Consider the following 1153433-nt stretch of genomic DNA (forward strand, 5'->3'; position numbering starts at 1 on the left):
TGGCTCGAAGTTTCCCCCTACTGGAGGTATCTTCATGAGTAGGTGTCTCTACTCGATCTCCTCTCATCTTCCCTTGTTGTGGCTCCTCCACAACCTCCTGAAGCTGCTGCGCCAATCGTGGCTCCTCCATAATCATCTGATACTTCTTTTGGCTCCGCATGTTGAAAGGTAACATACCTTCCCTCTTAACCACCAAGCCTCCATCAATTGCCTCACTGCTCAAGGCTTTTCATGCATCTTGAACCTCAAGAGCATACAGTTTCTTGACCCATGAACCCTCCTCATGACAACGAAAGCATCGCACTTTCAATTTGTCAACCTTCTTCCAACCACTGGAAGAATTGGATTCAGAAAGAGAACCCTTCTCCTTCCCCTTCTTCACCTTACTCGCTAAGGCACAGTTCTCCTCATCCTGCATGGATGAAGAACCGTCTCTAGTGCTCCATCTAATCTCCTCCTGCACAAGATCCGACCAAAGTCTCTCCCATCCTGGCAGTTTCTCCCTTCCATTCACCGAGTCCTGGTAGCTATGCCAACTCTTAGGAAGGTCAAGGAGTGCTAGACTCACCATCCTCATCCGACTGTCACCCCTCCCAACTCATCCCGACATTAGGTGAACTTCGTGAGATACTGGGGCATACTGTCTCCATTCTCACACTTAATGTTTCTGAGTTTTATCTCTTTCTTTAGAATTAAATTCAAATTCCACCAACTCAAAAACTCAACCACTTCCGATCTAGAATTCATGAGAACAAAGTATTTCTTGTACAGAGATTGACTGTCTGGGCATTCATCGGATATCTCACCTTCCAAAAGAAGGATGAATCTAGAGGCTACTTGGCCCGATTACAGACTCTGCCTGAAGAAATAAAATGTAAACACTTTTTGAATAATAGATCCAATGATCAATCCTCGCTTGATATCCTGTAAAAATCTCTTCTACAAATCAAGCAGCTCCGATACCATGTAGAAATTTTGAATAATATGATACATATTCACAGAGATTATCTTGATTATACACTTATAAGCGGAACATGCATAATACATAACATCCTCTACGTTGATCATCAATTTACAGAAGCAGAAACATTCACAGGCGTACATAGAAGCATCAATCACACATATCAACACAGTATTTTCTCGGGGAAAGCATCTCGCTAAAAACCCCAACTATCTATATATTATATTGATTGAGAACATGTAAAAAACATAGTACAATACTCCTCACAAGTACTCAGTACTATCTCCACCTGTTACACACAATACAGCTCAGATCTAATCTCCAAATCTCCCCCACTGCTTTGCCTGCCTCCAATGCACAATCCTGCAAGAAAATGAATAAGAATGGTTTACCAAACTCATATTTAACCTCCAAAGAATCACTCACATTGGGAAAGATGTGAGCAGAGGCTATAATACTTGGTATTGGCCAATTCATTGGCATACTCAATCCCTTTGATTGTGCAAATCATCATGCACAACTATAGTCACAACTGATAGCAATCTGATCCTCTAACACCTATCCCTGTTGAACTGAACATGCACTGACATGCAACTAAGTTAACTAATGTATTCTATAGTTGCATTATGAGTTAATAATTAGTTTTAAAAATCATCATTAGTCTATTTGTAGTTAGACTAATTACAACTAGTTTAACCAAGTCAAACTGAACACAACTCCATCAACTCTACAATCAACTCCACCAAACTTAAAGTGATTGAGTTCTAACTGAAGTCATGCATGCAACAACTCAATTGACCCACAAAGAAAGCGTAATTCCTTCTGACAACTGCATGTGCCACATATGTAGCTCAAACTGAAGTGCTCCAAGAGAATAAGATCAAGTTTATAGTCCAAATATTATTATGAGACAATAATATTTGACTTTTCTATTTTTGACAGCCAGTCTAAAAATAGACTTTGATCACTCCTTCTGTGATTACTCCTGTTGTGGTCACTCCTGCTGTGATCATCCCTGTTGTGGTCACTCCTGCTGTGATCATCCCTGCTGTGGTCACTCCTGTTGTGATCATCCCTGCGGGGATCCAAAAATAGAACTTGAGCCATAATTTGCCTGCGGGCCCACTTAGTGAAGGCGACTCTTTTCACTAAGCTCCATCATCTTGTTGCATTCTCAACAAGAATTTCTTGTTGCACACTTTTCAACATATATCCATAGATCAACTCATATTTTTCTCCTCTGATTCATATGTTACTAGAAGTGTCCCTCTTGTGGGGGGAAACCCTACAGTCATATCAGCATGTCGGAGTTGGATTGTTGAAAGATTCTTCACTTATGGGGACCTCTTCACTCCCTCCTCCTCTTCTTCTAGAAAAATTATCTTTGGTAGCCTATATCAACATGATATCATCTTCTACTATCGTGGACGATTCATGGATTGTACCAAACAAAACTGACATCCAAATTTTTGGAGACCAAATGCTGCTAAGCCCCATTGAGCTAGATTACAAAGCCATTTATTCAGCTTATGCGGTTTCCTCTTTTTATTTTATTAACTGGGTAGACATATCATTGGAATATGGTACATCTTCTAATCCTTTCTCACGTGTATTCCCTACCAATAAAAGCATCATGGAAATCATGATGTCGAACGGTGCACAATGGGACAAATATTTCCATCGTTCCTCCTTACCTGATTCCTTTGAGGATAGTCTTAGTGATGTATACTCATCCAATTCTATCAATCTTTTTACAAATTTTGTGTCTATTCATGAGGTTGATTTGGAAAAGAACCTTTCGAATATCAAAGAGATGATACCTCTTGACATTTCCATCAAGCTGGGTGTTTTCGAAAATCTACAAATTGGAGCATCTAGTTCTCCATCCGAGATCAAGACTTATCGAGCCCTTTTTCGTAACTTCTGACATGTCTTTTCCTGGAACTACAAGGAGATGCTAAGTATTGAACCAAATATAGTTGTACATGAAATTAAGATATATCCTAATGCCAAACCAGTCTAGAAGCGCCTCCATATAGTCCATCACAAGAAGGCTATTGGTATTAAGGTTGAAGTTGAAAAGCTTCTTCGAGTTGGTTTCATATACTCCATTTCTTTAACTAATTTGGTGTTGAATGTAGTTCCTGTCATGAAGAAACAAGGCACCATTTGAGTGTGTGTCAATTATCGGGATGTGAATCATGCATGTTCAAAGGACAATTATCCCTGCTCATTTATTGATTAGATTGCTGATGACTTTGTTGGCTACGAAATTTATTCATTCATGGATGGATTTTTGGGCTATAATCAAGTCAACATTCTCCAGGTGGACCAACCTAAAAATGCTTTTATTTGTCTGTGGGGAACTTTCACCTATAGGAAACTCTCATTCGATTTAGAGAATTCTAGGGTCACATTTCAACATGCCATGGACTATGCTTTTCATGATATCAAACACATTGTTAAACCATATTTGGATGACCTCCACGCTCACTCAAAACATCAAACTGATCACCCAATGCATCTTCGGTGTATTTTCCTTCGTTGTAGACATTATAATATTTGCCTTAACCCACACAAATGTGTGTTTGTGTCAGTTCTATTTGAATCTTAGGTTTCAATCATATTTAAACAAGGAATTCATATTGATTCATTGAAAACATGCAATTGTCAATTTTACTACACCTTATTCACTAGTTAAGCTTCAATGACTTCAAGGGAAAGATAACTTCCTACGAAGATTCATCCCTAATTACGTTGAATTAACCAAAGGATTCACTCACTTGCTGAAAAAATGGGTTCCCTTCCATTAGGATGACACAACTCAGAAAGTGTTTGATGCCCTGAAAGATGTATTGGTTCAGGCATCTCTTCTATATCCCCCTGACTATCAGTGCGATTACTTCATGTACCTTTTATCTTCCATTTCTACTATAGAAATGGTATTGGTCCAAGAAGATGATTTAGGGACTGAACATCCCATTTACTATCTAATTTGGAATCTTAATGATACTGAAATTTGTTATTCCCATGTACAAAATTTGGCTTTAGAATCCGTTCAAGTCATCCAAATATTTCGCCATTACATCTTACTTCGAAATACTATGGCCGTTTCATATTGCAACCCTATGACATAGATTTTTTCACGTAATTTTCTGGGGGGCAAGTACTTGAAATGGATTTTCATCTTACAATAATTTGACCTAGAGTTCATCAAATACAAGTCGAATAAATCCCTAAACTTCACGGAACTGATGTGCAATCTCCCTTCCGCTGATTCAGGATCTACATCTGAAGATTCTATTCCCAACGAGTCATTGTTTTTTATCTCGTCATCTGACCCATGGTATGGAGATTTCCTTATTTATCTCCAAACCTATACTTTCTAGTCTAATACCTCTCACCTGGAGTAGCGATGTATTCGTTACCAAGCTTGAAATTACATCATTATCGATGACACTCTTTAACTTCATGGTCGATACGATCTTACGAAGGTGCCTCACACTTGAGGAGGCTGTGAAAGTATTAAATGAATGGCACTCAGGGGCATATGGAAGACATTTATCTAGTTATGCTACTACCCACTTTTTTTTACGTGATGGTTACTTCTGGCCTAGCACCTTTCGAGATTTCATCCTTGTTGTCTAGAAGTTTCATGCATGCCAGATATATGATCATAAGACCCATGCTCCACCTACTATGTTGCATCCCATTATCACTGTTGGTCCCTTTGCGAAATGGGGTATCAAATTCATGACAACTGAGGGGCATGGTTATATTAATGTCGTTGTTGACTACTTTACTAAGTGGGCCAAGGAAATTCCTACATTTAACAACACCGACAAAATGACTGCATACTTATTTTTCAACCATGTCATCGCATGGTTTGGTTTCCATAAGCAATAGTTACAGATCATGGAAAACATTTTTGGAATCATATGATGAACTAATTAACTGCTAAGCTGGGACTTTCCCAAGAAATTTCCACTCCCTACTATCCTCAAGCTAATGGATAGGTTGAGGCCATTAATAGATTTCTTAAGATGATGCTTCAATGCATGCTACCGGTCCACAAATCATATTGGCATTTGCTCATTTACACTACTTTGTGGGCATATCAAACCTTAGTTAGGATGACTATCAGTTTCACACCCTTTCAGTTGGTGTATGGTTTGGAAGCTATCCTCCCAATTGAATGCAAATTACATCATTGAAACTAGCTATCAAACTTCTTCCTGCCACTTCTGTAGAGAAGAAGTGTCTTTTACATATGACTCATTTAGATGAAACCAAAAGCGATGATGCTATAGCTAACAAATCTCATAAAAGACGCATCAAGGCACAGTATGACAAGAGTGTCAAGCCTCGTGTCTTCTTGGAAGGAGACTTTGTCTTATTATATGACCAAGAGTCTGATAATTTAGGTTCGAGGAGGTTTCAACCCATGTGGTTAGGTCCATACATTTTCAAGCAAGTCCTTGCAAAAGGGGCCTATGAGTTAGTAGATCTTGATGGAGTTCCCTTGGCGCAGCCTAGAAATGAGTTGTACCTCAAAAAATACTATGATTGATCTCAAGCGTAGTTTTCAATGTGAACATACTATATATAGGAATATTGATTGTGTTTGTAGTGTCTTTTTATAGTTTTACATGGTTTCTGTTTATTCCCTTTTACGCTTGGTTTGTAGATGTCGATATCTCTTGAAACTTTCATCGGTTATGCTAATAGTGCTAGTCATAGTACTCAGAACTTATATTTCGCAGCATGGGCTATCTTTTCTCCAAATGGAAAGTTAGTGACTCTGCAATGGATTTGTATTGGTCTACCAACAACATCACTGAGTATAGCGTAATGGTCGAGCTACTATCTGATGCTATTGCACATGCTATCCATTGTTTAGTTGTCAGAAATGACTCACAACTCGTATAAATACTACAACTTTCTGGTATTTATTTAGTTATAAGTCCAACCAGCTTACGCATGGTTTTAGGAGTACACCTTCTAGAAATACATTTCAATTTCATACAATATGAACACATTTCTAGGAATCTAAACACATTGACAGATGTCGTAGCTAATCATGTTTTAGATAGACATTTTCAATGAATGTAATTAGTTTTGAATTCACATCACATTGTATTTAAATTCAATAGAAACCCAAAAACACTGAATATATATATATATATATATATATATATATATATATATATATATATATATATATATATATATATATATATATATATATATATATATATATATATATATATATATATATATATAAGTTTGGTTTTACAAAAAATTGTGCCCAGGACACATGTGGCATACATTTTTGGTATAAAAAACTACATGCAAGGATCTAAGTAGACATAATCAATGGTGCTCATGATAGAATGGCACTACATGAGCCATCTTGTGCAGTAGTTGACTGATACAACTAGGCACTTCTATGGTGCATCACTCAAGTCACAATGGAAGTTGGTTGATCGCGGTATCATCAATTCCACGTGTCAACTCTTCAATGTGGCGCTCTACCTCTGATAGGACCTCTGCTACATCTAGATCCCATAGTTGGTTCTACTGCCTCCTCCTATTGTTGTTCCTCTTCACGATGGAGATATGAAGCACCAATAGGTTGAACTAGTCCCACATCTACATGAAACATCAATAGTTTAGTCTCGAAAACATCAAAAAACATGAAACAAATTGTAAAACTTTCAAAACTTGAAAGGTCGAAATTTCTTACCTGTAGCACCTCACTCCTCACCCTCAAGAACCAGGATCTTACGGTCATCACAAAAATCCATTCTTATGTAAGGATAGTCATTGATCATGATAAATTTCCTGTGCAACCATCTGAAGAATGCTTGTGAGAAGCTAATCACCGACGTCCCTACATGTTGGGACATGTGATCTATCCACCTCCTCATCTGTGGCACCCTTAGATCGATATGCTCGAGTATGATATGTTGAGGCTGAAGTAATGGAACTCGTTCTAATGCAAAGGAAACTAAGATCGCACAGTATCCAAAGTTCTTTAGTTTTCCCTCTTTTTCTTTATTTAGTTGTTATTTCATGTTGACAATAACTCCCTCGCTCCAATCGAAGAGTGTTGGCTCTAGAAACTCCAACCCTTGTTGCATATATGATCTTCTTTCCACATGAAATGTGGAGCTACCTACCAATATTGCAATAATGAATAGGATCATTCACAAAGGTAACCGGGTCACATATTTTACACTGATATTTTTTTCCTTTGTTCGCTGGGCTCAAGGTCTACAATAGGTGGCGATATAATATTTCACTGTCTCCCCACCACTTCTCCCACCTAGGAGAGATATTGGGGTGCCCCTCATGGACAGTCCTGTCAGAAAGTAGATATCCTATACCTTTATCTTGAGTATGTGTTCCCCAAACTGAATGCTTTTGCCTAAACATCCCATGAATGAATAAGGTATTTCAACAACTCCATTTGTTGCCTCATACTAGGAAGCCAAAAGAATTTTATCAATCCACATTCCTTTAGTGCCTGGATGGTAGTAGGATCACTTTTTGCATTTAAATCATGTTCCTCGCGTTCTTTTTCTCTCCATATGAAAGCCATTTTGCGTTGATGAACCCCTGAAACATCAACAAGAGATTCATTAGGATCCCTATCATGCAAAAAACTTGTCAAATTTGGAGGGAAAACTGATAAAAAACTTTAGATTTGCTCCCAACACACCCCAAAAGAGAAAAATAGAGTGTTGCACCTCTTCTTGCAGTACATGACTGCCTAGGTGAAACACACTTTTCGACCCTCTAGGCCTTTGTTTGTCCTAGAGCAAAATTTTTCAACCCTAGGGCTCTCAAAAACTCAGAAATTTTGCTTGAAATCACATAATGGAACCACTGAAAGAAAGAGAAAGGTTTTAGATCCTACCTGGAAGTGACAATAACCAAAATCATCTACTGGATTAGATGCAATCAACTGCAGAAGATCGAGGGAAAAATTACTCAGAACTCTCACTGTTAGAGGTAAATGTGAAATGGTAAAAATGAACAGTCATTTTTTAGTATATATAGTCATATTTCTCATTATTTTATTCATATTTAATGTTTTTACCTAGTAATGATTCATTTTTAATATGAAACAGGTATGTTTAATCTTTTTTGTGTTGTTTTGAGAAAATCGACAACTGTTAACATATTTTGTTTTGCTTTACACAGGTGATTTTGACTGAAAAGTATACTTTTATCTCTTTTTTAGGCCCTTTAAACCTACAAAAAAGGAACCCCTTAGAGTCCTCTTTCATCTCTTTTCAGACTTGTAAAACACAAAAAAATTGTTGAGCACTTATCTTTTGAAACTCGTAAAGGTAAATGAAAAGATGTATACTCAGTATAAGTTTAACCATTTTCTGAATTGAGAGACTATTTACGAAAAGAAATACCTTAGTCGAACATGGCTAAGAGGTTCTCTTAGGTATTGTTTTCTACCTTTTTAGACCTAAGGGACTACCTACGAAAAGGGACATCGGAGTTCTCTCTTTCGCCTCTTTTTCCAACTCTCTAAACATGAAAAAGAAGTCTAGTTTTACCTTCGTTGGACTAATTAAAACATAAAACATGACTAGGCCGAACCACTCCTTCTCAAGGCTCATTAAATATACTTGTAGGGATTCATCCGAAGGATGGAATTACAAATAATATGTTATCCTCCTCAATCTTGTTAATAAATAAACAGGTACTGACCACTAGGGTTGGGGAAACTGGGAAAGCAGGATACTCCATTTATCAATGGCAACGAGTCTCTCTTGAACACAACACTCTTCCACTTCATCTCCATGGATTTTGGGTTAGGTAATGTTCTTGTCTTTAAGTTCATCATACCTTCACAGAACCTCCATTTCATTTTTGGGTCAATGCTTCCAACTCCATTTCAGTTTCTCTGATGTGTTTAAGAGAAGTCATGCAGTTGATATCTGTTACAATACTCTTAAGCCCTCATTTCATGTTTGCCTTTCCTAATCCAGTTCCATATCAACATCATTCTTATCATTTTGTCTCAATCATGATACCCATTTCATGTCATTGATGGGGGATACATCAAGGCCCTCCTTCGACATGTCACTTCCTGTCGACATCAACACATTATCTTGGAAGTTGAATTAGAAATGACACATCAGTACCTTGGTGCTTGCATACATCAATGACAAGTATCTTTAGTCTCAACAACATGTTTACATCATTGGCCTTTGACCAAAATATTTTATGTGATGTTTGACATCAACTCATTTATTCATGCCATACCGAATGTACTTGAGTACCTTGAGAGACATTAACATCATCGGTGGTTTCACTTGCATGTGTTAATGGATTACATCATTTTCTAGTAATGAAATGGTGTCTACCATATTCGACTTCAACTCATTGATTCACATGGTTAGACTCGTAGATTGGTTAGTCATGTGGACGAGATAGAAGACCCAAGATCTAGCATCTGCCATCCGAGCTGTGATTTTAGGATTATATAGAGATCATTATGTATGATGGCTATGATCATATTGATAGTCATCCAGTCATGGGTCCACCATCAGTCATCAATGGACATGTCTTTTGATCATTAACATGTTTTGTGTTCTTATGTGTTCAGTATGGGTATGCTTCCTTCAGCAAAAGGATGTCATGATGTAAATGTTTTGCAACATAAGATGAATCTCGTTGGTTGTTCTTGATCCCGACTTGTTACAAGGTAAATCATTCAGTCATCAGTCATCATCTATGAATTTGCGCTTTAGGGGGCACTTTTTTATAGGATATTTTGTCACATCTTATCAATCAGCCTCCTAATCAGATCATTCATATCCTATTCCCCCTTTACACCATCATTGCACAAATCCCTACACATGACTATCTCATTTCCCACAATTTTTTCCCTAAATTGCATCATGTGAGCTAGTTTTAGAACCTAAGTTTCTCCATTGTGGCTTTCATTGATCACCCATAGGATTCTCTCCTTGCACATGCATTGGTTATAGAAATTCGAAAAAAAAGAGATAGAATCATGAAGCCTCCATTTCCATAAGCTTCCAAGATCTGTTGTAACCATTTACCTCAGATAAAACTTTCGAATCCTATCCTATTTTACCTTGGAGTTTCCATCCCTTATCCTTAGATCTCATCCTCCCATCAGGAGTGGATATCAATCCCAAGATTGGTAAAAGGATAAGAAATCCAACTTACCTCACTCCTCTATATATTTACAGCCTTCCATATGCAAGGGGTTGGATTTTGGAGAGTTATTCTACCCTTATGGTTTTGTTGTGAGATTTATCCTTTCATGCATTTAGGGTCATCTGAGGTACACTTTGTGACAAAGGAAGGACACGTCAACGACTTGGAGGATCTCTTCTACAAGATCGACACCTATTTATGGTTATAACTCACTCCACTTATATCAATACAAAAAGTTCTTTTGTTTTCCTATGTGTGATGTCATTATTTCATATATTTCAATACCATGTTGATTTGTTGAATAAAGTAGATAGATGATGCTACATATATCTCATAGTTTCTTGTCTTGTGTGTTCTGGTTGTGCAGGTTCTAATTTTGGTAGCTGGATCTAGGATTGGAGCATTCAAGCCAAAGGAGCAAAACATACGACAAATTCCAAGTAGGTTTCTTCCCCTCATCTGCTTAATTTAAGGATAACATTGGGTCCTTTGTCATTCTGTTGCTCTAATTTATTCACCAAATCTAGGGGAGAAATTAATGTCTACAGTCATAAATACCACGTAGCAATTTTGGTGAATACCTCTATGTACTATTAAATAGTTTGTCTTTGCACTTGACAACGCTACAACCAAAAATAAAATTGATTAGAGAGATACTCTAGATGGTAAAATCATTGTAGTAATGTCTAATAGATGGCGTATGAGATGGTAATGCATTTATGAGTTATAGATTAGTGGTCATAAAGTTCAATGTATATTTCCATAAAAGATAAATGGGTTTGCCACCATGCTATGGTGATATCCTCTAATTGATTTCCAACAAGTGTTATTCTTGAGTCATTGTTGGGCATGTTTTGAAATATGTCATCAAACTATAGATCTATGAATCAAATAGTTCTTCATGCATCTGGCTATTATAAATTTAGGTGGTTTAATTCTTGTTTTAAGTTGAAAAATTGAAGGAGATTTCCTAGGTTATTGATGGAGTGCTTTAGTAAGTGCATTGAAGATCTATTGGGTGATAGTATTAAGGTTGGAGTCTTCTTCGTTAAAGAGATCCATATGTGGTGCCATATGGACTAGAGTGAGTAGCAAGAGAGAGCATTGTAGATAGATTTCACTATTGAAAATCAAGGGCATGATGCTTAGACTAAAGAATTCTTGCAAAGAGATGTAGGGTAGGAGGGAAAACTCAAAAACCCATAGAATGTTTAATGAATTAAGGATAGGAAGTTAGAGTTGTTGGAATTGAGAATAATTTATTGAGTAAGGAGAATGGATATTCAATAAGGAAAAACATGTAGATCATTGTTGGGGTGTAGTAATGATCTTGAGGAACTCAAATATTAGGGAGTTTTGGGGTGAAGGGTAAAGCTTGAGGAACCAAAAACTATATAGTCATTGGGGTGTAGCACAAACCTTCAATAATCCAACTAATTGAGATAAAAATATTGTTGGGGTGTACAGGGGACCTTGAGTAACCCAAATAGTATATATTTTTATTTTTTAAGTAGAAGATATGGACCAAGTACAAATACTTTTATTTATTTTTACACTACAAACTTGGACCACCTAATTTGATACCAAATAATATGGAACAGTGAAGATTATAATGTGAAAAAGATGAAAAACATTAAAAATTTACTCAAAAAATAGTCTGTAGAATTAATGCTAATTAGTGATTTAAAGGAGAAATTCACAGGTAATACAAGAAAAACCCCAAGAATATGTGATATATCATAATTTATTAGTTTGTATTGATGAGTCGCAAACATTTTATAAATTAACATAGTTCAAGTTTTTATTGCTTGAGAAGGTTAAAAAAACCTAATCTAATGATGCACACAACTCAAAACTAGAAAGAAGCACTATTTAAATGCACATGCATACAACACAAAACTAAAAAAGTATAATTTCTAACAAACTACTAACTAACAACATCCAACTCAATGTTGGGATGCTCAAAAATCTAGGGAAACTAAAATTGATGTGGGGCATTACACCCTCCTTGACTAGGTTGGATGTGTTTCCTTTTAGAAGTTCATAGAGAAGATAATCCAAGTTCATTTGAGAGTGCAATGGAAATGTTCAGTCTCTATAATACTAGTGTAACCCCCTTATTTTTATTGATAGTGTAGTTGTTATTGTTATTGTTGTTCCCATGTAGCCCCCATATTGTTATTGTTGTGTCCCATAGAAGCCCACTATTGTTATTTTTGTGCCCTTACTTTATTATTGTTATGTAGGCTCTGATTAAATTGTAACCCTTTAGACTCCTATATATAACAAGGAGGTATTATCATTTGTATCATCCAAGAATTGTTTATTTATGTGATTTAAAGGAATTTTCTCCCTTAAAGAGGCCAATTTTTAAGTCGTTGATCTACGTTGTCTTCTATTTTGTGATATGGTTGCATAAAATTTGGTATCAAAGCTTTGGATTCTAGGTTCCATTGCTTCAAATAGAACATCTTGGAATTTTCGTTATAACCTTTTTTCTATGAAGTTTCAAATGCTGAAATTTCAACCACGTGGAGACCAAATTGCGATGAACACCCTGTAAAATTTCAGATATTGGTTTCCTATAGGTCCTAAGATAAGGTCCTAATAAGCTATGGTTTTTGCATGATCCAGAATTTAGTCTCAAACAGGTGACCTTGGGAAAATCATAATAACTTTCTCTACACGCATCATGTTTGAATTTTGTAAAAAGATACTGAAATTTCACAAAATGTAGTTTTTCATGTATCATTTTTATGGCCAAAGGTTGAAACAATAATATGTAGAATTCCTCATAGGTTAGCTATATTGAACCAATCCATAATTAGGTTATCGTGGGAGATTGGGAATAACTTTATCTTGAAGAATCCAATTTTGGTCTGACTTGTGGCATTGGAAGGAAGTCTCATAGGTCTACGACGGGATGAAATTTCAGATCTTTGAGAGCTAAAATTACAGATATACAACAGTTTCAATTGTAGAAATTTTGAATAATAAACACTTATTCACAGAGATTATCCTGATTATACACTATTGTGGAATACATGCATAAACATAACCTCCTCTACGTTGATCATCAATTTAGCAGCATTAAAAACAATGAAACATCAATCGCATGCACACATTAACACAGTATGTAACCCGGGGAAAGTATACAGCTGAAAACCCCATACTATCTGTATATTATAATGATTGAGAACATGTAACAATACATAGTGCAATACTCCTCACAAGTACTCAGTACTATCTCCACCTGTTCACACAAAACAGCTCAGATCTGATCTCCAAATCTCCTTCGCTGCTTGCCTGCCTCCACTGCAAAATACCTGCTGAGAATGAATGAGAATGGTTGAACCAAACTCGTTTTTACCTTGGAGAAAGTAACCCATACTGGAAATCACGTGAGCACAGGCTATATTACTGGGCATTCTCATGGGCATACTCAATACATTTCTTGTGCAAAGTCTCATGCACAACTATAGTCACAACTGATAGCAATCTCAACCTCTAACACCTGTCCCTGTTGAACTGTACATGCACTGAGTTAACTGATGTATTCTTCAGTTGCATTATGAGTTAATAATTAGTGAATTAATTAATAAATAATTCACACAACTCATCACTTAGTCTATTGATCAATTAGACTAAATACAACTAGTTCAACTAAGTCAAACTGAACACAACTCCATTAACTGCTCATCCAACTCCACAGAACTCAACCACATGAGTTCTAACTGATGTCCTGCATGCAATAGCTCAACTGACTCATAAAGAAAGCGTATTTCCTTCTGACAGTTGCATGTGCCACATCTGTAGCTCAAACTGAAGTGCTCCAAGAGGATAAGATAAATTTTATAGTCTAAATATTATTATGAGACAATAATATTTGACTTTTCTATTTTTGACTAGCAGTCTAAAAATAGACTCTGATCACTCCTGCTGTGATCCAAAAATAGACTTTGCGCCATAATTTGCCTGCGGGCCCACTTAGTGAAGGCGACTCCTTTCCACTAAGCTCCATCATCTTGTTGCATTCTCAACAAGCATTTCTTGTTACACACTTTTCAACACTCCCTCTCAACAAGAAAGGCTTCCTCTCAAACCCGATCCTATAACTCTGGAATGTTCTTCATGCAACACATATGCCCGGTCCACTTTGCTCCAACAACACTTGGAACAAAAACACTCCCAACTGACCACTCTGTTGGGTTAGGAACATACTCTGATGCTAAAGCTCTACCTACTACTGAAAAGTACTCCCTCTCTGACATCTGCGCTACTGCAACATCTCCATGCATCTCGCACCATTGCACACCTCTCTGTGCCACCTAGCACTATACAAAACACTTGTGCCTCTCGCATTGCTGCAGCCTGCATGCTATGCGTTGTCCTGGGATTCCCTACACTGTCGCTCTCTCTGCCGCTCCATCCGCATCTATCTCTACCCAAACAGTCAATTCCTGGTACTCCACATCAGGCTCTTGTAGCAAGGTCTCATCCAAGAGGTTGGGTACCTCAAGGATCCTACCCCTCCTCCTTGGGACGATCAATCCACATCACCCCACCTCCTACCTGGAGGTATGGCTGCATGTGATCCCTCTGCCCACCCGGCTCAAAGTTTCCCCCTATTTGAGGTCTCTGCATGAGTAGATGTCTCTACTCGATCTCCTTTCAACTTCCCTTGTTGTGGCTGCTCCACAACCTCCTGAAGCTGCTGCACCAATCGTGGCTCCTCCACAATCATCTGAGACTTCTTATGGCTCTGCATGTTGAGAGGTAATGTACGCTCCCTCTCAACCACCAAGTCTCCATCAGTTGCCTCGCTGCTCAAGGCTTTGCATGCATCTTGAACCTCAAGAGCATACAGGTTCTTGACCCGTGAACCAATCTGCTTCACCTGTCTAGTGATGATGTGTCTATGGAAAACCTTTCCCTTACTGAAGACTACATCATAACCTCTGTCTTCCAGCATCGCGATCGACACCAAGTTTCTCTTCAGTCCTGGTACATACTTGACATCGGTCAAGGTAAGGTGAGCTCCATGCTCCCTCTAAAAAATAACTGTGCCTACACTTGAGACACTATACTTCTCATCATTACCCATCCCTATGAGTATTTGGAGATCTTTCTCCTCCAAATTACTGAACAAACTTTTGTCACCGGTCATGTGGAAAGAAGCTCCACTGTCAAGAAACCAACCACTTCCCACCATGGATGAAACCATGCATGCGAAGAGTGTGAAGTCCAACTCAAACTGTGAAGCAAGTGAGGCTGCCTCACCTTCAGATCCTTCCCCAGATCCCTTCTTGGACTTCTTCTTTGGGAAATTAGTAGCATAATGGCCCAACTCATGACAACGAAAGCATTGTACCTTCGACTTGTCAACCTTCTTCCCATCATTGGAAGAACTGGATTCGGAAAGAGAAACCTTCCCCTTCCCCTTATTCACCTTACTCGCTAAGGTACAGTTATCCTCATCATGCATAGATGAAGAACTGTCTCTAGTGCACCGTCTAATCTCCTCTTTCACAAGATCCGACCAAAGTCTCTCCCATCCTGGCAATTTCTCCCTTCCATTCACCGAGTCCTGGTAGTTATGTCAACTCTTAGGAAGGCCAAGGAGTGCTAGACTCACCATATCCTCATCCTCAACAGTTACCCCCACACTTCCCAGCTCATCCCGGCATTGGGTGAACTTCGTGAGATACTGGGGCATACTGTCTCCATTCTCACACTTGATGTTTCTGAGTTTATCCTTGAGCACCAACTTCCTCTGGTCGCTCTTTCTTTGGAATAATTCTGTCAACGTTTTCCACATCAAATATGGAGAAGCCTTTCCACGGAGGCTGGACACAATGTGATCCCTCACGCCCTCCAATAGAATCCTTTGACACTTTGCTATCTTCTTTTGCCAATCCCCTACTTGAGCAGCATCAGTAGGTTTTGGGACATCCGCATCTATGAACTCCTTCAACCCATTATCATCTAACACCGCCTCCATCATGTCCTTCCATGCAATATAGTTCGAGTTGCCCTCAAGGGCATACTCCAATCGCAATCCATTGAAAGACATTTTAACTTTGACACTAAGAAAACACTGCTGCAAATTCGAATTCCACCAGCTCAAAAAACTCAACCGCTTTTGATCTAAAATTCGTGAGAACAAAGTATTTCTCGTACAGAGATCAACTGTATGGGCATTCACCGGATATCACACCTTCCAAAAGAAGGATGAATCCAGAGGCTACCTGGCCCGATTACAGACTCTGCCTAAAGAAATAGAATGTAAACACTTCCTGAATAGTAGATCTGATGATCAATCATCGCTTTGATATCTTGTAGAACTTTTTCTACAAATAAACCAGCTCCGATACCATGTAGAAATTTTGAATAATATGACACTTATTCAATAGAGATTATCTCGATTATACATTATTGTGGAAAACATGCATAATACATAACCTCCTCTACGTTGATCATCAATTTACAGAAGCAGAAACAATAACATGCGCACATAGAAGCATCAATCACACATATCAACACAGTATTTTCCCGGGGAAAGCATCTCGCTAAAAAACCCCAAACTATCTGTATATTATAATGATTGAGAACATGTAATAATACATAGTATAATAATCCTCACAAGTACTCAGTACTATCTCCACCTGTTACACACAAAACAGCTCATATCTGATCTCCAAATCTCCTCCGCTACTTGCTTGCCTCCACTGCACAATACCTACTGAGAATGAATGAGAATGGCTGAACCAAACTCGTTTTGACCTTGGAGAAAGTCACCCACACTGGAAATCACGTGAGCACAGGCTATATTACTGGGCATTCTCATGGTCATACTCAATACATTGCTTGTGCAAAGTCTCATGCACAACTATAGTCACAACTGATAGCAATCTCAACCTCTAACACCTCTCCCTGCTGAACTGTACATGCACTGAGTTAACTGATGTATTATTCAATTGCATTATGAGTTAATAATTAGTGAATTAATTAATAAATAATTCACACAACTCATCACTTATTATATTGATCAGTTAGACTAAATACAACTAGTTCAACTAAGTCAAACTGAACACAACTCCATTAACTGCTCATCCAACTCCACAGAACTCAACCACATGAGTTCTAACTGATGTCTTGCATGCAATAGCTCAACTGACTCATAAAGAAAGCATATTTCCCTCTGACAGCTGCATGTGCCACATCTGTAGCTCAAATTTAAGTGCTCCAAGAGGATAAGATAAAGTTTATAGTCTAAATATTATTATGAGACAATAATATTTGACTTTTCTACTTTTGACTAGCAGTCTAAAAATAAACTCCGATCACTCCTGCTGTGATCCAAAAATAGACTTTGCACCATAATTTTCCTGCGGGCCCACTTAGTGAAGGTGACTCCTTTCCACTAAGCTCCATCATCTTGTTGCATTCTCAACAAGAATTTCTTGTTGCACACTTTTCAACATCAATATCTATCTCCAAAAAAAAAAGAAAAAAAGTGTGTATATATTTTTTAATTTGCATAAATTTTGTTTGAAAAATAAGTTTGAAGTGATTTAAAGGGCATAGAGAAGCATAGATAACATTATTTCATTCCAATATGCCTCGAAACAAAAATTAAAATAAACACACCCAGTAATAAACCAGAAAGCTATAATATGACGCATGAAGAAGAGGAAGAAATGCAACATGATATATCAAAGTTTTAGGACCAAGTACAACAAATTTCACTCTCACAAAGAGAAACAAAAAATGAGTTGGAAGTGATGATTGTTAAGATGGATTGTTTAGATAAAAAATAAAAGGAGACATGGATGGTTTAAAAGGGGATACAGAAGGTTTAAAAGAAAACATGGAAGGTTTGAAAGAAGGCTTAACAAAGTTGCTGCAATAAAATATTTCTAGTGGTGACAAGGTAATCCATGAAAATCATGATGAGGACAAAAATAACATGAATTATGATTTTAGAGACTCCAATGTTGGGTTTAAGACCCACTACTTTCCAAAGATAGATATGAGTAAGTTTGATGACAAGGATCCAGTAACATGGATGTTAATAATGGAGCAATATTTTGATCTACAAGATGTGAAACACACACAAAAGGTACAAATTGCATATTTATATTTAGAACCCAATCATTTTGTATGGTATTGATGGATCTGTTCTCATAAACCACTTGTCATTTGGTCAATTTTTATGGAGGAATTGATAGCATACAAAGAGCAACACCTTCTTTAGCTAATTGATAAATCTCAAACAAAAGGATTCAATGGCAGAGCACATTGAGGACTTCCAAAAATTGAATATCGGGGTAATTGATATTCCAGAGGAGCATAAGATTGATGTCTTTATAAGGAATTTAAAGGATAACATCCAAAATGGGGTTTTCCTTTGGGAACCTTATGAATTAGAGAAGACATTCAGGGTGGCAAGAAAATTTGAAAGAAAAATTATGGCAACAAGAAAGTATACTACTCACAACTATAAAGATGGAAGTATTGCTTCTCCTAGCCTTCCATAACCTACAAGGCTGACAACACAACATTTGGAGGAAAAAAAATCAAAATGGCTTTGTTACAGTTGTGATAGATTTTGGAATTATGGCTAATGTGTTGTCCTTGATGGCAACGTACTTGATAAAGATGTACTTGATGACAAGAATGTGATAATATGGTGATTATGGAACTCATGTAGATCGGTACAAATGATATAGAGGATATGGACAGAGAAATGATAGTTTAGTAAAATTTGAGAAAGTATACGTAATTCCTGTAAATAAGGGTCTTGTGAATAAAAATCATGTACAAAATCCGAACCATGGAAATTTGAATACAAGGTGTCATTACCATGGTATTAGCCCATAGTAATTGGAGTGGCAGTGTTCATTTGATCCCACCAAAAAATACTAACAACATTAACATAGGATTTACCTAAGGTATTGGCTAAGGAAAAATATATATAAAGAGATGGAGATCAAGGGGTTGAGTGTGCAAGTAAATGGTTTATTTATATGAATATGATCTAAAACAGGTGTGCACCAAAGAGAAAGGAGAAGACTCAGATATGAAAGATTTGAAGACATGTTGAAATATATGATTGTTCAATTTGCTTGTTTAATGATAGATTTGTTGTTATAAGTGATGTTGTGATCTAAATGTGCTTTTAGTAATCTGATGATTTAATAGTAAGGCATGTGTAGTATTTGTTTTGTTTGCAGTGAAGGATTGATTAAGTGATTTAAGATTTGTATGCTAATTTTCTTCTAAATTATCATGTAAATATGCAGATCTATTTCTGGGTAGTCGTGTATATATTTAGCGATGTATTTTTCAGTATGTTAAGATTTGTATGCATGTGTTCCACATCATAGGTGCATATAATTCTAGTCTTATTAATTATAAGTGCATATATATTTTGAATTAGATATGGTCAGGGTTTGTAGTGTTTCTTGATGATAACTATTGATGACGCTTATTTTATTTTTTGTTGTCTGTCAATGATGTATTGATCTGTATCTCATAGTTTTGTTTGGGTTTATTGTTATATTTATCAGTTATGGTGTTTGGGTATGGTTCAATGAACTATGATTGGTTCAGTACTTGATTCAATGGGTGATTCAGAGTTACAGTGATTATGTTTGCAAAAATTCAATGTTCAGTAATATGATATTTTTACGCAAGTTTTATGCAGAGGAAGTGTGTATCTACATAGGTTCTATTAAGAATAGTCACATACATATTTTGAAGTTTAGTTGTTCTGGTTGGGATCTATATTAAATTGTTGGATGCTTCATAGGTTCAGTTAATTTACAGATATTCAATGATTCAGAATTGTCTTTCAGTATTTCTTTTTGGATATTAGTTTGGGCTTAATTGTTTATGTGGATCCAGTATGAAAATTTGATGAAAATGGGCCTACAGGTTGTTTGATTATTTTTTGACAGGTGGATCCACTCTGAAACATTCTAAAAAGTGGTCCACAAGGTGATGAGGGTAGCGATCTTCAGTGAGGGGGTAGGAGCTTCCTTATGGTAGTAGCCGATAAATGACAATAGGGGGTTGTATCTCCCTTCCATTGGGTGATGGAGAATGAGTGGAGGTTGTAGCCTCCTACATTTCTATGCCTTTGTATTGGTAAGAGTTTGCACCGATACTGAATGTAATGAATATTTTATAATAAGAAATAAGACAAAGACAACAATAGGAATGGTTTTCTCCCACATTGGGTCTCCACCTAAAATACTGGTGTTTTATGTCTGTCACTCATGTGCTATGACTTATCTATTCTTTCCTGCATAATGGATAGTTAATGAATTAATAATGCAATGGTTAAATTAAATTATTAATGAATGTTATGAAAAATTAAGTAAACAAGATATAAATTGTTCACGTTCACTAAAGTTGTGTACATACGTTGGTTACATGAAGAAAAATAGCTTACAAAATTTTGAATAAGAAATTGAAAGTTTGAAGGGAATTAAAATACTAATTAACCTCCTTCCCCCACTAGTATTTTTCCTAAAAATTGAAATCAGAGTAGGTCCTTCAAAAGAAGCTTGATCGCTTAAAGGGAGATCTATTAGTATGAGAAGTCAACAGGGAGTATCTTCTATCATGCCACCTTTTTTAATGGAACTCACTTTGTATTTTGGAAAATTAGAATGAGAGCATATTTGCAGGCACTAGGAGTTGATGTATGGGAAATTGTTGAAGGTGGATATCAATACCCAGCCTCCATTCTGACATATGATGCAAGGAAGAAACAATATGAAATCAATGAAAAGGCTCTAAATACTATCTTGGGAAGTTTTATAGAATTTGAGTTTGTGAAATGCATGCAACTAAACACCACAAAGGAAATATGGGACAAGCCTGTCCAAAGCTATGAAGGTGACACTAAGGTAAAAATTGTTTAAATTCAAACATATAGAATTCAATATGAGACTCTTAGGATGCTTGGTAATGAAAGCATTGCAAGCTTCTTCCTTAGAGTAGATGAGATTGCTAACTCAATGAAAAATCTGGGTGATGAAATAAAGGATACTAAAGTTTTTGAAAATATTTTGAGATCACGTCTAACCCTAAATCTTGATTCCAAAGTCTTCACCATTGAAGAAATGTAGGATTTGAAGAATACCACTATTGAACAACTCCATGGGATCTTAACAGCTTTTGAGATGACAAAATAGGGTACATCAGGTACTAGAGAAATAGTATTCAAATCCACAAACAAATGGAAAGAAAAGGAAGAGCCTAAGGAAACATGTTACATTTTAGATGAAGAAGAAGAGAATTTTGTGAAGAAGTTCCAAGTAGGATATGCCAGGTTCAAAGCTAAGATTTATTTTAAATGTTTTTCATGTGGAAGAGTAGGTCATTATGTCACTAAGTGTCCTTATAAAGAAAATCATGAAAACAATGTTTCAAAGAAGAATGTTAAAAGAGGTTTTACTAGCAATAAATTTTTTTATGCTCATGAAGATAGTGAAAATTCTTCCAATAATGAGGATGATAAATCAGATCAAGATTTTCAATTACTTATGGCTTTCGAAGAACAATGTGTAGATCAGTCTGATGATGATGAATTTATGGATACTCTACAAGTCAGTATGTATAAAGAAAACAATGTTGAAGAAATGACTAAGTTGAAGTCTAGAAGAGGCTAAATTATTAGAAGAAACTTTGAAGAAACAAGTCCAAGAAAGTGAGAAGCGCTTTGAAACCTTAAAACTTGAAATTGTGGGTCCAATTAAGGAGCTTGAGAAAACCAAAGCTCTAAATTTTAGATTTGATAAAGGATCTAAAACTTTAGAAGAGAGAAATAAAGTGCAATGTTATCCAATAAACAAGACAAGTATTGGCTACAATCCAAATCGAAATGGTGAAACGTCAGAATCAATGAAATCTTCTAAAACAGGTACAAAAAGCTATGTCAATGTAGTAAAAGGAAGAAATCACTAGACTAAAAAAAATAATGAAGGATAAAATTATTCCTAGGCAAAACAAAAATTCCAAGAACAAAGGGAAATCTACTCAAGAATATATTATACTTCCAGGTATTCTTACTTCAATGATCAATGCTTCACTTGTCACAACTTTGGTCACAAAGAAATTCAATGTGTTGCTTATAAAACAATTATGACTAGAGAAGAAAGAAAACAATAGAATGCAATCAAGACAAAGAAACATCCTTATAATGCTTTCTCACCTCTTAAAAATGATGTTGAATGTTCTATTTGCAATAACTTTGGTCATGAAGAAACTGAATGTAGAAGCAGGGTGAATTCATCCTATTAACATGAATGGAATACCCCTCAAGGTATGGAAAAAGAAAATCACTACTTCTGAAAATTGTGATCTAGAACTGTATGCAGGAGATCAGGAGAATCTATAGTACATTGATAGCAAGTGTTCGAAGCATATGAAATGTGACATAGATAAGTTTGTTTCGTTTAATGAAATTAAGAAAGAAGCTAATGTGAATTTTGGTAATAACTCACTTGCCACCATTAAAGGAAAATGATATGTTTTTTTAAATGAAAAGGTCAAGGCTAAGAATGTATTATTTGTTGATGGGCTAAGACATAACTTGTTAATTGTTAGTCAAATGTGTGATTAGGGGCATGAAGTTATTTTCAAGTCAAAGAATTTTGTGGTAAGAAATTTAGATATAGGTAAGATCATAATCAAAGGAACTAGAACTCCAGATAATGTCTATATATCCTAGGAGGCAAAGAACACTATTTTTTGAGAAAATTTGAAGAAAGTTAGCTTTGGCACAAGAGATTGAAACACCTCTATTTTTCTCAACTATACAAATCAAGCAAGATGGGAGCAGTTCGTGACTTGCCCAAAATTTCTCCACCTGAAAATAGCATTTGCAAATCATGTCAATTTGGTAAGAAATCCAAAGTTTAGTTTAAAGCTAAAGAAGGTACTTCAAGTAAACCCCTTGAACTTGTTCACATTGATTTATGTGGACCTATGAGAAAGAAGTCTCCTCGTGGTGAACAATACTTCATGTTATTAATTGATGAATTTATAAGAATGTGTTGGGTTAGTTTACTAAAGTATAAAGATGAGGAATTTGAAAAGTTTAAAATATTCAAGTTTTTGGTAGAAAATGAATTAGATTTAAAAATCAAATGTCTTAGATCTGATAGAGGAGGAGATTTTATATTAGATGAATTTTTCAATTTTTGTGAACAACATGGCATTGAAAGAAAATTTTCCATAGCTAAAACTCCTCTACAAAATGGAGTGGAAAAATAATGAAAAAAACAATTCAACAATTGCCATGGGCCATGCTTGATGAATCAGGAACACCCAACACCTTTTGGGGAGAAGCAATACATACAACCGTGGATATAATTAAGAAAGCTCATGTTCGAGTAAACAGTGACAAAAATCCATATGAACTCTAGTATGGTAAGCCTACAATTTTCAAACACTTTAGAATCTTTGGAAATGAATGTTTCATAAATAAAAATGATGATAAGCTTGGAAAAATTGAATCTATAGATGATGAAGGAAAGCACAAGTAGATGATGAACATCTTCTTACTAAAATCCAAGAAGTTGTAGGAGAAGAAGAAAGAGAAGCATCAAAAGAAGGAAATGAAAATACAGGTTTGACATAAGAGACCCCATCAAAGTATGTTCAAAAAAATCATCCCGAATCTCAAATTCTAGGTGATAAGGAAGTAGGAATAAAAAATAGAAGAAATTTTGTTGTATCATCTAGTCACTTAGCTTTATTATCCACAATTGAACCTCAAAATGTGAATCAAGCAAGAAATGATGAATGTTGGATTAAGGCAATGCATGAAGAACTTGATCAAATAGAAAAGAACCATACATGGGAACTGGTACCAAGGCCTCATAATAAAAATGTAATTGGGACAAAATGGGTGTTTAAGAATAAACTAAATGAAAATGGAGAAGTAATTTGAAACAAAGCAAGACTTGTATGCAAAGTCTATGCTCAACAGGAAGGGATAGACTTTGAAGAGATGTTTTCACCTGTAGCTAGACTTGAAGCCATAAGAATGTTTCTCTCTTTTTCCAGCTTTTGTAACTTTAAAGTATATCAAATGGATGTTAAATTTTCATTTTTAAATGGGGACTTAGAATAACTTTATATTGAAAAACCTGAAGGATTCTTACTTGGAAATGATAAAAATATCGTTTGCAAACTGAAGAAGGCATTATATGGGTTAAAAAAGGCTCCTCGTGCATGCTATTATCATCTTGACATGTATCTTCAGCAACAAGGGTTCAAAAAAGGATTTGTAGACAACAATTTATATATCAAATATGAAAAGGACAAACTTTTGGTGGTAATGGTTTATATTGAGGACATTATAATCAAAATTAATATTGAATCTATGAGTCAAGATGATGAGCCTCATAAATGGGTAATTATATGGGCTCATTTTACCTCCTAACCTAGTCAAATCAACCATTCTCTTAGCTTATTGTATGGTTTTTTTTATTATATTTATGTTTATAGGGTGAGTTGAGTTAGTTATTATGCCATGTGGCCTAACATGTATTTAATGCAGATTATTGATGGATTTCGAGGTCAAAGTCAAGGATCTAGTGGTCAAACTGCAGCAATAAATTGAATTAGACAAAGGAGAGGACTTATAGGAGGGAATCCCCCTCATTTATTGCTCCTCACTTTGAATTCCCCTTCATTCAGCTTGGAGTACAAGCAGCGGAATCATGCACTAGAAGGCGGCTGAGCAAGTGGAAGATGATTGATAGTTATCTCAAGTATTGGGAGCCAAGCCTCCTTGATTTTAAGGAAGCTATTAGTAGCTTTAGATGTATAAGTAGAGAGGCCTAGGGCCTCACTAGGGTTGACTTTTTTTCTTGTGTAAACTCTGCTCAAATTTCGAGCTTACTATTTTAGGACAATTTTATGTAATCTTGCTATTTTTTTATCATGAAGATGGAATCCTTTTTGAGCTAGCACTGGGTTACCTCAGAGGGCTAAATCTCTTGGGTTAGGGCCCAATCCAAGCAGACAAGATTCTCTTTACTTGTACTTGTATGCTTTACTTTAGTTTGTACATTAGTTTGATGTTAGATGTATTTCTCTTATGGTTAAGAATAGGTTGCTTTTGATGATTTAGTAGCTTGCTTCCATTTGTGCTTTCTGTAGCAGGTTAAGCAATGATAAGAGAAGATTCAAAAGGCTAGCAACAGTGCCTTGGCCTCTCTTCCTTCCTCTGAGACCATGATTTGAGGCAAAGACTCTCTTTCTGCCCCAAAAACACAGATTTTCCTCATTCCTAGGACTTCTAGTATTTGCAGGTCTCTAGTAGATTGATAGTCCAGTTTTGCTTTGCTTTAGATCTTCGTTATCATGTTCACTTCCTGATTTGCAATAGCCCTTTTGTATGCTTTCCTTTCTTACAACATTTCCTAGCATTTCCTTCTATACATCATAGTTTAGGCCATTTTAATGCAAAACTCTGTTTTTTCCTAAGATGCACTCATTTCATTGGTTGCTTGATTTTCTTTGTTGACTATCAGTTTCTATGCAGTATATCTCCTCCAGTAGTAGGCCAGCTTACCAGCAATCACACCCTCCATTTGATCCATGCCCTATAGGTCTCCCAAACCTCACCTCAATTCTTCCCTAGTTTCCTTCATTTTTCATAAAACTTCTTCCTCTCTCCTTGAGCAAACCCAATCATCTTTCTCTCTCCTGGTGATTCATGGTAGACCTTAGGCACCCTAACACCTCATTCCAACCTTCATCCACCTTTTCCACCCACTCTCACACCCTCAAAACAGCGAAAATTTCTCTCGGCCTCCTCTTGTAGGCCTCTTGTAGTTTCCCTGTTTTCCTCCTGTAGTTTTCTTGTGTCCTCCTATAGTTTTTCCTGTAGGCTTTCTTTTGAAGGTCGAGTGTGGAAAAAGCCTCTAGAAGGCCACCTAAGACCTCCTAGGACCCATCCACACCATCCTACATCCTCCCAAGCTCCAAAACCACCCTCTAATGCCACCTGTTCACTGCCACACTCACACAAAATAAATTAGATGCATGTTAAATTCACATAAAAACACATAAAAATCCAAAAATATGTTTTTTGCTTATTTACTTCCAAAAATAGCATGGTTAGATGTTGTTTACTTCCTTGAGTAGGTAATGGCATTTCTTTCATGGTTTTCATAGTGTTTTTGGCAAAAGTAGAATTAGCTTGTTAATTAGGGTTTACTAGGTTTTGCTTTACATTCCAATCTTTCTCCTTTCTGCAGTTAGAATAGCATCTATAGAGTAATCTTTCTTTCCTTTCATCACACATAGAAATTCTTCTGAAATCTATAGAAGCTAGCTTGAGCTCCTAGTGATTTCGCGCCAGCTAACCAAGTGACAACCTGCAGTGAGAACTAGTACTTCTGCATATAGCACCGACGCTTCCAAGTTTATTACGAACTACCGGGTTGATAAAAGTAAAGTTGGTAGCACAGGAGTTGCAACATTCTTGCTGCAATACTGGCGCTCACCACTTTTTTGCGTCGTTGCTGGGGAAGCGTCAAAGTATTCTATGATTACTGCTTTCTTTTATTTACTATTGTAACATTCTGCTAATAGTTTATCTCGGCAAAAGTAGACTAATCATTTCTTTTCTTTCAGTTCTGCATTTCCTTGCTTTCCTTTTCAATTCTGCAAATTTCCATTCAGCAAGTTCATTTCAACTAGTTGCAATTTGTTTTGTTCAATCACAATTTCAGTTTGAATAGGTACTTTCAATGTGGGGAAAAAGAAACAAAAAACCAACCAAAAATATTTCCTTTCATGCCTCGTAGGAGTAGAGATAACTTAGAAAAAATTTGCCCAACACCCCCACTACTTCACATAGCCGAATTTCTCTCTTCTTTAGTGGCTACAATTAAGAAAAACCCTTAGGTGAACATCCAGACATATTTGAAGAACCTATAGAGGAAGAAGAAGAAGAAAACATTCATTTGGAGCCAATGGTTGAAAACAGAAATGCTAGGGGAAATGGAAAGAGAATAGAGGGTACCTTCCCCATTCGAGAGACCAATGGGGACACCAAAATGGACTTTTTGGGGCCTATCAACCCTCCTTCAAAGTAGAAGTAGTATATCATTTTGTACACCGATTACCTGACAAAGTGGGTGGAGACAAAAACAATCAAAGCAGTGACAGAGAAAAAAGTAGCTGAGTTTATGAGGGAAAACATATTCTACAAGTTTGGGTATCTGAGAGAGTTGGTCACAGACCAAGGTAGTAAGTTCACTTCCAACCTGATTGAAGACTTGCTCACACATCATAATATCAAGCACAGGACTTCCACCCCTTATCATCCACAAGCAAATGGGCAAGTGGATGTCACTAGCAGAGCATTGGAAGGGATCCTAACTAAGGTAGTGAGCAGCAGCAGAAAATACTGGCGGACATATTAGTTGAGGCCACTTGGCCCTACAACACAACATGGAAGACCACCACCAGGTTCACACCCTATGAACTGGTGTATGGAAAGAAGGATTTGCTGCCAATAGAGTTTGAATTCAATACCCTAAGGATGGCAGCTCAGCTGGACCTAGACCTTAGCCATGCACAGAAGCAGAGATTACTTTAGCTCAATGGATTGGATGAATACAGATTGCAAGCCCTTCTCCATACAGAGGTAGTTCAGCTTCAGAGAAAGATATGGCATGACAGAAATCTCAGGGAAAATCAATTCCAAGAGGGAGATTGGGGACTACTCTGTGATTCAAGATACAAGGATTTCAAAGGCAAGCTGAGGACAAGATGGCTGAGACCTTACACTGTGGAGAAATGCAATGACAATGGTTCAGTTTTGATCAGAACCATTGATGATGAAGCCATCCCCATGCTTGTCTATTATATACCTAGGGGGGATAATATGGGGTACAAAGGGAGGTACCCAAGGGAATATTGTAATAATGGGATGGCCCATAGTAATAAATAAGGTGGTTAACCCGTATCATGTAAGGGACCACAAGTAGTTAGTAATAATGTAATGGGCCCATGGTATTAGTTCGATGGTATGAGGGAACCATAGTAATGACCCATGGTATTGTATGTATGAGGCCTATATAGAGGCTAGAGACTCTACATGGAGAGATGTCCAGGAATATTGTATGAACAGGCATATTGCTTGTGGAGTGTTCTCCTTCCTTAAGGAGTGAATGTATGGTGTTGCCCTACCTTAAGGGTTTGATTAATAAAGTGAATCATTTCGATCTATTTCTATCTTATTATTTCTGGGTATATTTGTATTATCTTATATTTTTGGATCAGTTCTATAACAAGTGGTATGAGAGCACTTTCTTGGGCAAAAGTGGAGAATTTTTTTAATTTTTTGCAGGAAATTTCTGGGGTGGCGAGTTTGCAGATCAGATCTGTACATTTTGGGGGAAAATATGCAAAATTTAATTGCAGATCTGTATTCTTTGTGAAAAAATACCCGATTTTAAAAAAAATATCGGCTGAATCGGAATCTGGATGAAGGAGATATAGCTGATCTAAAAATCAGTGGTGTTGCAGACATTTTTTCGAGGCAGCGAGTTTTGCGGTGCAGATATATACATTTTAGGGAAAAATATGAAAAATATAATTGCAGATCTGGATTCTTTGTGAAAAAATATTTGATTTCAAAAAAAAATCAGGTGAATCGGAGTCCAGATGAAGGAGATATCACTGATCTAAAAATCAGTGGTGTTACAAATATTTTTTCAGGGCAGTGAGTTTGCGGTGCAAATCTGTACATTTTGGGGGAAAATCTACAAAATCTAATTACAGATCTAGATTCTTTGTGAAAAATGTCCAATTTAAAAATAAATAAAAACCAATCGAATCGGAGTCCAGATGAGGGAGATATCGCTAATTTAAAATCAGCTCTTTTTTTAGAATTTTTGGTGACGACGGGAGAGTTGCAGCGCAAATCTGAAATTCCAGTGCCTAGATCAGGATTTCTATCACATGGGTAGATGTAGAATGGTTGTTCCATTTCCAAAAATAGGTCATAATAGAGATTCTGAGCAATATTGACGGAATTGTGGCCATTTAAAATTTTCACCAAGTAAGCGATTTGTTTAAAAAAAAAAAACCCTCTTCATGGCTTATAACAGTAAGTTTTTTAAAGGAAAATATGATTGGTCTTCTATTGAAAATTTTATAGCATATCATAAGTTGGACCGTCTAGGGTGTTGGAAGGACAAAATAGGGTCTTATTTGAAAAATGAGGCCTATATATGGTGGCAATCACTTGACAGTGAGTCTCTAAAGTTATGTAGTGCTGATGAAATAGAAGAACTACTTTTGGACGAATGGTCTCATTCTAGAAAGGAGGAAACTAGAAAACCTAGCAAAGATTTTATTTTTACAGGAAAGAAGGAAACCAAGAAACCTAAAGGGTTATTTTCTGGTCGTATCTCCTTATTACAGGTTCATGAATTGATTCAGAAGGAGAAGATTGTTGTGTCTATAAATCCTAGCTGCAAGCATAATTTTATCAATGTTAATTTGTCAAAAAAATTGCAAGTTCCAGCCAAACACATTGAAAACAAATAGGTTGATGATGAAGATGTTCAATTTTATAAGGATTTGAAGCTTTCTATGGATAAGTATGTGTTGCATGGTGATTTTTATACTTCAGATATGGATAACATGGATGTTGTTTTGGGATACCCTTGGATGGAATCAATGGGTACTATCAATATTAATGTGCAGAAGAAATTCCTGAAGCTCTGGTATAAAAAGAAGAAAATTACATTACAGGATATTTCCATTAATAAATAGGTAGAGTCCAAGGAGGCTGAAGCAGAAGATGTTCTAGGGACTAACATATCAGATGATGAGCCAATGATGATCGACAATCAAACACAAACAGAGGCTGAAGCAGAAAAGGTTATAGGTGTTGATACATCAGATGAGGGCTCAGTGGTTGAAGTAATATTGGAAGATAAGACACCACAGCAGGCACCACAACATGCACCAAATAACAGTCAGGCTCCAGTAAGGGGTGAATTAAAGAAAAAGACACCGTATGTTAAAACTTCAACATATCATCACCCCGCAAGACAACAACCAACAAGATGGCAACCAATTAGCCACAAGAACAACAACCCCTGTAGGACAGATAGAGAAGAGCAAAGATCCACCTACTACACATCAACACAGAAGAGCTGCCATGGTCAACTTCCATCTCAAGCGAGCAAGACACCAGCAAGATCGAGGGTTCACCTTTCTCTTGGATGGCTAGATGCACGTGCATGGTACCAGTGGACTACTCTTTTGAGTAGATCTTATTATTTGTGTTCTACCCATGTTTCGGGGACGAAACATGCTAAGGGAGGTGGAATGTTATATACCTAGGGGGGATAATATGGGGTGCAAAGGGAGGTACCCAAGGGAATAATGTAATAATGGGATGGGTCATAGTAATAAATAAGGTGGTTAACCCGTATCATGTAAGGGACCACAAGTAGTTAGTAATAATGTAATGGGCCCATGGTATTAGTTCGATGGTATGAGGGAACCATGGTAATGACCCATGGTATTGTATGTATGAGGCCTATATAGAGGCTAGAGACTCCACATGGAGAGATGTCAAGGAATATTGTATGAACAGGCATATGGCTTGTGGAGTGTTCTCCTTCCTTAAGGAGTGAATGTATGGTGTTGCCCTACCTTAAGGGTTTGATTAATAAAGTGAATCATTTCTATCTATTTCTATCTTATTATTTCTGGGTATATTTGTATTATTTTATATTTTTGGATCATATCTATAACAAGATGTTAAGGTCCCACCCTAACCACCTTATTTATGTAGTAGGATCGAGTCATAGTTATAGTTAAGTAAAGAGTCAATAAAGCCCATATTAATAATTGTAAGTGGTTAATCCACATTTAATGACGGGACCACAGTTAGTTGCAAATGGGCCATGGTCTTAGATAGATGGTATTAATAAGAACCATGGTATTGCTCCATGGTATTGCATGTATGAGTCATATATAAAGGATAGAGACTCCCTGCGAGGAGAATCGTGTCTTAATTTGTAATCGAGCTCTGCTCTATTGGAGGTTGCCCCCTCGAAGAGGCAAGTGAACATTGTTTTATGAATAATAAAATACTTGTTGTTATTTCTAAATGTTCTATGTTCTAGGCATATTTTTGTGCATATTCGGTATTCTTGTATCATCTTGCAGGTTAAGAGCATAACAAGTGGTATTAGAGCGCTTTCCAGGGCCGATGGGATCTCCATTTTTTAGCAAAAAAAAATTTGGCTACAGATGTGTTCCGGAGTCTTTAAACCACGGGATTTGTCGTTGAGCGCATAAACCTGTGGATTTGGGGAGGCATGCACACAGGAAATACAAGAGGTGGTCACGCTTGTTGGACTCCCTTGTAACCCCTATGGGTACCCCTTCGAGTAGTAGCGTATTAGACAGAACCGCACATGGACTATCTTCCAAGTACCCTCTAGGTATATCGGAAGCCCCCTAGCTCCCTTGAAACCTTGCTATAGATAAACTTGCAGCCGTCTTGCTGCTACAGTACACCAAAAATAGCACTCGGAGAGATTACTCACCCATACGATAGGGTAGTTGGGTTGTACGGCTAAGGGTATGGTTGATCCTCCTTGGTTAGTGCCCTGAAAAATTGGGCCGTGTACTACTGTCAGACCCTTATGTATATTGCGATCTGTAGCACCTGACACTCCTCAAGACCATAGTTCCCTTTTCTATCTGTGGATCATGCATAATCTCTGCCAGATCAAATCTCGCAAGTGGGTTTTTGCAGCAACAGAAACAATCAGTCCCACAGTTCAGATTTATCATAACAGCCATTCAGATCTATTAGATCCATCAAATCCGCAGTAGCAATCTGTTCTGTCGTTCAAATCTATTCGATCAGCCATTCAGATCTCTCAGATCCACCAGATCCGCCATCTAGATCTGAGTAATTGTGTGGGTTCCTATACCGGGGCGTGATTTTCGCAGGACTTTTGGCAGCATTGACATTTTGGGGATTCGGCTACTGCAGTATTCCTAAGCAAGGAGTAAAACTCTAAGATCCCCCAGGGTACTTATTGGTGACTTAGCCCATAAGAATCAGGACGACGAGCTGAGCAAGGTGGTACCATTCCATTGTTAGTGCCAAAAAAAAAATGGGCAGTCCCAAAGCTCAAGTACATCGGGTCGGTGCATGGTAGAAACTAGAGCTCAAGCTATGGCCAATGAGAAGATCGACAAACTTGAAACATCCTTGAAAGACATCCAAGACCAGCTGGCAAAAATAACTACAACACTCTCTATGGGCAAGATGGAAACCCGCGAGGAAGCATATATTGGCAATGAACACAATGAATGTGAGTCTAACCACTCTCTTCACCTCTGGGGCACCCACCAACAATCCCGTTTGTGACCACCCAAGCTAGATATGCATAAATTTGATGGCTCTCACCTGGCAGCATGGATAGCACAAATGGAGCAATATTTCAATCTGAATTACATCTTGCATAATGCCACTCAGCTTATGGTGGGGAGCATGTACTTGGACAATGAAAGATGGCAATCGCATCAAAATTGCTATGGAAGGCCCTTCACTTGGGACACATTAAAAAAAGCTCTTATGGATCACTTTGACCATGACTCTGCTTTTTTGGATCGTCTCACTAAGATCAGATAGACTAGAACAGTGGATGACTATATTACAGCCTTTAAAGCCTTAGCTTTCTGCACTTTAGGTCTACAAGATGAGTTCTACATGGAATGTTTTATCAGTGGTCTTAAAGAGGCCAGACAAGCTCACAACCGACTGCATCACCCTCCCACATGGTTGGAGGCTTGCAAGGTAGCTCATGAAGTTGAACGTGTGCTAGCGGCCCAGTCCAATCGCCCAAATTTCACCGCCAAGGGTCGCCCCCCACAGGCTCACAGCACTACCCAAACACTTAAGGTTCAAAAGGTGTCACCTGCAGAAATGGCAGAAAGAAGAAAGCAGGGATTATGTTACTACTGTGATGAAAAATACTCCCCAGGTCATAAATGCAAGGAGCCCAAATTTTTTCAAATTGATGCTACTAATCATAGCTCATCGGAGGAAGCCCCACCACTTGAGGAACCCGAGGAGGAAGAAGAGGACAACCAGAAGGACAATGTCCCTGAAGAACCAGTTATTTTGCTGCATGCTTTGGCAGGGATTTCTTCGCCTCAAACTCTCAAAATCAGAGGTTTTATTAAGCATCGCCCAATACTAGTCTTGATTGATAGTGGAAGTACACATAATTTTATCCATCAAAGAGTTGTGAAAGCAGTGCATTGTTTTGTACGAGCAATTTCTAACTTCCAAGTCCAAATTGCGGATGGGGGAACCATGAAATGTGATGGCCACTGTGAAAATGCCAAACTTCAAATGGGGGATTATCATTTAAAGACCCACATGTTTGCTATACACATGGGAGGGTGCGACATTGTCCTTGGTGCTTAATGGCTTCGCACACTTGGCCCAATCACAATGGATTTCTAGGAGTTATATATGAGCTTTAAGCAGAACAACCACACACATACCCTCTGTGGACTCCAAGCAGGAGCTCCCTCTATCATCAGCTCACATAGGATGGAAAAATTGTTAAAAAAGGTCCATCATGGTGTTATAGCTCAATTTAATGCCTTCCAGGCCTTCGAACCCAATTCTCTTCCGATTCATCCTGAGATGCAACAGATTTTAAATAACCATCTTCCAGTCTTTGACAAGCCTCATGAGCTTCCACCCTCGAGAGGGGAACATGATCATAGAATCACGTTGGTCACAGGGGACCAACCACCAAATGTGCGCCCATATAGATATCTGTTCACCCAAAAGAATGAAATAGAAAAAATAATTAAGGAACTTTTGGAAGCAGGTGTCATTCGTCCCAGCATTAGTCCTTATTCATCACCGGTGGTCATGGTGCTCAAGAAAGATGGGGAATGGCGTATATGTCCAGACTTTAGGGCCCTCAATAAGTTGACAGTGAAAGATAAATTTCCAATCTCGATTGTTGATGATTTGCTGGATGAACTAAATGGGGCTAAATTCTTCACCAAGCTTGATCTTCGCTCAAGCTACCACCAAATTCGCATGGAAGAAGTCGACATTCCAAAGACTGCTTTCAGAACTCATGAAGGCCATTATGAGTTCCTGGTCATGCCATTCGGTCTTTGTAATGCCCCATCTACTTTTCAGAGCCTTATGAACCACCTTCTCAAACCATATCTCAGAAAATTTGTCCTTGTTTTCTTCGATGACATCCTCATCTACAGTCGCACTTGGGCCGCACATCTTCAGCATGTAGATCTGCTCTTGCAACTACTCCGCGAGCATAAATTATTTGTTAAGATTTCCAAATGTTCTTTTGGCTTGGAAGAATTTGAGTATTTGGGCCACATTATGGGGTGTGAAGTTGTCAGGGTGGACCCCAAAAAGATCCAGGCACTGCAAGATTGGCCTCAACCTAAGACCTTGAAGAGCCTGAGAGGATTTTTGGGTTTCACAGGCTACTATCGCAAAGGTCGCATTGCCAAGCCCCTCACTCAAATCCTCAAGAAAAATTCATTCCTCTAGAATGATGAAGCACAACAGGCCTTTACAGCTCTCAAAAATTCCATGTGTTCCACTCCAGTCTTAGCACTACCCGACTTCACCAAATCTTTTGTCATTGAATGTGATGCTTCGGGTACGGGTATTGGGGCAGTCTTAATGCAGGAAGGTCGACCCTTGGCCTTCACAAGCCAACAACTAAGTGGGAAGAATCTGGGACAATCTACCTATGAGAAGGAGATGATGGCCATCTTACATGCAGTAGATACCTGGTGACCTTACTTATTGGGGCGACGTTTCCAAATCCGCACAGACCATCAAAGTCTTAAATATTTTTTGGAGCAACGCCTATCCTCACCACAACAAAATAAATGGCTCACCAAAATGCTGGGATATGATTATGAGATCATTTACAAGAAAGGGCGCGAAAATATTGTAGCGGATGCATTATCTTGCCAATTTGAGGAGGAAAGTACCCTGCTCGCAATTTCCCTTCCCATTCCAGAATGGATTGAAGAGGCTCACAGGGAATGGTTTTCACATCCCTGGCTCTCCCAACTCATTACTCAATTGCAGGTGGATCTAAATTCCACCAAGGGCTACTCGTGGCAGGATGATATTCTTCGCTACAAGGACAGAGTCGTAATATCACCAACATCCACCCTCAAAAGCCGCATTTGGCGGAGTTGCACTCGTCCCCCACTACAGGACATTCAGGCTTTCAGAAGACGTATGCTCGCACTAGAAGATCATTGTTTTGGACAGGCATGAAAAAGGACATTCTTACTTTTGTAGCGGAATGTGATGTCTGTCAGCGCCACAAAGGGGAGACAGTTAAAGCACTAGGCACATTACAACCATTTCCCATCCCGGCATCAATATGGACGGAGGTTTCTATGGATTTCATTACAGGTCTTCCAAAGTCAGGAAACAAGTCAGTCATCATGGTGGTTGTGGACTGACTTTCTAAGTATGCTCATTTTTGCGCCCTACTCCACCCTTTTACACTGACTTTGGTCGCTAAATCTTTCATGGATCAGATCTTCAAATTGCATGGCATGCCCACTTCTATTATGTCTGATCGTGACCCGATCTTCACCAGTAATTTTTGGCAGGAACTCTTCAAGCTACAAGGTACCCAACTAAAACTCAGTACTTCCTATCATCCACAAACGGATGGTCAAACTGAAGCAGTCAACAAATGTCTGTAAACCTACCTTAGGTGTTTCACTTCAGAAAAGCAACATCTTTGGGTACAGTGGTTACCTCTAGCTGAATGGTGGTATAACACCAACTATCATGCCACCACCAAAGTGACTCCCTATGAAGAAGTTTATGGTCAACTCCCTCCTTCCCCTACTTCTTATATCAAGGGGTGATCAAAGGTACAAGCAGTGGATCAACTCCTATAGAACCACACAACCATGCTCGCCCATCCTAGAGAATCTTCATCAAGCTCAAAACCGCATGAAGCAACAGGTAGATCAGCATTGCTCATAACGCCAATTTCAAGAAGGGGATCAGGTATTTTTGAGGCTGCACCATATAAGCAAACATCACTCAAAGACAAGGGTTATCAGAAACTATCTCCAAAATTCTACGGACCGTATCAAGTACTTTAGCGCATTGGAGAAGTGGATTACAAGCTAGCTTTGCCACCCACTGCAAAAATTCATCCAGTTTTCCATGTCTCATGCCTCAAGAAAGTGATTGGGAACAACTGTAGAATTCAAACCAGTCTACCTGAATTAGATGAAGAAGGGTCAATCTGAATCCAACCTGAATAGTTCCTAGACACATGAGAACGACATCTGTGTGGCCACATGATCAAGGAAGTCCTCGTCAAGTGGAAAGAAACCTCTCCAAAAGATGCAACCTGGGAACCAGCCACTATTCTTCAGCAGTTTCCGCAGCTTTAGCCTTGAGGACAAGGCTATTCTTATGGGGGAGGGCATGTTAGGGTCCCACCCTAACCCCCTTATTTATGTAGTAGGATCGAGTCATAGTTATAGTTAAGTAAAGATTCAATAAAGCCCATATTAATAATTGTAAGTGGTTAACCCACATTTAATGACGGGACCATAGTTAGTTGCAAATGGGCCATGGTATTAGATAGATGGTATTAATAAGAACCATGGTATTGCTCCATGTATCGCATGTGTGAGTCATATATAAAGGATAGAGACTCCCTGCGAGGAGCATCGTGTCTTATTTTGTAATCGAGATTTGCTCTATTGGAGGTTACTCCCTCGAAGAGGCAAGTGAACATTGCTTTCTGAATAATAAAATACATGCTGTTATTTCTCACTGTTCTATGTTATGGGTATATTTCTGCGCATATTTGGTATTCTTGGCAAAAATTTGAAATGGCCACAATTCTGTCAATATTGCTTAGAATATCTATTATGACCTGTTTTCGGAAATGGAACAACCATTCTGCATCTGCCCATGTGATAGAAATCTTGATCCAGGCACTAGAATTTCAGATCTACGTTGCAACTCTCCTGTCGTCACCAAAAATTCTGAAAAAAAAAAAAAAAAAAAAAAGAGCTGATCTTAAATCAGAAATATCTCCCTCATACGGACTCCGATTCGACTGATTTTTTTTTGAATCGGGTATTTTTTCACGAAGAATCTAGATCTGCAATTAAATTTTGTAGATTTTGCCCCAAAACGTACAGATCTACGCCGCAAACTCGCTGCCCTGCAAAAATATCTGCAACACCACTGATTTTTAGATCAGCGATATCTCCTTCATCTGGACTCCGATTCAGCTGATCTTTTTTTAAAATTGGGTATTTTTTCACAAAGAATCCAGATCTGTAATTAGATTTTTTAGATTTTTCCCTGAAATGTACATATATGCATCGCAAACTCGCTGCCCTAAAAAAATATCTGGAACACCACGGATTTTTAGATCAGTGATATCTCCTTCATCCGGATTCCAATTCGGCCGATTTTTTTTTTGAAATCGGGTATTTTTTCACAAAGAATATAGATATGCAATTAAATTTTGTAGATTTTGCCCCAAAATGTACAGATATGATCTACAAACTCGTTGTCCCATAAAGTTCCTGCAAAAAAATAAAAAAATTCTCCACTTTTGCCCAAGAAAGTGCTCTGATACCACTTGTTATAACTCTGATACCACTTGTTATAGATCTAATCTGAAAATATATGAAAACATAACAATATACCCAATAACTATAGATAACACCAGAAATAACAAGATCTGAATATAGATAAATGCTTCTTTATTAATCTCAAACCCTTAAGGTAGGGCAACACCATATATTCACTCAAGGAAGGAGAACACTCCACAAGCCATACGCCTGTTCATACAATAATCCTTGACATATCTCAATGTGGAGTCTCTAGCCTCTATATAGGCCTCTTACATACAATACCATGGGTCATTACCATGGTTCCCTCAATACCATCTATCTAATACCATGGGCCCATTACATTATTACTAACTATTTGTGGTCCCTTACATGATACGGGTTAACCACCTTATTTATTACTATGGCACATCCCATTATTACATTATTCCCTTGGGTACTTCCCTTTGTACCCCATATTATCCCCCCTAGGTATATAACATTGTCAATGGACATCGGTTGAAAGTCTACAAGAAACCCCTCTCCAAGCGAGAGTTTATTGAAGATTTGAAAAAAACAGTGATGGTAGTGAAGCATGTATTAGCTTCCACTTCACCCACTCACTGAAGAAAAAAGAGAAAAAGTAAGGACTCAAGTGAAAACCTCCCTGAGGCATTTGAGTCCCATCATTGGGTTCAAAACCTCTTCTGAGGCGGCCCGGTGATGTCAAAAAAAAAGGGAAAAGAATAATATCCCTGGGTGAAAACCTCCCTTGGAGGCACCTAGGGCAGGCAATTAAGGTGAAAAGCTTTCTGAGGTGCCCTAGTTGTTTTCAAAAAATAAAAATTATTTTTTTATTGCATTGCAGGTTTGCAAGAGGACTACAGGGAGCAGAAGAAGGTGCCAGGGGGACCCTGACATTCGTACCAACATCCATCTCATCTTCTCCACACCTTCCTCCATAATTTTTGGCATCTCTTTCACCCCACTGTACCTCTTCTTCCAAAACTGTGTTTTCTACAGGAGGCTCTGTTTTTTCTACATGAGGCTCCTGTAGGAATTATAGAGAGCCAAAAGTGTCTACAGGAGGCAGTTTGAGGGACAAGAAAAGCTTCATGAGGAACCTATAATCCCTCTTACCATATTCAAACCTCCTTTCCATCATTTCCAAGCTTGCATTACACTCCAAGCATCATTATTAGAATTTTTTCCCCTTTCTAAGAAAAAACATAGAAAAATAGTTTTTCAGTTTTGAAAAAAAAACAAGAATAAAAGGAGGAAAAGGCACCATTAACTTTACCCGAAGCTTTCCTACTATCCCTCCATCATTCATCTCCACCTCTGGCATCATTCTCAAGCTCCAAGCATAGGGAAATAGCTGAAGTTTCAAGGGGAGAAGCAACTACAGGAGCTCCTGTAGAAATTCCTGTAGCAGCTGATCCCATAGAAGTCTAGTACTAGCAGCAAGGGACAACACATCTGAAGGTTGAAAAGGCACATGTAGCTCAGCTCTAGCAAAAGGAGAACCTACAAAAACACACAACAACACATCAGCAAGTAGAGACAGCATGCATGAGGGAAAATGAAGGCATGCAGCAGAGAAAGCGATAGCACCACATAGTCAATGGCAGCAAATACCCTTGGATTGCAGGTAAGTACCTAAGTCACTCTTCTATCTACATTTGTGTAATTAGGAATCATACGAAGGAAACAAGATGGTTGATATCGAAAGAGGGAAAGGTGGCCAGTTAACTTGGCCACCTTCATTTAGTTGGCTCCACTTAACTGAGATATCACCCACATGTGTGCACAGTCAACTCAAACAAAAGATGCGAAGGACAAGTAGTGGTAGGAAGAGTTAACTCTGATGCAGTAATGAGGGGATGATTACGAGAGAGTTCATGATGACCAAGCAGGTGGGGACCAACGGTCCTAATCCAGGCAACGTACACCTTGCTAGCGCAGCACTCATAACTGAAAACAGCCATAAAAGGTAATGAGCACTCCTCCCCGCGCATTCTCACCACCTTTTCTTTAGTTTCTCCTCATAAATCAGACACACAACAGTCTTCTTATGCCCCCATAGCCTCATATACACCATCCTCCATTGATTTCCTCCATATTTTTGCTCTCGGCACCTTCTACAGGAGCACCTACAGGAAATCTACAAGAGGGACAATGGGCTTCTACAAGAGGGGTAGTGAGTCATTTTGAAGGGAGGAAACATGATTTTTGGCATGAATTTCAGTCTAAAGAGGTGGGGTTCAAGAATTCCCTCTGTTGAATATCAAAATGTGAAAGAGTTGGTCTCAAATTGAAAATAAAATGAGTCTTTAAGAGGTTAGAAATAAATAAAAAAAATCTTCTTCTTTTTTAAACACAGTCCCCTCTATTTTTCTATTTCACTCAAAATTCTTTGTCTCCACCTCCATATCTAGTTTTTCAAAAGAAGTATAGGTAGTATGACAGGAGGGTTATGAGAAAAGAGCCCACTAACTCTACTAGACTCCATGCACATCCTCAAGTGGTGGAAATATTTACAAGGGAAAATTGGATGAATTTATTTGAGAAGTTTAGAGGGTTTGATGATGAAATTTCCCATGAATTCACTCTCTCTGGTCCCTCACACAAGAACTCATGCTACCGTAACCATTACAGGCCTCTCCATTGAAATAACCTCTGAATTCATCAATAGGGTCACTACCCTTCCTCTTGGGCTGCCTTGGAGTAAAGATGAGAAAATAATTGGCCAAGCTGCCAAGAGGAAATTTTTCCAAGATAATGAAACCCCTGTTGAAGACAAAAATGGAATTAAGAGGGCCAGTGTACCATATCCCTGGGATGAGGTTAGCTACCAAGTGATAAAATACATTTCTTGTGAGGGGAGGTACAACATTTTTTATGGATATCATTCCAGAATCCTCCAAGAATTGAGATATGGCATGGATACCCCAGCACATCAAAAGCTTAGTATCCCTTACTTTCTCCTTCAGTCCCTCATTGACTCCAGCACCAAGGTACAAGAAGGGAATTCACAACAGCTAGCTCACCATGGCCTAATCAAGATCCTAGTAGAAGAAGCCTTCCATACCCTTACAATCCCTATAGCATGGGAAGTTTTCATAAATATGACAGTTGAGGATGACATGAAAGCATTAACCTATGATGTCAGTCCTACTATCAATGAGGGAGAACATCAAGGAGGAGAAGATGAAGCTAGTGGTGACATAGCAAAGCAAGAGAAGAAGGAGGAAAGAAAAGAAATAGAGGAGGGGAGAGTTGAAGAGACAGAATAGGAGGTAGAAAAAGAGACAGGGTAGGAGGAGGAAAAAGAAACAAAAGAGGGATGAAAGGAGGCAAAGAGGGCAGAGCAAAGAGAAGAGTCCCCTGAAACTTTGGAAAGAGAAGCAGCAGCTACCCTCACTGCCCTTAGTACACCAATCAAGCAAAAGTAGAAGAGGAAAAGAAAAACCTCCATGTATTTCAGGGCAAGGAAGACTACCAGAATTAAAACAGTCAAACCTTAGCCCTCATCAAAGACTCCCATTAACTTTGAAGACTCACCATCTACCAAGGTGAAAGAATCTCCTTACAAGACACCCATAACCTATGAAAGGAGGACTACAAGATCTTCTAGATGGAAGGGAAAGGCAATTCTACAGGACCCCAAACCAGGCCTATAGGAGGCTAAAACAGTCCTACATGAGACACTATCCAAACTATAGGAGACACAAAAACTTGAGGAAAAGATAGAAGGACAGGTAGAGGTGAAATAGGAAGCACAAGAGCTATAAGAACCTGACCCCCAGCCTAATCTTGACTCCTATTACAGACTACTTGAGGGAGGCAAGATAATCCCACAAAAATTTGCAATTCCACTGTTTTTCAAATTAGAAAAATAGAGAGTGAGAATGCATAGGTGGATGTAGATAGCCAAGTCCAAAGGAGTTGAGGATATTGGCCACATGGAAGACAAACTCAGGGAAATGTGCAGGGAATTGAGTGCTCTCAGAGATAGAGAAGCCATTACAAGAAGCCACCTTGAGAATGAGAATGAATTACTAAGGAGGCAGCTACAGGAGAAAGAGACTCATTTGTCATACATGGCCAGCTTATCCATAGAAGCATTACAGTGTAGAACAACAACCAAATATTTTAGCCTCTATCTGAAGGATCAATGGCTTCAATTCCAAATAACAAGTTTGGCACAAAGAGGCATAATGCCTTTCCAAGACTACAGGTAGTTCATGGATTTGTGTGACCAAAGCACCTCCGAGGACAGAGCAAAGATGGCAGAGTTCTATCTACACAACATGGCCCTCACAGACCTGAATGTGTGGGACCCCAATGCCAAGCTAGGGGATCTGCAATTAATGGCTATGGTGTCATGGATGAACCATGAAGAATTGAGGGCAGAAGAAATGAAAATATTGTTAATAAAAGAGAAGAATGAACCATTGATGATAAGATCTGAGCCATCAGATCCTATGGCACTCATCATCACACACAACTTGCTTGCTAATGACCCTCATACTACCCCTAAATATCTAGCCAATCAGGAACAAGCCATTACACACTTTGAAGATATGCTTAGGCTACTTGGGGATGACTGTGTGCATGCATGCATGAGAATATGGAACACCCTACCCCACAACATGCAGATCAAAGAATACCATTCCCCCGTGAGGCTGAAGGAGGCATTGAAAAGAGTGCCAATGTACAAGCGCTCCATGCAAAGGCTGAAGGTCAACTAGATTGGCCTCAAACTGAGTCCTCCACTCATATTAGGCATGTCGGAAGGCAGAAGAGAAGGAGAAATGGAAGGACATAGATAGAAAGGCAGAATTTTATGGAGAACATGATCAGACCACATCAGAATCCTGGAATGCTAGGGAGGCCACCAAGGCCATGAAAGACCAAGAGATTGACTAGGTTGCTCAGAGGATGAGCAACACCTTCAGTAGGGGGGCGATGATGAGCCTCATAAATGGGTAATTATATGGGCTCATTTAACGTCCTAACCTAGTCAAATCAATCATTCTCTTAGCTTATTGTATAATTTTCTAATTATATTTATGCTTACAGGGTGAGTTGAGTTAGTTATTATGCCATGTGGTCTAACATGTATTTAATGCAGATTATTGATGGATTTTGAGGTCAAATTCAAGGATCTAGTGGTCAAACTGCAGCAATAACTTGAAGTAGACAGAGGAGAGGACTTATAGGAGGGAATAACCCTCATTTATTGCTCCTCACATCGAATTCCCCTTCATTCATCTCGAAGTACAAGCAACCGAATCATGCACTAGAAGGCAGCCGAGCAAGTGGAAGATGATTGATAGTTATCTCGATTTTTGGAAGCCAAGCCTCCCTGATTTTAAGGAAGTTGTTGGTAGCTTCAGATGTATAAGTAGAGAGGCCTAGGGCCTCACTAGGGTCGACTTTTTTTCTTGTGTAAACTTTGCTCAAATTTCGAGCTTACTATTTTATGACAGTTTTATGTAATCTTGCTATTTTTTTATAATGAAGATGGAATCCTTTTTGAGCTAGCACTTAGTTACCTCAGAGGGATGAAGCTCTTGGGTTAGGGTCCAATCCAAGTAGCCAAGCTTCTCTTTACTTGTATTTGTATGCTTTATTTCAGTTTGTACATTAGTTGTTGTTAGATGTATTTCTCTTATGGTTAAGAATAGGTTTCTTTTGATGATTTAATAACTTGCTTCCATTTGTGCTTTCTGTAGTAGGTTAAGCAATTATAAGAGAATATTAAAAAGGCTAGCAACAGTTCCTTGGCCTCTCTTCCTCCCTCTGGGACCATGATTTTAGGCAAAGACTCTCTTGCTACCCTAAAAACACAAATTTTCCTCATTCCTAGGACTTCTAGTGTTTGCAGCTCTCTAGTAGGTTGATATTCCAATTTTGCTTTGCTTTAGATATTCTTTATCATGTTCACTTCCTAATTTTTAATAGTCCTTTTGCATGCTTTCCTTTATTACAACATTTCCCAGCATTTCCTTCTATACATCATAGTTTAGGCCATTTTAATGCAAAACTCTGTTTTTCCTAGGATGCACTCATTTCATTGGTTGCTTGATTTTCTTGGTTGACTGTCAGTTTCTATGCAGAAGATCTCTTCCAGTAGTAGGCTAGCTTACCAGCAATCACACCCTCCATCTGATCCATGCCCTATAGGTCTCCCAAACCTCACCTCAATTCTGCCCTAGTTTCCTTCATTTTTCATAGAACTTCTTCCTCTCTCCTTGAGCAAACCCAATCATCTTTCTCTCTCCTGGTGATTCATGGTAGAACTTAGGCACCCTAACACCTCATTCCAACCTTCATCCACCTTTTCCACCCACTCTCACACCCTCAAAACAACAAAAATTTCTCTTGGCCTTCTCCTGTAGGCCTCCTGTAGTTTACCTGTTTTCCCCCTGTAGTTTTCCTGTGTCCTCCTATAGTTTTTCCTGTAGGCTTTATTTTGAAGGCCGAGTGTGGAAAAAGCCTCCAAAAGGCCACCTAAGAGATCCTAGGACCCATCCACACTATCCTACATCCTCCCAAGCCCCAAAACCGCCCTCTAACGCCACTTGTTCGTTGCCACACTCACACACAATAAATTAGATGCATGTTAAATTCACATAAAAACATATAAAAATCCAAAAATAAGTTTTTTGCTTATTTAATTCCAGAAATAGCATGGTTAGATGTTGTTTACTTCCTTGAGTAGGTAATGGCATTTCTTTCATGGTTTTCATAGTGTTTTTGGCAAAAGTAGATTTAGCTTGTTAATTAGTGTTTACTAGGTTTTGCTTTGCATTCTAGCCTTTCTCCTTTCTGCAGTTAGAATAGCATCTGTAGAGTAATATTTCTTTCATTTCATCACACATAGAGCTTCTTTTGAAATCTATAGAAGTTGTCTTGAGCTCTTAGTGATCTCGCGCCAAATTACCAAGTGACAGCCTGTAGTGAGAACTAGTACTTGTGCATATAGCACCAACGCTTCCAAGTTTGTTACGAACTGCCGTGTTGATAAAAGTAAAGTTGGTAGCCCAGGAGTTGCATCATTCTTGCTAAAATATTGGCACTCACCACAAGGATTTACTTCAGCTATGCAACAATAATTTGAAATGTCATTACTTGGTGAGCTCACATATTTTCTTGGTCTTCAAGTTCATCAAACTAAAGATGGTATCTTTCTTTCTCAAACCAAGTATCTCAAGCAGATTATGAAGAAGTATGGAATGGAAGACTATAAAAATGTATCCACGCCAATGACAACATGATGCAATCTCAGTAAAAATGACAATTCTCCTTTATTTAATGAACCCAAATACAAATCTATGATCAACAACTTGTTACAATACCAAACATTATGCATGTTGTTGGGATATTTGGACGATTCCAAGAAAATACCAAAGAAACCCATCTCAAAGTAGTCAAGAGAATCTTTGAGTATCTTCAAGGCACTCAAGATTTTTGTCTATGGTATCCCAAAACCACAGATTTTACATTTCATGCTTACATAGTTACAGACTGGGCAGGTAAAGTTGATGAACACAAAAGTACTAGTGGAGAATAATTCTATTTGGGACCTCACTTAGTTTCTTGATTCAGTAAGAAACAAAGTTCTATTGCCTTATTGACTGTTGAAGCAGAATATGTTGTTGTTTCCTCTTGTTGTACTCAACTTCTATGGATGATTCAAACATTATAGGACATTCAAGTCACTTATCCTCAACTTATACCTATTCTCTATGACAATACTAGTGCCATAAGTATCTCTAAGAATCCTTTCATGCACTCAAAAACTAAGCACATCCCAATTAAATACCATTTCCTTAGAGATAAAGTTCTTGAGAAAAAGTTCAAGTTGGAATATGTTCCCTCAAAGGAACAAGTTTCAGATATATTTACCAAGCCTCTTCCATGTGATTCCTTTGAATATATCAGACAAAAATTAGGAATGATTCCTACATCTTCACTCTGCTAATTTTTCTAACAGGTATGTCTTGTTCAAGGGGAGATGCGGTTGTAAACATTAGCAATTTACTTTTTGTATGCGGATCTGATCAAAGACAATCACATGTATATGCGGGTTTTGATCTAGGCAGTCAAATATGATTCTGAACAATGAAAAATAAGTGACACTCATTCAAGGGGAGCTTCTCATATGCTTCCATTAGTTTATTTTTTTTGCATTCTGGTTTTGGAATTAATTTGTTATAGTCTATTAATGATGCTTATGAATGATTTTGGTTCATAAGGTTATAATATTGTAACTTTTTTTTGATGAAATGGCTCTTTGGTGAATTTGTTGGTTGATGAGATGGATATGACCAGATGTGATTGGCACTAGTTTAGGGGGATAATCTCTATGCTTCTATGGTCCATGATAGATATTGTTTTGCATTATGATTTCTAGAGCATTCCTTCTTGTGTAATGGGTTTATGATGAGTACATATCATTGTTTCTATATGATTGTTATTGTTCTTACTATTAAAGATACTTATGATGTTGTCATTATGTCAAAATACTTGAGTCACTTATGTTGCAGTTACATTATTAATTTATGATACCTCTTGATACACTTGATGGAGAAGTTGATGTTGCATTGCTTTATCTTACACAACTTCTTGATGACGAGGATGTTCATGCTTATCTATTGTTGCTATCATATGTTTATATTGCAGATTCCTATATGATGCATGGTGGTTGATGATGAGTATCATGGTCTTGCTTGAGGTTCTTGTTTTTTGTTATAAGTGTCATATATGTCTCTTGATGTAAAGGTCATGAAAAGACCCATGTTGTAAATCATTGTAAAATTCAGTCATGTATGGGCTATTGGGATCAAGTCATGTCATGTATGTAATCCCATTTTGGGACATTGATGTAAAATTTGGGTCCAATATGTAAACCCAATATGTTGGGTGATTGATGTAATCATGGGAGCATAGAGTCATTGGTGATAGGAAAGGTCATATTTGTTTGAGTCATAAAGACTTGTACTTTTATTTGAATATCTTTATAAAGTCCAGCATATGCTCAAGGAAGCATGGTTAATATGCAGATTACAAATTTCATATCAACATATCAGACTTACAATATTGAGCACTACAAGGGAAATACTTCATTCAACCTCGTTAAGCCCTCTTCCTTTGACATCAAAGGGGGAGAGAAGCTTGGTGTTTGGAGAAAGTGATTGGAAAGAAGACTTGTTGATTGCTTGTGTGTTTGCAGTTGGTGTCCAAACACCAAAGTGGTTTCCATCAAGTCCAAAGGGGGAGATTATTGGCATTATGGATAATGTGCTATCCTTGATGGAAGCCTTCTTGACAAAGACGTACTTGATGACAAAAATGTGATAATATGGTGATTATGGAACTCATGCAGATTGGTAAAGATGATACAGAGGATATGTACAAAGAAATTTCAATTTAATGAAGTTTGAGAGAGTGTACATGGTTCCTATAAAGAAGGGTCACGTACATACACAGGTCTTGTAAATAAAAATCACATACAAAATACAAACCATGGACATATGGATACCAAGGGTCATTACCATGGTATTGGCCCATAGTAATTGGAGTGGCAATGTTCATTTGATCCCATCAACAAATACTAATGACATTACCAAAGGATTTACCTAAGGTATTGGCTAAGGAAAAAGATATATAAAGAGATGGAGATCAAGGTGTTGAGTGTGCAAGTAAATGATTTATTTATACGGATCTGATTGGCTAAGGAAAAAAGATGTATAAAGAGATAAAGATCAAGGTGTTGAGTGTGCAAGTAAATGGTTTATTTATATGGATATGATCTGAAACTGGTGTGCACCAGAGAGAAAGGAGAAGACTCAGATATGAAATATCTGAAGACATGTTGAAATATATGATTGTTTGATTTGCTTGTTTAATGATATATTTGTTGTTATAAGTGATGTTGTGATTTGAATGTGCTTTCAGTAATCTGATGATTTGACAGTAAGGTATGCATAGTATGTGTTTTGTTTATAGTGAAGGATTGATTCAGTGATTTAAGATTTGTACTCTAGTTCTATTTTGAATTATTGCATACATAAATGGATTTGTTTCTGGGTAGTCGCATATATATTCAACGATGTATTTTTCAGTATGTTGAGATTTGTACATGGGTGTTCCACATCATAAGCACGTATATACACTAGTCTTCTTAATTATAAGCATGTATATATTTTGAATCAGATATGGTCAGGGTTTGTAGTGTTGCTTGATGATAACTATTGATGATGTTTATTCTATTTGTTGTTGTATGTCAATGATGTCTTAATCTGTATCTGGAAGTGTTTTTTGGGTTGATTGCTATATTGATCAGTTATGATGTTTGGGTATGGTTCAATGATATGTGATTGGTTCAATACTTGATTCAGTGGGTGATTTAATGTTACAGTGATTTTGTTAGCCAAAAGATTTAGTGTTTAGTAATCTGAGATCTCTACATAGGTTTTATGCAGAGGAAGTGCGTATATACACAAGTTCTATTAAGCAGAGGCACGCATATATTCTAAAGTTTAGTTGTTATGGTTTGGATTTGTATTCAATAGTTGGATGCTTCAGAGATTCAGTTGATATACATATATTAAGTGATTCAGAATTGTATTTCAGTATTTCAATTTGAATATTTGTTTCGATTTAATTGTTTGTGTGGATATAGTATGAAAATTTGATGAAAAGAGGCTTATAGGTTGTTTGATGATTGTTTGATAGGTGGATCTAGACTAAAACATTCTGAAAAGTGGTCAAAAAGGTGTTGAGGGTTGCAGCCTTTAGTGAGGGTGTATGAGCTTCCTTCCGATAGGAGCCGATAAATGAGACTAAGGGGTTGTAGATCCAGTGGGTGTTGGAGAATGAGTGGAGGTTGTAGCCTCTTGCAGGTGGGTTCCTGCATGATGGTAAGAGTCTACACCAGTACTAAATGTAATGAATATTTTATAATAAGAAATAAGACATAGACATCGACAATCGTGGTTTTCTCCCACATTGGGTTTCCACCTAAAATCCTGGTGTTCTATGTGTGTTTCTCATGTGTTGTTGTAGGATTTAACCCTGTACAGAAATTACCTACATATGAATTCTAAAAAATAGAAAATAAACAATGTGAGATCATAACACATAAAACACAGAGATTTTCCCCTGGATCCCAAAACCGGGACTACCAGCTTGATTTTTCATTATGTTCCTTTCAATGTTACAATGCATATTTATACATGCCGAAGCATCCAATACCATAGACCGAAAACCATCGCGTCCAAAAAACATGTGCGAAAATCATGCACAAAACCATAGGTGGGTCCGCCCAACCTAACATAGGGTCCAAAACCAAAATTTTTCCCTTCAACCCCCCTGATGACTACATGGAAAAAATATAACACAACCCAATAGTTGTTACTTATCTATTCTTTACTGCATATTGAATGGTTAATGAATTAATAATGCAATGGTTAAATTAACTTACTGATGAATTTTATGACAAATTAAGTAAACTGGATATACATTGTTTACATTCATTGAAGTCGCATACATATGTTGGTTGCATGAAGAACAGTAGCATACATAATTTTGAATAAGAAATTGAAAGTTTGAAGGGAATAAAAATACTGATTCACCCCTCACCCCCCTCTCAATATTTTTCCTAATGATAGAAAATATACTAAAGGTCATAGGTGTGCTAAGAAGAAATTATTTTACATAGATTGTGAAGAGGAGGAAGAAAAGGAAAAAGAAACATCAAAAGAAGAGGATATACACCAGGAGCCAACCCCATAGAAAGAAGAAATGAATGCGACCATATCTTGTAATGCATTGGCAGGAATTACCACTCCTCAAACTCTCAAGATAGAAGGATATATCAATAATAAAAAGGTAATAATGTTGATTGATTTAGTACCCATAATTTATTCATTGTAAGATAGCCAAGGAATTGAATTACTTCTTATATTCAACATGAGAGTGCCAAGTGATGGTTGCAAATGGAGGAACTATAAATTTATCTGGAAAGTGCCATAATATCAAGTTAAATATGGTGTAATATGTATTTAATAGTCCAATGCTTTCCATTCTAATGGATGGTGATGATTTTTTACTAGGATTCTAATGGTTACAATTTTTGGGGATGATAGCTTTTAATTTTCAAGAACTTTTCTTGAATTTTTTTTTTGGGAAGGAAATTAAATTGAATTAAGGGGTATCACAGGGAAAATACGGAATATAATAAGCTCTAATGGCATGACAAAACTTTTGAACAAATAATAATGGGGAAGAATTGCACAATTATGCTCACTAGGGGTTCAAACTTCGAAATCGTTTATTTCTCCAAATCTCCAAAATGTTTTGGACAATCATTCTAAGGTATTTGAGACTCCCAAAGGCCTACCACCTATTCATGATTATGATCATTATATTCACTTGATTCTAGGAATTGTTCCTCCAAACATCAGGCCTTACATGTATCCTTATTCCCAAAAGACTGAAATTGAACGTATGGTTGCAGAAATTCCAGAGGCCGATATAGTTCAACCTAGTCAAAGTTCTTTCTCTACTCCAGTATTATTGGTGCACAAAAAGGATGGATCATGATGTATGTGTCTGGATTATAGGGAGCTTAAAAATCTCACTATTAAAGATAAATTTCCCATTCCTGTCATTGATGAATTTTTGGATGAATTACATGGATCAATTCACTTCACCAAGTTGGATCATCATTCAGGATATCATCAAATTAGAATGAAGATTGAACACATTCCAAAAACAACATTTAGAACTCATTAAGGTCATTATGAATTTTTGGTCATGGATTTTAGCCTTACTAATACACCTTCCACATTCCAAAATTTGATGAATTCTATTTTAAAACCCTTCCTTAGAAAATTTGTGTTAGTATTTTTTGATGATATACTAATCTACAACAAATCTTGGAAGGATCATGTTCAACATGTTGATAGGGTGCTCAAACTATTGGAGGTCAAACAATTATATGAAAAAATCTCTAAATGTTTCTTCAAAGTATAGTAGGTGGAATATTTGGGTCATATTGTATCTCATGAGGGTGTTAAGGTAGACCCTAACAAAATTAAAGCCATTAAGGAATGGAAAATCCCCAAAACACTAAATCATCTTGGAGGATTTCTCGGGTTGACAGGGTATTATCGCAATTTTATCAAGAATTATGGGAGAATAGCAGAACCTCTAACAACATTACTGAATACGTATGCATTTTGTTGGACCCTAGAAGCATCTAGGGCCTTTAAAAATCTTAAAGCGGCAATGTGCCAAGCATTGGTCTTAGCTACACATGACTTCACAAAAACCTTTATTGTGGAATGTGATGCCTCAGGAAATGGAATTGGTGCTATTTTAATGCAAGAAGGAAGAACCATTTCTTTTGAAATTCATCCAATCAAGGGAAATTATTTACCTAAACCTATCTATTATAAGGAAATGTTTGCAATACTACATGCACTAAAGTAATGGTGACCTTACCTAATGGGAAGAAATTTCAAGGTAAAAAAATATCATCATAGTCTCAAATACTTTTTGGAACAAATATTGTCTTCAGAAGAGCAGAAAAAATGGGTCACAAAGATGTTGGGTTATGACTTTGAAATCAAATACAAAAAAGGGAAGAAAAATGTTGTTGCAAATGCACTCTCAAGAAAGGATGGGGATGTGGAAGCATTGCTTTGTGCCATTTCTATTATCCAACCTGACTGGATAAATAAAGCAATGGATGAATGGAAGAACGATGAAGAGGTGTGGACACTCATTTAAAAGTTGTAGCAAGATCCCAGTACATCTAATACATTTATTTGGAAAAATTATTCATTATGGTACAAATATCACTTATATCTCTGTAATAATTCCAAAATCAAACAAAAGATTCTTTTGGAATTGCACACCTCCCCCTTAGGAGGGAACTCGGGATTTTTAAAAACTGTCCACAGGGCCAAGAAGGAATTTTTTGGGGATAGACTTAAATCTGATATTCATAAGTTTTTGGTAGAATGTTTTGTTTGCCAACAAAATAAAGTTGAGACAATTAAGACCCTAAGTTTTTTACAACTTTTATCCATTCCAAGTTAGCATTGGGAGGAGATTTGAATAGATTTTATCACAGGTTTACCCAAGTATGAAGGAAATAGTGTCATCATGGTGGTAGTTGATATATTTAGCAAGTATGCCCACTTTTGTGCATTATCTCATCCTTTTAAATTCAGTACAATCGTAATTTCATTTATGGAAACAATTCGAAAGCTACATGGAAACCAAAAGAGTATTGTAAGTGACAGAGATCCCATTTTCACTAGAAATTTTTGGATGGAATTATTTTCTTGTCTTGGTACTAGCTCATCATATCATCCTCAATTTGACAGTAAAACTAAGATAGTGAAAAAATGTTTGGAAGGATAGATTTATTTCTTTATATCTTATAAACAAGCACAATGGGTCAAATGGTTACCTCTAGTTGAATGGTGGTATAACACTTCCTTCCATACTGCAACAAAAATGACCCCATTTATGGAACTTTATGGATATCATCCACCATCCATCACATCATCTTTAAGAGAAAATTATAAGGTTAAAGAAGTGGAATATCACATCAAGCATCAAAAACAAATTCTCCAACTCTTAAAGGATAACCTCACTCTGGCACAGAATCAAATGGAACAACAGGGAGATCAACATCTCATTGAAAGAAGTTTTGATGTAGGAAACTGGGTATTTTTATGGCTACAACCATACAAACAAATGTACCTCAAGCAAGATAAGAAGGATAATAAATTATTACTCAAGTAAAATGGTCCTTACAAGGTGTTGCAAAAGATTGGTACTATGGCATACAAATTGGAGCTACCTTCATCTTCCTAAGTCCACCTAGTTTTCCATGTTTCACGCTTAAAGAAGGTTATCGGTGACAAGCTCCCAATTCAAATAGTATTTCCAGAACTTGAAGAAGAAGGAAAAATCATATTGGAATCTAAAGCAGTCATGGAAACAAGAAGTTGACAGCTATGGAATCGATCAATTTTAGAGTATCTCATTAAGATGAAGAACTTACCCGCTAAATATTCCACATGGGAGGATGAGAATTTTATATAGAAGCATCCATAACTACTCAAATGTTGAGGAAAACACTTTTTTGAAGGATATGGGCATGCTAGGTCGCTATAATACTAGTGTATCCCCCTTATTGTTATTGTTAGTGTAGCCCCTACTGTTATTGGTGTGCCCATGTAGACCCCATATTGCTATTGTTGTTCCCCATAGACACCCACTATTGTTATTGTTGTTCCCTTACATTATTATTATTATGTAGGCTCTGATTATATTGTAACCCCTTAGACACCTATTTATAACAAGGAGGTCTTATCATTTGTATCATCCAAAAATTGTTCCTTTATGTGATTTAAAGGAGGTTTCCCCCTCAAAGAGGCTAATTTTGAAGTCATTGATATATCTTTTCTTATGTTTTGTGATCTGGTTGCATAACAGGCAACATGAGAAGAGTATTTAAAAGTACAAGTTTAGACATAACTATGGTAGGATAGATCACAAATTCTATGTTAGGGATATAAAGTGGTTCTATCTAAGTGAATAACTCTGACAAGTGGTAATGAAGAAATTGAATCCTTTGAGATATGGACCTTTCAAGACCATTAATTAAGTCAATCACAATGATTTTAAACTAAATCTACTTCTTCTTATAGGAGAATATATTTAGTGATTAATGTGGAGCGTTTGGTATTGTTTGAACCATCTTTGTTGGATAGGGAAAATGAAGAACAATTTTGGCCAAGAATGGAATATTTTACATTGAATGAACATTTCTTTTTTATTAATCGTAAAGGGGTTGTATTAAAATATAAATACATCACATACAAAAATAGTTATTTTTATTGGATTGCCATAGGGGAAACTAGAATAATAAAATAACAATAAAGTTTTTTTCATAGAATACTTCTCTATACTTTAAAATAAAATTATCTAGATAATATAACATCTTTTTATCAGCGATCATATTAACATAAATAAGAACATGCATATATAAGTTAGTAGCTTGGTTGTTGATAAAAAAGCTGCAAAAACGTAATGGTAAATCATCCTATTTAGACATGGGGTCCATTTGGATGGTGGCTAAATGATCCTTCTCATCTTTTGAAGTTGAGAACTGTAAGCTAGCTATCTTCTTCGCCATGATGAAGAGTCATCTAGTGAGTATGTTTGTCTTGGTGAGTTCATCTACATTGTTTCCTAATGTATCTTAGTGCATTCCACTAATACTTTCCACATAAATTTTTTAACTACTAGTAAATATCAATGGTCTACATGTAGTGGGTATTCCAAATTATGGTGCTTATGGTGTTTGGAACCCTTCATATTAGCATATTTTATGAACTCTTGTTCCGACCAAACCTCTCTTTTGGGTTCTTGAATTTAAGCATGGATTGTAGAAGGGACAAAGCAAACGAAGATGGTAGAGGACCATTTTGCTTCACACTAGGATCTAAAGTTGGTCTCTGAATTCCATCTTCCTCCACAACGGGTATAAATATGGCTTAATTGTAATGCCCTACTTGATCCTATTATTCTATTTTTTATTAGTGTTTAATTAACTTGAAAATATTGAATTATAATTATTAAGTAATGATGGTATATATTTATACTTGTGAATTTGTAATTTTATTTTAATGATATGATTTTTTTTATTATTTGTTATTATTTAATTATTAATCAATTCCCAAGGTTTTCCAAGTTGTCTTCTCCAATTTATTTCTGAATTAAATATCAATATTTCAATTTCCAAGGTTTTCCAAGTTGTCTTCTCCAATTTATTTTTGAATTAAATATTAATATTTCAGTTTCCAAGGATTTCCATGTTATCTTATCCAATTTATTTCTAAATTAAATATCATTATTTCAGTTCCCAAGGTTTTCCAAGTTGTCTTCTCCAATTTATTTCCAAATTAAATATTAATATTTTCATTCCCAAGGTGTCTTTCAAATTTATTTTTGGGTAATAAAAGGAAAGTGAAGGTCATTAAATTAAAAGTATGGGGGGTATTCATGGAATTAATGGTAGGTGGTTGAGGTGGATGAGAGGAAGAGACATAAAGGGAAGGAGGATGAGAGGAGAAGGGGGGATCCTTGTTCTTTATTTTGGCATTGGAGGATTTTATTTTTGGAGGAGGAATGTGGAGAAGGAGAAGGGAGAGAATGAAGAGAAAAATAGAGAGCTCAAACTTGGATCTATTAGAGAGTGTTAGTTTTAACATGGTCCACACTATAGCTGGTTGGACTTGGGCTCATAGGGCTAGGGAACCTGTGGAGGTTCCCTAGGCTAGGAAGTCATTCCTAGTTGGCTAGGAGGTAAATTCAGTTGGGTAGGCCAGCAGGAGCTGTTGAGAAATGACAAAAAGAAATTCCAGTTTAATTTGTCCTTGAATTAAACTATGAATTAAAATCGAATTATTTTCTCATAGCAACTTGTAAATATTTAATCAAGTTTACTTAACTTAATTAGCTTAGGAATTTAGAGTTGGAAGCCTTTGTGTAGTCATGTATATGTTATCCCTAAATTTTATGGGTCCAAGATGAGTTTATTTGAGTGGTAATTAGATTAACTCAATTTACAAAGTTTTGGTCAGTTAGATTAGTTCTAAGTGTTTATGGAACTAATAGAGGAATAATTGTCAATTGATGCATTGGTGCATCCACAAGTGTTACTCCCGTTAACTGAAGATTCCCTCATGAGAAAATCATGGATGTCAGTTGAGAGAAAGATCCAATTGAGACTAGAGTCCTGGGACAATGTACTATTAGTTGTATGATTTAATGAGTTGTAAATATCATGCATGCAATTAGAGAAGAAGCTATGTTTGGATTGTGCAGTTTTGGAAGCATGAATTCCCTTTAAATACGGGATATTCCTCCTAAGAATTACACAAGGAAATAGGGGCTTGGCAGGCAGTGGAAATTGGCTAATAGCGAGCTTGTGAGGTAGAGAGTTAAGCATACTTGTGTGGAATTGTTCTTGTGAGAACAAGCTTTGTATCTTCACTCATATTTTTTATTTAATGTAATACAGATAGGCAAGGTTTTTAGCAGTGATTTTCCTCAGGAAAACTTATTGTGTTATGTGCCATTGATTTGTCTTCTTCTTGTTCATATTGTTTTGATCGATCTATTGGCTTCTGCTGGTTGAAAGTAGAAATATATTCTTGTCCTATGCTTTAGTAAATTGCATGAGCTTGTGATCTACAGGAAAATTCTACGTGGTATTAGAGATGAATTCAATATACTAGAGGAGATTTTGAAGCTTTGAGTTTTGGGTTACAGGTGAAATTCGAATTTGCAATACACACTTCGGGATCGAAAGATGGCATTCTACCGTTTACGTCTTGAGTATTCCTTGAAATGAATTTCGAATTATATAGCCTGAAGGGATATCATGGAGGTTATGTTGCAGCATAATGGCTTGAAGGAATTTTTTGATCAAGACATTCCTAAGCCAACAACATCAGATGCACAAAATCTGGCCGAATGGAAGAAGATTGTGGCGAAGGCGACACGGATAATCCTTGAGGGAGTTCAAGACCATATCATCTCGAGTCTCCATGGATAGGAAACTTCGTATGATATGTGGAAAGCATTAACGAACTTGTATCAGAACAATAGTGACCAAAGGAAATTGGCACTGAAGGACAAACTACAAAAAATCAAAATGGAGAAAGGCGAGACTATTCAAAAATACTTGACCAAGTTCACTCAATGTCGTGATGAACTTGGAAGTGTTGGAATCAAAGTTGTCAAGGATGAAATGGTGATTGTTTCTCTTCTGGGACTCCTGAAGAGTTGGCATAGCTATCAAGATTCTATGAATGGTTGGGAGAAGTTGCAAGATTCGGAATGACTGTGGTCGGATTTGATGCAGGAGGAGATTAGGAGGAACACCATGGATGGCTCTTCATTAAAGACTAATGATGAAGAGAATCGTGCCTTAGAGATTAAGGCAAAGAAGTGGAAAGGGAAAGATTCCCATTCCAAATTAGATTCTTGTCATGGAGGCAACAAGAAAGACATGATGAAAGTGAAATTATTTCATTGTCATGAGCTGGGCCATTTTGCTACAAATTGTTGACTCAAGAAGTCCAAGAAGAGGTCCTTAGGAGGCGTGGTGGCTGAGTGGCAAGTGAGGCTTTGGCCTCTTAATTCGAATTGGACTTTTCCCTCATTCCATGCATGGTGTCATCAATAATGGGAAGTGTATGGTACTTAGACAATGGAGCTTAATTCCACATGACTGGCGACAAGGAGTTATTCAGTGACCTAGAGGAGAAAGATCTCCAGATGCATATTGAGATGGGTGATGATGGGAGGTATATTGCTATTGAATTAGGCACGGTTACTTTTCAGAGGGAGCATGGGGCTCCACTCACCTTGAAGAATTTCATGTATGTGCCTAGGCTAAAGAAGAACTTGGTATTTGTTGCCATCCTTGAGGATAGAGGCTATGATGTGATCTTCTTGAAAGGAAAGACATTCCTTCGACACATAGCCACTGGTCAAGTAAAGAAGATAGGGATTTAGATGAAGAATCTCTATAAGCTAGAAGTATAGGATTGTGCTAATTTGAGAACAAAGCAGAGATGGTGTAGAGCTGAGACATTGGCAACTTGTGCCATAGGTGATTGGGCCACTTGCATCATGGGGCTTTGAAGATCATGCAACAGATCTCTGTCGGTTTACCCAAAGGTACAATAGAGCAAGTTGATACATGCAAGGGGTGTACTTTGGGTAAATACACAAAGTCTTCCTTTCACAACAGAGATAGTCAAGCAGAGGCTATCTAGAGTGATTCCATTCAGATGTGTGTGGACCATTCTTGACAGCATCAATGGCCAAACAAAGGCATTGTGTTATATTTGTTGATGATTTTTATCGAAAAGGTTGGATATTTTTCATGCAGAAAAAGGATCAAACTTTCACAAAGTTTTGTGGGTTTAAAGCATTGGTGGAGAAAGAGTTGGGAAAGAAGGTTAAATATCTACAAAGTGATAATGGTGGTGAGTATGTCTCAAATGAGTTTAAGAACTTATGTGCAGCAAAAGGGATCAAACAGGAGTTGACAACACCCCATAACTCTCAGTAGAATGGATTTTCTGAGAGGAAGAACATAAGCATAGTAGGGACAGCAAGGGAAATGTTGCATGATTAGGGCCTATCGCTACACTTGTGGGATGAGGCATGCAACACAACAGTTTATTTGCAAAACTGTAGCTTGCATTGGATACTTTCAATGAAGACACTAGAGGAGGCTTATTCTGGTAAGAGGCCAGATGTTGGTCACTTCAGGATTTTTGGGTCATCGGTATATTTTCATGTGACCAAAGATGCACAAAAGAAGCTTGAGCTGATAATAGAGTTGGGGATATTTGTAGGGTACACTGATACACCTCGCAACTATCAAGTGTACTTGTCGACTAGCAAGATGACAATGGTTCGCAAGGATGTCAAATTCGATGAGGAGAAGGCCCTACGAGTTTCCCTTGAGAGGGAGCTTTAGCTACATGTAGTCGAGGAGCTTTTAGCTCCTAAGGTTGAGGAGCCTTAGACTGATGTGGAGAAGCCACATGCAAAGGATCCAGGAGTGGAGACATCCACTTAGGCAGAGTCTTCCAGAGATAGCAGAAAGTGCACCAGAAAGAAAATAGATCGTTGTCAGTTGCTAGAGAGAATGTTGGAGAAACCACATCGTAGTGTAGACATAGGAGGTCACCTAACATGTACACTGGATACATGGCTCTTATGAGCGGATGTGTTGTGACAGAGCCATATTCCTTTGAGGAATCAGTGCAACAGTGGATTTGGGTTGATGCCATGGTGGAGGAGTATGACTCCATAGTTCATAACAGTGTTTGGGATATGGTCCCGAGACTGGAGGATAAGTCCGTAGTGACATCCCCTTCACTTTACAAGGTAAAGCAAGCTACAGATGGTAGTGTGGAGAAGCATAAGGATAAATTTGTGCCCCATGGCTTTTCACAGGTAGAGGGGATGGACTATGATGAGACCTTTGCTCCTATTGCAAGGTACTCGTTGATCAGATCTATATTTGCATTATCAGTGCAGATGGGGTGGAAGAGACATCAGATGCATGTAAAGAAAACCTTCCTTAATGGCACGATTGAGGAAGAGGTGCACATAGAGCAGCCTGAAGGTTTTGAAACATTCAACCATGAGTCATATGTATGCCAGCACAAGAGAGCGTTGTATGGGCTGAAGCAAACACCTCATATTTGGTACACTAGGATAGACAGCTACTTCACCGGGTTGGGCTTCATGGAAAGTGAAGCAGATGCGAACCTGTACCACATAGTGGTGGAAGTTAAACTGTTGATCATTTTACTTTATGTTGATGATCTCATACTGACAGGTGATGATAGTTTATCAAAAGAGTTTGAGATGAAGGACTTGGGGCTCATGCATTACTTTCTGGGCATGGAAGTATGGCAGGGTGATGGGGAGTTGTTCGTGTCTCAAGGCAAGTATTCTAACGAGATACTTAGGAGATTCAACATGGAGATCTACAAGCCTATGGAGACTCCTCTAGTTGGTAACTAGAGGAAGGAGGATGCTACTTTAGGAGAGGTAGTGGAAGCTAATGTTTATAGATGGCTTGTGGGTTCACTCATGTACTTGGTGAACACACGATCGAATTTACGCTATGTAGTTAACCAGCTAAGTCAAGCGATGGTTAGGCCTACCAAGCTATATTGGAAGGCGGCAAAGCATGTATTAAGATTGTTAATGTCAGTCTTTGAAGCCTTCCACCAGTGATCAAACATGCTCTTACAAAGTGGTCTTAGGGTGTCAAAGTCAAATTTTGTCATTTCAGTGAGGCTTCAAGTAAAATTTGGTCACTAGGCATTAGGTCTAGGATTTGTTTTCACTCCTTTCAAAGTTTTCCAAGTGTCGGTCCATGTCACCATTCGGCTGAGTGTACCATCATTCAAAAAAAAAATTATCATCATTTCAGGTTCCAATGGGTCATTTTACACCTTTTTCGTGCTTCAGTTGTACTTGGGTAAGGCTCATTTCCCTCTCCTACAGTTTTGAAGGTAATTTTTCTTAGATCATCAAATCATCAACGAAACTTGTATCTTTGATGCTCATACACCTTCCCATATCCTTAATATACCTGCTTAAGAATTTCCCATCACTGATATCCCTCAAATTCATCATTTTCCCACAAACCCTAGCTTATTGCTACAATTTAACAATTTTCTAGACTAGGCTTGTGTTTTTCCATTTTGGACCCCTTCCCCTCACTCAATATTTGAAATTCCACTTTCCCCTACTTCCTAACATCCCTCCCTATTCTAAAAAAATTTCTCAAGAATTTAGAAGTCCCTTATCCCCTTCATTTCCCTTCATTTCTACAAATTCCATGTTCCACATATCGGGATAGGTTTTATTAAAATGATGTTTCTGAGAATTAGAAGATGCATTTGACAAAAGTGAGAGAGGTTTTTGTCCATAATTAACCCAAGAAGAAAAACCTCTTTCATTTTTTACACACGTTTCATGCTTTGGGAAAAACATCGAAAACATCATTTGCCTCAGGAGGGTTGTTGCACCTATGGAGTGACCTTGGTAAAATAAAATTTTCTCCTCGGTGGAATGACCAAATGACTTGCTTGATGAGTCAAATGATATGTAGACACAAATATATTTCCAATGAACTATCATGAGCTCAATTTGGAGTTGAGGAATACATTCAAAAGTTGAATGCAACAACACTCTGCATTTAGGTAGCCTCAGTTTGCACATTTTGACCAGTCTTGGGATATTGGACTTTTGATAGGGAAAATGAACTCCAAATTGAAAAATACAAAATGTTCTGGAAAGTATACTTGCCAATATTTCCAACGCGCTATCACATGCCCAATTTGGACACTGGGAAGGCCTTCAAAAGTGGTCTACAAGAAGGTGCTGCGCATCAGAGGCCGACGCTATGCACCTGGCAGACTTCCTCAGTGTTAATTTGAATGGGCACTGCACACCTGGGAGGCACTACGCACCTGAGTGAGGTGCTACACACCTGGAAGACAAGCTCAAAATCATTCCAAATCACCCAAATTTGCCTCAAAACTTCCAAATTACCTCTTTGCAAGGTGGTTCACGAACACTGTGGTCAGCGAGTGGTCACTACGTCCATGGAAAAATCTGGGCTAATCACCCCTCAGCCTACTAGCAAGACCTAACCCCAAGGGCTTCGAGTAGAATAGACCCTGTGACCTCCCGATGGCGAGGCACGGTTTTTGACCAATTGGGCTAACCCTTGGGGCTACAGCTCACTCATTCATTATTGTCCTATCTCATCCATTTGTTGTTCCCTAAACCCCATTCCCTCATATAAAATTTTCTAAACATCATTCACTCATATATTTTCACCAATTCCCAAACCCTATACATACACCCCAAACGCTACTCACTCCCTAAATCCCATTCACTCTCACCTACTTACCTATAAAATCTCTTCATACTCATCTTACATTCATTCACCCTATCTCTTCATTCACCACAAGAGAATACAACTATAAAAACAATGGAGAGAGAGTGTGAATATGAGCTTGAAGAAGACACCCTTAGTGACAGTTCCAGGGAGGGGAAAACATATAGCATAGGAAGCCTCATAAAGGAGGAAGACATATCAGAGAGGAGCCTAACAGTTTTAGGGAGCTGCAAGCCTACCCATTTGCCATTTCTTGTTTTAAACACCAATCATGTTTTGGTTTTTGTGAAATGGTAGAAAGGGTTAAATTTCATCATGAGTTGGCAAGATTGTTTGTGACACATTTGGACAACAATGAAGTAAACCTTGCTGGAATCACATTCACCTTATCACCAGCTGTTATCTCAGAGGCTACAGGTATTCCAGATGTGGGTGAAAAATGGAACAAAGGTCAGGATATTGACAGGGAGTACTATGAGCCTTACATCAAGGCTAGATACCAAGACAAACTCAAGAGAGTATTCCCCTTCAAGTTTTTGGAGGATAGGTTTGCTCCATTGATGAAAATCATCATCAAGTACTTTACTTGTGAAGGTAGGTTCTCCTGATTGTATGCCTACCACATTAGATTGCTGATGCATTTCACTAGGGTGAGAATGATGAATATCCCCTACTTCATGTTCAGAAACATTGAGAAGATGGCACTTATTGTAAAGAAGAAACCATATCCCTAGCAGTTGACTAGCATTTACCACTACTCCTTGATTAAAATCATTGTTCTACATTAGCTGAACCTTCTTAACATGCCATGGGAGACTTTCATTTCTCATGAGATGTTCAAAGGCCCTCAAGTCTTTTCATCAGTGCCTCATGAAGAAGGTGGACCTTCAGGACATGAAAAGGTCAAAGAGACTGAAACTGTTGGAGTGCCAATGTTTGTGACATATGAGAGGGGCACTAGGAAACTTCTTGCAACTGCCAGGTGAGTATTATCTCCACAAGGTGTGGAAGGGCTCTCGCCTTCATCATCAGGCTACAGGCAAATGCTACCTCCATAAGGAGTGGAAGGGGCTTTGCCTTCTTCTTATGAGCAGCAAAGCAAGAGCACAGGTAAAGGAAAGAAAAAGATGCATAAGAAGGATCTTAATGATGAGCAACAAAGAGATTTTGACCTTGTTGATCATGAGGAGACACAAGGAGTTGATGTCATTGATTTGGAAACTCAAGGTCCAAAGATTACCAAAGACATGATCATCCAGGAGCAAGAGGCTAAGATACAAGCCTTTCAAATAATTTAGAGAGGTCTAAGTGGATCATCAACTATTTAGAGCAAGAAAACAAACAATTGAGTGAAAAGCAAGTCCTCATGGAGCTATAAATGATAAAAGAAGGCAGGGAAAATATCAAGGAGGCCAATGTTCCATTAACCCCTATTGAGCAAGGAATTGAGAATGATAGGAAAACATGGCTTGAGAAGGTCAACATACACCTTGAGGGGTTGATTGAGAAGGCCAACAGAGACAAGAAGATGCTTCCCCACATGGCCTACCACTACATGAACCAGAACAAAATATGCAACATAAGGATGAGGAAGCTTAAAGCAAGGTTGAGGAAGGCCTTAAAGAGCAAAAAGGAGCAAGACAATTTGAAAATATTGGTTGAAGCCTCACTAGCCCATCAAAGCAACTAATGGTGGTGCCTTGTGCCAAATCTGGGCAAGTTTTGACAAATTTTTGTCATTTTCAATTTTTGAAATTTTGTAACACAGAAATTTGCCCTAGGTGCATAGCGCCACCGGTGCTACGCTTTTCACTGGAGGACTTTTTGAAGAAATGGCTTACATATCTGGATTCAACATGATGATAACATAAAACCTAGAAAATATCACCAATTTTGGAGCAAAACTTGGTCACCAAAAGGTCAAAAAATATTCAAAAAATGACATCTCTGCCTCTTTTTGGACACACAGAAGCAGCCTTCAGAGACTTCACTTTTTAGGGGGAAATTGGCATCCAAATGAAAAAATTCAAGATATTCCAGAAACTAGACAGGAAGATCTTTCCAATGAGCTATCTTGGGCTCAATTGGGCTAAGGGGAAGGCCTCCAAAAGTGGCTATGAAGTGGTCGTACGCACCTGGTCAGTGGCGCTGCACATAGAGCCAATTTGCCTAAAAATCCAGTTTTCACCTTCTTTCAGTGAAAGTTGATTTTTTCTCTCTTCATGGATGAATTTATGATTGTAATTAATGCCATGATATGTAAATGTAATTTTGAAATGACCTTAGAGGGTAGATTCATCATTTTGAGGTGGTTTGGGGGTCAATGAATTAGTTTCCATGCTTATAGAGGAAAGTTGTTCCATTGCCTATGTTCTTGTTCCTTGTTTGGAAATGGTTATAATAGTTCCTTATCCCTTGTATTCGACCCCTGATGGCTAGCATAGGTGGTTTGATGTCTATATTATGTATTTTTAAGTCATTATCAAAGGTTGGACTCTCTTGGATGCTCTGAGCTACATTGTACATCTCTACAGCAGTTTGGCAAGGAAATAAACTAGGATTTGCAACTATTTTTATGGGATTCTTGTGGTAATGTGTTTTTGCATAGTCTCTCCTTCTGTTATTAGTTTTTCTCATGTGTCATGTGTGCCAAAATCTAATTCATTCTTCTGAACTAAATGAAATCAAGATAGATAGGTAGCATACATTGGTTACAGTGCTCTGCCTTGGGAATCCATTTAGTTTTTGATGTTTTCTACAGTTTGAAGAGGATACATGATCTCTGCATACCCTCCTCAGCTCCTCATCAGTCCTAGACCTGCCATCTCACTCGATTACAAGTGCTAAAACACTTACCTAACTCGCCCCATGGAACACCCTACATCCTGACTTCATTTCCCATACCTAAAGCTGCCTGCTCCATTTGATCCAGCAACAAAACCATCAAAATCAACCAAAAAACCCTAGAGCTACTATATCTAGCCTAAAATCCATATTTGATTCAGTCATCTCAACTAAGATTAACAAGGAGAGAGCCCTCTCTCAACCTAGTAGGGCTAGCTACCAGGTTAAGCGTGGTTTGTGGTTACCCTAGAATTGCCTCCTTTCAACCTGAGGTCAATCTAGGCTCTAACAGAGATATCTCATGGGAACTTCTCAATATCGATTGTGGTACAGAAGAATAGAGGGAGTGAAGCTTCAAGGCTTCACCGATGCAGATTAGGCAGGGAATCCATCTAACAAGAAGAGCACATCAGGAGGGATCTTCAGTATTGGGTCAACGACAATTTTTTGGTACATTAGGAAACAAAGATCAGTTGCACTCAGTTTGGAAGATGCAGAGTACATGGCTGCTCGTTAGGCAACATTTGAGGCCATATGGATGAGGAAGGTCCTGGTTGTTTTTTTGGGTTAGCAGATGGATCCAATTGTGATTTACTACGATAATCAGAGTTGTATCAAACTCTCTGAAAATCCAATTTTTCATGATAGGTCCAAGAAAATTGACATCTAATATCATCATCTCAAAGATTGTATATTGAGATGGATCATGTTGTTAGAGTACATTCCCACGGAGGAGAAAGATGATGACATTTTGACAAAGGCATTGTCAAGATGTAAATTCGATTTTCATAGAGATAGGATCGTGGTAGAAAATAATCCCTTTCTTGTTGATAGGGAGCGTTGAGAAATGGCAACAATAAATTCCAGTTTAATTTGTCCTTGAATTAAACTGTGCATTAAATTCGAATTCTATTCTCACGGAAACTTGTAAATAGTTAATTAAGTTTAATTAACTTAATTAGCTTAGGAATTTCCAGTTGGAAGTATTTCTATAGTCATGTATATGTTTTCCCTAAATTTTAGGGGTCCGGGATGAGTTTATTTTAGTTGTAATTAGATTAACTCAGTTTAGTGAGTTGCAATTAGTTAAATTAGTTCTAACTGTTTGTGGAACTAATAGAGGACTAACAGTCAATTGGTGCACTCGTTCATCCACGAGTGTTACTCCACTTAACTAAAGATTCCCTCATGAGAAAATCATGCATGCCAGTTCAGAGAAAGACCCAGTTGAGACTAGAGTGCAAGGACAATGTACTATCAATTGTATGATTTACTGATTTGTAAATATCATGCATGCGATTGGAGAAGGACCTATGTTTGGATTGTACAATTTTGGAAGCATGAATTCCCTTTAAAAACGGGTTATTCCTCCTAGGAATTATGCAAGGAAATAGGGGCCTGGCAGGTAGTGGAAATTGGCTAAGTGTTGGCTAGTAGCAGGCTTGTGAGGTAGAGAGTTAAGCATACTTGTGTGGAATTGTTCTTGTGAGAACAATATTTGTATCCTCACTCATATTTCTGATTTAATGCAATAGATATACGCGAGGTTTTTAGCAGTGGCTTTCCTTAGGAAAACTTATTGTTTTATGTGCCATTGATTTGTCTTCTTCTTGTTCATATTGTTTTCATCGATCTACTGGCTTCCGCTGGTTGAAAGTAGAAGTAGATTCTTGTCCTATGCTTTAGTAAATTTCATGAGCTTGCGAATCTACAAGAAAATTCTACAAGAGAATCCCAACATAGTCAGTAGTATCCCAACCAAGCCACTGGAACATGTATTTTTTCATTTGTGGTTTTATTTATGTAAATTGTTGCAAATGAAATTTCTTACATGTTTAACAAGTTGTAAATCAAATTTTACTTCGATGTTATTATCAAATAAATGTTGGGATATAAAAATGTTATTTTCCTTCTTGTTGTGATTAAATTAAGTGATAAATTTGGTTTTATTAGAAGGTCTTTGTTAGGTCTCACAAAGCCCAAATTCAAAATTTGAGGCCTAAAACCCACCAACCCGTTGCAAAATAATATTAAAAAAACATATTAATGATTAAAAAATAATAATAAAAACAATGTCAAATAATATATATTATAAAAAAATTGAAATAATTTTCTCTTTTTCAAAAAATAGAGGATGTGAGAGTTTCAAATATAAACATATTCTGTAATAATATGAGGCCATACAATTTTTTTTGAATGGCATAAAATGTATGAAATGCTCGATCAAGGTCCCAGATGTTTGAACAACCCAATATTATGCAATTGGTTGTTGCTACTGACTTGTATGGAGGTTTTTCAAGGCAAAAATTCTCCAGTTGGAAATAAACCGCATCCAATGTAGAAAACCCACCCTTAGAACAAGCCCGTAAAAGTGTATTTAAAGACGAGAAAGACTTCAGGTGCTTGATTGGGTGTTAAAGACTTCAGGTCCCCGCACCGGTGCTTGTAGGTGAATCTTTGAAAATGATATGAGCGTTATTTTGGAGAGTTGTTTGAAAGCATATTTTTTATCTGTTAGTGCTTTGAAGCAAGCCATCATTCTTGAAATCAAAATTATTTGGTCATTGTAGCGATTTCCTTCTAAATAATGCTAATTTTCCATTAAACATTGCACCATTTCCCTATCACAACTCTGCTGAGACTGAATCACCCTTGAAATTTCAACTTTTCTATATTGTTATGTAGAATTTACGACTACGGACATAAGTATCTTCCCTAGACCATGTGGACTGGTCTAGAACAAAAAAAAGAAAACAATATAAAGTTCCCCTTGTTAGAAATTGGATGAACCAACTCTCCCCATGTGTTTCATGACATGGACTAACGTCCTTTCATGGATCCTTATCTTTGGTGATGCGATTGTTGAATAACACTTGCAGGTTTCGGTCTAACGACAATAATGCTTTCAAACAAGTGGTATTTGAGCATAGGTCATGAGTTCGATACACACCCGACTCACGTTTGTGGGGAGATTGTTGAACGTTGGATAAACCAATGCTCCCTGTCAGTTTCGCAGCATGGACTAACCTCCTCTCATGGATCCTTATCTCTAGCAATGTGATGGTTGACTAACACATGTGGGTTTTGAATCTGTTGCAAGATTTTCTCTCCTCTTAGCTTGTAAGCTCCAATCATAGCTCTGACTGCTATAATTAGAACTTGCACATACAATCAACACAAGCCAAATATCTAACATTTATGTAGCATTATCCAATTACTCCACTCAATGGATCAAAAAAACATTGAATTATATGAATGTAAACATAACATAACACATATAGGAGAACAATATACTCTTTATATTAATATGAATAGGAGAGAGTTTACAACCAAGAATAGAAGTTGATCTAGAGATCTCCCCAAGTTGACTTCTCCTTCATTATCATAAAGCACACCTCAATGTCACCCTAATACATGAAGATGATGACTCTCTTAGATTCAAGGCAGCATCATGAGGGTATGATTAGTCTCCAAAATCCAACCCTGATGTCGTAGATGATTGTAAATTTATAGGAGAGTGTGGTAGTTTATGAATTCTTATCCATTTACCAATCTAGGCTTGAGATCCACTCTCGATGGGAGGATGAGCTCAAGGGATAAGAGGTGAATCTCTAAGCTAGGTTTAGATAGGATTCAAAGTTCTTATCCAAGGTAAATGGTTAAAACATTTCCTAGAAACTTATGGAAGATGTAGCTTCAAAATTATTTTTAGTTTTTCAGAATTTCTAGAATCATTGCACCCCCAACAAGGGAAAACATGTTGTTGATTAGCACAGGTGCAGAACTAAGCAACCTATTGTTGAACACGGGTCCCTAAAGGGCCAAGGATATTTGGGACTTAAAAGCACTAATTTGAGGCAAAATATCCTAGAAACTCAAATATTTGGAAGAGTCATACTTAGGGCTTTGTATATGGATGATGACAAGGTGTTCATGGATGTTGATTGATCCATTTTGTAGGTTTATTGACCAGATGTGAAAAAATCGCCTATTACAGATTCCCCCCTAAAGTGCAAAGTCAAAAACTATAGCTGATGAGTGAACTTCTTTACCATGTGACAAGTTTAGATCAAGAGAAATCGGTTGAGACCATAATTTGTTACAACACATTCCATCACGATATCTTTGCTGAGGGAGGCATACCCATACTTAGCGCATAAGCTAACATTACATGTACAATGATCAAGAAGTTGTTCATAGATGACAAAATTGGGATGCATGATTGGATGACTATATGTATGATCATAGATATCATTATTCATAATCTTGCATTAATCCTGAAACCACAACCTAGATGGATGGAACTAGATCTGGGGTCTTCTATCTCATTCACTTGATCGTGTAATGTATGAGTCTAACCATATGAATAAAAGAGCTGGATTCGAACATGGAAGACACCATCTGATTACCGACCAATGATGTAATTTGTTAACAAATGCAAGAGAAACCATCGATGATGTTAATGGATCTCAAGGCACAACAATACAATATGTATGGTGTGAATGAATGAGTTGAAGTCGAACACCACAAAGAATCTGTTGGTCGAAGGCCAATGATGTAAACCTGTCGCCAAGAGCGAGGAACATTTCCATTGATGTATGCAATCCCCAAGGTACTAAATAAAAATTTTCTATGATAACTTCCTAGATAATGAGCTGGTGTCAACAGGAAGTGACCCATCATAGGAGGGCCTTGATGTATCCCTATCAATGAAATGAAACAGGTATCATGATTTGAGATAGAATGATGCTGATGTGGAAATGGTTCAAGAACAACAAACATAAAATGAAGGTTTAAGAGCATTTTAGAAGATATCAACTAAATGACTTCACTTGAACATATTGGCGACACTGAATGGTGTTGGCGACATTGGTCCAAAACCAAAAATGGAGGCTTTGATATGGTGTGATGAACAAAAACAATCAAATTTCCCAACCCATCAGCCACATAGATGAAGTGGAAGAGTGTCATTTTCAAGAGCAACTCGCTGCTATTAATAGGTAGAGTACCATGTTTTCCCAATTTCCCCAAACATTTATGGCCAATACCTCTTTATTTTTTTAACAATATTGAGGAGGATAATGCAGGCTTAATCTATAAGTTCATCCTTCGGATGAATCCATTTGAGTATTTTTAACGAACCTTGAGAAAGAGTGGTTCAGTCCCTTCATGTTCAATGATTCCATCATTGTTTGATTCTTTTACGAGTCCAACGAATGTGAAACTCAACTCCTTTTTCACGTTTACAGAGTTTGAAAAAGAGGAAAAAAATAAAACTATAAAGGTTCCTTTTTGTAGATAGTCTCTTGAGCCTTAAAAGGCGGAAAAAATAAAAAGGAGAACCTCTTAGCCATGTTCGACTAAGGTATTCCTTTTTTGTAGATAGACTAACTCAGTCTAGAAAAGGGTTAGACTTATACTAAGTAGACGTCTTTTGATTTACTTTAACAAGTTTGAAAAGACAAGTGCTCGATAATATTTTCATATTTTGGGAGTCTAAAAAGAGTTGAAAGATGATGACTCCTCATATAGGAAGAAGAAGAATAAAGGGTAGCAACTGGTTTTGGTCATGGTGGAACTACTCAAAACACGCAAAGGTCAAGAGGATGGCTAATAAGACCACTTATCACACCAGTTCCTCAGGAGAGGATAAAACAACCAAGTGAAAATGTATGATCAACCAAGAAGATGGTGACGATGGAATGAGAAAACCAAGGCTCATTTGGAAAAAAAATGGCAATCACGGAGAGGTAGGATGAAAATGGTTTCATTTTTACACAAGCTTGAAACATGTGGAAACTATGTTTGAGAATATTTGAAGATAGTTTCATTTTTTCACAAGCTTGAAACAAGAGAAAAATTGTGCTTGAGAGTGGTTTATTTTTTACACAAGCTTGAAATAGAGAAAAATTATGCTTGAAATAAGTTTTCATTCCCCCCATCATAATGCCTTAATTCTAGGCACATGCCCCCCAAGCTTCATTTCATTCACCTAGGTAGACACCAGGTTACTAATAGGCGGATGGAATGAAGGTTCATTTACGAGATCAAGTGAAAGACTCGACTGGGAATTTACAATATCTAATCAAAGACTCAAATGGGAAGGGGATCTGTTTCATTTTTTTAGCAAGCTTGACACATGAAAAGAACTATGTTCATGGGACCTTGTTTCATTTTTTAAGGAGCTTGACATAAGAAAAAGAACTCTACTCCAAAGCTTTTATCATGACCTCTATGAGGTCATGGCCTCCAAGTGGTTCTTATTAGATGGGAGAAAAACACTTTGGAAAGTATCAAAGAATCCAATGGATAGATCAGACTCCATTGTCCCCAGTAAATGATGCACTACATCACTTACTAGATTATCAGTAGATGCGGGAATGGAACAGGTTTCCACATACTTAATTTCTGGTGGGAGATATACCTCTTTCATATAAGGACAATTTAGGGATGTTGATTGATTTGGATTTAGATTAGGACCAATGAATGAAAGCTAGTCAATGGTCATGATTCTTCCTTCATGTGGGAAAAACATCACATGAAAGAGTGAAGAGATAATATCTCACATGACACAAACATAGTCACGCCCAAGGAGTAAACTAAAATCCAAAGGACCTTCGACTACCATCACATTGATATAGACAATCTGTCCTCCCAAAGTAATAGGAAACTAAGGAAGGATCCCTAACAGTTGACTAGTTTCTCTGTTAAAAGCCAAAATATTTTGGGTGATGGACAGAAGCTGCAAAGAACCTAAATATTGCCAAGTAGTTGAAGATATAATACTAATAGATGTTCCTTCATCTATAACCGTGCCAGGTATGAGCACATTAAAATCTTGTACTATGATTTGGAAGGGCACGAAAGGAGGGAGATGATATCCTATCAGATGACTCCAATAAAAGGAAGTGACCATACTACTTGGAGGGGTGTCATGGAATGAGAGAATTGGGCCCTTGTGCAATGGAAATGAGAGGATTGCTCCCTTTTTCTATGGGAACAAAAGAATTTTCCCCTTATCACATTGGAATGGGAGGATGCCCCCCCAGTTCATTGGAACCTAAATAAACGAGAAGAACCTGAGCAGTATGAGACTCACTCTCTACATGAAAGGTACGATCAAATGAAGGGGGAAATGAGTCAACTGTGTTATCTACCAAGGGTTGTTCAGGAACAAACTCATGGGATTCACATTCAGAGAGAGTGAGATTGACTGGATTTGGATTCTGATCAATCACTTCATCAATTAGTGGAGGATTAGGGGAAAGCTTCTAGTCATTAGGGGAGTTTTGAGGTATAGAATGGGCCTCCTAAGGAAATTATAAAAAAATAGTGGAAATAATAAAATAAGATTTGATTACATCATCAAATTTTAGACGGAAAAAAGAAAAACAATATTTTTTAAATTTGTATTTTTGACATACCTCCCTATGGATTTACTCAAATTTCTAGCAAAAACACTCATTTGATGCATAATTTGATTCCTCATCCAAGGAGTACCCATGTTACATACTTTTGATGGACCCCGCTACACGAAAAATGAGAAATACATTAAAAACATGATTGCAATCACGTTTTTTCATGTATTTATCACTTTTCATGTAGAAGGGTCCTTCGAAAGTATGCAACATGGGTACTCCTTGGATGAGGAATTAAATTTGGCATCCAATGAGTACTCCATCTCAAAATTTGAGTAAAACCTTGGGGAGATAAGTTGAAAATACGAGTTGAAAATGTAGTTTTATTATTTTATTATTTTTTTATATTTTTACTTTTTTACTCCAAAAATGGTGAATCATCCCCCATGGTTGACATCATCATCTTGAATCCTATTGGTTATTATAAATTTTATTTTTATTTTATTATTTTTTAATATTTTTACTTTTTTACTCCAAATATGGTGAATCATCACCCATGGTTGACACCATCATCTTGAATCTTATTGGTTATTAGAAATTTTATTTTGGTTGTACATTTTTCTCAGAAGGCCCATTTTAGACCTCAAAATTCCTCTAATGAGCCATTCAAATGTTGCGGTTGAGAAATAGTAACGTTTTCCAACACTTTTGAGGCTTCATCCACATAAGGACAAAGGTTAATATGATGATTCCCTTCAAATAAAATATAAGGAAACTTAACTTTACCCTTCTTTCCATGAACCTTATGATCACTAGTCGATGGTTTGTCACCTACGTGATCTCCAAAAGCTAACGACAAAGGCCAATGTGAGTTGGTGGACCACACTTCAAAGACCTTATGAACACTAGGTCAATCTCTAAGGAAGTGATCACCCTTACATAACTTGCAAGGGAATTTAACTTTGTGGGGCTGATTGGAAGGTTCCTTTATACTAGTTGCATGGGTAGCAATGGTTTCTTGGCTACCCCCTACTTATTTTGATTCTTCTTCTTTATCCCTGTCTTCTTCTTCTTAGCTTCCTTGTTACTAGAATCAAGACTTCCACTAGGTGAGGAAGAAGAAAGGGATGAATAAAAAACATGTGAAGAAGGAAAAGGGTTAACTTTAGGATCAAATTGAAGTTGATATTGTTTAGGTGGAGGAGAACTTGGTTGAGAAGCAATTTGGGCATTTAGAACCATAGGGGTAGAAAACAACCAAACTGGAAAACCAATGGTAACTATGGGAAGGGACAACATTGCACACCAATATTTCCAAAAGAAGGAAAAGGACCAGGATTCCTGTAAGAGGGGTTTCCTTGATTGGTAGACTCAACAACTTTTGCCATTACTCTCAACCTAAGATCTACTAAGGATTTTTTCCACAATAAGGATGTTATTCCGTAGTCAATTAATTGATTTAAAAAATTAACAACAAAAATAAATTAAAAAGGGGTAGCTAGGAAAAAGGGTTTACCAAGCAACTGTGAACTACAATACACTACCTTGGAGAGCCAAAGATTTATGTATGGGTAGGAAATATCCATGAATGTTGTGTTTGGTGTATCACAGTATATAAGGTGGCCGAGTCAATTACCTAAGGTGATGATAACAACATATGGTGGACTTCCAAAATATACTCGACGGTACGTGGATGTGAAATCCATATTAGCGTTGCCTAATGTATAACCGTATGATGAGAGAGTTCCCATATACTTTTCATCTGTGGAGCACCATCCAATATACCTGGAGGTACATGGATAATGGTCATATACACTTCCATATGTGGAACGGGATATCACCCCCTAAATGAAACACTGGTAAACAACAACAAATCCTATGTTTATAGACGCTAGAACATGTCTCTAGCCTAGACCTCTAGATGTTTGTGTTAATGTTTCAAATTCTCCTTTTATTGATTTAATAAATTTTTGAATTTATCTTGAAATATGTTTCGATTTCAAGGCTCAACACTCAATTCCACCTGAACACACCTATGGTGCAACTAATATGACAAAAAAATAAAATTATTTTCCTTTTAACAATGAAAGGCCTAACTAAGTAGGGGAAGGATAAACCAATCAACAATGTAACAAATAAGTGATGCAACAATCAATGTCCTCAACTTCACTATTCTAATCAAAATTAAAGCCTATATGTAATGCAAATAATTGTTTTTCTTTTCTTTTCTCTTAATCTTCAAATCCAACGAAAACTAAGATGGAAGAAGATTATTGATAAAAGAAATCACACATAATATGACTATAATATAAATTTCTCTGATCCAATCAACAATTAAGAAAAATGTTTACAAAGACCTAATTGATAAGAAAAATAGAAAATCAAAGAAATTCTTACCAAAGGCTAATAAATCAAAATGCAAACATTAAGATGCATTTTAAGAGACATTAACAGACTTATAAAACTCAAGAAAACATGTTAGAGCAAAGAAGATTAGAGAGCAAGGCCAAGGAATGCAAAAAATTTGCATCCTACAAGATCAATGCAAGCACAACACAAGAGAAGGTGTGTTGCATTGCAATCAATGCAGGTTTAGCATAGGATAAGGTGCACTACAAAGCAGGTTGGAATTTATGTAGGGCGAACTAGGGCAATCTAGCTCAAAACAGAGAGATGTGCTAGGGCATTTTCGGTAAAAACACGACACAAGAAACCCAACCAAGCTCAAACATATGTTTTCTTAAGATCATTCAATCTCTGGGTGAGTGAATAAAGATGAATTTAAGAGGTGAAAAAGTTGCCAAGGTCAAGGAAAACACTAAGGGAAGAATTGTTCCCTAGTATGTTCCCCAATTTGTTATGCGGAATTTACAACTGCAGAAAAAAGTATCTTCCCTAGACCAAGTGGACTGGTCTAAAACAACATAAAGCAAAGAATATAAAGTTCCCCTTAGAGAAATTGGAGAATGGAAAGAGGCTTACTTTGAATATATCACAAACTCTTCTTTCCTCTTGGCTTGTAAGCTCCAATTGTAGCTCTAATTGCTATAACTAAAACCTGCACATACAATCAACACAATCCAAAGATCTATTACATCTAAGTAGCATTATCCAATTACTGTATTCAATGGATTAGCAAAGCATTGAAATATATGAATGTAAACATAACATAACACATATAGGAGAACAATATACTCTTTGTATTAATATGAGCAGGATAGATATTACAACCAAGAATATAAGTCAATATTGTAGATATCTCCCCAAGTTGTCTTCTCCTTCCTTGTCACAAAGCACACCTCAATGTTACCCTAATGATGAAGATGATGACTCTCTTAGATTCAAGGCAGCAACATGAGGGTATGATTAGTCTTGAAAAGCCAACTCTGATATTGTAGATGGCTGTAAATTTATAGGAGAGTGTGGTGGTCTAGGAATTCTTATCCATTTACCAATCTAGACTTGAGATCCACTCTTGATGGGAGGATGAGCTCAAGGGATAAGAGGTGAAATCTCCAAGGTAGGATCAGAGATGTTTCAAAGTTCTTATCCAAAGTAAATGGTTGAAAGAAATCCTGGAAGCTTCTGGAAGAGGAAGTTGTATAACTCTTTTTAATTTTTTTGAATTTCTAGAATCAGCACACCCCCAACATGGGACCACCTTTTGCTGATTAGCGCTGGTGCGAAACTAAGAACCTGTTGCTGAACTCAGGTCCCTAAAGGGCCAAGGTGCACTGGGCCTTAAAAGCACTAATTTGAGGTAGTCAGACCCAGAAACTTGTTGGAAATAATACTGAGAGGGGTGGTGAATCAGTATTTACAAATCAATAACTTTTTCATTTCCATAATCATATTTATATTTATATATGCTACTTCAGTGAAGGGAACTCGAGTGTGCACGCAACTATTATTAAGGCAACCAGCGTATATCCAGTGAACTTATGATTCAGTTAATTCATCACATGTCGATCTTTAATCAGTGCATCAGTTCTTTATTAAACATTAAATAGTAACCATGTGCAGTAATAACAGAATAAACCATCACACATAAGAAACACACATGAACACCAAGATTTAAGGTGGAAACCTAATGTGGGTGAAAACCACCTGCTTCTATCATCTCTGTCTTCTTTTAATAATAATAAAATCTGTTAACAATCTTGTACTGGTGCAGACTCATACCAGTATGCAAACACCCACGTGCAAAAGGCTACAACCTTCTCTCGTTCTCTAGCTTCTTCTGGAAGGGAGCTACAACCCCCTAGTTATTGTACTAGCCGATATGTTTACTAGTACGTAGGCTCCGACCTACAGAAGGCTACAACCTTCTGTTGTTCTCCAGCTGCTACTGGAAGGGAGCTCCAACTCCCTGATCAAATCACCAGCCACTACTGACAGGAAGCTTCAACTTCCTCACTAAAGGCTCCAACCTTCAGTATCCTTCAAGGACCACATTTCATAAATTTTCACACTAGATACTCCTGGTACACAATACTACAATATGAAGGCCACATTTCATCAAATTTTCATACTGGACCCATTAGTAACATTGAAGCTCAAAATCAATCACCACTGCAATACAACCATCAAATACATCTGCATCAACCAATCACTGAAACCCAATCAATCTCTGATATAACTGAAACCCAATCATCAATCTCTGATATAATCATAACTGAATCAATCAATCACTGAAACCTCTAGCATACTGAATCAAACAATCACTGAAACCTCTGACATACTGAATCATACAATCACTGAAACCTCTAACATACTGAATCAAACAATCACCGAACCTCTGACACAACTGAATCAACCATTCATTCAAACTTAATCAAATTCAACCAAACAACTGGAACAGACAGATCACTGTAACCAGTACATAGATCTGAACCCAGATCACTACATCAACAACCAGAACTAACTGTAACTTCAAAAGGCATGTGTCAGAATGTATACGCTCCTTCAATGAATCCAACCTGCATTTATATGCTACTTCCTTTAGCCCAACTTGCGTATATCTCTAAAGATATTGAATCATAAAACCTATGAACCATAAATTGTACCAATCAGTGACATTTTGAAGATTTATTGTCATATTATAGAGTTCTAAACAGATAGTAACAAGGATCACCCTTCCTTCTTAATCAATCAATCAATCAAACTCAAATTCCTTATACATTCGGTTCTACTTTCAGATCTAAGAAGACATCATTGACAAACGGTAGTAATATAGCAGCAAAACAACATTATTAATCTGATAGATCAGTCATCCCTAGACATCAAGATTTTATTTTGCATATGCTACTTGGAAGAGCCGAACCAATGTGTATACGTGCTTTTATCAAAGCCAACCAGCGTACAGATCTGCAAATATTAACTCATAACTTTGCAGTTATTCCAGACTTCAGTCATACCTAGATCACAACATTTACAGAATAAAACATGTGTCGGTATTCAAATCTAGACTATCCATGATCAAACCACATAATGATAATTCATTTTAGGTCTTATGATCTCAATCCATCACCCATCATCAACCACATAGGTGCATCCTTAGTTCAGATCAAGTAAAGCATCAGAAACACATAACCTGCATATTTGATCTAACACTTCATAATATATTCAATACTTGAACACCTTGGTCTAATGATCTTCTCCTCCTTATATAGTTTTAGTCATTTCTCAATACCTTGGACCAAAACCTCTTAGGACCAATACCTCGGACCAAATACCTCGGACCAAATACCTCGGACCAAATACCTTGGATCAATACCTTGGACCAAAATACCTTGGACTAAATACCTCGGACCAAAACCTTGGTTTTCCAACATGTACATCATTTTCCTCCTATGAAAGTGTGTGTATACATATACACTCCTTTTGTTCTGTTAACTTGCGTGTATACACTGCTTGGACAAGGTGAACCAGCGTATACAACTTAACATACCTGAAAATGTCCCTTTTCTTCAACTTTTTGATTTTGATTTGTAGTCCTTTTTTCCTTCATCCTATTCTTTTGTACCATTACATTTTTCCCTCTGAATAGACCTGTTATAATGTGATTTTCCATAGTACATTACTTCTGAACTGATTCCTTTGAACTACACTACATTTTGTCACATCTATAAACACAACTTCCATGCATTCTGTCACATCTGATATCTCTCCTGTAGATTCATCTAGTTCTTCCTGAGTTTCCATTTTACATTACTTCAAAATGTACAGTGACTAGATGAATCTAATTTCAGTTCTTCCTAAGTTTGTTCTATCTGTATATTGAGCTATGCCACATATTTTTGTCTGTACTTCCTTCTTCTTCCATAACTTGGAGTGTGATGAAGTTTTCTCCTTTTGGTATGCTGGCCAAAATTTTCTCCTGCATTCTTTTGATATATGCCCAAACTTGTTACAAGCATAACATCTTATATTTTTCATATTCCCTCTATAGCAGTCAATGGCTTTGTGATCAAATATATTGCAAGAAAAACAATGTCCCTTGAAGTACCTAGAAGATGATGATGTTTCTGTGTGATGGTTATTAGCTTGAACCATTCTACTTTTGCATCTTGCTGCAACATGTCCAAAATTATGACATATAAAACATTCAACATTATTCATCAGAGGAAAGAACCGATTATCACTTCCATAGTTAGGAGTAAATGATTTTCTTTGAAGACTTTCTTTCCTTGGTTGTTGATGGGGTTGACCTCTTATCTCCTTGTTGAGCATTTCAGATTTTGCACTAGAGTTCTTTGCTTTAGTTTGTGAGCTAGATTCTCCTTTAACAATTTCATGAAAACCAAGACCATATTTGATGGTAGGAGACCTTTGACTACTAAGAATATCATCCAAAATCTTAGTACTATCTTGAAATCGTAAAAGTTTATCCTTTTCTTCTAATTTACCTTTTAGGATATTTACCTCAACCTGATATTGCTCTTCCTTTTCAAGATACTGCTTCTTCATGATTTCTTCAGCTTTTCTTCCTTCTTCCACTTGTTGCCTTAATTCGAGAACTTCGTTTTCTTGTTCTTCAAATGCTTGGAGTAGTTCTTCATTCTGCTTATTTGAATTTTTGAGATCTTATTTTAGAGAAATGACCATAGCTTCAAGACCTTCACAATAGCTGGTTCTTTCTATAAGTTCCTTGGTTTTTGTGACCTTTTCATTCACTTTATTTCTCAATGATGTCACTTCATCCTGCAGCCTTTGACTTTGATCTTCCTTTTCTTTATACAGCTTCTTTATTTTGTTTTCTTCCTCCAACTGGTCTTTCAACCTGGTAACTTCTTCTTTGTAGGCACATTCCCTTTTTATCAATTAGATATTTTTGATCTCTAATTTTGTCTGTGAGATTTTTAAATTCTGCCTCTATTTGATATCTTTCTTTTTCACCCATAAGAGCAAATTCAGTTGTTTTGTTGTCACTTTCATTATCTTCAAATGAACAGAGAAATGTATCACCAGAGGACAACAAATTCATACCTGATAGTTCTTTTGCTTGTTCATCTTCATTCTGAGTTGATTTTGAATATGAAGAGTTGCTTCTACATAAATGCCAATCATCTCTCCCACTGTCATATTTCCTTTGAGATATCTTCTTCTTTTGAGGTGCTTTCTTCTTTAGCTTATTTCCCATTGTTACTACGGATCTCCTTCAAGTGATCAAGCTTCTGCCAAAGGACCCTCCATGATACCAATTGTTGGAAATAATACTAAGAGAGGGGGTGAATCAGTATTTACAAATCAATAACTTTTTCACTTCCATAGTCATATTTATATACACTACTTCAGTGAAGGGAACTTGTGTGTGCACGAAACTGTTATTAAGGAAACCAGTGTATATCCAGTGAACTTATGATTCAGTTAATTCATCACATGTTGATCTTTAATTAGTGCATCAGTTCTTTATTAAACATTAAATAGTAACCATGTGCAGTAATAACAGAATAAACCATCACACATAAGCAACACACATGAACACCAAGATTTAAGGTGGAAACCCAATGTGGGTGAAAACCACCTACTGCTATCGTCTCTGTCTTCTTTTAATAATAAGAAAATTTGTTTACAATCTTGTATTGGTGTAGACTCATACCAGTATGCAAGCACCCACCTGCAGAAGGCTACAACCTTCTCTCATTCTCCAACTTCTTCTGGAAGGGAGCTACAACCCCCTAGTTCTTGTACTAGCCGATATGTTTACTAGTATGTAGGCTCTGACCTACAAAAGGCTACAACCTTCTGTTGTTCTCCAGCTGCTACTGGAAGGGAGCTCCAACCCCCTGATCAAATCACCAGCCACTACTAGCAGGAAGCTTCGACTTCCTCACTAAAGACTCCAACCCTCAATATCCTCTAGGGACCATGTTTCATAAATTTTCACACTGGATACTCCTGGTACACAATACTATAATATGAAGGCCACGTTTCATCAAATTTTTAGTAACATTGAAGCTCAAAATCAATCACCACTGCAATACAACCATCAAATACATCTACATCAACCAATCACTGAAACCCAATCAATCTCTGATATAACTGAAACCCAATCATCAATCTTTGATATAATCATAACTGAATCAATCAATCACTGAAACCTCTAGCATACTGAATCAAACAATCACTGAAACCTCTGACATACTGAATCATACAATCACTAAAACCTCTGACATACTGAATCAAACAATCACCAAACCTCTGACACAACTGAATCAACCATTCATTCAAACTTAATCAAATTCAACCAAACAACTGGAACAAACAGATCACTGTAACTAGTACATAGATTTGAACCCATATCACTGCATCAAAAACCAAAACTAACTGTAACTTCAAAAGGCATGTGTCAGAATGTATACACTCCTTCAATGAATCCAACTTGTGTTTATACGCTACTTCCTTTAGCCCAACCTACATATATCTCTAAAGATATTGAATCATAAAACCTCTGAACCACAAACTGTACCAATCAGTGACATTTTGAAGATCTATTGTCATATTACAGAGTTCTAAATAGATAGTAACAAGGATCACCCTTCCTTCTCAATCAATCAATCAATCAGACTCAATTTCCTTATACATTCAGTTCTACTTTCAGATCTAAGAAGACATCATTGACAAACAGTAGTAATACAACAACAAAACAGCAGTATTGATCTAATAGATCAGTCATCCCTGAACATCAAGCTTTTCTTTTGCATACGCTACTTGGAAGAGCCGAACCAATGTGTATACGTGCTTTTGTCAAAGCCAACCAGTGTACAGATCTGCAAATAAATACTCATAACTTTGCAATTATTCCAGACTTCAGTCATACCCAGATCATAACATTTACAGAATAAAACATGTGTCAGTATTCAGATCTAGACTATCCATGATCAAACCACATAATGATAATTCATTTTAGGTCTTATGATCCCGATCCATCATCCATCATCAACCACATAGGTGCATCCTTAGTTCAGATCAAGTAAAGCATCAAAAACCCATAACCTGCATATTTGATCTAACACTTCATAAGATATTCAATACTTGCACAGCTTGGCCTAATGATCTTCTCCTCCTTATATAGTTTTAGGCCTTTCTCAATACCTTGGACCAAAACCACTTAGGACCAATACCTTGGACCAAATACCTAGGGTCAATACGTCGTACCAAATACCTTGGATCAATACCTTGGAGCAAAATACCTTGGACTAAATACCTTGGACCAAATACCTTGGACGAAAACCTTGGTTTTCCAACATGTATGTGCTTTTCCTCCTGTGAAAGTGCATGTATACGTATACACTCCTTTTTTTCTGTTAACCCATGTGTATACGCTGCTTGGACAAGGTGAACCAACGTATACAACCTAACATACCTGAAAATGTCCTTTTTCTTCAACTTCTTGATTTTGAATTGTAGTCCTTTGTTCCTTCATCCTATTCTTTTGTACCTTTACTTTGTTCCCTCTGAATAGACCTGTTATAATGTGATTTTCCACTATACATTACTTCTAAACTGATTCCTTTGAACTACCCTGCATTTTGTCACATCTGTAAACACAAATTCCATGCATTCTATCACATCTGATATCTCTCTTGTAGAGTCATCTAGTTACCATATACAAGTGAGTTGTTTTGCTACAAGTGGGTTGCCATCAAGTACAACACATGTATCATAATGCTAACAAAACTCAAAGATTTGGGAGAGTCATGTGTATCGCTTTGTATAGGGATGATGGCAAGGTGTTTACAAATGTTGATTGATACAGTTTGCAGGCCTATTGACCAGATGCGACAAAATGGCCTATAACACGTATCAATTGAGTTTCCCGACAGTGATCGAAGAAATCGATACATTATACCCATGTTCGATAATTTATTGATATGTAGAGGACTATAAAGGCTTTGAGAATAATATCTTTGTTTTGAATTAGCACTACATTTATGATCTGGTAGACCTCTATTTACCACTTCATAGAAATGGAATTTAAGAAGTTCCAATTCTGATAAGACTTGGCTATACTTTGTTCGATATTGTTCGAATTTCGCTGGATCAGGTATTATGTCCAAAATAAAATGAAGCCATACTTTGTTATCCTTAATCATATGCAATATTTAGCTCCATTGTGCTAATTTTACTTTGACTGTAAAATCAAGCTTCAAAACCAAGATTTGACCATCCTCTTTGTTTATATATATATATGTGTGTGTGTGTGTGTGTGAGAACCAAAAAAGACATATATTGAAAAAAAAACATGTTAGGAGGTTAAATAGAAAATTAAAATTAATAGAATTCCTAAAACGACAATGTTTCATTTTCGTACTGTTAATTATGGAAAAAATATTGAGATAACATGGGATTTAACATTCCTTATAATGTCTCTAGGCATGGCTTGTCTCTCTGACATGGTTACCAGGTTTGGTTGGACCCCAAGCCTTTTGGACTGGTGGAATAGGTGTGAACTCAACTTCTTAACCAATGCAAGAAAGAAAAGTCATTTTTTATGTAGTTTGCTGATTGGGGTTTTGCATTGTTTGTCCGTAAAACCCTACATTCACACAACTAGTTATGGAAATTGTCAAATTTCCATGAGTATATGTTACAACACTAAATATAATGGAAACACTTTGTTGACTCCATGTATCTATAATTCTATCTTACATTTAAAATTCAACAAAATTTTGTGCAATTCTTGAATGGAATTCAAGATACTCCTCATACTATTAATTCAAAGCCAGGGAGATCAATGTATATTCTATTACCATCATTGAATATGTTTTCTTGTGTAACAAAATGGTCTCTCTTCCTTTTATTTATTTATAGAATATGGTCATTCACTTCTCTCCTGTAAAATTTTTGAATTTATATCAAAGTATACCATTGCACGAAATGATATTGCATTCTAAGATTGCATTCTAAAATAGATAGATACAACGAATTCACGATGTGATATTACATTATAAAATAGATAGATACAACATAGACTTTGAAAATATTTTTATTTTATTAAATTCAATATTAGTATGAAAATCTGATTTATTTAAAATTCAAAATAAAATATATTTAAATTTTAAATAACCAAAATATATAGAAATACTAGATTGCAACTATTTAAATAATTATTTGAAAATATTTTTATTTTATTAAATTCAATATTAGTATGAAAAACTGATTTATTTAAAATTCAAAATAAAATATATTTAAATTTTAAATAACTAAATTATATAGAAATATGAGATTGCAACCATTTAAATAATAATACCTACAAAACACTATTTAAAATTTAAATTTTTTTCAAAAAAGTGTTAGTTAAAAGTTGCTCAACAAATTGATATAATAGGGAGGCTTTTTAGGCTACCCTATGAACATAAGCTAACTTAAAAGTAAAAAATATAAAACACTTCTGGATTCTATACACAGAAACTGCTAGATTCATCGTGAAAACCTTTATTATAGACTACATTAGTTTATAAATTAGTATAAGAGAACCCTAATTCTAAAGAAACAATACTAGGTGCGGCTCAATGAGGAAACCATAGATTCTCACATGCACCAAACACATGAAACAAGTCTCCATAAGCTAAGTAACATGGAAGTAATTTTGAAAATAGAGGCTACCAAAATGGATAGAAATTTTGATGCCATCCATATTATTTTTGAAAATAGAGGCTACCAAAATGGATAGAATGGGCAGACTCAACGTGTTTATTACGTTGGAAAATTAGGAGAAACAAATATGGTAATAAATATAATTGTTTTAGTGAGATTTTTTGAAAAGTTTTTTGGGTTTTTCTGATTTAATTTTTCTAAAATTTGACAGAAATGTTTAAATAGCAATTTTAATGGGTAACCCTTGCACAATTGAAGTGTTAGTAATAAATATAGTGTCGTTTTTGGTGAGATTTTTTGAAAGTTTTTTTGGGGGTTTTTCAGGTCTAATTTCTCTAAAATTTGACAGGAATTTATTTAAATGACAATTTTAATGGGTAACCCCTGCACAATTAAAGTGTTATAGAAAATTTTCAGGGTGCTGAATCTATATATACAGTGAAAAAACCAGTTTAAATAACACAAATCAAAATTTACCTCAAAATTTTCTACCAAATTCTAACACCAAAAAAATCCAAAAATCACACTAAAAACAACTCTATAAATATATCTTCAACGTTTTATTTGACAAAGATTATTCATAAAATTGAAATAATAACACTAACTTTTATATTGAAAATGATAACCAACCATAGTTGAAACGGTGAGCATCAAGTAGGTTACATAATATCACAATACACAATAAACAACTTTAAAAGCCACACAAACAATTTTAACTATGTGACAGATTAATGTTTTTATTTAATATTTATTAATAATTTAAAATTATATTAGTTGAAGTATTATTACTTGGTTGTGTTTATAATTCAGATGTATTAACGTTTGATAAATCGATAGTATTGTAATTTTATTGAATATAGTAAATTAAATTTTGATTTTTATATAAATTTGGAAATCATATATATTAAGCATTATAAATGAACATATTTATATGAATAAATATTTAGTTATAGAAGGTAGGTTAAATAAACTATATAAAATGTATATTTGGAAAAGTAATTTAGAATCATGAAATGTATTAGTGTCAGTAAAAATCAATCCATGTTTTATTTCGATCTAAAAAAATGAATTGAAATGGCTTTTTGAATTATATTCAATCTTGTCTTTAGATTTTGACATATATAGTTGCTTATTGTGTATATATATATATATATTTTTAATAAAAATCCACTATATAAATAAATAGTATTTTTTTTAAGAATATTATTCATATTAGTACTTAATCTAAATATTTGAGTATATTAAATTATTTTATTAAATAAATTGAATAATAATCAATCTATTTTATAATAATAATTAATGTTATTAAAGAGAGTAATTTGGTGTTAAGAAAGCATAACGTGATTCATAGGTGCACTAGTAACCTAGCTAGTATTAAGAGAAAATTTGTAGGTTATGTAGAGCTCACACATGAGAGGATTTAGTAGATTCTTTGGGATTTACTCAGTATCAATAACACTCGTTTACGAACATAGTAAAAATAAACTTATACCTATCATTTTATATATGAGTGTGAGTCGACTAAAGAGCAACAAGTCTTAAGTTGTGTTAATAAGTCTTTTGTGTCATACAGATATTCGAACAATTTAAAATGGTAAAGATGCAGGGAAATCAAGGTTGAAGAGGATCATCACAAGGACCTCCTACATAAATCATTTCCATCACCAGAATTGGCTCTCATCTTGCATTTCTTAGAGGCAATTAATGAGACTTTTAGAGGGCACCAAACTATTGTGGTGGAATTAGAGCACCCTCCATCATGGTTGTGAAATCTTGATGGATCGAGGGACTTAGATAGATGAACTACAACTGAGGAAATTACGAGGGAGTTCTAAAAGATTAAGCTCCCAGAGTTTGCTGGAGGTCATGCCAGTGAACGAGCAGAGGCCTGGTTAGAGGGAATGAGAAGGTGCTTCACACTAAGAGAATATACTTCCAATTCAAAAGCTAAAATAACGATATCCCAACTTAGAGATAGTGCCCTAAACTGGTGGGGTAACTTAGAGCAACAACTACACCTCACTCATAACATAGTTACCTGGGAGTTATTTGAGGAAAGATTTAGGAAAAAATACCTACCAACATATTATGAAGAACAACACGTAGGAGCCTTAAATACATTGGTATAGGGAAACCACGTGGTAGAGAAATATGAGATTATATTCATGGAATTGTTCAAGTATGTCTTCTACCTGGATACTGATTAATGCTAAGTGGACCATTTCATTTATGTATTAAACCCTAATATTAGGGCAATGGTGCAAATGTGAAAGCCATCCTCAATTGCAGAAGTTGTTGAACATGCTCCCTATGTTGAAGAGCACTTAGACTTAAGGTGGAAACACAACCATTTTTCCACAACAACCAAGCTTTACAGGGAAGGCCCCTCATACCTTCTCCAAGGGAGGAAGTTTGAGGCCACCGCCATATGGAAACAAGGTTGTACCAAGAGAACCAATAGTAGGGATTTCAATCAATGTCAATGCAGCTTCACTGACAGCTTCAAGGACTCATGCAAATCATGGTCAAACATGAGGAGCCACAAGCAAGGGAAAAGGTCTCAGGGGAAGGAGCTCTTTCCAAAGACTCCAAAACATTATGTTCATAGTTTACCACACATCACTTGTTGGGGATGCGAGGGACGTCATTACCAACGTGACTGTCCTAAGTTAGAATTTGGTAAAAACCATAAAGAAGGAAAAACACCAATGGGGGGAGTAAGCAACCACCATTATATCTGTACAATAGTTGATAACCAACAAGTTGAACACCAATCTGCCATGGTAGAAACCTCGGGTATGATAAACCATGTAAAAGTTAAAATTTTGTTTGTTTCTGGTGCTACAGATAGTTTCATTTCACTAGTTTCATTAGAAAAATGTGGGTTGACAGCGTATGAGCATGGTGACTTTAAAGAAGTCCAATGGATTCTGGGATAAAACAAGCAGTAAGACATAGTGTTGACTAATGCCAAGTGAACCTCAGGGTGTGTACAACTAAGTTGAAGACATACATCATAACACTGGGGACGTACAATGTAATCATTGGAGTGGACTGGGTAGAAGCTCATTGAGCATTGGTAGATTGTTTCAAAAATAAGGTGATTTGTTTAGATGATGAAGGTAGGTCAATTGAGATTTGTGGTATTAGGAGAGGAGTGTCCCTACGATTCATCTCCACGATGAAGGTAAAACACTATCTTTGGAAAGGTTGTAAATTATATGTGGCCAAGTTTGTAAGTGACCAGAAAGGACCCTCCCTAAATCAACACCCAGTTTTGTCAAAATTCAAGGATGTTTTCCCTAAAGAATTGCCTCGATTATTGCCTGTGAGAGAGATCGATTTCACAATCAACCTAAAAAATGGTGCATAACTAATACCCAAGAGACCCTATAGATGACAACTCCATAACTTTATGAGTTGCAGATGCAGTTAAAAGAGCTTTTAGACTTGGGATTTTATTAGACCTAGTATTTCACCTTGGGGTGCACCAGTGATTTTCATCAAGAAGAAGGATGGTTCCTTAAGGCTATGCATAGATTATAGGGACTTGAATCAAGCCACAATAAAGAATAAATACTCGATACCTAGAAAAAATGACCTATTTAACCAAATGGAGTAATGGTTTTCTCAAAGATCGATCTATGATCTGGATACCACCAATTATGATTAAGGAAGGTGACATCCCAAAAAATGCATTTCAAACTCGATTTGGGCACTATGAGTTTGTAGTTGTACCATTTGGTTTGACCAATGCACCAGTAGTATTCCTGATTCTCATGAATGGTGTGTTTAGGAAGTATTTGGACCAAATTGTGCAAGCCTTTCTGGACGATATTCATGTGTATTCAAAGAATGAAAAGAAGAAAGAAGAGCACCTAATGTTTGTATTGACTTGCTTAAGGGAAACTGAGTTGTGTGGAAAATTGTCAAATGTTCCTTCTTTAAGAAGAAAATTCATTATCTTGGGCACACCATTTCAGGAGAAGGGATTTTGGTTCACTGAGAAAAGTTAAAGGCCATAATGGATTGGCTAATATTGAAAAATGCTCATGAGGTGCATAGCTTCATGTGGCTAGCAGGTTATTGTCACAAATTTATGAAAGGGTTTTCAAAGATCGCAAAACCCATCATTGCATTACATTGAAAGGGAGTCAGGTATGAATGGACATATGAATGTGACACTAAATTCATCAAACTTAAGAGATTACTAACTAGTGCATCGATCCTTATAGTGCTTGAAATGGAAAAGGACTTCATTGTTTGCATAAATAATTCAAAGCAAGGATTGGGAGTAGTGTTGATGCAAGAAGGCGGAGTAATAACTTATGTATCCAAAAAGTTGAAGAAACATGAAGATTTATATTCTACCCATGACTTAGAGTTAGTAGCAGTGATTCTAGTTTTGAAATTATGGAGACACTACCTCATCAAGAGAAGCTTTGAGTTAAGAATTGATCATCGGAGCCTGAAGCACCTCGTTACTCAGAATGCTAGACAGAGGAAATGAAGTGAATTCATGAGTGAGTATGATTTTGGGATCTCATACATTAATGGAAAGGAGAATGTGGTGGCCAATGCACTAAGAAAGAGTCCACAAACCTTCTCCCTAGTACCCTTGAGGGTCAATTTGAGGGAACGTGTGTTGGAGAAACTCTTTGAAGATAGTTGGTATCTAACGGTTATATTTGCACTCCAGAGTGGGAAGTATTTAGAACCAAAGTTTGAGGGTTTTGTCCTTGAACCAGATGGACTATTGAGATTTCAAGGGAGAATGTACATCCCTAAGGAAGGGGGTATAAGAAGAACCATCCTCAAAGAGTTACATAGAGCACTCTATTGTGCACATCCTTGAGTGAAGAAGATGTATGCAGACATGAATAAACTCTTCTTTTGGGTAGGCATGAAGCAAGACATAGTCTAGTTTGTCACCAAATGTATTGAATGTCAAAAAGTGAAGGTTAATCATTGCCATCCAACAAGACTCCTACATTCACATGACATCCCTATGTCTAAATGGGAGGTCATTTTTATGGATTTTGTTGTGGGTTTTCCACTCACTTCACAGAGGCACAATGTTATATTGGTTATAGTTGATAAATTGACTAAAAGTGCCCACTTCATCCCAGTAAGAGACGCTTACGATGTTACTAATGTGGCACAAAATTGTATAAGCAAAGTTATTCGGCCACATGGGTTACCCGCAAAGATTATTTCTGATAGAGACTCTTGGCTTACATCTAGGTTTTGGACAATTTTTCAATCAACATTGGGGACTCAATTGAACCTGAGCACTACATATCATCTAGAAATAGACGGGGATAATGAAAAAGTAAACCAGGTTACGGAAGACATGTTCAGAATGTTTGTCATGGATAATTAGACTCAGTGGGAAAGGTACTTACCATTGGTAGAGTTTGCCTATAATAACAGTTACCGTGCAGGAGGCTATTAAGTTGGGAAAAGTTGGAGGACTAAGTATTAGTTGAGCCAGAGTTGGTTCAAGAAATGGAGGAACATGTAAGACAATTTTGACGAAGGTTAAAGGAAGCACAAGATAGACATAAGAGTTATGTTGATGTACATAGGACTAATTGAATTTATGAAGTAGGAGACCAAATTTGTATTCGTATATGACCCAACAAGTTACAAAAGCACCATTCGGTTTGGGAAAGGGATAAATTTGTCACCTTGGTTTATAGGACCTTTTAGAATCAAGGAGAAGATTAGACCAGTTTCCTATCGTCTTATACTGTCTCCCCATTTGCATAAAACTAATGATGTTTTTCATGTCTCTATTCTACAACATTATGTTTTTGATGAATCTCACAAACTGGATTGGAGGGAATTGTAAGTCTTAGATGTGGGAAATGTAAGAGTCAAACCATCACACATATTGGACAGCGGGGTTTGAGAGCTCATACATCACATGGTGGACTAGGTTAAGGTCTAGTGGGACAAGCATAACCCAGGATCTGCTACCTAATAGGATGTAGAGACTATACGTCATGACTACCCCTCAAATATTGAATATCTGTGATGCCCATTTTGACTTAGATAACTACCTATGCTAAGACTCTACTTTTAGTTTCATGTTGTTTTATTTATGAACGTTATGTAATATTGATGCATTTTAGTTGGACAAATGAAATTACTTATATAAACATTTGATGGATTATGTATTGTTGATTAAAAGAAGTATTTGATGTATGACTTATTGAAGTTGTGATTTATCTAATGTAATATTTACATCCACTATGCAGATATGAATTACAAAATTGACACGTGGATACTAGACATGATGAGATGATGATTAAGATCACTTACATATATATATTTTGTTGTTATGTATATGCATGGATGAGAACTAACCTGTAAATTGGAAATAACTATATGATAACCAAAATCTACATTTATAATTGGGGAATGTTTAGACATCCAATGAGGAATGGTATGATGTACATTGTTATATTACATTTTGTATCAAATATGCACTATTATGAAATGGGTAAAGTGTAAATGGTAGGTGACATGACTACATGACTGAATTATTGATGACACGTATCCAACTAACGTCGTAGTGTGGTCCATATTAGGGCATTGACCCTTAGTTTTGAGAAGGGGTGGAGGCATTTCCCACTGTGTAACCTCCAAGCTTGGAATCGTGGGAGGGCAATGATGGACACACTCCCATAGACATGTGATGATGATTTCCAGTTTTTTGTTGGATAGCTTAGGTTGATATAGTCAACGCTTTCGCCATATTGGTTCTATTAGTGGTTAGATCAGTATAGTCGATGCCATAGTATATTGCAACAAGAAATGGATAAGATGGAAGAGGAAGTAGGTTAGGGAGGATGAGGCTATAGGTTAATTGGAGATGATGGGAAGTGGTCTCCTTGCTTGACGTACTTAATTTGACTAATATATCTCTCTTTATTTTGTTATGCCTTATTGTCAAACTGCTTTCAAACTTCTCATATCATTTTCACTCTAACTTCAGGACGCAATTTTCAGAATAAGCGTGTATGTAATACCCTCCTTGATCCTAGATCCTATTATGCTAATTTTGATTAGTGTTTAATTAAAATATTGACTTAAAATTATTAAGTAATATTTGTATATATCTATACTTGTGAATCTATAATTTTATTTTACTGATATGAATTTTTTATTATTTAATTATTTTTTGCGAATTCTCTCTAATTTATTTTTGTATTAAATATCAATATTTGAATTCTCAAGGTTTGCCAAGTTGTCTTCTCCAATTTATTTATGAATTAAATATCAATATTTCAATTTCCAATGTTTTCCAAGTTGTATTCTCCAATTTATTTATGAATTAAATATTAATATTTCCATTCCCAAGGTTCTTCCCAATATTATTTTTGGATAAAATATTGAAAGGAAAATCAATCATTAAATTAAAAGAATGGGGGTATTCATGACATTAATGGGGGGTGGTTGAGTTGGATGAAAAGAATAGACGTAAAGGGAGAGAGGGATCCATGTTTTTTATTTTTATTTTGGCAAAGATTTTATTTGGGAAGGAGGAGAAGGGAGTGAATGTAGAGAAAATGAGAGCTCAAACTTGGATTATTGAAGAGTGTTGGTTTTAACTTGGACACACTACAACTGGTTGGACTTGGGCTCAGAGTGCTGGGGAATTGTTCTCTGGGCTAGGAAATCAGTTGGGTAGCCCAACATCCCAACCAAACCAGGAACATGCATTCTTCCATTTGTTGTTTTATTTATATAAAAGAATAAAGTTTACATGATCTTGTAAATCAATTTTATTTTTTTTATGTTATTATCAAATAACTAGTCATTATGGAGAAAATCCAAATGTTAGTTGGAGACACAAGAAAAATGATACTAAATCCCAGTGAATGGAAGAGAAGCTTGTCAAGGGGAGATGATAAAGCATTGAACCTAAGAGAGAAGGGTACCGAGAGTTTTTAAACAAGGCAGACTGAGATCAAAGGAGTGGGCAAACCTCAGGAGGGAGGAACAAAATCCAAACAAAGCACAAAGAGCTTACCCAACCAAATCCAAAAAAAAAGGGAAACAAGGAGAGGCTCAAAAAATCAAGGCTACATAGAGTCGAGACTTCAAAACAAAAATAGAAACTATATAACCTGACAACCCATAAAAGAAGGCAAGGACTTCTAAAATAACACAAAGAAATAAAAAGATGATTCACAAGGGATGAAACAATAGATGAGTTTGAACCTGTTTACCACCATCTTTAATTATAGATACTCAAGTATTTTCTATATTGGAAACCTCCTAAGATAAGTGCTCCAATCAAGTGCAAACCCATAAAAAAATTCAACTACCAATAAAAATACTCCAAGTAAGATTATAACTTACATTGATGATGGGGTGACCTCTTGTTGTACCATTTCCACACAATACCGTGAGTGTACCATTTCCACACAATACCGTGAGGGGAGTATAGACTCTCTACCACCTATAGAATCACCCCTGCATTAAACTCATCACATAATACTATGAAACCTCACCATTCCATATTTCCCTTCCATTACAATATAGACTATCTCAAAAAACCATCCTCCCCACTTACCATTGCACATCTAACACTAATCAATTTCCATCATGAAAACCCACAATGGGGGTGCATCAAATGCAGATTAAACCTCCCCATTTACCATTGCACATCTAACACTAATCAATTTCCATCATGAAAACCCACAATGGGGGTGCATCAAATGCACATTAAGAATAAGTTAAGAAAACTTACAAGGGATTGCATCACATGCACATTAAGAATAAGTTAAGAAAACTTACAATGGGATTGCATCACATGCACATTAAGAATAGGAGGAAGCACTTTAAGAGGAAGTTTTGGGTGACTTGCATGAGACAATAATGTGTGCATCAAATGCACATCTAACGCTAATCAATTTCCATCATGAAAACCCACAATGGGGGTGCATCAAATGCACATTAAGAATAAGTTAAGAAAGCTTACAATGGGATTGCATCACATGCACATTAAGAATAGGAGGAAGCACTTTAAGAGGAAGTCTTGGGTGACTTGCATGAAACAATAATGTGTGCATCAAATGCACATTAAGAATAGGAGGAAGCACTTTATAGAGGAAGTCTTGGGTGACTTGCATGAGACAATAATGCTTTTGGAGATTGACCTCATGGGATAATTTGAAGGAGAGCATACCAGTGTAAGTGAAACTTTCATGGGATAATTTGAAGGAGAGCATACCAGTGTAAGTGAAACTTGTTTACAAATAGGAGAAACTTGTTTACAAATAGGTAAACTTGTTTACAAATAGGAGAAACTTGTTTACAAATAGGTTTTCTTACCGGATAATTCGAAGGAAAGCTGAGTAGTATAAGAGAAACATGTTTACAAATAGGATTCCTCATCTTCATGGTTTCCTCATCTTCTTTTCAGAACTTTTGGGGACCAAAAGCTTCCTAAATAATGTTGTATTTGAATAATGTTGTATTCTTAATTATTTTATTTTAGGGACCCGAAACTTCCTAAATAATATTGTATAAATAATATTGTATTTGAATAATGTTGTATTTGAATGTATTCTTAAATAGGTATAACCCTTAATTTTGTGCTTTAAAAACTCACAAAATTGGCTGAAAAAAGCTCCACGTTAAAAAAAACTCCATGGAATTCGAAAGAGTTGAAAAAAACTCCATGGAATTCGAAAGAGATTCAGTAAAAACATTAGATTCACCAAAAACAAGTATAAGAAAAAATTGATATATATATATATACGAATGAAGACATTTGTCTCGCAAAATCATAAGATATTAAAAATTGGATGAAAGTCATCCAAAGTGAATGAAAGAAAAGACATTAGTTGTTTATTTCCGCCACAAAGATAAGGAAAAGAATTTGGAGAAGTTAAGCTTGTTTCCCGGTGCATAGAGGTTAGGGGTAGGTGGATGAGATATATAATGCATAGAGGTCAAAGTTATGTGGATGAGAGAACGGGTATTATATGCAACGCTCCAACAAATCACTTTATCCTCCATAAACACCAAGGCATGTGGAGAAACTTTAAGGCAGGTGGAGAAAAGGACCTGCTAAAAGCATAGAGGTTAGGGGTAGGTGGATGAGATATATAATGCATAGAGGTTGAAGGTATGTGGATGAGAGAACGGGTATATGCAATGCTCCAACAAATCACTTTATCCTCCATAAACACCAAGGCATGTGGAGAAAAGGACCTGCTAAAATTCAAATAGTTAAAAGAGACCCTCCACCCACAATAAGAAGATAATAAGATTCTTCACCCAGATATTTTATATTTTAGTTCATAAAGAAAGAATAGACTTTTTTGATCCTACTAAGGAAGATGAAAAAACCCTTCACCCACAATACCAGAGAAAGAAAAAGAAGGTAAAAGCCTACTGGGTTGACTACATGACTGCCTAGAATGTCGGCATGTAGACTCTCTTTCACAATTACAACACGCAACCTGGCAGTCAAGGCAAAGTCCAAAATTGCTTGGACTCTGTACAACTCCAACTACTGTTCGTCATTCTTGGATTGATCTTATAACATTCTCAATTTCTTTCTTTTTTTCCAATAAAAGAAAATAAGGAGGAGTTCTGATTAAATGAATCTATAACTAAATGATACAGAATGATACAGGAAACTGCCATTCTGATGAAATCTATATATATATATATATTAATACAGTGTCTAAACATATCTAATATAGTCTCTAAACTAAATGATACACAGGAAACTGCCATGAAATCTAGATCTCTATTAATATAGTGTATAAATAGAGTTCACTTAACGTACCAGAGTCTAAAGTTGACTATAAATATAAATAGAGGACAACTAACTAATGTTATAAATACATTAGGGAAGATCCAGGACAATTTGTAACTACCATTGAATCTATGTGTGATTTGGAATTTAACAGTATGCTCCATTAATAAAATATTAACTAGCATGATTCTTATTAAAAAGTTATCTAACATGATTGAATCATTATAAAGTTATCAAACAAGATTCTTAACAGAATTTATAATTAATAAAAGCTATAAAACATGATGCTTAACAGAATTTATAATTAATAAAAATTAATAAACATGATTCTGATCATGAATTTATTAATAAAATCAGAATCATGAATTTATTAATAAAATTGAGCTAAATGTCTTCTTGTATTCTGGAATGCAAATATTATAACCTATAATGACCACCAAGCAATTCAAAAAATGTAAAACAACTGATATTATAACAGCATGTCAGGCAAATTATGGAACCAACTGAAACAACGCTTTGGATTTAACGCAAAGTTGAACTAACTGAAACAATGCTTTGGATTTAAAACAAAGTTTTCGTGTCAAATAAAGATAGGCAATAGTAAAGACACATTCCAAAGTTCCATGCCATAAACATTGGTAAAGACACATTCCAAAGTTCCATGCCATAAACATTAGTAGATCAACTCAAAATCTTTATACAAGACTCGCTGATCAATAATCTTTTTAAAAATATTAGATGAAATGCATGAAGATTTAGACAGCACTGCAATTAGTAGGGACTTTGAATACAGAATGAGAACCCTTTCTTTGTTCTTCATGGATGCATTGCATCACACTCCCAGCAAAGTAAAAATGCACAAACTAACTAACACCGAGTTTTGTCATGAATTGAGAAGATAAATAATAGAGTTCAGTAGTAACTCCCTACGTTTCCTATGATCAGGACATCCTGACCAGAAGTTCTATCCAATTAAAAAGAAACTAAATTCTTCCCAACCTTCATGTGTAAGTCTACAGCAAGCAGCTCTCATTGTACGAACTTCAGGACCATTAACATTTTGGAGTATTGAAAGCTGCATAAGCCCATGATCCAGAAATTCATGGCAATGATAAGGTTGCAATGTATATCTAATCTAAGCTGGAGCATATCTCCAGCCCATTTAAGATGTGGTGCTAATTTGCTACTATGCCTCCATAATTTTGGCAAGTGGCCTGGCAGAAGTGAAGTTTCAGAAAAGAAGCCAGCATTACACTGGTATCGTGATGCAAAACCCTAAAAAACCCATAAAAGACAATAATATTACAAAGCACATACGAACTCCCCACTGCTATCGACGTCAAGGTCTCCATCGTTTTCCAGATCCATGTCATCCAATTCGAAGCTATCTCCAAAGTATTGGCCTATTCCTGACCCTGGTGCAGGGATCCTAGCTTCTGCAATAATTCTCATAATCTCGTCAATACTTTGAGTAGGCTGGTCAGGATCGTCAGACTCATTGCTAATAGTATCAGCTGCATCTACTAAATCTGCAGGTAGGTTCTTTAAAAACCATTCATGATTCCGAATTTCAGGAATAGTAATTCGCTGTTGTGGAAACAATCACAACAACAAACATTGCAACACAATTAGCATGGAGGCATTTTAAAGCAGAGAAATATAAAATCAGTGTTGTGAAAGCCTGCAAAACAGGGGTATGTGCTAAACAGGAAAGTCAACCTTGTCAGGGTCTGCAACAAAAATCCTTGATAGGAGGTGACGGCATTCTGCAGAGACGTGGACATAATCTGGGATTGTATACTGCACCCCCAAAATTCGCTGCAGTTCGAATAGAAAACACATTTAAATTCACAGTTACAACAACTTCAAGTATTAGATCTGATTCGCAGAAGCACAAGATCCATCTTAAACCCCAAGATCTATTACAGGTACAGGGAGAAAAAAACTCAAGGTACAACCCTCAATCTTACCCCAATAGTTTTTTTAAAATTCCTGGGATCGTCCGGGTCTTCAAACGGATATGCTCCCACTAACATAACGTAAAGTGTTACACCACAGGACCACACATCCGCAATCTAACAAACCAAAATACCAGGAAAACAACAGTCAGGAGACCAGTAGGCAAGCATTTTCTGAATCTTCCCCCATTCAAACAACAACAGATTCTGAGTTAAAAAACTGCATATTGATTATCTTCCATTGTTCTTTTTCATAATTTTCCAGAAAGTCAATCTCAAAGTAAAATTCAACATAAAAGGAGCCTGATCCCTTGCCTTGCCATCGTATTCTTTTTTGGACAAAATCTCAGGGGCTATGTACGCAGGCGTTCCCACGGTGGATTTCGGCTGAGAATGAAGCAAAGCAGACTGCAAGAAAAAGGCCAGCAATTGTAAAAGAATTTGACTGGACAGAGGAAACTGATAATAAAATTAACAGTTAATATTTCTTTCAATGGCAAAGGGTAGTTTTTTTTGCCCTAATTTTCCGTGCCAATCAGTAACGTCAAGCTGTCAAGAAAATCACCTTGGAATAGCCAAAATCACAGATCTTGAGGCGAGGGGCAGGGCTCCCATCCAGAAGAGTATTTTCCAGTTTCAGATCTCGGTGACAAATTTGCTGCATATAAGCATTCCATCCCCAAACACCAATCAGACATGTAAAACCATTTAGCATAGGCTGCGTGTCATTAACGTGCAGGGCAATATATTGACTTACCATAGAATGACAATAGCTCACCCCAGATATAAGCTGTTGGAAGAAGAAACGTGCCTGCAATACACAAACCCAGATTCAGCAATTGAAAATCCAATAACAAATTCTATTCCATATTCCATATTTCTACTGTACTTCTTATTAATAGTGCTGTACTTTTATTACTCGTATTCAAGAAACCCCTGGGTCCTTTCCCACCGCGCCCGGCCGCGGAGTTTGCACATGGTACCCAGCGCCAGTGAGACAAAACAGTGAATTAGGGGAATTATGGCGCCTGATCTAATAGGACCAGGCAAACCAGTGTAATTACGGGAGTGTAATTATGGCGCCTGACCGAATAGACCCAAGTACAATAAATCAATTTAGACACACAACATAGGCAGCTAGCCTGGGATCGACCTAAAGACCCCTATTGGGTGAAGCTCAAAACATTCAACCAATCAAGCCCACTGGGCTAAAACTTATCATCAGAACATTTATTTCTATTGGTTACATAGCCAAGGATCGTGATTTGATCTAGTGTCAATTGTTAAAATTTGTGAACACACAACAGATAAAGAGCTCTGCAAGAACCTCGTCTTCACTAAAGCGGCCGGCGTTACATATCCGTTCAAAGAGCTCACCCCCTGCTGCATATTCCATCACAATTGCCAGATGGGTCGGCGTTAATATGACCTGCAAACACAAACGCAATCTCAACATACTCCAGATTGCAGAAATCGGCATTCCTCCAATTGCATCAAATGTTTTAACACAAAATATGCACAACCCCAAACTGAATTTCTTACCTCTTTGAAGCGAACAATGTTTGGATGTTTCAGAGAACGATGGTTGATGATTTCTCTCTGCACATTTTCGTCAATCTGCAAGCAAGATAAAACGAGTTGAGTCAAATTGAAAAGCAAGAACAATTAAGGACTGCTGGGGAATGGGGAACAATGGGATATTTATAAAAATGGATGCAATCTTAACTAGCCCAGGTCCAATTCTCAGCGCATTCATGGACAAAAAAGAATTGAGTGGGCCTTAAAGAAAAGGTTAAGGTTCAGTGGAGATGTTAATTATACCTTCTCCCCCCTCTCGATGTATTTGACAGCAACAAGTTCTTTGGTCTGTTTATCGCGCATCAACCTGGCCACACCAAAGTTACCTGAACCAATATCCTTGACGAGCTCATACCGATCGTTATCGTGCATAATTGGCAGGTCCATGGATGAACCTCCTCTATCCATTTCTCTCCGACTGATTGACTTACTCTGCCAATTTATACCAACCTTAACGTTGGGCTAGATCATATTGTAAACTAGCATTCTATCATACGGGTCCGCCTCCGCCTGCCTTCCTTCTTCCACATCCCAATTCTCAGAGTCCCATTCTTTGCTGCATCTGATCCTCCTCCCCCTCTTCCTTCTTTAATCCCCAAGTTTCCAGGCCAGGCGGCGTGTCCCATTCCCAGAGATATGGAGAAGGCAAGGAAGGCCTTGCATATACGTGGCAGGTGGGTGAGTGATTTGTATAACTAACGAGACAGATGGACACACCCGGATCGTTGCTAGAGAAGCTCGCCCTTTGCCCCTTTGCAGCAACCCAACTAAAGACATTACACATTATACAAATACGTTAGGGATAGTATACAAATACGTTAAGGATAGCTTGCTTCATAATTTATTGTTTCACAACTCTAATAATAACATTGCACCGCTAAAAAAACCCAAAGCCTGGAGACCAAAACGGACCCTTTTCCTTAATGACCGTTTTGGACTTTCTTGCTAGCCAGGGATTGCAATCACAGTCAGTTATGATAGAATGTGTTACAACATCATAACAATGGGGACAGTTATGGCTCAGATACGACAACATCGAGACTTGTTCTTGAATCGACAACATATATTTGATCGAGACACAGGAACACGTGTATGCTTCCAGTTCCGTGAGCTCTGGACGGAGCACAGCACATACACAGAGTTGTTGAAATTCACCGCTCAGGGTTTAACAGAAATACAAATTTTTCAGTTTGAAGGGCTAATGGGTGGAAATGGATTGGATTTAGGATATAATGATACGGCCTTTGGGCATCCCAAAAACCAGTTTCACTGTTTGTTCTGCTTGAATAAATGTTCCAGGTCCTTATCTTGTCACGTTCACTGTTATTGGACCATAACACCTCATCCTGCTAACTGATGACGATAATCTTTTGGGGATGTGTCCTGTTTCCACCTGCATCCACGAGTCCCAATCTGGAGGTTTAAATCACGAGAAGATTCAGCGCTCTCAGGATTGAAGGACCAATGCTCTTAAATGCGCCCCCCTCGGCCAACTACTTGCTCTTTTCAGCCGAAGTTGGTATACCAAAGTGGTAACATATGTCGCTGTCTCCCTTTACCAAAATATTTACAGAAGTAGTGGCCACATATGCTACTGCCCTCCTTACCAAAATGTTCAAAAGTAAGTGGTAAATGCCCTGAGCCACCTGCTAGCACTCACACCACAATGTAAACATGTAGATCATGAGAAACCGGCCTGATCTAGAAAAGTCCTTTCATTTTTGATAAATAAACAACTCTATATATGTCTCCCTGTGAACGTGAGTGATGGAGAGATGCTCGAAAGATTCTTGTAGTTGCCTTATCCTCTTCCCCAGATTTGATTGTAAATGCAGATTGTTTAACAAAGTCATCTTATTATAAGATTTTCTAACAATTTTTGATGGGTTACATTACATATAATGATATATGTAAGGTATATATAATTTGAGTGGGTCTAATGGTTAAAAAAACTTATTTCTTTTTAAAAAATTACATGTAAAATATATATAATTTGAATGGGTCTAATGGTTAAGAAAACTTATTTCTTTTTAAAAAAATTACAGGTTAAAAAATTAGAAAAATAATAAAATATATATAATTTGAGTGGGTCTAATAATTAAGAAAACTTATTTCTTTTTAAAAAATTACGAGTTAAAATTTAACAACCGTGCCAAAATGAAACCAACAACTTCATAAAAATATTTTAACCATATACTTTATTACCCACTTATATACACCCAAAGTAAATCCAACTTCATAAAAAAATGCTTTAACCATTACTTTATTGCCCACTTATTTACACGCAGGGTAAGTCCAACAACTTCATAAAAAGCGCTTTAACCATAGACTTCATTGTCCACTTATTTATACGTAAGAAACTATATTTATTTATATAAAAAGCGCTTTAACCATATACTTAATTGTCCACTTATTTATAAGTAAGAAACTATATTTATGTTATAAATATTAATTGATAAATTATTTTTTTATAAATAAAGTTTAACTATGTTATATTTCTTATGTCTTATTATAATCTTGAATGAAATCATTATTTTTTATCACTTACAATGCATTTTTGTATGTATTTAAAATACTTAATTTATAAAATTTTAATAATTCAAATTTATTATTTAAATAATTTTTAATAAATAAATAAAAAGAAAAAAAAAAGCTAATTAATAAAAATTCAATAATTAAAAATAAACTAATTAATAATAAATTCCAAAATATTAAAGAAATTCATAATATTAATTAATGAAGATGAATGACTTATAAATTTGCACTTACGTTATGGTGTTTTTTTTTACTCATTTTGTCATGATATTAGAGTTTATAAAATATTAAAGAAATTCATAATATTAATTAATGAAGATGAATGACTTATAAATTTGCACTTACTTTATGGTGTTTTTTTTTACTCATTTTGTCATGATATTAGAGTTTATCACTTGAGAGATTTTACTAGAAAGGAATTTAGCTCTTTCCATAAGCCATTACATATTTTTCTTAAGTTAAATGATGTTTTATATGGGTAGAAATATATATCATTTTATGCACAAGCATAATTACATATATAATATATAATAGCAAGTCTATATATTAGATTTTCACTAGATCAACATTGTAGCGATAATGAATTTGAAACGACTCTTAGTTTTTCTTGTTCTCCTCAAACCTATATCCTTGTTCCTTTTATAGTAGATGAGGAAATATAGAGAAAGATACTAAGATGGTTTAGGCAAAAGAAATAGGTGCCTCATTTCCTAGGTCACATTTGATAAAAAAGCACTTATCCTTATAAAGAAAGACAACTATTTACTAAGACACAATTATATTCACATTCATGAGATATCTTGCCATCATATTTGAAAAACTTTGTATTATTGTATGTAAAGAAAATAAAAAAATAATAATCACTTTTTTCCATTATTAATAAATTAAATAAATAATAAATTCCAAAATCATTTATAAAATATATATAGTTAATAAAAAATAAATAACTATCAATCTTACCCACTCCTTTTTAAATACCATTTCAAACTTATATAATATATTTATACGCATCTCATATACATTGTATAATGACAACCATTTGAAACATGATCACTCCCCTAGGATATTTTTAAATTATATAATATATTTATATGCATCTCATATACATTTTATAATGACTAACAATTTGAAACATTGTACCACTCCCCTAAGATATTTTTAAGTTTGAAGATCCATTAAAGCGATGGATTGCACTTACTCCAAATCAATACTTATCTCTTTATAATAATTAATGTTTAATTCTTTATCATATTCACTTTGAATTTCAATTTCATGTATTGAAATTAACACTTTGCGCTTAATTCTTTATTATAATTAATGTTTACTTTCTTTTATGAGATATCAATTTCGTTAGACCAAGTCTTACAATTTCTCTTTGTTTTATCTCCTCATATTGTTTTTGCTAAATCTTAATAATTTCAATATATATTTCACTTTGGCATATTGTCGGTGTTTTTATCATAGTTTCCCAGGATGACTTTGTTCGTATGGCTTAGGGATTTGGGTTTTGGAATATAATATTATTTATTTAGGTTTGGAATTAATCTTGGATTTTTTTTTGTATTTTAAATTATATAGTGTATATTTCGGAGAGTCAATATATTTTAGTGGGTAGATTTTTACAGTTCATAATTTGATGATGACGTTGAAGATTTTTGGACAATTGTGTGTTCTTAATGAGATTTTTTATGTTTAGGGTGAACACTTCGTCTATATTTAGGGATATAAAGCTTAATTAATGATACAAAGAGTGTTGGACCATGAATAAACAGGGCTAGAACATGATTATCAGAGATGGGATATAGTCGTTAGAGATAGAGAAAATGGTTTAAATGTTAATATACAATTATTTTATTTTAATTTAATGTATTATTAAATATTTAATATTAATTAATAAATAAATAACAAATTCTATATTATGATATTCGTCAATTGATATTCTTGTTACAAAGAGTATAATTTTTTTTTAACAGGTTTGGTTATGTTATATTCATTCGAAAAAAGAGAGAGGCTAGCGCCTTGGTACAATGCTTTTAACCAGATCAGGAGGGGGATTGGAGCAAAACTCCTTGATCTGTGTTTTCCTCCTTTTACATGAGATTGAAAAACACTTGTTTTACCTACTACATTTAACTTGTAGATTCTAACATATTGTTGCAACAAAATTATGCATTTATTGTTCATTGTTCACTATGATGAGAAACAAAACATTAGAGAGAAAAACAATCATTTTGATTGGGAACAAATTCTCATGGGGTATGGGGCGAAGCTGGGTCTGTCTACTCCTTCTACTCTTGATTGATGGATTTTTCCTCCTTTTGTGGATGTACGTTGCTTCATTCATTGGAGGTTGAATTCTCAAAAAAAAAAAAATCGACCATGTCTCGCATAGAGTGCAGGGCTTGTTCGATATGGGAGAAACGCTGAAAGATATTGTTAAGAAAATTTCTGAGGGTCATGCATTGATAATATAAGAACACCATTTCTGAGGAGCAACACCCCTTCCACTGATTTTGCAGAGCTTTAACCTGTTCCAGTTCTTCTTTGAGGGAGTTACAATGGGGACAACCATGAATCAAAGCCATTGGGCGAAGGGAGGAGAGGGAAGAGGGGTGAACTGAGATTTCTGGAGATTTTGATGGCGCTAAGTGCAATGGGGTTGCAGAGTAAGAAGGAAGAGCACAACACTGCTACTGAAAAAAGTACCATAACTATGCAAGAAGGGATGCACAAAGAGAGCACAGAGATAAGAAGCCCCAACAAGTGGAGAGAACGTAGAAGAAGATAAGGAAAGAGACTTAGAGGGAGGTTGCGTGCTAGAGGAGAGAATGGGGCTTGGAGGGGAGCAATGAGGAGAATTTATGGAAGGGAGAGAGCAGGACATAGTCACGAGAACTCTATGAAGAGTCAAGTGAAAAATTGTGATCTGAGTAAATTGCAAAGGAGAAGATTTCGAAGATACTCCTATCCGCTTGGAAATTGGAGCTTTGACCGATAAGGATATGTTGAGGGTTTCTGAAGGGTTTGTCGCCAAAGTGGGAAGGACAATTTTTGGAAATGATTATGACTTGAGTCCTTTCTTGCATGTGATCAAGTAAGAAATCAGGGAATATACTTGATAAAAATCTCCTCGTTGATCTTGGCCTCTCCTTGGGGTCTGCAACATGCATTGTTTGCCAATTCGTCCACCCTGCCATTATTTTCTCTGAAGACGTGATAATAGGAGACCTCTCCCAAATTCCTCATTTGATGTTGAATTTGGGAGACTATTTTCCCAAGGTCAGCATTTTTGGGAATCAAATTTTTGACCATTTGATGAATGAGGATGGTTGAATCTCCAATCACTATCAGATTTTTGAAATTGCACTCACAAAGGATCTGAGCACCCAAAAGGAAGCCATAGGCCTCATCCCTGTTGTTAGATTCAATACCTAACCCCCACTCGAATGACACTGATTTTGATCCCATATGATTGATAATGAAACCACCAATGCCAGCTCGATCGAGATTTGATTTAGAGGCACCATCAAAGAAGAGGCAGGTCCACCTAAGAGATTTTAGCCAATCCATGAAAGTATGATATTTCAGACACACCTTCCAATTAACTGAATTGAGAAGATTTCTCATGGGTAGACAGACAATGTGGGGTGATCTATCCAAGACGAAGTTGAACCAATGTCTCTCTTCATTTTGTAATAACTTGATATCTATTTTATTATTATCTTTGGAGAAAATGGTTTCCATGGAAAGACTCCAAGTTTTGGCCAAGAATTTCCTGGTTTCAGGATTTTTGTTTTGAAATATATATTTGTTCCTTGCTAACCAGAGTTGCCAACATAAAAAATCTGGGAGGATAGTCCAAAATCATTTGAGCATGATTTTGCTTTTGAAGGAATAAGGATAATTGGGTTTCCAATTGACAAAGAATTCAGATATGCTAAGAGTGGAATTTACTTGGACTTGGAGAGGACTTACCAAGGCTTGCCAACATTTATTTGAGAATTCTTATGAAATGAATAGATGATAAATGGTTTCCTCAACTTTAAAACAAAAAGGGCAGATTGAAGGGCCATGGATGCCTTGTTTTCTAAGATTGTCAGCTGTGAGAATATTCCCCTTGAGCATTGTCCATATGAAGACTTTGATTTTGGGGAGACTTTCAGATTTCCAAACAATTTTCCAAAGGGGCCATATGGGTTATTGTTCAAGACCATCTTGGAGTTTTCCATATCTAGATTTGACTGAATAGTCTCTTCCAGTTGGGTTCCATTTGAAACTGTCTTGTTACCTGAAACGAATAGGGGTCACTCCCTTGAGATGGTGGAGGAGGAGGTTCATTTGATGGAGAAGCTAAGGGTGGACTAGATGAAGATTCCATCCTTCCCATGTATTGTCATGTTAATTCCAAGATGATATTTGATCCAATTTTAAAATGCCTTTATTTTGAAGCCAAAACTTGAGATGTTGAATGTCCTGTAAGGAAGAGAGAGAAGGCTTACCCATAATGCTATATGTCTAGATGTTTATTTCTTGTCCTCCCCTAGGGATTCTAGAAGTATTGGATTGTATAAGGGGCAAAGCTTTTTTGCATAGCTTCCAAATTTACGAACATCGTCTATTACGAATCTGGGATGTGAGAAGTTGATGTCATGATTCACTGATGCATTTATGTTCTAAAACTTGCTTCCATCATGAATCTTATCCACTTATTAGCCTCCATATGAGTTTTTCTCCCAAAGCTAAGTTCATCAAACATGGATGCCAGATGGATATTCCTCCTTTTTCATAAGGAGTTTTTGCTTGGTTCCATCTTACTAAGCTAAATTTTTTGTCTCTATTTTACCTCTTTACTAAAGGAACTTCCTTATGATTAGCTCAATTTTATTTTGGATCCCAACTGGAGCTTGCACAATTGTGTATTGGTATAAGGGGAGGACATAGAGAATAAAATTAATCAAATTTATCCTCCTAGCCAAATTAAGCCATTACATTCCCTAGTGCTGCATTTTCCTATTCATTTTGTCTATAACTTTTGTCCATACCTCAACCTTCATAGGACGTTTTGAAATTGGCATTCCATAATTCTTGAAAGGCGACCAATTTGATTTGAGAGGAATGCCAATGATTTGAGAAATGCACTGAAGGGTTCTGGAAGGGGTGTTCTATCCAAATATGTTGCTCTTTGAATTGTTGAGAAGTCCTCCCGAGGCCTCCAAAAATTGATCCAGGGTGGATTTAAATCTTCTGGCAACAATACAAGAGGTGCCACCAATGAATAAAGTATCATTGACGAATTGGGAATGATTCATGCTTTTTATTCCTCTGCTATATTAAATCCCAGTGATGAGCCAAATTTTCTTTTTGTGTTCAATATTTCTACTGATAGATTCAACCATTATTATGTAGAGGAAGGGAGAAATGGGGTAGCCTTGCCTAAGGCCCCTGGATCTTTGAATTTTTTTTCTTGGTCTTCCATTGATTAAAGGGGCAACCCAAGGCTTATGAATACATACTTTTATGAGGTTGTTGACGGTGTTGGAAATCCATCAACCAGGGGGGTCTACCTGATGTGAAGTCCCAATTAGACCTCACACTGTTTATAATAGGAGCCCCATCCAGAGTACCGACCCAGTTGCCATGTATTCTTATATATTTTCCTTGGCTCTAAATGTCAGCAAGAGAGAGGAACACGTGTGTGCCTTCAAAAAGCAAGTAAGTGTGCATGGTGAGCGTTTGGTTGTAGGTGTGTCAAGGTTCTTCTACTGTGGAGGGAAAAGAAAGTGAGCCTATAAGAGAGAGGTAATAGTACAACTCTGGTAGAAACTCACATAATCAATAAATATTCATCTAACATCCAGCGGAATAGTCCACAAATATGCGACGAGATTTGCAACCATTACGACACATTCCTAATGTGATAAGCACTAAAATAACTAAAATAGTTCAACTAATTTAGTACATGTGAAAACAAACATGAATCATAAACATTCACAAAACAATCTTACAAACATTCATAATCCATGCATGAAGAACGTGCTTACCATCAGGCTTCATATATTAATTAAAAGTCCCAAGACACATGTATACATCGAACACCACTAGCTCCAATAGTGGAGCGTTGGAGCTACCACTTGCTCCTCAAAAGAACTAGCTTGTCTCTCTAATGCCTTACGTGGTGATCCAAGGTGAAAAGTCCTTTTATCATACAATGAGGGTGTATATATAACCAATGGGGTGATGCTTCACCTCCCTTGTGACTCTTTGACTACCCTCATGACTGTTTGACTTCCTATGTCTTTTCAACTATTGATGACTCTTCATCTTTTGTACATGTACTTTGGACTTCCACTTTACAATATATTTTCAAAATTGTGTAATCCACAAGAATGATGTGGCATATGATGACTCATGACATGACATTGTTGACATGGAATTCTTGATGACATGGCAATGCCAAGCCATTATTATTGCTCCTTGATATGTGCCTTCTTGGGAATGCTCTTCTCTCCACCTCTGTTATGCTCTTAACCTGCAGAGTAATACCCAAACACAGAATATGCGAAGAAAATATACCCAGAACATAGAATATGCGAAGAAAAGATACCCAGAACACAGAATAGCAATGATTTTATTATTCAGAGAGAAATGTTCACAGGCCTCTTCGAGGGGGCAACCTCCAATAGAGCAGAGCTCGATTACAAAAACAAGACACGATACTCCTCGCAGGGAGTCTCTATCCTTTATATATGACTCATACATGCAATACCACGGGCCAATACCGTGGGTTTTATTAATACCATCTATCTAATACTACCGCCCATTTGCAACTAACTGTGGTCCCGTCATTACTTGCGGGTTAACCACTTACAAATATTAATATGGGCTTTATTGACTCTTGACTATGACGTGATCCCATGGCATAAATAAGGGGGTTAGGGTGGGACCCTAACATGCCCTCCCCCTTAAGACTAGCCTTGTCCTCAAGGCTGAAGCTGCGGAAACTGCTGAAGAATAGTGGCTGGTTCCAAAGTTGCATCTTCCGGAGAGGTGTCTTTCCATTTGACGAGGACCTCCTTAATCATGCGGCCACGTAGGTGCTTGTCTCGTGTGTCTAGAACCTGTTCGGGTTGAAGCCAGATTGACCCTTCTTCGTCTAATTCAGGTAGACTGGTTTGAACTCGGAAATTGTTCCCAATCACTTTCTTGAGGCACGATACATGGAAAACTGGATGGATTTTTGCCGTAGGGGGCAAGGCCAACTTGTAAGCCACTTCTCCAATGTGCTGAAGTACTTGGTATGGTCCATAGAATTTTGGAGCGAGCTTTTGACAACCCTTATCTTTGAGTGATGTTTGCTTATATGGTTGCAGCCTCAAAAAGACCTGATCCCCTTCTTGAAATTGGTGCTCTGAGCGATGTTGGTTGGCCTATTGCTTCATGCGGTTCTGAGCTTGATGAAGATTCTCGCGAAGATGGGCGAGCATGGTTGCGTGGTGTTGTAGGAGTTGATCCACTGCTTGTACTTTGGAGCATCCCTTGAGATAAGAGGTAGGGGAAGGCGGAAGTTGACCATAGACTGCTTCATAGGGAGTCATTTTGGTGGTGGCATGATAGTTGGTGTTATACCACCATTCAGCCAGAGGTAAGCCCTATGCCCAAAGGTGTTGCTTTTCTGAAGTAAAACACCTAAGGTAGGTTTCTAGACATTTGTTGACGGCTTCGGTTTGACCATCTGTTTGCGGATGATATGAAGTACTGAGTTTGAGTTGAGTGCCTTGTATTCTGAAGAGTTCCTGCCAAAAATTGCTAGTGAAGATCGGGTCGCGGTCGGACACAATAGAAGTGGGCATGCCATGTAATTTGAAGATCTGATCCATGAAAGTTTGAGCAACCAAGGTTGGTGTAAACGGGTGGGGTAGGGCACAAAAATGAGCATACTTCGACAGTCGGTCCACAACCACCATGATGACTGACTTGTTCCCTGACTTTGGAAGACATGTAATGAAATCCATAGAAACCTCCGTCCAAATTGAGGCCGGAATGGGTAATGGTTGTAAGGTGCCTGGTGTGTTGACAGTTTCCCCTTTGTGGCGTTGACAGACATCACATTCGGCTACGAAAGTAAGGACATCCTTTTTCATGCCTGGCCAAAAGAATGATCTTCTGGTGCGAGCATACGTCTTTTGAAAGCCCGAATGTCCTGCAATGGGAGATGAGTGCAATTCTGCCAAAAGGCGACTTTTGAGGGTAGATGTTGGCGATATTACGACTCTGTCCTTGTAGCGAAGAATATCATTCTGCCACAAGTAGCCCTTGCTGGAATGAGGATCTACCTGCAATTGAGAAATGAGTTGGGAGAGCCCTGTGTGTGAAAACCATTCCCTGCGAGCCTCTTCAATCCAGTCTGGAATGGGAAGGGAAATTGCGAGCATAGTACTTTCCTCCTTAAATTGGCGTGATAATGCATCTGCGACACTGTTGTCTTTCCCTTTCTTGTAAATGATCTCATAATCATATCCCAGCATTTTGGCTAACCATTTATTTTGTTGTGGGGAGGATAGGTGTTGCTCCAAAAAATATTTAAGACTGTGATGATCTGTGTGGATTTGGAAACGTTGCCCCAATAAGTAAGGTCGCCAGGTCTCTACTGCATGTAAGATGGCCATCATCTCCTTCTCGTAGGTAGATTGACCTAGATTCCTCCCACTAAGATGTTGGCTTGTGAAGGCCAATGGTTGCCCTTCCTGCATTAAGACCGCCCCAATATCTGTACCCAAAGCATCACATTCAATGACAAAGGATTTGGTGAAGTCAGGTAGTGCTAAGACTAGAGTGGTACACATGGCGTTTTTGAGAGCGGTAAATGCCTGTTGTGCTTCCTCGGTCCAGAAGAAGGAATTTTTCTTTAGGAGTTGAGTGAGGGGCTTCGCTATGTGGCCATAGTTGTGGACAAATTTACGATAATAGCCTGTGAGACCCAAAAATCCTCTCAAGCTCTTCAAAGTCTTAGGTTGAGGCCATTCTTGCATTGCCTGGATCTTTTTGGGGTCCACCTTGACACCTTCACGCCCCACAATGTGGCCCAAATACTCAACTTCTTCCATGCCAAACGAACACTTAGACATCTTGACAAATAATTTGTGCTTGCGGAGCAGTTGCAAGAGTAGATCTACATGCTGAAGATGTGCCGCCCAAGTGCCACTATAGATGAGAATGTCATCGAAGAAGACAAGGACACATTTTCTGAGATATGGTTTGAGGATGTGATTCATAAGACTCTGAAAAATAGAAGGGGCATTACAGAGACCAAATGGCATGACCAGGAACTCATAATGGCCTTCATGAGTTTTGAAAGCCGTCTTGGGAATGTCGACTTCCTTCATGCGAATTTGGTGGTAGCCGGAGCGAAGATCCAACTTAGTGAAGAATTGAGCCCCATTGAGTTCGTCCAGCAAATCGTCAACCAACGGAATGGGAAATTTATCTTTGATGGTCAACTTGTTGAGGGCCCTGAAGTCGGGACACATCCGCCACTCCACATCTTTCTTGAGGACCATGACCACTGGGGATGAATAAGGACTAATGCTGGGACGAATGACACCTGCTTCCAACAATTCCTTGATGATTTTTTCTATTTCATTCTTTTGAGTGAACGGATATCTGTATGGCCGCACATTTGGGGGTTGGGCCCCTGGAACCAAGGTGATGCTATGATCATGTTCCCCTCGCGAGGGTGGAAGCTCATGAGGCTTGTCAAAGACCGTCCAATGGGTGTTTAAAATCTGCTGCATCTCAGGATGAATTGGCAGAGACTTGGTTTCGACTACTTGGATGGCATTAAATTGAGCTACAACTCCATGATGGCCCTTTTTTAACAATTTTTCCATCCGATGCGAGCTGATGACAGAGGGGGCTCCCGCCTGGAGGCCACGGAGGGTATGTGTGGAGTTGTTCTGCTTAAAACTCATATATAACTCCTGGAAATCCATTGTGATTGGCCTAAGGGTGCGGAGCCATTCAGCGCCTAGGACAATGTCGCATCCCCCCATGTGTATGGCAAACATGTGGGTTTTCAACTGATAATCCCCCATTCGAAGTTTGACATTTTCACAGCGGCCTTCACATTTCATTGTGCCCCCATTTGCAATTTGGACTTGGAAGTTAGAAACTGCCCGTACAAAACAATGCGCTGCTTCGGCGATTTTTTGATGGATGAAATTATGGGTACTGCCACTATCAATCAAGACTATTACTGGGCGATGTTTAAGAAAACCCCTGATTTTGAGAGTTTGAGGGGAAGAGATTCCTGCCAACGCATTGAGCGAAATAACTGGTTCGTCAGATACAATCTCCTTTTGGTTGTCTTCTTCGATCGCCTCCGGTTCCTCAAGAGGTGGATCTTCCTCGGTGGAGCTGTAGTCAGTGGCATCTATTTGAAAAAACTTGGGCTCCTTGCATTTATGACCAGGGGAATATTTTTCATCACAGTAGTAACATAGTCCTTGCTTCCTTCTTTCGGCCATTTCCTGAGGTGACACCTTTTGGACCTTAAGTGTCTGAGTCGTGTTGTGAGCTTGTGGGGGACGACCTTTAGTGGGGAAATTGGGGCGACTGTATTGGGCTGTTATGGCACGTTCCACCTTACGGGCTACCTGGCAAGCCTCCGTCCATGTGGGAGGGTGGTGGAGTAGAACTTGAGCTTTGATGGCTTCTTTAAGACCACTGATAAAACATTCCGTGTAGAACTCATCTGAGAGATGCTGAGTGTGGAAGGCTAAGGCTTCAAAAGCGGTGATATATTCATCCACTGTACCCGTCTGTCGGAGCTTAGTGAGACGGCCCAAAAAGGAGTCTCCCTGTTCAAAGCGATCTTGAAGAGCTTTGGCAAATTGTTCCCAACTCGGAAAAGGTCCATGGCGACGTTGATGCCATTCCGCCCATTGCCATCATTCATTGTCCAAGTACATGGTCCCCACTCCAAGCTTAGTCCAATCATCTTGGAGACGATTCAATTTGAAATACTGGTTCATTTGTGCTAGCCATGCAGACGGGTGAGAACCGTCAAATTTCCACATATCCAACTTGGGAGGTCGCTGACTGGGTGGTGAATGGGTGTGCTAGAGGTGAGGAGAGTGGCTAGACTCACCCTCATGGTGTTCATGGTCATTATATGGTTCCTCGAGGGCTGGCTCCTTGCCCTTATCGAGTGCTTGCCGTACCAGGCTAGTTTGTCCGTTAAGCGTAGTTTTGAGCTCGTTCATATCTGTTTCAAGTTTTTCTAGCCTTTCATTGGCCATTGCTTGAGCTCTAGTTTCTACCATACACCAACTTGATGAAAAATTGGGACTGCCAAATTTTTTTTTCTAATAAATTGAATGGTACCACTGTGCTCAGCTCGTCGTCCTGATGCTGATGGGCTAGATCACAAATAAGCGCTTTGGAAGATCTCAGAATTTTTTTTTTTTTTTTTTTTGGAAAACACCTAATGGTGTTTTACTCCTTCCTGATCAATACTGCAGTCGCCAAATCCTCAAAATGTCAATGCCGCCAAAAGTCCTGCGAAAATTATATCCAGGTACAGGAAGCCTTCCCAACTACTCCGATCTGGTGGATCTGAGAGATCTGAATGGTGGAACAACTACTGCTGCTGATCTGATGGAGCTGCGGGATTGATGTCTGCTGCTGCGGCACTTGCTAATCTGGAATAGATGATGTGTGATCCCCCGATAGAAAGGGAACTATGGTCTTGAGGAGTGTCAGGTGCTATAGATCGCAATATACATAAGGGTCTGACAGTAGTACTCGGCCCAATGTTGTAGGGCTCTAACTAAGGAGGATCGACCGTACCCTTAGCCGTACAACCCGACTACCCTATCGTACGGGCGAGTAATCTCTCCGAGTGCTGTTCTCGGTGTACTGTAGCAACAAGACGGCCGAAGGTTTATCTATGGCGAGGTTTCAAGGGAGCTAAGGGGCTTCCTATATACCCAGAGGGTACGTGGAAGACAGTCCGTGCGCGGTTCTGTCTAATGCGCTACTACTCGAAGGGGTACCCACAGGGGTTACAAGGGAGTCCAACAGACGTGACCACCTCTTGTATTTCCTGCATGCATGCCTCCCCAAATCCGCAGGTTTATGCGCTCAACGACAGATCCCGTGGTTTAAAGACGTCGGAACACGTCTCTAGCCAAAAAAAAATTCACTAAAAATTGGAGATCCCACCGAGCCCTGGAAAGTGCTCTGATACCACTTGTTATGCTCTTAACCTGCAGAGTAATACCCAAACACAGAATATGCGAAGAAAATATACCCAAAACATAGAATATGCGAAGAAAAGATACCCAGAACACAGAATAGTAATGATTTTATTATTCAGAGAGAAATGTTCACAGGCCTCTTCGAGGGGGCAACCTCCAATAGAGCAGAGCTTGATTACAAAAACAAGACACGATACTCCTCGCAGGGAGTCTCTATCCTTTATATATGACTCATACATGCAATACCACGGGCCAATACCGTGGGTTTTATTAATACCATCTATCTAATACTACCGCCCATTTGCAACTAACTGTGGTCCCGTCATTAATTGCGGGTTAACCACTTACAAATATTAATATGGGCTTTATTGACTCTTGACTATGACATGATCCCATGACATAAATAAGGGGGTTAGGGTGGGACCCTAACAACCTCCATATGGCTTAGAGGTAAGGAGTCTTTAGTGATATTAGGTCTTGAGTTGCGGTCGCAAAATGGTGTCCTTTTTCTTTCTCTTGATTGATCAGCTTGCATAATCAACTATAAATATGTCTTCCAACATGTTTCCCCTCTCCATATCCTTCTTCATCATCCTGTCATGGTATGATAGAGTACCTGCATCTACAATTCCCTCATGACGATATGAAATCAATTCGATAAACCCTTATTCTAAGATGATGCATGTTGATCCTCTGACTGGGATGGAACTAGGTGGCAGGATCAGGGAGAGGCTCAGTGACTGTGCAATTGTGTAGCTCAGACAGTTAGGGGTGAAACTTGAGCCTTAAGAGTGTGCAAATGCACAGTTCAGGCTGGGCTGAGCAAGTAGATTACATAATTTTGGAGCTCAGTGAGCTAGGCTGAAGGGTTGAGCACTATTTCTACCCATTGCACAGTTCTAGAAGGTAGAGTAGGTCGGGTGATTGCACAATTTCGCAACTCAAGAGATCAAGGGCTAGGCTTGAGGTCAAATACTACACAATGCGCAGTTGAGGCTAGGATGGAGGGTTGAACTACATAATTTTGGACGCCAAGGTCTGGGATTGAGCACTAAAACTACGTAGTGCGTAGTCCTGGAAGGATAGAATTGCGCATTGTGCAGTGTCAAAAAGCAGGGTTGCAGCTAGAGGGTTGAGACTACGCATTGCACAGTGTCAAGAGTCAGGGTTGTAGCTAGAGGATTGAGACTGTGAAGTGCGTAATTCAGGAGGGCCAAATGAGGCTAAGTTGCTTGGTTGGAGAGCTTTCATAATTTAACTAAGTGTGGGATCGATGAAGCTGATGTGAACAATGATAAGACTAAGCTGTGATCACACCCTTAGAGCACTTGACGACATAACAACATAGATCATCTAAGACACACGAACAACATACTTCCCTCAATGCGACAACTTTGCGATGACTTACGACAAGTGCGACACTAAAGATACACTTTGTGAAGACTGTGATGACACACATGAAACAATGATTACAACTTTGGAAATGAGTGCAACCAATGTTTACATGGTAAGATCAAATCATTTACACAAAGGTAACCACTTGAAACCACCAAAACAAGCTCATATTCGTTGTGTGAGACTTAACATGCAAAAAACAATAATTTTCTTTTCTTGCAAAAGGGACCAAACACTTAGAGAAAACACATACAATGGATTTCAATGTTTTCGAAAACAATATGAAAGACCAAGTTAGGCTCCGAAATTTGGTGCAGGCGAAAATTTTGGAGGGTGTTGTAGCAATGACAACACTTAGCGACACACTAGTAAAATCCCAACTTCTCTGTCTTGGTTGACCCTTTTGTGCAGGGTCTCAGTTCTTCAGGGATTATTGATTCATCATGCAGATTAATTTGGCTTCCCCCCTTACCTCGTGAATAAAAATGGTCCCATTTGTGCCTTCTTGGTTGAACACAATCATAAGATTCAACAATATCGCAATGCTTTGAATTGGAAAGGGTAGTGTAGTTTGCGGGCTTTAGATTTTTAGAGCATAGTTTTTTATCTCTATTGTTGCTCTGTTGCCAACAGGCCTAGACAATACCCCGACAAAGTCACTGCAGGAGCACAAATGTTTATCCGCTTCCAATGAGCCTTGACAGTACCCCGACAGAGTTCCTTGCTTCACCTCTCTATGCAGGAAGTCTTTCTCTTCTTTCACCTTTATTTATACATTTAAAGAGGATTGTGCATAGGCACTTATTCATTTTATGGGCAGAAGAGGGATCCCAACTTATTGAGAGCATAAGAGATTGTTCCTTCAGAGAAGCATATAGAGACATTTGATTTAGGTTTTCTCGTTTGAGTTTTTCCCCTTCTCCTCCTCTATTGATTACATAAGCGTGAAAACACCGAAACATAAGGAACCGAGTATGGGCATAAGGTTCACAAGTATCATTGTTCAACACAAGGATCATATTTTCCTTCTAAACATCATTGACCAAAAGTTGTAACCAAGACAAGGAAGAAGGACAGAGAGTTAGCCAAATGTTGCAGTGTCACAAAGTCCTTTTCTATTTTGCCACATTCCCTTTTGAGCCAACAGAGCATCTTCATGCAAGGTGTCACAAAACGAAAGAAAAGGAAACGCACGACTAGGAAAGAAAACCAGAAGACAAAACACGAGGAGGATAAACCAAAACATGATGTGATACCAAAATTATAAAACACAAAACAAACTACTAAAATGCATCTAGACCTACTCCTAACCTAACTAGCTAGCAATTCGAGGTCACATGTAATGAAATTTCCAATGAAGCCATCATAGTTGCTTCCGACCTACATTCACAAAGATATAAGAAATTAAAACATATACAAAATACTGTGCCACAGAAAATATAAGAGTTTGAATAACTTGCACAACAAATAGAAGGTATTTCCTGATACCAGAGATATATGTCATAACCACTACTTCTAACCAGTTCATAGTCCTACCTTTTCGATGACCATTATAAGAAGATAAACCATGAGAGCTTCTTGTGAATGCACCTTCATTTGTGTTATTCTTCATAGCAAGCATGAGAAAAGACTAAAACTTTCTATTAGCCAAAGGGTTTGTCAAGAAAGATACTTCTAGGAAATTATAGATTGGATCATGAAATTCGAAACAATCCTATTGAAAAGCCCACAATCCTTGAAAAGATGAATTTTCAATTAGAAGCACAGGGTCCGGATGAGAATCTTGTGAGAGATAATTGATCTAATCATATTCAGTCGGCGTATCAATATAGTGAGGACTTGACATGACCATTAGCGAAGGCTGAAGTATCCTCAACCATGAATATCAGAGGGTGTAAAACAACTGTCATTGGATGTGTTGATGGGAAAATGGTAAGTTGAATGAAAGTCATCAGACACAGAATCATTATTAGATGGATTGATTGAAGCATCAAATTCCTAGTTAGTAATTAACCAAGATAAATCAATTTGAACAACTCGACGAGTGTTGTTAAGAATAAAACCAACTTCCTCGCATGCCAAATGTGACAAACCATTTTGTAACTAGTGAAAAATTGCATAAGCATCAAAATCATAGAAATAATTGAAAAGGAATGCTATTATAGAAAATATATGAAACTAGTTTGGATGTACTTGGTGAAAAAGAGGATCTTGATTCAAAATATAGCTCAAGCGCTTTCCAATGCTCAAGAGGATTTTTGGTTTCGTGAAGACATTCACAAGAAAAACTAGGAGTTGATTATTCACCATAACACTCAACAGATATGGAATTTTCGGCCAAAGGTGATCTCCAAATTGATCAGATTTGCGATTCCACACATTTATGAAAGGTATACACTCCAAACCTGAATTCAATACAAGAGATTTGCATGAGGATGAATTTAATACAACAGTATGATCAAAAACCTAATCTCGATAAATAGGAAAATTGTAACAAGGAATTCCAAAATCCATCAAGAATGAGTTTGCATCCAGTGAAACAATACGAATGAAAGAATTGTGCGAGAAAATCCAGATTTGACATGGTTCAGGAATTTTACCAGGATTGCGAGAACCTGACATAACCATCAATGAGAGTTGAAGTGCCTCGACTTCCTGACAAGTTCTGAAACTTTGGAAAGACATATAAGAACATTTTATAAACTGACTCATATCACAAATTGCATGTTGAAAATTGTTATTGATTAAGTTAACAAGATTACTATTATGTAGATGGAAACTATCTACATCATTGATTTGATCAGATTTTCCAACTTCAACTAATAGATTAGTCAAGTCATGATATTCCTCTGATCGCAAATATGAGGATGTATGAATTGAAAAAGTCTCGTGATCACACTGATTCAAGGAGTTTCCCCCATACAAAAGAAGAGATGATAAGGGATGGAATGGATGCTTTATAGTTTCATCGCTTTCTTCTTCTTCATGGATATTATCACTATCCTCTGTCATTTCAAGATTCAACTCACGAGATAAAAAACTTGAAGTGCATTAAGAATCTCTATCGCAAGTTGATGCATTGTAAAGAGTAGAGTGAAAAGGAGGAATTTTCTTAGTTGATTAATTATCTTAAAAACATTCTGGTAATCATACCTGTTGAATGATTTATGAATCTCCTTCACACGCTAGTCGAATGAATGGATAGAAGTAGCAGGTAATGTATGGCATCATCAATTAACGTGACCTTCAAAATGTGAGGGTGAGTAATATAGCCATGAAATCCTTGTAATTCACCCTTGCCATCAAACTTAAATTGGGATAGGTTATGGAAAACTTTGGCAAGGATGGTAACATTAAGCTCTTTAGAAAAACATTACGGGATTATGATTTGGGGAAGAGCCATTTTGACTAAGAGATTCAAAGTAGGCTCAACGAGCACAACTTGTCATCTGTCCCTCCATCTAGTGCCATTTGTTGATGGTGTTGGAAATCCGTCAACCAAGGTGGTCTCCCCAATGTGAAGTCCCAATTAGACCTCACACCATTTAGAATAGGAGCCCCATACGGAGTAGCGAACTGGTTACCATGTATTCTTATAGATTTTCCTTGGCTCTAACTGTCAGCAAGAGAGAGGAACATGTGTGTGCCTTTGAAAGCTAAGTGTGCCTAGTGAGCGTTCGGTTGTAGGTGTGTCAAGGTTCTTGTGCTGCGGAGGGAAAAGAAAGTGAGCCTCTAAGAGAGAGAGGTAATAGTACCACTCTGGTAGAAACACACATAATCAAGATATATCCATCTAAAATCCAACAGAATAGCCCACAAAGATGTGACGGGATTTGCAACCATTATATCACATTCCCAATGTGATAAGCACTAAAATAACCGAAATAGTTCAACAACTTTAGTACAGGTGAAAGCAAACACGAATCATAAAATTTCACAAAATAGTATTACAAACATTCATAATCCATGCATGAAGAACGTCTTGGCCATCAGGCTTCATATATTAAGTAAAAGTCCCAAGACACATGTATACATCAAAAACCACTAGCTCTAATAGTGGAGCGTTGGAGCCACCACTTGCTCCTTAAAAGAACTAGCTTGCCTCTCTAATGCCTTGTGGGAGGAGCCAAGGTGAAAAGTCCTTTTCTCATACAATGAGGGTGTATATATAACCAATGGGGTGATGCTTCACTTCCCTTGTGACTCTTTGACTACCCTCATGACTGTTTGAATTCCTATGACTGTTCGATTGTTCATGACTCTTCATCCTGTACATTTCCTTTGGAGTTCCACTTTATAATACATTTTTGAATAAAAAATTGCATAATCTACAAGAATGATGTGGCATATGATGGCTCATGACATGACACTGCTGACATGGACTTCTTGATGACATGGTAATGTCAATCCATTCTTGTTGCTCCTTGCTATGTGTCTTCCTAGGACTTCTCTTTTGTCCACCTCCATATGGCTTAGAGGTAAGGAGTCTTTAGTGATATTAGGTCTTGAGTTGCAGTCGCAAATTGGTGTCCTTTTTCTTTCTCTTGATTAATAATCTTACATAATCAACTACAAATATGTCTTCCAGCATGTTTCCCTTCTCCATCTCCTTCTTCATCATCCTGTTATGGTATGATAAAGCACTTGCATCTACAATTCACTCATGGCAAGACGACATCAGTATGATAAAACCCTAGTCTAAGATGTTGCATGTTGATCCACTAACTAAGTCAGAACCAAGTGGCAGGTTGAGGGAGAGGCTAAGTGATTGCGCAATTGCGTAGCTTAGGTAGTCAGGGGTGAATATTGAGCCTTGAGACTGTGAAATGTGTAGTTCATGATGGTCTGAGCAAGTAGATTGTGCAGTTTTGGAGATTAGTGGGGCAAGTTGAAGGGTTGAGCATAGCTTCTTCCCACTGTGCACTTATGGAAGGCAAAGAAAGCTAGGTGATTATGAAATTTCACAGCTCAGGAGCTCAAGGGTTGGGCTTGAGGTCAGAGACTGCGTAATGTGTAGTTGAGGCTAGGTTGGAGGGCTGAATTGTGTAGTTTTAGAGGCCAAGGTATAGGCTTGAGCACTAAAAATACGTAGTGTGCAATCCTGGAAGGAAGGAACTGTGCATTGCGCAGTGTCAAGAGGCAGGGTTGTAGCTAGAGGGCTGAGAAAATGCAATGCACGGTTCAAGAGGGCCGAATGAGGCTAAGTTGCTTGGACAGAGAGATTTTGTAATTTGACTAAGTGTGGGATCCATGTAGATGATGTGAACAATGATAAGAATTGAATGCGATGACACACTTAGAACACTTGACGACACAACAACATAGATCATCGAAGACACATGAACAACATACTTCCCTCAGTGCAACAACTTTTTGATGACTTACGATAAGTGTGACACGAAAGATACACTCTGCGGCGACTGTGACGACACTTATGTGACATTTCTTTCAACTTTGGAAATGAGTGTGATGGATGTTTACATGGTGAGATCAATTGATTTACACAAAGGTAACCCCTTGAAACCACCAAAACAAGCTCATATACATTGTGCGACACTTAACATGTGAAAAGATGACATTTTTCTTTCTTGTAAAAGGGACCAAACACTCAGAGAAAACACATACAATGGATTTCAATGTTTGCGACGACAATATGCAAGACAAAGGGAGGTTCCAAAATTTGGTGCAGGGAAAACTTTTGGAGGGTGTTATAGTAGCGACAACAGAGGTTTATGAAATCTCTGGAAAAGCCTAATTTGTGAAGGACATCAAGAAGGAAAGATTATCTAACTCTATCAAAAGCATTAACCAAGTCTAACTTCAAGATGAATCCTTGCTCATTTTTGGAAAGGCTAGAGTGGATAGATTCTTAGACTAATAGAATATTATCAACAATTTTCCTATTAGAGACAAAGTTACCTTGATTTTTAGAAATTAGCTAGGGGAGGATAATTTTGAGATGACTAGATAGAATATTAGTTATGATTTTGTAGGAGGAGTTGCACAAGGATATGGATCTAAAGAGATTAAAGAAGGTTGGCCTATATTATTTTGAGATTAGAGCAAGAAAGGTTGAATTTTATTACCTCCTATTTTGGGCTTTCGATGAACCCAATGAATTATTTTAAGAAGGTATTTTTTGATGACCTTCTAGAACAAGCGATAGAAACTGATGGAGAAACCATTTGGCCATGGTGCTTTGTCTAGGTGGAGATTCCAAATTGTGATTTTCAGTTCCTCTTCCTCTACTGCTTTTGTTAGAGTTGCATTTGCCTCATCAAAAACCATATTTGGAGCATGTCTTAAGAAATCTTCATAACTTTTAGGTTCTTCCTCTATTGATAGTAATCTTTTAAAGTGTTGATACGACTCCTCTTTGATTTCTTCCTGCCCTTTAATTTCTACATTCCCTTCTCCCTTTATCACCTCTATGTGATTCTAAATTCTTCGCATTTTAGTTAGATTGTGGAAGAAGGCTATATTGTTATCACCTACCTGAATCCATAAATTCCTGGATTTAATTCTCCATCTTTCCTCTTCTTTCCTATTAGTTTGATAAATTTCCCAATAGAGTTCCTTTTCTTTGGATTGCAGTTCTTTGGTGTCTTCTCCAGTTTCCAACTTTGCCTGGACTTGATCCAACTCTCTTTGAAGTTCAATTTTCTTTTGCTTTGGCTCTTTGTAATGAGTTATAGCCCATCTTTGAGAGCTTTCCTAGACATCTTGAGCTTGGTTTCCCATATATACCCTAGTGATCCATTGATATTAGATTTCCATGTAGAATGCACTAGTTTCCTGACTTCATCGATGGTGGACCACAAGGGGTTGAAACAAAAGGGGAGAGGTCCCATATTTATGGACTCTCCGAGGATTAGAGAAATAGGTTTATGATTAGATGTCGCTAATGAGAGGATTATTGATGAGAACTGGATCAGATCCTGAAATAAGTCTAGTGTGGATTAGGAAGCGATCGAGTCTTTCCTTTATGTTTCTTGGACCTATTCTTCTGTTTCTCTAGGTGAATTTACTGTTCTTTGGGATGACATCCATTAAATTATGTTCCTATATAACTCTTTTGAGCTTGTCTCTGTTTGAATCAGGTAGGAAAGCACCTCCTCAATTTTCCCCCGCATTTATAACCAAGTTGAAGTCCCCTCCAACTATTATACTTTGATTTTCTTCTGCTTGTAATTGGTTTGCTAGGGAATGCAAACACGTTGTTGAGAAATGACAACAAGAAATTCTAGTTTAATTTGTCCTTGAATTAAATTGTGAATTGAAATCAAATTCTATTCTCATAGCAACTTGTAAATAGTTAATTAAGTTTAATTTACTTAATTAGCGTAGGAATTTCGAGTTGGAAGTCTTTATGTAGTCATGTATATGTTCTCCCTAAATTTTAGGGGTCCAAGATGAGTTTATTTCAGTTGTAATTAGATAACTCAGTTTGACTGAGTTATGGTAAGTTAAACTAGTTCTAACCATTTGTGGAACTAGTAGAGGATTAGTAAGGAGTTGGTGCACTAGTGCATCCTCAATGCTACTCCAGCTAACTGAAGATTCCCTCATGAGAAAATCATGCATGTCAGTTTAGAGAAAGACCCAGTCGAGACTAGAGTGCAGGGACAATGTATTATCAGTAGTAGAATGATCCGAGTTGTACAGATCACGCATGTAATCAGAAGAGTACCTAAATTTGGATTGCACAGTTATGGAAGAAGGAATTCCCAATTAAATATGGGCTATTCCTCACAGGAATTGCGAAAGGAAATAGGGGCTCAGCAGGTATCAAAAATTGGTTAAGTGTTGGTCAGTGTGTGCTTGTGAGACAAAGAGTTGATCATACTTGTGTGGAATTGTTCTTGTGAGAACAAGCTTTGTATTATCACTTAGATTTATGATTAATGAAATAGATAGTTGGGGTTTCTGAGCAGTGGATTTCCCCAAAGAAGCAATTGTGTCATTGATGTTCTTCCTCTTGTTGATTATTATTTTCATCAATCTATTGGTTTCCGCTGTTTAAAGAGTAGAGTAGATTCTTGTCTTATGTTTTAGTACATTACATGAGCTGTGAATCTAAATGAAAATTTACATGGTATCGGAATTGAAGACGGTATACTAGAGGATATTTCAAAGTTTTGAGTTTTGGGTTACAAGTGAAATTTGAATTTGCAATACATACTTCAGGATCAGCAGATGGCATTCCATTACAGGACTTTTGAGGTCTAAAATGGGCCACCTAAGAAAAATGTACAACCAAAATAAAATTTATAAGAACCAATAGGATTCAAGATGATGATGTCAACCATGGGGATGATTCACCATTTTTGGAGTCAAAAAGTAAAAAGATTAAAAAATAATAAAATAATAAAACTATTTTTTCAACTCGTATTTTGAACTTATCTCCCTATTGTTTTACTCAAATTTCAAGCGGGAGTACTTGTTGGATGAAAAATCTAATTCCTCATCCAAAGAGTACCCATGTTGCATACTTTCGATGGACCTTGCTCCACGAAAAATGAGAAATACATGAAAAACGTGATTGTAATCACGCTTTTTCATGTATTTTTCATTTTTTGTGTAGCAGGGTCCATCGAAAGTATGAAACATGGGTACTCCTTGGATGAGGAATCAAATTCTACATCCAATGAGTGTTCCCGCTCGAAATTTGAGTAAACCCATAGGGAGATAAGTTGAAAATATGAGTTGAAAAAGTAGTTTTTTCTTTTTTCCCTTTAAAATTTGATGATGTAATCTAATCTTATTTTATTATTTCCACTATTATTTTATAATTTCCTTAGGAGGCCCATTTTAGACCTCAAAATTCCCCTAATGTACAGTTTGTGGCTTGAGTATGCCTTGGAAAGCAACTAGAATTATATAGCCTAGAAGGACATAATGGAGGCTTTGCTGGAGGATAATGGCTTCAATTAATTCGTTGATCAAGAGATTCCTAAGCCATCATCATTAGATGCACAGAATCTGGCTGAATGGAAGAAGTGTGTGGCAAAGGCGAGGCAGATAATCCTTGAAGGAGTTCGAGACCACATTGTCTCGAGTCTCCATGGGAAGGAAACTCCATATGCTATGTGGAAAGCATTGACAGACCTATTCTAGAACAACAGTGACCATAGGAAGTTGGAAATGAAAGAAAAACTCTAAAAAATCAAGATGGAGAAAGGCGAGAGTATTCAAAAATACTTGACCAAGTTCACTCACTGTTGTGATGAGCTTGGAAGTGTTGGAATAACCATTGCCAAGGATGATATGGTGAGGCTAGCTCTCCTAGGCCTTCCCAAGAGTTGGAATAACTATCAGGACTCTATCAATGGGAGGGAGAAGCTTCCAGATTGGGAACGACTATGGTCAAATTTAATGTAGGAGGAGATCAGAAGGAACACCAGAGATGGTTCCTCATCAAAGACTGATGGTGACAAAAATTGTTCCTCAGCGAGTAAGGCAAGTAAAGGGAAAGGGAAGGCATCCCATTCCAAATTAGATTCTTGACACGAAGGTAAGAAGAAAGACATGCCAAAAGTGAAGTGCTTTCATTGTCATGAGCCGGGCCATTTTGCTACAAATTGTTCACTCAAGAGGTCCAAGAAGAAGTCCTTGAGAGGAGTGGCGGGTGAGGCTTTCGCCTCTCAATTCAAATTGGACTTTAATCTCATTACATGCATGGTATCATTAATGATAGGTAGTGTATGGTACCTTGAAATTGGAGCTTCATTCCGCATGACTAGTGACAAGGAGTTGTTCAGTGACCTAGAGAAGAAAGATCTCCATATGCATATTGAGATGGGTGACGATGGGAGGTATAGTACTACTATATTGGGCATGATTACTTTTCAAAGGGAGTAGGGTTCTCTTCTCACCCTTAGAGATGTTATGTATGTGCCCGGGTTGAAGAAGAACTTAGTATCATTCACCATGCTTGAGGATAGATGCTATGATATGATTTTCTTGAAAGGAAAGGCGTTCCTTCGACACATAGCCATGGGTCAAGTAAAGAAGATAGGGATTTGAGTTAAGAATCTCTATAAGATGGAGGTAGAAGATTGTGTTGCTTTGAGCACGAAAGTAGAGAAGGTTCAAAGCCAAGATGTTGGTGAGTTGTGGCATAGGCGATTGGGCCGCTTGCATCATGGGGCTTTGAAATCATATAATAGATATCGACTAGTCTTCCCAAAGGTATGCTAGAGAAAGTTGATACATGCAAGGGGTGTACTTTGGGAAAATACACCAAAGCTTCCTTTCACAAAAGAGACAGTCGAGCAGAGGTGATTCTAGAGAAAGTCCATTCAGATGTGTGTGGACCATTCTTGACAGTATCCACGGCCAAACACAAATATTATGTTATATTTGTTGACGAATTTTCTCGTAAATGCTAGATATTTTTCATGCAGAAGAAGGATCAAACTTTCAAAATTTTTTGTGAATTTAAAGCATTGGTCAAGAAAGATTCTAGCAAGAAGGTTAAAGCTCTGAGGAATGATAACGATGGCGAGTATGTCTCAAATGAGTTTAATAACTTATTTATAGTAGAAGGGATTAAATGGGAGTTGATGACACCCCATAACCCACAGTAGAATGGGGTGGCCAAGAGGAAGAACAAAATCATTGTAGGGGCAACACATGAGATGTTGCATGATCAGGGTTGTTACTCAGTATTTTGTCACGCCTCCACTTCGACGTGACATACCGTGAAGTGCCCGAAACATGATCATTATACAATATACTCATCAATGTATACAGTTCAGATCCCTCCTTTAACTTTGCTTGGAAAATGTCTGGATCTTTCCCTAAAGAAATAGCTCTTAAAACCCTAAAATGAGGGTCATCGCTCTTATGAAGCTCAAAACCGTGATGGTCTCCTATTGCACCATGTTTGACCCGCAATGGCATCGCTTTATTCCCTTCCATACCCGTGATAATCCCAAAAGGGCAATTTTCCAAAAGAGGATGAGAAGCTTCGTGATCTAGAAGCTTCCAGAGCAGCGAGCTGGAGGTGGTTTCGCATAGATGAGGTCGAATCCTCCTAACTTGACCTCTTTGTCTTATCCCTATGAGCTACCTCCTTGAGATGTGGGCCTAATCCTATCTTTGGAGAAGTCCTAACTCCCTCTCCCAGCCTATAAATTCCTCCTCTCCCATTCCCAAATGGTTGGTCTATGTCCATTTGCACCCCTATGCTGAGCTTGTGCTTAGAGGCTATTCATTAGACTTGGAGAAGGAGTGTTTGGAGAGTTTCTTGGCTTGGACTTGGATTACCACTCAAGGAGAGCCTTTCAACATCAAGGCTATGGTTGTAAGCTTCCCTTTATTCTTTAAATAATATACAACTGCTGGTTCATCTTCCCAAAATATATATGTTCATGTATGTATTAGCTTGGCATTCCTTTATCAGCTAAGTAGGCTATTGTTGGGTTTGCTATTGGTTTTGGCATGCTCTATTGTCTCTTGATCACTTGTGCAGGTACATAAGCACTGAAAGGAGTAGGAACAAGTCTGTGACATAAGCAGTTCGAGGATATCAACAAAGGAAATCGAAATAGCATCAGAGCGAGGTAGGTCATCTCTCTCATTCTACTTTTCAATTATAATCTAGGAAGATGTCTAGTTGATTGTCACTTCAGTTTCTAGACCCACTCATTGGGCTAGAGGGATCATCTCTGTCTGCAGAGAGGATTAACCTTGTCAACAAAATGGTAACTCCATTGGGGAGCCTATGACCCTTTCCTTCCATTCCTTTGCCTTGTCTTTTGAAGAGTTTGATCAACCATTCATTTTTAGACTTCATTGTTTGACTGTAGTCAGTGTCACTTTCTAATAGATGTGTGAAGGTTGTTAAGTGGAGCTGTTCTTGAAGGTTTTGAGTTTCTTTTTTGTTTTCCTCGACCATCGTAGGTTTGACCCTGTAAGTCGTGATGACATCGTGGTTTTTTTATTACAGTAGCGATGATCGCTACTTTCCTCTTAATATGTGCGATGATTGCATAAAATTAAGAAATTTAGGGTTTTCCTTCTTATTTTCAGTTTTGTTTGCCTTCTCCCAGTGATTTACCAGTGTGATCTTCATTGAATCTATTATTTTTTGATTACAATTGTATTTTAACTTGGTTTGAATGTGCTTGAAATGTGATTAGCCTTTTAGGGTTTCTAGGTCTTCTAGGTCAACCTTTGCCCACTTGTTGGTCTTCCCATCAAAGATAAGAGATCAATAGCCCGTGTTAAAGAGTTTTTGTGTGTTCAGACATACTTTGCAGATCACTTTTTGGTTCTTGTATCTTAAGCTGTCTTCGTTAGTAGATCTTGTGAAAGTCATTTAAGCTCTCTTTGACAAACAATAGATTACAAATTGATTGTCTCATTGGAATCAAAAGGAAGTGTTTGCTTTGAATTTTGTGTTTCAAAAAGTGAAAGTGAAAGTGTTATTATTTTCATAGTTTTCAAAGCATTTTGAGTTGCATTCAAATCATTGATGTGAAATAGATTTTCATATTTGTTGGCTTGCTTGCATTCTCTTTTACTTTTGCACTAGATTACGTTAGTTGCATTTTGAAAAAGAGAAAAAATCATCATTATATCTTAAGGAAATTTTGCTTTAAGGTTTGTTTTGGCTTTGCATTTCATATGAAAGATTAGATTTCATATTTTTCATTCAGCGTTTGGAGATTGTCATGGATGCACTTTTTCATTTGGTTTGATGCATGATTTGAGTGATCTTCTTCCCTACATAGATAGCTTTCATCAAATTGAAGGATTTCATTTCATCATCTAGTTTGCATTTTAGGAACAGGTAACATCGTTAAGGCCTTGAAATTGAAACATAATTACAAGATCAAATTTAAAATATATCAATTAATATAAGGAACATTTGAAACACTAACGTTCCTATTTAGTGGTCTAGGTTAGAGACGTGTCCTGGTGTCTTTAAAACTTAGTAGCTGTTGTTCACTTCGGCATTAGACAACGCTAGCATGGACTTGTGCTCCCCGTACTGTCACGTATATAAAGGGAGAACCTCATAGGTTGCAAACCTTTATCCATAGGAAGCCGAGTCTGTCGCCCTGTAAACGTGATACACTGAACACAACATTCAGGGAGATTTCCTGCACGTACGTCAAGTGTTGGCATTTTGGCACAGGTGTGGCGCTATGGCACAGGTGTTGTCCTTGATGGCAACTCTCTTTGGTGACAGATCTCAGTTCAGGTGCTCAGAATGAAGGAAATCTTGTATACGCAGGTACACCTTGCAGAAGACGCGTATACACGCGGGTTATACGTTCCGAAGTCGCGTATGCGTATACACGCACTTTTATGCACATAAAAGCGCGTACATGGTGGGAAACTTACTTTTGGTCCGTGGTTGTTAGTCCTTGGAATTTGAACCCATGGTTGTGGACCATTGTATCTCGTCAGAAGAGTTGACCCCAGGTTTTGGGCCCTTGGTATTGTTTATTATGGTTTTGGCCCGTGGTATTGTGCAAGGCCTATAACTATAAAAGAGGAAGGAGATCATGTGGCAAGGTATCATCTGATTTATTGAATATCTGATATGGTGCTAGATCTAGAATAGGTGTGATCAGGTTATGGTGCAGATCTAGATCTGAATAAAGGAGGAACCTGAGCGCAAGAAGGATAAGGACTATTGATGGATCTAAATCTCAAGGCTTGAACAATTGGTATCTCTGTATGATTTTGATCTGTTATATGTGGCGCACTCTTGATCTATAAATCTGGGCTAACTAATGTCTGAATACTTAAAAGAATAAATTATCCTTTATAGATCTGTACGCAGGTTCAGTGAATTGAAGGTGCGTATACACACGTTTTCTGTGAATGAAATATGCGTATACGCAGGTTTGTTGTGATACAGAAGCGTATACTCGCAGGTTGATGAACAGTGAAGTAGCGTATATATCTTGATTTATGTTGTAGCTGCTTCTGTTTTATTACTGCAGTGCTCTGGGTTCAGAATTAGTGTTTGATTACAGTTACTGTGTTCTGGGTTCAGTGGTAAGAGAAGTGCTTATTTGTTTCAGCTTTTGATTGGTGAAAAGGAGTTTGGGTTATGCAGAAATTCTTGATGTTTGATTGATGTTACTTGTGGATCCAGTCTGAAAATTTATGAAACGAGGTCCCTGAAAGCAAAGAGAAGGTTGCAGCCTTCTGCAGGTAGGAGCCTGCGTACTAGTATCTCAAGCTAGTACAAGAACTAAGGGGGTTGGAGCTCCCTTCCAGGAAAGCTGGAAAACGAGAGAGAGATATAGCTCTCTGCAGGTTGCAGCCTGCGTACTGGTAAAGTCTTCTCCAGTAAAAGACATTGTAAGAGAAGTTTCTAATTAAAAAGAAGATAGAGACGAATTGCAGCAGGGGGTTTTCACCCACATTGGGTTTCCTCCTTATATCTTGTGTTCTTGTGCGTGACTGTCTTCTGCTCTGTTTCACTGTTTCTGATATTGTTTATGTGCATTTGAATCACAGATTAATAACTGACATTTGAAAGATAATTCAAATTATAAGTCTGCTTGATATACGCGGGTTTCTTTATCTGTAGTTGTGTATATACGCGGTTTTTATTAACTGAAGTAGTGTATATCTTCTATAAAAGGAAATGAAATATTTGGCTTGATAATACTGATTCACCCCTCCTCTCAGTATTATTTCCAACAATTGGTATCAGAGCAGGTCCTTCTGAAACAGCTTGATCGCTTGAAGGAAGATCATTCATCATGAGCAACTACGAGAGGGAAGCATCAATCAGGCCACCAATTTTTGATGGGACAAACTTCAATTATTGGAAGGTAAGAGTTACTGCCTATCTTCAATCTCTTGGTACAGAAGTTTGGGATATCATAGATACAGGCTACACTTTTCCTTCAGCTACTCCTACAGATCCGGCCGAGAAGAAGAAATATGAAACAAATGCTAAAGCAGTCAATACTCTACTGGGATGCTTATCTCAAATAGAATTCGTGAAGGTTATGCAATATAAATCCGCAAAATAAATATGGGACAAGATTGTCTTGTGCTACGAAGGAGATGAACAGGTAAAGCGTGTTAAACTTCAAACCCTCAGGATTCAGTATGAGAATCTCAGAATGTATAATGATGAAAGTGTGGCTAACTATTTCCTTCAAGTAGACGAGATTGTTAATTGCATGAAAAACTTGGGTGAAGAAATAAAAGAGGCTATTGTGGTTGAAAAAGTTCTAAGATCATTGTCCCCCAAGTTTGAATCTAAAGTGTCTACAATAGAAGAAAAGGAAAATCTACGAACTCTTACTATGTCTCAGCTACAGGGAATTCTAACTGCTTATGAAATGAGAAAAGGAGGTCCATCAGACAGGAGAGAAGCTGCTTTCAAGGCTTCAGGCAAAGGAGACTACTATGAAGCAAGTCACGTGCCAGAAGAAGAAGAAGAATCAAATTTTGTCAGAAATCTTCAACGGGGTACTGGAAGGTTCAGAGGTAAGTTACCTTTTAAATGTTTTTCTTGTGGAAGAGTAGGTCATTATGCTGCAAAATGTCCTCATAAGGATAAGATTGACAAAGGAAAGGAACCTGCTAGATGGAACAAGAAACAGAATAAGAAAAGCTACTATACTCATGAAGACAGTGATGGTCTATCAAATAGTGATGAAGATGAACGAGGTAATGACTATAAACTTTTAATGGCATTTGAAGATGATGATTACATGGATGCTATAGATGTGGATAGCTTTTATGAAGAGATTTCTAGACTCAAGACATTTATAGAAGAAAAGAATGTGATCATTGATACTCTACAATTTCAAATTGATGAAAAAGAAAAATTTCTTGAAAAGCTAGAATGTGAAATTGTTGGCCTTAGAAAAGAAATTGAGAAAACAAAGGCTATTAATCTTAAGTTTGTCAAAGGATCTGAAACTCTGGATGAGATCATCAATATACAGTGTTCTCCACTAAACAAGACAGGTCTGGGGTATAATGGAGAAACATCTCAAGCATCCACCTCAAGGAATTATCTTGATGCAGCAAGAAGGAATGAGCAAAAGCACAAGGACTATCAGGTAAACCAGGGGCAATCCGTCTTAAGGAACAAAAGCTACAACCAGCCACAGGTAAAATCTTCTCAATTTGCTTCAAGAATGGATGACAATAGAAATTACAATCATTTGGCCGGTAGATTTGATAATCGCAGAAGTTTCTTCAATGAATAATGTTTCTCTTGCCATAATTTTGGTCACAAAGCAGCTCAATGTGTTGCATATAAAACAATCATGACTAGAGAAGCTCAAAAACAAAGAAGTATGACTGGGATTACAAACAGGACCTATAACAAATTTTCGGCTCTTGAAAATGAAGTTGAATGTTCTATTTGCAATAACTTTGGTCATGAAGATTCTGAATGCAGGAGCAGGTTTCAGCAGACAAAGGAACAAGCCTCAAGCACCAGAACATGGAGAATAAAGGAACCACAAACAGAAAGATGTGGGATAGCATTTTATGTAGAGGGACAAGAAAATCTATGGTACATTGACAGTGGATGTTCTAAGCATATGACAGGTGATAAAGAAAAACTTGAATCATATTCTGCTTTAGAAAAGGGAAAGAAAGTTTCCTTTGGAAATGATACTCCTGCAGCTATAAAAGGAAAAGGCACTGCTCATTTAAAGGAAAAGGTCAAAGCTGGAAATGTTTTGTATGTTGATGGATTGAAGCACAATATTCTGAGTGTCAACCAGATGTGTGATCAAGGAACCGAGGTAATATTTAGATCAAATGGATGTCATGTTCATGATCTTAATACAGGTGAAACAGTAATCAAAGGTAGAAGAACTCCAAATAATCTATACATATTTGAAGAAGGACAACAACAATGCTATTTGAGGAAGGATGATGAACACTGGTTATGGCACCGGAGGTTGGGGCATCTAAGCTTTTCACAAATAAGGAAAGCATGCAAATATCAGGCAGTTCGTGGTCTTCCAGATATCAAAATTCCAGACAACACCATATGCAAATCTTGTCAGTTTGGAAAGCAAACCAGAACTAACTTCCCAGAGAAGGAAGGATCAGCTAGCATGCCTCTTGAGCTAGTCCATACAGATGTATGTGGTCCATTTAGGAAAAGGACACCTTGAGGAGAAGAATACTTGATATTATTCATTGACGATTTCTCCAAGTTTGTTTGGTTAGGACTTATGAAGCACAAAGACGAAGCATTCGAAAAATTCAAATCCTTCAAAGCCTTGGTTGAAAATGAATCAGGTTACAAAATTAAGTGCCTCAGGTCTGACAGAGGTGGGGAGTTTACCTCAAATGAATTTTTCGATTTTTGTGAAGAACATGGAATAAGAAGGGAATTCTCTACAGCTAGGACTCCTCATCAAAATGGAGTGGTGGAAAGAATGAACAGAACAGTCCAACAAATGGCTCGTGCTATGCTTGATGAGTCTGGAACTCCCGCAACTTTCTAGGGTGAAGCTGCATATGCTGCGGTTGTTATTCTTAACAAAACAAATGTCTGAGTGAACAGCACTCAAACTCCTCATGAGCTCTAGTATGGTGAGACTCCTTCGGTAAAGCATTTCAAAATTTTTGGGAGCAAATTCTATATTAAGAATACTGATGAGCAGCTTGGCAAACTTGAACCTAGAACAGATGAAGGCATTCTTCTTGGTTATTCTACTTTCAGCAAAGCATATAAGTGTTACAATAAAAGACTTGGAATAATTGTTGACAGTATTTATGTAGTGGTTGATGAAAAAGGATACATCCCCAGGCATGTAAATCATGAAAATATCGATGAGGATGAAGACTACTCTCCAAGTCAGGCAGATGATGAAGAAGAACCCCAAGAGGCACCAGAGGAACAGATAAGGATAGAATAGAAGACTCCATCTAGATATGTTCAAAAGAATCATCCAGAATCTCAAATTTTGGGGCAGAAAGAGGCAGGTATACAAACAAGAAGAACAATAGCAGAAGCTTCAAGCTATTTGGCATTGCTCTCTTCCACTGAGCCGCAAAATGTAAAAGAAGCATGCAAAGATGAGTGTTGGGTTAAGGCAATGGATGAAGAGATTGAGCAGATCGAAAAGAACAACACTTGGGAGTTGGTTCCTAGACCAAAAGACAAGAATGTCATAGGAACAAAATGGATTTTCAAGAACAAGTTGAATGAAAATGGGGAAGTTATTAGAAACAAGGCCAGGCTTGTTTGCAAAGGGTATGCTCAATAGGAAGGAATAGATTTTGAAGAAACTTTTGCTCCTGTTGCTAGACTTGAGGCCATCAGAATGTTCCTAGCCCTCTCTAGCTTTCAAAAATTCAAAGTATTTCAAATGGACGTGAAGTCAGCCTTTTTGAATGGAGACTTAGAAGAAGAAGTGTACATTGAGCAACCAGATGGATTTATCCTTGGAAATGATCCAAATCTTGTATGCAGACTTAAAAAGGCTCTCTATGGGCTTAAACAAGCTCCAAGGGCTTGGTACTATCGGTTGGACAAATACCTTCATCAACAAGGTTTTTCAAAAGGATCAGCAGATAGCAATCTATATATAAAAATTGAAAATAACAAATTGCTAATACTTGTTGTGTATGTAGATGATATTATCTTTGGGAGCAATGAAGAAGCTATGAGTCAAAGCTTTGCCTTGGTGATGCAGAAAGAATTCGAAATGTCATTACTTGGAGAATTGACATATTTTCTTGGATTGCAAATCCAACAAAATGAAGGCGGTATTTTCTTGTCTCAAACCAAGTACCTCAAGCAGATCATTAAGAAGTATGGCATGGAAGATTCGAAACCAGTATGTACCCTCATGGTTACAGGATGCAGCCTTAGTGCAAATGATGAATCAGCAGCAGTGCATCAACCAACCTATAGATCCATGATTGGGAGTTTGCTTTATTTGACAGGTACCCGGCCAGATATTATGCATGCAGTGGGAATAGTTGGAAGGTTTCAAGCAAATCCAAAAGAAACTCATCTTTAGGCAGTGAAGAGAATCTTCAAGTACCTTCAGGGAACTCAAAACTATGGCTTATGGTATCCTAGAGAGACAGATCTCACTCTTCATGCTTACACAGATGCAGATTGGGCCGGAAGCGTGGATGACAGGAAGAGCACAAGTGGCGGTGCATTCTTTATGGGTTCCAGATTAGTATCTTGGTTCAGCAAGAAACAGAGTTCGATTGCTTTATCTACAGCTGAAGCGGAATATGTGGCTGCTGCATCTTGTTGCACACAACTCCTTTGGATGATGCAAACCTTGCAGGATTTTCAAATCACTTGTACTCCACCTGTCTCTATCTTATGTGATAATACAAGTGCAATAAGCATTTCAAAGAACCCAGTCATGCATTCAAAGACCAAACACATACCGATCAAGTATCACTTTCTCCGGGAACAAGTGTTGGAACAAAAGGTCAAATTGGAGTATGTTCCTTCTAAGGAACAAGTTGCTGATATTCTCACCAAACCACTGCCCAGGGAAACTTTTGAATATCTCAGACAGAAGCTGGGAGTAGTTGATGCTTCATCCTGCTGTTGAAGCTTGTCTGTTTCAAAGAAAAGTTTGTGTACGCGTGTTGGTTGAGGGGAATCCGCGTACATACGCCGATTTATGCAGGTGCAGTCGCGTATATGGAGTTCTGGAGAAAATCAGCAAGGGCAGACTCTGTTTGGAGAGAGTCTGAGATGAGTCTGTCAGATACCATCAGGCACAGGTTCAGGGGGAGCAGTTAATCTTCTAATAATGCATTGTTGGCATTACCTTAGAAGTTCTTGGTTCTAGTACTCAAGCTGTTTTGGTTCAGGTGGATCAGCTGCAGAAAGGAGATCAGAAGGAGAACATGATTGCTGATATCTACCGTGATTGTCAGCGATGCTGATTATTGTTAATGGTGATTTGCATAGTCCTGATATTTCATCTCTATGTCATGTATATATTTTTCTTATCAAGGTCATGTAACGACCTATTTTGGTTTCCCCACTATGCCTGGGATGATTGATGTGATAGGTTGTCATATGTAAATTTCCATATGATCCCCACTTGGTTGGGTGATGGTTGTATGTATTGAGTCTTTCGGTAGGAAGGTCTTTTATGATGTATAAGTCATGGTTCTTCTTGAAGAACATCTTCTTGCCTATAGTGAGGGGGAGCATGTTCAACACAGTAGAGCAGAGATATCAGCATGTACTCAGGGGGAGCATAGCCCTTTGCCCTTGATGACAAAGGGGGAGAATGACTTTGAGGATCTTGGGGTTGCCATCAAGTCCAAAGGGGGAGATTGTTGGCATTTTGGCACAGGTGTGGCACTATGGCACAGGTGTTGTCCTTGATGGCAACTCTCTTTGGTGACAGATCTCAGTTCAGGTGCTCAGAATGAAGGAAATCTTGTATACGCAGGTACACCTTGCAGAAGACGCGTATACACGCGGGTTATACGTTTCGAAGTCACGTATGCGTATACACGCACTTTTATGCACATAAAAGCGCGTACATGGTGGGAAACTTACTTTTGGTCTGTGGTTGTTAGTCCTTGGAATTTGAACCCATGGTTGTGGACCATTGTATCTCGTCAGAAGAGTTGACCCTAGGTTTTGGGCCCTTGGTATTGTTTATTATGGTTTTGGCCCGTGGTATTGTGCAAGGCCTATAACTATAAAAGAGGAAGGAGATCATGTGGCAAGGTATCATCTGATTTATTGAATATCTGATATGGTGCTAGATCTGGAATAGGTGTGATCAGGTTATGGTGCAGATCTAGATCTGAATAAAGGAGGAACCTGAGCGCAAGAAGGATAAGGACTATTGATGGATCTAAATCTCAAGGCTTGAACAATTGGTATCTCTGTATGATTTTGATCTGTTATATGTGGCGCACTCTTGATCTATAAATCTGGGCTAACTAATGTCTGAATACTTAAAAGAATAAATTATCCTTTATAGATCTGTACGCAGGTTCAGTGAATTGAAGGTGCGTATACACGCGTTTTCTGTGAATGAAATACGCGTATACGCAGGTTTGTTGTGATACAGAAGCGTATACTCGCAGGTTGATGAACAATGAAGTAGCGTATATATCTTGATTTATGTTCTAGCTGCTTCTGTTTTATTGTTGCAGTGCTCTGGGTTCAGAATTAGTGTTTGATTACAGTTACTGTGTTCTGGGTTCAGTGGTCAGAGAAGTGCTTATTTATTTCAGCTTTCGATTGGTGAAAAGGAGTTTGGGTTATGCAGAAATTATTCATGTTTGATTGATGTTACTTGTGGATCCAGTCTGAAAATTTATGAAATGAGGTCCTTGAAAGCAAAGAGAAGGTTGCAGCCTTCTGCAGGTAGGAGCCTGCGTACTAGTATCTCAAGCTAGTACAAGAACTAAGGGGGTTGGAGCTCCCTTCCAGGAAAGCTGGAAAACGAGAGAGAGCTATAGCTCTCTGCAGGTTGCAGCCTGCGTACTGGTAAAGTCTGCTCCAGTACAAGACATTGTAAGAGAAGTTTCTAATTAAAAAGAAGATAGAGACGAATTGCAGCAGGGGGTTTTCACCCACATTGGGTTTCCTCCTTATATCTTGTGTTCTTGTGTGTGACTGTCTTCTGCTCTGTTTCACTGTTTCTGATACTGTTTATGTGCATCTGAATCACAGATTAATAACTGACATCTGAAAGATAATTCAAATTATAAGTCTGCTTGATATACGTGGGTTTCTTTATCTGTAGTTGCGTATATACGCGGTTTTTATTAACTGAAGTAGCGTATATCTTCTAGAAAAGGAAAGGAAATATTTGGCTTGATAATACTGATTCACCCCCCCTCTCAGTATTATTTCCAACATCAAGTCCTTGGTAAATTTATTTGCTAAGGTGTCTATTGCATTTCACGGTTACTTGGTACTCCTTTAACCTAGATTCACCTAAGTAGTCATTTCGATCTTTTCTGACTCATTAAATTTTAAAATATCATTGAGCAACTTGTCCTTTCAAGTTTGCTAAATCATCGAAAGCGACTAGAGTCACCTTTTTTCCCTTTTCTCGACTCTTAAAAGATGGAAAGGCAAAGTTTTTGTTTCTAAAAATAACTTACCATGATAAACATGCCGAACCCAAGTAGTTTCTTCTTGGACCAATATTGAGTAATTCCCTGTTAATTTCAAGATTGTTAAAAGCCCTAAACAAATCTCCTTTCTTTTTTTGATGTTGAGAGGAAGTCATTGTGGCTAAACCAATGAGTTCATCTCATAGTTCCCCTTCATTGTCTGAAACTGAAGGGTCTTCCCAAGGATTTCACTCAGAACTTCCTCAGTCACTTGAGGATCAAGGTTTTGAACTTGGTATCATTCCAAGTATCCAACCTTTGTCTTCTCATCTGCCTCCATGAGATTCCTGGTCACCTCAAGAATCTGATCCAGATTCCTCTGATAATCCTATTCAGACCCTTGAGAGTCTGCAGACTCTTGAGAGTCCGTAGAGGCTTGTTGTATATTCGTCGAATCCATTATTCGATTTTGTTGTGATATCTCCTTAGTGCCCTGACAGTCCGTACGATCGACCTGGTATTCCTGTAGAGTTATCTCCTTGTACATCTCAGGTTCCTTGTCACTAATCGTTTCCATCTATGGAGTCAGAAGGTGAAATCCCAGTCTCTTCTCTATGTCATTTGGAAGTTTCCTCTACCCACACTCCTTACATCGATGATGAACAAGGGTATGAATTTCCTCCAGAAGGCTTTCCTTATACAAGAAGAGTTCCTTCTCTCACCTATCCTGAAACTAGTGGACCCATGTTGCCACATGGTTATACCACTTTAGCTCAGTTAGTCTCGGGTACTCCTAGTGTCTCGTCATTGTATCAAAAACCTATTTGGTCTTCCAATGTTATGCTTACATCAGTTCCGTTCATTCTAAACACGACCTCTCGAACTACTGTACAAACTACAGTCACTTCATTTCATGTTCAACCTACCATTTTGTCACAACCTATTTCATCATTTCAATTTCCCTTTCGGTTCAGCCGACTATCTCAGGTCAGGTCTCGGTAAGTTCTTCTACCCCTCCATCAAGTGAAAAAAATGTACCACTGCCTGGGGGGCAAGATCTGAATATTCCTCTTATGTCAGGAGAAACCAATGTGAGTGGATTACAAACTCACATGGTTGGAGTTAATCAACCTTATTATGGTGCTATTCCTAACCCTGCTGGTCCATCCAGGTCAGGTAACATCCAATATTAGTAACCTTATATGGCTCAGGTCCCACTCCAACCGGCTTATGTCCCATATGGTTCACAAGCCTTGGTTAATCCGCCTTACATTCCTCAATCTAGACCTTATGTCCAGCTTGGTCAATCCGCTATTCCTGGTGGATATGGCTAGATCCAATTTGTGAACTATCAATACCCTCAGGGCATAACCCAAGGAACTATCCAGCTACCCTTGCAGCAACAAGGAAAACCTTTGCAGCAGTAAGGGAAACCTTCGCAACAACAAGGGCAAGCATTGCAGCAACAAGGGCAGCTGTCACAGTAGCAAGGGAAACCTTTTTTGCAGTCACAACAACCTTTGTAGGTGCAAACTAAGTTTGTTCAAAAGTCTTCCCAACCTTTGTCCTCACAAGGCCAACCTTTGCAGCAGCAAAGTCAACCTTTACAACAGCAAAGTCAATCTTTACAGCAGCAAAGTCAGACTTTGCAGCAACAAGGTCAGCCTTGGTAGCAACAAGCTTTATATGCATATCAACAAGGTCATCCTTTGCAAGGCCAAGGTCAACCCTTGCATCAACAGGTTCAATCTCCTTACGTCCAGGGTCAACAGTTTCAACAACCTTATAACTCTTATGCCGCATACAATGCTTATCAACTACCTATGGTAGGGCAGTATCAAGCCTACCCTAGACCGAATCCACCTTACGGGTAAGGTAACCCTTAGTGGGGACAAAATTAGGTTCCATATGGACAAAATCCTCCACTGTGGGGGAAATCCTTACCAACAAGGATGGACTCCGCAGTTTGGGTCTCCTCAAAGGCCCTATATGCCATTTAACATGCAATTTCCTTTCTTGGCTACGTTGGAGCTGCTCGATGTCTCGAGGCTCATGAATGATCCCATTCTTCATTCGCCTTACTGGCCTCCAGTTCCAACGAAAATTCCAAGTGATTGCCCCAAATTCGAGGGAAAAGAGAAGGAGGATACACAAGCCCACGTGATGACATATCACCTTTGGTGCTCCTCCAATTTGTATTGCGATGATTCTATCTGTCTTCGACTCTTTCAGAGAACTCTCATAGGTGCTGCCGCTAAATGGTACATCGAATTTCTGTAAGGTACCTACGGTGACTTTAATTCTCTCGCTATGGTTTTCCTCACTCATTTCCAATTTCCGGTTTGATATGAAATGGGCACTCATTTGCTTACATCCCTTAAGCAAGACAGACGACCCACATTTCCGATCATATCCATGAATGGAGATGTCGGCATCGCCTCATCAAGTTTGATATTTTTGATGAGTTGTTGACAGTATGGTTCACAAAATAATTTGTTAGCAATATTATTAAGGACATAGCTATGGGTGGATGTGTTATTGAAGAGCAAGCTATCGCCCATGCCCAATACTTAGACTTGGTCTCTTCGCAATCTGGCACATTGTACGAGATGTTACCTGATGCTCTGAGACCATCATTGGATCTGATAGCATCAAAGTCTTCAGATACACCACCTGTTGATGGTGTAATTAGTTCTGTGTCTCAAACTTCCGTGAAAGATTCTTCGAAGCAGAAATCCATCTCAAACACTAGTTCCAACAATCACTCCAAACATTCATCTAGTCCTGTTAAAACCTCTGAGGTACATGTTGTCCAGTCTACCACAGTAGATAAGGCCTCTAAGGGTAAAAAGAAGGGCAAAGGTAATGCCAAATCCGATGCCCCAAAATAGGACCCTCCTAAATCATATGTTGATGATGCTTCTAGAAGAAAGCCGAAATATCCTTGCCTCATCTATGAGGAGGATCATTACACTAAGGATTATCCCTGATGATATGAAGTTAGCCGCTTGCTAAAAGGGACTCTGGTTGTCTTAAAAGAACTCTTTCCATCACAACAGACATAGTTGGTAGACCAACCACAGTCCTCTACTTTCTCAGGTTCTCAAGTGTTCATGATGTAAGGTTCATCACATACCTTGATCGTTACTCGAACTAAGGACTATCAGTCCACGCCTAAGTAGACAATGGAGAAAGAATCTACCGATATTCCTTCTACTTCTACTCTGTCTAGTTCTGGTCCACTCCATATCGAGCGCCCTAACAGTGAGTTTGTCATCTGACCACCTCCCAAAGGTGTTCTTCAGAAGTCATATTTCAATTCGAATGCTAGAGTTGCGCAACATTACAATATTGTTGAGGATTTAGCTCAGGCACCTTCAGCGATGTCTACCTTGGAGGTTCTCCAATCCTGTCCAACGCAGCGGAAGTCACTGTTGTCTACTATAGGTGCTATTGATCCTTCTGATTCGAGTCTGATTACTTTTGATCTAGAAAATCATGTGCCTCGTCTTCCTCATTAGATTGCATTTATGATACAGGTCCTTATCAAAGGAAAGACGATTCATCGAATAGTTATGGATGAAGGTGCCTCTACCTGCATCATGTTAGTTTCATGTTGGAAAGCCATTGGCTCTCCTTCTCTTAACCAATCTTTGAACACCTTGGAAGCCTTTGACACCAGAGGTTCATGTTGATACGGTATTCTCACGAACTTGCCAATTACATTAGAAGGAAAGAATTTTGAATTAGAAGTAGAGGTTGTAGATGCAAATCTCAACTACAACCTTCTTCTCGGGCGAAGCTGGACCCATGCCATGTTTTTTGTGGTGTCTTCTTTGTTTTGCGTACTTCGTTTTCCTCATGAAGGAAACATTGTCATGGTTAATCAATTGTCCTTATTTTCTTCTGGTTCATTGAATGACAAAGTTCCTTACGTGGGGAATACTGAGATTCCTTACGAGAGTGTGGGGGTGGTTCTCTTCAAAGACTTTTCCTTAATGGGTACTTTTACTCTCCCACCTCCGAATGTTCATTCAGTCAATATGATCTCGGACTCTACGGATTGTTGGATTATCCCTACCACAAATCAAATTGATTCATTTGGAAATGCTATGCCTTTAAGTCCATTGGAGATAAATTATCAAGAAATTGTCTTGGCTTCAATGGCCGCTTCATAAAGTCATATTGTTTTCAGTATGAACCTGGACACTTACATGCCATCTCCCTGGCTTGGTTATTTGGATTATTTGGATCCTTTGAACGAGACATTCCCCACTAATGAGAGTATCGTTGAGGTCATGTCTCTGGATGAAACTCCATGGAATGGTCTACATCATCGTTCTTCTTTTCTTCCTAGCCTCGATGAGATGCCTTCCTGTCTTGAAGCGCTTGTTTTTCATTATCCTACACCTCCATTTCAAACACCTGTCCTGGTACATGAAGTCTTGTCAGAGGTAATATGGGGAACATCACTGCTACAATGCCTCTTTACATTTCCATTAAACCTGGAATTGTCGAGAACATTCATATTGGGGTTTCTTGTTCTCCAGATGAGATCAGGATTTATACTCAGCTTTTTAAAGAATTCTAAGAAGTTTTCACTTGGTCATACAAGGAAATTCCTAGTATCGATCCAACCATAGTGGTGCATGAGATTCCAACTTATCCTGGTTCTTAGCCTATTCGACAATGACTTCACCATGTGCACCCTTGAAAGGTTGTTGCTATCAAAACAGAAGTAGAGAAGCTTTTGAAAGCGGGTTTCATTTATCCTATTCCATTGACAGATTGGGTATCCAATATTGTCCCCGTTGCAAAGAAGCAGGGCACTATACGCTTTTGTGTTGATTACCGTGATATCAATCGCACGTGTCCTAAATACAATTATCCTACTCCCTTTAGCGACCAAATCATCGACGAATCCGCTGGAAGTGAGATTTTTTGTTCATGGATGGTTTTTATGGCTATGACTAGATTAACATTTCACCCGTCGATCAACATAAAAAAACCTTTATCTGTCCCTAGGGTACTTTCACTTATAAAAAGCTTCCTTTAGGTTTGAAGAATGATGGAGCTACCTTCCAACAGGAAATGTCTTATGCATTTCATGACATTCAACACATTTTTCAGCCATACCTCAATGACTTACCAGCTCATTCTGCTAAGTGTCGTGACCATCCAGATCACTTAAGATCCATATTTTTATGATGTCGGCATTACAATATCTGTCTCAATCCACACAAGTGTGTGTTTTGCATTGAGTCTGGCCGGCTCTTGGGTTTTGTGGTGTCTCGTGAAGGTATCAGAATTGATCCTTTGAAAGTTGAGGCCATTGTCAATTTACCCCCCCCCCACATCATTACTACAATTGCAGAGCCTGCAGGGAAAGGCTAATTTTCTTCATCGATTTGTCCCTAATTACGCCGAACTTGCCAAGGGTTTTACTCGCTTACTTAAGAAGGGGATCCCTTTTATTTGGGATGAAGTTGCCCAGAAATCCTTCGATGCTTTAAAGAACAAGATTATTAGTGCCCCTTTACTGCATTCCCCTGATTATCGCTGCGATTACTTCCTGTATTTGGCTGCAAATAATACCGCTATTGCTATAGTGTTAGTTTAGGACAACAACGATGACAACGAGCACATGGTTTATTATTTGAGCTAGACTATTCTTGACATTGAGTCTCGATGTGCTCATGTTGAGAAGCTTGCCTTGGTGGCAGTTCATGCCATCCAAAGATTTCAACACTATATCCTTTTACGGAAAACCACTATAATTTATGATTGCAACCCCATGACATATATACTGACTTGTCAGATACTAGGGGGAGAATACTCCAAATGAATCGTTATCTTGCAGGAGTTTGATTTGGAATTTACTATTGCCAAATCAAAGAAATCACTCATCTTTGTTGAGTTGATCTGTGCTCTTCCATCTGCAAGCACTCCATCTGATTTTACTGAGCAGATACTAGATGAAACTCTGTTTCTGACCAGGTACTCTTGACCCATGGTATGGAGACATTATTGTTTATCTCCAAACCTAGACTTTTTGATCTGAGTTGTCCCGATCTAACTTACGAAACATTCGGCATCAGTCCCAACCCTATCGGATCCTCGGTGATACATTGTATTGGGTCGGTGTGGACTCTATTCTTTGCAGGTGTCTTGCCCTAGAAGAGGCTGAGCAGGTCTTAAATGATTGCCACTCTGGTGCCTGTGGTGGTCATATGTCTGGATATGCCACTGCTTAGAAAATCCTCCGTGCCGGTTATTTTTGGCCTTCTATCTTCAAAGATTGCATTTTAGCTGTCCAAAAATGTGATGGATGCCAGATTTTGAACCGTAAGTAGCGCGCCCCACCCGCACCCCTACACCCAGTAATTATCGTTGGCCCTTTTGCTCAATGGAGCATTGATTTCATGACATGTAACCGTCGCTCGACCGAGGGTACATGGTTATATAATCGTCACTATCAACTATTTTATTAAATGGGCTGAGGCGATGCCTACAATGATGACGATATTACTGCTACTCCCATTCCTTTTAACCACATCATAGCATGCTTTCATGTTCTGTAAGCTATTTTGACTGACCATGGATCACATTTTCAACAGCACATGTTGGTAGAGCTGAGTGCTCAGTTGGGCCTTCAACATGATAGTTCAACTCCTTATTATCCGTAGGGCAATGGACGGATTGAAGCAGTTAATAAAGTTTTGATTACTGTGCTTCAACGTACCATTGGGAAGCACAAAAATATTTGCATTTAATGCTATTCTCAATTCTCTGGGCTTACAGAACTTTTGTAAAGACAACCACTGGATTCACTCCATTCTAGTTGGTGTATGGTTTATAAGCAACTCTTCCAATCAAATGCGAATCCCTTTGCTTAAACTAGATATCGAACTCCTTCCGAATACCTTGCCTGAAGAATAGTGGCTAATGTGTCTTGAGAGGCTTGACGAGTCTCGTCACATTGCTGCGATGGTCATCGAAGCTCAAAAGAATCGAGTCAAAGCTCCTTTTGACCAAACCATTTCTCCTCGCACTTTTGTAGAAGGCAACTTGGTCCTTCTTTACGATCAAGCCAATGATAAATTGGGAGCAGTAAAGTTCAAACCCATGTGGAATGGGCCGTATATCATTAAGCATGTCTTACAAAAAGGTGCCTATGAGCTATATGACAATGAGAGAAATGCATTGTCACAACCCCGTAATGGGTTGTCTCTCAAGAAGTATTATGCATGAAATTCGTGTAATAAATTTTGTACATTACTGTGTTAATTCATTAGTGTGTGTTTTCATTTTTGGTTTCTTTATTTGCTTTGTAGACATGTGTTTTTCTACTTACCCTGTGTTCCACTCAGTTTGCAGATGTCGTCAAACCATTACATTGGGTTTGCTGATGGTGCTTGTCATAGCACACAGAGTATGTCTTCCGCAGCATGGGTACCCTATGACCCTAATGGCGAGCTGATTAACTTACAAGGTATCTGCCTTGGTAGAACAACCAATAATATTGCTGAATATAGTGCACTTATTGAACTCTTGTCAGAAGCAGTTGCTCTTGGCATTAGGGATTTAGTTGTCAAGTTGGTTTTGCAGCTCATTGTGTTACAATTAAACAATCATTACTCAGTGAGAAATCCACAAATAGTGTGTATGTACATGTTATATTTCTGGAAAGAAATTTTGATTTCATTACATATCAACATATTCCACGTAATTTAAATACATTAACTAATGCATTAGAAAATTTTGTTCTTGATAGGAATTTACGTCATTTATAAAACTGAATCATGTTATGAACACATAAGTAGGAAATAAAACATGCATATATATATATATATATATATATATATATATATATATATATATATATATATATATATATATATATATCGCGTCTCCCGTAGTGTTTACATCAAAATATCAAAAAATAGAGTGTTCTAAGACACTTGGCTGTCAAAGCCTACAAAATGTGTAAAATATCTAGATAAATTATCAGCCTACATGGTGCTCATGATAGCATGAGACCACTCTGATCACTCAGCCTAGCAGCCGACACAATCTCACAGAGACTCCCACTGTGTGTCTCTGCCAACGCAGTGGAACATCATCAATAGTGGCATACTCTGGGACTCCACAAGTTATTACCTCCAGATTATGCTCCATCCCAGTTAAAGGGTCTACCCCTTCCTTATAGTCTACACCCACTACCTGATGTGCAACTTGTCGTGCTATTGGTGACATGCCTGGTGGTCTCTCTAGTCCCACATCTGCACATTTATCACAAGTTGAGTCTCAGTTTACACTTTTATAAAAAATCATAAAACTTGAAAAAATCCAAAAAACAAGTTTTTACCTGCATTGGTCCACTGTTCTCCTAGTGGTAGAGGCAGATCTGGATCCCACCTGAAATCTGTGCTAGCATAAGCGTAATTGTCCACCATGAGTAGTTGGCATTCTAGCCAAATGAAAAATTGTGGCAGGTAATGCATGCACTGACTTGTTCCTCCTTGAGGCATTAGTTGTGTAGAAATTTTGAATAATATAACACTTATTCACAGAGATTATCCTGATTATACACTATTGCGGAATGCATGCATAATACATAACCTCCTCTACTATTGATCATCAATTTGCAGTATTCAGAAACAATCACATGCGCACATTGAAGCATCAATCACACATATCAACACAGTATATCACGGGGAAAGCATACAGCTGAAAACCCCCAACTATCTGTATATTATCTGAATCAATCACAGGTTCAAATCTTCTCCACTGCTTGCTTGCCTCCACTGCGCAATCCTACATGAGAATGGCTGATCCAAACTCGTATTTTCCGTAGCTGAACCACACAATCCTCATTGGCAATACTCAATCCATTGTTTGTGCAAATATCATGCACAACTATGGTCACAACTGATAGCTGTCTTGCCCTTTCACTCACCTCTAACACCTGTCTCCACTGAACTATCCATGCACTGAGTTAACTGATGTATTCTTTAGTTGCTTTATGAGTCAATAATTACTGAATTAATTAATAATTAATTCACATCACTCATCACTAGTTTATTCTGCAGTTAGACTAAATACAACTAGTTCAACCAAGTCAAACTGAACACAACTCCATCAACTCCTCAATCAACTCCACCAAACTTAATCACTTGAGTTCTAATTGAAGTCCATCATGCAATAGCTCAAATGACCCATAAGAAACGCGTATTTCCTTCTGGAAGCTGCATGTGCCACATCCGTAGCTCGAACTGAAGTGCTCCAAGAGGATAAGATAATGTTTATAGTCCAAATATTATTATGAGCTAATAATATTCGACTGTTCTATTTTTAGCCTGGCAGTCTAAAAATAGATTCCGACCATATGTCTAAAAATATAAGTCCATCTATTTTTACCAACATGACAAATCATCCACAAATAGCATCCTGCAACTCATAGACCATGATCCATATGTCTAAAAACAGACATAGTCTAAAAATAGACTTTGCGCCAAAAATAGCCTGCGGGCCCACTTAGTGAAGGCGACTCCTTTCCACTAAGCTCCATCATCTTGTTGCATTTTCAACACTTCCTGTCAACAAGATATGGATTATCTGCAACCCCTATCCTGCAACTCTGGAATGTTCTGCATGCAACACATTTGCCCGATCCACTTTCTCCAACAACACTTGGAACAAAAACACTCCCAACTCACCACTCTGTTGGGCTAGGACATACTCTGATGCTGAAGCTATACCTACTACTGACAAGTGCTCCCTCTCTGACATCTGCGCTACTGCAACATCTCCATGCATCTTGCACCATTGCACATCTCTCTGTGCCACCTAGCACTGTGCAAAACACTTGTGCCTCTCGCATTGTTGCAGCCTGCTAGCTATGCGTTGTCCTGGGATTCCCTACACTATCGCTCTCTCTGCCGCTCCATCCGCATCTGTCTCTACCTAATCAACCAGTTCCTGCTACTCCACATCGGGGCTCCCGTAGCAAGGTCTCATCTAAGAGGTTGGGTACCTCAAGGATCCTGCCCCTCCTCCTTGGGACGATCACTCTATATCGCCCCACCTCCTACCTGGAGGTATGGCTGCATGAGATCCCTCTACCCACCTGGCTCGAAGTTTCTCCCTATTAGAGGTCTCTGCATGAGTAGATGTCTCTACTCGATCTCCTCTCAGCTTCCCTTGTTGTGGCTGCTCCACAACCTCCTGAAGCTGCTGCACCAATCGTGGCTCCTCCACAATCGTCTGAGACTTCTTCTGGCTCTGCATGTTGAGAGGTAATATACACTCCCTCTCAACCACCAAGTCTCCATCAGTTGCCTCGCTGCTCAAGGCTTTGCATGCATCTTGAACCTCAATAGCATACAGGTTCTTGACCCGTGAACCAATCTGCTTCACTTGTCTAGTGATGATGTGTCTAAGGAAAACCTTTCCCTTACTGAAAACAACATCATATCCCTTGTCTTCTAACATCGCCACAGAGATAAGATTCTTCTTCAATCCTGGAACATGCATCACTTCCTTCAATACGAAGGGTTTACCAGACTCCCTCTCAAAGGAAATGGTACTGATACCAGTCGCACTATATCTACCATCATCGTCCATCTCGATGTGCACTCCAAGATCTTTCTCATCCAGATCAGAAAACAAATCTCGATCTCCTGTCATGTGAAAAGACGTACCACTGTCCAAGAACCATACCAATCCCATCACACTTGATACCAAGCATGCAATCAACAAAAAATCTAGCTCAAACTGCGAGGCTAAGGCCTCTCCCGCTGCAGATTCAGCAACTTGCTTATTTTTCTTCTTCTGCGGACAATTTGTGGCATAATGTCCGTGCTGGTGACAGTGAAATCATTTCACCTTGGACATGTCCTGCTTCTTGCCTTTCGCACTGGAATGAGAAGCTTTCTCGTTCTTCCCCTTCTTTGCTTTGGCAGCCAAAGCACAATTTTCTTCATCAGATTCCTTTGATGAAGATCCGTCCCTGGTATTCCGCCTGATCTCCTCTTGCACAAGATCCGACCAAAGTCTCTCCCATCTTGGCAATTTATCCCGACCATTGATAGAGTCCTGATAGGAATGCCAAATCTTTGGAAGACCAAGGAGAGCCAAGCTCACCAAGTCCTCATCATCGACAGTCACCCCCACACTTCCTAGCTCATCCCGGCATTGGGTGAACTTCGTGAGATACTTGGGCATACTGTCTCCATTCTCACACTTAATGTTTCTGAGTTTATCCTTGAGCGCCAACTTCCTTTGGTTGCTCTTGCTTTGGAATAAATCTGTCAACGCTTTCCACATCAAGTATGGAGAAGCCTTTCCATGTAGGCTGGATACAATGTGATCCTTCACGCCCTCCAACAGAATCCTTCGACACTTTGCTGTCTTCTTTTGCCAAGCCTCAACTTGAGCAGCATTAGTAGGCTTTGGGACCTCAGCCTCTATGAACTCCTTCAGCCCATTGTCATCTAACACTGCCTCCATCCTGTCTTTCCATGCAATATAATTTGAGCTGCCTTCAAAGGCATACTCCAATCGCAATCCGTTGAAAGACATTTCAACTTTGACACCAAGAAAACACTGCTGCAAATTCGAATTCCACCAGCTCAAAACTCAACCGCTTCTGATCTAAAATTCGTGAGAACAAAGTATTTCTCATACAGAGATTGACTATATGGGATTTTACCAGATATCTCACCTTCCAAAAGAAGGATGAATCCAGAGGCTACCTGGCCCGATTACAGACTCTACCTGAAGAAATAAAATGTAATCACTTTCTGAATAATAGATCTGATGATCAACTCTGCTTTGATACCATTTAGAAATTTTGAATAATATAACACTTATTCACAGAGATTATCCTGATTATAGACTATTGCGGAATGCATGCATAATACATAACCTCCTCTACTATTGATCATCAATTTGCAGTATTCAGAAACAATCACATGCGCACATTGAAGCATCAATCACACATATCAACACAATATATCACGGGGAAAGCATACAGCTGAAAAACCCCAACTATCTATATATTATATTGATTGAGAACATGTAACAATACATAGTACAATACTCCTCGCAAGTACTCAGTACTATCTCCACCTGTTACACACAAACTAGCTTAGATTTGAATCAATCACAGGTTCAAATCTTCTCCACTGCTTGCCTGCCTCCACTGCGCAATCCTGCATGAGAATGGATGAGAATGGCTGATCCAAACTCGTATTTTCCTTGGCTGAACCACACAATCCTCATTGGCAATACTCAATCCGTTGATTGTGCAAATCTCATGCACAACTATAGTCACAACTGATAGTTGTCTTTCCCTTTCACTCACCTCTAACACCTGTCTCCACTGAATTGTCCATGCATTGAGTTAACTGATGTATTCTTTAGTTGCTTTATGAGTTAATAATTAGTGAATTAATTAACAATTAATTCACATCACTCATCACTAGTGTATTCTGCAGTTAGACTAAATACAACTAGTTCAACCAAGTCAAACTGAACACAACTCCATCAACTCCTCAATCAACTCCACCAAACTCAATCACTTGAGTTCTAACTGAAGTCCATCATGCAATAGCTCAACTGACCCATAAGAAAAGCATGTTTCCTTCTGGCAGCTGCATATGCCACATCCGTAGCTTGAACTGAAGTGCTCCAAGAGGATAAGATAATGTTTATATTCCAAATATTATTATGAGCTAATAATATTCGACTGTTCTATTTTTAGCCTGGCAGTCTAAAAATAGATTCCGCCCATATGTATAAAAATAGAAGTCCATCTATTTTTACCAACATGACCAATCATCCACAAATAACATCTTGCAACTCATAGACCATGATCCATATGTCTAAAAATAGACATAGTCTAAAAATAGACTTTGCGCCAAAAATAGCGTGCGGGCCCACTTAGTGAAGGAGACTCCTTTCCACTAAGCTCCATCATCTTGTTGCATTTTCAACAAGTTGAATCCATCTCACTAGTCTTAGATGTCGGGGGGCAGGATCTGGTACCTTTGCCCACTGGTACCAGAATTGGGGCACTCTATCCAAATAGAAGGTCACAAGTATAGAACCGAACCCAAATTTCTTAAGGTGTCCATGCTTCCCCTTGGTAAGTTGTCGTTTCATGTTTTCCAAAAGGCATCCACACCAATTGAATATGGTGGGGGTCAAACATGAAATAACGTATTGGAACTAGGATTTTGAAGCCTCATGCGAGGCTTTCGTGTTGGATACACGTGCCATAGTGAACAAAATTGTTCTCAAGACGAGGTTGTTGGTGATTGTCGCTATCTTCACCTTACCTCCATTGGTTATTTCGGCACCTGGACAATACCTCTAGACTAAACCCCTTGTACTCTCACCTCCTTGGTGAGATCCAAAGAGTTGGACTGCTTCCCCTCGTCGGGACAATCCTGTGATGAAGTAGATATCCATCTCTTCTAGTTCTAATTCCTGGCCTTTTATGATGAAGATATCTCGATCTACATCCCAGAGACTAATTAGATAGGGCAGCAATTCCATCTGAGCCCTTAACCCTGTGGTCCTAAAGAATTTTAGCAGCCCACAATTCCTCAGAGCGTTTATGCATTCAGGATCTTGAGCTGCTTGAAAGTCTTCGGCCTCATGGCCTCTTTCTTTCCACTCCAAGACCATATTCTCCTGCAAAACAACATTTAACACTTATTAATGCCTTTTTCATGGATCAAAAACATCAATTTTTGCTTAAAAGAGAGTTTTATTTCTCAAAAAACTGCCCTTGGCACCATCGCGCTTGTTTTTACAAACAGTGCGATGGCATCGTGTGAGCCTTTAGGCTCAAGTGCAACCATCACGGGTTCGATGACCATACCCACGATGGTCGCTGACGCCCTAAATTTTTGAAATCCTCCTTTCTAGCATAAAAATCACCGTTTAAAATGCATAAAAAAGTGATAAAATGCAAGAGCAAGGATGAGGCTCTTACCTGTCGCAGACAGTTCGTGAAACGGTACCCTGGATCTCCCACAATAGCCACTGGAAAATCAAGAGAATTAGGGCACAAAATGCACTTTCAAAGCTCACTTTGATAAAATGGTAAAAAATAAAATTACTTTTGACTATTTATAAGTCTTGAAAGCCATTTTTGTTGATATTCTCGTAATATTTTAATATTTTCTCTTGATATCAGTGATGGGTGTGTTTCTTGTGCAGTTACAGGTGCTTTCAATGTGAACAGTGATCATTATTGACCGATTCTCGCGAGTTTTATTTTATCTCTTTTTCAGACTCATTAAATAAACGAAAAAGGAACCCCCCAGAGTCATCTTTGAGCTCTTTTTTGACTCTCGAAAACTGAAAAGATTGTTAAGTACTTGTCGTTTTGAACTCGTTAAAGTAAATGAATCGACGTCACCTCAGTATACGTTTACCCCTTTTTCGGGCTGAGATTGACTATTTACGAAAAAGGTACACCTTGGTCGACATGGTCAAGAGGTTCCCTCGGATATTGTTTTCTACCTTTCAAGGGACAAATTATGAAAAGGGACATGATGGAGTTTTATTTTCTATTTTTTTTCAAACTCTCTAAATATTAAAAAGATACCGAGTTATTCTTATGTCAAGCTCGTTAAAAATTTATGACAAAAGACTCATCGCCATGATGAGACCGAGCTTCTCCTTCCTAGGGCTCGTAAAACTTACTAGGATGGATTCATTCGAAGAATGAACTTACATGACAAGCATATGCTATCCCATTCAAGCTTGTGATAAAATAATTGGGGTATTCGCTAGAAATAGTGGGGGAAATTTGAAGATGAGACATCCTTTGTATAGGAAGCATGTCGCTCTTGAACATGACACTCTTTTGCTCTCGTGTCGGGTTTGGGATATCCTCACTCAGTCACTTGTCCTCTCGGGTTTGGGTGATCCATTTTTCCTCTCATTTGACTATTCCATTCTATCATCATGACCTTTAGTCCTATGTCGAGTCAGATGCTTCCACACTCTGGAGTCATGTCGCCAATATGTTCAAGAGAAGTCCAATTTGCAGTTATTTACCTATACATTGTTTGAGTCATTGCTACAGTCCTGAATATTATTCCACTTTATTCCTTGTTTTGTGTCAATGATGGGGGATTCATCATTGCCCTCCTTCGATGGGTCACTTCCTATCGACTTCAGCTCATTATCCAGGAAGATGACTTAGGAACTCCCTTTCAGTACCTTAGAGCTGGCATGCCCTAATGGCCAGTTCTTTGCATCCGACGACAAGTCTTCATTATTGGCTTTCGATTGGGTGATTCCACGAGTGTTTGACCTCAACTTCATTATCACATTCACAGATTGTATTGTTTTACCTTGAAATCCATTGTCATTATTGGTGGTTTCTCTCGTGCTTGTTAATGGTCCACATCATTGGCCGGTAATCAGGTGGTTTTCTAGCATGTTTGACTTCAACACATTTATTCACATGTTAGGATTCGTACATTGATCAGGTCGAGATGGAGCGCAAGACCCTGAGTCTTGTCTGTTATGACTCAAGCTGCATGGAGTTATATGTTATTCATGATTGTACACATGTTTCTACTATACAGATGGTTGTGACCATACCGTGAGACTTTATATTTATGATGATCCTCATTATCTGGATGGTTGCACCCATACCATGGATCTTTTCATATAGTCTTCATCATCTGGATGGCTGCATCCATGCCATGGATTCATGTCTTCATCTCAGATATTCATATGTATATACATCCTTGATTTGCAGGTCTCCTAACAGTGTGTGTCATCTTCCTTGCCAAAAGCTCGTAAAGCATCTCAACCATCACTCCTCATTCTGCCTTCATGCTTTAGGGGGCATCTATTACACAATATTTTGTCACGCCTCCTGCACTTCCCTATGACATACCCTGAAGTGCCCGAAACATGATCATTATATAGTATACTCATCCATGTATACAGTTTAGATCCCTCCTTTAACTTTGCTTGGAAAATGTCTGGAGCTTTCCCTGAAGAAATAGCTCTTAAAACCCTAAAATGAGGGTCATCGCTCTTATGAAGCTCAAAACTGCAATGGTTGCCTGTTGCACCATGTTTGACCCGCAATGGCATCACTCTATTCCCTTTCATACCCGCGATGATCCCAAAAAGGTAATTTTCCCAAAGAGGATGAGAAGCTTCGTGATCTAGAAGCTTCTAGAGTGGCGAGCTAGAGGTGGTTTCGCATAGATGAGGTTGAATCCTCCTAACTTGACCTCTTTGTCTTATCCCTATGAGCTACCTCTTTGAGATGTGGGCCTAATTCTATATTTGGAGAAGTCCTAACTCCCTCTCCCAGCCTATAAATTCCTCCTCTCCCACTCCCAAATGGTTGGTCTATGTCCATTTGCACCCCTATGCTGAGATTGTGCTTAGAGGCTATTCATTAGACTTAGAGAAGGAGTGTTTGGAGAGTTTCTTGGCTTGGAATTGGTTTACCACTCAAGGAGAGCCTTTCAACATCAAGGCTATGGTTGTAAGCTTCCCTTTATTATTTAAATAATATACAACCACTGTTTCATCTTCCCAAAATATATATGTTCATGTATGTATTAGCTTGGCATTCCTTGATCAATGAAGTAGGTTATTGTTGGAGTTTCTATTGGTTTTGGCATGATTTGTTGTCCCTTGATCACTTGTGCAGGTACATAAGCACTGAAAGGAGTATGAACAAGTCCATGACACAAGCGGGTCAAGGATATCAACAAAGGAAATCGAAATAGCACCAGAGTGAGGTAGGTCATCTCTCTCGTTCTACTTTTCAATTATAATCTAGGAAGATGTCAAGTTGATTGTCACTTCAGTTGCTCGACCCACTCATTGGGCTAGAGGGATCGTCTTTCTCTACAGAGAAGATTAACCTTGTCAACAAGGGCCTACCACTATACTTGTGGGTTGAGGCATGCAACACATCGGTTTATTTGTTGAACCGTAGCCCACATCGGATTCTTGGTATGAAGAAACCAGAGGAGGCTTATTCCAATAAGAGACCAGATGTTGGTGACTTCAGGATTTTTGGGTCATCGGTACATTTCCATGTGACCAAATATGCACGGAAGAATATTGAGCCGACAACAAAGTTGGGGATATTTGTGGGGTACACTGATACACCTCACAACTATCAGGTGTACTTGCTGACTACCAGGATGAGAGTGGTTCACAGGGATGTCAGATTTGATGAGGAGAAGGCCATGCAAGTTTCCCTTGAGAGGGAGCTTGAGCTACTTGCAGTTGAGGAGATTTTAGCTCCTAAGGTTGATGAGCCTCAGATTGATATGGAGAAACCACATGGAGATGATCCGAGAGTGGAGACATCCACCCAGGAAGAGTTTTCTAGAGATGGGAGAAAGAGCACCAGAGAGGCTGGCATGTTATTGCATGATGTATGGGAGAATGTGGGAGCACCCACATCTCAACGCAAGCAGAGGAGGTCACCTGAGAGGTACACTAGATACATGCCTCTTATGAGCGGATGTGTCTAGACAGATATCTTCCTTTGAGGAAGTAGTGCAACAACCAGTTTGGGTTGATGCCATGGTGGAGGAGTATGACTCCATAGTTCACAACAATGTTTAGGATATGGTCTCGAGACCAGAGGAAAAGTTAGTGGTGAACTCCTGATGGATTTAAAAGGAAAAGAAAGATGAAGATGGTAGTGTGGAGAAGCATAAGTCTAGGTTTGTGGCCCATGGATTTTCACAGGGAGAGGGGATTGAATATGATGAGACCTTTGCTCTTGTTGGAAGGTACTCATCGATCAGATCTTTATTGGCACTATCAGTGCAAATGGGTTGGTAGATACATTAGATGGATGTAAAGACAATATTCCTTAATAGAATGATTTAGGAAGAGGTGTACATTGATCAGGTGCTCAAAAAATAGATCAAAATTAAAACTTGTTCGATTGGTTTGGAACCTAGACGATCGCGTAGTGCTCGTCATCCTGAATCCAACACAACTAGTTTCACGCGAAACAAACTCGGTATGCTCCCAAAAATATGTTATGTTTGCTTTCCCAAATAGGCGAATTTTTGCAAAATGTGACAGCCCAGTCAACATTTTGTAGTGCTGATGTGTTTCTGACTTTGCAGGTGTATGTGGCAGTTTGACTGGTCAAAATACCTTGGCGAATCATGTCATGCAAAGTGGCACATTCTAATTGGATATTTTTCAGCGGTTTTGATTGGTTGGAGTGATGGCCAACCATAGGTTGACACGTGGCCTAGCCGGAGGCTGCCATGTGGCAACCTGGGAAGCCACCAAAATTTTGGGTTGAGTCTGGGCGGAGGCAGCGGGGGTCGAACCCATGATCTCCCAACATAATTACAAAGTCTCCTCCAATACACCATGTAGTTGTTTCTTAACCTTAATGTTCATAGGTTACATTTGAGTTATACACGCATGTCATTTGGGGGTAGGGCTAGCCCTTGGTCATACTAATACAATACGACCACCGGTGGAGAGTAGTGCGGGGGCAGGCAATTGGCCTTAGCCCTGGGCACATAGCCCCCCATGTGCCCATATTTTTTGGAAAAAAGGGACATTTAATGCGTCTGACAAATTCACCCAATTTTCGGCAAAATTGTCGCTCCGTCAGCACGTTTTGGGGAAAATTTGTAGGATGGTGCTGAATTTTGGGGAATTTGCGGTAGCAGAAGATTTGGAAAGGCCATAACTTCTTCAATTTTTGACTAAATCAGGAGTAGAAAGAGGTTGCAAAGGAATTTTTGGGCATTATGGAGCCATTGGAATAGGTTTCAAAGCTTTCTGAGCATTGTAAACTGATGTATTCACATTTTTTAGCATAATAGAGAGGGCCAAGCCATTGGAAGCTGGACCAAGGAGACGTAGCCCAGGAGGGGTGAAATCCTTCATCATGTGGTTGTTGTGATACTATTTATGATGATGTTTATGTTTGTTATATGTTGTTGTTCAGTCATTTGTTTATGTTAATTTGCACATAAAAATTACATAAAAACACTCAAAAACCCATGTTTAAACTTGCAAATAATTTCATAAATCCTCAAGCATATTTAATATAATCTGAAAAGGAATTTTAGCACAGAAAAACTAATTTTCTCAATCAGATCAAGTTTGGTATCAAAGCTCTTGGTTTTATTTGTGAAAGAAGGATTTAACTGTTTGCAAGTGAATGTCATGCTTACAAGGTTAAAACTCAAGAGAGGAGAAGGGAAGCTGGTTGAAAGCCCTGAAGTTGGGTCAAAGGGAAGGAGGGAAAGGTTTCCACAATCTCCATCAGCAACTTGAGACTCTAGTGAGTATGTCTCATGAAGGAGAGCGTACAATGACAGAGGATGAGAAGGTATTTAGGAATGCTTTCTTTGATACGACTGAGATGGTGAAGGTCCTCTATGAAGAGAGGAATACCAAATTGCAAGGTGAAAGCTCTGAACCTCCCAAAGGAGAAGGTTCTTCAGGAGGAGGTAATGGAAATGGAGGTAAACCGCCACCCTCTCCACCATCTTCTTCATCTTCTTCTTCACAAGAATCTTCACCCTCTTCCATTAACACAACCCTTACTCATACTCATCAACATACCTCAAAAGGAACTGGTAAATCGCCCTTATTAAAACTTGATGTTAAATTTTAATTGCCCATGTATAATGGTGAAGTGAATGCAAAGAAGCTTGACAATTGGGTTCGTCAGTTGGAGGTCTATTACAAAATTCAAAACCTTCAAGAGGGTGACATAAATATTCAATTAGCTTCCTTGAGGATGGAGGGTGCAACAGTAGTATGGTGGGAATCAAAGACACAAGAAGAGAGAAAAAACAAGTTAAGATCTCAATTTCTTGGTCTGATTTCATTGCTGCAGTTACAAGACAATTCTACCCTCTAGATTATATGCAGAAAGCCATCATGAATTAGCAGAATTTTAGACAACTTAAAGGTCAAAATGTGCAATATTACACCCAAGAATTCATAAAAATGTCTCTAATGTTAGGTGTAGACTTGCAATCACAAGACACGTTGTTGAAGTACATAGGGGGTTTACACAGTTTACACAGTTACCTTAGGCATACTATCCTTATGTTTAATCCCAATAATTTAGATGAGGTGTGTGTGCAAGCCACTCATCTTGAGGCAAGAGGGAAAAACACTCCAGAAGAGGTTAGTAGAAAGACATTTAAGGGTAAAGGAAAATAAAATGGTTTCAAAGGGAAGGGAAAGAAAAATGCATCCATTAAAAAGGAATGAGAGAAATTAACATGCAAGCATTGTTCCAAAAAGGGTCACGATGAAGGTAATTGTTGGAATCTTCATCCCGAGATGAAACCAAAGAAATTAAACAACAAGGGAAAACAAAAGACAACTGCAACCACTCAACATGATTTGGGTGATGAAACTAAAATTACAGCCATGGGTATGAATGGAAAAGAATCCATTGCTAGCACTACCACTCCAAATTAACACAATGAAACTCCAAATGAAAAGAAGAGGATAAAACCTTTTCACATAAGGGTGATCTCAAAACATAGCAAAATTGATAAAATTTTCGACAGTGGCTCTCAAGCCAATCTTATCTCTGAAAACATTGTCAAAAGTTTAAATTTGGAAACCATTCCACATCATAAACCATATCCACTTGGATGAGTGTGTGACAATGCACAATTGCATGTAACTAGAAAGTGTAAATTGAAATTCGCCATTACTGCAAATTTCATAGATGAAGTGGAGCTTGATGTTGTACCATTAGACATATGTGGTATAGTTTTGGGCAACCCATATCTCTACGACAAAAAATCTATCTTCCATAGACATGAAACAAATGCCATTTGTTCAAAGATGGAGTAGAATATATTGTGAGAGCTCATAGCAAGAAACTAAATCTTTCACTTGTTAATGTGGGGCAGATGAAAATACTAGTGAATTCAAGCAAGAATTTTGTGCTTCTAATGATAAAACCCAAGAATGATGTTGATAATGAAGCTTTTCAAGGTTGTGATTCAAGATTGAAATATGAATTGATTGATGTTGTTAACCAATATGATGATATTTTTCAGGAACCAAAAGGATTGCCTCCCAAGAGAGGAATCCAACATGAGATATAGTTGCAACATGATAGTCCTCTTCCTAACATTGACATGTACAAGATGTCAATGATGGAAAGTGTAGAAATGAAAAATCAAATTCAAGAGTTGTTGGATAAAGGGATCATCAAGCCATCTTCTTCGCCATGTGGTTCACATATTGTTTTGGTGCCAAATAAGGATGGAACATGGCGCATGTGTGTGGAATTGTGTGCATTGAACAAGATTACAGTAAAGAAGTATTACCCACTGCCTAGAATATATTATTTACTTGATCAATTGAAAGATACAAAGTATTTTACTAAGTTGGACTTAAGGAGTGGCTACCATCAAAATGGAATTGTCGAAGGAAACATTTGGAAGACAACATTCAAAACAAAACAAGGTTTGTTTGAATAGCTAGTTATGCCTTTTGGTTTATGTAATGCTCCTGCTACCTTCATGTGTGTGATGAATGATGTGTTGAGGCCATTTATGAATTAGTTTGTTATAGGCTACTTAGATGACATCTTAATTTTTAGTAAATCTCGTGATGAACATGTCATGCATGTGAGAAAAGCACTTGATGTCTTAAAGAAAGAACAATTGTATCTAAAGATGTCAAAGTGTGAGTTTGGAAAAATTTCTTTAGTTTACTTGGGTCATATTGTTGGAGGAGGTGAGTTGAAAATAGATCTCTCCAAGGTTGATGTCATTTTGAATTAGCCAAGGCCCAAGACAGTTACTGAGGTAAGAAGTTTTTTGGGAGTAGCCCAATATTGGAGGAAATTCATTGCTAAATTTTCTTCTATAGAAGCTCCTTTGCATGCATTGACAAGTGTGAAAATGGTTTTTTTAGTGGGGAGGCAAACAACAAAAGGCCTTTGATGCATTGAAGGAAAAGATCAGTTCAGCTCCAGTACTTGCACTTCCAGACTTGAGACAACCATTTGAGATCCAGACTGATGCTAGTGACTACACCATGGGTGCAGTCCTCATGCAACATGGTAAGCCTATTTGTTTTCATTCAGAAAATTTCAATGGTGCAATGATTAATTATCCTACATATGACAAGGAATTGTATGCATTGGTGCAAAGTGTGAAAAAGTGGAAACACTACTTGATGGGTAAGGAAACAATCATTCACACTGATCATCAGCCATTGCAATACTTGCAATCTCAATCTAAGTTGCAGCAATCAAGGCACTTCCGATGGATGGGTTTTATTCAACAATTCCACTTGGTAATAAGGTATAAGAAAGGTATGTACAATAAAGTTGATGATATTCTTTCTAGGCCTATTATTAGTGAAACTACTTTACTCAATAATAATTCTATTTTGCATGAAATTTATATTGAGAAATATGCATTAGACAATGACTTTCAAGATGTTTATGCAAGCTTGAGTCAAGGTAACCAAGTAGAGGAATTGGATTATCATTTGCATGATAACTTGTTGTACCATCTTGGCAAGCTTTGTATTCCACAAGGAGAAAGAGTCAACATCATAGGAGAGGCACATACTTCTTTGATTGATGGTCATTTCGGTGTAAGTAAGATGGTGTCACATCTACAGAGGTATTTTTATTGGCCTCACATGCTTGAAAGTGTGTCACGTTTTATTAAAGGATGTTCATTATGTGCAGTCAGTAAGCTTAGCAATAGGAAGTTAGGATTGTACACACCACTTCCGGTTCCTTCACGACTGTGGGAGAGTGTTTCTATGGATTTTGTAGGAGGTCTTCCATTATCAAAAATAGGTCATGATTATTTGTATGTAGTTGTGGATAGGTTCAACAAAATGTGTATTTTGATGCCATGCAAAAAGAAAATTACAGTTGAACAAACTACTCAGTTATTCTTTCAAAATGTATGGGTGCATTTTGGATTTCCCACATCCATTGTTAGTGATCGATATTATCACTTTGTTGGGAATTTTTGGTCAAGCTTGCGGGGATTCATGGACACCAAATTAAAAAAGAATACAACATTTCATCCACAAACAGATGGTAAAACAAAGGTGGTGAACAAGACAGTGATACATCTTCTTCGTGGGTATTTTAGCAAGCATCCTAAGTTGTGGGATGAACATTTGTGCTATATTCAACATGCTTAAAACCGGGCCAAGCACTCTTGAACTCAAACATCGCCATTTGAAAGCATGTTTGGGATACTTGCCTAAGTATCCTTTGGATTTCATTTTTGGAAAAGATGTTGCTATTGATGGTTATAGTGACATAGACAAAGTAAGAAGGTTTGTTAAAAAAAACCCAGTTGGTACACCAAAGAGTTCAAGAACAACTTGAAAAGAGCCAAGGCAATTACAAAGCAAGGCATGACAAGCTTCATGTATATCACAAGTTCCAAGTCAATTTTGAAGTTTGGCTTCACATTAACAAAGAGAAGCTCCAAGGAGAAGGTAAAAAGCTAAAACCAATTAGATATGGTCCATTCAGAATTTTGAAAAAAATTGGTAACAATGCCTTCAGGTTGGATTCGCCTTCATATATGAAAATTTATGTTGTTGTTAGTGTTGAGAACTTAAGGTTGTATGAGCCTCCTTTGATTGAAGATCAAGGAGAAAATGTTCAAATTCCTTCCATAGAGAATTTTTCTCCTGAATACCTTGATGAACTATAGCAAGACACCATACTTGACAGAAGAACAAGGTCTTCAAAATGAGGGAATGTGGATTACCTTCGAGTGGGGCTCAAGGGAACAAATCCTTCAAAGGCCAAATGGATCGAGATTGGAAAGGTGAGGGATCTGTAACCTCACTTGCTGGAAAACTGAAAGTGATCTTTTGGGGTCCAAAAGGCTTCCGGTGGAGAGGAATGATCAGGTGCTTAAAAAATAGCTCAAAATTCAAAGTTGTCAGATCGATGTGGAACTTGGACGACCGCGTAGTGCTCATAATCCTAAATCTAGCACAACTCATTTCGCGTGAAGCAGACTCAATATGCTCCCAGAAACATGTTATGTTCTCTTTCCCAAATAGGGGAATTTTTGCAAAATGTGACAGCCCAATCAATAGTCTGCACTGATGATGTGGCGCTGACTGTGTAGGTGTATGTGGTAGGTTGATTGGTCAAAATACCTCGGCGAATCAGGTCGTGCCTAGTGGCACATTCTCATTGGATCATTTTCAGCGGTTTTGATTGGTTGGAGTGATGACCAACCACAGGCTGACACGTGGTAGCCGAGAGGCCACAAAAAATTTGGGTTAAGTCCGGGCAAAGGCAGTGGGGGTCCAACCCGTGACCTCCCAACACTATTCCAAAGTCTTCACCAATACACCACACAATTGTTTCTTAACCTTAATGTTCATCAGTTACATTTGAATTATACATGTGTGTCGTTTGGGGGTAGGGCCAACCCACTGGGGCCGACCCTTGGTCACACCAATACAATACGACCACTGGCAGAGAGTAGTGCAGGGGCCCGACTGACGAGGGCGGGCCGTTGGCCTTAGCCCTGGGCACGTGGCCCCCCACGTGCCCATATTTTTCGAAAATAAAATGTTAAAGAACATTTAACGCATTCGACAAATTCGCCCTATTTTCGGCGAAATTGTCGTTCCGTTAGCACTTTTTGGGGCAAATTTGAATGATGGTGCCAGATTTTGGGGAATTTGCGGTGCGATTAGCAAAAGATTGGGAAATTCCACAACTTCTTCAAGTTTTGACCAAATCAGTAGCAGAAAAAGGCTACACGGGCATTTTTTGGCATTCTGGAGCCATTGGAATAGGTTTCATATCTTTCTAAGCATTGTAAACTGATGTATTCACATTTTTTAGCATAATAGAGAGGGCTAAGCCATTAGAAGCTGGACCAAGGAGACGTAGCCCAGGAGGGGTGAAATCCTTCATCATGTAATATTGTGATGCTATTTATGGTGATGTTTATGTCTGTTATATGTTGTTGCTCATTCATTTGTTTATGTTAATTTTCACATAAAAATTACCCAAAAACACTCAAAAACCCATGTTTAAACTTGCAAATAATTGCATAAATCCTCAAGCATATTTAATATAATCTGAAAAGGAATTTTAGAACAACAAAACTATTTTTTTCAATCAGATCAAGTACATAGAGCAACCTGAAGGTTTTGAAACTTTCGACTGTGAGTCGCATGTGTGTCAGCTTAAGAGGACATTGTATGGGCTGAAGCAAGCACCCCGTGCCTGGTACACTAGGATTGATAGCTACTTCACTGGGTTGGGCTTCACCAAGAGTGAAGCCGATGAAAACCTGTACCACATAGTGGTGGAAGGTAAATTTTTGATCATTGTGTTATATGTCGGCGATTTCATTTTGACAGGTGATGGTCAGCTGATCAAGTCTTGCTAGGAGGACCTTGCAAGAGAGTTTGAGATGAAGGACATGGGGCTAATGCATTACTTTCTGAGCATGGAAGTATAGCATGGTGATGGGGAACTATTTGTGTCTCAGGGAAAGTATGCCAAAGAGATACTTAGGAGGTTCTGCATGGAGAGAGACAAACCCATGGAGACTCCTTTAGCAGGGAATTGGAGGAAGGAGGATCCTACTTCAGGGGAAGTAGTGGAAGCTACTCTTTATAGGAAGCTTATGGGTTCACTCATGTATTTTGTGAATAAGTGACTGAATATGTGCTATGCAGTTAACCAGCTTAGTCAAGCAATGGTTAGGCCTACCAAGCTTTATTGGAAGGTGACAAAGCATGTGTTGAGATACCCTAAGGGCACTACTCAGTATGGATTGTGGTATAGATAGACAGAGGGAGTGAAGCTTCAAAGCTTCACCAATGCAGATTGGGCAGCAAGTCCATCTAACATGAAGAGCACATCAGGAGGGATATTCAGCATTGAGTCAACGACAGTTTCTTGGTATAGCAGGAACAAAGATAGGTTGCACTCAGTTCGGCAGAGGAAAATGGCTACAAGTCAGGTAGCATGTGAGGCCCTCTGGATGACAAAGATTTTAGTTGGTTTTTTTTGTCAGCAGATGGATCCAACTGTGATTTACTTCGATAATCAAAGTTGTATCCAACTCTTTGAAAATCCATTTTTTCATGATCGGTCCAAGCATATTGATATCTGATATCATCACCTTCGAGATTGTGTATTGAGGTGTATTATGTTGTTTGAGTACGTTCCCACGGAGGAGTAAGATGTTGACATTTTGAGAAAGGAATTGTCAAGATGTAAATTCGAGTTTCATAGAGACACGATCGAGGTAGCTAATAATCCCTTTCTTGTTGATCGGGAGTGTTGAGCAATGACAACAAGAAATTCCAGTTTAATTTGTCCTTAAATTAAACTGTGACTTAAAATCAAATTCTATTCTCATAGCAACTTGTAAATAGTTAATTAAGTTTGACTTAATTAGCTTAGGAATTTCAAGTTGGAAGTCTTTCTATAGTCATGTATTAGTTCTCCCAAACTTTTAGGGGTCCAAGATGAGTTTATTTGAGTTGTAATTAGATGACTCATTTTGACTGAGTTATGGTCGATTAAACTAGTTCTAACTATTTGTGCAACTAGTAGAGGATTAGTAGTGAGTTGGTGCATTGGTGCATCCTCAGTGCTACTCTAGCTAACCGAAGATTCCTTCATGAGCAAGTCATGCATGTTAGTTCAAGGAAAGACCCAGTTGAGACTAGAGTGCAGGTACAATGTACTATCAGTTGTAGAATGATACGAGTTGTACAGATCATGCATGCAACCAAAAGAGGACCTAGATTTGGATTGCATAATTATGGAAGATTGAATTATCAATTAAATATGGGTTATTCCTCACAGGAATTGCGCAAGGAAATAGGGGCTCAACATGCAACAAAAATTGGCTAAGTGTTGGTTGGTGCAGACTTGTGAAGCAGAGAGTTGATCATACTTGTACGGAATTGTTCTTGTGAGAACAAGCTTTGTATTATCACTTAGATTTTTTATTAATGCAATAGATAGTCAAGGTTTTGAGTAATGGCTTTACCAGAGGAACGATTGTGTTATGTGTCATTGATTTTCTTCCTCTTGCTGATTATTGTTTTCATCAATCTATTGGTTTCCTTCATTTAAAGAGTAGAGTAGATTCTTGTCTTGTGTTTTAGTACATTACATAAGCTGTAAATCTAAACATAGTTACTAATCAAACGGAAACTATTACCTCAAAACGGGTACTCGAGGTGATTTTTTTTTTTTTTCAAGAGTAAATTTTCAATATTTTTTTAAAAATAACAGTGAAAAACAATAAAATCCATTTTGTTTGGTGCAAAAAACACCTTGAAATCTAAAAGTGTTGATGCTAGAATAACGTTTTTTTTTTTTTTTCAAGGGTACATTTTCAACATGTTTTTAGTAATGACGTTAAAAAAAAAATATTGTGACTATGAAAAACTTTAAATTTCCAATGATTTTCAAGCATGACATTAATGATAAAATATCACATCTTTGAAAACCCTTAAAATTCCAACGATTTTTAAGCATGACATTAAATTTAAAATATCACTTCTTTGAAAAACAATCTTAAATTTTCAAAATATTTTCAATCATGACATTATGGAAAAAATTTATGACTAAAAAAACTTTAAAAGTGAACACCTGAATGAAAGAGTTATTATACCAAGAATAATTTTTTTTAAATGCTAAACGTATGGCAATTTTGAAATCTTAGCCTAAGACAACTTGATACATTGTAAAAAAAATTTAAAAATCAACTATGAAATTGACACACAGTGTAGGTGAGCTCAACCCATTGTAATGAAAACTTAAAGACCTACCATGAAATTAACACATTGTGGGGCAGACTCTATTCATTATAACAAAAAATTTAAAATCAACTATCAAATTGCACATTATGGGATCAGGTTGCTAAACTAGCATTGACACATACCCTAAAATATCTATATATATATATATATATATATATATATATATATATATAAGAAAACAAAAATTCAAATATTGAAAAAAAAAACACAAAAAATCAAAAGAAAACAAAAATTCAAATATTGAAAAAAAATAAAAATAATAAGTAATAAAACATGACAAAAAAATCTAATATAAAAAATATATAGTAATAATTTAAAAAAAAAAATTAACAAAAAATTAACCATACTATGTAAAATTAAAAAAGAAAAAAAGAAGAAGAGTAAAATAAAATAAAAAATAAAAAATAAAAAATAAAAAATAAAAAATAAAAAATAAAAAAACAACATTAAAAAAATTAAAACTTAAAAAAAAAATCCCCGGCAACCTCTAGGCCCAACTAGTTAGGGGTGAAAAGGGGACGATTCATGACAAAAAATATTAAATTTCATAAAATATATTAAAAAATAATAATAATAAAAAACAAAAAAAACCATAAAAATGTAAAAACAAAAACCAAAATTAGCTTGTAAAAATGAAAAATTTAAATAAAAAATAAATAAATATAAAAAAGAATATATATATATATATATATATATATATATATATATATATATATATATATATGAGAAAAAAGAAATAAAAATTAAAAAAGACAGTTTTTGAGTTAAAAAAAAATTTAAAAAAATAAAATTAAATAATTATCAAAAAATAAATTTAAATAAAAAAATAAAAATAAAAATAAAAATAAAAGACAAAAAGATTCAAAACAATTAAAAAAATAAATTTAAAATTAAAATTAAAACCATCCACATATAAAATCCTTGAAAATATCTCTCTCATCTAAATAACATATTTACTATTAGTCAGTCCACTGGGTCTTGGATAGACACTGATTGGGTGCATGGTTAAGGAACTCCTAGATGTTAAGCCATTGGTTCAATTCCCCACTCTATTGAGGTGTTATTCTTGTACATGACCACCCTATTCGGGTGTTATTCTTGGACATGATCATGATGTAACGTCACCAATGTAAAACTTACAAAAAAAGAAAAAAAAAAAAAACGTATTTAATATCTGTTACTTTCCACCATAATATCAGCAACTCTTTGCATACAAAATGGATAGGAATAAGATGTAAATAAATGTATTTGTTGATTGTTACTTTCCACCATTATTTATTTTTTTCTCATCACTTATGTAGGAGTAGAACTATACATATGTAGGTATAGAATGACCTTTTTCATAACATTTTTTCTGGTTAATTTTAATCAAAATTGGACAACAATTTTTAGAAACTAGAGTTTAAGTTATTTAATCTATAGAATTCAAGTGCCCGATTTTTTTCAGGGTGTTGAATTCATTTATGCATTCAAAAGTGTATTTGAAACAACAAAAAATCACAATCTTGCTTGAAATTGTATTCTCTGTAAAAAGATTATTTCTTCTATAAGTTAGACTATGCCTAAATGTGTAAACTTACTAGTGGTTACTACTCACCAAAATTTATGCAAGTCAGTGTGCTCGAGCAGACAATTAATTTACCCACTTCACATTTCATGCCAAAGCAAGACTATAAGATTTTATTTGCCTATTGATTTATCCACTTTACACCTGCCAAATCAAGACTATAAGATTTTATTTGCCTATTGATCACTATAAATTTAGCATTAATCGATATAAAACATAAATTTTTTTATGAATTTTTAGAAAACATAAATTCTAACTCGAGTGGTAAAAACTAAGTTATTGGATAACACTTATTTTATTATGAGATAAAAATTATTAAAAAAATGTAGTAGTTGTTATTATTACCTCTAAATGTTTTATTTTATTTATTATGATGGGAAGGGGAAAAATATTTTTGCTTATAATGAAGTTTTTAAATAATGAAAATCGTGACTATAGCAAGACACGATTTCAAGTCCATATACTCCATACATTGTTTCAAGTCTAACGGGAATCATCAGCGTCGTGAAAATAATGATAAGAGGAGAAAAGTTTATAGTATTCCCTGAAGGTAACACTCTTAAGAATGAATGAATATGTTCTTCGTGTATTTAATGATAGAAGGAGCAAAGTTTATAGTATTCCCTAAACGTAACTCTCTTAAGAATGAGTATGCAATTTTGACATAGTATAATAATTTTAATTGAGTTGTTATTTATAATTAACATAGAAGTAATGTTGTAGTGGTGTAAATGTTTATTTGTAAACATTTATATGTTGGCTTAATTAAAAAATAATAAAAAGTATAATATGGAAGAGATGTTGTATTGTCTACATTTAAATATTGGCTCAATTAATAATAAAAGGTTAAAAATAATAAAATTCAATTTGTTATATTGTATTTTTGTTTTTATTAATAAAATTACTAATAATTTTTTAGATAAAAAAAAATCATAATATATATATATATATATATATATATATCACATTGAAATAGATAACATATAAGTAGTAGCTATAAATTAAAGATCCATTTTACACATAAAAGCTTGATATTTACAATAAAACTTACAATATAAAAAGATTCTTAACCATGGTATTCACCCCCACTTTATCATGGATATTCTTAACTTGCAAATAAGCTTTGTTACAATACCATGAGCCAATACCATGTCTTATCAATACCACATGCCAAAAAACCATAGCTCATTTCATAATCAAAATGGTAACTATAATATTATAGTCTATACATTGTTTTAAGTCTAATGGTAATCATCAGTGGCGTGAAAACAATGATTGAAAGAGCAAAGTTTATAGTATTCCCTAAAGGTAACTCTCTTAAGAATGAGTATGCAATTTTGACTTAGTATAATAATTTTAATTGAGTCGCTCTCTATAATTAACATATAGGTAATGTTGTAGTAGTGTAAATGTTTATTTGTAAACATTTACATGTTGGCCCAATTAAAAAATAATAAAAGGTTAAAGGTAATATATAGTTTAATATGGAAGAGATGTTGTAGTGTCCACATTTAAATGTTGGCTCATTTAATAATAAAAGGTTAAAAGTAATAAAAACAGTAAAATTCAATTTGTTATATTCTATTTTTGTTTTTATTAATAAAATTACTAATAATCTTTTAGATAAAAGAAAATCATAATACATATATCACATTGAAATATTTAACATATAAATAGTAGCTATAAATTAAAGATCCATTTTACACATAAAAACTTGATATTTACAATAAAACTTACAATATAACAAGATTCTTAACCATGATATTCACCCCCACTTTACCATGGATTTTATTAACTTGCAAATAGGCCTTGTTACAATACCATGGGCCAATACCATGGCTTATCAATACCACACGCCCAAATACCATAGCTCATTTCATAATCAAAATATTTTATAACTATTTTATTTTAATTTCATTTTATAACTTTATTTTAATTAAAACTAATACCACATGCCCAAAAACCATAACTCATTTCACAATCAAAATATTTTATAAAATTTTTATTTTAATTTATTTTTTAACATTTTTTTAATTAAATTTGTAAGTGAAATTTGTTTTTTCCCCAAAAATGAAATATCTAGGTAAATCATCCCAAGGAATCACTTCCAACCAACCAAGTTATTAGTAGATCCTATGAATAAGAATCACACAACCATATCACAAAGCCATAAAACCATATGTACAACAAATTAACTCACAAAAATTAAACTGGCGGAAAAGGCAGAGAGCCATCATGTGGTCTCTCATGCTCATGTAATTCTCTCTTTTCTTCAAATAATTTAATAATACATTTAAATACATGAGCAAGTGGTCTTAAGATAGTGCGTCTATCTTAGACTCACTTGGTTGAGACATTTTCTCAACTTACACACTAATTTAGGAGAGCTAGTTGGAGAGAATCTCTCATCCAAACTAGAATCCTTGGTTTGAGGAATTCTCATGATTTTATTTATTTAATTTAATAATTGGATTTATTATTGATTTTTAAGAGAGTGAGGCTAACATTCCCCCCCCAATGATAAATCCAAAATGAACAAGGAACCATCTTCCAAGTTCTCAAGTTGATCCTCAAAAACATTTTCCTGAAAAACCGCCAAAGCTGGATGTTGAAAAAACTCAAATATGAAGAGAACATGAATCAATTGCATGTCTGATTCATCTCTGAATGTCGCTTGACAACTCCATCATGTGCCAAACCACAAAAGGATCCAACTGTCGTTTTCTTGAAAACAACATCCGGTGTCCACTTACACAATTTGATGAACGCCCACTAGCGTATTTGTTGATGATGATTGCCCACTGGCTGATGAAGATGCCCACTGGCTACTTCACTAATGTTGTTGAGACTTTCAGTCTGACAACCACTTGTCAATTTCATTGACATTTCCCCCCCTTTGTCAGTTGAAAGGAGAGGCAATCTTCTCCAAATTATATCTGAACTCCCCCTATAGGTGTAGGCGTTTTTCACTGGTGTACTCTCCCGTTCAACTGCACGAGAGTACCATCTTCATTTGACTGTTGGCTGCAATATGTGTGAGTGAATTCGATTTTAAAACTTGTACAATCTTCTGGCTGTGGATGACCATTCCCAGGGATCAATCCATGAATAATTTATCTTCAATCTAGTAGGTTGGTCTTGTTTGCAACATTTTTCTGATGAATGGTTCTGCTTGCCACAATGGTGACAAGGATGGAGATCAAAACACTGATCTTCCATATGGCCGGTTCTTTGACAATGAGAACATGTCGATTTGTCTGCAACTTCAGTTTGTGTGCATTGACGTTGGTCTACAAGTTGTTGAGAACTTGCTGAGGTGATTTGTTCAAGTAATCCAGCATTGACGAACTGAATGGGCTTTGAATAATCAAGGATATGTAAGTTGTCGTTATCTTTGATGTATCCTAAGCCGCGTGAATTTCGATTACTTTGAATTTCTTCCCATAGCTTGATGATGGGTTTGGAAGAAGATTGAACTAGAACAACTTCAACAGTTGAAGCTGGTTGGACGAATGAAGTCGAATGATCAGCTGTCTCTAGATTTCTTAAAGACTTGGAAGCAACACGCTTCTCTTGCAACTCATTTCTCTATAGTTGCGACTCCAGTTGAAGGAACTTAATCATTTCATGTGCATGTTGAATATGCACTTGAATGTCCGCAAGAGTGGTTTTGCTGATGTTCACCATGTCGCTAGTTGATGATAAAATCAAATTGTTAAGAATTTGGGACAGTTGAATGTGTGTTGTCATGTTGTCTTGCTTACTTTGAAGTCAGGCTCGCTTGTCGTAGAAGTCGTGCTTGAAAAAATCTCTCACTTGATTCGATCACTGAAATGACACACTTGCTTGTACTGGTTGTTGATTACTGATTCTTTTAAACACTTGCTTGCTTTCACGCTCACTTGATGCTTGTAAGATTTTCACTTGCTTGAACTCACACTCTTGATTGATCAAAAGAAGGGTGTCAAATACTATCGAAAATGCACCCAAGAGAAATGCTTACAATGATTTGAATGACCCAGTTAAAAACAATGGATTCATTGGGTTTGATTGATTTCTTATCAATTCAAAGCTCGGGTGTCGATTTCAACCGAGAATCCACCCTTACAATTCAACTCAATTTGTCTTTGATTACAATCCAACTCACAAATGATGATTTGCAAGTTACAGTTTTGTATTGAGCTTATTAAGAAAATGGTGCAAGTGCAATTGCCAAAAAATTGTTATTGAATTGCGGCAAAAAATGTTGATGTAGATGACAACTTGATTGGATGCTGATGCAGAAATTTCTTGACTTGAAATGCTTGATTTTGTTGTGTCCTTAACTTGATTTCGTGAATTAGCTGTTGTGAAATGTTGTTGCAGAATATTACTTTTATCAAGTCGATAATGTGATTAAGAGTTCTTATAATTAAGCTTGCTTATGTGCATGTAGTTGTTTAAGCATAATACAAAGAGATAATTTGAACACAAGTCATGCACATGCAACATGCACAACCAGTCACTACACAAGGTGTACCTAAGATTCCCTTATTCAATTTCGGGCGGATCTAGGACAGAAGCACCACAAAAATTATGATTTTATTAATTACTGTAGTACATCATTCTTCAATGTCACAACTTTTTCGTGGAAACTTCTCAATGAGAATGTCACACTTGCAAACTTTAGAAGCAAATTGTCCTCAAAAACTGCTTGCACTGACTCAATCGCTCTCAAAATCTCCCTCAAAGTAAAATATTACTTTGGATTACAAAAAAGACTTTCTCTCAAACAAATTCACTTATCACTCCAAATACAAAAAATCATTTCACCTTATTACTCCAAAAAAGAAATTTACATTTATCACTCCTCACCTTATATCTCCACATCTTATTTCTCCATTAAAGAAATTTCATTGAATCTTCCATGACTCCAAACATAAAATTTATACTCCTTATCTCTCCAAAAAGCACTTTAACTAATATATGCCCACTTAAAACTTTAAAATCTGTAGGAGAAATTGGAATTCTGAAAATTACCAGTTTGAGTGCACAATTTTCGATTTCTCTATCCAAGATCCATGTACCAGAGAGATCTATGTATCAAAGAAGATGCCCAAGAAATCGAAATATAGCCATAAAAGTCAAAGTATAAAACCAAGGCTTATGCCACTAGCATACGTTTCAATCTCTTGTGATGAGAAAAATAAACCCATGTCCGACATGCACCTAGAAGCTTCGAAGCTCAAGGCTATAGGTCGATTTGCTCTACAACTGGACTGTAGAATTGTACATCGGTTCTTGAGGCACATCACTAGTAAAAACACAAAATGGGAGCCAATAGTGTTGGCTCACCAAGTTTCCACTGTGCTACGCTAGCTCACGTTGGAATTTGTCATCACACCTGGCTTCAGAAAATGTTCTTCTAAAAAATCTGTGGCAGGTTTCACACGAACCTCTCCACGAAGACCATGCACATTGCATATGAAAAGGTACTTGTTCACATGTGAAATTCTGAAGTGTAATAAGAAAGAAATTTGAAAGTGAAAGAGAAGAATGTATGGGCAATCAAACTCCCCATGAGAATTGGGAGCAGCACCTTTCAACTCATTCCGTGGACTTCACACCAGATATTCTGAGAATTTACAGGGTTTTTTCTCATCTAATTTGTTCCTGCATCTCTTGGGCGCTTCTATAGAAAAAAGGTATCACAAGTAATGTGGAAGCAGAGATGAGAGATTGAAATGGCAATGGACAACGAAGAGCTTGAGTTCTCTGATGAAACCTTTCCTAATTATGACCATGCTACCAACTTTCCCATGATTTCATCCTTCAATTCAACGCTGGTCCCTTCTCGGCATGGATGTTCTTCCTGTAAATACAAGTGGGATTTCAAATGCATACAACAATAGTTTTACACAGTAAAACACGTAAAACCTACTGATTACTGAAGACTAAAGGCAAAGGAGAAAACTCAAATTCACATGATAGAACGCACAGGAAAGCCCATGTTCTCGCAAGTTTGATTACGCTCTTGTCTTCTTCCGCGTTGGTCGCCTTTTGAGACTCAACTTTGAATCTAAGAAATGGGCTATCTGATTTTCAAGTAACTGCCCTGCCCAATTGGATCTCTGGTGGGTAGATACATATAGATGCAACGAACACTTTTGCCAGCCCTTTGAGAATTTTGAAGCGTGAGGGGTCGATGTTTTTAAACGAAAGCGCCGACGGCCAGATCAAATGCTTGATGTTCCCTGTGAAGCAGACACCCTCCAACGAAGGCGATTATCACACACTGCAACTACAAAAGCGAGAATATCGGCTGATTGAAAAATCCTTAATATGACGGCCTTCCGTTCCTTCCTCAAAGCTTGAATTGCACCCAGACAACGAAAATCTGCAACAGTTCAAAGTATTTACACTCTTTACACGCCATGGATCCATTATCGATGGCTGGCGAGTTAGCTTGGCTTATTAAGGATAACTTACCTTGTAAACATCTTTTTCTATTAGCAGAAGAGACATTTATCAATTTCCTTGAACCATCATTCTGTTTAGAGGATATTTTGGAGCTTGCACCTATGGTGTCCTACCATCGCACGCTCCTCCACCAGCTTGCTGATATTTTGGGTTTAATGCATGAATCTGTTGGAGAAGGGGATGATCGTCATCTCATTTTAGAATGATGTCAGGATTCATCTATACCTCCCATCTTGGTGAGTGATATCTTGAAGTGGTAATATGGAGAAACTCAAAGTCCACAAGCTACTTGTTAATTACATAAGTGGAAGATGACATTACAAGACTTGCAGCATAAGGAGAGAACTGACCAATTGCCTTCCATATCATTTCAAGAGAGGGAAGCTGCTTACTTGGCTGCACGGGAACAAATTTTTTCTCCTAGCTCATCTGAAGAAATTGACGAGCCAAAGGAGCAGGTAGTGCCAAGACCTAGAACTGTACCGGTAGTTGCTCGCAGGATGATTGCTCATGCTTTGGGAAAGAGGATCTTGGTAGATTCATCTTCTGAGAAGTCTGATGTGGTTAAAAATACTGAGTTTCAATGTGTAGATGAGAATATGACAAATAAATGCTTGAATCATGCATCATCACAAATACAAGGAGTAGCACCACAGCCTGTAAAAGATAGTTGTGAACAGACACTTGCTACGGCTACTAAAAGAATGATGGAAAAATACTTGAACATAGATGCTTTATGCACAGATATGTTAGGGAGCTTGAGGTATGTGGGGTACAACATCCCAATTTAGCCCTCTGAAGAAAAGATGCAATTTAATGTTGCAAGTCGACGCCAATCTCTTTCCCAACTCCTTTGTAGCAGGTTGCAGCACCAAAAACACATTGGCCGATGTCAACTTACGTTGGTTTGTTTACGGGTTCACAAGCAACAATTGCACTATTTTTTGCTCCTGAGCGTTGCGCCCATCCGACATAAGAAGCACACAACGCCAAGCTACACCGATTCTGTTGAATAAAATAGACCACAACCTGATATACACAACTCCATTCGATAGCCTTCAAGATGTCGGTCGATCCAAATCACGCAGCTACTCATGCAATTGCCGAATGATGGCGAATCTCGACCAGTCCTCAAGAAATAAGAAAATAAACAGATCTGAACCTTGTGGCTCTGATACCACATGAAGAAGAATCACACAGCCATATCACAAAGCCATAAAACCATATGTACAACAAATTAACTCACAAAAATTAAACTGGCGGAAAAGGTAGAGAGCCATCATGTGGTCTCTCATACTCATGTAATTCTCTCTTTTCTTCAAATAATTTAATAATACATTTAAATACATGAGCAAGTGGTCTTAAGATAGTGCGTCTATCTTAGACTCACTTGGTTGAGACATTTTCTCAACTTACACATTAAGTTAGCAGAGCTAGTTGGAGAGAATCTCTCATCCAAACTAGAATCCTTGGTTTGAGGAATTCTCATGATTTTATTTATTTAATTTAATAATTGGATTTATTATTGATTTTTAAGAGAGTGAGGCTAACATCCTAACCCTAATGGTGTCGAAGATAATTGATCTTATGACCTCCCATTGGCAAGGTGCTTTTAGCAATGAGAACTTGACCAATTGAGCTAAACGTTAAGGCTTAAAAACAAAAATGTTATAATTAATTTTGATATATATCTAAACCCTCAACCCTTAATACTACTAAAAATATTATTTCTCGTCGATTCATTAATTTTAAATGACATGGTGTATATCTCAGTGGATGAATATATTATTAGTCTCTCCCAAGGCATGACTCTAGTAATCAATTTGCCTCTTTACCATTGTTAGTTTAACATTGATCATTGCAACTTATAATGTCTAAATTTTACCTATTGACCACTATTAGTTTAACATTGGTCATTGTAACTTATAATGTCTAAATTTGGATTTTTTTTTTTTTCAATATTATTTATAAAACTAATTTTCAAACATTTGATTGGACCATAACTTGAAGATGTTATTGCAGCCTTTGCACAATAAAATGAGATGTGGATAACTTCCTGACATGTTTTATGCCATAATTTATGAATGTGGTTGTAATATTCATACATGATTTTAGATATTTGTGTAGTGATTTTTCAATTATTAACTTTTGCAAAAATAAAATCCATGATGTAAATAAATATACTTACCAATTGCTACTTTCCACCATTCCTGCCAAAGAAAGACGATAAAGTTATATTTTCCTATTGATTTATCCACTTTACATATCAATTTATTAGTTCCCACCAAATCAAGACTATAGGATTCTATTTGCCTATTGATGACCATTAATCTAACATTGATCTATTTAGGGAATAATGTTTTATACAATTTTTTGAAAAACACAAGTTATAACTTGATTGGTAGGGACTAAGCTATTGTAGCACTTGTTAGAGTGGAGATACTAAGTTGTTGTAGCATTTGTTTTATTATGAGTTAAGGAAAATAAAGAAATTGGGATCACCGGGGAAAAGATATTTATGTTTATAAAGAAGTTTTTAAATAATGAAAATGGTGATTATAATATGATACTCTATACATTGTTTTAAGTCTAATAATTAGCGGTGTGAAAACAAAGATAGAAAGAGTAAAGTTTATAGTATTCCCTAAAGGTAACTCTCTTAAGAACAATTATACAATTTTGACTTAGTATAATTATTTCAATTTTATGTTAATAGAAATAACCCATACATTTCAATCGCTTCATTATTTCTCACCTATACATTTCCTTTTTTACTCACACCCCTATATATACAAATATTTCATTATAATACCATGGAACCAATACCATGAGTTGTGAATACCATGGAAACTAACAACTTTGACTTGATTTGGTCCCACTTGAGACCAAATAGAAGTTTGAGTGAATGTTTTTTACATTTTTTCCCTTTCTTTCTACAATCCCTTTCCCAAGATGCATTACTCCAGCAAAGGTTCTACAAAGTTCTTGTTTATCCCTTGGTAAAGTCTTCCTTAACATATAAGTTGGATTTTCTATAGTGTGTATTTTCTCCAATTGTAGTAGCCCATCATTTAGCACTTCACGATCCAATGATATCGAACATCAATGCACTTTGTATTAGAATGATATGCTGGTTTTTTCGCTAAATGAATAGAACTTTGACTATCACAATGCAACAAAAAATATTTACCTTTTTTTATTCCCAACTCTCCTAAAAATCATTGCATCCACAACATCTCTTTGCAAGCTTATGTGGCAGCCATGTATTTTTCCTCTGTTGTGGAGAGGACCACTAATTTTTGCAGTTTAGACATCCAGCATATTGTTGCTGCTGCAAAAGTGCATAAATAACCAGTGGTTTAATTTCTAAAATCCACATCTCCAACCATGTTTGCATCTGTGTAACTTTCAAGAACAACATTGTTATTACCAAAACATAAACAATAATTACTAGTACCCTTGAGATACATCAAAATCCACTTTATTGCTTGCCAATGTTATTTGTTTGGATTTGCAAGGAACTTGCTCACTACTCCCACTGAATGTGAAATATCTGGACGAGTACATACCATGTCATACATCAAGCTACCAACGACTGAAGCATAAGGGATTTTACTCATTTACTCCTTCTTCTTGTCATCATAAGGGCACAAATCAACACTAATTTTGAAGTGTGATGCTAGGGGTGTACCAACTGGTTTGGCATCCTTCATATTGAACTTGTATAACACCTTTTCAATATATTTTTCTTCTGACAACCACAACTTTTTATTCTTTCTATCACGTATAATCCTCATGCACAATATTTGTTGTGCTGGACCTAGATCTTTCATTGCAAATTTATTGCTCAAGTCCTTCTTCAACTTATTAATCATGTTCTTATCATGTCCAACAACTAGCATATCATCCACATACAATAGTAGTATAATATACCTTTCTTTGTCATACCTCTTGATGTAGACACAATGATCAACCTATAGTCTTTTGAAGCCATGCTCCAACACTAATGAATCAAATTTATTAAGCCATTGGCAAGGTGCCTATTTCAGCCCATAAAAGCTCTTTTTCAATCTACAAACAAGATCTTCTTTACCTTTTACCTTGAATCCTTCCGGTTGTTCCATATAAATTTCTTCCTTCAATTCTCCATGGAGAAAATCTATCTTCACATCTAATTGCTCACATTCTAAGTCTAATGTAGTAGCAAGACCAATAATAACTATTATGGAAGACATTTCAACAATAGGGGAAAAAATTATGTAAAGTCAATACCTTCTTTTTGTGCAAATCCCTTCACCACTAGCCTTGCTTTGTATCTTTCCTTCTTCTCCTCACCCTCATGTTTAATCCTGTATACCCATTTGTTTTGTAGGGCATTTCTTCCTTTTGGAAGCTTCACTAGCTCCCAAGTTTTATTTTTCAACAAAGAGGCCATTTCTTCCTCCATTGCTTTCCTCCACTTTTCGCTACTTTCCACTTCACAAGCTTCCTAAAAACAATTAGGCTCACCTTCATCAGTTCTCAACATATAATCTGACGATGGATAATTTTGTTTTTTTTAATTGTTGTTTTTTTTTTAATTGTTTTTATTTTTTTAATTGTTTTGAATTTTGTTTTTAATGTTTTTTTATTTTATTTTGTTTTTTAATTTTTTTAATTTTATTTTTTTAATGTTATTTATTTATTTTTATAATTTTTATTTAAAAAAAATATTCTTAAATTTTTATTTTATTTTATTTTTCATTTTTTATTATGTTTATTTAAATTATTTAATTTAAATATTATTATTTTTTTAATTAAATATTTTTTTGTTAATTTTGTTTTTATTTTAATTTTTTTTGTGGTAATTATTTTAAGATTTTTTTTTTTTTTTTTTGTAATGAGGTGTTTTATTATTATTATTATTTTTTTAACTTAAAAAAATGTTTTTAGATTTTTTTTTGGTGGATCAATTTGTTTTTCTTTAAATTTTATATTGTTTTTGAAAAAAAATCATTTATTTATTTATTTTTTGTTTTTTTCATTAATTTTTTATTCAATTTTTTTTATTTTTATTTTTATTTTTATGTTTCTTATTTTTGTTATGTTTTTTATTTTATGTTTATATATTTTTATGTTTTATTACTAACATGTTTTTATTATTTTTATTTTTGTCATGCTTTATGTTTTATTTTTATGTTTTATGTTTTTTTTTTACATTTTATAGTTTTTTGTTTTTGTTTTATAATTTTTTTGTATTTGAATTTTTTTGTCATTTTTTTATTATTTTTTTATTGTTTATTACTAACGTGAAAATCACCAACATTTAAAAAAAATTATCCACACTTAATTCATTAGAAAATTTAAAGTGTAAAAACTAAGCCCTCTAAACAAAAAGGGTTGATGTTCATCAACCCTTTTCAAAATCAAGATGAAAATCACTAACAAAAAAAAATGTTCACACTTGATACATAAAAAAATTTAAAGTGTCAAAAATAAGCCCTCTAAAAAATTGTGTTGATGCTGCATCAACACTTTTCAAAATCATCATGAAAGTCACTAACATTGAAAAAATGGTCATACTTGATACATAACAAAATTTAATGTGCCAAAAATATGCTAAAAAAAAAGTGTATTCTCACATCACCACTTTTCAAAATTGGGTGATTTTTTGCTACTTCAAAAAATGGGTACCAGTTCACTTTCTCGTTTGATCGACAACTATGTTTCTATAGGAAAATCTACACACATTTCCTTGTCTATGTAGTGAGTTAAGGTGTAGAGATTGAAAATAATAATTTGGTTTCTTGTGTTTTTGTTTTTGGTTTCTATTTTGACCTAATTAGATCCCATGCTGTTTGGTTCCACATAGTACAAATTCCTCCTGAAGCTCCTCTTGCACCTATTTCTACACGTTCGATTTTTTTTTTGTTGGATTATTGAGACCATTTCTTCCTCAGTTAACTTGGTCCCCTGAAGTAGAAGGAAGTCAGGGCTTTTAGATTTAATGATATCTTTCACTGCATTTACTTTAGATAAGTTCCCAATATTTCTAAAATTCTAGGAGACCATATTAATTATTTACTATGAGATGGGGCAGAAGATCCCTTGCCTCTCCTTGTTTGAGTTTGCATGTCTTTGATTCCTACCCCTCTATCTATGTAGGTGTCCATTGGTTGTTGAGTGCCAATTTCCATGTCTTTTTGTGATGCTTCGTCTTGAATTTCCTATTTTATTTGCTTCCATATTTTTTGGGATTCTTTGGAGGGGAAAGCGATTCTTTGGATTTATTTCTGGTTAGGATCCTTTCAAAGGAAGGGGCCTGGGGGTTCAATGGAGGGAAACGAGAAGTTAGGAGAGGGAGAGGAAGAATGGGGAGGGGAGGAGTAGGGGGAGTGAGAGAGGGGTATGAGCGGGTAGGATCAGAGATTATTTACTCCATCACACCTTCTTTACAAGCAAGAGGTGGTTCAGAGTTAGGGGGGCCAAGGAAGAAAAAGGGTTAGAGTAAGGGGGGAGGGGAGCTCCAGAAGGCTGAGAGAGAGAGGAGGGAGAGGGAAAAACTGAAGGATATGGACTAGAATGAGAGGATGTTTCTGGTTTTGATGATTTGTTCCCTGATTTTTTACGTCTTTATGTTTCCCATTAGGTTTCTTGAGTTTCAGCTGGCTACCATGGTACTCATTTTGATCATTTATTTATAAAATGTCCATATTCATGTCATACCTTGCATTTGAAAGGTATTTGTTTGTAGTCCAGTTATTGGATGTGAGCCTAGTTATCTACCTTTATCTTGACTGCCTATGGTAGTCCCTTTCCTAGGTCGACTTCCACACATATTCAAGCAAGGGTGTGGAGGTTTTCTCTTGGATCACTTCTGTTTATATATTTCCTGAATGCATTTCCTATTGCTCTTACTAAGTCATCTCCCCAACAATGAAGGGGGAGATGTGGGAGACAAACCCAAACCATGACAACATTGGGAACATCAAGTTTAGGATTGAAATCTGGTGTCCATCTATTCAGGTATAGGCTTCTTGTATCCATGAAATAAGGCCCATTTCTGAAGATCAAGTCACAATATTCCTTGGATTCAAAGTAGAAGGTAAAGTATCCCCTGCCATAGAAGAAGATCGAGATTTGGCCTTAAGTTTTAGCAGACCAGTTTCTTTCCACTCATTTCTAATTATTTTTGAAGAAGTCCAGAGGCTTATAAAGTTATCAACCAGGCCACGTTTTGCAAGAGAAGGAGCTACTTTACGAAGCATAGCTGGAGGCAAATCAGTTTCAGTGATTTCATCTATCTTCTTGACAAACTTAGAGATGGAAGGTCGATCGCGGGGAGCCCCGAGTGAGGAGATGAGGCCGGAGAAAGCTAGGGTAGTGACATCAGAAGTGTCCGCAGGAGAAGGGTGGACCTCCTCTAGATTAGACTCTAGAGGGGCCATCGGGGAAGAACGAAACTAGGTCACAGAGAGCTTAGAGGGAGGGTGCGACGCAACAACTAGGTTCATGTTTTGTAGGTCACATTTTTTCTTATCAGGAGAAAAATACCTTAATTAATTTGTATAATTTTATTTTGGAATCGAGAATATAAATTAATATTATTTTGATAGTGGATTGGAGTAAATTACGACCAAAATATGGGGAGAAATATATAGAATAATCAGGTTGAATTAGAAGATTATAATTAATTATAGATAGATTAATACCATTTAAGATTGCTAATGGAATAGGGGACGAAAATTATAAAAATATTATAGATTAGAATAGAATAAGGGAAGAAAAATATATAATAAGGTTAAATTTGATAAATTATAATAAATTAGAGTTAGATTGATATATTCAAGATTTGGTCAAATCGATTTGCCCCCGGACCACTATTAGTTTTAGCATTAATCATTGCAACTTATAATGTCTAACTTTGGAAAATAAATATTTATTTTTTAATATTATTAAAAAAATTATTTTTCAAACATTTGATTGTACTATAACTCGAATATCTTATTGTGGCCTTTGCAAAATATAATAACATGCTGATCACTTCCTCACATATTTTACTCCATAATTTATGAATATGTTTGTAATATTCATGCATGATTTTATATACTTTTGTAGTGATTTTTCGTTATTAAGCTTTGCAAGAAAACCATCCAAATATAAAATCTTTTCCTCACATATTTTACGCCATAATTTATGAATATGCTTGTAATATTCATGCATGATTTTAGATATTTTTGTTGTGATTTTTCATTATTAATCTTTGCAAGAAAACCATCCAAATATAAAATCCTTGAAAATATCTCTCTCAACGAAATAACATATTTGCTATTAGTTAGTCCACTGGGTGCATGGTTAAGGAACTCCTAGATGTTAAGCCATTGGTTCAATTCCCCACTATATTGAGGTGTTATTCTTGTACATGACCACCCAATTTCTATGTTATTCTTGGACATGATCATGATGTAACCTCACCAATGTCAAACTTACAAAAAAAGAAGAAAAAAATGTATTTAATATCCATTACTTTCCATGATAATTGCAACAAGTCTTTGCAAACAAAATGGATAGGAATAAGATGTAAATAAATGTATTTGTCATTTGTTACTCTCCACCATTATTTATTTTTTTCTCATCACTTATGTAGTAGTAGAACTATACATATGTAGGTATAGAATGACCTTTTTCATAATATTTTTTCTGGTTAATTTTAATCAAAATCGGACAACGATTTTTAGAAACTAGAGTTTAAGTTATGTAATCTATAGAATTCAAGTGTCCGTTTTTTCAGGGTGTTGAATCCATTTATGCATTCAAAAGTGTATTTTAAACAACAAAAAATCACAATCTTGCTTGAAATTGTATTCTCAGTAAAAAAATTATTTCATCTATAAGTTAGACTACACCTAAATGTGTAAACTTACTAGTGGTTACTACCCACCAAAATTTATGCAAGTCCTTGTGCTTGAGCATGCAATTAATTTACCCACTTCACATTTCATGCCAAAGCAAGACTATAAGATTCTATTTTCTTATCGATTTATCCACTTTACACCTGCCAAATCAAGACTATAAGATTTTATTTTCCTATTGATCACTAATAATTTAGCGTTGACCAATATAAGGCATAATTTTATATGAATTTTTAGAAAAGATAAATTCTAGCTTGAGTGGTAAAAACTAAGTTATTGGATAACACTTATTTTATTATGAGATGAAGATTATTAAAAAAAATGTAGTAGTTGTTATTATTACGTCTAAATGTTTTATTTTATTTATTATGATTAGAAGGGGAAAAAATATTTGTGTTTATAAAGAAGTTTTTAAATAATGAAAATGGTGACTATAATATTATACTCTATACATTGTTTTATGTCTAATGGGAATGATAGGAGGAGCAAAGTTTATAGTATTCCCTAAAGGTAACTCTCTAAAGGTAACTCTCTTAAGAATGAGTGTGCCATTTTGACGTAGTATAATAATTTTTATTTTATTTTTAATTGAGTTGTTATCTATAATTAACATAGAGGTAATGTTGTAGTGGTGTAAATATTTATTTGTAAACATTTACATGTTGGCTTAATTAAAAAATAATAAAAAATTAAAAGTAATATAAAGTCTAATATGGAAGAGATGTTGTATTGTCCACATTTAAATGACGGCTCAATTAATAATAAAAGGTTAAAAGTAATACAAATAATAAAATTCAATTTGTTACATTGTATTTTTGTTTTTATTAATAAAATTACTAATTTTTTAGATAAAAGAAAATCATAATGTATATATCACATTGAAATATATAACATATAAATAGTAGCTATAAATTAAAGATCCATTTTACACATAAAAACTTAATATTTACATTAAAACTTACAATATAAAAAGATTCTTAACCATGGTATTCACCCCCACTTTACCATGGATATTATTAATTTGCACATAGGCTTTGTTACAATACCATGAGCCAATACGATGTCTTATCAATACCACATGCCCAAAAACAATAGCTTATTTCATAATCAAAATGGTGACTATAATATTATACTCTATACATTGTTTTAAGTCTAATGGGAATCATCAGTGTCGTGGAAACAATGATTGAAAGAACAAAGTTTATAGTATTCCCTAAAGGTAACTCTCTTAAGAATGAGTATGCAATTTTGACTTAGTATAATAATTTTAATTGAGTCGCTCTCTATAATTAACATAGAGGTAATGTTGTAGTGGTGTAAATGTTTATTTTTAAACATTTACACGTTGGCCCAATTAAAAAATAATAAAAGGTTAAAAGTAATAAAAATAATAAAATACAATTTGTTATATTGTATTTTTGTTTTTATTAATAAAATTACTAATAATTTTTTAGATAAAAATATTTAACATATAAATAGTATTCATGTTTTTTCAGAATCAACATTTCGAACCAACCTCTGTGGTTCATCATCTGGATTAGATCGATGAATGAATAAGTCAGAACTCAATAGGGTTAATAAATAAAGGTTAGTGTTGGGAAGGGAAAACAATCATAATATTCATGTTTTTTCATAATCGACGTTCCAAACCAACCTCTGTGGTTCATCATCGGGATTAGATCCATGAATGAATAAGTCAGAAGTCAATAGGGTTAATAAATAAAGGTTAAGGTCGGGAAGGGAAAACAACTCGCAGGTTTGATGATGATATAATTCATGTTATAATTGATTTAAATTTATGTTTTAATTTGTTAATGATTTTAGTTTTTAGTTTTAATTTAATATGCAGTTTCCTTTAAAGATTATTAATTAATTATTATTATTATTATTATTTTTTTTTCTATATTAAGACTAACCTACGTACCCACGGGAGATTTGAACCGGTGACCTATTGCAAGGAGTGCCTTAACAGCGCACCCATTCACCGTCAATCCAAACCCCCGTGGGCTATTATTATTATTATTATTATTTTTCCTTCAATAATTAATTAATTTTTATTGTTAATTATATGATTAAAATGAATGTTGGTGATTTAAATACAATAAGTTGTATGAAAATTATCTTTATTTAATTAGTAGAAGTTTGTCTAAAATAATCCAAAAAGGCAGTGACCCGGACACAACTAATTAGTAGAAGTTTGTCTAAAATCAACCTTTTTCAGTTTTAAATATGATATATATGAGCAGACTTGTGGTGTAGCCATGGGATCACCTCTATCTCCCATCATTGCTAATCTGTTTATGGAACATTTTGAAACCAAAGCCATTGAGTCTTCCCCATTAAAACCTAAACTTTGGAAAATATTTATTGATGATACTTATATCATTTGGCCTCATGGAAAGGAGAAATTAGACATTTTCTTGAAGCACCTTAACAGTCAATCTAACTCTATCAAATTTACAATGGAAGTCGAAGACAATGGCACCCTTCCCTTTCTTGACATCCTAATCTAGAGAAACCAAGATGGTTCTATATCTCACTAGGCCCATAGTAAGAAAACCCACACAGAGCATTACCTTCATTCCAACCCTCACCATCATCCTGCTCAGAAATTGGGGGTTCTCAACACTCTTGCTACTAGGGCTATTCACATTTCTGATCATGATCATTTTGAACAAGAAAAGAAACATCTTATGGATGTTTTTGAAAAGAATGGATATAGAAGACACCAAGGAATGAAAGCTTTCAAGAAGGCTGAGAATCCTAAAAACAAACAACCTATGGATGATTGTGCCGGTAAGGTCCACCTCCCCTACATATTAGGCACCACTGATAAAATTTCTTATATTTTAAAGAAAAATAACATAAAAATCTCCTTCAAAGCCATGAACACCATCAGCAGATGCCTAAAATCAGTAAAAGATCCTGTTGATCCTAAATTCCACAAAGGGGTTTATTTGGTTCCTTGTTCTTGTGAGAAAACCTACATTGGAGAGACTGGTCGATCAATCTCAACAAGGATTCAAGAGCATGCTGCTGACATTAAGCATAACCGCTCCAAAACCTCAGCTTTGGCTGAGCACTCAAGTAAAACCAATCATCATATTTGTATTGAAAACTCTAGTGTTGTGGCCAAAATTGATCATTATCACCATAGGAAATTCAGAGAAGCTATCGAAATAGGTAAAAACCCTAACAACCTTAACCACGATGATGGTTGGAAAATTAGTGATAATTGGATTCCCACTCTAACCTCTGATTCCACCTTCTCCTAGATGTACCCTACCCTCTTTTCGCTTGTTTTAGCCTCCATAATCTTCCTTTTAGTAACCCTTCCCTATACTCAGTCAAACATTTTAACATAAAACCAATATCAAAAATAAATAATTTTTAATTCCCATTAAGAAAAACAAAAAATATAACTAAAATTGTAGTTAATTTAAATGTCAATTACAATCTTAATATAAATAAATAAAAAATATGCCAATTAGCCAATAATAATTTATAACAATATATTAAAGCTTATAAGCATTAATTTTAGAATCCTCAATTTGAAATAAAAATTCTATTTAATTTAAATCATTATAATCATTTTGAAATTAATAATAAAAATTAATTTATGATGCATAATAATAAATTAGTTTATAATTATCATTAAACATTAGATATTAATTATTATACATTTTAATCATTCCATTATAATTAAATAAAGATAATTTTCATACAACTTATTGTATTTAAATCACCAACATTCATTTTAATCATATAACTAATAATAAAAATTAATTAACTATAAGAAAAAAAATTAATAATAATAATAATAATAATAATAATAATAATAATAATAATAAATTAATTAATAATCTTTAAAGGAAAGTGCATATTAAATTTAAATTAAAACTAAAAACTAAAAACTAAAATAATTAACAAATTAAAACATAAATATAAATCAATTATAACATGAATTATATCATCATCAAACCTATCACTTGTTTTCCCTTCCCAACCCTAACCTTTATTTATTAACCCTATTAAGTTCTGACTTATTCATTCATGGATCTAATCTGATGATGAACCAGAGAGGTTGGTTCGAAACGTCAATTCCCAAAAAACATGAATGTGATGACTCCAGAAGATAACACCACACAAAATTCGGATCACAGAAGCCTCAAAATCAATAATATAAATAGTAGCTATAAATTAAATATCCATTTTACACATAAAAACTTGATATTTACAATAAAACATACAATATAACAAGATTTTTAACTATGGAGTTCACCCCCACTTTACCATGGATATTATTAACTTGCAAATAGGGTTTGTTACAATACCATGGGCCAATACCTTGGCTTATCAATACCACATGCCCAAACACCATAGGTCATTTCGTAATCAAAATATTTTATTTTAATTTAATTTTATAACTTTTTTTTTAATTAAATCTAATACCACATGCCCAAAAACCATAACTCATTTCACTATCAAATTTTTTATAGATTTTTTATTTTAATTTATTTTTTAACACTTTTTTAATTACATTCACCCCCACTTTACCATGGATATTATTAACTTGAAAATAGGGTTTGTTACAATACCATGGGCCAATACCATAGCTTATCAATACCACACGCCCAAACACCATAGGTCATTTCGTAATCAAAATATTTTATAAATATTTTATTTTAATTTAATTTTATAACTTTTGTTTTTAATTAAATCTAATACCACATGCCCAAAAACCATAACTCATTTCACAATCAAAATTTTTTATAAATTTTTTATTTTAATTTATTTTTTAACACTTTTTTAATTACATCTATAAGTGAAATTTGTTTTTTTTTTTCCAAAAAGGAAATATCTAGGTCAATCATCCCAAGGAATCACTTCCAACCAACCAAGTTATTAGTAGATCCTAACCTTAATGGTGTCGAAGATAATTGATCTTATGACCACCCATTGGCAAGGTGCTTCTAGCAATGATAACTTAACCAATTGAGCTAAACCTTAAGGCTTAAAAGAAAAAATGTTATAATTAATTTTGAGATATATCTAAACCCTCGACCCTTGATACTACTAAAAATATTTTTTCTCATGGATTCATTAATTTTAAATGACATGGCATATATCTGGGTGGATCAATATATTATTAGTCTCTACCAAGGCATGACTCTAGTAATCAATTTGCCTCTTGACCACTATTAGTTTAACATTGATCATTTCAACTTATAATGTCTAAATTTTACCTATTGACCACTATTAGTTTAACATTGGTCATTGTAACTTATAATGTCTAAATTTGGAAAATATTTATTTTTTTCAATATTATTTATAAAACTAATTTTCAAACATTTGATTGGACCATAACTTGAAGATCTCATTGCAGCCTTTGCACAATATAATGACCCGTGGATAACTTCCTAACATGTTTTATGCCATAATTTATGAATATGGTTGTAGTATTCATGCATGATTTTAGATATTTGTGTAGTGATTTTTCAATTATTAAATTTTGCAAAAATAAAATCCATGATGTAAATAATATACTTACCAATTGCTACTTTCCATCATTCCTGCCAAAGCAAGACTATAAGGTTCTATTTTCCTATTGATTTATCCACTTTACATCTCAATTTATTAGTTCCCACAAAAGCAAGACTATAGGATTCTATCTGCCTATTGATGACCATTAATCTAACATTGACCTATTTAGGGCATAATTTTTTATCCAATTTTCTGGAAAGCATAAGTTCTAACTTGATTGGTAGGGACTAAGCTGTTGTAGCACTTGTTAGAGTGGAGATACTAAGTTGTTGTAGCATTTGTTTTATTATGAGTTAAGGAAATAAAGAAATTGGGATCACGGGGAAAAGATATTTATGTTTATAAAGAAGTTTTTAAATAATGAAAATGGTGACTATAATATGATACTCTATACATTGTTTTAAGTCTAATAATCAGCGGTGTGAAAACAATGATAGAAAGAGTAAAGTTTATAGTATTCCCTAAAGGTAACTCTCTTAAGAATAATTATACAATTTTTTTTTTTTTTGTAAGCTGAGGTGGTACTCTTTCTATTACTGGATAGAAAATAAAACATTACATAGTATCAAAAACATTGTAAACCCGCCCACATGGGGAAACCGAGTATTTAATCCATCTATAGTTTTTAATGGCCGACCAAAAATAAAAGGCCCAAAGTCTGATAATCCTAGCCAAATAAACAAGGCAGTCTTGAGATCTTCTAATACTACTAGTCTGCAAGAAATATACTTCTCTATCTAAAACATGCAAAAAACTGTAACTGGTAAGACTATGAGCTTTCCTGAACATATCTCTTGTCAAACATTGTCCATTGCTGGTTGCTGACTTGCTCCTCTCTCTGCATCTTGGTGGTCTCCCTTCAGCAGCTGATGAATTTCGTCCAATTTCTCCTCTTGCCTCTCCAGGGCAATGCGGATGAAACTCAATTCTCTGCGCATATCAGGGCCACCCTGCGCAATCTCGACCATCTCCTTAGCAACTTGCTCTAGAGCCTTTGCCAGCAGCCTCTTCATAACCCAGTATATGTGCAGAGATTGTTTAAACAAGGACATTCTTCCCCTGGTGTGGCCTGGATCATGCAGCAGGAACTCCCAATCCTCCATTTCTTCATCAGATTGGTCTTGGAGAGACTCATCCTCCAGGTGTTGCATGATTCTTCTAACTTCAGAATTGGTGTTTCGCTGATAGGCCCTTTCTGCCCGACGAACTCTGTGATTCACCGTCCTTCTTGTCTTTTTGACAGGTTTCACGTCCTGCCTGGAATTCTCTCCTTCCTCATGCATCTTCCTGCTCTGCCCCCGACCCCTTTTCCTGTCCGAATCCGCACCGCTGTCAAGGCCCCTCTCTCGTCTTCTCATGCCATAATGACGAACCTTCACCTCCTGCGGAGCAGGGTGGTCATCTTCCATCTGTTGATACTCCTCGCCTGCTAGTTCGTCCTGAGAAAAAGACCGCTCGTTCCCCTTGCCTCGGGGCATCTCCTCCTCGGACTCGTCCTCAATCTCCCAGATCTCAGTTGGTTGATCTTTGTTCATAATTTCCTTACCTTTCCGACTCTTATTCCTAACAGTTGAATTATGCTGCTCCTCTGTCGCCCTGGTTCTCAGCCGGGTTTCCATGTTACCAACGGATCTGTCGCAGGGAATTCTCTGGTGCCAGGTAAACTTTATCGTATAATGCTGTCTCTCAGCGGTGATGTCCGCACTTCTCCAAATTAGGAAACAGCTAAATGACTGCTCTTCCTTCCCCGTTTGGGTATATATCAGATTTCTGCCCTCATCGTACGCCTTTGGATCAAATTTCCTTTGCCGCCGATTGCTTTCTGGGGTGACGTCTCCTTTGGCCATCATTCCTTGATTAATATCCGTTGTCGAGAGATCTGATAGACCGCTCCACCCTCCTCTCCGATCGCGAGCATTTATTGCTTCACATTGGGGGTGATCCTATGCCGTTCTCCACGCACGCCGCCAATGTACTGCCCTGTACCCTGTGATCATAACGCTTCTCTGTCCAGACTGACCTATGTTCATTACGCGGGACCTCCACGCCCTCTCATTTATCCAGCTCATTGATCCTCGCATTCTCGCTCGTAGCTTGATCATGGTCTTCATTAATGATTTTTGCCAGGTCCTCCCATTCCCTGCTCCCGCACACCGCTCTCCATTGATTGTCCACCGTGCTACCACGACCTCTACATCCCCAATTCGTCATGAAATCGGCTGCGCGATTCCCCTTCCTTCTGACGTGCTTTATTATTTTATATTCGATTCTTTTCAATAGATCCGTGATTTCCTGGACAATTCCAGCCGTACGCCAGCTGCTTGTGATCTTCTCCCAGTCTCATCCATTACTGAGCTTCTTCAGCATTTCAACCGCAATCTGTGAGTCCCCAACAATTTCTAAATTGGTAATCCCTGGTGAATTGCCCAAAACTCAGCCTCGTTGTTCGTCATTTCCCCACCCCAATCTGCGTAAATCCACCTTACCTGCTTGTTACTATCCCGGAAAATGCCTCCAAAACCAGCTTCGCCCGGGTTCCCTTTCGAGGCCCCGTCGAAGTTTAATTTGATGAAGTTTTCTCTGGGATAGCTAAATTTATCGGGGCTTTGGGTCCGCACATCATGTCGGGAGTTCTGCTTATGATGGACCATCTCGAACTTTAGATTTAAATTGTTCAGGATTCCCTCCTCAAACTGGTTTGCCTTCCAATCCTCCCCATCCCACTTTTCAACCAGGATTGTTTCCCTCATTAACTTGACTGCTCGTCCCCAAATTATTTCCGGATCCTTTAATTTATTCTGGAACACTCTGCGATTCCTCTCCTTCCATATCATCCAAAGCACGAACCCTGAGATGAGATTCCACGCTCTTCTGACCACTTTACACTGAAAACCTTCTTTATTCCATTGAAAAACCATTTCGTTGAATTCACTGGGGGCTATCTCGGATTTTCCGAATATTCGTTTAGTGTTCATCCACAGATTCTTTGCGAAAGAGAAATTAATCAGTAGGTGATTTCTGGTCTCCACTTCAGTGTTACATAGACAGCACCTCGATGGGCCACTGAAGCCTTTTTTTTGAATTCGGTCCCAGGTTAAAATCTTATTCTTAGTTGCAAGCCATATGAATATGGAGACTTTCGGCCACCAGTTACTTCCCCATATAATTTTCCAGTCTAAATTCTCCTCACCTCTGGTTTGGGTATCAGTTAGGTAGTATGCCTCTTTGGTGGTGAAAGAACCTTTCATGGAATTCCCCCACCTGAGGATATCCTTTCCAGTGCGTGCTCTAATTTTCCTGGACTCTACCTCTTTCATGTAGGCTTCTTGTTGGTCTTGGCTGAGCTCCTTGTCCCACTTGGTCAGATCAGTCCATTTTCTCCAGATTCCATCCAGATCATTAGCTTTCCAATAGTCTCTGACACATTTTCGATCTCCTTCTATTCTATCCTGAATCTGTTGTAGCCTCTGAATTCTACTCATTCTTTCTTTTTGCTGCCACTTATCATCCCAGAAATTGGTTTCTTCTCCACCTCGAATCTCCCAGAATGTATGCTTCTCAACCAAATCTCTGTTTTGACGGGCTAGGTCCCAAATTGCTGATCCTTTGGGAGTTTCTCTCTGTCTTAAAATCTCAACTGTGGAGTCAGGCATATTGTATTTGGTTTTCCATATGGCTTTCCACAGATCGTTGCCCTCCCTTAGCCAGCGCCACCAGAGCTTTGCTCCTAACACTTTGTTGAGTTTTTCAGGGTCCCTCAAACCCAATCCCCCTTTTTCTTTTCTCTCTGTTAAATGATTCCAAGAAACTAGGGCCCATTTTTTCTGCTGGTTTGTCCCTCCCCAGATAAAATTTCTTATGATCTCTCTAATCTTTGCACAGACTCCTAAAGGGGCCGCCATTATCGACAAGGGGTAAATGGGGATAGCTTGGAGGACTGATTTTGCCAGAACCACCCTTCCTGCTATGTTTAATACTCGAAAGGCCCAGTTTGCTACTTTGTTTCTCAGCTTATCTAGGACTCCTTGCCAGTTTTTCATCTTTTTGGAAGTAAAGTCCAATAAATTTCCCAAGTATTTCGTAGGCAGCTCTCCTCTCTTAAAGCCCAACAATCTTATAAGGTGAGTTTTGACCTGTTCCACTGTATTAAATATGAATATACATGATTTATCTCTATTAATTTCCAGACCAGAAGCCTCAGCAAATAAATCCAAAATTCTTTTAAGATGTCTTACTTCCTTGACAGTTGGTTCCCCGAATAACATGATATCATCAACAAATTGCTGATGAGTTAAGGGAAAATTATTTCCCCAGAGCTGTAAACCTTTGATTCTGTTCGCTGCTCGTTCTTTTTTAATAAATCGACCCAGACCTTCGGCTGCTAGAATGAAAAGAAACGGAGATAATGGATCTCCCTGTCTAATTCCTCTAGACGCATTAAAGGTTTTCGAGGGAGTTCCATTAACAAGAATGGAGAAATTTGGTGAAGAAATCAAGCTATGAATCCACTTAATCCACCTCCTATTGAAGCCAAAACTTTCCAGGACTTCTTCCAAATAGTTCCAGTTAAGTTTGTCATAGGCCTTCGACAAGTCTAATTTGATCATCATACCCTTTTGCTTTTTTATCTTTAGAGAGTGAATAACTAATTGAGTTAGAACCAGGCCATCTAGGATTTTGCTACCTTCAACAAAACCCATTTGTTCAGCAGATATTAACTTATCCAGAAGGGGTTTTAATCTCTTGGCCAACAGGGATGTTATAATCTTGTAAATAACATTACACAGAGCTATGGGTCTAAAACCATTAGCATCTTCTAAACTATCTCCCTTAGGAATCAAAGCATAGAAAGTAGAGTTAATGGCAGGCCATACCTTTTGGTTCATCCTAGATTCTTCTATCAGATCAAGGATCTCTTTTCCCAGAAAGTGCCAACTCGCCTGGTAGAAATCAACTGTGAAACCATTCGGGCCCAGAGCAGTACCTTTCTTCATTGATTTTACAGTTTCCTCTATCTCTTCTAAGTTAACAGCTCTCATCAGCGCCTTATTTTGGTCTTCTGTAACTAAACGAGGAATGGCCGAACATATTTCCTTTATTGCTCCCGTTCTATCAGTTTGAGGTTCTGTTAGGATTCCTTTATGATGATCCACCAGGACTTGCTCAATCTCAGCTTGCTCCACCACTCTATCCCCATTCTTATCTTTGATGGATAGAATCCTATTTCTTTGTCTGTGTTTGATCATAGCCTGATGAAAGAATTTTGTGTTCCTTTCCCCCTCCCTTAACCACTTTATTCTTGATTTTTGCCGCCATAGAACTTCTTCCTGCTTTCGTCTTTCTTCTAGTTTTCCAAGAATTACCCCTTCTTCTCTAATGCTCTCCTCTGTTCGGCCTTCCATTATCATCTTTTGTTGAAGTGATTCCATTTCCCCCTCTAGTTTTTGTTTGTCTTCCATAATGTTACCAAATTCTTCCTTGTTCCATTTCTTAATTCTCCCTTTCAGCTCCTTCAGTTTCAATTGGAACGTATGCATTTTTCCTTTTCCCTGCACTGTACTCTGCGTCCACCATTCTTCCACTTTCTTTATGAATCCTGGGTCCCTTAACCAGAAGGCTTCAAATCTGAATGGTCTTTTTCCACGATTTCTTTTAATATCCACCTCTAGTCTAATAGGCCAATGATCAGATCCAAGGGATGGTATGATCTTTGCTTCGACGAAAACATCCTTATTCATAATAGCTTCTGATACTAGGAAGCGATCAAATCTTGATGCTATTTGGTTCTTGCCTCCCCTCCTGTTGTTCCAGGTGCATATCCCATTAATAGTCTGGATGTCTACTAATCTTAAATCTTCTATCATTTCATTGAACATATCCATGAAGTGGTCTAACTTCCTTATCCCTCCTTTTTTTCTTCTAGGGATCTGATTAAATTAAAATCGCCTCCTATGATCCAAGCAGCCTCTGGATATATTCTGCGGATTATTTTCATGTTATTTATAAAACTTTCTTTTTCCCCTGGGGAAGGAGGGCCATAAACCCCTGAAATAACAACCTTTTCCTTTGTTCCTACTATCCTACCCATGCCAGTAAGGATTCTATTCATGCTGGTCCAGCTTTCTAGAATGATATCATTTGGATTCCACAAAATTGCAATACCTCCCGCAGAGCCAATAGCATCTTGCCCCATAACTTCGTATTGCAGTTTATTTTTGTCAATTATTCCTTCCAGCTGTTGTACTGTAATTTTTGTCTCCTGTAAAATCATAATACTAGGCTTCTCTTTTTTCAATTTCTCTTTCATATATCTCTGTTTACCCTTACTGTTCAAACCCCTAATATTCCAACTGATAACAATCATTTAAAACTTTTGGTAGGAGGGGAAGAATACCTCTGACAGAGGTATCACTTTACCTGAGTTTATCAACGTTTCTCCCACAGTCTGAATAGTTTCGCTCATCGTTTTCCGACCTCTTTTCCTACTATTTTTTCCAGAGCCGTCCATTCCCACCTGTCCATTCCCCTGTTCATTTCCTATAATTATCTGCTTGTCCATGTTCTCCCCTTTTTTTTCCTTGTACTTCTGAAATGCTTCCTTATACAGTTGTTTCTGCTTCTCAGGTATGAATCTACTATCTAGATATTTCCATTCCTGAATTAGCTGTTTCATGATTCTCTCCTCCTCCACCTCACTTTCTACCTGGTTTTCCACTTCCATCTGGGATTGCATTGTTGCATTTTCTGCCTTTCCTTCCGTCCGTTCTTCAATAGTTTTCCCTAAATTTGCATCTTTTCCTTTGTTTTCACTTACAATTTCCATTGGTGTGTTTCCAGGGTCTTCATCGTCCTCCAAATTTACTTCGTAGTCCTCGTTCTCGTTCTGTAGAATTTGAAACTTGTTTTGACTTGTTGTATGGATGGGTTTTTCTTGTGACTGGGATTTGGGTCCCTCCTTGCTCTGTTTCTTTCTCCTTGTGACCTGTTGAAAACCCCTGTCTGCCTCCTCCATTTTTTCTGAATTTTTCTGATATTCCTCTTGACTTCTTTTTGACTCCTCCTCCTTATTCAGAGGGCATTGCCGATATAGATGACCATATTCATGGCATTTGCGGCACCTAAATGGAATATGTTCATAATCTATTAGCTGTTTCCAGATTTCATCATGATATTCCAGCTCGATATTCTCCGGGAGGGGTTCTGCTAAATTCATGTAGACACAGATCCTTGCATATGAAGTATACTTGCCTCGTTTTGTAGCTTTTGCAATTTTAACAAAACCCCCGATTGAGTTCCCAATTCCTTCTAAAATTTCGGGGTCCCAGAATTCTTCTGGGAGCCCGAACAGTCTAACCCAGATTAGGCGTCCAGCATTTTTCCTTTTCTGGGTTGTATCTTTCTTCCTAGTATTTCATGAACAGGCTTGCATTGTTCATGAAGTACGGTCCTTCTTTGAAAACCCTATCATTGTCCTCCAGATTCGTGAAGATAGCTGTAAAAAACCCTTTTGCTCCAAATTTCAGATCTATATGGCCTTTTGGTCTCCACCTCTGATCAATCCATCTGTATAGCTCCTTCTCAGATGGCCAGTAGCCTATGAATTTACATATCAGGGCATGGTCCTTCATGTAACAGTTGTATTCCTCAAGTTTGTTGCAGGGAATGACATATCTAGGTTGTTTTTGTGCCCTTGGTAGGCATTTTCCTCCCATCCTTTTCTGCCATAGGTTACCCATCACTGGGGCATAGTTTTCCTTCTGGTTATGCTGCATTCCGCTTGCACTGGTCTCCCCTGCTACCACATTTTTAAAGGAGGGGATCTCTCCCCTCCCTCTTGGGTTTTCCATTTTCCCCTCAGCTCTTGACTCTAATTATTTACCCTCACTTCGCTGTTGAAGACTGGTTTCCTGAGATGCGGGTATTGCGAAATTCCTTTTCCCGATCTGTCCTCTTCGGCTTCCTTCGTCCTCTCTCCCGCGTTATTCGCCTGTCAACCCCGTCTGCTGCGCCGTCTGCAAACCCTAGCAACGCGCACCCTCATCCCCCCAGAATAATTATACAATTTTGACTTAGTATAATAATTTCAATTTTCTATTAATAGAAATAACCCATACATTTCACTCGCTTCATTATTTCTAACCTATACATTTCCTTTTTTACTCGCACCCCTATATATACAAATATTTCATTATAATACCATGGACCCAATACCATGAGTTGTGAATACCATGGGCACTAACAACTTTGACTTGATTTGGTCCCACTTGAGACCAAATAGAAGCTTGATGATCCAAAATGAATTCAGCATAGTCTCCAAATCAAAAGTCTTCAAATACAGGTGAAAGTGGAATAATGTTGAAATGCTCGTGAATATGAAGCCAATGGTGCAGACCGCATGCAAATTCGAGTTCGGATAAGGAAATGGGAGCCAATTAAATATTAGGCCGAAAAGTCAATGCCTACGTCAATAGGACAGATGGCAACCTGGGAAAGGTTCATAGGGTCTTGGTGATGTCAACGCAGAAGATGATGTGGTAGTCAATGATTGGTTCATACCACAGGCGATGGGGATCATCGAACAAGTGCGGCGATTGTCCGATCAAAGGAGATCGACGCATATCGCGTCGAAACATGCAAGCATGTTATCTTGGAAAACAGACGTGATATAATTATGCAAAAGGATCTAAACTCTTTGAGTTACGATAGGAGGGAAGTAAATGGTTTATCACATGCCCTCAAGGCAAGAAGCAGTTTTAGACCAAGAGCACACGATTCCACTCAACACTTGACACGTAGCATCCATAAAATCAATTTATTGTGTGCCTTTGGAGAATTATTGAACATGCTAGTTGGAGCGCGAGACCGTGCGATAGCCGTTGGATCCCACAGGACAGATCAATGGTGTAGGTTGTCTGTATCAGTTGATGAGCAGGATGCGATATCTGTCAGATGGTTTTTTCTCGAGATTAATGCCAGGGAAAGGCCGGATGGTCAGGGTCCACCCGCGCCCGCCGGTCCTTTCGTTTATAGCCTATTTCTATAATAAATGTATTGTTCCACGTTTATTACAATTTGTAACTAAAATGTGTTATATAAACACCATAACACAGAAATGTTGATAGGGGAGGTATTGTGAACTGTTTCAGGGGGTCTGGAGGTTAGGGTGACAAGTACGGTCGTGTGTATGCTCATTTCGACTTGAAGTTTCAAGCAGAACATAGTGGTGAGTTCCATTTTTGTGTTTGAGACTCTGTTTTTGAGCTCACACCTATAACAACCATTTTGAAGACATAATAAAGAGGTCAGGACTGGAATATAGGACTAGGAGACATAGCCGGGAAGTCTGGTGAAATCCTTTATCATTTTTTGCTGTGTTTATGTGTTTTAATTATGTTTTCTAATTGTTTAAGTGTCCGTGTTATTCACAATCTTTTCGATCCATTGCACTAAGTAACATAGGCAAATTCACACATAGTCTATAATACCTTTATCAATTTTAGATCAAGTGGTATCAAAGCTCAAGGTTTTTAAGGCTTGACAAGTTTATGTGGAGATTTGAATGCTGACTAGGTTAAGGCTCAGATGAGGTGAAGGAGAACTTGTTGAGGTGAATCCAGAGATTAGAAGGGTCTTTTCATGAAGAAGGATGGAAGATGAAGCTCCACTTGGGTTAGAATCCCAGTTTTTGGATAGCTTCATGATGATACGTGCCATGGTGGAAGAGATGTATCATGAGTTTAGAAAGGGTAGAGGTGAAGGCACTTCATCACCTAGACCAGACAAAGGAGCAGAGGAACCTTTTCTTTTTGTCCCTCCAGAGAAAGATGATAAAGAAGATAAAGGAAAAGGAGGAAAGAAACCTCCACCATCTCCTCCATCATCACCATCATCACCATTATCGCCATCATCATCGTCTTCTTCTCAAAAAACTAGTTCTTATAAGAAGAATAAAAAGAAAACCTCTTTGATCAAATTAGATGTAAAATTTGATTTGCCAATTTATGATGGAGAACTTAATGCAGAAAAACTTGATAATTGGATAAGGAAAATTGATGTATATTGCAGGGTGCAAAAAGTCAATTCAGAAAGGAAGAAGATCTAGCTGGCTAGCCTTCGTCGTGGAGGAACTGCATTTGTGTGGTGGGAAGGCAAGACACAAGCAAATATTCAAAAACATGGTAAAATCATTTCAACTTGGAATGAATTTGTTTCTGCCATTAAAAAGCAATTATATCCTTTGGCTTATATGCAGCAAGCAATGATGAGTTGGCAAACACTACGTCAATTGAAGGGTCAAAATGTACAGAGTTATACTCAGGAATTTCGAAAAAGAGCTTTAACATTAGGCATATCATTGGACTCACCGGAGATTGTTAAAATATATAGGTGGTCTTCATAGTTATTTGAAGCATACTATAGTTATGTTTAATCCCACTAGCTTAGATGATGTGTCAGTTCAAGCAACTCATCTAGAGGCTAGAGGTAAAAATGTAAACCCAGATGTTGGGAAATCATCCAAATCTATTGAGAACAAGAATAAAGGAAAGAAGAAACTGAAATGGAAGGAGAGGAAAACAAACACTGTAAAGAAGGATAAACCTTCATGCACTCATTGTAAGAAGGAAGGACATGATGAGGCACACTGCTGGTCTTTGCATCTAGAATTGAAGCCTAAGAAGTTTAGGGGTAAAGAGAGAAAGAATGTTGTTGCTATATAAAAGGACTTGGGGTCAGACTCAGGTGACGAAACAACAGTTACAACCATAAGTATAAAAGGTAAAGATTCTGAAGCATCTACAAGTAATTCTTCACATTCTGTTGATAATGAAAGTAATGAGAGGAAAAGAAATGAGCTATTTCATATTAGAGTCATTTCCAAGCACACTAAAATTGATACTTTATTTGATAGTGGGTCACAAGTAAATTTGATTTCTGAAACAATTGTAAAGAAGTTGGGTCTAGAAACAAAACCTCATAAGAAGCCATATCCATTAGGTTGGGTGTGTGATAAAACAAAGCTACAAGTTACGAGACAATGTAAACTTCGGTTTGCTATTGGGTCAACATTTGTAGATGAGGTTGAGTTAGATATAGTCCCATTGGACATATGTGGAATTGTTTTAGGGAGTCCATACTTGTACGATAGAAAGGCTATCTTCTATCGAGCTGAAAATAAGTATCAACTCACTAAGGATGGAATTGAGTATATTGTAAGGGCTCATAAAATTAAAGATAACTTCTCTCTCATAAACTCAGGATAGATGAAAAGAATAGTAAATTCAAGTAAGAAATTTTTACTAATGATTGTAAAGGCAAAGGATCTTGATAAATCTGATGCATTCCAAGGCTGTAATCCTAAACAGAAAGAAGATGTAGTTAAAGTTGTTTCCGATTATGATATTCTGTTTCAGGAGCCTAAGGGGCTTCCACCCAAGAGAGAGATAGCACATGATATTTATTTGCAGCAAGGTGCTCCACTACCTAACATTGGAATGTATAGGTTATCATCTCTAGAGAATGCAGAGATAAAGAAACAGGTACATCAGTTGCTCGATAAAGGGTTTATTAGACCAAGCACATCACCGTGTGGATCACCGATTGTGTTGGTGCGAAAGAAAGACGATTCATGGAGAATGTGCATTGATTTTAGAGCATTAAATAAAATTATGTTCAAGAATCGTTATCCTCTTCCTCGTATTGATGATTTATTATATCAATTAAAAGATGCACTTTACTTCTCTAAATTAGACTTGCGAAGTAGCTACCATCAGACCAGAGTTGCACAATAGGATATATGGAAAACTGTTTTCAAGACGAAGCAAGGAATTTATGAATGGTTGGTTATGCCTTTTGGCTTAACTAACGCTCCTGCTACATTTATGCGAGTCATGAATGATGTATTTAGACCATTTATTGATGATTTTGTAATAGTGTATTTAGATGATATTCTTGTTTTTAGTAGGACATGGGATGAACATGTAAAGCATGTAAAGCAGATTTTAGACGTTTTAAAAAGAGAAAATCTCTATGTGAAACTGTCAAAATGTGAATATGGCAGAACATCTTTGAATTATTTGGGTTATATTGTAGGAGGTGGTGAATTTTAGATAGATCCCTCTAAGGCTGAAGTCGTTATAAACTGGCCTAAACCCAATACTGCTATAGAAGTTAGAAGTTTCTTAGGGGTAGTGCAATATGAGAGAAAGTTTATTGCTAACTTTTCGTTGATTGCAGCTCCTTTAAATGCTTTTACAAGTGTGAAACAGGTGTTTTAGTGGGGAGGAAAACAACAAAAAGCCTTTGAAACCTTGAAAGAAAGGATCAGTACAACACCAATACTAACACTGCCAGATCTTCAACATCCATTTGAGATTGAGATAGATGCACGTGACTATGCCATGGGGGCTGTGTTGATGCAGCAAAGGAAGCCTATATGCTTTCATTCTAAGACATTTACATTAGCAGTAGTTAACTATCCTACATATGATAAAGAATTGTATGCATTAGTTCAAAGTGTTAAAAAGTGGAAACATTACATAATGGGTAAAGAAACAATCATACATACAGATCATCAACCACTTCAATATTTACACTCACAAACTAAACTACAACAATCAAGACATTACAGGTGGATGGGTTTTCTACAACAATTTCATCTTGCTATCAGATATAAGAAGGGAATACATAATAAGGTTGCAGACATGTTTTCAAGACCAATTATAAATGCATTCACAATACTTAAGCATAATTCAGTAATTCATGAAAGTTACATTGAATAATATGCTTAAGACATAGATTTTAAGGATGTATATGCAACTTTAAATCATGGAAAGTAGGTAGAAGAATTGGATTATTACATTAAGGACAAACTCTTATATCATTTGGGAAAGTTATGCATTCCACAAACTGAAAGAGTTAACATAATTCGAGAAGCACATACTTCTCTTATATCAGGTCATTTTGGTGTAAGTAAAACAGTTGCACAATTGCAAAGGTTCTATTATTGGCCACAAATGAATGAGATAGTTTCTAGATATATTATAGGATGTACTTTGTGTGCTATAAGCAAGCCAAGTAATAGAAAATTAGGCTTGTATACTCCACTTCGAATTCCTTCTCGTCCTTGGGAAAGTGTTTCCATGGATTTTGTTGGGGGATTTCCAAAGTCTAGAAAATGTCATGATTATTTGTATGTAGTTGTGGATAGGTTTAGTAAAATGTGTATTTTGATACCATGTAATAAACAGGTCACAGCTGAACAAACTACAAAGTTGTTCTTTCAAAATGTATGGGTTCATTTTGGGTTACCCACTTCTATTGTATCTGATCGAGATTCTCGATTTGTTGGGAAATTTTGGTCAAGTCTATGGGAGTTAATGGACACAAAGTTGAAAAAGAGCAAAAAATTTCATCCACAAACAGATGGTCAGACAGAAGTGGTCAACAGGATAGTGATACAGTTGCTTCGAGGATATTGTAGCAAGCATCCCAAACTTTGGGATGAGCATTTGAGTTATGTGCAGCATGCTTACAACCATGCCACATATTCTTCTACTCAGAGGTCTCCTTTTGAGACTTGTTTTGGTTTTATACCAAAGTATCCCTTGGATTTTGTCTTTGGTAAAGACATAGCAGTTGATGGACACAGTGATGTGGACAAAGCAACCAAGTTCATTGAACAAATCCAGGAAATTCACCAGGCAGTACAAGAACAACTGGAAAGAAGTCAAGCCAAGTATAAGGCACGAAATGAAAAGCATTGAGTTGAGCATAGTTTTCAAGTTGGTGATCAAGTTTGGTTGTACATTAGCAAAGAAAGACTGCAAGGGGAAGGTAAAAAGTTGAAGCCAATTAGATATGGTCCTTCCAAAATACTTGATAAAATTGGTGAAAATGCTTTTCGCCTAGATCTACCAGCTTATATGAAAATCTATTCAGCCGTTAATGTTGAAAAATTGAGCTTCTATGAACCTTCATTGATTGAAGATCCCAAAGAGCAAGGTCAACTACCTTCCATTGAGGATCTGTTGCCCGAGTATCTCAATGAGTTACAGGAGGACATAGTTCTTGATAAGAGGATAAGAACTTTGCGACGAGGGAATGTTGAGTATCTTCGAGTTGGACTCAAAGGTACAAATCTAAGTAAAGCACGATGGATAGAGATTGGAAAAGTGAAGGAACTTTATCCTCACTTACTCGATAGCTAAAACCAACTTTTGGTGGACCAAAAGCTTCCAGTGGGGAGGAGTGATCCAAAATGAATTCAGCATAGCCTCAAGATCAAAAGTCTTCAAATACAAGTGAAAGTGGAATAATGTTGAAATGCTCGTGAATATGAAGCCAATGGTGCAAACCACATGCAAATTTGAGTTCGGATAAGGAAATGGGAGCCAATTAAAGATTAGGCTCAAAAGTCAATGCCTACGTCATCAGGACAGGTGGAAACTCGGGAAAGAGTCATAGGGTCTTGGTGATGTCAGCATAGAAGATGATGTGGCAGTTAATGATTAGTTCATACCACAGGCAATGGGGATTAACGTACAAGTGCGGCGATTGTCCAATCAAAGGAGATCGACGCATATCGCGTCGAAACATGAAATCATGTTATCTTGGAAAACGGATGTGATATAATTATGCAAAAGGAGCTAAACTCTTTGAGTTCTGATAGGAGGGCGATAAATGGTTTATCGCGTGCCCTCAAGGCAGGAAGTGGTTTTAGACCAAGAGCATGCAATTCCACTTAGCGCTCGACACGTAGCATCCTGAAAACCACTTTATCGCATGCCTTCGAAGAATTAGTGAACGTGATAGTTGGAGCGTGAAACCACGTGACAGTCATCGGATCCCACAGGACAGATCAACGGTGCAGATTATCTGGATTAGTTGATAAGCAGGACGCGATAGCTATCAGATGGTTTGTTCTCGAGATCAGTGTCGGGGAAAGGCCAGACAGTCGGGGTCCACTCGCACCCGCCAGTCCTTTCGTTTATAGCCTATTTCTATTATAAACGTATTGTTCCATGTTTATTCCAATTTGTAAGTAAAACATGTTATATAAACACCATAACATAGAAAAGTTGATAGGGGAGGTATTTTGAACAGTTCTAAGGGGTCTGGAGGTCAAGGTGACTAGTACGGTCGTGTGTATGCTCATTTCGACTTGAAGTTTCGAGTGGAACATAGTGATGAGTTCCATTTTTGTGTTTGAGACTCTGTTTTTGAGCTCACACCTGTAACAACCATTTTGAAGACATAATAAAGAAGTCAACACTGGAAGCTAGGACCAGGAGACGTAGCCAGGACATCTGGTGAACTCATTTATCAATTTTGGCTATGTTGATGTGTTTTAATTGTGTTTTCTAATTGTTTAAGTCTCTGCGTTATTCATAATCTTTTCGATCCATTGCAGTAAGTAACATAGACAACTTCACACATAGTCTGTAATATCCTTATCAATTTCAGATCACTTGAGTGAATGTTTTTTACATTGTTTTCCTTTCTTTATACAATCCCTTTCCCAAGATGCATTACTCCAGCAAAGGTTCTACAAATTTCTTGTTTATCCCTTGGTAAAGTCTTCCTTAACATATCAGTTGGATTTTCTATAGTGTGTATTTTCTCCAATTGTAGTAGCCCATCATTTAACACTACATGATCCAATGATATCGAACATCAATGTGCTTTGTATTAGAATGATATTCTGGGTTTTTTGCTAAATGAATAGAACTTTGACTATCACAATGCAACAAAAAATATTTACCTTTTTTTATTCCCAACTCTCATAAAAATCGTTGCATCCACAACCTCTCTTTGTAAGCTTATGTGGCAGCCAGTATTTTGACTCTGTTGTGGAGAGGGCCAATACTTTTTGCAATTTAGACATCTAGGATATTGTTGCTCCTGCAAAAGTGCATAAATAACCACTGGTTTACTTTCTAATATGCACATCTCCAACCATGTTTGCATCCGTGTAACTTTCAAGAACAACATTTTTATTACCAAAACATAAACAATAATTACTAGTACCCTTGAGATACGTCAAAATCCACTTTATTGCTTGCCAATGTTATTTGTTTGGATTTGCAAGGAACCTGCTTACTACTCCAACTGAATGTGAAATATCTGGACGAGTACATACCATGTCATACATCAAGCTACCAATGACTGATGCATAAGGGATTTTACTCATTTACTCCTTCTTGTCATCATAAGGGCACAAATAAACACTAAGTTTGAAGTGTGATGCTAGGGTTGTACCAGCTGGTTTGGCATCCTTCATATTGAACTTGTATAACAACTCTTCAATATATTTTTCTTGTGACAACCAAAATTTTTTGTTCTTTCTATCACGTATAATCCTCATGCACAATATTTGTTGTGCTGGACCTAGATCCTTCATTGAAAATTTATTGCTCAATTCCTTCTTCAACTTATTAATCATGTTCTTATCATGTCCAACAACTAGCATATCATCCACATATAATAGTAGTATAATATACCTTTCTTTGTCATAACTTTTGATGTAGACACAATGATCAACCTATAGTCTTTTGAAGCCATGCTCCAACATTAATGAATCGAATTTATATTACCATCGGCAAGGTTCCTATTTCAGCCCATAAAGGCTCTTTTTCAATCTACAAACAAGATCTTATTTAGCTTTTACCTTGAATCCTTCCGGTTGTTCCATATAAATTTCTTCCTTCAATTCTCCATGAAGAAAATCTATCTTCACATCTAATTGCTCACATTCCAAGTCTAATGCAGCAGCAAGACCAATAATAACTCTTATGGAAGACATTTCAACAACAGGTGAAAAAAATAATGTAAAGTCAATACCTTCTTTTTCTACACATGCCTTCACCACTAGCCTTGCTTTGTATATTTCCTTCTTCTCCTCACCCTCATGTTTAATCATGTATACCCATTTGTTTTGTAAGGCATTTCTTCCTTTTGGAAGCTTCAGTGGCTCCCAAGTTTTATTTTTCAACAAAGAGGCCATTTATTCCTCCATTGCTTTCTTCCACTTTTGCTAATTTCCACTTCACAAGCTTCCTGAAAACAATTAGGCTCACCTTCATGAGTTATCAAAATATAATCTGAAGATGGATACTTTCATTTTTTTTTTTTAATTGTTTTTTTTTGTTTAAATTGTTTTGAATTTGTTTTTAATGTTTTTTTTTTTTTTTTTTTTTTTTAATTATGCTTTTTAAATTTCTTTTTATAATTTATTTATTTTTTTTGTTATTTTTTTTAATGTTAGTTCTTTACTTTTATAATTTTGATTTAAAAAAATTATTCTTATTTTTTTTTTTAATTTTTTTTATTTAAATTATTTAATTTAAATATTCTTTATTTATTTATTTATTTTTTATTTATTTATTTATTTTTTTTTTTTTTTTTCAGAATTTATTATTATTATTATTTTAACTTAAAAAATGTTTTTAATTTTTTTTGTTGGATCAATTTGTTTTTCTTTAAGTTTTATATTTTTTTTGAAAAAAATTAATTTATTTATTTACATTTTGATTTTTGTTTTTTCATTCAATTTCTTTTATTTTTACGAGTTAAGTTTGGTTTTTTTTACATTTTTGTAGTTTTTTTTGTCATGTTTTATTTATTTATTTATGTTTTATTTATTTATTTTTTATTTTATTTATTTTATTTTTTTTGTCATGTGTTTTTATTTTTATTTTTATGTTTCTTATTTTTTGTTATGTTTTTTTTACTTAGTTTTATATATTTTTATGTTTTATTACTAATATGTTTTTATTATTTTTATTTTTACCAAGCTGTATGTTTTATTTTTATGTTTTATGTCTTTTTTACATTTTTATAGGTTTTTTTTTTTGTTTTTTAATATATTTTTTGTATTTGATTTTTTTTGTCATTTTCTTTATTATTTTTTATTACTAACATGAAAATCACCAACATTTAAAAAAAATGATCCACACTTAATTCATTAGAAAATTTAAAGTGTAAAAACTAAGCCCTCTAAACAAAAAGGGTTGATGTTCATCAAACCTTTTCAAAATCAAAAGAAAAATCATTAACAAAAAAAATGTTCACACTTGATACATAAAAAAATTTAAAAGTGTCAAAAATAATCCCTCTAAAAAAATGTGTTGATGCTGCATCAACACTTTTCAAAATCAACATGAAAATCACTAACATTTAAAAAAATGTGTTGATGATGCATCAACACTTTTCAAAATCAACATGAGAATCACTAAGATAAGATTAAAAAAAAGAAGAAGAAGAAGAAGAAGAAGAAGAAGTTCATACTTGATACCTAACAAAATTTAAAGTGCCAAAAATATGCTAAAAAAAAGTGTATTCTCGCATGACCACTTTTCAAAATCGGGTGATTTTTTGCTACCTCAAAAAAACGAGTACTAGTTCACTTTCTCATTTGATCGGTAACTATGTTTCTACAAGAAAATCTACACACATTTCCTTGTCTCTGTAGTGAGTTAAGGTGTAGAGGTTGGAAATAATAATTTGGTTTCCTGTGTTTTTATTTTTGGTTTCTATTTTGACCTAATTAGATCCCATGTTGTTTGGTTCCACATAGTACAAATTCCTCCTGAAGCTCCTCTTGCACCTATTTCTACACGCTGGTTTTTTTTGGATTATTGAGACCATTTCTTCCTCGGTTAACTTGGTCTCCTGAAGTAGAAGGAAGTCAGGGCTTTTAGATTTAATGAGATCTTTCACTGCATTTACTTTAGAGAAGTTCCCAATACCTTTCAAATTCCAGGAGACCATATTAATTATTTACTATGAGATGGGGCGGAAGATGCCTTGCCTCTCCTTGTTTGAGTTTGCATGTCTTTGATTCCTACTCCTCTATCTATGTAGGTGTACATTGGTTGTTGAGTGCCCATTTCCATGTCTTTTTGTGATGCTTCGTCTTGAATTTCCCTATTTGATTTGCTTCCATATTTTCTGGTATTCTTTGGAGGGGCAAGCAACTCTTTGGATTTATTTCTGGTTAGGATCCTTTCAAAGGAAGGGGCCTGGAGGCTCAATGGAGGGAAAGGAGAAGTTAGGAGAGGGGGAGGAAGAATGGGGAGAGGAGGAGTAGGGGGAGTGAGAGAGGGGTATGAGGGGGTAGGATTAGAGATGATTTACTCCATCACACCTTCTTCACAAGCGAGAGGTGGGTCAGAGTCAGGGGGCTAAGGAAGAAAAAGGGTTAGAGTGAGGGGGGAAGGGAGCTCCAGAAGGATAAGAGAAAAAGGAGGGAGAGGGAAAAACTGAAGGATATGGACTAGAATGAGAGGATGCTTATGGTTTTGATGATTTGTTCCCTGATTTTTTACGTCTTTATGTTTCCCATTAGGTTTCTTGAGTTTCAGCTGGCTCCTATGGTACTCATTTTGATCATCTATTTGTAAAATGGCCATATTCATGTCATACTTTGCATTTGAAAGGGATTTGTTTGTAGTTCATTTGTTGGATTTGAGCCCATTTATCTACCTTTATCTTCACTGCCTATGGTAGTCCCTTTCCTAGGTCGATTTCCACACATATTCAGGCACATGCATGCAGGTTTTCTCTTGGCTCGCTTTTGTTTATATATTTTCTGAATGCATTTCCTATTGCTCTTACTGAGTCATCTCCCCAACAATGAAGGGGGAGATGTGGGATACAAACCCAAACCATGACAACATTGGGAACATCAAGTTTAGGATTGAAATTTGGTGTCCATCTAGTCAGGTATAGGCTTCTTGTATCCATGAAATAAGGCCCATTTCTGAAGATCAAGTCATGATCTTCCTTGGATTCAAAGTAGAAGGTAAAGTATCCCCTGCCATAGAAGAAGATCGAGATTTGTCCTTGAGTTTTTGCAGCCCAGTTTCTTTCCACCCATTTCTGATTTTTTTTGGAGAAGTCCAAAGGCCTATAAAGTTATCAACCAAGCCATGTTCTGCAAGAGAAGGAACAACTTTGCGAGGCATAGCCGGAGGCAAATCAATTTCATGTCATACCATGTTTAAGTTATTTAATCTATAGAATTCAAGTGTCCAGTTTTTTCAGGGTGTTGAATGTGTAAACTTACTAGTGGTTACTACCCGCCAAAATTTATGCAAGTCCTTATGCTCGAGCATGCAATTAATTTAACCACTTCAAATTTCATGCCAAAGGAAGACTATAAGATTCTATTTGCCTATCGATTTATCCACTCTACACCTCCGAAATCAAGATTATAAGATTTATTTTCCTATTGATCACTATTAATTTAGCGTTGACCATTATAAAGCATAATTTTTTATGAATTTAAAAAACAACATAAATTCTAACTCGAGTGGTAAAAACTAAGTTATTGGATAAAACTTATTTTATTATGAGATGAAGATTATTAAAAAAGATGTAGTAGTTGTTATTATTACGTCTAAATGTTTTATTTTATTTATTATGATTAGAAGGGGAAAACTATTTGTGTTTATAAAGAAGTTTTTAAATAATGAAAATGGTGACTATAATATTATACTCTATACATTGTTTTAAGCCTAATGGGAATCATCAGCTTCGTGAAAATAATGATAGGAGGAGCAAAGTTTATAGTATTCCCTAATGGTAACTCTCTTAAGAATGGGTATGCAATTTTGATATAGTATAATAAATTTAATTTTAATTGAGTTGTTATCTATAATTAATATAGAAGTAATGTTGTAGTGATGCAAATGTTTATTTGTAAACATTTACATGTTGGCTTGATTAAAAAATAATAAAAGGTTAAAAGTAATATAAAGTCTAATATGGAAGAGATGTTGTATTGTCCACATTTAAATGTTGGCCCAATTAATAATAAAAGGTTAGAAGTAATAAAAATAATATATATATATATATATTTTTTTTTTATATTGTATTTTTGTTTTTATTAATAAAATTACTAATAATTTTTTAGATAAAAGAAAATCATAATATATATATCACATTGAAATATATAACATATAAATAGTAGCTATAAATTAAAGATCCATTTTACACATAAAAACTTGATATTTACAATAAAACTTACAATATAAAAAGATTCTTAACCATGGTATTCAACCCCAATTTACCATGGATATTCTTAACTTGCAAATAGGCTTTGTTACAATACCGTGAGCCAATACCATGTATTATCAATACCACATTCCCAAAAACCATAGTTCATTTCATAATCAAAATGGTGACTATAATATTATACTCTATACATTGTTTAAAGTCTAATGGAATCATCAGTGGAGTGAAAACAATGATTGAAAGAACAAAGTTTATAGTATTCCCTAAAGGTAACTCTCTTAAGAATGAGTATTCAATTTTGACTTAGTATAATAATTTTAATTGAGTGGCTCTCTATAATTAACATAGAGGTAATGTTGTATTGGTGTAAATGTTTATTTGTAAACATTTACATGTTGGCCCAATTAAAAAATAATAAAAGGTTGAAAGTAATATATAGTTCAATATGGAAGAGATGTTGTAGTGTCCACATTTAAATGTTGGCTCAATTAATAATAAAAGGTTAAAAGTAATAAAAATAATAAAAGTTAATTTGTTATATTGTATTTTTTGTTTTTATTAATAAAATTACTAATAATTTTTTAGATAAAAGAAAATCATAATATATATATCACATTGAAATATTTAACATATAAATAGTAGCTATAAATTAAAGATCCATTTTACACATAAAAGCTTGATAATTTACAATAAAACTTACAATATAACAAGATTTTTAACCATGGTATTCACCCCCACTTTACCATGGATATTATTAACTTGCAAATAGGCTTTGTTACAATACCATGGGCCAATACCATGGCTTATCAATACCACACGCCCAAATAAAATAGCTCATTTCATAATCAAAATATTTTATAAATATTTTATTTTAATTTAATATTATAACTTTTTTTTAAATTAAATCTAATAACACATGCCCAAAACCCATAACTCATTTCAAAATCAAAATATTTTATAAAATTTTTATTTTAATTTATTTTTTAACACTTTTTTAATTAAATCTATAAGTGAAAATATCTAGGTAAATCATCCCAGGGAATCACTTCCAACCAACCAAGTTATTAGTAGATCCTAACCCTAATGGTGTCAAAGATAATTGATCTTATGACCTCCCATTGACAAGGTGCTTCTAGCAATGAGAACTTGACCAATTGAGCTAAACCTTAAGGCTTAAAAACAAAAATGTTATAATTAATTTTGAGATATATCTAAACCCTCAACCCTTAATACTACTAAAAATATTATTTCTCGTGGATTCATTAATTTTAAATGACATGGTGCATATCTGGCTCGATCAATATATTATTAGTCTCTGCGAAGGCATGACTCAATATATTATTAGTCTCTGCCAAGGCATGACTCTAGTAATCAATTTTCCTCTACTATTAGTTTAACATTGATCATTGCAACTTATAATGTCTAAATTTTACCTATTGACCACTATTAGTTTAACGTTGGTCATTGTAACTTATAATGTCTAATTTTGGAAAATATTTATTTCTTTCAATATTATTTATAAAACTAATTTTCAAATATTTGATTGGACCATAACTTGAAGATCTTATTGCAGCCTTTTCACAATATAATGACATGTGGATAACTTCCTCGCATGTTTTATACCATAATTTATGAATATGGTTGTAATATTCATGAATGATTTTAGATATTTGTGTAGTGATTTTTCAATTATTAACTTTTGCAAAAATAAAATCCATGATGTAAATAAATATACTTACGAATTGCTACTTTCCACCATTCCTGCCAAAGCAAGACTATAAAGTTCTATTTTCTTATTGATTTATCCACTTTGCATCTCAATTTATTAGTTCCCACCAAAGCAAGACTATAAGATTCTATCTGCCTATTGACGACCATTAATCTAACATTGACCTATTTAGGGCATAATTTTTTATTCAATTTTTAAAGCATAAGTTCTAACTTGATTGGTAGGGACTAAGCTGTTGTAGCACTTGTTAGAGTGGAGATACTAAGTTGTTGTAGCATTTGTTTTATTATGAGTTAAGGAAAATAAAGAAATTGGGATCACTAGGGAAAAGATATTTATGTTTATAAAGAAGTTTTTAAATAATGAAAATGGTGACTATAATATGATACTCTATACATTGTTTTAAGTCTAATAATCAGTGGTGTGAAAAGAATGATAGAAAGAGTAAAGTTTATAGTATTTCCTAAAGGTAACTCTTTTAAGAATATTTATACAATTTTGACTTAGTATAATAATTTCAATTTTCTATTAATAGAAATAGCCCATACATTTCACTCGCTTCATTATTTCTAACCTATACATTTCCTTTTTTACTCACACACCTATATATACAAATATTTCATTATAATACCATGGATTGAATACCATGAATTGTGAATATGATGGGCACTAACAACTTTGACTTGATTTGGTCCCATCTGAGACCAAATAGAAGCTTGAGTGAATGTTTTTTACATTGTTTTCCTTTCTTTCTACAATCCCTTTCCCAAGATGCATTACTTGGGCAAATGTTCTACAAATTTCTTGTTTACCCAGTGATAAAGTCTTCCTTAACATATTAGTTGGATTTTCTATAGTGTGTATTTTCTCCAATTGTAGTAGCTCATCATTTAACACTTCACGATTCAATGATATCGAACATCAATGTGCTTTGTATTAGAATGATATGCTGGGTTTTTCGCTAAATGAATAGAACTTTGACTATCACAATGCAACAAAAAATATTTACCTTTTTCTATTCCCAACTCTCCTAAAAATCGTTGCATCCACAACCTCTCTTTGCAAGCTTATGTGGCAGCCATGTATTTTGCCTCTGTTGTGGAGAGGGCCACTACTTTTTGCAATTCAGACATCCAAGATATTGTTGCTACTGCAAAAGTGCTTAAATAACCAGTGGTTTACTTTCTAATATCCACATCTCCAACCATGTTTGCATTTGTGTAACTTTCAAGAACAACCTTGTTATTACCAAAACATAAACAATAATTACTAGTACCCTTGAGATACATCAAAATCCATTTTATTGCTTGCTAATGTTATTTGTTTGGATTTGCAAGGAACCTGCTCACTACTCCCACTGAATGTGAAATATATGGATGAGTACATACCATGTCATGATCCAAAATACAAAATTCATAGTTCACAAAGTTAGGATAGAATATTTAATTAAATATTGGAGACACTTAGAAATAGAATATTGTTGTAAAAGATATGACATCTAGAATAATGTCGTATCTTAGGCTCCAATTTAGGAGTAGAGTTAGTAGATTGGTTAGAATTGCATTTATTGTAAATGGACACTTGTTAATTTAATAAGTAGTCCATAACTAGAATAGGTTAGGAAATTAAGCTTATATATAGCTCATTCTCCTGATTGCAAGAGTGTTGGAGTGTGTGTGTAAACTCTTGCAAAATTATTATGTAATTTCTTTTCTGATTAATAAAATTGTGTGTCTGAGGACACTTCTGCCATTATTGTGGTATTAGAGCTTCAATAATGCAGCTGATGTGAGGAGGAGATTCCAGCTCTACAAGTTTTTGGAAAACTCCATTGAATTGATCAATAGATGATTGGTATGGAAATTGTCCAGTTTTTGTTCAAAAGAAAAGAAATTTTATTATTTTATTGATTTTAGATTTTTAAATCTAAAAAATCAATTTTTGTATTATTATCAAAAATTGTTGTGTGTCTTGAATTTCTATTATCGAAATGTGTTGTATCTCTATGTAATTTTTGCACAAATTTTGCTCCAGGGAGGGTTTCCATAAAAGGGGCCAGTTGCGAGAAGGAAACCAGTCAGCATCGTTTCTGCAGTGGGAGGAGGAAAAGAAAACCCTGTTGAGAGGTGTGTATTTGAAGCTGCGTAATGGTATTGCATGATTAACGAGCAGGCGTTGCTACTGTAAGAGAAACATGGAATAGCCATGGCATGCTCATGCGAGGCTTCCAGAAGGCAATGAGAGGCTGAAGCAATCGAAACCCCTTTGAAAATCGAAAACTGTTTTTAGCAATGACAATCACTATTTCAGACCTGCATTGGACATAAATTACATTGCCTCAGGATTGCAGATGTGGGTACCTTAAGAAACGACTGGATGTGATGGGTGAGTGGTGTTCTTGGTTTATTTTTATGCTTGTTTAAGTATATGCATGTGGATTCTGAAGGAACAATCAGGCAGTCTAGAGCGGTGTGAACCAGATCCGATTTAGGTTCAAAAGTGGGATTTGAACCCACGAACGACAGAAATTATCCATCACAACCGTTCTAGTGAAAGCAGGGTGCGAGATCTTCCCCTCCAAATTCAGATCGAAACCAAACGTAGCATTCGCAGGGTTTAAGCAGAGATCTTCTCCGACTTGCTCAAATCCACGGGGGTCATAAGGACCTACGAGGAAGCCGTGTATAGCGGGTTGACTGTGTTCACCCCAAAGGAAACCACCTTTAAATATTTGCAGAGCCAGCCAGCATGCAGCGTGAAGGCCATTGTGAAAACCAACGACCCATGTGGAAGTTGCCAGCCTGAAAGTCGATCGGAGGAAAATGAATGAATGTGTTAACTGTTTGTTTTGCTGTGTGTACTCACTGGTTTTTGGTGCTATGTGCTTTCACATTTCAAAAAGGAGATACACATTGGATTTATAATTACGTGTGATTTTTCACATTTAAAAAGAAAAATGAAGAAAGGGAGATAAGCATTACCTCCATTCACTTTTTAATTCACGTTTAAGAGTTTCATAAAGTTCTTTTAAATGAATGAGTTTAAAAGAAATTAAAAAGGAATTAATGTTAATGGAGAGATAAGGATTTTTTAATTATTTGTAATTTGTAATTTGGAGAGGTAAGGAATTTTCTATTATTTGTAAAATAATATTTTTGGAGAAATAAGGTGTGAAGGGTTATTTGTAAATGTTTCGGGCAGTAATTTTATGTTTGGAGTTATAAAGAGATTTTATCTCTAATTTTTTATTTGGAGAGATAAGTGTGACATTGTAACATAAAGTAATTTTTTACTTCGAGGGGGGTGGGAGGTTAAAGTACATTTTTCATAAAAAATTTGCAAGGGATTGTAAATCAGTCAAATTTTGAAAGATTTCATTGTAAAACTCTTAAGAGAAATTGACTAGAGCCAAGCGCAAAGCTCAGTCATTTTTGTCCTTCAACTACTATAGGAGGGTCAAGGCCAAGCCCCGATAGAACGTTTTTGCACGGTGTGTTTCGTGTGACGTCTTTCTCATCTTTTTCTTGTGTTTGATTCTTTTTGGTGCAAAGCTTCAAAACTACAATGTCAAAGTTAATTAATTTGTTCTCAGATTCTGATAAGCTTGAAGGGGTAAAATCATACAAAACATGGAAACGTCTCATTGAAAGCACTCTAATATATAATGAATTGTGGCAAGACATATGTGATGGAGACATTAAGCCTAATAAACCCACAGTTGTAGCTTCACTTGTAAAATGGGAAGTTAAAAATGTCAAGGCACTAGCTCTTATAAAGTCTTCAATTAATGATGAGATGTATATTCATATTGAAAATGCCTCAGATGCATGGTCTGCTTTGTGTACTTTCAAAGATCTATTTGATACACAACCTGAATCAAAAAAGGTTGATCTACAACTTAAGTTGCTTCAACAAAAACTAATTGAAGGAGGATATGTCCTTGAGTATATCTCCAAGCTTAAAAATATTAAGCAAGAAATAGTAAAAGCCGAATTTCCACCAGTAGATGACAATTTCATGACCACAATTCTAATTGCTAGATTTCTTTCTTCTTACACACATTTTTTGGAAACTCTACAAGTGACCGGAAAGTTAGATAAATTAAAGTTTGATGAGCTAAGTGAGATGTTAGCTCAACACGACAAAAAATTTGGGAAGAAGAAACAAGGGGAAGATGTCTTCTTCATAGAGGCCAACACAAGTAAATCATCAACTAACAATTCTAGAGGAAGAGGACATTTCAATCAACATCCAGCAGAACATAGTGGACAAGGTCATGGAAGAAGCCAAAATAGAGGAAACTTTCAAGGAAGAGGAAACAATCAAGGCAGAGGAAACTTGCAAAGGAGAGGCAAATTTCAAGGCAAAGGAAACAACCAAGGAAGAGGGCCAACTCAAAACAGAGGTCAAAGCAGAGGCATAGGATAGTATCAAGGAAGAGGCAGAGATTTGAATCAAATTGTCTGCATAAGATATAACAAAGTGGGCCTTTTTGCAGAATATTGTAGAACTTCCATTGATAAAATTCCAAAGTTCCATCAAAACACAACTCAATTTGCCACTGATCAAGATAATGATGGTTCAGAATATGTCTTCACATCAAGTTAAAGATCAGAATTAGCTGCATTGGTTCCATCTTTTTTCAAAGTGATTATGAAGATGCATGGATTTTAGATACAGGAGAAACTCAACACATGAATTTTCGACAAGACTTCTTTTGGAACTTCCAACCATGCCACCTTAGTTCAATCTTTCTTGCTGATGATACAAAACATACTCCTTATGGAAAAGGTGTCGTTAAAGTTTATCTTCCTGACATTGGAGAAAGATTGATTTCAAATGTATGGTATGTACCCACCTTTAAAAATATTTTGTTGTCTTTAGTCTCGATCCAACAAGCTGGACATCAGGTGGTTTTGGAGGATGGCCTAGTTAAAATTAATTCAATCAAATAGAACATGAAAACAGTGATGACAGGATATGAAGATGGAAAACTGTTACAAATGAAAGGAATAGTTATTCCAAGGAATTCTGACTTTGCAGGGGCAGCCAACACAAACATTTTACCTATCAGACTATGGCATGTGAGATATGGACATCTAAACTTTGACAGTCTCTCTCAACTGCAAAAACAAGGAATGGTTAAGGGACTTCCTTCCTTCAAGAAATAAAATGCAAAATGTGAAGCTTGCATTTATGGAAAACAAAGTTGAGAACCTTTCCCGACAAGATCATGGCAAGCAAACATGCATTTGCAATTAGTACACAGTGCCATTTGTGGACCCTTGCAAGCCTCTCTAGGAGGTTGCAAATATTTCTTACTCTTTGTTGATGATTTCAACAGAATGACATGGGTTTAATTCTTGAAGCATAAGTTAGAGGCATATGAAAAGTTTAAAACTTTTTGTCAACTTGTTGAAAATGAAGTCAAGGAAACGATTGGCACTCTTAGAACTGAAAATGGAGGAGAATTCACTTCAAATGAATTTCAAAGTTATTGCAGAGACAATGGGATCAAATGACATCTTACAAATGTCTACACTCCACAACAAAATGGAGTAGTAGAAAGAATGAATCGCATTTTGTTAGGAATGGCGAGATCTATGTTAACTTTTAAAAAGTTAAGCCCTATTTATTGGGCAGAAGTAATCCATACCGTTGTTTACTTAAGGAACAGGTCTCCCACTGCTTCTTTGGATGGAATCACACCTTATGAAGCATGGTTTGGTTTCACACCTAAAGTTAAACACCTTAGAGTTTTTGGTTCCATATGTTATACCTTAGTTCCAAAAAAAAAATGAACTAAGCTTGATTCACGTAGTTTGAAATGCACAATGATTGGATATTCAGATGAGAAGAAAGGGTACAGGCTTCTGTCAAATGGGAAATTTGTTGTTAGCAGAGATGTAATTTTTGATGAAACTAAGAGTAAGAGTGCTGAAGAAATAGAATATCTTCTTCAAAAATTGGAAACAAAAGGAGATAAAAGGAAAGGAAACATTCAAAGTCAACCAAATTCACAAAATTGGTATGAACTTGATTTTCCTTCCTCTGAAGATGATTCATCCGGTCCATCTACTTCACCAACACAGTTTGGGTCTTCTGGCAGTTCATAAGAATCTCCTAGTAGCAGTAGTACTTCTGACAATGATTCTCTGCCCCTAGAATCTGCAGTTGATCAACATACCTCCGTTTACATTAATCCTCTTTATAATGACGGTGACTTTTCAGAATCCCAAACAAGTGAACATCAATTGCCAAAATGGGTTGTTCAAACTACCAACGACTGAAGCATAAGGGATTTTACTCATTTACTCCTTCTTGTCATCATAAGGGCACAAATCAACACTAAGTTTGAAGTGTGATGCTAGGGGTGTACCAACTGGTTTGGCATCCTTCATATTGAACTTGTATAACACCTTTTCAATATATTTTTCTTGTGACAACCACAACTTTTTGTTCTTTCTATCATGTATAATCCTCATGCCCAATATTTGTTATGCTGGACCTAGATCTTTCATTGCAAATTTATTGCTCAAGTCCTTCTTCAACATATTAATCATGTTCTTATCATGTTCAACAACTAGCATATCATCCACATACATTAGTAGTATAATATACCTTTCTTTGTTATACCTCTTGATGTAGACACAATGATGAACCTATAGTTTTTTGAAGCCATGCTCCAACATTAATGAATCAAATTTATTATACCATTGGCAAGGTGCCTATTTCAACCCATAAAGGCTATTTTTCAATCTACAAACAAGATCTTCTTTACCTTTTACCTTGAATCCTTCTGGTTGTTCCATATAAATTTCTTCCTTCAATTCTCCATGAAGAAAATCTATCTTCACATCTAATTGCTCACATTCCAAGTCTAATGCAGCAGCAAGACCAATAATAACTCTTATGGAAGACATTTCAACAAAAGGTGAAAAAAATTATGTAAAGGCAATACCTTCTTTTTGTGCAAATCCCTTCACCACTAGCCTTGCTTTGTATCTTTCCTTCTTCTCCTCACCCTCATGTTTAATCCTATATACCCATTTGTTTTGTAAGGCATTTCTTCCTTTTGGAAGCTTGACTAGTTCCCAAGTTTTATTTTTCATTAGTTATCAAAATATAATCTGAGGATGGATACTTTTGTTTTTTTTAATTGTTTTGAAAGAAAAATTATTTATTTATTTTTTTAATGTTATTTCTTTATTTTTATAATTTTGATTAAAAAAATATATATTAAATTTTTATTTTATTTTATTTTTAATTTTGTTTATTTAAATTATTTATTTTAATTTATTTTCTTATTTTTTATTTATTTATTTTTTTTTTTTTGGTAATTATTTTAAGATTTTTTTTTGTAATGAGGTCTTTTTATTATTATTTTTTTTTAACTTAAAAAAATATTTTTAGATTTTTTTTTGTGGATCAATTTGTTTTTCTTTAAATTTTTTATATATATTTTTTAAAAACCCATTTATTTATTTATTTTTTGATATTAGTTTATTTATTTATTTTTTTTCATTAAATTTTTATTCAATTTTTTAATTTTTACGAGTTAATTTTGGTTTTTTTTTTACATTTTTGAGGTTTTTAATTTATTTTTTCCTTTTTCTTTATATATTTTTTTGTATTTGATTTTTTTTGTGGTGTTTTTTTATTTTTATTTTTTTTTATTTTTGTGTTTTGTTACTAACATGTTTTATGTTTTATGATTTTTTTTTGTCATGTTTTTTTTATTTTTATTTATATTTTTATGTTTCTTATTTTTGTTATGTTTATTTATTTATATTTTTATGTTTTTTTTTACATTTTTATAGGTTTTTTGTTTTTTATATACTTTTTGTGTGTTTTTTTTTTTTTTTTTTTTACTAACATGAAAATTAAAAAGGGTTGATATTCATCATCCATTCTCAAAATCAAAATGAAAATCACTAACAAAAAAAAATGTTCACACTTGATACATAAAAAAAATTAAAGTGTCAAAAATAAGCCCTCTAAAAAAATGTGTTGATGTTGCATCAACACTTTTCAAAATCATCATGAAAATCACTAACATTTAAAAAAATGTGTTGATGCTGCATCAACACTTTTCAAAATCAACATGAAAATCACGAACATCGAAAAAAAAATGTTCATACTTGATAAATAACAAAATTCAAAGTGCCAAAAATATGCTAAATAAAAAGGTGTATTCTGGCATCACCACTTTTCAAAATTGGGTGATTTTTTGCTACCTCAAAAAAACGGGTGCCAATTCACTTTCTCATTTGATCAGTAACTATGTTTCTATAGGAAAATCTACACACATTTCCTTTTCTCTATAGTGAGTTAAGGTGTAGAGATTGAAAATAATAACTTGGTTTCCTGTGTTTTTATTTTTGGTTTCTATTTTGACCTAATTAGATCCCATGTTGTTTGGTTCCACATGGTACAAATTCCTCCTAAAGCTCCTCTTGCACCTATTTCTACACCTTCGATTTTTTTTATTATTATTGAGACCATTTCTTCCTCGGTTAACTTGGTCTCTTGAAGTAGAAGGAAGTCAGGGCTTTAAGATTTAATGAGATCTTTCACTGCATTTACTTTAGAGAAGTTCCCAATACCTCTCAAATTCCAAGAGACCATACTCATTATTTATTATGAGATGGGGTGGAAGAGCCCTTGCCTCTCCTTATCTGAGTTTGCATGTCTCTGATTCCTACTCCTCTATCTATGTAAGTGTCCATTGGTTGTTGAGTGCCCATTTCCATGTCTTTTTGTGATGCTTCATCTTGAAGTTCCCTATTTGATTTTCTTCCATATTTTTTGGGATTCTTTGGAGCGGAAAGCAATTCTTTGGATTTATTTCTGGTTAGGATCCTTTGAAAGGAAGGGGCTTGGGGGCTCAATGGAGGGAAAGGAGAAGTTAGGAGAGGGGGAGGAAGAATGGGGAGGGGGAGGAAGAATGGGGAGTGAGAGAGGGGTATGAGGGGGTAGGATCAAAGATGATTTACTCCATCACACCTTCACAAGCGAGAGGTGGGTCAGAGTCAGGGGGGCTAAGGAAGAAAAATGGTTAAAGTGAGGGGGGAGGCGAGCTCCAGAAGGCTGAGAGAAAGAGGAGGGAGAGGGAAAAAATGAAGGATATGGACTAGAATGAGAGGATTCTTCTAGTTTTGATGATTTGTTCCCTGATATTTTACGTCCTTATGTTTCCCATTAGGTTTCTTGAGTTTCAGCTGGCTCCTATGGTACTCGTTTTGATCATCTAATTGTAAAATGGCCATATTCATGTCATACCTTGCATTTGAAAGGGATTTGTTTGTAGTCCAGTTGTTGGATGTGAGCCCAGTTATCTACCTTTATCTTCACTGCCTATGGTAGTCCCTTTCCTAAGTCGACTTCCACACATATTCAAGCACAGGCGTGCAGGTTTTCTCTTGGCTCGCTTCTCTTTATATATATTTTTGAATGCATTTCCTATTGATCTTACCGAGTCATCTCCCCAACAATGAAGGGGGAGATGTGGGAGACAAACCCAAACCATGACAACATTGGGAACATCAAGTTTAGGGTTGAAATCTGGTGTCCATCTATTCAGGTATAAGCTTCTTGTATCCATGAAATAGGGCCCATTTCTGAAGATCAAGTCACAATCTTCCTTGGATTCAAAGTAGAAGGTAAAGTATCCCCTGCCATAGAAGAAGATCAATATTTGGCCTTGAGTGTTCGCAACCCAGTTTCTTTCCACCCATTTCTGATTTTCTTTTGGAGAAGTCCAAAGGCCTATAAAGTTATCAACCAAGCCACGTTTTGCAAGAGAAGGAGCGACTTTGCGAGGCATAGCTGGAGGCAAATCGATTTCAGGGATTTGGAAGGTCAATCACGGGGAGCCTCGAGTGAGGAGATGAGGCTGGAGAAAGCTAGGGTAGCGACCTCAGGAGGGTCCACAGGAGAAGGGTGAACCCCCTCTGGATTAGACTCCAGAGGGGTCATCGGGGAAGAACGTGCAAAGAGAAACTAGGTCACATCAAGCTCAAAGGGAGGGTGCGACGCAACAACTAGGTTCATGTTTTGTAGGTCACATTTTTTCTTATCATGAGAAAAATATCTTAATTAATTTATATAATTTTATTTTGGAATCAAGAATATAAACTAATATTATTTTCATAGTGGATTGGAGTAAATTACACCCAGAATATGGGGAGAAATATATAGAATATTCAGGTTGAATTAGAAGATTATAATTAATTATAGATAGATTAATACCATTTAAGATTGCTAATGGAATAGGGAAAAAAATTATAAAATTATTATATATTAGAATAGAATAAGGGAAGAAAAATATATAATAAGGTTAAATTTAATAAATTATAATAAATTAGAGTTAGATTGATATATTCAAGATTTGGTCAAATCGATTTGCCTTCGGACCACTATTAGTTTTAGCATTAATCGTTGCAACTTATAATGTCTAACTTTGGAAAATAAATGTTTTTTTTTTTTTTTTTTTTTTTTTTTTTTTAACAAAGTCGTTTACTCGTATATTATAAAACCAACAATCCAGTGTTCTAGTACAAAAGGGGAAAGCTCTGAGAGCTGAGGTTCAAAAGTGGGTGCGCAGACCCATAATCCTCAAAGCTTCTCTTGATTAAACACAAAATTAGAAACAAACGGCTATATTGCCTGACAAAAGAGCCTCCTAGCCAACTAAATTTACAATGCATAAGATATCAAGGGGAGTGCTGGGTGACAGAGTCATCCGGGAGCTGTTCCCTCCTGCTTGCTCTAGTTGAGGCTTCAGCCTGCTGGCTTTCAGTGAGGGAGCGAAGGTGGTCTATGGCAGCTTCCATATGAATGCAACGGTCCTTTAAAATTATTTTTCAAACATTTGATTGGACTATAACTTAAAAATCTTATTGTAGCCTTTGCAAAATATAATAACATGCTGATCACTTCCTCACATATTTTACGCCATAATTTATGAATATGTTTGTAATATTCGTGCATGATTTTAGATATTTTTGTAGTGATTTTTCATTATTAAGCTTTGTAAGAAAACTATCCAAATATAAAATCTTTGAAAATATCTCTCTCAACTAAATAACATATTTACTATTAGTTAGCTAAATAACATATTTACTATTAGTTAGTCCACTGGGTCTTGGATAGACACTGATTGGGTGCATGGTTAAGGAACTCATAGATGTTAAGCCACCGGTTCAATTCCCCACTCTATTGAGGCATTATTCTTGTACATGACTACCCTATTCGGGTGTTATTCTTGGACATGATCATGATGTAACCTCACCAATTTCAAACTTACAAAAAAAAAGAAAAGAAAAAGCATGGTTAAGGAACTCATATATGTTAAGCCACTGGTTCAATTCCCCACTCTATTGAGGCATTATTCTTGTACATGACCACCCTATTCGGGTGTTATTCTTGGACATGATCATGATGTAACCTCACCAATGTCAAACTTAAATATATATATATATATATATATATATATATATATATATATATAATATCGATTACTTTCCACCATAATTTCAACAAGTCTTTGCGTACAAAATGGATCGGAATAAGATGTAAATAAATGTATTTGTCAATTGTTACTTTCCACCATTATTTTTTTCTTCTCATCACTTATGTAGGAGTAGAACTATACATATGTAGGTATAGAATGACCTTTTTCATAACATTTTTTTTTAGTTAATTTTAATCAAAATGGGACAACGATTTTTAGAAACTAGAGTTTAAATTATTTAATCTATAGAATTCAAGTGCTAATTTTTTAGGGTGTTGAACCCATTTATGCATTCAAAATTGTATTTTAAACAACAAAAAATCACAATCTTGCTTGAAATTGCATTCTCGGTAAAAAGATTATTTCGTCTATAAGTTAGACTACACCTAAATGTATAAACTTACTAGTGGTTACTACCCGCCAAAATTCATGCAAGTCCTTGTGCTCAAGCATGCAATTAATTTACCCACTTCACATTTCATGCCAAAGCAAGACTATAATATTCTATTTGACTATTGATTTATCCACTCTACACCTGCCAAATCAGGACTATAAGATTTTATTTGCTATTGATGGCTATTAATTTAGCGTTAACCAATATAGGGCACAATTTTTTATGAATTTTTAGAAAACATAAATTCTTAGTAGAGTGGTAAAAACTAAGTTATTGGATAACACTTATTTTATTATGAGATGAAGATTATTAAACAAAATTGTAGTAGTTGTTATTATTACGTGTAAATGTTTTATTTATGTCCAAATGTTTTATTTTATTTATTATGATCAGAAGGGGAAAAAATATTTGTGTTTATAAAGAAGTTTTTAAATAATGACAATGGTGACTATAGTATTATACTCTATCAGCGTCGTGAAAATAATGATAGGAGGAGCAAAGTTTATAGTATTCCCTAAAGGTAACTCTCTTAAGAATGAGTATGTTCTTCGTGAAAATAATGATAGGAGGAGCAAAGTTTATAGTATTCCCTAAAGATAACTCTCTTAAGAATGAGTATGCAATTTTGACATAGTATAATAAATTTAATTTTAATTTTAAGTGAATTTTTATTTACAATTAATATAGAAGTAATGTTGTAATGGTGCAAATGTTTATTTGTAAACATTTACATGTGGTTTGATTAAAAAATAATAAAAAGTTAAAAGTAATATAAAGTTTAATATGGAAGAGATGTTGTATTGTTTACATTTAAATGTTGATTCAATTAATAATAAAATGTTAAAAATAATAAAATTCAATTTGTTATATTGTATTTTTGTTTTTATTAATAAAATTACTAATAATATTTTAGATAAAAGAAAATCATTATATATATATATATATATATATATATATATATATATATATATATAGGGTAGGAGAAGGTTGGGAGGAGAGGTACCATGCTGGTGTGGCTCTGCATGAACAGCCATGAAACCCTTCTGACGGGGTTTGCAGGCCGGCCCACGGCCCTGTAAACCCCCACACCTGTACTCATCTCCCGGTTTTTTTATTGGCCCACGAGCCGGTACTCTGGTCCCCCGCGTCCCGTGACTCCCCCTCCCTTTTTACCCTGGCTCCTCCCGCGTTTTCGCACTTTCACCTTGGTTTTTTCTCCCCCTAAGTTTACTGCCCTCCCTGCATCGGAACGGAGCCCCCCCACAGCTCGGCCGACAGCTCGAAGGCGTCGTTTTCACTGCCAAAGGAGAACGTGACCCGCAGCAAGATCTTCTACAGGCTCAGCCCAAAACGGTTATCCCCGCTGTCGGTGCCGACGCTATACGGTTACCTGGTTTCGAGGAATACTCTCTCGGGCGGTTACCTGTATTTCGAGGAGGGCACCTTGCAGCTGTCGACATGGACTCAGAGGAAGTAGATTATTCGGAGTCCCCGCTGGCGGAAAGCTCCATCTGGCGCTCCACGTTTACTTCATCAGGGGGTTTGCACAGCGGGAATTTATCTGCTAGTTTTGAGCATCTGTCGCCCACTATCGACCCGTCGCTCCCCACCTCTCTTTACCCTGGCGAGCCCTCCTCCTGGAACTCCTTCGCGGTCCCCTCGCCGGCTTCACTGGGTTTCCTGGCGGACTGTTTACACTCCTCCCCGGTTGGTGCTTCCCCCCAAGCGCCGGTTATTCCCTCCCATCCCCTTCCCCCGGTAACCTCTTTGGAGCTCCCTTCCCTCTCGGCAGCAAACCCTCCCATCTCGATTTCAAACCCTCCCTCGGGCCCCTCCACACCCTCTGGTAGTTACCACGCGGTCCCTCCCCTCCCTGAAGCCATCCCCTCTTTAGGGACTAACCCCCTTCCCCCTCCCCCTGTTCCCCCCCTGTGGGCTCTCAGGCCACTGTTAACCCGGGCCGCATGTCCTCCCGCCCTGCCAAGAAGCAGCGTTGTTTCAAATCCACTGCGGAGGACGTCTTCCTGCGGCTGGAAGAGGATATTCAGTGGGGAGACGCCATGGATCTGGCGGACTGTGTCCTTGTGGGACGGATTAGAGGCAGACACGCAACGGCTGCAAAAATCAAGCAATGGGCGACCGAGATTTGGGGGCAATACCTTGCGGAGATCCCATCGGTACAGACGTTCGTGCGAGGATGGTTTGCGCTCAGATTTGCAAGGGCGGACCACACGAGCTGGGTTCTTTCCTCATTCTGGCATTTTGAGAAAGCCCCGGTCCTCCTCAAACGGTGGACGCCCCTCTTCGACCCGGAGACGGAGCTTTTGGGCATTGGACCAGTTTGGGTTAGACTTCCGGGCTTGCCCTTGCAGTACTGGTCGGAAGATATTTTCAAAAGAATTGGGAATGCCCTCGGCACTTTCATGGAAACAGATAAATCCTACATCTCGACGGGCTCTATGGCTTTTGCAAGGATCCTAGTACATATGGATACCAGAGGGGGAGTGCCTGAACATATCACTATTCAATGGAAAGCCACTTCTAGGAAGCAGAAGCTGGATTATGAGGGCATACCCTACAGATGCAGAAGGTGTCACCAGGTGGGACATCTATATAAGGACTGCCCCCTCCTCCAGAAGACTCAGCAGACAGCTACAGGCCAGGACTTACCCTCCTCTGAGGGGATGCCAGACCCTCCGGCTGCAATGGCACCGAGAACGGATCATATCATCACCTCGGATACGGTGGAAGCGCCCTCTGCACCTCGCCGCAGGAAGCAAGCATCAAACGCGCCCCGGCCTCCATCTCCTCCTCTGACGCGCTCAAAAGTTGCAAAGGGAGTGGTCTTCTCCTCGGGTATGTCCACTTCTTCGTCTGCCTCTATTTCACATTTTGCATCATTGAGTTTATCTTCCGCTGGCATCCCCCCCCTATCAGGCTCCCCCCTCCCTCATCCCCGTCTGCCCTGGACCTGGTAAAGGTGGCCTGCTCATCCCTCCCCCCTCTCGGCTCGCTATATGTATCTTGCCCCATCCCTAGACCTACAGGCCCACCATCATTATCCACTGTCCCCTCTTTCCCCCACCCCTCTTTTCCCTCGCCGTCCCCCTCTGTAAACTCGTCCCCGAGATACCCTACCCGTTCGACCACAAAGCTAAAAGTCACGGACTCCATTGGGATGCCGGTGGAATCCCATCTCCTTTCGCCCAAGCAGGGGCGTGGTCGACCCTCCTCAAAGTCGATAGCACAAAAACAAACGGAGGAAGACATCCTCCTTGGCAAGCAGCAAACTCTTCCCAGGGCCCTTAGAGCACAAGATACCCTCCCCCACCCCCCTCCATGATAATTTTGTCCTTCAACTGTAGAGGGTTGGCCAGCCCGGATAAAAAAGCGGCCCTGAAGCGACTCTTACTCTCAAACCCTGTGGACATTATCTTTTTACAAGAAACTTTATGCAAAGCGGACACAGCATCCTCCATTCTTGGCTTATGGTTGCCTGGGTGGACCTTTACAGCCATTGATGTATCTGGCCGCTCAGGAGGCATTGCTATGGGATTCAAGAACAACTCTATTTTGCTAAAAAACATCTGGGGTGGAGGGGGTTTTCTGGGGGCAGATATATACTCGAGAGATTTGGAGGAAAATCTCAAAATTATAAATGTTTATGGCCCCTGTCTAAACAGAGAGCTATTCTGGCAAAAGCTCCTAGGTTCCCCACTCCTCCAAGCTGAGAATATTATTTTGGGAGGAGATTTAAATTTCTCAATAGGTTTCTCCGAATCTTGGGGACATCTGGCTCAAATTGACCCCCTCTCTGATTTCTTTGGGCAACTGCTTGAAGATCGTCATTGGATTGATCTCCCTTCTGCAAAACTCCAATACACTTGGAAGAACAATAGAACTGGGGACCAAAGCCTAGCGAGAAGGCTGGATCGATTCATCATGAAGGAAGGGCTCTGTTCCCAATATCCTAGATCTCGTCAATGGGTGGGAAGTGGAGGGATCTCGGACCATAGGCCCATTTTCCTGGAATTAGAAGCAAGACAACGAGCCCAAAATGCCCCTTTCAAATTCAATGCAACTTGGCTCCGGGATCCTTCTTACATAAAATTGATAACGGATTTCTGGAAAACACATCCGATCTCAGAGAATATGGACCCAGCCAAAGGTTTGGTTAGAAACCTCTCAGAAATCAAAGGAAAATCAAGAGAATGGGCGAAATCAAAGAGAAAACAGGATGATCAGACTATATCTCTGGCGGAACAAGCAATTGAGGCTCTTGAAGCAAATTCAGATGGAACTTATATATCCCCTGATCAGAAGTCCTTGTATGAAGACCTAATCAAAAGGAGAACCCAGATTCTCAGAGACAGGGAGGACTCCTGGAGACTAAGAAGCAGAGCCATATGGCTCAAGGAGGGGGATGAGAACTCTAAATTTTTCCACCGTTTTGCAAATGGGCGAAAGGCGATCAACACTATTTGGGAGTTGCAAGATGAACAAGGACATCAGGTCAGCAGCCCAGGGGAACTTGCTTATCTTGCCTCTTCACACTTTAAGAATATATACAAAGCTCCAGGTCAAGCAAATCTCTTAGAAATAATGAGGGTTGCAGAACTTTTCCCGAGATTTGTGGATGAGGATGAGGCGGAGGAGCTAACTAAAGATATCTCCTTGGAGGAACTGGAAGCCACTATCAAATGCTTCCAAAAGGACAAGAGCCCGGGTTCTTTTCAGCTTTTTTTGAGCTATTAGGAAATGACATTCTCAAAGCCATTAACCACTGCTGCCTCAATGGATCTATCCCCTCTAGCATCAAAGCCACCTTCATTGCACTCATCCCCAAATCTGATAAGCCAGTATCTTTTAATGATTTCAGGCCTATCTCGCTCTGCAACTGTCTCTATAAGATTTTGGCCAAAATCCTAGCAAACAGGATCAAGCCCATCCTATCGGCCAACATATCCTCTGAACAATTTGCTTTCCTCCATAAGCGCCAGATCCATGAAGCTATTGGTACTGCACAAGAACTTCTTCACTCTATGAAAAGCAAAAATCTGAAAGGAATGATCCTCAAGGTGGACCTCTCAAAAGCTTTTGATAGGGTAAATCTGCTATACATCAGAATGCTCCTCACTCACCTGGGTTTCCCTTTCCTCTTCATCAAAAGAATCATGAGCTGCATCTCCGATGTACCTTTCAGTGTCCTCCTTAATGGATCCCCCACCCCTTTTTTCACTGCCGAAAGGGGTCTCCGGCAAGGCTGTCCACTATCACCCCTCCTATTTTTACTCATCATGGAAGGGCTAAGTAGATTGATTGCAGCTGAACACAGAAGAGGACGAATAAGAGGAATCAAAATCACGGACAACTGTTTCCTTACACATCTACTCTTTGTGGATGATGTTCTGATCTTCTTAAATGGAAGTATGGCTGATTCATCGGCCTTACATCAGGTTTTTGATCTCTTTCAGAAAGCAACTGGAATGGTAATAAATGTACAAAAATCTACCCTTACAGCGATTAGTTGCTCCCCACAAGAAGTCATCTACACAAAAAATCGCTTTCCCTTTCAGATTCACCCTATGGAGGAAGGGCTGAAGTATCTGGGCTTCAGGGTAAAACATGGAGGTTACAGAATTGCAGATTGGATTTGGTTAATCTCTAAAGTGGAGAAAAGGATCAATGTCTGGTATAACAGATACCTCACAAGGGCAGGCAGACTCACTCTAATTAAAGCTGTGCTGGAAGCAACGCCGGTGTACTGGATGTCCCTGGCGTGGATACCAAGAGGGATCTTATCTAGGCTACAAAAAATTTGCTGCAGATTCTTATGGAAGGGATCAAAACAAGGGAATCTCTTTGCCTGGGTTAAATGGGACACCATAGCTAGACCAAAAAAATGGGGAGGATGGGGAATTAAGAGATTAGATTTATTTGCAAATGCTCTAGCTGCAAAATTGGGATGGCAACTCCTCACATCAAATAGTCTCTGGCAGAAAGTAGTTATGGAAAAATATATTGCTCCGGAAAGCATCTTCAGCTGGATTCGGAGGGAACATAGGGGAAGTGGTAGTCACTCCATCATTTGGAAAGCAGTCCTAAATTCTCTTCCCCTAATTCGGGAGGGACTGACATGGAGAATTAAACAGGGGAACTCTGTCCGCATCGGCGTCGACCCCTGGATTGGTTGTGGAAACATGCAAAGACTATCAGAGCAGCTCCTAACACACCTAAGGGATCAAGGCGCCACGCTTATTGCTCACATTGCAGACCAAGGAAATTCCAGTTTTCTCCATCAGGCCTGGAGGACTTCACAAGATCTCCACATTCCGGAACAATGGAGACAAGAATGGGAATCATTCACTGAGGCTCTCTCACAAGCTCACATCAGAATATCGGAGGGAGAAGATGAGATAGTCTGGGCCCTAGCTAAAACTGGTACATACTCCCCAAAGGAGGGTTACATGCAGCTTATGCAAAATCACCAGCCAGACAACTCTCAGCAATGGTGGAAAACAATTTGGCATCTAAAAGCAGCCCCCAGAACGCGGCTTCTCATGTGGGCTATTCTCTCCAACAAGATTCCTACTGGGGCAAACTTGAAAAAAAGATCCTTCCATGGACCCTTCTGGTGCCATCTTTGCAGAAGTAATGAGGAAGATACGGAACACCTTTTCCTTACCTGTCCGGCAATACAAGAACTATGGTCACTTCTCTCTTCACGTTCCCCTTCCCTCCACCAATGGCATGGCCAAACTATCATTGAGGCATGGAAAAACTGGCTGGAACAGCACTCTGGAAAAGACAAGAACATTCCTCTCCTCATGTGTTGGTCTATCTGGATTGCAAGGAACCGAGCAATTTTCGACCAAAAGATTCCCCACTGGCCTGTCACCATTGCCCACATTATTGCAGACCTTGCTCTCATTCCTGATGATCCTCCATCAGCTCCCCCTCGGTCCATTACCCCAGAACTCATAGACAAATCTTTCCCCTGGGCATATTTTGATGGCTCAGCCCAAGAGGAAGGCTGTGGGGGGGGAGGCCTCCTTTATCTGCGAGAAAATCACTCTTTCTCGCTCCAAATTCCCCTGGGAAGAGGCACTAATAATTTTGCTGAGCTCACCACTGCAAAACACCTTATATCTTTTGCACTTGAGAAGGGCTGTACAAAATTACAACTGTTTGGAGATTCAATGATTGTATGCAATTGGCTCACCAGAAAATCATCTTGCACTGCTTTCTCTTTGAGACACATCCTGGATGAGGCACTCAGACTAACAGATGCTTTTGAAAAATTTGACTGTCGCCATATATACAGGGAGCGCAACACTCGGGCGGACTACCTATCCAAGCAAGCAGCGCAGAGGCAAGAAGAGGACTGGTTAATACAAGAAGATCTGGATGGCACCTACTTTCAGCACTATCACAGACCCTTTGATGACTATCAGGCTCAAAGGGATGCTCACATCTGAAAGGGGTCCCAACATGCACAGTTTACTGGTTTTTTGTTTACATGTTTTTATATATATTTCTGTTTTATAAGACTAGTATGGACTATGGTGGTAAAACACAGCTATTTTTTGTTTATTTTGGGCAGCAAGCTACAGCTGCACAGTGATGACCGAAACAATGGAAATCTTATGTAAATCTTCTCTGCTGGTTTATTTTTTGGATATATACCTCTCCAAACTCCCTGCGTGGACAAACAGTTTGGTGAGAGGAGTGACTACTGTCTAGTTTATCTGTTTTTTAGTTGTCTGGAACAATGAACAGTCTTTGTTAGAAGTTTTTTGAGAGGCAAACAGCCTCAGTATGCATATGCTCAGCATCTACAGAATGTAATTTCTTTTGATTAATAGAAATTACGACTTTTTCTACGGGAATATATATATATATATATATATATATATATATATATATATATATATATACATATATCATTAAAATATATAACATATAAATAGTAGCTATAAATTAAAGATCCATTTTACACATAAAAACTTGATATTTACAATAAAACTTACAATATAAAAATATTCTTAACCATGGTATTCAACTCCAATTTACTATGGATATTCTTAACTTGCAAATAGACTTTGTTACAATACCATGAGCCAATACCATGTCTTATCAATACCACATTCCCAAAAGCCATAGCTCATTTCATAATCAAAATGGTGACTATAATATTATACTCTATACATTGTTTTAAGTCTAATGGGAATCATCGGTGGAGTGAAAACAATGATTGAAATAACAAAGTTTAAAGTATTCCCTAAAGGTAACTCTCTTAAGAATGAGTATTCAATTTTGACTTAGTATAATAATTTTAATTGAGTGGCTCTCTATAATTAACATAGAGGTAATGTTGTAGTGGTGTAAATGTTTATTTGTAAACATTTACATGTTGGCCCAATTAAAAAATAATAAAAGGTTGAAAGTAATATATAGTTCAATATGGAAGAGATGTTGTAGTGTCCACATTCAAATGTTGGCTCAATTAATAATAAAAGGTTAAAAGTAATAAAAATAATAAAATTTAATTTGTTATATTGTATTTTTGTTTTTATTAATAAAATTACTAATAATTTTTTAGATAAAAGAAAATCATAATATATATATCACATTGAAATATTTAACATATAAATAGTAGCTATAAATTAAAGATCCATTTTACACATAAAAACTTGATATTTACAATAAAACTTACAATATAACAAGATTTTTAACCATGGTATTCACCCCCACTTTACCATGGATATTATTAACTTGCAAATAGGCTTTGTTACAATACCATGGGCCCATACCATGGCTTATCAATACCACACGCCCAAATACCATAGCTCATTTCATAATCAAAATATTTTATTTTAACTTAAATTTATAACTTTTTTTAATTAAATCTAATACCACATGCCCAAAAACAATAAGCATTTCACAATCAAAATATTTTATAAATTTTTTATTTTAATTTATTTTTTAACTCTTTTTTAATTAAATCTATAAGAGAAATTTGTTTTTTTTCCCAAAAAGGAAATATCTAGGTAAATCATCCCAAGGAATCACTTCCAACCAACCAAGTTATTAGTAGATCCTAATCCTAATGGTGTCAAAGATAATTGATCTTATGACCTCCCATTGGTAAGGTGCTTTTAGCAATGAGAACTTGACCAACTGAGCTAAACTTTAAGGCTTAAAAACAAAAATGTTATAATTAATTTTGAGATATATCTAAACCCTCAACCCTTAATACTAATAGAAATATTATTTCTCGTTGATTCATTAATTTTAAATGACATGGTGTATATCTCGCTGGCTCAATATATTATTAGTCTCTCCCAAGGCATGACTCTAGTAATCAATTTGCCACTACTATTAGTTTAACATTGATCATTGCAAATTATAATATCTAAATTCTACGTATTTACCACTATTAGTTTAACATTGGTCATTGTAACTTATAATGTCTAAATTTGGATTTTTTTTTTTTTTCAATATTATTTATAAAACTAATTTTCAAACATTTGATTAGACCATAACTTGAAGATCTTATTGCAGCCTTTTCACATTATAATGACACGTGGATAACTTCCTCACATGTTTTATACCATAATTTATGAATATGGTTGTAATATCCATGCATGATTTTAGATATTTCTGTAGTGATTTTTCAATTATTAACTTTTGCAAAAATAAAATCCATGATGTAATTAATACTTACCAATTGCTACTTTCCACCATTTCTGCCAAAGAAAGACTATAAAGTTCTATTTTCCTATTGATTTATTCACTTTACATCTCAATTTATTAGTTCCCACCAAAGCAAGACTATAGGACCATTAATCTAACATTGGCCTATTTAGGACATAATTTTTTATACAATTTTTCGGAAAGCATAAGTTCTAACTTGGTTGGTAGGGACTAAGCTATTGTAGCACTTGTTAGAGTGGAGATACTAAGTTGTTGTAGCATTTGTTTTATTATGAGTTAATGAAAATAAAGAAATTGGGATCATTGGGGAAAAGATATTTATGTTTATAAAGAAGTTTTTAAATAATGAAAATGGTGGCTATAATATGATACTTTATACATTGTTTTAAGTCTAATAATCAGCCGTGTGAAAACAATGATAGAAAGAGTAAAGTTTCTAGTATTCCCTACAGGTAACTCTCTTAACAATATTTATACAATTTTGAATTAGTATAATAATTTCAATTTTATGTTAATAGAAATAACCCAAACATTTGCGTCATTATTCCTAACTTATACATTTCCTTTTTTATTCACACCCCTATATATACAAATATTTCATTATAATACCATGGACCTAATACCATGAGTTGTGAATACCATGGGCCCTAACAACTTTGACTTGATTTGGTCCCACTTGAGACCAAATAGAAGCTTGAGTGAATGTTTTTTACATTGTTTTCCTTTCTTTCTACAATCCCTTTCCCAAGATGCACTACTCCAGCAAAGGTTCTACAAAGTTATTCTTTATCCCTTGATAAAGTCTTCCTTAACATATCAGTTGGATTTTCTATAGTGTGTATTTACTCCAATTATAGTAGCCCATAATTTAACACTTCACTATCGAATGATATCGAACATCAATGTGCTTTGTATTAGAAAAATATGTTGGGTTTTTCACTAAATGAATAGAAATTTGACTATCACAATGCAACAAAAAATATTTACCTTTTTTTATTCCCAACTCTCCTAAAAATCGTTGCATCCACAACCTCCTTTGACTATCACAATGCAACAAAAAATATTTACCTTTTTTTATTCCCAACTCTCCTAAAAATCATTGCATCCACAACCTCTCTTTGCAAGCTTATGTGGCAGCCATGTATTTTGCCTCTGTTGTGGAGAGGGCCACTACTTTTTGCAATTTAGACATCCAGGATATTGTTGCTGCTGCAAAAGTGAATTAATAACCAGTGGTTTACTTTCTAATATCCATGTATTTTGCCTATGTTGTGGAGAGGGCCACTACTTTTTGCAATTTAGACATCCGGGATATTGTTTCTCCTCCGAAAGTGCATAAATAAACAGTGGTTTACTTTCTAATATCCACATATCCAACCATGTTTGCATCTGTGTAACTTTCAAGAACAAAATTTTTATTACCAAAACATAAACAATAATTACTAGTACCCTTGAGATACATCAAAATCCACTTTATTGCTTGCCAATGTTATTTGTTTGGATTTGCAAAGAACCTGCTCACTACTCCCAATGAATGTGAAATATCTGGATGAGTACATACCATGTCATACATCAAGCTACCAACGACTCAAGCATAAGGGATTTTACTCATTTACTCCTTATTCTTGTCATCATAAGGGCACAAATCAACACTAAGTTTGAAGTGTGATGCTAGGGGTGTACCAACTGGTTTTGCATAGTTCATATTGAACTTGTATAACACCTTTTCAATGTATTTTTCTTGTGACAACCAAAACCTTTTGTTCTTTCTATCACGTATAATCCTCATGCACAATATTTGTTGTGATGGACCTAGATCTTTCATTGCAAATTTATTGCTAAAGTCCTTCTTCAACTTATTAATCATGTTCTTATCATGTCCAACAACTAGCATATAATCCACATACAATAGTAGTATAATATACCTTTCTTTTTCATACCTCTTGATGTAGACACAATGATCATCCTCTAGTCTTTTGAAGCCATGCTCCAACATAAATGAATCAAATTTATTATACCATTGGCAAGGTGCCTATTTCAGCCCATAAAGGCTCTTTTTCAATCTGCAAACAAGGTCTTCTTTACCTTTTACCTTGAATCCTTCTAGTTGTTCCATATAAATTTCTTCCTTCAATTCTCCATGAAGAAAATCTATCTTCACATCTAATTGCTCACATTCCAAGTCTAATCCATCAACAATATCAATAATAACTCTTATGGAAGACATTTTGACAACAGGTGAAAAAAATTATGTAAAGTCAATACCTTCTTTTTGTGCAAATCCCTTCACCACTAGCCTTGCTTTGTATCTTTCCTTCTTATCCTCACCCTCATGTTTAATCCTGTATACCCATTTGTTTTGTAGGGCATTTATTCCTTTTGGAAGCTTCACTAGCTCCCAAGTTTTATTTTTCAACAAAGAGTCCATTTCTTCCTCCATTGCTTTCTTCCACTTTTCGCTACTTTCCACTTCACAAGCTTCCTAAAAACAATTAGGCTCACCTTCATCAGTTAGCAAAATATAATCTGAGGATGGATACTTTTGTGACTGCTTTTGAGGCCTAGTAGACCTACAAACCAACTGTGGTGGTGTGTTTTCCACTTGAATCTCTTGTAATGGTTGCAACAAGTTTTCTTCTAATTCTGATTTTCCATCTTATTCTTTAGCTTGTTGCTTAGGTTCTTCTAATGGTGGGATATATTCTTGTTTTTCTATAAACCAGTCAACAATTTTCTTGACCTTTATTTCACCTGCAAGCCTTTTATACATCTCAGATTCATTAAACATTACATCCCTGCTTCTAAATTTTTTGTGATTAATTGGATCCCATAGATGGTAACCAAAATCACCATCCACATATCCCAGAAAAATGCACTTCCTTGATTTATCATCTAATTTGATTCTAAGCTCTTTGGGAATATGCATAAATGCTTCACATAAAAAAAAATAGTTGAGAATAATTTACCTTTTTACTGGTCCAAACTTCAAGAATACCACCATCTAGGACTGTAGAAGGTGAGCGATTGATGAGGTGACAAGATTTCCTTACTGCTTCATCCCAAAAATGATTTTTTAATCCGGAATTTGACAACATATTGCGCACCTTCTCCATAATAGTGTGGTTCATCCTTTCTACAATACCATTTTGTTGTGGAGTACTAGGAACATTCTTCTCATGTTTAATGCCAAAATTATCACAATAATTCTTGAATGCATTGGAGCAATACTCCCTTGAGAAATTTATTAGTTTCCCTTTCAACAACAACATGAAATTTATGTAATATCTCAAACACCTCACCTTTACTTTTCATAGGGTAAGCCCAAACCTTCCTAGACGCATCATCTATGAATGTAACAAAATATGAAGATCCTCCTAAGGAATTAATATTCAACAGTCGAAACACATAAGAATGTATAAATTCTAATAAATTTATTTTCCTTTCATGAACACCTTTCATAAAAGAAACCCTTCTTTTCTTACCACAAATACAATGTTCACAAAGATAAATTTCATAGGATTTCAAACCTGGAATTAGATTTTTATCAACAAAAACTTTTAGCCCCTTTTCACTTATGTGGCCAAAGCGCTTATGCCATAATTGCACTGAGTTTTCTTCTTTTGCAACAACAAGTGTATCTGATATCTCTATTGTTTCCTTTAGTGTATACAAGGTTCTTGTCTTGGATCCTTTAACCAACACCAATGACCCTTTAATAATTTTCGAGCCACATTTCCCAAAGATTGTGGATCAGCCTTCATCATCCAATAGTCCCATAGAGATCAAACTCATACGCATCTCTAGGAGTGGCCTAACCTGTTTCAGAAAGATACCTTTTCCATCCTTTGTCTTGATTAAGACATCTCCCATTCCAACAATATTAAAAAAATGATTATTTCCTAAATGTACTTTACCATGATCAACTTCTTCATATGTAACAAAATAATTTTTACATGGGGTCACATGGTGAGATGCTCTAGATTCAAGTAACCAATCAATGCTACTACTAGAAATATATAAACATGCTTCTTCTACTGAAATAGTTAATAAAAAATCACTTTTAGAAGCTACAACAATAGTCTCACCTTTCTTTGTGTTGATAGATTTTTTATTTGTGTTGATTGATTTTTGTTTCCTTCGCTCCTTCTTCCAAAACCAACAATCCTTTCTCTTGTGTCCTCCTCTTCCACAATGAAAACAAGTGAGCCTTCTCATTCTTGATTTCAATCTTCCTCTTGATTTTGAATGCCCCTATCTACCACGTTCAATTTTCCTTCCACGATTAGCTAAGACTAGAGCTTATCCTCAGTGGTTTTCCGAAATTTATTTGGGACACAACTCCTCATTCATTAAACTTCTATTGACATAATCTAACATCAGGGTCCCTGTAGGTTTTGAAATGCTAATAGATACCATCGAATTCTCCCAGCTATATGGCATAGAGCACAATAATAAGATGGATCTAATCTTGTCATCAAAATAATTTTGATAGAGGCAAGATTACTTGTTATTATATTCAGCTCATTCAAATGCTCCGCCACTAAAGCACATTCCTTCATCTTGAGATTGTACAACTTATTCATCAAGAAGACTTTGTTCAATACCGTGTTCTTCTCATATAAATCATGCAACTTTTTTCCACAACCCTTATGTTGTCTTTTATTGAGTAACATTAAAATATACATTCTTTGCCAAGTAGTGACAAATTGTGGTGATGGTCATTCTATTCATCTTATTCCATTATTCTTTTGTCATTGATGAGGGCTTCTTCTCTCAGTATGTCCTGTTGTTAATAAAAGACAACAGGAAATTTATTTAACCTAAAAATAATTTTTTTCATGCACTAAAAGAAGAAATAACCCAAAAAATTTACTCAAAGACACAACACCAGATTTACGTGGAAACCCCCACTTTGGGGCAAAACCATGGGGAAAGGATTTAATAGATTTTTATTATTAGAATGAAAAACTTTATACATTTCACTCACTTAATTCTTTTTCACCCATACATTTCCTCTGATACTCACATCCCTATATATACAAATATTGCATTATAATACCATGAGCCCAATACCATGGGTTGTGAATACCATGGGCACTAACAAATTTGACTTAATTTGGTCTCACTCTGGCAATGTTGTAGTAGTGCATAAACAAAGGAACACCAAAGTTTCTGGAGGCAACTAGGGTTATATCAGTTCGAGCATTCTTGTTTATGCAATGTTGTTTGCATGATGTTATGGGACTAGTGGTGGTGGAAGTTCTTGGGTGCTTGATCTTTCAGGGTGGCATTCTGAACGTGCCATCCCTTACCCTCCAAGTTGCGATGAGATGCAAGACGACACCGGTGTAGTTGTAAATGTCATTGAGGAGCTTCAATGTGAACAAGTGTGGGATCCATGCTTGAGGTGGGGACCTCCTTCTACTAATGGTGTTTTAGTCGCCTGGTTGGATTGGTAGTGGCAGAGTAAGGATGGAAGAACATATAAATTGGGGTATGCTTCGAGCACTTGTATTCTAGTAAGTTTCATATATCCTTAATTAAGGATGGATCTTGTATGTTTTTTTCATTGGAGTGTTCAATATTTTGTCTGGTTTGTTAAATTGCAATGGTTATCCACATGAGAACATGTTGATAAGCAAAACATAGTTATTTTTGTGTTTTTCTCTATGGGCACAAATTTTATTGTCAATGTTGGGTTCTAGGGAGTGCTTTGGTTGTGGAAGTTGGTCGTCTTTACTTAATTTGTATTTTGGGGTTGTGTGGGCTTCTATAGGAAAGGAAATTGGCATTCGGTCATGGGTAGCAATTTACAAGGCATCAAACCTTATTTATGTGTGCATGGTATTAGGTGTATTGGGGTTAGGGATGTTGTGGTGACTCAGGGTGCATTAGGGGTGGTATATTTTGGAATATTGGTGCAATTAAAACTATTTTGGCTCCATGTTATGACAACATGGATGAGTCAATTGGGGCATAGAACCACGGGGCCGTAGGGCAGTTCATCCTAGAGATAATTGTTTCATGGGGGAAGAGGTAGATCCACAACTTGTGCATTCTCCTGGAAGAATTGAGCTGCCTCCCCCTTTGATTCTTTGGATGTACACCTTCAATAGAATCCATTTCTCTTGGAATAAATTTCCCGAGACAGGCATGAGGATAGGAATGAGGTCATTGGATTTATGAATGACCTTCAACAAAATCAATGGTGTATGATGGATGGGTTGGCTTCTCTTCATTGCAGACAAAAAATGATTCATAAAATATTAGAGCGATTAGAAGGAAGATTAGAGCATATGGAAGGTCATGTCCATTATGATTTATACCCTCCTCCGTCACTAGGTAATGGAAAGGGAAACCCAGCTTCGACTGCCCTTCCAGATAAGAGATTAAAATTGGTTGCTTCTAGGTTCTTGGGATTTTTTGGTCTTTTTGGCTATACGGATGTGGTTCCCTTGTTCGCTGTGTTTGTTTGTCATGTGCTTTTGCTTTTAACTTTTGGCCAACAAGTTTGGTAGGAATAAGGCCAATATTTTTTTGATATGGAGGCCCCCATGATGTATCATTGATCCGAGCTAATAGAAAATGTTGATTTACAAAAAAAAAATATAATTAATAAGCACACAAAAAAATTATACTTACAATAAACTTATGATATAACAAGATTCTTAACAATGGATATTCACCCCCACTTTATCATGGATATTATTAACTTGCAAATAGACTTTGTTACACTACCATGGGCCACTACCATGGTTTATCAGTACCACATGCCCAAAAAGCATAACTCATTTCACAATCAAAGTATTTTATAAATATTTTATTTTGATTTAATTTTATAACATTTTTTTAATTAAATCTAAAAGCAAAATGTTATAATTAATTTTGAGATATATCTAAACTCTCAACTATTAATACTACTAGAAATATTATTTCTCATCATTATGTTACTCCCAAGGAATTGAACTTAGCTGGAAGATATAACAACCATACTACTCAAACACCCAAGATAACCCAAATTGACATATTCCATAAAAGTTAAATCAAGGTTCTAATAAAATTAAAAATGAGAATATATATATATATATATATGGGAAATCTATACAATATAAATAATATTATTAAGAACCAACATAGATCCATCATAAATAAGAATTTACTAAGAGTTGAGACAAATCAAATCTCTCGAGGTGCAAACCTTTTCTCAAGTTCTATATTCAAAAAATAGTTTGCATTTTGAGTGATTTGATTCCTCTAGATGCTTGATAAATCTCAAGTTAAAATGGATCTATACGGATTATAAGTGAACAACTTAAAACAAAACTATTAAATTGTAGTATAAGAAAGTGAAAGCAAATCAAGATAAATTTTAATTAAATTTAATTATATAAAGTTATTACTAAGTTAACGAATTTGTATTTACATTTCAACAAGCAAGTTAGTTTACCATTTTTAATATTATCTCTAAACCCCATTTTAAATATTATCTCTAAATCCCTCGTCTGCAATTTATTTTATATACTCATTTGCATATTTCTTAGTATTAGAAGTGTTCCACAGGGATGCATCTCCCAGGGTGGGGGACGCGCCCTGACACTCCCCCATGCTCTAGGGAAGGGGACATTCCTAGGAAACCTTTCCCCCACATCCCCTTTTTGGGGAAACTCCCCGGGGACGTTTTTCTGGCCATGAAACGCGACACATTTGCAAGGGGGACGGGGGACGCAAGAGGGCATGGGGAGATGCAAGGGGGACGGGGGATGCAAGAGGGCATGGGGAGATGCAAGGGGGATGGGGGATATTAGGGGACACATATGTGTCCCTTGTTTTTTTATCTAATAATTTTTATAAAACATTAAAAAAATACAAATTTAAATATATGAAAAAAAAATAAACTATATTAAAACTTAAAACTGATTAAAACTTAATTTTTTTTAAAGTAAATAAATAAATTAAATTATATTAAAATTTAAATCTTCAAAAATAAAATAAAAGCAATAACAAAAATAAAAAACTTAAAGTATATTAAAACTTAAGACTTAGTATTTATTAATATTATTTAGTACTTTTTGAAAAATTTACTAGTATTTCATTGCTCAGTGCTTTCTATGTTTACTTTTAGTTTAGTATTCTATGGCTATTTTAGACTTCAACATAATGTCAATGTCATTGTCATATGATGAATTTACTTTTTATAATTTCAATTGTCAAATGATAAATTTATTAATTTAATTTAGATGTGCCTTGCATCATGCCAAATGATGAATTTAGAAGGAACATTGCATAATGTCAAAAGATGGATTCAATTTAGTAATTTACTTTTAGATTTACAATGCAAAAATGTCAAATGATAATTCATAAATGATAATAGTCTAATAAGTAATGATGATCATATTTAGTCTTCAGATGTACATTTCATAATTATTAAGATTTTCTATTTAGTTATTGACATATTTTTGGGATTTTATCTTTTTTATATTAAAATTTTAATAATTTATAACTTTATAATTTTTATGACTATGACGTCCCCCGTTTCCCCGAAAAATACCTAAATTTTGGGGTTACTTATATACACCCCCCTTGTGCATATCCCCACTCCCCCGGGTTTCCCTGTCCCGGAAACTCAGTGGAACATTGAGTATTAGTCCTCGAACTTATATGTAAACTTTTCTAGTGTATGACCAATGTATAAATGTACATGGGATTGTAGGTCATCCTAAAATATAAAGTTTACAAAATAATCATTAAATTACTACTGTAATCATTTTTATCTATTATTCCGTTTTCATCTAAACTACAATACACCAAAATTTTAATATGATAAATTTATGGCGTAGTTATAATTTATAGACGAAATGACTTTTCCACCAAAATCGACAATATAATCTCAATCAAGATTGTGTTTTTTTGTTATTTAAAATACATTTTTGAATGTATAGATGGATTCAACACCTTAAAAAACCTCGAGGCAATCGAATTCTACATATTAAACAAGCCATTTTGTCTATAAGTTAAACTAAGCCTATATTTAGTATTATACTAGCAAAGTGTTAAAAACCAAATATCTCAAAAGTAATGGCATTGTCACCATTACATGACATTAAGCTTTCACATTTCATTATGTTTTCTTTTATTATTATTTGAAAAACAATTAATTCCATGTTTTTTGAGAGTAAGTAAATCTCTTCAATATTGTTTTGGGATTATCCACAAAAATCCACCCATGGCGAGGTGAACTTATCTTTCATGTAGAAATGACTTCGAGGGAGAAGGCATGTCAATCTCCATGGGACTGGAATCCAGGTGAGGAGGATAATAGTAACTCCTCCCTGCCACACAAGTTACACCTACTTGACAAGTGTAGACTTATTTTAAAAACGAATTTAAATAAATAACATTTTATTTTTTTATTGGAATTAAATAATATATTTTTTTATAAGACTACAATATTTTGTCATTAAAATTGTATTTTTAAATGTAAAAATGAATTTAATGCCTAATTTAATAATTTAAAACAATAAATTTCCTATTTTTTTACCAAATTTTGAGTAAAATTAATCAAGAAATCTATTTAAAAAAAAAACCAAAAAAATCAATTATTTAAACTATGCTTCATTTTAATATAAATAATATTATAAACATTTATAGGTTATTTAAACATAGAAAATAAGACACACAAACAACATAATATTCTCCTTTTCAGAGAGTGGAAAACCTATCATAACTCACTTGTTAAACTAAGAGCGGGACAACCATCATTGGCTCATATCGCTAAACATAGGTTGACTCATCATTGTTATTCAAGTAAAATCACACCACCTGGAATTGGTCCGTAAAGGGGTAGACTTTCACTCCTACTAGATGCCTTTGGGTCTTGGGTCATTAACCTATTTCAAAACCCAACTAATATGTGCAAGCAAGTAATGATATTGTACACACATAACAAAGTGTTTAAAATTGTGAGTGGTTGTGAGTGTTTCAATTCAATTTCTCTACATAGGTGATATGTATATAAAATTTTATGGTGATTCTACTTTGAAAAGAGTGTAAGAGTCATAATGCTTATATTAATTTAAATAATAGTAAAGTTTGAGTGAGAGTAATGTTTTAGAACATGTACTTCTTCATAGAAGGTCCGAAATTGAAATCTAAAAAAAGGTAAAATATATACATTTTTATAAACTTTTAGAATCAAAATTGTTACATAAAGGCAGATCCCTAACCTGAAACATAAATTAATAATAATAATAATAATAATTATTATTATTATAAAATAAATATATCTTGAAATATCATATTGAAATATTTATTATAACATTATCGCAATTAAATTTAAATATTTATTATATTTTAATTTTAATTAATTTGGAAAGTAATATGAGTGTAAATTAAAAATGTTTAGCTACTAAAAAAATATTAAAAACATATGTAAATAATGTATTCTAAAGTTTTCATACTCATGGATAATTTATGTTTCGATGTTGATTGAGTCATGGTCTAAACAGGTGAGATTTTTCCATTATTGGTCCAACTTTGATTCTTTCTTTTTTAACGAGAACTGAGAATAATTTTGCATTAAAGAAGGTCTGAGCATAAAACTTAGATGTAGTACATGGAAAAATTATTTAGAGAGACTATTTTTGAGAGCTACTATTTCTGTCTTCACCCAATCTCTACTTTATGAGTACATCATATTTAGACATTTTGTGCTATTGGTCAATTTATATCGCACATAGGAGCACAAAAAATGATCAAACAAAACAAAAAATTACAATTCATCTAGGAGATTATATCTAGTTATGTGACGAGTGATCCTTTGAAGCACTTTTGACTTCAAATTTTTCCTTCACTTCAATCTTCATGTTGTAGATGCAGGATTGATAAAATTGCATTTCTTCCATATTGGTGGAGATTTCCTGATGGACTCCGTTGAGATAGATTTTGTTGGTGTTTCCCCATGAGGAAATAACTTGCTAAGAAGTAGCTTAGTGATAGTTGAAGACAATAAGCAGAGAGAACACATATTTTGATATTCCAAACTATCTTGACCCTGTGGGCGTTTTTGGTGAGGTTTAGTAGAGGCATTGTGGAGATCATCTTTCTGTTGGGAAGTAAACCAAGGAACAACAATAAGATCTCTAGAGATCCGTATTGACTCTAGATCCAAAATACCTTGGGAGAGACGTAACTAGGACTAGTTGAGAGGGAAAAAACACTGGAGAGAGACACCATATGTGTAGAGGTCCCAAATAGAAGCAGAGTAAACTACCTAGGGGAAGATAGGTTGTTAAATGGAGATCCAAAACATATTAAGAGGAAATAATAACCATAATTAATAGCTAAAAATGCAAGAGGGCCCAGGGGCAGTTAAAAGATATATACAAGCAAAGAAAAGAAGAGTCAACCAAGTTCGAGGGGGAGGATTACCTCTATAGCGATCGATCTGAGATGAATACCACAGGCCATGAATTTCCACAGACCATGAATTGCATCGAGAATATTGTCACAACTGCGTAGCTTGGAGGAAAGTGGTTTTAGAGGTTGGATTTATAGTCCATATTGTGCTTCCATGAAATAAATTCTTCCCTCGACATCCACTCAAAGCCATCGAAGTCATCAATACCTTTCCTTGCACCCAAAATGATGAATACAATGTTCTATGCTAGAGCGTGCCATCCCACTTCCTTTGTTTATCCAAGAATTTTCCCCTAATTGGAATCAGCCCTGATGTCATCATTACCATCACTCTCTTACCCATCATAATTGAGAATGTGTAAATGAATTCACAAGAAATTCCACTTCCCCTAATTTGTGTTTTCCACCTGCACCTCAGGTTGAAGGTTTTGGGAGATGATGCATGCAAGATGAGGCACATGTACACCTCAAGGAGAGATTTGTGGATTCTAAGGAGGGGTCCCTCCATTATAATCCTTTTTGAAATATTAAAATCGTGCTAAGGACAATTCATATGAATCGTTAGGGAAGAAGGGCCATTCGGGTCTAACCTTGACAAATTAATTCTCCTTTGGGGAGAGTAGAGCCAAGATTAGCCATTTCATCTACAACCAAATTATTCATCCTTAGGACATGGTAGCATTGATTTCTAGGGATGAGAGTAAATTGAAGATCCATTTGATGATCTAAGCTAGCTTGAGATCATTAGGGATTATTCTATTTAAAATTATGAATCTCCAATAAAGGCGATCTCTTGAACTTTTAATTTCACTACTTGTTTTATACCATGATAGAGAGCATAATTTTCAATGACGTTGTTTGTCACCTCTCCCAATGCCCAAATGAAATTTAATTCCTGATTATTCTTAGGGCGAATGATCACCCCCACCCTGTTGTTTCCCTTGGGTTTCCTTTTGCAGGTCCGTCAAAAAATAAAATGTATTTCTTGTGTTGAGAGATCCATGTTTTGAATTCCTCTCCTGTGCTTCTAATTTTCCAAATCACTTTGGGATTTTGACAAACTATGGGAAAGCATGAGATATTGAAGGAGTTGACCCAATAATTATTGGGAGTCTAAGTTTGAATCCTCATCCTTTATTTCTTTGGCCCAAAAGATTTCCCCTATAAGACTGATCTGAATATGTAAACTTGAATATTTTTAACAATTTGAAAGTGAAAATTATATGTGTTTTGGGTAGAGGATAAATTTACTAAACACATAAAGCAAGTTAATTTAACCATAATTTACAGCCAAACAGAGACAAAATAAGCATATCTGAAATACATAACACAAAACATGATAAAGGAGTTCACCCCTCTCATAGGCTACATCTCCTGGTCCAGTTTCCAATGCAGGGCCTCTTTCATTAAGTGCTCAAAGTGTGTTTACATGCTTTTACATTGCTCAAACAGAAAAACTGATGTCTCTAATGGATTCAACACTATCAAAAACCCCCATCTGGGTTCTTTTTGCACCTCATTTGACCAAAAATTGAGTAAGTTATGCTTGTTACAAGTTTTTCCCAAATTCTATGGCTAGTCATCCTACAATTCGACCCAAATCTGGCTTGAGTGCCCCAAACCAAGAACCAATGCGCAAATCTAGCCTATAATCCTGCTCAATAGGTTAAATTGTAGGACCGTAATTCGGCCTTTAAGCACCTAGGTCTGAAACATTAGGGTCACATGGCACATATAACCACATAGGGGGCCAAGATTCTAGGGCCTAACTGCACCCCTGTGATAAGGCTGCACTCCTAGTCACATTGGTTCCCAGTGACTTGGGGTTAGCCCCCTTATCCACATGCGCTCCCGGTTTTATGGCCTGTCATGTGGCCTTGGGGCTGGCCCCCTCCTCTTTTCCACCTTTAGTTTTTGTTCGTTGGCTCCAACGGTAATGTCTTGGGTGCAGTGGTCATGGGTCGGGTTAAGGCCTAGCCCCTTAGACCCTTCGCCTGTGATCCCATGGATGTTGGGGTGGCCAGGGGCTAGGGCTTAGCTCGACCTACCCCCTATATGCGCGCTGCCATAAACTTTAAATAGAATCACTTAGCCATAGTTAATAAACAATACTTGTGTCGCATTGTTGTGGCCCTGCTGTTGTGTGTTGTCAGGTCACGGTTTCGACCCCCGTGTTTGCTCGACCTCCAATTTTTTTTTTAAACCAACCTCTGGAGGCCACATGGCAACCCCTAATTGGCCCATGTGGTCCTCCACTATTGGCTCCCTTCACCTAGTCAGCAACAATATAATAATAAAAATTCGAGCCTTGGAGAAATTAGAAAAGTTTCTGAACATTATAAATTTGATTTTTTTTACCAATATGGTGAGGCCACGTGGCAGCTTGCCACTGGCCCAAATTTTCTAGTCACCTGTCCTTTTTGCCAAATTTTACCTGTTTAGAAATTCGATCAGAACACGATATCAGGAGCATACGATATCAGTTTTGAGTGAAACGAATTGTGTTGGATTCAGATCACCGAGATCTATCCATTCATTCAAGTTTCTAGATTTTTTGCACACTTTGAATTTTGAATACTAAATGGATCCCTTGGATCACTCCTCCCCATTAGAAGATTTTGTACCTCTAAATCTCATTTTCAGACAGCAGTTAGATGAGGGTACAGTTCCCTCACCCTTCCCACCTCAACCCATTTGGTTTTGTTTGTTTTTTTCACTTTGATCTCTTCATGAATGTGCTTCACTTTTCCTGATTTTGGAGTCCTTGTCTTGTTGTTAAAGTTGACATCTTGCTGCAATTTCCGAAGATTTTCAGAAAAGAAAATTGTGCTTTAAGGAATCTGAACATTCCCTCCTTGGTCGTCAATCAATGGAAACTTAAAAAATTTCAAGTTCCTTTCACCTTGAACACTATAGTCATAACGATGCTTGGCATGTCTAGCCTTGTTTTTGGCTCAACTCTTCACCAAATGTGATCGCCATCGCCATGCACTGTCCCTCTTCAAAGCCAAAACATTATGAAACCCAAAAAAAGATGTTTTGGTACCAATGTAATCTTTTTCAAATAGCCTTTTCATTTACTTTTTGACCTCTACATGCTTTAACACTGGCATGTTGTTCACACCAATGCTCAATAATGATGCATCCTATTGCAATTGCATTTCATTTTGTTTACCTCTTTTAGGAGGAAACTTGTTAGACTCCTGAAACATCTTATCACATGAATTAGAAACCTCAATAAAATTAGATTTCAAACTTGATTCATATCCTTGAAAGGCTTTAGGTTCCTCAACATCTTTGTGCTTGAACATTAACAATGCAAAATTTTGACTAGCATTAACAATTCTCTTCATTTGTCCAACATTCACAAGAGATAAACTCAATTTCTTGTTATGCGCTCTAACAATGTACTCAATCCCATTCTTGAACAAATGATATTTGTTCTCATGGCAATGAAAAATAACTCTCCTATCATAAAGATATGGACTTCCCAAAATAATACCACATATATCAAGCGAAACTACATCAAGTTCAACCTCATCAAGAAAGTTTGCAGTGATTGCAAATCTAAGTATGCATTTCTTTGGCACTTGCAATTTTGCATTCTCACATACCCAACCTAAAGGATATCATTTAGGATGAGGATTTGTTTCCAAATTCAATTTCTTGACAATGTCTTCATAAATGAGGTTTGCTTGTGAACCACTATCAAACCATGTATCTATTTTGGTATGTTTTGAAATGACTCTAATGTGGAAAATCTCTATTCTTGTTTTTTCATATTGAGTATCAATGAGACAATTTGAAAAACTAGTACTTGCAATGTCCTTACCTTTCAAACCCATGGTTGTGATCTTTGTTTCATCCCTGGAATCAGAACCTAAATCTTGTTGTGTAGTTGCAACAATCTTGTCTTTCTCCTTGTTATTAAACTTTTTGGGTCTCATTTCAGGATGAAGTTTCCAATAGTGGTCTTCATCATGGCCTTCTTTAGAACAATGTTTACATGTGATATTTTCTTCTTATTTCTTAATTGTAACATTTTTCTTATCCTTGCCTTTGAATTTCCCTTTTCCTTTTTCTCCATAATTGAATGACTTCTCACTAGTTTCTTCATAAACATTTTTCCATCTTGCCTCTAAATGAGTTGTTTGTAAACAAACTTCATCTAGTTTTGTAGAGTTAAACATGAAAATGGTATGTCTCAAGTAATTATGAAATCCTCCATTGTATTTGAACAAAGTATATTGAGAGGAAAAATCTATACCCAAAATCAAAGATATTTTCCTAAATTCTTGAGTATAAGATTGCACATTTTTCCCTTTATCTTTCCTAAAGTTTTACCAATCCATGATAGCTTTCTGCATATAATCTAATGGATAAAACTGCCTTCTTATTGCAACAAAAAAATCTTCCAAGAGGATACAACCTTACAATGTTTCTTCATGTCCTCTTGAGTTTTGTGTTCCCACCAAATAAGTGCTACACCTTCCAATCTAAGAGAAGCAAGCTGAATCTTGGCTTCATCATCCTTGATTCTTTGTATCCTGCAATACACTTCAATCTGACGAATCCAATTATCTAATTTCTCAGCATCTACCTCCCCATTATACATAGGAAATTCAAACTTAATATCAAGCTTTAGCAAAGGAGTTTTACCATGTCCTTTTGGAGAATTTGGAGGTGTTTTTGTTGTTGTGAAAGGGTAGAAAAAGTAGAAGAAGATGAGGATGAAGATGAGGATGAGGATGATGGAGGTGAAGGTGGTGGTTTGTCACCATTTCCTCCATTCCATTTTGGAGGTTTGTCTCCTTTTCCTCCATATTCTTTTGGAGGTTTTGAGATCTCTCCTTACAACCTTGCATTTCTCTCTTCGTAAAGAACCTTTACCATTTTAGACATCTCAAAGAATGATTTTCTAAAATTTATTTTATCTTAAAACATCCCTTCAGGACCTTCTTCATGTGCCATGACTATTTAATCTTGAGGTGTGTTTGTTCTTCTTGAAACAAGTTGAGATTTTGGCTCCACAAGTTATCCTTCTCCTCTTTTAAGCTTGAACCTTGTAAGCATTGGAAAAACACTTGTAAACAACTCAAACCTTCACAATAACCTTTTTCTCTATTATCAAAATGATCTGAATATGTAAAATTGAAGATTTTTAACAATTTGCAAGTGAAAATTACATGTGTTTTGGGTAGAGGACCAATTTACTAAACAAATAAAACAAGTGAATTTAACCATAATGTACAAAGAAACATAAACAAAATAAGCATATCTGAAACACAATATAAAAAGTGATAAAGGAGTTCACCCCTCTCCTGGGCTACATCTCCTGGTCCAACTTCCAATGCAGGGCCTCTTCCATTAAGTGCTAAAAACCGTGCTTACAAGCTTTTATATTGCTCAAACAGAAAAAATGATGTCTCCAATGGTTTCAGCAGTATCAAAACCCCTATTTGGGTTTTTTCTGCACCTGATTTAGCCCAAAATTGAGTAAGTTATGTCTGTTACAAGTTTTTCCCAAATTCTATGGCTAGTCATCCTACAATTCGACCCAAATCTGGCTTGAACGCCCCAAACCTGGAACCAGCGTGCAAATATAGCCTACAATCCCACTTAATGGGTGAAATTGTAGGACTGTTAATTCGGCCATTAAGCCCCCAGTTCTGAAAAATTAGGGTCTCATGACACATATAACTACATAGTGGGCCAAGATTCTAGGGCCTAACTATGCCATTTGTTTAACCCCTCTGATAAGGCTGCAGTCCTCGTTACATTGTTTCATGGTGACCTAAGGATGGACCCCTTATTCGCATGCACTACCAGTTCGATGGCTTGTCATGTGGCCTTGGGGCTGACCCCCTTGGGTTGGCCCCCTCCTCTTTTCCTCCTTTGGTCTTGTGCGCTGGCTCCAACGGAAATGTCTCGGGTGCAGTGGTCATGGGTCGGGCTAAGGCCTAGCCCTTGGCCCCTCTGTCTTTGGTCCCGTTGGTGAAGGGTGGTGATTTGGAATTTATCCAGGATAAAGAATGGAAGGTATTACAGACTCATGTGCATGGAGGTGCCTATGTTACTTATGCAACGGATCAATAATATTGCTAGAATACATAGACACTAAGGCAATCAGAGAAAACATAACAGTCAAACATGTAAACAAAAACAAGATAATAAGGAGTTCACCCAAAGATCCTGGGCTACGTCTCCTGGTCCAGCCTTTCAGTGGTGGCCTATCTATTATGTTTTCAAGCAGAGTTTTTACAGCAGTGAGCTCAATTCGAGTCTCACTAACATAATGAAGTTAGTAGGAATGGAGTGCACAGACTCTCCTTACTGAACTCGACCTATGAGGGTCATGGTAGTATGACAGGCCTATGCTGAGGAGCTTTCTTGAATCTCTCAAGCCTTAAATGGAGTACACAGACTCTTTGACTCTCTCTGGCTCTGTTTGGCTCGATGTTGCCTTCAGGTCAGCTCGGCTTCTACTCTCTATTCTTTGCTATTGGCTTTCTGTGTCTCTGTGTGTTGGCCACCCTCTCTCTCTCTCATTATTTTTTCTTCTTCTATCAGTTCATGGCTTTAAAGCCAGTCTGCTCTTTGATTGCTCGTTTCCGCTTCCCGGCCTTCTGATTTCCTTTCCTCTGTCCGTTCGAATTCCTTTTCTCTGCGTCATCATCACTGGGTAACGCCTTGCAGGGAGGTGGCCACCTAGTTGCTAACCAACTGGGTGTCAGATTCCTTGAATCATACTCGAATGGTTGTTAAATCTGTTTGCTTCAAGATTGCTCGTGAACATGAATTGTTTGCCAACTCATCATCCACGCCGAACGTAAAATCCCTGTCATCTTGCTTTTTGACCTGCCAAATCTGATTGTTCATCAGGACATATATCCGTTGTTGATCTGGACACCCCAAATCCTACGGTCGTCCTTCATATTGTTGGCTAGTTGAATTGTTTATGGATTAAACATTCAAGTACCACATTAATTGTCAACCTAGGAAAGTCTTTTTATTACAAAGGCTACCGCGTACTGTATGTACTTACTCCTAAAAGCATTAAAAAGTTGTAGTATACATAATCCTTACGCTAAGTTATCACTGTACTATTAAAATGAAAGTAATTAATTAAGATTACAAATCTGAAAAGTGAAATGATGGATGCTCTGTTGGCAGAGGATCAGGACCCTATCCTCCAGGTGAGGACGTTCAACACCTGCCTCTGTAATCAGGTTGCTAACACACACTGCATTCAAATTCACCGGTGAAATATCCTTGCACAACTTCAAACAATGAATGAAAAAGAGTACTAGCAAAGCGGAAATACCAGAGGTAATGCTACAGAATCCAAACAGAGTACCAGCAAAAAGAAACTATCACACACTTACACACTTTAACAGAAAAGTAAATGGGTGAATCTTGTGAGGAAGGTGGGCCTAGTCCCTCTCACAATATTCCCCAGAACACGAAGATGAGATTAAATGCTCAGAACGATTCTTTATTCATCTGCCAAAAATTCAAGTACAATAAAGTTCAGTCTTGCTGATGTCTCTCCAAAAGGCTCTTACCAATTACACATTAACCCCTTTCTAATGTAGATGTCTCCTCTTTATAGAGGAGACATCTATTACAATAGATCATTACAGTTCATTCAATTAACTCATTTGATCAAAAATAAAAGTTACAGATCGCTGTTACAACAGTATAACAACATATTCTTTCTTAATTTCTGGCTGTTACACAGCTGGTAACTGTCTTCGACCATCTTCTTGGGATCTTCACATTCCTTGCCGTTTCCCCATGCTGTCCTGATTTAAGCAGTGGTAACTGTGTTCTACCCGCTTTAGATAGCTGTAGATCGTGCCGCGTTAGCATTCTTCAGATAGTAGCCGGTTGTTATTTCCAGCTGTTTGCAAAATAGCCTGCTTTAGATGGTTGCTGTTGCTGACTGTAGCAACTGCGTAGTTGCTGCTTCTGGTGTTGCAGCAACTGCGTAGTTGCTGTTTCTGGTGTTGCAGCAACTATGTAGTTGTTGTTTCTGGTGTCACAACAACTATAACTTATAATTCCTGCAGGCTTAAGACAATTACTTGACAATTTAATGAGCTTTTCCAAGATAAATATAAAGATACTCACGAATATGCAATGAACAATTAAACATATAGACATGCGGAAAGTTACTTCATACCTTGGGTGATTAAGTCATCATGTACTCAAAGCTCACAACTTATGACTGAAAAGGGTAACATTAAGGCAAAAATATGAGGTCAAAATAGGTCAATTCTGAGTCCTAACATCCCCCCCAACTGAAGATATTGCATGTCCCCATGCAATGCCTACTCTGAGTCTGAGTCGGAGTACTGGGATGAAAAATGTAGATTACTGAGACAACAGTTATAAGCAGTGGCATCAAACTTCTTTCTGAATCCACAGGTAGTCTGTATCTGCCTCCATGCTGCTGTTTCTTCCCTGCTGGACAATCCAAATTGTCCTTTATATTGTTCACCAGACAGCCATAAAAGTGGAAATCTAAATCTGTAACCTATCAAATTCTCAGCACAGTGCTGCATGCAATTAACATAATGAGATACCCTTGAGAGTGCCACCTGCAGATTAGGTGGATTATAAGGGTGGTATTCCTGCCTCTCCTTGGGGCAGTTTTCCCAAAACAGTTTGTTTGCTTTGACAGCCAAGGATGCCTTGGTCTTTACATAATGTTGACAGTCTTTCAGGACCATTGTTTGCAGTTTCTTAACATGGTCTTTCATTTCAGGATCACTTACCATGCTCAGGTGTTGTGCAATAAAGGTGGCTGCGTTCTGCGGTTCAGCTCTAATCCACAGAAGACAATTCTGTTCATTATGCTGAGCTGAAACAAAGGCGTTCTGCCATGTAAGTTGATTAGCTAAAAAGGAGATAAAGGCTCTCAGCTATATGTCGCCGACTACAGGTATCATATTCATATTTCTTTCCTCGGACATGGCTTCATTATGGAGATAGAGCTCGCATAACAAATGTTGATCGTTTTTAGGTGCCTCTGCAAAAGTTTGCATAAACTGTTCTGACGTGACTACCTGATGAGGTCTACCTTCTTTGACAACCTTTATCTGCAAAAATGTGAGTCTTTCCCTTAGAAATGTTGCATAATTAAAAGAAGGTTTCCTTGTGGCAAGTAATCTTTGAAACAATTCAAACATCTGGGTTAATATGGCTTTTAGTTCTTTGATCTCCTTGTACTAGGTTCTGCACTGTTCCAGTGCTTCCCAGTTCTTGTATGCGTGACTAAACCAGATCCCTTTTTGCTGCTCGAATGCCTTGCCTTGCGACTGCTCATATTCCCTCCACCACTGTCCCTTCAATGTTTCAAATCTGTCTGTTTCTGTGCATACATCAGTAACGGAGGGAAGCTCTGTCTGTGTAAAGGCATCCACAAGGATAACCTGCTCTGTGGGAATAGTCTGGGATGATCCAACATCCTTTTCTTCATTTCTGGTTAGTGTCTCCTCTTCCTGTTGTGTTGATTCATTTTATTCCATGGTGATTTGGGTGGCTTGGGGTGAGTCTGTGCCTTCTTCTTCTTCTTCTTTTTCCTGATTTTCTTCTTCTTTTTCTACTTCCTTAGCAATTTGAATAGAGCTGGGTGAGTCTGATTTTTCTTCGTTTTCTCCTGAAACTATTTCCTTTTCCTCCATAACAGTTTGGGTAGGCCGGGGTGAGTCCATACCTTTTTCCTAATTTTCTTGTGCAACTACTTCTTCCATAGTAACTTGGGTAGGCCAGGGTGAGTCTGTGTTTTCTTCTGCATTTCCTGATTCTTGTGCAACAACTTCTTCCATAGTATCTTGGGTAGGCCGGGGTGAGTCTGTGTTCTCCTCTTTCTCATTCCTTATTTCTTCTTGTATAATTTCTGGGGAACTTGCTGGTTCTTGTGTGTCAGCAAGCCCTTTTGCTTGTTCCCGCGCTATCTCTGGAGAACTTACTGGTTCTTGTGTAGCAGTAAGTTCTTCTATTCGTACCTGTGCAGTTTTTGGGGAACTTACTGGTTCTTGTGTGTCAGTAAGTCCTTCAGTTTGGTCCTGCATCTTCTCTGAAGAGCCTGTTGGTTCTTGTGTGACAACAGGTTCTTCTGTCTGCACTTCTTATGGAGTACCTGTTGGTTCTTGTGTGACAACATGTTCCTTTATTTCCACAGAAGATTGCTGCATTTCCGTCTGTATAATAGCAGGCTCTTTCGTTTCATCAACAACATCAGACGCTTTCTTCATTGGCTCTGCCACTACTTTATATCCTGCCTGAGTGTATATTTCACCATAATTGGTGCACACATATTCATTATCCTTACTTTTTTCTGCTGTAGATGCCACTCGTGCTAAAACATGCAGGCTGAATTCCTTCTGATATGCTTCCTTAACCCTTATTATTTCCTCCTGATAGTCCTGAATCTGAGATTTCAGGAATTCAATTTCTTCCTGTAGGGCAGGTATGGTAGGCTGGTCCTGCGGAGCAGTAGATTCCAATGGGGGTAGAGGTTGTGTTTCATCATTCTGATCAGTATTCCCCACAGGTGGTTCTTGTGTGTCACCTACGGTAGTGGCTGTTTCTTGTGTTGCAGCCACTTGGTCACTATTATCTTGGGTGTCGGCAGCTGGTTCTTGTGTGTCAGCTGCCTTAAAATATGATGTCACGAAGCTATGAATGCTCTGCATCTCTGCTTCCGAGGGTGAAGGAGAGGAGTTTTGAGGACTGGTGGGAGTACGGATCTTTATAGTGATGGGCGATGAACTGGGGGAATTGGGAGATTTAGCTGCTACCGATGACCGAGTTCTTCTTTTTGATAGGGAAGCAGGGAATTCAGGCGTTTTTATCTTTAGGCTAGCTTTCTTTAGGATGAGGGCAGTAGCCGGAGTAGCAGGTGCCTTAGCTGAAACCTTGGTTCTCCTTCTTTTCGATGGGGTTTTCTTTTCCTGCTGCCTTTTTCTTTTAAGCAGGGTAATGGGGATATTGTCATCGGAGTCATCAGTGGAAATACCCAGTATGGGAATGGAAGGATTGATTCCTTTGGGAGACGGGGTTGTCCTAGTGGCCTTCTCAGCATCTTGCAGGGGTGTTTGCTGGATTTGTTTAGGAATGTGCTCTGCTTGCTGAGGGTTTTACAGAGGGGTTTGTTCGGGCATATCCTCCATTTTCTGAGGAAGTTCTTCATCTTGCTGAGGTATGTCCTCAACTTGGTGGAGAATTTCCTCTTCGTGGTGAGGAATTTCATGTTCCGGCTGTGGAATTTGTGCCTCCTGATGGGGATTAATGGGGGGTGGAGGGTTATTTAGAGGGAAGGCTCTATTAATCAGCAATTGGGCTAAGCGGTGGTGTTTTAAGGAAACTAGAGGATGCTTAGCTTTCACAGCATATTGTGACATATTTTGGAGACAACCCAATAGATAATATGGCATGTTTATTAACTGACCATTTCTTAGATGATTTAACAGGACAAAGTCGTGCTGGTAAATTACCTGGTAGCGACCTTCGCACGTCAGATATTGCTTGACAAATTCAGCGACTTTCAGCCACGGTTGAGGTAACGACCGAAGTGCTACGCCTCTGCCTTTGGTCTCTACGTGCTCGCCTGGTCGGAGAAAATCCTGCTGCGCATTAAGAATCAGGTGCTTTCAGCTGAACCACCGTGTGCCATTAGCTGGTAGCTCGGTAACCTCGGCTATGATTTCCTCTGTGACTGGAACTTGAATTCCCTAGACGACCGAGAATCCTTCTGTTAAATTGCATGCGAATTCAAGGACTTTCTGCTCGTCAAAGTCCGGAAGTCTCCGTAAGTATTTTATCGAACCCGCTTGTAAGAAAATTTGATAAATCTCCGGAAAGAGTTCAAGGACTGCTGTCGAGCCAGGCTCGTGAGTAATGAGGGTTCCTCCCATAGCTGTTGCTTCAGTAACTTTCAGAGTTCAGAGCCGAGCTTCCAATTTCAGTTCAGAGTAGAACGTCGCAAATGGTAACATGCCGTGATAGGGTGCTTTTGCATATTACCGGGAGAATTGAGGGTGGCGGTAGTTGGCGTGGTATGTCATTATGAGAGTTGCTTTGGTAATCCCCCCCTACGTGTCAACGATATGATTGGAAATACAATGATTTGATAGTCATATCAACTTCTCCGCATTATCTATAATTTAATGTCCATACATAATCATGCGTACCTTCATATTTTACCTTTTTGATTGCTGCGTCAAAAAGTCTTGTCTTGTCTTGTGCTGGATCATAATGATTACCGCGGATCTACAAGCATGGGAATACCGGTAATGATAATGACGGGAAGTGATGGTAGGGTGCTGTAATCATCACAAGGGGTGGTATATTTTATCAAAATTATTTCCTTGGGGATGAAGTGGTAAGACTGGCGTTTTCGTACATGAAGTAATCTGCTGGGAAAGATATTCCGTGATTGGGAAGTGATAATGTAGCACCGGGATTGGTGTTGCAGCCACGGAAAATTGCTGATGTGGCAACAAGGAATGATGTGAGACGTTTGTAAGAACGGGAATTGTGTGGGAGCAATAGGAATGGTGTTACAGCAACGGGAGTGGTGTTGCAGCAACAAGAAAATGGTGTTGCAGCAACGGGAGTGGTGTTGCAGCAACAGGAAAATGGTGTTGCAGCAACAGGAAATGATATTGCGGTAACAGGGAATGGTGTTGCAGCAACGGAAGTGGTGTTGCAGCAACGGGGAAATGGTGTTGCAGCAACGGGGAAATAGTGTTGCAGCAACAGGAGTTCCGAGTCCACAAAATAATTCCTTTGAAACTTTTGTTCTCAGCTACTTCCCAGGTCAAAATCTGCAAAATACTGAAATGTAATATCGCAATCCTTGGCATGATTTATTAGTTTCTAAAAAAAGAATATCTAACCTAAAAAAATTACATAAATAATAGAAACTCAAGTGCTTTGAGGGACAGCAAGTTCCCCTGGAAAAGAATACTGTTTTTTGCCATGCAAGTGGCTTTAATATCCTCTTTGGAAACCGGCCGCTGATATAACCGAAGTCGGTAGCCATTCACTAACAGTGGTGTTCTGCTTCCATCAATTGTTAAAAGTCTAACTGTTCCATTTGGGAAAACAGTATCCACTTCGTACGACCCTAACCATTTTGTTCTCAGCTTCCCCTGAAAATTCTCGAAACGTGAATCATAAAGTAAAGCCCAGTTACCTTTCTGGAACTGTTTTTGCTTGATGGTTCTGTCATGCCATCTGCTTCTTTGTTGCTGTATCATGGTTGTTTGATGGACGACATCCAGTCTTTTCTCATCCAATTCTTGTAACTGCTGCAACCTGGTTATCTGTGCATCAGTTAAATCAAGGTTAAGAGCTAAGGCAGTTCTTAAGGTTTTAATCTCAAACTCTACAGGAAAAATAACATTCTTTCCAAAAACTAATTCATAGGGTGAAAAGCCTGTTGTATTTCTCCAAGTGGTTCTATAGGCCCAAAGAGCCTTGGGCAACCGCTGAAACCAATCCCTTCTATTCCCCTTTATCGTTTTTGTTAAGATACCTTCTATGACCTTGTTGGTACTTTCCACCTGCCCATTTGCTTGGGGGTGGTATGGTGTGGTCATCTTATGCTTGATATGATATTTTTGGAGCGTACCTTTGAAGCCATGAGAATTGAAAGGAGGTGCTCCATCAGTGACTAATTCTCTGGGTAGTCCAAATCTAACAAAGATTTCTTCAAATAAGAATGTTAGTATTGCTTCTTCATTAGCTTTAATGAGTGCTTTGGCCTCTACCCATTTAGTCATGTAATCTGTGCATACTAAAATATAAACTCTTTGATTAGATGGAGGATTAATGGGACCTACGAAATCTAATGCCAATTTCTCAAAGGGTTCAAGAGTTACCTGGGGATTGAGTGGCATTTCATCCCTATGGTTGGGCTGGCCCATTCTTTGACAGCTGTCACAAGCCTTCACATATTTTCTAACATTTTTAAAAAGTGATGGCCAGTAATAACCCATTCTAAGTACCTTGTGAGCTGTTCTTTTATCTGCAAAATGTCCTCCACAAGGACCATCGTGACAAGCTTTCAGTATATCATAAATCTCGTCTTCCCCAACGCATCTCCGGATTTCTTGATCTATTCCTGTGTGGAACAGGCACCCGCTTATCCAGCTGTACCTAGCACTTTGTTGGATGATCTTCCTTCTTTCCCTGTGTGATAGGTGTGATGGTAATTTTCCTGCAAATAGATAATTGACAATGTCTGCATACCAAGGTGAGTGAGCAGAGACTGCAAATAAATACTCATCAGGAAAAGAATCATCTACTGGAGCATTTTCATCAGTTTTTAAACGAGAAAGGAAATCAACAACTACATTTTCTTTACCTGGCCTATCTACAATTGTGATGTCAAATTCCTGCAATAAAAATAGCCATCTGGTGACTCGGGCATTTGTAACTGATTTATTCATTAAATACTTAATGGCCGAGTGATCAGTATGCACAAAGGTAGTGTAGCCAGTAATATAGTGTCTAAATTTGTTAATAGCATAAATAACTGCCAGAAATTCCTTCTCGGTAACTGTCTAATTTAGCTCAGCTGGTGTCATGTTGTTGCTGATAAAATAGATGGCATATGGGAGACTGTTTTCTTCCTGACCCAGGACAGCTCCAATTGCTGTGTCTGAGGCATCATAGGAGATATGAAAGGGTAATGCCCAATCAGGTCCTCTCAAAATAGGAGCTGCAGACAACTGATGCTTAAGTTTATTGAATGCATTTTCACAATCATCAGTCCACTTAAATTCAACATTTTTCATTAACAACACAAATAGAGGAGAAGCTATTTTGGAAAAATACTTAATGAATCTTCTATAATATCCGGCATGTCCGAGAAAGCTTCTTACATCAGTTTGTGTTTTTGGGATAGGGAGGTTCTGAATTACCTATATTTTAGCTGGATCGACTTGAATCCCTAAAAATGAAACAAAGTGACCCAACACAATACCTTGATTCATCATCATATGGCACTTTTCAGTGCTTAAAGCAAGGTGTGCTTCTATACACCACTTAAGTACTTTTTCAAGATTTTGCAGTGCATCCTCAAAGGTCACTCCGTAGGGAGTAAAGTCATCCATAAAAATTTCCAATGAATCATTTAACATATCAGAAAAGATACCTATTACCGCTCTTTGAAATGTTGCTGGAGCGTTACACAACCCAAATGGAAGTATTCTATAAGCAAAGGTTCCCCATGGGTTAGTAAATGTGGTTTTGTCCTGGTCCTGGGGTGCAATCTTGATCTGATTATATCCACTAAACCCATCCAAGAATGAAAAGAATTTCTTTCCTGCTAAATTATCCAATACCTGATCGATAAATGGTAAAGGGAAATGGTCTTTTTGGGTGGCTTTATTCAATGCTCTGTAATCCAAACATACTCTCCATTTCCCATTTTTCTTTGGTACAATTACAAGTGGGGAAACCCACTCAGTGTCAGATATGGGGTATATAAATCCTGCATTTAAGAGTTTTTGAAGTTCCTCCTTGACAATTTCTCTAAGGTTGGGGTTCATTCTTCGCTGGGATTGACAGACTGGCCGGGATCCCTCCTTAATATAAATACGGTGAGTGCATAGTTCAGGGGAGATCCCTTTCATGTCTGTGTAGTCCCATGCAAATGCCTCTTTATTTTCTTGGAGTAACTTTATTAATTTCTGTTTTTCATTATCAGTCAAATCAGGATTTATATTTAATGTTTTACCAGGTTCAATTTCGATTGTTGTACTTTTGGAAGGGCTGCCTACTGCTGTCTGAAATAAGTTTTCATCTTTCATGTTCTGCTGGGATTCAGATTCTAAGGTTGTAGTGAAGTGATTATATGTTTCAGGGCTGACCGAAGAGGGTTCAGAAATAAAGCTGCTGATTAGTTCATCTTCGGTGGAGTCCTTAAAATTCAAAGCTTGTCCAATAGTTAATATAGGTTGGGTCTCCTCATCCTCATAATCTACCCATACAAAATTGTCACTATTAATCATGGGCGTGGCATGAGGATAGAGGGTAAGCTGTTTAGTTTCCTGTCCATTAGAGATGGTCATTGATCCAGATCGACAGCTGATGAAAGCATCTGCTGTAGCCAACCAAGTTCTCCCTAGAATCAACGGATGACCCCCCAACTTTGTTTTAGTTTGTAATACCACAAAGTCAACCGGGTAATTCCAGGATTCTACAGAGATTATAAGGTCTTCAATGACCCCTTCAAGTTTAATCGTAGAACGGTCAGCTAACTCTAAGATAGTTGGAGTTTCCCTGATAAAGTTTTTTAGCTGAAGCAATTGTGCTATTTCGAGTGTCATAATATTTATTGCGGCTCCTAAATCTACTAGGACTTTAGAGATAAAGGTTTTACCGACCCAGACTGTTACTGTAGGGTGACCAGGGTCACCATACTTCACAGGATAATCTTTTTCAGTCATTAAGGCAGTTAATTCCCCCATCACATGAACTATGAGGGGATCTTTAACCTTCCTTCCAGGTTTTTTTATACAAATGTCTCTAATAGTTCTAGCATAAATAGGAACATCCCTTAATGCTTGAAATAATGGGATTTTAACATAAAAGTTATGTAGCTCTCCTAGAAGGTTAAAGGTAGGTTGTTCAGGTGTTTTAGTGAGAGCCAGCCGTTTAGGGAATGGCGGATCTATTGTTTGATCATTATTGTTAGGTGTTGATTCTGCTGTTTCAGCATTATTGTTAGTTGGTTTCTCTTTTTTAGCTTCTTCTTTGTCGGAGTCAGTAATATCGTCTATAATGGGTTCAACAATTCTCCCTGAGCGAAGGTGAATATCATTACATTACAGGGGAGAGACAGGCTGATTTTGAATGTCAATAACTTGGAGGGCTTTATTATTATTTGGATTGGGGTTAGGTTGTACAGGCAGCTGTGGTCTCATTGCCTGGTTATTCGGAGGAGTATTAGATGGTAAGGAAAGAGACTGTTGTTGTTGAGGAAATGGTATCTGTTGGGCTGCCCAGTTTGGATTCCATTGATTAAAATACGGTTGCTGGGGAGCCCAAGGATTCCATATAGTAGGATCAGGAAAAGGAAGATTTGGTTGCTGCATAAGTGGAAAATTCATCGTATTAAAGGGTGGGTACTGCATTTGGTTCATGGGTGGGTAGTTTGTTTGAAAAGGAGAGTTATTATTCCAACGATTGAATGCTGTGTTAGAGCTCATACCTTGTCTTTGTGGCCATTGCCTCCTTTGTGTCATCAGGTACACTGCTTCAGCCTCTTCTTCGGTTGACTGCAGTGCTACTTTGATTCCAGGCAGAGAGGGGCATTACTGTGTTTCATGGTCCTTCTCGCAGATTGTGCAGATAGGTATCTTATCCAGTGGGCATTCTCTGAGTGGATGTTTTTCTCTGCATTTGGAACAGAAAATTGCCAGAGCAGCTTCTGCTTCTGCATGTTTCTTCTTAACCTGCAAAGCATCAATTTGTGAAGCAAAAGAACTTAGCATCTCAGTTTTAAATTCTTCCAATAAGTTACCTATTTCAGCTCTTGTTTCTCCTCCACTGGCTGACTTCTGAACTCTTGAATACACATGACCTCTGCTTTTTGTTCTGCCTGCTGCTCCCCTTGAACATCTCATGCAGAGATTGATAATTTCATCAAAGGTTTCTTTGGAAATGTCCCCTTTTCCAAGCATGTTCAACATGTCCAGGCAGTCATCTCTTACCCCTTTCAGCAATATGGTCTTCAAAATATCTTTACTCATATTAGGATGATCAGACCGCTGCAGATTATACTGTAATCTTTCCACGAAATCTTCCAAATTCTCGTCCTCTTTCTGAATCATTTTAAACAATTCTTCCTTCCTTTCTCTTGTCCGGCAGTAGTCTTGATATTTGGCCAGAAATCCCTCTTTCATCTGGTCCCAGGTGGTGATCGCCTGAGCTCCCAAGCTCATAAACCACCTCAATGCATTCCCTTTTAGTGTTGCTGGAAACAATTTTAGCTTCTGATTAGGACTTATATAATCATAACTTCTACATAGTATGTCGAATTCAAAGAGGAATTCATCCGGGTCTTCAGAGGATAACCCATGAAAGTTGGGTAATGCCGAGAGTGGAATGTTTTTCATGGGGGTGGTTCCTCTCGGGAGCTCCCCAATAGGGAATTCCAGGGTAGAGAGCGAGTTCTCCCCTCTTCCTTCTGTTCTGTTATCCTCCATTGGTCTTCTTCCTGAATCGCTTGCTTTATCTTCTGTGTCTTCTATTTCTTCAGGTTCTTCTACCAGTTCCTCAATGTATTCTGGTACTTCCAGCTTCCTTTCAGATCCTATTACCTCTTCCGTCTGTCGATCTGTTTGTGAGGAGTATTGGATCTGAGGTCTCTGGGAACTCGTCCTCTGTGATGTTTCGGCCTTTGAGATGATTTCGTTGATATAAGTCTTTCTTCCTCCTTTGCCGCCTGTGAAATTAGGTTTCTTGCGTCCTCTCATGCATCTGTTATTCTCAGAAAGAAATCATTAATGCTTTTAGAAATCTCTAGTTTCCTTCCCCGGCAACGGCGCCAAAATGTTGGCTAGTTGAATTGTTTATGGATTAAACATTCAAGTACCACATTAATTGTCAACCTGGGAAAGTCTTTTTATTACAAAGGCTACCGCGTACTGTATGTACTTACTCCTAAAAGCATTAAAAAGTTGTAGAATACATAATCCTTACGCTAAGTTATCACTGTACTATTAAAATGAAAGTAATTAATTAAGATTACAAATCTGAAAAGCGAAATGATGGATGCTCTGTTGGCAGAGGATCGGGACCCTATCCTCCAGGTGAGGACGTTTAGCACCTGCCTCTATAATCAGGTTGCTAACACACACTACATTCAAATTCACCGGTGAAATATCCTTGCACAACTTCAAACAATGAATGAAATAGAGTACTAGCAAAGCGGAAATACCAGAGGTAATGCTACAGAATCCAAACAGAGTACCAGCGAAAAGAAACTATCACACACTTACACACTTTAACAGAAAAGTAAATGGGTGAATCTTGTGAGGAAGGTGGGCCCAATCCCTCTCACAAGATTCCCCAGAACACGAAGATGAGATTAAATGCTCAGAACGATTCTTTATTCATCTGCCAAAAATTCAAGTACAATAAAGTTCAGTATTGCTGATGTCTCTCCAAAAGGCTCTTACCGATTACACATTAACCCCTTTCTAATGTAGATGTCTCCTCTTTATATAGGAGACATCTATTACAATAGATCGTTACAGTTCATTCAGTTAACTCATTTGATCAAAAATAAAAGTTACAGATCGATGTTACAACAGTATAACAACATATTCTTTCTTAAGTTCTGGATGTTACACAGCTGGTAACAGTCTTCGACCATCTTCTTGGGATCTTCACATTCCTTGCCGTTTCCCCATGCTATCCTGATTTAAGCAGTGGTAACTGTGTTCTACCCGCTTTAGATAGATGTAGATCGTGCCGCGTCAGCGTTCTTCAGATAGTAGCCGGTTGTTATTTCCAGCTGTTTGCAAAATAGCCTGCTTTAGATGGTTGCTGTTGCTGACTGTAGCAACTGCGTAGTTGTTGCTTCTGGTCTTGCAGCAACTGCGTAGTTGCTGTTTCTGGTGTTGCAGCAACTGTGTAGTTGCTGTTTCAGGTGTCACAGTAACTATAACTTATAATTCCTGCAGGCTTAAGACAATTACTTGACAATTTAATCAGCTTTTCCAAGATAAATATAAAGATACTCACGAATATGCAATGAACAATTAAACATATAGACATGCGGAAAGTTACTTCATACCTTGGTTGATTAAGTCATCATGTACTCAAAGCTTACAACTTATGACTGAAAAGGGTAACATTAAGGCAAAAATATGAGGTCAAAATAGGTCAATTCTGAGTCCTAACACATATCAGGCAGACAAGTCACACGATGTTTACCCATCCGATGCGGGCAGTTTTCTCTCTCTTCCGCTCGACGCGCGTCACTCGATGTGTGGCATCGGGTGGGACTTAGTCAAAACTGCTTACTGCCTCAAAGCCTTCCGATATCCTGCCGTTTTTAGGGAATCCGTGCTACGAAACCGAAAAAATTACTTTTACGAGTTTCATAGTATTTTCGGGTCCGAGCATTCCGGGGATTTCCTTCACTAAGGGGGACGCCCTAGCACTAATCGTGTATCAAAATCCACCTATGTTTCTCGATCTGGCCTCCAGTTTTGCCAGTTTCGTGCCATTGCACTTTACCATGGGCCAACGATTTGCGCGCTCGACTAAGGGTCCTTGTTGCTCTGCTTTGGCCACAACTGCAATTGTTATGAGGATTCCTTCTGATAGCTTCAATATTTTCTAGGACTTGAATATTTTAGCATAATTGGAACAGTCGTGAAAAATTGGAGAGTTTTAGGATCCAATTTGGATCACGGCCTTCCCACTGAAAAAGCTTTTAGACCACCAAAAGTTGGTTTTCTTTCAAGCATCAATCAAGTGAGGGTATTGCTTCCTCGCTTGCTCAATTTCTATCCATTTCGCACTACTTGGCTTTGAACCTTTGAGTCTGATCCTGAGGTACTCAATGTCACCTCTGTGTGTAGTTCTTACCTTCCTGTCCAGAACTGCATCTTCCTGCAACTCATTAAGATATTCAGGTAATAGATCATCAATAGAAGGCAATTGAATTTTCTCTTCAGGATCTTCAATTAATGAAGGTTCAAATAGTCTCAATCTATCTGCATTAACAACTGAGTAGATGTGCATGTAAGCTAGTAGATCAAGGTGAAAATCATTCTCACCAATTTTCTCAAGTATCTTGAAAGGTCCATACTTTATTAGATTCAGATTCTTACCTTCACCTTGCATCCTGTCTTTGCTGATATACAACCAGACTTGGTCACCAACTTGGAAACTATGCTCCATTTGATGCTTGTCATGCCTTGCCTTGTACTTGGCTTGGCTCTTTTCCAGCTGTTCCTGTACTGCCTGGTGAATCTCTTGGATTTGTTCAATGAACTTGGTTGCTTTGTCCACATCACTATGTCCATCAACTGCTATGTCTTTACCAAAGACAAAATCCAAGGGAGACCTTGGTGTGAAACCAAAACAGGTCTCGAAAGGAGATCTCTGTGTAGAAGAATGTTTAGCTCGGTTGTAAGCATGCTGCACATAGCATAAATGTTCATCCCAAAGTTTGGGATGCTTGCTGCAATAGCCTCTGAGCAACTGGATCACTGTCCTATTGACCACTTCTGTTTGGCCATCTGTTTGTGGATGAAAATCTGTGCTTTTCTTCAGCCTGGTGTCCATCAATTCCCACAAGCTTGACCAAAATTTCCCAACAAATCGGGTATCTCGATCAGATATTATGGAAGTGGGTAATCCAAAATGAACCCATACATGCTGAAAGAACAACTTTGTAGTTTGTTCAGCTATAATTTGTTTGTTACAAGGTATTAAAATACACATTTTGCTAAACCTATCCACAACAACATATAAATAGTCATGACCTTTCCTATATTTAGGCAATCCTCCAACAAAGTCCATGGAAACACTTTCCCAAGGATGAGAAGCAACTGGTAGTGGAGTGCACAAGCCTAGTTTTCTATTGCTAGGCTTGTTTTTAGCACACATGGTACACCCTCTTACATATCTAGAAACTCTCTCATTCATTTTCGGCCAATAACAAAATCTTTGCAGCTGTGCAACCATTTTACTTACACCAAAGTGACTTGATATTAGAGAAGTGTGTGATTCTTGAATTATCTTTACTCTTTCAGTTTGTGGAATGCATAGCTTCCCACAATGATTCAAGAGTTGGTCCTGAATACGATAATCCAATTCTTCTACTCGTTTGCCTTGACTTAAAGTTGCATATACATCTTTCAAATCTATATCTTGAGCATATTATTCAATGTACCTCTCATGCAATACTGAATTATGCTTAAGTATAGTAGATGCATTTATAATTGGTCTAGATAACATATCTGCAACTTTATTGTGTATGCATTTTTTATATTTGATGACTAAATGAAACTATTGTATAAAACCCATCCATTTGTAGTGTCTTGTTTGCTGCAACTTAGTTTGGGAGTGTAGATATTGAAGTGGTTGATGATCAGTATGTAGAACTGTCTCTTTTCCCATTAAGTAATGTTTCCACTTTTTCACACTCTGTACTAATGCATACAATTCTTTATCATATGTAGGATAGTTAACTACTGCAGAATTAAATGTCTCAGAAAGATAACATATGGGTTTACCATGCTGCAACAACACTACTCCCATGGCATAGTCACTGGCATCTGTTTCAATCTCAAATGTTCTTTGAAGATCGGGCAGTGCTAGTACTGGTGTTGTACTAATATTTTCTTTCAAGGTGTCAAAGGCCTTCTGTTGTTTGTCTCCCCACTGAAACACCTTATTCAATCATGTTAAAGCATGTAAGGGAGATGCAATTAAGGAAAAGTTAGAAATAAAATTTCTCCAATATTGTGCTGCTCCTAAGACGCTTCTAACCTCTGTAGCAGATTTGGGTTTAGGCCAGTTTACAGTGACTGCAACCTTAGAGGGATCTATCTTCAATTCACCACCCCCTACTATATGTCCCAAATAATTCAAAGATGTTTTGCCAAATTCACATTTTGAGAATTTAACATAAAGTTTTTCTCTTTTCAAAACATCTAGTGTCTGCTTAACATGCTTTAAATGTTCTTCCCACGTTTTTCTAAATATAAGAATTTCATCCAGATATACAATAACAAAATCATCAAGAAAAGGTCTGAGTACATCATTCATTACTCTCATGAAAGTAGCAGGAGCATTAGTTAAGCCAAAAGGCATAACCAACCACTCATACAATCCCTGCTTTGTTTTGAAAGTAGTCTTCCATGCATCTTGTTCTGCAACTCTGACCTGATGATAGCCACTATGCAAGTCTAACTTGGAAAAATAAACAACTTCCTTTAACTGATCTAATAGATCATCTATGCGAGGAAGGGGATAACGATTTTTTATCATTATCTTATTCAGTGCTCGATAATCAATGCACATTCTCCACGAGCCATCTTTCTTTTTCACCAAAACGATTGGAGACCCACATGGTGATGTGCTAGGTTTGATGAACCCCTTCTCGAGCAACTCCTGTACCTGCCTCTTGATTTCTGCATTCTCTAAAGCAGACAACCTTTTATACCTGTGGCTGTGATTGTTGCTTCATCTCCTGAGTCTGACCCCAAATATTTTTGAATAGCTGCAACAATCTTCTTCTTCTTTCCCTCAAACTTCTTAGGTTTCAGCTCCAGATGCAGAATCCAGCAGTGCTCATCATCATGCCCATCCTTCTTATAGTGAGTGCATGAGGACTTGCTCTTCTGTATAGTGTTTGTCTTCCTCTCTTTCCATTTTTGTTTTCTTTTCTCCTTATTTTTGCTTGCAGTGGGTTGGGATGATCCCCCAACTTCTGGGTTCCCATTCTTACCTCTAGCTTCTAGATGCATAGCCTAAACGGATACCTCATCTATACTAGTGGGATTAAACATGAGGATAGTGTGCCTCATGTACCTATGTAGACCACCTATGTACTTCAACAGAGTCTCAGGTGAGTCTAAAGAGATTCCTAGAATCAAAGCTCTTTTCCTAAATTCTTGAGTGTAACCTTGTACACTTTTCCCTTTTAGTTGTCGAAGAGTTTGCCAGCTCATCATGGCTTGCTGCATGTAGGCTAGTGGATAGAATTTCTTTTTAATTGCAGAAACAAATTCACTCCAGACAGAAAGAATCTTACCATGTTTCTTCATGTCAGCTTGTGTCCTGCCTTCCCACCATACCAAGGCAGTGCCTCCAAGGCGTAGGCTGGCCAATTGAATCTTACTCTTGTCTGAGTCAATGCTCTGCACTCTACAATAAACATCAATCTGTCTGATCCAATTATCCAGCTTCTCTTCATTCAACTCTCCATCATATATTGGTAAATCAAATTTAACATCCTATTTAATCAAAGATGTCTTCTTTTTATGTTCAGGGCTATTAGGAGGCATGAGGAATTTTTCTTCTTTCCCTTTGCCTTTGGAGTGGTCATGGAGGAGAGATTCTTATATTCCTTTGTCTTGTTTGGAGCTTGATGCATCTTCATCTCTATATTTCTTATAGTCCCTATACATTTCCTCCACCATGGATTTCAGGGTCTTAAAACTATCCATGAACTGGGGGTCTGATTCCAAGGGATTTTCTTTTGACATTTTCCTCTTAGAATAGACTCTTCCAATTTCCGGGTTAGTTTCAGCCAATTCTCCTTCTCTTAATTTAAGCTTTGATCTAGTTAGCATTCAACAACAAAATCCAGCACAAGCTTGTCTAACCTTAATAACTCTATGCTCTAATACCACTTGATCTGGAATTTATCCAGGATAACGAATGGAAGGTATTACAGACTTATGTGCATGGAGGTGCCTATGTTACTTATGCAACAGATTGATAAGATTTCTAGAATATGTTAGCACTTGAAATTTCACCTCAGGCTGAAAAGGCAAATCTCAAAGCTACATCAAACCATTCAGCCTCGTAGCTAGCCCTACGGGGCAGGAGAAGGCTCTCTCTGGTCAATCTCGGTAGATCTTCAATGGGATGAGATGACCAACATGGTAACACTAATATTAGGCTAGTAAACTGATTTGAAGGTTGATTTGGGGGTTTTTGGGGTTTTTTGGTGGCAAATTGAGGAACTGCAATTTAGGGTGCGGGGATTGGACACAGTTTCTGCAGGGGGGTCTTTGGGGCAAGGTAGGAAGCTGTATTGATGTCTTTAGCTGAAATGGATGATTAAGAAGAAAGATGAGAGGGATAAAGAGAGAAAACAATGGGTTTGAATTCTCTTTAGACAGCAGAAAACATAGAAATTAAACAAATTTAAAAGCAGAGCATGGCTAGCATGAATTCTAACTTTATCACTTCATTTGTTTAATATGCAACAATATAGAAAGGAAATGAATCACATAAAAAAGCTTACAATGACATGAAGAAACACACCATCAACACATGAGTCCACAAGAATCCCAAAGATGACTGCAAAACCCTGGTCTTCCTTAGCCAAAAATTGCAGAGATACAAGTGAAATATACAATGATAGCTCCTCCCTCAAGAGTCCAACCATGAAAATGAGCAAAAGAGTGCATAATATAGATGATCTAACCTCTTTCCCCACCTCTAGGGGTCGAGCTCCCTTTCCTAGGAGCTGTTTCAACTACTTCTAAACTGAGCACTAGATAATAGGCAATCATAACAACTTGCCTCTATAAGCTAGGAAACCTATCCATACATTAAATATTTACCATTTACATTCAAGAAACTTCTAGAAGTGTTAAAGAAGAGTAAAAGTGTCTTTGAGTCATGATAGTTACATAAAAATCCATCATCTAGAACCCCAAAAAGTCAAACTAGGTGAAAACAGTGATTTTCTGGCCGAACTGGTAAAATCTGGCACAAATTCCTCAACGGGTCGCGCGCACTTTTTCAACGGGTTGCGCAATTTGGAGCTCTTTTTGGAGGCCTTCTTAGTGTCAGAATGAGGTGAAGGATAGCTCGTTGGAAAGGTATCTGAGTCTAATTTCCAACCCAACCGGAATTTTTGGATTTGGAGGTCATTTGCCCAGCCAAAAGTCAATTCTCCCAAGACTACTTCTGCAGCTCAAAAAAGGGGTAGAAAGTCAAAATTTGGTTGTATTTTGACCTTTTGGAGGCCCAAAACTCAATGAAAACTCAAGTCCATCCATAGGCATGTGTAACTTTCCATGAAAAATCCAAAAATGTTGAGTTTTTTCAAAACAGAGCTACGATGACAAAGGGTCTCACCGGAGGTGAGACCCGTTGAGAAGCCAAAACCTGTAAATTTCCCAAAAATACCAAAATTACCCAAAATTCTCCAAAATTTTTGGGATTTGTGCTATAGATGATGCTAGTTAGTGCCATGATCCTTGAGGGATGCCTCAGCCAAGATACGGAGTGGATTTGGCCTTTTTCTCCGTTTTAGTGCCTCGGTCAACCTCCTTTGGAACATTTTCATTTTTGCCTTGCAAACATGCATCCTCGCCCAATAGTGATTCTTCATGTTCCTTAGCAGCTTTTTCTCTTGGTTGGCCTTAGCCAACAGCCTCTCCAAGTGGGCATTCTCCTGAATGAGCAATGACTCCCGGTCAGTAGGCAATGGATCACCGGGCCTCCTACGGTTCAGGACTCGGTCACTACGAATCCTCCAAAGCTCATCAAGCGCTTTCTCCTCCTCCAGCTGTGTGTTCCGCTGCTCTAGATAGGTGATGGTCCATTGGGCACCCTCAAGTCTCCGTTGCAAAAAATTATTCTCGGCCCTGAGCTGCTGAATGATCTCCTTTGCCTCTTGGCTAGGAGAACTGACCTCGAGATCAATCACCGAATCCTCATGGACCATGGGCTCTTTGCCCCTCTGAAATACCTGTGCTGGTGAAGAAAGCGAGGCCCCTTCCACCTGGTGTGGAGATAACACTCGCTGATCTGAAGATGAAGGCGAGACCCCTTCCACCTGTTGTGGAGATAGTACTCGCCTAGTTGCTGCAAATAAGGCCCTTGGGCCTTTCTGATAGGTGACCAAAGGAGTGGAGCTGACATGTCGGGTGATGGGAGCATCGGGCTGCTAAGATGGTCCTCCCTCCTCATGAATGACCTCCTGATGTGGCTGAGGTGGCATTGTGAAAAACTCACGGGAGATGAAATCCTCCCATGAGATGCCCTGCTGAGTCAACTGATGAGAGACTATGAGCTAGATCAAACCATAGTGACAAAGGCTCCTGAACTGCTGGGCCGAGGTCTTCCTCTGCAACATGGGCACATCCTCTGAATGTTATGAAGAAGGAAGACCGGGAGGTTCATCATCCTCACCCGGGTGAAATGCATCAACAGGCGAATGTGATATGAATACACCTGTGAAAATCTTCCCTCACATGTAAAATAATGCATGATAAGTCTCATGAGGGGAGCATACTCGCTCCAGAGAAATCTGAATGGGAAAACACCCGTCAATAGTCTCACAAATGATGGCCGGACATAAGGCTCAAAGTGAACAAAATCAAGTAACCTGCGCTTAGGCCACACCTCACCCACATTCGGTATCCCTGTAGCCTCTGAAATCACCTCAGGTGTCAATATGAAGTTCACCCCTGCAAGAGTGACATGTCCATCATGGAGGTGTAAGACAAACAAGCGGGCCAACTCTCTATGATGTTGAATCTGAGAAATGCTCTCACAAAACTAATAGCATGACATGTACCGGAAACAATTCACTGCCAAAGGACAAGCCTGTAATTCTGCCAAAGAAGTAGGCTCCTCTCGCTTATGATGACCTCCCTTACCCCCTCTATGAGGCCTCCTCTGTTCCTCAATCTCTGTAGATGATGAATGGTCATCATTTTGCTCATAAGTTTCAGTATCTGACATGGTTTTGGAGCAAAGTGGACAAACTGAAGGACAAATTGAACTGCTGCCTCTGCCTGCAAAAGTACTGAACTCTATGCTGTTTCAAGGGGAAAAAACATGAGGGGAATGTTAGGGGGGGGAACTTCTTAACAAGGAATGGGAATATATGAAAATAACAGGGAATTTCAAGGGAAACTTTACAAATTGTCATGCATATAGGAACACATTAATCATTGGGAAATCATTTGCAAAGAACATCTCATATGGGACAAAAACATGTATGATAGTGAACATGGAAGGGGCATACATGTATCAATAGGGACATAGGGACACCATACACCAAATTTACTTGTAGGAGTTCATGTGTGTCATAAGGCAGATTTTGTTTTAAGGAGTACATGTACATTGTTTTAACATAGAGGGAAGGTTTTCATGTACAAGGGGATATCAAGGGTATGTAGGGGTTATGTACATGACTCTAAATATACAACAACATTTATTTTCACATGACTCTTTTCTTTATTTGCAAATGTATCTTTTCTTTTTGTTCTATTCTTGCATGTGTATGGTAGAGGGAATTAGGGTTTTGTGTGCTTGGGAGAGGGGTAGGGTTTATAGTTTAGGGATGGGGAAAAAGTCTACATTTTATGTACAAATAATATGGGATAGAGATGAAAGCATGACTGTGAATGAAAGAGGAAAGAGGGAAGGGACCAAATGGGACAAAAACACTTGAAACAGTCACAAAACCCTAGCATTTTACAAACATTAACAAGCAGCCATATAAGTCTTTTCATTAGCTTGATGTGAGGTTAGAAACATAGCATACAAGCTTATTTTCACCACCAATATCAACAACCATGCATTAAGAGCCTACCTCGACCGATTGAGCAAAGTTGAAGGGAGTTTGAGGATTTTGTGTGAAGTTTGATTGCAGACAGCTGAACGGGTCACGCAGGCTCCCCAACGGGTCGCGCCCGTGTTGAATTTACACTGCAGGAAGGGTCTGGACGGGTCGCGCACCGCCCAACAGGTCGCGCACGGGCTTGGACGGGTCGCGCACCGCCCAACAGGTCACGCACGGGCTTGGACGGGTCGCGCCCCTGCAAACTGCCCGAAATCATTGTAATTTCACCTCTTTCGCCTATCACTCTCTCACAATCTCTCTTGCAAACTTGAAATGCACAATGAGAGTGTTTAGAGGGAAAATGACCTTTTATAATCTTCATTTGAAAAAATTTCATCCACAAAGCCACTTTATAAAGTCTATTTTGACACTTTTTTAAAACACTGATTTTCTTGGTTTCCTTTATCCTGAAGTTGACTTTTTGAGTGCTTTGACCTGATTCTTTTTGCAGGTAGATCATCTGAAGGACTGTGGCAAGGGGACCAGGGTTGTTGCTGCCTTTTGAAGACTTTTTGAAAATTTATTTCTTTTTACAAAAATTTATCATGAATTTGGCTTTAAAAACAGAGTTTTTAAATCCAAGTTTAAAAATGAACTGTACATAATGAGAATATCAAAGAAACATGTTTACCATCCTCCCTCTGGCTTGCTGGTCACTCAAGGACTTTCAGAGACATGACCTTGCAAAGACAAATGACCAAAACCCTAGACCTAGAATTTTGACATTAAGACACATCAAGACAAGCTTGAAAAACTCAATGACTGATATGACCTGATCCAGCAAAGCCAAGAGGGGTATGAATAGACCAGCTCCTCCATCAGGGTTATGGCCTGCCTAACGGGATGCAAACTTTGACACTGATGAGACACCTACTAATGCAAATGCAAAGAGCTTTGATCACTGATGGAGGGCTTCCAAGACCGACACTAATAGAATACATAGACACTGAGGCAGTCAAAGAAAACATAACAGTCAAACATTTAAACAAAAACAAGTTTAATAAGGAGTTCACCCAATGCTCCTGGGCCACGTCTCCTGGTCCAGCCTTTTAGTGGTGGCCTCTCTACTATGTTTTCAAGCAGATTTTTTACAACAGTGAGCTCGATTCAAGTCTCACTAATAGAATGAAGTCAGTAGGAATGGAGTGCATAGACTCTCCTTACTGAACTCGACCTCTGAGGGTCACAGTGGTATCACAGGCCTATGCCGAGGAGCTTTCTTGAACCTCTCAAGCCTTCAATGGAGTACACAGACTCTCTGACTCTCTCTGGCTCTATTTGGCTCGATGTTTCCTTCAGGTCAGCTCGGCTTCTACTCTCTATTCTCTACTATTGGCTTTCTGCGTCTCTGTGTGTTCCCCCCCTCTCTCTCGTTCTTTTTTTGCTTCTGTTGGTTCATGGCTTTAAAGCCAGTCTTCTCTTTGACTTCTTATTTCCGCTTCCCGGCCTTCTGATTTCCTTTCCTCTATCCGTTCGAATTCCTCTGCTTTGCGATCATCACTGGGTAACACCTTGTAGGGAGGTGGCCACCTGGTTGCTAACGAACTGGGTGTCAAATTCCTTGAATCATACTCGAATGGTCGGTAAATATATTTGCTTCAAGATCACCCATGAGCACAAATCATTTGCCAACTCATTATCCACGCCGGCCGTCAAATCCTTGTCATCTTACTTTCCAACCTGTCAAATCTGGTCGGTCATAAGGACGTATCTCTGCCATCAATCTGGACCCCCCAGATCTTACAGTCGTCCTTCATATCGGGCGGACAAGTCGCATGACGTTTACTCGTCCGATGCGGGCGGTTTTCTCTCTCTTCCATCGGACGCGTGTCACTCGATGTGTGGCATTAGGCGGGACTCAGTCAAAATTTCTTACCGCCTCGAAGCCTTCCGATATTTTGCCGGTTTTGGGGAATCCGTGCTAGGGAACCGAAACAATTACTTTTCCAAGTTTCATAGCGTTTTTGGGTCCGAGCGTTCCGGGGCTTTCCTTCACTGAGGGGGACGCCCTGTGATACGCGATTAGCACTAATCGCATATCAGAATCCACCTCTTTTTCTCGATATGGCCTCCAGTTTTTCCAGTTTCGTGCCATTGCGCTTTACCATGGGCCAATGGTCTGTGCGCTCGACCGAGGGTCCTCGTTGCTTCGCTCTGGCCACAACTGCAATTGTTATGAGGAGTACTTTTGATAGCTTTGATATTTTCTAGGACTTGAATCTTTTAGCATAATTGGAAAAATCATGAAAACTTAGAGTTTTAGGATCCAATTTGGATCAAGTGGCTAGGGGATAGGGTTGAGCTCAGCCACCGGGGATAGGGTTGAGCTCAGCCACCTCCCCCATATGTGTGTTGCAAAAAACTTTAAATAGAACCGCTTTGCCATAGTTAATAAGAAATACTTGTGGCGCACTAGTGCTGGCCTGTTGTGATGTGTTGCCAGGTCATGAGTTTGACCCTCGTTTTTGCTCGACCTCCAAACAAATTTCTAAACCAACCTCTGGAGGCCACGTGGCCCTCCACTATTGACTCCCTTCACCCAGTCAACAACAATATAATAAAAAATAATCAAGCCTTGGAGAAATTAGAAAAAAATATGAACATTATAAATTTGTTTTTTTTTTACCAATCTGGTGAGGCCATGTGGCAGCCTGCCACTGGCCCAAATTGTCCAGTCACCAATGCTTTTTTTCCAAATTTTACCTATTTAGCAATTCGATTAGAACACGATATTGGGAGCATACGATATTGGTTTTGAGTGAAATGAATTGCATTGGATTCAAATCACCGAGATATATCCAGTCATTTAGGTTTTGAGCTCTGTCGCACATTTTGAATTTTGAGCACTAAATTGATCTCCTGGATCAAAGACTGACTGCCTTTGTTGCTACTTTGGTGCTGTTTTCCTCTTTGTTTTTAAAGATAATTTTATTTCTGGCTAACCACAATTTCTAGCACACAACTTTTGTAAAGGCTCCCCATATCCTTTTCATTCTATTCTTCCTATTAAAGGATCCAATGTAGCACTTGGACCATGTCCCTACTAGATCCGAAATATTTTTGGGAAAATTAATGTGGTTCCTAAGAGAGTTTAAGACTAGAACTTGAGTTTCCTTGGAAAAGGGGCATTCGAGGAAAATGTGATCAATAGTCTCCTGGTTAATTTTGCATAAGACACACCATGAAGGTCCCTGGATTCCACACTTTAAAAGTCCTTATGTAGTCAAATTTTCTTATGAGCTAGAGTCCAACAAAAGGTGTTGATCTTAGGGAGGAAACCAAGATTCCATATTTTCCCTCGCATCCTTTAAGAGGTTGATGCTTGTCTAAGAGTTAGGAGGTGTTCATACCCTCTTTTAACCATGTAGGGTATGCATCCCCAACCATGCAAATATACCTCCTCAAGCGAGGATGAAGCATGTCCTAATAGAAGAAATTCCATCTCTCTGCTTGCTTTGGTCAACATTTCTAGGATATAACTGCAGTCCTAGGAATCTCATGTGCCATTTTCCATCCAAGTAGATATTTCCTCTAAAGTGATTTTGTTATGAGAAGAGAGCCACCCTATAATATCCTGCAAGGAAGGAATTAGGTCCATTGGGTTCCTCCCCATGATGCTTCCATATCAAAGGGTAATTTTCTTTCCATTTCCAATATCCAAGTTAATTTAGATTTGACCAAAGGAGTAGATGCTTCTAAAATTCTCCAAATATGAGAGTTTCCCCTATTTAGGAGAGGTTGGAGAATACAAGAGTGTCTTTCTCCAAAAAAATATTTACATTGTAGGACCTATTTCCACCAATATTGATTTCTAGTTGTTAAGCAGAAAACAAATTTAGCTCCCATAACAATCTTCGTAATAGTGGGGTCTCTTATTCCCAATACTCCCAAATTTTTGGGAAGGCGAATCATATTCCAATTAATTAGATGATTTTTTTTGGAATTTGTTTTGCCACTTTTCCAAAGAAATTTCTTGATTTCATGAGCCATTCGTTGCTTCATAGACATGGGAGCTAAAAGCATAAAGAACTAATAGAGAGGGATAGTTGAGAGGACAAATTTTATCAATGTTATATTTCCCGTTGGGTTCAACTAGTGAGCTCCCAACTTCTCATATTTAGATTTAAATTTCTTAATCATATTGTTCCATGAAGAATTAGGAGAAGGTTTTAAACAAATAGGTATCCTTAAGTATTTGAAATTAGTCCAAGAATATTTTCCTGAGATGCCGAGGATATGGAGGATCCACCCTTTCAAACTTCTGTTAATATTCCAAATGTATAAGTAGAATTCTCCTTCATTGATTCTTCCCACCTGGGATTGCCATAAATTCATCTAATACAAGTCTAAATCTTCGCGTTATAATGCAAGCTCCTCACCCTAATAGGATGGTATCAGCAAAAAACTAGGAATGATCAATACTTCAAATTCCCTCTATAAATCAAATTCCAAGAAGATAGTTAGAGAGGAAATCATATTCCATGCATCTACTTAATGAATCTGCCATCAAAATTAAAATAACAGGTGAATCCTTGCCTCGATTCTCAAGAGGCATGAAAGAAACTAGTAGAGCTGCCATTAACCAAGGGGGAAATCCAAGGAGAGGAAATGCAGGCTTTTACCCATTTTAAAAAATATTCTACAAATCCCATTCTCTTGAGAACTGAGAATAAGAAAGAGTGTCTTACTTTGTCAAAGGCATTGGCTAGATATAGTTTGATTGTCATTCCTTTTTCCCCTGTGGACTTGCTAGAGTGAATTGCTTCTTGAACTAGAACAATATTATTCATAATTTCCCTTTGCTTTATGAATCCTTGATTTCATGAGATGAATTTAGGAAGAAAGGTTTGCAGTCTTTGTGCCATAATTTTAGTGATTATTTTATATGAAAAATTACACAAGGAAATTGGAAAAAATATTTCAAGCAAACAAGGATTTACCTCTTTTGGAACCAACATTGGGAAGGATGATTTAAGAGCTCACCCCATTCTTCTTGAATTTTGGACGAATAAGACCATCATGCATAAATCAAATTTGATCACCTACCAAATTTTTTGAAAAAATGAGCTAGTTAACCCATCAGGTCCTGGAGCCTTGTCTAGATCAAAGGACCAAATAGATTCTCAAATTGCTTCCTCGAATATAGCTTTTACAAGATGATTTTTTATCTCTCAAGTGACTAGATGAGGGATGTAGTCTAAGAATTTTGATTCCCTGTGTGATGACACCTCTCCTTCTTCCTTCTATAGGTTTTGAAAGAATAGTAATGCCTCTTATTTTATTTTAGTGGGGTATGAGATGATGTTTCCATTCAATTGAACTTGATTGACCCTATTTTTGTGTTCCTTCCATTTTGTCTATTTATGAGAAAAAATTGTGTTATTGTCCCCTAATTTTAACTAGAGGCTTCTTTATTTGAGTCTCCAAGTGTCTTCTTCTTTTCTTACTTTCTTTTGCATGTCTTCATATCTTTCTTTTTCTTTGAGAATCAAATCCAATGTCATTAGGAGTTCTTCAATTTGTTGAAGAGTCTCTTCTAATTGAGATTAAAGGAGATGAGCTCAAGTTGATTTGGTTTTTAATCGAACTTGGGCCCATTTCTTTATTTCCTCTTTTAAACGTTTTATTTTTTTCTCCCATATGTATATGGATGATCCTGCAATCCATATAGACCAAGCTAGCTAAATCTTTGAAATTTGCCTCATCCACCCATAACGGGTTATATAAAAAAGGAATGGGCCCTTGTTTTGGTAGCCATTCAATGGTCAAATTGACTGGGAAATGATCCAAGCCACCCCAAGCTAGATGGGTGGTGGATAAAGTTAACTACTGATCAATAAAAACACTGCCAACCAGAAATTAATCTAGCTTGGTTGCTGTGAACCCTGACCCGATTCGCTTGTTGCTCCAAATATCCTTAGATAGTTTAGTTTTTACATCAAAGAGATCTAACTCAGAAATAAGATCCTCCATATTTTCCTGGAATTGGTCTCTGACTAAGCTTCCTCCTTTCTTCTCCCATTGGTGGATAGTGACATTAAATTCCCCCTTTACTATAAAACTAGAATTCTAGAGATGATCTTTCTTTTCTAGGAGGGATACCCAACATTCAACTTTAGCTTGATAGTTATTGGGTATTTATATATTGAAAATGTTGCATATTTTCCTAGATCGAACCTACATGAGCTTGGTATTATCCAATGTTGAAATTTCTCTTCAGAGAGAAGGTGAAAGAACGTATAAGACCATATAGATCATAGCCCCCCAAAATCTCCCCTAGATCCAGAGGCTATAGCACTAGAATTCCTCCATGACCTTCAACACATAAGGAGTGTTTCTTGCTAGTATATTTATGATCTCTTGTTGAATTTTTTCGCTACCCATCCCCTTGCAATTCTAGGAAATTATATTCATTATTTCTTGCTATTTTTGGTACCTCCATTAAGGGAGGTGCTCACTGGGCTATTTTTCTTCCAATTTTTAGGTAATTTGTATGATGGATTATTTATTACTCCCTAAGTATCCTTTTCCTTTTCCCTTTCATCTTGTTCTTGTTGTACTTCCCTATTTGATTTTATTCCTACTTTCCTAGTTGACTTGGTTCTCACCACCTCTCTATCTACTTCTATTTTTTATTTTGTTCTTAGCTGAGATGATGCTTTCTTGGGGATCCATCCTTGCCTTTGTAGATTCATATCCCACTTCATCCTTTGGTTCTTGTGCTTCGTCATGATTTGGATTTCTAGGTCGTCTTCAAGCTCAAGAATTCCTTCTATGTCCATATTTTCATCTATTTCCTAATGTTTAATTTTTTAAGCTTTTTCTTGTGGGTGGAGAGATTCACCCTTTGCATCTTCAATTCCAAGGATCACAAATGGGTTATCAAAATGTGGATTTTGTTCCTTTTCTGCACCCTTTTTTGCCACATTAGGAGTTTTATTGTGTGGGAGAGTTGGGTTGGGGGGGGGGGGGTCTTCGAGCCTCTTTCCCTTGAACTCTATGAGGGTTATGGCGTGGATGATTTTTCCTCCTTCTCCGAGTCTTCCATTTCTAGTCTTCTTCTTGACGAGAGGCCATTTCTTCCTTGAGAAATTTCCTAACAAAATGCCCATATTCATGGACAAACCAACATTTGAAGGGGATTTGATCATAATTGACAGGCTAAATGAAAAACCAACCACCTAAAGAGAGATGAAAAACTTCAGGAAATCCTTTTTCAAGATCAAATTCAACACATATTCTAGCACAATCTTACATTGATTCTCTTAACTTGGCTCTGTTAATGTATTTTCTTAGGGAATTTCCAATATATGGTAGGGTTTATTCATCCCAACAATGGAGAGGAAGGTGAGGAAAATTTACCAAAACATGAACAACTGATGGTACATAATTTTCAGGGTTGAAATCCAAGTCCCATCTATCTAGATAGAGACCCTTATCTCCCATGAAAAAAGGTCCATTCCTAAATATGAGATCTCTATTTTCCTTTGGCTCAAATAAAAATGTATAAAATCCTTTCCACGAAAAATATTTTCAGTATGTCCTTTAACAAGTGACTTCCAATTTATGTCTACCCATTAGCAGAGATTTCTTGGGGATGGCCAAATCCCCATGAACTAGCCCACCAGTCCTCTTTCAACCAAACTGATATTTGAGGCTCTCAATTTTGTAGGGTTGACTTGGAACTTTGGGGTGTTCTCCAACTTATTCACAAATTTGTCTTTTTTGTTTTGTTTCCTTTCATAGTCGATTACACAAGATATCTAAACACAACATCTCCAAGGGAAGGTTTATGATTGGGGGAAGAAGAAGGTGGAAGGCCATAGCTTCCCCCATAAGCGGAGGTCGTAGGGAAAACCATATTAGAAGCACGGGGGTCAATCAAGGGTCGTAGGTGGTCACAATGTAACTTAATTTTTCCTTATCCAACTTTGATTCTTGATTATGGTATAGTGATCTAAATTTTTTACTAATTAAGTCTCCATGATGCTATTGACATTTTAGTAATTAAGCCCCAACTCTAACAAAAAGATAAAGGTGTTACACTGAAAACATTCATGTTTTTTTGGTATACCATTTATTAATATTCAAGAGATCATTTTTGTTGGACGCTAGAGGAGTTTGCATATCCTTTTTGGTTATCTTCATTACAGTATATTTCACAAATACTTTTCATTTTTTCTAGAGTAAGATTAGAACATTTACATTATTTTCAAAAGGATTGGGATACACATAGTTTTTTCTATTGGTATGTAATTTTGGAAATCAAACCAATAAAATAAACTCAAAATTTTTTATGGTATCCCCAATCGGGGTGCATACGAGACTCTCGACGCAATCAATGTGTTTAATGGGAGGTGCCTCAAAAGAGAAACCCACCACCCTCCACATGTGTGGCATGGCTAGCAGGGTCGCTTTAGGCAGATGGGAGATTAATAAGAATGTGGGTGGTGGTAGGAGGCGAGATCAATCTTGGTGTGAGGCATTGGGAGAGTGCATGAAGAGGTTGGAAACTTTGATTTTGAATGGAGATTGCAGCTGTGGACAAAGGAAGGACCAGGTGTGAGCTCGACCAGGCATAGCATTGGTAAATTGGCTCATATCACCCGCGAGCATCCACCACCACAGAACATCATGAAGGAAGTTGAACAAAATGGTCCATACGGTGGCTCGAACTCGTAACCCAACCCCGCATGGCCGTAGCTGAAAAAGTAAGGGTAGATAAGAGGAAGGGAAACCTAGCAACCTAGGGGACAAGCCGAGAGGTTGTAAACCATCTGTGAGCATCATCAATTAAGTTTCATATGCCTATCATGAGGGCATAGATGAAGAAATTCGAAAGTTGATAGAGGAGTGGGAGGCAGACTTGAACTATCAGGCAGGATCCATGGAGATTGAAGGAGACGACTGGAGGGTCTTAGTGCCTAACCTAGGGCATACCCGAGGCCGAGTGACCCAATTCAAACACACGTTGTTCCTCTACTGGTCAATGAAAGGAATTATGGGAAAGGCCCTGGAACAAATTGCTTTGAATATGTTCGGCACAATGAAAACATTCTCAGATTACAAAAGGACTTCCAGAAGCTACTGTTTCAAATGCAGAAGGAGGACGGGCGCCTCTAGCGCATTAAAAAACATTTTCCTTGCATTATAGCATCGAAAAAACTCCCAGGATCGACTACAAAATACCCGATTCTAGTTGAATTTGCCTCAGCTGAGGAAGCAGAATAGTGAAATTGATGTCTCTCTTTTTTGTAGATTTTGATACGGATATCTTTTACTTTTACTTGTAATTACAATTATGCTAGTAGGCAAGTAGATAGCAGGATATACATGAACATACAATCATATATGGCTTGGGTAGAAAAACTCAAAATGTATCGTTTTTGGATGGCATACCATGTCATTAGGTGGCCAACAAACTTGGTTTCCCACAAGGAAATTTGAGGCCACCTAACAAATTTCAGAATTGGTTGTAACTTGTTGATAAAATAAATAGAAAAAGGAGGTACTACCAAGATTAAAAAAAATGGTAAATGTTTTTCTCTATTTGAGAGTCTGATAAACAGAAACTGAAACTATTCCTAACATAAAAAGTAAATACTACGTTCAAAATCATAATAATAACATTAAAGTAGAATGTTGCTACATAGTTTTGGCTTGGTTGGGCTTCATCCTACAAGGGTGTTAAATGATGAAAATTCCAGGTTTTTCTGGTTCTTGGTAAGAAGTGTTACCTTTTTGTTGAGTTTGTTAACCTTTTGAAGTAGCTCTGCCATGCATATGATTAACTCTTTTTGTGTGTCTGCCCTGTCAGTGAGGACTTTTCCCATTAAGGTTTTTATGTGCTAGTAAATATTTACTATTTTCATGTAGGACGTGATCTTGTCCCTAATGGAGTTCCCAACATCATGAATCCACTTTATGTTTTCATGTTCTATGTTCCGCATAGGAAAAATATTTCAGATTACGTGACCTATTCTTTCACATATGAAATGACACTTTACATAATTGTAGGGATTATGTTTTTGTAACATTCCATGGATGCCCTAGCAATTACTTGGGCCCATATATGGTGGATTTATAATGGACTCAATATAGGAGGGAGAGACTAGATCACCCTTGTCTTTCAATGCATTTAGGTGTTGATGATCAACATCTAACCATGGTAAAGGTGGAAGAACAGAGGGATGGTGATCCAAATTTATGAAGGAACTAAATGAAATACAAATTTAAACAAGAACACAAAGATATAGCAAAACATAAATTCAATTAATAAATAGAAGGTGCTAAAAACTATTTACATACATAAGAGAAATAAACTAGCTCTAAGAAGACATTTTATGGCTACATGCCTTCTGAAATGAGTTACAATGAGGCTCTCAAGCTTTGTATAATCAAGAAATAATGGAAAACCCTAACATCCAAAAACCTAACCCTAGGAGATGAAGCACCAAAATTTTGTGGGCCCTGATGGGGCTAGTTCAAACATCAACTTCCCAGGGTCATAACTTTGGCATACGATCTCCATTTGGCATGCACGATATCCCATTAGAAATTTCTATCCAAGGAAAACAATTTTCGACTACAAACATAGGCCAGATGCATTTTCTATATATACTAATATTAATTTATTGATTTTAATTGTATAGTATCACCGCCCTAGGGAAATTTCTCGATGAGGAATAGGTTGTTGTAGTACAAGCACCTGTTCGATAACATGGAGTGATTCATATTGAGGATCAAGCTAATTATCCGATGGAAGAAGATAATGATGTTGATAACATAGTTGAAGAAGATGGGACAAATAGATTGATCCAGAAGACATTTAATAATGTTGGAGTGGATGATGATGACAACCAGTATGATGAACGTGCTTTTTATTTACCTATACTTGAGATGACAACTGCCTGTACTTGAGATGGAAATTAAACCTCTTTATGAAGGCTCAAAAACATCTCTTCTCTCTACTCTATTGTTTTTTATCAACTTAAAGGTGGTGAATGGTTTGTCAAACACATGTGTGACACAAATCCTAAGGTATGTAATACATTTTGTGACATTTAGTACTATATACATGATAAAACAATTATTATTTTTGTTTTTTTTAATTTTAGTATATTAATCTTCATCATTTCATTAATGTAACATTTAGATGCAATATGTAAGATTAATATTGTTTAGTACATTAACCAATAGTATTTTTTTTTATGTTGTATATTATTAGGTGAATTTTTGTTACCATTGTTGAATGTTTTACCGTGTACGTACCGAGATTTACATGTCAGTATGAAAGATATTGGAATGAAGTATCAAGTTATTCATGCATCCGCTAATGATGATATTCTCTATTATAAAGAACATGTGTTGAAAGACGAATGCCCAAAATGTAATGAGAGTAGATATCAAATAGATAAAGTAACACAAAAGGCATCTCGCAAGGTTCTTCGTTTTATTCCCATAATTCCACATCTATGACAATTATTCAGGTAAAAAAGTGTAGCAAAACTTATGGATTGCCATACAAGGAATATAAGTGAAAACAATGTTCTTCGAATGCCTGCAGATGGATCTACATTTAGGAATATTGAGGAAATGTGAGCAAAGTTTAAAAGAGAACCTCGTCATCTTAGGCTTTCATTAGTAGTTTACGGTGTCAATCCATTTATAGAGGCCATATCTACTTGCTCGGTGTGGATCGTTTTTGTTATCAACAATAAAACTCCTATGTGGAAGTCAATAAGTAGGTAGCATATAATGTTGACAATGATTGTTCCAGGTATTAATTTGTTTAGAATAATTTTTTAAGCACAATAACATCTCATTTGTCTTGTTTGTTTCATAATTATGTCCTATATTTTTTTGTTAATTTACTCATATATTTTCAATTATGCCATAATTATGTCTTATAAGAAAATTATTTACTCATATATGTAGTAATTAGGTATTGTATGTTCAATCAATTAGGTAAATTTCAGGTCAAAGATATGAAGTTATATATCGAGCCTCTTCTCGATGAGTTAGTGGAGTTATGGAATGGTGTCACTATGTATGATATTTGTAGATCAATAGTTGCACAAATGGAATTTGAATTCCATGCAATTCTTGTATGAACAATTCATGATGCCCCAGGACTAACACATTTATGTGGTATGTTATAATGTTACCCTGCACTTTAATAATGTTTAATTTTAGGAAGTTCATTTCAATTATGTTTTTTAAATAGTTCGACCTTCATTGTACATACTTAAAATAATTGATATAAAAATTATTCCATCTCTTTCAGGTCTTCAAACAAAAGGTAAATTTGCTTGTCTATATTGTGGTCCTAATATTAAATCTCGTTGTTCAAGAAGATTATGAAAGGAGGTGTTTGATGATTAAAAACATATTTTCAATGGGAAAGAAGAGACTTGAGTAGGACCATGGAGAATGACACCTCATGCATGGAAGTTGAAATATAATAGAGTCTCTTAAGGTATGGATATAATTTTCTATGTATCAATATACATTATTGTTTGGATCATTTTATATTTTTTTATGGAATTTTATTCACTGTATTAATTGAAAGGTTATATTGTTGTTTAATATCTTTATCTATGGTTAATGTGGTAGATCGTGACATAATTAATAATAGGGCACTTCCACGGGGAATGAAAATTTATCCTGATTAATTCAATAGACTCCCCTACTATGATAACCTAGAAATTTTTCATTTGTTTGATACAATGCACATCGAGAAGAATGTAATAGAGACCTTATGGTGAATCTTAGATAGAAGGAGAGATAAAGAAAAAAAATTCAAGATTTGTAAAGATGTTAAGGAGGCCGACCATGCATTGCAAAGTGTGATTCATTGAAATATGGAGACAACCAAAAGATAAGCATCCTTCCATGGTTATTGACTGGGCAACAAAGCAAGCATGTTAAAGAGGTTATTGAAAAAAATATATTTCCAAATGGATTTTCTTCAAAAATAAAGAATATCCTAACAAAGAAAGGTGAATTATGTGGGGTAAAAACTCATGATTGGCATATGTTCATTAAGGTAATTATTTTGGTGTATATATATTTTATACATTGGTGAAATATCTTGTTAATTACTGTTTTTTTCTACTAATTTGGGAAAATATAATGATCGATGATTATTTTTGGTACAGTATGTTCTACCTTTATAACTTGTCTGAAAACAATGTCAAACAAGTTATATATGATCTTGAAAATACATGAGGTAAGTGGAGATTTATGTGCAAAGCGTAATTCTTTCAATAAGTTGTTGTGTCATATATTTTTCACTGCATGTGTTTTTCTTTTCATCGTGTACTATATTATTATTTTTTGTTGAAAAATGTGATTTTCTTGCTTCATTTGTAGATGGTTTTCATCTAAAGAAATCAATAAAGAAGATATAAAGTATTGGAGAAAACAAATTCCTCATCTAATGTGTGAAATGAAAAAGTATCTACCTCCAACATTTTTCAATGCATAAGAACACTACCTCATACACCAAGTCAAGGAGATTGAAAAGTGTGGACCTGTACACACAAGATCAATGTGGATGGTTGATAATAACTTGAAATCATTGAAGGCTTTAGTCAAACAAAGAGCACGTCCTGAGGGTTCTATGGTAGAGGAATATATGGTATATTAAACCATGGCTTATATTCATCAATATAGTGATGAAATAAGAAAAAGTATTAATGTATTGGATCACATTTTGGATGTCAACTCCGTGGACAATTTTGAAGGGGAGCACCTATTGGGGAAAGTTAGAATGACCAAAGTGAGATGTAGGTAAATAGTGGAGATTTATAGCACATTTGACTCTTTTTTTATGTATATCGTACTTAATTATCTTTTAGTCTTCTTGCATTATCCATTATTATGAAGTTATAGCATGGTAACTAATTATATGTATGTGAATTGTTTTATTTTCATACAATTGGTCGAGAGTGGGATGCAATACATTTATACATTGTGAAAAATAAAGATTGAATGAAGGTATGGATTGAATGATGCAAATATGCTAATAATGGTAGGTTACCATGGTATGGTGTGTTTTCATTGGTAAAGAAGCTCAACGTAGTGGATATAAAAATCTTACACCGAGGGAAATTGATTTAGCATCTGGTTTAAAAGATTATCAAGCAAGCATATTCACCCATACTAAGTTTTTTTACAATTATATTGATGTATATGGCTTGTTTTTTTCTTAATTTTCAAATTTTGCAAGTATAAATATGAATGTTTATCAATTTCCAATGCATTTTTTATTTGTTTGATGTATTGTAGTTGAAATGCCACAACAAAATGTGGTGAAATGGTTGCAAATTTCACATCAAAAGGTTAGAGAAAAGATGAATTATGACATTGGGATAACTACAGTATTTCAAGTTATTAGTGTTTCCTCCAGAGGTGACAAACATCCAGAACTCTCTGAGAATCAATATTATGGGTATCTGCATGATATACTTGAGTGTGACTTTAAATCCTTCAAAATAGTTTTGTTTGATGACGAATGGTTTAGGCTACGAATCCATGAACATGACCCTAATAGAACTATTATTGAGCATGCTAACGATTTACCATGGTTGATACAAGGAATCTTGAGCTAGGACTTGAGCGATATGTTCTCCCAAGACAACGTGAACAGGGATTTTACGTAGGCGTTCCAGGTAAAGTGGGTTGGTCATATGTTGTTAGATATGATCCCAGAGGAAGGGCCATAAAGTATAATGTGGCAGAAGAAGATGATGTAGAGGAGAAGGGGGTTCATGCAGTGTCAAATGAAGATGTCAAAGAAGTTCAAGGTATATATTTTAATCGAGACAATGTTAATTTGTATTAACTATATGATATTAACATTGCGTCGAATGAAGAAATTGAAGAAGTTGAACCAAATGGAGAAGAGCATGTTCTAGATGATGATATAGATGACAATGTTGATGCTGATATGGTGAATCCTTTGTACATGAGTTCTAAAATGGATGATACATATGATGAGATGGATGAGGAAGAAGATTAATGATATCAAAATGTTGAAAATTACAATGTATGTATTTATGTTTTTAGTTGGTTTGTCCTCTTTCATTCACCTTAAATTTTTATTTTCCTAGTTTTTATATTTGAATATTATTGTGTTTATTTCATACATATTGTAGTAGATAGATTGGGTATGGGGAATTGAGAGTGACTTGGGGTGGGGGGAATATGAGCTTCCACCTTCACGTGGTTTTCCTTGTTAAGTACAGAATGTATTATTCTTGAAATGAAGAGAATCTCATTTACATTTACACCATAATTTCTAATTGTCACTTTAATGGTTCGTTAAGAAGACGTATCAAATGAGTTGGGAAACGGGTGAACGAGGCGATACAACGATCGAAAAGACATGTGAATTAAGGTCGGCCCATGATTTCCCATGAATTTAGTTCCCACTAGGGTGTCTCATAATGATTTTTAGAAAATTGACTAAATTAATGTTTTGGTGTTAAAAGTTGGTTTACAATTGATTGATTATACAACATGGACTAACAAATGATAATATTTTGTTTTCATTGATGAGCTAGTTATTTGTGTTGACTTATTTTCACAGAAGCGCGAATGCTCGTGCCCTGGACAAAGATATTATGCCTTGTGGTTGTTAGACTCTAGTTTATTTTATTTTGAACTCATAGCCCACACCCTAGATGAAGATATTATGCCTTGTGGTTATTAGACTCTAGATTATTTTATTTTGAACTCATAATATGCTTATTATGTGTATTCAAAGTGCTTTGATGTAAGTTCTATGATAATTTTTTTTGGTGGGTTGATATGTGTATGTGCAACTCACTATGAAAATAAGATTTTTGAGTTTTTATAGTTTTTACTATTACTTATGGTGATTGTCTGGAAGGATTTCCCTTTTCTAGTGTTAAAGCTACACACATATTGTTAATAATAATTAAAGGAATATTTAATGTCAAAATATAATAGAGAGAAAATAGTTTAACTTATGTCCACATTTGTGTAATTAGGGCTCTCAAAAGCTAGATTACTCCATAACTTAAATCATACTTGTTTTCCTTTTAATTTGATTAGTTTATTTCTTAATCATTTAAAATTGTTCATATTACATATTTAATACAAAATAAGAAGGGGTCAAGTGATAAAGAGGTGCAACATTTAATCATTGACCTCATGTGTATCAATTGAAGATGATATTTACAATGTTCCTTATATCTTAGTGAGGTAAGGCATGCATGGACCTAGTCAAAGTCAGCCAATCCTTTGGTTAGGTGAGTTTATCCTCTAGGTTGTGACATGGAATTGATTAAACCAATGATCCATAGTTGTGTTGGCATGGAAAATCATGGGTACTTATCTTGTCAATTGTGTTGGCACCACATGGATTGAATATTGGAGCTACATTAATGTTACATTAGAGATGTAAAAGTGAATGTTATAACATAAAAAATAACTTTTGCAAAAGAAAATTTTTGTAGTGTAGAGACGAGTATCAAAACCTCACTTAATGTAAAGAACTAATATGCCCTAATACTCTTGGAGAGTTTTTAGTCTTATGGTGCTCATGTATTGAATTTTGGCGTATTTTTAATCAATGGTTCACGTGATGTAGTGGCCTACTTAAGAATTAGAGGATTATATGGTCATGGTTGAACTTAAACTATAACCAGGTCAAAAAAAATGTATGGTTGACAATTTTTCATCATTCTATAGAAGTGACAATGGAAATATTTGAAGGAACTTATATAATTATGTAGCGTTGACTCTTAATGGTGAGAAAAACATATTATGGTTGCACTATATAGATTCCATGCCACTGCCATAGGAATTCTTGACCTAAAATACATCAAAAATGTTTAATGGTCCTACATTACATAATACCTCATCTAGATTGGGATACTTGCATACTAAAGTTTCCATTTTTTTGTCACATGCATGCCTAATATTTTTGGGGTTGCTTATGAAAAAAATTGAGAATGATACTATACAAGAAACACATAAGCCTCATCAAATATTTGTTCCAAGAGTTCTAGTTTTTTTACCTCAAAAGGTTTTTTTATACGTGTATATGTTTTAGAAGAAAAATACAATATCCCATTTTTTTCTCCTTGAAAAAATTGTAATTAAATTTGTATTAAATTAGGCATGGGTATTTTGATTTTTTTGTTACATTGACCACCATGAGGTGGACATACTATGGTGTTATGAACATTGAAAATAGTTTTACTTTTGCAATTAATAAAATGATGATGACCAAGACCAAGAAACATGAGTACCTATAGGGGCTATGATACCACAAAGGGGGAAAGGTAAGGGGGTCTAAGGAATTTATTTATTATTCTTCCTATCTAAACTACATTATCATGTTTGTCTTATTATAGCTATTAGTAGTGGAGAAAAGCAATTCTAGAGTTAGGTAATCACTCATATACTTTATCAAGGTGTCTCCTTGTTGTAGACGCCCCAACAACCACCCTCTTTTTTCTTAAGTATTTCCAACACCTAAGAGAAAAGAAGGGTCCCCATCAATGCGAAGGCTTATTCTTATTCCCTCAACACCTTCTCTTGATTTATGAATTTCATATACCATTTTTTTCCTCTTGCAAAAACTTAGACAAAGTTTAATGAGGTCTTTTAGAATTTCCCTTGTAGTGCAATACAACATTAAGAAGTTATATTCTTTTGTGATGAAACACTTTGAAGTTCCTTTCCTATGTGATATAGAACTAGGAAGTTCCTATTTAGTGGGATACAACAATCATGATTCCATTGACCTAGTGATGAACCAAACTCTAAATTTTCCATTGCATGTATTGTGTTGAAATTGATTATCTTAATGATATGTATCACTATGAAAGCCAACATCTTGTGACATATTGTTGGGACCTCGAACTTCCAATGACATGTCTCCAAGATATCAAACTCTCATGTGATATGTCCCTCATGAATAGGAAACCCTTTGTAGTGTCACACCACTAACAATTTTCTTTGTCATGTATCACTACCTAAAGGAATTTTGAAAACAACATGTTTCAAGGCATTTATTGCCTCCAAAATCATGCCACTCGCTCCAAAATATCTATAAAATGGAATTTAAGATTAAATTAAATTAAATTAAGATTGAGATTAGATTAATATTAAATTATATTAAGATTAGATTAATATTAAGTTGGATTAAGATTAAGATTTAGATTTAGATTATATTAAATTTAATATTGTATAAATAAATAATAAATTAAAAATTAAAAACAAAATAGGAAAAAAAAAACTAAAATCTCAATGCCTTATTAAACAAAAGCATGGCTTGACCTATTCTTTCAATGCTAGCTCCTAAGTCGTGTGCCTTCGCCATCAATCCTTGCCTCAACCATCGACCTTATTCTGTGTACCTTTGGCATTGATCCCTACATATTCCTTTAACTCTAGCCCATGTCCCCCTCCACCATCGATCCTTACCTCCTCCATTGACCCTATTCCTTTAACCATAGAATTTTGGATTGACATCGCGAGAATGAGCCCACAGATCCTCTCCTTACCTACCTTATTGATCAAGTAAATGTCCGTAGGTGGATTGATAGTGTAAGGATCTCTTTGGTATAGAGAAAGCATATCACTTGAGGAAAAGCAGAGAAAAAGGACAAAGCTGATAAAGTCAACCCATGAATAACTAGTTGTAGAGAAACCCCACTAACACATCCAAGGAGAAACAACAATAATGTATTTTGTAATTTTAAATTGCCCCATTCTTTTCTAAATTTCCCCACTGTTAGATGCAAATAAAATGGCACAAAATATGTGAGTTGAAAACCGTAGCAGCCTATAAAATTTTAATGGAAAAATAGTGTTAAAATCATCCTTGAATCATAAGGTGGTTACTACAAAAATTAGGAGTTATCCCTTGAAAAATAAACAAACAAAATCAAAACCCCAAAGGGCTTGTGACCTCCCAAAATCAAGCTTGTTGTATTACTACAAAAAGAGTTAGATTAATCACAAATTGAGCTCTAGAAACCCTCACACAATCCAAGAGAAATTTGCAAAATGAATTTATGCCAAAATTATTGTTTGAAACCCTCTTCAAATTAGTGAGAGGAGGGGTTTCTATGGCCTCGACTACCTCATGCAAAACCCCATGAAAAGCTTGAACAAAATTTTCCAAATTTTTTAAATGGATTTGGTGTATAAAACTCCTCGACCTATAAGTATAACGAGTTAGCTCATCCAGAAATTTAAAAAAAAAAATGATTTTGAAGATAGAAATGAACTTTAAAACCCTCTCGACTTCCTAGAAAAAAAATTGATTCTAGGTTAGGCCCAAAATCCAAACAAAATATTAGATGGGCCTCAAAATAATTTCATTCTAGAACAAAAGTTGATACTTCAAATCCTATCTATTTGTAAGAAGGAGGAAATGGTTAGAAAGGAATTTGATTTTCTTAAATATGGCTTAGATCCACCTGCAACAAATAAATTAGGCGATAGAATTTGAAATCCTAGTCTTTCCTCTTCAAATATGTAAAGAGAAACAAAAGATATGATGACCCATGTTGTTCCACAATTTTTTAAGGGTGAGAAGGTTTTAACGTTGAGATAAAAACATGCCCCCCATGATACTATCATGCCAAATGTTGATATGCTCATTATTTCTTAGAAATAAAGTTAGTTAATATTAAGGAGGAGGGAAACAAACATTCATAATCCTCTAGACTTGTGAACCTTTTCCAACTTATATGACCTAATCAAGGCAATGACATCACACTCCTATATTCTTCCTATGAATGACTTGATTCCACCAATCATACATTTTTTAGATAAGCTACCAAAACAAATTATATTCAATTTCTAGCTAAGGGATTCTACCATGATGATATACATGAAAGTTGATAAGGGCCAACTGTTATAGGACAAATTGACCTCCTAATCAACTCAGAGGTGAAAGACAAGATGACTGAAGCAATGACCACAATTGCAGGCCCAGAATCCACACTAACGCTCTCTATACACTGACAACCTACTTTATAAAGCTTGTTACCAAGCATAAAGGAGCGTTAGTCACCCTGCTAACTCATGTTGTTAGACCAGGGGGAGCGTTAGTGAACTTAAGTGATGTTCAGAAGGTCATGCCAACGAATCTGCTCATAAATATGTAGATATTAAATCCCTAAATTTTTGCAAGAAAAGCAAGGAACCTAAAAAAACCAAGATATTTGGAGAAATTCCATTCTAAGAATGAAGGCAAATGGGAAAAAGCTTGTAAACAGGGCAGGTTCATGGTTTTCACCCTAATGAACTCTAGATGGAGCTTGGTAGCCCTAATTCGATTGCTACATAAGCAACGAGAGGGCCATTGCAAAAGGGTCAGAGCATTTGGAAGGATAGCCCATAGAGCTGTTGTGAACTGTCATATTCTTGAAGGAGCTAGCTGAAAGAAGGGGAGAGAGAGAGGAAGAAGGGGTAAGGAAGGCTAATACAATAGATTGTTGTAATCACTCTTCCATTCTGAATATAGAACTGCAGTTGTGTTCCCTACTCCAAAGTGTCAGTGATATTGTTCATTTATTTGTTCATTCTGATGCTTGTCGAGTTGAGTAGTTAAGTTATACATTAATACATGTTTGTTATGGATTCTTACATTAGTTTTCAGAATTGTATGTTGTGATTGGTTTGCTTTGTCCTTTGTGCAAGAATTGTCTTGGAGCCGGCTTAGAAGGAGTTCTTCTTGCTGCACGAAGATCCCTAAGCGAATCTAGAAGGAACCAAAGGTAATCCTCTTTCCGTACCCTGTCAATTTATGTTTTATAGATGAACATGTTTGTAACTAGTAGCTTTTGCAGATAATCTTACAGTCTGTTGAAGGTCCCAGGAAGACCTTTGAGGGTAGTTTTCATCCCGTGCATTTTACCCCATAGCAGAATTGGCGACTCCGCTAGGGACTATACATATAGTTCCCGATTACCCCGACTCCTCTCAGATCTTCTCTTTCTTCTAAGAGCTTCCCACTTCTTCAAATCCTTTTCTGATCCACCATCTATTTTGTTGCATCCTAAAAAGTTGCATTCTCCTAAGAAACTGATCCTAAATACCCTTTGTTTGAGCTATTTCCCTCACTAACGCAGCTTGCTAGTCTACACAGGGCTCTATAAAGCTCTCTGACTGTGCATAGGGAGCGTTAGTGGCCAAACTAACTCTCTGTTTACAAAGAGACAGAGCATTATTTACCCATTTCCTACTTTTCCAGAAGATTCTATGGACCAAAAGGGGGGGGGAACTTGTCTTAGGGGCTAAAGTAAGATCTGCAACAGTATCATGTTAACAAATGTGGTGTCTTGAAAATTTATTTTTAAGAAAATGTTTTAGTTTTTCTCTCTTAAAATACATTTTTTTTTGTAAGAAAGGTTGATAAATTGTATTGTTCCTTCTATCGAAATAGTTGTAGGCTGCTTCATTTGGTTTTCAGTAGTTGTTAGGGAATATTGAGAAAATAAACTTTCGGTTATGCAAGTGTTGAATGGCTTTAGATGCACTAACAAATCCATGAATATGTGAAAAGATACATGTGTAGAATAAGACTTGTTTGCATAAGAAATTGAAAAAAAAATTCAGAGCATTGTTCTGCATAGTTCATTGAGTCGAGAGTCTCACCATATTCATACGTCAACACCCCTACTGAAGAAAAATAAGCAAGTACACTAAAATTTACATTAAAATCAATCAGTTACTCTTTTTTGAGCAAATCAGCATTAACTAGATTAGGACCTTGGGATAAGCATGTGAGTGAACTACCCAAGGTTGAAAATCAAAACTAGTGTCGTTAATGAGTGAAAAATCCTTCTACACTCATATTACCAAGACCACTCCACTAACAACGGAGCGAAATACAAGACAACGTCGGACTGTAATTGCAGGTAGCCCGCCTTCTCTTACAACTCCTTTGGGCATTCTGTGTATTAGGGGTCCCTTCGGGGATTTCAAAACTGAGTCGGGGACTCAGGTATCCTACCCACACAGCATGCTATCTAAGAATATGTCCCCCCTGGTAATGTATGTGATTTGAGGTATCTCTAGTGGCCAAACCTTCTAGGTACTTACACAAGATGACTGGGATGGGCTGGTACCTCAAACGGACGGATCTACTTTGTCTTCAGTTTTTGGGAGGGTGCTCGTCTTCATGAGAGTACTTGGCCCCTAAATCTGAGGTTTGGGTGAAGCTCAAAAGTAACTATAACTGTACATTTGGCCATCCTTATCTGTTATTCACTGAGAGACTGGGTTTCATCTCCAGTAATCGGTGCTTATCAGATGAGGTAATTTCCCTCTATTTGCTGATTGAAATATTTAGTGTATTTTTTCTTTTTAGGTACCTGAGTGCTATTATTTTCAAGACTTTAAAGAATATCACATTAAAATATATTTGATAAAACTTAACAGTCATTGTGGCTACATCCGACCCTCATCTTCATTCCAAACGATTGTTAGGACTTCCTCCACTCATTGTGGAGGATTTGGTGAGTTCCACTGACTCAAATTCATCATCTTCGAGGAATCAGTCTCCTAAATCGCACACGGGATCTGTGTGGATGATCGATGATTCCGTTTTTCCAGAGGTTTTCTTCATGGAAGGATTTCTTCCTCATTTTAACACTCCGCTTACAAATCCGTCGGATCTTATCGTTGCTCTCGTGGTACTTGTACTTCCTTCTTCAGTAGGTGGAACTTTCCCATATATTCAGTCGACATCTCAAGCGTTGTGGAATTATAGAGACACTATTGGTCCTCTACCACTTCCCCAGTCGATCGTCATCACAACACCGGTAATGTGGAATCCTGCTATCCCATTTGTCCTAGGTATTGCAACTCACATAACACCCTCTATAAGTGGAACCCAACAAATGCTAGGTTCCACTCCTATGGTGCCACAAAGCATACCTTCGACTAGTGCCACATATATTGCTCCATATAACACTCAATGTGGCACTATGGGTGCAATTCCAGTTTACCAACAACAAGGTCAACCACCAATGTATAGTTCCAACCCCCAGATTCATATTTCTAGGGCGGTTCCCAATATGCACATGTCGACAGGGAATGTCACAGTTCCCCTACCATTCTCAGGCATGCATGGATAGTCACTGATTGACATGAGTGTTCCCTCTGTCAATCAAAGCCATATGGTTAGTACTGTGTTGGTTGGAAATCCACAAGAGATACCCACCCAATCCATGGGGGCACCCTACTCACAAACTCAAATGAGTCAAGGGGGCACCGCTTATACTGGGGACAACTTCATACCCCAGTATCAAAATCCTCATGGAAGTCCACTCTACAACACTGTACCACAAAGCAACTACTACACCATGCATCCCATGTACACCATGGGGAACCAAATGATGGGAGGAGCACAAATCTCCTCGGGTCATCCATCATCACCATGGGCCGAGTCGAGGGCACCCAAATATTTTCCTTTTTTGGCAACATTGGATATTCACGAATTATACAAGTTGACAAACGATTGTTATAGACATTTTTGGGCCCTACAACCCCAAGCATGAAATTTCCATAAACCAAGGGCTCCTAAGTCCCTAAAAGTGTTGTTCTAACCCCTAAAGGAACAAGGTCAACAGATTACAGCTTCTCCCAGAAGTTCTCCATGAGAAACTGCTCAGAATTGGTCAAAACAGGATCACTGTAGTTGCTCCACTGGCTAAGTGCATTGCATCTCACCCAAATACACTGTGAGGGTGCGTTTCATTTCAAAAGTCCCTTCTGTGGGGTGCGATGGGCGAGAAATGACAAATGGGAGTGTCATTCCGCGAGGTGGAGAGGCAATGGAAGCTTCCAGAATCTTCTCCTGTGACACTTGCCTCACTGAATTCGACCAAGGATGAGTAAGAGGCCATCAGTCTCCAAGTGGAAGCAAGAACTATCAGAGAGAAGACACTAATCAAATCACAAGCTGACTCATCCCCCTTACAGATATCTATATATGGATCCTTCATCCCAGAGATCCAGAGGCTGAAATTTTGCATATTGTAAGGAATTGATGTTGGTTTCTTGAGACAAACATTAGATTATTGGGTGATCTAAGATTTGTTTGAGGTGAAGAGGGGCTTCTTTGTTGGGAGGTTGATGCTGGGTCAGAACAACTGGTTGTAACTCCTCTTGGCTCTTTTCTTGTTTATCAATAAAAGTTATTTGAGTTTTCCTCCATGCTTTTGTGTCATTGATGCTTGCTACATTTGTATGGTCAATTTACATCTGATCCTAGATTGTTTATGATTATAGATCCACGTCTTTGTATAGTTCTATTCTTCTGTGAGCTTACAGGTACTTTGTGAAGCTGGGCATGCAAGGGAGCAGGTAGCTGAGGACTATCAAAGAAGAGAGGGATCAAATCGGGAGATTAGCGCAAGACAGAGGTTGGTCTTTTTGTTCCTCTCTATCTATAATTCATAAAGGAAAAACAAAAGTAGCTTTTCTCTGTTTGTTTCTAAAGCAGCTGTCACACCTTAGTGGGATAGAGCAGTTCTATATAGACACTTTTCCCTATAACAAAATGGCGACTCCTCTGGGGAACTAATTAGTTTGTTTTTTTATCATTCTTTGTTGTTTGTTTCATAAACTTACAATTAGCATTCGAACTGCATTTGCCATAACAAATGTAAAGTAGATAACTGCTACTTCAATCCATCTACTGGATCTGTTTATGATTTAAACAACTGATTCACAAACTATCTGATTGCCCTTGTGATAGCTCTTAGATCCTCCTTAGATCTACCCCTGATTGTTGCATTACTGATTTCTTTTTGCTCAGCCAAAACCCAAGAACTGAACTGCAAATTGTGACCCGGAACCCGAACAGAGTCTCGTTTCTGGCCCAGCGCAGGTACTGTTCAGAGATTCTGAATTTCAGCGCACTTCCCGAGTGGACAGGCTGCGCTGCATTTCAGATTCTCTGTGTTACAGGTGCGCTTATCAGACTAGCTCTGTGCAGTTGTGGCTTCTGTGGTTCATTCTTTCCAGTTCTATTCCTGAATTTTGCTACCTGTGATTAGTATATGTCTGTTTGAAACCCCTTTTCCTTGCCATTATTCCACCTCCTTTGTACAAAAGAACTGTAGATGTTTTTGTGTGTTTGTTGAGTCATTTACAATTCTCCTTTGCAAAAGTAACGTAATCGTACTGTCGTCCTTTGATTTGAAACTGTCGCAAGTGTCGATTTCAATCGTAGGAAAGAGTTTGATTGTTGTTGATGGTTGATTATCCTGTTACTATTGCTTTTGGTCTGAATTTGTAATTTTCTAGTGTCGAGAACAAGTATTCAGTTCAAAATCGTAAAGTGTTGTGATCGTCTCCATTTTTTGATTTCGAAAAGAAACTTGTTGATATTTGTCGCTTGAAAAGAAATTCAGATTTGTGCATCAACTTTCTTTTTAGCATTCATATACTAAGAAAGTCGAAAACAAATACATGCATGTGCATTTGCATATAGACAGTCTGATTGGCTTGATTTCGGAAAGTGCATTTAGAGTGTGCTCTTTGCTCTTTGTGAAAATATTTTGTCTTTCTTTTCCCTAGTAGCTAGGATTTTCATTGCATAAAGGAGATAAAAAGTTCGTTTATCATCTTAGATTGCATTTTAGGAATTACATCTACATTTCGTTGTGAACCCGAAAAGCAAACTTCATAAACAAGATCAACTTAAAATAAATTCAATGAATCTAACAACGCTTTGGAACTTAACGTACAACATTTAGAAGTCTAGGCTAGAGACGTATTCCGGTGTCGTAAAGCCTGGTAACTGTTGTTCTCACTAATGGTTGGGTGATTCCTCCACTTTGAGACGATAAGTACCATTATGGACTTGTGCTCCCACGTACCGTCGAGTATATTTTGGGAGACCCCAATAGGCTTAATCCTTTATCCATAGGAAGCCGTGTCTGCCGCCCTATCGATCGCAATGCACTGAACACAGCATTCGGGAAGATTGACTGCCGTACCGTAAAAATTATTCTGCAGTTTTGCGATTGGTTTGGTAATCCCTCTACCTAGATTTCCAGAGCAGTCCCTTTCGTTCCTTTTCAGACTCCTTAACGGAAAAGGTACATCTGAGCACTTGTCACTTCAGGCTCATTAAAAATCGAAGGAGACTAGAGTCATCTTTTGTTTTTTCTCAACTCTTAAAAATTGAAAAAAAAAGTTGTGTCAAAGCGTCTAAAATTTATTTTAAATGGAATATTCATTACCCTTTCCTACGTTGATCTTGGGTTGAGAAAATGGAATCCACCAACCAAGGAATTCCCCTTGGAGGAAATCCTAGTCCCTTCTCCTCTTGGGGAGATGTTGGTGCACCCCATATGGCCACATTGTCGCTTCCAGGACTGACAATTGGTTTACCTGTATGGCTCTTCTCAACCTCTATCGTTTCGAACACCACAATTCCTGAACAATCGAATCAGCAACTAGACGAGTCCAGAGTTACCCACCAACCTTCTACTTCCTCTAATTCTTCCTCTCCTCCTTCATCTTCGCTTGATGGGGCTAGTAAAGCCAAAAGTCAAGTACCTAAGGAGAACAAGGAAAAGAAGAAGAAGGAGCCAAAAGTGAATAGGGGCAAACGAGTGTCGTTTAGCGAAAACCCACACACTGCACTAACCAGGCCTAAATCGCCATGTGTCATTTGCAAAGGAGACCACTATCACAGAGATTGTCCTTGCATCCCTTAGATCTTAAGGGACTGGTCTCCTCGTTTGCACAACCCGGTGTCGTCAACCTTTGATGATCATGTTGAAAACACACCGTCAACTAGTGAAAGTGAAGCCCCAGGACAAAAAGGAAAATATAGATTTCCTTGTAAACTGTGCGAAGGCGATCATTCCGTCCATCGTTGTCCCTTCTTAGACGAATCTAAAAGAGTTTTGGATGATCGTCTGGTTTCACCGTTACGACTTCCTCCTGGATATAAAAAACTCTTGTCGAGTCTGTCACTAGTTGAAAATCTGGCTGGCCCACTCAGGAGGTCGGCCGAAGCATCTACCATTGAAGATAAACCATCTGAATCCATATGTTATAGACATTTTTGTGCCTAGCAGCATGGAGCATGAAATGTCAATAATCTGAGGGATCCAAAGTCCCTAAACATGTTGTTCTTACCCTTAGAGGAACAAGGTCTGCAAACCACAACACTGAAAATCAGTTCTCCACCTGAAAACACTTAGAAACAGGCTATTTCTGGATCATGTCAGCTGCTCCACTGAGCATCTGCGCTGAATGTCAACTGCTCCTCCTTGTACCTGCGCTGAAGGTCAAAACTGATGAAGGCTACCTACGCTGGGTGAGATTGGCCAAGTGGCACAGTCATTCTGCAAGGTGTCAACTGCCCAGGAAGCTTCCAAACTGACACTCGGGTCAAGGAATTCGCCTAGTGATGAGTAAGAGGGTCTTGATCTCCAAGTGGAAGCAAGATTCTCCAAGTGGACTCAAGAACTGAAGATTAACTAAAGTGGGAGAGGACACAAGTCAGCTTCAGGCCAGTCTCAAGATGACTCATCCTTTCTCCAAAACCCTATATATAGAGCTCTCTCATGAGGTCTAAGGAGGCTGGAATTTTGTGCAAGTAAGGAAGTGCTGTTGGTTTGTGTATAGAGCTATTGGGTGTTTTGCTTGAAGGAGGTGAAGAGGAGATTTATTTCAGCTGGGAGGTGTTGCTGGATTGGGCCCATTGTGGTTGTAACTCTCTCAGAACTTTACTTCTATTATCAATAAAGTATTTGAGGTTCTTCTATATGCATGTGTATTTATGATGAATAGATGCTTGTATATTTGATTTATGCTAATCCTATAATCGATTATGGATGTATGATTCTTGTAGTTTCCTTTTCTTGTGCTTTTACAGGATCTGTGTGTAGCTGGGCCGGTGAAAGGACAAGGAGTTAGGAGCAAGCGGCAAGGAGTGAACACTGGATCGACTATTAGCGCAAGATAACGGTTAGTAGATCATCCTTTTCTTCCCTCTCTCATCTCATAAAGAAGAAACTTTGAATAGCTTTGCATTCAGTTGTTGCTGGAGTACTATCACCTTCAGAGTGGGATAAAGGCATTCTGCATTAGATACTTTTCCCCCCAACAAATTGGCGACTCCACTGGGGATCGTATCTTGTTGGTTTGTTGTGTTTCCTGCTATTCATTTCATAAATAGAGGGAGTACCGAATCGAACTGTGTTTGAATCTATCAAACACAAAGTAGAGGGCAGCTACTCTAGCTCAGTTTTCTGGGCAATTTTATGGTTTGAAGAGCTGATCCACAAGAACTCTATTAAGATCTTAGTGATAGCTTTTCATCCTCCTTTACATCCCTTAGTGTGTCCTTGACTGATAACTTCTGATTTAAGCAAAAACTGTGAATTTTTGAGCAATCTGTGACCCGGAAACCAAGACGGACGAAAGTCTCGTTCTTCATTGCAGGTTGTACAAAGGCAGTCTGCATTTCAGCGCAGTTCCCGAAGGGGCTACCTGCGCTGAAGGTCAAACAGGCAATGTTACATCTGCGCTGGACCAGTCTTGGCTTGAGTTACTGAGGTTTCCTGCTGTGTCTTGCCTTGTTTTCACTGTTGTTTTTGCTGTTTGTTGCCAGTCAGTAGGCCTATCTGAAACCATCTTCCTTTGTCATTATTCCGCCTCAGTTGTATAAAGAAAATGTGTTTTTTCTTTTGTATTTCTTGTGTCATTTACAGTTTCCCATAACGAAAGTGAACCAGTCTTGCATTGATCTCTTATATCTAGACCTGTGATTAAGTGTCGCTCTGATCTTAAGAGTTAGTTTATTTGTTGTTCATAGCTGATTGTGTTTGTCGCTTTCGTTATATGGTTTGAATTTATTTATTTCTATGTGTCAAAACAAGTGAATCGTAAGGTGTCTTTTGATTTTGGACAAACTTGTTTGCTTTCGCTTGAAATTGAATTCAAAGTTATACAACAGCTTTCTTTTTGTACTTCATCAACATTAAGAAAGAGAAAAGAAATACTTGCATTGTGCATGTGCATTATGACAGTTTGCATGTTGATTTAGGAAAGTGCATTAGTGTGTGCTCTATGATCTGTGTGAAAAGGTGTTATCTTCCTTCTCCCTCAGTAGTTAAGGTTTTCAAAGTTGAAAGATTGAAAAGCTTGCTTATCATCTTAGATTGCATTCAGGAGTGTTTCTATACATCTCGTGGTGATCCATAAAGGCAAACTGCTAAACAAGATCAACCTTAAAATAAATTGAATTTACATAACAACGCATTGAAACATAACAAAACATCTAGAGGTCTAAGCTAGAGACGTGTTCCGGCGTCGTTAAACGTGATATCTTAGCGTTGAGTGGTTGGGTGATTCCTCCACGGTGAAGCGATAAGTATCAATACGAACTTGTGCTCCCACGTACCGTCGCGTATATATTGGGAGACCCCTATAGGATCAAAGCCTTTATCCATAGGAAACCGTGTCGGCCGCCCTACTGATCGCAATGCAGTGAACACAACATTCACGAAGATCGACCACTCGTACCGTAAAACGTATTATGTGGTTTTGCGAAAGGTTTGGCACACCCTCTACCTAGAACTCCAGAGCAGTTTCTTTTGGCCTTTTTCAAACTCTATAACTGAAAAAGTCCAACCGAGCATTTGTCACTTCAGGCTAGAGTCATCTTTAGCTTTTTCTCGACTCTTAAAAAGTGAAAAAGCAAGTTGTGTCTAAGCGTCGTTATAAAATTTATTTTAAACGGAACATAATCACCTCCTATTCCCGCATTGATCTTTAAGTTGAGAACATGGAACGCCCCAACCAAGGAACTCCACATGATGGAAGTCCTAGTCCATTCTCCTCTTGGGGAGAAGTTGGTGTGCCCCACATGGCCACACTGTCGCTGCCAGGACTGACAATTGGCCTGCCTGTTTGGCTATTCTCAACTAGTGTAGTTCAGAACACCATGGTTCCTGAGCAGTCGAGTCAATAGTTAGATGAGTCTAGAGCATCCCACCAGCCTTCTACTTCCTCTAACCCTTCCTCCGATCCTTCGTCTTCAAAAGGTAAAGCTGGCAAAAGCCAAGCTCCCACGGAGAAGAAGGAAAAGAAGAAGAAATAAAAGAAGAAGAAGGAGCCTAAGGTGACTGGGGGCAAGCAAAAGACATCTAACAAAAACCCACACACAGCATAGACCGGGCCTAAATCGCCATGTGTCATATGTAGAGGAGACCATTTCCATAGAGATTGTCCCTGTATTCCCCGGATACTAAGGGACTGGTCCCCTCGTCTGCACAATTCGGGAGCTTCAACCTCTGATAGCCATGTTGATTGCTTACCGTCAACCAGCGAAAGTGAAGGTTCAAGACAAAGAGGGGGAGCAAAATCCCCCTGCAGACTGTGTGAAGGCGGTCACGGCATCCATCGTTGTCCCTTCTTAGATGAATCGAAGAGAGTTTTGGAAGATCGTCCAGTTTCTCCGGTGTACTTCCTCCTGGATACAAAAAACTCGTGCCAAGTCCTTCGTTGGTTGAAACTACAGCTGGCCCGCTCAAGTGGTCAGCTGAAGCGCCAGTCATTGAAAATGAACCTACTGAATCCAGACCAGACGAAAGTCTAAAGGTCGATACGGCAGTTGACCCGGTTCTTCCTTCAGAGGTTTCATCCTCAAATGACACCGTCACTGAAGATTCATCTTCTAATGACACCCTCACGGAAGAGAATAAGGATGACACCATCCAGATTATTTTCATCAACACAGATTCTGATGAGCATCAGGGCAATGCGCCCATTCCTTTATCGCAGGAAGGAACATCATCAGGATCATATCCGGCCATGTATTCGGTCCCACCACCAAGCAACCTGGTTGTGTCCTTTGATTGGAACCAACTGGGCAGACCCCGGTTACCAGCCAGTATACCATTCATAATCATAGTCCAAATTTATAGGATGGTGATGGCTGGAACTATCATTGATGAAGGGGAATCTGTGAGTATCCTTTCCTCTATTGCTTGGAAAGCACTGGGTTCCCCGGCGCTTTTGCCTGAGATAAGAAATCTCTCGGGCTTTGATAAAGGAACCAGTCGACCGTTAGGGATCCTCCCCAATGTGCCTATTACGTTGAAAGGGAAGACAGTTCAAATGAACATGATGGTCGTTCAAGGACCCTTGGATTATAACCTACTCCTTGTACGTGACTATATATATTGCATGGAAGCTATAGTCTCCTCACTCTTTAGAGTAATGTGTTTTCCACACGAAGGAAGGGTGGTCAAGCTCGTAGACCAACTTTCATTTCCGGGATCACGCATCGCAAATAGTCAAATACCAATCCTCAATGGTCTATTTACTCAAGAAATGTCTCCACCTCCAGTCCTCCTTCCTGATGAATGCGAGTGATTCGGAAAGATGGGACTGGAACCCAGGGGGCATGCATCCTGGTCTGCTTCGGGCAGAGGAAACCTTGGGTATAAGGTAGGATTTCCGCGAAAAAGTATGACTAGTCCGTACCCCGTCCGTGGATGGAAGAGGGGTTGTTCTAGAACAAGACTCTTTTGTTAAAGTTATGTGTTTGATGATTTTTAGTCATTCACCTTTGTCTAAACAGGTAGGCTACCAAGGAAAGAGATTCTATTGCGGCAGCAAATGGTAACCATCTTTGGGTAAAAGGCAAGCCTCACCCATTAAAACTAATGTTTTAGAGGATAAGTAGGGACAGCCTCCAAAGAAAGGGATCCCTTTGCTGCAACAAGTAGTAACCATCTTTGAGTAACCTAATGATAGACACCGCCGAAGAAAGAGTTTCATTTGCGGCAGCAAATAAAACCATTTTTTGGATAACCTGAAAGAGGCAAGCCTGACCCATCAAAACGGATGTTTTGAAGGATAAGTAGGGGCAGCCTTGAAATTGTACCTTATACCTGGGGGCATGCAAACCTTTTGGAGTGTAAGCTAAGAGCGGTCATTGATCGTTTCCTAACTTACATAAAGAAAGGATGAGAAGGAGCATAGCTTTGGTAAGGGGCAAGTTCTATAAAAAATGGGATCTTTCAGGAGACATTCTTATCTTATGACTGGTATATCGAGCAGTTTTAGAATAAAGTTCATGCTCGTTAAAAAATAAACGCAAGATCTGAGCAGTTTTAACGCGGTCTTCATGCTCGTTAAAAAATAAATAAAAGCAGTGAGCAATGTTTCCTCCAGAGTTTAAGCTCATTTTTATCTAAAAAAAGAACCTATTCTGGTAAATAACCATTGTGATTGTAAATTTATTAGCCATGAAAGCCTTGGCTGTGTTTGCACCCGCCACCTCCATTCCATTTGGCCGATCGTTCACCCCCATATGATTGTTTACCCATTTTGAGGAACAGCTGTGAAGAGTGATTTCACTTAGCCATCCTTGTGACACTGCCGTGATTGGAAAATTCCAACCTGTACCTGGAATCTGCTGCTATCCCTGTTTATCACTCGTTCCTCAAAAGACGAGTCTTCTTTGAGCTCTTTTCATCTGACTCGTAAAATATGAAAAGTTTGCCGAGTTTTGGCCTTCCAGCTCGTTAAAAGGACCGGAAGAGCTATCCCTCCTCTAGATTTTAATCTTTTTGGACCTGAGGGATTATTGCACAAAAAGGTCGAGCGCTTGTTTTATTCAGCTCGTTAAAGTTATCAAAAATTCATCCCTTTTGTATTGTTTTATACTTTTTCGGACTTAAGGGATTAGATGACGAAAAAGGAATTTTGGAGTTAGCTTTCTGTACCTTTTCAGACTCTCTAAAAATGAAAAGGACCGAGTTATCTTTGTCGCTAGACTCGTTAAAATGATTAAATAGCGACAAACTTGTCTTTAGACGAGAACGAGTTTCCCTATCGCTAGGCTCGTTAAAACATAGTGATGGGCTTGCCCGAAGGGCAGGTTATAGAACAAGCATATGTTATCCTCCTCAAGCTTGACAAAAATAAAGAGGTACTGGTCAGAAATGACTGGGGAAAAATTGGGAGAACCTCAAAGCTTTGATGGTAGCAAGTCGCTCTTGAACATGACACTTTGTCCTCCGTACCACATCGGGTTGGGTTGTTTCATTCACCGGTCTCATCACCATGGTCCTCGCCAAACCATCCGTATTTGGGGTAATGCTACCGATCCATCACATTAGTGTCATTATATGTTCAAGAGATGTGTTCAGAAAGAGTCAACCGTGTCCCATCCACTGCCATACATTATCCTTCATCCACCCATGATCGCCACCCTGAATCATATCTCATAGTTTGTTTTCACCTCCACTAAAGTCATTAGCTCCGTTCTGTGTCACTGATGTGGGATTCATTAAGGCCCTCCTTTGACGGATCGCTTCTTGTCGACTTCAGCTCATTATCCAAGAAGTTGATCTAGGAACACCCCCCCAGTACTTTGAAGCTTGCATGCCTCAATGGCAAGTTTCTCACTTCCGGCGACAGGTATACATCAATGACCTTCGACCAGAAGATTTTGCGTGGTGTTCGACGCCAAGTCCTTTATTCACACCACGTGAATTGTACTGTAGTACCTTGAGGGTCATTATCATTATTGGTGACTCCTCTCGCACTTGTTAACGGTTTACATTATTGACCGGTAATCAAGCGATGTCTTTCCATGTTCGACTTCAACGCAATTCTCACATGGATCGACTTGTACTTAGAGTGAAGATCGAACGAGATTGAAGACCCCGGATCTAGTTTCATCCATCCGAGCTGCGATATATATTCAGGAAATATAAAGACATTTGATATGTTCATTATTACAGCAGATGATCATCCTACTCAAAGGATGATAATTTCAGCAGAGAATTATCAGTCTATCATCAGACGGTCGTCTATTATATGTACCAAAATGAATTTATAAAGCTGAGCATGGGGATGCCTGCCTCAGCTAGATCAGGAAAGCAGAATGAAAAATAATGTATTGTATTGTATTTTATTGCAGGGCACCTCTCAGCTGATTGAATGAACTTCGGATCCTACTAATAAAGCATTTCACCCGATAAACGACCTCATACTTTAGGGGGAAACTGTTATAGAAATTTTTGTGCCTAGTAGCATGGAGCATGAAATGTCAATAATCTGAGGGATCCAAAGTCCCTAAACATGTTGTTCTTACCCTTAGAGGAACAAGGTCTGCAAACCACAACACTGAAAATCAGTTCTCCACCTGAAAACACTCAGAAACAGGCTATTTCTGGATCATGTCAGCTGCTCCACTGAGCATCTGCGCTGAATGTCAACTGCTCCTCCTTGTACCTGCGCTGAAGGTCAAAACTGATGAAGGCTACCTGCGCTGGGCGACATTGGCCAAGTGGCACAGTCATTCTGCAAGGTGTCAACTGCCCAGGAAGCTTCCAAACTGACACTTGGGTCAAGGAATTCACCTAGTGATGAGTAAGAGGGTCTTGATCTCCAAGTGGAAGCAAGATTCTCCAAGTGGACTCAAGAACTAAAGATTAACTAAAGTGGGAGAGGACACAAGTCAGCTTCAGGCTAGTCTCAAGATGACTCATCCTTTCTCCAAAACCCTATATATAGAGCTCTCTCATGAGGTCTAAGGAGGCTGGAATTTTGTGCAAGTAAGGAAGTGCTGTTGGTTTGTGTATAGAGCTATTGGGTGTTTTGCTTGAAGGAGGTGAAGAGGAGATTTCTTTCAGCTGGGAGGTGTTGCTGGATTGGGCCCATTGTGGTTGTAACTCTCTCAGAACTTTACTTCTATTATCAATAAAGTATTTGAGGTTCTTCTATATGCATGTGTCTTTATGATGAATATATGCTTGTATATTTGATTTATGCTAATCCTATAATCGATTATGGATGTATGCTTCTTGTAGTTTCCTTTTCTTGTGCTTTTACAGGATCTGTGTGTAGCTGGGCCGGTGAAAGGACAAGGAGTTAGGAGCAAGCGGCAAGGAATGAAGACTGGATCGACTATTAACGCAAGATAACGGTTAGTAGATCATCCTTTTCTTCCCTCTCTCATCTCATAAAGAAGAAACTTTGAATAGCTTTGCATTCAGTTGTTGCTGGAGTACTATCACCTTCAGAGTGGGATAGAGGCATTCTGCATTAGATACTTTTCCCCCCAACACCATACAAGATGAAAGTCAAAAGGTCGAGGTGGCAGTTGACCCGGTCTTGCCTTCAGAGGTTCCATCTTCAGATGATACAGTCACTGAAGAGAACAAGGATGACACCGTCCAAATTCTTTTCATAAGCATAGACTCCAACGAACATGGGGGCAATTTACCCGTTCCTTTACCGCAGGAAGGAAGTTCGTCAGAGTCGTACCCGACCGTCTATTCGGTCCCACCTCCAAGCAACCTAGTTGTCTCCTTCGACTGGAATCAACTAGGCAGACCTCGTTTACCAGCTACTGTACCATTCTAAATTATTGTTCAAATATATAGAATGGTTATGGTTGGTACCATCATAGATGAGGGGGCTTCTGTGAGTATCCTTTCCTCAACTGCTTGGAAAGCGCTTGGTTCGCCATCGCTTTTGCCTGAGATGAGAAATCTAACAAGCTTTGATAAAGGAACCAGTCGACCGTTAGGGATCCTTCCCAATGTGCCCATAACATTGAGAGGGAAAACCGTTCACATGAATGTAATGGTAGTTCAAGGACCCCTGGATTACAATCTACTCCTTGGACGAGACTATATTTATTGCATGGGAGAAATTGTCTCCTCAATCTTTAGAGTAATGTGTTTTCCGCACGAAGGAAGAGTGGTCAAGCTCGTAGACCAGATTTCATTTCCCAGATCATACAAAGCAAATAGTCATATACCATCCCTGAATGGTCTTTTCACGCAAAGAAATGTCTTAATCTCCAGTCCGTCCACCCGATGAGCGCGAGTGATTCAGAGGGACATGACTGAAACCCAGGGGGCATGCACCCTAGTCTACTTCGGCAGGAAAACTTCGGGTATAGGGTAGGTTTCCACGAGAGTATATGACCTCCGTACTCCCATCCGTGATTGGAAGAGGGAGTTGGACTGGAATAAGATCCTCTTGTCAAAGTTATGTGAGTTTGCGGGCATAGCCGCTCACCTTTGTTTATCTCGGTAGACATCGCCAAAGAAGTGTTTTGTTTACACCGTAAATAGAACAATCTTTGGTAACCTGTAAGAGGTAGGCCTCTCTCGTAAAACAAATGTTTTAATAGAATAAAGAAGAGGTAACCTCGAAACTTTGTTTTATACCTAGGTGCATGCAAACCTTTTGGAGTGCAAGCAAAGTGTGATCATTTATCTGTTTTTTGGATTGGTCGTTTCCTAACTTGCATAAAGAAAGGATACAGTGGGGCAAAACTCTAAAAATTGCCATTTTATATGAAACATTCTTATCACACGACTGGATTAATCGATCAGTTTTAGCACATAGTTCAAGCTCGTTAAAAAATAAACATAAGACATGAGCAAATGTTTCCTCCCGCATTTAAGATCGTTAAAAAATGAACTATGCCCCAGTAAATAACTATCATGAATGTAGTACTTCAGCCATTAAATCCTTGGTCGTGTTTTCACCGTCACCTCCACTTTGTCATTGGCCGATCATTCACCCCCATTTGATTGTTTACCCATTTTGAGGAATAGCTGCGAAGAGTGATCTCACTAGCCATCCTTGTGACACTGCCGTGATTGGAAAATTCCAAACCTTACCTGGAATCAGTTGCTACCCATATTATCACTCGCTCCTCAAAAGATGAGTCTCCTTTAAGATCTTTTCAACTGACTCGTAAAATATGAAAAGATTGCCGCGCCATTGGCCTCTCAAGCTCATTAGACAGGAAGTGTTATCCCTCCTCTAGATTTTAATCTTTTTGGACCTGAGGGATTATTACACAAAAAGATCGAGCGCTTGTTTTGTTCGGCTCGTTAAAAGTATCGAAAATTCATCCCTTCTGTATTGTTTTATACTTTTTCGGACTTAAGGGATTAGATAACGAAAAAGGAATTTTGGAGTTACCTTTACGTTCCTTTTCAGACTCTCTAAAATTGAAAATGACCGAGTTATCTTTGTCGTTAAACTCGTTAAAAAGATTAATAGCGACAAACTTTTCTATAGATAGAACGAGTTTCACTATCGCTAGACTCGTTAAAACATAGCGATGGGTTTGCCCGAAGGGAAAATTATAGAACAAGCATATGTTATCCTCCTCAAGCTTGACAAAAATAAAGAGGTACTAGTCAGCAATGCCTGGGGAAAATTGGGAAGAAAACTTGAATAAACTTTGTTGGTAGCAAGTCGCTCTTGAACATGACACTTCCACTCCGTGTCCGAGTCGGGTTGGGTTGTTACATTCACCGGTCACATCACCATGGTCACATCATACCATCCACATTTTCAGTTAATGCTACCAATCCATCACATCAGTGTCGCCGATATGTTCAAGAGAAGTCATTCAGAGAATTCACCTGTGTCTCACCCACTACCATACATTATTCTCCATTCTTTCATGGTCGCCACCCTGAACCTTATATCACCAGATCGTTTTCACCTCCATTAAAATAATTTGCTCCGTTCCGTGTCATTGATGTGGGATTCATTAAGGCCCTCCTGTGACGGATCACTTCTTGTCGACATCAGCTCATTATCCAAGAAGTTGATCTAGGAACACCCCATTGAGTACTTTGAAGCTTGCATGCCTCAATGGCAAGTTTCTCACTTCCGGCGATAGGTTTACATCAATGGCATTCGACCGAAAGATTTTGCGTGGTGTTCGATGCCAAGTCCTTTATTCACACCACGTGAATTGTACTGTAGTACCTTGAGGGTCATTATCATTATCGGTGATTCCTCTCGCGCTTGTTAATAGTTTACATCATTGACTGGTAATCAAGCGATGTCTTTCCATGTTCGACTCCAGAACATTTCTCACATGGATTGACTTGTACTCCGAGTGAAGATCGAACGAGATTGAAGACCCCAGATCTAGTTTCATCCATCCGGGCTGTGATATATATTCAGGGAAATAAAAACATTAAATGTACATCATTGCTACACAGATAATAATCCACTCAAAAGGATGATGGCTCTATCAGAATCATCAGTCTACACTCAGACGATTGTCTGTCCTATGTACATGAAAATGAATTTACAAAGCTGAGCATGGGAATGCCCGCCTAAGCTAGATCATGAAAATAGTGTGAAGATAATGTATTGTATTGTATCTTATTACAGGTCTCCTCCCAGCATTGAAAGAACTTCGGATCCTCATAATAAAGCATTTCACCCGACATCAAAAGATTAATGGCCTCATACATTAGGGGGCAACTGTTATAGACATTTTTGGGCCCTACAACCCCAAGCATGAAATGTCCATAAACCAAGGGATCCTAAGTCCCTAAAAGTGTTGTTCTAACCCCTAAAGGAACAAGGTCAACAGATTACAGCTTCTCCCAGAAGTTCTCCATGAGAAACTGCTCAGAATTGGTCAAAACAGGATCATTGCAGCTGCTCCACTAGCTAAGTGCGTTGCATCTCACCCAAATACACTGTGAGGGTGCGTTTCATTTCAAAAGTCCCTTCTGTGGGGTGTGATGGGTGAGAAATGACAAATGGCAGTGTCATTCCGCGAGGTGGAGAGGCAATGGAAGCTTCCAGAATCTTCTCCTGTGACACTTGCCTCACTGAATTCGACCAAGGATGAGTAAGAGGCCATCAGTCTCCAAGTGGAAGCAAGAACTATCAGAGAGAAGACACTAATCAAATCACAAGCTGACTCATCCCCCTTACAGATATCTATATATGGATCCCTCATCCCAGAGATCCAGAGGCTGGAATTTTGCATATTGTAAGGAATTGTTGTTGGTTTCTTGAGACAAACATCAGATTATTGGGTGATCTAAGCTTTGTTTGAGGTGAAGAGGGGCTTATTTGCTGGGAGGTTGATGCTGGGTCAGAACAACTAGTTGTAACTCCTCTTGGCTCTTTTCTTGTTTATCAATAAAAGTTATTTGAGTTTTCCTCCATGCTTTTGTGTCATTGATGCTTGCTACATTTGTATGGTCAATTTACATCTGATTCTAGATTGTTTATGATTATAGATCCATGTCTTTGTATAGTGCTATGCTTCTATGAGCTTACAGGTACTTTGTGAAGTTGGGTGTGCAAGGGAGCAGGTAGCTGAGGACTATCAAAGAAGAGAGGGATCAAATCGGGAGATTAGCGCAAGGCAGAGGTTGTTCTTTCTGTTCCTCTCTATCTATAATTCATAAAGGATAAACGAAAGTAGCTTTTCTCTATTTGTTTCTAAGGAAGATGTCACACCTTAGTGGGATAGAGCAGTTCTATATAGACACTTTTCCCTGTAACAACGACCCCATCTACCACAACTTACAATGGCTGTTGATCCCGCATAAAATACTGACGAACATTCCTAAGTTCGACGGAAAACAAGGGTAGGATCCGGGCACTCATGTGACCACCTACCATCTCTGGTATGTTTCTAACTCCATGGTGGATGATAGTGTCTGGTTATGTCTTTTTCCTTGCACCCTCACTGGCAATGCTGCCAAGTGGTAAATTGAGTTACCACGTGCATCAGTGAATACCTTTGACGCTTTAGCGATGGAGTTCCTAAAGCACTTTCAGTTACCTATCAGCTATGAGACAAGGACAAAGCTCCTTACTTCGTTTCATCAGGATACCACCACCCACATCTCCGATCATATCCATGAATGGAGACGTAGGTGGAGGTTAGTCAAAGCTCCCACCCCTGATTTTCTCTTAACGAACTGGTTCTGTAAGTCGTTACTCCCACAAATTGCTAGAGATCTCGCTCTAGGTGGTGCGGTCACAGAAGACTAATCCATACGTCATGCCCAACACTTAGATCTGTTTTATTCATAGTCTGGCACTCTCTATGACGTCATCACCTATCCTCCCGGTAACCCCAATCCTCCCACCACTCATCACCCTGGAGCGCACGCCGTCGGGATCATTGGCGCAACCTCCGAGGTTGCTGTAAAATAACTCAGTGGTTTCGTCGCCAAGTTGGCAGTGGACCCCTCTACCAAAGTGACTGCTCTTGCTGCCACTGCAGTTAACTCTGTGCAGTCTACACAAAAATCCAATGGCAAGAACAAGAATAATAAGAAAAAGAGCACTCCTTTTGACGAGCAGTCATTTAAGCAGCCCAACCTGAAACAGAAGGCCACTATGCCTACTGATGCGGAAAAGGATAAAGGGACCAACTATTTGTGAAAACTTTGTCTTGAAGAACATGTAACCTAGCGTTGTCCGCGTCTTCAAGAATGTATGGATTACCTTGCCAAGAAAGATTCTGGTAAGGCATCTGCTGTCCTTAGAAATCCTTTTCCTACTCAACATCAGCAAAATCTCGTTGCCAACCAACCGCAACCCACATCAGGGGGCAGCGACGGTTCACAACATCCTTAAGCTGGTGAAGGAAGTTCTATCATTTAAACATTTGAAATGGTAGAACTAGCTACAAGAGCCAAATCTCACGCAGCTCTTGTCGCTCCGGCAGCAGAACCATCCACAGGTCAAAACCCATCGCCGCCCAAAAATCTGCATATCGAAAGGCTGGTTGAGGACTTTGTAATTCGACCCACCAAGGGGGCACTTCGACGCACAACACACAACACATCTGCACATGCCACCCAACACTACAACATCATAGAGGATTTGGCACAAGCGCCGTCGGCCATGTCGGCACTCGAAGTATTACAAACATGCCCCAACCAAAGGAAATATTTTCTTTTAGCTATCAGGGATATTGACCCTACAGATTCCATGCTTGCTATTTTTGACATGGACAAGTGTAAAACTCCCCTTTTCCACCAGCTTGCATTTCAGGTGCATATCACCTCGAAAGGTAAAAGTATACACCGAACTGTCATCAACGAAGGTGCTTCAACCTACATCATGTCGACTTTATGTTGGCTCACCCTGGGTTCCCCAACCCTATCCCTACCGTCGAACTCCCTTAAAGCTTTCGACGGCCACACCTTTGTCCCAAAATGATACTTAGCTAGTTTTCCCATCACTTTGGCTAGGAAAACAGTAAAGGTGGACGTAGAAGTCGTAGACAAGAAACTTGACTATAATCTATTGCTGGGTCGCAGTTGGACATATGCCATGATGGTTGTCGTATCCACTATCTTTCGTATCATCCTTTTTCCATTGGATGGAAAGGTAATTACAGTGGATCAACTGTCTTTCTACACCCCTGATTATTCACCATTACCAAGTGGCTATGTACCCCTAGTAGGAGGTGTAACTGACAGTTTTGTCAGTATAGGTACCGGTCTGTTGAAGGTTTCCTCCCTGATGGGTTGTTTTCCTCTTCAGACGCCACAGATTCCACAATCGCTCAACATGCTTTCATCAATTCCTCATGAATTGACCGATCCCTGGATCCCAAGGGCGACTTCAGACCTTGACACATTCAAAGACCAGATGTTGCTATCACCAGCTGAATCGGCCTACCAAGGAATTCAATTTGTATCCACATCTCCCATCATGTTGGCTATTGCCGACGATACCACCCCCTTCCCATAACCGCTCCTCCTTTAGATCCATGAGATCAACTCCCATCTATAGATGAAGTCGTTTGAGAAATCATGAGTTTTGGAGAGCAACATTGGGAGGATTGGCATATTTGGGGTCCGACATCTAATTCGAACATGATGCCTTTTCAAGTCCTGTCCTCTGACATAAACAAAATCATTTCCCCACCCTATACAAGCATCCACACTTTTGGGTCAGAAGAAAATATGGACGACACTTCCAGGTCAATGCCCATAGATATTTCAGTCACGACAGGCACCATGGAAGACACCCAGATGAGAGAAAATTGCAGTCCTGAGGAAATTGCAAGCTCCACCTACCTACATGAGGAATTCCATGATGAATTTGTTTGGTCTCACAAGGAAATGGCCGACTTTAACCCATCATTTGTCGCGCATGAGATCCAACTTTACGACGAGGAAAAACGAAATGGGTGGCCAATTCCTTCCCTTGAAATAGTCGTTGAACCCATGCCTGGCCCCACTACCAAAGAAGAATGCCTACTATACCTCAAACAGCTGGATAAAACCCATCGAGATGCCGATTTGGCACTCATAGCTCATAAGGAGCGGGTACAAACCCAATTTGTGAAAGAGGTTAGGTTTTGTTCTTTCCAAGAGGGCGATTTCGTATCACTCTATCATCCAAAAGATAATCTCTTGGAGGCATGCACGCTTCGACCCATTTGGCTAGGTCCCTATGTCATAACGAAAGTCCTCCCCTCAAGGGCATATGAACTACAGGATTGGGATGGAATCCCACTCAAGGAGCCCACATACAGGCTCTATCTGAAAAAGTATTGTGCCTAGTATCGCACTAGGCATGTGCTTTGTAATTTTATGTATTCATAAGTTTTGCTTACTTTTTTTGATGTGATTGGATTGTTTTGTTATTTAGTGGAGTACTTGTCTCATGCATTCTTCTCGCAATGCAGATGTCGTCGTTGCCCTTAGCATACGTAGGATACGCGGATGGTGCTATCCGTCACACGCAGCACATTGCATCAGTTGCTTAGGCCATCTATACACCCGAGTCGGAACTATTTTGCTCCGGGGGGGTCTTTCTTGGTACCGCCACCAACAATATTGCTGAGTACATGTCCGTCATTTTGCTTCTCATGGAAGCGTCATCAAGGGGCATCTCCAATCTGGTGGTCAGGTTAGACTCCCAGCTAGTTGTTATGCAATTGACAAACCATTATCACGTCCGTAATTCAGCCTTGTTACATAACTATCTAAGGGTGCAACTCTTGGAACGTAGATTTGAAATAATCACATATGAGCATGTTCCTCGAGAATTAAATACAGTTGCTGATTCGTTAGCTAACTATGTATTGGATTGGCATTTGTCTCATTTGTTATAGCAGCATGCATGAGAAGTAAAACATTTACTAAAGTTAAAAATTTGTCACAAAAAACATTTTAAAACACATTTACACCACCAAAATACCAAAAATATCTATATATATATATATAAATTGAAATCCAGTTTTTTACATCAAAATACTCCAAAACTTGGATGATTTAAGTACAAAATGGCTCAAAGCCTACCTACAAACACTCATATGGCTACGCCGAACACCTGCTAAAATGAGCTTGTTTCTCCAGAAAAGCTAAAACAGCTCTACCTACCCTCCAAAGAGGAACCAAAAACCACTCAGGTACACCAATGGTGTGTCGCTACATATGAGCGGGAATCTCCCTCATAGAAAGGGGGGAGGACACCCATAGTAAAACCCTCTAGGTTCCTCAGAACCTCGCGGAGACTGTCGGCATCACCCCCTCCAGCAAGTAGTTGGCCACTTCATTGCACACAGCGAGGTTCGCCTGCAGGTTGTACTGGTGCCACATCTGTGTTAAGCATAAAAGTTTCATGTCAGTTCTTATTTCACTGTTAAAAAACATTGCATATACATTCAAAAGTACAAAAATACTTAAAGTACTATCAAAATTATTCTCACCTTGAGGACCCCAGTTGGTCCCGGGCGGTAGCGTCAAGTTTGGGTCGCTAGTAAAGTCCATGCCTTCATAGGTATAGTCGTCAACAATCACAATCTGGCTATGGAGCCACTGGAAGAAGTCTTCGTCAAATAAGTACCGGAGTGGTCCTCCTCTTGTGCGAGGATCAAGTGATGACCAGCGACCTTGCCTTGGCTCCCTCGGATCAAAGGGACCTAAGCTCACCCGTGGGCGCATGATAGGTACCCTCTCAAGGAAAAATGAAACTATGATAGTACCATACCCAAAATTGTGTTGGGTACGAGTCTTGCATGCTGTCAATTCTGCCTTCAACTGGCAAAGCACTGCTTCACACCAGTTGAACATCTAGGGCTGGACACAGTCAATGGCAAGCAACAGTTGGGCCTTTGTCACTACGTGGGGACTTTTTGACCCCACCAAACACACAATCAACCATAAAACTGCCCTCATAGACTAAGATCAAATCCTCTCTATCAGGACTCTATTGCTGACTAGTCCACTCCCAGGGATGCAGTAGATCTGTACCAGCTTTGAAGTAGATCGTGGATCTGACCTACCACCGGTGAGGTTTTCTTATGCCCCATGGTACGAAAAACCAGTCAAAAAGTAAATTTCATCCCGGTCAATTGCCAGCTCCTGATCTCCAACCCTAAACACTTTCTCGTGTTCATCCCAGTGTTGTATGATCCATCTCAGTAAATCCTCCCGTCCTTTCATCAACTCTAGCTTTGCATACTTCAACAAACTGCAGCGGCGCAATGCAAGTATGTAAGCTGGATAATTTTGCATCAACAATTCCTCGTTATCATGGGCTCGTTCTCTCCATAGGTGAGTCATTTCATCCTAAAACCAGCACAAAATAACCCTAAAAATAATTAAAATGGGGCAAAATCACTTAAGGAATCCATGCATGAGGGTTTCAACTATGCCCTACAGCCCTAACGCCCCCCCCAGTGCTACACAGGGAGGATTAACACCCTCCAATATCTTGTACAGAGCGTTTAACACTCTCTATTGGCCATCTGGAGGGCGTTAGTGCACAAATATGGCTCTAGGGCACCTCAGATATGCAAAATTCCACCCCTAAAACTGTTAAAAAAGGTTCAATAAATCATAGAGCAAGGTTTTAGCTCTCACCTGGGACTGACAATACGTCGAATGGTTGCCCGGATCTCCTGCAATGGTCTGCAAAAAATCTACTCCTCTTTAGCTCCAACGAGCTCTCACAAACTTCAAAATAGTGAAAATGATGCATGTGAAAGCTCAAAGCATCTCCTTATATAACTTTGAGAGACATGATTTTTTGAAAATCATTAAAGAATAAGTAGTCCATTCTACATGATTTTTCATCATGCATGAACCCAGATAATAGGAATTGCTGCTTTTTTATACTTTTTTTTACTTTTGATGAAAGTACTTTCAGGAATGAAAAGCAGTAAAAGCTGCATGCAATTCTCATAGAGCACTTTTAGGGATATTTTATTACTCTTTAAAAAATATAAACGCCCCCCAGCTTTTATCATTGCGCTCGTTAAATCTATGCAACGATAGAAAGAGCACTTTTGGAGACATTTTATTGCTCTTTAAAAAATATAAACATCTCCGAGTTTTTTGTAGTAGGGCTCATTAAACATATATACCGCAATCAATAGAGCACTTTTAGGGATATTTTATCACTCTTTAAAAAATATAAAAATCCCCGAGTTTTCATCATTGCACTCGTTAAATATATGCAACGATGGTCAGAGAACTTTTTGTGATATTTTATTGCTCTTTAAAAAATAATAACCATATCCGAGTTTTCATCATTTGCACTCGTTAAATATATGCAAATGCTACTCTGAGCACCTCTTTTTGATCTTTTTCCAGCTCATAAACTAAAAAATACCAACGGAGCATCCTTTTTAGGCACTTTTTTCTCTCTCTTTAAACTGAAAAATCCAAAGCTATGTCTTGCTACTCGTTAAACATGCTAAAGATAACCTGAGCATTCTTTCAGGTACTTTTCTTGCTCATTAAAAATGAAAAATCCCGAGTTCTTGTTACTGAGCTCGTTAAAGTGTCACGAAAAAACACGAATTTAATCCATCGCCTCGTACTCATAACAAAATGAGGTTGACATCTATTGAAAAAAGGTTTCTCTTTATTCGGGTTCAATAGATTAAAATACAGAAAGTAACCGATCCGGGTATACTATTAACCTTTTTTCGCACCCGGTTAACAACTATGACAAAGGGAACACCATGGAGTCTCTCTTTACGATCTTTTTAGACTCTCTAAAGATGAAAAGACCACCGAGTTGTCTAGTCTGAACTCTTTAAATACACAAACAAGATATAGGGTCGTTCTTTTTACAATACTTTTCAGACTCTTAAAAAATGAAAAAATCGATGAGTTTGCCTATCTGGACTCATTAAAATAATAAAATAGGGCAAAGAGTCGTTCTTTTTGCGATCATTTTAAGACTTTTTAAACATGAAAATATCGATGAGTTTACCCGTCTGGACTCATTAAAAAATCAGACGGGAAAAGTGGACAATACAACTGTATCCTATATTCGAAAACGTGGTTTTGCAGCAAACGTTCCCTTGAACGTGGCACTCCCTCAGATAAACCTTCATTTTGATAGCCTCTCAATATGAACCCTACCAACCTATGAGTTTTTAGCCTATATACCCTAATGTAATTGCATCTCCATATCTTAAACACTCTGTAGTGTTCATGAGTCTAGTGCTATCTGGTTAAAACCATTGTCATGCCTTCTATTGTTCAAGGGTCCCTACTTGTTTCCTCTATCAACCGATCCTACATATCCTTTCATCATGCCCTCCATTGTTTAGACCCAAAAGCTCAAAAGATTCTTCAAAAAGACAAAATCATCCTTGTCTGGTTTCATGTCGACTGATGTAGGACACGTCATTTCCTACCTTTCGACAGGTTTCTTCCTATCGACTTCAAAACTCTATCTAGGAAGATAACCCAGAAACACATTCAGTGCCTTGGTGCTTGCAGACATTAGTGGCATGTTACCTTGTGTTTGATCACGGGTTTTCAATATTGGCTGCGATTCTACGAGTGTTCGACGACAAAAAATCTTTCACACTCTCTAGTTTGCACTATGCATCTTGGATACCATCACCATTATCAGTGGCCTTCCTCGCATCTGTTAACAGTATCCATTATTGGCTGGTAATCAGATGATTTCCTGCATGTTCGATGTCAACACATTTTATCACATGTACCAATCTATGATGTTCGGTGAAGCCGGAATCAAGACCTTGGGTAGAGGCTTGCATCATTCAGCCTTGTTTCCTCTCCCAAGCTGTGGATATTGTTCTTTGGAGATAGCTATTTCAGGATGATCTATTCTGACATTGGATCCGCCCTGTGCCATTTTGGTGGCCAACATTGTTATATCTCAGATGAGAAAATGACTCTGACATAGCTACTAAGCATGGGAATGCTTGACTCAAGACATGATTTTAGCAGTTTATATATATTTATCTTTGTTGTATCAGGTTTTCCTTGCCACCCAAAACTTCTCTCTTTATATAAAGATTTTGACAGCAAATTACAGTGTTTTTTTCATAAAGTATTTCAGCCATCGTCTCTGCCTCTGATCTCATACTTTAGGGGGCATCTGTTATAGGAAAAACTGACCCCCTAATCAACTCAGAGGTGAAATACAATATGACTGAAGCAATGACCACAATTTTAGGCCCAGAATCCACACTAACGCTCTCTATACACTGACAAACTACTTTATAAAGCTTGTTACCAAGCATAAAGGAGCGTTAGTCACCCTGCTAACTCATGATGTTAGACCAGGGGGAGCATTAGTGAACTTAAGTGTTGTTTAGAAGGTCATGCCAACGAATCTGTGCATAAATATCTAGATATTAAATCCCTAAATTTGTGCAAGAAAAGCAAGGAAACTAATTCCATTTTGAGAATGAAGGCAAATGGGAAAAAGCTTGTAAACAGGGCAGGTTCATGGTTTTCACCCTAATGAACTCTAGATGGAGCTTGGTAGCCCTAATTCAATTGCTACATAAGCAACGAGAGGGCCATTGCAAAAGGGTCAGAGCATTCGGAAGGATAGCCCATAGAGTTGTTGTGAACTGTCATATTCTTGAAGGAGCTAGCTAAAAGAAGGGGAGAGAGAGAGGAAGAAGGGGTAAGGAAGGTTGATACAATCGATTGTTGTAATCACTCTTCCATTCTGAATATAGAATTGCAGTTGTGCTCCCTACTCCAAAGTGTCGGTGATATTGTTCATTTATTTGTTCATTCTGATGCTTGTCGAGTTGAGTAGTTAGTTTATACATTAATACATGTTTGTTACGGATTCTTACATTAGTTTTCAGAAGCGTATGCTATGATTGGTTTGCTTTGTCCTTTGTGCAGGAATTGTCTTGGATCCGGCTTAGAAGGAGTTCTTCTTTCCGCATGGAGATCCCCAAGCGAATCTAGAAGGAACCGAAGGTAATCCTCTTTCCATACCCTGTCAATTTATGTTTGATAGATGAACATGTGTGTAATTGGTAGCTTTTGCAGATAATCTTATAGTCTGTCGAAGGTCTCGGGAAGACCTTTGAGGGTAGTTTTCATCCCGTGCATTTTATCCCATAACACCAACCCTAGAAATGTCCTAACACAAAAAAAATGCATATAGAACCCATTGCATAAAGGATAAGCCAAACAATTGTTGATACATGTGGATATCCAAGAAATGAAACTCAGTTTAAACCCAAATTTCTAAAGGAATCCAAACATGAAGCTATGCTTGACATAATTAAAGACATTTTCCATATCCATCATAAGGATCATCCACCTTTTCTCATTATTCCTACTAAAGGGGATAACTTCATGTATAAGGATGATATTTTCCACAATTTGTCTCTTCCACACAAAACCACCTCAGTTTTCTAAGACAATCTTAGGGAGTATACTTTTTGATATATTAGCAATGATATTACACATAATCTTGTAAGATAAATTGCACTATGATATCATCTTGAATGTACAAAGGATTATGGAATTACCTCTTTTGGTACTATACTTCAGAAAGATTAATTTGTCCCTCCTCTCAGGTGCAAGGAATGATGAACATATTGAAGAATTCACACCATCCAAACCAACTCAAACTTAATAATATTCAGGGAAAATTTTAAGAACCATCCTAAATTTATATGTATAATAAATGGGCTAATCCCCATGATACATAGGAAAAATGGGAGGTGATTTTATCAATAATATAATATGTATATATAATTTTTTTTGGTGAATCTCTCAGCAGATTATATTATCTTGTATAGTGATGAAGAATCTTTCACTGAATTATAAAATCTTGTAAGATCTTGGCAAATCTTTTACTGAATAATAAAACATTGTGAAGTCTTGGCGAATGTTTTGTTAAAGTATGAAACCATATATATAATAAGAAAACATATTCATTAAACTGTAATATACTAACATAAATGTTTGAAAAAGGAAACATAATTTTCTCTTCCTACAAACAATGTTCCAAGTTTCAGTGGCCGTGTTTGTCAAGGTTCTTACAATACACTCTTTCGTATCCTTCTATTGGTTTTGATAATATTCCACAACAAAGTTCTTGTAGGTGTTGATATTGACAACGAGTTCTGTAAGGTAGGAGAGATTAATCTTTTCTCTACAAATTTTTTCAAGCTACCACTTTTTTCAAGTTATCAAATTTCTTTCTTATTCCATAGACTCCAACTGCGAGATAAAAAAAAAAAACACATCAAGTTTGCCCCAACTATATTATATAAGAAAGTATTAGGTATCCCAAGGGCTTGAAGGGGATCTAATTGAAAGAAGTGACCATTATGAGAATCCTTCCAATCAATATATGAATATATAAATGTAGATTTATTATTATTTTAATTGGAAATCTTCAATTAAATAATAAAATTTAATTACGTCTCTCCCAATCTAAATTGCTTATTAGCATAATTCACTACCCTCCTAGGTCTCGCATTTTTTAACAGCGTTGTAACATGTAGATTAATTTCCTTTTTGGTGAACAATCTCCATCTTTTAGAAAAATATGGTGCAGTGGCTCCAACCCCTACAAATCGTTAGGACAAACTAAGAATAGCATAGAAGGTGAAAGGTTGTACAAACCAACTTATTTTTCAAACAACTAATCCAACACCAGTACACTTTTTCATGAAGATATCATATTGAGAATGTTTGAAAAATGGTGAGAAATCTTCTACGAGGGTGAGTGATAAGGTTTCATTGTTTTGAAATTTTTTTTTGTTAAATCAGAAAAATTTAAAAACCAATATTAATGGAGATATTGGTATTTTTTACTAAATTTTGTGAACCATTCACCCTAAGATGTTTTTACAATATAATTTCCTAAGTCTATTTAATATCTTCATTATCATAAACACCAACCTATATCCATCTTAACTCCACATCTACCACGCTTAGGGGGATGAAATCTATTTATCCCTCTGAGCACTTGGTAGACCCAGAATTAAGATGGATATAAGATGATAAAATTTCCCGTTTAAATACCATGGTATTACCATGGCTCAATACCATGGGTTATCATAAACCTGGAGCTTAAAAATTACTATTAGTAATTTATAAAAATTAATAAAATTAATAATTGACTTTTATTTTATTTTTTATTTTAACCAATTTAAAATGTTTAACATACATTAAATTACAACATCCATTTTTACTCTTCATCCGCCAAGCCCCGAGAGGGATCACATATTTTTTCACTCTATGCTAGTTTGCATATCACCATATTTGATACCTCTGGGGGCTTAGTAGATCCAGAGTAAAGATGGATCTATGCTGGTTTAATTCCCCCATTTAAATAGGCTACATTCCACGTGAATACCCTGGGTCAATACCATGTGCCATTTTTATTTTTATTAATACTAATATTAGGGTTAATAATGTTTTTTTGCATGGTATTAATAATAATCTAACCCATGGTATTTGGCCCATAGCATTTTGCCCATAGGTTTCACCTAAATATAACTCATTTTTTGAGTGTTCGTAAATATAAGGTGACTTATGGAGTAAATATAAAAAAATGTTTTATTTGTTTACCATACCTCTCATTTATTTATATTTTTATTAATTTACCGTACCTCTTTTACAAATATGGTATTTGGCCCATATGATTCACTTAAATAAAACCTCTTTTTTGAGCCTTCATAAATAGAAAGAGGGTTATGGACTAAATATAAAAAGAGGTTTTATTTATTTACCATACGTCTAGTTTATTTATATTTTTATTTATTTATCATACCTTTTGAGTAAGTATAAAAGAGGTTTTATTTATTTACCATACCTCCACTTTATTTATATTTTTATTTGTTTACACCCTTGCATGTATATAAGGTGACTTATGGAGTAAATACAAAAAATGTTTTATTTATTTACCATACCTCTCATTTATTTATATTTTTATTAATTTACCATAACTCTTTTATAAATATGGTATTTGGCCCATAGGATTCACTTAATTAAAACCTATTATTGAAAATTAGGGCGAATGGAAGGTTGTAACTCCTAATTTCAAGGGCTAAATTTACTTTTTTACCCTCTCCCTTAAAATAAGGTGGGCTATTTGAGGTGATTTGTAAAAATGTACTATGATACAAAATATTCGCCACTAAAAATTTAAAACCCCTTAATTTCCCTAAAGGGCGAACATTTGCCCCTAAAATTTTCCATGATAATATTCCAAAAATAGTTGCAAAAATTAATGTTGAATTCATCTAGACTTGATACCTTATCAACTTCAAAATGATTGATTATGTCCAAGATTTCCTCTTCTAATATAACCTACATTAGACAAGCATTGTCTTTGTTTCTTATAATACATGGATTATTTTCTTGCATAATATTTGTACTCAATCTATCTTGTCTCCTAGTTTTAGTATATATGGTGGCATAGGGGTTATATGCTACTTCTTTGATTTTTTCATTTGGACTTAGTGTCTCTCCTTCATTGGTGGTTATTTCCTTGACATTGTTACACTAGTGTTGTACTTTAGCTTGTTTGTGAAAAAAAATTGTGTTTATATCCCTTAATTAGAGCCACAAACTCTTGGACTTTTACCTCCATTTTAATTCGTATTCCCTCATCATATATTTGTAGCACTAGAAGGTTTCTTTTTCTTCAATCATTAAAGGAGGAGTGACTTATTCCTACTACATGAGCCTTTGAGTTACCCCTAGTTTATATTTGAGGTAGTTGATCTATTTACTCATTAATTGATATCAATCCCTCATCCCAACCCTTTAGAGTGAGATTAATATTTTTAATATTTTGTTCCTATATGTTCACCAATGAACCAACCACTTATTTGCTCCAAACTCAAGAAACAAGGTGAATAAGGAGGGGGATTAGAGCCAAAATTTATTGAAAAGAAAAAAAAAAGAGGACCATAATCATCCTTTTTAATCATAGAAAAGGTGATGTTTCAGTGATTTGATCCATCTTAAGATATAATTTGAGAAGAAAGAGAGATGTTACTTTTTGTGAAGGAACTATATACCAATATCTGATCTAGCTTAACGTGGCTAGGGTTGAGACATCTATTGGTCCATTCAAGTTTCCCTTTTTCAACCTAGATATTCCCTAAATCAAGAATTCAAATCGGGTTCTCAATTTTTTATATGATTGGTTCTAAAAACATCCCCCCCTCACCTCCCCCCACTTTACTCATAGTGATGAAGTGTGGTGCTAAAGTCTCTTTCTACAATGTGTTGAGTTTGCTTTACTACAATTGCATCAAAAAGCCCCAGACTATGTATTTCAATGTGTATACATTTCTCCTATAGAAGATCTTGCCAAAGAAAGATACCGAGATTGGGAGCAAAAATTTAGAATAGAAACAAAATGGACCCAAAACTTCCTCCTATGCTTGACAAGACTCCTTTAGGTTGCAACTACTTTAGGTACTATCCACTTATGATGAATTGCACTTGGGTTGGTGAGAATGAGGCTTCTCCTCAATTTAATTTATAGACTTCTCAAGGGCTTCATCTAATCTAATTTTATGGGCTTTACAACTCATAAAATTACAAAAGTTAATGTGAACAAATCATGTGAAAACCCAACAACGATATAGAAAAATGAAAATATGATCATAGACAACTCAGTTTTCGATGATTTTCATTGCCTCTAGTTCAAATCAAAGTCCTCTAACACCTCCATGTGTAAAATCATCAAAACTCCTTCTGGTTCCACACCCACCCGCTTGGGTGCAAAGCCAAGGGCTTAGGTTCTTATCCCACAAGTCACTTTTGTGTGCCAATTCCTCCAAAACCCTATAGCCTAGGGTTTGGAGTACCTCCCAAGCTACAAATCTCAACAACCTCAACATCCAAAAATTTTTCCTTTTATTCCACCGAAACTAGTTACATTCTTCAACATATTGAAGTATGTGGGTAATTTTTTGTAATGGAAGATTAAATGTTATCAGATTATGTTGAGTTCTCAAGTTATCGAGTGAGTTCATTGGTTAGGATGAATAGGTTCTCAATTTCTCAAGTTTTTAAATATTACTTGAATATTTTAAATGAAAATAATTTCCTTATAACTCACTTGTACTAATATAATGTTCTTATGGTTTCGTCAAGATGTTTCTCAACATCCTTTATGACACTCGCTAGCATTTTCTCTCATTTTATGGAGTGTTATAGGGTGTTCAACCAAATAGGTATTTATCAGATCTATCTTTGTTGAGTGACAGAATTTCAGGTAGGATAGAAGAAATTGACCAAACATATGCTACATCGTCTAGCATACGAAGATCAACTAGAGGTGAAAATATTAAAATAAAACTACATAGACACATGGAAATTTTTCTCACTAAAGGGGGGTCATTTTCTTATGATAATGAGAGCATATATGACATCGAGGTGCCCTTGAGTTGCAAACATATAGTTGGGAACCCAAAGATATTCCTGAAATAAACATTGATTTTTCTATCAATTAATGATATACCACATTTCCCCATCATCATTACATGGTTTTGGGCTATTTTCAATGGATGGCATAAAGGTATGTTACCGAAGATTAACTGAATTGATGTAGTATGTCAAACCATTTTACAACTACAATGATTGGGTATGATTATTCCAATATATCAAAAGTATGCGAAGATATGGAGTGGCTGAAAATTATATACAACTAAAAGACAATGATGAAAATAAAGGCGGAACTATGTATATTGATGGAAGGCCAAAAGAAACAGGGAATATTGTAGAGTTTATAAATACTACATGACCCACCACCATAAATAAGCAACCCAATTTCATATTCGAGGGATGTGAAGGAAATTGTGTACTCATATGTGCCATTAAATCAATAGATATAGAGGAAGAGTTTCTCATTGATTACAATTTGAATAGAATAAATACAAATATTGTTATTATGGGGAAAATATGTATTCAATTTTACCCAACTTGTAAGAAATGTATATTGTATGTTATGATTGTCATTTACTACATAAAGTTTCTATATAAATTTAGATATATGTCATTAGTGGTTTTCTTATTAATATAATGATGATTAATTGTGGATGAATTGAAAATTACATTTATTTGATAAATAGGGTGATAAGGGGAAGGCATCAGCCTTAGAGTAGTCCACAGATGCTCATGAGAAATAGGTTACTAATGATGCAATTTTTATGTCCATCGATCCAATGCAAGCAATAAGGAAACTTAAATTCAAAGAAAACAAGAAAATTAATTCTTTAATTATGATTGAGCGTTAGACATATGAGATAAAAGGTGAAATCAAAACATTGCTGCAAAAAGTTCATTGGTATGGGGTGAGCAACTCATTTAATTATCCCAATTATCTGTTTGTTATTTAGTTATCTCATTCTTAAAAAAAATTGTATTTTATAGGAGTTTTTGGCAGAGTTCGATCCTCATGCTACGACTATGGGTTGGGTCAGCATTGGTAGCAGTGTCGATGCTCCACATGTGGGTGAGCCAATGGTCATTGAGACTGATATAACCAATCAACCACCCACAACAGAATTTGCACCCCCTGAACAACATATGTGAAGGTCTACACATGATGTTGTGGATGCAGAGCATGATACAATTTCACAATTTGAAATGAGATTTCCTAGATCTTCCTGTGTTACTAGCATGAGATCACTATTGATCACGTTTTTGGTAGACGATGACAATGTCACTATGAAAATAGAGAAACTTCTAGGTATTTAAGAAGTCTTTTAAATATTAAGTACAACCTAAATGAAATTAATGTATATTCTGTGATTATTTTAAACTAATGATAATATATTTTTGTAGGAAATAATGTATTTTATAGGCATTTGTATGACATAACCTTGAAAATACTTGGGCCTACCATTTTCACAAATTGGAAATCCCAAAGTTCCAAGTTAAAATATGAACTTATTAACATGATGGTTTGTCTGTTCGATGACAATATCTTCAACAAATCTGGAGTTACATCAAAGGCAGACCTACGTTTAAAATATTTGTGGGAACAACATAGGTCTCAATTGGAAAGGTCCATGTCACATGAGCACCCTCCATCGATTCTAGAGATGGAGTGGATAGCACTCATGAAAGATGCACTCGAGAAGACACTTCAAAAAGCAAGGAAGACTCCACCCGGACCAAGAAGGTATGAGACACATTTAATAATGTAATTATGATGTTTTATCATCATTGCAACATCTAATTAATTTTTTCAATGTTTTAAATATAGGCTCCAAGATAATTCCAAAGATACATAGGCTAGAATAGCCAAACATGGGCAACAACATCTTAGCCCGGGTGGTTACTCGAAACTAGCCACAAAAATTGTAAGTATATAAAAAAATAATTTGCATCCAAATTATAAATTGTTAACAATTTTAATTTAATATCATAGAAGAATAAAAAATCATGTTCTAATGAAAAATTGCAAGGGGAACAATTCAAAGAGGCTCCCACAAAGGAAGACCTAAATCTTGTTTTCAAGTATGACTATCAAGTCATGGTTGAACGAAGGAAAAGCTTGGTGTCTTTACAGTCTTCTAGCATCGAACATAACACTCAGGAAAATAAAAGCAACGAATATAATTTATAAATCATTACTTATAAAATCTTTTTGGTCATAAAGTAATGTGCTTGACTGTAAAAAGTAGGAAATAAATGTAGATACAACACATGGACCTACTGACGGTGGAGTGCCTAACCTTGAGACTAATGTTCAACTCGGTAATGGAGGTATTTCATGTGTTATAAAAAAACAAAAAAATAGTATGGAATACAATTAAAAATATTTAAATGAAAATGGTGTATTAATTATATCATTTCATGTTTATACACCAAAGCATGTACAAGATGTGGCCAGTGAAGACGAGGAACATATGGTCACATCCAAAAGTATTTTCCTTCCCTCCACTACCGAAGTAGGTAAATAACACTATATGACTCCTTTTATTATTAAAACATTTGTAATAATAATAACTATAAATATGAATTTAACATTTCTTTCTTATTGTAGTTGATTCTCGGCCCCACTTGCAGCAACATAGTTGTAGGACTAGGTCAGCAACAAGACATATTACACTAGAGACCACAACAACTAAAGGGGGCCAAGATCAAGACATCCTAGCTAATTACATGTTAAAAAAGAGAAAGAAAGTTGATAAAAAATGATTGAACTTGTTTATTTAGAGCTCGTTTTTTTTAGTACCACATTTTTTACTGAGAGGTTGAATGCCTCATGGCATGTGCACATGTAACTTTAGACTATCTTAATAAAAAGTTGTGATTTTTCCATTGAAAAAATTAGAATGATTTTGTTTCATATTTGATAAATTTGTGGTATAAGTCAATTAAGTTTGTTACAGTCACCAAGATCTTATAATTAGATTCTCATGTTAAACTAAGCCTTTACACAATCTGTTCCCATGATAATCCAACCATGTACTAATTTGTATACCTATCCCACTCTATCCTACACTACCACACTCCTAATTTAGGTGCCAGCTACTCCTGCTTCAATGCCTAATCACAAAAATGACAATTTAAGTACATATGTGTGTAATGTCCATGGTGGGACGTATGAATTTTTGTCCCCAAATTGCCCGTCAATGACTATAACCTTAAATTGGCTAGCACTGGTCTATCTCATCATCTCAAAATGACTCGATAAATGAAAATTTGCAATTTTTTTCATCATCACTACACACTATCTCATGAATGACCCTTTCTACAGATTATATGCATCCTATGATTGATTGTGCCAGCAAATGAGTAAAGGACAATTGACGTATCTTTGTTGTCAAGATACCCTACTTATAAATTGTAATTTGTTCACCTGTTCTCACAATCAATCATAGACTAGGTATAGGGGATGGTCTGCTAAAAAGTCATGCATATAATCTGCAGAATGGGTCATCTATGAGACACTATGAAGTGATGATGACATACGTGGTAAGTGATGACAGACCAGTGCTAGCCCATCCAAAGTTATAATCATTGATGGGGAATGTGTGGACAATTCATACATCCCATCATGGACATTACACTCATGTGTACTTAAACTTTCATCATAATCACAAAATATTGTGAATTGACAACTAATATATGTTAGAATTGTGTTAGACTAATATAGATTATAAAATGCAACTAATATGTAGATTAGTTACAATAAATATAGTAGAAATTAATATAGCGGCCATTCCAACAGTGTCCACTAGTCTATATTAAGACTAATCTTGATGATTCATGCGATGGTGTATAACCTTGTATCATTCTTTATCCCAATAATCATTGAATATCATAATATTGCTCTGAGGTTCTATTCAAATTATGGCAATTTATAAGATTGTAGCCTTCCACTATTTGCATAAATCTCTAGCTTCAATTGGTAGACTAAGTCAAGGTTAATTAGCATATGTTTAATGAAGGTAGTTTATTTTCCTCAATCCATATTCAGAAGATCTTGCAAACATTTTGTCATAGGTATGGGATCCTTGTTAGTAAATTATATATTACGGAGCAATGGAACACATAAAATATTGCAGAAATATAAACACAGAAAACACATAAAGCAAGAGAGACACAAATATATGTGGTTCACCCAGTTTGGGCTACATCCACAGAGAAACAGCCAGTCCTTGTTTTATTATGTTATCCAGAAAACTGAAGAGATATGACCTACAACAGATCCGCTGTAACACCCTCTTCGCTCTCAATCTCCCCTCTCTTCCTCACTTAGAATACAGATATATATAGATGTAATACAATTCCCTCAGATATAGTGAGGGGTTGCCTTCTAGGGTAAAAAAAAAACCCTAAATTAAACATAACTTCTACTGTCAGATAATCCGCCTAATGAACGGCCCAGATTGACTAGAAATTACTAGACTTTTACAAGGAAATTTTACATCTATTTTTAGCTTCGGGGGTGCTGCCCCCGAACCCCCACCGGGGGACCGCTAGCCCCTGGACTTCCCAGCCAGGGGGGATTTACCCCCCCAGACCCCCGCGGGGGGGACAAGTCCCCCCCGCACCCCCCCGCATGGAGGGGTGTACAGTCTTCCTAGGGTATACATCCAGCTAAAACCTTTGAATACAGAAGATAATCAGGCTCCACACCCAACAATCTCCCACTTGGAGACTGATTATAGCAACTCCACCACTACTTCATTTGCTAGACAATGACTCCACTTTGGACCTGGTTGTTTCTCATCTTCTTCATCATACTTGAAGACCAATTGAAACTGAGCAGATTCTCAGTTTCTCCCTGGTTACAACTTTTGTTAACATATCTGCAGGATTCTAGCTAGTGTGTATCTTTTCCAGCTTCAACTGTCCATCTTCCAATGTTGATCGTATGAAATGGTACTTGAGCTGTATATGTTTAGTCTTGGAATGAAATGCAGAGTTCTTTGCAAGATGTATGGCACTCTGACTGTCACTGTATAACCTGCCCAACTCCTGCTTCTTACCCAATTCATCCAGAAACCTTTGTAACCAAATCATTTCTTTACTAGCCTCTGTAGCAGCAACATACTCTACTTCTATTGTTGAAAGTGCAACAACACTTTGGATTTTTGAAACCCAACTGACAATTGTTCCACCTACAGTAAACACATACCCTGTTGTGCTCCTCCTATTATCTCTATCACCTGCCATATTTGCATCAACATATCCCTGTAGAGCAATGTTTGAACCACCAAAGCATAATGCTTGATTTGTGGTACCTCTCAAATACCTGAGAATCCACTTCACCGCTATCCAATGTTCTTTTCCTGGATTTTTCATGTACCTTCTTACAACTCCCACTGCATGTGCAATATCAGGCCTTGTGCAGACCATTACATACATTAAGCTTCCAACTGCTGATGCATATGCAACTTTAGACATATGAGCCATTTCTTCCTGAGCCTTGGGACACACCTCCTTACTTAATTTTAAATGTCTAGCCAAAGGTATACTAACTGGTTTTGCATTCTGAATATTAAACCTTTTCAACACCTTTTCTATGTACTCACTTTGAGACAATGTTAATTTGCGATTCTTCCTGTCTCTAGTTATTCTCATACCAAAGATTTGTTTTGCAGCACCCAAATCCTTCATTGAAAATGAGTTTGCCAATTTCCTTTTGAGCACATTTATTTCTTGCATGTTAGAACCTGCAACAAGCATATCATTTACATACAATAACAATATAATATAGCTGCCATCATTTTGCCTTTTGAGACAAACACAATGATCATAGTGACATCTAGTATAACCTTGTTCAAACATAAACCTGTCAAATTTTAGATACCAGTGCCTTGGAGCCTATTTTAAGCCATACAAGCTCTTCTTTAACCTTCACACTTGTTAGGGTCCCACCCTAACCCCCTTATTTATGTCATGGGATCACGTCATAGTCAAGAGTGAATAAAGCCCATATTAATATTTGTAAGTGGTTAACCCGCAATTAATGACGGGACCACAGTTAGTTGCAAATGGGCGGTAGTATTAGATAGATGGTAAATGGGCGGTAGTATTAGATAGATGGTATTAATAAAACCCATGGTATTGGCCCGTGGTATTGCATGTATGAGTCATATATAAAGGATAGAGACTCCCTGCGAGGAGTATCGTGTCTTGTTTTTGTAATCGAGCTCTGCTCTATTGGAGGTTGCCCCCTCAAAGAGGCCTGTGAACATTTCTCTCTGAATAATAAAATCATTGCTATTATGTGTTCTGGGTATCTTTTCTTCGCATATTCTGTGTTTGGGTATTACTTTGCAGGTTAAGAGCATAACAAGTGGTATCAGAGCACTTTCCAGGGCTCGGTGGGATCTCCAAATTTTAGCAAATTTTTTTTTGGCTAGAGACGTGTTCCATCGTCTTTAAACCACAGGATCTGTCGTTAAGCGCATAAACCTGCGGATTTGGGGAGGCATGCAAGCAGGAAATACAAGAGGTGGTCACGTCTGTTGGACTCCCTTGTAACCCCTGTGGGTACCCCTTCGAGTAGTAGCGCATTAGACAGAACCGCGCACGGACTGTCTTCCACGTACCCTCTGGGTATATAGGAAGCCCCCTAGCTCCCTTGAAACCTCGCCATAGATAAACCTTCGGCCGTCTTGTGGCTACAGTACACCGAGAACAGCACTCGGAGAGATTACTCGCCCGTACGATATGGTAGTCGGGTTGTACGACTAAGGGTACGGTCGATCCTCCTTAGTTAGAGCCCTGAAACATTGGGCCGAGTACTACTGTCAGACCCTTATGTATATTGCGATCTATAGCACCTGACACTCCTCAAGACCATAGTTCCCTCTCTATCGGGGGATCACACATCATCTATTCCAGATTAGCAAGTGCAGCGGCAGTAGACATCAGTCCCGCAGCTCCATCAGATCAGCAGCAGCAGTTGTTCCACCATTTAGATCTCTCAGATCCACCAGATCGGAGTAGTTGTGAAGGGTTCATGTCCCTAGATATAATTTTCGCAGGACTTTTGGCGGCATTGACATTTTGAGGATTTCGCGACTGCAGTATTGATCAGGAAGGAGTAAAACTCCGTCAGGAGTTTTCCAAAAAAAAAAAAAAGTCTGAGATCTTTCGGGGCGCTTATTGGTGACCTAGCCCATCAGAATCAGGACGACGAGCTGAGCAAGGTGGTACCATTCAATTTCTTAGTAAAAAAAATTTGGCGGTCCCAATTTTTCATCAGGTTGGTGTATGGTAGAAACTCGCGCTCAAGCAATGGCCAATGAGAGGATGGACAAAATTGAAGACCAGGTGAACTCCATCCAATTTTCGGTGAACGAAATACAACATGAGATTAAAGGAATAAGTATCTAGATACATAACGCACTGAAGGGCAAGGATCCAGCCCACGAGGAGGCAAATAATGGTCATGAATACCATGAGGGTGAGTCTAGCCACTCTCCCCACGTCTGGCACACCCACCCACCACCCAGTCAGCGACCTCCCAAGTTTGATATGCATAAATTTGACGGTTCTCACACTTCCGCATGGCTAGCACAAATGGAGCAGTATTTCCAATTGAATCATATCATAGATGAGGGGACTAAGCTTATGGTGGGCACCATGTACTTGGACAATGAACGATGGTAATGGAAGGAATGGCATCAGCGTTGCAATGGACATTTTCAGAATTGGGCCCAATTTGCCAAAGCTCTTCGAAATCGCTTTGAACATGAAGACTCTTTTTTGGGGCATCTCACTAAGCTCCGATAGACGGGTACAGTGGAGGAATATATTACTGCTTTTGAAGCCTTAGCCTTCCGCACTAAGGGTCTCACAGATCAGTTCTACATGGAATGCTTTATCAGCGGTCTTAAAGAAGCCATCAAAGCTTAGGTTCTACTCCACCACCCTCCCACATGGACAGAGGCTTGCCAGGTAGCTCGTAAGGTGGAACGTGCATTAACAGCCCAATCTAGCCGCCCCAACTTCCCCGCTAAAGGTCGTCCCTCACAGGCTCCCAACACGACTCAGACACTTAAGATTCAAAAGGTGTCACCTGCGGAAATGGCCGAAAGAAGGAAGCAAGGACTATGTTACTACTGTGATGAAAAATATTCCCTAGGTCATAAATGCAAAAAGCCCAAGTTTTTTCAAATAGATGCCACTGACTACAGCTCCACCGAGGAAGATCCACCACTTGAGGAACCGGAGGCGATCGAAGAAGATAACCAAAAGGAGATTGTATCTGATGACCAATTATTTCGCTAAATGCATTGGCAGGAATTTCTTCCCCTCAAACTCTCAAAATCAAGGGTTTTATTAAACATCGCCCAGTAGTAGTCTTGATTGATAGTGGAAGTACCCATAATTTCATCCATCAAAAGATCGCTGAAGCAGCACATTGTTTTGTCTGGGCAGTTTCTAACTTCCAAGTCCAGATTGCAGATGGGGGCACAATGAAATGTGAAGGTCGCTGTGAAAATGTCAAACTTCAAATGGGGGATTATCAATTGAAAACCCACATGTTTGCAATACACATGGGGGGTTGCGACATTGTCCTAAGCGCGGAATGGCTCCGCACTCTTGGGCCAATCACAATGGATTTCCAGGAGTTATATATGAGTTTTAAGCAGAACAACTCCACACATACCCTCCGTGGACTACAGGCGGGAGCCCCCTCTATCATCAGCTCACATAGGATGGAAAAATTGTTAAAAAAGGGCCATCATGGAGTGGTAGCTCAATTTAATGCCATCCAGGTAGTCGACACCATGTCTCTGCCAATTCATCCTGAGATGCAACAGATTTTAAATAAACATCGGACGGTCTTTGACAAGCCTCATGAGCTTCCACCCTCGCGAGGGGAACATGATCATAGCATCACATTGGTTCCAGGGGCCCAACCCCCAAATGTGCAGCCATACAGATATCCGTTCACCCAAAAGAATGAAATAGAAAAAATCATCAAGGAATTGTTGGAAGAAGGTGTCATTCGTCCCAGCATTAGTCCTTATTCATCCCCAGTGGTCATGGTCCTCAAGAAAGATGGGGAGTGGTGAATGTGTCCCGAATTCAGGGCCCTCAATAAGTTGACAGTCAAAGATAAATTTCCCATCCCGGTGGTTGACGATTTGCTGGGCGAACTCAATGGGGCTCAATTCTTCACTAAGTTGGATCTTCGCTCAGGCTACCACCAAATTCGCATGAAGGAAGTCGACATTCCCAAGACGGCTTTCAAAACTCATGAAGGCCATTATGAGTTCCTGGTCATGCCATTTGGTCTCTGTAATGCTCCCTCTACTTTTCAGAGCCTTATGAATCACCTCCTCAAACCATATCTCAGAAAATTTGTCCTTGTCTTCTTCGATGACATCCTCATCTTCAGCATGTAGATCTACTCTTGCAACTGCTCCGCACGCATAAATTATTTGTCAAGATGTATAAGTGTTCGTTTGGCATGGAAGAAGTTGAGTATTTGGGCCACATTGTGGGGCGTGACGGTGTCAAGGTGGACCCCAAAAAGATCCAGGCAATGCAAGAATGGCCTCAACCTAAGACCTTGAAAAGCTTGAGAGGATTTTTGGGTCTCACAGGTTATTATCGTAAATTTTTCCGCAACTATGGCTGCATAGCGAAGCCCCTAACTCAACTCCTAAAGAAAAATTCCTTCTTCTGGAATGAGGAAGCACAACAGGCATTTACCGATCTCAAAACCGCCATGTGTTCCACTCCCGTCTTAGCACTACCTAACTTCACCAAATCCTTTGTCATTGAATGTGATGCTTCGGGTACAGGTATTGGAGCGGTCTTAATGCAGGAAGGGCGACCATTGGCCTTCACCATCCAACAACTAAGTGGGAGGAATCTGGGCCAATCTACCTACGAGAAGGAAATGATGGCCATCTTACATGCAGTCGAGACCTGGAGACCTTACTTGTTGGGGCGACGTTTCCAAATCCGCACAGATCATCACAGTCTTAAATATTTTTTGGAGCAACGCCTATCTTCCCCACAACAAAATAAATGGTTAGCCAAAATGCTGGGATATGATTATGAGATCATTTACAAGAAAGGGAAAGACAACAGTGTAGCAGATGCATTGTCGCGCCAATTTGAGGAGGAAAGTACTATGCTCGCAATTTCCCTCCCCATTCCAGACTGGATTGAAGAGGCTCGCAGAGAATGGTTTTCACATCCCGGGCTCTCCCAACTCATTTCTCAATTGCAGGTAGATCCTAATTCCAGCAAGGGCTACTCGTGGCAGAATGATATTCTTTGCTACAAGGGCAGAGTTGTAATATCACCAACATCCACCCTCAAAAGTCGCATTTTGGCAGAATTGCACTCATCTCCCATTGCAGGACATTCGGGCTTTCAGAAGACGTATGCTCGCACCAGAAGATAATTTTTTTGGACCGGCATGAAACAGGACATCCTTACTTTCGTAGCAGAATGTGACATCTATCAACGTCACAAAGGGGAAACCGTCAACACACCAGGCACATTACAACCATTGCCCATTCCAGCATCAATTTGGACGGAGGTCTCCATGGATTTCATTACAGGTCTTCCAAAGTCTGGGAACAAGTCAGTCATCATGGTGGTTGTGGACCGACTGTCGAAGTATGCTCATTTCTGCGCCCTACCCCAACCGTTTACACCAACTTTGGTTGCTCAAAATTTCATGGATCAGATCTTCAAATTGCATGGCATGCCCACTTCTATTGTGTCCGACTGCGACCCGATCTTCACCAGTAATTTTTGGCAGGAACTCTTTAGAATACAAGGCACTCAACTCAAACTTAGTACTTCATATCATCCGCAAATAGATGGTCAAACCGAAGCCGTCAACAAATGTCTAGAAACCTACCTTAGGTGTTTCACTTCAGAAAAGCAATACCTTTGGGTATAGTGGTTACCTCTGGCTGAATGGTGGTATAACACCAACTATCATGCCACCACCAAAATGACTCCCTATGAAGCAGTCTATGGTCAACTTCCGCCTTCCCCTACTTCTTATCTCACGGGGTACTCCTACAACACCGCGCAACCATGCTCGCCCATCTGTGCGAGAATCTTCATCAAGCTCAGAACCGTATGAAGCAACAGGCCGACCAACATCGTTCAGAGCACCAATTTCAAGAAGGGGATCAGGTCTTTTTGAGGCTGCAACCATATAAGCAAACATCACTCAAAGACAAGGGTTGTCAAAAGCTCTCTTCAAAATTCTACGGACCATACCAAGTACTTCAGTGCATTGGAGAAGTGGCTTACAAGTTGGCTTTGCCACCTACAGCAAAAATCCACCCAGTTTTCCATGTATCGTGCCTCAAGAAAGTGATTGGGAACAATTACCGAGTTCAAACCAGTCTACCTGAATTGGATGAAGAAGGGTCAATCTGGCTTCAACCTGAACAGGTTCTAGACACACGAGACGAGCACCTGCGTGGCCGCATGATTAAGGAGGTCCTCGTCAAATGGAAAGACACCTCTCCGGAAGATGCAATTTGGGAACCAGCCACTATTCTTCAGCAGTTTCTGCAGCTTCAGCCTTGAGGACAAGGCTAGTCTTAAGGGGGAGGGCATGTTATGGTCCCACCCTAACCCCCTTATTTATGTCATGGGATCACGTCATAGTTAAGAGTCAATAAAGCCCATATTAATATTTGTAAGTGGTTAACCCGCAATTAATGACGGGACCACAGTTAGTTGCAAATGGGTGGTAGTATTAGATAGATGGTAAATGGGCGGTAGTATTAGATAGATGGTATTAATAAAACCCACGGTATTGGCCCGTGGTATTGCATGTATGAGTCATATATAAAGGATAGAGACTCCCTGCGACAAGTATCGTGTCTTGTTTTTGTAATCGAGCTCTGCTCTATTGGAGGTTGCCCCCTCGAAGAGGCTTGTGAACATTTCTCTCTGAATAATAAAATCATTGCTATTATGTGTTCTGGGTATCTTTTCTTCGCATATTCTATGTTCTGGGTATCTTTTCTTTGCATATTCTGTGTTTGGGTATTACTTTGTAGGTTAAGAGCATAACAACACTAGTTTCTCCTTCCCTTTTACCTCATATCCTTGTGGCTGCTGCATATATATCTCTTCCTCCAAATCCCCATGGAGAAAGGTTGTCTTTACATCTAACTACTCAATATACAAATCTACAGCTGCTACTAGACTTAAAATAGTTCTGATTGAAGTCATTTTAACAACAGGAGAAAATATTTCATCAAAATCAATACCTTTCTTCTATGCAAATCCCTTCACCACAAGTCTAGCTTTGTGCCTCTGTTTTCCTCCATCTTCTTCCTTCAACCTGTAAACCCATTCATTCTGCAATGTTGTTTTACCTGTAGGAAACCTGACTAGGTCCCAAGTCTGGTTATGTGCTAAGGAGTCCATCTCTTCTTTCATGGCTTGCTCTCACTTCTTCATGGTTTCTACATGCACTGCTTCTTCATAACATTCTGGTTCACCAGAATCAGTCAACAATACATAATATAATGAAGGATAGTATCGTTTAGGGGGTCTACTTATCCTGGTAGATCTTCTAACACCACTTTCAGGTGTTGGAAGTGCTTGTTGCTGTTGTGGTTGTCATTCTCGCTGTTGACCGTTATGATTTTCAGGCACCGTCACTTTTCCTGTGATATCGTCAAGCACTGTGTATTCTCTGTTTTCTTTTTCCTGTTTCTTTTCCTGCAACTGATTCTTATACAAGACCTTTTCATTGAATATTACATCTCTACTCCTAATGATTTTGTGATTTTCATAATCATATAAGTGATAACCAAAATCATTAACACCATATCCAATAAAGGTACATTTCTTTGATTTTGCTTCAAGCTTTGTTCTATTTTCTTTGTTAAGGTGGACAAAGGCTTCACAACCAAAAGCCTTTAAAAATGAGTAGTTTACCTTTTTACCTATCCATACCTCCTCTAGGATGCCACCATCTAAGGAACTTGAAGGCCCTCTGTTTATTAGATAAATAGTAGTATCTATAGCATCTGCCCAAAATTGTAAAGGCAAACCTACATGCAATCTCATGCACCTTGCATGCTCCATGATTGTCATGTTCATCCTTTCTGACACAACATTTTCTTGTGGTGTTCCTGGAACTGTCTTCTCTTTGTGAATTCCATTCTCTGAACAGTACCTATCAAACTCTTTGCTGCAATATTCACGTCCATTATCTGATCTGAGACACTTCAACCTTTTCCCTGTCTCATTTTCAACCAAAGCTTTCCATTTCTTGAAAGTATCAAATACATTAGAGTTATTTTGAATACAATAAATCTAGGTTTTTCTGGTTGCATCATCAATAAAATTAACATAATAACGAGAGACACCAAGAGATGATACTTGAGCAGGTGCCCATACATCTGTATGCAAAAGCTCTAATTTTTCGCTCTTCTTTTATTTCCCAACTCTAAGGAATCTGACTCTCTTCTGTTTTCCATAAACACAATTCTCACAAAATTTTAAATCAACATGCTTCAAACCTGGCAACAAATTTCTTGAGTGAATAATCTGCATCCCCTTCTCACTCATGTGCTTGAGCCTATGATGCCATAATGCCGTATCTTCTCCTGTAGAGGTTAAAGCATTAACAGAATTAGAAATACCATTGCATAAATACAATGTGCCAACCTTTTCTCCTTTCGCTATTACCAGGGATCCTTTAGTGACCTTCCAAGTTTTATCTGTGAAAGTAGTTACACAACCTTCACCTCCCAACTGCCATGTTTAAATCAAATTTTTCTTCAGATCTGGAACATGCCTTACCTTCTTCAATAGCCATTGATTTCCATTTTGCTATTTTATGAAAACTGTACCCATTCCAACAATTTTACAGGGTTTATCATCACCCAATCGAACTTGTCCAAAATCTCCTTGAACATAATCATGAAAATGTTTCTTATCAGGTGTGGCATGGATTGAGGCCCCTGAATCTACCACCTAGGCATCAATAATATTTTCTAATGAAAGAATCAAAGCATCTTGCAACACATCACATGTTACATTCGCTTCATGATTAGCTTCTTGCTACACGTCTCCTTCTTTTCACTTCCAAGACTTGCAGTCTTTCTTTAGGTGTCCTTTCTTCCCGTATTTCCAGCACACTATCCCCGATCTGGACTTGGATCTGTCTTTTCTTGAATTACTGCGATACCCTGGGCTCTTTCCTCTTTCCATTTTTCTTCCCCTAGTCTCTGCAGTCAAAGCATTACCTGATGTCTCACAAGAGCTTTTCCATCGCATTTCCTCGCTAAGGATTGCACCGACAACATCATCAAACTTTTAAGTACTAGATCCAGAGATAGAGTTACTAATGGCCATAACTAAACCATTCCAACTTTCTGGCAATGAGCATAGAAATAACAGAGCCCTAACTTCATCATCAAAATTTACCCCCACAGAACTTAATTGACTTGTAACTGTATTAAAATCGTTTAAATGATCTGCAACAGATCCACCTTGTGACATCTTCACATTAAATAAACACTTCATAAGAAATGCCTTATTTGAGGCCAAGGGTTTTTCATATAGTTTGGCTAATTCCAACATTAAACCCTGTGTTTTCATTTCCTTTGAAATATTAAATGCTACCGACATTGCTAGGCATAGCCATAATGTTCCAAGTGCCTTTCTGTCCAGAATATCCCATTCTGTGTCTGTCATACTCGTCGGCTTCTTTGTCTTTCTACTCAATGGTAGGTACAGATCTCTCTAATACAGATAATCTTCCATCTGCATCTTCCACAACTGGTAGTTTTGGCAGGTGAATTTTTCAACCCTAAACCTACCATCTTCCACCATTGCTTCCACTCGAACCAGGAACCCTTCTCTCCTGTGTTTTTATCAGCCAAATAGACCTTCGGCTCTGATACCAGTTGTTAGAAAATTATATATTACGGAGCAATGGAACACATAAAATATTGCAGAAATATAAACACAGAAAATGCATAAAACAAAAGAGACATAGATATACGTGGTTAACCCAGTTTGGGCTACATCCATGGAGAAACAGCCAGTCCTTCTTTTATTATATTATCTAGAAAATTGAAGAGAAACAACCTACAGCGGATCTGCTGTAACACTCTCTTCGCTCTCAATCTCCTCTCTCTTCCTCACTCAGAATACAAATATATATAGATGCAATATAATTCCCTCATATATAGTGAGGGGTTGCCTTCTAGGGAAAAAAAGAAACCCTAAATTAAACATAACTTCTACCATCAGATCATCCACCTAATGAATGGCCCAGATTGACTAGAAATTACTAGACTTTTACAAGGCAATTTTACATCTATTTTTAACTTCGGGGCCGCTGCCCTCGAACCCCCCAGCCGGGGGGGATTTACCCCCCCTAGACCCCAACGGGGGGGACAAGTGCCCCCCGCGTGGAGGGGTGTACAGTCTTCCTGGGGTATACATCTAGCTGAAACCTTTGAATACAGAAGATAATCAAGCTCCACACCCAACACTCCTATAGGTTATTCATATTCTCTATTTTCTTAGTTTGATTGATATTAGAAGTCTCATGCTCATAAAACACATACATATTGTTGGTTGCACATTATATTCTTTCCACGACTACTCCACGCACCCCTTATACATTGCGCCAGGCGCAAAAAGGGGGCGGTAGCGGGGCAGTACCCTGAGAAATTTTTTTTGGACCCTATATTAGGTGGGCGGACCTACCTATGGTTTTGTGCATGGATTATGTACATGGTTTTGGGCATGATGGTTTTATGTCCATGGTATTTGTAGATCTATTCAAGGGAACTACGGTTATGTTCTAATCCAGGGGTAATCGATGCTTCTGCATCTATATATATGTATTGTAACATTGAAAGGAATATAATGAAAAATCAATCCGGTAGTCTTGGTTTTGGGATCCTCGGGAAAATATTTGTGTACATCTGTTTTATGTTTTATTCTCTTTCCATTGTTTATTTTCTGCTTTTAAGAATTCATTTGTAGGTAATTTATGTACGGGGTTAAAACCTACATTTGGTATCAGAGTTGTTTTGGCTTCATGGGGACGCCTTTGTTGCTTAGGGGTTTTGCTTGGGCCTGTGGTAGACCCTATTCAGTGGCAGATCTACGAGATCAATTCTTGTGGTGAAAGAAGATGGCGAGCAGTGGAAAGATAGAGATCAATAAATTTAATGGTCAGAGTTTTGAGTTATGGAAATTCAAGATGGAGGATCTGCCAGTGGATAAAAATTAGTTGATCACGGTAGATCTGGGTACTAAACCAACAAGAATGTCAGTTGAGTACTGGGAGAAGTTGGATCGGAAGGAAAAGAGCACAATACGATTGTGTATCTCAGATTCATTATTGTTGAATGTATCAGGGGAAGCTTAAGGGGAAGCTTCGATGAAGGCTTTGTAGGACAAGTTATGGACTTTGTACCAATCTAAGTCTCTGGTGAATAAATTGTTCTTACGGAAAAAGATGTATACCCTAAGGATGAAAGATGGAGACTCGGTGACAGAGCACTGAAAAACTTTAATATTGTGGTAAGCTAGTTATTATATATCGATATTAAAATTTCAGATAAAGATAAGTGCATCAGTTTGTTCTGTTCTCTACCAGATTTGTGGGATAGTCTGGTTGTGCAATAGGTAGCAATGCAACTGCCTTGTATTTTGATGAAATAGTATCATCCTTGTTGTCAAAGGAGATGAGATGGAAAAATATGGAGGGCCAAAATGGTGATGCCTTGTCTGTACGAGGATGGTCCCAAAATAGAAACAAAAATAAGTCCTTGAGTGAGAGATATAAATCTAGAGGGAGATCTAAATCTCTAGGAAAACCTGTAACTGTGTGCTGGAAATGTGGAAAGGAAGGGAACTTCAAAAGGGACTATAAATCTAAAGCTCCTGAGAAATGAAATGGATCTGATGATGCTCTTTCTGAAAAAGGAAAAAAACACCTCAGATGAAGGTGGGGATGTGTAATTGGCTTCTTCTTCAAGTACACATGTAGATCATGAGGCATGGTTGATTGATTCAGGTGCATCCTTTCACTTCACTCCCCATAGATAGTGATTCTGCAAGTATGATAAATATGATGGTGGTGATGTCTTCTTAGGGGATGACAGGAAGGCTAGAATCGTTGGTCGCGGAAAATTCAAGTTGAAGTTGCAAGGTGGAAGGATTAGAACACTTCCCGGTGTTCTGCATATTCCTGCATTGGCTAAAAATCTGATCTCTGTAAGCAAGTTGGATGATGGAGGTGTAAAAATAGTTTTCGAGAAAGATACCTGCAAGATGGTTCGGGGATCACTCATATTGATGTGGGGAGTTCGGATTGGAACTTTGTACAAGATTCAGGGTAACAGTGTTGTTGATGGGTGCAACAATTTGTGGTTCCTGAAAGTGGAGTAGAAAATCTAGTGGTCTTTGGAGAAAATACCATGCTATAGCATCAAAGGCTTAGACATATTGGAGAGAAGGGCCTTCAAATACTTCATGGTAATGGTATGGTAGAATGTATGTCTAATTTCTCTCTAGATTTTGAATTCAGTGAAGATTGTGTATATGGGAAGCAGAATCGGGTGAGTTTCCCCTTTGGTGCTAACAGGGTGAAACATATATTAGAGCTTATGCATAGTGATGTGTTTGGACCTGTGTCGGTTCCATCACTGGGTACGTATGTGTACTATGTATCATTTATGGATGAATTCTCAAGGAATACATGGATATATTTCCTCAAGAATAAATCTAAAGTCTTTGACAGGTTTAAAGAATTCAAGGCTCTAGTGGGAAACTAGACAAAGAAGAAGATAAGGGTGTTGAGGACAGATAACGGTGGAGAATATTTCAAGAAGGATTTTGAAGAGTTCTGTAAGAAGTTTGGTACAGCACGATAAAATACTAATCCATACACACCTTAGCAAAATGGAGTTGAAGAAAGAATGGACAAGACATTGATGGAAAAGGAAAGAAGTATGCTCAGTGATGTCGGGTTAGGACAGGAATTCTGGGCAAAGGCGGTGGATACTGCATGTTACCTAGTCAACAGATCACCTTCATCAATGTTGGAGGATAATAATCCAAAAGAGGTATGGACTGGTAAGAAACACTCCCTTTCACATTTGAGGGTATTTGGATGTGATACACATGTGCATGTTCCAAAGGAGAAAATAACCAAGATGGATAGTAAATCTGAAAGGTGCATCTTTATTGGATATAAGGATGGTTTAAAAGGTTATACGCTTTGGAGCCCAGAAACAAGGAAGGTTGGGGACAACCACTATGTGGTGTTTAGAGAGGTGAAAGATGTTATTAAACATGAAGTCCTACCAAAGGAACCCGAGAAGATAGAGTTTGAGCTAAAGGAGGAAGAATCAGATTCTACGAAAAAAGAGGAATCAGAAGATGAAGAGCCGCAAACTCCAGTGGTGAGAAGATCAATTCGAGAAAGAAGGTAGCCATAAAAGTATATTCTATCTACTTCTATTCAAATGTTTCTTTATTTGTTATTGATGATGATCCCAGAACTGTGAGGGAAGTAGTAGATTCATAGGATGGAAAACTCTGGAAAGAGGCCATGGTTGATGAAATGGCATCTTTGCACCAAAATGAGGCTTGGGATCTGGTGGAGTTTCCGGCTGGAAGGAAACCCATTGGCAGCAAATGGGGGTTTAAGAAGAAGATGAATGTAGAAGGCAAGGTGGAGAAAAACAAAGCTTGGTTGGTAGCAAAAGGTTATTCCTCGTTGCCGAGAATTGATTGTGGTGATATTTTTTCTCCTATTTCCAAGGTAGCTTCTATTAGATTAATTTTATCTTTTTTTGTTGCTTTTGATTTTGAGGTAGAATAGATGGATGTAAAGATAACATTTCTTCATGGGGATCTAGCATAAGAGATCTACATGAAGCAACCTGAAGGCTTTGCAGTGAAGGGTAAGAAAGAACTGGTATGCAAGTTAAAGAAGTCTTTTTATGGGTTAAAACAGTCACCAAGGATGTGGTATCAAAAAAATTGATACAAATATACAGGGACTTGGCTTCACTAGAAGCAAAGCAGATCACTGTGTGTATTTTAAATTAATTGACGACCATGTTATTCATTTGGTCTTGTATATGGATGATATGTTGCTGATTAGAAATAACAAAGAAATTATCCAGGAATTGAAGACCCAATTGTCCTCCAAATTTGACATGAAAGATCTTGGTGCCGCAAACTATATTTTGGGCATTGAAATTAAATGAGGTCGGGAAAAGAGGAAGCTCCGGTTAAACTAGAGGAAGTTTGTCAAGACAATATTGTAGAGGTTTAATATGCATGATAGTAAATTGGTGAAGGTTATTATTCCTGTAGGTGTAAAGTTATTTGCTGAACAGTCTCCCAAGACACAAGAAGAGGAAGAGGACATGTCTCGTGTTTCATATGCAAGTGCAGTTTGTTGGATACCTATACTAATAGGTTTCATATTTCATGATTGGCCAAGGAAAGTCCAAATATGCTCTGCTTTGATATCACAAAGATCCCATATTTCCTAGAAAACAAGAGGTGTGTAAAGTGTTTCAAATATTGATGACCTTATTTCAAATTTTGATGGATGATCCAAAAGTCTAATCTGGATCATACCATGTTTAAATTTTCTGTTGTAGAATAGAGAAAGGAGTCTGTCCAAACTGCTTAATCTTGGCAGACAACTAGTTTAGGTAGAGAAGAAAAGGATCCCAACAGCCTAATCTGGGACCTTGGAAGAGATAAGGGTAGAAGTAGATAGAAAAGAATAAAGAAAAAGCCAAAGAAAAGAAAAGGCAAGTAAGGGTTTGCAAGTCCAAGTGCACCCTCCAATGGAGAAACAAAAAATGCTAGGAAAATAGCTGGGTAAGTAGTTGTGGTTGCATAAAGGGCATTTTCACCATTGCACATATGTCAAAAGGTGTTTTGCCAAGGAAAAATCTGTCAATGGACAAAGTGGTTAATTCCATCAAATTGCAGCAAGGAGCATGACTAACCTCCCTTTTCCCTTTCATCTCATTACTGACATTCCCTTTTCAGCTGAAATTCATGGACAGATCATGGTTTTATGGTGGTTCTTGTTCATTCAGAGGCCACATTTCTTGTCTAAGATCTTTTCATTTTGATCTACTCTCAAAACTAAATCAATTTCAGATAAACTCAGTGAGATCCCCTCATTTGCCCCTTTCATTCATATTAACCTCTAATTTTACTATATAGCTCCCCTATCTTACCCTTCCCCTAATAATACTAACACTATGGTGTATAAAGCCCCAAATTATGTAAATACTCCTCCCCTTGGCATTATAGCCATATGTTCTTCAAAAGGAACCAAAGTGACCCCTGGTCGCCTTGGTGAACCTATCATGTCCCATTCCCCCTTGCTACAAGCCAACTTGCTCCTCAAACCACCATTTGCATTGAAAAAACCCGTGTAAACCCTCTTTTACCCTTAAACCCTTGCAAAAATTACCCAAAGCCTAAAAAGCCCGCCTCTGGCACATTTTTAAAGGGTTAGCGCGCAGTTTGTTTAAATGGAAAAACATTGAAAAAACCATTAAAAAAACCCACAAACCAAAGTTTTCCGCCCGGGCATATACCCCGAGCACGTTGTTGCCCCGCCCACCGTCGGATCAGGTCCCGAGGATCCGACGATCCACATCAATATCGGAGCAGCCCCCGTAGCCGACCGTTAACGCCCGAGAAGGTGACGTTGCGTCACGTCAGGGCCACTCCACGCGTCGCGCGATGAAGGCTCTCGGAGCCGGGTCTGACAGTTCTGAGACCGTACCTAAACCGCCCCGAGAGACCGTAGCAGCTAGCCTTAACTGTAACCGCTACGGTCCTAACCGCCAACCGTTTTCCACCAAAACATCGCCACGTCATGTCTGCTTGCCCTCACCCCTGTTATTCGTCCACCTGGCCACTGACATGGCTGCCACCGCACCATCCCCCATGGACCAACAGTGTACTGACACATCACCCGATGACGTCAGCTGACGTCACTTGACCTTGACCCACCAATGACGTCATGCTGACGTCATCACTGAAAAGCGCCAAAATCATAAAAAGCCCATATTTAAGCCAAAAAACGTCTATTTTTCCATTGTTTGTGCATTTCTCTACTGTTTTCTCTGCATGAGCGTTTACGTCCTAAAAACTCTGCCAACCTGCTCGATTGACCGAGGCGACCTCCACAGCTCCAACCGGCACGCCCATGCGACCTCTGTTCATCAATTAACAGGTATTTACCGCTTGCTGCCCTCCATACGCCTGTTATTGAAATTATAGTTACTCAGAGGGCTAAGGAGACCTTAAAAATTATATTTTCACCGGCCATTTCCCTCTGCACATCCACATTTGCAACTGTGAAGTCCAAAAACATCAGCCGAGCCTTAATACCTGTAATTTCGCTCAAAAGCATCATTCACTGCGTGTTCCCGGCAAATTTCTTGTTAAACTCAATTCACCCGCTAAAAGAGGACATAGTGAGACCATAAAGAAGCCCTGCTCCTGAAACAAACAGTATTTCAACTGCTGTTGTGTAAATTCCTCCTCTGGTATCTGAGATACAAACTGTTTTTACAGAAAATCACTTCTAATCTGGGTTGCTTTCATTAAACCATCCACCTACAATTGTTGAACTTTGAAGAAGATCATGGAGACTCCCATTGCTCTCAACATTAAGCCCCTCAATGCCCCTCACCAGGAATTGGAGTGGAAAGCCCTGGGAGATATGGACTACCAAATGCTGGACTGGTTTCTTATGGGCTCCAAGTATAATATCCAGATGCTGAATGAGTTGAAAGCCCAGCACCTGAGTGGAGCAGACATCTTGGGAATTTGGGACTCAAACCTGCCAATCTACAACCTCCCCCAGGTAAATCCTATGCCAGAGTTGATATTCAGCTGCCAGGAATGCTATGACCCAAGCCGAAGAGCTGTCATTAGCCCCTCAGGCTTAGTTTTGTTCCAGATCACCTCAGAGAGCATTAATGAGATGCTGCACTTCCATACTGCCAAGCAATTGACCCCCCTCAATATGCAGAATTTGATAAAGAAAGGAAGCAAGCTGTCAAGCGACCAACTCATTAAAATCAATCAGCTGTTTGTAAAACCAGGCTCTGAATCTGTCAGAACTCCTCCTATTGGATATCAGTACTTGAATGAATTGGGCAGGATGTTAGTGGACTTGATCAGCTATGCCCTAGGATTCAAGGGAATGGAGGATGTGGATGAAACCATAATAGCAATGCTGTCTCTATTCTCTCCTGGTAAGCCCCCAACTGTGCATTATGATTATGCTACATACATTACAGATAAAATCCATGACCAGTTTATGAACTTAAAGAGAGAAAGACTATTCAGGTATACCTCATACATATACCACCTCTTTTTGTTTTATCAACCAGCTACCTTCTCTTTTCCTTTGAAGCAACTCAATGCCCAAGGAAATCCAAGATCAGTGGTGTTCTGGACCTCTGTCTTCCACTATACATCTGTGTCACCTTACACATACAATGAGTTCATTGACTTATTCATTTATCCAGCCTTGACAGTATTACATGGTGTTCCTCCTCCAAGGCTAACTGATGACATGAAGAGAGTTCTTCACCTAAACAAAACCTACAGCATTGGTAATTGGTACTTCTACCAAAACCACACAGTCATCAGAATATATGGCTGTGAGTTGACACCTTTTAGATTGCCAAGGTATGTCCCCATGAGGCTTTTTGCCTTGGAATATTTCAGACAGTTTGGCAACTCAGACTACCTGCATTTTCAGAGCAAGAACAAGAAGTCACAGCTAAAGGTAAGGAGCCAGCTGGGTCCTTTCCTATATAACAGAAAAGAGGAGGGATGGAAAGAGGCAAACACTATCCTGGAAGGCCTCAGACTGCAAACTAGTTTTGAATGGATACCCTATGACCCCAATCATTTTGTCTCCCTCAGGAGGATAAAATACAAATTGGGTGGTTATGCACACAAGAGACAACCTGAGATTGAACAGTATGCCAATGCCTTAAGCTGGGAAGAGGGTACCTTAGAAGAAGAAATAACTGCTGAAGAGCTTCTAGAAAGAGAAGCTAGAAATATACAAAAGCAAGCTGACTTGGAAAATTGTGGACAGGTTCCTCATTCATACAGAAGACAGCTGGGAGCAGCTACTACATCATCAACAACACAGCAGCAAACTGCCGAGAAGGCACCGCAGACAGCAAGCAAAGATAAAGGGAAGCAGGTGGAACAGCCACCTCCATTGACAGAAGAACAAGTGGAGACATTGCTACAACAACAAGAAGAGATGGAACAGCAGGAACAAGGGCAGCAGCAAGAAGAAGTGCCACTTAAGGAACAGCAACCCTTGCAGCAAGAAAGGGTGATTGACACTCCTAGTTCCACTAAGCAATAGGCTCAGAATATAGTGCCTCCTAGGGCAGAAACTACTTTTGATGCCTCGGTCCTCCAAACCCCACAAAAGGAGGACTTAACCAGGAAAAGAGATAGAGAGACTCCCCTGACTTCATCCATCGATCAGGGAGAGAAAAGGCAAAGGTTGAATGACTTCCGAGAAGATGATGAGGCAATAAGGCAAGCATCGGGCATGGGCTCACCCAGCCGAGAAGTATCAGCCAACTCATTCCAGCATGAACATGATAGAGCTATGGGAGGGGAGGTCAGCTCCTCCAGCCAGCACAAAGAAGGACAGATAAGCATCAAACAGCAGTTTATCGACATAAAAAGGAGTGATCCTATTAAAGTACAGCTGTACAATCATTTGCTGAACCTGGCTCCCACCAATCAGCAAAGACTCATGTCTGCCTTTGATGTAAGTGAAGGCAAAATGATCATGAGTCACTTCATGCCCACAACTCTGCATCCCCAATCTACCTCGGATTACCTAAGGACCAACATGGAGGTTCTGGCCAAAGATATACACCCTATGGATAAAATCGAATTGCATAAACAAACTGGTGAAATGGTGTATGCCTCCTTGGCAGATGAAACATTGGAAAACTATAAATTGAAGAGCAGCCTTGATAATACAGCCTCTCAGCTGGAATTGGAGAGAGCATCATCACAAGCCAAGGACAACAGAATCAAGTCCTTGGAGGAGGTAATTATAGAAATTGGACATGATCCTAAAGATGTTAAAGGCATCCAAGAACTGTTGAAGATAAGGGATCAAGACATGGCTGCCTTAAGAAAGAAAATCAAGCTCCCAGCCACCATCCATCCTCAAACAGATGAAGTTGCCCAGTAAAGGCTAGAAAAGGATACTACGGATTTGATGATATCCTTATACAAGGAGCTGGTTCGGACTTAAGACCAGCTAGGACAATCAGAAGCTGCAAAGGCAGCATTACAGACAGCATTGAAACAGAGAGAAGAGGGCCAAACTTCCCAGCCCCCTCCGGAAGTAATCAATCTTGAAGAAGCTCCTCCAATAACTACTCTTCCTCCTCAGCAGACAGGAACTACAGCACCATCTACAGCACCATCTACAGCAACAACTACGCCAACAACAAAGCAGACTCCTAGTCTGGATATGCAGAAGCTGCAAGCTGAGATCCGAGTTCTTGAATCCCAAATGAAAGAGCTTGATGAAGTCAAAAAGTCTTTGACTAAGGTGAATGAAAGATTTGATAAAAGCAAGCAGAATGAGGCAGCAAAGGAAAGAGAAATAAAAGCTCTAAAAAAGAGAATAGCTGAACTAGAAAAAGAGCTTGCACTAGAAAAAGTAACAGCAGAATTAAAAGCAGTCCTCTGGGGCAACATTGGTCGATCCATCACCAATCAGTGGCAGTATATTGAGACTATGGATGAGCAAATAGTACTCATCACAAAGGCAAACAAGGAAATACACAGAGCAAGAGCAAGCCTTGGCCACATGCCAGATGCTGCCAGCAGAATGATCAATGTTTTAAATAACAAAACTAGCTCTCAACTAGCTACCATGGGAATTACTAACAGGACTGAAACAATCTCAGTAGTTAAAAGAGTCCTGACACTGAGAAGCCTAGTTGGAACACTGGAGAGGAGAACACAGGACATGCAGACTGAAATCAACAAATTCCTGGACAGATTCCTGGCGTTACAGAACAGAGGTCTCCCCAGCATTTTAAGCAGTGTAGGAAGACTGCTTACCCTGGAAAATTACATCAAAAGGGTTGATGCCCATGCTGCATCACAAATTGCAAAACAGCCCAGTACCTCAGCAGAAACAGGGCCAGCATCAGGGCAGAATTTGTATGATAGGGTGGATAACCTGTTTTTTATCATGAATGAAATTGATCACCTGTTTGATACACCACCAAATTTCTTTAAGTATACAGAAGCAGATGAGACTATGGGGGCAATCATAAATCATCAATTGCCCACACAGGAAGTATGGAGGAATTTGACACAGATAATCTTATCAGGCCAGAACCTGTAGCGTTAATTTTCTCCAGTTTATGAACAGTCATGCACAGGCAGAATTTTGGTGGATAACTCCACAAGGAAAAGACAGATGCTGAGCCAACTCAGCAAGGCTATTTACTCACCACAACAGAAATCACAATCACAGGTGGCAGACCCAAAATACAGCGCGCGAGCCATAAAGTCGGGTTCTCCAGCATTTGATCAAAGTATCCCAACCGACTTAGCAGCTCCCAAAGGCCAAAATATCTTCTGACAGAACATCAAGACGCGTTTATTTTGTATTCAATGCTGTAATAAATTTCTGATAATAATATCTCAAAAGTTGGTGCGAACATTAAGTCTGAGATAACTTAGAACTCAGATATTTTTGTAAAATCGTATGTATATATTCGCCCCTCACTGAAGCTTAAGAGGTGGTTGTTATTTTCCTTTCAGAAATCTCACTTGCTGTAAAATTCTCAGAGAAATAATACAAAGGGAGAATGGAATTTCCAAAGCTTGGTGTACCTTGATGCGTTGTGATGAATGGTGAATGTTGCAGGATTCCAGAGTGTTTCATAAAACAATAAGTTTTTCTTAAATCTCTGTATTACATGTTTTTCGAGTCGTTTGTTCTCTTTTATTGATTAGATGTTTTACACTTAATAGCAAAGTAGAAGAATAGTTCCAGGATTTAATCTATGATTACCCTGAACTCAAACTAAGCTATTATCCATGTTTTCTTCAGATACAGTGAATGAAGTGTAATTCTTGATTGCTGCACTTTAAAACTATATCTTTTGCAGTGATAGACATTCCCAGGGATTCAAGTTTTTCCCCTGAGATATCTATCCGTTTTCTCATACCTAGTTTGGTGGAAATACTTAAATACTTTAGTGAAAATTCTTAATTGCTTTCACTGGTTTTTCACCTGTTTGTGTTATAAATCAAAATTTTGTTGTATGAAGTATCCAAATGGCCCTGTAAGTTTCACCAATTCACCTCAAGGTTTCTAGACACCTACAACCATAGACTCCATTGCCCAATGATATTTGACTCTTTGACCATTATATCACAAGACCTGAAAGAAAATCTTCAACCAAAACAGAAACAAAACCTGTGCATAATACCTAGCCTAAAACACTATCATAACAGATACAAATCATAAAGAGAGAGCCCTCTCTGATCACAGTTTGGCTAGAAACAGTGATTAAAAGATTGGTTAGTGGTTACCCCGGCCGTATTCCCTTGGGAGTCATAGAGAACAACCTGGGTGTTAACATAATTGGCGACTCCACTGGGGACTTTCTTAAAGATTTTTCAATTACTATCTATCTTCCAAAGCTACCATCAAGCCTGAAACTAGCCAAGAGGCCTTAGGACTGTTTCTGTAGCACAGGAACAGCTTTAGGGAAGAGCTGATTAGGGAATCTTCATCCTAGCTTTGAAACATATATAGCCATTCCAAAATTTTCATCCAGTCCTTGCATATATAAACTTCTTGTACAAATTCAAAAGAATAATTAGAAGCTGGCTCCCAAAAGAAACCCAAGGCACACTAGGGCAAACCCTGACCCTAATCAACCTATCATTGTTGATAATCCCAATATCATTCCAAAGAACATTAGGAGACAGCAAAAGCAGGAGAATCCTGCTGAGTCAGATATAATTTCAGATCAGCCTATCTGCTTTCCCACACCCTGCAAAGTTCTTTTTCGGTCCTCACCTAGTTCCCCTAGTTCATCATCAACACCTCAAAGTCCTCCTCTCCCATCTTCACAATCTGCACATACTCTTTCAACCAGTTTCCCGCTTGTTACCCATCCTATTAACCCTGTTACACCTGTAATCCCTGTTGTTCCATTTGTTCCTATTAACCCTATAAACCCCATAAACATGGCTAACAGATATGCACCTCTGCAGATACCAGCCAATGCTCCAGCTCTACCCCAAGACTACCAAACCAAAATCTCATTTTTTGACTCCCATGGCCCTTTGACAGCTGTCCAGCATGCTAAGAAGATGCAAGACCACTTTGAGACCTATGAAATAGATGATGACAGTGTCAGGATGAGAATTTTCGTTCAAAGCTTGACTGGGGATGTCAGGACTTGGTTTAGATCCCTAAATGCAAACTCCATAGCAACCCCTGAGGACCTCTATCAAGAGTTTACCAACAGATGGGAGAAAAAGAAAGATCCACTCCACATACTTGGTGAATATAACACTATTAAAAGAGGTCCCCAAGAAACAGTTCTGGAATATTGTGCTAGGTTTAACAATGTATATAATGCTATCCCACAGAACTTAAGGCCCCCTCCTGATTTGGCCCTGTATAACTTCCCTGACGGTTTTGATTCTGATATGGCCTATCAGCTGAAAGAAAGAGATCCTCCAACCCTTGCAGAAGCTCAAAGGGTTGCAGTCACTGTAGAGGCTAACCTAATTGCCAAAAGAAACAGGGCAAAGTTGGAAAAGAAGGCTGGCTTCAGAGAAGAGCCCTCAGGTTTTGATCAAAAGCTGGATGCAATACTAAACAGCATGAAGAGATTGGGTGAAAGAGTGGAATCGGTTGAAAGAAAATCATCATGGGAAGCATCACAAAGCAACCCTCCTAGAAATCCGAATTTTAGGAGAACTCAGAACCTCAACATAGGAAAGACAAGTGCTGACCAAGATATTAGACCCCCTTTTCAAGAAAACTATGCAGAAACTTCCACAGACAATCAGCTCAATGAAGATCCTGAAATTAACTTAATGGGTCTGGATGGTAAAAGCCATGTTTTCTTAACACAAGAAGACCATGAGGAGGATGAAAGCAAAACATTCCAAACTAAATCAGGAGAATCCTTTGACTTTAAACAAGGATATGATACTGCTGTCTATGAAGTCCATAAACAATACAAACTAAGGAGTATGACTGTGAATGTAAATCAGCCTGAAAAGATAAAGGAGAAACAGCAGTCTAAAGAAACCTCAGTCACAGAACCTAATGACAAAACAAACTTGCCTACAAAAGAAGTAGTGGTTGAGGAGGTTACTGAACTACTGTCCCCATTACAACAGCCCATGGCAACCTCGTCCTCTCACCCTAATCCAAACATTACCCCTCAAGACATGAGTATAAGGGGCAGGTTTCAAAATCAAGATGAAATCCGACCAGAAGATTTAGTGAATAAAGAAAAGACTGCCATCCGTGACTCTAAAACCCAAGTTGACAAACCTTTTGACCTAGGCACGGAGATTGGCAAGCTAAAAATAGCAATTCCTCTCTCAGAGCTAGCCAAGCATGACATATACAAGCAACAGATCAAGAAATCCCTTCAACTCACTAATAGTAAAGATGATGTAAACGTGCTAGATGACACCCCAGAATTACTGTTTGGCCCGGAGGTAGATGGAAAATCAGTAGTCACAGGGGTCTTACCTTTTTATGTCAGCTTGCATATACATGATAAAATACTGCACAATGCAATGTTTGACTCAGGTGCCTCTCACAACCTGATGCCAAAAGCAGTCATGGAAAGATTAAACTTGGATATAACAAGACCATACAAAGACCTGTTTTCTTTTGATTCCAGCCAAGTCAAATGTTTAGGCCTAATAAAAGATTTATGTGTGTCTCTGGTTCAATATCCCAACAAGACCATTCTAATGGATGTTGTAGTCGCTGATATCCCACCCAAATATGGGATGCTGTTATCAAGATCATGGGGAGCCAAGCTCCAAGGCTCCCTGCAATTAGATATGTCATATGCCACGATCTCTGTCTTTGGGCAACCAAAAAGACTATACAGGGAAACACTCATGAAGTATATGGTCAGCAGTGAAGAAAAGCCTCAAAATTTTCCAATATATGCTGTCCATTCGGACATAGACTCCTTCATCCTCTTCAATGACAGCACAAGCCTCTCAAACAATGACATTAGGACCGAAACACTCATACAAGAACAAAACATTGATCAAACAAGTATCACCTGCCAAACATCAATCAGCCCAACAACATACAGTATCCCTCCTCTAGTTGTCAAAGATTGTCAAAAAAGTGATGAAATTGTCCTAGAAAACAAATGGGAAAAGAAACCCCAACTCATGCTCACATTGCCATCCCATGAACAGAATTTTAAATCTCCTGTTCAGCAAGACATCCTGTGGGTCCTAGAATTTGATGGCTCAGTTAACAAGCTAGGAGCAGGAGCTGGAGTGTGGATACATAACAAAGAGAAAGATTATGCAGAAGGCAGGGCTTATAGATTGAATTTTAGATGCACTAACAACATGGCAGAATATGAAGCTCTGTTGCTGGGCCTAAAGCTAGCAAAATCACTACAAGCTCCTAAACTCTCCATCATGGGAGACTCTGATCTAGTAATTCAACAAGTGAAAGGAAACTTTGTCACCAATGACAAAAGATTGAGGTCCTACAGATCTGCTGTAATTGAAATATTAGAGACCTTCTCTGAGTGTGTTATCACAAAAATTTCAAGGGGCCACAATCTCCATGCACACAGCTTGGCAACATTTGCCAGCACCTTCAAATTCCCACTAGAACCTAATAACTATTTCACAGCCGAGGTCAAATACAGACCCTCTATTCCAAACAATGTCAAAGAATGGCAAGTATTTGAGGATGACATGCAAATAAATAATTTTTTAACCTTACAACAAGAGTTCACAGGATTAAATATTGACCTTGAGTCAGCAAGTCAATCACAAATACTTGAGTTAGCAAGTCAATCACAAATACTTGAGTCAGCAAGTCAATCACAAATACTTGAGTCAGCAAGACAATCACAAATACTTAATGGAGCAAGTCCATCACAAATACAGTTTCAACACTCTGCTCACCCAATGTCACCTAGAACAGCAAAACAATTACTGAGTCCAACTATTTTCAGCAATGAAAACATTCAGCAAATTCACCAAATTAACTGTGAAGAGATGAGTAACGTTGAAGCTGAAGTCATACAACTCAAAGATAATTTCCTTCCAGCAGGCCTTACCCCACTAGAGGATATTTTTGACTCAAATGATATCCCTAGGAAGCCAAAGATGCAGCCATTAGATGCAAGAGTTGAAGAATGCAACATTGGTACTATTGACAAGCCTAAAATAATAAAGCTATCTGCCTCTTTGCCCCCTGATCAAAAGCCCAAATACATTGATCTCTTTAAAGAATTTCAAGATGTTTTTGCTTGGGGTTATGAGGATTTAAAGTCTTATGATACTTCTGTCATCCAGCATACCATTCCCCTCAAGCCTAATCAAAAACCATTCAAACAGAAATTGAGAAGGATCAATCCTGTGCTCCTTCCTTCCATTGAAAAAGAATTACATAAAATGTTCAAAGCTGGTATCATAGCACCAATCAGGTTCTCGGAATGGATTTCAAATTTGGTCCCTACAAGAAAGAAAACTGGTGAGATTAGACTTTGTGTAGACTTAAGGAATTTGAATCAAGTATCACTCAAAGATAACTACCCTTTACCCAAAATGGATCACATCCTTCAAAGAGTAGTAGGGGCTTCAAGGATATCATTGCTTGATGGATTCTCAGGCTTCAATCAAATCCTAGTACACCCTGATGATCAAGACAAAACTGCATTTACTACCCCATGGGGAACTTTCAAGTATGTGAAAATGCCATTTGGATTGAAAAATGCAGGGGCAACGTTTCAAAGAGCAATGGACATTGCTTTTGCAAAAGAGATTCATGACTTCTTGGTCATTTACCTAGATGATCTTACACCCTTTTCAAAATCTGACCAAGAACACTTGAAACATTTGAGACAGATTTTCATAACATGCAGGAAATATGGCATTTCCTTAAACCCCAAGAAGTCATTATTTGGCTTGGAAGAAGGGAAACTCTTAGGACACATTATTTCAAAAGATGGCATAAGAATTGATCCAGATAGGATACAAGCTATCCTACAAATGCCTCACCCAAGGAATGTCAAGGAGTTGCAAGGATTCTTAGGGAAAATCAACTTTTTAAGAAGGTTTATCCCTAATTTAGCAGAATTAATCAGATTACTAAACAATATGCTAAAGAAAGATTCAAAGGTCAAATGGACGGTTGAAGCAAAACAAGCCTTTGAAAGTATAAAATTGGCCTTGACTCAAACCCCAGTGTTAACCAATCCTCAGTTTGACAGAGAGTTCATTATCTTCTCTTTTGCCTCCCAACATACTATTGCTGCTGTTTTATTACAGAAAGATGACCAAGGGAATGAGAAGCCTATTGCCTTTTTCAGCAGAGCTCTTAGAGATGCCCCTCTAAAGTATCAAATTATGGAGAAGCAAGCCTACGCTTTGATCAAAGCTATTAAAGACTTTAGGATTTACATCCTTTACTCCCATGTTGTGGCTTATGTACCAAGTCCTATTGTCAAAGACATTCTCACCCAAGAAAACTTAGAGGGCAGGAGAGGAAAATGGATTGCCAATATACTAGAATTTGACATTGAAATAAAACCCACAAAGCTAATAAAAGGGCAAGGTTTGGCCAAATTAATGACAGAAGCAAATTTCCAAGCCTTAGATATCAACCAACTGGACAGTGGAACAGAGCTGGCGACTCCAAAGATCAATGTAGCCTTTGAACAATCTCCTTGGTACTCTGATATCTGCTATGTGTTACAAAACCTGTGTGCTCCCCCAGGACTGTCCAGAACTAAGTGTAGGTTCCTAAAAATGAAAACATCTAGATTTTGTGTGATAGATGGAAACTTACTTTGGAAAAACCATGAAGGTATATTGCTGCACTGTCTAATAGAGAATGAAACTAACAATATCATGCAAGACTTCCATGCTGGAGACTGTGGTGGACATTTGTACTGGAAGTCCACTGTGGACAAAATATTGAGGGCTGGTTATTACTGGCCCACCATGTTCTCTGATGTTAAGAAATTTACAGCCTCATGCCACAAATGCCAACTGTTTGAAGGCAAAAGACAGTTGCTGCCACTTCCTTTGAAGCCCATTGCAACAGAAAGACCTTTCCAACAATGGGGCTTGGATTTCATTGGGGAAATTCATCCTTCATCTTCAGGCCAACACAGATGGATTTTAACAGCAACAGACTACTTCACCAAGTGGATTGAAGCTGCCCCATGCAGACAAGCAAATGATTCAGTAATTATTCAGTTTTTGGAAAACAATATACTGGCTAGATTTGGCTGTCCAGACAAGATAATAACAGACAATGCTGCTGCCTTCAGATCCAAGAAAATGGTGAACTTCTGCTATAAGTTCCACATAACTTTGGGCCATTCTACAGCTTACTATCCTCAAGGAAATGGCCTTGCTGAATCATCAAACAAAAGTTTAATAAACATCATAAAGAAAGTGCTGGAAGAGAACAAAAAGAACTGGCATAAGAAACTAGTAAATGCTTTATGGGCAGATAGACTAACAACTAAAAGATCAATTGGGACCAGCCCATATGAGTTAGTCTATGGATTAGAAGCCAAATTTCCTTCATCACTAGGAATGCCGGTTATGAAGCTTCTACAAGAGAGCCAAGCAGAGCCAAATGATATGCAAAGGAGGATCAATCAGATAATCTGTTTACAGCAAACTAGAGAACAAGTTTTCAGCAGAGTGCAGATATTACAAGAGAAATTGAAAAAGGCCTTTGATAGGAGAACCAAAGCAGAAGATTTCAATGTGGGGGACAAAGTCTTAAAGTGGGATGCAAGAAGAGAAGAGAAAGGAAAACATGGAAAGTTTGACTCTTTATGGAGAGGACCATTTGCTGTCCAAGCAGTACAAGGTAACAACACTTACTTCCTTAAAAGTCTGACTGAAACTGACTTGGATGAAGGTCCTGTCAATGGCAGGATGCTGAAGCACTATTTTGACTATTCCTCATGAGTGAAAACTAAGGATTCATTGTATATATGCAGATGTACATATTGTTTTCTGTTTTAGATTGTAAAATACAGTTTTCCAAGTGATTCACCAACCAGCAAGAGGCAAATAGAATCAGAGGTCTTCCAAGAAAGAGGCACACTATTTTGACACATCAAAGCAGCGAAATTTCAAGATTGAGATGGGCAGTCAAAGAACAAGGCAATCTGACCTGCTGTTCTTGGTCTTTCAGAAGAAAAACCATCCCCATGTGGAGCCACTGTTGGATACCTATACTAATAGGTTTCATATTTCATGATTGGCCAAGGAAAGTCCAAATATGCTCTGCTTTGATATCACAAAGATCCCATATTTCCTAGAAAACAAGAGGTGTGTAAAGTGTTTCAAATATTGATGACCTTATTTCAAATTTTGATGGATGATCCAAAAGTCTAATCTGGATCATACCATGTTTAAATTTTCTGTTGTAGAATAGAGAAAGGAGTCTGTCCAAACTGCTTAATCTTGGCAGACAACTAGTTTAGGTAGAGAAGAAAAGGATCCCAACAGCCTAATCTGGGACCTTGGAAGAGATAAGGGTAGAAGTAGATAGAAAAGAATAAAGAAAAAGCCAAAGAAAAGAAAAGGCAAGTAAGGGTTTGCAAGTCCAAGTGCACCCTCCAATGGAGAAACAAAAAATGCTAGGAAAATAGCTGGGTAAGTAGTTGTGGTTGCAGAAAGGGCATTTTCACCATTGCACATATGTCAAAAGGTGTTTTGCCAAGGAAAAATCTGTCAATGGACAAAGTGGTTAATTCCATCAAATTGCAGCAAGGAGCATGACTAACCTCCCTTTTCCCTTTCATCTCATTACTGACATTCCCTTTTCAGCTGAAATTCATGGACAGATCATGGTTTTATGGTGGTTCTTGTTCATTCAGAGGCCACATTTCTTGTCTAAGATCTTTTCATTTTGATCTACTCTTAAAACTAAATCAATTTCAGATAAACTCAGTGAGATCCCCTCATTTGCCCCTTTCATTCATATTAACCTCTAATTTTACTATATAGCTCCCCTATCTTACCCTTCCCCTAATAATACTAACACTATGGTGTATAAAGCCCCAAATTATGTAAATACTCCTCCCCTTGGCATTATAGCCATATGTTCTTCAAAAGGAACCAAAGTGACCCCTGGTCGCCTTGGTGAACCTATCACGTCCCATTCCCCCTTGCTACAAGCCAACTTGCTCCTCAAACCACCATTTGCATTGAAAAAACCCGTGTAAACCCTCTTTTACCCTTAAATCCTTGCAAAAATTACCCAAAGCCTAAAAAGCCCGCCTCTGGCACATTTTTAAAGGGTTAGCGCGCAGTTTGTTTAAATGGAAAAACATTGAAAAACCATTAAAAAACCCACAAACCAAAGTTTTCCGCCCGCGCATATACCCCGAGCACGTTGTTGCCCCGCCCACCGTCGGATCAGGTCCCGAGGATCCGACGATCCACATCAATATCGGAGCAGCCCCCGCAGCCGACCGTTAACGCCCGAGAAGGTGACGTTGCGTCACGTCAGGGCCACTCCACGCGTCGCGCGATGAAGGCTCTCGGAGCCGGGTCTGACAGTTCTGAGACCGTACCTAAACCGCCCCGAGAGACCGTAGCGGCTAGCCTTAACTGTAACCGCTACGGTCCTAACCGCCAACCGTTTTCCACCAAAACATCGCCACGTCATGTCTGCTTGCCCTCACCCCTGTTATTCGTCCACCTGGCCGCTGACATGGCTGCCACCGCACCATCCCCCATGGACCAACAGTGTACTGACACGTCACCCGATGACGTCAGCTGACGTCACTTGACCTTGACCCACCAATGACGTCATGCTGACGTCATCACTGAAAAGCGCCAAAATCATAAAAAGCCCATATTTAAGCCAAAAAACGTCTATTTTTCCATTGTTTGTGCATTTCTCTACTGTTTTCTCTGCATGAGCGTTTACGTCCTAAAAACTCTGCCAACCTGCTCGATTGACCGAGGCGACCTCCACAGCTCCAACCGGCATGCCCATGCGACCTCTGTTCATCAATTAACAGGTATTTACCGCTTGCTGCCCTCCATACGCCTGTTATTGAAATTATAGTTACTCAGAGGGCTAAGGAGACCTTAAAAATTATATTTTCACCGGCCATTTCCCTCTGCACATCCACATTTGCAACTGTGAAGTCCAAAAACATCAGCCGAGCCTTAATACCTGTAATTTCGCTCAAAAGCATCATTCACTGCGTGTTCCCGGCAAATTTCTTGTTAAACTCAATTCACCCGCTAAAAGAGGACATAGTGAGACCATAGAGAAGCCCTGCTCCTGAAACAAACAGTATTTCAACTGCTGTTGTGTAAATTCCTCCTCTGGTATCTGAGATACAAACTGTTTTTACAGAAAATCACTTCTAATCTGGGTTGCTTTCATTAAACCATCCACCTACAATTGTTGAACTTTGAAGAAGATCATGGAGACTCCCATTGCTCTCAACATTAAGCCCCTCAATGCCCCTCACCAGGAATTGGAGTGGAAAGCCCTGGGAGATATGGACTACCAAATGTTGGACTGGTTTCTTATGGGCTCCAAGTATAATATCTAGATGCTGAATGAGTTGAAAGCCCAGCACCTGAGTGGAGCAGACATCTTGGGAATTTGGGACTCAAACCTGCCAATCTACAACCTCCCCCAGGTAAATCCTATGCCAGAGTTGATATTCAGCTGCCAGGAATGCTATGACCCAAGCCGAAGAGCTGTCATTAGCCCCTCAGGCTTAGTTTTGTTCCAGATCACCTCAGAGAGCATTAATGAGATGCTGCACTTCCATACTGCCAAGCAATTGACCCCCCTCAATATGCAGAATTTGATAAAGAAAGGAAGCAAGCTGTCAAGCGACCAACTCATTAAAATCAATCAGCTGTTTGTAAAACCAGGCTCTGAATCTGTCAGAACTCCTCCTATTGGATATCAGTACTTGAATGAATTGGGCAGGATGTTAGTGGACTTGATCAGCTATGCCCTAGGATTCAAGGGAATGGAGGATGTGGATGAAACCATAATAGCAATGCTGTCTCTATTCTCTCCTGGTAAGCCCCCAGCTGTGCATTATGATTATGCTACATACATTGCAGATAAAATCCATGACCAGTTTATGAACTTAAAGAGAGAAAGACTATTCAGGTATACCTCATACATATACCACCTCTTTTTGTTTTATCAACCAGCTACCTTCTCTTTTCCTTTGAAGCAACTCAATGCCCAAGGAAATCCAAGATCAGTGGTGTTCTGGACCTCTGTCTTCCACTATACATCTGTGTCACCTTACACATACAATGAGTTCATTGACTTATTCATTTATCCAGCCTTGACAGTATTGCATGGTGTTCCTCCTCCAAGGCTAACTGATGACATGAAGAGAGTTCTTCACCTAAACAAAACCTACAGCATTGGTAATTGGTACTTCTACCAAAACCACACAGTCATCAGAATATATGGCTGTGAGTTGACACCTTTTAGATTGCCAAGGTATGTCCCCATGAGGCTTTTTGCCTTGGAATATTTCAGACAGTTTGGCAACTCAGACTACCTACATTTTCAGAGCAAGAACAAGAAGTCACAGCTAAAGGTAAGGAGCCAGCTGGGTCCTTTCCTATATAACAGAAAAGAGGAGGGATGGAAAGAGGCAAACACTATCCTGGAAGGCCTCAGACTGCAAACTAGTTTTGAATGGATACCCTATGACCCCAATCATTTTGTCTCCCTCAGGAGGATAAAATACAAATTGGGTGGTTATGCACACAAGAGACAACCTGAGATTGAACAGTATGCCAATGCCTTAAGCTGGGAAGAGGGTACCTTAGAAGAAGAAATAACTGCTGAAGAGCTTCTAGAAAGAGAAGCTAGAAATATACAAAAGCAAGCTGACTTGGAAAATTGTGGACAGGTTCCTCATTCATACAGAAGACAGCTGGGAGCAGCTACTACATCATCAACAACACAGCAGCAAACTGCCGAGAAGGCACCGCAGACAGCAAGCAAAGATAAAGGGAAGCAGGTGGAACAACCACCTCCATTGACAGAAGAACAAGTGGAGACATTGCTACAACAGCAAGAAGAGATGGAACAGCAGGAACAAGGGCAGCAGCAAGAAGAAGTGCCACTTAAGGAACAACAACCCTTGCAGCAAGAAAGGGTGATTGACACTCCTAGTTCCACTGAGCAACAGCCTCAGAATATAGTGCCTCCTAGGGCAGAAACTACTTTTGATGCCTCGGTCCTCCAAACCCCACAAAAGGAGGACTTAACCAGGAAAAGAGATAGAGAGACTCCCCTGACTTCATCCATCGATCAGGGAGAGAAAAGGCAAAGGTTGAATGACTTCCCAGAAGATGATGAGGCAATAAGGCAAGCATCGGGCATGGGCTCACCCAGCCGAGAAGTATTAGCCAGCTCATTCCAGCATGAACATGATAGAGCTATGGGAGGGGAGGTCAGCTCCTCCAGCCAGCACAAAGAAGGACAGATAAGCATCAAACAGCAGTTTATCGACATAAAAAGGAGGAGTGATCCTATTAAAGTACAGCTGTACAATCATTTGTTGAACCTGGCTCCCACCAATCAGCAAAGACTCATGTCTGCCTTTGATGTAAGTGAAGGCAAAATGATCATGAGTCACTTCATGCCCACAACTCTGCATCCCCAATCTACCTCGGATTACCTAAGGACCAACATGGAGGTTCTGGCCAAAGATATACACCCTATGGATAAAATCGAATTGCATAAACAAACTGGTGAAATGGTGTATGCCTCCTTGGCAGATGAAACATTGGAAAACTATAAATTGAAGAGCAGCCTTGATAATACAGCCTCTCAGCTGGAATTGGAGAGAGCATCATCACAAGCCAAGGACAACAGAATCAAGTCCTTGGAGGAGGTAATTATAGAAATTGGACATGATCCTAAAGATGTTAAAGGCATCCAAGAACTGTTGAAGATAAGGGATCAAGACATGGCTGCCTTAAGAAAGAAAATCAAGCTCCCAGCCACCATCCATCCTCAAACAGATGAAGTTGCCCAGCAAAGGCTAGAAAAGGATACTACGGATTTGATGATATCCTTATACAAGGAGCTGGTTCGGACTCAAGACCAGCTAGGACAATCAGAAGCTGCAAAGGCAGCATTACAGACAACATTGAAACAGAGAGAAGAGGGCCAAACTTCCCAGCCCCCTCCGGAAGTAATCAATCTTGAAGAAGCTCCTCCAATAACTACTCTTCCTCCTCAGCAGACAGGAACTACAGCACCATCTACAGCACCATCTACAGCAACAACTACGCCAACAACAGAGCAGACTCCTAGTCTGGATATGCAGAAGCTGCAAGCTGAGATCCGAGTTCTTGAATCCCAAATGAAAGAGCTTGATGAAGTCAAAAAGTCTTTGACTAAGGTGAATGAAAGATTTGATAAAAGCAAGCAGAATGAGGCAGCAAAGGAAAGAGAAATAAAAGCTCTAAAAAAGAGAATAGCTGAACTAGAAAAAGAGCTTGCACTAGAAAAAGTAACAGCAGAATTAAAAGCAGTCCTCTGGGGCAACATTGGTCGATCCATCACCAATCAGTGGCAGTATATTGAGACTATGGATGAGCAAATAGTACTCATCACAAAGGCAAACAAGGAAATACACAGAGCAAGAGCAAGCCTTGGCCACATGCCAGATGCTGCCAGCAGAATGATCAATGTTTTAAATAACAAAACTAGCTCTCAACTAGCTACCATGGGAATTACTAACAGGACTGAAACAATCTCAGTAGTTAAAAGAGTCCTGACACTGAGAAGCCTAGTTGGAACACTGGAGAGGAGAACACAGGGCATGCAGACTGAAATCAACAAATTCCTGGACAGATTCCTGGCGTTACAGAACAGAGGTCTCCCCAGCATTTTAAGCAGTGTAGGAAGACTGCTTACCCTGGAAAATTACATCAAAAGGGTTGATGCCCATGCTGCATCACAAATTGCAAAACAGCCCAGTACCTCAGCAGAAACAGGGCCAGCATCAGGGCAGAATTTGTATGATAGGGTGGATAACCTGTTTTTTATCATGAATGAAATTGATCACCTGTTTGATACACCACCAAATTTCTTTAAGTATACAGAAGCAGATGAGACTATGGGGGCAATCATAAATCATCAATTGCCCACACAGGAAGTATGGAGGAATTTGACACAGATAATCTTATCAGGCCAGAACCTGTAGCGTTAATTTTCTCCAGTTTATGAACAGTCATGCACAGGCAGAATTTTGGTGGATAACTCCACAAGGAAAAGACAGATGCTGAGCCAACTCAGCAAGGCTATTTACTCACCACAACAGCAATCACAATCACAGGTGGCAGACCCAAAATACAGCGCGCGAGCCATAAAGTCGGGTTCTCCAGCATTTGATCAAAGTATCCCAACCGACTTAGCAGCTCCCAAAGGCCAAAATATCTTCTGACAGAACATCAAGACGCCTTTATTTTGTATTCAATGCTGTAATAAATTTCTGATAATAATATCTCAAAAGTTGGTGCGAACATTAAGTCTGAGATAACTTAGAACTCAGATATTTTTGTAAAATCGTATGTATATATTCGCCCCTCACTGAAGCTTAAGAGGTGGTTGTTATTTTCCTTTCAGAAATCTCACTTGCTGTAAAATTCTCAGAGAAATAATACAAAGGGAGAATGGAATTTCCAAAGCTTGGTGTACCTTGATGCATTGTGATGAATGGTGAATGTTGCAGGATTCCAGAGTGTTTCATAAAACAATAAGTTTTTCTTAAATCTCTGTATTACATGTTTTTCGAGTCTTTTGTTCTCTTTTATTGATTAGATGTTTTACACTTAATAGCAAAGTAGAAGAATAGTTCCAGGATTTAATCTATGATTACCCTGAACTCAAACTAAGCTATTATCCATGTTTTCTTCAGATACAGTGAATGAAGTGTAATTCTTGATTGCTGCACTTTAAAACTATATCTTTTGCAGTGATAGACATTCCCAGGGATTCAAGTTTTGCCCCTGAGATATCTATCAGTTTTCTCATACCTAGTTTGGTGGAAATACTTAAATACTTTAGTGAAAATTCTTAATTGCTTTCACTGGTTTTTCACCTGTTTGTGTTATAAATCAAAATTTTGTTGTATGAAGTATCCAAATGGCCCTGTAAGTTTCACCAATTCACCTCAAGGTTTCTAGACACCTACAGCCATAGACTCCATTGCCCAATGATATTTGACTCTTTGAACATTATATCACAAGACCTGAAAGAAAATCTTCAACCAAAACAGAAACAAAACCTGTGCATAATACCTAGCCTAAAACACTATCATAACATATACAAATCATAAAGAGAGAGCCCTCTCTGATCACAGTTTGGCTAGAAACAGTGATTAAAAGATTGGTTAGTGGTTACCCCGGCCGTATTCCCTTGGGAGTCATAGGGAACAACCTGGGTGTTAACACAGTTGATAGTCTGATGTATGCAATGGTTTGTACTATACCAGACATTGCACATGCAGTGGGAGTATTGAGTAGGTTTATGTCAAAACTAGGGAAGGAGCATTAGACAACAATGAAGTAGGTTTTCAGGTATTTTCATGGCACTAGTGATTATGGTTTGTGCCACCAAAGAAGACCAAGATTGGAAAAAGTTTTGGGCATCCGTGGCTTTGTTGATGCATACTAGGTTGGAGATATGAATCAGAGAAGATCTATAAGTGGGTATGTGTTTAACTTATTTGGAGGTGTAGTCAGTTGGATGAGTAAGAGACAATCTGTAGCGGCCCTTTCAACTACAAAGGCAGAATACATGGCAACCACTCATGCAAGCAAGGAAGAAATTTGGTTGCAGAGATTGTGTTCAAGTATGGGGTAGTACAACGAGCTATAAGGATAGATTGTGACAGTCAAAGTGAAATTTTTTTGGCAAAGAACCTTGCTTATCATTCGAAGACAAAGCACATTGATGTTCAGTATCACTTTGTGAGGGATATGGTTGAGGACAAAAAGGTGTTGCTGGTAAAGGTGGACATTTTGAATAATACTGCAGATGAATTGACAAATTCTGTGAGCTCTGAGAAGTTCTCTTGGTGTAGAGAAACAATGGGTGTTGCAGGGTTGGATCAATGACTAAGCTCTCATGTGGCCCCCTAATGGAAAGAAAACAACAAGTGGGAGAATGTTGGGTGTGTGTTATATTATTTCCATGACTACCCCACGTGTGTGGGGGGGGCGGGGGGGGGCGAAATACTCCCCTATACATTGTGTCAAGCACAGTAGGGGGGGTTACAGGGGTTGTCCCCCCTGTCAGGGGGTAAGTAGGCTGGCTGTAGCCCCCTTGAACAGGGTATGTGGCAGTGCCCTGAGAAAAAAAATTTAGACCCTATATTAGGTGGGAAACCTAGCTATGGTTTTGTGCATGGATATTGCACATGGTTTTGGGCATTATGGTTTTCTGTCCATGGTATTTTGTAGATCCGCTCAAGGGAACTACGATTATGTTCTAATCAAGGGTTAATGGATTGGAGTTTATGGATGCTTCGACATGTATATATATGTATTGTAACATTGAAAGGAATATAATGATAAATAAATCTGGTAGTCTCGGTTTTTGGATCTAGGGGAAAATATTTGTGTATATATGTTTTATGTTTTATGCTCTCACCATTGTTTCTTCTTTTAAGAATTCGTTTGCAGGTAATTTTTGTACGGGGTTAAAACCTACACATACACATATGTCAATATTTATCCAATATTAATCATTAACATATATGCATCAAGCATAGCTCTTGGCTTCTATAATCTTGTTCAGACTTCAGATCTTATAGATGTATGTGCAAGACCAATTTGTCCTATTCAAGTACGTTGACTGTAGTTTTCAAACTAGGTATGATATTTTAACAATGTGTTGTCAACCTTGATTTGGATACCCTATTCAAAAAGCGATTTTCAATCTTTAATCATGATCAATATTTATTTATGGATTTTTGAAATGGTGCAATAATTCAGATGCCTAGTTTCAAAAACAATGATCATGCATGTCGTTTAGATGTGACCTAATTTATTGAAGGATAAATGCGCAATTATTAATTTTCCAATGCTATTAAATTTCTCATTTTAAGAATCTAAAAATATTATTGACTACACTCTCCCTTAAATATTTTATACAAACCCCTCTTACCTATTCCTCTAAACCCCTAATTATTTTGTGTCTATGATTAATGAATGAATGAATGAATGTTGTATGTTAATGAATAATTGTTGTATGTCTCTTTATGTACATGATGTTGTTCCATATTATGTAAACATATTTTCTTATAATAAAATTTATTGAGATGAAATATTTTGTGGATTTATAAATTAATGAATGTTTTCTATTTGTTTTTTATTTACCTTAATGTCTTAATTTCAACTATTTCCTATATAGTATATCGATTGGGTATTGGAGAATTGAGAGTAATGTGGGGGGGGATGAGCGCTTCCACTTTCACGTGGTTGGCCCTATTCAGTAGAGAATAAATTAGTATTTGGATCATCTTGGAGAAAAACACCCTCAATCCAACATAGGAACAACAAAGTCAATGTTGACTTCATTGTTGCTTCATCGAGTAGAGGGAGGTTTGCTCGACCAAGATTAACTACTCCAACAATTTATTCTCGAAATCAAGAAGAGCTCATTCAGGTATTCATATTTTCTACATTAGAATCTCCATATTAGAATGATTTTGTTTCATATTGTACATATTAGAATCTCATATTTCCTTTGTTTTCCTCTTCTTGGAAAATACAACGTTCAACTATTGTAGCATCTTCACAATCCATTAGTGATTCATATTAAAAACAAAATGACACACATTAACAAAACCTAGAACTTGTCTTCAAAACTTTAAAAAAGGAATCAATTACCATAATATCAAATGGAAAAGTATAATTTTGCAGATACTTTTCAAACAAAGCGTCAATATTGTTCAAGACAGTCAATATTGCCTCTCATCTTCACCAGTAGTGTTTGGGGCATCTATGAATTCCAAACATACTATTGCATAGATGTCATACACACTACTGGTGAAGATGAGAGGAAATATTGATTGTCTTGACTAGTATCGACACTCTGTATGAGAAGTATCTACAAAATTACACTTTTATGTTTTGATATTGTGGTAATTGTTTCATTTTTTAAATTACAGTGTTGACTAGTGCATGAGGTAAATAAAACTCTAATGTTATTTTTATTAATGAATAATAACAAAAAATATCAATTTAACATTTCCTTTTTGTTATAGCTGATAATCCACCCCTCTTGTAGCAACCTCGACAATGTCATGAGTACATGACCAAGCCATCAAAAAATAAAGAAAAAGAAAAAGAAATTATTGTAATAGTTATATCATTAGAAACATCATGTACCATATTATGAAAACATATTTTTTATTATACATTTTTTTGAGATGAAATATTTTGTGTCTATGATTAATGAATGAATGAATGTTATATGTTAACAAATAATTGCTATATGCCTCTTTATGTACATGACATTGTTTCATATTATGTAAACATATTTTTTATAATAAAATTTATTTAGATGAAATATTTTGCGGATTTATGAATGAATGAATGAATGTTTTCTATTTTTTTTATGCATCTTAATGTCTTTATTTCAACTATTTCCTATATAGTATATAGATTGAGTACTGGGGAATTGAGAGTGATGTGAAAGGGGAGGGGCCATGAGAGCTTCCACCTTCATGTGGTTGGCCTTGTTTAGTAGAGAATAAATTAGGATTTGGATAATCTTGGAGAAAAACACCCTCAATCCAACAGAGCAATAACAAAGTCAATGTTGACTTCATTGTTGCTTCATTGAGTGGAGGGAGGTTTTCTCCAAGATTAAACTACTCCAACAATTTATTCTCAAAACCAAGAGGAGCTCATTCAGGTATTCATGCACACAAGTATTTTTAATTATTATTTATTCATGCAATTAAATTTAATATTTGGTCAAATTTAATCTAATTTTGCCTCATTAGTCTCATGAATATGTGTAGGACAACTAGTTTCAATTTGAATGTTGAAGTGGAATAACTATCTGAAGAAAATAGCTCAAAATGGTAAGGGTTTATGTGAGACAACAAAATTTGTTTGATATTTGTCTTGTATGTCTTGGCTGAGTGGGAGTTACATAAATTTTTATAAGAAATAACAAACTTTTCCATGAAAACAATTCATGTAGTATTTGTCTTTCTTTGACAATTGTGTTTTTATTTGAGTGAAATACCATAAACTGTCATTTTTCATGCAGGGTAGTAGGAGAAACTCTTACTCTATTAATTGGGAATAAGGCACTGGTATGATTTTTCTTCTATTTTATTAATTATTTATCACATCTAACTTCTCCTCCTTCTTTTGTTTTGCAGGTACTTTCATTCACATATATGGATTTGAAATATTAATTATGACTAGAGTCATATACATGAAAAAAACTCATCGAAGTACTACTCAATGTTAGCCCACCAAGTGCTTGGCTACCAAGTGCATGATTTAGTTTTTCATTGCATTTTATTTCAAGCACTTTTTTATTTCTACACTACAAATCTTCCAAGACCATAGATGTTGAGAAAAACTAGGGCAAACATAATTAGGGTTTCTTTTATAATGTTTTCTCTTGTTATATTGACAATTCTTGTGATATAATGTTAGTTCATCATCATCATTATTATTTTCTATTCATCATCAAACCAATGCCAATAAAGAAGATCACAATACAAATAAGAACACCAAAAATAGGCTCCAAGCTAGAGCAAAACCCCTCCATAGGGGAAAAACCTAAAAACTTCTCTTCTTATAAAAATTCAAGGAATACTTCCAATACCTTTGATCAAGAAAACTCACCAAGTGATAGGCTAGACACCCAAACAACAATGCTTGCCTCCATAAATCAGTTTGTTGCTCTTCTCTAGCTCGAAATTTGAACAGAGATAGCTTTCTTCCCATAAATTTGAGCTTGCCAAACAAATAACTAATGCACAAGCCAAACCAATAGACTTTCTTACTTTCCCCGCTATCCTTCACCTCTTTCTCGCTATAATAGTATTCTAAGATTCTCTGCTTCCTCTCCATTTCTCGGTCCTATAATAGTTTCTCTTACTTCTTGAATGAATGTTTCACTTCTCTCCTTCAAATGGTGGAATAGTAAGCTATTTATACTTATTAGTCACTGTGCATTTGAGTTGACATGAACAATTTGAATTGAACCTAACTTGTAGGCTTCTAATAAAGGTCGACTTTATCTTTTGTTTGGAGGCCAACTTTGAAGGATGAATGGTGATCCTTTTGGGAGAAGGAATTGATTTGGTGGAGGAGATACATTGACTTTGACTCAACAAAAAATTGGCTTCACAATGCCCAAAAAATGTATTTGAAGGCAAACAATTAAGCAATTATATTTCAGAGGCCTTCCCCTTGCTTATTCAATGTTGTATTTTCTATAATGGCTATGCAGTCAAAGGAAAATTTCTTGTTAATAGAAGGTTTCCATGTAAAACGGTCCATTTTTTAGAGTCGATGATAAAAGTTGAAAGAGATGAAAATTATGTTCGCTATGTTAGGGTCCTATAAATATAGTGATCAAGGTATGATTATCTAGTTATTTATCATGAGGGATGTTGTAACTTATTTTTTACTTTAATTGTTTTTATCCTTTTGAAAAAGAAAAAATAAGGAAAAATAAAAATAAAAAAAGAAAGAAAAATAGAAAAAGAAAGAAAAATAGAGAAAAAATAAAAAGGGGATAAAAGAAAAACATGTGGAAAAATGAATAAAAATAAAAAATCCCAAAAGGGCACGCTAGTTAAAATGCCACCTTAAGTTTTATATTATGGTTAATTCTGACTCATCGATTTTGTTTAAATTTGTAAATAAAGCAGATGTGACGTTTTTTCTGTTTCAATAAAGTGCTTTTGTGATTGAATGCATGATATCATCCCCACCCGGATCAATGGCGAAGGACGGTGTTCACCCCCCCCCCCAAATTTCAGAACTTAACAAGGGGTGTCTGAAATATGGTTTATTGGAAACTGCCAAAACTCATGTGGCGGCTCCACGGTGACTTTGGGGACCTCCCCTCCTTTACTGCTTATGATTTGCACCCCCTGAAACCATTAATCATTCCCCTTCTCACTTAATAAAGTTCTGCATTTCCCTGCATTAGTCCCTTTTTCCATTTGGTTGATCTGTGCAGGTTTTGACCCGAATATTTTCAAGTGCACCAGAGCTCTCTGCAACAACATTCCCCTTCTATAATTGATCAATTGTAGTCTGATAACATGATTTCCTTAGCCTCCATTGTAGTCAAAGATGTCGTCTCACAAAGGAAAACCCAATCTAGTCGTAGAAAGCCATGTATTTCCCCTTGTAATAAACTTAGATGAACTTCCCTTGGTCGACACACAGTATAAAATATTTGAGACCTAGTGTGAGTTCGACTTGTACGAGCTCCACAACTGGGAAAATAAAAAATTCTTAGATAATAGTGATGAGTTGAGTATCTGGGAGTCATTCTTACCTCAATTCATTTTTCCCCAAACTCATGTCTTCCAAGAATTTGTTACATGGTGTCATCTCAGGTATCTCCCTAGCCAGAAGGTTGTAATTGCCCAAAATAATGAAACCTTATTCACAATTACACTGGAAGCTATCTGCCAAGCTCTTCAGATTAATCCTCAAGCTCCCTTACATCCATTTTCCACTGATTCACTCATGGAAATATACCAGAAGCTTACTTTCTCTCAATGAGCCCATATTTTTTAGTCTTTTCTGCTTGAAAATTCTGAGTTACCCCATATTTTGCTTCTATTTTCCCTGAAATGTCAAGGCAAGTTATTTATATGGTTACTTTCCTATTAGGTTATTCCACATATAAATGGGTAGATGAAGTAGTGTTAGGATTTTTGTCAGTGTTCTCAACTGGTCAGAAGTCATCAGTCATTTTCAACTATAGTCAATATCTATCAAATGTTATTCATGACCAGTTTCTGAAGTTTATTGTTGAAGGTGCATTCAAACACCAGTCAGTCCTTGTATATTTGATGTTGTTCTATCAAGAAAACAGGTTCAAATTTTAGTTGCAGAAGTTGGATGTATAGGGAAGACCACTATCAGTCATTCACTAGACTTCCTTGGTGAGAAAGAATTTAGAGGAGTATTCATTTAGTAATTTTGTAGATTAGTTTTTGCTTGTATCCTTGTAACACCCTCCTCCCACATCTACCCAAGCAATCGGCCAGCCAGGGTAAACATGCAACAAGAGGCCACTATGATAAGAATCAACCTCCTTGGTGACTTTAAGGAAATGGAATCAACAAAACATCACATATAGTCATCCAACATCACCCAAATAACCTTCAGGAGACAAATCAACCACTTAGACTACCTATCCCTGGGTCCCACTATTGTTTGAGATACTTAAGGGTAGGGTAATGCTCCCTAGACACTGCCCAGGTGAGTTAGTTTCAAGACGAACACTCCCCAGACACTGCCCAGGTGCTTTATAACACTTCTCAGACACTGCCTAGGCGAGTTAGTCTCATCCCTAATGCTAGCATTCTAGGATTTGAGCCACCTTTTTCGGCCCAGAGCCCGGGACACTGCCCAGAATGGAATGATCACTTAGAATTAGTAAGGATGCAAGGAAAAAATGATGCAAAAGTAATATTATGAACAATATCATCACCAAACCCCTACTAGCCATGACAAGCATTTCATCAAACATATCTTCAACATGTAACCTACAAGTGTAAACAATAGAATTGAGTGTAGGGATCTGATACTTATCTGATAATCGTTATGAACCATTGTTCCCTCATGCCATTTTCTGAATTATCCTCCATTAACTCATAAACACATTATCCATTCATATACAAGTAAAAACATGCTAAGAGCCATACATAGCTACTGTCATGAAATGTGCATATAACCAACATAATAGGAACAAAAATACAATAAACATATTAGCCATCAAATCCATAAATACATCAATACCTTTACACATGAAAATCAAGGGAATGGATTTCTCATTAATGAATAAAATGAACCAACCAGAGATGGGACTACCACATTCCACCCGACCGTAGAATGGCTGAGCCAAATCTCTCTTCAGTCATTCACCCCCATGCCATATTCCAAGCATGAATGTGGGATCTCATAGAACACATCAATCAAAACTCATCCAAGGATTCCAGAGGCCATCCACCTCAACCCATCAAATAGTGATTCCACCTCACGGTCGGACATCACCAAAAAAACATCATCAGATTGGTCTCCATTCAAGCCTTCCAGGGCTTCCATAGCGTTTGTCCAACCAAGGCTTCCAGAACTAGTAACTCAACCCACAGCTTATACAGGGCTTCCAGAGTGTTTGTCCAACTAAGGCTTCCAGGACTAGTAACTCAACCCACCAAGGGTTTCCAGAGCATTTGTCCAACCAGGGCATCCAGGACTAGTAACTCAACCCAAGTTGTTACAGGGCTTCTAGAGCATTTGTTCAACTAGGGCTTCCAGGAATAGTAACTCAACCCAAGCTATGGAAACATGAGAACCAACCAAAACAAAGCAATGAAAGTAAATCCACAATCACCGTGGCTATCCAGGAAATGGAAAGGCTAGGAAATCCACTGTCAATCCGGGAAATCCTCCATGCCAATGACAGATCATAACCAAGAAACCACATGCATGTGCCATGCATGCCAAAACTAGGGAAGAAACCATACATGCAACTTGATACCTGCAAGAAAATATGATGTAGCTGCTGATGTCGATGCCCTCTTGTGCTTTCCTGCTCTTCCTTTGCCTTCTTGCTCCAAGAATCCAAGTATGCCACACCCTCCAAGAATGCTCCAAGAAAACTCTAAGTAGTTAAGAGTATGAGAGAGAGAGAGAGAGAATAATGAGAGAGATCCAAAATTGAACTGACCAACCCCTACCCACTGATCCTCAGAAGCATTTTTATTAATGAGGCCTCTATTTTCTTCATTTTCCATTATTTTCCTTCAATTTTCTCCTCACATGCAACTTGTGACCTTTCACCTTCCCTTTCTCCTAATTTCCATTATTTTCACAAAAAATTGTGCCAAAATGCCTTAGCCATAAACAATCAAATGAACACACACTAGGATTTTCTGCCCACCATTCAGCTTGGAATACATGTCCCATCATCTGTGGTATTTATATATTTTTTACATGGAATTTTCACCAGGGTTGTTATAGAACCCTCCCCCTTAGGGGAACACCATCTTCGGTGTTTAGTGACCCCTATAACCAACATGACTGCTGAAAATAAAACATAGTACCCATGCATCTTTATAACATAGCTCGTTGCAGTATTTACAATGAAAGGCCTGCTCAAAATAAAAACATCATGACAACATGACAACATACCGCATATTGAAGCTTTATAACATAGCTCATTATGGTATTTACAATAACCACATATACATATACACATATGTACATTTGCTCAACCAGCAAATAAAATAATATGATGCTTGCATACACAACAAGGGTATCTAGAGGCTCACACCTCCACCCTCAAAGTAATACTAGGATTCACCTCCTTCCTAGGAAGTCCATAATCCACTGTAAAGTAAAATATGCATCCAATTTCCAATGCTATAATCTCGTGCCACTTTTCCTCTTAGCAAAAAATTACCAGGGTGCACTCAATATGCATCTGATTCCATATGGCAATGCTAATGACCAAAACAAATCCATCCATGACCTTCCCTTCTCTGTTACACAGTCCCTTGGGAATCTGGTCACCCCTTTCGTGCAATCAGTCACCTTCCAAGTTCTACTGGCACCCCCATCTCGGGCATTCCATCCTTTGGCAAGACTTCCTCACATCAAAAGATACAAGAACCAAGCCATATCCTTGCCTAAAAACCATCATACTGGTCATAGCATGCTCATGGCAATCAATGGACATTATTGGGTACCAGTGTCCCAGAATGGCCCTGCTCCTGAATACTTCACCAACATGTTGCTACATGTTCCAATTTATTTTGTTTCTTCTAATTCTTGCAATCGCCACTCAACCGAGCATGTTCATGCATTCCTGTACCAAGCACATAACTTCCATTAGATTCAAAATAAATTGAAATAAATTCACATCATACCTCATTGGTAGTTCGTCAATAAGGTACATTTGCAATCATGTTCGCTTCCTGTCACAACAAGTCAAACTAGCATATTTGACCAAATCAACATATATAAATATATCTCATCAGGTTAGCTCAAACATAACCATCATAGATCAAAATCATAAATCACATGTAACCATCATAAACCAAAACCATAGATCACATATAATCATCATATACCATAGTCATAAATCACATGCATAATAAAATTGAAATAAAATGCTGATACTTATCCTTTCATCAATCCTTAGCTTCTACCTTCATCTTTTTTCGTACGCACTCCAGATCGGTTGCTACACCCGACAAACACCCAGTGCATTTTCCTCAACCATGTGCATAGACATGTAGTGTGAATCACACACATACAACCACACAACATACCACACCATATAATACATGCATCTACACCACACATATAACACATACACCTACACCCAGTGTACAACATAGTGCATCCATCTAAACCCGATGTGAAATACCACCCAATACATGTACCTACACATAGTACAACACAACGAGTACACACACGCTACAATTCCATGACTACATGATGCACATACATAATACCGCATGCCCATAACACAACATCGATGACATGCACACAATACCACATCTACACCAGTACCATATGTACAACATGTACACAATACCATGAGTACACTGCACCACCTGCACAACATGTGCCCAACATCACATGTACATGGCACCACCTGCACAACGTGTACACAGTTCCACATGTACATTACACCATTATACAATGCATACACAATACCATATGTACACAATACCACACACATGACATGTACACAACATCACATGTACACAACGCCACATGCATGACATGTACATAGCACCACATGCACACGGCGCCACTTGTACATTATGTACAAAACACCACACGCACACGACACCTCTTGTACAATCATGCACACCACACCATATGTACATAGTACCAATGTACCACATGCACACAACGCCACTTGTACATAGCACTACATATCCAACATGTACATAACACCATCTGTACACATCACAACATATCTAACGTGTGCATAGCACCATATGCACACAACACCACATATCCATCATGCACATAGTACAATATGTACACAATACCACATATCCAACATGTACATAGCACCATTTATACCCAGTATTGAATATGTAACATTCATACAACACTATCTGTACCATCTTGTACATAACATTGCATAAACAACATGTACACACACTATATATACACAACACTGCATGTGAACACACCATATATGAAACATGTACAACATATACAGTATATGCACAACAGTAGTACCACACATCCAAAACCATATTGTCCTTACCAAGAAACCTTGCTTCCCATGTCTTATCCATGCTTACCCTAGCATGTCGCAAACCACACTACTTTCACTTTGCTGATGTATCCTTCAACATTACCTATCATAACATAAACATAGGCATAACACAAGTATAAAATACCAAATCATATCCACATGATACTGACCTCTTATATTTGTGGTGACTACTCTTCCCAATTGATTTCTCATGAACCAGGAATCCCTTTATGCCATTCACTTGCATAAGAAATCATTCCACCACAAGAATGATCCTGACAACCCTGTCAAATAATGACATAGTTACATACGTACATATATATATATATATATATATATATATATATATATATATATATATATAATCATTAGCTTAAAAAAAATCATCATCCTATCAAACAATGACATATATACATACATACATGTATATATAAACATCAACATAATCATGATCATAACAAAATTGCCAAATAACATAAGGTCTAGGTTAAGAGAAATTCCTTTATTCACGCAACACATGCCCAACATTGAGAACAATAGTTCCCAACATAGCTAAGGCATATGACACCTAAAATACATTTACTTTACCTTTTCATGTTACCTTCCTCATGACTATACTGCTACCATCCATTTACCACAATGGACCTAGCTAGTCCAACTGATAGTCATCGTCTTACCTTTCGTTACTCTTACTCATGGAAAGAGCTTCATCTGAGTCATACATCACCTATTGAGTACTGTATAGCTCTCCCTGAGCTACATTAACTCTTCCTCTTTCCCAACCAATTCCCAAGACTCAAAACACAAAAGGCAAGACAAGAAAGAAACAAGAAGAAGACCATAAAAAACAATAACAACATGACTCCGCAAACAAAGTGGCATAGCTATTCACTAGACACAATCAAAGTTGAAAATCAAGCGCAACAATCGCAAAAGACCAAAAGCACAAGACTAACAACAAACACCCTGACTCTGTCCCCGTGGTTCCCAAGGAAAACTCAACCTGAGTCTTCTTCAAGAATTCATGGAAATTTCCTTTGCCATGCAATCCGTTGCATCATATTGCTATAAACATATAATTGTAAGTGCATATATAACATAACAATACACTAGTTACCTTACCTTGTTGTGCCAATCAAATTGCTTGCAATTGAACACATCCATGCCATCTCTCAAGGGACTCCAATTCTTTGACAAATCCACCTGTAGCTAAATACTAGCTAATATACCTGTCAAGTGCATGTTCATGAATATAGCACATATCCACATAATGTTAGACAAAATCAAGGTTAAGAAGACTTATTGTGTGCAAAGCACTCATCCATATGAAATTAGGGTTTCCAAACATAGCTAAAGGAATTCTTGCCCAAATCCTTTCTTTTACCTTTTTACCTTGTTGGAATTGAGGCTTACTATATGTTGTCACACCACCCAAATGTTATTTATATAGACACATCAACTGTTACCTTGTCAGGCTAACACTGACATGTTTCCTACAACTGCTCACACTTGCCAACCACATGTTCCAAATATCAAGACAATCATATTTATTAATTTGAAATCAACTTTTATGAACAATCATGTCATAATCCATAGTCATTAGACATAATGCTACAACTATCAACTACATTCAAGTACATATCAACTATCTCAACACATACATGTTAGTACAATCATCTTAAAACAAAATCATTTGAACACATACTCATATTAAGCAATTCATCAATCATTCAACCACTTGCAAACATACCATGTTAAATAAATCAACTAGGCACCAAACACTCAAACACAAAATAAACGTCATAATCAAGAATGAAGCACCAAGTATACTATATAAGCAACCTCCTACCTTAGTATACCTCAAGGGAGGCTATCTTGCCTGCACAATTAATCTAGTTAGCAAGGTATAACTTTACAACATGTCAACTCAAACATAATTAAGATCATGATATCCATAACACTAAGTAACTAGCATGTTCACATCATAAGCTCATAAACATTTATCCTTGATGCACAACAATCACATATGTACAATCAGTCTAGATTAGTACAACGCCATATCACCAATATGTTAGCTCATACCTGAATATCGCAACCATAACCATATACATAGGTCAAACCAGGTTAACACAATACACATAACATCAAGATCTTCAATACAATGAACCTAACCATCACACATATGACAAATCCAATTTACAACAACAAGATCTCAATGAAATAACTCTAATAATAAAGCTAACTATCATTTAACAATAACAAGTTAACCTATAACATACTCATCAGCAACATATAACATAATCATCAGGTTATCTAATCTAAAACAACAACAGCCATGCATACAACCACAGGTTACTCTCATTCTTGACTATCTGACACATGTGCATATAACTATACAAATCAACTCTCGTCTATAATGTATGTAATCCTAACATCAAAAGACATGTACATAAACCTAATGGATATAAACCTAATTCATATAACAACCCTTAACTTTTACATGCCTTCATGCCAACATACAATACCTATATGACGATCTGCTCTTACCCCAAAGTCCAAAGCTGCAACCTCATTATGATGATTTGCATCTCCTGCTCTATCTCATTCAACATATTAACATCATAACATGCTAATAGCACCATGATGACCCAAATTGCATATTGTTACTTCCTAAGGCATGCTTGACCTACTATTCATGCATAACTATAACCAAAACTATACATGCATAACAACTGCTTATAGACCTATAACACATGAGTACCAAACCATATACACATCATTCTAGCTAGAGTCCATCCATCAATGCATGACCATATCAACTACACAAATCATGACCTCATGCATGACAAAAACCATTACTCCATTTTACACATTTCTGCATGCAACCAACAATATGTAAATGCAATTCCAAATCAACTACCCCTACGCATAAATGCATGTAGTCGAACATAAGCGATCAAATCTTGTAATCAACCTACAAGACCGATACATGTAATCCAAATATTCAAGAATGTAACCTAACATACAAGGATGTAAGTAGGAACCATAAAATCAACATGTAAGTGACATATAATCCATACAAGGTTAGTCACATACTCATGGCAATGCATTCCACAAAATAAAATTCTTCATGATAACCATACTACAACCTTAATCCATCATCAATAAAATGAAACAAGTATATAAGTGTAAGAGACACACAAGAAACTGACATGCATGCATGATTAACACTTTCAACCCATCCAGTCTGAGAGTTGAACCATGCTCTGATACCACTTTGTAACACCCTCCTCCCACATCTACCCAAGCAACCGGCCAGCCAGGGTAAACATGTGATGAGAGGCCACTATGATAAGATTCAACCTCCTTGGTGACTTTAAGGAAATGGAATCAATGGAACATCACATACAGTCATCCAACATCATCCAAATAACCTTCAGGAGACAAATCAACCACTTAGACTGCCTATCCCTGGGTCCCACTACTATTTGAGAGACTTAAGGGCAGGGTAACGCTCCCTAGACACTGCCCAGGCGAGTTAGTTTCAAGACTAACACTCCCCAGACACTGCCCAGGTGCTTTATAACGCTTCCCAGACACTGCCCAGGCGAGTTAGTCTCAACACTAATGCTAGAATTTCGGGATTTGAGCCACCTTTTTCAGCCCAAAGCCCGGGACACTGCCCAGAATGGAATGATCACTTAGAATTAGTAAGGATGAAAGGAAACAATGATTCAAAAGAAATAATATGAACAAGATCATCACCAGACCCCTACTAGCCATGACAGGCATTTTGTCAAACATATCATCAACATGTAACCTAAAAGTGTAAACAATAGAATTAAGTGTAGGGATCTCATACTTATCTAGGAATCGTTATGAACCATTGTTCCCTCATGCCATTTGTTGCATTATCCTCCATTAACTCATAAACACATTATCCATTCATATACAAGTAAAAACATGCTGAGATCCATACATAGCTACTGTCATGAAATGTGAATATAACCAGCATAATAGGAACAAAAATACAATAAACATATCAGCCATCAAATCCATAAATACATCAGTACCTTTACACATGAAAATCAAGGGAATGAATTTCTCATTAATGAATAAAATGAACCAACCGGAGATGGGACTACCACATTCCACCTGACCGTAGAATGGATGAGCCAAATCTCTCTTCATCCATTCACCCTCGTGCCATATTCCAAGCATGAATGTGGGATCTCATAGAACACATCAATCAAAACTCATACAAGGCTTCCTAATGCCATCCACCTCAACCCATCAAACAGTGATTCCACCTCAAGGTCAGACATCACCAAAAAAACATCATCAGATTAGTCTCCATCCAAGCCTTCTAGAGCTTCCAGAGTGTTTGTCCAACCAAGGCTTCCAGAACTATTAACTCAACCCACAGCTTATATAGGGCTTCTAGAGCATTTGTCCAACCAAGTATTCCAAGACTAGTAACTCAACCCACCAAGGGTTTCTAGAGAATTTTTCCAACCAAGGCTTCCAAGACTAGTAACTCAACCTAAGCTATTACAAGGCTTCCAAAGCGTTTGTTCAACCAGGGCTTCCAGGACTAGTAACTCAACCCAAGCTATGGAAACATGAGAACCAACCAAAACAAAGCAATGAAAGTAAACCCATAATCACCATGTCTATCCAGGAAATGGAAAGGCTAGGAAGTCCACTGTCAATCCAGGAAATCCTCCATGCCAATGATAGATCATAACCAAGAAACCACATGCATGTGCCATGCATGCCAAAACTAGGGAAGAAACCATACATGCAACTCGATACCTGCAAGAAAATCTGATGTAGTTGTTGATGCTGATGCCCTCTTGCACTTTCTTGCTCTTCCTTTGCCTTCTTGCTCCAAGAATCCAAGTATGCCACACCCTCCAAGAGTGCTCCAAGAAAACTCTAAGTAGCCAAGAGTATGAGAGAGAGAAAAAATAATGAGAAAGCTCCAAAATTGAACTGAACAATCCCTGGCCATTGATCCTCGGAAGCCTTTTTATTAATGAGGCCTCTATTTTCTTCATTTTCCATTATTTTCCTTCAATTTTCTCCTCACATGCAACCTATAACCTTTCACCTTCCTTTTCTCCTAATTTCCTTTATTTTCATAAATAATTGTTCCAAAATGCCTTTTAATGCCTTAGCCATTGCCTTTGACAATTTCCTTCGCCATAAACAATCAAATGAACACACACTAGGATTTCCTGCCCACCCTTCATCTTGGAATACGTGTCCCATCATCCGTGGTATCTATATATTTTTTACATGGAATTTTCACCAGCGTTGTTACAATCCTTATGTCTTCTTAGCAACAATGTTATACCAAGGATTTCACCAGAAATCAAAATATTTTTACATCTTACAGAACAAGCCAAGGTTGGAGACTGGTATCTTTACCATAATTATACATAAATTTGAATCTATGGATGTGAACTCCCTCCCTACAGGTTGCCAGTTTTTGTACCAGTAAGAATCTTTTCCTTGGAATATATCAGGAAAATGTTGAATATGGATGACCTGCATTTTGTGTCAAGAAAGAAGAAGGCACAATTTAAACTAAAGGAATGCATTGTTCGTTACATCATCAAGACTAGAGAAACAACAAAGGAAGCAAATGAGTTACTAAAGCAGATGAAATTCAAATTGAGTTTCACATGGTCATATGATCCTGTAGGGATAATTTCAAAATTAAGAGTTGAGCAGAAGACCACGCCTTATGTACATACACCTAGGCTAAAAATTGAGCAATATGATAATCAAGAGGAGTGGAAAGAGAATACACTACAAGAGGTTGAAGAGAAAATTGTCAGTCAAACATCTCTACAAACTCCTATCTCAAAAGAAAAATAAGCTAAGAGATCCAGGGAGAGTATGTCTCCTACAGACTCAGGTGCAGATTATTTTTTTCAAAAGAAGAAAGAAGACAAATACCCAGGAAGAATCATCAGAAGAGAAAGGCTCATAGGAGCAATCTACAATTGTTTTGAAAGGTCTTCCCACTACTTATTTTGCACATATTGAGGAGACAACAACATCCCCAATGTCTTCTACATCCCAGATTGAAACACAGCAAAACATTTTTGCTAGGTACAGAGATATCAAGAGGAAAAATGAAGCTTTGAAAGTCACAACGTATTCAAAATTTGGAAACAGTCTTCTACCACTCAACATAGACTATTTTCTGCACTAGACACAGAGAAGGGACAGTTCCAAATGGCTTTCTTAGAACCTAAAGTTCCAACTCCTAAAATTGTAGAAGATTACAAAGAATTTGTCTTTTCTTTTGACACCAAGAAAATCCATGCCATTGATCAGATCGACTTGCATAAATAGACCGGTGATATGATATATTCAAAACTAATGAGTTCATCCATGGAAGTCTCTAAATTGAAAGCCTCACTAAACAACATTCATTCACAGCTAAAGACACTAGAATTAAATCCCTCGAAGATTTGGTAATTAAACTAGGATATGATCCCAGTGACATTAAAGCAGCTGAGGAGATGATTAAGAACAAGAATGTTGATATTCAAGCTCTCAGAAAACAACTCAAGCTTCCAACCATAGAGCACCCACATGCTAAAGAAATTACTGAGTTGGAAGTAGAGAAGGAAAATTTGTTCCAGCTGATAGTTAAAAAAAATGTGCAAATTCAGAAAATGGAGATAGATATGGAGTTTCTTTTGAAAGAGAAAGAACAGTTGGCAGTTGCAGGTACATCATAACAACATATAGTAGAAACAACCTCAATAGAATTAACATGATCAACCACTGCAGACTCCTCTAAAAATTTAGTGAAATCTCTTAGAGATTTATCATTGACCAACAAAGAAAATGAAAGACTATTAGAATTATTGAAAAAGATGGAGGAAAATAAGATCAAAGATGACAATGCATATTTAGCAGAAGTGCAGAAAAATTTCAAGCTTACTCAATAGATTGGAAAGTATGAAAATCAGTCATTAACAACATAAATGTTAGCAAAGGCTAAGAAAAGCATATGGCATAATATTAATGCAAATATCACAGAGTTGTGGTCATCAGTCCAGATTACATTTGAGTAGGAGGAACTAGTACATAATGTCAAAGTGTTAGGCCCCTATACTACTAGTGTAACCCCTTATTGTTATTAGTATAACCCACTTATTATATTGATGTACCAATGTAGTGCCCATATTGTTACTATTGTGCCCCATAGAAGCCCACTATTGTTATTATTGTGCCCTTACATTATTATTGTTATGTCGGCTCTGATTATGTTATGACCCCTTAGACTCCTATATATAGAAAGGAGGTCTTTTGATTTGTATCATCCAAGAATTGTTCATTTATGTAATATAAAGGAGGTTTCCCCCTCGAAGAGGCTGAATTCTAAGGCGTTGATCTATCTTTTCTATCTTTTCTTGAGCTGGTTCCATAACATTTGGTATTAGAGCTTTGGATTCTAGGGTTTCGCTGCTCCAAACAGGTCATCGTGGAATTTTCGCTATAACGTTTTTTCTGTGACGTTTCAGAAGTCGCCAAAAAAACCCATTTGAGAAGAAATCGCGTTGAACCTTCGATCCAAATTTCAGATCTTTTCACGCAATATTTGCGGAGATATGATCTGAGGACGTTGGTCCTTTTCCAAACTCCTGAATTACATTCAAAACAGGTGACCTGGGGAAAATCGTCATAACTTTCTCTCTAGGGATCGGATTGAAATTGCATAAGAAGGTACAGAAAGAGGACGGACTGTAGTTTCTTTTATACATTTTTTAGATCCAAAGGTTGAAACAGTTACTGGTGGCACGTCGTACAAGTTCGCTCTATCGAACTAGTCTATAATCAGGTCATCTTGGGAGATTGTGCATAACTCTTTCTTGGAGAATCCAATTTGGATCAGACTAGTGGCATTGGAAAGAGGAAATAGAGGGCTAATACAGATCACATTTTCAGAACTTAAAGATCTAAAAGTGCAGAGTTACAGTTGTTTCAAGGTAGAGCTCCTAAAATCAAGAAAAAGCAAGATGAGGAAGTTTGATGGCAAGGATCCGGTAAATTGGATACTTCAGATGGAGCAATATTTAGATATACATGGTGTACAACTGTTACAAAAGGTATGTATTGCATCTGCATATTTAGAACCGGATCAATTTTTATGGTACAAAGGGCTTTGTTCTCGTAAAAAACTTGTTACGTGGTCAATTTTCACGGAGGAAATGATAGCACATTATGGGGATACAAAGAGCAACACCTTCTTTAGAGCAACACAACAACAATTGGAAAGAGTAAAAGGGCTTTATGACATAGTGGAAAGAAAAATTATGGAAACCGGGAAGCGTACCCCTCACAACTATAAAGATGGAAGTGTTGTTTCTCCTAGCCTTCCACAACCTACAAGGGTTACACCACAACAATTGGAAGAAAAAATAGAAAAATGGCTTTGTTACAATTGTGATAGAAAATGCACTAAAGGTCATAAGGGTGCTGAGAAGAAATTATTTTACATAGAATATGAAGAGGAGGAAGAAAAGGATCAAGAAACAACAAAAGAAGAAGATATACGCCAGGACCCCACCCCAGAGAAAGAAGAAATGAATCAGACCATATCTTGTAAAACATTGGCAAGAATTACCACTCCTCAAACTCTCAAGATAGAAGGACATATCAAGAAGAAAAAGGTGCAAGAAGTGAAAGATCACATCGAGAAAGAAGAAATGAATCCAACCATATCTTGTAATTCATTGTTCGAAATTACCACTCCTCAAACTATCAAGATAGAAGGAAATATAAAGAAGAAAAATGTTCAAGAAGTGAAAGATCACATCGAGCATCAAGAAATAAATCCGACCATATCTTGTAAAGGATTAAAAGAAATTACCACTCCTCAAACTCTAGAGATAGAAGGACATATCAAGAAGAAAAAGGTTCAAGCAGTGAAAGATCACATCGAGCATCAACAACAAGTTCTCCAACTTTTAAAGGATAACGCCACTTCGGTGAAAAATCAAATGAAACAACAAGCACTTAAAAAATGGCGACCTTACCGAATGGGAAGACTCTTCAAGGATGAGGATGTGGAAGCATTGTTTTGTGCTATTTATATTATCCAACCAGATTGGATAAACGAAGCAAGGGATGAATGGAAGAAGGACAAAGAAGTATGGCCACTTATTCAAAAGTTGCAAAAGATCCCAATTCAAACAATATTGCTAGAAATTAAAGAGGAAGGAAAAACCATATTGGAACCTGGAGTAGTCACAAAAAAAAGAACCCGTCAGCTATGAAATCAATCAATTTTAGAGTATCTCATCAAGTGGAAGAACTTACCCGCTGAATATTCCACATGGGAGGACAAGAATTTTATACAGAAGCATCAAGAACTACTCAAGCGTTGAGGACAACGATTTTTGAAGGAGAGGGGCATGTTAGGCCCCTATACTACTAGTGTAAACCCTTATTGTTATTAGTATAACCCACTTATTATATTGATGTACCCATGTAGTGCCCATATTGTTACTATTGTGCCCCATAGAAGCCCACTATTGTTATTATTGTGCCCTTACAGTATTATTGTTATGTCGGCTTTGATTATGTTATGACCCCTTAGACTCCTATATATAGAAAGGAGGTCTTTTCATTTGTATCATCCAAGAATTGTTCATTTATGTAATGTAAAGGAGGTTGCCCCCTCGAAGAGGCTGAATTCTAAGGCATTGATCTATCTTTTTTTATCTTTTCTTGAGCTGGTTTCATAACACAAAGCAGCAGTTGAACAAACAAAGGTTGAAATTGAACACAGACGCGCATAAGCACACAAAATTATCAAGATGATGAACTCCAAGACTAACGATGACCTGGAAGAACTTCAAATTCAAGACAGAACATGCAGAGACATGGAAGTGAAAAGAGTTCTAACAAAGAAGACCCTGATGATACAACTTGAAAACAAGTGCAAAGAGTTAGAACTACAAGTAAATAAATTTAATAGAAAAATTAATTTGTTGCAGGATAAAGGGATTCTACCTTTGAGAGCTTCTAATGGAAAATTGATTTCATTAGAGATACCAGGACCAATTGTGTAAAATATAGCTGCATATACATCCAAATTCACCAAAGTGAAAGGAATAATAAATGGAGAAGCTTTCATGGAAGGCCTACAATATGACCTCTTCATTTAGCATGAAATCCATCATATGTTTCTCAATAAACCAACTTTTAAAACATACACAAAAGTTGATGAAATATTTCGAAATATGGTAAATTTCTCTATTCCTAGTGAAGAGAGATGGGATAAAATGTTGGATCTCGTTGAGTAAAATCAAATAGAAATCCTACATATTAGGAGCATTCAAACAAAAGAAGCAGAAATATAGCTATAGTCATCAACAACACTCCTCAAAGTGTGAACAGAACATCCAAATTAGTTCAAGATTTCTATCATTTAGTTCTATTTTTGAAATATCTACATCTTCTGGTAGATATTATTTTGTAATAAATTTTATTTGAAGTTTGAATTAGTTTGAGATGGACTCTATAAGTATTTTGTAAAAAGAATTAGTAAGGGTTGATTGTGGAGAAAAGAAGATCTTCATTCAATTGTAAATTGTGGAATTTTCATTTGAAGTAATCAAATCAGAAATACATAGGCAGTTTTGTTTCAGGATTCTTGTGTCAGATAAATGGTGATGTTTTTCTCTTTGTAAAATGTTTCTTCTTTCAAGTTATCACACGAATGTTTCTTTCTTGAATGTTACAAGAATATTATGAGTTGAATTTACTTACAGTGCTCTGCTCCGGCTTGTTTAAACAATTGGAATGTTTTCCTTTTGAAAATTAAATATAAAATTCATGTGTGTATGTTTTATATTTAATTGACCCGTGCCTTATATTCATCTTATCCATACCACACATAATTCATGAGATCCAGTATTTTTCCCACCTCGCCATGTTTCAGATACTATGTTTATTTGTGGTTTATTACTAAAAATTGTTATGACTCCATGCCCAATGGAATTTTCTTTCACTCTGCAACCACAACTAAAAAAACCTATCTTTGACCTTTATACATAGCCTAATATCTAAAAATAAAATAAAATTCATACAGAGAGAACCCTCTCTGAAGCTGGAAGGGCTAGATGCCACCTTTAAAAGTGGTTTGTGGTTACCTCTGCAGTTTCCTCTGCATTTTCCTCCTCAGTCTAGGAAAACTATGGAGTGCTAACATTCTAGCGACCATACTGGGGAACATAAAAGCTAAACCTTCCCTGGTAAAATCTTGAATTGAAAAGTTTAGAGCCTATTTTTTGTGGGTGACAGTGAGTTAGGAAATATTTAGGCTAAATTCTTCACCCAGAAGTTGTGTTTTTACCCAGTTGTGACAAGTTCTCTTGAAAATCTGGCTTCCAGAAAGATCTACACAAGATCACATCTAGATCTTGATCCTTCTGAAATTTCAAATGATCTTAAGAGGTTGATTAGGAAAAATAACCTTGAATAAATTCAAGCGAGCAATATCCCTCTGCTAAGATCTCACTCACTCCCTGAAAGCCTTCTAACAGTTGAGGATATTGAGTTTGATTTTCCTTTCGAACATAGTCTTTTTAGAACCAAATCATAAATCCTTGTCCCTGAAACAGTCATTGATGAAACCAAATTAAAACCATACATCCTAGCACAAAATCTTGTTATTTCAGAATATGATAAAGACATCTTACAACAGTTTGAAAAGCTTGAAAATTTGGTAACTCAGTTGAATCAGGCTGCTAAAAAACCATTCATAGTTCAGCAGACTGTCATTTCTTCTTCTACTCCATCATTGACCTCCCCTTTGATCCCTCATTATATTGTTCCTATTACATATGTTATTCATACTCCTTTTATACCAACTCAACATATCACAACCCCACCACCTGTTCCACCTCCAGCATCATGCACAACTACAATTTCATCTACCTCTCATATTCCAATCATGGCAGCTCGTTATGCCCCTTTGGTTCTGCAACAACCACTAAATGCTATGCCACTGAATTATGCATAATGTATACCCCAATTCGATGGAACTGGGCCCACTACAACTCAGCAGCACATTGATAAGATGAACGATTTTGCAGACCTAGGAGAGATTGATGATGATGATGTTCAATTAACAATGTAAACTTTAAAACAGGAACTCTAGCCAAAAAACCCCAAAAAAACTTGAAAAACAGTACTAAAAATGAAAAGTGTGTATATTGGAACGATGTTTTTTTTAGTGTTAATTTCCAACATATTTAAAAAATGGCAGTAAAACCAATTTTTTTTGTGCAAAAAGCAATTGTATTTGAGGAAAAAACACACTAATGTTTTGGTAGAATAACATTTTTCTTTTCCATCAGTTTTCATCCATGTTGTTAAACATATAATAACATGACACTAATGATTGCTAAAATTCTAATTGTTTTCAACCATAACATTAAAGATACAAAAAAAATTGGAAAAAATTCAACCATAGAATTAAAAAACTTGAAGTTTTCAACGCATTTAAATCATGACATTATGAACAAATTACATGACTAAATTAATCAAAATGTCAATACTTTTTATTTTCAATGAAACATAAATTATATCTCTAAGTTGTTGTTGCATTGTAGATATTCTAAACAATAAAAATCATCATAATTGAAACATATAATCCAAAAAACATAAAAATGACTTATAACTTCATTTAACACCATATGGAAATCAAAATTTTTATTTCAAGATACGATGCAAACATCAGTTATATAAACTGTCTTAGACAATTATTCAAAATCACTCATATTTTCTTGCACACCATCAGAATTCACATCTTCATATGAATGAATGGATGCAGATGAAGATGTTCCATATTCTTCTCTTTCATCAACTAGTGCCCCATCTGACTCCACATGCATTCCCACCATTTTAGGTTTCAAAATTATTCTGTATCTATGACTGGTTTCAGTAGACTCCCATCTCAACACTATTTCTTCTAGTAACAACCTCCTCAGAATCTCTATCGTCTTGAAGCAAAGAGTTCCTCTCTTTGTTAAATTGAAGTCATAAACAAGTATGTTAACATCCTCAAATTTTAAGAGGTCTATGTAGTGATGATTTATATTTGCACCCTTTCTTTTTCTCTTTCCACCAATTTTTTATCAACTACCATCTTTGTTTTGTACACACCATTAGATGGGTGTGTATTTGTGGCATACCAATGTACTTCAACACCTGCAACATCTTCATTTTTGGTAATGAACTTTATAACCTTAGCAACCCAAAATGGATATCCATTGGGATCTCCATCTTCTAGCACTGTGATCATGCAACCCTCCTTAATATCATGTACTGAACCCTTGTAAAGGTCTTCCATGGCTTCACGTTGTGCACAAGATATTATGGAACCAATATACATTTCTCTTTCCTCCACCTGTGAAGAATTAACAATACCTTGAGATTGTTTTTGTTCAACAATGTTTCTTTCCTCATGTTCATTTGACACATTTTGTAGCCAAATAAATGGAATTTTCAAAGGTATATCTTCATTTGTTTTTCTTGAAATGATATCACTTTGATTATTGAAAAAAGACTCCCACCAAACTCAATTAGCAATATCAAAGTACTCATATGTATATCTAATACATTTTTTAATTTCTTCTAGGCAATCAGAATAATTTATATCTCTATTCTGCCTACATGCATTATGAACTTCAGCAACTGATTGTAATAACAATATATTTGATGTAAATATCGGATGATTTGGAATTAACTTCAAAAATACCAAACCTGATGACGACGCCCATTCTGCAGTAGTTGAATACTTCTTGCCCCATATTAGTGTTTTTCCCATCAATTTTTTTGATATGAAATTAATTTTGGAAGCTAGTGTCATTAAGTTGTTCAATGCATTTCTCCTCACCATGCGATCCCAGAATAAAACTTCGCATGTCAACAGTTTCTTCCAAAACATCAAAAATAGGCTTTGGCATGTATGATTTCTTAATACATTCAATTAATGATGGCAAGCTCCCAACTTCCTTCCTCCTCAATGTGACTGAAAAGCAACTGAACATATGATCAATATGGTCATGAGTGTGCCCAACAAGAAGGAAACCAACCTTTACCTTCTGAAAAATTCTCAATTCAACATTAGATATCCAAAAACAATCTGAGTTTTGTTTTCACGACAAGTGTTGTTCAATTATAGATAAAAAACTTCAAGAAGTTTACCATACCAATGAGAAAGCACATCATGAATTATGGTTATTGCCATATTTGCATCATTATGAATATTTGGAGCTGTGAAGTGTATCCTTGGCAACATTTTCCCATTGAAGACCACACAACCGACCAAGTGATACTGAATAAAATTTCCCCCCTGTAAATTTTTGGGTGTGCGAACAAAATGTGGTAGAAGTGTTTTATTATGGTCCATACCATCAATTATCAAACCCAAATGTTTATTTGGATTATCATAACACTTCTGTCGATGCTTGTACAAATTTTTCCTTTCACTTGTTTGTTGTTCGCGATGCTCTTGAAGCGCTTTGACAATGGAATCTACACAACATAAAAGAAAGTCATTAATAAATACGTTTTCATAGTTGATGACTATACAATTTTAAAAAATAAGGTTATGAATTTTTACCTATTTCTGTCCCTTCACATTTATCCATTTTTTATTTAAGAGAAGTACATGTACTGCAAATCCCCATCCTTGTCTTCTTAGGAAAACAGACATTGTTGAATTCTTTCTTCCATATCTTCACAAAATATTGATATGTAATAAATCGACCATGTCATTTAGCATCTTCTGCATATTATTTCTATAAGTTGTAGATTTCTTGTCTTGAGAAATTATCTAAAATATGTATTATCTCTCTATTTGGCATACACTCTCCATGCTTTGAAAATAAGTCTTTCATACATGACATTGCAGTATTTGATAATGGCTCAAATAAAATGTGGGATCCTTTTCCAAATTTTCTTGAATTCTTGACAGACAAAAACTACCCATTGAATGAAACATTTTGAAAGAATTTATATTAGATAAATAAAGACCCAATATGATAATCATAACCTGACAATGTAGATTACATGCACCCCACTAAATATGAATTTTGCATGCTTTTATTCATTGACAAATATCTCTTCCTTTTCTCCAATGCAAACTTGAAATCCATATGTTTCAAGAAATATTTTTGAAAACATTCACTTGAAATGAGAGCACTGATAGAACTTCTTCTCATCAGATATTATGCTCTACCCCTTGTATAACTAGAACACCTTGGACTGATACGAAAATGTCTGCTCCTACTCCTCGATACGATATTTGTTGGCAACATCTCCATCATTGGATCATCATCTGTATAAGCATTTTCATCATCATTATGAGGAATATTATCCTCACTATGATCATTTTTTCTTTTGAAATACTGACCTGGAGGATATTCTTCATCTTTCCCTTCTTTAGTGCTACCCTCATAGTCCTTAGAATTAGGACTAAATAGAAATTTTGACTCAATGTTTATTGGATATTATTCATCATGTGCATTGTCAGTGTTGCTCTCATAGTCCATAGGATTATGACTACATGGAAAAGATGACTCTTTACTTACTTGGAATTCTTCATCCTGCCCTTTGTCATTGTTGCTCTCATGTTCCTTAGGATTAGGACTAAGTGCTTCATCCTTCCCTTCGTCACTACTAATCTCATAGTCCTTAGGATTAGGACTAGGTGGAAAATGTGACTCTCAATTTATTGGAAATGCTTCACCCTGGCCTTCATCATTGTTTCTCTCATAGTCCATAGGAATAGGACTAAGTGGAAATCATGACTCTCTATTAATATAAAATTCTTCATCATGATCTTCATCACTGCTGCTCCCATAGTCTATAGGATTGGGACTAAGTTGAAACCACACGCTTTATTTATTTGAAATTCTTCATCATGCTCTTCATCACTGCTACTCTCATAGTCCATAGGATTAGGACTAAGTGGACATAGTGACTCTCTATTCATTTGAAATTATTCATCATGCTCTTCATCACTGCTTCTCTCATAGTCCATAGGATTAGGACTAAGTGGACACCGTGACTCTCTATTCATTTGAAATTATTCATCATGCTCTTCATCATTGTTGCTCTCATAGTCCATATGATTAGGACTAAGTGGAAACCGCGACTCTTTATTTATTTGAAAATATTCATCATGCTCTTCATCACTGCTGCTCTCATAGTCCATAGGATTAGGACTAAGTGGAAACTGTGACTCTTTATTTATTTGAAATTCTTCATCCCACCCTTCATCAATGTTTCTCTCATAGTCCTTATAATTAGGACTAAGTGGAAGATTTGACTCTCTATTCATAGTGGAAGAATTTCTATTATATTCATCAATATGAATAGATTTGTTACGCGACGAAGATGTTGATGCTTCACAAAACGAAACTTCACTATCAAAAGAATCCATGCCTTTCAAACATAAGAGATTCAATGAAAATTTTTCAATCTTCTGTTTTTCAATCTTCCCTCCAAAAATTTCGTATCATGTATTTTCCCCCATAATTTTATTCTACAATTTATTGAAAATTTTTAACTAAAATTTTCTTATGAAATTAATCTTTTAAACTAAATATTTAAATTAAAATCGTAAACTAAATCTTTTACCTAAATTAATTTTTTACTTAAACTAGATAACATTTACTAGACAATTGAATGTTTTTTTAATTTTTATTATATCTTCTATCACACATTTAAAATAAATTGCTATATCACCATAACACTATTTATATGTTAATTTTTTATAATAAAAAAAAAAACCACATTCAACATGCATAAAACTATTCGGTAATGTTCGCTTTATCATAATTTACTATATCGCCATAACCAGATTTATATGTTAAAGTTTTTATAAAAACAAATTAATCCCACATTCACCGTGCAGTAAAACAATTATGTAATGTTCGTTTTATCATAATTTACTATATCGCCATAATAATATTTATATGTTAAAGTTTTTATAAAAACAAATTAATCTCACATTAACCGTGCAGTAAAACAATTCTGTAATTTCCTCTATATCATAAATTTCATTATCACTATTTCTCACATCACATCAAGGCTTTTCGAGGTTCGTTAAAAGACTCGGAGTGATTTTGTGATGCAGCTACATTGTTATTGACAACATATTCAACGAGATATTATCGAATTTTAAAGGTTAGTTTCCCTTTTGTTGTGTGCAGGTTTTAAAATTCAATAGGTTTACTAGTAGTTATGTGTCTGCTGGGTTGTTATTTTTGTTTAAAATACCTGAACAAGAAAATAATCCAGTAAATTAATTCTTAAATTTTTATCAATAAAATTTAGATTTTTTTTACAAATTAAAAGTTTAGATGAGTTAATCATACCTGACAACCCCATGGCAGGCAAAAGACCACTACATTCGCAGTGGGCGTGGTGGACCCGGGCGTGCCCACTAGCAGCACCCATCCCCGCAGCCCAGCCCACCAAGGGTGAGGGCTAATTCTTATAATCGGGTCTCCACCCCCACGAGTCTCCAACGGGCCTCCACCCCCACGAGCCCGTTAGGCCATAAGGGAGGGGCGGGAGGGGGTTGCACGCAGCCCCTCCAGCACCACCCCCATTACCCAACAGGCCTGTGGGGCTGATGGGGTGGGGCGAGAGAGGGTTGTATGCAAGCCATGGGGCCGCGAGGTTGGGGAGGAAGGGATTGCATGTAGCCCCCTCCCACCCCTCCATCGCAGCCCAACAGGCCTATGGGGGTGGAGACCCATTGGAAACTCGTGCAGGTTGAGGCACGATTATGAGAATCGGTCCGCCACACCCACAGGCCCGATGGGACACAAGGGTGGGGTGAAGGGGCATCATGCCTCCACCTCGACGGGATCGATGGGCCGTAGGGGTGGGGCGAAGGGGCTGCATTATTATTATTATTATTATTTAAGGTTAGGTTTTACAAAATTATTTATGATTTATGATAATTTATCATTTTTATATTTTGCTTCAATTTATTTGTTTATTTAAGCTATTATTTTTTTGGTAATTTACTGATTTATAGATATGTGTATATTTTTTGTAGGAAAATGTCATTAAAGAATATTTCTATGAATCTTTTTGGACCAAAAACTACTAAAATTAAAGGTGGATGCTCAAAAAACACTATTGAACAAACCAAACCTCAACTAATAACTACAAATATATCAAGTGCCTTAAACGATAAGAAGACGATTTCATACTGGAAGAAATCAAAAGAAGTGAAGCTTACAGAAAATATATGGTATGTGAAAGATAGAGAAGGTGAACAACAACTGCAAATATATCTATATGTTGATATCCCTAATGATAGTGGACTTTATGAGGTGCTGGGAAAAGTCATAGACATTTGTTTGATACCAGACACTGAAGTTGTTTATGTACTTACAAAACTACCCAAGTCACATGACAAGATTAAATATCAGTTATCATTGTCAATGTATGACACGACAGAGGAATCTACAAAGATGTGTAAACAAATTATAAATGACATTGCACAAGATATGGTAAGTATTGTTATTTATATTTGTGTTTTTCGTTATTGTAACTATATCATTATATTTTTATAACTTAGTTTTTATTGACATATGATATTTTGTTTGACAAAATTTTATTGAAAATATTTCAATTATGTTGGGAGGCATTCATTTCATAGAGCAAGATATTATGAATGTTGTCAACAATTTCTACTCAGGGTCAGAAGAAGATACGAAAAAGAAGCAAAAAAATAGTAGTTCATGATGCTACAAAACTACATCCAAGGGATCAGCAAAGAATGTTTATAGTGGATAAACCTAGCAAAGGTAGATAGGTTACTTTTGAAGATGAGGAAGTTGAAACTGATGTTGAAGAATATGTTTCCATTACTGAGGATGACATTATAACTAATGTTAGAAAGGAGAAGAGCCATAAAAGACCAAAAGTAACAATGCCCAAGAATATCTTTATTCTAGTTAATGATGAGATTATTAGGAGGAAGAAAATGAAAGTTGAACATTCTCAAATAGTCAATGCCAACAATGAATATCCTAGTGAAAATTCAAAAGAAAACAGGGAAATCATTACACCAGGAACTGATTTAGAGGATGTCATTATTAAAACAAAACAAAATTCCATTCGACATAACTTGACAAAGACAAACTTAATTGAGGGTGGTTGTTTATTTCAGCTTAATATTAGACAAACCTATCAGCCAAGTAAAAGACAATTTAAATATCAAATTATAAAGCCACACCACCTGCATGTTCACAACTTGAAGATAATGATGAGGTACAATCCATATGCTCATGTGGTTAATTATGTGCTTCTTGTTGATCCAATTCAAGTTCCCAACAAAGAAGCATTTGATAAGTCAAAATGTTTTTAATACAATTATTATGTGCTTAGGGGGAACCATTTTGTAGAAGTTCAAAGGCAATTGATGGAGGAATATCCCAATAACCCATGTATTGAAACAATGAAAAGTATCATTTATGATGGTTTATCAGATACAGAAGAAAAGTTATTGGCATGGGATCATAATACAGATAATGAATATAGGATTTCTATGACTTTCATCCAAAGGGTTAGATTTATTCATAATGAATTTGAAGAAAAATGTGGTGGGGATAACATAAATGTTACTCTAGAATTTTGAAAGGAATATTGTATGGAAATAGGCTATAAAATTGAGGAGAAAATCAATTCAAAATTCGACAAAGTAAATTCTGATATATTCAGAAGTATTGATAACATTTTCCAGATGGCATTTAGAACTCGACAGATTTGGGAATTGATTAATGAGATTTTTAGCACGTGGGAGAACACTGGCATTAAAAACTAGAAGGTCAAAAAGTCTAAACCATTGATATGTAGCAGCAGTAAATCAGGTCCTAAAATGAAGCAGCCTCTAGAAGATATGACTATCACACCTTGGAGAGCATTGCGAGTGAAGGATGAAAAATGTGTCAAAGCAATATTATCTCATGTGAATTCATGGGAGTTATCAATTGACGAAATGTCTGAGGAATTTCAAAAGTAAGTTTGTTGAATTATTTTTACTTATTTCTAGATTATAATTTTATTTTAAATATAACATATTGTTCTTCGTAGTATTTGTTATACATATCATTATATTAACTTTTTTGACTTTATCTATTCAGTCACAAAGTTTACATGAAAATAAAAGAACAAATGGTTAAATTTTTTAATGAATATAGTTGGGATGATGTTGTACGTAACTACCCAGATTCAAGTTCTACATCAAGACTAAAGTATTTTTATCTTGCATTTAAAAAGGTATGTTGATTTATACATTCATTTTTATTCATCTATATAATATTTTTATTTTATAACATATACATATATTTGTTTATTTTATTAAAGATGAGGTAGGATGCAAATGGAGCACCAGATAGTTTCATAAGCTTTATTGAAAAAATTAAGATCGAAAGACTGAGAAAGAAACGTCTTAGAAATGTTGAATTTGATCCAACTCTTATTCATTTCATTTGGAATGGGCTTAACAATATTCAATATCAAGTAATATAAGGTGACTATGAAGACATTGCTAAACTCATACTTAAAAGGGATTATTCCCTAGCTATTGCAGATATTCCCCATGGTTTCAATATCCCAAACATTGACTATGATAGTGACCCTTATACTTATCAAGCTCTTAGTAAAGTGGTTGCAAAATTTGTAGAAGTCACATCATCACCATTATGGAGATTTGTTACATTTCATTCAGACACATAATTGGCAATGTTATTGACAAGCTTCAAGGGGAAACGAACTCAATGATTCAGCTTACATGGTAAGATGTTGCGATGGTATGTTGATTAATGTTAAAAAAATCATTTATGTACAAATTAATTAAACTTTTACTATTTCATGTTACAGGCAAAAAATCAAATCTTCTTAACCGTGAAGATCAACCAATTATAAATAATTGTGAGTTCATCCATATTGATAGTTGGACAAAAAATAATAGTTATATGTCTATGCTTTTTAATCAGGTAGATGGAAAGAGTCATAACCAAGAACTGGTTTATGATGTTGTTGTGAAGAAACTAACATATGAAGAGAAAGAAGCAAAAGGAGAGAGAGTTGACATGTATCAAAAACCACAGTGATTGATTAACTATCTTATAGGCTTATGTTCAAATGAAGGAGATTGGGTTCTTGATTTATTTTCAGACTCAGGTAAGTTTTTTTTTTTTTTTTTTTTTAAACATAATCCGTTGCTGTATTAATAACTGAAAAAAAAAAGATGGGAGTCAGGACTCCTGAGGTACATTAAGTGCTGAGGGCAGCCAGGATCAGTGGAGTTACAAAACAGATATCTCTCCTTGATCCTTCTCCTACTTGTTCTGTCTTTGAGGACTTCTAAACTACTGTAGACTCTTACATATTGGAGCAGCAAAAACTGACATTTACAAATCATTTCTAATCTATGTTAATATGGCTGATGTGCCTTGCTGTAGATTCCTCCGGTTTTTCATCCCCGTCTATTTGCTTAGCGCTTGAGGAGCTTGGGGCTGCGTTGTTGCGTTTGTCCATCATATATTTCAGAATCGTTATGGACTCTTCCGCATGGCTACACCTGTTTGACAAATGGTTGAACTGTTGATGAAGAGAAGAAACCCTGTGCAAGAAGAGATCAATTTCTGCTCGGTATTTGTCATTAATGATGCGATTCTGGTCATCGATTCTTGCTTCCAAAATCCTCTGTTGATTGTCTAAGATATGCTGTTGGGCTCTGATTTCTTCCAGCTCAGCTTGCAGGTCCGAGCAGTGCAAACAATCCTCATTGCGAGCCATAGCTGATGCTGAGGGAGGGGAAAATAGAGGGCGGATGGGGGCGAAGAGGTACTGCCTATGGATTCGGTCAACAACGCGGGGAGTAGAAATCTTCCAGGTTACAATGGCAGGAGAAGAAAATCAGATAACGACGCAGCTAGAAGATTGGTAGATCCACCTGGAACCAGAGGCGGGAATGTATAGCCGCGATGAGTCGCAGAGAGGAGCAATCAGGGGGTAGAGCACATGGATAAGGAGAGGGGAGGGAGGATATAAGGAGAGGCGGGAGGGGTGAGAGCCGGTCACGAGAAAAGAGAGGGAGTCCAGAGAGAGGCACGGAAAGGTCAGAGAACTGTCCAGTGAAGCCCGAGGAACAGGATTGATAAGATAGAGACCGGCATGGTTATTGAGATTGAGAAGAATTTGGAGAGGATAATATCTTTGCCATATCCCTATGCGGATAGCAATTTTGCTGAAGGCCTGATAGGTCTGATTCCAATCCTTTTTGTCAGTACTGTCTGATTTGGTGCGGAAAGGCTTGACTCGGATCATGGCAAGGGCTGATGGATCTCCTCAGCGTTGCAACACAAACTGCCTACTGTCCTTTCACACGCTCTGTTGGCATATCCATCGGCCTGCTTGTTGAGATTACGAAGGATATGGAAGTACTGCAAGTTATCCATTGCCTGATGCAGCAATTGATTTCGCCTGATGACTTGCTGGAGGAGGGTGTTAGGCGATTCTTTCTGGTGGACCATGAGGCGGATGACAACAGAAGAATCTCCTAAGATCCTTGCCGAATTTATCCCCAATTTTCTTAGCTGAGTTAGTCCTTGAAACAGGGCTAATGCTTCCGCTCTATTGTTCGAGACCTTCCCTAGGCCCCATTCATAGTGCAGAATGCATTCCCCATTAGCGTTGATGATCAGTCCCCCTGCTCCGGTTGTTCCTGGATTCGATTTAGATGCCCCATTGAAAAAAAGATAGAAGTTGTTGCAATTTTGTATCCAATTGACAAACTCCTCTTCTTTTAATCTGATTTTCCAGGAGTTGGTTTCTTTACTGCGTTGTTCATTCGCCATGCTACCATTCTGGGCTTTGTAATTTTTATCCAGAATGTAACTTATAAATTCTCGCTCTTCCACACTGTACATTGTTGCATCTATCCTGCTTGGGGTTTTGATTGAGATAGCTTCCAGGGCGAGATTTTTGGCCTTGTTGCAAACTATTCTTGTAGCTGAGCTCTTGTCTTGGAATATTTTCCGATTTCTTGCTAGCCAGATTCGCCATAGCAAGGTATAAGGGAGAGTATTCCATACTCTCTTCACCAGGTTACTTCTTTTTTCTTTCCAGGGGCAGCTTTTTTTCCAGATGTGAATTGCTTCGACTATGGAATGTTGAGAATTCCAAGGTAAATTGCCAGTGAAGGACAAACTTTTCCAACATTCAATAGCAAAGGGGCATTCTACAAAGAGATGGTGCATCGTTTCTTCGGCGTTGTAGCAGTTAGGACATCTGGATGGGCCGTTGATGCCTCTCTTTTTCAAGTTCTCTGCTGTTAAGATTTTACCCTTCAGCAGAAGCCATATGAAAAATTTTATTTTTGGGAGCGCCTCTGACTTCCAAGCCATTTTCCAGTGGTTCCATAAGGTCATGGGAAAGGTGTTGTTGCAGAGATACTGGTGGCCTGCTTTGACTGTGTAATTTGTTCCAGTTAAATCCCAACGAAAACCATCCCTCTCATTCTTCTTAATGGGAGCTTTACTGTGAAGGAGAGTCTGCAGATAGCAAAGGCTAGGATTTAATTCGCTGGGTATTTCCGGGAAGGACCACCCTGTCCAAATGTGAGAATGGGGATCCCAGTTGGAAATTTGGTCCAGGTGGTGTATCCCCCTGTTGTTGAAGAAATTGATGATGGGTATGGCTTCTTCATGCATGTTTATAGGTTGTTGCCCCAGGATTTTATCCGTTCCAATATTGATACTGGCTCCCCCCACAGGAACTTTAGAAGTGTTCTGGATCATGAGTGGAATGGCTTTTTTGCATAGCCGCCAGATTTTAGAGGAGTCTCTGTTAGGAATATCAGAGTCAAGAAGTTGCTGCCTGGGGAAGTTTAGGTATTTGGTCTCCAGCACTCTTTTCCACCACGAAGAGGGACCTGTAATAAGCCTCCATACAATTTTCCCACCAAAGGCAAGATTTAAGAACTTGGGCGACCTAATACCGAGACCGCCTCTATCTTGGGTTTGGATGACATGTTTCCAGCTGACTAAATTAAACTTGCTTTTGTCGTTCTTCCCTCCTTGCCAAAGGAATTGACGGAGAACAACTTCCATTTTATGGTGAAAGGTAGCAGGGGCTTGGTAAAGAGAGAAGCGGTAAAGAGGGAGAGAGGTGATACCTGACTTGAGAAGAATAAGGCGGCCTGCTGGGTTGAGCCACAGTGATCCCCATTGTTGCACCTTCCTCTTCACCTTATCAATGATTCCATCCCAGGTACCAGCCTTCAAAGGACCAAGGCTCACTGGCATGCCTAGGTAAGAGAAATGAGTCCACTCCAGGTTGCAGGAGACACCAAATATATTTGCAATACTGTGAATTACCTGGTTTGAAGTATTCCATCCATATATACAGCTTTTAAGCTGGTTGACCATGCCTCCAGAGTACCCCATAAATTGGTCAAGGAGTTTCTTGAACCTCCTTGCTATTGTGGTGGAAGCTCCTCCAATTAACAAGGTGTCATCAACAAACTGTGAGTGATTGATGTTCTTTGCTCCATTCCCGAATTTGATTCCAGTTATGAGGCCCACTCTCCTGTTATGATCCAGAGCTTGACTGAAGGATTCCGCCATGAGGATAAAGAGATAGGGGGAGAGGGGGCAGCCCTGTCTAAGACCCTGGGAAGATTGAAATGCTTCACCTGGTCTGCCATTGATCAGGGGGGAAATCCAGGGCCCAGAGATGCAAGCAGCTATAAGGTTAATGAAGGCCAACTCGAATCCCATCTTTTTTAGGACAGCTATGAGGAAGGAGTGCCGGACTCTGTCAAAGGCATTAGCCAGGTCAAGCTTGAGGATGAACCCTTTTTCCTTCCTGGAGAGGCTCGAATGAATGGCTTCTTGCACAAGAAGAATGGAATCAGTGATCTGCCTATTAGGCAAGAAACCTCCTTGATTTTCAGAGATCAAAGAGGGAAGGAGGGGTTTGAGGCGAGAGGCTAGAATTTTGGAAAGAATTTTATAGGAAGAGTTGCAGAGGGAGATGGGTCGGAATCTGGAGAAGGAAGTGGGCCGGTTTTCTTTGGGGATGAGGGCAAGAAAGGTGGAGTTGGTGAACCCTCCTATTTTACCCTTTCTCTGCATCCACCTGATCATCTTAATCAAGTCCCTTTTTATAAGACCCCAAAACACCCTATAGAAGCAGATGGGAAATCCATCAGGCCCAGGTGCCTTATCAGGATGTAGATTCCAAATCGCTCTTCTGATTTCCTCTTCTTCAATTTCCTTGTTTAGACTGTCGTTCATCTCCTTAGTGATTCCTTTGGGTAAGTGTTGGAGCAAATCAGTGTAATCCTCTTCGCCTTTGGTTTCGGTTAGGAGATTTCTGTAATGCTCAGAGGCGGCCTTTCTAATGGTCTCTTGGGTGTTGTGCAGATTTCCTTCATTATCCAAAATTGAGCTTACATTGTTCCTAAGCTTTCGAGCAGTGGCCTGTTTATGAAAATAGGTTGTATTTTTGTCTCCTCCTTGGAGCCATAATTGCCTGGATTTTAAACGCCATTTGGTTTCTTCCTCCCTGTTTATGTGGCTCAGCTGTGTATAGAGAGCGTTTTCTTGCTCCTTGTTTTGCTGAGATAGGCCATGTTCTTCAATCCTTAATTGAACGCTCTCAAGATCACTCTTAATCTTCTTTTTAACCTCCTCGGGTTCCTTATAATTCTCTTTGGCCCATTCCTTTATCACCTGTTTGGTTCTTTTTAATTTAGTTTCCCAGATGAAGCCTGGGGAACCTTCTACATGCTGGCTCCACGCCTTCTGAACAATTTCTCTGACTGCTGGAATCCAATTCCAAAGGGGGCTGTATTTAAATGGGATAGGCCCGAGGGGGCAATGCGTTTCTAGAGTGAGAGTAATAGGGTAGTGATCGGATGCTGAAGTGTTGAGGACGTTGGCATATCCTACAGAAAAGGAAGAGAGGTACGAGATATTAACTAAAAATCTGTCAAGCCGCTCCATTATATTGCCAATGCCAATCCTACGGTTACTCCAAGTATACCTGCGATTTTTAGGAACAACATCAACTAATTCATGGTCTTGAATGATAGCCTCCATTCGACCTCTGAAGGGATCTGGAGTAAAACATCCTCCCCTTTTTTCATTGGCATGCAAGACTAGATTGAAGTCGCCTGCTACTATGATGTTTGAATTTGGCTCCCCATCGATACTTGCCCTTAGATCATCCCAACATATTTCCTTTTCTCTGTAATGGTTGGGGCTATAAACATTATAAATAATTACTGTATGGTTGCCTGTTCTGCTGTCCAAAACGGTTCTGATCCAGTGCTGGTGGAGATTTGTTGAAGTGCAGTTCCATTTACTATTGTCCCAGATGGTGACAATTCCTCCGGAGGCTCCTCTTGAGTCACTAATACATCCTATATAGTGTTTCTGCTGGTCTATTATTCTTCTCATTTCATGTTGATCTTGTTTTGTCTCCTGTATCAACATAATTTCTGGCTTTTCATTGTGAATTAGGTCTCTGAGGGCAGCAACTTTGGAGGGGTGCCCTAAACCCCTGCTGTTCCAAGATAAGATTTTCATCATTGGGTATTGGGCATGCGGAGAGGTGCTCGCCTCTCTTGTTCTTTGTGACTTGTCTCTTTCTCTTGATGCCCCAGAATGAAAGATTCTATTGGTGTTTGCGTTCCCATGGCTATATCTTTCTGAGCGTTCTCATCCCTGTGTTGCTTGGCTGATTTCCTTCCAGGTCCCGGTTTTTTGTAAATGTCACTGGATGTTCCATGTTCTTTCGAAGAGCTTCTGGTTATTCTGGATAGAGAGGGCTCAAGGGATGCCTGCGAAGAGATGATCTGGGAAGGGTGGGGGTCAGAAGGCTCAGATAGGGCTGAGGGGGGCAAGGGGGGATCTTCTGGAGGAGACTCAGAGAGAACAAGAAAGGGGTTAGAAGAGGGGGGGAGGGGCGGATCAGGTAAGAGGGGAACAGATGGAGAGGAAGAAGAAGGACGCGGAGCAGAGGGTCCAGGGTTATCAGAAACCAGGGGAGGCTTGGATGAAGGGGCAGACTTCTTCTTTTTGACTGATTCCCAATGGCCTTCCTGCTCATCACTCTCTGCATCAACAAGTTTAGAACATCTATTAGCAAAGTGTCCATATTCGTGACATACCTTACATTTAAATGGTATCTGCTCGTAGTCCAGTTGCTGGACATGACTCCATTCGTCCACTTTCAGCTTTATTGCTTCAGGCAGTCCTTTGCCTAGATCCACTTCGACACAGATCCTTGCACAGGCTTGCATGTTATCCTTCGGCTCGCTACGATCAATATATTTGCCTACAACGTTCCCAATGGCCCGAACAGACTCATCTCCCCAGCAATGGAGAGGGAGGTGAGGTAGACGGACCCAAACCGGAACAGCACTGGGAACATCCAGCTCGGGGTCAAAATCTGGGGTCCATTTGTTGAGGTAGAGACCCCTGGAGTCCATGAAATACGGCTCGTTTCTGAAGATCAAATCCTTGTCCTCTTTGGATTCGAAGTGGAATGTATAGTACCCTTTTCCACAAAACCTAATTGATATTTTCCCTTGGATTTTATCTGACCAGTTTCGTTCAACCCATCTTTGAACTGTTCTTGGAGAGGGCCAGAGGCCTGTGAATTGCCCTATGAGACCTTTTTCAGCAAGAGATAATGCTGCCATGCGAGGCAGGGTTGGAGGCAGTTGAACTTCTTGAAGAACATCTAATTTCTTGACAAATTTCGAAATCGCAGGTCTAGGGCGTTGAGGAGGGAGTGATTTCACAAGATTTGAAAAGGCCTTTTGAGGATCGATTTCCTCCCGAGGAGAGTCCGGGGGGCCATGGCGGGAGGCCAAGGCCCAGACAGCCACGGTGCCGAAGGAGGGGTGCAGTCTCAGAGGGCGCGCGCAGGCCAAGGCTCCGGTCCTGAGCGGTAGCGAAAATGCTTGAATAGACTCAGGTAGGTTTTATTATATGAAATTGAATTTCAATATCTTCTTTCTTAATTTAAATGTCATTATACTAATTTACTTCATTATTTCTTTTGTGCTTGATAATTAGATACAACACTATCATGTTGCCTACAAAAAGGAAGAAATTGCATTGCCATTGAAAAAGATCCAGTATAGTGCAAATTTATTTAGCAAAGAATTAATGCTCTTCAATTTCTTCTAGATGTAGTGCAAGAAATTGGGTTGAAGAAAGGGGATTTTAGTGAATCACGTGTGGAACAAAAAGGCAAAGGAACCTCAACCACCATTACATGGAATGACTGGAAAGGCATACTTTGGGAGATTCACAGACATCAAAGATCCATTAGAAGAGGAAAATGAGCAAAATGAAGCAGAAAATATTGTGGAAGAAGACAATGATAAAACTCTAGGGGATGAAGAGTTTGGATTACGTGATATCGTGAATTAATTGGATTACGTGATTATTATTATTTTTTGACATGAAATTCATGAAAAAAAAAAACACTATTATTTAACCATTTTTTGTTAAATTTTTCCTATAAAAATTGTGATTTTGACATGTCATTTCTAGCAAACAATTATCAAAATGTGTAATTTTTTAGTTATATTTATGTTCAAAATGTTTATTTTTATGTCAATTGTTAAAAATTATTGTTTTTTTAGAGACAATTATTTGATATGCATTGAAAAATTAATTAATGATATATAAATATGTAGAATATCTAAACTTTAAAATATCAAACTTCTTCTTTAACTATGCAAAAAAATAAGGACCTCACTACAGAAAAAAAATAAAAAATAAAAAATAAAAAATAAAATAAAAGAAAAACAAGAAAATATGAAGAAGAAGACCACTTCAAAAATTGTTAAATTTAGAGAATAATTATTCACATTTAATACATTAGAAAATTCAAATTCAAAAAATAAGTCTTTTAAAAAAGGGCCTAATGCAAAATCAACACTTTTTAAAATCAGCATGCAAATCACTAACATTATAAAAACTAGTGTACATAAAAAATTTAAAGTGTCAAAACCTATGCTAAAAAATATATATATGTATTCTGAATCACCACTTTTCAAAATCGGCTGTTTTTTTTCTACCTCAATGAAACAGGTAATCATATCAGTTCTTGTTTCAAAGTTTACATTGTTAAGTAAGGTTGTTTGCTCAAAGTTTGACAGGTGAAGTGAGAAAATGGTATAAGGGATTGGCAATAGGCAGTATTGCTAATTTACAACAATTTCATCAAGTTTTTCTTTCTCGTTGGGAGGTTAAAAAGAATCCACTTCAGATTCTTGCAGAATATGAAAGTTTAAGGAGAGCTCCAGGAGAGTCAGTTCAAGATTATTCAGATAGATTCAATAACCTTTATAATTCTATTCTAGTAGAAATAAATCCCCCACTAGGGTTGGCCTTACCTTGATATCAAGATGGTTTTGATGTCGACAAGTCCTATCAGTTGAGAGAAATAAATCCAACTACTTTAGAGGAGATGCAAAGGAATGTTGTTAGTGTAGAGGCCAATTTGTTGGCCAAGAAAGCTAAATTGAGGTCTGAGAAGAGAGTGACTATTAAAGAAGAGCCTTCTTCATTATCAGATGTAAATCTGGATACTTCAATTAAAACTATGGAGAGAATGAATTTGACATATAGAGTTTCACCAAAAGAACCACAAGGGGGTCCTCAAATCAGGAATCCAAATTTCAGAAGACAACAACCCCAAATCAAGAAAAGAGAACCAAGAAACCCAACAGATCAACAACAAATTAGACCTCCTTTTTAGGAAAATTATGATGAGGAAGAACATGAGACAACATAAGAGAATCAGATCAATCTTTTTGGTGAAGGAGAAACAGATAATGTTTTCTTGACCAAAGAGGAACAAGATTTGTTCTTGTTATCACAACAAGATGTGATGCCTATAGAATCAGAGGATTACAAAAAGGGTTATCAAAATTCCATTATGGAAGTGCATAAACAATATAATCTGAGAAATAAAAAAACTGCAGCAAATCCTCCTAAAAAGATCCAAATTGATACACCTTCTACAAGTCAAACAAAGGTTGATCCTCCAAAGGAAGCCCCTCAAAGGCAAGATACAAATGTGAAAGAGGTAGAAAAGCCTCAACCTTATTTTAACCTTGAAAATGAGTTGTCAAAGGTTAAAATTTATGTTCCATTGACTGAATTAATGAAAAAGGATGTATATAGAAGTCAAGTTATAAAGGCACTAAAGATAGAAGAAGGAACAGATATTGTAAATATAAGTGATGACCAACATAGATCATTGTTTGGACCAAAATTTGAGGGAAATTCACAAGATGGTAATGTGCCACCATTTTATGTTAGTCTTAACATTCATGATTTCATTTTGCATAATGCCATGTTGGATTTGGGTGCTTCACATAATCTCATGCCAAAAGTGATTATGGAGAAACTCGGATTAGATATAACTAGACCATATAAAGACCTATTCTCTTTTGATTCAATAAAAATGTTTAGGTTTGATCAAGGATTTGTGTGTGACCCTTACCCAAATCCAAGAAAAAGGAATAGTGATGGATGTTGTTGTGGCTAATATCCCTCCAAAATATGGAATTCTCTTGTCAAGGTCTTGGGGAGCAAAGTTGCAAGGCACATTGCAAATGGATATGACATATGAAACTATTCCTATTTTTGGGCAACAAAGGAGATTGTATAGGGAGACCCTTACGAAATATATGGTAAGCAGTCAGGACAAACCCAATAATTACCCACTCTATTTTGTACATTCATACATGGATTCTTTCATTTTATATAATGACATATGTTTGGAAGAAGAAATTCAAGACATGGAAAGTGAATCAGAAAAAACAAGGGATGTGAAGTTAAAGACTAAAACAGAAAATGATAATGATGAAGGCCTTTGGCATATGGATTTTGATGGGGCAGTTAGCAAGGAAGGAGTCGGGGCTGGTGTATGGATCTTAGACACAAAATCAGGTAGGTCAAAGAAGTATTCCTACAAGCTTGCCTTCCAATGTACCAACAATGTTGCCGAATATGAGGCACTTATTTTGGGGTTGCAGCTATTGAAAAGATCAAGAGCCAAAAGGATTTCGGTCCATGGAGATTCATAAATCATCATTAATCAAATTAAAGGTGAGTATTCGACCAAACACCCCAGGTTGAGGGCATACAAAAATGTTGTTTTATATTTTTTGCAGTGCTTTCCAGAGTATCAATTGTCTTTGATTCCTAGAAATCAGAATGTGTTTGTTGATGCATTGGCTACCTCAGCAAGTACATGTAAGATTCCTTTCCACCCAAATAAGAAATATGAGATTGAGGTAAAACATAGGCCTATTGTCCCAGATAACATAAGGTACTAGAAAGTGTTTGAAAATGACAAACAATTAGATAATTTTTTGCAATTAAAGGGGGAGTTTGAAAATTTTCATATTGATGTAGAAAATAATGTTGATGATAATAGACAGGAAACTATTTTGAATCATATCAGTGAGAACTCTGATGAACATGAAATAGAGCTTGAAATCCTGCAGTTAAAGGACAATGTGATACCAAGAGGTTTGGTACCACTTGAAGAATTATTTGATTTCAATGATGTGGCTCAAAAGCCCAAAATGAAACCTACTGGAACTAAAGTGGAGGATTGTAACATAGGGACTAAAGAAAAACCAAATATTGTGAAGTTTTATAAGTCCTTACCTCTGGAAGAGAAGCATAAATAGATTTATTTGTTGAGAGAATACTCTGATGTTTTTTTGCATGGGGATACAAGGATTTGAAGGCCTATGACAAGAGTATCATTCAACATACTATTCCTATCAAAGAAGATCAAAAACCTTTCAAGCAAAAGCTAAGGAGAGTGAACCCTGTTTTGTTGCCCTTAATTGAGAAAGAGGTAAGGAAGATTTTTTATGCCAAGATTATTGTACCTTTGAGATTTTCTAAATGGTTATCAAATCTAGTACCAGTGAGGAAAAAGACTGGAGAAATAAGGTTATGTGTATATTTTCAGAACCTCAATAAGGTTTCTCTCAAAGACAATTACCCCTTGCCGAAGATGGATCACATTTTGCAGCGGGTAGTTGGTTCTAGAAGAATTTCTTTACTTGATGGTTTCTCTAGTTACAACTAGATTTTAGTGCATCCAGATGATCAAGACAAAACAACCTTCACAACACCATGGGGAATGTTCATGTATGTGAAGATGCCTTTTAGGCTTATGAATGCAAGGGCAAATTTTTAGAGAGCAATGGATATTTCTTTTGTATATGAGAAAGACAGATTTATTATGATATATCTCGATGACATCACTGTGTTTTATAAAACTGATGAAGATCATTTGTTTCATTTGATAATTTTATTTGAGAAATGTAGAAAATTTGGTATTTCTTTGAATCCTAAAAAGTCTCTTTTTTGGTTTGGAAGAAGGTAAACTGCTAGGTCATATCATTTCAAAGGATGGCATAAAAATTGACCCAAATAGAATTGAAGCAATTATGAAAATTGATCCTCCAAGGAACAAAAAGGAATTACAGTCTTTCATTGGCAGAATAAATGTTTTGAGGTGATTTATTCCAAACCTTGCTGAAATTGTAAGATCCATGACAAACATGTTGAAGAAGGACAATGAAATTAAGTGGAATGTTGAAGTAAGAAGGTCATTTAGTGAGGTAAAGATAACCTTGACACATGATGATGTTCTAGCGAGTCTTGATTATACAAAGGATTTTATTATGTTTTCCTTTGCCTCAGAGCATATTATTGTAGTAGTCCTGATGTAGAAAAACGAGGTTCATGAACAACCTATAATTTTTTTCAGAAGAGGATTAAGGAATGCTTCTCTAAATTATATTATAATGGAAAAGTAGGATTTTTCCTTGGTGAAGGCTTTAAAGGATTTTAGAGTGTATATATTACATTCCCACATAAATTCTTTTGCTCCAAATGATGTGGTAAAGGATATCCTCACTCAGACTGAGAGAGGTAAGTGGGTAGTTTTTATTTTGGAGTATGATGTTGAGATTAGGCCCACAAAACTTATTAAAGGTCAGGGATTAGCCAAATTGATGGTTGAATCAAATTTACATGCATTAGATATAAATTTCATTGTTTCTCAAGACAGTGAAGAAGAAGTAGTCCAACATGTATCAGAAAGGTTTATTTCTTCCCCTTGGTATACATATATCATCTATGTTCTGCAACATTTACAAGCTCCACCTATTTTGACTAAAACAAACGAGAGGTTTCTTAAATTAAAGGTTGTTAAATTTTGTATTCTAAATCAGTCTTTGTATTGGAAAGATTAAGGAGGAATATTTCTAAATTGTTTATTAGAGGATGAGGCAGATAAGACAATGTAAGAGTTTCATAAAGGTGATTGTGGAGGCCATCTTTTCTGGAAGACTACATTAAATAATATCCTAAGAGAAAGATTTTATTGGCCTTCATTCAGTGATGTCCATAAAAGGGTCTCTAGTTTCCATCAGTGTCGAATCTTTGAAGGGAAAAAGAAGCTTTTACCTTTTCCTCTAAAGCCTATTTCAGTAGAAGTACCTTTTCAACAATGGGGTTTGGACTTCATCAGGGAGATTCATCCAAGTTCTTCAGCTCAACATAAGTGGATTTTAACAGCCATGTATTAATTCACCGAATTTATAGAAGAAGTTCCATCTAGGCAAGCCACAGACTCAGTAATTATCCAATTCATGGAAGACCGGGTAAATACTAAAAAATCTATTGGAATGTCACCTTTCAATTTGATTTATGGAGTGGATGTTGTTTTTCCTACTTCCCTTCGGGTTCCAGTGTTGAGATTATTGCAAGAAGCATAAGTATAACCAAATGATGTATAGAGAAGGACCAATCAAATGATACAATTGCAATAGACTCGAGAAGAATTCTACAACAACACGTAGGTAATCCATGATAAGATCAAAATGATTCATGACAGAAGGGTGAAAGCTGATGATTTTCAGCTTGAAGAAATTGTGTTAAAATGGGATGCCAGAAATGAGGAAAATGGAAAACATGGAAAATTTGATATTTTGTTGAAGGGGCCTTACAATATTGAAGCTTTCCATGGGACCAATGCATCTCTACAAACTCCTACCTTAAAATAAAAAGAAGCTAATAATCCAGGGAAGGTATGTCTCCTATAGACTTAGGTGCAGATTTTCTTGTTTTCAAAAGAAGAAAGAAGACAAATAGCCAGGAAGAATCATCAGAAGAGAAAGGATCACAGGAGCAATCTATATTTGTTTTGACAGGTCTTCCCACTACTTATTTTTCACATATGAGGAGACAACATCATCCCCAATGTCTTTTGCATCCCTTATTGAAATACAACAAAAAAAAATTTCTAGGTACAAAGACATCAAGAGGAAAAAGAAACTTTGAAAGTCACAATGTATTCATAATTCTAGAAACAATCTTCTACAACTCATCATAGACTATTGTCTACACTAGACACAGAGAATGTACAGTTCCAAATTTATTTCTTATAAATTGAAGTTCCAACTCCTAAAACTGCAAAAGATTACAAAGCATTTGTCTTTTCTTTTGACACCAAGAAAATCCATGCCATTGATCAAATCAAATTGCATAAAACGGTTGGTGAGATGATATATTCAACACTAATGAGTTCAGCCATGGAAGTCTCTAAATTGCAAGCCTCACTAAACAACATTCATTCATAGTTGAAGATGGAAAGGATTTCATCCTTGGCTAAAGACACTAAAATTAAAGCCCTCGAAGATTTAGTAATTAAACTAAGATATGATCCCAATGAGATCAAAGCAGCTAAGGAGATGATTAAAAACAAGAAAGATGATATTCAAGCTCCCAGAAATGAACTCAAGCTTCCAACCACATAGCACCCACAGGCTAAGGAAATTGTTGAGTTGGAAGTAGAGAAGGAAAAAAATTTCAAGCTGATAATTGAACAAATGTGAAAATTCATAAAATGGAGACAGATATGTAGTAGCTTTTGAAAGAGAAAGAACAATTGGAACTTGCAAGTACATCAGCACAACAAACAGTAGCAACAACCTCAACAAAAGTAACATGATCAACCACTGCAAACTCCTCTGAAAATTTAGTGAAATCTCTGGGAGATTTATCATTGACCAACCAAGAAAATGAAAGATTGTTAGCATTATTGAAAAAAATGGAGGAAAATAAAATCAAAGCTGACAATGCATATTTAGCAGAAGTGCAGAAAAATTTCAAGCTTACTCAATAGCTTGGAAAGTATGAAAATTGGTTAGTAACATCACAAATGTTGGCAGAGGCTAAGAAAAGAATATGGAATAATATTAATTCAAATATCACAAAGTTGTGGTCATAATTCCATATTATATTTGAGCAGGAGGAACTAGTACAAAATGTCAAAGTAGTAGTTGAACAAATAAAGGTTGAAATTGAACACATGCCCGCATAAGCACACAAAATTATCAATATTCTCAACTCCAAGACTAAGGATGAGCTTGAAGAACTTCAAATTCAAGACAGAACAAGCACAATCATGGAAGTGAAAAGAGTTCTAACAAAGAAGAACCTGATCATACATCTTGAAAATGAGTGCAAAGAGTTAGAAATACAAGTAAAGAGATTTAACAGAAAGTTTAATTTGTTGCAGGAGAAAGGGCTTCCACCTTTCAGAGCTTCTAATGGGAAATTGATTCCATTAGAGAACTACCAGGACCAATTGTGTAATATAGTTGTAGATACATCCAAATTTTCCAAAGTGAAAGGAATAATAAATGGAGAACATTTCATGGAAGGCCTAAAATATGACCTCATCATTTAGCATGAAATCCATCATTTGTTTCTCAATAAACCAACTTTTCAAATATACACAGAAGTGGATGAAATATTTCAAAACATGGTAAATTCCTCTATTACTAGTGAGGAGAGATGGGATAAATTGTTGGAGATTGTTGAGTGAAATCAAATAGAACTCCTACATATTAGGAGCAGTCAAACAGAAGAAGCAGAAATATAGCTATAGTCATCAACAACACTCTTCAAAGTGTGAATAAAACATTTGAATTAGTCCAACATTGTTATCATTTAGTTCTATTTTTGAAATATCTACATCTTCTGGTAGATATTATTTTGTAATAAATTTTATTTTAAGTCTGAATTAGTTTGAGACAGACTTTATAAGTATTTTGTAAAAAGAATTAGAAAGGGTTGATTGTGGAGAAAATAAGATCTTTATTCAATTGTAAACTATGGAATTTTCATTTGAAGTAATCAAATCAGAAATACAGAGGTAGTATTGTTTCAGGATTCTTGTGTCAGATAAATGGTGATGTTTCTCTCTTTGTAAAATGTTTCTTCTTTCAAGTTATCACATGAATGTTTCTTTCTTGATTGTTACAAGAAGATTACGAGCTGAATTTACTTATAGTACTCTGCTCCAACTTGTTTAAACAATTTGAATGTTTTCCTTCTGAAAATTAAATATAAAATTCATCTGTGTATGCTTTATATTTAATTGATCCTCACCTTATATTCATCTTATCCATACCACACATAATTCATGAGATCCAGGAGTTTGCCTACCTCGCCCTATTTCAGCTACTTTATTTATTTGTGATTTATTACTGAAAATTTTTATGACTCCATGCCCAATGGACTTTTCTTTCACTCTGCAACCACAACTATAAAAACCTATATTTTACCTTTATACCTAGCCTAAGATCTAAAAAGAAAATAAAAATCATATAGAGAGATCCCTCTCTGAAGTTGGAAGGGCTAGATCCCAACTTTAAAAGTGGTTTATGGTTACCTCTACAGTTTCCTCTTCAGCCTAGGAAAACTACGAAGTGCTAACACGTTACCCAAGTATCAACTCCTTGGAAATCTATGGAATGAGCTATAAGTCAAGCACAACATCCCTTTCAAGGCGTTTGATTGTATTTCTTACTTATGGAGAGGTTCCAAAAGATTTATTTATTAATCTTGTAATCAATGCTATAGAAAAAATTCAGAATAAACTTAAAGATGAAATAAAATCTTGGAAAGTTGTAAAGCAATATAGAGATTTAGATGACGACCACATATGTCTTAGAATTTTATCATGTGGAATTCCTTTGCATGAATGAGTGATTATTGGGTTGATCGGAAACACCCTTGGGGTACCATGAATGAAATGTGAAGCAACGATATCAAAATTGGTATCTGGAATAACCACATGCTCCTAAGGGTGATGCAAGGGAAAATTTATGGATAGCTATAGACATAGATCCTATTAGAGTTTACACAGAACTAGGCCGTTAGTTAGTCCCTTGATGTTGATAGGAAAGAGAGAGGAAAAGCATATAAGTCCGAAATCAATCCAAAATAATATGTGCTCCAACTTATCCAAAGTATGGCAAACTGGTAGTTGAATGAGCTCGTGATGGGATAACAGCTCATGTTTACTCCCTTTTTTGCCTAGGAAATCATTCCATTTATGGATTGGAGGAGGAAATATGTCACATTTATGGTCTCTACAAGTTATAAGTGTGGTTTGTGTTTAGTTGGTATAGGAGTCTGAATTGATAAACATAAACTATATCTAGTCTTCATTCATAAGAGATGTATTTTAAAAATATGATATTCTACCTCATCCTAAATACTTTAATAATAAGGACTTTAGTCACAAAAATTCCAAGCCCCTTAACGATAGTCACATATCTATTTTTTCCATTTTTTAAAAATTCATGGAAAATTCCCTAGATACATCATCATTATATCCTCTTAATTTGTTAAAATAATCTATCCAGTGGTATCTCTCAAAAAATTCCACCACCTCGAGGTGTTGGTAAATCCTGGAGGGATCAGTGTGTTCCCTATGATTAAAGGTCTCCCCCATTTCAGAATCATGTGTTATATAATTCTACAAGAAGGTTGCAATGTTGAGGGATCTTATAGATGATTGAGGTCAAAAAAATATTTCGAGAGGAAAATCTTAATTACAGATATAAGTGAATTCCCTTCTCTTTTAGAATAATTGGATTGAAGAGATTCATTATAATATTCTATTCAGTTGAGAGGAGTGTTCTATTGGAATGGTTAACAAGAAATGAGTACATAACTTCCCTATTTCATTGTATGTTTCCTAAAAAAATTGTGGTGAATTCTCCTTTCTCTATATGTAAACATTTATACACCCTCCTATAGAGCAATATGCAGAAATGTAGTGCAACCATAAAAATGAAATATATTCAAGGAACGTGAGTTGTGATCATTTCAACAACTTATTGATAGATGACCAAACTGACTTATAATATGGTTTCATGATGACCCTGTAGTAACTAATTTTGTATTGTCCATTATCTTGTAATATCAAAAATCTATCGGAGGGAAAGGGATTCTAATTCTGATAGATCCTTGATATGTATGTTTGTATTATGTACAGTGGTGGAAATAATTGATTACATCACACCAGATCACTATTTTAATTATCATAGAACCATGTGTGCATAAGACCCTATGCGTACAAGGTAGAGTGGATGCCACACCACTGTATCTATCATTTTCATTAGCCACAAATGAAAAAGGTTTTCCAATATAACATATTAGTATCACATTTAACTCTTCCTCGTCGTCTAATTCATATATATCATCAATGTCATCAATGTTACATACATCATATGGATGTGCTTCAAGAGCTACGTTGAGAATATCGAGAGCATCTCTTAAGTAGCATGTTTGATTTTGTTTTAATAGTTGGCTGAGTCCCCTTTCTCTTTCAAAAAAAATTGTGAGTATGTGTGCGCATACAAAATAAATGGAAGTGGCAAAGTCAAAATAACAAAAGAAGAAACAGTGAATCTAGTTGATAGTGAGAGATGATACTATCCATGGATGCTACCTTGTACCCCTCTGCATATCCCTCCTAGGCCCAATTAGATGTATGTAGCTCAGAGCTCCCTCGACATAGGGGTCACAAAATCCCTCCCAATTGGAATTGTTTCAACAAATTTTTGGGAACTGAACAATATACCATGAATAAACACCCATAATTGATCTAATTTTCATTGGTGACAAAACGCTACAGTATCCCCCAGAACAACCAATCAAGTGGGCCAAACTTAAGATTATATGGCGCTTGCATGTCAGGGATCAATCCTTACACCTCTACTTGTTTTCTACATAATATCTTTGAGTTTACACTTCACTTATTCCTCACTCTCCACGCAAAGAAATATAGAGACAACGAAGTTGAGACGAAATGAGCCAGAGCAACAAAGGAGGAGAGAAAGAGATAATGAAGTTGAGAAAAAATGGAAGACATCCACGGGCTGATGTCACTTCATATAAAAAAGTCTTCAAAATAGTACTATGTATTATACTTTTTTTAAACACATATCTTCGTCGAATAGTCAACGTACTAGCATTTAAAAAAAAAAATAGGACTCCGTCGAATATTCAACGGCAGAGGCAGGTTGTTGAATATTCAATGATTGTCGGTTGGAGTACTCGTTGGAGACTTGACAGCCGAATCAACGGACGGAAGCGTCGGTACCTTGCCATCGCATATCTGATGCTTTACCATCGACTTGAAAGCGTGGAGCGACAACACTTTTGTTGCACAATTTACCTATGTCATCGATTACCTGACACCTCAACGTCAGTTTTTTCCGTAAAAAAAAATGACCTGTGTGTTGAATGTCTGACTACAGACTAGTGCACAACCTACTGAATATTCGATGTTCTATCCATTGGATATCCAACAATTTGTAGCATCGTAAAAATGACTTATAAACATTGGTTTTTTAATGAAAATTTAGGCCTTTTTATGTGTCATATAATCAACATCTCTACAGTCGCATAGCTGACGGTAACTAAATTGTCGACTATTTGACAGAATTCCAGTGACGGTTTGATAAGAACCAATGTGTAGGATAGTTGACACTAGTAAGTCGCATATCTGACTAATAGCCATTAGATTTTTTTCCCCTTTTGCGATAGTGTTCCTAGGGCCCCTCTTGTCCCAATCCTTAGTGGGCGATGAGCTGCCCAAACTTAAGGGGGTAATCATTGTTATATCTTACACATCATGCTCTCATTCCCTAGAGCCTCGAGCAGTTATAAAATAAAAAATCAATAAAAGGCAAAAGGAATATGAAGAATGATGGAAAAACAAGGGTCGAGGTAACTCATGTACCACTAGTTCTCCCTCTTACATCTATACACCCAAGTGTGGGCCTCCCTAATCATATCTACCCTTGTACCATGGCATGTGGCTTGGAGCCTTACCTTGATGCCCCATTTTGTTCAATCATTATATCACATGACACCAGCCATATGACAAATGTACCATGGACCTGTCACTCCCTTAGAGGTTGAAACCACTTAATAAGGTCCTTGATTAAACTCCTTGAAGTTGGAGATGTTAGCTACCTATACCAATAGGTTTGATATTTCATGATTGGCAAATAAAAGTTCCAAATATGCTCTGCTTTGGTGATTCAAAGATCCCATATTTCCATGAGAAGACAAGGTGTGTACATAAGCTTGATGTTGACTCAATTTTGGATGGATGGTCCAACAGCCTAATCTGGATCATGCCATGTTTCAATTTTCTATTGTAGAATAGAGAAAGAAGTCTGTCTAAACTGTTTAATCTTGGCGGACCAGTAGTTAGGTAGAGAATTAAGGTTCCCAACTGCTTAATCTGGGACCTTGGAAGCAATAAGGGTAGCCTTAGATAGAAAATCAAAAGAAAAAGCCAAAAGAAAAGAAAAGGCACATAAGGGTCTGCAAGTCTAAGTGCACCCTCCATGAAGAAACAATAAAATGCTAGGCAAGTAGATGGGTAGGCAGATGGGGTTGCAGAAATATCATTCCTTTCAATTGAGTGTTTGGTAACCTTTTATAAAGGAACATCAGTGAATAGAGAAGGTCCTCTTCTCTATCATTTTGCAGCAAACCAAAGGAGCATGTCTAACTTCCTAGTCTCCCCTTTCCACATTCATTACTAACATCCCCATACCAGTTGCCTTCATGAAAGAATTCAAGGTCTTATGGTGGTTCTTGTTTCTTTAAAAAGCCACATTTCTTGTGTAAAATTCTTTTCATTTTGATCTACTCTCTAAGCTAAGTTGTTTTCATATAAACTTAGTGATATCACTCCTCATTCACCTTTTCCACTCATATTAACCCCTAACTTCTTATTATCTAAATCCCCTATGTTCCCCTTTTCCCTACTATTATAAACACTATGGTGTATAAACCCCAAGCATTCTATAAATATCCCTTCCCCTTTGGCATTATAGCCATATGTGCACAGTCAGGGATTAAAGTGACATCTGGTCAGTTTAAGAACCCAAACCCTACCCCTCTTTCCCCTTCAGAAGTCATTTAAACCATTTAACCCTTCACTTGCAAAAGAACCTTGTAAAAAACCCATTTTCACCACCTAACCCACTTTATTTGCAAAAATACAAAAAAAAAAACCCACTTTCTCGTTCTACCCAAAGTATTGGTGCAATACATATTTGCATTAAAAATACATTGAAAACCATACAAATTCGCCAAAATTCAAAAGTCCCCGCCGGGCGCGTCTTCCAAAGAAAATATTATTTTATTCACCGCCCCCTTCCGTATTGTCTTGGCACCTTGGCGATCCGTCGACCGTCAGATCTGGCTCTTTTCATCAGACGGTCCACATGCATATCGGGTCGGGCCCGACATCCGTAAGTTAGCTTCCGAAATTTGTCAGAGGGTGACGTCAGGCCTCTGCCACGTGTCACCCCCAAATTGTATCGGGTCGCCCTCTGACAACCCCGCTTCCGTATAAAGAGCGGTGCGATATCATACCGCTTACCGTTTCTGGTTTTGTGTGAACCCGCCATGCCAACGTCACTACCACATCAGGCCCACGTCATTGCTACATCACCTCCGCGGCAGCGCCCTCGTCCGCCACTGCTCTAACCTGCCCGCCACCTCACCACCCTCGTGGACCACTCACAGGCCGCCACGCCAGCCAATGACATCATGTTGACGTCATCTGACCTTGACCCCACTGATGATGTCATGCTAACGTCATCCAAAAAAAAAGCGCCAAATAACCCAAAAGTCCATATTTTTGCCCAAAATTGTTGTTTTTGTCACTTTTGCAAAAAACGACTGTTGCTCACCTCTGCATGTATTTTACGACCATTCTATTGCCAACCTGCAAGAATCGACCTGAAGACCATTGGCGCGCCAAATCCACCTACATTTGTCACCATTGCCGGCAATTCACGAGGTATTTATCCGAATTATTCCTCCTGCGCCTGGTTTTGTCCATAAATCTCCAAAGATAGTTTAAAAGAGTGAAAAAACATAGCATTTACCAGCAAATCCCGGTGTTTAGCCTCCATTTTCAACTGTTGAATTGAAATTCACCTGCAGAGCCTTGTTTATCCAAGTTTTCACCAAACCTGCAATCTGTCCGCGCATTCGGGGACTTAAAACCCAAGTTGCTATAATTCACCGTGAAGAGAGTTTTTAAGGCCAAACATTCACTCTAGCAGTGCTTTATGCACTGTTTAAATTGCTGCCACTGCCATTCTACCCTCTGTTCCTCAGCAAGTCACTTCTTTGGTCCAAAAAATACTCCTCTGTTTTGCTCTTTTCAATAACACCAGTTCACATACAAACAGAGTCCTAAAGTAACCATGGATGCACCAGTAGCACCTGTGGCCTTGAATATTGCTCCATTAAATGCCCCTCAAAGAGAATTGGAGTGGAAACCATTAGCAGACCTAGATTATCAAATATCAGAGGAAATGCTAATGCATAGCAAGTACCACATCCACTTGCTAAATGAATTGAAGATTAAGCATGAGAGTGGAATGGATGTATTGGACATTTGGGAATCTTTCCTCCCTATCTTCAAGCTCCCTCACGTCAACCAGTTTCCTGACCTAATCCACCGATGTGCTGACTGCTATGACCCCACTCAGAGGGTTATTCTTGACCCTTCAGGTTCAGTTGTCTTTTATATCACCGCTGAAGCCATCAGAGAGATGTTGCACTTCAATACTGATAAGAAGCTAGTTCCTTTATCACTGGTAGATCTGATAAAGAAAGGAGCTAAGCTGACAGATGCTCAGGTCACCAAGCTGAATCAATTGTACATTGACTCTGACACCGTGCACTACCCTCCCATTTCTCATGTATACCTCGACCAATTGGGCAGATACCTTGTAGACATGATTAGTCCCATATTGGGCTATAATTCAATTGAGTTTGTTGATGAAACTGTGCCGGTGATGATGCTCATGTTTTCCCCTGGAAAGTCCCCAATCTGTTATGACTATGCCACTTACATATCCGATAAAATACACGAGCAATTGATGAACTTGTCAAGAGAAAGGGTGTTCAGATACACCTCCTATATCTACCACTTAATTTTATACTATCAGCATGAAAAATTTCCTTCTCCTGTGAAAAGATTGGATGCACAAGGAAATCCAAGGTCAGTGGTTTATTGGTCCTCTGCCCTCCACTGCAAATCTTGTTCTCCATACACTTATTGTGAGTTTATAGACCTCTTCATCCACCCAGCCATGTCTCTGCTTATGAGCTCACCTCCTCCTAGACTAACTGATGAGATGCAGAGGATTCTTCAGTTGTCTAAGATTTACAGCATTGGGGATTGGTATTATTACCAAAACCACACAGTCATCAGAATATATGGGTGTGAGTTGCCCCCATACAGATTACCCAAATATGTGCCTATGAGATTGTTTGCCCTCGAGTATTTCAGGCAATTTGGGAATGCTGATGTACTCCATTTTTCACGCAAGGGCAAGAAAGCACAACTCAAAGTCAGAAACCAATTAGGCCACTTCATTTACAATAAAAGGGAGGAAGGTTGGCAAGAGGCAAATAGAATGCTAGAAGCCCTTGGCTTGCAGACCAGCTTCCTTTGGAAACCATATGACCCCAATCATTTCATAAGTTTAAGAAGGGTCAGGTATACGCTGGCCAGTTATGACCACATAAGGTTGCCTCACATAGAAAAATATGCAAATCAACTAAAGTGGAAGGAAGGCACCTTAGAGGAGGCTGCCACAAAAGAAGAACTAAGTCAAAGAGCAGTAAAAAATCTCCAAAAGTTGGCTGACTTAGAGCTTTGTTCACAGGTATTTGCTCTTCCAGGCACTCAAGTGGGAGCAGCTACCTCATCTTCTATAGCACATCAGCAAGTAGCCAAAGCCACTTATCAAACTTCCAGCAAAGGCAAAGAGAAAGAGATGGAGCCAAAGCAGCCACCTCATGAGGATGTACAGCAGCAGAAAGTGCAGCAACAGCAACATGTACAACAGCAACAAGGGGGGCAGTAAGGAAAAGAGCAGCCAGTGCAACAAGAGCATACATCAGAGGCCCCAATGTCCACCGGGCAGCAGGCTCAGGACACTCTGCCTCCTAGGCAGGAGACAACAGTGGAGGCCTCAGTCCTCCAAACCCCACAAAAAGAAGACATAAATAGAAGGAGGGACAGAGAGCGGGAGACTCCCCTCATTACCTCCACAACTCAAGGGGAGAAAAGACAAAGGTTAAACCCCCTCTCAGAAGAAGAAATTCCTATAGGGCAATCTTTGGGCATGGGCCCACCAAGCATGGAAGCCTCGGCAAGTTCCTTCCAGCAGGAACAAGAAAGGACAGTGGGAGGAGAAGTCAGCTCCTCAAGCCAGCAAAGGGAAGGTGAACTAGGCATCAAACAACAGTTCATTGATATAAAGAAGAGGAATGAGCCAATAAGAATACAGTTGTACAATCATTTGTTAAAGATGGCTCCCACTAACCAGCAGAGATTAATGTCTGCATATGATGTCCAGGAGGGCAAAATGATCATGAGCCACTTTATGCAAACCGCGTTGCAGCCACAGTCACCTGCAGACTACTTAAGGACCAATCTTGACGTCCTTGCCAAGGACATCCACCCGATGGATCATATTGAATTGCACAAGCAAACGGGTGAGATGGTGTATGCCTCCTTGGTAGACAAAACATTAGTGAACTACAGGCTGCAAAATAGCCTAAACAACACAACTACCCAACTTGAGTTGGAGAGAGCATCCTCCCAGGAAAAAGACAACCGAATCAAAGCACTGGAGGATATCATCATAGAACTTGGGCATGATCCCAAGGACATCAAGGCCGTACAAGAACTGTTGAAATTGAGGGATGCAAATATGGCAGCATTGAAGAAAATGATTAAAATCCCAGCAACCATTCACCCACAAACTGAAGAAGTCGCCCAGCTGAGGCATGATCAAGATGCAGCAGCTATGCTGGTATCATTATATAAACAGCTGATCCAGACACAAGAAAAATTGGGAGAATCAGAGGCTACACTGCAGGCAGCACTACAACAGAAGGAAGGAGGCCAAACTTCTCAGGCCCCTCCAGAAATAATCAATCTGGAGGAACCTCCTCAGACTACTGCTCCTCCTACTGAACAGACAGCACCATCTACATCAGCAACTGCACCAACAACAGAGCAGGCTCCAAGCCTAGATATGCAGAAGCTCAAAAATGAAATTCAGGCCTTAGAAGCCCAAATGGCAGAACTAAATGAGGCCAGGGAGAGTCTAGCTAAGCTCAATGAAAGATATGACAAATCCAAGCAGAATGTAGCAGAAAAAGGAAGGGAAATAAAAGCCCTTAAGGAGAAGATAAAGGAGCTGGAGAAGGAGCTCACACTTGACAAAGTGACAGCTGAGCTTAAGACAGTTTTATGGGCCAACATTGGCCAATCAATCACTGATCAATGGCAATACATTGAGACTATTCATGAGAAAATAGAGCTCATAGGAAAAGCACACAGAGAAGTCCAGAGATCAAGGGCATCTCTAGGCAACATGCCTGAGGTAGCCAATAGAATGATTAATGTGCTCAACAACCGTACAGGTCCTCAGCTGGCAGCAATGGGAATTCCCAACAGAACTGAAACCATTTTGCTGATAAAGAGGGTCCTGACACTAAGAAGCCTGGTACAAACACTGGAAAGAAGAAGCCAGGACATGCAGACAGAGGTTAATAAGTTCATGGACAAATTTGCAGTACTACAAGGCAGAGGTCTTCCTGGCTTACTGAACAGCGCAGGTAGGCTACTTTCGCATGAGAACTATGCAAAGAGGGTCAACACATTTGCTTCAAATCAGATCACTGCAACACCAAGTACTTCAGAAGAAACAGGGCCAGCATCTGGGCAAAATCTCTATGATAGAGTAGAGAATTTATTTTTTATTATGAATGAGATAAATCATTTGTTTGAAGTGCCTCCAAACTTCTACAAATATACAGAGGAAGATGAGACCCTGGATGAAATTTTGAGACATCAACTGCCCACACAGGAATGGTGGACCAAAATGATACTGATGATATTGTAATCATAAGCCTTTCATCAAGTTTTTTCATCAAAAAACATAAGTCATCACCTTCAGAAAAAGTGATGCACACAGTGCGATTATAGAATAGTGGAATGAGCCAACTCAGCAGAGAGATTCGGCCACTAAAGTAGCATTGGCGGTCACAGGTGACAAGGCCGAGAAAGCTACAGGATGACAGGGACATAAAGACATATTATCCAGCATTAAAAAATAATGTTCAAACTGACTCAGTGGCCTCCAAAGGTCAAAAAGTCTTCTGACAGAATTAAAGAGCATTTATTTTGTATTCAAAGCTGTAATAACTTTCTTATCTGTTGTTCTGTAGTAGTTGGTGAACGTATTTATTTCTGAGATGACTCAACGGTTCAGATATTTTGTATGACCAATTGTATATATTCCCCCTCGCATAAGCTTGCAGGGGGTTGTTGATTTCTCTTCTAGAGTTTCTTATGCTGTAAATTTCCAGAGTATTAATACAAAAGCTGATGGAATTTCCAAAGCTCTGAGTTATCTGAGGCATTGTGGTGTTTTGTTGAATATTACAGGATTCCTGCGTACTTCATGTCACAATAAGTTCTCCTTAAAAACTCTTCGTAATGTGTTTTTGTTATCTTTTCATAGCTCATTCATGTTTCTGTGTTTCATAGTTAATGGCAAAGAAAAAGAATAGTTCCAGGATTTATTCACAGAATACCCTGAACTCAATCTATGCTGTTATAAATGTTTTTCTTCAGTTATAGTCATAAGGTGTAATTCTTAACTGCTGCACCACCAAACTATATCTTTCGCAGTGATTGTTGTTTCAGGAAATCAAGTTTGCTCCTGTGCAATATATCTCTTTCTTACACCCCAGCTTAGTGGAAAATTCTTAATTGCTTTTCACGGGTTAAACACACTTCATATTCACAATTTAAATTTTGTTTCATGATGTATTTAAAGGGCCCTGCAGTTTCAGCAACTCAACTTGATATTTCAGACCACCTGTAGCCACAGACTCCATTGCCCAATGAACTAATATTGCCTAAAGACTTCCACCTTAGGTACAGAGAGACATCTCTCAACCAAAACATAAAACCAAAACCCTGAACTCGTAACTAGCCTAAAATCTTCACAAAACAGAGACAAACCTTAAAGAGAGAGCCCTCTCTGATTACAGTTTGGCTAGAAGCTGTAATCCAAAGATTGGTTAGTGGTTACCCCGACCGTATTCCCTTGGGAGTCAAAGGGAACAACCTGGGTGTTAACATAATTGGCGACTCCACTGGGGAGTTCCTCAGGATTTTCTAATTTCTGTATATTTCTTAAAGCTGCTTCAATCAATTTTCATGCTAGCTTTAAGATATACACAGTCACTCCAAAATCTTGTCTGGCCCTTGTAGACACAAAAATATTCCAAAAACATACTCAAAAACAAGTTCAGAAGCTGGCTCCCAAGAAGAATCCGTGATATACAAGGTCAAATCCTGACCCCAATCCACCAACTGTTTTTGAAAATCCTAATACAATCCCTAAAATCATTAGGAAGCAGCAAGGACAGGAAACTCTTGCTGATTTAAGTCCTGAGACAGCTTATCCAAACCCTGTTCCAACTCCAATCAAGGTTCTATTTCGGTCTACCCTTGATTCCCCCAGTTCACCATCCACATCTCAAAGCCCTCCTTTCACACCTCCATCCACTGCACATATTCCCTTGACCAACACTCTAGTTTCTACCGTTCCCATTACCCCTGTTGTACCACTCGTTCATGTTATCCCAGTTATCCCTGTCAATCCTATAAATCCTGCAAATATGGCTAATAGATATGCACCCCTGCAGCTGCCTGCTAATGCTGTAGCTCTACCTCAAGACTACCAATCCAAGATCTCATATTTTGACTCCACTGGCCCTTTCATAGCAATTCAGCATGCCAGAAGGATGTAAGACCATTTTGAGAACTATGAAATAGATGATGACAGTGTGAGAATGAGGATCTTTGTTCAGAGCCTGACAGGGGATGTAAGAACTTGGTTTAGATCACTGGCTGTAAATACCATCACAACTCCTGATGAGCTTTATCAAGCCTTTACTAACAGATGGGAGAAAAAGAAAGATCCCCTGCACATACTCAGTGAATATGATACAATCAAATGAGGTCCTCAAGAGACCGTTTTGGAGTATTGTGAAAGATTCAACAATGTATATAACGCAATACCACAGAATTTAAGACCTCCTCCGGATTTAGCCTTGTACAAATTTCCTGATGGTTTTGACCCTGATATGGCATATCAGTTGAAGGAAAGAGCCCCTGAAACCCTTGAAGATGCCCAAAAGGTTGTTGTCACAGTAGAGGCTAACCTGATTGCCAAAAGAAACAGGGCAAGATTGGAAAAGAGAACCACCTTCAAAGAAGAACCCTCAGCCTTTGATCAAAAATTGGATGCAATACTCACTGGTATGAAGAGATTGGGTGATAGAGTAGAATCAGTTGAGAGAAAGTCATCATGCGAAGCACCACAAAATAACCCTATCAGGAATCCCAATTTTAGGAGAAATCAAAACCCAAACGTTGGCAAGGCCGGTTCTGATCCAGACATAAGACCTCCTTTCTAGGAAAACTATACTGAGGCATCCACTTCGAATGAGCAAACAGATGACACCCACATTAACCTGATGGGCCTGAATGATGAGCAGTAAGTTTTTCTGAGTCAAGAAGATCATAAGGATGATGACATACAGCAATTCCAAACTAGGTCAGGTGAGTCATTTGACTCTAAACAAGGATATGACACAGCTATTTATGAAGTTCATAAGCAATACAAGCTAAGAAGCAGAACTATAAATGTAACACAGCCTGAAAAAACAAAGGATAGACAGCAGCCCAAAAGAGCCATAGTCACAGAGCCAAATGACACAACTGAGTCAGTTACAAATGAAGTAACCGTTCAAGAAACCACTGAACCTTTGCCCTCAAAACAACAGCCTATGGCTACATCACCCTTGCACCCTAATCCAAGTAACACTCCTCAAGAGATGAGTAAGAAGGACAAGCCTCAAGATCAATAAAAGAATCAAGAAGAAGACTTATTGAACAAGGAAAAGGCTGTCACCCACAACACCAAAATCCCATCTGAAAGACCCTTTGACTTAGAAGCTGAAATTGGCAAATTGAAGGTAGCTATTCCTCTTTCAGAACTAGCCAAGCATGACGTTTATAGACAACAAATCAAGAAGTCCCTTCAACTTACTCGTAATAAAGATAATGTCAATGTATTGGATGACACCCCAGAATTGCTTTTTGGTCCAGAGGTTGATGGAAAGACAACAGTTACAGGGATCTTACCTTTCTATGTCAGCCTGCATGTTCATGATAAGATACTACACAATGCAATGTTTGACTCAGGTGCCTCTCACAACTTGATGCCTAAATCAGTCATGGAAAGATTGAATCTAGATATTACAAGACCATATAAGGACCTATTCTCATTTGACTCCAGCCAAGTTAAGTGTTTAGGCTTAATAAAAGACTTATGTGTGTCCCTTGTTTAGTACCCAAACAAAACAATTCTAATGGATGTTGTAGTTGCTGATATCCCACCCAAATATGGGATGTTGTTATCAAGATCATGGGGGGCTAAACTCCAAGGTTCCCTACAATTAGACATGTCATATGCCACCATCTCAGTCTTTGGTCAACCCAAGAGGCTATATAGAGAGTCACTCATGAAATACATGGTCAGCAGTGAAGAAAAACCTCAAAACTTTCCCATATATGCTGTCCATTCTGACATAGACTCATATATTCTCTTCAATAATAATGCAGGTCCCACAAATGATGAAGAAAACCAGACACTCAAACAAGATCAGCATATGAATGAAGAAGCTGTTGTTCAAGAAATAATGATTGAGAAATCAATAAACAAAATTATTCAAGAAGGAAAACCAAATGTAACCCAAGATCCCAAGTTGTTGATGCTAATTCCCACAACAGTTGACAATTCTTCCCTTAACCAAGAAGTCCTCTGGTTTCTTGAATTCGATGGGTCAGTCAACAAATTAGGGGCAGGAGCAGGGGTTTGGATACACAATAAACCAAATAGTCATGCAGAAGGGCGAGCCTATAGGTTAAACTTCCGGTGCACCAACAATATGGCAGAATACGAAGCTCTCTTACTAGGCCTCAAACTAGTAAAATCCTTACAAGCCATAAAATTTTCAATACTAGGAGACTCAGACCTAGTTGTCCAACAAGTAAAGGGTAATTTTGTCACCAATGACAAAAGACTGAGATCTTATAGATCTGTTGCTGCTGAACTACTAAAGTCCTTCACTAAATTTCAAATTACCAAAATTCCTAGAACCCATAACCTGCATGCCCATAGTTTGGCCACATTTGCAAGCACCTGTAAACTACCCTTTGAACCTAGCCATTGCTTTACAGCTGAGATTAAACACAGACCTTCTGTCCCAAACAATGTTAAAGACTGGCAAGTGTTTGAAGATGATACACAAATAAATAATTTCTTGACCTTGCAACAAGAATTTGCAGGACTAAACATTGACACTGAGGGAGCAAGTCAATCACAAATACTTAGTGAACAGAACCACAGGGCAATATCACCCAAAACAGCTAACCAAATGCTACATCCAACAATTTTTAACAAAGACAACATACAAGAAATTCAACAAATCAGTTGTGAAGAAATAACTGGTACAGAGGCTGAAATCATAGAGCTGAAAGACAATTTTCTTCCAACAGGCCTAACTCCATTGGAGGACATTTTTTATTCAAATGATATCCCTAGAAAACCAAAAATGCAGCCCCTTAATGCTGCCATTGAAGAATGCAACATTGGAACTGTTGAAAAGCCCAAGATAATAAAATTGTCTGCATCCTTACCTCCCGATCAAAAACCTAAATACATTGACCTCTTCAAAGAGTTTCAAGATGTCTTTGCATGGGGTTATGAGGATTTAAAATCCTATGACACCTCTGTTATCCAACATACTATCCCTCTCAAGCCTAATCAAAAGCCATTTAAGAAGAAATTGAGAAGGATCAATCCCATGCTTCTCCCTTCAATTGAATAAGAGCTGCAAAAAATGTTTAAAGCAGGTATCATAGCACCTATCAGGTTTTCAGACTGGATTTCAAATTTGGTGCCCACAAGAAAGAAAACTGGTGAGATAAGACTTTGTGTTGATCTAAGGAACTTGAATCAAGTGTCCTTGAAAGATAATTACCCCTTACCCAAGATGGATCACATCTTGCAAAGAGTAGTGGGGGCCTCAAGAATTTCTTTACTTGATGGATTCTCAGGTTTCAACCAGATCCTAGTTCACCCTGATGATCAGGACAAAACAGCATTTACAACCCCATGGGGAACCTTCAAATATGTCAAAATGCCTTTTGGGTTAAAAAATGCAGGGGCTACATTTCAAAGAGCAATGGATATTGCTTTTGCCAAAGAGATTCATGACTTCCTTGTCATTTATTTAGATGACCTCACACCATTCTCAAAATATGACCAAGAACACTTGAGGCATTTGAGACAAATATTCATAACCTTTAGGAAATATGGCATTTCGTTAAATCCCAAAAAGTCTCTATTTGGCTTGGAAGAAGGTAAGTTGTTAAGGCATATCATTTCAAAGGATGGCATTAGAATTGACCCAGAAAGGATACAAGCTATCTTACAAATGCCCCACCCAAGGAACATCAAAGAATTACAAGCATTCTTGGGGAAGATCAACTTCTTAAGGAGGTTTATCCCAAACCTAGCAGAATTGATCAGATTACTAAATAACATGCTAAAGAAGGATTCAAAAGTGAAATGGACAGTAGAAGCAAATCAAGCTTTTGAAGGCATAAAGTTGGCCCTTACCCAAACACCAGTCTTAACAAATCCTCAATTTGACAGAGAATTTATCATTTTCTCCTTTGCTTCCCAGCATACCATTGCTGCTGTCTTATTACAGAAAGATGACCAAGGAAATGAAAAACCCATTGCTTTCTTTAGTACAGCTCTTAGAGATGCACCTCTGAAATATCAAATCATGGAGAAACAAGCTTATGCTTTGGTCAAGGCCATTAAAGACTTTAGGATTTACATCCTGTACTCCCATGTTATAGCTTATGTGCCAAGTCCCATTGTGAAAGACATACTCACCCAAGAAAACCTAGAGGGCAGAAGAGGCAAATGGATTGCCAACATATTGGAATTTGATATTGAAATAAAACCTACAAAACTGATAGAAGGGCAAGGTTTGGCCAAACTAATGACAGAAGCAAACTTTCAAGCTTTAGACATCAACCAACTGGACAGTGAACTGGAGCTGGCGACTCCAAAGATCAATGTAGCCTTTGAACAATCTCCCTGGTATTCTGACATCTGTTATATATTGCAAAACCTGTGTGCTCCCCCGGGATTGTCCAGAACTAAATGTAGGTTCTTAAAAATGAAATCTTCAAGATTTTGTGTCATGGATGGCAATTTACTTTGGAAAAACCATGAGGGTATTTTGTTAAACTGCTTGATTGAGAATGAGACTAACAATGACTAACAATGTTATGAAGGAATTTCATGCAGGTGACTGTGGTGGACACTTGTATTGGAAGTCCACTATGGATAAGATACTGGGGGCTGGTTACTATTGGCCCATTGTTTTCTCTGATGTCAAGAAATTTACTACCTCATGTCATAAATTCCAAGTGTTTGAGGGAAAGAGAAAGTTACTGCCACTTCCCTTGAGGCCTATTGCTACAGAGAGACCTTTTCAATAATGGGGCTTGGATTTCATTGGGGAAATTCATCCCTCATCTTCAGGCCAACATAGATGGATCCTCACAGCCACAGACTACTTCACCAAATGGATTGAGGCCATCCCATGTAGACAAGCAAATGATTCCACTATCATTCAGTTCCTTGAGACCAATATCCTTTCTAGATTTGGTTGTCCTGATAAGATAATAACAGACAATGCTGATGCTTTCAAATCTAAGAAGATGGTGAATTTCTACCACAAATTTCACATTACCTGGGGCCATTATACTACATACTATCCCCAAGGAAATGGCCTAGCTGAATCATCAAATAAAAGCCTTGTGAACATCATAAAGAAGGTGTTGGAAGAAAATAAGAAGAATTGGCATAAAAAGCTTGTCAATGCCCTATGGGCAGATAGACTAACAACCAAGAGATCAATTGGGGTTAGCCCATATGAGTTAGTTTATGGATTAGAAGCCAAATTTCCTTCATCACTAGGGATCCCTATCATGAAACTTCTTCAAGAAAGCCAGGCTGAACCAAATGATGTGCAAAGAAGGGTAAATCAAATTATATGTTTGCAGCAAACTAGAGATCAAGTTTATCACAGAGTTCAAGTTTTACAAGAAAAGTTAAAGAAAGCTTTTGATAGAAGGACTAAGGCTGAAGATTTCAACATTGGTGATAAAGTCCTCAAGTGGGATTCAAGAAGGGAAGATAAATGAAAACATGGAAAATTTGATTCCCTTTGGAGAGGACCATTTGTTGTTCAAGAAGTGTAAGGAAATAATACTTACTTCCTTAGGAATCTTGATGAAACTGATTTGGATGAAGGTCCTGTGAATGGCAGGATGTTGAAGCACTATTTTGACTACTATCCATGAGTGAAGCCTAATTCTCCCTTGTACATATTCAGGTGTATATATTACTTTCTTTCAGGTGTATATATTACTTTCTGTTAACATGTAAAAGAATGCAATTTTTCGAGCTTTGTGAATTATCAGCAAAAGGCAAATAATTTCAGAGATGCACCAAGAGGGGAAGAGCACAATTTTGAGATTTCAAAGAGAAGTACTCCAAGTTTGGTAAGAGAACTCATGGACCAAGGCATTCTGACCTGATGTTCTTGGTCTTTCAAATGGAAAAACCATCCCCATGTGGAGCCACTGTTAGCTACCTATACCAATAGGTTTCATATTTCATGATTGGCAAATAAAAGTTCCAAATATGCTCTGCTTTGGTGATTCAAAGATCCCATATTTACATGAGAAGACAAGGTGTGTACATAAGCTTGATGTTGACTCAATTTTGGATGGATGGTCCAACAGCCTAATCTGGATCATGCCATGTTTCAATTTTCTGTTGTATAATACAGAAAGAAGTCTGTCCAAACTGTTTAATCTTGGCGGACCAGTAGTTAGGTAGAGAATTAAGGTTCCCAACTGCTTAATCTGGGACCTTGGAAGCAATAAGGGTAGCCTTAGATAGAAAATCAAAAGAAAAAGCCAAAAGAAAAGAAAAGGCACATAAGGGTCTGCAAGTCTAAGTGCACCCTCCATGAAGAAACAATAAAATGCTAGGCAAGTAGATGGGTAGGCAGATGGGGTTGCAGAAATATCATTCCTTTCAATTGAGTGTTTGGTAACCTTTTATAAAGGAACATCAGTGAATAGAAAAGGTCCTCTTCTCTATCATTTTGCAGCAAAACAAAGGAGCATGTCTAACTTCCTAGTCTCCCCTTTCCACATTCATTACTAACATCCCCATACCAGTTGCCTTCATGAAAGAATTCAAGGTCTTATGGTGGTTCTTGTTTCTTTAAAAAGCCACATTTCTTCTGTAAAATTCTTTTCATTTTGATATACTCTCTAAGCTAAGTTGTTTTCATATAAACTTAGTGATATCACTCCTCATTCACCTTTTCCACTCATATTAACCCCTAACTTCTTATTATCTAAATCCCCTATGTTCCACTTTTCCCTACTATTATAAACACTATGGTGTATAAACCCCAAGCATTCTATAAATATCCCTTCCCCTTTGGCATTATAGCCATATGTGCATAGTCAGGGATTAAAGTGACATCTGGTCAGTTTAAGAACCCAAACCCTACCCCTCTTTCCCCTTCAGAAGTCATTTAAACCATTTAACCCTTCACTTGCAAAAGAACCTTGTAAAAAACCCATTTTCACCACCTAACCCGCTACTTTCTCGTTCTACCCAAAGTATTGGTGCAATACATATTTGCATTAAAAATACATTGAAAACCATACAAATTCGCCAAAATTCAAAAGTCCCCGCCGGGCGCGTCTTCCAAAGAAAATATTATTTTATTCCCCGCCCCCTTCCGTATTGTCCTGGCACCTTGGCGATCAGTCGACTGTCAGATCTGGCTCTTTTCATCAGACGGTCCACATGCATATCGGGTCGGGCCCGACGTCCGTAAGTTAGCTTCCGAAATTTGTCAGAGGGTGACGTCAGGCCTCTGCCACGCGTCACCCCCAAATTGTATCGGGCCGCCCTCTGACAACCTCGCTTCCGTATAAAGAGCGGTGCGATATCATACCGCTTACCATTTCTGGTTTTGTGTGAACCCGCCATGCCAACGTCACTACCACGTCAGGCCCATGTCATTGCTACATCACCTCCGCGGCAGCGCCCCCGTCCGCCACTACTCCATCCTGCCCGCCACCTCACCACCCCCATGGACCACTCACAAGCCACCACGCCAGCCAATGATGTCATGCTGACGTCATCCGACCTTGACCCCACCTGATGACGTCATGCTGACGTCATCCAAAAAAAAAGCGCCAAATAACCCAAAAGTCCATATTTTTGCCCAAAATTGTCGTTTTTGTCACTTTTGCAAAAAACGACTGTTGCTCACCTCTGCATGTATTTTACGACCAATCTGTTGCCAACCTGCAAGAATCGACCTGAACACTGTTGGCACGCCAAATCCACCTGCATTTGTCACCATTGTCGACAATTCACGAGGTATTTATCCGAATTATTCCTCCTGCGCCTGGTTTTGTCCATAAATCTCCAAAGATAGTTTAAAAGAGTGAAAAAACACAGCATTTACCAGCAAATCCCGGTGTTTAGCCTCCATTTTCAACTATTGAATCGAAATTCACCTACAGAGCCTTGTTTATCCAAGTTTTCACCAAACCTGCAATCTGTCCGCGCATTCAGGGACTTAAAACCCAAGCTGCTATAATTCACCGTGAAGAGAGTTTTTAAGGCCAAGCATTCACTCCAGCAGTGCTTTGTGCACTGTTTCAATTGCTGCCACTGCCATTCTACCCTCTGTTCCTCAGCAAGTCGCTTCTCTGGTCCAAAAAATACTCCTCTATGTCGCTCTGTTCAGCAGCACCAGTTCACATACAAACAGAGTCCTAAAGTAACCATGGATGCACCGGTAGCACCTGTGGCCTTGAATATTGCTCCATTAAATGCCCCTTAAAGAGAATTGTAGTGGAAACCATTAGCAGACCTAGATTATCAAATATCAGAGGAAATGCTAATGCATAGAAAGTACCACATCCACTTGCTAAATGAATTGAAGATTAAGCATGAGAGTGGAATGGATGTATTGGGCATTTGGGAATCTTTCCTCCCTATCTTAAAGCTCCCTCAGGTCAACCAGTTTCCTGACCTAATCCACTGATGTGCTGACTGCTATGACCCCACTCAGAGGGCTGTGCTTGACCCTTCAGGTTCAGTTGTCTTTTATATCACCCCTGAAGCCATCAGAGAGATGATGCACTTCAATATTGATAAGAAGCTAGTTCCTTTATCACTGGTAGATCTGATAAAGCAAGGAGCTAAGCTGACAGATGCTTAGGTCACCAAGCTGAATCAATTGTATATTGACTCTGACACCGTGCACTACCCTCCCATTTCTCATGTATACCTCAACCAATTGGGCAGAGACCTTGTAGACATGATTAGTCCCATATTGGGCTATAATTCAATTGAGTTTGTTGATGAAACTGTGTTGGTGATGATGCTCACGTTTTCCCCTGGAAATTCCCCAATCTGTTATGACTATGCCACTTAAATATCCGATAAAATACACGAGCAATTGATGAACTTGTCAAGAGAAAGGGTGTTCAGATACACCTCCTATATCTACCACTTAATTTTATACTATCAGCATGAAAAAATTCCTTTTCCTGTGAAAAGAGTGGATGCACAAGGCAATCCAAGGTCAGTGGTTTATTGGTCCTCTGCCTTCCACTGCAGATCTTGTTCTCCATACATTTATTGTGAGTTTATAGACCTCTTCATCCACCCAGCCATGTCTCTGCTTCTGAGCTCACCTCCTCCTAGAATAACTGATGAGATGCAGAGGATTCTTCAGTTGTCTAAGGTTTACAGCATTGGGGATTGGTATTATTACCAAAACCACACAGTCATCAGAATATATGGGTGTGAGTTGCCCCCATACAGATTACCCAAATATGTGCCTATGAGATTGTTTTCCCTCGAGTATTTCAGGCAATTTGGGAATGTTGATGTACTACATTTTTCAGGTAAGGGCAAGAAAGCACAACTCAAAGTCAGAAACCAATTAGGCCACTTCATTTACAATAAAAGGGAGGAAGGTTGGCAAGAGGCAGATAGAATGCTAGAAGCCCTTGGCTTGCAAACCAGCTTCCTTTGGAAACCATATGACCCCAATCATTTCATAAGTTTAAGAAGGGTCAGGTATACGCTGGCCAGTTATGACCACATAAGGTTGCCTCACATAGAAAACTATGCAAATCAACTAAAGTGGAGGGAAGGCAACTTAGAGGAGGCTTCCACACAAGAAGAACTAAGTCAAAGAGCAGTAAAAAATCTCCAAAAGTTGGCTGACTTAGAGCTTTGTTCACAGGTATTTGCTCTTCCAGGCACTCAAGTGGGAGTAGCTGCCTCATCCTCTATAGCACATCAGCAAGCAGCCAAAGCCACTGATCAAACTTCCAGCAAAGGAAAAGAGAAAGAGATGGAGCCAGAGGAGCCACCTCATGAGGAGGTACAGCAGCAGAAAGTGCAGCAACAGCAACAGGTACAACAACAACAAGGGGGGCAGCAAGGAAAAGAGCAGCCAGTGCAACAAGAGCATACATCAGAGGCCCCAATGTCCACCGGGCAGCAGGCTCAGGACACTCTGCCTCCTAGGCAGGAGACAACAGTGGAGGCCTCAGTCCTCCAAACCCCACAAAAAGAAGACATAAATAGAAAGAGGGACAGAGAGCGGGAGACTCCCCTCACTACCTCCACAACTCAAGGGGAGAAAAGACAAAGGTTAAACCCCCTCTCAGAAGAATAAATGCCTATAGGGCAATCTTTGGGCATGGACCCACCAAGCATGGAAGCCTCGGCAAGTTCCTTCCAGCAGGAACAAGAAAGGACAGTGGGAGGAGAAGTCAGCTCCTCAAGCCAACAAAGGGGAGGTGAACTAGGCATCAAACAACAGTTCATTGATATAAAGAAGAGGAATGCGCCAATAAGAATACAGTTGTATAATCATTTGTTAAAGATGGCTCCCACTAACCAGCAGAGATTAATGTCCGCATATGATGTCTAGGAGGGAAAAATGATCATGAGCCACTTTATGCCAACCGCGTTGTAGCCACAGTCACCTGCAGACTACTTAAGGACCAATCTTGAGGTCCTTGCCAAGGACATCCACCCGATGGATCAGAATGAATTGCACAAGCAAACGGGTGAGATGGTGTATGCCTCCTTGGCAGACAAAACATTAGTGAACTACAGGCTGGAAAATAGCCTAAACAACACAACTTCCCAACTTGAGTTGGAGAGAGCATCCTCCCAGGAAAAAGACAACCGAATCAAAGCACTGGAGGATATCATCATAGAACTTGGGCATGATCCCAAGGACATCAAGGCCGTACAAGCACTGTTGAAATTGAGGGATGCAGATATGGCAGCATTGAAGAAAATGATTAAAATCCTAGCAACCATTCACCCACAAACTGAAGAAGTCGCCCAGCTGAGGCATGATCAAGATGCAGCAGCTATGCTGGTATCATTATATAAACAGCTGATCCAGACACAAGAAAAATTGGGAGAATCAGAGGCTACACTGCAGGCAGCACTACAACAGAAGGAAGGAGGCCAAACTTCTCAGGCCCCTCCAGAAATAATCAATCTGGAGGAACCTCCTCAGACTACTGCTCCTCCTACTGAACAGACAGCACCATCTACATCAGCAACTGCACCAACAACAGAGCAGGCTCCAAGCGTGGATATGCAGAAGCTCAAAAATGAAATTCAGGCCTTAGAAGCCCAAATGGCAGAACTAAATGAGGCCAGGGAGAGTCTAGCTAAGCTCAATGAAAGATTTGACAAATCCAAGCAGAATGTAGCAGAAAAAGGAAGGGAAATAAAAGCCCTTAAGGAGAAGATAAAGGAGCTGGAGAAGGAGCTCACACTTGACAAAGTGACAGCTGAGCTTAAGACAGTTTTATGGGCCAAAATTGGCCAATCAATCAATGATCAATGGCAATACATTGAGACTATTCATGAGCAAATAGAGCTCATAGGAAAAGCACACAGAGAAGACGAGAGATCAAGGGCATCTCTAGGCAACATGCCTGAGGTAGCCAATAGAATGATTAATGTGCTCAACAACTGTACAGGTCCTCAGCTGGCAGCAATGGGAATTCCCAACAGAACTGAAACCATTTTGCTGATAAAGAGGGTCCTGACACTAAGAAGCCTGGTACAAACACTGGAAAGAAGAAGCCAGGACATGCAGACAGAGGTTAATAAGTTCATGGACAAATTTGCAGTACTACAAGGCAGATGTCTTCCTGGCTTACTGGATAGCGCAGGTAGGCTACTTTCGCATGAGAACTATGCAAAGAGGGTCAACACATTTGCTTCAAATCAGATCACTGAAACACCAAGTACTTCAGAAGAAACAGGGCCAGCATCTGGGCAAAATCTCTATGATAGAGTAGAGAATTTATTTTTTATTATGAATGAGATCAAGCATTTGTTTGAAGTGCCTCCAAACTTATACAAATATACAGAGGCGGATGAGACCCTGGATGCAATTTTGAGACATCAACTGCCCACACAGGAATGGTGGACCAAAATGATACAGATGATATTGTAATCATAAGTCGTTCATCAAGTTTTTTCATCAAAAAACATAAGTCATCACCTTCAGAAAAAGTGATGCACACAGTGTGATTATAGAATAGTGGACTAAGCCAACTCAGCAGAGATATTCAGCCACTAAAGCAGCACTGGCGGTCACAGGTGACATGGCCGAGAAATCTACATGATGACAGGGACATAAAGACATATTATCCAACATTAAAAAAGAACGTTCAAACCGACTCAGTGGCCTCCAAAGGTCAAAAAGTCTTCTGACAGAATTAAAGAGCATTTATTTTGTATTCAAAGCTGTAATAACTTTCTTATCTGCTGTTCTGTAGTAGTTGGTGAATGTCTTTATTTCTGAGATGACTCAACGGTTCAGATATTTTGTATGACCAATTGTATATATTCCCCCTCGCATAAGCTTGCAGGGGGTTGTTGATTTCTCTTCTAGAGTTTCTTATGCTGTAAATTTCCAAAGTATTAATACAAAAGCTGATGGAATTTCCAAAGCTCTGAGTTATCTGAGGCATTGTGGTGTTTTGCTGAATATTACAGGATTCTTGCGTACTTCATGTCACAATAAGTTCTCCTTAAAAACTCTTCGTAATGTGTTTTTGTTATATTTTCATAGCTCATTCATGTTTCTGTGTTTCATAGTTAATGGCAAAGAAAAAGAATAGTTCCAGGATTTATTCACAGAATACCCTGAACTCAATCTATGTTGTTATAAATGTTTTTCTTCAATTATAGTCATAAGGTGTAATTCTTAACTGCTGCACCACCAAACTATATCTTTCACAGTGATTGTTGTTTCAGGAAATCAAGTTTTCTCCTGTGCAATATATCTCTTTCTTACACCCCAGCTTAGTGGAAAATTCTTAATTGCTTTTCACGGGTTAAACACACTTCATATTCACAATTTAAATTTTGTTTCATGGTGTATTTAAAGGGACCTGCAGTTTCAGCAACTCAACTCGATATTTCAGACCACCTGTAGCCACAGACTCCATTGCCCAATGAACTAATGCTGCCTGAAGACTTCCACCTTAGGTACAGAGAGGCATCTCTCAACCAAAACATAAAACCAAAACCCTGAACTCGTAACTAGCCTAAAATCTTCACAAAACAGAGACAAACCTTAAAGAGAGAGCCCTCTCTGATTACAGTTTGGCTAGAAGCTGTAATCCAAAGATTGGTTAGTGGTTACCCCGGCCGTATTCCCTTGGGAGTCAAAAGGAACAACCTGGGTGTTAATAGGAGACACCTGTACACTCTAAAGCCCATTATGGAAGGGAATGCCACTATGAAGTGCCCACTAGGTTCCATGACTTGTGAGCTCATTTTCTCAATTACACTAATGATTTGTTGTAATTGAATGTGAGGAGACACATTGGATCTTATACAATATTGTAGATGAGTCTTCATCGTGTGTTTTGGTCTCCCCATACGAGGTCCAAGCCCTACAGAGGGTCATATTGGCATTTATAGGGTGTGTGTTGAGATTCATGGGCCTCCACTATAGTAGAGAGAAGATAGCCATGCCATGGGATCCCTATTCACCATTCATTGATCACTTGTGTCCCACTTAATTGATGATAATGATGCACTTGTACCACCTTTCCCAGTCAGCTACACTCTTGTACCACACACTTGGAAATTGATCCATGGCCCAAAATGGGATTGTCTCTCACCATGGGAAACAAAGGGAGGGATTGCATCATTATTCGAGCCCTTGTAGATAGGATACATGCTTATTTAATTTATTTGGAGACCCATGAGGATGTGTTTATGCCCCCACAACCACTTGGGAGCACCACAGGTCATTTGATTGGAAATAAAGGGGCCATCCCCTTCACTCTTTTTGGAGCAATTCTATTCATTTTGGCACGTGTTGGACTTCACTAGGCCTTCCAACAGTCGTCCTAGCTATTGTATTATCATTTTGGACCTGTTGAGAGGATTCTTTTTCATATTATGGAGCTATTTGGTGGGCTTGTCACCAAAAGGTTGTTATTTGTACATTATTTTATTATTGGGGGTGTCATTAGACCTAGTTTAGCCATTTTAATTCCTTGGAGGATCATATAAATTAATGACAGGTTCATTTGATTCCTCATCAACACTTGGATTTGGGATATATCTCTCTAAAGATTTCAAACCTACAATTTGTGGAATGATTCAGATGATTAAATTAATTTATGTGTGGAATATTTTCACTATCTCTCTTGGAGCTTATATTTTGCAAATGTGATGGATGGATATAATTGTCATGTAAGTGCTCTTTTCATGCGAATTTCTTGATGATTTATGTACAATGTATGGAATCTTATGATTTATTTTTCTTGTGCCTAAAAATTAATGTGAATTTATGAAACACTTGTAATCTTGGCTCGTTGCATATGTTAATCATCTTGGCAAGAAGAACAATTTTTCCTAGGGGAAGGTTGTGCACTATTTACCTTGAAACTCCATCAAATCTTGCATATCAAAGTATAAAAGTCTAAATTTGTTGTGAAGTTGCATCCATAGAGAGCGTAACTACTTCTTTAGGCCTCCTTGAGGAGAAAAGTTCCTAAATCCTTATCAGTTTGACTCTAATATTCCTAATAGCCAGACACTAGTCCTAAATCCTTAGTGATCACGTTAACTTAACTAAATATCATTCTTTCACCTCTTTTCTTCCTCTCTTCTTTGTCCCCTAAGGATAAGGAGATTTTCTGGGGCTTGGTGTGAAAGTTTAGGGAGGAGGAATTTTAGGATTTTGTCTAGACAAATTTCTTCAGTTATGTCTCCTCTAGGCATTCTCCAGTTTTGAATGAATTTTGATGGTGCAATTTCAAATAAATTGATGCCATAGCTATCACGCCAAGGGGGAACCCTTGAAGCTGCTTTGACTTGGGGATTTCTTGAAGGTTTGCAGTTTATAGTTCATCATTCAAAAACTTTTCTCTTAACTATAGGTGATCACTGGATGAGCCTTTACCATGGGATACCTCTAAACCCTTGGTATCTTATAGTATTTCTCTCAAGGGGCTTTTTGTGGAAAGTCACCCTATCTTCTCCCAAATCTCACACTTTAATTGAATCTTTCCATTGAATGAGCCATAATTGCCTCACTTAGAACCCTAGTATAAACACATCAATCACAAGTGAGGGATTTTGGAAGTTTCTATCTTAAGAATTCATCATTTTTTAATATTCCTAAGCACAAGTTCATCCTTCATAGGTCTTTCTTGGGAATCCTTTCAGTTTTTCTTTAAGTATTTGAACCATTAATTGAGTCTCTCCTTTAAATGGGCCTAGGAAATCAAGTTATACCTTGTCATTGATCCTATCATTCAAGTGATTTCCTCCACACTGGGACTCCTCCCATTGGTGAAAGTATATAAAGAGCAAGGAACATCAACTAAGGTAACAGTGGGTCCTTATACCATTGTTTTCACTTGGTCTAGTAGTAGTCCCTTTAGAACCCCTCCTAGGACCCCTCCAAAGGTGCATATCCAACATGCAAAATTGTAACTGGAGGAGGAAGTTGCCTTGAAGGATACTAAGGTGAATGATACTATAACATATGGTCAGTAGAAAATTTTTGAACCAAACGTGAATAAGAATTCTATAATTCTTATACAAATGGAAATGCAACAACAAGTGATAGATGCAAGCAAGTTATAGTAGTCAAAGAGAAAGTTAGATGAGAAAATAAACATGTTGTGGATGTTGATGAACAAGATGACCGAGAGAAGATACATCAAGAGGAAAAGGATAGTCAACAACAAGGAAAAGTTGATTGTAAGAATTTGCATTAGCAAGGCAAGTGGACAACAACAACATAACATTTGGAGACCAGGAATATTGAAGGTGATAGAAGCAAAAGCATATGGACAACAACGTGATGAGATGGACGATCAACATTCGTGCAAAGTTTGGGATCCTGGAGGATTCAGAAATTAATGAAACATGACTAATAGGTCATGAAATTTTTCTATCTTAGGAGTCAAATGCGGGATCATTAGAGCTTACAAGCCATTATTTCTTCGATGTGAAAAAGCTTCAAAATGGGGTCTTGATTTTCGAGGATATTTATATTCTTCTATGTAAATAAATTGTATTTTCTAAGTTGTTATATTTTATGAGTTTTATAACTAATGAGTCATAGTTTTAGAAAATTTATGGATAGGTGAGATTTTGTCCATAAGGAAAAAGTTAATTTACCTTGAAAAGCATGAGATATTTAGGGAATAAATCATGAAATATTTAGGGAATAAATCATGAGAGCTTTATGGAATAAATCAAGGAGTGATTTATGGATGTAGGAAAATCTACTTTTCTTCTAATTTTGTATTTAATCATTGTAAGCCTACAAGAAAGACTAATGGCCAAAGAAATGTGAAATCATGCTCATAGAGAGAAATAAATGTTTTTGAGTATTTTTGTATGTACAAGTTTTGTTAATGAAATGAAGCTTCATATCTTCTATGTATGAAGTCGCTATATGCACAATCATTGAAGAATTCTTAAAATCTGAAATTGGTATAATAAAGTTCCTATGTGTGAAGAGGGCCACGAAATCTTATTGAAGATTTAGTGGAATTAAATTTACTACATATCTTAAATGGTGGAGACCAAGAATCATTGGTCAAACTGTTGATGGGAGATTTGCAGTCAAATTATTTGTGAATTTTGTATTGAATTTAGTTTTGGGTTATGTTGAGATCTTATGAAGATCTAAGTATATATCAAGAAGATGATTTGTAGCCATAAAATTCAATTTTCCTGCCATCATTGGTCCTCCTAAACATTTTCCAGGTCAATCTAACGTCATTTGGAGTGGAATGTTGGACTCTTGGAGCAAGTCAAGCCTCTTCAAGGTGTCTTTTGGAATCTTTCTTGAGATAAACTCAATACAAGAGGAACATTAAGCTACTTTCCTCATAGTCATTACCTCTTCAACCCACATGTGGGACTTTAAGTCTAAACATTGTCTCTTGATTCAAGTCGACCCTGTAATATCCTAGAGTAATTTTTAGTTCCCATGGCTTCTTATTCCATCTAGGATTTCCAATAGATATTCATGCATTTACAACAACAAGCATTTCTTCATAAAATACACAACTTATTAAATAACAATAGTGGACAGGTGGGGAAAATTTACTCGACAATAATTACTCAAATTCACAATGAAAATGATTGATTGTCCATTGATCCAATAATCTACTCAACCACTTTAGAAATCCAATTTTATCTACAAAATAAATCAGATTCACTAACAATATATGAAACTTTGACTAACTTACTTAATCTATTATCTAAGGGAATACCCAACAGTAAGCCAGACTATCTGTAATTTAGAATAAACCCCTAAGGCAGGTCCACAAATTATTCTTGCTTAAATGATACCAAATAAAACCTTATCAAATACCTCACCCAATTCTATATGCCTCATGGTGTGACTGAATTGCCCCATAATTGCTTCATGAAGGGACCGAGCAACCTCAAAGAAGATTACCAGCTTGCCTCAGGCTGAACTACTTCAAAAGGATTGTTGGGCCTCCAAATTTTCATCATCTTTTACCTTCATTTCCATCATTTTACCATATTCTGTAACTCTTTACCATATTATGTAGTTCCATAACAATACATTAATAACCATTTTCAAGATCATAAGGGTTTATCATTATTATTTTCCAAGTCATTTATTTTAAGTATTTTAAGATAATTTATGATTAAATATTAGGAAATTAACATGTTTTCATATATATATAAAAGTGTTATGAGTTTTATGATATTGTAGGCCTATTTGGAGACTTTACAAGGGTCATGTTTGGCTACTCATCCACAAATTATAATTTCAATTCCAACTCATGAAGATTTGTGGAATATTTGTAGAAGATTTGGATCATTGACTAAGCACATTCAAAGGAGAATAATCATGGATGTTTTGATATGTGTCTCCTATCAAAACTAGGAGAGAATTTTAAGAGGATTTGTATCTCATATTTTTAAGTGATTGGTTGTAACCACAAGATATAAATGTGAATCTATATGAGATTTGTGGATCTATATTTATTGATTAGTTATCTTAATTTTTTGTATAAATAGGAGTGCATCCTTCATACAAAGGAGTTCCATCCAAGATATGTAATTTGTAAAGTGAGGATAGAGAGGAAGATAGTTTAATTATTGTAATATCTTTGGAACTTTCTCCAACTTCATTTTATGGAATACATGTTGTTTTGATCTCCAAGCTTTGATAATCGTTCGGTGTGCTTGCTGAGGAGTGGACGACCCCCATCAACCACAACTTTAGCACCTCTTTCCTTTGTTGTAAATATTTATTTTATTTCATGTTATTTTGATTATATGTTTTATGTTGTTTTGTTAAGATTGATTTAATTTCCTTGTGTTTGGATTGGATTGGATTTCATTAATGTTGTTTTGTTAAGATTGATTTAATTTACTTATGTTTGGATTGGATTGGCACACTAGTAATCTCACATTAGTAATCTCATAGGCTACTATATTAAATTACTTTTTCATTTCATAGCTTAGATTAGAATTGTTGGTTTTCGTAGAGCTAGTCTTTGAGAGAGAAAGTGATTGAGAGAGAAAATGCTTGAGAGAGAACATGTGCACTTGCTTTTCATTTTCTTTCATTATTTTCTTTGTAATTAGTTTCAATTTTCTTGCATTAGATTAATCTATTATGAGAAATAATTATCTAGTACATGTAGGACATGTATACCTCATCAATCCATGAATCCCAGGTTGACAATTTAATGACAGGGATTTAACTCACAATTAAATCACCCAAAATTTTGGCGTTGTTGCTGGGGAGGTATACATAGGTGCTTATTTTGAAAGTTTAGACAACTCATGATAGTTGCATTCATTCTTAGATGCATGGTTAAAAGCATATTAAAATAATTTATGATGCATATTAAATATTCAATAATTTTTCAATATTTTGTACTAATCTGTGTACAAGACAGGAAGTATCAACCAGTTGGAGTAATTCATAGTTTGAAAGATGTCCTTCCAAGAACTTTCTCAAATCCTAGCAACAGTTGGGATATCTACCTCTTAGGAAGAGTATATTTTAACTGCATTCAAAAACTTGTCTATCTCTCCACCTCCACAAGAAGATCTTCAAGTCTCTTTTGATTCCTCTTGTCAATTTGTTGAAGAGACTAAAGAATCATGGAATACTTTTGATGGGGAGAAACCACTAGAATCTAAGATTGAGGAATGCATAATAAAGGAGGATATTCAATGTGATCTAAACCAAGAAAGGAATCAGGAATGTCATAGCTTTATTGAAAGATGGTTCCAATCAAGGATCAAGTCACATCACTCTTTCATTCTTCCTTACTTCTTGATTGCATTATCAAAACAACTGGTCTTTCATGCTTTGATGTACTTTAATGCATATTTTTCAAACCTAAGCATGAATATATTTTTACTCCTGTTACACACATGGTTACACTAGAAATATGCATACACTTGAACCAATTTTTCTATTTCCAGTAGAGTAGGACAAAATCAATAAATAAAACCAAGTTTGGTGATGTTTTTAAGTTTTTTTGTTAAGTTAGATTTTATTTTATTTGCAATTTTATTTTTGGTGGTGCAATAAGAGCCACCTCACTTACTAATCATTTTGCAGGAAAATCTAGAAAGAGAGGAGAACAAACAGAGTTTTGAGAGCCAAAATTTGAAGTTAGAGATTGAATCCTTTTACTTTGTTTTTTTTTTTAATTTTAGATTTCAAAAGAATAAAGAGTTGACAAAATTCTTGAGTATGCTCTCTTCTTGCGCCTTGTGCAACCTGAAAGATCAGAAAGGAAAATTGAATAAAGTTAGCTTTGAAATTTTGTAATAAAACTCATAGATCTAAAAATTGGATAGGAGATCTAAATTCATTCTAAAAATACTCAAAATTTAATCTCCAAATTTCAATTAGATCTATCTCAAAATTTGTTCAATGTTTTCTCAAAAAAATAAATTAAATAAATTTTTTACTTTTCAAAAAAAAAAAACAATTAGATTTTTCACAAATAAATTTAACATGTTATTTATTTTCAAATAAAACAAAAATAAAAAAAGGACAAACAAACTTAACAAAAAAAATAAAATAAACACACAAAACCAAAAACAAAACATTATAAATATAAATAAAACAAAATAAAATAAAATAAACAATTTATATATATATATATATATATATATATATATATATATATATTAAAAAAAATTGCCATTAAAAAAAAATATGTAGGGTGAAAACAATAAAATGAAAACCAAGAGTGCTTGTTTATAATGGAGGGTCGAGTGTTGGGTCGAGAACACAATCTATGTTGCGGATTATTTACATGGAAAGTCATGGCTTCAAATCTTACAATCCGTACAGGCTTCGACCTTCATCAAAACCTGCAATTATTAAAAACCCAACTGTGATAATCCAAGTCTGATTGCAATTTGTAAAGCAGCAAGGCAGTGCAACGATCCTAGTTTTTGGTCGCATAATCATTTAAATTGATTGTGATCGGATGTGCATCAAAACATGTTTTTAGCAGGGATTGGATTCACGTGTCTTATTCTCTGGTGGATTTGTTATTCCCATCTCATGCATCTTAGTCTCTAGAGGGTTTGTTATTTTTGTGCCAGTAGTGTGTGGGACTTCTGGTGACATCAGTGTTAGTTATGCAATACATGTCTGCACATTTCACTCTTCAACTGAAATCTTGAAACCTATAGAACCGTATCTCCAGAATTGACGCAATCTAGTAGCTACAAAACCAATCATCAGCTGTAGAATCGAGGCAATCTGGTAGCTGCAAAACCAATCATCAGTTGCAGAATTGACGCAATTCGGTAGCTTATGCAAATTTGGCTTGTAGTTTGTGGAGAAGAGGTCTCAAGTTCAAAATTGGCTAGAGACACATTGCTACATGAGCCTACCAAGTTATAATTCCATGACATCTACCCACTTTAGCATCCACATCAGCATCATGTTGCCACGTGGCACCCATGCACAATTTTTTTCATGTTTCATAAAAACTTCAAACAATGATAACTCTTTCATACAACATCAGTTTTCGATGATTCAAACGTCGTTGGAAATATCTCAATAAGATATATGCAATAAAATAGTTTTCATTAGCATCTGAAATAGTAAAAATTTGAATAAGTTACCAACAAAACACCAATAGGTAGTCCAAGGTACCACTTTCCAAACATGTAAAAGTGCATTTAATTTTTCTTACTTGAATTTGTTTTATTAGTACTATTTCTGAGTTTTTTTTGTATATATCAGATGAAGAGAGACTAATCACCTCTCTCTCTTAATAGTCTTACATTTTATTGCAGAAAAGTGCTAAGTTATTACAAGTTCCATGATAATGAAAGAAGATCACTATATGCATGAGTGCCTTTTAAAGACCAAGTTTCTTTCAGAAGAGCATGTCCATTCCATGTAAAATCAAATCCATTACACCATTGCTGCTAAACAAGGCCTCTTAGATACCAATTTTTCCATTGCTACTCATTCTAAGCCTACAATCGATCCATAAATTTCCCTCTCCCTCCTGCCAAACCATGATTTCAAAATTAATTTTCCCTTTGTAATCTTCATACTTTCCTACCTCATTTTCACTCACCCTTAACCAAAAAATAAAGTCATCCAGCTCGCTTACAAAGCTGAGCCACCCCATTTTCCTATTCCTTATTGTCAAATAAAACTTGCTTCATAATGTAAATATTTCATCTATGGTCCTTCAAATTATTATTTTATACTTGCATTAGATGATGGAGGATTCATTAAGGCCTCCCTTCTAACAAGTCTTGACCCATCAACTCTGACACATCATCTAGGATCAAGACTAGAGATATTTCAAGTACCTTGAGGCTTTCATGCCTTAATGGCAAGTTCTCTCACCAATAAATAGTGGGAATACATCAATGTCCTCTGTTTTTCGTATCTTCTAGGTGACTCAACTACAACACATCAATTCGTACCTAGTAAGATGTACTTAGGCATCTTGAATCTCTTTGACATCAATGGTGAGTAGTCTCATGTTGGTTAATGGCATTCATTAATGGCCAATAATCCAACAATTGTTTATCTATGTTTGACATTGAGACATCTATTCACATAGATAAGAATTATGCCACTGAGTGGGAATGAATGAAGCCTACATGATTTCAACAACTTGCAGTAGTCGTAGCATTGTCCTAGCAATAAAGATTCCAATTTCAGATTAAATTCATCCTCTATTCATACAACCAAGAGAAAGAAAAAGCAGATCAAATTCTTTTACTTCACATTCCATGATCCAACAGCAACATCCACACTCTTCTATATATATAGCTTGTCCACTTTTTAGGTAGGTGAAGGTATGTTATTTTCTAAATTTTAATCATGTAATTCCCTAAATGTTAAAATTGTGATTTTGGAAAATCCCTCACCACATTTATATTCCCTTTCTCATTTTCCAAAAACTGAAAACACCTTTAGTTGGGGGAATGGATATCAATTTATATTCACATGTCATATTTCATGTCATCCTAACCAACATATTTTTCCCAATCAACTATTATTGCATTTTGATTCCAAAAGTTTATATGTTTTGTAATGATCAATTGATAAGCACATTAAATGGCTGACAACCACTATGGGGCCTTAAAAAGGAATTCTCAATGTTTTCAAGTATTTTGATGCAACAAAAATAAGAAAAGTGTTTTTACACAAGAACCAATACTCATAATGTCACACAAGAACGAACGATAAAAAATACGTTGCAATCAAATATCTTGAAATGTACACTTTGTGAAGAGAATAAAATTATCAAATGATATGATTATGCAAAGTTAATAGAGAGTCAATACAAAGCCAAAGTTCATATAGAAACAAAACATTTCAAGAATATCAACCTATGATTAAGGGAATCAATGTAAAGTTGCATGAGGAGATGCAACATCTTCAGGTGGGGCGTAATCTTGGGCCTCCAAAATGTCATCCTCTTTTACCTTCATTTCCATCATTTTACCATATTTTGTAACTCTTTGCCATATTCTGTAGCTCTATAACCCTACATTAATAACCATTTTAATGATCATATGGGTTTATCATTATTATTTTCCAAGTCATTTACTCTAAGTATTTTAAGAGAATTTATGATTAAATATTAGGAAATCAACATGTGTTCATATATATCTAAAAATGGTATGAGTTTTATGATATTGTAGGCCTATTTGAAGATTCTAAAAGGGTCTTATTTGGCTACTCAACCATAAATTAGAATTTCAATTCCAACTCATGAAGATTTGTGAAATATTTGTAGAAGATTTGGATCATTGACTAAGCACATTCAAAGGAGAAAAATCATGGATGTTTTGATATGTGTCCCCTATCAAAACTAGGAGAGAATTTTGAGAGGATTTGTATCTCATATTTTTAGGAGATTGGTTGTAACCACAAGAGATAAATGTGGATCTAGGAGATATTTGCAGATTTATATTTATTGATTAGTTATCTTAATATTTTTTATAAATAGGAGTGCATCCTTCATACAAAGGAGTTCCATCCAAGATATGTAATTTGTAAAGTGAGGATAGAGAGGAGGAGAGTTTAATTATTGTAATATATTTGGAACTTTCTCCAACTTCATTTTATGGAATAGATGTTATTTTGATCTCCAAGCTTTGTTAATCATCTGGTGTGATTTATAAGGAGTGGAGGACCCCCATCAACCACAACTTGTGCACCTCTTTCCTTTGTTGTAAATATTTATGTTATTTCATGTTACTTTGATTATATGTTTTGTTGTTTTGTTAATATTGATTTAATTTACTTATGTTTGGATTGGATTGGATTTCATTAATGTTTTTTTGTTATGATTGATTTAATTTCCTTATGTTTGGATTGGATTGACACACTAGTAATCTCACATTAGTTATCTCATAGGCTACTAGATTAAATTACTTTTCATTTCATAGCTTAGATTAGAATTGTTGTTTTCATAGAGCTAGTATTTGAGAAAGAAAATGATTGAGAGAAGACATGCTTTAGAGAGAACGTGTGCACCTACTTTTCATTTTCTTTCATTATTTTCTTTGTAATTAGTTTCAAGTTTCTTGCATTAGATTAATCTATTGTGAGAAATAATCATCTTGTACATATAGTACATGTATACCTCAGTAGTTCACAAACCCTGGGTTGAAAATTTAATGACAGGGATTTAACTCACAATTAAGTCACCCAACAAGGATTATCCAAATTACCCCAGAGAATAGTTGAATTGTCTCATACTAGTCTCTGAAAAGGGTTAAGCAGTTTCAAGGGTAGATTACTAGTTCTACCTCTGTCCGCACTGTCTAAAGAAGTAATCCAAAATTTTCCTAAAAAATTATTAGTTTTCCTTAGGAAATGTCACTTTTTTCCAAGCCAAGCTTGCCCTCCAAAATCCAATACAATGATCCCATCAATACTATCCATAAATAGTTTTGCGACATGTCTCTAAGGTGGCCAAACTTCAGCCTCTTCCTCAGCCTCAGAACTTGCACTATTCACAATCATAATGTGCCTCAGTTCTGCATCGTTCCCTAGAGAGTATGTCTCAATTATTCACATGGTTCCACAAAGAATAGGTTGCCTCAGATCTACAGGGTTCCATGGGATAATGTGCCTTAGATATGCACTGTTCCACAAAGCTAATGTGTGATCCAAAGTGTGTATTGGAGGAGAGTGAATAGGCTTTATTTATAGTGATTTTTCCAAGAGAATAGGCATGTATCTATCATGTCCCCATTTTTATTTTCCTCTATAGTACATCCAGAGTGGATTTCCAGGGCACAAGATGGCCAGGTCAGAGGAGAAGGATTATGTCATTAGGGGTCTCGGGGGAGCTTAGAGGATTTTTTATGGGATTTTGTGGCATTAGATTGGCTTATTCCATCATCCATACAACTTTATGTATGTTACGTTGTATTCTGATAACTTTCAAAAAACAAGGTTATTACTGGTCCTAACTTAATTAATTACGCTTGAGGTGGCATTCCAAGATGATCATTTGATGGAATGACTTAGTGTAATAGCTCGTTGGAACCAGAAAAAGAATATCTACATAGTATGGTGGGTGATTTACCATTTTCCCAGATTAAAAGTGAATTTACTTAGTCACTTAATTAATTAAAAATAAAAAGGGAAAATGATTAATTATGAAAAAGGCTAAAAGTGAATTAAGTAAAGTAAAATTAAAAGGTCACTTAAGATAAATTTAATGGAGGAGCTTCTAGAATAATAATAAAATAAAATTAGATGCTTCTAGAGGCTTGGGGATCTATATATGGAGATTTATAAAAGAGGAGGAAACCATTTGGCGACATCTTGGATTTGAGTATTTTCTGTGGAGAGGTTTTGGGAACATGGTTCTCAACTTCAGAAGCCCCAGGACAAAAGCCCTCAGGTGATTCAGTGAGAATGAACGAGCACCCATCTATCTCCTTGGTGAATTCATCCAGAATTCATAGGTTGCAACTATTATTTTTATTTCAGATTTTGGAGGCTTAGCTTCATCTTGTAGCAAATATTTGTAGGAGGCCATTCTCTCAGCCATTTTCGGAATTATACATACTCTCTTATTTAATTAAATAAGGATGAGTTTTTTGCATGATTATCTTGTCAAATATTCAATTACATATTTTATTTCATGTTTTTGTCATTGATTTTGTGGTTTAATTTGTGCAAATGGTTTAAGGAATTGACAGTTTAATTTTTTAAGAAATTGTAATCAAAATTTTATATTTGGCGCATTACAGTGGTATCAGAGCATTGATATTGGCTCAACCTACGGGTTTTTAGTTTTCAGTTGCAACTATTATGGTTCAAGGGTTTCAGAATTATTTTCAGTAATTCCACAAAGCGTCGAATTCCCCATTTTTCTTGCTTATTTCAACAATTTTGAGAGAAATTTGTCTTGGACATTCTATAAAAGGTTCAGTTACCAAGAATTCGACAAATTGCTTCTAATTTATATTTTTCTTAATCATTGTGCAACAAATTGGGCATTATATTTAGAATAATGGTGTCCATCAAATAATTATTAAAAAGGGGACATATAGAAAATGAATTTTATGGGCCCAACTATTATTTTTGTTAAGAGGGAAATTGATAATTTGGTTGAAAGGTCATGAGCATAAAAAAAAACAAATTAAAGGAGGTCGAATCTTTCATTGAGGAATCTGAATTATTTTTTAGAATTAAAATTTAATTAATCCAATCAATTTTAAGGAGTCGAATCACATTTGTAAAACCCGTGAGTAATTTATACCTTGTGAAGGCATGAGGATTAAATATTTTGAAGGGTCGTGAAAATTTTATTAATTAGCTACAGTTGTTTACAAGGAGATCATGTTAGCTCATTTATTGTGCAATATATTTCAATATATAGGGTTGATTCGAATATATTGGGAGCCATTTGTAGGGTTCGAGTTTCATTTTCTCCTTGTTGGATAGATTTCTAAACTGGATCATGTTTTTCTTGAGGGTAGGAAGAGAGCCAAGTAACTTTTCATTGGTAGTTGGATGATTAGTTGCTTGTTGGGCCATATTTTTGTTGCCAAAGGATGAGTTTCGGATTGAAGGGACTGTATCCCATTCCCTAACTCAGGTCCTGGACCATCTTTGACTCTTGGGCATATTATTTCCATGGGGAGTCGAGATCTTATTTTAGCATTATTGTGTGGCCAAGGAAACTGAGCATAGTTATATCGTAGAGGAAGTTTCACTCAGTGGGACAATATAGCATAAAGACAAGTAGAAAAATCTTCTGTGTGCCAAATTATAGCCTCAGGATTTCCTTAGCTGATGTACATGTTTTTGAGTTTATCCAGAGGCTGGAACAGTGAGTGAAAGATATGATACATTGAAGTTATTTTTTGGGTATATGCTATTGAAGCAACATTCTAATTTGGCTACTATACTAGAAGAGCAACTTGTCAATTTACACACCGGGTGCATCTATCCAATTTTATTTTGTAGTTTTCACTTCTATAAAATTATATGGTTTCATGTTAATGTATGTTGATTATTTGAAGTGAACACGAGCATTTATGGGCCTACACTTTCTACTATGAGTTGTAGTAATGTTGTTCATATTTTTTGGCATGTTCCCAAAACATTTTAATATATTCTGAAGCATCTTTAAGTTGAAATAAAACCACTTTGTGTGTGTGAAATACCCATTGACTGAAAATACTCACATGTAGCACTATTGTAAAATCTGATTTAAAAATATTGAGGATGGAGCCTTACAGAATTTTTCAGAAATTGTGGAAAATTTGAAGTTATTCTATGGATATTTCATGGTGGGTCTTGTCAATTCCTTGAGTATAGAATTGCTTGATTCTTACCCCATATCTTATGTTGGAAGCTCATAGGTTTCCAAGTCAAGCTACAACTGTGGGGTATCTACTTGTGCATATTGTTATTGGTCATAGAGTATGTTGTCTTTCTTGCTGTACATAAGGGCTCAAATAATTTTCCAGCCATTACTGAGTTGAGTGAGAAGTCTATGTACTGAGGATGGTCAGAATTGTGTACTTCTATTGTGTTTTCAAGGTCTTGTATAAGTCAACTTGATATACTTGTATTCATTGGACTAAAACATGGATGAAACCTTCAAAATTTCCCTTAATAAACTAACAGCAGAAATCAATAGATCCTTGTCCAGGGGGGTACTTTCTATGCTACAATAAGAGCAGCCATAGAGATAACATGAAATGGGACCTAAAATCTATTCACCTAGGACAAATTTGAAATCCATGGGCTCTAAAACCATCCATGTTTGCCTTAGTACAACACAAGTATTTGGACCACCCTTGTATAGGAGTCAAACTTTGAGTTTCCTCTTGTCTCCATAGTATCATGACGCTGATTGCACCTATAGCCCCATATAGTGATAAAATTATGAGGATAGTCTTCAGACTAATAGTAGAGACCTTTCAGGATTTGGATAATAATGAGGGCCCTACCTTTGGGAAGATGTTAGAGATGCTAGAATTCATGGCCTTGGTTAGATCTTATGACCCATGTTTGAGTTGGAGTGTGACGACTTGATCCCCCATATGTTACAATACTTCTTCAACACTAGGAAACATCATCCCGACATAGTCATAATGCACATGCAGTCCATTTTGTCCTCATGTATGGGAGGTTGTGATGCCATTTGCAGTAGATTACAGTCTAAATTGTTGGCCATTTGGAGGAGAGGCCAATTGGTATCACTTGCTACTTATGAACTAGCCGCAAGGTTGGTTGAGTAGAACATTTGGTTTTTCAGAAGACAGTTGACCAGGGAGGAGTTGCTCGGTTTGGTGGATCATGCAGCAAGAATGAGCTAAGGAGGGAGGGTTTTTGCTTCATATGGAAGGGACCTTGGGGACCTTACTACTCATGCATGCGTGACACCGAGGAGATGACAAGGGTAGATTAGGAGGAGATTCCTTTTGACTTTCATGATGAGGATTCTTCTTTGGATGAGCCCATGGGTTCATATGAGGATGCCTCTTAGGAGCATGAGCAGTCATGTGGGGTTTATGACAGCAGGACAAACTTATATTTTAGTGTGGATAATGAGAAGTGAGTGGACCCTATGGGAGACATTCAGGGTGATGAGTCACCAATGACAATTCATCATGAGAAGCATGTTGACCAATCTAGGTCAAGTATGATTAATGTGATTCTTCTTGACTTGATAACTATTTGTGAGGTATTTTTCATTTTCTTATTAGCATAATTTTCTCTTTGACATTATTAGAGAGTGTGTTAATTATTTCATCAAATAGCCACCAAAACAAAGAGATGAGAACACAAGAAGTTGGCATCCTGCTAAGGTCAAAACCTCTCCCTCTTTGAGATGAAAACCTGCACATTATTATTCTTATAGAGATTCCAATTGATGACCATGACCATGACCCTAGACCTAGATGAGCCTCTCCAAGGCCAAGACATACATCCTCTTGATGTCCACTATTGAGATCTCCATTTTCATTACATCATTGAGATCTTTTTTTTCTGCTGCAATGCCATTACTGCACCTTTACCAAGATATTCATGACAAGATCATTGATGTTGTTCTATTTTTCATATTTTCACTGAGATATTTTACAGCTCTTAAATCATTATTAATACTATGAGATCTCATTATTGAGATGTATATAAATATATTTATGACAGCTGCATTGAGATCCTTTCGTGATCAATACTTGCACCGAGATCATGACTTCATTTAATTCATGTTGAGATAGAGTATGCTTTCACCAAGATCATGACTACGTTTAGTTGATGTCAAGACAGAGTATGCTTGCATCGAGATCATGACTTTGTTTATCTTTCAAGGCACAGTATGCTTGCACCGATATCATGTTTAGTTCATCTTGCACATAGAATGTTGAGATAGAGGAGTTGCTTTAGTGAAGAGTGTCAAGATAGTGAGGAGACTGAAACTGTGATCACCAAACTGAGTTCTCTAAATTTCATCGAGATCATATTTGCATCCTCGTGTCATCATAGATATGTTGTGTCTAAGTGTGTTCACTGTCTGCTATGAAATCCTTATTATATAACCCATATGATGAACTGAGATTGCAAGGTCCTTTTCTTTTCTCATGGTGATTTTCTAGAGAACTTCAAAGACACCCGAGATCTATAGCGTATACCCATGAAAATCACAAAGGAAATTTATGTCTTCTTATTTCACTTTTTCACAGACCCTATAGGGTATATATAGTAGTTTCATTCTCCATAATAGGCCAACTTGAACCATTGAAAATATGTGTCATTTATGCAAGCCGACATGACTGATATTGCTTCGTTTTGTTGGCCGACTACATCAAGAGGATTATGCTTTCTTTGGAGGGATAATATTGACATAGTGTAGACTTGTATACATTAGACATGAGTTCAAGAAGAGCATGACATTGAATTTGACTCTTTGACTATTCTAGACTCATGAATCAGCAAGAAACTCATTCGAATAATTTACAAAAATAATATTTATTTTTCTTGACAATTACAAAGATCAAAATTACATTTACAAATACCAAACCTAGTTAAACTTTTCTTCAACGCTCCATCTGAACTAGGGATATATTTACAATGGTACTTGGTCATTCTCAATCTAGATAATTTCTCATAAGAAGAATCGGATTGGTAATCCCATCTGTATAGCATCATATCAACCAACATTTTCATAGTGCAAGGCCTTGACTAACAGCTCCTTCTCTCTACGAGATCATGAGCTACAATGATGGTGAGACCAATTATTTATAGACACCTTCATCATTGTCTCTCAAGGTACATACCCACCCGAGTGTTCACTATGTATGACCTTCTAGGAATATTCTTATCTTGGGTTCCCAGCCCTCAAAAAATATTGGTCCTCTTTCCTACTCTTATCTTGGATGTCCTACACATCCTCAAAGAGTATCGGATGCTAAATGATTACCCAACCATCCATTATTTCTTCCCAAGTGAAAACAAGAATGTTGTGTCTATCATGTGTTTACATTTCCATTTATGGCCTTCACCTAGACTTACGGTTTTTAGTCTTGGTCTAGTGCATGACACATGAAATAGAAAAACACAATTTTCACTCCTTTGTAATCATGGGTGATCTAATTCAAGCTCCCTGTTGATCAGGGACCTATCAGAGCTCCCTCTTAGCTAGGGACTCTTCTATACATCAATAAATTTTTCTTCGTGGGTTCTTCAATTGCTTGATCCACTTCTCTCCTTAATGTCATAAAGTTTAGTTGAGCTTCTTTCTTGTAGGGAAACAATCATCGATCACTTTTCCTCCTTAATTCATCATGTCATTCCTTTCTTCATGGAAAGTGGCCTTATTCATATCTAGAACCTTCGTCATATGACTATTTCTCATCATGATTCTTCCATTCATTACATGAATGCTAGTTGTACTTGTAAGTAGCCCTACATGAACTTATCTGGATATTATTCAAGAAATCAAATAGATCATTAAATTAAATCTTACCTTGCTAGGTGGCTCTTCATCATGACATATTTCTATAAGTATCAGCATCCTGCACACATATTGATATATATCCCAAATATATCCATTGTCAAGGGTCTTCATCTTTTTCAAACTTTCATCAGAGGCTTCATATCTTTCCAGGAGATTTATTATTCAAATATTCTTGATCTTTTGGATGTTGATTGCCTTCATCATGGTTTCATATCTCACAATCTCTTCCTTCCTCACACATTCCATTCCCATCATCTTTTAATCATAAATTCTTCATTGTAGTTAATCACCTCATATTTTATATGAGGGCATATTATGTTGATTTCATCTAGTGTGACTTATGCCTTTCTACATCCTTTCAGAAGAGGAGATCCTTTTCCCTTGATCATGCTTCTTAAGATAGAAGTGATGATTTATATTAATTGTAGCCATATGAAATGACATTATAATATTAAACACAAGCATACATACCTTATTTTTCCTTCAGGTCGTCTAGGATTGTTTGAGAAGCTTCCTTTATTGAGAAGATATTCAATCCCTTGATCTACTTCATGTCATCATATCATCATCTCATGGATTCCATAAGTTTGAGTTCTTATTGAAACACTTACTTCCTCTCTAGATTAGTGAACCCTATGATGAGGATTCCATCAAAGAATTTTTGAGGATCTTGTATATCCTGAACTGGCAGATGTTTCCTTTTTTACTTGATGTATGATGAGCCTTAGATTACTCCTTTCTTTCCTTCAATGTCCACTGAGTTTCCCAAGAGATATATATTCTACATGTTGTTTGCCATAGATTTTGTCCTTCATGATCCCTATGGTGATGTTACAAGCTCTTGTTTCTAATTCTTTCATGATGTCATGATGCATCTTATTATCATTTTCATATAACATAAGATTTAGGAGCTTATGATATGACCCTTTTGTGAGGGATACTATCTTACTCATAGGAGAGATTTGTTACTCCCTGTTTCCTTGGCCCTTTTCTTCATCTTCCTCCATCTCTCAGTGATATGAATTTCCAAAATCCTTCTATAGCATTGAATCTTAACTATACTTATTTTGTCTTGCTTGAGGACCAACCTTGCTTTTCCTTTCTGCACATGGTTGAGTTCTTTTAACCTTCAATATTTTTGTCATCAACTTGTCTTTTTCTATCTAGCATAGAGACCACAAGTTGTTGAATGAGGTAACCTTCTTGTTCATGGACATTTTTTACCTTGTCTATCAGTTAGAATGATGATGATTATCTTCCTTCCTAGATCTTGTATATGAGATCTTATGAAGATATCCTACATCCCTTGATACCCTTTTTACTTTAATGAAGAATAGATTCCATGTGACCTTCTTCATTGTATCTTTAGAGAATGATTTTATCACCTACATCACTTTGATTTCTCCAATATTGCTATGTGAGGGTATCTTTCATAAGCATCCCTTTCCATAAATTCATAGGAGATCTATTGATATGTTTAATGACTTCAGCTACTTAGAGGACTATATCTATAATTCTTCTTCATGAAAGGAATCTTGATGACCCATCCAACCTATAAATGTCCTTGATATCATGAAGTCAGTTAACCAAATATATAAATTGAAAAGATACTTACTTGTCATGTGAAGATGAAATCTTCACCTTGATTACTTTGATGATGGTTGAAGCTGATGCATTGATGCTTCCTCTAGATGAGATCATTGATGTAATGGTATGAAGCTTGCCTTACTGTCTTCAAGTTTCTTCGACTTAAGCATATGATTCTTATGATTAGAAAATTTTTTATGAACTTGAGGTGGAATTGTCTTGCTAACACATAAGTGGATTATGGAACCTTGTGGTATGTAGCATTATGTACAACCATAGAGTCTTGATGTTACTTGCCATGACAATCATTTAATGGTATTGAGAACCATCAATAAACAACTTTATTCTATATTGAGATCCTTGTGGCATGACATATACTAAGACTGTGAGAGGCATCGAAATTTCTAACACAAACCCGAGTTAACATCAAAACTTCATTATTTGACTGAGATTACTTAATCCTATTGTGGCACCAAGATCTTAATAGCATAGCACCGAAACTGTGGGTAGTATAGACTGTTGAAGGTTGTCTCCTTGATTATATAGACAAAAATCCTTTAGTATTGTAGAATGTTGTTGTAGTTTGATCTTTCAATTCCTTCAACTTGCTTTGATGCCCTTCTTGAAGACTTGTCCTTGTATGTCTCTTTTGATGCCCTTCCTTTCACTTCAGCACCTTACCTCTGATACTATGTTGAAGAATATAGGGAAAGTAGGATTAATGTGATTGTTCTTGACTTAAAAACTACTTGTGAGACATTTTTCATTTTCTTATTAGCACAATTTTCTCTTTGACATTATTAGAGTGTGTGTTACTTATTTCATCAAATATCCACCAAAAAAAAGAGACGAGAACACAATAATTTGGCATCCTTCCAAGGCCAAAACCTCTCCCTCTTGGAGAGGAAAACGCGCACATAATTATTCTTATAGAGATTCCAATTGACGAACATGACCATGACCCTACACCTAGATGAGCCTCTCCAAGACCAAGACATCAATCCTCTTAACGGCTACTGCTGAGATCTTCATTTTCACTACATCATTGAGATCTTTGTTTATGCTGCAAAACCATTATTGCACCTTTACCAAGATATTAATGACGAGATCATCACTATTGTTATAGTGTTCATATTTTCACTGAGATCTTTTATAGTTTTAAAATCATTATTAATGCTATGAGATCTCACTATTGATATGTATATAAATATATCTACGATAGTTGCATTGAGATCCTTTCGTGATTAATACTTTCACAAAGATCATGACTTCGTTTAATTCATGTTGAGATAGAGTATGCTTTCACTGAGATCATGACTACGTTTAGTTGATGTTGAGACAGAGTATGCTTGCATCGAGATCATGACTTCGTTTATCTTTGGAGAGATAGTATGCTTGCACCGAGATCATGTCTAAGATTTATGTTGAGCTTATTGTTATGTTGAGAGTGTGTCCACAAGAATGCTGACACAAAGGAGTTTCTTTGGTGAAGAATGTCGAGATAGTGAGGAGATTGAAACTATAGGAAGGCAAAAACTGTGATCACCATAGCTGAGTTATCTTCATTGCATCGAGATCATAATTGCGTCCTCCTATAATCATAGATATGTTGCATCTAAGTGTGCTCATTGTCTGCTATGAAATCCTTAGTATATAACTCATCCAAAGAACTGAGATTGCAAGGTCATTTTGTTTTCTCACTGTGATTTTCTTGACAACTTAAGAGACACTCGAGATCTGTAGCTTATACCCACGAAAATTATAAAGGAAATTGATGTCTTCTTTTCTCATTTTTGCACAGACCCTATAAGGTATATATAGTAGTTTTGTTCTCCATAAAAGGCTGACTTGAACAATTGAAAATGTTTATCATTTATGCAAGCCAACATGACTAATCTTGCTTCTTTTTGTTGGACGACTACATCAAGAGGATTATGATTTCTTTGGAGGGATAATCTTGACATGATTTGTACACATTAGACATGAGCTCAAGAAGTGCATGACATTGAATTTGACTCTTTGATTGTTTTAGACTCATGAATGAGAAAGAAATGCATTCAAATAATTTTAAAAAAATAATATTTCTTTTTCTTGACAAGTGCAAAGATCAAAATTACATTTACAAATACTGAACCTAGTTACACTTTTCTTCAACAGCATATGGTGAAGCATGAGTAGTTGAGGAGGATGATATGCACAATATACATGATAAACCTTTTGTGGAGAGCCAGTTGGAGGTTCATGTTGAGCCCATGATAGAGGAGGATGAGCCACCATCTTTTGGACTATCCATTGATGAGGGGCATACAAATGTATAGACAACCAACAGGAATGTAGTATTCGAAGGAAATTTTCATTAGGGGGCGTTGGAGTCTGACAGGATAGTTTTGTAAGAGGTTGGTAGACTGGAGGAGCATGGAGATCCCTAACAGAAAAGGGAGATGGTTTTTCATCCATATTTGGGTCTACCCATTAATGAGGTGCAAACAGATGCAGCGGCATCTAGAAAAGATGAAGCATTTCTAGGCCACAACCCTCTCCATGAGTACATACACAAGGCTAGTAGCAAAGCTTGCCCACTTTGGCCCATTATAGGGAGAGGGGCAAGATTTCTTGGACAAATATTTTTGATGGACCAGATAGAGCAGCATGAGTTGAGCATGGACTAGCAACAGTATAGTAGATTTGTTCCCTGCATAGGTGTCCATGCATTTGATTCTTTCCACGAAGTAGATTAGTGGAAGATCATGGGTTGGTATATTACTTATGGAGAAATGTTTTTAGTCAAGGACATAGTGCAACAGGGGCCCTTGGTTGTGATGGAAACTGGATGTTTCAGTTGGGAGTGGGATGTAGGTTTTCATCTCATCAACATTCCGGCACAGTATCAGAATAGTGTGATTAACCTTGGTTTATGCCCGTGGTTGGACTGGAGAGAGGTGATGAGTTGGTATTCTAATGGTGTACCAACATCTACTGTCAAAGACAGAGCATAACCCAAGACATGGGGTATGGATGAGTATGTTTGGTTATGGTGGTTTTTAGATCTAGGTGAATCCATGGATGGAAGATTGAGCCAGCGGTTTTCTTGGGATCCGGGTATTGAGTGACCCATTCATGTTTTGTTAGTTTGGAGGCATGGTGTGGTACAGTGGTTCATTTGGGATCCTAGTACCATTTTACAAATTCCTCTACAGTGGACAAATACAAATTACTTGAGGGAAAGAAATCTTGGGGCGGGAGGATTTTTCATCTCCCCTTTTTTATTTTCCTCTATAGTACATCCAGAGTGGATTTCCAAGGCACGAGATGACCTAGTCAAAGGAGTAAAATTATGCCATCAGTGGTCTCAAGGGATATTTGAAGATTTTTTATGGGATTCGATGGCATTCTCTTTGTTTATTTCATCATTTGCATAGCTTTCCTTTCATTTCGTCGCATTCTGACAACTTTCAAAAAACATGGTTATTACTAGGCTTGACTTAATTAATTGAGGTGGCATTCTGGGAGGATCATTTGATTGAACACCTTAGTGTAATATATTTTTGGAACATGAAAGAGAATATCTATATGATGGGATGTTGAGGAGTCGCTTTTAGTGGCCAAGGAGAGTGTGGCGAGTGATTTACCATTTTCCTGGATTAAAAGTGACTTTAATTAGTCACTTAATTGATTAAAATAAAAAGGGAAAATGATTAATTGGGAAAAAGGCTAAAAGTGACTTAAGTAAATTAAAATTAAAAGGTCACTTAAGATCAATCCAATGGAGGAGCTTCTAGAATAATAATAAAATGAGATGCTTCTAGAGACTTGGGGATCTATCTATGGAGATCTATAAAAGAGGAGGAAACTGTTTGGGGGCATCTTGGATTTGAGTATTTTCTAGGGATAGGTTTTGGGAACGTGGTTCTCAACTTTATTAGCCCCAAGATAGAAACTCTCAGGTGATTCAACGAGAGTGGGAGAGCACCCATCTTTCTCCTTGGTGAATTCATCCAGAATTCACAGGTTGCAGCTATTGTTTTCAGTTCAAATTTTGGAGGCCCAGTTTTAGCTTGTAGCAGATATTTGCGGGAGGTCATTCTCTCAGCCATTTCCGGCATGATATGTACTATTCTATTTAATAAAATAAGATTGAGTTTTCTGCATGATTATCTTGTCAAATCTTCAGTTGCAAATTGTATTTCATGTTTTTGTCGTTGATTTTGTGATTCTATTTGTGAAAATGGTTTAAGGAATTGAAAGTTTAAATTTTTAAGCAATTGTCTGCAAAATTTAATATTTGGGACATTGCAACCTCTTGGGCAGGCTGACTCGATCTTGGAGGGGGGAAACTTGAGAACTTTTGGGGTAATTATAAATTCAATTTTTCTCTTTTGATTTCTCATCCATATTGCATAATCGACAAAGAAAGGGTTGCGATCTTGACTGCATTTCCTCAAAGGTAAAAGATGGCTAAGATAAGCCTCATCAATAATTTTTTTACTCAACTTAATTTTTTTCCGCATTTGTAAAAATATAAATACCAAATAAAAAAATATTTTCTAGTTGTATAAATTTTATTTTTATAAAAGCTAGTAGATCCTTCGGATTTTGATCCAAAATTTATTTTCTATCTAGAGGGAATTTCGCCCTTTTTTTTCTACATTTGAAATACATTTCATGAGGATATTTTAAAATAGTTTTGTAGATTTGTGGGTTGTTATAACGATTATTCAAAGGATCCAACAAAACCCTCACTTAAGGGTTTGATCTAGTAAGTGTGTTTTCTTTCTCATAACCCTTTTTTATTCCAGATTTGAATTTATTACCTATTATCAAATTTCTAAAGTAAAAATACATTTTCAATCCATTAGAAAATTCTAAATTATCGCTAGAATAAATTTTTGAGTATCAACCCCAAGGGAAATCAACCCCCTTTTTGTTGTAAGTAGTTTCTAAATTGTTGGAAACTTCACTTTACTTACATATTTAGGTTGTTGGGCTATTTTTATTGTTACTAACTCACTACCTAATCTTTCTCACACACAAATCTATCGATCTTGTGCATTTTCACACTTGTGGGTGCCCCCAAAGGGCATTTTTTCTTGTTGATTTTCGATGTTTTTTTTCTATTTTTATAGGTCTGAAAATTGTGGGACGACAACATAGTTTCCAAATCATAGCCACTTATCTAAGGGTAAATAAAGGAACCCATCTCATATTTGGTAAGGGTGTCCAACACTCACTATTTAGTGTTTTAAGATCTAGATTAAAATTTGAGTAATTTAGTTTGTGGATCTACATTTTTCTACAATTTCTTTCATTTTTAGATCAATAACTAATTAATTAACTCCTACCCTCACTTTAGATATGGCAATTAGGCATTGGTCTACTAATTTTAGGTGAATTTCTTCGTGTTTTGTATTACTGTAACACCCTCAATCCACCCATTTGGGGCGATGTCATGAAATTCTGACACATAACATAACCACCTAATAACATATAATATAACCAAAAAGTATACTAATATGTTTAAGGAAAATAAATGTAAGCAACATGTATACAACAAAGTATACACAATAGTAAACACATTAAAAAGCATATTTAAAAAACTTCTCTGATAAAAACCACTGAATAGTTGCAAACCCCAAACATTCCTCCCAATAATATACATCATTGCCTTGCCTCTCTCAACAGTGAGTCACCCCCAAGCTGAGGCTATGACTCGAGCGTTGATTTTTTGTAGCATTGGGAGGTATTCAAGTTGAACTAGATGTAAAAAAAGAAATTTTTTTTTTTTGGTATGACAAGTCAACCCAAAAAATTCAAGTTGGCCAACCATGAAGAGATGTGCCTCTTGGGTTGTCACACCCTCATTCGACAAGTATAAATAAGATGAACTGATGTCACATTTGATTACCAACCAAGAGAAAATAATCATCTTTATCTTCATCATTCTTGGACAGTCGCGCGTGTGAACAACGAGGACGAATTTGATTGGGCATTGACCAAGTTAATTGGATCTTTGTTTGGCCGAGTTTGATTGGTCATTGACCAAAGTTGTTCAACCGTAGTTTGTTGACCATCATTGACCGTGGGGCTGAAGTTGAATGCAGGTCGAGTTGGCTGGCGTTGACTTCTAGTTATTTTGGTTGGTTTGACCAGCGTTGACTTGCTACTATTTTGACCAAGTTTGATTGGTATTTGGACTTGAATATTAGCATATATTTCTAGACAAACTGTTGATTTGTAAACCTCATTGAAGGATAGTTTCTCCTAAGAAAAGTTGTTGGGTTTTCTCCCAAGGTTGGGATTCCCAAGGTCAAAATATTGTCTCTTTTGTGCATGGTTGTCTTTCTGTGATCTTTATTGTTTATGTTGCATTTATTATTGATATTTTCTAATGTGTAATTATTTAATGATAAGAGTGGCATAAATACTGGTTGAAAATCATTAGGAAGTAATTATCTAGCAAAAGATTGTATTCTACTACACCAGCCTTAGAATTTTAACAAGGTATCAAAGCATTGTTGAAAGAATAGCCATTGAAGTCAACCTAAGTGACCAGTATTCAACGTTGACCAAAGAAAGATTTGTGCTCGATGTTTGAAGAGGAAGACAACATGGTTGGTCACATTGAAGATGATAATGATAAAGGAAAATTGAGGTTGTTCAAATTGATGACAAATATACTCCTTTGAAGGAAGGGTTGTTAACAAAGTTTGATAAGAACAACATTGATGACCAAATGAGTGAAACCTTTGTTGCAAAAGATCTAAAGTTGCATAAAGAATTTTCTACAACTTAATCCAAGGTCATATATGTTTTACTTCAAGGGCACTCCCATATATGATGATTATGAAAGATTCATACACCTATGTTCCAGTGATGATAGTATCCATGAAAATCAATCCAAGGAATTTTTTCTCATAGAATTTGAGAAGGATGGTGCTACCACCAAAAGAGAATATTCTACCAAGGATGTTTGCTTGAAAAATGAGCAGTTTGCTCCTAACCCTATTAATAGATCACATGTGATGCATGGATACATTTTGTGCCCTAAGAATATTGTTATTGATGAATAACACAGTAATAAACTTTTCAAATCAAATTTTGATGTTTCTTTTATTCCTGAAAATGGAAGTGGAATTAATGAAGATGATGGAATTTCTTACAGCCAAAATTTTGGCTACTAACAAATTTGAAGACATCTCTTTTTTTATGAAGGCCAAGGATGAGGTCTTCAGAAAAATCCAGGAGTTTAGGACTCAAGTAGAAAACTTTAAAGGGAAGAATACCAAGGTTTCGAGGTTAGATAATGGAGGAGAGTATACTTCCAAGGAATTCAATGATTTTTTGCAAGGAGGCAAGGATCAAGAGGGAGTTGAAAGTTACTTACAACCCTTAGAAATTTCTTCCTTTATCAAGAGATAAGTACTTCCAATCATACTTTTTCTCCTTTTATATTTTTTGGTATGTCTTGTGTATTTTTATATTGTATGCTTTGGATATCAGAAAATGATTGCTTGGTTATGATTTTTTTTCCATGACCTCCTGAATGGGGTTTGCGAAAGGAAGAGCATGTATATTGTCGATATTTCCAAGGCTATGATTCACGCAATAGATGGAAGCATCGAGAAGTACCAAGAGAGGTTTGTGGAAAGAAAGTTCTCCCAAAAATAAGGAGTGGAGTACGAGGAGACGTTTGATCTAGTCATTAGATGGTCAGGTTCTTGTATGGCCTAAGGGCTCGAGCATAGACTCAGCAGGATTGATTGGTTGTACAGATTGTTAGGACATCCAGGACCATGCCAGATAACTAGAAAATCTTCCACTTTAGAGGGAGAAGATAATCAGGTAGAGTGGAAGGAGCAACCTTCCAAGAGGATTTCATGGTTTAAGATTGTCAAACTAGATGCTTAGAGGCAGGAGGTCTCTAGGAGAAGTATGCCTTCTATGAGGGCGTCATGCCAGACAATAGGGTATGCTTCAATAACAGAGGGAGGAATAGTGGCAGAAGGATTTGCTTACGTGACAAAGGGATCAACTAGGATTTCCACGGGAAGATCTACTTAAGTGTTAGAGGGAGCACCCAATCAAGATGACCAAAAAGAAGTTGTGGTTATGGATCCAGTGAAGTAAGCTAGATAGTTTATGGTTGATCCAAGGCATGTGACAAAGAATGTGTTGAGGTATATGCATGGTACAGTTCGACATGGTACAGAAGGGAGAAACGAAGCTCCAGTACATATCCAAAGACAAGAAAATTGCTGACATTCTCACTGTAAGATACTCATTCAGGAATACCTTAGAAAAAACTACGAAATATTTGAGTTTATTTTTTTTTGTTCACTATGGTGTTTTGACAAACAATTGAGAGGCAATATATTGTAGGTGTGTTTCTTTGATTTTTGGTTCAAATGAATATATAATGTCAGGTTAATCAATTGTGAAAATACTTCAGAACAACATCACAATATTCATGTCTAGCATAACAAGAGTAGACATCGCTGATACAATAATGGAAGCCTAAATAACATCATTCTTCATTGATATGTTGCTTCAAAGTTTACATAGTAGCTTTCTAGAGGCTCACACCCATATCATTGCGTTGATAAATGATAATACAAACTTCAATGAACAATAGAACCCGGTTTATACTCTATCCAATAAAATTTTAACCCATAGTTAGTTTTAGCACTTGATACATAGTGATTCGAACTAGCTACAAGTGGGTTCTCATCCTCTTCTCACCACCAAATAATCCACAATAGTATACTCGTTCAACTAGACAAAATGCAGTCCCTTATTGAGTGACTATCCAGTAAGAAAAATGGGAAAGGTTCTCAGCATCTTCCAGTATACAAACTCGACCCTCTTAATAGTAAATAAACAACCCACAAATAATCAGTAACTTTTCCCCTTTAAGTCTGCTACAACTCACTAAAATTATCCATTTAGTCCGATAGCAGGTGTCTCCTTTGTGTGTACTTCAGTAACTCAGCCTATGAAAACAAATATGTTGCCTCTTAGTATAGAACTCGTCCAGCTTGGAGAATAAACCAATGGCCAACAATGTAAGTCACACTTAGTTGGAAACAAAGGGGAAACTCATCCAAATAACACATTAAACTCGACCACCTTCAATATTGAGGTATTCGAACCACTTATCCAACAAACCAGCCAACAAATAAATAAGATGACTCGACCTCTTTAGATGGAAGTCGGCCAACAAGATAAAACATGAGGCTTGGCCGCCTTGCAATAGAAATTGACCCCTAAACTCATGGCAATCTTTGGCTCTTCCAATAATGTTTCCTCAACCTGTAAAATAGAATTATAAGCTCAACATTATAAAATAAAATCAATGGATAACATTGTTACTTCCTTGTCTTTTGCAAGTCTTCTTCTTCTTTGAGGCCCAACAGTGAAATCTGAATGATCTCACTCTCTAAACTAGCTAGGGTGTATGGTCTCAACACTCAAACTAGAAACCAATAAGTAGGGTTTCCAAAACCCTACCCTCTTCTCCAAGAGCTCTCCAAATATTCTTTTTTCTCAAATGGAAAAATGCTAGAATGAGGAGAAACTCCACATTTTCACATTTTTATAACTTGTCTACCACTTTTACCACATTTTTATCTTTTTATTTTTATAAAGTCACTTTACTGGATTTTCACTTTATAAATTAAAAGTGACTCTTCATTAACCTAGGACATATCCCCTTTTTTTCACTTTAGCATTTATAATGTTTTCCTATGTGAATCATGTTCCCTTAGTTGATTTTTTCCCCGACTTAGCCTACAAGAACTTTTATTATCTGAAAATTCCTTGACATAAAACAAATGGAATTAATTCTTTTAACTAATTAACAATTTATTAATTTTCTGATTAATATCGAATTAAACACACTGCAATTTCTTCACAAATAAAATGTTGCGGAAAATAAAATGGAAAATGAGAAAATATTGGCACACATATAAAAATTGACACAATTATTTTTGGGCAACTGTCCCATGAAAAATCCAAAACGGTAAAACCAGTGCAACAAATTAGGGTTTTTATTATTAAGCAGCAATGATAAATTTTGAGTACAATCTTTGGATGCCCAATTGGAAATCCAATTAGCAAAATAATCTGGACAATTCTTAGGCAAATACATCAACACCATGCCTAATCTAGCTCTAACAACTGGAAAATCTAGTTGTTCGTACAGCCTCTACGTGAGCCTCTACACAGTGCTTGTGCGGGATCTCACTCGATATGCCCCAGAATTGCTGGAAAGATGATGTCCTAGCTGATTCTACCTCTGGCACTGAATCACTTGGCCTCCTAGAGATTTCCTGGAGCAACTGTAACTGAATCACCCTTCCTCTTAGCAAAATCAATCTCGCTCTGAAGCTATCTGTTCAGCCTCTCTAATTAATATGACCCTTTTGTTGTTGATTCTCTAGAACTAGAAAACTTCCTTTGGACCCACTGTCTCTTTTCCTCTCTGTCTTTGCATCCCCTCTCTAGATCGAACTCTTTCAGCAGAACGTTGCTCTCTAGAAAAATCAAACTACCCAAGGAAACTCGCTCTCCAAGTGTATCTCTTTGTCTACCTATCGACCTCTTGTTATAATCTGAAGTTAGTACTCCAACGACCACAATTAAAAATTAATCGATGGTTGAGATCATCCTTGGGTCGATCTTTGTGAGTCTCTAGAGAAATATCACCTTTCTCAATTAATTGTTGTTAATTAATCATTTTTCCTAAGTTATACTTAGGAAAAATTTAATTACTAATTAATTAATTTAATTAAGGCATTTATTGGTGGATTTTCTTGAAACATTTTATGGGTTCTAGAGTCCTAGTGTTTCTTAACCTCTCTAACAACTATCAAGACTAGAACACCATCTGATGCTACAAAAACTAACACCCCCTCTTAGCGAGGAAGGTGTTCTCTCCAACTAGTGTTGCACAATTATCACAACACCCTGTCATTGCAAAATCCTCCAACCACGTTGTTGATGTCTAACAACTGTGGCTTCTTGTCACTATCCACCAACTAATACGCTAACTCTAATTCATCTTACATTGACTGTAGTTGAACCAAACTGTTACATAAGTGTTTTTTTTTACATTGTACTATACATCCTAGATTACTACCAACTTTGCATCTGCATTGCAACTCCCTTTCAACTACTGTTGTTGAAATTACAACTACTACAACTAAGAAGCATCCAAAATACTGAATCATTGGTGCCTTTGTTCTACAATTGTCTCTTAAATATCTAACTGTTACTAGCCTCTATATTATCCACTGAGAAATTAGCTCTGTTGCTGACTCTACACTGAGCCTCCTGCTCCGCTATCAACACTGCTATGCACTCCTCAGCATTTGATTGCTACTAGTCTGCAACTATCGCTATGGAACTGACTGCATCAATTGACATTGATCCACCTATTATTGAATATTGTGGGCCCCTATAGCAAGGTAATGATCCACGAGGAAACACCATTTGATGCTCACCTTATACGTCCCTACCCAAATATTTGCGTTTCTTTGGGACTGAAGCTCCAAATCGCCCCACCTCACTCCTGGAGGTATAGCTCTAAACATGGAAAAATATTCCTCCAACCTAGAGGGTAAATTTTCTATCTCTACAGATGTTTCCACCTGATCCTACCTCTCCTAATTTTCCTTCTTCTTTTGAGGACACTGAGTATTGTTGTGGCCAATCATGCCATACCTGAACCACTAGACCTTAGAGATATCCTTCTTTTTCATCTTCTCCCCCTATGAACATTGTCCTTGACTAGGACCCTTTGATGCAAGGGCCACATTATCTTCCTCCTTCACACCTTTCAATCATTTGTTGTTGTTATCATTGATGGAGGTCTTCACTAGTGCTCACCTCATCTCTTCATGTCACAGTTATGACCACATCTTATCCCACCTAAGTAGTGTATCTCGTCCCAAAATACCTTGAAAGAAGATTTCCCAATCCTCTAAGACATTGTTTAGGACCAAGGGCACAAGATTTGTATCTTGAGGCACTTCTCCTATGGCTGCAAATTGATCTTGGATATCTTGAATTCTAGTGATAAAGGGATCAATGTCTTCACCCTTTTGCATCTTGATATTCCGTGGCTTCTCCTTCAAAAAAATCTTCCGCTACTTGGTCGGATTTTGATATAGCCCTGTGAGAGAATCCCATAGCTCTTTGGCAGTGTTCTTGCCATATATATGTGAGACTATATGGTCCCAGACTCCATCAAGAATCATCTGCTTCACCTTGGCCATTTCCTTTTTGAAGTTTGCTAGCTATTTTTGACTAGTATGTTATGCCACAATGTTGTCTGCATAAGTTTTCATACCATTCTCATCAAAGAGAAAGGACATTCTAGCCTTCCAAATTACATAGTTAGAGGCACCTTCCAATCTACCTTGATTTATGAGCCCGATTGTGGCCATGTTTGCAAAAAATCTACTTGAAAATTAAATGTCCCTCTTTCTCCTGTTCTGCTATTAACTCTGTTACTATCGGCGGCAAGTGGAAATTTGGATTTTTGAAGCTCGAAACCCTCTGAGAGAAATTCCCTCTGTGTGTGCACTTTCTCTTCCACTCAGCATTGAATCTACTCTAACAAACCGTTGCAAACCCTTTGTTCCTAGATCAAGAATATGCTATGTGAAAAATTATGAGCTACTCACCTCTTCCTATGCTACATTTGTGGCTTTTATATCTGTACCTACGCACCTCACGGCTATAAAGAGAAATCGTGCATGCCTATACTAGGTGATCTCGCATGAATCTCTCGGTTGTACTAACCAAACCTATGGATCCCTCTTAAAAAATTAGTTCTACAACTCCCTCTGAGCCGCAAATTTTTTCCTTCAATTATGAGCCTCTGATCCATCAACTATGCTCTGATACCATGTGAAAATTTATTGAAATGAAGCAACTGGAATTAATTTGTCTAACTAATTAACAGTTTATTATTTTTTATTAATATTGAATTAATCACAATGCAATTTATTCACAAATAAAATGTTGCAAAAAATAAACTGAAAAATGAGAAAACACTGGCATACACACATAAAAATTGATAGAATTATTTTTGGACAAACATCCCCGGAAAAACCCAATGTGGGAATATCGGTGCAGCAGTTGAGGGTTCGTACAGCCTCTGTGTGATCCTTTGTGCAATGCTTACTCAAACTCTAACTCGTTATACCTCGAAACTACTGGAAATATGACGTCCTAGTTGACTCTACCTTTGGAAGTGGCTCACTTAGCCTCCTGGAGATTTTTTGGACCAACTACAACTGAATTACCCTTCCTCTTAGAAAAATAAATCTCTCTAAATCTATATGTGCAGCCTCTCTGGGAAATACGACCCTTTTATTTTTGACTCTCTATAACTAGAAAACTTCCTCGGGACTCACTCTCTCTGCCCCTCTTTGTCTTTGTGTCCCCTCTTTTGCTCAAACTCTTTTAGTAGATTGTTATCTCTCCATCCAACCATCAACCTCTTCTTATAATCTCCAGTTGGGACTCAGGTAGCCTTGATTAAAACTTAATCAATGGTTGAGATCATCTCCAAGTCAATATGTGTGAGTTTCTAGAGAAATCTCACCTTCCTCAATTAATTGTTGTTAATTGATAATTTTCCCTAAGTTAGACTTAGGAAAACACTTATCGTTTAACTAACTTAATTAAGGAATTTCTAGGTGGATTTTCCTTAAACGTTTTTAGATTTCTGGATTCCTAGCGTTTCTTATCCTCTTTGACAACCATCGAGACTAGAACACCATCTAATGCTACAAAAACTAACATATTAGGCTAGTGAAATCCCCCCATATGCCTCCTAAGTGGTTGAGGAAATTACATTCCACCTAACCCAAGATTGCTTGTCCTCAAGCAACTTCAACTCTAAATGTTTGAGTACTTGTTCACCCTCCCAAGTGACATCTTCAACTAGTGAATCCTTCCACTTCACTAGATACTCCTTCACGGTCGTACTCCTCAACTTTCGCTCACTTGTCTTCGGAATTTCCTCTAGAACTAAGACTAGTTTCCCTCCTCATCCAAGGGTGGAAACTTGGTAGAAGTAACTACATGTTGCCCCAAAGCCTCTTTGAGGCACAAAACATGGAAGACGTGAATTTTACACCCTTCTGGAAGCTTTGGTTCATAGGTCGATTCCCCAACTCACCTCACAATTTTGTAAGGCCCATAAAATTTGGGTTTTATTTTATTTCCACCTTCATTTTGAGTGATGATTTATTTTAAGGCTGTAGATGAAGGTATAACATTTCCCCCACTTCAAAGCAATGCTCTATTCTATGCCTATTTGTATAGACTTTTTATTTCTTTTGAGCCATTTGCAAGTTGTCTTTGAGGACCCATAGAATATCTTGGCTCTCCTGAACCCAATCTTTGGCCAAAGGGGCTCGACTATCTCCAAATATTCGATCTACAAATGTTGGGGAATCATATCCATATAGTGCTTTAAAGGGAGTCATTCTAATCGACATGTGAAAAGTGGTGTTATAGTAGTGTTCCCCAGATGTAACCACTTTACCCATGCTTTATGTTGGCCAGATACATAATTCCTGAAATAGCTCTCCAATCATTCATTGACTATCTCAGTTTTCCCATCACTCTAATGGTGGTAACTTATTCTTGGTGTTAGCTCCATACCCACAAGTATGAATAATTCTTGCTAGAAACCTCCCATAAATCTACTACCTCAGTCACTCACAATGGTCATTGGCAACACATGCAATCGAAAGACCTCTTTGAAGAATAGCTTTGCCACCTATGTTGATAATTATTTTGAAGGTATGGCAAAGAACTGTGTGAAATTAGTAAGCTTATCCACCACTACATATATGTAGTTTTTCTTGTACTTGAGGTGGCCTCATGATGGCATCCATGGAAATGATTTCCCATTTCTTCCTAAGGATGGAGAGTGGTTGTAGCAACCACGCCAAATGAGTATGTTTGGATTTGTTTTGTTGGCAAACGTTGCATTCCTTCACAAACCTTAATACATCCATTTTTTGGCCCTTCTAAGTGAACCTATCCTTGATTTGCATGTAGGTTTTCAAGTACCCTGGGTGTCCTGCTAGGGGTGAGTTGTGAGATTCTTCCGTAATTTTCTCCTTGAGATGTTATTATGGTACTAGATATATCCATTTCTTGTAGTAGATGATGTCATCTATGACCTAGTATCTGTCATCCTGGATTAATTCCTCTATAATATCACAAGAAAATTTATTTTTGGAGTATTCTATGATCAGGAGTGATTTCCAATCCTCTATAATCTCCATGAGTGAGAGAGTAGGTAGCATCCTCGAAAGGGCATTTGCTACCACATTTTTTTTCCCTTGACATACTCAATTTCAAAGTCATAGGCTTGTAATTTTTTGATCCATTTATGTTGTCTCTCATTTAGCTCCTTTTGTTCCATGAGGAATCTCACACTATTATGATTTGTTTTCACTTTGAACTTGTTCCACCCTAAATATTGCTTGAACTTGGCCAATGCATGCATAATGGACAACATTTCATTGTCATAAATTGAATAGTGTCACTCATAGTCCCTAAGTTTGTAGCTCTAAAATGCTATGGGTTGATGGTTTTGAATCAAAATTTCCCCGATTCTCATCCCTGAAGCATCACATTCCAACATGAATGGTTAGGTGAAATATGGCAATGCTAGCACAAGACACGAACTCGTCCCTTGATTCATCCTTTTGAAGGTTGTGTGTGCTTCATCAAACCAACTGAAAGCCCCCTTTTTAGTGAGGTCTATTAAAGGCATTGTTATCTGTGAGAATCCCTTAAAAAAATTCTTGTAATATGTGCAAAGACCAAGGAATCTCTACAACCCAGTTACATTTTTTGGGGTAGGCCACTCAAAAATAGCCCTGATTTTCTCCTAGTGCACCTGTTGTCGCTCAAATTGTACACAAAATTGTGACAATGCTTAGGGAGGGGGTTGTCACTATGATCCCTTCCCTCTCCATTTAAAATTTTTCCTAACTACAGACTAAGGGGGGTAGTCCCTATGGATGATATGATGAACAACTTGTTGGGAACCAACAAGTTTAAGGAAAGTCTTAGCAACTTGGTTTAAATTAAGAGGAAAGTATGATTATTTAGCACGATTTGATTAGATTCCTCAAGATTAAAAGTTAGATACCAGTGCCTCAGGAGATTAATTACTTGCTCAAGATGAAGTAGAATTCCTAGTTATTGAATGAACAATTGCTACGAGATGCAAATTCTATCCTAAATGAATGCAGGACCTAAAATATATGTGAGATGCAAGCTCCTGGTAAATTTAAATTAGATTCCCTATCTAAGTGAATCCTTCTTCTCAATTATTTTGGAACTAGTCTAGAACACAAGTTGTAGAGAGAAGCCCAAAGGAAGGAGGCTATGGCCTCATTAACGATACCTCTCGTGGGGTTCTAACCACCTAGATGCCTTCATTCCTACAAGGGATTTCCCACAAGAGAACTACAAGGTCACCTATGTTAACTGTGAATGAGGGTCTAGAGTCCTCAAATTGTTTGAAGAAGGTGGTCCTATCTTCTTACAACCAAGCTTATGCTTGGAGGTATGTTTTAGAGATGCACTTCTAACTTAGAATGAAGATGCAAGATGTGAGTGATTGCTTCAATGAGATTAAATGTGTTAAGTAATTCAACAAGATAAATTACTTGAGATCCAAATGCTTATAGTGATATTCAATACAAGAGCAATTAGGTGAAGCACTTACTGAAAGTAATTGAAATATTATCTCAATGAAACAAGATAAACAACTCCAATGAACACACAATTAGAAATTAATTACTTCAAGAGTTTATTAAAATGTGTTAATTATATCTTATTCAATTCTCCTTATGGTAATGTGATTTAACAATTAGGCACAAGAAGGAAATCTTATAACACTTATCACTTCGATCATAAATCAATGAAGCGCATTAGATGATCTCAAACACCATATTAATAATGGGAGATTGCTAACAGTTATTTTCAATAAAACTAATGCAACTACACAAATGAGATGCCAAGATATGCTAAGATATGCTAATGCAAAGATCCAATATGTTAAATGCAACTAGCTATCTAACACTTTGAAATGAGAGAGATCCTTCAATGCCAATGCAATGTTGTGCAACATGCAAGAGATGAAATGGAAGAGTGTGATCAAGACACCAACATAATTTTAGATATTTCAAGAGCTTTCCTTGCAATATATCACTGTTATATGTCATCACACAAATTGCATAATAACAGTGCCGAAATTAATAGTGGAAGTTATTAAACACAACGGTGATTAATATTTTAAGTGACAAATGTTACTTCTTAGATTTACTATGCTTGTCTATAGTTACTTCTAGGCTTCTTAGAGTGATTAACACTTAATTATGCCACTGTTAGATTAGTCTTCAAATTTGATGTATTATGACGGTGCACATGTTATGCAACCAACTCACAAATAGATAGATCAATGACCTAACAATTATCCTCTTCAATGGGGAAGCCTCATTTACATTATATAAATGAAAATTATTCGATGATACATATGACAAAACCTCCTTTGTATATATAGGAGTCTAAGGGTTCACAATATAATCAGAGCCTACATAACAATAATAATGTAAGGTCACAACTATAACAATAGTGGGCTTCTATGGGGCACAACAATAACAATATGGGGGCTACATGGGCACAACAATAACAATAATGGGGCTACACTATTATTATAGGGACCTAACATGCTCCTCTCTTTCAAAAACGTGTTGTCTTCAACGCTTGAGTAGTTATGGATACTTCTGTATAAAATTCTCATCCTCCCATGTGGAATATTCAACAGATACGTTCTTCCACTTAATGAGATACTCTGAAATTGATCGATTATGTAGTTTCCGGGTTCTTGTTTCCATCACTGCTTTAGGCTCAAATATTATTTTTCCTTCTTCATCAAGTTCTAGAAATATTGTTTAAACTAGAAGCTTGTCACCAATAACCTTCTTTAAGCATGAAACATGGAAAACTGGGTGTACTCAAGAAGATGTAGGCAACTCCAATTTGTATGCCACAGTACCAATCTTTGCAACACCCAGTAAGGACAGTAGTACTTGGGTGATAATTTATTATCCTTCTTAGCTTTCTTGTGTGACATTTGTTTGTATGGTTGTATCCATAAAAATACACAGTCACCTACATAAAAACTTCTTTCACTACGATGCTAAAATGCATGTTGTTTCATTCAATTATGCGACATAGTGAGGTTATCCTTTAAGAGTTGGAGAACTTGTTCCTTATGATCGATGTGAACTTCCACTTCTTGAACCTTAGAATTTTCTCTTAAAGTGTCATAAATGTGGTCATTTTTGCTGTAGTATGGAAGGAAGTGTTATACCACCACTCAACTATAGATAACCACTTGACCCATTGTGTTTGTTTATCATATACAAAGCAACGAAGATATCCTTCCAAATATTTTTTCACTATCTCAGTTTTCCCATCAGATTGAGGATGATGAGATGAGCTATGAGCTAATTGAGTACCAAGACAAGAAAATAATTCCGTCCAAAAATTTCCACTAAAAATGGGATCTCTATCACTTACTATAATCTTTGGGTTTCCATGAAGCTTTTGAATTGTTTCCATAAATGAAATAGCAATTGTACTCGCTTTAAAATGATAATGCACAAAAGTGTGCATAATTGGTAATTCTATCAACTACCACCATAATGACACTATTTCCTTGAAACTTTAGTAAACCTGTGATAAAATCCATCGGGATCTCCTTCCAACACTAACTTGGAATAGCTAAAGGTTGTAACAGACCCGGTGTCTTAATTGTCTCAACTTTATTTTGTTGGAAAAACAAACATTCTACCACAAACTTCTGAATATCATATTTAAGGCTATCCCAAAAGAATCCTTCTTGACCCTATGGTAAGTTTTTAAAAATCTTGAGTGCGCTTCTAACAGAGAGGTGTCAAATTCCAAAAGAATATTTTATTTGAGTTGGGAATTCTTACAAAGATATAAGCAATCTTTGTACCATAATGAATCATTTTTCTTGCTAAATTTATCAAATGTATTGGGATCTTGCTACAACTAGGATCTTACACCTCTTCATCATCCTTCCATTCATCCCTTGCTTCAATTATCCACTTAGGTTGGATAATAGAAATGGCACAAAGCATTTCTTCCACATCCTTGTCCTTTCTTGAGAGTGCATCTACAACAACATTTTGCTTCCCCTTTTCTAGATAATTTCAAATTCATAACCCAACATCTTTGTCACCCATTTTTTCTTTTCTTTTGAAGATAATCTTTGTTCCAAAAATCATTTAAGGCTATCATGATTTTTTTTTACCTTGAAGTGTCTTCCCATTAGGTAAGGTCGTCATTGCTTTAGTGCATGTAGTATTTCCAACTTTTCCTTCTCCTAAATAGGTTTGCAGAAATATTTTCCTTTGATTTGATGAATTTCAAAAGAAATGGGTCTTCCTTCTTACATTAAAACAACACCAATTCTATTTCCTGAGGCATCACATTTCACAATAAAAAAATTTGTGAAGTTTGGCATAGCTAACGCTGGTGCTTGGCACATTGCCTCGTTAAGATGTTCAAATGTCTTCATTGCTTTTGGAGTCCAATAAAATGTATATTTATTTAGTAATGATGTTATAGGTGCCTCTATTCTCCCATAATTCTTAACAAACTTGCGATAATACCCTGTCAACCTGAGAAAATCTCGAATATGCTTTATGGTTGTGGGGATTTTCCATTCCTTAATGGCTTTAATTTTGTTAGGGTCTACCTTAACATCCTCATGAGATATAATATGACCCAAATATTACACCTCTTGTACTCCAAAGAAACATTTGGATACTTTTGCATATAATTGTTTTTCCTCCAATAGTTTGAGCACCATGTCAGCAAGTTGAACATGATCCTTCCATGACTTGTTGTAGATTAATATATCATCAACAAATACTAACACAAATTTTCTAAGGAAGGGTTTGAAAATGGAATTCATCATACCTTGAAATGTGGAGGGTGCATCAGTAAGGCCAAAAGGCATGACCAAAAATTCATAATGACCCTCATGAGTTTTGAATGTTATTTTCGGAATGTGAACATGCTGTCGACATCAACCATGGAAGGTATCGCTCCTCCGCTTTAGCAGAGCATGCAGAAAAAACTAATCATCACTTATACATCGAAGAGGCTAGGGTTATTGCGAGGATTGACCATTTTCATCATCATAAATTTAGGGAGGCTTTAGAAATTGAAAAGTGTCCTATTAATTTAAATAGAAATGATGGTTGGCGTATCAGCATATACTGGATTCCTGTGCTTTCTTCCTAAATTTTCATTTATTTATTTTAAATTTTAAATTTTATATATATATATATATATATATATATATATATATATATATATATATATATATATATATATATATAGATATATATATATATAATTTATTTTTTATTTTTAAATCAATTTCGTAATTTATAGTATCTTAATTTTATTTATATTTAATAATATTAATATCCATTTTAATATTCAATATTCCCCTAAACAATATTATTATTACTTTTTAATATTATTTATATTTTTATAATATTATTAATCCCCCTTTTATTTATTTAATGACTCTCTTAATTTACCTTTTTTTAGATAATATTTGGAGACTGAAATAAGATTAAACCATTAATTTTAATATTATAATATTCATTAATAGGGTTATAATTGGTTATTAAAATTAATTATTTTGTTATAACTTCTTGTTTTATAATATTATTTTATCAAAATTAAAAAAAAAAAAATATTTAACTTATTTCCCTTAACCCCCTTTTTTGGTCAAAACCTTTACTAATGTCTGCCCTTAGTCAAACTAGTAGCTACTTGCTAACGGCTAGTTAGCAGCTCTCTACATCTATTTATTACATTGCCTGGATCCGGTTCCTCATCTTATCCTGAAGATGAACCACACTGGTCGGTTCGAAACGCGTCGATGAGAATATCTCTCATGTGATTTTTTCAAAAAGATGTTGTTAAAAGTATTATGGATCATAGAGGTCTTAGCTCAAAAATATCTTCAGTATTCATTCTAATTTGATGATATCCTGAACGAAAATCCATCTTGGTGAAGTAAATTTCTCCATGTAATTCATCCAACAATTCATCAATGACAGGAATGGGAAATTTATCTTTAGTAGTGAACTTGTTGAGCTCCCTATAATCCGGACACATACACCATGATCCATCCTTCTTGTGCACCAATATTATTGGAGCAAAGAAAGAACTTTGAATAGGTTGAATTATACAAGCCTCTAGTGTTTCTGCAACCAATCATTCAATTTCACTCTTTTAGGCATAAGGATATCTGTAAGGCCTGATCTTTGGAGGAATACTTCATGGAATCAAATGAATAGCATGATCATGATCATGAATAGGTGGCAGGCCTTTGGAAGTCTCAAACACCTTGGAATTATTGTCCAAGACTTTTTGGAGATCTGGAAAAAGAGATGATTTCGATTTTTGAACCTCTAGTGAGCATAATTGTATAATTATGCATTTTCTTTATTCAGAAGCTCTGTCATGTTACTAAGAGCTGATTACCTTTCATGGTTTCCCTATGATACCCCTTAATTCAAATTCCTTTCCTTCCCAAAAAAAAATCAAGAGAAGTTAATGAAAATTGAAATCTATCGTCTCCAAATATTGTAACCATTAGATTCCTAGTACAACATCAACACCACCCATTGGAAAGGAAAGAATTGGATTATTCAATACATATTCCCCCATGGTTAGCTTGATATTATGGCAATTTTCAGAGCAATTTATATTTCCTCCATTTTCAACCATCACTTGACACTCTGGTGTTGGATATAGGAAGGAATTCAATTCCTTAGCTATCTTACAATGAATAAAATTATGGGTACTACTCGAATTAATCAGCACTATTACCTTTTTCTTCTTGATATATCATTTTATCTTGAGAGTTTGAGGAGTGGTAATTCTTGCCAATGCAAAACAAGATATGGTCATATTCATTTCTTCTTTCTCTGAGGTTGGTTTCTAGTGTATATCCTCATCTTTCGATGTTTCTTGTTCATTTTCTTCCTCTTCTTCACAATATATGTAGAATAATTTCTTCTCAGCACACTTATGACCTTTAGTGTATTTTCTATCACAACTGTAACAAAGCCCTTTTCCTCTTTTTTCCTTTAATTGTTGTGGTGTCAACCTTGTAGTTTGTGGAAGACTAGGAGCAACAACACTTCCATATTTATAATTGTGAGTGGTAGACTTTAATGTTGCCATAATTTTGCTTTCAACTTTTCTTTCCACCTTGAATGCCTTGTCCAATGAATCAAGTTCCCAAATCCGAACTTCATGTTGGATGATATCTTTTAAATTCCTTATGAAGAAATCAATCCTATTCTCCCCTAGAATATGGGTTACCCGAATATTCAATTTTTGGAAGTCTTCAATGTGCTCCACCATTGAACCCTTTTGTTTGATATTTATCAATTGGCTAAATAAGGTGTTTCTCTTTGCATCTTCATAATGTGTTATCGTTTCCTCCGTAAAAATTGACCAGGTGAAAAGTGGTTTGCGTCAACAAAGTCATCTATACCATAAAAATTGATTTGGTTCTAAATATAAAGATGCAATACATACCTTTTGTGAGGGTTGCACATCCTGTAGATAGAAATATTGCTTCATCTGTAGTATCCATGTTACCGGATCCTTGCCATCAAACTTTCTCATATCTATATTTGGAATATGGTGGTTCTTAAACCCCACATTGGAGTCTCTAAAATATTAATTAATATTCCTTTTGTTCTCATCGTGATTTTCATCGATTACCTTGTCACCATCGGGAAGCCTTTCTTGCAATAACTTTGTCAACCCTTCCAACTTGACATTCATCACATCCATGCCTTCTTTAAAAACATCCTTGCTACCTTTTATACCATCCATGTCCCCTTTTAATCCATCCATGTCATCTTTTTTTTCTCTTTGTGAGAGTGAAATTTGTTGCACTTGGTCCCGTAACTTTGATATATCATGTTGCAATTATTCTTCTTCATGTGTCATAGTAGAGCTTTATGAGGGCTTAATGGGTGTAGAATTCTTTTGTTTGGGAGAAATTTTAGAACCAAAAACTAATATCTATGCTTCAATATGCCCTTTGAATCACTTCAAACTGATTTTTCAAACAAAATTTATGTAAAATTAAAAAATAAACATATTTTTCTTTCTTTTTAGGAGCTCGATCTTGAAACAGTTGTAACTATATAATTTTGAGTATACAAGGTTTGAAATTTAGTCCTGTGTTATTCCTATGAATCTTATTTCCAATGCCACAATTCAAATCAATATTAGATTCTTTAATAATAGTTATGCCAGATCTCCCACTATGACCTGATTATGGACTAGTTTAGTAGTGCAAAGTTGTATGGGATTCCCGTGTCACTTTTTAAATATTTGGTCCTGAAATTTCTATCGATGAAACTACATTCCATTCTCTTTCATCCACTTTTTACAGAATTCAATTCTGATTCTTAAAACGAAAGTTATGATGATTTTCCCCAGGTCACTTGTTTGAGACTAAATTATAAAGCATGAAAAAACTCTAACTTCTTCATACCATATCTCAGAAAATATAGTGAACCAAGATCTAAAATTCTGGCACAACGTTAACCAAGATTTTGGCTCCATGTGGTTTCAATTTCAGCTTTTAAGGCTTCGTAGAAAAAATTTATAGTGAAAATGCCACGATGACCTGTTTGAACTAGCGAAACCCTAGAATCGAAAGCTTTGATACCAAAGGTTATGCAGCCAACTCACAAATAGATAGATCAATGACTTAAAAATTATCCTCTTCAAGGGGGAAGCCTCCTTTACATTATATAAATGAAAAATTATTGGATGATACAAATGAAAATACCTCCTTTGTATATATAGGAGTTTAAGGGGTTACAATATAATCAAAGCCTACATAAAAATAATAATGTAAGGGCAGAACAATAGCAATAGTGGGCTTCTGTGGGGCACAAAAATAACAATATGGGAGCTACATTGGCACAACAATAACAATAATGGGTCTACAATAACAATAAAAAATGGGGCTACACTAGTATTATAGGGACCTAACACCACAAAAGAGAGGAAGGGAGAGGGAAACAAACCCCTTAGGCCAAGCAACCTAGCTTCAATGGTAAGTTTGACTTCTTGAGGCACAAAAGAGGCCAACTTTGACTTTGAAATAGAAGTGCAAGGTCTCAAACACCTACAACCACCAATTATTAGACTAAAAACTCAAGGAATTGTTCTCAAACCCCATGGCTAGGGTAAATCTAGGCCCCTTAGGCCTAGTGGCTAGGCTAGTTGAGAAAAAATGGCAAGTACAAGCCCCAAAACTTCATGTATAGCCTTCAAAACTTGGATATTTTAGCTTGAAGATACCTACAACTCAAATTTATTAGCATGTAAAGCAAGTTTGATGATATATCAGCCCACTTAAGTGTTGTGGTCAAGGCCTAGAGGCCTCAAAACCATGCGGCTAGGCCTCAAGGACCTTCAAACCCTTGCGGCCACCTCTTTCAAGAAAGAAATGTCAAATACAAGCCCAAACAATGATCTCCAACACCAAGTAACCATTTTTGAAATTACTCCATAAGATAATTGCTCAAGAAAACCCCAATTGTAGTAGTAAATAAGCCCTCTAGGGCTAGCGGCTTCCTCTTCTAGGCTAGGCATTGCAATCTAATCACTTGGGTCTTGTAGATTATGCCCAAAAAGGCCTATATCAGCCTTCCTTGGCTGAACACACTTCTTCTTTGGGTTGGATGGCTCCTTCTAAGGCTGAAAACCCTCTCAAGCACTAGTCATCTAGCCTAGGTGAGGGATAGGATCTTCACACTTGAGATTCTCTTTGAAATTTTGATCCTTTAGCACCTACAAGTCCAATAAATAGAGCCCAAGACACAAATCTAGAAATTTCTAAAAATAAAAACCCCAAAATATTATTTACAAATGAGAAAAATAGCATATAAGGGTTAGAATAATTTACAAATTTTTTACAATAATTGATAAGAAAACATTAGCTCTAATTATCCAATAATTCATTTATTGGCCGAGTAGATTTTGAAAATAAGAGTGATAGAAATAATTTGTATTTTGATGTACCAATGCAAACACTGCACAATAAATCTTTAAATAAGCTCAGAGTCCAAACAAGGTGTGGTCACCTCAAAGTCCATGAACTTGGGCTTTCCCCAAGGGCTCAATCACCTGAGAGATCTCTACACACTTGAAAGGCAGATCATTAGTTTCATAGGGATTTGATTCATACAAACATACCAGTGATCTAGAGATACATGTTAGGTCCATCAGCTTGAATGTGTTTACTCTAGCCCAAAACCTAAAGCAAGATACTTGTGATAATAGATAGTCCAACCACTTGCTATGAAACAATAATCTTCAATAACGGCATAAAATTAGAGCATTAAACGCATTCAAGAGACAGCTTGAATTGAAACCCGAAAGAATTTTTATTAATGCAGAAATTCCAGCACAACTTAGCTCAATAAAAAATATTTTCAACAATGGTTCCTATTACAATGAGGAGCTTGAGAGCTTCCTCGTATATAAAAAATGATAGGGAATAACCCATCCATGTGGAAATAATGTCTAGTTGCATCAATCCATGGCTTGATCCTGGAAGAAAATTTTGATCCCTTGATTAGCTGGCACAAATCTCCAAAACACATTGACCTTCCTTGTTGACTGTGCTGGAGGGTCAATCCTTGACTTCTAGACCACTGGAGGACCTTCAAAAAATAGAGTTATCTTTACTTGTGAAAAATTCTTAACTCCTTGGCCCAAAAAAATTCGATTTGTTGGAAAATAGTCTTCTCTGGCCCAAACCAATTTCTGGACTGGGTCCTTCTACTTTAGAAGTGAGTTATTTAATTTTTGACTTGAATTATTTTCCTTTGAAAATAGCCTCAAATATTTTTTGATGAATTATCCACTTGGAGAGTAATTAATTTTCCCTTCATTTTATTTTTTGGATAATTTATAGCTAGTTTTAATTTTTTTTTTTGCCAGAAATCAAAATTAAAAAGACTCAAGAGGAGATTAATTATTTTTCCACCCTCTAGGTGTATCTAAAAAATATTTTGGTAATGGTGTTCTAATTATGAGGAACCATTCACCAAAAATATTTCTACACACACTTTTACATCAAATTACAATAATTCAACCCTTAGAAGGGAAAATACACATGGACATAAACCACTTGAGACTCAACCAAATTTTGCAACAAGATACATGATCTAGTATGAGAAAAATACATAGACTCAATAACACTAAGACTCACCTAAGACCTTTTCAATGAGCTTCATCCTAGCTTTGGCATATATCTGGGAGACAAACTCTGCCAATTATCCATGTTTACAAACACAGATAATTTAGTGAGGTTAAAAACTCCTTAAGAGTGAATCCTTTGAGAAGAATCATAGGCTTACACAGATGTTGTTACATGGCTTAATATTCATATCATAATCATTTTTATGTTATAAAAACAGAATTTGGGATTATAATCATGACATTGACTCAAAAAAAAAAATATGTTGCATTATACCCTGCTTCTTGGACTGTTGACATGTACATGGTCAACAACACCTAAACCTTGTTCCCTTCAATCACATGCCCTAAGTAGAGCATCTTTGTCATCCCAAACTCACATTTGGATTCTTTTGCATAGATTTCTTGTTCCTCCATAATCCCCAATACCTCGTCCAAGTGTGCAAGATGGTCCTCCCAAGTCTTGTTGTAGGTAAGTATGTCATAAAAGAATATCAGCAAGTACTTTTGCAATTGTTTATTGAATGCATGGTTCATATAGGACTGAAAAAGTTGTGGGTGTGTTGATTAGCCCAAATGGCATAACCAGAAACTTGTAGTGTGTAGGAATTTACATGGTAAGTTCCTCAGACAGAACACCAAAGGACACCGCTCACAAATAGATCACAGATAAATACACCAGTATTGTTGACATGGTAAAACCCTCAAAGAGGGAAACAGTCCATGGCCTGAGCCAACACGGCCACTTCAGGCAATTTATTAATAAAAAAATGAAAATTTACATAAGCTTCTCTCATGAACAGTTACCCTACAAATGACCCTCCATGCTCTTTAAATAGAGATCATGGACCAATTAGGTGTTAAGCCACGGATCAAGTGTCGGTAATACCGAGGAGAGAATGAATCATCGGATCACTACATATCATGACCGCCGGATTGTAAGTTATAAAAGTACATAGTAAAGAAACACACTTTACCTAACTCTACATTAGACCAAGTTATACTTAACTATTTCCTATGTGTCGGAATATCCTAACATCCCCCCTTAAGAACAACTTGGGATAGTATTGAAGGATGTACAAATATGACACAATAGGAGAAGGAAGGAGGCATTAAAGCCTATCCCCCCTTAGTGACAACTTCCTAAACTCCAACCATAAATCGAAGTTTAGTAAACTTCGCCTCTATGAGAGCCTTTGTAAATATATCTGCAACTTGATCATATGTTGAACAATATTTCACTTTAAGAACATGGTCATGAATGAGATTTCTGATGAAGTATTTACAGGGTAAGTTCCTCAGACAGAACACCAAAGGACACCGCTCACAAATAGATCACAGATCAATACACCAGTATCGTTGACGTGATTAAAACCCTCAAAGAGGGAAATAGTCCACGACCTGAGCCAACACGGCTACTTCAGGCAATTTATTAATAAAATAATGAAAATTTACATAAGCTTCTCTCATGAATGGTTACCCTACAAATGACCCTCCATGCTCTTTAAATAAAGATCATGGACCAATCGGGTGTTAAGCCACGGATCAAGTGTCGGTAATACCGAGGAGAGAATGAACCGTTGGATTGTAAGTTACAAAAGTACATAGTAAAGAAACACACTTTACCTAACTCTATACTAGACCAAGTTATACTTAACTATTTCTTATGTGTCGGAATAGCCTAACATAGTGCCCATAGTGGCACCTGAAGGCAATCTTCGGGAAGCCCTTCTCCCAAACCTGGATCTAGTGGTAGCCTGAACGAAGATCTATCTTTGAAAATATTTGCCTCCCATCAGCTCATCCATCAACTCATATATTCTATGAATGGGATACTAATTTTTGATTGCCCTCTTGTTAAAATACTAGTAGTCAATACACATCCATAAGGTATCGTCCTTCTTCTTAGTCACTGCCACTGAAGAAGCGAAAGGACTGGAACTAAGCCAAATATGACCCAACCTCAACAACTCTTTAATGGCCTTCTCAATCTCATCTTTGTCAACCTTGGGATGTCGGAAGGGGCTAGTAACAACCTACACTCCTTCCTCTATCTGGTGGTCTACCTAGAGGAATGTCAACAAAAACTTCCTCATGTTTATGGAGCAATACTTGAATGTCACATGGATGTTGTCGAGGTTGTCTTATTTGTCTTCTATATGTAATGAATCACTCGACTACCCACTCAGTGTCACCCCACCATAACATTGCTTCCATGTTGTTAAGTGACACTATCTTTGGTGGATATTGGTGCATGGCCCCTAAAAATACCTTCTTGCCATCTGTCAGGTCAATGAATTCCATATCCATGTTCCTCTGGTTGGTAGTGTATAACCCAATGTAATAGAGCCACTGAACTTCTAGCACCACATTTGTGTTCATTACGTCCACCACGAATAAATCATTTGTCATTTTATAATTCCCTATGATTAGCTTCAGCTTCAGGACATATCTAGTGCAGTCCATCTAATGGCCACCTGGTATGGCTACTGCGAAGCCATCAAACTCCATTGTCAGAATCTCTCTCCAATCAATCAAGGTTACATCTATGAAGTTATGGGAAGCCCCACCATCAATTAATATTGTCACCCTCTGCCCCACCAGAACTCCTCTGACCCTAAAAGTATGATACCTAGGGAATCTTGACATGGATGCGATAAGAGGAGCTTTGCCTCCAATCTGTGAAGTCTCACCCCCAACTATTTGGTGTCTTTGTTGTTGTGTCTGCTCCAATGTTGGCTCATCATCATCATCATCATCATCTTTGTCACTCTCAAATCACACCTCAATATAGTGGGCCTTTCCCACCTTGTCCTTCCCCACACATATATGCCTTGGTGCCCAAGGCTCCTGGCAGTTGAAATAGGCCTTCTCCTTTCTCAACTCCTTTTGAGTCTCCTCATCCATCCTTAGTTCCCCAATCCCCTCCCTTTGAAAAGGTTTGACCTATTTTCTGTTCTGGGGAAGTAAGGTTTACAAGGGAATTTTCTCTTAGAAACAACATCCTGCATGTCCCTAGCTTTGTTAACTACATCTCGTGGAGTCGTTCGTTTATACCCCTTAACCCAACCATGTAGAGGCTCAGATAGCCCCTCCACAAATAACATCACTAACCGAGCCTTAGATATGTCTGTGACCATGACTCCTAATCTCTGAAACTCTGAGATGTATGCCTTTGGACTACCTATCTGCTTGAGTTGGGCCATCTCTTGGAAATGAATCTTCAGATCCTTTCTGTCAAAGCACTCTATGAGTCTCTAAGTGAACTTAGTATATGAGGTGATGTTGGCATGGCCCATGTTCACCAACCCATGATACCACCACTCATGGGTGTTCCCATCCAGATGTAATGTCGCCAACTTAGTGGCATCAACCTTGGTCATTTGATTTAACTAAAAGTAGGTGTCCAAATTTTGGACCAATGATCTGGCTGGGCACTTCGATGACCCATCAAAACACAAAATAGACATTAGAGAAATTTTGAGGTCTGAAATGGGACTCGTAAGGAATATTATAAAATAATAGTTGAAATAACAAAATAAGATTGATTACGTCATCAAATTTTAAAGGGAAAAAGAAAAACTACTTTGTCAACTCATATTTTCAACTTATCTCCCAATGGGGTTACTCAAATTTCAAGAGGGAGCACTCATTGGATACAGAATTTAATTCCGCATCCATAGAGTACCTATGTTGCAAACTTTTTATGGACCCTGCTAAATGAAAAATGAGAAACACATTAAAAAACGCAATCACGTTTTTCGTGGATTTCTCATTTTTCATCCAGCAGGGTCCATCGAAAGTATGCAACATGGGTACTCCTTGGATGATGAATTAAATTATGCATCCAAAAAGTGCTCCTTCTCAAAATTTGAGTAAAACCGTAGGGAGATAAGTTGAAAATACATGTTGAAAAAGTAGTTTTTTATTTTTAATCCTTTTACTTTTTTACTCCAAAAATGGTGAATCATCCCCCATGGTTGACATCATCATCTTGAATCCTATCGGTTCTGATCAAGGTGATTTTGGTTGTACTTTGTTGTTTTGAGGCCCATTTTTTACCTCAAAAATTCTCTAATGCACTTCCCTGAGTGTCTTTTGGAGCTTATTATTCTACCTCATCACCTTCTGAACACCCTTCAACTTGTTCTTCATCTAAAGGTTGCAAAATTTTGTGAAGCTCATGGTAGCTTGGAAATCACACCCCATTCTCCTATACTCCACCAAATAATCCCCAAGTGAATCTCATTTTGCTCCACATGTTCAGTTGTTGTCTCATTAAGAAATTATAGCATGGTGGGTTTGGATGATATGAATATATCTAAGGGTGGTTGTGTACAGTTGTACATGCATGGATAGCCTCTCAACTATTAGATCTGTCGCCATTGTTGGGATCCTTATTGGGTTGCTCCCCTGTTGGAGTTACGATGGAACACCCTTTGCTTCTTAAGTTCCTCATCAACTCCACCATCTCCTTTTTGTTGATTTTTAATAAGTCTTCTAAACTGATCATTACTTTTGATGATACAATTATTTTGGTCATTTATTTCATTCATGATTTCATCATTATGAAAATTATACATAAGACATCAACAATAAAATATTTAAGACAGCGATAACATAAAGAGACAACCACACAAGAACACAAGAAATTTATCCTGGAAAAACCTTCTTGGTGAAAAACCGAGCAACCTTTTCAATAGAGTATTATTCAATTCAACAGAGACACATTTAAGTAAACACCTAGGTCAATCTTAATTCATGGATCATCCTCCTAGTAAAGTCAATCAGGCCCACAAACATACTCTTCCATGTCTCTTCTCTACCTTAGAAGTGCGTCATACTCTGCCTCAGAATTGTGAGCTTCTCTACCTCAGAAATAACCTTCGCATACATCAGGAACACCTTTGTTCTATCTCAAAAGTTAGCCCTCATATACCTCAGAAAGGAAAATTTATGTAGCTCATAGACCTCAAAGAAAAGTGACTTTCAATAGCTCACAAACTGTAGAACGAAAACTTTTTGAGCTCACAAGCCTCAACGAAAGAGGACTTTTTGTAGCTCATATTGTTGGAAATAATACTGGGATGGGGGGGTGAATCAGTATTATTAATTCAATAAAACTTTTTCATTTCAAAACTCTGATTCATATATGCTGCTTCAGTTCAATAAACTTATGATTCAGTTAATTGATCTTCAATGAGTGCATTAGAACATTGTCAACCATATTAACAGAAAACAGGTGCAGTAAAATAGAACATATCATCACACACAAACCATACACATGAACACCATCATATAAGGTGGAAACCCAATGCAGGAGAAAACCACCTGCTGCAAGTCATCTCAATCTTAATAAGAAAATCCTTTTACAATATTTTTGTACTGGTGCAGTCTTATACCAGTATGCACGCTTCTACCTGCAGAGAGCTATAACTCCCATAGATCTTGTACTAGCTGATCCATTTACTAGTACGCAGGCTGCTACCTGCTACAATGCTCTTGTACTAGCTAAGATATTAGTACGTAGGCGCCAGCCTACAATCTTCTTTCCTCTGGGTACCACGTTTCATACATTTTCAGACTGGATACACCTGAAGCACAATACATAATCTGAAAGGCCACGTTTCATCCAATTTTCATACTGGACCCATAAATATCATTGAAGCACATAATCAATCAATCTTCTAAATCACCCATTCACCATATCAATACACTTTACAAGGATAGTATGTATGTCAACAATCAGATCTAGTCCATCAGATCATATAAGGATAAGCCATTATGAACATAACCAAATCAATCACTTCTTAGAATGTTGTAAGTGTCCGCAGCTGCACAAACTTCTTCTTGGCAAATCAAGTATAGAATTATCCAAGCATCAGATCAATATACATGACAGTTATCACCTGATCTAGTCAACAGAGGCTGATATCAAGACCCAAACAGAGGATTTACTTACTGCTGCGCACACGGAGGCTAAACATTATTACTACACAGGAAACACTTAATATTGCGCACCCAGAACCCTTTAGTAAACAGCAGAGGCGGCTAGAGCATAGTTAAGAAATGAATGCAGCTTTGTTAAAGGAAACTTTTGTCTTATGCGTGTCTGCGGATGCACAGTTTCCTTCTCGGTGAATATCTGCACTTACTGCTATGGGTTGCCCATTTCAAGCCTGCGATCCTTCGCTCTGATCTCTAATCTGTGTGCTTTCTCCTTGATTTAGATTCTGCAATTGCTTCACTCAAGAAATCCGATCTATACCTCCTTAAGATCTTCAATCCTTTTTCGATGCCTTGCCAAAGGATCTCTTTTCTTCTTATATAGTCACGCTTTTGATAAAACCATGAGTCGAAACCAGAGGATCCGAAATCCTGGGGCTCGCTTGCTTTGACCGATCTCTTAAGGAATGATTTAAGTGATAAAAATAGCGGGAAAACGATGAAAACGGTCCAAACAACAAAAGGCGGACTTTAAACATTATGCACCCATAACAATAATATATCGGGTCCACTCCTTATCGCTGTATAACATCGTCTATTTGCCGATGGCCGATCCGATGGATCGGATGCGATATGCCCCATTAACCAGCCTATATATATATATATATATATATATATATATATATATATATCGGGTCCACTCCTCATCGCTAACAATGCATGCTCGTATCATGACTTATTCCCGATTTCCGATCCGATGGATCAGATGCGACATGCCCATTAACCATGTTTTATATATATATATATATATATATATATATATATATATATAGAGAGAGAGAGAGAGAGAGAGATAGATAGGGTCCGCTCCTTTTATCGCTATCGGCGATTAGATGTGGGAAGCCTTTATAAAATGGGCGATTACCGCAGATGCGATGTTAATATATGTTGCCTTTAATGCTTCCATCGGGTCCGCCACCTCTTATCGCAATCGGAGGATTGGGGTGGTCAACCCTTTATGCATTGTGATATACTGCGGATGCGATATTATTATAAACCAAAAGCGATATGCCATCGGGTCCAATGCAGTCGGAGGTTTCAACGATGTTACACACCCGAACCACCGATGCGCATATATGCGGAAATACATGTATTAACACATATAACTGTGTTTATCCGCCGAAAGGGGGAAATGCATACATGCTATTGTTTATTATGTAATACATATATATATGGGTTTTAAGCGCCCAAACACCTCCTGATAGTATTAATGAATGCATATATGGGATTTGATCGCCCAAACAACTCCTGATAGAGTTAAAGCATGCATATATGGCCTGATGACTCCCGATAATGAGTAAGCATGCATCCAAGGGTTTTAATAAGCCCGATACCTCCTGATAAGCATGAGAATGAGCCTTTATTGCTCCGATAAGCTCCCAATGGCTCAATGGCTCCCGATAACTGCTTCAGTTCCCCCGATGGTTCTGTCTGTTGCTCCCAATAAGCTCTCGATATGCTCTTCTAGCTTGGTAGTGTCTTCCAAAGACCTCCTTGCATATGAGAGTGCCTTTCTTACTCTGATAGGCTCCCGATAGCTATGTATGCTCATCTTCTTTGGCATATATATGGCTCCTCTTGCTCTATCTGTGCCTCTTTGCTTATGGTTGGCATTCCTGATGAATCTGCTCTACATCCCATGTATTATGGCCCATCTGATATCTCTTTTGTAGTTCTTCTATGAGTGGGTTGCCATCAAGTACAACACATGCATCATAATGCCAACAATCTCCCCCTTTGGACTTGATGGCAACAACACCAAAATCACTCTCCCCCTTTGACATCAAGGGCAAAGGGCGGATCAAGACATACTCTTTCCTTGATATACATTCGACTGTCCATACTCCCCCTGAGTATCTGCTGAAGTCTCTGAATGAGCTCCCCCTTTGTATGTGCCATGGTGTACCAATCTGACCATGCTCTTTCTGAGAACATGCTGAAATCTCTGCTTTGTTGAATATGCTTGTTCATGCTCCCTCTGACTGTAAGCAAGGTCTGCAAAAAGATGTTCTTACAAGAAGAACATGACTCTATCATGAATGACCTTTCTATCACCAAGGATTCATACATACATCTATCTCCCAACCAAGTGGGGATCATCAGAAAATTACATATGACAACCAAGTTCATTACATGTTTATCCCAGGCATAGTGGGGAAACCAAGATAGGCCGTTACATGACCTTGACACCATAAAAGAGATACCACAAAAGAGATACATGACATAGAGATGAAATATCTAGAACAAGACTTATGAAAGTCACAAATAACTGATAGCAGCAGCATCTGTCAAACACTTTTCAGATCAGCAACCATGATCTCCTTCTGTTCTCCTTCTGCACCTGTTTTAACCAAAACAGCTTGTGTACACGAACCAAGAGCTTCTAAGGTAATGCCAACAATGCATTATTAGAAGTTAATCTGCTCCCCCTGAACCTGTGCCAGATGGTCTCTGTCAGACCCATATCAGACTCTTCTCACCCAGAGTCTGGCCCACTGATTTTATTCAAACCAACATATACGCGACTGTCTCTGCAAAAACCGGCGTATGTACGCGGATCCTTCCTCAGGCAACTCGCGTACACCCATTTTCAGATCAGCAACCTGTAAACGTCCTGTAAAGTATAAGTCATCAACCTATAACAAGGTATGTCTGCATCAATTCATCCCTTTGAACAGAATTCTGCATATGTCATACAGAGTCATTCCCATTATATCATTTGTGAAGCCACCATAGCCATTTTATCAACATCAAGATCTACATGATCCTTGCATCATGATCTTTATGCATATGACGACAGCAGCATATGAGAGACTCATCATCAAGTAATGAAATTCTGTATTCAAGCTTTGTACTTCTCCTTATCCTGATGAAGATCACCATGGAAGCACCATATATGCATCATCAAAGAATCAACCATAAATCTGATCTGAACATCTACTATGTAACCCCAAGACTCATATGAGATGGACAACTCATAGCAAGATATATATATATATATATATATATATATATAAGCATCATCACCAAGGACTATTAACCATAATGCCAACAATGCATTATTAAAGGCATATGCTCCCCCTCATCTGTTTACTGTTAGATCTGATCATGCATAAATCAGCAATAAGCATCAAGACATCATCATCATCAAGTTAGGATCAAAACACCTCTAAACATCTTACAAGAATCAAAACTATTTCCACACATCCTCAGCAGACTGTAATTATTAATCCAATAGAGCAAATAATGGACTGAATCATATCAGATCCTTTTTCTGAGCCTGTCCCCACTGCTTTTCCTCAGACTGACATATACGCGACTTTGCAGTGTCTAATTCGCGTATATATGTGACTTCCCTTTAAGAAACTTGCGTATGAGATTCAGGACACTGAAGTTTTACACTTTCAGCTCCCCCTGAGTCTGTTATGTCTGTGCTGTGCTGAGTCTCAGTACATTGTGTTGTGCCACATCTTTCTAACTGTACTTCCTTCTTCTTCCATATCTTCAAGTGTGATGATGTTTCCTCCTTTTGGTGTGATTTCCATCCTTTGTTCCTGCATTCCTTTGCTATATGTCCAAGCTTGTTACATGCATAACATCTTACATGTTTCATATTCCTCCTGTAGAAATCAGCAGCTTTGTGACCAAACATATTGCAAGAAAAACAATAACCATTAAAGTACCTGGAATGTGATGATCTTTCTGTGTGATGATCTTGAACCATTCTTCTTCTACCTCTAGCTGCAACATGTCCAAGATTATGACATTCATAACATTCAATATCATTCATCTGAGTAAATGGCCGACTATTACTTCCATAATTAGGAGTAAAAGATTTTCTTTGAAGAATCTCTTTCCTTGATTGTTGATGGGGTTGACCTCTCATCTCTCTTTTCTCCTTGTTGATCATTTTAGATTTCTCTTTAGAGTTCCTTGCCTCACCTTGTGAACTAGCTTCACCTTCAACATATTCATGAAAACCAAGACCAATCTTGATCGCAGGAGACCTTTGACTACTAAAAATATCATCCAAGACTTTAGTACTATCTTGAAATCGCAACAATTTATCAATTTCTTCTAATTTACCTTTCAAGATATTTACCTCAATCTGAAGTTGTTCTTCCTTTTCTAGACATTGTTTCTTCACGTTTTATTCAGCATTTCTTTCCTCTTCCATTTGTTGCCTTAGTTTGAGAATCTCCTTTTCTTGTTCTTTATTCACATCATGTTGCATTTGACGAATTCTGAAGGCACATTCCTCCTGAGATTTTAAACTGATAACTTCGTTTTCCTATTTTTCAATAGCTTGGAGTAGATATTTATTCTGCTTCTTTGTTTCTTCAAGTTCTTCCTTTAGCGAGAGGGTCGTAGCTTCAAGACTTTCATAATAATTGGATCGATCTCTGAGCTCCTTGATTGTTGTGTTATTTTCAATGACTTCATTTCTTAGAGATGTTATTTCATCCTGCAACTTTTGACATTTGTCCTTGAATAACTCTCGTTGAGTCTTTAGTCTAGTAGTAGCTTCTTTGAAGGCACCATCCTTTATGTTCAAAAGTTCTTCTTGAGTTCTAATTTTGTTTGTCAAACTTTTAAATTCTGCCTCTATTTGATATCTTTCTTGTTCATTCATAAGAGAAAATTCAGTTGTTTCGCTATCACTTTCATCTTTTCCAAATGGATGGATAGCTAGAGCATCAGAGGATATCAAATTCATACCTGATAGTTCATCTTCATTCTGAAATGATTCTGAATCTGAAGAGCTTCTTACACCTAATCCCCAATCGATTCTCCCACTGTCATAGTTCTTCTGAGATGTCTTCTTCTGCTTATGTGCTTTCTTCTTAAGCTTCTTTCCCATTGTTCCACGGATCTCCTTTAAGCGATCAAGCCTCTACCAAAGGACCTGCTCTGATACCAATTGTTGGAAATAATACTGAGAGGGGGGGTGAATCAGTATTATTAACTCAATAAAACTTTTTCATTTCCAAACTCTGATTCATATATGCTGCTTCAGTTCAATAAACTTATGATTCAGTTAATTGATCTTCAATGAGTGCATTAGAACATTGTCAACCATGTTAACAGAAAACAGGTGCAGTAAAATAGAACAAATCATCACACACAAACCATACACATGAACACCATCATATAAGGTGGAAACCCAATGCGGGAGAAAACCACCTGCTGCAAGTCATCTCAATCTTAATAAGAAAATCCTTTTACAATATTTTTGTACTGGTGCAGTCTTATACCAGTACGCAGGCTTCTACCTGCAGAGAGCTAGAACTCCCATAGATCTTGTACTAGCTGATCCATTTACTAGTATGCAAGCTGCTACCTGCTACAATGCTCTTGTACTAGCTAAGATACTAATACGTAGGCGCCAGCCTACAATCTTCTTTCCTCCGGGTACCACGTTTCATACATTTTCAGACTGGATACACCTGAAGCACAATACATAATCTGAAAGGCCACGTTTCATCCAATTTTCATACTGGACCCATAAATATCATTGAAGCACATAATCAATCAATCTTCTGAATCACCCAATCACCAGATCAATACACTTTACAAGGATAGTATGTATGTCAGCAATCAGATCTAGTCCATCAGATCATATAAGGATAAGTCATTATGAACATAACCAAATCAATCACTTCTTAGAATGTTGCAAGTGTCCGCAGCTACACAAACTTCTTCTTGGAAAATCAAGTATAGAATTATCCAAGCATCAGATCAATATACATGACAGTTATCACCCGATCTAGTCAACAGACGCTGATATCAAGACCCAAACAGAGGATTTACTTACTGCTGCGCACATGGAGGCTAAACATTATTACTACACAGGAAACACTTAACATTGCACACCCATAACCCTTTAGTAAACAGCAGAGGTGGCTAGAGCATAGTTAAGAAATGAATGCAGCTTTGTTAAAGGAAACTTTTGTCTTATGCGTGTCTGCGGATGCATAGTTTCGTTCTCGGTGAATATCTGCACTTACTGCTACGGGTTGCCCATTTCAATCCTGCGATCCTTCGCTCTAATCTCTAATCTGTGCGCTTTCTCCTTGATTTAGATTCTGCAATCGCTTCACTCAAGAAATCTGATCTATACCTCCTTAAGATCTTCAATCCTTTTTCAATGCCTTGCCAAAGGATCTCTTTTCTTCTTATATAGTCACGCTTTTGATAAAACCATGAGTCAAAACCAGAGGATCCGAAATCCTGGGGCTCGCTTGCTTTGACCAATTTTTTAAGGAATGATTTAAGTGATAAAAATAGCAGGAAAACGATGAAAACAGTCCAAACAAAAAAAGGTAGACTTTAAACATTATGCACCCATAACAATAATATATCGGGTCCGCTCCTTATCACTGTATAACATCGTCTATTTGCCGATGGCCGATCCGATGGATCGGATGCGATATGCCCCATTAACCAGCCTATATATATATATATATATATATATCGGGTCCGCTCCTTTTATCGCTATCGGCGATTAGATGTGGGAAGCCTTTATAAAATGGGCGATTACCGCAGATTCAATGTTAATATATGCTGCCTTTAATGCTTCCATCGGGTCCGCCACCTCTTATCGCAATCGGAGGATTGGGGTGGGCAACCCTTTATGCATTGCAATATACTGCGGATGCGATATTATTATAAACCAAAAGCGATATGCCGTCAGGTCCAATGCAGTCGGAGGTTTCAACGGTGTTACATACCTGAACCACCGATGCGCATATATGCCGAAATACATGTATTAACACATATAAGTGTGTTTATCCGCCGAAAGGGGGAAATGCATGCATGTTGTTGTTTATTATGTAATACATATATATATGGGTTTTAAACGCCCAAACACCTCCCAATAGTATTAATGAATGCATATATGGAATTTGATCGCCCGAACAACTCCCAATAGAGTTAAAGCATGCATATATGGCCTGATGACTCCCGATAATGAGTAAGCATGCATCCAAGGGTTTTAATAAGCCCGATACCTCCTGATAAGCATGAGAATGAGCCTCTATTGCTCCGATAAGCTCCCAATGGCTCAATGGCTCCCGATAACTGCTTATGTTCTCCCGATGGTTCTGTCTGTTGCTCCCGATGGCTCCCAATAAGCTCCCGATATGCTCTTCTGGCTTGGTAGTGTCTTCCAAAGACCTCCTTGCATATGAGAGTGCCTTTCTTACTTTGATAGGCTCCCGATAGCTGTGTATGCTCCTCTTCTTTGGCATATATATGTGACATATACATATATATGGCTCCTCTTGGCTCCTCTTGGCTCCTCTTGCTCTATCTGCGCCTCTTTGCTTATGGTTGGCATTCCTGATGAATCTGCTCTACATCCCATGTATTATGGCCCATCTGATATCTCTTATGTAGTTCTTCTATGAGTGGGTTGCCATCAAGTACAACACATGCATCATAATGCCAACACATATACCATAGAACAACGACTTTCTGTAGCTTGTAGACTAGACTTCGTATGCCTCAAATCAAACCCTTCTAGCCTCATATAAGTGTGACCTACTAACACAAATGCAAGCTTCTATTATCACTGATATTTCTTCAAATGTTAGCCAATCTGCTGCCTCAAAGTAGACCGAAAAATATAGAGAAGAAGAGATCAAATTATTTCCCAAATGAGGAGGAGTATGTGGTCTTTATAGAGTATTTTCACTTGGCCGAATGGGTGTGTCCCTTGTTATAGCCTTCCTAAGCATTTTAGGAGGCCGACTTGATCTAACGAAGATGACTAGAACATTTGACAAGGCTGACTTGACTAGGAGGAGGCCGACATAAATTTTGGAGCCATAAATACCAATTTCAAAGGTTCAATTTTCTTTCTTTTGAAATTCCAAATGGGACTTGACATAAAATAATTTTATTTTGACTCTGATCATTAAAATATGCTTTACAAGTTCAGAATGACTCAAACATACATTATGACAATCGAGGAATTTTGAGGTCTAAAATGGACCTCCTAAGGAAATTATAAAATAATAGCAGAAATAATAAAATAATATTAGATTACATCATCAAATTTTAGAGGTGAAAAAGAAAAAACTAATTTTTCAACTCGTATTTTCAACTTATCTCCCTATGGGTTTACTCACATTTCGAGCAGAAACACTTGTTGGATGCAAAATTTGATTCCTTATCCAAGGAGTACCCATGTTGCATACTTTCGATGGACCCTACTACATGAAAAATGGGAAATACATGAAAAACATGATTACAATCACAGTTTTTCATGTATTTCTCATTTTTCGTGTAGCAGGGTCCGTCAAAATTATGCGACATAGGTACTCCTTAGATGATGAATTAAATTTTGCATCCAACAAGTACTTCAACTCGAAATTTGAGTTAAACCTTAGGGAGATAAGTTGAAAATACGAGTTGAAAAAGTAGTTTTATTATTTTTTTATTTTTTTTATCTTTTTACTTTTTTTACTCCAAAAATGGTGAATCATCCCCCATGGTCTACATCATCATATTAAATCCTATTGGTTCTTATAAAGTTTATTTTAGTTGTACATTTTCTTAGGAGACCCATTTTAGACCTCAAAATTCCCTTAATGAAGACCATCCATAGTTACAAAAATTAGCACTCCCTCTTAACTAGGGAGGTATTCATAATGATTATCTATGTGTTCTCATGTTGAAAAATTATAATCAACCTTTTCAGCATCTTTGAAATTATTAGCATCATCTCTTCATCAGCCACTAGTTGAAATCTCTAACACATTGTCATCATCAAATAGTAGGCAACTCTGACATCAGCATCATCTCATCATCAGCCACTAGAGTTGAAATCTCTGACACATTGTCATCATCAACTAGTAGGCATCTCTGACATCGACAATTTCTAGTGGCCATATCTGGGGTGTTACCAAGCCCATGTCATTATCATCATCAAATAAAGACTCACTCCTCTAGAATGATCAGTCCCCATGGCCTCTCCCTAGCCCAAAATGTTGAGACCTCAACTAACTAGCACTCGCTCACCCTTCCCAATGAGCACTCTAGGCCAAGATCTCACTCAACCCCTGTTAATTGGTGATTAGATATAGATGATGAAAGGAACTCACTACACCCTTCCAGTGTGTGATTAGGTCTAGGACTTCACTCAACCCTTCCTTGGTTGGTGATCAAGTCTAGATGTTGAAGGATCTCACTACACCCTGCCAATGTGTAATTCGGTCCAAGACCTCACTCAACCCTTCCCTGGTTGGTTATCTAGTCCAGATGCTGAAGGACCTCACTACACCCTTCCAGTTTGTGATTAGTTCCAATACCTCACCCAACCCTTTCCTAATTGGTGGTCGAGTCCAAATGTTGAAGAACCCCACAATACCCTTCCTTCCCGATTTGTGATCGGGTCCACAGACCTCACTAAACCCTTTCCTGGTGTGTGATCATGTCTCCTTCAAGAGGAACTCACTCAAATATACTTGTTGAGCACTTTGGGCCTCTCGGACCCATTCCCCGCATCAAGAGAATGTGCATCCCTACTACTGTGAAATCAATAGTCTTTCTCATCGAGAGGGGTAATCTTCACAAGCCCCAGCTTGTCTCTGAAGTACAAGAACTTCATTATGGGAAACAGCTTTGTCAAAACATCAATTGGTTTCTCATTGGTGGAGATGTACTCGAGCCTTATCGCTCTCCTCAGCACCATGTCACAGATGTAGTGGTACTAGATCTCAAGGTGTCCTGACCTGACATTTCACTATCACCTGCACCTAATCAACCAAATTTGTAATCATATTGCTTCTTAGCTTGCCTTTTAGGTTGCAACATATTCAGCCTTTGAGTGCAATAGATCTCTACTTCCTACTCATCCATGAGATTCAGAGCCCAATCGGAAGCGATATACAAACTTTCTTTGTTTTCAGCGTTCCTTTCCCTGTAGTTGAACTCTTTTGTTTAAGACATCTCTAAAACCATGACTGACTATGTTATTACCAACTGTACCATGTTTGTACTTTCAACTCATGTTGAGCTATATTCCTTGGCTCAACCATGAACTAATTTGCTTCATTTTCTTGATCCATCATCTTATTTGGGTATTCCACCTGAAATAGATCCTATCATAACTCCATTTTCCATTGATGTTATTAGCTATCTTGTCAAAATCTTTCATCTTGAATTCATAGGTTCATCTCCCTCTGAAGCTGAGCAAGGGTTCTTGGAGATACCTCTTCCTATAGAGAAAATATTTCTGTTAATGCAACTCCCTCTAACATATGAATTTTTATGCTTTCGTCAACAAATAATGTAGGATCAATCACCAATATAAGTGCATCAACTCTGAGGAGTCTGTAAAAATCATTATTTTTTCTTACAAGTGTAGGACTTCATCATGTACCTCACCATCTTGAGGTAGTTCACTTCTTTCATCAAGAAATAAAATTTCCTTTCATGGGCTTCTTTCCTCTTGCTAAAGTAATCATTTTCCTTGTACTTCTTGTCATCCAACCATATTTTTTCTTGGCATAAATCAAATGCATTATGTTCCCTTTGAGTCTAGATATTGTCCATTACAATATCTCTCATCATAGAGAGTCTCTTTGTCACAAATTTTCTCTGTTCTTCCATCTTCTGCCAAAAACCTTGGTAGCCTTCAATATGTAATGTACTCCTCATCAGGAGGCCATGGAAGAACAATCATAGTTAAGCAAAGAATTCAGTGACAATAGGCTATCTGATCAATAACAACAATAATAATAATTATGAAGGAGAGATATAAAGTACTTATATTTGAAACGAATGCTAGCTTCCTCTTGATTCGTGGACTTCTAGCATCCATCTGCAACTTTATTGCCTTCATAATATCATTCAACAACTAGGGTTTCTTACTTTCAGTGAAAGCGGCCAAACCTAGGGTTTGTTCACAAACCCTTTTTTCTTGCTAGGGTTTACTAATTCTTACACCCTATATCTTTACAAGACCAAAACCCTAGATTATTCTTAATGCCTTCAAACCAATCAATAGCAATGTTTAATCTTTTATCTATTCTTTCTTCAACTCAATGATCAGAGAATGGATTCCATCATTCTGAATCGAATATTATATCTTAGAATCCACATGTCCACAGAAGTAGGTGCAAGATCTTCCATAACAATGTCTATGTCAGAAAGTTCAATATTTTTCTTCGACTTAGTGTTATTTAGGCTTCTTATCATTGAACAAGAGAGTAGATCTTACAACATTTCATACTAGATCCAACAACTTTTTAACTCTTAGTTTGGAGAGCAGTGATAACCATAACTCTATCATTCACGTGATGCTACCAAAATCTTAGAGGTTGATACTGGAGGTTACTATTTAGTCACCGAACCAATATGTCTCAATCTGGGATGCAGCTATTGTTTCAAATGCAATGGACCATCCTTTCCATAAATGTTACTTCTTCAAGGAATATCACAACTTCAATGAGTTGTATATTTTTCGCAAGAGATCATGTTTTGTATTTAGACTTCATTGAAGCTCGTATCTTTGACTTTCTAGTCCTCATCAATAATACATAACAGATTTATGAGAACCATAAAACACATCTACAAATACCAATATTATTAAGACACTAATTAAAAATAAAGGGGTTACTTATCTTGCTGGAAGACAAGGTATTTCCAAATTTCTTTGGACTGTGTTCTTTGGTCGGCTCCTTGCAAAGCATTTTCACTAGGTCTCTTCCTTTATGAATAGAACAAATTTTGAGACCAAGACTTTAATTCTTGAGATAACTCAGGATATTATGAAATGACTCAATCTCTCAATCAGTGTATCAACATAGCTCAGTATTAGCCACTTGATTTCATTCTTAGTCCTCAAGTGAACTTTGAAAATTATGACAAAGAGTCTTAGAAGACAAAATCACTAGATTAAGCTTTGATGATCCTTACAAAACTAACAGAAGGATTTTCAGAACCTTTTAACATTATTTTTGAGATTAATCTTGAGGAAAATGCCTATATATCTTCTCATCTAAGATAATTTGGATTACTCCAAGGCTTCGATCCCTGAGAAAAACTTGTCAAGGTTACTTTTGATAGTTTTGGTTCAGTCCTCCTGAGATTCATTCCTAAAGTATGAGGTATTCCTTGCACTAAGGCCTAATACAAATGGAGACCTTCTTGAGATAAGCTTCATTAGAAAATTTTAGATCTTCTATAACTAAAAGAATTCTATGTGGGCCTTCTAAGGCTTGCAGCCACATAAACTGATAAAAAATGTGACTTGAGGTTTAGGGCTTCAGCCCACTAGCATAAGTGTTTTCCTAGATTACTTGAGACGTCAATCCTGAGGAAAGTTTGATATTTTTTAACCTTTGTAATCATCTAATGAGGTTTTCAAATTCCTAAGATTATTTTGAATTAGGTCTAAGGCTATAACTTCGGCCTTTTCAATGTATTTCACATAAATTGATGTCTAGATCTCTGGTTAAAAAAACCTTACATTAGGAAAAATCGCGTTGCTTTTTGAAAGAGCTACGCAGCCCTAGCCAGCGAACATAGCAAGAAGCACGCAGCTACCCCTCAACGGCCTCCTGCTGCTGGGGTCTGAGCACCATGGACAAAATAGAGGACGGAGAGCCTCTCTCATATCAACAACATGAAAATGAAGGAACATCACATCAGTCACTAAGTTTGTTAAAAGATTGGAAGACATTCCTGAAATCTCACTCCCTCCTGCCCTTCCCCGTAGAGCAGCACTTTCTCTAGCAAAGCGTGGATTAGTGGGGTAGTTTACTGGGTTATGGCCATCGCCCAAAACTATGCAAAAATGGGTAGAAAGGAACTGGACTGCGTCAATAGATGGAAAAATATCAATCAGGTTTTGTGGAAGAGGTTACTACACCTTTCACTTTGAAACCAAGGAGGATCAAGATCTGATATTTAGGAATGGACCTTATTTTATGGATACAAGGGGTTTGTATTTAAATAGATGGATGCCGTATTTCGACCTAGAAATGGATGTACCCAATGATGTCCCCATCTAGGTCAGATTGCCACACCTTCCTCTTCACTGTTGGGGGGATGATTCAGTCAAAGCCATAGGAAATGCAGTTGGGAAATATATAGACAGGTGCAAGCCAAAGGAAAATATGCATGCATGCGCCAGAATCTGTGTAGAAGTGGATCTTGGGAAAGGACTACTGGAAGCTATCAAAATAAAATTGGACCAGTGGACACACATACAACAGCTGGATTATGAACAAATCCCCTTCAAATGCAAGGTATGTAACGAATACGGTCATTTTGCAAATAGATGTACAAAAAAAAAATATGAAAATGAAAAGAATGAAGATCCGAAAAACAAATGAGAACAGGTTAAAAGAAAGAAGACAGTTCACACACAACCAAATCTATCTTCCTCGAAGCCCTTCACATCCTCTGATCTCCAGCCCCCATCACCAAAAGAAGGCAATAACCCTCTGGCTAGCCTTAATACTTTTGAGCCTCTGGATCCTTCAACCCCCCAATCCCCTAAACCAAGATCCAAATCCAAATCTAGATCCCCACAACATACCCCCAACCCCCCTTCATCCCCTCTGGTATCAAACTCTCATACCTATCTTCCCCCCTCAGTATACAGAATCCTAACCAGAAAACAGTGAAAGGAAGCCCCCCCAAATGTAGAATATCAAAAAAAAGCAGGAAGAAAGACAAACAAAGAACTAAGGGATGAAGCAGCAACAAAGGAAATGGCATTAGGAATGCAACAACCTATGGAAACCTTCTTAGGAAGGAGTACAGGAAACAATGAAAAAAGCCAGCAAAGAGGGAAAGGAACCATGCACCACCCGACAAGTAAATAATGATAGTGGTCTCCTAGAATTGCAGAGGAATGGGATCATCCGTCAAAGAAAATGCCATAAGAGAAATTTTGGAAAAAGAAAACCCAGACATATTTATGATTCAGGAGTCAAAAACAAATAGCCAAGAAACTGAAATATCAAAAAAAAATTCAGAAATTATGAAAGGGACGCAATACAGGCAATAGGAGCATCTGGAGGTATTTTCACAATATGGAAAAAAGGAACCTGGGAATTAATAAAATACAAAAAAGAGAAGCACTGGCTCCAAATGGATCTAATGCAAATCAGCACAAAAGAGAGGTACATTGTTATAAATATATACACCCGAAATCACTACAAGGAAAAAGAGCAATGCTGGGCCACCATAAAAGAAGCTTTAAAAAGAATGCAAGCTGGGAAAATAATATTAAGAGGAGATTTAAATTTAGTAAGAAGTATAGAAGAAAAGTTTGGAGGAACATACCACACAAACCCATCCAGGGATATTCTAAAAGAAATAATGGAATAGCACAATTTAATAGACATCCCACCAAGCAATGGGAAATACACTTGGAGCAATAAAAGAGTAGGCAAAAGCAACAAAAAATAAAGGGTGGATAGAATTCTGATACAAGAAAACATAGCAGCAGTGCACAGCTCCATAAAATAAAAAAATTTACACACCAAAGCATCTAACCATAAACTGGTGACAATAGTCATGGGTAAAATGGAAAACTAGGGACCACTCCCATTCAAATACAGCTCAATTTGGGACAGAAACACAGAAATCAGCGAACTAGTCAAGGAAGCATGGGAGCCAAGAGTAACATGATCACCACAGTATATTTGGGAAACAAAATTAAACACTGCAAGAACCAAATTAAAGGAATGGGAAAGAAAAAAAAAAAAAAAAAGATTTACAGTAGAAAATGGACAACATGCAAATTGAAAAGGAAAACAGAGAAGAAGGCAAGCAAGATTATCTAAGAGAGAAGGAAATCTTTTGGGAAATATATAGGGAAAATAGGAAAGAAGAAGAAGAGGCAAGATTGAAATCCAAAAGTTTGTGTCTAAAGGTAGGGGACAAAAACACATCATTTTTCCACAACACAATGAAGATAAGAAGAGCAAGAAACCAAATAGAAAAAATTCAAGTCGAAAGCAAAGAGGTCAAAGGTGCGGAGGATCTAAAAAAAGTAGCCTATCAGCACTTTAAAAACTTAGTTTCAGCCAACGAAGAAATGTTTGACAGTGAAGATTTCTTAAAGCACACAAAAGAAAAAATAAAAAAGACAAAAATGTTGCAATGTGCAAGGATCCCACAAAAGAAGAGGTAGTGGCGGACATATGGAGCCTGCACCTGGACAAAGCCCCAGGGTTAGATGGTTTCACAATAACACTATAGATCTCATTGGTACACCATCAGAAAGGATTTCTTAAGAATGGTTAATAATGTCTTCAAAAAAAAAAAGGAGGCAACACAAAATCCTCCTATCTTGCTCTAATCCCAAAGGAAGCAAACCCCTCAACTTTCAACAAGTTTCGCCCTATCTCTCTTTGCAACTCTGCTTATAAGATAATAACAAAAATAATTGAAAATAGAATCAAGGAAGTACTTCCAATAACCATATCTGAAAACCAAGGAGGATTCATGCCCAACAGGAAATCATAGATAATGTAATTATTGCACAGGAAGCTGTACACTCTAGTATGCTAAGGCAAGAAAAATGCCTCATAATCAAACTAGATATGGAAAATGGATTTGACAGGGTCAGCAATCCATATCTAATGGTTGTCCTCCAAAAAATTGGTTTCTCAAGAGAAATAATGGAAGTCATACAAGCATGCATTTCCACTCCTTGGATTGTCCCCCTCATAAATGGAAGGCCCAGTGACTTCTTTCAAAGCACAAGAGGACTTAGGCAAGTTTTTCCTCTCTCCCTTCCTATATATTATAATGGCAGAAACATTAAGTAGGGCTTTAGAAAAACAAAGAAAGGAAAGAAATATCAGAGGGATCAGAATAGCAAAAGGAGTAAAAACAATAAACCACTCACTCTTTGTTGATGACACATTGTTGTTGGGAGGGGCATCAACAATAATAGCAAGGAGGTTCAAAAAAGTTCTGAATGATTTTTTACAGGTTTCAGGTGGGCTATTAAACAATACAAAATGCAAGATATATGGATGGAATACCCCCCCCCCCAGAACTATGCAAAGGATCTCTCAAATCTTATACATCCTTGTACAGGAAAAGTGGACACATTTCTTCTATCTGGGACTTCCAATCTCAAAAGAGAACATGAAGACGGAAATATGTACTAAACAAATTGAAAAAATGAAAAACAAAATACAAGGTTGGGGTATGATGTGGTTGAATATGGCAAGAAGGGTAATACTAGTCAAAGCACTCCTTGCAGCACTACCTATCTACCAATATGCAATAATCATGGCCCCAGCAAGTGCCCACAAACAAATGGAGATAATCTTAAGAAGCTTTTTGTGGCAAGGGGGAAAGCAAGAAAACAAAAAATTTAGCCTAGTCAGGTGGGAGCAAGTAGTACTACCTTATGAACAAGGAGGACTATCAATACGGATACCTGGGCTCATGAATGCAGCACTGGGAATGAAAATAGTATGGAGACTAATTACAGGAAAAGAGAGCTAGTGGAAAAAGACTCTTATATCAAAATATATGGATGGCACCAGGAAAAGATTGCTTAATGGAAATATCCCAATAAGACAATGTACCCAAGTTTGGAAGTTGGTTAAAAAAACAATTCCATTAATGAGTAGATACATTTCTAAAATCCCAGGCAATGGAAAAACAATTTCAATTTGGGAGGATAGAATCATGGGAAAAGAACCACTACAGACTCATCCAGAAATTGAAGACATACAAGAGTGGATGAAAGGTAAAGGTTTCAATACTTTACACTCAATCTCTCTATGGAACCAAAAGGAGTGGCAAGACTGGAAAATCTCAGCAATTCCGGCAGATCTGGAAGGGAAATGGAGCAAAATCAGGTAGCTCCTAAAAGGGGCAGTGCCAATCCACCATGATGAGGAAGATGATTATCTCTGGGACCCAAGCGGTGGACATTACACAGTTAGGACTGGATATAAAATCCTTCAAGAACAACCAAATCAACAAGATTGGGATTCTTGGAAAATAGCATGGAAATCAGAAAGTCTGCCTAAGATCAAAATGTTCATCTGGACTCTTTTAAAAGGGAGAATATTGACCAGTGAAAACTTAAAAAAAAAGGCTTTCAAGGTCCAACACGATGCCCATTATGCATGCAGGCTGAAGAAAATATACAACATCTTTTCCAAGAATGCACTTTTGCCAAAGAATGTTGGCAGCAGTTGATAAGTCCTTTGGAAATAAGAATAAATTTTGAAAATCCCTTGCTGAATTTTCTTCATACCTTTGAGAAGGCCTACCCATACACAACAAAGAAAAAAGCCACAATTCAGAGAATATGGAAATGCATTCTAGTGGTTCTATGTTGGCAAATTTGGTTGACATGAAACAAGTGCATTTTCAAAAATCAAATCCCAAGGATAGGGAAGACCCTCTCAAAAACGTGGGGATTAACCTCTGAAATACTCAATGCCAAAGGAACAGCTCCAACATACTATAACACTCTTCAACAGGAAGAGCGAGATTGGCTCAGCAAAGCCATAATAAATAATAATGGACAAAAAGGACAGAAGAAGACAAACTCAGGAAATAGATGGAAAATAAGAATGAGTGAAGAGGAACTGACAAACTAGAGGAAAAATCAGAATAGATACTGTCTGTACTTTTATGGGGCCTCAAAGCATAATCCAGGAAAGGCAGGGGCAAGGGGAATAATCCTCGATCCTGGAGGGAAAGAAAATGTCACATATGAATGGGGATTAGGACAAATCTCAAATAATAAGGCAGAAGCATACAACTTGTTGATGGGAACAAGAATAATAAAAAAGAGAAATTCAAAATCCTATCATAATAGGAGACTCAGCCATAATAATAGAGGCAATGGCAAGAAACAAAAATCCAAGCAATGAGTTCATGAATAGAATTTTTAGAAGAATCGGGAAGAACTTGGAAGGCTCTGGCGATGTAATTTACAGACATGTCTTGAGAATGCACAATCAACAGGTGGATTATTTTGCAAACCAAGCAGTTAAAAAAAATGAAGGGCTTGTTCATGAAAACCAAGAGGAATACCATAACTTTGTTCCTTAATAATCAGCAAAAATTACAAGTTTAAAGCTAACAAAATCCAAGGGAAAAATCACAATGATAAAAGAAAAAAAACAAAAAACAACAAAGGACACATCACTACAGAAACAGCCAAGAAATCACGGGAATGCAAAGGAAAAATCATGAAACTTTAGACTCTCGTATGAGCAACAGCAGGAATGAAGATTGTAATCCTGGTCACAAGAACCACGTTGCAATCTATCTCATCGAAGGCAGGTTTCGGGCTGAGATAAAGCAATATAAGAATAGAGGGTGCATTCACAAAAATCGTAGCAGCAATCTCAGCGAGGAAATCTTCACTTTCCATGTTATTATAGTGTTACTTTGGTTTCAAAGCCCCTCCCTGTCTTCTCTAATAGCTCGCAGTGTTTCTTCTGTTCAATGCGCAGACTTCATCTTAAGCCCCCGCCCTTCTTCTTACCCAGCCCGCTCACTCTGTATCTCTTCACTCCCTACACTCCCTCCTCTCAGCGAGCGCAAATCCCTTCTGAACATTCATGCCCTCCATCTGCCCCTCCCATTATCTCAGCCCTCCTCCCTCACTGATATAACCAGATTTTGGCCCTCCTTCAATTTTGTCATTCACAGGGACTTCAGCTCTATCGGAATACACAGGAAAAACTCGTCCGAGCATTTAAACCAGACTTCAAAAAAATATTCACTATTCGTATCGTCGGGCCCGCACTCCTAAGCCTTTTCCGCAGCGATGCTCCTTCCTCTCTCTGATCTTCAATCAACTCAGGACCACTGATCTGGCGCTTGATCCGATGGTCATCAATTAACATGTTCAATCAAACTTGCGCGACTCTCCTCCATCATCGATCTGTAATCAATGGATCGGATGGCTCCCACCGATTTCGGGCAGACAACAAGCACTGAGATTACCTGCCCGAAAAGCGGTTTTCTCTCTCTCCTCCAATGCTACATGTCACTTGGTTAGTGGAATCGGGCGACCTCTCCCTTTTACCACTTATGGTTTCTACCCCGCCCGAAATACCATCTCCACATATAAATCCGCCTTTCTTCTCGATTAACGTCCGGACTTGTTCGCGCCCTATGACCATAGATCTCAACCATCGACGACTGTGATGGCTCCTCCAGTTTCCTCTACCACCAGCGCCTCTGGTTAATCTCCACCATTCATCCCCTGATCCCAATCTATGAGACTTAATCTTAGCCGCTATTCTTCTGACAACCTCATCCGTTTATCTCTAATATCCAACGGTTCCCATGTACGCTAAAAGGAAAGTCGTCAACAACAACAGAAGAAGAAGCACCTCAGGCAACACAAAATCAAAGAAGCACAACAAAATATGGAGAAGTAAGCAGAGACAAAGGAAGAACAAGCAAACAAATCAAATGGAATTCAACCCACTAAAGAAGAAGCAGAGGCATAGTAGAAAAACAATTCTTCGAGCAATGAAGGAGAGAACTCGGTCAATTATGACAAGAAGAACCAGTCAACTCAGGAGAAACCAATCTAAAAGCCTTGAAAAACTATCAGAGAGTCCATGACATGTAAATTTGTCTTTCTATTAGGTCAATTTGTGAAGCAATACACATAAAAATAAATGAAGTCTTGAACACAAGCCTAGGAGAAGAGACTGCGTTCCTATCTCATGGCTCAGATGTTTTTCATGGTACAGTCGTTTGTAATAGGAAATTTCTCCATCAAATCTTTTGGTAATATATCAACTACTTGACCTTGTTAAAAAAAAAAAAGGGCCTCTTCAAATTTCAAGATTAGGGCTTCCTTTTTCCTCAAGTTTAGGGTTGCTCTTACACCTCGCTCTGATACCATGTTGATTTTAAGAAGTCTTATAAACTGATAATTCCTTTAGATGATACAATTCTTTTAGTCATTTATTACATCCATGATTTCGTCACTAAGCAAATTTTACAGAAGACATCAACAATACAATATTTAAGACAGTGAACTCATATAGAGACAACCACACAAGAACACAAGAAATTTACCCTGGGAAAACCCACATGGTAAAAAACCTAGCAACTTTTTCAATAGATTATTCTTCAATTCAACAAAGACACATCTAAATTAGAAACTAAGTAAAACCTGGTCCATGGATAATCCTCCTAGTCAAGTCAATCAGGCCCACAAACACACTCTGTTAGGTCTCTTCACTGCCTCAAATGTGCATCATACTCTGCCTCAGAACTGTAAACTTCCCTACCTCATAAATAGCCTTCACATGCCTCAGTAACACCTTTGTTCTATCTCAAAACTTATCCCTCACATACCTTCGAAAGGCGACCTTTTTTAGCTCGCAGAACTCACAAAAAAGCAAATTTTTGTAGCTCACAAAAAGGAGAATGATGACTTTTTATAGCTCACAGACCTCAAAGAAAGAGGACTTTTTGTAGCTCGCAGACCGCAGAATGAAGAATTTTTGTAACTCATAGACTAGACTTCATATGCCTCAAATAAGACCCTTTTGTCCTTAGATATAAGTACAATCTTCTATTATTATTGATCTTGCTTCAAATCTTAGCCAATCCGTTGCCTTAGAGTAGACCAAAAAATACAGAGAAGAAGGGATCAAATTCTTTCCCAAATGAGGAGTGCAAGGTATTTATATAGTCTTTTCACTTGGTCGAATGGGTGTGTCCCTTGCTGGAGCCAACCTTAGCATTTTTGGAGGTCGACTTGATCTCAAGGAGCCGATTAGAACATTAAACAAGGCCAACTTGACTAGGAGGAGGCCAACATCAATTTTGGAGCCAAAAATACCAACTTCAAAATTTCAATTTTATTTCTCTTGAAACTCCATATGGGACTTGACATAAAATAATTTTATTTTGACTCTTAGAATTTAAAATATGCTTTACAAATTCATAATGAATCAAACATACATTATGAAGACCGACCATAGTTACAAAATTTAACACTTTTGACCACTCGACAAATCATTCAGGACACTCAGCAAGATGTTAAACTCCTAGTTTTCTTTATCCCCCATGATTCTCTTCTCTTTTTTAGAGGGAACTTCTCCTCCTTTCCCTTTGTCAGTTGTTTCTTATTCTTCTTCCCATGAATTAGTGGGCTCTCTAGTTTGATAACTCCTATAAGTGACACCACTGAAGCGTTTTTCTTCGTGACTCATCAAATTTTTGTTAAAAGTTACCCATAAAACCCAACAATTGTCCATGAACATGCTCTGATACCACGGTAAGATACCCCTTCTGGAATACCTTAGAAAAACCACGAAATATCTGAGTTTTTTGTTGGTTCACTGTGGTGTTTTGACAAACAATTGGTAGACATATGTTGAAGGTATGTTTCTTTGATTTTTGGTTCAAATTAATATACAATTTCAGGATAAACACATGACAATACTTTAAAACACTATCACAATATTCATATCTAACACAACAAGAATAGACACCATTGATACAATAATGACAACCATAAATAACATCATTCTTCACTAATATATTACTTCAGAGGTTACATAGTAGCTTTCTAGAGGCTCACAACCAAATCATTGCATTGATAAATGATAATACAAACTATAATGAACAATAGAACATGGTTTACACGTTGTCCAAGAAATTTCAACCCACATTTAGCTTTAGCACTTGATACACGGTGATTTGAACCAGCTACAAGTGGGTGCACTTCCTCTTCTCACCACCAACTCATCCACAATAGTATACTCGGTCAGTTGGATAGAGCACCATCCCTTCTGTTGTTGCCCAAATTGTACATGTGAATGCAACAACGACTTGGGGCAGGGGTTGTCACTCAAATCCCTGCCCTCTCTGTTCTAGTTTTCTTCCTACATCAAGATATGGGGGGTAGTCCCTATGAAATGTGAATATGAGAGGCTTACCAGGAACCAACAAGCTCGGGAGACACAACTAAATGGCCTAGCAACTTAGTTAATGATGATTAGAAAGTTTAATTATTAGCACAATTTAATTAGATTATTTAGAGACCAGTGCCTTATGGAGTCAAATCACTTGCACAATATAAATTAATCACCAAGTTATCGAATAAACAGCTGCTACTTGGGATACGCACTATCCTATATGAGATGCGACACCTAGAACTAAGTGAAATGAAAACTCTTGGTTAATTTTAGATTAAATGCCTATCTAAGTGAGTAATTTGTTTCAACTGTTTTGAAGTTAGTCTCAAGTGTAGGTTGTGGAGAAAAACCTAGGGGAAGATAGAAAAGGCTATAGTAATGATACCTCCCATGGATTTCTAACCACCTGAATGCCTCCAGTGCTCCAAAGACTGTGGCTCTGATGATAGCAAGGTAACCATGTTAACCACAAGTGTAGGTCTAAATTTCGCAAGCTAGGTGAGAAAGGTGGTCCTATCGTCTTTTAAACCAAGCTTATGCTTGGAGGTAAATTTTAGCAATGCTATACTAGTCCTATAATGCAAGTGAAAAATAAGTGATAAGATTTAGGTGAGAAATTTAAATGATTTAAGTACTTTGAAACAAATAATCCAAGTAATGTTCGATTTAGGGAAATAAAGGAAAGTACTTAACAATTGTAAAGACAATCTTCACCAAAAGCAATGTTAAATAAACTCTTTGAATAGATTATCCAATGACAAGTAAAGAGTGTAACACAATTCAAGATTAGCAATCTCACAATGGACAATTACTTGATCAAATAGTAATAAATGTAAAATGCACAAGTCCAATGTTTCTCTTAACAATGTTAATGTGCCAATTAGACGATGTCAATCCTTCAACAACATATCAACACAGTTAGCAATTCTTGAGATTACTTAGATGAATTTAGGATTACTCTTATCACAATATCAATAAAGTGATTAATCAAGTTCTTTAAGAGTGAGTTGACTTCAATGGTGCAAGATTATGATTCTTAGACGTGATGCTCACTTGCAAGAAAATATTTTAGTGCACTTGTTACAAAAAATTAAACTCGCAAGAAATGTTCATTATAATAATAGCAATGTAACCACTTATTCTATAGCCAATTTCTTTAGCAACGATAGCAATGACAAGCAATGTCACAAAAATGCTAGCAATCCTTTAGAAAACTAAATGTATTAATGCTTATCAATGTAAATTAAAGGAAGAAAGCATAACATTCACTAATTTGATAACCAATGCTTGCAATTAGAACTAGTAGGCAACTTAGAGGATGATGATAAGCTAAATGATATTGTCATTTACTTGATGTTGATGACATTAAGAGAGTAAGAGCAAGATTTTCTTATGTAAGAAATGCCAATTCAATCAAAGTGCACGTTTACTTTTTCAATTACATGAGATTGCTAACAATGGACTACATATGGATGCAAGAGTGCAATAGAGGATGCAAGAGACCAATGATCACATCAGTGATCAAATTACTTTTCCAATCACAAGACCATCGCCTAAGATGCAAGGGATGTCTATAGTGAATGCCCAACAATGCTAATGACTTTCCAATGAGATACGATGATAGTCAATTACTTCTTATTCCATCATTATGTGTTTATTAAGGTTGTAATGAAACAGTGATCAGAAAAGAGAGGGTTTGAGAGGCAAACCACTATGCCTAATGGCTTTGTTGGTGACTAGATTTTTGCTAGAGATCTTCCAATGAAAATGTCCACCTGCAACCACCAATGTTAGCTCCAAAACCATGCAAAACACAACATTAGTCCAAAATACCAATTCTCACCAAGTTATGATTGAATGAGGGATAGAAGAGGGCAATGATGAGGAATTAAAGGGATAATAAGGCCATGACTTATAGGACAAAGGTCTTGAAGACCTATGTAAGGAAGGGAGAGGCCCTTAGGGCCTACAACACTTAAAGAGAAGCCTCCTAGAGGTTGTCGCAAGGGATATAATCCACTTGGGGCTCACGGAAAGGGAAGAAAGGGCCACGGAACAATGAAACAAGGCCTAGAAAGGCCTATGGTGTAAAAATATGGCAACAAGAATATTCCAATTTAATTTGTCCTTGAATTAAATTGTGAACTAAAATCGAATTTAGTCTTAACAAGTACTTGGAAAATAGTTAATTTATTTATTTTAAATTAATTAGTTGGAGAAATTCAAGTTAGAAGTCTTTCTGAGGCCATGCAAGAGTTGTCCCTTAAATTAAGGAGATAAGATTGAGTTATATTTGATTTGTAATTAGTTAACTCGGTTTACTGAATTAAGTCCAGTTAAATTAGTTCCAAATTGTTTGAGGAACTAATAGTGAGTTAACAGTCAGTTGATGCATTAATGCACTCAACTAGTGCTACTCCAGTTAACTGAAGATTCCCTCATCAGAAACTCATGCATGTCTATTCTGAGAAAGACCCAGTTGAGATTAATGTTCAAGGACAGTGTACTATCAGTTGCATGTGTTTTCTCATGGAGAAAACTCATGCATGCAGTCAAGGATTCATCCTTGAGGATTGCACAGTTTTGAAGACTTGATCATCCACTTGGTAACATGAAATCATCCAGAAGGAACAGTGCAAGGAAATAGGAGCTTGGAGGGCAGAGAGGAAGGTTGGAGAGAAGCCAAGATTGCCTGTGAGCATCTATGAGGATTGTACTGAGAGCTGGCTAGCTGTGAGAGCTAAGGCTTTGTATAATTCCTATGTATTTCCACCATGTATAATAATACAATAGTGTGGGGTTTTTAGCTGAGGCTTTCCCCAAAGTATTTTCATGTGTATTGTGCCATTGATTCTTCTTATTCTGGTTATATGGCTCAGCTCGATCTTTAAGCTTCCACAAATTGATAGTAGAAGTAGGTTATAGTAGTCTGCTTTGATTTATATTGCATTATCAGGTTAACCTGCACAGATTTTCTACATGGTATCAGAGCGAGGTTCGTAGAAATTATCTACATGGTATTGGAGTTGTGAACAGTATACTGAGAAGAGAATTTGAAGTTTGAAGTTCGGGGTTGCAGGTGCAAATCGAATTCATATCATACTTCAAGGTTGGAAAATGGAGTTATATGGCTTGAGACTCGAGTATGCCTTGGAAGGTAGCTCGAATTACATAGCATGGAAAGATAGAATGGAGGTTGTATTAGAAGACAGTGGCTTGAAGGAATTCATTGATCAAGAAATCCCAAAGCTAGCTTTGACTAATGAACAAGAGTTGGCTGAGTGGAAGAAGTGTGTGGCAAAGGCGAGACGGATCATCCTTGAGGGAGTTCGAGACCATATTGTCTTGAGTCTCCATGGGAAGGATACTCCATTTTCAATGTTGAAGACATTGAAGGACCTCTACCATAACAGTAGCGACGAGAGGAAATTGGCGCTCAAGGATAAGCTTCGAAGAATCAAGATGGAGAAGGGTGATACTATTTCCACATTTCTGAACAAGCTCACCACCTGCAAAGATGAGCTTGGAAGTGTCGTAATAACTACTACTGATGATGATATGGTGAGCCTCACTCTCCTTGGCCTTCCAAAGAGTTGGAATAGCTACCAGGGCTCTGTGAATGGAAGGGAGAAACTGCCAGATTGGGAACGACTATGGTCAGATCTTATGCAGGAGGAGATCAGGAGGAGCAGATGAGATGGTTCTTCATCCAAGAATGATGATGAAGAAAATATGGCCTTAGAAAGTAAGGCAAGGAAAGGGAAGGGGAAGGCTTCCCATTTCAAATCAAAATCTTCTCATGGAGGGAAGAAGGGTGACATGTCTAAAGTAAGATGCTTTAATTGTCACAAGATGGGACATTATGCGACTAATTGTCCATCGAAGAAGTCTAAGAAGGGATCCTCGGAAGGATTAGAAGGTGAGGCATTAGCATCTCAGTTCGAAATGGACTTTACCCTCATCTCATGCATGGTGTCATTGATGATGGGTTGTGTCTAGTATCTTGACAGTGGAGCCTCATTCCACATGATTGGTGATAAAAATTTATTCAGTGCCTTGGAGGAGAAAGACCTCAAGATGTGCATAGAGAGGGGTGATGATAGAAGGTATAGTGTTTCAGGAGTGGGCACGGTTGCTTTTTAGAGGCAGCATGGAGCTCCTCTCACCTTGACAGATGTGATGTATGTGCCTGGATTGAAGAAGAACTCGGTATCGATCACAATTTTGGAGGAAAAAGGCTACGATGTTGTCTTCAGTAAAGGAAAGGCGTTCTTAAGACACATAGACATGGGTCAGACCAAGAGGATATGGATTCGGGTGAAGAATCTCTATAAACTAGAGGTAGATGTTTGTGCAGCATTGAGTACGAAAGCAGAATTTGTGAAAAGCCAAGACATTGGCGAGTTGTGGCACAGGCGATTGGTCCATTTGCATCATAGGGATTTGAAGATAATGCAACAGATATCTACATGACTACCCAAAGGTAAACTTGAGCAAGTTGACACATGCAAAGGTTTTACCTTGGGAAAGTACACCAAGTCTTCCTTTCATGATCAAGGCAGTCGAGCAGAGGCTATCTTAGAGTGAGTTCATATTGATTTGTGTGGACCATTCTCGATGGCATCCACAGCGAAGCAAAGGTATTATGTGATTTTCATTGATGACTATTCTCGTAAATGTTGGATTTATTTCATGCAGAAGAAGGACCAAACCTTCACAAAGTTTTGTGAGTTCAAAGCTTTGGTCGAGAAAGAATCACAGAAGAAGATCAAGGGCTTGAGAAGTGACAACGGTGTAGAATATGTCTCTCAAGAGTTTAAGGACTTCTATGCAGCGAAAGGAATTAAACGAGCGTTGACGACACCTCATAACCCACAGCAGAATGGGGTGGCCAAGAGGAAGAATAGAACTATTGTAGGGCTAGCACGCGCAATGCTGCATGACCAAGGCCTACCTCTTCATTTGTGGGCTGAGGCATGCAACAGAGCGGTCTATTTTCAGAATAGAAGCCCGCAACACATACCTGGGATGAAGACACCAGAGGAAGCTTTCTCCCGTAAGAGACCAGATGTGGGTCACTTCAGGATCTTTGGCTCATCAGTATATTGCCATGTGAAAAAGGATGCACAGAAGAAGCTTGAGCCGACAACAGAGTTGGTGATATTTGTGGGGTACACTGATACACCTCACAACTATCAGGTGTACTTGCCTACCAGTCGAAGGGCAGTGATTCGTAGAGATCTCAAGTTTGATGAGCAGAAGGCCATGCGAGTTTCCTTTGAGAGAGAGTTCCAACTAAAAGCTGTGGAGGAACTATTGTTTCCTAAGGAGGAGGAGCCTCAGACTGATGTGGAGCAGCCGCATGCAGAGGTTCTAGGAGTGGAGACATCCACTCAAGCAGAGTCTTCTAGAGATGGACGGAATCACACAAGAGAAGCTAGCAGATTGTTGGAGGATGCGAGAGAGAATGTGGGAGCACCATCTTCTTAGCGCAGACAAAGGAGGTCACTTGAGAGGTACACTGGATACATGGCCCTTGCTGGGGAATGTGTGGAGACTGAGCCATCTTCCTTAGAGGAAGCAGTGCATCAACCAATTTGGGTTGATACTATGGTGGAGGAGTATGACTCCATAGTTCATAATAGTGTTTGGGACGTGGTTCAAAGACTAGAGAACAAGTCAGTTGTGAGCAAGCTGTTGAAGGTAGTTTGGAGAAGCATAAGGCAAGATTTTTTGCTCGTGGCTTTTCACAGATCATGTTGCTGCAATATATTTCGGCAAAGGAACAATATGCTGACATTTTGACAAAGGCATTGTCAAAACGTAAATTCAAGTTCCATAGAGACAAGATCGGGGTGGCAGATAATCCCTTTCTTGTTGAGAGGGAGTGTTGGTATATGGCAACAAGAATATTCCAATTTAATTTGTCCTTGAATTAAATTGTGAAGTAAAAGTCTTAACAGCTACTTCGAAATAATTAATTAATTAATTTTAAATTAATTAGTTGGAGAAATTCAAGTTAGAAGTCTTTCTGAAGTCATGCAAGAGTTATCCCTTAAATTAAGGAGATAAGATTGAGTTATATTTGAGTTGTAATTAGTTAACTCAGTTTACTGAGTTAAATCCAGTTAAATTAGTTCCAAACTGTTTGAGGAACTAATAGTGAGTTAACAGTCAGTTGATGCATTAATGCACTCAACTAGTGCTACTCTAGTTAACTGAAGCTTCCCTCATCAGAAACTCATGCATGTCTATTATGAGAAAGACCCAGTTGAGATTAATGTTCAAGGACATTGTACTATCAGTTTCATGTGTTTTCTCAAGGAGAAAACTCATGCATGCAGTCAAGGATTCATCCTTGAGGATTGCGTAGTTTTGAAGGCTTGATCATCCACTTGGTAACAGAAAATCATCCAGAAGGAACAACGCAAGGAAATAGGAGCTTGGAGGGCAGAGAGGAAAGCTGGAGAGAAGCCAAGATTTCCTATGAGCATCTGTGAGGATTGTACTCAGAGCTGGCTAGCTGTGAAAGCTAAGGATTTGTATAATTCTATGTATTTCCACCATGTATGATAATACAATAGTGTGGGGTTTTTAGCTGAGGCTTTCCCCAAATATTTTTCATGTGTATTGTGCCATTTATTCTTCTTCTTCTGGTTATATGGTTCAACTCGATCTTTAAGCTTCCACAAATTGATAGTAGAAGTAGGTAACATTATTCTGGTTTGATTTATATTGCATTATCGGGTTAACCTACACAGATTTTCTACATATGGTGACAAAGGCAAAGGCCTATAGGCCTGTGACTACTAGGAGAAGGCCCAACAAAGGTTGCTACGAAGAGAAGAGAGGCCTAATGGCCTGAGATACCAAGGGAAAAGGGTATCCAGCCTGCGGCTTCACCAAATGAGGAGAATAGGGTTGTGGCAAGGGAAGAATAACCTTAAGTTAGGCCTTAGATTCCTCAAAAAAATTATGGACACTTGAAAAACATAGGAAGTTAGAGAAAACACAAAGATTTTAACACAAAACCACAAAAATTACCTTATAGGGCCTGTGTCTCTCCTTATTAGCTATGTGTTGAGGCTCTAGGGCCTTATGAGGCTGTATCTAGGCCTCTACAGCTTGGATTAGCTCTCCCCACTTGAACAATTTGGACAACAAGGCTAGATGACGCCTTTTAGAGGTGGTAAACCCTTGAAACCCTAGCCCTTAGGCTAGCCTCTCCACAAAAGAATTTGATCTGCTTTGATGGCTTGAGAAAATCGCATGTACAAATGAAGAAAATTTCCCAAGACCCCAATACATATGAAAAATCATAAAAATCCCAAAACCCCAAGTGCTACAAAAATAAAACCAGGGTTAGATTTAAAATTATTTTACTAATATTCACAATTTTACAAAATTTAAATATTTTCTCTCATTAGCCAATTAAATATTTATATCACAATTAGAAAAAAAATTGAGATTTTAGAATAAATAATATGGATGAATAATTCCAAAAAAATTACTGGCCAAAATCTTCCTGCAAAATAATTCGTCAAAATGAAAGCCTAGAGCTCAAACAAGGTTGATCCTTCCCCACAGTCTATGAACTTGGATTCCAAGGGCTAAAGTACTTATAGATCTCTATTTAACCTTGAAAATAATTGTTAGAGCATGGGGTGAATCAGATCACCTAATGTTATGTAGTATTTTGTTCGAAGATGTACGAAATGAAACTACTTTAGGTTGTGGATAACAAATAGCCCTAACAGAAAAAATGTTTGTTAAACTGTGTAGATCTGTGGCAAATGATAGAAACAAAACTTGCCAAAGCCCTGATCTATGCAATAGAAATAGTTAAACAACATAATGAAATAAGAAAATAAGCGTAAATAACTCTAATAATCCAATGGAAACCAGATATATAAAGAATATATTTTATTAAACAACACCTGTGAAGGGAACAAATAATGTTACCAATCTGTCTCTATGGGATGTGTTCTTGGCTATCCTCGATGTCTTCAGCTTTTGTAGAGTCTCTCTCCTCTATAATGTGTAAAACCCAGCAAATAAAATGTTTGAGCTCAATGAGAACTCAAATGAAAAAGAAGATGGTGTGCGACAATGATAATAATCAAAGCTACAACAGTGAATGCAACAATGAAAATGATCAAAAGTCAAGAATGAATGTAAAACTCTTTTACTTATAAAAAAATATTAGGTTATTATTGAATAATGGGAAATAATAAAATATTATTAACCAAATTCTATAATTAACCATTTGGAATATTTTATTATATTTGGTTGGAGGAAAAAAGTATTTAAACTCTTATTTAGAAATAATAAACAAATAAATGATTTATTTGTCATCTTAAGAAATATAGTTAAGGAATAATAAACAAATAATTATTTATTTAATTATTCCTAGGGAATTTAGTCAAACTTGACAAGGAATAATAACTAATTAATGATTAATTAATTATTCCTAGAGAAAAATAAAATAATTAATGATATATATATTTATTTCTCATAGCTGAGTCAAATATGACAAGGAATATTAGTTAAACAATGGTTTAATTAACTATTCCTGGAAGATAATTAAATAAATAGTGATTTATTTAATTATTCTTCATGGGTTTAATTATAAATGACTTAACAAATGTGGTTTATTAAGTAATTTCTTACAGTGAAAACAAATTTACTATGCTAAAATTGGCCCTACATGGTGTACTAAAATTGGCCCTACATGGTGTACAGTGATAACACCTAAGGTAAAAATAATTGTACCAATCGAATGTTCTAATCACCGGCAACTAAAATAACAATTATAATATTTAGCATAATATAGAGCATGAAAGAATAAAATACTAGCACATACCATAGATCGGAAAATAGAACAACACCATGAACTAAAACCCAAAATTCTTTCTATTATGAAAAAAATAATTCCAATAGAGCAACGCTCAGCGAATGCATTACAAAATTATGTCATCCAGAAATCATCATAAGATTTTTCATAAGAGTGCAATAGCTTTCTTGTATAGAGAATGAGAGGGAAATAAACCCCTACAAATGAAAATAATGATTAGTTGGCTTGATCATCATTAAAATAATTTCATCCATCGAAAATAACTTGATCTTCTTTTAATCTCCATTGTTGATTTTTTTTATTTTTGAAGAAAAATTCGAATTTCTCTTAAAAACCATTTTTTATTAATCCAAAAATTAATATTTTGGATTAATTTCCTCAAAAATTGACTTTGATTTAACCACCAAGGTCCAAGGGGTCAAATTTTCTCAAAATATCCATTTTTCCCTTGGTGAAGGACCTCCAAAATTTTTATTTTTTTTTTAACTCACAAAATTTTTATTATTTTCCACTTTGAGATAATTTAATTCTTCTAAAATTATTTTTTACTCAAAATTAATTAATTTTCTAGCCTCTGATTTTTATTTAATTTTTCAAAAAAAATATTAATTAATTAACTCTAGATGGAATTAGTTATTTTTTCACCCTCAAATATTTTAGCCATGGCGTCTAATTATGAGTAACCATGCACTAAAATATTTTTACATCAAATTATTACAACATCAACTCTTAGAAAAGAAAAACACGTTTAGACATAGACCCTCAAGGCATTACCCAATTCTGCGACACAATATGATCTAGTATGAAACCAAGAGTTTTTATAATAAAATAATTTAGCAACGGTGTCTAATTATGAGATACCAGGCACTAAAATTATTCTTAAACACACTTTTACAATAGACCCAATAAACACTAGGACTCACCCAAGATATTGCCAAAGAATTCCACCCTAGCTTTGGAGTTATAATTGGAAGTAAATTTTTTTCAATTATTTGTATTTACAAACACACATAATTGAGGTAGGTTAAATCCTTTGACAAAAATCATAGGCTTACCGAGATGCAAATACATGACTCAATGGTCATACTAGCATCATTTATAATAAAATTTGGAGAAATCGGGTTTACAATGATATAACTGGAAGCTGAACGATGACATTGAATTGAAAAAAAATGATCTATTTCTTTGTACTTTGCTTCTTGCTCTGTTGACAAAGTGTGTTCAACATCTGGCTCTACTTGGGGACATGTCGCTTTTCTTGAAGGAACGTGAGAATCTGGAATCTTATATCCAAGAAAACAAAGTAACATCAATTAGATAACCGCTCAAAATCAAATCATCATGTATACATCATCAAATATATAGAACATCTGCTGGAATAAAAATCATATTCTATCATATGAAAGATTAAAGCGTAAAATGTAAATGTGTGAAATGGAAACTAACTAATGACAAAATTGAAATCTTATCTAAGAGAATAGAGTTATAAATACAATACATAAGATGCCATATGACATCAGATGTCATTCCTGTAGTACAACTTGAGCATTTGTCCATTCATTGGCAGTCTCAAAGGCTTGCCTTCCAAAGTACTTAGATGGAAAGAATTTGCTCCAACAATTCCTCTGATAATATAAGGCCCAAGCCACAAGTTGTCAAACTTCACATGATTATTAGGATTTTCAATTCTATGATCCATAATAATACCATATCTCCAACCTGTAAATATCTTTTTTGAGATGATCTGTCAAAATTATCCTTTACTTTGGCTTGGCTTTTACAAAGGTTATGAAAGGTGTTCCTTCGAACTTCATCAAGTTCCATAATCTGATCAATTCTTTGTTGCACCGCATCTTTGTCATTAGTGAAGTGTTGAAGAAGTTGATAAGTCGATCTTGCAGACAAGATAGACCTTCCTAGAATCTAAAGAAGACCTAATGACAAGCAAACCAATCACACACTATCTTTCTCTAAATATGCTTTTATAAACAAAGGCAAACAAGTGTTTTAGGCCTACCTTAGGTCCAACGCAAGTTTGTGGAAGCCTTTGCTCCTTCGATCCAAATGATCTCCTTTGTCGCGAATCTGCAAACACAAACAAGCAAACAAATTAAATAGCACCTGAAAAGCCAATATCATAAAACATATTTAACATGGAAGTCAAGGAATTCAAGAAACAAATGACATGAGACAATTTGTTGAGAAAAATGAGTTTGATTGTATTAATTCAAATCAAGAAGAACTTTACAGCCTGTGCCTTGACGCTGTACAAGCTCCTCCCAGGGTCCAGCAATAGGTCTCCTCTACTTTGACAAGTTTCACTCTCTTCCAAATGAAGCCAAAAAGGTATGTGATCTCTCCTCTTAATCTCAACTAGGAAGTCTTAATTTCACTAGCATTTACCCTAAAAAATGTTCAGCTTCTAACCTCCCTAGCAACCAGCCCAATGCCTTAATTTATAGTGCAATGGAGGGAAGTTACTAGGTCCTCCTTCAAAGGGATAAAGCCCTCCTTCAAAGGGATAGCTCATCTCATCAAGGGATCAGCTCCTTCTCTTTTGGGATGTATGAACCACCTAAGAGCGACCAATCCACGTCAAAATTCCTTCTAGAATTAACCCAAAGTGAGTTTTTTAGAATAAACTTGCGCCTTTTTTAATTTCACAGGGGTCTGCTCCTACTCCTTTAGGGACAGAGCGGGCAGGTCCACAGTTTTTGTAAACAGGAGGTGCGGAACCGCAGGCAACAGTGAGAGAAATTGCGGAACCAGATCTTTGTTGATTTTCAATGTCTTTCTCTCATTTTCAAATCTTGACTTGAAGAGCTGAGGTCTGAGACTTGCTTAGGAGGATAGTACAAGTGATGATAGACCCATACTGACTGAAAATAATCATGGTGACGATATTTTTGTGTAACATATTGCCCCCTAAAGTGCGAAGTCTGTAGTAGATGAGGATTTCATTTATCATTTAGGAAGAGTGAAGTACTTTATCATTTCGAGGATCATCTTGTGAAGAGCCCGGTCGGAACCTGTAAAAACATGCAATGCAAGATATATATATGAGATCATATCATCGCTGAGGTAGGCATTCCCATACTCAGATCAAAACTGACTTAGAAAACTAACTACTACTCTGATACAGGAATGATCTTGTAATACATCACAAGTATAGACTCATGTGGACACAGTATGGACGCAGCCATCTGTTTATGAATAGTCCATCATATAATGAATACAAAATTCCTCACAGCCTGGATTGCAGAAACTAGATCCAGGGTCTTCATTTCTACTTCTCGAAAGAGTACGATTCTATCCATGCAAATGAATGTGTTGATGTCGAACATGGTAGAAACCACTTGTTTACCAGTCGATGATGTAAATTGTTAACAAGTGTGAGAGCAACCACCAGTGATGTCAACGGCTCTCAAAGTAACCAATACAATTCATGAGATGTGAATAAATGTGTTGATGTCGAACATGTCATGGAATCCTTTGATCAAAGGTCAATGATGCAACCTGTCGTCTAAGGTGAGAAACCTGCCATTGAGGCATGCAGATCCCAAGGTACTGACGATTTCTAGATCATCTTTCTAGATAATGAGCTGAAGTCTATAGAAAGCGATCCGTCGCAGGCAAGCCTACAACACGAAATCATAGATCAAGTTGAAGAAATTTAGTTGCAAGGAATGACTCAGGGATGGTCAAGATGGATGACAGATATTTTGCAGGTGAATGGTTTATTGGCAGTGACTTCTTGAACACATAACGACACAACAGATGGTTTGGTGACAATTGACCCAAATTTAATACCTAGAAACTGGCTAAAGACTTTCAATGTGGTTTGATCAACTGTTAGGCAAAGGATTTCCCAACCCAGGTGAATAAAAGTGTCATGTTCAAGAGTGGTTACAAAGTATGAAAAACATCTCATTTTTCTCTCTTTTCCCCCACCATTTCTGGCAAGTACCTCTTTATTTTTTACAAGCTTGAGAAGGATAACATTTGCTTGATTATAAGCTCATTCTTCGAATGAGTCCAACTTAGTTTAAATTCGAACCCTAAGAAGGAGTGGTTCGTTCCTGTTTGTAATTGAACAGGTCCTTTACTGTGAAGTTTTAACGAGTCCAGTATAGGAGAAACTCGGCGTTTTTCAATTTTAGAGAGTCTGAAAAAACTTAAGAAGACTCCAGGGTTGACCTTTTTTGTAAATTTGTGTCTCCCAAGCCCGAAAAAGTATAAAATAATACTTGAGAGAACCGCTTGATCTTTACGACCAAGGAGTACTTTTCGTAATTAGTGCCCCTGATCCGAAAAAGTAAAAAAGCGATCAACGACACGTTGTTTTATGACCGATATCGAATTTGAAACGACAAAAATCCGGCAATCTTTTCATGTTTTTACGGTTAGAAAAAGAGCTGTAAGTGGACCATCTTTTTAGTTCCGTTTTAACGAGTTTAAAAGAAAAACTCGGCGAGCTTTTCATGTTTTAGGAGTCAGAAAAGAGCTTAAAGGTGACTCTAAATGTTTCACTTTTTCGTAAGTTTTAACGAGTTCGAAAAAATGATAAAAATGTACTCATGGTTTTCATTTTTTTGTAAGTTTTAATGAGTTTGAGAAAATGATAAAAATGTACTCATATGGCCAAATTTCAATTTAATTTACGAGCAAGAAAAGACGAAAAGAACTCAGCATTTTCATTCGTTTTACGAGAATGAAAGATAGCAAAATAATCTCGGGATTTTCATGAGTTTAACGAGTCTTGAAAATAACTTAAATTGACTCGAGATAGGTTTCATTTTGACAAAAGCTTGAAACAGAGAAAAACTATGCTTCAAAGTAGTTTCATTATTACACAAGCTTGAAACAGAGAGAAAACTGTGCTTGATGCCCCCAAAGCATAACTGCTAGAGCGCATGCCCCCCAGCTTCATTTCATTCAACTAAGTACATTAATTAATAGTTGGATGGAATGAAGGTTCAGTTACGAGATCATTTGAAAGACTCGACCTACAACTGTAAGAAAATTATGCAAAAAACTGAAATAACTAACCTAAATATACAACTTAACATTTATGAGATCTAGTCAAACTCTCGACTCAATTAGAGGAGGATTTGTTTCATTTTTTAACGAGCTTGACACAGGAAAAGAACTATGCTCGGATTCAGTTTCATGTTTACGCAAGCTTGAAATGAAAAACTATGCTTGTTATAAGTTCGCATGCCCCCAGCATAATGATGCAAATCGAGGTACATGCCCCCCAAGTTTCATTGCATTCAACCAGGTGGATGAAATGAATGTTTAATTTAGAAATCTTGGAAAGACTCGTGGGAGTTGGTTCATTTTTTAGTGAGGTTGACATAGGAAAAGAACTATCCTCAAAACCCTTGTTTCATTTTTTAAACGAGCTTGACACAAGATAAGGAATTATGCTCATAACTACTCTCTACAATCTACCTAACAAGGAACTATACTCTAAAAAACCTTGATTCATTTTTTAACGAGCTTGACACAAGACAAGGAACTATGCTCTAAAATCCTTGATTCATTTTTTAACGAGCTTGACACAAGACAAGGAACTATGCTCATAAAATCCTTGATTCATTTTTTAATGAGCTTGACACAAGACAAGGAACTATGCTCATAACTACTCTCTACAATCTACCTATATAACCTATGACCCTTTGTTTCATTTTTTAACGAGCTTGACACAAGACAAGGAACTATGCTCATGACTCCTTGTTTCATTTTTTAACGAGCTTGACACAAGACAAGGAACTATGCTCAAGAATCCTTGTTTCATTTTTTTTAACGAGCTTGACACAAGACAAGGAACTATGCTCCAGAAGTTTGCATGCCCCCAGCATAACGATGCAAAGCGAGGTACATGCCCCCCAAGCTTCATTGCATTCAACCAGGTGGATGGAATGAAGGTTTACTTTCAAGACTCAACTCGAAAAGGGAGTTGTTTCATTTTTTAATGAGGTTGACACAAGAAAAGAACTATCCTCATATTTACTGATTCATTTTTTAATAAGGTTGACACAGTAAAAGGAACTTTCCTCGAACCAACTGATTCATTTTTTAACGAGGTTGACACAGGAAAAGAACTGTCCTTAGACCTGATTCATTTTTTAACGAGGTTGACTCAGTAACAGGAACTATCCTCGAAACATCATGTTTCATTTTTTAACGAGGTTGATACCGGAACAAAACTATCCTCACATAGCCTGTTTCATTTTTTAACGAGGTTGATACAGGAAAAAACTATCCTCGCACAGCCTGTTTCATTTTTTAACGAGGTTGATATAGGAAAAAACTATCCTCGCACAGCCTGTTTCATTTTTTAACGAGGTTGATACAGGAAAAAACTATCCTCGCGACTCACTGATCATGGCTTCCAACTAGAAGAAAGACATGTCAATGGACACACCTTGATCATGGCTTCCAAGAGGTCTTCATCAGAAGGAAGAATAGTTCTCTAGAAGGAACACATGTCAAGCGACTCAAAAGGGATAATAACATCGCGTTCAAATAATCCCATAGAGTTTTCCATTTCAATTACCGGATCTAAATCAAAGGAAGATGAGCAAACAGTGAGAGGCTCACTTACATTGGTAACTGAAAACATGGGACCAATTGCCACATAATTAACCTGTGGCGGGGTAGATACCACTTTATAATCAGGAACATTTAGGGGTGTCATATTATTTGTAGTTGAAACAAGACTAGGGAACAAAAGCTAGACTACAGTCACAATATTTCCATTGTGAGGGAAAGACATCACACGAAAGAGTGTCGATACGATAGTTTTCATTGCATAAACATAGTCTCGTCCAAGGAGTAAATTGAAATCCAAGGGACCTCGAACTACCATAAGATCAATATAAATAGTTTTACCTTCCAAGGTAATAGAAAACTTAGGAAGGATCCCTAAAGGTTCACTAATGGTTCTGTTAAAATCTTTCAAATTTTGCGTAATAGGCGCAAGCTGAGGGGAACCCAAAGCTTTCCAAGCAATTGAGGATAAAATACTAACAGAAGCACCTTCATTTACTTGTGTGCGGTGCATGTCCCTACCACCAACCTTGACAATGATTTGGAAAGGGATGGAGGAAGGAATATGAGGTTTTGTCAGTCTATTCCAATCAAAGGAAAAGACCTCAGTACTTGGAGGGGGTTCTGTAGAAACAGGTGAAATGCCCCCCAACGTAGAAGGATTTGATGTAACAAAAATAACCTGAGCGGTATGAAGTTCACTCTCTAAAGGGAAAGTGGGATCGACCGAATGTGAAATTGAATCGAACACTTGATGAACTAATGGATCATCAACCTGAGTGACATGAGTTTCAATCTCCAATGGAAGAGTGTGATCGAATGTACTTGAAATTAGATCAATCACTCCGTCAGTTGACGGTAGGTTGGGAGAAAGTTTATGGTAACCAGTTAGAAATCCTAGTTGTGGAGCAGTAAGGTTTTCCAACAATTTTGAGGCTTCATCCATGTGAGGGCAAATGTGAGTTTGATGACTTCCTTTGCATAACTTACAAGGAAACCTAAGTTTACCCTTTTTCCCAAGAACTTGACTATCGTTGGTTGATGGATCAATGTAAAGTTGATGAAATTTTTCTGACCCTACTTCCAAGACCTTTGGAATACCAGGACAATTGATAAGGAAGTGGTCACCCTTACAAAGCCTGTAAGGGTATTTGGGTTTATGATGAATGTTGGAGGTTTCCTCAACACAACTAACACTTACAACCATGGTTGGTTGGTTGACTTCTTTCTTATCTTGCTTCTTCTTCTTCTTCTTCTTCTTCTTCCCTTTCTTCTTCTTCTTAGCCACCTGGTTACTAGCATCAAGGCTTTTACCAAGCAAAGAGGAAGAAATGGAGGAAGAAAAATTAGGCGAAGAAGGTAAAGGGTCAACAGAAGGTTGGTGATGTTGATATGGTGAACTCTGTTGAGGTGAAGCATTCGGTTGAGGTGGAACAATTGGAGTATTTGGGGCCAACGAAGTTGAAAATAACCATATCGGTAATCCTATTGTAAATCCAGGTAATGACAAAGTAGCCATATAAGGAGGACCAACATTTCCAAAGAAAAGAAAAGTACTAGGATCCTCGTTAAGAGGGGTTCCTTGGTCGGTAAATTCCAGAACAGTTGCCATTATATTCAACTTCAGTGAATTTTATTAACAATTTAAAAATAAAATTAACAATTCGCAATTCACACTTAACAATTAAAATTCACAATTCACACCTATGGTCTCTAAAAGTAAAAACAAACAAATTAACACACACTATCAAATCTAGGAGTCAAACCACAGACAAACAGTAACTTTCCATACCAAAAACACTAGTTGGTGATGAAATCCAACGTCGCAGAATTCAATACATAAATGGCGGTTGGAACAGTTACCCCGATAACCTGCTTAATGAATAGACTGGCACAAGTTTCTCCACTAAACTGTCTCGAGTGAAGAGAACCCCCCAGAAAATCCAAGTGAGTCTAGTCAACGTCTGCTCCAGGTACAGTGGGATCTTCCCTCCACCGTCACCTTAGGAAAGAATCCTATAGATTATGGTCACTATGGTTACCAACGGAAACAAATATACCTGGGGGAACAGTCTACGATCTGATACACACGCAAGGGCAGAGTAACAAGCTCAATCCCCTTGAAGGCTCCTTGACATAATCCAATGTTTACCAACAAGTGACCCCAGGCTCCTCGACAATGGTTAATCCGAGGTTTACCGTTTTTAATACGTGAATATCTTCTATCGTTCCCAATGAGGAAGGATTGATTCCCACACTGGTTCAGATATGATCTCGTGCTTCTCCTTTAAGAGGAGATTTCCCAGAGCATAGTTGTAACAATTGGAATTTATCTCCTACTGCAAGATACAGCTACTTGTTTGTTTTACTGTCTTGGAGAGTTAACTAAAACCTATTCCAAGACACTAGCCTAAGCTAGAATGGTGGAAAGAGCCCTAAAAATGTAAAAATTAATAGATGAATTTTAATTAAGCGTTGTGTTATTTAGGTTGTTATTACTCAAAAGGGGTAAATGGATACGAAACCAATGGTGTTATGACCCGACCCAAAACTAAATGCAATCGAATGTGATAATGTAATCTTTTCAATTCGATGAATCCTAACTAAAATAAGGAGAGAGTTTCCATTCACTTCCAACAATGCAAAAAATTGATCACTAAGAGAAAATATAACAAATTCTCTAATGCACTAATTTCATCAAGAAAAACTAATGCAAATCAATTCCAAAACAATTTTTTATTTTTATTTTTGTCTGTTAAAAAAAAGCATAAAAATATGTAAATTCAAATCAAAGAAAACTGATCTAAATCTATGATTGATTTTTCAGAATGTAAACTATGCAATTGTAATCTATGCACAATTCACTTGAAAAGTATGCAAATGTAATCTATGCACATTTTTCATTCATATTCTGAAAATGAGAATTCTAATTATGCAAATGTGATCTATGCAAGAGAATTCTCAAACACAAGATGATTCTAATGTAATCTAAGAACCAATCAAGTGCAAGTCAAGAAAATTGGGTGAGAGTTCCAAAGATCAAAAATAAAAACACTCAAAGGCGATTAAGACAAACCTCCAAGTAATGACCAAAGGAAATCAAATTAAGAATTTCTCAAAAAAAAGACTCAAAACACCCAATTGATAAAAGCTTAAAACAAGAATGCCAATGGAATTAACCTAAGAAAAGTTCCTGACAAGTCACGTGCAGATCTGGGCAGAGGCTAAAAACACATAAACAAATCCTAAGCTGACTGAAAGAGAAAATCTTAAGTTTTTCAAAAATTTTGACAGGGTCCGCAGGCCCGCAGTCCACACAAGTGCGGTACCACTCTGTGCTAAAAGCAAAAGTGCGGATAGGTCCGCACTGTGTTCCAAGCTGAGGGTGCGGTCCTCTCCCAAAGTTATGAAAAACAAAAAATAATCCTAGATCAACTAAATCTACCCAATTCCACACAAAAAATCCAAAAATAGACAAAAACACATTTTCTCAGGTCAAACTAAAGCAAATAAAGAAATCAAGTCCCCAGTATGGTCTCCATTTTGTCACACGGAATGAGTCGATCTTGCGGACAAGATAGACCTTCCTAGAATCTAAAGAAGACCTAATGACAAGCAAACCAATCACACACTATCTTTCTCTAAATATGCTTTTATAAACAAAGGCAAACAAGTGTTTTAGGCCTACCTTAGGTCCAATGCAAGTTTGTGGAAGCCTTCGCTCCTTCGATCCAAATGAACTCCTTTGTCGCAAATCTGCAAACACAAACAAGCAAACAAATTAAATAGCACCTGAAAATCCAATATCATAAAACATATTTAACATGAAAGTCAAGGAATTCATGAAACAAATGACATGAGACAATTTGTTGAGAAAAATAAGTTTGATTGTATTAATTCAAATCAAGAAGAACTTTACAACTTGTGCCTTGACGCTGTACAAGCTCCTCCCAGGTTCCAGCAAGAAGTCTCCTCTACTTTGACAAGTTTCACTCTCTTCCCAATGAAGCCAAAAAGGTATGTGATCTCTCCTCTTAAGCTCAACTAGGAAGTCTTAATTTCACCAGCATTTACCCTAAAAAATGTTCAGCTTCTAACCTCCCTAGCAACCAGCCCAATGCCTTAATTTATAGTGCAATGGAAGGAAGTTACTAGGTCCTCCTTCAAACGGATAAAGCCCTCCTTCAAAGGGATAACTCCTCTCATCAAGGGATTAGCTCCTTCTCTTTTGGGATGTATGAACCACCTAAGAGCGACCAATCCACGTCAAAATTCCTTCTAGAATCATCTAGAATTAACCCAAAGTGAGTTTTTTAGAATAAACTTGCACCTTTTTTACTTTCACAAGGGTCTGCACCTACTCCTTTAGGGACAGAGCGGGCAGGTCCGCAGTTTTTGTAAACAGGAGGTGCGGGACCGCAAGCAACAGTGAGAGAAAGTGCGGAACTAGAGCTTTGCTGATTTTCAATGTCTTTCTCTCATTTTCAAAGCTTGACTTGAAAAGCTGAGGTCTGAGACTTGCTTAGGAGGACAGTACAAGTGACGATAGACCCATACTGACTGCAAATAGTCATGGTGACGATATTTTTGTGTAACACATGACTCAATGGTCATACTAGCATCATTTATAATAAAATTTGGAGAAATCGGGTTTACAATGATATAACTGGAAGCTGAATGATGACATTGAATTGAAAAAAATTGATCTATTTCTTTGTACTTTGCTTCTTGCTCTGTTGACAAAGTGTGTTCAACATCTGGCTCTACTTGGGGACATGTCACTTTTCTTGAAGGAATGTGAGAATCTGGAATCTTGTATCCAATAAAACAAAGTAACATCAATTAGATAACCGCTCAAAATCAAATCATCATGTATACATCATCAAATATATAGAACATATGCTGGAATAAAAATCATATTCTATCATATGAAATATTAAAGCGTAAAATGTAAATGTGTGAAATAGAAACTAACTAATGACAAAATTGGAATCTTATCTAAGAGAATAGAGTTAGAAATACAATACATAAGATGCCATATGGCATCAGATGTCATTCCTGTAGTACAACTTGAGCATTTGTCCATTCATTAGCAGTCTCAAAGGCTTGCCTTCCAAAGTACTTAGATGGAAAGAATTTGCTCCAACAATTCCTCTGATAATATAAGGCCCAAGCCACAAGTTGTCAAACTTCACATGATTATTAGGATTTTCAATTCTATGATCCATAATAATACCATATCTCCAACCTGTAAATATTTTTTTTGTGATGATCTGTCAAAATTATCTTTACTTTGGCTTGGCTTTTACAAAGGTTATGAAAGGTGTTCCTTTGAACTTCATCAAATTCCATAATCTGATCAATTCTTTGTTGCACCGCATCTTTGTCATTAGTGAAGTGTTGAAGAAGTTGATAAGCTGCATGCTTGAGATGAACAGGTGAAGTCACATTCAGACCATATACAAGATCAAAAGTAATTTTCCGGATAGCCTTTTTCTTCGTGATTTTGTCAATCCATAATGCATATTTGATCTTGTTGTCCCAAGACCGATTGTTATCTCCCAGAATATTCTTGATAATGGTTATTAGATTCTTGTTGCTTGATTATGCAAGTCCATTTCCTTGGGGATAATAGTTTGAAGAATGAGATAGAATAATATCATACTTGAAACAGAAAGAGGAGAACTCAGAAGAACAAAAAGCTTTGGAGTTTAAGTCAAGATCTTCCGGAGAAATCACATAGAAACCTTAGGGTTGACGTGTTTCGAACCCCTATCGAGGTTCATCATCAGGAGGTTTGAAACTGAGCAATAAAGTACATGTTGAATGGTACATGACATGCTGGCATAAATAAGGAAAAAAATAATACAATGTGTCCCATATACATAATGTACCTGGAAAAAACATGAGCCAGGACTGAATACAATAATGTTTGAGTACATGAGATATAATGGCCCTTCCCTCAAAAAATGTGTGGGAAGGAGGGTTGAACAACCAAAGAAGCCATGTTGAACAAGAAAGGGCTCTACAAAACTGAATGGATCATCTAAAGGAGACATGCATGCTATGAATGCTGCAAGCAGCAAGAACTGAACCCATCAAATCTGTGGAACTGCATCTGAGGTTGTAGCATAATATGAAGTCATCTGGGCATATGGGGGGCTACCTGAAGGGCCACCCCCTCATGAGGTCTGAAACATCTCACATACACGGGAATCACTGGTACAATTGGTTGCATCACTGGACCATCAAGTGTATGAATCACGAGCATGAAACTATCAAGTCAAATGGAAATGATGATTCTTTGCTTGATCTAAGGCACCGAACAAGAGTGAAATATGGAACCAAGATACACCGCTTTCTAGGCCGTTTTTTCTGGAATAGATGTGTCGATGTCGACAGAATAGGGCCTGCCATAGGTGAGGCAATGAGGATCCTCAACTAAAGCACGAGGGAAACTAGTAATGTGACTGATGGACTGACATCGGGGAAAATGGGGAAATGAGACTGAGGGACAAACAAATGACTTCCCTTGTCAGAACATAAAGTGCATGGTTGACCTAGCAGCGACTGACTCGACTCCAGAGGGGATGGGGGACAGTATGACTGAAGGCCAAAATGGGCAACGCGGGATGAATGGTATGCAAATATGGATGGAATATTGTGACATGATACAATGGGATTCGAAATAGAATCCATGGATGCAAAGGTGACTCATCGCAGATGCTATGAACAAGGGTGACTCGATGATGCTGCCACACAGAATAGGCTCAGTGGGGACCATGAAAACATGAGAAAATTATCGTTTCTCATGACAAAGATCGACATGTGAGACGACAAGCACCAAGGGAGGGTGGTCCCCAAAGTACAAGCATTTCATATGAATAAATTCGATTTTAAGAGGTGACGAAGTGACCCTTCTTGGAAAAATGGCTTCTGAGTGAAGTTTCAAATCATCAAAAACTAAGAAAGACCCATTATAGTACTCGATGAGAGTTTTCCAATGGTGTTGACATTTCATCAAACTAAGTTACGGTTTGGTCGTAATGGGCGATAGAAAAACAAGGAGTTTTTTCATAAAATGATGTTTTCCCTCCAATTTGAATTCATTTGCTAAGTGAGTTGTGGTGAATTTTGGAGAGGAGGAAAAGGCCATAAATCTTGTGGAGATCATAATAGATAAACCAACGATCGGAATCAAGATCAACAACTTTCAGGTAGGTGGCCTTACTCATCTAAAGATGGCCTTAATGCTTCTTGGAACGATGGTTCCTCATGAAGAATTAAGGGAAGAGGAAAACAAGAATGAACTACTAGAGGAGGTCTAGAATAATCCTCACCCACTAAGTCAAACATAGGGACTATGTGGCACCCAGTATGCTATGGGCATAACAGAGGTATTTAGAGTGGTGGACTCCAAACACATTTATTTTTATATGTAGATACATAATGTGGTTATGCATCTTTTATATGACGGTTGTGGTTCGCCATTTTTTTTTGTTATGGTTGTCTTCTATGGTATACATGTGATAAATGCCAATCTAGAATATTGTTTGCAATGGTATCTACGTAGTTATTTTGGGCTCTAGGAACATGCCTTAAAGTAATGGTTTCAAGTTCACATACTAATAGCTTAACTTGTAGATATTTTCTAAATAGGACTTGGTTATGCACATTATACACATCATTCAATTGCATGACAAGCAACAAGGAATCTAAACAAACATGAAAATGAATGATGCGATGAGCAAGGGCATCGACTAATAAACCTATCACTATATCATATTCGTCTTGGTTATTGGTGGTAGATCCAATGCACATGCCATTAGAATTGACTAATGTATGCAAGGAGGTGAAAATGGCCCATGCTGCCGAGACTAGATTCCTGGAGAAGCAACTCGCACCATCGGCATAACTGATATATGGTGTGGATGATGGATCCATCTGAAAGGTGCAAAAGACAAAAAATGAGATGATCAAACCTACCTAAATGGATGACAAAAATAAATACATGCAACTAAATGGGATATGCTATAGGTAAAATCTCTTGAGGTAGAGTGCACTGCGAGAATTAGGGAGAAGATAGCCTTCAAAATCCTCTAGAACATATGCCCCTTACCCAAGTCCTTATGAATGATGTAAGGTCCTAGCCATAACAACGACAAAGGATACAATCAACACTGCGACGATACAGGTCATCGTCAATGAGAAGATAGCAAGGGGTCTGGTATCGAATTCGTTGTCGATCATCATGGGTAAGATGGGGGAAAACTTCTGGGTTCGCAAATATGGAAGGAAGTACGCATGATGGTGCATATCATCCCAAGGGTAATCAGGGGTAGACATGGCTTCCATGATGTCCTCATCAGAATGGAAGATGGGTGGACAGGAGGAAGATTGACTACATGATGCGGTGACAGTACCTGGTGCATCATCCTAAGAAAGAAGGTTCACATACACATCATCTGAGATAGTAGACGACGAGCTAGTAGATGGAAAATATACTGATGTTGAGACCCAGGTTTCCGACGAAGGAGGTTCGGTAGAAGCGCGCGCAGAAAACTCAGAAAGGTTTTCCTACGAAGAACTCAAGGATGATGATAGGTAAAGGATATGGACCGTGGAGTCCGTCATCTCGACATCGAGGGGAGGGATCACGATGGTGGGACCAAAGTCCCCCTGTTCTGGTGTACTAGTGGTACCAGAATCCATAGGTAGAGGAGTAGATGATCCACTACGAGTGGCCTCGAAGTCACGAAGCACTTGGAGGCAATCACGAAATTCATCGAGACGAGGGAAACAATGGGAATAGTGACCATAATGATTGCACAAGGCACAAGGGTGATTTGTGCGCAACGTTTTAAGTCTCTTGGCTAGGCCCTGTAAGGTAACTTGGACCTCAAAGATATTTGACTTAGGGAACGTTTCATGAAGTAAAGGTTTGAGACGAGGAAGTTCAGGACAATTATTGGTGGCATGCCCAACAACATTACACAAAGCACATTAAGGTGTCAGCTTTGGAGCTTTGGGAGTTGGAGTTCCTTTGGGAGCCTTGTCCTTAGGTTCCTTCTTCTTGGCTTTTCCCCCTTGTCCAGATGCTTTCGCAACAAGAGTGGGTTCCTGTTGAGTTTGTGGTAGAACTGGAGTAGTGACAGGGGTCGTAGGGACTGATTGAACTAGGGTCAAAGCATGATATGTTCTAAGCTGACCAGTCGGAGTACTCGCTGGGGGATAAATGTACCATACTGGGATCCCCAAAGTCATATTAGGGAAAGTCAACGAAGCCATGACAAGGACCAAAAATATTGTAGGAGGAGGAAACAAGAAAGATATCTATCCTGAAAGGTAATGACCTGGAAAAACAACTCTTTAATGGTTGAGACCTGGAAGAATAGTTCCTGGTGGGAACAAAGGGGAGGCACCCACAAAAGGAGGAGGTCCTATGGGGGTGGATCCGGATGGCTCGACTGATATAGTAACAGCAAGGCACTGAGGAGCTCGTTGCTGATCACATGTACCGGACTGCTTTTGAGCAGCTCGTGACGCTTGTAACATGAAAACACTCAAAGAGCTAGGCTCAAAGATGGGAGGGGGAGGACCAGGGAAAGCACCCAAAAAGGTGGAATCTTTGTAGAGTCTGGGTGAAACACCAGTGATAGGGGTGGCAGGATTCTTGTCGGACATCAATGAGATAATGGGTTCAAGGGAGGTTAAGGATGACAGCTCTTAGTATTTCAGTTGATTGATAGTGACGATCTTCCCTTCATGGGGGAAACACATCTTGCAGAAAATCGCAGACGCAATGGCTGACATGGAGTATGTGTAACTACGACCCAAGTTATTGTTGTAATCTAGATGGGCATCAACAAACTCAATGTCTACATGGACAGTCTTGCCTGCAAGAGTCACTAGATAATTGTGATACATGCCGAGAGGCTAGGAGGGGTGATCGTCCCAAGCACACAAAGTGATGGTGGATGGGGACAGTTCAGGTGACTTGAGTTGCTTCCAAATAGCAGCGTACATCACGCATGTGGATGCACCTTCGTCGATAATGCATCGGGAGATGATGGCATTACGGACTCATACTGGTATCTGGAAAGCAACGAATGGAGGTAATGGAGGATGTTCTGACACATCAACAGGAAAGACAATCAAACAATCATCTAAAGGATCTACTGTGCCCAAAGCAGTTAGTAGAGCTTTCTTTTGAGATGAGAATGACTGGAGAACCTCCAACATCGACATGGCAGCAAGGGATTGCGCCAAGTCGTCTACTATACTGTATATATGGTCAACTCGATTAGAAGTTGTGTTACGGCGTAATGGTCCCTTGTGGATCTTGGGAATTGACTCAACTTTAGGTTGAGGGATCTGTAATGGACCATTTGGTGTTGTAAGAGGCTCAGTAGATGATTTGGTTTTAGTCTCAGTTACAGATGAAGTTGATGGCTTGTCATATTGACGCAACCGAGTTTGCAAGTTGATATCGGAGGTATTGACCTCGTCAGAATTCATCATGAGGATCTGGTAATCACTAGGACCAGAAGGTTGGGGAGGATGGGCTGCTTGACCTTGTTGAGGTTGAGCAGCAGCAAATCCTTGCTAAGGGAAAGGATTTGTGAGCATGTCCTATTGAGATGGCGCAAGATTCTTAGGCGATTGCTGCATAGGTAGTTGACCTCTAGAAGTTTCTTAGGATTCCTACATTTGGCGCATTTGGGTTAAGAGGGGACACTCATGAGTATAATGGCCATGTACACCACAACACACACAAGGCTTGTTCATGCGAATAGTCTTGTTCTGCTTGGGTTGTTCACCCTATTGCTAGTTTTTGGTGTTAGGTTGGTTCCCCTCGGGTTAATTAAGTTGATTACCTTGGTTACCCTTGTTACCTTTCCCCTTATTCTTTTTCTTAGAACTTTGGGGATTGGTCGCACTCTTCTGTGCATACACTTGACCCTCAGGGGGCGGTGGTTGTTGGGGCTGAGGATGCATGGGAGACTATGACGTTAATGCCTAAGATGTTAGAGCACTTGACGGTGCATAGGTGTAATATGGTGAGGGGACAACGATTTGGTAGACAGGTTGAGTAATAGCTGGCCCTGACATTTGGTGATGTGGTTGGGTAAATGCATAAGATGTGCTTTGTCCTGAATACACGTTGCTGACAGGAGGGGATAAGTGTTGGAGGAACTAGTGCCCCCTGCTGATAGTCATAACTCTACTAAGTATATGGTGAAGGATGTGAAATAACTCCAATGATACGCCGGCAACGTGAGATGCCTCTGGTGCATTGGCACCACCAGGACGAGGGAAGTCTAGTATAACGGTATAGACATAACTAGATTGAGCATAAATCAAGTCATATCTCAGATCATCCTGGAGAGCCTCTTCCTATGTCTGAGGAAAGTAAGACGCGACATATTTGGCAATGGGCGCTAAAAGTGTCCTAAGAAACCAATCGAGGTAGACACCGTCTTCGAAGGGTGGAGCACGGCACATGCTACTCCTTCTAAGCCATTCCTGGACATGATCGGAAAGACGATTGGCAAAGGACTAACGAAATGCAATCAAGAGCTCTGTACCATTGTCGTATCGGAGAGGTGATTGAAAGTATGAAAGGAACGCTTTATAAAGTGTCGAAAAAGTGGAATGAGAAGCGGCGAGTTGGTCAACATATCACTTCACAGCACCTCCAGTGAGTGTGCATTGAAACAACCGAAGACGAATGGAATCATCGATGATGGAATTGGATGAAAACCACATTGGAAGGAGCGGACATGATTGGTGGGTTCCTCTCTAGAATTATCCTCAAACTTAGGAATATTGAAGGGAAGCTTAGTCGGCATATCTATCCAACCAACATTGTGGTGTATAGGGTTGTTAATCAACTGGCTAAAATACGGGAGGCTTAACCCATCCATGAAAGGTAGCATTGGAGTTGTTGGAATGGTTCCTGTAACAGTTCTGCTATATGTGACTACCAGGGTAGAACTGGAGCTGACACTAGGTTGGTTTCTTGCACCTGCAATGGGTCCCGACATGATGACGGTATGCGGTGAAGAAGGATCGGAATCGGATGAGGAATCCGATGAACCAGAAGAAGAGTCGGTATGGGGACTCGGGAGAGGATGAACTCGAACCCTACGAGGAGGAGTAATACGTCCAAGTGGAAACTGGGGGTGAAGGCCTAAGAGTCTCTACGACAAACGCCTTGGTGGAACAATGTTTGTAAGACACAAGTGATGTGGAAATGGTGAAGGGAGATAAACAAAATGTCTTTGTCTCTGTGTGGGGAGATAAATTAATTAAGTCTTGGCTTGGCATTGTAAACCAAGTGCCCTTCGATTAAGGTGTGTTTGTGTGTGCAAGTGTGTTTATTAATTAAGCCCATATTGTATTTGAAAAAAGAAAAATATTGTTAAAGTACTCTAAATAAACTTAAATTAAAAATAGAAAATAAACAGCAAATCAACTACCTAAAACCCCACCCAAACTAAGTTTGCAAACACTATACTGGTTGGTGGCGAAAGCAACTGAAAACAAATGAAAAAGGCCAGGAGATCTAAGTGTCAATGTGACTGGGGACAAATGACACTATGTTTCTCAAAAGTGGTGCAGCAACAGCAAAAACCAATGAGTAAAATCATTGCAAATGATAGGTAGATGAGTGTGAAACCTAGGGTAGGCAGTGGCACCCTAAGGTAAATGACCAAACAAAGTTCAAGAGGGAAATCTGGATGGAAAAAACCTATATTTGAAGATCTGAAGAAGGAAGCTACAGATCTAGAAAATATGGTTGAAAGCTCTGCCAAAAACTTAGACTTCTTACTCAGCTAAACTCCTCCTATAAAGGTGGAAGCGTACTAAAAGCCCTAAGGGGTTAAATTCCACTTCGACTAGCGAAACAGAGTACATCAAGGCCTAAGCGGGCTAAGACAATGGTCAAACAAACCAGCAGACTACTCTCGGAGAAACCCAGAAAAAGATCAGAAAAAATCCTAGATTCCCTAAAATCATAGGTACTTACCTATTTAGGGGGATATTGCACTTTTGGGCTAGAAAGTGTGTTATGGACCTCCAGATTGCAGTTTTGGGGCAGAAAAAGTGTGATTTTTGCTCCTTAGTTATCGGACAGTAAGTCTTGGAAAAATTTGTCGTCTCTGTCGTAGTTGGTTCTTGTGACCTACGAAAATAACCAGAAAACTTGTGGAAGTTAGAAATTTGACTGATCTAGGGTTAGAATGCTAGTAAACAGCCTTAAGAGACTGAAAAAGAAATATCCTAAGCTGAAAACTAAAGGTCACCCAAGTTTCTGAACCAGAATTAATAATGCAATGGAATCGCCAATTTCTTATGTAGTATTCTACTCGAAGGTGTACGAAAAGAAACTACTTTGGGTTCTGGATGAAAAATAGCCATAACAGTAAAAATGGTTGTTAAACAATGTATATCTACAGCAAATGAAAGAAACAAAACCTGCCAAAGCCCTAATCTATGCAACAGAAATAGTTAAACACCAAAATGGAATAATAAAATAAGCATAAATAACTCCAATAATCCAATGGAAACTAGATATATAAAGAATATATTTTATTAAACGACACATGTGAAGGGAACAAATAATGTTACCAGTCCCCCTCTATGGGATGGGTTCTTGGCTATCCTCAATGTCTTCAGCTTTTGTAGAGTCTCTCTCCTCTATAATGTGTAAAACCCAGCAAACAAAATGTTTGAGCTCAATGAGAACTCAAATGAAAAAGAAGATGGTGTGCAACAATGATAATAATCAAAGCTACAACAGTGAGTGCAACAATGAAAATGATCAAAAGTGAAGAATGAATGTAAAACCCTTCTATTTATAACAAAATATTAGGTTATTCTTGAATAATGGGAAATAATAAAATATTATTAACCAAATTCTAGAATTAACCATTTGGAATATTTTATTATATTTGGTTGGAGGGAAAAAGTATTTAAATTTTTATTTAGAAATAATAAATAAATAAATGATTTATTTATCATCTCAAGAAATACGATTAAGGAATAATAAACAAATAATGATTTATTTAAGTATTCCTAGGGGATTTAGTACAAGGAATAATAATAGTGATTAATTAATTATTCCTAGAGAAAAATAAGATAATTAATAATTTATCTATTTATTTCTCATAACTAGGTCAAATATGACAAGTAATATTAGTTAAACAATGGTTTAATTAACTATTCCTAGAAGATAAATAAATAGCGATTTATTTAATTATTCTTCATGGGTTTAATTATAAATGACTTAACAAATGTGGTTTATTAAGTAACTTCTTACAGTGAAAGCAATTTTACTATGCTAAAATTGGCCCTACATGGTGTACTTCAATCCATCTAGTAAATTATGGCTAGATGATCAATTTTTGGTGATAACACCTAAGGTAAAGATAATTGTACCAATAGAATGTTCTGATCACCAGCAACTGAAATAACAATTATAATATTTAGCACAATATAGAACATGAAATAATAAAATACTAACACATACCATAGATCAGAAAATAGAATAGCACCATGAACTAAAACCCCAAAATCTTTCTATAATGAGAAAAATAATTCCAACAGAACAAGGCTCAGTGGATGCAATACAAAATTACGTCATCTAGAAATCATCATAAGATGTTTCATAGGAGCGCAATAGCTTTCTTGTATAGAGAATGAGAGAGAAATAAACCCCTACAAGTGGAAATAATGATTAGTTGGCTTGATCATCGTCAAAATAATCTCATCTTTCGAAAATAACTTGATCCTCTTTTAATCTCCATCGTTGATTTTTTATTTTTGAGGAAAATTTCGAATTTCTCTTAAAACCCATTTTTTATTAATCCAAAAATTAATATTTTAGATTAATTTCCTCAAAAATTGACTTTGATTTAACCACTAAGGTCCAAGGGGTCAAATTTTCTCAAAATATCCATTTTTCTCTTGGTGAAGGACCTCCAAAAATTAATTTCTTTTTAACCCACAAAATTTTTATTATTTTCCACTTGGAGATAATTTAACTCTTCTCTAGTTATTTTTTACTCAAAATTAATTAATTTTTCGGCTTATGATTTTTATTTAATTTAGCCCAAAAAAAAATAATTAATTGACTCTAAATGGAATTAGTTATTTTTTCACCCTCAAATATTTTAGCCATGGTGTCTAATTATGAGTAACCATGCACTAAAATATTTTTTACATCAAATTATTACAACATCAACTCTTAGAAGGGGAAAACACATTTAGACACAGACCCTCAAGACATTACCCAATTCTGTGACACACTATGATCTAGTATGAAACCAAGAGTTTTTATAATAAAATAATTTAGCAATAGTGTCTAATTATGAGAGAACATGCACTAAAATTATTCTTAAACACACTTTTACAATAGACTCAATAAACACTAGGACTCACCCAAGATATTGCCAAAGAATTCCACCCTAGCTTTGGGGTTATAACTGGAAGTAAAAAAATTTCAATTATTTGTGTTTACAAACACACATAATTGAGGTAGGTTAAAAAACTTCCTAGGATGAAATCCTTTGACAAAAATCATAGGCTTACCAAGATGCAAATACATGACTCAATGATCATACTAGCATCATTTATAATAAAATTTGCAAAAATCGTGTTTACAATGATATAACTGGACGCTGAATGATGACATTGATTTGGGAAAAAATGATCTATTGCTTTGTACTTTGCTTCTTGGACTGTTGACAAAGCGTGTTCAACATTTGGCTCTATTTGGGGACATGTCATTTTTCTTGAAGGAATATGAGAATTTGGAATCTTGTATCCAAGAAAAAAAAGTAACATCAATTAGATATCCGCTCAAAATCAAAATCATCATGTATACATCATCAAATATATAAAACATATGCTGGAATAGAAATCATATTCTATCATATGAAAGATTAAAGTGTAAAATGTAAATGTGTGAAATAGAAACTAACTAATGACAAAAATGAAATCTTATCTAAGAAAATAGAGTTAGAAATACAATACATAAGATGCCATATGGCATCAGATGTCATTCCAGTAGTACAACTTGAGTATTTGTCCATTCATTGGTAGTCCCAAAGGCTTTCCTTCCAAAGTACTTAGATGGAAAGAATTTGCTCCAACAATTCCTCTGATAATATAAGGCCCAAGCCACAAGTTGTCAAACCTCACATGATTTTCAGGATTTTCAATTCTATGATCCATAATAATACCATATCTCCATCCTATAAAAATTTGTTTTGAGAATATCTATCAAAATTATCCTTTACTTTGGCTTGGCTTTTACAAAGGTTATGAAAGGTGTTCCTTCGAACTTCATCAAGTTCCATAATCTGATCAATTCTTTGTTGCACCGCATCTCTGTCATTAGTGAAGTGTTAAAGAAGCTGATAAGCTAGACGCTTGAGATGAACAGGTGAAGTCACATTCAGACCATATACAAGATCAAAAGAATTTTTCTGGATAGCCTTTTTCTTCGTGATTTTGTCAGCCCATAATGCATATTTGATCTTGTTGTCCCAAGATCGATTGTTATCTCCTAGAATCTTCTTGATAATGGTTATTAGATTCTTGTTGCTTGATTATGCGAGTCCATTTCCTTGGGGATAATAGTTTGAAGAATGAGATAGAATAATATCATACTTGAAACAGAAAGAGGAGAACTCAGAAGAACAAAAAGCTTTGGAGTTTAAGCCAAGATCTTTCGGAGAAATCACATAGAAACCTTAGGGTCGACGCGTTTCGAACCCATATCGAGGTTCATCATCAAGAGGTTCGAAACGCATCAACCCTAAGGTTTCTATGTGATTTCTCCGGAAGATCTTGGCTTAAATCACAAATCACAGAAGCATCCAATCTGAGCTTTGGAGTTGTCTATTATAATTTTAGATGAAACACAAAACCGAGTAATGATCTGATTTTCAAGAAAATCCATGAAAATTTTCTCAATGGCATGCTTAGTTGGAATGGCTTTAACCCACTTTGTGAAGTAATTTCTCACAGTCAAAATACATGAATAGCCTTACTAGAATTATGATTGAATTTACCAATGAAATCCCACCCCTGATGTTGAAAAGGGGCCTTGGCTACAACCAGCTACAGCGGAAAATCTACTAACTTTTGCTTTCCAGTGAAAAGTTATCACTCCTGACAACATCTAACAAACTTAGGCACATCTGCAAAGATATTAGGCCAATAATATCCAGCACGCAATATTTTGGGGCAATGGTTATTGCTGCAAAAGGACCAACACAAAACCCCGCATGGAAATCAATGACAAGCTTCTTAGCTTCATTTTCATCCACACATATGAGTATTATACTATCTGGATTCTTCCATCCAACGCCCTCCTTTAAAATAAAAAACTTGGATTCCCTCAGCCTAAGGGCCCTTATTTTATGAGCCACCAGGTGGTTAGGACATTTAAGATTTGTCAAATAATAAATAATGTCTTTGTACCATTCGATTCCTCCCAATCTCTGAAGTTCGAGGGTGTTATCGTTGCTACAACACCCTCCCAAATTTTGGCCTACATCCAAATTTCGGAGCCTACTTTGACTTTGCATGCTATCGTTGCAAGTATTAAGAATCATCACAGGTGTTTTCTCTAAGTATCCCAATCTCATTTGGAAGAAAACCAAAGTGTCGTCTTTTAGCATGGAAAACATCCATATCACAAAAATGTAGTTTTGGTTTGTTTCAAGGGGCAATCTTGGTGTTAATGAGGCATGTTTATCATCTAGACATGTATCCCACTCATTCTCAAAGTTTCAAGCACTGTCGCACAAGTGTCATAATTGTCGCCACAAAGTGTACCTTTAGTGTCACACTTGGGGAAAATTATCGCATTGTCATTGCATTGGGGGAATTATGTTGTTCATGTGTCCTGAGTGATCAATGTTGTGTCGTCAATTGTTCTAAGTATGTGATCATACTCAATTTTTGTCCTTGTTCACTTTTTCCTTATTGATCCCACACACATCCAAATCCGGAAAAGTACCTTCCCAAGCAACTTGGCATCACTTAGCCTTCCTGAATTGCACATTTTGCAGTCTCAACCCTCAAGCTCAAACCTTACCTCTTGGAACTACATAATATGTAGTTCCTGCCTTCCAAAACTGCACACTAAGCAGTTTCAGTGCTCAGCCTTGACCCTTGATCTCTAGAATTGTGCAGCCCCTAATTCCACTCATCTTCTTTTGCATACTGCAGAGTCTCGAGCAACCAAGCTCAGCTTTGACCTATTTAATTGTGCAACTGCGCAAGCCCTAGGCCTCTATCCCTCCAAAACTACATAGTGGGCAACCTCAAGCCTCAAGCCTCAAGCTTGACCCCTTGAGCCCCTCAATTGCATAGTTGTCTTACCCTGGCCAGCCTAAAATGCACACTGCGCAGTCTCAAGGCTTAGTCTTGACCCATGGCCTCATAAACTGTGCAATCCTTGAGCTAGTCTCTTAGCCTAGCACCCGGTTCTAGCGCAATTAATGGTTGTCATGAAGCATGTTATACTAGGGGTTTATTGGACTGATGTCGTCTTATCATGAGTGGATTTTAGTTGCAGGTATTATATCATGTTATAACAAGATTATGTTGAAGGATATGAATAAATAGACCCTGTTGGAAGACACCTTTGTAGCTGCAAAGACAAGTTGTTTAATCAAGAAAAGATAAAGGGACACCAAATTGTGACAGTATCTGGAGATCAAGATCATATTGAAGGCTCCCTACCTTCAAGCCTTATGGAGGAGGAAGAATAACATGTTCCATCTTTCAATAAGACACAAAGATAGCAATAGGAAGAGTGGCTTGGCATTTCCATATCATCATGCAGTCCATGTCATCAATGTCATGTCATGTCTTGTCAAGGTGTCATGTCAAGATACATATGAGTCACCATTTTCCACATCATGTGTTGTTAATTTTAGAGAACAATGGTATGTTCTATGCTTTAGCACAATTTACTTTAATGTTCCTTAAGAAGCCCAAGAAAAATTTCCAATTATATCTAGTAGCAATCACATTAACTTAAAAATATTGACAGTAAATGCAGATAGAACATAAAATAAAGTGCAGAAGACAAGCCAAGATGAGGACACAAGATATGGTGGATGCTAGCGACAAACCCCAATGTGGGGAAACCCTTTGATCAAATCTTATTATTATTCTTCAATAGTCCATCAGAAAGAGAGAGTACAAGTATAAATTAATTTTCCCATAACAGTTCTGTCAAATCAGCAGTCAACAATAGTCAACTGCGGCCCTAACCAGAAAGTCAACGGTGGTCAAAGAAGCCCCAAAATGTCCTCCAAGCAGCTCAGTCAATAGCAGAAGAATTCAGCCTTCCAAGAGGGCAAAAGTCAGCAGAAAACAGATCGGTCAAACTAGTGAAAGGAGAGAGAAAACCCTATTGTAAATTCTGTATTCAAATCATAAAGTCAACGTTGAAGTCAACTCGGTTAAACTGTCCCAAATGCCTCAAAAATCATGCCAATCAATGTGGCCTTCAAATATTAGAATTTTGCACTCCATATCGAAGCCAAAGCATAGTCAAATAGTTCAAGTCAACGTTGGCCAACATTGCCCTGTTCCCTAAAAATTTCAGCCTCCAAAATAGTCCATAAATTTGGCCTCCTGCCACATGTGCGAAGAAGAGAGAGGTTGTCCTTGAGTTGTACAAACCAATCAAGAGAGGAGAGAGATGATGATGTGATGTGTTGAGATGATGTCCAAATGAGAGAGAGGTCACTCCTATTTATACACTTTGTTGAGGGTGAGGAGACATATCCATTGGGCTTCATGAGCGTACATTTGACTGAGGCCGACCTTGAAAATTTGTGCATGAGAAAGAATAAATTCAAAGTTCTATTTCTGCTTGTCATAATGAGATTATCTTTATATCAAAATTGGACCTATAGAAAAGAGGAATCTGATGCAATAATCATCTCGATCACATGAGCAGTCCTAAGGTGGAATTAGGCCCTAGTTTCCAATTTTAACACTCCCTCTCAACTAGGGAGAATTCCACCTGCCAATCCAACCGTCATCATGCCATCCTATTCCATCCCTATAATCACTGCTCTACTCGACCCTGCTATGTTGAAGCATGAAGTAATAATGAAGAAGAAGTAATCGAGAGTGAGTCATAAGATCATATCACTCTCAGTTGACTAAAGTCAGTCCTTGATCCCAGATCAAGTTGTTGAACACCATGCATCCTAGTCATAGGGAGTATGGCAGTACACGATGCATCCATCGGTAGTGCTATGGTCCCTAACCATCTTTTCCCAACTCATTGGCCATATGGGAGGTACTTCCCATGAGTCCTGGACTCTATGGGTAGGATGTGTGTCGGGGCATTATTTAGAGAAGGTGAACCACTCATCCTGCACGTATGGCATAAGAGAAGGTGAGCCACGCATCCTATGCATATGTCAATTGTAGAGAAGGTGAACCACTCACCCTACATGCATGTGTTTGTGTAGGGGAAGGTGAACCACTCACCCTACACACATGTCAACCATAATGGGGTATCATAGGAGAAGGTAAACTACTCACCCTGTATCCAACGCACCACTAGGGGAAAGTGAACCACTCACCCAATGGTCGCTCATAGCTCCAAGAAGTACCCCAATCCCTAACGAGCTCACGGAGCTCTATGACCAACTCATACGAGACCCTCATAGGAGGGTCGTTCCATGACTCCAAGTTTCTCTTGAAAGGTTAAGAATTTGACCTTCCTTAAAGGCTTCGTGGGAATGTCTGCGACCTGCTCATCTGTTCTAATGTGTTGGAGCCTTATTGCTCCCCTTTGTACCATATCCTAGATAAATTGGTACCTGGTATCGATGTTCTTGGAGCGATTATGGAACATGGGATTCTCTAATAGGAAAATCCCACTCTGGTTGTCGCAGAAGATCACAGTGGTATCCAACACATGCTCAAATAGCTCACTAAAGAGCTTCCTCCACCAAATAGCTTCACAATATGCCATATTTGCAACAATGTATTTGGCCTCAGTAGTGCTTAATGCAACTAATTTCTGCTTCTTGCTCATCCAAGATATTGAAGCAGACATCAAAGAGAAGAAGCACCCAGGCGTGCTCTTACGATCCACCACATTGCATGCCCAGTCAACATATGAATATCCATGTAGCCTCAAATTTCCGGCAGTGTATCTCAGTCCATAGTGGATTGTGCCCCGAAAATATCTCAAGAGATTATTAACAGCAGTCCAATGAATGTGATGACGCTCGACCATATATTGACTCAACATATTCACAACGAAGCATATGTTAGGACGAGAGTTGACCAAGAACATCAGGGCCCCACAAGTTGACGATACTCGGTAGTGTTTTCTAATCCGAGCCCAGTAGCACTTCCACATAGATTATTAAAGTTGAGTTTCATCGAAGTAGTCACAGACTTGAAATTCACCATCCCACATATCTCAAATAGCTTCAAAATGTAATTTCCTTGAGAAAGGAAAATCTCACATGGCTTAGGCCAGACCTCCAGCCCTAGTAAGTAATGCATCAATCCTGGGTCCTTCATCTCGAACTCAAAAGCCAACTCCCTCTTGCATTTATGTATGAGAGGGTCATCACCTGTCAGAAAGAGATAATCCACATAAAGGACCAAAATGAAAGGTATGTCCTTTTCAATCTTGAAGTATAGGTTTGGATCAGCATCACTCCTTGTAAATCGCAGCTTCATAAGATAGCTATCGGTCCTCTCATACTAAGGCCTAGGGGCTTGCTTCAACCCATGAGGGATTTCTTCAACCTACATACATGTGTCTCATGATCTTAAACTAGGAACCCCTTGGGTTGTTCCACATATACTTCCTCCTTAAATAAACCATGCAAGAAGGCAATTTTTACATCCATTTGGTGTAGGTTCCATCCTTTTAAAGCAACAAGAGCTACAAACGAACGTATGGTGGTATATTGGGCAACCGGTGCAAATATCTCATCGTAGTCTACTCCTTCCTTTTGAGAGAAGCCTCGAGCAACAAATCTGGCCTTAAAATTTTCAGCACTCCCATCAGCTCCATGATTGATCTTGAAGAGCCACTTTGAAGTGACCATAGACTTGTCCTTGGGTCTAGGAACCACATCCCAGACATCATTCTTCATGATCGACTCATATTCCTCGTTCATCGCATGCTTCCAAACTTGTTTCTTTACAACTTCTTCGAATGTGCAAGGCTCAGATTTTACAATGGTACTCATGTTAGCTAAGTACCCTTGGAACCCATTTGGCTTCTTGCTTTCACAAAATGTCCCCCTCAGTGCAATATTTTTATTAACATCTTCAAGAGGATCTTTGAGCCACAAAGGACTTTTTCTTGAAGTAAAGGGCTCATTAGGAGGTGGATCAGTGGGATCCATCAGACCTTCCACATCAGGCATCGGTTCATTAGATGGAGGTTCATCTTGCTTTTCTACATCAGCATCAGCATTGTCCTTCCTAGGGATAGGAAGATCTCGAATCTTTCTAAGAGCAGAATCTTCATCGAAAGTGACAGCATGACTTAATTCCACTTCCCTTTGACCAGGAACATAAATTCTATATGCCTTTGAAGTTTCATTGTAGCCCACAAATGTTCATTTCTTCCCAGATGCATCTAGTTTGTTTCTTTTCTCTTTTAGTACATGAAAATATACAAGACAACCAAAAATTTTAAAATGAGAAACATTAGGTTTCTTACCAGTGAAAACTTCTTCGGGTGTATTGAAGTCCAAAGCTTGATGTGGCCATTTGTTTTGGATATACACAATGGTGTTGGCAGCTTCTCCCCATAAGAACTTTCGAAGACCTTGATCATGTAACATAGCACGAGTGGCTTCTATGTAGTATGATTCTTCCTTGCGGAAACACCATTTGGTTCAAGAGTATATATAGTAGTGGTCTCCCTCGTAATGCCAGCTTCTCTAAAATAGTCTTTGAATTCATTTAACTCATATTCGGCCCCATTATCCATCCTCAATATTTTGATCTTCTTCCCTGTTTGATTCTTGACCAAGCCTTTGAAAGAGCAGAACCATTTGAATACTTCATCTTTCTTCTTTAAGAAATAGATCCATGTTTTGTGAGAGAAGTCATCCACAAAAATAACATATTACAAATATCCACCCAAATATGTCACAGGAAACATACCTGATAAATCATAATGGACCAATTGAAGAATATCGGTGCTTTGAGTTTCACTTGAGGGGTCCCCTTGTATGTTTTCCAGCTTCACATCCCTAACAAACACCTTCATGATTTAATTTGAATTAGGGCATACCTGTGACCATCTTCCTTAAATCAAGTAAGGATTTGAAATGAAGGTGAGTGAATCTCTGGTGCCATAATTCGGATTGAAGAGAAGTATCACAAGTCATGCTCCCAATGGACTCCCTCCAACCTGATAAAGACCTTCAACCCTGAATCCAAGAGTGAATGCATCTCTTGGGTTCCTTTTCCAAACATGAACCTTCCCATCAATAAATGTCACCTTAAAACCTTTATCTTCCATCACAAAAATAGAAACCAAGTTCTTTTTCAGGTCAGGTACATATATCACTTCTTGTAAGTGGAGGGTTTGACCTTGATTTAAAAGAAGAGTAACAGCCTTAATTCCTTTTACAGGATAAGTGGCATTATCCCCAAGTATAATCTCCATATTTTCCTTCTTTTCAACCAAGTTTGAGAGGGCCTCCTTGTACCCAGTGAAGTACTCTGAGGCATCACTACCAATCAACCAATGATCCAATGTATCCGAAGGAGAGCCGGTGGTGAGGGTAGAAATAAAATAAAATTATTTTTTCTTTGCAACATTAACTTCTTCATATCTAGAGTTTCTCGACATCTTGGGAGGACGACCATTTCCATTTCAAGTAATGGGAGCATTCCTCTTTCCTTTGTTTTTGAACTTGTTGTTCCTTTGATTGCCATTTCCCTTGAAGTTGTTGTTATTATTGTCATCATCTCTTGGAGTATCCTTCTTGTGAGGACACTCTCTAACGAAGTGGCCAAACCTGTTACAATTGAAGCATCTTCATTTTCTTCCTTCTTTGAATCCCGCCTTGAACCCTTGTCCTTGATTTCTTGGACCAGCATTGTTCCTCCTCTTAAAATGAGCGGAGAATGTGGTAGGATTTTTTCCATTTGAGGGATTGTCTCGTTCCATCATCCTTATTTCTTCTTGAGTGCATCTAGCCAATAATATATCAAATCTTGGAATCCTATCATTGTCGAGTATGGTAGTGTTGAACACATCCCATTCTCTTGTAAGGCCTCCAAATGAAATAAGTGTGAACTCCCTATCACCAATGACTTCTCCAATAGATAGGAGATCATTCTTGATCTCGGTAATCCTCATGAAGTAGGATTGGATGCATTCTCCTCTATCCATCTTGATGTCTTTCAACTTTTTCTTGAGAAATAGAACTTGATTTGCATTATTTACTTTGAACATCCCAACCATCTTGTCATACATCTCATTAGATGTTTCCAAATTAGAAATATAGGCAACCAAAGGCATGTGAATAGAATCAACAATAATCTTCTTATCTTTAACCTCACCTTTCTTGTACTTTGTTTGTGCAGATGCGATGGATTCATTTGAAGGAAGCTCTGTTATTCTTCCTTTGAAATAGTACATGGCATCATTTTCTTCCAATGTAAAATCTAGATTCATCTTCCATGCATGATAGTCAGATTTGTAGTCAAGCTTGTCCTCGAATTTAAAGAAAGATGTAGTCGTCATTAGGACTAGTTCCAAGTCCTTGTCCAACAACTTCTCTTAGTGATTGCTTTGCTTCACTCTTTCTAGGCCTTTGTCTTCATATGAGCTTTGGTACCATGTTAATTTTAGATAATAATGTTATGTTGTATGATTTAGCACAATTTACTTCAATGTTCCTTAAGAAGCCCAATGGCAATTTCCAATTATATCTAGTAGTAATCACACTAACTTAAACACATTGATAGTAAATGCATATAGAACATAAAAACAAGTGCAGAAGACAAACCAAGACAAGAGGACACAAGATATGGTGGATGCCAGGGACAAACTCCAATGTGGGGAAACTCTTTGATCAAATCTTCTTATTATTCTTCAATAGTTCAACAGAGAGAGAGAGAGAGAGAGAGTACAAATATCAAATTAACTTGCCCAAAACAATATTGTCAAATTAGTAGTCAACTACAGCCCTAACCAGAAATTCAATTGTGGTCAAAGCAGCCCAAAATGTCCTCCAAGAAGCTCGGTCTATTAGTGTATGTCAGTCCTACCAGTCACCAGTGATCAAATGTGTTCTTTCAAAGTTTTTGTTAGGATCCTAGGTCAGATTTTTATGTTTCAGTAGGTCTTCAAATAAAACATTTGGTCACTGGTTAGGTTAGCTAGGGCATCATTACTCCTTTCACCTTCATGGTCAATGGACAGCATCATGGTCAATCATACCTTGTTGTAAGGGTGTCATAGTCATTATGGTCATCATTAGGTCATAGGGTCAAAAATCATTAAAAAAACAGTTATTCCGTATCCAAATTCCTAAACTCTAGCCTTATCCCAAAAGTCCCTTAATATTCCAACTCTAGCTGAAATCCATTTTTAAATTCCATTTGTTCTAACTCTAGTCGCACCCATTAAACTATATCGAAATCCCTTTAACATCTTGGAGCCCACAATCGGCATATATCACATGAAACCATAAAATAACGCTCCTCACCCCTTCCCGTCTGCTGATTGTGATTGAGTCCCACATCCCGCAATCGGCCTATCCTGCAAACAGCCTCAGCTCCCGACTGCGATAACAGTCCAGGCCCTCACATCTCAACTACGATAACAGTCCCGGCCCCCGATAATTGCATCAACCTAAGTCTCTTTCCCCCCGCATGATCTTTCCCCCGATTGCGATAACATCTCACATTATATCTCACATCCTGCATCGCGCAATCGTCTCCCCATACCGCAAAAACTCTTGCTAGCCAATGAAATCCCTACCAATATCACAACGCTCCCGACTCTGATAAGTCCTGACCCCCGATTGCGATAACCACACGCCAATAGTACCGCAACGAAAAGTCCGATAGTCATTTAATCCCAGTCCCCGGTGATCGCACCAACCTAAAATGTCTCCCCCGCAAGGCCCTACTCCCAGTTGTGATTGCTATATGGTGAAAGCACATTTTCCAGACCCACCAGGATATTTAATTGGATTTTGAAACTTTGGGTCTGGATTTGTGGTCAAGCCCCAGCGGGATGTGATAAATTATAAAATTATTATTGATAAAGTATCGGATCTATCCATCAGCAAACACTATGGAACAGGGTAGAAGTCCTTTGTCCCGGATGCGATTGTGATAAGCCCTGCGGATGCGATATTTTATATATTGCGGGTTTTAAACTTTCAGGTCCACCTCTTTGTAAAACAGGGAAAAATTAGTGTTAAGAGCCCCTCTCCCTATTGCGATTGCGATATAATCGGCCTGGATCAACGGCCCTGATCTAATCAGCCTGGATTAGGCATCCCATATCAACGGCAGGAAGAATCGGTCCCACTGGCTTGCTTTTAACAGAAAAAACACCAACAAAAGAACAGAGAAAAAGCATCACATTTTCAACAGCTACAATCATCCAAATAGAATGCAGAAAAGATGGAACAACAACAAATTTCATCAGTTAGCAGGACTAACAGAAGTGTTTATTCAAGGCCTCAGTTACACCAGAATGCCTGGAGAAGCATCAAAGCTCAGCCAAATGATATTTTTAGTAGTTTTGAACTATTTTTATAAATTTTTGTAACAAATCTTGAAATATGTTTTCAAGATATTTTTCTGTAAACCATCGTATAAATACTTCAGACTTTGAAGTATTAGAGTTTGGACATCAGAGAGTGAAAGGATTGGAGCTTGTGTTCAATTATCTTTTTATAGGAAAATCAAAGGCCAGATGCAGCTATTATTTAGGAATTCTTGTGGTATGAGTTTGTGATAATGTTTTTATTCTATTAATAGTTTTTATGAATAATACTTTCATCTCCTTTCCATATCTATGCTTTTCAGTTATTTTCTTAAGAGATTTTAAACAGAATTCTTAAATCTTAGGCTCTGTTTTGTTAGGAATTTCATGCTTATGTTACCTATTCTCTGATAAATGAATTCATGCTTTCCATCCTCATTTTGAACCTTTTCTTTTCCACCCTACACTACATCGACAAAACCCTAAAGTATCACAAAGGCATAGCTACCCTGCTCCTTTATATCTCTTGCAACTGAAACCTTTGATCATTTGACCTACCTAATTTTACTCCTGATCCAACAGAACCCTAAATTTAAAAACCCTAGATCTGAACATACCTAACCTAATATATTTTTCCCACTCCAATCATATTTGGTTGTGATATTTACAGAGAGAGCCCTCTCTAGCTTGGCAGGGCCAACTGATGAACCCTAAGTGGTTTGAGGTTACCTCTTTCGATCTCCTTTCTCAGCCTTGGGATATTGTGGAGGATAACATTTTGGCGTTGTTTTCAGGGAATGAAAGATCATATCTTCCATGGGAAAGAACGACACGGATCAAATCTGATTGCCGATGGTGGACAGTGATCAAACATAGGAAGGATGAAATCATTCACCTAGCGACTCCAAATCAGTTTCAAATTTAATTCAAAGAATCCACTGGAGGATGAACCTTACCAACAGAAAAATGAAAGGACAATATGGGAAGATCAGGTATTCAAGTTGGAATTTCATCCAAGATATAATATGCTTTATTGTAAATTATTTCTTCTCTTTTCCTCAGAATGTCAAGAAGGTTTTCCAAACTATACTGTATTTGAGAAAATATCCCAGACCCACATTTGATTCCTTTCCTTTGAAGATTGTGAATACAAATTTTTATTTTGATCAAGACTCTTCTTCTAAATCTTATGTTGATCATCTTCAACTTGATGAGCCTCACGAGATTAAGACTAATCCTACAGCTTTTGTACATACTCCTACACCTTGTAAAATTCCAGATAAATACAAGCCACTCATCTTACCTCCTATACTCCATTATTTCCCTGAAAATTATTACAAATATATTCCCAGGTTTGATAGAGAATATGGTAACATCACTGCTGAAAAACACATTCAAAATTTTGAAAATTTTCTCGAACTTTTTGAGGTTGAAGAAGATGATGTCATTATCGGGATTTTTGCTTTATCTTTGGAAGGTGAAGCCAAGAAATGGTTCAAAACTTGCCAGCTACAAGAATTCTAGATTTCCATCAGTTTGTGAAAGTATTTCTTAATAAATGCAGTGATCAAGAGGAATAATTTTCTGATTTTAGAAGGATATAATCATTTGAAAAGACAGCCAGGAGAAACAGTGCAACACTTTTCAACCAAGTTCAATCAAGTATGCCAATCAATCCCTGCTGATATCAAACCGCCACCCGCTTTAGCTTTCTTACACTACCCAGGTGCCTTTGATCCGGAAATGACATTTCAATTGAGAGAAACGAACACTACAACACTTGAAGAAATGCAAGACAGTGCAATAGTTGTGGAAGCTAATCTACTGGTCAAAAGGTCAAAGTTGAAGGAAGCAACAGAGAGGGAGAACATAAAGAAGGAACACTTGACATCTTCAGAAGTGAAGCTCGACATTTTGGTAAGCACAATGGAATAAATGATGGAAAAGATAATCATGACAGATGAATTCGTTGTTTAGAAACACCATGTCCCACTTATTGCGGAAGAAGAAGGGGTTGTTGACCCTAACCATTTTGTTGCTAATCTCAGTTACCATAGATCAGAAAAAATGATTCTTTTATGTATTCATTTATGGATAGTCGTGAAAATGGATTTATAAATCAACCTGTGGGGGATCAATCTATTGATATAATGTGTATGCTTGATGGAATTCCTTATATTGATGAGTTACCCAAGTATGATCAGTATGATGATGATTATATTGTTGAAATAGAGGTTGACTCTTCAAGGCAATCAGCAGCATGTTTTTGGGAGGAGGAATTTCAATTGTAGTAGCTTAAATGTAGCACTCAGCTTACACATATTAGCCATGACAGAAATGAAGAAAGTTCAGAAAATTTCAAAGCAGGTGAAAGGTATTTGCCTTTATGTTTTACTTCATTTCAATTACTGAGAGAAAACTTTCGTAAGATTAGAAATTGGCAATATTTCAATTTTGATATTGAGCACGAAGAAGACAATGAAATTCTTGATCAAGACTCCTTACCCTTATGTTTCTCCTCATTTGAAAAAATAAGAGAAAATTGTAAGCAAGCAGATAAGCGAGTTGTCAACAGCATAAATGGGAAGCATTCTCATGAATTGGTTGAGGAGGTCACCTATGATATGGAAGCTTCTTTCGCCCCAGAATCCCAGCCACTGAGTTACATTGAGTTTCAAATCACAAATGAAAGTTTAGAATCTGAAACATATTGTGAATTGATGCAGGATAATTATATACCATTAAGTTTTGATTCATTTCAGTTTTTGAAGAAAAATTTTGATAATATCTATAAAGAAAAAAATGACAAGCTTATAGAAAATCATGCAGTCTCATTGGAACCAATGTATGACAAGTTGTAGCAAGCTTCTCAAGTTCTCCATGATCCAATAGCTGATGTTTTGAATGATATGTGTTGTCAAGGTCCCTCTTCATTAGCTAACTATGACCTTAAAAGCAGAGATAAAAAAAAACTTGATCAGATAACTACCTTCATTGCCTTGTTCAGCAAGAATCTCATTACAAAGCTCATACAAAAATTTGCAGTCATATCAGGAGAGTAATGAAGAAGATTCTTCTCTTGTTGTTGATCATCAAGAAAAGGTAGTCATTCACAAATTTAAGGATCCTTACACTAATTTGCGATAGTCAATAGGGAAGATGAATTTTCTTGTATTTATGGATCATGAGCACATCTTTAGTGGATACTTGGAGTTTCCTAGTTTTTTTTTTTTTTCCTACTCAAGGAAAGTGTGAGTAGGATTCAAGTAAGTAGCCATTCGCTGGATTGGTTACATTAGAGGGATCATTTCACATAATTTTGTGTGTGTGTGTGTGTGTGTATATATATATATATATATATATATATATATAGATATATATAGATATAGATATATATATAGATATATATCTTGAGCAGGTGAGCAGTTATCATCAGGATTTGAAGCCTGAGGTGAAGGCCCTAAGATATCGATGGTCTGTGTCCATAAGTAAGTTCAGTCAGTAGTCAGTTTTAGAGTCAAGTCATTTTTTTTAGTGTGTCAAGTCAGTTCAGTTTATTGGTCAGTTTTTAGTTTTGAGTTTGGTCTTTCTTTGTTTTTGACTCCATGTCCAATGGATCAGGCTACTTGGTCTACGGTGTTCTTGACACCTCCTAAAGGAGCTTCCATCCCCAGTTGGAGCCAATGTTAGTGTCTGTCAGTCCTGCCAGTCACCAGTGATCAAATGTGCTCTTTCAAAGTTTTTGTTAGGGTCCTAGGTCAAATTTTTATGTTTCAATAGGTCTTCAAATAAAATATTTGGTCACTGGTTATGTTAGCTAGGGAATCACTACTCCTTTCACCTTCATGGTCAATGGACATCATCATGGTCAGTCATTCCTTATTGAAAGGGTGTCATAGTCATTATGGTCATCATTTTGCTCATTTTGTCCATGTCAAGTCACCATTAGGTCATAGGGTCAAAAATCATTAAAAAACCATTTATTTCGTATCCAAATTCCTAAACTCTAGCCTTATCCCAAAAGTCCCTTAATATTCCAACTCTAGTTGAAATCCATTTAATATTGAAACTCTAGCCGAAATCCTTTTTAAAATTCCATTTGTTTTAACTCTAGCCGCACCCATTAAACTATATCAAAATCCATTTAATATCTTGGAGCCCGCAATCGACGTATATCACATGAAACCATAAAATAACACTCCTCACCCCTTCTCGTTTGTCGATTGTGATTGAGTCTCGCATCCCGCAATCGGCCTATCCCATAAACAGCCTCGGCTCCCGACTGTGTTATAGACATTTTTTTGCCTTGCAGATCCAAGCATGAAATATCCATAAACCAAGGGCTCCTAAGTCCCTAAAAGTGTTGTTCCAACCCCTAAAGGAACAAGGTCAACAAATTACAGCTTCTCCCAGAAGTTCTCCACCAGAAACTGCTCAAAATCAGTCAAATCAGGATCATTTCAGCTGCTCCACTGGCTAGCTGCGTTGCATAGCACCTAAATACACTAGTTGGGTGCGTTGCAACGCACCTAAATGCACTATCAGGGTGCGTTGAGTGGGAAATGACAAATGGCAGTGCCATTCCACGAGGTGGAAAGACAATGGAAGCTTCGAGAATCTTCTCATATGACACTTGCCTCAGTGAGTTCGACCAAGGATGAGTAAGAGGATTTCAGTCTCCAAGTGGAAGCGAGAACTGACAGAGAGAAGACACTAATCAAATCACAGGCTGACTCATCCTCCTTGCATACATATATATATGGATCCCTCATCCCAGAGATCCAGAGGCTGGAATTTTGCACATTGTAAGGAATTGTTGTTGGTTTTGAGATAGATATCAGAGTATTGGGTGATTTATGCTTTGTTGGAGGTGAAGAAGGGGCTTCTTTGCTGGGAGGTTGATGCTGGGTCAGGAATCATCGGTTGTAACTCCTCCTAGATCTTCTTGTATATCAATAAAAACTATTTGAGTTTCTCCTACATGCTTGTGTATCATTGATGCTTGTTACATTTGTATGTTTAGCTTAAATCTGATCCTAAGTTGTTTATGAATATAAATCCATGTCTTTGTACAGTTTCCTTCTTCTGTGATCTTACAAGAACTTGGTGAAGTTGGGCAAGTAAGGGAGCAGGTAGCTGGAAGCTGTCAAAGAAGAGAGGGATTGGATCAAAAGATTAGCGCAAGACACAGGTCGGTTCTTTCTATCCCCCTCTATCTTTAATTCATAAAGGAAATACAAAAGTAGTTTTCTTTGTTTGTTTCTAAGGCAGCTTTCACACCTTAGTGGGATAGAGCAGTTCTAAATAGACACTTTTCCCAGTAACAAAATGGCGACTCCACTGGGGACGATTGTCTAGTTAGTTTGTTTGTGTATCTTTTTGTTGTTTGTTTCATAAACTTATAAGTAGCATTCGAACTGCATTTGCCATAACAAATGCAAAGTAGACAACTGCTACTTCAATCCATTCACTGGATATGTTTATGATTTGAACAGCTGATTCACAAATGATCTGATTGCCCTTTGTGATAGCTCTTAGACCCTCCTTAGATCTACCCCCTGATTGTGCATTACTGATTGCTTTTACTCGGCCAAAAACCAAAGACTAAACTGCAAACCGTGACCCAGAACCCGGACAGATTCTCGTTTCTGGCCCAGCACAAGTACTGTTAAGAGTTCCTGCGTTTCAGTGCAGTTCCCGAAAGGGCAACCTGTGCTGCAATCCAGTTTCTCTGTGTTACAGGTGCGCTGATCAGACTAGCCCTGTGCAGCTGAGGTTCGTGTGCTTCATTCTTTCCAGTTTTGTCTCTGATTTTTACAGCCTGTGATCAGTATATGTGTCTGTTTAAAAACCCCTTTTCCTTGCTGTAATTTCGCCTCCTTTGTACAAAAGAACTATAGATGTTTTTGTGTATTTATTGCGTCGTTTACAGTTTTCCATTGCAATGGTAGAATAGTTGTACTGTCGTCCTTTGATTTAGATCTGTCGCAAGTGTCGATTTCGATCATAGGAGAAAGTTTAATTCCTGTTGATGGTCGATTATACTTGTACTATTGCCTTTGGTCTGAATTTGTCACTTTATAGTGTCAAAAATGAGTATTTATTTCAAAATCATAAAGTGTCGTAATCGTCTTTATCTTTTGATTTCGAAAAGAAGCTTGTTTGTGTTTGTCGCTTGAAAGCAAATTCAGATTTGTACATCAAATTTCTTTTTAGCATCAATATTAAGAAATTCGAAAACAAATACATGCACATGTGCATTTGCATATTGACAGTCTGTTTGGCTTGATTTAGGAAAGTGCATTTACAGTGTGCTCTTTGCTCTTTGTGAAAAGATTGTGTCTCTCTTTTCCCCTAGTAGCTAGGATTTTCATTGCTGAAAAGAGATAAAAGTTTGTTTATCATCTTTAGATTGCATTTTAGGAATTACATCTACATCTCGTGGTGAACCCAAAAGGAAAACTTCATAAGAAATATCAACTTAAAATAAATTCAATGAATCTAACAACGCTTTGGAACTTAACGCACAACATTTAGAGGTCTAGGCTAGAGACGTATTCCGGCGTCGTAAAGCCTGGTAACTGTTGTCCTCATTGATGGTTGGGTGATTCCTCCACTTTGAGACGATAAGTGCCAGTACAGACTTGTGCTCCCACGTACCGTCGAGTATATTTTGGGAGACCCGTATAGGCTTAAATCCTTTATCCATAGGAAGTCGTGTCTGCCGCCCTATCGATCGCAATGCACTGAACACAGCATTCGAGAGGATTGACTGTCATACCGTAAAAAGTATTCTACAGTTTTGTGATTGGTTTGGTACTCCCTCTACCTAGATCTCCAGAGCAGTCCCTTTCGTTCCTTTTCAGACTCCTTAACGGAAAAGGTCCATCTAAGCACTTGTCACTTCAGGCTCATTAAAAATCGAAGGAGACTAGAGTCATCTTTTGTTTTTTCTCGACTCTTAAAAACTGAAAAAACAAGTTGTGTCAAAGCGTCTAAAAATTTATGTTAAACAGAATATTCATTACCCCTTTCCTACGTTGATCTTGGGTTGAGAAAATGGAGTCTACCAACCAAGGAATTCCCCTTGGAGGAAATCCTAGTCCCTTCTCCTCTTGGGGAGATGTTGGTGCACCCCATATGGCCACATTGTCGCTTCCAGGATTGACAATTGGTTTGCCTGTATGGCTCTTCTCAACCTCTGTCGTTCAGAACACCACTATTCCTGAACAATCGAATCATCAATTAGACGAGTCCAGAGTTGCCCACCAACCTTCTACTTCCTCTAATTCTTCCTCTCCTCCTTCCTCTTCGCTTGATGGGGCTGGTAAAGCCAAAAGTCAAGTTCCTAAGGAGAAGAAGGAAAAGAAGAAGAAAGAGAAGAAGAAGAAGGAGCCAAAGGCGAATGGAGGAAAACGAGTGTCGTCTAACGAAAATCCACACACTGCACCGACCAGGCCTAAATCGCCATGTGTCATTTACAAAGGAGACCACTTTCACAGAGATTGTCCTTGCATCCCTCGGATATTAAAGGACTGGTCTCCTAGATTGCACAACCCGGTGTCATCAACCTCTGATGATCATGTTGAAAGCACACCGTCGACTAGTGGAAGTGAAGTCCCAGAACAAAAAGGAAGATATAGATTTCCGTGTAGGCTGTGCGAAGGCAATCATGCCGTCCACCGTTGTCCCTTCTTAGACGAAGCTAAAAGAGTTTTGGATGATCGTCCGGTTTCACCGTTACGACTTCCTCCTGGATATAAAAAACTCTTGCCGAGTCCGTCACTAGTCGAAAATCCGGCTGGCCCGCTCAGGTGGTCAGCTGAAGCACCTATCATTGAAGATAAACAATCTGGATCCATACCAGACGAAAGTCAAAAGGTCGAGGCGGCAGTTGACCCAGTCTTGCCTTCAGAGGTTTCATCTTCAGATGATACAATCACTGAGGAGAACAAGGATGACACCGTCCAAATTCTCTTCATAAGCACAGACTCCAATGAACATGGGGGCAATATACCCGTTCCTTTACCGCAGGAAGGAAGTTCGTCAGAGTCGTACCCGGCCGTCTATTCGGTCCCACCTCCAAGCAACCTAGTTGTCTCCTTCGACTGGAATCAACTAGGCAGACCACATTTACCAGCAAGCATACCATTCTGAATTATCATTCAAATATATAGAATGGTTATGGCTGGTACCATCATAGATGAGGGAGCTTCTGTGAGTATCCTTTCCTCGACTGCTTGGAAAGCGCTTGGTTCGCCATCGCTTTTGCCTGAGATGAGAAATCTGACAGGCTTTGATAAAGGAACCAGTCGACCTTTAGGGATCCTTCCCGATGTGCCCATAACATTGAGAGGTAAAACCGTTCACCTGAACGTAATGGTAGTTCAAGGACCCCTAGATTACAATCTACTCCTTGGACGAGACTATATTTATTGCATGGGAGCGATTGTCTCCTCACTCTTTAGAGTAATGTGTTTTCCGCACGAAGGAAGAGTGGTCAAGCTCGTGGACCAGCTTTCATTTCCCGAATCACACATAGCAAATAGTCATATACCATCCCTAAATGGTCTTTTCACGCAAGAAATGTCTCAATCTCCAGTCCGTCCTCCCAATGAGCGCGAGTAATTCAGAGGGATATGACTGAAACCCAGGGGGCATGCATCCTGGTCTACTTCGGCAGGAAAACTTCGGGTATAGGGTAGGTTTCCGCGGGAGAATATGACTAGTCTGTACCCCGTCCGTGATTGGAAGAGGGGTTATTCTAGAACAAGATTCTCTTGTCAAAGTTATGTGAGTTGGCGGGCATCGTCGCTCACCTTTGTTTGTTTCGATAGACATCGCCGAAGAAGTGTTTTGTTTGCACCGCGAATAGAACAATCTTTGGGTAACCTGTAAGAGGTAGGCCTCTCTCGTCAAAAAAAGTGTTTTGACGGAGAGAAGTAGAGGTAACCTTGAAACTCTGTTTTATACCTGGGGGCATGCAAACCTTTTGGAGTGCAAGCAAAGAGCGACTATTTATTTTTTAAATTTTTAGGACCTCTAACCCTTTAAACTCGTAGGATTGGTCGTCTCCTAACTTGCATAAAGAAAGGATGTGGGGAAAAACTCTAAAAATTGCCATTTTTATATGAGACATTCTTATCATATGACTGGATTAATCGAGCAGTGTTTACCGCGAGGTTCAAGCTCGTTAAAAAATAAACCCGGACCGAGCAAATGTTTCCACCCGCGTTTAAGCTCGTTAAAAAATGAACTATTCCCCGATAAATAACCACCGTGAATGTAGTACTTCAGCCATTAAAGCCTTGGTCATGTTTGCACCATCACCTCCACTTTTACATTGGCCGATCATTCACCTCCATTTGATTGTTTACCCATTTTGAGGAATAGCTGCGAAGAGTGATTTCACTAGCCATCCTTGTGACACTGCCGTGATTGGAAAATTCCAAACCTTACCTGGAATCAGCTGCTACCCATTTTATCACTCGTTCCTCAAAAGACGAGTCTCCTTTAAGCTCTTTTCAACTGACTCGTAAAATATGAAAAGATTGCCGAGTCCTTGGCCTTCCAGCTCGTTAAAGGGACAGGAAGTGCTATCCCTCCTCTAGATTTTAATATTTTTTGACCTGAGGGATTATTGCACAAAAAGATCGAGCGCTTGTTTTGTTCGGCTCGTTAAAACTATCGAAAATTCATCCCTTCTGTATTGTTTTATAATTTTTTGGACTTAAAGAACTAGATGATGAAAAAGGAATTTTGGAGTTACCTTTATGTACCTTTTTAGACTCTCTAAAAATTAAAAGGACCGAGTTATCTTTGTCGTTAAACTCGTTAAAAAGATTAATAGCGACAAACTTGTCTTTAGACGAGAACGAGTTTCACTATCGCTAGGCTCGTTAAAACATAGCGATGGGTTTGCCCAAAGGACGAATTATAGAACAAGCATATGTTATCCTCCTCAAGCTTGACAAAAATAAAGAGGTACTGGTCAGCAATGACTGGGGAAAAATTGGGAAGAAAACTCAAAGAATCTTTATTGGTAGCAAGTCGCTCTTGAACATGACACTTCCACTCCGTGTCCGAGTCGGGTTGGGTTGTTTCATTCACCGGTCACATCGCCATGGTCTCGCCATACCATCCACATTTGGGGTTAATGCTACCAATCCATCACATAAGTGTCGCCGACATGTTCAAGAGAAGTCATCCAGAGAAGTCACCAGTGCCCCACCCACTACCATACATTATACTCCATTCTTTCATGACCGCCATCCTGAACCGTATATCATCAGATTGTTTTCACCTCCATCAAAATCATTTGCTCTGTTCCGTGTCATTGATGTGGGATTCATTAAGGCCCTCCTTTGACGGATCACTTCTTGTCGACATCATCTCATTATCCAAGAAGTTGGTCTAGGAACACCCCATTCAGTACTTTGAAGCTTGCATGCCTCAATGGCAAGTTTCTCACTTCCGGCGACAGGTTTACATCAATGGACTTCGACCAAAAGATTTTGCGTGGTGTTTGATGCCAAGTCCTTTATTCACACCACGTGAATTGTACTGTAGTACCTTGAGGGTCATTATCATTATCCGTGATTCCTCTCGCGCTTATTAACAGTTTACATCATTGACTGGTAATCAAGCGATGCCTTTCCATGTTCGACTTCAGAACATTTCTCACATGGATCGACTTGTACTTCGAGTGAAGATCGGACGAGATTGAAGACCCCGGATCTAGTTTCATCCATCCGGGCTGCGATATATATTCAGGAAAATAAAGACATTAAATGTACAGCATTACAGCACAGATAATCATCCTACCAAAAGGATGATGGCTCTATCAAAATCATCAGTATACACTCAGACGATTGTCTGTCCTATGTACATGAAAATGAATTTATAAAGCTGAGCATGGGAATGTCCGCCTCAGCTAGATCATGAAAAACAATATGAAGATAATGTATTGTATTGTATCTTATTACAGGTCTTCTCCCAGCATTAAAGAACTTCGGATCCTCATAATAAAGCATTTCACCCGATTAACGGCCTCATACTTTAGGGGGCAACTGTTATAGACATTTTTGTGCCTTGCAGCTCCAAGCATGAAATGTCCATAAACCAAGGGCTCCTAAGTCCCTAAAAGTTTTGTTCCAACCCCTAAAGGAACAAGGTCAACAAATTACAGCTTCTCCCAGAAGTTCTCCACCGGAAACTGCTCAGAATCAGTCAAATTAGGATCATTTCAACTGCTCCACTGGCTAGCTGCGTTGCATAGCACCTAAATACACTAGCTGGGTGCGTTGCAACGCACCTAAATGCACTATCAGGGTGCGTTGAGCGGGAAATGACAAATGACAGTGCCATTCCGCGAGGTGGAAAGACAATGGAAGCTTCCAGAATCTTTTCCTATGACACTTGCCTCACTGAGTTCGACCAAGGATGAGTAAGAGGCTTTCAGTCTCCAAGTGGAAGCAAGAACTGACAGAGAGAAGACACTAATCAAATCACAGGCTCACTCATCCTCCTTGCATACATCTATATATGTATCCCTCATCCCAAAGATCCAAAGGCTGGAATTTTGCACATTGTAAGGAATTGCTATTGGTTTTGAGATAGATATCAGAGTATTGGGTGATTTATGCTTTGTTGGAGGTGAAGAAGGGGCTTCTTTGCTGGGAGGTTGATGCTGGGTCAGGAATCATCGGTTGTAACTCCTCCTAGATCTTCTTGTATATCAATAAAAACTATTTGAGTTTCTCCTACATGCTTGTGTATCATTGATGCTTGTTACATTTGTATGTTTAGCTTAAATCTGATCCTAAGCTGTTTATGAATATAAATCCATGTCTTTGTATAGTTTCCTTCTTCTGTGATCTTACAGGAACTTGGTGAAGCTGGGAAAGTAAGGGAGCAGGTAGCTGGAAGTTGTCAAAGAAGAGAGGGATTGGATCAAAAGATTAGCGCAAGACACAAGTCGGTTCTTTCTATCCCCCTCTATCTTTAATTCATAAAGGAAATACAAAAGTAGTTTTCTCTGTTTGTTTCTAAGGCAGCTGTCACACCTTAGTGGGATAGAGCAGTTCTAAATAGATAGTTTTCCCGGTAACAAACTGCGATAACAGTCCCAGCCCCTAGTGATTGCATCAACCTTAAGTCTCTTTCCCCCCACATGATCTTTCCCCCGATTGTGATGACAACCCGCATTATATCTCGCATCCTGCATTGTGCAATCGTCTCCCCATGCCGCAAAAACTCTTGCTCGCCGATGAAATCCCTGTCGATATCGCAACACTCCCGACTCCGATAAGTCCCGGCCCCTAGCCCCTGATTGTGATAACCCCGCATTGATATTCTCGCAACTACTTAATCCTAGCCCCCAGCGATCGCACCAACCTAAAATCTCTCCCTCGCAAGGCCCTACTCCCGGTTGTGATTGTGATATGGTGAAAGCCCCCTTTAAGAACCTGTCGAGATATTTAATTGGATTTTGAAAACTTGGGGTCTGGATTTGTGGTCAAGCCCCGGCGAGATGCGATAAATTATAAAATGGTTCTTGATACAGTATCGGATCCATCCATCAGAAAACACTATGGATCAGGGTAGAAGTCCTTTATCCCGGATGTGATTGCGATAAGCCCTGCGGATGTGATATTTTACATATTGCGGGTTTTAAACTTTCAGGTTCACCTTTTTGTGAAACAGGGGGAAATTAGTGTTAAGAGCCTCTCTCCCTGTTGTGATTGCGATATATAATCAGCCCTAATCTAATCATCCTAATCAGAAAACCCATATCAACGACAGAGGAAGAATTAGTCCCCCGACTTGCTTTTAACAGAAAAAACAGTAGCGAAAGAACAAAGAACAACATCGTGTTTTCAACAGCTACAGTCACCAAAACGAACTCTAGAAAAAATGGAACAGCAAAACAGTTCATCAGTCTGCATGACTAACAGAAGTGTTCATTCAAGGCCTCAGTTACACCAGAATGCCTAGAGTAGCATCAAAGCTCATCCAAATGACATTTTTAGTAGTTTTGATATTTTTATGAATTTTTGTAACAAATATTGAAATCTGTTTTCATATATTTTTCTGTAAAACATTTTATAAATACTTCAGACTTCGAAGTATTAAAGGTTGGACATCAAAGAGTGAAAGGCTTGGAGTTTATATTCAATTATCTTTTTACAGGAAAATCAAAGACCAGTTGTAGCTATTATTTAGGAATTCTTGTGGTATGAGTTTGTGATAATGTTTTTCTTTTGGTAATAGTTTATATGAATGATAATTTCATCTCCTATCCATATCTATACTTTTCAGTGATTTACCTAAGATATTTTAAACAGAATTCTTAAATCTTAAGCTCTGTTTTTTTAGAAATTTCATGCTTATGTTACCAATCTTCTGATAAATGAATTCATGATTTCCATCCTCATTTTGAACCTTTTCTTTTCCACCCTGCAGTACATCGACAAAACCCAAAAGTATCACAAATGCATAGCTACCCTGCTCCTTTATATCTCTTGCAACTAAAACCTTTGATCTTTTGACCTAATTCCCTGATTTTACTCCTGATCCAACAGAACCCTAAATTTCAAAACCCTAGACCTGAACATACCTAGCCTAATATCTTTTTCCCACTCCAGTTATATTTGGCTGTGAGCTTTATAGAGAGAGCCCTCTCTGGTTTAGCAAGGCTAGCTGCTAAACCCTAAGTGGTTTGAGGTTACCTCCTTCGATCTCTTTTCTCAGCCTTGGGATATTGTGGAGGATAACATAGTCAACAGCTGAAGAATTCAGCCTTCCAAGAAGGTCAAAGTCAACTCAAAAAAAATTGGTCAAACCAGTCAAAGGAGAGAGAAAACCTTTTTGTAAATTATGTTGTCAAATCAAAAAGTCAACATTGAAGTCAACTTGGTCAAACTGTGCCAAACATCTTGAAAACCATGCCAATCAACGCGGCCTTTGGAAATCAGAATTATGCCCTCCAGATCGAAGTCAAGGAATGGTCAAACAATCCAATTCAATGTTGGTCAACGCTACCTTATTCCCTAAAAATTTCAGCGTCCAAAATAGTTCAAAAATTCGGCCTCCTGCCACATGTGCAAAGAAGAGAGAGGTTTTCCTTGATTTGTATGAATCAATCACGAGAGGAGAGAGATTATGATGTGATGTGTTGGAATGATGTCCAAATGAGAGAGAGGTCACTCCTATTTATATACTTCATTGAGGGTGAGGAGACACATTCATTGGGCTTCATGAGCCTACAATTGACTGAGGCCGACCTTGACAATTTGTGCATGAGAAAGAAATTCAAAATTCCATTTCTTCTCATTAGAATGAGATAATACTTATATCAAAATTGGACCTCTCAAAAAGAGGAAGCCAATGCAATAATCATCTCCATCATATGAGTTGTCCTAATGTGGAATTTGGCCCTAGTTGCCAATTTTAACATTTGTGGATTATGCAATTTCAATATATAAGAAATGTAATGAAAAGTGGAAGTCCAAGAGTTATCTAAAGAATGTGAAAAGTCATGAAGGATTCAAAAGGTCATAGAGAAGTCAAACAGTCATGAGGGTAATCTAAGAGTCACAAGGGAGGTGAATGGTCACCCCATTTGTTATATATACACCCTCATAGCTCATGCAAAGGAATTTTCACCTTGGCTCCTCCTACCAGGCATTAGAGAGGAATATAGTTCTTTTGGAGGAGCAAGTGGTTGCTCTAACGCTCCACTATTGGAGCTAGTGGTGTTCATTTTAACGATGTATCTTGGAATTTTTGTTTAATTTTGAAGCTCGTTGAGCCAACACATTTCATGCGTATATCGTAAAAATTGTAAGACTATTCTTTGAATGTTTGTGATGTATGTTGTTTTCATCTGTACTAAGGAAATTGAACTATTTCAGTGTCTTTGGTACTTATCTTGTTGAAGGTGTGTTGTATGTGTTTTAACAATCGTTGCTTATATGTGAACTATTTCGCTAGTTTTCCAACGATTCATTCATAAGTATATGCTCATGTGTATTTACTACATCAGTACTATTACTCTTCTTTTAAAGGCTCACCTTTTTCTCTCCCTTTCGATAGGAGAACCTTGATACATTTTGCAGCTGAACATTCCACAAGGTATACTCACTTGTTCATTTGAAAGTACTTGTGTATTAATCTCTTGTGTTGACCATTGTAGCCAAAGAAAATCTCTAAGAATATATCGCAATGAGGGCTTATTTCTGGAAGGGCCCCTACACCAAACAACACGACATATAATTGGTAATTTTCATCGGGGAGACCCCCTTGCATGTTGGCAGTATCCAGCCCACGTCAATAGGGGAAAAGGAAACTTCAACTATATCATTCTGGCACACTAACTCCAATGCCTTTTCATTACTTTATGTTAACATTTGAGCTAATCCCTGGCCTTTAACCAACTTGGTTCGCCTAATCTCTAGATCATATTCTTGGAACTTGGTCACCCATCTGGCACAAGTCCCTAAGAACACAGTTTTTGTTAATATATCTTTGACAATAGAATGCAAAACAAAAGCAATAACTTTATAATAACCCACATATGTCCTGAAATGCTTAAGGGATTTGACTAAGGCATACACTTGCTTTTCCATCATGTTATAATTCAACTTTGAATTCTACAAGGATTTTCTCATAAAGGCATTTGGTTGCTCATGACCCTCTTTGTTTTTCTGCAGGAAGACACCCGCTATAGTATCCTCTGAAGCAAAAGAAAAGATAATAAATTTGTTTGAATAATCCGAACTAACCAGGACAGAAGCCTTAGCTATAGCATCCTTAATATCTTTAAATGCCTTCTTACCTTCATCTTTCCACACGAATGTAGCATCTTTCTTCAACAAACATTGTATGGGCTTAACAATTTTCATATATCTTGGAATGAATCTTCTAAGGAAATTGATTTTCCCCAGGAAGGACTAAAGCGACTTAACATTGTGTAGCAAGGGGATTTGCCGAATAGCTTCAACCCTTTCTGGGTCTATTTTCATACCATCTTTAGAGATAATGTGACCCAACAATTTCCCTTCAGTTACCCTGAATACAAATTTGGCGGGATTCAATGATATGCCAAATTCTCGACATCTATCAAAGATTTGTTTAAGATGATTGATATGAGTTTTACCATCTTTAGAAAAAATAGTGAGATCGTCCTAGTATATGTCAATAATTTAATGAATTAGCCACTAGAAAGCATAGTCCATGGCCATTTGGAAAGTATCCTCTGCATTTGTTAACCCAAAAGGCATCCTAAGATATTCAAATGTTCCCCAAGGCATGGTGAAAGTTGTCTTATGTCGATCTTCTTCTTTAACCCAGACTTAATTATAACCAGAGAAACCATCCAATAATGACATCATACCAGAACTAGTTATTCTTTGAAGCATATCCTCCATGTTGGGCAAAGGATAATTATCTTTTTTGCAAGCTAGATTAACATTTATGAAGTCGACACAAAGCCTACTTGTACCATTCTTTTTTCTGACAATTACTAGATTGAAACACTAAGATGAATGTAGAGTATATCTAATGATACTTGCAGCAAGCATCTTTTGCTATTCCTTTTGGACAAGAGGGGATAATTTAGGGTTGATTTGTCTAATCTTTTTCTTGAATGGCTTAGCATATTCATCCTTTAAGGGAATAGTATGCTCCATAATTTAGTTCCTGTGACCTTTAAGTTCATCATATGAAAAAGCCAAGACATCATGATATTCAATGAGTAGATCAATCAAACTTTCATTTTCTTCTTCGGAAATACCTTTACCAATTTTGACAATTTTTGGATCTTCCAGGAGACCAATATTTGTTGAGATTTGTAGCTTGGGAGGTACTCCAAGCCCTAGGCTTGAGGGTTGTGGAGGAGTTGGCACACAAAAGTATTTTGTGGGCTTGAAACCCAAGCTTGGATTTTTGTACCCCTTGATGTTGGAGCCAAAACCATGGAGAGAATTGGACATGTGATGGATGGAGATGATATAGGACGTTGAGGCGAATCCAACGCATCAAAAATCATCGAATTTTGATTTGTCCTTGTGGAGATATTAATTTTTGAATTTGAGTGTGGGTAAAGAGGCCTACTAGGTCAAGTCAGCGAGCATGTTAAGGTGTTCTTTAGGGTTGTTCGTTGACAACCACATGGAGGCTATAAATAGAGGTCGAGTGGGAGGCTATTTCAATTATCCAATGTGCATCTTCTCATGAGAAACATAGCTTTGAGGTAGTTGCAACTCAGAAGGACAAGGTCGAGTGGGAGAGATGTATGTTTTATGTCTTTTTTATGGTCTAGGAGGTCCGAGCTGGAGCAGAGAGGTAGATGCATGCCTTAAAGGAGTTTTGAGTAGTGTTTTGTGACATTTTGAATGCGGTTCTTTTCCTCAGATCAAACCATAACCCAATTGAGCATGAACAGGTAGGTCACAAGCCTCATTTTCCTTGGAACAGGTGGGTCGTAAGGCTATTTGTAGCTACAGGAAGGCCGTAGGCCTTGTCTCCTTGGAACAAGGGGCCGAGAGGGCTTATTTGGGGTTGGATTTAGCCCAGAATTTTATAATGTTATGGAAAGAAGTTTGTAAGGGAAGGTCATAGCTCTGGATAAGATCTTGAGGTAAGGAAGAGGTCTTGGAGCAGTGTGCCAATAGCCCTAGCCAGAGGTTCAAACCTACAACAGTTAACATCAACCCATGAAGAAGCAAGGTATGTGTGGTTTATGTGTTTGATGTTGAGTTAGATGCTAGTGGATGAGGTGTGTTTGTGGACATCCTAAGGAGCATATTACATCAGTAACTTATGTGGCATGTCAAGAGGACCAGTAGAAGGTTGCAAAATAAGGTATGTTTGTCCTCTTGAGTTTATGTGATTTGTAGGTGGATGAGTGTCCTAGAAGAGGACAATTTGTGAAGTTTGTTGGCAGCCAAGAGGAAGGGTTTCCTACATGAGTGGATTCCCTAACCAGAGTGCAGATGCTACAACAAGAATTGATCACTCATGGTATGTCGGAGGGCAATGTGAGAGTGGACTAAGTGTGGATTGTGAATTGGGCATTTATGGTCTATTGCAGGGCAGCGTGATAATGCCCAAGTTGGAGCCCTGTGTGCACCATCTTGATGGACTAAGGTGGTTGCTAGAGTGTCAGAAGAAGAGCTCAAGGGTTTGATCAGCTAGGAGCAGTTTGAGAAGCCCTAGAATTGTTGTGTGGAGAAGGACATCTACAGCAAAAGATGGGTAGTCCTCCTAACCCTTGTTCATTGTGGGAGATGGACATCTTGCAGTGATAGGTGGAAACCCTCCATGCCCTATGTAATATTCACTGGAGCAACGCAAGAAGACTATAGTGGGGTGAAGTCCCTAAGTGGTTGAGGAGCAGTAGTGGGCAGTTGTGTATTTTTCACAAACAAAGTTGTGAACAACTCGTCAGGAGTCTCGATGTGTTGTGCCCTTGATGGACTAAGGCACAACTAGTGAGCAGATTGGATATTCGAGGTTCAATGGCCATATGGACTTGGATCGTTGATAGAAGCAGTACTGCAGATTGTGTAATATCCCTCCCCTTAATAATAAATAATAAATAATAAAAATAATACAAGAATAATAATTAATAATAAAAATAATGAATAATAATAAATAAATCACTTAATAATAAATAATAAAAATAATAAATCGTAAATGTTAAATAATAAATTATATTAAAAATATATACAAAGAAATAAATAAAAAATAGTAATAACCATATTAAAGCTCTAAATAAGAATAAATATAAATAAAACAAGAAAACTATCAAAAAGAAGGAAATAAAACAAGAAAGCTAAAAATCAAAAGAAAAGTAAAGAAATAAAACAAGAAAAAAAGTTGCATGCAGACACATGGAGTGTGTGCATGTGGTTCCCCTTCCAATGTTGTTCTATTTAATAGATGGTGAGGAGGATGGGAGGTATTCTAAAAGGTGCGATCAGCATGTTATAGTATTCCATTTGTATTCTAAGTTTAAAATATATAAAGAAAAGTAATCACCAAAAACCAATCAAAATATAACTATGCAGTAAGTATACATTGAATAAAAAAAAATTACGTGCATAGTGAGGGTTTGTAGAAAAATATGTAGCCTCAAATATGCGGCCTTCTGGAAGTAATCATCCTGTAACTTTAAAACAAGTCAAGTTAAAAATTCCAACAAAATAAATTTTTCGGATGCCCATAGGCCCTAAGGGTTAAACTTAAGCTCTGATACCATATGTAACAGTAAAAAAATAAATTAATTTCTTAATTAAAAAAAATATGCTGACAAATAATTTCATATCTATATTACCTGTGATCAAGGTTTGCCAGATGACAACAAGGTTTTGGGGACGACTCTCCACCCAACCGTAGGCTCAATTGTGCAAGGATTCTGCTACAACTGGCCACCCCCGAGCCCTCAATCAACGTACTACTGCCAGTGACTCCTAAGTCTTAGTATACCATTCTCCCAAGAGAATGAAAGATAGAATCTCGGAATGATAGAATACCTCCCATCCTCCTCACCATCTATTAAATAGAACAAACATTGGAAGGGGAACCACATGCACACACTCCATGTGTCTGCATGCAACTTTTTTTCTTGTTTTATTTCTTTACTTTTCTTTTGATTTTTAGCTTTCTTGTTTTATTTCCTCCTTTTTAATATTTTTCTTGTTTTAGTTCTATTTATTCTTATTTAGAGCTTTAATATGGTTATTACTATTTTTTATTTATTTCTTTGTATATATTTTTAATATCATTTATTATTTAACATTTACGATTTATTATTTTTTTATTTATTATTAAGTGATTTATTTATTATTATTCATTATTTTATTATTAATTATTATTCTTGTATTATTTTTATTATTTATTATTATTTATTATTTATTATTAAGGGGAGGGATATTACAGAGAGGAGTTGAGAGAGCGTGCTACATCAGCCATATGGTCAGAGTATCTTGTTGAGGGTAGATTGGTTGTCAATGGACTAAAACCAAGCCCCAATTTTGTATTCTTGTACTTGTGGATATTTGAGGGCCATTATCCCTAGCAAGGGAGCCTTAGACTGTTGTATTATTCAGGTTTATTAATATAATGAAATTGGGTTATTACACAAAATTGTGTAAAATCTTGTGTATATTTTGTGCACTAGTAGATTCACTGTACTTTATATTCCATTGTGCAAAGTAGCTTCATTGTGATTCTTGGTTTGGTAGTGTCAGTGATCTAAGATTCTATCCTAGGCACAAGGATCTTGGAAAAACAATAATATTTACCTCAATAAATTCTCCAAGATCAATTCTCTTTTCCTTACTCTTTTTGGTAGCATCATTTCTATCAAAAAGCTACTCCATAGAAAACATATTACTTGGGGTAGGATATGTCATATCTTTACTATCATAATCAAACCCTTCATCCTTAGGACATGTCTGGAAGTCTTCGAATTCTTCTAAGTGGTTAAGAAAACGAATAATTTGCTTCTCATTATCAAATACTTTCCAATGTTCGAAATTATCTGGAACTGATGGTCTGAAGATTACCTCCACCCTGACCTTATCCACTGTAGAAAATCCTATAGATTCACAAGCTCATGCAATGTAATAAAACACAGGACAAGAACCTACTTCTACTTTCAACCAGCGAAGCCAATACATCGATGAAAACAATATGAACAAGAAGAAGATAAATCAATGGCACATAACAGAAGATGTATCTAAGGAAAGCCACTACTCAAAATTCCACTATATGTATTACATATATCAGAAATATGAGTGAAGATACAAAAGCTTGTTCTCACTAGAACAATTCCGCACAAGTATGTTCAACTCTCTCAATGCACAAGAAAGCTCTTAGCCAACACTTAGCCAATTTTGCAGCTCTCCAAGCCCCTAATCTCTTGTGTAATTCCTAGGATGAATAACCTATATTTAAAGGGAATTCATACTTCCAAAACTACGCAATCCAAACATAGGATCAATCTCTTATGCATGCATGATATTTACACTCTAGTAAATAATACAACTAATAGTACATTGTCCCTACACTCTAGTCTCAATTGAGTATTTCTCATAATCGGCATGCATGAGTTTCTGATGAGGAAATCTTCAGTTATCTAGAGTGGCACTTATGGATGCACTAGTGCACCAACTAACTGTTAACTCTCTATTAGTTCCACAAATACTTTGGAACTAATTTAACTGAACATAACTCAGTAAACTGAGTGATCTAATTTCCAACTCAATTTAAACTCATACTGAACCCCTAAAACTTAGGGAGAACATATACATGACTTCAGAAAGACTTCCAACTCAGAATTCCTAAGCTAATTAAGTTAATTAAACTTAATTAACTATTTACAAGTTGTTATGAGAATAGAATTCGATTTTAATTCACAGTTTAAATTCAAGGACAAAGTTAAACTAGAATTTCTTGTTGTCATTTCTCAACACTCCCTCTCAACAAGAAAGGCTACCCTGATCCTATCTTTGTGAAACTTGAATTTACATCTTGACAATGCCTTTGTCTAAATGTAAACATCTTGCTCCTCTGTGAGAATGTACTCTAACAATAATCCGCCTCAATACACAATCTCTGAGATGATGATATTGGATATCAATATGCTTGGACCGATCATGAAAAACTGGATATTGAAAGAGTTTGATACAACTCTGATTATCGCAGTAAATCACAGTTGGATCCATCTGCTGACCAGACAAACCAGCCAAGATCTTCCTCATCCATATGACCTGGCATGTTGCCTGATTCGCAGCCATGTACTCTGCCTCTGTCGAACTGAGTGAAACTAATTTTTGTTTCCTATTTTACCAAGAAACTGTCGTTGACCCAATACCGAAGATCCCTCCTGATGTTCTCTTTCTGCAAGATGGACTCTCTACCCAATCTGCATTGGTGAAGCCTTGAAGCTTCACTCCCTCTGTCTGATTGTACCATAATCCATACTGAGAAGTGCCCTTGAGGTATCTCAACACATGCTCTGTCTCCTTGTTATAGACATTTTTGTGCCTAACAGCATGGAGCATGAAATGTCAATAATCTAAGGGATCCAAAGTCCCTAAACATGTTGTTCTTACCCCTAGAAGAACAAGGTCAGCAAACCACAGCACTGAAAATCAGTTCTCCACCTGAAAACACTCAAAAACAAGCAGTTTCTGGATCATGTCAGCTGCTCCACTGAGCATCTGCGTTGAATGTCAACTGCTCCACTCTGTACCTGCGCTGAATGTCAAAATTAATGAAGGCTACCTACGCTGGGCGAGATTGGCCAAGTGGCACAGTCATTCTGCAAGGTGTCAACTGCCCAGGAAGCTTCCAAACTGACACTTGGGTCAAGGAATTCGCCTTGTGATGAGTAAGAGGGTCTTGATCTCCAAGTGGAAGAAAGAATCTCCAAGTGGACTCAAGAACTGAAGATTAACTAAAGTGGGAGAGGACACTAGTCAGCTTCATGCCAGTCTCAAGATGACTCATCCTTTCTCCAAAACCCTATATATAGAGCTCTCTCATGAGGTCTGGGGAGGCTAGAATTTTGTGCAAGTAAGGAAGTGTTGTTGGTTTGTGTATAGAACTATTGGTTGATTGCTTGAAGGAGGTGAAGAGGAGATTTCTTTCTGCTGGGAGGTGTTGCTGGATTGGGCCTATTATGGTTGTAACTCTCTCAGAACTTTGCTTCTTCTATCAATAAAGTATTTGAGGTTCTTCTATATGCATGTGTCTTTATGGTGAATAGATGCTTGCATATTTGATTTATACTAATCCCTGAATCGATTATGGATGTATGCTTCTTGTAGTTTCCTTTTCTTGTGCTTTTACAGGATCTTTGTGTAGCTGGGTCGGTGAAAGAGCAAGGAGCTAGGAGCAAGCAGCAAGGAGTGAAGATTGGATCGACTATTAAGCGCAAGATAATGGTTAGTAGATCATCCTTTTCTTCCCTCTCTCATACCATAAAGAAGTAATCTTGAATAGCTTTGCATTCAGTTGTTGCTGAGGTACTATCACCCTTAGAGTGGGATAGGGTCATTCCGTATTGGATACTTTTCCCAACAACAAATTGGCGACTCCGCTGGGGATCGTATCTTGTTGGTTACTTGTGTTTTTTGCTATTCATTTTATAAACAAAGGGAGTACCGAATCGAACTGTGTTCGAATCTTTCGAATACAAAGTAGAGGGCAGCTACTCTAGCTCAGTTTCTGGGCAAGTTTATAATTTGAAGAGCTGATCCACAAGGACTCTAATAAGCTCTTAGTGATAGCTTTTCATCCTCCTTGTCATTCCTTAGTGTGTCCTTGACTGATAGCTTCTGATTTGAGCAAAAACTGTGAATTTTTTAGCAATTTGTGACCCGGAAACCAAGAGGGACGAAAGTCTTGTTCTTCAGTGCAGGCTGTACAAAGGCTATTTGCATTTCAGTGCAGTTCCCGAAGGGGCTACCTGCGCTGAAGGTCAAACAGGCAGTGTTCCACCTGCGCTGGACCAGTCCTGCCTTGTGCTGCTGGGGTTTCCTGCTGTGTCTTGCCTTGTTTTCACTCTTGTTTTGTTGTTTGTTACCAGTCAGTAGGCCTATCTGAAACCAACTTTCCTTGTCACTATTCCGCCTCTGTTGTATAAAGAAACTGTGTTTGTTCTTTGTGTATTTCTTGTACATTTACAGTTTCCCATAACGAAAGTGAACTAGTCTTGTTGTGGCCTCTTAGATCTAGACCTGTGTTAAAGTGTCGTTTTGATCTTAAGAGCTAGTTTATTTGTTGTTCATAGCTGATTGAGCTTTTGCTTTCGTCATATGGTTTGAATTTAGATATTCCTAGTGTCGAAACAAGTAAATCTTAAGGTGTCTTTTGATTTTGGACAAGCTTGTTTGCTTTCACTTGAAATTGAATTCAAAGTTATACAACAGCTTTCTTTTTGCATTTCACCAACATTAAGAAAGAGAAAAGAAATACCTGCATCTTTGCATTTTGCATATAAGTTTGTATGTTGACTTAGGGAGAAAGTGCATTAGCGAGTGCTCTTTGATCTGTGTGAAAAGATTTTGTCTCTCTTTTCCCTCAGTAGTTAAGATTTTCATAAGTCGAAAAGATTGAAAAAGCTTGCTTCTCATCTTAGACTGCATTTAGGAATTTGTATCATACATCTCGTGGTGAACCTTGAAAGGCAAACTTTAAAAAGATCAACTTAAAATATATTGAATGAACCTAACAACGCTTTGAAACATAACGCAAACATCTAGAGGTCTAAGCTAGAGACGTGTTCCGGCGTCGTTAAACGTAGTGACTGTCGATCTCGACGAAGGTGGGTGATTCCTCCTGAGAGTCGGTGGCACTAATACGGACTTGTGCTCCCACGTACCGTCGCGTATATATTGGGAGACCCCTATAGGAATAAAGACTTTATCCATAGGAAACCGTGTCGGCCGCCCTACTGATCGCAATGCAGTGAATACAGCATTCACGAAGATCGACCACCCGTACCGTAAAACGTATTATGTGGTTTTGCGAAAGGTTTGGCACACCCTCTGCCTAGATCTCCAAAGCAGTTTCTTTTGGCCTTTTTCAAACTCTATAACTGAAAAAGTCCAACCGAGCATTTGTCACTTCGGGCTCGTTAATACATCGAAGGAGACTAGAGTCATCTTTAGCTTTTTCTTGACTCTTAAAAAGTGAAAAAGCAAGTTGTGTCTAAAAGCGTCTAATAAAATTCATTCAATTCGGAAACACAAATTTCCCCTTTTAATATTTTAGTTGATCGAGTAATCCGCAATCGTGGAAGAAAGTCAATTGAAAATCCATCGTTCGCGGAGGCTTGCGAGTCAACCGTCTTTTTCCCCGGAATCGAAAACAGTACGGGCAAAGCAAACTCGTTTAACCGGTTCAAAATCTCCTTTGAAAGTTAGAACAAGTGTTCCAGCTACATCTGAGGTTCCGGTTACTCCTAACATTTCTGGAAACCCTGCCTCTATAGAAGAAGTTCAACAGCCACAGAAGGACAGTAATATTGATCCTAGTCTGGGGGCAAATACTTGTGTAACTGAACCAGTTCCATCTGTAACCGGTCCAGAAATTTTTGTTCCCCAAACAACTGTCGCTGTCGAAACAACCACTTCTTCGGCACCAGAAATATTTTACAGACCTGACGGTCTACCTCTTCCACCGGGTTTGATTGCGATAGAGGAAATTGCAGAGGATCTGCAAGCAAGTACTCCAACTCATTTTGGAGTAGGGGTCACTCTCTTTCCTTCATCAGAGGTTAATCCATCACAAGTGGAAGTCCCTGTAGAATCGCTAGGCAATATATTGGATAGACTTAAAATGTCTGAACAACCGTCATCATCTAGGACTGTGTCAAATGACACAGCGACAGCAGAAGCCCCTGTCGTCACTCCAACGATGTTTGCCGGCATACCAGTTGTCCCAACTAGCTCTCAACAGCTAGAAGGAGTCCACCAAAGGACTATTTCGACAGTATGGTCTGTTCCACTTTGTTCATCCGGAGTAATACCCGGTAATTCTTATGTTGAAACTCGACAGATTGATCCTCATGGAGGTCAATTTGGGCCATCTAGTCCTCAAGGACTAACAATCCCTCTGAGTTCCGGATTGCTACCATATGGGGGGCAGTATGCCCTTTCATTACCTCCTCCGGGAGGATATCCATATGGCAGTTCTCAACAGTATTCGGGTTATACTGGAATTGCATCAAGTAGTTGGGTACCTATGCTACCTCAACAACCAAGGATTGTATATTCTATGCAACAGTGTGTACCTGTGACGAACATCCCAACCACCCCGGCTATTGTAACCGCGTCACAAGTTCAAGTGATACCTGTTACATGTCAACCTTAGGTTGTAATGCAACAGTCGCGTGACCATGGGTCACAACCACAATCGCCAACTGGTGGGGCGACACAAGTACAAACGGGTACAATTACCCCACACCTTGGTCCAATGGTTAGCATGGCGTCACAAACATGGCTTGTACAATACCAACAACCGCAGTTCCAGCAAGTGTACCAAGGTTCTGAGCAGCAGATCTTTGCGAATAGTGGAAAGCCGTATATCCAAAACGGTCAAAACCAACCACTTTACAATGGTCAAATCCACCAACCGTATCAATCATACCAACATCAATTACATTATGCTGGTATGCAAAGGCCCACTGCTCAAGCGATTCCATCGTACCCTGGTTACGCTTCACCTAACCTGAATCAACAGTTACCATTCGTGGCAACTTTAGAGTTACCTGATTTACACCGTTTAACCAACGATCTGATTGCTTATGCCCCTTGGTGGCCAGCGATTCCTCATAAACTTCCATCTGACATTCCTAAATTCAATGGAAATCCAGGTGAAGACCCGTCGAATCACGTGATGACTTTTCATCTGTGGTGTTCGTCGAACACCCTTAACGACAATTCGATAAGACTTCACCCTTTTCAGAGGACATTGACAGGTCCAGCGGCTAAATGGTATATTGAATTGCCAAGAGCCTATTTCGACAACTTTAGTTCCCTAGCCACGACTTTCTTAACCCACTTTCAATTACCGATAAGGTATGAAATGGGAACAAAAATATTAGCCAACTTCAAACAGACAACTGCTACCCATATATTTGATCATATACATGAGTGGCATCGTCGTCGTAGGATGGTGAAAACATATGTTCCCGATCAGCGATTAGCTGAATGGTTTATAAAGTCGTTACTTCCGGCTATTACTGAAGATGTGGCCAAGGGGGGAGTCGTAACAGAGGAGCAAGTGATTGCTCGTGCACAATATTTGGACTTAGTGTATACTCAGTCCAGCACACTCTATGACAAAATACCTGACGCTCCTAGACCAGAGTTTTCAATTCCTCCCCCTCCTAAATCAAATAGTGATTCTCATGCCGGTGATGGCGTGATTGGCATAGCAAACGCGAAATCGATAAAGGCTTCGTCGAAGAAAGCCCGTAAGAATTCGGATCAAAATGCGAAAGAAGAAATTCTTGCTTCGGAAGTAAATGCCGTATCGGAAGATAAAGGCAAAGAAACCAATCAACCAGGAAGCAAGAAGAAACAAAACAAAGGGAAAAAGAAGAAACAGGGTGAGTCATCCCCTGGAAAAAATTCTTCAAACCCTCCTGGCAAAGGGAAACAAAATTATCCATGTCTAATATGTGATGATAAGGATCATAACACAAAGAATTGCCCATTCAAAGCTGAGTTAAAGAGGTTCTTTAAAAGTTCCCAAACATCAGCTGTGTTAACTGATCCATTTCCTAACCCAGGTCAAAATCTGGTTGATAGTGGAAATGCTTCCCCGTCGCAAGTCCTTATGTTGTCAGTTTCGAAACAGCAGAATGATGCTTTGATTTTGACAAGGAACAAAGATTATGGGAATCCTCAGGTGTCGAACGAAAAAGGTAAAGATCAACCAAGTAGTTCGACAACAACTTCGAAAGAAGTTGTAACGCCCACCATCCCTGAATTAACAATAAAACCGCCAAAGGGTGTAGTACACAAGTCGACATTTAATCCTCGCGCCAGAGCGGCGCAGCATTATAACATAGTGGAAAATTTGGCCCAATCGCCATCCGCTATGTCGACTCTCGAAGTGCTACAAAATTGTCCAACCCAAAGGCAGGCATTGTTATCGGCAATTGGTGGGGTTGACCCTAAGGATTCCAATCTTGTATCCTTTGATCACAAGGGATATGATCCTCAGTTACCAGCTCAGCTAGCTTTCCTTATTCAAGTGAAAGCACTCAACAAAACTGTTCACAGAACAATAATTGATGAGGGAGCCTCGACGTGTATTATGTCAATGAGTTGCTGGAAAAATTTAGGATCTCCAACCTTGTCGCGATCTTCAACGACATTAAAACCTTTCGACGGAAGGACTTATACCCCTTACGGTATCCTCAATAACTTGAAAGTTGAACTAGGAGGAAAAATAGTAGAGATTGATGTAGAAGTCATTGATGGAAATCTTGACTATAACATACTACTGGGTAGACCATGGATTTATGCCATGGCAGCTGTCGTGTCGACTTATTTTAGGAAGATCGCATTACCGCTTGAAGGAGGGATTACGATCATCGACCAACAGAATTTCCTCCCTAATGGTTCGCAAGTTACAGGAAGCATTCCCATGATCCATGAGAGTAACCATTCAATTCAAGATATCGGAGTAGGATTATTGAAAGACCCCACCTTGATGGGAACTTTCACGCTACCACCTCCTATTTATATAGGAAATGTATCGTTTGTAGCAACCTGCAACATGATATCTTCCACGAAGGTCAACATGGATCATTCAATGGTTTTGCCCCCAAGTCCTTTAGAAATATTGTAGCAATCAATGTTTCAAGCATGGGAGGCGAGCCCAAATCAACGCTCGTCAAGCGTTTGGGTAGATAGGTCTAGAGAATATGGAACCCCATTAGATCCTTGGTCGAAAGTACATGGGACTGACGAAAGAATCTTACAATCAATGATGATTGAGGGGGCACCATGGAATGATCACCACCATCGTTCCCTTCTTCCGGAATATGAAGAAGATACTCAAAGTGACCTTTATCACCCTTCAATATTTGAATTCCTAACAAATACTGTAAATACGGTGGATTCCGAGCGAAACCTATCCAATATTGAAGAGACTATAGCCATAAATATCTCGACTAAAACAAATGTTGTAGAGAATATTTATGTCGGCAAAGGTTGTTCCCCTTCAGAACTGGAAATATATAACGCTCTTTTTCATGAATTTAGAGATGTCTTTGCATGGTCATATGATGAAATGCCAGGCATTGACTCGAGTATTGTTGAACATGAAATTAAAATGTATCCTGATGTCAAACCAGTAAGACAACGGCTTCGGCAAGTGCACCCGAAGAAAGCCGCTGCCATTAAGGCGGAAGTTGAAAAACTCCTCCATGCTGGATTCATCTACCTGGGTCCTCTAACCGATTGGGTATCGAATATTGTCCATGTTATGAAGAAACAAGGAACGATTAGAGTGTGCGTCGATTATAGGGATGTAAACCAAGCTTGTCCGAAGGACAACTACCCTACACCCTTCATCGACCAGATAATTGATGAATGCGCCGGATGTGAAATCTTTTCATTTATGGATGGATTTTCCGGGTATAATCAAATAAATATCCGCCCACAGGACCAGTCAAAGACTGCATTTATTTGTCCGTGGGGCACATTCGCTTATCGAAAATTACCCTTTGGTTTAAAGAACGCAGGGGCGACGTTTCAGAGGGCGATGAATTATGCCTTCCATGACATCAAGAACATTGTTCAACCTTATCTCGACGATCTTCTGGCTCATTCGCGAAAGCGGACTGATCATCCGCAACATTTAAGAGCGATATTTCTACATTGCCGACACTACAAGATAAGACTCAATCCGCACAAATGTGTGTTTTGCGTCGGTTCTGGTCGTTTACTTGGCTTTGTAGTCTCTAAAGATGGGATTCGTCTCGACCCCTGTAAGGTTCAGGCAATCATTAATTTGCCTCCACCTTCAAATTTGCTTCAGATTCAGAAACTCCAAGGGAAAGCAAACTTTCTGAGGAGGTTCATTCCAAATTACGCAGAACTTGCTAAAGGTTATACTCGTCTATTGAAAAAGGATGTACCTTTTGTCTGGGACCAAGTGGCGCAAGCTTCTTTTGATGCTCTGAAAGATTGTCTAGTAAAAGCATCATTAATGTACGCCCCGGACTATCAAAGAGATTTTAACCTGTATCTAGCTGCAGCGGATACAACCATTGCGATGGTTTTAGTACAAGAAGTCGATGGAATTGAACATCCTATCTATTATTTAAGTAAAAACTTAAACGATACAGAAAGTAAATATTCTTATGTTGAAAAACTAGCGCTTGCAGCTGTTCAAGCGATTCAAAGGTTTCGACATTATGTCCTCTTTCGGAAAACTACCATCCTGTCAGATTGCAACCCCATGACTTATATACTGTCGCGACAGTTGCTGGGGGGCAAATATTCAAAATGGATAGCAATCCTTCAAGAGTTTGATCTGGAATTTGTAAAATCCAAATCAAAGAAAGCTCTAGTTTTCGCGGAATTGTTATGCGATCTCCCATCGTTGTCCAACGATGAAACATCGGAAGAGTCAATCGTGGACGAAAGTTTGTTTCTGATATCTGTAAGCGATGAGTGGTATGGAGATATCATAGTTTATCTCCAAACCCAAAATTTCAGGCCTAACACCTCTCGCTCCGAACAAAAACGTATACGATACCAAGCAAAAGACTACATGATCGTCGATGATACACTTTACCGTCGTGGTGTCGATACAGTTCTGAGGAGGTGCCTTACCCATGAGGAGGCCGAAAAAGCCCTGAATGATTGTCATTCAGGCGCGTGTGGGGGGCATCAGTCTGGATATGCAACAGCACAAAGAATCTTACGAGCAGGATACTTCTGGCCAACCATGTTCAAAGATTGCATAACCGCAGTCAGAAGTTGCCATGCTTGTCAAATCTTTGATAGCAAAACCAGATGACCACCTGCACCTTTACAGCCGATAGTTGCTGTTGGGCCCTTTGCCAAGTGGGGCATCGATTTCATGCAATGTAACCCCACCTCGACCGGGGGGCATGGGTATATTATAGTCGTTGTTGACTATTTTACCAAATGGGCCGAGGCGATGCCTACATTGGATAACACTGGTGAAACAGCTGCCCTTTTCTTTTTCAATCATGTAGTCGCCAGGTTCGGCGTACCACAGGCTATAGTTACAGATCATGGGTCGCATTTTCGCAATCACATGATGGTCGAATTAGCTGCCAAGCTAGGGCTATCTCACGACAGCTCTACCCCATATTATCCGCAAGCCAACGGACAAGTTGAGGCAATCAACAAGGTTCTGAAGCGTATGTTGCAAAGGATGATCGGGATTCATAAAAGAAGGTGGCACCTAATCCTGTACTCAGCTTTGTGGGCCTACCGGACCTCGGTAAAGAACGCAACCGGGTTCACACCTTTTCAACTGGTGTATGGCCTGGAAGCAGTCTTGCCAATCCAGTGCGAAATTTCGTCGCTTAAACTCGCAATCGACCTCCTCCCCAGAACTTCAGAAGAAGAGGCTCGTTTCTTGGAATTAATCCAGTTGGATGAAACCCGTCGTGACGCCGCTTTGGCTAACGAAGCTCATAAGAAACGAGTCAAGGCTCAGTTTGACAAAAATGTCAAACCCCGTGTCTTCTCAGAAGGTGATTTGGTCTTGCTTTATGACCAAGAATCCGATAAATTGGGAGCAGGAAAGTTCAAGTCCTTATGGATGGGCCCCTATATTGTTAAAAGGGTGTTAGCAAAAGGAGCCTACGAGTTAATGGATTACGATGGAATTCCACTGGCGCAGCCCCGCAACGGGTTGTACCTCAAGCGTTACTATGCTTAAATAGTAACCTGTATGCTTTTGTTGTATTTTGTTTTCGCTAAAGTGTTTGTTCTGGTCGAGTGATCCGCCTTTTTCGTTCGTTGCAGATGTCAAACCTTATGGAGACATGTGTTGGGTATGCCGACGGAGCGAGTCGTAGTTCGCGGAACCTGTCCTCCGCGGCCTGGGCCATTTTTTATCCAAGCGGCGAGTTAGTAAGTTTCAGAGGTGTATGTATTGGGCAATCAACGAATAACATCGCTGAGTATAGCGCGTTGATAGAACTACTCTCTGATGCCATCACATGTGGCATACGCCGACTAATTGTCAGGCTAGACTCACAGCTCGTAATACTACAACTCAATGGTATATATTATGTTCGCAATCCCGCTATTTATCGCATGTTCCTAAGGGTTAAGATCTTGGAAAGATGATTTGATTCAATTCAATATCAACATATTTCAAGAAACTTAAACACATTAACTGACTCATTGGCAAACTATGTGTTAGATAGACATTTGCAACATTTATAAAAAGGACACATCATCAAAAATTGTACATATGGATCACGTAAATCAACCAGAATAAAACCCGAAAATCAAAATATATAAGCTGTTTATATAAGTTCATACATAATGTTCTGTAACCAAGACAAAATTGGTCATATGACCTAAAAACTCAAAAAGATGTTAGGGGGCACCCTAGCCTAGTGGTGCTCATGATAGTACGTCACGGCCTGTGCAATCATGCGCAAGAGACGAGTCCATCGTCTAGGCACACCAATAGTATGTCGCTGCATCTGTAAAGGTAACTCGTCAATCTGTACATCAGGAAGGCCGCGAGTAAGGCTCTCAACCTGCTCATGCACAGCTGTAAGGGTCTCAGTGTCGTCGAGATCGTGAATAACAACTCTCCTAGCAGGCTCCCCTGCCGGGGCAGCAGCTGGCGATCTCGGACGAACTGCTGGACGAACAGGACCAATATCTGCATGCACCCAAGAGTACAATTAAAAGTCTTGATAGAATAAATCACAGCAACATTATGAACAATAAACAGTAATATGGTCAAAAGAGTTTACCAATGGCACCCCACTGCTCGCCATCCGGTAATTCCAAATCCGGATCACCTCGGAAATCCATACCTACATATGGATACTCAGAAAACGCCATCTCCTGGTGCTCGAACCACCTAAAGAAGGCCTCAGTAAAAGTAATCTGAGGTTGACCTGCGTGCCTAGACATGTGGTCAACCCACCTCTGCATGCGTGGCTCGGTCGGAGAAGGTAAGTCAAGTATGATGTACTGAGGCTGCATCAGTGGGATTTTCTCCAAGGCAAAGGCAGTCAGAATAGAACCAAATCCAAAGTTCTTCAGCTTCTCGTCCTTTACCTTGGTCAATTGACATTTCATCTGAACAAGTACTGCATCACACCAGTTGAATACTTTCGGTTGGAGACACTCCAGGGCTTGCTGCATATAGGACCAGTTGGCAACATGTAAAGCTGCACTGCCGGCCATCCTACCAATAGTGAATAGAATGGACCTGAGAGCCCGATCAGTAATCTCACGGATAACAATCTTGCCGTCTCTGCTCGGCTGAGAACCTTCCCTACAATACTGGCGGACATAATCTCTGGTGGAATCAGTCCCCCGGGCCGTACCTGATAAGGAAATGGGGGCACCTCGTCTTGACAGTCCAGTCAAGAACTACATGTCCTCTATGGTCAAAGGGATGGTCTTCCCCCTAATCTGGAACACTTGGTTAACAGGATCCCAAGCATCAAGCATATACTGCAGTAAAGAAATCTGTGCCCTCATGCTAGAGATACGGAAGAACTTCAGCAGGCCACAGTTCCACAGCGCGTTCACCGTGACCGGGTCATGGAGGGCAATCATGTCCTCCTCTTCATGTTCTCGTTCTCACCATGTAAGGGACATTTTGTTCAAAGTTCCCTGCAAAGCAAACAAGAGAAACAGTGAATTCCTGATTTGATGAAAAACTGGCGAAAATTTCATCAAAAATAACCTTAAAACTCAGTCTTTTTGAGCCCAGCGCAGGCAGGAAGTCTCCCACTTGCGCTGAGGGTCAAGCTGCCTTAAGGCAGCTTGACCTTCAGCGCAGGTTTCGAAAGGGAAACCTGCGCTGATCCTAGGGCTCCCTGGCAAAACCCCAGGGGCTCAGAAAGACCGGAAAACAGGCAAAAAACAGGAAAAGGAAACCATGAAAAGAAAGAGCTAGGGTTTAGCTCCTACCTGGTCCAGACGGCGCCGAAAATCGTCCGCAGAATCTTCCGGAATCAGCTGGTGAAAATCAAGGGGGAAGAGGCACCTCCAGAGCTCCAACAAACCAAATGCAAATGAAATGGTAAATGAGAGGTAAAAACACCTTTTAATAGCTTTTTACACAGTTTAAAGTGAAATATTAGGGTTATAGTCTCGTTTTCATGCAAATATTATTCATTTCTAACAAATTTTGTTGCAGAAATTGAAAAAGCAGTACTATATTTGAAAAGAGAAAAGCTAGTAATGGTAAAAAATCAAAATGTGACCATATAATCGAGCAGTTTTACCGCGGAATTTATGCTCATTAAAAAATAGAAAAGCGATATCTGAGCAGTTTTAGCGTCATAGTTCATGCTCGTTAAAAAATAAACATAAGCTTTTGAGCAGTGTTTTGGCGCATTCAAGCTCTTTAAAAAATGAACCCAGTACCGGTAAATAACCATTATGATCGTAAAATTATTAGCCATAAAAGCCTTGGTCGTGTTTTTCACCTGCCACCTCCATTCCATTTGGCCTATCGTTCACCTCCATATGATTGTTTACCCATTTTGAGGAACAGCGGCGAAGAGTGATTTCACTTAGCCATCCTTGTGACACTGTCGTGATTGGAAAATTCCAACCTGTACCTGGAATCTGCTGTTATCCCTGTTTATCACTCGTTCCTCAAAAGACGAGTCTTCTTTGAGCTCTTTTCTCCTGACTCGTAAAACATGAAAAGTTTGCCGAGTTTTGGCCTTCTAGCTCGTTAAAAGGTCCGGAAGAGCTATCCCTCCTCTAGATTTTAATCTTTTTGGACCCGAGGGATTATTACACAAAAAGATCGAGCGCTTGTTTTGTTCGGCTCGTTAAAACTATCGAAAACTCATCCCTTCTGTATTGTTTTATACTTTTTCGGACTTAAGGGATTAGATGACGAAAAAGGAATTTTGGAGTTAACTTTATGTACCTTTTCAGACTCTCTAAAAATGAAAAGGACCGAGTTTTCCTTGTCGTTAGACTCGTTAAAATGATTAAATAGCGACAAACTTGTCTTTAGACGAGAACGAGTTTCCCTATCGCTAGGCTCGTTAAAACATAGCGATGGGCTTGCCCGAAGGGCAGGTTATAGAACAAGCATATGTTATCCTCCTCAAGCTTGACAAAAATAAAGAGGTACTAGTCAGAAATGACTGGGGGAAAATTGGGAGAACCTCAAAGCTTTAATGGTAGCAAGTCGCTCTTGAACATGACACTTTGTCCTCCGTATCACATCGGGTTGGGTTGTTTCATTCACCGGTCTCATCACCATGGTCCTCGCCAAACCATCCACATTTGGGGTAATGCTACCGATCCATCACATCAGTGTCGTTATATGTTCAAGAGATGTGTTCAGAAAGAGTCAACCGTGTCCCATCCACTGCCATACATCATCTTTCATCCACCCATGATCGCCACCCTGAGTCATATTTCACAGATTGTTTTCACCTCCACTAAAATCATTAGCTCCGTTCCGTGTCATTGATGTGGGATTCATTAAGGCCCTCCTTTGACAGATCGCTTCTTGTCGACTTCAGCTCATTATCCAAGAAGTTGATCTAGGAACAAAACCCCCAGTACTTTGAAGCTTGCATGCCTCAATGGCAAGTTTCTCACTTCCGGCGACAGGTATACATCAATGACCTTCGACCAGAAGATTTTGCGTGGTGTTCGACGCCAAGTCCTTTATTCACACCACGTGAATTGTACTGCAGTACCTTGAGGGTCATTGTCATTATTGGTGATCCCTCTCGCGCTTGTTAACGGTTTACATTATTGACCGGTAATCAAGCGATGTCTTTCCATGTTCGACTTCAGCGCAATTCTCACATGGATCGACTTGTACTTAGGGTGAAGATCGAACGAGTTTTGAAGACCCCGGATCTAGTTTCATCCATCCGGGCTGCGATATATATTCAGGATATAAAGACATTTGATATGTACATCATTGCAGCAGATGATCATCCTACTCAAAGGATGATAATTTCAGCAGAGAATTATCAGTCTACCATCAGACGATCGTCTGCTCTATGTACCAAAATGAATTTATAAAGCTGAGCATGGGAATGCCCGACTCAGCTAGATCATGAAAGCAGAATGAAAAATAATGTATTGTATTGTATTTTATTAAAGGGCACCTCTCAGCAATTGAATGAACTTCGGATCCTCCTGATAAAGCATTTCACCCGATAAACGACCTCATACTTTAGGGGGCAACTGTTATAGACATTTTTGTGCCTAACAGCATGGAGAATGAAATGTCAATAATCTGAGGGATCCAAAGTCCCTAAACATGTTGTTCTTACCCCTAGAAGAACAAGGTCAGCAAACCACAGCACTGAAAATCAGTTCTCCACCTGAAAACACTCAAAAACAAGCAGTTTATGGATCATGTCAGCTGCTCCACTGAGCATCTGCGCTGAATGTCAACTGCTCCACTCTGTACCTGCGCTGAATGTCAAAATTAATGAAGGCTACCTGCGCTGGGCGAGATTGGCCAAGTGGCACAGTCATTCTGCAAGGTGTCAACTGCCCAGGAAGCTTCCAAACTGACACTTGGGTCAAGGAATTCGCCTTGTGATGAGTAAGAGGGTCTTGATCTCCAAGTGGAAGCAAGAATCTCCAAGTGGACTCAAGAACTGAAGATTAACTAAAGTGGGAGAGGACACTAGTCAGCTTCATGCCAGTCTCAAGATGACTCATCCTTTCTCCAAAACCCTATATATAGAGCTCTCTCATGAGGTCTGGGGAGGCTGGAATTTTTTGCAAGTAAGGAAGTGTTGTTGGTTTGTGTATAGAACTATTGGGTGATTGCTTGAAGGAGGTGAAGAGGAGATTTCTTTCTGCTGGGAGGTGTTGCTGGATTGGGCCTATTATGGTTGTAACTCTCTCAGAACTTTGCTTCTTCTATCAATAAAGTATTTGAGGTTCTTCTATATGCATGTGTCTTTATGGTGAATAGATGCTTGTATATTTGATTTATGCTAATCCCTGAATCGATTATGGATGTATGCTTCTTGTAGTTTCCTTTTCTTGTGCTTTTACAGGACCTTTGTGTAGCTGGGCCGGTGAAAGAGCAAGGAGCTAGGAGCAAGCAGCGAGTGAAGACTGGATCGACTATTAAGCGCAAGATAACGGTTAGTAGATCATCCTTTTCTTCCCTCTCTCATACCATAAAGAAGTAATCTTGAATAGCTTTGCATTCAGTTGTTGCTGAGGTACTATCACCATTAGAGTGGGATAGGGTCATTCCGTATTGGATACTTTTCCCAACAACACTCCTTCCAATATAGCTTGGTAGGCCTAATGATCGATTGACTAAGCTGGTTAACTGCATAGCACATATCCGGTCATCTATTCACCAAGTACATGAGTGAACCCACAAGCTGCCTATAAACAGTAGCTTTCATTATTTTCCCTAAAGTAGCATCCTCCTTCCTCCAGTTACTGGCTAAAGGAGTCTCCATGGGTTTTTTGCTCTCCATGCAAAATCTCTTGAGTATCTCGTTGGCATACTTGACCTCAGACACAAACAACTCCCCATCTCCCTGCCATACCTCCATGCCAAGAAAGTAATGCATGAGCCCCATGTCCTTCATCTCAAACTCTCTTGCAAGGTCCTCCTTACAAGACTTGATCAATTGATCAATACCTGTCAGTATGAGATCATCAACATAAAGTACAATGATCAACAGCTTACCTTCTACCACAATGTGGTACAGGTTCATATCCTCTTCACTGTTCATGAAGCCTAACCTGGTGAAGTAGCTATCTATCCTGGTGTACCAAGCACGGGGTTCTTGCTTCAGCCCATACAACGCTCTCTTGAGCCAACACACATGTGATTCACGGTCAAATGTCTCAAACCTTCAGGCTACTCTATGTACACCTCTCCCTCAATCATGCCATTAAGGAAGGTTGCCTTCACATCCATCTGATGTATCTTCCAATCATCTATGTTGATAGTGCCAATACGGATCTGATTGACGAGTACCTTGCAACAGGAGCAAAGGTCTCATCATAGTCAATCCCCTCTAGTTGTGAAAAGCCACGGGCCACAAATCTAACTTTATGCTTCTCCACACTACCATCTCCAGCTTTATTTACCTTGTAAATCCAACGGGAGCTCACCATTGACTTGTCTTTTGGTCTCAGTACCACATCCCAAACGCTATTACGAACTATGGAGTCATAATCCTCTACCATGGCATCAACCCAAACTGGTTGTTGCACTACTTCCTTAAAGGAAGATGGCTTTGTCACAACACATTCTCCCATAAAAGCCATGTATCTAGTGTACCTCTCAGGTGATCTCTACCTGCGCTAAGAAGTATGTGCTCCCACATTCTCCCATGCATCATGCAACAATCTGTCAGCCTCTCTAGTGAGCTTTCTTCCTTCTCTGAAAGACTCTGCCTGAGTGGATGTCTCCACTCTTGGATTCTTTGTATGTGGTTTCTCCACATAAATCTGAGGCTCCTCAACCTTAGGAGCTAAAAGCTCCTCATCTGCATGTAGCTCAAGCTCCCTCTCAAGGGAAACTCGCATGGCCTTCTCCTCATCGAATCTGACATCCCTGTGAACCATTGTCATCCTATTGGTCGGCAAGTACACCCGATAGTTGTGAGGTGTATCAGTGTACCCCACAAATATCCCCAACTCTGTTGTAGGCTCAAGCTTCTTCCGTGCATCTTTGGTCACATGGAAATATACCGATGACCCAAAAATCTTAAAGTGACCAACATCTGGCCTCTTACCGAAATAAGCCTCCTCTGGTGTCTTCATCTCAAGTATCTGATGTGGGCTACAGTTCTGAACATAAATCGTTGTGTTGCATGCCTCAGCCCACAAGTGTAGTGGTAGGCCCTAATCATGCAACATCGCCCTTGCTGCCCCTACTATGCTTTTGTTCTTCCTCTCGGCCACCCCATTTTGTTGAGGGTTATGGGGTGTTGTCAACTCCCGTTTAATCCCTTTTGCTGCACAGAAGTTCTTAAACTCATTTGATACATACTCACCACCATTATCACTCCATAGAGCTTTAACCTTCTTGTTCGACTCTTTCTCCACCAATTCTTTAAATTCACAAAACTTTGTGAAAGTTTGATCTTTTTCCTGCATGAAAAATATCCAGCATTTACGAGAATAGTCATCAACAAATATAACATAATACCGGTGTTTGTCCATGGATTTTGTCAAGAATGGTCCACACACATCTGAATGGACCCGCTCTAGAATAGCTTCTACTCGACTGTCTTTGTCGTGAAAGGAATACTTGGTGTATTTTTCCAAAGTACACACCTTGAATGTATCAAATTACTCAAGCATACCTTTGGGAAAATCGGTAGAGATCTGTTGCAATATCTTCAAAGCCCTGTGATGCAAGCGGCCCAATCGCATGAGCCACAACTCGCCAACGTCTCGGCTCTGCACCCTTTCTTCTTTTGTGCTCAAAGCAGCACACTTCTCTACCTCCAGCTTATAGAGATTCTTCCCTCGAATCCCTATCTTCTTTACTTGACCCGTGGCTATGTGTCGAAGGAACGCCTTTTCTTTCGAGAAGATCATATCTTAGCCTCTATCCTCAAGCATGGCAATGGATACCAAGTCCTCTTCAGCGCGGGTACATACATAACATTCTTCAAGGTGAGTGGAGCCCCATGCTCCCTCTAGGAAGTAATTGTGTCCAATCCAGTAACACTATACTTCTCGTCATCACCAATCTCGATATGCATCTGGATATCTTTCTCCTCTAGGTCACTGAATAACTCTTTGTCTCTGGTCATGTGGAATGAAGTTCCACTGTCCAAATACCATACACTTCCCATCATTGATGACACCATGCATGCAATGAGGGAAAAGTCCAATTCAAATTGAGAGGCCAAAGCCTCACCCACCGCTTCTCTTGAGGACTTCTTCTTGGACTTCTTGAGTGGACAATTTGTAACAAAATGGCCCACCTCATGACAATGAAAGGACTTAACTTTCGTCATGTCTTTCTTCTTATCTCCATGATAGGAATCTTATTTGGAATGGGAAGCTTTCCCTTTCCCCTTCTTCGCCTTAATCACTAAGACACAGTTCTCTTCATCATCAGTCTTTGATGAAGAGCCATCCTTGGTATTCCTCATGATCTCCTCCTGCATCAAATCCGACCACAGTCGTTCCAAATCTGGCAGCTTCTTCGAACCATTGACAAAGTCCTGATAACTATGCCAACTCTTTAGGAGTCCTAAAAAAGCAAGACTCACCATATCATCCATGATAATCGTGATTCCAACACTTCCAAGTTCATCACAAAACTAAGTGAACTTGGTTAAGTATTTTGGAATCGTCTCGCCTTTCTCCATTTTTATTTTTCGAAGTTTGTCCTTCAGTGCCAATTTCCTTTGGTCACTTTTGTTCTAATACAAGTCTATCAATGCTTTCCACATAGCATATAGAGTTTCCTTACCATGGAAACTCGAGACAATGTGATATCGAACTCCGTCAAGGATTATCCGCCTCGTCTTCACCACACACTTCTTCCATTCAGCCAAATTATGTGCATTCGATGTTGTTGGCTTAGTGTTAAGTCCCTATACTACTAGTGCATTCCCTTATTCTAATTATCATTGTAGCCCCTTATTGTTATTGTTGTGCCCATGTTGTCCCCATATTGTTATTATTGTGTCCATAGAAGCCCACTATTGTTATTGTTGTGTCCTTACATTACTATTTTTATGTCGGCTTTGACTATATTGTGATCCCTTAGACTCCTTTATATAGAAAGGAGGTCTTGTCATTTGTATCATCCAAGACTTTTTATTTGTGTAATGTAAAGGAGGTTTCCCCCTAGAAGAATCTAATTTTGAAGTCGTTGTTCTATATATTCTTCTATTTTGTGATTTGGTTGCATAACAATTGGTATTAGATCTTTGGATTCTAGGGTTTCGCTGCTTCAAACAGGTCATTGTGACATTTTCACTATAACTTTTTTTCTACAATGTTTCAGAAGCTAAACTTAAAACCCATTTGAGTTGAAATCTTGATGAACCTCAAGTACGAATTTCAGATCTTGTCTCGCTATATTTTCAGAGATATGATCCAAGGAAATTAGGGTTTTTGCAGGCTCCCGAATTATATCTCAAACAGATGACTTGGGGAAAATCATCATAACTTTCTCTCTGAGCATCAGATTGAAATTTCATAACAAGGTCATCGTGGGATATTTGGAATAACTCTTTCTTAGAGAATCCAATCTTGATCAGACTTGCGGGGTTGGAACGAGGACTCAGAGGGATACCACAAAACAAAATTTCAAACCTTGGAGATCTGCAATTACAGAGATAAAACAAATTCAATACGAGCTCCTACAAAGCCAAAAAGGGTGTGTAGCCTTTTTAAATTTTGCATAAGTTGGTTTGAAAAATTAGTTTGAAGGAATTCAAAGGACATAGTGAAGCATAATTATCATTCATTGATGCCCCGAAGAAAGAAAATGGAAACACCTAGTAAGCAACCTGAAAGCTCTAACATGACTCATGCAGAAGAATAAGAAATGAAACATGATATATCAAAATTACGAGACCAAGTGCAACAAATTTTAGTCTCACAAAAAGTAACAAATGCTAAGATGGATGGTTTAAAGAAAGGCGTGGGAACTAAGATGAATGGTTTAAAGAAAGGCATGGAAGCTAAGATGGATAGTTTAAAGAATGGCGTGGAAGCTAAGATGAATGGCGTGGAAGCTAATATGGATGGTTTAGAAGTAAACATTGAAGATGTGAAGAAATACATGGAAGGTTTGAAATGAGTTTGACAAATTTGCTACAAGAAATGTTTTCTAATGGTGAAAAGGTAGTAGAGAAAACTCATTATGAGAATAAAAAAAATGTTAGTCATGATTTCATAGACTCTAATGGATTAAAAACCCACCATGTTCCAAAGATCGATATGAGAAAGTTTGATGGAAAAGATCTCGTAACATGGATACTACAGATAGAGCAATATTTCGATCTCCACAATGTGCAAAACACACAAAAGGTACGCATTGCGACTTTATATTTGGAACCCAATCAGTTTGTATGGTATTGATGGCTTTGGTCTTGTAAAAAAATTGCCACTTGGGCAATTTTTACAGAAGAAATGATATCACATTATGAGGTTACAAAAAACAACACCTTTTTTAGCCAATTGATAAATCTCAAACAAAAAGGTTCAATGGTGGAGCACATTGAGGACTTCCAAAAATTGAATATAAGGGTAAAATATATTCCAGAGAAAAATAGGATTGATGTGTTCATAGGGACATTAAAAGATAACATCCAACATGAGGTTCGCCTTTGGAAACCTGATTCATTGGAGAAGGCATTCAGGTTGGCAAGAAAAATTGAAAGCAAAAGTATGGCAACAAAGAAGCCTACCAATCACAACTATAAAAATGGAAGTGTTGTTTCCCCTAGCCTTCCACAGCCTACAAGGTTGACACCACAAAAATTTGAAGAAAAAAGAGTAAAAAGGTTTTGTTACAGTTGTGATAGAAAATACATTAAAAGTCATAAATGTGCTGAGAAGAAATTATTTTACATAGATTGTGAAGAGGAAAAAGAAAAAGAACAAGAAACATCAAAAGAAGAGAATACACACTAGGAACAAAGCCTAGAGAAAGAAGAAATGAGTCTGATCATATCTTTTAATACAATGGTCGGAATAACCACTCCTCAAACTATCAAGATAGAAGGACATATCAAGAAGAAAAAGGTAATAGTGTTGATTGATTCAGACAGTACCAATTATTTTATTCATTGTAAGATAGCGAAGGAATTGAATTGCTTCCTATATCCAGCACCACAGTGTCAAGTGATGGTTGCAAATGGAATAAACATAAATTGCTCTAGAAAAGTGTCATAATATCAAGCTATCCATGGGAGAATATGTGTTGAATAGTCCAATGCTTTCCATTCCAATGGGTGTTGCTGATGTTGTACTAGGAGTCCAATGGCTATAATCTTTGGGTACAATAACTTTTAATTTTCAAAAACTTTTCTTGAAATTTTTTTCAGAAGGAAAGGAAGTTGAATTAAGGGGTATCGTAGGGAAACCAAGAAAGATAATCATCTCTAACGGCATGACAAATCTTCTAAAGAAATAACAATGTGGTGTAATTTCATAATTATATTTGCTAGATGTTCCCACACCGAAATCATCTATTTTTCCATATCTTCAAAAAGTCTTGGACAATCATTCCAAGGTATTTGAGACTCCCAAAGGCCTCCCACCTATTCGTGATCATGATCATGCTATTCATTTGATTCTAGGAAGTTTTTCTACAAACATCGGGCCTTATAGATATCTTTATGCCCAAAAGAGTGAAATTGAGTGTATGGTTGCAGAAATGCTACAGGCAGGTATAATTCAACCTAGTCAAAGTTCTTTCTCTGCATCAGTAGTATTAGTGCACAAGAAGGATGGATCATGGCGCATGTGTCTGGATTATAGGGAGCTCAACAACCTCACTATTAAAGATAAATTTCCCATTCTTATCATTGATGAATTATTGGATGAATTGCATGGAGAAATTTACTTCACCAAGTTGGACCTTCGATCAGGATATCATCAAATCAGAATGAAGACTGAAGACATTCTGAAAACAACATTTAGAACTCATGGGGGTCATTATGAATTTTTGGTCATGCCTTTTGGCCTTACCAATGCACCTTCTACATTTCAACATTTGATGAATTCCATTTTCAAACCCTTCCTTAGAAAAATTGTGTTAGTATTTTTTGTGATATACTAATCTACAACAACTCTTGGAAAAATCATGTTCAACATGTTGATAAAATTCTCAAGATATTGGAGAAACAATTATATGCAAAAACTTCCAAATGTTTCTTTGGAGTACAAGAGGTGGAATATTTGGGTCATATTGTATCTCATAAAGGCGTTAAGGTAGACCCTAGAAAAATTAAAGCAATTAAGGAATGGAAAATCCCCACATCCATAAAGCATGTGCGAGGATTTCTCAGGTCAACAGGGTATTTTTGCAAGTTTGTTAAGAATTATGGGAGAATAGCAATGCCACTAACAACATTACTGAATAAAGATGCATTTTATTGGACTCTAGAAGCAATGAAAGTCTTTGAACATCTTAAAAAGGCAATGTGCCAAGCACCGGTCTTAGCTACGTCAGACTTCACAAAAACTTTTATTGTCGAATGTGATGCCTCAGGAAATGGAATTTGTGTTGTTTTAATGCAAGAATAAAGACCCATTGCTTTTGAAAGTCGTTCAATCAAAGAAAAGTATTTACACAAATCTATTTATGAGAAGGAAATGTTGGAAATACTACATGCACTTAAGAAATGGTGACCTTACCTAATGGGAAGACACTTCAAGGTAAAAATAGATCATGATAATCTTAAATACTTTTTAGAACAATGATTATATTCAGAAGAGTAGCAAAAAAGGGTCACAAAGATGTTGGGTTAAGACTTTGAAATCATCTACAAAAAAGGGAAGAAAATGTTGTTGCAGATGCACTCTCAAGAAAGGATGAGGATGTGGAAGCATTTATTTGCGCCATTTCTATTATCCAAATAGATTTGATAAATAAATCAAGGGATGAATGGAAGAATGACGAAGAAGGGTGGGCACTCCTTCAAAAGTTACAACAAGGCCATAGTACATCTAATACATTTAGCTAGAAAAATGATTCGTTATGGTACAAAGATTGCTTATACCTTTGTAAGAATTCCCAACTCAAACAAAAGATTCTTATGGAATTGCACACCTCTCCCTTAGGAGGGCACTCAGGATTTTTAAAAACTTACCATAGGGTTAAGAAAGAGTTTTTTTGGGATGGCCTTAAATCTGATATTCAAAAGGTTGTAGCAGAATGTTTGGCTTGCCAAAAAAATAAATTTGAAACAATTAAGACCCCAGGTCTATTACAACCTTTATCCATTCCAAGTCAACGTTGGGAGGAGGTTTCAATGGATTTTATCACAGGTTTACCCAAGTCCGAAGGAAAGAGTATCATCATGGTGGTAGTTGATATACTTACCAGGTATGCACACTTTTGTGCATTATCTCATCCCTTTAAAGTCAGTACAGTTGCTACTGCATTTATGGAAACAATTCAAAGGCTACATGGAAACCCAAAGATTATTGTAAGCGACAGAGATCACATTTTCACTAGAAATTTTTGGACAAAATTATTTTCTTGTCTGAGTACTCAGTTAGCTCATAGCTCATCTTATCATCCTCAATCTAATGGGCAAACTGAGATAGTGAACAAATGTTTGGAAGGATATATTTGTTGCTTTGTATCTGATAAATAGATGCAATGGGTCAAATGATTGCCTTTGGCTGAATGGTGGTATAACACTTCCTTCCAAACTACAGCAAAAATGACCCCATTTATGGCACTTTATGGATATCATCCACCATCCATCACATCATATTTAAGGGAAAATTCTAAGGTTCAAACAGTGGAAGATCACATCAAGCATCAACAACAAGTTCTCCAAATCTTAAAGGATAACCTCACTTTGGCACAGAATAGAATGAAACAAAACGCAGATCAACATCGCAGCGAAAAAAATTTTGATGTAGGTGACTGGGTATTTCTACATCTACAACCATACAAACAAATGTCCCTCAAGCAAGCTAAGAAAGATAATAAATTATCACCAAGGTATTGTAGTTTGTACTAGGTGTTGCAAATTATTGGTACTATGGCATACAAATTGGAGCTTCCTACAGTTTCCCGAGTGCACCCAATTTTCCATGTTTCATGCTTAAAGAAGGTTATAGGTGACAAGCACACAATTCAAACAATATTGCCAGAACTTGACAAAGAAGCAAAATCATATTGGAACCTGAAGCAGTGACAGAAACAAGAACTTGATAGCTACGAAATCGATCAATTTCTGAGTATCTCATCAAGCGGGAGAACTTACCCGCTGAAGATTCCATATGGGAGGATGAGAATTTTATACAGAAGCATCCAGAACTACTCAAGCATTGAGGACAACACTTTTCTTAAAGAGAGGGGCATGTTAGGTCCCTATAATACTAGTGTATTCCCTTATTATTATTGTCATTGTAGCCCCTTATTGTTATTTTTGTGCCCATGTTGTCCCCATATTGTTATTATTGTGCCCCATAAAAGCCCACTATTATTATTGTTGTGTCCTTACATTATTATTGTTATGTCGTCTTTGACTATATTGTGACCCCTTAGACTCCTTCATATAGAAAGGAGGTCTTATCATTTGTATCATCCAAGAATTGTTCATTTGTGTAATGTAAAGGAGGTTTCCCCCTCGAAGATGCTGATTTTGAAGTCGTTGTTCTATATTTTCTTCCATTTTGTGAGTTAGTTGCATAACACAGGAATTTCTTGATCAATTAATTCCTTCAATCCATTATCCTCTAGCACATCCTCCATTCTATCCCTCTAGGCTATAAAATTTGAGTTTCCTTCCAAGGCATACTCGAGCCGCAAACCGTAGAACATCATCTCCCAATCCTGAAGTATGTATTGCAATTTTGAATTTCACATGTAACCCAAAACTCAAAACTTTGAAATCTCCTCTAGTATATTATTCTCAACTCTGATACCATGTAGAAAATCCTATAGATTCACAATCTCATACAATGTACTAAAGCACGGGACAAGAATCTACTTCTACTTTCAACTAGCGGAAACCAATAGATCGATGAAAACAATATGAACAAGAAGAAGATAAATCAATGGCACATAACACAAGATGTATCTGGGGAAAGCCACTACTCAAAACCCCACTATTGCATATATCAGAAATATGAGTGAAGATACAAATGCTTTTTCTTACTAGAACAATTCCGCACAAGTATGCTCAACTCTCTCAGCTCACAAGCAAGCTCTTGGCCAATACTTAGCCAATTATGCAGCTCTCCAAGCCCTTAATCTCTTGCGTAATTCCTAGGATGAATAACCTGTATTTAAAGGGAATTCATGCTTCCAAAACTGCGCAATCCAAACATAGGACCAATCTTTGATGCATGCATGATATTTACACTCCAGTCAATAATACAACTGATAGTACAATGTCCCTGCACTCTAGTCTCCACTGGGTATTTCTCATAATCGACATGCATGAGTTTCTGATGATGGAGTCTTCAGTTAACTAGAGTAACACTTGTGGATGCACTAGTCCACCAACTAATTGTTAACTTTCTATTAGTTCCACAAATAGTTTGGAACTAATTTAATTGAATATAACTCAGTAAACTCAATGATTTAATTTGCAACTCAATTTAAACTCATACTGAACCCCTAAAACTTAGGGAGAACATATACATGACTTCAGAAAGACTTCCAACTCGAAATTCCTAAGATAATTAAGTTAATTAAACTTAATTAACTATTTACAAGTTGCTATGAGAATAGAATTCGATTTTAATTCACAGCTTAAATTCAAAGACAAATTTAAACTGGAATTTCTTGTTGCAATTTCTCAACATCCTCTATCATATTATTAAATATTTGGAAAGTATATGCAGCCACAGCAAGCTCATCGTCTTGACTGCTTTTCTCTCTAGGGATGATTTGGAGATCAAAGGCATCAAATAACTCAATAGTATCCCATATAACATTCTGGTACTTTTTAAGTCTATCATTTTTCCATGAAAATATACCCTTGATTTGTTTAATGATAAGATTAGAATCCCCTTTAACATTAAGCAATTTTATCTTGAGGTCCCTAGCTAACTCAAGACGCATAAGGAAAGCTTCATATTTAGCCACATTATTAGTAGCTTCAAACTCCAGTCGAAAGGAAAACTTAAATGTGTCCTGAAGGGGAGACCGAAACAGTCTCAACCCCTTTACCATGTTTAGAGTGAGCACCATCAAAATTCATGTACCAAACCTGACTCTTTGATTCTACCTTGTGCTCTAGTGAGCTATAGAATTGGAAAGGACAACATAATTTCTCATGCTAGACTGTTTCACAACAAGCTCATCCTGAGGATCCTTGGGACAAGACACCTTTTTGGAACTTTCTCGATCTCTACAAACCCATTGCATGGTGTTCATTTTTTGGATCTTTTATTTGAGGAGCCTTGACAATTTCCATGATTTTAGACTTTTGGGAAAGAAACTTGACAATCTCACTGATAGGTAGAAATATTTTTGCATTGCTAATTGAAGTTGATATTCAAATGAAGATCGGGAACATCATAGGCAACTTCCTTTGTGATATGTTCTTGCAATGGTTGTTCTTCAAGCAATGCTTCTTTCTCATTTTCAACATTATTTATACTAGCAGGAATGAGATTCTTAACACTACGGTTGTTCTCAATAACTTCCATCCAATCCTCCAAAGCAAGGGGTGTTCCTTTCCAAACATATTAACTTGATCCATGAAATCTCCATTTAAGATACCTTTCGCAACAACACAAGATTTTTCATTATGGAAGCTTTGGCAAGGACTACAAAAATATAAACGCAGAGCCACAATATTTGCAATTCAAGTGGATCAGGAGGTCTCTACTCAATTGAAATATCCTTTCTTGGCCATGCATTATTATTACCTAGATTGTTATTATTGTTTCTAGGCTGAATATTTTGAGTTTGATTTCTTTCCATTTGTATTAGCCTAGCTTGCATCGCATTCATCTCTCTAGCATGCTCAACTCTCATTTATTTGATCATTTGAGTTAACTATTTAATTGGATCATGTTTTGTTTCTTTAACTTATTTTCCCTTAGCTTTAACCATACCTCTTTCAAAACCAGAAATTCCAAACTAACATGATTCTTTTTTATCATTTTCTAGTTCCTCCACTATGGCTTGAACAACAGCTAAATTATTTGGCTTAAATCGTCTCAACTCATAAGAAGTATCAAACAACAAATGCATCAAGATATTGTTCTAACAAAGATTTATCAGTTGGCTTATAGTCTTGATGCATTTCCCTGACAATACCATTGAACCTTTTATTGAATTCCTCAATTGTCTCATTCTCCTTCTTCTTAATATTGTTGATAGTTTTAAGTAAATACCTTCCTTCTCTTTTATCCCCATATTTATCTTTAAATCCATTGATAATGGCTTGTAGGGAATCAAAAGAATTATCAGGCTTATCCAAGAACCACTGCAATGCATCATCTTCTAGATAAAGAACAAAGAGACTCATCTTCACATTTTCATGATTATATGTAGCGTCACGAGCATGTTTCACCAGGAAGGCTGAGAATTTTATGGGATGGGCTTCAGCACTGATTACATTGTTCCCTTGAAACATAGGTATCTTATCCAAACCAGAATCTGGAAGATCATGAGGATGTCCCTGCACATTGGCAAAGTTGCAAGGAGTGAATAGTTCCATGATGTCTTGATTGACGGAGTCAAGGAAAAGCAAATGGATGTCAGGGAGTGCTTCCTGTCCGAGAAAAAATAAATTCTTACTAGAATATAATTTGTGTATACAAGCTCTTAGAGCCTTTTCAAGATCAAGAGCGTGGTTACGCAAGCTACCGGGATTTATTCTAGTAAAAGCTCTTGTAAATGGATGAATAAGTGGAGTCGCCACCCAAATAGGAAACTAACACAAACGTCCAGGTGTTAAAGGTGCAGATAGAAACAAGAAAATGATGTGGCGTTGTCGGATCAAAGGATAGGAGAAGAGATGATGTCGAAGCGCAAAAAAATGTGACGCTTGATGGGTGAAGAAGATGATAATGAGAAGATGAAGAAAGGGTCGTTGAAGGACGAAGAACAAGATAATTTTATCATGGGCAACGGCGCCAGAAAATATCGTCGCCCAAATTGTACATGTGAATGTGACAATGACTCAGGGCAGGGGTTGTCACTTTGATCCCTACCCTCTTCATTCTAGTTGTCTCCCTACAACAGCCTATGGGGGGTAGTCCCTATGAAATGTGAAGATGAAAGGCTTATCGAGAACCGACAAGCTTGAGAGACACAACTGAACAGCCTAGCAACTTGGTTAATGATGATTAGCAAGCTTAATTATTAGCACGAATTAATTAGATTATTTAGAGACCAATGCCTTATGGAATCAAATCACTTGCACAATATAAATTAATCACCAAGTTACCGGATGAATAGTTATTGCTTAGTATGCACACTATCATATATGAGATGTGACACCTAGAACTAAGCGAAATGCAAACTCTTGGTTAATTTTAAATTAGATGCCTATCTAAGTGAATCCTTTCTCTCAATTGTTTTGAAGTTAGTCTCAAGTGTAGGTTGTGGAGAGAAACCTAGGGGAAGATAGCAAAGGTTATATTGATGATACCTCCCCTGGAGTTCTAACCACCTAAATGTCTTCGGCACTGCGGAGATTGTGGCTCTGACAACTGCAAGGTCATCATGTTAACCACAAGTGATGGTGTAAACTTCGCAAGCTGGGTGAAAAAGGTGGTTTTGTCGTCTTTTCAATCAAGCTTATTCTTGGAGGTAAATTTTAACAATGCACTACTAGCCCTAGAATACAAGTGTGAAATGAGTGATTAGCTTTAGGTGAGATCGTTAAATGATTTAAGTACTTTGAAACAAATAATCCAAGTAATGTTCGATTTAGAGCAATAAAGGAAAGTACTTAACAATTGCAAAGACAATCTTCACCAAAAGTAGTGCTAAATAAACTCTTTGAATAGATTATCCAATGACAAGTAAAGAGTGTAATGCAATTCAAGATTATCAATCTCAAAATGGAAAATTACTTGATCAAATAGGAATAAATGTAAAATGCACAAGTCCAATGTTTCTCTTAACAATGTTAATGTGCCAATTAGACGGTGTCAATCCTTCAACAAGATATCAACACAATTAGAAATTCTTGAGATTACTTATATGAATTTAGGACTTATCACAATATCAATACAGTGATTAATCAAGTGCTTTAAGAGTGAGTTGACTTCAATGATGCAAGATTATGATTCTTAGACGTGATGCTCACTTGCAAAACAATATGTTAGTGCACTTGTTACAAAATATTAAACTCACAAGAAATGCTAATTATGACAATAGCAATGTAACCACTTATCCAATAACCAATTTCTTTAGTAATGACAAGCAATGTCACAAAAATGCTAGCAATCCTTTAGACAACACAATGTACTAATGCTTTTCAATGTCAATGAAAGGAAGAGAGCATAACATTCATTAATTTTATAACCAATGCTTGCAATTATAACTATTCAGCAACTTAGAGAATGATGATAAGCTCAATGATATTATTTTTTACTTGATGTTGATGACATTAAGGGAGCAAGAGCAAACTTTTGAGCAACAAGCTTATCTTATGTAAGAAATGCCACTTCAATCCAAGTGCACATTTATTTTTTCAATTGGATGAGATTGCTAACAGTGAACTACTTATGAATGAAAGAGTGCAATAGATGGATGCAAGAGACCAATGATCACAACAATAATCAAATTACTTTACCAATGACAAGACCATCACCTAAGATGCAACGGATGCCTAGAGTGAATGCCTAACAATGCTAATGAATTTCCAACAAGATAAGATGATAGTCAATTACTTCTTATGCCAAAGTTATGTGTTTCTTAAATTGTAATGAAATAGTGATGAGCAAAGAGAGGGTTTGAGAGGCAAACCACTAGGCCTAATGACCTCGTTGGTGACCAGCTTTTTGCTAGAGATCCCCCAATGAATATGTCCACCTACAACCACCAATGTTAGCTCCAAAACCAGTGAAAAACAAAACGTCAGTCCAAAATACCAATGCTCACCAAGTAATGACCAAGTTATGACTGAATGAGGGCTGGAAGAGAGTTACGATGAGCGCTTCAAGGGCTAATAAGGCCACAACTTAGAGGAAAAAATCCTTGAAGGCTTGTGTAAGGAAGGGAGAGGCCCTTAGGGCCTGTAGCACTCAAAGAGAAGCCTCATAAAGGTTTCCGCAAGGGAGATAAGCCACTTGGGGCCCACAACAAGGGAAGAAACGGCCACAGAATAAGGAAACAAGACCTAAAAAGGCCTGCAATGACAAGGACAAAGGCCTATAGGCCTGCGCCTGCTAGGAGAAGGCCCAACAAGGGCTACCAAGAGGAGAAGAGAGGTTTAATGGCTTGCGGAACCAAAGGAAAAGGGTAACCAAGCCTGCAACTTCACCAAATGAGGAGATTAGGTTTGCGGCAAGGGAAGAATAGCCTTTAGCTAGGCCTTCGAGGCCTCAGAAAAAAATTGTATCGCTACAAAACACAAGAAGCTAGAGAAAACACAAAAAAATTACCTTGTAGGGCATGCGGATCTCCTTCTTGGTTATGTGTTGAGGTTCTACAGCCTTAGGAGGCTAGATCTGGGCCTCTAGGGCTTGGATCAACCCTCCCCGCTTGAATGATTTGGAGAAGAAGGCTAGACGACCCCTCTTGGAGGTGCTAAACCCCTGAAAACCTAGCCCTTAGGCTACTCTATCCACAAAAGAATTTGATCTCCTTTGATAGCTTGAGAAAATCACCTGTGCAAATGAAGAAAAATACCCAAAAGCCCAATGTATTCAAAATATCATAAAAATCCCAAAACCCAAAGTGCTACAAAAATAAAATAAGGGTTAGATTTAAAATTATTTTACAAATATTCACAATATTTACAAAATTTAAATATTTTCTCTCATTAGTTGATTAAATCTTTATAGCACAAAATTAGAATTTTTTTTAGATTTTCAAATAGATAATATGCATGAATAATTCCGAAAAAAAATTACTGGCCAAAACTCTCCTACAAAATAATTCGTCAAAATGAAAGCCCAGAACTCAAACAAGGTCGATCCTTCCCCATTGTGTGTGAACTTGGAGTCCAAGGGCTATTGTACATGTAATCTCTATTTAATCTTGAAAATAACTATTAACAGTCAGATAATGGGGTGAATCAAATCACTTAAGGCATAGATAATCATGCCAATAGAATGTTCTAATCACTCACAACTGAAATAAGAATTATAATATTTAGCACAACACAGAGAATGAAAGATTAAAATACTAGCACATACAATAGATCGGCAGATAGAAGAACATCATCAACTGAAACACCAAAGTATTTCTATTATAAGAAAAATAATTCTAGCAGAGCAAGGCTCAGCACATGCGTTACAAAATTACATCATCCAGAGATCATCATAATATGTTTCATAGGAGCTCAATAGTTGCCTCATATAGAGAATGAGAGAGAAATAAACCCCTCCAAGTGGAAATAACAACTAGTTGGCTTGATCCTTGCCAAAATAATCTCATCCGTCGAAAAAAAATAGATCTTCTTTTAATCTCCACCGTTAATTTTTTATTTTTGAGAAAAAAAAAGAATTTCTCTTAAAAGCCATTTTTTATTAATCCAAAATTTATATTTTGGATTAATTTCCTCAAAAAATTGACTGATTTAACAATCAAGGTCCAAGGGGTCAAATTTTCTCAAAATATACATTTTTCCCTTGGTGGAGGACCTTGAAAAAATAATTTCTTTTTAACCCATGAATTTTTTATTATTTTCCACTTGGAGAGAATTTAATTCTTCTCTAATTATTTTTTACTCAAAATTAATTAATTTTGTGGCTTACGATTTTTTTTTTTTTTTTCCAGAAAAATTAATTGATTTTTTTTTTATTTTTGCCAGAGTGGATTAATTATTTTTTCACCCTTAAATATTTTAGCCATAGTGTCTAATTATGAGTAACCATGCACTAAAATATTTTTTACATCAAATTATTACAATATCAACCCTTAGAAGGCAAAAGCACCTTTAAACATAGACCCTCAATACATTACCCAATTCTGCAACACAATATGCTCTAGTATGAAACCAAGTGTGTTTATGATAAAATAATCTACCCATGGTGTCTAATTATGAGGGACCGTGCACTAAAATTATTCCTAAACACACTTTTACAATAGACTTGATAAACATTAGGACTCATCTAAGATATCGCCAAAGAATTCCACCCTAGCATTGGGGTTATAGCTAGAAGAAAAACTGTACCGATTATCTTTGTTTACAAACACACATAATTTGGGGAGGTTAAAAAACTTCCTCGGATGAAATCCTTTGACAAAAATCATAGGCTTACCTAGGTACAATTAGATGACGCAATAGCCATACTAGCATCATTTACAATAAACTTTGCAGAAATTAGGTTTACAATGATATAATTGGAAGTTGAATAATGACATTGATTTGAAAAAAATTGATATGTTGCTTTGTACTCGACTTCTTGGACTATTAACAAAGTGTGGTCAACACCTTCTTCAATGACTACCCAGCAAGAAAAATGGGAAAGGTTCTCAGCTTCTTCCAGTATACAAACTCGACCCTCTTAACAGGAAATAAACAATCCTCAAATGACTAGTAACTTGACCCCTTGAAGTCTGCTACAGCTCACTAAAACGTTGCCTTTAGTCTGATAACAAGTGTCTCCTCTTCGTGTACTTTAGGGACTCAACCTATGCAAGCAAATATGTTGCCTCTCAACATAGAAATTGACCAGCTTGGAGAATAAACTGGCGGCCAACAATGGAAGTCACACTCAGTTGGAAACAATGGGGAAACTTAGCCCAATAACGCATTCGGCCACATTCAGGAATGAGGGATTCGACCCACTTATCAAACAAATCAACCAACAAATAAATAGGATGACTCGACTTCTTTAGATGGAACTCGACCAGCAAGATAAAATGCAAGGTTTGGCCACCTTGCAATAGAAATTGACCCTTGAACTCATGGCAATCTTTGGCTCTTCCATGAATGTGTCCTCAACCTATCAAAAAAAATGATAAGCTCAACATTAGAAAATAAAATCAATTGATAAAACGGTTACCTCATTATCTTTGGCAATTCTTCTTCTTCTTTGAAGCCCAACAGAAAAATCTGAGTGATCTCACTCTCCAAACCAGCTAGGGTGTATGGTTTCACAACTGAAACTAGCAACCCATAAGTTGGGGTTCCAAAACCTTGGCCTCTTCTCCAAGAGCACTCCAAAAATTCTTTTTTTCAAATGGAAAAATTCTAGAATCAGGAGAAAATCCTCATTTTCCTTTTATAACTTGTCCTTCACTTTTGCCACATTTTTACCTTTTTATTTTTATAAAGTCGCTTTAGTGGATTTTCACTTTATAAATTAAAAATGACTTTTCATTAGCCTAGGACATATTCCCCTTTTGTCACTTTAGCATTTGTAATGTTTTCCTAAGCAAATCATGTTCCCTTAGTTGATTTTTTCCCTGCCTTAGCCTACGAGAACTTTTATTAGGCTAGCGAAAGTCCCCCATATCCCTGTTAGGTAGTTGGTGACATTACACTCACCAAGCCATTGTTTAGAGCAAAGTTTTTATACTTTAGAGACAAGCTTGGCATGATGCAGAATGTCTCATTCATTAAGAGGGAGTGTTGATGTTTCTGCAACTTGTAGAATAGAGTAGACATTCTCCCATGGGGTCATGCTAATTTAGCTTAAGGGTGAATGGCCCAGGGGAAGATTTTCCCTAAGAAGCCATGTTAATTTAGCTAGGTCATGCTAATTTGGCCATGGGAGATTGATACATTTACCTGAGAAGCCATGTTGATTCGGTTGGGCCATGTTGATTTGTCTAAGGGTAAATGACCTGTGATACTCACATTACCTGCTTCGAGATGGAGTGATCTATATTTGTAGACGTGCATGTGAGGAGACACACATCAACATAGCAAGCTCATGAACTTTTCTTGTGGAGGAGAAATTTTAGCTAAGGGGGAATCTATTTTGAGCCAAAGATATTACCACCCTCGTTAAGAGGGAGAATCTATTTTTTGTATAGCATCGGGAGGTATTCAAATCAGCCTAGATGCAAAGATAAAATTATTTTTTTTTGGTATGACAAGTCGGCCCAAAATTGTCAAGTCGACCAACGATGAAGAGATGTCTCTCTTGGGTTGTCATACTCTCATTCGACAAGTATAAATAAGATGAATTGATCTCTCATTTGACCATCAACCAAGAGCATTTCATCATCTCTCTCTTCATCATTCTTGGACAGTCGCACGCGTGAACAAGGAGGATGAATTTGACTGGGCATTGACCGAAATGATTGGATCTCTATTTGACTGAGTTTGACTAGGTGTTTGTCACACGGAATTGGTCAAGGGTGCGGACACGGCTGACCTTCCTAGAAGTCTAAGATGTTCTAATGACAAACAAGACAAAATGGAGTGATCTTTCTCTAAATACACCTTTTACAACATGAAAACTACAAGTGTTTAGGCTTACCTTATTCCAAAACGCTGTTGTTGTAGTTTGTCCTTGCCAATCCGGATGAGCTCCTCCTTCAAGTCAATTCCTGCAACCACAAACAATCAAACAATTACCAAGCACTTGTATTTCATATAATAAAACATATATTCAACATGCAGACCAAGGAACACATGAAATAACTCATTAACACAAACTATTGAGAAAAATAAACCAGTTTGTATTAATAACGAAACAAAGAAACTCTTACAACCTGGCCTTGGTGTTGTGCAAGTTCCTCCCAGGGTCCATCAAGGGTTTTCCTCTACTTTGACAAAGCTCACCCACTTCCAAGTAGAATCAAGTAAAGACAATCTCTCCTTACAAAGGTTCTAATGGAAGACCTAAATCCTGCAGCATTTACCCAAAGAAAATGTATAGCTCCAACCTCTCCTCCCTCTGGCTCAATGTCTTTATTTATAGTGCTGTAAAGAGGTTATTCAGGTCCACTATCAATGGGATCATCCCCCTCTATGGGTGGGATAGTTCCCTTATTGATGGGATAAGTTCCCTCTTAATAGAGATACATGAACCAACTGGAGGCGCATCCATTTCATCAAACCGACCTCTAGAATGTTCTAGAAGTAACCACAAGTAACTTTTTTAAGATGAAACTCGCGCATTTTGCCTTTTACAGAAGGACGCACCTGTCCCTTAACATACAGAGCGTCCATGGACGCAGCTTTTGTGAACATGGTCAGCGTCCCCGCAGGTAAGGCTAGAGAGAACCTGCGACCCCAGAGATAAACATAGTTTTTACAAGACTTTCTCTCTTCTTTGAGTTTGAGATGGATAACAGAGGCATGAGACTTGCCTAAAAGGGTAGCATGACTGTTGATTTGAGCCATACTAACTGTAAGTAGTCAAGGTGACATTTTTTAGTGTAACAGATTGCCCCCTAAAGTGCGAAGCCTGGAATAGATTAGGGTTTTATAATTCTAGGAAGGGTGAAGCACTTTATCATTTCAAGGATTGTCTTGTGGATGACCTGGTTGGAACCTGCAATTTTCAACACAAAATACATGTATAAGATTATATCATCACTGAGGTAGGCATTCCCATACTCAGATTCAAAACTTTAACTAATGGACTAACTATTCTGATACAGGAATGATCTTGCAGTACATTATTTTTATAGACTTTTGTAGACACAGTATGGATGCAGCCATCTGTTTATGATTAGTCTACATAGATAATGAATACAAAACTCCTCGCAGCCTGGATGGTAAAAACTAGATCCAGGGTCTTCACTTCTACTTCCCGAATTGGTACGATTCTAAGCATGTGATTAAATGATTTGATGTCGAACATGTTAGAAACCACTTGATTACCAGTCGATGATGTGAACTGTTAACAAGCGTGAGAGAGACCACCAGTAATGTCAATGGTTCTCAAAGTACCAAGCACAACCCGTGAAATGTGAATAGATGTTTTGATGTCGAACACTTCGCGGAATCCTTTGATCGAAAGTCAATGATGTAAACTGTCGTCAAAGGCGAGAAACCTGCCATTGATGCATGCAGACTTCAAGGTACTGTCGATTCCTAAGTCATCTTTCTAGATAATGTGTCGATGTCGATAGAAAGCGACTCGTTGCAGGCAAGCCTGCAACACGAAATCATTGTTCAAGTTGAAGAAATGTTGTTGTAAGGACTGACTCAGGGATGGTCAAATGGATGACAAGTATTTTGCAGATGAAAGTTTTACTTGCAGACCTCTTGAACACATAACGACACGACAGATGGTTTGGTGACGAATAACTCAAAGTTAATCCCTGGAACCCGGTTAAAGACTTTCAAAGTGATTTGGTCAACTGTGAGGTAAAAGATTTCCCAACCCAGGTGAATGAAAAGTGTCGTGTTCAAGAGTGGTAATAAAGTTTCTTTTGAAATAAAGGTAACAAATAGGCTCATTCTTCTCTCTTTTCCCCCACCATTTCTGGCAAGTACCTCTTTATTTTTAACAAATTTGAGGAGGATAACATATGCTTGATTATAAGCTCATCCTTCGGACGAGTCCAACCTAGTTTAAATTCGAACCCTAGGAAGGAGTGGTTCGTTCCTGTTTGTAATTGAACAAGTCCTTTACTGTAAAAGTTTAACGAGCCCAGTATAGGAACAACTCGGCGTTTTTCAATTTTAGAGAGTCTGAAAAAACTTAAGGAAACTCCACGTTGAACTTTTTCGTAAATTTGTGTCCCTCAAGCCCGAAAAAGTATAAAATAATACCTGGGGGAACCGCTTGATCTTGCGACCAAGGAGTACTTTCATGATAGTGTCGTCGACCTGAAAAGTAAAAAGCGATCAAGGACACGTCGTTTTATTTCCTTATCGAGTTTGAAACGACAAAAACCCGGCAATCTTTTCTTGATTTTACGGCTAGAAAAGAGCTAAAAGGGGACCGTCTTTTAATTCCGTTTTAACGAGTGAAAAAGAAACACTCGGCGATCTTTTCATGTTTTAGGAGTCAGAAAAAGGCTTAAAAGATGACTCTGATATTTTGTTTGTGAAAAATGACAATTTCCCTTGAAGTCCTTTTGTCCTGTACAAAAGCAACACATTACTCATACCCGTTTAAAATAGGCAAAAATACGTCGAAAAACATCTTTTCATGGTAAAAAATGAACTAATTCACCCAAAAAACCTATAAAAAGACCTTTTACCATGTCATTTTTACCATTTGACTTTGGAGGTTGAAAAAGGAGCTTTTGACAAGAAACTTCCCGTGGTCGCTGCGGAAAATCTGACCGTCGGAATCGAACGCCGCTTCATCCAGGTATTTTACACATCCTACTTTGCATTTCTATCCGTTTAGAATTAAATTTTAGGTCTTAGTTTCATTTTTTGGGGGGGTTTTGGTTTTATAATGCGCCTCTCGGCGGACGCAGGTGCCCTTCGGGTGACCTGCGTCCCCCGACTTTTTCTCATACGGGAAAACGGTCGGGGGACGCAGCCCGCCTTCAGGCCAACTGCGTCCGGACGCCCTGTGCTACAAAGCTGGGGTGCGTCTTCCGAGAAGTGCGCATTTCAAAACCCCAACTCCCTCAAAAAACCACCAAAAATCCTCAAATCAATTTCTAATTGCCTTTTTTGATATGCAGGGTATTAATCATGTTAGACTGGAGAGAGAGAGAGCATGTAGAGGAAGATGAAGCTGCAATAAATCACCAACCTTCTCTGGATGCCCTAAGAGCATGCGGGTTATACAAATATTGGACCATACCGGGCATGAGGGGCCAGGTAAGATTCTTGGAATGGCTGGTTGAGCGATGGAACGTTCAAGAACAATGCTTTTACATAGGAGGGCACTAGCTCGAGATAGAGCCCTTGGATGTATACTTTCTCACTGGCTTGCCAAACAGAGGCAAGCAACTCAATCTTGCGGGGACTAGGCCGGGTGGCCAATCCCTTGATAGTCTCCGCGAGGATTGGTGCACACGTGGGGCTCACCATTCAAAAGGCATAGAGATAAAACACATCACTCTGCCTGAACTCAAAGTTATTGCGTTCACGGTCACCAGAATTTGCGGCGCGGCCGCTTTGCACATTGCTTCCGGATCCCAAATGCGGATGGAAATTGACTGTTACCAAGGCACCATTTTCAACTGGTGTGAAGCTGTGTCGGCTCATATGAAGAGCCAACTGACCAAGGCAAAGAACGGACGACTAAAGACTTTTGGATATGGGCCTATAGTCGTGAGCTTTGCCTTGGAGAGAGTTCCAATGCTGATCCCTCAGCAACTCACTGTTGATGACTTGGGTCCTCGGGAGCCAAAGCTGATACGATGGGTTGCGGTGATGGCCCGGCATCCTGACGAGGGTGCGGCAGTGGTTCGATTCTCAGACAGTTACTTTGACTGGTTAGAGGGCCAGCTTTTTGTGATACAGGACTTTCCGTATGCCGGAATGGATTTCAGAGGTGATCCGGACATGGTTCTTCCACAGGGAGAACAATGGGACGACAGAGGTACTTTTATTTTCACAAGTTTCCTAATTATGTATTTTTTGTATTTTTTATATATATCGTCTCAAAACTAATAGTAAAACTTTTTCAAAATGCAGATGTTGGTCCACAGCGTCCAGCCAACCTCCGGCCTTATGATAGACTACATCCAGCTGCACCGGTACCGGCCCCACAGGACGCGGCTGCAGACATACTAGCTGAGTTGGAGCATGATCTAGAGCGTCTCACGGCAGACATACCTGAGACTACTATGGACGACATTCCTATCAGGCTTCAGCGTTTTGTAGTCGCGGTCCCTGGACCGTTTAGGAGATTTTTGCGTAAGGTAGCCCGCGCAGTGGTGTCGTACAGAGAGCACCACCAGTGATTGACTAGTCACTTTTGTAGTCACATGTGACATTTTTGACTTTTTGTACTATCATTTTGCCGATCATAAAGTGTTTTCAACCTATGATCGAAGACGATGTATATATTTTTTGACACACTTCTATCTATATATATCACTATTACCGGCTTATCTTGTTTAACATGTATGATGAAATGTTTTTAAATTTACTTGCATGATTATTATAAATGTCTGTCCAACACTCGAGAAGCAATTGCATCTGCTAATGTATTCAGGGACCTTGGAATATGTTGATATTCAATGTAATCAAATTCACGTTCCAAGAGACGCACTCTCAAAAACAACCTTAATAACACAGGATTTCTAATGGCATAAACTCTATTAAGCTGTAATACAACAAGTTCAGAATCTAACCTCACTATCAAACGTCGAATTCCAAATGAAATAGATTCGGATAATAATTCAACCACTGCACTGTATTCTGCAATGTTATTCGTTGTTTGACCGAGGCTTACCCCATGCATAGAAACTAACTCGTCAGAGGGCGAATAGATAACCCAAGCTGCGGAAGAGATATTCCGTGTACTACGACAAGCACCATCAGCAAATCCAATGTATGTTTGGAGAGGCGTCGACATCTACAATATCAAGAGTAAAACCAAGATAAGCCAGAATAATGACGAAAAACCACACTCGCTAAGCTAAGCACACTGACTAAACTAACACACTTGCTAGCTAGAAAGAAAATCTAACCTATCTAAAAATTTCTCCATACCCATCATTTTAAGCATAATACCTCTTTAGGTAAAGTCCATTTCTGGGTTTACCCAAAGAGTCCCCATCAAAATCAACTAACTCATAAGCCCCTTTTGCTAGCTTTCGCTTTACAATGTAGGGCCCATGCCACATGGGAACGAATTTTCCGGCACCTAGCTTATCGTTAGCTTGATCATATAATAGTACTAGGTCTCCTTCCGAAAAACTTCGAGGGGTTACATTTTTATCGTACTGAGCTTTCATTCGTTTCGCGTGAGTCTCGATAGCTAAAGTAGCGTCACGTCGAGTCTCATCTAATTTAGCCAAGTATAATAACCGTTTCTCCTCTTCGGAAGTAGCTGGAAGTAATTCGACAGCCATTTGAAGTGATGGGATTTCGCATTCAATAGGTAACACAGCTTCTAAGCCATAAACTAGCTGGAAAGGGGTGAAACCTGTTGAATTTTTCACTGAAGTTCGATATGCCCATAGCGCCGAAAATAACATGTTATGCCAATTCGTTCGATGGATACCAATGATCCGTCGAATCATGATGACTAGAACTTTGTTGATTGACTCAACCAAACCGTTGGCTTGCGGATAATAAGGAGTAGAGCTATCGTGGCGCAAACCAAGCTGGCTTGTAAGCTCAGTCATCATGACGTTTCGAAAATGGCTCCCATGGTCAGTAATGATTGCTTGTGGGACACCAAACCTAGTTATGATATGATTGAATACGAAAACTGCAGCTGTCTTGCCGCTTGCGTCGAATGTAGGCATCGCCTCGGCCCATTTAGTAAAATAATCAACCGCGAGGATGATATACGCATGCCCCCCGGCCGAGTGAGGGTTACAAGTAATAAAGTCAATGCCCCATTTGGCGAATGGACCAGCGGCAATTATAGGGTGGAGAGGAGCAGGTGGAGCGCGCATCTTTCGATCAAACACTTGACAGTTGTGGCATTTTCTGACGACAAGGATACAATCTTTAAACATAGACGGCCAGAAATAGCCAGCGCGCAACACCTTCTGAGCTGTGGCATACCCAGACATATGACCGCCACATGCTCCAGAGTGACAATCATTCAAAACTCTCTCAGCCTCTTCGTGAGTTAAACAACGTCGAAAAACTAAGTCTGCCCCCCGGCGATAAAGTGTATCTCCAATAATTCTGTATTGCTGGGATGAAACCGAATTTTTCGACGGTCTTCCTTGGAAGCTTCAGGCCGAAAGGTTTGGGTTTGGAGATAGATGATTATATCCCCATACCACGGATCTAAAGTGCTAATAAGAAACAAAGATTCGTCCGCAATGGACTCCTCTGCCACAGTCTCTGTGTCAGCACTCGGGAAATCACACATCAATTCCGCAAAAACTAAAGATTTCTTAGACTTGGACTTCTCGAACTCCAAGTCGAACTCTTGCAGGATGACAATCCATTTAGAGTACTTGCCCCCTAGCAGTTGTTTTGTCAAAATATAAATCATAGGGTTGCAATCCGAAATAACTGTAGTTTTGCGAAGAAGAATGTAGTGACGAAAACGCTGGACAGCTTGAACGGCTGCCAGGGCCAATTTCTCCACATGCGAATATTTTAACTCAGTGGGATTTAAGGTTCTACTAAGATAATATATCACATGCTCTGCTTTGAATTCATCTTCTTGAACTAACACCATTCCAATGGTGGAATGCGAAGCTGCGAGGTATAAGAAGTAGTCCTGGTTGTAGTTGGGAGGATGCAATAACGGTGCATGGGTCAACGCGTGTTTTAATGCATCAAAAGATTGTTGGGCAATCTCGTCCCAAAAGAATTGTACGTTCTGTTTCAACAACCGTGTAAAACCTTTAGTGACCTCGGCGTAGTTTGGGATGAATCGGCGTAAAAAGTTTGCTTTTCCTTGCAAACTTTGGAGTTGGCGCAAACTCGAAGGAGGAGGCAATTTGATGATAGCCTCGACTTTCGAGGGATCGACGCGAATGCCGGCTTTTGAAACAACAAATCCCAGCAATCGACCTGTTTCTATACAGAAAACACACTTGTGGGGATTCAACCGAATTCGATAATGCCTACACCTCATAAAGATTGCTCGTAAATGGACAAGGTGATCAGCTCGATGTAAAGAATGAGCAGGCAAATCATCGAGATAGGGTTGCACAATGTGCTTGATGTCATGAAATGCATAAGACATCGCCCGTTGAAAAGTAGCGCCGGCATTCTTAAGCCCAAAAGGTAATTTGCAATAAGCAAATGTCCCCCATGGACAAATGAATGCCGTTTTTGGTTGGTCGGCAGGTAGAATATTGATTTGATTATAGCCTGAGAAACCATCCATGAAGGAAAACATCTCACTTCCGGCACAATCATCAATAATTTGATCGATATAAGGCGTAGGATAGTTGTCTTTTGGACAAGCTCGATTGATATCCCTATAGTCGATACAGATTCTTATTGTTCCTTGTTTTTTATTGACGGGAACAATATTCGATACCCAATCCGTTAACGGGATCGGATAAATGAAACCTGCTTTCAACAGCTTTTCGACTTCTGCTTTAATTGCAGCCGCTTTTCGAGGGTGAATCTGACGCAACCGTTGCCGAATGGGTTTAGCATCCGGGTAGGTTTTGATTTCATGAACAACAATGGCAGGATCGATTCCTGGCATTTCCTCGTAAGACCAGGCAAACACGTCGCGGAATTCTTGGAATAGGGCCTTGTAAGTTTGGATTTCTTCTTCAGTACATGCGGCACCTATATGAATGTTCTCCTCGATTCCGGGCTTCACTGAAATATCAATGGGAATAGTACGAGAAATATTCCCTAAATTCAACTCTGAATCAGAATGTTTCGTTGGATCCTGAGCGTCTTTGACATATTCAGCGGTAAAGATAGATGAAAAATCATTTTCAAATGCATCGCCCTTAGGTAAAAACGAAGATCTGTGATGGAGATCTTCCCATGGTAGATCATCTACACTTAGGATTTCGCGAAGTTGTTCGTCAGATGACACGTCTTCGGGAAACGTTATCCGTTCTAAGGGTGAGGTGAAAAGTGACTCTTCACTGACCACATTCATTTGGTCGACTTCGGTTGAATGAAAATCGGTAAAAGACATAAGAGCTTCATAAGCAATTTCATACGGACTCAACGGCATAACATCACCGAATGAATCTAGCTCAGAGTCAGATGGAACATACCAAGGATCATCATAAATAATGTTTTCTGACGTGATCATATGAATTGTTGCAAACGAAGGGTCTACGTTGAGTGGAGGGAGAGGAAAAGTTCCCAGTAAACCGGAATCCTTAACTAAACCTACACCAATGTCCCTATAAGGGATTGTCGTTTTACCAACATGTTGAATACTCTCTGAAGAGGCTGGGTCGGATGAAAAGTATGTCAGCTGATCAATAGTCACGATCTTACCGTTATGTGGAAACTTAATGACTCTGAAGACCGATGAAACGACCGCTGTCATAGCATATGACCAACTTCGACCCAAAAGAAGGTTGTAGTCTAGAGGGGCATCAACCACTTCCACATCCAGACTAACGGTTTTACCTTCGACCCCTATAGGCAATTCTTGTAGAATACCAAACGGACGGAACCCACGGCCATCAAAGGCCTTAAGGATGGTGGGGGATTGGTTCAACGAAGGAGAACCAAGCGATCTCCAACATTGAATCGACATAATACACGTAGAAGCTCCCTCATCAATCACAGTCCGATGAATAGGCCTGTTTTTACTATCACTGGGATTTGGAAAGCCATTTGATGGGGGAGACGCGGTGTACTATTTTCTAGATCAAAGATCATTAGGTTCGGGTCCTGAACATCGACAGCTCCGATAGCCGACAAAAGCAATTTTCGTTGCGCTGGACATGATTGCAGCACTTCGAGTGCCGACATTGCTGAAGGTGAAACAGCTAAGTCTTCAACAATGTTGTAATTCTGGGCTGCTCTCGCATGTGGATTGAAAGCAGACCTTCGAAGTACACCCTTGGCGGGCGGCTTAATCACTAAGTCTGGGTTAGGTTTTTCGATCTGTAGTGGATCGGAACCAGGAGCTGAGGTTGATGGGTTAGAGTGAGAAGATTCTGCTTCCTTACCATCAACAGGAGCCTTACTACCATAATCTTGCGATCGAGTCGCAATCCTGACATGAGACATCATCAAAATGGGTTCTTCACTGGCATTCGAAGAAGAACCTATCATCTTATTCTCCTGCTCTGGAAATGGATTTTTTAACACAGCAGGAGTGGGAGAACCTTTGACTATTTTCACTACCTCGGCCCGATGAGGGCAGTCTCTCGTAAAATGATCTTCTTCACAAATGAGACAAGGATATCGAGGTTTGCGTTTTTCGTCATTGGTTTCCGACTTTTCCGTTTTCTCCTTTGGAGCCTTGTCTGCTTTGGCCTTCTTCTTTCCTTTCTTCTTTCCACCGTTTTTTGGTTTGGCCGTAGATGACTCTACAGCGTGAATGTCGGCGGTAAGTTCAAGAGAAGACTCTCCTGTCGGAGAATCAGGCAAAGTGATAATTGGAGTATTGAAGCCTTGGAAGACTTCTTCTTGCTCTTCGTAGTCACGATACCAATCATACCATCAGCGGCATGAGATCCCGAAGGAGCAGCAGCGATTTGGTTTGACTTTGGAAGATCCGGAATTTTCTCGTGTAACGTACCCGACTGAGTGTAAACTAAGTCAAGGTATTGTGCCTGAGCAATGACTTGCTCCTCAGTAACTACTCCGGCCTTAGCTACATCTTCAGTAATTCTTGGTAATAATGATTTGACAAACCATTCAGCTAAGATTTGGTCCGGGATAAAAACTTTCACTAATCTTCTTCGACGTCTCCACTCATGGATGTGATCAGAAATGTACGTGGATGTCGATTGTTTTAGCGAAGTTAATAATTCTGTACCATTATCGTATCTGACTGGTAACTGAAAATGAGTTAAGAACGAGGTAGCTAACTGGCTAAAGTTGTAAAAAGAGGCCCGTGGTAACTCAATGTACCACTTGGCTGCGAGACCAATGAGTGTACGCTGGAAAAGACGTAAGCGGATGGAATCATCTGAGATGGAATTTGATGCACACCAGAGGTGGTAAGTCATCACGTGATTAGACGGATCCTCTCCAGACTTACCTTCGAACTTGGGTATATCGCTGGGCAACTTATTTGGCATTGGCGGCCAGAACTGAAGATATTGAATTGGATCGTTCGTTAGGCGCGTCAAGTCGGGTAAATCTAAAGTCGCAATAAACGGTAACTGCCGGTTAGGATCTCTAAAACTCTGAGTCACAATACCAGCCCCAGGAGGAGGATATCCAGGATAACTAGGAACAGGAGTCGCATTTGGGATATTATATCCTCCTGGAAAACCAGGATTAACCGGACCGTACTGGGGTTGCTGAGGTTGTTGATAAGTGTACCCAGGATACGGTTGATACTGGTAAACCGGTTGTTGGGCAGCTTGCCCAGGTTGATACTGTCCCTGGTACGGAGGTTGAACAAATTGAGGTTGAGTAGTAACAACCGTACTTGTACCAGGTTGGCCTACAGGCATCTGGACTGTGGTTTGAACCGTAGGTCCAGACAACGGTACAGATGTCTGAGGAGTGGTTACAGGGACAGTAGAAACCGGAGCTGCCGATACTCCAGAAGTAAGCATGGTAGATGAAGCGGTAGTTGCTGCAGCCGTGTGAGGTGGAGTACCAGGTGCAATTGGCGGCTGAGTAACTACGGAAGTTACAGGGGTCTGAACACTTGACTGGACAGGTTGCGGTTGCTGGGGTGGACCAGGAACTACAGGTTGTCCTGCTTGAGGTACCGACTGTATACTTGGTTGCGACATCTGTTGACCCTGTGACGGATCCCATGTTAACATTCCAGGGTATTGACTCGTAACAGGTTGAGGATACTGAGATCCATAGCCGTATTGAGGATAGGGTTGATAATTGTAAGGTGCAGTCCCATATGATTGCCCTTGAGGTGGTTGATAACCTTGACCAGGGTATTGACCCGTAGGTTGATAACCTTGAGGTAAATACGAGTACTGGGGTTGACCTTGACCTTGGGGTTGGTATCCTTGAGGTTGATACCCTTGGGGTTGATACCCTTGGGGTTGCCATCCTTGAGGTTGATATTGATACTGAGGTTGACTTTGGGGTACATATTGAGGCTGGGGTTGATACCCTTGAGGTTGCCCCCCAGACACGAATGAAGTACCTTGAGGTTGCCCCCCAGGCATTAACGAAGGTTGCCCCCCAGGCGGTAATTGGCCACCTTGAGGTTGGTTAATGGGAGTTGAACCTGACATCATATAAACATCACCTATACTCAATGGTACATTACCACTGTTTCCAACTAATAACCCATGATCAATGGGTTGAGGAGATGCTCCCGCAAAGGTACCAGAAAGTGATTGATACCCAGTAGGAACAGAAGGACCGCCATGTAAAAATGATTCAGGACTTTGCGTAAACACAGATGACTGACCAGACATATTTACAGGAGTATGAATTCCTCCAGGTGGAAAAGGAGTACGAGGTGTAGAAAAACCTACTGAGTTGTCTAAAAAATTGGTTAATGCAAGGTACCAAGGTTCACTCCTAGGAGGACTGTAAAAGATGGATTCACGCTCCCTTAGATCAAGGGTAATTAGATCTTCAGAATCAGAAACGCCTATTTCTTCCTCTGGAACAAGTTCTTCTATAGCAATTAATCCAACAGGAAGATTTTCGGTGATAATTCTTTCTATTCTTGGTGAATCAGGAACACTAGGAGTTGGAGTAACAGGTTCGGAAATTTCAGGTTCTTCGCCTGTTTCACTGGCAGATGAAAAACTACCAGCAAGCTCGGAAACTGTAACAGCTTCGGGATTGTAACCTGTTTCTAAACTTTGGTAATCTGGATGGACTACCAAGGAAGATTCTCCTTCTTCAGGTGAACCTACTCTACTGTCACTAGGAGGAGTTACAAGGACCTTTAAACCTTCTAAATTACTGGGGTTGTCTCGAGGAGGTGAACCCCTAAGTTCACGGGATCTTCTCAACAATTCGGCCATAGAAACAACTTCAGGAGATTGGCCCGCAATTCGACGGGACCGTCTCGGTAATTCCGCCACAATTAATGATTTTTAACTACAACACACGAAAACAAAGTAAAAAATTTCAAATCAAACCACCTAAAGTCTTCTAAAGAACCAAACAAGTTTGAAGCACACGCCTAAAGAATCTAGAGCGTCAAAGCACACACAAACAGTATCTTCCGGACCAAAAGCGCTAGTTGGTGATTAGGCCCAACCTCGCAGGATTCAGTACAGAAATGGCGGGTGGAACAGTTACGCCGACAACCTGCTTAATGAATAGACTGGACCAAGTTCCTCCACTTTAACCGTCTCGAAGTGAAGCGAACCCCCCAGAAAATCCAAGTGAGTATAGCCGACGTCTGCTCCAGGTACAGTGGGACCTTCCCTCCACCGTCACCTTGGGTAGAATCCTAGATATTATGGCCACTAAGGTTACCAATCACAACAATTACACTTGGGGGAACAGTCTAAACTCCGACAGCACGCAAGGGCAGAGTAACAAGCTCAATCCCCTTACCGGCTCCTTGATAGTGATCCAAGGTTTACCGATAAGTGACCCCTGGCTCCTCGACAATGGTTAATCCGAGGTTTACCGTTTGTAATACGTACTGTCTAGCGTCATTCCCAACGAGGGAGGAATGATCCCCTCACTGGTTCGGACACGAGCTCGTGCTTCTCCTTTAAGAGGAGCTTTCCCAGAATGTAACTGAAACAATTGGATTTGTTCTACTCAAGATAGACTATCTGTTTGGTTTTGTAGTCTTGGAGAGTTAAGTACTCACCTACTCCAAGACCCTAGCCTAAGCTATGTTGGTGCTTTAGAGCCCTAGAAAATAAAAATTACTAGATTGATTTTAATTTAAGCGTTACTTTTAAGGTTGTTTCTTAAGTCAAAAGGTGATGGAAGTGAAACCAGTGGTGTGTTGACTCGACTCGAAACCACTACAAAATGCACCTAGGATGATTTACCCACTACTTTGCTTTTTCGATGAATTGTTTTAACTAAAAAGTTGAGAGAATGCAATCTTTATAAAAGCAACTTCTTAATTGAAGACAATCAAAGAAACAATTCGTTTTTCTTTTCCAAGCATAAAAACATAACCTCTCTTTACATGCACAAAAAAAAAAACTCTTTTCTTCTTTCAAAAACAAAAAGCTACTTGAAACAAGACTTTTTAAGAAGATGTTTTTGTATTTTTCGTTTAATAAAGCAAATAAATCTAATGTAACCAAAAATCAATCTTAACGACTATTAAAATCTATGAAAATCCACTCATAAGCAAACTAAAGACAAATTTATTCTAAGCAAGTTTAACGAGGCCAAAACTAACAATGATTATTCTAAGGTGTTTTACTTGATCACAATCAAATCAAGGACTAGCTTATTGCAGAACCAAAAACTAGCCAAAACAAAACTCTAATCTTTTTGTTCTTTTTGTAAAATGGAAATCAATACTTTATAAACAAGCAATTCGAAATTTGACCCAAAACAACTTAAATGGCAAGCTGCTCACACCAGGAGACTTTACGACAGGCCCGACTTCTAAGAAGGTTGACTAACCAGAGAGATCTAAGGCTGGACAACTTTCTACTATCAAAGTCACTACAAAACCTATCCAAAAATCAAACCCTAGGTCTAAACTTCGTTGAAATCCACTAAAACACTCAAAGCTCACAAAACAAGTTTAGGTGAAAATTTTTGACAGGGTACTAAAGGATCTGGGCAGAAAACACTAAGGAAAATCAAAATCTAAAAGCAATTTAAAGCAAAAATGGAATTTTCTTAAAGTTTACAGGAAGACGCAGGCCACCCGTTGTCACAGGTGCGGGCCCGCTCTGTGCAGACGGCAACAGCGCGTCCAAAGACGCACTGTGCAGTACTCAGAGGGTGCGTCCTTCTGGAAAAAGGAAGAAAAACCAAATCTAACTAAATCTAAAGCTAAGCCACCCAAATACTAATTCTCACAGTCAAAAACCAGAAAATAAAAATGATTTTCTCAAAGCAAAGTTCACATAAAGGAAAAGACTCTCATTAATGGATTCCCCAGTGGAGTCGCCAATTTGTCACACAGAATTGGTCAAGGGTGCGGACACGGCTGACCTTCCTAGAAGTCTAAGACGTTCTAATGACAAACAAGACAAAATGGAGTGATCTTTCTCTAAATACACCTTTTACAACATGAAAACTACAAGTGTTTAGGCTTACCTTATTCCAAAACGCTGCTGTTGTAGTTTGTCCTTGCCAATCCGGATGAGCTCCTCCTTCAAGTCAATTCCTGCAACCACAAACAATCAAACAATTACCAAGCACTTGTATTTCATATAATAAAACATATATTCAACATGCAGACCAAGGAACACATGAAATAACTCATTAACACAAGCTATTGAGAAAAATAAACCAGTTTGTATTAATAACGAAACAAAGAAACTCTTACAACCTGGCCTTGGTGTTGTGCAAGTTCCTCCCAGGGTCCATCAAGGGTTTTCCTCTACTTTGACAAAGCTCACCCACTTCCAAGTAGAATCAAGTAAAGACAATCTCTCCTTACAAAGGTTCTAATGGAAGACCTAAATCCTGCAGCATTTACCCAAAGAAAATGTATAGCTCCAACCTCTCCTCCCTCTGGCTCAATGTCTTTATTTATAGTGCTGTAAAGAGGTTATTCAGGTCCACTATCAATGGGATCATCCCCCTCTATGGGTGGGATAGTTCCCTTATTGATGGGATAAGTTCCCTCTTAATAGAGATACATGAACCAACTGGAGGCGCATCCATTTCATCAAACCGACCTCTAGAATGTTCTAGAAGTAACCACAAGTAACTTTTTTAAGATGAAACTCGCGCATTTTGCCTTTTACAGAAGGACGCACCTGTCCCTTAACATACAGAGCGTCCATGGACGCAGCTTTTGTGAACATGGTCAGCGTCCCCGCAGGTAAGGCTAGAGAGAACCTGCGACCCCAGAGATAAACATAGTTTTTACAAGACTTTCTCTCTTCTTTGAGTTTGAGATGGATAACAGAGGCATGAGACTTGCCTAAAAGGGGTAGCATGACTGTTGATTTGAGCCATACTAACTGTAAGTAGTCAAGGTGACATTTTTTAGTGTAACAGTGTTGACCAAAGTTGTTTGATTGCAGGCCACAAGTTGTTGATTGCAGTTGACAACAGGATCTTGACTGCTATTAACCATGGGATTTTGACCACAAATCCAAATTTTGGTAGCAGGGTCAAAGTCGACTATAACCTTATTTGATCTTGTAGAAATTTGATATAAAGTGCAATTGCTCAAGATTTCAAACTAAAAAACAAGAGACAAATCTACTCTATTGATCTGCGGAATGGAAACCAAAATTTCGAACAACATGCAATAAGAAAAACCACAAATACACAATGATTTCTAGGGGAACCCAACAGGGAAAAACCCCTCACGCCTCTTTGCATTAATCAGTTGGATAGAGAAATTATTACAATTCCTAGCTCCAGCTCTAAGCTCAACCTACAAAAGAATAATTGTTCTCTCTACTCAATGAAAAACTCTGGCCAACGCTTAGCCAATTTTCTACTCCACCGGCCTCCTATTTCCTTGCGCAAATCTAAGCAAATTCAAGCTGCTAAACAATAGGGAAGTCCCTATTTCCTTGCACAATTCCCAAGGATTGATCAACTTTCTGCATGCAAAATTTTGTACACCACTAATATACAAATAATTTTACATTAGCCTCAATTGCTCCACTCCAGCTAAGGAATTTGAATTCCATGCATGCATGAGCTATTTTTGGTTGATTGATCAGTTAACTGGAAAATTTCTAAGTTAGACTATTGTCCCACTGATCAACTGACCTTCAACTGACTCTATGAATTGTTAGAGGTCAGTTAACTGAGTATAATTGAAAATAACTGAACTAGATTGCTAAAATTTAGCAATGAACACATGCATGACTGAACTCTAAGCCCCTAACTCAAATTTACTGAGCTAACTGAGTGACAAGAGCCATGTCACTCTAGTTAACTGCCTCCAATTTGTCCTGCTGATGTGGAAATTCAATTTACTCAATTTGACTAAGGCTAAAGTCAAACTGAGCCTTTCTTGCTACACTTACTAACACTCCCTCTTAGTAAGAAAGGGATTTTTCACCACCCCTATCCTGCACCCATGGAATGTATTGTAGCACTAACTCTCACTGTTGTCGTTGCTCCTACAACAACTGTAGCTGAGAAGCATAAAAAAAAACATTGAATCAACTATCTCTACAATTGTCTACTAGAGAGACTGCATCGATGTATATTCTGCATTGTGCATCTTGCACTGCTATCAACACTCCTTTCTACTCCTTAGCATCTGACTACACCAACTAACGTTGATCTTTCTACTAGTGAACATTGTGGGCCCCTTTAGAAAGGTAATGATCCATGAGGAATGTATGTTGCAACTACTCTCCTATGGATCCTTCCCAATTCTTAGCAACTTTGGTGTTAAGGCTCTACACCCCACCTCACTCCTAGAGGTATAGCTACATGTAAGCGAAATTTGATCTACTCATACTTCTTCTACTACTGCTCTATTGTTTCTTCTGCACTACTATTGCAACTACTACAATAATGAGTCTGATCTCCCCAAATCCTAAAGTACTAGCTTCCATAGGGTTGCTCCCTCTGAAACTAGACTCCCTCTAAGTCTCGATCTCCCAGTGGGAAATATCTCTACACCTCAATCTGCCAATATAAATGATCACAGCTGCTTTTTGAGTCACTACACATTGGCTCACTGATTTTCCCATTAGCAGCCTTTTAGCTCCATTAAGATGTCTGCACATAGGGTCTTGTTGGCAGAAAAATAACAACAACGTTAAGACCCTGGGTTCAGGAACAAGGGCCATCAAAGCTCTATGGTAATCTAACACAAGGCCGACATTTTCACCTTACCCATAATGGGTAAGGAGTCTCACCCAAGGCGTATCGCAACCTTAGTTAGATGGGGATCGAAATCTAGTATCAGGAGGAATCACATCAAAGAACCAAGAGTCAAAGAACATTGAATCATTACACATAGAAGTTTGATCGCAACAAGTCATGCATGCTTATAAAGGAGAGACTACTTAAATACACACATATATATAAAAAATTAAAGAACCAGATTAACATTCAACTAACACAACCGTTCCAATAAGAATTCTTCATCATGAGTATGTGTATCAATATCATTAGATTAGGCTCACAGGCCTCTTTTCTGAGTACAGACTCTCAAGGAAAATCAGTAAAAAAGCGTATGAGATAATCAACACATAGCGGCTCTCCTAGCTTCGCAGCCTCTCTCTAGTGTTATCTCCTCTGCCTTTTCACTCGTCCTTCCTCATCTTTGTGCACCAACCTACACTGCCAGTTCTTTCTTGGGCCCTCTGCCTTCTTCCTTGCTCGGTTGTTTCTATTCCTCAGTTGTCCTTGTTCTTTTCCTGCTCGGTTGTGGCTGCTCCTTCTCATCGTTCCTCTGCAACTGCCAGTCTTCAATGAGTTCCTTCCTCTTTTTCGGTTGTCTCTCCCGCAGCTTTCCAACGGCTATCTCTGCCACTTGTCATCAGCCTTCTGGCTTGTCGCCAAAACTTCTTAATTCCTCAAAAACAAAGGCCCCAACAGGCCCCAACCACAGTCCATTGATTCATCCCCGAGTCAACATTTCCCTACCAATGTTGGTGTTGCTGACACTTCTGTTGTTGGTGCTTTTTGCATTGTTTCCCTCTAGTTGGTTTCTTCAAACGAAGGCCCCAACTCAGGGACAGAGGTGATGGTCACTTGTCGAAATTGTGTGTACTCATTAAGTGTTACACAATATTTTGTCACACCTCTTGCACTTCCCTGTGTCATACCCTGGAGTGCCAAAACATTGACAACTATGCAGTGTACCCATCCTGATATGCAGACCAAATCCTCCCTGAAGAACTATTGAAAAGTTGCCTTGAGCCTTTCTTGAGAAAGATAAGCTCAAAACCCTAATTTTTGGGTTAGCGCGACTGTGACACTACCCTCTCATGCTGATGGCAGGTTGCATTATAGGAGCCTCACACTACCAGCGCGGTTTTTGCTTGGATACTCACGTTGAACCCTTTAAGGCAAGTTTTCCCAAACTAGAGGAGAAACTTCGTGATCTAGAGGCTTCCAGAACGGCGAGCTAGATGTTGTTCGTTGTGGATGTGGTCGAATTCTCTCAATATTTCCCTTTGATCTTATCCCTATGAGCTTCCTCCTTGAGATGTGGACCTTCCTCTATCTTTGGTGAGATCCTAACTCCCTCTCCCTGCCTATAAATTCATCCCCCTCCATTCCCAAATGGTTGGTCTCTGATTATTTGCACCCTTATGTTGAGATAGTGCTTACATGCTATTCATTTTGGCTTGGAGAAGGAGTGCTTAGAGAGCTTATGCTTGGACTTGGACATTCACTCAAGGAGGGCTTCCAACATCAAGGCCTGGGTTGTATGCTTCCTCTTTTGTTTATTAATATATACAATTGTTGGTTCACTTTCCATAAATGTTTGTGTTGATGCTTCATTTATCTTAATGCTCCTTGATCTGTTAAGTGGATTACATTTGAATTATGTTGGTTGCACTTTTATGCTTTGTTGTGTTTTTGGTCTCTTGTGCAGGTATTCAAACGCCATGAGTAGCGAGGATTGAGCCTGGGGGAGCAAGCGATCAAAATCTTCAACAAAGGAATGCATCATAGCATCAAAACGAGGTAGATCTCCTTCCTCTTTAATTTCTCTTGTAGTCTAGGAAAGTGTCTTGTAGATTGTCTCGTTTGTTGCTAGAGCCACTCATTAAGCTAAAAGGATCATCTTTGTCCACAGAGAGGATTTACCTACTCAACAAAATGGTGACTCCACAGGAAAAGCTATAACATTTCCATCAATTTCTTCAATCTAATCCTTTGATTAGTTTGACCAATCTTCGATTTCTCGACTTCTATATGTCAGTCTAGACTTATACAGTTATTGGTTTCTACTTGAGGGTGTTGAGTCTAGTATGATTTTTGTAACCTTCTTGTTTTTTCTTTCTTTTCCTCACTCAGCGCGCATTCTAGTTTTACAGAAGCGCTGCCAGCGCCGATTTAGGTTTAACAGTCGTGGTGATCTGCCTTTCAACGCTACTTTTCCTTTCATAGACACGTTGGTCTGCCTTTCAGCGTTATTTTTCCTTTCACAGGTGCGTTGATCCTAAAGACTAGGAAAAATTAGGGTTTCCTCTCATTTTCCAGTGTGTCTCAACCTCTGGGGGTGTTTTTCCAGTCTGATCTCATTGTTAATGGTTGAAATTGTCTCTTTGCCTTTGTTGATGTGTGGATGAAGTTAGATTGTCTTCTAGGGTTTCTAGGTCTAGGTTACCCTTCACTCGTCACTTGGCCTGTCATTGAGAGATTGATTTTCTCCATTTTAGGAGTTCTGCTGCGATCAAGACACCATTTTCAAGTCACTTTCGGTTTACATTTGCAAAGTTGTTTTCATTAGTATGGGGTCATAGTTGTACTTTGAAAATCACTTTTGCTCCGTTGTCAAACATAGATTACAATTGTTTGATTTAGTGAAACTGAAAGTATGTGCTTGTGTTGAAAGAATCTCTTCGTTGAAGTATTTTTGAAATGATTTTGTTTTATTTGAAACCAAAAAGTGAATGAAATCTTCATTTTAGTTGTTTTGAATCCATTTTTTCCTTTTCTTATGCATTAGTTTTCATTTTGAAGATCAAAGTGAAAGAAAGGAACAAAAATATTAGTGCATCTTAGTGAAAGAAAGCGATTTTGTTTCTCGTAAGATTGCATTTTGGCATTGCATTCATTAGTGAAAGTGAAAGAGTAGTTTTCATTTTTACATATTGCATTCGAAAACTTAGGGAGATATGTTTTGATGCATTTTTCTTGATTGATGCATTTATTTCTTGTACTCTCTTCCCTTGTTAGCATAGAATTCATTGAAATGAAAGGTTTCATTTTTCTCATATAGTTGCATACTAGGATTCAAGTGACATCGTTAGGGTCTGAAATTGAAACCTAATTCAAAAAAAAATATAAGATTTATTGAATTAACCTAAGGAGAATTTGGAACTTAATGCAAATAATTAGAGGTCTATGCTAGAGACGTGTTCCGGTGTCTATAAACCTAACAGTTGTCAGTGACTGCCTACACTGTATCCTGGGGGTGAAATTGCGTTCCAGTACAGAAGTATATCGAAGGTTCTCTAGTACTTTCGGGTATATCGGAGGCACTTCAGTATGGCAAGTATAAGGGAATGCTCTCACTGAATGGTTATGCATTAGACAGTGCTAACATGGGCTTGTGCTCCCCGTACCGTCGAGTATCTATTGGGGGACCCCACTAGGTTGTTATCTTTTAGCCACATGTAACTAAGTCTGCCACCTTGTAAACGTGATACACCGAACACAACATTCGGGGAGATTGGTCGTCGTATGTTAATTCCTTGGTTTTGGCTAAGGTGTATATTGTGGTTCACGGATACTTGGTAAACCCTCTTTCCTAGTACACCCCTTTTGATTTATTTTTGTTTTAAGTTCTAAAATTTAACTGCCCACAATAATATGTCGAACCCATGCAATTATTTCTTGACCTCATATTGAGTAATTCCTTGTAAATTTTAATTTTAAAGCCCTCAACAAAATCATCTCTTCTCCTATTGTTTTTGAAAAAAGTCACCGTGGCTGAACCACCGCGTTCACCTTACATTTCCCCTTCATCATCTGATACTGAAGGGTCATCACAAGGAGTTCATCCTGAGTTCTCACAGTCACTTGAAGCCCAAGGTCTTGAACTTGGAATTATCCCAAGCATCCAACCCCTTGCTTCTTGTCCTCCACCTCGAGACTCATCATCATCTTAGGAATCTGATCCAGAAACTCCTGAGAGTCCATAGAGGTTTGTTTTATTCCCTCTGAATCCGCTTTTTTATCTGTTGGTTATATCTCCTCAACAACCTTATATTCCATATGACCAACCTGGTGTTCCTTTGGAGTTATCTCCACAACCATCTCGGATTCCTCCTCGCCAATTGTTTCCACCCATGGCTTCAGAAGGTGAGTTTCTAGCCTCTTCTCAAGGTCCTCCAAAAGTCTCAGCTACTCATACTCCTGGTGTTGATAATCTGAATTTGACTTTCCACCTGAAGGTTATCCATATGTGGGAAGTGTTGCACCTCCACCACCCCCTGAAAGCAATGGGCCTATATTTCCACCTGGTTATATGTCATTGGCTCAATTGGTTTCGAGTACTCCAAGTGCGTCTTCACTATATCACAATCCCATTTGGTCATCGGACGTTATGCCTACTTCAGGTTCGTTTGTTTCAAACGTGGCCTCCCAAATTCTTGTACCAATTGTAGTTTCGTCAGTTCCTATACAACTGACAGTCACGGTTAGGGCAATTAATGTCCCTATAAGTTCCCAAGGTCCTCCAAGTGGACAATATTTTCCACCACCTATTCCACCCCTTGCAGGGCAACAGCGACCTCCGCCTTATCTACCTCGTGTTTCAGGTGGACCTTATGTGAGTGCACCTCAAACTCACGCTACCGGAGTTAGTTAAAATGTTGGTAGTGTACCTTATCCTAGTGGATCATCAATTCCATCTGGATCGGGTCAAATCCAATATCAACAACCCTTTTCGGCTCAGATACCCTACTAGAAACCATACCCTCCGTATGGCTCTGAGCAACCTCAAAATCCACCCTTTACTCAATAGGCAAGTCCCCAGATGCAACCTGGTTCAAATCCCTCATTTGGGGCAACTGGTCAAGCTGGAACTTATCAAGTCCAACCTGGAACTCAACAGATTCCGCAAGAAACTTACCAACAATAGCCTTATGTACAGCAACAACCTTTCGTTCAATAAGGACCTTATGCACAGCAAGGGTCTTACCAGCAATCGTTGTTGCAGCAAAACCAACCTTTATATCAAAAAGGTCAACCTTTGCAGCCACAAGGTCAACCTTTGCGGCAGCAGGGCCAATAGTTTTATCAATGGGGCCAACAATTGCAATAACAACCTTATAATCCATGTGCTGCACAAATTGTTTATCCTCCTTATGGTTCTCAACGGCCTATGGCAGGTCAGTATCAACCTTACCCTAGTCAAAACCCACCTTTGTGGGGGCAGAATCCACCTTATGGTCAAGGTACCCCTCAGTGGGGGCAATATCAAGCTCCTTATGGTCAAAATCGGCAACTTTGGGGGCAAACCTCAAACCAGCAAGAATGGAATCCGCACGTTGGGCCTTATCAAAGGCCTTCCATGCCTTTCAACCCGCAATTGCAATTTCTAGTAATGTTGGAATAGTCAAATGTGTCGAGGTTCACTAATGATACCATACTTCATTCGCCTTATTGGCATCCGGTTCCCACTAAGATTCTTGGTGATTGCCCAAAGTTCGAAGGAAAATCTGGAAAATACCCCCTTATCAAGTTTGATATACCTTATGAGTTGTTAACTGAATGGTTTACCAAATCATTCGTCAACAAAATTGCTGCAAACATAGCAATGGGAGGTTGTGTTATTGAAGATCAAGCTATTGTCCGTGCCCAATATTTAGATTTGGTATATTCCCAATCTGGCATGTTATACGGTATCTTGCTTAATGCTCTGAGGCCATCCACGGATCCAGCGTCTTCTAAATCTCTGGACGTACCACCTGTCTAAGGTATTATTGGATCAGTGTCTCAAACTTCCAATAAATCTTCTTCAAAGCAAAAATCTATTTCGATTACTGCATCCAATCCTCCTTTGAAACCCTCTTCAAATCCTAGTAAAACCTTTGAGGTTAATGTCGTTCAGTCTACTGCAGCAGACAAAGCCTCAAAAGGTAAAAATAAGGGTAAAGGTAAAGAAAAATATGATGCCCCAAAACAAGATCCTCCAAAGTCATCTGTTGATGATGCCTCCAAACGTAAGCCTAAATATCCTTGTCTCATTTGTGAGGAAGATCACTATACCAAGGATTGTCCCCGTCGTGCAGAAGTTAGTCGCTTGTTAAAAGGCACTCAAGGGACACTGGTTGTACTAAAGGAACCTTTTCCATCACAGACCCAATTGGTAGAACAACCACAATCTTTTGCCTCTTTAGGTTCTCAGGTTTACATGAGTGGAACAGTGCCTATTTATGTTGCCACCCGGTCAAAAGATTATCAAACTCCTTAAAAGCAGATGGTGGAGAAAGAAGCCACTGATACACCTTCTACTATTCCACCCAGTTTCAGTCCTCTTCATATTGAGAGACCCAATAATGACCATCTTATCCGACTACCCCCCAAAGGTGTTCTTCATATATCATCTTACAATCTGAATGAGCTTGTTTCCGAACATTACAATATTGTCGAGGACTTGGCTCAACTGCCTTTGGCAATGTCTGCCTTAGAAGTTCTACAAACTTGCCCAACGCAGCGGAAAGCATTACTGTCCGCTATAGGAGGGATTGATCCTACGGATTCAAATTTGATCACTTTTGACCTAGAAAATCATGTTCCTCGTCTTCCCCATCAAATTGTATTTTTGATCCAAGTCGTTATTAAAGGAAACATGATTCATCGAACTGTGATTGATGAGGGTGCTTCCACGTGCATCATGTTTATTTCATGTTGGAAAGCCATCGGCTCTCCGCCCCTCAACCAATCTCTAAACACCTTAGAAGCCTTTGATGGTAGAGGATCTCATCCTTATGGTATTCTCACGAGTTTTCCCATCACATTGGAAGGGAAAACTGTCGAATTGGAAGTAGAAGTCGTGGATGCGAATTTGAATTATAACCTTCTACTTGGACGAAGTTGGACTCATGTTATGTTTTGTGTGGTTTCTTCTTTGTTCCGCGTACTTCGTTTTCCTCATGAAGGGAAAATAGTTACCATTGATCAATTGGACTTTTTCTTTTTTGGTTCTTCGAATGGAAACATGCCATATGTGGGAAATATCGACATTCCTTATGAGAGTGTGGGGGTAGGTCTTTTTAAAGATTCTTCTCTTATGGGAATTTTTTCCCTCCCACCTCCTCATGTCGCTTCTGTCAACATGATCTCTACTATTTACGATCCTTGGATTGTTCCATCTCCTGATTAGGTTGATTCTTTTAGCGATGTTATGCCACTCAGCCCTGTAGAACAAGCTTACCAAGTTGTTGTTTTGGCTTCAACAACCGCTTCTGAAAGTCATACTACTCTTAGTATGCACCTAGATGTGTATTCACAGTCTCCTTGGCTTGGTTCTTGGGATTCTCTGGATCCTTTGAACGAGACATTTCCTACTAACGAGAGTATCACCGAGGTTATGTCTCTTGAGGAAATGCCCTGAAATGATGCTCATCATCGTTCCTCGTTTCTTCCCAGTGTTGGTGAGATTTCATCGTGTCTATATACCTTTGTTTCCCGTACACTCACTCATCCACTTCAAACACCCATCTTGGTGCATAAGTTTTGTCTGAAAGAAACATGGAGAATATCACTGCTACCATGCATATCGATATTTCTGTTAAACCAAGAATTGTCAAGAACATTCATGTTAGGGTTTCTTGTTCTCCTAATGAGATCAAGATTTACACTGCCCTTTTTAAGGAATTTCACGATGTCTTTGCTTGGTCATATGAAGAAATGCCTGGCATTGATCTGAGTATAGTTGTGCACGAAATTCCTACTTATCCAGATGTGAAGCATGTTCGTCAACGACTTCGTCTAGTGCACCCTAGAAAGGCAGTCGCTATTAAGGGAGAGGTTGAAAAACTTCTAAAGGTTGGTTTCATCTACCCCATTCCATTGACAGATTGGGTTTCAAACATTGTCCCGGTAACTAAGAAACAAGGGACTATCCATGTTTGTGTTGATTACCGTGATATCAATCGGGTGTGTCCCAAAGACAATTATCCAACTCCTTTTATCGATCAAATCATTGATGAATGTGCTAGGAGTGAGATTTTTTCTTTTATGGACAGTTTTTCTGGCTACAACCAAATCAACATTCTTCCTGCTAATCAACATAAAACCGTTTTTATCTGTCCATGGGGGACCTTTGCCTATAAGAAACTCCCTTTCGGTCTAAAAAATGTTGGTGCTACCTTCCAATGAGTGATGTCTTATGCTTTTCATGACATCAAACACATCGTTCAACCATATCTTGATGACTTACCAGCTCATTCTGCTAAGCGTCAAGATCATCATGACCACCTACGAGCGATTTTTCTTTGTTGCAGACATTACAATATTCGTTTAAATACGCATAAGTGTGTCTTCTACGTTGAATTTGGTTGTCTCCTAGGGTTTGTAGTATCGAAGGAAGGCATCCAAATTGATCCCCTCAAAGTTGAGGCCATTATAAACTTACCCCCTCTGTCCTCTTTGCATCAGTTGCAGAGTTTGCAAGGGAAAGCTAATTTCCTTCGTTGTTTTGTACCTAACTATGCTGAGCTTGCCAAGGGATTTACTCATTTGCTGAAAAAGGGGATCCCATTTATTTGGGATGAAATTGCTCAACGATCTTTTGATGCATTAAAAAACACTCTCATCAGAGCTCTTTTGTTGCATCCCCCTGACCAATGTTACTTGGGAGCAGGAGCGAAAGCGGAGAGAAGGAGTGAAAACAAGAGCGGGAGCGACATTTTCAAAAGCTCCCAGTTTGGGAGCGAATCCCGGAGCGATTTTTATATAATATATATATATATTATATTTTGATACATATATGTCAACAAAAACATGTAGAATGATGAATTAGATATAAAAAACATAAAAATACATAGATTGATCATTGAACCATATAACATCAATCATCTAGAAGTTATAATCTTCATCAACCACGTCCACAATTGAGTCTCGTGAATCATGATTCATCAATCTTAAAGTTTCAACTTCAAGCTTTCAAAATTGAAAATTCAATATATAACATTTATCATCATTGATCACCAAAGTTGTACTTGTAAGCTAAGTTTAACCATTACAAGAAATAATATCTAACTGTTAACAACTTAACATGAAATGAAATGTTATAAAATGAATTATGAAATGAAATGAAACAACTTTCACGAAGCATCATATTCATAATTCAGAATCATTACCAATGAGTTATAATTGCCAACTTCAAACTTCAAACTTTCATTGTCATGACTCACAGTCATATATTGTTTACAAAAAATATCATTATGATATGAAAGAGTCAAGACTCAAGACTCAACAGTTATGAAAACTAATAGAAACTAGAAAAGACAAGTAAATTGTAAATCTATTATCTACTACTGCATGTGGCCCTTGCCACAAGAGTCTAATGTATGAGCAGGTCGTGGTGGTCTTCTAGGAGTCTCCACAGACCGACGACTAGAACTAGAAGGCACATGCCCTCCACGTGAGGGTGTAGATGGAGGTGGCGACAGCAAAGGAACAAGACTCGGAACTTGAGCACTACTACTGGATGGTGGAGGTGGCATGGTTGCTGCTTCATCTTCCTCCCTTATAAGTTCCTCTTCCAGTTCTTCAAGATGTATACTGCCATCCTCCAAATTGTCATCCTCTGGGTGGTTGTCCCAGATTTTATATGTTGGATCCTCATAAGCCCAATCACAGTAATGACTCAACAACCTCAAGTTGTAGTGCACATAAACCAAGCTTTCTGCCCGGTTTTCATTGAGTTTGTTTCTTTTCACATTATGTATGAAGCTGTAGGTGCTCCAACACCTCTCTGCAGAAGATGTATTTACAACCTATGATAGAACTTTTTTTGCCAATTTTGGCAAAAGTCCATGGCCGCCATGTGTTTCCCACCATGTGAGAGCATCTGTCGTTGTCTTCCATTGCATGGAAGGTACCAACCAAACTAGTGTTACTGAAGTATTTGCCTATTTCAAGGCACACACTAGCACATTCCTCCCTGTCAGGTATCAACTTTTCTAATGCTTCCAAATATCCTTTAGATACCTCTTCATCTATATGGGGTTTGGTCCTAACCCCACCCCCTGGTGCAGGTTGGCCCAACCAAGATGTAGAGTAGTATTTTGGTGTAAGGATATACGCCAAGCAATGTAGTGGAAGATTAAGTTTATTCCACCGTACACACACAAAATCGTGAATCAATTTGTACAAGTTGGGATCATTGTTATGAACAGTATCTTTTATTTGCCCCAACATGGTATCCATCTGCTCATACACCTCACCAATCATTAGTTTATCTGTATCTACAAACCAAATCATGTGATAAATGGACTTGTTGTAATCGAATACTTGCCTCACATGTGCCCAAAACATACCATCAAGAGCGGCCTCCTCCACCAGTTCAAAACCTTGCCTGTCTGCTGCATTTGTAGCCCTTTCCTTTAATACCTGCCAGTGTGGACTTGATACCATGCTAGCCAATGACTCTCTTACCTTCAAAAGGCGCCTGAAGGTGAGGTAATAGCTACCAAATCTAGTCCTTGCAATCTTCAACAACTCCAATCTTGAGTGACTGCGGAAAAGGCCATGGGTATTGCTATGATTTGTAATAAATTTTATCATTTGTTTGCCTTTCTTGTACAAATCACCAATCCATTTGTATTGTTAATTTTTGTTCTTAACAACATCATGCATCAAAAGGTTCAATGTGTGAACCAAACACCCAGACCAAAATATGTTGGGGTATTTATCCTCAATAATTGCTCCCATTGCCTTACAATTAGGAGCATTATCAATTATGACTTGGATGACATTGTATGGCCCAATACGGTCAATTGTTTCAAGTAATGCTTTTGCAATGTTGATGCCGGTTTTGAACTTGTCTGAGTAATCATATGCTGAAAGAAATATGGCACCACTAACAGAGACAGCAAGAACACTTATCAATGGCTTGCCTTTTACATTTGTCCATCCATCAGATACAATGGACACCCCATGGTCAGTCCAAGAACTCTTCATTCTATTCAAAGAATGTGATTTTTTTGCTTTTTCATGATCAAGTCCAACGGTTCTTACCTTGTCATACCCAGGGCTCTTGTATCCTTTAGGGGCATCATTTATGGCAGAAACCATTTCATGCCAATAAAGTGAGCGAAGAACATTGAATGGTATCCCACATGCATAGAGAAACCTGTAAACTTTTGAATCCACATCATTCCTACACCCTAAATCAAGGAAATATGATATGGTTCTACGCCTTAAACCTGGTGACCCTGTGCCTCCATATCCACTGCCTTGGGAGGATGCTAAAGGAGTTCTTTCTGCTTGTGATTGTGAGCTTGGTTCAAAGAAACCCCTTGATTTTTTAGATTTGTATTGGGCTTCCTCCTCTTCCCTTATGTATTTGGCTCTATCTGCTACTGACACACCTGCACAAGTTTTGATTCCTATTTGTTTATCTCCATCCCATGGCATTTTCCCGCAGAGGTGTTTTCTGGCACGGGTGTATGAACCTGTGTAATTATTGTTGCAATGGGGGCAATGAAATTTAGTGGTTCCACCCCCTTTCCTTGCTTCAGGCCTGTTAACATATTTCCACAATGGGGTTTGGTCTTGTTTAGTTTTTTGAGCTGAATCATGTTCACCCTCCTCCAGCTCCTCCTCACCGGGGTTTTCATCAAATCCACTTTGTCCCCCTTCTTCATCCCCTTCTTCATTTTGAACCCTCATTTTCCTACTCTCCAACACCATAATAACCAGAAAAGGAACCAAGAAGAAGAAAATGCCAAGAAATATAACCATGATGTTTGAAATTTGTAGTTTTGAATCTGCAAAATTTAATAAAATGGAATGGGAATGGCCCGATGGGAATGGGAAACTGAAATAGAAAAAAAGTATTTATTTATTTAGAAACTAGGAATAATTTAATAAACATTAAAAAAAAAATGCTAAACATTCTAATCAACATTGTAGAGCCGTGAAGCTACCTCAAATGCGTCCAATGTCCCCTTGCTCCTTGTTCCTTGATCTTTCCTTGCTCTCTCCTTGCTCCTTGCTCTCTCCTTGGCACCTTGCTCTCTCTCAGTCTCACTCTCTCCTTACTCCTTAGTCCTCACTCTCACACTCTCAATCTCCCTCTCTCAAATCAACCTCTCACTCAACTCTCAATGTCACAATGAAGCATTTAGACCCTTTCCTCCCCCCATTTATAAAAAAAAAATAGATTTTTTGGACGCCAAATTTTTTTTTTTCCGCCGATTCGCTCCCGCCCTCTGCGCGCGTCGCTCCGGGAGCGGATTTTATAACTCGGGAGTGGTCGGGAGCGTTTGCTCCCTAACCGCTCTCGGGTTATAAAATCCACTCTCGGAGCAACTGGAGCGACGCTCCCGACCCGCTCCCAAGCCGCTCCCGCCCAGAGCGCGGATTGGGAGCAGGATTGAGGGCGGGGGGACTCCCCCGCAACACTGCCCACGACTATCACCACGATTACTTCTTGTACTTGGCCGCAGCCAATAGTACTATTGCCATGGTACTAGTGCAAGATGATAATGATGGAAATGAACACATGGTCTACTACTTAAGCCAGAATCTTATTGATACCGAGACTCGATATGCCGTGTCAAGAAGCTTGCTTTAGTTGTCTTTCACATTGTTCAGCACTTTCGCAGCTATATTCTTTTACGAAAAACCACTGTGATTTCCGATTGCAACCCCATGACCTACATTCTGACTCATCAATTGTTGGGGGGGAAATACTCTAAGTGGATTGTTATCCTTCAAGAGTTTGATTTGGAGTTTGCTACAGCCAAATCAAAGAAATCGTTGGTTTTCGCTGAATTGATTTGTGACCTTCCCTCTGCAACCACGTCTACTGCTTTTGATGAGTACATTCCTAACAAGACTCTCTTTCTCATCAGCACTCTTGACCCATGGTACGGGGATATTATTGTCTATCTCCAGACCCAAACTTTTCAATCAGATTTGTCTAATTATGAATGTCGTCACATTCAACATCAGTCCCAACCCTATCAAATCATTCGTGATACTTTGTACCGTGTTAGCATTGATTCTATCCTTCGTTAATGTCTGACACTTGAAGAAACTGAGAGAGTTCTCAATGACTGCCACTCTAGGGCTTGTGGTGGTCACATGTTTGGGTATGCTACTGCTCAAAAAATCCTTCATGTCGGTTATTTTTGGCCATCCATCTTTAAAGATTGCATCTTAGCAATCCAAAAATGTCACGCTTGCCAGATTTACAACCGTAAACAATGTGCCCCACCCACACCCCTATACCTAGTTATTACCGTCGACCCCTTTGCTAAATGGGGGATTGATTTCATGACATGTACCCCTTGCTCAGCCGGGGGGCATGGTTATATCATCGTCATTGTTGATTATTTTACTAAATGGGTCGAGGCGATGCCCACACGTGAAGTTGACGGTAAAACTGTCGCTCAATTTCTTTTTAACCATGTCATAGCTCGATTTGGTGTCCCTCAAGCCATCGTTACTGATCATGGATCTCATTTCCGAAACCACATGATGGCAGAGCTTACTACTCGGTTGGGTTTGCATCATGACAACTCAACCCCTTATTATCCACAGGCCAATGGCCAAGTTGAGGTAGTCAACAAAGTCTTGGTTACTATGCTTCAACGCACCATTGGGATACATAAATCAAATTGGAATCTTATGTTATTTTCAACTCTTTGGGCTTACTGAACCGCGGCTAAGACTGACACTGGATTCACACCCTTTTAGTTGGTTTATGGTCTGGAGGCAATCCATTCAATTGAGTGTGAAATTCCTTCATTGAAACTAGTCGTCGAATTACTCCCGTATACCTCACCTGAAGAGGAACGTTTACTTTACCTCGAAAAGCTCGATGAAACCTGTCGCTTCGCAGTGTTAGTAATTGAAGCCCAGAAAAAACGAGTTAAGGCTTCATACGATAAAACTGTTTCTCCTTGTGTTTTTGTTGAAGTTGACTTGGTCTTGCTTTATGATCAAACCAATGACAAATTGGGAGTTGGGAAATTCAAACCTATGTGGCATGGGCCATATATTATTAAGCATGTTTTAAAAAAAGGCGCTTATGAGTTAGTTGACTACGAAGGTAATACGTTACCACAACCCCGAAATGGGCTTTATTTAAAAAAGTATTAAGCGTAATTTCCGTATAATTACTTTTGTACATTAGTGTGAAAATTCATTAGTGTGCGTTTTGATTTTTGGTATGATTGTTTGCTTTGCAGACATGTTTTCTCTACTTACCTCATGTTCCACTCGGTTCACAGATGTCATCAAACCATTATGTTGGTTTTGCTGATGGTGCTTGTCATAGCACACGAAACTTATCTTCTGTAGCTTGGGCACTCTTCACCCCTAATGGCGAGTTGATCAATCTACAAGGTATTTTCCTGGGACGAACAACTAATAATATTGCCGAGTACAGTGCAGTTATTGAAATGTTATCAAAAGCAGTTTCTCTCGGAATCAGAAATTTGGTTGTTAAGCTAGATTCACAACTCGTTGTGCTACAATTAAATGGTCATTATTCAGTAAGAAACCCATAAATTTTGTGCATGTATTTACGTGTTCGATCACTGGAAAGAAGCTTTGATTATATTACATATCAACACATTCCACGAAATTTGAATGTAAGAATTTACAGGGTAAGTTCTTTAGATAGAACACCAAAGGACACCGCTCACAAATAGATCACAGATCAGTACACCAGTATTTTTGATGTGGTTAAAACCCTCAAAGAGGAAACAATCCACGGCCTGAGCCAACGTGACCACTTCAAGCAATTTATTAATGTAAAAGAAAGAAAATTTACATAAGCTTCTCTCATGAACGATCACTTAACAAATGACCCTCCATGCTCTTTAAATAGAGATCATCGACCAATCGGGTGTTAAGCCACAGATCAAGTATCCGTAATACCAAAGAGAGAATGAACCGTCAAATCAATTCATTTATAGAACATATCATGACTGTCGGATTGTAAGTTACAAAAAGTACATACTAAAGAAACACACTTTACCTAACTATACACTAGACCAAGTTGTACTTAATTATTTCCTATGTGTCGGAATATCCTAACATCCCCCTTAAGAACAACTCGGGATAGGATTGAAGGATGTACAAAGATGACACAATAGGAAAAAGAAGGAGGCATTAGAGCCTATCCCCCCTTAGTGACAAATTCTTGAACTCCAACCATAAATCGAAGTTTAGTAAACTTCACCCTTGTGAGAGCCTTTGTAAAGATGTCTGCAACTTGATCATCGATTGAACAATATTGCACTTCAAGAACATGGTCATGAATGAGCTTTCCAATGAAGTGCATGTGTAGTTCAATGTGTTTGTTGCGCTAATGTTGGACTGGATCTTTGCATAGTTGAATGGCATTTTGATTATCACACCAAAGTGTAGTCGGATGATGTTGCTGAAAACCAAACTCTGATAGGATCTAACGAATCCATAAGGCTTCCTTACTAGCTTCAATGGCGCCACGATACCCTGCTTTTGTTGAAGAAAGAGAAATGGCACTTTGTTTCTTACAAGCCCATGTAATAGATCCAGAACCAAGAGTGAAGACATAACCTTCAGTAGACTTCCAATCATCAGGGTCACCAGCCCAATCAGAATCAGTGAAACCAACCAATAAAGGAGATGCTTGTGCACTGTAATGAATCCCAAACTGAACTGTACCTCGAACATAACGAAGTATTCTTTTAGCTGCTTTCCAATGACTTTCATGTGGGTTTTGCATAAACCGAGCAACAAGGCCAATAGCAAACGAAAGGTGAGGACGAGTATGCTTCAGATATAAAAGTTTCCCAACAAGCTGACGGGTATAAGGTAGCATCAACTTCAAGGGAGTACAAGTGACTGAAATTTTGGCTCCAGGCTGAAAGGGAGAAGGGGTTGGCTTACAGTCTTCCATGCGAAAGTGGTGTAGAAGATCACAGACATACTTGGACTAGGAAAGGGAAATACCTTCTTTGGACTGCAAGACTTGAAGACCAAGAAAATAATGCAAGTGTCCTAAGTTTTTCATTTCAAACTACTTTTTAAGGCTAGACTTCACATGGTTTATAAGGTTGGGATCATTACTAATAAGGATAAGATCATCAACATAGAGAAAAAGAATGATAAAGAGACTTACCCACTTTTTTGGTGTAGACAGTATTGTCAGAATGACACCTAGAAAAGCTAGTATCTAAAAGAAAGCTATCCATTTTGGCATACCAAGCCCGAGGGGCTTGCTTGAGACCATAAACAAATTGCTTAAGCCGACATACAAGGCTGGAGTCTGTATGTATAAAGCCAGAGGTTGTTCCATATAGATTTATTCATGCAAGTCCTCATGCAAGAATGCAGATTTAACATCCATCTGATAGACTTCCCATTTGAAAGAGGCAGCAAGGGGAAGAACAAAGTGGATAGAGTTCATTTTGGCAACAAGGGAGAAGGTTTTAGTATAGTTAATGCCTTCAACTTGCGAAAAACCCTTAGCAACAAGACGAGCTTTATGTTTATCAACTTTTCCACTTGGTCCAAACTTGGTTCTGTAAACTCATTTGCAGCTAATAAGTTTTCGTCCCTTTGGAAGAAGAACAAGGTCTCATAGCTGCATCCCAATCTGGCTGGCCTGAAACTTCTACAAAGGCGTCAGGATCATGATTCACTGAAGCTTGAGCTAGTAAATAAAAGGCTATATCGAACTGAGAACGTGTATGACGTTGATCTCTAGGATCACCTGCAAGAGCACCTGTTGCATCCCGAGTAACACGAACCCATTTTGGAAGCTGAGGACATGAAGGAGGATCCCGAGAAGGTAGGGGAGGATTGTCATCCTCGTTGTCATCATCTGAAGAAGGAATATTTTCAAAAGTAGAAGGTATAGAGAGAGGTGGCACATCCACCGAACTAGGTTCGTAGGCCGATATATTTTCAGCAAACTTTACATCTCTTCTAATGATAACATTTTTGGATTTAGGTTGAAGAAGTCTATATCCTTTGACATCTTCAGAATATCCAACAAAAATACATTTTTCACTCTTAGGTTCTAAGGCTTTATGTTTCTCATCTGGAATATGGGCCCATGCTTCATTTCCAAAAACAAGAAAGTGACTTACATCTAGTTTAATTGAGCTCCATGCTTCTTCTGGAGTGATATTTTTTAAAACTTTAGTAGGAGTGCGATTGACTATTTAATTTGCACAATTAATTGCTTATGCCCAAAAAGTAAGACTAAGTCCTTTAGATTGATGCATACAATTAGCCATTTCCTTTAAGGTGCGATTCTTCCTTTCAGCTACACCATTTTGTTGTGGAGTATATGGAACAGTATGTTGCAATTGAATTCCATGCTCAGTGCAAAAGTTGATGAATTTGTTATTAACATATTCTCCACCATTATTAGATCTTAGCTTAAGAATTTGATGTCCAGATTGTTTCTCAACAAAGGCCTTAAAGGCCAAGAACATGTTAAATACTTCACTCTTGAGTTTTAAGAAGTATACCCAAGTGCGTCTGGAGAAATCATCAATTAAAGTTAAGAAATACTTGTAGACAGAGAATGAAACAACTGGAAGTGGACCACATAAATCACTATGCACAAGCTGTAAAGGGGCTAAGGCGTGCTAAGAGGCACGTTTTTCAAAACTATCTCGATGATGTTTTCTGAGTACACATCCAGAACAAACACCATCTCTGCAAGATACCATAGGAAGACCTCTCACCATATTTTCTTTACATAGATTTTGTAGGGAACGATAGTTTAAGTGATCAAATCGTTCATGCCAAAGTTTGCTCACTTCATCATTATGAGCAAAAAATATTGAAGGAAGAGTTGATGACCCAAAGTTGTTAAACTTATACAACCTTGTAGAATCATCAGCAATGTCAGTGGCTAAATTTGTCTAGGATCTCTTACATCCTTAATTACAACATCATGAGGTGAAAAATCAACGGTTTTACCTTCACCTGAATGAGTTATCTGATATACAAATAGAAGGTTGCAGGATAAGGTAGGAACACATAATACATCATTAAATTGACCATTGTCTAGATGAATAGTTCCAGTCCCTACAACACTAAGAGATCTATCATCACCAACATAGATATTTTTGGTGTTACAATCATTTAAAGAAGAAAACATGGCTTTGTTTTTTGCCATGTGATAAGAAGTTCCAGAATCATTGAGCCACTCATGAGAATGAGAAGAAAAAGATACATTTAGTGCATAACCAGACCAAGATGCTTGACAACCACATACGGAAAGTGTTATTCCTGAAGATGAAGTTGAAGTTGAAGAGTGCTCCAAATGGATGTGCTTCTTCATGGCTACTTCCAAGGCTTTCATCTTCTTAAACCATTTGGATTCTAAGTGGTCATCACGATTACAAAAGTTGCAATGCCTATCAGTCTTCTTCCCTTTGTTTTTATTTGCCTTATCATTTTGTTGAATTGATTTTTCATTTTGAGACTAAAATCGCTTAGGACCCTTGTTTGGTTTAAACCCATTCTTTTTAGGATGTTGCTTCTTATGATTCTTTGAATTTGGTTGCTGTTGGGCTGCTAAGGCTTTCTTGGAAGAGATTTTAGTATTAAGAAGACCAAGATGTAAGAGTTTTTTCTTGTTCTCTTATTAAAGAATCGCAAAAGGCATCAAAAGAGAGTGACTTGTAGGGTTGTCCTTGAGAAATAAAGGCTTATCTAGTAGAATGGAAGGTGGAAACAAACATAGTGTAGAATGGTCCTAACTTAGTAAGAATGGAATAGATAAGGCTACCATCTTCTTTCTTAACCTTATCACCTTCCAAGAGAAGTCTAAGGGTCTTGAACTGGGACAAAAAATCTTCAATGGAAGAAAAATTATTGGGGTCCAATGTAAGCAACTCATTTTCGAGTTGATGGGCTCTAATTTCATTTTTAATTCCAAAAACTTTATTGAGTTGTTTCATTGTTTCATTGGGGGTATCAATTTCTACAATATGGAATATAAGATCTGAAGAAATAGACATCCCTATCAACCCACATGCTTGATCTTTCTTATTTTTCCATTTGGCTTGCTTATCTTCATCTTTAGGTTTAGACTCTTGGCCCAAGGCTATTCTATAAAGATATTTACTTCTAAGTAAATCCACAATGTAAGATAGTCATTGGAAGTAGTTGGCGTTGTCAAAAATAACTAGGCATGGACTTTCCATTTTAAAAGAAACAGAAGCTGAAGATGTTGAAATTAAGTGTTCCAATGAAAAGATCTCGAAAAATTAGGCCGAAAAAATGGCTCTAAAAACAACTTCCAGATGAAGAAATTATGGTTTTTTGAAAAAAAGTTGTTGAAAATGTTGACGAACCATGTGAATGTTGGGAAGTAAATGATAATGTTATATTTAAAAAAAATCCCCCCTTTCCAAACTTAATCTAATTAGTTCACTTTTTTAAAAAAAATACTTTGTGAACCACTTTTATAAATAAGTGAAAGTCACTTTTACAATGATACTTTATGAACTATCCACTAAATTGTAACTTAAATAAAAGATAAAGTGACTTTAGAATTATAAGTGACTCACTTTTTATAATAGGTGAGAACACTTTTACATAAAGTAATTTTAAAACGTAAGTTACATGTGTTTTTTTGAAAAAGTAACTCAACAAAAAGAAAGACTTGAACCCAAGACTTCTATTCTCATAATATAACTTTGGACCAAATGAGCTAGTTTAAAAGATTAGTAATTTTTGGAAAGGAGAAAAGGGGTTCTTTTTTTTTTTGCTCATTGAAGCTTTGGAGTGCGTGCTTACTTGAAAACCCCATTTTTTGCCTACAAAACAAAAAAACAACCACAACCCAAAACGAACAAGAAAAAGTAATCCAAGGCTTACAGCTTAAAGTTAGATTTGGTTGAAAAATAAATATTTTCCTCAATGTTTCTGATTTTCCGAGATCACACTAAGGCGCGCCGGAAAAGATCATATGCATGAGAAAAATCTTTTCTTTCTGTTTCTGGTTTGCCCAGATCGCACAGAGACACGGGGCAAAGAGCATACGCAGAAATGAAAGGTATAGATCCGGTAATATAAAAAAAAATAGATGACTATAAACCGAAATAAACAGAGATAAATAAATATAACTGCAAATAAGGACTATATACCTCCAGATCTTAAAAATGATGCAGTCGTGGCTACCGGAAACCATTTCGAGGGAAACAAAAGGTGTTCCTCTTTGGAACAGATGCTCCTAACACAATAGAGCGGTCTTATCGGCCCGAAAGCGGTCAGAAACAGTAGATCTAGGAATCGATAGTCGCATGCAATTGTGTCAACTTCGAATTTGGATCACCAATGGATGTGGCCCTCGAATAGGTCTGATACCATGTAGAAATTTACAGGGTAAGTTCCTTAGATAGAACACCAAAGGACACTGCTCACAAACAGAGCACAGATCAATACACCAATATTCTTAACGTGGTTAAAACCCTCAAAGAGGGAAACAGTGCACGGCTTGAGCCAACGTGGCCACTTCAAGCAATTTATTAATGTAAAATAAAGAAAATTTACATAAGCTTCTCTCATGAATGGTCACCTAACAAATGACCCTTCATGCTCTTTATATAGAGATCATGGATCAATCGGGTGTTAAGCCACGGATCAAATGTCGGTAATACCGACGAGAGAATGAACCGTCAGATCACTTCATGTCTAGAACATATGTGATTGTCGGATTGTAAGTTACAAAAAGTACATACTAAAAAAACCCATTTTACCTAACTATACACTATACCAAGTTGTATTTAATTATTTCCTATGTGTCAAAATATCCTAACATTGAATACATTAACAGATGCATTGGCAAATTATGTTCTAGATAGACATTTGCATCACATGTAAAAAAAACGAACGCATCATCATGATATATGAACACATAAGTAGAAACATGCATATATATATATATATATATATATCGAGTCTGTCAAAGTTTGTTATATCAAAATCTCAAAAATATGGTGTTCTGAGACACATGGCTTTAAAAGCCTACAACAATGCAGAAAATACGACTAGAAATAGGCTATCCACCCACATGATGCTCATGATAACATGAGACAGCTCTAATCACTCGACCTAACAGCTGACGAAGTCTCACGGATACTCCCACAGTGTGCCTTTGGTACCGCAGCGGCATGTCATCTATAGTGGTGTATTCTGGGATACCCCGAGTAAGGGTTTCCAGGTTTCGCTCCATCTCTACTATAGGGTCTGCTCCTTCCTCGTACAAAGCTTCTTCCTCTATCTGGCGTGCTACTCGTTGAGCTATCGGAGACATTCTGGGAGGTCTTTCCGGTCCCACATTTGCAAAATTATCATAAGTAAACTCTCAAGTACACTTCACAAAAAAATCATAAAACTTGAAAAATTCCTAAAAAACAAGTTTTTACCTGCATTGGTCCATTGTGTACCAGGTGGTAGAGGAAGATTTGGGTCTCCTCTGAAGTTTGTGCCCGCATATGCATAGTCATCCACTACGATCAGCTGATGGCGTAACCAACCAAAGAACATCGGAGGGAAATGCATCCATTGACCTCCTCCAGCACGAGGCATAATCTCACCCCATCTGAGCAACCTCGGATCTCTCGAGGCTAGATCGTCCACCTCTATCCATTGGTAACGAAACAAAGGCACACGCTCTAAGAATAATGTGACCAAGATCGATCCGTACCCAAACTGCTTCAAACGTCCTGTTTTGCACTTAGTTAATTGGTTTTTCATATTAGCCAGCAATCCTTCGCACCAATTAAACATTGTTGGGGTAAGACAATCCACTACGTACTGGAATTGAGATTTCGTTGCCTCATGCAACGCTTGGGCCCCAGCTACACGGGCCATGGTGTGCAGAATAGTCCTCAATGGTAGGTTGGTGATGGTTTTTATATCAACCTTTCCACTCGTGGTTTTCTCTGCATTTGGGCAATGTCTTTTGATAAGCGTGCTAGTGCTTTCACCTCCAGTATGAGCTCTGGAGAGTTGGATCCTCTCCCCTCTCCTAGACAGTCCAGTGATGAAATAGATGTCTGATATCTCTATTTCAAGCTCTTGATCTCCAATAATGAAAATCTCGCCACTGACATCCCATAGTCCTATGAGATACTCCAGTAACTCATTCTGAGCTTTGAGTCCCAAGGTCCGAAAGAACTTGAGTAATCCACAGTCCCTCAAAGCATTAATGCATTCTGCACTTTGAGTAGCTTGGTGGTCTTCCGCCTTGTGGCCTCTCTCTTTCCATTCAATGGCCATATTCATTGAAAACTCCTGCAAACAACCCATAAATAACATTTAGAAGTCTTTCAATGGATTAAAATTCTGAAAAACCGATTAAAATAGAGATTTTCGTTTAATTTTTTTACTCTGAACCCAGCGCGACTATCTGGATTGTTTTCGCACTAGTAGCGCGATGACTTTTTGGGCTATGGGGCAATCAACATGGATCTAATGACCAGACTCGCGTTGATCGCCCCCGATATAAAAAATTAAAAACCTCTTCCTAATCAGTTAAAACTTTTATTAAATGGCATGAAAATGGTATGAAAAACAAGAGAAAAGATAGAGCTCTTACCTGCAACTGACGGTTCGTGAAATGGTGTCCTAGATCTGCCACACCACTTGCTTGAAGAATCAAAGAAAAGAGGGTAAAATGCACTCTCCAAATTACCCAATGTGAAATGGTAAAATGTTTTTTACTAAGTTTTCAAACACGCTTTTACCAATATTTTATTATTTTTCTCGATATCAGTGATGTGTGGTTATCTTTATGCAGATATAGGGCCTTTTGGTGGTAACAGTGATCATTCTTGACTGATATAACGAGTTTTATTTTATCTCTTTTTCGGAGTCTTTAAAAATAAATGAAAAAGGAACCCTTGTGGAGTCATATTTAAGCTCTTTTCTGACTCTCGAAAAATGAAAAGATCACCAAGTATGTGTCTTTTCGAACTCGTTAAATTATATGAATTGACATCGTCTCAGTATACGTTTACCCCTTTTTCAGGTTGGGATTGACTATTTACAAAAAAGGAACACCTTGATCGATTTGGTCAAGAGGTTCTCTCGAATATTGTTTTCTACTTTTCCGGGTTCGAAAGACAAATTACGAAAAGGGACCTCATGGAGTTTCCTTTTTCGTCTCTTTTTCAAACGCTCTAAATATGAAAGACACCGAGTTACTCTTCTGTCGAACTCATAAAAATTAAACGACGAAAGACTTGTCCCCATGACGAGACCGAGTTTCTCCTTCCTAAGACTCGTAAAACTTACTAGGATGGATTCATTCGAAAAGTGAACTTACATGACAAGCATATGTTATCCCCTTCAACCTTGTCATTAAAAATAATTGGGGTACTCACTTGAAATAGTGGGGAAAAAGTGAAAGTGAAGCATCTCTAGTATAGGCAGCATGTCGCTCTTGAACATGACACTCATATGTTTCTCGTGTCGAGTTTTGGATATCCTCACTTAGTCATTTGTCCTTCCGGGTTTGGGTAATCCATTTTTCCTCTCATCTGACTATTCCACTTCGTCATCGTGACCCTTGGTCCTGTGTTAAGTCAAATGCTGCCACAATCCAGAATCATGTCGCCGATATGTTTAAGAGAAGTCCTATCTGCAGTTTTTACTACCTATACATTGCCTAACCTTTTGCCACAATCCTGGATCATACTTATTTATTCCACTTTATTCCTTATTTGGTGTCGATGAGGGAATCATTATGGCCCTCCTTCAATAGGTCATTTCCTGTCAACTTCAGCTCATTATCCAAGAAGATGATCTAGAAACTCCCTTCCAATACCTTAGAGCTTGCATGCCTTAATGGCAAGTTCTTCGCATTCGATGACATGTTTTCATCATTGGCCTTCGATCGAATGATTCCACGAGTGTTCGACTTCAGCTTCATTTTCACATTCATGGATTGTACTATCGTACCTTGAGAACCATTGTCATTATTGGTGGTTTCTCTCGTGCCTGTTAACGGTTTTCATCATTGGCTGGTAATCAAGTGGTTTTCTAGCATGTTCGACTTCGACACATTCATTCGCATGTTAGGATTCGTACTTTGATCGGGTTGGGATGGAGTGCAAGACCCTGATTTTTGTCTGATATAACTCAGTCTACGTGGAAGTATGAGTTATTCGTGATTGTACACATGTTTCCCCTATACAGCTAGTTGTGACCATACCGTGGAACCTTATACCTATGATGATGACGATCCTTCTATATTCAAATGGCTGCGTCCATACCGTGGATCTTAGATTTTCAGACGATCCCTTTCATTCGGATGGTTGCGCCCATACCATGGATCTTTTCACATGGTCCTTTCTATCTGGATGGCTGCATCCATACCGTGGATTCATGTTTTGATATATATGTCAGAGGTATCATATATGTATATGTATATGTACCCTTGATTTGCAGGTCTCCTGACGGTGTTTGTTCTAGTCCTTGCACTGGCTTGTAAAGCATCTCAGCCATCACTCCTTGTTCTTCCTTCATGCTTTAGGGGGCATCTGTTACACAGTATTTTGTCACACCTCTTGCACTTCCTTGTGTCATACCTCGGAGTGCCAAAACATTGACAACTATGCAGTGTACCCATCTTGATATGCAAACCAAATCCTCCCTGAAGAACTATTGAAAAGTTGCCTTGAGCCTTTCCTGAGAAAGATAAGCTCAAAACCCTAATTTATGGGTCAGCACGACTGTGACACTGCCCTCTCGTGTTGATGGCAAGTTGCATTATAGGAGCCTCGCACTGTCAACGCGCTTTTTGCTTGGATACTCGCGTTGAACCCTTTAAGGCAAGTTTTCCCAAACTAGAGGAGAAGCTTCGTGATCTAGAGGCTTCCAAAACGGCGAGCTGGATGTTGTTCATTGTGGATGTGGTCGAATTATCCCAATATTTCCCTTTGATCTTATCCCTATGAGCTTCCTCCTTGAGATGTGGACCTTCCTCTATCTTTGGTGAGATCCTAACTCCCTCTCCCTGCCTATAAATTCATCCCCCTCCATTCCCAAATGGTTGGTCTCTAATTATTTGCACCCTTATGTTGAGATAGTGCTTACATGCTATTCATTTTGGCTTGGAGAAGGAGTGTTTGGAGAGTTTGTGCTTGGACTTGGACATTCACTCAAGGAGGGCTTCCAACATCAAGGCCTGGGTTGTATGCTTCCTCTTTTGTTTATTAATATATATAACTGTTGGTTCACTTTCCATAAATGTTTGTGTTGATGCTTCATTTATCTTAATGCTCCTTGATTTGTTAAGTGGATTACATTTGAATTATGTTGGTTGCACTTTTATGCTTTGTTGTGTTTTTGGTCTCTTGTGCAGGTATTCAAATGCCATGAGCAGCGAGGATTGAGCTTGGGGGAGCAAGCGATCAAGATCTTCAACAAAGGAATGCATCATAGCATCAGAACGAGGTAGGTCTCCTTCCTCTTCTTTAATTTCGATTGTAGTCTAGGAAAGTGTCTTGTAGATTGTCTCGTTTGTTGCTAGACCCACTCATTGGGCTAGAGGGATCATCTTTGTCCGCAGAGAGGATTTACTTACTCAACATTAAGCGCTCCCTGCCATGTACCTGTGTGCAACTGCCTAGATGAGGAACTCAATTGTAGTATTAGACGTCGAATGGGTCGGTCGTGCCATAACAGAGAATTCCACTGCGCGTCGATGTCATCACTGAGCTGCTGCAATCTCTCAAAATGTGTTTGAACCGGCAGCTGGAGGTCCCAAAGTAATTTCTTTGTTTTGGTCGACTCATCTTCAATCTGCTAAATTTGGGCCTCCAGAGTGTTTACCTCTTCCAGGATCTTCTTCTGTTGGTTCTCATCTTTGGTGCTCCTGACATCATTGAATAGTTGGTTGACCCAGCTACGGAGGGGATATACATGTTGCTTCTTTTTCACAAGGCAGCTCGACCAGTCGTGAACCTGTTGCAAGAGAGCGTGGGCGTCTTCCACAACACTGATTTAAGGGCGACTGCTTCGGCCATTTTATGTTCTATCTCGGTTTCATACATCGTGGCAGGGTCTGGAAACACACTTCTTGTGGCAGCGAGGGTCTGCTTGAGCTCACGATTGGAAAAAATTAAATCATGACATGTTGCCTGGATGTGGTCGCAACATTCGACCAGCGTGCAAGCTGAGAAGTCCTCTAAGGTATTGGGCACGCCATCAGAGACTGAAGGCCACAGTTCCTGGAATTTTTTGGTGATCTGCTCTAGCTAACCCTAAAGTTGTTGCTTTTCTTGGCGCAGCAGATCAAATTTTGTTGTAAGTGTGATAATCTGTTGTTGTTGTTGTTGTTTGTGCTCGACAATTAAATCATTGTGCAACACCTCTGCTCGACGTGTGGCTAGTTGAATAAAATTAAACAATTGGGCTAAGGACCAACCCTGGAGATCATCTTGGTTCATGGTGGAGGGTTCCAAAAACCGACTTTGCAAGGGCTGCCCACTGGCGACGAACTTCTCTGAATGTTCATGGGGTGATGTAGCCTACTGTGAAGGTTCGACTGATGGTGGAGTGGTGTGGATGGAAGCAGGGAGGGGTGGAATTGAAGGAAAAGGGTGAAGTGGTAATGATACTGGATGGATGGTGGTGGTGAGGGATTAGGTAATTATTGGTCCAATGGCCATTAGTGGACTCAACTCCAATAATAAAGACAACATGGATGTGGGGGCAACTTTTGCGCTAGTAATTGTCGTGATGGACTGGGTAATAGAGTCAACCTCCATGTCCACTTTTGTTCCCAGTAGTAGTCTAGAGGGTATGGTGTTTGAAATGGTGGAGGATGTGGAAGTTGTGTGCAGTGATGGATTATGCGAACTAGGTGACGCAACTGAGGTGGAGGGTGGAATCTCTTCAATAAAGGACAATGTGGTATGTGATTGGGGTTTTTCAAGAGTAAGATCTACAATTTGGCTAGTGGGGGTTGTTTTCTGCTTTTTAGACCCAACTGGAGGTTTTGTAGCCTTTGAACCACAGGGCTTTGAAATTTTTGGTTTAGACTGGGAATGGGGCCCTACAACTGGAAGTGCAACAACTAGAGTAGTAACCACTAGATCATGTTGTCTTGAACCTTGAAATTCAGCAAAAGTAGGAAACAAACCTGTTGAGACTCCAATGTTGGCGATGGTTTCCTTCAGAGAGCTCATTTGTTTCTCGAGCTTCTTGATGACAGGTTGTAGCTCCTCTTCAGCCAACCGCTTCCTTGAGTCTACGAGTGTTCTCCGGGTAGTGGCTGGGGCACCATCCCTTCAAATAAATAGATGTGCTTTCCTTCTCAAACCTCCCCCGCAATGCCTGGCCACGAGCTGACCTCTGTATGGAACGCTTCAGTAGTCAGCATAAACTTTTGAGGTCTCATATGGAATGTGTGAGAGTGGACACAGTGTGCCTTATCCATGTGTTGTCATGACTAATACCAAACCATATTTCCGACAAGTAATCATCAAGTAGCAGCTTCAGGATCCTTTCTGCAGCCTTGACGACTTCTAGCATTTTCTTGTACCATCTGATGAAGGAAGCCTCATTAATTTCCTTGTTGCTTGGGTCCCCTGAGGTTCGCCAAGGCGTGTACCATAGGGTAAGAGGCAAGTCTTCTGTGATAGGAGCCAACTCTCAGCCCTCTAGTGGGCACCATTTCCACATAGCCAAAGCAACGATAATGTATCTGTAAATGAAATGAGTCGCTCACTTGTAGATGTCCTCGCAGGCTTCGAACAATTCTTGGAGTAGGAAGTTGCACCAGTTCAGCAATGTGCCCTCTACACAGTGCTCTGCAATAGAAATTGTATCGAGCGTGCACTCATTCCTGGAAAAATGGCGCATGAGCTTCCCCGCAATGATATAACATGTGAATTTGATATTGGGGGTGTTGATTGGCTCTATGAGAGCTCCCTTGCCTCCTCTTTTGGTGTCATACATGTTGTAGTAATTGTCATTTATGGTCATCTTTGCTCGCTTGGAGGCTGTCTGGAACACAGTTGATATAGTGTTTCCAACTGTTGATAAGCTTGTGAGCCTATGGATTTCCACTGCATGAACTGGATATTCTTTATCAAGCCTGAGCGATCCTCCATGCATTTTGTTGATAAGTAGCTTTGTGCACTACATCATGGCCCCAGTCGTTCTGAACACAGGCAGACTTCTCAAATTAAGCAATGTTGACCGTTGGATTCCTCTGAAATCGGTTTTGACTTTGATGGATATACTCCCATCATCCTTCGTTACTAGTTCAGTATAGACTTCACGCTTCAAGGCCAGAAATTGGAAAGAATCTGAGAGGTCGTTGTCAACCAGCATTGCTTTATCATACTTTCCGTAAATCGGCTCTGTCTTCACAATTCTTTCATCAAATTCAAACTCTAGAATATATATCACAGTCTTCGTCATCTTGGAGTGACGTTGATAGACACAAAACACAGGGGGCTTGGATCTGAGCTTGGAACAAAGGAAATTGGGAACAAACTACAGACTTAGCAACTCTACCACCTTGGCTTCAGACTCTGAAGAATTCAGCATTGCCATGCAGATTAAGTAGAAAAGCTCGACACGACGTTTCTGATGAGACCTCCTAACTAATTACTACGGCAACTTTCCCTATGCATTCTCAATCGTGTTAATACTGCCATCAGCTAAGCTAGACCTGACTCGGATGACGCAAAAATGAAAAAGGAAAGGTGGAGTTGATGGGTAATTATGTTATCGTGATGGAAGACGCTTAGGAATTGATTATGGATATAATGGGAAAGATTTAACAGAAATTTGGGTTGACACTGGAAATTATTGCCTAATTATTATGGAAATGACACCTAACACATGTGACTCTCCCCGACCACAAGTAGTTGCAGTGGGGTGATAAAACATCTACAACTGGAAGAGACATGGCGGAAGATTTATTTTGGACTAATTAGAATGTAAAGAACTGACTAACCAGAGAAACTGATGCAACTAATGACTAACCAAACTAACTGACTCTTACCTACTCCTACCTATGGTCTCCTTTCGGAGATGCAATCAATTTTGAGTAACATTGTTTGATCCCTGGAAGGGTTTTAGGCATGCACCATTCACCCATCCTAGTAGCAATACATCATCCAGTTGTGTTAGCTTAACAGCCCCTGACTCCTTTACTTTCGCAACAATAAAAGGCTCCAACCAATGCATCTATAGCTTCCCTGGAAACTTAAAGAATTTGCTATCGTATAGCAGAACATGTCCTACCGTGAATGATTCCTCTTAATGTGCCTATCATGTCATGCCTTTTGCCTTTGCTTTTCGATCATTTGATGGAAATTTTCCATGAACCTAGCCTCATCCAGTTCCAAAAGTTCCTCTAGCCTCTTCTGAATTGACTCTTCCTTTATCATATGAGTGGCCTGAGCTATGAAAAGGTTGGGAATAGTGAATTCAGCTGGTACCACAACCTCCCGTCCATATATGAGCTGGAAAGGTTTATGTTTGTGTAAACGCTTAACAATTGTGCAATATGCCCATAGAGTCGTTGGCACCCTCTCATCCCAATCATCCCTGTTGGCTGAGCATATCTTGGTCAAACCCTTTTCCAAGATCTTATTGAAGGCTTCCACTGTGCCATTTTCTTGAGGGTGATACAGGTTGCTCTTATGGTGTTGTATCATGAAATTCTGAAGTAATGAGGCAATTGTTTCATTTATGAAGTGGGTCCCCTGATCACCAGTGAGACTGTAGGGGCACCCAAATCTGGATATGATATTCTCAAATATGAATCTGGTGGCAGTATCCATAGTACAGTCCTTAACCGATGCGAGCTCTGCCCATCTGGTAAGGTACTCTGTTGCAGTGATGATGTATATGGCATGGGAGTGGCGTTCCGCCAAATTGATAGGTCCTATAAAGTCGACCTCCCATTTCTCGAAATTTTGCAGTGTCGTACTAGTTGCAATGGCAGTTCATCTCGGTGTGATTGTCTCCCAACTCTTTGGCAAACATCACAGCCTCTGGCATATTCCTTCGCATCTCTAAAAATCGTCGGCCACCATAACCTGCCTGCAATACCTTCCTTATTGTGGCCTTTCCGCCAACATGGTCGCCTACAACACCTGAATGACACTCCCATAATACATCTTGTCTCTCGTGGTTGAGGACACATCTGCGCAACACCTAATCAAGGCCCAATTTATATAGTTATCCCACAATCAATTGATAATTTGCAGCTCGGATGACCATATGCCTTTGTTGTGTTGTGTATTCCTCTAGACATTTACCTGTAGCTGGAAAGGTTGTGATATCCTCCAAGTAATCTGGTACTGCTTCAATTTGAAATAGATTAGCGTTCGGGAGCTGATCATCAAGGGATCATCCACTTTCTCTTGACTCCAACTGCGAGAGGTGATCAAGCCCCACAATCAATCAACCAGGCTTAACAATTACTTTGAATGTGAATTCTTGGAATAACAAAAGCCATCTGCAAATTATTCCTTCAAGTACAAGTTTGATTATTAAATACTTCAAAGTGGAATGGTCAGTGAAAAACTTGAATGGACCTCCCAGCAAGTAATGTCAAAACTTTTGAAGCGAATATACCATCGCAAGTGCCTTACATTCAGTTGTGGTATAGTTTTTTTTTTCTGTTGTAGACAACTTTTTATTAGCAAAATAAATGGGGTGATCAAGGTTCCCTTCCCCCGGCTGAGCCAAAACAACACCCAAAGCAATGCTTGAGGCATCAATGTGGACATGGAACTGCTTGTTCCAGTCTGGGTAAACTAGGATCAGCGCACTTGCTAGTTTTTCTTTCAATATATTAAGTGTAGCATCACATTCTTCCGACCACGTGAATCATTCAGCCTTCCTTAACAGCTTCTCCATTGGTGCAGTAATCGAGGCATAGTTGCGGATAAACCTCCTATAGTACCATGTATGGCCCAAGGTGGATCTAAGTTGTTTTACACTTGTGGGTGGGTCCATGTTCACGATTGTCGCAACCTTAGCGGGGTCTACACACACTCCTTCCTTGCACACTATATCACACAAGAGTGTGCCAAAGGGGACTGCAAATATGCACTTCTTCAAAATTAATGAGATATGTAGCTGTCTACATTGATCAAACATAATTCTAAGCAAATTGGAGTGTTTCTTCAACAAACTCCTTCCTTGCACACTATATCGCCCAAGAGTGTGCCAAAGGGGATTGCAAATATGCACTTCTTCAAATTTAATGAGATCTGTAGCGGTTTACATTGATCAAACATAATTCTAAGCAAACTGGAGTGTTTCTTCAACAAACTATAGATTTTCCAGTCATCCATATAAACTTCTAGGAACCTGTGGATATAATCTCTAAAGGCAGCAATCACAATCCTTGAGAACATCGTGGGCGCATTCTTGAGTCTGAATGGCATAACATGATATGCATAGGATCCCCATTCCGTGGTAAATGTGGTTTTCTTCTTATCCTCCTCTGCGATCCTGACTTGGTGATAACCAGAGAATCCGTCTATAAAAGAATAGGCTTCATTCCCTATCACATTGTCTAAAACTTCATCACTGAACAGAGCAGAAAAATGATCATGAACACAGGTGTTGTTCAGACTGCGGTAGTCCACACAAACCCTTATCTCTATAGCGTCCTTATTTTGTATCACGATCGGACTTACCCACTCCGCTTCATCAACCGGGAATATAAGCCCTGCTGCTAACATCTTATCTATCTCTTTTTTCACTTTCTCCTTAACCCTTGGGTTCAGTTGGTATGGTCGATGCTTTACTGGCTTTGCATATGGTTTCAGCATGATCTTCATCTCCCCTAACTCCCCCTTAATCCCCTTCAGTTCCACAACAGATGAGGGGAACAAGTCTTCATATTCTTTCAAGAGATCGAAGATCTCCTTTGTAGTCTGCTCATCCCAATAATCTCCAATTGAGGCTAACTTCGGTTTGTCATCAGTCCCAATGTTATGTTTCCGCAACTTCAAGGGGAGTAGGTGTGGAGCATCGATCACAGGTCCATCCTTGATGTCTCGTTCCCCTTTAGTTTCATTGAATGACAAATGTCGTAATTCCTCCAGATCATCTTCATCTGGTTCTTTGTCCACCTTCCCATAGGCTACAAATTCATGATATCCGAACTCATATATATGCTCTATAGTTTTCTAATCTATGCACCCCTCCATTAGCTGACCCATTGTAAGCAGAATTTGCTTGATAGCCTGCAACGCCTCAGTCAGCCTTTTGTCATTGTCTGAGAAGGAAAAGTTGTTGACAAACTGATCAACCAGGCAATCCCAATCTCTAGTCTGTCTCCTTATTTCTTCCTGTACATACCATGCTTTTGGAAAGGTCCCTAGGGTGTGTATAAAACCATGCACCCACAACTCCTTTGGAACTCCTTCCATGTTCCATCTATCCTTACATTTTTGCAAATGTTGTTAAGGGTCAGAGTCCCCCTTGTACTTCACAAAATCTTGAGGGTACTCTCCCGCTTGTCGAAATCTGACTTCCATTGCTATTTTGATCTTCTCCCATTCTCAAAGGTAGTTACGGTGAACTCCCCACCACCTTGTTAGTGTTGCTTGTAATGTGACATTTAGTAGAGGTACTGTGTTCTTCAAAGAACAATTGCGCCACTTTTGTTGATAGAAGAATTGGTTGAATCTATACCATTGAAAATTGGGAAGTCTTGTACCTCAGTGCCAATCTAATTGATTCGACGGATTGTGGTGCAACGCCTAGTGTTGATTTCATATCCACCTTGCTGCCAATCATCCCAAGCGGCTTCTGAGCCAACCTCCGAACTCTGAATGCTTTGTCGGTTGATGGACCCTTCAGTCGTTGGGTTGATGTAATCCTCCCTTCTTCCTGTTGTTATTCTATACAGTTGATCCAACAATCCTGGTTCTTCCTTGTCATTTGTCGATTATGTGAATCTTGGTCCTTGATAGGGGTCTAGAGGTTGGATTACTCTAACCCCTTCTACTTCAAAAGTCATCAATTCCTTCTTTAAATAAATTATGGCGTAGTTCTCAAAAGCCCATTCTATCCCGAGGAATGTCGGGTAGGGGTCCTTGTCCCCCATGATGTCTATCACTTCAAATTCCACATAGGTCTTCACCCCCGCTATATCAACTTCCACGTCTTCCAGTCGTCCAACTAGGAGGATACAATATTGATTTTCCATACGCAGCTGGATTGGTGAAAACATCAACTTAGGTCTTTTGAGGGTTTCCCATGTCTTTCTTGGCAAAATGTTGACATCTAAGCCTAGATCCAACATGGTGTCCTTAATCTGGAAACTTGCAATATAAGTGTCAATCCGGAACTCCCTTCTTGTTCCTTCGCACCCTCTAGAGTGTCTTTCAGGTAGGTTGGTAGAGATGACTCCTCCCTCAACCACCCCGTCTAGGATAGCAGCTTTCAGACTTTTGCGCAATTGTCCCAACATCTAATTGTCGTTCACGATTTGCAGAAATAATCTGAACCATTCTTCTATGCGTCAAGTGTTGGATTGCAGTAGGTCTGGGCTCTTATCTTTAAGGGATCTTGGTTGCTCCTCCTATGGCCCTCCACCTACTGTCAATTTGTTGAAAACCTCTATGGCTTCCTTGTAATACTGCTTCTATTGTTCAGGGTCATATGAGTGCTTTGGGGAGGCCAGTCTTATGATCTTGGGTTGTTTCGTGGCTCCTATGTTAGCTCCAGTCTTTTTGCCTCCACGTGTGACTATGTTGATATTTGAGAGGGGGGTTGCCTCTGGCAACCTTGGCTCCGCATTAATCAAATTTTCTCCCCTCTGGCGATTGCGCTCTTCCCATCTTGCAATCAGTTCTGGATAGTCCTTTGTTGCATGCATGTTGACCCTGCACTGAGAGCACCATGGTCTTCTTGGTAGTGGGCAATCCCGTGCAACATGCCCTTCTTGATCACAGTTGTAACAACAAACTAGGACTCTGCCTCCTGTCATACCTCCCCTTCATCCTCCTCTTCGTCCTCAAGGAGTCTCGTTGATTCAGAAGGCTGATTGGTCTAATCGGTCAGCTAAAGCATCCAGTGCCCTACACTTATCAGTATGGTGAGTTGTCGAAGCACAAAATTTCACAGTAGGTGTTGTTTGAAATGTTGGAGAATTTTTGCAATATTGGGCAAAGACGAGGGGGGTGCCCATATCCCTTACATACCTCACAATACTCTGGTTGCATTGAACTCTATTGATTCAAGAACGCCTGAAATTGGTTGTGCCCTGTGTATAATCCTTGCGTCCCTATTTGTGCAACTCCTGCAGCAAGAGTAGATCTAGGGGTCCTATTGGTGTAGAGGTAGTATTCAGGCCCCACAACCTTGGGCATTCCATAGCAACATGACCTTCCACTAAGCAGTTTGTACACCATACATTCGGTTGCGTTAGGCATTTTGGTTGCAGATCCTTCAACTTCTCTGTCAAGTTCGCAATTGGATGTTGTACACCTAAAACGGACGGATCATGAGGTGTTGCCCCCCCTTGTACTCATGTGGGTATCCCGCCATAGCTTTAATTCAGATTGCTTGCTCTAGAGCATCTTGCAGCGTATCAATTTTCTGTTGCGTCAATGGTGTACGGGTGAGAGGCAATAATGCTTTGATAAACCAGTCTCGTTGATGATTTGGATCTATCGGGTAGCTTAGTTTACCAATTGCATCCTTAAATCTCTGCATCAGCTCCCATGCGGTCTCTCCTTCCCATTGTTTTATTTCCCATAGTTCTGACAACCCTTGCTGATTGGTCTGAGGAAGCTTAAATTCTTGCACAAATTCCCTCTTAACATCATCTACAGTTGGATTCTGGTGTAGCTCTGACCACTTTATGAACCATCTCAAGGCTCTTTCTCTTAGTGGTTTGGAATTCAATTAATTTTACATCATCTGGTGTTTGGAGGGCCCTCCAAATGGCTTCGCACAGATACCAATGTTGCTCGACATCATCGTTCCCTTTACCAAAGAACTTGGGATACCTAGTGAATGATCCCGCCATTTTTTACTGAACTTGTGAGAGGAGTACAAATCCCCGCAACCCAGGCTGTAATGATCCTTGCAGATTTGTACCACTATTACTAGTTCCACTGCTACTAGCACTAGCTTTGTAATTAGCATGCACACTGTGAACTCTTATAGTTTTGATTAACTTAGATAGGAATTTATCAGGATTATGATAGAGTACCAGGGGAAGGTTGGGGGAGATACTACCTGAGCTTCGGGGAGGCAGATCGTTAATTCCTTTGGACGCATCATCTTCAGCAAATAGTCTCCTTATAGCAAAGTGCATGTCATCATCCAGGCCTTCCTCCGAGCCTAGGTGGCCCATTCCATCCAATGTTTCCATTTCTACTGGCGGGGGTGGGTCCCTGTCACCTTCCGAACCCATGGTTGTTGTGATCGTCTCTACTCTTCCCATTGACCTTCTTCCACACTTTCTTCCCATTCTGGATCTCTTAACACTACTCCTGCTTGGTGTAAACACTACTCCTGCTTGGTGTAAACTCTTTTGTCGCCTCTTAATCACCGGTATAGCTCTCTCCCGCCATTTCTCAGCTATCTGTGCTCTCCTTTGCGCTCTCAGATCCCTGGCCTTTCAAAAGTCATCTGTGTCCATTCTCGTGACATTCTCATAGTTCCCTGCTCGGTAGCATCCCTCCCTTTAGGTCCTTCCCCCAGTACTAGGTGTTTAAGTTGCCATGCTTGGGTTCTAGAACACCAACAAGCCTTCTTCCACCATTAGAACCTTAATCCACAAAGTGACCTCCTTCAGTAGCTTCCCTCGCAATCCCAATATGAACACGGCTTCAACTTTAGAAAAATACTGATGACTCTCTATTGTGAACTCAATAATGTATCCCTCTAGCGTGGTTTGTACTCAGAAATCTGCAGCTTATATCAGATTTGTGTCAAGGTGGTGTAGCTCAATAAGATCTGCTTGAGCCCAAGCACGACGATATGGTTTTTGTCAACTGGGCTTTCCTTTCACTTGCAATCTCCGCAACCAGTTGTAAAGTTCTTCTGGAAACTTGCACCAGAAGATCTCGTATTGATCACTAGTCGATTCCAAGTACAAGATCTCTTCCTTCAACTTCCCTATACTTCATCGACGGAGTTGAGCTTGTTGAGAAACAAACTGGTCCACTTGCTCGTGCCACCAGTTTTGCAATTCTTTCTTAAAGATCCTCAATACCATATTCCAAACCCCTTTTTGAAATTTCAAGGTCCCGAAAATGGAACCATTTGTTGGCACAAAAATAACAACAAGGTTAAGACCTCGGGTTCGGGCACAGGGGCAAACAAAGCTCCGATGTAGTCTAGCACCATGCCGGCATTTTCACCTTACCTATAATGGGTAAGGAGTCTCACCCGAGGCGTGTCACGACCTTAGTTAGATGGGGATCGGAATCCAGTATCAGGAGGAATCACATCAGAGAACCAAGAGTCAAAGAACACTAAATCATTCCACACAGAAGTTTGATCGCAACAAGTCATGCATGCTTATAAAGGAAAGACTACTTAAATACATGCATATATAAAAAAAAAAAAATAACCAGATTAACATTCAACTAACACACAATTGTTCCAATAAGCATTCTTCATCATTAGTCTGTGTAGCAATATCATTACATCAGGCTCACAGGCCTCTTTTCAGAGTACAGACTCTCAAGGAAAATCAGTACAAAATCATATGAGATAACCGACACAGAGCAGCTCTCCTAGCCCCGCAACCTCTCTAGTGTTCTCTCCTCCTCTTCCTTTTCACTCGTCCTTCCTCATCTTTGCACAATAACCTAGACTGCCAATTCTTTCTCTGGCCCTCCACCTTCTTCCTTGCTCAGTTGTTTCTATTCCTCAATTGTCCTTGTTCTTTTCTCGCTCGGTTGTGGCTGTTCCTTCCCGGCATTCCTCTGCAACTGCCAGTCTTCAGTGAGTTCCTTCCTCTTTCCCAGTTGTCTCTCCCACAACTTTCCAACAGCTATCTCCGCCACTTGTCATCAACCTTCTGGCTTATTGCCAAAACTTCTTAATTCCTCAAAAACGAAGGCCCCAACAGGTCTTCTGGATCTGCCCTGAACTAGGGGTCCATCAACTCTACCTCCTAACAGCTCATTAGTTCTTCAATGATCATTGTACATGAGGACTTCAATGATTGTCGACTTGTCAAGATTCTAGTTGCTCCAGAATGTTGCTCCTTGGGCACTTGTGATGATCCTAAATATGTTCCAAGCTCAGAAATTCGAACTCCCCTCCAATGCATACTCCAATCTCAGTTCGTTGAATGATATTCTCCTGAATCTGAAGAAAATGTGTTGCACTAAAGATGCAAATTCGAAATTCCCGAGGGATAAATTCGAAATATTTGTTCTAATTTGATTTCAAGTCTCTAATACCATGTAGAAATTTGATAGAAATTGCAAATACTCAAGATTTCAAACTGAAAAACAAGAGACACAATTCTACTCTACTGATCCACGAAATGGAAACCATAATTTAGAACAACATGCATAAACATGCAATAAGAAAAACCACAAATACACAATGATTTCTAGGGGAAGCCAACTGAGAAAAACCCCTCAAGCCTCTTTGCATTAATCAGTTGAATAGAGAAACTATTACAATTGCTAGCTCCAACTTTGAGATCAACCTGCAAAAATTGTTCTCGTTGCTCAATCAGAAACTCTGGCCAACACTTAGCCAATTTTCTGCTCCATCAGCCTCCTATTTCCTTGCGCAAATATGAGCAAATTCGAGCTACTAAACAATAGGGAAGTCCCTATTTCCTTGCGCAATTCCCAAGGATTGATCAACTTCCTGCATGCAAAATTTTGTACACTCCACTAATATACAAATAATTTTACATTAGCCTTAATTCCTCCACTCCAGGTAAGGAATTCAAATTCCATGCATACAGGAGCCATTTTGGGTTGATTGAGCAGTTAACTAACAAATCTCTGAGTTACATTGTTGTCCCACTGCTCAACTGACCTTCAATTGACTCTATTAATTGTTAGGGGTCAGTTAACTGAGTGCAACTGAAAATAATTGAACTATTGCTAAAATTTAGCAATCAGCACATGCATGACTGAACTCCAAGCCCCTAACTCGAATTTACTAAGCTAACTGAGTGACAAGAGCCATGTCACACTAGTTCACTGCCTCCAAGTTTTCCTACTAATGTGGAAATTCTATTTACTCAATTTGACTAAGGCTAAAGTCAAACTAAGCCTTTCTTGCTATACTTTCTAACAGATCAAGCTGAATTGACTAGCATTGACTTTTGGTTATTTTGGTTGGTTTGACCAACATTGACTTCTTGTTATTTTGACTACGTTTGACTAGTATTTGGACTTGAATATTGGCACAGACTTCTAGACAAATTTTTGATTTGTAAACCTTTCTGAAGGATAATTTCTCCTAAGAAAAGTTATTGGGCTTTCTCCCAAGGTTGGGTTTCCCAAGGTAAATATATTGTCTCTTTTGTGCATGGTTGTCTTTCTGTGATCTTTACTGTTTCCGCTGCATTTACTGTTGAGATTTTCTAAAGTATAATTATTCAATGATAGCAGTGGCATAAACACTGGTTGAAAATCATTAGTAAGTAATTACCTAGCAGAAAATTGTATTCTACAGCACTAGCCTTAGAATTTCAACATCCACCAAGGTAACGACTCTCCCAAGCCAGCCATGGTCCACTGTCAATACCAAACACGGTCAGGACAAACCCCAACTGCATTCCAATCTACAATCCCTTGTTTCCCATCATCCTACACAACCCAAGGTAGTGCACCCCTTTCTCCGCCTCTGCAGTCCTTCACATTGTGCCACTACCCTCCAACAATCTAGCATAGGCCACAACCAGGTAGTCTCAACCGCCTGTGGCTCCAAGGGCTCCAACTGCTCTCAAGAGAAACCTATCCCTACTTCTCCATCCAAGGCTCCAACCTCCTTCAAGGAAACCCGAGGAGAAATACACTCAACCCCAAGCCCACCTAGGGTCCTTAAGGTAATAGTGGCTAAGCACCCTCTGGCTCTCCTTTGAACCAGCGCTACAATCATCTTGGTAGAATTTGATAGAATGGAATGTCCCATCATCATCCCCCCCTTTAGCTTTTATTTATAGCTTAGGGTAAACAATATATTATAATATTATATAAAGTTACATTATGAATATTATAATAGTAATAGTTATTTGGCTTAAGAACCATGTTTACATCCCCACCCGCAGATTTCCCTCTAATGGAGTCCTAGCCCCCCATACTTTTTCTGTTCCCTGGTCTGCAGTCATGATGTTATTTTATTAATCTCAGCATGTTTACATATTACATATGCTAGGCTCGCTAGCCTTTTTTCCACATACGCTCTCCAACCTAAACCACACCGACACTCTGGCCTCAATACATATCTATAGACTAGCCCTCAAGCCCAACACACTTATACACACAAGCACATGGGCCTCAAAATAATCTGGCTCACCAGCTTAAGTATCATGTGTAAATATACATTTACAATTCAAAGGGTCAAGCCAAGGGTATTGCATTCCCTTCCCCCTTATTTATGTGTTGTCCTCTCGGTGCATCTCAATACATGTTTAGTCAAAATTTGTGAAAAGATGCAAAAACTACTGCTGCATGCTCCTATTTTGCATCTGCTGGATACAACCCCTGGTAGATCAGTCTGCTTATGGTAATCATCCATGCCTTCCAAGCTCGATTAAGCTGCAAGATAAAGCAGCAAAACTATTGTCCTTGATACAACTATTAGCAACCCATTTTCAGAGTGCGTGAATTTAACTATTCCCTAGACTTGTCCAAGTAGGTTGAGCCCCATGATGCACGTTGATTAATTGGAAGTTGTTAATTGGTCTGTCTACAGTAAAACTGGATGGTATCAGTCCTTTTTCTTGCATTTCATTTGAAAGCAACTTCGATTCCTGCCTTCTGCCCTCTTTGCAATGACCATTGATCAATTCACACTATACAAGTACATCAGGGATTAGACCCTTTTCCACCCTCTCTCTGTATCTTGAAAGCTTCCATAATATTGTATACTCTCCAGTGTCCATAAATAAGTGTGTTGTAAGTACTTAGATTAGGTACCAACCCCCTCTTCGCCATTTAAATAAAAACAAACTCGTGCTTCCTGCATCTTGCCTTCTCTGCAAGCCCTTAGAGCAAGCCATTGTAAGTTATTTCCTCCGGAAATATATTCATTCCGTTCAATAAAACTGCTCCTATCCTTCAGAACCGTTTGTATCTCTGTCTCCAATTATGAAATTTTACTGTATAGCACTTGCTTCCTTTGAATATAATTTGTTTCATTATTCAACAGTTTCTCATTATCACTCCATGCATTTTGCAGCCTTGACAATAATGCTTCCTGTCATTTGTTTGACAGATCCAATTGGGTTATAAGTTCTTGCACCTTGTCTTCACATTCCCTGTTAATAAATGCAATATCTCTAGCTTATCTTTGCAACATTTCTGCATATCCACATGTGCATCTGAATTTTTCAGCGGTATCCTCCAACGTTGATCAAACACCTACTACTGCAAATCTGAATTAAGGGTGGTGTGAAGAGGGTTAGTTCTCATCATAGGAAGAACCTCATCCTTCATGAAACATATGTTGGCAAAACTATTGTAAAAACACCAGTCAGAATCTCCTGTATATATTTCCATAAATGTATTTTCCTCTGATTTATCATTAGTAATATACTGTGCACTGTCATATCCACTTCCAAACTGCAAAATACACCCATTTTTATAAAATGTTGGTCCACGGGATCTGATACAATTTTTTTTTTAAACATCAATCTGCTCTTTGATAGATGCAGAACTGAAAACGTAAATGGCTCCCTCATGCACAACCTTGCTTGTTCAAATACTGGAATCTGAGGAACAAAAATAATCTACTTCTGAATCTGGGATGCTTTCTTTAGAGACAGACTTATGTTCCTTAGCAGACACATTGTCATACAAGTAGTCTCGTGGGGAATCTTCATTACTGAAGGAGATTTCGCTCCACTTACAGCCAACAAAATTCTCATTTTAGTCATTAGTAATCACCCATCTATTCTTTGACAGTAATAAAGCATGTTATGAGCCTGGAATCAAACACAGGCTACTCACAGAATTCCTTTATGACTGTTCCATCATCATAACCTGTAGCAATTTCTAAAAAGGAAATTCTCTGTCCTGGATCAGATGACCTATGCATTTCAATCGAATATCTCCATTCTGGTTTACACCAACTTGGAATTGAGAGACACAAGTGTATTATTCATGATACCTCCTATTGTTTCACCAAAATGCATTTTTGCATAAGACTCTTCTCATGCCAGGAGCTCCCACATGACAATTCCAAATGAATATACATCGACCCTATCTATCACCAAGCCACTTTTTCCACTTAGGAGCTCTGGCACAATCCATCTCAAATTTCCCTGAACACCACCAGACAACAGTGTTCGTTGTTTTATCTTTGATAAGCCCAGATCACCCATCTTGCAACTCGGTTGAGAGTGGACAATGTTCTCTTCATGCAAATGTTGCAACATGCAGCATCATAGGTTATAAAGAGTCTTTTGCGTCAATCAATCATTCTATCCTTGTGTATAACTCGCTTGAGAGATCCATCCACCATATACCCTCTAACAATTGCCAGAGTCTCATCTGGTCTGTTAAATTTTAAGTGCCAATTGCAGATTTACTATATCATGCAGTTATTTTACCCTCACAAATTTTCCCTATGTAGTAAATTAATTTGTGCTATAAATTAATTTCTGAAAACTACAAGCAGAAAATTCTTTGGCATCTTTCACTTAGCAATTTGCAGCAGAATTTAAAATAGAAAACTACTCATAAAAAAATCAGACAAAACAGCAACAAAAATTAACCCTCCAACTTCTCATCATTTAATTTCTCAGAGAAATCATGGGCTCCCTAACCAAGGAAAATGGCCCTCAGGCCATTAAAGGAAATTACAGCGAAACCTTAGATAAATTCTTCCGGCAAAATCAACAACCCACTGGGCCTCTGCAAGCCCCTACGCATCCACATGTGTGGCTTGGAAAAACCTGCTGCATCACACGTGCAGCCCATATAACTACTCAGCCTACTCAGAAAACACTTTTGGCTCACCACCCTGGCCTGCATGCTGCAGAAAAATCATTGGCCATCTCACACGTGCAGGTCTTTGATAATTTCTTCAGCAATAGAAAATTATCCTGCTGTCTTTTTCCTTCTTTTTCAGCCCTTGTGAATCTCTCACAAAATCTACAATATTACTCTTGCAAATTATTGAGAAAATCTCTTTTCAAATTTCTCTCACTTGTGTTGTGTCTTTATCCTCTCCCTTAGGCTGCTTTTATAAAGCTCCATAAGCCAAATCCCTAATCTCCAAAGTGATTGAGGGCTAGGATTAAATCCTAACTTTCTTTGATCAACGGTAGAGATTAGATCCAAGTCACTTAAATAATTAATTATTTATCTTTAGAATTAATCAAATGATTAATCAATGCACTTTTCCTAAGTTAAAACTTAGGAAGGAGACCATATTAGTTGCTCCTCTCGAACAACCACCTAAAGAGAACTTCTTCTCTTGCATGCAAGACACCAGCCAATGCAGAAGACCTTCAAAAGCTACAAAAAATCAACACAATCCATCTACAACCATGTCATAGAAAGCCACTAACATTGGGATGGTGCAGTTAACCTAAAATACTTGCCTCTCTATGGAAATCTGCTTTTAGTCGTTCTTGCTCTGACCGTCTTCCTGTAGAACGATTGGCTCTTATCCACTTAATAGCAACATCTAATCCTTTCCATTTTCCATAACAAACAGTTCCATATGTACCTGAACCCAGCTCTAATGTTTCTTCTAAGTCATCATTTTTAATTGTCTGCGCCCTTGGGCTAGAGCATGTACCTAGAGAATTGTTCTTTGCAATGTTCACATAACCTTTTTCAAAGTCTTCAACCAGTTTGAAAAGATTTTCCACTGAAGCACTTATGTCTGGCAAGCTGTCTTCTGCAACCAACCCCGGAGTCACAGATTGTTGCTTTAACCCCTTAGAATTCTCCCGTTTTGCACTTGCAGTAGGGGCCTGTTTCCCTTCATACATTCTTGTTGAAGTTGTGGGTGAACATCAAGAACTGGTACTGTGCCTCACTGATTTTCTACTTATGGATTTTCCACAAAGATCCACCTCTGATTTATCCTTCAAACAATTCTCAAGCATCCTCTTTCCCAACTTGTCATCATTACTAAAACCAATGTGTGAAACAAAAAAAATTGTCACCTTAGGCTTTTCTGAACCATTGTATTGCCTTCTGATTTCATTTTCTATCACTAATCCCTTTGGCCTGTTATCTTCGAATATCTGTTCCTCGTGTTCCTCTGGGAAAGTATGCACATCATCAAAAAATCAGAGGAACCTCAAGGCAAACTTTCAGATATGGCATGCTATTATCTTCAAGGGCCAAAACATCCTATATCCTGAAGATACTCCATCTTCCTTTAGATTACCACTCTTCAAGAGCAGCGTATGACTATTCTTCGTAGAATTGGAAGCTGAAAAAATATTCTCTCAGTTGTCTTCCTGATGACTGCATCTTGCTCCAAGTCTTGTGAAGCTCAAATACTTTAACCCTGCATTCACAACTCTGGACACTTATCTTCTTCCAGAATCTGTCATTGATGTATTGGTTGAGCTGTATTAATGCTAAATGAACCCCCAAATTCAAGATCAAAATTATTATTGTCTGGTAGTATTTCCTGTAGCATTTCCAAATACATGCCTAGATGTGTTCAAGGTCATAATGATAGAGCAGGTCGAAATGAGCTTGTGTTGCCATAGATGACTCTTGGAACTTAAACACAACATCATCTCCTTTAAAAGCAACCCTCCTTTTCGACAACAGAACAATGATAAAAAGCCTTTGCCAATTATGGATATATTCAGATAGTAGATACTGCATTCTTGAGCGGTACTTGCAAATAGATCTCAAAATGCAATTTCGGTTAGGTTGTAGCCCATAAGGATTGTGATTGAAATCTCATCAGTATCTATGAAATCAAACAGGTATTCCAACTGCCTAGATTTCATAGAAGTATTCCAACGCTAGATGCAGGGGTAAAATTAGGCTCCTACCTGGGGAAATTTACTCCTATCAGGAGTGCATGACAACCTCAGAACCTTGTTATGTGCAATGGCTTCTCCCTATATGCTTGATCAACATCCAAAACAGGGAAATATCAGTGTTGGTAGCCTGGAATATCTGTCAATGCTGGTGGGTACATGAATTTGGGTACCTGAAAATTGAAATCCAATGATGTCATTCAATGTATGTGTAAAAGGGGATGGGATGCCACAGGCTTTATCAATGCATATCTGAAAAGGACTATCGTGAATATTGTGCAACCATGAAATTCCTCGCAAGTCTGATATTTTCCCTTTGCTGCCTTGTGAAAATCCAAAACACTGAACATATTTCTGCTGCATTTCAGAGGTTTGTTGCCAACAATCAAGACATTCCCATGCCTCTGAAGTTCTATTTGTTGACTGAATAAAATTTGTTGGATCCAGAAATTCACAACTATGCAAGTGCTGCCCAAATGTATTTAATATAGAACACTATACCAAGCCCAAAAAGCCTACAGCCACTGATAAATTACCCATAGGAGATAATGCAGAAGTTGGAGGCTGCAGTGGACATCTCCTTGTTTCTACCATGACTTCTTGTTAGAGTTTTGAAATAGGATGCAAATTTACATCTTGGCATGCATGAAACACCACAGCATGTTGCAGCACTTCCTTATCAATGGGTTCAATCTCAGTTGATAGCACCTGTCTCTTCACATGCTCCTATTCTAGTTGAAATGTTTAATTGATGGAATATTTAGTCTCGACTCCCCTCATCTTTTGATCCTGTACATGCATCTCAAACCATTTGAACCCTATAAACCAACAAACTAAGCACTGAACAGGACACAAACAATTTTCGAAGATGATTCCTCTAGAAAAGAGTTATCCTTGAGCAAGGTAAGTGACCTTTCTGTAAAGAGCTTAAAAAAAGGAAGTCATCAATAATGGTAGTTAAAGCTTCAGTGAGTTGAGGAATAAATAGCTTTGATGCAACAGCGAGTATCTCTTCCTTTCAACCAAGCATGTGATTCTCCTTATAAGGTGCATGGGCTACCGCAGGATCATGACATATGGTTTGTGTTTCTGGTCATCTGTGCATATACCAATCTCATCAATAGGATTGACACCTAGAAAATTGAAATATACCCCATATTTTGAGTGGTCAGAGCAACCAAATGTTGTTTATGTCCAGACGTTGAGAAGATGACCTCTTCCTGGCTTCAAGATCATTTCGATCTCTAGCAATGATCATCCGGATCCCAAAATGCACCATTGCTAGGCCACAAAACTGTCCCTTAACGATGGTTTCATGTGGACTTGTTGTAGGTTCTACGTCTACATTCCCCTGTAAAAAATTTAGTGTCTAAAAGATTGTGCACAGGTGCAAGAGTAAATTATGGGGAATAAAACCATCCTCTGTCATTTTCATTTTGACTAAATAACTCCAAGGCTTCACTGCCATGTGCATTCTGATCAGAACCAGATACCATGCCATTACAAGATACAGCATTTCACTAAGGCATTTTGTTAAATACCTGCCGTGCATTCTCCAAACTTCCACATTTCACATACATATCAAGAAAAGCACTTCTCACAACAACATTAGACTGAACCCCGCTCACGATAACAAGTTCATGGACCTGTTTACCCTCCTGCAGATTTGCTGACATGCCACAGGTTTTGGCAACACTCGAGAATGTAAAAAGATCCAGTTTTACACCTTCAAATTGCATTTGGTGAAACAGTTTTAGATCTCCACTCCTACATCCATTTCGCACACATCCTGTAATCATGGAATTCCATTAAATGACATTTTTAGCCAATTTGTTGAACACTTTCTGTGCATCTTCTACATTTCACATTTTACATACATGTCAACAAGAGAACTGCTCGCATAGACGTGTGATTCATATCCCATTTGATGAACTGGTTATGCACTTGCAACCTATGTTCTAGAGATGTGAGACCAGTACATGTTGTGATAGTAGTCAAGGTGAAAAAATTTGGTTTCACTCCTGGCATTTCACAAAACAGTTTTAAGGCTTCTCCACTATTCCCATTTTGAGTATATGATGAGAAGGGTACAAGCTACAAAGGTATCCACATCAGCCTGTCTCAATACTATAACTATGAACCTATTTGACTTGCTCCAGGGCTCCTAAATTAGTACATACCTTAAAATAGTACCATAGGTAAATTGGTCTAGTTTTACATTTCTCCCTCGCATTTTTTGAAACAATCTCAAGACCTGCTCAATTATTGTTGTTCTCTGCAAACACCAAAATAATGGTATTCCAGGAGACTACATCTGGCTGATGGATTTTGACAACCACTTACCATGCATCCTCTACAAGCCCTTCAGCACATCTTTGATTCTCTATTTTAGGATATTTTCCAGTTTTCCTGCAAGTATGGCTGGGTTGTGCGCTTGCATCAAGATTGTAGGTGACCCTTCATAAGTTGGTGTACCCAGAGAGGATGTAAACTTGGACTTATTACAAAAATAGTTTGAATCAAGACCATCATTCTTTTCACAATTATGTTGCCCGGCAACTCTTGTGGATTAATTGGAGGAAGACTCAAGCAAGGATAAGATGAATTTTGACAAAACGATTGGCAGCCAATTGACATATTCTGTCAAACAATTTGTCAGTATACTCGGCAACTTTTACTTCTCCTCTCTGCGTTTGGCCCATGCAAGCCCAGTGTTGCAACCTAGGGTCTAACTTCTAATACCACTTGTAACAAGCCCTAGCCACCCAGCTAGGGCGATGCCACCAAACTCTGACCTTGATACCATAACCACCAAATGACATATAATATAACCATAACAGTATAATAACATGTGTTTGGCCCATGCAGGCCCAACGTTGCAACTTGGGCTCAGATACCACCTGTAACAAGTCCCAAACTCCCAGCTAGGGTGATGTCGCAACACTCTAGCACTGATATCATAACCACCGAATAACATATAATATAACCATAACAATATAATAATATGTGTAAAACAAATAACGATAAGCAACAGATATACAACAGAGTATACACAACAGTAAGCACATTAAAAAGCATATTTATCTGATATAAATCACCGACTATCTATGGACCCCAAGCATTCCGCCCAGTCGTAGACTCCACTGCTCTAGCTCTCTCAGCAATGAGTCACCCCCAAGTTGGGGCTATGACTCAACCAGGGTAAAGGCTCTCCCAAGCCATCCATGGTCCATTTTCAGTGCCACACACCATCAAGGCCAAAGTACCAAACTCCAACATCACTACAACCTACAGTCCCTTGTTCCCTGTCCGTTTGCATAACCCAAGGTAGTGCACCCCCTTTTCTGCTTTTGCAATTGTTGATTTTTTAAAGGTATTCCTAGCTGATAATTACTTCTAATGATTTAATATTTTTCATATTCTTATTCATCATTGAGAAATTACACAAAAGACATCAACAGTAGAAATATTTATGACAATAAGATTATAAAGAGACAGCCAAACACATGAGACACAAAATTTTACCCTAGGAAAACCCACTTGGGGGAAAAACCCAGCAACCTTTTCCTTAGAGAAATTATTCAATTCAACAAGAGATACAATCTAATTTTCCAGTCAAAAACAAAGTCAAACTGACCACAACCACACCCAGGTCAAACCTGGTCAACTAGAGACAAATTCGGCCTCTTGAAATTTTGGCCTGCTGCCTCAAAAATCAGTCTGTTGTTGCTTCAGAAATTAGGTCTGCCCAGATTCTCGGCTTGCCCTTCAAACTCGATCTGCCCTTTCTTTCTCCTCCTTCGCTTGAACAGAAGTGAACCTTTTTTTTAACAGAAGTAATCTGAAATTTCCTCCCAATTGATGAAGTCTAATGGGTATATATAGTGATTGGATGAACCCGAAGTGGTGTGTCCGAAGGGTCAGGGCGAATTGATCTTTTGGAGGGATGACTTGTTGTCCTTACGCATGTGGAACAAAAGGACCGGACTTTTGAGGCATAACAAAGCTGCAGGACCAAAAATTTTGGGTGCAGAAGAAAGCTGAAATTCAGCCCTAGCAGAGCAGACCAAACCGAGTCTCCTGGGCAGATGTTTGACTCGACTAGGAGGGAGTTGGATCAAGTTTGACCAAGTCTACTTTGTTGGTCAGTTTGACCTTGTGATTGACTAGAAGATCTAGGTGTGTCTCTAGTTGAACTGAGTAATTTATCTAAGCAAAAGGTTGTTGGGCTTTTCCCCCATGTGGATTTTCCCATGGTAGATGTTTGTGTTCTAGTTTGACTGTCTCTTTATGATCCTATTGGCATTTAGTTTCTACTATTGAGATATTTTGTGTAATTGCTTTATGATGAGTATGAATGCAAGTCAAGAGTAACTAAAGAAATCATAAGAAGTAATTGTCATTTTAGAAGATCTTATGAAAAATCAACATGATATTCCAAAACCCTTTCTTAACCAAACCATGTTGGCTTTTCCAAGGTCTGAGGCAACTTTAGATTCTTTCTGGTCACATTTTGAGGCTTTTTGGCCTTTGTTGTCATCCCCCCAGAGGCCTTTCGTTCCTCTTCCAAGCCTGCGACCTATATCTTTTCCTTTGCCCAAAATCTATGTTCCTATCTTCTTGCAAACTAAGGCACTCGACCTTCTTGAGGGCTTCAGCCCTCCCATAGACAAAAGAACAAAGATATTAGAGATGATCATCCTTCTTTCAATCAGAAATTTGTACTAGGGCAGAGCTTGGCCTTCATAGGACAGAAATATTTGGAAAACTCTCTTCAACGTTTGGCCTCAAGTACCTTGGCCTTTTTCAAGTCTCTTTGGTGGTTGTTCTATAACCTACTCTGATACCATGTTGATTTTTCAAAGGTCTTCTTAGCTGATAATTACTTATAATGATTTGATCTTTTTCATATTCTTATTCATCATTAAGAAATTAAACAAAAGACATCAATAATAGAAATATTTATGACAGTAGGATCATAAAGAGACAGCCAAACACATGAGACACAGAATTTTACCTTGGGAAAACCCACCAACCTTTTCCTTACAGAAATTATTCAATTCAACAAGAGATGCAATATGATTTTCCAATCAAAAACAAATGACCAGAACCAAAATTAGGTCAAACCTAGTCAACCAGAGACAAATTCGGCCTCTTGAAATTTTGGCCTCCTGAAATCTCGGCCTCCTGAAATTTTGGCCTACTACCTCAGAAATTGGTCTACTACTGCTTCAGAAATTAGGTCTGCCCAGATTCTCGACTTTCCCTTTTAACTCGACCTGCCCGTGTCTTTCTCCTCCTTCGCTTGAATAGAAGTGAACCTTTTTTTCTTTTGAACAGAAATAATTTGAAAAGTCTTCCCAATTGATGAAGTTTAATGGGTATATATAGTGATTGGATGAACCTGAAGTGGTGTGTTCGAAGGGCCAGGTCGACTTGATCTTTTGGAGGGCCAACTTGACATTCTTGGAGCCAAAAATTCAAATTTAGAAATTCAAAATTCCCTCTTTTTGAAGCCAACATGAAGAACATGTCTTGGATTTATTATTACATATATTTGAAGGGCTAAAACATTAATTATGAAGACCGGCCATAGCTACAAAATTCAATAGCAATCCCTTAGGTTGTGCCACTGCCCTCCAAGGCTCTAGCATAGGCCAGCCAAGAAGTCTTAGAGCCTTGTGGTTCCAGGAGCTCTAGCTGAACTCAGGGGTCTCCAGATACTCTTCAAGCCCCACATAGGGAAACCTATCCCTCCGCTTTCCATGGTTCTAGCCTCCTTTAAGGCAACCCAAGGAGAAGTGCACAGTGGTCAAGCACCCTCTAACTCTCCTCAAAACCAGCACCACAGTCATCCTAGTAATATTTGATAGGATGGAATGCTCAATCGTCATTCCCTTCTTCACCTTTTATTTATAGCATAGGATATATAATATATTTAATATTATCCCATAAAGTTACTTTAGAAATATTATAATAGTAATAGTTAATTGGCTTAGGAACCATGTTTTGGTTCCGCCCCTAGCCCCCCATACTCCTATCCCTTGGTCTGCAACCGCGATGTTATTTTATTAATATCAACATGTTTACTTATTATATCTACTAGGCACAGTGGCCTTTTTTTGCACATAGGCTCTCAAACCTTAACCACATCAATACTCCACCCTCAATACATATATGTACATTGACCCATAGGTCCAACACACTTATAGACATAGGCACACAAGCCTCAACATAACCAACTCATCACCCTAAATATCATGTCTACATATACATTTACAATTCAGGTGGTCGAGCCTAGTAGGGAAGTCTCCCTTAGCTTTTAGTAGGAGTTGACTTAAAGAGTGAGAATTCATGTCGAGGCAACAATGGGCACTTATCCTATGTGCTACCATCTTAATGCTTTGAAGGACCTTGTCGATACCACTAAATTGGATAATAATAGGACTCTAACTAAAACTCCACTACACATACTCTTTGCCAATACCAAGCTTTTCGAGATTCAATTATATGTTGTTAACTAGGTATTGACTGACATCAACAAGAATTCGACCTCGTCAGCTAGGCATTGACTTACAACACATTAGTAGAGAGGATCACCTACCTTTGGATGCCCACGTTTAACCCCTTCCTTTCATTTAACTCAACTGTTCACTTGAGTCAATTAGGTCAATCAACAACATATTTTTCTAAAGATCAGTTGACAGCATATATATATATAAACTATTGACTTAACTCCAATCAACTAATGACTTGACTGTAAACTCTATTTGACTATTTCCTTCATATAGTTCCTTAATTCCTTTTATATATATATATATATATATATATAGAGAGAGAGAGAGAGAGAGAGAGAGAGATTCCTTTATTTACAAAATATTAGATGTGTTTTTGTGATATATGACTTAAATTTACTGCAAAATACATTTTGCAAGACCTCCTGCATTTGTGATTTTTGATAGCCATTATGTTTAATTGCTTGAACTCAATTATTTGCTGCTCAATTTCTTTTAGAGAGACATCCTCATGTGTAGCTTGTCGTTTTTGGTTGTAGGCAAGAAAAAGCTCTAGTAAAAAACAACCCTAACTCAGGAGTTGTGAGCACAATCATATGCACATCTTTTCTTAGAGCTCTCGCTATTATGGACTCAGCATCACCACAAAAGCCAAGCCTATCATTTTGCGTGGGGTGAAGCACAAAGCTATAACCAACAACTATGCATTTCATAAAATCTATGCCATTAATGGTAAAAATATCACTAGCCTCAAATCACAGAATGTACCAATAGGTTTTTTTGCTTTAATGCGGGTTGAGAAATTGTGGAAATTGTGTGTCCCAACAAACTACTTCAGGATTGGTCAACCAAGAAAAATCACACCCCTTCCTCAACAACATCTAAGACTAAAAAACAAGGAAACATCTAAAACTAGTAAAGAAAAACATCTCAATGTATTTGCATTATCTAATAACGTATTTGATTTTTATGCAATTTTGTAATTAAATTAATAATGAGAATGTTTACATTGTTTATAAAACGCTCATCTCTCCCTCATAATAAATTGTGGTATTGTTTTCTAGAACTTCTATGTTATTCTCTTTTTTTGCATCTACATTGTTATATATGTGTTTTTCTAGATAGTTTTTCAAATCTGTATGTAGATCAATTGGTATCAGAGCCTAAGATCTTGGAAGCCATCCAACGGTTTGAAGATTTTTTTTTGGATTCGTGGCTTAACAATTTATTGTCCTTCTCAATGCGCCCTTCTTGCTTCAGATCCCCATCACACAATGTAGCTTGGGGTCATACATTTCAATCCCTTTGGTGGATGAAAATCATGTCACCCCATCAAGAACCCTCAATCGAGAACTCACCAATCCATGATTTAGCCATGGCTCTTCAAGAGCTAAGTACGCTACAACAACAAAGGTGCCCTCCAAGGCAAATGCAACTGGATACACGCTTTCAATTGCCCAAATTCTCAAGCCAAATGAATGGAGAGGTTGTCGATTCTTGGCTCCACAGTCTCTCCACCTATTTCAAAACATGTCCTGCGATGGCAAAATACAAGAAGCTTCAAATCGCCAAACTACAGTTGGAGGGCCTGGCCCAAGCATGGTGGAATACTCAGCTCGAGAATATAACCTTGGTCGTTGAGCTTGGAGAACCAACAGAGACTAGATCCACACGTATCTACTACCACATCTTGGGATAACTTTTGCCAGACCTTAAGAGAACACTTCTATCCCCTACTATATCTCTAGAATCTCCTTGCCAAATGGTTGTAGCTTCAGCAACTACTAATGGTCCTAGATCCCTTAGACCGCTAGGTCTCGTGCAAGCTTACATTGATGTCTTCTACAAGTTGTTCATTCAACTCCATATCTCTGATCCAGAAGAGGAACTAATTATCAAATTTAATTCGGGTTTGCTAATGGTTTTTCGTCGAGAAGTTGAGTTGTACATAGTACATACTTGGACAAGGCCTTTATTAGGGCCTTGGTTGTGGAACGTAAAGTGGCTCCTCAAATCTGATCTCTTCAAACTAGAAATGGTTTGTCTCCTATTGGTCCTGTTGTCGCGCGGATTGACACGACAACGCTCAGACCAGGGGCTGTCACTCTGATCTTCGATCCCTCCGTTTAAGCCTGTCTCCCGCGGCTAAGGGGGGTAGTCCCTGTGAGATGATGAGACCAACTGTCGACCAGTTGGTTGGGAGACACGAGATACGATATAAAAGCACTTAATGGATTTGATTAATTTAACAGACCAGTGCCTTAAAAGATTGCGGATAAGACGATTACTTGTTAAATGATATAAAAAAAATGGACCATGAACAGCAACCATCTATCATCAGCTAAATCACATGACCAAAACGATATCCAGCAATTGAAAACTTCGAAAAGATGAATGCTTAAAACCACCACGAGAATCGTAAATTATTAACCAAATATCATATTTAGCATCTCGGCTTGAAAACTTAGATCCCAGCATGAAAGATATACATGAAAACCACTGAGGCTGGTAAAAATAATTTTCCACGAAAATTTTATATTTTTTCAAAAAAATTTAAATCTTTTTCAAAAAAAAAATTTGTTTTTTCAATATTATAAAAATGAAAATTAAAAATCTAAAATAATTACAATTCTAAAACTAAATTAATTTCAAAACTAAACTATATTAAAAATATAAAACAAAACCTAAACTAAAAATAAATTAAAATCTAATATAAATCCTAAACTATAAATCAAAACCTAAGCTAAATTTTCTAAAATCTAACAATACTCATTTAAGGTCCTAAAGAAAAAGCCCAAACAAGACTAATTAAAATAAAATTAAAACATTAAACCTAAGAAAAACCTCTTCTTTTTTTATATATAAATTTTAAAACTTCTAAAAGTAAATCCTGTCTAATCTATTCTAGAAATAAATAAAAAGGAAAAAATTTTTATTTTTATATTTTATATTGAAATAAAAAAAAATGAAAGAAAAACAAAATACATACATAAATCCTAAATCTAACGTGAGTTAATATTCAGGCGACTGGGAATACGCATGACCCTTTGGGCTTTTGCTTCATAAGAAAAAAAACTCGACTTACGCTAACCCAAACATATGCCCACAAAATGAAACTGGAGTTCCAGCTCTCGACGGCGGCGTGAGGAAAAGGAAATCGATTTAACGCTAAGAAAATTACCTGAGCCGGAGAGGCTTGAGCACACGCAGAGACCAGTGAATCGATTTTACCTTTCTCTCGCTATCTTGCAGGCTGTTGGCGACCAGGAAACTCAATCGATTTCCGCTGCTTTGCGGCAACCAGAAAGGTTGATACATAACCCCAAACGACTGTCGTGTGCGGCTTTCAGTGAATGCATTCCAGGGTTTCTTCTGCTGGTGGAGAATTAAGGGGCCAGATTAATCAACCTCAAAGATACACGCACGTTGAGCTGACGATTTTCCTGTGCCACTGATCAGCAGATAATGGTGAGGAAACACGTTTTTTTTTTGTTTTCGATGGAGAAATCTGAGCGCTGAGCAGATCTATTGAATCGATCTGGTGCGGTGGCTTGAGATCGATCTCTTGCGGATAGTGAATAAATTGCCCAGCGTTAAATCTCTGTTGCTTTCAGATTTACGTTGATTCGGTTGTTGAAGCCAGTTTGGGAATACGCATGACCCTTGGATCTGATTTCTGTGCAACGACTGTGTCTCGCCAACTGATTGCAAAACGATGCAGCTAGTGATGGAATAGGAGGGAGCAGCGAAACTGTGTCATGTGCCCTCAGATCGATATTTGGTGCTTGCTTTTGCCACCTGAAATCACCCCAAAAATAGTATGTACATAAAAACAAATTCAAAACCCTAAGTAAACCTGATCTAAGCAAAACTAAAATTGAAATCCTAGATCATAAAAAATTGAAACCCTAAAACCGTTGATTTAATGTACAGATTTAGCCCCTTCACAGCCAGATTTAACAATAAGAACAGGAAAATTTTAAAGAGAAGAAATTTCAGATTGTCACTGTGAAAAAACTTCAGAAATTCTCTCATGCAGATCAGAAAAATAAAACCGAATGATAGACCCAGGATCAAATCCACTGGGCTCAGCAGAAAATGCTTGTGGGAGTTGGCTGGTTCAGCCGAGAACTTCCCCTAACGCCCACCAAATCTTCTTCAGCAAGGTTTTTTCTGCATAGCTCAGAAACAACCATCAGTAAAGAGGGCAAGAATACTGCTAGATCTCAGGAAGTAATGGAGATACCTGCCATTACTTCAGAAACCCTAACAGCACCCAAACCCTAGCAAGTGAGCAAGATACCTGTACCCACAATACTCTACAAAAGCTATTATTAACAGCTGAAAATAACATATGCAGAAAATTTAAACAATCTCACAGCATTTCAAGAGGGTAACACCAGCAAGATATGGACCCCAAAGTCTTCTTTATTAACCAGAAACAAATTTACAAGAGAGCTTCTTCAGTCTTTGACTCACAGATCGAATGCCTTGAAATGACCCACTAAGACCCTATATAAAGGAAATGATCCTAACGGCTAGTTCGAGTGATCCATGTAGAAATGATCTCGACCGTTGATGAGGATCAAGACATCTCTTGATCTCATCCGTCGATTTATTAACTTAAAATATTATTATTTTATTAGTTAGGGTTTTTGCTTCATTTTTTAATTTTTTTTATTATTTTTTATTATTTTATTATTTTTATTCATTTTTTAATTTTTTAATTCATTTTAAAATGGATCACTGAACTAAGCCTTTTGGAAACATCACCTAGGACCTAGGACTTAGGACTCATGAGGGGATTTAAAACATTTCTCGACCCTCAGGACACATTACATCATGACTTTTACAAAATTACATCTTAAGGGACAAACCCATTTAATACAGACCCTCACAAAACACCCAGCTCTGCGACACAACGATAATCTAGCAGATCAACACACTAGGATTCTCCTAAAGTTCTAATGACAAAATCAATCCCGGCTTTGGGGTCAGGTTTGAAGGAAAACTCTGCCGATCCGTGGATCGGTGAGACGAAAAACCTTCCGGGACGTAGATTATCATCAGAAAGTTAGGTCCACATAGGCAAAATACATACATGACTCATGTCTGCTAAGATTATTTACAATTAATACATGCAGACTGGGTTTACAATCAAAAAGATCAAGCTGCTGATGATGGCAGGATGGCACGGACATGCTGATCAGGTGCTGCTTCTTTCTGTCGAGAAAAACGGGGTGCACTGCATGGGTAGTTGACCAGTAGAGGTCAACATCTGGCTCTACTTGGGGACACGTTGCTGCTTGCAGGAATGTGAGAATCCAGAATCTGCATCCATACAACACCAAAAATAAGTAGCGTCCATCCAAAAATCAGCATATACGTTAAGCACAATAAAGATAAAGCTCTTCATTTATTAACTATCTAAAGCAGAAATGAAAATGCGGAAAAAAACAAGGAGTAGAGTCAAAAATACGATACAAAGGATGCCCTACGGCATCAGATGTGTTCAATATAGTGTATACTGAGCATTTGCCTGCTTTCAGGCAAATCTGTCGGTTGCTTGTCGGATGTGCCGTGTCCAATTTTGCATATGGTAGGACTCTTTCCTATCCGAAAATCAAGTTGCTCGCGGTCGTCTGATGCATCAAATCTTCGTCTAATCTTCTTCCTCTTGCGCTTCTTCTTTCTGGCAGGATGAATTACTGATGATCTGGAACTTTCTGTTTCGAAACTATGAGATGAAGTGTGTAAGTTATGCATGCTAAGTCTTTTTGTGTCTTGCATCTGATTTTTATCGTTTTTAAGCTTATCTGGATCACCTTCAATTATCCACTTAATGACCTCCTCATAGTAAGATGGAACTTGTTGCGGCAAATGAGAAGGCTCCTGGTTTCTCTTATCATCTGACCATTGTTGAATCTTTTGAACTTGTATTCTAATGGCATCAATCTGACTAGAGAATTCATCCCTTATAGCGCTAATTTGCATGGCATGGTTTTCTTGCATGTGTTTTATTACCTTATCATTCTTTTCCTCTATGTCCATCAAGCAATGTTGCATGAAATTTATCTCTTCTTTATGATTCGCTTGCATGTCAGCCAACTGATTGTTATGATTGAATGACATAGAGTCAATTTCCCTATCATGATCAGCTTTCATGGTCACCATATTTTCCTCTAAGACTGACATCTTGCTTTGCATGCTTCTAATTTCTGTTTCATATTTAATTTTCATGGCCTCAATTTCCTTAGCATACTGATTTTGTGTAACCTCCAACTCCCTATTACGTTTTTCCAGGTGGGTGCCTAAAGTTTTAACATCATTGATAAGACTAGTTTGATTGCTTTCCATGTTTCTTACCAGCATCATTAGATCTTGTATAATTTGCTTTTGTTCTTCCCTTTCACTATTATTTGTCCCTGATTTTTCACTATCATGAACTGCAATATTTCCGGTGGATGACACATTCTGACATGATGAATCGTCTTGGGATCTTTCAGCTGGACCTCTTATTAAATTACTTTCATTCTGCTGCACAATTTTAGAGGCAGAAGGCAAGCTGTTTGGATAACCATATTTATCTTTAAAAGCATCAATAATGTCTTCTAAAGAAGTGAAAGATTCCTTAGGAAAACTGTTAAACCAATTCAAAGCATCATCTTCTAAAGAAAGGACAAATAGACGCATTTTGATATCTTCATGATTAAATTGAGGGGATCTGCAATATATGATCATGATGCGATCAAGCAAGCCTAGATGCCTTCTAACAGCGATTGGACCACCACCTGAAAAAATAGGTAATTTAGAAATGGCCTCTTCTGGAAAATCATGGAGATGGTGAATAAAACGACATTGTTTAAATGAATAATCCATGATAAATAATAAGGGATCAGATGGATGATAGAACTAGCTCTTTGCTCAAGAAAATCAAAAGATGAAAGAAGTGGAGTCGCCACTTGAACAATGAATCTGATTCTAAGATCCAAAAAGCAATCAACAAACAGATATGCGGTAGGCTTCTTGTCTGGGAAAAATAAGAAAAGTGGAGTCGCCACCCAAACAGGAAACAAACCCAAGAGGTACTGCTGATACGTGATGAAAAGATGCAAAAGATTGAATCTGCCAGCTCAAATGAGAGATGAGAAGATGAGAAGATGCATGCAAAGTCGTTGAAACACCGAGAAAAAGTATCCCCGGCAACGGCGCCAAAAATGTTGTCGCGCGGATTGACACGACAACGCTCAGACCGGGGGCTGTCACTCTGATCCCCGATCCCTCCGTTTAAGCCTGTCTCCCGCGGCTAAGGGGGGTAGTCCCTGTGAGATGATGAGACCAACTGTCGACCAGTTGGTTGGGAGACACGAGATACGATATAAAAGCACTTAATGGATTTGATTAATTTAACAGACCAGTGCCTTAAAAGATTGCGGATAAGACGATTACTTGTTAAATGATATAAAAAAAATGGACCATGAACAGCAACCATCTATCATCAGCTAAATCACATGACCAAAACGATATCCAGCAATTGAAAACTTTGAAAAGATGAATGCTTAAAACCACCACGAGAATCGTAAATTATTAACCAAATATCATATTTAGCATCTCGGCTTGAAAACTTAGATCCCAGCATGAAAGATATACATGAAAACCACTGAGGCTGGTAAAAATAATTTTCCACGAAAATTTTATATTTTTTCAAAAAAATTTAAATCTTTTTCAAAAAAAAAATTTGTTTTTTCAATATTATAAAAATGAAAATTAAAAATCTAAAATAATTACAATTCTAAAACTAAATTAATTTCAAAACTAAACTATATTAAAAATATAAAACAAAACCTAAACTAAAAATAAATTAAAATCTAATATAAATCCTAAACTATAAATCAAAACCTAAGCTAAATTTTCTAAAATCTAAGAATACTCATTTAAGGTCCTAAAGAAAAAGCCCAAACAAGACTAATTAAAATAAAATTAAAACATTAAACCTAAGCAAAACCTCTTTTTTTTTTTTTATATAAATTTTAAAACTTCTAAAAGTAAATCCTGTCTAATCTATTCTAGAAATAAATAAAAAGGAAAAAAAATTTAGTTTTATATTTTATATTGAAATAAAAAAAAATGAAAGAAAAACAAAATACATACATAAATCCTAAATCTAACGTGAGTTAATATTCAGGCGACTGGGAATACGCATGACCCTTTGGGCTTTATGCTTCATAAGAAAAAAAACTCGACTTACGCTAACCCAAACATATGCCCACAAAATGAAACTGGAGTTCCATCTCTCGACGGCGGCGTGAGGAAAAGGAAATCGATTTAACGCTAAGAAAATTACCTGAGCCGGAGAGGCTTGAGCACACGCAGAGACCAGTGAATCGATTTTACCTTTCTCTCGCTATCTTGCAGGCTGTTGGCGACCAGGAAACTCAATCGATTTCTGCTGCTCTGCGGCAACCAGAAAGGCTGATACATAACCCCAAACGACTGTCGTGAGCGGCTTTCAGTCAATGCATTCCAGGGTTTCTTCTGCTGGTGGAGAATTAAGGGGCCAGATTAATCAACCTCAAAGATACACGCACGTTGAGCTGACGATTTTCCTGTGCCACTGATCAGCAGATAATGGTGAGGAAACACGTTTTTTTTTTGTTTTCGATGGAGAAATCTGAGCGCTGAGCAGATCTATTGAATCGATCTGGTGCGGTGGCTTGAGATCGATCTCTTGCGGATAGTGAATAAATTGCCCAGCGTTAAATCTCTGCTGCTTTCGGATTTACGTTGATTCGGTTGTTGAAGCCAGTTTGGGAATACGCATGACCCTTGGATCTGATGTGCAACGACTGTGTCTCGCCAACTGATTGCAAAACGATGCAGCTAGTGATGGAATAGGAGGAAGCAGCGAAACTGTGTCATGTGCCCTCAGATCGATATTTGGTGCTTGCTTTTGCCACCTGAAATCACCCCAAAAATAGTATGTACATAAAAACAAATTCAAAACCCTAAGTAAACCTGATCTAAGCAAAACTAAAATTGAAATCCTAGATCATAAAAAATTGAAACCCTAAAACCGTTGATTTAATGTACAGATTTAGCCCCTTCACAGCCAGATTTAACAATAAGAACAGGAAAATTTTAAAGAGAAGAAATTTCAAATTGTCACTGTGAAAAAACTTCAGAAATTCTCTCATGCAGATCAGAAAAATAAAACCGAATGATAGACCCAGGATCAAATCCACTGGGCTCAGCAGAAAATTCTTGTGGGAGTTGGCTAGTTCAGCCGAGAACTTCCCCTAACGCCCACCAAATCTTCTTCAGCAAGGTTTTTTCTGCACAGCTCAGAAACAACCATCAGTAAAGAGGGCAAGAATGCTGCTAGATCTCAGGAAGTAATGGAGATACCTACCATTACTTCAGAAACCCTAACAGCACCCAAACCCTAGCAAGTGAGCAAGATACCTGTACCCACAATACTCTACAAAAGCTATTATTAACAGCTGAAAATAACATATGCAGAAAATTTAAACAATCTCACAGCATTTCAAGAGGGTAACACCAGCAAGATATGGACCCCAAAGTCTTCTTTATTAACCAGAAACAAATTTACAAGAGAACTTCTTCAGTCTTTGACTCACAGATCGAATGCCTTGAAATGACCCACTAAGACCCTATATAAAGGAAATGATCCTAACGGCTAGTTCGAGTGATCCATGTAGAAATAATCTCGATCGTTGATGAGGATCAAGACATCTCTTGATCTCATCCGTCGATTTATTAACTTAAAATATTATTATTTTATTAGTTAGGGTTTTTGCTTAATTTTTTAATTTTTTTTATTATTTTTTATTATTTTATTATTTTTATTCATTTTTTAATTTTTTTTATTATTTTTTATTATTTTATTATTTTTATTCATTTTTTAATCCATTTTAAAATGGATCACTGAACTAAGCCTTTCGGAAACATCACCTAGGACCTAGGACTTAGGACTCATGAGGGGATTTAAAACATTTCTCGACCCTCAGGACACATTACATCATGACTTTTACAAAATTACATCTTAAGGGACAAACCCATTTAATACAGACCCTCACAAAACACCCAGCTCTGCAACACAACGATAATCTAGCAGATCAACACACTAGGATTCTCCTAAAGTTCTAATGACAAAATCAATCCCGGCTTTGGGGTCAGGTTTGAAGGAAAACTCTGCCGATCCGTGGATCGGTGAGACGAAAAACCTTCCGGGACGTAGATTATCATCAGAAAGTTAGGTCCACCTAGGCAAAATACATACATGACTCATGTCTGCTAAGATTATTTACAATTAATACATGCAGACTGGGTTTACAATCAAAAAGATCAAGCTGCTGATGATGGCAGGATGGCACGGACATGCTGATCAGGTGCTGCTTCTTTCTGTCGAGAAAAACGGGGTGCACTGCATGGGTAGTTAACCAGTAGAGGTCAACAGGTCCTTCTAATGTGGCCTGTTACCACAAAATCTAGCAAGCCTTAGAGAAGGACACTGTTGTCGCGCGGATTGACACGACAACCCTCAAACTGGGGGCTGTCACTCTGATCCCCGATCCCTCCGTTTAAGCCTGTCTCCCGCGGCTAAGGGGGGTAGTCCCTGTGAGATGATGAGGCCAACTGTCGACCAGTTGGTTGGGAGACACGAGATACGATTAAGATAAGCACTAAAAAAGATTTAATTAATTTAGCAGACCAGTGCCTTTAGATATTATGGTTAAGATGATTACTTGTTAGAAACGTAAATCGTGAACAGCAATCATTTGTCATCAAAGGTATCAGCTAAATCACGATGACCAAAACGATATCCAGCAATTGAAAATTTAAAAAAGATGAATGCTTTAAACCACCACGAGTCATAAACCATTAACCAGATATCATATTCGTATCTCGACTTGAAAATTCAACATGAAAGATATAACATGATAAACAACTAAACCTAGCAAAAATTTCAAATTTTTTTTTTTTTTTTAAATAAAAAACAAAATCTAAAATCCTATTTTTTTTTTTATATATTTAAATTTATAAAACTTTATTAAAACTAAAACTTAAAATCTAATTCTAACTAAAATCTAAAACATTAAAATCTAAAAATAAAACTATTCTAAAAAAAGCCTACGATTAACCTATGTTAAAACAAAATTCAAAAAATTTAAATCCTAAAATTAAAATACATACATATAACCAAAGAACCAAATCACATTTGAATTTTTTATAAAGCTAAAACAAAGAAAATTAAAAGCCTGCGTCAAAGAAAATAAAAGATCGAAACTCTAAATTAAAACTATGACTATAGCCTATGACCCAAAAAAACTACGACGGCTTCAGCGTGAACGAAACTCAGAAAACAGAAAAAACTACCTACACAAATATGCACGATGATCCCAGCATTAAATTTGATAAAACCTACGTGATAATCCGAATGAATTCATTTTCATGCTCCGTCTGCGTTTAAAATGGAATCGATTTTACCTGGGCAGCTTTGATAGCAGAAGGCGGCAATAAAAATGAAACAATGCTTACCTGGACGTAACCACGCAGAACAAGATCGATTTTCCTGATACTGAATGATTGGAGCTTACCTGCGGCGATGAATCGTATCCCCTGCTGCCGGCGAGGATTGGAGCATGACCTGACCATTTAACGATTGCAGAATCTCGGATGATTGGCGTGATGGAATGGACACGTTTCTGAGCAAGTTCTGGCCCGATAATGAGGAAAAGTCACGCAGCACCTCCAGGTAGCAAGCGATCAACACATAGTAATCATTCAATGCAGCATCATTCACACGCACCGGCAATGTTTTTATGGTGTTAATCCATTGCAATGCTAGTGATTTGAAATTTGAAACCCTTACAGTTTCCCACAAGTAACATGAGTTATGCACTGTGCAAATGGACGCGGAATGATTGATACACAGTTGACGGTGGAGGGACTGCGTATTAATTTTAGATGGCGCAGGGGAAATGGCTGTCAATCACATGCAATCACGCCCAAAATCATTTACTACAAGTGACGTCAGCAATTTGTTCGTAGATATCTCGCCAGTCGTCCCTAAATTGCATTGTTCCCCACGTTGTTCTAGAACTTTTCCTTTCTTTCACTGCAAGTTGGATCAGTGCTAGGTATTTCCCTGTAGCTTGGATCTGTTGGCTGAGCAGCTGCACAACAAATAAAAAAGGAAAAAGAATAAAACCCTAATCTTAAATATGCACAAAGCAAAAATTTGAAACCCTAGATCAGAAAAATTTGAAACCCTAAAACAGCTGATTAATGTACAGATTTTCGGCCCCTTAACAGCCAGATTCAGCAATGAGCACAGGAAAATTTTAAAGAAATAAAGATTTCATATTTTCACTGTGAAGGACTTCAGAAAATATCTCATGCAAATTAGAAAAATAAACCAAATGATAGACTCAGGATCAAATCCAACTGGGCTCAGCAAAAAATGCTTGCGGGAGTTGGCTGGTTCAGCCGAGAACTTCCCCGAACGCCCACAAAATTCCTTCAGAACATGTTTTCTGCACAGCTCAAAACAACCATCAGTAAAGAGGGCAAAAATGATGCTAGATCTCAAACAGTAATGGAGATACCTGCCATTACTTCAGAAACCCTAACAGCACTCCAACCCTAGCAAGTGAACAAGATACCTGTGCTCACAATACTCTACAAAAAAGCTATTATTAATGGCTAAAAAGAATATATGCAGAAAATTAAACAATCTCACAGCATTTCAAGAGAGTAACACCAGCAAGATATGGACCCCAAAGTCTTCTTTTATTAACCGGAAACAGATTTACAAGAGAGCTTCTTCAGTACCCAACTCACAGATCTAATGATCTGAAATGACCCCCTAAGACCCTATTTAAAGGAAATGATCCCAACGGCTAGTTCGAGTGATCCATGTCGAAATGATCTCGACCGTTGATGAGGATCAAGACATCTCTTGATCTCATCCGTCGATTTATTAAAAATAATATTTTGCATTCATTCACTTAAAATATTATTATTTTATGGTTTTTGCTCATTTTTTAATTTTTTATTATTTTTTCATTTTTTTTAATTTTTTAATTTTTAATTGTTTTATTATTTTATTATTATTATTTTTTATTTTTTTTTTATTTTTTTAATTCATTTGAAAATGGATCATTGAACTAAGCCTTCGGAAACATCACCTAGGACCTAGGACTTAGGACCATAAGGGGATTAAAACATTTCTAACCCTCAAGACATATTACATCATGACTTTTACAATTTACATCTCAAGGGGACAAACCCACTTAATACAGACCCTCACAAATCACCCAGTTCTACGACACAACTATAATCTAGCAGATTAACACACTAGGATTCTCCTAAAATTCTAATGACAAAATCAATCCCGGCTTTGGGGTCAGGTTTGAAGGAAAACTTTGCCGATCATGGATCGGTGAGACGAAAAACCTTCCGGGACGTAGATTACCATCAGAAAGTTAGGTCCACCTAGGCAATTTACATACATGACTCATGTCTGCTAAGATTATTTACACTTCATATATGCAGACTGGGTTTACAATCAGATGATTACGCTGCTGATGACTGCAGGATGGCACGGACACGCTGATCAGGTGCTGCCCCTTTTTTGCAAAGAAAAAAGGGGGGTGTACTGCATGGGTAGTTGACTGGTACTGTTCAACATCTGGCTCTACTTGGGGACACGTTGCTACTTGCAGGAATGTGAGAATCCAGAATCTGCATCCACGCGACACACAATAAAATATAAGTAGCATCCATCCCAAAAAATCATCATATACATTAAGCACAAGAAAGATAAAATCTTTCATTTATTAACTAATCTAGAAAAGCAAATCTAATCCTAAAACAGAACAAATGCGGAAAAAACAAGGAGTAGGGTTAGAAATACGATACAAAGGATGCCCCATGGCATCAGATGTGTTCAATATAGTGCATACTGAGCATTTGCCTGCTTTCAGGCAAATCTGTCGACTGCTTATCGGATATACCATGTCCAATTCTGCATAAGGTAGGACTTTTTCCTATCCAAAAATCAAGCTGCTCGCGGCCGTCTGATGCATCAAATCTTCGTCTCATTCTCTTTCTTTTGCGCTTCTTCTTTCTGGCAGGTTGAATTATTGATGCCCTGGAACTTTCTGTTTCAAAACTATCAGATGAAGTATGCGTGATATGTCTTTCTTTATCCCGCATCTGATCTTTATCATTCTTAAATCTATCCGGATCACCTTCAATTAACCATCTTTCAATCGAATCAATAACCTCCTCATAATAAGATGGAACTTGTTGTAGCAAATGAGAAGGCTCCTGATCTATTGATGTCACCTGGTTTCTTTCATCTTCCAATTGCTGAAACCTTTGAACCTGTATTCTAATGGCATCCATCTGACTAGAGTGTTCAACCTTTATAGCATTGATTTGTCTGGCATGGTGTTCTTGCATATCTTTTATTACTTTATCGTTCTTTTCCTTTACGTCCATCAAGCAATGCTGCATGAAATTTATTTCTTCTTTATGATTCGCTTGCATGTCAGCCAACTGATTATTATGATTGAACGTCATGATAGTCATTTCCTCATCCATAGTTAATAACTTGTTTTGCATAGAATCAATTTCTCTATCATGATCAGTTTTCATGATCGCCATATTTTCCTCTAATCCTGACAACCTGCTTTGCATGATTCTAATTTCTGTTTCATAATTAGTTTTTATGGCCTCAATTTCTTTAGCATGCTGATTTTGTGTGACCTCCATCTCCCTATTACGTTTTTCCAGATGGGTGCATAAAGTTCTTACATCATTGATATGACTAGTTTGATTGCTTTCCATATTTTTTACTAGCATCATTAAATCTTGTAGTATTTGCTTTTGCTCCTCCTTTTCATTGTTATGAACTTGATATGCAATATTTCTGGTGGATGACACATTCTGATCTTGAAATCTTTCTTTTTGTTGCACAATTTTAGGGGTAGAAGGCGAGCTGTCCGGATAACCATATCTATCTTCAAAAGCATTGATAATGTCTTTTAAAGAAGTAAAAGAATCCTTAGGAAAATTGTTAAACCAATTCAAAGCATCATCTTCTAAAGAAAGGACAAATAGACGCATTTTGATATCTCCATGATTAAACTGAGGAAGTCTACAATATATGATCATTACACAAGTAAACATGTTTAAATGTTGTCTAACGGCGACCGAATCACCACCCGAGAACTTAAATAATTTAGAAATGGCCTCTTTCGGAAGATCATGGAGATTATCAGTAAAATGACATGGTTTAAATGAATAATCCATGATGAACAATAAGGGATCAAATGGATGATAGAAAGAGATTTCTGCTCAAGAAAGTCAATAGATGAAAACAGTGGAGTCGCCACTTGAACAATGAATCTGATTCGAAGATCCAAAAAGGAATCACAAGCAGATACGAGGAAGGCTTCTTGTCTGGGAAAAATGAGAAAATGGAGTCGCCACCCAAACAAGAAACACACTGAATAGATACTGATGATGTGACGAAAAATAAGGCAATGAAAGATCCAAATGATAACCCCACAGGTCGAATCTGCCAGCTCAAATGAGAGATGAGAAAGATGAGAAGATGAATGTCGATGAAACTCCAGGAACAGAAAAACTCTGTCCCCGGCAACGGCGCCAAAAAATGTTGGTGTTGCCGGCTCAAACGAATGATAGAAAGATGAACGATGAATGATGAAAAGTCGTTGAAACACCAAGGACAGAAAAACTCTATCCCCGGCAACGGCGCCAAAAAATGTTGTCGCGCGAATTGACACGACAACCCTCAGACCGGGGGCTGTCACTCTGATCCCCGATCCCTCCGTTTAAGCCTGTCTCCCGCGGCTAAGGGGGGTAGTCCCTGTGAGATGATGAGGCCAACTGTCGAACAGTTGGTTGGGAGACACGAGATACGATTAAGATAAGCACTAAAAAAGATTTAATTAATTTAGCAGACAAGTGCCTTAAGAGACTATGGTTAAGATGATTACTTGTTAGAAACGTAAATCGTGAACAACAATCATTTGTCATCAAAGGTATCAGCTAAATCAAGATGACCAAAACGATATCCAGCAATTGAAAATTTAAAAAAGATGAATGCTTTAAACCACCACGAGTCATAAACCATTAACCAGATATCATATTCGTATCTCGACTTGAAAATTTAGCATGAAAGATATAACATGATAAACAACTAAACCTGGCAAAAATTTCAAATTTATTTATTTTTTTTAAATAAAAAACAAAATCTAAAATCCTAAATTTTTTTTTTTATATTTAAATTTATAAAACTTTATTAAAACTAAAACTTAAAATCTAATTCTAACTAAAATCTAAAACATTAAAATCTAAAAATAAAACTATTCTAAAAAAAGCCTACGATTAACCTATGTTAAAACAAAATTCAAAAAATTTAAATCCTAAAATTAAAATACATACATATAACCAAAGAACCAAATCACATTTGAATTTTTTATAAAGCTAAAACAAAGAAAATTAAAAGCCTGCGTCAAAGAAAATAAAAGATCGAAACTCTAAATTAAAACTATGACTATAGCCTATGACCCAAAAAAACTACGACGGCTTCAGCGTGAACGAAACTCAGAAAACAGAAAAAACTACCTACGCAAATATGCACGATGATCCCAGCATTAAATTTGATAAAACCTACGTGATAATCCGAATGAATTCATTTTCATGCTCCGTCTATGTTTAAAATGGAATCGATTTTACCTGGGCAGCTTTGATAGCAAAAGGCGGCAATAAAAATGAAACAATACTTACCTAGACGTAACCACGCAGAACAAGATCGATTTTTCGGATACTGAATGATTGGAGCTTACCTGCGGCGATGAACCGTATCCCCTGCTGCCGGCGAGGATTGGAGCATGACCTGACCATTTAACGATTGCAGAATCCCGGATGATTGGCGTGATGGAATGGGCACGTTTCTGAGCAAGTTCTGGCCCGATAATGAGGAAAAGTCACGCAGCACCTCCAGGCAGCAAGCGATCAACACATAGTAATCATTCAACGCAGCATCATTCACACGCACCAGCAATGTTTTTATGGTGTTAATCCATTGCAATGCTAGTGATTTGAAATTTGAAACCCTTACAGTTTCCCACAAGTAACGTGAGTTATGCACTGTGCAAATGGACGCGGAATGATTGATACACAGTTGACGGTGGAGGGACTGCGTATTAATTTTAGATGGCGCAGGGGAAATGGCTGTCAATCACATGCAATCACGCCCAAAATCATTTACTACAAGTGACGGCGGCAATCTGTTCGTAGATATCTCGCCAGTCGTCCCTAAATTGCATTGTTCCCCACGCTGTTCCAGAACTTTTCCTTTCTTTCACTGCAAGTTGGATCAGTGCTGGGTATTTTCCTGTGGCTTGGATCTGTTGGCTGAGCAGTTGCACAACAAATAAAAAAGGAAAAAGAATAAAACCCTAATCTTAAATCTGCACAAAGCAAAAATTTGAAACCCTAGATCAGAAAAATTTGAAACCCTAAAACAGTTGATTAATGTACAGATTTTCGGCCCCTTAACAGCCAGATTCAGCAATGAGCACAGGAAAATTTTAAAGAAATAAAGATTTCAGATTTTCACTGTGAAGGACTTCAGAAAATCTCTCATGCAAATTAGAAAAATAAACCGAATGATAGACCCAGGATCAAATCCAACTGGCCTCAGCAAAAAATGCTTGCGGGAGTTGGCTGGTTCAGCCGAGAACTTCCCCGAACGCCCACAAAATTCCTTCAGAACATGTTTTCTGCACAGCTCAAAACAACCATCAGTAAAGAGGGCAAAAATGCTGCTAGATCTCAAATAGTAATGGAGATACCTGCCATTACTTCAGAAACCCTAACAGCACTCCAACCCTAGCAAGTGAACAAGATACCTGTGCTCACAATACTCTACAAAAAAGCTATTATTAATGGCTGAAAAGAAAATATGCAGAAAATTAAACAATCTCACAGCATTTCAAGAGAGTAACACCAGCAAGATATGGACCCCAAAGTCTTCTTTTATTAACCGGAAACAGATTTACAAGAGAGCTTCTTCAGTACCCGACTCACAGATCTAATGATCTGAAATGACCCCCTAAGACCCTATTTAAAGGAAATGATCCCAACGGCTAGTTCGAGTGATCCATGTCGAAATGATCTCGACCGTTGATGAGGATCAAGACATCTCTTGATCTCATCCGTCGATTTATTAAAAATAATATTTTGCATTCATTCACTTAAAATATTATTATTTTAGGGCTTTTGCTCTATTTTTTAATTTTTTATTATTTTTTCATTTTTTTAAATTTTTTATTTTTTATTTGTTTTATTATTTTATTATTATTATTTTTTATTTATTTTTTATTTTTTTAATTCATTTGAAAATGGATCATCGAACTAAGCCTTCGGAAACATCACCTAGGACCTAGGACTTAGGACCATGAGGGGATTAAAACATTTCTAACCCTCAAGACATATTACATCATGACTTTTACAATTTACATCTCAAGGGGACAAACCCACTTAATACAGACCCTCACAAATCACCCAGTTCTGCGACACAACTATAATCTAGCAGATTAACACACTAGGATTCTCCTAAAATTCTAATGACAAAATCAATCCCGGCTTTGGGGTCAGGTTTGAATGAAAACTCTGCCGATCATGGATCGGTGAGACGAAAAACCTTCCGGGACGTAGATTACCATCAGAAAGTTAGGTCCACCTAGGCAATTTACATACATGACTCATGTTTGCTAAGATTATTTACACTTCATATATGCAGACTGGGTTTACAATCAAAATGATTACGCTGCTGATGACTGCAGGATGGCACGGACACGCTGATCAGGTGCTGCCCCTTTTTTGCAAAGAAAAAAGGGGGGTGTACTGCATGGGTAGTTGACCGGTACTGGTCAACAGACACCATACAAGAAAAAAATCTAGACTAAGTCCTAACAATGGGGCAATGGCCCAGTGTCACAATAGGCAAGGCCCCCTGCTCTTTACGGATTTTCACCGATGGGAGGAGTCCCGATAGGATACGTTCACCTATTAAAAATATTCTAAGGTTGAGGTGTAAGGTGATAGGCTAGAATGTCTTAGGAAAGACTCAAATTTTAGGTATAAGGCTTCACTAAGGAGAAATACGCTTTCTATGAGAGACCTAAGAAAGAAATGCACAAGACCTAAGGTGTGTTGATTTTGCGTGAGTCATGGAGTTTTCAAGGTCAAGGCAATGGAGAGAAAAGGCTTCTTAAGATATACTACAAGTACTAAGTTCATACAACTTTTAAGGAAGCCCTCAAGTTGAGGAGTAACAAGCTAGGGTTGCCCTCCTAGGGCAACACCTAGGGCAAGAGATTTCATGGAGGAAACTTAAGCGGATGCCCACCAAATTTGTAGGTCAAGTAGCCAAGACTCTCCACTTGCCCACATATCTGGATCGGGCCTGGAAATTTTGTCCCGGAGGCTGATGCAACTAAAAGAAACGTAGAAAAGCATATCATGGCCACAAGCAAGAAACAAAAGGAAGAGAAGATTATAAAATGCAAAACATGATCGGGACATTAACAATAGCACATTGGCAAAAGCCAAGCATGAGCTCTACTCCTTATCATTATGGCCATCACTCAGTTCCTGGGGCCAATTTTTCTCTACCACATCATGTAAAGAAACCCTTGCATGTCCCAACCCCTAGTGGGTGATGAACTACCCCTAAGGAGGTATCCATTGCTACACATCATTCAAAGCATATTCTCATTTCCTAGAGCTTCGAGCAATAATACAAAACAAAATCAAGAAAAGGCAAAAGGCAATAAAAGGGGTGGAATAACAAAGGTCGAGGTAACTCATGCATCCACGATTGCTCCCTCGTCACATCTATATGCCTAGAATGTGGATTTCCTCATCATTGCTACACCTTTGACCATTGCATATGGCCCTGAGAACCCTTGTCCCCTTTGTTCCATCATTATTCACATGACACCTATTGATTGAGGGATATACCAGGGACTTGTCTTCCCCCTTAAAGGTTGGGAACACCTAATTGGATCGTCCATTAGCCACGCCTACCTATGATGGTAACACTATTACATGATCAAAGCCCCAAATTTGGAAGGGAAGCCCCGTATGAAGTGTCAATTTGCCCTTGAATAACAAGCTTTGTCCACTTAGATGCATTAATGATTATTGTACCTAATGGTGAAGATGCAGCAGTGGACATTGTGTGTGATTGGCAGATGGTTTTCATCATGGGCTAGGCAGCCACGCCTACCTATGATGGTAACACTATTACATGATCAAAGCCCCAAATTTGGAAGGGAAGCCCCATATGAAGTGTCAATTTGCCCTTGAATAACAAGCTTGGTCCACTTAGATGCATTAATGATTATTGTACCTAATGGTGAAGATGCAGCACTGGACATTTTGTGTGATTGGCAGATGGTTTTCATCATGGGCTAGGCAACTTAACTAGGGCCCAAGTCCACTAGAGGAGCATTATGACACCCTATAGGTGAAGCGTTGAGAGCCATGGGACTCCTATCACTTGCAGAGCATCATTCCATTCCATGGGCACCTACAACACCCCAACAATTTTCCCTTTGCCCCACATTATTCATGAGCTGATCTGAGGCCCATATGAGGTTTGTCTCACCCCTTGAGACATGGAAGGGCTTGCACCATCTTTAGTGCCCTAAACGTTGGAGCAGAGATAGAGATTTAGCCACATGGAGACCCATGAGACCCAACATTGTGCCCCAGAACCACTTTGAGGGGCTAAAGGATGATTTGCACATAAGGCTAGGGGCCAACCCCTAGGCCTTGATTTTAGAGGCTTTCTTCACACATCATGGCACAAGCAGGCCTCAACGCAAGCCCTAGGAGGGCCTACAGCTAGATGACGTCAACATTTTGGCCTTTCTATTGGAGATTTATCTTATTTGCACATTGGTTACTAGGTCGGCCTGTGACCTAGAGGCTTTGTCTCACATTATTTTATAATTTTGGGGGCTTATAGGCCTAATTCGAGTTAGTAGGACATGTATATATTGAAGATCATTTCATTTGATCTTCTCATCATCAATCTTGTGCATTTTAGAACTCTTAGAGAATTCGCACTTACTTCTTGTGGGTGATTTTGAAGATACTTGAATGTATTTTGATATATGGAAGTTGATTTTAACATTCTTTGGAGCTAATTCTTGGTCTAATGGAACATTATATTGCATGTTATTTTGTAAGTGGAACCTTTTGTTGAATATATTTTTCTTGAATGTCTAATGCATGGAACTATTGGTTCTAGGTTGAAATTATGTCCCCTAATTTGTTGAAGGTCAATGTATTGAAGAATATCTAGATGAATATTGTATGCATTACTCATTGTAACATGTAATGAATGTTCCTAGTGGAGTACTTGTTATTCTCCACCAAAATCCATTATTCCATTAAGTGGGTAATTGTTGAAATTTTTATAGCTAGGGCCTCAAATTTCAACTTCCTTGGAAGAAATTTGCCTTATCTTAAACATCCTAGACCCCATATCCCCATACGACAAGGCATTGGTCCTCACACATGGTGATCAACCTTAACTTTTCTTCATAATTTTCTCTTCTCAAATTTGTTCACTTTAAGGCTACGGAGAAAAACTACGACTTGGATGGAAATTTTAGGGAGGAGGCATTTTGGTGATTTGAGAGCCTAAAAATCAATAGATAGGTCTAGGCTACCTAACTTATCAATTTGGTGGGCATCCACTCGAATTTCATCCATAAAATCTCTTGCCCTAGGTGTTGCCTTAAGAGGGAAACCCTAGTTTCTTCTCCCTCAACTTGAGGGCTTTCTTGAAGGTTTCATGAGCCTTGGAATCGTTGATTATCATTGCAAGAAACCCTTTCTCTTTGGTCTTGACCTTGTGAACACTTGTTTTCACCAAAAATCTCAAAACCCTAGGTCTCGAACCTTGTTTTCTAAAGCTTTTCTTTGAGACTGTTTTGCTTCTTGGAAGCCTTGAATCATTATTGAGCCTCGAACGAGTTCTAGTTTGATCACCTTATACCTTAACCTTAGAATACCTTTCATAGGTGATCCTATTCTACCGGGACTCCTCCCATCGGCGAAAATTCGTAAAGAGCAAGGAGCCTTAGTTGTGGTCAAAATGGGCCACTGCCCCATTGTTAGCACATAATCTAGGTTTTTGTCTTGCAAGGTTCCCTCTCCAAGGCCTACTAGATTTTGTGGTAACATTTTTGGCATCTTTGTTGGGGACACAAAGTGTGTGTCTTGTCCCCATACAACAATACATCTACTTATTTGGAAACTCCATTGGAAGAACGACACCCTTGTTCTTCAATGAACCTCAATGTCGATGCTTGTAGGGTGAAGCAAGCATCTCTCAAGGCATTTTGAATTCACCCTGGCGACTCCCCATTGATTATTATGCAAACCTCAAGGAAATGGCTCCTTGGGATCCACATGATGTTGACATTTTTTATTTCTTGCATATAGAAGGCAAATGGGACATTGGTCATCGTTTTGACAATGATCCAATATATGACATTGATAATGGGACATTAGTCATCGTTTTGACAATGATCCAACATATGACATTGATAATGATCTTATTTGTCCTTCATCTTCCTCATCATATCTCTCCTAGCATGTTCCTAAGGACAATGATGAGAACGATATGCCTAAGGTTGCTCTTCATCAAAAGTTCATGAGTTTGATTGTTGAATTCTCCATTCTTTGGTTACAAGAGAGGATCCAATGGTGCAAGTTGGATTCTTCTTCCTCATCCATGATTCTTTTTCATGATGCTTGGTTTTCTTGTTTTCGCGCCTCCCACCCTTGCCCTTCATCGAGCCAATTTTGCAAAGGAGGATGTGATATTTTGATGCCCTATCTCACTAGAACTTGTGTGAACAAGAGATGTTATATTGATCTAATAATATGCTAGCTACATTGGTTGTATGACTATACTTAGCTCATGCATAGTGTGCTAGCATTGCACGGTAGTGTAGGTGCATTACATATTATGTTTGCATAGCTAACATCATCATATCATTGTTCTCATGTTAAAATAGTTGCATTTAGATTTGCATCTTATTATAGATTTACTTTTTTGGATGGATTACTATTTTGATGAAAAACATGGGCAATTAAAGTATGCCCAGTGCACATGCTCCCAAATAGTTGTATTGTGATGTGCAGTATAAAAGTCTGTGTCACAAGAAATTGTTGGAGTTCTCATGAACTCCTCGTTCGAGTACATGAATTGTGCGCTCTACGACGAGCTCATGTCCCAATTGGAGCCAGATGTTACCCACCAAAAGTGGGTGACCCCTAGGAGAATCTTTTCTCCTGATCATCTCTTCTAGCCGACAACCAACAACCCCTAAGAGCCACCTAGTAGCCGATGTGACATGCCACTCATATCTTCGCCACCTGCATCAATCATATGTTTCCTCACTCATTTGTCAAGAGCACATGTTAGAAGGCGTTGGAAAATGTAACTATGTTCGGTCTTCATTAATGTACTTGAGTCATCATGTAATGTACTTGTGAAAAGAATAAAGAAAAGAATTTTTATTATTATTATTGTGACTTATTAAAGCATGGGTTTCATGCTTGGATCACCATGTTTTAGGTCAAAGTCCCCATTGAGGACTTATAGGATTTATCCTGAGTCAATAGAGTCATTGTACTTTTAAAGAGACCCTTCTTGGGCTTTTGAATCATGTTAAAAGGTTAAGTATTGAGTCAAATATGATTTATGTATCCTCCACACGATGTCGTCCTAGAAGAAGATCAGGTTGGCCTAAGGACCCTATTCGACCTCACATGGAGCCTATTTTTTTACAAGCTCATCGAATTCATTTGGAGTATCATTCTCACACACAAGTTCGATATCTCTTGTAGTTGGGAAAAAGTGCGAAGTTCTCTTGTAGCTGGGAAAAGGTGCGAAGTCTATTGCCGGGATGCCGAAGTGAATGCGAGTTTGGGGAAGTTTAAGGAGAAAGGAAAAATCGAAATGTTGGTGCCTCTCTCTCTCTATTTTGTGTCCTAGATATGGAGATCAAAGTCTTCCAAGTTTCATTGTTGCCGAAAGCTTCCAGTTGTCAGAAGCTGCTGCCTGGTCGAAGTTGTTGGAAAGGGGTTGAAATTCTGGGACGTTGACTTGGTGTGGAGGGAAGGTCTTGTCTGGGTCTAGGGTGAAGAATCTCAAAGAATACTATTGAAAGGAATAATTTATTAACTGGGTTTTCCCCTCGACGGGGGTTTTCCCCTAGCATTGTCCCTACATCTGGTGTCTATTGTTTTAACTTTTATGTATTGTTGCTTTGGTAATTGCTTGATGAACTAAAAGAAAGAAGATCTAAAGAATCGTAATAACAAGAAACATCACAAGTAATTATCAAGAATAAGATAATCTTTCTGCCTTTCTGATTTTCTAACATCGTATCAGAGCTTTGGTGAAGGAAGTAAAACGCAGTCTCAAGGAACCATTCAAAAGGACTATCTCAGGGAAGGAGTCTACTATATTCAAGGAAAGATGTCTAACACAATCAAGGGAGAGAAAAAACTCGAAGGGGCCTCTAACTATAGATCTTGGAAGAAGAGGATTGACCTAATCCTTGAAAAGAACAAGGTACTAGACTTGGTCAAAGGAAAAGTAAAGAAGCCTACAGAGGATTCCAGTGATGCTGACAAAGTGAAATACAGGGAATTAGAATTGGTGGCCATGACTCTGATGGTAGAAGGAATAAAGGACAACCTTGTCCCATTCATAGCTAACATCGATCATGCTCAGGAAATGTATGAAGCCTTGTCGAAATTATTTACTATTAAGAACATTGGTCAATGGTCAAGAAGACACCGTGGCAACCTTCTTTGTGAAGATAGCTAGAATCAGGGATGATCTCTTGGCCATTGATGAAATTGTTCCAGACAAAGAACTCGTGATCACTACCCTATTAGGATTCCCACCTACTTGGGGTGCATTTGTTGCAGGTCTTAAATAGTTGGAAGGAAGCCCACACTTTTGAAGAACTATGGACTTCCTATAGTCAAGAAGAATTGAGGATCTCTTTAGTTGCCAATTATGAAGGTGTTTCAAATGCCTACATTGCTCAACATAAAGGAAAGAGATTGAAGGGACTAAGGAAGAAAGTTGACATGTCCAGAATAGAATGTTATCAATGCCATAAAAAGGGTCACTACAAGAGTGACTGTCTCAACAATCCAAAGAATAAGAAGAGAGATAGAGATCATGCTGAGGAAGGAGACTCAAAGAAAGCCAAGCCCGAAGAATCTCACATTAGAGACTTACACTATTAAGTCCTTTGCTTGTAGCTTTATATATATTGTTTTATGTGTTTTAGAATTTATAGATCTTTAACATTTTTGGAAAAGACATTTTTATTATTTTTATAAGTTTGTAGGTATCCCTCAAGCTTTGGAGGGAGCCCCCAACAACTCCCAATGATAAGTATCTCATTTCCTTTCAGTTTTGGGTTCATGTATTCATTTAGTTTGATTATATTAAATACTAATCACCATTCTCCCTCTATTGTCTTGATTAGGAAAAACATTTGCAAGGAGTATGAAGGAGGATATCTCAAGACAAGGTTGGTCAAGGAACAAAGGTATGCTTTAAATACACTAATTTCTTTATATTGAAAGGATTATTCATTTGATAATCTATAATTGTTATGTCTAGCTATATTGAATCATAGTGATTCTTGCTTTGGGCGATTCATCACTTGATAAATCTACCCTCCCCGCTCATATTCTTAACTGATTGTGTAGAACCCTAGACAGGCTCTGGAAAACCCTAACATAAGGGTATGCTAATATGAATGTTTGAAACCCTACACTGCTTAGGGATATTGAGAAATGCTATTTGAAGTTTTATTAATGATGTCATGTTTGGGATTTTGGAATGATCGGGAAAACCTAACTTGTTAGGGTTGAATGATAAGGTCTAAAATCATGAAACTTTGAAGTTTTGGTAATATTGGATTTGTTATATTTCTACATTGAAACCCTAGCTCATTAAGGGTTTGGTGGAATGTGTGAGCAAGGCCCTTATATTGTCTTAGAAATGATTTCCTTGGTATGGGTAAACCCTAGTGTAATCAAGATTGTTGTGTATCTAACTCTTATTGATCATTATGAAGGTGGGTTTTACTAACACATGATATGAAATGTCTTTGCATGATGATAAAATCTAGGCATATATAGATATGTCCTTTTTGGTTGAAACCCTAGATTGGTCTAGGTTAGATATATTAATGATGTCAGACATATGATATGCTTATGTATGATTATGAATTCCTAGATATGTGTGTTGACCTAGTTATTGATGGTCATAAGTTTTAGGATTTAATGAAAGTCCTTGTCTAAGATTCTAAGATAATGTTATTTGGAAATCTAGGGTTTTTGCAGCTAAATCCTAGTAGTAACATTGTCTAGTATGTAACAAGCTTAAATCTATTTAATGATTGTTGAGATTGTGAAAATGGAATTCTAGGGTTTTGGAGTTGAACCTTAGTAGAAGTAGAAATCTATGATGTATGATGACAATATGATAATTTGAGATTTGTGTAAGATTGTTGAAATCTGAGTTTTAGTTGTGATTGATGGTTGATTGAAAATCTAGGGGTTGGAACTAACCCTAGTGGAAGTTGGTCATGATAATGACTAAGCGGTGATTGACTTTGATTGATTCTTTTGTATGAAATCTAGGATTTGTATGAAACCCTAGTGAGAAGTCTAACATATGAATTTTGAAAGGTTGTTGGATGCTTTATATTTGTCTGAATTGTTTCTAGGGTTTGCTATATGTTGTAGTAAGGTATGTCATACCTTTGGAAGACACATTGAAACCCTAGATGGAATGAAAGTTATTATGAAGTAGTCTAAGGTTTATGACAAAGTCCCTAGCAAGATGTTGAAGAGTACATGTCTCTTGTTTGTAATTAAGTCTGGATATCTAATATGTATAAAGTTGAAATGCTTCTGTTATTCTGATATGGCTAACTTCATGCTTCTATAGATTTGGTTGTACTTGCTATCTAAGTTGTGCAAGTACACAATCTTCAACTTGGTGAAGATGCTCGATGTGACAAGCATGATGAGGATGATAATAACTTTGATGAAATGGTTGGAAGCCGCAAAAGATTCTCCGCTGACGAAAAGAAGAAGTTAATCTCCCAGAGGAAGCCTGAATAGAATAGATCTCCCTAAAGTTTAAAAGGGAGTCTAGATAGAGATGCTTCCTGGTTGAGAGGGAGGGCATAGCTTGGTTTCGATTAAAGAATTACAGAGGATATGTTGCTTCATGAGAAGTAGGAAAGGAAAATATATAATTGAGGAATCTTCTGTCAAAGATTTGGTTGATAGTCCTACTGAGTTAAGGAGCAACATCTAGAAAGACCTCGAAGGTTTGTATTTGATTATACATGTGAAAGTATATTATTGATTGGGGTTGTGATTATACAGGTGAATCTCTCGAAGGATTTGATAGCATGTTGGTTACCGATCAGTTTGATCGAGAGAGATTTGTGGTCCTTGATCTGCTGGATCAAGGGGTGTTGAGGCTTTGTGAGTGAAGCATTGCCTGGGAAGACAGCTAGCAAGCTCTTTGTGTTGATGTCTGGGTCCCGAAGGTGGAAAAGGGGTGTTGGTTATTAAGCTCTCTTTTGGGTACACACTTGGATTTTTGGGTTGGTGGTTAGCAAGTAAGCCTAATCGTACATAGAGGGGCTGAAAGCTTGAGTCCATCTTATTCCCACCCTAATAGATTGCCCTAGTCAGCAATCTAGTCTGTGGCATTGCGGTGCCTAAATTGTTGAGAGACCATTGGATAGATTGCCCTGGTCATGAATCTAGTCCATGGCATTGCGATGCCTAAATTGTTGAGAGACCATTGGATAGATTGCCCTGGTCAGGAATCTAGTCCATGGCATTCCGGTGCCTAAAGTTCTTCATGATTCATATAGTTTGAGATCTTCCATTGTATTTGCACATTATAAATATCTACCTGGTTAAGAGGGAGTGTTGGAAAATGTAACTATGTTTGGTCTTCATTAACGTACTTGAGTCATCATGTAATGTACTTGTGAAAAGAATAAAGAAAAGAATTTTTATTTTTATTATTGTGACTTATTAAAGCATGGGTTTCATGCTCGGATCACCATGTTTTAGGTTTCTATGATTTATTCTGAGCCGATAGAGTCATTGTAGTTTTAAAGAGACCCTTCTTGGGCTACTGAATCATGTAAAAAGGTTAAGTATTGAGTCAAATATGATTTATGTATCCTCCACACCATGTCAGCCTAGAAGAAGATCAAGTCGGCCTAAGGACCCTATTCGACCTCACATGGAGCCTATAAATACAAGCTCATCGAATTCATTTGGAGTATCATTCCCACACAAGTTCGATATCTCTTGTAGCTAGGAAAAGCATAAAGTTCTCTTGTAGCTAGGAAAAGGTGCGAAGTCTGTTGTTGGGAAGCCGAAGTGAATGCGAGTTTGGGGAAGTCTAAGGAGAAAGGAAAAATCGAAATTTTGGTGCCTCTCTCTCTCCGTTTCGTGTCCTAGATTGGGAGATCGAAGTCTTTCAAGTTTCATTGTTTTCGGAAGTTGTTGCCTAGTCAAATTTCCTGGAAAGGAGTCGAAATTCTGGGAGGTTGACTTGGTGTGGAGGGAAGGTCTTGTCTTGGTCTAGGGTGAAGAGTCTCAAAGAATACTATTTAAAGGAAGAATTTATTGACTGGGTTTTCCCCTCGACTGGGGTTTTGCCTTGGCATTGTGCCTACATCTGGTATCTATTGTTTTAAGTATTGTTGCTTTGGTAATTACTTGATGAAATAAAAGAAAGAAGATCTAAAGAATCGTAATAACAAGAAACATCACAAGTAATTATCAAGAATAAAAAAATCTTTCTACCTTTCTGATTTTCTAACAGAAGGTGGGCAATCCGATCCAAAAGGTATGTTATTCATTATGTAATCAAGTGCTTATGTTTTTCATTTAGGCATTTGGCATGGATTATTGGCTGAATTGGAAGAAGGAAGGGTTTTGACCATGGATTTGTTCCCTCAACTTAAATGGGAGGTTAATCTTCAATCCTAGTCCAGTGTGACCTCCCCTAATGGCCCATGGCTTTAGGAAGGTTACTACCTGGGAAAGCCCAATTGAGATAGCGTGGACCCGTTTTCCCTATTCCATCCTTACCACATTATAAGCCCTATTCTCCACCTCCCATCTCCGGGTCCACATGACCATGGGTCCATTGGGTTCTAGCACACTCCCTTCCCTTTGTCCACGTATCTAGTTTGGGCCTATAAATTTTGCCTCAGAGGTTGATGCAGCTAAAAGAAAAGTAAAAAAGTATATCATGGCCACAAGAAAGAAACAAAAGAAAGAGAAGATTATAAAATGCAAAATATGGTCGGGACATTAACATTAGCACGTGAGAAAAAGCCAAGCATGATCTCTACCCTTTATCATTATGGCCATCACCCAGTTCTTGGGGCCAATGTTGCCCTAGCACATCATGGAAAGGAACCCTTGCATGTCCCAATTCCATATGGGTGATGAATTGCCCCACCACTAAAGGGATAACCACTATGATACATTATTCAAAGCATGCTCTCATTCCCTAGAGTTTCGAGAAATAATGCGAATAAAAAAATCAAGAAAAGACAAAAGGCAATAAGAGGGGTTGAAAAACAAAGGTCGAGGTAACTCATGCATCCATGATTACTCCCTCCTCACATTTTTATGCCCATAATATGGATTTCCTCATCATTGTTACCCCTTTGACCATGGCTTATGGCCCTGAGACCCCTTGTCCCCTCCATTCCATCATTATTCACATGACAACTATTAACTGATTGATGTACCAAGGACCTATGTTTCCCCTTAGGGGCTAGGAATGTTGAAGAATGTAACTAGTGTCGACCTTCATAATTATATTTAAAATTTATTTGTCAAGAAAGAAAATTCTTTTAATGTAAAATAGGTCAATTAAGCCTCCTCCACCAAGTCGGACTCAAGGAAGGACAAGTCGGACTGAAAGGAAGAATTCGATCACCTAGAAGGACTATATATACCCAGCAACTCAACTCATTTGGAAGAGATCATTCAACAAGTTCAAATTGCAGTAGCTGGAAGCAATAAAATGTACGAATTCCAAGGAAGAAGAAGGAAAGGGCTAGCGAAGGAAAAGGAGGTCATTATCTTGCTAAGGAAGTCAAAATTCTCTATCTCTTGTCTTAGATGTGTGAAAGAACTGAAGCAGCAGGAGGGCTGAAATTGAAATCATGAAGTTGGGCCGAAATTCTGATGCAATAGGTCGAAAATTTGTCTTTGATGCAGTATTGATGTAGTATTGAAGTAGTGTTGATGCAGTATTGTTGCAGTTGATCTTTGAAGGTTGGAAGAACAATTTGAGGGCTGACTTGGTGGAGGAGGAAGGTCTGTTGGTCTAGGGTCTTGGTCTATCTCATTTTGAATTATTGAAGGAAGAGTTCTTGACTAGGTTTTCCCCTATATAGGGGTTTTGCCTTGGTTGTGTGCCTACATCTGGTGTCCTTGATCTTCATGTTTTGGTTTTGGTAATTGCTTGATGAATTAAGATAAAAGAAGAACATAAGAAAGATTATAATAATAATTCAAAGAAATCACAAGTAATTATCAACAAGAGAAAAAATTTCTTCCTTTCTGATTTTCTAACATGGTATTAGAGCTAAGGTGAAAAGGGAAGAAAAAGGCAGGCTGAAGATCTATTGAAGAAAAGGATCAAGGAAAGGTCATTAAAGAGGATCATATAAGGAGATAAGTCTACCATCTACAGGAACTATGTCAAACTCAATGAAGGGAGAAAACAAATTAGAAGGAGCCTCCAACTACAGGGCCTGGAAAAAGAGGATAGACCTCATTCTCAAAAGGAACAAAGTTTTGGATCTCATTCAAAGAAAAATCAAGAAGCCTACATATGAATCAAGTGAAGAAGAAAGAGAAAATTTTAGAGAAATCGAAATCTTGGCTATGAAACTGATAGCGGATGGAGTTAAGGATAACCTAATTCCATACATATCCAACATAAATTTCGCTCAGGAAATGTATGAGGCTCTCTCCAAGTTATTCACAATCAAGAACATTGATCAAATAGCAAGCCTCAAGAATGAACTAAGAACTGTTAAGATGGCATGATGATACTGTTTCATCATATTTTATAAGGATATCTAGAATCAAAGATGAACTCCAAACAATATATGAAGTTGCCCCAGAAAAGGAGCTCGTAATTACTGCCCTTCTAGGACTACCAAAATCTTGGAGTGCCTTTACATCAGGACTTAACAGTTGGAAGGATACTCCAACATTTGAACAAATGTGGAATGCATGTAGTCAAGAAGAAGCTAGAATATCGTTAGTAAACAATAAGGAGGATGAAGAAGAAAACACCTCGAATGCCTATTCTGCTCATCACAAGAAGAAGGGAACCTTCAAAAAGTTCAAAGGACCAAAGAAGAAAATGGATCTATCCAAGATTGAATGTCACAACTGTCACAAGATGGGTCACTACAAAAGGAGAGAAAGGGAACATGCGAATATTGTTGATGAAACTCCTCCTAAGAAAAACTAGACTGAAGAATCTGAGATCAAAGATCTATTTGCCAAGGACTTTTAGGGAATAATATCCTTCACATATCCTTCTATTTTAAGTTTTTCAATGTTTTCCTTTATGTTTTGATTTCTAGAGTTTATGGATCTAACATGTCTTGTTAGAACATTTTTCATTTTTATAAGGTTGTAGGTATCCCTCAAAAGGATTGGGTTAAGAGGGAGCCTCCACCATTTTACCAAAAGATAAGTATTCTATTCTTGGTTTCATCTTTTCATGTTTGGTTTCCTCCTTACATCAAGATTTGTTTGTATTGTATACTAATAACCTTTCTCTTTATATTTTCCTTGGATAGGAAAGCTTGTTGATTTCTCAAGGGTTATGGAGGAGAATTCAAAGGATAGTTCTACTGAAGCCCTTCAAGATTTGATGTCCTACAAGGTTTGTTAAGGAACGAATCAAAGGTGTGCCTTAGACTATAAACTTTGTTATAAAGTTCTCTTCATAAAAGGTATGTTCATTGTATTTTAAATTTGCTTTACATTACTAACATCGTTATGTCTAGGGTTTTGAATCACAAAGATTCTTGTTAGGGTGATTAATCATTATAGATTGAATCTACCTCACTATATTATCATTCTTATGGAACCCTAAAAAGGTTCACTGTAAAACCTTAACCTAAGGGTATGTTGAAGCTAATATCAAAGCCCTAGTCTACTTATGGTTGTTGATGAAATCTAGAATTCCTATTCTTTTGATGTTTTGGAATTGTTATAGCAACCGTAGCCCTTTAGGGTTTACTGTTGATATCTAAGTCATGTATTGAAACCCTAGATCTTTAGGGTTTATGAACTAAACATGTATAATATCTATAGCAAGGTCCTATGAATGAATCCCTAGGTATTTGTTCGTCTATCTGATCGAAACCCTAGCTTGATCAAAATTGTTATATGTCTAACTCTAATGTATTGATGTTTGTGTAGATATTGGTGTGAATTGCTAGTGCATGAAATCCTAGATATGTATTTGCAAGTATGCTGACCTAATCATAGATTGTGAATTATAAGGTTTGTAACAAAGCCCTAGTAATTGATATTCGAGGATATGATAATATTATTTTCCAATATGATTTAGTTTTGATGATAAAATCTAGGGTTTGCAAACAAACCCTAGTAGTGTCTAACATTGTTGAAACCTTAGATGCATGGTAGGATTGTTATTAACTACTTGATATCTAAGGCTTTGTGTCTCAAAGTTGGAATCTAGGGTTTGCAATAAATCATAGTAGAATCTGACATATCTCTGAAAGTAATATTGAGGTCCTAGATAGAATGAGACTGATTTCTTGATTGAGTTGCTTTATATTGTAGTCAAAGGGTTTATGACAATAACCCTAGCAAGAAGTATGTGTTTCTTGTTGATCATGAACCTAACTAGGTGTTTGATGTCTAAAGTCTAATTGCTTCCATTATATTGACATGATTCTGATATAGTTAACTTCATGCTTTTGTATTTGGTTGTACTTGTTGTTTAAGTTGTGCAAGTACATAATCTTCAAGATGTTGGAGATGTTCGTAAGTAAAATTGACTTGATAATATTGGTGAGCATGATAAAGGAAGTTATGATGATAACCGTGATATTGTAAGAAGGAATGAATCCATGATAGATTCTCCGATGTTATAGAAGAAGTGATTGATCTTTCCAAATTAAGAGGGAGGGCATATTATGATGGACATGATGGGTACCTCGAAGAAGAAATCAGAAAATAAATGAAAGCACTACAATGTATTAAGGATGTCTTGATGTTGCTAAAGAAATGAAAGAAGAAAAGCTTCTCACTGGTTGTATATGGATAACTTGATATAAGTGGCATCAGGATGATTAAGGACCATGAAGGTTTGTGTTTACTTGTTTGTATATTTGAAAGTTTATTATTGATTGGGGTTTGTGTTTGTACAGGTAAATCTCTCCATAAGAAGGTCGAACACTCTAGAAGCATGCTTGGACTGTTGATTTGTGGTAGCATCGAATGTGCTCTAGCCATGAAATTTGGTGGAGAGGTTGGGGCACATGAGATCTCCAATACCCAGAAAGGGTTTGGGCAGATCCTAAATAGTTTGAGAAATATTAAAATAATTAATAGTTATAATGGAGTCCCTAAGTCTAAACTTAGGGAAATTAAAATATTAATGTGGATTAATATAAAACTGTGTTAGAATGGTCCAAAAGACATGGATCAAAACAGATATAATCTTAGCCGTCGAATAGGGACTTAATCTCGATCGTTGATATCTCAACAAGAAAAGTATAAGAGGAGGCTTGAGAGTCACTTGGAGAGCACACTAGATGATCAGTCATTCTATTCTCTAGAGTGGGGTTTGATAAGAGAGATAGAATCAGTGATCGGAGTTGCAGCTGAGGGGTAGTGAGTACAGAGAGGCGGAGATAGTGCCGGGAGATCGGCGCAAGAGCCAGAGAGAGTGACGCAGTAGCAGCCAGGGCTCACGCAGGGCCACGCAGAGGTAGCCAGGTGTTGCGCAGTGCTTCAAAGAGGCCAGCATTGCTGACGCAGAGGGCCAGAAGGCTGAAGCAGGGTCTCCTGAGGCTGATGCAGACCCATCCAGGGAGACGTAGGACCAACGTTGGGCATAGAGAGGCTGACGCAGTCTAGAAAGGCAGACGCTGGGGTTTCTGGGGCAGATTGGAGCTAAGGAGCTGTAGGAGGGTTTATCTAAGGTTTCAGCCGAGACATTTGTCTCAGACTGAGAGGTACTACTGCCAAGGAATTCCCTATTGGGTAAGCCGGATTTGGCACCCAAATTGTACTCTGAAATTGCTTAATAAGAAAACCCTCAGGTAGTTGCACCGGTTTTCCTGCATTGAGTTTTTCCGGGGACATTGGTCCAAAAAAGAATGGTGTCATTTTGTGTGCTTGTTTCTGTTTCCTTCAGTTGATGATCCGTAATATATTGAGCATGCACTAGTGTTTATTTTCAGTATTTACATTGTAAATAACTTGTTAAGTAACAGAACAAGTAGGGAGGAATAAATCAGTAAAGTGCATGGAGGGTTTCTAACTGGTAGACTTAGAAACTTCAACATGGTATCAAAGCATGGTTGCAGATCACAGGAAAACTGAGGACATCAACCGAGTGGAGCAATAGCAGCAAAAAACAGTTGTCCCGAGTGACAAAAGTTGTTCCTAGCAGAGCAGCAACAAGGGAAGAGTGACGCAGTGCCTGCGTTATCAAGGGTGAGCCAGGAAAAGGCAGCGCAGAGGCAAAGGGAGGCAGAGGGAGGCTCACACAAAGGGCTAGAGGGCTCTGACGCAGTTGGCTGAGGAGGCCAAGTTGCTGGTGCTGGGATTGCGCAGAGCCTAGGAGCTCTCACCTTCAGGTTGCTGGGGTTTAGGAGGCTGTGGGAAAGTTGCATAGTGGAGCTGGTGGGATACCGTAGTCAGAATAGTACCTGACAGTACAAGGCCAAGGAGGAGGGAGTTACTACCGAGGGTTTCTAGCCAAGAAATCCAGATCAGTGGTGCGGTTGTACAGACGATCAGAGTAGGGGGCATCTCGACATCAACAGAAGGATTTCCATGAGGGAAATCGAGACTCAGAGGGAGTCACATCGAGAGCTTCCAGGAGGACGTAGAAGAGCAGCATGGCACTACACAAAGTAAAAGACCAGGACAAACTGGACGGAGCCTCAAACTTCACAGTCTAGAAGGGCAGAATCTTATCCGTACTTGACAGAAATCGTGTCAAGCACTTCGCCTTGAGGACGATAGTTATCCCAGTCAACCCAGCTGAGAAAGACAAGTATAAGGAGGCAATGGCGAGGGCCAAGAGAATCATCCTTGACAGGGTCAAGGACCATGTAGTACCACACATTGCCGAGAAGGAAACAGTAAATGAGATGTGGGAGGCCCTAAAGAAATTGTACCAGCATACTTCTGTGCAGAGACGGATGTTACTAGAAAATCAGATGAGGTCATATTAGATGAAGGGAAAACCGATCAACACCTTCCTCGGAGGACTGAATGAGATCCGAGATCAGTTGACTTCCATAAGAGCCACGCCGGATCAGGGACTGATGGTGAGAACAACCCTAAATTTAGTCTCAAAAGACTGGGAAGTATTTGTCCAGAGTATACTAGGCAGAGGGACCCTTCCACCTTGGGAGGAGATGTGGGCGACTATTTGCCAAGAAGAGATCAGACGGCAGACAAAGGCGGGAAGCAGCAGTAAGGGGATCAGAGTCGAAAAGGAGGAGGAGGAAGATGTTGCCCTAGCATCTAAGGGAAAGCAAGAGAAACGGAAGAAGAAGGATCTCTCCAAGATCAAGTGCTTCCACTGTGGGGAGCTGGGTCATTATGTGACCCAGTGTCCAAGGAAGAAGAATAAGGGAGAGTCTTCCGAGACTAAAGCAGCACCAGCAAGGGCAGAGAAGGAAGTGGAGACAGACGATGACTGTGCCATGAGTGCACATGCACCACTTGAGTAGAAGTGGGGAGACATCGAGCTGTAGTCAGATGGACTACAGGTGATGAGGGGCAGGATCCTAGAGGTACCCAAGCTCTTGGATTAGACCTTGCTACAGGAGCCCCTAAGAGGAGTAGCAAGATTGGCTGATGTGGGTAGAGACGAATGTGGATGAAGCGGTAGAGAGAGCTACAGTGCAGGATACCTAGGGCAGCACGAGGCTAGCAAGCTGCAGTAGTGCGAGAGGCACGGGAGTGTTGCACTAGTGCAGGATGGCACAAAGAGGTGTGCAACAGTGCGAGAAGCAGGGAGTTGTTGCAACAGCGCAGAGGTCAAAGAGGGAGCACTTGTCAGCAACAGAGGGACCTTCAACATCAGGAGGGTCTCTAGCCCAACAGAGAGGTCAGAGTTGGGAGATCAATTACTTACTTCTCAGTAACTGAGTTGCAGTGCAGCAGTGGACAGGACGATGCAGCATGATGAGAGGAGATGCAATGCAGATGCAGTAGTGGCAGTGGCAGAGCCATGGGCAGCAGCACGGATGCAGAGAGAGATATCGTACAGATGCAGCAGTGGCAGTGGCAGAACCATGGGCAACAGTACAAGATACAGCAGTGCAGAGGATGGTGGGCAGCAGGCCTAGCATCAGAATAGGGACTGATGTCAAATGATCAGAGTAATACTCAGTGAGGAGTATTGCTAGAACACAGTGCTCACTAAGAGGGAGTGTTGATTTGTGGTAGCATCAGATGTGCTCTGGCCACGAAATTTGGTGGAGAGGTTAGGGCACATGAGATCTCCAATACCCAGAAAGGGTTTGGGCAGATTCTAAACAGTTTGAGAAATATTAAAATAATTAATAGTTTTAATGGAGTCCCTAAGTCTAAACTTGGGGAAATTAAAATATTAATGTGGATTAATATAAAACTGTGTTAAAATGGTCCAAAAGACATGGATAAAGCCAGATCTAATCTTAGCCATTGATTAGGGACTTCATCTAGGTCGTTGATATGTCAACGAGAAAAGTAAAAGAGGAGGCTTGAGGGTCACTTGGAGAGCAAACAAGATGATCAGTCATTCTATTCTCTAGAGCGGGGTTTGCTAAGAGAGGTAGAATCAGTGATCAGAGTTGTAGCTGAGGGACAGTGAATACAGAGAGACAGAGAGGCAGAGATATTGTTGGGAGATCAGCGCAGGAGCCAAAGAGAGTGATGTAGTAGCAGCCAAGGCTCACGCAAGGCCACGCCAGTGCTTCAGAGGTTGCCAGCATTGCTGACGCAGGGCCTCCTGAGGCTGATGCAGGGCCAATGTTGGGCAGAGAGAGGTTGACGCAGTCCAGAAAGGCAGACACTGGGGTTTCTGGGGCAGATTGGAGCTGAGGAGCTGCCGGAGGGTTTATCTGGGGTTTCAGCCGGGACATTTGTCTCAGACTGAGAGGTACTACTGCCAAGGGCATTCTCTGTTGGGTAAGCCGGATTTGGCACCCAGATTGTACTCTGAAATTGCTTAATAAGAAAACCCTCAGATAGTTGCACTGGTTTTCCCGCATTGGGTTTTTCCAAGGACATTGGTCCAAAAATAACGGTGTCATTTTGTGTGCTTGTTTCTGTTTCCTTCAGTTGATGATCTGTAATATGTTGAGCATGCACTAGTGTTTATTTTCAGTATTTACATTGTAAATAACTTGTTAAGTAACGAAACAAGTAGGTAGGAATAAATCAGTAAAGTGCATGGAGGGTTTCTAACTAGTAGACTTAGAAACTTCAACATGGACAAGTGGATATATATAGTTTATTAGGGAGAGTTGAAGCATCTAATGGCGGATGCTTGGGAGGACATATGGTCGGCCTGTGTGTTGATGTCTAGATCCCAAAGAGGGAGAGTGGCGTTTGTCTTCGATCTGTGACCTTGGATACGCACCTAGATCCCTAATTTGATGGTTAGCTAGTAAGCCTGATGGTACCTAGACTCGCTGAAAGCTTTAATCCATCTTAGTCCCACCCGGATAGATAACCCTAGTGAGGTATCTAGTATGAGGCACTAAGTGTGCCAGAACTCTTCGTAGTTCATTTTGGAGATTTTCCATGTACCTCTATAAATATAGGTAATTATGAATACCTCCCTAACTAAGAGGGAGTGTTGAAGAATGTAACTAGTTTCGGTCTTCATAGTTATATTTAAAATTTATTTGTCAACAAAGAAAATTATTTTAATGTAAAATAGGTCAATTAGGCCTCCTCCACCAAGTCAGCCTCAAAGGAAGAATTCGATCACCTAGAAGGACTATATATAAGCAGCAACTCAACTCATTTGGAAGAGATCACTCAACAAGTTCAAATTGCAGTAGCTGGAAGCAGTAAAAGGTACGAATTCCAAGGAAGAAGAAGGAAAGGGCTAGCGAAGGAGAAGGAGGTTATTATCTTGCTAAGGAAGTCAAAATTCTCTCTCTCCTATCTCACACGTGCGAAAGAACTAAAGTAGCAAGAGGGTTGAAATTGCAATCTTGAAGCTAGGCCGAAATTCTGATGCAGTAGGTCGAAAATTTGTCTTTGATGCAATATTGATGTAGTATTGAAGCAGTATTGTTGCAGTGGATCTTTGAAGGTTGGAAGAACAATTTGAGGGCTGACTTGGTGGAGTAGGAAGGTCTATTGCTCTAGCGTCTTGGTCTTGTTGCACTCAAATTGTCAAAGTTCCAGGGAAATGAGAGTGCCAACATTTTCAACAAGGATCGGATCACATATCAGCAGTCTGTGTGTCATCGTCATCTCATTCTGCAAGTTATATATTGTAAATGATCTTAGTAAAACCTTGAATATATGTAACAACCTGGGTAAGCCTATAATTTGATGGTGAATTCCATCCTATGAGGTTTTTTAAACTCACCGATTACTTGTGTTTTTCAACACGGCTAATCAGAAGAGTTTTTTTCCCTCCAGCTTAAACCCCCAAAGCTAGGGTGAAATTTATTATCGAATTATCAGGTAAGTCCTAGTGTTTTAGTCAAGTCTAATGTAAAAATAGTTTGGGAATAATTTAAGTTAATTGGCTTAATTATTTTATTGGTTTACTAGATCATATTGAGTCGCGGATGGGTTATGTGACTTGAGGGTTTAAGACAAATTTATATTCCTTCTTTGAGTCTTGTAAATGAAAAACCATATGTATTAGAGGGTTGGAAAAATAATTAATCCCCTCGTGTAAATTAATTAGCTTTTTTGGCAAAAGAAAATTAAATCGTAAGCCAGAAAATTAATTAATTGAAGTCGATTTAAATTATCTTAGGAAAATAAATTCTACAAATGGAAAAATTCGTGGGTCTTAAAAGATTCAATTTTTAAAGGTCCTCAACCAAGGTAATATTGTCTTTTTCAAGAAAATTTGAATTCTTGGACTTTGTTGGTTAAGTCAGTCAATTTTTTGAGGAAATTAGCTCTAAATAATTAATTTTGAGCTAATTAAAATAGAATTAAATGATAAATTCAAAAATTCATCAAAATAAAAAATCAAGGGCCAAGATTAAAAAATATTAAAGTGTTTATCAACGACGAAAAAAAATTGACAATGATAAAAAAAACTAGTTGTTATTTTTCCATTTGAAGGATTTATCTATAAATTAGAGAGTCAATTGAGTCTCTAGTCATCTTGATCTCTGACTAGAATAGTTGTTGAAGCATTGTGTAAACTATTGTCCCGCTAGGAACTATTTTTTCTATCATAATAAAAGACTTTGGGGTGCAATTCAAGGTGTTTTTACTTATTGATTTGTGGTATGTGCTGACTACGGGCATCTCTATGTTGTGTTGAATATTGGTAAGATCTGTTTTTTCCATTGAATGGAGATAAAATCATATTGTTGATAGTTTTGGGCTAATCTTAGGTGGTTTGATTCCCCATGTGATCTAACAAATTATTTTTTGAGATAAATACATAGTGTTTGCAGGTACTTTAGTCCTTGGCCTCCAAGTTCACAAACTTGGGCAAGAATCACTGTTGCTTGGATCTCTAGTTTTTTATATGGTGGATTTAATCTTCGCTTGGGCTATAGTGAATCATTAATTTTTCTGAAGCATTTTAGTCATTCTTTCACGTAAAAAATATTGAAAATTTTATTTTCTCAAAATCCAATTAAAACCCATGTATATTTTGTAAATTAAATTGTTAATTTAAATTGTAATTTATTTTTTCTAACTTGGGTTTGGGTTTCAAATCTATTTTGTATATATTTGCGGTTTGAGTGTTTTTATTTTCATTTTTGCAAGTTGGATCAAGGGATCAAGTGGGAGAAAAGCTAGATCTAAGCCCTTGAGGGTAAGATCTAGTCTCTAGACAATTTTGCAGGGCCATTTACTGAAGATTTGATGGCAAATTTCAAATTTGGAAATTTTCGAGACACAAGTTTTCAATTTTTGGCCTCCTCTTGCAATTTCAGCCCATGATCTATCATTTCAACCCTTTTATCCCCACAAATTGGTTTTCCTTACTCTTGTTCTCCAATTCTTGGCCTCTTTTGCCCCAAAATTGTCCCGAAACCCTAAGCTGAAGTTTTAAGGCTAAATACTTGGCGGTTTTGCAGGATTAAGGTCTCAAAATTCATATCTAGCAAGCAGCAAGGTAATCCCAAAATTTCAACGATTTTCAACGGTGGGATCTTCAAGGCCTTGGGCCTAGGGTTTGACCTCCAAACCCTCATTTTGCTTCAATTTCATTACAGCAGTTAAATCACAAATAATTAGGCCCTCGAATCAAATTTTATATGGTCAACATTGTTTAGAATTGCAAAATCTTCGTTTTCACAATTTTTTGCCACTTGGGCATCTCTAATTTGATCTATATCTGACATTTTAGCTTGCTAGAAATTTTTGCATAAGTGTAAAAATTAGATCTGAACATTCCTTAATCACATCCTAATTAAAGTCTAAAAAATCTTAATTTTTAGTTTTTCGGCAAATTTACTATTTTTAGACATTGTAGGAATTATCTGTAGTATTTTTAGTTTGTTGATCTGTCATTAATATACTGTTGTCATAAACTTATCAGTTCTGAAAATTGCTGAATCAAACTCTCCTAAAGCCCTCAAATTGGAAATTTTCAAGTTTTAGTGTATTTTGTCATTTCTAGAAATATTGGTTATCTATTTCTGGGAATTTTATCTTGTTGATCTGTCATTGTTTCACTGCTGAAATAAATATATCAGATCTGAAATTTTCTTAGTCCAGCCCTAAAAAAATCCTAAAAATTGATTTTTCCTCAAGTTTGGCAATTTTTACTATTTTTAGGCATTTTTGGGCATTGGTGTTGACATCACTATTTGTTGATCTGTGGGTTAACTTACTGCTGCAAATTATACTTCAGATCTGAAATTTTACTGAAAGATATATCTTGAGAAAGCTAACATACATATTTTCTAAGTTGGCATATTTTTGTGATCTTGGGCAAGCATAAGCATTGTTGGTTTAGCATTTTCTTACTGTTGTTATAACATTGATCAAGTCTGAATTTTCTGAATATTTATTGTTGAGATACATCTGAAATTGGCTAATCTCATTGATCTCATAGCTTGGCATAACATCTTGTGTTAATGGGTAAATTGGTTACTTGAAGTTTACACGTGTATCTCTTGAAGCTTATCTTGTTTAAGATTGCATCATAACATTGTTAAGTACTCTTAAGATAAATCTCACATAAGTACTTAAGTAATCCAACCAATCTTAATCCAAGATAGCAGTCACTCATAATCTCTTGCATAAGCATCTCACATAGGTTAGTCAATCATTCGAGCAACAGGTGTTCATCCGGTCATTTGGTTTCAATTCATAAGAAACAAGAATTTGTGACTCCATTAAGGCACTGGTGTCATAATAGAAAATCTAATTTAATCGTAATCTTGCTTAATTCCAACCAAGTGGCTAGGCCACTCATCCATATCTCACCGTAAGTTGATTTCTCAATTTACTTTCCTTCACCTCATTCCATAGGGACTACCCCCATTGTCTACCATTTGGAGACAGCGAGAACGGAGTGGGCGGGGATCAGAGTGACAGCCCCCGTCCTGAAAGTTGTCGCGGTGCCTGTACCATCTGAGCAACAACATTTTTTGGCGTCGTTGTTGGAAACACTAAAAGGGGGGTGAATCAGTATTTCTTAGCAATTAGCACTTTATTAATCTTTTCAAAGCATTAGTTAATCTTCAGTTATTATTATTATTGTTCAATAAGAGCTGTAAAGAACAATGCAAAAATAGAGATAGTATGCACAAGATATTTAGGTGGAAAACCCCCTCTGGATCAAAAATCACCGAACACTTCTCTAATAAGTTCTTTAATCTTCAGCCCCAACTGAAAAGAAATCTACGACTTCCTAGAACTCTAGAAAAGCATTCTTCTCCAGCTCCCACTAGAAGGATGCCTCAATGCCCCGGTTTTATCAATAGTCAACTGAATGGATGCTCCAACACCCTAGCAAGCCATAACTCACCCTAGCACCACCCTACCACCTTGAAGTGTTTACAGGCCCCAACCTGAAGGTGACGTCATTCATCAGCCTAGCACCACCCTACCACCCTATAAAGAATAGATAAAAAAATGTTAAAAAATGAGGAATCTTGTACTAGGGACAATGATCCACGTTACAATGACTTTCAATAAATGATAGACAATACTAGGACCTACCCTTATCCCGACAAACTTGACAATAGAATAGACTCTCCCTAATAATGCCTTTTACAACTCTTAAGCAATTTGACTCTTTTAACAATTATTGGCTCTCGTACCAGAGATAATGGCCCAATTACAATAATTTGACTCTTGACCTTGACAATGCTTCTTAATACATGGACAAATGTTGATGATTATGACAAGATGGTTGTTTTGTCTTCAAAAGTTGTTCTATTGTAATGCTTCCTTCAAGTGATGATGATTTGTCACTTCAATTCTTGGATGTCTTCTTGGATGTTCTTGAGTCTTGTTCTACCTGCATACAAATTTCCTAACGAGACCCAATCCCAAAAGTAAAACAAAATACCCTTCAACTTACCTCTGCCTGCAAAACACATGTAAGTACATATTAATGAATGTACAAAATTAAATGATTACAATGCATACCTTAAATGTGCTTGTGTTTTGAGATTGTCTCTTTTGTTGTTGACTTGTTGTAGCAGTCGTCACAATTGAAAACTAACTTAGACCTAGACTCCCAACCTTGACATAGACCTAGATTCTATGCAAGACTATATACAAAAATTCCTTATGACCTTTAGACAAAATTTTGGTTATATAAACCAGTATTAACCTCAACTAGCCTTTAACTTAATCACAACATATTTTTGTGTTCAATTTTCTAAGTCTATTCATTGGAAAATTAATCTGTATTCTGCTAGTTTAATTCTTCTACTTGTTTAACAATCGAACAACTCTGGAAGTTCTTTTCTGGACTCCCTCTGAGTCCCGATTTCCCTCCTGGAAATCCTTTTGCCAACTGTCAAGTTGCTCCTCTCCGATCGTCTGTGTAACTGCAACACTGATCCGGATTCCTTGGCTAGAAATCTGCCTCGGCAGCAACTCCCTCTACCTTGGTCTTGCCCTGTTAGGTATTGTTCTAACCATAGTACCCCACCAACTTCGCTCCTACAAACTGCCCATAGCCTCCTATGCACTAGCAACTGAAGGATTGGACCTCTTGGCTCTGCGCAATCCGGGCACCGGCAAAACAGCTCCCTCAGCGAACTATGTCAGCCCTCCTGGCCTCTGTGTGAGCCTGTTTCTGCCCTTCTTAGCCTCTGCGCTGCCTCTCTCTGGCCCAGACTGATGACATAGTCCCTCTGCCTCACTCCTTCCTCTGTCGCTTTCTGCAAGGATCAGCTCTGTCACTCGGGACAGCTGAATCTGCTGCAAATGCTCTGCTCGACTGATGCCCTCAGTTTTCCTGTGATCTGCAACCACGCTCTGATACCATGTTGAATTTTCGAAGTCTATTCGTTAGAAAAATAATCTGTATTTTGTTGGTTTATTTCTTCTACTTGTTTAACAATCGAACAAGTTATTTAATACATTAAATACCGAAATAAACACAATACAATCACAACATCTACAAATCATCAACTGAAAGAAAACAAGCACACAAGTGAAACCGTTATTTTGGACCAATGTCCTCAGAAAAACCCAATGCGGGAAAACCGGTGCAGTTATTCTAAGGGTTATATTATTATGCAGTCTATCTGAGTACAACTGGGTGCCTAACCGGCTCACCCGACAGAGAAAAATACACAGCAGCAATACCTCTATATTCGGAAATAGGTATTTAGAGAACCTGTCCCACGAAACCCTCTCTGGCACAACTGAAGCTCAGCGTTGGCCCTTCTGGCCTCTGCGTCAGCCTCCTCCGACCTACATCAGCCCTAGGACCCTCTGTGTCAGCCCTCTGAGGCACTGCGCAGCCTCTGGGAGCCTTTGTGTCACTCCCTCTGCCCTCTGCATGGATGATGCAATCTCTCTGGGCTCTACGCTGTCTCTGCTGGACTCTACGTAGCCTAGACCAACTGTTGCTCTCGCTCTCTCTGCTTCTATGCTGGTCTCCCAGTATTGTCCCTGCCTCTCTGCCTCGTACTCACTGCCCCTCGATGCTGATCACTGATTCAACTTTTCTTAGCAGCCCCGCTCTAGCAAAATGAATGACTGATCACTCTAGCGTGTTCTCCAACTGACCCTCAAGCCTCCTCTTATACTTTTCTCATTGGTCCATCAACAGCCGAGATTACATCTCTAATCAACGGCTAAGATTAGGTTTGGCTTGATCCATGACTTTTGGAATCTTATAACCTAGTTTTATATTAATACCCACTAATATTTTATTTTTCCTAACTTTAGACTTAGGAACTCCATTAAAAATATTAATTATTTTAATATCTACCAAATTAGTTAGAATCTTCCCAAACCATTTCTGGGTCTTGGAGATCTCATGTGCTTTAACCTCTCCACCAATTTTCATGGCTAGAGCACATTCGATGCTACCCCAAATCAACATTTTGATTCAAGACTCAACTCTTAATATCACAGGAACATTATGCAATTTCAGATCTTGACTAATGGATAGTGCACAAAGCAATCCTTAAATATATTCCTAAATACAGTTCTAACTAACCTCTGGTCTAAACACAAGACCAACACTGATAATACCAAACACACAGCCTTATATTCTTAATGAAGACCTAAAACAAGGCATAACAATAATACTTAAAGTTTTGTAGCAAGTCCTCTGCTCAGATCTGAATGTTAAAGACTGTGGATAAGACCTAACCAGACCTAAGGACTGTCCTAAAAGAACTGTGCATAAACCTAAACAAAGCCCCAAATTCATACAAATTTTACATCAACAATGGGTCAGGGCAATCTACAGGATCAACTTTGCTTTTTGTAGCATGAATTTTGTATTTAATAATTTTGTACCTTACTTTTTTGTAGTTGTTGAAGACAGGTAACCTTACTTTCCCACTCATTGCTCATTGATTTGTTGGCAAAGCACTTTTTCTTGATCTTAGATTCCACGGGCTTGACTAAAGTATGCCAAAACCTTTGCTCTTCTGAAGATCGGATCATGTACTTAGGGAACTGCAACAAACCGAAGCTGTGAACACTCCAAAATGGATCCTATCCTCACAATTGCACTACGTTAGTAGCCCAAGGATACCCAAGATTTTCAGAGCAGCTTCTTTACCAAAAATTCATTCAACTGTATATCTAAATAGGAGGTATATGCATCCTTTTTATAGACAAAATGTGAACGTTAAGAGGCTTATGAGGTAGACGTTAGTTAGGAATTAATGAGTTATAACATTAAAAAATTAAATTTATTTGTTGCAATTATGCTAAGTAAGGGAGGACGTCAACTAGATAGGGAGAGATATTGGTCTTTAAGATAGGAGGGATACTTCATATTTAATATGTTTCCTAAAATGATGCTTCTTTATTTAATATTTGTGTTAAGGATCTTGCCTAGAAATATTTTTAATTTCACTAGAATTTGAAGTCAATGATTGGCTTAGTTCATATGGTCCTACCCGAGTGTGAAGTCAATGATTGGTTTACTGCCTTTCGATCTTGAAGTTATTCAACTTGTACGTGGTGAGATTACAATGAGAATCCCTGTCATATATTGACAACCATTGGTGCATAAGCTGTCATGTCTCTACCCCCTGGCGTTTTAGTCCACAAAACTAGGCCTTCAACTTCAACCTCAATTTTTTCTCAAACTAGGAGGAACCACGAGGCGTACCATATATCAACGGAAACATCTTGTCGAGGAGAATCTATCTAGAAGGATCTTGACACAAGATTCCATGAATTTCCATGTCAAATTTTCCATGGAGATTGGGGTAGCTCCTGGTGTTTCTTGGGTTGACATCAATGACAACCACCTATCAACAATCTCCCCCTTTGGCATTGATGGCAACACACGTACTCCCCCCGTGATCATAACTCCCCCTGACATCATGCTTCTAACCTTCCTAACACTTTCTCTCCCCCTTTGACATCAATGGCAAAGGGTAACTCCCCCTGACAAGTTGCCTCTCCTGCAGACTTGTAGCCTACCTTAACTCCCCCTTTCAACTTGACTGGATAAAAGAATAGTCTAATGGGAACGTGGGAGAATCCCAAGATTTTGGCAAAGATACTCAAATGCCTCACGTGGTAAAGGTTTGGTAAAGATGTCAACAATTTTTTCTTTCGTCCCAATGTATTCAACCTTGATGGTTTTCTTGGCAACCTGTTCTCTAACAAAATGGTACTTGATCAGAATGTGTTTCGTTTTTGAATGCATCACAGGATTCTTGGAGATATTGATGGCGTTGGTGTTATCACAGAAGATTGGAATGGGCTCATCAAACTTCACTTGAAGATCGTGCAAGGTTTGTTTCATCCAGAGGACTTGGGTACAACAGGCTGCTGCTATGTATTCTGCTTCCATTGTGGATAATGAGATTGAAGATTGTTTCTTGCTCAACCACGAAACAAGACAACCACCTAGATAGAATGCTGCTCCACTAGTGCTCTTATGATCATCAACACTTCCTACCCAATCTGCATCGATATAAGCTTCAATGGTTAGCTCATTTCCTTTAGGATACCATAGTCCATATTCTGTTGTCCCCTTAAGATATCGAAAAATCCTTTTTACCGCAATGACATGGGATTCCTTTGGTGCTGCTTGGAATCTTGCAACTTGCCCAACTACCTGCATCACATCTGGCCTAGAAGTTGTTACATATAGAAGACTACCAATCATAGATCTATACATCCTTTGATCCACATCTTTGGACGAGTCATCTATGCTCAACTTGCAACCTGTCACCATTGGGGTGAGAATTGGCTTGCAATCTTCCATTTGAAATCTCTTCAACATTTCCTTGATATATTTGGTTTGACAGATAAATATTCCCTTGTCTTGCTGAGATATCTGAAGTCCCAAAAAGTATGTCAACTCACCAAGTAGTGACATCTCAAACTCACTCTGCATATTTGTAGCAAACTTTTTACTTAACTTGTCATCATTACTCCCAAAGATTATATCATCCACATACACTTCAATAATCGTCAAACTATCATGTTCAATCCTTACATAAAGGTTGTTATCTGCACTTCCTTTCTTGAATCCTTGTTATTGCAAATACCTGTCAAGACAGGCATACCATGCTCTGGGTCCCTGTTTGAGACCATACAATGCCTTCTTTAACTTGCAAACATAATCTTTCTTGTCAGTGAGAAAAAATCCCTCAGGTTGTTCTATATATACTTCTTCTTCTAATTCTCCATTTAGAAATGTTAATTTCATGTCCATTTGATAAACTTTGATCTTTCTCGAACATGCATAAGCCAAGAACATCCTGATAGCTTCCATTCTAGCAACGGGAGCAAATGTTTCTTCAAAATCAATTCCTTCAACCTGTGCATATCCTTTGCAAACCAACCTTGCCTTGTTCCTGGTAACATGTCCATCCTCATTTAACTTGTTCCTGAAAACCCATTTTGTCCCAATGACATTTTTATCTTTTGGTCGTGGGACCAATTCCCAAGTGTCATTCTTCTCAATTTGATCCAATTCTTCATTCATAGCAGCTACCCAATGTTCATCTTGACTGGCTTCTTCAAAATTGTTTGGCTCAAATGTAGCTAAAAGAGCAAGATGGGCTTGTTGTGGTACACAAAGTTGGTGATTTCTTTTAGTTCCTATTCCTTCATTGAGATCCCTAATGATTTGATTATTTGGATGATTCTTTTGATACCATTCTTTGGGGGGCTTTGGGAGTGCTTCTTGTTCAACTTGTTGTTCGTCTCTAATCTCTTCCTGGTTGGAAGTTGTTTCCTTCTTCAATTGTGCTTGCCCTGGGACTTCTTTTTTGACCTTTTCTGGTTCTTACTCGTGTCTTTGGTTTTCTTGAAGAGGAACTTTCCTCATTAATCTTTGAGCCATAATCTTCATTAAATGTTACATTGATGCTTTCAACTATTTGTTTAAGTCTTTGATTGTAACATTTATAAGCTTTTCTTTTGCATGAATAACCAACAAAAATACCTTCGTCTACTCGAGAATCAAACTTTCATGTTTCCTGATCTTCTCTTTTAATGTAGCATTTGCTTCCAAATACCCTAAAATATTTGACATTTGTTGGTCTTCCTTTCCAAAGTTCATATGGAGTCATATCACAATTGTTTCTAAGCAAACTCTGTTCAAAATAAATACAGTTGTATCAACTACTTGAACCCAAAATTTGTCATCTAATTTTGAATCATTTAGCATTGTTCTGGCCATTTCTTGTACAGTTCTATTCTTCCTTTCAGCAACTCCATTTTGTTGCGGTGTTCTGGCTGTTGAGAACTGCCTTTTTATTCCATTTTCTTCACAAAAATGTTGAAATGCTTTAAAGGTAAATTCGTCGCCATTATCAAATCTCAAACATTTAATCTTTAAATCAGTTTCATTTTCAACCATTTCCTTGTAGATCTTGAAACATTCAAATGCCTCAGACTTTTTCTTCAAGAAACTAACAGTCATCATCTTGGTATAATCATCTATCATTAGCACAAAATATAATTCACCATTCAATCCTTTAGTCTGTGAAAATTTGGATGCCCAAATTTCTACTGTAGCAACTAATTATGTTTCTCCTATTTGTTAATCACTGAACCAAATTATTTATAGTTTCCTACAGTAAACACTGAAACAAATACATTGCAGCCTACACCATTTAAATTATAAGCGGAAACAAGAAACTGAACAGGAAAGAGATACAACACATCTACACAGTTATTTTTGGACAAATGTCCCCAGAAAAACCCAATGCGGGAAAACAGGTGCAGCAACTGAGGGTTTTATTATTAAGCAATAGTAATTTTTGAATACAATCTCTGGATGCCTTCTTGGCAATCCAATTACAGAGAATATCACTGACAGAAAGATAAGTGAGGTTACCTCACACTATCACTGGAAATCCCGATTGATCCAACCACCGAATAAGCTGCCTCTGCGCTACCTCTGTGCAATCACTGCGTCAGCCCAATATCACACCCTCTTGGGACAGCGTCACTACTTCAACTAATCAATCTACTGCTCAATAAATTCGATTTTCACCTCCCGGACTCATGCCCCGACTTTCGGCTTCTGCAAGTGATTCCTTCAGTTGATTTTCAGATTCTTTATTGGCTTCTACGCTGCCTCTGCGTGGCCCTACGTCAGCCTCTCTAGCTTTGCATTGCCACTGTTGGATCTCTCTCTGCCTTCTATGTTGAGTATTCTCCGACCAGGAAAGATTTCCCTTTGAATATTATCCCTGCCCATCACTGCAAAAGATCATTATCGAAAATCTCTCCGGCAACTGCTCTGCTTCAGAAAATCAAACTTTTGATCTCCCTATTGTATATTCTCCAAGTGCCCTTCAAGCCTCTTCTTATATCTTTCTGTTGGACAACCAACGGCCCCGATTAACTTCTAATCAATGGCTTAGATCATTTTGGCTTGATCCTCGTCTTCTTTTAGAAGTTACATCCACAGTTTAGATTAATACCCATTAATTATTTTAATTTCCTAAGTTTAAACTTAGAGTCCCATTAAAAATAATTAATTATTTTAATAAAATTGTCTCCGGGTGGAATTTCCCAAAACGATTTCTGCGTATTGTGGAATGCATGTGTCTAAGCCTCCCTGCAAATTTTGAGACTTAGAGCACATCCAATGCTACCAGAAATCAACACTCCCTCTTAGCGAGGAATGTTCTCTAGCAATGCAACCTGCTGAAGCATCACTCTGTTTTGTAACATCTCCTTCTGCACTGTTGATGTCTGACATCCTGTCCACCAACTACTGTGCAAATGCTGCATTTGTACTGCTACTGACCCTACCACTGTCAACACTGCATCCGTACTACAACTCCCTCTCAAATTTTGCATTCATGCTGCTACTTACACTGCCACTACCAACACTGCATCTGCACTACAACCTTCTCCAACTATGGTTGTTGTTGCCTCAACAACGGAAAAGCATCCCAAATTACTGAACAAGTGTTCAGTATGATGCATGTCGTTGTTGGAGTCTGATAGCAGCTAGTCTCTATGCTGACCCTCTGAAGCCTCTACGCTACTGCTAACTCTACTTTGTGCCAATTGCACTACTATCAACTCTAGCTCTGCGTTGTTCAGTCTCTGGCGCTCCTAGCCACTGCAATTGTCACTCTGACACTCCTCTGCATCAACTGATACGGTCCATCCTGCTACTACTGATCTGGGCTCCCATAGCAAGGAATTGATCCAAGAGGTGGGCTCCTCAAGGATCCTGCCTAACTGCAGTCCTTTTGAACTACAACTCTAGATCACCCCCCCTCCCTCCTGGAGATGCTTGGTTTGTCATGGCGAACTATTCCTCGATCTTTGCGGCTGCAACATTTGGATCACGCTTCCCATCTTTGTCCTTCTTCCTAAGAGGACATTGTGTTGTGTAGTGACCAAATTCACCACACCTAAAGCATTTAATCTTCAAGACATCTTTCTTCTTCTTTCGTTGCTCCTGCTGCCCCTTGGATGCGAGGGTTGCATTCTCTTCCTCCTCCTTGGGCTTCGACCCACTGTTGCTGCTTCCATCAAGTTTACACTTGACCAAGTCTCTCCTCAGCTCCTCTTGCTTAAGAGTTGCCCACATTTCATCCCAGTTTGGAAAAGTCGCCCTACCCAGGATACTCTAGACAAAGACTTGTCACTCATGAGATACTGAATTTAGGGCTAGTCTTACCATCTTGGAACCTTGAGGTGTTGACCCCACAGCTACCAGATCATCTTTGGTCTCCTGAAGCTTAGTGAGGAACAGATCAATGCGTTCCCCCTTCTACATCTGCAGAGATCTCATCTTCTACTCCAAGTACATATTCTGCTTCTCAGAAGATCCTTGATACAGCATCGACAATGCATCCCACATCTCCGTGGTAGTCCCTCTACCAGCGATGTGACAAACTACATGATCCTTTACTCCGTCGAGGATCATTCTCTTTGTCTTTGCCATCTCTCCCTTGTACTTCTTGAGCGAATCTGGATCCGCAGGCACAGCTACCACGCTGTCGACATAGGTCTTGAGAAAATGCTCTTCCAGAAGGCACGACATCCTTGCCTTCCAGATCACATAATTGGATGCACCATCCAACCTATCCTGATCTCTCAACCCACTAGCTGCCATCCCTACCAAACGATAAAGTCGAATAGTCTCCTCTCTCCTCTGTGCAGCACTAGACTAGCTTACGCACTCCCTGCTAGAGCTTGTAGATCTGCCCCTCTCCGTTGTTGCTCAGCAAGTGAGAATTCGGACTCCTTGGCTGGAAGTCCTCTAAGGAAGAATTCCCTCAACCGTGTCTCTCTCTTCCCTCTGACGTCTTTCTGCCCAGCAACTGCCTGCAGAAAATTGTGTCCCACCAAAAACCTCCTCTTCGCTGAAGCTTCTGCGCTGCTCCCTCTGACACTGGCAAACTTCGATCTTGAAGTCTTACATCTCTGTTGACTCACTCAGAGAAAGCCCTTCCTCGAAAATTTTGCCCTCCTGGCCTAGACTGCACAATCCCTATGGGGATTCGATTTGCTGCTTACGCAATACTTCAACCCTCCTCTTCAGCGCTAGGTTATTCCGACTGTGCTCTCTTGCTTCACCTGCAGCTCTGATACCATGTGAAAAATTGGATGCCCAAATTTCTACTGCAGCAACTGAACCAAATTATTTATTGTTTCCTATAGTACACACAGAAATGAATACACTATAGCCTACACCATTTAAATTATAAGTGGAAACAAGAAATTGAACAGGAAAGAGATACAACACATCTACACAGTTATTTTTGGACAAATGTCCCCGGAAAAACATAATGCGGGAAAATTGGTGCAGCAGCTGAGGGTTTTATTATTAAGCAATAGTAATTTCTAAATACAATCTTTGGATGCCTTCCCGGCAATCCAGTTACAGTGAATATCACTGACAGAAAGATAAGTGAGGTTACCTCACACTATCACTGGAAATCTTGGCTGATCCAACCACTGAATGAGTTGCCTCCGCGCAATCATTGCATCAACTCAGCGTCACACCCTTTGGGACAATGTCACCACTTTAGCTGATCAATCTGTTGCTTAGCAAATTCGATTTTCACCTCCCAAACTCACATCCCGGCTTCTGCAATCGATTCTTTCAGTTGATTTCCAAATTCCTTCTTGGCTTTTGCGCTGCCTTTGAGTGGCCCTGCGTCAGCCTCTCTAGCTCTGCGCTGCCACCACTGGATCTCTCTCTGCCTTCTCTGCTGAGTATTCTCTGACTGGGAAAGATTTCCCTTCAGATACTATCCCTACCCCTCACTGCAAAAGATCACTATCAAAAATCTCTCTGACAGCTACTCTGCTTCAGAAAATCGAACTTATGATCTCCCCGCTGTATACTCTCCAAGTACCCCTCAAGCCTCTTTTTATATCTTTCTGTTGGACAACCAACGGCCCAAATTAACTTCTAATCAATGGCTTAGATCATTTTGGCTTGATCCTCATCTTCTTCTAGAAGTTACACCCACAATTAGATTAATACCCATTAATTATTTTAATTTCCTAAGTTTAGATTTAGGGTCCCATTAAAAATAATTAATTATTTTAATAAAATTGTCTCTGGGTGGAATTTCCCAAAACGATTTATGGGTAACGTGGAATGCATGTGTCTAAGCCTCCTTGCAAAGTTTGAGACTTAGAGCACATCCGATGCTACCAGAACTCATTGGTCCACATAGATCAATATGTATTAATTCCAATGGTTGTGATGTGAAGTGTTCTTTTGTCTTGAATTCGACTTTTGTCTGCTTGCCATGCCGACAGTGTTCACATACAGCATTGGTTGGTTTTGAAATCAATGGCATTTCTCTCACAACTTTCTTTTTGCTAATTCTAACAAGGTTGTCAAAGTTTATATGTCCCATTCATCTATGCCATAGCCAACTCTCATCTTCTTTTGCCAAGAAACATCCTTTAACGACCTCATCTAAGGTGTATATGTCATTTGGAGCTCTACTTGCAGTAGCCACAAGTTGACCGGATTTTTCTTTTCTTATTTCACATTTCTTTGAGTCAAATAACATTGTGTCCTTGATCACACATTTGACCTACACTTAGCAAACTATGATTCATATTTTCAACAAGAAGCACATCTTTTGCTATAGCATCCTTGCTTCCAAGATTGACAGTACTTGTTCCTATGACATTTGAAGATCCATCATTTCCAAAGGATATTGTTCCATCTTTTCCTTCCTTTAAATATATAAATGTATTCCTATCTCTAGTCATATGTGTAGAACAACCGCTATCGACATACCAAACATTCTTTTTACTTTGAGCCTTTAATGCAAGAGCGCACCTTTCAATTTTCTTCTTCCAAACTTGTTCATTCTGATTTTGTTGTGATTCCCTTGAGGGGAGCATAAACCTGCAATCCTTAGCCAAATGTCCAAAGTTGTTGCATTTATAGCATTCTACCTCATTTCCTAACCAGTCAAATCTGTTATAATTTTGCCTAAAGTTTGCTTGTGGATTTTTGGAATAGATATTCCTAAAAGATCTTCCAAAGTTGCTTTCATAAGTATGACAATCTATAGCTTTATGCCCAAACTTTCTACATGAGTAACAAAAACCATAAAAGGTGGGTTGATATATGGGAGGAAGCCTTCTTTGTGGAATCGTTTTCCAAGAGCCTTCTTGTCTATCTTGAACCTTTGTTTTGGCTGGGAAACATCCTTGCTTGGTAGATCCTTCAGCACAGGTTTTCTGTGCATTTTCCCTTTCGGAGTTTGAACCCTTTTCAAGGATTTCTTTGTAGCCTAGACCAGTCTTGTCATTGTATGACCTTTGGTTGTTGATGAGCTCATCCAAAGTTTTAGAACTGTTAGCAAAATTTTGCAGAACATTTCCCTTTTTTACTTCCTTTCGAAGAGATACTATTTGGGCTTCTAGTTCTTCCCTTGCCTCGTTGCTTTCTTTTAACTCATCCCTAAGTGATTCTTCAATTCTTTTGGCTTCTTCTAACTTTACTCTGAGGTTGATGATTTCTTCGTCATTTCTTTTATTGATATTTTTTACCTCCTTCAATTCAGTTTCCAGAGAATTAACATTTTTCCTTTCTGCTTTGAGTTCTTTTATAATTCTGACAACTTTGTTTTGAAATTCGATTTCAGTCATTTCTTCTTCTTCATCTTCTTCTTTGTCAGATGCTTCCATCTTGTTATGCTTAGCCATAAATAATACTCTTTCTTTGTTTTCTTCATCATTGTCACTTTCTTCTTCAGATGAGGAACTATCTTCCTTGGAGAGGAAGTTTTTCTTAAACCCTTTCTTCTTACCTTGGTTGTTGAAATTTCTTTGACCTTTCTTTCCTTTTGTAAATGTTTTATTCTTATGAGGGCACTTAGCAGCAAAATGACCTATCTCACCACAGTCAAAACATACTAATGGAAGTTTGCCTTTATACTTACCTGTTCCTCTTTTCATCTTCCTTGTAATGTATGCAAATTCTTCATCTGAAAGTCCTACTTCTTCTTCTTCTTCCTCTTTGCAACAACTAGATCTAGGTTTGGATACCTGTTTGCCCTTCCTGGTTTTCTTGGATGCTGTGAATGCAGTTTCTATATTAGATGAGCCATCTTCTTCTTCAATCCTCATTTCATAAGCTGTAAGTATCCCATGTAGTTTGTCCATACTCAAGTTGCTTAAATCTGATCTATCTTCTAATACCGAAACCTTAGGATTAAATCTTGATGGAAGAGTTCTGAGGACTTTCCGAACAATGACCTTCTTATCAACTGGTTCTCCTAATCCTTCCAAGGCATTTGTTATTTCATCTACACATTGAAAGTAAGTTGTGATGTTCTCATCTTCTTTCATCCTTAGTTGTTCAAATTGAGCTCTGTAAATTTGAAGTTTTGCTTCCTTGACCTTCAACTCTCCTACATATATATTATGAAGCTTGTCCCATACCTCCTTAGTTGTTCTACAACCCAATACCCTAACATAGACAGATTGAGCGAGTCCTTAAACATATTCCTAAATACAGTTCTAACTAACCTCTGGTCTAAACACGAGACCGACACTGATAATACCAAACACACAGCCCTATATTCTTAAAGCAGACCTAAAACAAGGCATAACAATAATACTTACAGTTTTGTAGCAAGTCCTTTGCTCAGACCTGAAAGTTAAAGACTGTGGATAAGACCTAACCAGACCTAAGGACTGTCCTAAAAGAACTGTGCCATAAACCTAAACAGAGCCCCAAATTCATACAAATTTTACATCAACAATGGGTCAGGACAATCTACAGGATTTGTAGCACGAATTTTGTATTTAATAATTCTGTACCTTGCTTTTCTGTAGTTGTTGAAGACAGGTAACCTTACTTTCCCACTCGCTGCTCATTAATTTGTTGGCAAATCACTTTTTCTTGATCTTAGATTCCACAGGCTTGACTAAAGTATGCCAAAACCTTCGCTCTTCTGAAGATCGGATCTTGTACTTAAGGAACTGCAATAGACCGAAGCTGTAAACACTCCAAAACAGACCCTATCCTCACAATTGCACTGCGCTAGTAGCCCAAGGATACCCGAGAATTTCAGAGCAGCTTCTTTACCAAAAATCCATCCAAGCGTATATCTAAATAGGAGGTATATGCGTCCTTTTTATAGACAAAAGGTGAACGTTAAGGGGCTTATGAGGTAGACGTTAGTTAGGAATTAATGAATTATAACATTAAAAAATTAAATTTATTTGTTGCAATTATGCTAAGGGAGGACGTGAGCTAGATAGGGAGAGATATTGGTCTTTAAGGTAGGAGGATACTTCGTATTTAATATGTTTCCTAAAATGAAGTTTCTTTATTTAATATTTGTGTTAAGGATCTTGCCTATAAATATTTTTAATTTCACTAGAATTTTAAGTCAATGATTGGCTTAGTGCATATGGTCCTACCCGAGTGTGAAGTCAATGATTGGTTTACTGCCTTTGGATCTTGAAGTTATTCAACTTGTACGTGGTGAGATTACAATGAGAATCCCTGTCATATATTGACAACCATTGGTGCATAAGGTGTCATGTCTCTACCCCCTGGCGTTTTAGTCCACAAAACTGGGCCTTCAACTGCAACCTCAATTTTTTCTCAAACTAGGAGGAACCACGAGGCGTACCATATATCAACTGAAACATCTCATCAAGGAGAATCTATCTAGAAGGATCTTGACACAAGATTCCATGAATTTCCATGTCAAATTTTCCATGGAGATCGGGGTAGCTCCTGGTGTTTCTTGGGTTGACATCAATGACAACCACATATCAACAATCTCCCCCTTTGGCATTGATGGCAACACACGTACTCCCCCCGTGATCATAACTCCCCCTGACATCATGCTTCGAACCTTCCTAACGCCTTCTCTCCCCCTTTTGACATCAATGGCAAAGGGTAAAAAATGCATAATATATTCATTTTTTTCAGATTTATAAACATATAAAGCAATAACAACATGAACTAAACACATTGGCACATAAATATGAAGAAGGCATTGATATATATGATGTCAAATAGAAATGATACATCAAACTTCAAAGGCGATACCAAATCTTGTTGATCCCTGATAATTGTCCAATCAAGGACTCAAACAAAATAACATCACATATCCTACTGATCCCTGATAGTGATAAATTGATAATTGTCCAATCAAGGACTCAAACAAAATAACATCACATATGTTGCTGATCCCTGATAGTGATAATTGTCCAATCAAGGACTCAAACAAAACAACATCACATATATAAAACTTTAAAAGTATTTCATCATCATGAATTATAAACTTATATGTAGCAAAAGTTGCAAAACAAATAAAACTAGCAGCTATCTATCTGAGACCATTGGCCTCTCCCTAGCAGCTTTCTTTCTGTCTTGTTCAGCAATTGCTTCACAAGCTTTTTGTATAACCTCTGCAGTAGAAACCATACAAGGCATCACATCTGCATCATATGCAGAGAGTTTAGCCAGATGGTATTTCAATCGTGTAATCCCTCCTGACATCTTGGTCCCACACAAGTTGCATGATATATATGCCTGATTTGCCCCACCAACAGCCTCCCCATACTCCCAAAATGGGTCCAAGGCTTTTGGCATATTTGACATTTGTAGTGAACTAATTCAAACCTAGGGCACAAAAAAAACAAAAAATTGGTATTAAACCCCCCAACACAAAATGAAAAAATAATAAGTAATAACAACCTCATTCAAAAAAAATTACTACATTATTTGCATTTTGCAGTATGAATGAAAAATGGCAATAAGAGGTGCATAAGAAAGTTGAAAAAAAAAATGAAGCTTGCTGTCCAAATATGGAGAAAACCCTTGCATTGGTTCATGGGCATGAAAATCATAGCAAATGGAAAAAAACAAAGAAACAAAATGTTGGTAGGCAAAGAGGCAAGCAAGCATGATCCTAAATCTATGAAAAAATCATTAACATAGGGGTTTTTAAGAACATACCTGCTAATGGAAGAAATGAAGTTTGTCTCACTATTCTTCAATCTTTGATCCACAAAAAAATCTTAATTGGTGGTGATAATCGTCCTTTGATCTTCAAACCCTCCTTGACAAGCACCACAAAACTCTTTCCCTTTCTTCTCCAACACTCAGAAACAGAAATGAAGAAAAAAAAAACCAATTTTCGTTTTTTGTAGCCGCGGAAAAACACGCCCGACGATATTTTAGATCGTCGCGCGATATTTTCGAAAATATTGCCGATATTTCGGAAATCGCGCAATATTTTCGGGACCCGAAAATATCGCGATATTTTCGGGGCGATATATCGGCTCGCCGAAAATATCGTGATATTTCCGATATTCGGCGATATATCGCCGATATTATCAACAGTGCTAGAAATATTTTTAATTTCACTACAATTTGAAGTCAATGATTGGCTTACTGCATATGGTCCTACGCGAGTGTGAAATCAATGATTGGTTTACTACCTTTGGATCTTGAAGTTATTCAACTTGTACATGGTGAGATTAAGGTGAGAATCCCTGTCATATATGTTGAAGAATCTAGGGCAAAGTAGTGTAGTGTGATTCTTCCTTACTTGATAACAATTTGTGGAGTCTTTTTAGTTTTCTTGTTAGCTTAGTCTTCTTATTATTATTAGTGCATATATGTGTACTTAATCAAACTGCTACCAAAACATAAAACAAGAACACAAAGTTTGGTTCTCTGTCGGGGACAAAACCTCTCCACTCTTGAGAGGAAAACCCTTTGTAAGTTTTCTCTTATTGAAGCTTATTATTTGAACAACTGCCAAACCCTCGACCCTTGACTAGGATATTCTCCAAGCATAAGTCAAATCCTTCCTCTTTCTGCACTATAACTTCCAGCACATGGACTTCTGTCTTCCAGCACTTTGCTCCTTAGCACTTCTTTCTCCTTTCAACTTGTTAGTAACCTTGTTGCACTTTGCTCTAGAGAAGACACTATTGATGAGACCCTTCTTCTTATGATGACTCCTTTCTTCTTTCCACCAATCAACTAGCTTGGATGTAGGGCTGTTATGACTGCATACAGAGTTCTGATTCTCGCACATGTGACTGTTTTCTACCCTAGAAAACAGTCCCTTCTACTTCGATCTTGGTCCTTCTTCCTTCGTATATGAGAGCTTCTCCTTCGCTTGTAGAGAGAGGCCTAGTAGACCTTGTTTGCACCCAAAACAGTGAGATATGTTGACCTATACTTTTCTGCTGCTATGGCCGCAGTCAGACCTTCCTTGACCTCGCACGTGTGACTGTAGTTGCTTCAGAAATGTCCTCCTTTACTTCGCTGTTTTGTCTTCTTATTACGCTGCCCTTGTAGCCTTCATCCTTGTCTTCTCTTTGTCCTTTTTAGCCCTCTTCTTGCTTGCGGATTTCAGAGTGAAGTTGTACATTGTATGAGGAGTGGACAGCCTCTATAAATAGAGGTTTGTCCCTCCTCTTTAGGCCGACTTGACTGTCCTCTAGGCCGACATGACAGTTACACTAAAATTCATCTTTTATCCATCGTTTTGCTGCTTGGAGACTTCGTTGATGCTAGGAGAGGATTTGACTATGCTTGGAGGTGTTCCCATGACTTTGTACATTGACATACATGATGTAACATGTCCTCAAAGGGTCTCATCATAATTACATTTTGACTTTGACTTTCTAGAAGCACTTTAAAATGTGCTTGACCTATTTTGAATGAGCAAGAAACTCATTGACAAATACTATAAAAATAATTTCTCTTTTCTTGAATAAATACAAATATCAAAGTTACATTTATGAGACCAAACCTAGTTACTGTTGGACACCTAATCCTCAATGGGTTAGTGTGGAAGTCGAATGGTCAAAAGGAGTCCAAGAGACCTTGGGATGTGAAACCCAACGGTCACAACAATGTACTATAAATGTATATCAGTTGTTAATAAAATTGTATTGTCATGTTTTATCATTCATATTTCTCTTGCTGCCCATGTGTGTTTAACATGGTATCAGAGCAGGCGAATTCTGGCCCTGCTCATATTTGAGCCACTGTTTGCTTGTGGCCTTTTGTTGTGTTTCTCTCACCAGACCTATGCATTGACCATTAATGTTATGTGGGTCGTGAACTCTCGGTGATATTGCTGGTTGATTAATTCATGCGCTGGTGTTGAATTCGTTGTATATATATTTGTGCTGACATATGTATAATTTTTGGTACGTTGAATGAATACCACAATGTGTGCGTTAAAAGTCCTGCGCTCTCTGTCCATAAACGCTCCATTTAAAAGCGTTGCTCTAGACAAAACCTGCGTACATAAAATTATCATTTTCACTCTTCTTGTCATCTCTGCAAGAACTGAATAAGCATTACAGGTTTTACGTTACAAGCTTATCTACTTATGTGTCATTGTTTCTCTTCAAAGATTCTTTTGTTCATCGCTGAAAGACATACCACAATCAAATATCCAGAAATTCATCAATTTCAGTGATTGTTGTACTGTCCATTTCCCATGTTGGCCGACACTTGCCTTTAATTCTTTGTTTCAAATAAATAATTCATGAAGAAGGGCTCGATCCTATATTGTGAAGAGCACAAACCTGAACGCTGCTAGCCTGCTCCACGTGTCCTGTCTGAGCGTTGTGCGTTAAAATTGTTTTTGAAAGGCCTGTGATTTTGTTTCTTCATCGCCTTGCAGTCTTCTTCCAGCTGCTCGTTCAGTCCATCTATTTTCAGGTCTTATCCCATTATTATGGTCGAACCTTGTGCGACCCGTGGCTGTAGCCTCCTGTTTGGACAAGAGTGTCGTTGGGATCGAACTGGGCGGAGGAGAGCACCACGGGTCCGTCTGGATTCCATCCAACAGGCGCAGTGTGTTGGTATCAGCGTTAAACATTTTTTGCTGACAGTATGATGCCTCTGCGTTAAATATTTTTGAAGACTGGTATTTTTGAAGACTGGTAGTGGAGAGAGCGCACGACACACACAATGTTATATACGGCAAAGTTTTTATGACAGTGGCAGCTGCATATATACCTCTGTTGATTCAGAAACTCCTTGTGCCAATTTTCCAGGTTGTCAAATGACTTGAACACATTTACATCATACACAAGTACACAGCAATCCGCACCTCTGTAGAGAGCAACACCCAAGCTCTGGAATCTCTCCTGCCCAGCTGGTAGGAATCCCAGTGAGCAGCCGCGTCAGTCGCCGATTCGGTTGTGGTTGGGAGAGAATGTGCGCAGTCACAATCCTGCGACTGAGGTGACTGGTGTTAACCATTCATCTTCCTGGGTAAACAGTACGCAACAGGCTCATCATCCTACAACGGAAAACCCTTTCCCTGACTTGAATCTTCCGGCGCATCTGTCAATCAATTTCACTCTTTCCCCGTCAGCAAAAGAGAATGATCGACATGAGCGTTCCCTACTTTCACTCGATAGCAAGATCAGGACCGAGGGCAGCGCTTCCATCGGCCATGTAAGAAGAGGCGGCGGTGTGATAGGCACAAGATATCAAAGAACGCACATTCGAGAGAAAGAAACAACGAGGAGGCAATTCCATTTCTTGGGCAGTGCACATTAGAAACAAATGTTGAGGTGCCATTTTGGGCACTGATAATTACATATGTACTAATTTGTGTTGGCTATCATTTAATTATCAGGTTCTATCTTCTAATCTGCTCGTTGTTTAGTTAAGTTTTTGAATGAGAAAAGTCCATTATGTTGGTGCCATCACTTAATGGCTATTGCATTTAATTTCTGAATTTGCTATTGGAAAATATAAGTTTATTTGGAGACTGTTACTACATGTGGAAGCATTAAAAACAATGTACAGTGAATAAACTTACGAAAATCACCCACCGTGGAGAACATTGTGGCAAAAATCATTTGCATATCAGGGTTTATCTATTGAGATAATGGCCAGACTTGAAGATGCATTAAAGTTATTGAATATCCTAATTCATTCCACTGTTGATGGGATGGTAAAAGTCAACAAAGAAACTCTTTTTGATATTCAAATTTATTTGCAAAATGCACATGAAAAGATAGAGTTTCTGCAACTTGAATCATAACTGCAGCAGGAAGAATTGCAGCAATGGAGTCATAATTTTGAGCCTGTTTTTGTTCAGAACATTGAAACAGAATCCCATAAGCAGCAAGTTGATTCAAATCTAGTGCCCAAGGAAGCAGCAAAGTCACATATAGATGCAGAAACTCAGTCTGCACTTCCCAAGCCCATCATCAGACCTTGGGAACAGCTTGTCCACAACAAGCACATTTCTGGTCTTGGATATGACAAGGACTTGTCTTTTCATATTCCAGACTACGCCAAGCCTATTCAGTTTCAGAGTGCTGGATTCATTCATGACAGTTCAGCTGCTCCTCATGACAGTTCACCTCCAGCTGTTCCAGATTCTGTCGCTCTTCCACAGCAACAAGAACAACAACAGATTGTGAAATGCCAACACTGTGACCGAGTTGGCCATCTGAAAGATCACTGTTTTGATCTTCTTCCATGTAAGCACTGTCATAAAACCACCCATTCTTCACACAGATGCTTCAGAAACAAACGTCCTGCAAGAACAAAGATTCATCTTGGATGGATCGCTTCTTGGCAATGGGCATCAACAGCCAAGAAGATATTCCAAAGACATGTCAGAACTTGTTCCAGAGTATTGAACAGTCTTGCAGTTGAGTTTTCTCCATCATCTCACCTTGTATCTGACAGGGGGGGAAATGATGGTCATCTACAAGCTTCAAAGCCACATCAAGCGAGTCTGAGCCACAACCTGCCACACCAGTTTCAGAGTTGTAGCCAGAAACAAAGATTCTCGTGAGCATGCCTTCAGTTGGCAGTTTGGGACACTTTCTCTAGCAGAAGACTTCAACTTCTTGCCAGTGTCGGAAGAATTCCAGGAACAAAATTGAGAACACTTCCTCTAGCAGAATAATCCAGCGTCTTTCCAGTTTTGGAAGAGTTCCAGGAATTGCATTAAGCATTCCAGAGTTGTTGGTCATCCTTAAACCATCACAGGTTGAGACTTCCCTTTTCAGGTTGAAGTTCTCCCTTTTATTCGGGGTGAGACCTCCCTTTCATGGTTGAAGGTTTCCCTCCTTAAAACAATAGGAGCACTTCCTCTAGCAAAAGACTTCAGGTTCTTGCCAGTTTTGGAAGAGTTTCGGGAATTTCACTAAGCATTCCAGTGTTGGTGGTCATCCTTAAACCACTGCCCTTCATATCAATATTTCAAAGAGCACATTCAGCCTAGTGCTGCCATGCATTTTTGCACATTTTGTATTACAGCTCTCTTCTTGGACTCATACATAACCCTTCGGATTAAGGGGGGGAATGTTGGACACCTAATCCTCAATGGGTTAGTGTGGAAGCCGAATGGACAAAAGGAGTCCAAGAGACCTTGGGATGTGAAACCCAACGGTCACAACAATGTACTATAAATGTATATCAGTTGTTAATAAAATTGTATTGTCATGTTTTATCATTCATATTTCTCTTGCTGCCCATGTGTGTTTAACAGTTACATTTCCTTCAAAACTCCCTCTTAACTAGGGAGGTATTCATACAACATTGCAAGGTGTTTGGCAGTTTTCAATCTTGAAGAATTCACATAAGAGAAACCGGATTTGCAATCCATCTTTTATAGCATCATATCCATCAGCATTGTCATAGTGCAAGGCCTTGACTAACAGCTCCATCTCTTTACGAGACCATGAGCTACAACGTTGGTGAGACCAATAATTTATAGACACCTTCATCATTGTCTCTCAAGGTACATACCCACCCGGGTGTTCTCCGAGTATGACCTTCTAGGACTATTCTTATCTTGGGTTCCCAGCCCTCAAAGAATATCGGTCCTCTTGCCTACTCTTGTCTTGGATGCCCTACACATCCTCAAAGAGTATAGGATGCCAGATGATTACCTAATCCTCCCATTCTTTCTTTCCAAATGAAGACAAGAATGTTGTGTCTACATTTATATTCATGGCCTTCATCTAGACTTACGATTGTTAGCCCTGGTCTAGAGCATGATTACGGTCTAGAGCATGATTACAATTGTCACTCCTTTGTAATCATGCTCTAGACTAGGGCTAACAACCGTAAGTCATGCACTAGACCAGGGCTAGAGCATGATTACGGTTGTTAGCCCTGGTCTAGAGCATGATTACGGTTGTCACAAGTGATTTGCTTCCCCCTGGAAGGCTTGATGGCTTATCTTCCCTGGATCTTGATGTTCTTCAAGTTGCCTTCTCCAAGTGGACTTGCTTGGTGATGATGTTTGCTTGAAGACTTGTAGCTTGATGTAGGTCCTGCTTCAATTTGCTCTTCTTTGTAGGTGCCTTTATGTAAGGCTCTTCTTCTAGCTTTGTAGACCTCCTTGATGGATGATGGATTGTAGACCCTTCTTGTCCTTGAAGTGGTTGAGACTTCTAGGCTTGATGCTTCAACTTTGTAGATGCTTCTTTTGATGAGTGTTCTTGAGTTTCCCTTTCCTTGATGTGTCACCTAAGCTCTGATACCATGTTGAAGAATCTAGGGCAAAGTAGTGTAGTGTGATTCTTCGTTACTTGATAACAATTTGTGGAGTCTTTTTACTTTTCTTGTTAGCTTATTCTTCTTCTTCTTATTATTAGTGCATATGTGTGTACTTCATCAAACTGCTACCAAAACATAAAACAAGAACACAAAATTTGGCTCTCTACCAGGGATAAAACCTCTCCACTCTTGAGAGGAAAACCCTTTGTAAGTTTTCTCTTATTGAAGTTTCTTATTTGAACAACTGCCAAACCCTCGACCCTTGACTAGGATATTCTCCAAGCATAAGTCAAATCCTTCCTCTTTTTATGCTATAATTTCCGGCACATGGACTCTTGTCTTTCAGCACTCTTCTCCTTAGCACTTCGTTCTCCTTTCAACTTATTAGTAACCTAGTTGCACTTTGCTCTAGAGAAGACACTATTGATGAGACCCTTCTTCTTATGATGACTCCTTTCTTCTTTCCACCAATCAACTAGCTTGGATGTAGGGTTGTTATGACTGCATACAGAGTTCTAATTTTCGCACGTGTGATTGTTTTCTAGGGCAGAAAACAATCCCTTCTACTTCGATCTTGGTCCTTCTTCATTCGTATATGAGAGCTTCTCCTTCGCTTGTAGAGAGAGGCCTAGTAGACCTTGTTTGCACCCAAAACAGTGAGATATGTTGACCTATACTTTTCTACTGCTATGGCTGCAGTCAAACCTTCCTTGACCTCGTACATGTGACTGTAGTTGCTTCAGAAATGTCCTCCTTTACTTCATTGTTCTGTCTTCTTATTACGCTGCCCTTGTAGCCTTCATCCTTGTCTTTTCTTCGTCCTTTTTAGCCCTCTTCTTGCTTGCGGATTTTAGAGCGAAGTTGTACGTTGTATGAGGAGTGGACAGCCTCTATAAATAGAGGTTTGTCCCTCCTCTTTAGGCCAACTTGACTATCCTCTAGGCCAACATGACAGTTACACTAAAATTCATCTTTTATCCATTGTTTTGCTGCTTGGAGAGTTCGTTGATGCTAGGAGAGGATTTGACTATGCTTGGAGGTGTTCCCATGACCTTGTACATTGACATATATGATGTAAGATGCCCTCAAAGGGTCTCATCATAATTACATTTTGACTTTGATTTTCTAGAAACACTTTAAAATATGTTTGACCTATTTTCAATGAGCAAGTAACTCATTGACAAATACTATAAAAATAATTTCTCGTTTCTTGAATAAATACAAATATCAAAATTACACTTATGAAGACCAAACCTAGTTACATTTCCTTCAACAATATATTGACAATCGTTGTTGGATAAGGTGTCATGTCTCTACCCCCTGGCGTTTTAGCCCACAAAACTGGGTCTTCAAATTCAACCTCAATTTTCTCTCAAACCAGGAGGAACCACAAGGTGTACCATATATCAACGGAAACATCTCGTCGAGGATAATCTATCCAGAAGGATCTTGACACAAGATTCCATGAATTGCCATGTCAAATTTGCCATGGAAGATCGGAGTAGATCCTGGTGCTACTTGGGTTCACATCAATGACAACCACCTATCAACCCAGGGATAGATTTTTTCTTTCCCGGGGTTTACAACAATATCTCAATCTTTCAATCTTTCCATTTTTCTTCATCCCTTGTCCCGTCAAAGCGGCACAACATTTTTTGGCGCCGTTGTCGAGGACCAATTTATTGGACCTTGGTGTTGACAACATTCTCATTAATCTTCATAATCCTCTAATCCATTTTCATCTTCTTGACACCGCATTCACTAATCTCCTTATCGCCTTATTCACTCCTCTATTTGCACTTTAGCACCTAGACATTTGGGTCAGTTTCCTGTTTGGGTGGTGACTCCATTGTTTCATCCATTCACAAAGGCTTACATTAGAAAGAATCCTGGTAGTTTAACCCTACTCTCAGAGCTCGGTTAAACAAATTACATTCTAGTAAGCATTCATTTTTCTCAGACAGGAAGCCTTCCTTGATATCCACCTGCTTTTTCCCTGACTAACTTTTTGTTTTTTTGCCTTCTAGATTTTGGAGACAGATTCATGTTCAAGTGGCAACTCCACTTCTTTCATTTTTTGCAAGAATTTCTGCTAGAGGCTCGCTTCTTGTGGATCTCTTGATTTTCTTGAACACGGATCCCTCTCTCTGACATCCATTAGCTTCCCTTTCCCCTTAAGCAAGTCATCATGGATGACTTGTCCGTCCCTTTTCGTTGTACTAACACTCAAGGTTATCCTCATGACCTTCCAGAAGAGGAATACGGGGTTAAAGAATTAATAGAGATCGTTAAAAGAATAAAAGTTAAGGAGGATAATCAATTTGTTGATATGCAGAATCTCATAAAGAAGATGCAAGAGAATCAATTACACCATGTTAGTGATCAAGAGGGTGTGCCATATTGTAGATATTGTAATCACTGTAATGATGAATCCACTTGTGCCATCGCAAGAAGAATTTCTGATAGTACAGAGGCAGGGACCAGTGACCAGATTAATCATTTTAACAAAAAAAGGAAAATGGTAAGCGCCTTGTTAAGGTGATCAAAGACGTGTAGTCTAGTCAAGCAAAACTAATAGCAGATCACACCAGAGAAATGACTTCCATGGGAAACAAGGTTATAGGCAATGGAAGTTGCTCAATATAAGCAAAGGATCAACATTCAGAACATGGTGGATACCATAGAAGAGGAACATGTTGAGGAGCTAAGTTCCATAAAAGAAAATCTTAAGAAATAAATGAATTCTATTCAAGAAGATCAAATAGAATGATAAAGGACATGGAAGCTAATCAAATATCTCTTCAGAACAGGTTATTAGCTAGAGAAGAAAGGCATACTTAGGATCTGAAAATCATGGAAACTAATCATTCTAATCAGATGACCACCATGCAAGACCATTTGATCACCATGGAGGAAAATCATGCCAAGGAAATCAATGCCATTGAGGATAGGCTGCAGAGCTTGATTAATGACATGAAGGTTGATCACATACAACAAATGAAAATTATGGAATCAATACATGCAGACGAAATGAATGCCATAAGAACTGAGCAGGTCACTCTTCAAAGTAAGCTACAAATGTTGGAAAAATCACAGCTCCAGCCAAGACCAAAGGATCCAATACAAGAACCTCCCAACCCGCCCAAGCAGCCTTCATCTTATGAAGAAGTCATCGATTCCATTGAGAAATGGTTAAACGAAGATGATCCAGGCAGGAAGGGAACTAAAGGAAATCAGATCGATGATTGCAACACCAATCCAGTGGCTTTGACAAAACAAGGTCACAAAAATAAGGAAGGTCACAAAAAACAATGGCATTTCAAATTTTCCAGATGAACATTATCCGAATCAAATAGAAAGTTGCATGTCAATCACGTCAACATCAACATCGCATCCTACTGAGAGCAAGCAGAAAAGGCGAAAGAGAAGAAGGAAGAAATTTGATGCATCTGATGCTCGGGAGCAGCTCGATATTCGGATAAGGCAGAGTCCTAGCATTGTCAGAATTCAGCATGGCACATCCGAGAAGCAGCCCACAGACTTGCCGAAAAGTCCGCAGATGCTCAGTATGCACTATGTTGAGGACATCTGATGCCATGGGCATCGTTTTGTATAGTATCTCTAACCCTGTTCCCTTTTTATTTCATGTCATTAGATAGTTTATTTCACGCATTTATATTATGTCTTTTATATTCCAGTTTATTAGAGTAGATTTTCTATTCCAACGATATTTTCTATATATGCATGATGATTTCAATGTTGAATGGATATCTATTTGATGGACTTTGTTTCCTTGGATGCAGGATTCTGGGATTCTCACGTTACTTCATGGAAGCAACGTGTCCCCATATGGAGCCAGATGTTGCACTCAAATTGTCAAAGTTCCAAGGAAACTGAAGTGCCAACTTTTTCAACAAGGATCAAATCACATATCAATAGTCTGTGTGTCATCGTCATCCCATTTTGTAAGTTATATGTTGTAAATGATCTTAGTAAAACCTTGAATCTATGTAACAACCTAGGTAAGCCTATAATTTGATGACGAATTCCATCCTAGGAGGTTTTTAACCTCACTGATTACTTGTGTTTTTCGACACGGCTAATCAGAAGAGTTTTTTCCCTCCAGCTTAAACCCCCAAAGCTAGGGTGAAATTTATTGTTGAATTATTAGGTGAGTCCTAGTGTTTTAGTCGAGTCTGATGTAAAAATGGTTTGGGAGTAATTCAAGCTAATTGGCTTAATTATTTTATTACAAATCATTTAGTTTCCTAGATCATATTGAGTCGCAGATGGGTTATGTGACTTGAGGGTCTATGACAAATGTGTATTCCGTCTTTTGAGTCCTGTAAATGAAAAAACATATGTATTAGAGGGTTGGAAAATTAATTAATCCCCTCATATGTGAATTAATTAATTTTTCTATCAAAATAAAATTAAATCCTAAGCCAGAAAATTAATTAGTTAAAGTCGAGTTAAATTACCTTAGAAAAATAAGCCCATGGGGCTTTGGATTGACGGTGAATGGGTGCATTGTTCAGGCACTCCTTGTGATAGGTCACTAGTTCAAATCCCCCGTGGGTGCTTACCTACCCAAAAAAACAAATTACCTTAGGAAAATAAATTCTCCAAATGGAAAAATTTGTGGGTCTTAAAAGAATCAATTTTTAAAGGTCCTCTGCCAAGGGAATATTGTCTTTTTCAAGAAAATTTGGACACTTGGACTTTGGTAGTTAAATCAAAGTCAATTTTTTTAGGAAATTAGCTCTAAATAATTAATTTTGAGCTAATTAAAATGGAATTAAATGATAAATTCGAAAATTCCTCAAAATAAAAAATCAAGGGCCAAGATTAAGAGATCTTGAAGTGTTTATCAACGGCAGAGATTATTTTGACAAGGATCAAAGAAACTAGCCGTTATTTGTCCATTTGGAGGATTTATCTATAAATTAGAGAGTCAATTGAATCTCTAGTCATCTTGATCTCTGACTATAATTGTTGTTGAAGCATTGTGTAAACTATTGTTCTGCTAGGAACTATTTTTTCTATCATAATAAAAGACTTTGGGGTGCAATTCAAGGTGTTTTTGCTTATTGATTTGTGGTATGTGCTAACTACAGGAATCTCTATGTTGTGTTGAATATTGGTAAGATCTATTTTCTTCATTAAATGGAGATAAAATCATATTATTGATAGTTTTGGGCAAATCTTAGGTGGTTTGATTTCCCATGTGATCTAACAGATTATTTTTCGAGATAAAGACATAATCTCTAACTGATACACTTCTAGGTAAGATTATTCCAAGTAAGATCTAGTCTCTAGACAATTTTGTAGGGCCATTTACTGAAGATTTGACGGAAAAATTCAAATATGGAAATGTTCGAGACAAGGGTTTTCAATTTTTTGGCCTCCTCTAGCCATTTTAGCCCCCGATCATTCATTTCAGCCCTTTTATCCCCACAAATTGGCTTTCCTTAGCCTTGTTCTCCAATTCTTGGCCTCTTTTGCCCCAAAATTGACCTGAAACCCTAAGTTGAAGTTTTAAGGCTAAATACTTGGCGGTTTTGCAAGATTAAGGTCTCAAAATTCATATCTAGCAAGCGGCAAGGTAATCCCAAAATTTCAACAATTTTCAACCGTGGGATTTTCAAGGCCTTGGGCCTAGGGTTTGACCTCCAAACCCTCATTTTGCTTCAATTTCGTTACAGCGGTTAAATAAAAAATAATTAGGCCCTAGAATCAAATTCTGTATGGTCAAAATTGTTTAGAATTGCAAAATCTTCGTTTTCACAATTTTTTGCCATTTGGGCATCTCTAATTTGACCTAGATCTGACATTTTAGCTTGCTAGAAATTTCTGCATAATTGTAAAAATCAGATCTGAACATTTCTTAATCACATCCTAGTTAAAGTCTAAAAACTCTTAATTTTCAATTTTATTTCGACAAACTTACTATTTTTAGACATTGTGGGAATTATTTGTAGTATTTTCAGTTTGTTGATCTATCATTAATATACTGCTGTCATAAACTTATCAGTTCTGAAAATTGCTTAATCAAACTCTCCTAAAGCCCTCAAATTGGAAATTTTCAAGTTTTAGTGTATTTTGCCATTTCTGAAAATATTGGTTATCTATTTCTAGCAATTTTATATCGTTGATCTGTCAATATTTCACTGCTGAAATAAGTATATCAGATCTGAAATTTTCTTAGTCCAACCCTAAAAAAATCCTAAAAATTGATTTTTCCTCAAGTTTGGCAATTTTTACTATTTTTAGGCATTTTTGGGCATTGGTGTTGACATCACTATTTGTTGATCTGTGGGTTAACTTACTGCTGCAAATTATACTTCAGATCTGAAATTTTACTGAAAGATATATCTTGAGAAAGCTAACATACATATTTTCTAAGTTGGCATATTTTTGTGATCTTGGGCAAGCATAAGCATTGTTGGTTTAGCATTTTCTTACTGTTGTTATAACATTGATCAAGTCTAAATTTTCTGAATATTTATTGTTGAGATACATCTGAAATTGGCTAATCTCATTGATCTCATAGCTTGGCATAACATCTTGTGTTAATTGGTGAATTGGTTACTTGAAGTTTACACGTGTATCTCTTGAAGCTTATCTTGTTTAAGATTGCATCATAACATTGTTAAGTACTCTTAAGATAAATCTCACATAAGTACTTAAGTTTAACCAATATTAATCCAAGATAGCGGTCACTCATAATCTCTTGCATAAGCATCTCACATAGGTTAGTCAATCATTCGAGCAGCAGGTGTCCATCTAGTCATTTGGTTTCAATTCATAAGAAGCAAGAATTTGTGACTCCATTAAGGCATTGGTCTCATAATAGAAAATCTAATTTAATCATAATCTTGCTTAATTCCAACCAAGTGGCTAGGCCACTCATCCGTGTCTCCCAGGTAAGTTGATTTCTCAACTTACTTTCCTTCACCTCATTCCATAGGGACTACCCCCCATAGCCTGTTGTTGGGAGATAGCTAGAATGGAGTGGGCGGGGATCAGAGTGACAGCCCCCGTCCTGAGCGTTGTCAGAATGCCTGTACAATCCAGGCAACAATAGGTCTATCTCATTTTGAATTACTAAAGGAAGAATTCTTGACCAAGTTTTCCCCTATATAGGGGTTTTGCCCTAGCTATGCGCCTACATCTGGTGTCCTTTACCTTCATGCTTTGGTTTTGGTAATTGCTTGATGAACTAAGATAAAAGAAGAACATAAAAAAGATTATAACAATAATTCAAAGAAATCATACGTAATTATCAACAAGAGAAAAAAAAAAATTGCCTTTCTGATTTTCTAACAAGGAACACCTAATAGGATCGTCCATTAGCCACGCATACCTATGGAGGTAACACTATTACATGATCAAGGCCCCAAATTTGGAAGGGAAGCCACGTATGAAGTGTCAATTTTCCCTTGAATAGCAAGCTTGGTCGACTTAAATGCATTAATGATTATTGTACATAATGGTGAAGATGCAACACTAGACATTGTGTGTGATTGGCAGTTGGTTTTCACCATGGGTTGGACAACTTAATTGGGGCCCAAGTCCACTAGAGGAGCATTATGCCACCCTACAAGTGAAGCGTTTAGAACCATGGGACTCTTATCACTTGTAGAACATCATTCCATTCCATGGGCACCTACAGCACCCCTAGCAGTCTGCCCTTTGTGTTAGTTTTCATAGCATTGGAGGTGTTCTAGCCACAAAATTTGGTGGAGAGGCTAGAATGCATGAGATCTCCAAAACACAGAAATCGTTTCTGGAAATTCCACCTAGAAGTGTCTCAATTAGATTATTGGTCGTTTTTTAAATATTTCCTAAGTTTAAACTTAGGGAATATGGTTAATTAATCAATATTAATTGAGATAAGGTGAGAATCATCTAGAAACTCACACTGATCGATCCAGACATTATTTGAGTCATCGATTAAGATGTCATATTGGCCGTTGGAGGTCCAACAGGAAGATATAAGAAGGGATCGATGTGGTGATGGAGAACACACCAGTGCAGATACTCAGTTGCCCAGGCAATTCGATTTTCTCAGTGGTAAAGATTCAGTAGAGAAGATAGAGCCAGAGGGTGAGTAGTAGGTGGTAGAGGAGGGTAGCAGCATTCCAGGAGGAAATATTCTAGTCCCAGGAAGAGGCAGTGAGAGGAAGGTTGAAATCCCCAGAGATTTTGTGCAAGCATTGCGCAGAGGGTGACGCAAAAGGCTCAGTGTGTGGCTAGGGAGGCAATTTCAATGGCAGAAATTAACTGTGGGGTGAGGGAAAATTCTCACAATAATTTTGCTAGTATTTTCCTCAAATTAAATTGCCAATGGAGCATCTAAATTATTGTACTCAAAATTGTTGCTGAAGAATAATAATAAAACCCTCATCTGCTACACCGGTTTTCCCACATTGGGTTTTTCCGGGGACAATTGTCCAAAAATAACTATCGAAATTCTTATGTGTGTGATAGAATTTCTTAGTTTCCAATATTTTATTTTCCGCAGAATTTTTATGGTGAAAATTCCAGTTGTGATTTTATTCCTGTTTGTCGTAGCAAATAAATTGCATAATTTAATTTACAGTTAGGAAAATAATTTTCAGTTGTTGCAATAAATGAAATTTTCACATGGTATCAGAGTGTAAGTGATCAATCGGAAGCTCAGAAGTGAAGGGACAAATTTCGCTGCTCAGAGAGAGCAGCAGGCCGAAATTCTTGAGGCAGTGCAGTTCATTTCCAGGCAGGCTGAGTTGCTTAGGGATGTTTGATTTTTCAGTGCAGGAGGTAGAAAAAGTTCGAATTTCCCAGATCAGTGATTCTAGTAGGCAAAGGGAGCAATAGCAGCTCAGTTTTTCGCTGAACAAATTCCTGGTTGGACGCAGAGGGTTTTGCTACAAGTTGCAGAAGCAGAATTAGCGTCGGGAGGGGAAGAGGAATAGCACACAGTATGGCCATGGATCGATTTGATATTCAAGGAGCTTCAGAGTTGTCTTCCAGATTGGAGGATGAATTTGCTTGCTTATCAGGCTCAGCTTCACAGGGTGTCTGGTATATAGACAATGGAGCGTCAGCTCATATGACAGGGGTTAGAGAATATTTCTCTAGCTACAAGGAGGAGCAGATGGACTTCCAGATTACAATGGGAAACAGAACTAAGTGTACTCCAGTAGGGAGAGGTACCATCGATTTTCAGAGGGAGTCAAGAGCAAGCACCAGCGCTACAGATGTACTGCATGTGCCAGGATTGGGTATGAACCTGATTTCAGTATCCCAATTACAAGATAAGGGATATGATATCCACTTTGTAGGGAAGAGAGTGTTTATTAAACACTCAAGCTAGAAGAAGGTAAGACAGATTGGAGTCTGAAGCAACAGATTGTACAGGTTGCAGCTCGACTCTCCAATGGCACTAATAGGCAGTGACAATAGCAGTGGGAAGGATCTGAATGAGTTATGGCATAGGAGAATGGGACATCTACACCATGGAGCACTCAAGATGCTCAAGGAAACAGTAACAGGGGTTCCAGAACTTGGCACAGAACACGATGATGTGTGCAGAGGATGCGTACTTGGGAAGTATGCTAAGGTAGCATTCCCAAGAAGTGACAGCAAAGCAGATGGCGTGTTAGGACTTATACATTCAAATATTTGTGGCCCGATGTCCACTAGAGCTCTCAGTGGTGCTGAATACTTCGTCACCTTTATTGATGACCATTCCAAGAAAACCTAGATCTACTTCTTGAAGACCAAAGATGAGGTCTTCAATCGTTTTAAAGAGTTTAAGGCTCTTGTGGAGAATGCGACAGGGAAGAAGATCAAGGTGCTTCGCTCAGATAATGGTGGAGAATATATTGATAAGGACTTCACATATTTTTGTGCGAAGGAAGGCATCAGAAGGGAATGGACAGCCCCATATAATTTTAGGCAGAATGGAGTAGCGGAGCGGAAAAACAAAACCATAGTTGGGGCTGCAAAGGCTATGTTATATGACCAGGATTTGCCCAGGTTTCCATGGGCAAAGACATGTAACACGACAGTGTATATTCAGAACAGGACTCATCATAGAGCATTGGGGAAGAAAACACCAAAAGGGGTCTTCACAAGGAAAAATCCAGAAGTTAGTCACTTCAGGATCTTTGGTAACGTTGCTTATTGCCACGTGCCAGATGAAAAGCGTACCAAATTGGATCAGACTGCAGAGAAGGGGTTTCTCGTTGGGTATAGCGAAACCTCAAAAGCATATAGGATCTACATTCCTAGCAGTAGGAAGATTGTGGGGAGACGAGGCGTAAATTTCATGGAGGACCGAGCTTTCAGGAGATCTCGTGACATCCCTATAGGTGATCAAAATCAATGAGTAGAAGCTCCTTTGGTCCAGCAGCAGAGATGGATCCAGAAATGATCTGAGCCATCGATTAAGATGTAATCTTGGTTGTTGGAGTTCCAATAGGAAGATATAAGAAGGGATCAATGTGGTGATGGAGAACACACCAGTGCAGATACTCAATTGCCCAGGCAGTTCGATTTTCTCAGTAGCAAAGATTCAGCAAAGAAGATAGAGCCAGAGGGTGAGTAGCAAGTGGTAGAGGAGGGTAGTAGCATTCCAAGAGGAAATATTCCAGTCCCGAGAAGAGGTAGTGAGAGGAAGACTGAAATCCCCAGAGATTTTGCACAAGCACTGCGTAGAGGGTGACACAGAAGGCTCAGCGTGTGGCTAGGGAGGCAATTTTGGTGGCAGAAATTAACTGTGGTGAGGGAAAATTCTCACAATAATTTCGTCGGTATTTTCCTCAGATTAGATTGCGAGTGGAGCATCTAAATTATTGTACTCAAAATTGTTGCTAAAAAATAATAATGAAACCCTCATCTGCTCCACCAGTTTTCCCACATTGGGTTTTTCCGGGAACAATTGTCCAAAAATAATTGTGTCAAAATTCTTATGTGTGTGCTAAAATTCTCAGTTTCTAGTATTTTATTTTCTGCAGAATTGTTATGGTGAAAATTGCAATTGTGATTTTATTCATTGTTTGTTGTAGCAAATAAACTGCATAATTTAATTTACAGTTAGGAGAATAATTTCTAGTTGCTACAATAGATGAAATTTTCACACTTCGCCCCACATTATTAATGAGATGATGCACATAGACCAGCATAATGCAGTCGGCTTAGTGGTGTACACATTGGTTTGGCAACTGATTCGAGGCCCAGATGAGGTTTGTATCACCCCTTAAGAAATGGGAGGCCTTGCACCATCTTCAGTGCCCTCAACATTGGAGCAGAGACAGGTATTTAGCCACATGGAGATCCATGAGACCCAACATTGCGCCCTAGAACCACTTTGAGGAGCTAAAGGATGATTTGCACATAAGGCTAGCAGCCAACCCCTATGCCTTGATTTTAGATGTTTTCTTCACACATCATGGCACAAGCAAGCCTCAACGCAAGCCTTAGGAGGGACTATGACTAGATGATGTCAGCATTTTGGCCCTTCTATTAGAGATTTATCTTTATTTGCACATTGGCTACTAGGTTGGCCTATGACCTAGAGGTTGTTTCACATTATTTTATAATTTTGGGGGTTCTTAGGACTAATTCGAGTTAGTAGGACATGTATATATTGAAGATCATTTCAATTCATCTTCTCATCATCAATCTTGTGAATTTCGGACCTCTTAAAGAATTCACACTTGTTTCTTGTGCGAGATTTTGGAGATACTTGGATGCATTTTGATATATGGAAGTTGATTTTGACATTCTTTGGAGCTATTTCTTGGTCTAATGGAAGGATATATTACATGTTATCTTGTAAATGGAATCTTTTGTTGAATATATTTTTCTTGAATGTCTAATGCATAGAACTATTGATTCTAGGTTGAAATTATGTGCCCTAATTTGTTGAAGATCAATTTATTGAAGAATCTAGATGAATGTTGTATGCATTACTCATTTTCACATGTAATGAATGTTCCTAGTGGAGTACTTCTTGTTATTATCCATCAAAAACCATTATTTCGTTAAGTGGGTAATTGTTGAAATTTTGATAGCTGGGGCATCAAATTTCAATCTCCTTAGAAGGAATTTAGCTTATCTTAAACATCCTAGGCTCCATATCTCCATAGGACAAGGCACTGGTCCTCTCATGTGGTGATCAACCTGTTGACGGTGCTAGAAATTCGTCAACCAAGGGGTCTCCCCGATGTGAAGTCCCAAATAGACCTCACACCGTTTGGTATAGGAGCCCCATCCGGAATATTGGCCCGATTGTCATATATCTCAAAGATATGCCTTGGCTCTAACTGTCAACAAGAGAGAGGGATGCAAGGGTATCTTCAAAAAGCAAGAAGGTGTGCCTAGTGAGTGTTCAGTTGCAACTGTGTCAAGGTTCTTCTACCGCAGAGAGGGGAGGGAGTGAGCCTCTAGGTGAGAGGTATAGTACCACCCAAGAAGAGACATACATGAACCAGGAGGGTCTGTCTAACATCCAGCAGAATAGTCCACAATGGATGCGACAGTTGTTATAACCAACAACTAAAGAAAGATCTATCTAATATCCCGCGGAATAGTCCACAAGGATGGGACAGCAATAACAACCATTACAGCACATTCTCAATAAGTACTAAAATAACCAAAATAGTTCAAACTTCAACTATTGTAGCACATGTGAAAGCAAACATGAAATACAAACATCCATATAATAGTCTTACAAACATTCATAATCCATGTTGAAGAACGTGTTGGCCTTGAAGGCTTTTGTTATGAAGTAAAAGTTCCAAGAATGTGTTTACAATGTACATCACTAGCTCCAGTAGTGAAACATTGGAGCCACTCCTTGCTCCTCAAAGAACTAGCTTATCTCTCTAATGCCTTGCGGGAGGAGCCAAGGTGAAAAGTCATTTGCTTATACAATGAGGGTGTATATATAACCAAGGGGTGATGCTCCCCTTTATGACTCTTTGACTACCCTCATGACTGTTCAACTTCCTATCAATTTTCAACTTACATGACTCTCCATTTTCATCTGTGTCCTTTGGACTTCCACTTAACAATACATTTTGAATATAATATACATGGTCCACAATGATGATGTGGCATATGACAACTCATGACACATCATGACATGACACTGCTGACATGGACTACTTGATAATGTGGCAATGTCAAGCCACTGTTGTTGTTGTGTCTTTGATGTCTTCTTGAGAACACCTTGTCTTCCACCTCCTCATGGGCTGGTGATAGGAAACCTTGATGATCTTAAGTCTTGAGTTGTGGTCACAAGTTGGTGTCCCTTTGCTTTGATAGGTGAGCTTGCATGCCCAACTGCAAAGATGTCTTTCTGCATGCTTCCCTTTTGCATCTCCTCCCTCGTCATCCTGTCATGGTGTGAGAGAGTACCTGCATCTGCAATTCACTCATGATGAGACGATATTAGTCTGAAAACCCCTAGTCTAAGATAGAGCATTTGGATCCATAAACTGGGTCGAGACCAGGTGACAGGTTGGGAGAGAGGGCCCAGTGACTGCGCAATTCAAGCGGCCAAGGGTTAGGCTTGATCACTGAAACTGCGCAATGTGCAACTCAGGCCAGACTAAGGGAAAAATTTGCGTAGTCCAAACTAGGGCAAGGAGGACTGGGCAACTGCGCAATTCAAAGTCTCAGGGAGAGAGCTTGATGCTTGTGCTTGCGCAGTGCGTAGTTCAAGTTAGGTTGAGAGGAATGATTGCGCAACCCTGAAGGCCAAGACAGGGCCTTGAGCATAGGAATTGTGCAGTGTAGCAGCCCTGAGAGGTGGGGACTGTGCATTGCGCAGTGCCAAGAGGGAAGGTCACACCTTGAGGTTTGGAATTGCGCAATGCGCAGTCCAGGCAGGTCGCGTGAAGTCAAGTTGTTGGTCGAAAAGCCTCTTCGGAAATGGTTAAGTGTCAGACCAGTGAGACTAGTGTGTGAGGTGATAAAGTTTCGATTGTGATCTCACACTTAGAATACTTGACGACACAACAACATAGATCACCCATGACACATAAACAATGCATTTACCTCTGTGTGACAGCCTTATGACCAGTTATGACAAGTGCGACACTTAAGATACACTTTGCGACGACCGTGACGACACTTGTGCGACAATGCTCAAAACTTTGTGAATGAGTGCGACAGGTGTTTGAATGGTTAGAACAACTCATAGGCATAAAGATAGATCCTCAAAACTATCAGAACAAGCTTCTACACGTTGCACGACAGCCAATCATGCAAAAAGACGACAATACACTCAATTTGCAAAGGGGATCAAAACACTCCAAGAAAGTACATGATATGAGTTTCGGTGTTTGCGAAAACAATGTGCAAGACCAAGGAAGGCTCTGAAATTGAGTGTAAGCCAAAATTTTGGAGGGTACACACTGGTAGAATTCCAGCTTCTCTGCCTCCGTTAACTTCTTTTGTGCAGGGCCTTGGTTCTTCAGGGAGTATTGAGTCATTGTGCAGATTACTTTGGTCTCCCCACTTACCCCATGAATAGACACAATTCCTTTTATGCCTTCTCGGTCGAACACAACATAAGATTTAGCGATATCACAACGTTTCGATTGGGGAAGGGTAGTGTAGCTCGCGAGCTTAAGATTTTCAGAGTATAATTTTTCATCTTTGGTGTTGCTCTGCTGCCAGTAGGCTTCAACAGTTCCCCAAGCGGAGTCACACAGGAACACAAATATTGCTCTGCTGCCAACGAGCCTGTACAGTACCCCGGCAGAGTTGCTTGCTTCACCTCTCTGTGCAGGAAGTCTTTCTATTCTTTCGCCTTTATTTATTTATTTATTTTAAAGAGAATTGTGCATCGACACTTATTTATTTTGGGGTGGAAGAGGGATCCCGACTTATTGAGAGCAGAAGAGGTTGTTCCTTCAGAGAATCATATAGAGACCTTTGATTTAGGTTTGCTCGTTTAGATTTTTCCCCTTCTCCACTTCTACTAGTTGGATAAGCATGAAGACACCGAAACATAAAGACCAAGTGTAGGCATGAGGTTTCTGGAATAGACACGGGTTCATGGTTGGACCAAAACTCTCCTTACGGACGGATCGTATTTTCTGTTGGAACTTCATCGGCCAAAAGATATAACCAACACAAGGAAGACGAACTGGAGGTTAGCCAAGTGTTGAAGTGTCACAAGACTCTTTAGACTTCAACCACACCCAAGCTAAGAATCCAAAATAGGTCCAGGCTCAACACTTGTTCACATGATGAAAACAAAAGGAGACAAACAACAAGAAAGAAAAACAAAAGAAACAAAACGAAAGGAAATACAACACATAACAAGGAAACAAAACCAGAAGACAAGCAAAAGAAGCTAAACCAAAGCAGAATACAAGAAAAAAGTAAGGAAAAAAACAAGAGAGACTAAAGACAACAACACGAGATGGATGCAAGAGAAGGAAAACTAAGATGCGGATAATCCTACTCCTAACCTAACAGCTAATAGGTTGAGGTCATGTATAATGAAATTTCCAATGTAGCCACCGTAATCATTTCCGACCTGCAATCACAAGGATACGATCGATTAAAACAGATATAAAGTAGTGTTCAAGAGAAAAGATGAGAGCTTGAATAACTTGCCAACAAAAGGAAGGTCTTGCTTGTGGGCAGAAATATGTGTCACAACCACTACTTTCATCCAATTCACATTCTTACCTCTCTGACGGAAAGCATAATCAGACAAACCTCAAAGACTTATTGCGAATGCACCTTCTTCTGTGTCATCCTTCTTAGCAAGCACAAGAAAAGGCCAAAACTTGTTTATTGCAATGGAGCTTGCCAAGTAAGATTGCTCCAACCAGTGATTGGATCATAAAATTCATGATGATCCTCTTGAAAACCCCGAAATCTTTGAAAAGATGGATTTTCAATTAGAGGCACAGGGTTATAACGACTCTTGTGAGGGAAAATAAATTTGATCATATTCAACATTCATGTCGAGACAGTGAGGACCTGACATAACCATCAGTGAAGACTAAAGTGCCTCACCCTCAACCGCTCGACAAAATTCTGAATAGGGAGATGTTGAACAATGAAGATTGAAGGATGCAAAGCAACTGCCATTGGATATACTGATGGAAAAATGATAACATGAATGACAATCATCAAAGACAGAATAATGATCAGATGAGTTGGTTAAAGCATCAAATTCTCGGTTTGTGGTAAATAAAGATAAATCAATTTGAACAGTTCTGCGAATGCTCTGAACAATCGAACCAAGTTCCTCGTAAGCCAAATGTGACAAACTGTTTTCCTGTAACTGGTGACAAACTGTGCAAGCATCGTAATCATGAAAAGAATTTAAAAGGGATGTTAGCACAACAGATAGATGGGACCAGTCAAGACGTGGTGAACGGAGAAGAAATTGATACCTGCGATAACTCGTGCATTCATTATTACTCAAGAGCATCTCAGGTGCAATGAAGAACAAGATTTGCGATATGATATTCGCAAGGAAAGCCAGGAGCTACTCATCATGAAATAAACCTGATAGATATGATTCCTTCAGCTAAAGATGGTCTTTGGAATGATCAACTTCGAAATTCCATGACTCTATGAGAGATACACATTCCAAACCCGAGTTTGCGGGGAGAGATTTGCATGAAGATGAATGAATTAAAAAAGATTCATGAATCTAGTCAGAAGTAAAATCTTGAAAATTTGAAAGATCATATCCGAGATACCAAACATTTTTCAAAAATAAATTTTCATCGAGTGAAACCATGCAAAGAGAAGGATTGTTCTAGAAAAAACAAATCTGGCTTAGTTCAGGGAGCTTACCAGAGTCGCAAGATACTGACATAACCATCAATGGAAGTTGAAGTGCCTCAACTCCCTGGCAGGTCCCGGAACTTTCTAGGTTTGTAAAATTGCATCTTGAAGATTGAACCAGATCATGCATGGTTTGAGGATAGCTGCTACCACTGGTTTCGATAAAACCACTGCTCACCGGATGGCAGCCATCTCCGTCACTGCTTTGACCGTATTTTTCAACTTCAACAACCAGAGTACTCAAGTCGACAAATTCTTCTAATTGCAAATACAAAGATGAAGAAATCGAGGAGATTTCGTGAGCAAGCTGATTTGAAGAGTTATCTTCATGCAAGAGAAGAGTGATGAGGGCTGGGAAGAGTACTCAAAGATTTGATTGTTTTCGCTTGTATCATGGATAATCTTACCAACTTATGCCAATTGACAGGTTAACTCATCGGATGACAGACTTGAAGAACATAGAGTATCTCAGTCGCAAGTAGATGCATCGCAGACGGTAGAGCACAAGGGATGGTGAGATGAAGAGGAAGTTTCGATAAACACATCTCCTTTGACCGAATCATATTCTGGATCTAAAGTAAAATTTTCATGAGAAACCAAAAGGTCAGTTGATGCACCTAGGCAATCATGATCACATACATCAACAAAGTCATCATCATTGGAATAATTGTTGCTCGAGGCTACGGATTGATCAAAAGAATCAATTACATTTGATTGACTACCGAGATTAGCAGATTGAGAATCATCTAAGAATTTGTTTTGACATGGAGGATTCTGAAAAAGAGAGGAAAGGTTGAAAGCATCTCCACCTTCCTGCTCCTCTACCTGCGTAATGTGATTACTTTGTACCTAATCGCAATGGAATAGTAGCATGAAAATCAAGAGTGTGAAAAACTAGCTGGTGGAGCAAATTGATCAAGCAGGTCATGGTACAAAGAGTCATGGCATGTAGATGATAAAGGATAACAAAAATCCAGATCAGATTCGAGACTAGAACTATGACTAGTGACAACATCTTGCAGAATGGAGGAGTTAGTCTTCGCCATAGGCTTCATGAGCCATTCTGGAATTTCCTCCATTGAATCTAAATCATGAAAAGTGGAAGCAAAATGAGAAGATGGATTAGGAATTTGATTTGCAGATTTCCCAACTTTACAACCTCCGCAAGGAGGCACCCGCATTAGGACTGGAAAAGGAGGAGGACAAGGAACAAAAGGGGCAGTAGATTCCTCCTCTGAAATTAGGGGTGTCTCATGATTCACAAGAGTTGGGGGAGTAGGAAAATCAGGGGGTTCAGGTTCACCGTGTAAAGAGATAAGAACCAAGCGCTCAAACTCTTGCTTCAAGAAGTCCTAATTCATGTCCTTTTCAGGAATTTCACAATAAAGGTGAAGGAATCGATCAGAAAAATCCTCAACTGACTCATTGGGCTTCATTCTTAAGAGATTGATTCTTCTACAATCATCTCGGTAATTGTACCTATCAAAGGCTTGATGAAGCTCCCCGAGGAAGTCACAAAGGGAATGGATGGAAGTAGGTGGCAAAGTATGGCACCACCGGTTAGCAAGACCTTCAAGGGTGAGGAAGAAAAGCACACAAGCAAACTCTTCATTATTCATTTTGTAAGATTCAAAAAATTTAAGAAAATTATAAATGTGCTCGGTTATGGATGTTCCATCCTCACCATCAAACTTTAACTGGGACAAGTGATCGAGAGGCTCATCGAGGATTGAAAATTGATAAAGGGAGAAATTAGAAAAATACCTCGGGAGTAAGACTTATGTATGAGCTATTTTAGATAAGATATTCAAACCAGATACAATGGGCTCAGCTTGTCATATGGCCCTCCTAGCGCCATTGTTGATGGTGTTGGAAATCCATTAACCAAGGGGTTTCCCCAATGTGAAGTCCCAATTAGACCTCACAACGTTTAGTGTAGGAGCCCCATCCGGAATATCAGCTCGGTTGCCATATATCTCAAAGATATGCCTTGGCTCTAACTGTCAGCAAGAGAGAGGGATGCAATGGTATCTTCGAAAAGCAAGAAGGTGTGCCTGGTGAGTGTTCAGTTGCAACTGTGTCAAGGTTCTTCTATTGCAGAGAGGTGGGGCAAAAGTGAGCCTCTAGGTGAGAGGTAATAGTACCACCCAAGAAGAGACACACATGAACCAAGCGAGTCTGTCTAACATCTAGCGGAATAGTCCACAATGGATGCAACAGTCGTTACAACCAACAACTGAAGAAAGATTGCTCTGATATCCCGCAGAATAATCTACAAGGTTGGGATAGCAATAACAACCATTACAGCACATTCTCAATAAGATAAGTACTAAAATAACCAAAATAGTTCAACTATCTTAGCACAAGTGAAAGCAAACATGAAATACAAACATCCACAAAATAGTCTTACAAACATTCATAATCCATGCACGAAGAACGTGCTGGCCTTAAAGGCTTTTGTTATTACGTAAAAGTTCAAAGACACATGTTTACAATGTACATCACTAGCTCCAGTAGTGGAACATTGGAGCCACTCCTTGCTCCTCAAAGAACTAGCTTATCTCTCTAATGCCTTGCGGGAGGAGCCAAGGTGAAAAATTCATTTGCTTATACAATGAGGGTGTATATATAACCAAGGGGTGATGCTTCCCCTTTGTGACTCTTTGACTACCCTCATGATTGTTCAACTTCCTATGACTTTTCAACTTACATGACTCTCCATATTCATGTGTGTCCTTTGGACTTCCACTTTACAATACATTTTGAATATAATATACATGGTCCATAATGATGATGTGGCATATGACAACTCATGACACATCATGATATGACATTGCTGACATGGACTGCTTGATAATGTGGTAATGTCAAGTCGTCATTTTTTTGTGTCTTTGATGTCTTCTTGAGAACACCTTGTCTTCCACCTCCTCATGGCTTGGTGATAGGAAACCTTGATGATCTTAAGTCTTGAGTTGTGGTCGCAAGTTGGTGTCCCTTTGCTTTGCTTTGATAGATGAGCTTGCATGCCCAACTGCAAAGATGTCTTTCTGCATCTCCTTCCTTGTCATCCTGTCATAGTGTGAGAGAGTACCTGCATCTGCAATTCACTCATAGCAAGACAATATCAGTCTGAAAACCCCTAGTCTAAGATAGAGCATTTGGATCCGTAAACTGGGCTGAGACCGGGTAACAAGTCGAGAGAGAGGGCCTAGTGACTGCGCAATTCAAACGGCCAAGGGCTAGGCTTGATCATTGAAACTGTGCAGTGCACAGCTCAGGCCAGACTGAGGGAAAAAATTGCGCAGTCCAGACTGGGGCAAGGGGGACTAGGCAACTGCGCAGTTCAAAGGCTCGGGGAGAGCTTGATGCTTATGCTTGTGCAATGCACAGTTTAGGTCAGGCCAGGAGGAATGATTGTGCAATCCTGAAAGCCAAGGCAGGGCCTTGAGCATAGGAACTGCGCAGTGCAACAACCCTGAGAGGCAAGGACTACGCATTGCGCAGTGCCAAGAGGGAAGGTCACAACTTGAGGTCTAGAACTACGCAGAGCGCAGTCCAGGCAAGCCGGGTGAAGTCAAGTTACTGGTCGAAAAGCCTCTTCAAAAAATGGTTAAGTATCGGCCCAATGAGACTAGTGTGTGAGGTGATAAAGTTTCGACTATGATCTCACACTTAGAATACTTTATGACACAACAACATAGATCACCCATGACACATAAACAATGCATTTACCTCCATGTGACAGCCTTATGACCAATTATGACAAGTGTGACACTTAAGATACACTTTGCGACGACCGTGACAACACTTGTGCGACAATGCTCAAAACTTTGTGGATGAGTGCGACAAATGTTTGAATGGTTAGAACAACTCATAGACAGAAATATAGACCCTCGAAACCATCAGAACAAGCTTCTACACATTGCATGACAGCCAATCATGTGAAAAGACGACAGTATACCCAACTTGCAAAGGGGAGCAAAACACTTCAAGAAAGTACATGAAATGAGTTTCGGTGTTTGTGACAACAATGTGCAAGACCAAGGCTCCGAAATTGAGTGTAAGCCAAAATTTTGGAGGTTGTTGTAGCAACTACAACACAATCTTAACTTTTCTCCATAATTTTCTCTTCTCAAATTCCATCCTTTTAAGGCTTACGGAGAAAAACTAGGGCTTGGAGCGAAATTTTAGGGAGAAGACTTTTTAGTGATTTGAGAGCCTAAACATCAAGAGATATGTCTAGGCTACCTAAGTTATCGATTTGGTGGGCATCCACTAGAATTTCATCCATAAAATCTCTTGCCATAGGTGTTGCCCTAAAAGGGAAACCCTAGTTTCTTCTCCCTCAACTTGAGAACTTTCTTGAGGGTTTCATGAACCTTGGTAATAGTTGATTATCATTGCATGAAACCCATTCTCTTTGGTCTTGACATTGTGAACAATTGTTTTCATCGAAAATCTCAAAACCCTTGGTCTCGAACCTTGTTTTCTAGAGCTTTTCTTTGAGAGCACTTTTCTTCTTGGAAGCCTTGAATCATTATTGAGCCTCTCTTTCGAATGAGCTCTAGCTTGATCACCTTATACCTTAACCTAAGAATACCTTTCATAGGTGATCCTATTCTACCAGCACTCCTCCCATCGGTGAAAATCCATAAAGAGCAGGGGGCCTTGGTTGTGGTGACAGTGGGCCATTGACCCATTGTTAGCACTTAGTCTAGCTTTTTGTCTTGTAGGGTTTCTCTCTCCAAGGTCTGCTAGATTTTTTGTAACATGGCCCCTACCTCATCCCCACACCTCACAATACCCCCTGGCGTACATTTCATAAGACCAACTCACATGCTTCCGTAGATTGCCAAGCACTTAAAAATATGTGCCCCAACAAGACTCTTTTAATAGAGTTCGAGCAACCAAATTCCCCTACCCCGCTTGCAGTTGTTTCTCTCGACAATCCTACCAAAGCGGACCCCTCTCTCGTCTTCATTACTGCTAATGAAGTCGGCACCTCTACTACACCTCTATTTACCCATAATTGTCAACCCTTATCCTCGACAATGGGAGTCAAAAGAATATTGTGGCATAGGAGTTGGTTCAATGCCTTAGCCTTCCCACCATGTTAGGTCCCTATAATACTAGTGATTCCCCCATTACTATTGTCATTGTAGCCCTTATTGTTATTATTGTACCCCTATTGTCCCCATATTGTTATTATTGTACCCCTATTGTCCCCATATTGTTATTATTGTGCCCCATAGAAGCCCACTATTATTATTGTTGTACCCTTATATTATTATTGTTATGTCGGCTTTGATTATATTGTGACCCCTTAGACTCCTATATATAGAAAGGAAGTTTAGTCATTAGTATAATCCAAGAATTGTCCATTTGTGTAATGTAAAGGAGGTTGCCCCCTCGAAGGGGCTGATTTTGAAGTCATTGATCTATCTTTTCTATCCTTTTGTGAGTTGGTTCATAACATTTGGTATCAAAAATTTGGATCCTAGGGTTTCGCTACTCCAAACAGGTCATCGTGGCATTTTCGCTATAACTTTTTTCTGCGACATTTCAAAAGCTAAAAAAAAAAACCCATTTGAGCCGAAATCTCGATGATCCTCGGGTCCAAATTTCAGATCTTGTCTCGCTATATTTTCGGAGATATGATCTAAGGAAGTTAGGGTTTTTGCAGGCTCCCGAATTACATCCCAAACAAGTGACCTTGGGAAAATCGTCATAACTTTCTCTCTGAGTATCAAATTGAAATTTCGTAAGAAGTTACAGAAAGAGGATGGACTGTAGTTTTCTGTGCATCGTTTTCAGGTTTGAAGGTTGAAACAGTGACACGTGGCACTTCGTACAAGTTCGCTCTACTGAAAAAGTGTATAATCAGGTCATCTTGGGAGATTGGGCATAACTCTTTCTTGGAGAATCCAATTTCGATCCGACTAGTGGCGTTGAAGAGAGGACTCAGAGGGATATCGCACTTCGCAATTTCAGACCTTGGAGATCCGAAATTTCAAAGATATATCAGATTCAATATCGAGCTCTTACAAAGTGAAAAAATGTGTAGTTTTTTTTTTAATTTTGCATAAGTTTGGTTTGAAAAATTAGTTTGAAAGAATTCAAAGGGCATAATGAAGCATAATTATCATTAATTGATGCCCCGAAGAAAGAAAATGGAAACACCTAGTAAGCAACCTGAAAGCTCTAGCATGACTCATGAAGAAGAGGAAGAAATGCAACATGATATATCAAAATTACGAGACCAAGTGCAACAAAATTCACTCTCACAAAAAGTAACAGAAACTAAGATGGATAGTTTAAAGAAAGGCGTGAAAGCTAAGATGGATGGCGTGGAAAATAAGATGGATGGTTTAAATAAAGGCATGGAAGCTAAGATGAATGATGTGGAAACTAAGATGGATGGTATAAAAAAAGGTGTAGAAGCTAAGATGAATGACGTGGAAGCTAAGATGGAAGGCAAAATGGAAGATTTAAAGACAGATTTGACAAAGTTGCTACAAGAAATGTTTACTAACGGTGAAAGGGCAGTAAAGGAAACTCATGGAGAGAACAAAGAAATGTTAATCACGATTTCATAGACTCTAACGTTGGATTGAAGACCCACCATGTTCCAAAGATTGATATGAGGATGTTTGATGGCAAGGATCCCGTAACATGGATACTACAGATGGAACAATATTTCGATCTCCATAATGTGCAAAACACACAAAAGATATGCATTGCAACTTTATATTTGGAACCAAATTAGTTTGTATGGTGTCGATGGCTTTGCTCTCGTAAACAAATTGTCACTTGGGCAATTTTTACAGAAGAAATGATAGCACATTATGAGGATACAAAAAGCAACACCTTATTTAGCCAATTGATAAATCTCAAACAAACGGGTTCAATGATGGAGCACATTGAGGACTTCCAAAAATTGAATATAAGGGTAAAAGATATTCCCGAGGAGCATAGGATTGATGTGTTCATAGGGACATTAAAGGATAACATCCAACATGAAGTTCGCCTTTGGGAACCTGATTCATTGGAGAAGGCATCCAGGTTGGCAAGAAAAATGGAAAGCAAAATTATGGCAACCAGGAAGCCTACCACTCACAACTATAAGGATGGAAGTGTTGTTGCCCCTAGCCTTCCACACATACAAGGTTGACACCACAACAATTGGAAGAAAAAAGAGCAAAAGGGCTTTGTTACAGTTGTGATAACAAATACATTAAGTGTGCTGAGAAGAAATTATTTTACATAGATCGTGAAGAGGAGGAAGAAAAGGAACAAGAAACGTCAAAAGAAGATTATATACACCAGGAACAAACCCTAGAAGGAAGAAATGAATCCGACCATATCTTGTAATGAATTGGCTGGAATTACCACTCCTCAAACTATCAAGATAGAAGGACATATCAAGAAGAAAAAGGTAATAGTGTTGATTGATTCGGGTAGTACCCATAATTTTATTCATTGTAAGATAGCCAAGAAATTGAATTGCTTCCTATATCCAGCACCAGAGTGTCAAGTGATGGTTGCAAGTGGAGGAACCATAAATTGCTCTAGAAAGTGCCATAATATCAAGCTATCCATGGGAGAATATGTATTGAATAGCCCAATGCTTTCCATTCCAATGGGTGGTGTTGATGTTGTACTAGGAGTCCAATGGCTATAATCCTTGGGTACAATAGCTTTTAATTTTCAAGAACTTTTCATGAAATTTTGTTCAGAAGGAAAGGAAGTTGAATTAAGGGGTATCGCAGGGAAACCGGGAAAGATAATCAGCTCTAACGGAATGACAAAGCTTCTAAAGAAAGAACAATAAGGCGTAATTGCACAATTATGTTCGCTAGAGGTTCCCACATCGAAATCATCTATTTCTCCAGATCTCCAAAAAGTCTTGGACAATCATTCCAAGGTATTTGAGACTCCCAAAGGCCTCCCACCTATTTGTGATCATGATCATGCTATTCATTTGATCTAGGAAGTGTTCCTCCAAACATCAGGCCTTACAGATATCCCTATGCCCAAAAGAATGAAATTGAACGTATGGTTGCAGAAATGCTAGAGGCTGGTATAATTCAACCTAGTCAAAGTTCTTTCTCTGCTCCAGTGATATTGGTGCACAAGAAGGATCGATCATGGCGTATGTGTCCAGATTATAGGGAGCTCAAAAAGCTCACTATTAAAGATAAATTTCCCATTTTTGTCATTGATGAATTATTGGATGAATTGCATAGATCAATTTACTTCACCAAGTTGGATCTTCGTTCAAGATATCATCAAATCAGAATGAAGACTAAAGACATTCTGAAAACAGCGTTTAGAACTCATGAGAGTCATTATTAATTTTTGGTCATGCCTTTTGGCCTTACCAATGCACCTTCTACATTTCAAAGTTTGATGAATTCCATTTTCAAACCATCCTTAGAAAATTTGTGTTAATATTTTTTGATGATATACTAATCTACAGCAAGTCTTGGAAGGATCATGTTCAACATGTTGACAGGGTGCTCAAACTATTGAAGGAGAAACAATTATATGCAAAAAGCTCCAAATGTTTCTTTGGAGTACAAGAGGTGGAATATCTGGATCAAATTGCATCTCATGAAGGTGTTAAGGTAGACCCTAGCAAAATTAAAGCCATTAAGGAATGGAAAATCCCCACATCCATAAAGCATCTGCGAGGATTTCTCGGGTTGACAGTTTATTATCGCAAGTTTGTAAAGAACTATGGGAGAATAGCAGCACCTCTAACAACATTATTGAAGAAAGATGCATTCTCATGGACTCCAAAAGCAACAAAGGCTTTTGAACATCTTAAAGAGGCAATGTGCCAAGCATCGGTCTTAGCTACGCTGGACTTCACAAAAACCTTTATTGTGGAATATGATGCCTCGAGAAATAGAATTGGTGCTATTTTAATGCAAGAAGAAAGATCCATTGCTTTCGAAAGTCATCTAATCAAAGGAAAGTATCTACACAAAGCTATTTATGAGAATACTACATGCACTTAAGAAATGGCGACGCTACCTAATGGGAAGACACTTCAAGGTAAAAACGGATCATGATAGTCTTAAATATTTTTTAGAACAAATATTATCTTCAGAAGAGCAACAAAAATGGGTCACAAAGATGTTGAGTTATGACTTTGAAATCATCTACAAAAAAGGGAAGCAAAATGTTGTGGCAGGTGCACTCTCAAGAAAGGATGAGGATGTGGAAGCATTTCTTTGTGCCATTTCTATTATAACCAGATTGGATAAACAAAGCAAGTGATGAATGGAAGAATGACGACGAAGTGCGTGCACTCATTCAAAAGTTACAACAAGATCCCAATACATCTGATTCATTTAGTTGGAAAAATTATTCGTTATGGTACAAGGATCGCTTATACCTATGTAAGAATTCCCAACTCAAACAAAAGATTCTTATGGAATTGCACACTTCTCCCTTAGGAGGGCACTTAGGATTTTTAAAAACTTACCACAGGGTTAAGAAGGAATTTTTTTGGGATGACCTTAAATCAGATATTCAAAAGTTTGTGGCAGAATGTTTGGTTTGCCAACAAAATAAAGTTGAAACAATTAAGACCCCAGGTCTATTACAACCTTTATCCATTCCAAGCCAACGTTGGGAGGAGGTTTCAATAGATTTTATCACAGGTTTACCCATGCCTGAAGGAAAGAGTGTCATCATGGTGGTAGTTGACAGACTTACCAAGTATGCACACTTTTGTGCATTATCTCATCCATTTAAAGCCAATACAGTTTCTACTGCATTTATGGAAACAATTCAAAAGCTACATGGAAACCCAAAGATTACTGTAAGTGACAGAGATACCATTTTCATTGAAAATTTTTGGACAGGATTATTTTCTTGTCTTAGTACTAAGTTAGCTCATAGCTCATCTTATCATCCTCAATCTGATCGGAAAACTAAGATAGTAAACAAATGTTTGGAAGGATATCTTCGTTGCTTTGTCTTTGATAAACAAACACAATGGGTCAAATGGTTGCCTCTCGCTGAATGGTGGTATAATACTTCCTTCCATACTGCAACAAAAATGACACCATTTATGGCACTTTAAGGCTATCACCCACCATCCATCACATCATATTTAAGAGAAAATTCTAAGGTTCAAGCAGTGGAAGATCACATCGAGCATCAACAACAAGTTCTCCAACTCTTAAAGGATAACCTCACTTTGGCGCAGAATAGAATGAAACAATAGGAAGATCAACATCGCAGCGAAAGAAGTTTGATGTAGGTGACTGGGTATTCCTACGGCTACAACCATATAAACAAATGTCCCTCAAGCAAGCTAACAAGGATAATAAATTATCACCAAAGTATTATGGTCCATACAAGGTGTTGCAAAAGATTGGTACTATGGCATATAAATTGGAGCTTCCTGCAGCTTCCCGAGTGCACCCAGTTTTCCATGTTTCATGTTTAAAGAAGGTTATAGGTGACAAGCTCCCAGTTCAAACAATATTGCCAGAACTTGACGAGGAAGGAAAAATCATATTGGAACTTGAAGCAGTCACAGAAACAAGAACTCGACAGCTACGAAATCGATCAATTTCAGAGTATCTCACCAAAGTGGAAAAGCTTACCCGCTAAAGATTCCACATGGGAGGATGACAATTTTATACAGAAGCATCTAGAACTACTCAAGCGTTGAGGACAACACTTTTTTGAAGGAGAGGTGCATGTTAGGTCCCTATAATACTAGTGATTCCCCAATTACTATTGTCATTGTAGCCCTTATTGTTATTATTGTGCCCATATTGTCCCCCTATTGTTATTAGTGTGCCCCATAGAAGCCCACTATTATTATTATTGTACCCTTATATTATTATTGTTATGTTGGCTTTGATTATATTGTGACCCCTTAGACTCCTATATATAGAGAGGAGGTTTAGTCATTTGTATCATCCAAGAATTGTTCATTTGTGTAATGTAAAGGAGGTTGCCCCCTCGAAGAGGCTGATTTTGAAGTCGTTGATCCATATTTTCTATCTTTTTGTGAGCTGGTTCATAACAGACCACTCCACACCCAAACCCATATCAGCTTGGTTGGGTCCAAAAGGAAGGCTTTTGTCTTACTATCTTTCAGCGTTGTGGCATGACCTTTGTTATTGGAAATTTCCAAGATATTGTGGTATGTGATGTTTCTCCTCTTGATTGTGTCGATTTGTTACTAGGCATTCCATACCAATAGGCCTGGCATGTTGTTTATCATGCTAAAGATCACCAATACCACTTGCAATACGAGGGTCGCTCCAATGTGCTCACATCCTCAGTTCTCAAATCAACCCAACCTCCTACTAGTAAAGCTCTCATTAACAAAGTTAGTTTAAACCAATGCATTTATTTGTGTTTAGTTCGCCTATCAAGCCAGACAACCTAACCAACTCAATACCTCCTGCTATGGCTCCACTACTTTGAGAATTTGCAGATGTCTTCACCCAACCCACAGGGCTTCCTCCGAGACGCTCTATTGAACACAAAATCGATCTTATTCCAGTTGCTTCCTTACCCAATGCCCATCCTATCGCCTCACTCCTTGAGAGGTAGCCGAGATAGAACACCAAATTGAACAATTGTTGACATCCAACCATATTTAGCCTTCATCCTCACCATGTGTATCTCCAACTTTCATTATTCCCAAAAAGGATGATTCTAAATGGCGCCTAGTGACAGACTACTAGGCCATTAATAAATCCACTGTTAAAAACCACTACCCCCTACATCGGATTGAGGATTTGCTGGACCACTTACAAGGGGCTTGTTTCTTCACAAAGATGGATTTGGCTGCAAGCTACCATCAAGTTCGCATGCATGCAGCAGACACATGAAAGACCACTTTCAAAACAAAGTTTGGGCTATTTGAATGGTTGGTCATGCCATTTGAGCTGACCAATGTGTCGGCCACATTTATGAGATTCATTAATGATGTTTACAGGCCACACTTGGGTAAGTTCATGGTCATTTACCTTGATGATATTTTGGTATTCAATAAATCTTGGGAAGACCATCTTCAACATGTTTGCAGCATACTTGGGTTACTGAAAACACATAAACTTCAGATAAAAGAGAAGAAATCATATTTTGGACAAACATCAGTTCAATATTTGGGATTCATTATTGACACAACCGGAGTTATTAATTTCTACAGAAAATTTTTCTCATTTATCCTAGTTGGCCCACCCTTTACACCAGTTGTCTAATCAAGCAAAATAGTCTAAGCAAGATTTTGCTAAGCTCAAGAATGCCTTATACTCTGCCCCTGTTGTCCATTTGTCAAATATGAATCAACCATTTGAGATGGAAATTGATGCCTCTCAATTCACCATTGGGGTTGTTCTTAAACAGCGAGGCCACCCCGTGGAATACCATTCCAAGACGCTTGCGAAAGCTAAGCTTACGTATAGCACATATGACAAGGAATTCTATAGCTTAGTGCAAGCATGGAAGCAGTGGCACCATTACATTCTTGGCAAAGAGGTCATCCTACATACAAATCATCACCCACTAATCTTCATCAACTAGAAGAGCAAGATTTAATGGCAATGCCATCTAAACTAGGTTGCTTATATTTAGCGATTCCATCTCATGATTAAATATAAAGGGGCAGCTAATAAAATGGTTGATTTGTTAAGCCAACCACCTACTCAGGTCCTACACATTCTAGAGGTGCGTTGTGCTACATATTGTTGATGTTGCCCAATAGCTCATCAAATGTGGGAAACTTGACATTGTTGCTAATGGTTGTGATAAATGTCTCCCAAATCATAGGGAGGCCTCCAAGTGTGGTCAGCGCCAGCTCTCTATCAGATACAATTTCACCAATAGAAAAAATTTGATCCTTGATTTTAGATATCCTCATGAAGAACGCTTGTATGGTCTCACCCTTGTTCATCTTGATGTCCTTGAGTTGATTCTTCAAAGAAAGAATTTGACTCAAGTTGTTAACTTCATACATCCCACTCAGCTTATCATACATTTCCTTGGACTTCTTTTACGTTGAAACCTAAGTGATCAAATGATCTCTCAAAGAATCAATAATGATTTTCTTAGCTTTGACCTCACCTTTCTTGTACTTGGACTTGGCAGCAACAATTGCACTCTCCAGAGGCTCAGGTACCTTGCCTTCAACATATTCCATGACATCATTCTCTTCCAAAATCAGATTCAGCCTAGCTATCCATGGAGCAAAGTTGGATGAGTCATTCAACTTCTCCTCAATCTTGATGTATGAGGTAGACATCTTGATCAAGTCAAATGATTCTTCAACAACGGATGAGATATATTCAAGGGTGATTGCTCTTGTTTCCTTGGGCTTGTCTTCACCTCAGCTCTAATACCATGTTAATTTTTCACAATGTTTTATGCTATAATAATCACTTAAACAATTTGTTTCTTTTCAATAGCAATCACTTTTCCGATTTAATTTTAATCACCCAATGACAGTAAGCAATTGTAGATAGAACAGTAAACAATATGCACAATAGAAGACAGCCAAGATCAATGAAACACAGAGATTTAGCTCAAAGACAAGGGAAAAAACCCCACAAGGGGGAAAGCCCAACCAAATTCTCCTTCTATTAGATGTTCATCAAATGTTCAGTGGAGATACATAGTCCAAGTACATCCAATAAGTCAAAGGTCAAAGCCTTGACCATCTAAGTCAACAGATCAATATCCAATCAAAAACAAGCATAAAAGTCAAATTTGGTCAAAGTACCAGTCCTGCAATTTTCAGCCCTGTCAAGTTCAGTGAACAACAGTCAAAGCAACCCTAACTAGTCAAAATCAACGGTCCAAAGAGCTCAAAAAAATTTGGTCACAGCAACAATAAATTCGGCCTTCCTTGCTTGGTCAAACTCAATGAAAACAATCCAAGTATTTTGCTCACAAATTAGTCAAAGTCAACAATCAACCTACAAAAACCCTAACTTTAGATCTGCAGTCAAAGATGGTCAAGGTGCCCAGAAGAATTCAGTCAACATCCCAGTCAAACCAGCCTCCAAGAAAAAATCAGAAAACAGTCAAACCAAGTCAAAGTCTCCCCAAGTCAACACTGGTCAAAGAAGCCCGATAACATAAAGTCAACGCAGTCAACAAAATTTTCCTTTCTCTCCTTCGCACATGTGAACTTGACCCCTGCGATTTCAAAGTGTACAAACCAATAGAAGATGATTTGATGTGTGATGTGATGCCTCCAAGTGAGATCAACCTTGGTCTATTTATATGCGATTTAGGAGGATGAATTTCCCTTCTAGGTCAACCTGACAAATTTGAGTTGACAGTGAAAATAATCTTTTTCGATGTGCAAATTTAAATTTTTCAAGTGCAAGAGGGGTCTCCTTGGGGTTTATTGGGCATCTCCAAGGAGGGAATTGCTCCCTCAACTGCCAATTTTCAACAAAAGGAAGAAGAAATTTTGGAAAGTTTGAAAAGAAAGATATAAGCAATGAGAAACTTCCAATATGAATCCTATTACAGCAACTGGTATTATTTCTCTTAATTGTTAATTAATTTAACAATTTATCTATTATAGCAAATATCGAAATAAACACACTGCAACCTTCACAAATAAAATACTGCGGAAAAATAATGCGTTGGAAACTAAGAAATGCTAGTACACACACATAAAATATGAGACAATTATTTTTGGACAAATGTCCCTGAAAAAACCCAACTTGGGAAAACCAATGCAGTAGTGAGGGTTTTTATTATTATGCAGTAGTGAAAACCTAAGTACAATCTGGATGCCTGAAGCTAACAATCCACGGCAAGAAAATCTGGGTAAAATTATTGAACGAAATTTACCCTTCCTCCACAAGCAATCCCGAACACAACTTGCCTACAAAAAACTCGGCACCCTGAAGCTTTTGAGTCACCCTTTGCGTTGGACTACACAGTCACTATGATGTCTAGCCTCTGGCTGGTCTCTGAAGAAGTCGTTTTGCCTTCTGTTGTTGAGAAATTCATCACTTCGACCCTTCGGAACCTCTGCCCGACCTCTGGATCTGAGAACGATTTTCTCTCTAGCAAATCGAACTGCCCTCTCTGAAGCTACTGTGTAGAGCTTTGCGCTACCTCACTGGGATAACTCGACCCTCTTGCTGCTGCCTCTCCGGATCTGGAAAACTTCCTCTGGATCACTATCCCTACCCCTCACTCACTGCTTCGATCTCTGGTTCTTTCCGACAATTGACTGATGCTACCATGGAAATCAATTCTACAAAGAAATCGAACTACTCAAGTGTTTTCTCCATCACCACATTGACCTCCTCTTATAATCCACTATTGGAGCACCAACGGCTAAGATTAAAACATAATCAATGGCTAGGATCATCTCTGAATCAATCTGTGTGAGTTTCTAGACTATTCTCGCCTTATCTCAATTAATATTGATTAACCATATTCCCTAAGTTTAGACTTAGGAAATATTTTAAAATCGGTTAATAATCTAATTGAGACACTTCTAGGCGGAATTTCCAGAAACAATTTCTGGGTTTTGGAGATCTCATGTATTCTAGCCTCTCCACCAAATTTCGTGGCTAGAACACATCCGATGCTACAAAAACTAACACTCCCTCTTAGCGAGGAATGTGTTCTAGTGTTGCACTCCCTGCCACAACACTCTGTCTCTGTATCATCTCCTGTCACGCTACTAATGTCTGGCCATACTACCCACCAACCACTGCGCAACTCTGATATACGTTGCATCTGTGTTGCTGTTGACGCTGCCATACTACTGCCAACACTGCATCTGCACTGCAACTCCCTCTCATCTATTGTTGTTGCAACTGCAACTGAAAAGCATCCAAAACACTGAATCAACTGTGTTCAGTATGATGCATCTGTCTCTCGAGTCTCTAACTGCTACTAGCATCTGTGTTGTCCACCAAGGAATCTTCGTTGCTGCCAACTCTGCACTGAGCCACCTGCTCTGCTGTCAACACTGCACTGCGCTCCTCAGTATCTAACTGGTACTAGTTTGCAACTGTCACTCTGGTATTAACTGCATCAACTGCCACTGATCCATCCTGCTACTGAATATTGTGGGTCCACGTAGCAAGGTATTGATCCATGAGGTGGACTCGTCAAGGACCCTACCCAATATCTGTAGCTCTCTAGGGCTACAGTACCAAATCTCCCCACCTCACTCCCGGAGGTATATCTGCAACCATCGTGAAGTATTCCTCCAACCTGGATGTATATCTGCAACCATCGTGAAGTCTTCCTCCAACCTGGAGGACAACCTATCTATCTCAGCATGTGTTGTTTCCTGGTCCTGCTTCTCCTCCTTGTCCTTCTTTCGAAGAGGACTCTAGGTACTGTAGTGACCAAGCTCACCACATCTGAAGCATTTGACCTTTGACAGGTCCTTCTTCTTCTTCCTTTGTGACTCTTTGATGCGAGGGCCACATTCTCTTCCTCCTTCACCACCTTTGATCCATTGTTGCTGCTACCACTAATGGAGCTCTTTAACAGAGCTCGTCTCAACTCCTCCTGTTGCAAATCGGCCCACATCCTATCCCACTCTGGTAGCCTATCTCTACCCAATATGCTTTGGACAAAGACCTGCCACTCCTCTGAGACACTGTTGAGTGCCAATCGCACTAGCTCCATGGGTTGAGGCACTGCCCCAACAGCTGACAGTTGGTGTTAGACCTCTTGAATCCTGGTAAGGAAGGGATCTATGCCTTCCCCTTTCTGCATCCAGATGCATCTCAGCTTCTCCTCAAGAAACATCTTTCGTTGCTTGGAAGTTCCCTGGTATAACGTGGAGAGAGCATCCCACATATGTTTGGCAATATCTTTGCCAGCTATATGTGAGACTATATGTTCCTAGACTCCATCCAAGATCAATCGCTTCGCCCGCGCCATCTCTTTCTTGTATTCTTTCTGCTAATCTGCATCCTAGGGAACTGCCACTACATTATCAATGTAGCCTTTCAGGCCATATTCATCTAGAAGGAAGGACATACTAGCCTTCCAAATAACATAGTTGGAAGCTCCATTCAACCTATCCTAATCACGAAGCCTTGCAGTGGTCATCTCAACGAACTGTCGAAAATCCCTCTTTCCTTTGCTTGGTTGCTACTTTGCTATTCACACTCCCTTCTAGAGTGAGAAGATCTGCTCACAACTACTGCCAATCTACAAGGAAAATCGAACTTCTGAGACTAGAAGTTCCCTGAGGAAAATTTTCCCTCAACTGTGTGTGCTTCTCTCTCTTCCACCCAACATTGGCTCTACTCTAGTGAACTGCTGCAAAAAACCTTCTGCGTCTAGCTAGAGATTTGCCCAACGAAAAATCTGAGCTACTCCCTTTGCCTCTAGAATTACTCAATCTGGAAAATCGAATTTTTTTGCTCTTGAAAAATCGAGTTTCCTCAAGTAACTAGACTTTCTGGAAAAAGAATTTCGGCCTGATGCTCTTACTGAACAGCAAAATTCCTTCTTTCGCTTCTGAGCTCTCTGGTTGATCAACTATGCTTTGATACCATGTGAAAATTCCAATATGGAATCATATTGCAACAACTAGTATTATTTCTCCTAATTGTTAATTAATTTAACAATTTATCTGTTTTGGCAAATATCGAAATAAACACACTACAACCTTCACAAATAAAATACTGCAGAAAAATAATGCACTAGAAACTAAGAAATGCTAACACACACACATAAAATATGAGACAATTATTTTTGGACAAATGTCCCCAGAAAAACCCAACTTGGGAAAACTGGTGCAGCAGTGAGGGTTTTTATTATTATGCAACAATGAAAATTTGAGTACAATCTGGATGCTTGAAACTGGCAATCCATAGAAAGAAAATCTGGGCAAAATTATTGAAAGGAATTTACCCTTCCTCCACAAGCAATCTCGGCACAACTTGCCTACAGAAAACTTGGCCTCATGAAGCTTCGGCGTCACCCTCTACGCTGAACTGCGTAGTCACTATGACATCTAGCCTCTGACTAGTCTCTGATGAAGTCGTTTTGCCTTCTGCTGCTAAGAAATTCGTCACTCTGGCCTCTGGAACCTCTACCCGACCTCTAGATCTAAGAACGATTTTCTCTCTAGCAAATTGAACTGCCCTCTCTGAAGCTACTGCGCTGCCTCATTGGGATAACTCGACCCTCTTGTTGTTGCCTCTCCAGATCTGGAAAACTTCCTCTGGATCACTGTCCCTGCCCCTCACTCACTGCTTCGATCTCTGGCTCTCTCCGGCAACTGACTATTGCTACTCTGGAAATTGATCTGCCAAGAAATCAAATTGCTCAAGTGTCTTCTCCATCACCACATTGACCTCCTCTTATAATCCACTGTTGGAGCACCAACGGCCAAGATTAAAACATAATCGATGGCTAGGATCATCTTTGAATCGATTCGTGTGAGTTTCTAGACTATTCTCGCCTTATCTCAATTAATATTGATTAATTAACCATATTCCCTTAGTTTAGACTCAGGAAATATTTTAAATCAGTTAATAATCTAATTGAGACACTTCTAGGCGGCATTTCCTGAAACGATTTTAGGTTTTGGAGATTTCATGTATTCTAACCTCCACCAAATTTTGTGGCTAGAACACATCCAATGCTACAAAAACTAACAGGTAGAAGACCAACTCTAGTTCAGTATCAAAAGAAGGATATGCCAAAGATCAGGTGCTTCAATCGTCATAAATTGGGTCACTATGCCTATCAGTGTCCTGAGAAGAAAAGGAAGAGAAAGCAGCATGCATCAGCAGTCAATATTGATGATGATGATGAGCATCCACCACAGATGTTGAAGGAATATTTCTTTGTCTCCACTCTTTCAAGCACTATTACCGATAGTAACGATCTATGGTTGGTGGACAATGGTGCTTCTAGGCACATGACAGGTTTTCGAGATTCTCTCACCGATTTAAAAGAGAGGGATTCGGCATTGTAGGTAGAACTTGGAGATAATGCCAAGTATGCAGTGAAAGGAGTTGGGACAACATCGTTTTAGCTAGAGTTTGGAGATTCTCTTCACATGAGAGATGTTTTGTTTGTACCAAGATTGAAGAAGAATCTGCTCTCTATCTCAGCGTTGGAGGATAGAGGTTATAGAGTTGCATTTTTAGATGGTCAGGTTCTTGTATGGCCTAAGGGCTCGAGCATAGACTCAACAGAAGTGATTGGTGTTCAAGAGGGAGGACTATATAGACTAATAGGACGACTAGACCAGGCATTGGTACATAATAGTATCAGTTTATGTGAGTTATGGAATTAGAGATTTGCTCACCTACATTATAGGGCTTTGCTAGCATTAAGGAAGATGGTTATAGGTCTTCTAGAGCTCCGGGTAGAGCATGATGGTATTTGCAAGGGTTGTGCACTTGGCAAGAATGCCAAGGGATCTTTTCCAAGCAATGATAGTAGATCCAAGGGGATCTTGGATCTAGTGCATTCAGACGTATGCAAACCAATGAGAGTTCCATCTTTGGGTAGCTACAAGTATTATGTGATGTTCATTGATGATTTCTCCTAGAAGAACTAGATCTACTTCATGAAGACGAAAGACAAGGTCTTCAACAGGTTCCAGGAGTTCAAGGCTCAGGTAGAGAACTTGACAGGGAAGAAGATCAAAGTTTTGAGGTCAGATAATGGAGGAGAGTATACTTCCAGGGACTTCAATGATTTCTGCAAGGAGGCAGGGATCAAGAGGGAGTGGATAGTTCCTTACAACCCTCAACAGAATGGGGTTACGAAAAGGAAGAACAAGTCCATTATGGAAGCGGTGAAGGTGATGATTCATGATCAGGATCTACCCATGTTCTTATGGGCAGAGGCATCCAGCACAGTTATTTATGTTTAAAATAGGAGTCCTCACCAGATATTGGAGGACAAGACTCCTGAGGAGGCATTCACAGGAGTGAAGCCAGAGGTCAGTCATTTAAGGATCTTTGGTTGTCTAGTATACATTCACATGCCCAAGGAGAAGAAGAATTTAGAACCTTTTGGAAAGAAAGGTACTTTTGTGGGATACAACGAGACTTCAAAGGCCTACAGGATGTACATTCCAGGACAACATCAAATTGAGGTTAGTCGGGATGTTACTTTTGATGAGAAGGTAGCCTTTAGAAGAACCAAACATTCCCACATGGAGATTGATAGAGAGGAGCAGGAGGCTCCGAAGGATGTAGGTACAAGTCCCTCTATTCCAGTTTATCATGCTTCAAACTATCAAGAGTCAGTAGAGCCAGCAGAGCCAGTGGATCTACCTAGAGATGTTGCCGTGACTAGGAAGAGGCCAACATGGCTTCGTGACACCTTGCAGGATGCAGAAGGGCATGCAACTCCTAGAGGTACTTTTAGGGAGAGAAAACAACCACAGAGGTACTCAAGTTATATGGAATTGATGAGCCACATCATTGATTTTGAACCATCTAGTTATGAGGAGGCAGCAGGCCAGCAAGTTTGGAAGGATGCCATAATGGAGTATCAGTCCATAATGAAGAATGATGTGTGGGAAATAGTGTCGAGACCTGAGGGGTAGTCAATGGTGACTTCCAAGTGGGGATCTATAAGATCAAGCATGCAACAGATGGCAGCATTGAAAAATACAAAGCGAGGTTCATGGTGAGAGGGTTCTCCCAGAAAGAGGGAGTGGACTATGATGAGACATTTGCTCTAGTTGTCAGGTACACTTCTATCAGGACTATTGTTTCTCTTGCTTCTGTTATGGGTTGGAGATTACATCAGATGGATGTAAATATCACGTTCCTCAATGGTGTGATTGAGGGTACATAGAGCAACCTCAAGGCTTTGAGGTACATGGGAAGGAGTCCCATGTCTGCAAATCAAAGAAGGCTTTGTACAAACTCAAGCAGGCACCCAGGGCATGGTATTCTAGGATTAAAGGATACTTGATGAGTTTGGGCTTCACCAAGAGTGATGTGGATCCTGACCTTTACTTCATGGTTGTTGATGGTGATCCTTTGATCTTGGTGCTATATGTTGATGATCTATTCCTTACTAGGGCAAAGAGGCTCATTGTCGGGTGCAAGAGGGAGTTGGCCTTGGAGTTCGAGATGAAGGATCTTGGCTTGATGCATTATTTCTTAGGATTGGAGGTGTGGCAGAGATCAGATGAGATCTTCCTCGGACAGGGGAAGTACATTGTTCATATTTTGAGGAGATTCAGCATGATGGACTACAAGTCCATGGCTACACCTATGACAACAAATCTAAAGAAGCTGAGTGATTCCGCTTCAGATTCAGTTTGTGGATCCCACGATGTACAAGAAGTTGATTGGATCCTTGATGTATCTGGTTAACACTGGGCCAAATATTTGCTTTGCAATGAACACCCTAAGCCAACATACAATTAAGCCAAGGCATGTACATTGGGTTGCATCAAAGCATGTGTTGAGGTACCTGTGTGGTACAGTTGGATACAGTTTGAGATGTCTTAGGTGGTGAAGAGAGGCTACAGGGATATACTGATTCGAATTGGGTCGGGTGTGCAGAAGGCAGAAAGAGCACCTCAGGGTGTTGCTTAAGCTTGGGATCAGCTATGATATCCTAGTTTAGCAGAAAGCAGACTTCTGTCGCACTCAGTACAGCAGAGGCAAAGAGGCTACAGGGATATACTGATTCGAATTGGGTCGGGTGTGCAGAAGGCAGAAAGAGCACCTCAGGGTGTTGCTTAAGCTTGGGATCAGCTATGATATCCTAGTTTAGCAGAAAGCAGACTTCTGTCGCACTCAGTACAGCAGAGGCAAAGTATATCGCAACTAGTGCTGCAAGTCTGAAAGCAGTGTGGATTTAGAAGTTGCTTGCAAGGCTATTTGATCAGGTGTTAGAGACGACCTTGGTATATTGTGATAATCAAAGCTATGTTAATCTTTCGAAGAATCCAGTGTTTCATGACAGGTTGAAGCACATTAAGATCAAAGATCAAATATCACTTCATCTGATACATGGTGTAGAAGGGAGTAGTGAAGCTCCAGTACATATCCACAGATGAGGAGATTGCAGACATTCTCACCAAGCCTCCTTCTAGAGCGAAGTTTGTATACTTCAAAGACAGGCTTGGCATGATGCAAAACGTCTCCCTCGTTGGGAATGTTGATGTGTTAGCAGCATCGAGAAGACATTCTCCCATGAGGTCACACTGATTTCACTAGTGGAGGAATGATACATTCACCCAAAGAAGCCATGTTGATTTGGCTGAGCTATGCTGATTTAGCCAAGAGTGAATGGCCCAGGGGAAAACACCTCCCATGGGGACATGTTGACTTAACTATGGGAGCTTGGTACATTTACCCATGGGGCCATGCTAATTTGGCTAGGGGTGAATGGCCCACAGTACTCACATTGCTAGCTCCATGGTGGAGTGATCTATTTTATAGAGCGGGTTTGAATAGTTTATCTATTGGGGGTTTTAACCAATAGTGGGGTAACAATTCTAGTCTAATGTTGAATTGTCATGTAGGATCCACAAGTGAGGGGGTGAAGAGCCACATCTATGGGTGTCCATTCACATTAAAGCTCTATATAAATAGACAAACATGTGAGAGGCAAATCAATCAACATAGCAAACTCATTGATCTTTTCTAAGTGAAGGAGAAATTCAGCTAAGGAGAAATCTGTTAGAGATCACCACTTCTATCTCTCTTGTTCTGGCCACACGTGCGAGAAGGAAGAACTGTTTGGCCGAGTTTTTGACCAAGCAATACTTGACCAAAATGTTGACCAAGTTGACTGTGTTGAAAAATGTAACTAGTGTGGGTCTTCATAATGTAATAAAATGTATTTTCTATGATTGACATATTTTATTATATTCATGTTCTTCATGCTTTATAGAGTCAAAAGAGTCAAAAAGAATTTATTATGAGTCAAAAATAAGTGTATTTGAGTCAAGTCCCATTTGGACTCCTGTAAGAAAAGAAAAGAAGTTTATTTTGAGTCAAAGAGTTAATAGAAGACCAAGTCGGCCTATATGGCAACTATTCGACCTTCCTAAACAGCTATATATACAAGTCAACTCAACCTCTTGGGAGCTCATTCATCACTCAACACATCACATTGATTTTTGTGCAAAAACAAGAAGATAAATTAGTGGAAGTTAAAAGAGAGAAGAAAGTCAAAGGAGAGAGAAAAGACAAGTTTTCTGCCCTAGTTCTGTTCATACGTGTGGAATTTTCTGCAATTTTTTGAGGCTGTTACAAGACCGAAATTTGACCTCTATTGTAGGACCAAAATTTTTTTTGTTTGACCAAATTTCAGAAATTTCAACCAGCGTTGACTTTTGTTGACTTTGACTTGGTTGGAGGAGACTTGGAGGAGGGTTTACTTGGTCTTGGTCTTGGGTCTTGGATATCTCATTTTGATCTGATTCTATAAGAGAAGGATTGTTGGGTTTTCCCCCTTGTGGGGTTTTGCCCTAGCTTGGAGCCTAATTTCTAGTGTTCTTTGTCTCTTTGTGATCTTTATGCTTTGAAGTTTTATATAATTGCTTGATGAAGATAAGATAAAATTAATAAGAAGACAACTAACATTCACAAGTAATTATCAAAAAAAAAAGGAATCAAGCTTTATCTATCTAGAACTTGGTTTCTCAACATCGTTTCAGAGCTAAGGTGGAGGAAGGAAGCTTGAAGATCGCAGTTTGTTGGCGCTCCTGATTGAAGACATATTTGCAGCAATTATCTCCTCTCTCTCTTTTCAATGGCAAGGTACATGAAGGAAGGTCTCAAGGCTCTAAGAAGTCTCTTTGAATCCATCAAAGGATACATCACCAACTTCATCTCTAATCTATCTAAGGAAATCAAGGATGGAAGTCTCTACTCTGCACTTACAGGTTCATTTGAAGATGAAAGCACGTGGGTAATCGATAGTGGAGCTTCAAGGCATATGACAAGTGAACGTGGACATCTCAATACCCTATCTAAAGGAAGCTCTTCTCACAAAGTCAAACTTGGAGACAAAAATAGCTATTTAGTCAAAGGGATTGGATCTACCTCCATAGAGTTGGAATCCGGTGGGAACATTCATCTCAACAACATCCTCTATGTTCCAGGTTTGAAAAAGAATTTGCTTTCTATTTCTTGTTTAGAAGATAAAGGAGACAAGGTAGCATTTATTGATGGCAAAGTAATTGTTTGGGCAAAGGGATCTAGTATAGAAAATGCAAGGACTATTGGGATTTGTGAGGGGAGGTTGTATAGACTTCTAACTCCTCCTCAAGCTTTAGTACATTTGGACATCAATCCTTGTGAGTTTTGGCATAGAAGGTATGGCAATCTCCATTACAAAATATTGCCATCCTTGAATCAAATGGTTACAGGTATACCCCAATTAAAGGAAGAGCATGAAGGAGTTTGTAAAGGGTGTTCCCTTGGCAAAAATGTGAAGAAACCATTCCCTAGCAGTGACTCAAGATCCAAGGAAATATTGGACCTAATCCACTCTGATGTTTGTGGGCCCATGTCAAAAAAATAACTTGGTGGTCATCAATACTAACATTTATTGATGATCATTCCAAAACATGGTTGCTTGGGAGCGGGAGCGGGGAGCGACATTTTCAAAAGCACTCGGGTTAAGAGCGATTTTGGGAACAAATTTATATAATATACATTTTTATATATTTTGATGCATATATGTCAACAAAAACACGAGGAATGATGAATTAGTGACAAAAAACATAAAAACATGGATTAAACCATATAACATCATTTATCTAGTAGTTATAATCTTCATCAACCATAAGTCCACAAATTACAAGTTCTCATTTATATAGCACGTAAGGGTGCACATAACCAAAATAGCATCGAGTGCAATCCATCTATGAACCAAAAATACATTAACAAATAGGCTCTATATGGCCTCTAACATCCAAAAAAATCATGCTACAAAAAATACCTACATATCATCAAAATTAGTACCTATCTTATGATCTTTGTCATTAATATCACCCTCTAAGCATTAACATAAGATAGAAAAAACGTAGTATGTCAAGTCAAGATTTTGTTTGAGTGATGGGTACATTTTTAGTAGGGTCATGATAGAGGAGTTCGACAACTAATGTCACTAACATCAAGGTACATAGAGGGTCTGTTGCTCTTGATTGAATACAAGTTGCATGTGAAAATTCTTTGAAATGCAACAACTAGAATTTATTCTTCTAGCCGATTAATTATGCAATTTATTTGTTACCGTAAATAACAACTAAATCACACTGCAATATCTTCACAATAAAATCATGTCGCAAAAAATAAATTGGAAGCTGAGAAAATAGAGCACACACAATAAAAATGACACCGATATTTTTGGACTAACGTCCACGGAAAAACCCTAAAAGGAAAACAGGTGCAGCAGATGAGGGTTTATGTTATTATTATACAGCAGTAAAATCCGAGTACAATATCTGGATGTCAATTTGGCAATTCTCCAGCAAATCTCCTGGCAAAAATACTTTGGAGAAAATTTCTCCCTTCTGCAAAATCATTGAGGCTCCCTCTGGCCTGCTCACACTACCTGACTGTGCAGTTCGTACGGCCTCCTGGAACTGCTCCAAACGAGCAATCTAGCCTTCTCCTACCACTAGAAAATTTCGCTCTGCCTTCTGGAATGACTTTCTGGCCTCTAGCAACTGATCTGAACTCTTCCCGACTACTCGCACTGCTAATTTGGCTAATCCGCACCACCTAGATGGCTTCTCTGTAGAATATTTCGGGCTCCCCTCTACTAGCTCTCTAGAACTAGAAACTTCCTCCAAAACTCTCTACTACTGCTTCCTCTCACTTCTGCTTTCCTTCTGGCTTGAATTCTTCTTCCTTGCTCGACCTCTACAATTGGATAGTTTGATCTGCCAAGGAACTCGCTCTCCTTTGATGTGTCTATCTCCATCCCATCAACCTGCTCTTATAATCTCTCATTGGCTCACTAACGTCCATGATTAGATCCCCATCAATGGCTAAGATCATCTCAAACTCAACCCGTGTGAGTTTCTAGAGCATTCTCACCTTTCCTTAGTTAATTTGTATTAATTAACCAGTTTTCCTAAGTTAGACTTAGGAAAAATTTAAATGATGGTTAATTAATTTAAGTAAGGTGTTTCACAAGCTTATCTCGCGAAATCTTTTATGGGTTTTGGAGATCTTGTGTTCTTAGCCTCTCTGGCACAAATCGAGACTAGAACACCTGTCCGATACTATAAAAACTAACATTCCCTCTTAGTGAGGAAGGTGTTTTGTCTTCACTCGTAACATCTTCCCTCACGCTGTTGATGTTTGACATTTGTAACATCCTGTCATTGTCCACCAAGCTACTGCGCATACTCTAATTCATCTGCTAACTCTGTAGTTGAACCATCCTACATCTGCACTGTTGTTGACATTGCACTATGCTACATTGCTCTGCGCTACAACTAATCTGATGTTGTTGTTGTTGCTGCTGCAACTACTGCAACTGAGAACCAAACTCCCAACAACTAGCTCTGCAACTGTCTCCTAAGTCTCTAACTACAACTAGTATCTACATTGCCTATTGAGTAACTGTCTGCACCCTGACTAGTGTTGCGCCCCTCAGCATCTGACTACAACTAGCTCTACAATTGTGTCTCAAGATCTGACTACGCCATGCTGAACTCACGATCCATCTGCTACTGAAATGGATTCTCCACTATACCCATTTGTTCTCTGAAATAGATGAACTTAGCTCTCCCTAGAGCTTTCGTGATTATCTCTGCAATCTGTTGCTCTGTGGGAACATACAGTAGTTGGACTGCTCCACGTTGTACACAATCTCTAATGAAGTGGTATCGTATGTCTATGTGCTTCGACCTATAATGAAAAACTGGATTTTCAGAGAGCTTGATACAATTATGATTATCAAAGTAGATATTGGTCGCCTCCATCTTTTGACTGAACAAGCTCACTAACAGCTTTCAAAGCCAAATGGCTTTGCATGTGGCCATGCTAGCTGACATACACTCTGCTTCTACAGAGCTCGTTGCCACAGACTTTTGCTTCCTACTACACCAAGAAACTACCCCTGATCCAACGTTGAAGCAACACCCAGATATGCTCTTCCAATCCACTGAACCACCTGCCCAATTTGCATCTGTGAAACCACACAACCTGATACCATCACCTCAAGTATACCTCAACCCATACTCGATTGTGCCACACAAATACCTCAGAATGTGCCACATTGTTGTCCAATGCACTCTCTTAAGTCCCATCATAAACTGACTGAGTGTTGACCGTGAAGCAGATATCTGGCTTAGTGTTGACCAGATACATGAGGGAACCGATGAGCTGTCTATACAAGGTTGGGTCAACATCCTCGTCCTCTGATGCATCAATCTTCCTCCAATTCATAATCATAGGTGTAGACATAAGCCTATAGTCCTGCATCTTGAACTTCTTCAAAATATTTGTAGTATATCTTCCTTGACTAAGAAAGATCTCACTGAATTTCCGCCATACTTCCAGACCTAGTAAGTAATGCATCAATCCCAAATCCTTCATGTCAAACTCTACTGCCAAGTTCCTCTTGCAGTGTTCTATGATCCCTGATGACCCTATTAGAAAGAGATCATCCACATACAATACTAGGATGAGTGGCTCACCCTCTACCATCAAATAGTAAAGGTCGGGATCTGCATCACTCTTGAGAAATCCCATCTTCTGCAAGTAGTTGTCTATTTGACCATACCATGCCTTGGGAGCCTCTTTGAACCTGTATAGAGCCCTCTTCAGCTTGCACAAATGTGTGCCCCACTCATATGTCTCAAAGCCCTCTTGCTATTCAATGTATACCTCCTCCTTTATCTCCCCGTTCAAGAATGTTGTATTGACGTCCATATGGTGAATCAGCCATCCCATCTTTGCTACTAGAGATATGACTGACCAGATGGAGGTGTATATGGCAACTAGGGCGAAGGTCTCCTCATAATCTATACCTTCCTTCTGTGCATACCCCTTTGCCACGAACCTAGCCTTGTACTTATCCGCATTGCCATCTGCAGTGTACTTAATTTTGTAGATCCATCGAGAGCCCACAACTGACTTATCCACAGATCTCGGCACTACCTCCCAAACATCATTAGTCATGATAGAGTTGTACTCCTCTAACACGACATCCACCCACACCTAATGTTGTGCGGCCTCGTGATAGCTGGAAGGTTCAACAACCTGTGCCACCAATCCCTGGTACCTGTCTAGTTGTCTATGTTCTTTCCTGTTCATCCTAGGAGCTCCTATGAACTCTGCATCCCTCAATGTCTGACAAAATTCCCTGTTGGTTCGACCACTAGTGGTGGGAGGATCGACCAGTTCCTCATCCTGCCTCTGCTGCTCCCTCTACTGCGAACTCACTAGATCTCCTACACTTGAGGTCATGCTCGTACTGGTAACTAAACTAGATCTCTGTGACTGTCCTTGTTGTTGTCCCTGTGGATGCCCCTGCTACTAAACTAATGGAGCTTCTACTAGCCCATTCTAATCACATGTTGGCAACTCGCGAGACTTCTTGAAGGCTCTGTCCTCCATGTACTTCACGTCTCATCTCATGATAATCTTCCTGCTGCTAGGAATGTAAATCTTGTATGCCTTAGAGGTCTCACCATACCCAAAAAAGAAACCCTTCTCTACAGCCTGATCCAATTTGGTGCACCTCTCGTCTGGCACATGGAAGTAAGCTATGCTGCCAAAGATCCTAAACTGACTGAATTCTAGTTTCTTCCTTGAGAAGATTTCTTCTGGTGTTATTTTCCCCAATGTTTTGTGAGGAACCTGGCTATGTAAACATTATTGTGTTACATGCTTCTGCCCATAAGAACTTCGGCAAGTCCTAGTCATATAACATAGCCCTTACTGCCCCAACTATAGACCTGTTCTTTCGCTCCGCTACTCTCTCCTGATCCCTCCTTCGCACAAAAAACTTGTGAAATCACCATCTGTGTATTCACGTTTGTCATCAGAGCAAAGCACCTTGATCTTTTTCCCTGTTGCACTCTCTACGAAAGCCTTGTACTTCTTGAAGCAACTGAAGACTTCAACCTTTGTATTCAAGAAGAAGATCCAAGTTTTCCTGGAATAGTCATCGATGAAGGTAACAAAGTACCTGTACCCTCTAAGAGATCTAGTGGACATAGGGTCACAAATATCCGAGTGTATAAGTTGCAATGCATGTCTGATCTGTTGTCATTTCTTGGGAACATTGCCTTAGCATACTTCCCAAGTACACACCCCCTACACACATCATCATGTTTCGTGCTCAATTTTGGAACACCTATTATTGTCTCCCTGAGCATCCTAAGTGCTCCATGGTGTAAATGTCCCATCCTCCTATGCCATAACTCATTCAGGCTCTCCCACTGTTACTGCCATTACTGTTATCGAACTGCAACCTATACAATCTGTTGTTTCGTACCCCAATCTGTTTCCGTTAATTTTTCTTAGGGCTATATTGTTCTTTGCTTTAGATAATTGCATTTCATCATTTACTCATTAAATTCACCCCACAACATTATATCATCATTAGCAACATATGCAATTTTGTAGAAAGAAAATATCATCAACAATGCAACGGAACATAAAGGAACAATAGAAGAAAAGCATTCACACATAGAGACACTAGGATTGGTCGAAGACCAGGGCAAAACCCCACAAGGGGAAAACCCTTTTCAAATTCTTCTTCTTATTTTATTGTCATTGAATGTTTCAACAGAGAGAGTACAATGATTCAGATCTTCAATCACAAAATTATCTAGCAAAACAACCCAACAATGTTCATAAATATGAGCCCAAAAACAACATTGGTCAGAGATAACTTTCCAACCTACGGTCAACTATAAAAATAAAGTCCTAGTTTCCAGTCGCACAGATAAACTTGCGTGCCTGCAATTGCAACCGAAAATTCCCTGTGACAACCCTGCGGCTTCAAATCAAAACCCTAGATCACACGTGCAAGCTTCGAACCCTGCAATTTCGGACCTATACAAACAATCTTCGCAAACCACTTCAGACCTGTGCGAGCCAAATCAAAGAAGATACAAAGAAGAATATGCTTCATTATGATGTCAAAATCAAGATCTCTTAACTTGTATTTATAGGCTTCCAAGAGTGTCCAGGTTCTTCTTAGGGTCGACCTGTCCTTTTGTGCACATGTGAGTTTCCAAATTAAAAATATAATTTTCTTTAACCAAATTAAATATTTCGAAGGGTAGGGGTCTTCCTTGATGAGGAAGATTGTCCAAAGGAGGGAATTTGTCCCTGAGCTTCCAAAATTAACACTCCCTCTCAACTAGTGAGAAATTACCGACTGCAACATATGTCCTATCACATATATCTCGACATCATCAAATGTTGAATCTACTCATCTTTGCTCATCTCTGCTCATCCCTACTCATATCTGCTCAGCCTTGCTTATCTCTGCTTGTCTTTGTATCTCTGCTCATATGTTGAACACTCTTGAATCTAAAAGAAGAATAATTTGACATTGAAGGGGAGCCCAAGCTACCACCCTCAATAACATCGAAGAGCTTATCTCAATCTGCAACAACAACAGGGAGCCCTACTCAACCTAGAACCACATCAGGGAGCCCAGCTCAACCCGGAATCCATTGACAATGAGGAAGGTCCTATGGGACACTCTCACCTCATGTCTATTATAGTGGGGAAGGTCCTAAGGGACACTCTCACCCGAAAGTCATCTCATATAGGGGAGCATCAGGCTACCACCCTATATCCAAAGACAAAGGGAGAGATCGGGCCTACCCCAATGTGTAGTGATCACACTCTATCCCAAAGTCCCTGATAATAGGTGAGATCAACTTACCAAAGGTAAGAATCACACTCTACCCTATTGTCCCTAATCTTCCCATCTTAACCCTTGGGAGTCAGATGGTAGAACACCTGCATCCACCAACTTGGGCGAGATCCACCTACTACAAGGGGTAGGGATCACACTCTATCCCAAATCCCTAATCCCATTATCTAGATGGGGAGATTACCCCACAAAGTGGGCTGGATGCTAACTGGGGTATAATTTGCTAGACCAAGATAGGGGAGCTACATCTTCCACCCTATGGGTAACAGAGGGGGGCGATACCCTACTAACAATTGTCCAAAGATCCCTCAACCCCGGGAGCTCTTCATCTCAATTCCTCACCCTGAGAGCTCAGACAGGGGGGAAGAGCTAGTTCAGTGTCCTTGATCAACCCAAACCCTTACTCAGGAGGGTCACATCCATCAATCCATGTTGCTATCTGTAGATCATAAACATACCAACATGCTTATATCTGGTACCAGCTTAACCAACTCGTTGAAGAGTTTCCTCATACATTACCAAGAGCAACAGTCCTCTGTTTTCATGTTCATGTAGCACATCAAATCAAATATTATGTTAGAGCAAATACATATCATAAAAAGGATACCTTTTTCATCCTCCCTCTCACGGAGGCAGCAACCACAAGCCTCAGCTTGTCACACGCAGCTGCACTAAGTTTATGAAGATATCTCTATCCCATCTATATGTACGAGATTCTTTGCCAATCGGATCCAACTCTTGTTCTTACAATATATCACTGCCATATCCAAAACCTGCTCAAAAATTTCTCTAGAGAAATTCCTCAACCAAATTGTCTCACAGATAGCCATGCTAGCAACAATGTACTCAACCTCGGTCGTGCTTAAAGCTACAAACTTCTATTTCCTACTCATCCAAGATGTCATGGCAGATCCCAAGCTAAAGCAACACCCAGATGTGCTCTTCTTAACAATAAAGTTTCTTGCTTACTCAACATCAGTGCATTCATGCAATTGTACATTTCCAGTGGTATATCTTAGACCAAGATTGATCGTCCCATATAGATTATTTCAAAATGTGCTTGGCGGCAACTCAATTTGTACTTGAGGTGTTTACTACAAAGCATATATTAAACGGGTGTTCTCAAAGAAAATCTATGCCTCAATCAACTATCAGTGCTCATAGTCTACCAAGTTAGGTCCAACAACATCTCTGCATAATGCAATTCCATCAAGGTGACCAAGGATTTGCATTCCGTATTTCCAAATGTTTCCACTAACTTCATGTCATATTTTCCTTTTCCAAACTTCTAATTCAGAAAGTAATGCATCATGCCAAGATCTTTCATCTCGATGTCTAAGGCCAACTCCCTCTTACTTTGATCATCAGAGGCTCATTACCTGTCAAGAATTGATCATCAACATATAAAACCAAAATCAATGGCATACCTTGGACCACTTTGAAGTAGAGGTTCGAATCGGCACATATTCCAAGCTTTACCAAGTAACTATCAATGCAGACATATCAAGCTTGAGAAGCTTGCTTCAAACCATACAACGCTTTCTATAAACATAATACTAATCAAACCAATATACTCAGCCTCAAACAAATCAATCAAATCAACTAAGTCTGTTTATCAAGCCAAACCAAAACTAATATCAAAGCTATAAAAGGTCCTACCAGTATCACTGTCAAACTTTATCAAACCATCCACATGATCATACTATGAATCATTTCTGTCACTAAATGTAAATGCATACACCAAGGACGAGTCAAATATTCATTGTGAGATTATTGCGTATTGAATCACAATTGTTTACACTTCAAACAATGTGCCAATGCCAATGATGTCAATACAGAATCAATACTGAATACTAAGAGTTATTATGCCCACACTGTCGTGCCACATCAAAGCAAATCACCACTGCAAAATCTGATCAAAACACTAACTTGTTATCAATGTGAATTCAATAAATCCATAAGCCAAAACATATCTATGAACTATTAAGCATCATGTCAAAATTCCAATACTGCTCATCTATATTAAGTCACGCAAATCAGCCAAATTTTGTCAAGCCCTTGCAACTATTATTAAACACTGTCATATACTAGCTCAAAAGATCAAGTCAAGGCAAACAACATACTGATATTTCGGTCCCCTGCAAACACAAGATTAGACACGACATTCACATTCTCTATAATAAGTCAAACATTATGTAGATCTTAAAAACTTCCCTGATCATAGAACTCTCCATCATCTGCTCCATAATTGTAGGTTTGTCATACTCCCATTATGCTCCTGGTCTCGTGCATAAGATTGTAGCTTTTGTATCCTATAGGCTCAACCGCACCCATAGGCCTTCTTTCGTGCAGTTGGAAGGCTTATAACTGCACCCTTAAGCCTTTCTCCCAGCAATTGGGGCTTGGACTAGGAGAAACTTTCTCTGCTCAAATCAGAACTTGCCAAAACTTCTTCAACAACATCAAATGGTTATTCATGACCAGAATTCTTCCTTCAACAGTCAAGTGTCTTCTTTTCAAATAATAATATGTGTTGAGATCTCATGGAGAGTTTCTCCCTCTTAATGCGACATCATCATTCAAAGCATCAACTTGTCTATCATAATATTGTTATGCATCTGCAACACTGTTAGATCATGGAGTCAAATTATATCAGGTTCTAAAACATATATCTATCATAGTCATAACAAATCATCATCAACTGCTTCATTGTCACATATGAACATATCATCAAATATTCATCAAAGATTAGTGTCATATAATTAGGGCAGCTAACAAGTGTATCTTCAGCCATTATTAAGTCAAGTCATGCATTTTTGTCACATTGTTTACTAAACTTATCAAGGTCAACAAGAAGATGTTGAGCATCAATCTTATTGTTACACTTTTATCATCAAAGTTACCATGCTTATCAATAGTATCAAGTCACAATATATCAAAATCAATGCATCTAGCAAATTCATCATGTCTAGAATGTAAGATACTTGCCAAATATCAAGTGCACCAAAATATCACATGTACTAGAGATCAGACTTACCTTTATATGCATGAGTCATTTATGAAGGTGATATTCCCATCATACCTTAGGCCTTAGCTTGCCTTCCAATCTTGCAGCTAAATCATAGATTCATAATACTAAAACAATACACCACACATACCTTGTAGCATTCATATACTTTTGCAACTTGTAACACCTATTTATCTTTGCAGCTATAGCACTTGCATATTGTAATTTTTGGATGCTATTTTGAAAACTTTCCTCAAGTACTTATTTCCTGCACTAGCTTTCATTTCTTGCACCTTAGACAATCCTCAAAAGGATCTGCTTATCACATATCATCTAGAAGTATTCATATACTCAAATATGCAAGAAGCAATAAACAATAAGTCAAAACAAGAATAGTGTCAGGGAGCACATCTCAACCCATGATCCAATGACAATGAGGAAGGTCCTATGGGACACTCTCACCACAGGTCATCTCATATGGGAGCATACATCTTCCACCCTCTGTCGAGCAATAGGCGAGATACAACTTACCAAGCAAGGATCACAACCATCATATTGCCTGTTGATCTTCCCAACAATGACCCTCAAGAGTTCTTCTTCTTCTTCTTAGATTATTAGTGTTCTTATTCATCAAACAATAACCAATGCATGAACATAAAATAGACAAGAGACACAGAATGTAGGTTATCATCTAGGGCCAAAACCTCTCACTCTTTGAGAGGAAAACCCGCACAAATTCTTCTTATAAAGATTCCAACTGACAAATACCAAGACCAAGACCCTGGACCTATTAGCCACTCCAAGTCCAAGACACTAGTTCTTTGTCTTCCGCCCTTTTCTTCTTCTTGACTCCTTTTCCTCTTCGACCTTCTTAACACTGAGATCATCTCCTCAACGAACTGTAGATATACTAGATATGGCAGCGAAACATGTCAATGTCATGTCACCAAAATGTGACCACTGTAGCAACACCGAGACACTATGATAGATCTTAGAACTGTAGCTCCTTCATAGCACCTCACAGTGGTCTTCGTCTGTTGTAACATTAAGACCCTTATCTCATGAAACAGAACTTTTGTTTAGCTCTAAAAGGACCCCCGTTGCTCCTCCAGTAACTATTCGAGTTCCTTCTTTACATCCGACTTTGTCTCCTCCAAGTTTCGTTGTGACTGTGATCTGAATATCAGAGAGATCCGAGCCTTACTTATTGTGATCAACCATAAACAAAACTCATGGTCCCTTCCTTACCCATCCGAACTTATCTCTGCCTTGTCCATCCGAAAATCTCAGAGATATAACTGAACTGTTGACTGTACTTAGTCATCGAAACTTCAGAGGAATCCGAACTTTTGAAATGTACTAGTGCGAAGACCTTGCCCACCTATATAGAGTGGTTTGTCCCATATAATAAGTCGACTTATACATTCGAATAGGTGTATCTTCTTAAGGTGAGCCGACATGAATTCTTCTCTCTATTTTAAGGCTGACTTGAAGAGGAGAATTAGTGCTTGTCATTGGAGGGTTTCTTGATACTTTTATAGACTCGTATACATTCTTCATACATGACATTGACTCTATATGACTTTTATGACAAATCCTAAAGGCTCTCAATGGGAGCCATCTAAAATAAAACCTCTTGCTCATGAAACCCATGAAGCAAGGAATTATAATAATAATTTTATTTTCTTCTTTTCATCATTTACAAAAATCACAATTACATGTCATTATGAAGACCGAACCTAGTTACACTTTTCAACACTCCCTCTTAACTAGGGAGGTATTCATAATGGTACTTGGTCATTCTCAATCTAAAGAATTTCTCATAAGAAGAATCAGATTGGTAACCCATTTGTATAGCATCATGTCAACCAGCATTGTTACATAGCAAGGCCTTGATTAACAGCTCTATCTCTCCGCAATATCTGAGCTCAATGTTGGCGAGAGAAATGATTTATAGACACTCTCATCATTGTCTCTCTCGGAACATACCCCACCCGAGTTCTATCAGGGTGTGTTCCATCAGGACTATTTTTATCTTGGACTCCCCAGTTCTCAAAGAATATCGGTCCTCTAGGACTACTCTTATCTTGGATTCCCTATCTCATCCTCAAAGAGCATCGGATGCTAAATGATTACCCAATCCTCCATTTTGTCTTCCAGAGTGAAGACCAAAATGATGTGTCTATCTCTCCCTCTCAATTAGGGAGGAAATATCTATTCCTATAAAGGAATGTACTCATTCCTACAGAAGGAATGTACTTAAGCTCCCTCTTGACTTAGGGATTTTTCTTCCAAGTTTCTACAGAGTAAGAAATTTTTTTCCAGGCTCCCTCTTAATTAGGTACCTACAGCAGCTCCTCAAGTGGAGATGATGGGACAACTAGCTGCTAGAAGAACTCCTTCCTTCGATGTCATGAATTTCTTTGTCACAGAGTCTTCATCTTTTGGGACTTCTTCATAGGGCATAGACCATCCATCACTTTCATCCATGAGTCAGTCATGTCATCATTCCTTTCATCAGAAAGTGATCCATCAGTCTACATTTGGCCTTGCTTCATGTCATGCTGCCTTCTTCATGTTGTCTTCTTCAGAAGGATCTTACATCCTTCTACATGGTCCTCTTGGAAGACATCCACAGTTCTTCCCTTGGCAGTCCTACATAAGCCCATCCAGATACTTGTTCAAAATAAGAAATGAACACTTAAATCAAACTTACCTTTGTGATGGTCTTTCATCATGACATCTTCCTGTAGGTATCAGCATCCTGCATACATGTTGACATATCTCCCAAAGATATCCATTGTTAAGGGTCTCTATCTTTTTCAGACTTCCATCAGAGTCTTCATATCTTTCTGGGAGATCTCCTAGTCAAATCTTCTTGGTCTCAGATGTTGCATGCCTTCTTCCATGGTTGCATAGTCTATGATCTCTTCCTTTCTTTCTTCACACATGACATCCCAGGAACTTCCAATCAGAGTTCTTCCAATTACTGTCAATCACCTCATATTCCATTTGAGGACATACTATGTTGATTTCATCTAGTGTGACACATGCCTTCCGGCATCCTTTCATAGGAGGAGATTCCTTTCCTTTGATCATGCTTCTCAAGATAGAGCAGTGATCCATGTTACCTGCAACCATACAACATGACTTTATAATATCGAATACAAGCATACATACCTCATTTACCTTTAGGTCATCTAGGCTTCTTTCAGCAGCTTCCTTGATTGAAAAGAGCTTCAACCCCTTGATCTGCTTCATCTCTTATGTCATCATACCATCATCCCATGAATTCCATAAGTTGGAGTTCCTAATGAAACACTTGCTTCCTCTCTAGATTGGTGAACCTTCTGATGAAGATTCCATCAAAGAATCTTGAGGATCTTGCATATCCCTATCCAGCAGATGTTACCTTTTGATGTATGATGAGCCTTGTCCTGGATGACTTCTTCATTTCCTTAAGTTTCCAATGAGGTTCCCAAGAGCTATATCCTTCATATTTGACTGCCATAGATTTTGTTCCAGTTGTCCTTCATGTTTCCCTACGAGCTCTTGCTTCTAATGCTTTTCCTCTTTTAGCTTCCTCCACTTCTTTGGTGAAATGGACTTCTTCTCTATCTTCCTTGTTATTGCCCTTCTTGAGCTTAGGACAATCTTTGTTTTAATGCTCATAGCATTGAATCTTAGCTATGTTCTTTTCCTTTCGACAAATGTCTGAATACTTTTTGCCCTCAACCTGTCTTCTTCTATCTTGCATAGAAACCACAAGTTGTTGAATGGGATAGCCTTCTTATACGCATAGACATTTGTTACCTTGTTCTTCAATTAGTGCTTTTAGAGCAATGAGGATTATCTCCTTATCATCTCTCCCAAATCTTGTTGTTGAGATCTTATGAAGATATCCCTTAATCCTTTGATACCTTCAATTTGTGTAGATCAGATCTAAGTGATATGACCTTTCTTATCGCTTTTTCAGAGAATAATTCCACCAGCTTATCATATATCTCTTTTGATGTCTCCAATCCTGCTATATAGGGAATGAGGGGACCTTTGACTGATTTCATAAGAATCCCTTGAGCCCTTTGATCCCTTTCCATGTATTCAGATAATGCTTGACCTTCGGAGACTTTTCCATTGACATTATCAATGACTTCACTTTCTTCAAGGACTATGTCTATCCTCCTTTGCCATGCAAGGAAGTTTGATGACCCAACTAGCTTATAGATCTCCTTGCAAACACGAAGTCATTTTACTATATTAGATTATATAATAAAGATACTTACATGACAAGTGAAGATGAAATCTTCAACTGGATCCCTTTGATGGTGGTTGACGACAATGTATTAGTGCCCTTTATGATCTTCTTCCAAATGAAATCCCTCCTTCAACAAAAGGAGATTGCCCCTTTTATGATGACAACGCCTTTAGATCTATCTCCCTTTGTTGATGGTGATTGATGAGGATGTCTTTATGCTTCCTCGGATGATCTTCTTCAAGGATAAGGGAAGGGTCCTTGCTTCAATGAGAGGGAACTTGCCTTATAGCCTTTTGAAGATGATGACAATGCCTTTAACCTTCTTTGGATGACTAGCCTTCAAGAGACTTCGACTTCCTCGATGGTGAATGAGTGCAGATCAGAAATGCTTCTAAGGTTTCAACTTTCTCCAAGATGATGTGATCTTAGTCCTAGAAATGCTTCTCTTGGATGTCTATACTTTGGGGTACCTTGCATTGTAGATCTCTTCAACTTGATGAGGGTCTTTGTGGTCTTTTAATGACTTAGAGGATCCAAAACTTTTGTTGGTGTAGATTTCTTCTTTGATCTAGGGTTTGATACTTCGATGTAGATCTCAACTTCACTTTGATATCCTTCAACTTGCTTTGATGCCTTTCTTGAAACTCAATCCTTGAGTGTCCCTTTGAATAGATGCCCCTTCTTGACTTTGTTACCTTAGCTATGATACCATGTTAAAAAATCTAGGGCATTAGCATCAGGTGATTTCTCTTTGATTAGTAATTGCTTGTGAATGCTTTTTGGTTCTTTAGATTAGAATCTTCTTCTTCTTAGATTAGTAGTGTTCTTATTCATCAAATAGTAACCAATGCATGAACATAAAATAGACAAGAGACACGGAATGTAGGCTATTAGCCAAGGCCAAAACCTCTCACTCTTTGAGAGGAAAACCCACACAAATTCTTCTTATAGAGATTCCAATTGACGAATACCAAGACCAAGACCCTTGACCTATTAGCCACTCCAAGACCAAGACACTAGTTCTCTGTCTTCTGCTCTTTTCTTCTTCTTGACTCCTCTTCCTCTTCGACCTTCTTAACACTGAGATCATCTCCTCAACGAACTGTAGATATACTAGATATGGCACTGAAACATGTCAATGTAATGTCACCAAAATGTGACCATTGTAGCAACACCGAGAAACTGTGATAGATCTCAGAACTATAGCTCCTTCATAGCACCTCACAGTGGTCTTCCTCTGTTGTAACACTAAGACACTTATCTCATGAAACAGAACTTTTGTTTAGCCCTAAAAGGACCCTCGTTGCTCCTCCATTAACTATCTAAGTTCCTTCTTGACATCCGACTTTGTCTCTTCCAAGTTTCGTTGTGACTGTGATCCGAATCTCAGAAAGATCTGAGCCTAACCGACTGTGATCAGCCCTAAACAAAACTCATTGTCCCTTCCTTACCCATCCGAGTTCCATCCGAACTTATCTCTGCCTTGTTCATCTGAAAATCTCAGAGATATAACCGAACTGTTGATTGTACTTAGTCACTGAAACTTCAGAGGAATCCGAACTTCTGAACTGTGCTAGTGCGAAGACCCTGCCCACCTATATATAGTGGTTTGTCCCATATAATAAGTCGACCTATACATTCGAATAGGTGTGTCTTCTTAAGGTGAGCCGACATGAATTCTTCTCTCTATTTTAAGGCCGACTTGAAGAGGAGGATTAGTGCTTGTCGTTGGAGAGCTTCTAGATACTTTTATAGACCCGTATACATTCTTCATACATGACATTGACTCTATATGACTTTTATGACAAATCCTAAAGGCTCTCAACGGAAGCCATCTAAAATAAAACCTCTTGCTCATGAAAGCCATGAAGCAAGGCATTATAATAATAATTTTATTTTCTTCTTTTCACCATTTACAAAAATCACAATTACATGTCATTATGAAGACCAAACCTAGTTACACTTTTTAACAGGCCAAACGGGGAGCAACAATCCCAACAAGTTCGGCTTGTGGGTATGATGCCAACTAAGCTATACTCTACATAGAATAAGATAGGGGAGCTACATCTTCCACCCTATGGGTGACAGATAGGGGCGATACCCTATTGTCCAAAGATCCCTCAACCCCAGGAGCTCTACATCTCAATTCCTCACCCTGGGAGCTCAGACAGGGGGGGAGAGTTGGCTCAGTGTCCTCAATCATCCCTACTCTCTATAGATTAGAAACATATCAACGTGCTCATACCTAATACTTGCTTAGTTCACTAAAAAGTTCAATCATAATGCCTCATACATTACCAAGAGCAGCAGTCCTCTGTTTTCCCTATTCATTCACGACATCAAATCAAGATACAAGTCATAAAAGGATACCTTACTCATCCTTTCTCCCTCTCACGGAGGTAGCAACCACAAGCTTAAGCTTGTCTCATATAGTAGTGTTATCTCAATGCATGAAGATATCTCAGTCTCAGCAACATACAAGATTTTCTGCAAATTGGATCCCACTATTTATTGTCGCAATGTATCACTGTCATATCCAGAACCTATTCAAACAGCTCACCAAAGAGCTTCCTCAACCAAACTGCCCCACAATTAGTCATGCTACAAACAATGTACTCAACCTCGGTCACGCTTAAAGCTACGAACTTCTATTTCCTACTCATCAAAATGTCATGGCAGATCCCAAGCTAAAGCAGCACCCAGATGTGCTCTTTCTGTCAATAATGCTTTCCAACCCAATCAACATTAGTGTATCTATGTAGTCATACATCCCTGGAAGTATATCTCAAACCAAGATTAATCGTCCATGCAAATATCTCAAAAATTGTCTGTCAGCAACCCAATGTGTATGAATCAACTTAATCATGAATTGACTCGGGTCGTTCTCCGCACAACATAGATCTAGATGGGTGTTACAAGGAACATCAATGCTTAATCAATGTCGGTTGCCAAATCAGCAATATCTCTGCATAACTCCTTGTAATTCAATTCCATTAGGGTGTCCAAGGATTTGCATTCCATCGTATAAAATAACTTCACAACATGTTTTCTTTTTCCAAACTTCTAATCCCAGAAAGTAATTCATCATGCCAAGATTCTTCATCTTGAACTTCAAAGGTCAACTCCCTCTTACTTTGATCATCAGAGGCACATTACCTGTCAAGAATAGATCATCAGAATATAAAACCAAAATCAAAGGCATACAATGTTAGGCTCGGAAAGCTTGCTTCAAACCATACAATGCTTTCTGCAATCATAATATTGACCAAACCAATATGCTCAGCCTCAAACAAATTAATATTGTGCAATCAAATCAACTAAGTCTATTTATCAAGCCTTAAATGCCAAACCAAAACTAATATCAAAGCCATTAAACGTTTATGCCAATGTCACTGACAAACTCTTCAGACCAGGTGCCAGGAAGAGCTCACACCCAAATACCAGGTTACAACTTTATCTATTGTCATGTCAACAACATTTTATTTACTAAGCAATATCCAACCAAACTTTATCAAGCCATCCTCATCATCATCATTTATGTCCCTAGATGCAAATGCATACACCAAGGATAAGTCATATAAGTTTTATTCATTCATTGTGAGATCACTGCATACTGAATCATAATTGTTTACACTTCAACCAATGTGTCAAGTTCCAATGATGCCAATACATAATCAATACTGAATACCAATATTAATCAATGAGAGTCACTATGCCCATATTGTCTTGCCACATCAAAGCAAATCATTATTGCAAAATTTGATCAAAACCCTAATTTATTATCACTGTAAACTCAATCAATCCATAAGTCAAAACATATCTATGAACTATCAAGCATTATGTCAAAATTCCAATACTACTCATCTATATTAAGTCACGCCAATAAGTCAATTTTTGTCAAGCCGTTGCAGTTGTTACCAAATACTGTCATATACTAGCTCAAGTGATCAAGTTAAGGCAAACAACATACTGATATGCATATTTCAGTCCCCTACAAACACAAGATTAGCCAAGACATTCACATTCTCTATAATAAGTCAATCATTATGTAGATCTTAAAAACTTCCCTGCTCATAGAACTCTCTATCATTTATTCCATGTCTGTAGGTATGTCATACTCTCGGTGCGCTCTTGGTTTTGTGCATAAGATTTTAGTTTTTGTGTCCTACAGGCTCAACCACACCCATAGGCCTTATTCCATGTGGTTGTGAGGCTTATAACCGCACCCTTAAGCCTTTCTCCCAACGGTTGGGGTTTGGACTAGGAGAAACCTTCTCTGCTCAGTTTAGAACTTGCCAAAACCTTTTTCCACAACATCAGATGTTTATTCATGTCCAGAATCCTTCTTTCAATAGTCAAGTGTCTTTTTTTCAAATAATAATAGGTATTAAAATCTCATGAAGAGTTTCTCCCTCTGAATGGTAAGCCACTTCAATCATCATTATTCAAAACATCAACCTGTCTATCATAATATTGTCAGGTCACGGAGTCAAACTATATCAGGTTCTAAAACATATATTCATCACAGTCATAACATGTTAGCATCAGCAACTTCATCATCACATATGAACATGACATCAAACATTCATCAAGCATTATTGTCATATAATTAGGGCAGTTGACAAGTGTATCAACATACTTCAAGGATCATAATCACTACATCACTTCTTTATCATATTACTCAATCATCAAGTCAGGGCATCCAATTTTGTCATACTATCAAATTTACTAAGCTTATCAAAACCTAACCAAGGTCAAAAAGAAGATCCTGAGCATCAATCTTATTGTTACACTTTTATCATCAAGGTTACTATGCTTATCACAAGTAGTATCAAATCACAATATATCAAAAACAATGCATCTAGGAAATTCATCATGTCTAAAAATGTCAAATATCAAGTGGACCAATATATCACATGTACTAGAGATAAAACTTACTTTCATATGCATGCATGAGTCATTTATGAAGGTGATGTTCTTGTCATACCTTAGGGCTTAACTAGCCATCCAACATTGCAGCTTAATCACAACACTAAAACAATACACTATACATAACTCGAAGTATCCAGATACTTGCAACTTGTAGCTCTTGCATATCATAATATTTGGATGCTTTGAAACCTTTTCATCAAGTACCACCACCTCTTTTCTACCTGCACTAGCTTTCATTTTTTGCACCTTAGATGATGCTCCAAAGGATTTGCTTATCACATCTCATCTGGAGATTAGAAGTATTCACATACTCAAATATGTAGGAAGCAATAATCAAATCAATAAACCTAAAGAAGAATAGAATCACAAAGAAGCAACATAAATCTAAAAGGTACTTATCTTTAACGAGAGGAGATCAGCTCCCTCTTGAACCAGCCTTCAAGAGTCATTATTGTCCATTATCCATATAACAATGTTGCCTTCAAATATTTCAACCAACTTGATCAGCAACCAGGCCTAATTGAGATTAGCCCAACTCGAGTTATGCTTAAGTCTGTCACAAGTGTTAGAACAACTTCTCATTGATCATGCTAGGGTTTCAAAATTTCAAAACTCAAGCATTCATGTTTTCCTGGGGTTTCAAAATAGCCCTAACCTCATGATGTCCATCAAACCCTAACAACCAAATTGCCTAGGGTTTCCTTCAAACCCTAACATTCTTTTAGGTCTCCTCCATCTTCTCTTGCTCTCATCAAATGGTATCTTAACAAGGGTGATCTCAATGACTTTTCTTTAGCCCAGCTCTAATACCATGTTAATTTTTCTTAGGGCTATATTGTTCTTTGCTTTAGATAATTGCATTTCATTATTTACACATTGAATTCACCTCAACGCATTATAAGAATATTCAACAACATATGCAATTATGTAGAAAGAACAATATCATCAATAATGCAGCGGAACATAAAGGAACAATAGAAGAAAAGCATTCACACATAGAGACACCAGGATTGGTCGGAGACCAGGGCAAAACCCCACAAGGGGGAAAACCTTTTCAAATTCTTCTTCTTATTAGATTGTCATTGAATGTTTTAGCAAAGAGAGAGTACAATGATCCATATCTTCAACCACAAAACTATCCAGCAAAATCAACTAAAAAACATCCAAGAGATGAACCCAACAATGCTAATAATCAAAACCCTGATTCAGAAGCCTGCAGTCAACTGTCAATATCTGTGGTCAACTGCCGAATTCTGCGATCAACTGATGAAATAAAACCCTAGTTTCCAACCACACAGAGAGAGTGTATGTGCGTGCAGTTGAAACCCTCCAACCGCACGGATAAGCCTGCGTGCCTGTAGTTGCAACCGAAAATTCCTTGTGGCAACCCTACAACTGCAAATCAAAACCCTAGATCACACGTGCGAGCTTCGGACCCTGCAATTTCGGACCTCTATGAACCGATCTCCGTAAAGTTTAAACCACTTCAAACTTGCGCGAGCCAAATCAAAGAAGAGAGAAGAAGAAGATGCTTGATGATCATGTCCAAATGAGGATCACCTGACTTGTATTTATAGGCTTCCAAGGGTATCCAAATTCTTCTTTGGGCCAACCTGTCCTTTTGTGCACATTCGGGTTTCCAAATTAAAATCATATTTTCCTTAACCAAATTAAATTCTTCCAAGAGCTAGAAGGGGTCTTCCTTGATGAGGAAGATTAACCAAAGAAGAGAATTTGTCCTTGAGTTGCCAAAATTAACAAATGGTGTCTTCTCAGGGGTGATCTCAATGACTTTTCTTCAGCCCAGCGCTGATACCATGTTAATTTTTCTTAGGGCTATATTGTTTTTTACTTTAGATAATGCATTTCTTCATTTACTCATTAAATTCACCCTACAATAATATAACATCATTAGCAGCATATGCAATTATGTAGAAAGAACAATATCATCAACAATGCAACGGAACATAAAGGAACAATAGAAGAAAATACATAGAGACACCAGGATTGGTTAGAGACCAGGGAAAAACCCTACAAGGGGGAAAACCCTTTTCAAATTCTTCTTTTTATTAGATTGTCATTGAATGTTTCAGCAAAGAGAGAGTACAATGATTCAGATCTTCAATCACAATATTATCCAACCAAACAACCCAACAATGTTCAGAAATATGAGCCCAGAAACAACATTGATCAAAGATAACTTTCCAGCATGTAGTGATCTGTAAAAACAAAGTCCTGGTTTCCAGGTGCATGAAGAGAGTGTACGTGCGTGCGGTTGAAACCCTCCAACTGCACGGATAAGCCTGCATGCCTACGGTTGCAACCCAAAATTCTCTGTGACAACCCTACGGTTGTAAATCAAACCCTAAATCACACATGCGAGCTTTGGACCCTGCAATTTCGGGCCTGTATGAACCAATCTCTGAGAACCACTTCAGACCTGTGCGAGCCAAATCAAAGAAGATACAAAGAAGAAGATGCTTCATGATGATCTCCAAATAAGGATCTCTTGAATTGTATTTATAGGCCTCCAAGGGTGTCCAGATTCTTCTTAGAGCTGACCTGTCCTTTTGTGCACACATGGGTTTCCAAATTAAAACTATATTTTCCTTAACCAAATTAAATTCTTCCAAGGGCTGGTAGGGGTCTTTCTTGATGAGGAAGATTGTCCAAAGGAGCGAATTTGTCCCTGAGCTGCCAAAATTAACAATTTCACCTTCTTCCAATTCTAGTGTTTGATGAACACCTTCTTCCCTACAAAGTAGACATCATATCACTTATCCTGAAACTGGGATACTAAAATTAGGTTCATACCTAGTCCCGGCACATGCAATACATCTGTAACACTAGTGCTTGCTCCAAACTCCCTCTAAATGTAAATGGCACCTCTCCCGACTGCAGTACATTTAGTTTTATTTCCCACTGTTATCTGGAAGTCCATCTCCTCCTCACTGTAGTTGGAGAAGTACTCTCTAACTCTTGTCATGTGAGCTAACGCTCCATTGTCCATATACCAAACACCCTGCGAAGTTGAGCTAGAAAGGCAAGCTATCTGAGAAAATTCATCCTCTAATCTGGAAGACAAATCTGTGGCTTCCTGAATGTCAAATTTGTTTACGACAATACTGGGGAATTCTAAGAAATCTACTCAAGACATCCTGAGTATACCTTTTTGTGTACTTTTCTCTCTTCCACTTGGTGTTGATCTACTGCTGTGAAATCTGCTACAAACCAACTATGCCCAGATCCACTCCACGAACTGATTGCTCTGCTCATCGGAACCCTCTACCCAGCAAATCCACACCTGCAAATCTCCGCAACTAACGTTGATTGAATTTTTTGTTGGCTACAACTGAAAATCAAACCCTTGCCTCTACAAATTCGCACTTCCTAGAAAAGCGTGTTGCAGAACTCCTTCTAAACCTACAAAAATTCTCCTCGTTTTTGAGCCTCCGATTTGATCTTCAATGCTCTGATACCATGTGAAAAATCCTTGAAATGCAGCACTGGAATTTATTCTTCTAATTGATTAATTATGCAATTTATTTGTTACGGCAAATAACAAATAAATCACACTACAATTTCTTCACAATAAAATTATGCTACGGAAAATAAATTGGAAGCTGAGAAAATAGAGCACACAAAATAAAAATGACATTGATATTTTTGGACTAATGTCCCCGGAAAAACCCCGAAGGGAAAACCGTTGCAGCAGATGAGGGGTTATTTTATTATTACGCAGTAGTAAAATCTAAATACAATATCTGGATGCCAATCTGGAAATCCTCTAGCAAATCTCCTCCCAAAAATAATTTGGAGAAAATTTCTCCCTTCTGCAAAATCACTAAGCCTGCCTTTGGCCTGACTGGCTGCTCGAACTCCTGGCCTGTGCAGTTCGTACGGCCTCCTAGAACTACTCCAAATTGGTCGTTTAACCTTCTCCTGCCACTGGAAAATTTCGCTTTGCCTTCCAGAATGTCTTTCCGACCTCCAACAACTGATTTGAACTCTTCCCGACTACTCGCATTGCTAATCTAGCTAACTCGCACCACCTAGACAACTTCTCTGTAGAATATTTTGGCCTCCCCTCTGATGGCTCTCCGAAACTGAAAAACTGCCTCTAAAACTCTCTGTTGTTGCTTCCTCTCACTTATGCTTTCCTTCTAGCTCAAACTCTTATTCCATGCTCGACCTCTGTAGCTAGATAGTTTGATCTGCCAAGGAACTTGCTCTCCTAAATCTCGATGTGTCTGTCTCCATCCCTATCGACCCTCTCTTATAATATCTCTTTGGCTCACCAACGGCCATGATTAGATCCACACCAAGGGCTAAGATCATCTCAAACTCAATCCCTGTGAGTTTCTAGAGCATTCTCACATTTCCTTAATTAATTTATATTAATTAACCAGTTTTCCTAAATTAGACTTAGGAAAAATTTAAATGATGGTTAATTAATTTAATTAAGGTGTTTCGCAAGCTTATCTCGTGAAACCTTTTCTAGGTTTCGGAGATCTTGTCTTCTTAGCCTCTCTGACACAAATTGAGACTAGAACACATGTCCGATGCTACAAAAACTAACATTCCATATCCTAGTACATGACAAAATCTAATGGAAACATTGCAATCCCCCCAATCCTGAAATCCTGAAAAACTGATAAGTCTATTGGATTTTGAGTGAGATCTAAAATTCTACTTTCTTCATATGAAATCTAATAAGGTTGGAACCACTCTCAAACATCCTGAGTCATTTCATGGTAATGTTAAAAATTTAAGTAAAAGGATGAAAATGAAAGATAAAGGAAAATGTCAGTTTTACTTTAAGAAATTAACATTACCATGAATTGCATATCAATACCAGGGCCATGGGCTTGAATATTAGGCTATCCCACTAAAAAACTCTTGTTTCTTTAAAAAAAAATTGTGTTTGGAACATCTTTGTGAATAATGATAGGGAGCGAAATTTTTTTTGCCAAAGTGCGCTCCTAGGTCGCTCCCACTCGTAACGTGCTTTAGGTGCGGATTCCCAAAGGGGGCGCTCCCCTGCAACCCTGTTCCAGAAAGACGGATATATTTCTTGAAATCTAAAGATGAAGTATTCGAAAAGTTCCAAGAGTTCAAGGCAGAAGTTGAAAATATGACAAATAAGAAGATCAAGACCCTGAGATCAGATAATGGAGGTGAATATACATCTAAAGAACTCCTGGCTTTTTGCAAAGAAGATGGGATTAAGAGGGAGTTGATAGTCCCTTATAATCCTTAACAGAATGGTGTAGTCGAAAGGAAGAATCGATCTATTGAAGAATGTGTGAGAGCTATGCTACATGACCAAGATCTTCCCGAGTTATTATGGGGAGAGGCCTCTATGACAGTGGTCTACATTCAAAATACAAGCCCTCACAGAATTCTTGACAATATGACCCCGGAAGAAGCATTTACTGGGAAGAAGCCTAATGTTGATCACCTCAGAATTTTTGGATGTCCTGTCTACATTCATATTCCCAAGGACAGAAGGAAGAAAATGGACCCTGCAGGTATGAAAGGAATCTTTGTTGGTTATAGCACCCCATCCAAAGCATACAGAATCTACATCAAGGAAGAACGTTGTATTGAAGTAAGCAGAGATTTGTAATGTCCCCAAGAAATTAATTGCCCAAGTGACAAAGTAGCCCATCGATCCTCGTAAGCTATAGTCATTGATAAAGGGAGAAAACCCCAAAATACCCGATGTCTGGGCAAGTTTTGGGGCAGCTAGGCAAAGAAACCCAAAGTTGGGGTTTTGAGTGAACCTGACTCAATCAATTAAGGAGAAAGATCCCCTCAAAGAAATCTATAAATACAAGAGGGTTGATTTCATTTGGAGCATCATTGGATTGGGACAATTATATCTGTATTCTTTGAGCCTAAGGCTCTGAGGGTTTTAAGACCCCTTTTTCTTGTCAATTTCAGTGGTGAAAGATTCCACCCTAGTTGAGACATTTTCTATTATCTCTCATTCTGTTTTGGCGTTGGAGAATCATTTGAAGAGCAGCGAAGTTCTTGTGATCTGAATTCATGTTTGGGCACAGGGAAAACCTTGAAATACAGCGAAGTTCTTTTTATTTCTACTCTGGTTTGGACACAGGAGCAACTTGAAGGACAGTGAATCTTTCAGTTTGATTTTCTTGTTTGAGCAAAGGGATTTGATTTGGTAGGAAGTAGCGAAATTTGTCCTCCTTTTTTGGCCACAGGAAATCATCTAATTAAGGTAGCGGCTGTCTGTGACAACTTGATTTAAAAATCTGTGAAGTCTACAAATTGGGAACTCCTTCGCAAAGGCATTAGGGCACTCCAGTCCAAACTTTGTTGGATAATTCATGGCGTTCCAAATCTTCCAAGGCAGTGAACTAGTTTCTCAGCACCGGAACAGATTCGTTCTGGACGCAGAAGAATAGACCCTTTCTGGCTGCAGATCACTACAGGAGAGCACCCGAGATTCCATAAGAGTTGCACGCCGAATTAGACGTGACATTTCCTGGCTACGGGCATCCGTAGGAAAGCAAACAAATTTTATACAATTCGATCTATTGAAGGGAAGACACGGTTTATTCCACAGCGCCAAGTACAGACTCTATCCAAGGCAGCGAAGTCCTGTCCATACGAAACTTGGATTAAGCGGGCTAGGGTTGACATACGGGTTTAAAGACAATGAACGGATATCTGCGTATGTAAGCACAGAACAGTCCAGAAATTTAATTAGCGTAGATATTATGGTAGTTTGCACCAGCTACAATTGAAGAATGAATTACTGATATTAAAGATCAGTCATATATTAGTAGATTATTGGATGGTTAAATTGATGTTTATTGGACAATCGGCTTAAGTCTTGCTCTGACTGAAGTATCCGAATTACTGTGGTAATTTTATATTCAGGTCTATATACATTAAATGCTTGTTGAAATTCTTATAAATGCATTATTGTTAATGAATATGCACTACTATAAAGATTGATTTGAAAAACCCTTGCTTGAATAGAAAGGCAAAATTGCCCTAGCACTCCACAGTGGAATCAGATCTGGAATCCTTCCAGTATGAAAGATGTGTGAAGATGGACCAACTGGAAGCGATTTTTGGTGAGTATGCTGAATCGTGGCGGAGCTAGAAAAGCAGTGAGAGGAAACTATAAAAAAATTGCGATACCGGAACAAAGTGGCTCTTACAAAATTAGAGGAGTTGGACAAGGAAAATGACATGAAATTGAGTGGTACAGTAGGCAATGACTTCTGTTGGCATATCTCATCAGCAAGTATTGGCACATGTTCAGGCACAAGCACAGGCCCTGACCCTTCCACAAATGCAAGTTCATGCATTATCTTACCCACCTTTGATGTCTTCAACAAGTATGGCAACGATGCCATTTCAAATGGAATATATTAAAGAAGCCGATCGAAGTATTTATGGAGTTTCACGTCAACAAAATATGCCAGCACAACCAGAAAATAATAAAACAATTGGGTGCCCTGAACGGATTTCACAATCTACTGAACCCAATCAGAAATCTTTACCACCAGTTCATCCTGTTTTATAAAGGCCTTGTGCTAATGGCTATAATTGGCGCATGGACAGAAACAGGTTAATGGTAATGAGTACCCTCACAGCTACTGTAAATGTACCCATCCTAAGTACCCTGTAAAGAAAAAGGTTGAACGATCCCATGATGGGCAGGTGACTAAAATTGTTTACAAAGGTGATCACAATCATAATCCAAAACCCCAATCTAGTAGTCGTATGTCTAATGCTGTGCAGCCATACCTCTCTGCTCAGGATAGGAGATGTGCAAGACGTGGGTTTGATGATAAGAATGAAAATATGGATGGCAAAACTGATGGATATATTCAGGTTTTTTCCAGAGATCCAAAGGGAAGAAGCGGAATAAATACCAATATTTCAGATCCCTCGACATCTACTAAGGAATATGATGTTGGACAACGAAGTGCTGAACATTCATCTGGTTCAAGTACTGATGATGATCAAGCCAGCAGGGCAGATAATGCAGATAAAGAGGAGGATGAATCGAAGGCAAAAACAAGGAAGAGAAGCAGTTAGTATACCATAGACAAAAATGCAAGAATTGTGCCCGGGAGTTTTGTCAATGTTACCAACCAGGGAACTTCAAAAAAATGAATGTTTGTGGAGCCTGAGGTGCAGGACATGTTTGCAATCCTCCCTGGTTTTGGCTTCATTCAAACCTTTCATATTCAGTATGCCAGTAATCTCCATGAAAGTGGATTTTGTTGCATGCTTGGGTGTGGATGATGTGATAGTTCATGCTTCAAACCTATTTTGTGGAGCAATTCCCCCGATAGTTCCTTCAATCTTGGCTCTCTGGAATTTTGCACTGCACATCACTTTGCAAATTTCCCAAGAGATTCGAAGTCTATTATTCATGGCAATATTACAGAAGATGAAGTTTACAAGACACTACCAATGCGACTAGGTAATGGGATATTCCACAATGGTGCCAGGAAAGGTGTTTGATGTCCTTAATGAAAAAGTGGTTGATCATGGTTCCAATCCTTACCTTTGTAAGATTGAATATTATGGGCACAATCACCTTATAACTAAAGTTCAAGCTAATGGAGTCATAGTGGCCACCCCTACTGGAAGCACAACCTATTCTACATCAGTCGTGGGCTCCATGGTGCATCCTAATGTCCCGTGTATGTTTTTTACCCCAATATGTCCCCAACTCACTGTCATTTCGACATGCGATACTTCCAGCTTCAGCCCAGCTTAAATTAAGGATTTCTGGTAATGCTCAAAGAAATTCATGGGTATCATCTGAGGGTAAGAAACTGAAACAGTTCTCAAAGGATGATTATGTTTGTGTTTACATGAGTGAGAACCCTTTTCCAACTATAAATGAGTGCAATCAAACTGATGAATGTTGACAGAAAAATCAGATCTGTGCTGCATATGATGATGATGATGGAATCAGATCCGTGCTGCATATGATGATGATGATGGAATCAGATCCGTGCTGCATATGATGATGATGATGATGGATCTTCTTGGAGCCAAGTCCGAGGTGAAGAAATCTGCAGCATTAAGAGAAAGTCAGTATAGTGAAGTGGGAAATGGTCAAGTTTCAACCATCAGAAGTGCATTTTGTGAGGAGGACCAAGAAAATCTTTGTAATCTCGTACAGGATAAATCTGCAACAGGTAAACAGGGGATTGGAATTTGTGACAAGCCCAAGAAAATTGCAGGTGTCCACTGGAAGGGACAGAAGGTCTCTTTTGATACAGGCAAAGACAGAGGAATCGTCTGCTGATGAACAAGATACTCAGCAAGCTTTAGTGCTAGATACAAGTTTGAAACGTAAAGAGATACTAAGCATATAGAGAATACTGAGACTGTGATTGACAATGATACATCTAAGGCAAGGTCCTGTGTTGTATTTGAAGTAAATAATATTTCCAGACCTAGGCTTAAGTGGAAGAAAATGTATAAACAGATGTTTCAGGAGGTCCCAGGCCAACCAATGAAGATTAAGCACTTGAAAGGGTGCATTTGGTCACAGTCAAATTCCCTCTTATCTGAGTTTTCCTCCAGCCATAATATTGCTTCATATTTAAGAAAAAAACTTGAAAATAGCTCAAAGTTTGTTATTGAAGAGACAAATGCTGTGACTATTGGTGATATTGATGCTTGTGTGAAGGATATTAACACCGCCAAGGAAAATCCTGGAGGCACCAAGCATGGATTGGACAAACAATCTACAGAAAATGTAGAAATTAACCATGGCGGTGACTTTGAGTTTGATGGTCATGATGATGAATATGAACTTGTTTCCGATTCTAAAAGATGGGTTGAAAATAAGCATCAAGCTGAAGAAAGGAAAGAAAGCGGACAACAGCGGAACTTGTCATTGCTTGAGGACAAGCAATGTCGGGAAGGAGGGATTGTAATGTCTCTAAGAAATTAATTGCCCAAGTGATGAAGTAGCCTATCGATCCCCATAGGCTATAGTCATTGAAAAACCCAAAAATACCTAATGTTTGGGCAAGTTTTGGGGCAACTGGGCAAAGAAACCCAATGTTGGGGTTTTGAGTGAACCTCACTCAATCAAGGAGAAAGATCCTCTCAAGGAAATCTATAAATACAAGAAGGTTGATTTCAATTTGAGCATTATTGGATTGGGACAATTATCTCATTTTTCTTTGAGCCTACGGCTCTGAGGGTTTTAAGTCCCCTTTTTCTTGTCAATTTCGGTGGTGAAAGATTCCACCCTAGTTGACACATTTTCTATTATCTCTAATTTTTTTTGGCATTGGAGAATCATCTGAAGAGCAGTGCAAAGTTCTTGTGATCTGAATTCCTGTTTGGGCACAAGGAAAACCTTGAAAGATAGTGAAGTTCTTTTGGTTTCTTTTCTGGTTTCGACACAGGCGCAGCTTGAAGGACAGTGAATCTTTCTACTTGATTTTCTTGTTTGAGCACAAGGATTCGATTTGGTAGGAAGTAGCGAAATTTGCCCTCCTGTTTTGGCCACAGGAATCATCTAATTAAGGTAGCGGTTGTCTGTGACAACTTGATTTCAAAATCTGTGAAGTCTACAAATTGGGAACTCCTTCGTAGAGGCATTAGGGCACTCCAGTTCGAACTCTATTGGATAATTTGTGGCATTGTTTGTATCATTCACGAGCACACACTACGGGGCAGCAAAAAGGGTAGCGAGGAACATCATCTGCGGCCTGGTCAAAACAGTGGATCTAAATCAACGTTCCAAATCTTCCAAGGCAGTGAACTAGTTTCTCAACACCGGAACAGATTCCTTTGGACGCAGATGAATAGACCCTCTCTGGCTCCAAATCAATACAAGGGAGCACCCGAGATTCCACAAGAGTTGCACACTGAATTTGATGTGACATTTCCTAGCTACGGACGTCCATAGGAAAGCAAAAAAAAATTATACAATTCGATCTATTGAAGGGAAGACACGGTTTATTCCACAGCGCCAAGTACAGACCCTATCCAAGTCAGCAAAGTCCTGTCCATCTGAAACTTGGATTAAGCAGACTAGGGTTGACGTATGGGTTTGAAGACAATGCATGGAAATCTACGTATGTAAGCACAAAACAAACCAAAAATTTAATTAGCATAGATATTATGGTAGTTTGCGCCAGTTGCAATTGAACGATGGATTACAGGTATTAAATATCAGTCATATATTAGTGGATTATTGGATGGTTAAATTGATGTTTATTGGTCAATCGGCTTAAGTCGTGCTCTGACTGAAGTATCCGAATTACTGTGGAAATTTTATATTCAGGTCTATATACATTAAATGCTTGTTGAAATTCTTATAAATGCATTATTGTTAATGAATATGCACTAATATAAAGATTGATTTGAGAAACCCTTGCTCGAATAGAAAGGCAAAATTTCCCTAACACTCTACAAGATGTCACATTCAATGAAAGCGTTGTAAACGAGAAGTCCAAGGATATCCCCATTGACTCTGATGAAGAAGGACTTAGCTTTCCCAATGAAGAGAGTCCAAGGCAAGACAATCCTCCAGAACCTACAATTGATCATCATGAAGAACCAAAAGGTGTACAACTTGTCATCATTCCAGAAACTCGAAAAAGGGCAGCTTGATTAAGATCAACTCTACAAGAAGTTGAAGGACATGCAGCAGCAAAAGGAACATTCAAAGAAAGCAAGAAACCCAAAAGATATTCAGGTTATGCAGCATATATGACCAAACTCATTGAATCGTAACCTACCTCTTACGAAAAGGTAGTTGAACATCATGGAAGAATGTAATGTTAGAAGAATACCAATCAATAATGAAGAATGGTGTTTGGGAAATCGTTCCTAGACCAAAGGACAAATCAATTGTGACTTCCAAGTGGGTGTACAAAATTAAGCATGCAGCTAATGGGAGTATTGACAAATACAAGGCAAGATTTGTGGCTAGAGGATTTTCTCAACAAGAAGGAATTGATTATGATGAAACTTTTGCACCTACAGCCAAGTACACAACAATTAGATCTCTCATCTCTATTGCAGCTTCTATGGGATGGAATATACATCAAATGGACGTAAAGACAGCTTTTCTGAATGGCACAATTGATGAAGAAGTCTACATTGAGCAACCTCAAGGATTTGAAGTGCATGGAAAAGAAACTCATGTTTGCAGGTTAAAGAAGGCTCTATATGGCTTAAAACAAGCCCCTAGAGCATGGTATGCCAGAATGGATGCTTATCTAATAAGACTTGGTTTCGTCAAAAGTATTGCAGATTCAAACCTCTACATCAAGGTAGTAAAGAATGATCCCGTGATCATATTACTTTATGTGGATGACTTACTAATAATAGGTGTGGAGCATCGTATTTGTCAATGCAAGAAGGAACTAGCAGCTGAATTTGATATGAAAGATCTTGGACTAATGCACTATTACCTGGGACTCGAATTTTGGCAGAAACCTGACAAGATTTATCTTGGTTAAGGAAAATATGTGATCAAGATTCTACAGAAATTTGGGATGATGGATAGTAAACCCATGACAACACCTATGATCACCAATTTGAAGAAGCTAAGGAGTTCAAACTCAAGTTTTGTTGATCCATCATCTTACCGACAACTGATTGGTTCTCTGATGTACCTCGTGAACACCCGACCAGATATATGTTTTGCAGTAAATACTCTTAGCCAGTTTCAGATGGAGCCTAGACATGATCATTGGATAGCAGCAAAACACATCTTAAGATATCTCCATGGGACCATACATCATTGTTTGAGATACGTTGCAGGAAATGAGATTCAGTTATTGGGCTACACAAATTCGGATTGGGCAGGCAGTGATAAAAATGGAAAAAGTACTACAGGTGGTTGTTTTTGTTTGGGATCCGTTATGGTTTCATGGATGAGCAGAAAACAAGACTCGATTGCATTGAGTATTGTTGAAGCTGAATATATGGCAGCTAGTGAAGTTAGTCGTGAAGCAATTTGGCTCTGTAAGTTTCTTACTAATTTGTTTGAAGGACCTTTGGATTCGACCATCATATGTTGTGACAACCAAAGTTGCATAAAGCTAACAGAGAACCTGGTTTTCCATGCAAGGACAAAGCACATTAATATCAAGTATCATTGCATTTGGAACATGGTGCAATATGGAGTCGTGAAGCTACAGTACATCTCTACTGACGAACAAGTAGCAGATATATTGACGAAGACCCTTCCTAATAGGAAGCTTGAGTATCTACGAGACAAGCTTGGACTTGTGGATATCTCCTACTTAGTTGAGAGGATATGAGGATGGACATCATGTTCTCCATGTGTCACATACTATGGCCAGGACTAAGTAAGCCTAGTGCATGAACACTGGTAGGGAGAACAGTGGATTGGATAAGCATCAAGGATGTACATTCTTGAGTCATGTATTGTGATTGACTAGGATTAACATCCTAAGTTGGATACATGTGTTGATTTGGGGTAGCGTCGGATATGCTCTAGCCACGAAAATTGGTGGAGAGGCTAAAACACATGAGATCTCCAATGCCCAGAAAGGGTTTGGGCAGATTCTAAACAATTTGGGAGATATTAAAATAATTAATATTTTTAATGGAGTCCCTAAGTCTAAACTTAGGGAAATTAAAATATTAATGTGAATTAATATAAAACTGTGTTAGAATGGTCCAAAAGACATGGATCAAGCCGGATCTAATCTTAGCCGTCGATTAGGGACTTAATCTCGACCGTTGATATGTCAACAAGAAAAGTATAAGAGGAGGCTTGAGGGACACTTGGAGAACACACCGGAGTGATTAGTCATTATATTCTCTAGATCGGGGTTTGCTAAGAGAGATAGAATCAGTGATCAGTTGCAACGAGAGGCAGTGAGTACGAGACAGAGAAGCAGGGACAGTGCTGAGAGACCGGTGCAGAAGCAGAGAGAGGCAGACACAGAGCCAGAGGGAGCCACGCTGAAGCAGCAGAGACTGCGCAGAGCCAGAAGGGCCTACGTCATCCACGCAGAGGCTGCAGGAGTGACGCAGAGAGCCAAAGAGGTTGCGTAGAGCCTCAATATACTGACGCAGAGGATTTCAGGTTGATGCAGAGGCCAGCAAGATTGACGCTGAGCTTCAAATTGTGCTGGAGAGGGGTTTCATGGAGCAAGCTTTTTGAATACCTGTTTTTGAAGAGAGGTATTGCTGCCAGATTTTTATCTCTGTCGGGTTACCCAGTTTGGCACCCAGTGTACTTAGAAAAGAGCTGCTTAATAATAAAACCCTTAGATAGTTGCACCGGTTTTCCCGCATTGGGTTTTTCTGGGGACATTAGTCCAAAAATAACGGTGTCATTTGTGTGCTTGTTTCTATTTCCTTCAGTTGATGATCTGTAATGTGTTGAGCATGCACTTGTATTTATTTTTAGTATTTACATGGTAAATAACTTGTTAATTAACAAAACAAGTAGGTAGGAATAAATCAGTAAAGTGCATGGAGGGTTTCTAACTGTTAGACTTAGAAACTTCAACATGGTATCAAAGCGTGGTTGCAAATCACGGGAGAACTGAGGACATCAGCAGAGCAGAGCAGCAATAGCAAAAAACAGTTGTCCCGAGTGACAGACGTTGTTCCTAGCAGCAAAGGAGTGACGCAGTGTCTATGTCATCAAGTTCAAGCCAAGAAGAGGCTGCGCAAAGGTTGAAGGAGGCAAAGACAGGCTCATGTAGAGCCACACAGAGGCCAGGGGGTTGACGCAGTTGGCTGAGGGAGCTAGTTTGCCAGTGTCGGGATTGCGCAGAGCCTATGAGCTCTCACCTTCAGGTTGCTGGGGTTTAGGAGGTTGTGGGTAAGTTGCAGAGTGGAGTTGGTGGGGTACTATAGTCAGAACCAGTGTTGCACGAAGCGCCCCCCCCGGTTCCAAGCCCCGAAGCGCGTCCCGTACGGAAGCGCCTAGGAAGCTTGGCCGGAAGCGCCGCTTCGGCTTTTTTAGCCGCTTCCTGGAAATTTGGAAGCGCTGTACGGAAGCGCCGCTTTCGAAGCGCCGAAGCGCGCTTCGTACGGCGCTTCGGGCGTCGGAAGCGTGGCGCTTCGGAGGAGGAAGCGTACGCTTCCCAGACGCTTCCGTACGCTTCCAGAAAAGCTTCCGGAAAAGCGTTTAGAAAATCGTTTTTTTTTCAATTTTTTTTTAATTTTAGGTGAGTTTGCTTGTTGGGGGTGGGTCCACCTTGGGTTAGGGTGACGAATGAAGCCAAAAAAAATATAAATATAGCAGATGCTCCCTCATGGTAATGTTAAATTCTTAAAGTAAAAGTGACATTCTCCTTTATTTTTCATTTTCATCCTTTTACTTAAATTTTTAACATTACCATGAAATGACTCAGGATGTTTGAGAGTGGTTCCAGCCTCATTGGACTTCATATGGAGAAAATAAAATTTCATATCCTATTCAAAATTCAGCAGACTTAACAGTTTTCAGGTATTCAGGATCAATGGGATTGTGGCATTTCATTAGATTATATCAAGTATGAAGGTATGCGATTAGCATTTAATCAAGAGCACCAAGCCCTATATGTACCCTGGTGTTGGTGGTGTTAATTGTTGAACTCCTTTGTCACGCGGCACGCCCTTAGCAAAAAATTACCTTTCAATCAAGTCAAAATCATCGATCAAACATGTTAAGCTTTTTCTACCATATTTTAAGTCTTGAATTAGGTAGTTTGATCAAAATTGGGCAATGTTGACTAATATCCCTAGACAATCGAGGTAGAGGCAAAGGCTAGACAAGAGGAGAAGAATCTAGATTCTAGATCATTAATGTACAATGGATGTTATATCTATCTTGATTTATGCAAAAATATGCATGTTTTCATGTCTTCTACAATTAATTTGGTATTTGGGATGTTTGTTTTGAGTATAAATGCAAAAAAAATATAAATATATATATATATAGCAGACGCTTCCGCGGACGCTTCGCTTCCTAGATTTTTGGAAAATGACGCTTCGGCGTCCCCGCTTCCAAAAAACGCTTTCGCTTCACTTCCGCTTCGTGCAACATTGGTCAGAACAGTACCTAACAGGGCAAGGCCAAGGAGGAGGGAGTTGCTACCGAGGGTTTCTAACCGAGAAATCCTGATCAGTGATGCAGTTGCATAGACGATCAGAGTAGGGGGCATCTCGACATCGGTAGAAGGGTTTCCAGGAGGGAAATCAAGGCTCAAAGGGAGTCACATCGAGAACTTCCAGGAGGGAAGTAGAAGAGCAGCATGGCACTACACGGAGTAAGAGACCAGGACAGACTGGACGGAGCCTCAAACTTCGCAGTCTAGAAGGCCAGAATCTTATCCGTACTTGACAGAAATCGTGTCAAGCACTTCGCCTTGAGGACGATAGCGATCCCAGTTGACCCAGCTGATAACGACAAGTACGAGGAGGCAATGGCGAGGGCCAAGAGCATCATCCTTGATGGGGTCAAGGACCATGTAGTACCACACATTGCCGAGAAGGAAACGGCAAATGAGATGTGGGAGGCCCTAAAGAAATTGTACCAACATACTTCTGTGCAGAGAAGGATGTTACTAGAAAATCAGTTGCAGTCATACCAGATGAAGAAGGGAGAACCGATCAACACCTTCCTCGGTCGACTAAATGAGATCTGGGATCAGCTGACTTCCATAGGGGCCACATCGGATCAGGAATTGATGGTGAGAACAACCTTGAACGCAGTCTCAAAAGACTGGGAGGTATTTTTCCAGAGTATACTAGGCAGAGCGACCCTTCCACATTGGGAGGAAATGTGGGCGGCTCTTCGCCAAGAAGAGATCAAAAGGCTAAGCAAGGCGAGAAGCAGCGGCAAGGGGATCAAAGTCAAGGAGGAGGAGGATGTTGCCCTAGCATCTGAGGGAAAGCAAGAGAAACGGAAGAAGGACCTCTCCAAGATCAAATGCTTCCACTGTGGGGAGCTGGGTCATTATGCGACCCAGTGTCCAAGGAAGAAGAGTAAGGGAGAGGCCTCCAAGACCAAGGCAACGCTAGCAAGGGAAGAGAAGGAAGTCAAGACAGGCGATGACTGTGCCATGAGTGCACACACACCACTTGAGCAGAAGTGGGGAGACATCAAGCTGTAGTCAGGTGGACTACAGGCGATGAGTAGCAGGATCCTCGAGGTACCCAGCCTCTTGGATTATACCTTGCTATGGGCGCCCTGAAGAGGAGTAGCAAGACTGGCGGATGTGGGTAGAGACGAATGCGGATGAAGCAGCAAAGAGAGCTACAGTGCAGAATTCCTAAGACAACGCAAGGTTAGCAAGCTGCAGCAGTGCGAGAGACACGGAAGTGTTGCACCAGTGCAGGATGGTATAGAGATGTGTGCAACGGTGCGAGATGCAGAGAGTTGTTGCAGCAGCGCAGAGGTCAGAGAGGGAGCACTTGTCAGCGGCAGAGGGAGCTTCAGCATCAGGAGTACTCTAGCCTAACAGAGAGGTCAGAATTGGGAGATCAGTTACTTACTTCTCAGTAACTGAGTTGCAGTGCAGCAGTTAGCAATGGTAGTGCTATGGGCAGCACAATGCAGCATGATGAGAGGAGATGCAGTGCAGATGCAGCAGTGGCAGTGGCAGGGCCATGGGCAGCAGCACAGATGCGGAGGGAGTTGTCATACAGATGCAGCAATGGCAGTGGCAGAGCCATGGGTAGCAATACAGGATGCAGCAGTGCAGAGGATGTTGGGAAATAGGCCTAGCATCAGCACAGGGACCGATGTCAGATGATCAAAGTGATGCTCAGTGAGGAGTATTACTAGAGCACAGTCCTCGCTAAGAGGGAGTGTTGATTTGGGGTAGCATTGGATGTGCTCTAGCCACGAAAATTGGTGGAGAGACTAAAGCACATGAGATTCCAATACCTAGAAAGGGTTTGGGCAGATTCTAAACAGTTTGGGAGATATTAAAATAATTAATATTTTTAATGGAGTCCCTAAGTCTAAACTTAGGGAAATTAAAATATTAATGTGAATTACTATAAAAATGTGTTAAAATGGTCCAAAAGACATGGATCAAGCTAGATCTAATCTTAGTTGTCGATAAAGGACTTAATCTCGGTTGTTGATATGTCAATGAGAAAATTATAAGAGGAAGCTTGAGGGACACTTGGAGAACACACCAGAGTGATCAGTCATTCTATTCTCTAGAGCGGGGTTTACTAAGAGAGATAGAATCAGTGATCAGTTGCAGTGATGGGTAGTGAGTACGAGACAGAGAGGCAGGGACAGTGCCGAGAGACCAGCGCAGAAGAAGAGAGAGGCAGACGCAGAACCAGAGGGAGCCACGCTGAAGCAGCAGAGACTGCGCAGAGCCAGAAGGGCCTGCGTCATCCACGCAGAGGCTGCAGGAGTGACGCAGAGGGTTTCAGGCTGATGCAGAGGCCAGCAGGGCTGACGCTGAGCTTCAGATTGTGCTGGAGAGGGGTTTCGTGGAGCAGGCTTTCCGAATACTTGTTTCCGAAGAGAGGTATTGCTGCCAGATTTTTATCTTTGTCGGGTTACCCAGTTTGGCACCCAGTGTAATCAGAAAAGAGCTGCTTGATAATAAAACCCTCAGATAGCTGCACCACTTTTCCCGCATTGGGTTTTTCCGAGGACATTAGTCCAAAAATAACGGTGTCCTTTGTGTGCTTGTTTCTGTTTCCTTCAGTTGATGATCTGTAATGTTTTGAGCATGCACTTGTATTTATTTTCAGTATTTACATGGTAAAAAACTTGTTAATTAACAGAACAAGTAGGTAGGAATAAATCAGTAAAGTGCATGGAGGGTTTCTAACTATTAGACTTAGAAACTTCAACAACATGTACTTGGTAAAGAATGGTCCGAAGAGCATACTTTTCCTTGGATTAGGAAATGGTCCTGTGAGGTCATACCTTAGGAACACCCGAGTGGGGTATGTGCCTTGAGAGGCGGTGGTGTCCAAATTTATGCCTCCCAACATTGTGCTCTGATCTAGTGGAGAGATAGAGCGTATTTGCCTAGGCCTTGGTATTTTGACAATGTTGGCTATGATGATGTAAATCATCATTGATGCTTATCAATCCAGATCCTTTCTTATATGAATATTTCAACTTGAGAGTATCTTGTTGTGTCATTATGAATACCTCCCTAGTTAAGAGGGAGTGTTGAAAAATGTAACTAGTGTCGGTCTTCATAATGTAATAAAATGTAATTTTTATCATTGACATATTTATTATATTCATTATTATTATTTTATTTTTGGTCAAAGCATGTTCTTCATGCTTATAGAGTCAAAAGAGTCAAAATGAATTTATTATGAGTCAAAAAGAAATGTATTTGAGTCAAGTCCCATTTGGACCTTTTGTAAGAAAAGAAAAAGATTTATTTTGAGTCGAAGAGTCAACACAAGAAGATAAATTAGTTGAAGTCAAAAGAGAGAAGAAAGTCAAAGGACAGAGAAGATGAGGTTTCTGCTCTAGTTCTGGTCACATGTGTGAAATTTTCTGTGATTTTCTAAGGTTGTTACAGGACTGAAATTTGGCCTCTATTGCAGACCCAAAATTTTCTGTGGTTTGCCTAGATTTCAGAGATTTTGACCAATGTTGACTTTTTTTACCTTGACTTGATTGGAGGAGACTTGGAGGAGAGTTGACTTGGATCTTTGTGGCAATCTTGGTCTTGGGTCTTGGATACCTCATTTTGATCTGATTCTATAAGAGAAGGATTGTTGGTTTTCCCTCTTGTGGGGTTTTTCCCTGGCTTTGAGCCTAATTTCTAGTGTTCTTTGTCTCTTTGTGATCTTTATGCTTTGAAGTTTTGTATAATTGTTGGATGAAGAGAACACAAAATTAATAAGAAGACAGCCAACATTCACAACTAATTATCAAGAAAGAGGAATCAAGCTTTAATCTATCTAGCACTTGGTTTCTCAACAAACCGAACAATTTGACTAAAGTTGACTGCAGATCATATGGATCCGCACGAGCATGTTGACTGTACGCTGATCACAGGCAGCATGTGCGGTTTGACTACAGAGCGCAAGGTTTGACCATAGTTTGACTGCAGGGCTGAAGTTTGACTAGTGTTGACTGGTTTGACATGCGTTGACTAGCCGTGGTTTTGACCAAGTTTGACTAGTATTTTGACTGGTATATTAGCATAGATTTCTTGACAAATTTTTTATTTGTAACCTTGTTGAAAAAGACAAATTTCTCCTAGAAAAGATTGTTGGGTTTTCTACCAAGGTTGGGTTTCCTAAGTGAAAAAAAATTGTGTCTATTGTGCATGGCTATCTTTCTATGATATTTACTGTTTCCACTGCATTTACTATTGAGATTTTCTGAGTGTAATTACTCAATGATAGCAATGGCATAAAATATTGTGTGAAAAATCATTAGGAAGTAATTATTTGGCAAAAAATTGTATTATGTTGTACTTGTCATAAAATTTCAACACATATGATGCTTTGAAAGATACGTATGCAACAAATCTAATATTTGGTGAGATGTGGGAAGCTAAGTCACATGACACGAGGACACGAGACACAGAGGACACGTAAATACGAGTATTCAATACGAAACGCAGCGACCTAGAAACAGGACACGGGGGGCACGTTTTATATATATATCGAAATATAGTTTTTTATCCATATTAAATTGCAGGTTGCAGCTTATCTAATCAAATTAAAATATAATTACTTCTCAAAGTTCATAGTTCACTTTAAAAAAATAAATAGAATCAAAATTTACTATTTAGAAACTAGAATGTGATATGCTTGATCTTGATTCTTGAATATTCAATGTTCATTGTTCATGTACAACTTACAGGCACATAAGAAAATAACTGAAGTCTAATCCTATTGATTTCCTCTGCCCCTCTTGCGAGAAAATGCCACAGCTTTCCTTTTCCCTCTAGATGTAGATGCTGGTGCTGGTGGAGTTGGCAGTGGAGTTTGCTATGCTTTAGAAGCTGAAGAACTAGAAGTAGGAGTTATAGGAGGTAGACCACGTCCTCTACTGGTAGCAGGGGTAGCCTGGGCAGGTGGTGTCACCTGGAAACATTACAATCTCCCAATCCTAAAATCCTGAAAAACTGATAAGTCTGCTGCATTTTGAATGAAATCTAAAATTCTACTTTCTCCATATGAAATCCAATGAGGCCGGAACCACTCTCAAACATCCTGAGTCATTTCATGGTAATGTTAAAAATTTAAGTAAAAGGATGAAAATGAAGATTAAGGAGAATGTCACTTTTACTTTAAGAATTTAACATTACCATGAATAGCATATCAATACTAGGGCCTAAACCTGATCATTAAGCTGCCCCACTCAAAAATTATTTGTTTCTTTCAAAAAAAATTGCAGCTTATGCAGGCAACGTTTTCTACCAATGAAATACGTGTTTTCCAAATTCAGGACATGACGAAAACTGGCGAATACGTATTCCATTTTACAGGACACGATAAAAACTGTATTCGACACGTATTAGGGCCGTTTTCGTGTCCAGTACGTAGGGACCCTAGAGGACGTGTCCTGTGACTTAGGTGGGAAGCTTTGCAACAGTCTATAGTTATCAACCGAACTCCCTTTCTTGATTATACCCTTCATGAAGGTTGGTTATATAAACTTAACCAACTCTACGTGCCACAATCTGATGATCATCTCCTCATCCGTGAAGCACACGCCTCTTTGTGTGGCAGGCATTTTGACATAGCCAAGACCATTCTCAATCCCCAACGCCACTTCTACTGGGCTGCCTTACCCAAGCAAGTGGAAAAATTCATTCGAGCATGTTCGCTCCGTTCACAAAGTAAGCCATCAAACCATAAGCAGGGTCTGTATCAGCGTTTAGTATTTACCAATAACCTCCCATCCTTGGGAACCCATTTCCGTGGACTTTTTGAGTGGTTTGCCTATCACTTTCTGCAAACACGTTGTTATTTGGGTACTGGTCTATCGTTTTTCCAAGATGGCTACTTTGTTCCCTGTCATAAGACTACCTCTACTGCTCAGACCACGGATCTTGGATCTCTTCTTCCAGCGTATTTGGCCACACTTTGGTTTGCCAAGTAGCATTATTTTTTATCGTGACTTTTGTTTTCTCAATACTTTTTGGCATACTCTCCGGTCTTTGTTGGGTTGCCAACTTCTTTTCTCCACCGCATTTCACCCACAAATGGATGGACTAACTAAAGTTGTCAATCATACTTTGGTTCACTCCCTTTGTAGCTATTTGCCAAAAACAAAGAGTGGGATTCCTATTTGCACATTATTTAGTATAGTTGCAATAGGGCCACGCACTCCTCTACTAGTTTCTCGCCTTTTGAGGTTTGTTTTGGGTTTCAGCTAAGTGTGCCCTCTAAGATGCCACTGACTATCACCCCTTCTGGGTCTGCCCATTAACAACAAGAACAAAAATTGGCTCAGCATTTTATACACTCCATATCTCAGTGCCAAACATAAGCAATTGTTGCCTTGCAAGCAACCCAGGATCGCACCAAACAGTGGCATGACAAGCAGTACATGCCCTTGTCTTTTCAACTATGAGATCGTTTGTGTCTCTTGTTGGACAAGCAACACTTCAAGGGCCACAACCATAAGCTAAACCCTCTGTGATGTGGCTTTGGAGAAAATGCATATCGCTTGGACTTGCCTTCCCAACTTGGCATCCATGATGTGCTTAAAGTTCACAATCTCAAGCTCTTTGGACCACCTCTCCTTGAGGAATCCGTAACAATTCAGCATCTGGTGGATAATATTCCCGATTTTCAACCTCCTCAACTCAAGGATACAACTCTTGACCCCAAGAAAAGGACTACACGCCAGCAGCCGTACTTATCATATCTTGTTAGTCGGAAGGGACACACACTAGCACAGGCAAAATCGATGACTACAGAAACATTGAAGCACACTTTCCCTCATTTGGTGGAGGAAGCAAGGACACTTCCCACTCTAAACAAGGAGGAATTGAGCAACCAAAAAAGGCACATGAAGCAGAAACATCTAACTGATAGGGCAACCAAGAAAAAACGCACTCCTTCCTTGGCAACATTTAAGATTAAAAAAAAAAGAAACATCTAAAACTAGTAAAGAAGGAAACATCTCAATGTATTTGCTTTATCTAATAAAGTATTTGAATTTTATGCAATATATTTTGTAATTAAATTAATAAGGAGAATGTTTGCATTGCTTATAAAATGCTCATCTCTCCCTCATAATAAAACTGTGGTATTGTTTTCCAGAACTTCTATGTTATTCTCTTCTTTTGCATCCACATTGTTACATATGAATTTTTCTGGATAATTTTTCAGATCTGCATGTAGATCAAGGATGTTGTTGAAGTGATTCCTTTCCTTCTCTCCATATTGGAAGCTGCCCTTAGCGGGTACACCATCGCTCTGCAGTACCAAATTATTATTAAGTTCAGATCCTTGCTGTGGGAAAGCTTGTTCCAAGTTCAAATTAGAAACCGCTGTTATTGTCTGGGAAATGTCATGGACAGGTTCAGAGCTGGCCCTAGTGAATAATTTTCAATTTCAGAAACTCCTTGGGAAACAGCTTGTTTCGAATCCAACTCGGAAACCAATGTCATTGTCTCCACATTTGGGTTATTGTCCAACCTAGCATTACCATTTCCTAGGGCCAATCCAGAAACAGCTTGTTTCGAATTCAACTCGGAAACCAATGTCATTGTCTCCACATTTGGGTTATTGTCCAAACTAGCATTACCATTTCCTAGGGCCAATCCATTTTCCAGTTGGGCAGATTTTTTTGAAATTGCATATCTATGATCTTTTTCTTTTTATTTTTTAAAAGGGAGAGGGCTAGTTCCCAAGCAGAAGCATTATAAGGTACTCTTTTTGATACGTATAATCATTATAGGGCCCTCTTTTCCATATTGGAAGCTGCCCTTAGCGGGTACACCATCGCTCTGCAATACCAAATTATTATTAAGTTCAGATCCTTGCTGTGGGAAAGCTTGTTCCAAGTTCAAATTAGAAACCGCTGTTATTGTCTGGGAAATGTCATGGACAGGTTCAGAGCTGGCCCTAGTGAATAATTTTCAATTTCAGAAACTCCTTGGAAAACAGCTTGTTTCGAATTCAACTCGGAAACCAATGTCATTGTCTCCACATTTGGGTTATTGTCCAAACAAGCATTACCAATTTACCATTTCCTAGGGCCAATCCAGAAACAGCTTGTTTCGAATTCAACTCGGAAACCAATGTCATTGTCTCCACATTTGGGTTATTGTCCAAACTAGCATTACCATTTCCTAGGGCCAATCCATTTTCCAGTTAGGCAGATTTTTTTGAAATTGCATATCTATGATCTTTTTCTTTTTATTTTTATTTTTTAAAAGGGAGAAGCTAGTTCCCCAGCAGAAGCATTATAAGGTCCTCTTTTTGATACGTATAAGCATTGTAGGGCCTCTTTTCCATATTGGAAGCTGCCCTTAGCGGGTACACCATCGCTCTGCAGTACCAAATTATTATTAAGTTCAGATCCTTGCTGTGGGAAAGCTTGTTCCAAGTTCAAATTAGAAACCGCTGTTATTGTCTGGGAAATGTCATGGACAGGTTCAGAGCTGGCCCTAGTGAATAATTTTCAATTTCAGAAACTCCTTGGGAAACAGCTTGTTTCGAATTCAACTCGGAAACCAATGTCATTGTCTCCACATTTGGGTTATTGTCCAAACTAGCATTACCATTTCCTAGGGCCAATCCAGAAACAGCTTGTTTCGAATTCAACTCGGAAACCAATGTCATTGTCTCCACATTTGGGTTATTGTCCAAACTAGCATTACCATTTCCTAGGGCCAATCCATTTTCCAGTTGGGCAGATTTTTTTGAAATTGCATATCTATGAAATTTTTCTTTTCATTTTTTAAAAGAGGGACTAGTTCCCAAGCAGAAGCATTATAAAGTCCTCTTTTTGATACGTATAAGCATTATAGGGCCCTCTTTTCCATATTGGAAGCTGCCCTTAGCGGGTACACCATCGCTCTGCAGTACCAAATTATTATTAAATTCAGATCCTTGCTGTGGGAAAGCTTGTTCCAAGTTCAAATTAGAAACCGCTGTTATTGTCTGGGAAATGTCATGGACAGGTTCAGAGCTGGCCCTAGTGAATAATTTTCAATTTCAGAAACTCCTTGGGAAACAGCTTGTTTCGAATTCAACTCGGAAACCAATGTCATTGTCTCCACATTTGGGTTATTGTTCAAACTAGCATTACCATTTCCTAGGGCCAATCCAGAAACAGCTTGTTTCGAATTCAACTCGGAAACCAATGTCATTGTCTCCACATTTGGGTTATTGTCCATACGTATCAGACAGAGCTGATAACAATCACATCGAAGCCAAACATACAATCGAAATATTCGCCATCGTCGAAATATGCGCCACGGAACCTTATACGCTGCAACAGTCACATTGAAGCCAAACATACAATCGGACTATTCGCCATCGTCGGAATATGCGCCATGGAACAGTATACGCGCAGCTACACAGGATTCGAACGCTCCATAAGATACGAAAGCGGCCGGGGTGCGTGCAAACCGACTGTCTCGATCACTACATCATGCACTCATGTGCATATGTATGATCTTTTTAATCTGTTCATGTTCTGTTAAAGTTTTCTCATTCAAATCACCATTATTCACAGCTTCCAACACCTTACCATTTTCATTTTTCTACCCATAAGCCCAGCGACCTTCCTGCCTCTCTCAGAGCACTCAAAGAATTTGACTAGAGCACCAGCCAAAACACTCTCCCTATCCTTATGAGTAGAAGGATCCAAAGCAAAAATAGAGATAACATATTCATACCTTCTTCTGTCACAGAACTTCTTGGCACTAAATGATGCGGTCACCTCCTTGGGCTATTATGGAGCTTCATTTATCCTTTGCTAATGCGGCTTCTAAATTTGCCAGTCGTTCCTCGGCTTTATTGGCTCAGTAGTGAAAAGGCCTAAGAATGGCTTGAATATCTCCATCGCTAGCCATGCCTTCGATATCCAATTCCTCGCATGTGCCCTTCTGTAGATCGACGACAATATGAACATTCATTTCTGAACCGGCAGTTTTTAATGAAGAATTGAAATCCCCGATCAAGTCCCTCAATGACACAATCGGCTATATAAAAAGCCATAGTTTTCGAAATGGCATACTACCATTCGAATGTGCCAAAAGAGCTTTAACCAATGGATTCAGTTTACCAGATTAACTTTATTCAAAACATCCAAGAAGTAAAAGGCCGAGGAATTTCAACCACTGAGAGGCTGCCATAACCGAAATAGGGGAATGATCCCCGGAAGCCTCAATAACCAAATCCAGGAGAAGTTGCTGATTATTTACTTTCTTCATCTCATAAAATTCTGGTTGTCTTTTGTGCAGACTGGTCCTAAACTTCATATCAGTGTCCAGCAGCAATCAACGAGCATCAAACTTGCAAGTCTTGTTTTGATCATTTCTTCCAGAGTTGAACCACCTCCATTTGCTGTCACCCATACCAAATGAATGCTATTGTCACCGAGACCAAATGAACAAGGCAACAGTACCAGAGTGTTAGAAACTACGGATTCAGCACACTCGAAAAAGGAACTACAGTAGGGAAAGAACACAACACATATAAACCCAGGAAGGAACAATATTGAGAGAAAGATCTGCAGCCAAGTTTTTATTCATTCCATTAACCATTCATTAAGTGTTCGTTATCACATAATTTATATTACATATCTATTTATATATTCACTTATTCGAATGTTTAATTTACATGTGTGATGAGTTTACAAGGGTTTAAGAGGCCTCCAATAGGTCACTTTGTGGTAGTTCTGTTTTTCATTTTTTTGGTGAATTTATATTATTGATCACGTGTTTATTTTTAGTATTAAAAAAACACTAAAATGATTAATATTTTGTCCTCTCGACTCCCTTTAACTTCATATCTTAATTTATGTTATCTATGGGGTTCATTCTTCAATATAAAACATGTCTTTTAACTACCTACTTTTAGCTTTGGAGTTACGTTTTGATATGAGTATGGGACAAATTATTATGGCATTTTTCTAGCATATACTTATTGTAAAACACATATTATATATCTATTTTAGCTTGAAGTATAATTGTTGAGAGCATACTTTCTAATTTAATATGTTTCATAAGTTTCATAATCTAGCTCCTAATTGTAAATAGTGTTATGTGACCCTTTCAACATTTGATACTCATCCACCTCGAATCACGACTATGATTTATTGTAGATCGTACATTTATGTTCTTCCCCACCTAAAATTAGTCACTTGAGCTTCAAGGACATGTTGGCAATCTTATTAAGGAAACCACCTTTGTGTTGGAAAATAACCAACTTAAAGTGAAGAGATGTTATATTGAGGTAACAATGGGTGGAGCTTCTAAAAGTTGCCCTAGGTTTGCATCATTATATTGGAATTGAATATTCATGAAGTGTAGGTCTAGAAGGTTACAAATTGGCACTACTATCATGGAAGCTAGGTCCCTTGCCTAGAATTTGATGACTATACTCCAAGATTGTTGATGAGATATCTCATATGGTCACTCCATTGGAAGAAAGCTCAAAGAGGAAATACCATACAAGGAGTTCCTTGATAAGAATGGTTCCACTACTAGTTGAACCTTAAAAAGGTAACTAAAGAAGGCAAGGGAACAAGTTAGCCCATGTTTCATAGTATTTGCACACAAAGAATCTTTAAGTTTTTGAAGATACAAGGTGCTTTCAAGGAGCCCCTCGTCCTTCACAATGTAAGTTTCACAAGTGGCTTCCTAAATTTTAAAATAATAATGTCACCTTAGCTCAAACTCATGTAAGAACGCCTGAAGATATTGAAAAATTTGTGCATGGGGTTATAATGATGAATCTTTTCATTTTATCTTTTGTGAGAAGATGCTAGAGTCGAACTCAAGAATCTTGATGATGCTAGTGTTAAGAATTGGGATGAATTTTAATGAACTATTTTTAGAGCAATTGGAAAAAATGATGATAAAATATTGTTAAGAAAACTTCATGACATAAAGAAGGAAAATGAAATAGTAACTGAGTTTAATATAAAGTTCCAAAATACTATTGAGAAAATTCCAAAGGATATTAGACCCCAAGGTAATGTTATTCTATTGTATGATGTAAATGATTTGAATTAGTTTCTTACTAAGAGAAAAATCTCCAAAAGATTTGAAAGAAGCTCAAGAAACAATAATAAAAATTGCAGATAATGTGGCTTCCTTGAGGAAGGTAGATTTGTTTGGTTCTTCTAGGTCATCTACTTCTAAATCTAAGCTATGTAAGCCAAGGGCTATGAACTCGAATGACCTAACACCATATATGATGACAAAACTAGTTGAAGGGTTAGAAAAGGTGACTACAACTTACCAAACTATGGGCAAGCAATTGTTTGAGTTGCAAAGAGGATTATAAATTCAATTACATTTGAGGCCAAATTTTCAACCAAGGAATTTTGCATTGTATAGGAATAGAAAATTTTAATAATCAAAGTTCCATGTACCCTAGGAGCCCACAAATATGGTACAAGATGAAGTGCCATGGTGTAGACCTTGTAATGGTCCTATTACCAATCCAATTAGCAGCGTTGCTAAGGTCCTGAGAACCTTCTAAATGGGCAAACACTGGATAGTGACCCCCTGTCACCTTGGCCCAAGCCCCCACTCTTTAGACCTAGCTACGTCCTAAATGGTTAATGGAGGATTTCCAAATGTAATCCCAACTAACTCCAGGTAAGACTAGTGCCTTAAATGGTGTCAGGAAGGAGTGGAGGAGTTGTTATATGGGGTTGCCCCATTGATTTTTAGTATGATTTAGCAACATAAAACCAACGATAATTAAAGTAACACCAAATTATAAAAAAATATATTGTATAACCAATCAAAAATTGATGTAAAGAAAATAATCTAACCATTTATGGTCTTACTTTTTAGTTTGGATTGTTGATCAGAGACTTATGAGTCAAAATAGATTGTTTTCTTGTGAAGTGCCATAAATCTCTGAATTTGGTACAGATCTTGTATGCTACATCCAATATAATCCTACATCCGTAAGACAATTTAACTAGATACAAGTGTAAAATTCTCTAAAAAAAATATTGTATTTATCATTGGTTTAGATCTAAAATTTAAATCAAGTTCTCTAAGATAAAGCTTGCTAGATATGATGAAATCAATGAAAAACCAGCGAGCAAAAGTCCTAGTCTAATGCTGAAAATAAAATGTTTTAAAGTTTTATAAATAAAAGTGGTTGTTGGATTATACCTTGTACCAAGATTACCTCACCTTGTTGGGGTGTGAAACTCACACCTTTGTTGATCTTGTGATCCAGGTGGATATTGGTGGCCACCTGCCAATTCCACTTGGACCCCCACCATTGTTTCTTTCAGTTTTTTTGTTTCCTTAATTGTAGCACAGTTTACTATTTTTAGCATTTTTTTGGGTCCTAAACTTCCGAAGCCGTTTTGAGGCCCCTAAACGACATTTTTTTTGCAATCTACTGCCAGCAATTTTCTATCTAAAATCATATTTTTCGTCATAGTCCTCGAAGAGATCTTTCCAGCGGGTCATCATGCGCGTCAAACGGAGATAATATGACCAAGTCGCGACCCCGGGAAGTTGGTTGTCCAACTCACCCCAACGGGGCCCATAAACTCTTAGTGTTACATCTTCTCGAGTTAGGGTTTTGGTTGTTTAGGGTTTGCTCTTATTGTTCAATAATAAAAAGGCCCTTGAGCCTCATTGTAACGCAATTCGGAGGCATGTAGCCGCCACATCTCTTCTCAGAGATAAGCTACCATCGCCCGAGATAGTCTTATTTCCATTATGTTTGTAAGCATATCTTAGTATTTGATATTAATGAAATGAAGTGTTGTTTCTACTGCATCTTTGTATTTATGGTTATATCTATAATTTGTTGCGTTCATGTTTAAATCTGGATCATCTTGTATGTGGTCAAGGGAGTTAGTTGTAGAAATTATGGTGTACATTTGCAACTGCTCATGAAGTTTTAATCAAAATCGCAGGACACAAACCTACTCTACTGCTCTGCGGAAGTTAATTCACAAATTAGAATACAAATTTCAGACATGCAATAAGAAATAACACACATGCACACAATATTTTTCCTGGGGAAAGCAATATGCTAAAACCCCCAATGCATACTTGCATTAATCTAATTAACAGAGATGTATTACAATTGCTTTGCTCAACTAAGCACAACCTACAAGTGAATAACCTATCTCTCTGCTCACTGAGAAGCTCAGACCCAAACTTAGTCAATTTCTGCCTCTGCTTGAGCCCCTATTTCCTTACGCAATTCCTTGAGAAATTAGACCCCTATTATTTAGGGATTTCTCCAAAATTGATATCATAATTCCTCATGTTAATCATCAGATTGCATGCAACACTTGTACACTCCATAATAGTCTACAGTTGATGTTACACTACCTTGGAATCTCCACCTCAACTGGGTATCTCAAATTCTCTACATGCACTAGCTATTTTGGGTTGATTGATTAGTTAACTGGATGATCACTGAGTTAGACTGAAGTCACACTACACAACTAGCCTTCCACGAGTTCCTCCAACAGTTGGAACTAGTTTAACTGAAAACAACTTGAGATAACTAACTTTGATTGTTGCAAATTAGCAATCACACATGCTTAACTGAACTCTAACCCCTCCAACTTCAATTTACTGAGTAAATTGGGTGAAACAAGCCATGTTACACAAGTTAACTACATCCAAGTTGTCTCTTGATGTGGAAAGTTGAATCTTCTTAATTTAATCAAGGTAAAATCAAATTGAGAATTTATTGTTGCATTTTTCAACACTCCCTCTCAGCAAGAAAGGGATTATCAGCTACCCCTATCCTACCCCTGTGGAACTCGAACTTCCCTCTTGACAAGGCCTTTGTCAAAATGTCGGCATTTTGTTCCTCTATCGAAATGTATTGTAGCAACATTATCTGCTTCTGCACACAGTCTCGTAAATGGTGATACCAGATATCTATATGCTTGGATCGATCATGAAATACAGGATTCTCAGAGAGCCTGATGCAACTTTGATTATCACAATAGATCACAGTTGGATCCATCATTGAACCAAATAGTCCCACAAGTATCTTTCTCGTTCATATCGCCTCACATGTTGCTTGACTTGTAGCCATGTATTCTGCTTCTGCCAAGTTGAGCACCACAGATCTTTGCTTCCTATTGTACCAAGAAATTGTTGTGGACCCAACATTGAAAATTCCACCTGATGTACTCTTCTGGTTTGATGAACTCCCCACCCAATCTGCATCTGTGAAGCCACACAACTTCACTCCCTTTGTCTGTCTATACCATAGTCCAAACTAGGTAGTGCCTCTGAGGTACTGTAAAACATGCTTAGCTACCTTCCAAAATAATTTGGTTGGCCTAACCATAGCTTGGCTCATCTAGTTGATTGCATAGAACATATTTGGTCATGTGTTCACAAGATACATGAGTGAACCCACTAGTTTTTGATAAATGGTAGCATCCACTTCCTCACCTGAAGTGGCATCCTCCTTCCTCCAGTTGGTCGCTAGAGGTGTCTCCATGGGTTTGCAACTCTCCATGTAGAACTTCTATAATATCTCATTTGCATACTTTCCTTGAGAGACAAACAGTTCCCCATCGCCTTGCCATACTTCCAACCCGAGGAAGTAGTGCATGAGACCCATGTCCTTCATTTCAAATTCCCTTGCAAGGTCCTCCTTACAAGATCTGATCAACTTCTCATCACCAATTAAAATCAAATCATCAACATATAAGACAATAATAATCAATTTAACTTCTACCAAGATGTGATAGAGGTTTGCATCTGCTTCACTTTTGGTGAAGCCCAAACCGGTGAGATAACTATCAATCCCAGTGTACAAAGCACAGGGTGTTTGTTTGAGACCGTACAATGCTCACTTAAGTCTTCACACATGAGACTCCCAATCAAATGTCTCAAAACCTTTTGGTTACTCGATGTACACCTAGTCCTCAATAACCCCATTGAGAAATTTTGTTTTTACATCCATCTGGTGGATCTTCCACCCCATCTGCGCAACTAGAGCAAGAATTGATCTAATGGATGAGTACCTTGCTATAGGAGCAAAGGTCTCCTCATAGTCAATTCCCTCAAATTGAGAGTATCCCTTGGCCACAAATTTTCCCTTATACTTCTCTATGTTTCCGTTTGTTTTCTGCTTCACCTTGAAGATCCATCTCGAACCCACAATTGATTTATCTGCTAGCCTTGGGCCCACTTCCCAAACATTATTCTTTACAATGGATTCGTATTCCTCCACCATTGTATTAACCCATACATGTTGCTCTACTGCTTCCTCGAAAGAGGATGGCTCAGTCTATACAGGCTTAGTCATTAGAGTTGTAACACCCTCCTCCCACATCTACCCAAGTAACTAGCCAATCAGGGTAAACATGTGATGAGAAGTTACTATGATATGATTCAACTCCCTATGTGTCAATTATGGAAGTGGAATCAACAGAACACATCACACAGACCTTCCACATCAACCACTTAGATAACTAGCCCTTGAGACCAACTGAAGTTTTAGTACATCAAACCCCTAAATGCTCCCTTGATATGGACAAGGGTGCGTCTAAGAGGTTTTGGATGCTCCCATGGCAAGGGAATGGGTGCGCCCGGGGACTTTTTTCCCCTGTGTTGTGCTTGCGACTCCAAGCTTTGTGCCACTTTTCAAGCCCAGAGCCTAGGTCACTGCCCAGAACTCAATGACCCCTTCAGAAATTATACATTTGCAAAAAAATCAATAAGGACTAGACTAGACCCCTACTAGCCATGACAAACATTTCGTCAAACATGTCACAAATACGTAATCTATAGGTTTAAACAATATATATGAGCAGAGGGGTATCATACTTATCTGAGAATCACTAAGAAGCATTGTTCCCTTATATCATTAGTTGCATCATCATTTATTAGGTCATAGATACAATGTTCATTCATTTACAAATCAAAACATGAGGAGATCCATACATCATCATTGTATAATACATGCTTATAACCAACATAATAACAACAGAAATATCAAGGATACATCAACCATATAATCCACATATAAACCAGTACATTTACACACGAAATAACAAGGAGAAATAACCTCATATTAATGATGTAGAGGCCAACCAGGTTTGAGACTTCCACAAACCACCCGACCGTAGACATGGCTGAGCCAAATCTCTCTTCAGCTAGTCACCCCCATGCCATATTCCAAGCATGAATGTGGGATCTCATAAAACACATCAATCAAAACCATCCAGGGCTTTTAGAGGCCAAACCACCTCAACCCATCAAACAATGGTTCTACCTCACAGTTGTACATCACAAAACTATCATCATATTGGTCTCTACCCAAGCCTTTCAGGGCTCCAGAACATTTGTTCCAACCAAGGCTTCCAGGACTAGTAACTCAAACCACAGTTGTTGTCAGGCTTCTAGAGCGTTTTTCCAACCAGGGCTTCTAGAACTAGTAACTCAACCCACCAATGGCTTCCAAAGTGTTTGTCCAACCAAGGCTTCTAGGACTAGTAACTCAACCCAAGTTGTTACAGAGCTTTCAGAGCGTTTTTTCAACTAGGGCTTCTAGGAACTAATGACTCAACCCAAGCTAAAGGAAACATGAGAACCAACTAGGGAAAAAAAAGGAATGAACCCACAACACCATGGTTATCCAGGAAATGGAAAGGCTAGGCAAACCCATTATCAATCTAGACAAACCTCCATGCCAATGGCAGATCATGACCAATAAACCACATGCATATGCCATGCATGCCAAAACTAGTGAGAAAACATACATGTAACATGATACATGCAAGAAAAACCCATTGTAGCTATTGATCATGATATCCTCTTGCGCTTTCCTTCTCTTCCTTTGCCTTCTTGCTCCAAAACTCCAAGTATGCCACACTCCTCCAAGAGTGCTCCAAGAAAACTTTGTGTGTCCAAGAGTATGAGAGAGAGAGAGAGAGAGAGAGAGAGAGAGAATAGAAGAGAGCTCCACCAAAACCTGTTAAGAAAAACTTGCCAACTGATCCTCATAAGCCTTTTTATTAATCAGGCCTCTATTTTCTTCAATTTCCCTTATTTTCCTTCATTTTCCTCCTCACATGCATCATGTGACCTTTCACCTTCCTTTTATCGTAATTTCATTTATTTTCATAAATAAAATGCCAATTAATGCCTCACGCCTTTCCAAAGCCTTTGCCATTGCCTTTGCCAATTTCCTTAACCATAATAAACCAAAGTGACACCCCACTAGGATGATTTGCCCACCATTCAGCTTGGAATATGTGTCCCATGACCGTGGTCTTATATATTTTTACATGGATTTTTAACGAGGGTTGTTACAGAACCCTCCCCCTTATGGGAACACCGTCATCGGTGTTCAATGACACCTATAACCAACAAGACTGCTGAAAACAAAACACACTGCCCATGGAGCTTTATAATACAACTCATTGCAGTATTTACAATGACCACTGTTGAAACATGACAAGCATACCGCTTACTGGAGCTTTATAACACAAATCATTACAATATTTACAATAATAACCACATATACACACATACACATTTTCTTCACCCAACTAATAATCATATTGTCTATGGAGCTTCATAAATCCAACTCGATATATTATTTACAATAATACACAATAATACACATATGCACATTTTTTCAACCAACAAATAAAGGATAAGATGCTTGCATCCATAACAAGTGAATTGAGAGGCTCACACCTCCACCCTCAAAGTAATACCAGGATTCACCTCCTTCCCAAGAAGTCCAGAATCCACTACAAGGTCAAAGATGCATCCAATGTCCAGCACTATAATCATGCACCACTTGTCCTCTCACTGAACAGTTACCAACTCATTATTCCAGGGAACACTCCCAATGTGTGTTCGATTCCATCTGGGAATGCTAATGACCAAAACAAATATATCCCCGACCTTGCCTTCTCTACTACACAGTCCCTTGGGCAATCTAGTCACCCCCTTCTATGCAGTCACACACCTTCCAAGTTCCATTGGCACCCCCATCCCAGGCAGTCCATCCCTCGGCAATGTTTCCTCGCATCAGAAGGTCCAAAAACCAAGGCATATCCCTACCTTAAAACCATCATACCGACCATAGCATGCTCATGGCAATCAATGGACACTATTAGGTACCAGTGTCCCACAATGGCCCTGCTCTTGAATGCTTTACTAGCATACAGCTACCTGCTCCAATTTCTTTCACTGTTGCTGCTAATTCTTGTAGTCGGTTTCAACCACCCAACCCAAGCATTTTCCATGCTCTCTTGTACCAAGCACATAATTTCCATTAGATTCAAAATAAATTGAAATAACTTCAAACCATACCTCACTGGTGGCCTAACAATAAGGTATACTTTGTAATTATGTTTACTTCCTGTCACAACAAGTCAAACTAACATCTTTGACCAAATCATCATGTATATATCACATTAGGTTAGCTCAAAACACAACCATCATAGATCACATGTAATCATCATAGACCAAGACAATAAATCACATGCATAATAAAATTGAAATAAAATATTGATACTTATCCTTTAATCAATCCTTAGCTTCTACCTTTGTTCTTATTCTGTACACACTTTGAATCGGTTGCCACACCCAAAAAAAACCCAGTGCTTTCTCCTCAACCATGTGCACATACACATAATGTGCATCACACTCATACAACCACACATGACATACAACACCATGAAATACATGCACCTACACCTGACATACAACACATGCACCTACACCCAATGTACAACACAACACAATACATACACCTACACCTGGTGTACGACATAACACATATGCATACACAGAGTACGACACAATGAATACACATGTCACAATACCACGACTACACAATGCACATACATAGTACCGTATATACACAACACAACATGGATGACATGCACACAATACCACATGTACACAAGTACCATATGTACAACATGTACACAGTACCACCTATACACCGCACCACATGCACAACGTGTACACAACATCACATGTACACGACACCACCTGCACAACGTGTACACAACGCCACATGTACATCATACCATCTGTACAATGTGTACACAACGCCAGACGTACACAACACCACATGCATGATATGTACACGACACCACATGTACACAACACCATATGCACGACATGTACACAACACCATATGTATAACATGTACATGACACCACATGCTCACAACACCACTTGTATAATCATGCACACAACACCATATGTACAACTTGCACACAACACCACATGTACATAACACTGCATCTACAACATGTACGTAACACCCTATGTACACAACCCTGCATATCCAACATGCGCACATCACCATATTCACGCAACATCGCATATCCATCATGTGCACAGTACAATATGTACACAACATCGCATATCCAACATGTACATAACACCATCTATACCCAGCACTGTATATGCAACATTCACACAACACTATCTGTACCACCTTGTACATAACATTGCATAAACAACATGTACACACACTATATATACACAACACCACATGCGCACAATGTCACAGATGAAACATGTACAACATATGCATAATAGTAGTACCACACATCAAAAACCACATTGTCTCTACCAAGCAACCTTGCTTCCAGTGTCTTATCCATGCTTGTCCCAACATGTCGCAGACCACACTACTTTCATTTCGTTGATGTATCCCTCAGAGTTACCTATCATAACATAAACATATGCATAATACAAGCATACAATATCAATTCATATCCACATGAGACCGACCTTGTATATTTTTCATGACTACTCTCCCCACTTGATTCCCCATAAGACCAGGAACCTCGTCATGCCATTCACATGCATAAGCAATCATTCCTCCACAAGAATGATCCCTAACAACCCTGGCGGATAGTGACATAGATGCATGACTACATACAAACATAGACATAGACATTAACATAAAACAATCATGATCATGTTAGACAATGACATACATACATATGTATATACATATAAACATTAGCATTAAACAACCATGATCCATGACGACCTTGTCAAACACGCCATACATACATGTATACATATATAAACATCAGCATAATCATGATCATAACATAATTACCAGAGAGCATAATGTCAAGGTTAAGAGAACTCCCTTTATCTGTGCACACCATGCACAACATTGAGAACAATCGTTCCCAACATAGCTAATGCATCTGACACCTCAGATCCATTTACTTCACCTTTCCTGTTACCTTTCTCATGATTGTACTTCCATTTTCCATTTACCCCAATGGACCCAACCAATCCAACTAACTGTCATACTCTTGCCTTCAGTTGCCCTTATACATGCAGATAGCTTCATTACATGTTGGGTTTCATTTAGCTCTTCCCGAGCTCCATTAACTTTCCTCTTTTCCCAACCAATTCCCAAGAATCAAAACATAAAAGGAAAGAACAAGAAACAAACAAGAGAAAACCATGAAAACTAATAACAATACGACATCACAAACAAAGTGGCAAGGCCTTGCACCAAACACAATCAAAACCCATAAATCAAGCTTAAACAAATCACAAAATACCAAAAGCATAAGACTGGCAACAAACACCATTACTCAATCCCCATGGTTCCCAAGGAAAGCTCAACCCGAGCCTTTCTCAAGATTTCATGGCAACCTCTCTTTTGCCATGCAATTCCCTGCATCATACTACCATACACACATAACTGTCAGTGCATAAATAAATATATAATATATTAGTTACTTACCTTGTTGTGTCAAGCACACTGCCCTATAACTGAACATGTACACTTCTCAAGGAACTCCAATTCCTTGACGAATCCAGCTATAACTGGAAGCCAACTATTATACCTGTCAAATACATGTCCATGAATATAACACATATCCACATAATGTCAAGCAAAATCAAGGTTAAGAATACTTCTTGTATGCAAAGCACTCATTCATTTGGAATTGTGGTTTTCAAACATAGCCAAAAGAATTTTCACCCCATTCCTTTCTTTTACCTTTTACCTTGTTGCAATCGAGTCTTACTATGTATTGTCACATCACCCAACTATTAGTTATATAAACACTTCAATTATTACCTTGCCATGCTAATACCAAACACATTTCCCTACAACTGTTCACGCATGTTGATCACATGTTCCAAAGATCAAGACAACATATCTATTAATCTAAAATCAACCTTTACCAAGTCTAACAACCATGTCATAATCAACAATCAACTCACATTCATCAGTTATAATACATAATGCTACAACTATCACCTACTTACACTCAAGTACATATTAGTTGTCACAACACATATGTATTAGTACAACCATCTTAAAACAAGATCATTTCTTCATGCAAGCTCATATCGTGCAATTAATCAAACATTCAAACAATGGGTACATGACATAATAGACACCAAACATTCAAACACCAAATAGACGACATAATCAAACATTCAAGCACCAAGTAGATGACATAAGCAAACTCATACCTTAATATATCTCAGGGGAGGCTATCTTGTCTGCACAATCAATCCAGATTAGCATGATATAACTTCATGACATATCAACTCAAACATAAATAAGGTCATGATATCCATAATAGTCACTAGCTAACATGTTCACATCATAAACTCGTAAACAAATATCATTCATACATAATAATCACATATGTACAGTTAGTCTAGATTAGTATGACATAATATCACAACATATTAAGTCATACCTGAATGTCATAACTCTAACCATTTGCATAGACCAATCCAAATTAGTATGATACATTTAACATCAATATCTTAATGTAATAGCCCTAATCATCAAGTTACTAGCAAAAAAACAAGAAGTTATATATCATGCTCATCAACAACATATAACCTAATCATCAAGTTATCGAACATAAAACAACAATAGCAATGCATACAACCACAGGTTACTATCATTCATGACTATTCAACACGTGCATATGACCATACTAATCAACTAACATATATCATGTATGTAACCATAACATCAATATAACGAAAGGCATACAGATAACCATAATGCATATAACAATCCTTAACCTACATACCTGCATGCCCAACATACAAACCTGTATGAAGACACAATCTTGCCTCGAGGTCCAATGTTTAAACTTCACTTTGATGATTTGCATCTCTTGCTCTATCTTAGCCAACGCATTAGCATCATAACATACCAATAGCATCATGATGACCTAATTGTGTACAATGACCTCACAATGCATGTATGACCTACTATACATGCATAACCATAACCATGACAATGCATGCATAACTGCATATAGACATTGACATGCATTAATGACTAACGCATCCCAACAACAACATCATCAACTTCCACATGGAAACACAACGACAATAATGACCACCACCATGCATACATAACAAGCAAATATACAACCTACATGCATGCATGACAAACACATTCCGTCCATCTAGTCCAAGGGTTGAACCATGCTTTGATACCACTATGTGGTATCAAGTATCACCCAAAAGAATGAAAACCAGACACCACCCAAAGAGAATGAAACTCGCTCTGATACCACTCTATGGTATCAGATATGACCCAAAGAGAGAGCAACCCGCTTTGATACCACTTTGTAACACCCTCCTCCCACATGCAACTTGTGACCTTTCACCTTCCTTTTCTCCTAATTTCCTTTATTTTCATAAATAATATGCCAATTAATGCCTCATGCCTTTCCAGAGCCTTTTCCATTTCCTTTGCCAATTTCCTTAGCCATAATAAACTGAAGTGACACCCCACTATGATGTTTTTTCCCACCATTCAACTTGGAATAAATGTCCCATGATCGTGGTCTTATATATTTTTACATGGATTTTTACCAGGGTTGTTACAAGAGCCATGTAGCCAGTGTACTGATCAAGTGACCTTTTGTGCCTGCATTGATTTGAAGGAGCACCCACATTCTCCCTCACATCCTGCATAAGTCTCTCAACTTCCCTGGTTATTTTTTTGCATTCTCTAGATGATTATGCTTAAGTGGTTGTCTCCACTCTCTACTCCTCAATTTGTGGTTGCTCCACACAACTTCCTGAGGTTCATCCTTTGGAGCTAAAAGCTCCTCTTGTGGTGGGATATGAAGCTCCCTCTGAAGAGAGCACCGCCTCGCTTTATCCTCGTCAAAATTTACATCCCTTCACACAATTGTCATTTTGAGGGATGGCAAGTACACACGGTAGTTGTGGGGAGTTTTTGTGTAACCCACAAATACCCCCAATTTTGCAGTTGGCTCAAACTTCTTCCTTGATTCTTTAGAGACATGGAAGCAAACAGAGGTTCCAAAAATCTTGAAGTGCGACACATTCAACTTTCTCCCCAAGAAATCCTCCTCCAGTGTAATCATGCACTAAATCCGATGAGGACTCTGGTTTTGCAAATAGACTGTTGTGTTGCATGCTTCAACCCAAAAATGCAAAGATAGGCCTTGGTCATGCAACATCGCCCTCACTGCTCTCACAATGCTACGGTTCTTTCTCTTAGCCACCCCATTCTGTTTTGGGTTGTGGGGTGTTGTCAACTCTTGTTGAATGCCTTATTTTGCACATAAAGTTTTAAATTCATTTGACACATACTCACCTCTATTATTGATCCTAAGAGCCTTCACCTTCTTGTCGATTTCTTTCTAAACCAGTGCCTTGAATTCTACGAACTTGGAGAATGTCTCATCTTTCTTCTGCATGAATAAGATCCAACACTTCCATGAGAAGTCATCAATAAAAATGACAAAATATTTGTGCCTAACATTGGAGGCTATTGAGAAAGGTCCACAGACATTAGAGTGGATCCTTTCCAAGACTAGATGTGCTTTGTTATCCCGGTCATGGAATGTGGATTTTTTGTACTTCCCCAAAGTACATACTTTGCATACATCCTACTGCTCAAGTGCTCCTTTGGGGAGGCTTGTGGTTATTTGCTACATAATATTTAGGGTACCATGATGCAAATGGCCAAGTCTTTTGTGCCAAAGTTCACTGACATCACGACTCTGCACCTTCTCTGCCTTTGTGCTTAATGCAACACAATCTTCCACATCTAGCTTATATAGGTTCTTCACATGAACCCCAATCTACTTCACATGCACCGTGGTTATGTTTCTCAGGAATGCTTTTCCTTTGTTGAAGATCACACCATAACCATGGTCTTAAAAAATTGCAATAGAGATGAGATTTTTCTTTAGGCCCAAAACGAACATGATATCCTTAAGCCTGAGAGGGGAGCCTGACTCCCTCTGAAAGGTGATTGTACCAACCTTGGTCACGTTGTACCTTCCGTTGTCCCCCAACTCAATGTGCACCTACAAGTATTTCTCCTCCAGGTCACTCAAAAGCTCTCTACACACTGTCACATGGAACGATGCACCCAAGTCCAAGTACCACACACTCCCCATCACTATGCTGGCCATGAATGTGATAAAGGTAAAGTCAAGCTCGAACTATGAAGCCAAGGCTTCACTTTCTCCTCCTCCTGAGGTCTTCTTGCTTGCCTTTTTGTGTGGACACTTCATGGTATAGTGCCCGAATTCATGACAATGGAAGCATTTAATTTTGGACAAATCTTTCTTCTTGCTCCCTTGGCTGGATTCTGGTTTGGATTGAGATTTCTTCCCTTTTCCCTTCTTTCCCTTTCCAACCAATGTAAATTTTTCTCCTCGCCCTTGGATGAAATACCATCTCTGGTATTCTATCGTATTGCCTCATGTACCAAGTCGAACCATAAGTGTTCCCAACTTGGTAGTTTCTCCTTCTCATTCATTGAATCTTGGTGTTATGATAGCTCTTGGGAAGGCCTAGAAGGGCTAGGCTTACAAAGTCATCGTCTGGAACATTAACACCAACCCTTCCAAGTTCATCACGACATTGTGTGAACCTGCTCAGATATTGTGGAATAGTGTCATTCTTCTCCATCTTGATACTTCGAAGTTTATCCTTAAGTGCAATCTTCATGTCGTCACTACTATTCTCGAACAATTCTGTCAGTGCTTTCCACATTGCGAATGAAGTTTCTTTTCTGTGTAGATTTGAGACAATGTGATCATGTACTCCCTCCAATATTATTCTCCTTGCCTTGGCTACATCTTTCTTCCATTGAACAAGGTTTTAGGCATCAGATTCCGGTGGTTTTGTAACATCTGTCTTGATGTATTTCTATCAATCAATTGTCATCCAATATTGCCTCCATGAGATGAAATTAGAGCTTCCTTCCAAGGAATCCTCTAGCCTTAGTCCATTGAAGGTCATCTTCTTAGCTCTGAAGAGATCCTGCTGCAATGAACTTCAAATTTGATCCTCCTGAGAAACAACTTCGAAATTCCTGCTCTAATGTGAATCCTGATCTGATACCATGTAGAAATTATGGTGTAGATTTGCAACTTCTCATGAAGTTTTAATCAAAATCACAAGACACAAACCTACTCTACTGCTTTGCGGAAGTTAATTCACAATTTAGAACAAAAAATTTAGACATGCAATAAGAAATAACACACATGCACACAATATTTTTCTTGGGGAAAGAAATATGCTAAAAACCCCAATGCATGCTTGCATTAATATGATGAATAAAGATGTATTACAATTTCTTTGCTCAATTAAGCACAATCTGTAAGTGAATAACCTATCTATCTACTCACTAAGAAGCTTTGACCCAGACTTAGTCAATTTTTGCCTCTGCTTGAGCCCCTATTTCCTTGTGCAATTCCTTGAGAAATTAGACCCCTATTATTTAGGAATTTCTCCAAAATGGATTTCGCAATTCCTCAAGTTGATCATCAGGTTGCATGCAACACCTATACACTCTAGAATAGTCTACAACTAATGTTACACTGCCTTGGAATATCCACCTCAACTGGGTAACTCGAATTCTCTACATGCACTAGCTATTTTGGGTTGATTATATAGTTAACTTGAATGATCACCGTGTTAGACTGAAGTCACACTACACAACTGACCTTCCACTAGTTCCTCCAACAATTGGAACTAGTTTAACTGAAAACAACTTGAGATAACTGAATTTGATTGCTACAAATTAGAAATCACACATGCTTAACTGAACTCTAACTCCTCCAAATCAAATTTACTAAGTAAAATGGGTGACACAAGACATATCACACCAGCTAACCACATCCAAGTTGTCTGTTGATGTGGAAATTCAAATTTTCTCAATTTAATCAAGGCAAAATCAAATTGAGAATTTCTTGTTGCATTTTTCAACATTAGTTTGGTCCCTTGAGAGAGAGAATTCACCCCCACTATTGACTTAGCACCCTTTTTTAATTTCTAACTCAGGTAGGAGTGACCCCTTTTCCTTAATTGAATCTCCCCTTCGTAATGGTTCAATTGTTTGAAGCAATCCACCTGCAAAACAAGTGAATAAAGTGGGGTTTCCTCCTAGTTTGCCCTCACCATATGATTTGTAGCATCTCGGTGACTCAACCTATGAATTTTGTATAGTTTTACTTATTAAAAAAAGATTACTAAATGTAATCCACTTTAATGCAATTAATCAAGAAAATAAGTACAAGTAAAATACATCCCACACAAGGAACGAGGGTTTGCAAAATGAAGCTCTTTATTATTTAATGACACTAATCTCATATGAAAACAACAACTATTACAAGAGGGGAGGCTAGCCTTTTATATAACATTTTCTAATCGCTAGATACTGGCTAGCTAATAGCTAATTGGACTCCTCCTCAAATAATTATTTTTACTAGTCATCCACAAGTCAAAATTTTAATATTTTTTTCATACAATACTACATTACAATTCTTTATTTTCCCAGTAAGGGGTAAACTTGGCTTTCGTTCCCAATTTAGTCCACAAATAGCTTTTCTCATGGCCTGGTATAGTTAAAGAAGGAAAATAGTACACCTTTGTTCCACTTATTCGCCTTTGATGAAAATTGACTTGGACCATTTAGAAGTATGATTTGATTTGGAGGTTTGAATTGGCCATTTGGATGTATTATTTTTCTTTTAAAAGCTACTTTCTTGGTCCATTACTCAACTTCTTGGTCCATGAAGTCTCCAGTGGCTAGTTAGACCACCTAACGGTTAGTTGACTTCACCAGCAACTAGATTGACTTGAATTCTTCCTTTTACTAACTTGACTTGGCCACTTGTCAATTGAGTCCTCAACACCCTTAATGATATGTGGTGAGCACCAGTATTGCAGCATTAATGTTGCAACTCCTGGGGCTTCCTACTTTACTTTTATCAACCCGGTAGTTCGTAACAAACTTGGAAGCGACGGTGCTTGGTCAGCTGGCACAAGATCACTAGGAGCTCAAGCCAACTTCTATGAATCCCGGAAGAAGCTTTATATGGGATGAAAGAAAGAAAAGCTTACTCTACAAAGGCTATTCTACTTGCAAAAAGAGAAGGAAGACTGAAATGTGAAGTAACCCTAACAAACCCTAATTAACCAACTAACCCTACTTTTGCAGAAAGAGAGATGAAAAACCATAAAATGAATACCATTACCTACTTAGGACGTAAACAACATCTATTCAAACTATTTCTAAAAGGAAATGAGAAAAACAACATCTTTTTGGGTTTTTATGTATTTTATGTGAAATTGTCATGAATGTAATTTATTTGTTTGTGGATGTGGCAGCAATTAGGTGGCGATGGAGGGCGACTTTGGGATTTGCAGAGGTGTAGGAAGGTGTGGAGGGGTCCTAAGAGGCCTCTGGCAACCTTCTGGAGGCTTTCCCTGCAATCAGACTTCAAAAAGTCACCTACAGGAAATTCTACAGGAGGCTGCAGGGGATCTACAGGAGGATGTTGAGGGTTGTTTTAGAGGTTTTAAAGGTGGGAAAATGGTTGGAAAGGGTAGCTAAAGGCTAGAAGGATGTGTTAAGGTGTCTGAGGTTCATCAAGGAGGATTAGGGAAGGGAATGATGGTTGGACTTGTTCAAGGGACGAGAGGAAAGTGCATAAAATTAGGGCAGATTTATGAGGGGCTGTGAATGACCTGTGGAACATGTAGCAAAGAGAGTTGGTGATGGTTGATTTATTGACTTATTATGAGCATAGGTGTACTACAAGAGAGCTGCAAATCAAACTCTGAAACTGAGCAAGCAAAGAAACTAGCTGCACAAAAAAAACAGAACTGTATCTTATGTTAACCTAAATTATGATCTAGGAAAATAAAATGCTGAACAATGCTATATGGAAAGGAAAGCATGGAAAGAGTTTTATTGCAGAAACATAAATGAGTATGAAAAATGGATCTGAAGCAAAGCATTAACCTCTAAATCAAACTGTAACACCAGAAATTGCATGGAGAAGGCAAAATTGTGTTTTTGTGGCATCAAGAGGGTCTTGACCTTAGCTCATGGTCCCAAAGGGAGGAAAGGAGGTCAAGGCTGTGTTGATGGCCCTTTTGTATCTTTTTCCTAACACTATTTAACCTACTTCAACAAACTGAAATGGAAATAGCTATGTAAATCACCAAAAGCAACCTATTCTAACCAAGAAAGAAATCTATCTAACTACAACCAATTCATAAAATGCAACAAAACATATAAATACAAAAAAAGAGGTTCTGGGCAGCTTGGGTTGGGCCCTAACCCAAGAGCTTCAACCCTCTGAGGTAACTCAGTGCTGGCTCAGAAAAGATTTCATCTTCATTATCAAAATAATAGTCACATTACATGAAACTGTCCACAAAAGTAAGCTCGAAATGAGCTGAGAAAAGGCTGCAACAAAAGTGTGAAAATTTGACTAACATCCAACAACCTAATGAGGCCCTAGGCCTCTCTATTTATACAACTGGAGCTCCCAACATCTCCCCTAAAATCAAGGAGGCTTGGCTCCCAAGACTTGAGATAGACAACAGTTATTCTTCACTTGCTCGGCTGCCTCTTTGATGCATTGATGTGGCTGCTTGTGCTCTGAGCTTTCTGAAGGAGGATTCAAAGTAGGGAGTCATAAATGAGGGGGAAACCCTCCTATAAATCCTCTCCCTTTTCTTCCTCGAATATTGGCTGCCAAATGCTCATTAAACCTTTGACTTTGTCTCAAAATTGACCAAAAATCTGCATAAAGCACACATTAGACTTCATGGCATAATGACTAACCCAACTCACTCTATTAGCATAAATATAATAAAAAACATGCAATAAACCAATGAGAATGGTGGATTAAGCTAAGTTAGGAGGCAAAATGAGCCCATATAATTACCCATTTCTGAGGCTCATCATCACTCCCCTATTGAATGTGTTGCTCATTGTTAAAATTGGCAAACAGGGAAAAACTTCATGTGGGTCATCTTATTCATGGCTGATAATATTTTTATTAGATTCCTCTCATCGAGAGGTGTAGGATTGATATAAAGATCATCCGATTCCGATAAGTATTCATGGAGATATGAATTTATTTTGATTATGGAATTATTATCAAGCCGACCTACAACTCATGTAGGCTCAGAAGCCCAACAGTCCCATCTATTCACCCACCAATGTTGTGTATAAATATAAGAGGACTTTTCCTCATTTGGACTCACTCATCTCATCACATCTCTCTCTCTCTCTCTACTACGCAAAAATGAGTCTCTTCTCTACTGCACTGAAATGGGTCTCTCTCTCACACATGTGAAGTCGGAAGCTGTTGAATTTGAAGCTGCAACTGCAGAAGTAAAGATTGACTTGCGTGGCCTAGAATAAATCCTCTTTGGAACTGCGCTGCAGGTTCATCTGAACCTCCTATGAAAGCCGCAACTTTTGGTGGTGGAATGAAGTCAATCCGATGAATGGTTTGCAAGATATCGACTGCCCTAGTTTGAAGCCGGAAACTGCTGAAACTGAAGTTGCAACTGCAGAAGTAAAGATTGACCTGCGTGGCCTAGAAGATCTCCTCTTTGTAACTGTGCTATAGGTTCATCTGAACCTCCTCTGAAAGCCGCAACTTTTGGTGGTGGAATGAAGTCAATCTGACGAACGGTTTGCAAGATATCGTCTGCCCTAGTTTGATAATGAAGCCGCTAATGCTGATGTTGTTGATCTAGGGTTTGCTACTGCTGATATGAATCAAATTTATTGTACTATTTCTCTCTGCTAAATTATTGAAGATAAAAGAATATTTGATCAAAGGGTTTCCCCACACATTGTGGGGTTTGTCCCTGGCTAGCTGCCACATCTTGTGTCTCTTGTCTTGGCTTGTTTTCTGTCGATCGTTTAATGTTCTATCTGCACTTTACTTTATGTACACGTGATTGCTAATCTTTGGAATATAATAAGGAAAAGAAGTAAACTGTTATAAGCATAGAACATACCATAACTTAACACTCATCCTCTGAGCAACTAGTCCATCTCTTCATCTTTGATGGCCCTGATGGCCTCCCTGACATCCCATGCTTCTGATGTGAGATCCTCTTCTTTATCATGGAATCCTACCTTTCTGTCCACTTCTTCCCACTGCTGTTTTTCTTCTTCCTCTTTTCTACCCTCTAGCAGTCCTAGTAGTAGTGGGGGACTTAGTTTGAGGCCAATCCAATTGACCTTCAAACTCTGCATAGAGTGCTTGTACAGTGGCACTCTCCTTAATGCTTCTTTCATCCTGGTTGGGGAGTGATACTCCCTGATCTGCAAGCTATGTGGCAGTGTATTCCACCTCCTCATACAAGCATGAATGTAGTCATCTCCAAGCAATATTTCCATGTCCTCAAAATGTGCAATAGCCTGGGCCTAATCATTGATATACTTAGGGGCACTTTGAGGATCATGTGCCAGTAGCTGATGGGTGCTAATGAGAGCCACAAGGTTTGATGGCTCTACTCTAATCATGAGGGGTTCATTTTGTTCTTTTGCCATCAACTTCTTGATTTCTGTTGCCCTTTTCTCCTCATGACTCATCCATGATGCCATGGCCATCAGCTGCAAGTCCCCTAACCTAGCATTGGGGTCCCATAGGTTCATATTAGTTAGGGCCATGTTATGCAAATAGAACTCTGTTATCTTTGCCTTGTCTTCTGCTGAACTGTGGTCACATAGGTTCATGAACTGTCTATAATCCTAAAAAGGCATGGTGTCTCTCTGTGCCAAGGTCTTGATCTGAAACTGTAGTCATTGGTCTCTGAGGTATACTCCATATGATTTTGCTGGTGTCCTCCATTGTAGTGCCTCCATAGCCCAACTGGCCATGCATGCCAATTGTGTTTCCCTTTCTTGCAGCTGTTTTCTTAACATTTCATTTTCTGCTTCCAAGTGAGATCTTCTGATTGCTTTTGTATGTCTTACAATGCTTAACTCCTTACCCATTTCTCTAAGCTTGCTTTCCATGTGGCCAATATCTTCCACCCCTTTTGACTTGGCGATCTGCATCCATCTATGGCTCCTTATCCTTTCTTTTTCTAGTTCAAAGAAAAGTGGGACTGCAAATTTCTGTGGAATAATTTTTCCCCCTTCAAGAAGGTTGTAATAAGAGCCTAAACTAGGCTGGGGGTCAGGTTCTTGTGTCTCTGCTGTTTCATCCTTACCCTTGGTCTACTCTTCTGCCCTTTTCTCATGTTTTTGTCTCCTGTAGCTTTGTTAGGGTCTCCTGTAGAGCAGTCTGTGCCTCCTGTAGGACTGTTTTTGAGTCCTGTAGTTTTATTCTTTCCTTCCAAGTGGAAGATCTAGGACTTCCTCTTTCATAAGTAATGGGGGTTTTGGAGGGAGATTCTTCCCTTTCGACAGTAGGGGAATCTTCAATTATGATAGGCTCTTTTGAGGATGGCTGTGGCTTCCCTGTTTTTATTCTTGTGCTTTTTCGAGCCCTGAAATACATCGATGGTTACCTTTTCCTCTTTTGTTTGGGTTTAACTGGGGTGCTGAGGGAAACAAGAACAGTTGCTGCCTCCCTTTCTAGTGTCTCAGGAGACACTTCTGTCTTCTTTGCCCCTTTTTCCTCTTATTTTGTCTTCTTTGCCTCTGCTAGCTTTGTTTTCTCTAGCTCTGTTTTGGTTTTCTTCTCCTCTGCTTTGGTCTTTTTCTTCTCTGTTTTAGTCTCTTCCTTCCCTGTTTTAGGTTCTTCCTTCTCTGTTTTGGTGTCCTCTTCATCTTCCCCTTTTTTCTCTTCCCCCTCACTTTCAGAAGGACTGAGGTCATATGTGAGGGCCTTTATATCATCTTCCCCTGTCATATTTCTGAAGATTTCCCAGGCTATGGGGATTGTGAAGGTGTGGAGGGCTTCTTCCACCAACAATTTAATTAGTCCATGGTGAGCCAATTGATCTGGACCTCCTGCCTTCAATTTAATGCTGGAATCTATCAGGGATTGTAGGAGAAAATAGGGAATGTTGAGTTTTTGGGGTGTGGGAGTATCCATGCCATATCTCAGCTCATGAAGAAGTCTAAAATGGTAGCCATAAACTATGCTATACCTCCCTTCACATGAAATGTACTTGATGATTTGGTAACTGACCTCATCCCAAGGGTAAGGTATGCTTGTTCTTCTAATGCCATTTTTGTCTTCTATAGGGTGTTCATTTGGTTGGAAGAAGGTTTTCTTGGCAACTTGACCCAATGGCTTTTCATCTTTGCTCCAGGGTAATCCAAGGGGAAGACTGGTAACCCTACTGATAAATTCTGGGGTGATTTCCATGGTGAGACCTCTGAAAGTAACAATGGCATGGGTCTTTGAGTGGGGTACCAAGGAAAGGGCAAACTCCTGAGCCACTTCTTCATCATACCCTCTAAATTTTTCGAAAAATGGCATCCAATTGGCTCTGGTGAAAATGGCTACTACCTCGGGATGTTCATGGAGCCTGACTGAATTTATGGGTTCCTTCCTCATGAATCCCCCTGCCATTTTGCTTGCACCCCTTTTGGAACACCCCAAGTGGAGAAGGAGACAAATTTTTTTGCAGAAACAGGAAACAGAGAAAAAAACTGTGGTTTTTTTAAGAAACAGGCAGAATTTTTTTAATGCGATTCCTCTTATTTTTCAGGCTTAATTCTTCCTTAAAATTGCATCACTCCCTATACATATGAATATCCAAGGTGGGTTTGTACAGAGCCTACCTCTTCAAGTCCAAATTTGAGTGAAAACCCCGTGTTTTCTTTTGTAAAACTGCTTACTGCCCCTCCTATAGAACTGGCTGTAGGTTCTCCTGTAGAACCGGTTATTGCTCCTGTAGAACCCAATAATGCTCTTGTAGAACACCGATAAGAGGAGGAGGACTGAAAACGATAGAGAATGATGGTTTCAAGGCTATGGAGGTGGTATGGAGCTTGCTGCAGCTACGGGGACGATGATGAAATGGAAACAAAGGTGGTGGAGGAGTTCGAGGGGGAGTACTTATGTCTATTTTGAGATATTTCTGGTGAGGATGTGAGGTGGCAAAAAGGGTACGTTGCCATTATTCAAACCATTATTCCCCAGTGTTGTGTCATCATGACTCCTCATGACTTCTGCCCGCAATCACCTCCCATCATTTGCATCGGAGTTAATACACCCGCCGCTACCTGTCTTTTGGATTTTCTGTGAGTTGACTAGGCACACATGTGGTGGGATCTTCGGATGAGCACAGCCAAACTGGATGAGGGTGGCCAGTTAACTGGCCACCTTTCTAGTTTAACCCTAACCATCTCATTCATTCATGCAATTTTTGAATTATACATATGTAATAGAGGAGAGGGTTAGACACTTACCTGTAGGCTGAATGTTCGTGCTGCGGTGCTACTTGGTTCTGTTGCTGTTGCATGCTCAGATTTCAGTGCTGCATGCCTGTATCCCTTCTGCTATATGCTTTTTTCTCCTTGATATGTGGCTTGTTTGTTTTGTACAAGTACCCTTTAACTGAATCTTGCTTCGGACATCCTCTGCATTCCTATGGCTACACCTATTTTGCTGTTGGAGCTTGATTTTAAGGGGATCAACTGCTACAGGAAATCCTACAGGAGCTCCTGTAGCTGCTTCTCCCTCTAAAATTTTTAGTTGATTCTTGTGCTGGGAGCTATGAGGATGCTACTAGAGATATTGATGGTGTTGGAGAGGGATTTGGTAAGCTGCAGGTGAGTTTTGGAGGTGTTGTTCTTTTTATTTCCTTTTTTTTTTAAAACTAGTTTCTGTGTTTTTTTTGCAGGAAGGAAAGAAATCAATGGAAACGAGGTGGTGCAGGTGTGGGATGGAGGGTTAGGATGGTGGATAGTTGTAGGATGGCCTACATGCTCTCTATGAAAATTCCCAGCTCCTCAAACTATTTTTAAACTCCATTTCGAGCTCTCTGTGATTTCTACAGGAGCCTCCTATAGAACACACAGGGCCTCCTGTAAGATACATAGTCTTTAGAGAAAAAAAGACAGAGAGGTGTAAAAAAAGGTCATAACCTATGGAGAAGAGGATAGAGGATGTGTAATAGGCTTTGTGGCATTTCCTCTTGCTTCTTGTGGTCCACCTGTAACCTGCAATGCGTTTGAAAAGTCAATTTTCTCTTCCTTTTTTATTTGTTTGTTGTTTGTTTTTTGTTTTTTTTTGAAAAGACAACCAGGGTGCCTCCAAGAGGTTTTCACCCTACTTGCCTGCCCTGGGCGCTTCCAAGGGAGGTTTTCACCCAGGGATCTTATTCTCTCTCTTTTTATTTTTTCATCACTGGGCCGCCTCAAAAGAGGTTTTCAACCGAATGATGGGACTCAAGTGCCTCATAGAGGTTTTCACTTGAGTCCTTATTATTATTATTATTTCAGAGGGTGGGTGGAGTGGAGTCTAAGACTTGCTCCACTACCAACACTGTCTTATTTAGATCTTCAATGAACTCTCGCTTAGAGAGGGGCTTCTTGTAAATTTTCAACCTATGCCCATTGGGGATGGCTTCCTCATCAATGGTTCTGATCAGAATTGAACCATTGTCATTGCGTTTCTCTACAGTGTAGGGTCCCAACCATCTTGTCCTCAGTTTGCCTTTGAAATCTTTATACCTTGAGTCATAGAGCAGTGCCCAATTGCCTTCTTGGAATTGCTTCTCCTTGATATTTTTGTCATGCCATATCTTCCTCTGAAGCTAGATTACCTCTGTGTGGAGAAGGGCCTGCAATCTCTGTTCATCCAATCCATTGAGCTGGAGTAGTCTTTCCTCCTGTGCATGGCTGAGGTCTAGGTCCAGCTGAGCTACCATCCTTAGTGTATTGTATTCAAACTCTATTGACAACAAAGCCTTCTTCCCATAGACTAGTTCATAGGGGGTGAACCCTGTGGTGGTCTTCCATGTTGTGTTGTAGGCCCAGGTGGCCTCAACTAGTCTATCTGCCCAATCTTTTCTGCTGCTGCTCACTACCTTGGTCAGAATTCCTTCCAAAGCTCTGTTAGTGACTTCCACCTGCCCATTGGCTTGTGGATGGTAAGGGGTGGAAGTCTTGTGCTTGATTTTATGATGTGTGAGCAGGTCTTCAATCAAATTGGAAGTGAACTGACTGCCTTGATCTGTAACTAGTTCTCTTGGATACCCGAATTTGTAGAATATGTTTTCTCTCAAAAACTTAGCTACTCTTTCTTTTGTTGCTGCCTTGATTGCTTTTGTCTCTGCCCATTTTGTCAGATAATTGGTGCACACAATGATGTATTGTTTTTGTTTCGAAGGAGGGTTGATAGGACCCACAAAGTCCATGCCCCACTTCTCAAATGGCTCAAAAGTCACTTGAGGCTGCATGGGCATCTCATCCTTTGGAGTAGGTTTCCCCATCCTTTGGCACCGATCACATTGGTTGGTGTATCTCTTCACATCTTGATGAAGAGTGGGCCAATAGTAACCTGCTTGCAAAATTTTGAAGGTAGACCTCTTTGCTGCAAAATGGCCTCCACAAGGCCTGTCATGACAGGTCAGGAGAATGTCAAAAACTTCCTCCTCCCTGACACATCTTCTTAAGATCTGATCTGGGCCAAGTTTGAAAATATTGCCCCCAATCCAGGTGAAAGGGGCACTTTTCCTCACGATCTTTCTCTTCTCCTTTGAGGATAGGTGTGGTGGGAACTGTGCTGAAACCAAATAATTTGCTATATCAGCAAACCATGGAGAGAGTACTGAGATCGCAAATAGGTGTTCATCAGGCATTTGATCATCCACCATTCCTTCCTCACCTGCAGGCAAATTTACTCTAGACAAGAAGTCAACAACAACATTTTCTTTACCAGGCTTATCAACAATGGTTAGATCAAACTGTTGCAATAAAAGCAACCACCTAATAATGCGAGCATTTACATCTGGTTTGTTCATTAAATACCTAATTGCAGCATGATCAGTGTGTACAAAGGTTTGATAGCCTGTGATGTAATGTCTGAATTTATTTAAGGAATGTACTATAGCTAGGAGTTCCTTCTCGGTTACCGTGTAGTTTAACTCTGCCTTGGACAAATTTTTACTTATAAAGTATATGGCATAAGGTAACTTTTCATCAACTTGCCCTAAGGCTGCTCCTATTGCTTTGTTCAAGGCATCTGTGTGAATGTGGAAAGGTAGGGCCTAGTTTGGGCCTCTCAAAATTGGGGCAGTCACAAGTTTGCTTTTCAAGGTATCTAGGGCTTCTTGACAGTTTTCAGTCCATATGAACTCGACATCTTTTCCCAAAAGACCAAACAACGGAGAGGCTAACTTACTGAAATCTTTAATGAATCTTCTGTAATATCCTACTAAGCCTAGGAAACTTCGAACATCTCTCACCTTTTGAGGAGGTGGGACCCTTTGGATGATGGAAATTTTGTTGGGGTCCACCTACAATCCTTGTTGAGATATTACATGACCTAGCACGGTCCCTTCAGTCATCAAGAATTCACATTTTTCCGGACTGAGGGATAGGTTCATTTCAATACACTTGTCCAAAACTTTTCCTAGGTTCGATAAAGCTTCCTGGAAGTTAGAACCATAAGGAGTAAAATCATCCATATATATTTCCATTGCATCATGAACCGGTTCAGAAAATATACTCAATACTGCTCTCTGGAAAGTGGCTAGAGCGTTGCACAAACCAAAATGAAGGACCCCAAGGAAAAGTGAAAGTGGTCTTATCTTGGTCTTCCAGGCTGATTTGAATCTGGTTGTACTCGCTGAACCCGTCTAGGGAGGAGAAAAACTTTTTCCTCGCAAGACCATCTAACACTTGATCTAGGAAAGGCAAAGGAAAATGGTCCTTTTTAGTGGCCTTGTTTAGCTCCTGATAATCGACACAGATTCTCCACTTACCATTTTTCTTTGGCACTAGCACCAAAGGAGAGACGCATTCACTGTTAGAGATGGGGTAGATGAATCCTGCATCAAGTAGTTTTTGCAATTCTTCCTTAACAATGTCTTTAAGGGCTGGATTCATCCTCCTTTGAGGCTGCCTGATTGGTTTGAAATCTTCTTTAATGTATATGTGATGAGTACAAACTGAAGGGTGCACTCCCTTCATCTCCTTATAGCTCCAGGCGAAGGCATCTAAATGTTTTCTCAATAAGCTACACAATTTCTTCTCTTGGGAGGTGGATAGGGATGAGTTGATTTTCAGGGTTCTTTCAGGGCCGAACTCTATATTATTAACACAAAGAGAGGTTGGGTTGTCCACACAGAGATCAGTTAAGGGATTGTCTTGGGTGTCTTTCACTAGATCTTCTAATGGCAAAATACTGGGGGGTGGATTCTGAATTAAATTTTCAATGATATCATCCTCATTTTGCGGTTTCCCCCCATAACAGTTTCTACTGTACATAGTGGTGCAGAATAGACTTCATCCTCATCCTCCTCCTCCAACCAGAGAGGTAGATCATGTTCTAACAGGGGTTGGGCAGGAGGGTATAGGACTAGCTACTTGGACATATGCCCGTTCTTGATTGTCATGTTCCCAGCTCGACAGCTGATGTAGGCATCTGCAATGGCCAACCAGGGTCTTCCCAGGATGAGGGGGTACCCAGTGAGCTTTTCCTTTGGCTGGAGAACTAGGAAATCAGCAGGGTATTCCCAAGAATCAATGGAGACCATCACATCCTCCACAATCCCCTCAGGGGTCACGGTGGAGCGGTCTGCTAGTTGCAGTACTGTCGTGGTCTTCCTCAAGGAGCCCTGGAGGTTGAGTTTGAGCATGGTGTCCTTTGTCATCACATTAATGGCAGCTCCCAGATCAATCAAGGTGTGTGAAATCATGGTACCATTGATGTGGACATCAACTATTGGGCTTCTAGGGTCTAGATATTTTGGACAGATTACCTGCCCTAACATTAGGTTGGACAGTTGTCCTATGACATTGATGGTTGGGGCATCTCTCTTGTGCCTGCCTAGATGCCTGAAGCAATTCTCTTTGATCATTTTATTTTATATAGGCACATCCTTTATGGCTTGGAGAAGTGGTATCTTTACACATAATTGTTTCAATTCTCCCAGAAGTTCAGTTTCTTCTGGGGTGGGCTATGTTGTCCCGGATAATCTTTCAGGAAAGGGTGGAATTGCTTTCAGTTCACTTTCCTCTTTATCTTCCTCATCCTCCTTAGGGGGAGGCTGGCTATCTGGGAGAACCTTCCCAGATTGCAGGTTAATCTCCTGAATCTCCACAACATAGGTTGGGCATGATGGTTCCCCACTATATACTTGCTGAGCCTATCTATTGTTCGGGTTCAGGTTCGGTTGAGCAGGCATTTGGGGTTGCCTTGGTGGAGCAGGAGGCAATGGTTGCGGTTGAGCAGGTGGTGGAGGCAAAAGAGCGGGAGGAGAGTTGTACTAGGGCCTCCACCCTTGATGAGATGCATTCCACTGAGGTTGTGGCTGAGCATAGGAGTGAAATGAATGAGCGGCTGGTTGGGCATGATATTGAGATGGATATGTCCAAGGAGGAGGTGTGGACCAGGAAGGATGAGCAGGGGGACCCCAAGAAGGTATGGAAGTGGCTTGATTGGGGTTGTAGTATGCCTGAGATGTCCCTTGCATTCCCTGCTGGTATGGTCTAGGTCCATGCGGTCTCCTTTGGTTCATGAAATAGAGTGGTTCAGTGGCTCCTTCGACCCCTTGGTATACAACTTTAAGTCCGGGCAAGGAAGGGCACTTATCTGTAGAATGATCTTCTTCACAGACTGAACAAACCTCTATAGAGTTCAATGGAAATTTGTTCCTAGGATGCCTTCTGGTGCACCTAGGACAAAAAATGGCCAAAGCCCTCTCTGCTTCCTCTTGTTTCCTTTTGATATGCAAGGTATCCATTTGCATGGCAAGAGTCTACAACATCTCACTCTTGAAGTCTTCCAGCATGTTTCCAAGTTCACCTTTGAGGGATGAACTGGATGAGGAGGTACTGGCTGTGGGTTGACTCCCCCTACCTCTCTTTCTGGCTGCCCTAGAATGGTTTCTAAAAACAGTCTTTATGTCTTCATAAGGTAGTTGGTAGATGTCTCCCCCAGCCAACAAATGGAGGGTGTTTAGAAGGTCTTCCGGAATTCCCCTGAGCAGGACCAACTTCAGAGATTCGGGGTCAAGTGTGCACCTGGCCCTTTTATAACTGAGCTGGAACCTCTTTTCATAATCTTCAAAAGATTCATCACTTCCCATGGTCATTCGGAAGATTTCTTCCTTGGTATCTTTTGACCAACAACAGTCTCGATATTTGTTATTAAAGGCTTGCTGCATCTGAGCCTAAGTTGTGATGCTATTGCTAGGTAATCCCATGAACCAACGCAATGCTGCATCCTTGAGAGTAGAAGGAAATAGTTTCAACTTTTGCTCATCTTCTGCATAGTCATAGGTTCGACAAATAATAGAAAACTCAAACAGAAAGGTGTCAGGATCTTCTGTAGTCAATCCATGGAAGTGAGGTAGGGCTGAAGGGCTTATGTTCTTCATTTTAGTGTCCCCATTGGTCTCTCGGATGGGAAAGGTACCCTCTACTCTCTCTCCATTCCCCCTAGCATTTCTGTTTTCAGCCATTGTCTCAGGAGGGATGTTTTCTTCCTCTTCTTCTCCTATAGGTTCTTCAAATATCTCTGGTTGTTCACCTAAAGGTTCTTCTGGATCACTGCCACCGAAGAAGAGAGAAGGGTGGCTTTGTGATGTGGTGGGGGTGTTGGGTAGGAATTTTCCTGAATTATCTCTGTTCCTACGAGGCATGAAAGGAAATATCTTTTTTGGTGATTTTTGTTTTTTGTTTTTGTTTTTGTTTTTTTGTTTTTGTTTTTGTTTGTTTTCTTGTTTTTTGTTTGTTTGTTTGTTTTTATTTTTGTTTTGTTTTGTTTTTTTTTTTCTACTTGTACCTGCAAAACTGAAATTGATTGAACAAACAAATTGCAACTACTGAAATAAACTTGCTAAAAGGAAATTGCAGAATTGAAATGAAAGCAAGGAAATGACTAATCTACTTTTGCTGAAATGGAAATTGCAGAATTGAAAGGATTAATATACTTTTGCTGAAATGGAAATTGCAGAATTAGAATGAAAGCAAGGAAATGCAGAAATTGAAAGAAACAACTACTCTACTTTTGCTGAAATGAACTACTTAGCAGAATGTTGCAGTAGAAAAAAAAAGAAGAAAAGCAATAATCACAAAATACTCTGACGCTTCCCCGGCAACGGCGCCAAAAAGTGGTGAGCACCAGTATTGTAGCAATAATGCTACAACTCTTAGGGCTTCCTACTTTATTTTTATCAACCCTGTAGTTCGTAACAAACTTGGAAGCGACGATGTTGTATGCACAAGTACTAGTTCTTACTGCAGGTTGTCACTTGGTCAGCTGGCGCAAGATCACTAGGAGCTCAAGCCAACTTCTATGAATTCCAGAAGAAGCTTTATATGGGATGAAAGAAAGAAAAGCTTACTCTACAGAGGCTATTCTACTTACAGAAAGAGAAGGAAGATTGAAATGTGAAGTAACCCTAGAAAACCCTAATTAATCAACTAACCCTACTTTTGCAGAAAGAGAGATGAAAAACCATAAAATGAATGCCATTACCTACTTAGGAAGTAAACAACATCTATTCAAGCTATTTCTAGAAGGAAATGAGAAAAAAACATCTTTTTGGGTTTTTATGTATTTTATGTGAAATTGTCATGCATGTAATTTATTTGTTTGTGGATGTGGTAGAGATGGAGGGCGACTTTGGGATTTTCAGAGGTGTAGGAAGGTGTGGAGGGGTCCTAGGAGGCCTCTGGAAACCTTCTGGAGGCTTTCCCTACAATCGGACTTCAAAAAGTCACCTACAGGAAATTCTACAGGAGGCTGTAGGGGATCTATAGGAGGATCTACAGGAGGATGTCGAGGGCTGTTTTAGAGGTTTTAAAGGTGGGAAAATGGTTGGAAAGGGTAGCTGAAGGCTAGAAGGATGTGTTAAGGTGTCTGAGGTTCATCAAGGAGGATTAGGGAAGGGAATGATGGTTGGACTTGTTCAAGGGACGAGAGGAAAGTTTATGAGAAAAGTGCAGAAAATTAGGGCAGATTTATGAGGGGTTGTGAATGACCTGTGGAACATGTAGCAAAGAGAGTTGGTGATGGCTGATTTATTGACTTATTATGAGCAGAGGTGTATTACAAGAGAGTTGCAAATCAAACTCTGAAACTGAGCAAGCAAAGAAACTAGCTGCACCAAAAAAACATAACTGTATCTTATGTTAACCTAAATTCTGATCTAGGAAAATAAAATGCTGAACAATGCTATATGGAAAGGAAAGCATGGAAAGAATTTTATTGCAGAAACAGAAATGAGTATGGCAAAATGGATTTGAAGCAAAGCATTAACCTTTAAATCAAACTGTAACACCAGAAATTGCATGGAGAAGGAAAAACTGTGTTTTTGTGGCAACAAGAGGGTCTTGACCTCAGCTCATGGTCCCAAAGGGAGGAAAGGAGGTCAAGGCTCTATTGATGGCCTTTTTGTATCTTTTTCCTAACACTATTTAACCTACTTCAGCAAACTGAAATGGAAATAGCTATGTAAATCACCAAAAGCAACCTATTCTAACCAAGAAAGAAATCTATCTAACTGCAACCAATTCATAAACTGCAACAAAACATATAAATACAAAACAAGAGGTGCTAGGCAGCTTGGGTTGGGCCCTAACCCAAGAGCTTCAGCCCTCTGAGGTAACTCAGTGCTGGCTCAGAAAAGATTTCATCTTCATTATCAAAATAATAGTCACATTACATGAAACTGTCCACAAAAGTAAGCTCAAAATGAGCTAAGCAAAGGCTGCAACAAAAGTGCAAAAATTTGACTAACATCCAACAACCTAATGAGGCCCTAGGCCTCTCTATTTATACAACTGGAGCTCTCAACAGCTCCCCTAAAATCAAGGAGGCTTGGCTCCCAAGACTTGAGATAGACAACAGTTATTCTTCACTTGCTCGGCTGCCTCTTTGATGCATTGATGTGGTTGCTTGTGCTCCGAGATTTTTGAAGGAGGATTTGAAGTAGGGAGTCATCAATGAGGGGGAAACCCTCCTATAAATTCTCCCCCTTGTCTTCCTCAAACATTGGTTACCAAATGCTCATTAAACCTTTGACTTTGTCTCAAAATTGACCAAAAATTTGCATAAAGCACACATTAGACTTCATGGCACAATGACTAACCCAACTCACTCTATTAGCATAAATATAATTAAAAACATGTAATAAACTAATGAGAATGGTGGATTAAGCTAAGTTAGGAGGAAAAATGAGCCCATATAATTACCCATTTCTGGGGCTCATCAATATGACAATTTTGGGTTTGGATAAACTAACCATGGTCTAAACTAGGTCTCTTTCGGAATCTTCAAATCTTGCCTAGTGTTACCACATCATCACCTACTCTGCCATGCCATTTTCCACCTATGTTGGTCTCATAGCGCCTTAAGGAATCTTGGAAATTTGACATAAGGGTATCATACATAATTCATGCATCATTCTACCTAATGTTGCCCCAATTTTTCCAACTAAAAAAATATTTGACCAAATGATCAAGTTTGACCAAGTTGTAACTAGCCATTGCCAGCTCTAATTGGAAAAATTCATGTGGCATGGGCTCATCTCAACAACTAAAAAATATGATGCCAAGTCGAATTTTTGATTACCAGGACCACTTTGCATTGGGAACCACTGCAACGCTCCCTTCCACCACCAACTCAGTGGAAGGTGTTATCTTCCCTAACCCAAACTCCATAGTTCTATCATGGGAGTGGGGTTATAAAATTCCTTGTTCTTTCAACTTCTTCGACTATAAATAAACATTATTATCACATATTTCTCGTTCAGACCCTCTTGGTGATATAAAATTTAACCCGACCGACCTACGGATTGATAGACATAGACAATCAGTGTTAGGCCCATTAAAATTGCCACATCAGTGGTGTCCCCTACATGTTTCCCACGTAGCTTCTTTCATGGCACCTACATGGTTACTTTGGCACTGTGGTTGGACCCACGTGGAACAATCACATTTGTGGACGGTTGGTAGTCGACTCATTCCACCGAAAACATTGAGCGTAACATTGGCCAAAGTTACGACCTCGACCAGGGCGATCGACTAACTAGCCTGACTAGGCTGCCAATCCGATTAACTTGACCACAACTAGCAGACCCTTCCAAACTAGTTGACAAGTCTAACTCACTTCTAGTCTTGAATTTCCTAGTCTTGCCAACTATCCTGAGTTGTGACTCGGTGATTCCCATAGGTGATTCTCAACCTGATTTACAAGCATTCCTCGACTCAAAAGTTTTTTTTCCCAAACTTCTTTCTAGGTTTTTTCACAAACCAAACTATGAGAAACTTATCTATGTGCAGACTCCTATTAACATGCCTTGGCCATGGAAGTCGACCCTGAATAGCAGACCCCCCCAACTAGTCGACTTACTCCAACTAGACAAACTAATCAAATCCCTATCGATTAACTTACCTTGACTAGACAAGACCCTAATCTAAGTCAACAAAACTTAATGTTAAGAACTAGTCGAAATCTTCATCTAGGTTGAAAAAAATGAATGTGTCTCATGCTCTTCAGGGATATCTGCTCCATGCATGCAACCGCACACATGTAAGCAGAGATGATGCCACTACCTCATCAATCGATGACCCTTGGTTGAATTAGGTGCCCAACAATCAGATCCTTCCCACTAGGGCTCCATACTAGCTATTAACCCCTCATTGTGGAAAGTCAACACCTTCCCACCATACACAAGACACAACTTGTCGAATCGACTCAAGCCACAACCGACCATAGGATTTTGAGTATGATTTGGTTGACTCAGGTTGAAGCCACATCGACTTCTCCACCGTCAACTTGATTATGAGTAACGAGATGATCGAATTCACACTTTGTAACAACTTGATCGATCACATTTCGTAGTCACACAGAACCATGTGATCATCCCTACATATCATGAATGTATTAGCTTAACACACAAGGCCTCCAAGCCCTTCACCACCATTAGAATTGCACACACATTCAACATCTCACCATAGATAGACAAGAACAACTTGTTCCACATTAAGAGTGTTAATACGTGCATGAATCATCATGACAACAATATTCATCCTTTCAATAAGTCAAGAACACAAGCAAGTAACTTATCGTATTATGTTCAAGTGGTTGGAAACTAAGAGTGGGACTTCAAATCTCCACCCAACCTTAGATTGGCCCTGCACTATTGTCTTTCTTACAATCAATCACCCCCAAGGTAGATTCCAAAGTTTGAGGAGGATTGCTCAAAGGATAAACCAATACCACTAACTAAAACAAAGACTCTAGAGACCTCCTAGTCTCCGCCCACCAGCCAAAAAAGAGAATCTAAAGATCGACACCTCAACCCTCAACAACACAAGGGAATCCAAAGGTCGAAACCTCGACTCTCAACAACATAAGGGAATTCATAGGTGGAAACCTCCACCCTCAACAACACAAGGGAATCTAGAGGTCAACACCTCCACCCTGAGCAACATAAGGGAATTCAGAGGTCGACACCTCCACCCTAATAAACATAAGGGAATTCATAGGTTGATACCTCAACCCTCAACAACACAAGGGAATCCAAAGTTCGACACATACACCCTCAACAACACAAGCGTACACAATGGTTCCAGCCAAGCCTGAGAATCTAGAACACACTGCAAAGACCATGAAACAAGCAAATAAGCTTTAGAACTTTCCTTGCCGGGAATCCAAGAGACAAGGATCTACCCCAGCTATTAAGGGAATCCATAGATCATCTATCTCCACCCTCCAGCTATCTAGGGAATCCAAAGGTCACTGCCCTCATTTGAGAGATGTTCTTCCAACCTTCCAATGCTCAACCAAATTACTTATTTCTCCTCAACTCCTATAACAATGTTGAGAGTTTTGTTTTTCCCTTATCTACTGCATTTAGGTCTTTCCTGTATTCTCCTTCCACTGACTTTGTGTATCTTCTCATGGTTCTCTTGCCACTCTCCTTCATGATTAAATGTCTCGACTCCCTTTGGCAGTCTGCCATGATGGCCCTCCAATACTCTCTATAACCATTTTGACTCTCCCTCTCCTTCTTACCTAACTTCCACCCTCTTTCAGCTGGTCGTGGGGATTTCTTGTGTAAATTTCCCAACCTATGTTCCTCTTGGTTGACTTGGCTTGTTAGACCTTCCAATGTGGCCCACCCTCTTCTTAAATTTTTAGTCCTGTTCTTCCTTGCAAACTCATCCAAAGAACTATGGACTGTCTATCCTCTTTCCTCCCCCATTAATTGTTATAACTAGTCTCATTTAATGGCACCTCTACCAACTTTCCTTGGTTGTAATAAAACAATCATTTTTTCCTTAAGTCCCAAACATTATCCTTCCTCAAACTTTGGAATGTGTGTCAGACCACCCAGTCCTATTTTTTCCCCATCAAGATTACATAAATACAAGATTTATAATGAGGGGGTATTATGCAGGGGCTGTCACAATCATCTACTACCTCAGGAAATGTGAAATTTCAATGAGAGTTGTATAAGAGATATTGCAACAAATCCAAGGACACCTATAGACACTATAGACTTTAACCATGTGGTAAGACATAGATGCACCTTGACACGAGTTGGAATGGGCCATACACTAGTGAAAATCCCTACAAAAGAAGGCTCCCATAAAACCATGAATCCTTAAGAAAGCTCACCTAAGGCCCTCTAATCATATAAAGGATGAAGGGGACCTAAAGTGAAATACAAGGGATCAACCATGGTCCAACAAAGACAACAAGATATAGATAATGAGAACAAGATATCGGCCTAGGATAACTAATACAAACCTCACATGGTTGTTGCAATGCTTTGAATTGTGACCTTGGGCTTATAGTGGTGGTGATAAAATGTTGCAAAAGTTTTTTATGTACCCCTACTGACATGTAGGGTAACAAGCACTCATCCAAAGAACACATGCAAAGTCTTCATATTTTTTATCATGCCTATTGTAAGCAATTTTGATGAAGGTAATCTTAATCATATGATGATATTAATTATGTGGATGATGATGATTTTTTTATGCTTTTGATGATAACCTCTTCACCATGCCTAATGAAAATATGGTTGAAATTATCTCTCTCTCTCTCTCTCTCGCTATATATATATATATATATATATATAAGTGGGAGTCTAAAAACTAACAAGTTGTGGGAAATATTTGGTGAAAGACCATAGTCTTGAGAAATTATTGTCATTACAAGAAGTTGAAAGCAAATCCTTGCAAAAACATGCAAATGGGGCAAGGAAATAATAATCATGGATCATAAAAACACGAAGAAAAGGGTGGAAAAGAGAGAAATTTTTACAACACTAAAAGTTATAATGATAAAGGTTCATTTCCATCGCAAATATCCATTCCTAAATAACCAAGCCATCAAGCACCATAGACTCAAAAGGCATTTGAAGGTATGCAACATGATTTGTTTATCCATTTTGGAATTGCTAATAAATTGAATAAAGAATCAAGGAATAGGGCTCATTCTTCTTTCTATGTCTCCTTGCTTATTAATGATTTAATCCTTCATAGTTGCATGTTGGATTATATTTCTTCTAGTCATTTGATGTCATTAAAAATCATGAATCAAGAAGGGCTTCATATTACACAACCATAAAAGAATGTAAGTGTAATGGATTCCAAAGAGATCAAAGTTCATGGATTGATCAAAGATTTCCAAGTCCAATTAGTTGCTTATGTTGATATTTCTATTTTAATGAATGTGTTTGGAATTGGTGTCCCAGATGCATGGGGAATGTTACTTTCTACCAAATGGGTAGCTAATATAGGGGATAGTATACAACTATATTGATCATATGCCTTGATTACGATAGTAAATTATAAATATGTCAAGTTGTATAGGGAATTTATGATGAATATTATGTGTGTTATGATGTCATGTGGGAGATGCACTTTGATGGGGCCAAGTCAAGGAAAAGTATATGAGTAGGTATTATATTCACATCACCCAAAGGCAAAACAATTCTCTATAATTACATAATAAAGTTTCATTGCACAAACATTATGACTAAAAAATAATATTTGCTTTCAAGATTGAATTAACAAGGAAAATTTAAAAGTTTTTTTTTGAAAGTAGTAATTGATTTTGATTTAATAGTACAATAATTAAGAACTTGATGTACTACCAAAAATAATAGAATGAAGAAATACAAAAAAAATAGTGTGGGATTTTATTGAGTCGTTGATGTTTTTTCTATCAAATTTATCCAAGAGAGTTCATTGAAGATGGTAATGTGTTGGTTGTTGTAGAAGAAACCCTTCAACCTTATGATGAAGTGTTAAAAGATACTTGTAGCAGAAACCCTTCAACCAACTATGCTTGACAGTTATGGTAATTGACATATTTTTTGAAAATGATGCATTAATTGTCAAGTTTTTTATTAACTTATAAGATTTTTCTTGTTGTTGCATTAATTGGAAAGAAGAATCAAGGCCCCCCATCATGCGATTAAAAGAAAACATAATTACAAAGTGTTTCATCCCTCTAAAAAGACTACTTGACTAGGATGACAAAGGCAAAAATTACTTAGACCCTAACAAATAAGAAGATGGTATTGAAAGTAGCATTGGGTCAAAGTTACATCATAAGGTTATCTTCATTGGGGAAGGGTCATGTGGGATAAGAGGAGGATGGAGGATGAGCTAGGGTTTTGTGGTTTGATTGACTCTCATCTTCAATTTATGGCAATCGAATCTAGAGAATGTCAAGAAGTTTGGAAGAAGAGTTATTCGAGATTATAGTGAAAACAACATCTAATAGTCACCAATGATTTTCCATACTGACAAGGAGTATTCATAGGTCCTACAATGTTCTCAAGATTATTTAGTGGAGGTTAGGTGGAAGTATTTGGTTCACTCAAAGGATATGGGCAAGCCACATGGGCTCTAGATAAATCCCTTGCCATAATTCAAAGTGCATTGCTTGTTCGATACCATCTCCACTCCAAAATAATCATAGTTCAATGTCCATTTTGGAAAGGAAGCTAAGCTTCAACACCTCCAGAAATATGTGAAGCTTAGATTACAAAAGGTTAGTCCTTTGTTAGGGTTAGACATGGATTTGGACATAGTTTAAATTTTATCTACTTTGACATTGGTTGGTAAGTTCATGAACCAGGTGATGTCAAAGGTTTACTTATTGCATTAGATGGAGGTGGAATAGGGGAAACTTTCGGGGTATTTTTCATGGTTTCACATACTGGTAGAAGGCTACCTATACTTCAAGTACAAGTCAAAGGAAGATATGGACTCTTATCCAGTGGTAGTCTTGGCTTTGGGCATCATCGAGCTTACTTCTTAGGTAATAGCATCCATTGTTTCATCCACAAACTTAGCCTTTCATAGTTTAGCATATTTGGGTTCTCCTTCCAAGGTTTCAATTGGAGCCCTTGTCGACTCCTACCTTTGAATTGATTTCTAATGTTTTTGGCAAGCTTATCTATTATTATGATCAGTATCTTGGTGATGAGGACAAAAGGGTGGCTTTTTGGGTATGCGTTATATTATTTGCATGACTAGTTCCATGTGTTGTACGTTGCGCTAGGCACAATAGGGGTAGCAATCCCCATTGTTCAAGGACTATGTCCTTGAAAGAAATATTGGGCAGGTTTTTGTGTTTATTTTTGGCACACGGTTTTTGCTACAAGTGGTTTTTGTGGTGCATGGTGGTTTTACCAATGATTTTATAGTTTTAGTTAAGGAACTACAATTGCATTCTAATCTAGAGTAAATGGATTGGTGATTCATGGATGTCGCAAGATATCTATTATATTGTAATACTATACATAAAATATATATTGAAAAATCTTATTGGTTTTCCTAGTTTTGGGTTTCCAGGATAAAATCTCTATGTTAATGTGTGTGTTTGCCATTGCAACTTTTATATTCTAATTAAAAGTTTGTTTATAGTAATTATTTGTACAAGGTTAAAACCTATATTTTGTATCATAGAATTTTTAGCTTCAAGGAGACACCTTTGTGGCTAAGGGGTTTGGCTTAGGCTTATGGTAGACCCTTTTATAGTGGGAGATCTGTGGAAATGATTCTTGTGGTGAAAAGGAAATGACAAGTAGTTCAAAGATAGAGATTGAGAAATTTAATGGCAAAAGTCTTGAGCTGGGGAAGCTTATAATGGAATATTTGTTGTTGGAAAGAGATCAATGGATCAAGGTACTGCACCAATAGGGATCTCAATAGAAGACTGGAACAAGTTGGATTGAAAGGAAAAGAGCACAATATGATTGTGTCTCTAAGATTCAATATTAATAGATGTTTCAAGGGAATTTGTAGTTATGGCTTTATGGACTAGTTAGGGGCTTTGTATCAATCTATGTCCCTAGTGAACAAATTGTTCCTATGGAAGAAGTTATATAACATGATGATGAAGGATGGAGACATAGTGACAAAGCATTTAAACACCTTCAATACTGTGGTAATTCAGATAATATCCTTTGATATTAAGATTTAATGATCCGGATTTAAACAAGAACGCAACAAATTACAAATATAACCATAAATACAGAGATATAACAGAAATAATGCTTCATTTCATTAATGTAAAATACTGAAATATGCTTACAAACAGAAATGGAAATAAACTAGCTTGTGCGATGGTAGCTTATCTCTGAGAAGAGATGTGGCAGCTACATGCCTTTGAACTACCTTACAATGAGGCTCAAGGGCCTTTTTATTGTTGAACAAAAAGAGAAAACCCTAAACAAACAAAACCCTAACTCAAGGAGATGTAACACCAAGAGTTTATGGGCCCCATTGGGGTTAGTTGGACAGCGAAATTCCCGGGGTCCTAACTTGGTCATATTATCTCCGTATGATGCGCATGATACCCCGTTGGAAATATCTCTCTGAGGAATACGAAGAAAAAGAAAATTTCATAAAAAAATTGTTGTCCATAGATTGAAAAAAAAAAAACGTCGTTTAGGGCCTCAAAACGACTTTGGAAGTTTAGGACCCGAAAAACTGCTAAAAATAGTAAACTATGCTACAAGTAAGGAAACTGAAAAACTGAAAGAAACAATGGTGGGGGGTCCAAGTGGAATTGGCGGTTGGACACCAATATCCACCTGGATCATTCCTCCCCCCTTAGGAACCAATGGTCCCCATTGTGTTGAGTTCCACCATGAGATGAGGAAACTTCTGCTAAACTTGGTGCCTGGTGAAGGAGTTGGCCTGCTTTGACAACTCAATACAGTTGGATCTTTTGTTGGCAAGTGTGATTGATTTGCGTGTCCATGATTCGATCGGTTGCAGCTTGTTCCATGCAATCTGGATTTAACTCTGTTGGTGTGAACTGTTCTACAATGTCAGATGTGTCTAGTGATGGTGGAAAGTATGGCCGAAGGTAGTCCACATTGAACACTCGGTGCACGCCAAGTAATGGGGGAATGCTGATCTCAAATGCATTGTCTCCCATAGCCTTGGTAATGGTGTAAGGGCCATATATGAGTGGTCTGAGTTTTCAATAGGCTCTGGTAAGGCGTTCCTTTTGCAAAAGCAACCAGACTTTGTCACCCACTTGAAACTTGTGTGGCACTCGATGTTGATCATGTCGCTGCTTGTACTTGGAATTTGATTTCTCTATAATTTCATGGACTTGCTGGAAGATATGTTGGATGTGCTCAATTAATCTTTTTGCCTTATCGGTTTCGGACTGAACATGAGTCAAATCTGCTAGAGCAGCTGCAAATGGCATGGCCACATCAATGGGACATAGTGGCTGGAATCCCAAGCCCACCTGAAAAGGGTTGTGGCCAGTCGAGTTGTGGAGAGCTCGATTATAGTCGTGCTAAACATAGGGGAGGCTCTCATCCCATGTGCGTGGATGCTTTGAGTTGTACATGTGCAGAATGTGTACGATCATCCTGTTGACGACTTCTGTCTGGCCATCAGTTTGGGGATGGAAAGCTGTGGACTTAGTGAGTTTGGTGTCCAGCATCGACCAGAGACTTTACCAAAATGTACTGAGGAACATGCTATCCCGATATGAGATGATAGACTGTGGGATTCCAAAGTGTACCCACACTCGTTCAAAGAAGAGTTTAGCAGTGGCTTTTGTTGTGATATTCTTCTTGCAGACCGCCATAATGGCCATCTTCGAGAATATGTAGACGACCACAAAAACACAGTCGTTTCCATGCTTAGTAGAAGGAAGGCCCGACATGTAATCCATGGAGATGGATTCCCAAGGTCGGCTAGGGGTAGGCATCAGATTATAGAGGCCTTACTTCTTGATGGTCGGTTTGGTAATGGTGCAAACAATGCAGGATCTGATGTACTTTCGACATCCTGTTGAAGATTCATCCAATATAAATACTTCTATAGTACTGCCACCGTTTTCTCGGCCCCAAAATGCCTAGCAGCCCGACTGTAGTGCGCTTCCCAAATCATCTTGGCACGCTTGCTTGAAGGAACACAAAGGTGACCCAGGTGGCATAACAGGGCATCTTGGAGGTGAAAATATGGAACATGCTGACCCTCCAAGAGCGTCTGGTATGTGTGGCTAAATTCTTGGTCGCTTTTGTCGAGAAGTGGCCAGTCAGAAGTCTCGTGCCCACAAGAGTTGAGCATGGTGGCTAACACCATGATCGGTGGTCGACTGAGGCAATCTGCAACATTATTGGTGTTGCCCTTCTTATACTTGATATTCAAATGGAATTGTTGCAGGTATGTGGACCACTTCTGATGACGATCATTCTGCAACTTCCCTTGCGTCTGTATGAACTGCAAGGGCCGGTGGTTTGTGTGGATGACCATTTCCTTCGCCAAAATGTAATGCTTCCATTGTCAGCATGCCTTCACAATGGAATACATCTCTTTGTCATAAGTGGGATACTTCTAGACTGTGTCTGAAAGTGTCTCAATGTGATATGCCATTGGATGCCTGTGTTGAGTAAGGATTGCCCTAATAGCATAGTCAGAGGCATATGTCTCGATCTCAAATGGCTATTGCAAGTCTGGTAATGCGAGCACTGGTGCCGAGCAGAGGCGATGTTTCAACTCTTTGAATGCCTTCTGTTGAGATTCAGACCAAAATGATTTTGCATTCACTCATCCCTTGGTGACTTGACTCAAGGGCCAAGTGATATGAGATAATCCCAACACGAACCTGCAGTAGAAATTGGCAAGACCCAGAAAGCTGCGGAGCTCTGTCATAGTAGTTGGAGATGGTCAATCCCGAATGACTTGGATCATGGCTAGATCCACATGCACCCCCCGTTCATTAATAATGTATCCCAGATACTGAACTTGGGTCGTGCCAAAAGTGCATTTCTCCAAATTGGCACATAGCTTATGTTGCTGCAGTGTTTGGAGAACTTGTCAGATGTGGTGGAGGTGCTCTTCCCAAATTTGGCTAAAGATCAGGATGTCATCCAAGTATACCACTACAAATTAGTTGGTGAATGGCCGCAAGATGTCATCCATAAACCTCATGAAGGTTGCAGGAGCATTCGTCAACCCGAAAGGCATAACCAACCATTTGAAAAGGCCCTCCTTGGCTTTGAAAGAAGTCTTCCACACATCGGAGGGTTCAATTAGTACCTGGTGATATCCTGACTTCAAGTCGATCTTCCTAAAATATTTTGCCCCCTTCAGTTGGTCAAGAAGGTCATCAATCCGTGGGATCGGGTATCTATTCCAGACAGTGATCTTGTTCAGCGCCCGATAGTCAATACAGAGTCTCCAAGTCCCATCCTTCTTCTGTACCAACACGATCGGGCTCCCAAAGGGTGATGAACTCGGTCGGATGTGACCTTTCTGCAGCAGCTCCTGAAACTGCCTCTTGATTTCGTCGTTCTCCAGAATGGAGCGTCGATAGATTGTTCCATTGGGTAGCAGCATACCTAGGGTCAGATTGATGGAGTTCTTTACCTGATAATGTAGAGGCACCCCTGCGGGGGAGGTGAAGATGTCCTCGTACTCCTCCATGACCTTGTCCATTTGTTGTTGTCGTGCGAAGGGGCCCTGTCTGGAGGTCATGGCCACCGTCTTCTTCTTTCCCCAAGGGCGTATCATCAGGAAAACAAATTTCCTGGTTTTGGAAATGAGCTTACTGCATTGTTTTGTAGTAACCAAAGAGATGGCGGTAGGCGGTGCTACCTCTGGTATCCTGTACAACTTATTTCCCAAAGTAACAATAATAACATGAGGCCTTGATTCATACACAACATGTCACTTCCATAAGTATGGTTGGCCTAATAATACATCACAAACATCAAGGGGAGCAATGTCACATAATACCTCATTCGTGAAGGGCTTGATGTTGTATGGAAGGCGACACTGCTGGCTCACGCGAAGATCCCATCCTTGGTGAAGCCACCTGATGGTGTACGGTTGGGGATGTGTTGTGGTCAGTAAGCCTAGCCACTTCACAACCTCCGTGAAAATGAAGTTCTTTTGGCTCCCGCTGTCGACAATAAACTGTAGCAGGGAACCCTTTACCCACATCTGGGAGTGGAAGATGCACTCCTCCTCCTCTAGATCTTCGGGTTCCTTCTTTTGGATCTTGTGGTGGCAACGGTGGCGTTGGGCTTCGCATCGATAATCTGCTTCCCTTTGTCATTCCCCTTGTCGGGTTCTGACTCCGAGTCAGAACATGCATCTGATTTCAAAGTATTTAGCTCGACCACTAGTGACTGCTTGGCCCGCCACTCACTTGTTTTGTGAGTGGAGCTCTTATGGAACTCACACCACTTTCCCGTGTCCTTCTTCAGCTTCGTGCTGTTGTTCTTTGCTTACGTCTTTGGCGGGTTGTCCTGGGCCACCCCGCCTTGGGTTTGTCCTTTATTCTGTGGTTTGGGGGCACCTTTCCCTTGCTTCAGATTCACAGATCCAAAGTCTCACTTCTTTTGTTTAAACTTCTGCTCGATCTTAACAGTGTATTAGGATGCCGTGCCGAGTGAGGAGATGTCCAGGAACTCCATCTCGTCCTGGATGTACCTGTGTAGGCAGCTGCAGTATTTGAGTACCAAATGCTGCTCAGATTCCTTGATACCTAACTTTGTGCGAAGGGTATGAAAAATATTGGTAAACTCCAACACGTCTTGGTCCCTTCCCTGCTGTAGCGTGGTAAACTTTATGTATTTATCCTCATAGCTTCTGATAGGGTAGTACTGCTCCTTGATGGCATCCCATAATGAATTCCAAGTGGGTGTAGTTGAAAACAATGAGGGCGTACTTTCATCCTTCTGCTCGCAGTAGGTTTCCCACCAGTCCTTGACGTGGGGGGCGGCTTTGAGAAGAGTGAAAGTAATCTTTTCCCTGCCGGAAAAATCATGAACAGAAAAATACCCTTCTAGCAGATTTAACCATTTATCTACAACGTCTGCATCTATCTGACCCTCAAATATGGGAATGTCAAATTTAATTTGTACCTTAAAGGGTGTGGCGCTTCCAGAGCAGCTACTAGAAATAGATGTGTCGCCCCTGGGTAGCCACTGAAGGATCTGGGCAAAGTTGTCCATCATCGCATTCCTTTGTCGCTCGAGGGCCTCTTCGAGTAAGATTTTGATAGGATCTCCTGCCCCCTCATATTTCTTTTCATTCGCCATGGGAGGCTGTTGGGATTTGCGAGGCTGGTCTTGCAAAGGTTCGACCAGTTCAAGCCCTAACTCCTTATATCTCGACCTCGTTGGGGACATGCAAAGAAAAACAGAGAAAGAGCAGACCCCTCTGATACCATTGACATAGATGTACAACAAATTACAGATATAACCATAAATACAGAGATGCAACAGAAATAATGCTTCATTTCATTAGTGTAAAATACTGAAATATGCTTACAAACAGAAATGGAAATAAACTAGCTCGGGCGATGATAGCTTATCTCTGAGAAGAGATGTGGCGGCTACATGCCTATGAACTACCTTACAATGAGGCTCAAGGGCCTTTTTATTATTGAACAAGGAGAGAAAAGTCTAAACAACCAAAACCCTAACCTGAGGAGATGTAACAACAAGAGTTTATGGGCCCCGTTGGGGTTAGTTGGACAACCAACTTCCCGGGGTCGTGACTTGGTCATATTATCTCCGTTTGACGTGCATGATACCCCGTTGGAAATATCTCTCTGAGGACTACGACGAAAAAGATGATTTTATCAAAAAATTGTTGGCGGTAGATTGCCAAAAAAAACGTCGTTTAGGGCCTCAAAACGGCTCTGGAAGTTTAAGACCCGAAAAACTGCTAAAAATAGTAAACTGTGCTACAATTAAGGAAACTGAAAAACTGAAAGAAACAATGGTGGGGGTCCAAGTGGAATTGGTGGGTGGCCACCAATATCCACCTGGATCATTTAATATGAAGATAAGTGGATGAGTTTGTTATGTTCTCTACCAGACTCATGGGATAGTTTGGTTGTTGCCATAGGTAGTAATGCAATTACTTTAAAGTTTGATGAAATAGTCTCATACTTGTTATCGGAGGAAATGAGATGGAAAAACATGGAAATCCAGAATGAATATGCCTTTTATATAAGAGGATGCTCCCAAAGTATAAATAAAAATAATTGCTTGAGTGGAAGATCTAAATCTAGAGGAAGATCTAAGTTTTGAGGAAAGTTCGTAAAGCTATGTTGGAGACGTGGAAAAGAAGAACATTACAAAAAAGATTGTAGATCTAAAATTTTGATATGGATTGGATCATTATATTGTTTTTCATCCATATTGATGCTTTTAGAGTGGAAAAAAGTAGAGGAATCAACTCTTAGGACCATTTTTACTAGCGAGACCTAGTTTTGAAAACTGCAGCCTGAAACCTTATGTTATAATTGGGACATTAGGAGGAAAAGGGTTTCCATTCTTTCGAGTGCATTTGTTCCATAGATGATTGAGAGGGATAGGAGATAGAGCACATAAAGAGGATTTGTGCACTATAGTATCCCACGAGCTACATGCCATACTTCTTTGTACTCACAACCGTTTTCTATTTAGAGAAAGAGAGTAAAGCGGTCTCACCTTCCAGCTGGGTTTTTCTCCTAAAAGGGTTTCCCGAGTCACATCTTGTGTCAAATGTGTTTGTGAGCTTTTATTTTATTGTCCTCTATTTTCTTCATAATTTGAATTTGAATGCACATGCTATTAACAATAATCTACATATCCATAATTCTAAAAAGAAATGAAACTATATTTTAAATACAATTTTATTAGATCACTACAATAGAACATGCAAATAACACCTAAAATAGTGTTGAAATTTAGTGTATTTCAGTCCATGAATTGGACACCTTTTTCGGTGCAAAAAGGGGCACAACCAGGTATGTTTATTATAGTGCCAAATTTAGCACCCAAAATTACGCCAGAAATAACACCAGTAATAACGACGAAAAAATAATGTCGAAAATAGTGTCGACAACAATGTTGGCAATAACATCAACAATAGAAACGAAAATATCGATGACAATAATGTCGACAACATCAACGATAATAATGCCGACAATAGAAACAACAATAGCACCGATAGTAGCACCTGCAATAACATCATAAATAGCAATGACAATAGTGATGACAATAACATCGACAATAAGAACGATAATAGCAATGACAATAGCGCTGTCAATAGCTCCAAAATTTTCATTGAAAAATACACCGAAAATAGTGCTAGATTTAGTGCCAGGATTTGCTTCCAACTTGACTTCTGGTTTGGCTTCCAATTTTGTGTCTAGTTTTGCTTCTCGTTTTTCTTCTAATTTTGCTTCTAGTGTAGCTTCCATTGTTCCTTCTTTTTTCACTTCCATGTGGAACATATTTACCGATCAAACGAGAAATATTACCTCAAAACTAGAACTCTAGAAAAAAAACCCCAAAAAACATGAAAAAATAGCCCTAAAACAAAAAGTGTTGATTCTGCATCACCAATTTATTTATTTATTTAGTTTTTTTTTTTTTGTATTTTTTCAATATTTTTTATAAAAAACAATAAAAGCCATTTTGTTTGGTGGAAAAAATACCTTGAAATCAAAAAGTGTTGATGCTAGAATATATATATATTATTTTATTTATTTATTTTCGGGGTAAGTTTTCAACATTTTTTAGTAGTGGCGTTAAAAATAAAATATCATGTCTATGAAAAGCTTTAAAATTCAAATGATTTTCAATTATGACGTTAAAGATAAAATACTTATAATTGTTTTCGACCATAGCATTAAAGACAAAATATTATGACTTAGAAAACCTTAAAATTTTGACAATTCTTCAACCATGGAATTAAAACCAAATATCACGACTGCAAAAAACCTTAAGTTTTCAATATATTTCAACCATGGCATTATGGAAAAATCATTTGACTAAAAACTTTTTAAAAATGAATACGTGAATAAAAGTCATTATACCAAGAGCAATTTCTTTTTTTAAATGCTAAAAGTATAGCTATTTTAAAATCTTAGCCTAAGACAACTTGACATATTGCAACAAAAATTTAAAAATCAACCATCAAATTGACATGTGGTGTAGGCGAACTCGACCTATTGCAATGAAATCTTAAAAATCAACCATGAAATTGATACGCTGTGGGGCAGACTTGTCCATTATAATGATAACTTTAAAATCAACTATCAAATTGACACATAATGAGGTCGGGTTGCTAGTTGATGATCGACATGAACCCTACAAAAAAATAAAATAAAACAAAATAATAAATAAGTAGATAAATAAATAAAAATGAAAAATACAAAACAAAACAAAAATTAAAAGATTGAAAAAAATTAAAAGTAAAACAAAAAAACAAAAAGTTAAAAAAATTAACAACTAATAAATAAAACAATATATTAAAACATAAAAAAATAAATTAAAAAGATAAAAAATGACAAAAAAAATCAAACATAAAAAATAAACATAAAATATTTTTTCAATCATAAAACCACTTACTATGATTCATTATGAGGACAAATATATATGTATATATATATAACAAAAAAAACAAGCATAAAATTTCTGAAAAACACAAAATTAACCCAAAAAGATAAAAATTAAAAAACAAAAAGGAAAAAACAAAAACAAAAAAAATAATTTATGGAAAAAATTTAATACTAAAAAAACAAATAAATAAAAGCGAATTAGATAATAAAAAAATAAACAAATAAAAAAAATTAAATACAAACTAAAAACAATCTTTAAAAAAAATTATTTAAATCATAAAGTTAAAAATAAGTAAATAAATTAAAAAATAATATTAAAAAAAAACAATTCAAACAAAAAAAAATAAAAGTTAAAATAAAAAATAAAATTTAAATTTTATATAAAAATTATTAATTTAAAAAAATTATAAACATCGGGAAAAATTTAAAATTTAAACCAAATATAAATAAAACAATTAAAATTAATTAAAAAAATTTAATTAAAAATTTATAATTAAATATTATTTAAAAAATATTAGAAATTAATTAAAAAAATATAAAATTCTAAAAAAATAAAAATGCTAAAAAAGAAAAAACATAAAAAAATAAAAATTAAAAAAATATAATTTAAGGAAAATAAATAAATAAATAAAAGGGAATTAAATAATTAAAAAACAAACAAACAAAACGGGCAGGCGAGAGCGAGAGGGGTGATTCTCAACCTCGAAGAAAATACAGAAGTAAAGTATGCATGGGGACTTGGCATTACGACTAATAATCAGGCAGAGGCTCTTTCACTCTAGCAAGGATTGAAAATAAGCTTGGATATTGGTATCAAAACTCTGTATATAGTCGACGACTCCTTGATAATCATCCAAAAATGTATTAAGCTTCTCGAGAATATCATTCTCCTAGAAGAAGAAACCTCCTCAATCATAGTAAGGATTACATACTTGTTAATTTTTTTGAAAAAGTTCATTTGTTCCATGTGCCAACAACCATTTGGCGGACAGTCAGGGTAACGCTAGGGTGCTTTTAGAACATAGTCGAATATGCATAAACCAACACATTATATCATGTCCCGTCCCCTGATTGAAAGCTCTCGGTCAATGCTGTATTGTGGCAATACGAGTCGCTAGAGCATAAAGGCGGTAGTTAAGAAGGCCAATTCTCCAAGGCATCTCAACGTGATGGTAGTTATGAAGGCTAGCTCCCCGAGGTACCTTCGTTGTGTCTTGGTTGCAGGGTCAGTAGGTGGTGAGTTAATACATAGGTGTGGTGTTGTCGGATGACAATTCATGTATGCAGACAGGTGGGTGGTGAGGCATCGATTTCTCGCCAGAAATTGCAATATAACTGTTTCTCTTGGGGACGAAGGATCCATTGTATCTCGATTCTGGTTTTTGACGGTGGAAAATATGGAAGGAATAGGAATTGACAAGACTCTGCATTGTTACGCATTTATGAAAGACAAGATGGGGAGGAATGTCAGGATGGATCAGGTTGTTATATATCTCAGTTGGCTTCAGTCAGTTAACCATAAGATTTTCATTGTGCAGAAGCGGCTAGCTGCTAAGATGTCCTCTGCGAGAAACAACAGTGAGGGTGGTTCTGGGCTTGGCAGTGAGGGGTTTGGTCATGGCACGGGGCACGAAAGTGTCGAGAGTCTGGTGGAAAGCTCTTGCAAGCAAGTTGTAAAGGATATTGTCAAAGAATTGAATGAAAATATGGCTGTCATTTACGCTCAATTATCTGGTCTAGGCAAAGACTGGGAATTAATGCAGAAAACCATGGAAGGCCTGCGCGTGGATGTTTTGAGGGTCTAGTAGAAGATTGATAATATTGAAATTAAGGTGGAGACAACGACTGTGGGAGTTTTAAAAGAAGTGTTCAAGGTTGGTGATTCAACGACCATCAAGGCTGATAATGTCAAGGATGCTGTTGTTGCGAGGGTTTTGGTAGAGGAAGAGAATGATGCGGAGGAGTTGACCACTTTTGTGGATGATCCTGTGGGTGATGAGGTCGAGTCTGGTAGCAGCTGATCGTGTTCGTCTTAATTCTCATATATGCAATATAGATGTATAGAGTTTATTGGAGAATATATAATTATAGTTTTCTCATAATGATACATGTAAATAATAGTGGTATCAAGAAGGTCCCTACTCGATGTAATGTGTTGGAAGCTGCAAAAAGAACAAATCTAAATTTTGTAAGGAATCTGGCCCATTTCTAGTCAATATAATAAAATGCTACCCGTTCTTTTTAAATAAAAAAATAAACAAACAAAAACTAAAAACTATTTATTTATTTTTTTATTTACTATTATTATTTTTTAAATATATTAAAAAAACCTTTAAAAAATAAAAAAATAAATTAAAAAACCATTAAAAAAATAGAAGTATTATTTTTTAAATATATTAAAAAAACCTTTTAAAAAAAAATAAAAATTAAAAAACCATTAAAAAAATAGAAGTTTAAAAGAAAATGAGTTATGAAAAAATTATTTAAAAATATATATATATATATATATATATATATATATATATATTAAAGATAACATTACAAAAAAATATAAAATATAAACATTATAAAAAATAAAACAATAATTTTTTTTTAAGAAAAAATAAAAATTTTAAGTAAATTTTTTTTTTTTTTTTTCTAAATATAAAAATTATTAAAAAAAAAATTTAAAATTTGGTTTAAAAAATTATTTAAAATTTTATAATTTTGATTTTTAAAGAATTTTAATTTAAAATGATTTAAATAAAAAATAATATATATATATATATAAAATAAAAAATAAAAACTGGCCCTCGCTTGGAGGAGGGCTGATTTGGGAGGCCAGTTCGACCAATCCTGGGGTGCTCCTTAGGCTCCCGCTTGGGCCGTTTTTTTTTCATTCATTTAAATTATTATTTTTTTAAAATCCAGATTATTAAATTTTAAATAATTCTTAAATATCTTTTTATCTATTTTTTAAAATAATTTTTTCTAAATTTTATTTAAAATTTTAAAAAAATTAGATAATTTTTTTATTATTATTATTTTTTAATGTTTATATTTTATATTTTTTTTTACAATGCTTTTTTTAATATTTTTTTGACCTATTTTCTTTAAATTTATTTTTTTAATGGTTTTTTATTTTTATTTTTAATTTCTTAAAAGGCTTTTTTAATATATTTTTTTATTTATTTTTAATGGTTTTTTATTTTTATTTTTAATTTCTTAAAAGGCTTTTTTTAATATATTTTTTTATTATTTATTAAAAAAAATAGTTTTTAGTTTTATTATTATTATTATTATTATTTTTTGTCTATTTTTTTTATTATCTATTTCACTTTTATTTATTTGTTTTTTTTTTTCTTAAATTACATTTTTTGTTTTTTGAGAATTTTTATCTCTTTTGAGTTAATTTTTTTTTGTTTTTTGTTTTTTGTTTTTTTGGATATATGTGTGTGTGTTAAAATTAGTATACTTTAGTAACAATTATTTTTTGTGTATTAAAATATTAATTTTTTTTTATTTTAAAGAAACGGTTAGATTGATATATTGCTTCTTCGCTGAATTGCCTCAATTCAAATTACAAAATGGGAGGAGAGGCTCAGCTTTTGCCTCATCCAGAATCCATGTAGTTGTCCTCTTGAAGATTTTGCTGATTTTACATGTTGTTCGTCTTGCAGAATTTTCAATCTGTCCTAACTTAAAATTACAAACAAACTGCTTCAGCAATACACAGTAATACATTCTTATTGATCTGCTAGGGGATGGGATCCCAACCTTCTTCTCCGTCTCTTATATATTTTCTAGAGGGAGATGAACTGCTATATTGGCTTCAACATCTGCTTCTTTGTTGTTTTCCCTCTTTATGTGAAGAAATTCCAACTTCTGGAAGGAGGATGTGAGGGTGTTGATTCTGCTCAGCATTCTGGAAAGTCTTAAATCAGAGGGAGAGGATTTGTTCACCATGGCGTTTATAATGATCTGAGAGTCTCCAAACACTATTGCCTCTCTGATTCCCAGATTCTTAATCACCTTGAGTCCCTGTAGGAGAGCTAGAGCTTCAGCTTGAATACTGGTGTAGACGCCTACTCCCCAAGCATATCTAGCTTCCGTTATACCTTCTGCACTTTTAATGACCCCACCAGCTCTAGAACTGCCAGGATTTCCTTTAGCTGCACCGTCAAAAGAGAGAGCTTTCCTCGCCTTTTTGTTGCAGAATTCGGCAAACTCTGTATCATTTAAGCGAATTTGCCAGGACTTTAAGGGGGGAGGGGGGTTCTTTACAGTATCTGAGAAGTGAAGGTCTAGGGAGGCACCCCAGGCTATATCTTGTTCAGTGAGGTCCTTAATGCTTAACTGGTCTCCCATACATTCTTTAAGATGGCTTTTAATTTTAACCCAGATTAGCTTAGCAGCTCTCTTCTTACTCTTGAAGATCCTTTGGTTTCTTTCTAACCAGATATGCCAGCAAATTAGCTTGGGCAGGGCGAGCCGAGCATCTCTGAATTGTGAATCCTGGGCAGCTCCACCTGGATATAATCGTTTCCAATTAAAAAAGAGCTCTGAGCAATGATTGAATGGACCAAATTTCATGTTCCATGCATCTAAAGCCTCCTTCCACAATTCTGAAGCGAAGTTACAGGTTAACATCATGTGAGATGCGTTTTCCTCATGATTCTCACACAGAGAGCAGCGGGATGGCCCTGAATACCCTATTTTTTTAAGCCTGTCTTCTGTCAGAATTCTATGGTGACATAGAAGCCAACATAACGTATCCACTTTGGGCAACGTAGCAGAAGTCCATACCCCCTGCCATGGCCTCGGATCAGGCAGTGCGCTGGGGATTCGGGTAAACTGGGCATATCCCTTCGACACAGTGTAATTGCCTGGGATCGATCCCCACCCTCTGCTATCAGCTATCCTTCTGTTTAACGGAGCTTTGCCTTTTAAATGGGATAGGAGAACAACATAATCCTGAGCAAGATTCGCAGGCACCTCTAGATGCTTCCACTGCCACCAATCGTCATTATCCCAAAGGGACAGATCCCACAGGGTTTTGATATTTTCTGTGTTCATCCATTCTCTCAGAGCTGCTAAGAAATGATCTTCTGCCAACGGATCACTTCCCATAATGTTATCATCCCAGATGAATATTCGTTGTCTGTTCCCTGAGATCCAGTGGGCGTGTTGTCTGATCAGAGCTGCGGAATTTTGACATAATTTGTGGATCAACGTACCTGTTCTTCCCTTTAGATTACTCAGGTAGCGCATTCTCTGTCCTCCGAAATATTTTTTCCACAAAGCCCGTTGTGCCCAACCTGGGTTTGGAGCGATGATTCTCCAAGCCAATTTGGCACCCATCGCTGTGTTTTGGATACTGAAATTTTTAAAGTTTAGGCCGCCTTCTGATCTGGGTAGAGAGATCGTTTTCCAGTTTAGTAATGGGATTTTTCTCTCGTTACCTTTGCCCCCTTTCCAGAATTTTTTTTTTTTATGTACTCCTCCATCTTCCTCATTATACCCATGGGCGCCATCATAACTGTTGCCTGAAAGATAGGCAGACTATTCAATACAGACTTTATCAGAACTGTCTTGCCTGCTAGGTTGAGCCAGTTATATCCCCAGGACTGAATTTTGAGCTTGAATTTATCCAGCAGTGGCATCCATTCTCTGCTGAGGATCTTTTTTTGGAAGACAGGAAGCCCCAGGTATTTGAAAGAAGTCCAAGTAGAGGAGGCTGTGAAGCCAAGACAATTAGAAATTGCTTGAGTCAATCTGGCAGAGGTGTTCCAACAGTAAACTTGGCATTTACCTTTGTTAAGCTTGCTTCCCGAGTCTGCACAATAGTCATCCACTACCTCTTTAAATCGGTTTGCCAAGACCACTGAAGCAACTCCCAGCAACAGAGTGTCATCTGCAAACAACGCATGATTTATGCTTTTTACTCCTCTTGCAATGTTTATTCCCATTATTTCTTGCTCTGTCTGTTTTCTATTCAAAAGGAAGCTTAATGCTGATGCTTGGAGGAAAAAGAGCAAGGGGGAGAGGGGACACCCTTGCCTCAGCCCTCTTGAGGCTTTGAAGAAGTCCGTGGCTCTCCCGTTCACCAGTGGGGCAATCCATGGCTCACTAATGCAAGCCTTGATCCAATTGATGAACTTATGCCCGAATCTGAATTTATGAAGGACCTCCAGCAAGAATTTGTGTCTAACCCTATCAAAGGCACTTTCAAGATCAAGTTGATAACCATTCCTTGCTCCTTCCGGGCTAAACTTGAGTGGATTGCTTCTTGAACCAGTGTGTAATTGTCTGCTATCTGTCTTCCCTAAATGAAACCCCCCTGATTCTCAGGGATAATTTCCGGGAGTATTGTTTTCAATCTGTTCGCTATCACTTTTGTTATCGCTTATAGCCTATATTACAAAGAGAGATAGGGCGGAATCTGGAGAAGGAGTTTGCACCTCTTTCCTTGGGGATGAGGGCCAAGAAAGCCGAGTTAGTGCTTCCCCCTATCTTCTGACAATTTTGAGACTTCTGGACCATCCTGCACAAATCTTTTCGATAATATGCCAACAGTGCTGTAGGAATCTTGCTGTAAAGCCATCAGGCCCTGGAGCCTTGTCCGGCTCCATAGAGAAGAGGGCTGTTTTGATTTCATTATTTGTGACTTCTGCTTCCAAGGACTGATTCTTTCTGTTAGATATCAGCTTGGGAACCTCATTTACAGTCAATGGAATTTGAGCCTGTTCCTCTTTTTCATTATACAACTTTTTAAAATGCTGAAAGGCCACATTTTTTATGCTTTGAGTGTCTCTGTGAATAGCATTCTCTTCCCTGATTTCGATGATGCTGTTGGAGTTTTTTCGGGCTTAGGCTTGTTTATGGAAGAAGGATGTGTTTATGTCACCTGCCTTGAGCCAGAGTCTGCGAGATTTGATCCTCCAATATTCTTCCTTGGCCAAGCTTTCTTTGAGCAGCTTTTGCTGGAGATCTGCTTCTTTTTCGAGAATTTCTTTTGTGATCTCCTCATTTTCTGAATTATGCTGGTCGATCTCTAGCTTCTCTTGTAACTTATTTCTTTCCACTGCAGGATTTGGGAGAGATTTTTCCCAAACTTTAAGGGCTGCCTTCACTTTCCTGAGTTTTTCCTCCCACACAAAGAACAGAGAGCCATTAACAGGCTGCTTCCACATATCCTTTACTAGTTGCAAGAAGGATTGCTCCTTGATCCAGAGAGGATTGAATTTAAAAGGAGTGGGGCCTTTATCCCAGTGAGCCGAGAGTTCTAGCTTAATGGGCCTGTGGTCAGAGACACTGCATGGAAGAATATGCATTCTAGTATCTAGACCAAGAAGTAAAAAAGAACTTTGAACAAGAAATCGATCTAACCTTGCAGTGATGTGGCCTGGGCCAAGCCTTTTATTGGACCAGGTATATTTGCCCGACGAGGGTTTGATGTTGATCATGTCCCAATCCTGGAGTAGGTCTTCAACCCACTCTCTCGCTGGATCCCTTACTATGCTTCCACCACGTTTTTCAGCCGTAGATAGTGTGAGGTTAAGATCTCCAGCGATGATAATATTTGTTAGATCTTCAAAGTCTGCCAGCGCTATGATAGAATCCCAGCAATTCTTTTTTTCTCCTGCGCTGACCGGGATATACACATTAAAGAGACAAAGGGTCTCTTCTGTATCAACGTGCTTAAGTTTTGAGAATAACCAGTGGGTGTTGGCGATCTCTTTCACCTTTGTGATCTTGCTTGGGTTCCAAAGGGTACCCAGGCCTCCTGAGGCACCTCTAGCTGAGACAGCTTGCCCTTCACTTTTTTTCCAGAGATTTTTTCCTATATGGAGGAAGGCCTTGTCCTCCATTTTAGTCTCCTGGATGAGGAGTATGTCAGGGTATTATGATCTTATCAAATTTTTTACTGCTTCTTCCTTGATTTTTCTCCCCATACCCCTACAATTCCAGGAGACGATTCTCATTACTTATTTTTGGAGTGGGGAGCTCCTTTAGAGCTCTAAGGCAGGTTTCTATTCATCTTCGGGGTCTTAACCAGAAGTTTCTCAATAGTGGGTTGGCTTCCTTGCAGTTTGTCTTTGAATGTCTCCTACTCTCTTTTCTCACGGGTTGATTTTCGGCCCCTTAAAGATCTTCTGGCCGAGGTTTGTGTTTCTCTTATCTCACCTTCTTCTTCTGAATCTTCTGAGGTTTGAACTTCCTCAGTCTCTTCTGAGGGTGAGTCCTCCATTTTGTCTGTTTTGCTATCTGTTTTCTCTGGTTACTAAGGGGGTTCTTTTTGGGCCGAATCCTTCTTTTGTGTCTCTAGTTCGTGGACTTCCTCTGATGCTGAGCTGAGTTGTATAAATTTGTTTCCTTGCTCTTCCCTATGTGGGTTTTGAGACCCCATTTGAAGAGATTTCCCATTGGCATTTCCTATTTTTGGGGCTTTGTTTTTTGTCCTTTTGACCTGCATCCATCCGTCCTCTTTGCCTTTCTCTGTTTCTGCATTTTTTGGGCATCCTCTGGCGAAGTGGCCATAGACCTGGCACTTCCTACATTTGAAAAGGCAACTGCTCATAATCCAGCTTTTGGAGATGCGTCCAACTGCCAACTCTGATCTTTATCGCCTCAGGCAGCCCAACCTCAAGGTCAAATTCAACACAAATTCTCGCGCAGTCATATTGATCTTTGTTGTTAGCTCGATCTATGAATTTACCCAGGGTATTTCCGATATGCTTGAGGAATTCCCAGTTCCAACAATGCATTGGCAGATTAGGCAATCTAACCCACAAAGGCACGACAGTGGGCACGTCGACTGCTGGATCAAAGTCTGGCGTCCACTTATTGAGATACAGTCCTTAGGGGCCCATGAAATAGGGACCATTTCAGAAGATCAGATCCTTATATTCCTTTTCTGAAAATTCGAATAGGAAGAAACCCTTCCCCAGAAAGTAAGAAGTGACTTTGCCCGATATCAAGGGCGCCCATTTCCTTGAGACCCAGCTTTCAGTGGATCTGAGCGAGGGCCAGAGACCAGTGAACTGTCCCACCAAGGCACATTCAGACAAAGAAAGGGAAACCTAGATCGGTTTCTCAGGCGGGAGTGAGATCTCTGGGATATCATCAAGACGTTTCACGAATTTCGAAACCTCTGGGGTTTTCTTTTTTGGCAGAGATTTCAGAATATTTGAGAAGGCCTCTGCTTTAGCGGGAGAGGGTGAATAAGACTCCATGAAAGAAATCTCAGCTCGGACGGATCGAGCTCCTCCAGATCTCCCCGGGCATAGTCGCTTGGATCAACCTGCAGAACAGACTAGCCTGCCAGACCAACGAGAGTGCTGAGGTTCGCTGCTCAGAAACCCTCATGCGGCCGCAGGGCCGAGAGTCACAACTCGGTGCAGGGACGGCTCAGCGCAGCGCAGCAAAAAACCTAAAACCTATCGTTGAAGCTTAATCTTTGTGTATTAAAATATTAATTAATTATATAAAAATCTATAAAAATTCTTAATCCCAAAATATTAATGTCATTTATTAAAATTTTTGCAAAAATAATTAAAAAAGTTCATTATAAAAAAACATTACAAAAAACACATATTTGGAAATCCCTTAAAAAAACAAACATTTTAGGATGAAAAACAAAAAGAGGAATAAGATAGCTTGAACAATTGTTAAATAATCAACAACTAAAAAAACAAAATTTTGCATACCTAGGACTTTAGAAAATTTGAAGTGCAAAAAATATGCCTTAAAAAAATGATGATTTTCAAAATTCGCATGAAAATCACAAAAAAATAATTTTTTTTTATCCAAACTCAATACATTAGAAAATTTAAAGTGTCAAAAATAAGCCCTCTAAAAAAAGGGGTTGATGTTGCATCAACACTTTTCAAAATCAGTGTAAAAATCGCTAACATTTAAAAAAAATGTTCATACTTGATACATAAAAAATTTGAAGTGTTAAAAATATGCTCGAGAAAAAAAGGGTTGACGCTGCATCAACACTTTTCAAATCAGCATGAAAGTCACTAACATTAAAAAAAAAAGTTCATAAAAAGATTCAAAGTGCCAAAAATATGCTAAAAAAAGGGTGTATTTTGAATCACCACTTTTCAAAATCGGGTCATTTTTGGCTACCTCAAAAAAAAGGATACTAGTTAATTTTCTCGTTTGATTGGTAACTATGTTGTGGCGGGAATAGTGCTAGGTGTAGCACCATCAGTTGCTTCTAGTTTGGCTTCTAGTGTGACTTCCAATTTGGATTCCATTGTTGCTTCTTTTTTTTCTTCCAAAAATGATTATTATTTTGCATATAGCTAAATTAATATGTTTTATTTCAATTTAATTAGTTAAATATATCATGTCTCTTAAACAAGTTATATGAATATACAGTAAGTCATATGAATGCATTTGAAATATTTTATGGGATAACATTTATAATTTTTTTTTAGGGAAACAAACATTCATATAGATTAGCAACATCATTATACTTATTAAATCTCCATCAAAATAGAATTTACAACATCTAATATGTATAAAATAACAAGATACTAATTGTAACATGATCATCATCTATAATTAAAACAAGTGATTCAAATATCTATAATTTAAGTGAATTTGACAACATCCATCATGACCAGTAAATCAAAACCATTATACATAATAAATATGCATCCAAATCATCAACCACTTTCTATATTTAAAAATTGACGAGTCAATTTACATAAGATCATCATCATATATAACTAAAACAAGTGAAATTCACATATACTAGTAGATCAATAACATGTGAAAATGATACATGTCCAACAATCGACATAAGTCAAAATGATACATCATGTACATATGATATAAATAAAAATGATAAATTATGTAAGACAAAATGATACAAGTCAATATGATACGTCATGTCCAAATGATATAAGTAAAAATGATACATGTAAAAAAGATACAACTCAATAATATGGTACTGGAGGCCGTGAAAATGATACATATGATAGTAACCATGAAAATCGACATCATAACAATATATCAAAAATGATCCATGATGCAATCTATATGATCATGAATGTCACTTGCTGCTACCAAAAACTAGCTCATCACCATTATGATCATGATCATGATCATCTGTATCGACATCAACCTCGCTGTCACAAGTATCTGTCATCATGAGCATCATTTGCCATCTCAGCATCAGACCCAATGTGATATGGATCTATGTGATGAGGATCATTCAAATCTTTTGGAAGATCCTTGTTCTACAAAAAAAACATTTAGAATGAAAAGTTATTATTTATTTCATGCAATAATTAATTTCTCTATTATATATCTAATATTACAACATATGAAATGAAATGATAATCATATTACATCATATCAAAGTGCACATACGATAATAAAATTTCAAACAAGTTACAACTAAGATGCCAGTCCAATGAAAAATTCAAGATCTGGTGGGAGAATAATCAAAGCTCAGATGTGGGATGAATAATGCTTATTTATATCTATGATTATCAAGATGATAAGTGAAAAAGAAACAAACATCAATACAAAGCATTAGATTGAATTATGTTTGATATTAGAAGAAAAAGTGACAGTACTTGAAACTTGTAAAACAGAGCACCAAATGAATTTTGCAAACTTATATGACTTTCGTTTCAAATATGAAGACTAAAAACACTTATGGAATTGCATAGGAAAAACATCACTAGGAAAACTGACTAATAAGCATCACTAAAAGAATATCTGATATAAGAGTTCAAATACTTCTGCCTTGAAATCTCTATTAATCTCAAAATGGAGTCAAATACAACACAAGTCTTTTTCTTCAGAAACCAACCCTTCTCTCTACTTTTTCATCTAATTTATACAAAAATTACATAAGCTTTGAGATCCATAATATCTGGAAAGTTTTAATTACAAAATACTAAAAATATATACATATTTTGATGACTTTAAATTAATCTAAAAAACACATTTGCAAGGAACAAGTGATGCATTGACACTTTGAAACATAATCCACGGTGGAAAAAAAGTAGGCATGTAGCTATAGAATCTGCTGAAGATGTGGATCTGAACTAGTTACTGACAATTTGGAACAAAATCTAGAAAACCCCTTGTTTATAGCCCCAATATCCTGATTTGATATTGACTGATCTGCTCAAAATAGCAATTTCCTTTTGATCTCTACCTTGACTTTACCCTATCTTTCCAAGATAATGCTTAGTGTAACATAACCTCTAGATAGATTTAACGAGATATATATCGTTATCGTTGTCATAACTATGTTGCTAGGGAGTACTATTCAGGTGTTGACAAAATATCTTGGTATACGTTGTCAAAATCAAAATAGTGAAAGCGTTGCCAAACTATCTGGCAATGCTATCAAAAATAAAATCAAAGATTGACGCTGCCAAAACATCTGGAAATGCTGCCTTTTTGATGCTCATTTTAATGTTTCTGCTGCTTCTAACAAGAGATCCACATTGCTTGATTTAATTTGTTTTGTCTTTTTCTTTTCTTGGCCTTGGGGCCTTGTTTTTCTCCTTTACTTTGTTTCTGAATCTTATTATTTTTAGAGGAACTTGAAGCTTCCTCTTTGTTGATTATTAAGTCCCTCAAAAGTGTATCCTCAAGATCAATGACTTGATCCTTCAAGGATGGATTCTGCTACAATTTGGAGTTGAGCCTAAGCTTATTTGTGGGCCTTGTATGGGGTTTTCTCATCCCATACATCTCAGCTAAAGTAACCTCTTTTTCCTTCTTTCTCTGTACAGGTTTGGATGATTTGGTTTGACCCTCTAAATCCCTTGTTTCACTGAGATTTACTTCTAAACCCTCCTCATGTTTATCACTACGAAACTTATTAGTAAGGTTCTCTTCTAGAAACTACGTAAACTATTCTTAATGGGAGGCTGAAGGATTTTCCTCAAGAACCCTCTTACCCTTTCTTACATATACCTTTTCTACCACAAGAATTGAAACAGGGTTTTCAATGCATTTGTCCGCATAAGATTTCCTTATATTTGTCCATAGAATTTATAGAGATCTCACAATTGTTAAATGGCAGATGAGATTACTAATAGTGATTAGAAAGACTACTTAGATCATAATTGCAAATGAAACAAGACAACACGTTTTCAAGTGCAGCTTAGACCAAGTAACAGTGCAAGGAAATGCAAGTTAGAAATGTAATTAAACTAGATTAGAAATGCAAATGCAAGAGGACCAAGTTAGTGAGTTAGTAGGTTAGCTCTCCCTTTTAAATAAGGAGATAGAGGATGCCAAGGGACCAAAATCCCAAGCTCCCCAAAAGAAAGATTCACTTTTATTAATGAGGTTACAAGGAGGAAGAAGCCCTTTGACAAGATAAAAGACCCTCTACTCAGGTCCTTTCTTTCAAACCAGGCCTTCAAAGTTCAAACAGACTCCAACACAAGCCTACACTGTAACTTTAATATTTTAATAGCCATGTCCCTACACATCTACTTAATTCATTCAATATATATATATAGATATATCACTACAAAACATATGTTTTAGACCTTAATACACCCTTCATCCTACAATATGGAAAATAATTACTAAGATAAGTGCTAATACTCAAGATCATCCCTAGTGCTAGCATTCATATTCATTTCTTCTCTAGGGTTTACGTCACAAATCTAGGTCTTCCTCTATTGCACACATAATCACTAAGAACTCTCCATGATAATTATATAGATCGAATAATAAGTACAATGTAGACAAAGACATTCTCTTCCCTCTATACAGCGTAGGTGAGGGAGGACAACATTGGTAAAGTAGACTAATTAACCTTGCTTCTGGTGTCCAAGTCAGCTTGCAAACAACACAGTCTGACTTCCACCGCTCCCCTCCGGTTTCAAGTACTTATACACCTCACTAAACCCAATTATCATCATGTTGAAGTTAAATAAGTCAAAGAAATCAGCCCCAAAGTCTGCAACCTATAACCCCTCCACTCAAGAACACATGATGTATACTGAAGCAGAGATACATCACCTAAGGTGCCCGTTGGACTTTAACCAGTTCCATCATGACTCTTGGGGAAATTTTATGAGCAAATGAGATTATTTTGGCATAGTGAATTATGGTTTGTATTATATGTTAACCCCAACCACTTATCACTTTCCTGAGTTTGTGACTTGGCTAGCTTCTGCATACGTCCCTCAGAGAAACTGTGTTGCATCTTCCACAAGAGAAGTTATCCTTCAAGTCACCTATGAACTCATTCATAAGGTTTTGTTTTTTCCTAATATCCAAAACCCAAATCCATTCAATGAAGACTAACTGGCTCTAGACTTCACTCAATTATCAGAAGAGAATAAACTAACCTTGTTTGAAATAACTTCACTACCAGGGACACCAACTCCTTTGCTAGACGAGACCTATCCTATGTATATCTTTTCTCAAGATTCCCAAAAGGTATTAGCCTCAATTTTGGTGCTACTTAGGGAAGACGAAACCACCAATGTGACTAAGTCATCCTTAGGGTTTCTAAGCCACATGTTAGATTGCACTGATTATTTAGACATACTTGAATTCCTAGCTAAATCCATTAATCTCCAGTTTGGGAAGTTCCACATTTCCCATCTCTTCAGATATCCCTCCATTTTGGTCTACTTATTCCTGTATGTTCATATGGATAAATTTGAGTACCTAGGTCTAAGCACTTTTGACTCTATAAACCAGATAAAATTCGTGATTGAATGGACAAATATAGTCAAAAGAAAGCATGAAAATCAAGGATTTTCTGTCCACTTTTATGGCCACTATCTACACTATCCTGAATGGTACACCACCCCCAAGGATCCTCCCACAATAAAAGCAATTATTGTAGCTGAGTAAGGATGCCAAAGTGGGAGATTGGTATTTGTTTGAGGATTTTACTGAGATCAAGTTGTATGGATTTGATGAGAAACCCTATATATTGCCAATCTTTATGCCCATGAGGGTTTTCTCTTTGGAATTTATCATATAGAGCTTATATGTGGACCAATTTCATTTCCTTCGTAGGCGTAATGGATACATGTTCAAGTTAAGAAATATTGTGGGTCCATTCATTGTAAATTCTAGACAAGACCTAACTTATGTTGAAGACAAGATTAAGGAGTTCCATTTTGAATTGGGAGAGAGATGGAAATATGATCCTCATCATATTATTTTTGATAGGAGAAAGAGTGTCAACTCAACCCCATATACCCATGAAAGCAGGCCTAGAATAGAGTGGAAGGAAAATCAAGAGGCTTGGCCCATCAATTCAAAATTGGAGATTGAGAACCCCATAGCCAAAGAGATTTTTTTTTTTAAATGAATACTCTTGAAGCAATGGATATGGATGTGGAGAAGGTACACACATCAAAGAAGGCTAGGATACAGCCTGAGGATGAGGAGAAAATATATGTGAAATTAACAGGAAGTACCTTTGATCAACCAGGTTTTCACATGATCTTAGAAAACCCAAAGAAGATTGTACCATCCATCTCCACACACCTGAAAGTGTCTACAATGGAAGAGAGTTCTTATGTTCTAGATGAGACATTAAAATATTATCACAAAATTGAAGAAAATAAATAAAGAGCATAGGGAGAGATGATGACTTAGCTAACCAAACAAGTATCATCTTCTTCTTAGACCAAATTTCTTTCAGCAATGGACCTGGAGAAGAACCAACTCAAGATTTCCTTATTGCATCCTACTGCTCAATTACTCCCCATAGGGGTTGAATTTAAAATTGTGGACTTATCCCTCAACACTGTAGATGTCCCTCTACATGACAAGATTAATTTACATAGGTAGACTAGTGAGATGATATATCATGATCTTAGCAAGGCCTCATTGTCAATTAGTAAAGCAGAGAAATGTCTAGAAAAGGCCTCTAACATAATCAAGAAAGAAAAGGCACATTCTAGGGCATTGTATGTACAAAATGAGGGTTTCAAAAAGTTTATCATCAAACTATGTTAACCCAGAGGACGAAGAGGCAATTAGAGCCCTAATATAAGGAACAAAGGTTGAAGTCTAGTAGTTAAAACATAAGCTATAGATGCCTACAACAAAGCCTGTAGTAGCTTATGTGGAGAAAGAAAAGGAACAAATAACCCTTTAGTTGATCGATAGGAACAAAGAGCTAGCATCCTTGAAGGAAAATTTTCAAGACCTAGAACACACTACTAGAGATCATGTTTGCACAATTGTAGTTCCTACTAAATCATATGATCCTCGAGAAAAACTTACAAAGGTGATGACCAAGCTTAACATTTCTAAGGCAAAAATAAAAAAATTCAAGATCAAATCACCTTGATTCAAGCATAGTTGGCTACTAAGGAAAAGCAATTAAAATCAACCAAATTGGAGGCAGAACAAACTTATGAAAAGTACAAGACAACTCAGGAGGAGGTAAAGGAGTTAAAAAGTAGGCTAAAAGGGAATATGTCCCTAATTGATATTAGACAGGTCATATGGGATGATATCATCCAACAAGTACGATCTACATGGATTTTTTTCCAAGTTATTGCAGAAGAAAGGGAAATAACCACTATTTTTTATGAAGTTTTGGCTGCATGCAAGAAAGAAACTCAAAAAGAAGCACAAAGAGCCATAAAAATTATCAAATTCTTAAATGAAAAATATCTAGCAAACTTGAAGGCAATGCACATTGTTGTTAGGGCTAGGATAATTCTAGAGATAAATAAGGTTATTGAGAAGAATAAACTGCGTGTTCAGGTTGAGAATAAAATACAGGTATTGAATATTTATGTAACCAATTTTGACTCCAAATTTGATTAGAGGCAGAGCGCTGGATTACCAACTTGTTGGGGTATATATGGGAGTTTATTTTGCTGGGAATCTTATGAGAAGGAGTTAATCTAAGCAAAGGGTAGAATGGACACCTCTTTGGAGAAGTCTATGGTATTGAAAGGCAAGACAATAGTTCACTTCTTGCAGAGGTATTTCCAATTATTTTGGTTAATAAAAATTGTGTTTGAATCCACTCAAGAGTACACCAAGCTATCAGAGGTATAGGCGGATTTTCATAGAATGTCTCAATGCCCAACTCCAGATAAAAATTTATGGAACAAATGTGAAACTCTCCTTTGACAATCTACAATCGAGCCTGAAGAAGCAAGTGTTGGGCCCCAGGGGCCATGTTCCTTTGCCCATGCAAATTTTTAAGCATGTGGCCTTTAATTTTTTTATGATGTATCTTTTTTAGTTAAGAGATGTTAAAACAATTGGATAATAGGACAACTGGCTGAACAAACAGTTGTACCTTATGACATGTGTTTGTAACTATTATTGAGCATGATCATTTTCTTTAAAAAGGTTATATGAGAACTCATTGGGGGTTTTATTTTTTGGCTTGAGAGACGAGTTCTAGCTAATTTTGCTTTGTAATGTGTTTAAACTCTTTTGGGAAGTTAATGGAGAAGTTTCAAATGATTCATGGTATCTGATGTTTACAATATGTGTTCTTTTCTTTGTAAATTTACATTTGTGTTATTGTTCTTCTGAAACTTGTGTAATGAAGCTGTTGGTTTCCTTCATTAACGGATTTATCAATGTTGTGCTAATAACTGAGAAACCTGTAATTTTTATCTAAGCAAACTTAATGATGCACTCCACGGATTTTTCATCTTATTTTATTTCATTTCATGTTCTCTGCTAAATATCTAATGTATATGATTCTATTTAGCCATGTGTTTTAAGTCTAAAATTCCTTAATGTTCTTCTACCTATACTACCACGTTAATTTTAAGGCTGCAATCATAGATAAGTAGGCTATTTGAACTTATTTTTTAATTTTCCCAAGAACTAGCTCACATTACATCTATAGGTTATTCTCTGGGAAAAGATATCGTCCAAATGTATAAATCTCGGTTTAATTTTGAGTAGAGTGTGCAAATATTTCAAGGAATTATATGGATGTCCTAGGCACTAACCTTTTTCATCCCAAAGGTTTTCTCTAGGAGCTACAACATGTTACATGGTCTTGCATCTCTCCTTTGGCCTATGGTTTTTGGCAAAGGACTTGATAAAGTTGTTAGTGTCAGTATCTTCATCCCTCCATCAGTGATAAAAATTCTCTTGTTGCATTGCATTTTAGGTGTCTCATCTAATCAGTTGCATTCCATTAGGGTCATGGATCATCTGATGGTAGTGGCATATTATCAATTTTCCCTCATGGTCTTTACCTGCTGGCCCATTTTCATAAATTTAAGTTATTTACAGTTATTTTCTGTCTCTACATCTACAAAATCCATTCTTAGGGTTTTAGGTCTCATTAAGTATAGGGTTTGTCATTAAAGTCTTGTAAAAGCTCAATAATGGTCAACAGGCACATGAGGAGGTCAAATAAGTTCTCAACATCAAAAATTTCAATAATCACATGCTCAGTGATTGATTTTTTCCTCAAAACCCTGTTTTGAGGAAAAACAGAGTTTTTTATGTTTTATGTACAAAATTTCATGTAATTTTATTTTCCAATATGTAATAAGTCCGGAAATGCAGCCCTGGTCACCTTGCCAAGCTCCTGCACTCTAGCTCCTGCAAAAGAGTCAAAAATTCAAAGCATTAGTCCATCAAAAGGCAAAAAGCAAGTCAAACTGCCAAAACAGAGTTTAAAGAACAAGTGAAAAGCAAACTTTAGAAAAGTGGGTTTTTGTAAATAAAAATTAAAGTCCAAGGGTATATAAAGTGTTTTTCATGTTGAAGACATCATTTGTGCCAAAGAAGTGAAAGAGTGAGCAAGAGCCAAATCGTGTTTTTGAGGCGAATAAGGCGATTTGCAGCAAAATTTGCAAAGCTTACTGGGCGCGACGCACCTAGTCGGCGTGGCGCACAGAAGCTCAAAAAACACATATAAACTTCAACGGGCGCGACGCACCAAAGAAGCGTGGCACACCTGTTAGTGGGCGCGACGCACCTTCCTTCCAAGCCCGAATTTCATCAAATTGACTTTGCGAAGCTCCAAATTTGTGCAATATTCATTCAACAAGTAAGTGAAGCATTCCATAGTGCCATTCCAAGGGTTTTAGTCATCATTGATGGTGTGAGAATAGGTGAAAAGGAAAAACCTAGTTTGTTGCACAGTTTCATTGAAAAACTACCTAGGATTTGCAAAGTTGTAATTTTTGTTGTTGTCCCCTGCACCATTTTCATTTTCCTCTTCACTACACTCCCCTCATTTCATATCCCTTACCCCTCTTTTATTTACATTCATCTATACCCCTATCCCCAAAACTAAAAACCCTAATACCTAATTCCTACTATCCCAAACCCTAATCTATATACCCTAACCCTATCACTTCCCAAAAAACCCTATAACCAACATCACAATCCCTCATTCACTGTCCCCATCATCAATCCATTTCATTGAACAAAAAACACCTATTGTTGATATAAAATCTCTTCATACTCATCATAGAACATCAAACAGTGGCAAACATGGAGACAGATTCACCTTATGACAGGGATGAAGAAATAGTAAGTGATTCCTCCCAAGAAATTCATGCACCTAGAAAACCACACAAGGGAGGAAAACACATCTGGGAGGAGCCCACTACACTCACAGAGCTATTGGCTTGCCCTCTTGCTGTAGCATGTTTCAAACATTAGTCTTGATACCAGTTTTGTGAGATGGTGGAAAGAGTCAAATACCACCATGAGCTTGCTAGATTGTTTGTTCTCCATCTTCACAATGGCCAGGTCAATTTGGCAGGTGTTACATTCACTTTGACACCTAAAACTATAGCTGAAGCAACAGGTATTCCGAATGTGGGTGAACAGTGGAACAAGGGACAGCTGGTGGACAAAGAGCATTATGAGCCTTATATCAAGGTTGGCTATCAGAAGCAAATCAATAGGGTCTTCCCTTTCAGATACCTACAGGACACATATGCTCCACTTATGAAGCTCATAATCAAATACTTTAGCTGTGAAGGCAGATTTTCTCGCTTATATACCTATCATGTCAGATTATTGATGCATTTCACTAGAGTGAGGATGATGAACCTCCCCTATTTCATGTGTCGGAATATTGAGAAAATGACCACATTAGTGCAAATGAAACCTCCTCATCAGCAGTACAATAGCATTTATTACTTTGCATTGATCAAGATTATGGTTTTGCATCAGCCAAGTTTGCTAAATGTTTCATGGGATGATTTCATTTCACATGAGGTTTTCACAAGTCCTCAAGTGACCCCATCAGTTTTTCATGAGGCGGGAGGGCCTTCACATCAGCAAGAGGTGCATGAGACTCAAACCACTAGTGTGCCAGTGTTTTTCACTTACAAAAAGGGCACAAGGAGATTGTTTGCAGCAGCCAAACGAGTACTATCTCCACCCAGGGTGGAAGGGGTCTCATTTCCTTCAATAGCAAAGTAGGTACAGGACAAAGGTAAACAACCAGTGCATGATGAAGGGCCTTTTGAAGGTCAAGAGAGAGATTTCATTCTCATTTAGGATGATGACTCTGATTTGGGCTCCCAAGGCTCAAAACTCAAGGAGATCATCAAGGAACAAGAAGCTGACATTCATGACTTGTCTCTTAACTTGGAAAGAGCTAATGGGATAATAAACTATCTTGAGCAAAGAAACAAGTAGTTAGAAGACCAACAGACTATCATGGAGCTGCAAAACATAAGAGAAAACCGGCAAACAACCAAGAGGAGGAAAGTCAAGTTGACACCGCTAGAGCAAGAGATTGAAGCTGATCGAGAATCTTGGCTTGAGAGGATAAATATGCACTTGGAGAAGCTGCTTGAGAAAGAAAATAAGGAGAAAAAGATGTTGAGGCACATGGCCTATCACTATTTGGCAAGAAACAAGATTTGCAAAGCGAGGATAAGGACCTTAAAGGCCAAATTGAGGAAAACTTTGAGGAGGAAGAAAGAGCAAGATAAGCTCAAGATTTTGGCTGAGGCTTCCTTAGCCCAACATAGTACTTGATGCAGGTCACTCAGCCCAAATTTCAAGAAATTTGGCACAATTTTTGTCAATTTTGAATTTTTGGAGGAAAAAATAGATTTTTCTGCCTGGTGCGTAGCGCCACCCGGTGCTCGCTTTTTCTAGGGACCTCCTCTAGAGGAAAACTCTACATTTTTGGATTCCTCATGAAAAATTATGAATACCCAGAAATTACTAGAAATTTTTTTCAAGTTTTGAGCTTCCAAAAGGGTCAAAAACACCTCAAAAATGCCCTTTCTGCCCCTTTTTGGCCACACATGAAGCAGTGTTGGGAGAACTCACTTTTGGAGGGGCAAATGGACACCAAATTCAGAAATTCCACCTCTTCTGGAAAGTAGACAAACAGAACTTTCCAACATACCCACTTGGAGCAAACTTGGTGCACAAAAAAGCCTCCAAAATCAGCTGCAAAAAGGCGTTATGCACAGGGGCACTAGCGTGGCGCACAGGATGGAAAATTGCTATTTTGCCAAAAAACTCTATTTTTTGCCTAGTTTTTTCTCAGTTTGACTTTTTTTACTCTCATGGTAAAAATCATGATGTAATTTAATGTAAATGGATGGAATTTGATGTAAAAATGTTGAAAATTCACTCATGGAGGTAGATACATCATGAAAAGGTAGTTTTGAACTGAATGAATCAGTTTCCTAGGTTTTAGAGGCAAGCTGTTCCACTTCCTAAACTCATGAATTTGACCCTTAAAGCCTAGCATGAGTTTTTTGTTGCCAATTGTTTAGTCAATTTAGTGTTCCTAAATTGATGTCATTAATTGTCAACCCGGGGCTCGTAAGCTGATGAAGTGAAGGTGTACTATATGTACTTAAGCAACCTCTTAGAGATTTTTGTCGTTTGGGGTGTTGTTTGTGGTTAATTTATCTTCCTAAGATGGAGTGGTGATTTATAAACAGATGAGTGATGGTGTGTGTAAGGTGAAATCTAGATGAGAGAGGGTGTGTGATCAGTGGTTTCTAACTACTTGCTGAAAAGGAAAAGCTTGAAGGAAATAAATAACTTGAAATGACTTGAAAGCAAAGAACCACTTTCTAACGGTATTAGACACCATTCATGCTGCTGCAAATAAAAGGTAAGAAAATCACTTAAAAGACCAATGATAAAGTTTATCTCTTCCTAACTCTCTGCCTCTAACACATAGTACTGTGTAAGACACGATTAGGAAGTAGCTAAAGATAAGTCTAAGAAATGATAAAAATGAGAAAAATCTACTTTAAAGACTAGTTATGATGTTCAGCTCTCTCTAACTCTCTGCCTCTAACACATAGTACTGTGTAAGACACGATTAGAAAGTAGTTAAAGATTAGTCTAAAAAGCACTCAAAGCCAGCTGTAAGTTATTAGTATTCTGATCTCTAAAAGATAAACAATTTGTGATAAAGAGACCATTCATATGTTAGCAGACAACTTTGAGAAAAAATACTAAAAAATCAGCTATGAAAAATAAGTAAAGGCAGCAACTTGAATCTGTCAACTGAAACTACCACTAGATATAAAGCAAATACACAAACACAAAATCAATCCCGGGTTAAAAACCTGCAAAATAACAATGCTGATCAGCTTAAAATAAAGGCTGGAAATGAAATAACAAGAAAGTAAATCAAGCTGTACATGTTTCAAAGAAAGAAATGCTGAATGGAAAATAAGGAAATGCTGAACATAAAATACATAAAATACTATACAAGGCTAACATGAACAGGGGCCCTCCATTCATATCATCCAAAGAAGACTCAGGGAATTGTAAACTTCAGAACAACACTGCTTCTATTACTCCATGTGCAGAAAAATACAGTCAAGAGTGCTAGAACAGCACTATAAAAACAGAGTCTTCGAATGCACTAAAATGATAACAAGTTTATAAAACGCAACAACTGAAAAGTAACATTAAGCGTATGCAAACGCTAGTTTTTATAGGCATCTAAAAGACGGCCTAATGCGTACAGCTAAAACTGAAAAACAACTAACTGTCATGCGTAATTAAGGTTCATAACACGTCATAAGTCTGCGTGGATGAGCTGGAGGTTCTGGTCGTTATGGGCATTGAATCCAGAGTTGGATTATGTCCCCCATGGCCTGCATAAGACGGACAAGTCACCGTTTGAATTGACGTGACCCAACAGCTTACGTATCACCGTTAAGCTGCCTTTGTTGACCGTAACTTGACCCTCGTTGACCGGAGGTACAGATGACGTGGATGGCTGAACAGATAGCACAGGAACCTCGAGCACCTTGATTCCTAAGTGCCCATGTGGCTCATTTGGAAAAATGACACGTGGAACCTTGAGATTAACAAAAAGGCTGCGGGATCATCAGATGGCTGCGGAATCAGCAGATGGCTGCGGAATCAGCAGATGGCTGCAGAATCAACAGATGGTTGCGGAATGCCTGTAAATATGTCAAAATCTAAACAAAACAGTCACACATTAGCAAAATTTCTTAATCATGCTTAAAGTCATATAATGTAATGATCTGGGTTGGTTTGCAAGGAAAATGAGGCAAAAGTGAGAGATGAATGAGGGAAAACTGTAAGTAATGGTGGATAATCAAGTGTAAAGTAGAGGCTCTACATACCCCCACTACGAGGGTATTGCATGTCCTCATGCAATCAAAAACATTGCTCAGTCCACCTGCTGGGATGCCTCTACCAAGACATCCAACCTTCTCTTCTTTCTCTGTGTGGCCACATTGACTCTTGGTCTTTTCATCAAACACCTGAATTTCAGATTGATTAAAGCTCTGTTTAATTTTCTGCATCTCTTCTTGAGCTTTTTGTTTTCCTTTTGCCACAGGCCCATATGAAGCATGGTGTTATCTTGGACCATCTTGTCCACATTGCCCTGTATCTTCAATTTTTCATTTTCTTGTTTGATGTGGCGATTTAGTACCTCTAGCTCAAATATTTCCTGCTTCAGTGATTGGACTTGCTGCTCCAAGGGTTGAGCAGTGCTTGGCCCAGCCACTGCTTGTTCTAGTGTCTCCAGGTAATTATAAACTTTCTGTTGATCAGGGTCAACCTCTGGTGACCGCCTTGGGCTAGGTTCATACTGAAATTCGGATCCATGTTCAAATTCAGGCTCATGCTCAAAAGGACTTTCCTCACGTGGAGGACTGGTCTCAACATACTGAGTGTGTGGGGAACTTTTCTCAAAGTCAGGTTTTGTAGTACCTTTTTGAGGTGTGCTCAAGTCAATGAAGACTGACTTTTTGTTCTCTGTGGCCCCCTTTTTGTTTTGTAATCTGCTGCTCCTTCTCACGGAGGTGGTACTCTGTTTTTCTTTTTGTACTTTTTGCTTTTGTTTTTCCACCTTCTTGGAAAGGGCAGTTTCATGGAGTTGGGCCAACCTTTGTGCTAAGGGCTGAGTGTATTCTTCACTAGAGTACTCAGGAGTAGCGTAAGTTTCTTGAGCTACAGATTTGCCTTTATCTTTCTTTTGTTTCATCCTACTCTCTTTTCTCTTTTGAGCAACTTTTTGGGCAAGTTCTGAAAAGGTTTCTATGATGATTCCTTGAGCTGTTTGATCAGTGTCCACAGCAGGCTCAGGATCAATTTCATGTTCAGAATGATGTACATCAGTTTCTTCTTCAACCTGTTCTTGGACAGTTTCCTCTTGGAAAACAGTTTCAGGGGTAGCCTCTTTTCTTTTTCTTCTACTCTTTCTAGGCACAGAGGTTTCTCCTGCTTCTTCAAAATGGTTTCTCACAAGAAATTTCTCCCAGGTATCTCTTTTTGCTTTCAACTGTTCCTCAACTAGCATCTTAACAAGACCATGATGGTACAGATGTGGTTCAATGTTTGTTGGGTTCCTTTGGGCAATTGAACACATTTTTCTAAGACTTGAGAGTAGAAAATATGGAAGGTTAATATCATCTCCTAAGAAATGCATCATGACTTTGGCATGGTAAACATATAAAACTCCAAACCTTCCCTCACAAGTAAAGAATTTTTGCACTAATAACAGTAAAGTTGTCCATTCTTCCTTGACATAAGTAACAGGAATCCCTTTTGTAAAAATGCTGGTATCCATACCTGGGTTCTTCAAGATTTGCTTCCACTGTTGGTCTTGTACTGATCGGTTTTTAAACCATCTTTCTGCAGTTTGTGGGAGTGAAGTGGCCTGTGCTATACTGCTCTCAGTGACTGTAAACTTCAGGTCCCCTATCTCCACTTGATTGTCTTTATCTCTGAAGGAACGTGCAAAGGCCTTCGTAACCTCTCTGTGGTAACCTCTGAATTTCTGGATGCATTGGAGCCAGTTTGCTTTCTGCAAAGCGTCTTTAACTTGAGGATATCCCTCCAGAAATTTTGAACCCTCGGGTTCTACTCTCAAGAGTTTACCCATTGGCTCTACGGCTCTGTTCTTAAAACTTTTGGAAAAGGGAGGTTACACGGCTTCAACAGTGGCCTTAACACAGTGAATTTACGGCTCTGTTCTAAATCAAAAGGCTACACGGCTTCAACAGTGGCCTTAACACCGTAAATTTACGGCTCTAATGTAACAGCCGTAACACTGATAACCAGAATTAGCAGAGAGGAAGACGTAAAACAGAGTATGGCTAAGGTAGCAGCGTAGTGAGCACAGCGGAATAAGGGAAATATGGAAATGAAACAGCGTGAATGGAATGATATGAGCGTATGAGGGTTATGAAATGATGGGTAGAAACGGTTAGGTCCTTAGGCTTCGGTCATAGGTTTACACTTGGCTGCGGGATTATGACTTAGAGAGACGTAGTACAGTAGTCTACGTCACTTAGGTACGAAAACCTTAATGGAGGAGCAGCTGCAACTGAGTTTCAAAATCGTGATGAATCATGACCGATGAGTGGGGAGAATACGTGGATTTTTGGTCGAATGATGGGAAAGACTGGTAATCATTACATTAAATGGCAAGAAACATAACCCTGGAAACTTTGCAAAATGAGATAACCGTAAGTTTAGGATTTAGATCATACCTCAGATTCACGCTTGGATTGCCTTTGATCATTTTCCACTAACCCTTCATTGTTTTATTGCTGTTGCATGAATCTTTTCCACTTATTGTTGATGACTTCTGAACTGTAAATTTCTTTTCAAACAGACTGTGTTTTTTTTTATGCAGGTGCAGAGAGCTGCGAAATCGTTAGATGGCTGCGGAATCTGCAGTGGTACCCTCCGGCTGCACAAAATGACTTTAGTTGTCTAAAAAAAACTTTATTGATGGAGTGAAATGTAATGAATGGATTAATGAATGGATGGATGGATGGAAAGAAATGAGGTGAGGTGAGAGTGATTAAATGAATGAGATAGTGAATGAGGTGGATGAAATGGCGAAATGAGATGGAAGAGAGAGAGATTTTTTTTTTGGAAAACATGAGGTGTCAGGTGACCCTGATTTTCACCTTAGGTTTTCTACATGAGACTGCCAATCAGAGATTGGTTTTCAGGCTCATACATTTTTTTTTTTTTTTCAAAAACCAAAGATTAGGCTGATGGAGGAGAAGAATCCTTCTCCACCAACCTGATTGCAGAATATTCTTTAAACAACTTGACAAACTCTTCTTTTGAGAATGGCTTTTGATAGATTTTCAAGCGGTGGCCATTCACAATAAGAGGAGTATGAAATTCATCAATAGTTTTCACTCGAACTGCTCCATTGCTAAAGACTTCATCAATCTCATATGGCCCAAGCCAATGAGTTTGAAACTTTCCTTTGAAGTCTTTGAACTTTGAATCAAACAATAGAGCCCAATCTCCTTTCTGAAACTTTCTTTCTTTGATATGACGATCATGCCATTTAGATCTTTGGTGCTGAACTAGATCGGTCCTTAGAATTGCATCTTGTCTTATTTCATCTAGCTCATTTAGCTGGTCCATTCTGTGTCTTTGAGCTTCTGAGAGGCTCATTCCCAATTGGACTGCCATCTTGAAGGTCTTGATTTGGAACTCAATGGGGAGCAGGACTTCCTTCCCATAAACAAGTTCATAGGGAGAATGTCCTGTTGTGTTCTTCCATGTAGTCCTATAGGCCCATAAGGCTTCAGGGAGCCTTTCCGCCCAATCTCTTCTATGAAGATGAACAGTCTTGGTGATAATGCCTTCAAGAAATTTATTGGTAGATTCCACTTGGCCATTGGATTGCAGATGGTAGGGAGTGGATGTCCTGTGCTTGATCTTATATTCCTCCATCAGCTTCTCCATCAATTTAGATGTAAACTGGCTGCCCTGATCTGTCACAATTTCCCTTGGGACACCAAAACGAGTGAAAATATCCTCAAAAAGAAATTGAACAACTGAATTTTCAGTGGCAGAAGGCAATGCTTTTGCTTCTAACCACTTAGTAACATAATCAGTACAAACCAGTATATACTTCTTTTGCTTTGATGGTGGATTAATTGGTCCAACAAAATCTAGAGCCCATTTCTCAAAGGGTTCGATGCATACCTGAGGCTGTAGAGGCATTTCATTTGAAGGAGTTGGTTTCCCAACTCTTTGGCAGCTGTCACACCTTCTAACATACTGCTTTGCATCTTTAAAGAGAGAAGGCCAATAATATCCTAGAGAAAGGATTTTATAGGCTGTCCTCTTGTCAGCAAAGTGCCCGCCGCATGGTTCATCATGACATGCCTTAAGGATGTCAGGCATTTCATCTTCCCGAACACACCTTCTGATTATACAATCTGGCCCTGTTTTGAACAATTCATTAGAAATCCAAGAATAATGTGCACTCTCCTGAATGATTTTCCTTTTCTCATTAGGAAATAAGTGTAGAGGAAGCTTCCCTGTAACAAGATAATTAGCCATATGTGCATACCAAGGAGTCTTGGTAGTCACTACAAATAAGTATTCATCTGGAAACTTATCTTCTACTGGAGAATCTTCATTAGTGTTTTGGATTCTAGACAAGAAATCAGCTACTGTGTTTTGTTTTCCAGGTCTATCTAACACAGTAATGTTGAATTCTTGTAAGAGTAAAAGCCATCTTGTAACTCTACCATTAGTGACAGGTTTGTTCATTAAATATCTTATGGCAGAGTGATCAGTATGGACAAAGGTTTCATAGCCGGTTATGTAGTGTCTAAACTTATTGATCGCATGTACCACAGCTAAGAACTCTTTTTCTGTAACAATATAATTTAACTCAGTGGGAGTCAAATTTTTACTGGTGTAATAAATGGCATAAGGGATCAAATCCTTTTGTCCCAAAACAGCTCCTAGAGCTGTATCTGAAGCATCAGTAGAAATGTGGAAAGGGAGTTTCCAATTTGGCCCCCTTAAGATGGGTGCTTCAGATATTCTAGTCTTTAAAGCTTCAAAGGCAGATTGACACTCAGGATCCCATTTGAACTCGCAGTCCTTGGTAAGCAATTTGAAAAGAGGGGATGCTATCTTAGTGAAGTTTTCAATAAATCTTCTGTAATACCCAGTGAACCCAAGAAAACTTCTAACATCCTTCTGGCAATTTGGAACAGGTAACTTAGAGATGACTTCAACTTTGGATCTATCAACCTTAATCCCATCTCCTGAAATATGATGTCCTAAAACAATCCCTTCAGTAAACATCATAAAACACTTTTCATGACTTAAAGAAAGATTTGTTTCCTTACATCTTACCAGTACTTTTTCCAAATTTTCCAAAGCTTCTTCAAATGTATTACCATAAACTGTGAAATCGTCCATGTATACCTCTACACAATCATGAATCAGATCTGAAAAGATTCCTAATACAGCCCTTTGAAATGTAGCGGGTGCATTGCACAATCCAAAAGGGAGTACTCGGTAGGCAAAATTTCCCCAAGGACAAGTAAATGTGGTTTTGTCTTGATCTTCAGGTGCTACCTGAATTTGATTATACCCACTAAAACCATCCAAGAATGAGAAATACTTTTTACCTGCTAAAGTGTCTAGTACCTGATCAATAAAAGGTAGAGGGAAATGATCCTTTAAGGTTGCCTTGTTCAATTCTCGATAATCAATGCAAACTCTCCATTTACCATTCTTTTTGGGCACTATAACCAAGGGAGAAACCCATTGGCTATCTGAAATGGGGTAAATGAAGTTTACCTTGAGCAATTTCTGGAGTTCTTCTTTCACGATTTCCCTAAGGTTTGGATTCATCCTTCTTTGTGGTTGCCTAATAGGTCTGCTATTTTATTCAATATAGATGTGATGAATACAAGTCTTAGGATCGATTCCTTTCATGTCAGTGTATTCCCATGCAAAGGCAGTGGAATGTTTTTGCAACAGTTTAGTTAATTCTTCTTGTTGTGGTCTTCCCAAGTTTTTGTTAATGTTCAATGTTTTTCCTGGAAGGATTTCAACTGTAGAACTACCAAACTCTTCCATTGAGAAGAGAGACATCTGTCTAGAGGAGAGATATTCAATGTCTGTATCTAACTGAAACTGTGTTGAGTCATATTCTAAAGGTATTTCAAAATTTTCTAATGTATTTAGAATTTGACTATCCTCACTGATCTCAGAGATGGTTAGAACAGGTTGAATAGTATCTTCATCCTCTACCCATTCATCTTCTCCTATTTCTGTTATAGCTTTTGCTGGGGGATACAAGTTGAATTTCTTGGTGGAATTACCATCTGATATATACATGTCCCCAGACCTACAGCTTATGAAAGCATCAGCTGTGGCCAGCCAAGGTCTTCCTAAAATAAGAGGATGTCCTCCTAGATTATTCTTGGGAGTTAAAATCATAAAATCAACTGGATATTCCCAAGAATCTAGAGAGACTGGAATATCTTCCAATACACCATCAGGTTTAATGATTGATCTATCTGCAAGCTGCAGCAAAGTAGGTGTAAAGAGAAGGTTAGGAAGTTTTAACTGATCCATGGTCTGTCTACTCATGATGTTGATCGCGACTCCTAAGTCAATCAAAGTATTTGGGATTTCAACCCCATTAATATGAGTTTTGACAATAGGGCTACCGGGATCTACATATTTTTGCATGGTAATCTTACCCATCATTATGTCTGCAATTTTTCCAACTAGATGTATCCTTTTAGTATCTCTGGTTCTTTTTCCTGTTTTCTTCAAACTCAACTCCTTTATTGTCTTCGCTAGAATGGGAATTTCTTTAATGGCTTGTAACAAGGGGATCTTAATACAGACATTCTTCAATTCATCTAGGAAACTATAGTCAGGCACCCATATCTGTTTTTCCACTCCTTTGTCAATTTGCAATCTTTCAGGAAAAGGAGGTGTAGCTAAAGGTGTAGGTTGCTCAACTATGGCAGTTGTAGAGGTTGATTCTTTTTCTTTTTCTTTTTGGATATTTTGGTTTTGAAGTGATACTTCAGAACCTTTATTGACTTTGAGAGATTCTTCCTCAGAAATGCTTGGTTGTTGAATACTTGTAGAAGGTTGATCTAAGATTCTACCTGATCTGAGTTGTACTTCATTGAGAGGAACAACCATATAGGTAGGGAATGGTTGACCTTCCATCATGTAAGCATTTTGAGGGTTCCTATTATTTGGATTTGGTAATGGCTGAGAGGGAAGTTGATTTGATTTCTGCTGGGATTGAAGTGATAGTTGAGAATTTTGATTTTGTGGAGGAGGTTGTTGTTGTTGAGGGTATGGCAATGATAGTTGTTGACCTTGGTTTGGAAGTTGTGGAGCTTGCTGATTCTGAAATGATGGAGGATATTGATAGAATTGAGCAAATATCCCATAAGGATTTTGCATGCTTTGCATCCATGCTTGAAAAGCATTTTGAGGTTGAGGCCAAGGTTGTTGCCAAGGATTCCAATTTGGTTGGGATTGAGAATTCATAGAGTTGTTAAACCCTTGATTCTGTTGTCCTTGCCAAGGTCTCCTTGCAATAAAACAGAGAGATTCAAGTGTATCTGGATCCTCTTGAAAGACTGCTTTGAGGCCAGGAATTGAAGGACAATCCTTGGTCTCATGAGTTTCTGAGCAAATTACACATGTTTCTACAACGTGTGCATCTAAGGGACATTCCCTTAAAGCATGTTTCTTTCTACATTTCGGGCAAAAGATAGCCAAAGCCTCAGCTTCTGCTTTTTGTTTATTGTGAATCTTAAGGGTATCAAGTTGTTCACTAAGACTCCCTAAGATGTCAGTTTTAAATTCATCAAGCATATTGCCGATTTCAGCCCTACTCACTGATCTTGTTGCAGATTTATTTGCCCTAAGGAGAGAAGGATCTCTAGGCCCTTTTTGAGTTTTTGATTTGCCCCTTGAGAGATGGATACAAAGTTCTGCTATATCATTGAGAGAAAGTTGAGAAATATCCCCTTTCCCCATCATGTTTAAAATGTCTATCCATTCATCCCTAATGGCTTTTAATAAGAGGGCTTTTAAGGTCTCTTCATCCAAGGTACTCATTTTTGCTCTTTTCAAGTTATATTGAAATCTTTCAAGTAAATCTTCTAGGCTCTCATCTTCTTTTTGTATCATTTTAAAAACCTCGTCCTTGTGATTAGTAGGCATACAATAGTCCAAATACCTATCCAAAAATGTCTGTTTCATTTCATCCCAAGTCCTAATGGATTGAGTGAGTAACCCCATGAACCATTTCAAGGCTTGATCCTTCAGTGTTGAAGGGAACAACTTGAGTTTCTGAGAGTCATCCAGGTAGTCATAAGTTCGACACACCACTTCAAACTCAAATAAGAATGTTTCAGGGTCCTCAGTCCTTAACCCATGGAAGTTAGGGAGGACAGATGGTGATATGTTTTTCATGGTGGCTCGGGAATCTTCATTAACAATGGGAAACCCAAATGAATTATTGTTATTGTTGTTTCCTCCTCCTCCTCTACCTCTACCTCTACCTCCTCCTTCTTCCTCTGCCATGATGATTCTCCTAGGGATTTCAAAATCTTCTGGTTCCTCTACAAAAGGTGAATGAGAAGAGATTTCTCCTTCTTCTTCAGATGATTCCAATTCCTCAATTACAATTGGTCTTTCTGTAGGAGAAAGAGAAGAGTCTCTTCCTGGTTCAAACTCAATAGAAGGTGTAGGAGAGTCAACTCTTGGCTCTTGAATTCCAGGAATTCTAGGACTAGGAGTTTCGGTTGGAGATAAGGGGGGTGTCTCTTGTCTATCCCTTGAAGCAGATGGACTTGTAAAAATTGAACTTCGAGCTCTAGCTAAAAACCTTCCTCTAGAATCTCTAGCTCTATGCATGTCATTTTTTATTATTTTTCTTCAAGTCAAGTTAATAGTTCTTTTTCTGATCTTCCAGTTCACTCTAGGTGCAAGAAGAGAGCATACTCAAGAAACTACCAAATCAATAACTTTCTCTTTTCTGATCCTCCAGATCACCTTGCAGTGCAAGAGGAGAGCATACTACGATAGGTTATCAACTTCTTTCCTTGAAATTTTTTTATGTTTTTTTTTCTAAGAATATGGCTACTTAATTTCACTTCCCCGGCAACGGCGCCAAAATGTTTAGTCAATTTAGTGTTCCTAAATTGATGTCATTAATTGTCAACCCGGGGCTCATAAGCTGATGAAGTGAAGGTGTACTATATGTACTTAAGCAACCTCTTAGAGCTTTTTGTCGTTTGGGGTGTTGTTTGTGGTTAATTTATCTTCCTAAGATGGAGTGGTGATTTATAAACAGATGAGTGATGGTGTGTGTAAGGTGAATTCTAGATGAGTGAGGGTGTGTGATCAGTGGTTTCTAACTACTTGCTGAAAATGAAAAGCTTGAAGGAAATAAATAACTTGAAATGACTTGAAAGCAAAGAACCACTTTCTAACGGTATTAGACACCATTCATGCTGCTGCAAATAAAAGGTAAGAAAATCACTTAAAAGACCAATGATAAAGTTTATCTCTTCCTAATTCTCTGCCTCTAACACATAGTACTGTGTAAGACACGATTAGGAAGTAGCTAAAGATAAGTCTAAGAAATGATAAAAATGAGAAAAATCTACTTTAAAGACTAGTTATGATGTTCAGCTCTCTCTAACTCTCTGCCTCTAACACATAGTACTATGTAAGACACGATTATAAAGTAGTTAAAGATTAGTCTAAAAAGCACTCAAAGCCAGCTGTAAGTTATTAGTATTCTGATCTCTAAAAGATAAACAATTTGTGATAAAGAGACCGTTCATATGTTAGCAGACAACTTTGAGAAAAAATACTAAAAAATCAGCTATGAAAAATAAGTAAAGGCAGCAACTTGAATCTGTCAACTGAAACTACCACTAGATATAAAGCAAATACACAAATACAAAATCAATCCCGGGTTAAAAACCTGCAAAAGAACAATGCTGATCAGCTTAAAATAAAGGCTGGAAATGAAATAACAAGAAAGTAAATCAAGTTGTACATGTTTCAAAGAAAGAAATGCTGAATGGAAAATAAGGAAATGCTGAACATAAAATACATAAAATACTATACAAGGCTAACATGAACAGGGGCCCTCCATTCATATCATCCAAAGAAGACTCAGGGAATTGTAAACTTCAGAACATCACTGCTTCTATTACTCCATGTGCAGAAAAAGACAGTCAAGAGTGCTAGAACATCACTATAAAAACAGAGTCTTCAAATGCACTAAAATGATAACAAGTTTATAAAACGCAGCAACTGAAAAGTAACATTAAGCGTATGCAAACGCTAGTTTTTATAGGCATCTAAAAGACGACCTAATGCGTACAGCTAAAACTAAAAAACAACTAACTGTCATGCGTAATTAAGGTTCATAACACGTCATAAGTCTGCGTGGATGAGCTGGAGGTTCTGGTCGTTATGGGAATTGAATCCAGAGTTGGATTATGTCCCCCACGGCCTGCATAAGACGGACAAGTCACCGTTTGAATTGACGTGACCCAACAGCTTACGTATCACCGTTAAGCTGCCTTTGTTGACCGTAACTTGACCCTCGTTGACCGGAGGTACAGATGACGTGGATGGCTGAACAGATAGCACAGGAACCTCGAGCACCTTGATTCCTAAGTGCCCATGTGGCTCATTTGGCAAAATGACACGTGGAACCTTGAGATTAACAAAAAGGCTGCGGGATCATCAGATGGCTGCGGAATCAGCAGATGGCTGCGGAATGCCTGTAAATATGTCAAAATCTAAACAAAACAGTCACACATTAGCAAAATTCCTTAATCATGCTTAAAGTCATATAATGTAATGATCTGGGTTGGTTTGCAAGGAAAATGAGGCAAAAGTGAGAGATGAATGAGGGAAAACTGTAAGTAATGGTGGATAATCAAGTGTAAAGTAGAGGCTCTACACCTATATCTAGTACTTTTTCAGTCATTTGTAAAGGTTGGACTCTTGTGAATGCTTTGACCATTATTGTACATTCATCTCTACAGTTTGGCAAAGGAATAGACCAGGGTTTGCAACATTTTGTGGGATTCTTGTGGCAAGTTGATTTGGTATTGTTTTTCCTTCTGTAATTCAAGTTTACAGGTGTTTATGTATGCCATCATCTCTCTCTGTTTAGCTTAACTAAATGGATCAAGGATAAAGGGAGAATTAATTGATGTTGCAGTGATCTACCTAGGGTTTGTTTAGTTATTCATGTTTTCAACTGTTTGAAGAGGATTCCTGAGACTCTCATGCCCTCTCCAACTCCTCACCAGTCTTAAGACTCTCCATCTCACTCAATTTAAAGTACTAAACCATTTTCCTACCTCGCCCCATAGAAACCTCTGCAAGACTGAGTCCATTCCCTAGACCCAAATCTGCCTTTCACATTTGAGCCAGCAAATCAAAATAAAATTCAATCAAAATCCTCTAAGCATATACCTAGCCTAAAATTAGTCTTTATATCAGTCATCTCAAGCTTTATTGGCCATATTTTTCGAGATTGACAAGGAGAGAGCTGTCTCCCGACCTGGTAGGGCTAGCTACCAGGTTAAGCGTGGTTTGATATTACCCTAGATCCTGCCTTTCTCAGCCTGAGGTAGATTTAGGCAATAACATATTGGTGACTCCATTGGGGACAAAATTTTATTATCATTGTTTTGCTTTGTAGACTACAGATGGAGCCTGAAGTTATCCAAGTAGCCTTCAAAATGCTCTTGCTTTGCAATTGCAAAAGTAGATGAATGTTGCTTCAGTCAATCTCTGGTTTAGTTTATAAATTGAACATCTGATCTAAACGATTACCCCAGTATCTTAAAGAAATTCTAGACTTTGGATGATGAGTTTAGAATTTGGTAGGCTGAACAAATTGATAATGTCCATTTGATTTTTGGGAATAATTCAACACACTGGCTTCCAGACGATACACTAGGGCCAATCCTAATCCTGATCCTCCTCTTGTGTATGAAAACCCAAATCTCATCCCAAGAATTCTCCGACAAGAAAGTTCTGTGATTCCCGTGTTCAGATCTCATTCATGTCCAGTTGTTTTTGAATATCTTGAAGATCTTGAGTTTGATGAACATTTTGATCTATTGTTGTTTGAAACTAAATCTGAAAGTGTTGTTGGTTCTACTGTCCTAAATCCGGAGTTTGTCAAAGATCTTGAAACTGAAAAGGCTAATAATTCAATTGACAATTATATCTTGAATCTTCAAACTTCCATTGTGGCTACAAACATTCCCGAGTTCTTAGAATCTGCATCTGCAACTCTTGGTTCATCTGTTGTTGCATCTAGTTCAAAAATTCCTACTGAAACTCCTTTCATTCCCACCATTCCCGTGCAGCCCACCATATCTGATCAGAGACCTCCTGTCTCTTCTCCCCATCAACCCCTTCAACCCCTCAAACATCTCAAATTTCCTCCCCTCCTTCTACACCTCATACACCAATTACATCATCAACTATCATTGTTCTGACTCCTCCTACATCCCCAAGGCCAGTTTCAAATCCACCTAGAGTAGTGGCTGCCTGTTGAAGCCCCAAAAATCGGGTCTAGAACAAGGGGGGTACCCACCCGGTCCGGACCTTGGTTAGCAACTCCTTTTCCATTTGGTATAGTGGGTCCGACTGGGGATATGGGACCAGTTTCCCAATTTATGTGTGTGTGTGTGAAGGATTGATATTTCTCTTTCTAACAATTTCTAAATGGAATACTTTTATTCTAACTCTAATCTAATAATATGGAAATTGTATTCTAATAAGCAGAAATATCTAAGTCTACACTAACCCGGGGTGTAATCTTTCCGTTATGTGATCTAAAATTATTTCAAATAACAACTGGTAATAAAGATCATTCAACTGTTATGAGAAAAGAATTCAATAAGGATGAACTACTTCGTATAAAAAGTTAGATGAAACAGTTGTGAAAAACATATCGCATAATAAGCTACTCATACATTAAGCATAAATAAATAGCTATCGTCGTACAAAAGTGCCAAATGATAACTCAAGCATTCACACATCAATATATAAACAACTGAACATGAATATCACTTTAACACAAAGACAGAAATAGTTAAGAGATAGAAGTACCATTTATAACTAGCCCTACTCATGAGCTTCAAGCAATAATGATTTATCTCTTCTTGATCTAACATCCACTAAGAGTACAAAAGTGCAACATCAGTAGCAGATATCAAATGAAAATATCAATAAATCCTGTTCCATTCATTCATCAAATCCTCCTCAGAGGGTACAGAAGTGCATGTTCTGGGGATAATTTTTTGACAAATTTCTGGACCCTTCTCTAAATGCATGAGAAGGGTTTAAATACTATTAACTAAATCTAAAAATAACTTATTACAAAAATGTAGGATGCGGGTTAAATGACCGTCCTCATTTTAGGCAAAATAAAACAAAATTAAAACTAAAATTAAATCTAAAATTAAAACTACTTCTGTATCTGTTCCTTAAAAGCACACACATTTAGCATCTGTTTGAGAAGAGTCGGATGGTCGACTTTCGATTTTAGTTGAGCTGAGAAAACAGAATCGGTGAGAGCTAGCGCCATCTTCTCAACAGAATTGATGATACACTTGAGAGTCATCCACTGGCTATGTGGCTTTACTAAGTATGCCTAGTAATATTCCCAGTTCAACTTGGTTAACCTTTGGATTGCTTCTGCCTTTTCTTGAGCCTTCTGTTTCCAGTCTGGCTCTATTGTTGCTTTCTTGCAATTTTTTGGGGCTTGCAGGTGACTGAGCAATTAGAAGCTTTCCTTTTCGAGAAATTTTTCTCAGCCATGCGCGATTAACGCTAGGCACTAATCGTGCATCGGAAACTGCCTCCGTTTCTTGATCCGGGCTTCGTTGATGCATTTTTCGCCTTTTGTGCTTTTTTCTTTTAGCGTATATAAAGTTCAAATTTTGTGAAAATAATAATTCTGTAAACTCTTGACCCTAAGTCTTAAATTGTCTATTTCTGATATCGACGCTGTCCAATATCCATTTAACCATGTCCGTGTATGGGAGAATTTTGGGCCCTTCTGCTATCCGGTGTAAGAATGAACAAGCTAGCTCTATGATGGATGCCTTAGAAGAACTATGTGAACCCGCAGTAGCAATAACTTCCATTACTCTGGGATTCTCCTCCTCAAGTAGATTATACATGCCTTCCCACGTAGCAATACCAGCGTCTCTGTTACAGGCTGTGTCTGTATACAAGGGCGCCATTTCTTTCTCTTCAGAGCTCGGAGCTTTGCTTTTCTTTCCCATAATATCCTGCGTACTGCTTTGTATCGTTCTCTGTTCTTCGTTCCTGCAGTTTACAAGTGAAGTGAGAATAATGATAAGGAAGGGTGATGGGAAAGTTTTAAATGCCGAAGATGCATAAAATATACCACCTTACGTGAAATGATTTTTCGATAAGCACGAAACCATATTCCATTAATAACTGGAAACTAACTCATTTATTAGCATTAAAGCACATAACCAGGTGTCGGTTTATGGAAAATACTTTTTTGAACCACGAGCCCGAAAGATCTGCGATGAAGCTATTTTGCGATTTGCTTTGCAATATCACAGATCGCAACATCGCAAAGTTGATAGCTCGCTATATCGCATTACCGCATTGTCGCTCTATCGCGAAATCGTAATATCGCATTATCACAATATTATATTGCATCTTTATCGCAAAACTGAAATATCGTAGGAACGTAATATATGACAATCTTCGTTAATCTGTTTTTTGCGAAATGCGATTTGCGATATGCGTCATCGCATATCGGAAAATTGAGGTGTTTGAAGGTAAGTTGTCTTTAATGTATACGATGCGATATTTGTTTATTATCATGTATCGCGAACTCGCAATGTTAGAATTTGGCTTGTAAGGAGGTATCCTGTTATCCTTTTGCGATGCGATATTTCCTAAGGAAAGTTTTTTGTCTTACCTTATCATAGAACTTAGATTTTTAGATTTTCAAGGGGGTCTTCCTAAGTTTATGATGGTAAGTTTTATTAGGAAACAAAATTTAAGCACTAATTTGATTTTTTAAAATTTTAACTAAGGGTCCCCACTTATTTAGTATTAGGAATAACACCAAATAAGAAGGGGGGTTGTTGGTGGCCACAACACTGCTCGATATGAACCTCTTGTTTTGCCACAAAACCTGGATGCCATGCCCTTTGATTACCAAAGCAAAATCCCATTGTTTGATGGTACCCAAGGAATCACAGCACAACAACATGTGGATAAGATGATCGATTTCTTTGACCTTCATGAGATAGACGAAGAAAATGTGACCATGAGACTATTTGTGCAAACTTTTGGAGGTGAAGTGCGGAAGTGGCTCAAAGCTTTGCCGGCTGCGACTATTGCTACATTGGCTATTCTTCAAAGACAGTTCTTGGATCGTTGGGAGGTAAAGAAAAATCCTCTTCAAATTCTTTTTGAATATGAAAACATAAAGAGGAATGTTGGTGAGAGTGTCCAAGATTATTGTGTGAGATTCAATACTATTTATAATGCAATTCCCGTTGATATATAGCCACCAATGGGGCTGGATTTGATTAAATTTCCTGATGGCTTCGATCTCGACATGGCATATCAATTGAGAGAAAGAGATCTGGCCACATTGGAGGACATGCAGAAAATTTCATTCAGCGTAGAGGCAAATCTGCTTGCCAAGAGAGCTCGAGAAAAGGCCGAAAAGAAGGTGACCATAAAGGAGAAAGCTTCTTCCTCAGATCATTTGCTTCACAAGATCGAGAAGATGTTTGATAGGCTCACAATTGATGATAAGCCCGAAACACAGATCAGAAATCCTAACTTCCGTGGTCAGCAACAACCACAGTTCAGAATCAAACAACGAGAACAAAGAGCACAAGATCAAGCAACACAACAACAAGTGAAGACACCCTTACAGCAGAATTTTGTACATGGTCCGGAATCAGATGATGATGAGAACATAATAGGTGATGAGAATCATTTCTTTACACTTGATGATTTTCCAATTTATATCATCGAGGATGAAGAGTATTCAGAAAGCCCAGTTGTACAAAAAGATGAATATTTTATCCTAGCAAATGAAACAATTTTAGAAGAAGAATCCGATGAATATTAGAGGGGATACATGAATGCTTTGATAGCCCAGCAGTGACAATATTCACTCAGGAGTAGAGAGGTACCCATTAATCCAATTCAAAAGAGGAAGGAAGCGACACCACCAAAGAACGATTCTAATTGTGCAGAAAAAGAGAAAGGAGGCAGCTGATCCTACCACCAGCAAAACACAATCAGCAAATGAAAGGTCAAATCAACCAAGTGTATCGAAGGAGAAAACTGAAAAGAAGGATGCTCCAGTCAAAGAGGTAGAGAAAACCACAACCTTTAGCTTAGAAAACCAAATTGCTAAGTAAAAAGTGTCAATACCTTTGATTGAATTAATGAAGAATAATAGCTATAAAGGTCATGTGTCAAAGATTTTGAATTTAGATCCATTATCTGATATGGTTAATGTGGAGGATGACCAGCCCGAACTTATCTTTGGTTTGGCATTAGAAGGTCAATATGAGGATAGTGATGTGGCTCCTTTTTACATCAGCCTTAGATTGCATGATTATGTATTGCACAATGCCATGTTTGATTTAGGAGCCTCTCATAATTTGATGCCTAAGGCAATTATGGAAAAATTGGGTTTAGATATCACTCGCAAGTACCATGATCTTTATTCCTTTGATTCCAGTAGAGTTAGATGTATCAGGTTTATTAAAGATTTGGTTGTCACATTAGATCAGATTCCTGCGAAAAATGTTCTGATGGATGTGGTTGTGGCCGATATTCCTCTAAGATTTGGCATGATTCTATCCAGATCTTGTGGAGAAAAACTCAAAGGGACATTGTAGCTTGATTTCTCTTATGCTACTATTCCCGTGTTTGGTCAGTTAAGGAAATTATACCCGGAGAAAAAGATGAAATGCATGATCACAAGCTAGGAGAAACCTCTAAATCATCCAATCAATTATGTACATACTGATTTAGAATCTTTTGTTCTATATTATGATAATTTTAATGATGTAAATAGTCAATTAGTTGAAGTAGAATATATTCCAGAGATCACTAAAAATTTCAGAGCTATACTTGATCAATAAAGACAAAGGCTTGATAGTACCGCTGAACAATCAACTTTCCGAGAGTAACAGAAAATTGATGGACAACAAGCAAAGGTAGAAGAGCAAACATAATTTTAGCATTTGGAGGACGAAGCCGGTTTGTGGAGCATAGATTTTGATGGCGCAGTAGGTAAGGAAGGTGCTGGAATTGGTATTTGGATATGCACCCTTGCATTTCTACCAAACAAAGTTCCAAGTAATGTAAGAGTTCCTTCGTATAAATTGGCATTTGATTGTTCAAATAATGAAGCTGAATATGAAGCTTTAATTGCTGGTTTGAAAATCCTCAAGAAGTTAAATGCTAAAATAATTTCAATATATGGCGACTCTGAATTAGTGATCAAGCAAGTGAAGGGTTAATACCAAGCTAAGCTTCCTCGTATGTAGGCTTACCGTAATGTTGTATTAGATATTTTGAGATTGTTTCCAGATTACATTTTTACATGTGTCCCTCGTGTACAGAATGTTATTGTAGATTCCCTTGCAACAGCTGCAAGTAATTTGAAAATATCGATGAATTCAAACAATAAGTTTGAAATTCATGTGAAACATCACCCAGCTGTCCCTGATAATCAATGATATTGGTAGGTGTTTCAAGATGATAAAGAGATCGAAGAATTTCTGCAAAATGAAGGCTAGTACAAAGACACTTCTATCGATGGAGAGCAAGATGATGGTGAAGCAGACATGGAGGTAAATCAGATGGAAGTTAAGCAGCTAAAGGACAATGTCATTCCTAAAGGTCTAATACCTTTAGAGGAGTTGTTTGATCAAGATGATGTAGCCGGGAAACCAAGCTTGGTGCCAATCGAGAAGGGAGTTGAAGATGTGAACATTGGATTAACAGAAAATCCAAAAATGGTGAAGTTGTCAAAAGCATTGCCTCCACAGGTAAAGGAAAAACAGATTAGTTTATTTTCTTCATTTATTGATGTATTTGCATGGGACTATTCAGATTTGAAGGCATATGATAAGAGTATAATTCAGCACATCATTCCAATCAAGCCAAACCAAAAGCCATTTCGACAGAAGCTAAGAAGGATAAATCCAAAGTTGCTGCCCTCAATAGAGAAAGAAGTGAATCGATTGTACAAGGCTGGTATAATCATTCCCATAAGATTTTCAGATTGGATTTCTAATTTGGTGCCTGTGCGGAAGAAAACAAGTGAGATTAGATTATGTATTGATTTCAGAAATCTGAATAAGGTGTCTTTGAAAGATAACTATCCATTGCCAAAAATGGACCACATACTTCAAAGAGTAGTTGGAGCATCTCGTATGTCGCTACTCGATGGGTATTCTGGCTATAATCAAATTCTGGTCCATGAGGATGACAGGGACAAAACAACATTCACCACTCCGTGGGGAACTTTCCATTATGCCAAGATGCCATTCGGATTGAAGAATGCAGGTGCAACTTTTTAGCAGGCTATGGATATCGCATTTGCAAATTAGAAAGATGTATTTTTAGTTGTTTATCTTGATGATTTGATAGTCTTTTCCAATTCAGATGAAGAGCACATTTATCATTTGAAGATTGTTTTTCAGCGGTGTAGAAAGTATGACATCTCTCTTAATCCAAAAAAGAGTTTGTTTGCCATGGATGAAGGAAAGCTTCTCGGTCACATCATATCCAAGGAGGGCATCCGCATCGATCCAGCCCGAGTGGAAGCCATTCATAAGATTGATTTTCCATGAAGTAAAAAGGAGATCCAAGCATTCAACGGTAAGATGAATTTCTTACATCGTTTAGTGCCAAATTTAGCAGAGCATTTGAGAGAAATCACAAACATGTTAAAGAAAGATAGTGTAGTGAAGTGAACCGAGGAAGCCATCAAGTCTTTCAATTTGGTAAAGTTGGCCCTTTCTTCAGCTCCAATTTTGATCAGCCCAGATTACTCCCGAGATTTCATTTGCTTTGGATCATGCTATGGCAGCAGTCTTAATGCAGAAAAGAGACTAGCTTGAGAAGCCAATCGCTTTTTTCAGCAGAACAATAAGAGATGCAGCGTTAAAGTATAATATTATTGAAAAGCAAGCTCTTGCTTTGGTAAAAGCTTTGAAATATTTTCGGGTCTATATTCTGCATTCTCATATTCTTGCTTATGTCCCTAACGCTGCCGTTAAAGATGTCTTAGTGCAAACAGATCCGGAAGGGAGACGAGGCAAATGGATCACAACTTTGTTAGAATATGATGTGGAGATAAAGCCAACAAAGCTCATCAAGGGTCAGGGGCTGGCCAAACTGATGGTGGAGTCTAATTTGCATGCCTTGGACATAAATCTGATTGCTGCTATGTCTGAAGAAGATGAAGAAAGTTCGCTTGTTCAGGTATCTGAAATGTTTCTTCTTTCTCCTTGGTATTCAGATATTATATATGTGCTCCAACATCTTTCACCGCCACCTGGGATGGCAAGAAATAAAGGTAGAACTCTGAAATTAAAGGCTGCCAAGTTTTGTATTATGAATAATGCACTCTATTGGAAAGATCCCGGCGATGTCTTGCTGAATTTTTTGGTTGAGGATGAAGCAAAATAGGTCATGGATGATTTTCACAAGGGAGATTGTGGAGGTCACCTATTTTGGAAGACAACAACCAATAAAATTTTGAGAGCGGGATATTATTGGCCTACCCTCTTTGCTGATGTGTATAAAACTGTTACAAGCTACCACGAATGTCAGATTTTTCAAGGTAGGAGAAAATTACAGCCTTTACCACTCAAGCCAGTTGAAGTAAGTGCTCCATTTCAGCAGTGGGGTTTAGATTTCATTGGTGAGATTCATCCTACTTCTTCAGCTCAACACAAGTGGATCCTCACAGCAACAAATTATTTCACAAAATGGATTGAGGCAATTCCCACTCGGCAGGCCACTGATTTGGTAATAATTCAGTTTCTTGAAAACAATATTTTGTCACGTTTTGGCTGTCTTAACAAGATGATTACAGATAATGCAATAGCTTTCAAATCTAAAAATATGATTGATTTTTGTAATAAATATCAAATTACCTTGGGGCACTCCACTGCATACTATCCACAAGGTAATGGATAGGCGGAATCCTCAAATAAATCATTGGTCAACATTATCAAAAAGCTGCTGGAAACAAACAAGAAGAGCTGGCATAATAAATTGGTTAATGCACTATGGGCGGATAGAGTAAGTCAGAAGAAATCAATAGGCATGTCCCCTTTTGATATCGTGTATGGTGTTGACATGGTGTTCCCGAAAACTCTCGCAGTCCTGGTTGTTAAACTGCTGTAGGAAGCTGGCAGCGAGGACGATCATTTGCCACAATGAATCAACCAAATGATCCATTTACAACAGACGAGAGAGGAGGTTTTTCAGAATACCTTTAGTCTGCAAGAGAGAATCAAGAAAATATATGATCAGAAGGCAAAGGCGGACAAGTTTCAGATTGAAGACATAGTGCTGAAATGGGATGCTAGAAACGAAGACAAAGGCAAGCATGGAAAGTTCGAGAATCTGTGGAAAGGACCATTCAGGATTGCTGCATATCGGGTCAAAATGCTTTGTTGATGAAAGAAACGAATGGAGAAGATTGTCCAGGTGGGCCGGTCAATGGTCGGCTGCTGAAACGGTACTATCTTTGAAATGTTTTCTGCTGTCATATGTATCACTATACATACCATTTTATTTCCTTCATTGCAAGTGTGTATTGTCATCATTCATTCAATTTGGGGCCTGAAGTGAAGGCTATAAAACTGAAGGTCTGATTTCAGTTTTAGTGTGGATTGTTTGAGTCAGTTTTTAGTCGGATTTCAGTCTTGAAATTGAGTAAGTTTTGAGTCATATTTCAGTCCTAAAATTGAATCGATTTTGAGTCATGATATTGGTTTTAGTTTGTTGAAGTTATTGAATCCATAGCCCAATGGAAGAAGGCACTGTCTTCTTTCCAGAGATCTGTAGTTCTTGGCACCTCCAAGGAGCTACCATCCCCATTGGAGCCAATGTTAGTGTTGGTATCTTCATTCCTCCATCAGTGATCAAAATTCTCTTGTTGCATTGCATTTTAGGTGTCTCATCCGATCAACTGCATTCCATTAGGGTCATGGATCATCTGATGGCAGTGGCATATTATCAATTTTCCCTCATGGTCTTTACCTGCTAGCCCATTTTCATAAATTCAGGTTATTTACAGTCATTTTCTGTCTCTACATCTGCAAAAGCCATTCTTAGGGTTTTAGGTCTCATTAGGTCTAGGGTTTGTCATTAAAGTCTTGTAAAAGCTCAATAATGGTCAACAGGCACATGAGGAGGTCAAATAAGTTCTCAGCATCAAAAATTTCAATAATCACATGCTCAGTGATTTATTTTTTCCTCAAAACCCTATTTTGAGGAAAAATAGAGTTTTTTATGTTTTATGTACAAAATTTCATGTAATTTTATTTTCCAATATGTAATAAGTCCGGAAATGCAGCCCTGGTCACCTTGCCAAGCTCATGCACTCTAGCTCCTGCAAAAGACTCAGAAATTCAAAGCATTAGTCCATCAGAAGGCAAAAAGCAAGTCAAAATGCCAAAGCAGATTTTAAAGAACAAGTGAAAAGAAAACTTTAGAAAAATGGGTTTTTGTAAATAAAAAATAAAGTCCAAGGGTATATAAAGTGTTTTTCATGTTGAAGACATCATTTGTGCCAAAGAAGTGAAAGAGTGATCAAGAGCCAAATCATGTTTTTGAGGCGAAGAAGGCTATTTGCAGAAAAATTTGCAAAGCTTACTAGGCGCGGCGCACCTAGTCGGTGCGGCGCACAGAAGCTCAGAAAACACATATAAACTTCAACGGGCGCGACGCACCAGAGAAGCGTGGTGCACCTGCTAGTGGACGTGGCACACTTGCCTTCCAAGCCCGAATTTCATCAAATCGACTTTGCCAAGCTCCAAATTTGTGAAATCTTCATTCAACAAGTAAGTGAAGCATTCCTTAGTGCCATTGCAAGGGTTTTAGTCATCATTGATGGTGTGAAAATAGGTGAAAAGGAAAACCCTAGTTTGTTGTACAGTTTCATTGAAAAACTATTTAGGATTTGCAAAGTTGTAATTTTTGCTGCTGTCCCCTGCACAATTTTCATTTTCCTCTTCACTACACTCCCCTCATTTCATATCCCGTACCCCTCTTTTATTTACATTCATCTATACCCCTATCCCCAAAACTAAAAACCCTAATACCTAATTCCTACTATCCCAAACCCTAATCTATATACCCTAACCCTATCACTTCCCAAAAAACCCTATAACCAACATCACAATCCCTCATTCACTGTCCCCATCATCAATCCCTTTCATTGAAAAACAAACACCTATTGTTGATATAAAATCTCTTCATACTCATCATATAACATCAAACAGTGGCAAACACGGAGACAGATTCACCTTATGACAGGGATGAAGAAACAATAAGTGATGCCTCCCAAGAAATTCATGTACCTAGAAAACCACACAAGGGAGGAAAACACATCCGGGAGGAGCCCTCTACACTCACAGAGCTATTAGCTTGCCCTCTTGCTGTAGCGTGTTTCAAACATTAGTCTTGCTACCAGTTTTGTGAGATGGTGGAAAGAGTCAAATACCACCATGAGCTTGCTAGATTGTTTGTTCTCCATGTTCACAATGGCCAGGTCAATTTTGTAGGTGTTACATTCACTTTGACATCTGAAACTATAGTTGAAGCAACAGGTATTTTGAATGTGGGTGAACAGTGGAACAAGGGACAACTGGTGGACAAAGAGCATTATGAGCCTTATATCAAGGATGGCTATCAGAAGCAAATCAATATGGTCTTCCTTTTCAGATACCTACAGGACACATATGCTCCACTTATGAAGCTCATAATCAAATACTTTAGCTGTGAAGGCAGATTTTCTCGCTTATATACCTATCATGTCAGATTATTGATGCATTTCACTAGAGTGAGGATGATGAACCTCCCCTATTTCATGTGCCAGAATATTGAGAAAATGACCACATTAGTGCAAAGGAAACCTCCTCATCAACAGTACAACAACATCTATCACTTTGCATTGATCAAGATTGTGGTTTTGCATCAGCTGAGTTTGCTGAATGTTTCATGGGATGATTTCATTTCACATGAGGTTTTCACAAGTCCTCAAGTGACCCCATCAGTTTTTCATGAGGCAGGAGGGCCTTCACATCAACAAGAGGTGCATGATACTCAAACCACTAGTGTGCAAGTGTTTGTAACTTACCAAAAGGGCACAAGGAGATTGTTTGCAGCAACCAAACGAGTACTATCTCCACCCGGGGTGGAAGGGGTGTCATTTCCTTCAACAACAAAGCAGGTACAGGACAAAGGTAAATAACCAATGCATGATGAAGGGTCTTCTGAAGGTCAAGAGAGAGATTTCATTCTCATTCAGGATGATGACTCTGATTTTGGCTCCTAAGGCTCAAAACTCAAGGAGATCATCAAGGAACAAGAAGTTGACATTAATGACTTGTCTCTTAACCTGGAAAGAGCTAAGGGGATAATAAACTATCTTGAGCAAAGAAACAAGCAGTTGGAAGACCAACGGACTATCATGGACCTGCAAAACATAAGAGAAAACCGGTAAGCAGCCAAGAGGAGGAAATTCAAGTTGACACCGCTAGAGCAAGAGATTGAAGCTGATCGAGAATCTTGGCTTGAGAGGATAAATATGCACTTGGAGAAGCTGCTTGAGAAAGAAAATAAGGGGAAAAAGATGTTGAGGCACATGGCCTATCACTATCTGGCAAGAAACAAGATTTGCAAAGCGAGGATAAGGACCTTGAAGGCCAAATTGACGAAAACTTTGAGGAGGAAGAAAGAGCAATATAAGCTCAATATTTTGGCTGAGGCTTCCTTAGCCCAACATAGTACTTGATGCAGGTCACTCAGCCCAAATTTCAAGAAATTTGGCACACTTTTTTTCAATTTTGAATTTTTGGAGGAAAAAATAGATTTCACTGCTTGGTGTGTAGCGCCACCCTGCGCTCGCTTTTTCTAGGGACCTTCTCTAAAAGAAAACTCTACATTTTTGGATTCCTCATGTAAAATTATGAATACCCAAAAATTACTAGAAAGTTTTTTCAAGTTTTGAGCTTCCAAAAGGGTCAAAAACACCTCAAAAATGCCCTTACTGGCCCTTTTTGGCCACACAGGAAGTAGTGTTGGGAGAAGTCATTTTTGGAGGGGGAAATGGACACCAAATTCAGAAATTCCACCTGTTTTGGAAAGTAGACAGACAAAACTTTCCAACAAGCCTACTTGGAGCAAATTTGGTGCATAGGAAGGCCTCCAAAATCAGTTGTGAAAAGGCACTATGCACATGGAAAGTGGCGCGATGCACAGGATGGAAAATTGCTATTTTTGCCAAAAAGCCTCTATTTTTTCGCCTAGTTTTTCTCAGTTTGACTTTTTTCACTCTCATGGTCAAACTCATGATGTAATTTAATGTAAATGGATGGAATTTGATGTAAAAATGTTGAAAATTCACTCATGGATGTAGATACATCATGAAAAGGTAGTTTTGAACTGAATGAATCAGTTTCCTAGGTTTTAGAGGCAAGTTGTTCCACTGCCTACTTTTCAGTTCTTAGTTTAGATCTTGTTGAAACAGCTCCTAAACTCATGAATTCGACCCCTAAAGCCTAGCATGATTTTTTTTTTTGCCTATATCTAGTACTTTTTCAGTCATTTTTAAAGGTTGGACTCTTGTGAATGCTTTGAGCATTATTGTACATTCATCTCTGCAGTTTGGCAAAGGAATAGACCAGGGTTTGCAACATTTTTTGGGATTCTTGTGGCAAGTTGATTTGGTATTGTTTTTCCTTCTGTAATTCAAGTTTATATGTGTTTATGTATGCCATCATCTCTCTCTGTTCAGCTTAACTAAATGAATCAAGGATAAAGGTAGAATTCATTGATGTTGCAGTGCTCTACCTAGGGTTTGTTTAGTTATTCATGTTTTCAACTATTTGAAGAGGATTCCTGAGACTCTCATGCCCTCTCCAACTCCTCACCAGTCTTAAGACTCTCCATCTCACTCAATTTAAAGTACTAAACCATTTTCCTACCTCGCCCCACAGAAACCTCTGCAAGACTGAGTCCATTCCCCGGACCCAAATCTGCCTTTCACATTTGAGCTAGCAAACCAAAATAAAATTCAATAAAACTCCTCTGAGCATATACCTAGCCTAAAATTAGTCTTTATATCAGTCATCTGAAGCTTTATTGGCTATGTTTTTCGAGATTGACAAGGAGAGAGCCCTCTCCCGACCTGGTAGGGCTAGCTACCAGGTTAAGCATGGTTTGATGTTACCCTAGATCTTGCCTTTCTCAGCCTAAGCTAGATTTAGGTAATAACAAAAGCCATGATTGGATAATTATTTATAAGGACTTGATCATAGTGAAAGGTTGGTGATTTATAAGGGTTCTATAACTGACGAGAGCACAAAAGAACTCAAGCTACACATAAATAAACAACTGAACACAAGAAATGAAAATTGGCATATTAACATAACAATATCCAACTAAGTTATTGAAAGTCAACTAATGATACTTTATTCTCCATCCACATAACAAAATAAGACTACTTTTTCTCTTGTATCATATCGAATTCTAGTTGTGATGGATAATGGCCATATTGTTGCTCCTGTCAAAACATGGCAGATTGACTAGTTAAAGTAATTAATATCCAATCATTTACCTTTTTGTACAATTCAAAAATAAAAATAAAAAATCAGATTTTAAATATACTTACAAATTTGCATATTAAGGCATTTAAACTTGTTTAGTCACTGTGATGTGTGACACGATAATTGGCAAGCTTGGCCTTCGAGGCCTTGTCTTGAAACATACACTAATTCAATTTAATTATGCACCAGTAAAATATAAAAATCATTTAATAAATTTGAAATAATCTTATGAACAAATTTAAATACATGTGTGCTCTCCTTTCTGGACTTCCTCCGTGCACCTTCTCTATCATATTCTTTCATGAGCTCTTTCCATACTTTCACGCTTACATCAATTGGCCTCCTTTTGGCCCTTAACTTGGGAGGATTTTTTTTTTTCTTTTTCGTTTGTTTGTAATGGAATCTCTTGTAGTTTTGAGTCATTTGTTTTTTTACTTGCTTTATTGACCAACCTATCCCAAATTCAGTTTGCATATCATGGAGGACTGCCTTTTGAAGGTGCAAAGGTATCTTCGATAATGGAAGATGTAGATGCTCTTTGAAATTGTTGAAGGCATGATTCCTTCAACCTATGATTGAAAACTTTCTCGACATCTATCATTCTGATATTCTCGGAGACAACGTCATATTCTACCTCAGTTTTGAATGTACCAATGCAATATGCATAACATGTACTAGTGGTGGAAGAAATATGTGTCCCAGGAATGGGTGGGAAATTGAATGTCTCTTTTCCCTATTCCAAATTCTTAGAGGTTATTGTGATTGATTTTTTCCTACATATTTTGCTCGATCTAGAAGTTGATGGGGAATTAATCAATTCCCTTTGACATGGTTGCTTTGGTTGGTCTATTTCAATGCCTTTAGTACGTTCTTCCACGAATTAGGCAAGGATGGACAAGTCCATACCTTATAGTTTTTTCACTACTTCTACCCCCAATATAGAAGCCATTTCCTCTTTTAGTTTCTCATTGTCATGTCCCTATATATGTACAATAATTTTTTTATTTTAAATTTATAAATAAAAAATAAAACCCTAATTTCTTCTTTTATAATTTTGAAATTAAAAACTAAAAAAGACAATTCAAACAAGCAATGGAAACATGTACAAATCTATAAATTGAGTATGAAATACCTCATTCTGGCAAGAATCATATCCCTTTGCTTGTTTCCCTCTACTGCTGCTTAACATTTTTTGGTGTCCTAGGGTGAATTTTTTTCCTCCATACTATGGAAAATCCATTCTCTTTGCTCCCTACGTTTTGATCCCTTCCATATAACTATTTTAAAAAACAACAGTGCAAAATGGATGGACATGGGTTTGATTTTCATCTTTGGTAGGGGGTGAACGAGATGCAAAAATTGATTTCATGGCTACTAGAGGTCGAATCACATCCACAAATCAAATTTGTTTGACTGAAATCACAATAGGGGAGGAGAGGTCTGTCAATATCTTTTCCCATCATCAATAGAGATCCAATTGATTGGTTATTTGCTTTCATAGTATCAACGCATTGCTCCAACCATGGTCTGCTCTAACTCCACGCAAAACGTCAAAGCTCCCTCAATTTGCAATTGGTGAGTATGAGAATGGAAATATGCTGAATGTATTACATTGTTTTGGTTAAATAGTTGGTATACACAATAGGTTTATCCATTGTGCACGTGAATTATAATTTGGATTTTTTTTTTTTGGCTAAAAAATGTAGTCGGTTTGGGGCGCAAAATGGGGTGTTAATTGCGCCTAATTTAACACCTATAATATTGCATTTTTTCCCTCCATCTAATTTGTATTCATTGTCATCTTTGCACTTTGCAATGTTGATGTGGGAGGCTTCCATGTTATGAAGGGTTTGAATTAAGTTAAATGAAAATATGAAAAGAAAAAAAGAGTAGTCCATTAGTTTTCATAATCCTCATCTAAGATTTATAAGAGTTGTGTCATGTCACCATATTGGGAGTAGAAATTAATAAAAAGGGTATATATTGAAAATAAGGGAATTTTAGTTAGCAAGGTGCACTGAAAACCAACTGAGCTTAAATTGATTATGCGTTTAGCTAATTGGACAGAGCAAAAATGAAGTGCATAGATGTTATGTGACTAATGTCATTGTTGTGTATTACATTATCTAAAGGAGGCCATAGACAAAGGACATGGATGATGTAGACCTACTAAATCAACGTGAGGAAAGTGAGTGGCCATAGAATCAGATACGAAATTTGTAGAGGCAAGAAGACAAAGCAACCTCAACCAAAGGAGGATGGTGTTTATGAATTCACAAATCCTACAACACAAACGAGATAAAGTTATATAAAATATATATTTTTTTTCAAATCCAAAACATGATATCATTATGTCAAATATATGAGTAAAGTGAGGTTTTTTGTTTGATAGCATATTAGTTGAAATGATATAATTGGTGGACTAAACATCATTTAATATGTTATGTATTATAGAGGCAAGATGAGGCCATGGCAACAGATCGTGTCATATCAAATAAGGACACAACGGATGTCGCAGGACATCAGGTAATCAAATTTTGACTTAAGTTAGGAAACATTTTGTGATATGTCCATCCTTTTTCACAGTATTATTAGAATTCATAGTGTATTATCCAACATTGAAATAAATTAATGCACGTTGTTGATATTTCAGATGGAGATTGGAATAAGTGCACAACCTAAGCATTCAACTAGCAAAAGAAAAAAAAAACATATGTACGTGGGCGTGGACCTAAAACTATTAAATCACGAAGAACATAGTGGCTGGAAGAGGATATGACAATGGATCCTCAAGACACAAAAAATAATTACACTAAATAAGAGGTTGGTCAAGACTATAGTACATTGTATGGGATTTGTTAAGTGATATTTGATTATATTTATTTGAAATTGATAAATTTATGATTTATCCAATTCTTGTCAAACATTAAATAATGGCTACGTTTGTCGATAGGTAGAAGATTATTTTGAAAGAATGGATACTAATACCCAAGCTGATCTAATTGGGCTACTAAGATTTGGACAAGATGATCTAAATCATCCTTTAAACCATACCAGGGGTAAAAAGGGCATATTTAAAGATAACTCTACCACCTGAGAAATTTAAACAACTGATGAGATTAACATACACTGATGACATGTTACCTAGCCTTAATGATGATGATCATGATAGTGAAAATGTAGTGCATGAAGAAGGATTGAATTAAATGCTTACAGGTTTCTTTGGGGATGGAAACAATGATGAAAATAATGATCATATGGTTGACAGTAACAATGACAACAGGGGTAATTACCACCAACGTAATGTTGATGATAACAACCTGAAAGAATCCATCAAGCAAGCAACAAAGACACCTGTGTTCAAATCAGGTGCAAGTAGAACCTCAAAACTTGCATGCACATTAATATTAGAAATCAAGTCACTATTTGGTTGGTCAGACAAAGGATTCACCACCCTACTAAAGTGAGTTGAAATCTATTTCTTACAATGCATTGTCAATTGGTGTACGTAATTCGTAAACATTCATCAACTTCGTTTATATTTCTTTAAGGGGATTTTAAAACCATATATTGTATATGAATAGTCATAATATAAATTGACATATCAAACATGTTCATCATAAGTCAAACATTCAATTGATCTAATCTTTGGCAATCTTACAGGGCACTAAAAACTAAAATATTTCCTGAAGAGAATGTGTTGCCATCAACTTGCAGAGAGGCACGTCAGTTGTTGGTTGAGTTGAGTATTGAATATAAGAAAATTCATTCATGTAAAAATGATTGTATTTTATACATAAATGAATACCAACACAAGGTAGAATTCCCTGTATACAGAGAGAAGAGATATTATACAAATGTACAAGGTCCTACAGTTCCAAAGAAGGTTTTACATCACATGCCAATTATACCTAGACTTCAATGAATGTTTCGTTGCAATCCATTTTCATAATTGATGGAATGGCATGAAAAGAATAGGAGTAAATATGGATTCATGTGAATTCCAACCAACTCCAAAGCATTGAAACACATAGAGGAAAAATGGCCAAGAAAATTCAAAGATGAACCCTGTAGTATCAGGTTTGGTCTTGCAATTGATGGAGTGTGCCCATTCTCTTTCATGAGCTCAAATTATAGTGTTTGGCCAGTTGAATTGATAGTATACAATATTCCCCCATGGATGAGTGTTAGAAAGGAGCACCTTATGCTAACTCTCATTGTTCCAGGAAAACATCAAGTTAAAAACATGGATGTTTATCTTGTGCCTTTTATTGATGAGATGCAACTACTATGGAAAGGCATAAGAATGTATGACATATCACGTCCTCCATCAAATAGGTCCTTCATGTTGTATGGTGTGCTATGTTGGACTATTCATGATTTCCTAGGACTTGGTGTTTGTTCCAGTAAGATAATTTTGTTTATGTATTTACACTCATAATTTATTGTCATCCAAACTTTCATACTTAGTTTTATACTATTATTTTGATGTTATTAACCTTACTTATTGAATTGTAGGGATTCAAACAAAGGGGATATTTTCATGTCCAAGATGTGCAAAAAAATTTCAAGGGTGGTATTCTAAAGATCTACATAAATTTATTTATGCAAACAACAAGGTTTTTCTACCACCAGATCATAGGTTTAGAAACCGCCATAAGAATCAATTTGATGGAAAAGTTGAAAATAGAGGCCCTCCCATGATTATGGGTCCAGTTGATTAGCTTAATAAGTATGCAGATGCTAAATTGAAAGCTTGTTAGGATTTTTTTGAGGGGTGTGATTCTATTGAAGAACGAGAACAAGTTGTAATTAATATGCTAGAAGGGATGAAAAGGAAATCCATATTTTATAAGCTCCCATATTGGAAGGATCTATTAATATATTACCTATTCGATCCCATGTGAATCTTAAAAAATGTCCCAGATTTAATATTTCGACATATAACAGGCAAAGAGAAGGACACCTTTTCTTTGAGGAGAGATATTGCTATTTCACATACCAAATTTGATAGAAAACATTTGTGGCCAAATAGGGAAAATGAAAAATACATAGAAGCTCCATGGATTTTGAAAAAGAAAGAGCTAGACCAACTAAAAAATGTCATACGTTCAATAAGGACACCTACTAGCTATGGGTCATCATTAGATAAATCTTTTATAGTTGATGGACATATCACAGGATTTAAAACACATGATTTTCATAATTTTATGAAGGTATTATATATCATCATTTAACATTTATTGGTAAAATTTATTAGGTACTAAATATATTATGATATTTTGTTGTATGACAAAAATAAATTTTACCTTTGATAATTTCATTTGACAACATATCATACCATTGGTAATTAGGGGGGATTCATGTCTTACCATTGACTTGAGGAAAGACATAAGTTAATTGTCAGCATTTGCAAGGTATGTGATATGGAATGTTCATGTGTGAGAGGCATGGAGATATTGTATTGCATTTTAATTTTTGCCTAAAGGTTCACACTAATTTACTATTCTTATATTAGGTGGGTGACATCCAAGGAGATCCACGAATGTGAAGTGCCAAAATGGAAGAAGGAAATTGCAGAAATTGTATGTGTATTTGAGAAGGAGATCCCTACAAGTTTCATGGACCTACAAGTCCATTTACTTATACACCTAGTTGATGACATTAAATTGGCAGGTTTTGTATCGACGAGGTGGATGTTTTTCTTTGAGAGGTATATGAAAACTCTAAAAAGATATGTCTGACAAAAGGCACATCTAGAGGGTTGCATGGCTAAAGGGTATGTATTGAATGAATCATTTTTCTTCCTATGTGAATTCCTTGGTAAGGATTTCAAAGATGGGCCATGCTTCTAGGATGAAGAACGTGCATCAAATATTATTGATGGAGAAAAACCACAATCTAATGGTGTTGAAGTAGAAATTAGTAAGTAAATTCATGATCAATGTGGTTGTTTTCCTTGCAATCATTAATTTTCTCTGTAATTTATTTGTCAAATTAATAACATGGCCTTTGGAGTTTGAAATAAACATGTTGACATGTAATAGGTGTAGATGAAAGTGCTATACTCGACAAGTTCATTCTGTACCACATGGAATTTATGAACAAATGGATTGATTTGTATGATAAAAAGAGAGAAGAAATGTTAGAAGCAAGGAGACATTTTAAGAGATCGAACCCAAGGAATACCCCATTTCCTATTGATCTACAAGGGGAATGGGGCAAATATTGCACACTAGAATGGGTTACTGAACAAATTCAAAATCAAATAGAAGATGCAGGTATAGATTCAAACATAACAAAAGATGAAATCAACATGTCTAGAGGATGTGAAAGAAAGGTACAGTTGGAATTTTACATAATGTTGTTTCCTTACAGTTTTGACACTATTAACTATTTTAATATTCATCATTATATTTGTTTTAACCGAAATAAATGGTCTTTCATAGGCAAGGAAATATCTAACAATGTGGGCATATGGTCAACATTATCGTGTAGAACGTGTAGATGTAAAGAGATGATCCTTCGATTGTGGCATCATGGTTGACTTCAAGAAATCCAGTCGATCAAGCTCAAAAGATAAGAATATTATTGAAGGGAATCTACAATATGTTGGGAAAATACAAGAAATTATTGAGTTGGATTATCGCTCTTTTAAATGTTGTATTTTTAAGTGTAGATGGTATGAAGCATTTGAGAGGACACAAAGACATGATACCCATAGTGGATTGTTTTCTATAGATTCCTCAAAGTTCCTACTGGAGGATAAGGAGCCTTATGTTCTACCAATTCATTGTGAGCAAGTATTTCTTTAACTCAAAGAAGAAGCGGTAATGATCAATAATATATTAATACATTGTTTATTGTGAATATATACATGTGTTTATTAATAAATAAAATTGTTATAACATATGTCTAATATATGTATGTACTCGTTCATGTGCAGGTATTTTTCTATGAAGATATTCTGGACCTGAAATGGATATTTGTCATACATTATGATCCAAGATTAAGGCATGTATTTGATGATGCATTAGTGGATACTGAGCAAAACAATGATGGCCAACAAAATGAGAGAGAGAAATTAGATAACATCAAAGAAATTAACATCCACGATGATGCTGAGGATGGTTATGTTCAGGCACAAGAAGGCAACAATATAGAGTTGGATGATGTTATGGAAGATAACAATATGGATGGTATATAAAATGATGAGCCAAATACATATGGTAACAATATGGATGATTTGCAGTCAGATTTCAATGATGATGAAGATGATGTAGGTCGAGATGAGGATGATGATAATATTAACTACTTGAAAGATCATATGAACATTGATAATGATACACTAGATGACATTGTTGTAGACAATGATGTTAATGACCAAGAATTCTAAATTTCCAAAATTATTTCTAATCCATGTTTAAAAAATGATGATTCTTATGGCCCAAATTTTGAAATTCTTTAGTATTATTTGTGTCAATACAAATTACCTATTGCAATAAAGTGTTCAAGATATGGTATGAATTGTTGGGAGAAAAAAATAGGATTAATTGAATGCTTCTTCCATTCATTTTGTATAAACAAATATTGTGATGAAAACAAAGCTTCAAAGATGAATTCTGAATCCTGTGATTACATTCAAACACATCAAATGAAATACTGAAAGAAAACAATCATTAAAGAACACAGTCTGGCAAATACCAACACATGAATCTATGGTTTCAATTGCTCAAGTACTCTTGAGCTTGAAAAACTTTAATTAATTTCATAAAATTATTTACATACACATAACAATATTTATTTTCTCAAAATCCCAACCTTTTCCTCATCGTGATGAGAGAATTTATACAAAATTTACAAAATATTCAGTTCTACAATCTTTGGGAAAAAAACCCCAATATTAGCAACAAAATAAGATAAATTTGCAATCTGTCACATAAATCCTGAGATTGTCTATAAGATGTCATGATTAGTTGAAGTAGAAGATTCCTCTAATGCAATCAATTTTTTGTTGAATAAAGTTATCCTCTGCTAGATGATTGTTGATGGGAATGATGTTACTATCAACTCTCTCTATATAATATCCAATTCTATGTGAAAAGCATTGGTGGTAAATCATTGATGACTCTTCTTGTTTGATTAAGAAGATTAATTTTTTTCTTCTAAAAGGTTGAAAATGTTTTGACCCATTAGATTAGAAGAAGTATGATTGAATTATGATGTGTCATTCCTCTTTTCTTGAAACTTGACCTGATACTCTTCATTTGGGATAAGCACTCCTTGATCATTCGAGAAGCTTGGTAGACCCTGCACAAAAATATCCTAGAAGATATCTTTAAAATATGATACTCTACCTAACATATAATTTTATTTTCCTATCAAGTCCTTTATTAAGCCATCTTTCACAATATACTTTCTAGCTTGAAATACAAGGTCAACCCTGTTCTATATTCTTGAAAAAACCAATTGAGATTTGGTCCTTGTGTTAAGAAATCTTACAACATTTATGGATTTCATAGGTTTGTCTCCTAGATCCTTCTGAAAAATGGAAGCTTGAGTCAAACAAGAATTTGCCAATTATTTTTCATCTTCAACCTGTGCAAAATAATCCTTCAATCTTTTAAGTTCTAGAGCAAGATGGTTCCAAATAACATATTTAATATCAATCAAACTGAGCTTCATTGAATTTAATCATGCCTTTAATTATTTTTGTTTAGCCAAAGATTCCTCAAGGGCCTTTGTTTTTTTTTCATTATCTTGCTCTAATTTAGTTAGCTCCTCTTTTAATTTTCTACACTCCATATCTTTAACTGTCAAGTTTTCCAATTCTTTGGATAATGCAATATCAAGATCAACCCCTGAGAGATGTTCAAACTGTGATTTTGAAAGTGTTTGAACTTCTTTATTTAACTCTTCAATTTGATTTCTTAATACTCCAATGGTTCCTTTAGAATCCTGTAATTCTCTTTCCAAGTCCTCCTTTTCCTGAAGTATTGTAAGAAGCTCTGGAGTTTGAGGACAAGCATCATGTGGCATTTTGAGCTTTTTCTTTGGGACTTGGATTGTTGTATCTTTTGCTTCTGGTAAATTTGAAACTTCAACATTACTTGCAACATCATCATCAAGTTCCATAATCTATCTTTATAATTCATCTTTGCCCAGTCACAAATATTTGTTTTGTGTCTTCTTTGACTTTAATTGATTCTCCAATTTTTTCACATTTGGATGTAATTTTTCTTTTGTAGTGGAATCATTAACTAAATATGTACAAATGAGTTGACCTAATTGTTTGAAAAAATCAATTTTATCAACAATATTAAACTGAATCATATTCAATTTGAACTGAGTGGTCATAAATCCATGAGATTTACTTACTTTAAGAATCGACTCTATCACTATAATATTTAAAGACATGTCTTTGTTATCTACCACAATAAGTAAATGAGGAGGATATTTTCTTTTAAGTTGTTCAACTTTCTCCTGTCTATCCTGGTAACCTTGCTATTTAATTTCACTGTAATAGGTTGTGATAGGATTTTCAACTGATATAGGTCCACTATCTATTGACTGAACAACCTTAACTTTTGTTGAATACTGCTCATGAATCTAAATAACAGGTTGTCTTGCAAAATATCTGTCCTTTGACTTATCAGTTACAAGCATCAAATATTTTTCCTGGGAATGTTTTGACCTCTTTCTCCTTTCTTCCTTAGTGGCATCTTCTTCATCTATCTGCATCATACCCTTAGTAAATGGCCTTTTAGCTCCACTATCAAGCTTGGTTGGGGTAACTATTTTTATCTCTGCTTGTACTTGCTTCGAAACTCATTTTGATTTCTCAGAGCAATTTTCTTCATTTATCATTTGATTTTGATCAAGATTTTCAACAGTTGACCTTTCCAGCTTGTTTTCTAGCCTTTCCATTTCTGAATTACCCTGATGTTTATATTCAACCCTTTTTAGCTTCTTTCTTTTGGCTAAAATGATATGATGAGGATCATAGTGGCACGATTCATCATATTCAAAATTGAAACAAGATAACAATTGATCAATTGTCTATGAAGTTTTTCTATTCTTAACAATAAAAGTTACCATTGTTATTGGACATTTGAAAGACATTTCTAAATTCTTGCTTAAAAATGTATAAAATATGAGTCTATTCTCTGCCTTAAGATATCCAAAGAATAAACCGTAGGGGTTAAAAATGAAGGTAGTTTATAGGGTTGAACCTTTTCTCCATAAATCCTTATCATTGCATAGTTCTGATATAAGAACCAATCTCCTATTCTGGATCTTGAACTTAATTGGAGACATTTTTTCAGCTCTAGGAATACTCTTGGAAATTCTTCTTCATAAATCAATACATATACCTTGGATATGAACTTGTTAACAAAATTGAATAAATCCTCCGATTGGTTTCTAAGACACAATGCTATGTGAATCATTGAACTTACTCCAAAAGAAGTAATTCCTTCTGGTTCCAAAACATGTTGAAATTGATCAGTGAATTTATCCAAAATTAAGTAGATGAGATAGGCTTGATATCTGAAGCTTTGAAGGGTGTTGAAACTGCTCAACTATTCATGCATTGCTTCTGCTATAAATTTAGGATATTTAACTTTACCAACAATGAGAAAGACCATATAAAACCTAAGAAACTTTTACTGATGGTCTGATCATGATTGAAACCCAAGATTTGACTAATCATGGAGAAAATGATCTGCACTGGTTTAACAAACCACTTAGATTTCATAGGGTAGATTAAATATTGTAGATAAGCCTCAAAATTTAAATCAGTTTGGACAAATGTAAGCTATGCTTGTGGGGTTAATGATCTGAAGCTTTGAACGAGAATTTCTTCATTTAGTTTTATGGTGTTTTCATTCATAAGACTAGAAGACTGTAACACTATCATCCTGATAACTAATTTGGTAGTTAAGGAAATGCAGATATTTAATTTTTAATTTGTCATTATTGATCTAACAAAATAAGAATAATTCTAATAGCACCATATGACCAATTCATGGAAATGAAAGACCTCAGGAACTATACACAATGGCAGACATGACTCCCAAACTTTATACCCCTTACTAATTTCATGATCCTGCTGAAAGAAAAATTGAGGGATCTACTCTTGATAAAAAATTGGGTCATAAACATCCTAGTCTTGTTCCACCAATTTATTCTAGTTTGGGTCAAATATTTTTTGGATGGAGACAATTTTATTAAAGGATTCCATTCTTTTGACTGCTAAAACACTGAGACGGAACATGAAACCAACCTTGAAAGTTGAATTCTTGTTGACTTATACATTTTAACAATCTTCATTGATGGCCGTAATAAATCCATTTTCACCCATAAGCAACTACAGAACACTGTGTTTTTACCGGGTAAAAAGAAATATTTATAAATAAAGTGCTTGATAAAAAGTTAGCAGATACCAAATTGTTGTATCCATTGATTCAATCTAATTTCTAGATCAACGGTGGAAATTGAGTGTGGAGATGAGAAATGAACGATCTTTAACACCATAAGAGAATCCCGTACTAAATCTGTTAAGGGACATGTGTTGCTTCTTGGTGAGTGCAATTGGCATTTTATACTTCAGTCTGGTTCAAAATCTACAACACATATTCATCGTTGATCTCCAACTTCCTATGATCTGGACCTTTGAACCATGTAGCAAAATATGGTACTTTGGCCTTTAGTGCTTTGAACTATCCCACATGTAATAGATTAAAAGACTTGTCATTATTAAATATCCCAACTCCTTGATGCTATCTTGATGCACAGTGATAACCATGTATATGAACCCAATGTATAACAATAGCCTTCAAACATTTTGACCCCAATTATAATTTTTTTCAAAAATTTATAAAAAAATAAATAGGTGATAACATACCCTTAAACCCTTAATCCCTAATCCTTGAACCCTTAAGCCATAAACCCTTAATACCTAATCCCTTAACATAAAATCCTTAAATACCATACACCCCGTGGGAATTCCCTATAACTATTATCACTCCTAATTCCTAATCCTAAATCCATAACCATTATAATTACTAACCCCGTTATATCCAAGCCTTATCACCTCTATATTGTGTAACACATAACAACTATAATCCCAAGGCCCTACAACCCTTAACACCTACTAATTTTGACCCTAATGTATATTATCTAATATAAATTGTAACCATAACCATTATATCCCAAAAAGAATAACCCTATCACCCTTAACTCTTGAAATGTAACCATTATCACTAATAAACTCTTAGTCATAACAACTATACTTGTTAACTAGTGACATATATAATTCGTAACCTAATCTCATATGCAAACATATTCTCTAACTCCTATATTCTCTATATGGGAGGAATTATGACAACGAGACTGGATGATGAACGTTGATGCAAATGTTGACAATCTTAAATATTATGTGGGGATGTCAGGAATCCTCGAGTCTTAAAACCCCTACACACCATAAAGGTGTGTGCCTAGTCTAACCGTGTCAAATTTTGACGCATACAGGAATAGTTTGAAGAAATTTCAACGTTGGCCCATTCAATGCTCACCATGCAGCATCAGTGGATGACAGTGGTGATGGGAACGTTGGAAGACATTCCATGACATTTCAAGGGAGTTTCGACAAAGATTCCTTAGATGGGAATGAGGAATGATGAAAATGAGATTGCATGATGAATTTTGATGCAAATGTGGATGATCTCAAAGATTATGAGAGGAAGTCATGCATCATTTAGTCTTGAAACCCTTACATACCGTCAAGGCACGTGTTTACTCTAACCATGTCAAAAATAATTTGAAGAAATTTCAACATTGGCCCCATTCACTGCTTGTCATGCGGTGTCGATGGATGACATTGGTGATGAGCGTGTTGGAAGACATTCCATGACATTTCAAGAGAGTTTTTACAAAGATTCCATAGATGGGAATGACAAATGACGATAATGAGACTACATGATGAACTTTGAAGTAAATATGGATGATCTCAAAGATTATGCCGGGAAATCAAGCATCCTTGAGTCTTGAAACCCTTTCATATTGTCAAGGCATGTGTCTAGTCTCTAACCATGCCAAATTTCGACACCTATAATAATAGTTTGAAGAAATTTCAACATTGGCCCCATTCACTGCTCACTGTGCGACATTGGTGGATGACATGGGCACATTGGAGGAAATTCGCATGACATTTCAAGAGAGTTTCGATAAAGCCCTAAATCCTCTAACCCCTAAGCCTACATTGAACTTTAAATCCTTAGTCCCTAATCCATAAAGTATCCTTAATCCTTCAACCCTAGTTCATAACTAATCCCTTAAAGTAAAAGCCCTAAATCCCCTAACCCGTAATCCATAGAACCTTAAACATTTAAGACCTAATCCCTAATTTTTTAATCCATAAACCCCTATTTCCTAAGCACTTAAACATTAATCCCTCAACCCATAATCTATAAACCATTAACCATCAAACTACCTAACCTGTAAGCGCCAATTCCCTTAGCTCTTGACCCTTAATCCCTTAAACCATGAATCCTAATCCCTATACCCCAAATCCCTAAATCCAATAATCCTCAAAGCCCCTACCCAATTAACCCACAACACCTCAATTGATTAACTATTTAGGCATATCCGACGATAAAATGGGAGCAACTAACAAAATAATTTAAGCACAAAATGAGGAGCTAAATTTGACACAATTCTAGTGTAATTTTCTGGCACAGTTCCTGGATCTATTTTTTGCATAAATCTAGTGCAGTTTTTGACATATATTTTTCGCGTGATTTCCAGTGCAATTTCTGGCACTATGTGTGCCTAATTTAGCGCCTAAATGTTTTGGTTGGTGAAAACAACACCAGAAATAGTGCCTAAATGTTTTGGCCGGTGAAAACAACACCAAAAATAGTGCTATCCCAATAAATAACACTGACTTTAAAAAAAAAATGGAGTAAAATACACTAAAATAGTCCTTGGAAGCAAAAAAAGGGAGCAAAAAATAAAGCTAATCACAGGGATTTGTTGTAGTGTATGTGTGACGAACTGTCCAGTGGAATATCCACGATAGTTTATGCATCAAATTCCTAAGAAATGAATATGCTCATTCTGCAAAAGTTAAAGCCTCCTCAGATGAAGGAGTGGATGTGTACTTAGCTTCTTCAAGTACACATGTAGATCATAAGGCATGGTTGGTCGACTCAGACACATCCTTCAATATGAATTCTCATAGGAAGTTGTTTTTTGAGTATGAAATATTCAATGGTGGTGATTCTTTCTTAGGAGTTGAATCAACATCTAGAATCATAGGTTGAGGAAAATTAAAGTTAAAGCTTATGGATGGAAGGATTATAACACTCCATGGTGTTCTACACATCCTAAGGTTAGTCAAAAATTTGATTTTTGTAAGAACGACGATTGATGTAAGTGTAAGAAGAGTTTTAAAAAAGTATTCCTGCATGATGGTTTGAGGAGTAATGGTATTGCTCATAGGAGTTCATACTGGAACTATTTATAAGCTATTGGGAAGCACTATTAGTGATGGGTGCAGTAATTCTGTTGTTTCTGAGAGTGGAGTAGAAGAAGAAAAAACTCCTGCAACTTTTGGAGAAAGACTATGTTGTGCCATCAAAGACTAGGACATATCAAAGATAAGGGCCTTCTAGTACTACACAATAATGGTATGGTAAAAGTTATGGTTATTTCTCTTTGGATTTTTAATTTCGTGAACATGTTATTGCTACAACACCCTCCAAATTTCACTACATTCAAATTTTGGAGCCTACCTAACTGTCGGATCAAGTGACGCTTTAGTCGTCAAGTGTATTTTCAATCCATTCCACATGTTTCAATTGTTCTTGATTGTTCCTAAGTGTTATCACATTGTTTAGAACACCTTTAGTGCACTTCATGGTTATAACATTTTTGTTTTTTGTAAAATGACACTTTTGGTCGCAGTTGCACACACTTTGTTCATTGTACTTGGGAACTATTTGTGAATTGGAATTTTGATGTGTATTTATCATGGTTCAAACTTGTCTAATTTTTATTGATGAGTTGGTATGCGTTGCACTTGATTTCATGTAAAACTCATTGAATTTTCCCCTTGTTCTATCCTCTAGACTTAGGAAAATTTTGGTTGTACAAGCTAATCTATTAAGGCTAAGAGCGCATGGTGCACTCTTAAGCCTTTATCGAGACTCCTTCATTGCTTGAAAGTGTGCCTTGTGCCCTCCAAGAGTGCATAGTGCACTCCAAAGCATCATTACCCTTCCTTGTTCAGAATTTCACCCTTAAGAAATCCTTCCTCCTTATTGAGCGCATGAGCACACCTCAAAGCCTCAAAGCTCCATCCCTTCATCCTTTAGCACTATGCCCTGCACCCTCCTTGACCCTCTTGAGCACATGAGAGCACCCTAAAGCCCCAAATCTTCATCCCTTCATTCTTCGATGGTGCACCCAGTGCCCTTCTTGTCTCCCTTGAGTGCACAACGCACTTGGGAAGCTCGAATGCTCTTCCTTCATCATTTGACCTACGCCCTCTGCCCTCCATTGATCTTTCTCTTTCCTGATAAATGCATGAGCACACCTAGAAGACTCGAAGCTTCGACCTTCAACCTTTCACAGTGCGCCCTTGTGCCCAAAATTTTTTGTGTCCTCTCTGAGCGCACTATTAAGTCATGAATAGAAAAATTGCATGAAACATGTTAGATTAAGTGATTTTTCAGGCTGATGTTTACTTGTGATGAGTGATTTCAGTTGCAGGTATTCCAAAACAACATGGAAAGGATGCATGAAGAAGACCGGGAAAACATGGTAGTCAAAGGAACCATTCCAGAACAAAGAACACTTCGAAATATTAATGATCGAAGCATCCCAAAAGACTCCATGAGATCAAAGACCCTTTGAAGGGTGAAGACATCAACAACAAGAAACTTTCATGAAAGATAAAAGACACAAGTGGCAACCTTGTCACCTATCAAACAAAGTCCATGTCATTAGTCAATATGAGTCCAAGTCATCGATGTTAGTGACTTGTCATGTCCTCACCACATGATGATGTGGAAATTATGATGTAATTATTGTAAAGACAAAGAAGTAGAAGTCCAAGATTCATGTATGGAAAAAAGAGGCATGTGTAGAAGTCCAAAAGACATGTAATTCCAAATTTCATTTGGAAGTTCAAGAGTTATAGAATTCCAAAAGTCATTAGAATATGGAAAGTAAAGAGTCATGAGTATATGAAAAGTCATGTCTCAAGTTATAAAATGAGCCTCATTACTCAAGCAAAGGGATTTTAACAGCAATTGGGTCATATTTCTAGATGGGACTCCTACACGAAGCGGTGTGAAGTCTAATTGGGACCTCATATTAGGGAGATCCCCTATATGTTGGCTAAAGGTAATTGGTGACTTAGAAGTAGTTACTTGATAGGCATGGGCCACTATCCACTGTGTTTCGCCAAATACTAAAAATTACCAACAAGAGGTATGGCGAATGATTACTTATTTTAAAGATTTTAATATTATTTATATTCCTAGAATTAGAAATGTCGCAACAGACACATTAGCTAATGCAACCGTTAGAATGTCACCTTTGAAAAATAGTTTTTCTATAGAGATTATATATAAACCATTTATGCCTGATAATGTAACTAATTTTTGTGTTTTCAATGATGACCAACAGATATTGCATTTTATGGCTAATGCAAACGTGTTTAAAGATGCTGCCATTGAGGAGGATGAGCATGACAAGGATTTGCAAGAAGCATCTGATGCAGTGAAAGGAAATACTATGCCTAAAGGTGTAGTGTCCCTAGAAAAATTATATGACCTGCAAAATTGATTCAGAGGACCAATTAATAATAAGACTCAGAGCTCAAAGTTGTCATTCGAATAAGTTAATATAGGAACTCAAGACGATCTAAAATATGTAAACCTTGGTACGTGTTGTTCTCCACAAGAATGACAAGAATTCATTTTCCTATTCAAATAGTATCATGTTGTGTTTGCATGGAATTACGATGATTTGAAGACATACAACACTCATATTACCCAACATGTCATTCCATTTAAATAAGGGGTCAAACCTTTTTAGAAAAAACTAAGGAAAGTTCATCCAATGCTGAAATCCCTAATCCAAAAGGAATTGAGGAAGTTGTTGGATGCTCAAATCATTTTTAAAGTTAGACATTCTACTTGTGTTTCAAATTTGGTCCCTGTCAGAAAGAAGTTTGGTGAGATAAGGTTATTTTTTGACATGCACAATCTCAACCAAGCATCAAATAAATACAATTACCTGGTGGCATCCATGGTACATATCCTCTAAACAATATCTGGGTCTGAGATGTTCTGGCTACTAGATGGGTTTTTTGGCTACAATCAAGTGCTAGTGGTAGAACTAGACTACCTCAAGACCACTTTCAAGACCAAGTGGGGAACATTCACCTTTAGACGCATTCCATTCAGTCTTATCAATGCTGGTGCTACATTCCAAAGAGTAGTGGACATTACTTTCCATGGCCTGATTGACCAAAGTGTAGTGGTTTATCTAGATGATGTAACTGTATTCTCCAAAACAAGATCAGACCATGTGTGTCATCTAAAACAAATATTTGAGCGATGTCACAAATATGGGATTTATATCAATCCCAAGAAAAGCATATTGAGTGTGTCAGAAGGCACTCTCTGAGGAAACATCATTACAAAGAGAGGAATCAAAGTTGATCGTGAAAGGGTCAAATCTATAGCTAAGATCCCATTCCCAATAAATAGGAAGGCTATGAAATCTTTCTTGGCAAATATTAACTTCCTGCACAAGATCATCTCTGATTATGCTTAGATAGTTAAACCATTACAAGAGATGATAAATAAAAACACAATCTATAAATGGGACAAAAGGGAAAAGGATGCTTTCGCTCATATTAAACTAGTTATTGTTGATGCACCTTCGTTGTTTAGTCTTGATTATGGCATGGATTTCCTGCTTCATACTTTCGCTTCATATTCATCTATTGTGGTCATATTGACACAGAAGGACACTGAAGGAAATGAAGGACCTATTTCTTTCATGAGTGTTAGCTCATAGGGGTCAAAGTTGAACTACCCTACCATCAATAAAAAATCTTGTGCTATATATAAAGCAATCAAACATTTCAGGCCCTACCTCCTTAAGGTTCACACAATTGTATATGTGCCTCATCCAACGGTCATAACACTCTTCATGCAACATGAGCTAGGTGAGAAGAGGGAAAATTGGATGATCCATTTGCGAGAATATGATTTGAAGTTAAAGCTAGTTCATACCACTAAGGGTCATGGCCTCTGTCAATTAGCAACATAAGTGAGAGATGCTTCAGAGAAAGATCTTTTAGGATGGGAGCAGGAAATAGAGATGTATAACGTTGAACAAGTTCCCCAACCAAGCTCAACATCACCATGGTACTCAGATATACGACAATTCCTAGAGCATGAAACCTTGCCCACAAATATATCGAACAAACAAAAGAGGTAAATCCACCTTAAAGCTCTATCTTATAAACTTGTTGATGAAGTGCTTTTTAGAAAGCACCACAATGGTGTCTTGCTAAGATGCCTTGAGCCTCAAGACACAGATAAGGTATTGAGAGATCTACACAACAGATCGGAAAGTGGACATTATGCGAGCGATACAACTATGCATAAAGTAATGAGGGTTGGTTATTATTGGCCCACCTTATTTAAGGATGCTCATGCTTATTCTCGTAAGTTCCTATTTTGTCAAAGATGTGCCAGTCGAGATTAGAAGTCAGCCACCCCACTGGTACTAGTAGAAATTTAGGAACCGTTCCAACAGTGGAGATTATATGTTATTGGAAAAATATTCCCACATTCATCAAAGCAACATAGATATATCTTCACAACAACAGATTGTTTCACTCGGTGGAAAGAAACAGTTCCTTTAAGACAAGTTAACAACCATGAAGTCATCCAATTCTTAAAGCATAACATTACAACCATGTTTGGCATTCCAACTTCTCTTGTCTTTGATAATGCAACTTATTTTTCTTTATTGAAGCTTTATGAATTCGCATTAGAAAATGGTATTGTGTTAAAGCATGCATCTAACTATTACCCATAGGGAAATGGTTTAACTAAATCAACAAAAAAAATTTCATTCACATAATCAAGAAAACCATTTTCTCCGAGCAAAGGAACTAACACAATGCTTTGATAAATGCATTATGGGATGACCGTGTGACTCTTAAGCCTTCCCTTAAAACCTCACCATACTTCTTGGTTTATGGTAAATAAGTTATCTTGCCTCTGAACCTGTATCTCCTAGCCTTGCAACTCTCCCAAGAGTCCCAAGGTAGACCATGCCTTCTGGTTCAAAGTAGGATATATACTTTTCTTAAACTTGAGGAAGAAAGGCTCAAAGCTAAAGAAAGATTTGTCATACACCAAACTTATATTAAGCATTTGTTTGGTCAGAAATCTGCAGGGACTAAGAGTTTTAATGTGAGTGACTTAGTATTGAAGTGGGATAAATACCATAGAGAGAAAGGAAAACACACGAAGTTTCAATCTCTATGGATAGGCCCTTATACCATCATAATGATTTCAAGCTAAAATTATTAGATGGGAGGACTGATCCTCTTCTCGTCAATGGCCGATAATTGAAACTCTATTTTCAATAGCAACTTTAAGCTGCGTTTCCTGTACAATATTTCCTTTTTTTCTTTTCTTTATTGTCTATTTTTAGTCTTATGTTTGTTGTGCCAAGTCGTGTCCCATCATGTTTTGTGTCCTCATTATTGTACATAAATAAGACCCTGTGTGAAGGAGTGCATGGCTTAGAAATGCTTTGTGGTGCAATAAAGAGGAAATGTGACAACCACAACTCTTGACAATTTGTTAGTTATTATTTTTTGGTAAGATGACATAGGTTAAGCTAGGTCTATACGAAAAATATGATACATCCAAAAACATAACCTTGAGATTCTCTCAAGAAATTTAATTAGAAATCAAGAGACATAATTCTACTCTAGTGATTTACATAATGAAATTCACAATTTAGAACAATATGCATAGACATGAAATAAGAAAAACCACAATGTTGGCTTGTTGGGGCCTGACCCAGGTTCAATGTTATTTAGCCAAAAAAATCCCTACACTACTGGCCCTTTCGGCATCAGCCCGCGGAGCGCAGACCGAAGTCTCACTCGAAGCAGTATGGGGGGATGCCGGAAACAAGTTTCCGCACCCTGAGATGGTCGTGATGTTGGTTTATTCCTTCTATTCGTACCTTTGCACAAGTCACTTAGTTCTAGGGCTTTCTAGACTAGCCCTTTATTCCGCCCTTCAGTACCTCCGTGAAAAGGTACGATTGACCTTCGTGCAACCCTAACCTGCAACTCAGGTACTTTCGCACTACTAGGGCAACGTATCGTGTAGATTCCCAAACTAGTTTAAGTATCTTACTTATCTTATTAAACAATCATAGTTAGCACCATGTAAACATATGTTCTTACTTGCATTCACTTAACCAACGTAATCAAATACATTCATGTATCATATAAGCATTATAAATGACATTCATATATAACATGTCAAGATGCATTAATAGGAACAAAGACACAAAATTAGTAGAAAGCTTCTCTTTATTGATATCTCGAGATTATTACAGACTCTATCTGCCCTGCGCACACAGCTGGAGGGGTCTGCACACTCAGCTATGTACTTCCACCCTAGGCCTCTGCGCACTCAATTGTAGAGCCTCTACCTACGCTATGACCCGAACTTAGACTTCTTGCTTCCCAACTATGACTATCTTAGTGACTCTTCAACTACCTAGAGCTTACTTACTTAGCTCTTTTTATACAATCCCATGCTCCACGGACCATGGGTAGATCTTTTACAGCCAATTTTACTTTACAAAAATAAGGGCTGACAACCCTTTATGACTCATAACACCTTCGTGCTCCGGAACCACAAAATGTGGAGACTTTACAATTTTATTACAAAATTCAACCCAAAACATGGGTTTTTAGCCCCAAAACTATCCTTGGGGGATCCCGTTCCCAACAGGCCCCCAACAAAAACATCATGACTCACCCTCGAGTCACTCAGTAGGCATGGAGATCTTAGCGCAAAGACCTTCCAGCTTGACCCGTATGACCACAACCTCAACAGTGCACTGAGCTGTCGCCTGCTTCGCGTCTTCAACCATCTGCTTGGTCAATGCTCCTGAACTATCGGCGTGAAGCTTTTGCTAAGTTACTTGTAGGATCACAAACTTTCCTTCAATAGAGCCTGTCACCATGTAAGCCTCATCCATCCATGGCTTCAGTCTTTCCTTCAGAATTGCTTTGTTGTGCAGCGTTGCATCCACCTGTTCTTTCAGCTGCTTGGTCTCCTATATCTTTTCTAGTCTTTGTGTCAGCGCGACAGTTTGCGCTGTGCACTTGACCTCATCATAGTCCTACTGTATCTCACGCACTTCCGTCTCTAGTCACTATACATTAGGGTCCTCCTGCAATCTTTTCAGGACCTCAAACGACTGCTCAAAAAGTTGCGTGCAGTCTGCTACTACACTGTCCACCACTGTTATTGCTTCCGTGACAGTGGTTGCCTGCTTCTCCTTCACTTCTGGTGGAGTTGAAGGCTAGGCCTTAAACTGTAACTCTGTGATTTGCAGGTTTAGCTCAACTGAACCCTCACCATTTCTGTCTGAGCATCACACACCCTTGTGGCCAGCTTGCGGATGCACACCTCGACCGTTTCACCCTCAGGAATGGCCAACTCCAGGACCATTTGGCATGCCTCCTCAATAACCTATATAATGCGCTTGTTTTGGTTGATCACCCCGGTCACAATGATGATGGGATAGTCTCGCTGTAGTGCCATCTGCTCATTGTTGATCCACTGTTCACTGATCACCTAGAGGGCACAATGCTCATGGGCCCCTAGCTCTGCAATCACTCCATCCTGCAATAGGTGGAGTGCTTCACGAGGGAGCACTACCAGATTCAACCATACTCCCTTTAGGGTGCTAAAAATGGACCTGTTAGCTTCATTCTCTGTGGTCAGTGCTCCATCAGGCAACACTATCGCATGGAGGCCTTTGCGCACATCATCTTGGCAACTACTAAAGTGCCGATAGTAAGGCTCGAAGGCACCGTGACAGCCTGTGATGCACTGGTCTGCACCTCTTGCAAACCTGTATGGATAGCCCCCAAGATAATCTGTTGTCGCTGCTCAAACTATTGCAAGGCCTCCGCGGTGACATCCCACACTGTGTCACCGATGTTGTGCATATCACCCTCTATTAGTGTGATCAGGTCCAGTGATATCTTGGGAGCCTTTGATTTCTTCCTGGACCCTCCTTTCTCCTACTCCCTTGGACGCTTGATGCGGGTGGACGTCGCCTGTGGGTCTGCGCCGTGCTATTCTGTTTGCTCGTCCGTCTCCTCCTTTGTCTCAGGTGAAGGCAACCTCGCACCTTTGTCAAAGCCTCACTTTGTCCCACCTGTCTACTTCGTTGTTTGCTGCAACGCATTGCACTCTGCTTGGGCCTTGTCAGTGGCCTCCTTCTTTCTCTGCGTGACGGACTTGCTCCCTCCCACCATCAAGTCTATTGTAGCATGCCACTCTGCCAGTCATTGATCAAGTATTGCATCAAAGGCGTCATCCATTGCCAGGTAAGGCAAGTCGTACCATTTCTGTGCAGGGTCCTTCTGTGCCTTGATGGACACATGGTAAAAGTCCGCTTTAAACTCTGCATAGACCTATAGGTTGGCATACATCATAGGCGACAACCACGGTTTGCGATTGATGGCCATGTGGATGTTCATCTCCATCAAGATCCAGAAGATCTTGTTGTCCTTGATTCGATGCGCATCCTTGGTCACCCACATCGAAGCATACTTTGTTGCTTCTGGGAGGCTTGGTGTGACCAAAGGGAATTGACTATCCTCTGGTAGCTCCCACGCTACTAGCACAATTGATAGCAAGAGCCACACACAGTGGAACATCTTGCTGAGCTCCAGCGCTTCGCTACAGTTTGCTAGGAACTTGCCGCGAAGGTAGTCTGACCAGTTGAAATGGACTCCTTCAGCGCACTGGGCTGATAGTGCGATGACATGCGCTGACACCTCATTGGAGTGACACTTCCTCATCACTTTCCCTACTAAACTCTGCGTAGATACTTTTATAGTAGGGTTGCAGATGTTGGATATGGCATATCTGCGCTACTTCTTCACCAGTTTAAACTTTTCTTTCATGGATTCTGCAAGGGCCTGCTCACCATCTTTTCCACCAAATATCATGGCCGGATTCTCTCCTATGTAAGGCAATTGCTTGATCCTGTGGATCAACCTATCAGTGATGGGTATTGGCTCCTCCAGCCACAGACACCCATCATGCACCAAGGATAGTAGCCGCTTGATGACCAATATTGTAACCAGGGTGCGGTTGTAGTGTGGCACCCAAAGCGGGTTGAGAAACCCTGCCTTGTCTACACCTCTGAGCCACCTCTGCAGCTCCAATGTGGTCATTCCAGTGTTTGTATCGATGATGCGACGGATCAACTGCTCGGTCGCCAGGTGTGGGAGCTTTTCGTGATAAACCAAGTCCGAGTCCTCAAGTTTTAATAGTGGCACCCGCGCCAAGCACGGTCCTTCAAAAACAATCTCATCTAGTAGTAGAGGGGTTTGCGAAGGGGTCTTGCTCTCATCAATGTCTTCTGTCACCTTGGTCTTACCCTTGCGTAGAGGGACATACTCAAGAAACCGAGTGATAGGGTCAACATCTTGGGCTTCAAATTCGTCCACATCAACTCCCACATCCTCATAATCCATCGGGATGTCTTCGAGTTCTTCCTCCTCCAGCTCTAAATTGATGGCTTTGCCCTTCTCCTGTGCAGAGGGCTTCGGTGGGTTTCTTCTTGTGATGCATGCCCTTTTTATCCTTTGCGGTTTCCTTGGTTGAGGTGGGCTTTGGCCTCGGTGTTCTTGGCAATTTAGGGACTTTGGCTAATACCTCGGCAACCTCTGGAGTAGCTACTTTTGCCTCCATCTCAACTTCTGGCACCAACTCTTCTACTTCGGTATCTATAGCTTCTGTGGGTGCTGACATGATGTTCTGCAAGAACTCCTGTGTCTCCTTTGGCAATGTCTCAAATACTTTAATGGCTATTAGAAGTTCGTAGTGCTCACAATTCATATGCTCTTGAGAGCTCAATAACTCAATTCTCAAAATGCCAAGTGTTTTTCGCTGGATAGCCACTTGTAATTTATAGGGTATTTTGAATTCAAATCTGATCATTCTCCCTAATTTTAGTTTATTAATGTTGGATTGGCGGTAGATCTTCAAGGATCTAACCCATAAATTTTGTCTTAAATGCCAGATCCCCACTCCATTTGGCCACATTTCTACCATCAAATCATGAACAATGACTTTAATGGTCACTTTTTGGCCGACTTGCACAATTTCTCCCTGGATAGTGCAGCTCCCTGTGCACTATCGTGAGCTCTGTGACACTTCCTTGCTTCGCACAATCCCCCAATCACACAGCTCCCCAACTCGGGTAGTGTAGTTTATAGTCCCGCACCTCCTTTCAGCTGCTTGGAGCACTAAGACTGTGCTACCTTCATCTAGTCACATGGCTAGACCGCTGGTGTATGGCTTCAGTCGACTGCCATTCACCTCTCTTAGGACAAGATCTCCATTCAATTTGACCAGCTGTGCCGCTCCTCTGTCGGTAATTTCCTTAATGACGTAGGGCCTTAACCATTGCATTCTAAATTTCCATGGAAACTTATCAAACTTGTTGTCATATAACAAAACCAGGTCATTTACCTTAAGGGTGCGCAGCTTAATGTGTCGATCATGCCATGTTTTGTCGCGTTGATTTTGGACCTATTGGTGAAATCCAACCAGAAATCTTTCTTCCTCAAGCTCAGCCAGCTGCGTGAGCCTCTCCTCCAGGGCTCCGTGATCCATCATACCCATGAGTGTCGCTATGTGGAGACTAGGCACAATATATTCCATAGGCATTACCTCTTCAACACCATAGACAAGCCTAAAGGGAGTTTGTCAAGTCAACTTCTTGCATGTCGTTCGATATGCCCATAGTACTGCAAGTATGAGTAGGTCCCAATCACTTCACTGAGCATTGAAAACGTTGGTCAATGCATTCTCCAACACTTTATTGAATGCTTCCACTGTCCCATTAGCCTGCATGTGATAAGGCATGCTATTCTGATGATATAACTCAAATTCCTTCGTTAGCACGCTGATCATCTCATTGAGAAAGTGCGTACCGCGACCACTCATCAAAATATTTGGACAACCAAATCACGTCAGTACATACTCAAAGAGGAACTTTGCAGAAGTCGTGCGTGTGAAATCCTTCATAGGTCGTGCCTCCACCCAACGAGTCAAATACTCCATCACGGTGATAATGTACCTCGCTCCCGTCTCTCCTTGGGGCTGGATGGGTCCCACAAAATCTATCACCCATTTCTCAAAGGGTTGTAATGTCATCTATGGATTCAGAGGCATCTCATCCCTCCATGATGGCCTTCTAGACCTTTGACACACATCACATGCTTTATAGTAAGCTTTTGAATCTTAGTGGAGGTTTAGCCACCACAACCCTGTGCGTAGGAGCTTCTGCGCAGTCGCTCTCCCTACATAATGTCCTCCTGCGGTGCCCCCATGAGCATCTGCAAGGATGCTGCTTCTTTGAAACTTTGGTGCATATCGTCTCAATATCTCATCTAACCCCATTTTCTATATATTCCCAGCAATGACAGAAAAAATCTGTCGTGCGCACCACTAATTCCTTCTTCTACTGGATGGTGTATCCTTCCGGGGCAGTGCCTGTCATTAGGAAGTGTATGATATACTCAAAATGACCATCCGCAACGCGCACTACAAATATCTATGCATCAAGCAATCCTTCTTCCAAATTAGTGGGCTCTTCCCCTGTTTCGATGCACGACAGATGGTTTGGTCCTGAGTTCAGTCGTCCAAGCTTCACAATAACTTTAAAATCATACTCCTAGAACAATAACAACCACCTGCAGATTCTCCCCCCCAACACAGGCTTATAGACCAGGTATTTCAGTGCGGAGTGATATGTATACATCTTAAAATGGCCTCCTAGCAAGTAGTGTCTAAACTTTTGGAGCATGTATACCATGGCTAACCCTTCGCGCTCAGTGGTGGAATAGTTCTTCTCTGCCTTGGATAACCTTCTGCTTGCAAATGCTATAGCATGGCCCAAGTCTCCTTTGCTAGCTTGTGTTAGTACTGCACCCAACACTATACATGACACGTCGACATGTACATGAAACTCCTTCTTCCAATCCGGGAATACTAAAATAGGCACGGTGACCATATTTTATTTCAATACATCCAACCTCTTCTTACAGTCCTCGTTCCAGCAGAATGTGACATCCTTCTTCAACAACTTCTCCATAGGCATGGTGATCCAGGCATAGCCTTTGATAAACTTTCCATAATATCCTGTATGTCCTAGGGTAGCATGCAGCTGTTTCACACTCCTCGGCGCTTCCAAATTTAGTATCACTACGATCTTCACAAGATCTACCATTAGTCCCTGCCTGCAAACCACATGATGCAGCAGGGTCCCAAAAGGAACACAAAATAGGAACCTCTTCAGATTAAGCGTGATCTAGTATCTTTGACAAGTGTCTAGCATCAGGCTTAAGCTAGCGATGTGGTATTTCACCAGTCCAAACACAACCCAATCATCAAAGTATACTTCCAGGAACTTGTGAATAAATTCCTTGAATGCCGCAACGACTATGCATGAGAAAATCGCAGGCACATTCTTCAACCCAAATGACATTACAGTGTACTGAAAACAACCCCACTTAGTCATGAAGGTTGTCTTTCTCCTATCCTCCAGTGCGATTTTGATCTGATGGTACCCAAAGAACCCATTAGTGAAGGAATACGCTTCCTGGCCACCTACATTTTCCAACACTTCATCCATAAACAGAGTCGAGAAAGGATCATGTACGTAAGAATCATTCAACTTCTAAGATCCACGCATATCCTTATTTCATCCTTCTGCTTCTTCTCCTGTACCACCATTGGGCTTACCCAATCAGATTCTTCCACAAGCTCAATGATGCCTGCCACGAGCATATTGCCTAGCTCTAAGCGGACCTTCTCCTTATACTTTATATTGAGACGGTAAGGTCTTTTTTAACTGGTTTCGTGTCGGGCTTCAACATGATCTTCATAACACCTAGGTCCCCGAATATCCCCTTTAGATCCATAAACTTGGTAGGGAATAAATCATGGTATTCGCGGAGCAATTCAGCAACCTTATCCACCGTCACGTCATCCCAGTAATCTCCAATCTTTGCAAATTTGGGCTCTGCCTCCGTAACAATGTTTACCCGTTTTGTTTTTAGTGGTGCGGTTATATCAAGATTCTTAATCTGTGGTCCTTCAACCTTGTGGTGACCTTCTGTTTCAGGGATGTTAATGGATACTCATCCTCTTCTTCAACGATTACATTATAGCATTCCATCGCATGACTCAGCTGAGTAGCCCAATCAGGATTAATCAGGTTCAAAGGATCCTACAGTATCCTAAAGATTGCTTCTTTCACCTCTTATAGCACCTCATCAATACAGTCAAACCCGTATTCAAAGTTGAATGTCATTATTAATCCTTCGCACAAAATATCCCATTCACCTATACCATGGCGGAGCTCTGTTTCTATGTACCAGTTCATTGGGACAACATCTAGGGTGTGACAAAACAAGTGCACCCATTCAGGTTGGGGTTTCTCTCCATAAGCCTGAGCCCATTTGGCCAAGTGCGTGCACAGATCATCCTACCCATCATGTTTGTTTCTTATTCATACCTTCAACTTCCCAAAGCGTGTTCTCATCATCCTCCTACATTTGCACCAATCATCAAAGCTTCCCTTGTGCATACCCCACCATCTTGCGGGCGTAGTGCATAGTGCCCAGTCCAACGCCTAGAAGCACTGCTTTTCTGGTACCTCCCTCTCAAATGCATCCAAAAAGATATCTACATCATTCAGGCCATCATAAGTGGGTATATTTCTTACCTCTGATGACACACAACACAACGACTGGGTCATCATGTTGTAGCTCAGTGTAGTTACTTCATGTAACCGATTCTGCTAGTGCTCTAATTCTTCATCAGAGTCTGAAGTGCATGAATTCTCATGATTCCATGTAATTCATCCATCCACTGTTGGATTCACCCAATCTTGGTCTCGCACTGTTATCTTATAGATACGGTCTAGATCATCATCGCTCTCATAATCACGGACTAGTTCAGTATAGCACGATCCTTCAGTACGGTCTAGGGGTACTACTACGCAAATTTATTTCTTCTCAAATATCATCTTTCACTTCTTTAGGTTGATTACCCCGTTCATATCAGTAGCCCAAACAATGCCAAGGAGCGCAGGATAGGGGTTGCTATCATCCATAATTTCTATTACTTCAAAGTCAGCTAGCATGCTTGCACCTTCAATATCTATAGTCACCCCTTGTAGCTGCCCCATGGGGATGATCTTCTACTGATTCGCCATTCTTAGCTGAATTGGAGACCACTGCAGCGTGGGTCTCCCCATCCATTCCCAAGTTTTCTTCGATAAGATGTTCGCATTTGACCTCAGGTCCAAAATAACCTGATCCATTTCATACTCTCTTATCTGCGCGGTTAGTCTCATCTCCCGTCCCATCCTTGTTTTATGCTTACCAATATTTTGTACTATGCACAGCTCACCCGGAGTGTTTTTGGCACATCTGTTTATAAGCTCCTATAGCCCCTTCACAGCCTTGCTATCGCACAGTAACTTCATGCAGGTCTCTAGGAAGGTTGTAAGCATAGAAGGTTCCATCTCCTAATCAGGCTTATCCTAGCTCACTGAGGTGGAGGCCTCAGTGAAGCTCTTCTTCGCTTCCATGAATGTTTCACGTGACCACTCCAAATCGAATTCGACCTCCTTCACCGGAGCTTTGCGAACCCATGTACTGTCTTCGGGTGCTTTCCCCTTATCATCTCCTGTTGTGATCCCACTTCGGAGCACTATATTCACATTCAGATCCTCTTCTCGCAGCTCAGACCTCATCATCTGCAGGTTCTAAGTCGGTTGAGGTGGTAGTGCCCCTTTTTCACGTATCCTTGCTATCAACATAGGACAGTCTTCCATTTCATGATCAAACAGAGTGCAATACTTGCACGACAAACGTTTTTGGTTAGTTAAATCATGGGCATAGTGTCCTGGTCCTCCGTAATTGTAGCAAATCAGTTATCCCCGACCTCTGCCAAGTCCTCCTCCACCTCTTCCCCGTCCACGCCCCTAAAATCCTATCCATTCCATCCCCACACTCTGGTTAGGGGGCCGCGTTTTTGCCTAAACCCTATAGGTGGGAGTTCTATCCATCATTAATTCATAGCTTCTGCAATTATGCTCATCATGCCCTACTAACCTATAGAAGTTGTAGAACAGTTGTTGTAGTGTCTGTACAAACTTGTGCAGCAAATGACTATTATCTGTGGCATGTTTTCCTGTTATCTGACATATAGCGCACCATAATGCTGGCCCTGCACTCAGCCCTGCTTGAGCTTCTGGAATTAAAGGCATCGATCCTCCTCCTGCAATATAGTTCACAAAGACTGGGCAATGGTCTTTGTCATGCCCTTGGCCCTTGCATTTCAGGGACCATACCTCTTCGCGCACCTCTGGTTGAACTATTCTATCCTGCTTCAAACTTTGCATCTCAAGGAAAATATTTTTCAACTACGCATGGATTTGTTGAACCCCCAGATTTGGATCTTGCATCGGTGTTTCATGCAGTCTCATGGTAATCTCCAAGGCCTCTGCCTGAATTGTTATCTTCTGTTGTGATAGCGCAACCCTTAGGTTTGGCAGGAGTGAAGCTACAAACCACTCACGATGTTGTCCGTCTGTTAAGTTCATATTAGCTTCACGGATTTTACACTTCAGCCTCTGATTTAGTTCCCAAGGTGTCTCGCCTGGTTGCACTATGATTTCCTTGAACCCCACAATAAACTGTCCTTTAGATTTAGGCCTATCGAATTCTTTGTTCAACGTGGTTTGGATGTCTTCCACTCCAGCATTTGGGTTATCATTAGAGTACTTGATGTACAATGTTAGCGCACGATCTTGCAGAGCACTAACAAATGTTGCCTTCTTCATGTGATCATATGTAATGCCCTAAGCTTCCCTTACGGCCTTCACACTGAACCAGAATTGGTCCAGGTCCTCATTTCATAAGCCTTTAAATAGAGGCAACTTCACTGAATTTGCCATACTGAACTGCGGTGGAGGCGGAGGTGGTATGGGTGAAGTTGCAGGTGATGGTGGTGAAGTTGGAGGTGGTGTGGGTGGAGGTGGCAGTCACAGGAACCCTTGTCTTACTAACTGAATAGCACTTCGCGAAGAAGCCTGCGCTACTCCCTCTTCATCACCTTGTGGAGGTGAAATTAATGGACTATATTTAGGACCCCTTCTCCCTTCATTTCTGAAAGTTTTTCCACTTCGCGTAGCCCTGAACATCAAGGTATCTACATAGCCCTCTTTTCGCACAATAACCACTCCGCCTCACTATAGCTAACTGAGGTATTGACTGCAAATTCAGCTATAAATCCTCTTATGACACGATCGAGCCAATGATTGACAGCGCGATCGATCTTATCCCCAGATGCTTCCAATCTCTGTACTAGCTCGGGGGTCCAAAAAATAGGACCTTCAAGTCTCCACCTTCCTTGGCTATCTGTTAGCTTTGCGATCGACTCGTATAGCTTAACTAGAAAGAAGCAGAAAAGGATCTCGTGGATCTCTGTATATAGGTACTTGTCTAGCCACTGTTCCTTTGTAAGTCGTGGGTTCCTGTTCTCATGCGCCGCGAATTCGTGGATCTTCCTATCCAACCAGTGTTTGATCTCTTTTGTAGTTGGATTCCAGTGATACAACATCACACATCTCTTATACAAATTCTGATCCTGGCAATGGAACCATTTGTTGGCTTGTTGGGGCCTGACCCATGTTCAGCGTTAGCTAGCCAAACAAATCCCCACACTACTAGCCCTTTCGGCATTAGCCTGTGGAGCACGGACCAAAGTCTCACCAAAAGCACTATGGGGGGATGTTGGAACCAAGTTTCCACAACCTGATATGGTCGTGATGTCGGTTTATTCCTTCTATTCCTGCCTTCGCGCAGGTCACTTAGTTCTATGGCTTGCCAGACTAGCCCTTTATTTCGCCCTTCAATACCTCCGCGAAAAGGTACGATTGACCTTTGTGCAACCCTAACCTGCGGCTCAAGTACTTTCACGCTGCTAGGGAAGCGTACCATGCCGATTCCAAAACTAGTTTAAGTATCTTACTTATCTTATTAAACAATCATAGTTAGCGCCGCAAAAATAGATGTTCTTAATTGCGTTCACTTAACCAATGTAATTATATACATTTGTGCATCATATAAGCATTATAAATGAAATTCATACATAACATGTCAAGATGCATTAACAGAAACAAAGACACAGAATTAGTAGAAAGCTTCTCTTTATTGATATCTCCATATGATTACAGACTCTATCTTCCCTGCGCACACAGCTGCAGAGCATCTATCTACGCTACGACCCAAACTTAGACTTCTTGCTTCCCAGCTATGACTATCTTAATGACTCTTCAACTACTTAGAGATTACTTACTTAAATCTTTTTATACAATCCCATGGTTCGCGGACCATGGATAGATATTTTACAGCCAACTTTACTTTACAAAAATAAGGGTGGACAACCCTTTATGGCTCATGACACCTTTACACTCTGTGACCACAAAATGCGGAGACTTTACAATTTTATTACAAAACTTGACCCAAAACATGGGCTTTTAGCCCCAAAACTGTCCTTGGGGGATCTCGTTCCCAACACACAAATACATAGTGATTTCTAGGGGAAGCCAACTAGGAAAAACCCCTCAAGCTTGTTTGCATTAATAAATGAATTCAGAAACTATTACAATTACTAGTTCTAGCTCTGAGCTCAACCTACAAAGGAATAACTATTGTCCTGCTCAGTGAGAAAGTTTTGGCCAACACTTAGCCAAATATTTTCTCACCAAGGCCCCTATTTCCTTGTTAAAATCCTAAGGAAATTAGCCCCTATTGTTTAGGAATTTCCTCCAAAATGATTGCACAATTCCCAAGGATTGATCATTGATTGCATGTAAAACTTGTACACTAAACACTAGTTTACAATTGATGTTACACTTCCTTGGATTATCCACCACAGCTAAGAATTTTGAATTCCTCACATGCCTGAGCTATTTTTGGTTGATTGATCAATTAACTGGATGATCTCTGGGTTAGACTACTATTCCACTACACAATTGAACTCCAACTAGTTCTATTAACTGTTAGAGCTAGTTTAACTGAGTACAACTAGAAATAACTGAATTGGATTCCTATAAATTAGAAATAACACATGCATACCTTAACTACAAGCACTCTAACTTGAATTTATTGAGCTAACTGAGTAACAAGAGCCATGTCACCTTAGTTAAATACCTCCAAGTTGTCTGCTGATGTGGAAATTTCAAATTTTCTCAATCTGACCAAGGCAAGGCCAAATTAAGCCTTTCTTGCTACACTTCTCAACATGAGCATGTCAAGAATGGTGTGTGGATAAAGAGTATATTATTAATAAATCATTCCTTTTTAACATGAGTTTCCAAAACAAATGCGTATAGATTCTCCACTCATGTGGGAAGGTGATAATGACGAAGAATGATTATGGAGGTAGAAACTTGAAAAAAATAGATAAATGTAGGTTTTGAGAGGTAATATTTTACACACATATATATAATTTATATATGTTATTGAAAGAATAATTATTTTCCTTCTAAAAAATGATTAATATCAAGTGGTCACTAACATTGCAAATGAGGATGAATGGGACAAAATTAATATATTCATTGTGTTTGAAATGGAGGTCACTAGGAAATAGGTAGAGACATGATGAGTTGTGAAAAGAAATGATAAGAAGTCATGCGATTGTTTAGAAGGTAAAACCCTCATATTCCACTCCATGAAGAACGATATTATCAATGACTTGTAGAGTGCACAAACATAGGTGAAAAAATAAATTAGTAAATTGGGACTAACCTATAGTGAAAGTGAACTAGATGCTTGAACATAGGAATTGGATACCAAAGGATCGTATTTGATGGATCAATTAGGAGATTAACTGCATAATTTTTAATTAAATATATTTATGTATTGTTACAAGTCTAATAATAATTATTGAATTTATATGCAAATTTTTAAGTGCATGAAGGTATGAACCTATCTTGCAATGTGGACAAATGTGTTAGAAATATTGAGGGGGGGGAGGGTGAATCAATATTTCATTCCCAATTAAAATTTACTTAGTTTATAACTTATTTAGTAAACCATGAAAAACATTAAGTATCAAAGCATGTGAACCATAAGAATCCAGAGCACATCAACACAACCACATATCAACACACACCAGATTTTAGGTGGAAGCATGATGTGGGAGAAAACCACTGTTGTTGTCACTTTATCTTCTTCTTATTGTTATAAAGAAAGTCTTATTAAATAGTGTAATAATGAATACCCTTACTAGTACACATGCTCCTATCTGCAAGAGGCTACAACCTCTGGTTTCTCCAACTTCAAATAGAAGGAAGCTACTACTCCTTGATCAAGTTTACTTCGGCTCCTACTCCATCAACAGTTTACCAGTTGCCACCAGAAGGAAGCTCCTACTCCCTCTATGAATATTGTGACCCTCAACACCTCTGTGGACCATGCTTCAAAATATTTCACACTAAATCCATCTATCTCAATCAGCAATCAAAACTTGTTGGCCACAAACCCACACTAACCATAAGCTTAATGTGAATATCAGTAAACCAATCAACTCTCTAAATTCGATCACTGAACAACCAATCCAAATCTCAATAATGATTACTATCAATACCAAGCCACAACCAAATCAGATTCCAAGACACAACTAATTCAACACTATGAAATTTTAAAACAAAACATTGTTAATCCAAATCGTGTCAAGTACCATGTCAAACCATAACTGACTAACACTATCAAATTCCATACCAAGCAGCAACAAATACATAATCTTGTCATAGGCCCAAAACTCTCAATAATGCCAACCTCATTTTGCAACAAGTATAATCTTTGAAAGTGAACATGATTCAACAAAACATGAGACAATTCCTCAAACCCTAATTCATCAGATACCACATCAAACTGTAAAATATAAAGCCAATTCTCTTCATAAAAGTATTTTCATATATCAAAACAATTAGAAACAAACAAGGCACATCACAAAACCATATTAGTATGTTTCCATGTCATCAACTTCTGTCACAAATATTCATCAAGGAGAACTTTGTCACAAGAATCACACTATTGTCATAAGAATGACATTGCTATCACATGAAGTACATTGGTGTAACGGGAACCCTATCAATACTCTATCTTATTCATTTCTCAAGCCTCAAACTAGCAATGTAAATTGACTTTAAACTATAGACTTCTGCCCATAAACCATAACAAACAACATATAACATAACAAACCTTGTACCATTAATAGATCATCATCAAAGCCATCCTCTGTAAATTTACAAGCACACATCTTTCTTCCATATTGGTCTCAAACAACACATGGACCGTGCATACAATTTATTCACTAAGTGCATGTAAGCCATATCAAAACAAAAGACCACTAATCAGATCTCATATCATTGTATGACTCAGATTACTAGATCTACAACCAATCAAATGTTTTATGCAAGTATTCCTTGAGCAGTCACTATGTAATAAATAGAAAGTGGGCCCATAAATAGACATACAAGGATTTTCTAACATTGATTTCTATCCAATTAGAATAAAATCTCATATATTTTCTCAAAGTAATGGTTTCTGCATACAAGTAATCTACCCCAATGAGCTAATCTCTACACATCACATAGTTAAGCTATTGATCTATATATTGTGCTATCATCGTGCATATTCAATGAAATGGAACACTATGCATATATAAACACCATAACCGATAGCTCAAAAAGAGTACCATGCACACTATTCTATGATGAAATAAAAACCAAGTCAAATGCATAGATGGATTATCCTATTGCCTACACTCTAGCCAGATCGAGAATATAACCAACACACTTTCAAGAAAAAGTTATTGAACCACAAGATAATACTCGACAAATTGATTTTAAACATTTATGAGACCAATAAGATAGTGCACACGAAAACAACTTCAATGCTCAAATAAATTTCACATCAAAGACTTAACGAGATCGTGCAAAGGACCATCACACATTTATGATTAAATGAGATTGATTAGAAGAAAATCGGCTCATTTATTATGCTCTAGCAATCTACAAAAGAATTCCATGTCAGGTAGAAAATTAAGCCCATCATTAAATAACAAAAGCCAAGATAGATTATTCTAGATTTCAAAATATCTTCAACACATTGGAATGTGCTCTATTCATAGGTTGATTTCCCATCACCTATGCTTTGGCCATATCATATGTGTTTAAAATATCTTCAACACTGCGTAACTCTACAAAAACTTATTACATAGTGCACATATATATTTCAAATGGTCTCGGCATACATTTAGATACATGGATCAATTCAAATTCATTTACTCAAATTTATGCACTCTAATTTTGACAAGAATACAATATAGAAGGTCATAAATTCAACTATTGAAAGTATTCACTCATTCAATCCCTTGTGACAACTTCATGAGAAAAACAAATGTGCACAAGTAGTGCATTCTTCCCAGATTGATCTCACAAATGTGTTGTCTAGACCAAATCGATCTCGCCAAAACAAATTCTTTTGTTCTCGTGCAAATACCTTTCCAAAATAGGGATTGACTCCTGATCACATCAGAATGATGAAAATTGATTCCTCTTTATAACTTTTATCTCCCTATCATTACCATGAGTGAAAACTATGGTATTTGTTTGACTGGTTTAATAAACCTTGGGCACACGAATTATAATTGATAAAATAATATTTAATTATAATTCCCATTTCAATGACCAAAACCTAAACATTATTTTCATTTTCTTGGTCCAATTAGTTTCTCTCCAAACAACCAGATCCATGACCAATATTATTTTAATTTTGTAATTTACCACTTGTACTTTCAAGTTAGATTATTTTTCTTCAACCTTTGATAACTACCACTTTATAAAAATTGAATGAGACCAATCCTTTGTAAATTATTTCACCTCAACCATTGATGACCTAGAATAACCAACCACGTTGTAAAATACCATTTTACCAACTCACATGGACCATCAAATGTCATTTACCAATTAACAATTGACCAATTCACATGGACCATTTTGTATTAACCAATAAACATTAATTGTAATGCCATACACCATGAGATATGTGACTATACTATTCATGTGAAACCTATAGAGTTTCTATGAAATAGTTTGACAACAAGGACAACATTAATCCATAATGCAAACTATCTCCCATTTTGGACTTAATATCAACCTCCTGCAAAACAACACCAAGTCTTCTCTCCCCTTTTTAAATCAAGGGCAAAGGAAAAACATAAGCGGGGAGAAGTACTCTTCTTGCAATGCTTGACACTATAAATTTGATCTTCTGATGTGAAACAAGAAACTTTGCTGCAAGATTCACATAACCTCTCATACTAACCATGCTCCCTTGAGCATATACTAGACCTCGAAGTACATCCTTCCCATAAACATCAATCACCCAAAGAAACAAGTATATGACATGACCAAATATCCATGCATCCATCAACAAGTAGTAGTAAAATTCATGATATCATAAGACCATTCTCAATACTTCATTGCATGATCAACATCCTTCAACAATAGCATATGATATCACATTGATTACTATAAACAAGAGACTCATCAACAACATATGATAAATCAAATAAGACCTCTAGAATCACAAACCTTTAAGTAGAATATGACTAATCAATAGCATATCAACCAATATTCAACCATGACATAACGACTTCCAACAATAAGAAATGAATCAAATAAAAAAAGTAAGAATAATGATCATGATAAAAATAATCATGAACTCATAATAGATCATACAAATATTAGATAGATAGTGCCCATATTAAAACATAATGCCAAAAATGAACCATTTGGAAGTATAGGAGATGCTCCCCCTGAACTCGTGCCAATTCTTCATCACGAATCCTAATCACAAAGGAATCATTAGTAGCATAACTATCATCAAAAGTATAACTCATGAAAGCATAATAACACATATACATAGCTGCCCCTGAGATCATGCACCACTGATCCTGTGGACTTGATTGTCATTAAGCAATCATCTGTTCCATTTGAAATTCTGCAGTTACATTTTAAGAAATAACCAATAGATATAATAGGTTGTAGTGGGGACTAGCTTCCATACTCTGAATCTGAAGAGGAGGAACTTGATTTATTATTTTTGCATGGACTTTTCTTTAGAACATATAATTTGTCTACATTTCTGAATCCTTTTGCTATAACATTTCCAATTTCTTCTTCTATAATTTTACATCCCGTTGATGTAAATACAATTACATGCCCTTTATCAACTATTTGGACTACACTTAGAATGTTATGATATATCCCTTTAACCAATAATACAATAGCTTATTCTCTATTATTAACATCAAAATCAACAATACCCCATCCCAACACCTTTGCTGGTGAATTATTTCCAAGAATAACCTTACCACTCTTGTTTTTGACAGAGATGAATTTGTTCTTATTTCTAGACATGTGATGAGAACATCCACTATCTACATACCATTAATATTATTATTCAAATGTGCATAGAGCAAGGCCACACCTCACTTGTTCCTCTTCCTTCTACTTAACATGAGGAGTGTTGGTGGATCCAACTTTTTCAGATATTTTGATAACAATATTCTGGTTGCTTGCTTTGGAGGGAATCTACTTGTTGTATGTATGAATTCATTGTCTTGTTCATCCATTATTTTTCTACATGTCCAAACCTATTACATGTATAAAACCTTACATGATCGGAGAAAGGGGCAAGAGAATCATAATATTTCTGCTTCATATTTCTCTTATTGCAATCAATAACTTTGTGACTGAATACATTGCATGTAAAACAATACCCCTGAAAGAAACTTGAGTACCTAGGAACCGATGGTCTTCCTATGAAGAGACCATTTTCATGAGGTATAAACAATTTGCCCCCACTATTAATGTTTTCATAGTTATGATAGATAAAACACTCGATATCATTGATCAAAGGAGAGAAGTGATTGTTATTTCTATTATTGGGAGCAAATGATTTCCTTTTCACTTTTCCTTGGTTTCTTTTCTAGTTCACTTCTTAATTCTTTACAAGGATTCTCAAAGTTTTATTTGTTAACTTTAGAATAAGCTTGAGAGCTAGATTCTCCTTTAACGGTTTCATGAAAACCAATGCCTGAATTGATGGAGGGTGATCTTTGACTATTAAGAAGATTTTACAATATCTTGGTAATATCATAGAATTTCAAATGTTTGTCCTTTTATATTAATTTACCTTTTATAATTCTTACTTAACCTCCAATCTTTGGTACTGGTCTTCCTTTTCCATATACTACTTCCTCATTCCTTCTTTAATCTTTCTTCCTTCTTCCAGCTGCATTTTGAACTCGATAATTTCCTTTTTAATCCCATTCTCTTATTCTTGAAATACTTGAAGTAACCCATTTCATTTGTTTGACTTTTCAAGGTCCGATCTTCGAGAGATGATCTCATTTCAAGTCTTTCACAATATTGTTTCCTTTCTTTAAGTGTTCTATTGCTACTGCAACATTCATTGATTCATCATGATCCTTGTTTTCATATTCTTGCAACTTATTCTCAAGATTGTTAATCTTTTTCAAAGCAAAGACGAGTTTTATTCTTAGCTTACATACTTCCTCTAACCTGTCTTCTTCTAAATTAGTAAATCCAACTGATATAATAAATGATGCTTCATGATCACTTTCATGTTTTGATAGACCACAATTTCCTTGAGATTCATTTAATGTGTCAGAAACAAGATTACATGTCAATTTACCTAATGAACATACTTGTTTTCCTTCTCCTTTATGGATGGACTGTATATTATCCCATAACTCCTTTGCAATTTCATAATGCATAAATTTCTCTAATACTGAATCAGGTACAGTACAAAAAATTACATTTAATTCCTGGCTATTATTCTAGAGCTCTTATCCTGATGATGGGGTTTTAGTATAACCATTACAAACTAAATCCTAAACATCAGATCTGAGGAACATTAAATTCATATTTTCTCTCCAATCTTGATAATTAGCATAATAAAGTACAATAACACCTTTATTATCCATACTTTTTGACTTGGATTGTTTTGCTACTAATTTTCCTTGACCTATTATTGTTGATATTGCCACAACATCAAATACACCACTGTCATAACTTTCCTGACTTGATCTCTTCCTTTGTGAAGCTTTCTTCTTGTGCTTCCTTCCCATTGTCCTTGATCTACTCTCAAGTGGTTAATCTTTACCGGAGATACCTGCTCCAATATCAATTGTTAGAAATACTGAGATGTGGGGCGGGGGGGTGTAAATCAGTATTTCATTCCCAGTTAAAATTTACTTAGTTTATGCATGTAGATTATAGCTTATTTAGTAAACCATGAGAAACATTAATTATCAAATCATGTGAACCATAAGAATCCAAAGCACATCAACACATATGGACACCAAATTTTAGGTGGAAACCCAATGTGGGAGAAAACCACCACCACTATCATTTTGTCTTCATCTTATTATTATGAATAAAGTCTTCTTACATCTTATATTGGCGCTGACTCTTACTAGTGTTCGGTCTCCTACCTACAGGAGGATACAACCTCTAGTTTCTCCAGGTCCGACTGTAAGGAAGCTACTACATCCTAATCAAGTTTACTGGCTCCTACTAGAAGGAATCTCCTACTTCCTCAATAAATTTACCAACTGCCACTGGAAGGAATCTCCTACTCCTTCATTGAAGGCTACAACCCTCAACAACTTTGTGGACCACGTTTCAAAATATTTCACATTGGGCCCACCTATCTCAATCAACCATCAAATCCTGTAGGTTACTGACCCACACTAACCATAATCTCAATTTGAATATTAATAAACCAATCACCTACCTAAATTCAATCATTGAAAAACCAAGCCAAATATCAATAATGATTATTGTCAAAACCAAGCCACAACCAAATCACATTCCAAGACACAACCAAATCAATGCTATGAAATGTTAAGCCAAAACATTGTCAATCCAAATCTTGTCAGATACCGAGTTGAAACCTAACTGACTAACATTTTCAAATACCATACCAAGTAGAAACATATACATAATCATGTCATAGGCCCAAAAATCTCAATAATTCTGACGTCGTGTGGCAGCAAGTATAATCTCTGAATGTAAACAAGATTCAACAAAACATGTGACAATTCCTCAAAACCTAATTCATTAGATACCAAGTCAAAATATAAAATATCAAGCCAATTCTCTTCACAACAATAATTTCATATATCAAAACAAGTAGCAACAGGTAGAAATTCTGCAAATTCTCTACAAATCTTGCTATGAGACCATATAGAAAATCTGACTGTAGATCAATCCGATAATGCAATATACTAAAGCAAAATACTACAATCTACTTCTACTATAAATTTTCATTGTGGAAGCTTAAAGGTTGAACAAGATCGAGTTGAACACATATAACCAGAAGAAGAATCAATGCACATGAAACACATAAAATACTTAGGGGAAAGCCTCAACTAAAAACCCCACTATCTGTATTATCATACAAGGTGGAAATACATCAGAGTTATACAAATCCTTAGCTCTCACAGCTAGACAACTCTCAGTACAGTCCTCCTAGATGCTCAAATGAAATCAAAGCTTCTCATAAGCCTTCTCCTCTGCCCTCCAAGTTCCTATTTCCTTGTGCAGTTTTCCCTGGGTGATCCAGTTGTTACCAAGTGTAACACTGATCACTCACACTGATTTCACAACCTATAAAAATGCGCAATTCTCTTGTGCATTAATCCTTCTGCATGCATGAGTTTCCTTTATAGGAGAAAACATGTAACTGATAGTACACTATCCCTGTCTTTAATCTCAACTGGGTCTTTCTCATAATAGACATGCATGAGTTACTCATAAGGGAATCTTCAGTTATCTGGAGTACACTAGTTGGATGCATGCATGCATTAACTGACTGAACTCACAATTAGTTCCTTAAACAATTTGGAACTAATTTAACTGGACTTAACTCAGTAAACTGAGCTAACTAATTACAACTCAATCTTATCTCCTTAATTAAGGGATAATCTCCTTAATTTAAGGGATAATTGTTGCATGACTTCACAAAGACTTCTAACTTGAATTTCTCCAACTAATTAACTCAAGATGAATTAATTAATTATTTTTCAAGCAGCTGGTGAGACTAAATTCGAATTTTAATTCTAAATTTTAATTCAAGGACAAATTAAAATTGGAATATTCTTGTTGCCACATTTCAACACTCCCTCTAAACAAGAAAGGGATTATACCACCCCGATCCTGTCTCTATGGAACTCGAATTTACACTTTGACAATGCCTTTGTCAAAATATTAGCATCTTGCTCCTCTGTCAAAATATAAAGTAGCAACATGATCCTCCTCGCTACACAGTCTCTGAGGTGATGATACTGGATGTCGATGTGCTTGGACCTATCATGAAATACTGGATTCTTAGAGAGTTTGATACAACTTTGATTATCACAATAGATCATAGTTGGATCCATCCTCTGATCAAACAAACCAACTAGGATTTTTCGCATCCAGATGGCCTCACATGCTGCCTGACTTGCGGCCATGTATTCTACCTCTGCCGAGTCGAGTGCAACTGACCTTTGTTTCCTGCTGTACTAAGAAACTGCAGCTGACCCAAGGTTGAAAATCCCGCCCGATGTGCTCTTCTGATCTGATGGACTCCTTGCCCAATCTGTATCAATGAAGCCCTGTAGCTTTACTCCCTCTATCCGTATGTACCATAATCCATACTGAGATGTGCCTCTGAGGTATCTCAATACATGATTTGCCGTCTTCCAAAACATCTTGGTAGTTTGAACCATAGCTTGACTCAGCTAGTTCATAGCATAGCACAAATCTGGTCATGTGTTCACTAAGTACATCAATGAACCCACAAGTTTCCTTTACACAGTATCCTCTACTACTTCTCCTGAAGTAGCATCATCCTTCCTCTAATTGCCTGTTAGAGGAGTCTGCATGGAATTGCACTTCTCCATGTGGAAGCTCCTGAGTATCTCATTGGCATACTTTCCTTGAGACACAAACAACTCCCCATCCTTCTGCCACACTTCCATGCCAAGGAAGTAATGCATGAGACCCATGTCTTTCATCTTGAATTCTCTTGCAAGGTCCTCCTTGCAAGACATGATCAACTGATCATCAACTGTTAATATGAGATCATCAACATAAAGTACAATGATCAACGACTCACGCGATGGTGTACCAAGCACGAGGTGCTTGCTTCAGCCCGTACAACGCTCTCTTGAGTCGGCACACATGCGACTCACGATTGAAGGTCTCAAAACCTTCTGGCTGCTCTATGTACACCTCTTCCTCAATCTTGCCATTGAGGAATGCAGTCTTAACATCCATCTGATGGATCTTCCAACCCATATGTGCTGATAATTCCAAAATTGATCCGATAGATGAGTACCTTGCGACAGGTGTAAAAGTCTCATCATAATTAATCCCCTCGACCTGTGAAAAGCCACGGGCAATAAATCTTGCCTTATGCTTCTCCACACTACCATCAGTAGCTTGCTTTACCTTGTAAAGCCAACGGGAACTCACAACTGACTTGTTCTCCAGTCTTGGAACCACGTCCCAAACACTGTTACAAACTATGGAGTCATACTCCTCCACCATAGCATCAACCCAAATCGGCTGTTGCACTGCTTCCTCAAAGGAAGATGGCTCAGTTTCAACACATTCCCCAACAAGGGCCATGTATCCAGTGTACCTCTCAGGTGATCTCCTCTGTCTGTGCTGAGAATATGGTGCTCCCACATTCTCTCTTACATCCTGCAATAATCTTTCAGCTTCTTTTGTTCGCTTCTGTCCATCTCTGGAAGACTCTGCTTGAGTGGATGTCTCCACTCCTGGAACCTCTACATATAGCTGCTCTACATTAGTCGGAGGCTACTCCTCCTTAGGAACAACCAGATCCTCCATAGCCTATAGTCATAGCTCCCTCTCAAGGGAAACTCACATGGCCTTTTGCTCATCAAACTTGAGATCTTTGCGAACCACTGTCCCCCGATTGGTAGGAAAGTACACCCAATATTTGTGAGGTGTATCAGTGTACCCCACAAGTATCCCCAACTCTGCTATTGGCTCAAGCTTCTTCCATGCATCCTTTGTCACATGGAAATATATCGATGAGCCAAAGATCCTAAAGTGACCCAAATCTAGTCTCTTATGGGAGAAAGCTTCCTTTGGTGTCTTCATCCCAAGTATGTGATGTGGGCTTCTATTTTGCTAATAGACCACTGTGTTGCATACCTTAGCCCACAAGCGAAGTAGTAGGCCTTGGTCATGCAGCATCGCCCGTGCTGACCCTACAATAGTTCTGTTCTTCCTCTCGGACACCCCATTCTATTATGGGTTATGAGGTGCCGTCAACTCTCATTTAATTCCTTCTGCTATACAAAAGTCTTTAAACTCTCAAGAGACATATTCTCCACCGTTGTCACTTCTCAAGGCCTTGATCTTCTTCCCTGACTCTTTCTCGACCAAATCTTTGAACTCACAAAACTTTGAGAAGGTTTGATCCTTCTTTTGCATGAAATAAATCCAGCATTTATGAGAAAAATCATCAATGAAAATCACATAATACCTTTTCTTCGTTGTGGATGCCATTGAGAATGGTCCACACACATCTGTTTGAACTTGCTCTAAGATAGCCTTTGCTCAACTGTCTCGATAATGAAAGGAAGACTTAGTGTACTTTCCCAAGGTACAACCTTTTCATGTGTCAACTTGCTCAGGTTTACCTTTGGGAAGTCCTATAGATATCTGTTGCATTATCTTCAAGGCCCCATGATGCAAATGGCCCAACCGCTTGTGCCACAACTCGCCAATGTCTTGGATTTGCACCAATTCTGCTTTCGTACTCAATGCTACACAATCATCTACCTCTAGTTTATAAAGATTCTTCACCTGAATCCCTATCCTCTTGGTTTGACCTGTGTCTATGTGTCTTAGGAATTCCTTTCCTTTATTGAAGACAACATCATAACCTTTTTCCTCCAACATTGCGATCGATACCAAGTTCTTCTTTAGTCTAGGCACATACATCACATTTGTCAAGATGACAGGAGCTCCATGCTCCCTCTGAAAAGCAACCATGCCCACTCCTGAAACACTATACTTTTCGTCGTCACCCATCTCTATGCACATCTTGAGGTCTTTCTCCCCCAAGGCACTAAATAAACTTTTATCGCCAGTCATGTGGAATGAGGCTCCACTGTCAATATACTAGACACAACCCATCATCAATGACACTATTGTAGCTTATATTTTGTTGTTAGCTTTATTTATCAATATATCACTATCAGGGGTTCAACCTCAATGAAACTCCTTTTTATTATTTTCTCCTCGTAAAGTCTAAAAGAAATGAAGTATTTTATTTATTATATATCGAAATCACAAAGGAAACAATTGTTAAAGAATCAACCCATGTGATCAAGTCAAATTGCAACATAAATAGTTATATGAAGCGGGTCTCGTTATATATATGTGTGTTAGCGATGTGATTAGATCACAATCGCAAAAGTGCAGCAGGCAGTTATATGAATTACTACCATGGGAATCACCAATTACCGATTGCGATGAGTAGTTAATGAAGCACTGAACAAGCGGACCCGAAATATATATATACTATGTTGTAAAGTCCCGATGGGTCTACTACATTGTAAATCCCCTCATATACATGCATATGGGTTCCGCCGATCGTGATTTGCTATGATGGACCCGAAGAAATATATGTTGCGTTTTATAATGACGGCGGGTCTGCAAAGGCGTTTTATGCATATAGGTTGGTTCCTTTGCCGATTGCGATGAGCGATGGAGTTTCCGAACCCAAGAATATATACATTATGCTTAATACCTCCAATACATTCGCCATATCGCAAATTAGTAAGGATTGGGTCGATATAACAATGAAAAGTGCTGATTGTGATAAGCATGGGAAGTCAATGGAGTGGTGTAAAGGCAGAACCGATGAGTTTATGCAACAGATTTAATTCTTTTTAAGTTCCACGGTAAACCAAAGATTTGCATTAATTTTGTTGTGTTAAGGGAAAATCAATGTTAGAGAAGAATTTGAGAAAAAGGGATTAGTCAGGTTTTCTTATGTTCTGGGCAACTGAAACACGCCTGATACATGCGTAAGCCTAGATTTATGATCAAGTCAAAGTTAAACGTTGTTTATTATGGTTAAAGCAGATCAATCATTATTAAAGCATCTATAGAAGAAACTCAAGAGCCGATTAACAGAGCAAGCCAACAGTTATCGATCTTCTAAATTTCAGGTATTTTCCTATTATTTTATGTTCTTTGAGGTGTCTTTTACCCTCTGTAAAATTCTGTAATATTTTTTTACTTCAGATAGTTAGAGAAGCAGTTAAGTAATTTGACACTTTCAGAAATTAGCGACTGTTTCAAAATGTATAAAAAGAGGAAAATTTACAGAGATGGGGGGTTCGAATTTTGGAGAACCTGGAGACTAAGCCATTGTATTCCTGATATAGTTGTTGATTAATGAAAGAATCAGAAGTTTCCATGAATTGTTGGTGTTGGACACCTAATCCTCAATGGGTTAGTGTGGAAGCAGAATAGACTAAGGAAGTCCAAGAGACCTTGGGATGTGGAACCCAACGGTCAAACCATGTACTATAAATGTATATGTTTTTTTGATAAAAAATGTACTCTCATGTTTTATCTTTTAGATTCTATTGCTGCCCATGTGTGTGTTTGACATGGTATCAGAGCCATGATGTGTGGCCTGTGTAGTTTTCTTCCTCATAGTTTATGCCTTAGGTAGAAAAGAAAAAAAAAGATGCCATGTTATTATTCCCTGCACAGTTGGTTTGAGCTACCTTGAATAGCCCTGGCCTGGTCTCCATTACCTGTAACGTTCCATGCATACCTGGCGCTCCTAAGCACTTTTCCTTCCTGCGGCCTTCCTGTGTGTCAGAACTATCATTCCTTAGCCTCGTATGCAGCGATTTTTTCCTGAGATATTATGCCCTGACATGAAATTCTACTACGCCAATTGTGTTAGGTAGAAAGGAATCAAATGCTTATCTTTTGATATCGATTGTTAATATTCGCCATTTATGCGTTAGGTTTTCTACCCTGCAATTCCCTGCCAACTCTATCAATCTTGACATTTCCTCATCATTGTGGATTCTCTTTCTCCATGAATAAGCGCTGGTCTCTGTCCCATGCAATTTTTAAATATATTCAAACAAAGAAAAATGAAACGATCCCTGCATTCAATTCTTCTCTTACGAAGCCTTGATAAATGCTCGGTCATATGTCTCTCCAGTAACCACAATGACAAGATCCTTCATGTTATCCAAATCCCATATTTCAGCCTGGTTCAAATATTTTATACGAATCAACACTAGGAGAGCATCAGCATGAGTACGGTATTTATTCTTGGCCGCCATAGAAAAAAAGAGTTCTAATTCTCTTCACTGATCTTTTTATGAAAACCTTAATATCGATATGTACACCGCTAATCCCACTGTTGGGTTTCATTTTTCTTCTTTTTCTTCTGTTTGCAACTCTTATTGTATGTTTTTCATCGTTTTCCTGGTTGAGGTGTTGGTATCCCATGTGTTGTCTGCTATTTTTGAGCAGCCCGTAAAAAAATGGTATTATACCCGCGTATTTCTCCAAATCCAAATTCAAGATTTTCTCTGCTTCTTCTAATGCTATAAACATAAAATTACACTTATAACTCTAGGCACATTCGACGAAAAGCATGTTAAAGATTCACTTGGAAGATAGTACACATTTTTTTTAGAGATGGTATCTCATGCTTGAGAGCAAAAAGTTTCATAAAAAGAAGTTGTTCAACATCTCCGGAGACTCGATTCATGGCTACAGTAACGCCCACAGGTTGTCGAAAGTAAAATATCAGTGACGGTTGAGTTGTATACTCCATTGACAAGAATACTTCATGGAATGTTGCATTAAAAACTTGGTATGTAAACTGGTCAAGTTTGAATACAAAGCGTATGGAACGTCCTGGTCATTATCTTCGCGTTGGTCATTGTTGAGAACGTGTTGAAAGAATGTGTTGAAACTCCTGCATGGTGATTTATGAGGTTTTTGTTTGAAGACTGTGACTTAACTATTGTGCTCTCCATAAAGCCTGTATGTATTGGCAAGTTTGTGGCTAATACGTTCATATATGTGCGATGGCTCATGTTAAATGTTACACCATGAGTGAAGTATTGAACTTCTAGAGGTACGTTAAAATTTGTTGAAACCGTGCCTTATATGATGCGTAGAGTATTTTATGTATGTTGGTGACATATGTGTCTGTTATATGTGGATTGAATTGCCTTATGCATTGGGAGGTTGAACGTCTCTATGCGTTAAATATTAGTGAGCTGGTTTATTTCTATTTTAGTGTACACCTGACATCTTCAAAATTTTGCTATTGTGGTGCATGGTGATGCTCTTTGCTGTGTGTTACTTCTGCAAGTGTTCTATGATGCATTGATGAATGCATTGAGTTCTGCATGATATATGATATGCATGGTATATGCGTTGAAGGCCGTATGGTATGCGTTGAGTTCTTGAATGGTGCGTCTGCCTGGTGCTAAAGGAGGTGTTGCAGGTGGAAGTATACTGAAGGGCGTTTTGAAGGTGAATAAAAAAAAAATAAAATTGAAGTTCGTCCAGGCATCGTTGTCAAGGACGAGGGTGACAACATCAAGTGTACGCCCATATTTTCAAGAATAATTTCACTTTATGCTAAGAAAAACGAGTTGCAGTTTGTTGTTCCTGGCGGCCTTATTGGTGTGGGTACCACAATAGATCCCATGCTGACAGGCTTATGGGGCAAGTCCTTGGAAAAGTTGGCGAGCTACCAGATGTGACAATTCCTCTTTTGGTGATGGAAATTTGATGTTAGCCATTGGTTTTAGTTTCTTTCTAGTGTTATATGTCTCACAATCGCATGATTATGTAAAGGACAATTGAGCTTACCAAGCAAGTTTTGGAGCATGGTGTCTCGATTATGAACAAAATATAATTTTGTATCGTGAGCTAAAATAAAATTGGGTTTGAAGTGGTGTGGAACATTTTACTTTTGACACAATTTTCTACTCATATATTAGTCGCAGTTATTTATCATTTTATAGGTGCATTTGTAGTTGAAGACAACATGGTTCCTCTGATTTTATTGTTTTGAAATGGACCGAATGGATGATGTATTAAAACTCCTGAATAATCTGATACATTCCACTCTTGATGAGATGGTTAATATCAACAAAACCTCTCTTTCCAATATTAAAATTTGTCTGCAAAATGCACAAGAGAATATTGAGTTTTTGCAGCTTGAATCTCAGCTACAACAAGTAGAATTATAGCAATGGAGTCATGTTTCTGAACCTGTTTCTGTTCAGAAGATTGAAACAAACTCCCATAAACAGTAAGACAATAATGTTACAATTGATTTAGATCCAGTGCCAAATAAAGTAGCAGTTGTACATGCAGATGCAGAAGTTCAGTTTGCACTTCCCAAGCCCATCATTAGACCTTGGGAAGAGCTTGTCCATAACAAGCACAAAACTGGTCTTGGATATGACAATGACTTGTCCTTTCATATTCTAGACTACTCCAAACCAATCCAATTTCAAAGTGTTGGATTCATTCATGACAGTTCACCTGCTCCTCATGATAGTTCACCTCGAGCTGTTCCAGATTCTACCCCTCTTCCACAGCAACAACAACAGATTTTGAAATGCCAACACTGTGACCGAGTTGGCCATCTGAAAGATCACTGTTTTGATCTTCATCCATGTAAGCATTGTCATAAAACCAGTCATTCTTCAAACAGATGCTTCAGAAACAAACCTCCTGCAAGAACAAAGATTCATCTTGGATGGATCACTTCTTGGCAATGGGCATCAACAGCCAAGAAGATATTTCAGTCACATATCCAAACTTGTTCAAAAGTATTGAACAGTCTTGCAGTTGATTTTTCTCCATCATCTCACCTTGTATCTGACAGGGGGGGAAATGATGGTCATCTACAAGCTTCAAAGTCACATCAAGCGAGCCTGAGCCACAACCTGCCACACTAGTTTCAGAGTTGTAGCCAGAGACAAAGATGCCCCTAAGCATGCCTTCATTTGGTAATGCCTCTTCAAAGAATCTGGGACACTTCCTCTAGCAGAAGACTTCAGCTTCTTGCCAGTTTCAGAAGAATTCTAGGAACAAAATTGGGGACACTTACTCTAGCAGAAGACTCCAGCTTCTTGCCAGTTTCGGAAGAGTTCCAAGAATTGCATTAAGCATTCCAGATTTGTTGGTCATCCTTAAACCATCATAGGTTAAGACTTCCCTTTTCAGGTTGAAGTTCTCCCTTTTATGCAGGGTGAGACCTCCCTTTATTGGTTGAAGGTTTCCCTCTTCAAAACATTTGGAGCACTTCCTCTAGCAGAAGACATAAGCTTTATGCCAGAATTGGAAGAGTTCCAGGAACTGCACTAAGCGTTCCAGTGTTGGTGGTAATCCTTAAACCACCGCCATTTATACCAACATTTCAGAGAGCACATGCAGCCTAGTGCTGCCATGCATTTTTGCACATTTTGTATTACAGCTCTCTTCTTGGACTCATACATAACCCTTCGGATTAAGGGGGGGAATATTGGACACCTAATCCTCTATGGGTTAGTGTGGAAGCAGAATAGACTAAGGAAGTCCAAGAGACCTTGGGATGTGGAACCCAATGGTCAAACCATGTACTATAAATGTATATGTTTTGTTAATAAAAAATGTACTCTCATGTTTTATCTTTTAGATTCTATTTCTGCCCATGTGTGTGTTTGATAGTTGGGTATAATGTTGTAATTTCTCTATCATGTGTCATCTTATGTTTTCTTCTTTCAAGTATAGTAATGAAGCTGCAGGTCTTTATTTGCTTATGTAGATAAAGTTAAAATCCCTTAAAAGAGCGCTCCTATACTTGAAGTTTTCACCTTCCTTTCTAAGTTATAGATAATAGTTTCTGTGTAAGGCAGCATATTATCTTTAACTTCGCCAAGGGTAGCAGATAATAGTTTCTGTGTCAAGCAGAATATTGTCTATGATTCATTTCTCATTTTCATAATTCTTCTAAGTGACGGATAATAGGTTTTGTGTTAAGTAGCATATTATCTTTAACTTCCCCTTCAAGCTTTCTTCATTCATCATTTATATCTAGCAACAAATGGCATTTTGAGATTTTGCAGTCGCATATGTATTAAGGTTTAAAGACCAAGTTTTCCAGGTCCTTCATTTAAGAATACAACAAACAATAAAGTGACAAATAAGTGACAACAAATAATAATCATTAATGCCTTAAGCACAATTTCTCCATAGCTAGGAAATTGGTTTCTTAAGGTACAACATTAATTGGCACCGCTGCCAGGTAGAGAAGGCAAGAACACTTTTCCCTGGGTTTTCACTATTTTCCTCTGGTTGTTCAGTGAGGAGGAAATAGTTGGCTATTTCGAATAAAAGTAATAAAATGCGACTCCATAATAACAAAGACCACAACCTGCAAAATAATTGAATAAGAACACTTTTTCATAGGTTTATTAAGTTTGAAGCTGATCCTTGAGAGTGACAAGTTTCAGTAGTTGGATGTACATTCACACCCGTGATTTTCACTTACAACATTAATTGGCGTCTCTACTATACTTTGAAGTTTTATTTTCTGGGTTTCAATGGCTCTCCCTGCATTCTTAGTCCATAATTTTGATCCATTTGATTTTACTGGATCACTGGCTATCCTCATGATGTGCCTGCATTTTCTGTGTGGAATGAATATCTTCCAAAATTTAGTATGAAGGAATATGGAGATCCAACTCAACACCTCCAAGAGTTTCATGAATGCATGGAGCAGTAGGGCATCATTCATGAAGATGTGAAGATGAAGTTGTTTTTTTTTTCTTTGGACCAAGAACCTCGGGTTTGGTTCAGGTCTTTGCCTCGTTCAAGCATTTCATCTTTGAAAGATTTCCATTCAGTATTCAATTCTTATTGTAGAACTTATTATCCACACAAGTTTCTTTTTGAAGGTTGTTGTGAATATTATGATTTTAAAGAAACTTTAAAATCTCAAGATAATATTGTTGAGGAAACTAATGATCTTGTTGATAATATATCAATTAATCAGAGAAGTTATAGCCAGATTAACTATGAGAAAGTCTCTGAAAGCGAGGAACTATCATTTTCTCAAAATGATGCAGAAAATTCTTCAATAATCTCCCAAGCAGAGAATTGGTTGAGCCAGTTCCATAGTATTCAGATAGAAGAAATTTCAAACATGCATCAAGAATTTCTTCTCAGCGGTCGAGAAGAGGAAGAAATAATTAAGCTGCAAATAAATCCCCAGAGATCTCATTTTGATAAATTTGATGGTCCTCCTATCTATAACAAAAATGGTTTAAATGGGGAACAGGACGGAGCTCTTTAAGTGCATCAGTTGGGTGTTGAACATAGAGGAAGAAACCAACAAGTGGGATATGTTGGACAACAATATATTGAGCCATCTATCATAGAAAAAGAGGCTATCTCATGTAAAATGAAAGTTGATAAAGAGATTGTATATCATTGCATTGAAGAAGAAAATGATGCCCATGAATCATAGGTAAACAATATATTTGAAGTTGATTATATGTTATATAGTGATGTGAAGGAATTTCTTTTTCTTCTTGAGGTTATAATTACAAATTATTTTCAATCAAAGGTTAGAGATGAAAAGTGGAGACATGAAAGTGACATAGATCATTTTCTTAAAGATGTTGCTGATTGTTATGTTGAGCATATTATCCTAACAGAAGGTCTATTTGAGCAAGAACCTTCATACATTGAGAATTTCTTTTTTGGAGCTGATCAAGAACATATTTTTCTTATACTTTTGAAGATCTTGTGGCAGATTACATGGAAGAATTTATCAACAGTCTACACATATCATTTTGTGGATACACTCCTAATTTTTGTTGTGCGCTGCTTTTATGCATTATTTATTTTCCGTTCAGGATGAATTGCTTTTTAAAATTTCGCTGGTAGAATGGTTCTATATCAAGCACCCAAATGCTAACCTGGCACTATTGGAAGATTGACTTCACCTGATGGAGATCAATCATACACATATGTAGGAACTTGTACATAAATAAGCTCAAGTGTTGAGAATTTGGTTTCCAGTTGCAGTTCTTCAGTTTAACCATTAGTTGATGAATAAGGGTGACTTTCCCAATTGGAAACTGGTTTGCAGAGGTGTCATACTTCAATATTGTCAGGTTTCAGTTGTCAAATTTCAGGGTTTTCACAGTTTTGGACTCCATGCCCAACTAAGGCTATTGATCTATGATTCTCAATATTTTGCTATCAAAGCATAAGCATCCTATCACTGCAGATATCGGCGTGGGTTCACTGTACAAAATTTTCACACAGTTAAGTTTGGTGAAGCAATATATGACTCCATGCCTAATGGATAAGGCACTGATCTACGGTTCTTAGTGCTTCTGTGGCAAAAGCACTATCCCCAGTTGGAGCCAAATGTTGTAGCTTATATTTTGTTTTTAGATTTATTTATCAGTTATATCACTATCGGGGGTTCAACCTCAATGAAACTCCTTTATATTCTTTACTCCCTGCAAAGTCTAAAAGAAATGAAGTATTTTATTTATTATATATCGAAATCACAAAGGAAACAATTGTTAAAGAATCGGCCCATGTGATCAAGTCAAATCGCAATATAAATAGTTATATGAAGTGGGTCCCGTTATATATATGTGTTAGTGATGCGATTAGATCGCAATCGCAAAAGTGCAGCGGGCAGTTATATGAAGTACTACCACGGGAATCACCGATTACCGATTGCGATGAGCAGTTAATGAAGCGCTGAACAGGTGGACCTGAAATATATATATACTATGTTGTAAAGTCCCGGTGGGTCCGCTGCATTGTAAAGCCCCTCATATACATGCATATGGGTTCCGCCGATCACGATTTGCTATGACGGACCCAAAGAAATATATGTTGCGTTTTATAATGATGGAGGTCCGCAAAGGCATTTTATGCATATAGGTTGGTTCCTTTGAGCGATAGAGTTTCCAGACCCGAGAATATATACATTATGCTTAATACCTACAGCGTGTCTGCCATATTGCAAATTAGTAAGAATTGGGTTGATATAACAATGAAAAGTGCCGATTGCAATAAGCATGGGAAGTCAATGGAGCGGTGTAAAGGTGGAACTAATGAACTTAGGCAACAGATTTAATTCTTTTTAAGTTCCGTTGTAAACCAAAGATTTGCGTTAATTTGTTTTATTAAGGGAAAATCAATGTTAGAGAAGAATTCGAAAAAAAGGGATTAGTCAGGTTTTCTTATGTTTTGACCAATTGGAACGCGCCCGATACATGCGTAAGCCCAGATTTATGATCAAGTCAAAGTTAAACACTATTTATTATGGTTAAAGCATATTAATCATTGTTAAAGCATCTATAGAAGAAACTCAAGAGCCGATTAATAGAGCAAGCCAGCAGTTATCGATCCTCTAAATTCAGTTATTTTCCTATTATTTTATGTTCTTTCAGGTGTCTTTTACCCTCTGTAAATTTCTGTAATATTTTTCTTACTTCAAATAGTTAGAGAAGCAGTTAAGTAATTTGACAGTTTTAGAAATCAGCAACTGTTTCACAATGTATAAAAAGAGGAAAATTTACGGAGATGGGGGGTTCGAATTTTGGAGAACCTGGAGACTAAGCCACTGTATTCCTAATATAGCTATTGATTAATGAAAGAATCAGAAGTTTCCATGAATTGTTGGGTATAATTTTGTACTTCTGTGTCATGTGTCATTTTATGTTTTCTTCTTTCAAGTATAGTAATGAAGCTGTAGGTCTTTATTTGCTTATGTAGATAAAGTTAAAATCCCTTAAAAGAGCGCTCCTATACTTGAAGTTTTCACCTTCCTTTCTAAGTTATAGATAATAGTTTGTGTAAGGCAGCATACTATCTTTAACTTCTCCAAGGGTCACAGATAATAGTTTTTGTGTCAAGCAGCATATTGTCTATGATTCAGTTCTCATTTTCATAATTCTTCTAAGTGATGGATAGTAGGTTCTGTGTTAAGCAGCATATTATCTTTAACTTCTCCTTCAAGCTTTCTTCATTCATCATTTATATCTAGCAAAAAATGGCATTCTGAGATTTTCAGGTCACATATGTATTAAGGGTTAAAGACCAAGTTTTCCAGGTCCTTCATTTAAGAATACAACAAACAATAAAGTGACAAATAAGTGACAACAAATAATAATCATTAATGTCTTAAGCACAATTTCTCCACAGCCGAGAAATTGGTTTCTTAAGGTACAACAGACACCATGCATGCGATGAGGGTAAAGTCCATTTCAAACTGAGAGGCTAATGCCTCACCTTCGAATCCTACCGAGGATCCCTTCTTGGACTTCTCTGATGGGAAATTAGTCGCATAATGTCCCATCTCAATTTGAAGTAAGATATGAATTCGATTTTCTCCTGCAACCCCGAACTTCAAACTTCGAATTATCTTCTCCGTATATTGGTTAGTGCTCTGATCAACCTGGCTCTGATACCATATAGAAATTCTGCAAATTCTCTAAAAATCTCGCTCTAAGACCATATAGAAAATTTGACTGTAGATTAACCCGATAATGCAATATACTAAAGCAAAATACTATAATCTACTTCTACTATCAATTTGCTTTGCCGAAGCTTAAAGGTTAAGCAAGATCGAGTTGAACACATATAACTAGAAGAAGAATCAATTCACATGAAATACAGAAAATACTCAGGGGAAAGTCTCAGCTAAAAACACCACTATCTATATTATCATACAAGGTGGAATACATCAGAATTATACAAATCCTTAGCTCTCACAGCTAGTCAACTCTCAGTACAATCAACCTGGATGCTCACAGGCAATCAAAGCTTCTCACAAGCCTTCTCCTCTACCCTCCAAGCTCCTTTTTCCTTGCGCAATTTTCCCTGGGTGATCCAGCTGTTACCAAGTGTAACACTGATCTCACACCTTGTAAAACTGTGCATTAATCCTTCTGCATGCACGAGTTTCCTTTATAGGAGAAAACATGCAACTGATAGTACATTGTCTCTATCTTTAATCTCAACTGGGTCTTTCTCATAATAGACATGCATGAGTTACTGATGAGGGAATCTTCAGTTATCTGGAGTACACTAGTTGGATGCATGCATGCATTAACTGACTGAATTCACAATTAGTTCCTCAAATAGTTTGGAACTAATATAACTGGACTTAACTCAGTAAACTAATCTAACTATTTACAACTCAATACTATCTCCTTAATTAAGGGATAATCTCTTTAATTTAAGGGATAACTGTTGCATGAATTCACAAAGACTTCTAACTTGAATTTCTCCAACTAATTAACTCAAGATGAATTAATTAATTATTTTTCAAGCAGCTAGTGGACTAAATTCGAATTTTAATTCTCAATTTTAATTCAAGGAAAATTAAAATTGGAATATTCTTGTTGGCACATTTCAACACAACAAACAAGTCACATCATAGATCCATATTAGTAAGTTTCCTTATCATAAACTTTTGTAAAAAATATTCATCAAGGAAAACTCTATCAGAGGAATCACACTGCCATCATAGGAATGAAAATGTTGTCACAAGAAGTACATTAGTGTAACAAGAACCCCATCAATAGTCTGCCTTATTCATTTCTCAAGCCTCAAACCAGCAATGTAAACCGAATTTAAATTGTATACTTCTGCCCATAAACCATAAAAAGAAACATATAACATAACAACCCTAGTACCATTAATAGATCATCATCAAGGCCACCCCCTATACATTTACAAACACACATATTTATGCCATTTTGGTATCAAACAACACATGTACCGTGCATACAATTTATTTACTAAGTGCACTGTGTAATCCAGATCAAAATAAAATACCATTAATCATACTTCATGTAATTGTATGACTCGGATTACTAGATCTACAACCAATCAAATGTTTTTTGCAAGTATTCCTTGAGTAGTCACTACGTAATAAATAGCAAGTGGGCACCAAAATAGGCCATCTAATCAACCATGTAGGAGGACATACAAGGATTTTCCAACATTGATTTCTCTCTAATTAGAAGACAAGCTCATATATTTTGTCAAAGTAATGGTTTCTGCATACAAGGAATCTGCCTGAAGAATTTAATCCCTACACATCACACAATGAAGCTACCGATCTATACCTTGTGCAATCATCGTGCATATTTAGTGAAATGGACCATTTTTCATATATGAACACTATAACCAACAACTCAAAAAGAATATTGTGCGCACTATTATCCGATGAAAGAAAAACCATTTCAAATGCATAGATAGATTGTCATGTTGCCTATGCTCTAGCTAGATTGAGCATATGACCAAAGAACTTTCAAGAAAATGAGGTTGATCCATAAGATAATACTTAGCATATAAAATTGATTATAAACATGTATGAGACCAATAAGACAACACACACAAAAATAACTTCAACACTTAAATCTATTTCACATCTAAGCTTTAACTAGATCATGCAAAGGACAATCACACATTTCTGATTAAATGAGACCAATTAGAAGAAAATCGACTCATTTATTGTGCTCTAGAAATATGTGAAATAATGCCCTATCTCATAATAGATTAAACTCACCATTAAATAGAAAAACCAAGATAGATGATTCCATATTTCAAAACATATTCAACACAATGGAAGGCACACTCCTCATAGGTCAATTTCCCATCACCTATTCTCTGGCTAGATCATATTTGTTTAAAATATCTTCAAAACTGCACACCCCTGCAAAAACTTATTACATAATTCACAAATACATTTCAAAAATTCTCTGCATACATTTATATATGTGGATAAATTCAAATTCATTTAATTAGATTTACACACTCCAATTATGGAAAACATACAATATAGAAGATCATAAATCCAACCATCAAAACTATTCACTCATTCAATCCCTTGTGATAGCTTCATGAGAAAAATAAATTTCCATAGGTAGTGCATTCTTCGCATATTGATCTCACAAATGTGTTGTCTAGACTAGATCGATCTCACCAAAACACATTATTTTGTGTTGGTGCAAATACCTTTCTAAAATAGGGCTCAACTCCCAAAAAATTGCACACCAAAATGATGAAAATTGATTCCTATTTATAGTATTTCTCTCCTTGTCATTACTATGAGAGAAATCTATGGTATTGGTTTGACTAGTTCAATAAACCTTGGGCACAAGAATTGCAACTGATAAAATACTATTTAATTATAATGCCCATTTCAATGACCACAACCTCAACATTATTTTTATTTACTTGGTCTGATAATTAGTTTCTCTCCAAATAACCAGATCTATGACCAATTTGTTTTTAATTTTGTAATTTACCACTTGTAGTTTCAAGGTAAATTATTTTTCTTCAACCATCGATAACCACAACTTTATAACACCAGAATGAGACCACTCCTTTGTAAATTATTTCACCTCAACCATTAATGACCAACAATAACCAACCACATTATAAAATACCATTTTTACCAACTCACATGGACCATCAAGTCTCATTAACCAATTGACCAATTCACATGGACCATTTTGCATTAAAAAATCAACATTAATACTAAACTCACACACCATGGAAATTTTCACCTATATTGTTCTTGTGAAATAGGTTGACATCAAGGACAACATTTAGCCATAATGCCTACAAAATGGACATCACTTTAGAGTGGAAATTGGGATCATAATTATGTGATTGTGAAGTGTCTATTTCTTCTTATATCAAACAAATCATTTCATTTTTAAGGGATACAAACCCAATAGAAGGAGAAATTGATTACGTTGGTATCATTCATAATATAATTGTGTTGGATTACATGTCCTTTAAATGCATGAATTTTAATGTAAATGGTTTGATCTTTTTGTTAGAAGGACATTTAGTAGATATGACTTAGATTGTGACTTTTATTCTATTGGACATACATGGACGAATATTATAATATTTACCATACCATTTCTGCTTCTAGAACATTGTGGACAAGTTTTTTCCATCTGAATGTCTCTAATGAAATTTTTTTGTTTTTTTATTCCATACACACCTAAGGAAGAAAAGGGTTTTTGAAAACATTCATGTCGTAATTTTTCTCTAGGTTAAGAAGAGGACAATGTAATTGCATTCTATGAACTAAATCTTATGATTAAGAAGAATTAACAGTGCATTGATGTGGAGTATTTATTGTACAATTAGTGTACTATTTAGTGCATATGTATAATATGGTTGTTTCATATTATTATTTTGTGAATTTAAATGAATCAAAGCTGTTCTTGAGCTATGTTTTAATGAACAAAATCCACCCAATGTTTGGCTCAACCAGTGGGCATACAAACATATAATACCAAATCCCATCAAGGAATAGTTAGAACTCCTTGAAAGAATGGCATCAAAATGGCACATAGATACAATAAAAATTTCATGAAACTCAATTATTTAATAAGGACACATAAAAACACAATTATGATGCCCAAAGTTTGATATATTGTTGCTACATTAACACTTATGAAACACATTTGGTGTGGGTAGACACAAACAAAGTGCACCTCTTAATGTAGGTTGATGCAACCATGATGCTCCAAAAATAATAGCTTTTGTATATTGTTCATGTCATTTAGTGACATAAATAAAACACCATTTATGCATTTAAGATGCAATAAAAACAAAAGTATAGATACATAGACATAATGTGTGACAACAAAAAATTAAACCAAGTGAGGGATTTATATTAGCAACACAAATCAACAATGTTATAGGTATTTTAGTAGTGACTCTACCTTGTCATATGATTTTCCTAAATCAATCTTAATAAAAAGGCGTATAGGCCTTGGTTGCAGGCCCAATACATACCTTCTGAAACTATAATGGCATTACCTAGAATCAACCAACCTAGCAACACAAATCAACAATGTTATAGGTATTTTAGTAGTGACTCTACCTTGTCATAGGATTTTCCTAAATCAATCTTAATAAAAATGCTTATAGGCCTTGGTTGTGGGCCCAATACATACCTTATAAAACTATAATGGCATTATCTAGAATCAACAAACCTCTAATAGAACTTTTGGTATTGCTTGATGATTTTTCACAAAATGTGCTTCACCCATAAGGCTAGCACAATTTCTAGAATTTCATATGAGGCATTCATAAGAGCTATTGACCACTAGACTGTGATAATATCTAGGTGTTGATGGTGTTGGACCCACAACCATGTCAAGGGATCTCCCAAATAAGAAGTCCCAACTAGACCTTAGACCGTTTGGTGTAGGAGTCCCAATAGGTAGTATGGTATCGCCTTGACCGCGGTTGCGCACAGAGGTAAGTAAGATGTCCTTGTTGATAGCAAGGGTGTCACCCTGCAACAAGTCAAGGAGGGTGCATCAAAGGTTCTAACACACAGAACAAGGGATGAGTGCACCCCTTAGAAACCTGCGATAGAGTGCAACTTGAAAGGGAACACATGAGCAGAAAGACATCACAAGATGGAAAGTAGGATAGTTGATGATCCAAAGTGATGGATTATATCAACAACAGATTTCAATAAGATTCATACAAACACATACAGAATAGTCCATACATACATGCATAAATAATAACTACATATATCATTAGAGTAACCAGGATAGCCGAACTACAATAACAACATATGCATGAAACATGTTGGCTCTGTTATATTAAAAGAGTGAAAGATCCAATCTATTGGGTGGGGAGCCTGATTATCTTCCTTATTTAGAGGTATCCCTGCATTGGACCCCATATAATAATGTGGTGGAAACATTGCCCGCAAAATGTACGCCGCTAGGGGGGTCCAGCGGGGGGCGACGACGATTATTTGGAACGCCCCCGGCGGGGGATCGGGGACAACGCTCGCAAAGCTAAAAATAGATGTAAAATTTCTTTGTAAAATTTTGTAATTTCATAGTCAATCTGGGCCGTTCATTAAGCGGAGATCTGCCGGTGGAAGTTATGTTTAATTTAGGGTTTTTTGCCCTAGAAGGCAACCCCTCACTATATATGAGGGAATTGTATTGAGTCTATGTAGATTTATATTCTGAGTGAAAGAGAGAGAGGAGATTGTGTGAGAGCGAAGAAGGAATTAAAATGGATCTGTTGTAGGTTGTATCTCTTCAGTTTGTTGGATAATATAACAGGAAGGACTGTCTATTTCTCTGTGGAATTGGGTGAACCATGTATATCTATGTATCTCTTGTTTTATGTGTTTTCTGTATTTATATTTCTATAATATATAATTTTCTAACATAGTCATACATACAACCAAGACTTCCACTAGCCCCGATAGCGGAACATTATAGTCACTGCCACATGCTCCTCCAAAGAGATGTACTAGCTTTGCACTGTGGAGAAGCCAAGGCTTGTTACAATACACTCCAAGATTTCTCTAAGTTATCCCTATAGGGATCTTGGCTCCCAAAATCCTGTACAATGAGTTATGAGGTTCTATAAATAGCAAAGAGTGGGGTGACCCTTGACATTCCCCTTTGTGACTCTTCACCTACCCTCATGACTCTTCAACTACTACATGACTATTACATTCTACTATCGACACTTGGTCTTTCACTGTTACAACATGTTTACATTACAATCTACACATGTACCCATGTGAGACAAAATAGGCTTGAGTAAGCCATGAAAGATATCACTAAGACTCAAACAGTTGTGGGAAGACTAACTCTTCAACATCCTCGTGATAATCGATGGTGGCAAACTAATGCCAAGCTTGGTAATACGTTATGGTGTTTGCATGCTCTATGGTGACATCCTTATGAAAGCGAAATCTTGCCTCCATTGCATATGGGTACACTGATTTGGCACCTATGTCCAACTTGTCTGATAACATGCACTTCATGGTATTGAGTGTAGTCGGACCAACAACATATTGGTGCATAGTGTCTGCATTGATCTCCAAGTCTGCGCTGGTGGCTACGCACATCAACTCATCAAAGTACATGTCCAGCTCTAGTCGGACTTGGTTCTGTTGTGCCCTAAAACAACCCCCCATTTCATATCATTCTTATTTACAAAAAATTAACATATGGAATGGGTCCCTTTTAAAATTTTGGCATCAATGCTTATATGTTCAAAAAGGCCAGATAATCAAACGAGTTTTCATGTATTTAAGCCTTTTTGGGATATTAATGTTTCAAATAATAAATAATCTTTTGTTATTGCGATAAAGCGATCGCAAGATCGCATATCGCAACAACATGAAAGATGCATTCAAAGGGCATTTTGATCTCCGCTGATGCGATATCGCTATCGGCGATCGGCAATGTTACATGCACACCACTAACGACACATGACTCATGCCCCAACGCGATGCAATATCGGCGATCGGCTATCGGCGATACCTCATATGGAACCACTTTATGTTATAAATCCCGACCCGATGCGATATCGCTATCGGCCGTCGGCAGAATTCCATGCACTTCAATAATCCACCCGGTTCCTACCCCCGATGCGATGCGATATCGCAATCAGCAACCCCCAAACCACTTTATATGCACCTAACTCTGTTTCCATGCGCCGGCCCGATGCGATATCGCTTATCGGATGTCGGCAGGATCTTTTGGTGATAATTGTGTAGCACTTATTCCCCGAAGCGATGCGATATCGCTCATCGGTGGTCAGAATTCTTAAAAGCCATTACTTAAAGCTTTAATTTTATATTCATATCCGGTTGACAAAGCGGGAATCCCAAAATGCCGTTAATGCAAGGGATAAGGTAATGCGTGTGTATTTAAAATATTTTGCCCCTTCGATTAATGAACACCTGCGTTTAACCGCCAAAATATCTGTTGCACGCTTAAGTGAGTCATTCACCCGGATAACGGTGTAATCATCACATTTAATGGGTAGCAGGCCTCAAATCACCATTAATGCATCTACAATATCCTCTTAGCGATTGGATCCGCGGCCACTTTTGAAAATTAATCTTGGCACGCTTCAAATGATATATCTATCCCACCATGAAGCGTCATTGTTATTGCGTTATTACGATTTCTCTTGCAATTGTGTAGAATTCGTCTTTTGAGAGAAGCTTAAGCATGATGGGGAAAAGATCCAAGAGGGCTACAGGCTCTGCTGTTACACCTGTAGCAGGTCAAGCTACTGCAGATAAGAAGAAAGGCCTCATTTCAGACACTACGTGCACTGGTCTTAACAAGACTACATGGCAGGGCACATATAATTTACTAGAAGCTGAGCAACCGGAAGTTTCAGTGACAATGGATACTGCGGACTCACTCAAAAAGTCCGATGCAACTCTCAAAGAGTTGGCTGATTCCTTTCTTCACAGAATAGCGGCCAGAGAGCAAGTCCTTCCCTACACTGATGTAGTGCGATGGGAAATCGAGGAAATTCCAATCATTGACAGAACGTTCCACACAAGAGACGGACGGATTTTCGGGTCGTTTAAGCCAGAGAATCTAAGGCAAATGTATCATTTGCCTGAGCCAGAGAAAATATACAACAAAGACTTCGTGGAGAAGTTTGCAGCTGAAAATGAAGTACCATCCGAGCCCATTCGGGATTGGAGGCAGAACCCGGCCAAACACAAGCACGAAAGCTCGGGTAAGTACTCTGTTGATTCTTTGGCTTCTCCCTATTGCTATGCGGGAATTATGATGTGTAGGCTATGGGGATTACATGACTCTGCCAATTTTGATATAGAAATGGTTCCCATGATGGAGGCCACTGTTAATAGTATAATCATGGATTGGGCCACCATTCTTTCTGATAAGTTGACTGTAGCTGTTCGGGATTTTAGAGCTAAATCTGTAGTCACCGAAAGGAAAATCCCCCCATTTTATTATAGTGCCTACATTATGGACACATTGTGTTTTAACTCTGAGTTTCCCATCCTCAGTTGGAGGTGGCCCACCCAAGACCCTTCGCCCATTCATTTGTATCATCAGAAATTATGGAAGTCCTCTTATAAGGACCATTTGTATCAAATTTGCAATGGTTTTATGGTTCCCATTCATTATTCCATTTTTGATCGGCCTATTCCCAAAATTTCCTATCTCGCTTCCTTCGACTTACCAGCTGTAGCAGGATGGTTTGGAGAAGAGAATTTTACCTATATTAGGGTTTATGGAAGCCAAGCCAAACCGCATGTTCTCCCTCTATATGTTCCAGACAAACTGTTAGCCCGAGAGATATCCTACCAAATTATGGCCGAGAGTGTAACCCAAACACTCAAGAAAGAGAAGAAAAGGGGCTAGCCCCCTTTTCCCTTGAGGATGGGTGTCTTTACTCTGCATAATCTTCAGCATGCAGAAAAGGAGGCTATAAAGATGCAAGCTTTATCCCTGCCCACTATGCCAGCCAGACTCTATGATCCTAAGAAGACTGCTTTCATTGCCCTAGAACAGGCCAAACTGACTAAGATTGACCATCAAGAGGATGAGTTTGATGACCTGTTCGTAGCTGCCGATTCAATAAGCCAAACCAAGCAGATCGCCAAGATGAGATACAATGATGAGAATTTAACTGAGTTCAATAAACTTAGAGAGCAGAGGTTGCAAACTCTGCCTCTAGATTTATTGTCATTAACCTCAGCGTCCTCCTCAAGCGAGCCTGGTCAGAAGCAGACAAGCCAACCTCCTGTTATAAATACAGAACAAAAGAAACAACAGGAGGAAAGGCAAGAGAAGCAGCAGGCAGAGAAGCAGAGAAAGGAGCAAATGGATAAGCAGCAGAAAGAGCAGAAGGAACAAGAACAGAGAAAGCAGAAGCAGATGGAGGAACATCGGAAGAAGGAAGAAGAAGAAAAACAAAGGAAAGAACTGGGAGATAGGAAGAAAAAGGAATTAGCGGATAAGCAAAGAAGAGAGCAGCAAGAGAAACAGAGAAAGGAGTTAGAAGAACAACAGCAAAAGGAGTTGGAGGAGCAAAAGAGGTTGGAACAAGAAAAGGAGAAGAGTAAATCCCAGACCTCCATAGATCCTGAATTGCTTAAACAATGGAATCAATTCGATTCCATTATCAGTGGAAAGGAAGGCTCCAAAGACACACCAGACACCACTTCTTCTCAGGTTCTAAGCGGAACCAGCGGCCCACCCACTTCAAAGGATCTCGAGGTAATCACCAAAGACCCTTCCGATCAGATTGTGCTCCAGGTGGAAGATATTCCTCCCCTGGACGTTTTCTACAGCCCTAGGTACAAAGCAGTTGTTAAACGCTCAAGGAAGAGACGAAGGCTTGATCAACCTTCCATCTTTCCTGAGCAAATAGTCACTGGGAATGTAGTCTGGAAGGAGGAATTGGACCCCTCCGATGATCTAACCAAGCTATCGCAGTATGCGGGAGCTTATTTTGCAGCGACTATTGATAAAGCATCGGAGGTAAGTATTTTGTTAAAGACTAAGGACCAGGAGATTTGTACATTGCAAGCAGAAGTAGCCGAGGCGTGAAACAAGGTAGCACAGGTAGAAGAGCAGTTGCTGGCACAACAACAAGCAAACAATGTATTAACCTAGCAACTGCAGACTGAAAAATAGAGGATTGACCAGTGCGCAATCCAGAAGCAGAAAGAATTAACGGAGGCATTGGCACAATTGAGAGTAGCAAACGAGCTAATGACGAAGTCAAAGGATGAGCAAATTGCTCAACTGTTAGCACAGCTCAAAGATATCAAAGGCACTAAGAAAGTCGAAGATTTCAGAGGAGAAGCATCTCAAATAAATAGTGCATTAATCTCTCAGGTTAGACTCTTGTGCCAAAAACTAACTGAGGCTGAGCCATTATGTGAAGTATCTACAGCAGTATGTCAGCAAATTGAAAAAGCCAGAAATGAGCTAGATCAGACCGAAGAAACCATAGCCTCATATCTTGATTGGCAAGATACTGATGTGGGGAAAGCGGCAAACTTGCCTAGGATCTATGAGCCATTCAAGGACATACTCTTCACAGAATGGAGCACTCAGATGATGAAAGTAGAAAGGGCAGCTTCAAGGTGTAAAATGATTGCCAACAATATGATTGATTTGGTCAACAATGCACTCTATTTGGCCAACATGATCTCTCAGTGCACACCTGGAAGCATAACCACGGCGAACATGATTGAACAAACAAGTTATCATGAACTTGTGGAAAAAAGAAAGTTAATTGCTGGAGTAAATACTTTAACCTCCGACGCATATTGGCTCTTTCTAATTAAGCCGCACACTCAAAGGTCGGCTCTTAAGTGTTTAACAGATGCTCTCAAATGCCTAATCCCCGACATTCAGGATGCCACATATGATGCCCAGCTCACGTCGCGTCTCAACACTCCACCGGAAGTAGAGCCAATGCTGGCGATATGTCAGTTGAGGTTTAAAGGCAAAGAGCCCACCGAATGAAGCATTGCTGCCGACTGCCAGATCGCCAAAAAAGATGGAAAATATTTATTGATGCCAATTTCATAGCTGTTCAGTTTTTTCTTAGATATTTAGATTAGATTAGTATTTATAGACCCTTTCATTGTTTTGGAAAGGGTCGTAAAATTTTGTAATAGACTTAAAGGCTGAAGTTTGCACTACTGTGCTTCAGCCTATATTCTTTTGTGAAACTCGACCGATAGTCCTTAATTTGACGAGAAGGCTGTTTTATGCAATTGTGCACTATTGTCTCTTGTTTGGAATGCTTTCTGGTTTGAAGGAAGGACTGCGACATAGCGATTAATGCATCGGATTGTTAAACAGCTTACATGGTACTTTTATCTGCATCTGTTTTCTTTCCTCTTATATGAATTGCTGTGTTATTATTTTTGCTATTGTTGAATACATGTATGCGCTGTAACAGCAAATCTTCATTTCATTCCACTATTGGATGTTTTGTGATATGCCCTTTCTTTTAATCATGCATGTAGCAATGATATGAATGACAATGTGTAGTAATTCGATATTATCGCTCTGCATAACTAATTATGCAGAGCAATTTTAAATGATTTAAACGTCTATGCTTTAGTGTTAGAGTCATCTATATGCCTGCCTTAAAGCACAGATTATCAAACGCTACGCTTTGAAAGATTGATAAGTCCCGGGATTAGATTATAGTTAATACATATTTCGCCGATAGTTTTAGTTATTCACTTATCACTATCATACCTCATAAGTTATTCGTCCATCCCACTTTTATCCATTATTGGGAAACTGGTCCCATTATCCCTAGTCGGAGCCACTATTCCAAACGGAAAAGGAGCTGTACTAAGGTCCGGACCGGGTGGTTTCCCCTTTGTTGTGGCAGCGATTTTCGAGGCCTCAACAAAATTGGCGCTAGAAGGAGGGCCTCAAATATGAATGGCACATAAGTCCAAACCTATAAGCCATTCCAAGAGTACTTCCCCCTCCGAATCCCCTCGATCTTCCCATTTGTATACTGGTTCGCCGGTATCCAAACAAGAAGAAGAGGAATCAACTACCACTGCTCAAACCCATCATACCACAGAACAATTAAGTCTTGAATCACCTGAAGTTCAGTCTCTAATCCATAAACTTCAGAGCTTCTCGATTTCACCACAGAAATCTGAGGTATCTGAAAGCAGTGCGACTTCGCAGTTCAACCTCACTCACCCTCTCACCAGAATTCAGAGCGAAAAACTCGGTATTGAACCCACTGAGTTTCCTTTACCTAAAAGGAAAAGGGCAAAGAAAATTACTGAAGGATCTGATAGTGAAGGGCTTTCATCCACCTCCTCCATTACATTTTCTCCTCTGCGAGGTCAACCATCCACTTCCACATTGCAAATTGTCGCCCATCAGACATCAGAAACCTCAATATCCCAACCTATTCACTCCTCACCTCTTATCCCTTCCCATACATCTGGAATCCCAATAGTAGTGTCAACCACTGCTGCTATCATAATGGCAGATACATGGACTAGGCCAGGGGCAGTCAATATGCCTGCACCATTGCATGATCTACCCGATGCTCCCAAAAAATGGCTGCCTAAATTCAATCCAGATGATGGGACCCAGGCTGAAGAACACATCAACAACTTTATGTTAGCAGTTAACCTAAAAGGAGTGACAGAGCAAGATGTTGTTGTGAGACTCTTTCCTTACACCTTACAAGGATCAGCAGGATCCTGGTATTTTTCTTTACCTTCTGGTTCGATTACCATTTGGAACACATGCCAAGAGCAGTTTCTTACCAAATATGGAGATGATAGGTCCTTAGCAACTTTAATAAACGACCTCTCCAATTTGAGAATAGAGCACAGGGAACCAATAAAGGAGTTTAATGCCAGATTTAATAAACTACTGAATAAAATCCCTACCGCTTCTAAACCAAGTGAACAAATCCGAAGCGAATGGTATATCACTGCCCTACCTGCCAACATAGCCATTTTTGTAGACAGGGCTGGCAAACTTACCTTAGCTGAAAATATGAGAGAGGCACTTGCTGTTGAAAAGCGCATCAATGCTTTAGAAAAGAAAGCTGCTTTGGAAGATAGAAAAGCTAAAAAAGTCTCGTTTAAAGAAGATTCCAAGAAGAAAACCCTGAAGGACCCGTATGACATGGAAGGTTTACAAAAGGTCCTTAAAACATTGTCTAACGAAATGGTTGAGATAAAGAAGCAGGTGGCCGAAACTTCAAACAAAAGACCATTTAGAACTTTTAAGAAAACTGAATCAAAGCTGCCCAATGTTATATCTAACGCTGATTCAGACCAAGAAGAAGAGGAAGAGGAAACATCTTCACAAACCGATGATGAAGAAGAAGTAGCTGAATGCCATGGAATGTGGGATTTTATACTCCCAAACTCTGATATCGAGAATGAAGAAGAAGCCTTTCCGGTTACTACAAGAAGTAAAACCATTCCTGAACCCGCCCAGGCAACTTCAAAAAAGAGGAGCGCAGGTGCTACTACAGCAAAAGAAAAAGTTCCCCCAAAGAAGTCACCTGCAGTAGTTCCCCAAAACCAGCCTTCAACTTCTAGTTCTCCTTCAACATCCAAGACACTAGTGGTATCCGATTCAATGGAATATAACATTGTTGATGACATGAAGAAAACTAAGGCAAATATAACCATGTTTGAACTTAGCAAACTAAAGCATCAACAAAAGCTAATTCTCAAAGAATTAAATGCTGTTCCCTCTACTCCCCTTCCCAGTGCAAGAGCTGCCAACGATTCAGGCCAACCTCCTGCAGGTATGGTTGAAATTACCGATTCAGTTTTAATTGGAGATAAATCAAATTCTCACACTCCACCCTTCCTGCTCACTTATGAGATTTATAATAGAAACCTGCACAACTGTTTAATTGATTCAGGGGCCTCATCTAATATAATGCCAGCTTCAGTTTGCTCTAAGCTGAACATTGAACCCCAGAAGTCTGCCATTCATATTGTGCAGTTGGATAGGACTAAAGTGCAGGTTGTGGGAGAAATTAATTCTGTAACCATCAGGTTGTCTGCCGACCCCAGGATTGTACAGAGGATTGACATCTTAATTGCCGACATACCTGAATTTTATGGTTTAATTTTGAGCAGAGATTGGTCCGAAAAACTGCATGGGTATATTTCCACAGATTGGTCACATATGTGGCTTCCCTACAAGGGAAAGCCGAATCAAATAAGGATCGATCGGGAGAAGCATATGACCCACACAGTTACTGAATTTGAGCAAGAAAACCAACCTGTGGCATTCAACAACAATATTTTGGGGAACTATTCATCCGAATAATTCTTTGGCAACTTTGTTGCCCAACCATCTCCTTTTTCAGTCAATCATTTTACGTCTCAGATTGAAAATTTTTCACAACAGATAAATCCAGATGCTTTAATGATGCTGAGAAAACTGTAGATATTTTTGTTAATACTTCTTTATTTTGGTCTTTATATTTTGATGGCTCTAAGTCCAACGAAGGCTCAGGAGCAGGTTGCATTTTGGTTAGCCCGCAAGGTGAAAAGACAATGTTGTCTTGTAGGTTAGAATTTGAGTGTACTAATAACACAGCCGAATATGAAGCTTTGGTCCAGGGTTTATATAAAGCAATCGGCCTTGAAGTGCGATATCTAAAAGTGTTCGGCGATTCGGAAATCATTGTTAAACAAGTTAGAAATGCAATTCATTGCCTTTCGACTCACCTTAAGCATTATCAATCGCTAGTGCAGGATCTTACCTCACACTTTTCAGCCTTCAACATTTCTTCCATTCCTAGGTCACAAAATTCAGCAGCCGACCTACTAGCCAATGTAGCTTCTAAGCTTCTACCTTCAGAAGACTACAGCCTTGATAGATTTTCTGTAGAATTACTTTTTAGGCCTTCAATTCCTGACAATGTCACTAATTGGAGAGTATTTAACCATGACGAAGATATCTTGCAGTTTCTAACTTCGGAAAAATCCTATGACAATCAAGTCATTGAGGAAGATGATCACGATCTACAGATGAAACAAGCGCCTCAAGAAAATTCAATTCCCAAACCCATGGTGAAGCTTGAAGATCTTTATGATATCAAAGACAGGTTTAAACCTGTAATTAATGCAAAGCTTCAAAGTTCCACCCTTAGGTTTGAATTAATAAATCTAGGCACTGACGATGCTCCTCAAAACATCAACTTAGGAATAGGACTTTCCCAAGAAGAGAAGGAAGCATTTATTAAACTATTGAGAAAAAACAAACAGGTCTTTTCTTGGAAATATGATGACTTAAAGACATATGATACATCTATTATCCAGCATACCATCCCTATGCTTCCTGATCAGAAACCAATTCAGCAAAAGTTAAGAAAAATACATCCAAATTTGGAGGGCCAGATAAAGTTGGAGCTTAATAAGCTCTTGAAAGCCAAAATTATTTTTCCAGTCTGACATTCAAACTGGGTCTCTAATATGGTGCCAGTTAGAAAGAAGAATGGCGACATTCGAATCTGTATTGATTTCAGGAACCTGAATAAAGCGAGCTTGAAAGATAATTTCCCATTACCTACTATGGAGCAAATTCTCCAATCAGTAGCAGGCTCTGAATTGATGTCCTTTCTTGATGGATTCTCTGGATACAACCAAGTTTTGGTTCATCCTGATGACCAACTTAAAACCACATTCAGAACAAAATGGGGAACTTATGCATATCAGAAAATGCCTTTTGGACTCATAAATGCGGGAGTGACATTCCAGAGAGCCATGGATATAGCCTTCAAAGGGTTGATTAATCGATCAATAGTCGTCTATCTAGACGATATTACTGTATATTCTAAAAAGAGATATAATCATTTTCATGACTTAAATCAAATCTTTCAGCGATGCAAAAGATATGGTATTTCTCTAAACCCAAAGAAGTCTTTCTTTGCTCTTGACCAAGGAAAGCTCTTAGGCTTTATAGTATCCAAAGATGGCATTTATATTGATCCTGATCGGATTAAGGAAATTTCTGAAATCCCTTTCCCACACAATAAAAAATCGATGCAGTCATTTTTGGGTCAGATTAACTTTGTCAAACGATTTGTTCCAGATTTCTCTCAAATCGTATTACCACTTCAGACAATGATCAAGAAGAATTCAGTCTTCAAGTGGGGATTAGAAGAAAAGCAAGCTTTTGATGTTATCAAGCAATCGATAATCAATGCCCTAGCCTTGAATACTCCAAATTTTTCTAATCATTTTACATTGTATACTGTTGCGTCCGATGTATCCTATGCTGCAGTTCTCACGCAGCCAAATGCTCACAACTTGGAAGCACCCATTTCATTTTTTAGCTCAAATCTTCAGGGTGCCGAACTAAATTATTCCAATGTGGAGAAACAAGCCTTTGCCGTGTTCAAAGCAGTTAAACATTACATGCCCTTTCTTTTGAAAACTCACACGAAAGTTATAGTCCCTTTCCCAGCGGTAAGGCAACTATTAATTCAAAAAGAACTGGGTGAAAGAAGAGCCAATTGGGTCACAACGCTTCAAGAATATGACTTAGAAATAAAACCAGCAAAGATTGTTAGGGGCCAAGGTTTTTGCAGGATATTGGCAGGAGCATCAAACATTCTTGAATCAAGCGATATGGATCATACTCAATCAATCAATCAGATAAGTGTCACTAATTCTGAATCTCAATATGTAGATTTAATATTTTATTTGAAGAATGGTTATGCTCCTCCAAATTTATCTTACAAAAATAAAAGGGCCATTAGGTTAAAAGCGAAGAATTTCACTCTCATTGATGATGTGCTTTTTAGACAAAATTATGATTCTATCCTGTTAAGATGTCTTGAGAAACCTGAAGCTCAAAAGGTTTTACAGGAGCTACATGATGGGCCAGCGGGAGGACATTTTGGAGCAGACACAACAGCCCACAAAGTTATTCATGCTGGATATTATTGGCCTACATTATTTAGAGATGCTCATGAATACGTAAGAAAATGCTTCATTTGCCAAACCACTAGTGGAAGACAACGGAAATCAGCTTTCCCTCTGCAACCTGTCAACATTGAACAACCATTTGAACAATGGGGATTAGATATCATTGGAGAGATTACTCCACCATCTTCCAAACAACACAGGTATATCCTCAATGCTACCGATTATTTTACCAAATGGGTAGAGGCTATTCCTTTGAAGGCAGCAAATTTAGAGGCAATCATCGAGTTCATAGACCAATTCATCATTACCAGGTTTGGTGTCCCAAACGCTCTCGTTTTTGATAATGCTTCCTATTTCTCAGGAAATGCTATATATGATTTTTCTATTAAGAGAGGGTTTAAACTGAAATATTCTGCTAATTATTATCCCCAGGGAAATGGTTTAGCAGAATCTACTAATAAGAATCTCATCAAAATCATTAAGCGAACTGTTGAACATAATCATAGAAACTGGCACAAATCTCTAGTATTTGCATTATGGGCTGATAGGGTTACACAAAAGGCTTCTATATGTTCCTCCCCATTTAATCTAGTATATGGAAAAGAAGCAGTATTGCCTACCAATCTTGTTCTACCCTCTTTATCCCTAGTACAATACATCGAAGAGACTCCTTCTTCCTCTATCCAACTTAGACATGACCAGATTCTCAAATTAGAAGAAGAAAGAGAGAAAGCCAGAATCACTCACGCCAAACATCAACAAATCATCAAAGCTTCATTTGACTTAACCTCATCCGATTCCAAACACTTTCAAGTTGGTGACTTAGTTCTCAAATGGGACAAGGCCCATGAAGATAAAGGTAAGCATACCAAATTTCAGAAAATGTGGCTTGGACCATTTCAGATCTGTGAGAAGATAGGCCATTCAACCTTTATATTGCAAGATTTATCAGGGTTGAAAGATTCTCTCCCTGTTAATGGCCTGATCTTGAAGAAATTCTTTAATTGAGAAGGTAATCCCTTCTCCTCTTTGTAGACTTGTGTAGTTTGTAGGATCGATAGGAAATAAAACTGTAGAGTATCTCCATTGACCTTTAGCTTGGTTTGAAGAAGCTGTCTCACAAAATAATACGAATATTTTCTTTTAGATAGTCGAACCCTCAACCAAAAGGAATAATTTCTAGGGAACTAGATATCTGTGTGTTCTGAAATCACCACCTAACGTTTTGAAGACTCTTCTCGAAAGGTAAAAGTTCTGTGAATCATTTTCTATTTTTAAAACTGGTCTCCAAAGGTTATTCATTTTAAGAGGAAAAGTAACCCATTTTCAGCATCTTCAACCCTTCACCTATCATCCATTTGCTCTTAAGGAGAAAATTGTTCACCCCATTCACTAAAGTTTATGGTTACTCAGAGTGTAATTCTAAAATATAGAAGATTAAAGATAAGAGGTCTTATTACAAGCCTACTTACCATGTTCATAGGAAAGTAGTTTGACTGACATTACCAATACTGCCTATCATAACAGGGTAATGGCTTGAAATTTCAAGACAAGAGGTCTCATCACGAGCCGGCTTGTTCAGTTAAATTATTACCAGTGAATGGCATTGTCAACAGCTGGCCACCAAATCAGGACAATGGCTTTTTATCTTATCAATGACAAAGAAGAAAAAACAGATAAAAAATAAAATATGGGAACATATTTTAGTTTCATTCTGTTAACTACAATCTTATGTGAATGGAAAAGTGAATAATACTATGGTTAAAAGGTATCCCTGTCGAGACTATAAACGTTTGCTGGCAACAAAGGCTCTACGCATGACAGAGGGGTTAATTATAAAAGCTGATTTGGGAAAGTTTTTTTTTTATCATTATAAACCAATAAAGGCCTATTTTAAGACTTAGAATGTATTTATTTTTCTCAAAACCAAAAGGAAAGAAGTTAACAGAATTCACTTGGTTCAGAACGCGTGAATATCCAGTTAAATTAGAAGTTTTCCCTTCTGATTGAGTTTCTATTTTCAAAAAAGCTTAAGTGTTTGTTTTAATTTCAGAGATAACTGGTTCTTCCAGCGAATCGCCAATTGTTGTGCCCTACAACAACCCCCCATTTCATATCATTCTTATTTACAAAAAATTAACATATGGAATGGGTCCCTTTTAAAATTTTGGCATCAATGCTTATATGTTCAAAAAGGCTGGATAATCAAACGAGTTTTCATGTATTTAAGCCTTTTTGGGATATTAATGTTTCAAATAATAAATAATCTTTTGTTATTGCGATAAAGCGATCGCAAGATCGCATATCGCAACAACATGAAAGATGCATTCAAAGGGCATTTTGATCTCCGCTAATGCGATATCGCTATCGGCGATCGGCAATGTTACATGCACACCACTAACGGCACATGACTCATTCCCCGACGCGATGCGATATCGGCGATCGGCTATCAGCGATACCTCATATGGAACCACTTTATGTTATAAATCCCGACCAGATGCGATATCGCTATCGGCCGTCGGCAGAATTCCATGCACTTCAATAAGCCACCCGGTTCCTACCCCCGATGCGATGCGATATCGCAATCAGCAACCGCCAAACCACTTTATATGCACCTAACTCTGTTTCCATGCGCCGGCCTGATGCGATATCGCTTATCGGCTGTCGGCAGGATCTTTTGGTGATAATTGTGTAGCACTTATTCCCCGAAGCGATGCGATATCGCTCATCGGTGGTCAGAATTCTTAAAAGCCATTACTTAAAGCTTTAATTTTATATTCATATCCGGTTGACAAAGCGCGAATCCCAAAATTCCGTTAATGCAAGGGATAAGGTAATGCGTGTGTATTTAAAATATTTTTCCCCTTCGATTAATGAACACCTGCGTTTAACCGCCAGAATATCTGTTGCACGCTTAAGTGAGTCATTCACCCGGATAACGGTGTAATCATCACATTTAATGGGTAGCAGGCCTCAAATCACCATTAATGCATCTGCAATATCCTCTCAGCAATTGGATCCGCAGCCACTTTTGAAAATTAATCTTGGCACGCTTCAAATGATATATCTATCCCACCATGAAGCGTCATTGTTATTGTGTTATTACGATTTCTCTTGCAATTGTGTAGAATTCGTCTTTTGAGAGAAGCTTAAGCATGATGGGGAAAAGATCCAAGAGGGCTACGGGCTCTGCTGTTACACCTGTAGCAGGTCAAGCTGCTGCAGATAAGAAGAAAGGCCTCATTTCAGACACTACGTGCACTGGTCTTAACAAGACTACATGGCAGGGCACATATAATTTACTAGAAGCCGAGCAACCGGAAGTTTCAGTGACAATGGTTACTGCGGACTCACTCAAAAAGTCCGATGCAACTCTCAAAGAGTTGGCTGATTCCTTTCTTCACAGAATAGCGGCCAGAGAGCAAGTCATTCCCTACACTGATGTAGTGCGATGGGCAATCGAGGAAATTCCAATCATTGACAGAACGTTCCACACAAGAGACAGACGGATTTTCGGGTTGTTTAAGCCAGAGCATCTAAGGCAAATGTATCATTTGCCTGAGCCAGAGAAAATCTACAACAAAGACTTCGTGGAGAAGTTTGCAGCTGAAAATGAAGTACCATCCGAGCCCATTCGGGATTGGAGGCAGAACCCGGCCAAACACAAGCACGAAAGCTCGGGTAAGTACTCCGTTGATTCTTTGGCTTCTCCCTATTGCTATGCGGGAATTATGATGTGTAGGCTATGGGGATTACATGACTCTGCCAATTTCGATATAGAAATGGTTCCCCTGATGGAGGCCCCTGTTAATAGTATAATCATGGATTGGGCCACCATTCTTTCTGATAAGTTGACTGTAGCTGTTCGGGATTTTAGAGCTAAATCTGTAGTCACCGAAAGGAAAATCCCCCCATTTTATTATAGTGCCTACATTATGGACACATTGTGTTTTAACTCTGAGTTTCCCATCCTCGGTTGGAGGTGGACCACCCAAGACCCTTCGCCCATTCATTTGTATCATCAGAAATTATGGAAGTCCTCTTATAAGGACCATTTGTATCAAATTTGCAATGGTTTTATGGTTCCCATTCATTATTCCATTTTTGATCGGCCTATTCCCAAAATTTCCTATCTCGCTTCCTTCGACTTACCAGCTGTAGCGGGATGGTTTGGAGAAGAGCATTTTACCTATATTAGGGTTTATGGAAGCCAAGCCAAACCGTATGTTCTCCCTCTATATGTTCCAGACAAACTGTTAGCCCGAGAGATATCCTACCAAATTATGGCCGAGAGTGTAACCCAAACACTCAAGAAAGAGAAGAAAAGGGGCTAGCCCCCTTTTCCCTTGAGGATGGGTGTCTTTACTCTGCATAATCTTCAGCATGCAGAAAAGGAGGCTATAAAGATGCAAGCTTTATCCCTGCCCACTATGCCAGCCAGACTCTATGATCCTAAGAAGACTGCTTTCATTGCCCTAGAACAGGCCAAACTGACTAAGATTGACCATCAAGAGGATGAGTTTGATGACCTGTTCGTAGCTGCCGATTCAATAAGCCAAACCAAGTAGCTCGCCAAGATGAGATACAATGATGAGAATTTAACTGAGTTCAATAAACTTAGAGAGCAGAGGTTGCAAACTCTGCCTCTAGATTTATTGTCATTAACCTCAGCGTCCTCCTCAAGCGAGCCCGGTCAGAAACAAACAAGCCAACCTCCTGTTATAAATACAGAACAAAAGAAACAACAGGAGGAAAGGCAAGAGAAGCAGCAGGCAGAGAAGCAGAGAAAGGAGCAAATGGATAAGCAGTAGAAAGAGCAAAAGGAACAAGAACAGAGAAAGCAGAAGCAGATGGAGGAACATCGGAAGAAGGAAGAAGAAGAAAAACAAAGGAAAGAACTGGGAGATAGGCAGAAAAAGGAATTAGCAGATAAGCAAAGAAGAGAGCAGCAAGAGAAACAGAGAAAGGAGTTAGAAGAACAGCAACAGAAGGAGTTGGAGGAGCAAAAGAGGTTGGAACAAGAAAAGGAGAAGAGTAAATCCCAGACCTCCATAGATCCTGAATTGCTTAAACAATGGAATCAATTCGATTCCATTATCAGTGGAAAGGAAGGCTCCAAAGACGCACCAGACACCACTTCTTCTCAGGTTCTAAGCGGAACCAGTGGCCCACCCACTTCAAAGGATCTCAAGGTAATCACCAAAGACCCTTCCGATCAGATTGTGCTCCAGGTGGAAGATATTCCTCCCCTGGATGTTTTCTACAGCCCTAGGCACAAAGCAGTTGTTAAACGCTCAAGGAAGAGACGAAGGCTTGATCAACCTTCCATCTTTCCTAAGAAAGTAGTCACGGGAAATGTAGTCTGGAAGGAGGAATTGGACCCCTCCGATGATCTAACCAAGCTATCGCAGTATGCGGGAGCTTATTCTGCAGCGACTATTGATAAAGCATCAGAGGTAAGTCTTTTGTTAAAGACTAAGGACCAGGAGATTTGTACATTGCAAGCAGAAGTAGCCGAGGCGCGAAACAAGGTAGCACAGGTAGAAGAGAAGTTGCTGGCACAACAGCAAGCAAACAATGTATTAACCCAACAACTGCAGACTGAAAAACAGAGGATTGATCAGTGCGCAATCCAGAAGCAGAAAGAATTAACGGAGGCATTGGCACAATTGAGAGTAGCAAACGAGCTAATGACGAAGTCAAAGGATGAGAAAATCGCTCAACTGTTAGCACAGCTCGAAGATATCAAAGGCACTAAGAAAGTCGAAGATTTCAGAGCAGAAGCAGCTCAAATAAATAGTGCATTAATCTCTCAGGTTAGACTCTTGTGCCAAAAACTAACTGAGGCTGAGCCATTATGTGAAGTATCTACAGCAGTATGTCAGCAAATTGAAAAAGCCAGAAATGAGCTAGATCAGACCGAAGAAACCATAGCCTCATATCTTGATTGGCAAGATACTGATGTGGGGAAAGTGGCTAACTTGCCTAGGATCTATGAGCCATTCAAGGACATACTCTTCACGGAATGGAGCACTCAGATGATGAAAGCAGAAAGGGCAGCTTCAAGGTGTAAAATGATTGCCAACAATATGATTGATTTGGTCAACAATACACTCTATTTGGCCAACATGATCTCTCAGTGCACACCTGGAAGCATAACCACGACGAACATGATTGAACAAACAAGTTATCATGAACTGGAGGAAAAAAGAAAGTTAATCGCTGGAGTAAATACTTTAACCTCTGACGCATATTGGCTCTTTCTAATTAAGCCACACACTCAAAGGTCGGCTCTTAAGTGTTTAACAGATGCTCTCAAATGCCTAATCCCCGACATTCAGGATGCCACATATGATGCCCAGCTCACGTTGCGTCTCAACACTCCACCGGAAGTAGAGCCAATGCTGGCGATATGTCAGTTGAGGTTTAAAGGCAAAGAGCTCACCGAATGAAGCATTGCTGCCGACTGCCAGATTGCCAAAAAAGACGGAAAATATTTATTGATGCCAATTTCATAGCTGTTCAGTTTTTTCTTAGATATTTAGATTAGATTAGTATTTATAGACCCTTTCATTATTTTGGAAAGGGTCGTAAAATTTTGTAATAGACTTAAAGGCTGAAGTTTTCACTACTGTGCTTCAGCCTATATTCTTTTGTGAAACTTGACCGATAGTCCTTAATTTGACGAGAAGGCTGTTTTATGAAATTGTGCACTATTTTCTCTTGTTTGGAATGCTTTCTGGTTTGAAGGAAGGACTGCGACATAGCGATTAATGCATCGGATTGTTAAACAGCTTACATGGTACTTTTATCTGCATCTGTTTTCTTTCCTCTTATATGAATTGCTGTGTTATTATTTTTGCTATTGTTGAATACATGTATGCGCTGTAACATCAAATCTTCATTTCATTCCACTATTGGATGTTTTGTGATATGCCCTTTCTTTTAATCATGCATGTAGCAATGATATGAATGACAATGTGTAGTAATTCGATATTATCGCTCTGCATAACTAATTATGCAGAGCAATTTTAAATGATTTAAACGTCTATGCTTTAGTGTTAGAGTAATCTATATGCCTGCCTTAAAGCACAGATTATCAAACGCTACGCTTTGAAAGATTGATAAGTCCCGGGATTAGATTATAGTTAATACATATTTCGCCGATAGTTTTAGTTATTCAATTATCACTATCATACCTCATAAGTTATTCGTCCATCCCACTTTTATCCATTATTGGGAAACTGGTCCCATTATCCCCAGTCGGAGCCATTATTCCAAACGGAAAAGGAGCTGTACTAAGGTCCGGACCGGGTGGTTTCCCCTTTGTTGTGGCAACGATTTTCGAGGCCTCAACAGGTTCTTTTACTTCACCTCAGTGAGTGTGCCAATGGAGGGGATCACATGCGTGCACACAATGACATTCATGATTTTTAATACCCATGCATGTGAAGTCTACAAACTGGTGATGAACTATGGGAGTTTTTCATAGTTCTGGATCTAACTCCAGATGTGTGCCTTCAAATATACCACCTTTGGCTTCATCATCTTTGGTAAGTGTAATGGTGCTCCTTTGTACCACATTGTCCATGTTTGCATGTGATCAACAGCAGTGTGCAGATTTGACAAGATGCGAGCTCTCCTAGCATAGTGCTGCTTCCAACCGTTGAGATGGACAATTGACTTATGCAGGGTGATGAATTTGGAGTAAAAATTCCACATGATTGTCTCGAGAGATGATACGTCATCCAGTATCGCTTTCCTTAACTCTGCTCTGGCAGATGTTGTAACCTGTTCTCCTCCTTGCTTGACCACTTGTAATCCCTTATCCATGCGCTCGTTCTCAGCTATCAAGAATCTAACACTTAAGCTGATGGCTTCAGCATATGCTTTGGTAGCATCAGCCAATGTAGCTAGATGCCTGTGCACATCAGACATGATCACTCGTTCTTCAAACTGCATAGGAGATACATGGACATCCAGAGTTGGTACTCTGTGTGACTACAAAACTCTCTATTGTCACTCGTAGAAATATATGTTGTGCATCTCTACTTCTAGATTGTATTCAAGGATCTCTATGTCTCCTTGATCGCTTGGGACTTGCTCTACTTCCCGATCTAGTGAAGCTGGTGGGGTTACCTCTTAGTTCTAAGGCATGAGGTCAATATCCTGATTATACTCTGGCTGAACCATGTACATGTTCATCTGCTCTAGCATTTTTTCAATCTCTTGAGCCAAGTTCTACTCCTACGACTACTCACCATGTCTTTAATGTGTCAGCTACTCAGATGAGTCTATAACTTATATGGACGCAGTTTCATCAATCTATGCATGTTGCGCCTCCCATTGTACCTATCTCTGTTGCACTTCCTTCTCTCTTCTATGCAGCTCCTGTTCTTCCCTGAGTTGTCGTTTCAACTCCTACAACTCCTTTTATTTTTCCTCCATCCTCTACTTCTCTCTTTTCCTTTGTGGAATTCTCCTATTGCGCTATCGTCTCTTAGCCTCAATCTCCAAAGTTGCTTTCAACACAATTGGATATGCTTTGAAATTGTAGCTTTTCTCTTCCTCTGCATTGTCAACAACCCTCCTCTTTCCTTTGTCACGTGCAGGTCTGCTACCCTATACTAGCGTTGATGATGTTGCTCTTTGAGATGTTGCTTCCTTCTACTTTGCTAACCACTCTATAGCTATGTTGACTAGTTCATTGAGCCTTGAGAAGTGATAACAATATCTCTATGGGTCTTCCTCAAGCCAATGACATGCCCTGTGGATCCAAGGATGTTGCACTCTCACACAATGGTCCTTCATTAAGCAATTTGGGTTATATGGATTGAAACTTCTAGTGCCAAATATGAACCTTTTGAATTCCTCCATCACAACCTCATCATGCTTGAGATTCTGGATCTCATACAACCCAATCCACAAAGGAAGAGCAGGCTAAGGTACCTTCTTCTTCCTGTGCAATCTCAATGACAACCCTATCAAGATGTGATATGACACCTCTTGCATGACAAGCTTATCCATGGAAAACTTTGATAAAACATGCAGAGCCTTCTCTGTGTTGTACATCCATATAAAGGTGCCAAGGGGTGAGGCATACCAATATTATATGTTGATCAATGCCTCCATCGTTTCCTATGACATGCAAGGTGGATCCTACTCAAATATCATTTTGTACACCGAGGTGATGAAGTGGTCTAATAATTGTATGATAACTCCACAGAAGCTGCATTCAAAGAACAACTTGCAATAAGTGTACACAAAGGTTTCTGAAGGTGTCCATGCCCAACCCAAGCTTGGGAACTGCTGACGGGCATAAACTGCGTCAAGTATGTAAGAAGACATGTATATATTTACTTGATGACCCTTACGTAGATGTTGGGCTTCTATTACCTGTTCCTTCAACTTGAGCGCCTACATGTTGGCCCAGTTGCAAGGTATTCCTTCGCTGGCCAGTTAATCCAACACGATCACCCAACTCTTCGAGAAGGGTTTTGTGCTCTCTTGGTCATATAAGCGACATGCAAAGATTCCCAAGACCTGATATGCCTTCTGTAGTATCTACATATTGTAAACATGGCTGGGTGTTGTCCTGAACTTGGTTGTCTCTTTCACCTAGCTCTTCAAGATATCTCTTGAGTTTGCACTGCTGCTGGGTCTACTGAAGGGTGTATCCATCGTGATCACTAGCTATGGCAAGTGATACATCTCCTAAAAATCCCTCATCCTGAAGATAGCAAGTTGTGTTCCACTAACACTGCTCAACACCATTGTCTCTGGATAAGTATGAGAAACAATCCAGTGGATCCTATCCACGCATGAATATGCGAGATACCTGCATGCAATCCTGTACAAGACAGATTTGTGTATGTTGACATAGACCCTGCGGTCTTCCATATTTTCCTCAAATGTGCTTGAAAATGTGTCATTGATGTCTTTCCATTTCATCTTGATATCATTTTCTATGAACAACTTGATGTCTTCATAGATAGACAAGCTCAAAGACACTTGCTAAACTGCATCGCTAGTAGCACTCTCAACGGTGTCCTTTGACCCTTATCTCTTGGAGGCCATTGTACCTTTACTATTGAGAGATAGAAGGAAACCTGTGATACCTGGAGATAGAGAAACACTCATGGCAAGAAATCTGTTAGATGAAAACCAAAAGAAACTTGAGGATTAACATGCAAAATACCTGGGTGACTGACTTGAAAGATTGTGCAATTTTCACTGGGAGGCTGGGAGACTGACTACCAAAACTACGCAAAGCATAGCCCGGATTGTCAGCAGCTTGACTGATTACTGAAACTGCATAATGCATAGTCCAGCCTGGGTTGCTAAGGACTGAAACTGCGCAATGTGTAGTTTCAGTCAGCAATGACTACAACCAGCAAAATGCATTTGCGCAATTTCTGGGGCCACCCAAGTACCTCCTCTCAAAATTGCACAAAGAAATCCTGGAGGTTAGTGTTGGGTTAGCTTTGCACAATTTATGGGGGGAAGGCATAGCCTTCACTCTCAGAAATGTACATTACAAGTCGGGCAAGGCATGGTCTGGGCCAAGGCAACCTAGACCCATTGACGGGTGACTAAAAACATGAAAAGTTTGAATGCATGGTGAAGCTGAGTGAAAATAAGAGTGAATGATTAGGCAGGCAAAAAGTGAGTGAAAGATTTAGAAAACGAGAAAACAAGCATGTGTGTGAAGCGAGTCACCGCAACGATGATTGTGAGTGCAAAAATAGTGTCATGCATGCAACAAGAGTGAGATGCAATGAAAAAATAGAAACAATGCTTCTACAAGCTAACATGAATTAAAAAAACAACAAGCGTTCAAAAAACCAAGCAAACATCACTGACACAAGCCGAAATACAAAAAGCGATATAAAAACAACAAAAGACATGAAAAATGGACTTACCTGGAAAAACCTAAGTTGAATGTGCCGAATTCTCATAGATACAATGTGGGATGTAAGATCTCCAAGATCGATGTAAGGAATGAGCTCTACAATGTTGAATAAATAAGTTTGATAAGATTGAGGCTTATGACATGCACGCCACAAATCTAGGAAAAAGTGACACTTGGCGGGAGGTTTCTAAAACAGATTTTGCATGTAACTTCCAACTGCTAAAAATGGAATCCTAAAATATAGGGATGCTTTTTTTTTTCTTTTATGGGAAAATAAGCCCATGCATGCAAATCAAGATTTCTCAGTCTTGGAGGGAACTGGTCAACCTGGGAGCACATGCAATAGCCTGCAAGCCTAGGAATGACATTTGCGTAGTTTCTGGGCTGAGAAAGTCTGGTTGTCCCTCATGCATTACATAATTTCTAGACTGAAGCCTTGGCTTTCAGTTAAAATTGTGCAATTTTTTACATGAAGCCAAGTGTTGGGCTGCATTTCGCAATTTTCAGAGGGAAGGCTACCTGGTTGTTTTGCACATTTCTGGAGCACAATAGGTAGCCCAAATGAATTTCACAATTTCTAGAAGGAAGGCCGGTTCTCCTCTAGAATTGCGCAATTTTCCAGGTGAACATGACAACCAAAAACTGGCCAAGTTCCGAAATGTTAGCCTATGGGTGGGAGGAAAACGAGTTGACAAGCACAGGCTGATAAGCCACTAAAACTCAACTGAAGCATTTATACTTGGACAATGCAAGACATGCTGCTGAGGATGGTTGGTAGCGAGGCTCCAAAACAAAGCGAAGGAAAATTTTTGGAGGGTGATTATAGCTGCTACAACACTTGGTGACACACTGGTAGAACACCAACTCTCTGAATGGACCTTGTTTCGTGAAAATCAAGTCTAACTCCTCTAGAAGTATTGTTTGATTCTTAACTCATCTTGGTTTCCATACTAGCTTGATTGAAAGATGCAGCACCTGCCATGCTCTTGATCTATCAACACACATCCCAAGCCAAGTCAACATAGTTGTTTCAATTATGGATGAGGGGTCTATTGGTACACAATCAATTTGATTTTTGGAGTTTAAGTTTCATCTCTGGTGTTGCTCCACTACCAATAGGCCTGGACAGTACCCCGACAGAGCCACACAGGAACACAAGCATCGCTCCGCTTCCAGCAAGCCTGGTCAGTACCCCTGCGGAGTTACTTGCATCACCTCTTTGCACTGGAAGCATTTCTCTTCCTTCGCCTTATTCATTTTTCAAAATTTTCACATTTTCATTTTTTCAGAATTGTGCATAACAATCATTTATTTCAAAGGCGGAAGAGGGATCCCTACTTATTGAGATCATAAGAGGTTTATACTTCAAAGAAGTATTTTGTATATACCTCTGACATACTTGTTGAGGTTTTCCCCCTCACCTTACTCTACTTGACTAAGATGACAAGGGTTAACCCAAAACAACTGACTAGAATAGGTGGTACTAGTTAGCCCACAAGAGTTGTGTTTTCACCAAGGTTCACTTCGAATAGAACATGTTTTCCATTGGTGTATCGTTGACTAAAGACAAAACGTTCAACATAAAGAGGTAGGACAACAGATAACCAAGCATTGATAACAATATAAGTCCTCTTATACTTTACACTACTTGTTTCAAGAGTCATGCATGGTTTGATGTGAAACTAACCTATGGGCATAAACAAGTAAATATAACAAAAAAAAACAAAGAGCAGAAACAAATGAGAAAGCAAGGAAAGTAAGCAAAGAAAGCAGGCAAGCAAACAAACCCAAGCAGGAAAGAAAACATGCATGAAATAAAATGAGACAAAATAAAAGACTACTCCTACTCCTAAGCTAACGGTGCATGGGCCTGATCACATGAAGTCATATTTCCAATGCAGCCACTAGCGCATTGGTTGAACCATGTTGGTGAAGGCATGGTTCATGAACAACATAGTCGTGCAAACTAGAAAACATGAAATATATAAAAATGAATACAAACACACTCTGAGTTTAAATGCATCCACAGAAATGAAAAAAGTGAAATCGCATGAAATGCAATCTATGGACTTACCATGGTGTTGTGCTACACTGCGTGCAGGAGTTAAGCATGTTCATTCTCTTGACTGTGACATGCAAGCTGACATGAGAAACATAGACAACTTGCATCGCACAAGTGTGCTTGCTGTGTAATATTCCTCCAATGCATGATCGATAGGATCATGTGATTCAAGTGGAGGAAGTGAAATTTGTGCGTTGGATTGATCTTCAATGCATACAGATGAGTGATGAGGAGCCTTGGGTGTTTCAACAATTTCATGATAGGAAGTGAAACCAACCTTAGGACAGTGAGGGCCTGACATAACCATCAGCATGGGCTGAAGTGCCTCGACAACCTGTGGGGTTTCAAATTCATCGATAGATATATCACCATAAATAGGTGGCTTTGAAAGATCATCAGTGATAGAATCAGCGTTGCGATCGAATACGGGAATAAATAGATCACAACCACTACAATTAGAAATATCAATAAGTTCATCGACATCCTCATGATCAAATAAATCAAAAAGAGGGGTAGATGAGAAGTAAGAATGTTCACCCTCTATGTTTTAGAAAAAAAACAGATGAAAAATCAAGTGGATTTTCAATGAAGAATTTGTCCTCTCTACTCTCAAATGATGGACTGACATCGGGTGTGTTATGCGAATGATCAAGAGTGGATGCATTCATGGATGGATTTACACAAGGAAAATCAGAGGTAGCATAATCAACAAAGATGTCAGGAAAAAGCGGAGGAGGCATAGACAGAAGGAGATCATCCTTCATCATGGGTTGATGTTCATGTTCTCGATCATACTCATCATAAATGGAAGCACAGGTTGGTTGTGAATCACCAACTTCATCGGTGGATTTATCCTTGTTCACAACAGTTGTAGAGTTTGGAATGAAAAAACAAAAGACAATACAATCTGGAGGATCAACAGAACGTGAAGACAAAGGCTGAGGTAACAAATGCATGTGACAACCCATGGGTTTCCCAAACAATTTTACAAAAATTGAGATTAGTGATGATGGGAGGATGTGACAGTTGAACATAAGTTTTTGCATGTTCTCCCACATCACTCTATGGTGGTGGAGTTGTTTGATGAGTGGAAGGTGGACAATCACTTGTTATAGCAACTGTGTCTGCCTGTGATTGTGCAGCTCCATTGCCGAAGTATGCTGAGTGGGGTTTGAACTTCAACTTCATTTTGGGATAAAATGATTTGTGAAGGAAATATTGAATCTATCCCAAAGTTATTGGAATTTCATCTGGTTTTTCGGAGCTTCAAACTGAAGTACTTGGAAGCACTGCTAAAAATCCATAGGCGTTTCATGCAGAGTCTTCCATTGTTTTAACATTATTTTTCAAGGGGATCATGATCAAAATGATGGAAAGTAGGTTCAATTAGATCACATCACTGCTTAAGTGAGTACATGCAATTGTGAGGCAGGTTGTGGCACCATCATTCTGAGGATTCGCGAAGTGTTTGTGAAAGCAACAAGCTGACTTTGACTACATCGAACTCATATGCATCCTCCAAGAATGCAAGGAAGTCATGTAAGTGCTCGGGCTAGGCCACTTCTCCTTCACAGTCATATGTGAAATCGGACAAGAGATCATAAAAATCCTTCTTGATGTTAAAGGGTTGAGCATTGGCCAGACATCACGGAGGGTGGACTCTAACGATATCCATGACAGATGTGCAAAGATTCAAAATAGGATGTGAGGGCTCAACTTGTCATCTGGCACTCCTTCTAGCACCAGAAATGTTGACGGTGTTGGACCCGCCAACATGTCAGGGGATCTCCTTGGTAAGAAGTCCCAACTATACCTTAGATCGTGTGGTGTAGGAGTCCTAGCAATGGGTAGTACGATATTGCCTTGACTGCAGTTTCTCATAGAGGTAAGTAAGATGTCCTTGCTGGTACCAAGGGTGTCACATTGCAGCAAGTCAAGGAAGGTTCATGAAAGATTCTAACACATGGAACGAGGGATGAGTGTGCCCCTTAGAAACCTGTGAGAGCACACAGCTTGAAAGGGAACACACGAGCATAAGGACAACACAATAAGGAAAGAAGGATAGCCGAAGATCCAAAGTGATGGCTTATATGACCAACACATTTCAATAAGATTCATACAAACAAATACGAAATAGTCCATACATACATGCGTAAATAACAGCTACACATATCATTAGAGTAACCAAGCTAGTCGAGCTATAATAACAACATATGCATGAAACATGTTGGGTATATTATATTAAAAGAGTGAAAGGTCCAATCATACATACAACCAAGACTTCCACTAGCCCCGATAGTGGAACATTACAGTCACTACCACCTGATCCTCCAAAGAGATGTACTAGCTCTGCACTGTGGAGAAGTCAAGGCTCGTTACAATACACTCCAAGATTTCCCTAAGTTATCCCTATAGGAAGCTTGGCTCCCAAAATCCTATACAATGAGTTATGAGGTTCTATAAATAACAAAGGGTGGGGTGACCCTTGACATTCCCCTTTGTGACTCTTCACATACCCTCATGACTCTGCAACTAGTACATGATTGTTACATTCTACTATCGACACTTGGTCTTTCAGTGTTACAACATGTTTACATTACAATCTGAACATGTACCCATGTAATAAAAAATAGGCTTCAGTAAGCCATGCAAGATATCTCTAAGACTAGGACAAATGTGGGAAGACTAACTCTTCAACATCCTCGCGATGATCAATGGTGGCTAATTAATGCCAAGCTTGGTAATCTATTATGGTGTCCGCGTGCTCTCTGAAAGCAAACATTTTCCTCTCTTGCATCCAAGTACATTGATTTGGCACATCTATCCAAATCGTTTGATAACATCAACATCATGGTCTTGAGTGCAACCGGACCAGAAACATATTGATGCATAGTGTCTGCACTGATATCCAAGTCTGTGTTGGTGGCTACGTGCATCAAGTTACTCATCAAAGTACATATCCATCTCAAGTTAGACTTGGTTCTTTGACTTCGCCTCGGTGAGTGTGCCAATTGATGGGATTGCATGCGTGCACATAATGACATCCATGCTTCTGAACACCCATGAATGTGAACCCTACAAACTGGTGATGAACTACGAGAGTTCTTCATAGTTCCAGATATGACTCCGGATGCGTGCCTTCAAATCTACCACCTTTGGCTTCATCATCTTCGGCAAGTGCAGTGGGGCTCCTTTGCACCTCATTTTCCATGTTTGCATGTGATCAAAAGTAGTGTGCAGATCTAAAAAGATGTGGGCTCTCCTACCATAGTGTTGCTACCAACCGTTGACATGGACAACTGACTTATGCATGGTGACGAATCTAGAGTACAAATTCTGCATGACTGTCTCGAGAGACGATACTTTCAACTCTCTTCTCGCAGATGCTATAACCTATTCTCCTCCCTATTTGGCCACTTGTAATTCCTTACCCATGCACTCGTTCCCAATTATCAAGAATCTAACACTCGAGCTAGTGGGTTTGGCATATGATTTGGTAGCATCAGCCAATGCAGCTAGATGCTTGCACATATCGGACATGATCAATCATTCTTCAAACTACGCAGGAGATACATGGACATCCGAAGTGGGCACTCTACGCGACTGCACAACTCTGTGTTGTGACTTGTTGAAAGATATGTTGTGCATCTCTGCTTCTGGATTGTCATCAAGGATCTATGTGTCTCCTTGAGCGCTTGGGACTTGCTCTGCTTCTGGATCTCGTGAAGTCGGTGGGATGACCTCTTGGTTCTAAGGCATGATGTCAATATGCTGATTTGATTCTAGCTGAACCATGTTCGTGTGCATCTTCTATAGCATCTGTTCAGTCTATTAAGCTAAGTCTTGCTCCTACTACTAGTCACCATGTCTACTTTGTTCCAACTGCACATATGAGTCTATAACCAATATGGGTGCAGTTTCATCAATCTATGCATGTTGTGCCTCCTGCTGTACATGTACCTGCTGCATTTACTTCTCTCTTCTACGTAGCTCCCGTTCTTCCCTAAGTTGCCACTTCAACTCTTATAATTCATTTTTTGTTTCCTCCATCCTCTTGTTATACAACAAATTGACCTCCTCATCAACTCAGAGGGGAAAGACATGACAACTGAAGCAAAGACCACAATCACAGGCCTGGATTCCACACTAACGCTGGCTGTGCACTAACAACCTACTTTATAAAGCTTGTTTGCAAGCCTAAGGGTGCATTAGTGACCCTACTAACTCAAGTTGATAGTAAGGGGACAATGTTAGTGAAACTTGGTGAAGTTCTAAGGGTCAAAGGAACGAATTGACTCATAAATATCTAGATATTTGTTCCTAAAATTACTCAAGAAAAGCAAGGAAACATCCAAAATCGACCTATTTGGAGGATTTATAATCCGAAAGAAGGAGGCAAATGGGAAATAGCTGAAAAGCATGGCAAGTTCATTGCTTTTTCCCTAGGGAACTCAAGGACGAGCTTGGAAACCCTAACTCAAATGCTACATAAGCAAAGTTAGGGCTACGGTGATAGAGGTCAGAGCATTTGAAAGGATAGCATACCTGACTGTTGAGCATTGTCTCAAATCATAAGAAGTTGGCAAGAAGGGGGAGAGAGAGAGAGAAGCTGGAGGGGTAAAGGAAGGCTGATGCAGTAGATGGTTGTAATCACTCTTCCAATATTAATATAGAACTGTAGTTGTACTGTCTACTCTGTGGTGTTGGTACTATCATTCATTCAGTTGTTTGTCCAATACCTTGTAGCATGAGTAGCTTAGTTATATGTAACTAAATGTTCTTTTACGTATTCATGTATTAGTTATCATAGTTGTACATTGTGATTATGCTTGTCTCTTCTATGTGCAAGAATTGATCTGAAGTCGGCTCAAGGGACTTCTGTGGAGTACTAAAGAGGTATGTTTTTGATGATTATTTCAGTATCTTTTCATTAGAACTTGCAAACCTTTTTGCATTATGAACTCGAAAAATGATAAAGAATTATAATAAAACATGTGAGATTAATGTGCAAGACTAAAATGCTGACAATTGTCATTTCCTTTTGCAGGGAGGAGTGAAAACGAGAAGTTTCTATTCCAAAGGAAAGGACAGGGATGGGTTAACCGCTGTCCCTTTGATGGGAGACTGAATGCAAACAAGGCAAAGCGAATCAGCCCGGAAAAGGAGGTGGATATATCAGCTCGGTGCAGGAGAGAAAAGAAATGACTGAGGACTAATGGTTTGGCGAATCCCTCAGGATCCTTGATCCTGAGGGATCGCCGTTTTCTCTAATTTTGCACTTAGACATCTCCGTCGTCACCCTTATAAAAGGGGCAACACTGTTAGCTCGAGAGAGAGTTAGACATGGTTATGCTTTGATGTAATTTCTTTTAAGATCAAAACTTTGATCATCGAGTCTCTCAAAGAATTGGTTTATTGTAATTCTGCTTTATGCATTAATACAAATTTGGTTATTACTTCATCTCTGAGTCTGGATTAACTTCAAGCGGTGTACCCCTGGAGGCTAAGGGCCCGGCCCTAGAGGACACTTGCTTCTGTATTATTACGTTTGGTTTATGCGTGGTTTTCCTATCGTCGTTATTTGGTAATCTGATGTGTTTTATATGTTTACGTCACATGCTCTATTATGTTTAATTCATTAAGGTTTTTACAGACAGAATTATTGTATTGACTCTGCATCATATTACTTTTATTTTAAGATTTGATCTAATATTGCTAGTCTTAACAGAATACTGTTACTATTCCATTATAGAGCTTTTGTGTTGTGCACCTGTTCATTAACGTTACGGAATTCATCTTGGGAGTTATGTTCTTTACGATTGTTGGATTTATGAACAATGTTTTTCTATTTTGAAACACAGTCGTATTCCTTCTAACTGAGATTGATACTTGGATCAGATTACTATTTAAGTGTACTATGTGCGTATATGGCTTTCAAGTGTTGTTCCATAGTTTATCAGTAATCAGTGCTGTTCCATTGGTGTGTGTTGTTCGATTCGCCCTTAAGAGTGAAAGATTGTTGTTTGATTACGATTAATACATTTGATCTGATAGATTAAGATTGTTACTGCTTGTGAGACTTAGTTGCTGTTCTATTTCTTAGCTTCTGTTCTATTTCAAAATTGCTGTTCCATTTTGGATTTGCTGTCCATTACAAACTTGTTGTTCAATTTATTAATTACTGTTCCATTTCTTATCTGCCATTCCATTTCCTGTCATTTGTTATTTTGGTGTGAAGAACGATCTAAGGCTATAGTGAGCATTGGCATTAACTATCTGGCTCCCAGATCCACGATCTATTCTCTAATTTCCTTTTCCATCAGTTTCCAAAGGGATGGGTTATTGCTACTGAACCCTTGACCGATAAGTTGTTTAGTCTTTTGAATGTGTGATTTAATCTTTTGAAGAAGTTAAGCTGTAGACAAGCATCCATTTACTCTTGTGTTTCTGAACATTGTACTACTAGCATTACTCTGGAAAATGATAGCCTCAGACTGAGACACTCTTTGAAATAACAAAACGCTTCCATATTGACATATTAATGTGAGGTAATTAGAGGTGAAAGAGACCCTTTTTATAGCTCTACATTTTGGCGCCGTTGCCAGGGAAAGAGTGTAGCCATTTGTTCTTTTTTCAAAGTAGTGTATGAACTTGCTAGGGAAGAATTGGATTTTAAAAACGGAAGGTAAGAACCTACATGTGGAGCATGTAAAAGCCCTGGTCCTCTGTCCGCTTTCCTACAGATTTGCTATTGTTCTGTTTGAATAGAATTTAGCAGTTAATTTGAGTGCATGAATAAGCAGAAAAAACCAGAAAAAAAAATACCAAACCTCTACCCAAGCCAGAAAAATCTAAGGGGCCAGTGACCCTTGGCTGATCGACCTTCATAGACGAAATCTACAAGAGAGCAGAATCTCAGCCATTAGTAGGACCCAGGAAAATCATTTCTAAACAGCCTACTAGTTCCCTTCAGGCCACAGGATCACAATTTGTAGCCTTTGCTGAGGTGCATAGTCAAACTAAAGAGCAGGACTTTCAAGAAATTGAAAATTCTACTCTAGAACTATTGCAGGAAGGGAATTTTAGCAATCTTTGTGAAGGAGAAGGAGAGACAGGGGAAACTAAGGAACCAAGGTCTCCTATTGGAACAACTCAGCCATTAAATAGCCCAGACAAGGGAAGTGCTGCAAAAATCATTGTTGAAGAAACTCAATCTCCTCAGCCATCAGGCACTCCCATTATCCCGGATAGAGGAAGTGTTATTAAAACTATCCCTGTTAAATCCATTCCCTCTCAACCTAGGAATACCCTCCTAGATATCCCAGAAGGTTATTGGCATATATTCGACCCAATGGTTCAAAATCAGCCAAACACCCAAACCTCTACATCACAATACCCCATAGTGTATTCTGCAGCAAATTCACCTATGAAAGCAATCCCTCTTCAACATATCCCTACATTTCACGGTCTTACATCAGAAGATCTAGATGCATTTTTATTTGAATTTAATGTGTTTTGTAGGGGATATGATTACACCACCGACCCCCAGAAACTGAAACTATTTCCCTCTACATTAAAATGGGCTGATTTAAGATGGTTTATGAGATTAGGTGGCAGGGTTATAAATAACTGGGATCAAATGAAAGAATATTTTCTAAAAAACTATCAGGATTATTGCAGGTCTAGAGAACTGAAGGACGAAATATTCTAGATGACAGCTAGACCGAATGAAACATTAGAGGAGTATGTGGAATGTTTCCAGTATAATCTACAAAGATCTCCTTATGCATCACTACCTTTACCTGATAATGTGTTAAAAACAACATTAATAAGGGGCATGAAGGAACAATGGATTGAAACATTAATCATTATGGGAAAAGGGGATATTTATCAAGAAAATTTTGCTGACATTATTGATTTATGTATCAGGAGCTCGAGAGGCAGCACAAGAGTAAAACCGGCAGAACATGATCATTTTGTAAGAGATAATAAAATTTCGACAGAAGGAGTAACACGTGTAGAAATTGGAAATTTATTGGAAAATTTTAAAACTAATATACTAGGGACACTGACTACACAACTTGACATTATGCAAGCTAAACAAAAGAAAATGGAGGCAGAACAGAATTTGGCGATCTTCTGTCCCCGATGCAGAAAAAAGCATAGCCACAAGGAGTGTCCACTGGATACAGTCCAAACATGCGCCATCTGTACAAAAGATCACCTTACGGAGAGTTGTCCCTCACTTCCTGGATTGAAAGCGGTATATAAGGAAGCGGAAGAAGAGCCAGAATCGGTGTATTTGCTCAACCAGTGCCGTCAGTGGCAGCCAAGACAATCTGGTATGTTTCCAGACTCAAATTCTTCTTTTCAGCCTCCGCAGTATAATGCTCAACAATATAATATGTGGCAAAGTCAACCCCAATCCCCGTTTCCCAACTAGTCACCACAGTCGTTTCCTTCTTCAAACCCGTGGCTGAATTAGGCAAGCCAATCTGGTTGGCTGAATTTTCCTTATACCCCACCATATTGGCAAAGTAACTCATATCCACCGCAATGGACTCCCCATAATTCACAAAGTTTAGCCTGGAAGACAAATTGGTAGAGACCGATGCATTAGCCAGTAGGAACCATTTCGCTCCCTCAACCTACACTGCCAACCTTACACCAAAATCCTCAGTCTAATCTGAGACCGCAACTCCCAGCCCAACCCAAACCCAATCCAGATAACAGACCGGTTCAATCTGTCCAAATCATAGAAACACCTGAGATAGGAGCCGATCTGAGGGAGTGTAATGATCTTCAGTTAAGATTTGGGCATATTATTGAAACCGAGGGAGATAAGACAGTTCAGATTGAAGATCAGTTACCCAGAGAACATCTGTCACAACAAGAGGATGTGAATAAACAACAAACTCATAATCAAGCAACCATATCCCCTCCTCCATTCCTAGAACGATTAGTCATACCTCGACCTATACAATATCCTGATTTTGACATTCTGGGAGAACTACAAAATCTGTACATAAAAATTCCATTCCTCCAAGCCATTCAAGACATCCCGATATACGCAAAAACTATCAAAGAATTGTGCATAAAGAAACCAAAGAGGAATATAACAAATAATCCAAGAGTCCAAGTAGTCGACACTTTATCTGACTTACTATTAGGGAAAGAAACACCCATTAAATATGAAGACCGAGGAAATCCAATTGTAACTGTCCAAATTTATGGTCAGACCGTGTCCAATGCCTTAGTTGATCTAGGAGTTGCAATTAATATCTTAACAACCACTACTTTCCAAAAGTTAGGCATTACATCTGTAGAACCCACCTCTACCTTGCTAGAATTGGCTGACTGATCTGTGGTTAGGCCGGAGGGTACTCTACATGATATCATGGTCTCTGTTGATTCCTGGGAATATCCAACCGATTTTTTGATAATAAATCCCAAAAACCAACTTGATGGACATCCATTGATTTTAGGTAGACCTTGGCTTGCCACTGCCGATGCTTATATTGGCTGCTGGCAAGGAAATATGACGATAACCAAAGGACCAAATATCAAGAACTTAGTTTTATATCCTCCGGCGCAGCCAAGTGTCACAATAATCAAAACTAATAAGCACCCTGTATCATACCTTACTGATAACATTAGATCTCCATTAACTATACAAGAGGCACTTGATTTCAAAGACCAAACAGAAGATGATGTCATTAATAATTTCATTAGTCAAACTGAATCTAGATTCTGCACACAGTTTCACATGATAGAAGCAGCATTTGATAATGAATTAGAAGAAGATCCTCTGAAATATACATATGATCAAACAATACCTGTTACTTCTGTTGCAAATAGTAAAATTGTGGAAATTGAACCAGGAAAAACCTTAAATATTAATGCCAACCTCACACCTGAACAAGAAATGAAGCTCATCCATCTGTTAAGGAAATATAAAGAAGCATTTTCATGGGACTACCCTGATATGAAAGGAATTGACCCCAAATTATGTACACACCACATTTATATAGAAAATGATGTGAGACCTGTTCGTCAACCTCAAAGGAGACTTAATCCTCATCTAAAATATGTGGTAAAAGCTGAACTTCAAAAACTTTTAGATTTCAAATTTATCTATCCTATCTCTGATAGTAAATGGGTCTCTCCGCTTGTAGTGGTACCAAAAAAGAATGGGAAATGGAGAATCTGTGTGGACTATAGGGAGCTAAATAAAGCAACAAAAAAGACCACTTTCCTCTCCCATTCATCGACCAAGTATTAGACACTTTAGCAGGTAAGAAATTATTTTCTTTCCTAGATGGCTTTAGTGGATACAATCAGATTCAGATTGCCCCTGAAGACCAAGAAAAAACTACTTTTACTTGTCCTTGGGGAACATTTGCCTACCGAGTTCTACCTTTTGGCTTATGCAATGCTCCTGCCACATTCCAAAGGGCTATCCTTAACATTTTTGCAGATTTAATAAATGACGGACTTGAAGTGTACATGGATGAATTTACACCATATGGAGATGATTTCGATCCAGCATTGGATACCCTAGAAAAAGTCCTACAACGCTGCATTGCTACTAGGCTTTGTTTAAGCCACGAAAAATGTTATATCATGATGACTGAAGGACTTATCCTAGGACACTATATTTCAGCAACTGGAATTCAGGTAGACCCAGCCAAAATTCGAATACGCTTGCTTATTCCCACTCCTACCACTCAAACAGAGGTACACAGTTTTCTTGGATTTTCTGGTTATTATAGGAGATTTATAGAACATTATTCGCACATTGCTGCACCTCTATATGCACTAACTGGTAACGTTGATTTTCTTTGGACAGAAAAATGTGAACGTGCTTTCAAGGATCTGAAGAAGCTCGTATCCACAACCCTAGTCCTTCGAGGACCAAGTTGGGATTTTCCATTCCATATATCATCTGATGCCTCAGATACAACCATTGGAGCGGTCCTTGGGCAGGAAGAGGATAAAAAACCATATGCAATTTGTTACATTAGCAAAAATTTATCCCCTATTGAATTAAAATACATTGTTACTGAAAAAGAGTTTCTAGCTGTAATACATGCTATCAATAAGTTTAGACATTACATTACTGGATATCCTGTTATCTTGTACACAAATCATTCTGCCATAAAATATTTATCAAACAAGCCTATCAAAAATGACAGAATAACTAGATGGCTGATTTTATTGGAGGAATTTGATATTACAATCAAGGATCGACTAGGCAAAGAAAATCATGTAGCCGATTTTCTCTCAAGAATGCCAAATCCAATCGATGCAGCAGCAGTTGAAGACCAATTTCTGGACGAGCATCTGTTTGTTGTGGTTGTTCAAACACCCTAGTATGTTGATGTTGCCAATTACCTAGTAGTAGGTAAATTACCAAAGCATCTAACCCCTAATGAGCGGAAACAAATTGTTTAGCGGAGTGCTCGATTTTCATGGATTGGGGGCTATTTGTTTCACACATGGGCAGACATGTACATCAGGAGATGCGTTCGAAAAGATGAAATCTTTGACATTTTAAAAGCCTGCCATGACGGACCATGTGGTGGACATTTCACCGATCGCAGAACTGGACATAAAGTGCTGCAGACAGGGTATTATTGGCCCATGATTTTCAAAGATGCAAAGAAATTTGTCCAAGCCTGTGACAGTTGCCAGCGAGCAGGATGCCCTGGTCAATCTGATGAGATGCCTTTGAAACCACAGCTAGTCATCGAAGCATTCGAGCGATGGGATCTTGATTTCGTTGGACCAATTAACCCATCATCAAACCAGAAAACATATATTTTGGTGGCAACAAAATATGTCACCAAGTGGATTGAAGTAGAAGCATTGCCTAGAGCTACAGAGGACTCTGTCATATAGTTCCTGTTCCATCTATTTGTACGTTATGGCCTTCCAAGAAAAATAATTACGGATGGTGGACCACAGTTTGCTGGGAATAGAATAGCTGCAACACTCAACAACTATCGTGTCTAGCATAAAATCACTACTCCATACCACCCATAGGCAAATGGACAGGTAGAAAGCTGCAATAAAATAATAGAAGCAATCCTAACGAAAACCATTGCATCACATAGACGTGATTGGGCTGCCAGACTACCTGAAGCACTGTGGGCTAACAGAACAACATGGAGAAGCACCATTGGTTACTCACCTTATCAATTAGTGTTTGGAAAACAACCCATTTTTCCCATAGAATTCGAAATCCAAACATTACGAACAACACATGAAGTTGGTTTAGATCTAACCGAGGCACAGATTAATCGATTACAGCAGATTAATGAGCTGGACGAAATTAGGCTCTCTGCACTTCAAAACACTGCCCTGATCCAACAGGAGCGAGCTAAATGGCATGATGTTCTCATTAAAAATAAAGTCTTCCACGAGGGAGACTGGGCTCTGTTGTACGACTCCAGGTTTCAGGACTTCCCCGGGAAACTTCAGACTCGTTGGTTGGGACCATACGAAATCCAGAAGGTACATGACAATGGGACCCTTACTCTAATCACTATTGACGGTTCTGGATATGCCTTCAAGGCTAATGGCCACCGAGTTCATCTCTATCGCAAACCACTCACTCAGGAGTTCTTCTGCCAGCAGCTACGCCAAGACTCTGATATGGAGATTTTGGGGGAGGAAGAGAAGACTTCCTCACCTGTAATTCATTAAGGAATTCATTTATTTCTACAGTTTGTACATAAGTTCTTTTCTTGAATCATTTTTGTACATATTTTTGCTGTTATTATTTTTGTTGTTCCTTTCTTTTTTTCAAAAGAACAACATTTTCTTCTGGCTGTTCCTTTTTCAAAAGAGCAACCCCCTTTGGATCAGCCGTCATCGGGTTGCAATTTGGTTCTTTTTCTTTATTTTTGTGTGTTTTGCTGTTCCTTTTACAAAGGAACAACATTTTTGATTTCTGCTGTTCCTTTTCCAAACGAATGGAATTTGTGTGTTTTTGTTGTTCCTTTTCCAAAGGAACATCATTTTCGATTTCTGTTGTTCCTATTTCAAAGGAACATCATATCTGCGTGTTTTGCTGTTCCTTTTCCAAAGAAACGGCATTTGATTTCCACTGTTCCTTTTCCAAAGGAATGGAACTTTTGCGTCTTTTGTTGTTCCTTTTCCAAAGGAACAACATTTTTGGTTACTGCTGTTCCTTATCCAAAGGAACGACACTTTTTCATCTTTTGCTGTTCCTTTTCCAAAGGAATAGCATTTTTGGTTACTATTGTTCCTTTTCCAAAGGAACGATATTTTTTTGCATTTCTGTGTGTTTGCTGTTCCTTTTCCAAAGGAACAACATTTTTTATTTTTGTTGTTCCTTTTTCAAAAGAATGACATTGGAATGTTCTGTTGTTCCTTTTCCAAAGGAACGACATCTGTGTGTTCTGATGTTCCTTTTTTCAAAGGAACAACGTTTTCCATCTTTGTTGTTCCTTTTTCAAAGGAACGACATTTGTATTTTCTGTTATTTGTGGTATTTTGTTGTTCCTTTTTCCAAAAGAAACACCACTTGCATGCTTTTACTCTCCTTGTGAAACAACTTGTTCCTTTTGCTATGCTAAATTGAGGATGTTATTGCTCCTGTTCTTTCAAGTATTTTAGAATACAACTATGCAATTATGCAACGGATACAAAATCAAAACATACTGAAATCAGCCAATCATAAATCGCTATTTTTATAAGGCTTTGCATTGGTAAAAGGTTAGAAGGAAGGACACACTTATTTATCATCTTTTGTTGTCATTGTTGTACTAATTCTACTATGATTGTTCATCTTTATCATGACGACCCCTTTTTAATCCTCTTTGATTATTATTTAGGAATAAGAGTGTTAGCCTCCTATTGCAATAGGTTTCATATTTCATGATTGACAGTGGAAGTGCCAAAAATGTTCATCTTTTCATGCTGCAAAAGTTCCATTTTTGAAAGATTTCTCGATTAAGGGAAGGCCAAACAGCTTAATTTCGGCTTCCCTAGGTTTAAATTTCTTGTTTTAGAATATAGAGATGAATATCTGTCCAAACTGTTTAAACTTGGCAGATTGTTAGGTAGATAGAGAAATGAAGGAGCCCAACTGCTTAATCTGGGCCCTTGGAAGATATAAGGCTAGATTTAGATAGGAGGACAGCCAGAAGAAAAGTTGAAAAGCTGGGTTTGCTAGTTCAATTGCACCCAAACCAAAAAGAAGAAATTTTTTTAGGTGTATTAAGCTGGGTAGGTAGTTTTGTGGTGGCAGAATGAGGAATTGTGATCCTTTTTATGTTTTCAAGTGTTATATCCATTCAGATCACAAATATGAGGCAATTTTCCCTTGGAGCAGCTCAAGCGAGGCATGTCTAACTTTCCATTCTTACTTTCCCCAAATCATTCACTAACTTCCCCTAAAGAGGCCAAGATCTGCTTGATATCTCTTAAATTCATCATTTTTCATAACATTGCTTAAGTAAAGATCTGCTTTACTTAATGGATCTCATATTTCTTCTACAAGTCCTTTTTCTCCTTTAGAGCCTAAGATTTCCATACTTAGCGCTTTCTTCATCAATCACATATTAACTTCTAATTCTATTTATATAGCTCCCTAGCTACTTCCCCATCCCTAATTGCTACAAAATCTATATAAAATCCCAAAAATATTACATATCCCACCCTATAGAACTATAGCTATGTACATACAGTTCTGGGATATAATAGTCCACCTGGGACTATTATGAACCCATCCGTGTCATAAATCTGGGATTTGCCTAAACCTCTAGTTAGGCTAATAACCTATATCCACCCATTTACCCTTAAAAACCTTACTATCCTACCTTTCGCGCACATAAAACCCCCACACTCCGCATTAACCAAGTTTTTTGACCCCCTCGACCCATTTATTATTTTAATATGTCGGGCGGATCCTGTCCCTAACCCTAGGTCACCTTACCTGTGCCGCCAACCGTCAGATTGTGCACGCCCCAGATCAATGGTGGGTGGTCGTTTTGAGCCCCCGATCCGCCGGAGGTTAACGTCAGGGGAATAGGCGGTTTCCCTACCGTACCCCTGCCACGTGTCAGCCTCCCGGTGTGTTCAGAGGCCCCTCCCCCAATACCACCTGTGCGGAAAAGCGATGCGGGGAAAACCGGATACCACCCTCTATCCTCTGACATCAGCAATCACGTCAACTATGATGCCATCACCTCGTCCACGCCCTACCACCGTGTCACTACCACATCACCATCCTTGTCAGACGCCATGTCACCCTGCCGTACTGCCACGTCACCCTGCCACGTCACCGCCGTACTGGGACCCACTGCTGATGTCATGTCGATGTCATCACCAAAAAGGGTGCGAAGCGCGAAATTTGCAGCAAGGGATGCCTGGAATGAAAAACTGAGGCAATTTTTAATGTGTGATTAGCGCTTAGCACTAATCGCGCATCGCTAAGGAAAATTGACCAAAATGGAAACCCTCTCATGGCTCGGCTACCAGCAGGCCCGAAATTCGCAAATTGACATTAATTTCTTCACATAGGTTCAGAAAGGGGGCAAAAATAGTTCTTAAGGCAACAGAGGGTCGAACAACAGCCATAAAATGTCGATGGGACAATTTAAAAGCATTCAGAAGACAATAAGGAGCCCAGGTTCAGTGAAAGTGTATTAGATGAAGCGGCAAAGACTATCAGTTAGTGTTTTTGGTGGAAATCCGTATTTCCAAAGCAGGCAAACATTAAGAGGCCCTCATCAAAGTCAATAAAGCAGTGTTGGGCCATCAAAGCTCACCAGATCAAAGTTAATGCATAAGGCCACCCAAGGGCAGCGCTGCAGAAGTCAAAGCACAGTTATGACCAAATGCCAACACAGAGCTCTAAGGACATCATAGTTACTCATTTTTGAGGCAGCTGCCCCCAGTGTAGCATTAGATAGATATTTTGGCATTTATTTCAAGCATATGTTAGGTTAAAGACACTTATTGCATCAGATCTATCTCAGATCTGATTCTTGTAGATATTTTGCTTATAAAAACCACCCTAGTTTACAGTTTAGAGGGTTGGTTGGTTGATTCTCTCCACCACAGATTCGCTCTATATGTATGATGATTTCTTTAATCAAAGACTGTTGAAAGTTTGGAAGATGGACTGTCTACTGTGTTATTAATGTTTTGAAGAGTGAATTATGGAATTCTCGTGCTGCAACATGACTTAATAAGTGTTTCTTACCTCTGTTTTCCATTGATATATGCTCAAATCATACATATATCACCATCTAAAATAGTAGGAAAAATGAATAGCTTAGACTTTGTTTAAACCGCACTCTATCCTCAATTTCTGTTGTTTCTTTATGTTTTCATCTGAATTGGCCATGAATATGAATTCCCTTTGGCTCATATTTCCCCTAATTCACCCGTGTTTGACAGTTATCTAGGGATTCTTCACTGCTCCTAGATAGAGCTCATTCACCTTCCCTATGTTAAGCTGAATGAGAGATTCTTAATTGCCTCTCATTCCTTAGCCTTCAATCCATCTCCATTTAGCTTGAATGTTGTTTCATATGCTGCTATCTTGCTCCATATTCCTCCTGTGACAAAAAAAAAAATTCACTAGCAGTCATATTCCTTGACTCCATGCCCAATGGTTTGAAAATTTCATACTATACCTACCTCTCTACTTGGAAGCATCATCCTTCCCACCAAAACTTAAGAAAAACCCCCTTGAAATCAATAACTAGCCTAAAATCATCATCAACAAAGCTAAATCATCTAAGAGAGAGCCCTCTCTGATTGCAGGTGGGCTAGAACCTGCAATCCAAATATTGGTTAGTGGTTACCTTGGCCATATTCCCTTGGGAGTCAAACGGAACAACCTGAGTGATAACATAATGGCGACTCAACTGGGGATAATCATTTGTTTATTGCTGTAAATCCCCATTTTTTGATCAGTTTGCCTTTCGAATAAATCTTAAACTTGTTTTGAAAAATCCCAAAAAATAAAAAATTCTCATAAAATCTCAAAATATTTTGTTTCCTGAAGAAAATTCCCCTTTTTTAGTTTATTCCATATTCAGCTCTGGCCTGTGTTGGTGGACAGAGATCAGATCCTTCAAAGTTAGTTTATCCACCTGGTGACTCCACATCATCCTCATAATAAAGACTCCACTGGAGAAATGAACCCAAAAGAAATATATGAGCAGATCAGGCTGTTGACCCGGATTATTATCCAAGAGGTCATGTTCTTTCTCTTCCATAAAATTTTGTTGTGTATATTGTATTTTAAGTACGAGTTTAAATTTGATTTTTATGATTTTCCTTTTGAAAATGTTGAGGAAAGCCCTCCTTGCACATTAGAACAGCAACCTTTAAATGCTGTTGAAGATCATCATACAGCCAAGGAGGAAACAAGTATCAAAGCAAATCATCCTATCCCTGTTCATATCGAGCCCAGCCATTCAATCCCTGTACATACTCCCGTGCCTCATAAAGTTCCTGATAGATATAAACCTCTCATTTTGCCTCCCATGCTCAATCCTTTGCCTAAAAATCATCCTGAGTATCTCCCAAGATTTGATGGAGAGAATGGAGTTACTGCTCAGAAGCATGTCCAAGTTTTTGAAGATTATCTTAACTTATTTGAAGTGGATGTTGAGAATGTTAGTATTAGGCTTTTCACTCTTTCTTTGCAAGGCAAAGTCAGGAGTTGGTTCAAAACTTTGCCTCACGCAAGCATCTCAAATCTTGAGCAATTTCTCAAACTCTTCCTTGATAGATGGATAATCAAAGTCAATCTCCTCATGATCATAGAAGAATATAATCAGTTAAAAAGACATCCAGATGAGACAGTACAACAATTTTCAGACAGATTCAATCAAATTTATCATTCAATGCCATTGAATATAAAACCTCCCCCTGATTTGGCTCTACTGCATTATCCAACAACATTTGATCCAGAGATAGAATTTCATCTGAGAGAGAGAAACCCCTCCACTATGCAACAGATGCAGAACATGGCAGTAGATGTAGAGGTTAATCTGAAAGTTAGGGAGAGGAAGCTGAAAGCAGAAAAAGAGGAAGAACTTGATATCTTGATAAAGAAAGTAGAGGAATTAAAGCAGAAGATCACAATGAAAGTTGAATGTTCAGATCACCATGACACTTTTTCTCCACAAGAAGAAAGGGTTGACATTTCTGAACAGATTTTTACCAATTCAACCAACCATAGACCAGATGACATATTCATAGAACCTTATGTGAAGGAGCAGTCTCCTGATATACTGTGTGAATATGGTGGCTTTTCTTCTTTCAGTTGTTTGCCCAAATTTGATCTGTATGATGAAGATTATGCGCCTAATGTTCAAATCATCCTTGCAGAGGAATCAGGTGCTATTTTGGCAGAAAGCAGTGTTCAGGTTCAGCAACCTGAAATCATTGATCAGCTTGCTCATTTCAAAAATGAAGAAAAGGAGGAAATTGCAGAGTGTTTTGATTTCAGCAATGGAACTTTGCCTTTTTGTTTCGAATCTTTTCAATTTTTTAAGGATAACCATCATGCTGTTTATAATCGAGTGTCAACAAGTGTTGATATTGACCGCCTGAAGGATAATCAAACCATTTTTCAAAGTGTATTGCCTCTAGTTTTGCAGCCCCAAAGAGCCATTGAATATCAGATTGAGGAAGACTCAGAATCAACAACATATGATAAAAAAATCCAAATTGGTTCCTTGCCCTTTTGTTTTGAATCATCTGAATTATTCAAAGAAAAAGAAGAACAGCTGGTAGGAATCTGTAAAGTTCCATTTGAACCTGTATGTAATAAATAACAGCAGACCTTCCAAACTCTCAATGATCCAACAACTGACAGGTTGAATGAGGAAAGAAATCAGCATTCTTCTCCATTAACAGACCATGAAGGTCAAAATCAAGATGATAATGGTTGCAGTGGATAGGACCTACAGTCAGTTAAAATATCATCACAAACAGCAGTTGAAAGCATGAAGGGTGGTGAAGACAAGGATTATATTTCAGGTTCATGGCATGAAAGCTATCCAGAACATTTGCACAGTTGTTTGATTCAACTCAGGAATAGTGTACATATTTTGCAAGATCCTTTTGTTCAGTTTCTAGATTCAGAAAAGGAGATTAGGAGTTTCCTTATCTTCTCAAAGTTTAACAAAGCCAGATTTGATTGTAAGATCTCAGTTTTAAACACCATCAAATACATGCAACAAAGGTCACTGATGTATATAATGCTTAAGTGGTTGCATTGGCTGTTTCATTTCACCTAACCAGCAAAGTAAGTGTTGATTAGAGTAGGTAGGTAGGATTTCAGTTTTTTGTTTGGATAGCAGCTTTGCTGTAGTTGAAGCTCGAAGTGAAGGCCCTAAGCTCTTTAAGTCTACTGTCATATACATAAATAAAGCAGCCAACAAAGGGAAGTTTTCAGAGTAAAGAAACAATTGAAGATCAAGGCAATCTGACCTGCTGTTCTTGACTTTTCACAAGGAAAATCCATCCCCAAGTGGAGCCACTGTTAGCCTCCTATTGCAATAGGTTTCATATTTCATGATTGACAGTGAAAGTGCCAAAAATGTTCATCTTTTCATGCTGCAAAAGTTCCATTTTTGAAAGATTTCTCGATTAAGGGAAGGCCAAACAGCTTAATTTTGGCTTCCCTAGGTTTAAATTTCTTGTTTTAGAATATAGAGATGAATATCTGTCCAAAATGTTTAAACTTGGCAAATTGTTAGGTAGATAGAGAAATGAAGGAGCCCAACTGCTTAATCTGGGCGCTTGGAAGATATAAGGCTAGATTTAGATAGGAGGACAGCCAGAAGAAAAGTTGAAACGCTGGGTTTGCTAGTTCAAGTGCACCCAAACCAAAAAGAAGAAAAAATGTTAGGTGTATTAAGCTGGGTAGGTAGTTTTTTGGTGGCAGAATAAGGAATTGTGATCCTTTTTATGTTTTCAAGTGTTATATCCATTCAGATCACAAATATGAGGCAATTTTCCCTTGGAGCAGCTCAAGCGAGGCATGTCTAACTTTCCATTCTTACTTTCCCCAAATCATTCACTAACTTCCCCTAAAGAGGTCAAGATCTGCTTGATATCTCTTAAATTCATCATTTTTCATAAAATTTGCTTAAGTAAATATCTGCTTTACTTAATGGATCTCATATTTCTTCTACAAGTCCCTTTTCCCCTTTAGAGCCTAATATTTCCATACTTAGCACTTTCTTCATCAATCCCATATTAACTTCTAATTCTATTTATATAGCTCCCTAGCTACTTCCCCATCCCTAATTGCTACAAAATCTATATAAAATCCCAAAAATATTACATATCCCACCCTATAGCACTATAGCTATGTACATACAGTTCTAGGATATAATAGTCCACCTAGGACTATTATGAACCCATCCGTGTCATAAATCTGGGATTGGCCTAAACCTCTGGTTAGGATAATAACCTATATCCACCCCTTTACCCTTAAAAACCTTACTATCCTACCTTTCGCGCACATAAAACACCCACACTCCGCATTAACCAAGTTTTTTGACCCCCTCGGCGCGTTTTTTATTTTAATATGTCGGGCGGATCCTGTCCCTAACCCCCCGTCACCTTACCTGTGCCGCCAACCGTCAGATTGTGCACGCCCCAGATCAGCGGTGGGCGATCGTTTTGAGCCCCCGATCCGCCGGAGGTTAACGTCCGGGGAATGGGCGGTTTCCCTATCGTACCCCCGCCATGTGTCAGCCTCCCGGTGTGTTCGGAGGCCCCTTCCCCAATACCACCTACGTGGAAAAGCGGTGCGGGGAAAACCGGATACCACCCTCCTGTCCCCTGACGTCAGCAATCACGTCAACTATGACGTCATCACCTCATCCATGCCTTGCCACCGTGTCACTGCCACATCGCCATCCTCGTCAAACGCCACGTCACCCTACCGTACTGCCATGTCACCCTGCTGACGTCACCTTGCCACATCACCACCATACTAGGACCCACCGCTGACGTCATGTTGATGTCATCACCAAAAAGGGCGTGAAGCACGAAATTTGTAGCAAGGGATGCCCGGAATGAAAAACCGAGGCAGTTTTTGATGTGCGATTAGCGCTTAGCGCTTAGCGCTAATCGCGCATTGCTAAGGAAAATTGACCAAAATGGAAACCCTCTCATGGCTCGGCTACTAGCAGGTCTGAAATTCGCAAATTGACAGGAATTTCTTCACATAGGTTCAGAAAGGGGGCAGAAACAGTTCTTAAGGCAACATAGGACCGAACAACAGCCATAAAATGTCGATGGGACAGTTTAAAAGCATTCAAAAGACAATAAGGAGCCCAGGTTCAGTGAAAGTGTATCAGATGAAGTGGCAAAGACTATCAGTTAGTGTTTTTGGTGGAAATCTGTATTTCCAAAGCAGGCAAACATTAAGAGTCCCCCATCAAAGTCAATAAAGTAGTGTTGGGCCATCAAAGCTCACCAGATCAAAGTTAATGCATAAGGCCACCTAAGGGCAACACTGTAGAAGTCAAAGCACAGTTATGGCCAAATGCCAGCACAGAGCTCTAAGGACATCATAGTTACTCATTTTTGAGGCAGCTGCCCCCAGCGCAACATTAGATAGATATTTTGGCATTTATTTCAAGCATATGTTAGGTTAAAGACACTTATTGCATCAGATCTGTCTCAGATCTAATTCTTGTAGATATTTTTCTTATAAAAACCACCCTAGTTTACTGTTTAGAGGGTTGGTTGGTTGATTCACTCCACTAGAGACTCGCTGTGTATGTATGATGATTTCTTTAATCAAAGACTGTTGAAAGTTTGGAAGATGGACTGTCTGCTGTGTTATTAATGTTTTGAAGAGCGAATTATGGAATTCTCGTGCTGCAACATGACTCAATAAGTGTTTCTTACCTCTATTTTCCATTGATATATGCTCAAATCATACATATATCACCATCTAAAATAGCAGGAAAAATGAATAGCTTAGACTTTGTTTAAACCGCACTCTATCCTCAATTTCTGTTGTTTCTTTATGTTTTCATCTGAATTGGCCATGAATATGAATTCCCTTTGGCTCATATTTTCCCTAATTCACCCATGTTTGACAGTTATCTAGGGATTCTTCACTGCTCCTAGATAGAGCTCATTCACCTTCTCTCTGTTAAGCTGAATGAGAGATTCTTAATTGCCTCTCATTCCTTAGCCTTCAATCCATATCCATTTAGCTTGAATGTTGTTTCATATACTGCTATCTTGCTCCATATTCCTCCTGTGACAAAAAAAAAACGCACCAGCAGTCCTATTCCTTGACTCCATGCCCAATGGTTTGAAACTTTCATACTATACCTACCTCTCTACTTGGAAGCATCATCCTTCCCACCAAAACTTAAGCAAAACCCCCTTGAAATCAATAACTAGCCTAAAATCATCATCAACAAAGCTAAATCATCTAAGAGAGAGCCCTCTCTGATTGCAGGTGGGATAGAACCTGCAATCCAAAGATTGGTTAGTGGTTACCTCGGCCGTATTACTTTGGGAGTCAAAGGGAACAACCTGAGTGATAACAAAGAGCAAAGGGTTTATATCTTCCTATTGAGATGTTAAGACTTCTTCCACCATTCCTACTTTAAGGAGTGTTCAACCACCCCTTGTGTATAAATAAGGGAAAGTACTTTATGAAAAAGAAAGAAAAAAGTAAACATGACTTATAAGTTGTAAAATGCAAGATAAGGGGTCTCATCAAGAGCCAACCTACCATGATCATGAGGACGAAAGTGATGTGGCATTCCCAGTATGGCCACCACACTAGGGATATGGTCCAAAAGGTATATCAAATAAACAACCCTTGGAACAGGAGGTCTCATCACGAGCTGGCCTGCCCACTTTTCGCTCCTTCCTCGTGAATGGCATTATGGTTAACTGGTCACCAAGCCAGCATAATGGCCTACATTTTGACATCACACAACATTCCCTAAGTATACACAAAGGATCATGGTTCCATGGGTGAAATAAACAACTCTACCAAGGTTATGGACACCTATCGGCAGAAAATCACTGTTAATGGTATTGAAGTCACATTATTTACACCAATAGGTGAGTTATTAACACCCTTCTGTTTCTTATACCTTAGTAATTAATCATATATCATTTCCCGAATTATATAACGCATGTAAATTTATTATCACCAATCATGGCAGAGTAATTGACAATGACCGCATGAGATTTGGAATGTACAACAGATGTCCTATCCTCCCAGCCTCACATCATATCACAACAGCCTCTTACGTAATAAGCGATCTAACTCTACGCCTCGATTTCGGTAATTCGCTATTTTTGTAAACATGGCATATTGCCATACGCTGTTCCTTTATGACTCTGTTTCAGAGCGGGTGCTGCTCCTTTATTTGATGGCTGGGACAACCTATCACATTGCGGGGGGGGGGGGGGGGGGGAGGTTAACCTCATTATTCCCTGGATTACGTGTCAGCTCACTATTCGGGAAAGTTGTGTACTAAGGTATGGCACGACTCAATGGCATACTATTTTTATTTTTTCTGCATGAATTGATGTTCATAAGCTATTTCTATTGTATACTCTGTTTTTGAACAAGTTTTGCATCTATTAGCCTCTCTGTGTTTCAACAGCACGAATAGTTGTCGTTCCATTCAGAGTTTACAGTGAAACCATGGGAGGAAGATCGATTCGGAGGGAACCGCAGGTGCTGACAGTCTCCGTTGCTGCCCGGGAAATCCTGGCAAGAGCAGGGTGGCTGACTTATCTTAACCACTTGCAGGAGTCTAACGAGACGGTGGCAATTGAATTCCTGCAGAATTTGCAAGACGATTACTCCACAGTGAGGGGGAGACACATAGTAGTCACCGATGACATAATCGCAGAAGTCTCGGGACTACCAGCCACCGGACCTATATGGACGTTAAAAAAGGAGAGATTGCAGAAGATTATAGAAATCTTCCGAGACGAAGGCCAGAGCCTAGCAATTAGAGGAAAGGGAGTTCTGCTAGCAACGTTAGGAGAGCCCTGGGCAAAATTGGCAAGGACCGTTCAAAGCTGCATCACCTATGAAGGCAGAAAAGATGTGGTAAGACCACGACATCTTAAACTCTTAGCTGTACTAAAGCAGAAATGCTCTGTAAATTTACCTGCATTTTTGAATTCGTTACTTCATGACGTTGCACGGAGCATAAAAAAGGCACAACATGTAGAGTCAGTTGTTAGTCATCATGGGTTGATTCGGTTAATTGTCAGCCATAGCCTCACCCAGCAGCAGAGCAGCTGGGAAGAGCTAATTTCCATGATAAATGGGGGATTGACCGCACCATCCCCAAAACGTAAACATGCCACCAGTACACCAGAGCATCCAGAAAAACGCAGGGAATTAGCAAAACGGAAACATGCCACCAGTACATCCGAGCGTCCAGAAAAACGCAAGGAATTGGCAAAGCATAAACATACCACCGGTACACCCGAACGGCCAGAAAAGCACAAGAAATCGGTCCAGCTAGCACGGCTACGAGGGAAGCTGGAGAAGCCTCAGGAAAACACCAGCCGACCTGTAGAAATTGAAGATGAGAAATTTGAAGAAGAAGAAAAAGAAGAAGGGGCCGAGCAATCTAAAGAAGAAGAAGAAAATAAAGAAGGAGCTGAGCAATCTGAAGAAGAAGCCGAGCAATCCGAGCAAGAGGAGGAAATGGAACAGCAGGAAGGTAGTCCATTGCAGGACCCAGTGGGAGAAGATGAATTGGCCAAAGTCTTGGCCAACATGGGCGAATATGGCCAACCTTCCAGTCCATCAGACCTCCATGTTGAAAAGAGACCCCAGGAGGAAAATGCACCTGAAGAATCACATGTAAAGGAGGCAGAAGAAGAGAATTTGCCTATCCATGATGAAGAGATGATAAGAGATATTGAACAGGAACAATCCGTTCCTAACCAGAAGACACCGGAAGAAATTCTGGAGGAAGCAGGGGTAGAAAGAGAAGTCGCCCAAGAAATGATAGAACCAGTTAGGGTTCCTGCCCCAGAACAGCCAGAGCAGAACAGTGAAGAAACACCCGAGAAGGAAAATCCGGGAACTAGTCACAGTCTAGGCTGCAGTGAACAGCCTGTTGTTCCTTCTAAGGAAATTTTGGAAATTAAAGAATTGCGAAAGGAATAGTAGAGATTATAGTCTAGCTCCACAAGTAGATTAGGATCCTGAAAGCAAGGCAAAGGGTAAAAAGGACTTCAGGAAGGAAAAAAGTGACCACTCCAGCAAAACCCCGCAAGGCAAAGGGGTGGAGGACCAGAATTCATCCTGATGTTCAAAACCCTATCGAGAGTCAGGCTGCTGTTCCAAATGATGCTGAGAAATAGACTGCTGTTCCAATTGAAAAGGAACAACAACAGACTGATATTCGTGTTAAAATAGAAATGGATGAGATGATGACCTATGATAAGGAAATTCAGATGGAGGCACCATTTCAGGAGTGATAAGGGTTATGAACTCAAAGAAACGCAATAGGAAAGTTCAGGTAAAACTACCAGCCTCCACTGCTGCATGGAGAAGAGATCCAAAAACAGTAACCCTGCGAACGGAGTTGAAGCAAGCTCAGCAAGAAGCAGAAAAGCTCAAAGAGCAAACGGTCCCTCGCGAAAAGTATGAAGAAATACAGCAGCAGCTTAGGAACGTCAATCAATCCGAAAACCAGGCTTTTGAAGGTTGGCGAAAGGAACAAGAGAAAGTCACAAAGGTAACTCGTAGGCTAGATATCGTTATCAAGAAGATGGATACCTTGTGTTCTTTATACAATGCCGTCTTAGCATGTAGAGCCCCTACCAAGAATTATGCCTTGTTTCTATTGGAACGGTATTTGCAACTAAAAATAAAGGCTTTTAAAGCAGGTGCTCCCATACAAATTAACACTGTCAATAATTTTATAGACTGTTGTAAGCACTACGGGGTAAAAGTCGAGAGACTACTGTGTGAGTTCTATTTACATAACCTTGTATTAGACCAGGAGACCGAGCTGAACCCTGGCCCTTTTGTTGGAGACATCCAATTGCAGGCATTCATCTCATTTGGGGTTAATCAAATTAAATGGCTTAAAGCCTATACTACTTTCCAGAGGCAAGAAAACGGCTTAGATTTGTGGGTAAGGGCTGAGCCTAGGAACTCGGTATAGTTGTGGAAAGCACATAGAAACCTCATGAAGACTCCGGGTGTAATTGAAACATTAGGACCCATGCATGAGGCACTCATTCAACAGGGATTAGAATACTTTCTTTCTATCAAAGACCTTGCCATTGATGCAACTAAATTTCGGTATCAAATCTCTAATCCGAATATCCAGCTCAGGGAACCGTTTAAGTATGAGAATTTTAAATTAGCTGCCAACCGCTTGCACCTCTATGGCAAAATCATTTTGAGGGCAGAGCCATCCTAGTTATGATATAGGTTTCGGAGCCCAATTATTTGGCACCCTGCACCCGGATACCAAGCCCTGTATGAGATGCCCGATGGTCAGATAGGCCATTTCTTTGACTACCTAGTTACTCATCTTGGCTGTAGGCCTCCACATGAGATTCCATCTCCAACCTATTCTCTCACTACCTTACATGTCAACTACAATGTTTTCATGAGGGCATGAAACAGGGTAAGCAGGGGGGTGTGTGGAGTACTAAAGAGGTATGTTTTTTATGATTATTTCAGTATCTTTTCATTAGAACTTGCAAACCTTTTTGCATCATTAACTTAGAAAATGATAAAGAATTATAATAAAACATTTGAGATTAATATGAAAGACTAAAACACTGACAATTTTCATTTCCTTATGCAGGGAGGAGTGAAAACGAGAAGTTGCCATTCCAAAGGAAAGGACAAGGACGGGTTAACCGCTGTCCCTTTGACGGGAGACCGAATGCAAACGAGGCAAAGCAATCAAAGCGAATCAGTCCATAAAAGGAGGTGGAGATATCAGCTCGGCGTAGGAGAGAAAAGAAATGACTGAGGACTAATGGTTCGGCGAATCCCTCAGGATCCTTGATCCTGAGGGATCGCTGTTTTATCTATTTTTGCACTTAGACATCTCCGCCGTCACCCTTATAAAAGGGGCAGCACTGTTATCTCGAGAGAGAATTATACATGGTTATGCTTTGATGTTGTTAGCCTCCTATACCAATAGGGTTTCATGTTTCATGATTGACAGTGGAAGTGCTAAAAATGTTCATCTTTGGTGATAAAAAGGTTCCATTTTTGTGGACAAAGCAAAAAGTTAAAAAATGTAAAGAGGGTATGCCTTAAAAGAATAATCAAAAGGCAAGAAAATGAAATGGTCAAAAGAAAAAATAATTGAAATGAACCCCAAAGAAAGACCAGGAAAGTGGCCAATCAAAATGCCACTGCTATCTTGATGTATGGCTCAACAGTTTAAGCTGGGCCATGCCATGTTTTGAATTGCTTGTTTTAGAGTAGGTAATGAGTACCTGTTCAAACAGTTCAAGATTGACAGATGACTAGCTGGATAGAGAAAGGAAGGAGCCCACTAGCTTAATCTGGGCCCTTGGAAGATATAAGGGTAGATTTAGATAGGAGGGCAGCAAAAAGAAAAGAGCATATGAGGGTTTGCAAGTCTAAGTGCACCCTCCCTGAAGTAACAAAAAATGCTAGGTAGTAGGTTGGGTAGGTAGCCAGAAGTTGCAGAATCCTGATCCTATTCAGTTTTGGCCTTGATCAAGAAGGCATATGTTAGCAGTTGCAAAGGTATCTATGCAACATTTTGAAGGCAAAATATAGAAGCATGTCTAACTTCCCCTGTTTTCCCCCAAAGACTCTCTTTCTAACATCCCATGGAGGACTTCAGGACTTTCCTAAATAATCCTCCTTGTATTTCTTCTTGGAAATTTCATGACAAGTTTTTTCTTCTCCGAAAAGAAGCCACATTTCTTGTGTAAAATCATTCCCCATCAACTCCTAAAAATGTAGGTTTACTTACTAAATTTAGTTCTCTATTCCTCACTTTCAATCTTTCATATCCCCAATGCACATTGACTTCTAACTTTATTATCTAAATCCCTAAGTGCCCCTTTTCCCCTACTACTATAGCACTATTGTGAAAAAAGCCCACAAAATATGTAAATACCCCCCCTTTTGGCATTATAGCCATATTTTCAAAGTTTGGAGAATGCTACAGAATCAAAGGGTTCTGATATTTGGGTCACTTTAAAGTCAGGGATTGAATTAACATTTGGTTAGTTTAATAACCTGTTCCTACCCTTATCCGATTTGCAAACCCATAACAGTGCATTATCCACGCCATTGTATAAACTTTGTTAAAAACCCACTTTTTCCGCTTTTCCAAAGTCTATGTTTCGGCGTGCCCACCAAAAAACAAAAAATATTATTAAAATCCCCACCGGGACCCACCGTATCGCCTTTGCACCTCCGCAGCCCGTCGTCCGTCGGATCCGAGCCCTCCCATCCAATGGCCCACAACAATTTCGGACCACCCCTGATGCCTAAACGTTAGCGCCCGAAATTGTCAGATGGGTGACGTCAGGGCTCGGACGCGTGTTGCTCCTTGATTGCGTCGGGCGGCCTCCTGCCAAAACCACACCCATACCATGAGCAGTCCAATATTACTGCTTACCGCCTTCCTATTTCCGCCATACGTCACCCCCCACGTCACTGCCGCCTCAGCATCACACTAGCGCCCGATCCCCCATTGCTCCGAGCTGCCTGCCATGTCTTCTGTCCCCGTACAGCATCAACCGGCCGCCATGTCATCATTCCGTACCCGACCCCACCTATGAATTCATGCTGATGTCATCCAACAAAAGGCGCCAAAGGCCAAATTTTCCCTATTTTGCCCAAAAAAGTCGTTTTTTTCGGGTTATTTGCAAAAAGACCACAGTGCCTCCTGCATGAGTGTTTACGTTGCTTATCCACCAACTTTGAAGATTTCTCCCTCACTGCTGGCGCCGTGAATTCACCTGTCTATCAACACCATTGTCATACTGTACCCAGGTATTTATCAGTTTCCCTCTGCATGCCTTGCTCTTTGCATAATTCACTAAAGCAAACAAGAAAAGAGGGAAAACACAAGAATTGCTAGGAATCCTCAATAACCGGAGTTTCTTTTCCACACTGTAATCCCAAATTCATCTACATAGGTCCCCAATTGTGCCAAATTAGCACAAATTCATAGCTTATGGCGCATTTGCGAAAATAAACCATTGCCAGGCAAACCCACCGAAAAAGCATTTCTCAATCCCAGCATTTGCTCGTTGAATCTCTCCCAGGAGAATTTCATCTCAGTTTCACCCCAATTTTCCTTGTCCCCTCTGCAAATTTCCCTACTCATTGAAATTCACTGCTCTGTATTGTTGTACCCAGAAAATCAAGTTCAAATATAATTTCAAGTATCAGTTAACAATGGAAACCCTGTGGCATTAAACATTGGACCATTAAATGCCCCACACAAGAACCTGGAATGGTTGGCCCTTGCAGACAGAGATTATCAGATGAGAGAAACTGTAGAGTGGTGCAACACATACCACATAGAAATAGTTTGTGAGTTGAGAAAGAAGCACAGAGATGGTACAGACCTCCTGGGAATCTGGAAATCCCATTTGCCAATCTACTATCTCCCTCAGGTCAATGAGTTCCCTGACTTGATTCACCAGTGCTGCACAAACTATGACCCCAATCAAAGGGTTTTTCTGACTCCTTCAGGCTCTGTCTTATTCCATATTACTCCTGAAGCCATCAACCAAATGCTAAAGTTTCAACCTACAAAGCCACTGGTTCCCCTTACTATGCAGCTTTTACTAGAGCAGGGTGCCAAGCTCTCCAACTCACAAATTACAAGAATTGGCCAATTATTTATGCTTCCAGATTACCAGCCTCGATAGCCTCCCCCTTATCTGCATGACTGGTTCAATGACATAGGGAGACTGCTAGTAGACATAATATCCTCCATCCTAGGGTTCAAGACCAGTGAGTTTTTGGATGAGACAACATTGGTAGTGCTATGCATTTTTACCACAGGACAGCCCCCTGCTGTCCAGTATGACTATGCTACATTTATAGCCAACAAAATTCATGAACAGTTCATGAACTTGGAGAGAGAGAGGGTATTCAAGTACACCTCCTATATATATCATCTGCTATTTTACAATCAGCCTGACAGCTTCCCTGTCTTCTTGAAGAAGTTAGATGCAAAGGGAAATCGCAGATCTGTAATGTTCTGGACATCAGTCTGTCATCATGTTCATTATTCACCATACACCTTCTGTGAGTTTATTGACCTCTTCATTCATCCAGCCTTGTCACTGCTACAGAGTTCCCCTCCTCCTAGACTCACTGATGATATGCAGAAAATCCTCCAGCTCTCTAAGAACTATAGCATTGGAGATTGGTACTTTTACCAAGACCACACAATGATCAGAATATATGGCTATGAATTAGCACCATACAGGATACCAAAGTATGTTCCCATGAGACTCTTTGCACTAGAATACTTCAAGCAGTTCGGCAATGTAGATATGATTCACTTCCATAGCAGAAACAAGAAGGCACAACTGAAAATTAAGCTTCAATTGGGTCCATTCATCTTTAATAAGAGGGAAGAAGCTTGGGATGAGGCAGACAAAATGTTAAAAGGCCTCCTCCTCAAGACAAGCTTCTATTGGGCACCCTATGATCCTAACCATTTCATAAGCCTCAGAAGAATCAAGTATAGGCTTGCTACATATGACCACATTAGCATTCCAGAAGTTGAAAAATATGCTAACCAATTAGAGTGGAAAGAAGGCACATTAGTGGAAGATTATTCTGAAGAAGAATTAGCAGAAAGAGCCATTAAAACTTTATAAAAGGCAGTTGACTTGGAATATTTTGGACAGGTTTGGTCTTCAGGCCCTTAGCATCTTGGAGAAGCTGCCTCTTCATCCACCGTTCCCCAGCAGCCTAAAAAAACAACTGATCAAGCAGCAGACATGGCTAAAGGCAAAACAGTGCATCAAGAAGAGTCACCTCCAAATGTGGAACAACAAGTAGAGCAGCAGGAAGGTACAACCAAGGAACCTGCCTCCACAGAACAACAAACACAAGAGAAAATCCCTCCAAGGCAGGAGGTAACAGTTGAATCATCGGTTTTACAAACACCTGCTAATGAGGAAAGAACAAGGAAAAGGGATAGGCAAGAGGACACTCCTCTTACTACTTCAATGGATCAGCAAGGTGAAAAAAGATAGAGGCTAGATCCTTTTTCAGAGGAGGAATTACCAGAGAGACCAATTGATAATATGCCCCCTCCTAGCATTGAAACATCGGCGAGTTCCTTACAGCAAGGACATGACATGCCACATGGGGCAGAGGTGAGCTCTTCAAGGCAATGATCTAAGGCGGACTCTAGCATCAAGTAGCAGTTCATAGATATGAAGAAAAGGAATGAGCCCCTCAAACACCAAATCTACAACCAACTCTTGAAAATGGCACCAACTAATCAGTAGAGGTTAATGTTTGCTTATGACATTCAAGAACAAAAAATGACTCTTAGTCATTTCAGGCCTACTATGCAGCAACCTCAAACAGCTGCCGATTATATCAGAACTAATCTGGAAATTTTTTCCAAAGACATCCACCCCTTGGATCAGATTGAGCTACGCAGGCAAACCAGGGAAATGATATATTCCACATTAGCTGATAAGACCCTACTGGCACACCAATTACAAAATTCTTTACACAATACTGCTGCTCAACTGGAATTGGAGAAGGCATCGTCTCAAGCCAAGGACAACAGAATCAAGTCCTTGGAAGAGATCATTATAGAGTTGGGTCATGATCCAAAGGACCCTAAGGGTGTGCAGGCACTATTAAAGAAAAGAGATGAAGATATAGCAGCTATGAAAAAGAATATCAAGCTGCCAGCTTCCCTTCACCCTCAGATTGGAGAGGTGGCAGAGCAAAAGAAGGATCAGGTTGTAGTTGCTTTACTCCTGAGTTTATACAAAAGATTGATGGAAACATATAGTGCATTAGAGGTAGCACTAAGAACAAGACAAGGTGAGGCACCAATGCAGCCAGCATAGACATCTTCATCCACTGAAGGTGTACCACTTTCTACTACTGCAGCAGGTCCTCCCACCGGACAAACATAAGAGGCAGGCCCTTCAACATCAGTACCAGCTACAGGAGTATCAGCGCCAGCAACAACACCAGAACAGGGACCCAGCCTAAGCATGCAGAACATGATGAAGGAGCTTGAGGCTTTAGAAGCACAGATGGCTGAACTAAAAGAGACCAAGGATAAATTGGCTGCCATTGAAGAAAAGTATGATAAATCAAAGCAAAGTGTAGCTGAAAAAACAAGAGAGGTAAGGGCTCTTGAGAAGAGAATAAAGGAACTGGAGAAAGAGCTCTCTCTTGATAAGGTTGTAGTTGAAATCAAGAAAATCCTGTGGGCCAATATTGGTCAATTTATTACAGACCAGTGGCAATATATTGAAATTATCCATGAGCATATGGATCTCATAGGCAGGGTCCAAAAAGAAAGTCAAAGAGCAAGAGCATCTCTAGGCAATATGCCTGAAATAGCCAATAGGATGATCAATGTCCTGAACAATCGCACTGGCCCCCAGTTGGCAGCAATGGGTATCACTAACAGAACTGATACCATTTTACTAATAAAGAGAGTGCTTACTTTGAGAAATCATGTACAGACATTGGACAAAAGGTGTCAAGAAATGCAGATAGAGGTGAACAAATTCATTGAGAAAATTACAGCATTACATAACAGAGGTCTTCCCAGCTTGGTAACCAGTGCAGGAAGGTTACTATCTCATGAAAACTATGCCAGAAGAGTCAATACATATGCCACAAATCAGATCACTGCAGTAGCAAGTGCCCCTGAGGAAAATGGGCCTCCATCTGGGCAAAGTCTATATGACAACTAGAGAATTTATTTTTTATTATGAATGAGATCAGACATATTTTTGAAGTGCCTCCAAACTACTACAAATATACTGAGGCAGATGAAACCTTAGGCATAATCCTAAGACACCAATTGACTACACAGGAATGGTGGACGGGCATGATACAAACACTGCTGTGAAGAAACAGGTTTTTCACCAAATTTTTGTATATCGATCACAAGTCAGCATTTTCAGAAAATTAATATATTTGCTTTGACTGGGAAAGGGATGGAAAAGGCCAACTCAGCAATCAAGTTTGACCACCAAAGCAGGACCGATAGATGCAGATGACGGGGCTGAGATAACCACACCACAGCAAAGCAGTAAAGGGCGTATTACTCAGAATCAATACGAAGCACCCGATAGACCCAGTTGCCTCCAAAAGTCAAAGAATTTCTGACAGAACTGAACAGTCATTCATTGTCCATTTAAAGTAGCAATAACTACTGCATCTGCTATTCTTGAAAGTTGGTAAAGACAGTTATTGAGCAAATGACTCATCGTTAAGATATTTTGTAAAACGATTGTATATATATCCCCACACATAAACTTATTGGGGTTGTTGATTTTTCTTCTGAAGAAGCTATGCTGTAATTTCAGACTTTTAATACAAGAAGCTAATGGAAGTTCTAAAGTTCTGAGTTGTTTGAAGTGTTGTGGTGTGCTTGCTTGCTGCTACAAGATTTCTGCGCTATCTCATGACACAATAAGTTTTCTGAACCATGTTATTATGTATTTCGTTCTTTCATATCCACTTATGTTGTATGTTTCATAGGCTTAGCATTAGAGAAAAAGAATAGTCCAGGATTTGTTCACTGAACACCCTTGACTCAATCTCTGTTTTTATGAATCTCTTCTTCAGAATTAGTTATGAATGTGAAATTCTTAATTGCTCTCATTTACATTGAATCTTTCATAGTAAATACTGTTCATGAATTCTGATCTGCTCCTGAGTAATATTTCATTTCTCCATATCACCAGCGTAGTGAAAGATTCTTAGTTGCCTCTCACTGGCTGGAAATAGTCCATATTCCACAATTTGAAAATTGTTTCATGAGTACCCATATGGCCCTGCAGTTTCATCACTCTCACTCAATACCTCAAACAACACATAATCACAGACTCCATTGCCCAATGGACTGAAACTCCTGAAGATTACATTTTAGCTGTTAGAAGACATCATTCAACCAAAACTTTAAACAAAATTCAGTGCATCATAACTAGCCTAAACATTACTAAAACAAAGCTAAATCCTAAAGAGAGAGCCCTCTCTGATTGCAGGTAGGCTAGGACCTGTGATCCAAAGATTGGTCTGTGGTTACCTCGGCCGTATTCCCTTAGGAGTCAAAGGGAACAACCTGAGTGATAACATAACTGGCGACTCCACTGGGGACAAAACTAATGTTTCAACTGATGTCTGCTCTAGATAGTGGTTCCAAAATTTAAGCAATCCCTGGACCATTCTAAAAATATTCTCAAAAATACCAAAAACAAGTTCAGAAGCTGGCTCCTAAAAATAGAACTAGGCATACCAGGTCAAATCCTGACCCAGATCCTCCACCTGTTTTCGATAACCCTAATTTGATTCCTAGGACTCTCAGGAACCAAAAGGAACCAGAAGAATCTGCACAGTCCAGCCCTGAGGCAGTTCAGCAAAGTTATATCCCAACCCCTGCCAAACCATTAGTTCACCTTCATATAACCCATTCTTCCCCCTCTTCCTCATCCACTTCCGAAAATATACTCTCCACACCCCCACCCAATACACAAACTGCTGTTGCTCTTCCTGTTGTTCCAGTTGTTCCCCTTCTACCTGTTGTCCCACTTATCCCTCCAAATATGGCTAATCGTTATGCTCCCCTTCAGCTACCTGGTAATCCGGGGGCTATGCCTCAGGACTACCAAAGTAAGGTCACTTATTTGGATGGAACTAGTACATACACGGCCTTACAACATACCAAGAAAATGCAAGATTACTTTGAAAACTATGAAATAGATGATGATGATGTAAGGATGAAAATTTTTGTCCAAAGCTTAACAGGTGAAGTAAGAACTTGGTTCAGAGCGCTTGCTGCAAATTCCATAGCTAACTCAGGCGCTCTTTATCAATCCTTCCTGAACAGATGGGAAAAGAAAAAGGACCCTCTACACATTTTATCTGAGTATGACTTCATAAGGAGAGGCCCTCAAGAAACTGTACTAGATTATTGTATCAGATTCAACACTTTTTATGATGCCATTCCTCAAAATCTTAGGCCTCCACCTGATTTGGAATTAATTAAGTTCCCTGATGGGTTTGATGCTGATATGGCATATAAACTAAGGAAAGGAGCCCCTGCAACTTTGGTAGACATGCAAAACATAGCTGTCAGCGTAGAGGCAAATCTGATTGCTAAAAGAAACCGAGCAAGAACTGAAAGAAGAACCACTTTTAAGGAAGAACCCTCATCATTTGAGCAAAATCTAGATGCAATCATCAAAGGTATGGATAGACTTGGGGACAGGGTGGAAACCATAGAAAGAAAATCATCATGGGAAGGTCAACCAAGCAATATTAGAAACCCAAACTTTAGAAAGAATCAAAATCCTAATGTTGGAAGGATTGATCCAGACCATCATGTCAGACCTCCTTTCCAAGAAAATTATGCTGAGGCTTCAACATCTAATGAACCAACTGAGGAACCTCACATCAATCTAATGGGTTTGGACAGTGAACATCAAGTCTTCTTAACACAAGAAGATCAAGAGGTTTATAATGACAATCAATTTCACACTAAGTTAGGAGAATCATTTGATTTCAAAGAAGGTCATGATGCAGCAGTCTATGAGGTACACAAACAATATAAACTGAGGACGAGAACTATAGATATACCTAAACCTCTTAAATCAAGGGACAATAAGCAGCCAAAAAAGACCAACGACAAGACTACTCTTCCACAATCAGCTGGCAACTCAAACTCACTCACCACAAAAGTCACTGCAGAGGATATCTCAGAAAAACAGACCCCTGAAAACCAGCTAGCCCCACTCCATCCTGCAAAGTCAAAAGTAGATACCACCCCTGGAAACAAACAGGGTACCAATTTCATTCAAAATCATACCAACTATGAACAAAAGATCATTGACAACCTAGCTGAAAAAGAAAAACCTGTTGCACTTAATGCCAAGATGCAAATAGAAAAGCCCTTTAACTTGGAAACAGAAATAAGTAAGCTAAAGATATCAATTCCTCTTTCTGAATTGGCCAAACATGAAGTATATAGACAACAGATTCACAAGTCACTCCAAGTATCAGACAATAAAGATGCTGTGAATGTTCTAGATGATCAACCAGAGTTGCTGTTTGGCCCTGAGGTTAATGGAAAAACAGAAAATGGAGGGGTTCCACCCTTTTATGTCAGTTTAAACATTCATGATAAGGTTCTACACAATGCAATGTTTGATTCTGGGGCCTCACACAACTTAATGCCCAAATCTGTAATGGAAAAACGCGACTTAGACACCACAAAACCTTATAAAGATCTATTCTCATTTGATTCAAGTCAAGTCAAGTCAGGTGCTTAGGATTGATTAAAGACTTACGTGTCTCCCTGGTCCAATACCCAACCAAGACAATTTTGATGGATGTGGTAGTAGCTGACATACCTTCTAAGTATGGTATGCTCTTGTCCAGATCCTAGGGGGCCAAACTCCAAGGCTCTTTGCAATTAGACATGTCCTATGCTACCATTTCAGTCTTTGGGCAGCCAAAGCGATTATACTGTGAAACATTAATGAAATATGTGGTAAGCAGTCAAGAGAAGCCCCAAAACTTCCCAATCTATTCAATACACTCTGACATGGATTCATTTATTCTCTACAATGCTGACATCTGCAGCAAGGCTTATTCTGAACTATTAATAGCAGTAGAGGCAGAGAAATTAAATGAGCAATGTGCCCCCCAAGACCAAAGGACTTTAGGCATAACTGAGATAACAACAGAGCACGATGTATCAACCAACTTGCAGGAAACAAATCTGCCCATGATCCAACTTACTAAAAATCTCAATCCAAGTCTTGATCATGAAACTTTATGGTACTTAGAGTTTGATGGTTCTGTAAACAAGTTAGGAGCTGGGGTAGGAGTCTGGATCCATAATATGCACAACGACCAGGCCGAGGGTCATGCATATAGGTTAAACTTTCGATGTACAAACAATATGGCTGAGTATGAGGCTCTTTTGTTAGGTCTCAAACTCATAAAAAGTTTGGGTGCAACCAAAGTTTCAATCTTAGGAGATTTAGATCTAATCATACAACAAATCAAAGGAAACTTTACCACGAATGATCTAAGGTTGAGAGCATATAAGGGAGTAGATATTCAGGTACTTGATACCTTCTCACAATCACAGTTGACTAAGATTTCTAGAGAACTCAATCTACACGCTCACAGCTTGGCAACCTTTGCCAGCACTTGTAAGCTGCCTTTCAAACCCAATCATACTTTTACTGCTGAAATCAAACATAGACCTGCAGTTCCAGACAACATCAAAAACTGGCAAGTCTTTGAGAGTGACACTTAGATAAACAATTTCCTCACTCTAAAAGATGAATTCTCTTGCATTAACATTGACTCAATCACTGGAGATGATCAACAACAAGCACACAAAAATACACAGAAAATATTAGCTGAAATAGCTAACCTAGTCTTGCACCCTACCACCTTTAACAACGAAAGTATACAAAAGTTGAAACAAATAGATGAAGATGAACTGGCTGAAATAGAAGCAGAGGTAATTGAGCTAAAAGATAATTTTCTGCCCACAGGTTTAACCCCTTTGGAGGATCTGTTTGATTCAAATGATATCTCAAGAAAACCAAAAATGCAACCACTGAATGCTGAAATTGAAGATTGTAACATTGGGACTGCAGAAAATCTCAAAATGATAAAGTTATCTAAAGCATTACCACCTCAGCAGAAATTGAAGTACATTGGGTTATTTAAAGAGTTCCAAGATGTCTTTTCCTGGAGCTATGAGGACCTCAAATCTTATGATACCTCAGTCATCCAACACACTATACCTTTAAAAGAAAACCAAAAGCCTTTCAAAAAAAAACTTAGAAGAGTCAACCCTGTGCTCCTCCCCCTCATTGAAAAAGAGGTGAAACGTATGTATCAAGCAGGAATCATTGCTCCAATCAGGTTCTCAGAATGGATTTCAAACCTAGTGCCTACTAGGAAAAAGACAGGAGAAATTAGACTGTGTGTTGACCTAAGAAATTTAAACAAAGTATCTCTCAAAGACCATTACCCCTTACCAAAAATGGATCATATCCTGCAAAGGGTAGTGGGAGCCTCTAGGATCTCATTATTAGATGGTTTCTTAGGATTCAATCAGATTCTAGTACACCCGGATGACCAAGACAAAATTGCCTTCACAACACCGTGGGGAACTTTCAAATATGTCAAAATGCCTTTTGGGCTTAAGAATGCAGGGGCCACCTTCCAAAGAGAAATGGATATAGCCTTCGCCAAAGAAATCCATGATTTCCTGGCGGTCTACCTGGATGATTTAACTGCCTTCTCAAAATCAGACCAAGAACATTTAGAACACTTGAGGCAAGTTTTCACAATTTGTAGAAAATATGGCATATCTTTAAACCCAAAGAAATCATTGTTTGGGCTAGAGGAAGGTAAACTCCTAGGACATATAATCTCAAAAGATGGTATTAGGATTGACCCAGGCAGAATTCAAGCCATCCTTCAAGTGCCTCACCCGAGAAACATCAAAGAACTACAAAGCCTTCTAGGAAAAATCAACTTCTTGAGAAGGTTCATTCTTAATTTGGTTGAGCTCACAAGACTGTTAAACAACATGCTGAAAAAGGATTCCAAGGTCAAATGGACCATGGAAGCTAGACAAGCCTTTGAGGATATTAAAAGAGCATTGACAAACACACCAGTCTTAACAAGCCCTAGGTTTGATAGAGATTTTATCATTTTTTCTTTTGCTTCTGAGCATACAATTGCTGCTGTTCTGCTACAAAAATATGACCAAGGCTGTGAAAAACCTATTGCATTCTTTAGCAGAGCTCTTAGGTATGCCCCCTTGAAATATCATATTATGGAAAAACAAGCCTATGCATTAGTAAAAGCAATCAAAGAATTCAGAATCTATATCTTGTATTCTCATGTCATTTCCTATGTCCCAAATGCAGTAGTGAAGGACATTTTAACCCAAGAAGGAATTGAAGGTAGGAGGGGCAAATGGATTGCCAAAATCTTAGAATATGACATGGAAATCAAGCCTACCAAACTGATAAAAGGACAAGGTCTAGCCAAGCTGATGGCTGAAACCAATTTCCAAGCCCTTGACATTAATGAACTGGACAACGAACAGGAGATGGCGACTCCACAGATCAACCAAGCCTTTATGCAATCCCCCTGGTATATTGATATATGTTTTGTATTGTTAAACCTGCAAGCTCCTCCAGGGTTGTCCAGAACTAAAAAAAGGTTCTTGAAAATGAAAGCATCAAAATTTTGTATTATTGACAGTGTTTTGTTTTGGAGAAATCATGAAGGAATCTTACTTAATTGCTTAACATTGGATGAAATTGACAATGTCCTCAAATAATTTCATGTAGGTGAATGTGGAGGACACTTATACTGGAAATCCACAGCTAATAAAATCCTAAGGGCTGGTTTTTATTGGCCCTCCTTGTTTACTGATGTAAGAAAATTTGTAATGTCTTGTCACAAATGTCAAATCTTTGAAGGGAAGAGAAAGCTGTTGCCTTTACCACTCAAACCTGTTTCAACTGAGAGACCATTCCAGCAATGGGGTTTGGAATTTATTGGTGAAATTCACCCCCCATCCTCTGGCCAGCATAGGTGGATTCTGACTGCTACAGACTATTTCACCAAATGGATAGAAGTTGTCCCCTGTAGGCAGGCCAATGACTCCATTATCATACAATTTCTAGAAACCAAAATCTTGTCTAGGTTTGGCTGTCTTGATAAAATTATCACAGACAATGCTGCCGCTTTCAAGTCCAAAAAAATGATCAACTTTTGCCACCATTATCATATGAACTTAGGTCATTCCACAGCTTATTACCCTCAAGGCAATGGCCTAGCTGAGTCTTCCAATAAGAGCCTCATCAATATCATCAAAAAAGTTTTGGATGAAAACAAAAAGAATTGGCATAAGAAGTTAGTGAATGCTCTATGGGCAGATAGGCTGACCACCAAGAGATCCATTGGCACAAGTCCATATGAACTGGTTTATGGAATGGAAGCAAGGTTTCCTTCATCTTTATGTTTCCTATAATCAAGTTACTACAAGAAATACAAGCTGAGCCCAATGACATTCAAAGAAGGATCAATCAGACAATTCACCTACAGCAGACGAGAGAGGAAGTTTATGAAAGAACCCAAGAACTGCAAGAAAAACTCAAAAGAATATTTGACAAAAGAACCAAAGCTAAAGACTTCTCGATAGGAAACAAAGTGATGAGATGGGATTCCAGGAGGGAGGACAAAGGAAAACATGGGAAATTTGACTTCTTATGGAAAGGGCCTTATGTAATTTATGATGTACAAGGTAATAACACCAATTTTCTAAAAACTTTGGATGGCTCAAACACTGAGGAAGGCCCAGTCAATGGGAGGATGCTTAAGCATTACTTTGATCCCCTCTGATCAAGCACTGCTCAATTGTATATTGTACATAAATTTGTATTTTCAGTATGTTTATTTTCAGCGGATAGATAAAGGTCCAAATGAAGCAGATTTTGAGAAAAAATAAGGTGCTGCACTATTTTGATGAATATTATTCACCTTGTCATGGGAAAATAAGAGAAGGTACTTGGGAACTATCTAGGAGACAAGAAACAATCAGAGAAGCAAGGCAAAAACAGGGCTGTGATTCCACAGCAGATCAGCTTAAGGAGTATTACATACAGGTTTCTTGCATTCAGATGGACAGTCTTTGACAAATGGGAAGTTTCAGACTGCAAAAAGAGTGAGAACAGAAGGCAATCTGACCTGTTGATCTTGACTTTTCATCTGGAAAAGTCATCCCCAAGTGGAGCCACTATTAGCCTCCTATACCAATAGGGTTTCATGTTTCATGATTGATAGTGGAAGTGCTAAAAATGTTCATCTTTGGTGATACAAAGGTTCCATTTTTGTAGACAAAGAAAAAAGTTAAAAAAATGTAAAGAGGGTATGCCTTAAAAGAATAATCAAAAGGCAAGAAAATGAAATGGTAAAAAGAAAAAATAATTGAAATGAACCCCAAAGAAAGACCAGGAAAGTGGCCAATCAAAATGCCACTGCTATCTTGATGTATGGCTCAATAGTTCAAGCTGGGCCATGCCATGTTTTGAATTGCTTGTTTCAGAGTAGGTAATGAGTACCTGTTCAAACAGTTCAAGATTGACAGATGACTAGCTGGATAGAGAAAGGAAGGAGCCCACTAGCTTAATCTGGGCCCTTGGAAGATATAAGGGTAGATTTAGATAGGAGGGCAGCAAAAAGAAAAGAGCATATGAGGGTTTGCAAGTCTAAGTGCACCCTCCTTGAAGTAACAAAAAATGCTAGGTAGTAGGTTGGGTAGGTAGCCAGAAGTTGCAGAATCCCGATCCTATTCAGTTTTGGCCTTGATCAAGAAGGCATATGTTAGCAGTTGCAAAGGTATCTATGCAACATTTTGAAGGAAAAATATAGAAGCATGTCTAACTCCTCCTGTTTTCCCCCAAAGACTCTCTTTCTAACATCCCATGGAGGACTTCAGGACTTTCCTAAATAATCCTCCTTGTATTTCTTCTTGGAAATTTCATGACAAGTTTTCACTTTCTTCTCCGAAAAGAAGCCACATTTCTTGTGTAAAATCATTCCCCATCAACTCCTAAAAATCTAGGTTTACTTACTAAATTTAGTTCTCTATTCCTCACTTTCAATATTTCATATCCCCAATGCACATTGAATTCTAACTTATTATCTAAATCCCTAAGTGCCCTTTTTCCCCTACTACTATAGCACTATTGTGAAAAAAGCCCACAAATTATGTAAATACCCCCCCTTTTGGCATTATAGCCATATTTTCAAAGTTTGGAGAATGCTACAGAATCAAAGGGTTCTGATATTTGGGTCACTTTAAAGTCAGGGATTGAATTAACATTTGGTTAGTTTAATAACCTGTTCCTACCCTTATCCGCTTTGCAAACCCATAACAGTGCATTATCCACGCCATTGTATAAACTTTGTTAAAAAACCCACTTTTTCCGCTTTTCCAAAGTCTGTGTTTCGGCGCGCCCACCAAAAAACAAAAAATATTATTAAAATCCCCGCTGGGACCCGCCGTATCACCTTTGCACCTCCGCAGCCCGTCGTCCGTCGGATCCGGGCCCTCCCATCCGACGGCCCACAACGATTTCGGACCACCCCCGATGCCTGAACGTTAGCGCCCGAAATTGTCAGAAGGGTGACGTCAGGGCTCGGACGCGTGTTGCTCCTTGATTGCGTCGGGCAGCCTCCTGCCAAAACCACACCCATACCATCAGCGGTCTGATATTACTGCTTACCGCCTTCCTATTTCCGCCATACGTTAGCCCCCACGTCACTGTCGCCTCAGCATCACACTCGCGCTCGATCCCCCATTGCTCCGAGCTGTTTGCCATGTCTTTTGTCCACGTAGAGCTGCTCACCGGCTGCCACGTCATCATTTCGTACCCGACCCCACCTATGACATCATGCTAACGTCATCCGACAAAAGGCGCCAAAGGCCAAATTTTCCCTATTTTGCCCAAAAAAGTCGTTTTTTTTTCGCGTTATTTGCAAAAAGACCACAGTGCCTCCTGCATGAGTGTTTACGTTGCTTATCCACCAACTTTGAAGATTTCTCCCTCGCTGCTGGCACCGTGAATTCACCTGTCTATCAACACCATTGTCATATTGTACCCAGGTATTTATCAGTTTCCCTTTGCATGCCTTACTGTTTGCATAATTCACTAAAGCAAACAAGAAAAGAGGGAAAACACAGGAATTGCAAGGAATCCTCAATAATCGGAGTTTCTTTTCCACACTGTAATCCCAAATTCATCTACAGAGGTCCCCCATTGTGCCAAATTAACACAAATTCACAGCTTATGGTGCATTTGCGAAAATAAACCATTGCCAGACAAACCCACCGAAAAAGCATTTCTCAATCCCAGCATTTGCTCGTTGAATCTCTCCCAGGAGCATTTCATCTCAGTTTCACCCCAATTTGCCTTGTCCCCTCTGCAAATTGCCCTGCTCATTGAAATTCACTGCTCTATATTGCTGTGCCCAGAAAATCAAGTTCAAATACAATTCCAAGTATCAGTTGACAATGGAAACCCCTGTGGCATTAAACATTGCACCATTAAATGCCCCACACAAGAACCTGGAATGGTTGGCCCTTGCTGACAGAGATTATCAGATGAGAGAAACTATAGAGAAGTGCAACACATACCACATAGAAATAGTTTGTGAGTTGAGAAAGAAGCACAGAGATGGTACAGACCTCCTGGGAATCTGGAAATCCCATTTTCCAATCTACTATCTCCCTCAGGTCAATGAGTTCCCTGACTTGATTCACCAGTGCTGCACAAACTATGACCCCAATCAAAGGGTTGTTCTGAGTCCTTCAGGCTCTGTCTTATTCCATATTACTCCTGAAGCCATCAACCAAATGCTAAAGTTTCAACCTACAAAGCCACTGGTTCCTCTTACTATGCAGCTTTTACTAGAGCAGGGTGCCAAGCTCTCCAACTCACAAATTACAAGAATTGGCCAATTATTTATGCTTCCAGATTACCAGCCCCGACAGCCTCCCCCTTATGTGCATGACTGGTTCAATGACATAGGGAGACTGCTAATAGACATAATATCCTCCATCCTAGGGTTCAAGACCAGTGAGTTTGTGGATGAGACAACATTGGTAGTGCTATCCATTTTTACCCCAGGATAGCCCCCTGCTGTCCAGTATGACTATGCTACATTTATAGCCAGCAAAATTCATGAACAGTTCATGAAATTGGAGAGAGACAGGGTATTCAAGTACACCTCCTATATATATCATCTGCTATTGTACAATCAGCCTGACAGCTTCCCTTTCTTCCTCAAGAAGTTAGATTCAAAGGGAAACTGAAGATCTGTAATGTTCTGGACATCAGTCTCTCATCATGTTCATTATTCACCATACACCTACTGTGAGTTTATTGACCTCTTCATTCATCTAGCCTTGTCACTGCTGTAGAGTTCCCCTCCTCCTAGACTCATTGATGATATGCAGAAAATCCTCTAGCTCTCTAAGAACTATAGCATTGGAGATTGGTACTTTTACCAAGACCACACAGTGATCAGAATATATGGTTGTGAATTAGCACCATACAGGCTACCAAATTATGTTCCCATGAGACTCTTTGCACTAGAATACTTCAGGCAGTTCGACAATGCAGATATAATTCACTTCCATAGTAGAAACAAGAAGGCACAACTAAAAATTAAGCATCAATTGGGTCCATTCATCTTTAATAAGAGGGAAGAAGCTTGGGATGAGGCAGACAAAATGCTAAAAGGCCTCCTCCTCAAGACAAGCTTCTATTGGGCACCCTATGACCCTAACCATTTCATAAGCCTCAGAAGAATCAAGTATAGGCTTGCTACATATGACCACATTAGCATTCCAGAAGTTGAAAAATATGCTAACCAATTAGAGTGGAAAGAAGGCACATTAGTGGAAGATTATTCTGAAGAAGAATTAGCAGAAAGAGCCATTAAAACTTTAGAAAAGGCAGTTGACTTGGAATATTTTGGACAGGTTTGGTCTTCAGGCCCTCAGCATCTTGGAGAAGCTGCCTCTTCATCCACCGTTCCCCAGCAGCCTGCCAAAACAACTGATCAAGTAGTAGACATGGCTAAAGGCAAAACAGTGCAGCAAGAAGAGTCACCTCCAAATGTGGAACAACAAGTAGAGTAGCAGGAAGGTACAGCCAAGGAACCTGCCTCCACAGAACAGCAAACACAAGAGCAAATCCCTCCAAGGCAGGAGGTAACAGTTGAATCATCGGTTTTACAAACACCTGCTAATGAGGAAAGAACAAGGAAAAGGGATAGGCAAGAGGACACTCCTCTTACTACTTCAACGGATCATCAAGGTGAAAAAACACAGAGGCTAGATCCTTTTTCAGAGGAGGAATTACTAGAGAGACCAATTGATAATATGCCCCCTCCTAGCATTGAAACATCGGCCAGTTCCTTACAGCAAGGACAGGACATGCCACATGGGGCAGAGGTGAGCTCTTCAAGGTAGCGATCTAAGGTGGACTCTAGCATCAAGCAGCAGTTCATAGATATCAAGAAAAGGAATGAGCCCCTCAAACACCAAATCTACAACCAACTCTTGAAAATGGCACCAACTAATCAGCAGAGGTTAATGTCTGCTTATGACATTCAAGAACAAAAAATGACTCTTAGTCATTTCAGGCCTACTATGCAGCAACCTCAAACAGCTGCCGATTATATCAGAACTAATCTGGAAATTTTTGCCAAAGACATCCACCCCTTGGATCAGATTGAGCTACACAAGCAAACCGGGGAAATGATATATTCCACATTAGCTGATAAGACCCTACTGGCACACCAATTACAAAATTCTTTACACAATACTGCTGCTCAACTGGAATTGGAGAAGGCATCGTCTCAAGCCAAGGACAACAGAATCAAGTCCTTAGAAGAGATCATTATAGAGTTGGGTCATGATCCAAAGGAACCTAAGGGTGTGCAGGCACTATTAAAGAAAAGAGATGAAGATATAGCAGCTATGAGAAAGAATATCAAGCTGCCAGCTTACCTTCACCCTCAGACTGGAGAGGTGGCAGAGCAAAAGAAGGATCAGGATGTAGTTTCTTTACTCCTGAGTTTATACAAAAGATTGATGGAAATAGAGAGTGCATTAGAGGTAGCACTAAGAACAAGACAAGGTGAGGCACCGATGTAGCCAGCACAGACATATGCATCCACTGAAGGTGTACTACTTTCTACTACTGCAGCAGGTCCTCCCACCGAACAAACATCAGAGGCAGGCCCTTCAACATCAGTACCAACTACAGGAGTATCAGCGCCAGCAACAGCACCAGAACGGGGACCCAGCCTAAGCATGCAGAACGTGATGAAGGAGCTTGAGGCTTTAGAAGCACAAATGGCTGAACTAAAAGAGACCAAGGATAAATTGGCTGCCATTGAAGAAAATTATGATAAATCAAAGCAACGTGTAGCTGAAAAAACAAGAGAGGTAAGGGCTCTTGAGAAGAGAATAAAGGAACTGGAGAAAGAGCTCTCTTGATAAGGTTGTAGTTGAAATCAAGAAAATCCTGTGGGTCAATATTGGTCAATTTATTATAGACCAGTGGAAATATATTGAAACTATCCATGAGCATATGGATCTCATAGGCAGGGCCCAAAAAGAAAGTCAAAGAGTAAGAGAATCTCTAGGCAATATGCCTGAAATAGCCAATAGGATGATCAATGTCCTGAACAATCGCACTGGCCCCCAGCTGGCAGCAATGGGTATCACTAACAGAACTGATACCATTTTACTAATAAAGAGAGTGCTTACTTTGAGAAATCATGTACAGACATTGGACAGAAGGTGTCAAGAAATGCAGATAGAGGTGAACAAATTCATTGAGAAAATTACAGCATTACATAACAGAGGTCTTCCCAGCTTGGTAACCAGTGCAGGAAGGTTACTATCTCATGAAAACTATGCAAAAAGAGTTAATACATATGCCACAAATCAGATCACTGCAGCAGCAAGTGCCCCAGAGGAAACAGGGCCTCCATCTGGGCAAAGTCTATATGACAAACTAGAGAATTTATTTTTTATTATGAATGAGATCAGACATCTTTTTGAAGTGCCTCCAAACTACTACAAATATACTGAGTCAAATGAAACCTTAGGCATAATACTAAGACACCAATTGCCTACAAAGGAATGGTGGACGGGCATGATACAAACACTGCTGTGAAGAAACAGGTTTTTCACCAAATTTTTGTATATCGATCACAAGTCAGCATTTTCAGAAAATTAATATATTTGCTCTGACTGGGAAAGGGATGGAAAAGGCCAACTCAACAATCAAGTTTGACCACCAAAGCAAGACCGAAAAATGCAGATGACGGGGCTGAGATAGCCGCACCACAGTAAAGCAGTAAAGGGCGTATTACTCAGAATCAATACGAAGCACCCGATAGACCCAGTTGCCTCCAAAAGTCAAAGAATTTCTGACAGAACTGAACAGTCATTCATTGTCCATTTAAAGTTGCAATAACTACTGCATCTGCTATTCTTGAAAGTTGGTAAAGATAGTTATTGAGCAAATGACTCATCGTTAAGATATTTTGTAAAACGATTGTATATATATCCCCATGCATAAACTTATTGGGGTTGTTGATTTTTCTTCTGAAGAAGCTATGTTGTAATTTCATACTTTTAATACAAGAAGCTAATGGAAGTTCTGAAGTTCTGAGTTGTTTGAAGTGTTGTGGTGTGCTTGCTTGCTGCTACAGGATTCCTGCTCTATCTCATGCCACAATAAGTTTTCTGAACCATGTTATTATGTATTTCGTTCTTTCATAATCCACTTATGCTGTATGTTTCATAGGCTTAGCATTAGAGAAAAAGAATAGTCCAGGATTTGTTCACTGAACACCCTTGACTCAATCTTTGCTGTTATGAATCTCTTCTTCAGAATTAGTTATGAATGTGAAATTCTTAATTGCTCACATTTACACTGAATCTTTCATAGCAAATACTGTTCAGGAATTCTGATTTGCTCCTGAGTAATATTTCATTTCTCCATATCACCAGTGTAGTGAAAGATTCTTATTTGCCTCTCACTGGCTGGAAATAGTCCATATTCCACAATTTGAAAATTGTTTCATGAGTACCCATATGGCCCTGCAGTTTCATCACTCTCACTCAATACCTCAAACAACACATAATCACAAACTCCATTTCCCAATGGACTAAAACTCCTGAAGATTACAATTTAGCTGTTAGAAGACATCATTCAACCAAAACTTTAAACAAAATTCAGTGCATCATAACTAGCCTAAACATTACTAAAACAAAGCTAAATCCTAAAGAGAGAGCCCTCTCTGATTGCAGGTAGGATAGGACCTATGATCCAAAGATTGGTCTGTGGTTACCTCAGCCGTATTCCCTTAGGAGTCAAAGGGAACAACCTGAGTGATAACAGAAGTAATTTCTTTTAAGATCAAAACTTTGATCATCGAGTTTCACTAAGAACTGGTTTATTGTAATTCTGCTTTATGCATTAATACAAACTTGGTTATTACTTCATCTCTAAGTCTGCATTAACTTCAAGCGGTGTACCCCTGGAAGCTAAGGGCTCGGCCCTGGAGGACACTTGCTCCTATATTATTACGTTTGGTTTATGCATGGTTTTCCTATCATCGTTATTTGGTAATTTGATGTGTTTTATACGTTTACATCACATGCTCTGTTAAGTTTAATTCATTAAGGTTTTTACAGACAGAACTATTGTATTGACTCTGCATCATATTACTGTTCTTTTAAGAGTTGATCTAATATTGCTAGTCTTCACAGAATACTGTTACTATTCCATTACAGAGCTTTTGTGCTATGCACCTGTTCATTAACATTACAGAATTCATCTTGGGAGTTATGTTCTTTACAATTGTTGGATTTATGAACAATGTTGTTCTATTTTGAAACACAGTCGTATTCCTTCTAACTGAGATTGATACTTGGATCAGATTACTATTTAAGTGTGTTATGTGCATATATGGCTTTCAAGCGTTGTTCCATAGTTTATCAGTAATCAATGATGTTCCATTGGTGTGTGCTATTCGATTTTCCCTTAAGAGTGAAAGATTGCTATTTGATTACGATTAATACATTTGATCTGATAGATTAAGATTGTTATTGCTTGTGAGACTTAGTTGCTGTTCTATTTCTTAGCTGCTGTTCTATTTCAGAATTGTTGTTCCATTTTGGATTTTTTGTTCCATTACAGACTTGATGTTCAATTTCTTAATTGTTGTTCCATTTCTTATCTGCCATTCCATTTCCTGTCATTTGTTATTTTGGTGTGAAGAACGATCTAAGGCTGTAGTGAGCATTGGCATTGACTGTCTGGCTCCCAGATCCACAATCTGTTCTCTGATTTCCTTTTCCATCAGTTTCTAAAGGGATGGGTTATTGCTACTGAACCCTTGATTGATAATTTGCTTAGTCTTTTGAATGTGTGATTTAATCTTTTAAAGAAGTTAAGTTGTAGACAAGCATCCATTTACTCTTGTATTTCTGAACACTGTACTACTAGCATTACTCTGGCAAATGATAGCCTTAGACTGAGACACTCTTTGAAATAACAAAACGCTCTTGGATTGACATATTAATGTGAGGTAATTAGAGGTGAAAGAGACCCTTTTTATAGCTCTACAACTTCCACCTAGCTGCATCGTGCTCTCCAGCAAATCTACATGGAGGCTTGAGGTAATCTCCTTCCCTTACTTTTATAGTTAGTTATTGTTTATGAACATGCATGAAACTTTGTGACGGTTGCAAATAATCTTACAGTCTGCCGAAGGTCCCGGGAAGACCTTTGAGGGCATCTTCATTCTCCATACACCATGCATTTTATCCTATAGCAGAATTGGCGACTCCATTGGGGACTATACATCTAGTTCCCGGTTTGCCCGGACAGTTCTTGATTTTCTCCTCCTTCTAATAGCTCCCTAACATTCTGCATTCCCTTTCTGACCCACCAAATATCTTGCTGCATCTTGCCTACATGTATTCATCTCTGAATCTGATCTAGAAAGCCCTATTTTTGACCGATTTCCCACACTAATGCAGGTTAGTAGACTACACAAAGCTTTATAAAGCTTTGTGTCTGCTCACAGGGAGTGTTAGTGGACCTATTGACTCTCTGTGGCCACTGCTACAGAGTGTTAGTCTCCCAAAACTTTTATTTCCAGCTGTGTTTGTAAGACAAAAGGGATAGGAAGCCTTCTTATGGACTGAAAGAAGATTTGTTACTACATTTTGCTAGCAAAATAGGTGTCCTAAAAAGTTTTTTTTTTGGGAAATAAGTTTTGTTTTTCTTTCTTAAAATCATTTTTACGAAATAAAGACCCACATTTTTTATTCATCCTTCTATTTAGCTAGTTAAAAGCTACTCTATTTTGGTTTCAAGTAGTTGTTAAGAAACATTGGAAAGAAGTCTTTTGGTTATGCATGTGTTAAATGACTAAGATGCATGGAAAGAATATGAATATGTGAAAAACTCTCACCTGTAGAATACAACTTGTTTTCATCGAATTGAATTTTTTTTTAAAGCATTGCCTTGTGCATGATTTATTGAGTCAAGAGTCTCATCACATTTCATATGTCAACTCCCCTACCGAAGACAATAATCAAGTACACATAAAATTTACCTAAAATCAATCAGTAACTCTTTATTGAGCAAACAAACATTAGTGCAGGCTAGGATCTTGGGATAGGAATGTGAGTAAACTGCCCAAGGTTGAAAACCAAACTAGTGTCATTAAAAGAGAGAAAAATTCCTTATGCACTGATACTACCAGGACCACTCTAGTAAAAGCGGAGCAAAATACGAGACAACATTGGACTGTAAGTGAAGGTAGCCTGCCTTCTCTTACATCTCCTTTGGGTATTCTGTGTATTATGGATCCCTTCGGGGATTTTGGAGCTGAGTTGGGGACTCAGGTATTCTGCCCACACAGCATGTTGTCTACGACTATGTCCCCCCCTGTGGTGTCTGTGATCTGGGGTATCTTTAGTAGCCAAACCTTTAAGGACTTACACAAGGTGACTGGGACGGGCTGTCCTGGTACCTAACACAGACGTATCTACTCTGTCTTCAGTTTTTGGGAAGGTTCTCGTCTTCAGGAGAGTACTTGGCCCCTCAATCTGAGGTTCGAGTGAAGCTCTAGAGTAACCATAACTATACATCTGGCCATCCTTCTATATTATTCATTGAGATACTAGGTTTCATCTCTGGTGATCGGTGCTTATCAGACAGAATAATTTCCCTATGTTTGCTGATTGATCAAATTAGTGTATTTTTTATATTTTTTTAGGCACCCGAGTGTTATCATTTTGAGACTTTAACAAATATCACGATAAAATTTATTGATCAAAATTAACGGTCACCATGGCTACATCCGGCCCTTGTCATCAATCTAGACGATTGCTAGGACTTCCTCCACTCATTATGGAAGATCTACCGAGCTCCACTAAATCAGATTCCCCATCTTCAGGGAATCAATCTCCTAGATCTCGCTCAGGATCTGTTTGGAAAACCGACAATTCAAGTTTGCCAGAGAATTTCTTTACCAAAGGATTCCTTCCTCCCTTAAACCCTCCGCTTACGAATCCATCGAACGTAATCTTGGATCCCGCGGTACCTGTACTTCCTGCTTTGGTAGTTGGAACATTTACATCTATCTTGTTGATGACTAACGGGTCGTGGGACTTAAGGGACACTTTTAGTCCCCCACCACTTCCCCTGTCGACAGTCCCCACAACACCGGTAATGGTGAACCCTGCTATCCCATTTGTCCCAAGTACAACCACTCACATGACACCATCTACGAGTGGAACCCAGCCGATGCTAGGTTCCACACATTTGGTGTCAAACTGTATACCTTTGAAAAGTGTTGCATATAGCGCTCCCTATAACGCTCAATAGCAATATAGGTGCGGTTCCCATCCACCAAAAATATGGTCAGCCACCATTGTACAGTTCAAATCCCCAGATTCAAATATCTAGGGGCATTCCCAATATGCACATGTTGGTAGGGAACATAACAGTTCCCCCTCCATTCATAGGCATGCATGGTCAGTTGCTAATTGACATGAGCATTCCTTATGTCAATCAAGGACAAATGGTTATTTCTGTGACGGGTGAGAATCTTCAAGGAGGTCCCAACCAATCAATGGGGGCACCCTACTCACACGTTCAGATGAGTCAAGGGGGCACCGCTTATCTTGGGGGTAATTCTATACCCCAGTATCAAAATCCCCATGGAAATCCACACTACAACACCATACCTCAAGGCAACTACTATACCACGCAGCCCATGTATAATATTGGGAGTCAAACGATGGGAGGAGCGCAAGCCTCCTCAAGTCAATTGTCATTGCCCTGGTCCGAGTCGGGGGCACCACACTCTCTGTATTTCTTGGAAACATTGGATATACCTGACTTGTACAAACTCACAAATGACCCCATCTACCACAACTTACATTGGTCGTCGATCCCGCATAAGATACCAATGGACATCCCCAAGTTCGAAGGCAAGCAAGGGGAGGATCCGGGCACCCATATCACCACCTGTCATCTTTGGTGTGTTTCAAACTCTATGGTGGATGATAGTATCTAGTTATGTCTTTTTCCCCGCACCCTCACTGGCAACGCAGCTAAATGGTACATTGAGTTACCACGCACGTCAGTAAACACCTTCGACACTCTAGCAATGGAATTCCTAAAGCATTTCCAGCTATCCATCCGCTATGAGACTAAAACAGAGCTCTTCACTTCATTATGTCAGGAGACCTCCACCCACATCTTCGATCATATACATGAATGGAGACGTAAGCGAAGGTTAGTCAAAGCTCCCCTCCCAGACTATCTCTTAGTGGATTGGTTCTGCAAGTCCTTACTCCCTTAAATTGCTAAAGATGTCACTTTAGGTGGTGTGGTCACAGAAGACCAATCCATACGTCGTGCCCAGCACTTGGATCTGATATATTCACAGTCTGGCACTCTTTACAATGTAATCCCCAATGCCCCTCATAACTCCAATGTCTCTGCTACTTAGCACCCTAGAGTGCACATCGATGGGATTGTCGACACAACATCTAGGGCTGCTGTAAAATAACTCAGTGGTCACATTTCCCAGATGATAGTGGACTACTAAATTGACTACTCTTCCTACCACCGCGATAAACTCTGTGCAGTCTACGCAAAAGACCGATGGTAAGAACAAGAAGAATAAGAAAAATACCGCTCCTTCTGAGGAGCAGTCAACAAAGTAGCCAAACCAAAAATAGAAGGCCACCTCGCCTGCTGACGATGAAATGGATAAACCCTCCAGATTTCCCTGCAAAATCTGTGCTGAAGACCACATGACCTGTTGTTGTCCGCGTCTTCAGGAATGTATAGAATACATTGCTAAAAAGGATACTGGTGGGACCCCTGCTGTCCTCAAAAATCCTTTTCCTACTCAGCAGTAGCAAAACCTTATTGCCAACCAACTACAGCCCTCACAAGGGGGCAACAATGGTTCGCAACATCCTTCAGCTGGTGAAGGTTCTTCTACTGTTTACACATTTGAAACGGTAGATCTACAAACATGAGCCAAATCTTATGGAGCTCTTGTTGCTCATGCAGAGGAGCCTTTCTCAAGTCCAAACCCATTGCCACCCAATGATTTTAATATCGAAAGGCCGGTTGTGGACCTTGTAATTCGCCCCCCCAAAGGGGCACTTCAACGCATAACGCATAATACATCTGCATGTGCCACCCAAAACTATAGCATTGTAGAAGACTTGGTGCAAGCATCGTTGGCTATGTCAGTGCTCGAAGTATTACAAACATTCCCAACAGAGCTGAAAGCTTTGCTTTCGGCTATTGGTGGTATTGACCCACAAGATTCCATGCTTGCAATTTTCGACATGGAAAAGTGTAAACCTCCCCTTTCTCACCAGCTTTCATTTCAAGTGCAAATTTCTTCAAAAAGTCAAAGTATACACAGAACTGTCATTGAAAAAGGTGCTTCTACCTGCGCCATGTCGACTTCATGCTGGTTCGCCCTAGGTTCTCCAAACCTACCTCTGTCGTCGAACTCCCTTAAAGCTTAAGAAAGATTCTTCAGCGAAAATCACATGGAATATCATTTGCCGACGCGTTTCGAACCAACTAGTGTGGTTCATCGTCAGGACAAGTTGAAGAAACAGATCGAGCTTAGCTTGATAAATAGTTTGGGCAGAGACTCCAACGGCTAAAATAACGGCTAATTTTGACCTTAGGACGAGGTCAAAAGCTTATTTACTATTTTTAATGATATTATTATAATTCCTATTATTTTACTTAAGGAGAAAGTTGAATTAGGTAAAAAGAGGTTGGTCTATTTATTTATTTAAATTAAAAATATGTATATATATATATATATATATATATATATATATATATATATATATATATATATAATAGGTTATAAGGTAGGATTAATGATTATAATGGTTGGTATGGTAATTTATTGGTTTATTTATTTAACTCAATTTGTTAAATAATTATTATTGGTATAAATTTGATTAAAATCAAAAGTTGGCTGGTATTTTAATCAAGATAATTCAATGGTAAGTTGCTAGTATTTTAATCAAGATAATTCAATGGTAAGTTTATTTTATGGATGTTAGTTAAAATAAAATAATTTAAGGTTAAAGATGCACTTATTTATTTATCTAACTTAACTATTATCAAATAAATCTATATATATTCTATAATTAAAGTCAAATTATTCGGTTATTAAGGTGAAAGATAGGGTTAATGGTTAGATTAAATATATACTTATTTACTTATTTATATTATTTAATAATTATACATATACATACCTATATATATATATATATATATATATATATATATATAATCGTGATAAAAATTAGTTTCTAAGGGGGTATAAAAAATATAATTAAAAGGAATTTTAGTTGGATAAGGGGCCAAATAATATATAAGTTAAATAATAAATAAATAGAAAATTAGTTACATAAGGGATTTTATAATATAAAATAAAGTGAAGTTAGTTAGAAAACAGTTAAAAATCATAACACGATTAGAATAAAATAGAATAAAAAAAAAAAAAAAAAAAAAAAAATCTTATTTAAATTATATTAATATAAAGATAGTAATAATTTCATTTAAAATTTTTATTAATAGATAAAGGAAATAAAGTTAGAAATTCAAAGACAACTATTATAAGTAAAGGGGAATAAGTAAATACCCCAAAGGGATATATAAAGAATCATTAAATTATAAGTTGATAAATAATTTAAAGTAGTAAAAAAAAATAAAAATAATAATAATAATAATAATAATAATTTTATTTCTATTATAAAAATCATCATTTTATTTAAATTTCATTAATATATAAGAGGAAAAATTCAAGGAAAATAAATTAATATGATTTAGAAGAATCAAATAAAAGAGGCAAAAAAGGACCTTATCAGAACAACAGGACCAAAAAATTGGTTAAAATATAAGGGATAAAATAAGTTAAAAGAAGGACATCAAACTAAGAGGGCCATAGAATATCAAACGAAATAGAAAGACAGGAGAAAACAGAGAAACGACACTAACGAAAAACGACAAAAGCAAAGAGAAGGCAAGAAACAACTAGGACACGAGGGCAGGGACCCAACACCTGCTGACTTTCCACCCATCATCCCTGTTGAGATTGCTTGGTCTCTTTTCAATCTCAAGCGCTTCCCTGAATTTTCTATGGTGGAAATGCGAAACCTTAGCAATAACACTGGCCTCTTCGATACAAACATGATGATTGGTTTTCTCAGCATGTTCAGCCAAAGCGGAAGACTTGGCTCTCCTGTGCTTAAGATCTGCTGCATGCTCGCTAATCCTCTGACTAATGGAACGACCAGTCTCCCCAATATAGGGGGTCCCACAGGAGCAAGGGATCATATACACGCCCTTCATATCCTTAGGGTCGATCGGATCCTTCACTGACCTGAGGGACATACGAATGGTGTTCAGGGGCCTAAAGGTCACAGGGACATTATACCTCTTAAGAATCCTGCCAATTCTGTCAGTGGTCCCTTGAACATAAGGAAGATGGACACCAGGAATACGATCCTTAGGCTCTCTTTTAGCCATAGAATTCCTGGAGGCTTTAAGGAAAGCCCTACGACCCAAGAATCTACTATAACCATTCTCCGCAAAGACATCCAGTAGATGGGATTTTTCTTCCTCAAAGCTCTTTTTGTCAGAGATCCTCAGGGCCCGAGTAGCAAGGGTACTAAGGACACCCATCTTCTGTGCCGGGAAATGGTGGGAACTGGCATGAAGATACTGCTCCGTATGAGTTTTCTTACGGAAAACTCGATGGGCGAGGGAGCCATCATCATTCCTAGAAATCAGAATATCAAGGAAAGGAAGGCAACCATCTACCTCCTGCTCCTTAGTGAACTTAATGGCCGGGGATTGCCTGTTGAGATGATCAAAGAAGAGATCAAGCTCAGCCTGGCCATGAGACCAGATGACATTGGTGTCATCCACATACCTCCTCCAAAGCTTAGGAAGGAGCCGGGAAGAGTTCAGAGCCTTAGACTCAAAATCTTCCATAAACAGATTAGCAACAATAGGGGAAAGGGGGGATCCCATTGCCACCCCACATGTTTGCTCGAAGAACTCCCCTTCAAAACTGAAGAAGGTGGAAGTGAGACAGATCTCAACCAACTTAGCCGTGTCAGGATCTGTTAGGCGGTTGATCACATCCATGGCCTCGTTAATAGGGATGCAAGTGAAAAGGGAAACAACATCAAAACTGACAAGAATGTCCCCTGGATCAAGCTTGATGCCCTTGAGCTCCTCAATAAAGGAGGCAGAGTCCTTTACGAAGGACTCCGTATGACCAACAAGGGGCTTAAGCCTTAAAGCAAGGAACTTCGCAAGAAGGTATGTAGGACCTCCAATGGTGTTGACGATGGGCCTTAAGGGGGCCCCCTCCTTGTGAATCTTGGGGAGGCCGTAGATTCTAGGAGTAATAGGGTTGCTTTCAATGAGCTTATGGTGCAAGGAACTCAAAGAGCCAATAAATTTAATGGCCGTAGCCACATTTCTAGCAACCTTCTTCAAAGGATTCTTAGGAAGCTTTTTGTAGCTACCACTATTATGAAGATGATCCAGCATCTTGCTGCGGTAATCAACCTTGTTAAGAATTACGGCAGCACCACCCTTGTCCGCCTTAAGAACAACGATATCCTTGTTCTGGTTTAGGGATCTGAGAGCAAGAAATTCCTCTTTGCTGAGGTTACTCTTGGGCGGCTTAGCCCTCCTCAGGGCAACAGCACAGTCCTGCCTGATAGGGTCCTTGATTCTATCCAGTAAACCTCGGATCCCAAACTCTACATCACAGATAATATCCTCTACGGGAATTTTTCTAGGTGCTAAGGCAAAATTTAAACCTTTGCCCAAAACTTTAAAAACAGCAGGGGGAAAGGTGAAATTGGAGAGATTAATAACCTTATTAGAAGAAGAAGAAGGGGTAATATCAATAGCCCTCTTATTCAAAGAGAAGCTTTTGCCAATCTGGTCCCCATAGATATTATCAATATTAATATTAATATCACAATTACTTTTGACCTGGTCCTAAGGTCAAAATTAGCCGTTATTTTAGCCATTGGAGTCTCTGCCCAAACTATTTATCAAGCTAAGCTTGATCTGTTTCTTCAACTTGTCCTGACGATGAACCACACTAGTTGGTTCGAAACGCGTTGGCAAATGATATTCCATGTGATTTTCGCTGAAGAATCTTTCTTAACTTGATATGGATCACAGAAGCCTGAACTCTATTATTGAATCCCTTAAAGCTTTCGACGGCCACACTTTCATCCCAAAAGGTTACCTGGCTAGCTACCCCATCACTTTGTATGGGAAAATGGTAACGGTGGACATAGAAGTCGTAGACAAAAAACTCGACTATAATCTCTTACTGGGTCACAGTTGGACATATGCCATGATGGCCATAGTATCTATTGTCTTTCACGTCATCCTATTTCCATTGGATGGAAAGGTATTTACAATAGATCAGCTGTCTTTCTGCACCCCTGCTTATTCACCATTACCAAGTAGCTCTGTACCCCTAGTAGGTGGTGTGCCTAACTCTTAAGGTCAGTCTCGGTACTGGTCTATTGAAGGCTTCTTCCCTCATGGGTTGTTTTCCTCTTCAGCCACGCAAGGTTCCACAAATGGTCAACATGATTTCATCTATTCCTCATGAACAGACCAATCCATGGATCCTACCAGCTCCTTCAGACCTTGACACATATGGAGACCAAATGTCAATGTCACCAACTAAACTGGCCTACCAATCCATTCAATCTGCCTCCACATCTCTGGTCACGTTGGTTACGGCCAATGGTACCTCGACTTCTCCCATAAATGCTCCTCCTTTCAATCTACTCGATCAAGTCCTACCTACGGACGAAGCTATTCGAGAAATCATGAGTTTAGGAGAGCGAACTTGGGGGGATTGGCACCATCGTGTTTCTATATCTGATTCGGACATGAGGCCTCTTCAAATCCTGTCCCCTGATATACAAGAAATTGTTTCCTCACCCTATGCGATCCTCCAAACTTTGGAGGCGGAAGGAAACATGGGCAATATTTCAAAAACATTGCTCATCGATATTTATGTCAAGACAGGCACCGTGGAAGACATTCACATTGGAGCTGATTGCAATCCTAAGGAAATTGCAATCTCCACCGGACTATTTAAGGAATTTCGTGATGTATTCAATGGGTCTCATCAGGAAATGCTCAACATCAATCCATCTATTGTCGCACATGAGATCCAGCTTTACGACGATGCAAAACCCATTGAGTGTCAGATCCCTTCCCTACAAATAGCCGTTGAACTCCTGCCTAGCACTATTGTTGAAGAAGAACACTTACTATACCTTAATCAGCTAGAAAAAACCCATCGAGATGCCACATTGGCACTCGAGGCTCACAAGCGCCGGGTAAAATCCCAATACGACAAAAAGGTTAAGCTTCATTCCGACCAAGAGGGCAACCTTGTTTTGCTCTATGATCAGAAACATGATCTCTTGGGGGCAGGAACGCTCCAACCCTTATGGCTAGGTCCCTATATCATCAAGAAAGTCCTCTCAAAAGGGGCATATGAACTGTAGGACTGGGAAGGAGTCCCACTCGTGGAGCCCAGAAATGGGCTCTATCTGAAAAAGTATTATGCCTAGTATTACACTAGGCATGTGCTTGTGTAATTTTATGTATTCTCAAAAGAGAACTTTTCTTTTATGGGATATTTTCTTGCTCTTAAAAAAAAATGAAACATCTCTGAGTTTTTCATCGTTGGGCTCGTTAAACATATACGACAATGGTCTGAGCAACTCTTTTTCGATCTTTTTCTAGCTCATTAAACTGAAAAAGACCAATGGAGCATTCTTTTTAGACGCTTTTTTCTCGCTTGTTAAATTGAAAAAATCCTGAGTTTTGCCTTTAGGCTCGTTAAAAATTTACAAAGATGACCTGAGCATTCTTTTTAGGTACTTTTCTCGTTCGTTAAACTGAAAAATCCCCGAGCTTTTGTTACTGGGCTCGTTAAAAATACACAATAGAAACAAGAGCAATTTCTTTTTGGGACCATTTCTCGCTCTCAAAATCGAAAAATGCCCGAGTTTTTCCTCTCCTTCGGGCTTGTTAAATCTACGAAGGAGGAATGAGTAGTTCTTTTACCTCTTTTTTCTCACTCACTAAACTGAAAAAGATACCTTGATTTTTCTTCATTTGACTCGTTAAAATTTGATGAAGGCATTGAGTTTGTCATCACATGACTCATTAAAAATTCACGACGAAAAACGAGTTTAGTCCGTCTCCTCGTACTTGTAACAAAATGAGGTCGAAATCTATTGAACATAACTTTCCCTTTATCCGGATTCAACAGATTAACTAACGGAAAAGTAACCGATCCGGGTATACTATTAACTTTTTGTCGCACCCAGTTAACAACTATGACAAAGGGACCACCATGGAGTCGCTCTTTACGATCTTTTCAGACTCTCTAAATATGGAAAGATCATCAAGTTGTCTAGTCTGGACTCTTCAAATTACACAGACAAGGTATAGAGTCACTCTTTTTGCGGTCCTTTTCTGACTCTTTAAATATGAAAAGATCGATGAGTTTATCTGTCTGGACTCATTAAACTAATTAGATAGGGCAGAGAGTTACTCTTTTTGCGGTCCTTTTCAGACTCTTTAAAAATGAAAATATCGATGAGTTTACCTGTCTAGACTCATTAAACTAATCAGACGGGGAAAGTGGACAGTACAACTGTATTCCATATTAGAAAGCGTGGTTTGGTAGTAGTCGTTCCCTTGAACATGGCACTCCCTTAGATAAACCTTCCTTGTGACAGCCTCTCAATATGAATCCTACCATCCTACGAGTTTAGCCTATATACCCTGATGTTCTTACATCTCCGTATCCTAACACTCTTTGGTGTTCATGAGTCTAATGTTGTCTAGTTAAAACCGTTGTCGTGCCTTCTATTGTTCAAGGGTTAACCTTTTGTTTCCTCCATCAACACATCAAGCATATCCTTTCATCATTCCCTCTGTTGTTTAGCCCCAAATGCTCAAAGGATTCATCAAAAAACAAAATTGTTCTTGTCCCATTTCGTGTCGATTGATGTAGGACACATTATTGCCTACCTTTCAATAGGTTTCTTCCTATCGACTTCAACACTCTATCTAGGAAGATAACCCAGAAACAATTTTAGTGCCTTGGTACTTGCAGACATTAGTGGCAGGTTTCCTTGTGTTTGATCAGGGGTTCTCATTATTGGCTCTTGGTTAAGCGATTCTACAGGTGTTCGACGAAAAAGACATCTTTCACACTCGTTAGATTGTACTATGCATCTTGCACATCATCACCATTATCGGTGGCCTTCCTCGTGTCTGTTAACAGTCTCCATTATTGACTGGTAATCAGATGATTTCGTGCATGTTCGACGTCAACAAATATATTCACATGTATCGATCTATGTTGTTCGGTGAAGCGGAAATCAAGACCTTGGGTAGAGGCTTGCATCATTCAGCCTTGTTTCCTCTCCCAAGTTGCAGATATTTTTTTTTGGAGACAGCTTATCAGGATGATTCTATTATGACACTGGATCCACATTGTGCTTATTGGCGGCCAGTATCGTCATATCTCTTTGGAGAAAAATCACTCTGACATAGCTACTGAGCATGGGAATGCTCGACTCAGGACATGATTTTAGTAGTTTTATATATATGTGTTGTATCAGGTTTCCCTTGCCGCTCGAAGCTTCGATCCTCTCTCTCTTTTTGAAGGAAAATTACACTTAAATTAAATTATTTTTGCCATCGTTGCAGCCTCTGATCTCATACTTTAGGGGGCATCTATTATACAAAAAATTGACCTCCTCATCAACTCAGAGGGGAAATACATGATAGCTGAAGCAAAGACCACAATCACAAGCCTGGATTCCACACTAACGCTGGCTGTGCACTAACAACCTGCTTTATAAAGCTTGTTTGCAAGCCTAAGGGTGCGTTAGTGACCCTACTAACTCAAGTTGCTAGTAAGGGGATAGCGTTAGTGAAACTTGGTGAAGTTCTAAGGGTCAAAGGAATGAATTGACTCATAAATATCTAGATATTTGTTCCTAAAATTACTCAAGAAAAGTAAGGAAACATCCAAAATCGACCTATTTGGAGGATTTCTAATCCGAAAGAAGGAGGAAAATGGGAAAGAGCTAAAAAACATGGCAAGTTCATTGCTTTTTCCCTAGGGAAATCAAGGAAGAGCTTGGCAACCTAACTCAATTGCTACATAAGAAAAGTTAGGGCTATGGTGATAGAGGTTAGAGCATTTGAAAGGATAGCATACTTGATTGTTGAGCATTGTCTGAAATCATAAGAAGTTGGAAAGAAGGGAGAGAGAGAGAGAGAAGTTGGAGGGGTAAAGGAAGGCTGATGCAATAGATGGTTGTAATCACTCTTCCAATATTAATATAGAACTACAGTTGTACTGTCTACTCTGTGGTGTTGGTACTATCATTCATTCAGTTGTTTGTCCAATACCTTGTAGCATGAGTAGCTTAGTTATATGTAACTAAATGTTCTTTTATGTATTCATGTATTAGTTATCAGAGTTGTATGTTGTGATTATGCTTGTCTCTTGTATGTGCAGGACTTGATCTAGAGTCAGCTCAGGGGACTTCCACCTAGATGCATTGTGCTCTCCAGCAAATCTACACGGAGGCTTGAGGTAATCTCCTTCTCTTACTTTGATAGTTAGTTATTGTTTATGAACATGCATGTAACTTTGTGATGGTTCCAGATAATCTTACAGTCTGCCGAAGGTCCCGGAAAGACCTTTGAGTGATCCAGGTGGATATTGGTGGCCACCTGCCAAGTCCACCTGGACCCCCACCATTGTTTCTCTTAGCATTTTCAGTTTCCTTAATTGTATCACAACTTACTACTTTTAGCAGTTTTTCGGGTCCTGAACTTCTGGAGCGATTTTGAGGCCCTAAACTACGTTTTTTGGGAAATATGTGGGTAACATGGGTCCATGGATCGATGTGTCCCTTCCCAAAGTGGTAGTGCTCAGATAGATCTTTATAACGAGCTATTGTACGTGCCAAACGAAGATCGTATGCCAAAGTTACGACCCCGGGAAGTTGATGTACCAATTTACCCAAACGGGGCCCACAGTTTGGCGTTTCATCTCCTAGGGTTAGGTTTTGGAATGTTAAGGGTTTTCCATTGTTTCTCAACAATAAACAGGCCTTCGAGCCTCACTGTAACACAGTTCAGAGGAATGTAGCCACCACATCTCTTCTCAGAGATAAGCTACCATCGCCCTAGCTGGTTTATTTCCATTTCTGGTTGTAAGCATATTTCAGTGTTTTCCATTAATGAAATGAAGTATTATTTCCGCTGCATCTTTGTGTATATGGTTATCTCTGTAATTTGTTGCGTTCCTGTTTAAATCCGGATTAGTGGTATCAGAGCGGTCTGCTTTTTCTCTGTTTTTCTTTGCATGTCCCCAACAAGGTCGGGATATAAGGAGTTAGGGCTTGAACTGGTCGAACCTTTGCAAGACCAGCCTCGCAAATCCCGATGGCCTCCCATGGCGGATGAGAAGAAAGACGAGGGGGCAGGAGATTCCATCAAAATCTTACTCGAAGAAGCCCTCGAGCGACAACAGAACGCGATGATGGACAACTTTGCCCAGATCCTTCAGCGGCTACCCAGAAGCGACGCATCGGCTTCCAACAGCTACTCTGGAAATGCCACGCCCTTTAAGGCACAAGTTAATTTTGAAATCCCCATATTCGAGGGTCAGATAGATGCAAATGCCGTAGATAAATGGTTAAATCTGCTGGAGGGTTATTTTTCTGTTCATGAATTTTCGAATCGGGAAAAGATTGTTTTCGCTCTTCTCAAAGCAGCCCCCCACGTCAAGGACTGGTGGGAAACCTACTGTGAGCAAAAGGATGAAAGTACTGGCTCACTATTTTCAGCTGCACCCACCTGGAATTCATTCCGGGATGCCATCAAGGAGCAGTACTACCCTGTCGGAAGCTATGAGGATGAATACATAAAGTGGACCATGCTGCAACAGGGAAGGGACCAAGATGTGCCGGAGTTCACCAATCTTTTCCATACCCTTCGCACAAAGTTGGGTATCAAGGATTCAGAGCAACATTTGATACTCAAATACCGTGGCTGCCTGCACAAGTACATCCAGGAAGAAATACAATTCCTGAACATCTCCTCGCTCGGCGCAGCATACCGATATGTCGTCAAGGTCGAGCAGAAGTTTAAACAAAAGAAGCGAGACTTTGGATCTGCAAATCCAAAGCAGGGGAAAGGTGGCCCTAAACCACAGAACAAAGGACAAAGCCAAGGCGGGACAACCCAAGACAACCCGCCGAAGCTGCAAGCAAAGAACATCACCATGAAGCCGAAAAAGGACACTGGGAAATGGTGTGAGTTCCATAAGAGCTCCACTCACAACAGAAGTGAGTGTCGGGCCAAGCAGTCACTGGTGACTGAGCTAAAGGTTTCAGAATCAGATGCATGTTCCCAACGCCACTGTTGCTACCGCCAAGATCCAGAAAAATGAACTCGAAGATCCAGAGGAGGAGGAGCGTCTCTTCCACTCCCAGATGTGGGTAAAGGGCTCCCCGATACAGTTCATTGTTAATAGCGGGAGTCAAAAGAACCTCATTTCGGCAGAGGTCGTGAAGTGGTTGGGCTTACTGACCACAACACATCCACAACCATACACCATTGGGTGGCTTCACCAAGAACGAGATCTTCGCATGAGCCAGCAGTGTCGCCTTCCATACAACATCAAGCCCTTCACAGATGAGGTATTGTGTGACGTTGCTCCCCTTGAAGTTTGTGATGTATTATTAGGACAATCATACTTGTGGAAGCGACATGCTATGTATGAATCAAGGCCCCGTGCTGCTATTATTACATTGGGAATAAGTTGTACAAGATACCAGAGGTAGCACCACCTACCGCCATCTCTTTGATTACTAAAAACAATGCAGTAAGATCATTTCCAAAACCAGGAAATTTGTTTTCCTGATGATACGCCCTCGAGGAAAGAAGAAGATGGTGGCCGCGACCTCCAGATGGGGTCCCTCTGCACGACAACTACAGATGGACAAGGTTGTGGAGGAGTACGAGGACATCTTCACCTCCCCTGCAGGGGTTCCTCTGCACTGTCAGGTCAAGCACTCCATCGATCTGACCCCAGGTGCGCCGCTGCCCAATGGACCAATTTATCGGCGCTCCGTTCTATAGAATAATGAAATCAAGAGGCAGATTCAGGAGCTCCTGCAGAAAGGTCACATCCGTCCGAGTTCATCGCCTTGTGGGAGCCTGATCGTGTTGGTATAGAAGAAGGATGGGACGTGGAGACTCTGTATTGACTATCGGGCACTGAACAAGATCACTGTCCGTAATAGGTACCCGATCCCACGGATTGATGACCTCCTGGACCAACTAAAGGGGGTGAAATATTTCAGCAAGATCGATCTGAAGTCAGGATATCACCAGGTACCAATCGAACCCTCCGATGTGTGGAAGATTGCCTTCAAATCCAAGGAGGGCCTTTTCGAATGGTTGGTTATGCCTTTCGGATTGACGAATGCTCCTGCAACCTTCATGAAGCTAATGGATGACATCTTGCATCCATTCACCAACTTCTTTGTAGTAGTATACATGGATGACATTCTGATCTTCAACCAGAGTTGGGAAGAGCACCTCCACCACATCCAACAGGTTCTCCAAACACTGCGGCAACACAAGCTATGTGCCAATTTGGAGAAATGCATTTTTGGCATGACCCAGGTTCAGTATCTGGGATACATCATTGATGAATAGGGGGTGCATGTCGATCTAGCTAAGATCCAAGTCATTCGGGATTGGTCATCTCCAACCACTCTAACAGAGCTCCGCAACTTTCTAGGTCTTGCCAACTTCTACCGCAGGTTCGTGTTGGGGTTTTCTCATATTACTTGACCCTTGAGTCAAGTCACCAAGGGAGGGGCGAAAGCAAAATTCTTTTGGTCTGAATCTCAACAGAAGGCATTCAGGGAGTTGAAGGATCGCCTCTGCACGACACCAGTGCTCGCGTTACCAGATTTACAACAACCATTTGAGGTCGAGACAGATGCCTCTGACTACGCTATTGGGGCAGTCCTTACTCAACATGGACATCCAGTGGCATATCATAGTGAAACACTTTCAGACACAAGTACCCCACTTATGATAAAGAGATGTATTCCATTGTACAGGCCTGCCGACAATGGAAGCATTACATTTTGGGGAAGGAAACAGTCATCCACACAGACCATCGACCCCTGCACTTCATACAGACCCAAGGGAAATTGCAGAATGATCGCCATCAAAAGTGTTCTACATACCTGCAACAGTTCCACTTGAATATCAAGTATAAGAAGGGCAACACCAATAATGTTACAGATTGCCTTAGTCGACCACCGATCATGGCGTTAACCACCGTGCTCAACTCTTGTGGGCACGAGACTTCTGATTGACCACTTCTCTACAAAAGCGACGCAGAATTCGGCCACACATACCAAACACTCTTGGAGGGTCGGCATGTTCCAGATTTTCACCTCCAGGATGCCCTGTTATGCCACCTGGGTCACCTTTGTGTTCCTTCAGGCGAGCGTGCCAAGATGATTTGGGAAGCACACTACAGTCAGGCTGCTGGGCATTTCGGGGTCGATAAAACAGTGGCAGTACTGCAAAATTATTTCTATTGGCTGAATCTTTGACAGGATGTTGGGAAGTACATCAAATCATGTACTGCCTGTGCCATTGCCAAACTGACCATTAAGAAGCACGACCTCTATACCCCGTTGCCTACCCCTAGTCGACCTTGGGAATCCATATCCATGGATTACATGTTAGGCCTTCCTTCCACTAAGCATGGAAATGACTGTGTTTTTGTGGTCATCGACAGGTTCTCGAAGATGGCCATTATGGTGGCCTGCAAGAAGAATATCACAGCAGAAGCCACTGCTAAACTCTTCTTTGAACGAGTGTGGGTGCACTTTGGGATCCTACAGTCTATCATCTCAGATCGGGACAGTCGGTTTCTCAGCACATTTTGGTCCAGTCTCTGGTCAATGCTGGACACCAAACTCACGAAGTCCATAGCCTTCCATCCTCAAACCGATGGCCAAACAGAGGTTGTCAATAGGATGATTGTGCACATTCTGCGCATGTATAACTCAAAGCATCCACACACATGGGACGAGAGCGTCCCCTATGTTCAGCACAGCTACAACCGAGCTCTTCACAGCTCCACTGGCCATAACCCTTTTCAGGTGGGTTTGGGATTCCACCCACTATGCCCCATTGATGTGGCCATGCCACTTGCAGCTACTCACATAAATTCAGCTCATGTCCAGTCCGAAACAGATAAGGCCACCAGCTTCATTGAGCGCATCCAACATATTCGCCAGCAGGTCCATGACATTCTGGAGAAATCAAATGCCAAGTACAAGCAGCGACATGATCAACATTGGGTGCCACACAAGTTTCAGGTGGGCGACAAAGTCTGGTTGCATTTGCAAAAGGAACGCCTTACTGGAGCCTATCGGAAATTGAGACCACTCCGATATGGTCCTTACACCATTACTAAGGCTATGGGAGACAATGCATTTGAGCTCAGCATTCCCCCATTCCTTGGCCTGCACCCAGTGTTCAATGTGGACCGCCTTCGGCCATACTTTCCACCATTGCTAGACACATCCGACATTGCAGAACAGCTCAAACCCACAAAATTAAATCCAGATTGCATGGAACAAGCTGCAACTGATCGGATCATGGACACACAGATCAAGAACACTCGCCAACAGAATATCCAACTGTATCGAGTTGTCAAAGCAGGCCAACTCCTTCAGTAGGGCAAGAGGCTCACCAGGGAACAAGTTCAGCAAAATTTTCCTCATCTCATGGAGGAACTCAACGCAATGGGGACCATTGCTTCCTAAGGGGGGAGGAATAATCCAGGTGGATATTGGTGGCCACCTGCCAAGTCCACCTGGACCCCCACCATTGTTTCTCTCAGCATTTTCAGTTTCCTTAATTGTAGCACAACTTACTATTTTTAGCAGTTTTTCGGGTCCTGAACTTCTGGAGCCGTTTTGAGGCCCTAAAGGACGTTTTTTGGGAAATCTGGGGGCAACATGGGTCCATGGACCTATGTTTCCCTTCCGAAAGTGGTAGTGCTCAGGTAGATCCTTCTAACGAGCTATTTTACGCGTCAAATGGAGATCGTATGCCAAAGTTACGACCCCGAGAAGTTGATGTACCAATTTACCCAAACGGGGCCCACAGTTTTGCGTTTCATCCCCTAGGGTTAGGTTTTGGAATGTTAAGGGTTTTCCATTGTTTCTCAACAATAAATAGGCCTTCGAGCCTCATTGTAACACAGTTCAGAGGCATGTAGCCACCACATCTCTTCTCAGAGATAAGCTACCATCGCCCTAGCTGGTTTATTTCCATTTCTGGTTGTAAGCATATTTCAGTATTTTCCATTAATGAAATGAAGTATTATTTATGTTGCATCTTTGTGTATATGGTTATCTCTGTAATTTGTTGCGTTCTGTTTAAATCCGGATCATTGAGGGTATCTTCATTCTCCATACACCATGCATTTTATCCTATGGCACCTCTACTTCTCTCTTTTCCTTTGTGTGATTCTCCTGTCACACTATCTCCTCTTAGACTCAATCTCCAAAGCTTCTTTCAACACAAGTGGATCTTCTTTGAACTTGCAGCTTTTCTCTGCCTATGCATTGTCAACAAACTTCCTCTTGCCATTGTCGTGTGCAGGTCCATTTCCCTCTGCTACTGCTGATGATGCTGCTCTCTGAGATGTCGCTTCTTTCTTCTTCAATCTATATCTATGTCGACCGGTATATTGAGCCTTGAGAATTGATAGCAGTATCTCCATGGGTCTTACTCAGGCCAATGACACGCCCCATGGATCCAAGGATGTTGTCGTCTCTCATAGTGGTCCTTCACTAAGAAATGTGGGTCATACGGATTGAAACTTCTAGTGTTGAAGGTGAATCTTTTGAATTGCTCCGTCTCGTCCTCAACGTGCTTGAGATTTCAGATCTCATACAACCTGATAGGCAAAGGGAGAGCGGGCCAATGTGCCTTCTTCTTCCTATGTGGTCTCGTTGACAGCCCTATCAAGATGTGATATGACACCTCTTACATGATGAGATTATCCATGGAAAACTTTGGTAAAACATGCGGAGCCTTCTCCACGATGTACATCCATATGAAAGTTCCAAGGGGTGAGGCATACAAATCTGCTATGTCGATCAATGCCTCCATCGCTGCCTGTGACATGCAAGGTGGATCCTGCTTAAATATAATTTTGTACACCAAGGTGACAAAGTGGTCTGATAATAGTATGATAACTCCACAAAAGTTTCATTCATATAACAACTTGCAATAAGTGTGCATAGAGGTTTCCGAAGGTTTCCATGCCCAACCCAAGCTTGGGAACTGCTGACGGGCACAGACTGCATCAAGTATGTAAGCGAACATGTATATCTTCACTTGCTTACCCTTGGGTGGATGCGGGGCTTCTGTTACCTATTCCTTCAACCTGAGTGCCAAGATGTTGGACCAGTGGCAAGGTTTTCCTTCGTTGGTCAGTTGATCCAACACAATCACCCAACTCTGCAGGAAGGTTTTTGTGCTCTCTTGGTCGTATAAGCGGCATGAAAATATGGCCAAGAGATGATATGCCTTCCACAGTATCTTCATCTTGTAAACCTAGTTGGGTCTTTTCCTGAACCTGGATGGATCTTTCACCCATCTCTTCAAGATATCTTTTGAGTTTTCACTGATGTTGGGTCTACTAAAGGGTGTATCCATCGTGATCACCAGATGTGGAAAGTGATACATCTCTTGAAATTTTTTCGCCCTGAAGGTACCAAGTTGTGTTCCACTGACACTACTAAACACCATTGACTCTGAATCAATATGAGAGACAATCCAGTGGATCATGTTCACACATGGAAACACGGGATACCTGCATGAAATCTGGCACAAGCCAGACTTGTGTATGTTGACATAGACCATGTGGTCTTCCATATTTTCCTCAAATGTGCCTGAAAAGGTGTCATTGATGTCCTTCCATTTCATCTTGATATCCTTGTCTATGAACAACTTGGTGTCTTCATAGATAGGCAAGCTCATAGACACTTACTCAACTACATCTCTAGTTGTGCTCTCTACGGTGTCCTTTGACCGTGCTCTCTTAGATGCCATTGTACCTATACTGTTGAGAGATAAACGAACACCTATGATACTTGGAGATAGAGCAACACCCATGGCAAGCAATCTGTTAGTTCAAAACCGAAATCAACTTGAGGACTGACATGCAACATACCAGGGTGACTGACTAGAAAGATTGCACAATTCTCACCGGGATGTTGGGAGATTCACTGCCAAAACTGTGCAAAGCATAGTCCAGACTGTCAACAGGCTGACTGACTACTGAAACTGCACAATGCATATTCCATCTTGGCTTGTTGAGGACTAAAACTATGCAATGTGTAGTTTCAATCAGCAATGACTACAACCAACAAACTTCATTTGCACAATTTCTGGGGCCATCTAGGCACTACCTCTTAGAATTGCTACGAGAAAGCCCAGAGGATAGTGTTGGTCCAACTTTGCACAATTTTTGGGGGGAAGGCAGAGCCTTCACTCTCTGAAATGTGCATTGCAAGTTGGGCGAGGCAAGGTCTAGGCCAAGGCAACCCAGGCCCGTCGACGGGTGACTGAAAACATGAAAAGTCTAAACACATGGAAAATCTAAGTGAAAACAAGAGGGAATGATCATGCATGAAAAAAGTGAGTGCAAGATTCAAAAAATGGGAAAACAAGCATGTGTGTGAAGCAAATTGCCGCAACGGTGATCGTCAGTGCAGAAACAGTGTCATGCATGCAACAACAGTGAGATGCAATGAAAAACTTGAAACAATTCTTCTACAAGATAAAATGCCTTAAAACAACAACAAGTGTTCAACAAAACCAAGCAAACAACACTCACACAAGCCGCAATACAAAAATCAATAGAAAAGCAACAAAAGACATGAAAAGCAGACTTACCCACAAAAATATGAGTTGAATGTGCCAAATTATCCTAGATGTGACGTGGGATGCCAGAGCTCCAAGATTGATGTAAGGAATGAGCTCTGCAACGTTGAATAAATAAGTTTGATAAGATCGAGGCTTATGACCCGCATGCCAGAAATCTAGGAAAAAGTGACACTTGGCGGGAGGTTTCTAAAAAAAATTTTGCATGTAATCTTTAGCTACTAAAAATGGATCCCTAAAATCTAGGGATTCCTTTTGTTTTTTTTTTCTTTTTCGGGAAAAGCGACCCATGCATTCAAATCAAAATTTCTTAGTCCTAGAGGGAACTGGTCAACTTTGGAGCACATGCAACAACCTGCAAGCCTGGGAATGACATTTGTGCAATTTCTAGGCTGAGCAAGTCTGGATGTCCCTCATGCATTCCGCAATTTTTGGATTGAAGCCCTGGCTATCAGTCAAAATTGCGCAATTTTTGAGATGAAGCCTAGTGTTGGGTTGCATTGTGCATTTTTAATAGGGAAGGTTGCCTGGTTGTTTTGGGCATTTATGGAGCACAATAGGCAGCCCATATGGATTGCACAATTTCTAGAGGGAAGGCTAGTTTCCCTCTACAATTGTGCAATTTTCCAGGTGAACATGACAACCAGAAACTGATCAAGTTCTGAAATGTCACCTTGTTGGTCAGAGGAAAACAAGTTGACAAGCACAAGCCGGTAAGCCACTGAAACTCAACTGAAGCATTTGTACTTGGACAGTGACTCAACTGAAGCATTTGTATTTGGACAGTGCAAGACATGCTGCTAAGGATGGTTGGTAGGGAGGCTCCAAAAAGAAGCTAAGGAAAAATTTTAGAGGGTGGTTGTAGCTGCTAAAACATTTGGAAACACACTGGTAGAACTCCATCTCTCTGAATGGAAATCGTTTAGTGAAAATCAAGTCTAACTCCTCCAAAAGTATTATTCGATTCTTATATCATCTTGGTTTCCATACTAGCTTGATGAAAGATGTAGCATTTGTCATGCTCCTGATCGATCAGCACACATTCCAAGCCAAGTCAACACATTTTTTTTGATTGGGGATGAGAGGTATATTGGTACACAAGAAATATGACTATCGGAGTTTAAGTTTCATCTCTGGTGTTGCTCCACTACCAGCAAGCCTGGACAATACCCCGTCAAAGTCACATAGGAACACAAGCATCACTCCGCTGCCAACGAGCCTGTTCAATACCCCGACGGAGTTACTTGCATCACCTCTCTACTTAGGAAGCCTTTCTCTTCTTTTGCCTTATTCATTTTTCAAAATTTTCACATTTTCATTTTTTCATTTTCGTCTTTTCAGAACTGTGCATAGAACTTATTTATTTCATAGGCGGAAGAGGGATCCCAACTTATTAAGAGAAGAAGAGGTTGTTCCTTCAGAGAAGTATTTTGTATATACCTCTAACATACTTGTTAAGGTTTAACCCCCTCACCTTACTCTACTTGAATGAGATGACAAGGGTTAACTCAAAACGACCGACTAGAGTAGGTGGTACTAGTTAGCGCACAAGTGTTGTGTTTTCACCAAGGTTCACTTCTAACAGAACATATATTCCGTTGGTGTATCATTGACTGAAGGCAACAAGTTCAACATAAAGAGGTAGGACAATAGATAACCAAGTATTGAGAATTGTACAAGTCCTCTTGTACTTTACCCTGCTTGTTTCAAGAGTCATGCATGGTTTCATGTGAAACTAACCTACGGGCGTAAATAGGAAAATTGAACAAAGAAAAACAAAGAGCAGAAACAAATGTGAAAGCAAGGCAAGTAAGAAAAGAAAGTAGGCAAGCAAAAAAAAAAACCAAGCAAGAAATAAAACATGCATGCAAGCAAACGAGACAAAATAAAACACTACTTCTACTTCTAAGCTAACAATGCATGGGCCTAATCACGTGAAGTGACATTTCCAATGCATCCACTGACGCATTTGTTGACCCATGTTGATGAAGGCCTGTTTCATGCACAAAAGAGTCATGTGAACCAGCAAACATGAAAGATATAACATTAAATAAAAACACACTCTGAGTTTAAATGCATCCACAAAAATGAAAAAAGTGAAATTGCATGGCATGCAATCTGTGGACTTACCATGGTGTCGTGCTACACAGTGTGTAGATGTTAAGAATATGCATTCTCTTGACTATGAAATGCAAGAAAACATGAGAAACATAGACAACTTGTGTCGCACAAGTGTGCTTGTTGTGTAAGATTCATCCAATGCATGAGCGATAGTATCATGTGATTCGAGTGGAGGAATTGAAATCTATGCGTTGGATTGATCTTCAATGCATATAGATGAATGGTGAGGAGACTTGGGTGTTTCTGATCTGGATTTATACAGGAACGCAATAAAGTACAGAAATAACCATAAATACAGAGATGCAGCAAAAATAATACTTCATTTCATTAATGTAAAATACTAAAATATGCTTACAAATAGAAATGGAAATAAACCAGCTAGGGTGATGGTAGCTTATCTTTGAGAAGATATGTGGCAGCTACATGCCTCTGAACTATGTTACAATGAGGCTTGAAGGCCTATTTATTGTTGAGAAACAATGGAAAACCATAAACATCCAAAAACCTAACCCTAGGAGATGAAACACCAAACGGTGGGCCCCGTTTGTGTAAATTGGTACATCAACTTCCCAGGGTCGTAACTTTGGCATATGATCTTCGTTTGACATGCACAATATCTCGTTAGAAATATTTATGGATCCATGTTGCTCCTAATTTTCCCAAAAAAACGTTTCTTAGGGCCTCAAAACGGCTCCAGAAATTTAGGACTCGAAAAACTACTAAAAATAGTAAATTGTGCTACGATTAAGGAAACTAAAAAACTGAAAGAGACAGTTGTGGGGGTCCAAGTGGGATAGGTGGGTGGCCACTAATATCCACCTGGATCATTCCTCCCCCCTTAGGAAGCAATGGTCCCCATTGCGTTGAGTTCCTCCATCTGCTAAACTTGGTCCTTGGTGAGCTGTTCTGCAATCTCTGATGTGTCCAATAATGGTGGGAAGCATGGTCGAGGGCGGTCCACATTGAACACTTGGTGCAAGTGAAGGAATGGGGGAATTTTGTGCTCCAAAGCATTGTTTTGCATAGCCTTGATACTGGTGTAAGGACCATGTCAAAGTGGTCTGAGATTCTGATGGGCTCTTGTAAGGCATTCTTTCTGCAAATGCAACCGGACTTTGTCGCCCACCTGAAACTTGTGTAGCACCCGATGTTGATCATGTCACTACTTGTACTCATCATTTTTCAGAATGGAGTGGTGATATATCGGCCCATTGCGTATAGGTGCTCTGGGAGTCAGATCGAATGAATACTTGACCTGACAGTGCAACGGTACCCCTATGGGTGTGGAGAAGATGTTCCAATGTTCTTTCATGACCATATCCATCTTCTGCTACTGCTGCATGGAGGAACCCTTCACAGGGGTCATGGATGTGGCAACGATCTTCCCCTTACTTTGGGAGCGAACCAGACAAAAAATGAATTTCCTAGTCTAGGAGATGATCTTGCTGCATTTCTTAGCAGAGATCAAAGAAGTGGTGGTAGGTGGGGCTACCTCCGGTATCCTATATAATGAATTACCCAAAAAAAAATAATAGCATGAGGCCTTGACTCATACACAACATGTCACCTCCATAAGTATGGTTGGACTAATAATACATCACAAACATCCAGAGGTGCAACATCATACAATACCTCATCTGTGAAGGGCTTGATGCTGTAGGGAAGGCGGCACTGCTGGCAAACTCGGAGATCTCATCCTTGGTGAAGCCACCCGATACTGTATAGCTGTGGGTGTGGTGTAGTCGGTAGGCCCAACCACTTCACAACCTCTACTGAAATGAAATTCTTTTGGCTCCCACTGTCAACAATGAATTGCAGCGGCGTACCCCTCACCCACATCTATGAGTGGAAAAGATGCTCCCCCTCCTTTGGATCTTCAGGATCATTCTTTTGGATCTTGTCGGTGGCAATAGTGGTGCTAGGCTCCGCGTCAATGATTTTCTTCCCTTGGCCATTCCCCTTGTCAGGTTCTGACTCAAGGTCGAAACATGCATCTGATTCTAAAGCCTTCAACTAGACCACCAACGACTGTCTGGTCTGACACTCACTTGTGTTGTGAGTTGGGCTCTTATGGAGCTCACACCACTTTCCTATGTCCTTCTTTGACTTCATGGTGTTTTTCTTTTCCTGTGGCTTCGATGGGTTGTCTTGGGTTGCCCTATCTTAAATTTGTCCTTGGTTCTGTGGTTTGGGGAAGCCTTTCCCTTGCTTCGGATTCGCAGATCCAAAATCTCGCTTCTTTTGTTTAAACTTATGCTCGATCTTGACAGCATATCGGTATGCCATGCCGAGGGAGGAGATGTTCAGGAACTCCATCTCGTCCTGGATGTATCTATGTAGGTATTTGTGGTATTTAAGTACCAAATGCAGCTCAGAATCCTTGATACCCAACTTTGTGCGAAGGGTATGAAAAATGTTTATGAACTCCGGCACATCTTGGTCCCTTCCCTGCCGTAGCGTGGTCCACTTTATGTATTTGTCCTCATAGATTTTGATAGGGTAGTACTGCTCCTTGATGGAATCCCAGAATGAATTCCAAGTGGGTGCGACTGAAAATAGTGAGCCCGTACTTTCATCCTTCTGCTCGCAGTAGGTTTCCCACCAATCCTTGACATGGGGGGCTACTTTGAGAAGAGTGAAAATAATCTTTTCCCAACTGGAAAAGTCATGAACAGAAAAATACCCTTCTAGTAGATTTAACCATTTATCTAAGACATATGTGTCTATCTGACTCTCGAATATAGGGATTTCAAAATTAACTTGTACCTTAAAGGGTGTGGCGTTTCCAGAGTAGCTTTTGGAAGCCAATGCGTCGCCCCTGGGTAGCTGCTGAAGGATCTAGGCAAAGTTTTCCATAGTTGCGTTCCTTTGTCACTCGAGGGATTCTTCAAGAAAGATTTTGATAGGATCTCTTGCCCCCTCATCTTTATTTTCATCCACCATGGGAGTCCGTTGGGATTTGCGAGGCTGGTCTTGTAAATTTTTGACTAGTTCAAGCCCTAACTCCTTATATCCCAACCTTGTTGGGGACATGCAAAGAAAGATAGAGTAAGAGCAGACCACTCTGATACCATTGATCTATATTTATACAGGAATGCAATAAAGTATAGAAATAATCATAAACACAAAGATGCAGCAGAAATAATACTTCCTTTCATCAATGTAAAATATTGAAATATGCTTATAAACAAAAATGGAAATAAACCAGCTAAGGCGATGGTAGATTATCTCTAAGAAGAGATGTGGCGGCTACATGCCTCTGAACTGTGTTACAATGAGACTCGAAGGCCTATTTATTGTTGAGAAACAATGGAAAACCATAAACATCCAAAAACCTAACCCTAGGAGATGAAACGCCAAATTGTGGGCCCCGTTTGAGTAAATTGGTACATCAACTTCCCGAGGTCGTAACATTGGCATATGATCTCCGTTTGACACAAAAAATATCTCGTTAGAAAGATATATCCAAGGAATACAACTTTGGGAAGAGCAACATCATCAATGGATTGATGTTATTGATGTTGCTCCTAGTTTTCCCAAAAAACGTTGTTTAGGGCCCCAAAACGGCTCCGGAAGTTCAAGACCCAAAAAACTGCTAAAAATAGTAAATTGTGCTACAATTAAGGAAACTGAAAGCTGAAAGAGACAGTTGTGGGTGTCCAAGTGGGATAGGTGGGTGGCCACCAACATACACCTGGATTAATTTCAACAATTTCCTGATCGAAAGTGAAACCAACCTCAGGACAGCAAGGACCTAACATAACTATCAGCTCGGGCTGAAGTGCCTTGAAAACCTATGGGGTTTCGACTTCATTGAAAGATAGATCATCATAAACATGTGGCTTTGAAAGATCATCAATGATAGAATCAACATCGTAATCAAATATGAGAGTAAATAGATCATGACAACGATAATCAGAAAAATCAATAAGTTCATCGGCATCCTCATGATCAAATAAATCAAACAAAGGGGTAGATGAGAAGCAAGAATGTTCACCCTCTGCGTTTTTGGAAAAATCAGATGAAAAATAAAGTGGATTTAAATGAAGAAATTTTCCTCTCTGTTGTTGAATGATGGACTGACATCGAGTGTGTTTTGTGAATGATTAGCAGTGGATGCATCTGTCGATGGATTTACACAAGGAAAATCAAAGATAGTAGAATCAACAAAGATGTTAGGAAAAAATGGAGGAGGCGTGTGCAGAAGGAGATCATCCTTCTTCGCGGGTTGATGTTTAGGTTCCCAGTCATACTCATCATAAATGATAGTGCAGGTTGGTTGTGCAACACAAACTCCGTTAGTGGCTTGATCCTTGTTCATAACAGGTGTAGAGTCTGGAATGGAAGAACACAAGAAAATACAATCCAAAGGATCAATAGAATGTGAAGACGAAGGCTTAGGTAACAAATGCATGTGACAACCCATGGGCTTCCCAACCAATTCTGTGCAGAAATTGAGAGTAGTGATGATGGGAGGATGTGACAGTTGAACAAACGTGTGTGCATGTTCTCCCACATCACTCTATGGTGGTGGAGCTGTTTGATGAGGGGAAGGCGAACAGTCACTTGTGACAACAACTGTGTCTGCCTGTGATTTCACAGCTCCATGGCCGAAGTAGGTTATGTGGGGTTCGAACTTCAACTTCATTTTGGGATATAATGATTTGTGAAGGAAATATTCAAATCTGTCCCAAAGATACTGGAATTTCATCTGGTGTTTTGGAGCTTCAAAATGAAGTACATGGAAGTGTTGCTAAAAATACATAGGCGATTCATGCAGATTCTTCCATTGTTTTAAAATTTTTTTGTCAAGAGGATCAAGATCAAAATGATGGAAAGTAGATTCAATTAGATCATAGAACTACTTAAGTGAGTGCACACAATTGTGAGGCAGGTTGTAGCACCATCATTCTGGGGATTCATGAAGTGTGTGTGAAAGAAACAAGTTGACCTCGACTTCATTGAACTCATCTGCATCCTCCAAGAATGCAAGGAAGTCATGTAAGTGCTTAGGCCAGGCCACTTCACCTTCACCATCATACGTGAATTCCGACAAGAGATCATAAAACTCCTTCGTGATGTTAAAGGGTTGATAATTAGACAGATATCATAGAGGGTGGACTCTAATGATATCCATGACAGATGTGCGAAGATTCAAAATAGGATGTGAGGACTTTTCATATAGCCCTCCTTCTAGTGCCAAAAATGTTGACTGTGCTGGACTCACCAACATATTAGGGGATGTCCCCGGTAAGAAGTCCCAACTAGACCTTAGACCATTTGGTGTAGGAGTCCTAGCAGTGGGTAGTATGGTATCGCCTTGACCGTAGTTGCACGTAGAGGTAAGTAAGATTTCCTTGTTGGTAGCAAGGGTGTGACCTTGAAACAAGTCAAGGAAGGTGCATCAAAGGTTCTAACACACAGAACAAGGGATGAGTGCGCCCCTTAGAAACCTGTGATAGCACGTATCTTGAAAGGGAACACGAGAACAGAAAGACATCACAAGATGGAAAGTAGGATAGCCGACGATCCAATGTGATGGATTATATCAACAAAACATTGCAATAAGATTCATACAAATAGATACGGAATAGTCCATACATACATGTGTAAATAAAAACTACATATATCATTAGAGTAACCAGGATATCTGAACTACAATAACAAAATATGCATGAAACGTGCTAGCTTTGTTATATTAAAAGAGTGAAAGATCCAATCATACATACAACCAAGACTTCCACTAGCCCCGATAGTGGAACATTACAATCACTACTGCCTGCTCCTCCAAAGAGATGTACTAGCTCTGCACTGTGGAGAAGCCAAGGCTCATTACAATACACTCCAAGCTTTCTCTAAGTTATCCCTATAGGAAGCTTGGCTCCCAAAAGCCTATACAATGAGTTATGAGGTTCTATAAATAACAAAGGTTAGGGTGACCCTTGACATTCCCCTTTGTGACTCTTCAACTGCTACATGGTTGTTACATTCTACTATCAACACTTGGTCTCTGTTACAACATGTTTACATTACAATCTCTACATGTACCCACGTGAGACAAAATAGGCTTGAGTAAGGCATGCAAGATATCACTAAGACTCCGACAATTGTGTGAAGGCTAACTCTTTGATATCCTCATGATGATCGTTGGTGGTGAACTGATGCCAATCTTGGTAATCTGTTATGTTGTTCGCGCGCTCTATGGTGACATCCTTTTGAAAGCGAAGTCTTGCCTCTATTGCATTTGGGTACACTAATTTTTCACCTATGTCCAACTCGTCTGATAACATGCGCATCATGGTCTTGAGTGCGACTGAAATGACAACATACTAATGCATGGTTTCCTTGTTGATCTCCAAGTCTGCACTAGTGGCTACGTGCATAAACTCATCAAAGTACATGTCCAGCTCTACACAGACTTGGTTCTTTTACTTCACCTTGGTGAGTGTGCCAATGGATGGGATCACATGCATGCACACAATTACATCCATTCTTCTGAACACCTATGCATGTGAAGCCTACAAACTGGTGATGAACTGCGGGAGTTCTTCATAGTTCCAAATATGACTCCGGATGTGTGCCTTCAACTCTACCACCTTTGGATTCATCATCTTCAACAAGTGCAATGGGGCTCCTTTGTACCTCATTGTCCATGTTTGCATGTGATTGACAACAGTGTGCAGATATGGCAACATGCGGGCTGTTGTAGCACAACGCTATTGCCAACCATTGAGATGGACAATTGAATTCTGCACGATGACGAATTTGGAGTAAAACTTCCACATGACTGTCTCGAGATATGATACTTCATATAGTATCGATTTCCTCAACTCTTCTCTAGAGAATGTTGTAACCTGTTCGCATCCCTGCTTGGCCGCTTGTAATTCCTTAGCCATGCGCTCATTCTCAGCTATCAAGAATCTAACACTCGAGTTGGTGGCTTTGGCATATGCTTTGGTAGCATCAGCCAATGCAACTAGATTCTTGTGCACATTGGAAACAATCACTCTATCTTCAAACTACATAGGAGATACATAGATATCTCAAGTGGGCACTCTATGCGACTACACAACTCTGTGTTGTGACTCGTCGAGATATATGTTGTGTATCTCCCCTTCCGGATTGTCTTCAAGGATCTCTATTTCTCTTTGATCGCTTGGGACTTGCTCTGCTTCCAGATCTGGTGAAGCCAGTGGGGTGACATCTTGGTTCTAAGGCATGAGGTCAATATCCTAATCTTACTCTGGTTGAACCATGTTCATGTCCATCTGCTCTAGTATCTATTCTATCTCTTGAGCCAAGTCCTGCTCTTATGACTACTCACCCTGTTTGCTTTGGGCCAGCTGCTCGGATGAGTCTATAACCTATATGGGCGCAGTTTCATCAATATGTGCATGTTGCACCTCCTTCTGTACCTGTCCCTGGTACACTTCCTTCTCTCTTCTGTGAAAATCCTGTTCTTCACTGAGTTTCTGCTTTAACTCCTGCAACTCCTTTTCTGTTTCCTCCATTCTCTGCTTCTCTCTTTACCTTTGTGTAATTCTCCTTTCGTGTTGTCGCCTCTTAGCCTCAATCTCCAAATATTATTTCAACACAAGTGGATATGCCTTGAACTTGCAACTTTGCTCTGCCTCTGCGCTGTCAACAACCTTCCTCTTGCCTTTGTCACGTGCAGGTCTACTTCCCTCTACAGCTACTGATGATGTTGCTCTTTGAGATGTTGCTTCTTTATGCTTTGCTAACCACTCTATAGCTATGTCGACCAGTTCATTGAGCCTTGAGAAGTGATAACAGTATCTCCATTGGTCTTCCTCAGGCAAATGACATGCCCCGTGGATCCAAGGATGTTTCACTCTCGCACAGTGGTCCTTCACTAAGCAATGTAGGCCATACGGTTTGAAACTTCTAGTGCTGAAGGTGCATCTTTTGAATTCCTCCATCTCGGCCTCAATACGCTTGAGATTTTGGATCTCGTACAACCCGATCCACAAAGGAAGAGTGGGCCAAGGTGATTTCTTCTTCCTATGTAGTCTCGCTGACAACCCTGTCGAGATGTGATATGACACCACTTGCATGACTATATTATCCATGGAAAACTTCGATAAAACATGCAGATCCCTCTCTGCATTATACATCCGTATGAAGGTGCCAAGGGGTGAGGGATACCAATATTCTATGTTGATCAATGCCTCCATCGTTTCCTGTGACATGCAACGTGGATCCTTCTCAAATATCATTTTGTACACTGGGGTGACGAAGTGGTCTGATAATTGTATGATAACTCCATGGAAGCTTCATTTGGATAACAACTTGCAATAAGTCTGCACAGAGGTTTCCGAAGGTGTCCATGCCCAACCCAAGCCTGGTAACTAGTGATGTGCACAGAATGCATCAATTATGTAAGAGGACATGTATATCTTCACTTGCTAACCCTTGGGTAGATGTCGGGCTTCTGTTACCTGTTCCTTCAACTTAAGCTCCAACATGTCAGAATAGTTGCAAGGTCTTCCTTTGCTCGCCAGTTGATCCAACATGATATCCCAACTCTGTGGGAAGGTTTCTGTGCTCTCTTAGTCGTATAAGAGACATGCAAAGATGACCAAGAGTTTATATGCCTTCCAAAATATCTTCATCTTGTAAACCTCGCTAGGTGTTGTCTTGAAATTGGTTGGCTTTTTCACCCACCTCTTCAAGATATCTCTTGAGTTTGCAATGCTATTAGGTATGCTAAAGGGTGTATCCATTGTGATCATCTGCTATGGCAAGTGATACATCTCTTGAAATTCCTTCGCCCTGAAGGTATAAAGTTGTGTTCCACTGAAACTTCTCAACACCATTGTCTTTGGATCAATACGATAGACAATCTAGTGGATCATGTCCGCGCATGGAAACGTGAGATACCTTCATGCATTCTAGTAAGAGCCAGACTTGTGTATGTTGGCATAGACCTTGTGGTCTCCCAGATTTTCCTCAAATGTGCCTGAAAAGGTGTCATTGATGTCCTTCCATTTAATCTTGATATCCTTGTCTATGAACAACTTGGTGTCTTCATATACACTTTCTCAGTTGCATCTCTAGTTGTGCTCTCAACAGTGTCCTTTGAACCTACTCTCTTGGAGGCCATTGTACCTATACTGATGAGAGACGGATGAACACTTGTGATACCTTGAGACAAAGCAACACTCATGGAAATAAATCTATAAGTTGAAAACCAAAAGCAACTTGAGGACTAACATGCAACATACACGGGTGACTGACTTGAAATTTTGCGCAATTTTCATCTGTCAAAACTACGCAAAACACAGTCTGGATTGTCAGTGGGCTGATTGACTGATGAAACTATGCAATGCATAGTCTAGCATGGCCTGTTGAGGAATAAAACTACGCAATGCGCAATTTCAGTCAACAATGACTACAACTAGCAAACTACATTTGTGCAATTGTTGGGGCCAGCCATGCACTGCCACTCAGAATTGTGCAGAGAAATCCTGGAGGCCATTTCTATGCAATATATGTGCAATTTCTGGGGGGAAGGCAGAGCCTCCACTCTCAGAAATGTGCATTGCAAATCTGGCAAGGCAAGCTCTCGGCCAAGGTAGCGCAGACCCGCCGACGGGCGACTAAAAGCATGAAAAGTTTGATTGCATGGCGAAGCTGAGTGCAAAAAAGATTGCATGATCATGCATGAAAACAGTGAGTGTAAGATTTAGAAAATAGGAAAGCAAACATGTGTGTGAAGCGAGTCATCACAACAATGACCAGTAATGCCGAAACAATGTCATGCATGTGAAAACATTGAGATGCAATGAAAAACTTGAAAAAATGCTTCTGCAAGCTAACATGCATTAAAACGACAATACGCATTCAAAAAAACCAAGAAAACAACACTCACACAAGCCGAAATACAAAAAGCGACAGAAAAGCAGCAAAAGACATGAAAAGTGGACTTACCCGGAAAAACTAAGATGAATGTGTCGAATGCTCCTAGATGCGATGTGGGATGTCAGAGCTCCAATATCGATGTAAGGAATGAGCTCTACTGTGTCAAATAAATAAGTTTGATAAGATCAAGGCTTATGACATGCATGCCACAAATCTAGGAAAAAGTGACACTTGGTGGGAGGTTTCTAAAAAAACTTTTGCATGTAACCTCCAGCTACTAAAAATGGATCCCTAAAATCTAGGGATGCTATTTTCTTTTTTGCTTTTTCCTTTTTTGGGAAAAGCAGCCCATGTATGAAAATCAATATTTCTCAGTCCTGGAGGGAACTGGTCAACCTGGGAGCAGGTGTAATAGCCTGCAAGCCTGTGAATGACATTTTTGTAGTTTTTGGGTTGAGCAAGCCTTGTTGTCCCTCATGCATTGCACAATTTTTGGACTGAAGCCCTGGCTGTCAGTTAGAATTACGCAATTTTTGAGATGAAGCCTAGTGTTGGGCTTCATTGAATAGTTTTAAGAGGGAAGGCTACCTGGTTTTTTTTGCACATTTGTGGAGCACAATAGATAGCCTAGATGGATTGTACAATTTCCAGAGGGAAATCTAGTTCCCCTCTAGAATTGTGCAATTTTCCAAGTGAACATGACAACCAGAAACTAACCAAGTTCTAAAATATTAGCCTACGAGTGGGAGGCAAACAAGTTGAAAAGCACACGCTGGTAAGCCACTAAAACTCAACTGAAGCATTTTTACTTGGATACTGACTCAACTGAATCATTTTAATTGGACAGTGCAAGACATGCTACAAAGGATGGTTGGTAGGGAGGCTCCAAAACGAAGCTAAGGAAAACTTTTGGAGGGTGGTTGTAGCTGCTACAACACTTGGCGACACATTGGTAGAACTCCAGCTCTCTGAATGGACTTCGTTTCGTGGAAATAAAGTCTAACTCCTATGGAAGTATTTCTCGATTCTTAGATCATCTTGGTTTCCATACTAGCTTGATTGAAAGATGTAGTACCTGCCATACTCCTAATCGGTCAGCACACATTCCAAGCCAAGTAAACAAGTTGTTTCGATTGGGGATGAGGGGTATATGGGTACAGAAGCAATATGATTTTCAGAGTTTACGTTTCATCTCTGGTGTTGCTCCACTTCCAACAGACCTAGACAACACCTCGATGGAGTCATGCAGGAACACAAGCACCGCTCCACTACCATCGAACCTAGTCATTACCCCGATGGAGTTACTTGCATCACCTCTCTGCACAGGAAGAATTTCTCTTCTTTCACCTTTTTCATTTTTCAAAATTGTCACATTTTCATTTTTTCATTTTCGTTTTTTCAGAACTGTGCAAAGCACTTATTTATTTCAGAGGCGAAAGTGAAATCCTGAGTTATTGAGAGCAGAAGAGGTTGTTCCTTTAGAGAAGTATTTTTTATATACCTCTGACATACTTGTTAAGGTTTTTCCCCTCACCTTACTCTACTTGACTGAGCTGAGGAGGGTTAACCTAAAAAACTCTACTAAAGTAGGTGGTACTAGTTAGCGCACAAGCGTTGTGTTTTCACCAAGGTTCACTTCGAACATAACATGTTTTCCATTGGTATATCATTGAATTAAGACAAAAAGTTCAACATGAAGAGGTAGGACAATAGATAACCAAGTATTGATAACTGTACAAGTCCTCTTGTACTTTACCTTGTTTGTTTCATGAGTCATGCACGATTTCATGCAAAACTAACCTATGGGCGTAAACAAGTAAACAGAACAAAAAAAATATACAGTAGAAGCAAATGTGAAAGTAAGGAAAGTAAGCAAAGCAAGCAAATAAACAAAAAATAAACCAAGCAAGAAAGCAAACATGGATGCAAGAAAAAGAGACAAGCACAAACACTACTCCTACTCCTAAGCTAACGGTGCAAGGGCCTAATCACGTGAAGTGATATTTCCAATGCAGCCACCGATGCATTGGTTGACCCATGTTGGTGAAGGCATGGTTCGTGAACATAACAGTCGTGCAAACCAGTAAACATGAAAGATATAATAATGAATACAAACACACTCTGAGTTTAAATGCATCCACAGAAAATAAAAAATTGAAATCGCATGACATGCAATCTTTAGACCATGGTGTTGTGCTACATTGCATGTAGATGTTAAGCACATGCATTCTCTTCACTGTGACATGCAAGAAAACATGAGAAAAATAGACAAATTCTATCACAAAAGTGTGCTTTCTGTGTAAGATACCTCCAATGCATGAGTGATAGGATCATGTGATTCGAGTGGAGGAAGCGAAATATGTGCGTTGGATTGATCTTCAATGCATAAAGATGAGTGATGAGGAGCCTTGGGTGTTTCAACAATTTCCTAATTGGAGTTGAAACCAACCTCAGGACAGTGAGGTCCTCACATAACCATCATCTTAGGCTGAATTGCCTCGACAGCCCGCGGGGTTTCGACTTCATTAGATAGTTTATTATTTTTCTTCGTTCAATAGGTGTGAATATGTAAACTTCCATCCATTTGGCTTCTGTGCCTTTTTTCATTTTTCCTGAGGGAATGTGTTCTATAGATGTCCCGTATGGAAAAAAAATTCAACATTTTAATGTCGTGTTCTCACAGTCTAAAGCTTAAGACTAGTGAAAATGCTTTTGTTTAAATATAGTATGATTGCGGAGACCTTTGCTAAGGTCTATCTCCATGCATGTTGAACCCCAAAATTTCTTCTTTTTGACAACCTTCTTATACTCCATTCTCCCCTTTTTGACCTTAATAACTCTAATTTGGGTATCAATTTACAAGGTTTATGGCATAAAAAGTACATAATCATCTTTTATTTCATAAATATCATTTTTATTTATTATTTAAATCACTATTTACCTGAGATACAGACTTGGAATTTTATTCTATAAATGCTCTGTTTTATATATAAACTATGTTTCGTTCTTAATTATCTGATGTGTGATTCCAATGTGTGGTTAATCATCTTGTGAAGGCATCATATTGATACCTGCTTCTCGTAGGAGGGCCCCCTCGAGATAGTAAGGTTTCCTTTTAATTGCAATTTAGTATTTCGTTTTGTGTTTTCTGTAGGATTCTGTTAGTTTAAATTTTAATTTTTATAAGTTTAATATTGTTTTGTAGCAGGTTCATTTAATCATTTTATTGTTGAGTGAAGCGAGATCTCTTGTGCACATGGACAAAGTATAAGTTGACATAGATTAGTAGCATATATTTACATTGCAATTGTGTAGATAGGATTTTAATTTGCAAAGATAATCCTTCTTTTTGTCAAGAGTAGATTCATTTATAGTATTAAGGTTTCATTTCAAGCAAGCGTGATTTCGATTTAAAGCAAGCAAGATTTCGATTTAAAGCAAGTGTGATTTCATTTAAAATCAAGTGAGTGTGTGGTTTCATTTAAAGAAAGAGTGTGCATGTGAATCCATTTCAAGCAAAGTATATGTGTGATTTTATTTAAAATCAAAGTGTGTGTTTGAATTTACTTTGAGTAAGTGTGAAATAAGTGTGTTGTTCATTTCAAAAAGAGTGTGATTTTTCTTTTAAGATAGAATCAATTTCATTTTTATGAGGGATTTATTTACTTAGATAGTTGTAGAGAAACATGTGCATTTCAATATCTCAAATTAACTTAGGAAATGTTTAAGTAATAAGGACACCTAGCAAAAAAAATGCACATACATTTCTTCAATTTACTAGCCCTGGTTGATAATTCAAGTTATTTAACACTAATTAAATTACCAAAAATTTTGGTGTCATTTCCAGGGAAGTGTATATAGGAGTCTTTTTATTTTTATTTTCATTAAAAAAAGAAAAATTAAAATGATATGCATAGGGAAAGAGATTCTAGAGGTAGATTTGTAATTAGAGGTAGGAGTTTGATTCCAACATCACCACTCACCCCACCACGATTTCATAGTTCCATACCATCCACCCAAACTCATATTCCATCAATTTCAGGCATACATAGACTTCCTGAGGTACTTATATCTCAAATCCAACCTAAAGATTCACCAACTTCTTCAACTAGAGTTGTAATAGAAGAAGAAGATCCTACATCCCCAATTGAAGGAGTAATTTTTCTATCTTCAACTGGAGAAAAAATTCTAGGACAAGAACTAGAAACCCCTAGTGAAGAGGAAGAAGAAGAAACCTATTTTATCCTTCCATTGATAGAAGAACCAAAGGAGTTAGAGGAAGAACTAGAAAATCCAGTTTTGGAACCTTGCATTAGTTCTAAAGAATCTACATTGGCAGCAGAAGGGGAAGGAGAAGTACATAATCTGAATGGTGAACAACCTAGGATTGGAGGTGGAAGATGAGGAAATACAGGAGGTGGAAGAGGTGGAGGAAGAGGAAGACGAGGCAATAGAGGAGGTCCAAAACCTTTTGGATTTCCCATCCTCGATGAATATACCACAATCAGAATGAAAAATATCTCAACCTCCATCCTTCCTAATTTTCATGGATTAAGAAATGAGGATCTTGAAACATTTCTATTTGAGTTTCAAGTCTTGTGTAGGTCGTATGACTAATTTATTGATACTTAAAAGTTGAAATTGTTTCCAGCCACTGTTAAGGATGCAACAATAAAATGGTATGGGCTTAGGAGTACATTCGATAAGAACATGGGAAGAAATGAAAATTGAATTCATAAAAAAATACAAGGATTATTGTATGCCTCATAATCTTAAATATGAAGTCTTTAAAATGATGCAAAAATAAGATGAAAATCTTGAAGATTTCGTTGAAATATTTTCTTATAATGTAAAAAGGGCTAAAATGCATAATCTAGATGAAGAAACTTTGAAATCTCTCTTACTAAAAGCTATCAGAGATTAGTGGATAAATATTCTCAATCCGATGGGTAAAGGATATATTTCTCAGTTATCATTTGAAATATTTGTGAGTTATGCATACACATTTCAAGAGGAAAGGCAAGAACTAGGAAAAATCCAAGAGATCATGTTATGTCTAGGATTAATAAATCTGCAGTTGGGACAGTAAGTAGGGTTGAAATAGGAAATTTGCTTGACAACTTTAAAATTGATATTTTAGGGAGTCTTAGTGAAAAAATAGATACCCTTAAAGTAAAAAACAAGAAAAAGGATGAAAAATGTTGCATTATCTATCTTTTGACCAAAATGTAGAAAGAAACATGCCTTAAGAGAATGCCCTCTTGACTTAAAAAGTGTGGAACCCTGTGTTATATGTGCAGAAAATAATGATACAAAGGAATGTCCTTAAATACTGGTTCTTAAAGCTATCTATCAAGAGGAAGTAATGTCAAATCAAGCAGAACCTCTCTGTTTCATTTCCAAGAGACCATGGAAAAATCCACAATCGAACATGACCCAAGGTTTCAACACTCAAACATATGCACAACCATCACAAAGTGATTGGGTTGTACCCATGCCTTGGAAAGCTTGGCCTCAACCTTGGGCACAAGGATGGAAAAATCCTTATGGAAAGTACCCTCAATATCCTCAAATTTACCCTGTTCTTCCACCACAGTATTTTCCACAGCCTGTTCATCCCTCTCAACTGCAAAATCCAAACCCACAACTTTTAGTACCATTTCCAAAAAATCCAAATCAACTGCCTCCTCAACCACTTCCAAATCCAAATAATAAAAATTCACAGCATGTTTACAACATGGAAGGAAAAAATTTCCAAACTTACATGATAACTCCATTAGATCTAAACAATGTCCAACTTAGATCTGGTAGAGTATTGGAAAAGAAGTCACCATCCATTGTTATCCAGGATTCTAAAAAATATGACCTCTATGAGAAAGAGACATCTTCTCATCAAAAGGAAAATTATAAAAAACAAACCACCCCTATACATTCTAATGATATTCCAATAAACTCAACTCCCATTATAGAACAACCTTTAGTCTCTATTCAAAATCCACCTTTTCCTGAAAGATTGAAAATTGATAAAGGGGTAGAAAAACATATTGTGTTGCTTGATTATGATATGATAGAAGAATTGAATAATGCTTGTATAAAACTTCCTTTGTTACAAGATATCAAATAAATACCAATATTTTCAAAGACAATTAGGGAGTTAAGTATTAAAAAACTAGGAAGAAAAAGGAAATAAGTTAAAAGAATTTAGTTAGTTGGAAAAACTACAGATATCATGATGGGAAAGACAACAATTCAAAAATATCTAGATACAGGAAGTCCCATTGTGAAAACATACATAAATGGTGTTGATATCCCAAGCACATTGATTGATTTAGGAGCAACTATCAACATCATGATTAAACAAACTATGAATCAGTTGAAACTTCCTAATATTCAATATACACCTACACTGTTGCAATTAGCAGATAGATCTGTTATCAAACCTGATGGTGTGTTAGAATATGTATTTGTATCCTTATATTCTTGGGAATATCCTGTTGACTTTATGATCTTGACACCCAATAATAATCTAGGAGGACACCCATTGATTCTAGGAAGACCATGGTTAGCTACAATTGATGCTTTTATAAGTTGTAGATCTGGTGATATGTTTATCTCTGATGTATGTTTGAAAAATAAATTCACATTATATCCTCTTGAAAAAACAATTATAGAAGTAGAAAGTGAAGCATGGATAGATGACGATAATGAAAAAATTGATATACAACCAATTTTTGTTACTTCACAAATAGATGAAGAAGATCAAATTTTGAATTTAATGGAAAATAATGAATCTTCCTCATATTGTGAACAAAATCAAAGTTTTCAAGAACAATGTAATATTGAATATCTATCATCTCGTCAAATGGCTTTACATTCTATGGAAATTTTTGATAATTCATTAATAGAATTTTTTCTAGGGAAAACTTTGATAATTATTGATAATTTGGAAGAATCACAAAAGAAAGAATTAATACCTCTTCTTATGCATGGGAATACACTGATATGAAAGGAATTGATCCTAACACTTGTATGCATCATATCTATATTGAATAAAATGCCAAACCAATCCAACAACCCCAGAGGAGAATGAATCCAAATCTAAGGGAAATTGTTAAAGAGGAATTACAAAAATTGTTAAATGTGAATTTCATTTATCCAATATCAGACAACTAGTGGGTTTCACCATTGGTAATTGTTCTGAAAAAGAATGGAAAATGGAGAGTATGCATTGATTATAGGGAATTGAATAAAGCTACTTTAAAAGATCATTTTCCACTTCCTTTTATAGATCAAGTTCTTGACACATTGGCAAGGAAAAAGCACTTTTCATTTAGTGGATATAACCAAATCCAAGTAGCTCCAGAAGATCAAGATAAAACAACCTTTACCTGTCCATGGGGAACCTATGCATACCGAGTACTTCCTTTTGGGTTATGTAATGCACTTGCAACATTCCAAAGGGTAGTTCTAGGTATTTTCTCTGATCTAATTCATGATTGTGTGGAAGTTTACATGGATGATTTTACTATTTATGGAAATTCTTTTGAAGAAGCTCTTAAAAATTTGGAAAAAATTCTCATTAGGTGTAAATAAGAAAATATCTTGTTAAGCCATGAAAAATGTTTTATGATGTTTACTGGGGGAATTATTTTAGGCCACCATATTTCAGAAGATGGAATCAAAGTGGATGCATCTAAGGTAGAAGTCATTTCCAAGTTGTCAGTTCCTACGTGTCAAAGGGATGTTAGAATTTTTCTTGGTTTTATTGGTTATTATAGAAGATTTATAGAAAAATTTACAAATATTGCCTCTCCACTTTTCAAATTGCTTACAAAATATTGTGAATTCAATTGGAATTCTGATTGCCAAAAAGATTTTGAAACATTGAAAGAAAAAAAAATTGAAGCACCCATTTTAAGAAGACCAAATTGGAAACTACCTTTTCACGCTTTGACTGATGCCTCAGAACAACTTTAGGAGTTGTATTAGGACAAAAATATTTAACTCCTTATGCCATCTACTAAACAAGAAAAAATATTTAACGCCTTCAGACCTTTGATGCCCATTTCATTAGCAGCGTTTAAGCCCAATATCAGGGCTTCGTACTCTGTTATGTTATTTGTGACCTGAAAAGTTCACTTTAAAGATAGATGAATGCATTCTTGTGTGGGGGACACAAGGACTACACCTGCCCCTACAACTTCCTTAGAGTAAGCTCCATCAAAGAACATGTCCCAAATCTGTGGGCCTTCTTCCTCTGTGATCTGGCAAACTAGTTTCCTAAGCTGCATGGAGGCCAACTGGGATTCTTCAATCTGAAGAATACAGGCTCCAAAATCAGTATCAATAGCATAGATGGGATGATTAGTGGGATTCCTTTCATAACTAATGATATAATCCAACTGAGCTTCTCTGTATAATCTCCTACTCTCACCTCCAAAAACTGGGACAATAGCATAGGATAGATCATTTTGCAATGTTCCACCTAATCTCTTGATCCAACCTTTGGAAAGCAACATGCAAAACTTGGGGGGCACATCTGCTACCACAATATCCATCATCATGCTCTTCATAGGCAGCTAAGACAAGGTGATGGCTAAGTCTTTGATTAATCCCAAACATTTCACTTTTCTAAAGTCAAAAGAAAATAGGTCATGGTAAGGCTTGGTAATGTCAAGACCCAACTCATCCATGACAGCCTTGGACATTAGATTATGGCTCGCTCTTGTGTCCATATGGCAGCTGTGAAGGATTTTGTCATGAATAGTCAAAGAGACATAGAATGATGGGGAGCTGTCATCATAATTTTCAATCATTGGGCTGAGAACAATAGTTGGTTTGTCATCTTGCAGATTTACATAGTCAGTGGAGGCTTGGATGGCTTTAGGCTCAAGGGCCTCGAGGATAGATCTTTTGAAGGACTCGTTCTTTACTATTTCAATTAGAGGTATAAGTATCCTTAGCTTTTGAATTTCTGATTGAAAACTGAAAGGAGAAGGAGACTTGTCAAGGCCTCTTACCTCGTGAGCTGGAGCTTTGAGGATGATGGGGTCAACTGTGGGTCATTTTTTCTTATTAGCTAGCTGTATTGCAGGGAAAGAAGCTCTCTGAACAAGAGTTTCCTTGGCATTATTCATCTTCGACCTCAGATCATATCTGTGTCAATCATAAATTTGCAGAACAGCTTCACCATCCCACTCTAGGCTGATCTGGTCATTGAATAATGACCTTTCATAGGAAGCTAATGTAAAAAAGGAGGCATTGCCTTTATCTTCCATACAATGGATCTCATCATCTTCTTCAAACTACTCTTCTTCCATGACTACATTTTGAAAAGGGGTCTTCACCCTTTGGTCTTCATTGACATCTTTGTTTCTTTGTAGAATCTGCAATTGCTCATTAGCTCTTCTATATGGATTTGGATTTCTAGGGGTAAAGGTATTAGGAACTCTTCCTTTCCCAGGGTGCTGCTTAACCTTTAATTTGGAGATTTCAGAGGCTAATGACTCTATCATCTTGGTCATTTTATCTAACTTGGGATCTAAAGATGATGAAGATTCGCCCCTCTGTCTCCTTCTATCAACATTACCCTTGAGCTTCTCTGTAGCCATGATATTTGATTCTACTTCCAAGGCTGCATCCTGCATGTCAGCCAAGGTAGCACATCGTCTCTCCCTCAATAGTAGACAAAAGTCAGAATCAAAAGCACTGGCATAGGTGAGTTTAGCAGAGGTAGTGGTGGGTTTTACTTTAGTTGTTATCTTGTCACACATGCAGTTAAACATCTTATTAAAATCAGACAACAACTCACCATTTTCCCTCTTTAAGTTCCCAAACTCAGTGTGGTAGTAGAGTAGATCCTTCTTATTCCCCCAATGATTTAGGAATGCATCATCTAAAGCCTCAATATCTGCTATAGACCTTGGGGTCAGTTATCTGAACCATTTTCTAGCCTCTCCATCTAGGCTTTGGATAAAGACTCTCATCCACACATCATCTTCACTAATGTCCAGGTTTTCAGCATAGCTATAGAATGATTCAAGATGTTCCTCAGCTGTAACACCTTCAGTCCTAGTGAACTTAGGCATATACTTCTGATATTCTCCAGTAGGCATGGCATTCACAGGAGTGGGCGGTACTAAAGTTCCATACCTAGCCACTATGATTATTTCCATTTTGGTAGGTGCTTATGGTCCTTCCATAGCTGTGGTGGCTACAAGGGTACTGGAAGTCTAAATGACAAAGGGTTGAGGAGTGACTGATAGGATTAAAGGAGTATGATGGATAGGAGGAGAGGTTTCCTTTGGGCTTACAACAAAGGAAGAACCTAAAGAATAAGGAGCTCTATGACTCTGAGATTTTTTCTTTACTGCTAGTATTAGATGCTATACTGTCAACATGTATTTGTTTTATTACAGGATTTTCTTGAATAGATATAGAATATTGTTTAGAACTACCTGAACCTGATGTTCCTTTCGGCAATGCCTTTCTTTCTTTGATGATTCTTCCAGGGTTAGGTACTGGGTCAGCTTGTGGCTTCTGAGGATTTCTCCGAGTATGCCTCCCAAACTGAGCCAAAACTATGGAGTGGAGTTGCCAAGAGGTTCGTCCTCTTATAGAGTCACCAAATAGATGATTACAACCCAAATAGTGTCCAGACTTTGTCTATCATCAAAGCTGGATCTGTGTCGTCCCCCAGGGAAGCTAAGCTTCAATCTCCTCTCCCTGGCAATGGCGCCAATTATGTTATCACTCCAGGAAACTCTCCTAGGTTGTAGCTCGGAGATGCCTGGTAACATATAAATCTTCAATATTGTTCTTTGAACTATTGGAATGGATTAAGGTTTGGATCAAGTCAGATGATTGTTTCAACTTTGTTCTCACTCCAAACATGCATGAACACCCTCAGCTTGACAAGGCTTTAGACCACTAATGCTCAATAGTTTATAGATTGAATGGATAGATGGAGAATACTGACTGTACCAGTAGATGCATACATCAACATATATGAATGTCTAGCTACAGAAAGTAAATGAAGCTTGCAAATATAATTTATCAACGCAGAGATAAGATGACAATTATTTGGCATTAGACATAGAAGAAAACATGAATAACCTATTTAAGTGAAAGCTTAGAACAGAGGAGAAGATGGAAATTGAACATGTAACAACAAAAGAAGCTTGTATTATTGAATTAAGATGAGACACTGAGAAGAACATAGTATCCACAGTCTCCAAAAGTTGAACCTTTATTTCTTCTAACTTTCAACCATTTATAGGCTTTTTACAATGCTCTTGGGCTTTCTAAGGCTCGAGATGTCTTAATCTATCCCCTCTGGCTTTTAAATACTTGATGCCATAATTAGACAAGCATGAGCACAAGGGCTTTGTTTCTAACAAACATAGTAACCAAATTCTGGTCATTTCGCCATGCTGTCAGGTGGCTCGCACGTGTTGTGATGTTCCATGATCATTTCTGTTGGTTTGGCTGCGTCAAGTTGTTGTTTTTCCCCTTTCGGCCATGCCTTCCATTATTCCAGTTCAACTGCCCGACTGTCACAAACACTGATAGAGCCAACAAATTTCCTCCCCAAGTGACTGATGGGAAGTGGGATATGGGGGCATATGGGCCGTTGGATGGGCTGGATCAACGATCAGGATGTTGGTCGGGCGGCGGAGGATGAACTGGGGTGATCATGAACGAAGGCCGTTGGATGGGCTAGATCAACGGTGGAGATCAATTGCCGGAGGCTTGAAGTCATGGCGGGAGCGGAATGAGTCTGAGCCATCAGATCTTGGACAGGCAGATCGAACGGCTATTAGGCAGTAGAAGTGTTCGAAACATAATGCCGAAGAGCAGTTTCCTTTGAGCGGAAATGGTTTCTATCGGGTGGTAAGTGGTAAAGGTCAGAGCCCACCCGATTCCATTCATCTGGCACCACGTAGTAGCAGAGGAGAGAGAGGAAACCACCTTTATCGGGTGGGTATCCCTCTCGCTTGTTGCCCGAGCGATATGCGTGGTAGCCGTTAGATATGGCAGGAGTGATCTAACGATGAAGATTGATTGGGCATGTAACATCAGTCGGGTGAAGTGCGGGCCATCAGATTGGTGGGGAGATCGAAGGCAGGGGGACACGAAGGTACGGGATGTCCTCAAGAAATGTGCAAAAGGCACATATGGGCAAAAAGGTAAGTTTTTCAGGGCAAAAATGGGTTGATTCACATAGGGCCAAGGCAAAAGTGGTTTTTGTTACGATGTGAGGGTCGGGTTAGCATATGAATGGACGTGAATGGGAGTGGAAGAGAGAGGAAAGTGGGGTGATGGACAATGTGGGGACCTTTCCATGACAACAAAATGGACCATTTCCTTCCTTTAGCCTTCAAAATGGCAGTGCTACACCTCAGGGCTAACAGGACATACTCCAGATCTTTTTGTGTTTCAAATGGAACTATGAAAAAAACCTTTGGAAAAAAAATATATGTCATAGTTGGGTGTCCAAGAGGAAAACACCCACTAGTAAAATGCTTATGCTTTTGGCCAGAAACCATTAAAACTACAAATAACCATTTTTGATTGAAGAATTGTGAAGAGAGAGTTTACCTATGGAAGCTTGACTTCCATAGCTGGTGGATTATCCATTTGTTTTATAATGTAGGGCCCTGGATTGTTGTGAATATGCTTTGATTGTGTGGGGGCCTTCCCTTTCACATCATCTTTGAAAGAATTAGATGTCCCATTTGATATCCTGGGTCCTCGAGCTCCTCCTCGTAAACCAATATTGAGGACTAAGGTTGAGTTCCTTTAGATGAAATAATTTTTGATCTAGGAAAATCCTTGAAGCATCTTCCTCTTATATTGCAGACTTCGAAATTTTGTAGGAATGCCCCATTTAAACCTTATGCTCTGCTTTAGTGTATTAAAAGAGACTTTACTTCTTGACTAGAAGATATAGGTCTTTCCATCTATATGCTCGATGAAAATTTGAAAAGGGATATGTTCCTTCTCCTCTTGAGTAACCTTTAGCTCAAATACAAAATAAATGAAGGACTCACATAGAGGAGAAGGCACATGTATATGCTTCCACAAAAGAGTGTTTTTGAGCCCAAAACCACAAAGTTGGGGTCAACATGAGATGCACAAAGAAGGGAAAATGGGGTCATGTAAGGTACCCCAGGTGAATGCACCTGATGCAAAAACCATGAGCTGATACCAAACCACACATTGAAAGGTACCAACCACTGCATCATCACAAACCCCAAATCCATTGTAAGAAGCCCAACAAAAGGTTTCCATATATTAAAAATACAATAAAGGCAAAGTCTAGAGAAGGAGAATACCCTTGAAAATCTCGACAAACAATCCTGCCTTACTCAATCTTGCAAAGATAGAGCACCGTAATTATTAACCACGAGACTATATGCACCATTTTTTATACAAGGATCAATATTAGGATGCACACTAATAAAGGAGGCTTCCATAGTTCCAAGCCCCCATCTTTCATTTGACACCTTGAACATAGAGTGCCACAGACCCAGTCGAAACTCCTTATGAAAATATTGAACACGACCACGTCCAAACTTGTGAGCACTGCAAATCTCAAAATACCCTTGCCCTAAGACACCAAGAGAACTAGTGGGGGGCTCGTGATAATGGTGACAAGATCCTTGTAGAAAAATGGTGAAACCCTAATGTAGATGTTTTCCATCTTTTCAATTTACCTATCTCTTCTCTTAACCCAACATAGTTTGGTTTTGATTTGGGAATTACTAGTTAACAAGTCTCATAAAACCTTTAACATATTCCTCATCATGGTTGCTCTAGCATCGAGAAACCCATTGAAGGTGATAAGATTAAGCATACTTGAAAATTATTGAATCTCCTCCAACATTGCCTTAAGTTTAATCTTCTAACCACCATCAATTCTTTACCATAACCTCCTAAAAAGGTAAAAGATATTCTTATTACATCTTCTCACTAGAGAATATAGCCTCTATCTTCTCAAGATCTTAGACTTAGGTTCTAGATTCCTTTTATAGCTTCAACATAAGGAGAGATGTTCAACATGACATGGGATTTTAGCCTCGGGATTTCAAATCCCTCAGTGATGGTGAAAAATATTGTTTCGTGATAATATAAAGTTAAATCTCCCACTGCCTCAACTAGACATGTCCCCTCATGGACAAAGAAAAGAAATTATGCTTTGACAGTAGTTTTCTATTTAATATTTTTAGTACTTTTTTGTTTCCTTTATGAAAGGTAGACCATGTGAACCAAAAATTTGATGAGTATTATTAACAAAAACTTGTTAGGATCATATAAAATGAGTTTGGCTTTGAGTTTTTTCTAGAAAAATTTTCTCGATGGGGTGGGGGGTGCATTCAAGTAGGGAGAAGACCTTCCTTATCCTCTTGGGTTTCCATATTATTGAAGCTACCAAAGAACAACTAGAAGTATTGTGGAATTCCTTTATAAATCCAATCCTAAATGATTTAAGTTTTACTAATATCATCTGCTGCATATATGTTGGGAAAGCATAAAACATGACCTTTCAAATCAAACATGATCCATACAACACAATTGGTAACTCGTACACTATGTTGAAAATTTCCTCTATCCATTTTTGCAATGTAATAGCTACAAATTCCCCTCATCCTTCATTATGGTTAGTTAAAAAGAAACAAAATTTGGCCAAATTACCTGAAGTGTCAATTTAAGCAAAAATCCAATATCTTCAAATTCCTACAAACACAAAATATTAAGCTCAATAATAACATCTCTTACGCTCTAAACCATGAATTTGAGATAGGGGTCTATGTTCCATGATAGTATATTAATCAAGTATAGTAAAAAATAAAATTCCTCTCCTCACCCCCTTATTTGAATATAGCATAGAAGCAACTTATGGAACTCACAATCTGCATTTGTGTCCATAAGTGCTCATTCAAACTCTTGTTCTTTGGATTCTATCGTAGTCACCGCATATTGGTGTGTGAAGAGAAACTAATTTTGTGGGTTGATATTGGTCCTCTGCTTTTTGAAAAAAAAAATGGAAAATGAATTGTCTATTGGGGCTTAGATGCATTCCAAAAAAGGCCCAAAATTGTATACGAAGCCTTGGGAATTCCATATAGACTGGGAAATATAGATTTTAGGCTTCTTAAGTGGGGAACTAAAGTTCATGCCAATTGAATAAAACAACTAAAATGTTTGGAGGCATCTAGGGAAACAAGAGATTAGTTCATGACAATGTTTTTCTTCATCAAATGAAAATTGAAAAAAATATTATAGTCCAACTACAAATGGAAATACAATTTCGTTTATGTGGTCCTCAAGCCTCTTTTTCATTTAATATTTATTCAAATATTGGTGGGATTGTTCCCACAAAATACCCCAACAATTTGTCTTTTCTTAGCAAATTACAAAAAATAAAGTAGTTATAATCATGAATATCAATGGGAGTTTTATCAAGAGCGACTCCAATACCTATGTGTTGCCTACATAATGAACTTCCATGGGGCCTTGGAGGAACTATGCTAGCTACCTTTATGTTTATGATCTCCTTACATGGTAGAAAAAATAATGCTAGAAAATGGTAGGATGACCATTTAATTAGCCCCTTAGTATCTTATGCATTAAAGAACATAGACGCATGTCTATGCAAATTCCACTGAACCCCAAAACCATAAATTTTGCAACAAAGAAAATAATTTTGGAATCAACCCTATATATGTTCGATTTGAAAATCACATTCCCTATTAAAAGAATATTTTATAGGAATATTCTCTATTTTTTTACTATTACTTATAATTAAAAATATTTATAACAAATAATAATAAAATAGTAATAATACTATATATTAATTAAATATCAATAAAAACAAACACAAAAATATCTCTCTATCTATAAAATAGACATGTTTCATATATATATATATATATATATATATATATATATATATATATATATATATATATATATATATATATATATATATATATATATATATATATATATATATATATATATATCTGTGTGTGTGTGTGTGTGTGTGTGTGTGTATACATAGAGAGAGAGAGAGAGAGAGAGAGAGAGAGAGAGAGAGATGTCCCATATTTACACATAAATACAAATACTGTAAATAAATATTTACATAAAAATACTAGTACAATTTAAATATAAGTATCTTAGCAATACTTAAAATTGTATTTTTATATATCTATATTTGTGTAAGTTATGAGTTTCAAGTTCTATATAGTTGAATGAGATTGCAACTAGCTTAAGTCCATTTTAAGCAATTAAAATTTTTATACTCTAAGAACTTTAATTCCTTTAGGTGCTCAAAAAATATAGGAATAGCATGGCCCTACATTGATAGGGAATACATAAGCTATTTAATAGGGGACCTAGATTGAAAAATAGTATATTTCTCCTATTTGAACTATTATGAGATATGGGGTGGATATTGTTTTCTATCCGCACGCTTTGAGATCAACATACTCTTAAGTTTAACCCTATTATGAAACTATTATCCTAATACCCTATTAATGAAAAATGTAACCAAAGACATACACATCTTGTCGACTTTCCAAAAAACATCATATGAAGTACAGTTTACAATCTAAAACTTTCACTTTTTTATTATTATTTTAAATATCCAGGCAGATCCACCCAAAGGGATAACATTCCATCGACTTATTAGTAGATCCTAACCCTGAGGGTGTTGAGTAGAATTGATCTCGTGACCTCCCATTAGCGAGGTGCTTTAGCGACGAGAAATCGACTAATTAAGTTAACCCTTGGGGCTAATCTCAAGTTTATGTTTTACTTATTACATTGCATGTCTATTTTGGTTTAGGTTCACAAAATTTTAACTTAATTATCAATAATTATTAGGTGGATGGTAGGGATTTAACATCCAAATAATATTTTAGAATATTCTTAGTAATATTCACAAATAAAAAGTTGACATTTATGTCCAAAGTAGTTATGTTCCTTTTTCCCTTTTAATTAAATTAATTAATTAAGAAAATGTTACATGAGCAAGTGTCATATGATGTGACAACCCCAAATTAGTTACATTTATGTATGCACTGTAAACATTTTTATAAAAGAAAATGGGTTGAGTAATGGTACACGAATTCTAGAGGGCTCAATTGATTAATTGCTAGAAATAATATTAGTATGCAGAAAAATCAATGAGGAATATGAATAGACACACAAAAATGTTGCAAGGGGAACATGGAGAGACATAAGAAAAATAATAAAAAGGCATTTGAAAAACATTAGAGGGGATTTTTGGCCTAAAGAATTCGAGTTGGATTTTGGGTTGAAGAAAAGAAGATTGGGGGCAACAAGAGAAAAAGAGAAATTTGAATTCCATTAGAGGACTGAACAACATATATGAATGAGTTCTTTCGGTTGGCAATGAAGCATAAATAAATTCCAGGTGTTGAATTGATTGCCTCTCAAGTTCTTGTTGGCCTAGAGGGTGGAGATGGTGATTCTTAGGAAGCCCCTAAGGGTTGGGGTGGAGGAATTGATCCTAGAAAATTCCCAAAGGATTTCTAGATGCTTCCCTATTGTTTTTTAATTTTATTGTGAGTTCTGGAATCCTTGGTTTTGGTGGAACCATAGTGTTGTGTTTTGGAAGGGTGGAGACCATCGGTCTCTAGAATCCATGTGGATTGTGTTGATTATATTTTTAGTTGGTGGGTGGATATTGATGGATCTTTGGAGTCCATGTTTCAACTGATGGATGTATTTGATCCCTGAAGCAAAAGATCCCTCAACCTTTGGAATCTGGCTCGGGGGTGATAGGTACAAGTGAGACTTGGTTATATTTTTATATGGTTGGGTGGAGATTCATAGTCCTAGACTTAGTTTCCCATTGATTTTGGGATAAGTATCTCTCATGTACTCCTGAAATGGTGTGTTGATGACATTGTTTATGGATTCACTAGATATGTGACTGACCAATGTTCTCTTTGTCATTATGTAAAGGTGATGGAACAACTTATGGGTGTAGTGGTTATGTTTTTGCAATAAACAACATGAAATATTTATTATTGTTGAGAAAAAACTTGGTTTTGATTACAGTATTATTCATGTTACTGTGTATAAATTGCATACTATATGAGGTTGTTATTAGAAATTAATTAGCTGAGCAGTGAAATAAACAAAATATTACAGATACACAAATACAAAAACACATATTAAAACAAGAGAGACACAAATATATGCGGTTCACCCATTTTGGGCTACGTCCACGGAGATACAACCATTCCTTCCTTTTATATTATCTAGCAAAATGAAGAGATACAACCTACACCAAATCCGTTGTAATTTCCTCTTCGCTCTCACACAACCTCCTCTCTCTCTCTCTTTCAAAATAATCATACATAGACAAAATACAATTCCCTCATATAAACTGAGGGTTTCCTTCCAGGGAAAAAACCATAAATTAACATAACTTCCACCGTCAGATCATCTGCCTAATTAACGACTCATATTGACTAGGAAATTAAAATATTTTACAAGGAATTTTTTCATCTACTTTTAGCTCCAAGGGTACTGCCCCTTAACCCGCTCCAGGGGGGGCTCATAAAAGTCACTGTTGCCTGCCCCTAGACCCCCCTAATGGCGATTAAATGGGAAAAATTGATGCCCATTTAGGAACAAGGATCCAACGTGGCTGAAACAAAAACCTCTGAACAATCAAGAAGATAATCAGGCTCCACACCCAACATATGTTAAAGCATGAAATGCATGAGATGCATGGCCCGATACTAACATATTAAATGTAGGGGTTAATCCATTATGATGGTGTTAGATTGCACTGGAAGAAATGAGTGCCCAACAATGTTAAAATTTAATGTGGCAAGATTTGAAATCTTGTGTTTGATTGCATATTTTACTACTGTATAAGTATTGGCAAATTTGTTGCATGCTATTTGGTGCCTTTATGATTAAAGGGAAGGAGTTTTTATGCCTTTACTTGTAGTGCATTTTGTCATTTAATTGAGTATGCATGAGCTGATAAGTTACATTCACCTATTTGTTCAGATGATAGGGATTTTGAGCCAAAAGAAATCAAGTTTTTGCTCTGTTTATGAGTTGCTACAACTCTCTATATTTTTATGTAGAAATGCACTTGAAATGATGTTAAAATTGTTATCATGCTTATGAATGAGTGTTTCTCGAGTCTTAAATTTCTTATGAGTTTGTTAAACACTAATTGTTGGAAGTATTGCTGAGAAAGGTCAAAAATTTAGAAGAAGAGACTGCTTTGTTAAAATTCTTGAACTCACTCAAATGTTAAAAAAAAAATTGTTTAGCAAGTCAGAGATTGGGAGGTCGGCTTGGAAGGCCCAAATTTGGGTGCGCTTTGCTGCCTGACCTCCGGAAGGTCGATTTGTCTCTCCACGCCCGCAAATCAGGAAGTTAGGGTGGTCAGGGTGGTTGGGAGTCAGACCCACCTCAACCCATTGCATTACAACACCGATGGAACTATGCTAAACCTGACTTAGATCGAAGCTTGGGGATCAGGCCTGACCCTTTTCAATTGATTATCCTCATTCTTGTAAGGAAGGTTGACCTCGACCTTCCTCTAGGTTCATGCCTACAACGTGGGTTCACCATGTGGTTGCGCCATGCGCCATGCGGGTCTTCCATGTGGTTGTTTCAAGTGCCACGTGGGTGCGTCAGGTGCCACTTGGATTTCATAATGATGTGGCAAAGTGTAATTGGCCAATCTTTAAAGGGACATAACTTTTGATCCGTTAGTCAGATTAAGGTGAAATTTATATATTTGGAATCAGTTCGCTGAGATGAACGTGATGATTTTTTTTATTTGAAATTATGGAAAAGTAAAAAAAAAAACAATGTTGAAAATTTTAGCTACCATTCCCATAATTGTATCTTGTGAGTTATGTTAGTTGAGTAACCACCTCCTTATAACCCCAATTGTGTTTATGGTTAGGAAGGGTGTATTTATATTTGGTATCAGAGCATTTAGGTTCAAAACTTGGACTATATGGGATCTTCCATGAGAAAAAAGTAGCATGTTTAATTGATTATGTGAATGTTTGAATGCATGCATGATTGATATGTTTTTACTATTATTGATGGGATAATAATATGTGTTCACATGCATATTTTGTTAGAGATGAATGCATGTATGTTGGTGCAAATATGGTTGTTTATTATAACTAGTCTTATTAGGAAAACTCTGCAAAAGCAAGTTTATGGCAAGATTTATTGTTATCTAATTATTTTATTATGTATCTAATAATTGCATGTGAATGAAAACACATCATAAGAAACTAAAGTATAAGGAAAGACAAATAAATGAGGATAGGGATGGTACAATACAACTCTGATCAGTCATAGCATGAATATGAAGCAATAAGGCTGAACAGTGAAGAAAGATCCATTTACCAAGGGGGAGTTACAAATTCTCCTGATTGGATGGACACCTTGAGAAGCCTGAAGGATGAGATCCGAAGCTACAAGGAAGAAAATGAAAGGATGATCAATGATTAAGAAACGTAGGTGGAGGTGAATGTAATCATACTGCAAAATCTCTCAGAGTTGCTGAGAAAATTTGAAACATGACCAGGGAACTAGTCATAGAGGTAAGCAACACTCTTTAGGGTCAGAAGGGAAAACAAATGGGGTAAATGGTCGCTGGTCTAGGAAGAGGCATAGAGGTGAGAGTGAGGACATTGTGAGAGGAGATACACCATTGATCACACTAGAAAGAAAAACATGCACTCATGGACATCACTCTAGTAGATATTCTAGCTTTGCTACAAGGAGATATCATCACTATTATCATCATTATAATCATTATAGAAGAAGAGAAGAGGACTATATGCCTAAATAATTTAATAAGTTCAAACCACCTACATTTGATGGAGAGATGAAGAAATATGAAGATGCAGAAGCATGGTTGCTTGACATGAAGAAATTTTTCATAATCCATGATTATTCTGAAAACATGAAAGAAAAAGTGGCCACCTATAGTTTGAAAGGAAAAGCAGATATATGGTGGGAGGATTTGAAGAATTTAAAATGCATAAATAAAGAGAGATTGACATGGAGCAAGTTTGAGAAGCTATTCAGAGACAAATACTTATCAAAAATATATTATGACAACAAGGCAAAGGAGTTTTATGAGCTGAAAATGGGACAACTATCAGATGGGGAATACATTATTAGATTCCTAGAATTGTTGAGATATGTTCCATATCTCAAGGAGGAGAAGGAAAAATTTAAATGATTCATTAGTGGGATTCTTATGTATTTTAAATGCCACATATAGTTTTATGAACCACACACTCTAGATGACACCATAAACAAATTAAAACACTATTATGATCAAGCAAAGAGCAAGCCTAAATTTAAAGGTGATTGGAAAGCACAAAACAACAATAAAGATAAGAAGAAATGGCCCAAGAAAACTATGGATAAGAAGGAAGGAATTAATGCTCCTAGTACAAATCAATATCATCATAAACTTAACTTTGTTGCCAAAGGTAGTGCGCATCAACAAGAAGGAGAACAACGCAAAACTGAAAATAAAGAGTAGCTAAAATGATGGACTTCTGAGGGAAATCACCGAAAGAGGGACTGCCCACACTGGAAGAATGTGGTTCCAAAGATTTACAGTGCTCAGGAAGTTTGAACTTTAGGGGATGTGGCTCAAAGTCTACCTAGAATTTATGTAGCTATGGATAATCGCCAGGAAGACCACTAGGCATCCATAATTGAGATGGAAGGTAAGTTGCGTAATCAATTTATTTCTATTTTAATTGATCTTGGTCCTAACTAAAATTATATCAGTCCACAACTTGTGGAGAAATGCAACCTAGCCAAAGCATTGCACGCATAATCATAGTTAGTACAATTGGAAACATGAACAAAGAAAAGAACCAGTCATTGGGTGAGATTATGTGCATTTGAGCTCAACGATATGCCAACTACAACAAATTTAAACTTGCTTCCATTGGATGCGTACATCATGTTATTGGGCATGGACTAGTTTTACACACATAGAAATAAATTTGACTGTTATGAAAAGGAAATTGAATGCTTATATTATTATGGATAAAGAAAAATCTTGTAGGGTAAGCAAAATCCAACTTCACTGAGACTAGTTACAACTACACAAGTTAAGTGTAGCTGACAGAAAGGCTACAAACTGTTTTCTATATAAATTTTCATTGATGGAAGAGTTAATGACAACATTGGGAAAGAGGAGACTGAAGTGCTGGAGAAGTATCCCGTGTTTCATGAATTTAGAGATGTATTTCCAACTGATATTCCAAGACTGCCTCCTCATAGAGAAGTTGGTTTCTCTATTGAACCAATTCCTAAAAAAAAATCAACATCCAAGGCACCATAGTAGATGATTATGCCTGAGTTGGTTGAGTTAAAGTTGCATATGAAGGATATGCTTGATAAAGGTTACATACAACTAAGTGTGTCATCGTGGGGAGCTCCAGTATTTTTTGTGAAGAAGAAGGATGGGACACTCAGACTTTGCATTGATTATAGATAGTTAAACAAAGTGACAGTCAAGAACTAGTATTTGTTGCCACAAATTGATGAGTTATTTGATCAGTTGAGAGGAGAAACAATCTTCTCCAAGATATATTTCAGGTCTAGATATCATCAAGTGCGCATTAAATAAGAATACATCCATAAGGCTGCTTTCCAGACAAGATATGGGAAATATGAGTTTTTAGTGGTACCCTTTGGGCTTACTATTGCCACTACCACTTTCATGTGTTTAATAAATAGTGTATTTCATCCTATTTAGAGAAGTTCGTGATTGTCTTTGTTGATGACATATTGGTGTATTTGAAGACTGAATAAGAGCATGAGAAACACCTAGTTGAAGTACTACAGTTTCTGAGGGAACACAATATTTATGCAAAGCTCCTCAAGTGTCATTTCTTCCAGTCACATATACATTATTTGGGGCACATCGTCTCCAAGGAATGGATATCATTTGATCTGGAGAAGGTCAAAGGCATCATCATGAATGGACAACACTAAAGAGTGTGAATGAGATTATATCATTCATGGGATTGGTGGGCTACTATAGGAGGTTCATCAGAAATTTCTGCAAGATAGGCCATCTTATCGTATCCTTGCAAAGGAATGGAAAGAATTTTGAATGGATAGTTAAATGAACAACAAGCTTTGAGAAGTTGAAGTAGTTAATCACTAATGCACCTGTGTTGAGGATTGCAGCTATGGACAAAGATTTTATGGTTTGTATGATGCCTACAAATTAGGGCCTGGTGGAGTCTTGATACAAGAAGGAAATGTAGTTTTCTATGAGTCAAAAAAATCAAATGAGATGAGACAAACTGTGTGTCTCATGATCTAGAGTTAACAATCATTATTAATGCATTGAATATGTGGAGGCATTACCTTCTCGGAAGAAAGTTCACACTCATGACAGATCATGGTGGACTCAAATATTTATTTGATCAACCTAAGTTGAATGCAAGACAAGAAAGATGGTTATCTATACTTATCAAGTTCAATTTTGAGATCAAGTACATCAAATGAAAGGAGAACAAGGTTGTTGATGTGCTCAGTAGAAGAATCCAATTGAATCACATAGAAACCATAAGTTCTTATGGAATGCATGTAGTAGATAAGATTAAGCATGCAGGGCAACTTGATGATAAATATTAGCAACTAAATTAAAATATACAACAAGATGGTGAGGATGAGGAGTATTATCTCACAAATGAGGGTCTAATTAGATTCAAGAACATAATCTATGTACTAGAAAATGATGACTTGAAGAAGCTTATAATGAAGTAGCTCCATCCAAAACCATATTCTGACATCCAAGATACCAAAAGACTCTCACAACCATCAATATGTTTTATTATTGGTCTAATTTTAAAAAGGAGGTGGTTTATTTTGTTTCAAAATGCATCGAATGTCAATAGGTAAAGACTAAATGTAAACATCTTGCAGGCTTATTGTAGATCATTCCCTGATCCGGATTTAAACAGGAACGCAATAGATTACAGAGATAACCATAAATACAGAGATGCGATAACCATATACACAAAGATGCAGCGGAAATAATACTTCATTTCATTAATGGAAAATACTGAAATATGCTTACAAACAGAAATGGAAAGAAACCAGCTAGGGCGATGGTAGCTATCTCTGAGAAGAGATGTGCGGCTACATGCCTCTGAACTGTTCCGAACTGTGTTACAATGAGGCTCGAAGGCCTATTTATTGTTGAGAAACAATGGAAAACCCTTCACATCCCGAAACCTAACCCTAGAAGATGAAACCCCAAATTGTGGGCCCCGTTTGGGTAAATTGGTACATCAATTTCCCGGGGTCGTAACTTTGGCATACGATCTCCGTTTGACGCGTATGATAGCTCGTTAGAAAGATCTATCCGAGTACTACCACTTTGGGAGGCAACATCAGTCCATGGACCCATGTTGCCCCAGAATCCCAAAAAAACGTCGTTTAGGGCCTCAAAACGGCTCCGGAAGTTCAGGACCCGAAAAACTGCTAAAAATAGTAAACTGTGCTACAAGTTACGAAACTGAAAAGACTGAAAGAGATAGTTGTGGGGGTCCAAATGGGTTGGTGGGTGGCCACCAACATCCACCTGGATCATTCCTCCCCCCTTAGGAAGCAATGGTCCCCATTGCGTTGAGTTCCTCCATCTGCTGAACTTGTCCTGCAACCTCTGATGTGTCCAGTAATGGTGGGAAGCATGGTCGACGATGGTCCACATTGAACATTTGGTGCAGGCGAAGGAATGGAGGAATGATGTGCTCCAAAGCATTGTTCCCCATAGCCTTGGTACTGCTATAAGGACCATGTCGGAGCGATCTGAGCTTCTGATGGGTTCTAGTAAGGCGTTCTTTCTGTCGATGCAACCAGACTTTGTTGCCCACCTGAAACTTGTGTGGTACCCCTGTGCGTGAGAAGTTGTTCATGTGTTCTGTCATGACCGTATTCCTTTGCTGTTGCTGCTGCGTAGAGGAACCCTTTGCAGGGGTCATGGATGTAGCAACAATCTTCCCCTTACTTTGGGAGTGGACCAGACAGATGAATTTCCTGGTCCGTGATATGAGCTTGCTGCCTTTCTTGGTAGTGATCAAAGACGTGGCAGTAGGTGGGGCTACCTCCGGTATCCTGTATAATGAATCATTCAAAGAAATAATGACAGCCCGAGGCCTTGACTCATACATGGCATGTCGCCTCCACAAGTATGGCTGGCCTAGTAATACATCACAAACATCCAGAGGTGTAACATCACACAATACCTCGTCTGTGAAGGGCTTGATGCTGTATGGAAGGCGGCACTGCTGGTGAACTTTCAGATCTCGTCCTTCGTGAAGCCACCCGATACTGTACGGCTACGGGTGTGGTGTATTCGGTAGGCCCAACCGCTTCACGACCTCTGCTGAAACCAGGTTCTTTTGGCTACCACTGTCGACAATGAATCGCAGCGGTGAACCCTTCGCCCACATCTGTGAGTGGAAAAGACGCTCCCCCTCCTCTAGATCTTCGGGCTCATTTTTCTTGATCTTGGCGGTGGCAACAGTGGCACTGGGATCCGCATCAATGATCTTCTTCCCTTTGCCATTCCCCTTGTCGAGTTCTGGCTCAGGGTCGGAACATGCATCTGATTTGGAAGCCTTCAACTCAGCCACCAGCGACTGCTTGGTCCGACACTCACTTGTGTTATGAGTGGGACTCTTGTGGAACTCACACCACTTTCCTGTGTCCTTCTTTGGCTTCGTGGTGTTGTTCTTTTCTTGCGGCTTCGACGGGTTTTCTTGGGTCACTCCGCCTTGGCTTTGTCCTTTGGGCTTTGGATTTGCAGATCCAAAGTCTCGCTTCTTCTGTTTGAACTTTTTCTCGATTTTGACAGCGTATCGGTATGCTGTGCCGAGTGAGGGGATGTTCAAGAACACCATCTCTTCCTGGATGTATCTGTGCAGGCAACCACGGTATTTGAGTACCAGATGCAGCTCAGAATCTTTGATACCCAACTGTGTGCGAAGGGTATGAAAAATGTTTGTGAACTCCGGCACATCTTGGTCTCGTCCCTGCCGCAGTGTGGTCCATTTGATGTATTTGTCCTCATAGCTTCCGACAGGGTAATACTGCTCCTTGATGGCATCCCGGAAGTCATTCCAAGTGGGTGCGGCTGAAAATAGTGAGCCTATACTTTCATCCTTCTGCTCGCAGTAGGTTTCCCACCAGTCCTTGACGTGGGAGGCTGCTTTGAGAAGAGCAAAAACGATCTTTTCCCGACTTGAAAATTCGTGAACAGAAAAATACCCATCTAGCAGATTTAACCATTTATCTACGGCATCTGCGTCTATTTGACCCTCGAAGATGGGGATTTCAAAATTAACTTGTACCTTGAAGGGTGTGGCATTTCCAGAGTCGCTGTTGGAAGCTGATGCGTCGCCTCTGGGTAGCCGCTGAAGGATCTGCGCAAAGCTATCCATCATCGCGTTCCTTTGCCGCTCGAGCGCTTCTTCGAGCAAGATTTTGATAGGATCTCCTACCCCCTCGTCTTTCTTCTCATCCGCCATGGGAGGCCGTCGGGATTTTCGAGGCTGGTCTTGCAAAGGTTCGACCAGTTCAAGCCCTAACTCCTTATATCCCGACCTCGTTGGGGACATGCAAAGAAAAACAGAGAAAAAGCAGACCGCTCTCATACCACTGATCCAGATTTAAACAGGAACACAATAGATTACAGAGATAACCATAAATACAGAGATGCGATAACCATATACACAAAGATGCAGCGGAAATAATACTTCATTTCATTAATGGAAAATACTGAAATATGCTTACAAACAGAAATGGAAAGAAACCAGCTAGGGCGATGGTAGCTATCTCTGAGAAGAGATGTGCGGCTACATGCCTCTGAACTGTTCCGAACTGTGTTACAATGAGGCTCGAAGGCCTATTTATTGTTGAGAAACAATGGAAAACCCTTCACATCCCGAAACCTAACCCTAGAAGATGAAACCCCAAATTGTGGGCCCCGTTTGGGTAAATTGGTACATCAATTTCCCGGGGTCGTAACTTTGGCATACGATCTCCGTTTGACGCGTACGATAGCTCGTTAGAAAGATCTATCCGAGTACTACCACTTTGGGAGGCAACATCGGTCCATGGACCCGTGTTGCCCCAGAATCCCAAAAAAACGTCGTTTAGGGCCTCAAAACGGCTCCGGAAGTTCAGGACCCGAAAAACTGCTAAAAATAGTAAACTGTGCTACAAGTTATGAAACTGAAAAGACTGAAAGAGACAGTTGTGGGGGTCCAAATGGGTTGGTGGGTGGCCACCAACATCCACCTGGATCATTCCCATTCTAGAATGGAAGTGGGAAGTGATATCCATGGATTTCATCATCAGTTTGCTAAGAACATCAAAACAACATGATGCAATTATGGTGGTGATTGACAAGTTGAGCAAGGTAGCTCACTTTGTAGCAATTAAATATACTAAATAAAAAAATGAAGTAGTTCAAATATTCATTAAGGATATTTTGAGGTTGCATGGTGTTCCCAAGAAAATTATTTCAAATAGAGATGCCAAGTTCATTTCCAAGTTTTGGAAGGATTTTTTTGTAGGATTGGGGTCAGAATTGGCTTTTAGTACAACTGATCATCCACAGACATATGGGAAAACAAAGAGAACAAACATAACAGTGGAAGACATGTTAAGGATGTATATGATGCATCAATAAAAGCAGTGGGAAGAGTATATTCCACTTGTGGAGTTTTCATACAATAATGGGTATCAGGAGTCTTTAAAAATGATCCCACTTGAGGCATTGTATGGAAGGAGTTGTAACACTCCTATCAGTTGCAGTGATCTAGTGAATAGGGGTCATATTGGGCTTGATATGTTAAAAGAGATGGAGAAAAATGTCTAGATCATTAAGAATAATTTAAAGGTGGCACAAGATAGAAAGAAGAGCTATGCATATCAACATAGGGTGCATAAAGAATTTCAAGTTGAGGAACATGTTTACTTGAGGATTAAACCCAAGAAAATTTCCTTAAGGATTGGGTCATGTGCCAAGTTGGAACCATAGCTTTGTGGATCTTTTGAAATACTTTAAAGAATATGACCAATGGCCTATAAGATGACCTTACCTCCATAAGTTAAAATCCATGTTTCTTTGCTTAAAAAATATGTACAAGATTCTAATCATCTAATTGATTGCTCTTTGCTATAGGTGGAACCAAAGGGAGAATTCCAGCCAAAACCATTATGCATTCTAGAATAGAGGAGCCTCATGCTCTAGAATCGAGCGATAGAGCAAGTTAGAGTACAGTGGATGCACTTTCAGCCTGAGGAAGCCACTTGGGAAATGGGTGATTCGATGAGGGAAACATATACTTTTATGTTTGTTGGTTGAAGAAAACATGAATAAATTGTAAATGTTGTGTAGAGGTGTGTTTATAAAACTCCATAAACAATATGTGTTGGTATTTGAGCATGTTTTGGTGTTACATATGGAATAAGAACACCGAGGACAGTCTCCCCCTAAGGGGGAGGGGTTTGTGGCAACCCCAAATTAGTTGCATTTGTGTATGCACTATAATTTCTTTTATAAAATAAAATGGGTTGAGTAATTGGATACAGATTCTAGAGGGTTGGGGTGATTAATGTTGAAATTGTAAACAATGTCGATCTTCATAATGTAATGTAATTTTATCATTTAGTCATTTATCATATTCATTATTATTATTATTTTATTTTGGTTAAAGCATATTCTTGATGCTCAAAGAGTTAAAAGAATTTATTATGAGTCAAAAGAAATAATACTTGAGTCATGTCCCATTTGGACATTTGGAAGAAAATAAAATTGATTTTTGTGTCAATTCATAACTCCACCAAATGAGAAAGTTGGCCCTCCTTGGAACAAGTTGGCCCCGGCTTCCATAAGCCACCTACTCAACCTCCTAGACAGATATATCTATATATATATATATATATATCTAGAGAGAGAGAGAGAGAGAGAGAAGATAGTGTTGGAAATAATACTGAGAGGGAGGGGGAGGAGCATCAGTATTAGTAACTCAATAATTTTTCATTTCCGTAGGCAGATTTTTATACGCTACTTTAGCTAAGTGAACCAGCGTGTACACGCGATTGTTATTAAAGCAACCAGTGTATATGCAGAGAACTTTTGATTTACCCAATTTATCATGTATTGAACTTTAACCAGTATGTCAGATATTAATTAGACAGTGCAATAAAAGTAGAATAAAGCATAAGCATCACACATGAACACCAAGATATAAGGTGGAAACCCAATGTGGGTAAAAACCACCTGCTGCTGTCGTCTTTGTCTTCTTTTAATAATAAGAAAATTTTGTTTACAATTTTGTACTCGTGCAAACTTATACCAGTACGCAGGATTCTACCTGCAGAAGGCTGCAACCTTCTCTCATTTTCCCGCTACTGCTAGAAGGGAGCTACAACCCCCTAGCTCTTGTACTAGCTGATAAGTTTGCTAGTATGTAGGCACCGACCTAAAGAAGGCTATGACCTTCTCTCTTCCTCTGAGGACCACGTTTCATAAATTTTTAGATTAGATCCATCAACAACATCATAACTGTAATTCAATAATCAAATATATCTGCATCAACCAATCACCTTTTGAACCAACCACAACCGAATTAATCAATCACTTTGACAACCCATCAATCTGATCATTCAGAATACTGTCACCAGAATACAGTAACCAGAACCCAGAACTCTAAAACAGCAAACAGAAGCAACTAAAACATATTTTATAAGGTATACGCTACTTCCATGTGTCGAAGCTGCATGTATATGCACTTTTCTCAAATCCAACCAACGTATACATCTGTAAATATAAATTCAAATTTCTGCAGCTATTCCAAACTTTAGTTATACCCAGATCATATCATTTACAGAATAATATATGCGTCAATATTCATATCTAGAATTTACATGAGCAAAAACACATAATGATAGTTCATTTTATGCCTTAAGATCCCGATCCATCATTAGATCTAATCCCTCATCATCTGCTAAGGTTCATCCTTGGTTCAGATCCAGCAATGCACCATAACCCAATAACCTACATACTAGATCTTACACTTCATTAGATATTCGATACTTGCACAACTTGGCCTAATGATCTTCTCCTCCTTTTATAGTTTTTAGGCCTTTCTCAATACCATGGACCAAAACCACTTAGGACCAATACCTTGGACCAAATACCTAGGGTCAATACCTTGGACTAGATACCTTGGACCAATACCATGGATCAAAATACCATGGACCTAATACCTCGGACCAGAAAATTAGCTTTCCAAGGTAAACGTGTTTTTCCTTCTGTGAAAGTGTGTGTGTACGTATACACGACTTGTATATAGTGAACCTGCGTGTATACGCAGCTTGGTTAATGGTGAACCTATGTATACCTCTCTTTCTTCATTCTGTGAAGACTGATCTGTAATTCTTTGTTGTTTACCTACTATACTGTGATCTTTCATCTGAGTGAGTTGCCATCAAGGACAATACCTGTATCATAATGCCAACAATCTCCCCCTTTGGACTTGATGGCAACAACCACACCAAGTCACTCTCCCCTTTTGACATCAAGGGAAAAGGGTCATGCTCCCCCTGAGTACATGCTGAATTCTTTGATATGCTGAAGTGTGTTGATTGAGCTCCCATGATCGAGTCCATGCTCCCCCTGAGCACAAGCAAAGTCTGCAAAAAGATGTTCTAAAAGAATAACATGACTCTATACATACATCATCAATGACCTTCCTATCACCAATGACTCATACATACATCCATCTCCCAACCAAGTGGGGATATACCAAATTTGACTCATCCACCCAACCAAGTGGGGATATACCAATTGTTTATACATGACAAAGACAAGAAACATTACATCATCTATCCCATGCATAGTGGGGTTACAAATTAGGTCTTTTCATGACCTTTACATTAAATGATATACATGATATATGTAATAAAGACCAAATATCTTAAACAAGACCATGATAGTCATCAGCAACTATCATATGATCTACACCATCAGCAGCATCTGTCAACAGCATCCAGACCAGCAACCTGTATATGTCCATCATTAGTTCCCAAAATATCATCAACCTGTGACAAAGTATGTCGGCATATATCAACTCATCCTCTTGATCTCATCAATATCAACTTACTTCGTTCCCTTATCATAACCTTCCATGAATCAACTAAGCATATGTCATATCTCCAAGCGGTAGCACAAAATCATATCATATGTATGTGAAAACACCATAGACATCTTTATCAAGAACTGCATGATCTTTCCACAAGAACCTTCATTATATCATCACTAGGTAACATCCCACATCATCAACCATGATAATCAAAATATGTGAGTCTCAACCTATCATCATAAAGTAAGAACTCATTAGGTACCAAAGACTTCTAGTCATAATGCCAACAATGCTTTAATACAAGCATACCATGTTCTCCCCCTGAACTTGTTCCACCTGTTCACTGTCAGATCTGATCATTGCATATGTCAATAAGAGATATCAAAGAATCATCATCAATCAGATATACATCAAGTTATCAACAACTTTATGAGGACCAATATATTTCCACATGTTATCAGTAGATTGTAACTGTTATCACTATAAATAAAAAATTGGACAACTTGTAAGGTTCCAAAGTTGTAAGTCAGTATTGGTCGAGTCATTTCGATTGTTTTTGTTTAAGGAGTCTAAAACATAGAGTAGAGTCTTGTTCCCATTGTCAAATAAGGTCAAAAATATTGTATTAACTATCATTAGTCCCACATTGGTTCATAGGTGTCATGTGTCAAGACTGTTTTAAAGTTGGCATGCGCTATGAAATCAACTAGGAGTTTTCGTAGCGCAAACTCATAAAAATACACTATGTGCACTACGAAAATAGGGATTCGTAATTAGGATATTTCGTAGCGCAAAACCCAAAATTTGCACTGGTTGCACTACGAAATTGGGGATTCGTGCCAGATCTTCTCTAGTTGTCTAATCCATCAAAATCCGTTAATGTTTCATCACCATGTGTCAGTTCATGAACCATGCTTATCAGATGTAGCCATTCATCCTCATCATTAGATTTGTTAGAAGTCTTGTATGCACTCTTTTCAAATTTTAGAAAAGTAAGGTGAGGTGAGTTAGTCTTGGTCTTTCTCGTGATCATTTCATGCATAAAAAGATAATTGGCAAGGTTAGAGATGACATTCACCATAACTTTTTGAAAACTCAAGCGAGGCAATGTTCAAACCAACATAGTGCAGGTTTATCTTCAAGTTTCATTGCAGGGGTTTCACAGACATGTCTGAGGAGAGGAAAAATCATATATCAAGCTGGTGTCTTAGAGCTGAGCCTGAAGGTTTAGATGTGCTCATGAGAAACAGAGAGGTTGAACATGCATTCAAACAGGTGGGCTACTAAAGATTCTGCGAAAAAACTTCAGGGTGGTCATGTTCAAGTAACCAAAGACTTTGCCTTCAATTTCACCAGTTTGAATTCAAGAGTTGGAGTGCTATAAATACCAATTTCTCCTGAGGTTATATCTACAGTCATGGATATACCCAGAGGTCAGGAAAGATGGCTCAATAATTTTAAATTTGAAATGGCACCCTGCCAAGAATTTTTGAAGCTAGAATTCATAGGCTCGGACTTAACCAAATCAGTGCCCAGTGTAAAAGATTCATATGCCAACTTGCTGACATGCATCCAAAGATATCGTACCTGTGAGGGGAGATACCATAAGATGTACTCTTACTTAAGCTCCTCTTACATTTCACTAGAAAAATATCTCTTGATTTACCTTTTTATCTATTTCGTAGCCTAGGCAAAATGTCTGATAAGGTTCAATTGAAGAAAGAAGCTTGTGAGACCTCCCTGTTCCATCACGGGTTGATCAAGTTGATTTTTTTATATGAGCTTCAGAATATTGGAAGAGAATGGTCTGCTTTCTTGTTTATGACAGGCTTTAAAACTGAAACAAGACTTAGCCCTAAGGCTAAGGAAATTTCTTCACCAGTAGTAAGTCATCAGGAGGAAACAAGATCAAATAGGTTTGTGAAATTGAAAGCCAGAAAGCAGGTGAAGGAGCCTATGACACCACTAGTAGTTCAAGACACCCCTCAACGGTCACAGAAGAAGAAAGTTCAGATCAATGAGGTGGTACAAGAGCAATCTGTTGATAAAACTGTCCAAAGAAGAGTAACAAGAAGTCAATTAGCCAAGGGAAAGGTGAAGACTATGATTACTGATGAAAGTCCAGCTTCAAAGGGAAATTTGAATGATCTCCTCCAGGCTATCGACATAGAAGAGACTCCTCTAGTCTAAGTAGATCTACTTGAAGCAAGTAAGAACAACACAAAAAGAGTTAAATCTTCTAAAAAGCTTCAATTTCATGACCAGGTCTCAGAGTTTGTGTTCAAGCCAAGAAGACTTATGACTAGACATTTAAGAAGGTTACAAGAGGCAGAGCTAGAAGCAAGTGAGATAGGGGAGGTAGTAGAATTCCTTGAAGAGCCCGTGGTTTCATCAGTACAGTCAACACTAATGCACAAAAATGATAGAGGTAAGACAGTTATCACTCATGTTGAAGAATGTAGCTTTGAGGAGTTCAAAAAGAAATTGGTGTGTGCCAATCTTGAGATTTCCCAACTCAAGGAAAGGGCAAGGAAACATGCAGTTGAAAAAGCAAATTTCAAAAGAGTAAAAGCTAGTTGGGAAGATGGTAAAGTTTCAAGATATGAAGTAGTGGGCAGTCATGCTCAATATTTCACTTGCATCGTCACTACAATAAAAGAAGCAAGATATATCAGAAGGGTTAATGAAAAAATAAGAACTAGAATCTAAAGGATGGAAAGACAGATTGAAGATTTGAAGATGCAACTGAATGAACCAGAAGAACAGCCTCAACATAAATGAACCTGATAGTAAGTGAAGAAATTTTGAGACAATTTTGATGTGAAATTTACATTTGAAGATTAAAGGTTCTTTTGGATAAACAATGTCGGTTTGTTTGGCTCATTAGCATGTGGAGAAGCCATCAAAAAATCCCAAAAAATGATAGAAAACTATGTTCTTGATTCACACAGCAGTTTCGTAGCGCGCTATGAAATTGCTAAATATGACATATAATGCACAACAGTTTTGTAGCACGCTACGAAACTGCTGAAGCTGCCAGTTTTATTTATTTTTAATCAATTTTGAAATGAAAAGGGGAACGATTATGAAAGAATTTTGTTGTAGAAGACACAAAAGGACCACCTCAGAAGTTTCGTATATTAAGCAAAGGAAAATTCAAAGAATTAGAAACATATAATAACTCCAAACTCTGTGTTGCGAAAACAACAGTCATTTCATAGCTCAGACAGATTGTCATTCTTCAGGAAGCATCTAAGGGGTTTGTCTTAGCACGAGTATATGAGCAAGACCTTTGGATAAATTCAAGGCATCACATGTTATTAAAAGGGATAATATGGTTAGCAAAATTCGAGGAACCACTTTGGAGACAAAAACAGAAAATACAAGGGCAGTTTTCCTAGTATCCAAGGACAGTCAAAGGACAAGCAATCAAAGGCCAGCATGATGTTTAAAGTCATCACTTAAGCCAAAGATGAAGAGGGACAGATGTCAAAGGACAAGTTTATTTTCATAGTTAAGGTTGTTTCCAGCATAAATAAGGAGTTACACTCCTAGTCAAATTAGGTCTCTAGGACTGTTAGTTTACAGTCAATTGTAATTAATAGTTTGTTTAAAGATCAGTAGGTGTCAGGTCTAGAGAAATTCGAATTCCCCTCTTAATAGAGGAAGGAATCCAAGATTGTAATGAATCTCTATATATGACAAGAGATGTAATGCACCAAAGGTGGGAAATTTTTGTGAAAAGAACACTCATATTGTCATTGTAGAAGACTATGTTTTTATGAATACAGAGTTTGGCTTCACTTCTCAGGATTCAGAAAGAGTTCAATGCTTGCTTGTTTTTTATGATTGCCCTCATTTCCTCATTTGTAGTAGTATGAATGTATGTTACTTAGAACTCATTGGAAATGCTATAACTTCCTTCATGCATTTGTAGGCTGTGGTTCCTACATGTTCTCCTGTGTTAGCTAATATATTGAACTCTTGATGCCCTAACTTCCATGTTAAGCTAATATTGTTGTCATATTAAACATTTTCTGACTCCACAAGCACAATGGATGTTTATTGACTGTGTTTCAACCATTCACACTCCTTCATTTGTTTTATAGAGTTAGCCATCTAATCCTTAATTGAAATCCTTAACCCAGTGAGAGAACCCTCTCAGGTTGAGGAGGCTAAGCCTCAGCCAAAATTTTGGTTTGAAATAGTTACTCAAAGTCTTCCTGATCAGCAGCCTATCAGGGTCTAGTTTTGTGATAACAGTAACCATCATCAAACAGAGCAGATAATTGACAGAACCTTAGCAGACCCCTTTTTCATGAGTCTGTCCCACTGCTTTTCTTCAAACCAACATATACGCGACTGTTCCCACAGAAACCCACGTATGTACGCGACTACGCTGTTGGATAGAGATTTTCATTGATGTTAATATGGCAATATTAGAGACGAGAGGAGCAGATAGAGCTGAAGAAGGGGAGCACACAGAGCCATCGAAGCAGAAACCATATAAATATGCCATTTCAATCCAGCGTTGGGAAATTTTTGTAATGTCTATGTGAACCAGTGTGTACAAGCGATTGTTATTAAAGCAAGCAGCGTATATGCAAAGAAATTTTGATTTACCCAATTTATCATGTATTGAACTTTAACCAGTATGTCAGATATTGATTAGACAATGCAGTAAAAGCAGAATAAAGCATAAGCATCACACATGAACACCAAGATATAAGGTGGAACCCCAATGTGGGTAAAAACCACCTGTTGCTGTCGTCTCTATCTTCTTTTAATAATAAGAAAATTTTGTTTACAATTCTGTACTCATGCAGACTTATACCAGTATGCAGGCTTCTACCTGCAGAAGGCTACAACCTTCTCTCGTTTTCCAGCTACTACTGGAAGGGAGCTACAACCCCCTAGCTCTTGTACTAGCTGATAAGTTTGCTGGTACGTAGGCGCCGACCTACAGAAGGCTATGACCTTATCTCTTCCTCCAGGGACCACGTTTCATAAATTTCCAGACTGGATCCATCAACAACACCATAACTGTAATTCAATCATCAAATATATCTGCATCAACCAATCACCTTTTGAACCAACCACAACCGAATCAATCAATCACTTTGACAACCCATCAATCTGATCATTCAGAATACTGTCACAAGAATACAGTAACCAGAACCCAGGCGAGAACCCAGAACTCTGCAATAGCAAACATAAGCAACTAAACATATTTTATAAGGTATACGCTACTTCCATGTGTTGAACCTGCATGTATACATTATTTTCTCAAAGCCAACCAGTGTATACATCTGTAAATATAAATTTAGATTTCTGCAACTATTCCAGACTTTAGTTATACCCAGATCATATCATTTACAGAATAATATATGCGTCAGTATTCAGATCTAGAATTTACATGAGCAAAAACACATAATGATAGTTCATTTTAGACCTTAATATCTCGATCCATCATTATATCTAATCCCTCATCATCCGCTAAGGTTCATCCTTGGTTCAGATCCAGCAATGTACCATAATCCAATAACCTACATACTAGATCTCACACTTCATTAGATATTCGATACTTGCACAACTTGGCCTAATGATCTTCTCCTCCTTTTATAGTTTTTAGGCCTTTCTCAATACCATGGACCAAAACCACTTAGGACCAATACCTTGGACCAAATACCTAGGGTCAATACCTCGGACCAGATACCTTGGACCAATACCATGGATCAAAATACCATGGACCAAATACCTCGAACCAGAAACTTAGTTTTCCAAGGTATACGTACTTTTCCTTCTGTGAAAGTGTGTGTGTACGTATAGGTGACTTGTATACAGTGAACCTATGTGCATATGCAACTTGGTCAATGGTGAACCTGTGTATACCTCTCTTTCTTCATTCTTTGAAGTTTGATTTGTAATTCTTTGTTGTTTACCTACTATACTGTGATCTTTCATCTGAGTGAGTTGCCATCAAGGACAATACATGTATCATAATACCAACAATCTCCCCCTTTGGACTTGATGGCAACAACCACACCAAGTCACTCTCCCCCTTTGACATCAAGGGAAAAGGGTCATGCTTCCCCTAAGTACATGCTGAATTCTCTGATATGCTAAAGTGTGTTGATTGAGCTCCCATGATTGAGTCCATGCTCCCCTTGAGCACAAGCAAAGTCTGCAAAAAGATGTTCTAAAAGAATAATGTGACTCTATACATACATCAAAAAATGACCTTCCTATCACCAATGACTCATAAATACATCCATCTCCCAACCAAGTGGGGATATACCAACTTTGACTCATCCACCCAACCAAGTGGGGATATACCAATTGTTTATACATGAAAAAGACAAGAAACATTACATCATATATCCCATGCATAGTGGGGTTACAAAATAGGTCTTTTAATGACCTTTACATTAAATTATATACATGATATATGTAATAAAGACCAAATATCTTAAACAAGACCATGATAGTCATCAACAACTATCATATGATCTACACCATTAGCAGCATCTATCAATAGCATCCAGACCAGCAACCTGTATATGTCCATCATTAGTTCCCAAAATATCATTGACCCATGACAAAGTATGTTGATATATATCAACTCGTCCTCTTGATCTCATCAAGATCAACTTTCTTCATTCCCTTATCATAACCTTCCATGAATCAACTAAGCATATGTCATATCTCCAAGCGGTAGCACAAAATCATATCATATGTATGTGAAAACACCATAGACATATTTATCAAGAACTACATGATCTTTCCACAAGAACCTTCATTATATCATCACTAGGGAACATCCCACATCATCAACCATGATAATCAACATATGTGAGTATCAACCTATCATCATAAAGTAAGAACTCATTAGGTACCAAAGACTTCTAGTCATAATGCCAACAATGCTTTATTAGAAGCATACCATGTTCTCCCCCTGAACCTATTCCACCTGTTCACTGTCAGATCTGATCATTGCATATGTCAGTAAGAGATATCAAAGCATCATCATCAATCAGATATACATCAAGTTATCAACAACTTTATGAGCACCAATATATTTCCACATGTTATCAATAGATTGTAACTGTTATCACTTTAAAAAAAAAATTGGACGGCTTGTATGGTTCCAAAGTTGTAAGTCAGTCTTGGTCAAGTCATTTCGATTGTTTTTGTTTAAGGAGTCTAAAACGTAGAGTAGAGTCTTGTTCCCATTGTCAAATAAGGTCAAAAATCTTGTTTTAACTATCATTAGTCCCACATTGGTTCATAGGTGTCATGTGTCAAGACTATTTTAAAGTTGGCATTCGCTACAAAATCAACTAGGAGTTTTCATAGCGCAAACTAATAAAAATACACTATGTGCACTACGAAAACAAGGATTCGTAATTAGGAGATTTCGTAGCACAAAACCCAAAATTTGCACTGGTTGCACTATGAAATCGGGGATTCATGCCAGATCTTGTCTGGTTGTCTAATCCATCGAAATCTATTAATGTTCATCACCATGTGTTAGTTCATGAACCATGCTTATAACATGCAGCCATTCATCCTCATCATTACATTTGTTAGAAGTCTTCTACGCACTCTTTTCAAATTTCAAAAAAGTAAGGTGAGGTGAGTTAGTCTTCGTCTTTCCCGTGATCCTTTCATGGATAAAAAGATAATTGGTAAGGTTAGAGAGGACATTCACCATAACTTTTTGAAAACTCAAGCGAGGCAGTTCTCGGTTTCAAATTCAAGCGAGGCAGTGTTCAAACCAACACAATGTAGGTTTATCTTCAAGTTTCATTGCAGGGGTTTCACAGACATGTTTGAGGAAAGGACAAATCATAGATCAAGCTGGTGTCTTAGAGCTGAGCCTGAAGGTTTAGATGTTCTCATGAGAAATAGAGAGGTTGAACATGCATTCAAACAGGTGGGCTATTGGAGATTCTGCGAAAAAACTTTAGGGTGGTCACGTTCAAGTAACCAAAGACTTTGCCTTCAATTTCACCGGTTTGAATTCAAGAGTTGGAGTGCTATAAATACCAATTTCTCCTGAGGTTATATCTATAGTCATGGAGATACCCAGAGGCCAGGAAAGATGGCTCAAGAATTTTAAATTTGAAATGGCACCCTGCCAAGAATTTTTGAAGCTAGAATTCATAGGCTCGGACTTACCCAAATCAGTGCCCAGAAGCTATGTAAAAGATTCATATGCCAACTTGCTGACATGCATCCAAAGATATTTTACCTGTGAGGGTAGATACCATAAGGTGTACTCTTACCATTTTAAGCTCCTCTTACATTTCAATAGAAAAATATCTCTTGATTTACCTTTTTATCTGTTTCGTAGCTTAGGCAAAATGTCTGATAAGGTTCAATTGAAGAAAGAAGCTTGTGAGACCTCCCTATTCCATCATGGGTTGATCAAGTTGATTGTTTTACATGAGCTTTAGAATATTGTAAGAGAATGGTCTGTTGTCTTTTTTATGACAGGCTTTAAAACTGAAACAAGACTTAGCCCTAAGGGCTAAGGAAATTTCTTCACCAGCAGTAAGTCATCAGGAGGAAACAAGATCAAATAGGTTTGTGAAATTGAAAGCCAGAAAGCAGGTGAAGGAGCCTATGACACCACTAATAGTTCAAGATACCCCTCAACAGTCACAGAAGAAGAAAGTTCAGATCAAGGAGGTGGTACAAGAGCAGTCTGTTGATAAAATTGTCCAAAGAAGAGTAACAAGAAGTCAATAAGCCAAGGGAAAGGGGAAGACTGTGATTACTGATGAAAGCCCAGCTTCAAAGGGAAATTTGAATGATCTCCTCCACGCTATCGACATAGAAGATACTCCTCTAGTCCAAGCAGATCTACTTGAAGCAGGTAAGAACAAAACAAAAAGAGTTAAATCTTCTAAAAAGTTTCAATTTGATGACCAGGTCTCAGAGTTTGTGTTCAAGCCAAGAAGACCTGTGACTAGAAATTTAAGAAGGTTACAAGAGGTAGAGCTAGAAGCAAGTGAGATAGGGGAGGTAGCAGAATTCCTTGAAGAGCCTATGGTTTCATCATTGCAATCATCACTAGTGCACAAAGATGATAGAGGCAAGACAGTTATCACTCATGAGGAAGAATGTAGCTTTGAGGAGGTCAAAAAGAAATTGGTGTCTACCAATCTTGAGATTGCCCAACTCAAGGAAAGGGCAAGGAAACATGCAGTTGAAAAGGCAAATTTCAAAAGAGTAAAAGCCAGTTGGGAAGATGGTAAGGTTTCAAGATATGAAGTAGTGGGTAGTCATTCTCAATATTTCACTTGGACCGTCCCTGCAATAAAAGAAGCAAGATATGTCAGAAGGGATAATGAAAACTTAAGAACTAGAATCTGATTGATGAAAAGACAGATTGAAGATTTGAAGATGCAACTGAATGAACCAGAAGAACAACCTCAACGTAAATGAACCTAACAGTAAGTGAAGAAATTTTGAGACAATTTTGATGTGAAATTTACTTTTTGAAGATTAAAGGTTCTTTTGGATAAACAATGTCAGTTTGTTTGGCTCATTAGCATGTGGAGAAGCCATCAAAAAATCCCAATAAGTGACAAAAAACTATGTTCTTGATTCACACAGCAGTTTCGTAGCGCGAAACGAAACTGCTAAATATGACATATAATGCACAGCAGTTTCGTAGAACGCTACGAAACTGCTGAAGCTGCCAGTTTTGTTTTTTTTAATCAATTTTGAAATGAAAAGGGGAACCATTATGAAAGAATGTTGTTGTAGAAGACACGAAAGGGCCACATCAGAAGTTTTGAATATTAAGCAAAGGAAAATTCAAAGAATGAGAAACATATAATAACTCCAAACTCCGCGCTACAAAAACAACAGCCATTTCATAGCTCAGACAGATTGTCATGCTTCAGGCAACATCTAAGGGGTTTGTCTTAGCACGAGTCTATGAGCAGGACCTTTGGATAAATTAAAGGCATCACATGTTATTAAAGGGGATAATATGGTTAGAAAAATTTTAGGAACCACTTTGGAATCCAAAATAGAAAATACAGGGGCAGTTTTCCTAGTATCCAGGGACAGTCAAAGGACAAGCAATCAAAGGCTAGCATGAAGTTTAAAGTCATCACTTAAGCCAAAGATGAAGAGGGACAGATGTCAAAGAATGAGTTTATTTTCATAGTTAAGGTTGTTGCTAGCATAAATAAGGAGTTACACTCCTAGTCAAATTAGGTCTCTAGGACTGTTAGTTTACAGTCAGTTGTAATTAATAGTTTGTTTAAAGATCAGTAGGTGTCAGGTCTAGAGAAATTCGAATTCCCCTCTTGATGGAGGAAGGAATCCAAGCTTGTAATGAAACTCTATATATGACAAGAGATGTAATGCACCAGAGGTTGGAAATTTTTGTGAAAAAAACACTCATATTGTGTCATTGTAGAAGACTATGTTTTTATGAATACAGAGTTTGGCTTCACTTCTCAGGATTTAGAAAGAGTTCAATGCTTGCTTGTTTTTTATGATTTCCCTCATTTCCTCATTTGCAGTAGTATGAATGTATGTTACTTATAACTCATTGGCAATGCTCTAACTTCCTTCATGCATTTGTAGACTGTGTTTCCTACACGTTCTCCTGTGTTAACTGATATATTGAACTCTTGATGCCCTAACTTCCATGTTAAGCTAATATTGTTGTCATATTAAACATTTTCTAACTCCAAAAGCCTAATGGATGTTTATTGACTGTGTTTCAACCATTCACACTCCTTCATTTGTTTTATAGAGTTAGCCATCTAATCCTTAATTGAAATCCTTAACCCAGTGAGAGAGCCCTCTCAGGTTGAGGAGGCTAAGCCTTAGCCAAAATTTTGGTTTGAAATAGTTACTCAAAGTCTTCCTGATCAGCATCCTATCAGGGTCTGGTTTTGTGATAACAATAACCATCATCAGATAGAGTAGATAATTGACAGAACCTTAGCAGACCCCTTTTTCCTGAGTCTGTCCCATTGCTTTTCTTCAAACCAACATATACGCGACTGTGCCCACAGAAACCCAAGTATGTACGCGACTACGCTGTTGGACACAGATTGTCATTAATGTCAATATGGAAATATTCGAGGAGCAGATAGAGACAAGAGTAGAATACAGAGCCGAAGAAGAGGAGCACACAGAGCCATCAGAGCAGAAACCATATAAATATGCTGCTTCAATCCAACGTTGGGAAATTTTCGTAATGTCTGTGTGAACCAGTGTGTACACGCGACTGTTATTAAAGCAACCAGCGTATATGCAGAGAACTTTTGATTTACCCAATTTATCATGTATTGAACTTTAACCAGTATGTTAGATATTGATTAGACAGTGCAGTAAAAGTAGAATAAAGCATAAGCATCACACATGAACACCAAGATATAAGGTGGAAACCCAATGTGGGTAAAAACCACCTGCTGCTATCGTCTTTGTCTTCTTTTAATAATAAGAAAATTTTGTTTACAATTTTGTACTGGTGTAGACTTATACCAGTACGCAGGCTTCTACTTGCAGAAGGCTACAACCTTCTCTCATTTTCTAGCTACTACTGGAAGGGAGCTACAACCCCCTAGCTCTTGTACTAGCTGATAAGTTTGCTGGTACGTAGGTGCTGACCTACAGAATTCTATGACCTTCTCTCTTCTTCAAGTGACCACGTTTCATAAATTTTCAGACTGGATCCATCAACAACATCATAAATGTAATTCAATCATCAAATATATCTGCATCAACCAATCACCTTTTGAACCAACCACAACCGAATCAATCAATCACTTTGACAACCCATAAATCTGATCATTCAGAATATTGTCACCAGAATACAGTAACCAGAACCCAAGCAAGAACCCAGAACTCTACAACAGCAAACATAAGCAACTAAAACATATTTTATAAGGTATACGCTACTTCCATGTGTCAAACCTGCGTGTATACGCGCTTTTCTCAAATCCAACCAGCGTATACATCTGTAAATATAAATTCAGAGTTCTGCAGCTATTCCAGACTTTAGTTATACCCAGATCATATCATTTACAGAATAATATATGCATCAATATTTAGATCTAGAATTTACATGAGCAAAATCACATAATGATAGTTCATTTTACACCTTAAGATCCCAATCCATCATTAGATCTAATCCCTCATCATCCGCTAAGGTTCATCCTTGGTTCAAATCTAGCAATGCACCATAACCCAATAACCTACATACTAGATCTCACCCTTCATTAGATATTCGATACTTGCACAACTTGGCCTAATGATCTTCTCCTCCTTTAATAGTTTTTAGGCCTTTCTCAATACCATGGACCAAAACCACTTAGGACCAATACCTTGGACCAAATACCTAGGGTCAATACCTCGGACCAGATACCTTGGACCAATACCATGGATCAAAATACCATGGACCAAATACCTCGGACTAGAAACTTAGTTTTCCAAGGTAAACGTACTTTTCCTTCTGTGAAAGTGTGTGTGTACGTATACGTAACTTGTATACAGTGAACCTACGTGCATACGCAACTTGGTCAATGGTGAACCTGCGTATACCTCTCTTTCTTCATTCTATGAAGTCTGATTTGTAATTCTTTGTTGTTTACCTACTATATTGTGATCTTTCATATGAGTGAGTTTCCATCAAGGACAATACCTGTATCATAATGCCAACAATCTCCCCCTTTGACATCAAGGGCAAAGAGTCATGCTCCCCCTGAGTACATGCTGAATTCTCTGATATGCTGAAGTGTGTTGATTGAGCTCCCATGATCAAGTCCATGCTCCCCTTGAGCATAAGCAAAGTCTGCAAAAAGATGTTCTAAAAGAATAACATGACTCTATACATACATCACCAATGACCTTCCTATCACCAATGACTCATACATACATCCATCTCCCAACCAAGTGGGGATATACCAAATTTGACTCATCCACCCAACCAAGTGGGGATATACCAATTGTTTATACATGACAAAGACAAGAAACATTACATCATATATCCCATGCATAGTGGGGTTACAACATAGGTCTTTTCATGACCTTTACATTAAATGATATACGTGATATATGTAATAAAGACCAAATATCTTAAACAAGACCATGATAGTCATCAACAACTATCATATGATCTACACCATCAGCAGCATCTATCAATAGCATCCAGACCAACAACCTGTATATGTCCATCATTAGTTCCCAAAATATCATCGACCCGTGACAAAGTATGTTGGTACATATCAACTCGTCCTCTTGATCTCATCAAGATCAACTTTCTTCATTCCCTTATCATAGCCTTCCATGAATCAACTAATCATATGTCATATCTCCAAGCGGTAGCACAAAATCATATCATATGTATGTGAAAACACCATAGACATCTTTATCAAGAACTGCATGATCTTTCCACAAGAACCTTCATTATATCATCACTAGGGAACATCCCACATCATCAACCATGATAATCAACATATGTGAGTATCAACCTATCATCATAAAGTAAGAACTCATTAGGTACCAAAGACTTCTAGTCATAATGCCAACAATGCTTTATTAGAAGCATACCATGTTCTCCCCCTGAACCTATTCCACCTGTTCACTGTCAATTCTGATCATTGCATATGTTAGTAAGAGATATCAAAGTATTATCATCAATCAAATATACATCAAGTTATCAACAACTTTATGAGGACCAATATATTTCCGAATGTTATCAGCAAATTGTAATTGTTATAACTATAAAAAAATTTGGACAACTTGTATGGTTCCAAAGTTGTAAGTCAGTCTTGGTCAAGTCATTTCGATTGTTTTTGTTTAAGGAGTCTAAAACATAGAGTAGAGTCTTTTTCCCATTGTCAAATAAGGTCAACAATCTTGTTTTAACTATCATTAGTCCCACATTGGTTCATAGGTGTCATGTGTCAAGACTGTTTTAAAGTTGGCATGCGCTACGAAATCAACTAGGAGTTTTCGTAGCGCAAACTCATAAAAATACACTATGTGCACTACAAAAACAGGGATTTGTAATTAGGAGATTTCGTAGCACAAAACCCAAAATTTGCACTGGTTGCACTACGAAATTGGTTATTCGTGCTAGATCTTGTCTAGTTGTCTAATCCATCAAAATCCGTTAATGTTTCATCACCATGTGTCAGTTCATGAACCATGCTTATCACATGCAGCCATTCATCCTCATCATTAGATTTGTTAGAAGACTTGTACGCACTCTTTTCAAATTTCAAAAAGGTAAGGTGAGGTGAGTTAGTCTTGGTCTTTCCTGTGATCATTTCATGCATAAAAAGATAATTGGAAAGGTTAGAGACAACATTCACCAGAACTTTTTGAAAACTCAAGCGAGGCAATTCTCGGTTTCAAATTCAAGCGAGGCAGTGTTCAAACCAAAACAGTGCAGGTTTATCTTCAGGTTTCATTGAAGGGGTTTCACAGACATGTCTGAGGAAAGGAAAAATCATAGATCATGCCGATGTCTTAGAGCTGAGCCTGAAGGTTTAGATGTGCTCATGAGAAACAGAGAGGTTGAACATGCATTCAAACAGGTGGGCTATTGGAGATTCTACGAAAAAACTTCAGGGTGGTCACGTTCAAGTAACCAAAGACTTTGCCTTCAATTTCACCGGTTTGAATTCAAGAGTCAGAGTGCTATAAATACCAATTTCTCATGAGGTTATATCTACACTCATGGAGATACCCAGAGGCCAGGAAAGATGGCTCAAGAATTTTAAATTTGAAATGGCACCCTGCCAAGAATTTTTGAAGCTAGAATTCATAGGCTTGGACTTAACCAAATCAGTGCCCAGAAGCTATGTAAAAGATTCATATTCCAACTTGCTGACGTGCATCCAAAGATATTTTACCTGTGAGGGGAGATACCATAAGGTGTACTCTTACCGTTTTAAGCTCCTCTTACATTTCACTGGAAAAATATCTCTTGATTTACCTTTTTATATGTTTCGTAGCTTAGGCAAAATGTCTGATAAGGTTCAATTGAAGAAAGAAGATTGTGAGACCTCCTTGTTCCATCATGGGTTGATCAAGTTTATTGTTTTACATGAGCTTTAGAAGATTGGAAGAGAATGGTCTGCTTTCTTGTTTATGACAGGCTTTAAAACTGAAACAGGACTTAGCCCTAAGGGCTAAGGAAATTTCTTCACCAGCAGTGAGTCATTAGAAGGAAACATGATCAAATAGGTTTGTGAAATTAAAATCCAGAAATTAGGTGAAGGAGCCTATGACACCACTAGTAGTTCAAGACACCCCTCAACAGTCACAGAAGAAGAAAGTTCAGATCAATGAGGTGGTACAAGAGCAGTCTGTTGATAAAATTGTCCAAAGAAGAGTAACAAGAAGTCAATTAGCCAAGGGAAAGGGGAAGACTGTGATTACTGATGAAAGCCCAGCTTCAAAGGGAAATTTGAATTATCTACTCCAGGCTATCGACATACAAGAGACTCCTCTGGTCCAAGCAGATCTACTTGAAGCAGGTAAGAACAAAACAAAAAGAGTTAAATCTTCTAAAAAGCTTCAATTTGATGACCAGGTCTTAGAGTTTGTGTTCAAGCCAAGAAGACCTGTGACTAGACATTTAAGAAGGTTACAAGAGGTAGAGATAGAAGCAAGTGAGACAGGGGAGGTAGCAGAATTCCTTGAAGAGCCTGTGGTTCCATCAGTACAATCATCACTAGTGCACAAAGATGATAGAGGCAAGACAATTATCACTCATGAGGAAGAATGTAGCTTTGAGGAGGTCAAAAAGAAATTGGTGTCTGCCAATCTTGAGATTGCCCAACTCAAGGAAAGGGCAAGGAAACATGCAGTTGAAAAAGAAAATTTCAAAAGAGTAAAAGCCAGTTGGGAAGATGGTAAAGTTTCAAGATATGAAGTAGTGGGCAGTCATGCTCAATATTTCACTTGGACCATCCCTGCAATAAAAGAAGCAAGATATGTCAGAAGGGTTAATGAAAAATTAAGAACTAGAATCCGAATGATGAAAAGACAGATTGAATATTTGAAGATTCAACTGAATGAACCAGAAGAATAGCCTCAACATAAATGAACCTGACAGTAAGTGAAGAAATTTTGAGACAATTTTGATGTGAAATTTACTTTTTGAAGATTGAAGGTTCTTTTGGATAAACAATGTCAGTTTGTTTGGCTCATTAGCATGTGGAGAAGCCATCAAAAAATCCCAAAAAATGACAAAAAACTATGTTCTTGATTCACACAGCAGTTTCGTAGCGCGCTACGAAACTGCTAAAGATGACATATAATGCACAACAGTTTCGTAGCACGGTACGAAACTGCAGAAGCTGCAAGTTTTGTTTTTTTTTAATCAATTTTGAAATGAAAAGGGGAACCATTATGAAAGAATGTTGCTGCAGAAGACACAAAAGGGCCACCTCAGAATTTTTGAATATTAAGCAAAGGAAAATTCAAAGAATGAGAAACATATAATAACTCCAAACTCTGCGCTACGAAAACAGCAGTCATTTCATAGCTCGGGCAGATTGTCATGCTTCAGGCAGCATCTAAGGGGTTTGTCTTAGCATGAGTATATGAGCAGGACCTTTGGACAAATTCAAGGCATCAAATGTTATTAAATGGGATAATATGGTTAGAAAAATTTGAGGAACCACTTTGGAGACCAAAACAGAAAATACAGAGGTAGTTTTCCTAGTATCTAGGGATAGTCAACGTACAAGCAATCAAAGGCCAGCATGAAGTTTAAAGTCATCACTTAAGCCAAAGATGAAGAGGGACAAATGTCAAAGAATGAGTTTATTTTCATAGTTAAGGTTGTTTCCAGCATAAATAAGGAGTTACACTCCTAGTCAAATTAGGTCTCTAGGATTGTTAGTTTACAGTCAATTGTAATTAATAGTTTGTTTAAAGATCAGTAGGTGTCAGGTCTAGAGAAATTCGAATTCCCCTCTTGACGGAGGAAGGAATCCAAGCTTGTAATGAAACTCTATATATGACGAGATGTAATACACCAGAGGTGGGAAGTTTTTGTGAAAAAAACACTCATATTGTGTCATTGTAGAAGACTATGTTTTTATGAATACAGAGTTTGGCTTCACTTCTCAGGATTCAGAAAGAGTTTCAATGCTTGCTTGTCTTTTATGATTTCCCTCATTTCCTCATTTGCAGTAGTATGAATGTATGTTACTTAGAACTCATTGGCAATGCTCTAACTTCCTTCATGCATTTGTAGATTGTGTTTCCTACATGTTCTCCTGTGTTAACTGACATATTGAACTCTTGATGCCTTGACTTCCATGTTAAGCTAATATTGTTGTCATATTAAACATTTTCTAACTCCGCAAGCCTAATGGATGTTTCTTGACTGTGTTTAACCCATTCACACTCCTTCATTTGTTTTATAGAGTTAGCCATCTAATCCTTAATTGAAATCCTTAACCCAGTGAGAGAGCCCTCTCAGGTTGAGGAGGCTAAGCCTTAGCCAAAATTTTGGTTTGAAATAGTTACTCAAAGTCTTCCTGATCAGCAGCCTATCAGGATCTGGTTTTGTGATAACAGTAACCATCATCAAACAGAGCAGATAATTGACAGAACCTTAGCAGACCCCTTTTTCCTGAGTCTGTCCCACTGCTTTTCTTCAAACCAACATATACGCGACTGTGCCCACATAAACCCACGTATGTACGCGACTACGCTATTGGACATAGATTGTCATTGATGTCAATATGGCAATATTCGAGGAGCAGATAGAGATGAGAGGAGCACACAGAGCCAAAGAAGAGGAACACACAGAGCCATCGGAGCAGAAATCATTATCGGAGAAGAAACCATATAAATATGTTGTTTCAATCCAGCGTTGGGAAATTTTTGTAATGTCTATGTGAACCGTTTTCTCAAGAAATTTATTTCAGGTGTTTTGTTCGTAAATTTTAGATTTCAGGATGCAGATATTCGTGAAGACATTGACCAGAAAGACCATAACACTTGAGGTGGAGAGCTCAGATACGATTGACAATGTTAAGGCAAAGATCCAGGACAAGGAGTTAATTCCTCCTGATCAGCAGAGGCTCATTTTTGCTGGCAAACAGCTTGAGGATGGCCGAACCCTCGCAGATTATAACATTCAGAAGGAATCTACTCTTCACCTCGTTCTCCGTCTCAGAGGGGGAATGCAGATCTTTGTCAAAACCCTCACTGGCAAGACCATCATTCTGGAAGTCGAAAGCTCTGACACGATTGAATGTGAGTCATCGGATCAAAAAGTAGCAGATCCAACGGTCGTCGCACGCGAAAGATTCACGAACGATAATGCACGGGAGACGTACAGGTAAGCAGTAAGCAGTATTCCCCGCACCGCCTTTGGGCCCAAGGCGGTTTCCGTATATGGCCATGTGATGCAGTTAATGCGCGACATGTGGCTGAAGTGACGGGCGCGAAACCGCCGCGATGATGTGTTAACGCGTGAGCACTTAACAAAAGCGAGAGGCGCGATCACCATTAGATCAAGCGATGGACGCGATCAACGGTGGGAAAGAGAGCGACGTTTAATGCATGTGAAGAAACAACGGAGACCGTCGGATCTCCATGCGATGATCAAATGGTGTAGGTTTAATTGCACGGGTTTCTGGTTGATGTGACAGTATTCAGCTCTTGCACTCTCTGGATTTCTCTTGTACTCTCTTCAAGTTCCACCGCAAATGAATTAACTTGGTTGTACTGCTAGAACAGTTGAGGCACTGCTGTTAAATACTTTCTCAAAAAGTGTATTGAAGCATTCTATGATATGAATACCTTGTGACCACTATTCAACCTAATTGCTATCCATCTCGAATCCGAAGTGTTCTGCTGCGACCATTCAGAAATTTGGGCTTATATCTTTTATTATCAGAAGTCTTTCAAAGGTAGAAAATAGAGACATGTCCGTCGTTTATTGGTGCTACCGGCTGAAGCCTCTTTCAAAATAATAATTTATAAAATCCTTACCTAATGGCTTTTAGACAGCTCAGCATTCATCGGCATATTGCCAGGAAACTTCTTCACTCACCAGAGAATGCTAGTGGGTCACTTTTTGACTCAGCTTATTTCTTTGAGTCATACTCCAGATTAGTCACACAAGTACCCATAAATTCCTCGGAAGGACAAATAGAAGACAAACATAGTAATGAGAATAATTGGTCATCAGCGATCAAGGAGGGAAGCTGAAAGATCAAGTGAGTCAGAGGAAACAACAGCGACTGAGGAGGAAGCCTAAGAGACAGTGTAAGCGGAAACGGATGGAAAAAGGTATGGGAATGTATAAAACAGTAGAAACATAGAACTGTGGTGTTGTTATGGTGGTGAAGAACCTGAGGGTGAGATAGTAGAAGCAGCAGGGGCAAAAGAGGAAGAAAAAGCAGTGGAGGTAGGAGAGCAGGAGTGAGACAACCTCAGCTGAATAGAGTGCAGCAGCATACCTATTTATACCAAGGTTGGGTTGGAGCCCAAGAGGTTGGAGCCTCAGAACTGAACAGGACTGAAGTCATTGGGGTAGGTGCTCCTAAGTTTAGAACCACGGCAAAACAGAGTTGGTGCTTTGGAGGTTGGAGCCTCACTGAAGTCCAAGTTGGATCTTGGCAACTATTCACAATCAGATTTATACTTATATTGTATTTATTTCTTTGCACTGTCTTGAGTTTTAATAAAAGCATTAAATTCAGCTGTTGATTTCTGTGTTCTGTGTATACATATACATATCTATATAGGTTGTTGGCAATCACTAGAACAATTAAAAAAAAAATATTGTAAGAAATATTGATTCACCCCCCCCCTAGTATTTCCAACAATTGGTATCAGAGCAGGCTTCTTCATACTAGCCTAACAGCTTGAAGAAGGATCTGCAGCCATGATGAGAAACCATAAAGCATCAGGAAGACCTCCTTTGTTCAATGGCACTAACTTTGGTTTCTGGAAGAAAAGAATGACTTACTACTTAATGTCCCTTGGACCTGAAGTCTGGCATTTTGTTCAAAATGAATACAAAACTACTTCCACTCTTCCAACAGACCAAGACGAGAGGAAAGCCTACATCACAAATTCAAAGGCCATGAACTCCATCACTAGTGGAATCACTGATTCCGAGTTTACAAAAATCATGCATTGTACCTCGACCAAAGAAATGTGGGAGAAGCTAGTTGGCTTGTACGATGGAGACTCAAAAGTCAAAAAGGCAAAGCTTCAAACTCACAGAAGACAATTTGAAAGTTTGAGGATGGAAGATGAAAAAGATATTGCAACATACCTCCTCTGAGTAGCTGAAGTGGTAAATTCCCTGAAAGGATTGGATGAAAAAGTTGAAGAAATTACCATCGTTCAAAAGGTATTAAGGTCTCTTCCAGACAGGTTTGACTCCAAAATAAGTGCTATAGAAGAAGCAAAGGATCTAGATACCCTCAAAATGGATGAACTCCATGGCATTCTCACTGCCTATGAAATGAGGAAAGGTGGCACAAGTTCCAAATATGCAGCATTCAAGGCCTCAAGGTCAAAGAAGGGGAAAGAAAGGAATGACTGTAGTGATGAGTCAGATGTGGAATCTGAATTGGCTCAATTTGTACGGAAGCTGAAGAAAGGATCTAAGCTTAAAGGAAAGTATCCTCTTATCTGTTTTAAATGTGGTAAAATAGGCCATTATGCAGCAAAATGTCCTCATAAACATGACAGTGATGATGAAGGAAATTTTAAAAGAATGGCACATAAAAAGAAAGGGTTCAATAAGAAAAACTTCTTCTCCAAGCAAGAGTATGATGAGGATGAGTTTATGGTCATCAAAAGGAAATCAGAAGAGGAAAGTGATCATGATGAAAGCCAAGAAGCATTATTCATGGCACTCGCAGATGATGATGACTCAGGGCTGGAAGGAAATGTAGATGAACTATTAATAAGTGCCATTGAAGAAAATGAGAAACTACGGAACAAAATCATTTCTCTCAAAGTGGAAAATGAGGAAATAAGAAGGAGAGAAGACCTCTTGGAAGCAAAGCTTAAAGAAAAGGAAAAGACTTGTTAAGAACGTGAGACCGAAATAGTGTCTCTAAGAAAGGAGTTGGAGCAAATTAAAAAGGGCTGTAAAAGCTCTCAAATACTTGAGACTATTCTGAAAAATCAAAAACCTCAACATGACAAGTCTGGAATAGGTTTCAAAGGAGAATCCTCAAGCACTAAGAATAATGTGAAAAGCTATGTTGATACACTTTCATGCAATCCAAAAGATGAAAAGTGCACCCGAGATCCTAAGAATGAAGAGAGAATTACTCCAAAGAAGAATGTGGAGTCGAATCATGGACACTACAGCAAATACAAACCTGTACTCCACCAAGGGCCCATCGCAAATCCAAAGAACAAGGGAGGAGTAATTCCCAGGAAGGAAATCAGCTCAAACTGTGGTTGCTTCAACAAGTACAAAACCATCTTTCTTGGACACTACTTTCACTGTAAAAACTTCGGTCATCAAGCTAGGCATTGTATGGCTCGCAGAAGTGAAAAGACAAAGCTAAAGGATAGAATAATCAACTCATATGCCCCCAAAAGGCAGGGACAAGTCAAAATCTTTAATTCATTTGATCCCTTGAACAAATTTGATCTGATTTGCTCTTTCTAGTACAATAATGGACACTATGAACAAGACTGCCCACTCAAAGGAAGAAACACGAGTAGCAAGAACTCCAGCATGGACAAATGCGGTCTGGCTCTATATGCTCAAAATAATGGAAACCAGTGGTTTATAGATAGTGGGTGCTCCAGACACATGACAGGAGACAGAAGGAAGTTTGTATCACTGAGTAAAAAGGAATGGAATGTGTTCTTTGGAAGTGGATCTGGCAGAATTGCAGGAAAAGGAACAGTTACTCTGATGAATGGAAAAGGAATAGCTCAAGATGCTTTGCTGGTTGATGGACTCAAACACAACCTCTTGAGTGTCAGCCAAATCTGTGAACAAGGACATAAGGTTGTTTTCAGCACCAAAGACTGTGAAATAAGGAACTCTGCCTTAGGGAAATTTGTGGCAAAAGGGGTGAGGGCACCAGACAACATTTACATTCTGAACAATATTCAAGAAAATAAATGCTACCTGAGTCAGACAGATGAGAGTTGGCTATGGCACAAGCGACTTGGACATACAAGCTTCGAAAATCTGATCAATATTAGCAAGATCAAAGCTGTACAAGACATCCCAAGGCTGTTCAAATAAAATCAAACAGTATGTGTTCCATGTCAACATGGAAATCAGACCAGAATCAGCCACAAGACAAAGGAACACTCTACATCGAAGCCCTTAGAGATCATCCATGCTGATGTATGTGGGCCAACTAGAAATCAAGCACTCCAAGGAGAAAGGTACTTTGTGTTATTTGTTGATGATTATACTAGAATGATGTGGATATATTTCATAAAGTATAAATCTAAAACTTTTGAGTGTTTCAAGAATCTAAAATCCCTTGTAGAAAATGAAAAAGATTCAAAAATTAAGTGCGTCAGAACAGACAAAGGAGGAGAATTCACATCAAACGAGTTTAGTGAGTTCTGTAATATTCATGGAATTAAAAGGGAATTCTCGGCTTCCAGAACACCTCAGAAAATGGGGTAGTTGAAAGAAGAAACCGAACAATCCAAGAAATGTCAAGAACAATGTTATTAGCAGCAGACTTACAGCCTAAATTCTGGAGAGAAGCAGTAGGGACAGTTATCTACACACTCAATCGAACTCAATTAAGACCAAATTGTGATAAAACTCCTTATGAGCTATGGAAAGGAAGACCTGCTTCGGTGAAGTGCTTCAAAATCTTTGGAAGCAAGTGCTTCATAAAAATAAATGATGGTTCACCAAGAAAGTTTGATTCTCGGGTTGATGAAGGGATATTTCTTGGATACTCTACACGGATCAAGGATTACAAGTGCTACAATTATCGACTGAAGAAAATAGTGGAAAGCATTGATGTAAAGGTTGATGAATATCTTCTAGAAAAGGAAATTGAAGAACATGAAGATGACTCTCTCATTGAAGAAGAAAAACCTAAAGAAAAAGAAATAGATGAGGAAGAAGAAGAAGAAGAAGAGGAAAGAGAACCACCTAATACCCCTTCTAAGACGAAGTATGTCCAAAGACACCATCCAGAAGAGCAGATCATTGGCAATAAAGATGAAGGTGTGCAGACCCGAAGAAGGATAACAATTACACCCAAGAGAAAAGTCATTGCCCTCCTATCTATGATAGAACCAAAAACATTTGCAGAAGCAAGTAAGGATCCTCATTGGGTAAAAGCCATGGAAGAAGAAATGACCCAAATTGAGAAGAACAAGACATGGGAGCTGGTACCTCGTCCAAAGGACAAAAACATAACAGGAACCAAATGGGTGTTCAAAAATAAAATGAATGAGGAAGGACAGGTTATCAGAAACAAGGCAAGACTTGCCTGCAAAGGCTATTCACAAATTTAAGGAATTGACTTTGAAGAGACATTTGCACCAATGGCCCGTATGGAAGCTATCAGGATGCTCTTGGAATTTTCTTGCTCAAAAGGATTCAAAATCTATCAAATGGACGTGAAATCAACATTTCTAAATGGGGAACTGAAGGAGGAAGTCTACATGGAGTAGCCAGAAGGTTTTGATCTAACAGCAGGAAAGGACTTAGTTTGTAAGTTGAAAAAGGCTTTATATGGGTTGAAACAAGCTCCTAGAGCTTGGTATGCAAGACTGGATCACTATATACAACAACAAGGCTTCAAAAAGGGAGTGGCTGGAAGCAATCTATACATAAAGATAGATTAAGGTAAGTTACTAGTTGCTCTTGTTTATGTCGATGATCTTATTTTTGCTAGTAATAATGATGAAATGAGCCATGAATTTTCTCAAAACATGTCAAAAGAGTTTGAGATGTCAATGATAGGAGAGTTGTCCCACTTCCTTGGACTTCAAATATCTCAAACTAGAGCAGGATTGTGTATATCTCAAACCAAATATCTAAAAGACATGCTCAAAAAATACGGAATGGAGGATTATGCACCCATGAGCACACCTATGACCACAAACTGCAAACTGAGAAAAGATGATGACTCCCCTCTAGTATATGCAACTCAATACAAGTCAATGATTGGAGCCCTTCTATACTTAACAGCTACACGACCAGACATAATGCAAGCAGTAGGAATGGTGGGAAGATTTCAATCTGCTCCCAAACAATCCCATTTACTAGCTGTAAAAAGAATACTCAGATATCTGAAGGGAACTTCTGATTTCGGTCTCTGGTACCCAAAGGACTCAACATTGACTGTAACTACATACACCAATGCTGATAGGGCTGGAAGTATAGATGATCAGAAAAGCACTAGTGGAAATGCATTCTTCCTAGGAGACTGTTTGGTATCCTAGCTCAGCAAAAAATAGTCATCCATATCATTATCCACAGCTGAAGCTGAGTATATTGTTGTAATAGACTGTTGTTCTCAGATACTATGGATGAAGGAAGCTCTAAAAGATCTCGACATATGTACAGATCAACCAATTTCCGTCTATTGTGACAACACAAGTGCTATCAGTCTTAGCAAAAATCCTGTGATGCACTCAAGAACCAAACACATACCAATCAAGTATCATTTCCTCCATGAACAAGTAGCTGAACAAAACATCATCTTGGACTATATCAGTACTAAGGAGCAGATAGCTGATATTTTCACAAAACCTCTTCCTCGAGAAGCATTCGAACATCTGCATCAAAAGATGGGGGTTATTTCTTTATCATCACTAAAGTTCATTCATAAAGATGTAGCAGGACAGGGGGAACAGTTTGACAGGGGGAGTCCATATGCATCCCTTTTCCATTGATGTCAAAGGGGGAGAAAGCAGAAGAATATTTCCATCAACAAAAAAGGGGGAGATTGTTGGACACAGATTGTCATTGATGTCAATATTTCAATATTCGAGGAGCAGATAGAGACGAGAGGAGCAAACAGAACCGAAGAGGAGGAGCACATAGAGCCATTGGAGCAGAAACCATTATTGAAGCAGAAACCATATAAATATGCTGTTTCAATCCAGTGTTGGGAAATTTTCGTAATGTCTGTGTGAACCGTTTTCTCAAGAAATTTATTTCAGGTGTTTTGTTCGTAAATTTTAGATTTCAAGATGCAGATATTCGTGAAGACATTGACCGGAAAGACCATAACGCTTGAGGTGGAGAGCTCAGATACGATTGACAATGTTAAGGCAAAGATCCAGGACAAGGAGGGAATTCCTCCTGATCAGCAGAGGCTCATTTTTGCTGGCAAACAGCTTGAGGATGGCCGAACCCTCGCAGATTATAACATTCAGAAGGAATCTACTCTTCACCTCGTTCTCCGTCTCAGAGAGGGAATTCAGATCTTTTTCAAAAGCCTCACTGGCAAGATCATCATTCTGGAAGTTGAAAGCTCTGACACGATTGAATGTGAGCCGTCAAATAAAAAAGCATCGGATCCAACAGTCGTCACACGTGAAAGATGCGCGGATGATAATGCGTGGGAGACGTACAAGTAGGCAGTAAGCAATATTCCCCGCACCGCCTTTGGGTCCAAGGCGGTTTCCATATATGGCCGCGCGATCTAGTTAATGTGCAACACGTGGCTGAAGTGACGGGCGCGAAACCACTGCGATCGCGCGTTAACGTGTGAGCACTTAACAAAAGCAGGAGGCGCGATCACCGTTAGATCAAGCGATGGACGCGATCAATGGTGGGAAAGAGAACAACGTTTAACTTGCATGAAGAAACAACAGAGACCATCGGATCTCGATGCGATGATCGAATGGTGCGGGTTCAATCACACAGGTTTCCGGTTGATGTGACAGTATTCAGCTCTTGCATTCTCTGATTTCTTTTGTTCTCTCTTCAAGTTCCGCCACAAATGAATTAACTTGGTTGTACTGCTAGAACAATTGAGGCGCTGCTATTAAACACTTTCTCAAAGAGTGTATTGAAGCATTGGATGATATGAGTACCTTGTGACCACTATTCAACCTAACTGCTATCCATCTCGAATCTGAAGTGTTCTGCTGCGATCGTTCAGAAATTTGGGCTTATATCTTTTATTATCAAAAGTCTTTCAAAGGTAGAAAATAGAGACATGTCCGTCATTTATTGGTGCTACCTGCCGAAGCCTCTTTCAAAATAATAATTTATAAAATCCTTACCTAATAGCTTTTAGACAGCTCTGCATTCATCGGCATATGGCCAAGAAACTTCTTCACTCACCAGAGAATGCTAGTGGGTCACTTTTTGGACCAGCTTATTTCTTTGAGTCATACTCCAGATTAGTCACACAAGTACCCATAAATTCCTTGGAAGGACAAATAGAATAAAAAGACAGTAATGAGAAGAATTGGTCATCAGCAATCAAGGAGGGAAGCTGAAAGATCAAGTGAGTCGGAGGAAACGAAAACGACTGAGGAGGAAGCCTAAGAGACGGTGTAAGAGGAAACGAATGGACAAAGGCATGGGAATGTATAAAACAATAGAAACAAAGAACTGTTGGTGCTATTATGGTGGTGAAGAACCTGAGGGTGAGATAGTAGAAGCAGCAGGGGCAAAAGCGGCAGAAAAAGCAGCGGAGGTTGTAGAGGAAGCAGAAGAAGTAGAGGCAGGAGAGAAGGAGTGAGACAACCTCAGCTGAATAGAGTGCAGCAACATACCTATTTATACCAAGGTTGGGTTGGAGCCCAAGAGGTTGGAGCCTTAGAACTAAACAGGACTAAAGTCATTGGGGTAGGTGCTCCTAAGTGCAGAACCACTACAAAACAGAGTTGGTGCTCTGGAGGTTGGAGCCTCACTGAAGTCCAAGTTGGAGCTTGGAAACTATTCACAATCAGATTTATACTTATATTGTATTTATTTCTTTCCACTGTCTTGAGTTTTAATAAAATCATTAAATTTAGCCGTTGATTTCTGTGTTCTATGTATACATATACATATCTATATAGGTTGTTGGCAATCACTAGAACAATTAAAAAAAATAGATTGTAAGAAATACTGATTCACCCCCCCCCCCCCCTCAGTATTTCCAACATACGCTTCATGAAACTCGCGTATAACACCTTTCTCTGAAAAAATAAGATTTAACAGCAGGATGATGTAGCAACTACTCCAAGCTTTTGTCTGAGATATTCAAATTTCTCTCTCGGCAGTGGCTTAGTGAATATATCAACAACTTGTTCTTTGGAGGGAACATACTCCAATTTGACCTTTTGTTCAAGCACTTGTTCACGTAGAAAATGATATTTGATGGGTATGTGCTTGGTCTTGGAGTGCATGACTGGATTCTTTGAAATACTGATGGCACTTGTATTATCACATAGAATGGAGATGGGTGGTGTACATGTGATTTGAATGTCTTGCAAGGTTTGCATCATCCAAAGTAGTTGTGTGCAGCAAGATGCAGCAGCCATGTATTTTGCTTCAACTGTAGATAATGCAATTGAACTTTTCTTCTTGCTAAACCAAGACACTAACCTGGAACCCATATAGAATGCACCAACACTAGTGCTTTTTCTGTCATCAACACTTCTTACCCAATCTGCATCTGTATACGCATGAAGTGTAAGATCTGTATCTCTAGGATACCATAAACCAAAGTTTTGTGTTCCTTGAAGATATTTCAAAATCCTTTTGACTGCCTGAAGATGTGATTCCTTTGGATTTGCTTGGAATCTTCCAACTATTCCTACTGCATGCATGATGTCAGGTTGGGTACCTGTTAGATAAAGCAGACTGCCAATCATGGATCTGTAAGTTGGTTGATGTACTGATGCTGATTCATCATTTGAGTTGAGACTGCATCCTGTTACCATTGGGGTACATAATGGTTTATAATCTTCCATGTTGTACATTTTCAAGATCTGTTTGAGATATTTGGTTTGTGAGAGAAAAATACCATCTTTATTTTGTTGAACTTGTAGACCAAGAAAATAGGTAAGCTCACCAAGCAAGGACATTTCAAATTCTTGTTGCATTACTGAAGCAAAATTCTGACTCATGGATTCTTCATTGCTAACAAAAATGATATCATCAACATAAACAACAATTATTAGCAATTTATCAGTGTCAATCTTTTTATATAGATTGTTGTCTGCTGACCCCCTTGAAAAACCCTATTGGTGGAGATATTT

General features: G+C 38.4%; 7 protein-coding genes and 1 pseudogene across 7 annotated transcripts; 4 read left to right on the forward strand and 4 right to left on the reverse strand.

The window, feature by feature from the left end:
* Nucleotides 1–95711: 95711 nt before the first annotated feature.
* On the reverse strand, nt 95712–98798 carry LOC149143364 (serine/threonine-protein kinase SRK2A-like). Its single transcript, XM_089449142.1, has 9 exons — nt 98312–98798; nt 98033–98107; nt 97818–97919; nt 97248–97301; nt 97056–97148; nt 96806–96898; nt 96503–96607; nt 96252–96350; nt 95712–96119 (listed from the first exon to the last, which is right to left on the reverse strand). The coding sequence occupies exons 1-9, from the start codon at nt 98474–98476 to the stop codon at nt 95835–95837; spliced, it is 1071 nt and encodes a 356-aa protein (XP_089305268.1). The 5' UTR covers nt 98477–98798; the 3' UTR covers nt 95712–95834.
* A 73228-nt stretch (nt 98799–172026) lies between these two features.
* On the forward strand, nt 172027–172947 carry LOC149143365 (uncharacterized; annotated as a pseudogene).
* A 16043-nt stretch (nt 172948–188990) lies between these two features.
* Nucleotides 188991–193603, reverse strand: LOC149143366 (uncharacterized). The gene is made up of 3 exons (XM_089451786.1): nt 193009–193603; nt 191955–192448; nt 188991–191840 (listed from the first exon to the last, which is right to left on the reverse strand). Exons 1-3 carry the CDS (start codon nt 193601–193603, stop codon nt 188991–188993), a joined length of 3939 nt encoding a protein of 1312 aa, XP_089307912.1.
* Nucleotides 193604–224583: 30980 nt separating this feature from the next.
* On the forward strand, nt 224584–225999 carry LOC149143367 (uncharacterized). The gene has a single exon (XM_089451787.1). The coding sequence runs from the start codon at nt 224584–224586 to the stop codon at nt 225997–225999; it is 1416 nt and encodes a 471-aa protein (XP_089307913.1).
* A 172530-nt stretch (nt 226000–398529) lies between these two features.
* On the reverse strand, nt 398530–403919 carry LOC149143368 (uncharacterized). Its single transcript, XM_089451788.1, has 3 exons — nt 403386–403919; nt 401348–402696; nt 398530–401023 (listed from the first exon to the last, which is right to left on the reverse strand). Exons 1-3 carry the CDS (start codon nt 403917–403919, stop codon nt 398530–398532), a joined length of 4377 nt encoding a protein of 1458 aa, XP_089307914.1.
* A 405712-nt stretch (nt 403920–809631) lies between these two features.
* LOC149143369 (putative WRKY transcription factor 20) lies at nt 809632–810126 on the forward strand (the record flags this gene model as incomplete). Its single annotated transcript, XM_089451790.1, has 1 exon — nt 809632–810126. A coding segment is annotated over one exon (495 nt), but the record flags the coding sequence as incomplete, so codon positions are not given.
* Nucleotides 810127–883938: 73812 nt separating this feature from the next.
* LOC149143370 (uncharacterized) lies at nt 883939–885300 on the reverse strand. The gene is made up of 2 exons (XM_089451791.1): nt 884337–885300; nt 883939–884180 (listed from the first exon to the last, which is right to left on the reverse strand). The coding sequence occupies exons 1-2, from the start codon at nt 885298–885300 to the stop codon at nt 883939–883941; spliced, it is 1206 nt and encodes a 401-aa protein (XP_089307917.1).
* Nucleotides 885301–1143202: 257902 nt separating this feature from the next.
* Nucleotides 1143203–1150811, forward strand: LOC149143371 (polyubiquitin 11-like). The gene is made up of 2 exons (XM_089451792.1): nt 1143203–1143478; nt 1150470–1150811. Exons 1-2 carry the CDS (start codon nt 1143203–1143205, stop codon nt 1150809–1150811), a joined length of 618 nt encoding a protein of 205 aa, XP_089307918.1.
* The last annotated feature ends 2622 nt before the right edge of the window (nt 1150812–1153433 follow it).

Source organism: Pinus tabuliformis, chromosome X (genome assembly GCF_031772625.1).
Source record: "Pinus tabuliformis cultivar Carrire ecotype Pingquan chromosome X, CPIR1, whole genome shotgun sequence".
Taxonomy (NCBI): domain Eukaryota; kingdom Viridiplantae; phylum Streptophyta; class Pinopsida; order Pinales; family Pinaceae; genus Pinus; species Pinus tabuliformis.

Coding starts and splice junctions, on each gene's coding strand:
- LOC149143370 (XM_089451791.1), bottom strand. CDS start 885,300: ATGGAGGACAAGGCCTTCCTCCATATAGGAAAAAATCTCTGGAAAAAA. Junction 884,181..884,336: donor CAGACTCTGGCTCAAGGCAG/GTGACATAAACA, acceptor ATAATGAAAAAG/AGGAACAGGCTCAAATTCCA.
- LOC149143367 (XM_089451787.1), top strand. CDS start 224,584: ATGATAATTTTGTCCTTCAACTGTAGAGGGTTGGCCAGCCCGGATAAA.
- LOC149143371 (XM_089451792.1), top strand. CDS start 1,143,203: ATGCAGATATTCGTGAAGACATTGACCAGAAAGACCATAACACTTGAG. Junction 1,143,479..1,150,469: donor GCAAGACCATCATTCTGGAA/GTCGAAAGCTCT, acceptor ATAACGCTTGAG/GTGGAGAGCTCAGATACGAT.
- LOC149143368 (XM_089451788.1), bottom strand. CDS start 403,919: ATGGCAGCATTATCTCTTGCTGAAAAAGGTCTCATAGGGCAATTCACA. Junction 402,697..403,385: donor AGATACCATTTAAATGTAAG/GTATGTCACGAA, acceptor ATGTTGATACAG/GAGACAAAACAAGATCAACA. Junction 401,024..401,347: donor GACTTGATTAAGATGATCAG/GTGGATGCAGAG, acceptor TGCCTTTGACAG/AGTCCGGCACTCCTTCCTCA.
- LOC149143366 (XM_089451786.1), bottom strand. CDS start 193,603: ATGGAGGAGGCAGACAGGGGTTTTCAACAGGTCACAAGGAGAAAGAAA. Junction 192,449..193,008: donor AGAAACGTTGATAAACTCAG/GTAAAGTGATAC, acceptor ATGAAATGATAG/AAGATTTAAGATTAGTAGAC. Junction 191,841..191,954: donor AGAGCATTAGAGAAGAAGGG/GTAATTCTTGGA, acceptor TTCTTTCATCAG/GCTATGATCAAACACAGACA.
- LOC149143364 (XM_089449142.1), bottom strand. CDS start 98,476: ATGGATAGAGGAGGTTCATCCATGGACCTGCCAATTATGCACGATAAC. Junction 98,108..98,311: donor ACATCGAGAGGGGGGAGAAG/GTATAATTAACA, acceptor TCTTGCTTGCAG/ATTGACGAAAATGTGCAGAG. Junction 96,120..96,251: donor TTGTTGCAGACCCTGACAAG/GTTGACTTTCCT, acceptor TTTCCACAACAG/CGAATTACTATTCCTGAAAT.